General features: G+C 38.3%; 2 protein-coding genes across 2 annotated transcripts; both read right to left on the minus strand.

The window, feature by feature from the left end:
• Positions 1-26,127: 26,127 nt before the first annotated feature.
• Positions 26,128-936,967, minus strand: LOC150078287 (uncharacterized). The gene is given in 52 exon segments (XM_090384522.1): positions 26,128-28,310; positions 46,175-46,256; positions 88,219-88,434; positions 92,560-92,692; positions 108,618-108,643; positions 117,380-117,436; positions 129,764-129,958; positions 158,753-158,881; positions 169,892-170,103; positions 190,414-190,516; positions 202,497-202,655; positions 238,904-239,067; positions 244,186-244,314; positions 263,790-263,909; positions 288,254-288,376; positions 313,597-313,800; positions 329,933-330,050; positions 336,661-336,675; positions 345,479-345,637; positions 352,627-352,743; positions 357,423-357,530; positions 382,132-382,234; positions 384,571-384,575; positions 390,174-390,296; positions 398,512-398,723; positions 417,431-417,705; positions 421,357-421,718; positions 424,933-425,088; positions 439,607-440,333; positions 473,537-473,715; positions 510,088-510,340; positions 535,233-535,378; positions 538,572-538,825; positions 555,237-555,525; positions 558,453-558,602; positions 578,413-578,703; positions 605,371-605,538; positions 690,701-690,763; positions 697,321-697,550; positions 710,364-710,562; positions 712,935-713,182; positions 713,264-713,587; positions 733,894-733,978; positions 741,352-741,506; positions 753,318-753,564; positions 765,876-766,023; positions 766,369-766,955; positions 774,941-775,140; positions 805,283-805,367; positions 821,073-822,587; positions 837,380-837,620; positions 936,538-936,967. Coding segments are annotated over 51 exon segments (10,725 nt in total). The 5' UTR covers positions 837,545-837,620; positions 936,538-936,967; the 3' UTR covers positions 26,128-28,098.
• LOC150078288 (EPM2A-interacting protein 1-like) lies at positions 909,563-953,866 on the minus strand. Its single transcript, XM_090384524.1, has 2 exons — positions 953,836-953,866; positions 909,563-909,963 (listed from the first exon to the last, which is right to left on the minus strand). The coding sequence occupies exons 1-2, from the start codon at positions 953,864-953,866 to the stop codon at positions 909,563-909,565; spliced, it is 432 nt and encodes a 143-aa protein (XP_090240650.1).
• Positions 953,867-1,153,433: the final 199,567 nt, after the last annotated feature.

Here is a 1,153,433-nt window from a genome sequence, read left to right on the forward strand (position 1 = left end):
TGTGCCCGACAGAAACGTAAGTTCAATACTTTATTTAATGAATCCCAACAATTTCGTTGCCAGCATAATACTCCTCTCACAAATTGTACGGACTTTGTACTGAACCTAAGCAGCAAGCAGTTATCTGCAGAACAAATAAACTTATTAACCCTTGGCATGACATTTGCCGTTCTTCCAAAGCACCCACCGATCACCAACATCGCCTTGGGTGTGGAAGCGAGCTTATCACGACTCCCGGAAGATACAGCCAACGCTATCCGGTTGAAGACTGCAGCAGTTCTACACCATGCTCCCCCGTCTCTTCAAACCTCAACCGTATGCAGATTTCTACCCTCAAGGCACTGAAACAGGATTCGTCCATCGTCATCCTACCGGCAGACAAAGGCCGTCGCACGGTTGTAATGAACCACGCTGATTACGTGGCGAAAGCCTTACTGCTTTTACGAGACACTTCCGTCTACAAACCCTTAGCCGTTAACCCCAACAGAGCTTTGGAACGATGGGAGTCAGAGGTGAATATCCTCATCAACAGCTGGCTGAAACAAGAAAAAATCACACAGTCAACCCGTAATCACCTCCGTGCCTCCGGTTGTCAGATCCCACGGTTTTACGGCCTGCTGAAGGTGCACAAGGAAGACACCACTAAGACCAATTGTATCCTGCTGTGGATCACCGACTTACGAGCTGTCCAAGTTTGTCTCGAGACTTCTTTCTCCTCTAGTTGGCAAGACCACCTACACCGTCTCCAACAGTGTTGAGTTCATAGAAAGGATCCACTCTATATCCATCTCACAGGATCAAGTCATGGCTTCGTTCGATGTAATATCACTATTTACCTCCATCCCAGTGGAACTTGCCATCTCTTGTGCAAAATAACTCTTGGACAACGATGAAACCCTTAGCAACAGAACTAGGCTGACGCCTGATGACATTTCCGCCGCCCTCAGACTGTGCTTAACAGGGGGTGCAATCATGTTTAATGACTCAATCTACCAGCAGATACATGGCACAGCCATGGGTTCCCCTGTCAGTCTGTCACAGCAAACATCGTGATGGAGGAGTTAGAGGGACGTGCGTTTACACACGCGCCAGATCACATCGCCTTTTGGTGTCGCTATGTAGACGATGTGTTCGTTGTCATCCCTAGAGACTCAGGTCAACGACTCCTAACCCACCTCAACTCACTATCGCCCTTCATAAAATTTACGATTGAGCTGGAGTCGAACAACTCTATACCATACCTAGACACACTTGTCCGGTGCGAAGACACATGCCTGAAGACGACAGTTTATCGCAAACCTATGTGTGTCGGCCAATTTACCAACTTCCGGTCAGCACACATGCGGGGCCACCTCCTCTCCACTGCCCGAACCTTGCTTACTCGCGCCTGGACACACTCCAGCTCCGCAGATGAGAGACGCAAAGAGATCACCAGAGTCAAAGTAGACCTTACGAAGTGTGGCTATCCCGTTGACGTCCTTGACAGGTGTGATCTACAGGCACGCGACAACGCGACGACCAACAGCAACGCCAACAGTGACGGGTCATCCACGAGGGCATTTATCCCATACTACCCCAACCTGTCACAACAGATCGGTAGAATCCTGAAATCATATGGGATAAAATGCATCCAACTCCCAGGCAAGAAACTGCGTTCTCTTATCTCCAACGTAAAGACACCCATCCCCACTCTTCTACAGAGCGGTTTGGTCTATCGCATCTCTTGCCGTGACTGCACCAGCTGCTACTTTGGAGAGACTGGACGTCGACTCGAGAAATGTCTCTCAGAACATAAAAGGGCGTCCGTTTGGCAGATGTAGAACACTCAGCTATCGCCGAGCATGTCTGGACAACCCGCCACGACATCGACCCACACCGCGATGTCGTGGTTGTGGTCAGGTCCCACCATTACCTAAAGCGCACCTGGTTGGAATCGTTAAATATAAAATGCTCGGATGCCTCTCTGAACAGGAACAGTGGTTGCCAAGTTAACCCCATCACAGAGGCAGTAATTCTATCCATAGAAAAACGCTGGCCACGTCACCACCATATGTCACAGCCACAAACATCAACAAACAATTAACCACGCGCCTCACGCACCATCCTGGCAGTGCACATCTCTATTCCAACTGCCATTCATGTATTCAATCTGAAGAAGGCTGCCTCCCATCCGAAAGCTTATTAATTATGATTCCAGTTTGCACTGTGAAACAAAATAAAAATTTTTCTTAATATCTCTTTATTGTCCTTCAAGTCACGAAATTGTTAATTCTATCCATTATATGGAAACCGTTTTTAGTGAAACTGGTTGTAGTAATTTAATTATTGCATTGGATTCCAATGCAAAGTCTAACTTATGGTTTAGCAGCATGACTGCTCAGAGAGGTCGCTTAATGGAGGACTTTATTTTAATGAATAATTTGTGTGTAGTCAATATATCAGGTCAGCCTTATACTTTTAATAATGTTCATGGCGCGTCGAATATTGATTTGACTTTAGTTACTCAGGGGTTATCCAGACGAATCTGTCATTGGCTTGTGAAAACGGACTATATGAATAGTGATCATAGATCTTTGGTTTTTCATGTTAATTTGGTTGATTTAAATACTTCTTTAGATTTTGATAATTTTGAATTAACTAGATTTACTTATAAGATTAACTGGTCTAGTTTTGCACGGTCAGTGGCTTTAGATTTTTCAGGAGACAATATGGTTAATTTGAATTTTTTAAATGCTTGTGAGTATGCTGCTTTCGTTCAGTCTTTATTGCTTAGAGCCCTCAGTTGTGCCTCAAGAAGACGAGTTAAGAGGCGAGTTGTTAATTGGTGGAATGCGGAATTATCCAGGTTAAGGAAAGAAGTATTTTTATGTAGGAAGGTATATCAGAGGTATAGGCGGTGGGGGCTGAATGAGGCTCAATTTTATCATGCATGTTATAGGAATAAAAAGAAAATTTATTATAGGGCTATTTATGAGAGTAAATTAAAGGCTTGGAGAAATCTAGTTACTAGTGTGGGCAATACAGATCCTTGGGGATTAATTTATAAACTAAGTATGAATAAAGTAAGACCTGGAGAGATAATGAATACTGTAATCGTCAATGGAGTGGAAACAACTGATTGGATTACAACAGTGCAGGCAATAACATCGGAGTTGTTTCCTCATGAGGAAGAAGGGGGGGAGACAACAGAGCAAGAAGGCATCAAGGACTCTAATGTAACATACCTTGGGTCTGTTGATTTTTGACTGTTGATTTTTAGCTTATTTATTTTAGAGGAATTGAGAGCCGTTTCTAAGAAAATTAACATTTCCAAAGACCCAGGAATCGATTTAGTAGAGAATATCGCTGTTCTTAAAGTGATTGAGCTTTATCCTAACATCTTGTTAAACTTATATAATAAATGCTTACTTCAAGGTACCTTTCCTGGGAACTGGAAAGTTGGTTTGATCAAGCTGTTAGTTAAGCCGGGTAAAAAACCAAATGACCAAAGAGGGTATAGACCAATTTCGTTATTGGCCAATCTTGGCAAAGTTTTTGAAAGATCAGAAAAGCTCAGAAACCTCTAGCTCAGAAAAATCACCTGAGAGGGCATAAATTCAAATTGAGGAAAGACAGATGTAGGATAGATGTGCGGAAATTTGCCTTTAGCCAGCGGGTGGTTGGTGGGTGGAACAGACTTTCATCCCTTGTCGTGGAAGTTGATAGCCTAAATAAGTTTAAGGCTCAGCTGGACAGGTATTTCGAACGAACAGAGGGGTGAAGTGGAAGTGGTTATTTTTATTTATTTATGTTACTTTTTTTTTTTTTTTTTTTTTTTTTTTGGCTGATGCTGCATAAGCTTGCTTTCTTGCATCAAATGCCTCTACTAATGCTAATGCTAAATGCTAATGCTAAAGATTGTTATTTTTAAGATTGAACCAAGTCATGGATAAAAATGGTTTGACCCTGCCTTATCAGTATGGTTTCAAGAGAGGGCATTCTACGGAGGATGCCATTAATGATCTCATGAATTTCACCAACCAGGCAGAGGATAAGTATATGTTAGCCATCTTTATAGATTTTACTGGAGCTTTTGACATGGTGTGGCATGAGAGTATTCTGTCTGCATTAAGGGGTATGCAACGTCCAGACTTATTGTATAGGACGATACAGAGTTATTTGTATTGTAGGAAAATTATACTGAAAGCTAAGCATCTACAGTTTAATAGGAATCTTTCGAGAGGGTGTCCTCAGGGGTCTGTATTGGGCCCACTTTTTTGGAACTTAGTACTTAATTTATGGCTAGAACAATCAATTGAAAATCTGCATAAGATTGCTTATACAGATGATTTGGTTTTATGTGTTACTGGTAAATCCAGGGCTGTGCTTGAAATAAAAGTGGCCCAGGTATTAGAAAGTCTAGTGTCGTGGGCTGATCTGCACAAACTATTGATATCTACAACTAAAACTGTTATGATGCTTCTTAAGGGGAAACTAAATAATGCGCGACCGCCAAAAGCTTTAATTAAGGGGAGGCAGATTCCCCTAGTGTCTGAGGTGAAATATCTAGGTATAAGAATTGATGATAGATTATCGTTTTTGCCACATTTAAATTACTTACAAGAAAAAATTAAAAAATTTAGTGCAGCAATAATTCGATTAACACGGTCAGATTGGGGGTTGAAAAGGAAAGTTTTAAATTTATACTACAAGGCAGTCTTCTTACACATAGTTACGTATGGAGCATCAGCATGGTACTTCAGAGTTACTAACGTTAAATTTAAACAGAAATTGTTATCGATTCAGCGCTCAATGCTTTATGTTATTTCTAATTTGTGCAGAACAGTCTCAATGAATGCTATGCAGGTTTTGGCCGGGCATTTGCCTCTAGACTTGTACATTGTGTATCGGGCCCTTTGTTATTACTTAAAAAAAGGCATAGTGGTTTCTTTTATGAATATTACATCTGATGTCACTATAGAGATAGCTAAAGCTAAGAAAAATGTTCTAACACAGTTGATTGGTATGTGGCAACAGAGATGGGATCTTAGCGTAACTGGGGAGGTGACTAGATTGTTAATTCCAACAGTTAAATTTACTTATGATAGTAACAACAAATGGTTTTTTCCTTCTATGGTAACATTGTTTATTTTAACTGGCCATGGCTCATTAAATTTTAAACTACATTACTTTGGTCTAGTCAGCTCTCCTTTATGCACTTGCGGTCAACCTGAGACTTGGAGTCATTTATTATATGATTGTAATTTGTATGTTCAACTTAGAGAAAGGCTAAAAGTGAAGATTGGTAATTTAGTTAGAGGCTGTGAAAGTGATCTTATTGCTAATCAGGATAAATTTCAAGCACTGCAAGAGTTCTGTGCAACTGTTTTTCAACGGAGAAGACATTGGAATAATCTAATGATTACTAATTAAGATTTGGTTATATACATTTTGATTATTTGTGTTTTTTTTTTTTTTTTTCTTTTAGTTTGTTTATATTATGTGTGTGTATATATATGTATTTTATTTATTTATTTATTTTTCTTTTTTTTTGCTGGCTCTCAGGTGTGGGCAGCCTGGGAGCAGGATTGTTGGCACCCACCGGTATAGCACTACTTCCGGTGGGTGCGGGATTTTTGTGCATGAGGCACTTAAAATAGAAGACCAGGCCCAGCACCAAGTGAATATGGGCGGCCATTATGGTCTATTCGCCAACGGGGAGCGGCTGTGCAGGTGACAGATGGCGAAGAGACCTTCCATACAGGTCTATTTTGCAGAGGTTCTGCACAAAGTCAACTTTATCAGGTGGAGATAGACGGAAGTCTAGGTGCCACCTTAGACATAATAATAATAATAATAATAATAATAATAATGATAACACACAGTAAGACATTACCAACCTTAAATACGGTAATAATAAAGTACAGCAAACTCTCAATTTACCGGGACTGGATTAACTGGGACACTTCAAGACTCCAAATTAAAAAAAAAAGTTTTTTTTTTTTTTTTTTTTGGTAGTTGTTGGCACATCGGCTTGTGTGGCCATAATGCACCTCCCAAGGTTTTTGCAGTACTTTGATCCAAGCCCGAGGCGGGATTCGAACCCACGACCTTTGGGTTGCCACGCAGGCACTTTACCCACCCAGCTAGCCCGGTCAGCTTCAACCAGAAGTCATAAAATTCTAGTAATAACTAGAATAGGTATAAACAGATATTTTGCAAGTTGTAAATAAGCGACAAGAATCGGTGTTATAAGTCGTCATTGGGAGATTAGTGTACCTATTATCTTGCGACCCCCCCCCGCTGTCTTCACACCTACCACTCAAAACGAAAAAAAAAGAAAAGAAAAGAAAAAAAAAGAGAGACCAAATGTTTAGTTTGTTTTAGTGTGTCGTATTGATTGTTGTGTTCCGTCGCACCGCAAAAAGACAAATTTTGTTTCGTTATTTATGTCAAGGATGTCGGATTTTTTTTTTTTATAGTACCTATTTTTTATTTTTTTTGTTTATAAATCGCGAAAATGATGGGAAAATGCAAGAGTTGTGCTTTCAAATTAAACAAAAACTTGAAATTATTCAAAAGTTTGAAAATGGTGCATCCGTTAAATCTCTAAAGAACCATTATAATGTTGGTAACCAAACCATATGCGACAAAGGGAAGCTATTCGATATAAAATCGACATCATAAAAAATAAAGGGAAGCATCGTATTGGACAAGCCAGTAGTATGTGTTAAGTTTTTTCTTTTTTTTTCTGTGGCTAAACCTCGGGTAACTGAATCAATGGATACTGAATCGGTGGATACGGGGGCTCAACTGTAGTTCCTTTGTGACCACATCACATTATCCAATCAAATTGTAAGACAAGATTTCCCTTAACAAACCCATGCTGTGTCTGAATTATTACTGCAGTCTTGTCTAGATGATTCTGCAATGCTTCTTTAACCAGTGACTGCATTATTTTCCCTGGAACAGAAGTTAAACTAACAGGTCTGTAATTACTCATGTCACCTCTTGATTCCCCTTTGTGAACTGGGGATACATGTGCACATCTCCAGTCCAGGGGATCTACCCTGAGTCCAAGGATGCTATAATGATCATGGCTAAGGGTTTGCTTACTTCCCTTGGTGCCTCCTCTAATATATAACTGAATAGATGCCATCCAACCCCAAGTGCCTTTCTTATGTTTAATGTCGACAATTTCTTCACCACTTTGCTCTCAGTTATTACAAAATCATTTAGCTCCCTGTTAGAGTTTGATAAGCTTCTGACTTACAATTATCTACAGATTCCTCATGTGAAATATAGATGCAAAATACTCGTTCAGTTTGTCAGTTACCTGAGGAGATCATCAACAATTAAACCATCAATATCAAATGGACCAATCTGATGACCCTTCCTTCTAGAGTTTACATAAAGAAGTCTTTGTGGTTTTTGTTTGCATCCTTTGCCAAAGATTTCTCATACAGGTCGGCCATCACTAATCCGGTTCCACCGCTAATTCGGAAATAATTCCCGCAAATGTAATTTCAAATTTCCTGGGTTGGCACACTGACCTGCTGCTACTGTTTTGGTGGCGTTGGTTGCAGCATCAGCTGTTGGCACGAACTTGTAAACACTGGCAAGCCATTTCTACTTGTTTTTCTGCATTTATTCCCTTTTTCTTCCTTTATGCATTGGCTGGTTCCAATGCATAAAGGAAGTGCTTCGTGTGGTGTAAAGTGCAAACACCGTATATTGTCCATAACAGATCAAGTTGAACTTCTGAAAAAATTCGACAGCGGTGTGTATGTGAGAAGTTTAACTCTGCTTAGTTGTAAATTCCAGCAATTTCTGTCAGTTCTTTTTATTTTAGTAATTTTTTTTAGCCATTCCTTTTTAGCTTTTTTTTTTTTTTTTTTTTTACAACAAACTTGCGGAAAAACACAACACAATATGATGAATAATACAGTGCGCTAACCAACTTGTTTTCAAAAAATCTCTAACAACACTGACAAACTTATTGTGACGTCTGAGAGTTTATTTTTTTGCAATTAGTTTTATTGCAGCACTTGCATTAAACTAATTGCGAATGACATTCATATGTATGCCGTAGTAGCGTCACACGTATATGGCTCACATGGCCTCTCAAGAAATAAAGTAACCTACTGGGCCACGTTGGCCACATATATGCGACATAAAAATACTATTTTCTTTTGATATTTTAAGCGAAAAAACGACAACGCTGACATTACAATATTTATTTTAGAATTACTAATCAAATTATTTGCTAAATATTTTTTGGTCCCTGGGGAATTTTTTTCTTAAACTAGCTTGGCAGTCAACATGTTAAAGGTAGGATGAGGTGGTTAACTCTTGGGTAAAGTGTACAAAGGGTACTAGGAAAGTTTTGCAATATGACGCAACAATGAATCACAGGAAGCTGCTTGTTGCTGCATGTTGAGACATGTTCATACGTGCATAGTAGCCGCCGCGCCAAGTCGATGGGCTCAGTTATTCATTAGTAGCGAGAGTGTAAAGTGCTTGCGATGGCATCGTGGTCACGAAATGAGATAAGGACAGTTTTGCGGTATAATTTCGTGCGTGGTTTAACCATAGATCAGTGCTTAGAAGAAATGACTCTTGCACCAGATGATGATTGTCCACATCGTACAACGATAAACAGGTGGTATAGAGAATTCCAAAGGGGAAACTTCACTCTGGAGGATTCTGAGAGGCCGGGAAGGCCACGAACGTCAGTTACGGAGGAAAACGTTACTGCTGTGAGGAAAATGCTTGACGAAAACAGGCGAGTGACCTACCAACAGATAGAGGATACTTTGGGCCTAAATGCACCAGCAATTCGTTCGATTCTGCAAGATCATTTGCATGTGAAGAAACTTTGTTCTCTCTGGGTGCCGCATCAACTGACTGAAGAGCAGATGACACGATGTGTGACTTGGTGCCGGGAGATGTTAAAAAAGTTTGATAAGGGACAATCTCGGTATGTGAACAACATCGTGACAGGTGACGAGACTTGGCTGTACTATTACGATCTGCCGACCAAGGCTCAAAACAAAGTTTGGGTCTTTGATGACGACACACCCGTAATTGTCAGAAAATCCCGATCTGTAAAGAAGAAAATGATAGCTGTATTTTTCAAATCGAGTGGAATTGTGGAACGTGTCGTTTTGGACACGCAGAAGACAGTCACAGCTAAGTGGTATACTGAACAATGCCTGCCTAAAGTCATTGGATCTATGAAGAACCTGCGGCCAAAGTCAAGAATGGACACCTGGTACCTCCATCACGAAAATGCTCCAGCTCACCGCGCCAAAGCCTGCACCGAATATTTGACCACGACAGGACTGAAACTTCTCGAGCACCCTCCCTACAGTCCAGACCTTGCTCCCTGCGACTTTGCACTGTTCCCGCATGTGAAAATGAAGCTAAAAGGGAGGCGGTTTTCCAGTGATGAGGACCTTCTACGGGCTTGGGACAACGAGTGTGCTTTACTCCCTAGTGAAACTTGGCAGAACTGGTTTAAAGATTGATTTCGGAGGATGGAGAGGTGTATTGAATGTAGAGGAAATTACTTTGAAAAAATTAAATAAACAAAGCTGTATTGCAAAACTTTCCTAGTACCCTTTGTATGTGCTAAAATAACCACCAGTGATCTGGAAAACTCACTAATCTGGCACCCCATAGGTCCCAACGCTGCCAGATTAGTGACAGTCGACCTGTAATCTTCCTTTGTTTGCCTAATTTCCTTTGTGACTTGATTACAGACTAGCTTACATCTACCACAGGCTTCTGAGTCTCCTGATAATTTATATGCATCCCATGCATTTTTCTTCTCTACTACAAGTCTCATAGTTTCATTAGTTCATCTGACATCTATTTAGGCCTAAACCTTGAACAGTATTTCTTAGCTGGAACAAAAATTCCAAGATTACTTTCTTGAATGCATCACATTTAGAATTTGCTGTTAGTAACATTAAAATGTTACCAACAGCATTTAACACCAACAACAGTTAAATTCTATGCAGTGGGATAACTGATAATTATCACTTGGTCCCACCGTATAGAATTTAAAAACTGTCTGAGACCACTACATCTTTGTTTTCATAGAGATGACTACTATAGTCATCTCTATGAAAGCAAAAGCCCTTCCCTTTACCCCTGATGGCAGTTACATCTTTGACTAAATCTCACATCAGTACACTGTGATCACTGACACATAGTGGTTCCTTCATCTGCAGATTTTTAATGCATGAATAATCACTGCTAATAATCAGATCAAGAGTATTACTGGTTGCCTCTTGAATATGCTGCTAAAGATGTTTGTTTGTTTGTTATTTGGTTTTTAGGAGCATTAGCAACTAAGGCCATATTGCTCTGGGGATATGTGGTGGTCATTCCCTGACCCTTCCGCATCCTCTGTATTTGGTGGTCACGGGCTCGAACCCCGGTCTAATCAAGAAGCATGTGCTACGCACTGCTGCTTCTGCCCACCTGGCTACGGAGGCACTTGCTGCTGTAGAAAATTTATTTATTATACTCCTAGCATTGGTATACATCCAAGTATACATGCACCTGTTCTTACTCTTAGTTATCCTTACACAGCCCATGTATTTACTTGGTCCATGATGACTCCCAGAAATCCTTGAAATCCCAAGCACTTATCTGTGATGTGTTGTAGAATCGCCCCTTCTGTTCTCCCCCTAAGCCACAGCACTTCTGCTACTTTGTGCATGTAACTGACAATATACAATACGCTAATGCAGTGATACGTATTACATTTTCAAGTTTGAGATATATATGCTATCAAGTTACTATACCATAATGATCACAATGTTATATTAGTTTAAATCCTTAACTAAATACAAAACATATATGCCCAAAAAGTGATTAAAATCTTGAATTACTTATTTATTACAATTAAAACCCTACTATTCTTTTGTGCCACTGATTATGTGTTGTGATATTCACGCTAAAACGCTGATATGATAGTGGTATGAGAAGTGAGTGGTAACTTACAAAATAATTAGCTCAATTTAAAAAATAAGCTAACGAATGCAACAACCTATTTATAAAACACAATTTAATATGTTAATTAATCAAATATATGGTAAAAATTTTGAAAAACTTATCTGTTTGCAGGAGTTCAAAGAATCTACATCTGTGGACTGATAGTCTCCTACATAAATCTAAATCTCCCATCACTCTGTTTTATCTTGCCATTCTGTTCTGTAAATACCAATAAATTCCTTTTCATCCATCCTGTCATACCCCTCATGCAGTACCTCCTAAATGTGATGCAAAAGCAAGTCATGGGGTTTTGTCAATGATATACAGGAATTTTGCTAGCAGGGAAACCAGGCAGTACTAGGTGGTAGATGACTCTCATCAACCGGTGCAATACCACCACTTTGCTTATTGGAGGCTTGAAGTGGTGGAACCCATGTTTAGTCTTCAGAGCTAAGTTCCGGTCAACCCTTCCCTATCTCTTCCATCATGCAGTATGATTGATGACTTTCGAGGTTATGATGAACATCGTGGCGAGATCCAATATTCCTTACATTTCAAGGGTACAGCTCTAAAACTGTGTTCGCAGGCCGGCCGCTAGTTAGTACACCGGACCGAACCTATTCGTAACTCTCTAGGAGGCTTCCGGATCAGCTAGTGTATATAATCTTGCTACCTCTACTCTGCCAGATAGTGACTGGAGTTAGTCCGAGTAGTGTGTATGCAGGGAGCATTGTCGAGGCCACGTTATGTCAAGGATCAGGGTATATTCTTACCATGTGTAGGCCATATTCAAAAATTTCATTACTTCATACAGCATGTCCCATCCACTTTTTCTTACTATTGAATACACCATGAATTGTCAAACTAATAGAGCAAGCTTATCTGCAAAAAGATAAAAACCTCCCAAGCACTTCTTTATTCATTTCACAAATATACGTGGTCTCATCTTAATGATTAGACCACGTATAATTCTAATCTTAACGATGTCCATTTCCACTTGCAGTCTACCAAACCCCATGTACTTTTTCTGACAGAATCTCAGTTATAAGTTGATTCAACTACTGCTCATCTGAGATGCCCAAATTATTTGCTGTATGATTTCTTTGGCCTCAAAGGTGGTACTTGTGCATATATCCATTCTGATATTCCCTGTCAGAGACTTGGCAATTTGGAATCTACTCTCTTTGATCTTCTCTGGCTTAAAATCTCTCTACCTCATTGTGTAAAATTCATCTGTTGTCTCTACCGTTCTCCCAACTCCACTAATCACTTGGAGCTTTTTGACTTCCTCTCTTTGCAACTTGACTTTCTCCAGTCCAACTTTCCTAACCGTGAGGTAATTTTCCTTGGTGATTTTAATGTTCACAACTCCAGCTGGCTTCCGTTTTCTAGTCACACCGACCCAGCTGGTCGAGATGCTGAGGCTTTTGCAATTACTAATGACCTTGCACAGATTGTTCATTTGCCCACAAAAATACCGGACAATCCTAATCATTCAGCCAACACGCTTGATCTTTTTCTCACAAACAACCCTTCTAAGTACACGGTTGAAGTGAGAGGTCCTTTAGGCACTTCAGATCACAACTTGGTGATTGTCTCTTCTCCAATGGAGCCTTTATCTCATGGCTATTCCCAACCTCGTGTTGTTTGGCATTACATGAATGAAAAATGGGATGACCTGCAGGATTTCTTTTCTTCTTTTCCTTGGTTGGATTACTGTTTCAAAACTTCTGATGTCAATGTTTGCTCAGATCGTGTCAGTGAAATCATTCTTGCAGGAATGGAATCCTTTATCCCACACTTCACTTTAAAATCTCGTATTTTATCTAAATCTTGGTTTTCCAATAAATGTGCTAGGGCTGTTCAAGAGAAGAATGTTGCATATCGTAATTGGCTTGTTTCTAATTCTTTAGTTTCATTTTCTGCCTACACCAAAGCTCGCAACAATTGTAAAGCAGTTATTAATCAGTTCAAACTAGAGTTTGAACAGGCTAAGAGTAGAAAACTTGCTTCTTGCCCCAGTGGTAGCCGAGCATTCTGGTCCCTTGCCAAAGCTATTGGATGCAACTTTTGCCCATCTCTGCTCCCACCTCTTTCCAAACCAGATGGTTCTGTTGTCACTTCAGCCAAGGATAAAGCTGACCTGCTAGCATCCCATTTTTCTTCCAACTCATATATTAATGATCTTGGTAAAACACCTCCTGCCATTCCCAACACGCTCCATTCAATGCCTCCTGTGGTCTTCCGTCAAAAGGATGTCAGAAGGATTTTGACTAATCTTGATGCTAAGAAAGTTCCAGGTCCCGATGGTATTTCTCCACTTGTTCTCAAAACCTGTGCTCCTGAACTTACTCCGATTCCTTGCCTTTTTTCACTTTCTTATTCCAAAGGTGTTTTTCCTTGTGCTTGGAAATTTGCCCATATCTAGTCAGTTCCTAAAAAGGGTGTCAAATCCCTCCCAACCAATTATCGTCCCATTGCAATTACTTCTACTCTTTCTAAAGTAATAGAGAAATCAATTAACCGCCAACTCTTAAACTACCTAGAAACCTTCCATCTGATCAACGATCGCCAGTATAGATTCCGTCAATGTCGATCCACTGGTGATGTTCTGGCTTATGCTACCCATACATGGACTAATTCAATGGAAAGGTTCGGTGAAACACAAGTAGTTGCTCTTGATATCTCAAAGGCTTTTGATCGTGTTTGGCATAAAGGTCTTCTAAACAAGCTTCCATCTTATGGTTTGTCAACTGTTTTTAGTAATTGGTTATCCAGTTTTCTCTCTGATCGCTCACGGAGGGTGATGGTAGATGGCTCTCTGTCTACTAACTTCTCCACTAATGCCGGTGTCCCCCAAGGTTCAGTACATTTCCCCACTCTTTTCCTCTTGTATATTAATGATCTTCTTCCATTGACTGGAAATCCTATCCATAGTTTTGCCAATGATAACACATTGCATTCCACTTTCCATTTTGAGAAACCTTGCCCTATCCAATCAGCTTCAACTTCTTGAAAATCTGCTGCCAATTCTTTAAATGCCGATCTTCAGGTAATTCTCCAGTGGGGCAAAGACAACTTAGTTGATTTCAACTCTTCTAAAACTCAATCTGGTCTTAAAGCTCGCAAAAAGGATTCTTCTGCTCCTATGCTTATCTTTAGTGACACTCCGATTTCTAGGCAAAATGATATATCTCTTTTGGGGATTGCCCTGACTTCTAATCTCTCTTGGCACAAGCACATTACAAATATTGCTTCCTCTGCATCTAAAAAACTTGGTTTTCTCTTTCGCTTTCGGTGTTACTTTTCTTCCAAACAGCTGCTCATTTTGTATGAATCGCAAATCCACCCTTCCATTGAATATCGTTCCCACATCTGGGGTGGTGCCCCAAAACCTCTCTCAGGCTTCTTGATTATATTCAGAAGAGGACAGTTAGGTTAATTAATGATTCATCTCTAACACTCTGCTAGAGTGTTAGAGATGAATCATTAATTAACCTAACTGCTGTTTTCTGGAACAACCTTCCTTCATAAGTATTTCCTGAAAATTACAGTCTACAGAAGTTCAAGTCCAATTCAACAAATATCTTCTCTCATCTTCCCAACCTCCAACCCAAGCACGGTACTAAGTACTATAGGTTCTATACCTCTCGTGGTTGGGGTTTACATAAAAAAAAAAAATAATAAATAAAAAATGTGACGAAATTTGCCTTTAGCTAGTGGGTGGTTAATTTCTGGAACAAACTTCCATCTGTCATTGTGGAAATTGATAGTTTAAATAAATTCAAGGAGGTACTGGACAAACTTTTAGAGGGAGTGGTTGTGTGAATTTTTTTTTTTTATTTATTTATTTTTGGCTGATGCTACATAACTCATACACTTGCTTTCTTGCATCACATGCCTCTATTACTATTACTATTAAATATTTGTAGTTTTGATGATAAATTTCTAAAATTTCTAATTTTCTTGAAAAACCAGATCTTAATCCAATTGAGCAAGTGTGAAATGAGATGGAATGAGCTCTTCAAAGTAGAGATCCACAACTATCCAATTTGCAACAACTGTAACAAGTAGCTGAGTCAACACAGGCCAACATTATCGTGGTATGCTTTTGACACCTCACTAAGTCCATGTCACAACGAATCCATGTCACAACCTGGATTCGTTGTGACATGGACTCTGATTCGTTGTGACACCTCACTGAGTCCATGTCACAACGAATCCAGATTCTTCTGTGAGCTAAAGGAGGAACTACTCTCTATTAGGCAACTTTATTAGGCAGTAGCATTTTAAGTACGACTATTTTATTTTATGATTTTCACCTTCAATATATGTTTAGAGAGAGAGAGAGAGAGAGAGAGAGAGAGAGAGCTCTTAAATCTTAGCTTATAAAAATTTGCACTGATTTTTGATTTAGTGTCTGCTCACCCTCTGATAAGAGGACAATACCATTAAAACTGCTGTCACAGGACAATGGCATCTTATTTCAAACATATGGCAATAATATTTTTCAGTAGTAAAGTGCCATTTATTTGCAGTAACAATTCACTATTAATGTGGAGGGCATTCCACAAGAGAGAGAAAGAGAGCTAGGCCAATGTTTTTCAATCTTTTTTTTTTGGCCATGGGAACCGTTTTGAAAATTTAAATATGTGGAACCCTAATATCTTTAGAACATTAATAATTAACAATTAATTAAAAATACTAATTATATGTTTACAAATTAAATAAAAAAACAATTATAAAATTTAAAAGAATAGTTGAAGAACCTCTGGGATCCCTTTTCTGAATCCTACTGCTCTATACAGTTATAAATCTTCGAAATTTCCTAATTTGCAATAAAATATTGGTAATATATCTCAAAAATCCTCATCCATACTTTTTTTGTTATCTGTTCCCTCCTCGTTTAACAATCAAAAACAGAAAATAACAATGATATAATTTTTCTCTCTCTCTCTCTCTCTTTAAAAATATCATGCAGTCCTAGGGTTCCTCAGAACCAGTTTGAAAACCTATGATCTAATCCACCACACAAAAAAAAAATTCTTTATTAATGGCCTCTCACCTGGAATAGCAAAAGGGTCATTATGTCTGTCATTTAACAAAATGCTTGATTGTGTTTCTACTGTGCAATTAAGAGGCTTTTTTTCTTGTTTAAGGATATGTTTTTTAAGCAATTAAGAACAGTCATGAAGCTTCAAAGTATCAAGCTTCAAAGTATCAAGAAATTCTCTTCCGTCCATCTGAAAATAAAGATACTGGTGATGGCGACAAAAATTTATGGAAGTGATGAACTTACTTATATCAGAAAAAAATACTTTACTTAAATAGCTTTTATGCATCTTCATCTGCTATTGTGATGTATTTTAATTCCCAATCCATATTTGGAATTAAAATTATCTCTAGTGATTTTTTAATGTTTTTTTCATACAAAGTCCTAGCCACTAAAAGCCTGTTAAGCTACACTAAACACAAGTTTAGTGTAGTTATTCAGAAGCTGATCATAGGTGGGAAGGAGCAGCAGTGCGTAGCACACACTTCTTGATTAGACCGGGGGTTCGAGCCCGTGACCACCAAATACGGAAAGGTCAGGGAGTGGCCACTGCATATCCCTGGAGTAATACTACCTTAGTTGCTAATGCTCCTAAAAAAATAAAACCAAATAACAATAAACAACTTTGAGTAGCTGAATTTATTAATTTGTTTATGTCCTTCCTTCCTTCATTAATAAAAAATAAAATGAGATGATTTAAAAAAAAAATTTGTTTATGTTACAGTCCTTCCTTCATTAATAAAAAATAAAATGAGATGATTTAAAAAAAAAAAATAACTATTGTAGTTATGATTTTAAATTTGCAATGGGGACACTATGACATTTTCTGAAAAAAGAAAAATAACTAATATAGATATGAATATAATATTATATATTTGAAAAATCTGTATTACTTCTAATGAATAAGAAAAAAAATTCAATTTCTACCCCTTGCTGCATTACTTTCTCTTAAAGCAGAGTCTTAAAACTTAAATCACTGAAAAAGCCACCTTAGTTAGGAAAATGCATTTTCAAAAAATATCTATTAAATAAAAAAATATATTATTTGTGTATACTCCAGATGACCAGAGGTAACAGGAATTATTAGTAATATGAAAATAATATTTTATTATTATTAATAACACAGTGCTGGTAGCCAAAAGAAAAAAAAAAAAAAGGAAAATATTAATAAATGACTGCACTATAAGTTTTTAAATCTGGCTGATTAAAATGATCCTTATGTACCTATTAAAGAAAAAAAAAAAAAAAAAAGAAAGAAAAAGGGAGTGTTGACTAACAGGTTAAAATACCTTTCACCCCATCAAATATTTGGAAAATAAGTGCTGATCCATGCTTTATAGTTTTAAACAACACTGAGAGAGGGATGCATTTTATACGTATTTAGGTCGATTCACTATGTTTGCCACAGGTTACTACCGGTCCAGTAGTTTCTGTGCCTTACTGTGAATGTGGCGATGAAAATCCAGCTGCCATTAATTCAATATGTCGTGGGTCATAATAAATTTGTAAACTCTTCTGGCCTTGGCTGTCTACAGAACAAATGGAAATTTATTTAATTTTTTTTAAATTAACAGTATAGAAAAGATTTATCTTTATGAATTTATAGGAAACACCGATATTACAAGCTATCAATATAATAAGAGATGTGGGGAAAAATATACTGTGTAATGAAGAACTCAAAGACATGGAAAAGCAAAGATAGAAAAGTAAAGATAGAAAAGCAAAGATAGAAAAGCAAAGATAGAAAAGTAAAGATAGAAAAGCAAAGATAGTAATTATAAAGTGAAATTTAGTATGAGAAGAGAACTTTAAGCAGACAGGTAAAACTAATACATATGATATTGGTACACACTTTTTACCAAAAACATCTGTTACTTCTAATTGTAGTTTATGCAAGCACTTTGAGTTGGTGGTTGATCAAAGGTCTCTCTTATGTAGTTTTTTCATATATTTGTAATGAACTTAAAAAAAAAAGGAAGCAAGATCAAATATGTGATATGGCATTACATTATTATTGTCTAGAATATTGATCTAGACAACAATAATTATTGTCTAGAATATTGATCTAGACAATAATAATGTAGATTACTGTCTAGAATTCATTCAACCTTGAATGAATAAAGTGGCAAAACAGACTATACTATGCTACCCTAATTGCTTTATCTGGCTGTTTGAAATCATGCACAAACTGAACTTGACATGCATCCACTCTTTCTTACCTTTAGTGTTTATGTGGAAAGATGTGCACTTTTGTATGACAACCAGCATTGTCAACGCTTTGATAGAGATTTCCCAGATCTAAAAATGCTTCTTTAACTACCTGCAATTTATCTTCTGTTAAAACCACTGCACTGTGGTTATGTTTACAAAGAGTGATTAAAAGTTTTTCCCACTTTTAAAAATTAATAACTTGAAAACTATATTCATAATATGACTTTTTTTGAATTGTAATTAGTGGTATTTGTTCCGAATGATAAAAAATTAGTTTTAAATTTGATCACCAAGGTCAAAGTGATAAATTTAGAAAAATAATATAAATGTAAATTTTTCACCAATCTTTATTGAAAATCAAATCTCTGTGTTCACAATCATTTTCTAATAAGAAAATGATTGTGAGATGAACTAATGAGACATATGGCAGAGAAGAAAAATGCATGGGATACAAATAAATTAATGGGTGACATGGAAACCTATGATAGACATAAGCCGGTCTGTAACCAAGTCACAAAGGAGATTAGGCAGGCAAAGGCAGATTATGAGAAATCTTTGGCAAAGGATGCAAAGAAAAACAGACTAAAGAGTCCTTTACCTATGTAAACTCTAGAAGGAAAGGAATGAATCAGATTGGTCCACTGGATATTGATGGTTCAACTGTTGATGATCCTGCTCAGGTAGCTAACAAACTAAATGAATATTTTGCATCGACATTCACACATGAAGAGTTATTCAGGGAGGGGAATACCAGAGGTTAATTAAATTCTGGCAGTGAGTTAGATGATTTTGTAATAACTGAAAGGAAAGTGGAGGAGAAATTGTTGAAGATAAACATAAAAAAGGTACCGGGTGTGGATAGGATCTATCCAGTTATATTAAAGGAGGCAGCAAAGGAAGTAAGCAAACCCTTAGCCATAATTATGAGAGCTTCTTTGGATTCAGGGGCGGTACCCATCAGGTGGGAAGGAGCAGCAGTGCGTAGCACATGCTTCTTGATTAGACTGAGGTTCGAGCCCGTCACCACCAAATACGGAGGATGCGGAAAGGTCAGAGAATGACCACCGCATATCCCAGAGCAATATGGCCTTAGTTGCTAATGCTCCTAAAAACCATATAACATAACAATAACAAGCGGTACCCATGGACTGGAGATGTGCAAATGTGACCCCAATTCACAAAGGAGAATCAAAGGGCGACACAAGGAAAATTAATGGAGGCACTCGTTAAAGAAGCGCTGCAGGATTATCTAGACAAGACTTCGGTTATAGCTCGGACACAGCATGGTTTCGTTAAGGGAAAGTCTTGCCTGACCAATTTGAATGGATACTATGATGTGGTCACAAAGGAACTGGATGCAGGGAATAACTTTGATATCATATATTTGGATCTTAGAAAGGCTTTTGATACTGTTGCACATGGAAGACTGCTGAAGAAATTGAAGCAGTGTGGCATTGGAGGCATATTGCTGCTATGGATAAAGGGATGGTTGAGGGGGAGAAGACAGAGAGTGGTAATTAATGGACACTGTTCATCGTGGACTAATGTTATTAGTGGAGTCCTTCAGGATTCAGTGTTGGGTCCCTTGTTGTTTTCTGTATTTATAAATGATACTGATGATCAAGCTTAATGTCCAAGTTTGCAGACGATACAAAGGTTGGCAGGGTTGTTAAGGACGTTACTGATGCTATGCTGCTGCAAACAGGATTTGGAAAAGTTGAGCAGATGGGCTGAGATGTGGCAAATGAAGTTTAACATTGACAAATGTAAAGTACTACATATGGGAAACAGCAACCCCAGAGCAACGTATCAACTCTGTGGTACTACACTGACAGTGGTAGAGAATAAAAAGGACCTGGGGGTAATTGTGCAGGCAGATATGAAGTTCTCTGAGCAGTGCAGACGGGCAGCAAGAGTAGCTCATGGTGTCTTATCAATGATATACAGGAATTTTTCTAGCAGGGATAGGGAGGTGATTATTCCCTTGTATAAGGTGATGGTCAGGCCACACCTTGAGTACTGTATACAGGTCTGGAGGCCTCATTTCAAGAAGGATGTAGAGCTGCTGGAACGAGTACAGAGAAGGGCAACAAGGTTAGTGAACGGAACGAAGGGTTGCTCTTACGAAGAAAGGCTTAAGTTTTGAAAATTATAGTGTCTGGAGACTAGGCACCGGCGAGGTGATCTGATAGAGGTGTACAAAGCCTTGAATGGTTTGAGCATGCTCAATGCTGATGGGATACTGCCTCTTGCTCAGAATAATCAATCACCTGAGAGGGCATAAATTCAAATTGAGGAAAGACAGATGCAGGATAGATGTGCGGAAATTTACCTTTAGCCAGCGGGTAGTTGGTTGGTGGAACAGACTTCCATCCCTTGTTGTGGAATGCTGATGCTAATGCTAATTATTTAAAAAATTCCACATATGCTGACTACAACAAAAAATAGGTTTTTACAGGTTATTATTTTTTAAAAGTGGGAAAGGAGTTCATTACCATGTTCAGATTCGCTTGTCTGGCAGAACCCCTGTATGATGTGATGAATGGTTGTCATATTTGGTGTGGGTCCATTTGGACATTTATTAGTGACTGCCTTTTGGCATTGCAAATATGATTTGGATATAAGGTAATGTTCTTAAATAACACACATTATTCTCAAGAAACTCATGTTACATACTGCTATAATAATTGTGTACTGCTGCTCAACTACTACAATAAAAGTGCCTTCCACCACCTATCTAAAAAATCTCACTCCATATTTTATGATATCCCATGCTCTACCACTGTATTTATCTTGGTAGACTCCACTTCATACACTCCTGCGGGTTGTATGATGAATGGTGTTTGTTTTATTACAAACATTTAACACTAATGTCCAAGTTTGCAGATGATACGAAGGTTGGCTGGGTTGTCAAGGACACTACTGACATTATGCTGCTGCAACAGGATCTGGAAAGGTTGAGCAGATGGGCTGAGAGGTGGCAAATGAAGTTTAACATTGACAAATGTAAAGTATTACATATGGGAAACAGCAACCCCAGAGCAACGTATCAACTCTGTGGTACTACACTGACAGTGGTAGAGAATGAAAGGGACCTGGGGGATGGTTGTGCAGGCAGATATGAAGTTCTCTGAGCAGTGCAGACGGGCTGCAAGAGTAGCTCATGGTGTATTGTCAATGATATACAGGAATTTTTCCAGCAGGGATAAGGAGGTGATTATTCCATTGTATAAGGCAATGGTCAGGCCATACCTAGAGTGCTGTATACAGGTCTGGAGGCCTTATTTCAAGAAGGATGTAGAGCTGCTGGAACGAGTACAGAGAAGGGCAACAAGATTAGTGAATGGAACAAAGGGGTGCTCTTACGAAGAAAGGCTTAAGTTTTGCAAATTACAGTGTCTGGAGACTAGGCACCAGCGAGGTGATCTGATAGAGGTGTATAAAGCCTTGAATGGTTTGAGCATGCTCAATGCTGGCAGGATTCTTCCTCTTGCTCAGAATAGTCACCTGAGAGGGCATAAATTCAAATTGAGGAAAGACAGATGTAGGATAGATGTATGGAAATTTGCCTTTAGCCAGCGGGTGGTTGGTTGGTGGAACAGACCTCCATCCCTTGTCGTGGAAGTTGATAGCCTAAATAAGTTTAAGTCCCAGCTGGACAGGTATTTCGAATGAACAGAGGGGGGGAAGTGGAAGTGTGGTTTTTTTTTTTTTTTTTTTGGCTGATGCTGCATAAGTTTGCTTTCTTGTATCAAATGCCTCTACTAATGCTATGCATACATGCACATACATTGCAGAACATATATCATAAGTACCCTACATAACACAGTTAGCAGTGAAAGTATTCACAGACTTAACTTTGATTTGCATCCCAATTTATACCTACAAAGGCAGGTTTGGAAATTTCAGTGACACTTCATTCTCTAACCTTTTAATTAGCTTTGCCTCATCTGCATAAGCTATTAACTACTTACTGATCATTTCATTTCTTAATAAACAGCAAAAATATACAAAGTTTATCTTTATTTTGTAAAATCTGTTGTACTTGGTTATATGGATGCTACTTTATTGTTTTTTTGTTTCTTTTTTGATTTACTGGACAAAAAAAATATATTTTTCTGTGAATTATTAAAAAAGCATCTAAAAAAGTTAAACAGATAGTTCCTTCAATAATAAATATATGGAAATACGTTGTTGCACTTCTGCAGTGAAATAACAGAATCAGTGTATGCAAAAAAATAATTCACCCATGATAATAATAATTAGTTTAATGACAAATTCATATATTAATATACAGTTCTCATCTATAGAATTGTGGCACAACCTTGTTTGAATGTGTGGTAGGAAAGTATAAAAAGGCAAGAGTAGAGAAAAGCAAATGAATGTGCAAAGTGAAAAGGAATTGACAGTCTTTGGAAAAAGGCTAATATTATATTAGATTTAAAACACTTATCTCCTTTGGAAATTTACAGATCCATTTTGTAGGAAACTATCACAAAATTATTTAACAGCAACTGGATGAATCCAGTTATTTGGACATAACTAGAGTGCAAACTGGGTAATGCATTCTATAATACATTTTTTGATTAAAGATTAAACAATGTATTATTGATTAATCTGTTGGTTTATTTACAGTTTTTTTTCAAAATCTTGCATTTTCACAATTTGCACAAGTATTTCCTTTGTCATGATTAAGAATGGCAAACTGTAAAAAATGAAATATAAAATGCTATCTTTGAAGTTATGAGAATAATGGTAAATAGTAAAATAGCATTTTTTTTTCAGAGGCAAAATAGCTTATTCTTCTCTCTTCACAATGGAAAGACACAAATATAGAGCTATAACAAATGTTTTATTACAGACATTTATAAAACAATGAATGCCTGTTAACAAATACTCCATTTATTTTGTGATAAAATATACAAACCTCCTTACACTCACACCATAATGTTATCTTACGTATATACTGTTACAAAACTCTACAATTACAGTCAGTTTTATTATTTGTGCCTTTGCATTGTACCATTTTATGCCAAAACTGTTGCAAGTGGGCATTTATATAACAACTAGAAACATGTCACACTGAGGGAGTATGTGTGTAGTTCTTATAAGTCTGTCTGTGTGTGCGTTTTATGTTGTACTCATGAAAGCTATGTAATGAAAATAAGCCTCTCATTTTACATGTATTATTTTGATCACCAAGAAAAGTCAATATTAATTTTAATTACTCTGACAAAAAATTTACCAAAAAATATTTAAATAAGTATTTTAACTTTCTCTTGTCCCCTATCGTATAAAGACTAAAATACTCTACAAGGATTTGTTCATCAAGAAGTATATACCCTGAAATACAAATAAATAATTATAGTGTCTATCATGACAATTACATTTAATCTTCCACTGGGTGTGCAAAACTAGTCTCAAGAGTAGGCATGCCATCACACTGCATGAAACTCAATATTTTTGGAAAAAAAAGGACAAGAAATAGTCCAAATGATACTTTAAAATTCTGTTCTTTAGTTTAACACTATATGGGATAAAAAGAACAACTAATATCATTAGTAATAGCAGTCATGCTACCTAAAAATTTTAGAAATCATTTTCTAATTACTGCACTTCCAAAAACTAGTAAAAGAAATTGAAGCCTAAACCAAAATTGTATCAAAAAAAAGACAAATGGATGAGCATGTGGCACGTTTTATACAACAACATTGAGAGATCCAATCTTTTTATGGCTTTTCCGAATAAACAAATAGTTTCACTGTTGATGAGAAAAGAAACTGAAGATCATATTGGAGGCATATTAAAATTCACATTGACAATGCGAAGTTTTAGAGATCTTCAAGTACCATGTTAATAGACTAGTAAAGGATACCGCTTTCTAAGCATTCGCTATCCTTTACTAATTCACATTGACATAATTTTAATAGATAATAAATTTAATTTGCCATATTGAACTGAGTTCAACAGCATGCCCACTGCAGGGTTAAAAACTCTGTCAAGCATATTAACCAATTATTAATTAATAAAAAAAAAAAAAAACTTTGCAAGGAATTAATCCATATATGGATTTACATTACACATGAATAATATTCAGGTGCCATGCAAATTCAGTGATGCTGATAAATTCCTAATACAATCTCTCTCTCTCCTTCTCCTCCTTTTAAACTTGGAAAATAGCCCAAACAAAGTAAAAACATCTGTATAATATCCTTTGATATTAGAGTATATGTTAAGAAGAAAAATAAATAGTCTGAATTTGCAAAATGAGAGTAATCTATCTTGTCATTCTATGCATTTTGTGGCCAATATTTCACCTGCCATGGTAAACATATGGTCATTAATACTCAAAATTGAACAAATTTTCTTAAACGCAAATTACCCAGAGAAACAATAATCTTAAAAAAATTATACCCCAAAAGCTCATATTATTTTTTTTAAATATGTGAGACAACTAGAGGAATCAGTTTTAAGACACTGATCAAAATTAGCAAATCTCTGATGACTTGGAAATAATGGTGTAATTCTATCTAAATTAAAAAGTGGCATAAATAAGGGAAAACTGTTTGTACATGTTGGGCATAGCCCCTTTCTGTACACAGCTTTGAGCATACTGGGTTTACTCAAGGTTATGTATAGAAAGAAGCAATACCTGGCATGTACAATGACTTTTAATGGTTTCAGAGCTTGAGGCTTTTACCCTAGACTTGACCATGTTAAAACTGATTATTTTAATAGAGAAAAGGCTAATATGGCCAATGAAATAAAATAGTTAATTTGAATACTATTTTGTTTTTCTACATGTTTTGCAGCCAGCAGAATTCAAATGCCCTAATGACAAGAGAAGTTGCCAATTTCCCAGAGAAGTATTAGTTTTATACAAATAATAGCAATTTATTTGTTTAAAAAATTAGATAACAGAGTGCCCATATATGGCCCTTTTGGTGATGAAAACAGTCTTCTCCAGTCAACTTATGATTAAAGAAGTCTTTCTAGTTTGAGTATAAATACCACAGTGTTCACTAATGACCCTGCTGGTGAACAATTTTAAAAAATAGTAATTTTAATGCCATATTTGGTAAAAGCTTAGAAAAACAAGCTTCGCTAAAAAACTATTTTTACTATGATAAGATGAAATTAAATGGTCAGTTTATATATATATTAAAATGCTTTTGTGTCAGGGGAAGAGAGAGATGGCTTTTCTTTTTCTTTTTTTTTTTTTAAACTGTGGATGTACATATTTGTATGTGAGAATTTTAACTTTTGTAGAATGTTTTGTTTGTTTGTTTGTTTGTTTGGTTTTTAGGAGCATTAGCAACTAAGGCCATATTGCTCCAGGATATGCGGTGGTCATTCCTTAACCTTTCTGCATCCTCCGTATTTGGTGGTGACGGGCTCGAACCCTGGTCTAATCAAGAAGCGTGTGCTATGCACTGCTGCTCCTTCCCACCTGGCTACGGAGGCGCCAGAATGTTTTGTATGAAGCATACATATGCACACTATCCTCCAGCATGTATAGGGTCACATTAAGTTTGGAAGACAATGCACATTCCAGTGGTTATGTGGCAGGTAGATGACTTTTCTGATTTTGAAGGGTACATATGAAGACAACAGATTAGGAAGAGGTAGTAAGTTACAAGATGGGGTGAGGGAAAGAGTAGATCCTTCCAAAGAACTGTTATTTGAGAGATGTTCAGAAAGTAAAGTACATAAAGTCACTATGTTAATTCATTTATTGACACAGGAATAGCAGTGAGTAGAGAAGAGTCATCATAACTTATTTTTCTTCATAAATAATACAACAGTTTAGGCACTTGTTCCACCAGTGGAACAAGTGCCTAAACTGTGGACAACCACACAAATATATGAGCCAAATAAATCATGGGCCAGGGTTGCAACTAGAAATGGTGGGGGGGGGGGTCTGGATGCAACAAATGCCCCTTGAACCATACTGCTTGAACCACTGCTAGGTCTGTATGGATATATGCAGTTATCATGGGGCACACTGCACATAGCTACCAAACCTCAGCAATGGTTGAGCACATTTCTATCATTGCTGCCACATCTTACTAACATGAATATGTATAGAATGTTCTGCTGGCTGTTACTGCATACTCCTACTCCTACAAGTGAAGAAATAACATTTTCTATTGTGCATATCCATTTCTTTTCCTATTATACCCATTTATACTTTACTTTCCAGACATCCTTCATAGTTAGGCTGCCACACTGCTGATATGTCTGTTCATCAGATAGCAGAGTAAGCAGGTCATCTAAATCATTTCTGATAGAAGCATTGCATGGCAGTGGAAGACAGAGAGTAATATTATCGCACACCCAAACCAACCAGCTCCAACCAGTATATGGTGCAGAGAGTGAAAACCATGGACTTTTCAGCACTGGTAGAGAGTAACATGGAATGGCAACTCAGGCTTCACAATCCACACATCATACGAATGCACTTGGTCCTTCCAGTCTATATATTCTGGTTATATATTTTATATTAGCATGCGTGAATGTGATTTTCAATACGAACAGGGAATAATTTAATGGAAACTGCAATGCAATTTCATTGGCAGTTCTACATGGAACTGCCAATGAGCTTAGCCCAGACTGTCAAAAAGTGTAGTGTAGTGTAGTGTAGTGTATGCATGGGTGTGTGAGTGTTGCATGGAGCTTAGTATTTTAGCATTTCATTGGCTGTTTTACATGGAACTACAAATGCTGATGTCTATCATGACACTCTGGACAATTCTACCCTTATAGTAGGAATTGCATAAAGGCAGTGCCTGTTTCACAATGAAAATGCCCCATGCACATAGCTCAGTGAATAATGCAGTAATCCAAGGATAACTGCCATGGAAAATCTCTTTGGACAGTTCAGAGCACAATCTTAATCCAAGCATACACTTGGAGGATTTTTTGGAAGAGCAACTGAAAATCAAATCAAGATGCTCAATTTCTGTAAATGAGCAAGCAGCTGTCTTTAAAGACCAGTGGTACAAAGTTTTTATGTCTGCATATAGAAATTTTGTTCAGAGTATCTCAAGATTTCAATAGCCACCAAATATTAAATTCTGCTTTTTTCAAACCACAGTCTCTTTCTCTCAGTATTCCAATGCATGTTGGAGGACAGTGTAGTGTAGTGTAGTGTAGTGTAGTGTATGCATGGGTGTGTGAGTGTTGCATGCTATAAGATTAATATATTGTTCATCTTTGGTGTTGCTATAAAACGATTCTATTAGGTACACAACATGCAGTTGACTATGAACACATTGGTATCTACAATAAATGATGGATGTGAATACAAGAAAAAACATAAGGGTCAAGTTTGCAGAACTGACAGAAAATCTCTAATAGGGCAAGAAAATGTTAAAATATGATTCATTTATAGCTGACAGTAAATATACTACATTATCTATACATCAACAAGCTTAATACTTTGCAGTCACACTGCAACAAGTCATAACACCAGGAGCCTATGATCAAAAGTTACAGTCCGTCTTATAGCAAACTAAATTTTGAATCACAATAAATACTAGAGAAAGTAATGTCTCTCTCTCTCTTGCTGCTGCTTTTAGCATAAGCACCATATCCCACCTTAGTGGCAGTTACAAAACAATACTGACTAGAAAATAGGATTGTCAGCCTAACAACGATCTCTTAAAAGATCAAATGTATATTTTTGCCTCACTGATTTGAACAACGCCCCAAGGAATCATATACAATGTACAGAAATATGACAAATGATTTCTTGAAGTGTAGGGAACCTCAAAAGCCAGGTAATGAACACTACACTGACAAAGTTCATTTATGAAATGTTTGAAGATAAAGATATGGATAAATATTCATCTCCATACTTTTAATCTACGGAATGATATTTTTTTGAGCTTAGACACTGTTGAAGTTGCTTCCTTAATTTCATCGTCGTCGGAGATTGTTTCACCTTCACTATACACTTGCCTCCTTGAAATCTGCACTTCATCGACTGTGCTCTCATTGAGACTTTTAATCCGCCTTTCTGAGGTAATAGGTGAATGATGAGGAGATTTCAGATGACCTATGAGAAAAAAAAAAAAAAAAAAAACTTAGCAGATGATGTCAAAGAAAGAATGAATTATTAATTTCTGTATTCTACATGTCATAGATTAGTGGACAGACAAGTATATATGAGTGAGTCATGACATAAAAATATGATATTCCAATTAAGAGAATCTTCATCTATGTGATACATTTATTGATTAATGATATATAGTAACCGAAAAGCAGAGCAAGAAATCAAAAACTATAGCAATAAAGTAGTGATATACTGTTATTCTACAAAGGTGATTCAAAAAAATAATTAGTATTAGTATTAATAATAGCCATATGACGCAAGGAAGCTTAAGGCTTATGCTGCACTAGCCAAAAAAAAAAAAAAGAAAAAAAAAAAAAAGAGAGACTAAAATAATAATAATAATAAAATAAAATAAACAATTAATAAATAATAAAAAGAAAAAGAAACAGACAATTTATGCATTTTCCTCTTTCCATAGGTAACTATCAAGCTGATCTTTGAATTTCCCCAAACTGTCAGCCTCAACCACCCATATAGGTAACTTATTCCAGTAATTTTTAATTACTGGAATTGTTTATAACCATGAAAATTTTGTCCTCATTCATTTTACTTTGTCTTTCAGAGCCTTAAACACCTTGATCATGTCTCCTTTAAGGTGGCTAGATTCCACACTGTGTAACCCATATAATCGAAGCCTTTCCTCATATGCACGCTCTTTTGCCAATCTTACCAGGTGAGTTACCTGTCTTTGGACATTTTCAAGAAGCTTGAAATGGTCCAAAGACAGGTAACCGTTTCAAGAAGCTTGATGTATTTTTTTAGGTGCGGTCTCCACGCTTGAACACAGTACTCCAAGTGTGGTCTAACAATATATAGTGGGATTATGATGTTCTTATCTCTATTAGCAAATGTTTGATAGGACACCATTGGCTTTCCTTGCAACCTGTCTATAATATTCAGAGAACTCTGTGTCTGACTGCATCGTAACTCCTAAGTTTCCATTCTTCCGCTACTGCCTTTAATTTAACATCACAAGTGTATAAATTATTTTGGGGATGTTGTTCCCCAAGTGTAAGACTTTGCTGAATTAAAGCATAGCTGCCACTTATGTGACCATCCCTGAAGTCTATCTAGGTCACACTGAAGAAGCTCTGCTTGGCAGCGATCATTAACAACTCTACTGATCTTTACATCATCTGCAAATTTAGATATCACATCTGCTATCCCTTCATTGACTTCAGTTAAGAAAATCAAAAACAACAGCGGTCCTAATACTGATCCATGGGGAACCCGACTTCTTACATTAACCCAATCTGAATAGCCATTTATCATAACCCTCTGCCTCCTGCCCTGAAGCCATCCTGCTATCCATCTAAGGATTTCATCGTGATTCCAACATGTTCCAGCTTCTAAATAAACAATGTCAAAATTATTCCCTAAATCCAGCTGATGAATGACCCTGTCAAAATAGCTAACCAGATTTGTTAAATGTGATTTTCCCTTTACAAAACTATGGTGCATATCCTTCAGAATTCCATTTCTATCCAAATCATCCTGAATTTCACCCTTGTTCATTGCCTCCATGATTTTCTCTACTACTGAAGTTAGACCAACTGGTCGGTAATTTCTCACTACACTCTTAGAACTGCCTTTATGTATTGGCGATACATTGGCACATTTCCAATACAACAGAATCTCTCCTGAGTCCAGTGATGCTCTCTCATAATTAGCTGTAATGGTTCAATACACTCACTTGCCACCTCCCTTAAAATTATAGGGTATATGTCATCAACCACAGGATCCTTACTTGTCTGTAGGCTCAAAATGTTTTCATTAAATAATCATGTGAAATTTCAATATCATTAATTACATATTTTTCAACTTCACTCCCATAATTTTTCATTGACATAAAGGGTTTTTCTTCTGTAAATATTGCTGCAAAGTAACAGTTGAGTTCATCTGCAATATCAACTGGAGTATCTAATACTATTCCATGTCCATTACATAAGGGTCCAATCTGATCTGTCCTTCTCTTCTTTGCATTTATATATGTGAAGAATTCTTTATCCCCCATACTTTGCTCTCTTTTTTGCCAGCAATTTCTCATAAACTGCATTTGCCAGCCTCACCTTTTTTGTGGCACTATTACAGATCAATTTGTAGCTGTTATAGGCTTCAGTACTTTTTATTGCTCTGTAAATTTTCCATGCCATCTTTTTCTACTCAAGTAATCTGGCAACTTATTAATTCATCCAACTTGGATTTCTCCTCGTGGAGTATTTTTTTAATGGTATATATGATTCAAGACTTCTGTGATTAAAGTTTTAAAGGTATACCATAATTCAATTGTATTAACTCTCTGTGAGATATCTACCCAGTTAATACAGGTCATGTAGCACCTTAAGCCATCATAATTTCCTTTCCTGAAATTATAACCCATTCCTTTGCCTTTAACTACTGCTACCTCTCTCTCTTCATCATCCATCACAGAACTCCGTGATCACTTTCTGTTACTGTTACTGTACTGTCAGTCCTATTATATCATCTAGTTCACGTGTGATGATCAGGTCTAGAATATTCTTTTCCCAGTACTTTCTTTCCCTGACATGTTGATACAAATAACAATGATCTAGTTGATTTAAAAACTGTCTCACATGTAGAGTTTCCTTTCCATTTACTCCAATCAATTAGAGACAAATTAAAATCACCCATAATAAGACATTCATGCTTACTTGCCCATTCCATTTGTATGTAGAGATTCTCATCATAACCTTCATAATCATCTGGCCTGTAGATTACTCCCACTCTCATTATACTTTTGCTTCCAACTGTCTCACACCATACATATTCTATACTAGCATGAGAAATGTCTGAATCTGGAAAAGCTTTTTTCCTGCTCAGGCTACTTTTGATAAGAAGCATGTCCCCCCCACCACCCCTTCTATCTGCCCTATCATTCCTAAGTACATTGTACATACCATACTGAAGCTCATTATCCCCTTTTTCCAGGTGGCACCATGTTTCCATAAGCCCTATTATGCTAGTTAGTAAAGTAACAGCGTTACTTGTCCCAACTAGCAGTTCAAATTCACTCATTTTATTGATGACACTTCTGGCATTACTGTATAAATTAATTAAGACTTAGTGTTTGTGTATAGCTAGATTTTTAGCCAGAAAGTTGTTGATTGCTGGAACAGGTTGCCTTCACAGGTAGGTGAGGCTGACAGGTTGAATAAATTCAAAGGCCAACTGGATAGTTAACTATGTGAGGAGGGAAGAAAATAATTTGTATTTTCTTATCCCCCCCCAGCCAGTGCAGCAAAGGCCTGTGACTTCCTTGCACTATATGGCTATTACTATTACTATAACACTGCTAAGCCATGATTGTGTCCTGTTGTACTAAAGGCACCATTGAAAAATTAGAATTTTAGCTCTTATGAGTCTGCAACATATTAGTGAAGCAAAACTCATGTTTGGCTTTTGCAATTCAAAATTAGACAACCAACGTCAACAGGTGCAATTATCTCTGATTTTCAAAGCTACTCACATTTTCACATTGCCATAAATTCTAAACCAGGCCTACAATCTGAGAAACAGAGATAAGTGTTGGCAGCACATACCATAAAAATTTCATGACAATTCATAAATTAATGATTTCATTGTTTGAAGTGAACTTCAAAACAAACATATAAGAGGTGTGGCGATAAAATTCCTGGACTGGTGCAATAAAAAGAACACAGGTTGAAGAGCACAAAAATAGTTTTATTTTTATTCAAGTAATCACTACCTGATTGAATGCACTTATAACACTAGTCTAAAAGTTTTTGAAAAGAGTCAGTAAAGGCATTAGAAAGAAATGATGTTCAGTTCAGTGTTTACATTTTACTTTATGCCCTTAACATCCTGAAATCTCTTTCCTTTGAGGGGATTTCACCTTGGGAAAGAGGAAGAAGTCTGCTGAGTAGAGTCAGGAGTGTAGGGTGGATGGTTGATCTCTACAACCATGTTTCATCAGAAATGTCTTCACAACAAGTGAAGTATGGGTAGGGACATTGTTGTGCAACAAGAACCAGCTACCTTTCTCTCAAAATTGAGTTTTCACCCATGAAATATGCTTCAATAGTCTTCTGTAGAAAGCAGCTGTTATTGTTATTTGGTTTTTAGGAGCATTAGCAACTAAGGCCATATTGCTCCGGGGATATGCGATGGTCATTTCCTGACCTTTCCGCATCCTCCGTATTTGGTGGTCACAGGCTCGAACCCCGGTCTAATCAAGAAGCGTGTGCTACGCACTGCTGCTCCTGCCCACCTGGCTACGGAGGCACCATAGAGTAGAAAGCAGCATTGACTCTCTCTCCTTCAGGTACAAATTCCTGTGAATTTGTACCTGAAGGGGAGAGACCCTTTTTGTTTAAAAACACAATCAGTATTGTCTTTATTCTGGATAAATAAAACTTTTTGGGCCTTGGTGATGATTTTGAAGTCCACTGCACACTCTGCTGTTTGTATTGAAACTTCCAACACTCATCTCCAGGGACAATACAATCATGGAAATTAGGATTGTCTTGACAAGTCTGGATGATGCCTTTGCATAATGACGTTCTTTGATAATTCTGCTTATCCATGAGACGGTGCAGCACAAATTTTATTCACAGGCTTTCCTTTTCCCTAAACCTTCATGCAGAATTTGACGAATCGTCTCTGTATTCATATCCAACTCAGATCTGAGGGTCAAACAATGATCTCTTGTCACAATTTCAGGAACTTTTGCAATTCTGTCCTCATAGAGGTTGGCAGATGCCCACTTCTTGGGTCATCACAAACATCCTCATGTCTGTTTTTGAATTGCTTATACCATTCAACACACTAGCATGACTTAACATTTCATCACCATAAATGGCTTTTAACATTTCATAAATTTCTGTTGAAGATTTTCCCAATTTAAAGTAAAATTTGATGTTTGCTATTTTCAACCAGTCAGCCTACTGGAGAATCTCTATACCACAATCCGTTGGAGGAAGTTTGAACTACAACATAACACTTTCATTTATTTTCAAACTCAATGAACATGATTATCACAACAGCACCAGTCCAGGAAATTTACTACCACACCTCTTATGTAAGTTCTCCAAAGAGCCCACATGTGAAAAAAGTAGATCCATGTACATTTTCCTAAAAGAGTTAAATCTTAGAAAATTTTCCTTATAGTTTGATCTGGCTCGCTCAGATTTTTTGATTTTTTTAGGCACTTAAAAAGCATTTAGAAGTGATCAGATTTAGATTTAATTACATTAACATTTAGATTTGATGATCATAACAACATTATGAAAGTATTGTAAACTTGGTTAGTTGTGCACAGTGAAGAATTCTCGTAGGGAATAAAAGTGCTTGTACGCAATATTGGAATGTAATGAAAAGAATCAGGATTACATTGAAAATTAATAACGAAAAATATTTTTCATACCTAATGTAATATTTTTTATAGTAAACCTGCTTAAACCTTTTGATTGATCTAGACATATTCAATATGTAAATCTAACACAAATGAAAAACAAAACAGTATTGATCCCATTAACTCCATTATATAGGCTAGTCAAAAATCTAATTGACTGACCTTTAATATCACATTCCACACCAAGTAGTACCTTAGTGCAGTTGAATTTAAATATGCAAACTATAATAAATGTGGAAATCATTATAGAGAGTATATATATGAGCACTAATATTTTAATTAAATTAATTTATTTATATATAAATAGCACATCCAACTGAAACTTGCCTTTCTAAACTTGGATGCACATACTGAGTAAAAATAATTTAAAACAATACTTATCAAAAGATATATAATCATTATCAACATACAATAAAAATGCAAGGATTCACACAGAAATTCATATCCTAATAAAATGTAAACAAAAAAAAAACCCCTTCATATTTCAAAGGTGGCTATCTCATGAATATTTCTATTAAAAATAGAATATAGTCTTCAAACAAACCCTTAGGATTACATAATATGCAACTTACAGCTGGAAAATTCGATGTACGTTACTTTTCGGGGTTACTGCATACTATTTTTCCATATATTTATCAAAATGATTGTGATCGATACATGTTTCATCGTTTAATCATACCAAATTTTTCATGCCAATGTGAAGTTCAGTGTGAAGATTATGATGAGAACCTCTACATGCAAATGGAATGGGCAAGTAAGTGAGAATGTCGTATTATGGATGATTTTAATTTGCCTCTAATTGATGGGAGCAAATAGGAAGGAAAGTCTACGTGGGGGACAAAAGTTTTAAATCAGCTAGATGATTGTTATTTTTATCAACATGTCAGGGACAGTACTAGGGAAAAGAATATTCTAGATCTGGTCATCACCCATGAAACAGATGACATAATAGGGCTGAGAGTACAGGAACCAGTAGCAGGAAGTGATCATGGTGTTCTACGGTGGATGATGAAGAGAGAGAGAGAGAGAGAGGTAGCAGTAGTTAAAGGCAAAGGAATGCATTATAATTTCAGGAAAGGAAATTGTGATGGCTTAAGGTACTACATGGTCTCTATTAACTGGATAGATATCTCACAAAGAGTGAATACAATTGAATTATGCTATACCTTTAAAACATTAATCACAAGAAGCCTTGAATGTGTATATACCATTAAAAAAATATCGCACGAGGAGGATTCCAAGTTGGATGAATTAATAAGTTCCCAGATTACTTGAGCAGAAAAACATGGCATGAAAAGTTACAGAGCAATAAAAAGTACTGAAGCCAATAACAACTATAAATTGATCTGTAATAGTGCCACAGAAAAGATTAGGCTGGCAAAAGCAGATTATGAGAAATCGTTGGCAAAGAGAATGAAGAGTGGGGATAAGGAATTCTTCACATATATAAATGCAAAGAAGAGAAGGACAAACCAGATCGGACCCGTATGTAATGGATGTGGGATAGTATTAGACACCCCAGATGATGTTGCAGATGAACTCAACAGTTACTTTGCATCAATATTTACAGAAGAAAAACCCTTTATGTCAATGAGAAATTATGGGAGGGAAGTTGAAAAATATGTGACTAATGATATTGAAATTTCACACTATTATTTAATGAAAAATCTTTTGAGAATATAGGTGAGTAAGGCTCCTGCGGTTGATGGCATATACTCTTAATTTTAAGGGAGGCAGCAAATGAGTGTATTGAGCCATTGACAAACTAAATGAGTATTGTGCATATACATTCACACACGAGGAATTCTTTGGGGAAGTGGACGAGAAATTTACCAAACTCTAACAGGGAGCTAAATGATTTTGTAATAATTGAGAGGAAAGTGGATTAGAAACTGTTGAAGTTAAATATAAGAAAGGCACCTGGGATGGATGGAATCTATTAAGTTATATTACGGGACACAAGAAAGGAAGTAGACAAAGGCTTAGCCATATTTATGAGAGTATTCTTGGATTCAGGGGAGGTCCACAAAGACTGGAGATGTGCATATGTATGAATAAAGATGTATAAATGTATCCTCAATTCACAATGGGGATGAAAGGGGGACATGAGTAATTACGGACCTGTTAGTTTAATTTCTGTTGAATCTAGACAAGACTGCATTTATAATTCAGACATTGTGGGTTTGTTAAAGGGAAATCTTTTTTGACCAATTAGATTAGATATTATGATGCAGCCACAGAGGAACCGGATGCAAAAAATAATTTTGATCTCATATATTTGGATTTCAGGAAAGCTTTTGATAATGTTTCACATAAAAAACTTCTGTCAAAATTGGAACAGTGTGGCATAAGAACAAGTTGATGTTATGGATAAAGGGATGTTTGAGTGGGAAAAGACAGAGTGGTAATCAATGTACACTGCTACTCATGGATTAATGTTATTAGTGGAGTTCCACAGAGTTTAGTGTTGGGCTTACTTCTGTTTTCTATATTTATCAATGATATTGATGAAGGCATATCAGATTTAACGTCAAAGTTTGCAGGGTGGATAATGACAGTAATGACAGTATGCTACTGCAACAAGATCTAGAAAAGTTAAGTGTCAACTTGACACTTAACACTTGAGAAAAGGCAATTTAAGTTAAACATAGATAAATGCAAAGTACTGCATTGTTGTTGTTGTTATTTGGTTTTTAGGAGCATTAGCAACTAAGGCCATATTGCTCCGGGATATGCGGTGGTGATTTCCTGACCTTTCCGCATCCTCCGTATTTGGTGGTGACGGGCTCGAACCCCGGTCTAATCAAGAAGCGTGTGCTACGCACTGCTGCTCCTTCCCACCTGGCTACGGAGGCGCCTAAGTACTGCATTATGGGTGGCAATAACCCCAGAGTAACATGCCCACTGTGTGGCACTCACTCATCGTAGTGGAAAATGAAAAAGCCTGGGGATATTTGTGTAATGAGATATGAAGTTCTCTGAGCAGTGCAGATAGGCTGCCAGGACAGCTCAGGGGTCAATGATATATAGGAATATTTCTAGCAGGTATAATGAGGTGGTTATCCCATTGTATAAGGCAGCAGTTCCCAATTTTTTAAACTTGAGAACCCCTTTCAACATAATATTTTTATCACAAACCACTAAGCCTATATTCTCTGAAATTGTATAATAGTTCTGATTTTTTATTATAAAATATCTCGAGTCCTACGATTTTATAAGTGATATTGTATAACAATATAAAATTATTTTGTTATATATATAAAATTATTGTTATATATATACATAACAATAGTCTTTGAGAATGAAAAAAATTTAGCATTGAAAACATTCATTTAACACGATATTCTATAAGATAGTAAATAAATATAAAGCATTGTGGGAGACGTGGTTTCTTTCATTGGCAATTCTTTACTTTATATTTAATTTTATTTTACTTTATTCTATCTTTTTTATTATTGGTTATAATTTTTTATAACTCTTTTATCACAGCCGAACATTGTGATATGTATCGGCACGTTCACACCCAATCCCCTAACTAACATCTTGTCGTGCATGCTCACTATGCAAGGGTGTGTGATTCAAATCACAACTAAATATACATTTTGAACTGAACTGCATAAATTAATATTAAAGTATTTTATAGTTTATAAAAATATACCTATGTAAATCTAAGCAGATGCCACTACAGAATTTTTAGTGCAAACACCTTGGAACACTTTTTTGAACCTCCAGGGGTTTGCAAACCACTGGTTGGGAACTGCTGGTATAAGGCAATGGTCAAGCTACATCTTGAGTACTGCATACAGGTCTGGAAGCCTTATTTTAAGTAAGATGTAGAGCTGCTGGAACAAATATAGAGGACAATGAGATTGGTGAAGGGAATAAAGGGTTGATCTTACCAAGAAAGGCTTCACTTCTGCAAATTGCAGAATCCGGAGACCAGTGGGTGATCTGATTGAGATGTTTAAGGTTTTGAGTACATTGAGCAAGCTCAATGGTGATGGGATTCTTCTTCCTGTTACGACTATACCCGAGGGGGCACAAATTCAATCTGATGAAGAATGGCTGCAGAATGGATGTGCAGAACTTTCTCTTTAGCCAGTGTGTAATAGTAATAGTAATTGTGGCATGTGATGCAAGAAAGCAAACTTATGACCTTATGTAGCATCAGCCAAAAAAAAAAAAAAAAAATTCACCTTCTAAATGTTTGTCCAGTTCCTCCTTAAATTTATTTAACCAATCAGCTTCCACAATGACAGATGGAAGTTTGTTCAAGCAATTAACCACCCGCTGGCTAAAGGCAAATTTCCACACATCTATTCTACAGCTGTCTTTCCTCAATTTGAATTCATGCCCCATTAGGTTCATAATCTGAACAAGTGGAAGAATCCCATTAGAATTCAGCATGCTCAGCCCATTCAAGGCCTTATACACCTCAATCAGATCACCTCTCAGGTGCCTAGTCTCCAGCCGCTGCAATTTGCAGAACTTAAGCCTCTCTTGGTAAGAGGATCCCTTCATTCCCCTCATCAATCTTGTTTCCCTTCTCTGTACACACTCAAGCAAATCTACATCCTTTCTAAAATTGGGCCTCCAGACCTGTACACAGTACTCAGAGGTGTGGCTTGACCTTTGGCTTATACAGAGGGACAATCACCTCCTTTTCCCTGCTAGCAAAATTCCTGTATATCATGAACAAAACCCCATGACCTGCTCTTGCAGCCTGTCTGCATTGTTCAGAAAACTTCGTATCTGACTGCACAATTACTCCCAGGTCTTTTTCATTTTCTACCACCCTAAATGTAATACGTTTCTCTTCGGTTATTGCTACCCATATGCAGTACTTTGCATTTGCCAATGTTAAACTTCAGTTGCCACCTCTCAAGTACATCTTCCCAAATTTTCTAGATCCTGCTAATGTAATGGCAGTAGCACACTGCCATTACTGTCATTAACAACCCTGCCAACCTTTGTATCATCTGCAAACTTCAACACTAAGCCTGATATACCTTCATCAATATCATTGATAAATATACAAAAAAACAGTGGACCCAACACCAAACCCTGTGGGACTCCACTAATAACATTAGTCCACGAAGAGCAGCACCCATTGATTGCCACCCTCTGTCTTCTCCTGCTCAGCTATCCTTTTATCCATTGTAGCAACTTACCCTTAATACCATTCTGCTCCAATTTGTACAGTAGTCTTCCATGTGCAACAGTGTCAAAAGCTTTCCTGCAATCCAAGTATATGATATCAAAATTATTTTTTGCATCCAGTTCTTTTGTAACGACATCATAATATCCAATCAAATTTGTCAGACAAGACTTTCCCTTAACAAACCCATGCTGTCTGAATTATTGCTGCAGTCTTGTCTAGATGATCTTGCAATGCATCATTAACAAGTTGACTCCATTATTTTACCAGAACAGAAGTTAAACTAACTGGTCTGTAATTACTTGTATCACTCTTCGATCCCTCTTTGTGAACTGGGGATACATTTGCACATCTGCAGTCCATGGGGACCTCCCCTGAGTCCAAGGATGCTCTCATAATTATGGCTAAGGGTTTGCTTAGTTCCTTTGCCGCCTCCTTTAATATAACTGGATAGATCCCATTTACCCCAGGTGCCTTTCTTATGTTTAACTTCAACAATTTCTCCTCCACTTTGCTCTCAGTTATTACAAATCATTACGCTTCCTGCTATAATTTGATAATCTTTTGGCATTTTCAATCCTTAATAACTCCTCATGTGTGAATCAACCAAGTTCCTGTAATCAACCAAGTGTGGTTGATTACAGGAACAAACATCTATCTGTTTTTGTGAAAGTTGATAGCGTAAATAAATTCAACGCAGAATTACTGGAAAGAATGAATAGGTGAAATAGGAAGTGGTTTTTCTTGCATAATTTGCTTTCTTTCTTGCCGCTACTAATGCTAATGCTAATTTTTCCAACAGCTTTTAAATATCTGATGTGCTTTGTGATTAGTGTTGTAAAATATTATACTGGTTTTTGCTCGTTAGGGCTTCTTTGGACGATATTAGCTATGTTGTGGGACTGGTTTTCCTTCTTTGCATGCATGTTCCCAAAGGTAACCCCATTATACTTACGTGACTGCCTAGTGGCTTGTATAGTAGGACAATGGTCTCGAGCCCTAAAAGATCTATTCGACCATGTAGGGAATATAACCCACAGCTTCGACCAGTGTTGTGTCTTTCACTACAAGATCCTATCGATTATAGTCAGATCTTGAAGTGCCGCAGTGCAAGTTCTTTTATTCTACGTTCTGATCATCGTGTGAATGGAGAACAGGTCTGAGGCAGAGATGTTTAAACAAAACATAGTTTAATATAGAATTCTATTTTCTTGTACTACATACATAAGGAATGTTAAGTTATGCCTTACTGTTACTAACAGGAAAGGAAATGACAATTCATTTTGAGCAAACACAAACTCATACAAATGATCAACTGCTTGGCTTACAACATTATTAATAAAAGGGGCCACTCAGGTGTTCTCATGCAGTGAGGTAGAGTGTGTAGGTGTTCTTCATGTGGACCCTCGCCTGAGGTTCTCCTCTCGCTCGTGCCGACGTGTCATGGGTTTTGCTTGATCACTCAAAGAAGGAAGGGGGGTACACCAAGCAAGACTACTTAATCATCATAAGCGATAGTACCAAATATTGTGCTATTTAAGATAGTGCTATTAAGAAGTCTTGGACTTACTAGCAATAATATACGCTCGTACTAAGGTCACTGAATTCTAAAGGATGGCAATATTAGATGTCGCATTATTTGGAGTAACATTAATCAGGCAATTTTTGGTTATCCGAGAATGACAAAACAAAGCATCTTATGGAGGAGGAATACTTATATATAGGAGAAGGGAGTCAACATGGCTTACCATACAAAGGAGTGAATTGTTCTCTGGGGTGCGCGACTCGGCAAGGAAATTCCGTATTTCTCCGTCTTCTTTCTGACTCTTGCTACCTGTCTATCTGCTGCTGTCTCGCCTCTAACTGTCACTCTCTCTCCTCTTGCTGTCATTCTATTGTCACCATCACTCTGCTCCCTCGCCCCTGTTCTTCTCTTGGGTATATCACCCCTTATCACACGAACTTTCATCTGCCCGGAGCTTGGTCTGGGGGGGGGGGACTTTCCTCTGATGCCGTGACTCCAGACAAACACAAGAGTATTTTTCAGAGAGAGTGCAGCTCGTATTTTTCTGGACTAGTGAACTTAACTTCTCCATAGTGATTGTTATCTCGGGTTGAGACAACAGTGACAAGGGGAATTTGTTACCATGTGAGGCCGAAAGCTACTACGTTCGGGGTAAGGGTTCGACACTACCGAATTTAGGAATCTTATTATTGTCGAGGAGCTGATAGCACTTAGTTTGTTATGTTAGTTTAGTAGTTATGTTTTCCGCTGAAATGACCAAAACACCGCTTTAGCAGAAGGGGCACAGTATGGGGGGGGATGTATGGGGAATGTCTGCAAATTAATAAGTAAAATGTGGGCATTTTACAAAAATATGTATGGGCATTAACTGTTTCCATATCCTATGAAATATAATAGTATCCTTCAATTAATGGCCAACAAAAACCCTATCACTGTAGCTTTTTGTCCAAAGTTGACACTTTAAACTTCTTTGCTGGTGGCTGTCAAATGTGTTTCTATTACATTAAAATTCTTTTCATTTCTGGTGTACAGTGTTCACTCATGTTTCATCACTGAAGTTGTGTAAAAATCATTTACAGCTATGAGTATCTCTGCAGTTGTGTAAGATACAGTAATCAAGAAAGATGCAAAAATTTTGAATGCCTATATTTTTTGATGTACTATAATGAATGTTCGCAGGTGATTGATGTTTACCACAACCTTTCAATTCTTTATTGATATGTAAATTATTCCTATAGACATTCTTCAGGACTCACTGGGTGGCAACTTGTTCCCAATAGTTGATTGCACTTTGACTAATGTCAAATTTTCTTACATCCAGTTCTACAATTATTTTTCCTCAATTCATATCTATGTCCCTTTACTTGCATCCTCCTAAATAAAGAAAATATGTTTCCAATATATTAAGTCTGCTCAACCCTTTTATTGTCTTATATTTCTCAGTAATATCTCTTAATTTCCAAACTTTTTCGCTTACAGAATTGAACTCTGCTTTATAAGAAGAGATATTCTTACCATTTGTGTTCCCCTTCTTTGCACCCTTTTGATCAAGTTTATATCTTTCCCAATATGGTGAGGCATAGAATCCACAAGACTATCCCACAAGGATCTAGTACTGTTTGTTCACAAAAAAAGTTGCAAATCCATGCAGGTTTGATGGAGGTGAAAACCTCTGTTACTGAAGTATTGGGAGGGCCATAGTAGAAGGGTAACTTCATCCTCATGATGTTCAAACTGCTGCTTGATAATATGGGCCCTGCTAGAACTAGTACTGTTATCTTGAAAGATCAGCCCTGGAAGGCAGAAATACTCTAGCATAGGATTTGAAATGAAATGGCCCTTAGGATAAGGTAACCCAAGGCATGCAAGGTAAGCAAATCCACCTCATTATGGAACTGGTAGAACTCTTGACTGTTGGATGCAAGCATCCAGGAAGGTACAATTTCTTGGCAGTCTGCTACATGTGCATATGTCTATTTGGCATAAAAAATATGTTCTTTTCATACTCTGGCATAACTAGTAGGTCAAAGGAGTTTACAACTGATTATTATGACTATGAATACAATCAATTACCACATTTAGTAGCCAAGTGAGCTTGAACCACAGTCAACTCAAATGCATATGTTATTGCACTACCATAATAACTATTTGGCTACATCAGGCGAGGATGAACAACAATTCATTGAATAATATCACATTCTGCCACTGTTTAGTGATCTATGGTCTAAGCTCCTAGCAACACTAGACACACATGTGAGCATTAGTGGATGTATTATGAGTAGTCTGTGCATACAATTTGGCTATGTTATCCAGTTTTGTGCAGCTCTCTTTTGACCACTTTTGTGGAGAGAGGTTGCCTGCAACCCTTACTGAAATCAATGGACCACTCAGTTTGCCACTGATCAAGACTAATGACTGAACACTACTGTTGCCATGTTGGTAGTGTCAGCTGCTATTACATTTGAGTAATGATATTATCTCATCTTTTACTCATACTGATATTTTCAAGACAGTTTCGTATGATACATTACAGTTATGAGTATCTCTGCAGTTGTGTAAGATACAGTCATCAAGAAAGATGAAACAGTTTTGAATGTCTATATTTTTGATGTACTGCACTAGCATTGGTGAGTTTGGTGTCATTAAACATGAGTTCTGCCATCTTTGTCACAGATACTCCTACCTATTGGACCCACAACTATTACATTATGTTCAAATTCACTGAGAATTCCTGCATAGTCATTTGCAATTTGCAAGCATTTTAATGGAATGATTTCCTTTTGTGTCCATAATCAGAGGTTTGCTGGAAGGCTACTTGAAGATTTACATTTATACGAACATGTGTCTTACAATACAATTGATATTTCCTTGTACAATATACTGTTGCACAAATTTATTGAGATATTAATAATATACATATTTGTTGATGTAAAAGATCCTGTTCAATTGCTATTTCTCTGGTGTTGATCTTCAGAGAAGTCAGGGTTAGGTGGATGATGGACTAAACAGGCTCTTTGTCCTAGCCTTGTGTATGGTGGCTTCACATACTTGGGTTACACTTATGATTTTAGTATTGCTCTTCAGTTATATTTATGATTTTGGTATCACTCTTAGGTTGTATTTTTGATTTTAGTATCACCCTTAGGTTGTATTTTTGATTTTGGTATAACCTTTAAGTTATGTTTCTGATTTAAGGCTTACACTTAGGTTATATTTTGTGATTTTTGCCCTAATTCAAAGTACAGTCAGTCCTCGTATAGCACGATAGTTGTGTTCCTAGAAACCCTCGTGCAATGCAAAATCGCGCAATATAAACAACAGGTCCAATGGGAAAAATAGGGTTAGGTGCCAACCACCCAAGATTGAACACACATTTGTAAACAAAACATTACCAAACACAATAAATAATCGTAATAAAATACATAAGTATTTTATTACGACTATTACATAATAAAATATTGCTAATGCTTTTGCTTCTATTGTAAGCAAACTTGTTTTTTGTGATTTTCTATCCAAAGAGTAGACAGCTGTTGCATCTCTTCCAATTCTTCGTGTCTTAAACTAATGGATTTTAATTACAGTTTGAGTTGTTCCTGCTATGAAAGTTTTTATTTTCTCTGCATTCTTTGTAATTCTCGGCGTTGCCTCATTTAGGTCTGTAGCACGTGCAATATCACATGGTCTTTCATTTCGCTCAAAGCGTTTCACAGTTTCATATTTTTTCCCTATCGACAGTGGCGGACTGGCCATAAGCCTTACCAGAGAAACCCCAGTGGGCTGGAGGCCAGTTTGATTTTGGCCATAAACCATAGTATGAGGCCACTATAAATTTTCCTGGGTAAGAATTTTTGACCCAGTCCGCCTCTGTTTATCGATATTGCTTTTTTTTTTCTCTCTCTCTCTGAATCTGCAGTGTCTTCACCAGGACACTTTCTTTTCACACCTTTAAGTATTTTACTCATTTTTAGGGAATAAAGCACAATTACAAAACGAGGAGGCACGCTTGATACACATAAACAAAGCTGCGCACGTGTAGCAACTGAATAAACAACATCGTAAAGGCAGAGATACACTATTAACACCTCACATTTTACTAAAGCACATTTCTAGGGGTTGCTACCATAAATCAATAAAAACAATTTCCAGTTGCATTTCTGCTAGTGGAATCTGTTATAAACTGGTAGTAAACTCGATCTAATTGCATTTGCGATAATACCGATAGCTGGAATTGTGTGGGTTTTTACGTTATTATGGTGAAATATGTTTCCCCTTCACTGATATAAAAAACATAAATACATTTTCAGAATCTTCTCTTCATTCCTATCGTATTGCGTTCAGTTGGGGTGATTCCGCGTTCGACTGCCATTCTTGTAAACACAAAGGCGAATCGTGCATAAGCGAATTCAGTTCGTGTTATATAAGATATCGTTCCCCTATTTATAAATCGTGTATGATCGAATTCGTGTAATGTAAACACGTGTTATACGAGGACTGACTGTATTTTGACCCTGGCCTCAAATAGTCATACTCTCAATGTGTCTCAGTTGTGCTGAAATATTGCACAGTGGTTGTGTGAACTATAGAGTTTATTGTCAACTTAGCTCTTTATGTGCTATCTGCAATTTTATTCACTGCAGTTTATTAATGCTGGGAATGACTGATGTTATTATTATTATTAGCCATAAGGTGCAAGGAAGCCGAGGCTTATGCTGCACCAGCCAAAAAAAAAAAAAAAAAAAAAAAATCCCGTGTTACCTTGAAAGAGAGAGAGTTATTGTTATTTGGTTTTTAGGCGCATTAGCAACTAGGCCATATTGCTCCAGGGATATGCGGTGGTCATTTCCTGACCTTTCTGCATCCTTCGTATTTGGTGGCTCACAGGCTCAAGAGAGAGGGGGGGAGAGAGAGAGAGAGAGAGAGAGAGAGAGAGAGAGAGAGAGAGAGAGAGAAATAGAAGGTAATCACCAAGAAAGCAAGAAAGAGAAGAATGATGATATCCAGCTCAGGACCCTGGGTTTACCAAGCCCATACTCACCAGATGTGAGCCCCTGGGTCGTCAACATAACTACTAATTGTTACATTATACGAGCATGTGTCTTACAATACAATTGATATTTCCTTATACAATATACTGTTGCAACCAAATTTATTGCGATATTAATAATATATATATTTTTTGATGTAAAAGTTCTTGTTCAACTGCTATTTCTCTGGTGTTGATCTTCATAGAAGTCAGAGTTAGGTGGATGATGGAATGAATAGGATCTTTTTCCTAAATAATTTTTTTTCTACTAAATAATTGTCACATTTGTAAAAGAAAGAAAGAAAAAGTGGGAAATGCTAGTTGCATTTTATCTTGAAAGACCCAGTCCAGGTGTAATTATTCTTGACATCAAATATCAAGTTAAAACAAGAATAAGTGATATGAATGCTATACTATATAAAAAAAAAAAAAAAACTTACTACAGTGATCAGATAAATCATGTATTTGGTGGAAAAGTACTAAAAGTATGAATCTTTAGAGATTGCAGCTGGAATCAGTGAAAGAGGCTGGTATGTGAGTAAAGTATAAGAATAAAGATTTTACAATATCAAATCATATTTTAAAATGAGTTTCAGGGAGTTTTAAAAAGTGAATCTCATATAGCTTAAAATATTCCTCTGATATGCTAAGCAATTTAAAGACAACTAAACAGTTTCATGCAATAGAATATTCTTGAATATAAACATACCTCGAGTTCTGGATGAACTTCGGAATTTATTCAACTTTCTTAGACTGGTAGATTTCGTGCTTATCTTCTTTTCTGAAAGAGCCTATCCAATCATATAAAACATGTAGTACAATAAATAATAATAATAATAATTTTTATTTTGTGTTTTACTCAGTTATAACACATGATTATTAAGTTTAGCAAATTAATTAATATACACATACACAAGAAGGAAATGCCTTGTTGCTCTACATAAATTAAGTCTGCTAAAAAATGCAACAAACGTCTCACCATGGCCTTCAAATAATGGCATGGCTCTCCCAAGCAGAAGTGTTAATATTTAATATATGTTTATAATGTGTTCCATTATCCAGATGGCCATTTCAGAGATTACTACTCCTTTATCAACTGACAAAGTAACTGACAAAGGAACAATAATGTAATATCAGTAATATTTTATAGGTAACTAGGCACTAGGTTAATGAACTAAAATTAGCTACAAAATGCAACAGAAAATTTCATAGTGAGAACAAATCTCCATATACTGTCCCAGTCCTGCATTTTAAATTAATAGCACTCACTAAGTAGGTTTGTTTCAGTGATTATTATCCCTTAATTCGTGGGTACCATTACAGTATATGAAAGTCATAACAATTAATATGCCTTAGTTGGCAAAAGCCTTATTTATGTATATAGTTACAAACTAATTGGTAAAAGACACTTCTTTGCATTAATTAACTAGTTTATCAATAAAAAGTGAATTATCCACATATATCATGATAACGAGACTAGTTTACTTTTAGCACTATGTTATGGAACTTTTGCCAATTCCATGATTCCATCTCTGCAAAATAAATTCCTTGATTAGGAATTTATTTTGCAGAGATGCGATACACTTAAAAAAAGATGATGCAAGGTTTTTTGCCAATACCATTGAGGATACCTAAAGGGTACAGGGAATTGCTAGTTAAGGGACAGGAGATAGGTGTTATAGAATAATGCATAATATTTATAAGGATTCTCTTGTAATTATGGCCAAAGGTTTGCTTATCTCTTTTGCTGCTTCTTTTTCATATAACTGGATAGATTATATCAGCTCCAGGTACTTTATTTACTTTTAGCTTCAACAGTTTCTCTTCTACTTCCTTCTCAGTTATCACAAAATCATTTAGATCCCAATTATAATTTGTAAGACTCATGACATTGCTATCCCTAAAGACTTTGTTACATGTGATTGTAGATGCAAAATATTTTTTCAGTTTGTCATCTTTTTTACTTTATCAACTGACAAAGGAACAATAATGTAATGTGAGTAATGTTTTATTGGTAACTAGGCACTAGGTTAATGAATTAAAATTAGTTACATACCTTTGGTTGATACTTTTCATTCTAATGTTTATCTTGGGTTTAACTAAACATTACAATAATCTGGAACAATGTCCAGTTAAATAAACCAGTTTAAATTAACGCCGACAAGTTTCTTTTATTTTCATTAACTTTTACAAATAGTTCATGCCTGCATTTTAAAACATTCCTTCTAAGGATAAAATAAAAAAATAAAAAACTTCTCATGGACCAATATTTACTTGAAGTGCAACAAGGTAATGCATTGTGATCTGCTTCACAATATGACCTGTTTGAAGCATTTTGTAACAAACTTAAGACTGTTTTTAGCTACACACGCAAACAAGGCTTTTGATAACTCATGTATATGTACTCATGCTTCATAACTCTCATATGCATTTAAGTTTTTGCTCTAAATTTATTTAAGTTGAATAGATAACTATGAAAAAATATATCATAACTGGTGATTCATTTATTTATAGTAAGAGAACTATAAGTAATTTGTTTTAAGGTCACAGTGAAAAATAGACTACAGGACTCAGGGTCTTCTGCTAGGCAACCAGGGCAAGGCATTGTAATATTACTAGAAGATGAACCATTGAATGTCAGAATACAAAGCAATAATTGAATGTCAGAATACAAAGCAATAATTGAATGTCAGAATACAAAGCAATAATTGAATGTCAGAATACAAAGCAATAATTGAATGTCAGAATACAAAGCAATAATTGAATGTTATTATCAAACAAATCCATCAGTTAGAGGGCATCAAAAGCAAATGTTTACCATCTGGATAGAAATTTCCAGAAAATTAACACCTTTGCAACCAAAGACAATTTACTATGTGGAACAATTATTTTTTTATTTTTTTTTTGTATACTGAACTTGAAGAAAAATAAATAAACCTGAAACTCAAGACAAAAATAAAAAAACTGAGGAAAGGGAATGAGCTGCAAATGACACAATGGGAACTGCAATAGAAAGGCCAACAGATGAACATCAAACTGATATTCAAAATATCACTGAAAAAAGGCCTGTTTTGATGGAGGAGCAAGAAGATTTAAGAAGAAATATTTTTGAAACAATGGTTATAATACAGAAGGTAGAAAACATCTACCAAACTTGAAGTTGTCCCAAAAAATACATTGAAATCATATAGAATTCCAATTCTTCTATTGTAGCAATACCAACAACTACTGTTCAACAGACAAACCAATTATCATACAGCATAGTTGCAGTTATCACAAGAGAACTTGGATTAAGTATCAGTAAGGGTTTCCAATCCATGTGATGGACAAAATTTTGCAGCCCAGGCGAACGCTAAGTTTTTAATTGTAGCTTATAGTCCTGGTCAAGTTCTTTGGTTTATTTTGAATTTAGATAGCAATTTTGAAAGTTAATACTTAGTGTCCGTAGATTTACTGTTCGTACCTTGCTGCCATTGTTATACGATACAAGATATATCCCGAACTAGATAGTGTAAGGTTTCACATAAAACTAGATAGCAAAATACGTAGCACTGTATTAGAAATCTGTTAGCTTAGTATAGTATAGTATTATCAATTAATCAGTAAAATTTATCTTATTAAATTTCATTGTCAATTAAATTGTACTTAAATGGAATCATGATCCAGACTAGAGCAGCAAAGATTAGCCACAGATTAATCTCACAGATTAGCCAGAGTGCTGTGGCTCGGGGGAGAACTGAACAGGGGGATTCTCTAACACATCACAGTCTAAAAAAATGTGAAATGTTTGCAGACCTGTCTAGAGCAGGACAATCCAAGGAGGATTCCTTTGTATGTGCTAGATGCAGAGACGGTGAGGAAATTAGGTGCCAACTCAGCGTACTGATGGGCATCTATGAGAGTTTGAGGTGTGGGGGGGGATGCGATCGAGGAAATTAATAAGAGGGCCCATCGAGCACTCAGTTGCCTAACTCAAAGCCAGAGCTCACTCCTGTGCATCGGGCAACACAGCGGCAATCTCCAAGGCAGAATGCATTGGTCCCACAGGAACTAGTTATTGTTGGTGACTCTATTGTCAGGGAGATGGGAAATATATTATGTAAAAAGGATAGGTACAACAGGACCAGGGTATGTCTGCCAGGGGCAAAAGTTGATGATGTTGTAGAGCAGATATCATCTTTTAAGGGCACAAAAGGTGCTTTTGCTATACACATTGGCACTAATGACCTTAAGAGTAAGGAGGTCTGCAGATTTACTTAACAAGCACAAGTCAATGTTGAAAAAAAGTCACGAGCTAGGGTTGAATTTGAAAGTGTCTGCAATTCTGCCCAGACACGATGGGAGGGAGTATATGATGAGAGCCTGGTCAATCAATTCGGCCCTGGAGAGATTGTGAAAGGCTCATGGGGTAGAATATTTTTCAGCAGTCTGTGCTTGCTAACAGGAGAGACTGCTTCTATAGGAATGAGATTCACTTAAATAGAAAGGGTGCAAGAATATTTGCTGATGCTAACGAGGCAGTGTTAGGTGGATTGGAAAACTACTAGCTTGGGGGGGGGAATTCACAGACTAAAAGATTAACAGTGGCCGCAGGCGGAGGTGAAAGCGATTCTTGCACTGCTTTTATTGTAACGAGCAGCAGCCTAGAGAGCAAGTTGCTGGGGACTTCAAGAGCTGCTGGGAGTCATCATGGAATAAATAAATACATGGGCTGTGTTAGGGTAACTAAGAGTAAGAACTGGTGCATCTATACTAGCATCACACTAATGCTAGAAGTATAGTAAATAAATTTAATGAATTTGAAGTGCTGATCAAGGAATCAAAGGCAGATAGTGTTGGGATATCACAGACATGGTGTCGTACAGATATAAGCAGTGCACAATTGGATAAGCAGTGCACAATATAAGCAGTGCACAATTGGAATATGGAGAGTACAATGTGTATAGAAAGAACAGACAGGGTAGGAAGGGAGGAGGGGTTATGCTGTTAGCTTAAGAAAGGCATAATATCTAAAGAAGTGCATCCAGTTGACATGGGTGGATAGTGCAATGTTGAGTTAGTGTCATGTGACATAAACACTTGGAAAGGGAAAATGAGAATAGGACTGTGTTATAGGCCTAATGACTCAGATGACCACAATGAACAATTGTGCAGAGAAATAGAGTGGGCCAGTAAATCAGAATGTCTTGTTAAGGAGGATTTTAACTTTCCAGATATTGACTGGAACTTGTGAATTGGTCACTCACACGCTAGCAAGACTTGTGAATTTATTGGAGGATTGTTTTCTTCAGCAACATGTTTGAGAGGCAACCAGAGGGAGTAATACTCTTGATCTGATTATCAGCAGTGATGATGCATGCATGCATTAGGAATTTGCAGATAAAGAAAACACTAGGTGACAGTGATCACAGTCTATGATGTGGGATTTACTTAAAGATATAACTACCATCAAGGTTAAAGAGAGGGTTTTGTTTTCATAATGGTGACTACAGTGGTCTCAGGCAGTTTTTGAATTCTATACAGTGGCAGCAACTGATGATTTTAAAAACAGTGAACTCTAAATGGGAGGAGTTCAGGGAATTAATCTTCGAAGCTACTAGGCTTTTCATACCAACTAAGAAATACCGTTCAAGATTTAGGCCTAAATGGATGTCAGATGAACTAATGAGGCTCGAGGTAGAGAAGAAAAATGCACGGGATGCATATAAATTAGTAGGTGACACAGATGCCTACGTCAAATATAAGCTAGCCTGTAATTAAGTCACAAAGTAGGTTAGTCAAGCGAAGGCTGATTATGAGAAATCCTTGGCAAAGGATGCAAAGAAAAATAACAAAGACTTCTTTATTTAAGTAAACTCTAGAAGGAAGGGGATGAATCAGATTGGTCCACTTGAAGTCGGTGGTTTGACTGTTGAAGATCCTGCTCAGATAGCTGACAAACTGAATGAGTATTTTGCATCTACATTACCCATGAGGAATTCTGTAAGGGAGAGGAGGATAGAAGTTTACTAAACTCTAACAGGGAGCTAAATAATTTTGTAATAACAGAGAGCAAAGTGGAAGAGAAATTGTTGAAGTTAAACATAAAAAAGCACCTGGGGCAGATGGAATCTATCTAGTTATATTGAAGGAGGCAGCGAGGGAAGTAAGCAAACCCTTAGCCATAATTATGAGAGCATTCTTAGATTCATGGGAGGTCCCTATGGACTGCAGATGTGCAATTGTATCCCCGATTCACAAAGGGGGTTTAAAGGTTGAGGCAAATAATTATAGACCTGTTAGTTTAACTTCTGTTCTGGGGAAAATAATGCAATCATTGGTTAAAGAAGAAGAAGTGATGCAAGCTCAACTAGACAAGACTGCAGTAATAGCTCAGACACAGCATAGGTTTGTTAAGGAGAAGTCTTGTCTGACCAATCTGATTGGATACTACGATGTGGTCACAAAGGAACTGGATGAAAAAAATAATTTTGATATCATATACTTGGATTTCAGGAAAGCTTTTGATACTTGGAAGACTACTGTACAAATTGGAGTGGTATGGCATTATTAAGGGGCAAGTTTCTGCGATGGATAAAAGGATGGTTGAGTGGGAGACAGCAAGTGTTAATAAATGGACACTGCTTTACATGGACTAATGTTATTAGTGGAGTCTCCCAGGGTTCAGTGCCGAGCCCATTGTGTATTTATTAATGATATCAATGAAGATGTATCAAGCTTAATGTCGAAATTTGCAGATGATACAAAGGTTAATAAAGGAGAACGGGCCTGGGGTACTGGATTCCATGATTTAAGAGAGTAATACTGCACATCCAGTGGAAACAGTAACTAGATTTTAATAAGTAAGTTAAGTTATGATTAATATAAGTAGCGTTCAGGGTAACGAACCACTTCTTCAGCAAGTGAAAATAAAAGCATGCAGATACTAACAAAATATAGATGCTAGAGATAGAATAAAATAAATACTAAATGTATTTATTTATTTTATTTTCAGGGAAGTCTATATTTGTTAGTACTCTGCACTCTAATGCCTATATTTTGTTAGTATTCTGTATGCATTTATTTTCGCTTGCTGAAGAACGGGTTCTTTACCCTGAAAGCTACTTGTATTAATCTCAACTTAACTTAACTTATTAAAATCTAGTTACTGTTTCCACTGGATGTGCAGTATTACTCTCTTAAGGGTGTTAATGATAGTAAAGACAAAATCCTACTGCAACAGGATCTAGAAAAGTCAAGTAGATGGGCTGAGAAGTGGCAACTGAAGTTAAATATTGACAAATGCAAAGTATTCAATATGGGTAGCAGTAACCAAAGAGAAACATACCAACTGTGTGGTACTACACTCAAGGAGGTAGAGAATGAAAAAGACTGGGGTAATTGTGCAGTCGGATATGAAGTTCTCTGAGCAGTGCAGACGGGTTGCCAGAGCAGGTCATGGAGTTTTGTTAATGATATATAGGAATTTTGCTACCAGAGACAAGGAGGTGATTATACTTTTGTATAAGGCAATGGTCAGGCCACACATTGAGTACTGTGTACAGGTCTGGAGGCCTCATTTTAGGAAGGATGTAGAGTTGCTAGAATGAATACAGAGAAGGGTAACAAGATTGGTGAGAGGAACAAAGGGGTTCTCTTACCAGAGAGGCTAAAATTCTGTCAATTGCAGCCTCTGGAGACTAGGCACCTATGAGATGATCTGATTGAAATGTACAAGGCCTTGAATGGTTTGAGCAGGCTCAATGCTGACGAGATACTTCCACTTGCTGAGTTTAAGAACCTGAGGGGGCATAGATTCAAATTCAGGAAAGGCAGTTGTAGAATGTGCAGAAGTTTGATTTTAGCCAGCGGGTAGTTGATTGCTGGAACAGACTTCCATTTGTTGTTATGGAGGTTGATAGCTTAAGTAAATTTAAGGGTGAACTAGACAAACATTTGGAGTGACCGGATGGGTGAAATGGGAAGTTTTTTTTGGCTGATGCTCTATAAGCATGCTTTGTTACAACAAAGCAAGCTTATAGAGCTTGCTTCAATATGCCTCCACTAATGCTAATGATAATGCTAATGATGTTTACAAACCAAATAAAACAATGAATGAGATAAAACCAAAATGGAAGTTTTGACTTGAACAGAAACTTAATAAGGTTTGGAATGATACAAATTTCTTAAAAGTTTACAGGATGTAAAATTAAAAAACAAAAAAGATCAAGAAAATTTTACAAAGATACCAGCTGAAGACTGCAGCCATTATCAACCCACTGCAGAATGGAAGTCTCCTCAACAATTCATATAATATGCATCTAAACCAGTTCCAATATAATTAATAACAATTCTACAAATTTTTGACAGGATATGGCAATAACATCAATATGCTGATTGAGGTGTATAAAGCCTTGAATGGTTTGAGCATGCTCAATGCTGATGGGATTCTTCCTCTTGCTCAGAATAATCACCTGAGAACGCATAAATTCAAATTGAGGAAAGAGAGTTGTAGGATAGACGTGCGGAAATTTGCCTTTAGCCAGCAGGTAGTTGATTGGTGGAACAGACTTTCATCTTTTGATGTGAAAGTTGATAGTCTATATAAATTTAAGGCTGAGCTGGACAGGTATTTGGAATGAACGGAGGGGTGAAATGGGAGCGTTTTTTTTTTTTTTTTTTGACTGATGCTGCATAAGCATTCTTTCTTGCATTGTATGCCTCTACTAAAGCTAATGCTCACAGATAGGAAAAAACCATCACATTTTGGAAAGATTTATGAGACAATCCAAAAAAGCACAATACACATGCAGCCTAGATTAAAAGTGTACAAAATTGAAGTCTAGAGAGACATTAAAAATGAAAAATGTAAAGAAAATGTGTTAAAGATTGGGCAGCCCCCAAGAAAAGATGAAGTACATGGATTTTAGCTAAAAAATCTAAACGTATTCCCAGGGTTAGCATAGTAGTTTGACACCATGCTGCAAACACTGATGACTGACAACTGAAGTGCTAATTGTGAAAGATAATGTATGAATGAAAGATAGTTATTTGTTATTTGGTTTTTAGGAGCATTAGCAACTAAGGCCATATTGCTCCGGGGATATGCGGTGGTTATTCCCGGACCTTTCCGCATCCTCCGTATTTGGTGGTGACGGGCTCGAACACCGGTCTAATCAAGAAGCGTATGCTACGCACTGCTGCTCCTTCCCACCTGGCTACGGAGGCGCCTGAATGAAAGATAGGAAAGATAATTATGAAAGATATAAAAGATTGCAATGTCTGGAGACTAGGCCTGCGAGGGGGATCTGAATGAGGTGTATACGACCTTGAATGGTTTGAGCAAGCTCAATGCTGATGGGATTCTTCCTCTTGCCCAGATTAATCACCTGAGGGAACATAAATTCAAATTGAAGAAAGACAGTTGTAGAATAGATGTGCAGAAATTTGCCTTTAGTCAGCGGGTGGATGATTGCTAGAACAAACTTCCATCTGTCATTGTGGAAGTTCACAGCTTAAATAAATTCAAGGCAGAACTAGACAACATTTGGAATGAATGGATGGGTGAAATGGGAAGGTTTTTTTTTTTTTTCTGATGTTGCATAAGCTTGCTCTCTTGCATCATATGCCTCTACTAATAAAGATACAGGAATTCCAAGCAATTATTGGCCAATTACTTATGTTTAAAGTGTTAACTGGAATAATTTCTGGTGCAATTCAACAGCACTTGAATGTTAAAAATCTCGTTCCTATAAGAGCAGAAAGGAAAGTGTAGAAACTCTCTCAGAACAAAAGACCAATCACTGATTAATAAAATGATACTGAAAAATTTCAAAAAGAGGAAAACAAATTTGCATATAGCCTGGATTGATGATAAAAAAAAGAGTTTGATTCCTTGCCACATATTATGAGGATCGAAAATTATTTTCAGTTCACATAATAATACAAGTTCTCAGAATAGGCAACAATATCAAAAAATTCTTATTACCAGGATTTAAAAAATGGAACACCCTAGTGACAGTCAACGGAGAGGAACCAAGAAGTGTCAACATCAAGCATGGATTATTTCAGGGTGACTCCCTATCACTTTTACTTTTCATCATTGCTATGATATTGACAACTAACAATAATCAATATCATTATCAATAACTGTGAATAAAACAAATTGTAGTTATTAAATATCACAGCAAGGTGGAAAAATTTCCCACCTGCTATACATGGATCTTAAATTATATGGAATATCTCAAGCAGAAATTGAATCATTACTATGGACATTGCTATGGACTTTGGAATAGAAAAATGTGCAGTATTATTAATCAACAGAGGAAAAATTGCCGAATCAGACAGAATACAACCTGCAGATGGCAAGGTAATTAAAAGCCTTGACTGTGAAAAAAAATTACAAATATCTAGGAATATTTGAAGCTGAAGCTATTCAGGATACAACAGTGAAAAAGAAGACTAGTGCTGTATACATAAAAAAAGTTCAAAAATATTAAAATCAAAATTAAATAGTGGAAACATGGTTGGATATGTTAGAGCACAAAACTAGAAAATCATGACAGTCGATTGTCAGTCCCTACACCCTCAAAATGAGATCGATTTTTGATTACATCATGAGTGTGAAAGAGAAAATTTTGGCTAATGTCTGCAAAGAAAATATAATCAAAGTAGATAAACAAAGGGCAGCTAAAGAAAAGAAATCTTAAAAAACTGTATTGATGCATGGCAGAATAAACAGCTACACACTCTATATACAGAGTACATCAAAGGGAAAATTAACAGGATAAATAACAAGAAATGGTTGAAAAATGGAACATTGAAATAAAAAAAAAAAAACAAAAAAACAGAAGGGTTCACATTTGCAGCATGGGAATAGGCACTACGATGAAAGCCAGTCATGAACTGAAAGGATTACAAACAAAAGTAAATGCAGATTATGCAAAGAAAAAGGTAAAACTGTTGACCATATCATTAGCTCGTGCAGTAAGATTATGCAAACCGATTACAGAAAAATGTCACAACAAAGTTGATGTAATGATGCAATTGGAACTTATGCCAAAAGTATGAATTACAATCTGCAAAAAAATGGTGGGAACATAAGCCTAAAAATAAAATTTCTGAAAACAAAAATGTTAAAATATTGTAGGATTTTAAAATACAAACTGATAAACAAAAATTGACACTGCTGGGAACATGCCACATTTTAGGATCATAACTTACTGACTCAGTAGACTGTGATTACCATAAATAAAAAAAATCACGTGTACCCTGTAAGCACAAAAGATGTTTTATGTGTAAACATCTTTGACGACACCTACTAAATTTTGAACAGATAGAACCGAAATCATGAATGATGTAATTTATAGTCATGCCCACTACTTATTCTACCCAGGGGCTCACATCTGGTGAGTATGGGTCTCTCTCTCTCTCTCTCTCTCAGGGTACTCAAATTTTCTTTAGCTGGTGCAGCATAAGCCTCAGGCTTCCATGCACCATATGTCTAATAATAATAATAATAAATCAATGTTAGTGATAAACAGGATACACACGCCCACTGTTTACTCTACTGAATCAAAGTTTGGAAGAAGCTAGGCCAATAGTCTAATTACCCATTTGATGTAGCCATTTGTTGAACAGATGATTGCAACAATACAAGTATTTGTATTGTTACCATCATACTATCATGTTACTCTGACATACTTTGTTGTAAATTACACATGCAGTGCTAACGAGATCTGCAAGAAATGACAGTATCCAAGAATAATAATCTATCAAAACTATGACTTGGCTCAGGATCTCAACGAGTACAAGCGCAAGATGGTAAAGCTGCACATTCCATTTTGCAATGAGGAAACAGAGATACTGTCAGAGATGAAATATGTCAATATCTATGACGATAATGAAGAGCTCATACTAGATCGTAAATTGTATGAATGAAACTTGGACATTTGCAAAACGATTCAAAAATGTAAGACAATGCGTCAAGACAATGATGACGGTGACCCTGATGAAGCATGTGGTAATGACCTGCATAGCGCTGTAATGTAACTGTGAGAAGAACACCCCGTTCAAAACGTTTACAATCATCCAAACAGCGAGATAAATGAAGATCTAAAGCTCGCCATGCTACCAACTGAGTGCAATCGCAAAGAAATGCAAAAACTTGATGACCAAAGAGGACTTCTGCAACTTAATGAGAATGGGCAATGACAAGCAAAAGATTCTACTTATACATGTAATTTGGAGTCTGTTATCTCCCAACCACGAACCGATTTAAATATTCTTGACTGACCCAGCTGGTTGCAGAAAAACGTTTATGATTCGCCACTTGATGGGAATATACAACAGCTTCAGTAATACAGACAGGTACTGTAATGCCTACATTACATGTGCTTCAACTGGTAAGGCTGAAGTGCATGAGATGTGCAAATGTAACCCCAATTCACAAAGGAGGATCAAAGGCTGACACAAGTAATTATAGACCTGTTAGTTTAACTTCTGTTCCAGGTAAATTAATGGAGGCACTGGTTAAAGAAGCACTGCAGGATCATCTAGACAAGAATTCAGTTATAGCTCAGACGCAGCATGGTTTTGTTAAGGGCAGGTCTTGCCTGACCAATTTGATTGGATACTATGATGTAGTCACAAAAGAACTGGATGCAGGGAATAACTTTGATATTATATATTTGGATCTTAGAAAGGCTTTTGATACTGTTGCACATGGAAGACTGCTGCACAAATTGGAGCAGTGTGGCATTGGAGGCAAATTGCTGCTATGGATAAGGGGATGGTTGAGTGGCAGAAGACAGAGAGTGGTAATCAATGGACACTGCTCAACGTGGACTAATGTTATTAGTGGAGTTCCTCAAGGTTCAGTGTTGGGTCCGTTGTTGTTTTCGGTGTTTATGAATGATATTGATGATGGGATATCAAGTTTAATGTCCAAGTTTGCAGATGATACAAAGGTTGGCAGGGTCGTTAAGGACAATACTGACGCTATGCTGCTGCAACAGGATCTGGAAAGGTTGAACAGATGGGCTGAGAGGTGGCAAATGAGGTTTAACATCGACAAATGTAAAGTGCTGCATATGGGAAACAGTAACCCCAGAGCAACGTATCAACTCTGCGGTACTACACTGACAGTGGTGGAGAATGAAAAGGACCTGGGGGTAATTGTGCAGGCAGATATGAAGTTCTCTGAGCAGTGCAGACGAGCTGCAAGAGTAGCTCATGGTGTCTTGTCAATGATATACAGGAATTTTTCTAGCAGGGATAAGGAGGTGATTATTCCCTTGTATAAGGCAATGGTAAGGCCACATCTTGAGTACTGTATACAGGTCTGGAGGCCTCATTTCAAGAAGGATGTAGAGCTGCTGGAACGGGTACAGAGAAGGGCAACAAGATTAGTAAATGGAACAAAGGGTTGCTCTTACGAAGAAAGGCTTAAGTTCTGCAAATTACAGAGTCTGGAGACTAGGCACCGGCGAGGTGATCTGATAGAGGTGTATAAGGCTTTGAATGGTTTGAGCATGCTCAATGCCAATGGGATTCTTCATCTTTCTCAGAATAATCACCTCAGAGGGCATAAATTCAAATTGAGGAAGGACGGATGTCGGATAGATGTGCAGAAATTTGCCTTTGGCCAGCGGGTGGTTGGTTGGTGGAACCGACTTCCATCACTTGTTGTTGAAGTTGATAGCCTAAACAAATTTAAAGCTCAACTGGACAGGTATTTCGAACGAACGGAGGGGTGAAATGGGAGTGGTTTTTTTTTTTTTTTTTTTTTGGCTGATGCTGAATAAGCTTGCTTTCTTGCATCATATGCCTCTGCTAATGCTAATGCTAATGCTAATGTAATGATCTTGGATTTTGGTTTTTATAGTGCATGGGCGACTAAGGCTATGATGCGCCAAGTCCAAATGATCTTTGATGTGCTCAGAGCTGGCATAAACCAGCTCTGAGCACATCGAAGATCACTGCCCTCAAGATATCCATTTCTATGGTTACCAAAAGGTTTCTGCCACGGGTGGTTAGCTCAAAGCCACCTAAGTGGTATGCCCAGAATCATAAATGTTTTTCCGCAACCAGCTGGTTTATGCCAACTCTGAGCACATCCAGGATCACCTCCCATGATCCTTTGCCTGATCTCCTCTCCTGACTCTGTTTTTCTTTGTTTGAAATGGAAATGACATCAAATGACATCATTTCCTTGTCACAAAATCAGGGCAAATTGATTTTACTACCATTCAAAATTTAGTAGGTGCCACCAATGATGTTTACACATCAATAATAATTAATAATAATAATATGATATAATATTTATTCCCAATAATAAATATCATACATCAAATAAATTGTTAAAGAATTAATAATAATAAAAATAATAACAAACATTATCCCACTCAACATACCCACCCAGCCTAAGCAAGAGGGAACAAACAAACAAAAAAATAAAGATGGGTAAAAAAGAAAATCCATGGCAGACACTACAATGACTTTTGTCAAGACCACACAGATAAAATGGCTTCCAGTCCAAGACTCATAAGTGGGACAGACACTCTTCCCCGAGACTGAAGGATTTTCGCCATCCATGACCATATAATCAATACCAGGAACTATAGAAAATATATTGCCACGGAACCTGGAGTGATAGATGACACATGCTGATGATGCTACCTGTCATCAGAAATCATCCAACACATCACTGAAGGATGCAGGGCTATCACCTAGATGGAGAACACTCAAAGACAAGGCCGGGTCACCATCAGAAGCAAGCAAGGAAACACCAGTTGATCAAAGAAAGTGTACTGTATTACGACTACAAACCCCAGGCTGCACTAGAGACCCCAATCCACAAGCAATACTGAGACAATGGCATAACAACTGACAAAATGATCCCACACAACAGACTGGACATAACCCTTGTTAACAAGAAGGAAAAGGCTACTTACATAGCAGTGCCCAACACCAAGATCCTACACAACAGAAAACCTATGAGGAAAAGATCAAGAAGTAATAGTAATAGCAATTGCCATATAGTGCAAGGAAGCCTGTGGCTTCCTTGCAGGCTTTGCTGCACTGGCAAAAAAAAAAAAAAAAAAAAAAATGCAACCAAATTAAATGCTTCCCTCCTTACACAGGTAAGTATCAGTTGACCTTTGAATTTATTCACACTGTCAGCCCCACTGCCTGTGAAGGCAACTTGTTCCAGCTATCAATGACTCACTGACTAAAAGAAAACTTCCTGCAATCTAATCAAAATCTCACCTAATCAAAATTCCACCTTCATTCATTTTACTAATCCCTCTCAGGGCCTTATAAACCTCAATTAGGTCACCCCTGAGGTGCCTGGTTGCCAAGCTCTGTAGCCCACATAATCGAAGTCTTTTCTCATACCGATCCTTCAGCTGATCTCACCATTCTAGTTGCCCATCTTGGGATCCTTTCAAGAAGCTCGATGTCTTTTTTCAGATGAGGCCTATACTGGAACACAGTATTTCAAATGTGGTCTTATATAGTGGGATTATGACCTACCTACCTCTATAGGATAGCGTTCAATAAATCATTGATAGAACACCATGGGCTTTCGTGGCTGCCTGTTTACACTATTCAGAAAACTTCATATCTGTCTATATTGTAACTCCCAGATCTTTTTCCTCCTCCACTGTTTTAATTCAACTCCACCAAGTGTATAATTTATTTGTGGGTTGCTATTCCCCAAGTGTAAGACCTTGTATTTAGCTGTATTAAACACAGTTGCCACTTCGCTGACCATCTTTGAAGTCTGTTCAAGTCATCCCGAAGGAGTGCCGATTGGCACTGATCATTAAGAACTCTGCCAACTTTTACGTCATCTGCAAATTTTGATATCATGCCTTCTATCCCTTTGTTGATGTTATTTACGAAAACGAGTATCAAAAGTGGTCCAAGAACTGATCCTTGAGGGACCCCACTCCCAATGGTGCAAGAATCTGAAGAATATCCATTTATCAAAACCCTACCTGCAGCCACCCTGCAATCCATCTTAGAATTTTATCAGTAATCCCAACCTGTTCAAGCTTATACAGTAACCTCTCACAAAGGACCGAGTCAAATGCTTTGCTAAAATCCAAATAAACTATATCGCAATTATTTCCTAAATGCAGCTCATGAATAACCATGTCAAAACAGCCTACTAAGTTAGTTAAGCATGATTTACTCTTAACAAAGCCATGTCGCTTCAGAATGCCATATCTATCTAAATGCCCTTGGAGACTGTACTCTTAATCACAGCCTCTAAGATTTTTGCTACCACTGAAGTCAGACTAACTGGTCTGTGATTACCAACTTCACTCCTAGAATCACTTTTATGTATTGGAGATACATTGGCACTTCTCCAATCCAAAGGAATCTCCCCTAAGTCCAAAGATGCCCTCAAAATTAATCTCAATGGTTCAATACACTTCCTTATGCTCTCCCTCAAAACTACAGGGTATATGCCATCACCTCTGGGGGCCTTACTTCACCTTTATGCTCAAAAGTTTTTCTAATAATGTCGTAATCTGTAATTGTGACATCACTAATTTCATATGGCTCAGCCTCTTCTCGGCATGAAGGGTCTTTCGTCAGTAAAGACAGATGTAATTACATATATTTAAGTCAGGAAGTCAAAGGGATGTGACATATGGAACAAGGACCATCCTGATCTCAGTGTCAACCACTGGCATGGTACCAAAATCCTACACAACAGCCCAATAGCAATAGGCCTCCCAGAGAACCTATAAGGAACTCCAGAAAGTTGCAATCCTGAAACCAGTAGGATACTCAGAGAGTTCTTTGATCAAAAGTAATAGCAGGACAGAACAACCACACTTGGTACCAATACCCATCATGGCGTGGGAATCCCTTCCATCAGGGAGAAATAATAATAACAAACAGAAATATAATTTGAGTTTGGCTATTTTTTTGTAGAAATTTTTCTATCAAAACAGGCTTTGATACAAAATTTATTTGTATCAATTTATTTGTATCAAAGTCAGGGTAGAGGGCGCTGTCCAATTACTGGTCAGACTCAGAGTTTTGGTGCTCCACTATTTGTAGTGATTTTAGTAGTTTAAAGTGTCACATTTTGCTCTACTTTGTGTCCGTCAAGTTCCTCTTCTCAAGATGTGTTCACATACATCAACTTCGTGAAGATCGGCCAAGGTAAATGAAAATTATGGTCACTTTTCATTAGCATTGATCACGCTGGGTTACAACGTGACAACTTCCCATTGTATATTAAGTTGAACTTTGTTAAAGCTATTGGTACCACAAATATCGCTTAAATGATGATGATATCAACTATCGGGAATTGTAAATGAACAGCTTTATAGCCACACATGTTTTTGCATGATGAATATCAGATACTTTACTGGATTTCTGTCTATTGGTCGGACTTTGTCTGAGTGACCGTTATTAGTGTGAGTGCCACGTACTTTAAGACATCTATACCTTGAACATTTAGGGGTACCAAATATATTTGATCTAATACAGGGTTAATAAAAGTTATTTAATGTCACTATATTCATCATATTTTGACTATATATAACAATACGTTCTCAGTGTCCCACGTGGTCGAGCCCTGATTGGTTGGACCTTGTCTGAGTGACCGTTACTGGGAGTTACTTGCTACTTCAAGACATAAATATACAAAACATTTCAGGGGTACTAAATATATTTAACACAGGATTAATAAAAGTCAGGTAATGTCACTATATAATGATATTGAGAATATATATAATAATGTGCACAGTGCTGACCTCCCAGAATGAATAATAAACTAAGCACAACATCCAGGTATTTTGGTAATTAGGGTTGAGATCTCTCCCCCCCCCCACCTGGCAAGCTCTAGGTCAAAAAACATAAAACAGAATCTGCACTAAGCATTGCACTCCTGCAGCTAAGCAATTCAGTAGCTGCCGTTCAGAACTCTTCATCCAGGGAAAATATGGAACTGATAAACCGAAACAATCCCGATAATCCGGACGTGGCCGTAAAATCGAAAAATCCAAGTACGCCTCTGAAAAAGGCTATAAATAACGATGACCCAATACTTATAGAGAAAACAACGAAGATTTGGCCAGTACTCTAACAGCATCCACAGCGAAGAGAAAGGGCAAGCAATCCACAGCTCCCAGATCGGAGATGTAAACCCGCTCCAAAAGCGAGAACAAAGACCAAACGGAGCAGACATATATCCAAAACATTTCAGGGGTACTAAATATATTTAACACAGGATTAATAAAAGTCAGGTAATGTCACTATATAATGATATTGAGAATATATATAATAATGTGCAACAAGAAAATGTGACAGAAAAAGGGCAGGAAAAACAAGAAACCCCACTGGACCCCAGACTGCCTGAAGGCACTGCACTGGAGCAGTCTCTTATTCTAAGGACTACCCTAGAAAGCCTATTTAAAGATCAACATAACAGGATTACGACTGCACTCCGGGAGGAAATAGTGGGATTATGGATGAAAATGGAGATAATCCTAGTCCAGACCAACTTGGAAAAAGAGGTTGCCTTAGCCAAACTTCAAGTCTAGCAAAACAGTAGGGCAAAGGAAATGCTACAGCACATCCCTACCTACTCCCAAGCACTGAGGACCAACCTAAAAAAGCCAAATGAAAGCACCATTACAAACCGAACCACAACAGCCCAGAGGAAAACCCTCATACCAAAACAGCACCTAGTTGTACTAAAGCCAGCCTCTACAGAAACATACAAGACTAGTGAAGAAGTAAAGCAAACAATAGTAGAAAAACTGAAGGGTGACTTCAAGCATACTAAGATTAGATCTATTCGGAAAACAAGAAACATAGGGGTGTTAATTGAAACTGAAACTGTGGAGGACATAAAAGGTATAATCAGCAACCCCAAAATTTCAACGCTGGGACTCCTAGCAGAGCCTCCTAGACGGAAAGGGCCAAGCATCATTGTATTTGATGTAGACAAAGAGAAAACACAAGAAGAATTAACAGAGGAAATATACTGCAAAAACTTGCAGCAGACACTCATGGAGGAAGAATCAGGGCAACACATTATGCTGAAACATAAAACTAAATCCAGAAACGGAAATGCCATAAATTGGATCATAGAGCTCTCAGCAGCGGCCTGGAAATCTTTGAGCCAACAATCAAGAATCTATATAAACTGGGGCAGCCATCGTTTTCGTGAGCATGTGGCTGTTCCCAAATGCTACAGGTGCTGCCGCTTTGGTCACACGACCCACACCTGTAAGCAAACACAGCCTACCTGTGGCTACCTGTGTCCGCACAATGGCCACAGGTAGGCTGTGGCCTACCTGTGGCCATTGTGCAGACATCGGACATGAATTCACATTTTGCCTCAGGAAAGCAGAACCTGCAATTTGTGTGAATTGTAAAGAAACGAAGCTGCCATTTGATCACTCACTATGAGATAATAAGTGTCCAATCTACATAAAGGCTAAGAGTGCACAACAAAACAGAACCAACTATGGGGAATAACAGGAATCACTATAATCAAACAAAGATTAAATTCGCACAGCACAATGCTCAGAGATCTAAGGCTGTTGCCGCACAAATGGCTAAAAAAGCCATGGAAGAAAATTATGACATACTAATGCTACAGGAGCCCTACACCTACAACAAAGAAGTAAAAGGCTACTCCCTACATTACAAGATTGTACAAGTTGATGGAGACAACATGTGGACTGCCATTGTTGTCCGGAATCCTGACCTCACGGTAACCAAGATCTCAGACCTATGTACAAGCTGGGCCGTATGTGCCCATGTAGCCTCACCGTTAGGAGAATTTTATGTCACCTCTATATATGCCCGTCCGGGAGAAGATATATTGCCCGTGAAAAGATATTTGCAAAATATCCAACTACAAATGCAGAATGCCAAACTCATAGTAGGAATGGATGCCAACTGCAGATCCCCTGCTTGGCACAGTGAAAGACCAGACCATGGGGGTGCAAGAAATGGTCGGCGCTTGGAGGATTACATCTCCAACAGTAATCTAGCAGTTTTGAACAGACCTAATCAACCATCAACTTTCTCCAGCACACTATGAGAGGCAAATATAGATGTAACTCTGGCCACTCGGTCAATTGTTGGGCATCTTTCCCCCTGTGTGGTACAAGAACACTGGACTACCTCGGACCACAGAGTCCTAACCTTTGACCTCCACCACTCCCTCGTAGCACAGTATCTACCTAGATTCCTCTCGCCAAGATACGCCATCCAAAAAGCAGACTGGAACTTATTCCAACAAACATTGATGGAAAAAGCCAGGAATTTCAACCCAAAATATCTCAATCCAGACCAACACCAACAAAACGTAACGCAACTTATAACTGAAGCAGCAAGCATGGCCATCAGCAAGAAGAAGCCCGTTCCCAAAGTGGTCCACTGGTGGTCACCAGAACTCCAGGCAATAAGACAGCGAGTGAATAATGCCCAAAAAAGGTTCCAAAGGGCACGCAGATCTTGGCCCCAAGCAGAGGTTGACATACTCAGACAGCAATACCAGGAGGTCAGGAACCAATATATGGCTCAAATTAAAACAAGAAAGAGACACTCCTGGGAAGACCTTGTATCCACAGTGGGAAATGCAGACCCCTGGGGATTGGTATATAAAATCACCACCAGTAAATCCCCCAGGGGAGAAGTCGTTGCTGCCACCTTAACACCTCAAGGGACATACACCAGATCCTGGCACTCTTCCATTAATAATATATTGGACCATATCCTTCTACCTTCAGCAATTCCACACACGCAAGAACAAAGAACTCTCTGCAAGGGGAATGATAAATAATCCACCCAGACAGTGGAGCCCCCTTTCACGATAACGGAACTCAACATAGCTGCAGCCAAAATGCAAAACAGGAAAACTCCCGGCGAAGATCAAATAGAGCCGGAAATACTAAAAAAAGCAGTGGAAATTATACCGGATACTATATTAAACCTAGCAAATCAATGCCTCACAGAGGGTTTCTTTCCAACTTCGTGGAAGACAGCCCGAGTCAGACTTATCCTGAAAAACCCCACTAAACCCCAGGACATGCCAGGCTCATACAGGCCTATCGCTCTGCTGAGATGCTGAGCAAGCTCGTTGAGCAACTCATCTACCACAGAATTGAAAACCGTTACCAGAATGCTCAATTGATGTCAAGAAACCAATTTGGTTTCAGGAGGGGATGCTCCACCACTGATGCCTTCGAGAGGATCATCGACGCAGTCAGAAACTGTAACAGGAAATATTTCCTCCTCATCTCAATTGACTTCGCTGGAGCCTTTGACTCCCTCTGGTGGCCCAGTGTTCTGGCCAGGCTCCGACAGGCTGAAATCCCATCAAATCTATTTCGTTGCATGAAATCTTACCTGGAAAACCGAAGGATCACTGTCAGCACTCCCTTTACCTCTGTATCCAGACCGGTTTACAGGGGCTGCCCCCAGGGATCTGTCCTGGGGCCGCTCCTGTGGAACCTGGTGCTTGATGAGTTTTTAAACCTGGATGTTCCAAATGTCATTACACAGGCATACACAGATGATCTGATTATGATGCTTCAAGCAGACAGCAGGGCTCAACTGGAGGCCATACGCAATCATGCCACACACATGCTACAGGACTGGGCCAAGAGGAATCTTCTAACGTTCTCAACCGAAAAAACAAACTCAATACTCCTCGGGGGTACTCTTGACCTTGGCAGACCTCCACTAATCAAAATAAATGGAGCGACCATCAAACTCAAACAGGAACTAAAATATTTAGGAATAATACTAGACCGAAACTTGAACTTCACATCTCATCTCTGTTATCTCAGAACGAAAACAAGGAGGCTCTCGGCCCTGATAACCAAAATCACCAGGAGGGACTGGGGACTAAAGAAGAGGGCCCTCTCCATTCTATACAAAGCTCTCTTCATCCCTATCCTTGCCCATGGTGCAGGCGCCTGGTATCAGAAAGCAAACACAGCAGTCAACAAGAAAAAGCTGGAGTCGATCCACCAATCCATACTATTGACAACAACAAGAGCCTGCTGCATGGTGAGCACCCATGCGCTCCAGGTCCTGGCGGGCTTCCTTCCCCTGGACCTGGAGATTGTGCGCTGTGGGTTGCTACACCAACATTCGAAAGGAAGAACCACAACTTATCTAGGTTAAACAACAGATCCACAGAAAAGCAAATCCTCAGAAAATAAGAGGTTAACGGAACACCTGCAATCTATCTGGTAAAATAGATGGAATCTTATCACAAAAGGGCAAGTCACCAAAAAATTTATACCCGATGTCAGCAGGGTATATCCTATTTCCCCGTCCTGGTTTTCCCCTGGCTTGCACACCACCTTCCTTCTTACGGGACACAGCTCCTTCAGAGGGAAACTCCAAGGGCTGGGAATCTCCGACAATCCGAGCTGTAACTGCGGTCAGGAGGAAACCTGGGAACATCTTATCCGCGACTGTGACAACTATGAGGACCTCAGATGTCAGCTATATACACGCATCAACTCCTTGCTAAAAGACCGAGAAGAAATAATATTGCAAGAAGAAGATAATTACCGGGCTTTCACTGTCTTTGCCTGAGAACTCTTTGAAAGACAAAGATCCCTGCCACATCATCACTAACCTATGAAAACACAAACGTAACTACCTGAGATGACTGCGAAACTCTGAACTAGTGACCACCTGAAGCAGATAACAACACATGAACGTAACAAACTGGACCTGACTTCTGGACTTGGACCTCCACCGGACCAATGCAAAGACGAAGATTGCAACTTGGACTCGGACCTTGAAGATTGCAACGTGGACTCGGACCTTGAAGATTGCATCTTATGATGCCATACAGCCATATAGCGCCCTGGCTCTGTCTAGCCTGCTCTTTACTCCTCTTTCCCTAGCAGGGGGGAGGGGACGGCCTGCTGTCTCCTCCCCTTCCTGCCACCCCTCTTTCTCCTCTGGTGGGGCATGGGCATGCCCCACTATTTCAACAGGGGTCATCTTCCCTATAGACCCCTTACTTCCAATTTCCAACACCCCCAGTCTTCCACCTCCCCTCCCATCTCTTTCTCCTTACAACAGCGCCTGCCCCACACATACAAATTTAAAACACCAAAATTCATGCCCGACCTATTAGGAAATCTTATCACCTGCAGCGCTTATCCCTTATAGCCCCTCTAAGTAGCGTATAATGTACCATCTGTGCCCAAAAGAAAAGAAGAATTTTTAATTTAATTATTTTTTATTTATTTATTTTATATATATATATATATATATATATATATATATTTTTTTTTTTTTTTAGGTCCTAGCCACTGAAATCTCAGGAAAATAGGTGGTAGGACCTGCAAGAGCAAACTTTAAGGGAACACCTGGCTGGCCTCCACGTGGTGGAGTACGTAAACGACAGGTCCCATCTGGGACCTGGCGGCTAACAAGCCAGAGGAACAAGGGACACAACACATGACCCACAAACTTTTAAACCTCTGGCCTTGACAGCGTACTGTCCTCGATACAAAGAACATATGGAGATGGGGTAAATCCCTGGTGCCGTTAGACCCAAAAATACTCTGTACTCTGTATCAAAGTCAAAGCCTAACAAAATTTATTTGTATCAAAGCCAAAGCCTAACAAAATTTATTTGCATCAAAGCCAGTTTTGAATAAGTAACATTTAATGTAAAAGAGATTTTATTATTATTGTTTCATCTAACTTTGCATGCAAAAAATCCTTTGCCAAAACATCATTTCTCCTTGAAAATGAACTCTAAATAAAGAATATATATAAAGATTTTTACAACACAAAATCCTTTTTCTTTCCCATGGAACATTTGAAATAACAAATAAACAACACATTTACCAGGCGAATCAGTGAAGTGAAAATATAGGCATTCCATTATTTGACACATAGAAAAGGAGCATAACATAGAGCAGAAAATATTTCTTGATGAGAGTAAATGAAATTTCTATTAAATCCAACTAAATCTATCAGAAGGCTTTTGGAAGCTTAATCTGCACAGACTAAAAGTTGTCCTTTCATTCCCAACATAAATCTCTAATAGCATTAGAGATTTATGTTGGGATATCAAAAATTTTATCACATTATTATCAATTATCATGATTTAGTTGTGGAAGTCAGGAAGAAAGCAATATCTTTTAGGGGATATCTTTTGCTTGCTAATCCGGATTATTAGCATTAGCATTAGCATTAGCAAAGGAACATGATACAAGAAAGCAAACTTATACAGCATCAGCCAAAAAAAAAAAAAAAACCGTATTTCTCCCATCCACTCGCTCCAAATATTTGTCAAGTTCTGCCTTGAATCTATTTAAGCTATCAACTTCTACAACAACAGATGGAAGTTTGTTCCAGCAATCAACCACCCGTTGGCTAAAGGCAAACTTCTGCACATCTATCCAACAACTCTCTTTCCTCAATTTGAATTTATGCCCTCTCAGGTGATTATTCTGAGCAAGAGAAAGAATTCCATCCGCATTGAGCATGATCAAACAATTCAAGACTTTATACACCTCAATCAGATCACCTCGCAGGTGCCTAGTCTCCAGACACTAATTTGTAAAACTTAGGAATTTCTTTGTAAGAGCAACCCTTTGTTCCATTCACTAATCTTGTTGCCTTTCTCTGTACTCGTTCCAACAGCTCTGCATCCTTCTTAAAATGAGGCCTCCAGATCTGTATACAGTACTCAAGGTGTGGCCTGACCATTGCCTTATACAAGGGGATAATCACCTCCTCATCCCTGCTAGAAAAATTACTGTATATCACTGACAAGACACCATGAGCTGCTCTTGCAGACCATCTGCACTGGTCAGAAAACTTCATATCTGCCTGCACAATTACCCCCAGGTCCCTTTCATTCTCTACCACTGTCAGTGTGGTACTAATATATTTAGTTTTACAAGGTTTGAACTAAAGCTCGCCAAAAGGGAAATTTGCTTACATTATATGTCTTGTCACATGTTGATGCTCATAAAAGTTACCAATATTAAATGTATGACCCCCCCCACCCTTTCCAAGTAAAATATCTGGATGTGCTACTGCAAGGTCTATGTACACGCTCCTGTTCAAGTATCTGGACAGACTGGCAAGCAACTATCTATTATAATGAATACATCTCACGAATGCATCTCTCGACATAAATATAATAGTGAAGGCCCAACAGACTGCAAATCTCTACAATTTATAAATATAATTATTCTTTATAAATCCTTTGAACCAACGTAAGCAGGGGTTGAGGTGTGGAACCCACACCACATGGAAGAATGCCGCCCCTCTATGTTACCAGGCAGTACTAGGTGGTAGATGACTCTCATCATAAGGTGAAATACCACCACTTTGCTTATTGGAGGCTTGAAGTGGTGGAACTAATGTTTAGTCTCTAGAGCTAGGTTCTGGTCAATCCTTCCCAATCTCTTCTCTCATGCGGTATGACTGATGACTTTTGAACGTCGTGGCGAGATCCAATATTCCTTACATTTCGAGGGTACAGCTCTAAAATGGTGTTCACAGGCCAGCCGCTAGTTAGTACACTGGACCGAACCTATTGGTATCTCTCTAGGAGGCTTCCGGATCAGCTAGTATATAATCTTGCTACCTCTACTCTGCCAGATAGTGACTGGAGGGAATCCGAGTAGTGTGTGTGTGTGTGTGTATGCGGGGAGCATTGTCGAGGCCACGTTATGTCAAGGATCTGAGTATATTCTTACCACGTGTATGTCATATCCAAAAAATTCATTACTTCATACAGCATGTCCCACCCACTTTTTCTTACTATTGAATACACCATGAATTGTCAAACTAATAGAGCAAGCTTATCTGCGAAAAGATCTAAACCTCCCAAGCACTTCCTAATTCAATTCACAAATATACGTGGTCTCAATTCTAATCTCAACAATGTCCATTTCCACTTGCAGTCTGCCAAACCACATGTAATTTTTTCTGACAGAATCTCAGTTATCGGTTGATTCAACTACTGCTCATCTCAGATGTCCAAATTATTCGCTGATGATTCCTTTCGCCTCAAAGGTGGCACTTGTGCATATGTCCGTTCTGATATTCCCTGTCAGAGACTTGGCAATTTGGAATCTCCTCTCTTTGATCTTCTCTGGCTTAAAATCTCTCTACCTCATTGTGTCAAATTCATCTGTTGTCTCTACCGTTCTCCCAACTCCACTAATCACTTGGAGCTCTTTGACTTCTTCTCTTTGCAACTTGACTTTCTCCAGTCCAACTTTCCTAACAGTGAGGTAATTTTCCTTGGTGATTTTAATGTTCACAACTCTAGCTGGCTTCCATTTTCTAGTCACACTGACCCAGCAGGTCGAGATGCTGAGCCTCTTGCAATTACCAATCAACTAGCACAGATTGTTCATTTACCCACAAGAATACCGGATAATTCTAATCATACAGCCAATAAGCTTGATCTTTTTCTCACAAACAACCCTTCTAAGTACACGGTCAAAATGAGAGTTCCTTTAGGCACTTCAGGTCACAACTTGGTGATTGCCTCTTCTCCAATGGAACCTTTATCTCATGGCTATTCCCAACCTCGTGTTGTTTGGCATTACAAGAATGCAAAATGGGATGACCTGCGAGACTTCTTTTCTTTGGTCGGATTACTGTTTGAAAACTTCTGATGTCAACGTTTGCTCAGATCGTGTCCGTGAAATTATTCTTGCAGGAATGGAATCCTTTATTTCACATTCCACTTTAAAATCTCTTCCTTTATCTAAACCTTGGTTTTCCAATAAATATGCTAAGGCTGTTCAAGAGAAGAATGTTGCATATCATAATTGGCATGTTTCCAATTCTTCAGTTTCATTTTCTGCTTACACGAAAGCTCGCAACAATTGTAAAGCAGTTATTAATCAGTCCAAACTAGATTTTGAACAGTCTAAGAGTAGAAAACTTTCTTCTTGCCCTAATGGTAGCCGAGCATTGTGGTCTCTTGCCAAAGCTATTGGCCGCAACTTTTGCCCATCTCTGCTCCCACCTCTGTCCAAACCAGATGGTTCTGTTGTCACTTCAGCCAAGGATAAAGCTGACCTGCCAGCATCCCATTTTTCTTCCCGCTCATGTATTAATGATCTTGGCAAAACACCTCCCACCATTCCCAACACGCTCCATTCAATGCCTCCTGTGATCTTCCGTCAAAAGGATATCAGAAGGATTTTGATGAATCTTGATGCTAAGAAAGCTCCAGGTCCTGATGGTATTTTTCCACTTGTTCTCAAAACCTGTGTTCCTGAACTTACTCGTATTCTTTGCCGCCTTTTTTCACTTTCTTATTCCAAAGGTGTTTTTCATCCTGCTTGGAAATTTGCTCATATGCAGCCAGTTCCTAAAAAGGGTGACAAATCCCTCCCAACCAATTATCGTCCCATTGCAATTACTTCTACTCTTTCTAAAGTAATGGAGAAATCAATTAACCGCCAACTCTTAAACTACCTAGAAACCTTCCGTCTGATCAACGATCGTCAGTATGGATTCTGTCAGTGTCAATCCACTGGTGATATTCTGGCTTATGTTACCCATTTATGGACTAATTCAATGGAACAGTTCGGTGAAACACAAGTAGTTGCTCTTGATATCTCAAAGGCTTTTGATCATGTTTGGCATAAAGGTCTTCTAAACAAGTTTCCATCTTATGGTTTGCCAACTGTTTTTAGTAATTGGTTATCCAGTTTTCTCTCTGAACGCTCACTGAGGGTGATGGTAGATGGCTCTCTGTCTTCTAACTTCTCCACTAGTGCTGGTGTCCCCCAAGGTTCAGTTCTTTCCCCCACTTTTTTCCTCTTGTATATTAATGACCTTCTTCCATTGACTGGAAATCCTATCCATAGTTTTGCCGATGACAGCACATTGCATTCCACTTTCCATTTTGAGAAACCTTGTCCTGCTCAATCAGCTTCAACTTCTTGAAAATCTGCTACCAATTCCTTAAATATTGATCTTCAGGTAATTCTCCAGTGGGGTAAAGACAACTTAGTTGATTTCAACCCTTCTAAAACTCAGTCTTGTCTTATATCTCGCAAAAAGGATTCTTCTGCTCCTATGCTTATCTTTAGTGACACTCCGATTTCTAGGCAAAATGATATATCTCTTTTGGGGATTACCCTGACTTCTAATCTCTCTTGGCACAAGCACATTACAAATATTTCTTCCTCCACATCTAAAAAACTTGGTTTTCTCTTTCGCTCTCGGCGTTACTTTTCTTCCAAACAGCTGTTCACTCTGTATAAATCGCAAATCTGCCCAGCCATGGAATATTGTTCCCACATCTGGGGTTGTGCCCCCAAAACCTCTCTCAGGCTTCTTGATTCCATTCAGAAGAGGGCAGTTAGGTTAATTAATGATTCATCTCCAACAGAGTCTCTCCACTCGCTTTCTCATAGACGTACTGTTTCTGCTGCATGCCTCTTCTACAGATACTTCCATGGGCACTGCTGTTCTTCTGAATTGGCTTCTATAATTCCTGCTCTCTCTTTCAAAACAGTCCGAACACGTGCCGCCACCAGCCAACATCCATTTACTGTCCAACTTCAAGCCCACAAAACCAACTTTTCATCTTCCTCATTTATTCATTCAACTGCCGTTTTCTGGAACAACCTTCCTTCATACGTATTTCCTGAAAATTACAATCTACAGAAGTTCAAGTCCAATGTCAACAAATATCTTCTTTCGTCTTCTCAACCTCCAACCCAAGCACGGTACTAAGTACTATAGGTTCTAATACCTCTCGTGTTTGGGGTTCACATAAAAAAAAAAAAAAAAAAAAAAGATACTGGAGGTAGAATAATTAGAAACCTGCAAGGTTAACCTCCATGGCAGAGAAAATTATGCAATCCTGTGGTACAAATGATCCTGTAGTATAACTATGAATGTACTACAGGATCATTTGGACAAAAGCAAAATTAAAAGAAAATACAGAATGGGTCTGTTAAAGGGAAATAATGTCTAACTAATCTGATATGTTATCATGAGGTGGTCTCAAAAGAATAATTTTGATATAGTATATTTAGACTTAGTTTTTCATACCCATTCCATATGAAGGCCTCATATAAGTTTCAACAATGTACCATTGATGCAGAGCTCAGGTGGTTAACAAACTAAATCAGTATTTTGCATCTACATTCACACATGAGGAGTTATTCAGGGAGGGGAATGCCAGAGGTGAACAAAACTCTGGCAGTGAGCTAGATAATTTTGTAATAACTGAGAGAAAAGTGGAGGAGAAATTGTTGAAGATAAACATAAGAAAAGCAAACCCTTAACCATAATCATGAGAGCTTCCTTGGACTGGAGATGTGCAAATGTGACCCCAATTCACAAAGGAGGATCAAAGGGTGATGCAAACAATTATAGACCTATAATTTAACTTCTGTTCCAGGGAAATTACTGGAGGCACTGGTTAAAGAAGCACTGCAGGATCATCTACACACGACTTCAGTTATAGTTCGGACATGGCATGGGTTTGTTAAGGGGAAGTCTTGTCTGACCAATTTGATTGGATACGATGATGTGGTCACAAAGGAACTGGATGCAGGGAATAACTTTGATATTAGCATTAGTAGAGGCATATGATGCAAGAAAGCAAGCTTATGCAGCATCAGTCAAAAAAAAAAAAAAAAAACATTTCCATTTCACCCCTCCGTTTGTTCGAAATACCCGTCCACCTGAGCCTTAAATTTATTTAGGCTATCAACTTCCACTACAAGGGATGGAAGTCTGTTCCACCAACCAACTACCCGCTGGCTAAAGGCAAATTTCCGCATATCTATCCTACATCTGTCTTTCCTCAATCTGAATTTATGCCCCCTCAGGCGATTATTCTGAGCAAGAGGAAGAATCCCATCGGCATTGAGCATGCTCAAACCATTCAAGGCTTTATACACCTCTATCAGGTCACCTCGCCAGTGCCTAGTGTCCAGACACTTTAATTTGCAAAACTTAAGCCATTCTTCGTAAGAGCAACCCTTTGTTCCATTCACTAATCTTGTTGCCCTTCTCTGTACTCGTTCCAGCAGCTCTACATCATTCTTGAAATGAGGCCTCCAGACCTGTATACAGTACTCAAGGTGTTGCCTGACCATTGCCTTATACAAGGGAATAATCACTTCCTTATCCCTGCTATATCATATATTTGGATCTTAGAAAGGCTTTTGATACTGTTGCACATGGAAGACTGCTGCACAAATTGGAGCATTGTGGCATTGGAGGAAAATTGCTGCTATGGATAAAGGGATGGTTGAGTGGGAGAAGATAGAGTGTGGTAATCAATGGACACTGCTCTTCATGGACTAATGTTATTAGTAGAGACCCTCAGTGTTCAGTGTCCATTGTTTTCTGTGTTTATAAATGATATTGATGATGATATATCAGGCTAAATGTCAAAGTTTGCAGATGATACAAAGGTTGGCAGGGTTGTTAATGGCACTAATGCGGGAGTGCCGAGAGAGAGAGAGAGAGATAGCGCACGCGCGCTAAGTTTCAAGACCAGATGTCTTGGTGGTGACACTCACAGGAAATGCACCTTAACTTAGCAAGGATAGTTGCAATGAATATAAGAAATAACTAAAGCATTATTAATTGTTGGAATAAATAAAAACCTATTCTAGAATGCAGAGCTTATGTACACTTAAAGAATGATTATAATGGTTACTTGGACAGAATAAAAAAAAAAAAATAAGGCTAATTCCAAATAAATTTAGCTTCCTTGCATCCATTTGCCTTTATTAATACTAATACTATGGGGTTGTTCAATAAAGAATGATCATAATTTTTCATGAATAACCATACTGCTTGCTATTTCTAGCTGAGCTGCAGAACTTGAGACTAAACCAGGCTGCATCACATTGCAACTGCACAGCTAACTCGTGCATTGGGTGTATGTGACCGTGGCAATCAGTCAAGTTTATACCTGTTCACTTTTGCCTATGCAACAATGGGCATGACATGCAAGGAATAGAATACTGCTCTCAAATTTTGTCTCCATCTCAAGAAAACTTCAGCTGAAGCATATGAAATGTTAAAAGAGGCTCATGGTGAATCTATGCTTCCATATATCACATCATGCAGGTAGTTTTGAATGTTTAAAGATGGACATGATTCAATCACAAAAATTGGCAATCCTGGAGCTCCAATCCACTGCTGTCACCACAGAAACCATAAACACTGCTTCTGTAATTGCAAGAGAACATCGTCATATAACAGCAAGGCAAATGGCAGAGATTTGAAAATATCAGTAGGAAGCAAGCGTGGTATTCTAAATTACTATTTGCATATGACACATTTGTGCATGCTGGGTTCCAAGACTACTTATACCTGAGCAACAGCAAGTTCACATGGAGGTTTGTCATGGGTTGCAACGGATGATTAATGGAAGTTCTGCACAAGCTGATAACGGCAGATGAGACATGGCTTCATGGCTTATTTCATCCCATGGAGTAAGCAACAAAGTTCTGTTTAGAAGTCTTTATGTCATTGCCAATGGCAAAAAAAATAAAAAATAAAAAAAAAATAAGTTGTGGCTTCTCCAGGAAAGGTTATGGTCATCTCTTTTTTTGACATTAGGAATTGTTTACCACATGTTGTGCCACATTATATGACTGTTATGATACCTTATTACAGAACTGTGCTGCACAATCTGCAGGAACACATTCATCACAATTGAACACAACTGCATGCAGGTGGGGGAGGCTGCATTATAATAATGGGAAATTTCACACTGCTCATACTGTCATTGAGTGCTAGGCCAGAATTAATCTCAAATGTATTATTCATCTTCCATACAGCCCTGATTTTGAACCATGCAATTTTTATTTATTTCAAAATAAATTTGAGGGGGAGAAGACAGAGAGTGGTAATCAATGGACACTGCTCATCGTGGACTAATGTTATTAGTGGAGTCCCTCAGGGTTCAGTATTGGGGCCTTTATTGTTTTCTGTATTTATAAATGATATTGATGATGGTATATCAGGCTTAATGTCCAAGTTTGCAGACGATACGAAGGTTGGCAGGGTTGTCAAGGACACTACTGACACTATGCTGCTGCAACAGGATTTGGAAAGGTTGAGCAGATGGGCTTCGAGGTGGCAAATGAAGTTTAACATTGACAAATGTAAAGTACTACATATGGGAAACAGCAACCCCAGAGCAACGTATCAACTCTGTGGTACTACACTGACAGTGGTAGAGAATGAAAGGGACCTGGGGGTGGTGGTGCAGGCAGATATGAAGTTCTCTGAGCAGTGCAGACGAGCTGCAAGAGTAGCTCATGGTGTATTGTCAATGATATATAGGAATTTTTCTAGCAGGGATAAGGAGGTGATTATTCCCTTGTATAAGGCAATGGTCAGGCCACACCTAGAGTACTGTATACAGGCCTGGAGGCCTCATTTCAGGAAGGATGTAGAGCTGCTGGAACGAGTACAGAGAAGGGCAACTAGATTGGTGAATGGGACAAAGGGGTTCTCTTACGAAGAAAGGCTTAAGTTTTGCAAATTACAGTGTCTGGAAACTAGGCACCAGCGGGGTGATCTGATAGAGGTGTACAAAGCCTTGAATGGTTTGAGCATGCTCAATGCTGATGGGATTCTTCCTCTAGCTCAGAAAAATCACCTGAGAGGGCATAAATTCAAATTGAGGAAAGACAGATGTAGGATAGATGTGCGGAAATTTGCCTTTAGCCAGCGGGTGGTTGGTGGGTGGAACAGACTTCCATCCCTTGTCGTGGAAGTTGATAGCCTAAATAAGTTTAAGGCTCAGCTGGACAGGTATTTCGAACGAACAGAGGGGTGAAGTGGAAGTGGTTATTTTTATTTATTTATGTTACTTTTTTTTTTTTTTTTTTTTTTTTTTGGCTGATGCTGCATAAGCTTGCTTTCTTGCATCAAATGCCTCTACTAATGCTAATGCTAATGCTAAAAGTTAAAGAAGAAACTGCTAGGAAAATGTTTCCAGTCATCGGAAGAAGTTGTAAAGACATTAGTAGTAGTAGTAATAGTAGTGGCATGTGATGCCAGAAAGCAAGCATATGCAAGAAAGCTTATGCAGTTTCAGGCAAAAAAAAAAAAAAAAATTCACACAACCATTCCCTCTAAATGTTTGTCCAGTTCCTTCTTAAATTATTCAACTTATCAATTCCCACAATGACAGATGGAAGTTTGTACCAGCAATTAACCACCTGCTGGCTAAAGGCAAATTTCCACACATCTATTCTACATCTGTCTTTCTTTAATTTGAATTGATGCCCCCTTAGGTTCATAATCTGAACAAGTGGAAGAATCCCATCAGAATTCAGCATGCTCAACCCATTCAAGGCCTTATACACCTCAATCAGATCACCGTGCAGGTTCCTAGTCTCCAGCCACTGCAATTTGCAGAACTTAAGACTTTCTTGGTAAGAGGATCCCCCACCAATACTGTTGCCCTTTTCTGTACACGCTCAAGCAAATCTACATCCTTCCTAAAATGAGGGATCCAGACATGTATGCAGTACTCAAGGCGTGGCCTGACCATTGCCTTATATAGAGGGACAGTCACCTCCTTTTCCCTGCTAGTAAAATTCCTATATATCATTGCCAAAACCCCATGACCTGCCCTGGCAGCCTATCTTTATTGCTCAGAAAACTTCATATCTTACTGCACAATTACTCCCAGGTCTTTTTCATTTTCTACCACCTTAAGTGTAGTACCACACAGTACGTTTCTCTGGGGTTACTTCTACCCGTATGCAGTACTTTACAGTTGTCAAGTTAAACTTCAGTTGCCACTTTTCAGCCCATCTGCCCAAATTTTATAGAACCTGTTGCAGTAATACACTGCCATTACTGTTATTAACAACCCTGCCAACCTTTGTATCATCTGCAAACTTCGACACTAAGTCTGATATATAGTCAATATCATTGATAAATATACAAAACAGCAGTGGACCCAACACCGAACCCCATGAGACTCCACTAATAACATTAGTCCATGAAGAGCGGCACCCATTGATTACTACCCTCTGTTTTCTCCCACTCAACCATTCTTTTATCCATTGTAGCAACTTATCCTTAATACCATTCTGCTCCAATTTGTACAGTAGTCTTCCATGCACAACAGTGTCAAAAGCTTTCCTCAAATCCAAGTATATGATATCAAAATTATTTTTTGCATCCAGTTCCTTTGTAACCACATCATAATATCCTATCACAAACCCACGCTATGTCTGAATTATTACTGTAGTCTTGTCTAGTCTTGTCAGTAGTCTTGTCTAGATGATCCTGCAATGCATCTATAACCAATGACTCTATTATTTTACCCAGAACAGAAGTGAAACTAACTGGTCTGTAATTACTCGTGTCACCCTTGATCCCCCTTTGTGAATTGGGGATACATTTGCATATCTCCAGTCCATGGGGACCTCCCCCGAGTCCAAGGATGCTCTCATAATTATGGCTAAGAGTTTCCTTAGTTGCTTTGCTGCCTCCTTTAATATAACTGGATAGATCCCATCCACCCCAGGTGCCTTTCTTATGTTTAACTTCAACAATTTCTCTTCCACTTTGCTCTCAGTTATTACAAAATCATTAAGCACCCTGCTACAATTTGATAACCTTCTGCCATTTTCAAACCTTAATAACTCCTCATGTGTGAATGTAGATGCAAAATACTCATTCAGTTTGTTTGCTATCTGAGCTGGATCATCAACAGTTGAACCATCGATATCAAGTGGACCAATCAGATTCATCCCCTTCCTTTTAGAGTTTATATAAGAAAAGAAATCCTTGCTGTTTTTCTTAGCATCTTTTGCCAAGGATTTCTCGTAATCTGCCTTCGCCTGCCCAACCTCTTTTGTGACCTAATTACAGACTAGCTTATATCTGCCATAGGCTTCTGAGTCGCTTGATAATTTATATGCATCCCATGCATTTTTCTTCTCTGTTACGAGTCTCATTAGTTGATTTGATAACATTTAGGCCTAAACCTTGAACAATATTTCTTAATAGGTATGAAACTTTTAGTAGCATCCACGATTAATTCCTTGAATGCTTGCCACTTAGAATCTGCTGTTGGTAACATCATCAGTTGATCTCACTGTACAGAATTTAAAAACTTACATTGGGGGCAATTCTCGAATGCATGCCATAAAATAGCTTCCACCATATTTTTGAATTATGGCAGAAACATTAGAGTAAGTGGATTTCATCAAATGGGAACTACTTTGAAAAGGACCATCAATATATGGATGATGATTAATACAGTAATTTTCTGAAAAAAAAAAAAAAAAGGAAAAAAAAAGATCATTCTTTATTAAACAGCCCACATAAAAACAAAAAAGAAATTTTCAGACTATACTATTATATCACATGGTAGATTTAAGTAATTTATTATTAAAATAGTACAATCTGAATGACACTTCCATCCCTTAAACAATTAAACCCTTAAACAATTCTGGCTATGTAGTAGTAGTAATGGCAAATGATGCAAGAAAGCAAGCTTATATAATATCAGCCAAAAAAAAAAAAAAAAAAATCAGAGTTCACATATCCGTACCCTTTAAGAATTTATCTAGTTCTCCCTTGAATTAATTCAACCCCACCATTTCACAACAACAAATGCAAACAATCAACCACTCGTTTGCTGAAGGCAAACTTCTGCACATCTATCCTGCAACTATCCTTCCTCAATTTTAATTTATAGTCCCCTCTAGTGTAAGTCTCAGCAAGTGGAAGAATTTATCTAGTTCTCCCTTGAATTTATTCAACCCCACCACTTCACAACAACAGATGCAAACAATCAAACACTCGTTTGCTGAAGGCAAACTTCTGCACATCTATCCTGCAACTATCTTTCCTCAATTTTAATTTATTCCCCCTCTTGTGGGCGCCTCCGTAGCCAGGTGGAAAGGAGCAACAGTGCGTAGCACACGCTTCTTGATTAGACTGGGGTTCGAGCCTGTCACCACCAAATACGGAGGATGCGGAAAGGTCAGGGAATGACCACCGCATATTCGCGGAGCAATATGGCCTTAGTTGCTAATGCTCCTAAAATAACAAAACAAACAAACAAGCCCCTCTTGTGAATAGTCTCAGCAAGTGGAAGAATACCATTATCATTCAGCTTACTCAATCCAGTCAAGGCTTTAAGCACCTCAATCAAATCTCCCTGCAGGTGTCTGGTCTCAAGATATTGCAATTTGCAGAACTTAAGCCTTTCTTTGTAAAGCACTCTTTTGTTCCATTCAGCAATCTGGTCGTCCTCTGCATCTGTTCCAGCAGATCTATATTCTTCCTAAAGCAAGGGCTCCAGACTTGAATGTAGTGCTCAAGATGTGGCCTAATCATGGCTTCATACAAAGGGATAATCACTGCTAGCAAAGTTTCTGAAAATCATTGACAAGACCCCATGAGCTGCTCTGGCAGCCTGTCTGCACTACTCAGAAAAATTCATATCTGACTGCACAATCACCTCCAGGACTTGTTCATTCTCCACTACCCTGAGTATAGTACCACATAGTTGATAATTTACTCTGGGATTTCTCTACCAATATGCAGTACTTTGCATTTGTCAATGTTAAACTTCAGTTGCCATTTCTCAGCCCATTTTCCCAACTTATCTAGATCTAGTTAGCATTAGCATTAGCATTAGTAGAGGCATTTGATGCAAGAAAGCAAGCTTATGCAGCATCAGCCAAAAAAAAAAAAAAAAAAAAAACCCACTTCCACTTCACCCCTCTGTTCATTCAAAATACCTGTCCAGCTGAGCCTTAAACTTATTTAGGCTATCAACCTCCACTACAAGGGATGGAAGTCTGTTCCACCAACCAACCACCCGCTGGCTAAAGGCAAATTTCCGCACGTCTATCCTACATCTGTCTTTCCTCAATTTGAATTTATGCCCTCTCAGGTGATTTTTCTGAGCTAGAGGAAGAATCCCATCAGCATTGAGCATGCTTAAACCATTCAAGGCTTTATACACCTCTATCAGATCACCTCGCTGGTGCCTAGTCTCCAGACACTGTAATTTGCAAAACTTAAGCCTTTCTTCGTAAGAGCACCCCTTTGTTCCATTCACTAATCTTGTTGCCCTTCTCTGTACTCGTTCCAGCAGCTCTACATCCTTCTTGAAATGAGGCCTCCAGACCTGTATACAGTACTCTAGGTGTGGCCTGACCATTTGCCTTATACAAGGGAATAATCACCTCCTTATCCCTGCTGGAAAAATTGCTGTTTATCATTGACAATACTCCATGAGCTACTCTTGCAGCCCGTCTGCACTGCTCAGAGAATTTCATATCTGCCTGCACAACCACCCCCAAGTCCCTTTCATTCTCTACCACTATCAGTGTAGTACCACAGAGTTGATACGTTGCTCTGGGGTTGCTGTTTCCCATGTGTAGTACTTTACATTTGTCAATGTTAAACTTCATTTGCCACCTCTCAGCCCATCTGCTCAACCTTTCCAGATCCTGTTGCAGCAGCATAGTGTCAGTAGTGCCCTTGACAACCCTGCCAACCTTTGTATCGTCTGCAAACGTGGACATTAAGCTTGATATACCATCATCAATATCATTTATAAATACAGAAAACAATAATGGACCCAACACTGCGCCCTGAGGGACTCCACTAATAACATTAGTCCACGATGAGCAGTGTCCATTGATTACCACTCTCTGTCTTCTCCCCCTCAACCACCCCTTTATCCATAGCAGCAATTTGCCTCCAATGTCACACTGCTCCAATTTGTGTAACAGTCTTCCATGTGCAACAGTATCAAAAGCCTTTCTAAGATCCAAGTATATAATATCAAAGCTATTCCCTGCATCCAGTTCTTTTGTGACTGCATCATAGTATCCAATCAAATTTGTCAGGCAAGACTTCCCCTTAACAAAACCATGCTGTGTCCGAGCTATAACTGAAGTCTTGTCTAAATGATCCTGCAGTGCTTCTTTAACCAGTGCCTCCATTAATTTTCCTGAAACAGAAGTTAAGCTCACAGGTCTATAATTACTTGTGTCAGCCTTTGATCCTCCTTTGTGAATTGGGGTCACATTTGCACATTTCCAGTCTATGGGTACCTCCCCTGAGTCCAAGGAAGCTCTCATAATTATGGCTAAGGGTTTGCTTACTTCCTTTGCTGCCTCCTTTAATATAACTAGATAGATCCCATCCATCCCGGGTGCCTTTCTTGTGTTTATCTTCAACAGTTTCTCCTCCACTTTACTCCCAGTTATTTCAAGATTCTGTAGCTTACTGCTAGAGTTGAATACACCTCTGGCATTCCCCTTGCTGAATAACTCCTCATGTGTGAATGTCGATGCAAAATATTCATTTAGTTGGAGTAGCATACTGTCTTTATGGTCAGTTACGGTCGTTTACAACCCTGCCAACCTCTGTATCATCAGCAAACTTGGAAATTAATCCTGATATATCTTCATCAATATCATTGATAAATATACAAAACAACAATGGGCCCAACACTGAACCCTGGGGAACTCCACTAATAACATTTGTCCATGAAGAGCAATATCCATTGATTACTACTCTCTGTCGTCTCCCACTCAACTATCGCTTTATCCATTCTAGCACCTTACCCTTAGTGCCATACCTCTCCCATTTGTACAGCAGTCTTCCAGGTGAAACAGTATCAAAAGCTTTCCTGAAATCCAAGTATATGATATCAAAATTATTTTTGGCATTCAGTTCCTTTGTGAACACATCATAGTATCCAATCAAATTAGGCAGACAGGACCTCCATTTAACAAACCCATGCTGTGTCTTTACTATTACTGCAGTCTTGTCTAGATCATTCTGCAATGCTTCTTTAACCAGTGATTCCATTATTTTCCCCGAAACACAAGTTAAACTAACAGATCTGTAGTTACTTGTGTCACCTTTTAAATCCCCTTTGTGAATTGGTGATACATTTGTATGACTCCAGTCCATGAGGACCTCCCCTGAGTTCAAGGAAGCTCTCATAATTATGGTTAAGAGTTTGCTTACTTCCTTTGCTGCCTCCTTTAATATAACTGGATAGACCCCGTCCACCCCCAGGTGGCTTCCTTACGTTTAACTTCAATAATTTCTCCTCCACTTTGCTCTCAGTTATTACAAAATCACTTAGCTCCCTGTTAGTGTTTGATAAACGTCTGGCACTCCCCTCATTGAATGACTCCTTATGTGTAAATGTAGATGCAAAATATTCATTCAGTATCAGCTATCTGAGCATGATCATGAGTAATCAACCCATCTATCTTAAGTGGTCTAATCTGATTCATTCATCCCTTTCCTTCTAAAGTTTACATAAGTAATCTTTACTGTTTTTCTTTGCATCCTCTTTCAAAGATTTCTCGTAACCTGCTTTCGCGTGCCTAACCTCTTTTGTGACTTGATTACAGACTAGTTTATACCTGCTATAGGCTTCTGTGTCACCCGATACTTTATATGCATACCATATATTCTTCTTCTCTGCCACGAGCCTCATTAACTCATCTGATGTCCATTTAGGTCTAAATCTTAAACAATATTTCTTAGTTGGTATGAAAAACCTAGTAGCTTCCAAGATTAATTCTTTGAATGCATCCCCATTTTGAATTTGCTGTTGGTAACATTAGCATTAGCATTAGTAGAGGCATTTGATGCAAGAAAGCAAGCTTATGCAGCATCAGCCAAAAAAAAAAAAAACCCCACTTCCACTTCACCCCTCTGTTCGTTCAAAATACGAACAGAGGGGTGAAGTGGAAGTGGTTTTTTTTTTTTTTTTTTTTTTTTGGCTGATGCTGCATAAGCTTGCTTATGCAGCATCAGCCAAAAAATCGAGAAATCTTTGAAATCTTTGAAAGAGGATGCAAAGAAAAACAGCAAAGAGTCCTTTACTTATGTAAACTTTAGAAGGAAAGGGATGAATGAATCAGATTGGACCACTTAAGATAGATGGGTTGATTATTGATGATCATGCTCATCATCATCAGTTGGTCCCACAGTATAGAATTTAAATACTGTCTCAGACCACCATAGTCACATTTACGAAAGCAAAAACCTTCCCTTTACCCCTCATGGTAGTTACCTCTGAGTAAATCCCACTTCAGCGCACTGTGATCACTACAACCTAGTGGTTCCTTTATCTGCAGATTCTTAATGCATGAAGAATCACTACTGATAATCAGATCAAGAGTATTACTCCCTCTAGTTTCTTCCTGAACATGCTGCTGTAGAAAGCAATCATCCAATAAATCCACAAAAGCCTTGCTAGTGTGAGAGTGACCAACCCACAAATTCCAATCAATCTCTCCCCCATTATACGACACTGATTTATTGGGCCACTCTATTTCTCTGCATAATTGCTCATTATACTCATCAGATTCATTAGGCCACACACATGTACTCTTTATTTTTCCTTTCCCAGTGCTTACGTCACACCAAACAGACTCAACATTGCATTTTCCATGCAATACAGATGAGTTCTCATAAGCTGTCTTTTCTTGCCTAACCTCCTTTGTGATTTGATTACAGACTAATTTATATCACCTGATAATTTATATGCATCCCATGCACTTTTCTTCTCTGCCACGTGTCCCATTAGTTTATCTGACATTCAAACTTTGAACAGTATACCTTTGTTGGTATGAAAAGTCTAGTAACTTCTTTGCTTACTTCCCTGAATATTTCCCATTTAGAATTTGCTCTTGGTAATGCCATAAGTTGGTTCCACTGTACACAATTTGAAAACTGTCTGAGACCACTGTAATCACTTTTACTTACCCTCATGTTTTGGGAATTCACTGTTTCAGGGTCATCAGGTCTGTGGGGTTAGAACATTGGCTTGAGGTATAATTGGTTTGAGGTACCTCAAACCAATGTTCTAACCACACAGGCCTGAAGATAGGATACAGCGAGTTCCTGAAACATAGACAGAATTGTTTAAGGGTTTGGCATTGAGGTGTTTCAATCATTCAAACTGCACCATTTTAATAAAAAATTACTTAAATCTATCACATGATATAATAGTGTGGTCGTAATTAATTAATTACCTCACAATAATGAGCAATCATATAGATCCCATCCTGCAATTAATTAGAAACAAAAGAAGTGTTTTGTTTTTAAGAGCATTAGGTCACTACTTATATTACAAACAGGAATAAACATGGTAACGAATGGGCCTGGAGTACTGGGGTCCATAGTTCACAAATACACATATAGTTATAGTTATTACCCAGTTTATTAACAAAACAAATTATAATAAAATTATAATAAAATATAATAAGATAAAACCAGTAGCTTTCGGGACGCGTGTCCCTTTGTCAACTGACAAGTTAATACAAATTTTGAATACAATACAACGAGCAAAGTGGCATGTTAATCATGCGTCATTGTTGTTGTACGGACGTGTGCTGCTTCTACGCCACTGATCATCCAGCAATAAAACGGTAGTTTCCAGGATGGGATGTAGACGCATGCCTTTCTGGCGATTTAATGCCTTAGAATTGTTTATTATGTTGAGTGACTCTAGCCATAGGCGGTGGCGAAAGTGTCGTGAGTGGTCCACTATCTCAAAGTCGCGTTTGGGGTCAAGATCGTGGTTGGTGGTCCAAAAATGTTCTGCGACCGCGGACTGGTCAGTTTCGGCAAGCCGGATTGCTCTGTCGTGTTCTGTGAGGCGATCTTGGAGACGTCTTGATGTCTCCCCTATGTAGCAACTGTTACAGTCTCTGCAGGTGATACGATACACCACATTGCTGTGTAAGACAGGTGTGACAGCAGTCTTCACGTTGGAGACAAGTGACCGTAGGTTCCTGCAGGGTAATTGCACACATTTGATGTTGTAGCTTCTAAGGACCTTCGAGATGCGTCCTGACACTCCTGGATAATACGGAATGTAGGCGGACGATATACCGACCTGCTTCGGAGCTCTTGGTTTGGATGTGAGTTCTTCTGCCTGTAACAGGCATCTGCTTAGTACATGGGGTGGATAACCGCATCTGGTTAGGTCCGTCTTCACGCGGGAGATCTCGTTACGCCTAATTGTGTCGGTGCTGGAATGGCTCTAAGCCCTGGAGAATAGGGTGCGGGCAGTGCTATTGAGATGGCTTGGTGCGTGGCCGGACCCGTAGTTGGTGAATTGACCGCACCACATGGGTTTGCGGTATACTGAGGTCTCTAGACGTGGGCCTACGCGATGTACCAGGACATCTAGAAATGGGAGCGAACCGTTCACCTCTGATTCTATGGTAAACTTGATGAAATTAGATAGGGAGTTGAGATATTCCAGCAGTGTAGTTTCAGAACCCAGTGGTATTACGGTAAAGATATTGTCAACGTATCTACACCATGTTGTAATAGGTGTAGGTGGGTTCTGGTGTATCTGCTCCTCCAGGTCTTCCATGGCGATGTTAGCTACTACGGAACTGACAGGGGCACCCATAGCAGTGCCATGTACTTGTTTGTAGAGTGAGTCTTCAAAGGTGAAGATGCTGCTTGATAAGCATAGGTTGAGGGCGGTACAGATGTCATCAGTGGATAGTGATGTCCTGGATTGGACATCACTATCCACTGAATACAATACATCGTTGTATTGTATTCAAAATTTGTATTAGCTTGTCAGTTGACAAAGGGACACGCGTCCCAAAAGCTACTGGTTTTATCTTATTATATTTTATTATAATTTGTTTTGTTAATAAACTGGGTAATAACTATAACTATATGTGTATTAGGAATAAACATGTTTATATTCAGAGTAAGATAACTGAAGTGTACCTCATCCCTTTCCTTAATTTCAAACCAGCCTTTAACTTTCCATCGTTGTTGTGTTTGATATACATTTTCGTTATTGTCCAAGATGCGCCAAGTGCGATGTGCATCTCTCTTTCGAACAGTGCTGGAAGGTATGCTTTCTATCAGTGGAGGATATTCAAGCTCTTCTACAAGAACAAACTTGGTCGGATCTTCTATACGACGAGCTTTTATAAGAGCCTGAAAATACAATAAAGGGTGCAATGCTTATTTTGTTTGTGAACTATCAGCTTATATAAATGTAAGTAAACTACTTTCCTACTAGCTTAGATGCATAAATTTGCATCAGCAAACATCAGAATTTGTAATTTTTAACTTGCCCAGAAATTTCAAATGAATGCCCAGCTATTTAATAGGTATTGCTGCCTGCAAAAGCCCAAATATTTCTTTATATTATGCATGGCATAGTGTCACATCTTTACAATAGGAATTTGGTATCTCACATTGGTCCACCAGATTGTAAACATGAGATGACAGTGTATATTATGGTATGTGATATTCGAAGAGTGTTTTTTTTTTTTTTTATGAAAACCCCGATCATGTGAAGTATTAAAACCTATAGTACTCAGTACCAACCATGAGTTGAAGGTTAAAAAGATGAAAGAAGATACTTGTTGACAATAGACTCAAATGTCTATAGATTTTAATTTTCAGGAAATATGTATGAATGCAGACACTTTGTCCCAGAAAATGTAAGTTGAATGAATAAATGAGGAAAAGTTAGTTCTGTGAATTTGAAGTTGGACAGTAAAAGGATGTTGACTGGTTGCGGCACATGTTTGGAATGGTTTGGAAGAGAGAGTGGAAATCATAGAAGCCAATTCAGAAGAACAGTGCCCATGGAAGTATCTGTAGAAAAGGCATGCAGCAGAAGCAGAACATCTGTGAGACAGAGAGTGGAGAGACTTGTTAGAGATGAGTCATTAACTAACTTAACTGTCTTCCTTTGAATGGAATCTAGAATCCTGAGAGACGTTTTGGGGGCACTGCCCCAGATGTGGGAACAATATTCCATGATAGGGCACATTCGTGATTTATACATAGTGAACAGCTGTTGGAAGAAAAGTAAAACCGAGAGAGAAAGAGAAAACACAGTTTTTTAGATGCAGAGGAAGCAATATTTGTAATGTGCTTATGTCAAGAGAGATTATAAGTCAGGGTAATTCCCAATAGAGATATATGATCTTGCCAGAAATCAGAGTGTCATCGAGGATAAGCATAGGAGCAGAAGAATCCTTTTTGTGAGATATAACACAGGACTGAGTTTTAGAAGGATTGAAATAAAGTTATCTTTGAAGATAACTTTGCCCCACTGGAGAATACCTTGGAGATCAGAATTTAATTTGATAGTGGATATTCAAGAAGTTGAAGCTGTTTCTGCAGGGCAAAGTTTCTCAAACTGGAAGGTTGAATGCAATGTGCTATCATCAACAAAACTATGCATAGGATTGCTGGTCAACAGGAGAAGGTCATTAATATACAAGAGGAAAAGAGTGGGAGAAAGAACTGAACCTTAGGGAACACCTGCATTTGTTGAGAAGTCAGAAGACAGAGAGCCACCTACAATCCCACAGTGAGCAGTCAGAGAGAAAACTCAATTCCCAATTACAAAAAACAGTTGGCAAACCATAAGATGGAAGTTTATTAAGGAGACCTTTAAGCTACTGTGAAAAATTCTACCCCACAGGCTCTCTAGGGCTGATTTAATGCTCTCATCACATACTCCCTCCTATCATGTCTGGGCAGAAACGCAGACACTTTCAATCCTTGTTTGTAATTTTTCCTCAACATTGCCCTGTTATATATTGTTATAATAACAATATCATTGTTATAATGTATAACAATACAAAAGAGAACAGCTCCTCTAGAATGTCATCAACTTTATCCCCCCCCTTGCAGAAATACCCTGATCCTATTCCACCTATCTTTTTTTCTACTGAGAGTCACTGAGAACTGCAACCTCCTGTGGGATAAGAGACCACTGCTGTTGAGGTTATTGTGTTTGCTGTTGCTCGAGTTGGGCAGTTAGTATCAGTATTAGTAGTGGCAAATGATGCAAGAAAGGAAGCTAACACAGTATCACCAAAAAAATCCATTTTACCTATTATTATTATTAATAGCTACATGGTGCATGGAAGCCTGCGGCTTATGCTGCATCAGTCAAAAAAACAAACAAACACAAAAACAAAATCCCCTGGTTAACCTGAGAGAGAGAGAGAGAGAGAGAGAGAGAGTCAAAAGTAAAGGGAATCACCAAGAAAGAGAAGAATGATGATATCCAGCTCAGGACCCTAGGTGTGCCAAGCCCATACTCACCAGATGTGAGCCCCTATGCCTTCTAATAATTTGTCTAGTTCTTTCTTGAATTTATTCAAACTATCCACTTCCACAACAATGGGTGGAAGCTTGTTCTAACAATGAACTACTGATTGGCTGAAGGCAAACTTCCATAGATCTAGTCTGCCACCATCCTCAATTTGAATTTATGGCCCCTCATGTGTATAGTGTGAGCAAGAGGCAGAATCCCATCAGCGTTAAGTTTCCTCAAGCCATTCAAACAAGCCTTAAACACCTCAATCAGATCATCTTGCCTAGGTGCCTAGTCTCCAGATGTTTCAATTTTCAGAACTGAAGCCTTTCTTGGTAAGAGCATCCTTTTGTCCCCCCTTATAAATCTTGATGCCCTTCTCTGTACACATTCCAGCAGCTCCACATCCTTTTTAAAATGAGGTCTCTGGGCCTGTATGCACTACTTAATATGAAGCTTGACCACTGCCTCAGTTGAGTGCTTGATGGGTCCCTATCTTTTATTCTTTCAAGGACATCAACCCTGTCCTTCAAACCCTCACATAAGCTCACCAGAATGCTGAATTCGCACCTGACCTACTTATGTTTTTACATTGAATACACAGGAAGCTATCTCCCTTTGCTGTATCACGTGTCTGGCTAAAGGCAATTTTGCAAAAGGAACAATGTGCAGAGCACATTACCCCTAATACATAAGAGAACTGCCACCGATAGTTCTCACACGAGCTGAAGCATTCTCACTGATCTGAGCCTTTTGTTTCTCTTCTCTAATTCAAGGCATGATTCTAGCCTAAATTTAAATATATGCACAAAACTGAGCATAATATATATCAACTGGGTTATTTCACAGCAGAACTGGTACACTATTTTAAGTTATGTTATGTTATGAGATTGTGTTTATAGTGCTATATGTTTATAGTTTATCGACTTATATAGAAGACTACTAAATCATGTTTATATCGTTAAATTCCCCAATATATTATAATCAAAACTTGATTTATATTGTTTATATCAATACAGTAATGATGGCAGCAGACTACAACTTTCATTTTTAAGCAACTTTGAAAACCAAGTAAATAACAAATTAACTAACTTTATCAGACAACCATAAGTAACAATTGCAGTATTAATTTTAAACAAAAATTAATAATTTTTAAGTAATAAAAAGTGTTCTTAGCAGCTCTCACAAAGTGATCTTTTTACTGTAGTCGCAATAGCAGAAGATGTTTGGTAAATGTACTTAAAGGGTTAGTATTAGTAGTGACAAATGGTGCAAGGAAGCAAGCTTATAACATTTTTTGGCTGATGTTGCAAGCATCAGCCAAAAAAAAAAAAAATGCAAGTTTATGAACTGGATGTATTTAATAGGGAATTACAATTTAGGTTGTGATACTTTAAGGATAGCATAACAGCAGTCAAAGAGGAAACTTGAAGTGGCAGAACAAGCAGTGGACAGATGGATCATACTGCTTGAACTCTCTGAGCAACATTTGAGAGATGCAGTTCAACAGAAATAACCACATATATTAAATTAGCTATGGATTCTACTGCAGGATAATTCTATGCCACATACTGCATAAGTGACAGTAACAGTTAGCAGAGCATTTTTGGGCATTTCTGACCTTAAACTAAGAGAAAAAAAATTTGGTAGCAATAATGCTTGGCAGCTCCAATTTTGAATGGAATCCTTTAGAATTACATTCTTACCAAAGTGGTCCTGTATTGTCTCCTTAACCACAGATTCCACAATCTTGCCTACACATAAGTCAATCTCACTTGTCTATAGTTTTCCCCAACTCTCTGACTTCTTTACAGATGGGAAATATTAGGGCTTCTGCAAACGAAGAGAAAATATCCTGGAGGCTAATTATGATTTAATTAACAATAGTAATGGTTTGATAGGCCTACATGCTGTCAATGGCAATCACATGCTGAACATACTGTCAATGATTCAAATAAATGGAGACAAATTTCATTCCTTAATTTGCTTGAAATTACCTGAGCAAGAATGTCTTGTGCTGTGCTTGTAATAGGAGCTCTAAGAATAGCATAAGGTTGATCAGGAGATACATTATAAATACATACAAGAAAATTTTCTTCACTTTCTTCCCAGTCATGGAGTTCATCTCCACTTAAATCTATGTCTTGCTTCTTCTGAAATGAAAGAATGTATTTAGTGTTATTTACATGAAAAGAAAAATTAAATTAATAAAGAGCAAAAATAATAACTGAGTAAATATATGAACATAAGAATTAAATATGTATTTGGGGGTTGACTTGGCCAAGGAAACAGAGATGATTCCTCATTGCTGAGGGGATTTCCTTCTAGCTCCAATGGAAAATTATACAGGGTGTCTCAGAAATATTGGTACAAATGTTTAGGGGAGGTAGATAACATCTAAAGGAATGTGAATCGCATAGGAACCCATAACTGGAAACGTAACCGTAAGTTGGTACACGGCGCTGTTCATCAGTTCGCGAAAATTTCTGGTTTACTCATTCAAGCAGTAGTCGCCACACGAAGAGCATGCATCGATATATGAACTGTGAGCTAGCAGACATGCACCTAGTGTACGGATTAGCAGAGGGCCCACATGCAGCACAACATCGCTTCACAATAAATGTGTGGGCAGGTATGGTCGGTGACTGCTTAGTCGGCCCATACCTGTTACCATCCTGCATGAACTCCGCTAAATATCGGATCTTTCTTGAACAAGTTCTACCAGGGTTACTTGACAATGTTCCAGCAAATGTGAGACGCAAAATTTGGTTTCAGCATGACGGGGCACCTACCCATTATGGAAGGTGTGTTTGTGACCATTTGAACAGATGTTTGGGCATCGATGGATTGGCCGTGGTGGACCCGTTGCCTGGCCCCCACGCTTACCTGATTTATCAAGCCTTGATTTCTTTCAGTGGGGGACCTCAAATCTATTGTGTATGAATCGCCCGTGGAGATGGAAATGGATCTCGTGGCGAGACTCGTCTGCGCTGCTGCTACTGTCAAAGAAACTCCAGGTGTGTTCGACCGTGTCCGCCAATCCATGCTGCGTCAGTGTCACACATGCATCGCGTCTCATTGTGGAACCTTCGAGCATCTGTTGCACATGAAATGCATCCATCTCATACTGCATTGTTAATATTATGTCAAATAAATGTTTGCCACTAATTACTGTCTTGTGTCATTTCTGCTTCTTGTGCCTCTGCTACTACTTTCCCGTGACATTTCTGGTTATGGGTTCCTATGTGATTTGCATTCCTTTAAATGTTACCTACCTCCCCGTAAACGTTTGTACCAATATTTTTAAGACACCCTGTATATATACATTTTTTACAAATAGTATTAGTATTTGCAAAATAATGCAAAAAAACAAGCTTATACAGCTTCAGCCAAAAAACACTACCTACTTTTACCTACATGTTTTTTTGGGAGCTGCTAACTGGAACTTTATTGATTTGAAATTATTGTTTTCTCTCATTTTTGATTTAAATTTAATAGTGAAGTATTTGTTTGTAATTTCCTAATTAATTTGGTCTATTTGTTCTTTACATGGCACTTGTAGTTGCTTAAAAAACCACAGTTGAACTCTACTGGCATTGTTTAAACTCGAATGTCTAGAATTTTTCTAGAGTGAGACACATATAGCAGATACTGGAGATTTCCACGTAGCTTTGTAGCAGTGTAATCAGAATCGGACGAGGGCTAATATACTATAATTTAAAGAAATGCATAAGTGTTTTAACAACTTTATCATGTAGTCCATAACATACAACATTAATATTTGTTGAACTTTTAGTATCAGTGATTTGGCATATATATATATTATCGCAAATAGGTCGTTCAAGACTTTGAATCACACAGGTTGGCAATAGATAATTAAATTTATTATCTATTATAACTAATTAGAATTTACAAATGTAATGTTATAGCGTAATACATAAAACTTAAACTTGATAGGAGATAAGGAATTCATAAAATGTAAACTTGGTAGGAGATATGAAACACATATACCGTAAGCTCGATATTGAAATAAGTATATTTTCAATAACATAAACTTCTTAGCATAACCAGTGCATAGTGTTATTACTGCATTAAGATAAAAGTTTAATGTAGTATTGTTAATTATATTGAATTGAACCAAAATCATGCATCAGACCAGAGCAGAAAAGCAAAAGGCTCAAGGTAGCGGGAATGCCGTGGTTCAGGGGAGAACTGAGGAGTGGGGTTTTCCTCTGAATCACAGTCTTATGAAATGTACTGCTTGTATGATGTTTGTGGACTATCTGGGACAGAACATGATATTGCAAAGGGGATTTCGTGTCTTTGTGTGTGTGCTTGATGTAAAGAGTGTGAGGATATTGGGTGTAAACTCAGTGTTGTTATGGGTCTTTATGAAAGCTTGAAGAACAGGATGGATGTGCTCGAAGGATTTAAATTGGGGTCCCATCAAGCTCTCAGCTGCCCACATCGTCACAGCTTGCAGTTGATCATCAATGTCACTGTGTTGAATCATCAACACAAAGGCAACATGCACTGGTCCCACAGGAGCTAGTTGTTGTCAGTGACTCTATTGTCAGAGAAATGGGAAATATATTGTACAAAAAGGATGGGTGGGAAAGGGCCAGGGTATGTCTACCAGAGACAAAAGCTAATGATGTTGTAGATTTGATATCACCTTTTAAAGGCAAAAAAGGTGATATTGTTGTACATGTTGGCACTAATGATTAATAGTAGGAGATCTGTGAACTTACATAACAAGTACAGGTCAATGCTGAAAAAAAGTCACGAGTCAGTTTTAAAATAGAAACTATCTGCAATTCAAGACACGACAGGAGGGAGTATATGATGAGCCTTGACAATCAATTTGGCTGTGGAGAGATTGTGCAAGGCTCATGGGGTACAATTTTTCCCAGCATGGTCTGCGCTTGTTAACAGAAGAGACTGCCTCTACAGGGATGGGATAAACTTAAATAGAAAGGTTGCAAGAATATTTGCTGATGATATAGAGACAATGTTAGGTGGGAGGAAATCTGCTAGCTAGGGGGAATTCATAGACTAATAGATTAACAGTAGCCGCAGGCAGAGGTGAAAGTGATTCTTGCACTGTTTCTATTGGAATGAGCAGCAGCCTGGAAAGCAAGGTGCTAGGGATTTCAAGAACTGCTGGGATTCATCATGGAACAAGTAAATATTTGGGCTGTGTTTGGGTAACTAAGCATAAGAATAGGTGCATACTTGGATGTACACCAATGCTAGGAGTATAGTAAATATATTCAAAGAATTTGAAGTGTAGGTGAAGACATCAGAGGCAGATACTGTTGAGTTATCAGAGATGTGGTGTGACACAGACACAAGGAAACAATGAGTACAGAAAGGACAGACATGATAGAAAGGGAGAAGGGGGTTATGCCATTAGTTAGAAAACACAAAATCTAATGCAGTGCATCCAGTTGACATGAGTGGACAGTGTAGTGCTGAATTACTTTGGTGTGATATAAGAACTGGGAAAGATAAAACGAGGGAAGGAGTGTGTTATAGGCCTAATGACTCTGATGAGTACAACAAACAACTGTACAGAGAAATAGAGTGGGCCAGTAAATTAGAATGTCTTATAATGAGAAAATTTAACTTTCCAGATACTGACTAGAACTTGTGGATTGGTCACTTGCACACTAGCAAGAATTTTGTGGATATATTGGATGACTGTTTTCTATAGCAGTTTGTTTGAGAGGCAACCAGATGGAGTAATACTCTAGATCTGATTATCAGCAGTGATTATTCATGCATTAAGAATTTTCAGATAAAAGAAACACTAGGTGGCAATGATCACATGTACTGATGTGGGATTTACTTAAAGATATAACTGTCATCTTAAACATATAATGGTAAAGGGAAGGGTTTTTGCCTTCGTAAAGTTGACTATGATGGTTTAAGATAGTTTTTAAATTCTATAGAGTGGCACCAACTGCAAATTCTAAATGGGAAGCATTCAAAGAATTAATCTTGGATGTTACTAGGTTTTTCATAAAAACTAAGAAATACTACGAAAATTTATTTTGTTTAAACTAAACTAGAATTAATTGTAATTCTAGTTTAGTTTGCTCTGAGAAACAAAATAAATTTTCGTAATGAATCCAGAGCACTTAGGCCTTTTTTACTAAGAAATACTGTTCAAGGTTTAGGCCTAAATGGTTGTCAGATGAAGTAATGAGATGCGTGGCAGAGAAGAAAAATGAATGGGATGCTGGAGCCTTGATTGGCATTTGCATTACCATTAGTAGAGGCATATGATGCAAGAAAGCAAGCTTATGCAGCATCAGCCAAAAAAAAAAAAAAAAACCCTTTCACTTCACCCCTCCGTTCGTTCGAAATACCTGTCCAGCTGAGCCTTAAATTTATTTAGGCTATCAACTTCCACAACAAGGGATGCAAGTCTGTTCCACCAACCAACTAACCGCTGGCTAAAGGCAAATTTCCACACATCTATCCTACATCTGTCTTTCCTCAATTTGAATTTATGTCCTCTCAGGTGATTATTCTGAGCAAGAGGCAGTATCCCATCAGCATTCACCATGCTCAAACCATTCAAGGCTTTGTACACCTCTGTCAGATCACCTCGCCGGTGCCTAGTTTCCAGACACTGTAATTTGCAAAACTTCAGCCTTTCTTCGTAAGAGCAACCCTTCGTTCCGTTCACAAACCTTGTTGCTCTTCTCTGTACTCGTTCCAGCAGCTCTACATCCTTCTTGAAATGAGGCCTCCAGACCTGTATACAGTACTCAAGGTGCGGCCTGACCATTGCCTTATACAAGGGAATAATCACCTCCCTATCCCTGCTAGAAAAATTCCTGTATATCATTGATAAGACACCATGCGCTACTCTTGCAGCCCATCTGCACTGCTCAGAGAACTTCATATAAAGTAAAAGTAAAGTGCAGCCATTATCAACCCACTGCAGGGTGGAAGCCTCCTTAACAATTCATGCTGAGGGAAATGGACCATAATCTGCCACGCTGGTCCAGTGCGGGTTGGCAGATCGACCGTATTCAGCAGTCAGGGGCTTGAACCCCGGTCTACTCAAAGAGCGTATGCTACTGCACTCCCGCTCCTGCCCACTCGGCTACGGAGAACTTCATATATGCATGCACAATTACCCCAGATCCTTTTCATTCTCTACCACTGTCAGTGTAGCAACACAGAGTTGATACATTACTCTGGGGTTGCTGTTTCCCATATGTAGTGCTTTACATTTGTGAATTTTAAACTTCATTTGCCACCTCTCAGCCCATCTGCTCAACCTTTCCACATCCTGTTGCAGCAGCATAGTGTCAGTAGCATCCTTAACAACCCTGCCAACCTTTGTATAGTCTGCAAACTTGGACATTAAGCTTGATATACCATCATCAATATTATTTATAAATACAGAAAACAACAATGGACCCAACACTGAACCCTGAGGGACTCCACTAATAACATTAGTCCAAAGATGAGCAGTGTCCATTAATTACCACTCTCTGTCTTCTGCCACTCAACCATCCCTTTATCCAGAGCAACAATTTGCCACCAATGCCACATTGCTCCAATTTCTGCAGCAGTCTTCCATGTGCAACAGTATCAAAAGCCTTTCTAAGATCAAAATATATAATATCAAAGTTATTCCCTGCAGCCACTTCTTTTGTGACTGCATCATATTATACAATCAAATTGGTCAGGCAAGACTTTCCCTGAACAAAACCATGCTGTGTCCGAGCTATAACTGAAGTCTTGTCTAGATGATCCTGCAGTGCTTCTTTAACCAATGCCTCCATTAATTTTCCTGGAACAGAAGTTAAACTCACAGGTCTGTAATTACTTGTGTCAGCCTTTGATCCTCCTTTGTGAATTGCACATCTCCAGTCTGTGGGTACCTCCCCTGAGTCCAAGGAAGCTCTCATAATTATGGGTAATGGATTGCTTACTTCCTTTGCTGCCTCCTTTAATATAACTGGATAGATCCCATCCACCCCAGGTGCCTTTCTTGTATTTATCTTCAACAATTTCTCCTCCACTTTGCTCTCAATTATTACAAGATCATCTAGCTCACTGCCAGTGTTTACTTCATCTATGGCATTCCCCTTTCTGAATAACTCCTCATGTGTGAATGTAGATGCAAAATATTGATTTAGTTTGTTAGCTACCTGAGCAGGATCATGAACAGTTGAACCATCGATATCAAGTGGACCAATCTGATTCATCCCCTTCCTTCTAGAGTTTACATAAGTAAAGAACTCCTTGCTGTTTTTCTTTGAATCCCTTGCCAAAGATTTCTCGTAATCTGCCTTCGCCTGCCTAACCTCCTTTGTAACTTGGTTACAGATCAACTTATATCTATCATAGGCTTCTGTGTCACATGTTAATTTATATGTATCCCATGCATTTTTCTCCTCTGCCATATGTCTCATTAGTTCATCTGACATCCATTTAGGCCTGAACCTTGAACAATATTTCTTAGTTGGTATGTAAAGCCTAGTAGCTTCCAAGATAAGATCTTTGAATGCTTCCCATTTTGAGTTTGCTGTTGGTAACATCATCAGTTGGTCCCACTGTATAGAATTTAAATACTGTCTCAGACCATCCTAGTCGCCTTTACGAAAGCAATAACCCTTCCCTTTACCTCTGATGGTAGTTACCTCCTTGAGTAAATCCCACTTCAGCACACTGTGATCACTGCCACCTAGTGGTTCCTGTATCTGCAGGTTCTTAATGCATGAAGAATCACTACTGATAATCAAATCAAGAGTATTACTCCCTCTAGTTGCCTCCCGAACATGCTGATGTAGAAAACAGTCATCCAATAAATTCACAAAAGCCTTGCTAGAGTGTGAGTGACCAACCCACAAATTCCAGTCAATATCTGGGAAATTAAAATCCCCCCATTATAAGACTCTCTGATTTACTGGCTCACTCTATTTCCCTATACAGTTTTTTTTTATATTCATCAGAGTTATTAGGCCTATAGCACACTCCTACTCTCAATTTTGATCTCCCAATGCTTATGTCACACCAAACTAACTTGACACTGCACTGTCCAGCGATGTCGACTGGCTTCACTTCCTTGGATTTTATGTGTTTCTTAACTAATAGCATAACCCCTCCTCCCTTCCTATCTTGTCTATCCTTTCTGTAGACGTTGTACTCCCCAAATTCCAGTTCCGCATTTCTTATATCTGTGTGACACCATGTTTCTGATATTCCAACAATATCCGCCTTTGATACTTTGAGCAATAACTCAAATTCATCAAATTTATAAATTTAATTAGCATTAGCATTGTCTTGTCGATGATATACAGGGTTTCTCAAAAATACACGGCATAACTTCAGGAATGAGTTCCTCATATGTAGACAATAAAAATATTTTATATCAACATAGTTCCAGAAATGCTTGGTTTCCGAGTTTTGAAGGTCTGTCTATGACACTTAACTATTCACATCACCTTATAGTAATTGTTCAAAATGACTTTCTGCCTGAATTCAGGCCTCACATCGACGTCTCATGGACTCGCAAAGACGATGCCAAATTCCTGGCATGTTTCGTATTGTCTCACAACCTGCCACAATTCGATTGTGGAGAGTTTCCACATTAGCTACCGGAGTCGAATGACTTTAAATGGCCCCACAAGAAGGAATCTAGTGGGTTTAAATCAGTGAGATGGCTGAAATGTGCGGGAGCGCCATTGTGCATGAAGTGTGCTTATTGACGAATGATCAATGGCATGTCATCCAAGAAATCAGGCATGTTGTTTTCTAGAAAGTTTCTGTATGCCTGCCCTGTGAGTTTGTTTAGAAGTACATGGGGCCCAAATAACTTATCACCAAAAACACCTGCCCAGATGTTGAGGCTGAACTGCTATTGGTGATGTGATGGAAGAATTGCATGTGGGTTTTCCTCAGCCCATACATGCTGATTGTGAAAGTTTTAGATTCCATCTCGTGTGAACTGTGCTTTATCTGTGAATATCACTAAGGCAGGAAAGTGAGGATTTGTACCACACTGCTGCAAGAACCACTGGCAGAACATTACTAGCATAGGGAAATCTGCTGGCGACAAGGCCTGTATCGTTGCAACTCTGAGGATAGAGTTAGTGTTCTCACAACACTCTCCAAAGAGTCGAACGTTAAACAGCCAGTTGCACTGCTATTCTGCGTTTGCTGATTCCAGGAGTGGCATGCACAACATCCAAAATGTCCTCTTCTATGTCAGGAGTCGAGATCTTGGTTGTCTTCTGTCGGCAGCACGAGGTGTAAAGGTGCCATGTTCAAAAAGGAGGCGAATGATACCTTCAAACGTTTTCCTGTCTGGACATCTTTGTTCTGGGAGCCTTTTGTGGTACAAACAATGAGCCTCCAGAGCATTGCTGTCTGCCAAACCGTAAATAAAGTGCATATATGCTTGCTCCTGATTTAAGTACATGGTCGGAATGGAAAACCACCAGATTCTGTCAGTACCTTGTGACGAACGAAATCACCTGCGGGAGATAAGACATTCCAGTTAATAACTCAGGAACTAAGCATTTCCGGAACTATGATATAAATAGTTCCGGAAATGATATGATATTTATGATATGTGATATAAAATATTTTTATTGTCTACATATGAGGAACTCATTCCTGAAGTTATGTCGTGTATTTTTGAGACACCCTGTATAGGAATTTTGCTAGAAGGGACAGGGAAGTGATTATACTGTTGTACAAGGCAATGGTCAGGCCAAACTATGAGTACTGCATACAGGTCTATAGGTCTCATTTTAGGAAGGATACAGAGTTGCTAGAATAAGTAAAAAGAATGGCAACAAGATTGGTGAGGGGAACAAAGGGGTGCTCTTACCAAGAAAAGCTTAAGTTCTGAAAATTGCAGCACCTGGAGAGCAGGCACATGCGAGGTGATCTGATTGAGGTGTATAAGGCCTTGAATGGGTTGAGCAATTTGAATGCTGATGTAATTCTTCCTCTTGCTCAGATTAAGAACCTGGGGGGCATATATTCAAATTGAGGAAAGACAGTTGTAGAATAGTGTAAGAAATTTGCCTTTAGCCAGCAGGTAGTTGATTGGTGGAACAGACCTCCATCTCTTGTTGGGAGAAGTTGATAGTCTAAATAATAAATTTAAGGCTGAGTTCGAAAGGCATTTGGAATGAATTGAGGGGTGAAATGGAGGGTTTTTTTGGCTGATGCTACATCACATGCCTCTTACATCATATGCCTCTACTACTTGCTTTCTTACATCATATGCCTCTACTAATGCTAAATCAGCAGGCAACACAGAAGCATATGCTAATCTGTAATCAAGTCACATGCTAGGCAAGTAAAGGCAAGGCGCCTCCGTAGCCAGGTGGGCAGGAGCAGCAGTGCGTAGCACACGCTTCTTGATTAGACCGGGGTTTGAGCCCGTGACTATCAAATACAGAGGATGCAGAAAGGTTAGGGAATGACCGCCGCATATCCTTGGAGCAATATGGCCTTAGTTGCTAATGCTCCGAAAAACCAAATAACAAACAAACAACAAACAAGTGAAGGCAGATTACAAGAAATATTTGGCAAAGCATACAAAGAAAAACAGCAAAGACGTTTTGAATCAGATTGGGCTCCTTGATAACGATGGTTTGACTGTCGATGATCCCGCTCAGTTGTTGACAGACTGAACGAGTATTTTGCATATACATTCACACCAGTCAATATCTGGGAAATTTTATTTCCCAGATATTGACTGGAATTTGTAGTTTGGTCACTTGCACACTAGCAAGGCTTTTGTGGATTTATTGGATGATTGTTTTCTACATCAGCATGTTCGGGAGGCAACTAGAAGGAGTAATACTCTTGATTTGATTATCAGTAGTGATTCTTCATGCTTGTTTGTTTGTTATTTGGGTTTTAGGAGCATTAGCAACTAAGGCCATATTGCTCCAGGATATGCGGTGGTCATTCCCTGAATGACCTTTCTGCATCCTCCGTATTTGGTGGTGACGGGCTCGAACCCCGGTCTAATCAAGAAGCGTGTGCTACGCACTGCTGCTCCTTCCCACCTGGATACGGAGGCGCCCAGATTCTTCATGCATTAAGAATCTGCAGATAGAGGAACCACTAAGTGGCAGTGATCACAGTGTGCTGAAGTGGGATTTACTCAAAGAGGTAACTACCATCAGGGGTAAAGGAAAGGGTTATTGCTTTCGTAAAGGTGACTATGATGGTCTGAGACAGTATTTAAATTCTATACACTGGGACCAACTGATGATGTTACCAACAGGAAATTCAAAATGGGAAGCATTCAAAGAACTTATCTTGGATGCTACTAGGCTTTACATACAAACTAAGAAATATTGTTCAAGGTTTAGGCCTAAATGGATATCAAATGAACTAATGAGACATATGGCAGAGAAGAAAAATGCATGGGATACATATAAATTAACACGTGATGCAGAAACCTATGATAGATATAAGTTGATCTGTAACCAAGTTACAAAGGAGGTTAGGCAGGCGAAGGCAGATTATGAGAAATCTTTGGCAAGGTGCAAAGAAAAACAGCAAAAGAGTTCTTTACTTATGTAAACTCTAGAAGGAAGGGGATGAATCAGATTGGTCCACTTATTATTGATGGTTCAACTGTTGATGATCCTGCTCAGGTAGCTAACAAACTAAATGAATATTTTGCATCGACATTCATACATGAGGAGTTATTCAGCGAGGGGAATGTCAGAGGTGTATTCAACTCTGGCAGTAAACTAGATAATCTTGTAATAACTGAGAGTAAAGTGGAGGAGAAATTGTTGAAGTTAAACACAAGAAAAGCACCTGGGGTGGATGGGATCTATCCAGTTATATTAAAGGAGGCAGCAAAGGAAGTAAGCAAACCCTTAGCCATAATTATGAGAGCTTCCTTGGACACAGGGGAAGTACCCATAGACTGGAGATTTGCAAATGTGACCCCAATTCAAAAAGGAGGATCAGAGGCTGACACAAGTAATTATAGACCTGTGAGTTTAACTTCTGTTCCAGGAAAATTAATGGAAGCACTGCAGGATCATCTAGACAAGACTTCAGTTATAGCTCGGACACAGCATGGTTTTGTTAAGGGGAAGTCTTGCCTGACCAATTTGATTGGATACTATGATGCAGTCACAAAAGAACTGGATGCAGGGAATAACTTTGATATTATATACTTGGATCTTAGAAAGGCTTTTGATACTGTTGCACATGGAAGACAGCTGCACAAATTGGAGGCAAATTGCTGCTATTGATAAAGGGATGGTTCAGTGGGAAGAGACAGAGAGTGGTAATCAATGGATGCAAGATAGCCATTGTGGACTACAGTGGTGTCAGTGATGCCCCTGTTATCAGTGGTGTCCCTCAGAGTTCAGTGTTGGGTCCATTATTGTTTTCTGTATTTATAAATAATATTGATGATGGTATATCAAGCTTAATGTCCAAGTTTGCAGATGATACAAAAGTTGGCAGGGTTGTTAAGGAAACTACTGCTGCTATGCTGCTGCAACAGGATCTGGAAAGGTTGAGCAGATCGGCTGAGAGGTGGCAAATGAAGTTGAACATTAACAAATGTAAACTACTACAAATAGGAAACAGCAACACCACAGCAACGTATCAACTCTGTGGTACAACACTGACAGTGGTAGAGAATGAAAAGGACCTGGGGGTAATTGTGCAGGCAGATATGAAGTTCTCTGAGCAGTGCAGACGGGCTGCAAGAGTAGCAGCTTATATTCCCTTGTATAAGGCAATGGTCAGGCCACACCTTGAGTACTGTATACAGGTCTGGAGGCCTCATTTCAAAAAGGATGTAGAGCTGCCGGAACGAGTACAGAGAAGGGCAACAAGGTTAGTGAATGGAACAAAGGGGTGCTCTTACGAAGAAAGGCTTAAGTTTTGCAAATTACAGTGTCTGGAGACTAGGCACCAGCGAGGTGATCTGATAGAGGTGTATAAAGCCTTGAATGGTTTGAGCATGCTCACTGCTGATGGGATTCTGCCTCTTGCTCAGAATTATCATCTGAGAGGGCATAAATTCAAATTGAGGAAAGGCAGATGTAGGATAGATGTCTGGAAATTTGCCTTTAGCCAGCGGGTAGTTGGTTGGTGGAACAGACTTCCATCTCTTGTTGTGAAAGTTGATAGCCTAAATAAATTTAAGGCTCAGCTGGACAGGTATTTCGAACGAACGGAGGGGTGAAGTGGAAGTTTTTTTGTTTTTTTTTCTGGCTGATGCTGCATAAGCTTGCTTTCTTGCATTATATGCCTCTACTAATGCTAAATGCTAAAATGCTAAATGAATAATTCTGTACAGAAGTGGAGGCCAAAAGGTTATTAAACTGATAAATTTTTGGAGCTAAATGGCTTTGGAATAACTGAGGAAAGTGAAGGAGAAACTGTTCAAGTTAAACATAAGAAAGGCACCTGGGGTTGATGGGATATATCCAGTTATATTAAGGGAGGTAACAAAGGAAATATGCAAACAATTAGCCATATTTATGATAGCATTCTTGGATTCAGGGGAGGTCTCCACTGATTGGAGAAGTACAAATGTATTCCCAATTTGCAAAGGGTGAATCAGAGAGTGACAGGCAATTACAGACTTATTAGTTTAACTTCTGTTCCGGGGAAAGTAATGGAGCCACTGGTTAAAAAAGAATTGTAGTATCATCTAGACAAGACTGTAGTTATAGTTCAGACACAGTATAGGTTTCTTAAGGCGAAATCTTGCCTAACCAATTTGAATGGATCCTATAATGTGGTCACAAAGGAACAGGATGCAAAAAATAATTTTGATATCATATACTTGGATTGCAGGAAAGCTTATAATACTGCTGTAAAAATTGGAGAGACTATGGCATTAAAGGAAGTTTCTACAGTGGATAAAAGGATGGTTGAGTAGGAGAAGACAGAGAGTGGCAATAAACGAACACTGCTCTTTGTGGACTAATGTTATTAGTGGAGCCCCCAGGGTTTGGCATGGGGCCCATTGTTGTTTTGAATATTTATCAATGGTACTTATGCAGTCATATCAGGCTTAATGTCCAAGTCTGCAAATGATACAAAGGTTGGTAGGGTTGTTAATGACAGTAATGGGCTTAGAAGTCGCAACTGAAGTTTAACATTGACAAATGCAAAGTAGTGAATATGGGTAGTAGTCACGTACCAACTGTGCGGTACCACACTAGGGATAGTGGAGAATCAAAAGGACCTGGGGGTAATTGCACCATCAGATATAAAGTTTTCAGAGCAGTGCAGACAGGTTGTCAGAGCAGCTCATGGGGTTTTGTCAATGATATACAAGAATTTCTAGCATGGATAAAGAGGTGATTATCACATTGTATAAGGCAATAGTCAGGCCCCACCTTGAGTACTGCACATACATCTGGAACCCTTAGCATTAGTAGAGGCATATGATGCAAGAAAGCAATCTTATGCAGCATCAGTCAAAAAAAAAACCCACTTCCATTTCACCCCTCCGTTCGTTTGAAATATCTGTCCAGCTGAGACTTAAATTTACCTAGGCTATCAACTTCCACAATAAGGGATGGAAGTCTGTTCCACCAACCAACTACCTGCTGGCTAAAGGCCATTTGGTCTTCAACTGCATCATGCAGATGGACTTTATGAACCATTCCTGCAGCAGAGTTTATGAAGCTCTCGAACCCTGCCACAAGAAGGAGTTAGCATTAGCATTAGTAGAGGCATTTGATGCAAGAAAGCAAGCTTATGCAGCATCAGCCAAAAAAAAAAAAAAAACCCCACTTCCACTTCACCCCTCTGTTGGTTCAAAATACCTGTCCAGCTGAGCCTTAAACTTATTTAGGCTATCAACCTCCACCACAAGGGATGGAAGTCTGTTCCACCAACCAACCACCCGCTGGCTAAAGGCAAATTTCCGCACGTCTATCCTACATCTGTCTTTCCTCAATTTGAATTTATGCCCTCTCAGGTGATTTTTCTGAGCTAGACGAAGAATCCCATCAGCATTGAGCATGCTTAAACCATTCAAGGCTTTATACACCTCTATCAGATCACCTCGCTGGTGCCTAGTCTCCAGACACTGTAATTTGCAAAACTTAAGCCTTTCTTCGTAAGAGCACCCCTTTGTTCCATTCACTAATCTTGTTGCCCTTCTCTGTACTCGTTCCAGCAGCTCTACATCCTTCTTGAAATGAGGCCTCCAGACCTGTATACAGTACTCTAGGTGTGGCCTGACCATCGCCTTATACAATGGAATAATCACTTCCTTATCCCTGCTGGAAAAATTCCTGTATATCATTGACAATACTCCATGAGCTACTCTTGCAGCCCGTCTACACTGTCAGAGAACTTCATATCTGCCTGCACAACCACCCCCAAGTCCCTTTCATTCTCTACCACTGTCAGTGTAGTACCACAGAGTTGATACGTTGCTCTGGGGTTGCTGATTCCCATGTGTAGTACTTTACATTTGTCAATGTTAAACTTCATTTGCCACCTCTCAGCCCATCTGCTCAACCTTTCCAGATCCTGTTGCAGCAGCATAGTGTCAGTAGTGTCCTTGACAACCCTGCCAACCTTTGTATCGTCTGCAAACTTGGACATTAAGCCTGATATACCATCATCAATATCATTTATAAATACAGAAAACAATAATGGACCCAACACTGAGCCCTGAGGGACTCCACTAATAACACAGTCCACAATGAGCAGTGTCCATTGATTACCACTCTCTGTCTTCTCCCCCTCAACCACCCCTTTATCCATAGCAGCAATTTGCCTCCAATGTCACACTGCTCCAATTTGTGTAGCAGTCTTCCATGTGCAACAGTATCAAAAGCCTTTCTAAGATCCAAGTATATAATATCAAAGTTATTCCCTGCATCCAGTTCTTTTGTGACTGCATCATAGTATCCAATCAAGTTGGTCAGGCAAGACTTCCCCTTAACAAAACCATGCTGTGTCTGAGCTATAACTGAAGTCTTGTCTAAATGATCCTGCAGTGCTTCTTTAACCAGTGCCTCCATTAATTTTCCTGGAACAGAAGTTAAGCTCACAGGTCTATAATTACTTGTGTCAGCCTTTGATCCTCCTTTGTGAATTGGGGTCACATTTGCACATTTCCAGTCTATGGGTACCTCCCCTGAGTCCAAGGAAGCTCTCATAATTATGGCTAAGGGTTTGCTTACTTCCTTTGCTGCCTCCTTTAATATAACTGGATAGATCCCATCCACCCCGGGTGCCTTTCTTGTGTTTATCTTCAACAGTTTCTCCTCCACTTTACTCCAAGTTATTTCAAGATTCTGTAGCTTACTGCTAGAGTTGAATACACCTCTGGCATTCCCCTCGCTGAATAACTCCTCATGTGTGAATGTCGATGCAAAATATTCATTTAGTGTGTTAGCTACCTGAGCAGGATCATCAACACTTGACCCATCAATATCAAGTGGACCGATCTGATTCATCCCCTTCCTTCTAGAGTTTACATAAGTAAAGAACTCTTTGCTGTTTTTCTTTGCATCCCTTGCCAAGGATTTCTCGTAATCTGCCTTCGCCTGCCTAACCTCCTTTGTAACTTGGTTGCATATCAACTTGTATCTATCATAGGCTTCTGTGTCCCGTGTTAATTTGTATGTATCCCATGCATTTTTCTTCTCTGCCATATGCCTCATTAGTTCATCTGACATCCATTTTGGCCTAAACCTTGAACAATATTTCTTAGTTGGTATGTAAAGCCTAGTAGCTTCCAAGATAAGTTCTTTGAATGCTTCCCATTTTGAATTTGCTGTTGGTAACATCATCAGTTGGTCCCACTGTATAGAATTTAAATACTGTCTCAGTCCATTGTAGTCGCCTTTACGGAAGCAATAACCCTTCCCTTTACCCCTAATGGTAGTTACCTCTTTGAGTAAATCCCACTTCAGCACACTGTGATCACTGCCACCTAGTGGTTCATTTATCTGCAGATTCTTAATGCATGAAGAATCACTGCTGATAATCAAATCGAGAGTATTACTCCCTCTAGTTGCCTCCCGAACATGCTGATGTAGAAAACAATCATCCAATAAATCCACAAAAGCCCTGCTAGTGTGTGAGTAACCAGCCCCCAAATTCCAGTCAATATCTGGGAAATTAAAATCTCCCATTATAAGACACTCTGATTTACTGGCCCACTCTATTTCCCTGTACAGTTCCTTATTATACTCATCAGAGTCATTAGGCCTATAGCACACTCCTACTCTCAATTTTATTCTCCCAATGTTTATGTCACACCAAACTGACTCCACACTGCACTGTCCAGCGATGTCGACTGGCTTCACTTCCTTGGTTTTTATGTGTTTCTTAACTAATAGCATAACCCCTCCCCCCTTCCTATCCTGTCTATCCTTTCTGTAGACGTTGTACTCCCCAAATTGCAGTTCTGCATCGCTTATATCTGTGTGACACCACGTCTCTGATATCCCAACAATATCTGCCTTCGATGTTTTGAGCAATACCTCAAATTCATCAAATTTATTTACTAAACTCCTAGCATTGGTGTACACGCAAGTATACCTGCACCTGTTTCTATTCTTAGCTACCCTAACACAACCCATGTGTTTACTTGTACCGCAATGGCTCCCAGCAGTCTCTGAAATACCATGCATCTTGTTTTTCAGGCTTCTGCTCATTCTAATAGAAGCAGTGCAAGAATCTCTTTCACCTCTGCCAGTGGCTACTGTCAATCTATTGGTCTTTGTCTCCCCCCAAGCTAGCAGTTTTCCGACCCACCTAACACTGCCTCGATAGCATCAGCAAATATTCTTGCACCCTTTCTATTTAAGTGTATCCCATCACTGTAGAAGCAATCTCTCCTGTTAACAAGTACAGTCCAGGCTGAAAAAAATTCTACCCCTTGAGCCTTGCACAATCTTTCCAGGGCCGAATTGATCGACAAGGCTCTCATCATATACTCCCTCCTATCGTGTCTGGGCAGAATTGCAGACACTTTCAAATTCAACCCTAATTCTCGGCTTTTGTTCAACAGTGACCTGTACTTGTTAAGTAATTCTGCCGGTCTCCTACTCTTAATATTATTAGTGCCAACGTGTACAACTATATCACCTTTTGTGCCCTTAAAAGATGATATTCGCTCTACAACGTCATCAACCTTTGCCCCTGGCAGACATACCCTGGTCCTGTTCCACCTATCTTTTTTACAAAGCATGTTCCCCGTTTCCCTGACAATAGAGTCACCAACAACTACTAGTTCCTTCGGGACCAGCGCATTCTGCCTTAGGGCTTGTCTCTGTGTCACGCAATGCCCAAGTGCAAGCTCTGGTGTTGATGTGGGCAGCTGAGAGCTTGATGGGCCCCTCAATTTAGTTTCTTCGAGGGCATCCACCCTGTCCTTCAAGCTCTCATATAGGCCCACAAGAACGCCGAGTTGTTGCCTGATATCGATACACTCCTTGCATCGCGCACACACAAAGACATCCCCCTTGGCAGTATCATGTCCCGTACCCGATTGCTCTGCAAACTATATAACATGTCTTCATGTTATATAGTTTGCCTCCTTTACAGAGAGGACAATACAGATGAATGGATTTAAGTTTCTGTTATGCAAGATAACAGCTTTCAAACTTGCCTGTTTGAAAGCTTGCTTCATCACCAATTTCATTAATTCTTCACAGCTTTAAAACTTCGCTGTGAGGAATCAATGATGGATATTGTTCAGATATCAGAGACATGGTGTCACTCAGATATAAGGGATGCAGAATTGGAATTTGGGGAGTACAATTTGTGTACAGAAAGGAGAGACAGGATAGGAAGAGAGGAGGAGGGGTTATGCTGTTTAGTTCAGAAACATAAAATCTAAGGAAGTGCATCCAATTGACATAGATGGACAGTGCAATTTTGGGTAAGTTTTTTTTTTTTTTTGTTAGTTGTTGGCACATTGGCTACTGTGGCCATAATGCACCTCCCGAGGTTTTTGCATTTTACTCTAATCAAAGCCCGAGGCGTGATTCGAACCCGCAACCTTTAGGTTGCCAGGCAGGCACTTTACCCACCTGACTAGCCTAGTCGGCGGTAAGGTTGGTGTGACATAAGCACTAGGAAAGGAAAAATGAGAGTGGGTGTGTGTTATGGGCCATTGAAGGAAGTAATTTTGGAAGCTACTAGGTTTTTTGTTCCAACTAAGAAATACTGTTCTGGGTTTAGGCCCAAATGGATGTCAGATGAACTAATGAGACTCATGGCAGAAAAGAAAAATGCATGGGATGCATACAGATTTTTAGGCAACACAGAAGCCTGTGGTAGATACAAGCTAGACAGTAATCAAGTCACAAAGGAAGTTAGGCAAGAGAAGGCAGATTATGAAAAATCTTTGCCAAAGGATGCAAAGAAAAACAGCAAAGGCTTCTTTGCTTATATAAATTCTAAAGGGAAGGGGATGAATCACATTGGTCCACTTGATATCAATGGTTTGATGCAGATGATCATTCTCAGATTGCACCTGAACTAAATGAGTATTTTGCATCTACATGAAAAGTTATTCACACATGAGGAGTTATTCAAGGAGGAAGGGGGGGGCAGATGTTTATCAAACTCCAACAGGGAGTTAAATGATTTTGTAATAACTCAGAGCAAAGTGGAGGAGAAAGTGTTGAAGTTAAATATAAGAAATGCAGTGGGGGTACATGGGATTTATCCAGTTATATTAAAGGAGGTGGCAAAGGAAGTAAGCAAACTCTTAATTATGAGAGCATCCTTCAACTTGGGGGAAGTGCCCATAGACTAGAGATGTGCAAATCTTTCTCAAATTCACAAAGGGGGGGGGATCAAAGGGTGACATGAGTAATTGCAGACCTGTTAGTTTGACTTCTGTTCCAAGGAAAATAATGGAGTCACTGGTTAAAGAAGCACTGCAGGATCATCTAGACAATTCAGCAGTAATAATTCAGACACTGCATGGGTTTTTCAAGGGGAAGTCTTGTCTGACCAATCTGATTAGATATTATGATGTGGTCACAAAGGATCTGGATGCACTGATAATTTTGATATCATATACTTGGATTTCAGGAAAGTTCTTGATACTGTTGCATGTGGAGAGGTGCTGTGTAATTTGGAGCAGTGTGGCATTAGGGGAAGGTTACTGCAATGGATGGGTGATGGTTGTTGTTGTTATTGTTGTTATTTGGTTTTTAGGAGCATTAGCAACTAAGGCCATATTGCTCCGTGGATATGCGGTGGTCATTCCCTGACCTTTCCGCATCCTCCGTATTTGGTGGTCGCGGGCTCGAACCCCATTCTAATCAAGAAGCGTGTGCTGCGCACTGCCACCCCTGCCCACCTGGCTATGGAGGCGCCAATGGGTGATGGTTGAGTGGGGAGGACAGAGAGTGGTGGTCAATGGATACTGCTCTATGTGGACTAATGTTATTAGTGGTGTACCTCAGGGTTCTATGTTGGGCCCACTGTTGTTTTGTTTATTTATCAATGATATTCATTAAGGTATAAGAAGCTTAATATCAAAGTTTGCAGATGATAGAAAGGTTGGCAGGTTGTTAATAATAGTAATGACAATTCAAAAATTGTAGATCTCTTAAAGTACCATTTATAACTGGCACAATATAATGTGTAGATTAATTTAATTTATTATGATACTCACCTTTTTATAATCTGCATTGATGTTGGAATAAATTGGATGATAATTTTAAATTTAAGTTAGCATGAATGAGTTGGGATTTAAAAACAGAATTAAAATGTGCGCAAGGAAGTAGAAGTGCACGTCTTTGTCCTTGGTTGTCAATGTTGAAATTTGAAATGATTTAAGTTATACAGTTGGAAACAGAAGGCCAATAGCCATAACAAGTGGCTTTCGTTTTACATGTCTTCAGTTGGCAATGGTAGAATGAGAGTAAACATGTGTATTTAAGAAGACTAAGTTCCCGTGATGCTCCTGGATACAAGGGGGAATCTCAGGTGCATGAGATTCCAGACTGGTGCTATGTTATAGGGTAGTTTGGAATTTAATACTTGAAGAGTGGAATGGCGGCAAAACCATTCTATAACTAGGGCTTCATATTGGAAAATTTTAAAGCTGGATTTTAATTTGATAATGGGAATGGCTGAATCTACTAAGGGGTATGGTTGTGGGATTGAAAACGTGTTGCTAATTTGGTATTGGTTTTTTTTTTTTTTTTTTTTGATTTGGTAGTTGTTGGCACATCGGCTTCTGTGGCCATATTGCACCTCCCAAGGTTTTTGCAGTACTTTGATCCAAGCCTGAGACGGGAATCAAACCCGCGACCTTTGGGTTGCCGGGTAGGTACTTTACCCACTCGGCTAGCCCGGTCGGCATTTGGTATTGGACTGTCCCATCCTAAAGCTTGAAATTGTAGTGGTAGTATGCACATGTGTTTGATGTTTTGGTAGAACCGTATTTTGTGGTGGTGCTACCAATGTAGCAAGCGTTACAGTTATCTTGACATTTTATTAAGTAGATGATATTATGTTGATGAGAATGTAAGGGTGATATCAGTACTTTTGAATAAACGGCGGAATTGGTTGGCAAAATTACTATGGTAAGGGAGGATAATATGTGGATTATTATTGGACATGCATTTGGGTGGGTTGTTGATATTACTTTGGACTGTGATAATAGTTTGTTTGATTAATTGAATAGGATATTTCCTAGATATGAATTTACTTGTAAGATATTGTAGTTCATTAATAAGGTCATAATGTGTGGAACTGTATTTTATAGCATTGTAAATTTGGTTATAAAGGACTGCTTTTTTTGTGTTGAGGGGGTGATGTGATTCAAAGTGTAAGTATTTGCCCATGTGAGTATTTTTTCTGAAAATTCTTGTTCCTAGTTTTGTATCGCTTCTGTATATAGTGAGGTTTAGAAAATTAATTTGTCCCTTTTCTTCCAATTCCAGGGTATATTTTAATCTATTATGAATGGAATTAAATTTAATGAAAAGATCATTTATTCTGGATTTGTGCCCTATTAAGAGGATATCGTTAGCTTATCATATAAATAATTTAATATCTGGGTGGTATGGTTGTAATATATGATTTTCTACGGAGGCTAGGTAAATTTCAGATAGGGTGGGCTGAGATCCTTAATCCCATAGGTAGGCCATAGGTTTGCTGGTAAATCTGATTAAGAAATCGGAAGTATCTGGCATCTAATAGAAAGGTTGTGAGCTCTAATATGCTATTAATTGAAAGGGAAGTGCGACTGGATAAGGTTTTGTTGTCTGTTAAGACGACAAAACCTTATTCAGCCATTCTTATTATCAAATTAAAATCCAGCTTTAAAATTTTCCAATATGAAGCCCTAGTTATAGAATGGCTTTGCCGCCATTCCACTCTTCAAGTATTAAATTCCAAACTACCCTATAACATAGCACCGGTCTGGAATTTCATGCACCTGAGATTCCCACGTGTATCCAGGAGCTTCACGGGAACTTAGTCTTCTTAAATACATGCGTTTACTCTCATTCTACCATTGCCAACCGAAGACGTGTAAAACGAAAGCCACTTGTTATGGCTATTGGCCTTCTGTTTCCAACTGTATAACTTAAATCATTTCAAATTTCAACATTGACAACCAAGGACGAAGACGTGCACTTCTACTTCCTTGCGCACATTTTAATTCTGTTTTTAAATCCCAACTCATTCATGCTAACTTAAATTTAAAATTATCATCCAATTTATTTCAACATCAATGCAGATTATAAAAAGGTGAGTATCATAATAAATTAAATTAAGCTACGCTATTATACTGTTGTAATAGTAATGACAGTATGTTGCTGCAACAGGATCTGGAAAAGTTGGATAGATGGGCTGAGAAGTGGCTTTTGAAGTTTAACATTGACAAATGCAAAGTACTGCATATGGGTAACAGTAACTCCAGAGAAATGTACCAACTGGGTGGTGTTACACTCAGGGTAGTGGAGAATGAAAGAGACCTAGGTGTAATTGTGCAGTCAGATATGAATTTTTCTGAGCAGTGTAGGCATTCTGCCAGAGTAGATCATGGGTCTTGTCAATACAGGAATTTTGCGAGCAGGGATAAGGAGGTGATTATCCCCTTGTATAAGGCAATGGTCAGACCACATCTTGAGTACTGTGTACAGGTCTGGAAGCCTCATTTTAGGAAGGATGTAGAGTTGCTCGAATGAGTACGGAGAAGGGCAACAATACTGATGAAGGGAAAAAAGTGGTGCTCTTATGAAGAAAGGCTTAAGTTCTGCAAATTGCAGCCCCTGGAGACTAGGCACCTGCGAGGTGATCTGATCTGATTGAGGTGTATATAAGGCCTTGAATGGATTAAGCAGGCTTAGTGCTGATGGGATTCTTCCTCTTGCTCAGATTACAAACCTGAGGAGGGCGTAGATTCAAACTGAGGAAAGACAGTTGTAGAATAGATGTGCAGAAGTTTGCCTTTAGCCAGTGGGTAATTAACTGCTGGAACAAACTTCCATCTGTTGTTGTGGAAGTTGATAGATTAAATAAATTCAAGGCAAAACTAGAGAAACATTTGGAATGAATGGATCAATAAAATGGGAAGGATTTTTTTTTCTGATGCCTTCTTGCATCATGTGCTCTGCTAATGCTAATAAAGAGACACTATTCAGATGTAATGTGTTTTTGTGACAATTCCTTAATAGCCACTGATATCATGGCAGCAGCAGAGCAGACCATTTACTGTAAAGACTCTCACTGAAACTTGGTTTCTTTTTCAATTGAGAGACGCTCTGATGTCTTTCTTAACCAAGTTTTTCTGCTTTGGTCTCAAGGAGAAAAAACTGGCTTTATCTCTGGAGAGTGCTTGATCTCTAATGAGGTCATTCAACTCAAAACATTTTACGAAAACAATTCTGGCTTCAACATCTCTTTGGGTGTGTACTGAGATTCAGCTAAAGTTCTCAGGGTTTTCAGCAATTGCGCCTTCATCACATTCAATTTCATCTAAAAAATTTAGCCCATGCTCTGGTTGTATCGGAATTGGAACATTGTCAATGTGAGGTATACGTTTCAATGTTGAATCTATGTTCAGATAAATAACCTTGTGCTTATTCTCCCCTGAGAATCCAGTTACAGTCACATTGCCAAAGACTGTTATTGTCTTTTGGCTCCCTCCATATTTGAAGAAAAACTTTCACATATCTATTCCGCAACATCCTTCCTCAACTTGTATTTATGCTACCTGATGTGCACAGTCTAAGCAAAAAGAAGAATCCTATCAGCACTGACTTCAATCAGACCACCTGGCAAGAAATCTGCTTATCTGAGTACTTTTGTTTCAATGTAGCAATATGCTGAATTTAATCTTTCTAAACTCCTCTGCAATAAGAGTAGGATCACTCTTATTGCAGAGGAGTAATAAGAGTAGGGTCATATACAGTAAACCCCCGCTATTTGCGGGGGGTACGTTCCTGAGAAATGTCGCGAATACCGAAAACGCGAATACTGTTTTGTTTGTTTGTTTTGGTTTTTTAAGGAGCATTAGCAACTAAGGCCATATTGCTCCGGGTTATGCGGTGGTCATTCCCTGACCTTTCCGCATCCTCCGTATTTGGTGGTGACGGGCTCGAACCCCGGTTTAATCAAGAAGCGTGTGCTACGCACTGCTGCTCCTTCCCACCTGGCTACGGAGGCGCCCACAACGCGAATACTGAGTAATGGCTCCCATAGTAATAAAGGGGTTCCGTTCCAAAGTATGAAATATATAAGAAAAACTAGTCTAAAATTTTGTCTATATATGTATTATATGTACCTTCATAATATGACTATGTACATAGACAGTACATAGTGAAATGCAAGCATACAGCATCGAAATGAAAATAAGAAACAATTTAATATTAAATGTAATATTTATTAGAAATTTCAAATAAATCTTTCAAACCAGCGCCTTTGCTAGCAAAAAAAAACATCCCGCCAGTGCTATCACCAGTTTCGCTAAAGTGTTGATAAAGGAGTTTTGCCTTTTCGCGAACGATGAGTGAACTTAACGGAATTTTATTTTGAGTTCGGTCTTCTATCCACAGATTTAAAGCCTTTTCCATTTTTTCTAATTTAACATCACGAGTTACAGAGCAAATTTTTGAAGCAATTAGCGCGTTTTCACGGACACTACGGCAGATTTTTGCTTCCGATTTCTTGATTGATCGTACCATTGACTCATTGATTTTATAATGTTTTGCCACTGAGGAGACACTTTCACCATTAGAAATTTTGTCTAATAACTCGATTTTATTCGCTAATGTCATCACCTTCTTTGATATTTTCACATTTCTCTTTTTATTCGTAGCCATATTTTTATAGGGGTTAGAAAGAACTTGTCCACAATAAAGTCACTTTCTTCCGTTAACACACTCGAAAAAGTCTGTTTTACACTGCAAAACGGTAGATTTATCATTTTTGTAAGCATATCAATTTATAAATTGATAAATTTATTCAATTTATAAACATATAAATTAAAAGCAAACGACGAAACCTTCCATGACTAACACATACTGAACAAGGATTAGCGAGAAACATCCACGCTCGCGATTTTTTCACCACTATCCCCCCACCCACTGAGCGCTGTTTTGACCGGAAAAGATAATTTTAACCACGCCCATGTTTTTTATGGCGGAAAATATTCACGGCGCTTTAAAATTCACATATTTTTAGGTTTCATTTTATATTAAATCGGCGATCGCGAATACGCGAAACCGCGAATACAGATACCGCGAATAGCGGGGGTTTACTGTATATATATATAGTATAGCAACAAGTGACTTAAATATCTTAAATCTTTGAAGAAAGACTTACTTTTTCCTTGCTAGAAGTTGCTCGAATGGTTGTCATCCAGGCTCTTGTGCTTGGATCCTAAAATTTAGAAACCTTTTAATCAACTGTACAGGAAAATATAATTCTATTAAAAGTGTTTAATACATTGATTATTCGGAAAATATTAAATGTTGATAATTCATTGCTGCATAATATCTTTATAAAAGATTATTCAGAAGGCAGTCACATGAAATAATAGGCAAAAGCTGGACAGTATACTGTATCAGTCTTTATAGCAACAAGAAAATAAATAAATAAATAAATATAAAAATTCTCTGTTGAAGCTTCTACTTAATAAAGTTTACCAATTCACCTCAAGTGGTATAGAATGGAATGAACCATTTGATATTGAGGGGGGCAAAGTCAAATAAAATTCAAATGATTTATATCCTGGCCCTCTGAAAATAAAGGCACAAGGAAAAATTATTCTGAAAAAGTGATACTGGGGCAAAAACAGCACAGCATTCAGTGAGCATGCAAATAAAAAGGTATATCAAATAAAAATCAAATTATGGGGTAAATAGTGTCCTTTGTCCATGCCAGAGGGAAAAAGAGGGCCTATAAAAACACTGTCTATGAAAATACAGTCAGCCAAAGCTAATACTGGACTCTATCCAAAAATGTACTACTGATATCATTGAACAAATTTTGGGTCATATCTTGTTATGGGTATGAAATTAAGTTTACTTTATAGATTTTGGGTGCTAAATACGGAAATAGTGCTTAAATGGCAGATTGCCTCTTGTTTTTGAAAAAGTAGTTTTTTATATTTATACAAGGTATTTTTTATTTATATGGCAGTAAGATGTAACTACATACATACCTGTATAAAACACAGGACCTTTTTGCCTTTTGCTTGTATTCAGCTTTGGGAGCATCCCTTTTCATCATCCAACAATAATTGGTTAACATGGCAACACTCCATTTGCTTTTGTATCTTTGTTCCATCACTGTGATGTCTTGATGGAAATGCTCACCATGTTCGTCGCTGATGTCACCACAATTTGGTGGGAAGAAATCCAGATGTGAGTGCAAGAAATGCATCTTCAATGGCATGTTGCACCCCAGTTTTTTGTAAGAAGTAATGAGATCTTCCACAAGCTGCCTGTAATTGCCAGCTTTAACATTTCCTAGAAAACCAGTCAAAACAATTTGAAAGGCTTTCCATGCTGATTTCTTGCTATCACTAAAGGCACATTTGAACTGTTTATCTTTGAAAAGTTGGCTTATTTATGGACCAATGAAAACGCCTGCCTTAATCTTCTATGTATGAAGTCTAGGGAATTTCTCTTGCAAATATGTGAATGCAGGACTTCCAAAGCCTTCACAAAATTTTTAATGAGCCCCAGTTTGATGTGGAGTGGTGGAAGCAAAACTTTATTTGGATCTACCAGAGGTTCAATTGCTATGTTCTTCATTCTGGGTGTTAATGATTTTTATTAAGGCCAACTCCTCTTCTTGTAGTGCATATCCTTGCCACGATTATCTTATCTCACTCTGTGAGTGGGATAGTTGTGGCAAGGATATGCACTACGAGAAGAGAAGTTTTTATTTGTCACTCACTTGGCTTATCATATGACTGGCATGTTTTTCATTTATGAAGATTATCTATATATAATTATACAAATATTTAAATAATGTATTCCTCTGTATTGTGGTCCTCTGTCGAGATGGGGCATAATGGTCAGTATTTTTTTATTTTTGTTTACTTTTGTTCTATTGTAGTGGTTTATATCTCTGCTTGGTGATATTTCACATAAATGTGGACCTGGTGCCCGTCAGAGGGGGCATCGTTAAATTTCTATTTAATTGGCTTTTAAATTTCAAAGAATTATTATTTGTACATTTAGATTTTCTAAATTAATTTAGAGTTTCTGCTGCAATATTTTTACTCTTGTTATCCCTCTCTTCCCTCCCTGTTTGATTTGAATTAATTTAGGTTTAATTTCCTTTTTTGCTCTGGTCTTGCCATACTGCTGGCATTATTTTATTTTTATTTTAATCCTTATTCTAATTTATATAGTTATCTATATATATATATATTCATACACTCTGTGATATTGAAATTGCAGCACCTTGATTGAACATGAATACAGAGAGAGGATACTTAGAGTAAAATAGCCAAGGAGTTAAGGAATGCATGATGAAAGTTGTAGATGCTAATGTGAACACATTTATTTGACACAAAATGGCTTTTACAGTGGGCAGTTCAATATAATATAAATCCACTCCAGATGCAGATACAGTAATCTAAGCATCCTGACATTGAGTCATCCAGGTGTCGAATAGCCTCTTCCATTTGGTCTCACAGAACAGCCATGGTCTATGCTGGCTGTGGGTGGCTCTGGAAATGGCTTCCAATCATCACCTGCATATGCTTAAGAGGGAAATTGCTCAGACCTGGCTGGCTGGCCAAGACAGTAAATCCGCACCATGAAGACACACTTGGAGGAAACCCCTGCAGTATGTGTTCGGATGTAGTCCTAGGATCATTACATTCACCAAGTTACCACACGTGTACATAGTGATCATTAGGCCCCAAGCAGAAGCAGGATCCATCGCTGAAGACCACTTAACACCACTCTGTATCCCAGGTGGTCTGCATGCAGCACCATTCCAGATGCTGTTGGCAGTGGTTATGGGTAATCAACACAAAGGCTGGTATGCATGGCAACCCCTTCTGGCAGTCAGCATGCTATGGTTCAACAGATGATGGGGTGACAACTCATTGGATGGTAGCCATCATGGCTGTAGGTGTGTGTAACCCTGTAAACATATAAGCCTCCTCCTGTTCAGCAGCCCTCTGTTGTGCTTCACTACCTATTTGATGAGCAGTTGTACCTTCCCACACCACTGTTGCCAACATTTGGATCACATCTGATGCAGATAACAGGCTTATATTTATGATTTCTATATTTGTTTTATCCCATATTTTAATCATTTGTGTATCTCAGTGCAACTCATCCACCTGCTGATTTGCATGCACTTCTGAGCATTCCTTCTGGGTGCTGAAATTTCATTGTCACAGAGTGTATATGATGGTGATAATTAATATTGGATAGTAATACCCAACTGGAATGCAGGAAAAACCATAGCATGTAACACAAGAATCTATGTGCACTATATAATAAAAAAATAAGACAAAATTTTAATTATGAAACTAAAAACAATTCTTAAAAACTAACTCTAACTACTAGGTTTAAACACTGATAGCCACTTCTTACTATCCAAATGGCTAAATAATAGTTTTGAAAAACTTTGAATAATAGCTTTTTTTGGTATGCAGTTATATGAAATATCATTTTCTCTAAATAAATTTTTATTTTCATTTATTTTTAACATTAGGGAGGAACTGATTTTGCTACATTTTGGCATGAAGGGACTGTTGGCTTGATATATAATAAGTTGTTTAAATTTAAACAAAGAAGGGTGTTATGCATATGCTTACCAATTAGAATCTGCTGAACTAATAACTAAGTGTAAGAACTGAAGTTGTTGTTGTTGTTTGTTTGTTTGGTTTTTAGGAGCATTAGCAACTAAGGTCATATTGCTCCGGGGATCATTCCCTGACCTTTCCGCATCCTCTGTATTTGGTGGTCATGGGCTCGAACTCCGGTCTAATCAAGAAGCGTGTGTGTGTACTACGCACTGCTGCTCCTGCCCACCTGGCTATGGAGGCGCCAAGAACTGAAATAACTGCATAGATTACTGCACCCCCTATTTGGTAACAGCAATTGCCCAAAATTACACTTTAGCCATTTTGGCTTTAAATATTATAATTGTAATATTGACTTGAAATTAATATTAAAGCTTAATGACACACACAATAAATTGTTTATACCAATGACACCAAACAACAAATTTTGGGTCATATCTTGTTACGTGCACTCAGGAGCATCCCTTTTCACCATCCTACAATAATCAGCTAACATGGTGGCCCTCCATTTTCTATTGTATCTTTGTTATATTGCTGAGATATCATTATCATTATAATGCCCTCTTATAAATATAGCAATAATTCCACAGTTCTACAGTTGTGTATTATTGCTATTCTTATGAATATCACCACCAGAAAGGAATAAGAAGGGAATTCCTTTCACCAAATGAGCTGCACAAATGATGGGGGATGTACTAGCACCTGCAGAAGAGGAGAGCACCATTGGTAGAAGCTGAAGTTCAGTTCTGTGTTACTGTAACTAAATGATCATATATGCAGTGCCTCAGACACGAATATCTGCGACACCACATATTTTGAACAAACTTGTGTAATCTAAGTACAAATATGAAAACTTTAAGATGGAAGTTATGGCTAGGACTGATGACTATTATGCTAAAAAAAACCCAAAAAACACCTCTTGTTGAGGAAGAGCGTTTTATAAAAATGATAACATTTCACTTTCACAATCATAATCAATGCTTCAGAGCAAGGTTCAAACAGGACTAGGATGATGTGACCCACAGGACAGAGAGGGGAGTGGGGGATAGGATTGGAGGGTCGTATTATGACAAGCCATATTTTTCAAGGAAGCCTAGTCATATGGAGAGGACTCTGAAATTCCTGTTGCAGTTCATAAGGGAAGAAGGAGAATGTAATCCTCCAATTCTGCAATCACCAAGCTAAGAAGTTGGCCATATGATTATTGCTATTCTTATGAATATCACCACTATCATGTCATGATTGTTCAAGCATGGGTGTGAGTGTGGAGTAAAAAATATGGGATGCCCCAGACTTCATGACACCTAGTCACTTCGGTCATCAACTTGCAGTGGTCAAAGTAACAAGGATCAAGAGCTAGTTATCCTGAAAAACTGGCAATCGAAATTGCTCAATTATTTTTGTAATGTAGTTACCTGATTTCTCTTATACTACAATGCTTATAATTGAGTTAATTTTTTGTGAATTTGTTGAAATACAAATATGTTTCAGACTGTAGAGGGTTATGCATAGGATAGAAATATGTGCCTATGTACCTTTTGATTCATGTTCCATCCCAAACACAGGGATATGCATTAGATTATGATTATAAAAGTCTTTCTTTTCTAATCTTAGTGCTTCTTGTCAAGTTTCATCATAGTTTAAATGTAAACCATATTAAATATGTAGATTCCACAACAGACATCAATTTAGGGGCAGTCTCACTATTCTTATGTTTCACAAGTAACACAATGCCTATGTATTACATATTAATATTATGCTTTACATAGGCATTGTGTTACTTGTGAAACATAGGAATAGTGAGATATTTCTTTCTCTACACGTTGTCTCTTTCAAGGTATGAGACAGCTGTATTACGACACACCTGTAGTTATATCATACGTATTATTAGATATACAGATGAAAGACCTTATACTCAAGTTTCCAAACATTCTTTTTGATATATTTAATTTTTTCAAGTGGAAGTACTTAAAACAGCATATTACCATTAAAGAACCTTTAAGAATGTGTAGTTGGGCAGGCCTCTCAATATAATAATAACAATACTTGCAAAAATAATATAATATGTTAAAGGGACTAAATGCTCTTAATATGCTATTTTTTTTTGAATTACCTTAAAATGTTTAACATAAAATGGAGTTTCACTGATATTCTCTTCACTGAGTTATGATAATAATAAATTGGTTAGTCACATGCAGTTGATACCCACAAGATGAAAGTATAAATATTATCAATAGTATATTTTTTGAGAGTTACAAAAATAAGCTTATCAGAACTTATTAGTAGATAGGTGTCTGTCTGAGGGCATGCCAATGGCAATGAATAAACTTTCATTAGCACTGAGCATTTCTGTTACCATTCCTAAGTTAAACATCTGATCAGCTAATAACTGATTCACAGAAATGAATTTGTTCTCATACTTCTGGTTAGAATATAATGATGAAATGTGATCTGCAATATTTTTGGTCAGACAAATCACAATATTTCCAGCTAAATGCAATGGACCTTTACTATAGATAAATCATTGACAGGACACCACAGCCCCAATTCCTATCTACACTGCACTGTCCATATTGTAAATTCTAAATTGCTTTCTTCCTCTATTGTTTTTAATTCAACCCTATCAAGTATATAAGTTATTTTGGTGTTATTATTCCCTAGGTGTAAGACTGGGCATTTTTCTGCATTAAATCACAGTAGCCACTTTTCTGACCATTCTTGAAGGCTATCCAAGTTGTCCTGAAGGTGTGTTGCTTGCACCTGATCATTAATCACTGTCTCATTCTGTATGTTATCTGCTAATTTTGACATCATATAAGAAAATCAAAAAGAAAATGGTCCTCCCAGAACAGATCATTGGGAAACCCCACTAATAACATTGGCCCAAACTTTAGAGTAACCATTAATTACAACCCTCTGTCTCCTGCCTTACAGGCATCCTGTGATCCAGCTAAGGATTTTTCCTGTGATTCCAATATGTTCCAGCTCATACAGTAATCTCCCATGTGGTTCTGTGTCAAATGCTTTGCTGAAATTTAATAAACAATGTTAAAATTATTCCCTAAATTCAGCTCATGAGTGACTCTGTCAAAATATCCAACTACATTGATTAAGCATGATTTTCCCTTTACAAAACCATGCTGCATATCCTTCAGAATTCCATTTCTATCCAAATAATCCCGAATTCCACCCTTAATCGTTGCCTCCATGATTTTCCCTTTTCCAATCCTTTGGCACTTTTCCAGTCAAACAGCACCTCTCCTGAGTCCAGTTTTTCCTCTTTTTCCCCCTTTAAAAACCCATGCTGTGTTTCCTTTGGAATTCCATTTCTATCTAAATGATCCTGAACGGCACTCTTAATCTGTGGTAAATCATTTTCCCTTCACTGAAATCACACTGACTGGTTGGTAGTCAACTTCACTCTTAGCACTGCTTTTATATATTGACATTCACTGATGTTGGCAATACATCTCCACTCCAAAGGAATCTCTCCCAAATCCAGAGATGCCTTTATAATTAACCTTAAATGGAAAAATGCATTCTCTCACCACTTCCCTCAAAATGACTTGGCATGTGTCATCCAAGAGGCTTATTTGCCTTTAGGCTTAAAAGTTTTTCTAATAAACAATCTTCTATAATTTCAATATTGCTAATTTCATATTGCCCAGTCTCACTTGTATAGCCTCTCCTCATCTAAAGGTTCTTTCATCTATAAATATTGATACAAAATCTCTGTTCAGTTCATCAGCAACATGAGCTAGGTCTAATGTGATCTAAGATTTTCCCACATCCATTACACAAGGGTCTAATCTGATTTTTCTTCTTCTTTGTATTCACATATATGAAATACTCCTTGTTCCAATCTCTATCCATTGTCACAGCTAGAAACTTCTTGTATTCAGCATTTGCTAGCCTAACCTTTAGTATATCTGGTATTATTACAGATCAACTTGTAGCTGTTATAGGCTTTGGTACTTTTCATCACTATAACTTTCCAATGCCATTTTTGATACTTTTCATCACTATAACTTTCCAATGCCATCTTTTTTTCTGCTCTGAAAACTGGCTAGCTCCATATTCACCCATTTTAGCATCCTTTTTGGGCTATATTTTTTTAATGGTATATATGCATTCATGGCTCCTGTGATTATTGCTAGGAGGAGGAGATGCTACATTTGCCTTGAAGACATTAGTTCCAAATGCAAGAAAGACAGACTAACGAAAACCAAGATTCAATATTCAAATTGTGGAAAGAATGTTTGTAAAAACTCCACTGAAGCTAACATTTTGTGCAATAACTGTTATGATCAGTCCTCAAATAACTAAAATAGTTTATTTCTGTAAAATATGTTTCAACTAAACAATGTTATTATAAGTTGTGTTTCATGAAGTAACTTGTTTTGTATATTGCGTTTTGTTTCTCACTTATTCCAATCAATAAGGAGAAAATTGTAACCTTCCATAATAAGACATTCCAATTTACTTGCCTAGTCCATCTAAACAGAGATGCTTCCATCATATGCCACAATCTCCTGGACTGTAACAAAATCCCATTCTCATTTTACCTTGGCTTTCAATTACCAATATCATGCAGATTCTGTACTGGCATGCACAAGTACTCAATATGGGAAAGCTTTTTGTAGTGCTCAGGCTGCTTTTAATAAGGAATGTGATCCTCTCCTTCCACCTATACACACACAACTTCTATCTTGCCTATTTTTCCAAAATGCATTATACTTACTACAGTAAAATTCATTATCCTGTATTTCTGGCTGACACAGCATTTCCATTAGTTCTAGCAAATTCAAAATGGGAAGGATTCAAAGAATTAATCTTGGAAGCTACTAGGCTTTTCATACCAAAAGAGAAATATTGTTCAAGATTTAGGCCTAAATGGATGTCAGATGAACTAATTAGACATGTGACAGAGAAGAAAATGCATCGGATGCATATAAATTAACATGTGACACAGAAGCCTATGACAGATATAAGCTGGTTTGTAACCAAGTTACAAAGGAGGTTAGGCAGGCGAAGGTAGATTACAAGAAATCTTTGGCAAAGGATGCAAAGAAAAACAGCAAAGAGTTCTTTACTTATGCAAACTCTAGAAGGAAGGGAATGAATCAGATTGGTCCACTTGATATCGATAGTTCAACTTTTGATGATCCTGCTCAGCTAACAAACTAAATGAATATTTTGCATCTACATTCAAACATGAGGAGTTATTCAGCGAGGGGAATGACAGAGGTGTATTCAACTCTGTCAGTAAGCTAGATAACCTTGTAATAACTGAGAGTAAAGTGGAGGAGAAATTGTTGAAGATAAACATAAGAAAGGCACCTGGGGTGGATGGAATCTATCCAGTTATATTAAAGGAGGCGGTAAAGGAAGTAAGCAAACCTTTAGCCATAATTATGAGAGCTTCCCTGGACTCAGGGGAGGTACCCATGGACTGCAAATGTGCAAATGTGACCCCAATCCACAAAGGAGGATCAAAGGGAGACACAGGTAATTACAGACCTGTTAGTTTAACTTCTGTTCCAGGGAAATTAATCGAGGCACTGGTTAAAGAAGCACTGCAGGATAATCTAGACAAGACTTCAGTTATAGCTCAGACACAGCATGGGTTTGTTAAGGGGAAGTCTTGTCTGACTAATTTGATTGGATATTATGATGTAGTCACAGAGGAACTGGATGCAAAGAATAACTTTGATATCATATATTTGGATCTTAGAAAGGCCTTTGATACTGCTGCACATGGAAAACTGTTGCACAAATTGGAGCAGTGTGGCATTGGAGGCAAAAATTGCTGCTATGGATAAAGGGATGGTTGAGTGGGAGAAGACAGAGAGTGGTAATCAATGGACACTGCTCTTCGTGGACTAATGTTATTAGTGGAGTCCCTCAGGGTTCAGTGTTGGGTCCATTGTTGTTTTCTGTATTTATAAATGATATTGATGATGGTATATCAGGCTTAATGTCCAAGTTTGCAGACGATACGAAGGTTGGCAAGGTTGTTAATGACACTAATGACAGTACACTGCTGCAACAGGATCTAGAATAGTAGCGAACGTGGGCTGAGAGGTGGCAAATGAAGTTTAACATTGATAAATGTAAAGTACTACATATGGGAAGCAGTAATCCGAGAGTAATGTCTGAACTCTGTGGTACCACACTGACAGTGGTAGAGAATGAAAAGGACCTGGGGGTAATTGTGCAGGCAGATATGAAGTTTTCTGAGCAGTGCAGACGATCTGCAAGAGTAGCTCATGGTGTCTTGTCAATGATATACAGGAATTTTTCTAGCAGGATAAGGAGGTGATTATCCCCTTGTATAAAGCAATGGTCAGGCCACACCTTGAGTACTGTATACAGGTCTGGAGGCCTCATTTTAAGAACAATGTAGAGCTGTCGGAATGAGTACAGAGAAGGGCAACAAGATTAGTGAACAGAACAAAAGGTTGCTCTTATGAAGAAGAAAGTTTTGCAAATTGTAATAAGCACCTGCAAGTTGATCTGATTGAGGTGTATAAAGCCTTGAATGGCTTGATTGTGCTCAATGGTGATGGGATTCTTCCTCTTGCTCAGAATAATCACCTGAGAGGGCATAAATTCAAATTGAGGAAAGACGGTTGTAAGATAGATGTGCAGAAGTTTGCCTTTAGGCAGCGGGTGGTTGATTGCTGGAACAAACTTCCATCTGTCGTTGTAGAAGTTGATAGCTTAAACAGATTTAAGGCAGAACTTGACAAACATTTGGAGCGAGTGGATGGGTGAAATAAGGGTTTTTTTTTTTTTTTTTTGGCTGATGCTATATAAGCTTGCTTTCTTGCATCATGTGCCCTTGCTAATGCTAATGTTGGCATTAGTTGTCCTAATTATAAGTTCAAGTTCACTCATTTTATTGGCAGCACTTGTAACATTACTGTAGACACTGTGAAAACTAAGTATTTTTGTTACATTTAAGTTTGCTTCCCTAGCATTAGCTTCCTATTCATTTGAAACATTTCTACAGCATGTTTTGCCAATATTGGCTTTCACAGCCACAAATAAGAATTCTTGAAATGTGGGCAAATATTACTTTGACCCATAATGTAAATGCATGTCTATATTACATCTGTCACCCACCTCTAATTAGCAGTTCCTTGAACACTTAAGGTGTCTCCTTAATGATAATGATACTGGCAAAGATCTTTGCACCTCATTTGTTTAAATGTATCCGAATTCCACAAAATAGATTCCTTGTACTTGTAGGGCAGGCCATGCTTATAAAAATTCTGCCCAAAAGCCTTGCAGAATCCCTAAAATCACAGGTTAAAAGAGAAAACATTTAAATAAATATGAACTGAGGAAAAAAGAATATATATTAGATTAAAGCATGTTCATTCACTATAGTACTCTAGTGACACTGCAAGTGTCCCTGCAAACAATCTGTCCATCTCTAAATGACAGTGCTAAATTATAAAAAATCTTTTACTATGTTTAAGAGTAGAATTCTTTCTGTTCAACCTATTGTACTTCCAAATGTACTAATATTCCGATACTATTAAGCTATTAAGTGGTTGGTAATGTGATAGTTTGTTTAAATATTGCTAAGGTGGCTGATTTTTTATTTTTTACAAGTATTAGCTGAAATTTAAATATTCTTATTGCTACTTTTATTGAATATGGGATAAGGAGAAAATTAAAAAGAGGGGAGGGGATTAAATAAACAAAACTATAAGTATGTACTTACAATGTTGGCAGAGGCAATCTCGGTTAGAGGCTAAAGGAGCTAGCTCCTTGCCCTCCTTATGATAAAATAATATGGATTTTTTTACTATTACATGATGATTAAATTTTAATGATTCCTGTAACACTACTACCCTTTTAAAAAATTCTGGAACAGCTCTTGAGTATGGGGAAGGGCTGGTATATATGCCCATGCACATAATCTAAAATTTCAGTTCATAACAGCAGAGTTGCCTGTTGACAGAAAATAATCAAATTAGCCTCAATAATTTCTTCAATTCCATTTATCATGTTCTGACCATTCTCTGTTCACCATTATGGTATACCACTTGTACTGTTTGTTAAGTGTTTGGTCTCATACTTGTTATTTATTCAATAAGCTATTGTTTTGTTATGTAAAAAATAATGGGAACAATACCTACAAATATACAAAATCCAACCATTTCTTTCAAATAAACTTTGAGGGTAGTCATCACTAAAAAAATGATTATATAAATACTACTATAAATATGGAACTATTGATTCCAGTTTTAATAGTAATTAAGAGAACTGATTATAACTTAGAAATGACTGAAATTATATTTCATGTCTTGTCAACATTAATCTTTTAAGATTATGCATGTTTACTCAAAGCCTAGCATGTGAATATAAGAATTAATCCTAGAAAGGCAACTTATGAGGGGGCATAAATATTTCTGAAATTTTCACAGAATTTTTTCACAGAACCTTAAATCAACCAAAATTAATTTTTGAGTAAAAAGATAAAAAAAAGGATACATTCCTCTTGATGAAGATGAAAGTGTTAATAAAACATCTTAGGGTAGCATCCTTGTTTTGATTTTCTTTCAGTTCATAAAGTAGTAAATAAATTATAAAACATATTTGTGTTTTCATTAAATGATACAGGGCATTTGTCGAATACTAATAAAATGGTTTTGATTTGATTAGGTTTAGTCAATGCTATATAAATAAATAAATAAATAAATAAATCTTTATTGTGAAGTACAGAATTACATACAACACAATATCCCATCACGGCAACCAGCGCCAGGGGTTCACATATTAATAAACATGTTGCAAGAAAATATACATATATTTTCTTGCAACATCTGGAAAATGTTGTATGTTGTCTGCAACAAGTACATGACTATTAGTTAAATATTCTTTTGTGATTACTATTAATCAAACTTCTGACTCACATCTGTTATCTTCTTTAGAATGAATCGTCCTTCTCCTTGCCAGTGAGCCTGAGATTCCAAAGGGTGCTCATCAGCTTCTAGAATTCTTTGTGTTGTTGATTTTTCTGACAACTTTTTCTCCCACCCTCTTTGAACTTCTTCAATTAAAACATAGTCTTCAACAAAATCTCCAGATTTACTGACCTTTGCTAAAGCCTATAAAATGTTTAAAATTATATAAATATTATGTTCATACCTAATCATTAGACCATGTAATAGTTAATGCTGTGGTATAAAAAACAATATAATGTGAAAAAACAAATGTAAAATAAATTCATGTGGCTTCCTATATAGAGTGATGGATAATTCACTAATATATTTTTATAACAAACAATTTGTTATACCAAATGTCTGTTTTTGCTTTTTTCAGGTGATGTCACCGATAAATTTTGGAATATTGCACTTCACCAATGTAACTGAGAAATGGACAAAGCATTAAACTAAGTGCCCCATGTTACAGCTTGTAGAGACGTATTTTGTTATATTTGTGATCTGTAAAAATTATTTAAAGACAGTTTCAGTAAAGTTTGGCTGATGGACATAAGAAATTCAATAATTTTGTTATGTTTAAGCACGTGAGATAACAAGCAATGTAGCCAATATAAAAAGCTCAGGGTGAAGAAAATCAGTAAGAACACAGGAAATGATTTAAAGAATGAAGACAGCAGCCAAAGCCCAAAGAAGTTGGTAAGGAGAATGTCTTGGGTGAGGCATTAATGACAATCAAGCAGAGATTTGTTTATGGGGAGATCTTGTCTAATACTCTGATTAATTACTATGATGTGGTAACAAAAGAATTAGATGTAAAATATAATTTTGTGACCACCCGGTTCTGCATTTCCTGAAATGTTGTTGTTGTTTTGGTTTTTAGAAGCATACAACTAAGGCCATATTGCTCCGGGATATGCGGTGGTCATTCCCTGACCTTTCCGCATCCTCCGTATTTGGTGGTGACGGGCTTGAACCCCAGTCTAATCAAGAAGCGTGTGCTACACACTGCTGCTCCTTCCCACCAAATTTCCTGAAATGCAGCACTGGATTGTTCATTTACGTTTATGTAAAAAAGCCAGTTTCCAATACCTACAAAATAAATATACTCTGAAAAACATCAATATGTGGGTCAGTTGCAAACTGTTGCAGCATGTTCAAAGTCTTTCACTATAATCTATTTTTTGTGACATTTTTTAAAGGATCTGAGCTGCTTTTTGGAGTTTGTGTCTTTAAATTAATTTAAAATCTGTTTAAATTAAATCTCATCTTGCAGTTATGTTGACAAACCACAAACAGACAGAATGAAGCCTGAAAATTAAATAGAAAATTATACAAGAGGCTGATAGAATGGAATGAAATAAAAAAGATATTGCAAAAGAATGTGACATCCCTTTGTCTATGATACTGAAAAAGCAAAAATAACTTGAAGTACATGATGGTGCAACAGCGATAAAAAAACAGGAAATGAATTTGTCTTGCAAAATATGGCAGGCTTGAAACAGAACTTTGAGTGGTACAAATAAATGCAAGCATGCAGTTTTGCCAGTATCAGGTCCAATTTAGCAAAAAAAGGGTGATTATTTAGCTTGACAAAATGGAACAAGAAAATCAAATACAGCAGTGTCTGGATTTGAAGCTACAAATCGTTTATAGTGAGTCTAGATCAGGCTAAAAAGAAAAGGCCAAACATTGGTCGTATTGTGTATGGTCCATTTTTGAAAAATATAAGCCAAAAGATATTTTTAACGCCAAACAAAACGCTTGCTGTTTGAGGAGAGTCTTGTAATGGTGGCAAATTAAATAAACAAAGAATCGCTATTCTGTTATGCTGCAATGCAGATGGCAGTACAAAGGTGGCAAATTAAATAAACAAAGAATGACTATTCTGTGCTGCAATGCAGATGGCAGTACAAGACTGCACCCACTTCTCACTGGAAAATTTTCCAGACCAAGGTGTTTAGAAGTTAATCAAATTCAGTGCAATTATGAGGAAATCTAAGTGCTTGACCAATGGTCAAAACAATTTAGCCTTGGTTATTGAGAGTGGACAGAATAGCTTCAGGAAAAAGGAATATTTTGATGATTCTAGATCACTGCACAGCACATTCTGCTAAGGGACTTAAGCTGACGGATATATTTCTATTGTTTTTTTTATTCTATTGTTATTTCTTTTTAACCTGATGTTGAATGCTTCCCATTTAGAAAATTATAAATGGGAAGCATTCAAGGAAGTAATCACGGGAGCTACTAGGCTTTTCATACCAATTAAGAAATACTCTTCAAGGTTTAGGCTTAAATGGATATCAGATGAACTAATGAGACTTGTGGCAGAGAAGAAAAATGCATGGGATGTGTATAAAATATCAGGCGACACAGAAGACTATAACAGAATAATCGCCTGAGAGGGCATAAATTCAAATTGAGGAAAGACAGTTGTAGGACAGATGTGTGGAAGTTTGCCTTTAACCAGCGGGTGGTTGATTGCTGGAACAAACTTCCATCTGTTGTTGTAGAAGTTGATAGCTTAAATAGATTCAAGGCAGAACTTGACAAACATTTGGAGCGAGTGGATTGGATGGGTGAAATAAGGGTTTTTTTTTTTTTTTTTGGCTGATGCTATATAAGCTTGCTTTATTGCATCATGTGCCTTTGCTAATGTTAATTAGCATTAGCATTAGTAGAGGCATATGATGCAAGAAAGCAAGTTTATGTAGCATCAGCCAAAAAAAAAAAAAAAGAAAAAACCAAAAAAAACTTCCACTTCACCCCTCCGTTCATTTGAAATACCTGTCCAGCTGAGCCTTAAATTTATTTAGGCTATCAACCTCCACAACAAGGGATGGAAGTTTGTTCCACCAACCAACTACCCGCTGGCTAAAGGCTAAAGGTAATAGATATAAGCTAGTCTGTAATCAAGTCACAAAGGAAGTAGGTGCCTCCGTTGCCAGGTGGGAAGGGGCAGTAGTGCGTAGCACACGCTTCTTGATTAGACCGGGGTTCAAGCCTGTCACCACCAAACACGGAGGATGCAGAAAGGTCAGGGAATGACCACCACATATCCCGGAGCAATATGGCCTTAGTTGCTAATGCTCCTAAAAAAAAAAAAAAATCAAACAAACAAAGGAAGTTAGGCAAGTGAAGGCAGATTATGAGAAATCTTTGGCAAAGGATGCTAAGAAAAACAGCAAGGATTTCTTTAGTTATATAAACTATAAAAGGAAGGGGATGAATCAGATTGGTCCACTTGATATCAATGGTTTGACTGTTGATGATCCTGCTCAGACAGTTGATAATCTGAATGACCATTTTGCATCTACATTTACACATGAGAAGTTATTAAGGGAGGAAAATGTCAGAAGTTTATCAAACCGTAACAGTTTGATCTAATGATTCTCTAGACTCTTATTGCAGAATCACTCGATTCTGTAATAACTGAGAGCAGCAAAGTGGAGGAGAAACTGTTGAAGTTAAACATAAGAAAGGCACCTAGGAGCAGATGGGATATGGATATATCCAGTTATATTAAAGGAGGCAGAAAAGGAAGTAACCAAACCCTTAGCCATAATTATGAGAGCATTCTCAGACTCAGGGGAAATCAACATGGACTGGAGATGTCCAAATGTATCTAGAATTCACAGAGGGGAATCTAAGGGTGACACGAGTAATTACAGAGCAGTTAGTTTAACTTCTGTTCTGGGGAAAATAATGGAGTCACTGGTTAAAGAAGCATTACAGGATCATCTAGATAAGACTGCAGTAATAATTCAGACACAGCATGGGTTTGTAAAGGGAAAGTCTTGTCTGACAAAGCTGATTGGATACTACGACGTGGTTACAAAGGAACTGGATGCAAAAAATAATTTTGATATCATATACTTTGATTTCAGGAAAGCTTTCTTTTGACAGTGTTGTGTATGGAAGACTACTGTACAAATTGGAGCAATATAGTATTAAGGGTAAGTTGCTACAATGGATAAAAGGGTGGTTGAGTGGGAGAAGATAAGTGATAATCAATGGACGCTGCTCTTTGTGGACTAATGTTACTAGTGCACTCTCCCAGGGTTCTGTGTTGGGTCCACTGTTGTTTTGTATATTTATCAATGATACTGATGAAGGTATATCCTGCTTAATGTCGAAATTTGCAGATGCTACAAAGATTGGCAGGGTTGTTAATGACAGTAATGGCAGTATGCTACTGCAACAGGATCTAGAAAATTTGGGCAGATTTGGGAAGTGGCAAAAATTTGAGAAGTGGAAACTGAAGTTTAGAAGTGGCAAAAATTTGAGAAGTGTCAACTGAAGTTTAGCATTGACAAATGCAAAGTACTGCATATGGGCAGAAGTAACCCCAAAGAAATGTACCATCTGTGTGGTACTACACTTATGGTAGTAGAAAATGAAAAAGACTGGGAGTAATTGTGCAATCAGATATGAAATTTTCTGAACAGTGCAGAGAGGCTGCCAGAGCAAGTAATGGGGCTGCCAGAGCAAAATTCCTGTATATCGATGATATACAGGAATTTTGCTAGTAGGGAAAAGGAGGTGTTATCCCTTTGTATAAAGCAATGGTCAGGCCATGCCTTGAGTACTGCATATAGGTCTGGATGCCTCATTTTAGGAAGGATGTAGAGTTGCTTGAGTGAGTATAGAGAGGGAAAACAAGATTGGTGAGGGCAACAACAGGGTAGTCTTACCAAGAAACAAGTTCTGCAAACAGCAGTGTCTGGAGACTAGGCCCCTGAAAGGTGATCTGATTGAGATGTATAAAGCATTGAATAGGTTGAGCTTGTTTGTTATTGTTTGTTATTTGGTTTTTAGGAGCATTAGCAACTAAAGCCATATTGCTCCAGGATATGCGGTGGTCATTCCCTGACCTTTCTGCATCTTCCGTATTTGGTGGTGACGGGCTCAAACCCCGGTCTAATCAAGAAGCATGTGCTACGCACTGCTGCTCCTTCCCACCTGGCTTCAGAGGCGCCCAATAGGTTGAGCAGGCTGAATTCTAATGGGATTCTTCCTCTTGCTCAGATTACGAATCTGAGGGGGCATAATTTTAAATTGAGGAAAGACAGTTATAGAATAGATGTGTGGAAATTTGCCTTTAGCCAGTGGGTAGTTGAATTCTGGAAAAAACTTCTATCTATTGTGGGAATTGATAGATTAAATAAATTCAAGGAAGAACTAGACAAACGTTTAGAAGGATTGGATGTGTGAAATGTTTTTTTTTTTTTTTTTGGCTGATGCTACATAAGCTTCTTGCATCACAAGCCTCTTCTATTACTATTACTATTATTACTATCAACTGCTTCAGAGAGAGTGGCTTTGGAGGAAATATCATCAAAAAACATAGTGGTAGTAATAGTAGTAATGGCAAATGATGTAAGAAAGCAACTCAAAAAAATAAGTATAGATTTATTATACTTTTGTCTATTAGTTTTGGAGATATACAGCGGTTAGGCGTTTCACTTTTTGTGACACCCTGAGCACCCTAGAGTACCCCAGTATAGACGTTATTCACATAAAAAAATAAAAAAAACCTACCTACACAGTTTACCCATCCATACCCTCCAAGGATTTGTCTAGTTTTTACTTGAATTTATTCAACCCATCCACTTCCACAACAACAGATGGAAGCCTGTTTCAACAATCAACAACCTACTGGCTGAAAGCAAACTTCCACACATCTATTCTGCAACCATCTTTCTCAACTTAAATTTATGCTGCCTCATGTGTGTAGTCTCAGCAAGTGGAAGACTGCCATTAACATTCAGCTTACTCAATCCATTCAAGACTTTAAACACTTGAATCAGATTTCTCTGCAAGTGGCTGTGTCAAGACACTGCAATTTGCAAAACTGAAGCCTTTCTAGAACCCTTTTTTTCCCTTTACCAGTCTGATTGACCTTCTTTGCACCCCTTCCAGCAGATCTATATCCTTCCTAAATTGAGGCCTCCAGACCTGTATATACAGTATTCAAGATGCAGCCTAATCATGGCCTAAAAGGGATAACCACCTCATCACTGCTAGCAAAGTTTCTTTATATCGTTGACAGCATGTCTGCACTGCTCAGAGAATTTCATGCCTGATTGCAATTACCCACAGTTTTTTTTCGTTCTCTGCTACCCTGAGTGTATTACCACACAGTTGATAAGTTACTCTGGGGTTACTGCTACCCATATGCAGTACCTTGCATTTGTCAATGTTAAACTTCAACTGCCATTCCCGACCCAATTTGCCTAGATTTCATTGCAGCAGCTCACCCTGATGAGTATCGTTAGCCACCCTGCTAACCTTTGTATCATCTGCAAACTTATACATTAAATCTGCTATACCTTCATCAATATCATTGATAAATACTAAAAATAACAATGGGCCCAGCACCGAACCCTGGGGAACTACACTAATAACATTAGTCGATGAGGAGCATTGTCCACTGATAACTACTCTCTGTCTTCTTCCACTTAACCAACCCTTTATCCACAGCAGTAACTTGCCTTTAATGCCACATTGCTCCAATATGCACAAAAGTCTTTTATGTGCAACAGTATCAAAAGCCTTCCTGAAATTCAAGTATACGATGTCATAATTATTTTGTGTGTCCAGTTTCTTGGTCACTGCATTATAATAATAACTGATCAGACTGGTTAGACAAGACTGACTGTAATATAATTGCATGCCTGGCCAGATGGTCTTGCATTACTTCTTTAACCAGTGATTCCATTATTTTTGATGGAACAGACGTTAAGCTAACGGGTTTGTAATTATTCACATCACCTTTTACATTTGCACATCTCCAGTCAATAGGGACCTCCCCTTAATCCAGAGATACCTCATAATTATGGCTAAGGATTTGCTTACTTCCTTTGCTGCCTCCCTTAATATAATTGGATAGATTCCATCCACCCCAGGTTTCTTTTTTTATGTCCATCTTCAACAATTTTTCTCCTCCACTTTCCTCTCCCTTTTCCTCCTCACTGTCCAGTATATGTACATATATAGGACAAACAGTATTAACATGAAATGATGAGTCATATGATTAGCATAAATACACCTAACCGAGTGTTAGGTGTATATTGATGCTAATCATATGACTTTTATTTTTGGAATATCAATGGATACCTAGAAAAAAATTAGTTAATGAGAAATATTCAAAATATTCAGCTACATAAAAGGTAAAGTGCAGCCATTATCAACCCACTGCAGGATGGAAGCCTCCTCAACAATTCATGCTGAAGGAAATGGACCATAATCTGCCACGCTGGTCCAGTGCGGGTTGGTAGATCGACCGTATTCAGCAGTCAGGGGCTTGAACCTCTGTCTACTCAAAGAGCGTGTGCTACTGCACTCCCACTCCTGACCACTCGGCTACAGAAAACCTACATAGTTACATTTAAATTTTTAGATAGAAATCTATCCCTGCATGATACTTGTGTCACAAAATTCTATTGAAATCTTTACAGAGTTAATTGATTTAAGTTTTTAATAACCAAAAGTGTATTTATAAAATTTTTCAGTTTCTGTCCTTGAAGTCCTATATATATATATAAAAAAAAAAAGACTGAATTAAAACACTGTGCATCATGGCAATGCATCTGTTATTTCTAACTACCAACCAGAAAATATTAAAATACAGGATTAGAGTAATTAAGTTTTTTTTTTTTTTTTTTTATGTGAACCCCAAACACGAGAGGTATTAGAACCTATAGTACTTAGTACCGTGCTTGGGTTGGAGACTGAGAAGACGAAAGAAGATATTTGTTGACATTGGACTTGAACTTCTGTAGATTGTAATTTTCAGGAAATACGTATGAAGGAAGGTTGTTCCAGAAAACGGCAGTTGAATCAATAAATGAGGAAGATGAAAAATTGGTTCTGTGGGTTTGAAGTTGGACAGTAAATGGATGTTGGCTAGTGGCGGCACATGTTCGGACTGTTTTGAAAGAGAGAGCGGGAATTATAGAAGCTAATTCAGAAGAACAGTGCCCATGGAAGTATCTGTAGAAGAGGCATGCAGCAGAAACAGTGCGTCTATGAGACAGCGAGTGGAGAGACTCTGTTAGAGACGAATCATTAATTAACCTAACTGCCCTCTTCTGAATGGAATCAAGAAGCCTGAGACAGTTTTTGGGGGCACCACCCCAGATGTGGGAACAATATTCCATGGCAGGGCGGATTTGCGATTTATACAGACTGAGCAGCTGTTTGGAAGAAAAGTAACGCCGAGAGCGAAAGAGAAAACCAAGTTTTTCAGATGCAGAGGAAGCAATATTTGTAATGTGCTTGTGCCAAGAGAGATTAGAAGTCAGGGTAATCCCCAAAAGAGATATATCCTTTTGCCTAGAAATTGGAGTGTCACTAAAGATAAGCATAGGAGCAGAAGAATCCTTTTTGCGAGATATAAGACAAGACTGAGTTTTAGAAGGGTTGAAATCAACTAAGTTGTCTTTGCCCCACTGGAGAATTACCTGAAGATCAGCATTTAAGGAATTGGTAGCAGATTTTCGAGAAGTTAAAGCTGATTGAGCAGGACAAGGTTTCTCAAAATGGAAAGTTGAATGCAATGTGCTATCATCGGCAAAACTATGGATAGGATTTCCAGTCAATGGAAGAAGGTCATTGATATACAAGAGGAAAAGAGTGGGGGAAAGAACTGAACCTTGGGGGACACCGGCATTAGTGGAGAAGTTAGAAGACAGAGAGCCATCAACCATCACCCTCAGTGAGCGATCAGAGAGAAAACTGGATAACCAATTACTAAAAACAGTTGGCAAACCATAAGATGGAAGCTTGTTTAGAAGACCTTTATGCCAAACACGATCAAAAGCCTTTGAGATGTCAAGAGCAACTACTTGTGTTTCACCGAACCTTTCCATTGAATTAGTCCATAAATGGGTAACATAAGCCAGAATATCACCAGTGGATCGAAACTGACGGAATCCATACTGGTGATCGTTGATCAGACGGAAGGTTTCTAGGTAGTTTAAGAGTTGGCGGTTAATTGATTTCTCCATTACTTTAGAAAGAGTAGAAGTAATTGCAATGGGACGATAACTGGATGGGAGGGATTTGTCACCCTTTTTAGGAACTGGCTGGATATGAGCAAATTTCCAAGCAGAAGGAAAAACACCTTTAGAATAAGAAAGTGAAAAAAGGCGGCAAAGAATAGGAGTAAGTTCAGGAGCACAGGTTTTGAGAACAAGTGGAGAAATACCATCAGGACCTGGAGCTTTCTTAGCATCGAGATTCATCAAAATCCTTCTGATATCCTTTTGACGGAAGACCACAGGAGGCATTGAATGGAGTGTGTTGGGAATGGTGGGAAGGATTTTACCAAGATCATTAATACATGAGCTGGAAGAAAAATGGGATGCTAGCAGGTCAGCTTTATCCTTGGCTGAAGTGACAACAGAACCATCTGGTTTGGACAGAGGTGGGAGCAGAGATGTGCAAAAGTTGCGGCCAATAGCTTTGGCAAGAGACCAGAATGCTCGGCTACCATTAGGGCAAGAAGCAAGTTTTCTACTCTTAGCCTGTTCAAACTCTAGTTTGGACTGATTAATAACTGCTTTACAATTGTTGCGAGCTTTGGTGTAGGCAGAAAATGAAACTGAAGAATTAGAAACAAGCCAATTACGATATGCAATATTCTTCTCTTGGACAGCCTTAGCACATTTATTGGAAAACCAAGGTTTAGATAAAGGACGAGATTTTAAAGTGGAGTGTGGGATAAAGGATTCCATTCCTGCAAGAATAATTTCAGACACGATCTGAGCAAACGTTGACATCAGAACTTTTGAAACAGTAATCCGACCAAGGAAAAGAAGAAAAGAAGTCTCGCAGGTCATCCCATTTTGCATTTTTGTAATGCCAAACAACACGAGGTTGGGAATAGCCATGAGATAAAGGTTCCATTGGAGAAGAGACAATCACCAAGTTGTGATCTGAAGTGCCTAAAGGAGCTCTCACTTCGACCGTGTACTTAGAAGGGTTGTTTGTGAGAAAAAGATCAAGCGTATTGGCTGTATGATTAGGATTGTCCGGTATTCTTGTAGGTAAATGAACAATCTGTGCTAGGTCATTAGTAATTGCAAAAGCCTCAGCATCTCGACCTGCTGGGTCCGTGTGACTAGAAAACGGAAGCCAGCTGGGGTTGTGAACATTAAAATCACCAAGGAAAATTACCTCACTGTTAGGAGAGTTGGACTGGAGAAAGTCAAGTTGCAATGAGAGGAAGTCAAAGAGCTCCAAGTGATTAGTGGAGTTGGGAGAACGGTAGAGACAACAGATGAATTTGACACAATGAGGTAGAGAGATTTTAAGCCAGAGAAGATCAAAGAGAGGAGATTCCAAATTACCAAGTCTCTGACAGGGAATATCAGAACGGACATATGCACAAGTACCACCTTTGAGGCGAAAGGAATCATACAGCGAATAATTTGGGTATCTGAGATGAGCAGTAGTTGAATCAACCGATAACTGAGATTCTGTCAGAAAAAGTAGATGAGGTTTGGCAGACTGCAAGTGGAAATGGACATCGTTGAGATTAGAATTGAGACCACGTATATTTGTGAAATGAATTAGGAAGTCCTTGGGACTATTTTTATATAATATATATATATATATATATATATATATATATATATAGTTATTATAGTAAAAGCACAATAAGTACTACACAGATGCTGAACATGTATATGAACACAACAGTATACAGCTTATGGTAGGCCATGAGGCCAAAATAACTTATAAACACTAAAATAGCCCATGTAGGCCTACAAGGCCAAACCCTGGAAATAAACATATAATTAGTAATAAAATATAAATATATAATACAGATACAGGTGTAGAGATACATTGAAAGGGACTTTTTCAAGGGCTAACCCTCTCAATATATCCTACCAATAATCAACGAGCTATCTGTTTCTGATTGCCATCTGCCTGTTTATCAGTGTCCAAATCTTAAATTTAATTTTGTTATAATTTAGTAGCAAACAGGCAAGATAACATTTATCCCTAAATATAGAGTTATTATAGTTCTAAATATATGTTTTATTACTAATTATATGTTTATTTCAGGGTTTGGCCTTCTAGGCCTAAATGGGCTATTTTAGTCTTTATAAGTTATTTTGGCCTCATGGCCTACCGTAAGCTGTATACTGTTATGTTCATATACATTTTCAGCATCTGTATAGTACTTATTGTGCTTTTACTATAATAACTAGATTACAGACTGATGTAATGTACAATCTGCTATTGATGGCATTAATCTGATCTGGCTAATAACTTTAATATTCATCCCTATTGTTTATATTATATATATATATATATATATATATATATAGTTATTTCTTTTTTTGATGTAATGCATTTCTTACTTACCCGTTTCTTTGTTTCTGTTTGATAGATGCAAACAGAAACGGGTAAGTAAGAAATGCATTACATCGAATGGACCGTCAATCCGCTCAAAGCCCCCAATGAAGTAGGGGATTGACGTCCATGTGATGTAATACAAAAATGTATAAAGATGTAATACAAAAATGTATAAATATGTTTAATATTATATCATATTGTTTTAAAATAGTATTGCTACAGTTTTTCATCAATAATTGATATGAATTTTTTTAGCAATACGTAACAAGTTGAAAAATCCTGAATGTATAGGCCATGGGAAATTAAGATAACCGAGATTAGGCTAGCTTAAAGACCAGTAATGTATTAACTATAATACCTATGTGTAGAAAATACCTGTGATTAAGAAAATGAACAAAGACGGAATAAACCACAATAGAATGATAATACAAAAAGAAATAACAATATGTACTCTGTTCGTACCCATGCATTGCTAAAACAGCTACTGGGACAACAGAAAAAGCTAGAGATAGAAATAAATTAAGTAAAACTACTATAAAAGCATATTAAAAATAAAATACAACATGAATTATCATATTACAAAAGAATAATATATATATATATATATAGACAAATATATTATTATCAATGTATTAGGTGGAGGTGCTGAACTGTCAGGTGTAATTACCAGTGAAAAATTGAGAACACATGCATGGTAAAAACAGATTACCTGAAATAAAATGAAATTAAGGTATAACATAAAGATAAATAATGGTACCTAAATCCACGGGTCCTAGGACTTTTAACTTTTTCGTCAATGGGGTCGGCAGTGAAAATTGTAGGAGCCACCACAATAAGCCAGGTCTCTGTTTCTGTTATGAAGTACACGTTAAAAAGTATGCGTACGTATACATCATAGCCGACCTGACAGAGACCAAAAGGAAGGATTAAAATTAAAGAATATATAAAAAATAAAAATAAAGTAAAGCTAAAATAATGCCAGTAGAATCCTGTAAAAAGAAAAAATGAATGAAATCCAAAAGAAAGCAAAATAAGAAAACTTACTGTGTGCATGGACAGGAAAATGTTGAATTAGCTGAGTGCCATCAGAGACCAAAGAAGAAAAAAAGAAAACAGAAAGTTCACTGTTTTTTTTTTTTTTTTTTTGTCTTCGATGGCACTCAGCTAATTCAATGTTTTCCTGTCCATGCATGTGGTAAGTTTTCTTATTTTGCCTTCTTCCTTCTTTTGGATTTCATCCTTTTTTCTTTTTACAGGATTCTACCGGCATTATTTTAGCTTTTTAGCTTTACTTTATTTATTTTTATTTTTTATATATTCTTTATATAAAAAAGCACCTCCATCTAATACACTGATAATAATATATTTGTCTATAATTCATTATGGGTGCCGGTTTTTTCTGCTATAACTAGTAGTACCCCAGATCCATAACCCAGTTTAATAATTTTTAATTTTAATTTTTTGATACCTTTTCTTGTTTGCTAACACTTTCAGTAATTTCATTATATTTTTATCAATATTATATATATACTTTTTTTTTTTTCTTAAGACAGAAATGTAACTTTTTTTTTGTTTTGTTTTTTCTTTTGAAAGATACCACTGCTATTTACAAGCACCCTAAGTATAAAAGACAGTTAAAGATGGAGAGTCATATATGAACTACAGAAAAGAAAACAAATCTGATATAAATATTGAGGAATGAGAAATTTTGAAGGAATATATGAATTTTTTTGGCGAATTTCAGTTTGTTAAGGCGAATGATACCACAGGAAAACCAGCAGCAGAAGAGCTGCTGAGTACCCAGCAAAATGACAAAGTTTTTGTTACAAGTGGTGGAAGTGAAAAAGCACTCAACTCTGCCTTCAAAAAAAAAAAAAAAAAAAAGATGCCCAAATGACATTCAACATAACAGAGAATGTATTAGTCTGCAATAACAATGATAAAGGCATAACTATTGCATTTAACAATGTCAGTACTGTAGCTAGTTCAGAAGGCACATAAGACAAAAAATTGTACAAACAATATTATTCTTACAGAAGAATTAAATAAATAATTAATTAATTAATGAAATTAAATTAATACTATAGTTTTATTTTCAATTATGTGTTTTATTTTCTCTCAGTTTATCTTATACAAGGTGAATTTGAAAAGTGTGTGGCCTGAGTATGAAGGGTCTATTTATGGAGTCTGGTAACATGCTACTTTTCAACATAGTCCCCTTTGGAGTCAATACACTTTTCTACTGATGCTGCAATGCACTGATTCCAGCTGCAAAGAAAGTTTTCTCTTGGATCTCCAGGAATCCAATGCAGCGATGACATCATTGTTGGTGGGAAAACAAATGCCAGACAAGTATTTTTTCAAATTAGGAAATAGGTCCAGTGATGAACTTTTACTAATGAATACAGGGAATAGTCCAAGATTTCAAAGTTGCACTCTTACAGTGTAGCCATGACGATGATAGACCTGTGAGCAGGTGCAGTCCTGGAGGAACAAGATTCCTTTAGCAAGTTTTCCTTGGCATTTGCTGTTGATGTTTTCAGGCAAATACCTCACAGGGTCTATGAATATACCCCTATGACTCTTGCCTTGCCTTTCTGAAGGTAATCCACTAGCAATACTCCATCAGCATCCCAAAAACTGATGCCATCACCTTGCCAGCAGAAGGAATCAACTTGGCTTTCTTTGGAGGGAAGAAGAAGAGCCACGTTTCCATTGTTCAGACTGCTCCTCTGTCTATGGTTGAAAGTGATGGACTCACAACTCATCCGTAGTCACAAATCTTGCAAGGAAATTTACTGGATCTGCTCAAAAAGGATGCAAATGTTCACTTAACTTGACAACTCTCGTGCATTTTTGATCTGCTGGTAACAACTTTGGGATCCATCATCTGACCTTTTTCATACTTAGAACCGCTGTTATTCTGTGTTCAGAATAACAGAGGTTCAGATGACATGCCCAAGATGCTGGTAATGTACTGAACTATCACTTGTCAATCTCATCACCAGATGATGTGTATTATCAACAACTTCTGGAGTGAGAGTGAAGGATGTTGCAGGTCTTCCACAGCTTGGTCATCTTCTAGTCTCTCCCTCCACAAGTACTGTAACCATATTCTCATGAACTGCCTTTGACTATATGACTGATTTTGTCCTCCTTATCTCATTCACACAACTTTGTTGACTTCAGGACCTGTAATTAAAAAAAGAGAGAGGCATTGAAAGTGCTTGAAACTTGGTGAGGTTACTATTTGAAGTATCCCATATTAAGTAAAGAAATTTTTAACATTGCAGCACACTTCTCTTTTATACTCAGGCCAAGAACTTTTCAAACCCCCTTGTAATTAAATAAAAATAAAAGAAAATGTGTTTTTATCCTTATTATTGTTACACAAGGCTTTTTTATTTGTTATTTTTACTATTTTATTATATTATTTTTACTATTTTATTTTATTATATTTACTATTTTATTATTTCTTATTATTGTTACATGTATGTACCACAATGAGAGAAACAAAAAAAAAAAAAAAACACTTTTCATATCACATGTTCATGCCTTCTAAGAATTTGTCTAGTTCTTTAAAATTATTCAAACTACCTACTTCCACAACACCAAATGGAAGTTTGTTCCAACAATCAACTATGCACTCGGTGAGGGCAAATTTCTGCACACCTGACATGGACCTATCATTTCTCAGTTTAAATTTATGCGTCAACATGTGTGTTGCCTGAGTAAGAGGATGGATGCCATCAGTATTTAATTTATTCAATCCATTCAAAGGATGGATTGAATAAATTGGACTTAAACAACTCAATCAGGTCTTCTCACAGGTTCCAATTTTTTGGATGCGGCAATCTTCAGAACTAAAGTCTCATTGTAAGAGTAAGCTTTTGTTTACCTCACTAATCTAGTTATTTTTCAAATTGGTCAGGCAAGACTTTCCCTAAACAAAACCATGCTGTGTCCGAGCTATAACTGAAGTCTTGTCTAGATGATCCTGCAATGCCTTTTTAACCAGTGTTTCCATTAATTTTCCTGGAACAGAAGTTAAACTAACAGGTCTGTAATTACCTGTGTCACCCTTAGATCCACCTTTTTGAATTGGGGATACATTTGCACATCTCCAGTCTGTGGGACTTCCTCTGAGTCCAAGGAAGCTCTCATAATTATGGCTAAGGATTTATTTACTTCCTTAGCCGCCTCCTTTAATATAACTGGATAGATCCCATCCACTCCCAGGTCCCTTTCGTATGTTTAACTTCAACAATTTCTCCTCCACTTTCCTCTCAGTTATTAAAAAATCATTAAGCACCCTGTTACAGTTTGATAAACTTCTGGCATTCTCCTCCCTTAATAACTCCTAATGCGTGAATGTAGATGGAAATACTCATCAGATTGTCAGCTTTCTGAGCAGAATCATCAACAGTTGAACAATCAATATAAAGTGCACCAAACTGATTCATCCCTTTCCTTCTAGAGTTCATATAACTAAAGAATTTCTTGCTGTTTTTCTTAGCATTCTTTGCCAAAGATTTCTCGTAATCTGCCTTCAGTTGCCTAACCTCCTTTGTGACTCGATTACAGACTAGCTTATATCTACCATTCGATTTCGTGTCACCTGATAATTTATATGCATCCCATGCATTTTTCTTCTCTGCGACGAGTCTAATTAGTTCATCTAACATCCATTCAAGCCCAAACCTTGAACTGTATTTCTTAATTGTTATGAAATATCTAGTAGCTTCCATGATTACTTTCTTGAATGCTTCCCATTTTGAATTTGCTATTGGTAACATCATCAGTTGGTCCAACTGTGTACAATTTAAAAACTGTCTGAGACCACTGTAGTCAAAAGCAACAACCCTTCGCTTTACCCCCGATGTTAGTTACATCTTTGAATGAATGAATCAGTGCACTGTTATAAGATATTCTGATTTACTGGCCCACTCTATTTCTATGTACAACTGTTTGTTGTATTCATCAGAGTCATTTGGCCAATAATACCTTCCTCCTCTTGATTTTTCTCCCAGTACCTACGTCACACCAAACTGACTCAACATTGCACTGCCACCCGTGTCAACTGGATGCACTTCCTTAGATTTTATGTGTTTCTTAATTAACAGCATAACACTTTCTATCCTGTCTATCCTTTCTGTACACATTGTACTTTCCAAATTACAATTCTGCATTCCTTATATCTGTGTCACACCACTTCTCTAATATCTCAACAATATTCGACTTTGATGTCTTGATCAGCACTTCAAATTCATCTTCCTTTCCTTTTACTTTGATTGTGGTTACTTCATTAAGTAAATCCCATATCAGTACACTGTGATAACTTCCACCTAGTGGTAGTTATCACAGTTCCTTTATCTGCAAATTCTTAATGCATGAATAATCACTGCTGATAACCAGATCAACCAGATAATATCTGGTTATCACTGCTGATAACCAGATATTACTTTATCTGGTCGCTCTCTAAAGTGTTGTTGTTGCTGTAGAAAACAATCATCCAGTAAATACACAAAAGTCTTGCTGGTGTGTGAGTGACCAACCCACAAGTTCCAGTTAATATCTGGGAAGTTAAAATCCCTCATTATAAGACAATCTGATTTACTGGCCCACTCTATTTCTCTGTACAGTTGTTTGCCGTACCCATCAGAGTCATTAGTCCTATAACACACTCCTACTCTCAATACTGCTTTCCCAGTGCTTATGTCACACAAAACTGATTCAACATTGCACTGTCCATCTATGTCAGTGTTTTCAAACCTTTTTTGAGTCACGATCCCCTTTTACAATAGACAAGTAACCTGCAACCCCCCCGTCATATTTGCATAAAAAGGCATTTTTAATAGGGTAAAGAAAACACATTAAAAATAGATTTTTCAGAATATAATTCTAACCTAATATTTAATTAAGCTAATATTTAATGTGATGGTTGTACTTGCATCTGGGCAACCAGCTTCAAAATTTGTGGCTAAGTGTTTCTTAAAGACACCCTCATGTGATCTTCAACATTCAGTCTGTTTCTTGCCTTTGTTTTTATATGAAGAACCATTGAAAATCCACTCTCGTAGAGATATGTAGAGGCAAATGGAAGTAAAACTCGAAAGGCAAGCATGATGACATTTGAATATGACTGATACATAGAACACCAGAACTGAATCAGCAATTTTTCATAAAACAAATTACATGCCGAGGAATCATTCCGCAGATCCAAGAATTCATCCTGTACTTCATTGGGAATGCTGGCTATATTCAAGGAAGCAGAGAATGGGTTTTGTACCAGTGCAGCTTCTTCCTCTGTAAGCTCAGAGAAGGACCACTGAAATTCCTTTTCAAGGGATTCAAGGTGTCCAGTAATCTCTTCCTTCAGATTCTCATCCAGTTCACCTTCAGATTCCTCTACCACACTGCAGAGTTTTACAAACAGGCAATGTTTCCAAGATTTACTTTCCAATGCCAGTTTTGCAGTTTGAATACAAATTCCTGAAGACTGTCTTGAAATTGGATAATGTGTGTGTTTCCTTTCCCTGAAGTTTCAGGTTCAGCTTAGCTGGTCTAAAATGTCTGCTAAGTAAGCAACTCTTTTCTTCCAAGCTTCATCATTAAAGTAAGCCAGAAGGTCATGTTATCCTTGCACTTCCAGGAACAACTTGATTTCATCTTCCTTTCGACAACCATTCATTTCCTTTCAAAATGAAAGGTTTCCTTTCGGAAACCTTTCATTTCCTTTCGACAACCAGCATACAGCAGTGTAGAAAAGAAGAACTTTGTGAGCAGAATTCATGTCTTTACAGAATTCGTTAACAGATGGGTGTTGAGGGCTCCAGATTTGATGTAATTGACAATTTTCAGAGAATCAAATACCTCTTGCAGCGGAGCTGGAAGAGTCTTACTGGCAAGAGCATATTGGTGAATCATGCAGTGAATGCCCTTTGCTTGGGGAGCAAGTTCTTTCACTTTTGTGTGAAAGCCCAACTATGACCCTAGCACAGCTAGTGTTCCATCTGTACAAAGTCCACAGAAGTTTTTCCACTGTAGTCCTACAGTTTCAAAAAAGGTATATATCTTCTCCATAATACCTTCACCTTTTGTAGTTGTTTCAAGTGCACTACAAAACAGGAACTCTTCTTTGATGTCATCTGAATGAATATATTTCACGAAGACAAGCATCTAAGACAAGCATTTCACGAAAATATATAAATTAACATGTGACACAGAAGCCTATGATAGATATAAGTTGATCTGTAACCAAGTTACAAAGGAGGTTAGGCAGGCGAAGGCAGATTACGAGAAATCTTTGGCAAGGGATGCAAAGAGTTCTTTACTTATGTAAACTGTAGAAGGAAGGAGATGAATCAGATTGGTCCACTTGATATCGATGGTTCAACTGTTGATGATCCTGCTCAGGTAGCTAACAAACTAAATGAATATTTTGCATCGACATTCACACATGAGGAGTTATTCAGTGAGGGGAATGTCAGAGATATATTCAACTGTGGCAGTGAGCTTGATAATCTTGTAATAACTGTGAGTAAAGTGGAGGAAAGATAAACAGAGTAAAGAGTAAAGAAAGAGTAAAGATAAACACAAGAAAGGCACCTGGGGTGGATGGGATCTATCCAGTTATATTAAAGGAGGCGGTAAAGGAAGTAAGCAAACCCTTAGCCATAATTATGAGAGCTTCTTTGGACTCAGGGGAGGCCTCATTTCAAGAAGGATGTAGAGCTGCTGGAACAAGTACAGAGAAGGGCAACAAGATTAGTGAATGGAACAAAAGATTGCTCTTACGAAGAAAGGCTTAAGTTTGCAAATTACAGTGTCTGGAGACTAGGCACCAGCGAGGTGATCTGATAGAGGTGTATAAAGCATTGAATGGTTTGAGCATGCTCAATGCTGATGGGATTCTTCCTCTCGCTCAGAATAATCACCTGAGAGGGCATAAATTCAAATTGAGGAAAGACAGATGTAGGATAGACGTGCGGAAATTTGCCTTTAGCCAGCGTGTAGTTTGTTGGTGGAACAGACTCCATCCCTTGTTGTGGAAGTTGATAGCCTAAATAAATTTAAGGCTCAGCTGGACAGGTATTTCGAACGAACAGAGGGGTGAAGTGGAAGTTTTTTTTTTTTTTTTTGCTGATGCTGCATAAGCTTGCTTTCTTGCATCATATGCCTCTACTAATGCTAATGCTAATCTGAGAACATGAACTTACGTCTGTTGATTCATCAACTTGAAAAGAAAACAATGGGGAAACTTTGATTTCATTCAAAACCTGCTCTTTCACGTCTACAGACATATTTGAAATGTACCTCTGAATAGTGTTATTGGGCAGAAGTTAATTCTTGGTTTCCCCAAGAATTAACTTTACCATCTTCAACTTGCAGGGTTTGATGACTGTTTCTCCAATCGTCTAAGGTTTTTTCTGTTTGGCAATTTCCAATGCAACTTCATATGATGCTGGCACTGCTGCTGTGCTCTGTTGTTGTAGGATCAAGTCTCTGATGTCTGAGACCAGTTTCATGGCATCAAAAGAACTCCAAATCCTTTTTAGTATGTTCTGAATGCTTTGTCTCTAAGTGACGTTTCAGTTTTGAAGGTTTCATAGATTCAGCACTGAGAACGACATTGCACAAAACGCATTGTGGCTTTGCCATGCCATTGCTGATCAAGGTGGTAAAGCCAAATTTTAGACAGTCTTCTGAATATTTATGTTTTTCCTCCATGGGTACAGATTTAGCATGGACAGCATGGACTGATGGTGACCTACTGACGCTCTTTAGATTTTAGAAAGTGCAAGCAGTAGCTAACCCGTGCTCGACAGTGAGTGGCTGGTTTCTATTATGGCGCCAACTAAAGGTGGTTGATTATTGGTGAACTAAGTTCGTGCCAGTTTGCATTAGACGTTCAATCGTGGACATTATTGAATTACATCAGTGCAAACATGGCGGCGTCAGCAAAACGTATGGAGTGATCTTCAACTGCGTTAAGAGAGCAACTCACCTTTATTCGACGGTCTGTATTCGACAGTCTGTGATTCCCACATTGAGACACTGATTAAAAATGAATTTTGATACTGAATTTTGCATCATAGTGAATATTTTTTTCAGTTTACTATTTGTAACATAGCATTTTCTTCTAATGGTTATCATTGTATTTGTATATTTTATTTTTATGGAGTGAATCAGGGTCCATCACAGCAGAAATTTGAAAAAATATTAAAGACCCATCATAGTAAATAATTAAAATAATATAAAATTTTTAATACATATGAACACGGTGGGCTTTTAATATTTTTTAAGCACCCGCTATAGTGGACCTTAAGTCACTTCCTTTCATTTATCAAAAATCAGTGTTGCAACCACTAATAGAATATTGCAGTGTAGCCATATGCCATATTAAAATAAATAAGTGTTGAAAACCTTCGTGGTGAAATTTTCTATAAAAATAATTGCAATTAAAAATAACCGTGGTGACCCCCTCCCCCCCAGAAAACACTTTGCAACCTCCTTGGGGTCACGATCCACAGGTTGGGAACCCGGGATCTATGTCAACTGGATGCACTTCCTTAGATTTTATGTGTTTCTTAACTAACAGCATAACCCCTCCTCTTCCTATCCTGTCTATCCTTTCTATACATATTGTACTCCCAAAATCAACAATTCTGCACTTCTTATATCTGTGTGACACCATGTCTCTGACATCCCAATAACATCCACCTTTGATATCTTGACTAGCACTTGAAATTCATCAAATTTATTTACCATACTTCTAGCATTTTTTTGGTGTACATGCAAGTATACATGCACCTATTCTTAATCTTAGTTACCCTAATACAGCCCGTGTATTTATTTGTTCCACGATGGCTCCCACCAGTCCCCGAAAACCCCAGCACCCTGCCCTCCATTCTAATAGAAGCAGTGCAAGAATCATTTTCACCTCTGCCTGCGGCTACTGTTAATCTTTTAGTCTGTGAATCCCCCTTCCCCCAAAGCTAACAGTTTTCTGATCCACCTAACACTGCCTTGATAGCATCAGCAAATATTCTTGCACCCCCTTCTATTTAAGTGTATCCCATCCCTGTAAAAGCAGCCTCTCCTGTTAACAAGCACAGACCACGCTGAGAAAAATTCTACCCCATGAGCCTTTCACACTCTCTCCAGGGCCAAATTGATTGACAATGCTCTCATCATAAACTCCCGCCTATCGTGTCTGGGCAGAATTGAAGACACTTTCAAATTTAACTCGAACTCATGACTTTTTTTTCAACACTGACCTGTATTTGTTAAGTAAGTCTGCAGATCTAATCTTAGCATCATTGGTGCCAACGTGTACAACAATATCATGCTTTGTGACCTTAAAAGATGATATCTGCTCTGCAATGTCATCAACTTTTGCCTCTGGCAGGCAAAAGGATAGGTGGAATAGGACCCTGGTCCTATTCCACCTATCCTTTTTTACACAATATATTACCTATCTCCCTGACAATGGAGTCACAGACAATAACTATCTTCCGTACTCCCATTCTGTACTGCATTCTGCCCTGAAGATTGTCGCTGAGTTGCCTGATGCACAAGAGTCAGCTCTGGCATTGAGTTTGGCAGCTGAAGCTTGATGGGCCCTCCATTTTAATTCAAGGGCATGTTTTTCTTGATACTCTCTGCACCTAGCACATACAAAGACATCCCCCAAGGTTAGATCATGTCCTGTTCCAGATAGATTCGCAAACATTTAACAAGCTGCACATTTTTTGAGCTGTGATGCATTGGAGAACAGCAGCACCCTCCCCCCACTCGGTTCTCCCCAAGCCACAGCACTCCTGCTACTTTGTGCCCATTGCTTTGTTGCTCTAGTCTGGGGCATGACATTCAATTGAATACAATGAAAATCAATAACATAAATCAATTTATTTAATCAATTATCAATAGTACTCTATCTAATAGATATCTAAATGCAGTGATATGTACTACACTATCTAGTTTTACGTTTGCTACCTATTTACCACAATTAAAAATTAAGAATTCCCTACCACTCACCCTCTACTATAACATTGGTGGCAAGATTCAAATGAAACAACGATTTTACATACATTAAGTAGTAACCTACAAAATCTCTATCTAAATTAAAAATAAAAATAACAAGCATAACTAGGTCTATAAAGCTACTTATAAAGTATGATATATTATGACAATCAAGTAAATAAAATGGCAAAAACTTATATTTCTTGGAGCTCGAATTTCACTGCATCCACTTGTAAAGACATTCAGCGCCCATGACAAAAATTTAATATATTATAATTTGTGTGAAAATAAGGAGCCAATCCATGCAAATACTAAATAAAAAGCTTTTGTGGGACAGGGTAAACTGTTGCACTATCATACTTTCTTTAAACATTCTAAATATTTTTTCTAACGCCTCCTAAAAATCGAATGACTCATGTCCAATCATCATTTTTTCTAATATACACAAAATATCTGCTGCCTCGATATTTTAATGAAAAAATTATCCACAGCTGAAAACTGTGCACTATGTGAAGTAGGAACTGGAAGGCCAACCTATTCACATCTGATTTTTCTTTAACATCTGATTTTTCTTTAACATCTGATTTTTCAACCTATTCACATCTGATTTTTCAACCTATTCACATCTGATTTTTCAACCTATTCACATCTGATTTTTCTTTTTTCATTTTCATCAGCACCAGAAATAAAAATTGGAAATAAAAGTCAATCTCATGAATTTTTTCCTTCTGTAACTAGAAGTTTTGTTTCTTCTTCATTAAACATTCTATAAGACACACAATAAGCATTCTGAGACAGAATCCTCATGCCGCATAACTTTTCTCTGAGTTGTGCACTTCAATGACTAATGATTGCTTAGTGACCCATATTACTTAGTTTGAATACTAATTTGCAGGATTTACATTTTGCTTTTTCATTGTCACTCAGTTCTAACCACTCAGGCCATTCTTGATTCACATGTAGGATTAAAATAAGCCTGGTAAGCTGCCGTGTTCATTGGCACTAGTACCCTGATGGATTTTCTTCAATTGGTAAGAAAAATATGAATTTTAAAAATCAGCAAATAAGTATTTCAAAAGTCATGGAACTTTTTTTATAAAACCATAAATGTCACTCAACATCTCTTGAGAGAAATGGGAGACATCAATCTCTTGAGAGACGTCTCCCATTTCTAAAAATGGAGCAAACAGTTGAGATGAATGTTACAGCTTTTACAGTTTGTGCTATCAGGCTAATAGCAAAAAGAAAGTGTTTGAATACATTCCTTAAAATTTCAAATTTAAGGAATTTAAGGGAGAAGCTTGGTGAAGTTCTGAAATAATTTGGAAATTATGAATGAATTTAAGTTAAGTATAGTATTGATCAATAATATAAAAATAGGATCATAATTCGGACAATAACTGTTATCATTTAAGAAAGACAGAGCATGAGAAATTCAAGAGAACTGAAAGAAAGTAGAAGAGGAAATGAAGACAGATTCCTGACTAGGAGTAAAGGACCACTGACCATTGACAGACAGTAACAGTGAATGAAATTCATTGTAAACAGGGCAAAAGAAAATAATGCAGGTAGAATCCTTGAGAGAACCGCAAAGACAAAGTTCGGAGTTGGAAAGATGGAAATAGGAAAGTTTAAAATTTAAGGAACCGTGTCCTGTTTAAAGAAATCTAGAAAACATGCTGGGTGAAAACCATTTATGAGTGTTTTTATTAACAAATGTAACTTCTGGAATAAATAATTTTGAAATTAAGCCTTTTAGGGAATCAGACCAGTGAAGTTGCCAACGGTCATGAAGAATATTTAAAATTCATTCTTTTTCTTGTTTAGGGCTGGAGGACACGTCAATTTGAATTCCATTGAATTCTGCAGGGAGGCCCTTACGAAAGAAGTAATAAAGTCCACGGTAAATTAAATATAAGTCTAAAGGTAGTGAACAGATAGAACTTGTAGAGCAGAGGTAGAGACAGTTCGACATGCCTTAACTAGTACTAGGAGGAAACTAAACTGGATCAAACCAAGCTTGGACTGAACTGTAAACAATTTAGTGTGTCTAAACCAGGCTGCAGCAGCATAAGTGGTAAATGGTAAAACAATAGCTTTGTATAGTCTATGCAAAATCTTATGGTTCAGACCCCCAGTCCTGATGGGAAATGCGAACAATTTAAAAGACAAATTTTCTCACTTTGTCAGACAGATGATTCAGATAGGGAAGAAAGGTAAGGTGATTTTCAATCAGTAATCCAAGGGATTTTGTGGTTGTTACAAAAGGGAGAGATTTACCATTAATTTTTATGAGGAGAACGAGTTGGCAAAAAGGTGCCTTTGAACCATCATACAAGTTTTACTGTGAGAAATAGTAAGTTTGTTAAGTTGTTGTTGTTATTTGGTTTTTAGGAGCATTAGCAACTAAGGCCATATTGCTCCGGGATATGCGGTGGTCATTCTCTGACCTTTCCGCATTTTCCATATTTGGTGGTGACGGGCTCGAACCCCGGTCTAATCAAGAAGCGCGTGCTACGCACTGCTGCTCCTTCCCACCTGGCTACGGAGACGCCTGTTTGTTAAATGTTGACCAATCAGAAAGTTGTTCAGAACAGAATTTGCATTTTCTTCTAATGAATGGTGAGAATTTCCATAAAACAGAAGAACTAAATCATCCGCATATGCAAGTAATGAATAATTTGGGAAAACCTTTAGCAACCATTGGTTGAGAACAAGGGTAGACCCTTACAGGCACCCACATAAGACTTTCCGAGAAACTTTGTGAAAATTTGATGTAACCTTAACAGATCTATCTGCAAAATAATTCCTGATTGTAGGTTAGCAGGCCAGTTTAGAGTTCTGAGACATTCAAGAGCACTCTCCCACCAAAAAGAGTCAAAGGCACCGTCCAAGTCAATAAAAATTGCCAGAACATATTTAGAAGGCAATTCATTAATGAAATTCAGAAGAGTTACAAGGGCATCTTCAACACCAACTCCAGAATGAAAGCCATATTGATTACTAGAATAGCTGTCTGTGTCCCAAAGCAAAGCCATTTGATCTCATATAGCAAAGCTATATGAGATCAAACGTTATAGGATCTTACTAAAATTAGATAACAAAGCGAGGGGTCTGTAAGACTGGGGAAGATTAGGATGCCAGGTTTCAACAGAATTCTTAAGATGGCAAATTTCCAGGAATTTAGGAAAACAGACCATTGTAGACATTTATTATATTAATTTAGAAAATAAATAATAGACCAGTGCTAACCTTTTCTAATAGTTGAGAAGAGACTAAAATGCTGTTTCCAATATTTTAAAAAGCAACAGTAGCCAAGGGCCTTAAGCCTGGTTACTTTTTCAACCCTTACATTCCTCTTTCAGAGCCCCCCCCTCTCCCTCTTTGATCATTACAGCAGCAACAACTGACAACAAATACATAATCAAAATTTTCCCTGAGATTTCCTTGTGACTAATAATTTTTAAATCCCCAAATTTTTCAGGATTTACAGGTGTGTTGGAATGCTCTTTATTTCATTAAACTTACATTTAATATTTCTAAAATTTAATATTTTTAAAATTACAATTTTAAAGTTCTCAATGCTTTTGTTACTCAAATATTTATATATGATGTTTTTAAAGTCACCGAAATCATACAAATGCATGTGTCTCTGGCAATACTTGTGGGAATAATGTATAATTTGAGTGATGTATAGATCAGAAGCTTAACAACATATGACAGCAAGCATCATGCACATGTGAAGTCATTTGTACAGTAGCACCATTCACTTCCTGAGTAAGCTATGAGGTTAATTCTACAACAGAAATGCTTCACTCTGTGGTGTAGTATTTCAAATTCTGGTCTAATATAGACAATATTTCAATTCCTTTCAAAGTGAGAAAGGAATATATGCAATATTTCAAGACACACAAGTTGCCACGTAAATTCACTATATTGAAGTTGATTCAAAAATTTTAAAAGATTGGCCATCTGACAAACCCCATTGGCAGCAACCCTAAAATACCAAATGCCATGACTGCAGACATCTTAGAACAACTGTGATGGAATCTGGCAAATTACTCGGAATATTGAGTGAAATGAGCAGTGTTTCCTACAGTTCATGCCAAAAAGCTTCTAAGAAGCTGAAGTTTCATCTGTAACAGAGTTCACACTGTTCATTAACTGAAAGAAGAAAACAAAGAAAGTGTATTGCATGCTGAAAGTGGTTCCAGCTAATTTTGGAAAAAATTATTCATAATAATGAATGTGAATAAAAAGTTCTTATTTATTGCAAATTACAAGTTGAGGAATGCCTTTTTTTTTCACTTTTCTTTTTTTTTTCTTTTTTTTTTTTTTGTCTATGTGTAAGCCCAACCATTTATTTAGCTTTGATGGCTAACCTCCTTGACTGATGCCAGTCAAGGAGGTTAATGTGAGCATGTTTTGCACCTATTTCATCTTCGTCTGTAAATTCACCTTTAGCACACTCCCTTTTCTCAAAAATTTCATTAGTAAAATTTATTAAGATTGATTTATGCAGATTGATCATGGTAGCAAGGGAGAAAAGTCTTTTAATGGCAGCAGATGGTAATGGTGTGCTGTATACCTAACAAAAACATTTTCTTCTTTATAGATATTCAAGGTTAGACAATGCCTGACATTCATCAGAAATTATCAAAATAGTCAATGGAGCAAAAAGAAAATAATATTCTGTAATACAAGAATAAACTATTAACTGAAGATTTCAGTTAAACAAGGCAATATGTGCCATATAGTACATGGTATTAGGAAAATAGGCTATAAAAAAGATGCATAACAATTTATTTGAAGTTTGAATAAAAATAATGAATAATCAATAACAATTAAGTTGAATAACAAACAAATAAATAATTAATAATTTTTAATAAAATAAAAAGATGTATTGAGAACTACATAATTCATTTTGGGCAATAGCCTCAGGTTACGAAGAAGTTAACTAATGCATAAGTTTGTGCATGGCATCATGTCTACGCATAGCCAACCACCAAGTAGTTATAAAGTGGTATAATTTAAATATATATATCTCATACTGTAAATGCCTTCACAACGAGTTACCACAATATTGCACTACCTTGAAAAAGTAACGCTTCACTAATAGAGAAGACTACTGTTACTTATTCTCGGCAGATACCACCACCCAGATGGCACTGTTTCAGAGCTTACTGGCTCTTCATCAGTGGGTGGGAAGGTATCCTGGTGTTGCAATGATGACAGCTCAGTTGCGAAGTATAACTTCACAATAATACTGTTACTTATTCTCAGCAGTGGTATCCGCCGAGAATAAGTAACAGTAGTCTTCTCTATTGGTGAAGCATTACTTATTCAAGATAATGCAATATCGTGGTAACTCGTTGTGAAGGCATTCACAATATGACATATACTTAAATGATGTCATTTTGTAACTACTTAGTAGTTGGCTACATGCACATGATGCCATTGCAAAAACTTATATGTTAATAAAAATGTATTGGAATAATGCCCAACTCTGGTTCCAGCAACATACAGCAGCAGGAATGGACATCTGAGATTGCATATTCTTCATAAAAGAAGCATGTTTCTACTCAAGTGGATATACCAATGGTCAAAACACGAGAATCTGGAGAACAGAAAACTCATAGGCAATGCATGAGGTGCTATTGCATTTGAAAAAAAGTCAACGTATGGTGCAATCTATTACACTGCAAGATCACTGGTTCCATTTGCTTCACAGAAACAGTCAACATTCAGGGGTGGCTGAAAATGTCTGAGAGGTTACTGATCAACTGGACAACATGAAATGTTGTGAAGGGTATTTCCAACAAAACAGCATAACTGCACACACACAAGACAGTGAAATCTGTGTATGAAGGTCACATGTGTGCCTTTTGAGGTTCTCGGGCTGCCAAGACTATCAGACCTCACCTCTTCTTATTTTTTTATGTGGGGACATCTCAAAGAGTGAAATATGTGAAAAATCTATGCTCAATCTGAAGAGCTAATTGCTGACATTCCCAAGGATATGTTTCACTATGTTACAACTATGGTGGTAGGAAACCATATGTTGGGAGTTTAAGCATGTTTGCCATAGCAGGCACTTCCAACATCTCTTATAATGCATTGTAATCCTATACAATAGATTTGCTCATTAACCAGGGTTTAGAATAGATGAGAATATATTGGAATGCATTCTGGCTCATCATATTCAATGTTTTGTATGCACCAACTGCCTTCTGCTCGTATTAAATTTATGGGTGACTCTATTCATAAAATTTTCATTTCAAGCCTCAAGGCTTGAAATGAAAGCTCAATCATATGTTGTTCCCATAAGCTTAACAGGGATATATGAAATTACATGGGTTTTTGGTGACTTTGAAACATTGTGCATAAATGTTATTTTAGAGAAAAAGAAAGAATGGACGTAATAAAAATTCAGTATTTTAAAATGCAAGCTGTTATTTTTTGAAAATAGTTAATTTTATAACCATTGAAAATAATGTAAGAATATATAAGTGATCTGTTATGTTAGATATTAAATAAAAAAAAAACAAACCCTCCATTTCTTACTTGTGCAATGACATCACATGTGGTACAATCCTGTGTTATTTTCAAAATAATATTTTGTTCTTCAGGAAGAAGTCCATGGATGACTAAGAAGAACATTCTTCTCTTCAAGGGAACACTGCCAGGAACAGACTAAAGAGTTATAAGTTATGTTAGTGATAGCTATATTACTAGTTACTATGAAAATTAATTCATACTCCATTTATCTATTTGATTAGGAAGATGCTTTTGTTTAAGTCATTCTTAGTGAATCATCACTAAATAACTAAGTTTTGTAAGGGAAATTATGATGGCCTGAGAACTTATTTGATTCTGTTCTATGGGAAGGATTGGTGGAACTAACAAGTAAAAATGAAAAATGGAAAATATTCAAAGAAGTAATCCAAGAAGCTATTGTTTTTAATACCCTTTTTAATAAAGCTTTAATTAATCTATAATTAATAATATAATTTAAAATAAAAATAAATAATTTTTATACCTTTAAAACATTACTGATAACCAAAGTGTTATGAAGAGATATTGAACATTACGAGAAGTTTAGAATTGTTATCAATATTAGGTTTGATAGTACTTCATTGTGTTAGCATTAATAGAGGCATACAATGCAAGAAAGCAAGCTTATGCAGCATCAGCCAAAAAAAAAAAAAAAAAAAAAAAAAACCATCCTCCCATTTCACCTCTCCATTCGTTCCAAATGCCTGTCCAGCTCAGTCTTAAATTTATTTAGGCTATCAACTTCCACAACAAAAGATGGAAGTCTCTTCCACAAATCAACCACCCTATGGCTAAAGGCAAATTTCCGCACATTTATTCTACAACTGTCTTTCCTCAGTTTGAATCTATGCCCCCCCCCCTCAGGTTCTTAATCTGAGCAAGAGGAAGAATCCCATCAGCATTCAGCTTGCTCAACCCATTCAAGGCCTTATACACCTCAATCAGATCACCTTGCAGGTGATTACTCTCCTGGCAAACACTAGGCAAATAGTGTTAGGCAAACACTATTCTGTCCCCCTATATTTCTTGAAAACAGCAATCACCTGGATTTAAATTTAGTAATTGTGCTTTTAAATTTAATAGTAATATCTCTTTGAAATTAGAATTAAAGCTAAATAATGTACACAAAAACAATTTTTTTATACTAGTAATTAATAATGCACTACCTACCACAGTTGTATATATTAATAAGAATAAAAGAATATAAAATAATAGCTGAAATAAGTAAAAACAAGGTTAGAAGATTAAAAATATGGTTAGAAGTTTATAAAACTGGGCATCACAGTGCAAATATGAGTACAATGTTTTATGGTTGTAAGACATATAATAGCCAGTGGTAAGACCAACTATACATATTACAAGTGGATATTTTTTGTAAATATGTCATGCCTGTCATGCGAGATCAGTGAACTCCAGACAATTCCAACAATCTGTGCTCTTCATCTACTAGGAACTTGATATGAATAGCTAAACCTCCTAATAGCTGTTTTTGGAAATGTTTTCCTTGATTTGTTTACTGAAAATTTCCGAAATCTCTGTTAATTATTGCACAATTAGGAAAAACTCAGGAATTAATTAAACCTAAATTTAATTAATTCTATGTTAATTAAACCTAAGTTGAATGGCATTTGTCACATACAATTATTAAAAACAAGCTGGGTTTATTGATGTGCACTTCCTCCAAATAGTAATGCTCTCCAGCTTCTGACATTACAGTGTCATCTTTTTTAATCTTTTTAATAGTATAGCTATGATGCTCAATACGTTCTACATTGATTTCAATATTGTAGAAGAATAAGAGAAATTTACTTCAATATGACAGTAGAAAACTTCCATATGGTACTCTCCAAAAATTAAAATGAATATAACATCAATGCAAAATGATTACAGTAAACAAATAATTTGAAAACAATTAAAAAATCAATTGAACACAATTAAAAAAAATCAATTTAACCAATTAAAAAAAAGTTAAGTAAATTTTGAAAAACAATTTTCCTCCCTTTTCTAAGGAAAGAAAGTAATTTTTCAAAATTTACATTAAACTTTTTTTAGTTTTTAATTAATTTTTTAATTGTTTTCAATTGATTTTTTACTGTAATCTTTTTCCGTTAATGTTCTATTCATTTTAATTTATGGAGAGCATCATATTGAAGTTCTACGTATTATATTGCAATTAATTTCTCTTCTTCTTCTACAAATAATCTTTTTAATATAAAAAATGGATTTTTCACAATTACATTCAGAAAAGCTTAAAAATAAAGGTGGCATTAAAGGTAAAATCCAAACAAGTGGCTAAACATGTTGGCAAGTTAGTTTCCCATCACTTGCTCACTAAAAGTCACTAGTGTTGCAACTGTTATCTGTCAATCAGATCATAGTTGACTGACAATCATTTTTTGTGTAATTTTATAGGCAAATATGCTGATTCCACATATAACACTTTTATGACACTGTTTATCCATGAATAATGTGTAATTTTCTGAATGGAATTGAATTTTATGTGCTGTTGAAACTCATTTGCCTGCTGCACCTGCTACAGTGGTATTTCCCTTGGTAATTTCCAATATTGCCCTGCTGTGGCTTATTGTACAAATTTCTGCTACCAGAGCCTATAGCACTAATTTCTGCTATTAGATTCAAGGCAGAACTGGACAAACATTTGGAGCTAGTGGATGGGTGAAATAAGGATTTTTTTTTTTTTTTTTTTTGGCTGATGCAAGAAAGCTTGCTTTCTTGTATCAAACAAATGCAAGAATGGTTATGCTAATCTTTTACATTTGAAAGATTAGCATAACCATTCTTGCTAGTACAGCTGGCTTTCTCTCCAAATCTGCTTTGGCTGTATTTCTCAAAATTTTTGCTCACTGCATTCGACAGTAACAGTGAACTGGAGTGCCAAAATTTTACCAATGGCAGAGGAGGATACCAAGCTTTTAATTTGTTTTCCTCTTAAACAATGGCTCATCGGTAGTTGTTAAAAATCCATATGAAGTAAGTGACCTTTTTTCATTTCGATCAGGACTGTTTTATATCAGAAAGTTGCACTGGTTCTCTGTCAGCACAAATGACTGTGTAATTTGAAGACAAATTTTTGCAGCCAACTGTGCTAGACCAGCTATGGCAAAGTGATCACAATGAACAACACAGCAGCAATCTTCAAGGCAGAGTGCGCCGGTCCCAAAGGAGATAGTCACTGTTGGTGACTCGACTGTCAGGGAAACAGGAAATATATTATGCAAAAAAGGATAGGTGTAATAGGACAAGGGTATGTCTGCCAGGGGCAAAAATTGATGTTGTAGAGCATATATGATCTTTTAAGGGCACAAAAGGTGATATTGTTGTTCACGTTGCCACTAATGATATTAAGAATAGGAGATCTGCGAACTAACTTAACAAGTACAGGAAACGTTGAAAAAAAAGTCGCGAGTTAGGATTAAAATTGAAACTATGCAATTCTGCCAAGAAACAACATGAAGGAGTATATGATGAGAGCCATGTCAATCCATTCGGCCCTGGAGAGATTGTGAAATGCTCATGGGGTAGAATTTTTCTCAGTGTGGTCTGTGCTTGTTAACAGGAGAGACTGCTTCTACAAGGATGGGATATACTTAAACAGAAAGGGTGCAAGAATATATGCTGATGATATCGAGAAGTGTTAAGTGGGTCGGAAAACTGTCAGCTTAGGGGGGGGATTCACAAACTAGTAGATTAACAATAGTCACAGAAAGAGGTGGAAGTGATTCTTGCACTGCTTCTATTAGAATCAGCAGCCACCTAGAAAGCAATTTCTAGGGAATTCTGGAACTGCGGAGAGTCATCATGAAACAAGTAAAAACATGGGCTGTGTTAAGGAAACTAACAGTAAGACCAAGTGCATGTATACTTGCACTTGGTCTTACTTTCCTCTCAGTTATTACAAAATCGTCTAGCTGAGCTAGATGATTTTTTAAAAACTGAGAGGAAAGTGGAGGCGAAATTGTTGAAGATAAACATAAAAAAAGGTACCCAGGGTGGATGGAATCTATCCAGTTATATTAAAGGAGGCAGCAAAGGAAGTAAGCAAACCCTTAGCCATAATTATGAGAGCTTCTTTGGATTCAGAGGAGGTACCAATGGACTGGAGATGTACAAATGTGCCCCCAATTCACAAAGGAGGATCAAAGGGCAACACAAGTAATTATAGACCTGTTAGTTTAACTTCTGTTCCAGGAAAATTAAAGGAGGCACTAGTTAAAGAAGCACTGGAGGATCATCTAGACAAGACTTCAGTTATAGCTCGGACACAGCATGGTTTTGTTTAGGGAAAGTCTTGCCTGACCAATTTGATTGGATACTATGATGTGGTCACAGAGGAACTGGATGCAGGGAATAACTTTGATATCATATATTTGGATCTTAGAAATGCTTTTGATACTGTTGCACATGGAAGACTGCAGAACAAATTGGAGCAGTGTGGCACTGGAGGCAAATTGCTGCTATGGATAAAGGGATGGTTGAGTGGGAGAAGACAGAGAGTGGTAATCAGTGGACACTGCTCATCGTGAACTAATGTTATTAGTGGAGTCCCTCAGGGTCCAGTGTTGGGTCCATTGTTGTTTTCTGTATTTATAAATGATATTGATGATGGTATATCAGGCTTAATGTCCAAGTTTGCAGACGATACGAAGGTTGGCAGGGTTGTTAATGACACTAATGACAGTACACTGCTGCAACAGGATCTAGAAAAGTTGAGCAGATGGGCTGAGAGGTGGCAAATGAAGTTTAACATTGGCAAATGTAAAGTACTACATATGAGAAGCAGTAACCCCAGAGTAACGTATCAACTCTGTGGTACTACACTGACAGTGGTAGAGAATGAAAAGGACCTGGGGTAATTGTGCAGGCAGATATGAAGTTTTCTGAGCAGTGCAGACGGTCTGCAAGAGTAGCTCATGGTGTCTTGTCAATGATATACAGGAATTTTTTTTAGCAGGGATAAGGAGGTGATTATCCCCTTGTATAAGGCAATGGGTCAGACCACACCTTGAGTACTGTATACATGTCTGGAGGCCTCAATTTCAGAAGGATGTAGAGCTGTTGGAACGAGTACAGAGAAGGGCAACAAGATTAGTGAAGGGAACAAAGGGTTGCTCTTTGTTCCCTTAGAAATACTGTTCAAGGTTTAGGCCTAAATGGACGTCATACAAACTAATGACACTCGTAATAGAAAAGAGAAATGCATGGGATGCATACAAATTATCACATGACATTGAAGCCTACGGTAGATATAAGCTAGTCTGCAATCAAGTTACAAAGGAAGTTACGAGAGCGAAGGCACATTACGAGAAATCTTTGGCTAGGATGCAAAGAAAAACAGAAAAGATTTCTTTACTTATGTAAACTTTAGAAGGAAAGGGATGAATCAGATTAGCCCACTTAATATTGATTATTCGAAATTGATGATCCTGCTCAGATAACTAAAAAACTGAATGAGCATTTTGCATCTACATTCACACATGAGAAATTCTGTAGGGAAGTAGAGGACAGAAGCTTATTCAACTCTAACAGGGAGTTAATTGCTTTTGTAATAACTGAGAGCAAAGTGGAGGAGAAATTGTTGAAGTTAAACATAAGAAAGGCATCTGGAGTGGATGGGATCTATCCAGTTATATTAAAGGAGGTGGCAAAAGAAGCAAGCAAATCCTTAGCCATAATTATGAGAGTATCCTTGGTCTCAGGGGAGGTCCCCCATGGACTGGAGATTTGCAATTTATCCCCAATTCACAAAGGGTGACACAAATTTTTTTTTTTTTTTTTTTTATGAAAACCACAAACACGAAAGTTATCAAAACCTATAGTATTTAGTACCCTGCATGGGTTGAAGGAGAAGTATGGGGGGGGGGATACCGGAAACTTTGCTCAAGAGACTAAACATGGGTTTCACCACTTCAAGCCTCCAATAAGCAAAGTGGTGGTATTTCACCGGTTGATGAAAGTCATCTACCACCTTAATAACTACAGACCTGTTAGTTTAATTTCTGTTCCGGGGGAAAATAATGGAGTCACTAGTTAAAAAAACATTGCAGGATCATCTAGAGAAGACTGCAGTAATAACTGAGATGCAGGTTTGTTAAGGGCTACCCCTTAACAGACAGATCCACAGAGGAATTGGATGCAAAAAATAATTTTGATATCATATACTTGGATTTCAGGAAAGCTTTTGATACTGTTGCACATGGAAGATTGCTGTACAAATGGCATTAAGGGCAAGTTGCTACAATGGATAAAAGGATGGTTGAGTGGGACAAGAATGAGAGTGGTAATCAATGGACACTGCTCTTTTTTTTTTTTTGGACTAATGTTATTAGTGGAGTCCCCCAGAGTTTAGTGTTGGGCGCCCACTGTTGTTCTGTATATTTATCAATGATATTGCCAAGGGTATAACAGGCTTAATGTCCAAGTTTGCAGATGATAGAAAGGTTGGCAGTAATGACAGTATGCTACTGCAACAGGATCTAGAAAAGGTGGGTAGATGGGCTGAGGAGTGGCAACTGAAGTTTAACATTGACAAATACAAAGCACTGCATGTGGGTACCAGTATTCCCAGTGAAATGTACCAACTATGTTCAAAAACCCGTCAAAATGTTTTGCACTACAGGTTTCGCTGAGGATATTTCTCGACCTGGGTCTTTTTTTACAGATATCGCCCCCACAGGTATCTCCACCTTGTCGTTAGTGGGGAGGCTGGTGTGCTTCAATGAATTATAGAGCTATATTGGCACTAGCATGCTACCAGTAGAGCCACCCAGGTCGGGCAGATCTATAGCGAGGAGCCAGACTAAGAGAGGTACCCTGGCCCTCCAGGGTATCTCTCTTAGATGCGATGGGCTAGCTTCCCATTCACTATAAAAACTTAGCAATGCTAAAAGACTTAACAAAGACAAAGCCAGATAGAAAACTTGGAGATGAACTGGAAAAGGTAAATGGATTTTAAATATTGGATGCTGGAATGTACAGGGTTTAAATACAAGCCAAGATCAAGTTTTATTGGAATCAAATGAATTAGGAATGGATGTGATTTGTCAGAAACAAAGAAGAAAGGAAGCGGTGAGGAAATGATTGGAGAGTATGCCCATCTGTGGAGTAGTGTTGATAGAAAAAGGAGAGCCAAGGCAGGGTTTCCATACTAATACATAAAAGAATCAGAAAATTTATAATGGAGGGAGTGACGGCAGCTATGGAAAAGAGGAAATCGAAGAATGGAGACTGGGAGGTGAGTTAAAAAAGAGTGGAGGAACAAAATTAAAATATAAAAAAAAAAAAAAAGAAAAAAGTTAGATTGAGGATAACAGTTTATACAACGGAGAAATCCAAGAAAAAGATCTAGCTATGCTTTCCAGTTCCTTCTGAATTCTGAATGGAGAAGTTTGTCAACAGAATTTTTGCAATAAGAACACATGATCAAGAAAGTAGGAATCGTTATTGTTATTTGGTTTTTAGGAGCATTAGCAACTAAGGCCATATTGCTCCGGGAATATGCGGTGGTCATTCCCTGACCATTCCGCATCCTCCGTATTTGGTGGTGACGGGCTCGAACCCCGGTCTAATCAAGAAGCGTGTGCTACGCACTGCTGCTCCTTCCCACCTGGCTATGGAGGCACCTGAAGTAGGAATTGGATATACATTTCTGAGCCAGTTTTTTGTCAGTTTTCTGACACTTTAGCATTCCTGAGGTGGTCACATCTTTTTTCTTAGATGTCTGCATTGCATCTTGCAGACCAGAGAAATAAGTTTTGTGTTATTCATGCTCTTCTCTTTTTGGGCCAGGAAATTGTCTTTTTCTCCTGGGTTACTAGCCCACCTTGTGGAAGAAAGAGTGGAGAAAAAAAGTGGAGAAAAAAGGTTCACTTTAAACAAAAATAAAAAAGTTTAAGAAAGGTGACTTTTGTTTATAGGATATAATATATAATTATTATTAATTCAGATACTCAGGAGTAAATTTACTTGTGAAAATCAAGGAAATATATTTACAGTTAAGTGTACTGGATAATCAGTAAGAATAGGCACTACAGTCATTAATACTGATTGGCCCTTGGGGCCTGAAACAGAAGAATTATTAAACGTTTATACATATGCACAGTGGAGGGCAAGGCAGCCATTACATACTAGTGCCAGAAGTGAAAATATTCACTTTAAGGAAGTAAGATAAGGAACAATTAACTGACACATATCATGGTAAAGTATATTGATCAAGAAAAAGTCAGTGAATGATCTTAATTCTTGAATGCATAGTGGTGGCTGAAAAATTGTGAGAGGGGGATTACATCTTCTGAACATGTGCACACTAAGCTTTTACTTGTTACAACAAGCAAGAGGGCTGCTCTGAATGAACACCTGTTTTCTCTCATGTGCCCATACATGCAATGGTCCTGTGGACTAGAGATGTGTAAATCTATCACCAATTCACAAGGGAGATTCAAAGGGCACACGAGTAATTACAGACCTGTTAGCTGGACTGCTGTTCCAGGAAAAACAATTGAGTTACTGGTTAAAGAAGTAATGCAGGGCCATCTGAATAGGAATGCAGTTATACTGTTGTCACACATGGATTTGTTAAAGGTTATTCTAACCAATTTGATTCGATACTATGACTGTAACAAGGGAACTGGATACAAAAAGTAATTTTGACATCATATACTTGGATTTCAGGAAAACTTTTGATACAGTTGCACATAAAAGACTGCTGTACAAATTAGAGCAGTGTGGCATTAATGGCAAATTACTGGTATGGATAAAGGAGTGGGTGAATGAGCAGAGACTGAGAGGGGATTATCAATAGTCTCTGCTTTTCTTGGACTAACACTATTAGCGAAGTCCTCCAGGGTTCAAGTGCTGGGCCCATTCCTGTTGTGTTCTATATTTATTAATGATACTAATGAAGGCATATTAGGCTTGATGTCTTAAGTTTGCAGGTGATGCAAAGATTGGTAGATTAGTTAAACACAGTATTCTGGGTATGCTACTGAAATAAGATCTGGACAAATCAGGTAGATGGGCTAAGTAGCAACTGAATTATGACATAGATGCAAGGTACTTCATATAGGAGAGTAGTAATCCCAAATTAACATACTGGCTGTAAGGTAACATACTCATGGGGAATAGAAAATGAAAAAGACCCGGCATAATTGTGTGGTCAGATATGAAGTTCTGTGAGTAGTGTACACAGGCTCCCAGGCCAGTTCATGGGGTTTTGTAAATGATAAACCAGATTTTTGACAGTAGTGATAAGGAGATGATTATCCTATTGTATAAGGCAATGAATAACAGAATGGTATCCAAGAGGAGCTAGAAGAAAACCTGGAAGACAAAGGCGGAGATGGATAGATGAAATTCATGAGTTTTTGGGTAGTAAATGGATGGCCAGTGCTCAAAACAGAAGGAACTGGAAAGTTGCTGGAGAGGCCTTCATCCTGCAGTGGATTGAAAATGGCTGATGATGATGATGATGATAAGGTAATGGTTAGGTCACATCTCAGGTACTGAATAAGAGGAGGCCTCATTTTAGGAAGGATGTGGATCTGTTGGAGTGAGTGTAGAGAGAGTAACAGAATTAAGTTTAATTAGAATTAAGAGAGTACCATTCCTGGTACTCTTACCAGGAATGGCCTTAGTTCTGCAAACTGCAGAGCCTGCAGACTAAGCACCTGTGAGGAGATCTGATGAGGTGTTTAAGTCTATGAATGGATTGATTAAGTTTGATGCTGATAGAATCCTTTCTCTTGCCCCCCCACACACGAGGGGGCATAAATTCAAACTGAGGAAGGATGATTGCAGAGTAGATGTACAAAAATGTGCCTTCACCAGTGGATGGTTGATTGTTGGAACAAATTCCCATTTGGTGTTGTTGAGGGGGATAGTTTGAATAAATTCAAAGAAGCACTAGACAAACTATTAGAATGGATGAACAGTTTATATGGAAAGTGTTGCTTTTTTTTTTTTTTTTTGCTAATGCTGTATAAGCTTGTTTTCTTACAATATTTTTCATTACTAATAATGACAGAAACCTTAGATCATTTAATTGCAGGGAAGAGATTCCAATAGCATACAGTAGACTTGGATATGATTTACTCCTATATATGCCGAGCTCAGCCATGTATCATCTAAATTTTTAAATCTAAAAAATTAATATAATTCACTAATAACACAAAAAACTTTAGAGCATGAGGCTTTAAACTGCAGAAATTCAACTACTAAGTTATCATGTCTAAAGCAGTTGAACCAACTAAAGCTGTATCAAGAGAGGCATCGTTACATTACATCTCATATTGTGAAATCTTTCACAATGAGTTGCCTATTTTTTATACTTTAATAATTAGTAATGCTTCCTCAATAGAGAAGAATATTGTTACTTTTTTAAAATGTTATAACATTACCTAGATGGCTGTTTCAGGGCTAGATGGCCCATTCTCAATGAGAGGAGGGGCAACCAGTGGTGTAAAAGCTAACAGCTTAGTTGTGAATTTATTTCACAAATGAGAGATATCAAAAGGTGTATAGTTAAAACAAAACAATCTTGAAAGCACAAGGCTTCAAACTGCATAAATACATTTACATATAAGTTAGTCTTTAAGCATCATGTCTACAGCAGTTAAACCAACCAAAGTTTTATTATAAGAATCATTATGTTACATCTCATACTGTAATATCCTTCACAATGAATTTCTGCAGTTTGAAGCTTCATGCTTTAAAGATTATTTTAGGTTTTAACTACACACCTTTCGGCATCTCTCATACTGTAAAATAAATTCACAACTGGGGTTGTGAATTTATTTCACAGATGCCTTTATGCCACCAGGTTGGCCCCTCCTTGGTGAGTCGGTGGGTACCCACACACCAAGAAGAGGCCAACCAGCCCTGAAACGGCCAATGAGGTGGTTGTACCCACTGAGAATAAGTAACAATAGTCCTTTATATTGAGAAAGTGTTAGTTATACAAAGTATGGAAGACAGACAGACAACTCGCTGATTTCACAAGAGTTGTAATGGAATGATGCCTCATAATACAAATTCAATTGGGTCAAGTGCTACAGATGCTTAAGCACTAACTTATATCTAGTTCACTAATAACTTAAACAGCTATAAATCATGTGTATTAAAAATCTTCCTTACTTCTTTTTTTTCACTTTTTAAAGTATCAGTGTACATATCACGATTTTTTCCCTTTACTTTCTTTCCCATATGTCCAGCTCCAGTCACATCTGTAATGTCACCATTCATCTGTGGTAGCTCCATTCCCTCTTCTTCAAAGGAAGAATAAATAAATAAAGAAGAAAGATGGAGAGGAAGGTTCTGTATGTTCCTTAGCCGAACATGTCTGTAACCTAAAAGTGAAAAATGTGAAGTAAAGTGTGCATTTAGTGATATACAATATTTACTACTTATTATGCTCTTGAATTGCTACAAGCATAAATCATATACCTCTGTTAACTCGACAATGGCGCTCTCAGTTCTACTAAATGTGATATGAGATACTTGAGAGGTGCAAATTTTCTTTTTAACTCCACAGTTGCAGCACTACATCTGTGAGATGTAACTTGTAAATAACGAGCCTGGTTAACTGTTGGCTGAAGATGAAAATCTGCAATTTCTGTACAGTTATATATATAGACAAATTTTTATTTGTTATTGTTTCTAAATTTTTATTTATTGTTTCCCTAGAGTTATAGCATGAGTGCAAGCAGCAGGTGCAGTGGCACCATTTTTGTTCTGAGTTTTAAGTTGTAGTAAAGCTACCATACAAAATTAACTGCTACTGATGCTATAAAGCTCAAGTGTTTGTTTTCAAGTTATTTATAAAACTCTTCCATATGATCTACTTTTACATGGTTTCTAAAAGTTGTAAACTACATCTTTTTAAAAGATTTATTTGAAACATTCATTTTTAAAAATAATTTTTTTGAACAATATGCACAAAACATGGATAACGATAATCACTCAGGATAGAGTATTATATGAAATGGCTTGTTTCTAATTCAAATTATTTATAAAACTCTCCCACATGATCTAACAATTATTAATGGTTTCTAATAGTTATAAAATACATATTTTTGAAAGATTCAATTGAAATATTTGTTATCCTTTTGAATAAACACAGAAAGCAATAACACTAAGCATAGAGAATTAGCAACATGCTTAATATTCAAATTTTGTGCACTTCATGGTGTGCTAAATTTGAAATAAATTTTGAAAAAACTAAAAATGAAAGTTAATAATAATATTTAATATACCCATATAATAAGAAGAAATATATACACATGTGCATGTTTTAAATTTCACACATTTAATGTTTTTTAAATTGGAAAATAGAAGAAATTAGTAGCTCCATCTTTATATTTTATGTCTATAATGTTCTTTTTTTAATTTCCAACAGAATTAATTTTTTTTTTTTTTTGAAAATAAAAGGTGTAAAAAACTGGCAGTTTTTAAATATTTTGTTCTTTATTAAAAACTAAAAAATCTATAAAATAAGTAATGCAATCCATTAAGAAAAGTTAAAATATTGATATACTGCAAGCAGAATTCAAAAACCCCATAAACATTTCCAGAAATGAAAAAGAAAGTTTTCACTTGTCAAGTGTAGTCAGACCATTTTTGTCACAGTCAGGGATGCAACTACTGCAGGTTTTTTTTTTTTTTGTCCTTGCCTTTTCCCATTATTATATGGGGTCAGCGTTTTTATTGTTTTGGCATGCAATTTTTACAGCCGGATGCCCTTCCCGACGCCAACCCGCACCCTTTATCCGGGCTGGGAATATGTGGTGGTCATTCCCCTGACCTTCAGCATCCTCCGTATTTGGTGGTCACAGGCTCGAACCCCGGTCTAATCAAGAAGCATGTGCTACGCACTACTGCTCCTACCCACCTGGCTACGGAGGAGCCAACTACTGCAGGGGTAATTTCTGGAAAATTTTTTTTTTTTTTTTTTTAATTCTGCTTGAACAATGCTTTTAATGAATTGAAATACTTATTACATGTAACTTAAAGTTTTAATAAAAAATTAAAATTTCAAAACATGCTGTGTATTACACCTTTTATTTTCAAAAAACAAAATACTAATTCAGCAGAAAATTATAAAATAGAAACATAAGTCTCATAATCACCTCCATTTTTCAGTTTAAAATACTGTTAAGTGCACAAAATTTCAACATGCCCCATGCATATATTTGTGCTCATTATGTATAAAAACTACTAAAAAAATAAAAACACATTATATATATATATATTCATGTTATTCTCTGCTACTAACACTATAAATGCATGAATATTTGAATATATATTCATATATTCACTCAATCACCCCCCTCCCCCTGATCTCTCATCAAGCAGTATAATTGATGTCTTTTGTGGTTAGGATGGACATAATGGCAAGAACCAATCTTCCTTACATTTCAAGGTTGTTGTTGTTTGGATTTTTAGGAGCATCAGCAACTAAGGCCATATTGCTCCGGGGATATGCGGTGGTCATTTCCTGATCTTTCCGCATCTTCCGTATTTGGTGGTGACGGGCTCGAACCCTGGTCTAATCAAGAAGCGTGTGCTACGCACTGCTGCTCCTTCCCACCTGGCTACGGAGGAGCCACATTTCAAGGGTACAGCTCTAAAACAGCATTCGCAGGCCAGCTGCTAGATAGTTCACTAAAACAGCATTCACTAAAACCAGCTAGTGCATAATTTCACTGCCTCTACTCTGCCAGATAGTGACTGGAGGACGCCTGAGTAATGTGTATGTGTGGGTATTGTTCAGGTACATTGTATCAAGGAGCTGGGTATATTCATGCCACATGTCCGCCATATCCAAAAACTTCATTACTTCATACAACATGTCCTCCCTTACCTTTTCTTACTACTGAATACATCATGAATAGTCAAACTAATAGAACAAACTAATCTGTGAAAAGAAATAAACCTCCAAAACACTTCCTTGTTCATTTTACAAACATACGTATTCTCAGTTCCAGTCTCAATAATGTCCATTTACAATTATGGTCTACCAAACCCCACATACGTTTTCTGACAGAATCTCAATTATTAGTGGATTCAACCACTGCTCATCTCAGCTGCCCTAATTATTTGCTGCATCATTCCTTTCGCTTCAAAGATAGTACCTGTGCATATGTCCATCCTGATATTCACTGTCAGACACTTAGTAATTTGGAATCTCCTCTTTTCAATCATGTCTGGCTTAAAATCTCTCAGCCCTATTCTGTCAAATTCATCTGTTGCCTCTATCATTCTCTCAACTCCACTAATCGCTTGGAAATCTTTGACTTCCTCTCTGAAACTTGACTTTCTCCAGTTCAACTTTTCTAACAATGAAGTAATTTTTCTTGGATGACTTTAATGTACACAACTCCAGCTGGCTTCTGTTTTCTAGTCTCATCGATCCAGCTGTCAAGATGCTGAGGCTTTTGCAATTATTAATGACATCACACAGATTGTTCTTTTATCTAGCAGAATACCAGACAATCCTAACCACACAGTCAACATTCTTGAGCTTTTTCTAGGAAACAATACTTCTAAGTACATGGTCAAGGTGAGTGGTCCTCTAGGCACCTCAGATCAAAACTTGGTAATGGTCTCTTCTCCAATGGAACCTTTCTCTCATAGCCAATCTCAACCTTGTGTTGTTTGACATTACAAGAATGCAGAATGGGATGAGCTGTGAGATTTCTTTTCTTCTTTTCCTTGGTCAGATTACTGTTTCAAATCTTCTGATGTCAACATTTACTCAGATTTTTCAGTGAAATTATTCTTGTAGGGCAGAAATACATTATTCCACACTCCGCCTTAAAATCTTGTCCTTTATCTAAACCTTGGTTTTCCCATATATGTGCTAAGGCTGTTCAAGATAAGAATGTTGCATATTGCAATTGGCTTGCATTCAAATCTCCAGATTCATTTTGTGCCTACACAAAAGCTTGCAACAACTGTTAAGCAGTTATTAATCAGTCCAAACTAGAATTCAAACAGGCTAAGAGTAGGAAGCTTGCTTCTTGTCCAAAGGATAGATGAGCATTTCTTTTGCCAAAGCTATTGTTCACAACTTTTTCCCATCTCTATTCCAAATCTGTCAAAACCACATAGTACTATTGCCACTTCAGCCAAAGATAAAGCTGAACTACTAGTATCCTACTTGTCTCCAACTAGTGTACTGAAGATATTGGTAAACCACCTGCCACCATTCCAGGTACACTCCATTCAATGCCTCCTGTGGTCTTCTGTCAAAAGGACATCAGTAGGATTTTGAACAACCTTGATGGTAAGAAAGCTCCAGATCCTGAGGGTATTTATTTCCTCCACCTGTTCTCAAAACTTATGCTTCTGAAATTACTCCTGTTCTGTGTTGCCTTTTTTCACACTCTTATTTCCCAGGTCTTTTCCCTTCTGCTTGGAAATTTGCACATATCCAGCCAGTTCCTAAAAAGGATAACAAATGCCTCCCATCCAAATACTATCCCCACTGCACTTACTTCTACTCTATCCAAAGTAATGGAGAAATCTATTAACCGTCAACTCCTAAACTATCTAGAATTTCCATATGATCAATGATCGCCAATATGGATTCTATCACTATCAATCCACTGGTGATATTCTTGTTTACATTACCCATCTATAGACAAACTCAATCGAAAAGTTTGGTGAAACTCAAGCAGTTGCTCTTAACATTTCAAAGGCTTTTGATCCTGTTTGGCATAAAAAACTTTCACTGGATACCAAAATACAAAAAACAGTTGACAAACCATAAGCTTCCATCTAATGGTTTGCCAATTGTTTTTTGTATTTAGGTATCCAGTTTTCTCTCCAACTGTTCACTATCAGTGATGGTAGAGTTCTCTCTGTCTTCTACTCTTCCACCAATGCTGGAGTTCCCCAAGGTTCATTTTTTTCTCCCACTCTTTTCCTTTTGCATATTAATGACCTTTTCCCACTGACTGGAAAACTTATCCATAGTTTTGCTGATGACAGCACATTGCATTCCACAGTTTGAGAAATCTTGCCCAGCACAAACAGCTTAAACTTCTCGAATATCCACTACCAACTCCTGGTATGATTATCTCCAGGTAATTCTTTAATGGGGCAAAGATAATTTAGTTGATTTCAATCCTTCTAAAACTCAGTCCTGTCTTACGTTTTGCAAAAAGGTTTCTTCTGCTCCTATGCTTATCTTTGAATGACATTCAGCTTTCTAGACAAGATCACATATTTCTATTAGGGATTACCCTGACTTCTACTACATCTTGGTATAAGCACATCACAAACATTGTTTTCTCTGCATCTAAAAAACTGGGTTTTCTCTTTCACTCTCACCTTTCTCAGCTATTTTCCCAAATAGCTGTTTACTTTGTACAAATCACAAATCTGCCCTACCATGGAATACTGTTTCTACATCTGGGATGGTGCCCCTAAAACCTCTCTTAGACTTTTAGATTCAATTCAAAGGAGGGCAGTTACATTAATTAATGATCCCTCTCTAACAAAGCCTCTCCACTCTCTCTCTCTTTCTCTCTCACTCACATAGACATTATGTTTCTGCTGCATGCCTTTTCTATAGATACTTATATGGCCACTTTTCTTCTGAATTGGCTTCTATAATTCCTGCTCTCTCTTCCAAACCAGACAAAACACATGCTGCAACCAGTCCGCATCGTTTTACTGTCCAACTTTAAACTCACAGAACCAACTTTTCATCTTCATGATTTATTCCTTCAACTTCTGTTTTCTGGAAACCCCCCCCCCCCCGCTTCATACATATTTCCTGAAAATTACAACCTACAGAAATTCAAGTCTAACGGCAACAAGTATCTTCCTTCATCTTCTCAACTTTAAGCCCATACATGGCTAAGTACTATAGGTTCTAATATCTCTTGTGCTTAGGGGTCTTCATTAAAAAAAAAAAAAATGTTATTAGTTCCTTCCATTTTTCAGGGTTATTTCAAAATTTAGTTCAATCTGGCAAGCTTTACAGTGCAAAATTTGGAATTATGTACATTGCTTCCTGCACAGGAATATCATTTTCAGAGAATATTGAGATTTGTATTCTCTTTAATATGTGACAACAATAATAAATCTTTCAAAAATAATTAGGGTAAGACTAGTAGATATTTTTTGAACATTTTGAAGAGGTAAAAACAATTAACCTGTATCTATAAACAAACACAGCACTGACAAGTTGCATGTACTAGACAAACACAGCTTATCTGGTGCCATGCTACTCTTCAAGCCAAAACCAAATAGTTGTAAAGGCAGTGTACAATTTCTGTATGAAAAAAAAAAAAAAAAATCACTTCAGAAACTATTCCACTAAAGTTTTAATATATTTATGATGATAGAAAAAAAAAAAAATTCAGATTTTTAATCATTGATTAATGGCTAATGCGGGAATGCTATTTTTGAGGGATGAAACTTATGCCCCTCAAAAATAATCGCCAGGTTAAAGGTGTGAACTATACAGGAATTCAACTCCTAGTAATAATCAATGCCAGTTTATTTTTATAGTATGAAATAATCATACAAAGGATTTGTTTCTTCATGGCTTGAGCAATTTCAGTGGTATGATTATAAAAATGTCAAAATGTTCTTGTTTTTATAATAGGCGAAATTTATAAAAAAAAAAAGTAAAGAAGAATAATTTGTTTTCTAGTGATTATAATACGTTTACAGGAAACTTTTAGCATGAGGCATGATGAAATGAAACTAAGTGTTATTAAAAAACTAAAGCCTTAAATGTAGCACTAAGTTGAATATTAAAAAATATAATCAGAGCATTCATTACAGTTAGGTTCGTCCTTCCTCAGCATATGAATGTTGTTTGTTTGTTTGTTATTTGGTTTTTAGGAGCATTAGCAACTAAGGCCATATTGCTCCGGGAATATACGGGAAGGTCATTCCCTGACCTTTCCGCATCCTCCATATTTGGTGGTGACGGGCTCGAACCCCGGTCTAATCAAGAAGTGTGTGCTATGCACTGCTGCTGCTCCTTCCCACCTGGCTACGGAGGCACCAGCATATGAATGTAAATGGAGAGTGTAATTCCTAAAACTCTTTATGATTAGAAATACTTGGTTAGTGTTACATCCAAATATTTCAATCCTTCCAAAGTATGCCCAACCACAGAGAATTTTTATGCATAACTGATTATAAATCTAAGGAAGTGCATCAAATTGATGTAGGTGGACAATGCAATGTTGAGTCTGTTTGGTGTGACATAAGCACTGGGAAAGGAAAATATGAGAGCAGGTGTGAGTTATGGGCCTAATGAATCTGCTGAGTATAATGAGCAATTGTGCAGAGAAATAGAGTGGGCCAGTATATCAGAATGTCTTATAATGGGGGATTTTAACTTTCCAGACACTGACCGGAACTTGTGGGTTGGTCAGTCACACACTAGCAATATTTTGTGCGTTTATTGGATGACTGTTTTCTACAGCAACATGTTTGAGAGACAACCAGAGGGTGTAATACTCTTGATCTGATTATCATCAGTGATTATTCATTCATTAAGAATTTGCAGATAAAGGAACTACTGGGTGAGAATGATCACAATGTACTGATGTGAGAATTACTTAAAGATGTAACTACCATCAAGGCTAAAGGGAAGGGCTTTTGCTTTCATAAAGGTGACTACAGGGGTCTCAGATAGTTTTTAAATTCTGTACAGTGGGATCAACTGATGATGTTACCAATTTTGAATTCTAAATGGGAAGCCTTCAGGGACTTAATTTTGGAGGCTACTAGGCTTTTCATTCCAACTAAGAAATACCGTTCAAGGTTTAGGCCTAAATGGATGTCAGATGAATTAATGAGGCAAGTGGCTGAGAATAAAAATGTATGGGATGCATATAAAACATCAGGTGACACAGAAGCCTATGGCAGATATAAACTAGTCTGTAATCAAGTTGCAAAGGAGGTTAAGCAGGCAAAGGCAGATTACGAGAAATCTTTGGCAAAGGATACAAAGAAAAACAGCAAAGAGTTCTTTACTTATGTAAACTTTAGAAAGAAAGGGATGAATCAGATTGGACCACTTAACACAGACGGGTTGACTACTGATGATCATGCTCAGGTAGCTGATAAACTGAATGAGTATTTTGCATGTACATTCACATAGGAGTTATTCACTGAAGGGAGTGCCAGACGTTTATCAAACTCTAACAGGGAGCTAAGTGATTTTGTAATAACTGAGAGCAAAGTGGAGAAGAATTGTTGAAGTTAAACATAAAAAATGCACCTGGTGCAGACAGGCTCTATCCAGTTATATTAAAGGAGGCAGCAAAGGAAGTAATCAAGCCCTTAGACATAATTACGAGAGCTTCCTTGGCCTCAGGGGCGGTCCCCATGGACTGGATGTGTGCAAATGTATCACCAATTCACAAAGGGGGTCAAAAGGTGACACAAGTAACTATAGACGTGTTAGTTTAACTTGTGTTCTGGGGAAAATAATGGAATCACTGGTTAAAGAAGCATTGCAGGATCATCTAGACAAGACTACAGTAATAGTTAAGACACAGCATGGGTTTGTTAAAGGGAGGGCTTGTCTGACCAATTTGATTGGATACTATGATATGGTCACAAAGCAGCTGAATGCCAAAAATAATTTTGATATCATATACTTGTATTTCAGGAAAGCTTTTGATACTGTTGCGCATGGAAGAGTGCTGTACAAATTGGAGAGGTATGGCATTAAGGGTAAGTTGCTTCAATGGATAAAAGGATGGTTGAGTGGGAGATGACAGAGAGTGGTAATCAATGGACACTGCTCTTTGTGGACAAATGTTATTAGTGGAGTTCTCCAGGGTTCAGTATTGGGCCCATTGTTGTTTTGTATATTTATCAATGATATTGATGAAAGTATATCAGGTTTAATGTCCAAGTTTGCAGATGATATAAAGGTTGGCAGGGTTGTTAACGACAGTAAAGACAGTATGCTACTCCAACTGTATCTATATAAGTTGGGTAAATGGGCTAAGAAGTGGCAACTGAAGTTTAACATTGATAAATGCAAAGTACTACATATGGGTAGCAATAATCGAAGAGAAACATACCGTGTGGTACTACACTCAGGGAAGTGGAAAGTGAAAAAAGACCTGGGGTAATTGTGCAGTCAAATGTGAAGTTCTCTGAGCAGTGCAGGTGGGATGCTAGGGCAGGTCATGGAGTCTTGTCAATGATTATCCCATTATACAAGGCAATGGACAGACCACACCTAGAGTACTGTGTACAGATCTGGAGGCCTTTTAGGAAGGATGTAGAGTTGCTGGAACGAGTAAGAAGGGCAACAAGGTTGGTGTGGGGAACAAAGGGGTGCTCTTACCAAGAAAGGCTTAAGTTCTGCAAATTGCAGTGCCTGGAGAGTAGGCACCTACGAGGTGATCTGATTGAGGTGTATAAAGTCTTGAATGGTTTGAGCATGCTCAATGCTTATGGGATTCTTCCTCTTGCTCAGATTAAGAACCTGAGAGGACACAATTTCAAACTGAGGAAAGACAGTTGTAGAATAGATGTTTGTTTGTTTGTTTGTTACTTGGTTTTTAGGAGCACTAGCAACTAAGGCCATATTGCTCCAGGAATATGTGGTGGCCATTCCCTGACCTTTCCGCATCCTCCGTATTTGGTGGTGATGGGCTCGAACCCTGGTCTAATCAAGAAGCGTTTGCTATGCACTGCTGCTCCTTCCCACCTGGCTACGGAGGCGGCTTTGTAGAATATGTGCAGAAATTTGCCTTTATCTAGCGGGTAGTTGATTGGTGGAAGAGACTGCCATCTTTTGTTGTAGAAGTAGATAGCCTAAATAAATTTAAGGCTGAGCTGAACAGGAATTTGGATCAAATGGAGGGGTGAAATGGGAGGGTATTTTTTTTTTTTTTTTTTTTGGCGGCATAAGCTTACTTTCTTGCATCGTATGCCAATGCTAATGCCTGTTTTCAATGGCAAATGTGAAAGAAATCTACAAAACCAAATATTATTTTCTATAATTATTTTTATCTGTGTATTATAAATTTTTTTAATATTTTTATATTGCATATACAGATCGACCTTACTAATCCAGCAGCGTTGGGACCAGTGGGGTGCCTGATCACCGGTGGTTATTTTAGCACATACAGTTTACTCAACAGCTAACCACCTCCTCCTACCTTTAACACATTGACTGTCAAGTTTGTTTAAGAAAAAAATTCCCTAGGGGCCAAAAAACATATTTAGCAAATAATTTGATTAGTAATTCTAAAATAAATATTGCAATGTCAGTGTTGTCGGTTTTTCACTAAAAATATAAAAAAAAAAAAAAAAAAAAAGTATTTTTATGTTGCATATACGTGATCAACGTGGTCGCATGTTAGTTACTTTATTTCTTGAGGGGCCGTGTCGGCCATGTACGTGTGATGCTTTTATATCATACACATGAAGGTCATTTGTGATTAGTTTATTGCACGTGCGGCGAGCGCTGCAATAAAAGTAATTACGATAAAATAAACTCTCAAACATTGCAATAAGTTTGTCAGTATTGTTAGAGATTTTGTGAAAACAAGTTCGTTAGGGTGCTGTATTATGCATCATATTGTGTTGTGTTTTTCCGTAAGTTTGTACAAGTATGTTGTGAAAAAAAAAAAAAAAAAAATCTAAAAAGGAATGACTAAAAGAAAATTAGTAAAATAAGAGGAACTGAGAGAAACTGCTGGAATTTACAATTATGCAGAGTTAAACTTCTCACAGACACACCGCTGTCGAGTTTTTTCAGAAGTTCAATTTTATCTGTTATGGGCAACGTACGGTGTTTGCACTTTCCACTACTAGAGGCACTTCCTTTATGCATTGGAACCATGGCTGGGGCTAAATGTGAGCAGGTTATAATAATAAATGCAGAAAAACAAGTGGGAATGGCTTGCCAATGTTTTCACGCCGATGAGTTTGTGCAAACAGCTGATGGTGCAACCAATACCACCAAAACAGTAGTGGCAGGTAGATGCACCAACTTGGGAAATTTGAAATCATGTCCGAATTAGCGGTGGGCAGATTAGTGATGGTCGACCTGCATAACTTAATACTATTTGAGTCCAATGATATCTTTTTATGTTAAAGATGTGACGCTAGTTATTATTTTTAAAACTTTTTTTTAAAGGTTTAAAGTCCTACAGATGTGCCCACTGGCCTAACTGTTTCTATGTAATCACAAGTAGATTTCTGCCCAACATCACAATAAAAGAATATTACTCATTAATCACAACTTTAAATTAATCATTTTCATTGTAGGTTATTTCTATTTACATCTATTTACTAATTACAGAACATGATAACTAATATTATTAATAGAACATTGTGTTTAAAAACCACTGCCAACTTCTTGGTGATAAGCATAACTAGACACAATCAGCTGGATATTGTCCATATATTTGTCAGGGAAATGGGAAATATATTATGTGAAAAGGACGGATGGAATTGGAGCAGGGTATGTCTGCCAGGGGCAAAAGTTGATAACGTAGAGAAGATATCATCTTTTAATGATATTGTGATATCACATCAAAAAGTGATATTGTTTTACATGTTGGAACAAATGACATTAAGAATAGGAGATCTAAAGACTTATTTAACAAGTACAGTACAACATTGAGAAAAAGTTGTGAGTCAGGATGATTCAATTTTAAAGTGTCTGAAATTCTGCCAAAATACAATAGGATCAATACAATAGGATACATAATGAGATCCTCGTCAATCATTTTGACCCTGAAGAGGGCCAAAATGCAAGGCTCATGGGGGTAGAATTTTTCTCAGTGTGGTCTGTGCTTGTTAACAGGAGAGACTGCTTTTACAGTGATGAGATACACTTAAATAGAAAAGATGCAAGTATATTTGCTGATGCTATCGATTTGTTTGGAAAACAGCTAGCTTGGGTGTGATACACAGACATAGAGATTAATAGTAGCCGCAGTCAGAAGTGGAAGTGAAAGTGATTCTTGCACTACTTCTACTGGAATATGCAGCACACTGGGGATTTCAAGGCCTACTGTGTTAGTTGTCTGATAGCACCAGGGGTTCCCCCCCCCCCTTCTCCGCTCAAGGCCTACTGTGGGTCATCATGGAACAAGGAAATACACAGGCTGTGTTAGGGCAACTAAGAGTAAGAACAGGTGAGTGCACACTTGCATGAATTCCAGTGATAGGAGCATAGTAAATAAATTTGATAGATCTGAAGTACTAGTCAAGTCATCAAGTATAGACATTGTCAGGATATCAGAGACATGGTGTCATTCATTCAGATATAAAGGATGTACAGTTTGAATATGGGAAGTGCAATGTATACAGAAAGGACAGACAGGGCAAGGGGGGGGGGCTGCATTTATACTGTTAGTTAAGAAGCACATAACATCTAAGGTAGTGTCATGAGTGCAATGTTGGGTCAGTTTGGTGTAGTAAAAGCACTGGGAAAAACAAAAATTAGAGTAGGAGTGTGTTATAGGCCTAAAGATTCTGATGAGTATAAAGGACAACTGTATAGAGAAATAGAGTAGGCCAGTAAATCAGAATGTCTTATAATGGGGGATTTTGACTTTCCAGATACTGATGAACTTGTGGGTTGGTTACTCACAGACCATTAAGAAAAAGAAATTTAAAAGCTGAAGATGCCCACATCCGGCGACTTTGGAAAATGGGAACGACAAGGCGGAGATCTGCTGCCTTGCCTAAGTCAAACATAGATAGATAGATTCTTTAAGCATTAAGAATCTAAAGATAAAAGAACCACTAGGTAGCAGTGATCACAGTGTATTGATGTGGAATTTACTAGGATCAGCTGCTTAACTAAATTTGATGAGAAAGTTACAGCAGAAAATTTGTGTCATGAACTTACAAGACTGGTGTACTGGGAAATGTTAAAAACATTACACTGGAAGAAAATACTATTAAGAATATATTCTTATTAGGAATATATTCATATTATTACTGAACAAGACAAAAGAAGTAAGGAATAGCATTAGCATTAATAGAGGCATACGATGCAAGAAAGCAAGCATCAGCCAAATTAAAAAAAAAAAAAAAAACCCTTCCCATTTCACCCATCCATTGACTCCAAATACTTATCTAGTTCTACCTTGAACTTATTTAAGTTGTTGACCTCCACTACAACAGATGGAAGTTTGTTCCAACTATCACTCATCCACTGGCTAAATATGATAACATGGATGTCGAACTTATGAATAAGTCAAGTTCAATATAAGAACTATACTATTTGTTGTATTGAATTCTGCAGTGATATATTTTAGTAAGAGTACTTATTATTGACTCTCTCATATGCAAGTTACTTGTGACAGTTTGGTTGAACACAGTGGTGTCAGCTAGGCTTGTTGTTGTTGTTGTGAACTGCCCTCTAGGACCAAAATGCATGCCTTAGTGAAGATTGTATCTTGAAAGTATGGCAACATGATTTTATCAATAATTTTAGTTATTACTGATGAAACAGCAATTGGTTATTAGCTTGCATTGTTATTACTGCTAGCTTGTTTAGGAATCAGAGTAGTCCTGAAAGTTTTCAATCGTCTTGGAAGGAATGGCTGGGAAATGCAGCAGGTTAATGATTTGCACTAAACAGTCAATGACAAAAACAGTCACTAGACAATTTAATAATAAAAATAGGGATGCCATCAGCTTGCCATCACTGAAAGAATCTAAATGATTTTGAGATATTAAACTGCTCAGGTGATTCTTGATGAAATTCAGAGTGTAAAACTCCTGACGAGCAATTGCACACAAGAGAGTCAATACTAACAATAAACAGTAAAACTCTTATATTTAAGATGACTTATTCATAAGTTCCATATCCACGTTATCATATTCCTTACTTCTTTTGTCTTGTGCAGGTAATAATATGAATTTCTGTTGGTTGCCTGTAGCGGAAATTGTGTCCATGCACATTTCTATGAATAAAGATTTTTATTAGTATTATATACTCTATTAAGAATATATTCTTAACAGAGTATATTCTTCTAGTGTAATATTTTTAACTTGTCCCAATGCAACACCAGATTTGTAAGTTCGTGGCACAATTTTCTGTTGTAACTTTCTCATCAAATTTAGTTAAGCAGTTGCTTAATTCTTAATCTTAATTCTCAAGAACAAGTTTTTTAAACCTATATGGAGCCAATATCTTTTACTATGCCTTATTCTTTGGTGATAAATAGAAATCTTATCAATCACAGCTTATTATTCTCATTACTGCATATTATAACTTTAGTGAAGGCACAGGACATTTCATCACATCTGTAATTTTCATTTGTTACTTCAAAGAAACCATAAAACTGGAAAGATGAGGGAGGGGGAGGGGAGGGGAAAGGAGAGAGAAAGAGGGGGGGAAGGAGAGAGAGAGATCCCAGTTTTGTGACAAGTCTTGACCCAGTTTTGACTAATTCATCAAGGAACAATTCGATGTCTTTAATTTAGAGATCAAAGGTGCTTTCAACAACATCGATCACAGGAGCGCTGTTGAGATACTAAAAAATCATTTTCTCATTGACACAGCAGTAATCTCCTATCTACAGTATAGTATAAATCACATGTTTCCTCTTTCCCACTAGTATCGATGATATTCTCATCACAACTACAACAGACATTCCTCATGGAGGTGTACTCTCTCTACTACTATATATTCAGCATTCAAACATCTACAACCACTCCTGTAAGCAATGATTTCAAGCTATTTAAGAGGGGGGGTATCAGAAAGTTCGTACCCTGACCTAGATAAAACATCAGTAGGAAGATGCCATTTTTAATATAAGTTGTCTACATATTCAACATGTGAAATAAACATGTGAAATTTCATTCCCGTAGGTGATCATCCACAGACAATGAGACGGCTGCAAAGGTCGAGCAGCTGGTACTGAGTGACAGACATGTGACAATTCATTTCATCGCAAATAGTGGGAATTAGTTATGGGTCTGCCCACAGCAATTTACGCCAGAGGTGGAGCCCAGAATCTGAAGAAGGAGGTTATAGTTGAAAAAGTAGAGTATCGAGCAGTGATCAAGTTCCTGCATTTGCAGGGCAAGAAAGCTAAGGAAATTGATGAAGAAATGAAAGATGTGTATGGGCAGAATTGTCCATGCTATGACACTGTAAAAAAGTGGAAACGAGAGTTCCAATGCAATCATGCAAGTGTCTTTGACAAGTCAAGAGAAGGAAGGCCATCAACATCCACAGACAATGAGATGGCTGCAAAGGTTGAGCAGCTGGTGCTGAGTGACATGTGACAATTCATTTCATATGACCATCTGCATATGTCTAAGGTCTATACACAATGGATTCCAAGATTGCTGATGTCTTTGCAGAAGCAATATCAAATGCAATGTTCTCGCTAACTGTTAGATTTGTGTAATGCAGATGTTGAGAACTTTTCTGATCGGTTGATGACGAATGCTGGAGTATGGAGTATCTGGAGACTAAAGACATGTCAAAGCAGTGGAAGCACACCTCCTTCCCACCTCCAAAAAAAAGGCAAAGACCACTCCATCTGTGAAGAAGGTGATGCTGTCTGTGTTTTGGGACAGAAAAGGGGTTATCCTGACAGGTTACCTACCTCGTGGTTCCAAACTTAGCGAAGACTACTACACAATCTTTTGAAAAAGTTATGCAATGCTTTGAAGGTGAAAAGGCATGGAATGTTAACCAAAGGTGTCCTTCTTCTGTCAGACAATGCACCGGCTGACACATAGCCATTGCCACCACCAATTTTGTTGCCCAGTGCAGCTTCGAACGACTGCAGCACCCACCCTATTCTCCTGACCTAGCACCATCAGACTTCTTGTTCTGAGAAATGAAGAAATCATTGCATAGACACCACTTTGATTCGTCTCAGGAAGTCATCAATGAAGTGGAATTGTGGTTTCAGGCAAAAAGTGCAGACTTCGATCATAGGATCAAGGTATTAAACAACTGATCCATAGATGGGAGAAATATATTATTATATATGGAGAGTACATAGAAAAGGATTAAAGTTCCTGTGACGTTTCACCTTTCTAGGGCTATTATTTCTAGGTAAGGGTACGAACGTTTTGATATTCCCCCCCCTCATATTATTTCAAAAGCTTGTGATGATATTAGCAAAGTTAGCCAGGATGCAAATTTACACATGTATAGAATCATCAGGTATCTGAAAGAACTCAATCTCACTACCAATGCAAACAAACCTATTCAGATAACTGGTTCCTTATAGAAACAACCAAAACACATAAATTAAATTACACGTTTCAATTCCAATTTTAAAAATCTTTTAATTCTCGTTTTCAATGAGAATTAAAAGATTTTTAAACTACTCATGTATTTGTAGGTATAGACACTGGAATTGAGATGCATTGGATTTTTAGAAATATTTACATATTTCTTTTAATTTTTTTAGAAATATTTACATATTTCTAAAAAAATTCAAAAAGCAAAATGGCTGGTTAAATAGAGAACAGCAATGATCCAAGATAAAAAAAAAAAAAAAAGTTATAAATCATGTTCAAAGATGCAACTTTCCTATAATGTCATATGCTTTTGAAATCTGGTCTGGAGCTCCTCAAGTAAACCACCAAAAAATTCTTTGCCCTAGAGTATTAGTATTAGTAGTGGCAAATAATGCAAGAAAGCAAGCTTATATACAACATCAGTCTAAAAAAAAAAAAAAAAACTTCCCATTTCATCTATCCATCCACTCCAGCACTCCCCTGAATTTATTCAAGCTATCCACTCCCACAACATATATGAGACAGAAGTTTTTTTTTTTTTACTGCAATCACCTGTTGGCTAAAGGCAAATTGTCACACATCTATTCTGCAACCATCCTTCTTTAACTTGAATTATGCCCCCCCCCCCCATGTGTGTGTGTGTGTGTGTGTGTGTGTGTGTGTGTGTGTGTGTGTGTGTGTGTGTGTGTGTGTGTGTGTGTGTGTGTGTGTTATTGTTATTGTTATTTTGGTTTTTAGGAGCATTAGCAACTAAGGCCATATTACTCCGGGAATATGCGGTGGTCATTCCCTGACCTTTCCGCATCCTCCGTATTTGGTGGTGACGGGCTCGAACCCCGGTCTAATCAAGAAGCGTGTGCTACGCACTGCTGCTCCTTCCCACCTGGCTACGGAGGCGCCATGTGTGTGTGTGTGTGTGTGTGTGTGTGTGTGTGTGTGTGGTCTGAACTCTGTATTGGGCTCTGTGTAATCTGTATTAGGTTCTAAGATGGCTCAATAGCAAACTTGGTTTTCCCAAAAAATATCCAGGCAACAGCTTTTATGCCAACTTAAACATGAAGGCCTCTACAACATTTCATCAATGGGTCTGGAGTCATGCTTCTTGCAAAGTTGATAATTTTCTGTGAGTGATTCATAAAATATAGCCAGTATAATAACAGCAGCTCCCAACAGAGAAAAATGAAGAAACCAACAACATTTGAATGTAACCTCTCCAGGTGGGAGCAAATGGATAGAATGTTTCTGAAAGCAACCCTTCATCTTATAAATCTTCACAACACTGACTGCCAAAGATTTTTCAACTCTCAAGCCTACAGGAGTAAGATTTCTAATCAGATGAAAAGAAATACAAACAACAGCCTGCCTTCAACTAAGTAATTAGCAACTGAATACCTAATGTACTGTACTACAACTGTTTTATTTTGTTTATCCAAGAATATAATTCATATTCATTGTTTTATGTATATATGAAAATTGCTACATATACAGATTATTAACTATTTTATTTCCTTTGTGCTATGAAGGGTTTACTGTAATATGTGTTAAATGAATATTTATTTATTTATTAAACAGAGATTCTTATTCTTTTTTACAGGTTTGTGATGAAGTGGTCAAAAAACAGCAGACACAATAAAACTTGTGAAAAACATTCTTCCATCAGGGTAAGATCAAAATTTAATTGTTTTGGGATATCCTAGTCAGCAAAAGAAGTTCACATTGGCTTATGCTATATAAGCTTGCTTTCTTGCATCATTTGCCATTACTACTGCTACTACTATATAGAGAACAATTGTACTGAATTAATTTAAAGTTCCGTTTTTCTTTCCTTTTATTTTAATAAAATAATAATAAGAAAATAAAAAAAAATTTTTTTCACAACCGTATTGAAATTACTAACCAGGATTATTTTGAAATAATTTCATAATTCCCATCTTCTCTTCCATTGTAGTTTTTGGTATATGTTGAACCTCATTATTTTTGTTAAATGTAGCAGTGCTCTTGCATGCCAACAATAAACAAGCTAATTGTTTAAAACACCAGGGCCCTGTAATGTTTCTGAACAAATGATCTCAAAAGAGACCACTGGTTCAGAAACATGTTTTTAATGCAAAGAAAAAAAAATTAAAAACAAATCAATGCAAATTCAAGAATCTTGCTTGGTGCTACCATGTTTTTTTTTTTTTTTAATTTTTACACAAAATGAGTGATATTCATATCACATTTTATAAAAAAGGTTGCAATTCACCCAGTACTACTTTTATAATATGAAAATATCCTCACCCATTGGCACACTAAGTGCCACCCATTTCATAAATTTAACCCATCCTTCTTCCACTAGGAATTATTCTATACCAAAGGTGATGCTATCTACTGCTGTTGAGCTGGGTTAGTTTAAAATAGGGCTGATTACTTATCACAGTCCATCACAGAACATGCTTTCTACTATTCTGTGGAAATGCTTCTCTTTATATATGTTTTTTCCATTTTAATAACTAATTTAAACATCACTTCTCACCCACATTTTTTTACAAATTCTTATTATTTTTTTTCTCCTATTCCTTTTATATATGGTATAGGGACCACTATTATCATATTTCATAAGAATTTTACTTCTGTTTTACATTTGCACATCAAGATAAAAAATTAACTATATGCACATCTGTTGTATATCTAGTGCAGTGCATCTCAGGATTTGGCTGAAGGGCACCTTTGCAATATTAAAGAGAAAGAAGGCCATTTTCACAGATGCTAATGTTTCCTGAGGAAAAAAGAAAAGAAGAATACTCAAGTCTTCAACAGGATGGTTCACACATAATGAGAGTCATCTCACTGAAGCTCTTGGAAACCTGTAAATGAATGCAAGGAAATAAATACATTCATGGAGTCATATTTCATCTAATCAAGCTGAAATGACTGATCTCAGAGATATAAAACTTATAAAATCCAAGAACAAGTTTTAGAGTCCAGACTTCAGTAAAAATGGAATTATTATCTAAAATTTTAACCATTACTCAAACATAGTAATATTTATTAATAACTATTCCAACGGCTTATATTAATGTTGTTGTTGCCAACCCATGATCAAAGCAAATGTAGTGCTGACATAACTTTAGTATTTTGGGTCAGTCATCTTGCTGATTAAAAGAATAATTAGCAGAAATGGTTTAAAGGAACATTATTTAAAAATAACATAGTTAATACTCCAATGTGTGTGTGTGTGTGTGTGTGTGTGTGTGTGTGTGTGTGTGTGTGTGTGTGTGTGTGTGTGTGTGTGTGTGTGTGTGTGTGTGTGTGTGTGTTTTATGCCATTATTTATGCCATTACCATGCAATTAAATTTACTCCTGTACATGACATGTTAACTGCATGCCAAGCATTTCAGCCAAGGAACTGGATTCATTACCTATGTTTATAAATTTATTACCTGTGTTGTTTTTTATTTAATGTGTGTGTGTGTTGTGTGCTACTGTGTTGAATGTTTTTATGTTTTGTGCCCTTAAAGTTCTATCACCTTTAACAGAAATATTTGAAGATATTTAATTGGCAAATGACAGATATACTGTATTAATTACTATTCTGACAGCTTGCATTAAAATTATTTATCAAATTATAGTAACAATACATGTAGTGCTAACATATCTTCTGTGTGTCTATTTATGAAGGTTGTTCAAAAATAGTAGAGGAAACTGCTATATACACATGCTCATGAGATGGAATCATGTAGGGTAGACTTTATATAAAAGAAGACAGGGCAGTTATACAGCAGCAGCAGTTTTGTAAGTACATATAAATGGAAAAGGTTTTTTTTTTTTTTTTTCTGGACTGGGAACTGTATGTGGAGGCATTCAGCTATTTACAAAGCAAGGCCAATGCTCTTGGCCAAAATCATATGTGTGTGAAATGCAAAGGAAGTTTCCATGGTTTGATGGGAAGCATGTGGATATAATGAGTGGCACTACTGAAATTCTCCCCATCTAAAAAAATTTAGAAAAGTACCAAAGATTATGATATGAAGTGATACTGTTCTACAAGTTAACAGTGTAAATGCCATGTGCTATCACTTGTTCCTGGGCTTATATTAATACCAATCCTGGAAAGGCATTTGCACAATATGACAAAAAGACTGCCAATTTCTAGAAATAGGGCTTGAAATGTCTTGTGTTATCCAAGGTAACATAAGACATACTGAGAACAGTAGGCTGCTGCCTTTGTCAAGGCAGTAACTTGCTGATTTTCAACCAAACCAGGCTGCTGATGGTACTGGATGCATTCAGGATGTTTAGAATAAAGTTGCATAGGAGGATGGAAATTACTTCAAGAAATATAACTATCAAATACTTCAGTATTTTTTTTTTTTTGCAGTACATTCTGAAAGATCATTATAAAAATATTCAGTTGTAAATCAGGAAAAGAAAAACTTCTTACCTTGTTTTAAACATTTTAATGGTATCACTCTCTGAGCAGTTACATGATTAGTTCCAACATCAGTCACAGAGAATCTCAAGAAAGCTATATCACCAAACATTACCTATGGACAATGCACAAATTAATATAAGAATTTTCTTTGTATTTCATATATATATATATATATATATATTTATTTATTTATATATATATATATATAAACTATATATATATATACAGTTTATATATATATATATATATATATATAAACTGTATATATATATTTTTCACTTTTCATGCATTCCAGCTTAATATCTTAAGTTTTCAGTGATCTGTAAATGATAATAGATTAGCATAATGAAGATTCAAATTATTTCTATGATGTAAGATATAAAGAAGGTTTGTCTGTCTATCTGTCTGTCCTTTCATTATTCTGACTATAAAACCAAACTTAACATGGCCACCTGTTTCATTCAGAGGAAAGGCTGAGAGCTAAATCTGAATCCAAAAGCTTGATCCTCTGGGAGGTTCTGATAATAATAAACATCAGATTATTTGCAAAGGATCAAATTTCAAAGTATTATGCTAAAAAGACTTAAAATTTTTAGTATATTTAAAAAATTGAAAAAGTTTATTTATGAATTTATACAAAGTGCAAAACAATAAAACACATCAAGTGTACAAATTTGATTTACATTAAAACAGACTAACTTAGGCTATTTATACAATTAGAGAACAAACACACACTCACAAAAGGCAATTAAACTATATAAAGTTTTAGCTGATTTGTTTACTTGATATTGTTAATTATTTAAAATTTTGAAATTTGTGCTCAAAGTCAGGAGCGCATTAAGGTCGGTTGAGGCCCCAGGCGCAGAAGAAAATATTGGGCCCCTTAAAAAAAAGAGAGAGACAGGGAAAATAAAAATATATGTTAACCATTTTTTTAAAATAAATAAAAAATATTATGTACTATTAATGTTTTATTTCCAATAAAATTTGAATATAATATATGTATAATATAATTAATAATAGCATAATAATAATCACAAAGTTTTGAACTAATAGTTGAATATATTAGTTTAACTATTAGTTGAACTAATATATTCAACTAATTTGTTGGGGTTTTGAGTGGGCCCTTCAGAAATCGGGGCCCAGGGCGCGCGCCCGGTGCGCCCGCCGTTAAATCCGCCTCTGCTCAAAGTGTCTACTGCAAAAGTATAGTGAGTTTCCACTTGTCATATGTTGAGGCATTTAGATTTGAATCCCATCAGAGACAGGAGGAATTCTTATACGTCTTTTCAAGTGGGCTGTAGTTAGTCAATCTCAGGCAAAGGGAGTACCCCCCCCCCGTAAGTATTTCTGAATTTTTCACTCCACAAAACATGCAAACTGGCCTATGAAAACACTCTCATACAGATAAAACAGATAACAAAAAAAAACCACATGAACTAGAATACCATTAGAACTGGTGTACTATGGCTAATATGCCAAAAAATTCTCGGTCAACAAAAATGTTCTAAAAGTGTTGCTTATGATAATTACAGAGTTAGCATACATCTATCACTATGTTAAATTAAACAAACACGGCCTTAGAACAGTCTTTAAATAATTTTGGCTATTAATGGAAGATCAATTATATAACTATACAATTATATTATGTGATGCACTCATGGCCTTTTAAGGCCTTTGACTGCAGAAATTTACTAATATGAGTTGCCTAACCTTGCAATTTTGAATAATGCAATGCTTCTGAAATAGAGATGACTATCGTTACTTATTCTCACTAGAGTGCCGCTACTCAGAATGCCCAGACATCCTGAGTGTAAAAGTACACAACCCAGAAGTGAAATATTTTCACAGTATGAGAGATACAGTATGAAGCTCTGTTTTTCATCTCATATTGTGAAATGAAGGATTTCACAATATGAGATTTTATAGTAATGATGTTTCATGAATTTGCCTGCTTTCTTCTTGAATTTACTGCATATTGAAATGATACTTTAGTGTGCTACTCAATATATATTACTAAATTATTAAAGTCAAAGATCTTAAATGCATGTTTAATTCACACACCTGGTACCTTTCATATTGCAAAAATATTTCACTTTTGGGTTGTTTTATTCTTACACTCAGGCTACCTACTCACTCATTTGAGGAGGGAACAAATATCTCTGGAATGATGCCATCTGGGTGTGGCACTATTCTGTGAATAAATCACCCTCTCTCTCTCTCTCTCTCTCTCTCTCTCTCAAGCTCCTTGACTCTCTTCAAAGAAGGCAATCTGGCTTTCCTAGCATCAGAAATCATCCTTATGCCACTATTAATCAGGTTTATGATTATGGTCAACAGAATAGGGCCATCTCTCTCTTGTTTTTGAAGGAAATAAATACCATTGTTTGCTCAGGTTATATGCTTCAAATAACCACTTTTTTCCCTTCATTAAATTCTGGTCACAAAAATATTTAGCCTTAAACAGTGTTTTGTCCATCATCTGGACTGTACAACCAGTCTTCCCAAAACATTAAATTGCTGATTTAATGTAAAAGAGCAAATATCATGCAGATACTGCATGTGAGTAATCACGCCCCCCTCCAAACATTCCCAAGGTTGAAGTTGAATGATGGGCATATGCGATCATGGACATTTTGGTTGCCCGGAAGTAACCCACATATAATATATTACTCAAAGGTATTTTTTCTCCATAAAAATAACTTAGATTTCAGTAAAGTTTCTGATATTGTAATTCTGATATAATAATACTCATGAGTAGTGTTTCACACTACTCAAGGGTATTATTCACCAAATCAGTTGTTATATAAGTTGGAGCAATGTGCATTAGGAGCAAGCTACTCATGGACAAAGAGATAGTTAAGTGGTAAGAGACACAGAGTAGTTATAAATGGCTACTGCTCTTCATGGGCTTTTGTGATAAGTGGGGTACTGAAGGGATTGGTGTTGGGTCCCTTTACTGATTTTAATACTTATTAATGTTAATGTAGGAATTTCAAGTTTGATGTCTATCAACATCATGGCAAACTAGGCTAGTATTATTTAATGGTAATCAATAATATTGAATACCATTAATAATACTATAATGTAAGGCATTTCGATTAGGTACAGTGGCAGAACTAGAGCAAGGCAGCCAGCACAATGCCTCATGACTTTCGTTTCACAGAGGATCCACGAAGCAAGACAAAAGTATGGGAGAGAGGAATAAAAAGAGCCATTGTGCTGAACTTTTTTTTGTTATTGTATTTTTTTTCACAGTCAGTTTAACAGTTATAATAATGATAACAACATATGAGGTGCTACCCAAAAGTTCCCAAAATTTGTATTTATAAAATAGTAGTAGTAGTAGTAGTGGCACATGATGCAAGAAAGCAAGTGTAGGAGCTTATGCAGCATCAGCCAAAAAAAAAAAAAAAAAATCACACCATTCCCTCCAAATGCCTGTCCAGTTCCTCCTTAAATTTATTTAACCTATCAACTTCTACAACGACAGATGGAAGTTTGTTCCAGCAATTAACCACCCGCTGGCTAAAGGCAAATTTCCGCACATCTATTCTACATCTGTCCTTTCTTAATTTGAACTTATGTCCCCGTAGGTTGGTAATCTGAACAAGTGGAAGGATCCCATCAGAATTCAGCGTGCTCAACCCATTCAAGGCCTTATAGAACTCAATCAGATCACCGCGCAGGTGCCTAGTCTCCAGCCACTGCAATTTGCAGAACTTAAGCCTCTCTTGGTAAGAGAATCCCTTCATTCCCCTCACCAATCGTGTTGCTCTTCTCTGTACACGCTCAAGCAAATCTACATCCTTCCTAAAATGAGGCCTCCAGACCTGTACGCAGTACTCAAGGCGTGGCCTGACCATTGCCTTATACAGAGGGACAATCACCTCCTTTTCCCTGCTAGCAAAATTCCTATATATCATTGACAAAACCCCATGACCCGCCCTAGCAGCCTGTCTGCACTGCTCAGAAAACTTCATATCTGACTGCACAATTACTCCCAGGTCTTTTTCATTTTCTACCACCTTAAGTGTAGTACCACACAGTTGGTACGTTTCTCTGGGGTTACTTCTACCCATATGCAGTACTTTGCATTTGTCAAGGTTGAACTTCAGTTGCCACTTCTTAGCCCATCTGCCCAAATTATCTAGATCCTGTTGCAGTAGCACACTGCCATTACTGTCATTAACAACCCTGCCAACCTTTGTGTCATCTGCAAACTTCGACATTAAGCCTGATATACCTTCATCAATATCATTGATAAATACACAAAACAACAGTGGACCCAACACCGAACCCTGTGGGACTCCACTAATAACATTAGTCCACGAAGAGCAGCACCCATTGATTACCACCCTCTGTCTTCTCCCACTTAACCATCCTTTTATCCATTGTAGCAACTTACCCTTAATACCATTCTGCTCCAATTTGTACAGTAGTCTTCCATGCGCAACAGTGTCAAAAGCTTTCCTGAAATCCAAGTATATGATATCAAAATTATTTTTTGCATCCAGTTCCTTTGTGACCACATCATAATAACCAATCAAATTTGTCAGACAAGACTTTCCCTTAACAAACCCATGCTGTGTTTGAATTATTGCTGCAGTCTTGTCTAGATGATCCTGCAATGCATCTTTAACCAGCGACTCCATTATTTTACCCGGAACAGAAGTTAAACTAACTGGTCTGTAATTACTCGAATTAGATTCACCCTGGGTATTATTCGCCACCACCATCGTCACCTTCGAAGTAGTCCCTTTGAGAGCACAAACACTGATCTCAGCACTTCTCCCACGATTTGAATGCATTCTGAAAGTCCTTCTTTGTCATAGTGTTCAGCACTGTCTGCAATTCGGTTTGGATATCCTCTACGCTGTCAAATCTTTGACCCTTCAGCTTGATTTTCATTCTTGGGAAGAGGAAAACATTTCAGGGGGCTAAGTTTGGAAAATAAGGGGGGGTGGGGTTTGTTTGTTTGTTTTGTTGGTTTTTTAGGAGCATTAGCAACTAAGGCCATATTGCTCTGGGATATGCGGTGGTCATTCCTTGACCTTTCTGCATTCTCCGTATTTGGTGGTGACGGGCTCAAACCCCGGTCTAATCAAGAAGTGCATGCTGCGCACTGCTGCTCCTTCCCACCTGGCTACGGAGGCGCCAGGGGGGGGGGATGATTGCCATGTTGTTGGATGCCAAAGCGAGAGATGTGTGTACTGGCACATTGTCATGACGAAGGACCCAGTTCTTTGTGCGCCACTTCTCTGGACGTTTCCTCCTGATGGCTTCCCTTAACTGCCTCAGGACATTGCAGTAGAACTTTGCATTGATGGTCTGGCCAGAAGGGATGAATTCCTTATGGATAATCCTGTCAATGTCCAAAAAACAGATCAGCATGGACTTCATATTGCTCCTCACTTGGCAGGCTTTATTCAGTCAGGGCGAAGATGGGCTCTTCCAGTAGGTTAGATTGTTGCTTGGTTTCTGGGTCATACCCATATACCGAACTGTTGTCACCAGTGATGACTGTAGAAAGGAAGTTTTGATCACTCCTGGCCCATTCTTGAAGATCTCTGCTACCTTCCATGCGATGCTGCTTTTGGTTTGGTTTTTTTTTTTTAGGAGCATTAGCAACTAAGGTCATATTGCTCCGGGGTTATGCGGTGGTCATTCCCTGACCTTTCTGCAGCCTCCGTATTTGGTGGTGATGGACTCAAACCCCGGTCTAATCAAGAAGCATGTGCTACACACTGCTGTTCCTTCCCACCTGGCTACGGAGGCGCTGTGCTGCTTTTGGTCTTCATTCAGTAGCTGTGGGACGAACTTGGCCGCAATCCTTCTCATGTTCAACTCGTCTGGCAAAATCCACTGACACATGCCGTACATAGTCCTACAATGCCACAAATGTTGTGGATGGCCTGCCTGTGGTCTTCAAGAATCACCGCCTGAACGTTTGCAACATTTTCCAGGGTGGTGCTTGATGATGGATGCCCAGAGCAATTTTTGTCATCACCCGTTTTTAAAACGGTTAAACCAATAGTAGGTCTGTGTCTGGCCTAAAGCATTGTCACCAAAAGCTTGTTTCAACTTCTTATGAGTTTCTGCTGTTGCATCATTAAGAAGGAAACAAAACTTGATGCAAGCATGTTGCTCTCTCACATCAGCCATCGCAACAATTGCAAACTATGTGAAACACACTGCCAAAGAACTCTGCATAAATATTCAATAACTCGGTTCAGCTCGATGCCACATTGCACACTGATTCACAAAGGATGCATGCAGTGTTACATAGCACCACAAGTCCATACTAAACAAAGTTCTCATGCAACATTTCAGGAACATTTGGGTAGCACCTCGTGCATAAATGTATTTTACAATTCTCAAATGGTTGAACATTATTAGGAGTTGTACATCCCCAAATTATCTTGTTATTCATTATTGCTCCTGGGCTCACCCCAATTTCCTCTTCCTTTCAAAGAAAAACACCTAAGAAAATTTCTTCAACTACAGGTTTACCAAGTAATCTACAATAAAATTAAGAAAAAAATACTTTTTTTTTTTTTTTTTATCAGAGCCAGTCAGTGGGGGGGAAGGTGCAGTGCATGTGAGCTCTGGATTGAAAAGGGGCTCCAAATCAGTTGAGGATCTGGACTTAAGGGGGGGCCCAAAGCACTGAGGATTTGATGACAGATGCAATATTAATGATTCTTGTTCTTTTTCCCAACATTAATTCTCACTCAAAGCCTCTGAACAAGGCCAGTCCTTGCTTTTTGTTTCTGCATTTATCAAAAATTCAGAATTTGGAAAATTTTATTCTATTCTGATTATCACGTTTCATTACATTTGATGTAATAGTAGAAATCCATATTATTGTAATTAACAAAACAGAGATATGAATAAGAAATACGGCCTCCGTAGCTGAGTAGTCAGGATTGGGAGTGCATTAGCACATTCTCTTTTAGTAGACCAGGATTTAAGCCCCTGAATGCTAAATCCAGTTGATCTGCCAACCTGCACATGACAGATTATGGTCCACTTCCTCAACATGACTTGTTGAGGAGGCCTCTATCTGCAGTGGATTGACAATGGCTGCAGATTTATTATTATTATGGATAAGAAACATATGCACTGTTACATATAGTTCTTTTAATTTCCTTGAATGCAGTCCATCGGCACAGATTTTACCTCAAAGCCATAAAAGTTCTTATGGCACAATTGAACAACCTTTCTTGCTTCTGGAGCCCATATATTCTTGTTCTGTCCTTGTTTCGGTAGCAATAAACCTGGGATAACATATCATTTGGGTAGCACAAACACAAAAAGTAATTGATCAGGAAAAGACATGGGGTAATTTTACAGTCTGAAATGAACCTCTATGAGCACTGTAAACAGGTTGAAAGAACAGCTAATTAAAGTCTGTAAATGATATACAATAACTTTGCTAGCCAGGACAAATAGGCAATTATTTTGGAATTATGTATGCAGATTTGAAAACTTCATTTTAGGAAAGATATAGAGCTGTTGGAAAGGGTGCAAAGAAGAGTAACAAAATTAACCATGGGCACAAAAAAAAAAGACTGGAGTTCTATAAACTGTAGTTGTGAAACTAGGCATCACCCCATTGTAGATACAGTTGATAACAGATGGCAATAAGTATATGGCTTTGAAAATTGGAAGAATAACTATTAGTGACAGTTGTCTGATTTGGGCATTTGAGCCAAAATTGAATAAATTCTCTCTAAATCTGATCTATAAGTTGATGAACTTGACACATGAGAAATAAATAGAGGTAGAGGATATAATAGCATCAAAAAACCAAAAAAAAAAAAAGTAACAAAGAGATTATTTATTTTTTCATGATTTTTTTCACAATTCCTTGCCTCAAATTTTTGTCCTTCTTCATTAAATTCTGCATGTATGCATGATTTTGGGCAATAGTTTCAACATCTAAAACGTTTTATGCACATAGTGTTCATTTTTATAAAACTTCAAAATTTCACAAAGAAAATCACTCACAGAGCCCAGCACCATCAGCACCATCAAATACCTGTAGCCCATATACATTCGAAAAATAAAGCACCGAAGGCCCACACATATTCCAGAAACTCACCTGTATGAGTCTATGTATGCTCTAGGAACTTTCGAAAGAGTTAAAACAATTGGAAACATTTCACCAATAAGTTTTTTGATTTCTCCAAACCATTCTTCAAATGATTATCAGAGAAATGTAAAATCAATATGACTAGTATGAAAATTCAATGCATTTCTGCATTCAGTTCTCAAGTTTGAGGGTACTTTAATGCCCCCAGTGATACCAGCAATTGAGGTTGAGTTTATGCTCATTATACTAGATATCATTATCCATGGGTCACCTAAATTATATCAACTAATATCATTTTAAACAAAATGGCATCACCAGGAGGTGAATCCACTGCACATTTAAGACTCAATAATCATCATGACAACTGTTTGAAGACTACTGTTCTTTCACAATGAGCAGCCTCAATTAGTAAACCTATGCTCATCTGTAAACAGTGTACCAAATTTAGGTGAGCAGCCAAACAATGTATGGAGGAAAATCCAATAAAAACATTTGCAAACGATTACAATCAAAAACAAAAATTATCCATATTTAACCACTAAAACTGAGTAGTATTTGCCCTACAAATTACAAAAGTATGTGTGCATCTCTGCATTCAATTTCCACCCTAGTTAGAAGGACAAAAGTATCCACAAAGACAAGTAATCAAACACAAATAAATAGATAATAGTGAAGGTTCAGTTCAGGCATCTGAACTGAACCTTCACTATTGTGCCATAAAGGAGAATTTTAACCCCTAATAATGTGGCTCAATATTAGAGGTTAAAAGCACTGCATAATTGTATAACTTAACTTATATAACAGCAAAGTATACATAGCTTTTATTAAGTACTTAATCAGAATTTTTCTTATACACACTTTTTTTAGCCACTTATTTAAATTCAACACATAGAGGTCTGCCAGAAACTAAAGTTAATGACATTATAGAACATTTTTTATTTTTTTAAGGGAACAAAAGATGATACTGTTGTACAAATATAAATAATGATATTAAGAATAGGAAATTTGAAGATTAATTTAATAGATAAAAGGCAGTGTTGAAGATAATTTGCGAGTTAGAATTAAAAAGTGATACTTCTCCCTATCACGTTTGCAATTTGCCCAGATATGAGAAGAGGCAGTACATAACGAGTGCTTTGTTAATCAACTTGGCCTTGGCGAGACCAGGCAAGGTTCATGCAGCAGATTTTTCGCAACATGGTCTGTGCTTGTGAACAGGAGAGCCTGTTTTTACAGGAACAGGATGCATTTAATAGAAGGGATTCAAGAATATTTGCTGAAACTATTGAGGCAGTGTTAAGCAGGTCAAAGGGGAGGGTAACAGGTTAATAGATTACAGCACATTCCTACTCCCATTTTTTTACAGCAGCCATAAGCAGAGAGTGAGAATTGTTGTTTCTGCTGCTTCTAGTGGCACATACAACAACCTGGAAAGTGAAGTGTCAGAGTTTACAAGGCCTGCTGGAGGAGTCTTCATGAGCAGATATATGGGCTGTGTTATGGTTATTAAGAGTAAAAACAGGTGCATATATATTTGCTTATACACTAACACTAGTAGTATAGTAAACAAATTTCATGAATTTGAAGTACTCGTTAATCATAAAATGCAGATATTATAGGGATATCAGAAACATGATGTCATTCAGATAAGGGATGAGGAATTTGAATATGGCTGGTACAAAGTATATAGACAGGAAGGGAGGGAGGAGAAGTTATACTTATAGTTAAGAAGCATGTAGAAATTTAAGTTAGTGCACCCAGTGAAATATTGAGTTAGTTTGGTGCAATATAAGCACTAGAAAAGAAAAATGACAGGAGGAGCATGTTATAGGCTTAATCACTGTGATGAGCATAATGAACAACTATACTTATCAGATGGGGATTTTAACTTTCTGGATATTGAAGGGAACATGTGAGTTGGTCAATGACACAGTAGCAGAATTTTTGTAGATTTAATGAATGACTGATTTCTACACCAGCGGGTTAGAGAGGCAATGATAGAAAGCAATACTCTTGATTTGATTATCAGCAGCAACTCTTACTGCATTAAGAATCTGTAGCTAAAGAAACACTAGGAAGTAGTGATCTGAGTGTGATGTGGGATTTATTTAAAGATGTAACTATTGTCAAGGGCAAAGAAATGTGCTTTTGTAAAGTGGTGACTACAATGGCCTCAGGCAGTTTTTAAAATCTATTCATTCAGTGGGACCAACTGATGGTATTATCAACAATAAATTCTAAATAGGAAGAAATTCAGAAAAGTAATTTTGGAAGCTACTGGGCTCTTTATACCACTAAAAGGTACTTGTTCAAGGCTTAGACCTAAATGAACGTCAGATGAATTGATGAGAATCACAGCAGAGAAGAAAAATGCATGGGTTGTATTTTTCTTCTCTGCCTAAATTATTAGGATATACAAAAACATACAGTAGGCATAAACTAGTCTCCAATCAAATTAAAAATTGCAGGCCAAGGCACAATATTTTCTTTGCACTCTCTGACCAAAGAATGCAAAGAAAAGTAGCAAAGACTTCTTTAATTATGTAAATACTAGAAGGAAAGAGATGAATAACATTGGTTCCAGATATGAATGATATAAATTTTGATGATTCTGCTCAGGCTGTTGAAAAACTGAACAGATATTTTCATCTATGTTTGTATATGAGGAATTTCTTTGGAATGGGGATGCTAGAGGTATAACAAAATACAGAGACCTAAATGATTTTGTGTGAAATTGAGAGGAAATTGGAAGAGAAATTGTTGAAGCTAAATGTAACTAAGGCACATGGGGATGGGATCTATAATTCCCAGTGATATTGAAAGAGGCAGGAAAAGAGGTCAACAAAAATTAGACATAATTATTAGGATATCCTTGGATTTAGGGGGAGGTCCCTACAATCTAGATGATCCCGAGGAGCATCTAGACAGGAATATAATTATACAGTGGACACAGCATGGATTTACTGAGGGACAATTGTGCTGACTAATCAGATTGGATACTAACTACGACGCAGTAACAATAAAACTCGATGCAAAAAATAATTTTGACATCATATATCTAGATTCCAGAAAAGCTTTTGATACAGCTAGAGAGAGAGAGAGAGAGAGAGAGAGAGAGAGAGAGAGAGAGAGAGAGAGAGAAGTAGAAAGGAATCACAAAAAAGAGAAGAATGATTATATCTAGCTCAGGACCCTGAGTGTGTGCCAAGCCCATACTCACCAGATGTGAGCCCCTGGGGTTTAACTTGTTCAGGAGTATGTATGTAAATTTGCGTTTTTCACAGTTGTTCCATATACAATTCAAATAAAATATCCATTAAACATACAAAAATGTTTTGAAATCTTTAAATATGTGGTGGTGTCTCTAAACTGTTTCTAACCAATAGTACACAGTTTAATAGATGGCAAAGTGAAAATAGCATTGAAAATCAAAGGATATTGCAGGCCATTGCTGTTCAACTTGTGGGTTAAAAAAAAGATAGCTGAAATTCTTGGATTTCTAATATAGGAATTGATGGAACCAAATTTTTTATAAAAATTTTTCAAAATTTCACAGTGGAAATCTCACTACTGTGAGCCCATACACATTCAGCAAATTCACAAAAGAAAGGATTAAAATGATATTAGCAACTTAGATCACCTTAAAGATAATGGCAGAATCTTTAATATGAGCATAAGCCCAAATGCTTGGGGGCCAATTTTCAGCTATCCATCACTAGAAGAACCAAAACATCCCAAAACATGGAAGTTGAAGGCAGACAATTTTCTAATTATTTTAATGTGTGCACTGAAATATAAATCTAATACTTTTTGCTGTCATAATATGATTCTGAGCTATTAAGCTATTATGGTGTTCTCACAAAAACTAAGTTTAATAATTTTTAAAATATATGTACTTTTCAAAAAGTGATATAAAATCTGCTTTTGTCTCTTTCTCAATAAAATAAGTAACCAACAAATAGAAAATGAAAATGTTGTACTCATATATAACTACCTTAAAGGTGAAGGTGTCATTCCATATGGGATTAAGCGAATTTCTTTGTACCAGTTTTGTTTTCTGTCTACTGCAATCAACTGGGATGCCAATCATTTCTACTTCTACTTGAGGGCTTCCAGTATGAGTATGAGGGCACAAATATTGACCAGAAATCACCTGAAAAATTATTGCTGTTATTAATCTGATTACAAGTTGAACATTTGATATTTACAGAAAGGTTGAAATATTCAAACACATTAAGATACTAAGAAAGAAAACACTAAATCCATGATTAGATTCATTTTAACAGATACAGGTTGATCTACAATTAAGTATCCACTTTAAAATATGCCTTTGAAAAATCAAGATGCCCACTATTTACACTTTATTATAATAAACAAATGGATGAAATTTCAACTTCCATTTTTCAGCTGAAATGGATGGTGGCTCTTTGGTGACCTTGTACTCCATGCTTATTTCAGTTATGCACATGTTTAGCTCATCAATCTGATATAATGCACAACAAGCCAATAATCATTAATTTTTCTGTACAGAAGTTGAGTGTAACTCTTGTGTTGCATAATTTGATCATTTTGAAAACTACATTGAAATCTGGGCTAGATTTCAATGGACATTTAGTATTAGTAGTGGCAAATTATGCAAGAAAGCAAGCTTAAACAGCATCAGCCAAAAAAAAACCCTAAATACTACACACCCATCCATACCTGCTAAGCATTTGTCTACTTCTTCCTTCAATTTATTTAAACCACCCATTTCCACAACACCAGATGGAAGTATGTTCCAACAATTAACACCCACTGGCCGAAAGCAAACTTCCACATATCTATCCTGAGGAGTATTGTCACCAATGTTTAGCTTCCTCAATCCATTCAAGACCTTAAACACCTCAATCAGATCTTCCTGCAGGTGCCTGGTCTCCAGACACTACAGTTTGCAAACTGAAATATTTCTTGGTAAGAGAACCCTTTTGTTCCCTTCAGCAATCTGGTTGCCCTTCTCTGCACCTTCCAGCAGATCTACATTCTTTGTAAAGTCCTCCAGACCTATATACAGTACTCAAAATGTTGCCTAACCATGGCCTTGTACAAGGGGATAATTACCTTCTTACTCCTACTAGCAAAGTTTCTGTATATCATTGACAAAACTCCATGAGCTGTCCTGGCAGCCTGTTTGCACTGCTCAGGGAACTTCATATCTAACTGCACAATTACCCAAGCTCTTTTTCATTTTCCACTACTCTGAGTGTAGCACCACACAGTTGGTATGTTAACTGTATTTTGTATTTAACAACATTTTCTAAAATTTTCATCTTCTATCGAAGAAGAAATTGTGTTTCTCATGGTATGGTCACAGTGCATAGAACATAAATGCTACATCTTACATTGATATTCTGAACAACTGGATGCTGTATGTTGTGTAGCAATTTTATGGAAGCATTTCTTATATGTTCCAGCATGGAAATATTCTATGTCTCAAAGCAAGGACTGTATGCATGGTTTAAAAAAAATAACATCAGAACACTGCAATAAATAGGACAGAACCCTGACCTCAACAAATTGAGCACCTTTGGGATGAAATGGAATACCCAGTTAGGGAAAGGGCAAAATGGGCCTCTTCATCAGTGGAATTCACGAATGCTTTAAGCAGGAGTGGAGCAGAATACCACAGTACAAAGTCTTCTACAACACACTGAAGCTGTCATTACAGCCAAAGTAAGCCATCATGATATTAAATGATTTGAATAAATACATAACTGCAAAGTGTTCCATAACTTCTTGAAAGAGACCAAAGACAGGCAATGCACCTGGTGAGATTGGGGAAAGCTGGTGACTCATTAGGAGTGAGCACTGCTCTTCTTGAATTAATGTTAAATGACATTCCTTAGGATTCAGTGGGAACCCCATACTGTTTTCAATATTTATTAAGAGTATTAGTGGCAAATGATACAAGGAAGCAAGCTTATAGAGCATCAGAAAAAAAAAAAAACCCCTACCCACCTCAACTGTCTATCCCCTCCAAGAATTTGTCTAGTTCTTCCTTGAATTTATTCAAACTACCCACTTCCAGAAGTGGGTAGTTTGTTTGTTCGTTTGTTTGTTTGTTGGAACAAACGTGAAGTTTGTTCCAACAATCAACTACCCACTGGATAAAAGGCAAACTTACACATATCTATCCTGCAACCATTTTCCTCTATTTGAATTTATGCCGTCATGTGTGTGTAGTCTCAGAAAGAGGAAGAATGCCATCATTCAGCTTACTCAATGCCACCTTAAACAACTCACTCAGATCTCCTCACAGGTGGCAAGTCTCCAGACACTGCAATTTGCAGAACTGAATCCTTTCTTGGTAAGAGCACTCTTCTGTTCCCTTTACCAATCTCAATGCCCTTCCCTGCACCCATTCCAGGAGATCTACATCCTTCCTGAAATGAGGCCTCCAAACCTGTATACAGTACTCAAGATGTGACCTAATCATGGCTTTGTACAAAGGGATAATCACTTCCTTATCCCTGCTGAAAATTCCAGTATACCATTGACAAAACCCCATGAGCTGTATTGGCAGCATGTCTGCACTGTCAGAGAACTTCATATCTGACTGCATAGTTACCTCCAGGTCTTTTTTTCATTTTCCATTATGCTGAGTGTAATACCACACAACTGGTATGTTAATCTGGGATTACTGTTATCCACATGCAGTACCTTGCAATTGTCAATGTTAAACTTAAAATGCCATTTCTCAACCCATTGGCCTAATTTTTCTAGATGTTGCCACAGTAGTTTACCTTGATTACTGTCATAAACCATCTTGCCAACCTTTGCATTATCTGCAAACTTAAACATTAAGCCTGATATACTTTCGTCAATATCATTAATAATATTCAAAACAACAATGAACCAGCACTCAGCCCTGGGGGGAACTCCACTAATCACATTAGTCCATGAAGAATATTGCCCACTGATAGCCACTCTCTGTCTTCTCCCACCCAACCATCCTTTTATCCATAGTAGCAACTTGACCGTAATGCTACATTGCTCCAGTTTGTACATGTCTTTTATGTTACATAAATGAGAGCTTACATAAGCTTAATTTTTCTTATGTTCTATTAATATTTTAGAAATAAACAAGGAATTACCTTTTATTCAGTCAGTAGGATTTCTTCTTACAGTCAGAAGAAATCCTACTGACTGAATAAAAGGCAATTCCTTGTTTATTTCTAAAATGTCTTTTATGTGCAACAGCATCAATAGCCTTCCTGAAAAACAAGTACATGATATCAACATTATTTTTTGCATCCAGTTCCCTTGTTACTGCATCATAGTATCCAATCAGATTGGTCACACAAGAATGCCCTTAACCCATGCTGTGACTGCAGTATAATTGCATTCCTGTCTAAATGATCCTGCATTACTTCTTTAACCAGTGATTCCATCATTTTTCCTAGAACAGACATTAAATTAACAGCTCTGTAATTACTTATGTCGCCTTTTGATTGGCCTTTGTGAACAGGAGATATATTTGCACATATCCAGTCCATAAGGACCCTCTTTAAATCCAGGATGCACTCACAATAGCTAAAGGCTTATCTATTTTACTTCCTCCTTTAGTATAATTGAATAGATCCCATCTACTCCAGATGCTTTTTTTTCACATTTAGCTTCAATAATTTCCCGTCCATTTTCCTCACAATTATTACACAAAATCAATTTTAGCCTTACCACTAGCATTTGACTCAATTCTGGCATCCCCCCACCCATAAATAAATTTCACATGTGTGAATATAGATGCCAAATACCCATTCAGTTTGTCTACAACCTCAGCAGGATCATCAACAATATATCCATTCATATCTGGTGAACCAATGTGATTCAACCCTTCCTTCTACTATTTACATAAGTAAAGAAGTCTGCCACTTTGCTTTGTATTCTTTTCTAGAGACTTCTTGTAATCTTCCTTTGCTTGCCTAACCTCTTTTGTGACTTCTTCACTGTTACAAGTCTCATAAGTTCATCTGTCATCCATGTCAGTCTATGTCTTGTACAGTAACTCTTAGTTTGCATAAAAAGCCTGCTGGCTTCTACGATTACTTCCCTGTGTGCTTCCCATTTAGAATTTGCTGTTAGTAACATCATCAGTTATTAAAAACTGTCTCAGATAGCTGTAGTCATTTGTACAAAAGCAAATCCGCTTTCTTTGCCTTTGACAGTAGTTGCATCTTTAAATTCCATATTGATACATTGTAATTACTGCCACCACTGATTACTAGTGGGTCTCTTACTGTAGAAACTTAATGCAGGAAGTTTTGCCGCTGATAATCAGATCAAGAGTATTGGTTTTTCTTGTTGTCTCCCTCTAATATGCTGTTGTAGGAAACAATCATCCAATAAATTCACAGAAAGTGTGATCAACCAACAGGGTCCAGTCAATATTGCAAATGTATAATTATAGTCTTATTATATGATTTGAGTTGACTTGTTTCTTCAGAAGCCACACTGTTCTGGAAAGCAGGCCACTGGCTTCTAAATACCATATAGGGTGAGCAGCGGTCATTCCAGGTTCTTGCATAAAGAGCTTGTCAGAGCAATTACGTTATAAATAAATAAATTTTCTATTTTTAATCCAGGATGACTAGAAGCAGAGGAGTTCACAAGATATATACAACAAACAGCACTGTATTTAATAATCACAGAGACTTGAAGCCTGGTCACTCAAAGCACATGTACTTATATACCCTCATGCCTGACTACCCAGCTATGATTACCTCAGTTAACGTTATTTGAAGAGTCCCTTCCTGGCACTGGGAAGGCAAAGACAATCGTCCTTTCCAGAAATTGGTAAACTTTTTCAATAAGGATTCTAGTGAATAAGATCAGGAAATGATATCCACAGATTTACTGAAAAGTGCCTTATTATTTCATAATGAATGTTATCTGGTTCAACTTCAGTTGGTTGTGAGATGCATAGTTCTGCCTTTAGTTCTTCTTGTGTAAAGGGTTTGTTATATGGTTCAAAAATGTTTGAAGGAAAGTTTAATGCAATTTTTCACTGTTCTCTTTTATGGGCAGGAACTCTGGGGAAAATGATATTATAGCAGAGATTTTAGCAAATATTGTTTTCTCTTGAGTATTTCCAGCTGCAGCTGGATTGGCAATTGCACATCCATTATGCTCTATGATCAGTGAAGGTTATGATGGATATTTTACTTTCATTTTTTGGATCTTCTCTAAGACTACCTTACAGTTAATAGACTGGGTTATGGAGGAAGTAAAATGGATCCAAGATTACTTTTGGATATCATGTTAAATAGATGTCAAAAAAAAAAAAAAAACACTTCCCAAATGACCAATTCATTCTCTCCAATAGTTTGTCTAGTTCTTTTAATTTATTTAAGTTATCAACTTCCACAACAACAGATGGGAGTTTTTCCAATCAACCACTGGCTGGCTAAAGGCAAACTTCTTCTTCACATCTATTCTGCAACCATACTTCCTCAATTTCAATATGTGCCTGATCACATGTGTAGGCTGAGAAAGAGTTAGAAACCCATCAGCAATGGGCTTGCTCAGTTCATTCAATGCCTTAAACACCTCAATCAGATCACCTTGCAAAAGCCTAGTTTCCAGATGCTGCAATTTGCAGAACTTCAACTGCAATTTGAAGCCTTTGTTGGTAAGCGCACCCCCTCTGTTCCCTTCACAAATCTCATTTCTCTTCTCTGTACTCGTTCCAGCAGCTCAACATCCTTCCTAAAATCAGGACTCCAGACCTGTATGCAGTATTAAAGATGTGGCCTCACCATTGCCTTATACAATGGGATAATCACCTCCTTATTCCTGATGGCAAAATTCCTGTACATCACTGACAAAACCACATGAGGTGTCCTGATAATCTCTCTGCATTGCTCAGAGAAATTCGTATCTGACTGCACAATTACTCTCAGGTCTTCGTTTTCCACTACTCTGAGTGGAGTACCACACAGCTGATATATTACTCTGGGTTACTACTCCCATATGTAGCACCTTGCATTTGTCAATGTTAAACTTGAAATGCCATTTCTCAGCCCATCTGCCTTAACTTTTCTGAGCAGTATTATACAGTCATTCCAGTTATTAATCATCCTGCCAACATTTGTATCATCTGCAAAGTTGGATATTAAGCCTGATATGCCTTCATAAATATCACTAATAAATATAGAAAATAACAATGGACTCAACACCAAACATTGGGAGCCTCCACAAAGAGCAGTGTCCACTAATTACCACTCTCTTTAACTATGCCCTTTTCCCACCAATTCTTTTATCCATAGCAGCAACTTGTCTTTAACACTACACTGCTCCAATTTTGTACAGCAGTCTTTTATGTATTACAGAAGCAAAAGATATCAAAATTATTTTTTACAAGATTTTCCCTTAACAAATGCATGATGTGTCTGAAGTATAATTGAAGCTTTGGATAGATGATCCTGCATTACTTCTTTTACCATCAGTAACTCCAATATTTTCCATGAAACAGAAGTTAAACTAACAGGTCTGCAATTATTCGTGTCACCCATTGATCCTCCTTTGTGAATTAAGTATACATTCACAAAACTCCAGTCAATAGAGACAGAGACCTCCCCTGAATCCAAGGATGATCTCATAATTATGGCTAAGGGTTTGCTTACTTCCATTGCTGCCTCCATTAATATAAATGGATAGATCTCATCCACTCCAGGTGCTTTTCTTATGTTTAACTTCAACAATTTCTCCTCCACTTTCCTCACAATTATTACAAAATCATTTAGTTCTCTGTTAGACTATGATAAACTTCTGGCATTCCCTTCCTTAAAAAGCTCTTCAGGTATGAACATAGATGCAAAATACACATTCAGTTTGTCAGCAACCTAAGCAGGATCATCAACAGTTTAACCACCGATATAAAGTGGACCAATTTGATTCTAGTGTTTTCTTCCTTCTAGTGTTTACATAATCAGTGTTTACTTTGCCAACAATTTCTTTAATATACCTTCGTTTGTCTAACCTCATTTGTGACTTGATTACAGTCTAGTTTATATCTACCATATTTTATATGGCATGGTTTATATCTACCTGATAATTTATATGTACCCAATGCATTTTCCTTCTCTGTCACGAGTCTCATCAGTTCATCTGACATCCGTTCAGGCCTATATCTAGAAAAGTATTTCTTAGTTGGTAAGAAAAGCCTAATAGCTTAAATGATAATTCCTTGAATGCTTCCCACTTAGAATTTGCTGATGCATGATGATTAGAATTTGCATCACCAGTTGGGTCCACTGTACAGAATTTAAAAACTGTCTGAGACCACTGTAGTCACCTTTACAAAAGCAAAAACCCTTCCCTTTGCACCTGATGGTAGTTACATCTTTAAGTAAATCCCAAATCAATACACTACGATCACTGTCACCTAGTGGTTTTTTTTCTTCAGATTCTTAATGCATCTGATAAAGAGTATTACTCCCTCTTTTTGCCTCTCTAACATTCTGCTGCAGAAAACAGTTATCGAAGAAATCCACAAAACTCTGGCTAGTGTGTGAGTGATCAACTCACAAGTTTCAGTCAATATCTGGAAAGCTAAAATCATCCATTATAAGACATTCTGATTTACTGGCCCACTCTATTTCTTTGTGGAGTTGTTCACTGTACTCATCAGAGTCATTAAATCAATAACACACTTGTATTCTCATTTTTGCTTTCCCAGTGCTTATGTCACAGCAAACTGAATCAACATTGCACTAGCACCATTAAATTTTTATGTGTTTTCTAACTAACAGCATAACCCCTCCTCCCTTCCTATATTGTCTGTCCTTTCTGTACACATTGTTCTATCCAAAATTCAAATTCTCTGATATCCCAACAAAGTCGGCATTTTATGTCTTGACCGCCACTTCAAATTCATCAGTTTTATTTACTATGCTGCTAGGATTAGTGTACATGCAAGTAGACATGTACCTGGTCTTACTCTTAGTTGCCCAGCACAGCTTGTGTGTTTACCTGTTTCATGACGACTCCTAGCAGTCCTTGAAATCCCCAGCACCTTGCTTTCATGGCTGCTTCTCATTCCAATAGAAGCAGTGCAAGAGTCACTTTCACCTCTGCCTGCCGCAATTCTACCTATTAATCTGTGTATCCTCCCAAGCTAGCAGTTTTCCGATCCACCTAACACTGCCTCAATTGCATTAGGAAATATTCTTGCACTCACCCCCTTTCTATTAAAGTTTTTCCTATACCTGCAGAAGCAATCTTTCCTTGTTAACAAGCACAGACCATGCTAAGTAAAACTGTACCCAATGGGCCTTATACAACCTCTCCAGGGCAGAACTGATTGACAAGGCTCTCGTCATATACTCTCTCCTATCGTGTCTGGGCAAAATTGTTGACACCTTCAAATTTAACCCTAACTTGTGAATATTTTTCAATATTGCCCTGTACTTGTTAAATAAGTGTTCAGATCTCCTATTCTTAATGTCATTAGAGCCAATTTGCACAACAATATTATCTTTTGTGCCCTTAAAGATGATATCTGCTCTACAGATATCAGCAATTTTTGCCCCTGGTAAAAGTTGATCATGCTGTAATTCCTGTAGGACCTGTGCATTGCTCAGCTGCCCTGCTTTTGCCTTGGGGATTGTTGTGCATTGTCTGATGATCAAGTGCAAGCTCTGGAATTGATGTGAATATTGACAGTTGCATGGGCACCCAATTCAAATCCTTTGAGGTCATCCACCCTGTTCTTCAAGCTGTCATATAGGCCCATAACAATATTGAATTTCTGAATGACACTTCCAATAAGCTTTGAGAAGAAAAAAAATTATCTCATTCTTGGAAAGCCCTGGTGTTTTGCTACTGTTGGGAGTGTCATATGCCAATGCCAAATTGGTTGTATCCTGGGCCCGGAGCACTAATAATGCTGTAATCCAAACTATAAGTATGTCTGTTGGAGATGAGCTGCAAAGAAATTTCTTACCTGTGTTAATTGATAAAATTATGTCCGCTCTTAATGATCAGTATGCTAATATGCAAATCAAAGCCGGATATTTCAAAACTCATGTCTCCCAAACAAAATGAATCAGTTAACGGAACAAATAACCCCAGGGACTCACATCTGGTGCGTATAGGCTTGGCACATCCAGGGTTCTGAGCTGGATATCATCATTCTTCTCTTTTTTGGTGATTCCCTCCTACTTCTCTCTCTCAGGATACTCAAATTTTTTTTTTTGGCTGGTGCAGCATAACCTCGGGCTTCCTTGCACCATATGGCTAATAATAATAATAATTATTATTATTATAATAATTGACATAGTGGTGCCCAACACTAGCAACATCCAGAATACCAGAAAACCCACGAGGAAAAAATTAGGAAGTACACGAACCTGAGACATGAGGTCAAGGAGATGTGGCATATGCAAGAAGTATCGACCATAGCGTCAACCACTGGTATGGTACCAAAGACTCTACATAGCAGTCTAGCAGCAATAGGTCTCCCAGAGAACACCTACAAGGAACTCCAGAAAGTCACACACCTGTAGGATAGTCAGAGATTTCCTTGACCAACAGCAACACCAGACATTACAACCACCCTGTGTACTTGGTAGCAGTACCCGTCACGGAGTGGAATCCCCCAATCAGGGAGAAATAATATAAGAGCAACAACAATAATAATAATAAGAAGAAGAATAATAACACTCAATATACCGCACAATCAGCAGAGCTAGACATTTTGACCTGTCACAATCCTGTTGAATTTGAATGTCAACCAACTACTCAGGGGGTCGGTCACCTTTCATATGAATCTCATTTCCCTAATTTAGCAATCTGTGAAGTCCCAGTCATGAAACCATGTCATGCCAATGAACACATATGCAATCTAAAAGTGGTGGCCCATCAAATTAGCAACATACTTCTAAAATTTACCTAAGTTTTGCCAACTGTGCTACCATCTGAAAGCACCTTGTCAAGCAACACCTTTACCTTCATGGACAAAAATCCACACAACAACCTGATACTAAAAAATCCAGACAGCCACTGTTACCTGTCAAGAACAAACTACCTTGGGCTGAAATAACCACTACCCACCCTGTTTAGTCTCCTCAATTGACAGCTAATCAGAACCCTCATTCCTGCAGGTCTCCTCAAATTAATAGTCACCATGCTAATATCAAGGAAAAATTTCAGATTAGGGATTGGCACCTCAACGTCCTCTATTTTTAGACGAACAAATAAGCCTCCCACCTCCCATCACAGAAGCTTTTTTATTTCCTGACTGGGCCACTGACAACAGTTGAGGATATTGAGGCAGCAATAAGTCAAGGACTACACACCAAAGTATTGGAAAATTTATTAAAAAAAAAAAAAAAATGCCAAATTATTTCCCTTTTAAAGTGGTTTGTGACAGTTGGGTCCTCAGATCTGTTGCATCCACATCAGTGTAGCCAATTGGCATCCTAATCAGGCCATTTTATGTACCAAAAGGCACAAAACCATCCACTTCAACTTCATCTTGTGAATAAAACCAATGAATGATATCTCTCCCCTCCTGCATGACTAACAAATTGTGAAACTGCACTAGTGTCTGTTGACGTTGAAAACCTCTGCATCATACATCCAGTTCCAATCACTTTCTTGCCCCAAATAATATTTCTAAACCTGTTGATGTGACACTTATAACCTTGCTTTTCAGTCACTACCAATTCAGAGTATAATTTCCATCAGGCTTAATCTGTTGAGGTATCCAAAATCATCAACAGATAGATCAGCACTTATAAAAATTCCTTTTCAACCCACCCTCAGAGTTTTCTACCAAAATGTCTGAAGCCTCTGAAACAAGCTTGAGATCCTTGAACAACTCCTTTTGTTTATAAACACAGATGTAATTTGCCTATCAGAAACATGGCTTGAACCAGACCACGAGTCAATAGTCTGTACTCCTACAGCCGGATTTTCACTGTTCTTCACATCAAGATTCCATTCCAGAATTGGCAATGTTGCCATCTTCATCAAAGATCCCAATCTGAAATTTGTTCACATCATGTCTAGATACTCCTTATTTTATTAAGTGGTACTCGTTTGTTTGTTTGTTTATTATTTGGTTTTTAGGAGCATTAGCAACTAAGGCCATATTGCTCTGGGAATATGCGGTGGTCATTCCCTGACCTTTCCGCATCCTCCGTATTTGGTGGTGACGGGCTCGAACCCTGGTCTAATCAAGAAGCGTGTGCTATGCACTGCTGTTCCTACCCACCTGGCTATGGAGACACCAGCAGTACTTGTGACTGTGAAATTTAAATGCTTGTTTAATTGATTTAGCAGCAGTTTACATTTCCCCAGTTCCAGATATTGCAACAATTGATGATGCTACATGCTGGATGATGAATAAGTTACATCCCTCTGCTACTCATCTTCTTTGTGGCGATTTTAACCTTCCAATGGAAAGAGAATGAACAATCTCTTCTCATTAAATTTTACAATTGTCAATGGGGTGCCAACTAGAGGCGGTAATCGTCTTGAGCTGATTCTGTGTGCTGGCATTTGCAGAGTCGATATTCCACCAGAAATGTCCTTCAAATCAGATCACAACCCAATTTCATTACTTCTTTTACTGCCTATCCTTAGCTTTAATTGCCATAATACTGTGGAGATCATATTTTCTTCGACTTTTCTTTATCCCAATAAGTACCTTCAGACAGCACAGTGTATTCTATGGCACATGCTTGACGGATGTGACCCAATCCCCGTATTTGATCTAATCACAAGATGGATAAATACAATCACTCTCTCTGTGTAAGCCAAAACCGTATGCATTTCTCCAAGGAATGCATATGGTTTTGCATTCACCTAGAGCTTGGTGAACCAAAGATTTAGCATGCAGTTTTCACAATAAGCAGTACTTTCACAGGCAGTGGAAAATCTTAGGCACAACTCAAGGTCAGAGCGTGTATTCCAAAGCAAGATCTATTTTCAACCAACTCAAGGCATCAGCCATAAAGAGTTACATCGATGCTACCTTGTATAAAGGGAAAAGGCCATACTTTTTCAGACACAATATTTAATTCAAATCTTGATCCAGATACCTGGATGGACCACATTGCAAGATTCAAAGCCAATTCTGCTTCTGCAGACCTACCTCTCAAACGCTCTCCTACTGACCTCTCCATCGTTTCTATATTACCAGACAGCAACTTATAAATGCTATAAACTCTCTGCACCCAACTAGTATGGCAGGCTGAGATAAGATACCTCATTTCATAATTAAGTGCCTTAGCGCCTACATCCTGGATGCACTGCTCTCAATCTACAACTCAGTCCTTTCCACACACAAGTATTCCCTATCCAATGGAAGGCACTTCTGTAGCCAGGTGGGCAGGAGCAGCAGTGCGTAGCACACGCTTCTTGATTAGACTGGGGTTCGAGCCCATGACTACCAAATACGGAGGATGCGGAAAGGTCAGGGAATGACCACCGCATATCCCCGGAGCAATATGGCCTTAGTTGCTAATGCTCCTAAAAACCAAAAAAAAACAACAACAACAACAAAACAGCCCAATGGAACGAATACTTTGTGATTCCACTGCCTAAAGTTTAAGTACCAACAAGCCCAAAAGATTTCAGACCAACCTCACATTCTTCCACCCACCTGAAACTCCCAGAAAAGGTACTCCTTCCAGCATTAAGCCAACAGTTCATGCTACAGAAACAGAAACAGTTCCATTTTGCAGTCACAAATCGATCAACCATAACAAAGCTTATGGCAGCACAGACATCTGTTCTTGAGGCCTTTGAAACTAAATCCAAAATAGCAATTGTGTATGCTGATACTGAAGCTTCCTTTGACAGCCTAGACATCACAGCCCTTCTCAGTCCTTTGCAATTCTTCTTCAGGATTAATGGCGATCTACTAGCTTGCTTCACCACTTTATTGAGGAACAGAAGTGTCCACAAGCCGACCGGGCTAGCCGAGTGGGTAAAGTACCTGCCCGGCAACCCAAAGGTCGCGGGTTCGATTCCCGCCTCGGGCTTGGATCAAAGTACTGCAAAAACCTTGGGAGGTGCAATATGGCCACAGAAGCCGATGCGCCAATAACTACCAAATCAAAAAAAAAAAAAAAAAAAGAAGTGTCCACTTCACAAAGGAGTCATACTTTACCCAGAAAATCACTAAAGGAGTCCCGTAAGATGGTGTCCTTTTTGGCCTCTTTTCTCGGCCATTCTTATTCCTTTTATGTGTCCCCATGATGATGCTTTAATATATGCCAATGATATAAAGTGGTTTACCTTAATTCTACCATCAGCAAACCCAAAGGCAATAGAGTCTTCAATCACAGAGAGTTTGGCCACTCTTTTAACTTACTTGCAGATTTTTGGGTTAAACCTTAACCTTTCTAAATCTGCAATAATGATTTATTCACTCAAACAGTGACCAACAGTAATTCAACCATCAGTCTGTGGCATTCTCATCCCAGTGGTTGCCAGCCATAAGGACCTCAGTGTCTATTCTGATTCAAAGCTGAGATTCGATGCGCACCCAGAATACCTCTGGAAGCAATTTATCACCATATGCAGGAATGTGAAACAACACTTACTTCATTCCAATGATGCCACAACCACTACCAGATATCTACAAACCACCATTTATCCAGTTATTTTATGTGCTTCTAAAATTTGGGTATCTGCTTCGTCCCCACATGTATGACATGTAGACATGTATAGTATCTTATGTAGGACGGCACCTGAACGTCAATTCATCTCCGCCTTCGTACACTGTGATGATTACAGAAAGCACTGTAAAAGGCCAGAAATGTGTGTAAAATTATGTTCGTGCAGTGTGTGTGTTGTTGTGTTGTTTAGTTGTTTCTGGCCGTTTTGTCACCAGGCAGGCGATCACCTGGAAAGCCTGCCCAGTGTCCGTCTACACCACGGGGAGGTAGGCCACAACTACGCATGTATTGCGACCGCCCTCTAAACGCTCTGGTTTACCAGCTCTTACTGCCCTAGTATCAGGGCAAAAACAATAAAAATAAAAAAAAAAAAAAAATAAATAAATAAAATAATAATAATAAAAAAATAAAATAATAAATAATAATAAAAAAATAAAATAATAAATAATAATAATAAAGTACTTATATGTAAGAAAATAATAAAAACTAGATAATAAAATCTGTCCATCGGGCAGCCCAAACCCAGGGAACCAGCAAAAATAAATAAGTAAATAAATACAAATAAAATGTGAAAAAAAAAAAAAAAAAAAAAAATATATGTATATATATATATATAATAAATTTTTAAAAAAATAAATAAAAATAGAAATAATAATAATTAAAAAAATTAGAAAACTATTTTTAATAGAAAAAAAATAAATAAAAATTAGAAAACTATTTTTGGTAGAAAAAAAATTAAATAAATTAATTAATAAAAAAAATAAATAAAAATTAGAAAACTATTTTTGGTAGAAAAAATTAAATAAATTAATTAATAAAAAAAAATAAATAAATAAAATATAAAATTGAAAAAAAAAAAAAAAAAAAAAGAGAAAAGAAAAAAGAGAGGGAAAAAGTATAGATATATATCTGATCCCGCACTGGCCAGAAGCCAGTGCCAGCAGGGTTCTCCACTAGGAAGTCTAGGAGGTATTCCGTAGTTGAGTGAGAAGGCATCTCCGGCGATCAAAAGCATGACGAGCAAATTCTTGCAGGGACTGGAAATTTTCTGTGGTGCTTAGGAAGTCCGGCTCATTTCCAGGGACAGTGATACTGGTGGAGAGAAGAAGGTTCTGTCGAAGATCTAGGTACTGATGGCAGTGGTATAAAATATGTTCCCAGTCTTCTGGGTCACCACAAGAACAGAGAGGTGATTCAGCAAGGTTGAAAGTTGCAAGTTTCGCATTAAGGGAGCCATGACCAGAGAGCAAGTAGAGAGTGTACAGACCAGGATGAAACCATTTCTGAGTGGACTCTAACGCGGCAAAGGTGACGTTAGGGATGAATTTTAAAGTAACAAGACCCTTAGAGGTAGCGGTCCATCTGTCTTGCCAGCTCTGCATCAAAATATTCCAACAGCGTCTTTTCTCTGCCTTGGGATCCACAGTGACATCGATGGTAATGCCAAGAAAGGTGACAGGGATAGCGTGCCTAATGTAGAAGCACAGGCCTCTGTACATAAGAAAGAGATCGAGGGGCAGACAGCCGTTAAGGACCTGCAAAGCAGGAGTAGACACAGTCCTACAGGCCCTGCACATTGCCAAAAGCATTTTACGTTGAATGCTGTGAAGTTTGGTCCGTACTGAAACCTTCTTAACATGCCAGAACCAGGCGGCCGCGCCATAGGAACAAATTGGTAGAAACACAGCTTTGTAATATAATCGTAAAGAACGAGAATTGAGACCCCAAGATTGTTTAGAGAGACGCAGAAGTGAGAAGGTAAGTTTTTTGACTTTCTCTGAGAGATCTTCCAAGTGTTTAGTAAACGTAAGTTTACTATCAATGATCAGACCAAGAAATTTTAGAGAAGAAACCATGGAAAGTGATTTGTTTTGAAGTTTTACAACAGGTGGCCGTGAAATATTAAGCGAACCCTTAACCAGCATCATTTTAGTTTTCGTGGAGGATATGGATAATTTATTTGTGGTTGACCATTGAGAGAGATCTGACATGACTAGGTTGGCAGTACTTTCAAGGGAGGCACGGGAATTGCCCTGGATCAGCAGGGTGAGATCGTCTGCATAAGCCAGTTTGGAAGTATAAGGAATAGTTTTAAGGAGCCATTCGTCAAGAACGATGTTCCAGACAAGTGGTCCAAGAACAGAGCCTTGGGGGCAGCCCCTAGTGACAGAGCGGGAGATGGAGTTAGATCCAGAAATAACAGAAACTGTACGGTTTTCAAAATAACTTTTTAAAAGGTTATAGAGAGGAAGAGGACAATCAGCCGCACGTAAGCGAGCAAACAAACTAGACCACCATAACAGATCAAACGCCGCAGAAAAATCAACAAAAATAGCAAGAACGTATTTAGTATTTGCAGAGTTAACTCGAGAAAGGAATTCAACGACTGCTTCTTCAGTTCCTCGTCCAGTTCGGAAACCATATTGATCGTCTGATACAAGAGAGGTGTTCGTGAACAGTGAAGTGAGTCTTATAGCAATCAGCCTTTCAAGTGTTTTGGCCAAATGCGATAACAGAGCAATAGGACGGAAGGACTTGCCACTTTGGGTGTTTGAAGGTTTAGGAATTAGTTTAAGAAGAGCTGTCTTCCAGATAACAGGGAATGTGCTTTCATTCAGACATTTGTTGAATAGAGTCGGAAGAACCGTTGGACGTAGCTTGTGGAATTGTTTGATAAAGATGCCCTCATGAAGGTCGAGGCCCGGACAACCAGAGTTGTTAATTTTTAGGACAGCTGTGTCCACCTCCAGCTGCGTGAATGGCTGAGATTCAGAAGTAGTAGTGTAGGAGTTATTGAGCAGTCTTATTTGTTGATGAGTAGTCAAGTCATCCTCTGGGCGATCAGAAGGAAGCAGATTGTCCAAGATAGTGTTGATGGTGTCCTTCCAAGTGAGAGTTTCGGTGCCGTTTGCGGGTACCGACCAATAAACAGTAGGGGAATAGGATTTGTTCCTTCTTATAAGGCGATAAACAAGGCCCCATGGGTCCCGATTGCCAGTAGAAGTAACCAAGTTCTGCCATGATTTTATTTTACAGGTAGTGATGGTTTTGACGTATTGTCTTTTGAGAGCCTGATATTCTGTTTTAAGACTTTCGACGTCGGGAGGTGGCCAGTTCCTGCGATGTCGTTGGTAAGTACGCCTAGCCCGATGCACTTGCTGACGAAGCAGAGTAAGTTCTCGGTTCCACCACGGAGTGGGATGGGAAGACTGAATTTTCTTTTTGGCTGCTTTATAACAGGCGTGGCTGAGAGCATCATTAACATAGGAAGCTAATTCAGAAGCTGTAAAGTGATGGATGAAGTTTATGGTTTCAATTGGGAAATCAGTGTTGATTGAGTCATTAAACCGGTTCCACATGATGCGACGCAAAGAAAATCTTCTAAGGTCCTGTAGTGGAGGATTATATGATTGTGCAGAGCAAGTCACGGAGAAGGTGATCGCACGATGGTCACTTGAGCAAATGTTAGTATTTACTGTCCAGTCATTAATATTTGAAGAAACGGAGTAAGAAGTAGCAGTTATGTCTATATTTGATTCGCCATTTAGAGAGCTGAAGGTATAAGGTGAGCCGGGTTTATTTAGAACCGTCAGCTCATGTGAAAGGAGAAAGTCTTCTATGAGTGAACCCTTGTTATCAGTATGGTCGGAGTGCCATAGACTGGATTTGGCGTTAACGTCTGACATTATAATAAGTTTGGCAGTACCTACCAAAGAAATAACTTGATCGAGGTAGGCAAGATGAAGTGTAATGTCGGAAGTTGGTGGGCAGTATAGTGAAACTAGAAAGTAAGAGCCATGAGGAGTAGACACACTTATGCACACAGCATATTGATTGGTAAGACTAATTATCTTGACTACGTCCAATTTAGAATTAACTATGACGAAGGCCGTACGTGGTTCAGCATGTTCCGGTTGAATAACCCTAAGAGAGATAGGGTATCCGGTTATTTTACCACGGAAATGGTATGGTTCTTGTAAGGCTATAATATCGTATTTAATTTCGTCCGTTACCTTTCGGACTTCATCGGCCACCAATCGTGACCGCTGAGCATTTAGTTGAAGCAGGCTAAGTTCAGACACTGATTGATCTGCAGGTGAAGAACTGGTAAAAGACAATGTATCCATAGTTGGTCCGTTGTCTTACAAGATCTATGATACGCAAAAGTCCTGGGCATTTGTAGTCACGAATTGTCTCATTCTTCAGCGGTCCTTAATCGTGCAATCTCTAGGGCTCTTTTATATTCAGGACAGTTAGGATCGCGGATGGAGTGCCGAAAGTCTCTTTTACGCCTCTTGCAATTTATGCAGCTGGCAGGCTCATCCTTATGAGGGCATTCTGCATGCACATGACCACTGCAGGCGCAATGTCCACAGGATGGGGAGTTATGGGTACAATATTGTGTTGTGTGCCCATATCCCAAGCACAGAAAGCACTTAGTAACTATTGTAAATGGCCTATGCCTATGTGAGCTCCAGGCAAGAAATATTCTGTCTATCGACGAAATACACCTGTAAATTTTTGGGGAGAAACTGATTACCCAGTGTACCAATGACAGGGACCTTGACTTAGTTGTGAATCTGAACGAGGTTTCTTTCTGAATCTCCTCCATTGTAAAGTCGTAGTCAGCTAGATTTTTATTGTACAGTTCTTCTATTATGTCCTCCTTACTTAGATCCTTGGGCACGTCGTAGATAATTATGGAAGGGTTACTTTTTTTAGGGACTCCTGTAGAGATTCCTGCAGAGGACAAGGAATCAGATGTTGAGATACTATTTAAGTCCGACTTAGAGGCCGTTTCCAAGATTACGCTTTTGTTGCGTGCTAATTTGATTGATTTTATTTTGACTGTTTTAAATTCTGTCTTCAAGGTATTGGTTACCAAGGTTTTTACGTCAGCGCTGGTTTTAAAATTGCTGTTCTCTAACGCTCTAAGTACGATTACATTCTCACTAGGTTTGGCTATTTGTTCCTTCAGTATGGGTCTATTTTGGGCTACATCGGCATAAGATCTAACAGAAGGGGATCCCTGTAACAGGAGGTCCTCATTTTGCACTTTCCTATCAGCAGGGCCCTGAACTTCTGGTTCTTGTACATAATTTGTTTTATTTGGAGTTATTGTGGAAAAGGTTTGTATTATTTTGTCTAGAAGATTAGCTCGCATATTTATTTCGTCCCCACATCAAAAACTGGTGTTCTCTTGTGAATACTGGCCCTGCAATGGGCCCTGCAATGTGAATACTGGCCCTGCCACAAATAAGCATCGCTGACCCCTGTCAGTTGAGAACCACTGACATGGCTGAGCAGCTAAACATACTCAGGTTCCCAATGTTAATGTTATTAGGCATTTAATGACTATGGTAAAAATGTTCAGAGGAATGATAAACACTCTGAACATCTGGGATTTCTGTCAGTGGCACAACCCTCTGCCACTCTTGAGATCTGACTTCACACTAATCCTCAAATACAACCATCTAAAACTTTGTAATCATTTCCTATTTGCCCAGACATTCCCTAAAAATATAGACTCTGTTGAGTCTAGGAATTAACCTGCAGAAAATGGCTACTGATTACAAATATTGCCACATTCTCCTAGAGTGGAATAACTCCTTCCAAATCGTGTGGCTTAAACTGTGCCAGATTACTAAACGTTGGCACCAGCCATCCACTCCTCCAATTTGTACCATGTTGTTTTTGAGCTACAACAACAACAACAACAACACCTATGTTTGTTTGATCAAAAATTTTGATTTAGCTTTCCTCCCATCATTTTAATTGTTCTTGATTTGTGCTACAAATCAAGGCCATAGGCCATGTTGCTGTGATGAGTATTATTGTTCCTAGTACTTGTACCATACTTAGCAGCAATAAAGATAATTTATTTATTTATAATTAAAATTTGAATGTTCTTATCGATACAAAAAAAATGGTGGCAGAAGTCAAATGTGGTTAAGCAATTATATATGATAAGTAACAAATTCACTAATGTAATCAGATATCACAAATAATACACTTCTCTAAATCTATATGAAAAGTTAAATGCAATAGCAATTCGACTCCAATTCACCAGTTACACAGCAATGATATTATTATGCTACCAATTTTTTGCATTATATGTATTAGACTATACAGTTATGCTTAATTTTAATATATAACAAAATTATCCAACTAATATCAACCTAATGTATTCGAACTTTAGAGCTACATATTTACCAAAATTAAAAAATTAGAATTCCCCTACCATTTATTCTATAATACTATAACAATGACGGCAAGATTTGAATGATAAAAAGATTCTACGTATATTAAGAAGTAACCTACAGAATCTCTAGCTAAATTAAAAATAAACTAATGAGCATGACTAGCATTATAAAACTACTTATAGAATACTATCTAATATGACAATTAAGTCAATAAAATGGCAGAATTTTTCAAAAACTTATCCATTTTCTAGAGCATAAAATTCTTTGGCTAGCATATGGACACTCTTGTTCCCTCTTTGGTACAAGGAAGTTTAAAGGGCGGAAGTTTAAACCACATTTTCTGCGGTATGATATTAACACCATGTCTTGTTTTGAACTTTTTCTTTTGCTGCTATGCATTCTGAATTTCACCAAGGTTTTAAAAACAGCAGAACTTTAGACAATACAAAAGAGTTTAGACAATACCTTCTGTAAGGTATGGTCACTACATTACTGACAGACTTCAAGCTGACTCTTGTAATGTCAAAGTGTGTAGTTGGTTTGGCAGGGTTGTTAACAGCCCTGGTTATAGTCTGGTTGAGTCATTGGTCGAGTGCATTTGGTATACTGTGTTCAGGTCTGGAGGCCACATCTAAAGAAGGACAATAAGCTTCCTGAAAAAGTCCAGGTAAGCAAATCTGATGAGAAATATAATGGAGTGTTCATATGAGGAAATATGTAGACTGTAGATTTGGAACTAGGCACATCAAGGATAGAATCATAGATCAAGTGAGGTGTACAAAGCACTAAATGGTGGAGAGGGGGAAGCAGCATGAATGATGATGAAATTTAAACACTGAAATAAGAGACTGAAACACAGATACAGACAGCTTGGAAAACTAATAAATTGAACATCAAGAATTTATGTTGTTGACCAATGGAATAAACTCCCTTCTGAAGTAGTCAAGACTGGAGACATTTAAAGGGGAGCTGAACTGGTACCTTTTGGCTGTGGGAAAAAGTATGAGTAGAGGGTAATTCTATTTTATCTACTGGATGCATCCTTAAACAGTAGCAGAAGTCACAAAAATTCTCAAAATTTTTATGATGCAAGTGCCAACCTCCTGTAGCCCAGTTTCCAGCCATTTCCTCCAAACAGCACTACTCACTGTTTGTTGTTGTTGTTGTTATTTGGCTTTTAGGAGCATTAGCAACTAAGGCCATATTGCTCCGGAATATGAGGTGGTCATTCCCTGACCTTTCCACATCCTCTGTATTTGGTGGTGATGGGCTCGAACCCCAGTCTAATCAAGAAGCGTGTACTACGCACTGTTGCTCCTTCCCACCTGGCTGCGGAGGTGCCCCCGCTCACTGTTTGACCACGTGGTACAAATTCATACAGAATACCGTGAGTAAAAAAATATAAGTATGATCCTCGCATTTGATCAAGACTAATTTTTGGGGCCTTGGAGAAGAAACAGTCTTCCACTGATAGAACTTTTTTTTTTTTTTTCTTGTGTCATAGCCACAGCATGTTAATAAAGATCTTGGTGTGCAAAAACTCACTGTTTTATGATCATCAGTGATGATGAGATACACAGGCTTGACTGAAACATGTCGCATTTCCAAATTTTGTGTTAAAATTAATTGATATGTCCCATAAGAAATGCCAATTTCACTAGCAAATTTGTGGAGAGTTAAATGTTAATCACACCTGACCCCATTACACATTGTATGGAAAAGTGACACAACTCAAAAAATGCAATTTTTCAGAAAAGCGAAACAAAGAAATCAGATAAGGTTTCATGTTAATAACATATTATAAAAAAATTATCAGCATGATAAAGTGCAGTAAACCTTTCTAACAGATTTTATAAATATTATTTTCAAATTTGTGTTACCATGACTACCATGAGGCCATACCATGACTTTGAGTTGTGTCACTTTTCTTATTTCTTATTTATTTATGTTTTTTCAGTTGTGACACTTTTAATAAAGGAAAGGTACAGAAACATTAACATTTTGAAATTTTTTAGACAAAAACAGCATATTTTGTTAATTAATGAAAATATATTTTGAATTGAACAATGTAACAAAAACAAACAAAAAAAATTTAATTTTAATTAAAAAAATACCATAATTCTCTTATTAATCAAAATAAGGTTTAAGGTTTGAATGGCAAAACATAAACTGGCTCGTAGCTTTCAGGGATATGATTTGTTTTAATCAGGTCCAGGATATCTGATTTCTTTTTTTTAATATGAAACTTGTATCTTCTTGGTGTATGCTGATTTCATTTCGATTGTTTTACCCTGCAAGACTAACATCTCTTGTTAGTCAATTTTTTTATAGTCCTCTTGCTCATACATTGTTATGAAGAATGGGCAGGGACTACATTTTTCAACCTTCAGTATCTTGATTTCACCTAACTTTACATTTTCATTATCTTCCATCCTTCAGTTGTCCCCATAATGCTGACAAAAGTTTTTAAAATCTATTAAATCATCATGGGTCATTTCAGTTACTCCATACGGTTTCCTCGTTTCTTTATGTGTTAATGAAGAAAGTGACAACAGAAGAATTTATTCTTCTGTTGTCCACAGCAGTTGTCTGAGTAGAAGGTAATCTCAAGATCAGTACTGTTCATGGATCTGGCAATATCTTCTAAATATTTGTAAATACAAGTGTCTATTTCTATGGCCCCTCCGGTTACCTTCAACCTCGCACCAGAAGAAACACTGTACTTGATCACTTTTAAGTTCTGAAATTGTAAAGTTATAGCAGTTTAATTTATATTTATAATAAAATAAGAAAATATCTTATTCTTAGAGGGGAACAGGCATTCTATGTGTTATCAGACACCCAGTCTAAAACACTGATGGATCCGATATATTTCTATTTTAGAATATTTTGGAGAAGTCCGGTTGGCCTTGCCTCTGTAAAATCCACTCATGCACACCTTCTCAATGGTAAACCCTGTTACGTCGCTTTGGTGGCAATGAGCATATAGAGTGGTGCTCTTCAAGTGCCTAGTCAGCGTGAAGAGGAAAAGACCAAACCCTCCAGCACATGACAACATGATGAAAGAAATTGCTCAGTCCCCAGCAGCTTTCTCTCCCCGCCTCTTACGGCAGCAAGAGGATCAGGTTGGTGGCAGAGGGGGCTAAGAATCTCTGGGTACAACCAGGTTGCCATGCACGAAAACTGAACTTGGCCTTATTACGTTCTTAGCGTTTTTTTCACCAACCTTTCATGGAGTAAAATAAATTAAAATAAAATAAAACAAAACAAATCTTGATAACTATATTTACAATAACCTGTATTTACAAAATTAATATACGTATTACAATATTAAAAATATTAAAAGTATTAAAACACAAGATTAAAATGCATTAAAATATACTAAGTTAAAAGCGATAAAATCCCGTAGCTTTCAAAGGCTCCAGCCTTCTTCTTCAGCAGTACTCTCTATTATTCAGTACATCTTTAAATATCAGCAGGGTAATGGTAGGCATCACATGTTTCCATTCTCACGTGTTCCGCTCTCTTGCATTGTGGAACCGGAAGTGGCTCGAACGGAAGTCGTACGGAACCGTTCATCCTTTTTTAGGATAATAGTCTCTAAAAGGGGGTGAATCCGTACACCCCTATCCCTATTAATGTTGGTTGTAGAGCTGATCCGCAAACTCTCGAGCCACTTACGGTCCCAGAACCTATGCGCCCGATCGGTGATAGTGGCATCGTCTGGGGAGATCTGGTGCTGCTTCTCCCAAAAATGTTCGGCCACGGCGGACTTGTCATATTCCGCATTTCTTATTGCTTTTTTGTGTTCCCCCAGACGATCTTTGAGACGACGTTTTGTCTCCCCTACATAACATTCCCCACAATCCGGGCATCTAATATTATATACGACCCCACTAGCATCCTCTTTTTGAATGGGGTCCTTAACTTGAGACACAACTGTGCGCAGTCTTCGTCCTGGAAGCTGCACACAGCGTGTCTGATATTTTCTTAATACTCTAGTTATATAATCTGTCAAGCCCGGATAATAGGGAATGTATGCAGTAGATACTGGTATAAAAGATTCATCTCTCCTCTGATTTTCATTAATAAATTTATCTATAATCCTCTGGGGGTAACCACATTTAGCAAGATCCGCCGTGACACGTTCATACTCTGCTTTCCTATCATCGGAGTTACTGCAATGTGATTTCGCTCTATTAATTAGCATTCTTATCACACTGTTCCTATAATGGCTGGTCAGGGCTGAATTATAATGCGTATATTGCCCTTTACACATCGTTTTTCTAAAGACTTTTGTCTTTAGCTGCTGGTCTTCTCTACAGACCAACACATCCAGGAACGGCAGAACTCCTCCATCTTCAACTTCCGATGTAAATTGTATGAATTGGGAGAAGCCATTTAAGATATTCAACACATGATCTTCACTCCCCTTCCGAACAAATGTAAACGTATCATCCACATACCTTTTCCAGGGGCGCATAGGGAGAACACTAGCATTAAATATTCTGGTCTCGAGCTCCTCCATAGCTAGATTTGCTATAATTGCGCTAATGGGGGAGCCCATAGCTGTACCATTAACCTGCTTATATATAATGTTATCAAAAACCATAGTGTTACTTGAGAGGCACAATTCTATACCCTTTCTAATATCTTCTGGATTAAGTTGCGTCCTAGTATTTAGGGTAGTATCCCTCTGTAAAACTATGTTTGCACACCACACTCCATGGTCAATAGGAATACAAGTGAATAACGATTTTACATCAAATGATATCATAATTTCATCCTCTTCTATACGCTGGCTCCCAATAAAGTGCACAAATTCTTTACTATCCTTGATACTATATTCAGAGAGTCCTACTAGTGGAGACAATAGTTTGGCTAGGAAACCCGAAAGTGCATACGTCGGACTACCTATAAATGAGACTATGGGTCTGAGTGGCATGTCTACTTTGTGGATTTTGGGTAAGCCATAAAACCTTGGCATTTGGCTACCTGTAGCATGTAGTGTCCAATATTGTTCTTTAGAGATCTTATTAGATTTAAGCCAACTCTGCAACATTCCGTTCACTTGTCGCTCCAAACTAAGAAGTGGACTCTTCTGGATAACCTTATAGGTTGTCTGATCTTCTAATAAGCTCAACGCTTTATTCTTATATACTTCTTTATTAAGAAAGAAGTATAAAGAAGTATATTCTTATATACTTCTTTATTAAAATTTTTGGGAGAAGCAGCACCAGATCTCCCCAGACGATGCCACTATCACCGATCGGGCGCATAGGTTCTGGGACCGTAAGTGGCTCGAGAGTTTGCGGATCAGCTCTACAACCAACATTAATAGGGATAGGGGTGTACAGATTCACCCCCTTTTAGAGACTATTATCCTAAAAAAGGATGAACGGTTCCGTACAACTTCCGTTCGAGCCACTTCCGGTTCCACAATGCAAGTGGCATGTCTGAGTGGCATGTCTACTTTGTGGATTTTGGGTAAGCCATAAAACCTTGGCATTTGGCTACCTGTAGCATGTAGTGTCCAATATTGTTCTTTAGAGATCTTATTAGATTTAAGCCAACTCTGCAACATTCCGTTCACTTGTCGCTCCAAACTAAGAAGTGGACTCTTCTGGATAACCTTATAGGTTGTCTGATCTTCTAATAAGCTCAACGCTTTATTCTTATATACTTCTTTATTAAGAAAGAAGTATAAAGAAGTATATTCTTATATACTTCTTTATTAAAATTTTTGGGAGAAGCAGCACCAGATCTCCCCAGACGATGCCACTATCACCGATCGGGCGCATAGGTTCTGGGACCGTAAGTGGCTCGAGAGTTTGCGGATCAGCTCTACAACCAACATTAATAGGGATAGGGGTGTACGGATTCACCCCCTTTTAGAGACTATTATCCTAAAAAAGGATGAACGGTTCCGTACGACTTCCGTTCGAGCCACTTCCGGTTCCACAATGCAAGAGAGCGGAACACGTGAGAATGGAAACATGTGATGCCTACCATTACCCTGCTGATATTTAAAGGTGTACTGAATAATAGAGAGTACTGCTGAAGAAGAAGGCTGGAGCCTTTGAAAGCTATGGGATTTTATCGCTTTTAACTTAGTATATTTTAATGCATTTTAATCTTGTGTTTTAATACTTTTAATATTTTTAATATTGTAATACGTATATTAATTTTGTAAATACAGGTTATTGTAAATATAGTTATCAAGATTTGTTTTGTTTTATTTTATTTTAATTTATTTTACTCCATGAAAGATTGGTGAAAAAACGCTAAGAACGTAATATGAATATACCCAACCTCAGAGGCCTATTTGAGGAGTTGAACTTGGCCTGTTACAACATAAGATCACTTATCAGTGAAGATAGGACATTAGAACTGGAAAAGGAATTAGAAAATGTGAATTGAAATATCATTGGCTTGGCTGAAACAAGAAGAAGAAACGAATCCCTTATAAGTTTATTAAGTGGAAATCTGTTGTACACCAATGGAAACATTGAAAAGAGTGCAGGTGGGGTTGGCTTTCTGGTCCATAAAGATATAAAACACAACATTTTGGAATTAAAAAATTGTACATCACCAAGGGTTCCAAGACTACTACTCAGGATTTCTAAGATGTACAAACTAAATATTATAATGATATATGCACCAACATCGAGCCATGATGATGGTGGTGCATATATCACCAACATCGAGCCATGATGATGGTGAATAGGTTGAAAAAATATACACCAAAACAGAGACTTTTAGATGAACAGAAAACTCACTACAGTTTTATTATGGGGAACTTCAATGCTAAGGTTGGAAAGAGACAAAACAGTGCAGAACGGGAAACTATAGGAAATTTTGGAATTGTTGAAAGAAATGAAAGACTTGTGGAATAAATAAAAGGTTATGGAATTTGCAGGATTTCGGGGTATGTCAGTAATTAACACTTTTTTTCAAGAAAAGGTGAACAGAAAGTGTACATGGAAGATCCCAAATGGATTAACCACTAATGAAATAGACTTCATCCTCACTAACAGAAGATATATTGTAAACCATGCTACCATTGTGAACAAGGTAAATGTTGGAAGTGATCACAGAATGGTAAGATGCACACTTGATATAGATGTAAGAAAAGAAAGTAATAAACTGACTCGAATAAAAAATACAAAGGTTTTTGAGATAACAGAAGAGGAGAATAAGCAGTATGTACTGGAACTTAAGAACAAGTTTGAGCTTCTGAAGATCGTTCAGGACAGTGTTGAATCCAGAGCGTTTGCACTGTGGGGGAGAATGTAAACTTCGGGGGTGTACATGTAGTATATTTTTTATTATTACAGTAGTACCTCAGGTCACAAATTTAATTTGTTCTTTGACTCTGTTCGCGAACCGAAACAATTTTTCCCATTGAAATTAATGCAACTCCAATTAATCCATTCGCCTGCCCCAGAAACATATTGTTTTCTGACTTTTTTATGGATTTATGTGTGGCAAAAATAAATAATATAAAATATACAGTATAACTTTACCTTTGTGGTTGATAGTTGCTGGCACAGGTAGATGGTAGAGGAGGAGGAGGAGGAGGAAGGTTGTCGTTATTTGGTTTTTAGGAACATTAGCAACTAAGGCCATATTGCTCCGGGGATATGTGGTGGTCACTCTCTGACCTTTCCGCGTCCTCCGTATTTGGTGGGCACGGGCTTGAACCCCGGTCTAATCAAGAAGCGTGTGCTATGCACTGCTGCTTCTGCCCACCTGGCTACAGAGGCGCCAAGGAGGAAGGCTACTCCTTCGAAGGAGAGTCCCATTCCATAATAACGTCGGGCATTTCTGGTGTTTTTTCTCTTGTTTGTATCCTGGGAAGTGGTTCGATTGCTGGCTCAGTGGCTGGTGTTTTCACAAGATAACAATCCAGAGACATTTTTCTTTTTCTTTGTTGGATAATTTTCCGAAAATGGGACATCACATTGTCATTTAAAATGTCCACTGCTCTGCTGGTCACAGTTTTGTTAGGGTGATGCTTCTCAATGAAAACCTGCACTTCACTCCACTTCCTACAAATTTCTTTGATCTCAGCACTTGAAACATGTACCACCTCTTCCTCCTCCTCTCCTGAGTGCTCCTCCTGCATAACTTTGATCTGTTCATGTTGCAACTCAACAAGTTCTTCTGTGTCAAGTTCTTGTCTGTGGTCATCCACCAGCTCCACCACATCCTCCTCGTTGACCTCCAAGCCCAAACTCTTGCCAATGGTCACAATCTCGTTCACTAGAGTTACATCTGTCTCCTTGAAGTCTCTATCAGGCACACAACCTGGCCAAAGTCTCCTCCAGGCAGATTGAAACGTGCAGTTAGAGACATTGTTCCATGCCTTGTCAATGAGGTTTATGCAGTGGAGGATATGGAAGTGATCCTTCCAAAAATCACGCAGGGTCAAATCCGTGTTGTTGGTCACCTGCAAACACCTGGAAAAAAGAGCCTTTGTATATAACTTCTTGAAGTTGGAAATTACTTGCTGGTCCATGGGCTGGATGAGAGGAGTGGTGTTAGGAAGCAGAAATCTGACTTTTATGAAGTCGTATTCAACTTCAAGGTCTTCTTCCATACTTGGAGGATGGGCAGGAGCATTGTCCATAACCAGCAGACACTTAAGGGGCAAATTATTTTCCTCAAGGTATTTCTTGACAGTTGGCGCAAAAACTTCAGTCAACCAACCACTCCATAAAAAGTAATCAAGTAATCTTGTTACCTAAGCCTTGCTATTCGCTCTCCACAATACCGGAAGTTTACCCTTTAGCACTTTATTGCATTTAAAAGCATGTGGATTTTCAGAGTGGTAAACTAAAAGAGGCTTACAATCCCCACTTGCATTAGCACACAATAAAAGTGTAAGCTTGTCCTTCATTGGTTTGTGGCCAGGCAGTAACTTTTCCTCTTGGGTTATGTAGGTCCTTCTTGGCATTTTTTTCCAAAAAAGTCTCGTTTCATCGCAATTAAAAACTTGATGTGGTACGTAACCTTCAGAGTTGATAAAGTTTGCAAATTCCTCCACATAGGCATCTGCTGCTTTTTGCCTCTCCAATCCTAACAACACTATGAATTCCAATTCGTCAACGAAACTTCTCGAACCAGCCTCTACTTGCTTTAAATTCATCAACGCTAGCATCACTTGTATTTGGAGTTTCTGCCACTAAATCACCGTGCAAGCCTTCTCGCATATTAGGGCTTCAGAGAAATTCTTAACACTTGAGACCTTTGCTTCATTAACATAGTCACTCCTTTAGCCACATCAGCCGTCTTTAGCGCATCTTTGCTCTTTAAGATAGACAGATCGTAGATTTAGCCATGTCGTACTGATTGGCGAGATCAGAAACACGAACACCATTCTCATGTTTAGTTATTATTTCCTTCTTCATTTCCACTGTAATACGCTTAGGCTTCTTTACATCACTGTCACTAACACTTTTCATTTACTTGGGAGCCATAATGAGGGTTAATTTAATGCAAAAAAGCAAAAAAAAATTGTATCAAGAACAATGCAACGACAAACAATGTTCACAGCGCGCAAACCTAAGTACAACTGATGCTGTTCATGAGCAGAAAACATGACGCCAGAGCCATGTTTGTGCGTTCATGCACCGAGGCACTGTTCGTGGGTCGAGTCAAAATTTGCTCAGAAATTGTGTTTGTGGGCTGATTTGTTCATGACTAGAGGCGTTCGTGACCCGAGGAACCACTGTATTTAATATTTGCAACATATGTATATGTTACAAACAAATCTGTATATTTATATTTATGCATAAATATAAAGGTATGCATATATATACATGCATAAATATAAATATACAGTTTATGCATATTTATGAATGTTCTAATAAGAGATTATGAGAAAAAAAAAAAATAGGAAAAAAAGGAAATATTTATTACTTAACATCTAAATACTAATAGTTGGTTCATATAAACCACATTACTGACAATAATCATATTTTAATAATTATGAAAATCACCGATAAAATTTGAAAAAAAAAAAAAAAATATATATATACAAATTATAATCAAACATGCAAGTACTAGCATTAGCATTAGTAGAGGCATATGATGCAAGAAAGCAAGGTTAAGCAGAATCAGCAAAAAAAAAAAAAAAAAAACAAAACCCCTCCCACTTCACCCCTCCATTCGTTCCAAATACCTGTCCAGCTCAGCCTTAAATTTATTTAGGCTATCAACTTCCACAACAAAAGATGGAAGTCTGTTCCACCAATCAACTACCTGCTGGTTAAAGGCAAATTTCCGCACATCTATTCTACAACTGTCTTTCCTCAATTTGAATCTGTGCCTCCTCAGGTTCTTAATCTGAGCAAGAGGAAGAATCCCATCAGCATTCAGCTTGCTCAACCCATTCAAGGCCTTACCACTTCAATCAGATCACCTCACAGGTGCCTACTCTCCAGGTGCTGAAATTTGCAGGGTTTAAGCCTTTCTTGGTAAGAGCACCCCTTTGTTCCCCTCACCAATCTTGCTGCCCATCTTTGTAATCGTTCCAACAATTCTACATCGTTCCTAAAATGAGGCCTCCAGATCTGTACACAGTACTCTAGGTGTGGCCTGGCCACTGCCTTGTATAACGGTATAATCACCTTTCTGTCCCTGCTAGCAAAATTCATATATATCATTGACAAGACTCTATGACCGGCCCTGGCAGCCCAGTCTGCACTGCTCAGCAAACTTCATATTTAACTGCACAATTACCCCAAGTCCTTTTCATTCTCTACCACTGTCAGTGTAATACCACAGAGTTGATACGTTACTCTGGAGTTACTGCTTCCCATATGTAGTACTTTACATTTGTCACGGTTAAACTTCATTTGCCACCTCTCAGCCCATCTGCTCAACTTTTCTAGATCCTGTTGCAGCAGCGTACTGTCATTAGTGTCCTTTACAACCCTGCCAACCTTCATATTGTCTGTAAACTTGGACATTAAGCCTGATATACCATCATCAACATCATTTATAAATACAGAAAACAACAATGGACACAACACTGAACCCTGAGGGACTCCACTAATAACATTAGTCCATGAAGAGCAGTGTCCATTGATTACCACTCTCTGTCTTCTCCCACTCAATCATCCCTTTATCCATAGCAGCAATTTGCCTCCAATACCACACTGCTCCAATTTGTGCAGCAGTCTTCCATGTGCAACAGTATCAAAAGCCTTTCTAAGATCCAAATATACGATATCGAAGTTATTCCCTGCATCCAGTTCCTTTGTGACCACATCATAATATCCAATCAAACTGGTCAGACAAGACTTCCCCTTAACAAAACCATGCTGTGTCCGAGCTATAACTGAAGTCTTGTCTAGATGAAACTGCAGTGTTCTTTAATCAGTGCCTCCATTAATTTCCATGAAACAGAAGTTAAACTAACAGGTCTATAATTACTTGTGTTGCCCTTTGATCCTACTTTGTGAATTGGAGTCACATTTGTACATCTGCAGTCCATAGGTATCCCCCCTGAGGCCAAGGAAGCTCTCATAATTATGGCAAGGGTTTCCTTACTTCCTTTGCTGCTTCCTTTAATATAACTGGATAGATCCCATCCATCCTGGGTGCCTTTTTTAGGTTTATCTTCAACAATTTCTCCTCCACTTTCCTCTCAGTTATTACAAAATCATCTAGCTCACTGCCAGAGTTTAATTCACCTCTGGCATTCCCCTCCCTGAATAACACCTCGTGTGAATGTAGATGCAAAATACTCATTTAGTTTGTTAGCCACCTGAACAGGATCATCAACAGTTGAACCATCAATATCCGGTGTACCAATCTGATTCATTCCTTTCCTTCTAGAGTTTACATAGGTAAAGAACTCTTTGCTGTTTTTCTTTGCATTCTTTGCCAAAGATTTCTCATAATCTGCTTTTGCCTGCCTAATCTCCTTTGTGACTTGGTTACAGACCAGCTTATATCATCATAGGCATCCATGTCACCCATTAATTTATATGTATCCCATGCAATTTTTCTTCTCTGCCACACGTCTCATTAGTTCATCTGACATCCATTTAGGCCTAAACCTTGAACAATATTTCTTAGTTGTATGTAAAGCCTAGTAGCTTCCAAGATTAATTCTTTGAATGCCTCCCATTTTGAATTTCTGTTGGTAACATCATCAGTTGGTCCTACCGTATAGAATTTAAATACTGTCTCAGACCACCGTAGTCGCCTTTACGAAAGCAAAAACCCTTCCCTTAATCCCTGATGGTAGTCACCTCTTTGAGTAAATCCCACTTCAGCACACTGTGATCACTGCCACCTAGTGTTTATCTGCAGATTTTTAATGCATGAAGAATCACTACTTATAATCAGATCAAGAGTATTACTCCCTCTATTTGCCTCCCGAACATGCTGATGTAGAAAACAATCATCGAATAAATCCACAAAAGCCTTGCTAATGTGTGAGTGACCAACCAACAAATTCCAGTCAATATCCAGGAAATCTCCCATTATAAGACTCTCTGATTTACTGGCACACTCTATTTCTCTGCACAATTGCTCATTATACTCAGCAGATTCATTAGGCCTATAACACACTCCTACTCTCAATTTTGATTTCCCACTGCTTATGTCACACCAAACTGACTCGACACTGAACTGTTAAGCGATGTAGACTGGCTTCTCTTCCTTGGATTTTATGTGTTTCTTAACTAATAGCATAAACCCTCCTCCCTTCCTATCCTGTCTATTCTTCCTATACACATTGCACTCCCCAAATTCCGTTTCTGCATTTCTTATATCTGTGTGACACCACCATGTCTCTGATATCCCAACAATATGTGCCTTTGATGTTTTGAACAACACCTCAATTTCATCAAATTTATTTACTAAACTCCTAGCATTGGTGTATATGCTAGTATACATGCACTTCCTATTCTTAGCTACCCTAACACAACCCATGTGTTTATTTGTACCGCAATGACTGCCAGCAGTCTCTGAAATAACCTGCATCTTGTTTTCCAGGCTGCTGCTCATTCCAATAAAAGCAGTGCAAGAATCATGTTCACCTCTGCCAGTGGCTACTGTTAATCTATTAGGCCTTGTATCCCCCCCAAGCTAGCAGTTTTCGGATCACCTAACAATGCCTAGATAGCGTCAGCAAATATTCTTGCACCCTTTCTATTTAAGTGTATCTCATCCCTGTAGAAGCAGTCTCTCCTGTTAACAAGTACAAACCAGGCTGAAAAAATTCTATCCCTTGAGCCTTGCACATCTTTCCAGGGCTGAATTGATCGACAAGCCTCTCATTATATACTCCCTCCTATCGTGTCTGGTCAGAATTGCAGACACTTTCAAATTCAACTCTAATTCACAGCTCTTTTTCAACAGTGACCTGTACTTGTTAAGTAATTCCACCAGTCTCCTACTCTTAATATCATTAGTGCCAATGTGTACAACAATATCATCTTTTGTGCCCTTAAAAGATGATATCTGCACTACAACATTTTTTTTTTTATCAACCTTTACCCCTGGCAGACATACCCTGGTCCTGTTCCACCTATCCTTTTCACATACCATGTTCCCCGTTTCCCTTACAATATAGTCACCGACAACTACTAGTTCCTGTGGGACCAGCGCATTCTGCCTTGGGGGTTGCTGGTGTGATGATCAAGTGCAAGATCTGGCTTTGATGTGGGCAGCTGAGAGCTTGATGGACCCCTCAATTTTGATCCTTCGAGGGCATCCACCCTGTTCTTCAAGCTAGCATATAAGCCCATAACAACGCTGAGCTGTCACCTGATTTCCTCACACTCCTTACATCGTGCACACACAAAGACGTTCCCCTTGGTAATATCATGTCCCGTGCCAGATTACACCATAAACATCAAGCAAGCAGTGCATTGTAAAAGGCTGCCATGAGTCTTTCCTCAGTTTGAATCTATGCCTTCCTCAAGTTTGTGTTAGTCTACAGAAGCTGCAATTTACAGAACATAAGCCTTTCTCATAAGAGCACACACCTTTGTTCCCTTCACCAGTCTTGTTGCCCTTCTCTGTACTCATTCTAGCAACTCTTCATCCTTCCTAAAATGAGGTTTCCTGACCTGTACGCAGTACTCAAGATGTGGCCTGACTATTGCCTTATACAAGGGGATAATCACTTCCTTCTTCCTGCTCGCAAAATTTCTGTATATCATTGACAAGACCCTATGACTTACAATGGCTGCCTGTCTGCACAATTATCCCCAAGTCTCTTCCATTCTCCATTCCATACAATGTTCAACTTCAGATGTCACTTGCCCAACTTTTCCAGATCCTGTTGCAGCAGCATAGTTTCACTGCTGTTATTAACAACCCTGCCAACCGTTGTATCATCTGCAAACTTTGACATTAAGCTTGATATACCTTCATCAATATCATTGATAAATATACAAAACAATAATGGGCCCAACACCAAACCATGAAGGACATCACTAATAATATTAGTCCATGTTGAGCAGTATACATTGATTACCTCTCTCTGTCTTCTCCCACTCAACCATCCTTTTATCTATTGTAGCAATGTTCCCTTAATGCCATAGCTCCAATTTGTACAGTAGTCTTTCATGTGCAACAGTATCAAAAGCTTTCCTAAAATCCACGTACAGTGGATTTCGGTTTTATGGGACCTGTTAATAGGGGCAGCCGTTTATTTGAGGCAAATCTTAAAAAACAGAACCCAATCAAGAAAATAGCCAGGGTTTATTCACTTAATTGGGACAACATGCCGTTTAATCGGGGCAGGAGACCCCAGCACTGGAGATTACCCTATAATTGTCTCCGACCGAACCACATGGTACGGTTGGATTTCTGGAGGTCACAACCAGAAAACAATAAAAACAATTAGCAATCACCTGTTTATTGGGCTTTTCTGTTAGTGCAATCTATCATAAATGGATAGTAAACTCAATCTTATTGAATTTGCAATGATACTGACAGCTGGAATTCTGTGGGTTATTATGGTGAAATGTGTTTACACTTTCATGTAATCATCAATCATATAAAAAAATTAAATTTCAGAATCTTCTCTTCATTCCTATTTTTAAAGCTTCATAACTTATTACTATGTTCTGACTTGCACATATCGTGTTACTTGCAATTTGTGTGTGCTGAGTTCTTTGTTATTGATTGCTTATCTTTTCACTGTTTTAAATTTTATCCCCACCCATAAATGTCAGAGAACAGATATGTCAACTAGTTAGTATGTACATATTACAGCATGTATTAATTATTTCGATTATCACGTATATTCTTCCGATTATCATATATGTCCTTCCAATTTTCACATATCGTTTAATTTTTTAATTGGTAAGGTAATAAAGGGTAAATTTGTGCTAAATATATATCTTTACTTTTATAGCCTGTGGATAATATTCGTCCTATTTTCGCTAATTAGAGTCGCTGTTTAATAGAATTAAAATTCAATCCACAAACGTGATCACAATGACCACTGTTTACTACATATTGTATAGTGAATGGTATTTTACTATGGTGACTCCATTGTAACGTGATTTGATTGTACAGTGAACCAATTGTAAAGCAGGGGTCCATTGTATTTTTAACTTTTTTTAAGTGAAACTTCAGATAATTGGTTAAGCTGCTTAATTGGGCCAAAATGCACTAGTCCTGATGTGTCCCAAATAACCGAATTGACTGTATATGATATTAAAATTATTTTTTGCATCCAGTTCCTTTGTGACCATGTCATAGTATCCAATCAAATTGGTAAAAAAGACTTCCCCTTAACAAACCCATACTCTGTCTGAATTATTACTGCTGTCTTGTCTAGATGATCCTGCAATGCTTCTTTAACCAGTGACTCTATTATTTTCCCTGGAACAGAAGTCACACTAACGGGTCTGTAATTATTTGTGTCACCCTTTGTGAATTGGAGATACATTTGTGCATCTCCAGTCCATGGGGACTTCCCCCGAGTCCAAGGATGCTTTCATAATTATGGCTAAGGGTTTGTTTACTTCTTTTGCCACCTCCTTTAATATAACTGGATAGATCCCATCTACACCAGGTGCCTTTCATATGTTTAACTTCAACAATTTCTCCTAGACTTTGCTCTCAGTTATTACAAAATCAAATCTGTCTGCTGCTACAAGAATGCACTATTGTGCTGTTATATTGGCTGCAATAAAACAGTTATAAAGAAATTGTAAGCTCCTCCTGCTATTGTGCTCATAATAAAGGAAATTTATTTATTTATTTATAAATTAAATAAATTAAAATGTACTTAAAACAAATGTACTTAATATAACAACAAGGTTAGAGAAATTTCTTAACCTTGCTCCAATGGATCTCCAGAGTTGTATTTTGTAAATGGACTTCCATACCTTTGGTATGGAAGTCCATTTTCAAATTTAGAACACCAAACTGAATCATTGAGAGAGAGAGAGAGAGAGAGAGAGAGAGAGAGAGAGAGAAAGATCCAATTAGTTTTAATTCAGTGTTTGGAAAAATATTGAATAAAAAATAAAATTATTATTTTTACTTACAGTTATAGTTACATTGACAGAGTGGAATCCATCAAATGTTTTATCCCATGGGTTAAAATGACCATACATCATATGTGATTTGTCCCACATCACTTTTGGCTTTAAAACATATCCACATCTTCCATTTTGTTCAAACATTGCTGTGTTAACATGAAGTGCAGTATCTGTCATACAAAAAAAAAAAAGAAAAAAAAGTGTATATAATTTGGTAATTTATATAAATAACCCTAGTATGATATTCAACACCAGCACATACTCAAGTGCAAGAAGTATAATTCAAATTCGGAAAATAATGAGTTCTTATAAAATAATTAAAAAATGAAAACTGGTTGAATCAATGAAATGTATGCAGTCACTTTATCCATTTATTCTACAGGTGCTGAAAGCAACCTGCACTAACATTTATATAGCCTACAAAGAAATGCCAAAATTAATCTCAATTATTTACCACCCTCTTTAAATAATTTTTTCTCTAAATTGAAAACATGCAATTCACATATCAACTTTTTATTATTTCTTTATATTATATTCTTTTGTTAAAAAAAAATACTAAGGCATGCTAAAAAATTTCTCATAAGCAAAAATTTGCAGATAAAAACTTGGTAGGCGATATAGATTCTGAAATACAGTAATTAGTAAGTGAAACAGATTTCATTAACTAGTTTGATACACATTGCTGTAATTTTGCTATGTGATACAATTTCTGTACACCATGTCCACTGACTTGAACAAGTTATGAATTTACTAACAATCATTTCACACTAGCCAACTAGAGAGAGCAATGTAAACTCCTTGAGTCAGTCAGTTAGTTTCAAAATTGTACTTGAATATATGTTTTATTTATTTTTGTTTTGTTATATTGTTAAAATAAAGAGTGATATTCAAAGTACACATCTAGACTATTTCTTACCACTAAAAGAACCTGGCATTACATATGCCATCAGCATCATATGACTCAGCAAATGGGCTAACTTGTTGCAGCATCTCGTCCAATTTTTGCATTACTTTGGCCATGCACCCTTGGTTTGATTGTTTTTCAGACCGTTTTGTTGTTGCTTCAGCAGAAATGAAAATATAAAGTTGTCCATATCCCGGCTTATTTGTCTGGTTTGGATATAGTGGTGAGACCAAATGGTAAATCTGGCTGCGTATTCTAAATCACTGCTTGGCCCATTTCCACAGATACACCATTGACCATAGGGTCTCCATTCTTGTTTAGCGGTGATATAATTCTACAGCAGTACCCTGTGGGATATATGCAATGTCTCTATTTGGAGGTGGTTCCCCATCTTCTCCAACAAATATTGCAGCAACCTCCATTTTGGATGTAGGTGCATTATATCATCTCTTATCTATGTCCTGGTCTTCTATAAATGGCATGTGCACATTCATCGTTGGATTGGCCTAGATTATTTTGATGCATTTGTTGATATGACACAGAAAATGGGTCAACTTGTCGCAGCATCTCATCCAATTGTTGCATTACTTCGGCCATACACCCTTGGTTTGATTGTTTTTCAGGCCATCGTGTTGTTGTTTCAGCATAATCAAAAATATAAAGTTGTGGCTTATTTGCCTCGTTTGGATATAGTGGTGACCAAATAGGAGACCGAATGGTCTCCTGTAAGGATATAGGAGACCAAACGGTAAATCTGGCCATGTATTCTAAAACAGTATGAACTATTTATAGGCAGAGATTTAATCTCTGCACACATTGATTCGAAAGTCAATTCTGAGTTTTACTCTCATATATGTTGTCTGTAGTTATTTGTTTCAAGTGTATACCCTGTAAACAGCTCTTGTAACAGAGTATGTGTCTCAGACAGTGGGTCGAGTGAAACCTTTCCATCATGACAGCATTTAGTGTATTTATTCGATGTGTTTACCTCATGTCCCCAATATTTTGCATTGCAATACTCGCAGTTTAAAAAAAATTTTCCTATGTCATGCTCTTCCACATTAATTACAGCTTGTTGATTATTCGCATCCGATACTTCTATTTGATAGTCCTACTGTGTTTCACCCGTCTTCTCATTTCCAATCTTGCTTCTCTTTCTTCAATGTTTTCTGTCCGTCTTCGTAGTTGTAGAGTCTTGTTTCGGTCTCTTAGTCTATTAGATCTCTCCTTTTACACTTCTTAAAATTTAAATTGATTAAGTTCAGCTTTTTTTCTGAGTAATATGGAACAGTTTACTAAAATTGAAGACAGATAAAATAAACAGTTAAAATAACAGTTATCTTTCAGACATAGGTTGCCTTTCTTCAGTCAAAAAATGTTAGCACAAAAATTAATAAAGAATGCCCGGTATGGTGGTCATGTGAGGTGAACCGCGTGAACAGCTGCTGGCAACAATTAGCAATTGTTGCCAGCACCTGTTCTTGAATACTACTGAATATACTGAATTGAATACTATTGCAGCAATTAGCAATTGTTGCCAGCTGCTAATTGTTAGGCAGCATACCCAAGCGTTTTATATATACAGGGTGTTTCAAAAGTGATGGTCAATAGTTTAAAGGTGAACTGTACAGACTACAATATGCAAAAATAGCCCAGTAAACATGGGTTCTTAAGAGAATCACTTTCAAGATACTGCACATTTCTAGTTGGGATCCACCATTGACAAGGTGAGCTGTACAGAGTTGGGTCCACCAATGACTTGTTTGTTTAGGTTAGGTTATGCTCATTCTCTCCCTTTTCCCTCTGTCAACGCTCTGAGACGTAGCAGGCATACTAGTACTTGTCAAAGGATAGTCAACATGGAAATGTATGGTAAAGCCAACGGCAGTGCATCCGAGGCTAAACGTTTGTATCAAGAAGAATTTCCGCACCGAAGGCAGCCCAACAGGTGCACATTCATCAGGGTACATCAATGCCACGGCGCCTCCGTAGCCAGGTGGGAAGGAGCAGCAGTGCATAGCACACGCTTCTTGATCACACCGGGGTTCGAGCCTGTTACCACCAAATACAGAGGATGCGGAAAGGTCAGGGAATGACCACCGCATATCCCGGAGCAATATGGCTTTAGTTGCTAATGCTCCTAAAAACCAAAACAAAAAAACAAAAAAAAAAAAATATATCAATGCCTTAGAGAACCTGGGTGCTTCACACATGGAGTATGAGCAGGTAGGCCCAGAAGCATAACACCTGATGTTGAGGAAAGGGTGTTAGAAAGAATATAACAAAATACAGGTATTTCGACAAGGAGGTTTTTTTTTTTTTTTTTAGGAGCATTAGCAACTAAGGCCATATTGCTCCGGGATATGCGGTGGTCATTCCCTGACCTTTCCGCATCCTTTGCGGTGTCAGATAAGTATGCATGTAACTTGAAAAATGTGCATTGTAAGATTGTGTGCTATAGCAGGGTTAGCTGTATAGTTTAAATTTTAAACATGCATTATTTGTAGTGATGTTCATTATAATATTACAATAAAAGATTAAATTACAAAGCAAACAATTTTAAATTATATCTTGCTTATTTCAAAATTATGTATATGATGCACTTTCTATATCCTTAATAGGCAAGATGTATAATATATATAGCCTGCCGTTGCACTTTATTCATACATTAGCCATTTGTATTATGGGAGAGGTATGTCCAGTCAAAGGATAAGTGTAAACACATATTTCCCAACTGTTTTCATACATGAATTTTTTTTTTTTCATTGTTCATGGAAAAAGAAATTTCTGATGAATGGTAATTAAACCGACTTTCTCTGTTCAGACATACAATTAAATAGCACCTCAAATGATAGTAAAGTTTCATAAGTACATTTACAGTTATCGTTAACCTTGTACAGAGTTTTGAAGACATACAGGGTTTTTATAACCTTATAAAGGATTTTCTGAAGATGGGCTCAGTTACGACAACCAATGTCATGTCACCTGCCATATTTTTGCACAGTCAGGTCCATTGATAGTGTGACTACAAGTACAGCAAACTGCGATCAACAGAAATTGATAGTGGCATTTATAAATCAATCAAAAAAAAATATATATATATATATATACAATACACTTTGTTGAGAATCAATACTCCTATGAATTGTAAGGAAAATTGGCCAACTCATTGGCAACACTGGTAGTGTACTCCACTCTCAGTACAATGAACTGCATCAAGAGAAAGCTCCTTTGGTAAAAGGGATATGATTCCTTTTTTTGAAAAGGAATTTGGTTTCAACATTGCTAGTTTTGTTTGATATTATAGCATATTAGGAAAGTATAATGACAAAGTAGTGTCATGCTTATATTGTTCCCATTCTAATTTGAGGATACAATTGGAGGAATAGCAAACCTTTTCTGCCCACTACTTCTATAGCTTTCAACAACCTTGGTACTGGAGATTTTTATTTTTAGACAGAATTTTACTTTTTTTTTTTTTTTAAATCTTAATTTTTGCCTGAAGTGCATCAGTTTGGTAAGAGTTTTGAGCATCTTCTTTAAACTATTCAGTGAATTATTCTCCTCCCAAAAATTCATGGCAAGATCACTGCCTTTAGGCAAAGTGTATCATATTCCTTTTGAATATGAGCTGCCCAACTTTCAATCATGATTAGTGACTGCCAACAAGAGCTAACGTCAGTTAGTTTACATGCCCAGTCATGTAAGATCTATAGCTAAGTTTCCTTAGTGGTGGAAGAGTTGCTACCCTTGCCCTATCTGTTGCACAGTCCTCAAAACACTTCTCTTACTTAGAAGTTATGTAATGCAATTTATAACTACTAAAATAGTTGGCTATGTACAGAAATTATGCAATTGCACTAACTTGTATGCTAGTTAACTCCCTATGTAATCTGTGGCTTTAGTCCTAAACTATTCTGTAATGCAAGAGATTATTGTTTAAAAATAAAACTATTCAAAATCATAATAAATGCTTTATGTTCTTGCAAAAATAAAAATGAAGTATATGAAGTTATAAAGAGTAGCACAAGTGCTAGTTGCCTTTTTAGTATTCTGAGTCTGCAAAAAAGACAAAAGTCATTTTACATAGTTTTAGTTCTCTTAAAGTAGCTATTTTTCAATTATCATCAGGAATCAGTATGTGGCTGCTTGCCAAAATTTGCTATATAAGAGAATTAAAACCATGCAAAAATTTTTTTCATACTATTTCCATAGGCATAGAATAGTAAAAATAAATATAACAATTTCCACTATTCAAAATATAAATTTTTTAATGAAATTTCTCTATTTTTAAAAGGTTTAAAAAAATTAAAACAAATCATAAGAACATAAGAAAGAAAAATAAATATAAAATGTAAGAATATGATAGTTCTAAAATGAGCACCTTCAGTCTGATAGTTAAGGGCGACCATTTGAATTCCAAATGCCCAAAAGATCACAGGATTAAAATTGGAAGAATCGATCCTCATTCCAGCTGGATAAGTCCTCATCAACTGAGTTTCACAATGAGTTACAATAATTAAGGATCATTACACAACATTTATAAATTTCTTAATGCACAAAACAGTTTAGATTTATCCTTAATTCTAGAAAAATAATAAAATTACAGATTTTAAAAACTGTATAAACTTAAGTAAAATTGCTTGACTGCTATAAAATCTGTTACGCAAAAATGTTATTTTAGCATAACATGCACTTGAAAAATCTTTGCTTGAGAAAAAAATCTGCATTTAAAGTTTATGCAGGACTTTTTCCCCCAAGTTTCTCCTAGTAAATTTTCGTGTTTTTAGTTTCTCTAAAACATAAAGAAAAATTGTTATATATTCAAGATGCATTACGGAGTGTAATATTTCTCTGAAGGCCTTGTTTGTGCAAGTTCTTCCCTAGGCTGTCCCAGTTGATAGTTTTACTAAGCCTTACATTTGTCATTTGAATGAGCCTTCATCCTAGTTGCCGCCTGGGCTTCCACCCATATGCAACTAGTTCTCGGCTGTGACTTTTATCTTCTCAAACCTTTTTTTAAGGTTAGTGAGTTATTAACTAAATAACAATTCAACAAAACATTCAACACAAGTTAATTCAAAGTTCAAATAACAAATGGATAGAATATTTAGCCTCATGGTGGGGATGGCATCTGTACCCCACTGCATACTACGAGGAGGTAGGTCACCCTATCTAGCAAACAGGTCTGTGTGCAAACATGCTTTTAACATACTTGAAAAATCTGTCAAATAAAAAAAAATTATTATAAAGCTCCACTACTGTGGGCTGTGTGAGAGCAAGCATCCCTCCCTCCAACTTCGCTTGGTCTGTATATAGTGGGCAGGTCAGCACAATGTAAAGGCCGATCTCTGGCTCTCCACAAGGGCACAATTCAGAGGTTGCGAGGCCCATGCAGCCTTGACCTCAAACCATGTCCAGTCAGGACAGAACAGACAGCCAGTCCAAACCGGAGCCAAGGTCTTCGCTGGATCATGGTATGAACGGAGGGGAGACATATAAGTGTCTACTCTTCTCAGAACTGGTCTGTTGATTTTGCCATATGGCCTCCAACTCATCATTAATTTTCCTCTGCTTGTGTGCTATGTTAAAGGCATCCTCTGCCTGCCAAACTGGGCATGACCAGAGGTCAGTCTGGGAATCCCTCTCTTCAAGCAGTATCTTAGGTGGGCCTGAGCTACCTACAGATCAGCTGGCAATTTTCCAGCTAATACACATAAAACATCGGTAGCAATTGTTCTACAGGCTTAGTTATACCAAGAAGAGCAGGCCTCTGTACAGAGAGAGAGAGAGAAGGATCTGATGAACATGAAAGTTTTAAATCCTCCTTCCCCAAGCTCCAGATGCAGAGCTTACAGTAAGCCTTACAGCAAGAATGATTCTGAATTCATTTTTGTGTACTGTTCCTCACCAGTTAAAATGGATACTTGATTTCAGTCAGTATATTAAAAGAAGCTGAGTTACGGAACTAGTCATCTTCCCATTTGTCTTGAGCATACGGTTCACAAAGTAATTTTCATCTGTGAAGTCTTGAAGGCCATTCTAGAGGTCATGATGTACCAAACACACAAAGCAAAGACAGTTTGAGAAAATGAGAACTAAACTTGTGACCAATAAGGGGATTAGTTGCAGAATGCTTTTGAGGTGTGAATCTTGACTCATTCAGAAAGAAGCTATTAGAATTAGAAAGAAGGGGAAATGTTAGTACTTCAGTCTAAAAGAAACACTTCCTTAAGGAGCTTCACTCATTAAAATAAAATTCTGTGATCTAGCACTGGGACAGCTTCAGCTACCATACTGACAAATTCTTCTTGTGGCAATAATTAAGATGTTATTCTCTTCTCATGCTATATAGTTCACAATTTCTGTAACTAAAAAATTTAATGTAAACAATAGAACAAATTGTTACATTATAAAAAAACCTTTTTTTTTTTTTTTTTTTTTTTTTAAGTATTTCATCAGCCTGAGAGACCATACATTTATAATGGTGTCTGCCTCTGAATAGTGGTTTCTCTACTACGAAAAATTTGACCGCTTCAGTACATATAAAATACCCACTCTAGTCTTTATTGTCCATGCCAAGATGTCATTACTCAAATCAATGCAAAAATTAATTCATTATTCATCACTGGTATTTTGGGATTAGTTCAGCTCTTTAAAGCTACTTGAAGTAAACAGCATGTGAAATTAAGAAAAACCGATAAGTAATAAAAAAAGTTATGTTCTTGTTTTTGGCATATTAACTACTGAGGACAATATGCCAGTTCTTATAGTACTTCAGTGCATATAGTCTGAAGTATATATAATGTCTATAAGTGTGTATTCACAGGCCAATTTTCATGTTAAGCAGGCCGAAAATTTCACAGAGAACCTATTTAATTGCTGATGTTATTTGGCTCCTTAGTCCTATAAGTTCAGTTATGATGGCACATCTAGGATTGATCTGTTCTTCCAAAAGCCATACCGATGATCTAGTAGGAGATTTTGTAACTCCAGGATTCAAGTGAGCCTTGTATGAACCATCCTTTTGAAAATTTTACCCACGGAGCTTGTAAGAGATATTGGTATGTAATTTTGAACACAGGATCTTTTTCTGGTTTTCGTAAGGTGGTAATGAAAGTATGGTACCAGTAAGAAAGATAGGCATTTTCAGAGAAGAACTGATTATAGAAAATTAACAGGGTACACAAGTCTTCTTCAAGTAAAGGCTTCAGCATAACATAATGAGCACCATCTGGGCCTGCGGCACTAATGGAAGATCTATTTAATGATTCTTTAAGTTCTATTAATGTAAAGGGTTGGTTGTACAGGAATGAACGGTGCACGAAGAAGTTGATTTTATATCGTTATGCATCTGCTTTGATGTTCTGGAAGGAGAATACATAGCAGGAAGGAGAAGCAGAGATTGTAGCAAATTATTCTGCTAGTGCATTAGCAACTTCTTCAGGAGTAGATATATCTTTCTCTTTCCAGTAAAGTATTAGAGAGGGTAGCCACACGAATTTGCTATTTAGCGCTTGTATCCTTCTCCAGATGAGCTGTGTGTCGGTGTCGGTGTCTTTTGTGATGGTTGAGGCAAAAGCAATCCGAAAATCATATTTTGCTTTCCATTTAATTTGTCTTGCTTTAGTTTTCAGTCTTTTATAAGCAAGTGGTAAGATACTTGAGAAAATTATTTCATGTGTGGTTTTTCTCCTGTCTGCCATTAAAGCAATCTGTATTCTATTAGTGATTTAGGTGAATGCGATATGTCTTGGATTTTGGAAAGGAAGCATTAGCTGTGGTCAGAATCTGATTGGTTATGTAAGTAGTTACATCATCAATAGGTTGATGATGTATTTGGGCAGATCAGCCATCACTTCCCAAATCCTAAAAGTATTTGGGCAGATCAGCCATCTCAGTTCGCCCCATTAAACTTCCAAGTGGATCACTGATCAGGATTTGGAGTTTTCCCTGTTAGCAATGAGTAAATAATTGGAAAGCGATTGCTGTTAATGGGATCGGTTAACACTGACCGTGTCGTGATTGGAAAGGTGGATAGCGAACAAATTGACATGTCAATTACAGAAGTAAATCCTGTAGGTAGGTGGATATAGGTAGGTTTAGTAAATTAAGATCATTATTGTTCATAAATTCTTCAATCAATTTGTTGCCTGCTTTCGTTGTAGTGGATCCCACAATGGATGATGGCCATTAAAGTCACAGAAAGAGACAAACTAGAGTTGTGTAATGAAGTTGTTGAGTTCTGAATGAGAAAATAGCAGAGGTGGAATGTAAATAAAACAAGGGCACCTGAAGTACCAACTGCAATATGAGCTGCCACAGCTTCTAGGGTGGTTTGTAAGTGGATGGGCCTTGATGAAATGTTAGAATTTATAAGAAAAGCTACTTCTTCATGTGTAGGAGATTCTGAGCTTGTATCTTGTCTGTACATGATATAATTTGAAATTTTGGTGAGACTTGCTGTAACAAGGGTGTTTCCTGTAGGCATAAACCTATGGGATTGAATCGAGCAAGTAAATCTTTTAAGTCATCAGAATGAGTGCTTAGTCCTCTGCAGTTCCATTGTATGATGTTGTGCATTATTTAGGTTTAGCTGAGGATGATTCATCTGACTGTTTTTTGTATGCAAGACAATTCTTTTCTTTTGGGAAGATGAGGTGTCCAGTATCCATAGTGTCATTCGCATGAGGTTCTAGTAGGGGTTTCTCATTTTTTCAGTTTGTTTTTGGGAAGACGGGGCGTCCAGTATCCATAATTTTATTCACATGAAGTTCTAGTAGGGATTTCTCATAATCAGAGTGTACATCCACTTCCATACTGTTGGTGAGGGATTCACCTTTCTTACAGTCTTTAGCAGTTTTCAATTTATTTTTCACTGTCATGCAAGACTATTGGAGTACCATTTGGGATACTAATTGGAGCATTAGTAGCCTTGTTGTCTTTACCAGAGGTTGATAGAGTTGCTTTAAACCAGTTAGCTAGTATTAGGTGGTATTGACACAATATTTGAACTGCAGTTAAAAAATAGCTCTAGGTGTGAGATGAACAGGATTGACTAGGCAGTCAACATAACATATCTGTATGCTTCAGGATATGTGTTCTATTTTGTATTTTTTCTTTACACTTTTCCACATTTCACATGATTCAGAAAAGGAGGGGGGTGGCATCCTTTGCAGATGGGGCAAATGGGAGTTCAGGATGAACAGTCTGCTTGTGTATGGTCCTTTGATCCATAAATTGGACAAATGGCATTCCCTCTGCATGCCTGCTGAGAGTGGCCATATTTCGGGAATTTAAAAAATGAATAGGGTTTACAATGTAAGGGTGAATTAAACAGTTTAGCCAGCTTTTACTGTGCATGGCAATTCTGGAGTGCAAAATGTTAAAATGATGGATCTAGTAGGAATGAGATTTCCATATTTTTTGGTCATCATTCATTTGGCACTGATTACTTTTTGATTGCTAAGTTCCTGAATTAATTCTTCCTCAGGGACTGTAAGTAGGTCCCACTCTGTGATGGAGGGGGGATAAGCCAGTGGAGTTGGGTGTCCAGTGCAATGCTGAATTAGTTTGGGATGACATAAACACTGGGAAAACAGAGGGCGCTGACCCTCTTTAAAAATTACAGCTGTGAATTACAGGCTCCAAAAAAGCGATATTTGCCTTTTTATTTACCTAATTGTTATTTTATATTGTACTTTATACATAGTCTCAGTGTTATAGTTACGCTGGTTATTTTTAATTTCAATTTAGATAAAGAGTTTTTGTACATTACTACGTGATATACATAAAACCATTATTTCGTTCGAATCTTGTAGCCACTGTTTTTGTATAGAGTGGTAGGGAATCCAAATTTTTAATTGTGGTAACTAGGTAGCTCTAACGTATAATTATATAGTGTAATACGCATCACTGCATTTAGGATTCTATTAGATAGCGTACTATTGACAATTAATTAATTAAATTTATTAATCTTATTAGCATCAGCATTAGTAGAGGCATATGATGCAAGAAAGCAAGCTTATGCAGCATCAGCCAAAAAAAACCACCCAATTCCACTTCACCCCTTCGTTCGTTCAAAATACCTGTCCAGCTGAGGCTTAAATTTATTTAGGCTATCAACTTCCACGACAAGGGATGGAAGTCTGTTCCACCAACCAACTACCCACTGGCTAAAGGCAAATTTCTGCACCTCTATCCTACATCTGTCTTTCCTCAATTTGAATTTATGCCCTTTCAGGTGATTATTCTGAGCAAGAGGAAGAATCCAATCAGCATTGGGCATGCTCAAACCATTCAAGGCTTTATACTCCTCTATCAGATCACCTCGCTGGTGCCTAGTCTCCAGACACTGTAATTTGCAAAACTTAAGCCTTTCTTCGTAAGAGAACCATTTTGTTCAATTCACTAATCTTGTTGCCCTTCTCTATACTCGTTTCAGCAGCTCTACATCTTTCTTGAAATGAGGCCTCCAGACCTGTATACAGTACTCAAGGTGTGGCCTCACCATTGCCTTATACAAGGGAATAATCACCTCCTTATCCCTGCTAGAAAAATTCCTGTATATCATTGACAAGACACCATGAGCTACTCTTGCAGCCCATCTGCAATGCTCAGAGAACTTCATATCTGCCTGCACAATTACACCAGGTCCTTTTCATTCTCTACCACTGTCAGTGTAGTACCATAGAGTTGATACGTTGCTCTGGAATTGCTGTTTCCCATATGTAGTACTTTACATTTGTCAATGTTAAACTTCATTTGCCACCTCTCAGCCCATATTCTCAACCTTTCCAGATCTTGTTGCAGCAACAGCATAGTGTCAGTAGTATCCTTGACAACCCTGCCAACCTTTGTATCGTCTGCAAACTTGGATATTAAGCTTGATATACCATCATCAATATCATTTATAAATAACAAAACCAATAATGGACCCAACACTGAAACCTGAGGGACTCCACTAATAACATTAGTCCATGATGAGCAGTGTTCATTGATTACCACTCTCTGTCTTCTCCCCCTCAACCACCCCTTTATCCATAGCAGCAATTTGCCTCCAATGCCACACTGCCTCCAATTTGTGCAGCAGTCTTCCATGGGCAACAGTATCAAAGGCCTTTCTAAGATCCAAATATATGATATCAAAGTTATTCTTTGCATCCAGTTCTTTTGTGACTGCATCATAGTATCCAATCAAATTGGTCAGGCAAGACTTCAACTTAACAAAACCATGCTGTGTCCAAGCAATAACTGAAGTCTTGTCTAGATGATCCTGCAGCGCTTCTTTAACAAGTGCCTCCATTAATTTTCCTGGAACAGAAGTTAAACTCACAGGTGTATAATTACTTGTAGTAGTAGTAGTGGCATGTGATGCAAGAAAGCAAGTGTATGAGCTTATGCAGCATCAGCCAAAAAAAAAAAAAAAAAAAAAAAATCACACCATTCCCTCCAAATGCCTGTCCAGTTCCTCCTTAAATTTATTTAACCTGTCAACTTCCACAACGACAGATGGAAGTTTGTTCCAGCAATTAACCACACGCTGGCTAAAGGCAAATTTCCGCACATCTATTCTACATCTGTCTTTTCTTAATTTGAATTTATGCCCGCTTAGGTTTGTAAACTGAACAAGTGGAAGGATCCCATCAGAATTCAGCATGCTCAACCCATTCAAGGCGTTATATACCTCAATCAGATCACCGCACAGGTACCTAGTCTCCAGCCACTGCAATTTGCAGAACTGAAGCCTCCCTTGGTAAGAGGATCAATTTATTTCCCTCACCAATCTTGTTACCCTTCTCTGTACATGCTCAAGTAAATCTACATCCTTCCTAAAATGAGGCCTGCAGACCTGTAAGCAGTACTCGAGGCATGGCCTGACCATTGCCTTATACAGAAGGACAATCACCTCCTACTCCCTGCTAGCAAAATTCCTATATATCATTGACAGAACTCCATGACCTGCCCTGGCAGCCTGTCTGAATTGCTCAGAAAACTTCATATCTGACTGCACAATTACTCCCAGGTCTTATTCATTTTCTACAACCTTAAGTGTAGTACCACACAGTTGATACGTTTCTCTGGGGTTACTTCTACCCATTTGCAGTACTTTGCATTTGCCAAGGTTAAACTTCAGTTGCCACTTCTTAGCCCATCTGCCCAAATTATCTAGATCCTGTTGCAGTAGCACACTGCCATTACTGTCATTAACAACCCTGCCAACTTTTGTATCATCTGAAAACTTCGACATTAAGCCTGATATACCTTCATCAATATCATTGATAAATATACAAAACAACAGTGGACCTAATACCGAACCCTGTGGGACTCCACTAATAACATTAGTCCATGAAGAGCAGCACCCATTGATTACCACCCTCTGTCTTCTCCCACTTAACCATCCTATTATCCATTGTAGCAACTTACCCTTAATACCATTCTGCTCCAATTTCTACAATAGTCTTCCATGTGCAACAGTGTCAAAAGCTTTCCTGAAATCCAAATATATGATACCAAAATTATTCTTTGCATCCAGTTCCTTTGTAACCACATCATAATATCCTATCAAATTTGTCAGACAAGACTTTCCCTTAACAAACCCATGCTGTGTCTGAATTATTGCTGCAGTCTTCTCTAGATGATCCTGCAATGCATCTTTAACCAGTGACTCCATTATTTTACCCGGAACAGAAGTTAAACTAACTGGTCTGTATTTACTCGTGTCACCCTTCAATCCCCCTTTGTGAATTGGGGATACATTTGCACATCTCCAGTCCGTGGGGCCCTCCCCTGAATCCAAGGATGCTCTCATAATTATGGCTAAGGGTTTGCTTAGTTGCTTTGCTGCCTCCTTTAATATAACTGGACAGATCCCATCCACTCCAGGTGCTTTTCTTATGTTTAACTTCAACAATTTCTCCTCCACTTTGCTTTCAATTATTAGAAAATCATTAAGTATCCATCTACAATTTGATAACGTTCTGCCATTTTCAAAACTTAATAATTCCTCATGTGTGAATGTAGATGCAAAATACTCATTCAGTTTGTTTGCTATCTGAGCAGGATCATCAACAGTCGAACCATCGATGTCAAGTGGACCAATCAGATTCATCCCTTCCTTTTAGAGTTTATATAAGTAAAGAAATCCTTGCTGTTTTTCTTAGCATCTTTTGCCAATTATTTCTCGTAATCTGCCTTCGCCTGCCTAACCTCCTTTGTGACCTGATTACAGACTAGCTTTATCTGCCATAGGCTTCTGAGTCGCTTGACAATTTATATGCATCCCATGCATTTTTCTTCTCTGTTACGAGTCTCATTAGTTCATTACATAACCATTTAGGCCTAAACCTTGAACAATATTTCTTAATAGGTATGAAACTTTTAGTAGCATCCACGATTAATTCCTTGAATGAATCCCACTTAGAATTTACTGTTGGTAACATCGTCAGTTGATCCCACTGTACAGAATTTAAAAACTGTCGGAGACCACTGTACTCACCTTTACAGAAGCAAAAACCCTTTCCTTTACCCCTGATGGTAATCAAATCTTTAAGTAAATCCCACATCAGTACACTGTGATCACTGCCACCTAGTGGTTCCTTTATCTGCAAATTCTTAATACATGAATGATCACTGCTGATAACCAGATCAAGAGTATTACTTTCTCTGGTTGCCTCTCGAACATGCTGCTGCAGAAAACACTCATCCAATAAATTCACAAAAATCTGACTAGTGTGTGAGTGACCAACCCACAAGTTCCAGTCAATATCTGGGAAGTTAAAATCCCCCATTATAAGACATTCCGATTTACTAGCCCACTCTATTTCTCTGTACAATTGTTCATTGTACTCATTCGAGTCATTAGGCCTATAACACACTCCTATTCTTATTTTTGCTTTTGCATTGCTTATGTCACACCAAACTGACTCAACAGTGCACTGTTCATCTATATCAACTGGATGCACTTGTTTTGATTTTATGTTTTTCTTAATTAGCAGCATAACACCTCCTGCCTTTCTATCCTGTCTATCCTTTATGTACATATTGTACTCCCCAAATTCCAGTTCAGCATTCCTTATATCTGTGTGACACCATGTCTCTGCTATTCCAACAATATCCGCCTTTGATGTCTTGACCAACACTTCAAATTTATCAAATTGTATTATTATTATTATTATTATTAGCCATATAGTACAAGGAAGCCTGAGGCTTATGCTGCACCAGCCAAAAAAAAAAAAAAAATTTTTGAGTTACCCTGAGAGAGAGAGAGAGAGAGAGAGAGAGAGAGAGAGAGAGAGAGAGAGAGAGAGAGAGAGAGAGAGAAGGAAATCACCAAGAAAGAGAAGAATGATGATATCCAGCTCAGGACCCTGGGTGTGCCAAGCCCATACTCACTAGATGTGAGCCCCTGGGGTTTATTTACTATACTTCTAGCATTGGTATACATGCAAGCATACATGCTCCTACTTTGTGAATTGGGGTCACATTTGCACATCTCCAGTCTGTGGGTATCTCCCCTGAGTCCAAGGAAGCTCTCATAATTATGGCTAAGGGTTTGCTTACCTCCTTTGCTGCCTCCTTGAATATAACTGGATAGATCCCATCCATGCCAGGTGCCTTTCTTGTGTTTATCTTCAACAATTTCTCTTCCACTTAACTCTTAGTTATTACAAAGATTCTCTAGCTTACTGTGGCGCCTGCGTAGCCAGGTGGGAAGGAGCAGCAGTGCGTAGCACAAGCTTCTTGATTAGACCGGGGTTCGAGTCCGTCACCACCAAATACGGAGGATGCGGAAAGGTCAGGGAATGACCACCGCAATATCCCGGAGCAATATGGCCTTAGTTGCTAATGCTCCTAAAAAACCAAAAACAACAACAGCTTACTGCTAGAGTTGAATCTTATTAATTTAAAATATCATGCCCCAGACTAGAGCAGCAAAGCAATGGGGACAAAGTGGCAGGAGTGCTATGACTTGGGGGGGAGGAGGGGGGGAGATTCTCCAACGCATTACAGCCTAAAAAAATGTGCAACTTGTGAAATGTTTGCCAAACTCTCTGGAGCAGAATATGATCTAGCCAAGGAGGATGTCTTTGTGTGTGTGTGTGTGCCAGGAGCAGAGAGTATCTAGAAATTAGCCATCAACTCAGTGTTCTACTGGGTGTCTATGAGAGCTTGAGGTGTAGGGTAGATGTCCTCAAAGAAATTAATATGAAGGGCCCATCAAGCTCTCAGCTACCCAACTCCATGCCAGAGCTCACTCCTGGGCATCAGGCAACACAGTGGCAATCTCCAAGGCAGAATGTGCTGCTCCCAAAGGAACTAGTTATTGTTGGTGACTCTATTGTCAGGGAGACGGGATAGATGGAACAGGACCAGGGTATGTTTGCAAGAGGCAAAGGTTGGTGACGTTGTAAAGCATATATCATCTTCTAAGGGCACAAAAGGTGGTACTGTTGTACACGTTAGCACCAATGACATTAAGAGCAGGAGATCTGCAGATTTACTTAACAAGTATAGGTCAATGTTGTAAAAAAAGTCATGCGTTAGGGTTAAATTTGAAAGTGTCTGCAATTCTGCCCAGACACGATAGGAGGGAGTACATGATGAGAGCCTTGTCAATCAATTCGGCCCTGGAGGGAATGTGCAAGGCTCAAGGGGTAGAATTTTTTTCAGCGTGGTCTCTGCTAGTTAACAGGAGAGACTGCGTCTACAGGGATGGGATACACTTAAATAGAAAGGGTGAGAGAATATTTGCTGATGCTATCGAGGCAGTGTTAGGTGGGTTGGAAAACTGCTATCTCAGGGGGGGATTCACAGAATAAAAGGTTAAAAGTAGCCACAGTCAGAGGTGAAGGTGATTCTTGCACAACTTCTATTAGAATAAGTAGCGACCTGGAGCAAGGAGTGCTGGGGGTTTCAGGGACTGATGGCAGTCATTGTGAAACAGGTGGGTATATGGGATGTGTCAGGGTAACTAGGAATAGGAATAGGTGCATCTATGCTTGCATGTATACCAATGCTAGAAGTATAGTAAATAAATTTTATGAATTTGAAGTGTTGGTCAAGACATCAAAGGCCGATATTGTTGGGATATCAGAGACGTGGTGTCACACTGATATTAGGAATGCAGAATTGGAATTTGGGGAGTACAATGTATACAGAAAGGATAGATAGGATAGGAAGGGAGGAGGTGTCATGCTGCTAATTAAGAAAAACATAAAATAAAAAGAAGTGCATCCAGTTGATATAGATGAACAGTGCACTGTTGAGTCAGTTTGGTGTGACATAAGCACTGTGAAAGCAAAAATAAGAGTAGGAGTGTGTTATAGGCCTAATGACTCGAATGAGTACAATGAACAATTGTACAGAGAAATAGAGTGGGTTAGTAAATCATAATGTCTTATAATGGGGGATTTTAACTTCCCATATATTGACTGGAACTTGTGGATTGATCACTCACACACTAGTAAAACTTTTGTGGCTTTATTGGATGATTGTTTTCTGCAGCAGCATGTTCGAGAGGCAACCAGAGAAAGTAATACTCTTGATCTGGTTATCAGCAGTGATCATTTGTGTATTAAGAATTTGCAGATAAAGGAACCACTAAGTGGCAGTGATCACAGTGTACTGATGTGGGATTTACTTAAAGATATAATTACCATCAGGGGTAAAGGAAAGGGTTTTTGCTTCTGTAAAGGTGAGTACAATGGTCTCCGACAGTTTTTAAATTCTGTACAGTGGGATCAACTGACAATGTTACCAACAGTAAATTCTAAGTGGGAAGCATTCAAGGAATTAATCGTGGAAGCTACTAAAAGTTTCATACCTATTAAGAAATATTGTTCAAGGTTTAGGCCTAAATGGTTATCAAATGAACTAATGAGACTCATGACAGAGTAGAAAAATGCATGGGATGCATATAAATTATCAAGCGACTCAGAAGCCTATGGCAGATATAAGCTAATCTGTAATCGGGTCACAAAGGAGGTTAAGCAGGTGAAGGCAGATTAAGAGAAATCTTTGGCAAAGGATGCTAAGAAAAACAACAAGGATTTCTTTACTTATATAAACTGTACTCTACTACTCCTCCTCCTCCACCAGTTAGCAGTTTTTCCAAACCATTAATGCCTCTTCTGTGACTTTAGCAAAGACTGTTGCACTCCCCCATTCAAATAAATACAATCTTTATTAAATAAATTCTTTTTTACTAATTAAAGCAAGCAAAATTCAGAAAAATTTCCCCCACAAGCCTTGCAGAATTCCTCAAATTTGGAGTTAAATGACAAGTCCATCATCATAAAATCTCTCATATCATTACTTGGCAAGACTGCAGCCATAAGAACATTTTTACCTGCATATTTCTCCATTTTGCATATTTCTGCAGCAAACCTTCAGCTTGTTTATGCTTTTAATTTTTAGTACCGGTGTATAATAAAACTTTGTTTAGTACTCTTAAGAATTGAAAAGTAGGTTTTAATAATATCAATCTTTGCAGGAGACAGACATATTCTAATTCTATTTCTTATGTCTTTTTTTAGAGAAAATGTTCTCAGTTTTCTTTATAATTGAATCTACAATAAAATTACCTCATTTTGATCCAGAGCATTTGGCACCTAATGATCACTTCTTAGAGTCAGGTCAGTGGGAGTGCATAACCTGGGCATTAAGGACACTTGATTATCTGCCGAGCCCTCAGTTTAAGTATGACTTTATCAATAGACAAAATGCCTTTCCAAGGCATTTTGTCTATTGATACACCATGCTTTAGTTTAGTGTATTAATGGACTTGGCACTTTATAAAAAGACCTGGCACAAAAAAATACATCACTATCACTTACAGTCAAAGAACTGTAAAAAGGAGAGCTCAGACCAGACAACAAACCATAGTCATAACAAGCCACAAGGCAGTGAATTGAAGGAGCAGTAAAATAACTCCCATGAATTTTGAAATCTCATAGGTTCTCTATAAACAATACCTTACCTTCAATCTGCATGAATATGTTCAAATGTATTCTTTAGGGCAAATTAGTTGGCCACATGTTATTAAGCTTATAGCTGATCTAATCTACATTTTGGCACCTTTGAATGTTCTCTTTCAAATCCATATATATCTTTCTTCAGAAGATATGTTGATGATGCATTTGCATAATAACCATGTACCATACCCATGAGATTTTGTTAAAATTTAAAAACTTAAGCTAGAATTTAAAATATACAATGATTATGAAAACAATAACATATTGCTTTCATAAGTCCAGCTTAATTCAATATACCAAAAGATTTATCCAAAGAAAATAATCAGTGTAGAACACAAGTATGACATGTATAAATATTTGCAATCCTAAGTATAGAAGACAAGTTTTAAATATAAAAAAGTCAAACATGCAAGTTTTTAACTGCTAGACCTCCTGATGACAATAGAAATTAGAAGTACTGCACAACCAAATAATGTGTATTATTTCCAAATGAGACACTAATTAACCCAATTAGCATGATGATTAAGTGGTGTCTGATTATTTCTTGCTATTATAAGAATGTTTCTAATATGTATTTATATACTTTGCACTACATGCAAAAACGGCTGGATTGAAAATGGCTGATGATGATGATGTTGACATGCAAAATAATGTGAAGCTGAACTTGATGTCATTTATCATTTCATTTGAGACCAGAAAACAATTAGATTTTGTTTTTTGTCTATTTATTCAATTTATATAAATGCCATTTCTAAGACTTTATGCTAGAAATGACAGAATTTTGAGATTGGCTGTTTCTCAGATATCCACTTCTCCTATTATCAATTTTGCAAATAATGTGAGTTGTACTGTACTAATGCTGAGATATTTAAGTCAGTCTAGGCAAGGTTATTGTTGACTAGGATGTGGACATGGTACTCTCTTGATAAAATAACAGAAAATAGATAGAGGACTACAGGATAAGTATTGCAATTTCATTATTTTAAATTTAGCTAGTGACTTTGTAAGTTACAACTTGCTACTCTTACTGCTATAATACTGGTGTTTTGCTGGAATATCATAGTGTAATCAGTAGCATAAAAGAAAAGTAGGGTTTTAATTGTAATAAATAAGTATTTTGAAGGTTTTAATCACTTTTTGCGCATATATCTTTTCTGTTTAGCTAAGGATATCATAATTTAGCATTGTGATCGTTACGGTATAGTGTAACTTGATAACGTATATCTCGAATTTGATAGTTAAGGTATAACGTAAAACTATATAGCAGAATACCCATTACTGCATTAGCTTAGTATAGTATAGTAACTTAATTGATTGAATATATTAACCTTATTAATTTTCATTGTAAATAAATTAAATCGTATTTAAACGGAAATCATGCCCCAGACTAGAGTAGCAAAGCAATGTACACAAAGTAGTGGGAGTGCTGTAGCTCAGGGGAGAACTGAAGGGGGCGATTCCACAAGGCATCACAGCCTAAAGAAATGTGCAACTTGTGAAATTTTCACAGACCATTCTAGGATAGAGCATGATGTTGCCAAGGGGAATGTTTTTGTGTATGCTCGATGTAAGCAGTGTGAAGAAGTTAGGTGCCAATTCAAGATCATTATGGGGCTTTATGAAAGCGTGAAGGACAGGATAGATGCCATTGAACGACTTAAATTGGAGAACCCATTAAGCTCTGAACTACTCACATCAATGCCAGAGGTTGCACTTGATCATCAGGCAACACAGCGGCAACCTTCAGAACAGAATGCGCTGGTCCCACAGGAGCTAGTTATTGTCGGTGACCCTATTGTCAGGGAGACGGGAAATATATTGTGAAAAAAGGATAGGTGGAATAGGACCAGGGTATGTCTGCCAGGGGCAAAAGTTACAGATGTTGTAGAGCAGATATCATCTTTCAAAGACACAAAGGGTTGTTGTACGTGTTGGCACTAATGACATTAAGAATAAGGGATCTGCAGACTTACTTAACAAGTACAGGTCAGTGTTGAAAAAAAGTTGCAAGTTACGGTTAAATTTGAAAGTGTTTGCAATTCTGCAGAGACATGATGATGATGATGAGAGCCTTGTCAATCAATTTGGCCCTGGAGAGGTTGCGCAAGGCTCATGGGGTAGAATTTTTTCCAGCATGGTCTGTGCTTGCTAACAGGAGAGACTGCTCTTACAGAGATGGGATACACTTAAATAGAAAGGGTGCAAGGTGCAAGAATATTTGCTGATGCTATCGAGGCAGTTTTAGGTAGGTTAGAAAACTGCTAGCTGGGGGGGGGATTCACAGACTAATAGTAGCCGCAGGCAGAGGTGAAAGTAATTCTTGCACTGTTTCTATTGGAATGAGCAGCAGCCTGCAAAGCGAGGTACTGGGGATTTCAAGGGCTGCTGGGAGTCATCATGGAACAAGTAAATACTTGGGTTGTGTTAGAGTAAATAAGAGTAAGAATAGGTGTATATATATTTGCATGTACACCAATGCTAAGAGTATAGTAAATAAATTTGATGAATTTGAAGTGCTGGTCAAGATATCAAAAGCGGATATACATGGTGTCGCTCAGTAATAAGGAATGCAGAATTAGAATTTGGGGAGTACAATGTGTACAGAAAGGATAGGAAGGGAGGTTGGGTTATGCTGTTAGTTAGGAAACACATTAAATCTAAAGAAGTGCATCCAATTGACATTGGGGACAATGCAATGTTGAGTCAGTGTGTGTGTGACATAAGCACTGGGAAAGTGAAAATGAGAGTAGATGTGTGTTATAGGCCTAATGAATCTGATGAGTATAATCACAAATTGTGCAGAGAAATAAGAGTGGGCCAGTATATGAGAATATCTTATAATGGGGAATTTTAACTTTCCAGATATTGGCTGGAACTTGTGGGTTGGTCACTTTTACACTCACAATGCTTTTGTGGATTTATTGGATGATTGTTTTCTACAGCAGCATGTTAGAGAGGCAACAAGAGAGAGTAACACTCTTGATCTGATTATCAACAGTGATTATTCATGCATTAAGAATTTACAGATAAAGGAACCATTTGGTGGCAGTCATCACCACAGTGTACTAATTTGGGATTCACTCAAAGATATAACTAACATCAGGGGTAAAGAGAAGGGTTTTGCATTCATAAAGGTGTTGGACAGTTTTTAAATTCTATACAGTGTGACCAACTGATGATGTTAACAACAGCAAATTCTAATTGGGAAGCATTCAAGGAATTAATCTTGGAAGCTACTAAGCTTTTTATTCCAACTAAGAACTACTGTTTAAGGTTTAGGCCTAAATGGATTTCAGATGAACTAATGAGACTCATGGCAGAGAAGAAAAATGCATGGCATGCATATAAATTTCAGGCAACACAGAAGCATACGATAGATATAAACTAGTCTATAATCAAGTGACAAAGGAGGTTATGCAGGTGAAGGCAGATTATGAGAATTCTTTGGTAAAGGATGCAAAGAAAAACAACAAACACTTCTTTACTTATGTAAGCTCTAGAAAAAAGGGGATGAATCAGATTGGTCCCGTAGATATCGATGGTTCAAATGTTGATGATCCCGTTCAGGTAGCTGAAAAACTGAATGAGTATTTTGTATCTACATTCACACATGAGGAATTATTTAGGGAGGTAAATAACAGAAGTCTATCAAACTCTAACAGGGAGCTAAAGGATTTTGTAATAATCCTTTAGATTATTGAGAGGTAATTTTGAGAGCAAAGTGGAGGAGAAATTGTTGAACCTAAGAAAGGCACTTGGGGTAGATGGGATTTATTCTGTTATATTAAAGGAGGCAGCAGAGAAAGTAAGAAAAGCATTAGCCATAATTATTAGTACATCCTGGGATTCAGGGAAGGTCCCCACAGACTGGAGAATTGTGAATTTTCTCCAATACACAAAAGGGAATCAAAGAGTGACACAAGTAATTATAGATATGTTAGTTTAACTTCTGTTCTGGAGAAAATAAAGGAGTCACTGGTTAAAGAAGCATTGCAGGATCATCTAGACAAGACTGCAGTTATAGTTCAGACACATCATGGGTTGGTTAGGGGGAAATCTTGCCTGACCAATTCGACTGGATACTAGGATGTGGTCACAAAGGAACTGGATGCAAAAAATAATTTTGATATAATATACTTGGATTTCAGGAAAGCTTTTGATACTGTTGTACATAAAAGGCCATTGTACAAATTGGAAAAGTGGCATTAACGGAAAGTTGCTGCTATGGATAAACTGATTGCTGAGTGAGAGACGGTAGAGAGTGGTAATCAATGGATACTGCTCATTGTGGACTAATTTAATTAGTGGTCAGGGTTTGGTGTTGGGACAATTGTTGTTTTCTTTATTTACCAACGATAATGATGAAGGTACAACAGGCTGAATGTCCAAGTTTGCAGATGATACAAAGGTTGGCAGAGTTGTTAATGACAGTAATGATGGTACACTTCTGCAACAGGATCTCAAAAAGTTGGGCAGATGGGCCGAGAGGTGGCAACTGAAGTTTAACATTGACAAATGCAAAGTAATGCATATGGGTAGCAGTAACCCCAGAATAATGTATCAACTGTGTGGTACTACACTTAGAGTAATGGAGAATGAAAAGGACCTCATGGTAATTGTGCAGTCAGATATGAAGTTTTCTGAGCAGTGCAGACAGGTTGCAAGAGTAGCTCATTGTGCCTTGTCAATGATATACAGGAATTTTGTGAGCAGGGATAAGGAGATGATTGTCCCCTTAAATAAGGCAATGGTCAGGAGGCCTCATTTTAGAAAGGATGTGGAGCTGCTGGAATGAGTACAGAGAAGGGCAATGAGAATTTGATGAAGGTAACAAAGGGTTGCTGTCACCAAACAAGGTTTAAGTTCTGCAAATTGCAGCGTCTGGAGACTAAGACCTGAGAGGTGATAAAATTGAGGCATATAAGGCCTTGAATGGTTTGAGCACACTCAGTGTTGGTGGGATTCTTCCTCTTTCCCAAATTAATTGCCTGGGCAGACCTAAATTGAAATTGAGGAAAGACAGTTGTAGAAAAGATGTGTGGAAATTTGCCTTTAGTCAGTGAGTGGTTGATTTCTGGAACAAACTTCCATCTGTCATTGTGGAAGTTGATAAATTAAATAAATTCAAAGAAGAACTAGAGAAAATTTTGGAGCGAATGGATGGATAAAATGGGATTTTTTTTTTTGATTGATGCCGTATAAGCATGCTTTCTTGAATTTTATACCTGCTAATGATTAACAGAAACCAATGAGTGATAAATATTATACAGTGCAATACTTCCATACGATAAGGCAATAGCTTGAACAGTTATGGCGCTATTGTATGAGATAAAGCTGAGCTGAGCTGAGCTGAGCTGCTGACAAAGTTTTCTGATTCCCTATGCCTGTATTTTGCTTCAGCTCTGTAGTTTCATAATCATTCATGTGGCTAAGTTTCTATGAAATGAAATAGTGGATAAAAAACGAAGGCAAGCATTTGTTTTATCATAATTTACAAATTAATTGGGCTCTAAAATTTAAGCTTTGCTATAATGCTCATGTTCTCATTCCTCATTTTATGTGACAAATAGTGCAATTTACTTTAAGGAAATATAAACAATAGGTAGCTGTCAATATGTGTTCTATATATATATATAGACCAAGGGTTAGCAGTCTTTCCAAGGAAGTGTGCCTGAAAGTTCTATGTAAAACAACCATTTACTCTTATTTTACAGACATTAGTATAAAAAAAAGTAACTAAAGGTCTTTGAACTACATTTATGATGCACCTTGCTTTAAAATTAAATTAAACTATAACTGGCATAATTAAATAAAACCATCTTGTTTGTTACAGTTTCCAACTCCTGACAGAAGAGGAATAAATAACAAATTTTCAGTCATAATGCACAATTCTAATAGAAAAATGTCCAACAGTTTTCAATTTATATAGTAAACAGTTTAATTATAAGCATAAATAAAATTCTGAATATAACAAAGATAAATAGCTTGGCTAATAACAAAAAAGGATATGCTGTAAGTGCAAGAGGATGCCTCTTACATAATTTCTTAGCAGTATTTTCATTCACAGAGGATACTTGATAACAGGCACCTGAGCTTAGAGTTCGTCGTAACTGAGAAATTTCTGGCTTGTTTTCTGTAATAATTTTTTTCTTTTCTGATTAGATATTCAGTGCGGCCCTTTCAATTATTTTTATAATTATAAAATGCGCCCTAATCCAAGAATTTTTAATTTAAATATATCATTTGAAAATACAATAATCAAAAACACTAAAAATGGCAACCATTGTAAGATTCTCTTTCTTTTTTTTTTTTTGCCTCTAAGAAGTGAACAGATGATGCTCATTAAAATCAAAAGCCTTGGCAGGCATTAAGAGTGTTGTTACAGCATTTTTTGTATTCAAAAGTTAGCATAGTTTGACAATAGTGAAATATGTTCCCATATTGTGTGGGTTTCAAGTTGGTGTTTATAAGGAAATAACCCAAGAATTGACTGCAAGATTCTCTATGAAGTGGTGGTAGTATTGCAGCTGAAGAACTTGATGCAAGATTCTCCTAATGCTTGTCTGACCTAACATTTGTTTTTCTAGATTCTTTCTTGTGAATTTTTTCAGCCCTACTTCTTTCCAGTATTCTAAACGGAGGCCAATGACGATAACTTTTTTCTAAATATACTATATACTTCCTATTTGTACGAAAATATGCTGTTTGCATATTAGTACAACATGCAAGCCCTCATGAGTTTCAGACCCCCTAAATTAAATAGCTTATTGATTTATGTTGGGATGGGGTAGCTGAGAGTGAGGGATTTTTAGATTTTTTTCTATTGTTCTAATTTTCTATAGGCTATAATTAGCGAAAATGTTTTTATATATCAAGCTTAACATATTTTTAACTGACTCATAGTTCTCCATTTAAACAAAAGAGGAAAGTCCTGGAGAATGTTTCATGAGCAGTTTAAAAGGCGGTAGATGACTTTCATCAACCGGTGAAAAACCACCACTTTGCTTAATGGAAGCTTGAAGTGGTGAAACCCATGTTTAGTCTCTAGAGCAAAGTTTCTAGTATCCCCCTCCCTCCATACTTCTCCTTCAACCCATGCACGGTACTAAGTACTATAGGTTTTGATACCTTTCATGTTTGGGGTTTTCATAAAAAAAATAAAATAAAAATAATACTTAAAAAGTGAATAATCATTCATGGTCAGGTAGTGAACAGGATAAGAGATCTAGTCACATTACACATCTTTCATCTGAACATATTTTCCTCTCTTATGCACTGAATATAAACATTACACTAAATTATTTGTGATCAGGACCATTTTTATATGGAAGCTTTGGATATAGTGATGTCATCTAAAAGCTTTTGGGGGTAATACAGTAATGATACCTTTTCACATAGTGAGGTTGGTTTTTTTTCTTTAAGCATCTGTACACTTAGCCTTGACATAGTTATGCTAATATCAAAAATTTCAGTAAAGGATAAATGTGCTTTGGTATAAAGAAATTTAAAATAAAATTTCATAACTATGTCAAGGCTAAGTGTACAGATACTTAAAGAAAAAAAAAAAAGAGAAAGAAAAAAAAAAAAGAAAGAAAAAAAAAAAAAAACGAACCTCACTATGTGAAAAGGTATCATTACTGTATTACCCCCAAAAGCTTTTGGATGACATCACTACATCCAAAGCTTCCATATAAAAATGGTCCTGATCACAAATAATTTAATGTAATGTTTATATTCAGTGCATAAGAGAGGAAAATTAATGAGGGCTGAATGAGATATAATTAACAAAATTTTCTAAAGCCGATACTACATACACATTGTTTCTCTACATTATTGTGGCATTACTGGTATTAGCCAAAAATCTGGTAAATCCCAGGATGCATTTACCAGTTTGCATTGGATAAATGCAGAGTATGCATGAGAATTATTTATTTTTTGTTCATTAGAGGCTGTTATTGAATGAATGAATATACGGCAGTATGTATTCATTCCATAATCAAATTATTTTTAATTTTGTCATTTTTCTTGTGAGCTTAAAAAAATCATATGAAGGATTAAATTATGAGTTTAATGCAATGAACTGTTTTAACTATAATTCTTTAACCATTTTTTTAAGTACATAGATACATATTTTTGAATTTTTTTTATAAACATAAAATAAAACTTATGTACATCAGTTTTTTTCAGTCAACATAAATAAGTTTTTTTTGTGCATGGCTTCTAGGAAGTATGTATATGTACATTTTTAAGGTATTTTCAAATATGTTCATTAATGTACACACTGTCTTAAAATTTTTCATAATGTGCTGCCATCTCATTTGTTTTTCAAACTATTAACAGACAAGGTTTTAACTATTTCACAAATATGCAAATACACAAATATGCAGGTATGAATATTATTTTACTGTAAAAGCACAAAAAATCTGGTAAATCCCAGGGTTTACCAGTTTGTATTGGAAAAAGTCCAAAATATCAATACTTTTCACTTTATTTCTGAGTTTACTGTTTTGATACTGCAAGCTCATTTTGGTAAGAGGTTGATGTTTGAAATCCAGCAATTCAAAATACATAAAGTTAATTTTTTTAAGAAAGTTAAGTCTTCACAAATTTAATGTATTATAGAAACATAAACTAAAAAAATATATGAATTAATGCTTCATATGTTCTGTACACCATATAGATATATCTTATACAGGGTGTCTATAAATTATTCACCTGATTATGAAGCTTGATTAAAATGTTATTTGAATGTGTATCTTAAAATGGTTTGCTGCAGTTGTCAAAGCAACTTAATGAGATTTTTCTCATGCAGTTGGCAACCTTGATACCAGCAGGCATTACAACAGTGCAGCATTAAAACAGTGACAGTGCAGGAGAAAGCAATGCATGTGTGTTGTGGCTGTGGAATACCAAATATCCAGTGACTGTAAAGAGATGTTTTCAACAGGAATTCCACAAAAATCCACCTATGAAAAAACAATCAGTGAGGCAATGGTTGAAACAATTTCAACAAACCAGTAGCATGCTTTCTCAGAAAGGAGCAGGTAAGCCTAGTGTATCTGTAAATAAAGTTTCAGAAATTCAGGACATGTTTACCTGAAGTTATACAATAGATTTTGTCGACATACATCGATAAATTTTGTATCTATCTGCCTGGCAAGCCTGCAGCTGCAAATACTGCCAGCAAACATTGCACAGGGTGGTTCACAAGAAATTGAAACTTTATGCTTACAAAGGTGCAATTATCCAGGAAATTAAGCTTGACAACAAACCACAATGAGAGGAATTTGCTGTTCTTGTTCTCAACTGTATAGAGGAAGGTGGGAACTTTCTGAAAAATGTTGTTTTCTGTGATGAAGCAACATTCCACCTGTTTGTAAAGTTAACAGACACAATTGTTACATATGGTGATTTGAAAAGCCCACTCAGTTCATGAACATGAGTGTGATAGTCCCAAAATGTGTGGTGGACATTGTCCTTCAGTTACATGATTAAGCCATTAATCAACGAAAATTTTTTTCTGAAAATTACGTAGATATGCTTGAATTGTATGCTGCATCTCACTTGGAAGATATGCAACCACACATGTTCTATCAACAAGGTGGGGCACCACCACCATACTGCAGCTTGCATGTACACAATTTCCTCAATAAAAAATTTCCTAACTGATAGATCAGCTAAGATGGTACCATTCTATGGCTTCTTCATTCCAGATATATCCCACTTATGGATTTCTTGTATGGGAGCTATGAAAAGGTGTATGCAAAAAATGTTAACAATATCACAGAGTTAAAAGACCTGACTGAACAGGTAGTGACTTCCATTTCTCAAGAGGTGCTTCAAAACAATTGGAATGAAATCGGCTATCATTTTACGTGATAACAAAGGTGTTTGTTTTAAGGTTAACTGAAGTGCAGTTGTGCGACAAGAAATTGCGATAACAAATTCTTTGAGTTGCTTTATCAAATGCAGCAAACCATTTTACAATACATATCAAAATAAAATTTTACTCGAGCTTCATAATCAGGTGGATAATTTATAGACACCCTGTATATCTCATGTTTCTGTGGCACTTCGAATTACATATCATGTTAGATGATCTGCATGCACATTTCTTGATGAAACATTTTCATGTGCAACTGAATATTTAGAATCCTTGTCCTCTAGTGACATGTCTCAGAGCTTCTGTTAAGCTGATTTCTTTGAATACTACATTCTCAAAAGACTGTTACTAATGGTGCAAAAAGCAAAGCAATGATATTTTTTGGTTCATTCACTTAACCATTTTTAAACAAGATCATGGGGGAGAAAAATTTGCTATCCCCTTGTTTAAAAATTGGAAAAGTGAATAAAGCATTAAATTATTATTGTGTAAATTTTCACAATAATAATTTAATTATCTCTTTTCTGACTTTTGAACAAGGGCATGGGAAGGGAGGTATTACCTATATTTAGAATATAGCAAATATGTTACTCAGACAACCTTTCAAGGATAGCAGTTATATCCCCCATACTCTTCTTTGAAAATTGAAAAAGAGAAAATTGAACAATACATAAAGGGGAGCAAAGACAATTTCTTGCTTCAACCACTTTTCCAATTTTTAAACATGGGATGGGGAGGATATCTGCTATCCTGCAAAGTTGCCTGGGTAATACAGTCAATATAATTCAAATAAAGTTAATAAGGTATTCGATCATATCAATTTACGGTTTATGTTTATATTTAGATGAACTAATGAAACTAATGGCAGAAAGAAAAATGCATGGGATGCATATAAACTATCAGGTGACACAGAAGCCTAGGGTAAATAAGCTGGTCTTCAATCAAGTAACAAAGAAGGTTAGACTGGCAAAGGCAGATTACGAGAAATCCTTGGCAAAAGATGCAAAGAAAAACAGCAAAGAGTTCGTTACTTACGTAAACTCTAGAGGGAGGGTGAAGAATCTGATTGGTCCACTTGATATCAATGGTTCGACTATTGATGATCCTACTCAGGTAGATAAAAAACTGAATGAGTATTGTGCATCTACATTCAAACATGAGGAGATATTCAGGGAGGGAAATGCCAGAAATTTATCAAACTCTGGCAGAGAGCAAAATGATTTTGTAATAACTGAGGGGAAAGTGGAGGAGAAATTGTTGAAGTTAAACAAGAACAGCAACTGTGGAGGATCGGATCTATCCAGTTATATTAAAGGAGGCAGAAAAGGAAGTAAGCAAACCCTTAGCCATAATTATGACAGCTTCCCCATGGACTGGAGATGTGCAAATGTGTCCCCAAATCACAAAGGGGATCAAAGGATGACACGAGTAATTACAGACCTGTTAGTGTAACTTCTGTTCCAGGGAAATTAATGGAAGCACTTGGTAAAGAAGCACTGTAAGATCATCTAGACAAGACCGCAGTTATAGTTCAGTCACAGCATGGGATTTGTTAGGGGGAAGTCTGTCTAAACAATTTGATTGGATACTAGGATGTGGTCACAAAGGAACTGGATGCAAAAAATAATTTTAATATCATATACTTGGATTTTATGAAAGCTTTTGATACTGTTGCACATGGAATACTACTGTACAAATTGGAGATGTATGGCAATAAGGGCAAATTGCTACTATGGATAAAGGTATGATTGAGTGTGGAGAAGACAGAGTAGTAGTCAATGGACACTGTTCTTTGTGGACTAATGTTATTAGTAGAGTTCCCCAGGGTTTGGTGCTGGGCCCATCACTGTTTTCTGTATTTATTAATGATATTGATGAAGTTCCATCAGGCTTAATGTCCAAGTTTGCAGACAATACAAAAGTAGGCATGGTTGTTAATGACACTAATAACAGTACACTACTGTAACAGGATCTAGAAAAATAGAACAAATGGGGTGAGAGGTGGCAACTGAAGTTCAACATTGAAAAATTTGCAGTATTACACTCAGGTAGTGGAGAATAAAAAAGACCTGGGGGGTAATTCTGCAGTCAGATATGAAGTTTTAGCATTAGCATTAGTACAGGCATATGATGCAAGAAAGCAAGCTTAAGCAGCATCAACCAAAAAAAAAAAAAAAAATGCCGCTCCCATTTCACCCCTCTGTTTGTTCCAAATACCTTTCCAGCTCAGCCTTAAATTTATTTAGGCTATCAACTTCCACAACAAATGATGGAAGTCTGTTCAACCAATTAACTACCTGCTGGCTAAAGGCAAACCTCCGCACATCTATCCTACAAATAAGAATCCTCAATTTGAATTTATGCCCTCTCAAGTGATAATTCTGAGAAAGAGGAAGAATCCTATTAGCATTGCTCAAACCATTCAAGGCTTTATACACCTAAATCACATAACCTCGTAGATGCCTAGTCTCCAGACATTGTAATCTGCAAAAATTAAGCCTTTCTTCATAAGAGCAACCCTTCGTTTCAGTCACTAATCTTGTTGTCCTTCTCTGTACTCTTTCCAACAGCTCTACATCCTTCTTAAAATGAGTCCTCCAGACCTGTATACAGGTCTGGAGGACCATTGCCTTATACAAGGGGATAATCACCTTATTCCTTCTAGAAATATTCCTCTATATCATTGACAACACACCATGAGCTACTCTTGCAGACCGTCTGCACTGCTCAGAAAACTTCATATCTACCTGCACAATTACCCCCAGGTCCTTTTCATTCTCTACCACTTTCAGTGTAGTACCACAGAGTTGATATGTTACTCTGGGGTTACTACTTCCCATAAATAGTACTTTACATTTGTCAATGTTAAACTTCATTTGTTCAACTTCTAGATCCTGTTGCAGCAGCGTATTTTCAATAGTGTCATTAACAACCCTGCCAAGCTTCATATGGTCTGCAAACTTGAACATTAAGCCTGATATACCATCATCAATATCATTTATAAATACAGAACACAACAATGAACCCAACACTGATCCCTGAGGGACTCCACTAATAAGATTAGTCCACGAAGAACAGTGTCCATTGATTACCACTCTCTGTCTTCTTCGACTCAACCATCCCTTTATCCATAGCAGTAATTTGTTTCCAATGCAGCCCTGCTCCAATTTGTGGAGCAGTCTTCCATGTGCAACAGTCTCGAAAGCCTTTCTAAGATCCAAATATATGATATCGAAGTTATTCCCTGCATCCAGTTTCTTTGTGGCCACATCATAGTATCCAATCAAATTGGTAAGACAAGACTTCCCCTTAACTAAACCATGCTGTGTCCGAGCTATAACTGAAGTCTTGTCTAGATGATCCTGCAGTGCTTCTTTAACCAGTGCCTCCATTAATTTCCCTGAAACAGAAGTTAAATTAAATTACTAACATTACTTGTATCGCCCTTTGATCCTCCTTTGTGAATTGGGGTCACATTTGCACATGTCCAGTCCATGGGTACCTCTCCTGAGTCCAAGGAAGCTCTCATAATTAGGGCTAAGGGTTTGCTTACTTTCTTTGCTGCCTCCTTTAATATAACTGGATAGATCCCATCCACCCCCGGGTGCCTTTTTTATGTTTATCTTCAACAATTTCTCCTCCGTTTTCCTATCAGTTATTACAAAATCATCCAGCTCACTGTCAGAGTTTAATTAACCTCTGGCATTCCCCTCCCCGAATAAGTCCTCATGTGTGAATGTAGATGCAAAATACTCATTTACTTTGTTAGCCACCTGAGCTGGATCATCAACAGTTGAACCATGAATATCCAGTGGACCAATCTTATTCATGCCCTTCCTTCTAGAGTTTACATAAATAAAGAACTCTTTGCTGTTTTTCTTTGCATCCTTTGCCAAAGATTTCTCATAATCTGCCTTTGCCTGCCTAATCTCCTTTGTGACTTGGTTACAGACCAGCTTATATCTATCATAGGCTTCTATGTCACATGTTAATTTATATGTATCCCATGTATTTTTCTTTTCTGCCACATGTCTCATTAGTTCACCTGACATCCATTTAGGCCTAAGCCTTGAACAATATTTCTTAGCTGGTACGTAAAGCCTAGTAGTTTCCAAGATTAATTCTTTGAATGCCTCCCATTTTGAATTTGATGTTGGTAACATCATCAGTTGGTCCCACCATATAGAATTTAAATACTGTCTCAGACAACCGTAGTCACCTTTACGAAAGCAGAAATCCTTCCCTTTACCCCTGATGGTAGTTACCTCTTCGCGTAAATCCCACTTCAGCACACTGTGATCACTGCCACCTAATGGTTCCTTTATTCTTAATGCATGAAGAATCACTACTGATAATCAGATCAAGAGTATTACTCCCTTTAGTTGCTTCCTGAATATATGCTGCTGTAGAAAACAATCATCCAATAAATCCACAAAAGCCCTTGCTAGTGTGTGAGTGACCAACCCACAAACTGACTAGACACTGCTCTGTCCAGCGATGTCGACTGGCTGCACTTCCTTGGATGGTATGTGTTTCTTAACTAATAGCATACCCCCTCCTCCCTTCCTATCCTGTCTATCCTTCCTGTGCACATTGTACTCCCCAAATTTCAGTTCTGCATTCCTTATATCTGTGTGACACCATGTCTCTGATATCCCAACAATATCTGTCTTTGATGTTTTGACCAACACCTCAATTTCATAAAATTTATTTACCAAACTCCTAGCATTGGTGTATACGCAAGTACATGCACTTCCTATTCTTAGCTACCCTAATACCAATCCATGTGTTTACTTGTACCGCAATGACTCCCAGCAATCTCTGAAATATCCTGCCTCTTGTTTTCCAGGCTGCTACTCAATCCAATAGAAGCAGTGCAAGAATCACTTTCACATCTTCCAGCAGCTACTGTTAATCTATTAGACCTTGTATCCCACCAAGCTAAGCAGTTTTCCGACCCACCCATAGCATCAGTAAATATTCTTGCATCCTTTCTGTTTGAGTGTATCCCATCACTGTAGAAGCAATCTCTTCTGTTAACAAGTACAGACCGGACTGAAAACAATTCTAACCCTTGAGCCTTGCACAATCTTTCCAGGGCCGAATTGATCGACAAGGCTCTCATCATATACTCCCTCCTATCATGGGTGGTGGTGCCTCCGTAGCCAGGTGGGAAGGAGCAGCAGTGCGTAGCACACATTTCTTGATTATACCGGGGTTCGAGCCCGTCACCACCAAATACAGAGGATCCGGAAAGGTCAGGAAATGACCACCGCATATTCCCGGAGCAATATGGCATTAGTTGCTAATGCTCCTAAAAACCAAATAGCAACAACAACATCGTGTCTGGTCAGAATTGCAGACACTTTCAAATTCAACCCTAATTCACAGCCTTTTTTTTTCAACAATGACCTATACTTGTCTCTTAATTAAGTCTCTTACTCTTAATATCATTAATGTCAACGTATACAACAATATCACCTTTTGTGCCCTTAAAAGATGATATCTGCTCTACAACATCATCAACCTTTGACCCTGGCAGAAATACCCCAGTCCTCTTCCACCTATCCTTTTTACATACCATGTTCCCTGTTTCCCTGACAATGGAGTTACCGACAACTACTAGTTCCTGTTGGACCAGCACATTCTGCCTTGGGAGTTGCCGCTGTTTTGCATTATGATAAAGTGCAAGCTCTGGCATTGATGTGGGCAGCTGAGAGCTTGATGTGCCCCTCAATTTAGCTCCTTCGAGGGCATCCACCCTGTCCTTCAAGCTCTCATATAGGCCCATAACAACGGTGAATTTTCGCCCGATTTCCTCACACTCCTTACATTGCACACACACACAAAGACATTCCCCTTGGAATATCATGTCCCGTACCTGATTGCTCCACAAAGAGTAATTTTCTGAGCAATGCAGACAGTCTGCAAGAGTAGCTCATGGTGTCTTGTCAATGATATATAGGAATTTTTCTAGCAGGGATAAGGAGGTGATTATTCCCTTGTATTAGGCAATGGTCAGGCTACACCTTGAGTACTGTATACAGGTCTGGTTGCCTCATTTTAGGAAGGATGTAGAGCTGCTGGAACAAGTACAGAGAAGTGCAAAGAGATTGGTGAATGGAACAAAGGGTTACTTTTACAAAGAAAGGCTTAATTTTTTTTTTTTTTTTTTTGATTTGATAGTTGTTGGCGCATCGGCTTCTGTGGCCATATTGCACCTCCCAAGGTTTTTGCAGTACTTTGATCCAAGCCCGAGGCGGGAATCGAACCCGTGACCTTTGGGTTGCCGGGCAGGTACTTTACCCACTCGGCTAGCCCGGTCGGCTAGAAAGGCTTAAGTTCTGCAAATTGCAGTGTCTGGATTCTAGCTACCTACAAGGTGATCTGACTGAGTTCTAAGGCTTTGTTTGAGCAAACTCAATTGCTGATGGGATTCTTTCTCTTTCCCAATTTAATTGCTTGAGGGGACACAAATTCAAATTGAGAAAAGATAGTTGTAGAACAGATGTGTTTAAATTTTTCCTTTAGCTAGCGGATTGCTGGAACTAACTTCCATCTGTCATTGTGGAAGTTGACATCGTAAATAAATTCAAGGCATTTGGAGTGACTGGATGGGTGAAATGGAAATTTTTTTTTTTTTTGCTGATGCTGCATAAGCTTGCTTTCTTCATCATATGCATCTACTAATGCTAATTCTAATGTTTCTGTGATTTCTATACTACAGTTTTTGAAGAAAACTTTCATAAAACAAAATAATTTTACTTATTTTGAATTGTTGCTTTTACAAATTGTATTCATCATCCCTTTTCTAAAAAAACAAGCAAATGTAAGTATTTACCATATCAGAATGGTAAAAATTGGAAATAAATGGAGTGTTGATATTTCAGACTTTTACCAATGTAAACTGATAAATTCTGGAATATTATTATTAGTAGTAGTAATAGTAGTAGCAGCAAATAAAGCAAGAAAATATGCTTATACATATTCAGAAAAAGAAAGAACCAACTCTTCACATATCAACTGACCATCCCCTCTAACTGTTTGTCTAGTTCTTTCTTGAATTTATTCAAATAACCCACTTTTACAACACCATATTGAAGTTTATTACAACAATAATCACTATTCTGGCAGAAGGAAACTTTCCACACAACCGACCTGTAACCATCTTTCAAGTTGAATTTATGCTCCCTCGTATGTAGTATGAGCAAGAGTAAGGATTCCATCAGTATTGAGCTTACTCAAAGCCTCAAACCTCAATCAGATCTCATCACAGGTGCTTAGTCTCCAGATGCTGTAATTTGCAAAACTCGAGCCTTTCTCGATAAGAGCAACCGTTTGTTCCCCTTACCAATTTTGTTGATCTTCTCTGCATCTGTTTCAACAGTTTAGCATTGTTAAGCAATTTGGTATATTATATTATTTGTATTTTGGGTGGTATTAATATAATAATACATATTATTATTATGACAGCCAAAATAATAACTAAAAAAAAAAAATAAATAAATAAAAAATTCCTACATCGCCTTTCCATTCCTAGTTCTTCCTTGAATTTATTCAAACTACCCACTTCCACAACAACAGATGAGAGTTTGTTCAAACAATCAACCATGCACTGGCTGAAAGTAAACCATCACATATCTATCTTTTAACCATCTTCCCATAGTTTGAATTTATACTCCCTTATGTGTATAGCCTAAGCAGAAGAAGAATGGCATCAGCATGGAGCTTGCTCAGTCCATTCAAAGCGATAAACCCCTCAAATCACATCACCTAGTCTCTGCAATTTGCAGAGACTAGGTGATGTCACCTAGTCAATGCAATTTGCAGAACTGAAGCTTTTCTGGGTAAGAACACCATTTTGTTCCCCCAACAATCTCATTGACCTTCTGACATGCTATTATTTTTCCTGACACAGAAGCTAAGCTGAGAGGTCTGTAAATACTCATGTCATCTTTTGATCCTCCTTTGTTAATTGGAGATACCATTGCACATCTTCGGTCCATAGGGACTTCCCTTGAATTGAAAGGTACTCTCATAATTATGGCTAAGGGCTTGCTTCCATTAATATAATTGGATAGATCCCATCCACTCCAATAGGATGGAGGAAACTCCTGCTAAATGAAGGGAAAAAATAGTTAAATCTATTGAAGGGCCAGAATGAGAATCAATCCTAGACAAAGGTGTTCTTTATGTTATATTCAACAATTCTTCTTCCATGTTCCTCTCAGTTATCTCAGAAAATCATTTAACTCCCTGGTAGATTTTGCAGAACTTCTAGCATTCCCTTCTTAAAGAACTCATGTGCGAATATACATGCGAAATACCTATTCAGTTTGTTACCGATCTGAGAAAGATGATCAACAGCTAAGATGATCGACATCAAGTGAACCAATGTGATTCAAGCTCTTCAGTCTTTGCTGTTTTTCTCTGCATTCTTTGTAGAGATGTCTGCTAATCTGCCTTAATTTGCCTAACCTTCTTTGTCACTTGATTACAGATTATTTTATATCTTCCATAGGAACTTCCATATCACCTGATAATTTATATGCATCTCATGCATTTTTTTTTCTCTTCTGCCACAAGTCTCATCCTTTCACTTGGCATTCTAATCCAAGCACAGTACTGAGTACTATAGGTTCTTATATCTCTTGTGTTTGGGGTTCTCATAAAAAAAATGTAACTCTAAGGCTCCAATAGCACTTCTTAGTTGATATGAAAAGCCTAGTAGCTTCTCTGATTATTTCCCTGAATGCTTCCCTTTTAGAATTTGCTGTTGGTAACATCATCGGATAGTCACTCTTGTGAAAGCAAAAGCCTTGCTCTTTACCCCTGAAAGTAGTTATGGCTTTAACTAAATCCCGCATCTCACACTGTGATTACTGCCATCCACAGGGTCTTTAACATGCACTTTCTTAATGCATGAAAAATCGCTGCTGATAATCAGATCAAGAGTATTGCTTCCTCTTTTTTGCCTCTCTCCTATATGCTGTTGTAGAAAACAGTCATCCAACAAATCCACAAGAGTCTTGCTAGTGTGTGAGAGACTTATCAAGTTTCAGTCCTTATCGGGAAAGTTAAAATCCTCTATTACAAGACATTCTGATTTATTGGCCTACTCTATTTCTCTGTATAGCTGTTTGTTATACTCATCACAATCATTAAGCACACCTAGAGCACACTCATACTCCCATTATTGGTTTCCCAGTGCTTATGTCACAATAAAGAGACGACATGGGACTGGCCATCCATGCTGACCTGATCCACTGCCTTAGATTTAATGTGCCAGCTGACCTTTGGGTCCTTTTTGTACATATTGTACTCCCCATATTCAAATTCTACATCCCTTGTCTTAGTCACACCATTTCTAAGATATCCCTACAATGTCTGCATTTGATGACTTAGTACTTAAAATCTGCCAAATTTTTACTATGCTCCTAGTATTTAGTATAGATGTGCCTGTTTTTAATCTTAGTTACCCTAACACAGCCCATGTATTTACCTGTTTTGTGATAATCCACAGCAGAGCTTTAAATCCTTGACACCGTACTTTTCAGGATGTTGCACATTCCAATAGTAGTAGGTCCTTTTCATTTTCCACTACCCTGATTGTAGTACCACACAGTTGGTACATTACTCTGAGATTAATGCTACTCACATTCGGTACTTTTCACCTGTCAATATTAAATGTCAACTGCCATTTCTCAGTCCATCTGCCTAATTTTGTAGATCTTTGTTGCAGTAGTTTACCTTGAATACTGACATTAACCATTCCACCAACCTCTGTATCATCTGCAAACTGATTAGTAAAATCAGTGTCCGTTAATAACAACTCTCTGGTCTCCTCCCACCAATACATCCTTTTATCCATAGCAGCAACTTGCTCTTAATGCCACACTGCTCCAATTTGTACAGCAGTCTTATGTGCAACAGTATCAAAAGTTTGTCTGAAATCCAAGTATAGATATCAAATTTATTTTTTTTGCATACAATTCCTTTGTGACTGCATCATATTACATAGTATCTAATCAGACTGGTCGGAGAAGATTGCTTCTTAACAAACACGTTTGAGTCTAAAATATGACCGCTCCTATCTAAATGGTTCTGTTTTACTTCTTTAACCAGTGACACCATTATTTTCTCTTAAACAGAAGTTAAGCTAACATGTCTGTAATTACTCCTATCATTCTTTTATCCTCCTTTGTGAATTTGGGATTCATATGCACACACCTCCAGTCTAGGAACTTCCTCTGAATTGAAGGATGCTCTGATAACTATGGCTAAGGGCTTTCTTACCTCCTTTGTTGCCTCCCTTAATATAATTGGAGAGATCCCATTCACCCCAGGTGCCTTTCTTATTTTCAATAATTAACTTCACAACTTAAACAATTTCTCTTCCACTTTCCTCTCAGTTATTAAAAAATCATTTAGTTCTATGTTACAGTTTGATAAACTTCTTGCATCCACTTACCTAAAGATTTCCTCACATGTGAATGTAGATGCAAAACACTTATTCAGTTGTCAGCAACCTCAGCAGGATTATCAACAGTTGAACCATCTAGGAGGGGTAATAATTTAATATGCAGACTGGTGCAAGATTTTACATTTACCGCATGAACTTTCCATAACTTCTGCTACAGGTGCTCTCCCTGTCGCTAGTGAGCAGACAGGGAGAGTGGGGCGCCTCTAGCCAGGTGCGCAGGAGCAGCAGTGCATAGCACATGCTTCTTGATTAGATCGGGGTTTGAGCCCGTCACCACCAAATACGGAGGATGCGGAAAGGTCAGGGAATGACCACCGCATATCGGAGCAATATGGCCTTAGTTGGTAATGCTCCTAAAAACCAAATAACAAACAGGGAGAGCACTTGTCTGCTCGCTAGTGTTGCGTGAAGAGATTTTTTTTTAGCCTTGTGTCTGATGATTGTTTTGAAATAAGTATCATGTCAGATACATACTGAACAGCAATATGTGATTTGTTATTATGTGAGACAGGGCTTAAATGCTTCGGAAACAGTTAAAGAGATGAACGAAGCATATGGTAATGAGTGTCTTTGTAGGACGCCATATTCCAGTGTGACTGAACTTTCTGACACAACAATGCCGGGCACATATGGCTAATATTGTTTAGGCAGTGATCACTACCATAGGTGCTGAGGTTCTGCCACCCCCCCACCCCACCCTCTTGTTCACTGGAATTAGCTCTGTATGATTCTTCCTGTTTCCACATCTGAAGAAAGCTCTGAAAGGCAGGCATTTTTCGTCTGATACAACAGTGCTCACAAAGCCACAATGGAAGCACTTTGCAGTCTTTTGAAAAATGCCTTGCAAGAAGCATTTAATGTGTGTGTACGATGGTGGCAAAAGTGTGTAAAGTTCAAGGGAGAGAATTTTCAGGAGAAATCCACAGAAGATTCAGATGATGACAATTAAGATAAGATCTTGTCTTATCTTAATTGTCTGCAAATTAAATTATCACCCCTCATATATCAAGTGAACCAATGTGATTCATCCCATCCTTTTAGTGTTTACATAAGTAAAGAAGTTTTTGATGCTTTTTGTGGCATTCTTTGCCAGAGACTTCTTGTAAACTGCCTTGGCTTGCCTAACTTCCTTTGTGATTTAATTGCCGACTAGTTTATATCTGCCATAGGCTTCTGTATCATTTGATACAGATATGCATCAGTATCAAAGAGAAAAAAATGCATCAGATGCATTTTCTTCTTTGCCAGGAATCTCATTAGTGCATCTGACATACATTTAGGTCTAAGCCTTAAATGGTAATTCATATCATATCAAGAGTATTCTCTTGTTGCATCTCTAAAACAGTCAATCGAGAAATCCAAAAAAGTCTTGCTAGTGTGTGAGTGACCAACCCACAAGTTCGTCAATATCTGAAAGTTAAAATTCCCCATTATAAGACATTCTGATTTATTGGCCCACTGTATTTCTCTGTATAGTTATTCATTGTACTCATCATGCCTTATGTCCATAACACACTTCTACTCTCAATATTGCACTGGCCACCCATGTTAACAGAATGCTCTGCCTCAGATTTTATATGCTTATTAACTAAGAGCACAAGCCCTCCTCTCTCCTATTCTGTCTGTCCTTTCTATATTATTATTGAAACTTCGGGCTTGATCAGGCGAGTTCTGATCGCCCGGGAAAGAATTTTTGTGGATTGGAGTGTCCAAAGGGTGAGGGATCTTATTGTTCCCACGCAGTGTTATAAGTGCATGGCTTTCGACCATGTTGCTAAACATTGTAAAGGTGAGTCGTTCTGTGGTCACTGTTCTGAGAGGGGGCACTCCTTTAAAAGTTGTGACAAGCGGGGGGACTCTCCGAAATGTGTTAACTGCTGGAGGAGGAAACCTCCCTCTGACCATTCTGCTGTTGAGAAGATATGCCCAGAATACGCAAGGGCTTTAGATATTTTGAAACGCAGAATAGATTATGGAGAGTAAGAATAGTTACTCCATAATTCAGTTTAATGGTCAGAGAGCGATTAGTGTGGCCTCGCAGTTGACACGAGTTATAGAGGAGGAACGAGCTGATCTAGTGTTACTTCAAGAACCTTATGTGCTTAGAGATAAGGTGGTTTGTTATCCATCAAGATACAGAATTGTGGCTGCTCCCAGATCTCCCTGTGCGGCAATAATAATAGCTGACCCACAGTTGACAGTAACTGTTGTGTCTACTTTGATTACATCATATGGTGTATGTGTGGAGGTTATAGGGGGATTTGGTCGAGTGTATTTTGTGTCCTTGTATTGTAGACCATCGGAATTTATGGCGGTGTTTATAAGATATCTTGAGCAGGTTGTAAGTACACTTGGATCAGTTCATTTAATTGTTGGTATGGATTCTAATGCTGGATCTACTCTATGGGGTGGCCAGAGCTCTAATGACAGAGGTATAGAGCTGGAAGAGTTTTTGGCTACTACTGACATGGAGGTGATTAATGATTCAGAACAACTGCCAACTTTTTCCTCTGTAATTGGTGAGTCCTTTATTGATGTCACTATTTGTTCTAGATCCATCTTGAGGATGGTTAAAAATTGGAGAGTGCGGGATTGTCTCACAACTAGTGATCACAGAGTGATCACATTTGATATTACTACAGTGGAGCCAATGAGGCACTGGAGTGATGTTGGTAGATATTCTATGCGTGGTGTAAACTGGATCAGGTTTCTCACTCTATGGAATTCCAAAATTGATCAATTAGAGATGTGGCATGATCTGACTGCGTCAGAGAAAGCCTGGAAATTAACTAGTGTATTGCAGGACCTATGTAAACAGTGTTTGCGAAAGAAGAGAAGGCCGCAAAGATCGGTACCTTGGTGGACACCAGAACTTACGCGTATGCGGAAAGATCTTCAACATGCGCGTAAGCAGTATCAATATGAGAGGAGGTGTTACTCTCAAGAATCATTTGAGTTGCGGTTGCAGTATCAGATTAAAAGGAATGAATATAAGAATAAGATTATGTTATTAAAACGGGCTTCTTGGAGAAATTATGTGCAGGAGAGGGGGTCGGCTGATCCTTGGTCTTCTGTGTATAAAATAGTCACTGATAAAATCTGTGGTGGTGAAATTATGTCCACGTTTGTGGCGACGGACAGAGTGACTTTGGGATGGGCTGACTCTGTCTCCTGCTTGATCAATTCAATTTTAGTTGAAGATTCTCCGGATAATTTGCTGCAGAGTCAGATTGTTCGGGAGAATTTAGATTATGTTACTAGTGGGAGCGAGTCTCCTTTTGTTCCCGCTGAGCTCGAGTTAGCTTTACAGCAGACCAGAGAAGGTCGTGCTCCGGGACTGGACAATATTGACACCGCTGTGGTGAGGAAAACGTGTCAGGCGAGTCCTGATGTGTACCTAGACCTTTTCAACACTTGTCTTCGTGAAGGAGTATTTCTGGCAGTATGGAAGACGGCTAATTTGAGGGTTATTCTCAAGAGTCCTGAGAAGCCTGTGGATGAGCCTCGTTCATATCGCCCGATAGCTCTTTTGTCAGTTATCGGAAAGTTGTTGGAGCGGCTTGTTCTTGGTCGGCTGATGGTTCATTATGCTGGTCAGGGGCTGGTGGCTAACAATCAGTACGGTTTTAAGGCTGGATCCTCTGCTGAGGATGCCATTTACAATTTGATTAAAGGCGTCAATGAGCTGCCTGGTCGATATGTCCTGGGCTTGTTCATGGACTTTAGGGGGGCGTTTGATGCTCTGTGGTGGGGCAGTGTCCTACGCAGGGCTAGGGCGTCCCTCTGTCCAGGAAATTTATACCGTCTTCTTGAGGACTATCTCCGAGAGAGATATGTGCTCATTTGTACTCCTTTCATGAAGTGTGAGAGAAGAGTTTATAGAGGATGCCCACAGGGTTCGGTTCTGGGGCCGACTCTCTGGAATTGGGTTCTCGATGAGTTCCTACAAATGCAAGCTGTGGAAGGTACGATCAGAATAGCTTATGCTGATGATTTAGTCATCTTGGTGTGTGGAGAGTCCCGCCGGATGCTTGAGGAGCGTATAGCTGCTTCTCTAGGCCAATTGTTGAATTGGTCTGCTCAGCATAAGCTGGAGGTCTCTGCAGAGAAATCTGTAGCAGTGCTTCTGAGGGGACGCCTCAGTGGAACTCGACCTCCTTTGTGTCGTTCTGGTGATTTCTCGCTTAGAGTGGTTAATAAGACCAGGTACCTGGGTGTTGTCCTGGGAGAGCGACTTTCTACGGTAGCTCATGCTGCCTTTGTCCGAGATAAGGTGAAACGATTATATGCCAAGCTCCAGCGAGTTACGCGTGTTGAATGGGGTATAAAGGGTGGTGCCCTCCACTTACTTTATGATAACATCTTTATTCCGATTCTGACTTACGCTGCTGGGGCTTGGGGAGGGTATATAGAACATTCTCATGTTCGTAGAATCTTGTCTTCGGCACAGAGGTTTGCTCTCTTAGGTATAACCAGGGCTTGCAGAACTGTTTCCACAGATGCCTTGTGCGTCCTTGCAGGGAAGATGCCTGCGGAGTTGGTTGTGGCACAGTTTGCTTTACGGTATGCCCTTAAGCGGGGGATTACCAGAGTGATTTTTGGCGTCCAGTCGTGCCCGGTGGGGCAGTTGGCTGGTTTCCCTGATATAACAGCAGAACGGGGGCGAATCAATGATGAGTTGAGTACCATATGGCAATTCCAATGGACAAACTCTGAGAAAGGTCGTCATTTGTATACCTTTATGCCCTTGGTCCATATAGTGAGTAGGGAGCGACGCTCCTGGCTCCAATTTGGGTTTGCAGCTGCTGCCGTCGTTACAGGGCATGGCTTGAGGTCAAGGCTGTTTCGTTTGGGGTTGACCCTTACGGAGTTCTGTGAGTGTGGAGAGACTGAGACTGGCCTTCATATCTTGCTATATTGTCCTCTATATGAGGATTTAAGAGCGAGGTTGGACTTTGGGACACTGGCTCTCACTGAAGTTAATTTGATGTATATTTTTGATAATTATGAATTCTTTTGTTCTTTTTTAAGATTTGCTAAGCTGGCTTATAGTCGCTGCTGGGCGATGCCCGGATGGTAGTAGTGACCTACCTCCTCGTGGTGGGGACGGTAACTTGTGGTGAGAGGTGTGATTGCCCATCCCCACCACAAGGCTGAATGGTCGATTAATGTTATTTTGTTTGTTTGATTTGAGTTGACCATTTGGTCTTTATATATTGGTTTTTACAACTAAGGTTGAGACTGATATACTAAATGAGAATTGGTTGCATATGGATGAAAATCCGGGTGGCAACTGAGATGGAAGCTCACTCAAATGAAAAAAAAATGAATGAAAAAAAATGTCCTTTCTATATACATTATACTTCCTATATTCAAATTGTGCATCCCTTTTTATCAGAATGAAACCATGCCTTTGATATTCCCACAATGTCTTCATTTGATAACTTGATCAGCACTTCAAATTAATCAAATTTATTTACTATGTTCCTAATATTGGCATAAATGCAAGTATACATACACCTGTTCTTACAATTAATTACCATTCAAATTCATTACCCTGACATGGCTTATGTATTTATTTGTTCCATTATGATGGAACACAGCTTGAATGAATGACACCTTGCTTTCAAGGCTGCTGTAAGTTTAAATAGAAAGTGATGCTTATAAATGCCCATTAGAATGTTGAGTTTGTGCCTAATTCTCTGTGCACTGAACACACGCACATACACAAGATATTCCTTTGACTTTATGATGACCCATTTCAGAGAAAGAGATCTGCAAACATTGCACCTTTTAGAGTATGATTTGTAGGAGCACTGTTTTCTTTGGTTCTTCCTTGAAGAACAGCACACCCACATCCTTGAGTCCATTGGTTTGCTGCTCTAGTCTGAGGCACAATATCTATTTAAATTCAGTTTAACTTGAGAATACTTCACTAAACTGATAGATACCTAAATGCAATAATACGCATTATTCTATCAATTTATGTTATACTGTTATGCTATATTGTTATGTTCTTTGAGTTTTAAATTATTATTAGCCTTACTAGAAATAAAACTTCTCAGCTAAAACAAAAAATATATGCTATCCTAGGTGATTAGAACCTTTGAGATACTTATTTCCCACAATTACAACCCTACAATTCCAGCACTATGTATTTCCACTACACTATTAGTTACGATATTTTTGTGCCAAATCACCAATACTAATATTATTTGATAAATTTATAAATTTACTAAAATGTTTTGGTAAAAATCAAATTTTTGGCTTTTTGTTAGTGCAAATTGGTAAATTATAGGATTTACCATTTTTAAGGTTCTTTTGATTCAGTACCAACACATTATGCCAACCTATGTACAGATTCCCTTGAAACTATGGAGATGTGCTGCCGTCAGTGTTTACATGTAACAGTATCCATTTTTATATTTGATTTGTTTGTTTAAGAGCTTTTTTTGAAATCATTCTGAAAATCAGTTTTGGATGACATACCTTTCAACAAAATTCAACATGACGTGAACTTACACAAGCTGAAAAATGAAGAAATTATATGGAATCCAGATGCAGCGTTGGATATACTGAATCAAATAACACACATAATTCAAAAAGTAGTTATTACTGAAAAGAGATAAAAAAGTAATGACGATTTAAAAAATTTTTTTAAAAAATTTTTTCCACTTTTTTTTTTTTTTTTTCCAATTAAAACAAAATTAACAAATTTTTATTTTGATTTTATTTTTGACAAATAAATCCCACCCTTAATGTTTGGCCCATAAAGTCAAAATAGGAAAAAAATTAATATGTAAAAGCAATTATGTACATAGTTTTTCAATTTTTATAAACTTTCAAATTCCAGGAAAAAAATTTACTCTAGGTTGCAGCATATGTTGTTGTTTGTTGGATTTATTGGTGCAAGGGCTACTAAGGCCATAATGCACCTATTCCAATCTTATTTGGTACATGATTGTTATATTAAATAAAAGGATTCAGATCAGGTGATATTTGTTTATCATTTTGAGGAAGGTAAAAACATCATTAATATTTTGTCGGTCTCCGAGAATCTGTTGTAAGGTAAGTTTATTAGAAGAATATAGATGTGAAGAGAAAGCTGTTTTTCGTTCTCTCAGATATAATGGACATTCAATGATCAAGTGGTTTACTGTGAGTTGAGTTTGACAGTTGCTGCATAGTGGAAGGTCATCCTGAGTGAGCAAATAACTATGAGTTAGGTGAGTATGTTGCAGCATATGTCAGAAACCAATTCGTGAAAACAGCTTTCAAAATCAAAGGAAGAGATCATGCCTATTAGCCACTTTTTTCCAATTTGGGTTTTAAAAAAGCTGAAATGCTCTGGAATTTAAGCTTTTAAGCGTATCCAGGAGCTGAAATTCCAGCTTCTGGACTAAAACTTGATGAAAACTTAACACAACAAAAAATAAATTAGTTTTTTTTGTTTTTGTGATTTATTTATTTATTATTTTTTTAAAATTCTGATTTGATTTTTGGTGATAATTGCACTCAAATAAATAAATCATCTTTATTGTACAAAAAGATATATCACGTTCCCGCCATATGAAAGTAACCTTAAGGGAAATAACGTTGGGCAATCGTGTCAAAATAAGAATAAAATAATAATTTAAATGCATTTGTGTATAAATTTAAATTTTTACAAGTTTTTGTCAAAATAACAAACTTTTAGAATCAAAAATTTCACTTCAAGGAGACAGCCAGTAGTGGAAGAGTTATTACCATGAGTCCACACATATGTATGAAAGGATTAAGTAAACAATTTAACTAGTGGCAATGTTCCCTTATCAGTTTCTTAATTTTCCTTTCCCTATTAATAATAACAACTCTTTTTAATTTAACTGACTGCTGATTTTATGAACTGGTGCATTTCTGTGGATATTCCAAAGTGCACAAAAAAATTCCAAGTGGAAAAATGATGTGTGAAGTGTACTCCATTTAGAAATTTGTTCTTATAACAAATATTATAAATTAGAATGCAAAAATGGGCACAAGTTTGTGAAAAACTTTTGGCAGACAGATATGTGCCATTGGCAACAGTTAACTTACCACTGCTGTAAAGTTTTTGTTGTTTATGCAGTGGAAAATTTGCAAGAAAGTGTAGAATATATAAAAGAACATATGTATAGTCTAGAAACAAAATGTATTGTCACTGCCATCATCATAAGAAGTATGAATAGGTTATTGATAAAGAAAAGGTATCAATTCATTTATACTACAAGATTGGGTTATTAGGCAATATGTTTTCCAGTTTTATACTTTTCTGAACAGTTCATATTCCCTATACCATTGGCCAAATACTCTCACTGGACACTGCTGGGAAATGGCAAACCCAAATTAAATTCTCCATAACTGTGTTTGGACACACTTGATACAATATACATTTGCCTGTTTTACTTGTCAAAAAAAAAAAAAAAAAAAAAATTCCCTATACCATTGGCCAAATACTCTCACTGGACACTGCTTGGAAATGGCAAACCCAAATGAAATTCTCCATAACTGTGTTTGGACACACTTGATACAATATACATTTGCCTGTTTTACTTGTCAAAAAAAAAAAAAAAATTAAACAGCCATACAGTACATATTTTATTTAAAAAATGGCAAGTAACAAACATGGTTGTATAAAGTTATGGGAAAAATTTGCTGTTTGGTGTGACATCAAAAAATTTGCTGTTTGGTGTGACATATCAGTCAGCCATCAAAGAAACTTTGTTCTGTGTGCATTCGATGACTATGGGTTTTTCATTTCCAAAGCAATGCAAATGATGTGGCCTAGAGATGATATTTTCATCTCCTCCAGTTTAGAAAGCATATATAATCTCTCTCTGCCCCCCCCCCCCCTCATAAGTTGATGGATAGCAAACTGAACAGTTGCAGAATAATAACAGCTACATAGGCAAAGAAATTAAAAAATAAATAAAATAAAAATAAATACAAAGAATTGAACAATGACTTTGTCAGAACAATAGCTTGGCTCTTGCTAATTCTGTGCCACTGCTGAATTACCATGAGCCTTCATATGATGAGCTGAAGAACACAACCATGGACATTATCAATATCTAACCAATACTTTTTTGAGGTACAGCAAAAGCCTCTTAACATCAAGTGAAAATCTAAGTAACCAGTCTCTTCAAAGTACATTTAGTTTTTTTTTCTCAAGGCATGGTCTGGTTGCTCACATTATTCTTTATGCTCATTTTGTTTCAGATCTCAAGGGTTTCAGCCTTCTTTTAATTTAACAAGGGATAGTTCAAGCTATCATTGCTCAGTTGAGGTTGTCAAAGCTAACCTCCAGAAATTTCACACTAGGCCCACCTGGAATAGCAATTCATCTGCCCAAGCATATTATGTTTGTGAATTGTGTATGTTCTCTAGTCAATTTTCCTGTTTTTCTCCTCTCTCCACAGTGACAATCAGGAGAATTGTTGATTTACTTCCAGAAAAATTATTAATTTCCAGAAATTTGGAAATTAATCATTTTCAGAAATATCTAGTTTTTGGGGTGACAGATAAATTGTTTTATTCATGTATAACTGCAAAGAAGAGGAGAGAAGGTTATCAAATAACTGATAAAATGTCTTTGAAATATGAAGAGCAACCACTCAGATTTCACTAACTTTTTTAGGGCACCTATCTTCAAATGAATGCTATAAATGGGATTACCCACGGATTTACAGATGGACCCCATATTTTTGATCATTCATTTAGAGTGGGGCTTGAAGACAGAGTATAAGTTGTGGTAAATGGATTTCTCAATTACTTCAGAAAGGATTGAAGTACAAGGTACTCCTAGCACAAAGTGGAATGCCTTATGTGTATAACATGTCCATAATACTCTGTCATTCTTTCATTATCATAGCAACTTAACACCACAGTAACTACAGTGGAGAGAAATAAGAGTAAAGATGTGAAAGCAAAGTAAATTTTTGGGGAATTTCTTTTTGTTATACAAGTCTAAAATTAAGAAGATTATCTTACATTCATGGTTGGCTGTGATTTGAGCAAATATGTTAATTTTAATATAATTAATTAAATATAAATACAATATAAGATGATAATAAGATGAAATATTATATAATTTTACCTGCAGGAAGAGGTGGTGTACTGGGTGTAGTTGAAGCAGAAGAAGCAGGGACCAGAACATTTTTCTTACTGCATACTTTTTTAACTTTGATAGAGTTTGTAGGACTGGAGTTGGTTATAAATCCTAATAAATAGCATACATATGTACAAAAATCTAAAAAAAACACACATACACACAAAACACATTTCAGTATTTTATAACTTGACATATACTTGTCTAAAATGAATTCTTTACTGATAATGAACAGTAACATACAGGGATGTCAGTGTGAACAGATAACTAACAGGAAACACAACAATACAAGTATTTGTATTGTTACAATCTGCATTTTCATTACATTCCATTGTTAGGTGCCTAGATGTTTTCACTTCAATAATTTTCTGAGTAGTGAAAAGGACTGAATGCCACACTGCTATAACCTTTGTGTGCAGCATTACCATCTCGCACTTATACATCATTGAGTATGTGAATAAGATGACCAAAGGATCAAATTTGCAGTGACAGATCATTATGATCATGAATGAGCACCCAGAGTTCGACATTGTCAAAATCATGAGAAAACTATCCATCAAGGTGCTCAACAGCATCGAGATCATGAGTCAAGAAGCCACCTGGTAATTGCTACATCAGGCCATGTCAGAGAGCTCCATGGTGGTAGTTTACATTCCCATTGTTTGGTTGATCGAGCAACAGAGAATGAGGAAGTCCAACGGAGAGATGAATGAAGAGAACCTTCCACAGAGGAATCGTGTGACATATGGAAAGAGAATTGGTTTAACAAATACGAGAAGAGACCACACCAATTGGATCATGTTACTCTGTCATGCTTTCTCACAAATTACACATGCAGCACTAACGAGATCTGCAAGGAACAACAGTATCCACACATAATACGCTATCGAAACTATGACTTGGCTCAGGATCTCAACGAGTACAAGCGGGAGAGGGTAAAGCTGCACATTCCATTTTGCAACAAAGAAACAGAGATACTGTCAGAGATGCATATGTCAAGATCTATGATGACAATGAAGAGCTCATACTAGAACAGCATAAATTGTATAAATCGGACTTTGACATTCGCAAAATGACTGAAGTATGTAAGATGATGTGTCAAGACAATGACGATGGTGACCCTGATGAAGCATGCGGTAATGATCTGTATAGTCTTGTAACACAACTGCGAGAAGAAGACCCCTTTCAAAACTTTTACAACCATCCAAACAGTGAGATGAATGAGGATCTAAAACTGGCCACACTCAACCTACTCATTGCAACTGCAAAGAAACGTGAAAACTAGAAGACCACCGAGGACTTCTGCAACTTAATGAGAATGGCCAATGACAAGCAAAAGATTCTACTCATGCATGTAATTTGGAATTACCTCCCAATCGCAAACTGATTCCAATATTCTTGACTGGCCCAGCTGCTTGTGGAAAAACAGTTATGATTCGCCTCGATGGAAATATACACCCGCTTCAGTAACACAGACGGGTACTGGAATGCCTACATTACATGCCCTTCGACTGGTAAGGCTGCCATTGCGATAGACAAACTACTGTGCACACTGCCCTCAAGATATCCATTTCGAGGAATCTGCCTCGGTCGGTGGAAGTTGCACAACAATACAGATCGCTGTTTAAGTACATCAAAGAGCTAATACTCAACGAAGTCAGTATGATCGGTGCCGAGCTCTTATCAGAAATGGACACGAGGTTAAAACAGATAATTGGAAATGTTGAAATGAGTTTCGGTGGGCAGGACATGTTCCTAATCAAGGACTTACATCAGCCACCTCTGGTTCGGGCGACCCCAGTCTATAAACAGATAAAGTAGAGTATTGCCAGCCCCACTCTCTGGCGTGGCCTCAAATACTATGCACTTGATCAAGTTATGTGCAAATCAAATATCACGTTCTCATCTCTGTTAACCAAAATTGGTAGCAGAGCTAAATCAGATCAGAATGAGCAAGAACTTATTGAGTCGTGTTTCTTTGCTCCAGAGGAAGCCGGCACCTTTGCCCAAATGGTATATGACACGACCAACAAGGTGTGAATTAGCATTAGTAGAGGCATATGAAGTAAGAAAGCAAGCTTATAGAGCATCAGGCAAAAAAAAAAAAACCCTTCCCATTTCACCTATCTGGTCACTCCAAATGTTTTCCAGTTCACCCTTAAATTTAATTAAGCTATCAAATTTCACAAAAACAGATGGTAGTCTGTTCCAGCAATGAAGAATCCACTGGCAAATAGCAAACTTCTGCACATCTATTCTACAACTGTCTTTACTCAATTTGAATCTATGCCCCTTCAGATTGTTAAATTCAGCAAGTGGAAGTATCCCATCAGCATTGAGCCTGCTCAAACCATTCAAGGCCTTGTACACCTCAATCAGATCAACTCGCAGGTGACTAGTCTCTAGATGCTGCAACATACAGAATTTAAGCCTCTCCTGGTAAGAGAATCCCTTTGTTCTTCTAACCAATTTTGTTGCCCTTCTCTGTACTCATTCTAGCAACTCAACATCCTTCCTAAAATGAGGCCTCCAGACCTGTAGGCAGTACTCAAGGTGTGGCCTGACCACTGCCTTATACACAGGTATAACACCTCCTTGTCTCCGCTATAAAAATTCCTATATATCATTGATAAAACTCCATGCCCCACTCTGGCAGCCCATCTGCACTGCTCAGAGAACTTCATATCCGACAGCACAATTACCCCCAGGTCTTTTTCATTTTTCACCTCCATGAGTGTAGTACCATACAGTTGGTACATTTCTCTTGGGTTACTGCTACCCATATGCAGTACTTTGTAATTGTAATATTAAACTTCAGTTGCCAATTCTCAGCCCATCTACCTAACTTTTCTAGATCCTGTTGCAGTAGCATACTGTCTTTACTATCATTCACAACCCTTCCAACCTTGGTATTATCTGAAAACTTGGACATTATCATTGATATCATTAATAAATGATATCATTAATAAATACACAAAACAACAATGGGCCCAGCACTGAACCCTGGGGGGGACTCCACTAATAACATTAGTCCACATAGAGCAGTGTCCATTTATTACCACTCTCTCCCATCTCCCACTCAACCATCCGTTTATCCATTGCAACAACTTGCCTTTAATGCCATACCGATCCAATTTGTACAGCAGCCTTCCATGAGAAACAGTATCAAAAGCTTTACTGAAATCCAAGTATATGATATAAAAATTATTTTTTGCATCCAGTTCCTTTGTGACCACATCATAGTATCAAATCAAATTGGTCAGACAACACTTCCTCTTAACAAACCCATGCTGTGTCTGAAAAATTACTGCAGTCTTGTCTAGGTGATCCTGCATCACTTCTTTGACCAGAGATACCATTATTTTCCATGGAACAGAAGTTAAGCTAACAGGTCTATAATTATTTGTGTCACCCATTAGCATTAGCATTAGTAGAGGCATACGATGCAAGAAAGCAAGCTTATGCAGCATCAGCCAAACCCCCCCCCATTTCATTTCTCCATTCATTTCAAATGCCTGTCCAGCTTAGCCTTAAATTTATGTAGGCTATCAACTTCCACAACAAAAGATGAACGTCTGTTCCACCAATAAACTACCTGCTGGCTAAAGGAAAATTTCAGCACATGATAAAACAAAAGATGAAAGTCTGTTCCACCAATAAACTACCTGCTGGCTAAAGGAAAATTTCAGCACATGATAAAACAAAAGATGAAAGTCTGTTCCACCAATAAACTACCTGCTGGCTTTCAGCACATCTATTCTACAACTGGTTTTTCCTCAATTTGAAACTATGCCCCCTCAGGTTCTAAATATGAGCAAGAGGAAGAATCCCATCAGCATTCAACCCATTGCTCAACCCATTAAAGGCCTTATCCACCTGAATCAGATCACCTCGCAGGTGCCTACTCTCCAGGCACTGCAATTTGCAGAACCTAAGCCTTTCTTGGTAAGAGCACCCATTTGTTCCCCTCACCAATCTTGTTGCCCTTCTTTGTACTCGTTCTAGCAACTCTACATCCTTCCAAAAATGAAGTCTCCAGACCTGTACACTAGGTGTGGCCTGCCCATTGCCTTGTATAACAGGATAATCACCTCCCTGTCCTGCTATCAAAATTCCTATATATCATTGACAAGACTCCATGACCTGACCTGTCAGCCCATCTGCACTGCTCAGCGAACTTCATATTTGACTGCACAATTACACCAAGGTCTTTTTCACTTTCCACTTCCATGAATGTAGTACCACACAGTTGGTACGTTTCTCTTCGGTTATTGCTACCCATATGCAGTATTTTGCATTTGTCAGTGTTAAACTTCAGTTGCCAATTCTCAGCCCATTTGTTCAACTTATCTAGATCCAGTTGGAGTAGCATACTGTCTTTACTGTCGTTAACAACCTTGCCAAACTTTGTATCATCTCCAAACTTGAACATTAAACCTGATATACCTTCCTCAATATAATTGATAAATATATAAAAGAACAATGGGCCCAACACCGAACTCTGGGGAACTCCATTAATAACATTTCTCCACAAAGAGCAATGCCCATTGATTACCACACTCTTTTGTCTCCCACTCAACCATCCCTTTATTCATTGTAGCAACTTACCCAAATTATTCCTTAAAACTTACCCAACTTATATTGTAGCCATACCTCTATAATTTGTACTTCAGTCTTCCATGTGCAACAGTATCAAAAGCTTTCCTGTAATCCAAGTATATGATATCAAAATTATTTTTGGCATTTAGTTCCTTTCTGACCACATCATAGTATCCAATCAAATTGGTCAGACAAAACCTCCCTTTAACAAACCCATGCTGTGTTCTACATTCTTGTTTAGTTGATCCTGCAATGCTTCTTTAACCAGTGATTCCATTATTGTTCCCAGAACACAAGTTAAACTAACAGGTCTATAGTTACTTGTGCCACCTTTTGAACCCCCTTTGTGAATTGGTGATACATTTGCACACCTCCAGTCCATGGGGACCTCCCCTGAGTCCATGAAAGCTCTCATAATTATGGCTAAGGGTTTGCTTTCTTCCTTTGCTGCCCCCTTTAAAATAACTGGATAGATCCTATCCACCCCATGGGCCTTTTTTATGTTCAACTTCAACGATTTCTCCTCCACTTTGGTCTCAGTTATTACAAAATCACTTGGCGCTCACTATTAGAGTTTGATAAACTTCTGGCACTCCCCTCATTGAATGTACATGCAAAATACAGAACCCGTCTATGTTAAGTAGTCCAATACGATTCATCCCTTTCCTTCTAGAGTTTACATAAGTAAAGAACTCTTTGCTGTTTTTCTTTGCATCCTTTGCCAAAGATTGCTCGTAATCTGCCTTCACCTGCCTAATCTCCTTTGTGACTTGATTACACACTAGTTTGTATCTTCCACAGGCTTCTGTGTCAGCTCATACTTTATATGCATCTCATACAGTTTTCTTCTCTACCACAAGCCTCATCCATTTAGGCCTAAACCTTGAACAGTATTTCTTACTTGGAATGAAAAGACTAGTAGCCTCCAAAATTAAGTCCCTGAAGACTTCCCATTTAGAATTCAACATTGGTAACATCATCATCGGTTGATCCCACTGCACAGAATTTAAAAACTGTCTGAGACCTCTGTAGTCACCTTTATGAAAGGAAAAGCCTTTCCCTTTAGCTTTGATGGTAATTATATCTTTAAGCATTTCCCACATCAGTACATTGTGATTAATGTCACCCAGTGTTTTCTTTATCTGCAAATTCTTAATGCATGAATAATCCCTGCTGATAATCAGATAAAGAGTATTACTCCCTCTGGTTGCCTCTCGAACATGTTGCTGTAGAAAACAGTCATCCAAAAATTCAACAAAAGTCTTGCTAGTGCGCATGTGACCAACCCACAAGTTCCATTGAATATCTGGAAAGTTAAAATCCCCCATTATAAGACATTCTGATTTACTGGCCAACTCTATTTCTCTGCACAATTGCTCATGATACTCATCAGATTCATTAGGCCTATAACACACACCTACTTTCATTTTTCCTTTCCCAGTGCTTATGTCACACCAAACAGACTCCACATTGCATTGTCCACCAACATCAACTGGATGCACTAACTTAGATTTTATGTGTTTCTTAATTAAGAGTATAACCCCTCCTCCCTTCCTGTCCTGTCTATCCTTTCCGTACACATTGTACTCCACAAATTGCAATTCTGCACTGCTTATATTTGTGTGACACCACATCTCTGATATCACAACTATATCTACCTTTGATGTCGTGACTAGCATTTCAAGCTCATCAAATTTATTAACTACGCTCCTAGCATTGGTGTACATGCAAGTATACATGCAGCTGTTCCTACTCTTAGTTACCCTAACACAGCCCATGTATTTACTTGTTCCACTATGACTCCTTGCAGTCCTGGAAATCTCCATTACCTTGCTTTCCAGGCTGCTGCTGCTCATTCTAACAGAAGCAGTGCGAGAATCACTTTTGCCACTGCTTGCGGGCACTGTTAACCGTTTAAGTCTGTGTATCATCCCAAGCTAGCAGTTTTCCGACCCACCCAACACTGACTCAATAACATCAGCAGATATTCTTGAATTCTTTCTATTTAAGTCTATCTCATCCCTGTAGAAGCAGTCTCTCCTGTCAAAAAACACAGATCAGGGTGAAAAAAATTTTACCTCTTAAGCCTTGCACAATCTGTCCAGGGCCGAATTGATCAAAAAGGCTCTCATCATTTATTCCCTTCTATCGTGTCTGGCAGAAATGCAGTCACTTTCACATTCAACCTTAACTCGTGACTTTTTTTCAACATTGACCTGTACTTGTTGAGTAAATCTGCAGATCTCTTACTCTTAATGTCATTAGCATTAGCATTAGTAGAGACATATGATGCAAGAAAGCAAGCTTATGCAGCATCAGCCAAAAAAAAAAAAAAAAAACACTTCCACTTCACCTCTCTGTCTTCCACCAACCAACTACCCGCTGCTTAAAGGCAAATTTCCACACATCTATCCTACATCTGTTTTTCCACAATCTGATTTTATGCCCTCTCAGGTGATTATTGAGCAAGAGGAAGAATCCCATTGGCATTGAGAATGCTCAAATCATTTAAGGCTTTATACACTTCCATCAGATCACCTCGCCAGTGCCTAGTCTCCAGACATTATAATTTGCAGAACTTAAGCCTTACTTCGTAAGAGCAACCCTTTGTTCCATTCACTAATCTTGTTGCCCTTCTCTGTACTCATTCCAGCAGCTCTACATCCTTCTTGAAATGAGGCCTCCAGACCTGTATACAGTACTCAAGGCGTAGCCTGACCATTGCCTTATACAAGGGAATAATCACCTCCTTATCCCTGCTAGAAAAATTCATGTATATCATTGACAAGACACCATGAGCTACTCTTGCAGCTCGTCTGCACTGCTCAGAGAACTTCATATCTCCCTGGACAATTACCCCCAGGTCCTTTTCATTCTCTACCACTGTCAGTTTAGTACCACAGAGTTGATACGTTGCCCTGGGGTTGCTGTTTCCCACATGTAGTACTTTACATTTGTCAATGTTAAACTTCATTTGCCACCTATCAGCCCATCTGCTCAACCTTTCCAGATCCTGTTGCAGCAGCATAGCATCAGTAGCGTCCTTAACAACCCTGCCAACCTTTGTATCATCTGCAAACTTGGACATTAAGCTTGATATACCATCATCAATATTATTTATAAATACAGAAAACAATAATGGACCCAACACTGAACCCTGAGGGACTCCACTAATAACATTAGTTCACGATGAGCAGTGTCCACTGATTACCACTCTCTGTCTTCTCCCCCTCAACCACCCCTTTATCCATAGCAACAATTTGCCTCCAATGCCACACTGCTCCAATTTGTACAGCAGTTTTCCATGTGCAACAGTATCAAAAGGCTTTCTAAGATCCAAGTATATAATATCAAAGTTATTCCCTGCATCCAGTTCTTTGTGACTGCATTATAGTATCCAATCAAATTCGTCAGACAAAACCTCCCTTTAACAAACCCATGCTGTGTCTTAACTATTACTACATTCTTGTTTAGTTGATCCTGCAATGCTTCTTTAACCAGTGATTCCATTATATTTCCCAGAACACAAGTTAAACAAGTTAACAGGTCTATAGTTACTTTTATCACCTTTTGAATCCCCTTTGTGAATTGGTGATACATTTGCACACCTCCAGTCCATGGGGACCTCAACTGAGTCCAAGGAAGCTCTCATAATTATGGCTAAGGGTTTGCTTACTTCCTTTGCTGCTTCCTTTAATATAACTGAATAGATCCCGTCCACCCCAGGTGCCTTGCTTGTGTTTATCTTCAACAATTTCTCCTCCACTTTACTCTCAGTTATTACAAGATTATTTAGCTTACTGCCAGAGTTGAATACACCTCTGGCATACCCCTAGCTGAATAACTCCTCATGTGTGAATGTCGATGCAAAATATTCATTTAGTTTGTTAGCTATCTGAGCAGGATCATCAACAGTTGAATAATCGATATCAAGTGGACCAATCTGATTCATCCCCTTTCTTCTAGATTTACATAAGTAGAGAACTCTTTGCTGTTTTTCTTTGCATCCTTTGCCAAAGATTTCTCGTAATCTTCCTTTGCCTGTCTAACCTCCCCTCCTTTGTAACTTGGTTACAGATCAACTTATATCTGTCATAAGCTTCTGTGTCACATGTTAATTTATATGTATCCCATGCATTTATCTTCTCTCCCATATGTCTCATTAGCTCATTTGACATCCATTTAGGCCTAAACCTTGAACAATATTTCTTAGTTGGTATGTAAAGCCTAATAGCTTCCAAGATAAATTCTTTGAATGCTTCCCATTTTGAATTTGCTGTTGGTAACATCATCAGTTGGTCCCACTGTATAGAATTTAAATACTGTCTCAGATCGTTGTAGCCGCCTTTACGAAAGCAAAAACCCTTCCCTTTACCTCTGATGGTAGTTATCTCTTTGAGTAAATCCCACTTCAGCACACTGTGATCCCTGTCACCTAGTTGTTCCTTTATCTGCAGATTCTTAATGCATGAAGAATCACTACTGATAATCAGATCAAGAGTATTACTCTCTCTAGTTGTCTCCCGAACATGTTGATGTAGAAAACATGTTCAGGAGACAACTAGAACATGCTGATGTAGAAAACAATCATCCAATAAATCCACAAAAGCCTTGCTAGTGTGTAAGTGACCAACCCATAAATTCCAGTCAATATCTGGGAAATTAAAATACCCCATTATAAGACTCTCTGATTTATTGGCCCATTCTATTTCCCTGTACAGTTTCTTATTATACTCACAGAGTCATTAGGCCTATAGCACACTCCTACTCTCAATTTTGATCTCCCAATGCTTATGTCACACCAAACTGACTCGACAATGCACTGTCCAGCGATGTCGACTGGCTTCACTTCCTTGGAGTTTATGTGTTTCGTAACTAATAGCATAACCCCTTCCTATCCTGTCTATCCTTTCTGTACACATTGTACTCCCCAAATTCCAGTTCTGCATTCTTTATATCTGTGTGACACCATGTCTATGATATCCCAACAATATCTGCCTTTGATATTTTGAGCAATACCTCAAATTCATCAAATTTATTTACCAAGCTCCTTGCATTGGTGTACACGCAAGTATACATGCACCTGTTCCTATTCTTAGCTACCCTAACACAACCCATGTGTTTACTTGTACCGCAATGACTCCCAGCAGTCTCTGAAATATCCTGCATCTTGTTTTCCAGGCTGCTGCTCATTCCAATAGAAGCAGTGCAAGAATCACTTTCACCCTGCCAGTGGCTACTGTTAATCTATTAGTCCTTGTATGCCCCCAAGCTAGCAGTTTTCCGACCCACCTAACACTGCCTCGATAGAATCAGCAAATATTCTTGCACCTTTCTATATAAGTGTATCCCATCCCTTTAGAAGCAGTCTCCCCTGTTAACAAGTACAGACCAGGCTGAAAAAAATTGTACCCCTTGAGCCTTGCACAATCTTTCCAGGGCCAAACTGATTGACAAGACTCTCATCATATACTCCCTCCTATCGTGTCTGGGCAGAATTGCAGACTCTTTCAAATTCAACCCTAATTCATGGCTTTTTTTCAACAGTGACCTGTATTTGTTAAGTCATTAGTGCCAATGTGTACAACTATATCACCTTTTGTGCTGTTAAAAGATGATATCTGCTCTACAACGTCATCAACCTTTGTCCCTGACAGACATATCCCAGTCCTGTTCCACCTATCCTTTTTACAAAGCATGTCCCCCGTATATGAAACAATTCCAAGGAAACAACTGTAGTATGGAAGAACAGATAATAGTTCCATGTATATAAAAAATTAGATAAAACCACAGGTAGTATCAGGTGTGAATTCACTGTGGAAAGAATAATAAATGAATCCGAGGAAACAGAATCAGCTGACATTATATCCAAAGGTAGAGCAGTTAAGAATCCAATTATGAAGTGATATGATTCCAGGGATATAAGTAACATGGTGACTTAAGATTCATAGGTGGTGTAGTTAGGACCCAATTATAAAAGAATACGAAATAAGTCCATGTATATGAAACAATTCCAAGGAAACAACTAAAGTATGGAAGAACGGGAATTAATTCCATGTATATAAATCTAGATGAATGCACAGGTGTGAATTCACTGTGGAAAGAATAGTGAATGAATCCAAGGATAAATTACCAGTTGACATATCCAATGGTAGTGCAGTTAAGGTAGTTGTTGGCGCATCGGCTTCTGTGGCCATATTGCACCTCCCAAGGTTTTTGCAGTACTTTGATCCAAGCCCGAGGCGGGAATCGAACCCGCGACCTTTGGGTTGCTGGGCAGGTACTTGACCCACTCGGCTAGCCCGGTCGGCCAGTGCAGTTAAGAATCTAATTATGTAAGAACAGAAAACAAGTCTATGGACATGAAACAGTTCAATCTTAAGAAGGAAGAAAAAGAAGTAATTCCAAGGAATCAAAAATTTGGATGTCTTTATACCTAATAGTGATGTAGTTAGGAGATTGTATAAAGTGATATATATACAAAGTTTAGTAGTAAAGACCAAAGTCACTAAAATCTGAAGGCTGCTATATAATTTTAGTGGAAAAACTAGAGATTGATTTTCAAAGGTGTAGTATGTTAACACAAGCTTTAAAAATCCGGAACCCAATGCCAATTCTACATATAATATAAACCATAACTTAAAACAAATTAATAGGAGTCAGTAAAAACTCAACGTGGGTAGTTATAAGTAATTTCATTAATGATTATTAAAACAGATCCAATGGATAAATAAGAAGAGTGAAACCTAACAGTAGAAACTTAGTGAGTAAAGAGACAAGGTAATCAATCCAAAGAAAATAGTTACACCGGAAATCATGTATGGCTATTACTTACCAAGTAGTGGAATTCAACCAGCTAATTTTACAACTATTCAGATACGTTTAGAACTGACCAGTTCATAGTAAATTATAAACTGAATTTATTTCTGATAAAATGGGAAACTATATTGAAACAGTATTTTACAAAGTAGATAAGGATATTATTGTTGACAAGCTTATTATAAAGGAGTTGTAGAGCAGTAGTTGGTTACTACATATGTAAGCTAATCTGATGGTTTGGATACATATTATATGTTTATGTATTTTGTTGGAAATATTGTAATGCCAGTTGGTAAGGTAGATGACATCAAAGTTAAATTTATTTCTTTTATCATATATGTCAATATTATATGGAGGTGAAGTAGTGCTAATAGTAATATTGAGGTCAAGGAAGTTGGCTGTGTAATTAGTGAGGTTTTCTTCATTTAGTTTAAGTTCATTAGGGTAAATAGTTTTGGCTATAGGTTCAAAGTTAATATTTAAGCTAGGATGTCATCTACATATATGAAAGCTAACAGGTTATAATTAGGATTATTTATGGTATATAGTTCTTCATATAGTATGAACCAGAGCTGTAATGCTCAATATGTTCTACGTTGATATCAATATTTGTAAAATAATAAGAGAAGTTTACTTCAATATAGTACATAGAACACTTCTGTATGATACTCTCCAGAAATTGAAACAAAAAATTCGAAAATCTTTCGATTTTTTACGGAAATGTTCTACGTACTATATTGAGGTAAACTTCTCTTTTTATTTTACAAATAGTTCTTCATAATAATGCAAGAATAGGTTTGATACTAAGCTAGAAATTTGGGAACCCATAGGAACACAATAGTTTATTTATAGGTAAGTTTGCCATCAAAAATATAATTATTGAGTACACAGAGGTTTACATAGTTGTTCCATGTATTTTCATTTATGTTTAATTTATCTTTGTATCTGTGGTAAGGCTGTTTTAGCACAAATATCATTAAATTAGGCGCATTATAGCCTAAGCTGCTCTTGCGCCAACAGCTTTCAAATAACAAACATCATTAAATTATGGAGGTAAAAAGGTTGGTGAAATCAAATGTTTCTATGTTTGTTATGGTAATAATAGATTTGAAGGTGCTGATGACAGCTAGGTTATTATTTATTATCCAAGTAGATGTGAGATTATTAAAAAATAGTTTTTAGTAGTTTGAAAAAATGTTTGGCTGGAAGGTAGCAGCCACTGTTTTTGGAGCTGCTAATGAATCTGAAACCTACAGGTTGTTTATGGAATTTAGCAATCATATAGAGAAATGGTAGGGTTCAGATCTGAAATTTAGTATGTAGTTTTTTATGTAAAGCAATTAGCTTTTTAACTGTGGCAGAAGGTTTAAGATGGCAGGGAGTGAAAGTGGAACTATTTTCAATTTCATTTTTAAGTTGATTACAGTAAAATCGTTTACAAAATATGGCAAAGCTGTTGGAAGCTTTTTATCTATCGGGGTGATGATAAAATTTTCTTGTTATTCTATTATATGTTTTTGTAGTAGGGCGTGTAAAAGTTATTGTACAGTTTGCATTAGTGGCATATTTATCTAATGCCTATATCTAGGCATTAGATATAACTTTTACTACGTCATGATATACGACGGTGATCCAATTTTGGTATGCTTCATGTGGAATGTTGTATTTTGAAGCAAGTTTGTTAGCAAAATGTATTAGATTTAAAAATATAATAGTTTGTTAATATTATTAAGGTTAGCTTTATTTATAGGTCTGTATTTAAGACCTTTGCTCATAGCAGTTTTTAGGTCATGGTTCTTAATGATCTTAAGATTGCCTGTAATAATATGCCCATGATATTGATTAATATATGGAGCATAAATATGGTTATTGCAGTAGGATGGGAGATCAGTGGGTAGGATATTTCCTATGTTGGTAGCTAGTTAAAATTAAAGTATCCCTCTACATAGGGATACTTTAAATTTAACAACCCTGTATAATCCCAGGGGCTCACATCTGGTGAGTATGGGCTTGGCATACCCAGGGTCCTTAGCTGGACATCATAATTCTTCTTTTTCTTGGTGATTCCCTTCTACTTCTCTCTCTCTCTCTCTCTCTCTCTCTCTCTCAGAGTAACATTTTTTTTTTTTTTTTTTGGCTGGTGCAGCATAAGCCTCAGGCTTCCTTGTACTATATGGCTAATAATAATAAATAGTGTTTATAGTTACAAATTTTTAAGCCTAATGGAGGATTGTAATTGTAAGAATGATGTACAGGTTTTAAAATTAAAGTATCCCTATGTAGAGTTCTAAGGCTCGTACTGAAGAGAAATTTGGACAACGGGTACAATAAAGAATGCGCTTGCCATTTATTGGAAAAAAAAATATTAGTTACAAAATCTGTCACTGTGTGGCACGTTACGTGCCACACAGTGACTTGCATAATCTTAACTAAGATAGTTACTATCTTAGTTAAGATTATGCAAATAACTTACTTTATTTGCATAATTGTAAGTTATTGCTACAGCACCACTACTCAGCTCTACTGTATTGTATAAAACCAAAGCAGTCTCTTCGAAATTATACAGTAGATGTTTGCCTGCACTACAGCAGCAGCAACACCAACAACGTTGCAGGAAAAGGCGCTATTAGTGAAGTTGTACTATCAGAACAACAACAATGCAGCTGCAGCTATCAGAGAATTCCGGCGTCAGAAGCGCCTAAGGCATGGAACTATGACTGTTTATGCTGTCCACAAAATGATTGCGAAATTTGAAGTGACAGGACACCTTGGTGTTCAACCAGGTAGAGGTCAAAAACGAGTGGACTTCTCTTGTGTTGAAGATGTGACTATGGCTGTGGTGGATTTATCAAGTCAATCTCCATGTGGTAGCGCAAGTGTGCCAGCTGTTTCTTGTGAAGTGGACATGCCGTATTCCACTGTAAGGCTAGTAATGCGTCAGGTGTTGGGGTACTATCCTTACAAGATGTACATGCTACAGCAGCTAAAGCATGGTGATGCAGACATTCGTTTCACATACACACTTCAGTTTCTGGCCAAATAACAGTGGATATCACTTGGCCATGGAACATCCTTTGGAGTGATGAGGCCCACTTCTGCTTAAATGGACAAGTGAATACGCAACAACTGTCGCATTTGGGCAACAGAAAACCCTCGAGTTATCCAAGAGGTCCTGTTGCATTCTCCAAAAGTGACACTGTGGTGTGGATTTGTGGCCACGTTCATGATTGGGCCATATATTTTTGAACAGGTAACACTGACTGGACCCAGCACTGTTAGCATTAGCATTAGTAGAGGCATTTGATGCAAGAAAGCCAGCTTATGCAGCATCAGCCAAAAAAAAAAAAAAACTACTTCCACTTCATCCCTCTGTTCATTCAAAATACCTGTCCAGCTGAGCCTTAAACTTATTTAGGCTATCAACTTCCACGACAAGGGATGGAAGTCTGTTCCACCAACCAACCACTCGCTGCCTAAAGGCAAATTTCTGCACGTCTATCCTACATCTGTCTTTCCTCAATTTGAATTTATGCCCTCTCAGGTGATTATTCTGAGCGAGAGGAAGAATCCCATCAGCATTGAGCATGCTCAAACCATTCAATGCTTTATACACCTCTATCAGATCACCTCGCTGGTGCCTAGTCTCCAGACACTGTAATTTGCAAACTTAAGCCTCTCTTCGTAAGAGCACCCCTTTGTTCCATTCACTAATCTTGTTGCCCTTCTCTGTACTCATTCCAGCAGCTCTACATCCTTCTTGAAATGAGGCCTCCAGACCTGTATACAGTACTCTAGGTGTGGCCTGACCATTGCCTTATACAAGGGAATAATCACCTCCTTATCCCTGCTAGAAAAATTCCTATATATCATTGACACTACACCATGAGCTACTCTTGCAGCCCGTCTGCACTGCTCAGAAAACTTCATATCTGCCTGCACAACCACCCCCAGGTCCCTTTCATTCTCTATCACTGTCAGTGTAGTACCACAGAGTTGATACGTTGCTCTGGGGTTACTGTTTCCCATGTATAGTACTTTACATTTGTCAATGTTAAACTTCATTTGCCACCTCTCAGCCCATCTGCTCAACCTTTCCAGATCCTGTTGCAGCAGCATAGTGTCAGTAGTGTCCTTGACAACCCTGCCTACCTTTGTATCGTCTGCAAACTTCGACATTAGGCTTGATATACCATCATCAATATCATTTATATGAGCCCTGAGGGACTCCACTAATAACATTAGTCCACGATGAGCAGTGTCCATTGATTACCACTCTCTGTCTTTTCCCCCTCAGCCACCCCTTTATCCACAGCAGCAATTTGCCTCCAATGTCACACTGCTCCAATTTGTGCAACAGTCTTCCATGTGCAACAGTATCAAAAGCCTTTCTAAGATCCAAGTATATAATATCAAAGTTATTCCCTGCATCCAGTTCCTTTGTGACTGCATCATAGTATCCAATCAAAGTGGTCAGGCAAGACTTCCCCTTAACAAAACCATGCTGTGTCCGAGCTATAACTGAAGTCTTGTCTAAATGATCCTGCAGTGCTTCTTTAACTAGTGCCTCCATTAATTTTCCTGGAACAGAAGTTAAACTCACAGGTCTATAATTGCTTGTGTCAGCCTTTGATCCTCCTTTGTGAACTGGGGTCACATTTGCACATCTCCAGTCTGCGGGTACCTCCCCTGAGTCCAAGGAAGCTCTCATAATTATGGCAGGGTTTGCTTACTTTCTCTGCTGCCTCCTTTAATATAACTGGATAGATCCCATCCACCCCAGGTGCCTTTCTTGTGTTTATCTTCAACAGTTTCTCCTCCACTTTACTCTCAGTTATTACAAGATTCTCTAGCTTACTGCTAGAGTTGAATACACCCCTGGCTTTCCCCTCGCTAAATAACTCCTCATGTCTGAATGTCGATGCAAAATATTCATTTAGTTTGTTAGCTACCTGAGCAGGATCATCAACAGTTGACCCATCGATATCAAGTGGACCAATCTGATTCAACCCCTTCCTTCTAGAGTTTACATAAGTAAAGAACTTTTTGCTGTTTTTCTTTGCATTCCTTTCTCGTACTCTGCCTTAGCCTGCCTAACCTCCTTTGTAACTTGGTTACAGATCAACTTGTATCTATCATAGGCTTCTGTGTCATGTGTTAATTTGTATGTATCCCATGCATGTTTCTGCTCTGCCATATGCCTCATCAGTTCATCTGACATCCATTTAGGCCTAAACCTTGAACAATATTTCTTAGTTGGTATGTAAAGCCTAGTAGCTTCCAAGATTTCTTTGAATGCTTCCCATTTTGCATTTGCTGTTGGTAACATCATCATCAGTTGGTCCCACTGTATAGAATTTAAATACTGTCTCAGTCCATCGTAGTCACCTTTACGAAAGCAATAACCCTTCCCTTTACCCCTAATGGTAGTTACCTCTTTGAGTAAATCCCACTTCAGCACACTGTGATCACTGCCACCTAGTGGTTCATTTATCTGCAGATTCTTAATGCATGAAGAGTCACTGCTGATAATCAAATCAAGAGTATTCCTCCCTCTAGTTGCCTCCCGAACATGCTGATGTAGAAAACAATCATCCAATAAATCCACAAAAGCCTTGCTAGTGTGTGAGTGACCAGCCCCCAAACTCCAGTCAATATCTGGGAAATTAAAATCTCCCATTATAAGACTCTCTGATTTACTGGCCCACTCTATTTCCCTGTACAGTTTCTTATTATACTCATCAGAGTCATTAGGCCTATAGCACACTCCTACTCTCAATTTTGTTCTCCCAATGCTTATGTCACACCAAACTGACTCGACACTGCACTGTCCAGCGATGTCCACTGGCTTCACTTCCTTGGATTTTATGTATTTCTTAACTAATAGCATAACCCCTCCTCCTTCCTATCCAGTCTATCCTTTCTGTAGACGTTGTACTCCCCAAATTCCAGTTCTGCATTCTTTATGTCTGTGTGACATCAAGTCTCTGATATCCCAACAATATCTGCCTTTGATGTTTTGAGCAATACCTCAAATTCATCAATCCGTCACTGCACAGGGATATTATGAAATGTTGGCAAATTTTGCAATACCAGAGCTGCAACAACGTGGGTGCCTTCAGGATACCATATTCATGCAAGATGGTGAGCCACTCCACATCCACCACTGTGTCCAAAGATTGCTAAGGCAACACTTTACAGATGAACGGGTCATCTGTAAAGTGTTGTTTCCAGACATCTTGGCCATCCTGATCATCGGACTTCATCCCATGTGGCTTCTGGTTGTGGAGTTTTTTGAAGAACTGGGTGTATCGGGAAGGATGTCAAACTCTGGCAGATTTGAAGGACAGCATTAGACATCAGGTGCCGGCTATTCCAGTTGACATGTTACGTTCTGCTATAGAAAATGCTGTTCTTCGAAAGGAAATTGTTGTTGACCAAAATGGAGGACACATTGAACAATTGTAGCGCTGTTCAAGTGATTTGTATTGCCACAGCGCCATATAGTGACAAATTCTGTAACTAATTTTTTTTTTTTTCCAATAAATGGCGAGCGCATTCTTTATTGTACCTGTTGTCCAAATTTCTCTTCAACACAAGCCTTAAAACTCGCTCCAGAGCCCTCTACATAGGAATACTTTAATTTTAACAACCCTGTATATCAAATTTGTATAGGCTGATTGAAAGTAATAGGTTATTAAGCTTATTGAGTAGGTTGTTATTTGTTATTTTGGTTTTTAGGAGCATTAGCAACTAAGGCCATATTGCTCCGGGATATGCGGTAGTCATTCCCTGACCTTTCCGCATCCTCCATATTTGATGGTGACGGGCTCGAACCCCGGTCTAATCAAGAAGCGTGTGCTACGCACTGCTGCTCCTTCCCACCTGGCTACGGAGGCGCTACTGAGTAGGGAGGACCAGGGTATATTGTCAAACCATTTTTGTGAAGTTTAATATTGTAAAATTTAATGCAGTGGGTAGTAAAATTGCCAATTCTATAAAGACCAATGTCTTGTATGATGTGTTTAGTTGGATATAGTTGAACCTGAATTTATGATAGAATGAAACTAAAGCTTTAAGGATATATTTTTTGATGTTAAGAAGGAAATTTTTTATAATGAGTGAATTAAGAGTAGTATGGTCCCAAGAACTGAGTAAGTTATTAAAATCAAATTTTATATTTTTGTATGGATTTTGCTTTTTTGTTACCACGTGAGCGTCTGCATTTTCTAGCTAGCATGATATGACTAAGACTAAATAATTCGTAAATACAGTGTTTGGTGTTTAAAGAACTATTGCTAAATAAAATCCTATTGTAGATTTTGTTGTTCAGACCATATGGATACAGGGATTTGTGGATAAATGTTTTTGTTGTACTCAAATGTGTGGTTATCTTCAAAGATAGCTAAGATTTTTAGTGAAGTTGTGGTGGTGGAAGTGTAATAGTTCTAAATCAGTGTTGTTTTTTCCAACAGTTAGGTTTTTACATTTTGACTTATGTCCATTAATTCTTATATTTAAGGGGTTAGACGTTTGTCATACATAATTGATATTGTAAATTTTGCAGGTAAACAGATAGATGACGTTTGTATTTTTGCAAAAGGGTATGGAATCTTTTATGATTGATTTCAGGGTTACCCATAGCAGGACAGGTAAGACAACATTTGTCGTGGCATTTGGAATTATATCACTTGTTTGTTGTTTGGTTTTTAGGAGCATTGGCAACTAAGGCCATATTGCTCCTGTATATCAGGAGCAATATGGCTTCATAAATGGATTCTTAATTACTCTACCTTTGGATATAATGTGAACTGATTCTTTTTCCTTGGATTCATTTACTATTCTTTCCACAATGAGTTCACACCTGATACTATCTGTGGTTTCATCTAGATTTATATACATGGAATTAATTCTTGTTCTTCCATACTATAGTTGTTTCCTTGGAATTGGATCCTAACTATACCACCTATGGATCTTAAGTCACCATGTTACTTATATAGCCCTAGAATCTCTACCGAGAGGGCGCCTCCGTAGCCAGGTGAGCAGGAGCAGCCGTGCGTAGCACACGCTTCTTGATTAGACCGGGTTCGAGCCCGTGACCACCAAATACAGAGGATGCGGAAAGGTCAGTAAATGACCACCACATATCCCCGGAGCAATATGGCCTTAGTTGCTAATGCTCCTGAAAACCAAGTAACAAACAAACAAACAAACTCTACCGAGTGAGCAGTGCTCGCTCGGTAAACAGACGGTAGGTTTTATCGGTCTGGAGCAGAATTCGAGAACGATATATTGATTGACAGGTAGGCATGGCAAATGATGTGCTGATTGGTGCATGAATACAACACACGATAGTATCGGTTTAGTATCACTATAGTATTACTCAGAAGCACTAATGGTCACTTGCCTCAATGGTAACTTACCCTAACTCCACATGCCCTAATGAACGCTTACCGATGAAAAATGGTGAAAAATGGCTTAATGGTGAAAACAGGTCAGGTTACCTCTACTTGAATCCCATGGGAGCTTGAACCCCCTCCCAAAGTGGAGGGGTAACCTAACCTTTTTTCTTTAGAATCACAGTAATATTTAGAAAAACATTCATTAAAAAATATTTTTTTTTATGACTGTATTTTTATTTTCTTGTTCAATAATATGCCCTAATAGTGAAAAAAGGTCAGGTTACCTCCACTTGAATCCCATGGGAGCTTGAACCCCTCCCAAAATGGAGGGGTAATCTAACCTTTTTTCTTTAGAATCATGGGTGGACTAGTGCATAAATTGTTTACTAACAAAATACTAATTTTTCATTACTGTACTTTTACTTTTAAAGACACTCGTGCGGATACACACGAATCATAATGTCAATCAACACCTCAATAGATATTCACTATATATATATAAAGAATCTTTCTTTCTTTCTTTATTTTCCTATTATTTTCTAACCTAACATTAGGTTTGAAAATAATAGGTCAGGCTACGGAATATAATTAAAAATAAAGAAACCTTTTCCTTTTTTCATAACCAAACCTAAACCAACAATATAGTAAAAACACCCATGAACTCCAAAAATCTGCTTTTATTAATGAGAAAAAAACATAATGAAGAACAAAAAATGAACTGAACGAAACTTTTATTAATTTAGTTTTCATCAAAAAATCAACCAATGTTTTATTTTTCTTACAAATTTCTTTAATCTTTAAAAGATTCATTGCTACTATTATCTGTTTACCGTTCATCACAAAACTATTATGCACCGTTCTTTACTCATAAATACACATTATAATGCCAACCAATGACTACAGAGTAGCTTGTTGTCTGTCACATGCACCATCAATCATTTCACAGTTTGCCATGCCTACCTGTCAATCAATATCGCCTTCTCAATTTCGGCTCCAGACTGATAACACCTACCATCTGTTTACCAGCGAGCAGTGCTTGAATCCAGTGTCGAGAAACTAATTTTCCACATAAGTTATCCGACGTGTCTCGTCGTTCTTGTGTTGGCTTTCTTTACCTTAGCCAATTTGATTTTTAATTAAATTATACTTAAATGGAATCATGACACAGACTAGAGCAGCAAAGCAAAGAGCACAAAGTAGTGGTAGTACTGTGGCTGGAGGAGAGTTTGAGGTGTGGGGTAGATGCCCTTGAAGAAATTAATGAGGGGCCCATCAAGCTCTCAGCTGCTCAAATCAATGCCAGAGCTCAATCTTGTGCATCAGGCAACACAGCGGCAATCTCCAAGTCAGAATATGCTGGTCCCACAGGAGCTAATTATTGTCGGTGACTCTATTGTCAGGGAGACGGGGAATGTATTGTTCAAAAAGGATAGGTGGAATAGGACCAGGATATGTCTGTCAGTGGCAAAAGTTGATGATGTTGTAGAGCAGATATCATCTTTTAGGGGTACAAAATGTGATATTGTTGTACATGTTGGCACTAATAACCTTAAGAGTAAGAGATCTGCAGATTACTTAACAGGTACAGGTCAATGTTGAAAAAATGTCGCAAGTTAGGGTTAAATTTGAAAGTGTCTGCAATTCTGCCCAGACACGATAGGAGGGAGTATATGATGAGAACATTGTCAATGAATTTGGCTCTGGAGACATTGTGAAAGAATCATGGGATAGAATTTTTTTCAGTGTGGTCTGTGCTTGCTAAGACGAGAGATATCCTCGAGAGATGCTTCTACAGGGATGGGATAGACTTAAATAGAAAGGGTGCAAGAATATTTGTTGATGCTATTGAGGCAGCATTACTGCTAGCTAGGGGAGATTCACAGACTAAAAGATTAACAGCATCTGCAGGCAGAGGCAAAAGTGATTCTTGCACTGCTTCTATTGCAATGAGCAGCATCCTAGAGAGCAGGTTGGTGGGGATTTCAAGAGCTGCCAGGAGTCATCATGGAACAAGTAAATACATGGCTGTGTAAGAGGAACTAAGAGTAAGAACAGGTGCATGTATACCAATGCTAGAATTATAGTAAATAAATTTGATGATTTGAAGTGCTGATCAAGACATCAAAGGCAGATATTTTCGGGATATCAGAGATATTGTGCCACACAGATAAGCAGTGCAGAATTGGAATTTGGGGAGTTCAATGTGTGTGTGTGCAGAAAGGATAGACAGGTAGGAAAGGAGGAGGGGTTATGCTGTAAGTTAAGAAACACATAAAATCAAAGGAAGTGCATCCAGTTGATATGGGTGGACAGTGCAATGTTGAGTCAGTTTGGTGTGACATCAGCACTGGGAAAGAGACAATGAGAGTTGCAGTGTGTTATAGGCCTAATGACTCTGATGAGTACAAAGAACAATTGTGCAGAGAAACAAGAGTCAGTCAGTAAATCAGAATGTCTTGTAATTGCAGATTTTAACTTTCCAGAGATTGACTGGAACATGTGGTTTTGTCAATCGCATGCTAGCAAGACTTTTGTGGAATTATTGGAGGATTGTTTTCTACAGCAACGTGTTCCAAGGGCAACTAGAGGGAGTACACTTGATCTGATTATCAGCAGTGATTATTCATGCATTAAGTATTTGCAGATAAAGGAACCAATGGGTGACAGTGATCACAGTGTACTGAAGTGGAATGGGTTTAAAGATGTAATTACCATCAAAGGTAAAGGGAAGGGTTTCTGTCTTCATAAAGTTGACTATAGTGATCTCAGACAGTTTTTAAATTCTATGCAGTGGAATGTTTAAACTGATGATGTTTAAAAGAGAGAATTCTAAATGGGAAACCTTCAAGGAATTAATCTTGGAAGCAACTCGGCTTTTCGTATCAACTAAGAAATACTGTTCAAGATTTAGACCTAAATGGATGTCAGATGAACTAATGAGGTTCGTCACGGGGAAGAAAAATGTGTGCGATGCATATAAATCATCAGGTGACAAAGAAGCCTATAGCAAATATAAGCTAGTGTGTAATCAAGTCACAAAGGATGTTAGGCAAGCGAAGGCTGATTATGAGAAATCCTTTGCAAAGAAAAACAACAAAGACTTCTTTACTTATGTAAACTCTAGAAGGAAGGGGATGAATCAGATTGGTCCATTTGATATTGGTGGTTCGACTGTTGATGATCCTGCTCAGATAGCTGACAAACTGAATGAGTATTTTGCATCTACATTCACACGTGAGGAATTCTGTAAGGAAGGGATGGACAGATGTTTACAAAACTCCAATAGGGACCTAAATGATTTTTTAATAACGGAGAGAAAAGTGGAGGAGAAATTGTTGAAGTTAGTCTTAAAAAAGGCAGCTGGAATCTATCCAGTTATATTCAAGGAGGCAGCAAGGGTAGTAAGCAAACCTTTAGCCATAATTATGAGAGCATCTTTAGATTCAGAGGAGGTCCCCATGGACTGGAGATATGCAAATGTATCCCCAATTCACAAAGGGGGTTTAAAGGGTGACACAAATAATTATAGATCTGTTAGTTTAAATTCTGTTCCGGGGAAATTAATGGAGTCACTAGTTAAAGAAGTGATGCAGGATCACCTAGATAAGACTGCAGTAATAGTTCAGACACAGCATGGGTTTGTTAAGAGGAAGCCTTGTCTGACCAATTTGATTGGATACTACGATGTGGCCACAAAAGAACTGGATGCAAAAATTAATTTGGATATCATATACTTGGATTTCAGGAAAGCTTTTGATACTGTTGCACATGGAAGACTGCTTTACAAATTTGAGCGGTACGGCATTAAGGGCATGCTGCTGCAATGGATAAAAGGATGGTTGAGTGGGAGACGGCAGAGAGTGTCAATAAATGGACACTGCTCTACATGGACTAATGTTATTAGTGGAGTCCTCCAGGGTTTGGTGCTTGGCCCATGGTTGGTTTGTGTATTAATCAATGATATTGATGAAGGTATATTGGGCTGAATGTCGAAGTTTGCAGATGATACAAAGGTTGGCAGAGTTGTTAATGACAGTAAAGACAGTATGCTACTGCAACAGGATATAGAAAAGTTAGGCATATGGACTGAGAAGTGACAACTAAAGTTTAACATTGACAAATGCAAAGTACTCCATATGGGTAGAAGTAACCCAAGAGAAACGTACCAACTGCGTGGTACTACATTCAAGGAGGTGGAGAATGAAAAAGACCTGGGGTAATTGTGTAGTCAGATATGAAGTTCTCTGAACAGTGCAAACAGGCTGCCAGAGCAGGTCATAGAGTTTTGTTAATAACATATAGGAATTTTGCTGCAGAAACAAGGAGGTGATTATCCCCTTGTATAAGGCATTATTCCCTTATCAGGCCACAACTTGAGTACTGCATATTGGTTTGGAGTATTCATTTTAGGAAGGATGTAGGGTTGCTAGAATGATTACAGAGAAGGGCAACAAGTTTGGTGAGAGGAACAATGACGTGTCTTTACCAAGAGAGGTGTAAGTTCTGCAAGTTGTTGTTGTTATTTGGTGTTTAGGAGCATTAGCAACTAAGGCCATATTGCTCCTGGGATATGCGGTGGTCATTCCCTGACCTTTCCGCATCCTCCGTATTTGGTGGTCACGGGCTCGAACCCCGGTCTAATCAAGAAGCGTGTGCTATGTACTGCTGCTCCTGTCCACCTGGCTACGGGGGTGCCCTCTGCAAGTTGTAGCATATAGAGACTAGGCACCTGCCAGGTGATCTGAGTGAGGTGTGTAGGTCCTTGAATGGTTTGAGCAGGCTGAATGTTGAATACTTCACCTTACTCGTTAAGAATCTGAGAGGGCATGGATTTAAATTGAGGAAAGACAGTTGTAGAATAGATGTGTGGAAGTTTGCCTTTAGCCAGCAGGTAGCTGATTGCTGGAACAGACCTCCATCTATTGTTGTGGAAGTTGATAGCTTAAATGAATTAAAGGCTGAACTAGACAAACATTTGGAGTGACCGGATGGGTGAAATGGAAAGGGTTTATTTATTATTATTTTTTTTTGGCTGATGCTATATAAGGTTGCTTTCTTGTATCAATTGCCTCAACTAATGCTATTGCCAACCATGTGTTTTTTTCACACAGTAAAAGACCATTGTTTGTTTCAATTGGATAATGCCCCCATGGCATACTGCCAATGCTGTTTGAGATTGGCTTAGGAAAATGAATGTACCAGAGTTGGAATGCTTTTCCACAAATGAATAGACTGACTGTTAGGAAGGATGTAGGAAAAACTACATGAAAAACTTCAGTAAATTGCTGAAAAAACAGATTCTTGCAGTAAAACAACAGATTCCAGTAGATAATTAAAGTATGTGACGGTAGCCAAAGGAGGACCAATATGCTAATTAAGAGGGTGGTAGTGATATCAGTGTGAAAACTATTTATATTTATATTTATATACTTTTGTGAGTAGAGCATATTTAAAGTATTTAATTTGGGTTGAAAATCTTATAATTGCTATATTCACATTAATTTCTAATTTTACCTCTAAACTTGATTGCCTGACAGTATACCACAAGATCAGAGAGCTCTTGGGCTATTTGACTACTAGACTTCCGTGACCTCTCCTCCTCTGTTGCAGGCTCTGATGTCATATCTGTCTGACTGCTCAGCTTAGATGGCCCCACTATACCAGGTCCAGTAAATTTTTCCTTACATGATCCAGAACCTTCTTGGCTGGAGAGTGATTCTGTACGTGCTGTAAGTGAAGTTGATTTACTCATTGTTCCAGAACTTTGCATGTCCTCTTGATCACCTGCTTGATGAAAACCTTCTGGAAGAAGAAGAAGAAGAAGAGAGAAAAAAAAAAAAATATATATATATATATATATATATATATATGATGTATTAATAATAAGAGGTTGTAGAAAATAGATATAATGATATTTTTTTAATTCATGGACCAGAGACATTGCTATATACAGCAGAAAGGACCCAATGACCATAATGAAATATAGGCACGTAGAAAGTGAAGGAGAGCAAGGGAACAAGGTAATAAAACTATGGAAAAACTAGAAGGTACCTAAAAAATAAAAAGATGTACTTAATTTAGTATTAGTAACGGCCGTATGGTGCAAGAAAGCCTATGGCTTATGCTGCACCAGCCAAAAAAAAAAAAAAAAAAAAAAAAAAAAAAATCCGAACAAAACAATGATAAAAACAAAAATTAAATAAATAAATAATAATAATTAATAAATAAATAAAAATAATAAAATGAAATTAAAAATTAAATAAAAAGGAAATTAATCCTATCATCCTATGCGCTTCCCTTACCCGAAAGTACTATCCAGATGACCTTTGAATTTCCCCAAACTGTCGGCCTCTACCACCCATGAAGGCAACTTATTCCAGTAATTTATAACTCGCTGGCTAAAATAAAACTTCCTGCAGTCCAATCTAAACATTTCCCCCCGTAACTTGAATTTATGTCCCCTAGTTCTAGCATCATTTATAATCTTTAAAATTTTGTCCTCATTCATTTTACTGATGCCTCTCAGAGCCTTAAACACCTCAATCAAATCTCCTCTAAGGTGTCTAGTTTCCAAACTTTGCAACCCACATATTCGAAGTCTTTCTTCATAAGGACGCCCTTTTGCCGATCTCACCAGGCGAGTTACCCTTCTTTGCACCCTTTCAAGAAGCTCGATGTCTTTCTTTAGGTGCGGTCTCCATACTTGAACACAGTATTCCAAGTGTGGTCTAACATAGGCCTTATATAATGGGATTATCACGTCCCTATCTCTACTTGCAAAAGTTCGATAGATCATTGATAGGACACCATGGGCCTTCCTTGCAACCTGTTTACAATGCTCCTGTTTACAGTTTAATGCTGTAGATCCCATGATTTCAACGTCTTCATCAAGGGTCAATCAAAGCAAGGAAAGACAGCAAGAAATAAGACCTCTATTTCTACATGAAATATACGTAGCACATGGTTGAAACAGTGAAGCCATATTGAATTTTGAATTAAGCGCGAGCAGAAGTAATGTCAAAAAGTAGAGGTAGACAAGGGTAATGCTAACATATATTTCATTCTTGACCCGACAGAGGCAGAGAAAAGAGACATAGAAAGGGAAAAGGAGAGGAGATAAAGAAAATAACTTACTGGAATACCAAAACAGGAGTCATGTCAGTATACTGACTGACAGTGGGTAGTATTGTGGTGGTAAGAGGCTAAAAGAATTACTGCTAATCTGTTCAAAGTAAATACTTTGGCATGTTGCAGGACCCAAAGCATTGGAAAAAGAAGACAGTAAGTCGGACAAAATTAAATTTAAAATTAAGAGGATATATTGGGTGATCGGGATTAAACAAATGAAGTAGTATGTCCTAGGATAGAAGAGAAAATGATAAGATTACACAGTAGCAATAAATTGTTGCTAAAGTTGCTTTGTGTAAGGTGAAAAATGTATATAATAGAAAAATAGCATCTCGATATTGCATTCAGTAAACTAATGGTTCATGAGAAATAAAATTGTAGGATAGTAGGAAAGTGAAACAATATCGGAAGAAGAGGAAAATTAGGTTGGGCTCAGGCAGTCTGGAGTTGCAATTCCCGTTTTTGTAATAGGACTCTGATCATAGTCCTGGTAGTATATTTCATGCATTTAAGTCAGTTATGTTAAAATAAAATAAAATTAAAACAAAGTAAAATAGAGTAAATTAAAATAAGAAGTAAATATATATCCAATACCTCTTTGGTAGCCAATCGGTGGGTACAAGTTTTCTAGACTGTAAGACACCAAAGAGGCTGAGGTTATTATCTTATAATATGTACAAGCCTGTAAGCAGTAGGATATCAGCTAGCTATAATATTATGGATATCAGTTAGGTGGCTAAACATCTTTTTATGTTCGACGATAAGGAGTGCTTTATTGAAATGATAATAAACGTAGGCTCGAGGAAACTTGTTGTCCAAAAGCTTACTGTAGAATTTCCTGATACATTGACCCAGGGGCTTTTCTGGGGCGGTACTGTGAGTGACAAGTGATAACTTGAGATTTTTCTGCTTGGAAAGTTAGAAATTTGATTGTTTCAAATTTTGTTTTTTCTCGTTTCTTGTTGCTTTGTTGTATTGCTACTGATTAGCTGCCCTACTTCCCCATAGTCTGGGGCAGGTGAGCAGGGGGATTCCCTGCTTGGCTAAATGGGCACTGACGATTTGTTGGGTTCAAGGAATCTTGGTAAGCCTATTTCGGTGCCCTTGGGCAGCTGCCCCTGGGAATGTAATCCATTTAACTTGGGTCGTGGAAGGTTTTAGTGACCAGTTTCTGGTGCTTTTATATTTCCATTTGGAACTGATTTGTCAAGATTGACGGCTTTTTGTTCCCTGATTAACAAGAGTTGTATATATTGTATATACAGTGGTACCTTGGATTGCGAGTAACTTGGTCTACGAGTGTTTTGCAAGACGAGCAAAAATTTTTAATAAATTTTAACTTTATAAACGAGCTAGGTCTTGCAATATGAGTACAGTCAGTCCTCGTATAACACGTGTTTACACTACACGAATTCGATCATACTCGATTTATAAATAGGGGAGCGATATCTTATATAACACGAACTGAATTCGCTTATGCACTATTGGCCTTTGTGTTTACAAGAAATGGCAGTCGGACCGGAATCACCCCAACACGATAGGAATGAAGAGAAGATTCTGAAAATGTATTTATGTGTTTTATATCAGTGAAGGGGAAACACATTTCACCATAATAACGTAAAAACCAACACAATTCCAGTTATCGATATAATCGCAAATGCAATTAGATAAGAGTTTACTACCAGTTTATAACAGATTCCACTAGCAGAAACGCAACTGGAAATTGTTTTTATTGTTTTATGGTAGTAACCCCTAGAAATGTGCTTTAGTAAAATGTGAGGTGTTAATAGCGTGTCTCTGCCTTTAAGGTGCTGTTTATTCAGTTGCTACATGCGCGCAGCTTTGTTTATTTGTATCAAGCGTGTCTCCTCATTTTGTAATAGTGCGAGCGATGAATCTGTTTAACGACAATGCAATGTCATATTTCCGTGAAATCCTCAAGAGGAGGCAAAGTGTCATTGGAGAGGTTCCTTGTTAAAGTCGCACAAAAAAAAGAGTCAACAGATAGCAGTGATTCCGTTGTGACAGTGAAAGTGGTCCTACCATAAATCCGATTGCTTTACGTATATTTAATTTAAATATTAAAAATATGAAAAGGTATGTATGTATTTTGTATTAATCATTTTTACAGTATATGAATATTTTCGAGTTTTGGAACAAATCAACTGGGTTTCCATAATTTCTTAAGGGAAAATTCGCTTTGATATACGAGTGCTTTGGATTACGAGCACGTTTCCGGAACGAATTATGCTCGCAAACCAAGGTACCACTGTATTTACTAACTGACATAGTTGACTTTTAGTTTTTAATAGTAAATAACTGAATTTTATTTATACAATGTCTAGCTCTAGTGAGTTAGATCCAATGTGTGCAAGAGTAGAATTTTTTCAGCCCGGTCTGTGCTTGTTAACAGGAGAGACTGCTTCTACAGGGATGGGATACACTTAAATAGAAAGGGTGAAAGAATATTTGCTGATGCTATAGAGGAAGTGTTAGGTGGGTCAGAAAACTGCTAGCTTGGGGGAGGGGGGATACACGGACTAATAGATTAACAGTAGCTGCTGGCAGAGGTGAAAGTGATTCTTGCGCTGCATCTATTGGAATGAGCAGCAGCCTGGAAAACAAATGCAGGGGATTTCAGAGACTGCTGGGAGTCATTGTGGTACAAGTAAACACATGGGCTGTGTTTGGGTTTAGTGTAACGTAGTGCTACAAGTGCTTGATGTATGGACATGGGGCTGAATATTTCAGGAAGAAGACACGTTGTGGCCACTGTGGTGAAGTTGGACACTTTCAGAAATTGTGTTAACAAGAATAAACAGCTTAGTGTTGTAATTGTAAGTGAAATAGAGTGGAAGCAGGCTATGTTGCAGTTAGTAAAGAATGTCCAAGTACAAGAAATCAATCAAGATTCATAAAAAGAAAATTAATCATGGGTAGTGGTTTGAAAATACTCCAAATCAATGCCCAACAAGCAAAAAGTGTGGCCTTGCAGATCAACAATATGACGGAGAAAGATGATATTGCTCTAACTGTTCTCTAGGAGCCATATGCTGTATGTGAGCAGGTAAGATGTTATCTGTAGCAGTACAGAGTGTGTCTGAGGAGGGACTCTCCAAATGCCACTGTCACTGTAAGAACAAGAGCTCTTGTAGTTGCAAAGGTGATGTCCTTGTGCAATTGGAATGTGATTTGCTGTGAAGTGATTGAAAGCTTTTGAAGGGTCTACATAGTGACATGGTATTGCCAACACTCAGAGTCCATTATACAGCAAAGCCTCAATCAGTACAAATTTGAATAGTATGAAATTCGATTTAGTACAAATTATAAAATGATACCAGACTTTATTCAATACGAGTCAAAATTCAGTTAGTAAGAGTTTTTCTACCAATTGCACTAAAAATTACACATAGGTTATCAATGACTCACACTATGTTGCACCAACCAAACACTGACTGGTCAGTCCGCATATGGATATTGTCATGCGAAGACATGCTGCAGCTTGTTATCCTACATATTTGTACAGTACAGCATTATATTTTAAATTTTGATAAACTACCCCTAGAAAATATCTCTTGTTCTTACAAATGGAAGAATACTTGTAGTGCAAATAATGCGTGTAAAAAAGAAGATTCTTTTTATTACACTAGAACAAAAATTTGATGTAATAAAATGATATGCACGATTGCAATTCTAAAATAGGTCGAGATATTGGAATGCATGGATCTATGGTATGTAATATTATAAAACACACAGATGAAATAAAAGAGAAAGGTAAAGTTGCATCAGCTTTTTGTGGTTTGCAAACAACTAGTAATAGGAATAGAAGCTTTACAATGATAGAAATGGAGCGTCTTTTATCTGTATGGGTGGAAGACTGCAACCAAAAATGTATTCCTGTTAGCAAAGCAGCAATTCAAACAAAAGCTTTGAGTCTCTTTACAGCAGTGAAAGAAAATGGAGTTCATGGGGAAACTGAAGAAACTTTTATTGCAAGCAATGATTGGTTTGACCAATTTAAAAATCAAATTCAATTGCATAATGTTAAAATTACTGGTGAGTCTGCCAGTGCAGATAAAGACGCTGCAGCTAAATATCCTGATATTTTGAAAATAGTGGAGGAAGGCGGATACACAGACCAACAAATTTTTAATGATGATGAAACTGGATTATTTTGGAAAAGAATGCCTTCCAGAACTTATATTTCCAAAAAAAAAAAGTCAATCTGGATATAAAGTGGCTAAGGATTGTTTAACACTTTTATTGGGGGGTAATGCAGAAGGAGATTTCGAATCGAAACCAATGCTTGTTTATCGTTCATCAAATCCTCGTGCTCTTAGAGGCAACAATCAGTGATTGTTTCCAGTTTTTTTGGCATTCAAATAAGAAAGCACGGGTAACCAAAGCTCTTTTTGAAGACTGGTTTTTAATATTTTTGCCCAGCTGTTGAAAATTACTCCAAGGATAACAATACTGCTTTTAAAGCATTATTGATTTTATATAATGCCCCTGGTCATCCAACTACACTTGGTACATTGTGTGAGAATGTAAACAACTATGGCAAACATAACATATTTATTGCTGCCCACAGACCAAGGAATAATTGCAATGTTTAAAGTCTACTACCTAAGAAGAGTTTTTGCACAGGGAACTGCTCAAACAACAGGTGACAATGCAATTTCTTTAATTGACTTCTGGAAAAAATATAGCGTCAAAGATGCAATTGAAAATATTTCCCATGCTTGGGAAGAATTAACTGCAAGAAATAAGCGTGCAGTGTGGCAACACATTTTGCCTCATTGCACAAATAATTTTGATGGCTTTCCATCTCAAGTGCAAGCAGTTGTTGAAGAAATAACAGACATTGGAAGATGGCTTGGTTTAGATGAACTGGACACTACAGATGGCCGTGACTTGCATGAATCACATCAGAAGAAATGACTGATGGAGACTTAATTTAATTTAGATCAACAGCATGTGTTTGAAGAAGTCAACAATGTGCAAATGAAGGAGTTCACCATCAAAGAAAATGATAAAATATATCTAACTCTGGAAGCTTTAAAACAACAAGTTATGGATGCTGACCCCCAATGTCGATCAAAGCATGCAAGTCCGTTGAGATATGGATAAAGTTTTCAGCAACTACAAATGCATGTATGAAGACATAAAGAAAGAGAAGACAGTTCAATGTAGCCTGCTAAAATATTTTAATAAAATGTAATAACATTTTCTTTGCTTAGTTGATAATAAACTTGAATCAGAATACATTTTTATTATCCTTTAGTAATATATACGTTAATAAACAGATAAAAAAAATTGTGCTTAAAAATTTTTATTGCATATTTTCATTGGGATGAGACCAATTATCATACTTTATGTGTTATAATAACTTTGAATAGTACAAATTTGTTTAATATGATGGTTTTGCTGGATTCATTATTTGTACTAATCGAGGCTTTGCTGTACCTGATGTGGAATATCTTGAAAAAGTTAATAGCTTGCTTGGCTCCTGTGAGTTGGTTTTGGCTCTTGATTCTAACTATAATTCTCCACTCTGGGGAGGTGAAAACTCTCATGAAAGAGGCTTAATTACTCAAGGAATATATAGCCACTTGAGGGATGGAGATAGTGAATGCAAGTAGACATTCTCCGACATTTTCAACTGTACATGGCCAATCCAATATTGACCTTATTCTTGCATCTGTTGCTGTAAGAAATAAGATAATGGACTGGAAGGCTGAAGAAGATTACACCACTAGTGACCCCCCAGGGGCTCACATGTGGTGAGTATGGGCTTGGCACACCCAGGGTGCTGAGCTGGATATCATTCATCATTCTTCTCTTTTTTGGTGATTCCCTCCTACTTCTCTCTCTCACTCAAGATACTCAAATTTTTTTTGGTTGGTGCAGCATAAGCCTCAGGCTCCCTTGCACCATATGGCTAATAATAATAATAACAACAATGCTATCCTGTTTTAAATTAAAAACATAGATGAAATTCAATCAGTTCATGACTTAGATCGCTATTTTGACAAAAATACTGCATGGCCAAGGTTTAATGCACAGTACTTGGATTTGACCGCAAATATAAATTGGAGTGAATTAGATATTGGTGAATATGTGTTGAGAGTCTTCTAGATGAGCAGAAAACCCACTACACTATCATTATGGGAAACTTCAATGCTAAGGTTGGAAAAAGACAAAACAGTGCAGAAAGGGGAACTATAGGAAATTTTGGAATTGGTGAAAGAAATGAAAGAGGTGAAAGACTTGTGGAATTTGCAGAATCTCGAGGATTGTCAGTAATGAACACTTTTTTCAAGAAAAGGGTGAACAGGAAGTGGACATGGAAGAGTCCAAATGGATTAACAACTAATGAAATCGACTTCATCCTTACTAACAGAAGATATATCGTGAATGATGTTAACATCCTGAACAAGGTAAATGTTGGAAGTGATCAGAATGGTAAGATGCACACTCGATATAGATGTAAGAAAAGAAAGGAAAAAAACTTACTTACTTGGGTAAATAATACAAAGGTCTTTGAGATAACAGAACAGGAGAAAAAGCAGTATATACTGGAACTTAAGAACAAGTTTGAACTTTTGCAGACCGCTCAGAACCAAGCTTTCGATGAGGAATATTATAACTTTCTGAAAGTGATAAAGCCCAAGAAACCTATAGGTAAAAAGAAATGAAAAGAAGTAAAAATTAGTCAAGAAACACTTGTCATGATGAACCGAAGACGACAAATGAAGAGCAAGGAAAACACTGAGAAGGAGAAAATTGAGTATATTGAGTTATACAAAGCCATTAGAAAGAGACTCAGAGAGGACATAAGAAGATTTAACACAAAAAAAGTAGAACAAGCATTAAGGAAAAACAAAGGACTTAAATCAGCAGCAATAAGCAGTAATACAGAAAGACAAATGATACTGAAACTGAAGAATAGTGATGGTGTACTTATAAATAGCAGAGAAGGCATAATTCAAATAGCAGAAGACTACTATAGAGAATTATACAAGGAGTGATGGAATGATGCCAGCAGTGGGGTAGATGGATTGCAAATTAGTAACACGTATGACATATCCGATATTCTTCCTGATGAGGTAGAATGTTTTGAAGAAAATGAAGAATCAGAAAGCTCCAGGAGAAGACGAAGTTACTGTAGAGTTATTAAAATTGGGAGAAAGAGACATGACACGAAAACTGGCATGACTCTTCACAAAATGCATTAGAAAAGGTGTGGTGCCCAAGTGGAATAATGCAATCATAGTTTTTCTGCATAAGAAAGGAGATAAATCAGAAATTGGAAATTATAAACCAATTAGCTTGTTATCCCACATTTACAAGTTGTTCACAAGGGTCATTACTAACCGATTAGAAAGAATACTTGATGAGAATCAACAGAAAGAGCAAGCTGGCTTTAGGACAGGATTCTCAACTATGGATCACCTTCACGTAATATCATAGTTAATGGAGAAAGCAAATGAATATAAAACACCATTATGCCTGGAATTTGTGAATTATGAAAAGGCATTTGACTCCATACAGCATAAGGCAATGTTTCGGGCACTGGAAAGACAAGGCGTAGATACCACATATATTATGATTTTGAATAAAATATATGAGAATGCTACCTCCTTTATTAGACTAGACAAAGACAGTAGCAAATTTAAAATTGAGAAAGGAGTTCGACAAGGAGACACAATATCTCCAAAGTTGTTTACTGCTGCCCTTGAGGAAGCTTTCAGAAGATGGGTTGGGTTGTTTGGGTTTTTTTGGCGCATTAGCAACTATGGCTATAATGCGCCAAGACTAGGTAATATTTAAAAACAAAATTTTAAACTCTCGGTGACCGAATTAATTAGGCCACCATGTCCACATCTAATAATAAATATATAAAAAGATAAATCAATAAAAGATATAACAATAACATATAAATTTTAAATACTATCAAAAACGTTTATTGCTTTCAAAAAGCTAAAAATAGCAGACATGTTGTCATTGTCGGATAAAATCTGACTGAGTGTATACGGCTCAGTCAGATGATTAAAGGCGGTAAAACGGATATTGCTAAGATCAGGACATTCAACTAAAAGGTGTCTAATAGATAAGATTGTGCCACAGGACTCACACATAGGAGGGTCATCAGCCCTCATTTCAGAAGATTAGACTGGTCGCAGAAAGGAGTCAATGTGAATGGAGAGTACCTAAACCATTTACAATTTGCAGATGACATTGTGGTCATAAGCCATGATCCCAAAGAAATAGAGGAAAATTTTAATCAGTTATGCACAGTTAGTAAGGATTTTGTACTAATTAAATATGGCTAAAACAAAAGTAATGATGAACAAGTATGCCACAGAAAGGGACATAATGATTAAAGGAGAGGTAATTGAAAAGGTGGAGTCATATACTTATCTGGGACAAGTTATTAGCTGTAATAATGATAAATGGCTGTAAGTCAAGAGAAGAATAAATTTTGGATGGATAGCATTTAGGAAATATAGTCACATCCTGAGAAGCAATATCCCAATTTGTCTGAAACGTAAAATAATGAACAAATGTATACTCCCCACCACGACTTATGGAAGTGAAACTTGGGCACTCACCAAAAGAATGGAAGAGAAGCTGAGAACTACACAGTGAAGAATGGAATGAATTATATTGGGAATCAGACTGTTAGATAAGAAGAGAAACACCTGGATTAGGCAACAAACTCAAGTAAAAGACATTCTTATCAAAATTAAAGAACTAAAATGGTCTTGGGCTGGACACATAGCTTGAAGACATGATGACAGATGGACTAAGAGAATAACAGAATGGTACCCAAGAGGAGCTAGAAGAAAACCTGGAAGACAATGGCAGAGATGGATAGATGAAATTCATGAGTTTGTGGGTAGTAAATGGATGACCATTGCACAAAACAGAAGGAACTGGAAAGTTGCTGGAGAGGCCTTCATCCTGCAGTGGATTGAAAAATGGCTGATGATGATATGATGTGCAAGAACTAAGCAGTGTATTAATAAGATCATATTAAGAAAACAATGTCAAAGGCACAGGAGATTTGGAGATATTGATATACAACCATTCCCCAACTGATGTAAGGGTTGCGTTCCATGAAACTCTACGTAAGTCAGAATTTCCCTAAATGCTTATGCAGCACTTGCAATTATAGGCGCTGAATTTGATTGAAGCAAAAAAGAAATGTTTGAACATGTAAATAAAATTATTTATTAAATTTTTTTATTTCATGTGTAGGAAAATTAAAACAGTGTACAAAATTACAAAAGTGCGCAATTACAAAAATTTTACTTTATCATTGTGGAAACCAGCACGGTGCTTGAAACTATTAAACCACATGTTGCTTGTCACGAACTTGGCTTGGGGTTCGCCATACTTATCCTTAATATCTTCATAAATACTTCTTGCTTTTGCTTGAATGGCCATTAGACTCAAGGGGCACCTGCTTCTAAATCTGATTTTCCATCCATATTATTAATAGCTTTTCCATCTTCGACATAGCACCTAAACGATGTTGTGTGATCACTGTTGACCTTTCAATTGAAAGTAGTACTTTCAATATGCCAAAAAGGCATATTGAAAGTACTACTCAAAAAGAACTGAAAATCAAAATGTAAATGGGACAGGTAAACGAAGAGAGCAAATGTGAGGATGCCCGTATTTATGTCATTACATTGCCATGTTTTATATTCTGTTTTCATTAAAGCTTTTGCAATTTATAATAGATTTGTAATACATTTCTTTATATTCATGTTTACAAGAAAATTCAATAATGGGTCTATTTATATTACCTAAAAAAAAAAAAAAAAAAAAAAGAGACAAAGTTACTCAAAAAATGAGGCAGAGTACACCCTATTTGCTTCAAAAATGTACTAATATGGCACTGTTCTGGCTTGCTGAGCTTGACCACACCTGTGGCTGATAATTAGAATGAAAGAATAACAAATTATATTAACCTTTTCACAAATAGGTCAACGTTTTTCCGGTGTAGGCTTTCATGAATATTCACGTAAACATTTTTCAGGGTCTTTTCAAGCATATTTCAAATACGTTGTCATTTTATGCATGGATTGTCTTGAAATCTATCCAATACAATACATACTAGCATATGTTATCTCTGTTCCAACTAACATTAGACACAGTTTTAACACATGATAAGTAGTATGAAAATTAACTATGAAAATTAGAGGAGGACAACGCTGCACTTGTTGGCCAATGATGTCAGATTTTGAATGGCAAAAGCTGAGATTGAAAAAATTTTCCCAGAATTCTGATTCAGAAGTTTATGAAATCAAAGTAATTTTTTACCTTTTTTAATACAATTTTTTAAAGATTTTTATTTGATTTTATATTTAAATCATAGTTTTGATTTTTGACAATGATTTTACATTAACACTGGGCATTTTAAGTTAAAATAAGAAGAAATTAATATTTAAAAGTATTCATGCATAACATTTTAATTTTTACAATACAGGAACTCCCCAACTTACGTAATACTTGACTTACACATATTAGACTTTACGTAAGTTTTTGCCGGCCGATGCAAACTGAAAAAAATATGAAAACGTATTTTGCATCTGTAGGGATAAATGGAGGTACAGCAGGCCCCCGTTATAACGCGGTTCGCTTTACGCTGATTCGCTATAACGCTGTTCTTATATTATAACCCGTATCTGACTATAACGCTGTCACAGATCACTATAACGCTCTTTTACAGATTAGATTTTTGACATATTTAACGAAATCGTTTCATTTGATGGAGTCGATAGCTTGAAAATGAATAGCAAAACAGCATTAAAACGTTTCCCACGCCAACTTGAGCAATTTTGCCATGCTCAGTGAAATTTTCTCGCACGCTAATTTAATTGCAGTACAGTCACTTGTTACGTAGTTTCGAGATCAACATTTTAAAAAAAATGATCAAGTATATTGCTTGTAATATTTGCGTTATATGCATTTATCCGAAGTCAAGTCATCACTCAGTACAGTATTAGACATCGTGCGTAACGGACAGTTTACTTGAACATTGTATGGTAACCAACGGAGTTACATTTTCGAAGAGCTAATAATGACCGACAGGAATGAAAATGCAACAATGTCTGGGCACAGTACGAAGACTATAAATGTAAGAAAAAGACTGAATTTGAAAATTAAATTAGACGTTTTGAAGCGAATCGATTCCGGTCAACGACAAGCGGATGTGTGCCATAATTTAGGACTCGCAAATTTAACTGTAAGAACAATTATAAAAAAATAAATAATTAATTTTAGCAGCGGGAAAGATAGCTGTTCCACTGCAAGCAACTAGGGCTAGGCCGGATATTAGGATTGAAATGGAAAGACTAATTTTATTGAAGATAATATTCCAATGCAGAATTCAGTTAAGTTAAAAAAAAAAAAAGAGAGAGAGAGAAAGAGATTAGCCAATACGATGATCTGAAGAAAACTCGCCTAAAAAAAATGTGGAACCATTTAAAACTGGTAGAATAGATTTAAAATCCCGGGAGAAGCCGCTAGTGCAGATTAAGGAGCCGAAACTTTCAAAAAAGAACTTGTTAAAATTATTGAAGAGGGGTATTGTGTGTTATACTTCTCAACAAGTTTATAACATAGATGAAGCAGGACTTTTGTGGAAACGAATGCCTAAAAGAAGTTTCATATTGAAAGAAGAAAAAAACATGCCAGGTTTTAAAGAGGCGAAGGATTGGTTGACTTTATTGGTGGGTGGTAACGCTGCGGGGGATTTAAAATTAATGCCCCTTTTAGTTTATTTGGAAGAGGGCCAAAGTTCAACTCAAAATCCACACATTTTTCATGATTAAATTCATCCATTAAATTAAATCAATTAAATTCATTATTTTAATTGGAATTTTAAGTTTACTTTTGATACGCAAGTAGTTACCACATAATTATACGTATGTAATGCAAAATATTTTATATGTGCAAATATTTGAATATTAAATATTTTGACCGATATTTGTGCATCTTTTCATTACCATTTATTATTGATTAGGAAATATCCTATGGCACCGACCGCAGCTCACAAATACATATGTTACCTTATGGGAAAGCGGCGCTCGCTTAGCGCGGATTCACTTAGCGCTCTGTTTTTCCAGAACGAATGATCAGCGTTAAGTGGGGGTCACCTGTATTGTGAAAATATCGTAATGTGAACCCAATAACACATTTTTTTTTTTTTTTTTTTTTTTGTAATTCATTCCAAGTGCTTGGAAGTTGAAAATTTTGCTATATTACTAAGCTATTTATCTCTTTAAAAGGCCATATTTATAAAGGAAATTGCACTACCCTTTTATCATTATCATATGTTCTCATTATAAAATAAGAATCAATTTTGAATGCCTTTTTGATATTTTTCTAAAACATATTTCTGGAAGTCACTACCATAAAACAATAAAAACAATTTGCACTTTCCGGTTTATTGGGCTTTCTGTTAGTGCAATCTATTATAAATGGGTAGTACACTTGATCTTATTGCTTTTGCAATAATCCTGATAACTGGAATTTTGTGGGTTTTTACTTTATGGTATTATGGTGAAATGAGTTCTTCTTCATTGAAATCTTCAATCATATAAAAAACGAATTTTCAGAAACTTCTCTTCATTCCTATTTATGTATTACAATGATGAAGGGAAAGGGACCAACAGCAAGTGCTGGCAGTGCCAGGAAATGAAACAAAATTGATTTAGAAATGAAGATGAAAATGATTAAGAAGTACAAAGCAGGACAAAGTTTGTCATCTATTGCACAGAATTAGGTCTCGCTGCTTCAACAGAATACTATTTTAAGGGACAGTGCGCGTATAAAAGAATATGTTAAAGGATCAACATTTAGGTGCTATATCGAATATGGAAAAGCTATTAATAATGTGGATGGAAAATCAGATTCAGAAGCAAGTGCCCCTGAGTCCAATGGCTATTCAAGCAAAAGAAAAACGTATTTATGAAGATATTTAAGGATAAGTACAGCAAACCCCAAGCCAAGTTTGTGGTAAGCAACGGGTGGTTTAATAGGTTCAAGAATTGCGCTGGTTTCCAAAACATTAAAGTATGCGCTGAAGTTGCCAGTGCCGATTCTGCAGCTGCAGATAAATTTGTGATGTGTTGGAAAAAATTATTGATGAAGACGGCAGCAAATTTCAACGCAGCAAATTTTTAACGTTGACAAGACTGCTCTGTATGGGAAAAAATGCCGGGTCGAACATACATTGCCAAAGAGGAAAAGACAATGCCAGGTTTCAAGGGTTCAAAAGATAGGGCCATGCTCTTGCTTGGGGCTAATGCAGCGGGAGATTACAGATTAATAACTACTGCTTGTGTACCATTCTGGAAATCCTGGTGCATTTAAGGGCATCAATAAAGTCACCCTACCCATGCATTTCCGATCGAACCAGAGAGCATGGATAATATCTTTCATTGAGGATTGGTTTAAATGCTGTGGACATCCTATGCATCTAGATGATTTCAATTCGAATGTGAGAGTCATATTTCTATCGCCAAACACGACTTCACTCATCCAACCTATGGATCAGGGTGTTATTTTGAATTTAAAAGCCTACTATTTAAGTATAACATTTGCTCAGGCATTGTCTGCAGTAGACGGTGAGAAAAATTTTACGTTAAGAGACTTTTGGAAATCTTACAATATTTATCACGCCATCTTAAACATTAATAAGGCCTGGGAGGAAATTACTAAAAGTTGTTTAAATGGCGCATGGAAGAAAATATGCCACGGCATGTAAAAGGCTTCGAAGGATTTGAAAAAGATGAATCATATGAGGTTACAGATAAGACTGTAAAAGTTGCAGAGCTACTTCAGTTGGAGGTTGTTGCCAAAGACATGGAGGAGTAAATAGAGGAAGAAGAGAAGGAATTATCTAACGAAGAACGTAATGACTTGCAGGCAGAAATAGTGAAAGAAGAAAATGTTGAAGAAGCTCAAGATGAACCAAATGAGGAGCTGAGATGCATCATCACCGGAGAGATGGCAATGGCGAGGTTTGAGAAGATGGATCCTGACAGTGAATGATTCTTAAAAGTTAACAGAGGGGTGAATGATATGCTTGCTTGCTACAAAGAAATCTATGATGAAAAGAAAGAAGCCACTGTCCAGTCATCCATTAATATGTTCTTTTGTAAGGTTGAGTGGCCAACACCTTCTAAATCTCTACAGCAGCGTACTTATCAGCTGAAGATGTCGATTCTGGCAACGATGCTCAAAAGGTAAAACTTACTGACAATTATGCCTGTCTCTTCTTTTTTTGTAATTTTATATTTTGTAATTTTGAAATTTTTTAAATTGCACACGTTTGTAATTTTTCCTGAGCATGAGATAAAAAATTGAATAGATACAATAAATAATTTTTTTCACATGTTCTTCGAACCTTTCTTTTTTGATTCAATCAATTCACCGAGCACAGTTGTGAAGGCTGTACAAGCATGTGGGAAATTCTGACACATAAATTCTGACTTACATAGAGTTCCACAGAATGCAACCCTTACATTAATCAGGGTGTGGCTGTACTTAAAAATTTAAAGAAGAAACTCATTGCACAGAGCCCACCGCTACTGACAATTCACTAAGAGGAAACCCACTCGAGTGTACAAGTTTACTTGTGAAAATGTTAATATTTAATTGGATTCCTCTATACATACAAATTACTTTGATTTAAAATTACCTTCTATGATGTCATCATCTTCATCATCATCTTCATAATCATCATCATCATCTTCATTAAATGATCCTGTACTTGCTGTGGAGATGATACTGTTGGTACGCCCAGTTAAAGGTTTACACTGTAATGGATTTAATAATGATATAGCAACTTAGGCAAATGCTATCTGAGAACAAAGCTGTTTTCTATATTAGTAAAATGATAATTCGGGCTGATATTTTCAGAAGAATTAAAGTTATCTTAATAAAACAATGATGATGCAGGCTAACATTTCACAAGTTTTGAAGCTATCGTATTTCAAAAAATTGCTACTCTGTTCTAAGTTTTTCTCTCTTTATTGTCTAGTTATGTTATTGTCCCTGCAGTGACAGAGGGAAAATAGTGTCCCCATGCCATTTCTAAAGTGGCTTATGTTCACTTCAGAAATGGCATCATTAAACACAAGCTAGTCTGCAATCAAGACTAGCTTGTGGTGGCTAACAAGTTACTAGGGGATGAGGAGGCATAAGGGAACATAACTGAAAAAGGATGGCTAAAGGACAGATGTGCAAAAATTTGTTTTCAGGAGTAATTGATGGCCGGAACAAACTTCCATATTATAGTAGTAGGATAGTAGCTTCTGATTTTTTTCTGTTGTTACAGTTTCTTGCATGCCCAACATATATATATGTTGGATCTCTTTATCTAACAAGTTACTAGGAGATGATGAGGCATAAGGGAACATAGCTGAAAAAGGATGGCTAAAGGACAGATGTGCAAAAATTTGTTTGCAGGAGTAATTGATGGCCGGAACAAACTTCCATCTGGATAGTAGCTTCTGATTTTTTTCTGTTGTTACAGTTTCTTGCATGCCCAGCATATATATATATATATATCTCCACATATTGCACCCACAAGGCATCCACATATTGCACAGTATCTCACCCAAAAAACTGCTACTGCTTTACCAAACTGATATTTTTTACATCATATCTAGCACTTATATATATATATATATACACGTTGGGCATATAAAGAAAAAAAAGAAAAAAGGGGGGGGGGGAAAGAAATGGTTTAAAATGGAAAGCTTTAAATTTTTTTGTAAATTTTCACATTACAGCATATAAAAAGGTTAGAAAACCTTGAAGACAACAGTCTTGTTATTCAAAAAAAAAAAAAAAAAAAAAAAAAACCAATCCACCCCAACTGTAGAGCTGTACAAATCTTATGGTAGCAAGTAAGAAAAAAAAAAAAAAAAAATTTGAAGGAAAGCAAAACTCTATAGAAAGTTACAATAGTGATAGGTGTTTTTGACATACTTGGGTGCTGTGAAGAATTTTTTGCTGATGAACTTTACCAATTAAAAAATAATGATAGAGATTGAAAGTGAATGTTATAATGTACTGGAGGAATACTAAAATTTGTACTGCTGTGGTATATATTTAAATTTATAAGCAGAGGTGTATTGCTAAAAAAAATAGTTCTGGAACGCTCGTAAAAAAAATAGTACCGGAATGCTCGTTCTCTAGAAGATTATATGATAACGCCACATCGACTGTACAGTAACTGAATCAGACTTCAGACTCACGGTTCAAAGAACAACCAGTTCTAGTGTTCGGCTGATGGCAAATCAAAATGCAGCGTTCGCATGCATCACAGTATATATGGTTCATTGGATCTTAGTAAGAAATGTTCGTTTCATTGTGAAATTTATATTTTTGTTTTAAATAAATTTTTAAAGAAATCTATTAATTTTAAATATTACTATTAATATATATTTTTAGTAGCAATGGGTAAAATAGATATTTCTCCCTCCCCTTTGATTATGCCATCATTTCATAATATTAGGTGTATAAATTTAATGATTTTCTATTATGACATTTAGAAAAAAGTACCGGAACGTCGTTCCTTTGCTTTCCGGCCTGAATACACCACTGTTTATAAGTGTTGTTCTTGGTTTTGGTGCAAAGAACACCAAGTGTGTAGCTAGAGGATTAAACAAGGATCACACAAAAGGGATAGGCACATAAAGTTGGAAGTGTTTATCCACTACTAATACTGAAGTTACAGATATTGTTTTTAATATGATAGCATTACCTGGAGGCAAACATACTATTAATTAAAACTTTAAGGCCCTACCACTAATTCGTAGGATACAACACTGTTTAAAAAGTTAGCATAATCCACACACTCCATCATTGTTACAGGAGGGACAATAAAGTCATCACTAGAAAGCAGACAGAAAAAAACATAACACAGGTAGAATACTTTTCTCAAACTATTTGAAGGCCTATATTGATATAGTATCATATCTCTTTGCAAAGTTATCTCAGTTAAATAATAAAGATGGGTTGAAATTTCCATATATGAAATTTATCATCTAAAATACCATTGATGCAGTCTCGTTTGGAAGTATAAGTCTGTAATGTCATTCCTGAAAACCAACACAGGAGCTAACCTTTAATTTTTAATCTTTTAGTATTATTTACATTAATATTTTAATCTGAACTATTATTAGTTATATAGACCATACCAACAAAGAAGAGAGTTCTATTCAGCTTATCAACTTTGCTCATTATTAAATTCTGGTAGAGTTCTAAAGAAATAAGTAATTTTGATATAATTTCATTGTCAGTTAATATTGTTAAGTGAGAGAGTGCATTGAACCACTAAGGTAATTATTCCTGTTAGTATTAGTATTAATAATGGTAAATGATGCAAGAAAGCAAGCTTATACATCATAAGCCAAAAAATATACATATATATATAAAATTTTTTTATTATATATATATATAATACAAAAAATCCCATTTCACCCATCTATCTCCTCCAATAATCTTCCTTGAATGTCTAATTCTTCCTTGAATTTATTCAAACTATTAACTTTCACAACGATGGATAGTAGCTCATTCAAGCAATCAACCACCCACTGACCGAAGGCAAACTTTCACACATCTATTCTGTAACAATCACCATTCTTCAGTTTGAATTTATGATCCCTCATGTGCATAGTCTGAACAAAAGGAAGAATCCCATTAGCACTGAGTTTGCTCAAGCCATTAAAGGCCTGAAACATCTCAAACAGATCATCTCACAGGTGCCTAGTATCCAGATGCTGCAATTTGCAGAATTGAAGCCCTTCTTGATAAGAGCAACCCTATGTTTCCCTCACCAATCTTGCTGCCCTTCTCTGTACCTATTCCAGCAGCACTACATCTCCCTAAGATGGGGCCTCCAGACCTGTATGCAGTACTCAAGATGTGGGCTGACCACTGCCTTATACAATGGAATAATCACCTCCTTATCCCTGCTAGCAAAATTCCTGTATATCATTGACAAAACCCCATGAGTTGTTTTGGCAGCCTGTCCGGTGTTCAGAGAACTTCGTATCAAACTGCACAACTATCCTCAGATCCTTTTCATTTTTCACTAGCCAGAGTGTAGTACCACACAGTTAATACATTACTCTAAGATTACTGTTATCCACATGCAATAGCTTGCATTTGAAATGTTAAACTTCAATTGTCATTTCTCAGTCCATCTGCCTAATTTTTCTATATCTTGTTGCAGAAGCATATCTTATTACTGTCATAAACTACCCTGCCAACATTTATATCATCTGAAAACTTAGTCATTAAACCTGGGATACTCTCAACAATATCATTAATAAATACAGAAAACAATGATCAACAATGATATACAGAATACAGAACAACAATGATCCCAGCACTGAACCCTGTGAGACTCCACTAATAACATTAGTCCACAAAGAGTAGTGTCCACTGATAATCACTCTCTGTCTTCCTCCCATTGAACCATCCCTTTATCAATGGCAGTAACTTTCCCTTAATTCCACACTGCTCCAATTTGTACAGCAGTCTTTTATATTAGTGCAACAGTATCAAAAGCTTTCCTGAAATAGAAGTATATGATATCAAAATTATTTTTTCATCCAGTTCTTTTGTCGCTGCATCATAGCACCCATTCAAACTGGTCAGATAAGATCTCCCCTTAACAAACCCATGCTATGACTGAATGGCATCTCCATAGCCAGGTGGGCAGGAGTAGCAGTGCGTAGCACACGCTTCTTGATTAGACCAGGGTTTGAGCCCATGACCACCAAATATGGAGGATGCAGAAAGGTCAGGGAATGACCACCGCATATCCCCGGAGCAATATGGCCTTAGTTGCTAATGCTCCCAAAAAAAAACCAAATAACAAATAAATATGACTGAAGTATATCAGCCCTCCTGTTTTTAACTGGTGACTATTATATTTTCCTTGGAACAAAAGTTAAGCTAACAAGTCTGTAATTACTCAAGTTATCCTTTCATCCCCCCCCTGCCTTTGTGAATTGTCATACATTTGTACATCTCCAGAGATTTGAATCCAGAGATGCTCTTATAATTATGGCTACTGGTTTGCTAACCTCATTTTCTGTCTCCCTTAATATAACTGGATAGATCCTATCCACCTCAGGTGCCTTTTTTTATGTTTTAACTCCAACAATTTCTCTTCCACTTTTCTCTCAGTAATCACAAAAGCATTCAAGCTTCCATTAGAGTTTGATAAACTTCTGGCATCCCCTCCATAAAGAATTTCTCATATATGAATGCAAATGGTTAAACCATCAATATCAAGTGGACCTATGTGATTCAACCCCTTTCTTCTACATTTAATATAAGTAAAGAAGTCTTTGCTGCTTTTCTTGGCATTCTTTTCCAGAGACTTCTAATAATCTGCTTGGCTTGTTTAACCTCCTTTGTGACTTTATTGCAGACTAGTTTATATCTACCACAGTATCATCTGATAATTTATATGCATCCCATGGAATTTAAATTAATAATACTGAGGAGTTCCCGAGTATCACTAAGTCCGGTGAGAAATCTGTTGAGCATGCTTAACAAGACAAGATCCAGTAGATCTTGTCTTATTTGAAGCATTAAGAGACAAAAATGTTTGAACCAGTCTGAATAAGGTTAAATAAATAATTTAATAATGTTAAGTTGGCTCTAAATACCAGGAATCTAATAAAATCTTTCTGTATTTTTTCTGTTGTATTAATCTGTTCCAATAGCAGTGGGAAATCAGACCTGGGAGGAATATTCCAATACAGGCAGTACAACTATTTGATATAATTTAACTAGAAAACTGAAGTCATTAAAACTTTTAATTCTTTTAAGAAGCCCTAATATTTTGGAAGCTTTGTCAGTTATGACTCTCACATGGTTTCTATAGTGTTCCTGTCTGGACATTTGTATTTCGAAATCTGTAATGTCATTCCTGCAAGTAATAGGTTCCCCTGTAACTGTGTAGTTGTATTCTATTATTTATTTATTTTTTTATGATAATCAGTAAAAGAAACAACACAACATTTCTCTGGGTTGATTGTCATACCATTATCCTTGACCCAATGGCAAATTTCATTTATGGCTATTTCAAATACAAGACAATCTTGAAAATCAGCAGCAGTCTTCTAAATTTTAATATCATCAGCATATATCAGCAAAGATTAATTGACATTATGTATGTCAATACATAATGTCAATAGTGATAATAATAAATATCCAAAATAGAAGGAGACACAGAACAGAGCCCTGAAGGACCCATTTTTTGTAAGGACAGTGTTAGAATAATTCTGATTGCATTTTATTATGGCAGATCTCTCATTAAGAAAATCAAGCAACCATTTTAATGCTTTGCCTCTCACACCTATATGCTGAAGTTTTATTGCTAGCTATTATGGTCCTGAATCAGATGCTTTAGATATATCAATATACACCACATCTGGTCATTTATTCTCATGAAATGCAGTTCTCGTTTCATATTCTATAGTAAGTAAATTTGTAGATCTGCCAGTGAAGCAGTGAAGAATCCACGATGAATTCCATTTCATTAATTAGTTTTGTCCAATTTCCTACTCTTTTTTTAATTTAAAATGTCATATTAGCATTTATGATGCCATTATTTAAAAGAATCACTGGGGAATCGGAACGTGTACTGGTTATTGTATAGGTGCAGTATTACTGAAGTAGTAGTAGTAGTAGTAGTAGTAGTGGCACATGATGCAAGAAAACAAGTGTAGGAGCTTATGCAGCATCAGCCAAAAAAAAAAAAAAAAAATCACACCATTCCCTCCAAATGCCTGTCCAGTTCCTCCTTAAATTTATTTAACCTATCAACTTCCACAACGACAGATGGAAGTTTGTTCCAGCAATTAACCACCCGCTGGCTAAAGGCAAATTTCCGCACATCTATTCTACATCTGTCCTTTCTTAATTTGAACTTATGTCTCCGTAGGTTGGTAATCTGAACAAGTGGAAGGATCCCATCAGAATTCAGCGTGCTCAACCCATTCAAGGCCTTATAGACCTCAATCAGATCACCGTGCAGGTGCCTAGTCTCCAGCCACTGCAATTTGCAGAACTTAAGCCTCTCTTGGTAAGAGAATCCCTTCATTCCCGTCACCAATCGTGTTGCTCTTCTCTGTACACGCTCAAGCAAATCTACATCCTTCTTAAAATGAGGCCTCCAGACCTGTACGCAGTACTCAAGGCGTGGCCTGACCATTGCCTTATACAGAGGGACAATCACCTCCTTTTCCCTGCTAGCAAAATTCCTATATATCATTGACAAAACCCCATGACCCGCCCTAGCAGCCTGTCTGCACTGCTCAGAAAACTTCATATCTGACTGCACAATTACTCCCAGGTCTTTTTTCATTTTCTACCACCTTAAGTGTAGTACCACACAGTTGGTACGTTTCTCTGGGGTTACTTCTACCCATATGCAGTACTTTGCATTTGTCAAGGTTGAACTTCAGTTGCCACTTCTTAGCCCATCTGCCCAAATTTTCTAGATCCTGTTGCAGTAGCACACTGCCATTACTGTCATTAACAACCCTGCCAACCTTTGTGTCATCTGCAAACTTCGACATTAAGCCTGATATACCTTCATCAATATCATTGATAAATACACAAAACAACAGTGGACCCAACACCGAACCCTGTGGGACTCCACTAATAACATTAGTCCACGAAGAGCAGCACCCATTGATTACCACCCTCTGTCTTCTCCCACTTAACCAGGGTGCCTCCGTAGCCAGGTGGGAAGGAGCAGCAGTGCGTAACACACGCTTCTTGATTAGACCGGGGTTCGAGCCCGTCACCACCAAATACGGAGGATGCGGAAAGGTCATGGAATGATCACCGCATATTCCCGGAGCAATATGGCCTTAGTTGCTAATGCTCCTAAAAACCAACCAACAACAACAACCACTTAACCATCCTTTTATCCATTGTAGCAACTTACCCTTAATACCATTCTGCTCCAATTTGTACAGTAGTCTTCCATGCGCAACAGTGTCAAAAGCTTTCCTGAAATCCAAGTATATGATATCAAAATTATTTTTTGCATCCAGTTCCTTTGTGACCACATCATAATAACCAATCAAATTTGTCAGACAAGACTTTCCCTTAACAAACCCATGCTGTGTTTGAATTATTGCTGCAGTCTTGTCTAGATGATCTTGCAATGCATCTTTAACCAGCGACTCCATTATTTTACCCGGAACAGAAGTTAAACTAACTGGTCTGTAATTACTCATGTCACCCTTCGATCCACCTTTGTGAATTGGGGACACATTTGCATATCTCCAGTCCGTGGGAACCTCCCCTGAGTCCAAGGATGCTCTCATAATTATGGCTAAGGGTTTGCTTAGTTGCTTTGCCGCCTCCTTTAAAATAACTGGATAGATCCCATCCACCCCAGGTGCCTTTCTTGTGTTTAACTTCAACAATTTCTCCTCCACTTTGCTCTCAGTTATTACAAAATCATTAAGCACACTGCTACAATTTGATAACCTTCTTCCATTTTCAAATTGTAATAATTCCTCACGTGTGAATGTAGATGCAAAATACTCATTCAGTTTGTTTGCTATCTGAGCAGGATCATCAACAGTCGAACCATTGATGTCAAGTGGACCAATCATATTCATCCCCTTCCTTTTAGAGTTTATATAAGTAAAGAAATCCTTGCTGTTTTTCTTAACATCTTTTGCCAAAGATTTCTCGTAATCCGCCTTCGCTTGCCGAACCTCCTTTGTGACCTGATTACAGACTAGCTTATATCTGCCACAGGCTTCTGCGTCACCTGATAATTTATATGCATCCCATGCATTTTTCTTCTCTGTCACGAGTCTCATTAGTTCATTTGATAACCATTTAGGCCTAAACCTTGAACGATATTTCTTAATCGGTATATAAAGTCTAGTAGCTTCCACGATTAATTCTTTGAATGCTTCCCACTTAGAATTTACTGTTTGTAACATCGTCAGTTGATCCCACTGTACAGAACTTAAAAACTGTCTGAGACCACTGTACTCCCCTTTACGGAAGCAAAAACCCTTTCCTTTATCCCTGACGGTAGTTACCTCTTTGAGTAAATCCCACTTCAGCACACTGTGATCACTGCCACCTAGTGGTTCCTTTATCTGCAAATTCTTAATACACGAATGATCACTGCTGATAACCAGATCAAGAGTGTTACTTTCTCTGGTTGCCTCTCGAACATGCTGCTGCAGAAAACAATCATCCAATAAATCCACAAAAGTCTGACTAGTGTGTGAGTGACCAACCCACAAGTTCCAGTCAATATCTGGGAAGTTAAAATCCCCCATTATAAGACATTCTGATTTACTGGCCCACTCTATTTCTCTGTACAATTGTTCATTGTACTCATTCAAGTCATTAGGCCTATAACACACTCCTACTCTTATTTTTCCTTTCGCAGTGCTTATCTCACACCAAACTGACTCAACAGAGCACTGTTCATCTATATTAACTGGGTGCACTTCCTTTGATTTTATGTTTTTCTTAATTAACAGCATAACACCCCCTCCCTTTCTGTCCTGTCTATCCTTTCTGTACACATTGTACTCCCCAAATTCCAGTTCTGCATTCCTTATATCTTTGTGACACCACGTCTCTGCTATCCCAACAATACCCGCCTTTGATGTCTTGACCAACACTTCAAATTCATCAAATTTATTTACTATACTTCTAGCATTGGTATACATGCAAGCATACATGCTCCTATGCCTATTCCTTGTTACCCTAACACATCCCATATACCCAACTATTCCATGATGACTGCCATCCGTCCCTGAAACCCCCAACACCCCTCGCTCCAGGTCGCTTCTTATTCTAATAGAAGTTGTGAAAGAATCACCCTCACCTCTGCCTGCGGTTACTGTTAAACTATTAGTCTTTGTATCCCCCCAAACTAGCAGTTTTCCGACCCACCTAACACTGCCTCGATAGCATCAGCAAATATTCTTGCACCCTTTCTATTTAAGTGTATCCCATCCCTGTAGAAGCAATCTCTCCTGTTAACAAGTACAGTCCAGGCTGAAAAAAATTCTACCCCTTGAGCCTTGCACAATCTTTCCAGGGCCGAATTGATCGACAAGGCTCTCATCATGTACTCCCTCCTATCGTGTCTGGGCAGAATTGCAGACACTTTCAAATTCAACCCTATTTCACGGCTTTTGTGTGACATAGTGTTAATTATCTTGTGCCACCAGGGACCTCCTCCAACTCTGCAATATTATTGAAGTAACAAATAAAGGAAATGATTACTTTATTAAACATACTGCAACAAAGAAATGGAGTACAGGGTAAGCAGTAAAAGTAATAAGCAGCCAAAATGATAAAATATATTTTTTTCTTGAGGTCTCAGAACTAACTGTTTAAGACTTTGTAAAACTCCCAAATTCAAAATTTTGGTGCATTTGGCACCATGATTTTCTAAACATTTTCCTGGTGAGGATGCCTGAATCAACTCTTTCTGAGGAGGACTTCCTCAGCTTTACAGAAATTTATATTTATAAAAAACAAAAAAAAACAAAAAAAACCTTGATATGCATCATAAAAGCCTTCCAAAGGTGGTCATTACCATTTTTGCTACTGAGTCTTTGGCTGAAACTGAACTCAAACAATGTCCTTAATATAAACAAAGTGGCAAATATGCTATACACTATAAAATAAGCTTTTCCACAATATGAAAAATTGTGCTGCTAGTCAGTGGCATGAATTATATATATACCAATAACAGTAAACAAGTCGGTGATTACTAATATAAAGAGACAATAAAATGCATTGAGCAGTGTGTGCTAAATGTCAGAATTTTTTTTAATCTAATAGTTTTTAGGAACCATCTAAAACTGGCTTTGAATGGTGTAAGTTGATAATCAAATTGGTTTTAAATTTAAAGCAAAGAAAAAATTTCAATTCCTAGATTTCTGTAAACAATAAATAATAAATAGGTAACGTCTTGGTACTTATTTTAGACATTAATAATGTAATAATATAAAACTTGCCTCATTTGCTGAAGATATTTATACAGTGTCACAAATACTGTATGACCACACTTTTACTTGGATGTGACAGAGAATCCATAGTTGCTTTCAAGAAAGTTGATATTATTAAGAAATATCTTCTTATATAATGGTAGCTTTCTGATTATTTCAAAAAATAGTGCATTGCCTATATAACAGTACTTAAATTGGCGAGTCTGGGTGCGAGATTAGCCTGTGCGGACGTAGCTCCTTGAAGCTCTTGGAACAGAGAAGTTTTTCCTGATTTATTAGCTTAAATTGTCATATTAACTTATTTTCTAGAGTAGCTTTATATTCCTAGTTACGATACTTAGTTTAAAGTTTAACTTAGACAGAGATTTTGTAGGTATTACTTAGTATCGGTAACGGTATCAAATCCACGTGTTACAAATTGAACGAGAGGTCTTTTTTTTTTTTTAACCAAATTTAGTCGATTTATTAACCAATTGTTATATCAAATTATCTTCTATAAGTAGATTATAGACCTAGTCAGGATCCTTAGTTTATTCTAAATTGAGATAGCGAGATTTGGAAGCTAATCAATACTTACGAGTCCGTAGAAGTACCGTTCGAGAATTCCCGCCATTTTTACACGATAGCACAAGCTTAGTGTAGTATAGTGCATAATATAATATTGTCAATTAATCAGTAAATCTATTAATCTTGATAAACTTTATTGTCAATTAAATTGTATTTTTAACTCTATTATATATAACGACTTAATCGTAACAAATAATTAATACATAACTATAGTGGTACACGTGATACGGAAGTTGTATAAAGGGAACTCGTAGAAAACACTAGATACCGAAAAAAAAATATAACATAACTGTTTTGGGATATAACTTAAGGATTTAATTTTTGTTTTGAAATTTTATTGAATTAAATCGGAATCATGACTCTGACCAGAGCAGCAAAGCAAAAAGGCTCAAGCTAATGGGAGTGCTGTGGTTCAGGGGAGAACTGAGAGGGGCAGTTGCCCTCTGAATCACAGTCTTTTAAAATGCACTGTTTGCTTGATGTTTGCGGAGCAGTCGGGTACGGGACATGATACTGCCAAGGGGGATGTCTTTGTGTGTGCACGATGTAAGGAGTGCAAGGAAATCAGGCGACAACTCAGCGTTGTTATGGGCCTTTATGAGAGCTTGAAGGACAGGGTAGATGCCCTCGAAGGAAATAAATTGAGGGGCCCATCAAGCTCTCAGCTGCCCACATCAACGCCAGAGCTTGCACTTGGTCATCAGGCAACACAGAGGCAGCCCCCTAGGCAGAATGCGCTGGTCCCACAGGAACTAGTAGTTGTTGGTGACTCTATTGTCAGGGAAACGGGGAACATGCTTTGTAAAAAGGATAGGTGGAATAGGACCAGGGTATGTCTGCCAGGGGCAAAGGTTGATGACGTTGTAGAGCGGATATCATCTTTTAAGGGCACAAAAGGTGATATAGTTGTACACGTTGGCACTAATGATATTAAGAGTAGGAGACCGGCGGAATTACTTAGCAAGTACAGGTCACTGTTGAAAAAAAGCCGTGAATTAGGGTTGAATTTGAAAGTGTCTGCAATTCTGGCCAGACACGATAGGAGGGAGTATATGATGAGAGCCTTGTCGATCAATTTGGCCCTGGAGGGATTGTGCAAGGCTCAAGGGGTAGAATTTTTTTCAGCCTGGACTTGTTAACAGGAGAGATTGCTTCTACAGGGATGGGATACACTTAAATAGAAAGGGTGCAAGAATTTTTGCTGATGCTGTCGAGGCAGTGTTAGGTGGGTCGGAAAACTGTTAGTTGGGGGGGATACAAGGACTAATACATTAACAGTAGCCACTGGCAGAGGTGGAAGTGATTCTTGCACTGCTTCTATTGAAATGAGCAGAAGCCTAAAAAACAAGATGCAGGATATTTCAGAGACTGCTGGGAGTCATTGCGGTACAAGTAAACACATGGGTTGTGTTAGGGTAGCTAAGAATAAAAACAGGTGCATGTATACCTGTGTGTACACCAATACTAGGAGTTTGGTAAATAAATTTGATGAATTTGAGGTATTGCTCAAAACATCAAAGGCAGATATTGTTGGGATATCAGAGACGTGGTGTCACACAGATATAAGTAATGCGGAACTGGAATTTGGGGAATACAATGTGTATAGAAAGGATAGACAGGACAGGAGGGGAGGAGGGGTTATGCTATTAGTTAAGAAACACATAAAGTCCAAGGAAGTGAAGCCAGTCGACATCGATGGACAGGGCAGTGTCGAGTCAGTTTGGTGTGACATAAGCATAGGGAAATCAAAATTGAGAGTAGGAGTGTGCTATAGGCCTAATGACACTGATGAGTATAATAAGATATTGTACAGGGAAATAGAGTGGGCCAGTAAATCAGAGAGTCTTATAATGGGGGATTTTAATTTCCCAGATATTGATTGGAATTTGTGGGTTGGTCACTCGCACACTAGCAAGGCTTTTGTGGATTTATTGGATGATTGTTTTCTACATCAGCATGTTCGTGAGGCAACAAGAGGGAGCAATACTCTTGATCTGATTATCAGTAGTGATTCTTCATGTATTAAGAATCTGCAGATAAATGAACCACTAGGTGGCAGTGATGACAGTGTGTTGATGTGGGATTTACTCAAGGAGGTAACTACCATCAGAGGTAAAGGGAAGGGTTTTTGTTTTCGTAAAGGCGACTATGATGCTCTGAGACAGTATTTAAATTCTATACAGTGGGACCAACTGATGATGTTACCAACAGCAAACTCAAAATGGGAAGCATTCAAGGAACTAATTTTGGAGGCTACCAGGCTTTACATACCAACTAAGAAATATTGTTCAAGGTTTAGGCCTAAATGGTTGTCAGATGAACTAATGAGACATGTGGCAGAGAAGAAAAATGCATGGGATACATACAAATTAATGGGTGACATGGAAGCCTATGATAGATATAAGTTGGTCAGTAACCAAGTCACAAAGGAGATTAGGCAGGCAAAGGCAGACTACGAAAAATCCTTGGCAAAGGATGCAAAGAAAAACAGAAAAGAGTTCTTTACATATTTAAACTCAAGAAGGAAAGGGATGAATCAGATTGGTCAACAGTTGAGGATCCTGCTCAGGTGGCTAACAATGTAAACGAGTATTTTGCATCTACATTCACGCATGAGGAGTTATTCAGGAAGGAGAATGATGTAGGTAAAGTAAACATTGGCAGTGAGCTGGATGATTTTGTAATAACTGAGAGGAAAGTGGAGGAGAGATTGTTGAGGATAAACATAAAAAAGGCACCTGGGGTGGATGGGATCTATCCAGTTATATTAAAGGAGGCAGCAAAGGAAGTAAGCAAACCCCTAGCCATAATTATGAGAGCTTCTTTGGACTCAGGGGAGGTACCCATAGACTGGAGATGTGCAAATGTAACCCCAATTGACAAAGGAGGATCAAAGGCTGACACAAGTAATTATAGACCTGTTAGTTTAACTTCTGTTCCAGGTAAATTAATGGAGGCACTGGTTAAAGAAGCACTGCAGGATCATCTAGACAAGAATTCAGTTATAGCTCAGACGCAGCATGGTTTTGTTAAGGGCAGGTCTTGCCTGACCAATTTGATTGGATACTATGATGTAGTCACAAAAGAACTGGATGCAGGGAATAACTTTGATATTATATATTTGGATCTTAGAAAGGCTTTTGATACTGTTGCACATGGAAGACTGCTGCACAAATTGGAGCAGTGTGGCATTGGAGGCAAATTGCTGCTATGGATAAGGGGATGGTTGAGTGGCAGAAGACAGAGAGTGGTAATCAATGGACACTGCTCAACGTGGACTAATGTTATTAGTGGAGTTCCTCAGGGTTCAGTGTTGGGTCCGTTGTTGTTTTCGGTGTTTATGAATGATATTGATGATGGGATATCAAGTTTAATGTCCAAGTTTGCAGATGATACAAAGGTTGGCAGAGTTGTTAAGGACACTACTGACGCTATGCTGCTGCAACAGGATCTGGAAAGGTTGAACAGATGGGCTGAGAGGTGGCAAATGAAGTTTAACATTGACAAATGTAAAGTACTACATATGGGAAACAGTAACCCCAGAGCAACGTATCAACTCTGCGGTACTACACTGACAGTGGTGGAGAATGAAAAGGACCTGGGGGTAATTGTGCAGGCAGATATGAAGTTCTCTGAGCAGTGCAGACGAGCTGCAAGAGTAGCTCATGGTGTCTTGTCAATGATATACAGGAATTTTTCTAGCAGGGATAAGGAGGTGATTATTCCCTTGTATAAGGCAATGGTTAGGCCACATCTTGAGTACTGTATACAGGTCTGGAGGCCTCATTTCAAGAATGATGTAGAGCTGCTGGAACGGGTACAGAGAAGGGCAACAAGATTAGTGAATGGAACAAAGGGTTGCTCTTACGATGGAAGGCTTAAGTTTTGCAAATTACAGAGTCTGGAGACAAGGCACCGGCGAGGTGATCTGATAGAGGTGTATAAGGCTTTGAATGGTTTGAGCATGCTCAATGCCAATGGGATTCTTCATCTTGCTCAGAATAATCACCTCAGAGGGCATAAATTCAAATTGAGGAAGGACGGATGTCGGATAGATGTGCGGAAATTTGCCTTTGGCCAGCGGGTGGTTGGTTGGTGGAACCGACTTCCATCACTTATTGTTGAAGTTGATAGCCTAAACAAATTTAAAGCTCAACTGGACAGGTATTTCGAACGAACGGAGGGGTGAAATGGGAGTGGTGTGTGTTTTTTTTTTTGGCTGATGCTGAATAAGCTTGCTTTCTTGCATCATATGCCTCTACTAATGCTAATGCTAATGCTAAATTCCGGAATAATGTTCCACAATTTTGACAATTCTACTGCTTGGTTTGGGTGCTTCTCACATTAAATATATTTTGTATATAAATAAATAAATAAATAAATAATTTTTTTAACAAAATAGAAATGCATTTTCATTCTCATTAATATTCATTTCCTATACTATGACTGACAAACAATATAACAAGAATATACGAAGTGAGAAAATTATTTATTTATTTATTTTTTTGCTAAGTTGTTTATGATATAAAGAAAGAGTAAAAGTTACTCTTTTAAAAAGTAAGGCAATAAGGAAATACAAACATTTAAAAAAACAGTACAAATAACAGTTAAAGAATAGTTGCTTTATATCTTACTCTAGATTTCTGTGGTAAAGCAGGAGTCACTGTTGATTTCAACTTTTTGTTCTTGATGAGTATGCGAAATTTTAGTTGGTTTGGAGAAGGAAGCTGGGGGTCATCAACAAAGTCAGAGTCAAAGAGAAATCTAGTTACCAACTTTTCTCCAAATACAGCCTGAAAGTACCAATTAATGCAAAAGTTTTCTTAAATGTACTCTGAAGATGAGGAAAAGAGAAAACTGTATTCATATCAATGTACAAATGACAGCCAAGTTAATTTTAGGCCACAGTAATAGTACATTAATCAAAATTAAGGCATAAGTTTTATAATTTCCTTAATTCAAGAGAATGGAACTGGACTTTCTTTTTTTAAACAATAAAATTGGCATACTATCAGATTTCGTTTTATTTTTTATTCTGGGGTTTCATTATTTTCTTATATCTAAAAGGAATGATAAGACAGAAACTGATATTCTAAAGTTAATATACAGTGATAAATTCCAGTCTACCCACTTTACAGGTTACACTTATAGAAATATATACCACCCATAAATACACAGTTTACTGTTCTATTATTTGTTTCATGAATGAATAAATTCAGTTGGGTGTTTCTTTAATAATAAGTTTCCAAAATTTCCAGTTCAGATGGAATTTTAAAAACTAACCCTTTCAACAAGATATAACGTAAGTATAAAAAATGCGTTTAGCTTACTGGTTAGCAATAACTTCGTATACTCAAAATGCTGATATGCATTGTGCCTTTGACTGTGCAAGCCATTATTTCTTTGCATTATTTAAAATTTCTTTGCATTATTTTAAAAAATCATGCAAAGAAAGTGGAATTTTACATCATTATAAATAATACACTTCTTGCACTGTTCTATTGGAATGAGCAGCAGCCTGGAAAGAAAGGTGCTTGGGATTTCAAGGACTGCTGGGAGTCATCATGGAAAAAGTAAATACATGGGTTGCTCTAAGCTACAAAGCACAGGAACAGGTGGAGGTATACTTGCATATATGCCAATGCTAGGACTATAGTAAATAAATTTGATGAATTTGAAGTGCTGGTCAAGACATCAAATGTGGATATTGTTGAGATATCAGAGGAGTGGTGTGACACAGATATAAGGAATGAAGAATTGTAATTTGGAAAGTACAATGTGTACAGAAAGGATAGACAGGATAGGAAGTGATATGCTGTCAATTAAGAAACACACAAAATCTAAGGAAGTGCATCCAGTTGACACAGGTGGACAGTGCAATACTGAGTCAGTTTGGTATGACATAAGTATTGGGAGCAAAATCAAGAGTAGGAGTGTATTATAGGCTAAGTGACTCTGATGAATACACAAACAATTGTACAGAGAAATAGAGTGGGCCAGTAAATCAGAATGTCTTATAATAGTGTACTGATATAGGATTCATTCAAAGATGTAACTAACATCAGGGGTAAAGCAAAGGGGTAGTTGCTTCTGACTGCATTGGTCTCAGACAGTTATTAAATTATTATTATTTTTATTATTACTAGCCATATGGCAAGGAAGCCCAAGGCTTATGCTGCACCAGCCAAAAATAAAATTTGAGTACCCTGTGAGAGAGAGAGAGAGAGAGAGAGAGAGAGAGAGAGAGAGAGAGAGAGAGAGAGAGAGAGAGAGAGGGACCCTGGGTGTGCCAAGCCCATACTCACCAGATGTGAGCCCCTGGTGTTAATTTCTATACAGTGGAATCAACTGACGATGTTACCAACAGCAAATTCTAAATGAGAAGCATTCAAGGAATTAATCTTGGAAGCCACTAGACATTTCATGCCAACTAAGAAATCCTGTTCAACGTTTAGCCTTAACTGGATGTCACATGAACTGTTGAGACTCGTGGCAGAGAATAAAAAAAGCATGGGATGCATATAAATTATCAGGCGACACAGAAGCATATGGCAGATATAGCTAGCCTGTAATCAGTCACAAAGGAGGTTAGGCAAGCAAAAGCAGATTACGAGGAATCTTTGGCAAAGGATGCAAAGATAAACAGCACAGACTTCTTTACTTATGTAAAGAATAGAAGGAAGAGGATGAATCAGATTGAAACACTTGATATTGGTGGTTCAACTGTTGATAATCCTGTTCAGGTAGCTTATAAACTGAATGAGTTTATATTCATATCAATATTCATGGGGAATTCTGTAAGGAAATGGAGGCCAGAAGCTTATCAAACTAACAGGGAGTTAAATTACTTTGTAATAACTGAGAGAAAAGTGGAGGAGAAACTGTTCAGTTAAACAAGAAAGGAACCTGGGGTAGATGGGACTTATCCAGTTATATTAAAGGAGGCAAAAAAGGAAGTAAGCAAACCCTTAGTCATAATTATGACAGCATTCCTGGACTCAGGAGAGATCCTCATGGACAGAAGATGTCTAAATGTATCTCCAATTCACAAAGGGGATCAACAGGTAAAGGTCAATGTTGAAAAAAGCCATAAGTTAGGGTTGAATTTGAAAGTGATTGCAATTCTGCCGAGACATGATAGGATGGAGTATATGATGAGAGCCTTGTTGATCAATTCGGCCCTGGAGAGATTGTGCAAGGCTCAAGGGGTAGAATTTTTCTCAGCTTGGTCTGTGCTTGTTAACAGGAGAGATTGCTTCTACAGGGATGGGATACACTCAAACAGAAAGGGTGCAAGAATATTTGCTGATGCTATCGAGGCAGAGTTAGGTGGGTCGGAAAACTGCTAGCTTGGGAGGATACACGGACTAATAGATTAACAGTAGCCGCTGGCAGAGGTGAACGTGATAAGTTAGGACTCTAATGCATTAAGGGATTATGCCTCAAGCTGAGTTGATGAGTTGCCATGACATCTCACTACTTCGAATAAGTAACGCTTCACCCGAAGAAGAAGAAGAAGAAGACTAACTTATATCATACACCATCAGGCATCTCTCATATTGTGGAAATATACTTCACAACTGTTTTGTCATCATTACATCACTTGGGTACCTACCCACCTACTGAAGAAGGGCCAAATAGCCCTAAAACGGTGTCGTCTGGGTGGTGGTGGTATCCACTGAGAATAAGTAACAACAGTCTTCTCCTTCGGGTTAAGCGTTACTTATTCGAAGTAGTGCAATGTCATGGCAACTCGTCGTGAAGGTATTCATAATATGACATGTAACTTAAACGATGCTGCTATTGCAAATTTGCTAATCTATAATTGGCTTTGTATAAATGATGCAAGTGCACTAATATATACATAGTCTAACTCTTTTGCAGCTTGAGGCATAATCCCTTAATGCATTAGAAGGATGTAGAGCTGCTGGAATGAGTGCAGAGAAGGGCAACAAGATTAGTGAATGGAACGGAGGGTTGCTCTTACGAAGAAAGGCTTAAGTTTTTCAAATTACAGTGTCTGGAGACTAGGCATCTGATCTGATTGAGGTGTATAAAGCCTTGAATGGGTTGAGCATGCTCAATGCTGATGGGATTCTTCCTCCTGCTCAGAATAATTGCCTGAGAGGGCATAAATTCAAATTGAGGAAAGACAGTTGTAGGGTAGATGTGTGGAAGTTTGCCTTTAGCCAGCAGGTGTGTGATTGCTGGAACAAACCTCCATCTGTAGTAGAAGTTGAAAGCTTAATTAGATTCAAATTGAGAACTAGACAAACATTTGAAGTGAGTGGATGGGTGAAATGAGACTGGTGTGTGTGTATTTTTTTGTCTGATTCTATATAAACTTGCTTTCTTGCATCATGTGCCTTTGCTAATGCTGATGCTAACAAAGACACTAACAATTACAGACTTGTTATTTTAACTTCTGTTTCAGGCAAAATAATGGAGTCACGGGTTAAAGAAGCATTGCTGGATCATTTACAAAAGACTGCAGTTATAATTCAGAACAATATGGGTTTGTTATGGTCTTGGCTGACCAATTTGATTGGATATTATGATGTGATCACAATAGAACTGGATGCAAAAAATAATAATTTTGATATCATATACTTCGATTTGAGTAAAGTTTTTGATAGTGTTGCCCATGGAAGACTACTGTACAATTTGGGGCACTATGGATTTAAGGGCAAGTTGCTGCTATGGATACAGAGATGGTTGAGTGGGAGAAGACAGAGTGGTAATCAATGGATACCGCTCTTTATGGACTAATGTTATTGGTGGTGTCCCCAAGGGTTTGGTGTTGGGCCCATTGTTTTTTTCTATATGTATCAATGATACTGATGAAGATATAACAGGCTTAATGTTAAAATTTGCAGATGATACAAAGGTTGGTAGAGTTGTATAAGGCCTTGAATGGGTTGAGCACGCTGAATTCTGATGGGATCCTTCCACTTGTTCACATTACGAACCTAAGGGGGCATAAATTCAAATTAAGAAAAGACAGATGTAGATTAGATGTGCGGAAATTTGCCTTTAGCCAGCGGGTGGTTAATTGCTGGAACAAACTTCCATCTGTTGTTGTGGAAGTTAATAGGTTGAATAAATTTAAGGAGGAGGAACTGGACAGGCATTTGGAGGGTGTGATTTTTTTTTTTTGGCTGATGCTGCATAAGCTCATACACTTGCTTTCTTGCATCAAATGCCACTGCTACTACTACTACTACTACTACTACTACTACTACAGTACGTTTCTGCAACAGGATCTAGTAAAGCTGGGCAGGTGGGTTAAGAGGTGGCAACTAAAGTTTAACATTGACAAATCCAAAGTACAGCAGATGTGTAGTAGTAATCCCAAACTAACATACCAACTGTGCACTACACTCAGGGTACTGGAGAATGAAAAAGACCTCGTGGTAATTGTGCAGTCAGATATGAAGTTTTCTGAACAGTGCAGATAGGCTGCCAGAGCAGCTCATTGGGTCTTCTCAATGATATACAGGAATTTTGCTAGCAGGGATAGTGTTGTGATTATCCCTCTGTATAAGGTCCATGGTCAGGCAACTCCTTGAGTACTGCATACAGATCTGGAGGCCTTATTTTAGAAAGGATGTAAAGCTGCTGGAACAAGTACAGAGAAGGCAGAGTTTGGTGAGGGAAGCAAAGCATTGCTCTTACCAAGAAAGGTGTAAGTTCTGCAAATTGCAGCATCTGGAAACTAGGCACCTGCAAGTGATCTGATTGAGGTGTATGATGAAGCCTTGAATGGTTTGAGCAAGCTCAATACTGATGGGACTCTTCCTCTTGCTCAGATTTCACATGTGAGGTTGCATAAATTCAAACTGAAGAAAGACATTGTAAAATATATGTGTGGAAATTTGCCTTTAATCAGCAAATTTGCCTTTAATCAGCAGGTGGTTGATTGCTGAAACAAACTTACATCTCACTGGAAGTTGATAGCTTAAATATATTCAAGGAAGAACTAGACAAAGTTTTGGAGCTAATGGATGGGTGAAATGGGAATTTTATTTTATTTTATTTTTGGCTGATGCTGTATAATTATAACTTTTCAAAATAAAAAAGGGGGGGTTGACTAGCAAAGCACTCTTCCATTACTATATTTACAAAATTCTAATTAAGTAACTGTGCAATGTGAGAGAGGGCGCTCATTCCTTAGTTACGGTGCACTCTTCATGATATGTTTCTTGTGTAGTGAAATGTTTTGCAAAGTACCAATTGTAGCAGTGTCTGAAGCAGCAGGTTTTACTAGTTTTCAAGAAAGAATCACAACAGAAGTTTGTATTATACTGGGGAAATCTGGTAGGAAAACATATTGATGATTCAAAACAAGTTGAACAACAAGAAGAAAACAAGATGATTCAACAGTTACTTATGATCTGGATTTACTGAATAATTACGACATAGCTTATTTGGATTTTAATAAGGCATTTGACTTGATCCATCCTGAGAGGTTGCTGTGTAAGCCTGAACAGGTTGGGAGTACTGGTAATATTCAAAGATGGATTGCTGAGTGGCTGCAGTGCAGAAGGCAGAGGGTTGTGAATAATGGATATTCTTCAGATTGGTGAAACGTCGGTGGGGTCACTAAAGGGTCGGATCTTGGACCACTAATGTTTCTCATTGTCATAAATGACATCAACACAGGGATACAAGGCGTGATTTCAAGCTTTGTGGATGATGTAAAGAATCGCAGAGTGGGTAATGATCAGTCCCAAGCAATACTCCTTCAGAATGACTTGAACAGACTTCAAAGATGGTCAGAGCAGTGGCAGCTATGTTTTAATGCTACTAAATGCAAGGTCTTACACTTGAGGAATACCAATAAACAAATAAATTATACACTTGGTTGGGGGGGGGGTTGAATTTAAAATAGTGGAGGAGGAGGAAATGGATCTGGGAGTTACAATATAGACAGATATGAAGTTTTCTGAACATTGTAAACAGGCAGCCAGGAAAGCCCATGGTGTCCTATCAATGATTTATCGAACATTATCCTGTAGATATATGGAGGTCATAATCCCACTGTATAAAACAAATGTAAGACTGTATTCAAGTATGGAGGCCTCATTGCAAAAAAGACATTGAGATTCTTGAAAGGGTCCAAAGACAGGCAACTCAAATGGTCAGATCGGCAGAAGGGCAATTGTATGAGGAAAGACTCCAATTATGTGGGCTATAGAGCTTGGCAACCAGACACCTCAGAAGTGACCTGATTGAGGTTTATAAGTATTTGAGAGGGATCAGTAAAATGAATGAAGGCATTTTCACTGTTCTAAACAATTCCAGAATTGTTTAGAACAGATTCTAGGGTTCATAAATTCAAACTACTGGGCTTGAGGTTTAGATTAGAGATTGCAGAAAGTTTTCTTTTCACCAGCAAGTCATTTTCACCAGCTGGAACAAGTTGCCCTCACAGGTAGTTGAGGCTGACAGTTTGGATAAATTCAAATGTCTACTGAATACTTATCTATATGAGGAAGGAAGCATATAATTTGTGTTTTCTTATCTACTTAGTTTTTCCAGTGCAGCAAAAGCTTGTAGCTTACCTGCACTATATGGCGATTACTATTACTATTATTATTTCACAAAGGATTCAATTATGCTAGTATATCAGTATTCCTGTAAAAAAAAAATTCAGAAAATTAATACTATAAAATAAAGCCAGAGTTTTTAAAACATTCATTTTTATCAGTATAACCTGAATTCAACAACAATAAAAAACATGCTATACGTAAATGATATTACCATATATATTACATATTACCTGAAAAATATGTGCCATTTTTGCCTGTTGTTGTAGGGAACAGTGATTCTCTAAAGAAAGGATTACTGGATATGGTGATGTTGCAAAAGCATTTCTATTTATGGCTTCAACAACATTCTGAAAGAATGGTAGAAAAACTTAAATTTAGAATATAATTAAGCTGAAAATGTAATTTAAAGCATTTAGTTCATGTGTTGAAGTAAAGTACAATAAAGAACAACTTCTTATTTTAATCATTAACCATTAAATAAATATATATACAGGGTGTATCGTAAATAGTGGTCCAGAGTAAAGGAGTCGGTACACTGTGTTCTTAGGTATCACGTACAGGAATTTCAGTTACTTTTAGTCAAGATTCGCAAAGATTAAATTTTTTGCGAAACGACCTCCCTGAGTTATTGAGAGATGTCGACCAAGAAATACGAGACACAATGTGGCTGCAGAATGATGGCTGTCCCGCTCACTTCGCTGTTATTGTATGAGAACATTTAAATCAAACTTTTCCACAAAGATGGATTGGGCGGTTAGGCCCAATTTTATGGCTACCACGTTCTCCGGATCTCAACCCCCTAGATTTTTTCTACTGGGGGTGTCTGAAAGAAAAGGTCTACAAAGAGGAAATCACTTCTGTCGAACAATTGCGTCAAAGGATTCAAACAGCGGCTGAAGAAATTAATGCAAACGGATTTGCTCGCAGACTCAAACGATCTTTTATTCGGCGATGCAGAGCATGCATCACCGCTAATGGTGGCCATTTTGAGCATTTCGTTTAGTTGAAATAAATAGTTAATTTGAAAAGAATGTTTTATTTCAAAAAACCCAATCAAAGAACTTAAAATAAAAAAGTTTGAATCCAAAATATCTTAGGCAATTAAGCTGCTTTTTGTTTTAAATGCCAATAACTTTTTTTTCTGAACTGTTAGCAATTAATGTTGTACCATTTTAGAATCTTGATTTAATAATGATTTTTTTAAATTAATGGGCACTGACAGTGTAGTACATTTTTTTTAGACAATATGCACCTAAAGTCACATGACTTTTTGGAGATGAGTATCGAAATAGGAAAAAAATGAATTTCTTTAAAAACCTTTGACTTTAAATTAGTCGAATGTATTTGTTTACGATAGTGCACCTATTCAGGAGTAATAATAAAAAAACAGAATTAAAAAATATTGATATTTGTTGAAATTATAGGCAAATTAGTGATGCAAGACACAGAAATTTAAAAAAAAAATGAAATTTATTTTTTTCCGAGAATCTTGACTAAAAGTAACTGAAATTCCTGTACGTCATACCTAAGAACACAGTGTACCGACTCCTTTACTCTGGACCACTATTTACGATACACCCTGTATACAGATAGAAGAAATATTTCAGTTTAACATATTGAAAAATGAAAGAAATTATTCAAAGGCACAAGAAAAGAAAAAAAAAGTAAATGATTTTGGCTGGTCAGCTGGTTTGATTTTTTTATAGAAAATGGGCAGCTTGGGCCATAATGTGCCAAGTTAACACATTATAGAATAAACTATTAAAATGTGCCAACTTGCATGTTATTATCTAAATGATAAGAAACTCCAGTAGAAATAAATCTAATGAGATACATTTATATAATACAAATACAAATTTAATCACAAATAAGATATTATTATTATTAGCCATATGGTGCAAGGAAGCCTGAGGCTTATGCTTCACCAGCCAAAAAAAAAATTTCTGTGTTACCCTGAGAGAAAGAGAGAGAGAAGTAGAAGGGAATCACCAAGAAAAAGAAGAACGACAATATACAGCTCATTCTCCCTTCTTGTGAATAAAAACATTATTTTAAAAGATATTTCTTGGCTAAATGCCTAAAGGTATAAAGGATTTATTATTATTTCTATGTGAAACCATGTCTCTGATATCCCAACAACATCAGCCTTTAATGTCTTTACCAGCACCTCAAATTCATCAAATTTATTTACTATACTCCTAGCATTGGTGTACATGCAAGTATACATGCACCTGTTCTTACTCTTAGTTACCCTAACACAACTCATGTATTTACTTATTCCATGATGACTTCCAGCAGTCCTTGAAATCCAGTACCTAGCTTTCCAGGCTGCTGCTCAAACCAATAGAAGCAGTGCAAGAATCCCTTTCATCTCTGCTTGTGGCCACTGTTAGTCTGTGAATCCCCCCTCCAAGCTAGCAGTTTTTCAACCCGCCTAACACTGCCTTGATAGAATCAACAAATATTCTTGTTGAAGTGTATCCCATCCCTGTAGAAACCATCTCTCCTGTTAACAAGCACAGACCATGCTGGGAAAAATTCTACCCCATGAGCCTTGCACAATCTCTCCAGGGCCAAACTGATTGACAAGGCTCTCATAATATACTCTCTCCTATAAGTGTCTGGGCAGAACTGCATACACCTTCAAATTTAACCCTAACACAACTTTTTTTCAACATTGACCTGTATTTGTTAAGCAAGTCTGCAGATCCCCTACTCTTAATGTCATTAGTGTCAACTTTTGGCCCAGGCAGACATACCCTGGTCCTATTCCACCTATCCTTTTTGCACAATATATTTCCTGTCTCCCTGACAACAGAGTCACCGACAATAACTAGTTACTGTGGGACCAGAGCATTCTGCCCTGTAGGTTGCTGCTGTGTTGACTGATGCACAAGAGTGAACTCTCTTGTTGAGTTGGGCAGCTAAGAGTTTGATGTGCCCCCACTTCAATTCCTTCGAGGGCATCTACCCTACTCTTGAAATTCTCATAGATGCTCATCAGAATGCTGAGTTGGCACTTAATTTCTTGACACTCTGTGCACCTAGCACACACAGACATCCTCTTTGGCTAGATGTCCTATTCCGGAAAGAGTTGCACACATTTCACAAGTTGCACATTTTTTTAGGCTGTGATGACTTGGAGAATCGCCCCCTCCAGTTGTCCCCGAGCCACAGCACTCCTGCTACTTTGTGCATGTTACTTTGCTGCTCTGAGATGTTGCATGATTTCTGTTTAAATTCAATGTAATTAATTAACAATGAAAATTAATAAGGTTAATAAATTTAATTGATTAATTTACTATACTATACTTGACTATACAATACTATACTAAGCTAATGCAGTAATATGTATTTCACTACATAGTTTTACATTATACCTTAGCTACTAAGTTCGAGATATACGCTATATCATAACGATCATAATGTTAAATGAGTTATATCCCCAACTAAATACAAAAGATATATGCCCAAAAAGTGATTAAAACCTTCAAAATACTTATTTATTACAATTAAAATTCTACTATTCTTCTGTGCTACTAGTTACACTACAATATTCCCGCCAAAACACCAATACGATAGCAGTATGAGTAGCGAGTTGTACTTACAAAATCACTAGCTAAATTTTAAAAAATGAGCTAATGAATGCTACTAAGCCTATTTAATCTATTTGTAAAACACAAATTAATATGTTAACTGATCAAAAATACAATAAAATTTCAAAGAAAACTTTTCTGTTTGCAGCAGCTCCAGAAGTCTACATCTTCAAACCTCATTGCAACTTTTCTTTGAATTTTTTGTAGAGAATTCTCATAATCTGCCTTAGCTTGCCTAACCCATTTTGTGACTTGATTGCACACCAGAAAATACCTACTGAATCTATTTTAGTATATCTTTGAATATCTATTTTAGTTTCTGTATCTCCTGATAATTTATAAGCATAGCATATCTTTTCACCTCTGTTGCTATTCTCATCAGGTTGTCATATATTCATTTAGGTCTAAGCCTTGAACAATATATTTTAGTTCGTAACTTCATTAGTCAGTCCCATTGATTAGATAGTAAAAGATGTCTGAGACCACTGCAGTCACCTTTACAAAAGCCTTCCCTTTGCCCTTGAGAATAGCTATATCTTGCTACTGTGTAAGCGACCAAGCCATAAATTCCAGTCGATACCCAGAAAGTTAAAATCCCCATTATAAGATATCCTGATTTAATGGCACACTATTTGTCTGTATAGTTGTTTACTATACTCATCACAGTCACTAAGTCTATATGCACATTTCTGCTCTTATTTTTGTTTTCCCAGTGATTAAGTCACACCAAACTGATCAACACTGCACTGCATGTGCCATCTCTATCGACTGGGTGCACTGCATTAGATCTATTGTGCTTCTTAATACATTTTCTTCTTACTCCTTTGTCCTTTCCTATACACATTGTACTCCCCATTAGTCAAATTGTATGATGCATATGTCTGAGTGTCACCATGTTTCCAATATCCCTCCAATGTACACATCTCATTACTTTACCAGTATCTCAAATTCATCAAATTTGCTTACTAAACTCCTGGCAATAGTGTACATGCAAGTATACAAGTACCTATTTTTCTTTTATTAACCTTGACACAGCCCATGTATTTTCCATGAGGATCTCTTGCAGGCCTCGTAATCCATGACACCTTTATTTCCAGGCAGCTGCATGTCTCAATAGAAGCAGTGCAAGAATTACTTACACCTCTCACACTCATTTACTTAATCATTTACACCTCTGCCTGCACGAGGCAAGAGCTGGATCCATGCTAAGAAAAATTCTATCCTGTGAGTCTTGCATAGCCTCTCCAGGGCCAAACTAACTGGCAAGGCTCTGGTAAATTAAATTGCATATTGTTAATAAAAAAATTTTAATGTTCAAATCCTTCTGCTGTTAACTGTTGTGACTCTAATTTAAAATTAAAGAAAGATCCTATCTATTTTGCTTCTAATAATAAGTACAAAAATAAAATATGAAACATATTTTGATTTACCTTAAATGGAATTTTTGTAGTCAGAGTATGACCATGATATATAACTGGCATCCCATCATCCCCATCCCAGCAATCAAGTTCTACACATCGACATCCTGTTAGCAGTACCTACAGAAAAAATAACATACAGTGTAAAAAAAGATTTAGAAGTGCAAAGATTCCTGTAACGATGAAGTACCACTGCAAAATTCATCTCTTTCTCTCTCTCTCTCTGCTACATGATAATCATAATTATATAATGTGATAATGCATTTCTGATTCTATATTGTTAAATTTTTGCTGAAAATAGGTAATATAATAAATTGATACAGTACCATATAGAAAGAAGGATTTTTTTATTGACCTATATTTTATTTAGCCTCCTGAAGAGAAGTTGGTGCTCCCTCAAATACCTAGGGAGATCCAACCTTTTTTGGCTAAGGTGCCAAAACAGATAAAATGCAGAAGGTCGCATGGGTTTCTAGGGGTTTCATGGCTGCCATGGGTTTCTAAGGCAAACAGGTAGTGGGTTGCAAGATAAGTTCCTTATCATTAATTATGCATGTTTTGAAACAGAATTTAAGTTTTGTTACCTAAGTTTGTATTGCATAGTATATTGAAAGTATATTTTAAAAAGTCAGTGTTAAACTATTTTGTGACATGCCAGTTTTAAACTTGGGGAACACATAACACTTGAAGGTTGCCTACATGGCCAAAGGCCACACAATATGAAGGAGTGGGCTTCATGTGACATGAAGATTTCACACCAATGACCTAATATAATCATATATTACTACAATGGGATACATTTTCATTTCTACTGCTGAAAATTTTGAAGGGGGGTTCAGATATTGTTATCCACTGTAATAATGCATTTTGGACTCTCTACTGTCAACACCTTAGCTGGCGTACTTGATTTATTCTATATACCAGTGGTTCTCAAACTGTGTGTCGCGACACCCTAGGGAGGTGCCATAATTTACTAGGGGGCATCGCAGATTATGTAATAGTTTATCTATATAATATCGGTGTAAATACACCATAGTTAACCCATATATTTGAGCTACGATTGTAGCGTAGAAGGCATCGTTTTAAATGTATCTCATAATGTGGTTGCCTTCACAACAAGATAGCTACTATTGAATTACTTCAAATAAATAACGCTTCTCTAGTAGAGAAGGCTACTGTTATTTATTTTCAGCGGTACCACCACCCAGACGATCGTTTCGAAGCTTTTTGGCTTCGTCATCAGTGAGCGGGTAGGTACCCAGGTAATACAACAAGCCATCTCAGTTGCGAAGTTATATCCACATTATGAGAGATGCCAGAAGGGTGTGGTGGTAATGTATTTGGAAAATTAAATGCACTAGGCATAATCCTTATGGGTTTTGATAATTAACTATATAATATCGGTGTAAATACACCATAGTTAACCCATATATTTGAGCTACGATTGTAGCGTAGAAGGCATCGTTTTAAATGTATCTCATAATGTGGTTGCCTTCACAACAAGATAGCTACTATTGAATTACTTCAAATAAATAACGCTTCTCTAGTAGAGAAGGCTACTGTTATTTATTTTCAGCGGTACCACCACCCAGACGATCGTTTCGAAGCTTTTTGGCTTCGTCATCAGTGAGCGGGTAGGTACCCAGGTAATACAACAAGCCATCTCAGTTGCGAAGTTATATCCACATTATGAGAGATGCCAGAAGGGTGTGGTGGTAATGTATTTGGAAAATTAAATGCACTAGGCATAATCCTTATGGGTTTTGATAATTAACTATATAATATCGGTGTAAATACACCATAGTTAACCCATATATTTGAGCTACGATTGTAGCGTAGAAGGCATCGTTTTAAATGTATCTCATAATGTGGTTGCCTTCACAACAAGATAGCTACTATTGAATTACTTCAAATAAATAACGCTTCTCTAGTAGAGAAGGCTACTGTTATTTATTTTCAGCGGTACCACCACCCAGACGATCGTTTCGAAGCTTTTTGGCTTCGTCATCAGTGAGCGGGTAGGTACCCAGGTAATACAACAAGCCATCTCAGTTGCGAAGTTATATCCACATTATGAGAGATGCCAGAAGGGTGTGGTGGTAATGTATTTGGAAAATTAAATGCACTAGGCATAATCCTTATGGGTTTTGATAATTAACTATATAATATCGGTGTAAATACACCATAGTTAACCCATATATTTGAGCTACGATTGTAGCGTAGAAATAAATAACGCTTCTCTACTAGAGAAGCGTTATTTATTTGAAGTAATTCAATAGTAGCTATCTTGTTGTGAAGGCAACCACATTATGAGATACATTTAAAACGATGCCTTCTACGCTACAATCGTAGCTCAAATATATGGGTTAACTATGGTGTATTTACACCGATATTATATAGTTAATTATCAAAACCCATAAGGATTATGCCTAGTGCATTTAATTTTCCAAATACATTACCACCACACCCTTCTGGCATCTCTCATAATGTGGATATAACTTCGCAACTGAGATGGCTTGTTGTATTACCTGGGTACCTACCCGCTCACTGATGACGAAGCCAAAAAGCTTCGAAACGATCGTCTGGGTGGTGGTACCGCTGAAAATAAATAACAGTAGCCTTCTCTACTAGAGAAGCGTTATTTATTTGAAGTAATTCAATAGTAGCTATCTTGTTGTGAAGGCAACCACATTATGAGATACATTTAAAACGATGCCTTCTACGCTACAATCGTAGCTCAAATATATGGGTTAACTATGGTGTATTTACACCGATATTATATAGTTAATTATCAAAACCCATAAGGATTATGCCTAGTGCATTTAATTTTCCAAATACATTACCACCACACCCTTCTGGCATCTCTCATAATGTGGATATAACTTCGCAACTGAGATGGCTTGTTGTATTACCTGGGTACCTACCCGCTCACTGATGACGAAGCCAAAAAGCTTCGAAACGATCGTCTGGGTGGTGGTACCGCTGAAAATAAATAACAGTAGCCTTCTCTACTAGAGAAGCGTTATTTATTTGAAGTAATTCAATAGTAGCTATCTTGTTGTGAAGGCAACCACATTATGAGATACATTTAAAACGATGCCTTCTACGCTACAATCGTAGCTCAAATATATGGGTTAACTATGGTGTATTTACACCGATATTATATAGTTAATTATCAAAACCCATAAGGATTATGCCTAGTGCATTTAATTTTCCAAAGTAATAGTTTATGTAAGATTTCCATGGCAAATATTAAAAATGTATTAAGCATGATTTTTTTTTTTACTATTAGATATCTACTACTATTTGATCTGTATTATTAATGTAAATAATTATAGAAAATATTTAGGGTATTTTTGAAGAACAGAATGCATCGTGTTCTCTGACCTTATTCTTCAGATCTGATTTATACAAGCGATTGGTTCAGGTATTTTAGCATGTTATTTGACCTTGCATGAGTCTGAATTATTGTATTAACAAATTAGAAATAAAAAAAATTACACAACTATAAATGTTTTACTTCAAAGCAGGAAAATTTTATAGGTCAAGGGAGGCATGGGCTCAGAAAGTTTGAAAACTGCTGCTATATACCAAAAACAGTAAAACTTCTAAATTTAAACTTTGGAATTACACTACTGTAAACTTTAGTATTCCTCCAATATAAGAATAAATTTGGATTATCTAATTTTTTCAGAATTTACCTCCCAACTGCTTACGTTGATTAGGATGAAATAAAATATGAAAGAGTTGTGAGTATAAAAAACTTATTAAATTGAAATCGCATAGAGAAAAGTGCACCTTTCTCTAATGTTCATCATAGAGGCTAGCTCAAATAAAATCAAACTAAAAATCAAACTGCTGAACCAAAAGTTCAAATGAACTTTTGAGTCATTGGTTGGATTGTGAATGTAAGGAGGAAGAAGGGATTGTTAATATATGAGTGTCTAATTCCTGTGGTGCAACTCAAACAAGTGTGTTGGAAATTTACATTATGCAAATTCCATATTAGTGAGAAGGCTGTAGAGAGTTTGGTGTTAAGGGCTGAAAGCTGTAAATTGTGTTTAAACCATTCTATTGCTAATTGGTAGCAGAGTTTTTCTCTAGCTGTCCTAAAGAAATGTAGTGTGTTTTGCCGTTTTTATTGCCTGATATTTTCCTGAAAATTTTTGGACAATTCATTATCATCTCTATAAAATACTACCAAAAAGGGCAGAATATTAAAATGTACACTAAAAACTCACCTTTCACTTTAAAAACTCAGTCAAACTTTCATTATTGGTGTTTCGATTCTCTCGTTTTCTTGAAGATGCTTCTACCATACAGTACCTCTTCAGTATCCAACAAATAACAATCCTGATTTTGACATTTCAACTCCCTTGGTACTTCATCTCCATGTGTTTAATGTCCTGTTTAAACCTCTCACCCTGTTCTTCGCTTACACTTCCAAATGTGGCAGTGTAAAAATGTACCGTGACAATCACGTTGCAGCCCAACTTCTTGAAGTTCGCCAACATATTTTCAGTTATAGTCTGGTAGTCCGGATCTTTATTGTTCTCTAAAAAATTCTCAACCACAGAAATGAAACTAATGCATACCTTAATTTCTCTTTTAAATTTCGTTCGCTCATTAGTATGCAAATTTAAAGTTTTCTCTAGCTGTTCTAAAGAAATGTAGTGCGTGTTTTGTTGTAAGCAAGTAAGCTAGTACACATCAAATCATTGTGTTGTAAGTAGGTAAGCCAGTATGCGTTGAATCCTTTGTCATTTTTTGTATCTGAGGAAACTTATAAATTTTCTTTGATATCGACATTTCAGACCAATCCTGAATACATTTGCAGAAACATGAAAAGGTGTGTACCTTCATTGCTGCAAGGTATGTTCAACACAACTGATCATAGTAGCATGGTGGCAGACTTGTCTTTCTGACTGTGACATTATTCTAAAGCCTTAAATTATTACTCACCTTAAAAAACAAATAAACTCGAAGTTGATAATGATAATGATAAAATGATGACTTCTGAATGCTTTAAACATAATGAATGGCAATGTGTGTATGAGCTCTCGTGAGCAATGTGGAAACATACAGTGAGCAAGCAGTGCAATGGAATCCTAATGATTAGTTATTTCTTTTAAGGTATGCAATTTTACAATTGGTAGCACAGTTTTATTATTATTATTTATTTATTTTATTTTTTTGGAACAAAGGCCACAATTGTATGAATGTGCAAATTGTTAATCAGAAAAAAATGCCTTATCAATTTAGACAACTGTTTGTTTAACAATTAGCATCTTCCTGTGGCTCTATCTATGAAATGAATGTTGAACTATTCTCGTTTGTACTACAAAACTGGCCTGTTCCATATTCAGCATTTTTAAATTTTAACAACTTTGTGCACACCTAGGAAGAAATAGTTTCAATTTTAAACCACTTCCAGCCCGATCGGTTAAGCCTCTTGTTCACAATGACTGTCGAAAGAAAATACCTTCCATATTAAATATACAGATTATAGTGAAATCAATCTGATGTTGGTGGAAAGTTTAGTTCAGTTTTGTTGTTATATTCAGATAAATGATGCAAATAAAAACAGAAGAGACTTCTTTACTTAGGTAAACTCTGGAAAGAAGAGATGAATCAAATTGTTCCACTTGATATTGATGGATTGACTGTTGATGATCCTGCTTAGGTTGCTAACAAACTGAATGAGTATTTTGCATCTAAATTCACACATGAAGAATTCTTTAGGGAAGGGAGATGCCAGAAGTTTATCAAACTCTAACAGGGAGCCAAATGATTTTGTAATAACTGAGAGGAAAGCAGAAGAGAAATTGTTGAAGTTAAACATAAGAAAGGCACCTGGAGTGGATGGGATCTATCCTGTTATATTAAGGGAGGCAGCAAAGGAAGTAAGCAAACACTTAGCCATAATTATGAGAGCATCCTTGAATTCAGGAGAGGTCCCTGTTGCCTAGTAATGTGCGAATGTATTCCCAATTCACAAAGGAGGATAAAAGGATGCACAAGTAATTAGAGATCTGTTAGCTTAGCTTAACTTCTGTCCCAGGCAAAATAACGGAGTCACTCGTAAAAGGAGTAATACAAAATCATGTAGACAAGGTTGCAATTACACTGCAGTCAGAGTATGGATTTGTTAAAGTGAAATCTTGTTTGACCAATTTGATCGGTTACTATGATGTGGTCACAAAGAAACTGGATTCAAAAAAATAATTTTGATATTATATACTTGGATTTCAGGGAAGTTTTTGATACTGTAGCACATAAAAGACTGCTGTACAAATTGAAGCAGTGTGGCATTAAGGGCAAGTTGCTGCTAAGGATAAAGGGATAGTTAAGCAGGAAAATACAGAGTGGTAATTAATGGACACTGCTCTTCTTCATGGACTAATGTTATTAGTGGAGTTCCCCATTAACTTACCAACTGTGTGGTACTGAATACAGGGTACTGGAAAATGAAAAATACCTGGGGGTAATCATGCAGTCAGATATGAAATTCTGACTGCACAATTATCCCCAAAATGCAGACAGGCTGCCAGCACAGCTCATGGGGCTTTTGTCAATGATATATAAGAATTTTTCCAGCAGGGATAAGGAGGTGACTATTCCATTGTACAAGGCAGGGGTGGCCAACAAGTTGATTGTGATCTACCAGTCAATCGCGGCTTTAATTTCGGTCAATCACAACGAATTTTAAATATATATAAAAAATAGATTAGTCAAAATTTAAATGTTATTATTATTATTATTATGAGCCCCACTGCATATGCTTATTACAAATCTGTTGAACCACGTGATTACTCTTGTCGCCACGCAGCTGCTAAGCTTGTCTAGTGAAAATTCACGTAGTTACATTGCGGAGAGCTTAGTGTATGTGTCAAATTCTTATTTAGCTTTCTTAATATTAATAACTGAACAGTGCTTATACATTAATTTAATACCCTTTGATTTAAAATGAGTACTATGAAAAGGAGTAAAACGTATCATTTTCATCAAGAGTGAGAACTAGAATTCTTTTTTGTAATGATAAAAGAAACATGTTTAATTTGCAATGCTTCTGTGGACCCAAAAAAAAGGAAATTTAGAAAGGCACTTCAATGCACTCCATGGTAAATACCAATCGGATTTTCCGCCTAATAGTGACCTTAGAAAAAATAAATTAAAAGAACTTAAATCCAGATTATTTGCATAACAAAATTTCTTCGTGACACCTAACTTACAATCTACAGCAGTAACTGTAGCATCATTTAAAGTGATTCATCTTCTTGCAAAAAAATGCAAACCATTTTCTGATTGTCAGTTCATCAAAGATGCATTTTTAGAAATAACAGATTCTCTTTTTGAAAATTTTAAGAACAAAAATGAAATTAAAAGTGCTCTTCAAGATCTGCAATTATCTTGAAATACTGTGACGTGACACATCAAAAAAATTAGTAAAAATGTGAGCAAACAATTGCGTGCACATATTGCTAATTGTGTGTCCTTTTCTTTACAACTGGATGAATCTACAGATGTCAGTGATACAGCTGAATTGCTCGTTTTTGTTCATATGGTTTTTGATGATTTTGCCACTAGAGAAGAACTGCTCGGTATGGTTTCGTTAAAAGAAAGAACTAGAGGTCTTGATATATTTAACGCATTCAAAAATTTTATTAAAAAAATTAAATTACCACTATTTAAGCTTGTATCAATAACAACAGATGGAGCTAAAGCGATGACAGGACATCTTAATGGATTCATCCTATTGTGCCAAAAGGATGATGAATTCACAGATTTATTGAGTTACCTCTGTATCATCCACCAACAAGTGTTAGCCAGAAAAAGATTAAATACTAAAAGTGTTCTAGACATTGCTTTCAAAATCGAGAATTCCATCAAAGGACAATTCTCTTCAAAGGAGACTTTTCAAAATGCATCTCGATGAAAATGAATAAGATATAATATTGCACACAGATGTGAGGTGGCTGAGTCGGAGTAAGTTTCTACAGAGATTTTGAAATTTGCTGAATGAAATTAAAAAATTTGTTGATCAAAGGAGAGATGATTATCAGTAGCTACAAGATACAGAGTGATTGTGTGATCTGGCTTTTTTGGAGGATTTTACCAGTAAATTAGGTGATTTCAATTTGGAATTACAAGGAAAAAAAATAAAAATGTGGGTGACATGATTAATAGTATTTCTGCATATAAATATCAATTTTTGGCAATGGCGAAGTATCTCAAAGAAAAAAAATCGATCATTTTGAAAATATACAATATCATTTGCAAAAATATCCTGTTTTTGAATTTAATAGTGAGAAATATGTTTCTGAAATTGAGAAAGTTGTGGATGGTTTTGAAACCAGATTCAGTGATTTTAAAACAACTGAAGACATTTTTCAATATATTTCTTATCCATTTAATGTTGACTTAGATGTGAAACAAATTGCAGAAAAAATCACTGAGATTTTTCATATGGAGAAAATATTACTTGAAAATGAAATTATTACATTGCGAAACAATATCTTCCTAAAAGCCAGATCACAGAAAAAGACTTTTGGAAACATGTTTGATGAGAAAAGTACCCAAATATAAAAAAATTGCAGTGAACTTTTAAATTCCTGTTTCGGTTCCATATCTATGTGAATTGGCCTTTTCGTATTTGAAACAAAGATGAAGAATCGCTCTATTCTTATGGAATTGCATACAGAAGATTCTTTACGGTTGGCCTTATTACAGTATATCCCCGATTTTGAAAGCATGGCAGGTGACATGAAGACACGAACTTCACATAAATTAAAATTTTAAATATGTATGAATTTAAAATAAGCTTTCTGAATTGTATTTAATTTTAAAATTTATAAACAACATTTTTCAATGTGTTGATTAACTTTTTTAACCATGTGCAATGAAATTCTTGAGATGGTAGATCGCAACACATTTTGAAGAAAAAAAGTAGATTGCATCACAAATTAAGTTGGCCACCCCTGGTATAAGGCAATGGTCGGGCCACATCTTGAGTACTACATACGGGTCTAGAGTCCTCATTTTAGGAAGGATTTGAGCTACTGGAATGAGTACAGAGAAAGGCAACGAGACTGATGAGCTGAACAAAGGGAGCTCGTACCAAGAAAGGTTTCAGTTCTCCAAATTACAGTGTCTGGAGACTAGGCACCAGGGAGGTGATCTGATAGAGGTGTTTAAGGCTTTGGATGGTTTGAGCAGGCTCAATGCTGATGGGATACTTCTGCTTGCTCAGACTAAGAACCGAAGGGAGCATAGATTCAAATGGAGGAAGGTGGTAGATGACTTTCATCAACCGGTGAAATACCACCACTTTGCTTATTGGAGGCTTGAAGTGGTGAAACCCATGTTTAGTCTCTAGAGTAAAGTTTCCGGCATCCCCTCGCCCCATACTTCTCCTTCAACCCATGCACAGTACTAAGTACTATAGGTTTTGATACCTTTCGTGTTTGGGGTTTTCATAAAAAAAAAAAAAAAAAAAAAAAAAAGACAGATGTAGAATAGATGGAAAGACAGTTATAGAATAGCAAGCTCAATGCTGATGGGATTCTTCTTCTTCTTCAGACCACACCAATGAGGGTGCACAAATTCAAACTGAGGAAGGACAGTTGCAGAACAGACTTTTGTTTGCCTTTATCTCAAGTGTGGTTGATTGTTGGAACAAACTTCCATCTGTTGTTATGGAAGTTGACAGTTTAAATAAATTCAGGAAGAACTAAACAAACTACTACTGGAGGGAATGAACAGGTGAAATGGGATGTGTAGTGTTTTTTTTTTTTTTTTTGGCTGATGCTCTATAAGCTTTCTTCCTTGCATCACTTGCTAATGCTGTACAGAAGGGCGCCTCCATAACCAGGTGGGCAGGAGCAGTAGTGCGTAGCACACGCTTCTTGATTAGACAAGGGTTCGAGCCCGTGACCACCAATTACGGAGGATACGGAAAGATCAGGGAATGGCCACCGCATATCCCCGGAGCAATATGGCCTTAGTTGCTAATGCTCCTAAAAACCAAATAACAAACAAACAGCCGTACAGGAATCAGACAAATATTACAAGATCAGGACATATACACAGTTCACACCAGTTACACCATACGGCAAATCAAAAAAATAGATAAATTTCATATGACCTTATGCAGCAAAAATGAAATAAATTTCCATATTCTGCAAAATATTGATATGAGGCATAACGTAATGCGTCACATTTTTGGCCTGATAAACCACTTTCACCTATCGTATCATATAGACACTCAGCATTTGCCAATTTATCTTCTTATATCGTTAAACTCATATCACCCCTCAAAATTTTTGAAGTTTAGAGTACAGAATATGGCCAAGGTTTACATCTCAATCAGCAATATCAAGTTATCTAATACATACACTAAACTTTTATACACTAATGTTGATATAGACTACACAATATCTAAACTTACAAGAATGGCTAATATGTGATCCTAACAAGTAACTGTGATCCTAATTTGTGTAATTACTTGAGTAATTACACACCTGTTAGTTTAACTCCTGTTATGGTGTAATTAATGGAGTCTCTGGTTTAAGAATGCAGGACCATCTAGACAAGACTGCAGTTATAGTTCAGACACAGCATGGGTTTGTTAAAGGAAAGACTTATCTGATCAATTTGACTGGATACTATGATGTAGTCACAAAGGAACTGGAAAAAAAAATAATTTTGATATCATATACTTGGATTTTAGGAAAGCTTTTGATAATGTTGCACATTGAAGACTACTGCACAAATTGGAGTAGTATAGCATTAAGGGCAAATTGCTGCTATGGATAAAGGGATGTTGAGTGGGAGAAGACAGAGAGTGGTAATCAATTGACACTGCTTTTCGTGGACTAATGTGATTAGTGGAGTTATGAGTGGGCCCAACACCAAATCCCCCGCCAGTTTTTGGTGTTGGGCCCATTGTTGTTTTTTGTATTTATTAATGATATTGATGAAGGTATATCAGGTATAATGTTAAAGTTTGTACATGATACAATGGTCGGCAGAGTTGCTAATGGCACTAATGACAGTAAGCTACTGAAACAGAATGTAGAAAAATTGAGCAGATGTTTTGAGAGGTGGAAACTGAATTTTAACATTGACAAATATAAAGTACTGCATATTGGTAGCAGTAACCCCAGAGAGAGATATCAACTGTGTCGTACTACACTCAGGGTAGTGGAGAATGAAAAAGGTCTGGGGTAATTGTGCAATCAGATATGAAGTTTTCTGAGCAGTGCAGACAGTCTGCAAGATTGTCTTGTCAATGATATACAGGAATTTTTCTAGCAGGGAGGTGATTTTCCCCTTGTATAAGGCAATGGTCAGGCCACACCTTGAGTACTGTATACAGGTCTAGAGGCCTCATTTTAGGAAGGATGTAGAGGTGCTGGAATGAGTACAGAAAAGGGAAACAAGATTGGTGAATGGAACAAAATGTTGCCCTTACAAAGAAAGGCTTAAGCTCTGCAAATTACAATGTCTGGAGACTAGGCACCTGTAAGGGCATCCAATTGAGGTGTATAATGCCTTGAATGGTTTGAGCAAGCTCAATGCCTATGAGATTCTTTCTTTTGCCCAGATTAATCACCTTGAGGGAACTTAAATTCAAATTAAGAAAAGACAGTTCTAGAATAGATTAGCTGAGATTTGCTTTTAGCCAGCAGGTGGTTGATTTCTGGAACAAACTTGCAAATGTCATTGTTGAAGTTCACAGCTTAAATAAATTCAAGGCAGAACTAGACCAAATATTTGGAATGAATGGATGGGTGAAATGGGAAGGTTTTTTTTGGCTGATGCTGTATAAGCATGCTTTCTTGCATTATATCCCTGTTCTAATGCTAACCTTAAGCAATGTACTACTTGCTTCATAGATAATATTGTCACACTTACGTCCTTCCTTATCCAAGCCAGGCATTTTAGGTTTAATTTGGATATTCATAAACAAATATGCAGGCTCCTGATGGGTCTTGGAATTTTGGCTCTCATTATCTGAAATATATTTAGCATCTATAGAACATCGCTTCCTTACCTTCCTCCTTCTAGAGGTAAGTTTATTCGCAATGCAGATAATATCCTCATAAACTGTGACAAACAATCTATAGATTATCTTATCTCTAAATTTAATTTGGTCCACCATATACTAAAATATACACTCGAACAAGACAATAGTATAAACTTTTTAAACTTAAAAATCTTTAAGTATAATAACTAATTAAAAACTTATATTTATAGAAAAAAGACACATGCAGGGAAATTTTTGCATTTTTATTCACATAGTCCAAACAGCATTAAAAAATCTGTTCTACAAAGGGTACTAGGAAAGTTTTGCAATACAGCTTTGTTTATTTAATTTTTTCAAAGTAATTTCCTCTACATTCAATACACCTCTCCATCCTCCGAAACCAATCTTTAAACCAGTTCTGCCAAGTTTCACTAGGGAGTAAAGCACACTCGTTGTCCCAAGCCCGTAGAAGGTCCTCATCACTGGAAAACCGCCTCCCTTTTAGCTTCATTTTCACATGCGGGAACAGTGCAAAGTCGCAGGGAGCAAGGTCTGGACTGTAGGGAGGGTGCTCGAGAAGTTTCAGTCCTGTCGTGGTCAAATATTCGGTGCAGGCTTTGGCGCGGTGAGCTATAGCATTATCGTGATGGAGGTACCAGGTGTCCATTCTTGACTTTGGCCGCAGGTTCTTCATAGATCCAATGACTTTAGGCAGGCATTGTTCAGTATACCACTTAGCTGTGACTGTCTTCTGCGTGTCCAAAACGACACGTTCCACTATTCCACTCGATTTGAAAAATACAGCTATCATTTTCTTTTTTACAGATCGGGATTTTCTGACAATTACGGGTGTATCGTCATCATCAAAGACCCAAACTTTGTTTTGAGCCTTGGTCGGCAGATCGTAATAGTACAGCCAAGTCTCGTCACCTGTCACGATGTTGTTCACATACCGAGATTGTCCCTTATCGAACTTTTTTAACATCTCCCGGCACCAAGTCACACGTCGTGTCATCTGCTCTTCAGTCAGTTGATGCGGCACCCAGAGAGAACAAAGTTTCTTCACATGCAAATGATCTTGCAGAATCGAACGAACTGCTGGTGCATTTAGGCCCAAAGCATCCTCTATCTGTTGGTAGGTCACTCGCCTGTTTTTGTCAAGCATTTTCCTCACAGCAGTAACGTTTTCCTCCGTAACTGACGTTCGTGGCCTTCCCGGCCTCTCAGAATCCTCCAGAGTGAAATTTCCCCTTTGGAATTCTCTATGCCACCTGAATATCATTGTACGATGTGGACAATCATCATCTAGTGCAAGAGTCATTTCTTCTAAGCACTGGTCTATGGTTAAACCACGCACGAAATTATACCGCAAAACTGTCCTTATCTCATTTCGTGACCACGATGCCATCGCAAGCACTTTACACTCTCACTACTAATGAATAACTGAGCCCATCAACTTGGCATGGCGGATACTATGCATGTATGAACATGTCTCAACATGCAGCAACAAGCAGCTTCCTGTGATTCATTGTTGTATCATACTGCAAAACTTTCCTAGTACCCTTTGTATATACATATGTCAATGCAATAAAATACTCTAACAGTGAAGATGATTTACAAACAGAACTACAATATATAACTAATGCTTTTTAAAAAATGAAATATCCATGTAGTTTAATCCAAGAAACCATACATAAAATAAAAAAATAGATGAATAAGTCCTCCTCAACTAAAACAATCAGATACTAACACAAAAATAATTCTCCTCTATCACTGACAACTGGCCAGACAACTCAGAAACACGATTTCTAATACTGACCACACTTTAATTTTCTCATCCTACAATAAAAATCAGCACATATATTTTAATAGCTCCTCCTGTAGTAAAACAATCAGATACTAACACAAAAATAATTCTGCCCTATCACTGTCAACTGTCCAGACAACTCAAACACATTATTTCTAATACAGACCTCATTTTAAGTTTTTCGTCCTACAATAAAATCAATACATACTTTAATAGCTATAAAGATATTTTCAAATACAGTATTCAGTATACTAACAACACAGAATATTTAATCCCTTGTAAACATGAATGTAACACATGTTATAAAGGCAGTGTTACTAACATATACAACAGTAGAGCATATTATCGCCAAGCCAGTTTACATACACAATATCATGCAACTGAACTCAGCCAACATGCTTGCTCAACTTTTCAGCAAACTAAGATTGATTCTACTGTAATACTAATTAAATTATGCACTAGTTATAAATTAACCACTTATGACGCATTAGCAACAGAATGGTTTAAACACAATTCACAGCTTTCAGTCCTTAACACCAAACTCCCCATAGCCTCCTCACTAATATGGAATTTGCATAACATAAAATTTCCATCACTCATGTTTGAATTCCACCACGAGAATAAGACACTCATATATTAACAATTTCTTCTTCCTTCTAATATTTACAAACCAACTGATGATGATTTGAAAGTTAACCATTTGAACCCTTGGTTCACACAGGTTTTAGTTTATTTGAGCAGGCCACTATGATGATCATTAGAGAAAGGTGCACTTTCCCCTATGCAATTTCATTTTAACAAGTTTTTAATGCTCACATCTCTTTCCAATTTAATTTTAGGTTCCTAATTGACATTTTTTTTTTTTTTTTTTGGTTTTTAGGAGCATTAGCAACTAAGGCCATATTGCTCCAGGATATGCGGTGGTCATTCCCTGACCTTTCCACATCCTCCATATTTGGTGATGACGGGCTCGAACCTCGGTCTAATCAAGAAGCGTGTGCTACGCACTGCTGCTCCTTCCCACCTGGCTACGGAGGCGCCCCTAATTGACATATAAGCAGTTGGGAGGTAAGTTCTGTAAAAATCAGGTAATCCAAATTTCTTCTTGTCAATTTTATCCCTGGAACTTAAAGTCATCCACAATACAATTATAAGTCTTATTCCTCCAGTATGATATTCACTTTCTATCTCCATCATTAATTATTTTTTAATTGGAAAAGTTTAGCTGTAAAAAATTCTTTATGACACCAAGTAGCACTCATTTCTGTAGTAACCTTCCATAGAGTTTTGATGTCTGTATTTCTGTATTATTTTGTCCACTTTATTATCCCAAGATTTGACTGTACAGCAAGTGGGAAATTTTTATTTTTAAATTTTTAAAATTTCCCATTTTAAATTATTTAATGCCTTATTTTTTTCTTAAAAAAAAAACAAAAAAAACAACAGATTGGTAAATCAAAGGCACCACATCGGTACTGTTATGGGTTTTTTTTTTTGCATGTTTGCTAGATGGTAAAATTTTACCATCTAGCAAACTATGTAAGAAACTAAATTATTATATACAATAATGTGCCAAAAGAAGGATATTAAATGGGAACTTAACAGAAAGGCTCACTGTAGAATTCTATCATCAGATCAAAATATTGATGGGGTGGCAGAGGCTGTGAGCTGCTACATTGTTCTTGTCAGATACAGCAACAGTTCCATCCCTGGCCCACACCCCATCCATGCATATACATTTTAGTATCACAACAAGATTACATAACAGATCCAAAAATATAATCCACTATGTTAATGAGCCACATTTTTGAATCTGGTGGGTTGCATCTAATATATGGGAGACACTGTAACCTCACTCAAAGTATACCGATAAAGTAAAATTGAGTATTAGGTTAACATTATCTGCACAACTCAAATGAAACATACTGCTGAGATGTTAATACATCTTATACCAAGAGTGGCTCATAGTAGTAGGAAGTAATCACTATCATAAAACAATTATTATTAATTTTATTACTTTTATAATATAATACTCATCACTTTTAATCACTTATTAACAGAAATATGTAAGGATATTTTATTTCAGAATTTTTTATGTATGAAGTATCAACAGGAAGGGCAAACCAAGCAATTTATGGAGATTTCAGGGATTTTAAGACTGCTTTAATTGGTGTTTGGTACCTGAAGAAAGCATCTTGAAACTATATTTGCTACACAGGATCCACAATAATAATTAACACATTTTAACATACAAAGAAGGAAAGAAAATGTATAAGTGTGTAGCATTTGTGTAACAAGTTTTTTTTCTTTTCAGCTTGCTATGGCTATGAAACAAAGGTGTAAATTATTTACAAATGCATTCTGCTGTTTCTGAATATTATATAGGTTGCTGCCAAACCAACTTTTGCAATCAATATGAAGCATATTTTGGAATGCCTATGGGTGAATAATGATCAAGACAAGTTGTGGGAGGGTGTCATATTGCCATGTTTGCTATGATAGTAGTCACAGATCAGTATTAGAGAGATGGTCTCGTGGTAATTGTAAGTTTGTGACTTATGCTGTAACTTGAACATGGAGAGACCCCACAAACTTTCATGACACTGATACTTTTGGATGGTGAATATATCAAAGTTTAAAAAGTCTGTGAATTGAAAAGTAATAGTAACAGTAATAGTATTCACCATATAGTGCAAGGAAACCACAGGCTTTTGCTGCACTGACAAAAAAAAAAAAAAAAAAAAACCCAAGTAGATAAAAAAATGTAAATTTATATGCTTCTCTCCTCACACAGGTAACCATCCAGTTGACCTTTGAATTCATTCAAACTGTCAGCCTCAATTACCTGTGAAGAGAAGTTGTTCCAGTAATCAAAAACTCACTGGCTAAAAGAAAACTTTCTACAATCTAGTCTAAACCTTTTCCCCTGTAATTTGAATTTATGGCCCCTAGTTCTGAAATTGTTTATAACGGTGAGAATTCCACTTTCATTCATTTTACTAATCCCTCTCAGAGCCTTCTAAACCTCAATCAGGTTATCAAGCTCTGTAGTCCACATAATCGGAGTCTTTCCTCATATGGTCATCATTCTGTCAATCTCACCATTCGAGTTGTCTGTCTTTGGATCCTTTCAAGAAACTCAGTCTCTTTTCAAATGAGGTCTCTATACTTGAACACCGTATTCCAAATGTGGTCTTACAATAACCTTATACAATGGGATTATAACCTTCCTATCTCTACAGGATAACATTCGATAAATCATCGACAGGGCTCTATGGGCTTTCCTGGCTGACTCTACTCTATTCAGAAAACTTCATATCTGCCCGTATTGTAACTCTCGGATCCCTTTCCTTCTCTACTAATTTTAATTCAACCCCCCCCCCCCCCCCCCACCACCACCAAGTGTATAATTTATTTGTGGATTACTATTCCCCAAGTGTAAGACTTGCATTTAGCAGCATTAAAGCATAGCTACCACTGCTCTGACCATCTCTGAAATCTGTTCAAGTCATCCTGATCTGCAAATTTTGACATCATGCCCTTTATCCCTTTGTCAATGTCATTCACAAAAATGAGGAACAACGGTGGTCCAAGAACCAATCCTCTAGGGACCCCATTCCTGGCATTATACCAATCTGAAGACTATCCATTAATAACAACCCAGCAATCCATCTTGGACTCTCATTAGCAATCCCAAAAACTTCAAGCTTATACAATAACCTCTCATGAGGAACTGAGTCAAATGCTTTGCTACAATCCAAATAAAGTATGTCAAAATTATTCCCCAAATCCAGCTAATGAGTAACTGTGTCAAAATAAGTAAAGTATCCCAACATATCATCCTCTATTGCTATGATGGATGCCACACAATTAAATCCTGTTAATTCCCAACACATCTTCCAGAGAAGTGTTCAGATTGAATGAATCTGTTGAAAAGGATAACTGGGATTATACCTCAGAAGCCTAACAAATAAAGTTCCATATTTGCCTAATCACCGAGAATTGGATTTCTGTGTTTGCAAAACTTCCAAACACAGAAAAGTCATGTCATTATGTACATTTTTACACTGTGGCAGAATCTCTATGCTACCCTTCTGATGTGACCGATCTTTATGAAGGAATTAGTATTAGTCATAAATCAGAAAAGTGGTGTCTTTTCATAGACAGTTCATGTGAAAGTGGGTTCCTTCTGGATTTTCTAAGTTGTTTCATTAAGTTCCGTTGCTTTCTCTGCCTCTGGGACAGCAGGAAAGTAGATCAGCACTATAGGAGAAGAGAATGGTGTGCCAGAATTACGTTGAAGCATACACACACAATGTAGTAAATAATCCTTCGGTTTTAAGAAACAAAGTCTTGCTTCCATCACTCCACATCAAACTGGGATTGGTCAAACAATTCGTTCAGGCAATGGATCCTCAAGGTAACACATTTAATCACATGCAATCTATGTTTTCAAAAATCAAATGCAAAAAGGAAAGACAGCATATTCATTAGTTCAGAAGTTAAGTAATTTTTGCTTTGCAAAAACTGGAAGTCAACACTGACTGACAGTCATTTTGCTTTTGTAGTGAATGGCTTTCTTTGTAAACATTTAATGAAAATTATTACAAAAATCAGTAGACAAGTCAATTGAAAATTACAGAAAAATAAGATGCGGAATGTCAATTAAGCTGCATTACATGGACTTTCAACTGGATTTTTTTCAGCCCAAAGCTGGACAATGTTAGCAAAGAGCATAAGGAGAGATTCCATCAGTACATACAATTAATAGAAAAGAGGTAACAAGGGAATGAGCTATGAACCACAAACCAGATATAGTTTGAGGATGATCACACTGACCACAAAAAAATATGTTCATATGTACACTTTTAAGGAAAATTTTTTATTTTTTAAAAAACCTATTTTTAGAATCTATAGTACTCAGTACCGTACATGGGATGGAGGTTGAGAAGATGAAAGAAGATATTTGTTGACATTAGACTTTAGCTTCTGTAGACTGTAATTTTCAGGAAATAAGCATGAAGAAGGTTGTTCCAGAAAATGGAAACTGAATGAATAAATGAGCAAGAAGAAAAGTTAGTTCTCTGAGTTTGAAGTTGGACAATAAAAGGACTTTGACTTGTTGCGGCACATGTTTGGATTGTTTTGAAAGAGACAGTGGTAAGTATAAAAGCCAATTCAGAACAGTACCCATGGAAGTATCTGCAGAAAAGGCATGCAGCAGAAACAGAATGACTATGAGACAGAGAATGGAGAGACTCTGTTAGAGCTGAGTCATTAATTAATCTAACTGCTCTCTTTTGAATGGAATCTAAATGCCTGAGAGATGTTTTGGGGTCATTACCCCAGATGTGGGAACAATATTCCATGGTAGGGCAGATTTGCAATTGGTACTGAGTGAACATCAGTTTGGAAGAAAAGTAACGCAGAGAGGGAAAGAGAAAATCCAGTTTTTTAGATGCAGAAGAAGAAATATTTGTAATGTGCTTATGCCGAGAGAGAGAGAGAGAGAGAGAGAGAGAGAGAGAGAGAGAGAGAGAGAGAGAGATTAAAAGTCAGGGTAATTCCCAATAGAGATATATGATCTTGCCTAGAAATTAGTGTCATGGAAGATAAGAATAGGAGTAGAAGAAATGAAATCAACTAAGTTATCTTTGCCCCACTGGAGAATTTCCTGAAATTAAGCATTTAAGGAATTCATAATGGATAATTGAGAAGTTGAAGCTGTTTGAGTAGGGCAAGTTTTCTCAAACTGGAAGGTGGAATGCAATGTGCTATCATCAGCAAAACTATGGATAGCATTTCCAGTTAATGGAAGAAGGTCATTAATACATAAGAGCAAAAAAGTGGGAGAAAGAATTAAAAAATGGGAGAAAGCATTAGAGTAGTTAGAAGATAAAGAGCCATCTACCACCACCTGCAGTGAGTGGTCAGAGAGAAAACTCGATAAACAATTACAAAAAACAGTTGGCAAACCATAAGATGGAAGCTTGTTTAGAAGACCTTTATGCCAAACATGATCGAAAGCCTTTCTTATGTCAAGAGCAACTGCTTGAGTTTTACCAAACTTTGCCATTGAATCTGTCCACAGATGGGTAACATAAGCCAGAATATCACCAGTGGATCGACAATGATGGAATCCATACTGGCGATCATTGATCACATGGGAGATTTCCAGATAGTTTGAGATTTGGCAGTTAATTGAGTTCTTCATTACTTTAGAAAGAGTTGAAGTAATTACAATGGGACAATAATTTGATGGGAGGGATTTGTCATACTTTTTATGATCTGGCTGGATATCAGCAAATTTCCAAGCAGAAGGAAAAACACCTTTGGAATAAAAAAAAAAAAAGGCAACATAGAACAGGAATAAGTGCAGGAGCAAGGTTTCCTGAACAAGTGGAGAAATACCATTCAGGACCTGGAGCTTTTTTGCATCAAGATTGTTCAAAATTATTCTGACATCCTTTTGATGCAGGAACAAAGGAGGCATTGAATGCAGTGTACTGGGAATGGTAGGAGATGGTTTACCAAGATCATAAAGACACGACTTGGAATAAAAATAGGATGCTAGCAGGTCAACTTTATCCTTGGCTGAAGTGGCAATAGAACCATCTGGTTTTGACAGCGGTGGGAATAGAGATTTTGTGGCCAATAGCTTTGGCAAGAGTCCAGAATGATTGGCTACCATTTGAACAAGAAGCAAGTTTTCTATGTTAAGCGTGTTCAAAATCTAGTTTGGTCTGATTAATAACTGCTTTACAATTGTTGTGAGCATTGGTGTAAGTAGAAAATGAACCTAGAGATTTGGATGCAAGCCAACTACAACATGCAACATTCTTCTCTTCAACAGTCTTAGCATATTTATTGGAAAACCAAGGTTTAGATAAAGGACAAGATTTTAAGGTAGAGTGCGGAATAAAGGATTCCATCCCTACAAGAATAATTTCACTGACACGAGCTGAGCAATTGTTGACATCAGAAGTTTTGAAAACAGTAAATCAAACAAGGAAGAGAAATTTCACAGTTCATCCTATTTTTCTTTCTTGAAATGCCAAACAACATGAGGTTGAGAATGGCCAAGAGAGAAAGGATCCATTGGAGAAAAGACCATCACAAAGTCGTGATCTGAGGGGTCTAGGGGACCACTCACCTCGATTGTGTACTTAGAGAGTTGTTTGTGATAAAAAGATCAAGATTGTTGGCTATGTGGTTAGGATTGTCTGGTATTCTGGTAGGTAAATGAACAATCTATATGAAGTCATTAGTAATTGCAAAAGCCTCAGCATCTTGACCAGCTGGGTCCTTATGATTAGAAAATGGAAGCCAGCTGGAGTTGTGAACCTTAAAATCACCAAGAAAAATTACCTCACTGTTATCAGGAAGTTGACTGGAGGAAATCAAGTTTCAAGGAGAGGAAGTCAAAAAGTTCAAAGTTATTATTGGAGTTGTGAGAATGAGAGAGGCAACAGATGAATTTAACAGCAAGCAGATTTTAAGGTTGTGGTAGAGAGATTTTAAGCCAGAGAAAGTTGAAAAGAGGAGATTCCAAATTACTAAATCTCTGAAATATCAGAATGGACATATGAACAAGTAACATCTTTGATGCGAAAGGAATCATACAGTGAATAATTTGGACAACTGAGATGAGCAGTGGTTGAATCAACCAATAACTGGAATTCTGTCAGAAAAAATACATGAGATTTTGCAGACTGTAAGTGGAAATGGACATCACTGAGATTAGAACAGAGACCACATAGATTCATGAAATCAATGAGGAAATTTTTGGCTGGTTTAGATCCTTCCACAGATCAGTTTGTTCTATTAGTTTGACAACTGATGGTGCATTCAGAAGTAAGAAAATTTGTCAAGGACATGCTGTATGAAGTAATGAAATTTTTGGACATGGTAAGAATATATCCAACTCCTTGACAAAACGTGGCCTCGACAATGTCCCCCACTTACACACTACTCAGGCTCCCTCAATCGCTATCTGGCAGAGTAGAGGCTGCAAGATTATAAACTAGTTTATCCGTAAGCTTCCTAGAAAGTTACCAATAGGTTGGGTCTGGTGTACAAACAAGCAACCAGTTTGCAAACAACATTTTAGAGCTCTACCCCTGAAATGTAAGGAAGATTGGAACTCGCCATGATGTCCATCATAACCTCAAACAGCATCAATCATATTGCATGATGGAAGAAATTGGGGGGGGGGGGAGATTCCTGGAGCTTTGATCTGGAGACTAAACATGGGTTCCACCACTTCTTCAAGCCTCCAATAAGCAAAGTGTTGGTATTGCACTGGTTGATGAGAGTCATCTATTACCTAGTATTGCCTGGTAACATAGAGGGGCAGCATTCCTCTGTGTGGTGTGGGTGCCACACCTTCCCTGCATATGTTGGTTTGCACCTGGGTGGTCACCCACAGTGTGCTAAATACTGTATTTCAGGATTTGCACATGGGGGTTATACCCAGGGTTACTAACAATTCCACCATTGTGAAGGTGCAAGCAGATTATTGGCTGTCACAGACTGACTGGACTTTGCCGAAATTAGGTCCACTTGACTTGAATATCACTGAATATCAGTTCCATCAGTGTTTTAGCCTCCCAGGTAGCAAGCACAGCTTGGAATATCTGAAAGACTGTCTGCGAATGATTAAATGAGGAGATTTCCATTTTTTAATTTGTGAATTAAATTCCATTTTAACAAAAATATTTTCAGGTCTTGGCTAACCCTCATTATTCATGCTCTGTAAATCTCACTGAGTGAATAGCTCTGATAAAAATTTAGTACAACAAATTACTTTCAAAGTCCATCTATATATAAAATTTATTGGTTTTATCTATGTAAAAATTACAAATGTCACTGTGAATGACCTCATACTGTAAACATTTGTGAATGATTATGCACAAATATAATTTGATATGCTGTACTAGCACCTATTTTCCTCCACCTCCAAAAAAGAGTAGACAGAGATGAGAAAGTTGTGTAAGATATACTTAAACCAAAGAAAATGGTTCAATATTTTTTTTTCTGGGAAGGGGGGTAAAAATCTAATTTGAATTGAATATTAGTTGCATTCAAGACAAATTTTCATATTAATCTGTGAAAAAAATTTCAAATGTTAAAAACAAAAATTAATATATTAACATGTGTAAAGTAATAAATTATATTTACTGTACTATACTTCTAAATGTGAACTTATTAAAATTTTATATGATACAGTAATTCTTATTACTACAATATATTTTTAAAATGATAATCAGTGAACAAATATTTTTATTTCTGTAATATTGTTTGTCATTTTATTTATTTATTATTGATTTTAAAGTTGACATTTAGGTAAAATAAAGCAGAAAATTATTACTTCTATATATTATAAAGGTATGGCAGAATTAATCTGAATCAGGGCAGCGTGCTCCTGATGTAATTGGAAGTGCAGCGAACAGCAGCTTGCTGCACTCCGAACAACAAGTCCTAATTTTATTACACCCCAGTGCATCAACTCGCTTCCTCAGTGATTCAAACTCATTCAACAAAGCACCAATTTTTAAATTCAGTTCACCATACTCCATACATTGTGGACATAGAAATTAATCATTGGTTGAACACTAGGATTATTTACAAGAGGAGATCTTGGAATACATGCTACAGGCAATACAAGCAATGAACTCATGATTCATAGAGAAATCATCCATAGCCATTCCTGTCAGAGCCTTGCAATTTTATGTTGAAGCATCCTTACTTGCTCTCATATTAATCATAATGAAGATGAAAATTATAAAAATTTCATAATACATTAAAAATAACACTAATCAAAACAGGATGATATACTTTAAAACATTCTACACTACAATTATAATATATAGAAATATATAATTTGATGATAAGATAATAGTGCAATTAATTTCATTATTATCATATATCATCAAATTATATATGTCTACATTAAGTATAAATGTGCACTTTTCATTTTTAAGTACAGTAAGCGCTGGTTATAGTGATCACCGGTTATTAGAATCAGCCTCTTTAGAGAATCAAATTCCAAAGAACCGATTCAAATCATTAAAATACACTACACTTTTATCGTTTATTAGAATCACATCATCAGTTATAAGAGTCAATTTTGAATGCCTGTGTGATATTTTTCTAAAGCACATTTCTGAAAGTCACATTTTTAGAGGTCACAACCATAAAACAATAAAATCAATTTGCAGTTTTTGGTATATTGGGCCTTTTCGTTTGTACAATCTGTTATAAATGAGTAGTTACTACAGCTTTAACAGAAGAAGAAATGGCCCACTCCATTACTGATAATTTTTCCAAGGAGGAGGAAAATGAAGATGAATGAATACCAGTTACAAAACTGCAAATTCATGAAACTATAGCCATCCTGAAAAGAGCATTGGAACAAACTGGTGCAAGTGATCATGAATATAGACTGTTATAGAAAATTGAAAAATTTATAAATAGACTTTGTAGTGATAATTTAAAGCAATCTAAAATAAGTGACTATTTAAAATTATAATCAGATTACAAAGTGTTACGTTTAATTAATATGTATATTAATTAAGCTACATATGTAATTAAAATTTATTTTTATTTTGCTAACCTGTGGATAATATTCTTCTGATTTTCACGCATCATTTAATTGGTAATCAACTTTTGGTAATAAAGTGCAAATTTATGCTTTATATTTTTATTTTTATAGCATGTGGATAATATTCATCAATTTTTGATTATTAGAATTACTGTTTATTAGAATAAAAATTCAATTTGCAAATGTGATCACTATAACTGGGTGCTTACTGTATATATATATTTTTAAAAAATAATGGTACATTACTAACCAAATTTTAAAGTTAATTTCATATGCAACTTACTTGACTATATAATTCCACAGAGGATTCCCCCTTTAACTGATGCCCTGTTAAGTATGTATTGTGTGAAGAAGCAATGTAGTAATGTGATAATGGATGATCCATGCTCTGTAAAATAAGATATGTTTAATTAAATAATTCATTTCAAATGAAAGTAATTTTAAAAATAACAATTAAATCCAATATATACAATAGTTGTTGCCAAATGCAAGAAATTATTTTGTAAAGTATACGGTTCTAATCAACACTGGCAAGGAATCAACACAGAGATGATATTTATAATTACCTCATCAGATGAATATTCAAATTCGGGCATTTTCTGTTTCATTTCTTTATTTTAAGTCATATTTTCACAATCATTTATACTTTTAAGTAATTATATTATATGAATAAAAGAAATTTATTCAAAAAATTTATTTAAATTTTAAAAAAAGATATATTTAAAAATAAATTTGAACAATTTCTTTATTCAATTTAATCAATTATTTTTTTTTTACAATATGCATTTTAGAAATTCAAAATACAATTTTTACTGAATACATTTTAAAAACAGATTTTAATCGATAGTACTGGATAATGAAGTGAACAAGCAAATAATGCATTAATAATGATGGTATTATAAATTGATAAACTGAACCCAATGTCAGTGATGGTATTACAAAAATATAAATCTGATTACAAACTGCATGTATTAACCAGACCAGTTCTAGGGGAAAAGAAGATGAAATATTTTAACCCATTGAGCTGTTGTTGTTGTTGTTGTTTGGTTTTTTTTAGGAGCATTAGCAACTAAGGCCATATTGCTCCGGGATATGCGGTGGTCATTCCCTGACCTTTCCGCATCCTCCATATTTGGTGGTGACGGGCTCGAACCCCGGTCTAATCAAGAAGCGTGTGCTACGCACTGCTGCTCCTTCCCACCTGGCTACGGAGGCGCCTAACCCATTGAGCAGTAAGTAGAATAGATGTATGGAAATTTTCCTTTAGCCAGTGGGTGGTTGAGTGCTGGAACAAACTTCAATCTATCATTGTGGAAGTAGACAGCTTAAATAAATTCAAGGCTGAACTAGACACACTTTTGGATGGATGGGTGAAACGGGAAGAGTTTTTTTTTTTTTTTTTTTTGGCTGATGCTAAATAAGCTTGCTTTCTTGCATCATATGCCTCTACTAATGATAACACTAATGCTAAGTACACAGAATTATGTTTAGAGTATGTATAAAAAAACAACATCCCACATTGCCTGACCCTGCAATGACTGTCTAACCCTGCTTACCCACTTCCATAGCACCAGATGGAAGTTTGTTCCAACAATCAACTATCCTCCAGCTGAAAGCAAATTTCTGTGCATCTATCCTGAAACCATCCATCTGCAAAATGAAATTTATGCTCCCTCATGTGTGTTGTCTGAGCAAGAGAAAAGATGCCACAGCAGCAACATATACACATATACACATTTTCATATACACATTTTCAATATAATTTCAACTATGGTTCAAATAATGCATCCATTAATGTATGAATTGCTTAAAATCATATGGTATGTACAGCCATCTCTCATCTGTATTCCTAACTAATAGCAAACAGTTTTAGCAGACAAAAGAATAAAAATAGTTTTGAAAATCAAGATTCAGCTGTTAGATCTAGCCATGAAAGATCTAGCATTTCACTGTTAGATCTTTCATGGCCAGGAAGTCAGCTCTTTTAGCCTTGAAAAAGTAAGCTATTAGATCTGACCAAGAAACTGAATAAATTCTCTTGAATTCAGATTCAAAAGTTGATAAACTTAATAAAGAGCTTAAAAAAAAGAGAATGTTAATTTTTTTACATGATTCTTTTTCTGAAAAACAAATTAACACTAATGTGGGAAATCATGTCAACATAAGATAGCATTCATTAAAGCCTCTATGTATAAAGTTTCGATGTTTAAAAAACTTCAAAATTACACTAACAAACATCATTCCTCTCAGAGTAAGTTCCTAGTGGAAACCTAACTGCCCTGAAAAAATATATGTTCAGCACCCTCACTGCTAAAAGAAAGCAGTTATCCATTTGACTTATATGGTCAGATATAAAACTGTGGTTTACACCAACTGAGTTATCATTTATTTGCTAATTACAGTGAAGAACTTTTTCAACAAAAACATGGTGGATGTAGTGTATTTTTTGGCAATGATTTTGAATGTCCAGCCTACTTTTCCCTACCACTCTTAGCTTGCAAGATATTTCATATTTTAGTGTGTTCCATTTTGATCTATCTATTCTTATTAGGTGGACTGCTGATTAAGAACTCTGGAGTCAGGAGTTTTCTTGCTGCAGTTTCTAGATTATTCTATCCTCCAACTCCTTGCATGTCAGACGGATATATAACACAAACCTCCCATATAGGTTAATCAGTCAGAATTATAAGTTTGTGAGTTATGTTGCTATATATTAATAAACTTGCTCTTTTTATAGCTTTTGGTGTCAACTGCAGTTGAATGTGCTTTTAAAATGTCATGTCAGTGTATTAATTCATCAGATAGCTTTCGTCATGTTTACACAATTAAATCTCACAGACGGTCTATAATGTCACATTAAAGAAAGAATATTAACTTTATTTTGACTGTAATTTAAGTGATTAGGACAAGAAGTGGACACTTTATGCTATACCAAATGTGCTTCCGCTTCAGAGGCTGCTTAACAAAATAAAGTATCACTACCATTTGTTGTTTCCATGGAAGGAGCCAACCAATCCTTTCAACAAGTGCCATTTTTGCATAACTCAAACTGAAAGACAGAAATGGAAAAATAAAAAAACTTGTGTATCTGAAACAGTCCATTAGCCATTAGATCAGTCATTCACAGCAATGAACTATCTGTTCCTGTCCCTTTCCTCCAAAATCCTAGTCATCAAAAGAAAAAAAAAAAAAAAAAAACATAAATAGCCCAATGGAAACAGTCCATACAAGTTCTAAATCAGAATTCAGGTTCCAAGACAAAAACAGGCTTCATCTTATAACTCAAAGTTATAAGATGAGGCTTGCATATGATTTAAATCTATTTAAAGCACAGCCCAAACATTTTGAATCTACAAATGGAATGGAATTTACTGCAAAAAAGATATAACTATATTGGTATTTAAAAAAAAAAAAAAAAAGAAAGCTTTCTTCATATTTTACTATAAAAGATTAACTTTGTATCGCATTGATCTTGGACTGCTTGATGCTTTTCAAAGAGAACACAAACCAGAATGAAGGCTTTTCATCAAATATTTAAAATTCAACCCAAAGCTGTGCTACTCCACAATGGAAATATTGTGGAGTAGCACAGAACATTCGTCTGTAACCAATCAGTATGGATGGATATATGTTAATACCAATCAGTACATGAAAGAATCCTATGAGAACCTTGAACTTCTTTTCACAGAATAATTCTATAATTTTCACAGAATAATTCTTTTTTTTTTTTTTGCTTTTTTTTTTTTTTTTTTTTTTTTTGAGCACAGTCAATAGAAAATTCATTATATTTTAAAACTAAAATTTCACCCATCTTGTACCCAGAAAGAAAAATGTCATCTATAGGTCACTAGTTGATTTTGAAAATATATTTTTACCACCGTGTCGCATAAAGTTAGGTCTAATGAAGAATTCTGTTAAAGTTATGGAAGGAATGGAGGCAACTTTCAATATTTAAAAATAAAATGATTCAAAAATCAAAGGAGCCATATCTTTGGTCTGCAGATCACAAATCTATTGAAAGATAAACAATTTGAAAGACTGTAAAATCTTTTGGAACAGGAAGCTTGGCAATACTTCAAGAAAGTTTGTGAACATTTTCTGGGCAACACCAGGGCAGACAACTACAAAATCTTAATTGAGAATTTATTATAAACCCTACCAAAACTTTGGGTGAAACACATCTCTAAAAATACACTTCCTCCATACCCATTTAGACTTTTTTTGGAGATAACTCTGGACATTAGACATTAAGGATAAACAAGGTAAATATTTCTGTCAAAGATACTGCTACCAAGATTTAATCAAGATATTGCTACCAAGATTTTATCAAAATATTGCTACCACAGTAAATGTTCTTGAGGAAGGTGGAAGCCCTATATGCTGGCAGACTAGTGCTGGATTAGAGAGTCTCCTGATCATTACAAAAGCAAAAACAAATAAAAAATATTAACAGATTATATTTTTATACCATTTATTGCAATATTTGTTAAAATTTCATTAAAAATTCCAATAAGCAAAACCTGCCTGCTCCAAAGCTATGGGTGTATAGGCAATATATGACTTCAAATTTGGATTCAGCCCAGCAAAATCAATGAGATGTACCATATTTATTTGGGAAGGGAGGAATCAAAAGCTTAAAATTTCTTGCTCAGTGTAATTAGAAGATTAGAGCTGGTAAATGCTTCTTTAGTTGTTATTACACAGACACACCGCAAAAAAAAAAAAAATAAATAAAAAATAAATAAAAACAAATCAGAAGCAAATAAAAACATATTTGATGCAAATTCAGTAGAGAATAACTCAAATGCTAAATTTAATTTTGAGAGTTACAAAAAATACAGTGTAACAGCAAACAAGCATTGAGTGAATTGTGCTGTAGTGGGGAATACTGTACCGAACATATGAAGGGGTATCAAAAAGTTCATACCCTGACCTAGATAAAACATCAGTAGGAAGATGCCATTTTTAATATAAGTTGTCTACATATTCAATAACTAACACGTGAAATTTCATTCCCGTAGGTGATCATACGCCGGAGATGGAGCCCGGAATCTGAGGAAGGATGCTATGGTTGACAAAGTTTAGTATCAAGCAGTGATCAAGTTCCTGCATTTGGAGGGCAAGAAAGCTCAGAAAATTGATGAAGAAATGAAAGCTGTGTATAACACTGTAAAAAAGTGTCAAAGGGAGTTCCAGTGCGGTCTTTGACGAGCCAAGAGAAGGAAGGCCATCAACATCCACAGACAGTGAGATGGCTGTAAAGGTTAAGCAGCTGGTGCTGAGTGACATAAGTGTGGCAATTCATTTCATCGCAAATGCAGTTGGAATTAGTTATGGATCTGCCCACAGCATTTTACGTGACCATCTGCACATGTCTAAGGTCTCCGCACAATGAATTCTAAGATTGCTGATGCCTTTCCAGAAGCAGTGTCAAATGCAATGTTCTCGTAAACTGTTGGGTTTGTGTAATGTGGATGTTGAGAACTTTTTTTTGATCAGTGGGTGACAAATGGCGAATGCTGGGTGTGCCAGTATGATCCAGAGACTAAAGCCATGTCAAAGCAGTGGAAGCACACTTCTTCTCCACCTCCCAAAAAAGGCAAAGACCACTCCATCTGTGAAGAAGGTGATGTTGTCCATGTTTTGGGACAGAAAAGGGGTTATCCTGACAGATTACTTACCTCGTCGTTCCAAATTTAGTGAAGACTACTACACAAATCTTTTGAAAAAGTTATATGATGCTTTGAAGGTGAAAAGGCATGTAATGTTATCCAAAGGTGTCCGTCTTCTGTCAGACAATCACCAGCTGACACAGCCGTTGCCACCACCAACTTTGTTGCCCAGTGCGGCTTCGAACTACTGTAGCACACACCCTATTCTTCTGATCTAGCACCATCAGACTTCTTGTTTCAAGAAATGAAGAAACCATTGCATGGATGCTGCTTTGATTTTTCTCAAGAAGTCATCAATGAAGTGGAATTGTGGTTTCAGGCAAAAAGTGCGGATTTCAATGATCAAGGCATTAAACAAATGATCCATAGATGGGAGAAATGTGTTACTATACATGGAGAGTACATAGAAAAGGATTAAAGTTCCTCTGAAGTTTCACTTTTCTAGGGCTATTATTTCTAGGTAAGGGTATGAACTTTCTGATACCCCCTCGTATCATCCAGCTGAAAAGTATTATTCTCACAGGTAATGAAGAGGCTGATACAAGGATATATGATACTATGACACCATTGAAAATAATAATAGTTTCACAATGTTACAGAGCTTATAAGAAATGTAAAAACCTGGCTATAGAATCTAAAAAAAACTTCAATTATTAAAAAATAGCCAAAAACTTTTCCAAATTAGCCAAAAATGTTTAAATTTCAATATGAAATTTAAAGACAGAATGTCTACAGAAACAATTTGCATCAATGAAGTGTACACAGTGCAAATATATATTCTTATTTCTCATTTAATGGAGGTACATTCTTGTGAAGATCTGTATTTAAACATTTCCCTAATAATTGCTACATATTATTTTATATCTTATTACTCATGACTGATAATGATATGCCTATTTTAATGTTTTCAACGATATCTTGCTTTTCATAAAGTCAATAATGTTTCCAATTAATGTCATCAGTTTTATTTTCTTCATTTCCAAAATTTTTATGAAGCATCCTATTATACTTTGCTCCTGCATTCTTCAATTCCTATAAAACAATTATAATGTATGTGTAATTGATAATATAAAAAGTTTGATCCAAACGTTCAGTGAATGAACTTATATTTACTGAATGCATAATGGTAGCTAAAACATTTTGAGACAGTTTCTTTTGAGCATGAGCACATCAACTTTTAACTTGTTACATCAGTCCACCAGAAATCTACTTTCAGTGAACACTTGTTTACTCATTTGTTGCATATTCTAAAAATGAAAAGGTCTGAACATGACTGGCAAACATTTTTGACCAAAAAAAAAAAAACATTCCCATTGTGCCACACCTAATTTGGGAATAGCCAAAAATTTTTGGCTATTCAAAATTTAAAATAGGATACATAAGGAAAATGATTTGAATCGATTCAAGAAATCTAGTCAAACATGATGGACTTCCCAAAAGTATTCACAAAAGAAAACTTCTGAAATGTTTTGATCTGTGGCAGGCATAACGGAACAAGCATATGGTAATATATTATATTAAAGAATATTAACAATATAAATATTTATCATTGAATAAAATTTATTTTTTGCTACATTTGCTAAACTTTTTGGGCAAACCTTATATCTCACACATTGATATTTTGACATGTCAAGAAGTTGTTTTCCAAGGAATGTTCTTCACAGAATGACATTTTATTTATTTTACAGAATTATAGCAACTGAATATCATATTTAGGGAATTTGATCTTTCATTTATCACATAGAATCTGAAATATATATTTTAGGGAATTTTCTCTTAGACCCATCTCACAGGTCATCAAAAACTTGAATTTTCAGGCTGGCCATAGATATAGTCTTAGGTATGACAAGCTATGCTTGCTACTAAGGAGTCTAAAACAGGTGTTCACTCAGTACCAATTGCAAATCTGCCCTACCATGGAATATCGTTCCTACATATGGTTCAGTGGCCCCAAAACGTCTCTCAGACTTTTAGATTCCATTCAAAAGAGGGTAGTTAGATTAATTAATGACTCAACTCTTAACAGAGTCTCTCCATCCTCTGTCTCATAGTTGTTCTGTTTCTGCTGCATGCCTTTTCTGCAGATACTTCCATGGGCACTGTTCTGAATTGGCTTTTATACTTCCCACTCTCTCTCTCTCTCTTTCAAAACAATCCAAACATGTGCCGCAACCAGTCAAAATTCTTTTATTGTCCAACTTCAAACTCAGAGAACCAACTTTTCTTCTTGCTCATTTATTCATTCAGTTTACATTTTCTGGAACAACCTTCTTCATGCTTATTTCCTGAAAATTACAATCTACAGAAGTTGGAAAAAAAAAAAAAAAAATCCTTGGAATCTTCTTTTCAGTGTGGAATCATCTAATAGAAAGAGTTTCATTCAAAAGTCAATTCTTGCTGGATACATTTCCTTTTAACTGTAATCAAAAATGGCAACATACTCCTATTAGTCTCAAGCAAACACAACACAAAAGTAACAAGAAATACTATTAATAGAACATTAGTAAGAGAATAACTCAAAGAAACACAGAAAATACATGTGGTTCATTTCACTTTACTTCACCATTATAGCCACAACAGTGAAAAGGTGAAAGTCAGAGGGTGTCATCTTAATGGTAAAAAAATAATGAGAATATAAAGAAAAAATGAATACCTGTTCATCAGGATGGACTGTTTCTGCAATGAAAGCATAATTTTCCTTATCCATTAGGTACCTGGCAAATCCTTCAAAGGACAAGCAATTACGCAGTCGCACTGATCTATCAGGTTCATGCCGCTAATGGAAAATAATGTGAACAAACACTAAATGATTTGCTTTAGTAATAATCAAAATGTTCAGTTAATGACAAAATATTATGTACAATTTTTTATGTACAATACAAAAAATGTATAATTTTTTAAAATTCATTCTGTTTCTAAGATTAAATCTGTTGGCCACTGAACAATAGATTTAACCTTAAATAAATATCAAGCTGGTAATACATCTGTAACATTCCATTTTTGTTCTGATCATTCACAGAAAATTTTTTTTTATCACATCATGCCCAATGAAATCCAAGTGCTCAATTCACTTGTAGATTCAAGCTTACTGATTGGTGATATACTAATTGTAAAATGCCATAGCTCAGATTGTAATGTGCAAGGAAATCATCATGGAAGAATACACACATATACATTTTACTTATTATATGAAAAATTATTTTTTCCAGTATTTTAAATACTAAAAATATATATAATTTTTAGTATTTATCTAACTACTTCACTTCCAATACTCAGTAATACAAAGCGAGTGAAAAAAAGCCAAAACTATATAGAAAATTAACACAGGAGTGGGAGCATGATAAGCATTTAACACAGATGTTTGCGGAGATGTTTGTTGAACATTGACAAATGCAAAGTACTGCATATGGGTAGAAGTAACCCCAGAGGAATGTACCCACAGTGTGGTACTACATTTAGAGTGGTGGAAAATAAAAAAGACCTGGAAGTGATTGTGCAGTCAGATATGAAGTTTTCTGAGTAATGCAGATAGGCTGACAGAGCAGATTATGGGGTACTGTCAAAGATATATAGAGGAATTTTGTTAGCAGCAGGGAAAAAGAGGTGATTATCACTTTGTATAAGACAATGGTCAGGCCATGCTTTGAGTACTACGTACAGGTCTGGAGGCCTCATCTTAGGAAGGATGTAGAGTTGCTTCAGCAACTCTACATCCTTCCTAAAATGAGGTAGTAGCTGCTGGCAGCATGTACAGAGAAGGGAAATAAGATTCATGAGGGGAATGAAGGGGTCTTAACAAAAAAGGTTTATGTTCTGCAAATTGCAGTGGCTGGAGACGAGACTAGGCACTTGCGAGGTGATTTGATTGAGGTGTATAAGGCTTTGAATGGGTTGAGCACACTGAATTCTGATGGGATACTTCCGCTTGCTCAGATTACGAACCTGAGGGACATAAATTCAAATTGAGTAAAGACAGTTGTAGAATAAATGTGAGGAAATTTGCCTTTAGCCAGTGGGTGTTTAATTGCTGGAACAAACTTACATCTGTTGTTGTGGAAGTTGATAGCTTAAATAAATTCAAGGAGGAACTTTTAGAGGGAATGGTTATGAAACTGTTTTTTTTTTTTTTTTTCTTTTGGCTGATGTTACATAAGCTCATAAGCTTGCTTTCCTGCATCACATGCCTCTATTACTATTACTAAAAGAGGTGGTCTCACCAGAAAAGGCCTCAGTTGTGCAAACAGGAGACTAGGCACCTGCAGGGAGATCTGATTCAGTTGTTTGAGGTATTGAATGGATTGAACGGGCTCAATGCTGATGGCATTCTTCCTCTTGTTCAAACTACATATGGGGGAGTGCGTAAATTGAAATCGAGGAAGTTGCAGGATGGATGTGTAGAATTTTGCCTTCTACACATCTGTCCTGGTGGTTGTTTGTTGGAGCAAACTTCCATCTTTTGTTGTGGCAGTGGGTAGTTTGAATAAATGCAAGGAAGAACTAAACAAATTACTTTAGTGGATGGACTGGTGGTGTTAGAATGTATTTATTTTATTTATTTTTATTTTTTTTTTGGGTGATGCTTTACAGGGTTGCTTTTTTGAACCATATGGCCTTCTATTACTACTACTATTAATAATGATGTCTCCCATAGATGACAGTGGAACAAGTGGCACTGTCTTCTGTATGAATACCACAGGTGAAAGGCAAGCCCATCCAGCCTAACCTACTGGAAGTGCTTCCTGCAGAAGTGTGCACCAAGGTAGGAAGAAGGTAGAAATGAATATATTCATATGTGATCATTCTACAGAGTAACAAAACTGTACACAAAGTGATTCGACCTATTCCCGATGTTCAGGCCATTGAATAGCAAATAGCAGAGCAGAGATGGACCATCGTCATGAAGAATCTAACAGTTCCTGTAATCTTGGAAAAAATTAAGCAAGTCATGAGAAAAACTACAAATAATAACCAATATGGCCATAACAGAACCAGAACTGTTGGAGGAACAGCAAGAACAAGAACTACAATGCAGAGTAGCCAAAGTGTAAACAGACAAAATCATACTATTCAAATAGAATAGCAGAACAAAGTGCTAACAGAATTCAAGGGAACAGAACGCACATTGAAACACACCATACTGAAGCACAGGCACAAAAAAGATTCCTTTGGAAAGTCAGAGACCAGTTCAATGTTCAATGGAAAGTCAGAGACCAGTTGAACTTCTACCCATATGCAGTACTTTGTATTTGTCAAGGTTAAACTTCAGTTGCCACTTCTTAGCCCATCTGCCCAAATTATCCAGATCCTGTTGCAGTAGCACACTGCCATTACTGTCATTAACACCAACCCTGCCAACCTTTGTATCATCAGCAGTCTTCGACACTAAGCCTGATATACCTTCATCAATATCATTGATAAATATACAAAACAACACTGGACCTAACACCGAACCCTGGGACTCCAATAATAACATTAGTCCACGAAGAGCAGCACCCATTGATTACCACCCTCTGTCTTCTCCTACTTCACCATCATTTTATCCATTGTAGCAACTTACCCTTAATACCATTCTACTCCAATTTGCACAATAGTCTTCCATGCGCAACAGTGTCAAAAGCTTTCCTGAAATCCAAATATATGATATCAAAATTATTTTTTGTATCCAGTTCCTTTGTAACCACATCATTACATGTTCCATATGTGGCATATGGAACATGTAATGACCAATTCAATCATCATCATGTCAACCACTAGCAAAAGAGCTTCCATAAGAACCTAACACCAACAGGCTCCCAGAGAACACTTACATGGAACTCCAGAAAGTTGACCAACAGTAACAACAATAATAGTAGCTGGACACAACCGACCACCCAATGCATTTAGTACCAGTATCTGTCACAGGGCGGAAAAAATCCCATAAAGGAGAAAGTTTTTTTTATAATAACTAGGGGGCATTGCCCCCTGCTTGCTGTGCTTGCTTCTTTTTATAAAATAAAATAAAATACTTACTGAAGTTTTCGACACTGTGCGTCTCTTCCTCAGCTATGAATACATAAATATGTTACGTATGAAAATCAAGAATGGTACCCTGTGGTCATGCTTTGTTTATCTAGTATACCCATGCTTAAACAGAAGCTTGTTTTATCACAGTAAAACAAGCTTCTGTTATGTATTTTAGTATTTGTTATGTATTACCATGTAACCTGCATCCCTCTTCTCCCATTGGCTAAATAAATATCACTAGGAGGAAAATTATTTTAATGTATAGAAAGATAACAATAACATAATTAGGCTTTTGATTGCTAATGCTCTTACATAATTTTTTCATTTACCTACTAAAATACAAGACAATCCTAACCACATACCTAACGCCATTGATGGTTTTCTCAACAACAACCCTCAAAGTATATAGTTAAAGTTAGCAGTCCTTTATGTACCTTATGCTACAACTTAGTGATGGCCTCTTTTTCAAAGGAATCTCTCTCTCACATAGCCATTCTAGGCTTCATGTCTTTTGGCATTATGCCAATATCAAACAGGATAATCTGCATGATTTCTCTTCCTCTTTTCTATTTGTCAGATTACAGTTTTAAGCCATCTGATCCTAATGTTTGTTCAGAATGCATTAGTGAGATTATTCTTATATGATGAAATCCTGTATTCCAAATTCCACACTAAAATCTTTTCTCATCCTTAAAATCTTTGGAGGTGATTCTCAAACACACGTCAAAAAATGGTTTCTATCATGTTTTTGCAGTAATTTGCAGTAATTTCATTTCATCAAATAGGGACTACTTTGAACAGTACTATCAAAATATGCATGTACAATAAAGTACAATAAAGGTATATTGTGAAAAAAAATATTATGATCATTCTTTATTTTAAACATTCTTTATTTTGTATTTCTTACTCTGCAAAAAAACTGTTTTCTTTTTAGTTCTCAATGTTACTTTTCTTCAGAACAACTGTTGACTGCACAAATCCAAAATCTTCCTTATCATGGAATATTGTTCCCACAATTGTGGTGGTATCCTCAAAACCTCTATCTCAAACTCCTTGACTCCATTCAAAAGATAGCAGTTAGGTTAATTAATGACTCATCTCTTACAAAGTTTGTCTCATAGACATTCAATTTCTGCTGTATGCCTTTTCTGCAGATACCTCCATGGGTACTGTATTTCTGAATATTTATCTGTAATTCTCTCACTCTTCTTCAAACCAGTATGAATATATGCCGCAACCAGTCAGCAAACATTCACTATTCAATTCCAAACTCATAGAAACAAACTTTTCCTCTTCCCCATAAACCCTTCTACTTTTGTTCTCTGGAATAATCTTTCTTAACGTGTATTTTCAAAAAATCCAGTTATATTAAAGGAGGCAGCAAAGGAAGTAAGCAAACCCTTAGCCATAATTATGAGAGCTTCCTTGGACTCAGGGAAGGTACCCATAGACTGGAGATGTGCAAATGTGACCCCAATTCACAAAGGAGGATCAAAGGCTGACACAAGTAATTATAGACCTATGAGTTTAACTTCTGTTCCAGGAAAATTAATGGAAGCACTGGTTAAAGAAGCACTGCAGGATCATCTAGACAAGACTTCAGTTATAGCTCGGACACAGCATGGTTTTGTTAAGTTGAAGTCTTGCCTGACCAATTTGATTGGATACTATGATGCAGTCACAAAAGAGCTGGATGCAGGCAATAACTTTTATTATATACTTGGATCTTAGAAAGGCTTTTGATACTGTTGCACATGGAAGACTGCTGCACAAATTGGAGCAGTGTGGCACTGGAGGCAAATTGCTGCTATGGATAAAGGGGTGGTTGAGGGGGAGAAGACAGAGAGTGGTAATCAATGGACACTGCTCATCGTGGACTAATGTTATTAGTGGAGACCCTCAGGGTTCAGTGTTGGGTCCATTATTGTTTTCTGTATTTATAAATAATATTGATGATGGTATATCAAGCTTAATGTCCAAGTTTGCAGATGATACAAAGGTTGGCAGGGTTGTTAAGGACACTACTGATGCTATGCTGCTGCAACAGGATTTGGAAAGGTTGAGCAGATGGGCTGAGAGGTGGCAAATGAAGTTTAACATTGACAAATGTAAAGTACTACATATGGGAAACAGCAACCCCAGAGCAACGTATCAACTCTGTGGTACTACACTGACACTGGTAGAGAATGAAAAGGACCTGGGGGTAATTGTGCAGGCAGATATGAAGTTCTCTGAGTAGTGCAGACAGGCTGCAAGAGTAGCTCATGGTGTCTTGTCTAGGATATACAGGAATTTTTCTAGCAGGGATAAGGAAGTGATTATTCCTTTGTATAAGGCAATGGGCAGGCCACATTGCCTTATACAAGGGAATGTGGCCTGACCATTGTATACAGGTCTGGAGGCCTCATTTCAAGAAGGATGTAGAGATGCTGGAACGAGTACAGAGAAGGGCAACAAGATTAGTGAATGGAACAAAGGGTTGCTCTTACGAAGAAAGGCTTAAGTTCTGCAAATTACAGTGTCTGGAGACTAGGCACCGGCGAAGTGATCTGATAGAGGTGTATAAAGCCTTGAACAGTTTGAGCATGCTCAATGCTGATGGGATTCTTCCTCTTGCTCAGAATAATCACCTGAGAGGGCATAAATTCAAATTGAGGAAAGACAGATGTAGGATAGATGTGCGGAAATTTGTCTTTAGCCAGAGGGTAGTTGGCTGGTGGAACAGACTTCCATCCCTTGCAGCCTAAATAAATTTAAGGCTCAGATGGACAGGTATTTCGAACGAATGGAGGGGTGAAGTGGAAGTTTTTTTTTTTTTTTTTTTTTGGTTGATGCTGCATAAGCTTGCTTTCTTGCATCATATGCCTCTACTAATGTTAATTACAATATACAAAAATTCAATTCTAATGTCAACAAGTATTTTCTGCATTTTGCCACCTTTAACCTATGCACAGTATTATGTACAATAAGTCCTGATAGTTTGGTGTTCCACAATCATTCTTCTCTTTCTTGGTGATTCCCTTCTACTTCTGACTGTTGTTTTCTCTCTCTCTCTCTCTCTCTCTCTCTCTCTCTCTCTCTCTCTCTCTCTCTCTCTCTCTCTCTCTCTCTCGGGGTAATAGAGAAATTTTTTTTTTTTTTTTGGCTGGTGCAGCATAAGCCTCGGGCTTCCTTGCACCATATGGCTAATAGGGCGCCTCCGTAGCCAGGTGGGAAGGAGCAGCAGTGCGTAGCACCCGCTTCTTGATTAGACCGGGGTTCGAGCCCGTCACCACCAAATACGGAGGATGCGGAAAGGTCAGGGAATGACCACCGCATATCCCGGAGCAATATGGCCTTAGTTGCTAATGCTCCTAAAAAAAAAAAAAAAAAAAACCAAATAACAAATAAATATGGCTAATAATAATAATAATAATAAATTCTACTAAGTACTACATATACAAGTTCTAATACCTTTGTGTTTGGGATTTTTTTTCTCTCTCTCTCTCTCTCTCACACATACACACAAAAGTGAAGGGGCTATCAAAATGCATTCTTTCTATAAGGAATCAAAAACAGAACTAGCCCAGTGGAGGGGAGGAAATGGTCACTTTCTCTCTTTTTTCAGTTTGTGATATTAGCTGATGATTTGATGTGGAATATTTCAAAACATTCTCTCCTTCTTGTGTTGCTTTACACTCACAAGATTTCCAAACTTTACAGGTCAAAATTGTGTTTTTTTGGATACTGAATGAGAAGGTCTTGTCCAAAACTAAGTAGTCTAGTCTTAGTCTTCTATGGGTGCAATGTTCCATTATTCTTGCCTTCATTTTGTGGCAGGACTGTCCGACATAATATTATTTTTTTGACACTGGTATATCACTTTGTAGATGGTGCTTTTTGGGTGGGGTGCAGGGTATTATGAATGAGGAGTCAGTTTTTTGCATACCTCTGTGGATAATAAAGATATAATAAATAAGAATTTGTTTTACAAGTAACAGTTCTGATTCCAGTTCAGAGGGGCTGTAGAAGCAAAGGACTCCGAGCATGAGGCTTTTTATTACACCTATCTTTATATTGCTAGGGTGGTTGATTTGACATTTAATATTGTGATGGTGTCAGTTGGCTTCTGGTATACAGTAGTGCAGATCAATGTTCCCCATTATTTCTTTATCCCAAGCAAGCCTGGCTAAGCATCTTGACATAAACACATTAGGATCCCTATGCCTTTCTACACAACATCCTTCATTTCATACATCTGAATGTAGGCAGAAGGGTGCATATACTTCCAAAAGAAATGGCTGGCTGATTTTGGGAAATCCTCTTCTAGCAAATTTTTCATACGAGATCTGGAAAATTTAGCTCCATCCAAATTCATTCTCACAACTCAAACTTTGGGTCAGATTCATAGATGACCTACTCACGATATGGTACCATGAGACTTCTTCCATCCCATCAATCCTTAAATTCCCAGGATAAAAATATCAGTTTCACCCTTGATCTGAATGAAAACAATCTCTGTTTCATTACCATTTCTGGACACATCTTTCAACAAAGCAGCCAATAAAATCTACAATATTGTATACTGTACTACAAACCAACTGAAACCAGGCAGCCTTCAGTTACAAACTGAACTGCTCTAGCAGTGCAATTTATAGTTTAACATTTATAAAAAGAAGTTGGAAGTACCGTTATTTTAATTAGTATTAACTGCTTAGCTATTTTGTTCTGACTTGTAACTCATTTAACCACCATTTGACATCTCTTATATTTCAAATTTAATTTAAAATGTTTTGTCATGTAGTTCATTATAGCCATACACCTCTCATCGCTAATGATTATAATCTAGATCCACCGGATTAAGAATGAACTCTTTGTTGAAGTAAGTGGGAGAATATTACAAATGGCTTTTGAGAAGAGTAAGATGAACTTCTCTCATTTCTTACAATCTACCCAAATGAATATAGAGTGAAAGTGAATTTCAAAAATTGTGAATGAGAGCATTTTACCTGTATAATTTCTGTCACCTCTTTATCCGATAAATGGTCACCTTGATGAATTGACAGAAATGTTTGAAAGTCATGGAGACCCAATAAATATGTTTTTGAAGTCTCAACTCCTGCACCATTTGAAACAATACTAGCTGCAGCAATTACATCGCATATTTTCTTCCTTTGATTATTGTCAGTAAAATCGAGAGGAGTATTCCGGGTAAGAAATCCTAAAATATAATTAAAAAGAGCTCAAATTAAAACACGAAGAAACATTACGTTTAAAATTAATTTTCAACTGTTTTATAATATCAAAAAAAATATAAAAAAAAACATGGTATTAAATCATTTCCTAAAATAGTAGGAAGGCTTGACTTCTGTTAATCTGCACTTAATCACTAATGAATTTTCACTCGTGATATTACTTACAGTTGACTAATCAGCACTTTTTTATTATATTTTGATAAATTTTATATATACAACAATAAGAACATGCAAAATAAGAATAAAATTTACATGTATAAAATAATTTTAAAAAATGAAGCTCTAATGTTATTAATACATGAAGGTTTTTAAAGATCAATTATGGAATTTTGCTGACTCAATTTTACATCCAGTTCCACATATAAAGAAACATAGTCACTACAATCCACTACTACATATAAATACATACCAACACCATCGAATATAATAATCAAAAAGCTCATAGCACTGCTTAAAAAATTAAAATTAATTTCCAGAAAGTTTTTTATTGTATTATTTCTATAGTATTTCTATTCCTTTATTTCATTCCAAAATTTCATAAATCACTACTGCATTCAAATTTATGAACTAGTGATAAGACAGTTATACAAAAATTTTAAGTATAGCATTCAGAATATTACTGAAATCTATTTTAAATAACGAATAAAAGTAATCACGACTTTTTGAATGAGGATCATTCAAAACGTTTTGCCGAACATATAGTTCCTGTAATCACTGACTCATGAAATTCTGATAGTGTGTTAAGGCTTCTTATCCACAGTGTTGCATTTATCCCATTTGTCTTTAAAATTTATAATCCCCTCCTTGTAGAAATATGTATTTTGTTTATCAAACCACTCAGTCATTGCTTGTTTTAGATGATCATTGTTCACAAAATGCATTCCACGAAGATGCTGTTTCAATTTTCTAAACAAGTAAAAGTCAAATCAGGTAAATAAGGTGGATGTGGCAGACTTGAATCCCAGTTTGGCCACTGTTGTTCCTGTCAGTTCACAAGTGAGGTGTTGACATACAGTTGCCTCTAGAACATGCAGCATGTTCGAGAGGGTCAGGTTATGAGCAGTGATCATTCGTGTATTAAGAATTTGCAGATAAAAGAACCACTCGGTGGCAGTGATCATAGTGTACTGATGTGGGATTTACTTAAAGATATAATTACCCTGAGGGGGAAAGAAAAGAGTTTTTGCTTCCATAAAGGTGAGTACAGTGGTCTCAGACAGTTTTTAAATTCTGTACAATGGGATCAACTGATGATTTTACTAACAGCAAATTCTAAGTGAGAAGCATTCAAGGAATTAATTGTGGAAGCTACTAAAAGTTTCATACCTATTAAGAAATATTGTTCAAGGTTTAGGCCTAAATGGTTATCAAATGAACTAATGAGACTCGTGACAGACAAGAAAAATGCATGGGATGCATATAAATTATCAGGCGACACAGAAGCCTTTGGCAGATATAAGCTAGTCTGTAATCAAGTCACAAAGGAGGTTAGGCAGGCGAAGGCAGATTATGAGAAATCTTTGGCAAAGGATGCTAAGAAAAACAGCAAGGATTTCTTTACTTATATAAACTCTAAAAGGAAGGGGAAGAATCTGATTGGCCCACTTGATATCGATGGTTCGACTATTGATGATCCTGCTCAGATAGCAAACAAATTGAATGAGTATTTTGCATCTACATTCACACATGAGGAGTTATTAAGGTTTGAAAATGCCAGAAGGGTATCAAATTGTAGCAGGGTACTTAATCATTTTGTAATAACTGAGAGCTGTTGTTGTTATTTGGTTTTTAGGAGCATTAGCAACTAAGGCCATATTGCTCCGGGGATATGCGGTGGTCATTCCCTGACCTTTTCGCATCCTCCATATTTGGTGGTCACGGTCTTGAACCCCGGTCTAATCAAGAAGCAAGTGCTATGCACTACTGCTCCTGCCCACCTGGCTATGGAGGTGCCCTAACTGAGAGCAAAGTGGAGGAGAAATTGTTGAAGTTAAACATAAGAAAGGCACCTGGGGTGGATGGAATCTAACCGGTTATATTAAAGGCGGCAGCAAAGGAAGTAAGCAAACCCTTAGCCATAATTATGAGATCCTTGGACTCTGGAGAGGTCCCCACGGACTGGAGATGTGCAAATGTATCCCCAATTCATAAAGGGGGATCGAAAATGACATGAGTAATTACAGACCAGTTAGTTTAACTTCTTCTGGGTAAAATAATGGAGCCACTAGTTAAAGATGCATTGCAGGATTATCTAGACAAGACTGCAGCAATAATTCAGACACAGCATGGTTTTGTTAAGGGAAAGTCTTGTCTAACAAATTTTATTGGTTATTATGATGTGGTTACAAAGGAACTGGATGCAAAAAATAATTTTGATATCATATACTTGGATTTCAGAAAAGCTTTTGACACTGTTGCGCATGCAAGACTACTGTACAAATTGGAGCAGAATGGTATTAAAGGTAAGTTGCTACAATGGAAAAAAAGGATGGTTGAATGGGTGAAGACAAAGGGTGGTAATTAATTGGTGCTGCTCTTCGTGGACTAATGTTATTAGTGGAATCCCACAGGGTTTGTTGTTGGGTCCACTGTTGTTTTGTATATTTATCAATAATATTGATTAAGGTATATCAGGGTTAGTGTTGAAATTTGCAGATGATACAAAGGTTGGCAGGGTTGTTAATGACAGTAATGGCAGTGTGCTACTGCAACAGGATCTAGAAAATTTGGGCAGATGGGCTGAGAAGTGGCAACTGAAGTTTAACCTTGACAAATGCAAAGTACTGTATAAGGGTAGAAGTAACTCCGGAGAAACATACCAACTGTGAGGCACTTAAGGTGGTTGAAAATTAAAAAGACCTGGGAGTAATTGTGCAGTCAGATATGAAGTTTTCTGAGCAATGCAGACAGGCTGCCAAGGCAGGTCATAGGGTTTTGTCAATGATATATAGGAATTTTGCTAGCAGGGAAAAGGAGGTGATTGTCCCTTTGTATAAGGCAATGGTCAGGCCACACCTTGAGTACTGCATACAGGTCTGGAGGCTTCATTTTAGGAAGGATGTATATTTGCTTGAGCATGTACAGGGAAGGGCAACAAGATTGGTGAGGGGAATGAAGGGATCCTCTTACCAAGAGAGGCTTAAGTTGTGTAAATTGCATCGGCTGGAAACTAGGCACCTGCGAGGTGATCTGATTGAGATGTATAAGGCCTTGAATGGGTTGAGTACGCTGAATTCTGATGGGATTCTTCCACTTGTTCAGATTGCGAACCTAAGGGGACATAAATTCAAATTGAGGAAAGACAAATGTAGAATAGATGTGCTGAAATTTGCCTTTAGCCAGCAGGTGGTTAATTGCTGGAACAAACTTCCATGTCTTTGTGGAAGTTGATAGGCTAAATAAATTTAAGGAGGAAGTGGACAAACATTTATATGGATTTGTTTTGTAAATTTTTTTTTTTTTTTTTTTTGGCTGATGCTGCATAAGCTCATACACTTGCTTTCTTGCATCACATGCCACTACTACTATTACTACTACCCAGCAACAACAACACTTCTAAGGACAGCATACCCTGTCGCTCCTGATTTTATTCCTGTAATTTGGTTAATAGATCCATGTAGCACCTCCCTGTCACAGTTTTACCCTTTGCAAGAAAATCAATGAGCAGACTCTAAAAGAATCTCAGATGGTTTTTTTGGAGTAGGTGACTCAGCATGTTTCCACTGCATAGTGGCAACTTTAGATTCTGGATCATAGCAGTGAACACAACATTCATCAGCAGTAACAATTTGGGCAAAAAAACTCTTCCTCATTCAAAGAGGCATGCTTTCAAAAGAGACCTGGTGATATTCACTCTTGCCTCTTTGCAACTGTCACTCAGCATTCTTGGAACCCACCAGCAAGACACCTTTATCATGCATAGCTACTCATGCAGGATGGCATGTACTGACCCAGGGCTAATTTACATTATTGGCTATCTGATTTAAATGTTCCTTTTATGGTTTTCCATAATTAATGTACATAATTTATGTACCTTGTTGACCATTTGCTCATTTTTGGCTGTTGTTGGTGCCCATATCTTGTGCCATCTTCAATGCTCTCTCAACCATGCTTAAATCCAATACATCACCTCCAGATTATGCATGATGGAGTAGATTTACCAAACACATAACATTCAACAATTTACGGTAATTCCATGTTCTCTTTTGTTAGGAATTTTATAACCACTCGCTGCTCAATTTTTTCCATTTTTCGCTTGATTATCAACAGAATTCAGAATCACACTTACCAAAAAGAAACAGAATAAATTATATGGCTGAAATTTTGTACAGATATTACTAAGACTATCTCTTACCTATTAGAGTATGTTTGAAAAACTCTTTGAAATCCCCTCATATTCAACAACATATCAGCTATTAATGCTATAAAAAAAGTAACAGTATAACACATATACAAACATTTGACTTGCATAGTCTGTTCACTAGTATTGATCTCAATAACCTAAAACTAACTCTTAATGAACACTATATATGGAACACATGCAGGTCATTAATTGTGACAGTGTACTGTATTCCAGTACACTGTGACATAGTGTACTCACATTGTGTCTGTGTATTTTCCATAATTATGTATATGATGGGAGATCATTTTACTTACACGTTAAGATGCACCCATGGGAATTCCTGCATTTGTATAATAGTTAACTTATACCTATATTCCGCTGAAAAAATATTTCCAGGTGACCTACTACTCTTCATATTCATGGACAATTTATGTGTCCGTAACTGTATACATTTCATTCAAAATTTTAGCAACCTATATCCAAAAGAACTTATTTTTGAAAAAGCTAACACACCTGATAACACTTTTAATTATCTGGGTTTAAAAACTGAAATCTTCACCACTCAAAAGATATAAATCTGTATAATAAAAGAGATGCATTGTTTCAATATGTAAGCCTTACTCAAGTCATCCAATATCTTCAAATCTGTACATGCTAATATCATTCTGTATCAGTGTCTCAGGATAGCTTCCATTTCTGTGAAAAGTTCTATATATATATATATATATATATATATATATATATATATATATATATATATATATAACATCAAAGCTCTGTATAACAAACTAGCATCTAATAATTTGCCAATCCCATATCAAAATTATCACTCTAAAAGATCTATAAATATTATAAATTTTAAAATACTTCTACCTAAACCTGTAAATCTAATTTAGTGGATAGTTAAATTCAGATCAGGTCCTCAAACTATATATATATTGTATATAGTATAAATTATGCTATTTTGGCATATTACAGTCTGAAAAATTCAGAACCCACAAGACAGGAAATTCAGAACCCAAAAGTTACTTTTCCATATGAAATTTCATTCATTATTTAATGTCCCACGTATTTTCCATGTGGCCATACTTTTGCTGTCCATGTCTTAAAATGGACAGCAACACACACACACACACACACACACACACACACACACACACACACACACACACACACACACACACACACACACACACACACACACACACACACACACACACACACAGGTGAATGGAGAGAGTGCTATGTACTGGAGCATTGTCTGGATGGAGCATTCAACCATCCTTCTACAATTCAGGTCTCTTCCTTCAAAGTTTTTCATGCAGTCTTTTCAGAACTTCAATGTACTATGTCTGATTTGGTTGAACTTATCAGCCATAATAAATTATTTAGTATCAAAGAAAACAAGAAGACTGGTTTTTGTTTTTTATTTTTACATTCATGCTTTTTTTTGGTCTAGGGAATTGTTTTGCCTTCCACTGCACTGACTGTCTCTTAGTTTCTTGGTCATAATGGAACAGCCAACTTTCATCACAAGTAATTACAGTACTCAGGAAGTCTGGATTTTCTTCCTTTTTCTCAAAAGATATTATATTAACAAACTTGGAGTCTTCTCATTCTCTGATCTTCATTCAAAATTTTTGGCACCATCTTAGCGCACATTTTTCTCATACCTAAATTTTCAGTTAAATTTGTCTGACTGTTTCTTTGTCTATACTGAGTTCTGATCAAGCATTCTAATGCTTAAACCATAATCATTTCTAATCAATATCCTTACTCAGTCCACATTTTCATCAGTTTTTATGGACCGGATGGCATGGTCATTCATTATCTTCCACATTCTCTCTCTTCCTTCTAAAAATCTTTTATGCCATTCAAACACGTGCTCTTGACACAGTATCTTCCTCATAAACTTGATGTAACAACTCATTAACTTTCAGTTAGTGTTTTCTTTAGTTTTGTTAAAAAATTGAGGTTGACTCATTATTAGATTCATTAGAATGTTTAAAGATGGACATGATTCAATCACAAAAATCAACAGTCCTGGAACTCCAGCCACTGCTGTCACCACAGAAACCATAAACTCTACTTCTGTAATCATGACGGATCGTTGTATAATAGTAAGGCAACTCGCAGATGTTTTGAGAATATCACTAGGAAGCACATATGGCATTCTCCATGACCATTTGCATATGACACATGTTTGTGCATGCTGAGTTCCAAGACTACTCACGCCTAGGGCTTACAATACGTAATCTCTGCCATTTTTTTCCAGTATTGAAATACCAGTATTGTACGAAAAATAATGGTTTTTCGGTACTAATTGTTAAAAAAACAATTGTTTATAATTTAATGAAATAAAGGTTATAAAATCACCTTTATGTGATTATGACGTCGCTATCTCTACAAGCAAATGTTCGATAAATCATCGATAGGACACCATGCAACATTGCAACCTGTCCACAATTCTTGGACAACTTCATGTCTGACTGTATTCTCCACTACTGACTTTAGTTCAACTCCACCAAGTGTATAAGTTATTTTGGGGGTTGCTGTTCCCCAGGTGTAAGACCGTGCATTTTTCTGAATTAAAGCACAGCTGCCACGTTTCTGACCATCTCGGAAGTCTATCTAGGTCATCCTGAAGAAGCTCTGCTTGGCGGCGATCATTAACTACTCAACTGATATTTACATCATCTGCAAGTTTAGACCTCACGTCCTCCATAGATGTCATTTAAGATAATCAAAAACAACAGTGATCCCAATACTGATCCTTGGGAAACCCCATTACTTACATTAACCCAATCTGGGGAATAACCATTTATCACAACCCTATGCCTGGTGCTATCCATCTAAGGATTTCCCTATGATTCCAGCCTGCTCAAACTTATAAGGTAACCACTCATGTGGGACTGAGTCGAATGCTTTGCTGAAATCCAAATAAACAATGTCGAAATTATTCCCTAAATTCAGCTCACGAGTGATCTGTCAAAATGGCTAACCAGATTTGTTAAACATGATTTTCCCTTTACAAAACAATGCTGTCTATCCTACAGAATTCCATTTCCATCTAAATGATACTAAATTCCACCCTTGATCATTGCCTCCATGAATTTCCCTACTACTGAAGTTAGACTGGCCAGTCGGTAATATCCCGTTACACTCCTAGAACCGCTTTTATGTTCCAATTTACAATAATCCAATGGAATCTCTCCTGAGTCCAGTGATGCTCTCATAACTAGCCTTAATGGTTCAATGCACTCACTTGCCACCTCCTTTAAGATTATAGGTATATGACATCAACCACAGGAGCCTTACTCGCCTGTAGGTGCGAAAGTTCTCATTAAATAATCATTTGAAATTTCAACATAATTAATTACATTTTTTTTGAACTTCACTTCCATAATATCTCATTGACACAAAGGGTTTTTTATGTAAATATAGATGCAAAGTAACTGTTGAGTTCATCTGCAACTTCAGCTATGTTATCTAATACTATCCCACATCCATTACATAAGGGTCCAATCTGATTTGTCTTTCTGTTCTTTGCATTTATATATGGGAAGAGTTCCTTAACTGCACTCTTTGCTCTCTTCTTTATTCCCACTCTTTGCTCTCTCTCTCTCTCTCTCTCTCTCTCTCCCAGACTCAGTAAAGGTACTATAGTGAAAATTATACTTCGCTTAATAAAACGTCTTTCTCCTTCAGAAAATGATGAACATAATTCAATCATGGAAGACCAACATGGAACAGAACATCAGTATTCCACAATTTTTTTCCAAAATTAGAAATTGCCTGACTCCAAAGAGATTTTAAAAGATGAACTTGAGTTGGAAATTAATGAAATACTTTTAATTATTTTTGCTAAAAAAAGTTCAAAGCCTACAAAATATGGCCTGAAATCGTCTACGATTATCTCAGTACAATAGTACCAGAATAGAATCTGAAAGGGTGTTTTCTGCTGCTAACCAAATACTTTATATACCAAACAAAATTAGATCCATTTTAAACGATCATATTATGGATTGCTTATGTTTCTTAAGAGCTCACTTTATTCGGACAGGTAGTGTGGATGCTTAAACATAACTAAACTTTGCAGTAACAATAAGTATTTTTTTGTTTTTAGAATAACTGTATTTTTTTGTTTTAGAATAACTGTATTTTAATGATTTTTTCAGAATATGTATTATTGCAATAAAAGTTTATTTTAAACATGAATTCAAGTAATTACAGTACTTGTTTTTTCCCTTACTTTATTGCTCCTAATTGACATCAAAATGTATTGAGAAAAAAGTTTGTTTTTGGAATGTCGGTATCCCGGTTTCATAAATTAAAAATACTGAAGTACCGGTAATAAGATTTTGACCAGTATTGTAAGTCCTACTCACACCTGAGTAACAGCAAGTGTGCATGGAGGTTTTGTCAGGAACTGCAATGGATGGTCACTGAAGATGTTGAGATTCTGCCCAAGGTGATAAGAGCATTAGCATTAGTAGAGGCATATAATGCAAGAAAGCAAGCTTATGCAGCATCAGTCAAAAAAAAAAAAAAAATCCTTCCACTTCACCCCTCCGTTCATTCGAAATACCTGTCCAGCTGAGCCTTAAATTTATTTAGGCTATCAACTTCCACAACAAGGGATGGAAGTCTGTTCCACCAACCAACTACCCGCTGGCTAAAGGCAAATTTCCGCACATCTATTCTATATCTGTCTTTCCTCAATTTGAATTTATGACCTCACAGGTGATTATTCTGAGCAAGAGGCAGTATCCCATCAGCATTGAGCATGCTCAAACCATTCAAGGCTTTGTACACCTCTATCAGATCACCTCGTCAATGCCTAGTCTCCAGACACTGTAATTTGCAAAACTTAAGCCTTTCTTTGTAGGAGCAACCCTTCGTTCCGTTCACTAACCTTGTTGCCCTTCTCTGTACCCATTCCAGCAGCTCTACATCCATCTTCAAATGAGGCCTCCAGACCTGTATACAGTACTCAAGGTGCGTCCTGACCATTGCCTTATACAAGGGAATAATCACCTCCCTATCCTTGCTAGAAAAATTCCTGTATATCATTGATAAGACACCATGAGCTACTCTTGCAGCCTGTCTGCACTACTCAGAGAACTTCATATCTGCCTGCACAATTACCCCCAGGTCCTTTTCATTCTCTACCACTGTCAGTGTAGTACCACAGAGTTGATACATTGCTCTGGGGTTGCTGTTTCCCATATGTAGTACTTTACATTTGTCAATGTTAAACTTCATTTGCCACCTCTCAGCCCATCTGCTCAACCTTTCCAGATCCTGTTGCAGCAGCATAGCATCAGTAGCGTCCTTAACAACCCTACCAATCTTTGTATCGTCTGCAAACTTGGACATTAAGCTTGATATACCATTATCAATATTATTTATAAATATAGAAAACAACAATGGACACTACAATGAACCCTGAGGGACTCCACTAATAACATTAGTCCACGATGAGCAGTGTCCATTAATTACCACTGTCTGTCTTCTGCCACTCAACCATCCCTTTATCCATAGCAACAATTTGCCACCAATGCCACACTGCTCCAATTTGTGCAGCAGTCTTACATGTGCAACAGTATCAAAAGCCTTTCTAAGGTCCAAATATATAATATCAAAGTTATTCCCTGCATCCAATTCTTTTGTGACTACATCATAGTATCCAATCAAATTGGTCAGGCAAGACCTTCCCTTAACAAAACCATGCTGTGTCTGAGCTATAACTGAATTCTTGTCAAGATGATCCTGCAGTCTTCTTTAACCAGTGCTTCCATTAATTTTCCTGGAACAGAAATTAACCTCACAGGTCTATAATTACTTGTGTCAGCCTCTGATCCTACTTTGAATTTGGGTGACATTTGCACATCTCCAGTCTGTGGGTACCTCCCCTGAGTCCAAGGAAGCTCTCATAATTATGGCTAATGGATTGCTTACTTCCTTTAATATAACTGGATAGATCCCATCCATCCCAGGTGCCTTTCTTGTATTTATCTTCAACAATTTCTCCTCCCCTTTACTCTCAATTATTACAAGATCATCTAACTCACTGCCAGTGTTTACTTCATCTATGGCATTCCCCTTCCTGAATAACTCCTCATGTGTGAATGTAGATGCAAAATACTGATTTAGTTTGTTAGCTACCTGAGCAGGATCATGAACAGATGAACCATCGATATCAAGTGTACCAATCTGATTCATCCCCTTCCTTCTAGAGTTTACATAAGTAAAGAACCCCTTGCTGTTTTTCTTTGCATCCCTTGCCAAAGATTTCTCGTAATCTGCCTTCGCCTGCCTAACCTCTTTGTAACTTGGTTACAGATCAACTTATATCTATCATAGGCTTCTGTTTCACATGTTAATTTATATGTATCTCATGCATTTTTCTTCTCTGCCATATGTCTCATTAGTTCATCTGACATCCATTTAGGCCTGAACCTTGAACAATATTTCTTAGTTGGTATGTAAAGCCTAGTAGCTTCCAAGATAAGTTCTTTGACTGCTTCCCATTTTGAATTTGCTGTTGGTAACATCATCAGTTGGTCCCATTGTATAGAATTTCATAGTCGCCTTTACGAAAGCAATAACTCTTCCCTTTACCCCTGATGGTAGTTACCTCCTTGAGTAAATCCCACTTCAGCACACTGTGATCACTGCCACCTAGTGGTTCCTGTATCTGCAGATTCATAATGCATGAAGAATCACTATTGATAATCAAATCAAGAGTGTTCCTCCCTCTAGTTGCCTCCCGAACATTCTGATTTAGAAAACAATCATCCAATAAATCCACAAAAGCCTTGCTAGTGTGTGAGTGACCAACCCACAAATTCCAGTCAATATCTGGGAAATTAAAATCCCCTATTATAAGACTCTCTGATTTACTGGCCCACTCTATTTCTCTGTACAGTTTCTTATTATACTCATCAGAGTCATTAGGCCTATAGCACACTCCTACTCTCAATTTTGATCTCCCAATGCTTATGTCCCACCAAACTGACTCGACACTGCACTGTCCAGCGATGTCGACTGGCTTCACTTCCTTGGATTTTATGTGTTTCTTAACTAATAGCAAAACTCCTCCTCCCTTTCTATCCTGTCTATCCTTTCTGTAGACGTTGTACTCCCCAAATTCCAGTTCTGTATTACTTATATCTGTGTGACACCACGTCTCTGATATCCCAACAATATCCGCCTTTGATGCTTTGAGCAATACCTCAAATTCATCAAATTTATTTACCAAACTCCTAGCATTGGTGTACATGCAAGTATACATGCACCTGTTCTTTTTCTTAGCTACCCTCACACAACCCATGTGTTTACTTGTACCACAATGACTCCCAGAAGTCTCTGAAATATCCTGCATCTTATTTTCCAAGCTGCTGCTCATACCGATAGAAGCAGTGCAAGAATCACTTTCACTCTGCCAGTGGCTACTGTTAATCTATTAGTCCTTGTATCCCACCAATCTAGCAGTTTTCCGACCCACCTAACACTGCCTCGATAGCATCAGCAAACATTCTTGCACCCTTTCTATTTAAGTGTATCCCATCCCTGTAGAAGCAGTCTCTCCTGTTAACAAGTACAGACCAGGCTGAAAAAAATTCTACCCCTTGAGCCTTGCACAATCTTTCCAGGGCTGAATTGATTGACAGGGCTCTCATCATATACTCCCTCCTATCATGTCTGGGCAGAATTGCAGACGCTTTCAAATTCAACCATAATTCACGGCTTTTTTTGAACAGTGACCTGTACTTGTTAAGTAATTCCGCCGGTCTCCTACTCTTAACATCATTAGTGCCAACGTGTGTACAACTATATCACCTTTTGTGCCCTTAATAGATGATATTCGCTCTACGTCATCAACCTTTGCCCCTGGCAGACATACCCTTTTGTAGGGTATCACCCTGGTCCTGTTCCACCTATCCTTTTTACAAAGCATGTTTCCCGTTTCCCCGATAATAGAGTCACCAACAACTACTAGTTCCTTTGGGACCAGCGCATTCTGTCTTGGGGGTTGCCGCTGTGTTGCGTGATGCCCAAGTGCAAGCTCTGGCGTTGGTGTGGGCAGCTGAGAGCTTGATGGTGTAAGGAAATCAGGCGACAACGCTGAGTTGTCGCCTGATTTCCTTATACTCCTTGCATCGCGCACATACAAAGATATCCCCCATGGCAGTATCATGTCCCGTACCTGACTGCTCCACAAACAACAAGCAAATAGTGTATTTTAAAAGGCTGTGATTCAGAGGGCAACTGCCCCCCTCAGTTTTCCCCTGAGCCACAGCACTCCCATTAGCTGGAGCCTTTTGCTTTGCTGCTCTGGTCTGAGTCATGATTTCGATTTAATTTCAATAAAATTTCAATATTAAAACCCTAAACTTGTATCCTAACACAGTTATAACGCTATATTTATGTTTCAGTATCGAGCGTTATCTACGAAATCCCTTAATATGACTTCCGTATCAAGTTAAGTATTAATTATTTATTTTTGCTAATTATTATTTATTTTAACTATATACATATACTATATGTATATAGTTAAAAGTACAATTTAATTGGCAATGAAGTTCAACAAGATTAATAGATTTACTGATTAATTGACAATATTATATTATGTACTATACTATACTAAGCTTATGCTATCTAGTTCGAGATATTTTGTATCGTGTAACAATGGCGGCAATTTACGAATGGTAAATCTACGGACACTTAAGTATCGATTAACTTCCAAATCTCACTGTCTCAATTCAGAATAAACTAAGGATCCTGACTAGCTACTTACAGAAAATAATTTGATATAACAATTGGTTAATAAATCGGCTAAATATGGTTAAAAAAAAAACCTCTCGTTCAACGGAGCTGCAACTTGTAACACGTGGATTTGATACCCTTACCGATACTAAGTAATACCTACAAAATCTCTATCTACGTTAAACTTTAAACTAAGTATCGTAACTAGGAATATAAAGCTACTTTAGAAAATAAGTTAATATGCCAATTTAAGCTAATAAAACAGAAAATAAATAAGAAAAAACTTCTCTGTTCCAGGAGCGGCAATAAGCTACGTCCGCACAGGCTACTCTCGCCCTCAAACCTAAAACAGCAGATGAGATATGGCTCCATCATTTCAACCCAGAGAAAGTTCTGTTTGGAAGTCTATGTCATTGTCAACAATGAAAAAAATTGTGGCTTTTGCAGGAAAGTTATGGCCATCTCTGTTTTTGACATTCAAGGAATGGTTTAATAGCATGTTGTGCCATGTCATATGATTGTTATGGGACATCACCACAGAACTGCACTGCACACTGCAGGATCACATTCATTGCAAATGACCATAACTGCATTGAGGTTGGTGGATGCTGCATCACAACAATGCAAAACCTCACACTGTCATTGAGTACTTAGCAAGCATTAATGTCAAATGTGTTCCTCATCTGCTGTATAGCATGGACCTTGCACCCCGCGATGTGATTTTATTTTTAACTTTACAGTTAAAGAAGGGGCTGAGAGGAAAATGTTTCCAGATGTCAGAAGAAATTGTAAAGACTTTGGAGGTGATTCTCAAACAGACATTAAAAAATAGCTTCCACATTTTTTTAAGAATGGCAAAAACATTGCAGTAAGTACATTTCATCAAATGGGGAACTACCTATTTTGATGGTACTTTGAAAAGTACCATCAAATTAGGTATGATTAATAAAGGTATGTTCTGAAAAAAATATTCTGATCATTCTTTATTGAACAGCCCTTGTAGATTTCAAAAATTTGATAGTGTTACACATAAAAGACTGCTTTTATGTGCAACATTAAGGGCATGTTGCTTCTATTTATAAAGGGATGGTTGAGTGGGAGAAGAGAGAGAGAGAGAGAGAGAGAGAGAGAGAGAGAGAGAGAGAGAGAGAGAGAGGGGGGTTATCAATGGGCACTATTCTTCTTGGATGAATGTTATTAGCAGAGTTCCCTTAGAGTTCAATACTGAACCCATATTTGTTTTCTGTGTTTGTTAATGATATTGATGAAGGCATATCAGGCTTAATGAATAAGTTTTCATATAATATGAAGGTTGGTAGGGTAGTTCATCACAGCAATCAGGGTATGCTACTGCAACTGCAACACGATCTAGACAAAATAGGCAGCTAGAATGAGAAGTGAGAATTGAGAAATGCAAGGTACTTCGTATGGGGAGCAGTAAGCCAATATTAATGTATCAACTGTGTGGTACTATACTTAGAGTATTGAAAAATGAAAAAGATCTGGAAATAATTGTGCAGACAGATGTGAAGTCTGTCTTAACCCTTCTGGGTTAAGACAGACTTCACTTAACCCTTCTGGGTTAAGTGAGATAATCACTTAACCCAGAAGGGTTAAGTGATTATCTCATTGTGTGAGGCAATGGTTAGGCTGCATCTTGAGTACTGAATACAAGTTTGGAGGCCTCGTCTTAGGAAGAATGTTGATCTTCTAAAATGGGTGTAAAGAAGGACAATAAATTTGGTAAGGGGAACAAAACAGTGCTCTAACCAAGGAAGGCTTTGGATCTGCAAATAGCAGCATCTAGAAACTAGACAACTGCAAGGTGATCAGATTGAGATGTTTAAGGCTTTGAATGAATTGGGCAAGCTTAATGCTGATGGCATTCTTCCGTCCTCTTTCTCAGACTACACATGAGGGACATAAACTTAAATTGAGGAAGGATGGTTGCAGCCAGTGCTGGCGCAAGTGTTTTATACACCCTAGACGAGACTTAAATTTGTGCCCCAGTTGTATTCTGTACTATCCATCCACCTATCTATCCATCTATCAGTGTGTTCCCAAATTCTACAACTGCCACCCTTTCACCTTTCTTATCACCCAGGGATTTGTGAAAAAATTCACCGGATACATTGGAAGAAGCAAAATACCAAAGTTTATTCTACTATAAAAAATGTTCCTCAAGTTTTAACACTACCCGTCACCAATCCTGGGATTCTGATTCTGATTATCTGGTGAACTGCCAGTGTGAGAAAGCTTACACTGTGCCATCCTAGAGGTGCTTACAGTCATGCATGAGAACACTCAAACTGGTGGTCCACTGGCCAGTGACATAGCACACTATTGCATCTATGAGCATAATATACTTTTGACATCCATAACTCAAATTTTCTATCAATCATCCACAAAAAAGAAATACAGGGAATTCGTGGAGGCCTATTGAACACAAGCTAGTTTCTTCTTGAACTTCAAGAGAAATAAAGGCAACTAATCCATCCCAACTTCTCCCTATACTAACTAAATATCTTCACGAAGGCCATTAGAGGATAATTCCCTCCCCTAAAAACTACATCAATCCACCAAAAGGAAGGAATACACAGCACAGCACAGAAGCCCCCCCCTCCCATCCAATGACCCACTGCAGGACATCCTCCTCAGAGATTGGAAAGGATATCAGCTTACAACAGCTGCAGCTGCCAACACCGGATTTCACTTTCCTGGAGATCAGTATTTAAGGAATTCAAGATAACTATTCCAGAAGTTGAAGCTGTTTGTTCAAGGCAAGTTTTTTCAAAGTAGAAAGTGGAATGTAGTATGCTATCATCAACAAAAACAGGATTTCCAGTGGGAAAAGATCACTAATATACAAGAAGAAAAGACTGGAAGAAAAAAAACTGGACCTTGGGGAACACCAGCATTAGTTGAGAGTTAGAAGACAGAATCATCTACCATTACAAGTGGAGAGTGGTCAGAGAGGGGAAACTAGATACCCATCTGCAAGAAAACAGATGTCAATTCATAAGATGGGAGCTTGTTTAGAAGACCTTTATGTGAGACATGGTAAAAAGCTGAGCCACTGCTTTAATTTTTCCAGCCTTTTCCAGTGAATTCTTTAAAAGATAAGTAACATAAGCCAAGATGTCACTAGTGGACCAGCACTGATGAAATGCTTATTGGAAATCATTGAACAGATGGGTTTCCACTACTTTGGAAAGAGTAGAGGTAAGTACAATGAAACAATAATGGAATAAGAAAATGAAAAAAGGCAACACAAAATAGAAGCAAGCTGAGATTTGAGAACAAATGGAGAAATCCAATCAGGACATGGAGCATTGTTCTGATATCATTCTGTTGGAAGATGATAGGAGTGGAGTGTATTGGTATAATAGGAGGTGATTTACCAAGATCATCGACGAAAGGGTTGGAAGAAAGGTTGAATACTAATAAATTAGCTTTATCTTTAGCTGAGGATATAACAGAACCACCATGGTGTAACAAAGGTGGAAGTATAGTTGGATGGAAGTCATGGCCAACTGCTTTGGCTAGAGAACAGAAGGTGCAATTATCATTTGGACAAGAAGCAAGTTTTCAACCTTAGACTGTTCAAAATGGAGTTTAGATTGATGAATAACTGTTTTACATGACTAACTGTTGCAAACTTTAGTGTAGGAGCAGAAAATGAAGCTGGATATCTGGATATAAGCTAACTGCAATATTGAACATTTCAGCACATTTACTGGAAAACAAAGGATGAGATTTTTGTACAGAATGAGGAATAAAGAATTTTGATCTGAGATATGATCTGAACAAACATTAGGATATGAAGAAAAGAGAAAGAGGAGTCATCACATTTTGCATTTTTGTAATGCATGCCAAGTGAAACGAGACTGAAATTAAACTGGCCATGTGAGAGAGAGAGCATGACTCCACTGAAGAGGAGACTATCACCAAGTTGTACTTTGAAGGGTTGTTGGTGAGGAAGAAATCAAGATTGTTGGGTGTGTTTTTAGCATTGCTTAGTATTCTGGTAGGTAAATGAACAAGTAGTGTAATATCATTAGTAATCACAAAAACCTCAGCATCCTGATTAGCTGGAGCTGTGTAACTAGAAAACTTGTCAGCTGATGATGTTGTGAACATTAAAATCACCAAAGAAACTTCCTAAAATGTTCTTGTTTATACTCTGGCACGACCACCAGGTCAGTGGAGTTTACAATAAATCAATCAATACAAATGTTAATCATATTTAGCAGTGACCACTTGGCTACATAAATGTTAGTTAAGTTAGATTAGAGAAAGTTAAGTTTCAAAGAAAGGAGGTCAAAAGGTTTTGGGGAGAATGATAAAGGCAAAAGATGAATTTTACAGAATGGAGTAAAGAGATTTTTTAAATAAGAGGAGATCAAAAAGAGAGATTCTGGATTGGGAATGCTTTACAAGGAATATAACAGAGCATATATTTAGAAGGAATATAACAGAGTGTGCACCACCTTTGAAGCAAAAGGAATTAAAGTAGATAATTAAGGAAACTGAGACATGTTGTTCTTGAGGCAACTGACAAGTAAGAAATGCAGGGCCTAGCAGATTGTAGGTGGAAATGAACATTACTGAGATTTCAATTATTTGTGATATGAATGAGGAAATTTTTGGAAGTTTCGATGTTATCACAGATAGATAAGTTTGTTCTATCAATCTGACTGTTCATAATGCATTGTGTTAGATAAATTAAAAGGAGGGGGAGACATATGAATTAATTAAATTTTTGAATATGACGTACACATAGCCACAATATGCCCAGATACTTGATATAACATGGCCTCAACAGCACATCCCCCTCACACACTACCTGGACTACCTCCAGTCACTAGCTGACCAAGTAGAGGGTGTGAGGTCATACTATAGTTGATCCATATGCCTCCTAATGTGTTTTAGTCTGGTTGACTATCTAGTAGCTGACCTGACAAAACTGTATACAACTGTACCCTTGAAATGTAAAGATATTGAGCTCATCATAAACTCAAAAGACATGACTCTTAAACTGCATGATGTAAGAGTTGGAAGAAGGTGGGGCTTTGTTCTGGAGACTAAAATGGTGTCTTTTCACCACTTCAAGCTTCCAATAAGAAAAAGAGGTGATAAGAGTCATCTCAGTATTGCCTGATGACAGTATGCCAACCATTCCTCTGTGTGATGGGGATACTCACACCTTGTCCCCTGCTTATGTTGGTTCATATCAAGGTGCAATGTTTTCTGACCTGGTACATGGGGTATGGCAGCATACTCAACATTACTAAGAGTCCTGCCATCATGATGGTGCAAGGAAAGAATTTGGTTAACTGAATACCAGCATAAATCTGATTATGCCCTTAAACATGTTTTAGATTAACTACAGCATTTAAGGATACATAGGTACATACATTATGTGATTTGAATCAAGCAACACTAATGAGAGTCTAATGATAGTTGTCCAGTTTAATCTGACTGTACAATAAATGGTTATGCTCTTGTGAAAAAAAAAAAAAAAAAAAAAAAAGGCGGGAGATAAAAAAAATCACTTACCTAGCATTTGATTTGCAGTTGTAATTGCTATTTTTGATGATTCTGAGTTGGGTTCAAGGGATGGTGGCTCTTGAATTCCTTTGGAAGGTGTAGTCACTTGTTCAAACAAATTGCGAAGATCTTTTCGAGAGCGTACCATAAAAGAACGAAAGAGTTCCAAAAATTCTAGAAAATCCATTTGACTAGAATGAGTAATAGTAGGTCTGCAGAAAATGGATGGAGGACTCTCTCTTCCTGGTGATGGTGTCATTTGGCAGCACTTTTCTCTAAGAAGACTAAAATTTTAACAATTACCAGTTGCAGATGCATTGCTAGATATAATAAATAACAATATATTTAAATATTCATTAAAGTCTACTGGAATGCTATCTTCATTATGGAAAAGAAAACTCTGCTTTCACTGACTCAATTAAAAACATTAATCACCACAAAACATAGCATTCGGGTGTCTGTTTTTTTTTTTTTTAAGCATTAGGCCACATGACACAACATTCATGTCACACTATTCACTTTACTATTTGAGAAGCATAACACTACTATAGGATGACAGCTAAAGCTTACAATACCGAGATCCCGGTCATTTTTTTCTGGTATCGATACAAAAAATATTGGTTTTCAGTACTAATGTTAAAAAAAATAATTGTTTATAATTTAATCACGTAAAGGTTATAAAAGTCATGTGATTATGATGTCATTATCTCTACTAGCAAATGTTCGATAAATCATCGATAGGACACCACGCAAAACTGCAACGTGTCCACAATTCTTGGACAACTTCATGTCTGACCATATCGTACTCCCAAATCCCGTTCCTCCACTACTTACTTTAGTTGAACTCCACCAAGTGTATAAGTTATTTTGGGGTTGCTGTTTCCCAGGTATAAGACCTTGCATTTTGCTGAATTAAAGCATAGCTGCCACTTTTCTGACCATCCCAGAAGTTTATCTAGGTCACTCTGAAGAAGCTCTGCTTGGCGGCAATCATTAACTACTCTACTGATCTTTAATCATCTGCAAGTTTAGACCTCACACCCTCCATCCCTTCATAGATGTGATTTAAGATATTCTGAAACAACAGTGGTCCCAATAGTGATCCTTGGGGAATCTCACTTCTTACATTAACCAAATCTGAGGAATAACCATTTATCACAACCCTCTGCCTGGTGCCCGCAAGCCATCATGCTATCCATCTAAGTATTTTCCATATGATTCCAGCCTGATCCAACTTATACAGTAACCACTCATGTGGAACTGAGTCAAATGCTTTGATGAAATCCAAATAAACAATGTCGAAATTATTTCCTAAATCCAGCTCACAAGTGACCTGTCGAAATGGCTAACCAGATTTATTAAACATGATTTTCCCTTATTCTGTAGGATTATCCTACAGAATTCCATTTCTGCCTGAATGATCCTAAATTCCACCCTTGATCATTGCCTCAATGATTTTCCCTACTGAAGTTAGATTGGCCGATTGATAATTTTCCGTTACACTCCTATAACCGCCTTTACGTTCCAATTTACACCAATCCAACGGAATCTCTCCTGAGTCCAGTGATGCTCTCATAACTAGCTTTAATGGGTCAATGCACTCACTTGCCACCTCCTTTAAGATTATAGGGTATATGCCATCAACCACAGGAGCCTTACTCGCCTGTAGGTGCAAAAGTTTTCTCATTAAATAATCATTTGAAATTTCAATATCATTAATTACATTTTTTCAACTTCATTTCCATAATATCTCATTGACACAAAGGGTTTTTTTATGTAAATATAGATGCAAAGTAACTGTTGAGTTCATCTGCAACTTCATGTTGTTGTTGTTGTTGTTATTTGGTTTTTAGGATCATTAGCAACTAAGGCCATATTACTCTGGTGATATGCGGTGGTCATTCCCTGACTTTTTCCGCATCCTCCATATTTGGTGGTCACAGGCTTGAACCTCAAACTCCTATTAATCAAGAAGCATGTGCTACACACTGCTGCTCCTGCCCACCTGGCTACGGAGGTGCCTCTGCAACTTCAGCTTTGGTATCTAATACTGTCCCACGTCCATTGCATAAGGGTCCAATCTGATTTATCCTTCTGTCCTTTGCATTTATATATGTGAAGAATTCCTTAACTGCACTCTTTGCTCTCTTCTTTATTCTTTATCCCCACTCTTTGCTCTCTTCCAGTCTCAGTAAAGATACTATAGTGAAAATTATACTTTGCTTAATAAAACGTCTTTTTCCTTCAGAAAATGATGAACATAATTCAACCATTGATGACCAATACGGAACAGAACATCAGTGTTCTACAAATTCTTTCCAAAATAAAAAATTGCCTGACTCCAATGAGATTTTAAAAGATGAACTTGAGTTGGAAATTAATGAAATACTTTTAATTATTTTTGCTAAAAAAGTTCAAAGCCTAGAAAATATGGACTGAAATTGTCTCCGATTATCTCAGTACAATAGTACCAGAATAGAATCTGAAAGGGCATTTTCTGCCACTAACCAAATACTGTATGTACCAAAATTAGATCCATTTTAAATGATCATACTATTGATTGCTTATGTTTCTTAAGAGCTCACTTTATTCGGACAGGTAGTGTGGATACTTAAACATCACTAAACTTTGCTGTAACAATATGTATTTTTTTGTTTTTAGAATAACTGTATTTTAGTGATTTTTTTTCAGAATATTTATTATTGCAATAAAAGTTTATTTAAAACATGAATTCAAGTAATTACAGTACATGTTTTTTCCTTACTTTATTGAACCTAATTGGCATCAAAATTTATTGAGAAAAACGTTTGTTTTTGGAATATCAGTATTAATACCGTTATGCCGGTTTCATAAATTAAAAATACCGAAATACCAGTATTAAGACTTTGACCGGTATTGTAAGCCCTAATGACAGCATATTCTTATAGGTAAAATGAATCTAGATGGCTCAGCAGATGCAAATATAATTTGGTTTCAATATTTTTTATGGAATGGTTGTGGTATAATTATATTTAGCCGACCGGGCTAGCCGGGTGGGTAAAGTGCCTGCCTGGAAACCCCAAGGTCGCGGGTTCGATTCCCGCCTCGGGCTTGGATCAAAGTACTGCAAAAACCTTGGGAGGTGCATTATGGCCACAGAAGCTTATGTGCCAACAACTACCAAAAAAAAAAAATAAATAAATAATAATTATATTTACAAGTCACCTAAGTGAGTTCTTTGTTTATATAAATATGAAAATTTTCAAACAACTATTATACATTACCTCCTTCTTACCACATAAACTTCAACTAATTAAGTTTTTATTCCTTTATCACAAAAGAAAGGGTGAACATGCTTGCTGATATCCATTCAGCTCATCAAGAACTATATCATCTTTGCCAAATTAAAAATGTTATTGCTGGTTTATTCAGTGAAGTTCTCTCTTTTAATTACTGCAAGTCCAGTATATATAAATCTACTGTTTTATCAGTAAATAAACTGTTTACCTGCCTTTCATATAAATTATATTTAACATACAGATCTATCCTAGGAAACATTACTTCACATCTGCAGCTGTATATTTTGCACATTAAATATTGCACAATAAGTGATAAATGAAAAAAAAAAAACTATATGAGTGAAAACAGTACTACAGTACATGTAGTTTGGTAATTATTTCCTACATTTTTACAATTTTATAATTTATTTGATTTCAGTTTACATATGGATTAAAATCTATATCACAAAAACTACCCTTATGAAAGTAATAAATTTATTAATCTAGTTAAGAAGTGATTTTGGCATTTTTTTCTAAAGTAAAGTTACTGCCTTTTTCCAGTTGCATAAATCATCCTATAAAGTCCTTTTGATTTCATGATCATCCAGCATATGTATCAAATCTGCACAAGATAGCCTCACAATGTAAGCAAGAATAATTAGAAATTGAAATTTTTACCTATAGTCAGATGTCAGATTGGATGGTACAACTGTAGTTACAGTAGCAGTAGTACCAGTAGTTGTGGTGGTAGTAGCAGTAGTACCAGTAGTTGTGGTGGCAGTAGCAGTGGTAGTTACAATAGCAGTAGTAATAGTAATAACAGCAGTAGTAGTGGAAGTGACAGATGATTTATTTACACTGTCATGACGAAAGTCCTTTTCATTTTCATTACATTCATCATGATATCCACTGCAGCTTGGAAATAATGGACTAGAATGAATACAAGCCCGTCTCTGCTTTGCTAATGGACTTTGTTTACGGATGGATACATCACATAAAGGTTCAGAAGCCGCACTAGACTGAGATTTTGGACTGCTATCCTGCAAAAAAAAAGGGGGGGGGGAAAGAAAAGTGATAAAAGGTTATCAATTAAAATACAAAAATTAATTTTTAATAAAATTTTCTCAAGTACAGATTCCACAACACTAAACTTAAATTATAAACTGAGCACTAAAAGGAGCTGGAGAGAAAAAAAGAAAAGAAAAGGGGATGTTTACAATGTTAAAACACAATATATTAAAGAAATCCTGATAAGTGATTTATATAATTATCATGTAGCCAGAGAAAATGCATTTAATCAAAATCAATTATTAATTACAATCATTAATAAAACAAATCAATTTCATCTTTACCCTTTCCCTTAGTTAATAATGCTTCATATACTTGTATTTACTTCAAAAATGATGGCTGTAGTATCACTTTATTATTTATTTCGTCCATGGAGGGTCAAGCTGGTATCATCTCAAATTTGGCTACCAATAAAGGAAAATTTAAGTCTCTTTGAAGCCTAAACAAGAAAATTTTCTGAAGCATTTTCTGAATTAGCAAAGTTTCTGATTTGTCTGAGATAACTCAGATAGCCTACATGTTAAAAATTTATTTGCATGAGTTAACTCAAGCAACCCAATTTACAGAATATTTTACTTATTTTCTCTTCTTTATTCCAGTAGAATAAAGAAGAAATTGTTTTAGAGTTTAATCAGCCCTGCTAGGTGGCAGTCATATGCTATTTTAGCTACTGCTTGCTCTCTCTATCACAGCTGTTTATAAAAAAAGTATTCTGTTGAAAAAGTATCTCCATGACTCATTTTTTGAAAAATGGGTCCATGACGGTGATGATGCTCCTTTACAACATCATGCATGATGTAATGTAGACACTAGAATCAACTTCAATCTTCTCCTCAAAGTTTCATTTTAGTATTTCATTTGAGTGTTTTCTTTACTATTTACTAAATAATAATATTGACTTATTAATTATATAGCTCATTGTGTGTGTGTGATTTTTTTTCCAAATTATGTTTGCTATGTCAAAATAAAACCTTCATTTTTCTGGTAATTTATTTATGAAAACTCCAACTATATACTATAAATAAAGTCTCGTATACATAACATAAATATATTTTTTAAACATTTAAGTTTCAAATGCAGTTCAAGCAGACAGATTTTGGGAGCACAACTTTAGCATTAGCATTAGTTGAGGCATATGATGCAAGAAAGCAAGCTCATACAACATAAGCCAAAAAAAACACCTTCCCATTTCACCCACCTGGTCACTCTAAATGTTTGTCTAGTTCAGCCTTAAATTTATTTAAGCTATCAACTTCCATAACAACAGACAGAAGTCTGTTCCGGCAATCAACTACCAGCTGGCTAAATGCAAACTTCTGCACATCTACTCTACAACTGTCTTTCCTCAATTTGAATCTATGCCTACTCAGTTCTTAATCTGAGCAAGCAGAAATATTCCATCAATGGTGAGTCTGCTCACACCATTCAAGACCTTATACACCTCAATCAGATCACCTTGCAGGTGCCTAGTCTCCAGATGTGGCAACTTGCAGAACTAAAGCCTCTCTTGGTAAGAGCACCAGTTTGTTCCTCTCACCAATCTTTCTGCCCTTCTCTGTACTCATTCTAACAACTCTACATCCTTCCTAAAATGATGCCTCCAGACCTGTACCAGTATTCAAGGTGTGGCCTGACCACTGAATTATACAAAACAATAATCACCTCATTGTCTCTGCTAGCAAAATTCCTATATATCATTGACAACACCCCATGACCTCCTCTGGCAGCCCAGTTGCACGGCTCAGAAAACTTCATATCTGACTACACAATTACCTCCCCCCCAGGTTTTTTTCATTCTCCACCTCCCTGAGTGTAGTACCACTCAGTTGATACGTTACTCTGGGGCTACTGCTACATATGCAGTACTTTACATTTGTCAATGTTAAACTTCAATTGCCACCTCTCAGCCCATCTGCCTAACTTTTCAAGATCCTTTGCAATAGCTTACTGTCATTAACAACCCTGCCAACCTTTGTATCATCTGCAAATCTGGACATTAAGCCTGATATACTTTCATCAATATCATTGATAAATTACACAAATCAACAATCGGCCCAGCACAAAACCCTGGAGGACTCCACTAATAACATTAGTCCATGTAGAGCAGTGTCCATTTATTACCATTCTCTGCCATCTCCCACTCAACCATCCCTTTAGCCATTACAGCAACTTTCCCTTAATGCCATGCTGCTCCAATTTGTACAGCAGTCTTCCATATACAACAGTATAAAAATCGTTCCTGAAATCCAAGTATATGATATCAAAATTATTTTTTGCATCCAGGTCCTTTGTGACCACATTGTAGTATCCAAGATACCATGGTAAATTTGAACATTCATTGCTGTGTACAATACATCCATAGCCATACATTGAAACAGGCCCTTTAAACCATGACAATTAAAGTGAGTGGTAGTATTTCTTCAGCTGGGACAAAACTCCAATTCTTCTACTGAATGCATTAATCCACCACTTCATTACAAAACTGGTGTTTAGAGCAATGCATCACAAAAAGTGATTCTTCATAACTGATCTTATACTTAGATGGGTGTTATCTGTCTATTTGTAAGTATACAGTTCCCACTGTATGCTTACAAATATTCCCCCTCATACAGTTTCCGATACAATATAGATGTCCCTGCATTGTATCAGAAACTGTATGATACAATGTAGATGTCCCTACCTCACTTGAAATGCATTCCTTAAATTCTTGGAAAATTGATTTATTGCCCAATGAGCAGCAAAACTTTGACATCCAAGTTTGGATTCTCCTAGAACAGTTTGTCAATAACTGACCTGGCTATTTTTTTACAGTATGATCGTCTGTAGCCTTCTGCCTCATAAAGACTCGACCATCAGTTCACATGGAAATGTCCAAAGTTGTAGAAATTGTACTAACACTTACGCCTCACTCCAACATATAGCAGTCAAACCACACCACACTGAAGTTTTCTGAAAACCCTTTCTCTCTAAAAAATATTTCAGTTATAATCAATTGTATCCAAGTTCTGCACATCTTTATGAAACTTTATGCTGCTTTGACTATTGTGTATAACAACAAAATGTGGGATGGGGTATTCTCCTTCCCATTATAAGGGTGCTTTAAATACCTTTAGAAATATAATAACACCTAAACTTTTATTTTTATTTATACTTAAATATCATATTCACATCAAGTAAAACAATTACCCGTATAGCTGCCAATGAAGAGGATGATTTCTTTTTTCTCAGTTTTCCAGTACCAACACCAAAGCTGGAAGCTCTTTTAAATCCAGCATTTGCAGTATCCATGGATAAACTGCTACCACCTAAAGATCCCAGTGTCCATTTACGACCTCCAAAGACCTAATAACAATTACTTATTTTTTATATAAAGCATACTAATCTATTATTAGTCAAGTTATATTAATATGAAAATATAAACAAAGTGCAACCGCAATATAAAATGCCTCTTCATACTGTAGGTATGATATGTCCTCCAAAACAAATTATGAAAAAAAAAGTAGTCTCTTCAAAGAACTAGCAATTTCATATTGGAAACTAGAAAAAGTGAATACTGTATATACTTGTATCTACTATACAACCTACTACCGTGTTTTCAAGAGCCTGTGGATTTCTTGCACTATACAGTGAATACTATTACTATTACTATTTTCAAAATGGAATTAATTAATTAAAAATTGGATGTATATTTTCTTTGATATATTCAGTATTCAGTTATTCGCACTGTTTGTCCTGGTTAGGAATCAGGGACATTGATGGAACGCTTGTCGTTTCTCCATGTTGATATGTTCAGCCGATTTTTTTACAAGCCAGCTGGCCAGGCCTGATGCTCTTGGGTTTTTTTAATTTTATTTTTTTTTTTATAATGGTGTTTCCTTCGCCCAATGTCAATGCAAACGTTTATTGTATTTAGTAGTCATGGGCTTGAACCCCGGTCCACTCGAAGAGCATGTACCACTACACTCATGCTTCTGACCACACGGCTATGTCATAGCCTCATATTCACTATTCTGTTGCAGAGTAATTTTTGAAAACAAAAGGACCCATTAGAGACTAATTACTGTAGACACCCAGTTTCTCCCCTCACCTAAAGATACAATAAAAGAGTATATCAGTGGAATGCCAATTACAAATAGCTAACTCTGGAGGTTAATAATGCTACCATTCATCAAGTGTGTTACATTAGTTACAAAGTAAATTTTTGTAAACAACAGCATATGACATCCTTTCTTTGACTAGAAGTTACACTTAGGATAGCAAAAACTGTAAAGGGCTAAACCAGACAAAATATATATGAACTGACAAATGATTTTTGGAGAAATCACATGACTTCACTTTGACACTATGATAGGCCAGATTTGGTTTTGATTTAGTTTTCTCAAAACACAGTAAATTCTAGAGCATCCGAAATAAGTAATTTTTTCTTCTAGTGGCCATTAAAAAGTGGTGAAGCAAATTACAGTATATTTCAAGAGTGTGAAATTCCAGAAGGAATGATCCACTGTTGGATCATTACTTCTGGAATTTTGTTAGATTAGCATTAATAGAGACATATGATGCAAGAAAGTAAGCTTATACAGCATCAGCCAAAAAAAAAAAAAAAATCCCCATTTCACCTATCCATTCACTCCAAAAGGTTGTACACTTCTTCCTCGAATTTATATAAGCTATCAAAGTCCACAACGATAGATGGAAGTTTATTTCAACAATCAACTACCAGCAGGCTAAAAGCAAATTCGACAACTGTCTTTCCTCAATTTCAGTTTATGCCCCCTCAGGTTTGTAACATGAGCAAGTGCAAGAATCCTATCAGCATTGAGCTTGCTTGATCCATTCAAGGACTTATACACCTCAATCAGATCACCTTGCAGGTGCCTTGTCTCCAGATGCTGCAATTTGCAGAACTTAAGCCTTCTTCATAGGAGAACCCCTTTGTTCCCCTCACCAGTCTTGTTGCCCTTCTTGTACTCATTCTAGCAACTCTACATTCTTCCTAAAATGAGGCTTCCAGACCTGTATGCATTACTCAAGGTGTGGCCTGACCATTGCCTTATACAAGTGGATAATCACTTTCTTATCCCTGCTAGCACTATTCCTGTATATCATTGACAAGACCCCATGACCTGTTCTGGTAGCCTGTCTGCACTGCTCAGAAAACTTCATATCTGACTGCACAATTATCCCCAGGTCTCTCATTCTCCACTGCCCTGACTGTAAAATCACACAGATGGAAAATTTATCTGGGGTTACTGCTACCCATATGCAGTACTTTGCAGTTGTCAATGTTAAACTTAAGTTGCCACTTTTCAGCCCGTCTGCCCCAAATGGCAACTTAAGTTCACAGACTCCATAGGAGATGAAGTAGGCCTCCAAAGAAATAAAACTAAACTTTGTGAAAACAGTGATGAGGACCAATGCTTATACAAGTTGAAGCATAGTGAAGGAGTATAAAGGGAATAATTTTGAAAGCACAGGCACTTAAATTTCATAAGCTACATGGTGGAGATGATGGCACATTTAAAGCTTTTGAAGGGTGGTTTTGGAGACAGTAGGCTTGTCATGGAATATCCCAGGTTAGTCTTATAGGTGAACCTGCATTTGATGACATTACAGCAGCAGAAGCATTTCCTAAATTTCTACGTAATCTGTTTCAAGATGGTGAATTCGCAGATGAACAGTTGCACAACTGTTCATCTGTAACCTGGAGACTAGGCACCTGCGAGGTGATTGAGGATATTGAGGTGTATAAGGGTTGAGCATGCTGAATTCTGATGGGATTCTTCTGCTCACTCAGATTACGAACCTAAGGGGGCAAAAATTCAAATCAAGGAAAGACAGTTCTAGAATAGATGTGCGAAAATTTGCCTTTAGCCAGCGGGTGGTTAATTGCTGGAACAAATTTCCATCTGTCGTTGTGGATGTTGATAGCTTAAATAAATTCAAAGAGGAACTGGACAAACCTTTAGAGGGAATGGTTGTGTTTTTTTTGGCTGATGCTACATAAGCTCATACACTTGCTTTCTTGCATCACATGCCTCTATTACTATTACTATTAACTGAGACAAAATAGTGCCGCGCTATAAACTTCTCTGACAAGTCAATGGATACTAAAAAGGCACCCAACAAAGTGGGCATGAAAACTAATAAAGAGAGAATTACTGTTAAATCACAAGTTAAAGCCATCGTGCATCAGTAAAAGTTGAAGTTGAAGTCCCAGGTGTTTTAAGCATGTCAGCATGAAATCCCTACCTGTGACTTATAAAAATAGTTTCAATGCTTGGATGATGAGTAACAGTTTTGTTTCATGGTTACAAAGTGAGTTTGTACCATCAGTGAGATGCTACTTTCTTTCCGAAAAACTTGAAGAAAAGGCCCTGCTTCTGTTTGATTACTGCTCAGCTCATCCTTTGGCTTTGTCTTGAAATTGAAAGATTGCAAGATCAGAGTCCAGTTTCTGCCAAGGAACACAACTTCTCTAATTCAGCCCACAGATCAGGGCATTAATTGAGTCTTCAAAGCCAACTATTGTGGTGAGCTACTTGCTGGTGTCCTAAACACAGAAATTCAAGTTATAGAATTTCTGAAAATATTAACACCGAGAGAAATTGCATACAATAGTGAATAAGCAGCATTTCTGGAGCAAGGAGAAAATTTTCAGAACAAGGAGCAATAGTAGACTTTGCTCCTTGTACTAGCTGCTTGGACTGCAGTGGATGTGAAAGCTCCAGTTGTGCATTACCTGAGTGACAAAAAAATTACAGCCTCTGTGAACAGTGGGAAGACAATCGACAAAGAGAAGGCCTGTGATGTAGGGAGAAATTCAGAAGGTAATGTGGCTGACTCGTGCAAGGAAAAAGCACTAGAAATGAACAAAGTGCTCATAAACATTAATGAGGTGATGGCATGGTAAGATCATCAGAGTGATAGTGAACATTTTCATTTATTCCATCTGATCACTATTAAGAATTATGTACTGAAAAAATGTTGTCATCAGTTCTGGCAAACTAAATTACGTGACTATTTCAGAATGGCTGTAAAATATAGGTCCATAACAGTATTGTGTATTAGAAGAATGTAAAGAAATTGATATAACTTTAATACTTGATGTTTTTTAATCTGTATATTCATAAAATATTTATGAAAAAACTCATAAAGTATTTATTTACTAACTAAAGTGTATTTATGTTAAAAAAAATGGTCAAATTTATTCAGCTACAATTTGTTTTGCTTATAATAATGGTATTAAAGTTGTTCCCTGACACACGTTATATCACGATTCCACTATATAATTTTTTAAAATACTGTAAATCTAGTCTTGTACAGGTAGGAATAAGGAAATTTGATTTTTTTTGTGTCCTTTATAACAAGAATAAATAGATTCTCAGTTATGTTTGACACACTTGCTGTTCAAAAGATACAGAAAATTATTGATAAAGCAGTTTAGTTCAAAGATCCACAACTTGTTGTTGTTGGAGGATGGGTTATAACAATCCAGAATGAATCCAACAATCCAGGAAGAACTGTGACAAGAATATCCATGTGCTAGTCAAAAAATTTTCAGCATTCAAGAAATAAGTTTTTGAAGAATTTTGCTCTTTTACTGACCTAATTATCACATAAAATTGTATCCTAGTAGCTTTCGCTACTGACTGCTGTTTATGTTTAACATGGTTACTATGTGCTCCTGAATTTTATGTTGAAAACGTGGTATTAAGAAGAGTTATTTGATGATCACCTTGTTAACGAAGTCACACTGTAGAAGGGTTGAGTGTTTTTTCACAATATCAGGTAGTATTTAACTACTTATAGATGTGTTCATTTTGACAGTTGGAATGTTCTTTGTTTTAATGGTCAGCTCATTGCTTGCCTATGCTACAGTATAACATAAATAATTAACATTTTATCTGGCTAAAATTTTAAATTTATTCATTCGGGCTAAGCCTGTATGAATCAACATGACAATATGTTTGACAAAGTTCAAAAATCATTAATTGAAAATATTGGATATTAGGCAGCCAGTGAGAGAGGAAGAGGGATAATCGTGCCACCTCACTGAAAAAAAAATTAAATAGTGCAAAATTACTTGAATAATATATATATACATATATAAATGCCACAGGGAAAGCAGCAGGGAAACTACCCCATAAAGAAAGTATATCCCAAGTAATCCTATGATGAATGAGCTAGAGAAGTCTGAAAGATCCGGCCACTACTACGAAACCATCATAGCACAACAAAATGCTAATGGTGATGTTGGGTCCGGTAGGGTAAGTGTCAGGGCTTTCCAGGTCGTCAACTTGTGAAATCCCTGTTGTGGAATCGAGACATGGAACTTATGAACAATTTTTAAATGTGGAAAGCTGGAGAGTGTCAAAAGAGAAATGCACAGGAATGGCAATGATGTGCTTGGAGTAGCAGAGACAAAATGGAGTGAAATGGGCAAATTTGTAAGTGGAGGCTATAAAGTTGTGCACTCTGGAAGTAGTGGCAGACAGGGGTGGTGTGGAAATAATTATGATAAGAAATTCATGAGAGCACTAGAAGATGTGGAATCATTGGGACATAGATAGACATCATGGTCAGTTTTGTAGCAAATCCGGTCGACATGGTAATTATACAATTTTACATGCCAACCTCTAATAGTGCAGATGAATTAGTTGAGAAGACATAGTAACAGTAATAGTAATCGTGGCATGTGATGCAAGAAAGCAAGCATATGAGCTTATGTAGCATCAGCCAAAAAAAAAAAAAAAAAAAATCACACAACCATTCCCTCTAAATGTTTCTCCAGTTCCTCCTTAAATTTATTTAACCTATCAGCTTCCAAAACGACAGATGGAAGTTTGTTCCAGCAATTAGCCACCCACTGGCTAAAGGCAAATTTCCGCACATCTATTCTACAGCTGTCTTTCCTCAATTTGAATTTATGCTCCTCTTAGGTTTGTAATTTGAATAAGTGGAAGAATCACATCAGAATTCGGCTTGCTCAACCCATTCAAGGCCTTATATGCCTCAATCAGATCATCTCGCAGGTGCCTAGTCTCCAGTTGCTGCAACTTACAGAACTTAAGCCTCTCTTGGTAAGAGAAATCCTTCATTCCCCTCACCAATCTTGTTGCCCTTCTCTGTACACACTCAAGCAAATCTACATCCTTCCTAAAATGAGGTGTCCAGACCTGTATGCAACTCAAGGCGTGGCCTGACTATTGCCTTATACAAAGAGATAATCACCTCCTTTTCCCTGCTAGCAAAATTCCTGTATATCATTGACAAAACCCCATGACCTGCTCTTGCAACCTGTCTGCATTGTTCAGAAAACTTCATATCTGACTGCACAATTACTATTGAGATTGAAAAGAAGATCCATGCTATGTCTGAATTATTGCTGCAGTCTTGTCTAGATGATCCTGCAATGCATCTTTAACGAGTGACTCCATTATTTTACCTGGAACAGAAGTTAAATTAACAGGTCTGTAATTACTTGTATTAATTAGGGGGGATTGGAATGTGGTGGTTGGAGAGAGATGGAAAGAAAAGACTGTGGGGAACTTTGGTCTAAGTGTCACTAGGTGTGAGAAACACAACAGGTCAACGCGTAGTGGAGTTTTGTACAGAAGAGAGTCTAATGGTTACAAAATATGTTGTTTAAGGCACCACTCTTCAGAAGATATACAGGGAAGAATCCTGGTAGCTCACAAGGGCACCAAATTGATTGCATCTTAGTTAAACAGTGATACTGGCTGCAGGGAAGCCTGAGACTTATGCTGTAGCAGCCAAAAAAAAAAAAAAAAAAATCCCAAGTTACCCCGAGAGAGAGAAAGAAAGAGGAATTACCAAGAAAGATAAGAATGATGATATCCAGCTCAGGATACTGGGTGTACCAGGCCCATACTCACCAGATGTGAGCCCCTGGAGCGTAACCTGGGAAGAAAGCAATGTCTAATCTCTGTCCGGGAGCTGACAGATATTCAGGCCACTCACTTGTGAAGATGAATGTGAAACTAAAATTGAAGTGCCTGAATAAAAGGAAATCATTCATGAGATGGAACATTAAAAAATTTAGAAAGGAGATTGCATAAAATGTGTTTCAAGATCTGACCAATGTTATCACTACTGAGGAGACTATGAACAATCTACACCAAAACTAGTCTTTAATCAAAGAGATGACTTGTAAAGCTGAAATGGAGGCTCTGCGGAAGAGTGAAAAAATTAGAAGGAAGCCTTGGATCACAGATATTTTACTGCAGAAAATGGATGAGAGGAGGAGGAGGAGACTGAAAGGCCAAAAAAATATGATCAAAGGAACTATCAGATTGAAGAATGAAATTGATAAGAAATGTAAGAAGGCAAAAGAACAGTGGTGGGCAGAGAGCTGTCAAGAGATTGAAACGCTTGAACACCATAGTTGGGTGGACTTGGAGTTAACAAAAATCAGAGTTAACACGAACGAGTATCGGAATTCAAACCAGAGCAATTCAGGATGAAAAGGGAATGACAGTACTGAATTTCGAAGAACAAAAGGAAAGATGGAGGAGATATGTTGAAGGACTTGATGAAGATTCAAGCATGTACACATGGTGGAATACAGTACTAGAACAACAAGAAAATATGGAGGAGGAAATATCTAAAGATGAATTCAACACAGTCCTAAAGTCTCTTAGCAATAACAAAGCACCAGGAATTGACAATGTACCAGCACAGGTTTTAAAATACAGTGGAGAAAATCTGAAGAAAGCCTTATTTGAATTGATAAAGAAGATATACAGGGATGAGCATTGGCTGGAGGAATTCTGCACATCAATCATACCAACAGTATCCCAAGATTACAGAACTATAAGTCTTATTACCCATGCATCCAAGATTCTGCTGAAAGTTATCAGTCCATATGGAGAATCATAATGAACAATTTCTGGATGACTCACAGTGCAGTTTTCGCAGAGGCAGATGCTATTGGATTACTGAGCATGTTGGGAGAGAAAATGTATAACATGGGATGAAACCTCAATGTGTGTTTTGCGGATTACGAGAAGGTGTTTGATAGAGTTATCTGGGGAGAACTTTTCCCATTTCTTGAGAAAACTGGATGCAAGAAGATTATTGGACTGAAATATGACTTATACTGGGTGTCTCAAAAATACATGGCATAACTTCAGGAATGAGTTCCTCGTATGTAGACAATAAAAATATTTTATATCAACATAGTTCCGGAAATACTTGGTTCCCGAGTTATTAACTGGAATGTCTAATCTCCCACAGGTGATTATCACAACGTACCAGATTATCACAATGTACTGATAGAATCTGGTGATTTCCATTCCAACCATGTACACAAATCAGGCGCAAGCGGATATGCATTTTATGTATGGTTTGGCAGACGGCAATGCTCTGGAGGCTCATTGTTTATACCATGAAAGGTTCCCAGAACGAAGATGTTCAGACAGGAAAATGTTTGAAGGTATCCATCGCCACCTTTGTGAACATGGGACCTTTACACCTCATACTGCCGACAGAGGACAACCAAGATCTACGACTCCTGAAGTAGAGGAGGAGGAGGAGATTTTGGATGTCGTGCATGCCACTCCTGGAATTGGCACACGCAGAATAGCAATGCAACTGGCTGTTCAACGTTTGAATATTTGGAGAGTGTTGCAAGAACACCAAATGTATCCTTACCATCTGCAACGGGTACAGGTCTTGTCACCAGCAGATTACCCTACGCGAGTAATGTTCTGCCAGTGGTTCTTGCAGCAGTGTGGTACAACTCCTCACTTTCCTGCCTTAGTGATATTCACAGATGAAGCATAGTTCACACGAGATGGAATCCAAAACTTTTAAAATCAGCATGTATGGGCTGAGAAAACCCACATGCAATTCTTCCATCACATCACCAACAGCGGTTCAGCCTCAACATCTGGGTGGGTGTTTTTAGTGATAAGTTATTTGGGACCCATGTACTTCCAAACAAATTCACAGGGCAGGCGTACAGAAACTTTCTGGAAAACAACATGCCTGATTTCTTGGACGACATGCCACTGATCATTTGTCAACAAGCACACTTCATTCACGATGGCGCTCCCTACTACACTGCAAAAAATGATCAGAAGACTAAATCAGAAAGCACTGAAGTATGGAATGAAGATAAACGTGACGAAATAGAAGGCAATGATGTTTGGTAAAAGGTCAATTCCATTCCAAATTGAGATTGGAGCAAGTAGATCACTTTAGGTATTTGGGGCAGTTATTTGCAGAGGACATTTCATGTCTAACTGAGATTCAATCCAGAACTGCAATGGCAAAACAATTTTTAAAGAATAAAATGTCATTGATTACAGAGAATATGTCACAGGAAATTAGGAAGAAGATAATAATGATATATAGCTGATCAGTGGCACTATATGCAGCAGAGACATGGATTCTTACTAAGAGAGACTTGAGGCCTTCGAGACGTGGTGTTGCACAGGATTGAAAAAAAGACCGAAAAAGCTTCAAATGTGGAAGTATTAAAACATATCCAAGAACAAAGGAAAATTCTAGGTAGAATAAGATGGAATGAGCAACGGCCTGCAATGTGAGATACTGGGGATTTCAAGGGCTGCTGGGAGTCATCATGGAACAAGTAAATACATGGGTTGCATTAGGGTAATTAAGAGTAAGAAAAGGTGTATGTATACTTGCATGTACATCAATACTAGGAGTATAGTAAATAAATTTGATGAAAGGTCCCCGTGGACTGGAGATGTGCAAATATATCCCCAAATCACAAAGGGGGAGGGATCGAAGGGTGACACGAATAATTACAGACCGGAGCAAATGTGTTTCCTGTTGCTAGTCAGTGGATCTGTCAATCCTCCTGTTCTGGCATTCTTCTGGTGCCAACAGAGAACATCTGCAACACATCCAAGTAACTTTCTGTCCAACTCTTTCAGGCATTATGATGCATGAGTGGAATTTACCATACTGACCATCCAGCTTCGGACACCAAACGATCTGACCCCTTTCAAAATCTCTCAGCTGTTCATAACGTTGTCTTCAGCATGTTAAAGACTGCACATTCTTAGACATTCATTTTTACCAATTTTGTTTACATGTGTAAATGTCTCAATATAGCACCTGAAGGTGCTGCAAAAACGTTTACACATATTTTTATAGCACCTTAAGGTTCCTATATGAGTAAATGACCTATTACTGGATGTTCTACTGCACTGAGCAGCTTGACATACTAATTGTTTGCATCCATAGAGTTATGCAGGTAATTTTTCAAATAAATTGATAAATTCTTTATAGGTAGGAAATTTTGATGATAAGCAGCATATAATAATAAAGTATAACAAATAATGAAATAATATATTAGTATTAGCAACATGGTGCAAGAAAGCAAAGCTTATAAAGAACAAACAAAAAAAAAAAAAAAACGCGTCCAAACCTTCCTTAAATTTATTCAAACTGCCCACCTCCACAACACATGGTTTAGTTTATTCAGACAATCGATTACATTTTCACTGAATGGAAATTTCTGCGTACCTATTCTTCTTTCACAATGTTTCTTTGTTTTATAGCATTAGCAATGGCACATGATGTAAGAAAGCAAGCTTACATAGCATTAACCAACACACACACACACACACACACACACACACACACACACACACACACACACACACACACACACACACACACACACACACACACACACACACACACCAGGCGCCTCCGCAGCCAGGTAGGCAAGAACAGCAGCGCGTGGCATACGCTTCTTGATTAGACCGGGGTTCAAGCCTGTGACCACCAAATACGGAGGATGTGGAAAGGTCAGAGAATAACCACTGCATATCCCCGGAGCAATATGGCCTTAATTGCTAATGCTCTTAAAAAAAAAAAATAATAAATAACCAATAACAAATATACCCTTCTCTCATTTATTTCACCCATCCACTCATTCCAAATGTTTGTCTAGTTCTGCCTTGCACCTGTTTAAGCTATTGACTTCTGCAACAACAGATGGAAGTTTGTCCCAGCAATCAAACACATACTGGCTAAAGGCAAACTTCCACACATCTATCCTACAACTGTCTTTCCTCAATTTGAATTTATACCCTCTCAGGCGATTATTCTGAGCAAGAGGAAGAATCCCATCAGCACTGAGCATGCTCAAAACATTCAAGTCTTTATACACCTCAATCAAGATCACCTCGCAGATGCCTAGTCTCCAACTGTAATTTGCAAAACTTAAGCCTTTCTTCGTAAGAGCAACCCTTTGTCCCATTCACTAATCTTGTTGCCCTTCTCTGTACTCATTCCAACAGCTCTACATCCTTCTTAAAATGAGGCCTCCGGTCCTGTAAACAGGACCGGAGGCCCCAGGACCGGTCCTGTAAACAGTACTCAAGGTGTGGCCTGACCATTGCCTCATACAAGGGGATAATCAGTACCTTATCCCTGCAAGAAAAATTCCTGTATATCATTGACAAGACACCATGAGCTACGATTGCAGACCGTCTGCACTGATCAGAAAACTTCATATCTGCCTGCACAATTACCCTAGGTCCTTTTCACTCTCTACCACTGTGAGTGTAGTACTACTACACAGTTGATATGTTATTCTGGGGTTACTGTTTCCCATATGCAGTATTTTACATTTGTCAATGTTAAAATTCAGTCGCCACCTCTCAGCCTATCTTCCCAACTTTTCTTGATCCTGTTGCAGCAGTGTACTGTCATTAGTGTCATTAACAATCCTGCCGACCTTCATACTGTCTGCAAACTTGGACATTAAACCTGATATACCATGATCAATATCATTGATGAAAACAGAAAACAACAATGGACCCAACACTGAACCTTGATAACATTAGTAATAACATTAGTCCATGAAGAGGAGTGCCCATCGATTACCACCCTCTGTCTTCTCCCACTCAACTATCCCTTTATAGCAGCAATTTGCCTCCAATGCCATACTGCTCCAATCTGTGCAGCAGTATCAAAAGCCTTTCTCAGTTCCTTTGTGACTACATCATAGTAACCAATCAAATTGGTCAGACAACACTTCCCCTTAACAAACCCATGCTGTGTCCGAGCTATAACTGAAGTCTTGTCTAGATGATCCTGCAATGCTTATTTAACCAATGCCTCCATTAATTTCACTGGAACAGAAGTTAAACTAACAGGTCTGTAATTACCTGTGTCTCCCTTTGATCCTCCTTTGTGGATTGGGCTCACATTTGCACATCTCCAGTCAATGGGTACCTCCCCTGAGTCCAAGGAAGCTCTCATAATTAGGGCTAAGGGTTTGCTTACTTCCTTTACTGCCTCCTTTAATATAACTGGATAAATTCCATCCACCCCAGGTGCCTTTGTTATGTTTATCTTCAACAATTTCTCCTCCACTTTACTGTAATTTATTACAAAATCATCTAGTTCACTGCCAGAGTTTAGTTCACCTCTGGCATTCCCCTCGCAGAATAACTCCTCATGTGTGAATGTAGATGCAAAATATTCATTTAGTTTGTTAGCTACCAGAGCAGGATTATCAACAGTTAAACCATCAATATCAAGTGGACCAATCTGATTCATCCCAGTCCTTCTAGAGTTTACATAAGTAAAGAACTCTTTGCTGTTTTTCTTTGCATCCTTTGTCAAAGATTTCTCATAATCTGCCTTTGCCTGCCTAACCTCCTTTGTGACTTGGTTACAGACCAGTTTATATCTATCATAGGCGTCTATGTCACCTGTTAATTTTTATGTATCCCATGCATTTTTCGTCTCTGAAACATGTCTAATTAGTTCATCTTGACATCCATTTAGGCCTAAATCTTGAACAATATATCTTGGTTGGTATGAAAAGGCTAGTAGCTTTCAAGATTAATTCTTTGAATGCTTCCCATTTTGAATTTGCTGTTGGTAACATCATCAGTTTGTCCCACTGTATAGAATTTAAATACTATCTCAGAATTTAAATACTCTTCACCTTTACAAAAGCAAAAACCCTTCCCTTTACCCCTGATGGTAGTTACCCCTTATACCACCTGACCATTATAAGGCAATGGTCAGTCCATGCCTTGAGTACAGCGTACAGGTCTGGAGGTCTCATTTTAGGAAGGATGTAGATTTGCATGAGCATGTACCGAGAAGGGCAATAAGGTTGGTGAGGTGAATGAAGGGATCCGCTTACCAAGAGAGGCTTAAGTTTTGCAAATTGCAGTGGCTGGAGACTAGGCACCTGTGCGGTGATCTGATTGAGGTGTATAAGGCCTTGAATGAGTTGAGCACGTTGAATTCTGATTGGATCTTTCCACTTTTTCAGATTACGAACCTAAGGTGGCATAAATTCAAATTAAGAAAAGACAGATGTAGAATAGCTGTGCAGAAATTGGCCTTTAGCCAGTGGGTGGTTAATTGCTGGAACACACTTCCATCTGTTGTTGTGGAAGTTGATAGGTTAAATAAATTTAAGGAGGAACTGAACAGGCATTTGGAGGGAATGGTGTGATTTTTTTTTGGCTGATGCTGCATAAGCTTGCATCACATGCCACTACTACTACCTCTTTGAGTAAATCCCACTTCAGCACACTGTGATCACTGCCACCTAGTGGTTCCTTTATCTGCAGATTCTTAATGCATGAAGAATCACTACTGCTAATCAGATCAAGCTTTTGCTGTTGGTAACATCATCAGTTGGTCCCACTGTATAGAATTTAAATACTGTCTCAGAATTTAAATACTGTTCACCTTTACGAAAGCAAAAACCCTTCCCTTTACTGCTGATGGTAGTTATCCCTTATACCACCTGACCATTATAAGGCAATGTTGCAATGATCCAATAAATCCAGAAAGCTTTGCTAGTGTGTGACCAACCCACAAATTCCAGTCAATCTTTGGGAAATTAAAATTCCCCATTATAAGACACAAGACACTCTGATTTACTGGCCCACTCTATTTATCTGCACAATTGTTTGTTGTACTCATCAAAGTCATTAGGCCGATAACACACTCCTACTCTCATTTTCCCTTTCCGAGTGTTTAAGTCACACAAAACTGACTCAACTTTGCATTGTCCACTGGTGTCAACTGGATGCACTTCATTAGATTTTACTTGTTTATTAACTAACAGCATAACCCCTCCTCCCTTCCTATCCTGTCTATCCTTTCTGTACACATTGTACTCCCCAAATTCTGATTCTGCACTGCTTATGTCTGTGTGACACCACGTCTCTGATATCCCAACAATATCTGCCTTTGATGTCTTGACTAGCACTTCAAGCTCATCAAATTTATTAACTGTACTCCTAGCATTGGTGTACATGCAAATATACATGCACCTGTTTCTACTCTTAGTTACCCTAACACAGCCCATGTATTTACTTGTTCCCCAATGACTCCCAGAAGTCCTGGAAGTCCCTATTGCCTTGATTTCCAGGCTGCTGCTCAATTGTATTTCAATAGAATCAGTGCAAGAATCACTTTTACCTCTGGCAGCGGCTACTTTTAATCTATTAGTCTGTGTATTCCCCCCCCCAAGCTAGCAGTTTTCAGACCCACCTAACTCTGCCTCGATAGCATCAGCAAATATTCTTGCATCCTTTCTCATCCCTGTAGAGACAGTCTCTCCTGTTAACAAGCACAGACCAGGCTGAGAAAAATTCTACCCCTTGGGCCTTGCACGAATTGTTTTATATAAATAATAGTTGTCTGTTTTCTCTCATCTAATACCAAGCAAATACAGTTAGTAAATCATAAATTGAAACAACTAAAACTGATAGGTCTAAACAACATTTTCATACAAAAGAACAATTCATAGTCTAAAAATAAAATACACAAAATATGACATGAAAGTTCATTTGATTCCTGAAATTAATTTACTGACCTTAATAGCTTCAGCAGGAGTAGGTCCAAAGCAGGCCTGATCTTCAAAGTAGAGCTGCAGGTATCGCTCTTTTAACCAATATATTCGACGATCACATAATTGCATTTGGCGCTTTAATAGTGCCACCAAGTGACGTAATCCTTTATACCACATTTGGGCCACAAAAGAAGGTACAATAAACTCAATACTTCTGTTATCTGAAAGGTGGACACCATAGAGCAATCGTAGGCAATTTTCTTCTGAGTTCAAATCTTCAAGTCCATATCTTCGAGATATAACTCCAAGATCAATGGTAGTGCATCCCAGTAAAACTTCCTTGACAGAATAAAGATCCAGAAATCCTTCTTCAAGATTATTATGAGCTACATCACTAGTTTCATACTTTAACACTAAACCTGGAGAAACTGGTTCTTCCAGATTCACAGACAGACAATAATCCTGTGGTCCACTACCACGAAGGGAGCTCCAGACTGGCTTACACCATGTTATAGTTGCATTGCTCCTTTCTAGCCTCAAAAAACACATGGCTGAACGAGAACCATCTTCTTCCCAATGTATTACTGTTGTTCCATGGTGAAGACACTGTAACATGTGAAAGTCCAAATTTTTTTGATTTAATGGGAAAAGACTAATACCATGGTCATTACTGAGTGGCTGGATTGGTTTATAGGAGCATAGGTCTACTTCATAAAGGGCATCGAGTTCATTACTCGATATACATGATATTCTGTTAAAAATAAACAAAATAAACAATCAATATATAATTCTTAATTACGGTGATCACAAAAATAGATAAAATAGTTAAAAGGATCTTGTTATCATAAAAAAGGCCTAAATGAAACAAAATAAAAACTTATAATGCAGCCTATAATAAAATCAAAATATATAAGTTTAAAAGTATGACACTGGGCAACACATTTACACTTTTTTTTTCTCATAATAAACTGTGTTATCTATTATATATTTTGAATGAACATAACCTTATAATTTTGCTACCATGTCCCATTTTTGGGACATGGTAGCAAAATTATAAGGAAAAGGTGCATGTATACTTGAGTGTACACCAATGCTAGGGGTTTGGTAAATAAATTTGATGAATTTGAGGTATTGCTCAAAGCATCAAAGGCGAATATTGTTGGGATATCAGAGAAGTGGTGTCACACAGATATAAGAAATGCAGAACTGGAATTTGGGGAGTACGTCTACAGAAAGGGCAGACAGGATAGGAAGGGAGGAGGGGTTATGCTATTAGTTAAGAAACACAAAATCCAAGGAAGTGAAGCCAGTCAACATCGCTGGACAGTGCAGTGTCGAGTCAGTTTAGTGTGACATAAGCATTGGAAGATCAAAATTGAGAGTAGGAGTGTGTTATAGGCCTAATGACTCTGATGAGTATAATAAGAAACTGTACAGGGAAATAGAGTGGGCCAGTAAATCAGAGAGTCTTATAATAGGGAATTTTAATTACCCAGATATTGACTGGAATTTGTGGGTTGGTCACTCACATTCTAGCAAAGGCTTTTGTGGATTTATTGGATGATTGTTTTCTACATCAGCATGTTCAGGAGGCAACTAGAGGGAGTAATACTCTTGATTTGATTATCGGTAGTGATTCTTCATGCATTAAGAATCTACAGATAAAGGAACCACTAGGTGGCAGTGATCACAGTCTGCTGAAGTGGGATTTACTCAAAGAGGTAACTACCATCAGGGGTAAAGGGAAGGGTTATTGCTATCGCAAAGGCAACTACGATGGTCTGAGACAGTATTGAAATTCTATACAGTGGGACCAACTGACGATGTTACCAACAGCAAATTCAAAATGGGAAGCATTCAAAGAACGTATCTTGGAAGCTACTAGGCTTTACATACCAACTAAGAAATATTGTTCAAGGTTTAGGCCTAAATGGATGTCAGATGAACTAATGATGCATATCACAGAGAAGAAAAATGCATGGGATACTTACAAATTAACACATGACACAGAAGCCTCTGATAGATACAAGTTGATATGCAACCAAGTTACAAAGGAGGTTAGGCAGGCGAAGGCAGATTACGAGAAATCCTTGGCAAGGGATGCAAAGAAAAACAGCAAAGAGTTCTTTACTTATGTAAACTCTAGAAGGAAGGGGATGAATCAGATTGGTCCACTTGATATCAATGGTTCAACTGTTGATGATCCTGCTCAGGTAGCTAACAAACTAAATGAATATTTTGCATCTACATTCACACATGAGGAGCTACTCAGTGAAGGGAATGCCAGAGGTGTATTCAACTTTGGCAGTAAGCTAGATATTCTTTTAATAACTGAGAGTAAAGTGGAGGAGAAATTGTTGAAGATAAAAACAAGAAAGGCACCTGGGGTGGATGGGATCTATCCATTTATATTAAAGGAGGCAGCAAAGGAAGTAAGCAAACGCTTAGCCATAATTTTGAGAGTCTCCTTGGACTGAAGGGAGACCCATGGACTGGAGATGGGCAAATGTGAGCCCAATCCACAAAGGAGGATCAGAGGGAGACAGGTAATTACAGACCTGTTAGTTTAACTTCTCTTCAAGGGAAATTAATGGAGGCACTGGTTAAAGAAGCACTGCAGGATCATCTAGACAAAACTTCAATTATAGCTCAGACACAGTATGGTTTTGTTAAGGGGAAGTCTTGCCTGACCAACTTGATTGGATACTACGATACAGTCACAAAAGAACTGGATACAGGGAATAACTTTGATATTATATACTTGGATCTTAGAAAGGCTTTTGATTCTGTTCCACATGGAAGACTGCTGCACAAATTGGAGAAGTGTGGCATTGGAGGCAAATTGCTGCTATGGATAAAGGGGTGGTTGAGGGGGAGAAGACAGAGAGTGGTAATCAATGGACACTGCTCATTGTGGACTAATGTTATTAGTGGAGTCCCTCAGGGTTCAGTGTTGGGTCCATTATTGTTTTCTGTATTTATAAATAATATTGATGATGTATATCACGCTTAATGTCCAAGTTTTCAAACGATACAAAGGTTGGCAGGGTTGTTAAGGACACTACTGACGCTATGCTGCTGCAACAGGATCTAGAAAGGTTGAGCAGATGGGCTGAGAGGTGGAAAATGAAGTTTAACATTGACAAATGTAAAGTACTACACATGGGAAACAGCAACCCCAGAGCAACGTATCAACTTTGTGGTACTACACTGACAGTGGTAGAGAATGAAAAGGACCTGAGGGTAATTGTGCAGGCAGATATGAAGTTCTGTGAGTAGTGCAGACGGGCTGCAAGAGTAGCTCATGGTGTCTTGTCAATGATATATAGGAATTTTTCTAGCAGGGATAAGGAGGTGATTATTCCCTTGTATAAGGCAATGGTCAGGCCACACCTTGAGTACTGTATACAGGTCTGGAGGCCTCATTTCAAGAAGGATGTAGAGCTGCTGGAATGAGTACAGAGAAGGGCAACAAGATTAGTGAACGGAACAAAGGGTTGCTCTTATGAAGAAAGGCTTAAATTTTGCAAATTACAGTGTCTGAAATCTAGGTACCGGCGAGGTGATCTGATAGAGGTGTATAAAGCCTTGAATGGTTTGAGCATGCTCAATGCTGATGGGATTCTTCCTCTTGCTCAGAATAATCACCTGAGAGGGCATAAATTCAAATTGAGGAAAGATAGATGTAGCATAGATGTGCGGAAATTGGCCTTTAGCCAGCAGGTAGTTGGTTGGTGGAACAGACTTCCATCCCTTGTTGTGGAAGTTGATAGCCTAAAGAAATTTGAGGCTCAGCTGGATAGGTATTTCGAACGAACGGAGGGGGGAAATGGAAGTTTAGCTTGCTTTCTTGCATCATATACTAATGCTAATGCTGAGGCTAAAAAAAAACAAGAGGAGAAGAAATCAAGGCTCAAAACATTTTCTTAAAAATGTTTTCAGCCCAGATTTCTGCTTGTATGTACCTTTCTCCTCAGCTTACCTCATTTTCCTATGTAAGAATTGTCTTAATGAAATGTTTTTCCACATACATTGCTATTACCCAAGTTCAGGAAGAAACGGTTAAGATACAAGTATGGAAAATGAATTTTTTTTAAGCTCACATTAAGCAAGTTCTTCATAGTCGCCTGATCTTTTATTTACTAAAGCATTTTGAGAGAGTATCTTGAAGGAATTCCGTACTGCTTTTGTGCATCCATTGAGGACTTCACCAAAAGAAATGTCTGTCATAACTTCTTGGTTTGTGAACCAATGAAAATTCCTCCTTTTTATCTTAACACACAACTAAGTCCATGAAATTTTGTTTCAAGCATTACAAACCTTTTTTGTCCAGTATTTTTATAACATTTTTCATTAAACCTAATTTGATATGAAAAAGGGAAAATAGAAAATAAAATCTTTTCCCTATCAACTGTCGTGGATGGGGAACATTTTTCGATACAGGAAAATATGTTGCTTAAGGTGACCAATTCTTGACAATATAATGGTACCCCATGTGGAGAAATATTGTGTAAGTTTGTTGATGCTCCTAAAAGCTGACAACAGAGTAGGTAACCCCTGCTCAGTATGAATGTGAAAATGTATAATACTTCTGAAAAGGCACCTCCATAGCCAGGTGGGCAGGAGAAGCAGTGCGTAGCACACACTTCTTGCTTAGACCGAGGTTCGAGCCCATGACCACCAAATATGGAAGATGCGGAAAGGTCAGGGAATGACGACAGCATATCCCCGGAGCAATATGACCTTAGTTGCTAATTCTCCTAAAAACCAAATAACAACTAAGGTCATATTGCTCTGATTATGACATAATTCCTATAAGGGTTGTTCAAAAAGTAGTGGTATACAGCTATTACAAATAAATTGAGCTTGATTTACAAGTATTGGTTAGTAACAATTCCAACCTTTGTATCATCAGCAAACTTAGACATTTCGCTTGGTATGCCTTCATCAAATCATTAAGAAATAATGAAACTAGTAAGGGACCCATTACTGAACTCTGATGTACTCCGTTGACAGCATTAGTTCATTAGAACAATGGCTAATAATAATCACTCAGTCTCCTGCCCTTCACTTTATCCATAACAGTAACTTGCCCATAATACTACACTGCTCCAATTTGCATAGTAGTTTTTTATGTAGAACTGTGACAACATATTTATTGAAATCTAAGTATATGATGTCAAAATTATTATTCTTTATTATTAGTATTAGTAATGGCCAGATGGTGCAAGGAAGCCTATAGCTTATGCTGCAGCAGCCAAAAAAAAAAATAAATAAATAAAATAATAATAATAAAATAAAATAACAAAAAATACATATGAGAAAAGGAAATGGACAACCTATGCATTTTTCTCCTCCCTTAGATAATTATCCAACTGACCTTTGAATTTCTCCAGACTGTCAGACTCACAGGTAACTTATTCCAATAATTTATAACTTGCTGGCTAAAATAAAACTTCCTGCAATCCGGTCTAAACAACGCCCCCCGTAACTTGAAATTATGGGCCCTAGTTCTAGAATCATTTATAACTGTGAAAATTTTCTCCTTATTCATTTTGCTTATGCCTCTCAGAGCCTTAAACACCTCAATCAAGTTTCCTCTAAGGTGCCTAGTTTCCAAGCTCTGCAACCCACATATTCAAAGTCTTCCCTCATATGGACGCCCTTTTGCTGGTCTCACCAGGCGAGTTACCCATCTCTGGACCCTTTCAAGAAGAACAATGTCTTTCTTTAGGTGCAGTCTCCATACTTGAAAACAGTATTCCAAGTGTGGGCTAACAATAGCCCACACTAACAATAATGGGATCATGACATCCTTATCTCTACTAGCGATTGTTCAATAAATCATCGATAGGACACCATGGGCCCTCCTTGCAACCAGTCTAGAATACTTGGAGAACTTCATATCTGACAATATCGTAATACCCAAGTCCCTTTCCTCTGCTGTGATTCTAACCTGTTCCATTTTATAAAGTAACTGCACATGTGGGAATGAGTCAAATTCTTTGCTGAAATCCAAATAAACAACACCGAAATTATTCCCTAAGTGTAGCTCTTGAGTGACCCTGTCAAAATAGCTAACCAGATTAGTTAAACATGATTTTCCTTTTACAAAACCATGCTGAGTATCCTTCAGAATTCCATTTATATCTAAGTGATCTTGAGTGAATTCCACCCTTGATCATAGTCTCCATGATTTTCCCTACTACTGGAGTTAGATTAACCAGCTGGTAATTTCTCCTTTCTCACTTCATTCTTAGAACCGCCCTTATATACTGGAGATACATTGGCACTTTTCCAATCCAATGGAATCACTCCCGAGTTCAGTGATCCTCCCTTTATTTTTCATCCAGTTCCTCTGTGACTTTGTCATAGCAGTTAATCAGATTCATCAGGAAAATCTCCCCTAAAGAAATCTGTACTCAGATTACCACATAATTGCATTCCTGTGAAGATGATTCTACATTACCTCTTTATCCATTAACTCCATTATTTTCTCTTGAACATAAGTCAAACTTATAGGTCCATCTGCAATTACTCATCTGGGTGGTGGTACCCACTGAGAATAAATAACAGTAGTCTCCTCTACTAGAGAAGCATTATTTGTTGAAAGTAGTGTAATACTTGATATCTTGTTGTGAAGGTAGCTACAATATGAGATATAATCAAATGATGCCGTTACACTGCTTATGTAGTTAAATTTATGGGTAAACTATGGTGTATTTACACCAATATTATATAATTAAACGTGTAAATAATAACAAACTATTTTATAAATGATATATTTTATTAATATATTTAGTATGTGCGTTTTATTCATTACATACAGACTGCTGCACAAATTGGAGCAGTGTGGCATTGGAGGTAAATTGGTGCTATGGATAAAGGGATGGTTGAGGGGGGAAAGACAGAGAGTGGTAATCAATGGACACTGCTCATCGTGGACTAATGTTATTAATGGAGTTCCTCAGAGTTCAGTGTTGGGTCAATTGTTGTTTTCTGTATTTATAAATGATATTGATGATGGTATATCAAGCTTAATGTCCAAGTTTGCAGATGATACAAAGGTTGGCACGGTTGTTAAGGACACTACTGACAGTATGCTGCTGCAACAGGATCTGGAAAGGTTGAGCAGACGGGCTGAGAGGTGGCAAATGAAGTTTAACATTGACAAATGTGAAGTACTATATTTGGGAAACAGTAACCCCAGAGCAACGTATCAACTCTGAGGTACTACACTGACAGTGGTAGAGAATGACAAGGACCTGGGGGTGGTTGTGCAGGCAGATATGAAGTTTTCTGAGCAGTGCAGACGGACTGCAAGAGTAGCTTATGGTGTCTTGTCAATGATATACAGGAATTTTTCTAGCAGGGATAAGGAGGTGATTATTCCCTTGTATAAGGCAATGGTCAGGCCACACCTTGAGTACTGTATACAGGTCTGGAGGCCTCATTTCAAGAAGGATGTAGAGCTGCTGGAACGAGTACAGAGAAGGGCAACAAGATTAGTGAATGGAACAAAGGGTTGCTCTTACAAAAAAAGGCTTAAGTTTCGAAAATTACAGTGTCTGGAGACTAGGCACCAGCAAGGTGATCTGATAGAGGTGTATAAAGCCTTGAATGGTTTGAGCATGCTCAATGCTAATGGGATACTTCCTCTTGCTCAGAATAATCACCCGAGAGGGCATAAATTCAAATTGAGGAAAACAGATGTACGATAGATGTGCGGAAATTTGCCTTTAGCCAGCGGGTAGTTGGTTGGTGGAACAGACTTCTATCCCTTGTTGTGGAAGTTGATAGCCTAAATAAATCTATGGTTCAGCTGGACAGGTATTTCGAATGAACGGAGGGGTGAAACGGGAGTGTTTTTTTTTTTTTTTTTGGTTTCTTTTTTTGGCTGATGCTGCATAAGCTTGCTTTCTTGCATCATATGCCTCTACTAATGCTAATGCTAATTTGCACTTTTATTCCCCCCTTCCATTTGTGAATAGGAGAAACATTTGACATTTCAAATCAGTAGGAACCTCCCTCGAATCTAAGGATGTTCTCATAATTATGGCTAAAGGTTTGCTTACCTCTTTTGCTGCTTTCGTTAGTATAACTGGATAGTTTTCTTCAAACCAGGTGCCTTATTTATTTTTAGCTGCAGCAGTTTCTCTTCCACTTTCCTCTCAGTTATCACAAAATCATTTCGCTAGTAGTTAGAATTTGATATGCTTCTGGTATCCCCATCCCTAAAAATTACTTCATGTATGAATGTAGATGCAAAATATTTATTCAGCTTATCAGCAACGTGAATAGAATCATCATTAATTAAGCTTTAGCTCCAGGTTAAAATTTGATATGCTTCTAGTATCACCATCCCTAAAATTACAAACTACTTCATGTAGGAATGCATACATAAAATATTCATTCAGTTTGTTGATAACCTCAATAGAGTCATCATTAATTAAACCATTCATATCCATGGCACCTGCAAGGTGATCTGACAGAGGTGTGTATGGCTTTGAGTGGTACGAGAAAGCTCAATGATGGGATTCTTCCTCTTGCTCAGATTACGCACTTGAGGGTGTATAAATTCAAATTGAGGAAAGACAGTTGCAGAAAATGTGTGCAGAAATTTGCTTTAGCCAGCAGGTGGGTGATTTCTGAAACAAACTTCCATCTGTTGTTGTTGAAGTTGATAGCTTAAATAAATTCAAAGAAGAACTAGACTTTCTTGCATTATTTGCCATTACTACTGCTATAAAGATATTATTTTTTTAATTAAGATCTTATTTATGTTCAGGTATATAAGACATACATACCATAAGTAGTAGTTTAGTAGTAGCTTGATCAATAAAACCAAGCTGCTGAAGATAGTAGCAGTCCATTTTGGCTTCAACATTTTTGGCATTTAGTTGTACTGGATGCAGGAGATAACTTTAAGGGAATGATGTAACCATCAAATACTTAGAGACAAAGCTTGTTTTATTTTTGGAACGATAATGTTACCAATAGTTTTTTAAACAACTCTCAATTTTCATAGTAAAAGAACAACAATCACTGTATCCAATTCATTTTCAGATACAGGTCACTTCACATTTCTAATTTGTGACAGAATACATGAGCGACATAAATGCTAATAATGAAACGTGAGAGCTGAAGAACATGGATTTGTCAGACAGGCAGGTTACGTTCTCCCTGAATAAGATATCCATCTTATGTTTTGAAAGAATTATATATATATAAAAAGGAAGATTTAAAATTAGGTCAGCTGAGACTTACTTTCCCACAGAAACAACAATATAATAGTGAATTACTTTTCTGAACATGGGTCAGATATGCAATTTTTTATAGAAATAAATGCAATATTAATGCAAATATCATACTTACTCAACTTCCAATCATATATAAAGTATGCAATATTATTCATTATATTAATCTATTATAATTATACTGTGAGTCCACATTTCCCCATCATCTAACTTAGGCACTGTCTTTTTAACCTATCAGCCATTTCAAAGGATGAAATATATCGAAAAGTTTAAAAAATCATCAGAACAATGCAGAGGTGTGCTGGAAAATTTTTAAACAACTGGCTCTCTAAGAGAAAGTAGGAGTACTGGTGATTTGTACCAGTTTTAATTGTGGCGTCTTCCACCAGGTGGAGCCACCTGATGCAAATCACGGGGGGGGGGGACATATTAGGCCATGTGACTGAGATTTATTTAAAGGAAAATGTGAAAGGATTTATTTTTAAGTGTCATTTCTTTCAATTAAAATACTACCAATGTAATTATAAGCACAAACAACCAAAACTGCTTGTTAACAGGAGAGATTGCTTCTACAGAGAGGGGAAACACTTAAATAGAAAGAGTGCAAGAATATTTGCTGACACTATTGAGGCAGTGTTAGGTGGGGCAGAAAACTGCTAGCTTGTGGGGATTCACAGAATCAAAGATTAACAGTAGCCACAGGCAGAGGCGAAAGCGATTCTTGCATTGCTTCAATTGTAACGAGCAGCAGTCTAGAGAGCAAGTTGCTGGGGACTTCAAGAGCTGCTGGGAGTCATCATGGAACAAATAACTACATGGGCTGTGTTAGGGTAACTAAGAGTAAGAACAGGTGCATGTATATTTGCATGTACACCAATGTGCAACAACTGGTGCTAGAAGCATAGTAAATAAATCTGATGAATTTGAAGTGCTAATCAAGTCATCAAAGGCAGATATTGTTGGGATATTTGAGATATGGTGTCACACAGATATAAGCAGTGCAGAATTGGAATTTGGAGAGTACAATGTGTACAGAAAGGATAGACAGGGTAGGAAGGAAGGAGGGGTTATGATGCTAGTTAAGAAACACAAAATCTAACAAAGTGCATCCAGTTGACACAGGTGGAGTGTGCAATGTTGAGTCAGTCTGGTGTGACTTAAACACAGGGAAAGGGAAAATGAGAGTAGTAGTGTGTTATTAGCGTAATGACTCTGATGAGTACAACGAACAATTGTGCACAAAAATAGTGGGCCAGTAAATCAGAATGTCTTGTAATGGGGGATTTTAACTTTCCAGATATTGACTGGAACTTGTGGATTGGTCATTTGTATGCTAGCAAGATTTTGTGGATTTACTGGAGAATTGTTTTATACAGCAACATGTTCGAGAGGCAACCAGAGGGAGTAATACCCTTGATCTGATTATCAGCAGTGATTATTGAAGCATTAAGAATTTGCATATAAAGGAACCACTAGGTGACAGTGATCACAATGTTCTGATGTGGGATTTACTTAAACATGCAACTACCATCAAAGGGTTTTTGTTTTCGTAAAGGTGACTACAGTGGTCTGGGACAGTTTTTAAATTCTATAGAGTGGGATCAACTGATGATGTTACCAATGGTGATATTCTAAATGGAAAGCCTTCAGGGACTTTATCTTGGAGGCTACTAGGCTTTTCATACCAACTAAGAAATACCGTTCAAGGTTCAGGCCTAAATGGATGTTGGGTGAATTAATGAGCTTCGTGGCAGAAAAGAAAAATGCATGGGATGCATATAAATTATCAGACGACACAGAAGCCTAAGGCAGATATAGGCTAGTAAACAAGTCACAAAGGAGGTTACACAAGTGAAGGCTGATTTTGAGAAACCCTTGGCAGAGGATGCAAAGAAAAACAACAAATACTTTACTTATTTAAATTCTAGAAGGATGAGAATCAATCAGATTGGTCCACTTGATGTTGCTGGTTCAACTGTTGATGATCCTGCTCAGATAGCTGACAAACTGAATGAGTATTTTGCATCTACATTCACACATGAGGAATTCTGTAAGGAAGGGGAGGACAGAAGTTTACTAAACTCTTAACAGGAAGCTAAATAATTTTGTAATAACTGAGAGTAAAGTGGAGGAGAAATTGTTGAAGTTAAACATAAGGAAGGCACCTGGAGTGGATGGAATCTGTCCAGTTATATCTAAGGAGGCAGCAAAGGAAGTAATCTAATCTGAATCCTTAGATTCAGGGGAGGTCCCCATGGACTGGAGATGTGCAAATGTAACCCCAATTCACAAAGGGGGTTCCAATGGTGAAAAAAATAATTATAAATCTGTTACTTTAAGTTCTGTTCTGGGGAAAATAATGGAGTCACTGGTAAAAGATGTGATGCAGGAATACCTAGACAAGACTGCAGTAACAGTTCAGACACAGCATGGGTTTGTTAAGGGGAAGTCTTGTCTGGCCAGTCTGATTGGATACTACGATGTGGTCACTAAGGAACTGGATGCAAAAAATAATTCTGATATCATATACTTTGTTTTGAGGAAAGCTTTTGATACTGTTGCACATGGAAGACTGCTGTTTTTGTTGTGTTATTTGGTTTTTAGGAGCATTAGCAAGTAAGGCCATATTGCTCCCGGGATATGCGGTGGTCATTCCCTGACCTTTCCGCATCCTCCATATTTTGTGGTCACGGGCTCGAACCCCCATCTAATCAAGAAGCGTGTGCTACGCACTGCTGCTCCTGCCCACCTGGCTACGGAGGCACCTTAGAAGACTGCTGTACAAATTGGAGCAGAATGGCATTAAGGGAAAGTTGCTGCAATGGATAAAGCGATGGTTGAGTGGAAGAAGGCAGAGAGTTGTAATAAACAGACACAGCTCTACATGGACTAATGTTATTCGTGGAGCCCCCAGAGTTTGTTGCTGGGCCCATTGTTGTTTTCTGCATTCATCAATAATATTGATGAAGGTATATTAGGTTTAATGTTGAAGTTTGTAGATGATACAAAGGTTGGCAGGGTTGTTACACTAAAGACAGTATGCTACTGCAACAGGATCTATGAAAGTTAGGTAGATGGGCTGAGAAGTGGTAACTGAAGTTTAATATTGACAAATGCAAAGTCCTGCATATGGGTAGCAGTAATCCAAGAGAAATGTACCAACCATGTGGTACTACACTCAGGGAGGTGGAGAATGAAAAAGACCTGGGGGTAATTGTGCAGTTGGATATGAAGTTCTCTGAGCAGTACAGGCGGGTACCAGAGCAGGTCATGGAGTTTTGTCAATGATATATAGGAATTTTTCTAGCAGAGAAAAAGAGGTGATTATACCTCTGTATAAGGCAATGATAAGGCCACACCTTGAGTACTGTGTACAGGTCTTTAGGCTTCATTTTGGAGGGATGTAGAGTTGCTAGAACGAGTGCAGAGAACAGAGGAACAAAGGTGTTCTCTTACCAGGAGAGGCTTAAATTCTATCTGTAGCAGCATCTGGAGATTAGGCAACTGCGAGGTGATCTGATTGAGGTGTACAAGGTCTTGAATGGTTTGAGAGGGCTTAATGCTTAGGGGATACATCCACTTGCTGAGATAAAGAACCTGAGGGGACATAGATCCAAATTGAGGAAAGACAGTTGTAGAATAGATGTGTTGGAGTTTGCCTTTAGCCAGCGGATAGTTTATTGCTGGAACAGACTTCCATCTATTGTGGAAGTTGATAGCTTAAATAAATTTAAAGCTGGTATAAACAAACATTTGGAGTGATTGGATAGGTGAAATGGGAAGGGTTTTTTTTTTTTTTTTTTTTTTTTGGCTGATGCTCTATAAGATTGCTTTCTTTCATCATATGCCTCTGCTAATGCTAATGCTAAAATGACTATTAGCATTCTCAATGAGCTGAATAACACTGATGGAAGTTTGTAAAACACATATGCAGGAGTGTGTGGTAAATTTTTAACAACCAGCTCTCTAAGAGAAAGTAAGGGTACTGGTGATTTGAACTGATTTTAATTACAGCAGCCACCACTAGGCGGCACCACCTGACCCCCATATTTTATTAACGGTGCATAGCCAATTTTCAGGCAGTGCCCGTGGCAAGTGTCTCCCTTTATTATTATTATTATTATTATTATTATTATTAGCCATATGGTGCAAGGAAGCTTGAGGCTTATGCTGCAGCAGCCAAAAAAAAAATTCCCAAGTTATCCTGAGAGAGAGAGAGAGAGAGAGAGAGAGAGAGAGAGAGAAGCAGAAAGGAGAAGCAGAAAGGAATCACCAAGAAAGAGAAGAATGATGATATCCAGCTCAGGACCCTGGGTGTGCCAAGCCCATACTCACCAGATGTGAGCCCCTGGGGATATTGCAAAGCTCTAGCACCGGCCTGACTTTCTGTAGCATAAAGAGTAACTTCTTGTTTGATTTTACCACGAGACGTTTCAGAATAAAACACCTATTGTTACTTCAGGCCACTTGACATTATTTCTGGATGGAATATGGACAAGTACTCTCTATCCATTTGAAGCAGAAAACATTCTCCACTACCCACACTGTAATGGATTACTTTCTGAGCAATAAAGGATTGCTAATGTTCTGTGGCATAGCCAGGGTAGGGTCAGCAGTAACACTGTACCTTCCTGATACCGAAATCTGGTATTGTGGCACATTTTTAGAAAAGTTTAGAAAAATATTAACTTAATATTTTTAAAAATAGTAATAATACATAACCGATGAATCTATAATTCAAGTATTAATTTTGCCGTTCATTTTGTTTCACATGTTTATTTTCATAATTGTATAGGTGCTGCTTATATTTTATACAACGTATGATATATACGTAATGAATAAAAAAAAAATGTACTAAACATATTAATAAAATAATAATTTATAAAATAGTTTGTTGTTATTATTTACACGTTTAATATAATGTTTTTGTAATACAGACATATTCAGACACCTCTTATTTAAAACTAAAAATATCATGTAGATTAGCATTAGGAGCTTTTTTTGTGAATGTCTGATAAAAAATCATGGATATGCCACTGCTACTGTTTGATTTTATGAATGTTCATGCGAAGTTTTTTTGGCACCAGTTTTCAAAGTTTATAATGCAGCTATCAATAAATATTTTCTGGAAATTTCTTTAGAAGAAAAAATATACATCCAAAAATGTGCTGTACTGATATTGTTCACTAAAAACAATTAAAATAAAGCAAACTTTTCTTTTATCAATTTTACACATTTTTTTCCATTTCCAGTGTGGTTTCGAATAGATGAATTTCCTTGATTTTGTGTGTTAGTAGATGCAATATACATTGAAGAAACGAAGTACGATAGAAATAATTAGTCAATTTCACTATGGCAATTTTTACCACTCCAGTGGACTAGCAACGCTTGTAAATGCAATGGGACTGAAGCAAGGTGTTTGTTGGAAATAATATTCCTGTAAAATTGCTAGCTGAGATAATCCCTACACAGGCTGCTGTGTAGGGAAAAGTGGTGGGGGGAAGAAGTCCAAAGGGTACCAAAATAAGCAAATAAACAAGCTGGATTTTCCATGTCACCATATACAAGCTTTATCCCCCAAATGCCACTAGCCTTTGTGGATTGAAGTACATGCTACTCTACAGTTTATAGCCACTGTCAGTTTAACAACCGGCTTGAAAAATTCTTGAAAATTTAATAACTGGCTCATGCGAGCTGGCTCCAGGACACTACTGGAACAATTATTATTTTTATTATTATATATATCAGCAAAATGATGCAAGGAAGCAGCTTATGTAATACAAGCCAAAAATAAAATAAAATAACCAATATTGTCTTCCTTCCTTCACCTATTTTCTCTCAAGTAGTTATCCATCCCTCCATAAATTTAGTTAAGCTTCCGAACCTCTACAAATGTACGTGGGAGTTCATTCCAACAGTCAATCTCCCTGACTAGAGAGTGACTGGCTGTTGTTGACTAAGGAGTATTGTAGTCTAAAATTTTTTCTCAATTTAAATTTATAAGCATCACATGACTAAGTGTAAAAATTCTCTTGGTATTTAATTTATTTAAACCTTTTAAGGACAAACACCTCAATCAGGTCATCCTGCAGATACTAAGTTTTCAAACAATCAAAGTTTCTCTCTCTCTCTCTCTCTATATATATATATATTTGTATATATATATATGTTGTGTTCTTATTGATATAAGAACACAATATGGCATATATATTGTGCCATATTGTGGCATATATATATATATATATATATATATATATATATATATATGCGGCCTCCATAGCCAGGTGGGCAGGACAAGCAGTGGGTAGCACATGCCTCTTGATTAGACAGGGGTTCCAGCCTGTAACCACCGAATACGGAGGATGCGGAAAGGTCAGGGAATGACCACCGCATATCCCCAGAGCAATATGGTCTTAGTTGCTAAAGCTCTTAAAAACCAAATAACAAACAAACAAACTCTATATATATAAGAATATCCCCTTCAAATTGGATCGCCAAACCTATATGCAATATCCAAGCTGTGGCCTGGCTGCTACTTTATAGAATGGAATAATCACCTCTTTATCACCTACTGGAAAAGTAGAGATAAAGAGGATTCTTTATATATCACTTATATTTACATAAAGATATATATTTTTATTTATATATATATAACTAAATGTACATTTAGATATTTATATATATCTTTATATGTCATTCCTACATATCACTGACAAAACCCTCATGAGCTATTCTAGCAACCTATAATTAATTACTTGTGTATAATTACTTGTGTCAGCCTTTGATCCTCCTTTGTGAATTAGGGTCACATTTGCATATCTCCAGTCTATGGGTACCTCCCCTGAGTCCAAGGAAGCTCTCATAATTATGGCTAAGGGTTTGCTTACTTCCTTTGCTGTCTCCTTTAATATAACTGGATAGATCCCATCCACCCAAGGTGACTTTCTTGTGTTTATCTTCAACAATTTCTCCTCCACTTTACTCTCAGTTATTACAAGATTATCTAGCTTACTGCCAGAGTTGAATATACTTCTGGCATTCCCCTCGCTGAATAACTCCTCATGTGTGAATGTCGATGCAAAATATTCATTTAGTTTGTTAGCTACCTGAGCAGGATCATCAACAGTTGCACCATCGATATCAAGTGGACCAATCTGGTTCATCCCCTTCCTTCTAGAGTTTACATAAGTAAAGAACTCTTTGCTGTTTTTCTTTGCATCCTTTGCCAAAGATTTCTCGTAATCTGCCTTGCCTGCCTAACCTCCTTTGTTATGTTATGTTATGTTATTTGGTATTTAGGAGCATTAGCAACTAAGGCCATATTGCTCTGGGAATATGCGGTGGTCAATCCCTGCCCTTTCCGCATCCTCTGTATTTGGTGGTGGTGATGGGCTTGAACCCCGGTCTAATCAAGAAGCATGTGCTACGCACTGTTGCTCCTTCCCACCTGGCTATGGAGGCACCACCTCCTTTGTAACTTGGTTACAGATCAACTTATATCTATCATATGCTTTTGTGTCACATGTTAATTTATATGTATCCCATGCATTTTTCCTCTCTGCCATACGTCTCATTAGTTCATCTGACATCCATTTAGGCCTAAACCTCGAACAATATTTCTTAGTTGGTATGTAAAGCCTAGTAGCTTCCAAGATAAGTTCTTTGAATGTTTCCCATTTTGAATTTCCTGTTGGTAACATCAGAGTTAGCAGAGACAGCTCTTAAGATGTTCAATTTCTTTAGACAGGCCGTTCTAAGATAGGCTATATGATTGGAGAAACTAATTTTATTATCTAGATATAAACCTAATAAAAGAAAATTGTTGGTAAGAGGAATCTGGTTATTTTTTAAATATATTTCAGGATCCAGATATAATTTCCGTATTTTACAGAAATGAATTGCTGTCGATTTATTTTCTGCTAAAGAATAGCCATTCTGTTGCGCCCACGATTCTATTTTGGTGATAGACAGTAGAATTTGCCTTTCAATGGCATTCATAGTTTGTAACTGATAAGAGATAATGAGGTCATCAGCAAACATGTATGATTCTACTGTTTTTGGTATGTCTCATGTCATATTTGTAATTCTTGTAGCGAATAATGTTGCACTTAGGATGGATCTCTGCGGTACACCCTCTTCTTGTTCAAATGATTTAGATAAACTGTTTATATATCTGACTTGAAACGTTCTATGGTAAAGGAAGTTTTGTATAAATTGTGGTAAATGTCCCCTCAAACCAAAAGAACAAACGGTCCTGGAGGACTCCATATTGCCAAGTGGTATCGAAGGCTTTCTCAAGATCGAGATTAACCATTACCAAATGTTGTTTCCTTACAAAAGCACTGCAGAAGTTTGCTTCTGCTTTAATCATCATGTCAAAGGTTGAGTGATTCTTCCAAAAACCATACTGGTTTCTGTTCAGCAGATTATTAGTTTCCAGAAACCACATTAGCCTCTTGTGAACCTTTTTCTAAGACTTTGCCTAAACAGCTAGTCAGAGAAATTGGCCTGTAATTATGTAGCTGGGTATGATCCTTCCCTGGCTTTGGAAATGCTAGTACAATTGAGTCGCGCCAAGTGTACGGATAAGAATTTTCTAAAAATATTCTGTTGTAGAAATCCAACAGGAAATTTGTTGCTTTGTTATTTAGTTTTTTTAACATTATGTAGCATAGTCCATCCGGACCAGCAGCAGTACTGGATGTTTTATTCAGAGACTCTAAAACAGTGTTTCCCAACCTTTTTTTTACCATGCCCCACCTAAGTCTTTCTAAAATTCTGATGCCCCCTATGTAACGTTGGGAAACACCGATATACATATTTTTTATATTCAAAAATTGAATTATTTCCTAAATGAAGCCTAATTACAACTTGTTCAGGACACAAAACTTAGGTTTTAGGAAGAAATCATTAGGAAATTATTAAGAAAAAAACAGTAAGTAAATTTTCAAAACATATAATGGACAACTAAAATTCAAGTACAAAATAATTTATATGAAAGATTTTTTTATAATATTTTAATTTTTAGTAATTATTATTTAATTGTTTAATAATTTCAACATTCCATGTGAAGTCACTTCTAGATGAGTGCACTAAATTTAGTGAGACCCTTGTGCTTGATGCTTGCCGCAGAGAGATTTTATATTGGGCTCCAATTTAGTCAGCTTCAGTCTCAAGTCTCCCCGTTTTGTGATATCCAGTCGATTTCTTTTCTTTAGGAACAAATCATTTATGGCACTAAATCCACATTCAGCTAAATATGAAGATGGAAACGGTAACAATAGCTCTCTTGCAAAGTTGGTTGAATTTGGGTATTTAATTTCTGTTTCATCACAAAGCCATGCCATCGCTCCTTTTATATTGAATAAAGTTTTAACTGACTCATCATTTTGCATTTCTGAGAGTTCTTCTTGGTACTGCATTGATACATCAGACAAATCCACTAACATTGGTTGCATCATCCAGGTTGGAAAATCAATTTGTTTTAAATCAGAAAACCTTTCTTTTAAATCAGCGGACAGAATTTTCAGATGATCGACAATAACAAGTACAGCGGTATCAGTCACTTCACATTTTTGCAGCCAACGAAACTGTTCAAAATTTTTGTTACAAATATATTTTTGACATAATTCAATAAATGTAATGAAACCAAATATCTTCGCTTTTGCATCGACGAGAGTTTTATTTGTTCCTTGAAGTTGTTTATTTAATATATTTAGTTTTTCAAAGATATCGGCTAAATAACTCACAAATGCTTTACCATCGACCGTTAACAGATGCTTCATTTCAGGTTTGTCACTTAAAAAGTCACTAATAGTATCAAATAGTTCCATGAATCTTTTCAAGCAGTTCCCTTTCGAGAGCCACCTTACTTCAGTGTGAAGTAAAAGTCTCACATGGTCTCCATTTTGTTCTTCACAAAAAAGCTTGAAGAGATGCTCACATTTGGCATTAGCTTTAATAGCATTGACACATTTTATAACTGATTTTAGTACTTCATGAAGAACAGGCGAAATATTTTTAGCTACCAAGTTTTCCCTATGAATAACATAATGCACAAGAAGCATTTCTGGATTCTCATCTTTCATCAATTTTAAGCAGCCATTTTTCTTGCCCATCATATTAGGAGCACCATCTGAAGCGCAAGATGTTATATTTTTCATTGGTATATTATTGTCATCTAAGTAATTTTTTAGCTTATTATATATATCTTTGGAGGTAGTGGTGCTCTCTAATGATTTACAGAATAACATTTCTTCAGCAAAATTACCTTTATCAATATATCTCACATAAGTTATCAGTACGGCTTCACTGTCTCTCAAAGTTGATTCATCCATTTGCACTGAGAATTTTCTTGTTTTCAGCTTTCCAACAAGTTGTATTTCAATATCTTCACTCATTTCATCTATTCTTCTGCTAACAGTATTGTTATTGAGTGGCATAGCTTTCACGTCTTTGTCATCTTTTTCCAGAACTGTTTTAAGAAATGCTGATATTGATGGTTTGATTAAATTCTCTCCTATAGTATGATTTTTCCCAGATTTAGCAATGAGTAAAGAAATTTCATAACTAGCCTCAAGAGTACGATTGACAGTTGCAGTATGAGCAATAAACAGAGACTTTAATGTTGCTCTTTTTTCAAAATTCTTCTTTAAAGTTTGAAAGTAATCTAAATCTGAATTTACATGAGCATTATGTTTCGCCTTCAAATGCGCCTCAAGACGACCTCGCTTCATTGATTCGTTGGTCAAGCATTGTTGGCATAAAAGACAAAAAGGTGACCTTTGATCGTGGATAGCGGGTATGAAACCAAATTTTAAGTATTCCTCTGAATACTGACGAACTTTTTTTTTACTTGCACTACTCATTTTACTGCGCAACTGAAAGAAATAAATATAAGATAAATCAAAAACTAAAAATAAACTATGCATTAAAGTTAATTTAATTTTATTTTAATATATCAAAATTAATTATTAGTACGCTTTTTGAATGAATAAATCACACGAATTACTGAATTCGGGCTATTAAATCTGTGGTCTCTGTGAACAAGCAGATAAGTCTAATTTGTCAAAAATGAGATAAGTGCACTATAATAAAGTATTTATTATTTACTATTATGTGACACGCAGCTATCTTCGTTATTGTAGTTTTAGCGTGAGTAATAAATATTTGTATATTCGAATATATGCGTGTTTATATGAGAGTGTGAAGTTTATTTTTCCTCTCCTGCAAATTCGAGTTTTTGGACTTATTTGCTTATTTACTGAGACCACAGAAATACATATATGACAAATACATACCATTGTATATCACGGTTCTTCATTAATAATAATTCTGTGCGTGGACAAAGTAATTTTTATTTTAATCTGAGATCGTCAAACCTATCCAAATGTACAGTCACGATGCCCAAACGAGCGTTTGTATGAAAGGAATTACCTATTTCATATAACATGCTGAGTTTGCGGTAGGCTACAGTAGACAATCACTTTGCTTGCACATTGCATATGCCATAAGCAATCGTCCAATACAGTATGTACTATTCCTTCACTAGGCATAGTAAGCAATACTCTCCGAGCAAACTGTAGTTGATATTACTCCAAACTTTCAAGTGCAGCTCTATAGAAAGTACAACATTTAACAAATGCTTATTTAAAATTGAGATACCAACAATTCTTCTTTTGTACAAGTTAAATCATAGTAGGCGGTTGTTTTAAACTCTAGACGAGCAATTTTTGAATTGCCCCCCTGAACAATCAAATTGCCCCCATGTGGGGCGTGGGACCCACGTTGGGAAACACTGCTCTAAAAGTTCCGTTAAAGTGAATGGCTGATTGTATGGATGTGATGCCAGAGTGGAGAATTTTATTTTACATTGTTCTGCAGATGCCTTAATTTTCTGAAAGGTTCGGCTGTAAGTGGACACTGCTGAAATACTGGCAAATGATTCGGCTAATGCATTTGCTATTTTCGTTGGTGTGGACAATTCCTGCCCTTTCCAGTTTAGAATTGGAGCTGGGAACTGCACATATTTACCATTTAGTGCTTGAATTTTCTTCCAGATGAGTCTGTTATCTGTGCTTTTATTAATCGTGGCAGTAAAACTTATCCAGGAATCTTTCTTTGCTTTTCTTCTAATTTGTTGGAACTTGGCCTTGAATCTTTTGAAGTTAATGAAATTAGCAGTTGTGTGGAATTTTCGAAACAGATTCCAGGCTCTATTTTTTGTCCGTTTAGCATATGTGCATTTCTGATTCCACCAATAATTGCTGTGTTTGCATTTCCCAGGCAAAGATTTAGGTATTGTAGAATTTGCAGCTTGTAATATCTGTTTTGTTATATGATCGGTGACAATATCTATTGGCTGGAACTTTATTATATCATCATCAAACTTAATTTGGGAGGCATATTCATTCCAGCTTGCCCTATGGAATTTCCAAGTGGGTCGCTGCATCAAACACAGTTTACTTGTGTTTGAATCTTGCAAAGAATTGGTAGATGATCACTATTTGTGGGTAATCAAGAAATTTCCACTTCATATTGGCATATGTGGAGGCAGAACAAATTGATAAGTCAATTGCAGTCATGGATCCGGTAGAAGAAGGGATGTAGGTTGGTTAGCCAGTGTTTAACAGGGTAAGGTTATGAGAATCAAGCAGGGATTCTATTATTTTACCTCTTTTTTCAACTGATGGAGATCCCCATAGCGGATGATGAGCATTGAAGTCCCCAAGTAAGCAGAATGGAGTTGGCAACTGATCTGTTTGGTTTGGTTTTTTTTTTTTTTTTAGGAGCATTAGCAACTAAGGCCATATTGCTCCGGGAGACGCGGTGGTCATTCCCTGACCTTTCCACATTCTCCGTATTTGGTGGTGACGGGCTCGAACCCCGGTCTAATCAAGAAGCGTGTGCTACACACTGTTGCTCCTGCCCACCCGGCTACTGAGGCGCCGCAAATGATCTATTAGATTTTCTAATTCATCTGAGGAGAGAGATAATTTATGAGGGAGATATACAGAAACTATTGTAAGAGTAATACCCATTACGATGCGCACTGCCACTACTTCAAAATGTGTCTGAAGAGAAATATATTTGGATGGAATGTTGTTTCTGACAATAATCGCCACCCCTCCATGAGCTGGCTGGCATGTCAATACTCCTGTCGTGTCTGAAGATAGTATAATTTTTCAGGGTAGGGGATACTTGTGAATTTAAAAAAATTTCCTGTAAGGCTATGCCAGCTGGTTCATACCGATCGATAAGATCCTGCAAATCATCTTTTGTATTGTAGAAGCCTCTACAATTCCATTGAAGGAACCTTTCCATTATGTGGTTTTATGGGTTATTTTCGGATCTGACAGTTTTTTAGTTGCAGCTTGCTTGTATCGATCTATTTTTGTTTTGTCTTTCTTAGGGAAAGTGGGATGGGTCACGTCCATCTCATCGGTTACATGTAGTTCTAATATGCCATTGTCTGAATCATGCTGTTGATCAATGTCCATTCCAATGGAGAGTGATGACTGGGGTTTCGTAGTTTCTGTCACTTTTGGTTTTATTGTTGAGGAAACATCGGTTGGTATGGTAATTGGAGTATTACTAGCTTGTTCTGTTGTTTGTTGCGAAGGAGACTTTCGGATTAGAGAGTAATGAACGTGCCCAATTAGCAATAGACACTTTCGGAGGAACTGATACATCAGTTTGAATTCCCACTGACTGGAAATGTTGGGCAGCTGTGACATACGTACGCTTGGTCTCTGTTTTCATTATTTGTCTTCTGGCCTCTGGGTACGTAACTTTGTTTTCTACTTTACATTTTTGAGTTTTTTTCCCTTGCTTCCATAGTTCACATATTTTTGAGAAAGCTGGGTGGTTACCCTTACAATTTAGGCAATGTGGAGTGGTAATGGTGCAATCTGATTGGTTATGCTCTTTTGACCCACAGTTGGGGCATACTGCCTCACCTCGACATGTAGTCTGAGAGTGTCAGTAATTTTGACATTTGTAGCGCCTGATGGGATTTGGGACATACGGTCGGACACGGCAATGCAGATATCCTGCTTTCACAGATGTTGGTAAGCTAGGAGTGTTAAAAGTGAGAATTATGCTCCTTGTTGGAACAAGATTACCATCTTTGTGAGTCATAATTCTCCTTGCATGGATGACCTTTTGTTCGTGAAGCGCTTTGACAATTTCCTCCTCTGACACAGTTAATAATTCCCATTCTGTTATTACTCCCTTAGAGGAGTTTAGGGTGGCATGGGGAGTAACTTTTATTGATTGTCCTGCAAATGTTGTGAGCTTTAATAGCTTCGCAAAATGTTGAGGTTGATTAGTCTCAACCAAAAGATCACCAGACTGGAGTGGCTTAACTGTTTTAGGTGATCCTTCTGTAGTCTCAATGCACTTTTGCACAAGGAATGGTGATAATTTACCCATAGGCTGGTCTGATAGTGAATGTAGCATGAGGAAAGCTGGTATCTCTTCCTCTTGAGGGGTTGTTTTCAACTTCTTCGGTTGAGAAAAGTCATTATCTGTGTGATTTGTCTCTATTCTTGAGCACAATGGCTCTAAAGGTGGAAACATTATGTTATCCACCTTTGCTCCTTTCAGCCCTGGGAGAGTGGATTTCTTCTCCCAGGTTACTGGCCCCGCCATGGGGAGGCAGGAGCAGTGCCACTAGAATGAACAAGCGATATATAAGTTAGTGTTAGCTTAAAGGAAAAAAAAAAGGTGATTTTCCTTTCTGAAACTAGCTTACAATTCGTAAGACTAAATTATTTATTAAATAAAGCATAAAAAACTTTTAAACTAAAGAAGAACTGTGGCTTGGAGTAAGAAATGCTCTATGAATCACCCGGAAAATCGCTTGATCACTATAATGCTTGGCAGTCAGGGCTGTGTTTAGTGGTACCCAAGTGGTATATTACTCTAGGATCAATGCTACCCAGATGCAAGATCTCATTTTCCATTATTAAACCTAAACTGCCATTTCTCAGCCCATCCAAATAATCTGTCTTGATGATGTAACACATCATGATTACTGTCATTAACTACCCTGCTTACCATTGTATCACTGGCACACTTAGATATTTGACTTGAAATACCTACATCAATATCATTAATGAATATTAGAAACAGTAAGGGGCCAAGAAACAAATCCTGCTGTATTCCATCCATACCGTTAGTCCAAAAAGAGAAGTGGCCATTTATAATTATTCACTGTTTCGCATCACTTAAACATCACTTAAACTTATTCATAGTAGAAACTTGCTCTTAATGCTATATTATTCCAATTTATGCAATATTTATGTGGGACTGTAGCAAAAAGCTTTACTGAAATCTAAATAAATGATGGCAAAGTTAATTCTTCTAATCAATTATTTACTGACAACACAATCTACACTTAACAAAGGAATGCTGTGATTCCCTTAACTCTACACCTATCCAGATGATCATAAACTGAATCCTGAACTAAAGATGCCACAAATTTCCCTAGCATGGAAGTTAAACTGAGAAGGCTGTATTGCTCATATCACCCTTTGAACAACCTTTGTGAATAGGAGAGATGTTTGCCCATCATTAATCGATAGGAAAATTGTCTGAATCCAATGATGCTCTCTTTACAACAGTTTTGACAGTTGTTATAAATGTTGCTGCTTCCTTCAGTATAACTGAATAGATTCCATCAGTTTCTGGTGCTCTGTTCACTTTTAATTGTTATGTTTACAGTTCACTTTTAGTCTCTTCTCAGTTATCATAAAATCATTCAATTTCCAATTAGTATTAGCTGAACCAGTATCCTAACTACTTCAAAAACTTACTGACATGTGAATGTGAAATACTTCTTCAGCTTGTCAGCAACCAGTTCAGGATCATTAACACAGTTACTAGAGATATGAAATCGACCAACATGGTTCATTTCTTTCCTTTTACTACTAACATAAGTAAAGAAATCTTTGAACTCTTAGCTGAGGCCTGTACAGTTTTGACTATAGGATTTTGAGTCTGCTGATAATTTGCAATTGTCCCATGCATCTTTCTTCTCAAACATTAAGGTCATTATTTCTTTTGTCATCCACTTTGGTCAATACTTTGAACAATACCTTTTTGTTGGTATAAAAAGCTTAGTAGCTGCCAGAATAACTTCCTTAAAGATTTTCCATTTAGCATTTGTATTCGTTGTAGCAATTGGTCCTGCTGAAAAGAAGTGATATGATGTCTAAGCCCATTGTAATCCCCTTGTGAAACCAAAAATCTTTCCCCTTGAGAGCAGTTATTTCTTCCAATAGATCCCACTTCAATATACTATGATCATTACTCAACAGCAGTTCCTTTATTAAGAATTCTTAATATCTGATTTAGCCTAAACGACAACCACGTCAAGAATATTTCGTTCCCTTGTGGCATCTCTAACATGCTGATGTAAGAAGCAGTCATTCAGCAATTCCAGAAATGCCTGACTACTAGGGAGAGTGACCAATCTACAAGTTCCAGTCAATCTCTGGATAATTAAAGTCTCCCAAATCAAGACATTTTGATTTGCTTGTTCATTGTATTTGAATATGATCATGTTCAATATGCTCAGCAAAATCTTATGGTCTACAACAAACTTCTACCCTATCTTTGTTTTCCCACTGCTTATATCACACTATACTGATTCAATATAGTTATCAACATTCAGTATATGATAAAGATCTGTTCAAGGGTTGCACTTTATAGATAAGATCCTTATTATAATATTCCATAAGTAGTAACAGCCACATTATTCAAAATACTTAAGTGCAAGTAGGCTATCCTTGATAGGTTTCTTGATAATAAAAAAATAATAATAATTAAATTTGCACAAGTATTCTGTATGCAAACAATTCCTGTAAGTTTCTGATTAAAATGAGCACCCATTCATAACAAGATTCAAAGATTCAAAAAGCTTTAGCACAACATGCAATAGGTAAACAGATGTTTAGCACTGAAGCTTTAGGAAGCTCACTGACTATGTAATGTAGTAGTAGCAGGAGTAGTGGCATGTGATGCAAGAAAGCAAGTGTATGAGCTTATGCAGCATCAGCCAAAAAAAAAAAAAAAAAAATCACACCATTCCCTCTAAATGCCTGTCCAGTTCCTCCTTAAATTTATTTAACCTATCAACTTCCACAACAACAGATGGAAGTTTGTTCCAGCAATTAACCACCCGTTGGCTAAAGGCAAATTTCCGCACATCTATTCCACATCTGTCTTTTCTTAATATAAATTTATGCCCCCTTAGGTTTGTAATCTGAACAAGTGGAAGGATCCCATCAGAATTCAGCGTGCTCAACCCATTCAAGGCCTTATACACCTCAATTAGATCACCGCACAGGTACCTAGTCTCCAGCCAGTGCAATTTGCAGAACTTAAGCCTCTCTTGGTAAGAGGATCCCTTTATTCCCTTCACCAATCTTGTTGCCCTTCTCTGTACACATTCAAGCAAATCTACATCCTTCCTAAAATGAGGCCTCCAGACCTGTACACAGTACTCAAGGCACGGCCTGACCATTGCCTTATACAGAGGGATAATCACCTCCTTCTCCCTGCTAGCAAAATTCCTATATATCATTGACAAAACCCCATGACCTGCCCTGGCAGCCTGTCTGCATTGCTCAGAAAACTTCATATCTGTCTGCGCAATTACTCCCAGGTCTTTTTCATTTTCTACTACCTTAAATGTAGTACCACACAGTTGGTACGTTTCTCTGGGATTACTTCTACCCATATGCAGTACTTTGCATTTGTCGAGGTTAAACTTCAGTTGCCACTTCTTAGCCCATCTACCCAAATTATCTAGATCCTGTTGCAGTAGCACACTGCCATTACTGTCATTAACAACCCTGCTAACCTTTGTATCATCTGAAAACTTCGACACTAAGCCTGATATACCTTCATCAATATCACTGATAAATATACAAAACAACAGAGGACCCAACACCGAACCGTGTGGGACTCCACTACTAACATTAGTCTACGAAGAGCAGCACCCATTAATTACCACCCTCTGTCTTCTCCCACTCAACCATCCTTTTATCTATTGTAGCAACTTTTTTTTTTTTTTTTTTATGAGAACCCTAAACACGAGAGGTATTATAACCTATAGTACTTAGTACCGTGCTTGGGTTGGAGACTGAGAAGACGAAAGAAGATATTTGTTGACATTGGACTTGAACTCCTGTAGATTGTAATTTTCAGGAAATACGTATGAAGGAAGGTTGTTCCAGAAAACGGCAGTTGAATGAATAAATGAGGAAGATGAAAAGTTGGTTCTGTGGGTTTGAAGTTGGACAGTAAATGGATGTTGGCTGGTGGCGGCACGTGTTCGGCCTGTTTTGAAAGAGAGAGCGGGAATTATAGAAGCCAATTCAGAAGAACAGTGCCCATGGAAGTATCTGTAGAAGAGGCATGCAGCAGAAACAGTGCGTTTATGAGACAGTGAGTGGAGAGACTCTGTTAGAGATGAATCATTAATTAACCTAACTGCCCTCTTCTGAATGGAATCAAGAAGCCTGAGAGAGGTTTTGGGGGCACCACCCCAGATGTGGGAACAATATTCCATGGCAGGGCGGATTTGCGATTTATACAGAGTGAGCAGCTGATTGGGAGAAAAGTAACGCCGAGAGCGAAAGAGAAAACCAAGTTTTTTAGATGCAGAGGAAGCAATATTTGTAATGTGCTTGTGCCAAGAGAGATTAGAAGTCAGGGTTTTGCCTAGAAATCGGAGTGTCACTAAAGATAAGCACAGGAGCAGAAGAATCCTTTTTGCGAGATATAAGACAAGATTGAGTTTTAGAAGGGTTGAAATCAACTAAGTTGTCTTTGCCCCACTGGAGAATTACCTGAAGATCGGCATTTAAGGAATTGGCAGCAGATTTTCGAGAACTTGAAGCTGATTGAGCTGGACAAGGTTTCTCAAAATGGAAAGTTGAATGCAATGTGCTATCATCGGCAAAACTATGGATAGGATTTCCAGTCAATGGAAGAAGGTCATTGATATACAAGAGGAAAAGAGTGGGGGAAAGAACTGAACCTTGGGGGACACCGGCATTAGTGGAGAAGTTAGAAGACAGAGAGCCATCACCCTCAGTGAGCGATCAGAAAGAAAACTGGATAACCAATTACTAAAAACAGTTCGCAAACCATAAGATGGAAGCTTGTTTAAAAGACCTTTATGCCAAACACGATCAAAAGCCTTTGAGATGTCAAGAGCAACTACTTGTGTTTCACCGAACCTTTCCATTGAATTAGTCCATAAATGGGTAACATAAGCCAGAATATCACCAGTGGATCGACACTGACGGAATCCATACTGGCGATCGTTGATCAGACGGAAGGTTTCTAGGTAGTTTAAGAGTTGGCGGTTAATTGATTTCTCCATTACTTTAGAAAGAGTAGAAGTAATTGCAATGGGACGATAATTGGATGGGAGGGATTTGTCACCCTTTTTAGGAACTGGCTGGATATGAGCAAATTTCCAAGCAGAAGGAAAAACACCTTTGGAATAAGAAAGTGAAAAAAAGGCCGCAAAGAATAGGAGTAAGTTCAGGAGCACAGGTTTTGAGAACAAGTGGAGAAATACCATCAGGACCTGGAGCTTTCTTAGCATCAAGATTCATCAAAATCCTTCTGATATCCTTTTGACGGAAGACCACAGGAGGCATTGAATGGAGCGTGTTAGGAATGGTGGGAGGTGTTTTACCAAGATCATTAATACATGAGCTCAAAGAAAAATGGGATGCTAGCAGGTCAGCTTTATCCTTGGCTGAAGTGACAACAGAACCATCTGGTTTGGACAGAGGTGGGAGCAGAGATGGGCAAAAGTTGCGGCCAATAGCTTTGGCAAGAGACCAGAATGCTCGGCTACCATTAGGGCAAGAAGCAAGTTTTCTACTCTTAGCCTGTTCAAACTCTAGTTTGGACTGATTAATAACTGCTTTACAATTGTTGCGAGCTTTGGTGTAGGCAGAAAATGAAACTGAAGAATTAGAAACAAGCCAATTACGATATGCAATGTTCTTCTCTTGGACAGCCTTAGCACGTTTATTAGAAAACCAAGGTTTAGATAAAGGACGAGATTTTAAAGTGGAGTATGGGATAAAGGATTCCATTCCTGCAAGAATAATTTCACTGACACGATCTGAGCAAATGTAGACATCAGAAGTTTTGAAACAGTAATCAGACCAAGGAAAAGAAGAAAAGAAGTCTCGCAGGTCATCCCATTTTGCATTCTTGTAATGCCAAACAATACGAGGTTGGGAATAGCCATGAGATAAAGGTTCCATTGGAGAAGAGGCAATCGCCAAGTTGTGATCTGAAGTGCCTAAAGCACCTCTCACTTCAACCTTGTACTTAGAAGGGTTGTTTGTGAGAAAAAGATCAAGCGTATTGGCTGTATGATTAGGATTGTCCGGTATTCTTGTAGGTAAATGAACAATCTGTGCTAGGTCATTAGTAATTGCAAAAGCCTCAGCATCTCGACCTGCTGGGTCGGTGTGACTAGAAAACGGAAGCCAGCTGGAGTTGTGAACGTTAAAATCACCAAGGAAAATTACCTCACTGTTAGGAAAGTTGGACTGGAGAAAGTCAAGTTGCAAAGAGAGGAAGTCAAAGAGCTCCAAGTGATTAGTGGAGTTGGGAGAACGGTAGAGACAACAGATGAATTTGACACAATGAGGTAGAGAGATTTTAAGCCAGAGAAGATCAAAGAGAGGAGATTCCAAATTGCCAAGTCTTTGACAGGGAATATCAGAACGGACATATGCACAAGTACCACCTTTGAGGCGAAAGGAATCATACAGCAAATAATTTGGACATCTGAGATGAGCAGTAGTTGAACAACTGATAACTGAGATTCAGTCAGAAAAAGTACATGGGGTTTGGAAGACTGCAAGTGGAAATAGACATCGTTGAGATTAGAATTGAGACCACGTATATTTGTGAAATGAATTAGGAAGTCCTTGGGAGGTTTAGATCTTTTCGCAGATAAGCTTGCTCTATTATTTTGACAATTCATGGTGTATTCAATAGTAAGAAAAAGTGGGTGGGACATGCTGTATGAAGTAATGAAATTTTTGGATATGGCGTACATGTGGTAAGAATATACGCAGATCCTTGACATAACGTGGCCTCGACAATGCTCCCCGCATACACACTACTCGGACTCCCTCCAGTCACTATCTGGCAGAGTAGAGGTAGCAAGATTATACACTAGCTGATCCGGAAGCTTCCTAGAGAGTTACCAATAGGTTCAGTCCGGTGTACTAACTAGCGGCCGGCCTGCGAACACCGTTTTAGAGCTGTACCCTCGAAATGTAAGGAATATTGGATCTCGCCACGACATTCATCATAACCTCAAAAATCATCAATCATACTGCATGAAGGAAGAGATAGGAAAGGGTTGGCCGGAACGTAGCTCTAGAGACTAAACATGGGTTCCACCACTTCAAGCCTCCAATAAGCAAAGTGGTGGTATTTCACCGGTTGATGAGAGTCATCTACCACCTAGTACTGCCTGGTAACATAGAGGGGCGGCGTTCCCCCATGTGGTGTGGGCGCCACACCTCGACCCCTGCTTACGTTGGTTCACACCTGGGTGGTCACCCACCATGTACTTATGCATGAAGGTTATACCCAGGATTACTAACAGTCCCACCATCGTGAAGGTGCAAGCAGAGGATTTGGCTGTCATAGACCGTCCGGACTTCGCCGAAATTGGGTCCACTTTGACTTGAGTGTCACCCGAATATCAGTTCCATCAGCGTTTTAGCTCCCAGGTAGCAAGAACAGCTTGTCTGGCATATCTGAGAGAATGTCTGTGACAACCTCAAGGACCAGAGGTAAGGGTAAGTTCCTCAAGGAACTTACCCTTAATACCATTCTGCTCCAATTTGTACAATAGTCTTCCATGCGCAACAGTGTCAAAAGCTTTCCTAAAATCCAAATACATGATATCAAAATTATTTTTTGCATCCAGTTCCTTTGTAAGGTCAGGGAATGACCACAGCATATCCCGGAGCAATATGGCCTTAGTTGCTATTGCTCCTAAAAACCAAAATAACTAACTAACTAACCAGTTCCTTTGTAACCACATCATAATATCCTATCAAATTTGTCAGACAAGACTTTCCCTTAACAAACCCATGCTGTGTCTGAATTATTGCTGTAGTCTTGTCTAGATGATTCTGCAATGCATCTTTAACCAGTGACTCCATTATTTTACCCGGAACAGAAGTTAAAGTAACTGGTCTGTAATTACTCATGTCACCCTTCGATCCCCCTTTGTGAATTGAGGATACATTTGCACATCTCCAGTCCGTGGGGACCTCCCCTGAATCCAAGGATGCTCTCATAGTTACGGCTAAGGGTTTGCTTAGTTGCTTTGCCACCTCCTTTAATATAACTGGATAGATCCCATCCACCCCAGGTGCCTTTCTTATGTTTAACTTAACAATTTCTCCTCCATTTTGCTCTCAGTTATTACAAAATCATTAAGCACCCTGCTACAATTGGATAACCTTCTGGCATTTTCAAACCTTAATAACTCCTATGTGTGAAAGTAGATGCAACATACTCATTCAGTTTGTTTGCTATCTGAGAAGGATCATCAACAGTCGAACCATCAATATCAAGTGGACCAATCAGATTCATCCCCTTCCTTTTAGAGTTTATATAAGTAAAGAAATCCTTGCTGTTTTTCTTAGCATCTTTTGCCAAAGATTTCTCGTAATCTGCCTTCACCTGCCTAACCTCCTTTGTGACCTAATTACAGACTAGCTTATATCTGCCATAGGCTTCTGAGTCGCTTGATAATTTATATGCATCCCATGCATTTTTCTTCTCTGTCACGAGTCTCATTAGTTCATTTGATAACCATTTAGGCCTAAACCTTGAACAATATTTCTTAATAGGTATGAAACTTTTAGTAGCATCCACGATTAATTCCTTGAATGCTTCCCAATTAGAATTTACTGTTGGTAACATCGTCAGTTGATCCCACTGTACAGAATTTAAAAACTGTCTGAGACCACTTTTCTTTGTTTGCAGTTCTGCACAGAGTTGAGTGAGTAACTACATGCAGACCAGGTTTCTGGATCAGACTGCCAAAGCTATTTTTAAAAAACGTTTAAAAATTCATTTTATGTGTTAACAGCACTGTGGTTTGATTTTTAAATATGATTTTCACATATGTAAATTTTATCCTGTACTGGTGCTATTTGTGCTGACTGATGAAATATAATAATAATAACTCAAATATATTTTAATGCAGAATAAAATATGTTATGAGTTATTATAACATATTTTACATGAGTTATTATAATATATTTAAACCTTCACACTCCTAATAATTCTGCTTGTCAATCATTCTTCACAGTTAGGGTGATACAGGTCTTCTACTTCAGAGCATTCTCCAGGTTGAAGAATTCATCAAATAACCAGGATGAATCATTAATATGATGAATTCACCACATTAATAATTCAATATAACTCAAATCAAAATTCTGCTTATCAGCCATGCTTAGGAGATGGTGCCATCCTTCCATTTCAATCTATCCATTAGGTTGGCACCATAATTGTTTTCAAATTGAAAACAACACACACATATATATATATATATAGAGAGAGAGAGAGAGAGAGAGAGTGAGAGAGAGATTAAGATTAATTACCATCCCAGCAGATTAGCAAAGCTTGTAAACGCAACGGGACTGAAGCAGGGTGTTTGTTGGAAATAATATTCCTGTAAAATTGCTACACAGGCTGCCATGTAGGGAAGGGGGGAGGGGGAAAGGAAGTACAAAGCACATATGGTCCCTACAAGCAGGACTCATCACTAAATATGAAAGGCTATGAAAGTTGGAATATGATAAGAAAGCTGAATATTGGATATGAGAGGCTTGTGGGTGTGGCAGCCACCCTGTGGAACTTCTATGATGCAATGCACATGTTACATGTGACAATCCTTGTAACTCCAAAAGAGCTAGGTATTGTATGAAAATTCTGGGTGCAGATTTTCTGAATAACAGGATCAGTTATTTGGAAATCTCTCTGGAGACATTGTTAAACTCTGAAATTCATTAAATCCTATACATGTTGATTGTAAATGGTACCTTCTGCAGCAACATTCATATCTCTGCACTAAGATATTGCCCTCTACAATATTTGTAATTGGTTACATAAAATGTAAGGTTAACATTCCAGTGCTTTTGGTATTGTAGTGAACATGATTTATTAGTTCCATCTTTTATAACAAATTTAGAACACAGCATTAGTTACTAAAGCAAAGCAGAAAAATTAAAATATTTGGAATTAAATGACAGTTACAAAATCACATTTGTGAAAAGCACGAAACTTTTATGACAAGTTTAAAAATGGCATCTATGTTGAAGACAGAGTTACAAAGATGATTGTTAAAATGGTACTTATGTGTCATCCTGAGGAATGATTTGTAGTATATGTATTTTACTCTTTAATGCTAATGCTCCATGGATGGAGTCCTAGGCCCTTTGAATAATTTCTTCAGGTACAATTCATTGCAAAGTAATCAAACAGAGTGAAATATGTCCTCCCCTTGGGAAACTGAGTTACACGGCAATTCATTACTGTAATTCTACCTATCAATACCCTCATTAAAATTAATTGACTGAATATACAGTTGTGAATAAGTCAGATGAAAGCTTACTTTTCTTCCTGGGCAATCACTGTTTCTGCAAGAGCTGAATCACGATGTTGAGCATGGCAGTGAAATGCAGATATATCTTCAAGTACTTGATGGACTCGTAGTAGTTTTTCTATGTTAATGATTCCCCCAACTCCTATCCTTGTGAAGAAATGATCTTCTCCATGGAAATCGGATATGAACTGATAAAGGAAACAAAGAGTTCAAAATTTATTATGAAAATCTATTATTATCCACTATGTAAATGAATTATGAAAAGTACGTCTTTTTCCTCTCATGTTTTTGTGAGTGGCAGAATTTAAATTTCTCAGTAAATAGAAAAGACATTTCTGTGGCCTGTATTTGGATTTAATGATTCCTTATCAGATAACAAGTTATTTCTAGTGACAATTCTAGCGGAAAAAACAGTTCCAGTGAAGTCAGGAAAAAATTATAAAATAGCAAGTGCTATTTTGGCATTTTCTCAAGTAAATTCAGTGGTTTTCTTGAAAACCACTGAATTTACTTGATAGTTTCAATTCTATGGCCACAAAAAGACTAGAGAAATGATAAAGACCTACTTTTCATAATTTTAAAGAGGTCAAAGAAAGACTGACCTTCTTTCTTTGAGGATTAAGACAGTATAATTTCTAAGTAAATAAATGAACTTTTCCAAACAAGTTATTTGTTTTAAAAACAGTATGTAGAATACACATTAATGCTACATTAAGATTATAAAAGTGCATTCAAATTTTTAAAACAAATTTCTAGTATATGGCATATTTTAAGTTAACACGTTCACTGCCACTTAAATTTGGGAGACTGAAATCCATTCACTATTCCATAATTTTTGGAATGTTGAAAAAAATCAACGTTCCAACAACCCCAGCATTCTGAAACTTTGTAAAGAATGGTTGAAAGTTAAAATTTTGAAATTTCTTGCAAAAATCTAACACTTACTTTTGTGCTGAGCTATAAATCAGAACAAATCTTAAAATTTTGTCAAAGTTTATTCATGTACATACACTAATATTAATACAAGCAAAGAACAAATAAAACTGTGTGCCAAATCTATAAACAAAAGCCAAGTACTGCTACAAAGCATTCAGGCACTGTGCCAATACTGAGTAGTTGTTAATTAATTTCATGTGCCTTTATGTTTACAGCACTTGTTAATTGATTGCTTAAGAATGTCTACTCATATGCATTATGGCACAGCACTTGGGCACCATTTGAACTCAGATATGCATTGCAGCATATGGCTTATAGCATAATTTTATGCTTATATGTGTTAAAGTCAATGAACAGGTTAGTGTAAAATTTCATTAAGTATCCATTTCAAAAAAGTTGATGACCATGGCAATGACATCTCTGCATACAAGATCTTGTAAACTGCACCATCAGTTCATCAGCAGGGCATGCTGTCAATCAAACAGCATGTCATATTTTATGGTAGGTTTAGTTGTTGGGAAACATACAAAGAGGTCATTTATCGCACTATGACTCTGTATTAGAATTAATATTAGTATTTATTAAGAAGAAACCTTGCTTGACCAAACTGATGCAGTAACAAAACAAATGGATACAAAAAGTAATTTTGACATGATATATTTAGTTTTCAGTAAAATTTTTGATACTGTTCCATGTGAAAAATTGCTGTACAAAGGGAGCAGAGTGGCATTAAAGGCAAGTTACTGCTGTAGATAGTTGGGTGGCTGGAGACAGCCACCCAACTACGGTCACTGCTCTAATAATATTAGTAAAGATCCTTAGAGATCAGTGCTGGGTTCCTTACTGTTTTCATTATTTATTAACAATACTGATGAAATCATATCAACTTAAATGTCTAAGTTTGCTGATAATACAAGTTGACAGCTAGTTATGACAGGAATTGGGATATGTTACTGCAAACAGACATAGAGGAACTAGGCAGATGCTGAGAAGTGGTGATTGAGGTTTAACATTGAAAAATGCAAGGTGCTGCAATTGGGTACTAACAACACCAGTATGGCACCATCCAACTTACCAGTTGAATAGCGCCACACTCAAGGTAGTGTGTATGAAAAAAATCAATAATTGTATGTCCAAGATAAACAGATTGGGTCTATCAATGGTATAAAGAATGTTGCAGCAGGGACTAGGTGTTTATCCTTCTGTATAAGGCAATGGCCAGGCCACATCATGAGTACTGCAAACAGGACTCAAAGCCTGGAATGGATGCAAAGAAAAGGATTAAGATTAGGTCAGGGGCACAAAAGGGTACTATCAAAGAAATCCTTGAGTTCTGTAAATTGTGGTGTCAGGAAATTAAATGCACCTACAAGGAGATCTGATTAAAATGTTTAAGCTTTCAATTTAAATGAACTGAACTGAATGCTGACGACATACTTAATATTTCTAAGACAATGCTCATAATGGGAAAAAAATTTAAACTGAAAAAGGATTGTTAAAGGACAGATGTTCAGTCAGATAATTTATTGTTGGGATAAATTTCCGTCTGTACTGGGGAAGTAGGTAGTTTGAATATATTTAAGGAAGGATTACATAAATTATTAGAGGAGTTGTACAGGTGATGTGGTTATTATTATTATTATTTTTTTAATCTAGTTTCTTTGTATCATTTGCCACTACTAGCCACTGCTAATACTAATCAAACCTCTTTGCTATAATTATCAAAGAGGTTTCATATTTTGTACCTAGGGTGAGAAGTGACATTGATAAGCACAAGGTATAGCATATGGTTAGCAGTAATCCCTCTTTCTTTTAAAAGTTTACATTGTGATGTTCCATCACACTACACTGCACTGTACAGTAAACTGTAAAGAAAGTGGTAAGCATATACAAATTCCTTTATGTAGAAGGTCCCAAAATATACAGGCACAGGTGATGATGTGACATTGCTTTACTGATGCTATATGTGTACTCCAGGTACACATTAATTAGGTAGAGCAATAATTATGTAAAGGGTATTAATATTAATTATGTAAAAAAGTAAAAACTACATATACTTTTATTAATTATGTAATTCCAATACAAAACAAACAATGCCTGATTTCCTGTAACAAAGCATATACTGTGCGATGAGAACTGTACTAGACAAATCTGAACACAAACTTGTTAAAAAAAAAAAAGTGGTGGTTCAGGGTGCATCAGATTCTTTTCATCCCTAATTCTGCATAAATGTGTTACTTCTTAAACTACTCAGGTAAGTTTGTACATATAATTAGGACGATAAAGTAACAGCAACTAATTCTGAACTAGCTATTACTGTACAACAGCTATTTTGCTGAGGGGGTCTGTCTGACCAGGTGCCCCACTGCTGCAAGATTAAATGAAAGATTATCCTGCAGTGAATATAGTTTTCTGCCAATGTTCAGTATTTAAATTATTTAGCATTAAAAAAAATAAATAAAAAATAAATGTTGGTAGATGGGCAGGGGGGAGAGATCAAACAACTGCTGCCTATTTAGAGGTCTAGGTTCAATTTCTGTCCATAATTGGAAGAATTATTTGGGCCTTTTCAATTGAAACTGTAGTTACCAATCTTAGGTAAAAGGAGCAGATTCTTTCCCAACGAGTTATTCTGAATTTTTAAACAATCACAATAAGAAATTGGCTTGTGAATACACATGTTGTGCAGACAAAAGATTGTCATATTAGAATTAATCAACATTTTAGGGAAAGGGTGAAATAAAAGATGACTATGAAAGGAAGCAGATGCTTTCTTCCCACCCATAGCTGCAGTTCTAATGTAATCAAGTCATTATGATGGGGGGGGGGAGAGAGAGAGAGAGAGAGAGAGAGAGAGAGAGAACAACATAATACATAGTGTAAACTAGAGTACCATAGGAGCTGGAACACAATTGCCTGAGCAGCCAATGCAGTAAAGGTTTCCAAGAACAATAACTACAAAAAGTTAACAATATCAATTTGCACAATTGATGAATAGCCCCAGATTAATGTTTTCAAGAGCATTTATTTATTAATTTTACCATCTACTTTAATCCAACCTTTCTCCACTTTGACATGGGACAGTTTTATCTCAATGAGGTTCTCTATGAAAGATGAGTGGGAGGTCCAGGTTTGATTCCACATACAACTGAAGGAACTTCTAAAAGATTCTACTATTGGAACTAAGTTAGCCAATTGTAAGCAGGAGGAAGAGGGTATTTTTTCATAAGATATTCACAAGTTTTTTAAGCCCAAAAACATGCAAATCAGTCCAAGAAACATACTTCTCAGTCAAAATAAACAGTAAGCAACAATGATCTGGTAATTAGTAATGACCACTGTAAACTTGTTTGCAATCTTGTTCGAGCTTCAGTTTTCAGAATAAAACAAAATTTCAGCAAAGGGTCTTGAAGTCAAGGATGAAGCCAAGAAGTCAAACCACGTGTTAAAGGAGTAGAGGTCAATTTATAGGGCTATAGTTTTTAAACTTTTGTCATTTGAAGTACTCTTACATCTAAAAATTAAATAATTACAGCACACCAAAAGAGTGATTGCTACCAATCTGATTGAGGGAATAATTTGAAGAATGGAGCTGTTCTAATCTTTTGCTTAATGATACCTTTAAGATGCCTGTACTGTCTTAAAGTGTCAATACACCATGCTATAAGATTGCTAAAATAAGGTGTGTTGGTGTAATGGGGAAGGATATTTGGGAACTAATGTTTTCATCATCCTAGAGTGACTACTATATTAACATAAAATGGCTGTACAAACTATTAAAGATATCATTATAATACTTGTCTTTCCCATTCTGGGGTTTAACCATCTTCCCAAGCAAATCAGAATTTAACAATAAACAATGATATGCTGTGATATGTCAAGAATCCAAGAATTTGACACATACAAATGTTAGCTTAAACAATATATGGTGTTTACATAGAAATGTAAGCACCCTATTTCTAAATTAGAATTCTAAATATTTCTAATTGCTTAACATTCTGTTCATTAAACTCATTATCAAATACTCCTACCTTAGAATGTAACTCACACCCTTCTAGCCAATGGCTCGGGGGGGGGGTATCCTTAATAGAAAAATAAATTAATAATAATAATAATTACCAATTTGGCAGGATTAGTTCCTTTGGAGTTTCGACATACCTTAAAAGGTCACAATTACAATAAGACAGAGAACAATGCACTAAGCAATTCAGAACTGTTCAGGAAAATCAGAACTTAACAGCAAATTCTTCACTGTGCTTCATGTGGTCAAAGCTATCCAATTATGGATATCGATGAAAACAATTACAATATGTCACTTCCATTACATCCAAATTTCTAAAAATACCACCACCTGTGGGCAGATACCGAGAATAAGTAACATTAGTCTTTTCGGTGTTGAAGCGTCGCTTATTGGGGGTAGTGCAATATCAGGGCAACTCATTGTAGAAGGTATTCACAATATGAGATGTAAAAAATGATGGCATTTCATCTACTTCAGTGGTTTACTATGAACTAAAATGATGCTTGGCAATAACTTATTCAATTACCAAATGTTTATAATGTTTAATATTTTTTAATATTAAAAATAAAGAATTTCTATATTTAAAAAATGCCATTATAATAATACACTGCGTATTCTTTATTGTGAACTTTTTACCCGGGAAACTTCTTATGCGGGAAATAATACATTAAAATATATAGTGATAAAATTGGGACTTAAGAAACCAAACCTAGTATGGGGAAAACTTCTTATGCGGGAATTTCTTATCCAGGTTCTACTATATATATATATGTTTCCAAGTGAATTATGATGATCCCACAAGAGAAAGCAAAATTTGTACTATTGATAGCTAAATTAAAGTCATCGAAGACAGGTCATGAGTACTTAGACATGCTTCAGCTGTTTGTGGCACAATTAGAGGAATGCCAACCTATCCTCATATTCCAGCAGGATAAGGTTCCTTCTCATTGGTCTCATGATCTAAAGTCCTTCCTTCATACTTGAGAGTCCAACTCTGGCTGGGTAGAAATGGATCGATTTCTTGGCCACCAGGCTTACCTGTTTCAATTTTTTTCTGCGAGGTTATGTGAAAGGCAAAGTATACTCCATAAAGATACAGGACATTGTTCAAATGAAAGAGCACATCACATAGCAGTGGCCACTGTATCCCCTGATAAGTTAAACAATGTGTGGAGGGAAAGTGAATACTGTTGTGATGGTCTGTGCTACTAATCGCATGCATATTGAAGGTTTGTGATGGTTCAAAATCACAGACATCACATTAAGTACACTAATGTACTCAGATGTTATGTTTGCATACATTATAGGAAACACAAGCACACTGACTATGATCTGTTGAATATTTCTCTTTTAATTAAAAGTTATAAACATTCACAATTATTTCATTTCTATGTAGACACCCTATATAATGCATATGAGAGATTATTACAAATTTACCTTAAACATGTTATATTTAACTTTTAACCATTAACAATATTTGATCATTTAAAAAATGTTTTTTATTTGAATTTTGTGTTTTTTTTTTACAAATATTTCTGTTTGAGGATAAAATTAACAAAAGAAATATATATGTTATTTTTATAATAACATATACATATGTTATTATAACTGAAAATTTTTCATATGACTATAATGGCATAATTATAGAGAAGTTTCTGATCAAATACGTAAAAAAAAAAAAAAAAAAAAAAAAGAAGTTCTTTAAGGATGTTTATAGATAAATTTGGAAAAGTAATATGTACACAATATATTGTGCAAAAAAGGATAGGTGGAACAGCGCCAAGGTGTGTCTGCCAGAGACAAAAGTAGATGACATAGTAGAGCAGATATAATTTTTTAAGAGCATGAAAGGTGATATTGTTATATACGTTGGAAATTTGACACTAATGATATTAAAAGTAGGAGATCAGCAGAATTACTTAAAAAGTACAGTAGGGCCTCACTTTTCAGCATTCTGCTAATAAGTCAGTTTTCAGTTATGTTCAGCGCTTGTTCGACTTTTTTGTCATGATGCGCTCAGCAGTCGAGTCCAAGAAAAGCATCAGGTGCCATTTTATTGTCCATGATTCAGTCTATTTACAGCATATAATAGTGAAAACGTGGTGGGGGGGGGGGTCTGGAACCTAATCTGCCATATGAGTGAGGCCCTACAGTACAGGGAAATGATGGGAAAAAAGCACGAGTTAAGATTAAATTTGAAGGTGTCTGCAATTCTACCCGGACAAAGATAGAATGGAGTACATATTGAGGGGCCCTGTCAATCGATTCAGCCCTGGAAAGACTATGCAAGGTTCATGGAGTAGAATTTTTGTCAGTGATGTCTGTGATTATTAAGGAGAGAATGCGTTTACAGGGATGGGAAAAACTTAAACAGAAGGGGTGCAAGGATATTTCCTGACTCTATCAATGCAGTGTTAGTTGGATTGGAAAACTGTTAACTTTGGGAGGATACACAGACTAATATTTTAACTATTAGTTAGGCAGAGGTGAAAGCGAGTTTTACAATTCTTCTATTGGAACATGCAGCAGCCTGTAAAACATGGTTTCATGGATTTCAACCACTGCTGTGGTAATCAGAGAACAAGTAAATATATGGGCTGTGTAAGGGTAACTAAGAGTAAGAACAGGTGCATGTATATTTGCATGTGCACTAATGTAAGCAGCACTGGAAATAAATCAATGAAAGTTGAAGTACTGATTAAGTCATCAAATGCAGACATAGTGACATCAGTGACATGGTGTCACTCAGATATAAGGGATGAAAAATTTTAATACAGGATGCAAAATGTGTACAGAAAGGACAGGCGGGGGAGGGAGGAATTAAGACTGCATCCAGTCAACATGGATGGCCAGTGTATTGCTGAGGCAGTATGGGGTGACACAAGCATTTGGAAAACAACAATTGAGAGTAGGAGTGTGTTATAGAACTAATGACGAGTATACCAAACAGATATACAGAGAAACAGAGTGGGACAGTAAATCAAAATGTCTTATAACGGGGAATTGTAACTTTCTGGATGTTGACTGGAACTTGACAGTTATTATTATTATTAGTCATATGGTGCAAGGAAGCTTGAGGCTTATGCTGCACCAGCCAAAAAAAAAAAAAAAAATCCTGAGTTACCCTGAGAGAGAGAGAGAGAGAGAGAGAGAGAGAGAGAGAGAGAGAGAGAGAGAGAGAGAGAGAGAGAAGTAGAAAGGAATCACCAAGAAAGAGAAGAATGATGATATCAGGACCCTGGATTTGCCAAGCCCATACTCACCAGATGTGAGCCCCTGGGATTGGTCACTCCCACACTAGCAAAACTTTTGTAGATTTCTTAGATGACCGTTTTCTACTGCAGCATGTTAGAGAGACAACAAGAGGAAGGAATACAGCCACTCCCTGGCTTACGTAATACTCAACTTATGGAAATTCAACTTTATTTAAGTTTTTGCCGGCCGGTGCAAACTTAAAAAGATTGTGGAAACACATTTTGCATTCCGTAGGAATAAATGGAAGTATCATGAAAATATCGTAATGTGAACCCAAAAACAGTTTTTTTTTTTTTTTTTTTTTTGGTAATTTGTTCAAAGACCTCGAAAGTTGAAAATTTTACTATACAACTAAGCTATTTATCTCTCTTGGAAATTGCACTACCTTTCATTGTTATCACGTTCCATTATAAGAATTAATTTTGAATGCCTTTGTGATATTTTTCTAAAACACATTTCTGGAGGTCACTACCCTAAAACAATAAAAGCAATTTGCACTTTCCACTTTATTGGGCTTTTCTGTTAGCGCAATCTATTATAAAAGGGTAGTAAACTCGATCTTATTGCATTTGCGATAATATCGATAACTGGAATTGTGTGGGTTTTTACATTACAGTATTATGGCGAAATGAGTTTCCCATCACTGAAATCTTCAATCATATAAAAAACAAATAAATTTTCAGAATCTTCTCTTCATTCCTATTTACTTATTACAATGGTGAAGGGAAAGGGACTAACAGAAGGTGCAACTGCTGGCAGTGCTAGGAAATGAAACAAAATTGATTTAGAAATGAAGATGATTAATTAAGAAGTACGAAGCAGGACAAAGTTTGTCATCAATTGCTCGGAATTAGGTCTCGCTGCTTCAACAGTGAATACTATTTTAAGGGACAGTGCATATATAAAAGAACATGTTAAAGGATCAACACATTTAATATCAACAGTGATCACAAAACTACGTCTGGGTGCTATATCAAAGATGAAAAAGCTATTAACAATAAGGATGGAAAATCAGATTCAGAAGCAAGTGCCCCTGAGTCCAATGGCCATTCAAGCAAAAGCAAGAAGCATTTATGAAGATATTAAGGATAAGTACAGCGAACCCCAAGCCAAGTTCGTGGCAAGCAACAGGTGGTTAATAGGTTAAAGCATCGCGCTGGTTTCCAAACCATTAAAGTATGCAGTGAAGTGCTGATTCTGCAGTTGCAGAGAAATTTTGTGATGTGTTCAGAAAAAACCCTTCTAAATCTCCACAGTGGCATGCTTATCAGCTGGAGAGTTAATTCTGGCAACGAGGCTCGAAAGGAAAAACTTGATGACATTATGCCTGTCTCCTCTCTCTTTTTGTAATTTTATAATTTTGAAATTTTGTAATATTTCCTGCGCATTTAGTAAAAAAATTGAATAAATAATTCTATTAACATGTTCGTTGAACATTTAATTTTTGCTTCAATCAAATTTGCGAGTGCTGCATAAGTATTTAGGGAAATTCTGACTTACATAGAGTTCCGCGGAACGCAACCCTTATGTAAGTCGGGGAGTGGCTGTACTCTTGATCTGGTTATCAGCAGTGATTCTACATGCATTAAGAATCTGCAGATTAAAGATCCACTGGGTGACAGTGATCACGATGTATTGATGTGGAATTTACTTAAAAAATTGGTCAAGGGTAAAGCTCTTACTTTTGTAAGGGTGACTACAGTGTATTGCATACCCATTGCATACCCACTGCATATAATGCAAAAATTTATATGCAATAGGTGTCACAAAGTTGCACCATGATATTTCAACACTTTTGCTTTCATTTTATTTTACTATATTTATAATAATTTATCTGTTTTAGAGTACAAAATGCCCGGAAAATGCAGAAGGAAAGTTGGGTCACGTCAATAACGAAATTCTACTGATGCTACGCTTACAGAGGCCCTTAATGAAATTAAATCAAATAAAATATCCTTACGGAAAGCAGCTGAAAAGTAAGTTTCAAGTAGTTTGTATCAGTATTCTGTTTTAAAATTAGAAAAATAATTTAACAGTACCATTATTAATAATTTTACACTACGTAATTAATAATTTTATGCTAATAAATAATTTTATTTTTTAGGTATGGGATACATAGAAACACCCTATGGTTAAAGCTGAAAGGGAAACATGATGCCACCCCAGGACATCCAACTGTTTTTAGTGAAACTGAGGAACAGGCTTTCGTTTCTCATTGTATTGTGATGTCAAATTATGGTTTTCCTCTGACAAGATTCGACCTGAGGTGCATAGTGAAATCCTATCTGGACCACGTGGGCTGTACAGTGTTATTTTTAGAAATAATTTCCCACGAGTTGACTGGCAAAACTCCTTCATTGGTCGCCATAAAATTCTTACGCAAAGATTTGCTCAAAATATATCAATTGCAAGAGCAGCAGTTGATGAGGATGTTGTTAATAATTTTTTTGACCACTCGCAAGCAGAACTTGATGGAGTTCCAATTACAAATATTTGGAACTACGATGAGACGAACTTCGTAGACGACCCGGACTCTTGCAAAGTAATCACAAAAAGAGGTACAAAATACCCTGAAAAAATTAGGAACTCCACAAAAGCTTGCACTTCCATAATGTTTTGTGGGAATGCAGATGGTCAGCTTGCTGCACTTTATGTGAACTACAAGTCCAAGCATTTGTGGAATACACGGACTGAAGCTGGTCCTGCAGGTAGAAGATATAACTGCACTCCTTCTGGATGGTTTGACTACAATACGTTCAAGGACTTCTTCACCAATTTAATGCTTCCTATTCTGAGAAGACAAGAGGGATCCAAAGTGTTAATTGGTGATAATTTGAGCTTGCATCTGAACATTGAAGTTATACGATAGTGTGAGGAATACAACATTCGATTTATAGCACTGCTGCCAAATGCTACACATTTGCTGCAGCCGTTAGATGTTGTGTTCTTTCGGCCACTGAAGAGAAATTGGAAGGCCATTTTAACTGAAGGGAAGGAGTCGGTTGTTGGAACCAGGAGTGTCGCGATACCTAAGCAGGAATTTCCAGCTTTGCTTAATAAGTTGGTAGAAAAAGTCGAGGAGAATAGGGAAAAGAATCTAAGTTCCGGATTCAGAAAATGTGGGATTTTTCCCCTAAATAGAGAAGAGGTCCTGAATCGGCTATGCAGTCGTGTTCAGGAAAAAGAAACTGAAACAATTCGACAGAATGTAAGTGACGGCTTCATAGAGCACCTTGTTCGAAAGAAGACTGAAGTGACTGAAAAAAGGCAAACGAAAAAGAGAAGGGTTAATGTCCCACCAGGCAAAAGCATATCAGAGTTGGACCTGCAGAGTTCGTCAGAGATGAATATTCGTGCGCCGCTCGAAACCAGCACAAATAATCCGAAGAACTCAGGTCATAAAATTTGCAAAATCGAAATTTTCTGATGAGAGTGATGCAGATAGTATAGGGTATGCAGAATCAGATGACAACTGGGAAGAAGAATCTGAGTCTGAAGTCCAGCACACGCCTGACATCGTGCCCTTCAGTGAAGAAAATAAAGATATTGAAAGTTATGTTGTTGTAGCTTATGAGGGAAAATATTATCCAGGAACAATAACTAAAATAAGTAAGAAACGGACACTAATCAATGCAATGGAACCAGCAGATAAACACTGGAGATGGCCTGCGGAAAAAGACGAAATTTGGTACGAAGACAAGGAGATTGTATATATAATAATTGCTCCTAAGCCGAGGGGGAAGTGAGCAATTTTTGATGTTGCAGAAATAACCCAGTTGTTTTCAACGTAATGAGAAATGAAATGTGTATAAACAGCATTGAAGGGTTTCTTTTTGTTGTTTTTAGTAAAGTTTCTACTCTATGTTCTATGTTGTTGTTTTTGGTTTTTAGGAGCATTAGCAACTAAGGACATATTGTTCAGGGAAAATGTGGTGGTCTTTCCATAACCTTTCCACATCCGCCGTATTTGGTGGTGACGGGCTCGAACCCCGGTCTAATCAAGGAGTGTGTGCTATGCACTGCTGCTCCTTCCCACCTGGCTACGGAGGCACCTCCTATGTTCTATAAAAAAAATGTTTGTGCTGAAGTACTGTAAGCTAACATATTAATAAAATGCATTCATGATATTGTTTCATCGAAAATACTGAATGATTTGCTTCCGTTTTTTTATGTAAACCCCAAACACGAGAGGTGTTAGAACCTATAGTACTTAGTACTGTGCTTGGGTTGGAGGATGAGAAGACGAAAGAAGATATTTGTTGACATTGGACTTGAACATCTGTAGACTGTAATTTTCAAGAAATACGTATGAAGGAAGATTGTTCCAGAAAACGGCAGTTGAATGAATAAATGAGGAAGATGAAAAGTTGGTTCTGTGAGTTTGAAGTTGGACAGTAAATGGATGTTGGCTGGTGGCGGCATGTGTTCGGACTGTTTTGAAAGAGAGAGCAGAAATTATAAAAGCTAATTCAGAAGAACAGCGCCCATAGAAGTATCTGTAGAAGAGGCATGCAGCAGAAACACTAAGTCTATGAGACAACGAGTGCAGAGACTGTTAGAGATGAGTCATTAATTAACCTAACTGCCCTGTTCTGAATGGAATCAAGAAGCCTGAGAGAGGTTTTGGGGGCACCACCCCAGATGTGGGAACAATATTCCATGGCACGGCGGATTTGCGATTTATACAGAGTGAGCAGCTGTTTGGAAGAAAAGTAACGCTGAGAGCGAAAGAGAAAACCAAGTTTTTTAGATGCAGAAGAAGCAATATTTGTAATGTGCTTGTGCCAAGAGAGATTAGAAGTCAGGGTAATCCCAAAAGAGATATATCATTTTGCCTAGAAATCGGAGTGTCACTAAAGATAACCATAGGAGCAGAAGAATCCTTTTTGCAAGATACAACATTTGCGATTTATACGAAGTGAGCAGCTGTTTGGAAGAAAAGTAACGCTGAGAGCGAAAGAGAAAACCAAGTTTTTTAGATGCAGAAGAAGCAATATTTGTAATGTGCTTGTGCCAAGAGAGATTAGAAGTCAGGGTAATCCCCAAAAGAGATATATCATTTTGCCTAGAAATCAGAGTGTCACTAAAGATAAGCATAGGAGCAGAAGAATCCTTTTTGCGAGATACAACACAAGACTGAGTTTTAGAAGGGTTGAAATCAACTAAATTGTCTTTGCCCCACTGGAGAATTACCTGAAGATCGGCATTTAAGGAATTGGTAGCAGATTTTCAAGAAGTTGAAGCTAATTGAGCAGGACAAGGTTTCTCAAAATGGAAAGTGCAATGCAATGTGTTATCATCGGCAAAACTATGGATAGGATTTCCAGTCAATGGAAGAAGGTCATTAATATACAAGAGGAAAAGAGTGGGGGAAAGAACTGAACCTTGGGGGAACACCGGCATTAGTGGAGAAGTTAGAAGACAGAGAGCTATCTCCATCACCCTCAGTGAGCGATCAGAGAGAAAACTGGATAACCAATTACTAAAAACAGTTGGCAAACCATAAGATGGAAGCTTGTTTAGAAGACCTCTATGCCAAACACGATCGTAAGCCTTTGAAATGTCAAGAGCAACTACTTGGGTTTCACTGAACTTTCCATTGAATTAGTCCATAAATGAGTAACATAAGCCAGAATATCTCCAGTGGATCGACACTGACGGAATCCATACTGGCGATCGTTGATCAGACAGAAGGTTTCTAAGTAGTTTAAAATTTGGCAGTTAATTGATTTCTCCATTACGTTAGAAAGAGTAGAAGTAATTGCAATGGGACGATAATTGGATGGGAGGAATTTGTCACCCTTTTTAGGAACTGGCTGGATATGAGCAAATTTCCAAACAGAAGGAAAAACACCTTTGAAATAAGAAAATGAAAAAAGGCGGCAAAGAATAAGAGTCAGTTCAGGAGCACAGGTTTTGAGAACAAGTGGAGAAATACCATCGGGACCTGGAGCTTTCTTAGCATCAAGATTCGTCAAAATCCTTCTGACATCCTTTTGACAGAAGACCACAGGAGGAATTGAATGGAGAGTTTTGGGAATAGTGGGAGGTGTTTTATCAAGGTCGTTAATACATGAGTTGAAAGAAATATGGGATGCTAGCACGTCAGCTTTATCCTTGGCTGAAGTGACAACAGAACCATCTGGTTTGGATAGAGGTGGGAGCAGAGATGGGCAAAAGTTGCGGCCAATAGCTTTGGCAAGAGACCAGAATGCTCGGCTACCATTAGGGCAAAAAGCAAATTTTCTACTCTTAGCCTGTTCAAACTCTAGTTTGGACTGGTTAATAACTGCTTTACAATTGTTGCGAGCTTTGGTATAGGCAGAAAATGAAACTGAAGAATTAGAAACAAGCCAATTACGATATGCAATAGTCTTCTCTTGAACAGCCTTAGCACATTTATTGGAAAACCAAGGTTTAGATAAAGGATGAGATTTTAAAGTGGAGTGTGGGATAAAGGATTCTATTCCTGCAAGAATAATTTCACTGACACGATCTGAGCAAACATTGACATTAGAAGTTTTGAAACAGTAATCTGACCAAGGAAAAGAAGTCTCGCAGGTCATACCATTTTGCATTCTTTTAATGCCAAACAACACGAGGTTGGGAACAGCCATGAGATAAAGGTTCCATTGGAGAAGAGACAATCACCAAGTTGTGATCTGAAGTGCCTAAAGGACCTCTCACTTCGACCGTGTACTTAGAAGGGTTGTTTGTGAGAAAAAGGATCAAGCGTATTGGCTGTATGATTAGGATTGTCCGGTATTCTTGTAGGTAAATGAACAATCTGTGCAAGATCATTAGTAATTGCAAAAGCCTCAGCATCTCGACCTGCTGGGTCGGTGTGACTAGAAAATGGAAGCCAGCTGGAGTTGTGAACATTAAAATCACCAAGGAAAATTACCTCACTGTTAGAAAAGTTGGACTGGAGAAAGTCAAGTTGCAAAGAGAGGAAGTCAAAGAGCTCCAAGTGATTAGTGGAGTTGGGAGAATGGTAGAGACAACAGATGAATTTGACACAATGAGGTAGAGAGATTTTAATCCAGAGAAGATCAAAGAGAGGAGATTCCAAATTGCCAAGTCTCTGACAGGGAATATCAGAATGGACATATGCACAAGTACCACCTTTGAGGCGAAAAGAATCATACAGCGAATAATTTGGGCATCTGAGATGAGCAGTAGTTGAATCAACCAATATCTGAGATTCTGTCAGAAAAAGTACATGGGGGTTTGGCAGACTGCAAGTGGAAATGGACATTGTTGAGATTAGAATTGAGACCACGTAAATTTGTGAAATGAATTAGGAAGTGCTTGGGAGGTTTAGATCTTTTCGCAGATAAGCTTGCTCTATTAGTTTGACAATTTATGGTGTATTCAATAGTTAGAAAAAGTGGATGTGACATGCTGTATGAAGTAATGAAATCTTTGGATATGGCGTACACATGGTAAGAATATACGCAGATCCTTGACATAACGTGGCCTCGACAATGTTCCCTGCATACACACTACTCACACTTCCTCCAGTCACTATCTGGCAGAGTAGAGGTAGCAAGATTATACACTAGCTGATCCGGAAGCCTCCTAGAGAGTTACCAATAGGTTCGGTCCGGTGTACTAACTAGCGGCCAGCCTGCGAACACCGTTTTAGAGCTGTACCCTCGAAATGTAAGGAATATTGGATCTCGCCACGATGTTCATCATAACCTCAAAAGTCATCAATCATACTGCATGATGGAGGAGATGGGGAAGGGTTTACTGGAACTTAGCTCTAGAGACTAAACATGGGTTCCACCACCTCAAGCCTCCAATAAGCAAAGTGGTGGTATTGCACCGGTTGATGAGAGTCATCTACCACCTAGTACTGCCTGGTAACATAGAGGGGCGGCGTTCCCCCATGTGGTGTTGGTGTCACACCTCGACCCCTGCTTACGTTGGTTCACACCTGGATTGTCACCCACCATGTACTTGTGCATGGATGTTATACCCAGGATTACTAACAGTCCCACCATCGTGAAGGTGCAAGCAGAGGATTTGGCTGTCACAGACCGTCCGGACTTCAGCGAAATTGGGTCAACTTGACTTGAGTGTTACCCGAATATCAGTTCCATCAGCGTTTTAGACTCATAGGTAGCAAGTAGAGCTTGTCTGGCCTATCTGAGAGAATGTCTGTGACAACCTCAAGGACCGTTTATTCTCTAATTGTCCTAAATTAGTCATTTATAGGTACAAGACTATGACAGATGTTGAAATACAAAGGAGTGATAGCAGAATGTTGGTTGTCACAAAGTTGTCCTACAAAGGAGTGTAACATCGTGACACATAATTTTTCAAATTCTAATTGTTCTAATGCAAATTTGTAAACAAACGTAATGGTATTCAGAAGATGAGAGGTAATTATACCCATAATCATAATCAGAATATCATTTCGTTTATACATGTAATTATTTTTAGAAAACAGCAAAAAGTGTCACAAAGTTGTCCTGGTTTACGGTATTCCTTTATTACATGAAGGTCAATTTTAGTATTCCTTCTTTATTGGTTTGAATGTTTATCTATATTATTAATTCCTCTGATAAACAAGTTTGAATAAAGAAAAAAAAAATAAAAGTTTCTGTTAGGCTTCACAAAGCCCATTATTGCATATAATTATTGAGCACTCTAAAACAAGTTTTAACATTTCTGATGTCTATAATCCAATAAGAAACATGCATAATTGTAAGCGTTGATCTGAAGCAAGTGAATGGAAACGCTTGTTAGTATTACATTATCTACATCTTCACGACTGTCTCTGTGAAATTCAGTCACTCAAGCAAATGGTTGTTTCAAGCTTTTTCTCTTTCCTTTCAAATTTTGCTTGCCAGCTGCAAAGATAATGCTTAAAAAAGGGTATCATTAAGAAAAGTTATAAAAATCCTTGTGTAAAGTGAAGGAGGGAAGGAGGATATTTTAAAAAAAAAACATTAATCAAAAATTAATAAGGTTTACCTCAGTAATTTCTTGTAAAACATTCAATATTGACACACTTTGTTATATAATAAATTTAGTAAAATTAATTAAATATATCTTTACAACAGAAGGAAAATCGATGATCCGACATATCCGGTATCAATAGTATTAGAGCGCCAAACCTGACCCCAAAAATACAAAAAATCACCAACCAATACTTACAAGTGGGAAAAGACATTAGCATCCTTTTCCACTCGTAAGTATTGGTGGGCGATTTAATGTATTCTTGGGGTCAGGTTTGGATATTTAAAACTATTGATACCGGATATGTTGGATCATCGATTTTCCTTCTGGTGTAAAGATATATTTATGTAATTTTACTAAATTCATTATATAACAGTGTTGATATTGGAGTATTTTACAATACACTACCGAGGTAAACCTCTTATTCATTTTTGATTTATTTATAACATAAAACACATTGGGCCTTGTTGTTTTTAAACTTCCTAAACAAACATAAATGTCAAAGATACATTTCCAACTTAAAAAAAAAAAAAAAAAATTAACTATTCACAGTAGAATTCATAAAAGAATTAAAAATTAAGTTGTCACCAAAATAAACAATTCTGAATTTTTTCATGCCCCTTTTTCAAATCGCAAAGTGAGGGGAGTATGAAAGGCACCACATTGCTCATTTTATAAATTTGGCATGCAGGCAGAGGGTTCAATATATAAAAAATAATTAACTATATAATATCGGTGTAAATACACCATAGTTAACCCATAGATTTGAGCTACGATTGAGGGGTAGAAGGCATCGTTTTAATTGTATCTCATAATGTGGTTGCCTTCACAACAAGATAGCTACTATTGAATTACTTCAAATAAATAATGCTTCTCTAGTAGAGAAGACTACTGTTATTTATTTTCAGCATACCACCACCCAGACGGGTGGTGGTACAATTAAAACGATGCCTTCTATGCTACAATTGTAGCTCAAATCTATGGGTTAACTATGGTGTATTTACACTGATATTATATAGTTAATTATCAAAACCTATAAGGATTATGCCTAGTGCATTTAATTTTCCAAATACATTACCACCACACCCTTCTGGCATCTCTCATAATGTGGATATAACTTCGCAACTGAGATGGCATGTTGTATTACCTACCCGCCCACTGATGACGAAGCCAAAAAGCTTTGAAACGATTGTCTGGGTGGTGGTACGCTGAAAATAAATAACAGTAGTCTTCTCTACTAGAGAAGCGTTATTTATTTGAAGTAATTCAATAGTAGCTATCTTGTTGTGAAGGCAACCACATTATGAGATACAAATCTATGGGTTAACTATGGTGTATTTACACCGATATTATATAGTTAATTATCAAAACCCATAAGGATTATGCCTAGTGCATTTAATTTTCCAAATAAAAAAACAATATATTAATGTTATGGTTTACCTAAAGTTCTGTAGTTAATAGACGTTAATAAGAATGGAACCCAAAAATTTCAGAACCTACTTACCTCTTGACAGTTATGCTGTTAATGAATTAAAGGGAATTAACTATAAAACTAGAATCACATTGAGAGAAATGCAATAAACTTGATGATAATTCTGTTGGAATAAGTAATTGGAATTATATTGGAAAGAGCAACAGCCTGGAAAGCAAGGTGCTGGCAATTTCAAAGACTGTTGGGAGTCATCATGGAACAAATACATGGGCTGTGTTAGGGTAACTAAGAGTAAGAACAGGTGCATGTATACCTGCATGAACACACCAATGCTAGGAGTATAGTAAATAAATTTGAGGAATCTGAGGTGCTGGTCAAGTCATCAAAGGTAGATATTGTTGGGATATCAGAGATATGGTGTCACACAGATATAAGGAATGGAGAATTGGAATTTAGGGAGTACAATGGGTACAGAAATGATAGGAAGGGAATTATGATGTTAGTTAATAAACACAAAATCTAAGGAAGTGCATCCAGTTGACATGGGGGACAGTGCAATGTTCAGTCAGTTTTGTGTGACGTAAGCATTGTGAAAGCAAAATTGAGAGTAGGAGTGTGTTATAGGCTTAATAACTCTGATCAGTACAACAACAACTGTACAGAGAAATAGAGTGGGCCAATATATCAGATTGTCTTATAATGGGGGATTTTAACTTTCCAGATATTGACTGGAACTTGTGGGTTCGTCACTAGCACACTAGCAAGGCTTTTGTGGATTATTAATAATCTGCAGATAATGGTAGCACTAGGTGGCAGTGATCACAGTGTACCGATGTGAAATGTACTCAGAGATGTAACTAACATCAGTGGTAAAGGAAATTCTAAATGGCAGGCATTTAGAATCTGCTGTTGGTAACATCAGCAGCAGCAAATTCTGATTGAGAAGCATTCAAGGAATTAATCTTGGAAGCTACTAGGCTTTTCATACCAGCAAAGAAATACTGTTCAAGTAGGAATAAATGGATATCAAAAGAACAAATGAGACTCGTGTAAGTGAAGGAACAGGAATGAGATGCATATAAATTATCAGGAGACACAGAAGCCTATGGTAGATATAAGCTAATCTGTAATCAAGTCACAAAAGAGGTTAGGCAAGCAAAGGCAGATTATGAGAAATCTTTGGCAAAGGATGAAAAGAAAAACAACAAATACTTCTTTACTTATGTAAACTCTAGAAGGGATGAATCAGATTATTTCACTTGATATCGATAGTTTGATTGTTGATGATTCTGCTCAGGTAGCTGACAAACTGAATGAGTATTTTGCATCTACATTCACATGAGGTACTCTGTAGAGAAGTGGAGGCCAGTAGCTTATCAAACTCCTAAAAAATGTAGGCTGTGAAAAATTCTATATATTTTTTAAACATTTTTAAAAATATATTTGTGCAATTAAAGATGTGTTATAATATGTCTTTATGTTTTTTGTACTTGTTAATTGTAAATTAAGTGGAGGCCAGAAGCTTATTAAACTCTAATGGGGAGCTAAATGATTTTTTAATAACTGAGAGCAAAGGGGAGGAGAAATTGAAGTTAAATGAAAGAAAGCCACATGGAATGGATGAGATCTATTCAGTTTATTAAAGGAGGCAGCAAAGGAAGTAAGCAAAAGCTTAGTCATAATTATGAAAGCATCCTTGGACTCAGGGAAGGCTCACATGGACTGGAAATGTGAAAATGTATCCCCAATTCAGAAAGGGGATCGACAGGTGACACAAGTATTTATACATACCTGTTAGTTTAACTTCTGTTCCAGATAAAATAATGGAGTCATTTGTTAAAGAAGCACTGCAGGATTGTCTATACAAGATTGTAGTTATAGTTCAGACACAGCATGGGTTTGTTAAGGGGAAAGTCTTGTCTGACTAATTTGATTGGAACTATGATGTGGTCACAAGGAACTGGATGCAAAAAAATAATTTTGATATCATATATTTGGATTTTAGGAAATCTTCTGATACCGTTGCAGATGGAAGACTACTGTACAAATTGGAGCAGTATGGCATTAAGGGCAAGTTGCTGCTATGGATAAAGGGATGGTTCAGTGGGAGAAGACAGAGAGTGGTAATCAATGGACACTGCTCTTCTGGACTAATGTTATTAGTGGAGTGCCCCAGGGTTCAGTGTTAGACCCATTGTTGTTTTCTGTATTTCTAAATGATATTGATGAAGGTAGATTAGACATAATATGCAAGTTTGAAGACAATATGAAGATTGGCTGGATTGTTAATGACAATACGCTACTGCAACAGGTTCTAGAAAAGTTCAGCAGATGGGCTGAGAGGTGGCAATTGAAGTTTAACTAACATTGACAAATGCAAAATACTACATATGGGTAGCAGTAACCACAGAGTAACATACCAACTGTTCGGTACTACACTCAGTGTATTAGAGAATGAAAAAAACTAGATATGAAGTTTTCTGAGCAGTGCAGGCAGGCTGCAAGAGTAGCTCATGGAGTCTTGTCAATGGTATACAGGAATTTTGCTAGAAGGGATAAGGAGGTAACTATCCCCTTATTAGTGGCAATGGTCACACCATACCGTGAGTACTACATACAGGTCTGGAGGCCTCATTTTAGAAAAGATGTGGAGTTGCTTGAATGAGTACAGAGAAAGGCAACAAATTTGGTGAGGGGAATAAAGTGTTGCTCCTACCAAGAAAGGCTTAAGTTCTGCAAATTGCAGCATCTGGAGACTAGGCACTTGCAAAGTGATCTGATTGAGATCATTTCAATGAGATCAATGCTGATGGGATTTTTCCTCTTTTTCAGATTACGTACCTGAGGGGGCATCAATTCAAATTGAGGAAATACAGTTGTAGAATAGATATGCGGAAATTTGTCTTTCGACAGTGGGTGACTGATTTCTGGAACAAACTTCCATCTGTCATTGTGGGAGTTGATAGCTTAAATAAATTCAAGGCAGAACTAGACAAACTTTTGGAGTATTCACTCCAAAAGTTTGAAATGGATGGGTGAAATGGGAGGTTTTTTGTTTTTTTTTTGGCTGATACTGTATAAGCTTGCTTTCTTCCATCATGTGTTTCTATTAATGATAATAATTGTGTAAAATGCTTAAAATTGACACAAGAGTACAAATGGGAGCATTAGTAGTTGTCATCGGTTAGTTATTATGGCACAAAGTGTAGGAGAGCTGTATTATATGAACCACTGCTCATTCCCATGATGCAACTCAATTTTATAAGGGAACTTTATATACCCCAAGTTTCATATTGACAAAAGGGAAGTAGGCAGTTTAGTGTGAAGAACAGAATATTGCATATTTCAGTTGAATCATTCTTTGCAAGGGATTCAATGGTAGTTAATTTATCACTGAAGTGAGTTTAGTGAGAATTATTACAGAATCAATCGTGGGTTGATGGTTTGTGGCAAATGAGTTCTGTGGTGTGACACTGTGTTAGCTAACCTGCTTAATGTTAAAACGCTCTCGTTTTGGATGTGTGTTGTAATACCCTCTGGTGTTGGTTGCCATATTTAACTGTAGTACTCCTGATGTAGCATGCATTACATCCTTTTTTTGACAATGAATTAAATATACTATGTTATTTGTATCTGAATATCATATTTGTACGAGAGGGTATCAAAATGTTTGTACCCTGACCTAGATAAAACTTGAGTAGGAAGATGCCGTTTTTAATATAAGTTGTCTACATATTCAATAACTAGCATGTGAAATTTCATTCCTGCAGATGATCATATACCAGAGGTAGAGTCCAGAATCTGAGAAAGGACGCTATGGTTGACAAAGTGGAGTATCGAGCAGTGATCAAGTTCCTGCATTTGCAGGGCAAGAAAGCTGAGGAAATTGACAAAGAAATGAAAGCTGTGTATGGGCAGAATTGTCCATCCTATGACACTGTAAAAAAGTGGAAACAGGAGTTCCAGTGCAGTTGTACAAGTATCTTTGACAAGCCAAGAGAAGGAAGGCCATCAACATCCACAGACACTGAGACAGTTGCAAAGGTTGAGCAGCTGGTGCTGAGTGACAGACGTGGGACAATTCATTTCATCGCAAATTCAGTGGAAATTAGTTATGGATCTGCTCACAGACTTTTTAAATGTCTAAGGTCTTTGCACAATGGGTTCCAAGATTGCTGATGCCTTTGCAGAAGCAATGTCGAATGCAATGTTCTCGCCAACTGCTGGATTTGTGTAATGTGGATGTTGAAAACTCTTTCACAGTGAACCCACCCTATTCTTCTGACCTAGCACTGTCAGACTTCTTCACATATTTTGAGAAATTAAGGAACCATTGCGTGGACACCGCTTTGATTCATCTCAGGAAGTCATCAATGAAATGGAATTGTGGTTTCAGGGAAAAAATGTGGACTTCTATGATCAAGGCATTAAACAACTGATCCACAGATGGGAGAAATGAGTTACTATACATGGAGAGTATATATAAAAGGATTAAAGTTCCTGTGAAGTTTTGCCTTTCTAGGGCTATTATTTCTAGGTAAGAGTATGAACTTTTTGATACCCCCCCTCATAAATGTTTTTATAATCATTGAAAAAGATGTTAACTTTATTATAACACCAGAATATTAAAGAAAGATCTGTGCCTGAAAATATGTTCCTGAGTTGCTTTGCTAATTGGCTAAGTGATTATGATATGTAAGAACAGTTATTTTGTTTGTGGTAAACTGTTTTTTTTGTTAGTTGATTAATGAATCTTTTTTTTAACTTCCTGTGTGGTGTTCTGAATGACTATGTAGATATTTCCTTCTGAGGAAGGTTTTTGTTAGGTATTCTAACTCTCAGTGTAATGACAATATTGACAATATTGTCATTACACTGAGAGTTAGAATACCTCATAATGACAATATTTTATTGCATTATGAAATTGAGTGAATATAACAGATTTTTTTAGAACAGAAATGTAGAAACTATCCTGCATGTTGTTTTTCGTATAAAGGCAAGTATTCAAATGGTTATTGCATTTTGTGATCCTTAAATTTAAATAGTTTATGCTGTTGGTATGTTTGAGTTCTAATGTGTATTTTAATCTCTGATGAACGTTATTGAATTTTGTAAACAAAGTATCAATGGATTCTTCATTAGAAATGATAAGTATGTCATCTGCACGACACATAAAAAGTTGAATTGTAAGGAGAAAAGGAATAAAAATGCTGCCTTGTATAGAAGAAAGGAAATTTCTGAGAGTGGAGCTAAAATACCTAAGCATAGTGGAAGTCCATATACCTCTTATCCATTTATGCCTAAAAGTCAGGATTTTCTATGAATTTTAAATTTATGTGAGAAACAAGGACAATTGGAACCTAATGACATGAGAAATGCAGTTTTATTCATCAAAATATGATTTACAATGAAAATATGTGTCCTATATATAGGACACTAGGAATATACCTTACAAAAACAAATTATTTTATTTCAGTGTTATTGAATATGGTAAGCCTTGAAGCATTTTACATGTAACCCATTATTACATTTCTTACTCCTTGTTGTTGACAGTGTGCACATCGTGCTTGATTTTCTTGGGGGAACAACCCAATGTACATGAATGCATGTCAAATCAGCTTTCATTCAAGTTTTGCTGTGGTGTATTGCAATATTATCAAAATAAAATATTAACTATAATAGGTTCAACCTAATAGATCCATTGCATCTTTGCCTTTACATATTCTACAGTGGTAGAGAAAAAAACTGCATCACTTGTGAATTCTGCAAATAATGTGTTTTGCGCTGCATCATGTGTTGAAATGTTCGAAAAAATTCATTTGTTAGATGGGATATATATCTCTGTGAATGATATCCAATTAAAAGACTCCACCTGATATACCTAATTGTCATAAATATCTTCCCAAAGGGTAAAATGTGTAATTAATGGATATATGAGAAATCATGCAAATAGCAATCATGACAACCAAACATACATTTTATTGCAGTTACATGTACAAATTGAAATGACAAGTTAACATAATAGTATTATGTACTGTAAATCAGCAAAATAAGTCCTCAATATTTTGTTGTTCCTCCTTGAGCTGCAATTACAGCTTTGCAACGATCTGGCATAGAATTAATCAACTTTTGGATATACGGTTGCCCAATTTTTTGATACCACACCCTTACCATGCTCTCCTGCAGCTGAATCTTACTTGTTGGCTTCTTCTGAGCAATTTTAGATGAAATTATGTACCAGAAATTTTCAATATGGTTCAAATCTCGATTTTTGCCAGGACAGTCCAACACTGTAATGCCAGCATTTCTGAGGTATGACTGCAAGACAAACTCATCATTAAATCTACATAGCATAAAACTTACCAATTTTGCTGTGTGGCAAGGTGCTGACTCCTATTGAAAAATGCAGTTTTGGACGTCTGTGTGGTGATCCCTAATAAGTTTCAAGCACTCCTCCAAGATAGCAGTGAAGGTTTCTGCATTCACCGTTCCATTAATAAACTTAATTTGCCCCACCCCTTTGCTTGTTATGCATCCCCAGACCATCTGACTGGCAGGGAACTTTATAGTCGGTGTTATGAAGTCAGGATGGTATGCCTCCGATTTTCGTATTCTGATATATCGCTTCCCATCCGAGCCAGGCAGGTTGAATTTCAATTTGTCAGAAAAGACGGTGCTGTCCCATTGCTCTTTTGTCCATGAAATGTGGACAAAAGAGCATTGGGACAGCAATGTTTTAGCCCAAGCAAGTCGCTTCTTCCTCATTTGTTGGGTCAACAAAGGCTTCTTCTTCTTGGATCAATAGGCAAGCAGACCACATTCCGAAAGCGGTCTTTGGATGGTTCATGCACTTGTTTTAACACCCGAGGCCATCTGAAAGTCCAGTTTCAGATCAGGAGCACTAGCATGGGGATTACGAAGACATATCCTTTTCAAATATCGATCTTAGGAAGGCATAGTCACTCTCTTACGACCTGATCTAGGTCTTCTTTTTTGCATCACCAGTTTCACGCTTTAATTTCAGCACCTGGGATATTGTTGACTGGTGGCAGCCTATCTTATCAGTGATAGCACATGTACAAAGCCCTTCCTGGGACAGAGCAACAACTTTTTTTTCTTGGTGTCAACTGAACATATGGAGTCATGCTTACACCTCCGCAAAACAGGATACTAATGAGCGTGTATACACTTCCAATGCAGTATTTATAGAAATGGCTGATGGAATACCTTGAAATTACTGTGATGAAATAGAAGCATTATCTGATGCAATACCTTTGATTTGCGACAAACAAAATGACCGTAATCAAACAATATCTTATACATTTCACTACAAATGTTACTTTTTTAAGATGATGCAGTTTTTTGTCCATCACTGTATGTAACTGCCAAGAGTTATTCACAGCTACATTGATCAAATAAATATGTAATAAGGCTAGAATACCATTTTTTTGCTCGAATACTAGTTCTGTATTTTGATATATTATGGTCCATTTGGTCTACTCCTCCCATGTGTTCATTGTAAACTTTTACAAGGTATGGCTTTGTATAAGTATATGCTTTTTAGATGTTGTTGAATAGCATGAATACTGAACAATAGGTTTAACTTCCACTGCATTCAAACAAAGGTTCACAACATTATTATCATTCGAGCTACACAACAATACTTCATCGTTTGCATCTGTTCTAAAGTCAAAAGAGCCTATATCCCTTTTTTTTAATCATTTTTCTTTTCCACTGGGCAATTTTCGAGCATGCTATAACAAATGGTTCCTGTAGCTTTGACCGACATCTCTTTTAACTTTACCATTAGCTTTATACTACTAAAAAAGTTGTCAAAGCATAAATGACAAAGTTTTGGATTGCGTTTCAATAGAATTTCAGCAAATTTGACAAGATCTCCTCCTAATCCAAAACTAATTTATTTTCTTGCTCCAGTTGTGGGATTTCTTCCCTGATATGGTTCAAACCAAATCAAATATCCAAGCGTTTGCCTTTAGCCAGCGGGCAGTTGGTTTGTGGAATAGACTCCCATCGCTTGTTGCTGAAGTTGATAGCCTAAACAAATTTAAGGCTCAGCTGGACAGGTATTTCGAACGAACAGAGGAGTGAAATGGGAGTAGTGGTTTTTTTTTTTTTTTTTTGGCTGATGCTGAATAAGCTTGCTTTCTTGCATCATATGCCTCTACTAATGCTAATGCTAATGCGTTGTACCACCATACAAAATCTTGTAACCAAAATGAATTGGTTTTCCACGAACAAAATCTTCCACAAAGATTTCTTGCTGATTCTCCCAGAAACCTGAGTGTTTATACAAGCAAGAGGTGCTGCCAGCAGTCAATTTACAGCAGAGGGATTAACTCCATTAGCCAATAGAATAGTGCCAAGTTTCTATCCTGGATCTGGGGTTCTTATGTAGTGGAAGCCTGGGGTGACCTTTGTTCCCATACTCTGGGCATCAGGGTTGGTGGCTGGTGACTCCGTAGCCAGGTGGGAAGGAGCAGCAGTGCGTAGCACACGCTTCTTGATTAGACCGGGGTTCGAGCCCGTCACCACCAAATACGGAGGATGCGGAAAGGTTAGGGAATGACCACCGCATATCCCGGAGCAATATGGCCTTAGTTGCTAATGCTCCTAAAAACCAAATAACAAACAAACAAACAATCAGGGTTGGTGTGCAGGCTGGTTCAGGATATTTACCTATGCCTATCATCAGGCCATGCTGCCGGTGCCAAGTTTTTATCCTGGATCCAGGGTTCTTGTGTAGTGGAAGCCTGGGGTGACCTATGCTCCCATACTCTGCACACCAATCCTGATGTCCAGAGTATGGGGCATAGGTCGCCACAGGCTTCCACTACACAAGGACCCCAGATCCAGGATAAAAATGCATGTGTAAACCAAAAGAATGATATGGCTGTAATATCCTTCCCATCAGACATTTTTCTATGCAAATACCTAGCATCCTAAATATAGGACACCGATTTATAAATGCACATTTCTGTTGGTAAACTTAAAACTTATACAAGTTAAAATTTAATGCTTTTTGATTAAAATAAACATTAAAAAATGATAATTTGAGAACTGACAAATACTGAAACATTTACCTGTGTGAATAGGGTATGTGTGAAAATCAAAACTGAAAAATTTAGCTTATTTGAAAAGCGGCAACGAAAGCCTATCACTTAAAAGTCACAAACAACACAGGGTATATTTAACCCCAGGGGATCACATCTGGTGAGTATGGGCTTGGCACACACAGACTCCTGAGCTGGATATCATTATTTTCTTTTTCTTGGTAATTCCCTTCTCTCTCTCTCTCTCTCTCTCTCTCTCTCGGGGTAATTCAGAAAATTTTTTTTTTGGCTGGTTTCTTTGCACCACATGGCTAATAATAATAATAATATTTTCTCCAAAGACTCCTGGAACGTGGGCATAGTAGTTTTCCATTTTCTATGAAAGCGCATTTTCTATGAATATTTTTTTAGGTGGACTGTATAAAGGACGTTAGGCATAAATGGGTTAATAAATGTCTGTATTGATTCTGAAATGTCATATGTCTGACTTCAATAAGCAGGGATGTAAGTGTGACAATATTGTCGACAGAGAATATAGTGTACTGTTTTTAAGTTATTGTCAAGTATGATCCATTCTCTTAATTTTATTAGCGTAAAATTTATGTCTACATCGTTGTATAGGGACACTATGGCAAAAGAAGCTAAAATGTTTGTATTAGAAATTTTGTTATTGTTGAGTAAAGGATAAATGTGGGCTGTGCTTTGTGCTTTAAACTTTGAGAATCTAGTAAGTGGGAATATTATTTTACCAATATAGGAAGAGAGAAATTAGCAAATGTGGATTGTCTGTATGACACAATTGGATAAAATGGTTTGTCAGGTTTGTGTAGTGATGCCAAATATATGTGGTAGGATATTATTAAAAATTATTAGGATATTATTATTAGTCTTTTCAAACAAATTCATTCTTGGAAATACATAATTAAAAATCATATGTCGCCTTTAGAATGGGATAACTTTGTACTTTACAGCCAATATCATATAGATGCAGCACATTACACTATTTCAAACAGACATGAGTGAAAATGGAATACCCGTACTAATAAACATGTAAAGCCCACCACCATCACATCGGTAACAAAAATATGATAATAAGATAATTTGACAAAAATATGATAATAAGATAATTTGACAAAAATAAGATAAAAAATGCCACAAATTCGATTATAAGCAAAAAAAAAAAAAAAAAAAAAAGAAAAAGAATAATGACAATAGCTAACATTCTGCTGCAAAAACTCAATGGTTTTAAAGATTTACACCCCCAGACTGATACCATTATACAAAAAGCCAACAAAGGTTACGCTATCATTTTTTTAGACAAAGTAGAATAAAATTAAAAAATTGAATGCATATTACAGGATCGGAATACATAATAATAACTATATATTACTATATAGTTATTATTATGCATTGTGGATAATAACTATATATATATAAAGTTTGGATAAAATGAGTTACACTAACATATAAAATATGGAGATGATGGCTAATCATGTTATAAAAGTTACATGACAAAAGAATCTAAGTGAGCTAAGCAGCAGCAAAGCTCTTTCTCTCACTAATTCACTTTAACCTTATATATATATATAAGGTGACAAGTATAAAGTTATAGAATTCTTATAGTACCGTGATAATAGACTAAATATAAAAATAGCGAAATCCTTAAAGTGCGCTACTCACCTTGAATATAATCTGCAATAGTTTTAAGAAAAGACTGATGGCTAAATATAAGGTGGAATGGTTAAGTTAATGCATTAAGATGGGCTGAGATTTAATTTAACGGAATTTTAAAATAAGCACAAGGAAGCAGTAGTGCACTACTCCGTCTCTGGTTGTCATAAAGTAGAAAATAGTTAATCTGGAACATAAAAGAATTGATATTGCCAATAGTCGTGACGACAGACTTTCGTTAAGTTATAATGTCTTCAGTTGGCAGTGTTACATGAGAAGTAGCACACATTACATCCTTTTTGAAAATGAATTAAATATACTGTACAGGCAACTCTCAGTTTTCGAATGAGTTCTATTCCAAGATGTAACACATGAGGAGTTTTTAAGGTTTGAAAATGCCACAAGATTATCAAATTGTAACAGGGTGCTTTATGATTTTGTAATCACTGAGAGCAAACTGAAGGAGAAATTGTTGAAGTTAAATATAAGAGGCAGCAAAGGAAGTAAGCAAACCCTTAGCCATAATTACAAGAGCATCCTTGGACTCAGGGGAGGTCCGCATGGACTGGAGATTTGCAAATGTGTCCCCAATTCACAAAGGGGGATCGAAGGGTGACACGAGTAATTACAGTCCAGTTAGTTTAACTTCTGTTCCGGGTAAAATAATGGAGTCACTGGTTAAAGATGCATTGCAGGATCATATAGACAAGACTGCAGCAATAATTCAGACACAGCATAGGTTTGTTAAGGGAAAGTCTTGTCTGACAAATTTTATTGGTTACTATGATGTGGTCACAAAGGAACTGGATGAAAAAAATAATTTTGATATCATTTACTTTGATTTCAGGAAAGCTTTTGACACTGCTGCGCATGAAAGACTACTGTACAAATTGGAGCAGAATGATATTAAAGGTAGGTTGCTACAATGGATAAAAGGGTGATTGAGTGGGAGAAGACGGAGGGTGGTAATCAATGGGTGCTGCTCTTCATGGACTAATGTTATTAGTGGAGTCCCACAGGGTTCGGTGTTGGGTCCACTGTTGTTTTGTATATTTACAATGATATTGATGAAGGTACATCAGGCTTAGTATCGAAGTTTGCAGATAATACAAAGGATAGCAGGGTTGTTAATGACAGTAATGGCAGTGTGTTACTGCAACAGGAACTAGAAAATTTGGGCAGATAGGCTGAGAAGTGGCAACTGAAGTTTCACATTGAAAAATGCAAAGTACTGCATATGGGTAGAAGTAACCCTAGAGAAATGTACCAACTGTGTGGTACTACACTTAAGGTGGTAGAAAATGAAAAAGTCTTGGGAGTAATTGTGCAGTCAGATATGCAGTTTTCTGAGCAATGGAGACAGGCTGCCAGAGCAGGTCATGAGGTGTTGTCAATGATATACAGGAATTTTGTTAGCAGGGAAAAGGAGGTGATTGCCCCTCTGTATAAGGCAATGGTCAGGCTATGCCTTGAGTACATCGTGCAGGTCTGGAGGCCTCATTTTCGGAAGGATGTAGATTTACTTGAGCATGTACAGAGAAGGGCAACAAGATTGGTGAGGGGAATGAAGGGATCCTCTTGCAGCAGCTTGAGACTAGGCACCTGTGAGGTGATCTGATTGAGGTGTTTAAGGCCTTGAATGGGTTGAGCACGCTGAATTCTGACTGGATTCTTGCACTTGTTCAGATTATGAACCTAAGGGGGCATGAATTGAAATTGAGGAAGGAGAGATGTAGAATAGATGTGCAGAAATTAACCAGCAGGTGGTTAATTGCTGGAACAAACTTCCATCTGTTGTTGTGGAACTTGATCGGTTAAATAAATTTAAGGAGGAACTGGAAAAATATTTAGAGGGAGTTGTTTTGTATTTTTTTTTTTTTTTTGGCTGATGTTGCATAAGCTCATACACTTGCTTTCTTGTATCACATGTCACTACAACTACTACTACATCATTGATAAATATATAAAACAGGTATTTGGAACGAATGGAGGGGTGAAATGTGAGGTCTTTTTTTTCTTTTTTGGCCGATGCTGCATAAGCTTGCTTTCTTGCATCATGTGCCTCTACTAATGCTAATGCTAACAGTCGGCTCAATGCCAAACCCTGGGAACTCAACTAATAACATTAGTCCATGAAGAGCAGAGTCCATTGATTACCAATCTCTGTCTTCTTCTCCCACTCAACCACCCATTTATCCATTGTAGCAATTTACCCTTAATACCATACTGCTCCAATTTGTACAGTAGTCTTCCATACACAACAGTATCAGAAGCTTTCCTTTAATCCAAGTATATGATATCAAAATTATTTTTTGCATCCAGTTCTTTTGTAACCACATAATAGTATTTAATAAAATTTGTCAGACAAGACTTTTCATTAAGAAACCCATGCTGTGGCTGAATTATTAGCATTAGCATTAGCATTAGTAGAAGCATTTGATGCAAGAATGCAAGCTTATGCAGCTTCAGCCAAAAAAAAACATAAAGTAAAATAGATAAATAAAAAATAACCACTTCCACTTCACCCCTCTGTTCGTTCGAAATACCTGCCCAGCTGAGCCTTAAACTTATTTAGGCTATCAACTTCCACGATAAGGGATGGAAGTCTGTTCCACCTACCAACCACCCGCTGGCTAAAGGCAAATTTCCACACATCTACCCTAAATCTGTCTTTCCTCAATTTGAATTTATGTCCTCTCAGGTGATTATTCTGAGCAAGAGGAAGAATCCCAACAGCATTGAGCATGCTCAAACCATTCAAGGCTTTGTACACCTCTATCAGATCACCTCGCTGGTGCCTAGTCTCCAGACACTGTAATTCACAAAACTTAAGCCTTTCTTCGTAAGAGCACCCCTTTGTTCCATTCACTAATCTTGTTGCCCTTCTCTGTACTTGTTCCAGCAGCTCTACATCCTTCTTGAAATGAGGCCTCCAGGCCTGTATGCAGTACTCTAGGTGTGGCCTGACCATTGCCTTATACAAGGGAATAATCACCTCCTTATCCCTGCTAGAAAAATTCCTATATATCATTGACAATACACCATGAGCTACTCTTGCAGCCCATCTGCACTGCTCAGGGAACTTCATATCTGCCTGCACAACCACCCCCAGGTCCCTTTCATTCTCTACCACTGTCAGTGTAGTACCACAGATTTGATACATTGCTCTGGGGTTGCTGTTTCCCATATGTAGTACTTTACATTTGTCAATATTAAACTTTATTTGCCACCTCTCAGCCCATCTGCTCAACCTTTCCAGATCCTGTTGCAGCAGCATATTGTCAGTACTGTCCTTGACCACCCTGCCAGCCTTCGTATCATCTGCAAACTTGGAGATTAAGCTTGATATACCATCATCAATATCATTTATAAATACAGAAAACAATAAAGGACCCAATACTGAACCCTGAGGGACTCCACTAATAACATTAGTCCACGATGAGCAGTGTCCATTGATTACCACTTTCTGTCTTCTTCCCCTCAACCACCCCTTTATCCATAGCAACAATTTGCCTCCAATGCCACACTGCTCCAATTTGTGCAGCAGTCTTCCATGTGCAACAATATCAAAAGCCTTTCTAAGATCCAAGTATATAATATCAAAGTTATTCCCTGCATCCAGTTCTTTTGTGACTGCATCATAGTATCCAATCAAATTGGTCAGGCAAGATTTCCCCTTAACAAAACCATGCTGTGTCCGAGCTATAACTGAAGTCTTGACTAGATGATCCTGCAGTGCTTCTTTAACCAGTGCCTCCATTAATTTTCCGGGAACAGAAGTTAAACTCACAGGTCTATAATTACTTGTGTCAGCCTTTAATCCTCCTTTGTGAATTGGGGTCACATTTGCACATCTCCAGTCCATGGGTACCTCTCCTGAGTCCAAGGAAGCTCTCATAATTATGGCTAAGGGTTTGCTTACTTCCTTTGCTGCCTCCTTTAATATAACTGGATAGATCCCATCCACCCCAGGTGCCTTTCTTGTGTTTATCTTCAACAATTTCTCCTCCACTTTACTCTCAGTTATTACAAGATTCTCTAGCTTACTGCCAGAGTTGAATACACCTCTGGCATTCCCCTCGCTGAATAACTCCTCATGTGTGAATGTCGATGCAAAATATTCATTTAGTTTGTTAGCTACCTGAGCAGGATCATCAACAGTTGACCCATCGATATCAAGTGGACCAATCTGATTCATTCCCTTCCTTCGAGAGTTTATATAAGTAAAGAACTCTTTGCTGTTTTTCTTCGCATCCCTTGCCAAGGATTTCTCGTAATCTGCCTTTTTTTTCTTCTTCTCTGCATTTTTCTTCTCTGTGATATGCATCATTAGTTCATCTGACATCCATTTAGGCCTAAACCTTGAACAATATTTCTTAGTTGGTATGTAAAGCCTAGTATCTTCCAAGATAAGTTCTTTGAATGCTTCCCATTTTGAATTTGCTGTTGGTAACATAATCAGTTGATCCCACTGTATAGAATTTAAATACTGTCTCAGTCCATTGTAGTCGCCTTTACGAAAGCAATACCCCTTCCCTTCCCCTTACCCCTAATGGTAGTTACCTCTTTGAGTAACTCCCACTTCAGAACACTGATCACTGCCACCTAGTGGTTCATTTATCTGCAGATTCTTAATGCATGAAGAATCACTACTGATAATCAAATCAAGAGTATTACTCCTTCTAGTTGCCTCCCGAACATGCTGATGTAGAAAACAATCATCCAATAAATCCACAAAAGCCTTGCTAGTGTGTGAGTGACCAGCCCCCAAATTCCAGTCAATATCTGGGAAATTAAAATCCCCCATTATAAGACTCTCTGATTTACTGGCCCACTCTATTTCTCTGTACAGTTTCTTATTATACTCATCAGAGTCATTAGGCCTATAGCACACTCCTACTCTCAATTTTGATCTCCCAATGCTTATGCCACACCAAACTGACTCGACAATGCACTGTCCAGCGATGTCGACTGGCTTCACTTCCTTGGATTTCATGTGTTTCTTAACTAATAGCATAACCCCTCCTCTCTTCCTATCCTGTCTATCCTTTCTGTAGACATTGTACTCCCCAAATTCCAGTTCTGCATTCCTTATATCTGTGTGACACCACGTCTCTGAAATCCCAACAATATCTGCCTTTGATGTTTTGAGCAATACCTCAAATTCTTCAAATTTATTTACTAAACTCCTAGCATTGGTGTACATGCAAGTATACATGCACCTGCTCTTCCTCTTAGCCACCCTAACACAACCCATGTGTTTACTTGTACCCCCATGATTCCCAGCAGTCTCTGAAATATCCTGCATCTTATTTTCCAGGCTGCTGCTCATCCCAATAGAAGCAGTGCAAGAATCACTTTCTCCTTGCCAGTGGCTACTGTTAATCTATTAGTCCTTGTATCCCCCCAATCTAGCAGTTTTCCGACCCACTTAACACTGCCTCGATAGCATCAGCAAACATTCTTGCACCCTTTCTATTTAAGTGTATCCCATCCCTGTAGAAGCAGTCTCTCCTGTTAACAAGTACAGACCAGGCTGAAAAAAATTCTACTCCTTGAGCCCTGCACAATCTTTCCAGGGCCGAATTGATCGACAGGGCTCTCATCATATACTCCCTTTTATCGTGTTTGGGCAGAATTGCAGACACTTTCACATTCAACTCTAATTCATGGCTTGTTTTCATCAGTGACCTGTACTTGTGAAGTAATTCCACCTTTCTCCTACTCTTAATATCATTAGTGCCAACGTGTACAACTATATCACCTTTTGTGCCCTTAAAAGATGATATCCGCTCTACAACGTCATCAACCTTTGCCCCTGGCAGACATACCCTGGTCCTGTTCCACCTATCCTTTTTACAAAGCATGTTTCCCGTTTCCCTGACAATTTGGGGACTTCCCCTGAGTCCAAGGATGCTCTAATATTTATGGCCAAGAGTTTGTTTAATTCCTTTGCCACCTCCTTTCATATAACTAGATAGATCTCATCCACCCCAGTGCCTTTCTTTTGTTTAACTTCAACAATTTCTCCACCAATTTGCTCTCAGTTATTACAAAATCATTAAGTACCCTGTTACAGTTTGATAAACTTCTGGCCTTTTCCTCCCTTAATAACTCCTCATGTGTGAATGTAGATGCAAAATACTCATTCGGATTATTAGCTATCTGAGCAGGATGATCAACAATCAAACCATTGGGATGAAGTGGACCAATCTGATTCTTCCTTCTAGAGTTTATATAACTAAAGAAGTCCTTGCTGTTTTTCTTATCATCCTTTTTCCAAAGTTTTCTTGTAATCTACCTTCACTTTCCTAACCTCCTTTGTGACTTGATTATAGACTAGCTTATATCTGCCCTAGGCTTCTGTATCACCTAATAATTTATATGCATCCTATGCATTTTTCGTCTCTGCTACGAGTCTCATTAGTTCATTTGACAATCATTTGACAATCATTTAGGCCTAAACTTTGAACAATATTTCTTAATAGGTATGAAACTTTTAATAGCTTCCATGATTAATTCCTTGTATGCTTCCCACTTAGAATTTACTGTTGGTAACATCGTCAATTGAACTCACTGTACAGAATTTAAAAACTGTCTGAGACCACTGTACTCACCTTTATGGAAGCAAAAACCCTTCCCTTTACCCTGATGGTAATTATATCTTTAAGTAAATCCCACATCAGTACACTATGATTACTGCCACCTAGTGGTTTCTTTATCTGTAAATTCTTTATACTCGAATAATCACTGCTGATAACTAGATAAAAATTATTACCCTCTCTGGTTGCCTCTCGAACATGCTTCTGCAGAAATCAATCATCCAATAAATCCACAAAAATCTTGCTACTGCACGATTGACCAATGCACAAGTTGCAGTTAATATCTGAGAAGTTAAATCCCCAATTATAACACAATTTGATTTACTGGTCCATTCTATTTCTGTGTACAATTGTTCATTGTACTCATTAGAGTCATTAGGTCTATAACACACTCCTACACTCATTTTTGCTTTCGCAGTGCTTATGTCACACCAAACTGACTCAACATTGTACTGTCCATCTACGTGAACTGGTGTTTCAAATCAAATAAGAACATCAATACAATCCATATTGGTGTACAGGAGAAACATGCAAAAAAGTCACCTTCGGTTGCAGCTTATTTCATACAAATATACAAAGTAAAATGATAATCAGTAACTTACTTCTAAATGATGTCCATCTTGAGCTGGCAGTACTATAATACTTGGCATACCTTTAAGAACTGCTCTTAGATCCCGAAGAAAGCTGCCAAAAAATGGAATTACTTTGCTGTGTGGCATATCCAGAGCCCTACTAATAGCTTCTCGATATTCAGCAGAAGGTTCAGATGTTAACAAAGCTTTGCTTAAAAAGTCCATTGAAGCAACTTGATCTTTGTCTGATAATGATAACCAAAATGGTTTCAGTTTTTCAGATCTAAAAATAAAATATAGCAATGATTAAATAATTGTGTCAGGAACTGAATTAAAATCATATATGAAGTTCTGCAAGTTTATACAATGTAAAGATTGCTTACTGCTTTTTTTCAGTGCAAGCTATAAAGATATTTAAATAAGTGGATATTTTAAAAGAAATACTTGAATGTATTCAACTATTCCAAAAATAATGTTTAAATTTATATACATTCAAAAACTGCCTTGCATTTGATGCAAGAAGTGTATGCAAAAACTGTACAATTTTTATATCATAGTAATAAAATATAATGCAAAACAGCACTTAACAAAAAATTATTCTTTTTATTAACTGATTAGATTATGCTGCCAAGGATATTTGGTTAATAATTTCTTACTTACAAAGATGAATGCTAGTATGGTTATTCACTAATTCAATGGAAAAACTCATAGTAGCTTAATTTAGAGAAGAATGAGTGTGTGAGAGAGAGAGAGAGAGAGAGAGAGAGAGAGAGAGAGAGAGAGAGAGAGAGAGAGAGAGAGAGAGAGAGAAAATAAAACTGAATAACATTGGGGAGGACAGTAAAAAATTAGTGATTAACAACAGAGCTGCATGGGCATAATCTTTGAGGCTGTGCACATTATGAAAGAGTCCACCAGTGGTTAAATGACAGGATGCATTGAAGGGAACTACAACACTTTTTGGAAAAGTACTGTGCGAGGAAAATGATTTCTCTACAGCAGGGGTGGGCAACTTCTTTCGTCAGCGGGCCGAATGAAATTTTTGTATCATGATGTGGGCCGAATGAAATTTTAGCATCATGATGCAGGCCGGAATAGATTGAACGATTTAATAAAAAAAATCAGAACCTAAAAAATGTTATATTACTTGAATTACCAAATTATTAATGTATTTTTAAAAAAATATATCTGAATGTCCAATTATCATTGAAAATGCGGCATTCGGCATCAATTTTTCTTTTTTTTTTTAACTGGCTCATTTTATGGGCTATAAATTATATTAAATTAAAAATTGTAATAATTAGAAAAGGCATAAAACATAAAATATCTCGCACCAATATTATTTTTTTCAATAAGAAGTCAAACCCAAAGGAACTTCGTTCGATCGATGCTACAATAATAATTAGGAAATAACTCTTTGACGCTGCGTAGAATCACTTGGTTACTTTTGTACTGGCCGCGATTCCCGGTTGAACTGAATTAAGCCGAACGTTTACAGGGAGTGTAGTCAGGTATGGATTTTCTATATTTATGTATTTACCAAGGGGGCCGGATGTTGCCCACCCCTGCTCTACAGAGTAACATTTCACTGTCTGCCACATGCAACTCAATCTATTCACATAATTTTTGTTACGATTTCTTCAAGAATAGAGTTTCCAGAAATGAAAATATGACAGTTGAAAAAAAAAATTAATCAGAGTTTTAGCGAGATTACATCAATAAACAGAGAATTAGAATTTGATGTTCTGCATGCATATGTCATAAACAAAAAACATCTAACTGCATTATATGTTTCATTAGACAATCTACACCAGTCACAGACATTCTCTCAGATATGCCAGACAAGCTGCACTTGCTACCTGGGAGTCTAAAACGCTGATGGAACTGATATTCAGGTGATACTCAACAGAGCTGCATGGGTGGTCCACTCAAGTCAAGTGGACCCAATTTCGGCGAAGTCCGGACGGTCTGTGACAGACAAATCCTCTGCTTTCACCTTCACAATGTTAGTAATCCTGGGTATAACCTCCATGCACAAGTACATGGTGGGTGACCACACAGGTGTGAACCAACGTAAGCAGGGGTCGAGGTGTGGTGCCCACACCATATGGAGGAACAACGGCACTCTATGTTACCAGGCAGTACTAGGTGGTAGATGACTCTCGTCAACCGGTGCAATACCACCATTTTGCTTATTGGAGGCTTGAAGTGGGGGAACCCACGTTTAGTCTCCAGAGCTAAGTTCCGGTCAACACTTCCCTATCTCTTCCATCATGCAGTATGATTGATGACTTTTGAGGTTAGGATGAACATCGTGGTGAGATCCAATATTCCTTACATTTCGAGGGTACAGCTCTAAAACGGTGTTTGTAGGCCGGCCGCTAGTTAGTACACCGGACCAAACTTATTGGTAACTCACTAGGAGGCTTCCGGATCAGCTAGTGTATAATCTTGCTACCTCTACTCTGCCAGATAGTGGCTGACTGCAGGGAGTCCGAGTAGAGTAACAAGAGCCCAAGTATACAATATTTACAAACTAATTAGTTAAAAAATTTCTTGATACTACTCTATTAGTGACATATAAAAAATTTGATTTGTTATACTAACATCTATCTCTGTTCTAATTTTGATATACCAGAAATACAATTCAACTGTTGGTACATTGAAAGAATAGTATATACATATGTGTACAATTATTTTCATCTACTTCATTAAACAAACTCTTCCCAATTTCACATTCCTTCTATAATCAGTAATTGGATAACTTTTCTTAAAAACAGATATATATATATATATATGTGGTTATTATGTTTGGATTTATGTATTCTATATGATTTGCGTGTTCTTCTGTGCAGCGTTAATGCCATTGTTATTTTGCCTTTAGGCCAACTGTGCACTGTGCATTGTACGCGCCAGTATATATTCATTTAATTGTAGATTGCCATCGATTAATGGCCCTTCACATATAAGTATCATTGTTCATAGAACCCTGCAGTCAAGCCAGCCTATCTTCATTTCATGTGGGCTATCTTAATTTCATGTGGCCTATACATTTTAAATATAACGCTAAACGATAATGATTTTTCATAGCATTTTGCTGATGAAAACATTTTTATCTGTAGCAAGATAAATCCTAATTACAACATAATAATAATAGTACATCTCAAAGACTGTACAAACATATAAAATGATATAACATATTGCGATTACATCACGTGGCCATCAATCCCCTACTTCATTGGGGGTTTTGAGTGGATTGACAGCCCTTTTCGATGTAATGCTTCATACTTACTCGTTTCTGTCTGTAATGTGATGTAATCACAATACGTTATATCATTTTATATGTTTGTACAGTCTTTGAGATGTAGTATTATTATTAGGTAGTAATTTAGGATTTATCTTGCTACAGATAAAAATGTTTTCATCAGCTAAATGCTATGAAAAATCATTATCGTTTAGAGTTATATTTAAAATGTATAGGCCACATGAAATGAAGTTAGCCTGGTCTAGGCTGGCTTGATTGCAGGGTTGTATGAACAATGATACTTATATATGAAGTGCCATTAATCGATGGCAATCTACAATTAAACGAATATATAGTAGTAGTAGTGGCACGTGATGCAAGAAAGCAAATGTATGAGCTTATGCAGCATCAGCCAAAAAAAAAAAAAAATCACACCATTCCCTCCAAATGCCTGTCCAGTTCCTCCTTAAATTTATTCAACCTATCAACTTCCACAACAACAGATGGAAGTTTGTTCCAGCAATTAACCACTCACTGGCTAAAGTAAAATTTCCACACATCTATTCTACATCTGTCCTTTCTTGATTTGAATTTATGCCCCCTTAGGTTCGTATTCTGAACAAGTGGAAGGATCCCATCAGAATTCAGCGTGCTGAACCCATTCAAGGCCTTATACACCTCAATCAGATCACCACGGAGGTGCCTAGTCTCCAGCCACTGCAATTTGCAGAACTTAAGCCTCTCTCTTGATAAGAGGATCTATTCATTCCCCTCACCAATCTTGTTGCCCTTCTCTGTACACGCTCAAGTAAATCTACATCCTTCCTAAAATGAGGCCTCCAGACCTGTACGCAGTACTCAAGGCGTGGCCGGACCATTGCCTTATACAGAGGGATAATCACCTCCTTTTCCCTGCTAGCAAAATTCCTATATATATCATTGACAAAACCCCATGACCTGCCCTGGCAGCCTGTCTGCATTGCTCAGAAAACTTCATATCTGCCTGCACAATTACTCCCAGTCTTTTTCATTTTCTACCACCTTAAGTGTAGTACCACACAGTTGGTATGTTTCTCTGGGGTTACTTCTACCCATATACAGTACTTTGCATTTGTCAAGGTTAAACTTCAGTTGCCACTTCTTAGCCCATCTGCCCAAATTATCTAGATCCTGTTGCAGTAGCACACTGCCATTACTGTCATTAACAACCCTGCCAACCTTTATATCATCTGCAAACTTCGACACTAAGCCTGATATACCTTCATCAATATCATTGATAAATATACAAAACAACAGTCGACCCAACACCGAACCCTGTGGGACTCCACTAATAACATTAGTCCAAGAAGAGCAGCACCCATTGATTACCACCCTCTGTCTTCTCGCACTTAACCATCCTTTTATCCATTGTAGGAACTTACCCTTAATACCATTCTGCTCCAATTTGTACAATAGTCTTCCATGCGCAACAGTGTCAAAAGCTTTCCTGAAATCCAAATATATGATATCAAAATTATTTTTTGTATCCAGTTCCTTTCTAACCACATCATAATAACCAATCAAATTTGTCAGACAAGACTTTCCCTTAACAAACCTATGTCGTGTCTGAATTTTTGCTGCAGCCTTGTCTAGATGATCTTGCAATGCATCTTTAACCAGTGACTCCATTATTTTACCCAGAACGGAAGTTAAACTAACTGGTCTGTAATTACACGTGTCACCCTTCGATCCCCCCTTTGTGAATTCGGGATACATTTGCACATCTCCAGTCCATGGGGACCTGTCCTGAATCCAAGGATGCTCTCATAATTATGGCTAGAGGATTGTACAGAAATTAATAGAAATTAAATGGGAAGCATTTAATTTCTATTAATTAAATAGAAATTTAATTAACAAATGAGAAAAGATAATATGGGTTAAATTAAAATTTTGTAAATTATGTGTTAAATTTAAATTTTGTAAAAATAGTGTCAGAATCAGCAAACTGGGATAAGCGACACAAAGCCCTACGGGTATGTATCAGATTAAATGAGAATAAGTTCTTACTTCCTTCTTGTACTGTGGTAGTCAGATTGAAAAGGGATCAATTCCTGCCTTCTGGTTGTTTTATGTGTGCTGATTAAATGATACTGTGCAGCCAAGCTTTTCATTGACTATGGCGTGATGGTGAAATTGCTGTAGGCAATATGTCCTATGTCGATGAAAATGTTCTGATAGCCTTGAGAGGGTTTTTATTTGAGTTAGTGGGGGGGGGTTTCCTATGATGGAGGAAGGAACCCATATAAATGAAATGATGTGTTTATACATGTACAATAAGTGTTAGTATGATTAAATACAAGAAGTATGTTAATGCAAAAGTGTGTTAATGTAAATATATAGGAAATGCTATCCCCTGGACAAGGTCCGGTATAGCTTTTCTAAGGCATAACGACCCGTGTATATCCGAGGGGATAGCTATATACATATTTACAGCCTCCTTCAATGTGAATTTTCACCCTGTGTCTCTAGGTTTTATACTCTGTTTGTAATTAAATGAAGGGATATGATATGAACGTTATTATGTGTTTAAAATAATACCTTAGGTGGGATTATTCTGTTGTTGGGAGTTTGATACAAGTTGATAAATTACTAATTATTAGATTGTCTGTTTTTTTTGGGGAGGGGGTTGAGGGGGAGAAGACAGAGAGTGGTAATCAATGGACACTGCTCATCATTGACTAATGTTATTAGTGGAGTCCCTCGGGGTTCAGTGTTGGATCCATTATTGTTTTCTGTATTTATAAGTGATATTGATGATGGTATATCAAGCTTAATGTCTAAGTCTGCAAACGATACAAAGGTTGGCAGGGTTGTTAAGGACACTACTGACGTTATGCTGCTGCAACAGGATCTGGAAAGGTTGAGCAGATGGGCTGAGAGGTCGCAAATGAAGTTTAACATTGAAAAATGTAAAGTACTACATATGGGAAACAGCAACCCCAGAGCAATGTATCAACTCTGTGGTACTACACTGTCTAAGTCTGCCAGGTCAGTGGTAGAGAATGAAAAGGACCTGGGGGTAATTGTGCATGCGAATATGAAGTTCTCTGAGCAATTCAGACGGGCTGCAAGAGTAGCTCATGGTGTCTTGTCAATGATATACAGGAATGTTTCTAGCAGGGATAAGGAGGTGATTATTCCCTTGTATAAGGCAATGGTCAGGCCACACCTTGAGTACTGTATACAGGTCTGGAGGCCTCATTTCAAGAAGGATGTAGAGCTGCTGGAATGAGTACAGAGAAGGGCAACAAGATTAGTGAATGGAACAAAGGGTTGCTCTTAAGAAGAAAGGCTTAAGTTTTGAAAATTACAGTGTTAGGAGACTAGGAACCGGCAGGGTGATCTGATAGAGGTGTATAAATTCTTGAAGGGTTTGAGCATGCTCAATGCCGATGGGATTCTTCCTCTTGCTCAGAATAATCACCTCAGAGGGCATAAATTCAGACTGAGGAAAGACAGATGTAGGATAGATGTGCGGAAATTTGCCTTTAGCCAGCGGGTAGTTGGTTGGTGGAAAACACTTCCATCCCTTGTTGTGGAAGTTGATAGCCTAAATAAATTTAAGGCTCAGCTGTACAGGCATTTTGAACGAACAGAGGGGTGAAATGGGAGTGGGTATATATTTTTTTTTTTTTTTTTTTGGCTGATGCTGCATAAGCTTGCTTTTTTCATCATATGCCTCTATTAATGCTAATGCTAATATATCCAAGTTGGTCTGTAATCAAGTCACAAAGGAGGTTAGGCAGGTGAAGGCAGATTACGAGAAATCTTTGGCAGAGGATGCTAAGAAAAACAGCAAGGATTTCTTTACATATATAAACTCTAAAAGGAAGGGGATGAATCTGATTGGTCCACTTGATATCGATTGTTCGACTGTTGATGTTTCTGCTCAGATAGCAAACAAACTGAATGAGTATTTTGCATCTACATTCACACATGAGGTGTTATTAAGGTATGAAAATGCCACAAGGTTATCAAATTGTAACAGGGTGCTTAATGATTTTGTAATAACAGAGAACAAAGTAGAGGAGAAATTGATGTTAAACGTAAGAAAGGCACCTGGGGTGGATGGGATCTATCCAGTTACATTAAAGGAGGCGGCAAAGGAGGTAAGAAAACCCTTAGCCATAATTATGAGAACATCCTTGGACTCAGGGGAGGTGCTCACAGAATGGAGATGTGCAAATGCGTCCCCAATTCACAAAGGGGGATCGAAGGGTGACATGAGTAATTATAGACCAGTTAGTTTAACTTCTGTTCCGGGTAAAATAATGGTCACTGGTTAAAGATGCATTGCAGGATCATGTAAACAAGACTGCAGCAATAATTCAGACAGAGCATGGGTTTGTTAAGGGAAAGTCTTGTCTGATAAATTTGATTGGTTATTACAAAGGAACTGGATGCAAAAAAAAATTTTGATATCATATACAGTGGATTATTTGGGCCACCGATTAATCTGGACAGCCGTTTATTTGGGGCCAATCCTAAAAATCAGAACCCAATGAAAAGGAGGAACTGACCGTACCACCTAGTTCAGTCAGATTTCTGGAGGTCACAACCATAAAACAATAAAAACAATTAGCAGTCACTTGTTTATTGGGCTTTTGTGTTAGTGAAATCTATCATAAACTGATAGTAAACTCGATCTTATTGAATTTGCGATAATACCGACAGCTGGAATTCTGTGGGTATTTATGGTAAAATGTGTTTAAACTTCTATGGAATATTCAATGATATAAAAAAAATAATTTTCAGAATCTCCTCTTCATTCCTATTTTTAAAGCTTCATAATTTGTTACTCCGTTCTCACTTACGTGTATCATGTTACTTGCAATTTGTGTGTGCCGTGTTCTCAGTTATTAATTGCTTATCTTTTTACTGTTTTAAATTTTAATCCCCACTCACAAATGACAGTGAACAGAAATGTCAACTAGTTTAGTTAGTATGTACATATTACAGTATGTATTAATTCTTCCGATTATCATGTATATTCTTCCGAATTTCACATATCATTTAATTTTTTAATTGGTAAGGTAATAAAATAAAGGGTAAATTTGTACTTAATATATCTTTACTTTTATAGCCTGTGGATAATATTCCTCCTATTTTTGCTAATTAGAATCAGTGTTTAATTTAATTAAAATTCAATTCACAGACGTGATCACAATGACCGCCGTTGTTACACATCGTATAGTGAACGGTACTTTACAATGGTGACTCCATCGTAACGTGATTTGATTGTACAGTGAACCAATTGTAATGGGGGGGCATTCTATTTTTAACTATTTGCACTAGTCCCGATGTGTCCCAAATAACCGGAATCGACTGTACTTGGATTTCAGGAAATCTTTTGACACTGTTGCACATGGAAGACTACTGTACAAATTGGAGCAGAATGGTATTAAGGGTAAGTTGTTACAATGGATAAAAGGATGGTTGAGTGAGAGAAGACAGAGGGTGGTAATCAATGGGTACTTCTCTTTATGGACTAATATTATTAGTGGGGTCCCACAGAGTTCGGTGTTGTTCCCACTGTTGTTGTTTTTTTTTTATTGGTAGTTGTTGGCACATCGGCTTCTGTGGCCATAATGCACCTCCCAAGTTTTTGCAGTCCTTTGATCCAAGTCTGAGGCGGGATTCGAACCCGAGACCTTTGGGTTGCCAGGCAGGCACTTTACCCACCCGGCTAGCCCAGCCGGCAGGTTGTTTTGTATATCTATCAATGATATTGATGAAGGTATATCAGGCTTAGTATCGAAGTTTGAAGATGATACAAAGGTTGGCAGGGTTGTTAATGACAGTAATGGCAGTGTGTTACTGCAACAGGATCTAGAAAATTTGGGCAGATGGGCTGAGAAGTGGCAACTGAAGTTTAACATTGACAAATGCAAAGTACTGCATATGGGAAGAAGTAACCCCAGAGAAACATACCAACTGTGTGGTACTACACTTAAGGAGGTAGAAAATGAAAAAGACCCGGGAGTAATTGTACAGATAGATATGAAGTTTTCTGATCAATGTAGACAGGCTGCCAGGGCAGGTCATGGGGTGTTGTCAATGATATACAGGAATTTTGTTAGCAGGGAAAAGGAGGTGATTGTCCCACTGTATAAGGCAATGGTCAGGCCACGTCTTGAGTAATGCGTGCAGGTCTGGAGGCCTCATTTTAGGAAGGATGTAGATTTGCTTGAGCATGTACAGAGAAGGGCAACAAGATTGGTGAGGAGAATGAAGGAATCCTCTTACCAGGAGAGGCTTAAGTTCTGCAAACTGCAGCAGCTGGAGACTAGGCACCTGCAAGGTGATCTGATTAAGGTGTATAAGGCCTTGAATGGCTTGAGCTCACTGAATTCTGATGGGATTCTTCCACTTGTTCAGATTACGAACCTAATTTAGGAAGGACAGATGTAGAATAGATGTGTGGAAATTGATAGGTTAAATAGATTTAAGGAGGAACTGGACAAGCATTTGGAGGGAATGTGTGATTTTTTTTTTTTTTTTTTTTTGGCTGATGCAGCACAAGCTTATACACCTGCTTTCTTGCATCACATGCCACTACTACTACTACTACTACTACTACTATTTCTTAGTTGGTATGAAGATCCTAGTAGCATCTAAGATTAATTCTTTGAATGCTTCCCATTTACAATTTGTTGCTGGTAACATCATCATCAGTTGGTCCCACTATATAGAATTTAAAAACTCTCTTAGACCACTGTAGTCATCTTTACGAAAGCAATAATCCTTCCCTTTACCCCTGACAGTAGTGACATCTTTCAGAAAATTCCACATCAGTACACTGTTGTCACTGCCACCTAATGGTTCCCTTATCTGCAAATTCTGAATGAATGAATAATCACTGCTGATAATCGGATTAACAGTAGTACCCCCTCTGATTGCCTCTCGAAATCATCCAAAATGTCCACAAAAGTCTTGCTAGTGTGGGAGTGACCAACCCACAATTATCAGTCAATGTCTGGGAAGTTAAAATCCCCTATTATGAGAAATTCTGATTTACTGTCCACTCTATTTCTCAGCACAATTGCTCATTGTACTCATTAGATTGATTAGGCCTATATGAGAGTAGGAGTGTGTTAACACTCATACTCTCATTTTTGCTTTCCCAGTTCTTATGTCACACCAAAAAAAAGACTCAAAATTGCACTGTTGTCTTTCTCAAATTGATGCACTTACTTCGATTTTATGTGTTTCTTAACTAACAGCATAACCCCTTCTTATCCTATCTTTTCTGTATACATTGTACTCCTGGATTAGGAGTACAATTAGGAGCATCCGTGGATTAGGAAAGGTTCCTTCAGATTGAAGTCGCACAAATGTATTTCTTATTTACAAGAGGGGTAACGAATGGAGACTTGAGCAATTAAAAAACTATAAGCTTGATTCCTGTTCCATGGAAAATACTGGAGTCGGTACTTACAGAAGTATGCAGGTTTGGGAATGGAGCATTATCAATACAAAAATAAACCTGCATCACCATTATGAGTAATTATCACGGCTTTGTTGACACAGGATGGGGAGAGGAAGGTATGCTTCACTTGAGAAATGAAATGGAATTATAGGAAAATTAAAACAGGATTGGAATTATGTGAAAATTGGAGCATGGGTTTATTAATGGTGGAGGTATCGTGTCAGACCAATCATATTAGCTAGTATTATGCAGTAACAAGGAACTGGATGCAAATAATTCTGACATCATATATTTAGATTTCTGTACAGCTTTTGGTACTGTTTCACACGAAAGACTGCTGTACAAACTGGAGCAGTGTGTTATTAGAGGACAAGTTACTGCTATGGATAAAGGTATGGTTGAATGGCAGAAGACAAGGTGGGTGGTTATAAATGGGCACTGCTCTTTTTAGACTAATGTTATTAGTGGAGTCCCTCAGTTCAGTGGTGGCAACCTTACTGTTTGCAATATTTATTAATGATACTGATGAAGGTATATCAAGCTTACTGTGTACATTTGTAGATGACACAAAGGTTGGCAGGGTGGTTGATAACAAGAATCAAGCATACAACTGCAGTGATAACTAGAAAACTTAAGCAGATAGGGAAGGTCAACCCTTCCCAATCTCTTCCATCATGCAGTATGATTGATGACTTTTGAGGTTATGATGAACGTTGTGGCGAGATCCAATATTCCTTACATTTCGAGGGTACAGCTCTAAAACGGTGTTCGCAGGCCGGCCGCTAGTTAGTACACCGGACTGAACCTATTGGTAACTCTCTAGGAAGCTTCCAGATCAGCTAGTGTATAATCTTGCTACCGCTACTCTGCCAGATAGTGACTGGAGGGAGTCCGAGTAGTGTGTATGTGGGGAACATTGTCGAGGCCACGTTATGTCAAGGATCTGGGTATATTCTTACCACATGTACGCCATATCCAAAAATTTCATTACTTCATACAGCATGTACCACCTACTTTTTCTTACTATTGAATACACCATGAATTGTCAAACTAATAGAGCAAGCTTATCTGCGAAAAGATCTAAACCTCCCAAGGACTTCCTAATTTATTTCACAAATATACGTGGTCTCAATTCTAATCTCAACAATGTCCATTTCCACTTGCAGTCTGCCAAACCCCATGTAATTTTTCTGACAGAATCTCAGTTATCGATTGATTCATCTACTGCTCATCTCAGATGCCCAAATTATTCGCTGTATGATTCCTTTCGCCTCAAAGGTGGTACTTGTGCATATGTCCGTTCTGATATTCCCTGTCAGAGATTTGGCAATTTGGAATCTCCTCTCTTTGATCTTCTCTGGCTTAAAATCTCTCTACCTCATTGTGTCAAATTCATCTGTTGTCTCTACCGTTCTCCCAACTCCACTAATCACTTGGAGCTCTTTGACTTCCTCTCTTTGCAACTTGACTTTCTCCAGTCCAACTTTCCTAACAGTGAAGTAATTTTCCTTGGTGATTTTAATGTTCACAACTCAAGCTGGCTTCCGTTTTCTAGTCACACCGACCCACCAGGTTGAGATGCTGAGGCTTTTGCAATTACTAATGACCTAGCACAGATTGTTCATTTACGTACAAGAATACCGGACAATCCTAATCATACAGCCAATATGCTTGATCATTTTCTCACAAACAACCCTTCTAAGTAAACGGTCGAAGTGAGAGGTCCTTTAGGCACTTCAGATCACAACTTGGTGACTGTCTCTTCTCCAATGGAACCTTTATCTCATGTCTATTCCCAACCACGTGTTGTTTGGCATTACAAGAATGCAAAATGGGATGACCTGTGAGACTTCTTTTCTTCTTTTCCTTGGTTGGATTACTGTTTCAAAACTTCTGATGTCAATGTTTGCTCAGATCGTGTCAGTGAAATTATTCTTGCAGGAATGGAATCCCTTATCCCACACTCCACTTTAAAATCTCGTCCTTTATCTAAATCTTTTTTTTTTCCAATAAATGTGCTAAGGCTGTCCAAGAGAAGAATGTTGCATATCGTAATTGGCTTGTTTCTAATTCTTCAGTTTCATTTTCTGCCTACACCAAAGCTCGCAACAGTTGTAAAGCAGTTATTAATCAGTCCAAACTAGAGTTTGAACAGGCTAAGAGTAGAAAACTTGCTTTTTGCCCTAATGGTAGCCGAGCATTCTGGTCTCTTGCCAAAGCTATTGGCCGCAACTTTTGCCCATCTTTGCTCCCACCTCTGTCCAAACCAGATGGTTCTGTTGCCACTTCAGCCAAGGATAAAGCTGACCTGCTAGCATCCCATTTTTCTTTGAGCTCATGTATTAATGATCTTGGTAAAACACCTCCCACCATTCCCAACATGCTCCATTCAATGCCTCCTGTAGTCTTCCGTCAAAATAGATATCAGAAGGATTTTGATAAATCTTGATGCTAAGAAAGCTCCAGGTCCTGATGGTATTTCTCCACTTGTTCTCAAAACCTGTGCTCCTGACTTACTCCTATTCTTTGCCGCCTTTTTTCACTTTCTTATTCCAAAGGTGTTTTTCCTTCTGCTTGGAAATTTGCTCATATCCAGCCAGTTCCTAAAAAGGGTGACAAATCCCTCCCATCCAATTATCGTCCCATTGCAATTACTTCTACTCTTTCTAAAATAATGGAGTAATCAATTAACCGCCAACTCTTAAACTACCTAGAAACCTTTCATCTGATCAACGATCACCAGTATGGATTCCGTCAGTGTCGATCCACTGGAGATATTCTGGCTTATGTTACCCATTTATGGACTAATTCAATGGAAAGGTTCGGTGAAACACAAGTAGTTGCTCTTGACATCTCAAAGGCTTTTGATCGTGTTTGGCATAGAGGTCTTCTAAACAAGCTTCCGTCTCATGGTTTGCCAACTGTTTTTAGTAATTGGTTAATCAGTTTTCTCTCTGATCGCTCACTGAGGGTGATGGTAGATGGCTCTCTGTCTTCTAACTTCTCTACTAATGCCGGTGTCCCCCAAGGTTCAGTTCTTTCCCCCAATCTTTTTCTCTTGTATATCAATGACCTTCTTCCATTGACTGGAAATCCTATCCATAGTTTTGCCGATGATAGAACATTGCATTCAACTTTCCATTTTGAGAAACCTTGTCCTGCTGAATCAGCTTCAACTTCTCGAAAATCTGCTACCAATTCCCTAAATGCCGATCTTCAGGTAATTCTCCAGTGGGGCAAAGACAACTTAGTTGATTTAAACCCTTCTAAAACTCAGTCTTGTCTTATATCTCGCAAAAAGGATTCTTCTGCTCCTATGCTTATCTTTAGTGACACTCCGATTTCTAGGCAAAATGATATATCTCTTTTGGGGATTACCCTGACTTCTACTCTCTCTTGGCACAAGCACATTACAAATATTGCTTCCTCTGCATCTAAAAAACTTGGTTTTCTCTTTCGCTCTTGGCGTTACTTTTCTTCCAAACAGCTGCTCACTCTGTAGAAATTGCAAATCCGCCCTGCCATGGAATATTGTTCCCACATCTGGGGTGGTGCCCCCAAAACCTCTCTCAGGCTTCTTGATTCCATTCAGAAGAGGGCAGTTAGGTTAATTAATGATTCGTCTCTAACAGAGTCTCTCTAATCGCTTTCTCATAGATGCACTGTTTCTGCTGCATGCCTCTTCTACAGATACTTCCATGGGCACTGTTCTTCTGAATTGGCTTCTATAATTCCTGCTCTCTCTTTCAAAACAGTCCGAACACGTGCCACCACTAGCCAACATCCATTTACTGTCCAACTTGAAACCCACAGAACCAACTTTTCATCTTCCTCATTTATTCATTCAACTGACGTTTTCTGGAACAACCTTCCTTCATACGTATTTCCTGAAAATTACAATCTACAGAAGTTCAAGTCCAATGTCAACAAATATATTCTTTCGTCTACTTAACCTCAAACCCAAGCACATTACTAAGTACTATAGGTTCTAATACCTCTCGTGTTTGGGGTTCACATAAAAAAAAAAAAAAGATGAACTGAAAAGCAGCAAATTAACATTGGTAAATGCAAGGTACTGTATATGGGCAGAAATAATTCCAGAATAACATACAGATTACCATACTTAAATTGGTTCGGAACAAAAGAGACCTAGGGTTAATTGTACAGTCAGACATGAAGTTCCTTGGGCACTACAGACAGGCTGCTAGAACAGCTCATGGGGTTCTGTAAAAGATATACAGGAACTTTGTCTTCAGGAACAAAGAGGAAATTAACCCATTGTATAAGAAAATGGTTAGGCCACACCTACATAAATGTCTGGAAGGATCATTTTAAAAAAATGTGGATCTCTTGGAACAGGTGCTGAGGAGAGCAATCAGATTAGACAAGAACGCAAAATCTACTGCTGACTCAGTTGGTGCGACATAAGCACTGCGAAAGCAAAAATAAGAATAGGAGTATGTTATAGGCCTAATGACTCAAATGAGTACAATGAACAATTATACAGAGAAATAGATTGGGCCAGTAAATCAGAATGTCTTATAATGGGGGATTTTAACTTCCCGGATATTGACTGGAATTGTGGGTTGCTCACTCACACACTAGTCAGACTTTTGTGGATTTATTGGATGATTGTTTTCTTCAGCAGCATGTTTGAGAAGCAACCAGAGAGAGTAATACTCTTGATCTGGTTATCATATCGTGTATTAATAATTTGCAGATAAAGGAACCACTAGGTGGCAGTGATCACAGTGTACTGATGTGTGATTTACTTAAAGATATAATTACCATCAGGAGTAAAGGGAAGGGTTTTTGCTTCCGTAAAGGTGAGTACAGTGGTCTCAGAAAGTTTCTAATTCTGTACAGTGGGATAAACTGACGATGTTACCAACAGTAAATTATAAGTGGGAAGCATTCAAGGAATTAATCGTGGAAGCTACTAAAAGTTTTGTTATTTATTTTGTTATTTTTGTTTTTTTTTAGGAGCATTAGCAACTAAGGCCATATTGCTCTGGGAATATGCGGTGGTCATTCCCTGACCTTTCCACATCCTCCGTATTTGTGGTGACGGGCTTGAACCCGGTCTAATCAAGAAGCGTGTACTACGCAGTGCTGCTCCTTCCCACCTGGCTACGGAGGCGCCAGTACTAAACGTTTCATACCTATTAAGAAATATTGTTCAAGGTTTAGGCCTAAATGGTTATCAAATGAACTATTGAGACTCATAACAGAGAGGAAAAATGCATGGGATGCATATAAATTATTAGGTGATACAGAAGCCTATGGCAGATATAAGTTAGTCTGTAATCAGGTCACAAAGGAGGTTAGGCAGGCAAAGGCAGATTACGAGAAATCCTTGACAAAAGATGCTAAGAAAAACAGCAAGGATTTCTTTACTTATATAAACTCTAAAAGAAATTGGATGAATCTGATTGGTCCACTTGATATCGATGAATCGACTGTTGATGATCCTACCCAGATAGCAAACAAACTGAATGAGTATTTTGCATCTACATTCACACACGAGGAGTTATTAAGGTTTGGAAATGGCAGAAGGTTATCAAATTGTAGCAGGATACTTAATGATTTTGTAATAACTGAGAGCAAAGTGGAGGAGAAATTGTTGAAGTTAAACATAAGAAAAGCACCTGGGGGTGGATGGGATCTATCCAGCTATATTAAAGGAGGTTGCAAAGCAATTAAGCAAACCCTTGGCCATAATTATGAGAGCATCCTTGGACTCAGGGGAGGTTCCCACGGACTGGAGATGTGTAAATGTATCCCCAATTCACAAAGGGGGATCAAGGGTGATACGAGTAATTACAGACCAGTTAGTTTAACTTCTGTTCCGGGTAAAATAATGGAGTCACTGGTTAAAGATGCATTATAGGATCATCTAGACAAGACTGCAGCAATAATTCAGATACAGCATGGGTTTGTTAAGGGAAAGTCTTGTCTGACAAATTTGATAGGATATTATGATGTGGTTACAAAGGAACTGGATGCAAAAAATAATTTTGAAATCATATATTTGGATTTCAGGAAAGCTTTTGACACTGTTGCACATGAAAGACTATTGTACAAATTGGAGCAGAATGGTATTAAGGGTAAGTTGCTACAATAATAAGTGGGAGAAGACAGAGGTAGTAATCAATGGGTGCTGCTCTTCTTGGACTAATGTTATTAGTGGGGTCCCACAGGGTTCGTTGTTGGGTCCACTGTTGTTTTGTATATTTATCAATGATATTGATGAAGGTATATCAGGCTTAATGTCGAAGTTTGCAGATGATACAAAGGTTAGCAGGGTTGTTAATGACAGTAATGGCAGTGTGCTACTGCAACAGGATCTAGATAATTTGGGCAGATGGGCGAAGATGTGGCAACTGAAGTTTAACCTTGACAAATGCAAAGTACTGCATATGGGTAGAAGTAACCCCAGAGAAACATACCAACTGTGTGGTACTACACTTAAGGTGGTAGAAAATGAAAAAGACCTGGGAGTAATTGTGCAGGCAGATATGAAGTTTTCTGAGCAATGCAGACAGGCTGCTAGGGCAGGTCATGGGGTTTTGTGAATGATATATAGGAATTTTGCTAGCAGGAAAAAGGAGGTGATTATCCCTCTGTATAAGGCAATGGTCAGGCCATGCCTTGAGTACTGTGTACAGGTCTGGAGGCCTCATTTTAGGAAGGATGTAGATTTACTTGAGCGTGTACAGAGAAGGGCAACAAGATTGGTGAGGGAAATGAAGGGATCCTCTTACCAAGAGAGGCTTAAGTTCTGCAAATTGCAGTGGCTGCAGACTAGGCACCTGCACGGTGATCAGATTGAGGTATATAAGGCCGTGAATGGGTTGAGCACGCTGAATTCTGATGGGATTCTTCCACTTGTTCAGATTACAAACCTAAGGGGGCATAAATTCAAATTAGGAAAAGACAGAGGTAGAACAGATGTGCGGAAATTTGCCTTTAGCCAGCGGGTGGTTAATTGCTGGAATAAACTTCCATCTGTTGTTGTGGAAGTTGATAGGTTGAATAAATTTAAGGAGGAACTGGACAGGCATTTGGAGGGAATGGTGTGATTTTTTTTTTTTTTTTTTTTGGCTGATGCTGCATAAGCTCATACACATGCTTTCTTGCATCACATGCCACTACTACTACTACTACTACTACTACTACAAAAGACTTTTACAAATAAATAAATAAATTCTTCCCTAAATAAATTTAAGGAACAACTGGACACAGTATTAGATGGAATGGACAGATAATGAGGTGAATAGTGATTTTTTTTTTTTTTTTTTTCAAGGAAGCGAATCCATCTGGCTGATGCTGTATGAATTGAGTGTGGTGCAGGATACAGTCACTCATGTTCAGGCCTTAGGCAGAGAGGTTGGTTTAAAGTCGGAGGGTCTCCCGCAGATGACAGTGGATCGAGTGGCACTGTCTCCCGCATAGCAAACAAAACTAAAGGGCAAGTCCATCCAGCACAACTTGCTGGAAGTGCTTCCTGTGGAACTGTGCTAGTGATCATCCAGAAGGGGAAGAAGTCAACACATGAAGTTGAGTATCGAATATATTCGTCAGGCATAACCCTCATCAAAAAGAAGGAAATTGTTACCTACCGGTTCTAAATAGCGGTCCCCAACACCACCAAACTCCACAAAACATATGAGGAAAAGATCAGAAGTACTCAGACCTAAGACAGGAAGTTAAAGATATGTGGCATATGGAAAGGTAATGACCATGCTGATCATCATGACGACCACGGGCATGATGATCTGGACCTGCTCTTGTAGACTGTCTGCATTTCTCAGAAAACTTCATATCTGACTGCACAATTACTGCCATGTCTTTTTCCTTTTCTACATGAGTGCCTCCGTAGCCAGGTGGGCAGGAGCAGCAGTGCATAGCACACACTTCTTGATTAGACTGGGGTTCAAGCCCACGACCAAATATGAAGGATGCATAAAGGTCATGGAATGACCACCACATATCCCAGAGCAATATAGCCTTAGTTGCTAATGCTCCTAAAAACCAAATAACAAACAACAAATAAACATTTTCTACCACCCTAAGTGTAGTACCATACAGTTGGTACTACACTTAGGGTGTAGTACCAACTGTGTGGTTGAAGAGGTTCCATATGGGTAGAAGAGATTCCTCTTCTACCCATATGCAGTACTTTGCATTTGTCAATGTTAAACTTCAGTTGCCACTTCTCAGCCCATCTGCCCAAATTTTCTATATCCTTTTGCAGTAGCACACTGCCATTACTGTCATTAACAAACCTGCCAACCATTGTACCATCTGCAAACTTCAACACTAAGCCTGATATACCTTCATCAATATCATTGATAAATATACAAAACAACAGTGGGCCCAACACCGAACCCCGTGGGACTCCACTAATAACATTAGTCCACAAAGAGCAGTGTCCATTGATTTTATCCATTGTAGCAACTTACCCTTAATACCATTATGCTCCAATTTGTACAGTAGTCTTCCATGCACAAGTGACAAAAGCTTTCCTCAGATCCAAGTATATGATATCAAAATTATTTTTTGCATCTAGTTCCTTTGTAACCACATCATAGTATCCAATCAAATTTGTCAGATAAGACTTTCCCTTATCAAACCCATGCTGTGTCTGAATTATTGCTGCAATCTTGTCTAGATGATCCTGTAAGGCTTCTTTAACCAGTGACTCCATTATTTTATCCAGAACAGAAGTTAAACTAACTGGTCTGTAATTACTCGTATCACCCTTCGATCCCCTTTTGTGAATTGGGGATACATTTGCACATCTCCAATCCGTGGGGACTTCCCCTGAGTCCAAGAATGGTCTCATCATTATGGCTAAGGGTTTGATTAGTTGCTTTGCCGCCTCCTTTAATAGAACTGGATAGATCCCATCCACCCCAGGTGCCTTTCTTATGTTTAACTTCAACAATTTCTCCTCCACTTTGCTCTCAATTATGACAAAATGATTAAGCACCCTGTTACAATTTGATAACCTTCTGGCACTTTCAAACCTTAATAACTCCTCATGTGTGAATGTATATGCAAAATACACATTCAGTTTGTTTACTATCTGAGCAGGATCATGAACAGTCGAACCATCAAAATCAACTGGACCAATCTGATTCATCCTGTTCTGTTTAGAGTTTATATAAGTAAAGAAATTGTTGCTGTTTTTCTTAGCATCCTTTGCCAAGGTTTCTCATAATCTGCCTTCGCTTGCCCAATCTCCTTTGTGACTTGATTACAGACTAGCTTATATCTGTCATAGGCTTCTGTGTCGCCTGATAATTTATATGCATCCAATGCATTTTTCTTCTCTGCCACAAATCTCATTAGTTCATTTGACAATCATTTAGGCCTAAACCTTGAACAATATTTCTTAATAGGTATGAAAAGTCTAGTAGCTTCCACAATTAATTCCTTGAATGATATTAGTATAATGTCACTTAGAATTTGCTGTTGGTAACATCATCAGTTGGTCTCACTGTACAGAATTTAAAAACTGTCCGAGACCACTGTAGTCACCAAATCCTCTCATACAAATACAAATCCTTAAAGAGTTTATAACTACTGGTCTCTGTAGAAAGATATGCTTGTGGGCTCTTTTGTTTCTTTTTGTGTTATTATTTTAGTAGTGCTTGTTTTTTGGAGTGCAGGCATGTTTCTCTTTGGATGGAGAGTTGTGTTTTCACTCCTTTAAGACTGAATCTTGCTTTGGTCTTTCTCTTTTCCATTCTTAATCTTATTTTATGTGTATTTTATATATTTATTTTATTTATCTTTACTTTATTCAGTTTTGTTTTGGTATTAGGTTGTTAGGCCCATAGGAGAAGAACTTTTCTTTACCTATAATCCCATTAACAATACATAAATTAATTTTCTGTATTTATTTCATGGTTCAAGTGTTTCCTAAGTTTATTTTAAGACCCAGATTACCTTAACAGAAGAGTAACTTAGCGGGAATGAAATAATGCATCTGAGATGTTGAAATATAGCATAAGAAAGTGTTCAATAATCATATAACTCATCTGATTTAAATAGTAACAATACCACCCAATCAAAGGGTTCAATACAGTTTGTTTTTGATTTTGAACCAAGGCCATGAGAAATTAGTATACTGCACCTGTATACTGAATGTTTTCTATTGTCAGTTCACTTTACTAGATGAAAAATTCTGAGTTTTGTAGAAATGACCATTCAACTTTTACCTGAGATCTATTAACTTGGCTTTAGTGTTAAAAAAACTCATGTTTCTCCTGTCTAGACAGGACTCAAACCCTAGGCCTTTACCGTGTATAGAAGAACAGCAATCATAACCAATCCCAGCTATGAAAATAAAGGAGAAATGACTAATTATATGTATCAAAAACAGTAGAGTATACTCAGCAATTTTAGAGCTATAAATATAATTTTTAACCATTTATTATCAGTAAAATAAACCAATAATTGTATTTCAATAGTGTAATTGCTGCATTTTATGCATTCAATTTTTGACAGTATATAGAGATTAAGAATAGAAAAAGTGCATCATGTGCTATTAGCACATGATTTTCTAGAGTTTTAAACAAATTAGTTTCTGAAATGAAGTACAAGGAGCTTTTGAAAAGTTTTTAGCCTGAGTATGAAGTGGAAGAGGCTGGTAACATGTTACTCTTCAACATAGTCCCCTTTGGAGTCAATACACTTTTGCCATTGATGCTGCAGTGTGTTGATTGCAACTGGAAGGAACGTTTTCTCTTGGGCCTCCACTGCAGCAATGATGTCACTGTTGCTGGAAAAATGGATGCCAGCCAGATATTTTTTCAAATTAGGAGATAGGTGAAAGTCCAAAATTGCTAAATCTTGTGAATATAGCGAATGGTCCAAGATTCCAAAACCATACTCATTCTGTGCAGCCATGGCAATGACGGACTTGTGAGTAGGCATGTTGTCCTGGTGGAATAAGACTTCTTTGATGAGTATTCCGTAGCATTTGCCTTTGGTATTTTCATGCAAATGCCTCACAAGGTCTGTGTAATATGCCCGTGTGACTGTTCGGCCTTCATGAAGATAATTCACTAGCAACATTCCATCAGCATCTCAAAAAAACTGATGCCATTACCTTGCTAGCAGAAGGAATCGACTTGGCTTTCTTTGGAGGGGGGAAAAGGGCTCTGTTTCCACTGTTTGGACTGTGCCTTTGTCTCCGGCTGAAAGTGATGGACCCATGTCTCATCCATCGCCATAAACCTTGCAAGGATATTTTATGGATCTGTTGAAAGCAATGCAAATGGCTAATTGACTTGATAACTTGTAGTTTGTTGTTTGTTATTTGGTTTTTAGGAGTATTAGCAACTAAGGCCATATTGCTCCGAGGATATGTAGTGGTCATTCCTTGACCTTTCTGCATCCTCCGTATTTGGTGGGCATGGGCTCGAACCCCGGTCTAATCAAGAAGCATGTGTTACGCACTGCTGCTCCTGCCCACCTGGCTACAGAGGCGCCAACAACTTGTATGCTTTTGATATGCTATCAGCAATTTTGGGACCTGGTGCGCTAATAGCTTTCTCATGGCGAACTCTGTTATTATGTAATACACACATCCAGGTGAGATGCACAAGACATTGGAAATATACTGAAGTGTCACCTGACAATCACTCATCAACAGGTCATGCACACTGTCAACAACTTTGGTATTGATGAACATTGTAGGTCTTCCACGATTTGGGTCATCTTCCAGGCTCTCCATCCATTTAAATTCTGCTGCCCACTTTTTAACCAGTGGGCAGCAGAATTTGTGCACAGCATTGGGGGAAGATACTGTAACCATATCCTCTTGAATTGCCTTTGCCATTAGTCCCATATTTTTCCAAATATTGGATGACTGTACAGTGACTGATTTTGTTCATCTTTCCTCATTCAGGCAACTTTGCTGACTTCAGGAGCTGTAATAAAAAAGAAAACAAAAAAACAACAAGGCCTTAATTGAAACTGCACGAAATTTAGTGGATTATTATTTGAATTGTAATTGTTATACATTAAGTACAGAAATTTTTGACACTGTACCACTATCCTTTCATACTCAGGCCACACACTTTTAAAATGCCACTCATATGCTGCTCTTTCTTTTCACTCTTTATGAAAAGAAAAAGACTATAGATTTAAGTAGAAAATTTGAAAAATCAAATCAGTATATACAGCTGTTAGAAGTAATCTAAAGACTAATTAAAGGCAATGTTTTAAACAGATTAATTTTTAAAAGTAATGTAAGAAGACAAGACTCTTAAGCACATTTCCCTTGTACACCTGTGGCTATTATCTTTGAATTATATGAGCTTGTGCGCCTTGTCGATATTTGAGAAGTGGATCGAATTATTATAGGTATTTAAACAATCAGTTATGTCAAATTAAGTATTTAAGTACATAAAATCTATGTATCTGCCTATAAATGCAGGGCCTGCCTATATATGCAGGGCCAGCACACTGGCTACAATTGCTGTTCTTCCAAACCATGTTGAAAAGGTCAATGGAGGAACTGTCATTTTGTTTTCCATAAAATGGCTGAGTTAGTCAGTCCTTCAGTCTCAGGAACTGTCTGCAGGGTCCTCACATGCTGTTTACTTGGGTTTTTATCCCACAAAACAAGCATATCAACTACAGAATATATGCAACATAAACACATGATATAATTATGCATTTTGGTGATAGCTGCCTCATTGTTTATTCTAAACAATCATAGTAACTGCACTTCAAACAAAAAACACTATGGTTATTGAGTATAAACATCCAGTTGACAACTGTCTCTGCATTTATTTTAAATGCTGAAATGCTAGTTATTGGGTTAGGTTGTTTAGAAAATGGGTATTCTTGTATATTCTTGTCTGTAAATTGGACCTTTCCAGGTGGGAGAACCATTCTATCCTCACCCTAGTGATACCTTCCTGCTTCTTTTTGCTTGAACTTTGGAAATTACTATTTAAAACTTTTAGACCAGCGATTCCCAACCTTTTTGACCCGCGGAGCCCTTTTTAGAATCAATTTCTATGGAGGAGCCCCTTAGGCTTACCCTATGTTTTCAAGCTAATGGCATTTAAGAGTAATGTTATGGGGGGGAATAGATAATAAGAGAATGTAAAGTAAAGAGATATTTAAACAATTGTACAATGTCTATGCGATAAAATTATATTTTACAGTAAGCCTAAATTAAGACATAACATAAAATAACGTATAAATATTTAATGAGACACCTGTGGGTGTATTTTTTTGCACAGTTTTCTTATTTCAGATTCAATTGATGATAATTGCAGGCGAATGTCTGGTTCTGCATTTAAGCGACTTCTGTATTTTGTTTTGGTACGCATATAGGCAGAAAATCTCACTTCACGGAGATATGTAGTTGAGAAAGGCAAGCAATACTAATTTTGCTTTTTCAGACAAGATTTTGAATTCATCTTGCAAATGCAACCAAAACTCTGGTAGACTTTGATTCTGAAACGCGATTTTTAGTTAGCTGTGAGATGTCAAATCAATGAGGAGCTCATATTCTGCTGGGTTTAAGAAGCTTTTGAGAAGCTTCGAGCTGATTCCAGGAATTCTTAAAGGATTGAGAATGGGGGAAAAACTTCTTGAATCGGCAAAAAAATTCAATTTGGCAAATTTTTATTCAGAATGTGATTTCTAGTTTTCTAATTTATGTTTCTAATTCTTTAATTTCATTCAATTTTTAGCTAATTTATTTTCCTGGAGCGGCCGTGGAGTCCCTGGGAAGTCCCTACACGGAGCCCTTAGGGCTCCGCAGAGCACAGGTTGGAAACCACTGTTTTAGACTATGGTAAGCAGCTTTCGCACAGTCACTAAGTCATATACCAAATCCCATTTGAGATTTGGTAATTTGAAAAGATACCTTTGCATGCTCAGTAAAGCAATGCAATAGAAAGACTAATAGGGCAAAGCCTCTATTCCAAGCTTTACCACTTGAGAACTAATAATGATCAGATGGATAGCAGAAAAATGAAGAAAGAAACATTTTTGAATATTTCTGACATCCATTTTCTTGTCATGAGAAAGATGAAAGGATGGGGAAAAAATCATTAAAATAAGAGGTAATAATTATGATATGCATAGTATATTATGAGAGGAAAGAAAAAAATCATTTAGAAAAACTATAAGATGAAAAAATCGAAAGTTCACTAGGAGTGTAAAAATTTTACACAAATGCTCAGAGGGGAGTTAAAAAACAGAGATGCAAACTGGAAAGCAAGAGTGATTGACTGCAGACTCCTAGTATCTATAGCCAGATCAGACAGGAAACTGCTAAAAGAGATGCACATAAATAAACATATAAATACAATTAAAGTTATTCCATAATATAAATACCATTATTCTCATCTCCCGGGATAAGAAATAATGGCAAAAAGTTTTGTTTTCAAAACTAATAAAATAAAATCACACTGGTATACTCACTTAAGTCCTGCAAGTATTTCCATGGCAGTGTTAAAGTTCCCTAAATTCCAACTGCTTTGAGCCACCCTAAGAATACATGATAATACTGCTTTTCTGTCTTCATGAGTGGGCTGAGAGATAATTAAATGTGTTATCCAAGAGCTTACCTATAAAAATATAATGTAAAGAAAACATTTATAAATTATGTTTAATGAAATCAAAAATATAAATTTCAAAAAAAATGGAAAGATAACAAATAGCTTTTCAAGCAATCAAGATGTAAAGATTGATTTCCAAATAGTTACGACTTAATATGTTTCATAAATAGAAAAAATAAGTGGTCTATTTCAAATGCTCTGATAAAAATATAATATAAAATGAACATCATAAAAGCTGTACAAACTTATCTGTCAAAAGTCTAATCAAAAATCCTATAACTTTATTTATTACATAAGAAATAGAAGGGCCAAAGTGATACACCAGTACAGGGAATTGGTTATTTATTGGTTGATGAAATGTTTTCAAAATTATTGACAATCTGTTGAAGATTGTTAACATTCAGGTCAACTTTCAACTCCAAACAATGGTGAAATGTTTGCTGAAGTACAAGAAAAAATTAATTCTGAATCATCTGAAAAACTGCTAACGAAATGAGAATCATCAGTGGTCCTTTGGATCATGCCAGACAATTCTGATTGAAAACCTTGGAACACATTGAGTAACATCAAAATTAAGTTCAAAACTATTGATTGATCAATAAAAGTTCACTGCCAATAACTATACCAAAGAGCTAAAAATAAAGGTGGAAATGGACACTAAGTTCATCAATGGCATTGTTACTGGTGCTGAAATATGCATTTACAACTATGACCTGGAAATAAAACGCTAGTCATTGCACTCTGGAGGAGCTGAAAAGAAAGTGAAAATGGACACAAATATCACCCATTACCATTAGTAGAGGCTATGATGCAAGAAGGCAACAGCATCAGCCAAAAAAACCCTTCCTATTTCACCAATCCATTCACTCCAAATGTTTGCCCAGTTCTTCTGTGAATTTATTTCAGCTATCAACTTTCACATTGACAGGTGGAAGTTTGTTCCAGCAATCAACCACCTGCTGGCTAATTCAAATTTCTGCACATCTATTCTACAACTGTCTTTCCTCAAGTTGAATTAAGCATTAGCATTACAGGGCATGCGATGCAAAGAAGCAAGCTTATGCAGCATCAGCCAAAAAAAAAAAAAAAAAACCTCCCATTTCACCCATCCATTCATTCCAAATGCCTATCTAGCCCAGCCTTAAATTTAATCAATACCTTAAATTTAATCAATAAACTACCCACTGGCTAAAGGAAAATTTCCGTACATCTATTCTATAACTGTCTTTCTTCAATTTGAATCTATGCCCCCTCAGGTTTGTAATCTCAGCAGGAGGAAGAATCCCATCAGCACTGAGCTTGACCAATCAGTTCAAGGCCTTATACACCTCAATCAGATTGCCTAGCAGGTGCCTAGTCTCCAGGCATTTCTTGGTAAGTGCACCCCTTTGTTCCCCTCACTAATCTTGTTGACCTTCTTTATACCCATTCTAGCAACTCTATATCCTTACTAAAATGAGGCCTCCAGACCTGTACACAGTACTCAAGATGTGGCCTAACCATTGCCTTGTACAATGGGATAATCACCTCCTTGTCCCAAGGCACCTCCGTAGCCAGGTGGGCAGGAGCAGCAGTGCATAACACATGCTTCTTGATTAGACCAGGGTTCGAGCCCATGACCACCAAATATGGAGGATGCAGAAAGGTCAGGGAATGACCACCGCATATCCCCAGAGCAATTGATCTCCTTTCTCTGCACCCATTCAAGAGGATCTACATCTTTCCTAAAGTGAGACTTCCAGACCTGTAGACTGTATTCAAGATGAGGCCTAATCATGGCCTTGTACAAAGAGCTAATCACCTCCTTATCCTTGCTAGCAAAGTTTCTGTATATCACTGACAAAATCCCAGGAGCTGTCCTGCAGCCTGTCTGCACTGGTCAGAGAATTTCATATCTGACTGCACAATTACTTCCATGTCTTTTTCATTTTTCACTACTCTGAGTGTAGTACCACATAGTTGATAAGTTAGTCTGGATCACTGCTACACATATGCAGTACTTTGCATTTGACAATGTTAAATTTCAACTGCCATTTCTCAGCCCATTGACATAATTTTCCTAGATCTTGTTGCAGTAGCTCACCTTGATTACTTGCTGTCATTAACCACACTGCTAACCTTTGTATCACCTGCAAATCTAAACATTAAGCCTGATATACCTTCATCAATATCATTAATAAATATTGAAAACAACAATGGGCCAAGCACTGAACCCTGTGAGACTCCACTGATAGTATTAATCTGCTTGATTTATTTAAGTAAAGAGCTAATCCATTGATAAAAATTCTCTGTTCTTCTCCCACTCAACCATTCCTTTATCCACAGCACTAACCTGCCCTGAATGCCACACTGCTCCAGTTTGTAAAGCAATGTGGAGCAAAAGTTCTTACTCTTATAAAAAATACCATGGCACCATCTAATCAGAAACAGCTCTATACCTCATAATAGCACACTGGGGGAACTTACTCCTATTCATTTTGAATGGGAAGTAATTATATATATTCTACAACCACATTAACTCCAAAAATTGACTGACTTTTTTGTGTGATATCCAGAAACTTGAGTATTACTTTTGAGGTATTCAGAATACTAGTTCAGGGTTAACCATAGTCCAGTTGCACATGGTCTAAGAGGTTTTTTTTTTTTTTGAGTGAAAAAAATATTACAAAGAATATTCAAAACAGTGGGTAATATTTATTTATTTTACCTTAAAAAAATAAATAAATAAATAAATTCCTACTTTTGCCCATTCTTTGAATAATTGGTCCACTCCTTGTTTAATTAACCCTTTATTGGTCAAAATGGATAGATCAGCAATTTGGCATGAATAGTTAAAGGTTGAAATTATGAAAACTAAGGAAAGCACTGAAATATTTATTTAACAAAAACTGAAATAAGGAATTGTGGTTTATTTTAAAATAAATCCATTCTCTAATAATATTTAAGTAAACTAATAATATAAGTTTTACCATTTGAATTATTTCTAAAACTGAATTTCAAATTTGCAACTTTTATCTCATTTTTTTTCTCATTTTATAATATCTCTCCCATCTTATCTCATTTTATAATATCTCTCTCCTTTTATCTAATTTTATAATATCTCTCTCATTTTATCTCATTTACAATTTCTCATTTTATCTCATTTTACAATAAAATATTTTTATTTTAAATGTGATATGAGTAATAACTGGAATATACTCACCTCGTTAAATCTTTTAACTAAAGTTTGAACAATAAATTCTTCCTTTTTTGAAGAACTCACAATTCGACTAAGATCTAATGTGATCTGTCTAATGTAGTGAATTGGAGCAACTTTATAGAACAGGTCATACTCTGTCTCTGTTAACCTCAGAGCAACTTCTTCAGGGAAATGAAGAATAGCTTGTAACTTTTCCAGTTCTTCTTTGTACAGCGTAGTTCTTTCTATTCCAAAAACTGACAAACTTTTCTTGATTTCTAAATATTAATTTTATTATTAATTAACTTCTTATACTACTCTTTTTAAGAAATTAAGATGACTAAATTATAAATTGAAAGTCCATTTTTCTTCTTAAATATAGCTTTCAATGTTGCTCACAACAAATATAGAAAATGCCTATTTCTAACATTTTTATTACCGTCCAATTTAAATTTCCATCCAATAAGTATCCCACTTATTTATACACAACTTGAGAGTGGAGAACAGTGTTGTAAAAGGGGGGGAGGGATTCAAGTTAACGGTTACAGCTATATTGAAAGAAGTTACCATTTCTAATAATAACATTCTTACTTATCTCTAGCATTTTTAATGTCAGTTCATGTATTCCAGGTTTATGGGGACTTTATTATAATACTAAAATAGGTGCAAGTCAGTGTCCATGGTTTATCTTTTTTTTTTTTTTTTTTTTTTTTCATCTCTCATTTTACTTCCACAAACCCTTAGCTACATTTTGAAATATATATATATACTGGAAGCATTAAACATAAATTTTAATAAATCTAATAATTATAAGTGATATTGGCTATCTCAATTATTGTTGTAAACATGAAAAAGTGCTCCACAACAGAAACTTGTCATAAAGGTGAAAATGTGGTTAATAATATAAATCTTTCAATGCAGAAAGTAAAGAACTTTATATATATTTGATAATGGAAAAAATTGCATTAATTCATATAAACTGTACTTCCCAGTAATAAATGGCAATTCTCTACCTTGATATGAGAGCTAGCGTTTCACTGAGGCAAACTCTCATGAAAGTGATGAGTGCTCTATTCAAGATATCATTTATTTGACTTAGTTAGTTATTTGGTTTTTAGGAGCATTAGCAACTAAGGCCATATTGCTCTGGGATATGCGGTGGTCATTCCCTGATCTTTCTGCATCCTCCGTATTTGGTGGTGACGGGCTCGAACCCCAGTCTAATCAAGAAGCGTGTGCTACGCACTGCTGCTCCTTCCCACCTAGCTACGGAGGCGCCTTATTTGACTTATGTTGATGCAATGCTTTATAATGTGGAGAATGCATGTTGCCGACCGGGCTAGCCGGGTGGGTAAAGTGCCTGCTTGGCAACCCAAAGGTCGCGGGTTCAAATCCTACCTCGGGCTTGGATATCACGATGGTGCCACACTATCTGGTTGGATCTCGTGGCCATGATACACAAAGGAAGCAGGAAAAAACTGGTTCCTTCATGTATCGCTCACATCATACGAAAAAAAAAAAAAATGCACACTACATTAAATAAAGCTTTTATTTCAAAGTCTGGAAATTATTCAAACCCATGGTTTCCCTGATTTGAAAATCTTGATTACTTTTTAATAGTAATTAAAAACTGGTCAAATAGACCTTGCTTAATGGTCAAATCAACAATCAATCAGGCTTCCTTGCACCATATAGCTAATAATAATAATAGCTGCGATGGCCCAGTGGTTACGACATTGTACTACCAGCCTGATGGACCTTGGTTCGAGTACTGCCTTGGCAGAAGCAAACCAGCTCCACCACGCTGGGAAACCGGTATAATAATAGTAATAAAAATTAATAAATAAATAAAATAAACATCGTGAAAGTTACTAATGATGCCAGTTAGCATCTGGCATCATTCCCGAGAACAACCACTGGACATAAGCCGAAACTAAACAGGTCCACCTCCATAGATGGATGATGTCGCAGAGAAATATTAATCACACTGCATTGAGTGTGGTGCAGGATAAAGTCACCGGCATTCAGGACTTAGGCAGAGAGGTCCATTTTAAAAATCAGAGACGGTCTCCCGAGGAAGCCAGTGGAGCAAGTGGCACTGTCCCCCATATGGCTACCACAAGAGAAGGGCAAGACCATCTAGCCCCACCAACAGGAAGTGCTTCCTGCACAACTGTGTTAGTGACCACCCAGGAAGGGAGAAAATGCCAACGCATGAAGTGGAGAATTGAAATGAATACATGCATCATGCAAGCATACTACGAAATAACGAAGCTGGAGACCGATATGACAACTTACAGGCCGAGACTACATACCAAGTGGCTAGAATGATTCCCGGATATTCAGGTCACCGAACAGTGAATAGTGGACCAGAGAAGGACCATCGTCACAAAGAACCTGATAGCTCCTGTAATCTTGGAAAAAATCAAATCAAGCAGGACGTGAGCGATCAAATAAAAAGGATAAAGAATACGGAACCAGAGGAGGAAGAACATACCACCATCGAACCAGAGGAGGAAGAGCAAGAAGAAATACAACCCACAGATGAAGTGGAATGAGACAAGGTCATGATATCCAGAACAGAGGACGAGTGGAAGAAGGCCCTACCACAATTCGAAGGAATGGACCCCACAAAGATTCGCATGATGCCGAAGCAGAAGCCGAATAGACCTTGTGAAGAGTCACAGACCACCTCAATCGGCACATAATACCGCATTACCTCGACAGCAATGGTGCAACACTGGAGGCCATCCACACAGCCGTGAAGTGCTGCAGTAGCACCCACAAAGATTAATGGAAGAGAAATGAGAGACCATCAGCAGAATAACCGAAAACAGAAGGAACCATCAACTTGGGAAAGAAGACTTCAGCAGAAGATAGAAGAATTAAGAGTCAAGATAGGCCAATTGACTCTGTACCAATGGGGCAATAGGAGTAAGAAATTAATTGAAAAAGTGAAGAGCATCCTTAAGAGAGAAAGCATCACAGCAAACATGAGACAAAAAATCAGAGAATAGGAGAGTACTTATTTAGACATAATGAAGCAGAACCTCCTTGCACTCAGCAAGAGACTACACCAATACAAAGAGAGTTCCCAGAGGAAAATAAACAACCGAATCTTCAATGAGGACCAAAGAAGCTTCTACGGGAGTCTCGGAGAAGACGGAAAAGAACGAGCAGAAGACGATTGAGGAGTTCTGAGGAAATATATGGAGCAGGGAAGTAAGATTTAACAGCTGAGCCAGCTGGATAGAATTAGAATGCAAGAAAACCAAGCACATACAAGAAATGAGAGGGTGCAAGGTTCAGGAAGAAGAAGTAAAATAGTCGATCAAGAACTCTCACAACTGGAAAACTCCAGGAATAGATAATGTCCACAACTATGGGTACAAGAAGTTCACTTGCACACACAACCACCTGGCAGAGCAGTTCACCTGATTGATAAGGTACCCAGAGAAAATCCCAGAAGTTTCTCACTCAAAATGTTCAAGATCCTGACCAGCTGCATAACCAGGAAGATATCAGACCATTTGTAGAGCCAGAACATAATGGCCGAACAGCAGAAAGGCTGCAAGCGGCTCAGCAAAGGATGCAAGGAGCAATGAACCATAGATGCCGTAGTTATGGAGAAAGCCTACAAGACATGCAGCAACATGTACACAGCCTACATCGATTACTGCAAGGCCTTCGACTCCGTGCCTCATAGCTGGCTAATAGAGGCGCTGAACATCTACAAAATCAATCCAATAGTGACAAACTTCCTAGGAGAAATGATGGTGAAATGGAGTACCACCATTAAGGTCAAAAACATCACAAACAGGCCAATCCACATTAGGAGAGGAACCTTTCGGCGAGATGCCCTGAGCCCATTGTGGTTCTGTCTAGCACTTAACCTGCTATCCACCATGCTCAACAGTAGCAAGTATGGATATAACCTCAAAGAAGGAAGGAAGAACCTGTAAACCCTCACCCACCTAATGTACATGGATGACACCAAGCTCTATGTGGGAACCGAGAAGCACCTCCAGCACTTACTCCGGATCACTGAAGAATTCAGCAAGGACATCACGATGGAATTTGGTCTAGACAAATGCAAGACTCACACACTGCACCAGGGAAAATTAGTCAATCGAAACTACCAGCTGCAAACTGGTAAACAGATTGAAGCCATGGCAGAGGGAGAGGCCTACAAATACACGGGGATGATGCAGACTCGGCATTTACAGCCCAAGGAAATTAAGGCCTGCCTGACCAAAAAATACCATCAGAGACGCAGAAGCCTGCTGAAAGCAAAGCTGAATGGAGGGTACACAGTTAAAGCCATAAACACCTATTGAGTCCCAGGGCTCATCATTCTTCTCTTTCTTTGTGATTCCCTTTTACTTCTGATTCTTGTTTTCTCTCTCTCTCTTTCTCTTGGGGTAATTCATAATTTTTTTTTTTTTTTTTTCGCTGGTGCAGCATAAGCCTCAGGCTTCCTTGCACTATATATGGCTAGTAATAATAATAATAATAATAATACTCCTTCGGGGTCACAGATTAGAATAACACGGAGCTGGAGGATATCATGAGAAAGAAAACAATGATGACCAAGAGCCGGCAACGCCACCTGATATCAGCCTGAGAGAGACTGAAAATTGCCCAGAAAGGAGGAAGGGGACTGATAGACCTCACTGAGCAACAGAAGACAGCGATAGTTAACCTGAAGGATTACTTCCAGAAACACCAGCAGCACATCAGCACTAGACAACAACCACCTGTGTACTTGGTAGAAATATCCATTATGAGGTGGAACCCCCAATCTGGGAGAAATAATAATAATAATAATAATACCAGTTGATTGAAGAAAGTGTACCATACTACAAGTACGAACCCCAGGCAGTACTAGAGACCCCAACCCACAAGCTGTACTGGGACCGTGTCGTAATAATGGATAGGACAATCTCGCAAAACAGACCGAACATAACCCTTCTGGACAAGAAAGAAAAGGCTATCTATCTGATTGACATAGCAGTACCCAACACTGGCAACCTGCAGAAAACCCATGGGGTAAAAATCAGGAAGTACACGAACCTAAGACAGGAGATCAAAAAGATGTGACATGTGCAACAAGTAACGACCATTCTGATCATCGTGTCCAATACAGGTATGGTACCAAAGACCCTACATAACAGCCTAGCAGCAATAGGTCTCTCAGAGAACACCTACAAGGAACTCCAGAAAGTCGCAATCCTAAACACCTGTAGGAGAGTCAGAGAGTTCCTCGACCAACAGTAATATCAGAAATCTCAACAACCGCCCTGCGTACTTGGTAGCAATACCCATAGCGAGGTGGAATCCCCAATCAGGGAAAATAATATATAAGAACAATAACAATAATAATAATAATTCGGAGCAACGGCTGAGGCAGATAGTGGCACCATCTGGTGTCACTTGCGAGAACTAAAAAATAAATTAAATAAACCACTGGACATAAGCCGAAGCTAAACAAGTCCACCTCCATAGATGGATGATGTTGCAGAGAAATATTATTCATACTGCATCGAGTGTGGTGCAGGATAAAGTCACTCGCATTCAGGCCTTAAGCAGAGGGGTCAGCTCGAAAAGTTGGAGACAGTCTCACAAGCAAGACAGTGGAGCAAGTGGCGCTGTCCCCCATAAGGCTACCACAAGAGAAGGGAATGACCATCCAGCCCCACCAACTGGAAGTGCTTCCTACCCAACTGCGCTAGTGACCACCCAGGAAGGAAGAAAATGCCAACGCATGAAGTGGAGAATTGAAATGAATACATATATCATGGAAGAATACTATGAAATAACCAGGCTAGAGACCGATATGGCAACGTACAGGTTGTGAGTACATACCAAGTGGTTGGAACGATACCCAGATATTCAGGTCACCGAACAGCAATTAGCAGACCAAAGAAGGGCCACCATCACAAAGAACCAAACAGCTCCTGCCATCTTGGAAAAAATCAAGCAGGATGTCATCAACTATAAAGCAATCAACTATAAAGCACAAAGAATATGGTCAATATGGAATCAGAGGAGGAACATCATACCATGGAACAAGAGGAGGAACAGCAAGAAGAAATACAATCCAGAGTAGCTGAAGTGGAAAGAGATGAAGTCATGATATCCAGAAAAGAAGACGAGTGGAAGAAGGCCCTAACAGAATTTGAAGGAATGGACCCCACAAAAACCAACGTAATACCTAAGCAGAGGCCAAATAAAATCCTGTTAACATACCACCTCAATAGGCAAATAATGCCACATTACCTTGACAACAATGGTGCAACGCTGGAGGCTATCCGTACAGACATATACTGTGCTGCCATCGCAGCTACTAGGATTAATGGAAAAGAAATGAGAGATGAAAAAGAAGCAGAAGAACCGAAAACAGAAGGAACCATCAGCTTGGGAAAAAAGACTTCAGCAGAAGATTGAAGAATTAAGAGTCAAGACAGGTCAGTTGACCTAACAGGGTAATAGAAGTAAGAAATTGATTGGAAAGGTGAAGAGTATACTCAAGAGAGACAGCATCCACAGCAAACATGAGACCAGAAATCAGAGAATAGGAGAATACTTGCACACTCTGAAGCAGAACCTCCTCGCACTCAGCAAGAGGTTATGCAGATACAAAGAGCACTCCCAGAGGAAAATAAACAACCGAATCGTTGATGAGGACTAAAGAGCCTTCTACAAGAAACTGGGTGAAGATAAGAAAGCAGGAAATGGACCACCTGAGAAGAAGATGATTAAGGAGTTCTGGGGAAATATCTGGAGCAGTGAGGTAAGACATAACAGCAGAGCACCCTTGATAGAAGTAGAATGGAATAAAACCAAGGACATACAAGAGATGAGAGAGTGGGAGATTCGAGAAGAAGTAAAACAGTCACTCAGAAACACCCACAACTGGCAAACCTCAGGAATTGATAACATCCACAACTATTGGTTCTAGAAGCTTACCTGAAGACAAGTACCTAGCAGAGCAGGTCACTTGAATGATAAGACACCCGGAGACAATCCCGAAGTTTCTCACCAAAGGAGTCACATATCTGAAGCCTAAAGATGAATATACAAGAAACCCGGTGAAATACAGACCAATCACCTGCCTCCCAACGATGTACAATATCTTGACCAGCTGCATAGCCAAGAAGATATCAGACCACTTAGAGAGTCAGAACACAATGGCCGAAGAGCAGAAAGGATGCAAGCGGAGGAGCAAAGGATGCAAGGAGCAATTAAACATAGATTCTGCAGTTATGGAGCAAGCCTACAAGAAGCACCACAACCTATAACACAGCCTACATCGATTACCGCAAGGCCTTCAACTCCGCACCTCATAGTTGGCTAATAGAGACCCTGGAGATCTACAAGGTCGATCCGATAGTGACAAACTTGCTAGGAGCAACAATGGTGAAATGGAGTACCACCATTAAGGTCGAGAACATCACAACCAGGCCAATCCCCATTAGAAGAGGAATCTTTCAGGGAGATGCTCTGAGCTAACTGTGGATCTGTCTCAACCCGCTATCCACCGTGCTTAACGGCAGCAAGTTGTTGTTGTTATTTGGTTTTTAGGAGCATTAGCAACTAAGGCCATATTGCTCCAGGGATATGCGGTGGTCATTCCCTGACCTTTCCACATCCTCCATATTTGGTGGCTCATAGGCTCAAACCCCGGTCTAATCGTGTGCTACGCACTGCTGCTCCTGCCCACCTGGCTATGGAGGCACCACAGCAGCAAGTATGGATATAATCTCAAAGAAGGAAGAAAGAACCTATACACCCTCACCCACCTGATGTACATGGATGACATCAAGCTCTATGTGGCAACCAAGAAGCAACTCCAGCAACTACTCCAGATCACCGAAGAATTCAGCAAGGACATCAGGATTCAATTTGGTCTAGACAAATGCAAGACCCACACACTGCACCAGGGAAAATTAGTTGGTTGAAACTACCAGCTGCTGACTGGTAAAGAGATCGAAGCTATGACAGAAGGAGAGATCTACAAATACCTAGGGATGATGCAGGCTCAGCAGTTAGAGCACAAGGAAATCAAGAAGTGCCTGACAGAAAAATATCATCAGAGTCGCAGAAGCCTGCTGAAAGCAAAATTGAACGGAGGGAACACAGTTAAAGCCATAAACATCTATAAAGGTCCAGTACTCATATATACCTTTGGGGTTATAGATTGGAGTAACACCGAGTTAGAAGATATCATGTGAAAGACAAGGACAATGACGATCAAGAGCCGCCAACTCCACCCAAAGTCAGCAGTGGAGAGACTAACAACAGCTCAGAAAGAGGGAGGAAGGGGCCTGATAGAGCAACAGAAAACAGCGATAGTTAACCTGAAGGATTACTTCAAGGAGAACAACACAGCACCACTCCACCAGGCCATGAGGAAGACAGGCCCCATCCTCCCTCTTTCCGAATGTCAGATGAATGCCCAGAATGTCAGATGACACATGTCGATGATGCCACCTGACCACAGAAACGATCCAATACATCACCGCGGGTTGCAAGGTGATCACCCAGACAGAGTACACTCATAGACATGACCAGGTAGCCAGGATAATACGTCAGAAGCTAGCGAGGAAATACCAGGTGACCAAAGAAAGTGGACCATACTACAAGTATGAACCCCAGGCAGTACTAGAGATCCGAACCCACAAGCTGTACTGGGACCATGCCATAATAACGGATAAGACCATCCCACACAACAGACCAGACATAACCCTTGTGGACAAGATGGAAAAGATTACCTTCCTGATTGACATAGCGGTGCCTAACACTAGCAATGTCCAGAAAACCCATGAGGAAAAAATTAGGAAGTACACGAACCTGAGATATGAAGTCAAGGAGATGTGGCATATGCAAGAATTATCGACCATCCCGATCATCGTGTCAACCATGGGTATGGTGCCAAAGACTCTACATAGCAGCCTAGCAGCAATAGGTGTCCCAGAGAACACCTACAAGTAACTACAGAAAGTTGCAATCCTAAACACCTGTAGGATAGTCAGAGATTTCCTTTCCAATAGTAACACCAGACATTACAACCACCCTGTGTACTTGGTAGCAGTACCCGTCACGGAGTGGAATCCCCCAATCAGGGAGAAATAATATAAGAGCAACAATAATAATAATAATAATAATAATCTCTGAAGAAAAGGATCAATAATGTCAGTGTAAAAGCATCTAGTTGGTAAATGAATTACCAAAGGAATTTTCAGTTGCATTCCGAAACCCCCCGGGGGTTCACATCTGGTGAGTATGGGCTTGGCACACCCAGGGTCCTGAGCTGGATATCATCATTCTTCTCTTTCTTGGTGATTCCCTTCTACTTTTGACTCTCTCTCTCTCTCTCTCTCTCTCTCTCTCTCTCTCTCCTCCCCCCATCCCCCCCCTCTCTCTCTCTCTCTCTCTCTCTCAGGGCTACTCGGGAATTTTTTTTCCTAGTGCAGCATAAGCCTCAGGCTTCCTTGCATCATATGGATGATAATAATAATAATAATAATAATATGTCTGGTTATCATTTGAGGGAGGGCATTCATTATTGACATTCTTCAAGCATGTTTAAAATATTATAAGGTACCATGTTCTTATGATTAGAAATAAAGGTATCCACTTTTACAGTTTCTTTCATGCTTTTTTGATATAAGCAGAGAATTTTAATCTGTGTTCTGTGCAACACTGGTGGTCCATAAGCATTTTCCAGGTGTTCACTGATATATAACAGATATTCAGTATGAATAGAAATTATCTATAATAGGTAAATTTTTTTTTCTGGTAAAATGTTGCTGGATATCATCATCCTTCTCTTTCTTGATGATCTCCCCCCTTGGCACTTTCATAGCCAGGTGGGCAGGAGCAGCAGTGCGTAGCACACGCTTCTTGATTAGACCTGGGTTCGAGCCCGTGAGCCACCAAATACGGAGGATGCGAAAAGGTCAGGGAATGACCACTGCATATCCCCGGAGCAAAATGGCCTTCGTTGCTAATGCTCCTAAAAACCAAATAACAATAGCCCCTCCCTCCCTCTTCTCTCTCTCTCTTTCTCTCTCTGTCAGGGTAATTGAGAAAATTTTTTTGGCTAATACAGCAAAAGCCTCAGGCTTTCTTGCACCATATAGCTAATAATAATAATGAATTTTTTTGCATGATTCAGCTATTCTGCATTTATATACTATCACTTTCTGGGGTTTTTTTTTTTTTTTTTTTTTTCTTTTTAACAGCAACTGAAATGCAAGCATGAGTAATCCAATTTGAAATTCAATCATATATTTTTTATTTTAAGTATTTTTTTTTTTATTAATTTCACAGAAACAGGAGGCATGTGAAGGTCATATGCCTCCAAGTACAGTATATATGGAATCCGGAAAAATTGCCTTCCCCGCATTTCGCCCCTGGCACATTTCGCCCCTGGCACATTTCATCCCCCGCATTTCTCCCCCGACACATTTTGCCCCCAGTAGATAATGAATAGGCTATAGAAATGTAAATGATACACCTAATTTTTTATTAATTCTAATTTATTTTGTTTTAATAGAATAAATCAATCAAAGGTAAAGGTAATCAATCATACAATAAATGCATATTATTATTGTTTAAAACAAAAGAAAATAGAAATGTAAATAATACACCTAATTTTTTATTAATTATAATTTATTTTGTTTTAATAGAATGAATCAATCAAAGGTAATCAATCAATCAAAGATAAAGGTAATCAAATCAAAGGTTATCAATCATAGAATAAATGCACATTATTATTGTTTAAAACTCGAAGTTGTATGCAATGCCTCTAAGGTAATCAATCACATTACGATTTTGAAAATCTCGGACTATTCTTTTGATTCTAGCAGAAATTGCAGCATACTTCTTGTTTCTTTGACTGCCTGAATCACCCGCAATTAGTTGTGTAATTTCGAAATTGTGCAGCTCTTGTTGTTTCTTTAAAGAATCAATGAATTGGTAAATATTTGGGAATAAGGTAGCACAAGTTTCCTGAAATCCCTTGTGCCATCCCTCCACGCCGTTGTTGGTATGTTGCTGATCATTCAGTGTTCGTGTGTAAACATTCCACAATTCGATGGCAAAAATGGGTAATTGCTGGCCTCTCCTTTGTCTTCTTCCAATATATGTATCTTCAAAGTAGTTTGCAATCACCATAGCTTCAATGGGGAAGTCATCAGCCTCAACTAAATCTTCAAATGCTTAAATAACGTTAGCAGGAGGAATAAACGCCAATGCTGGAATCATTTGGATCCAACGAGCAAATTCATGGTCTTGTTCATATCGAGCTTTTAAACCTTCATTCTGTACCTTTCGCCAAACGCTTTGGGAAAGATGGAAAAAAACAACCGGTATTTACAATACCAGGAAATTCTTGTTGGAAGGCTTGCATGGCACTTTGTTCGAAATCTGTAATAAGTTGCTGAGGTTGGAGACCCGGGTGTAGATTTTTAACTTCTTGAAGCAACTTGACGTATGTGGCACGAATTTTGTTTGGAAGAAGAGCATATACCACTGGAATAACTGCATTGAATTGAACCACATGAATTGTATAAAGCTGCTGGATATGTGAGGGTACTGTGTTAAAAGTTCCATCAGAAAACCACTCCTGGCTACACACCAATAACTGAAGATTGTTACTAGTGGAAAAAATAAGCATGCGACCCGGGAGCAGTTCGTCCTGAGAATCATACATTAAAAACTGTTGTACATTGCCACCGATAATAATTTCTTGATAATTTTGTGGAATTACTAGGTCCTGGAGATTGCTCGGTAAAGCAGGAGTACCATTGTTGCATCGAACATGACGAATGGTTCGTTTAAGTGTATCCTTTTTAGGAAGTAATGCCGTGACACTGGCATGAGCCTCTGCAATAACTGATGCAACAATTTGCTGTGGCCATTCATTCGTGGTTGTTGCATGTTGCCATATTTGACCAATCAATTGCAATGCTTCCGACCTTGCAGCTTGAGCTGCATGGTTATGTTTTGTTACGACTTTCACAACTGGGCCTTCCAAACCCTCTTGTCCAAACACGCCCTTTGCAGGTGGAACATTTTTCACAAACCCAGATTCCATGTTGTTCATCTAGAGTTTTCTTTGAAAACACGTAAAAGGTGGTTGTCATCATCTACCAATTTTCTTTTGCCTCTTATTTACGGAACACTTTTTGCCATTGTACACACAGGATTAATCAATCAAGATGCAAAAATAATATGCAGATATACTGTATTGCATTGCTTGCGACGCTCAGCTTGTTCACACGATGCACCGCTGATAATGAGGCGGCCACAGAGTAGTAACATACAGAGGGGACACTCCCATACACGACAATGGCAATTCTGGCTACATTTTAAAATTGCACAGACAGTGGAGGCTCCACTTTCAGAACATAGAAACAGGCCTGAACATTGTGAAGTTAGCAATGTTCCTGGAGTATTTTTTAAAGTTTTGTTATTGCGTTAGATAATATATCAATTCGCAGATTATTAGTACAGTATATAATTTTCATAGGTTATTGTTACTCCAATCCAAAAATAGCAACACTAAGAACGGTGGACGATTAGCAAACCATAACATAAGTAAAGGTTTCGGCAATAATATACAACTGGTTATAGAGGCTGTGTGGTAACATGAAATGCAGCTGTTTTCTCTTTCTGCAATTCAAATCCTACGTTTTCCTACCCCTGGTATTTTATCCCCCCCAACTTATACTTTCAATTCATTTCTCTGGTTAAATATGGAAATTTACTTTTATTAGTATTTTCTGGTATTTTCTCCCCCCACTTATACTTTCAATTCATTTCTCTGGTTAAATATGGAAATTTACTTGTTTTCACCTAAAAAAAAATTATTTAATTATTAATAAAATTTAATATTTTTATAAGTAATGGCCAAACATCCATAATGTTTGGATGTTCCATCCTTCTCCATCCTTAGGAGCAGGAGGTTAAGATGCCATTTGCAATAGACATTAATAAATACAGATTTTTTTTTTATTTACACTACTGGGTGTAAATAATCAGGTGGCTAACTATAGCAGATTTTGGTACAATTCTGTGAGTACAATGAGGCCAGTACACCTATCTCACTCTATTAAAACCTTTTTATTTTCACTCACCTCAATCCAGTAGTGTTTACATGAAATTCTGTATTTATTAATGTTTATTGCAAATGGCACACATCACTGTCATCTTAATATCCTTGTAGGCTGCATTTTAGGCAATGTCTGGCTATTATATTTTTAAATATTACTTTTTTGACTTTAACTCCATAAATTTACATCTGTCATTTTGACTGATCTCAACTGTTGTTTTAGGTTTCAATATAATGAATGAATTGAGCTGCTTTTAACTTTGGTTCTAATTTTTATTTAATTCTTTTCCTTTATTTATTTATTGTTTTATGTCTGGCATCTTATGAACACTGCATCATTTCCCTACTAACCAGAGCCACTAATAATTTTTTTTTTTTTTTATACACTTCACAGAAATACAAAGAATCTGGAATGAATGAAAAATTTGGAAGATAATTCTCTGTGACTAAATTTTGACTGTTTTTTTGCTGAGTTAGTTATTTTCTTTAACAAAAGGAATTTAGCATTCTTTCATTCAGATCATTATTTGAGTTAGCAGTACAATAACAAAAAAAAAAAAAAAAAACTATATAATTGAAATTCTTTTTATTTATGAATTTTTTCATTTCATACAAAGGATATTTGAATTATGTGTAGTCCAATGAAAATTGAATTAGTAATATCTTCACATGAAATGTCCTGTAATACATATAAAAAGAGCATGCTGATTTAATTCATAAAAATAACTCTTTCACTTTGTCAGTGAGACTGGCTGACTTGACTTGACTTGATTTCAGAAACAGTAAAGATGTTATGACATATTTCATGAAGATTTTTTTATGGAATAATTTAATTATTTCATAAACTATTACTTGGATTAATATCAATACACTATTCATATAAATTAGTGTAATAAGTTATGAATTAGTTATTAATTAGCTATTCAGTATTTTTTTAAAAAAACATTTCCAGGTTCTATCAATTCTGAAAAATTATCTTAAATGTTCTTTTGGAAAGCGGTACAATCGAACTCCAGATTTATCTCACACAAAACACTTATTTCTGTGCATGACAGCAGATAATTATAATAATAGAAAAATAAATACACAAATAATTATAACAATAGTAAAAAAAGACTATTTAAAACGAAATTTCTACATTTAACGAACACTAGAAATTGAGACACAGAAGCAACCCACGTGTTAGCAACTTAGCGTTGGGCACGCACATTATTACTCATTGAGTTTTGATGGCCACAGATCGCCGCGTTAGTTTCGTGTTCTGAAAGTGCGGGCGCTGGGATGAATTGAGCAAGAGTCCACTCTGTATCTTACTTCTCTGTGGAGGCGGCGAAAACAGCAAACGCGCGCTGTCGACTGCGCCACGAAATGTGAGGAGAGCCAGATGCAGGAGCTTTTATTGTTTGAATTTAGACAAATCAGAACAAGATTCACTTGTTACTGAAAAGACTCCTATAAGATTAGTCACTGTTCCCTCCCCCATGTCCTCACTAACCATGTGACTCTCGTGGTCGAGTATGTATTCTTTCCATTGTGAAAGGATTAACAGTTCTAGTTAATCCTTTCACAATGGAAAGAGAACCCTGAAGACATACAAAAGGGGAGAAATTAGTTTAAAAGCTACGTGACAATTTGTACACGAATGTAATTTTGAAAATTTGTTCGGAAAAGTTAGAGTTATCGGAAGTTCAGTTCGAGTAATCAAGAGAGTTTAACATGGAATCTCCACTAAAGGGTCTGGGACTTCAATAAAAATTCGAGTTATCGAGAGTTGACTGTACAGTATTTCCATTTCTGTAGCCTACTCATTATCTACTGGGGGCGAAATGCGGGGGCCACTTTTCCGTAAACCAGTATATACAATACATCTAACACATAATACAGAATAAATACAAAACAGTAAAATAAATAAAAAATAAAATAACAAAGTCAATTACAAACTAAAACATAAAGCAAGTAAAAATACATCATAAATTTAAAAGTAATTGAATTAAAATACAAGGAATTTAAGAACATAGATATACCTGTATTAAAGGGATGCAATCAAATATATTAATTAGATTAAATAATTTAAAATGTGGAACTAAAAAAGCCATAATCTGTTTTATAAAACAAATAAAATAAATAAATAACATGCGTTTTTCAGTCTGGCTGACCTGCATGTGACACAAAAATTAATAAAGAAAAGAAAATCAGAATAAATGATGTTAAAAATTTGATGATTCTTTCTGAAAGTAAATGTAACTGATATTTATTTAAAGATAGTATTTTCAGTACAATTCTGTTTTTTCCAAACCTTTATTCATAACTGAAACCACTAATGGAAGGAGTTTTTATGTAAACTTGTTGTCCTTTTAAATCTGTCATCCTGATAAAACACAAAAACCATAAAGGGCAATTAACACAATCTTATTCAGAGATATAAAATAACACTGAAGTAAGTCAGACTCATATGGCTTACTTTAGGTTAATTATTCTTATTTACAACCATATTTAGAAGCATAAAATAACAATGAAGTAAGCCAAACTCATCTAGCTTACTTCAGTGCTATTTTACACATTATCACATCTATTTTTTACATTATTTACATTATCACCATCTATTTTTTCCTGGTAAGGGTAGTCCAGAAAATTCTGGGTAGCAGCTGAGAAACAAATGGACTGGATTAAATGTTTATAGTTTTCAGAATTAGCAGCGAAAGTTTTTTATTTTTAAATACCTAAAAAGGAAACTTGCCAACTTTCAGCAATTAATATGAACAAACCTTCCATTTTTTGTCAAACCTAAAGAAATTTTGCATTATGCACAAATTTATATAAAACTGATTTAATGTGGATTATAATCAGGAAACAATCCATTCATCAATAGCATATGCTGTTTAATTACTTATTCTTTTCTTAATTAAGAAAAGATGTCTATATACTTGAGAACACAAGTGATATTAGTGAAGATTATAATGTTAGCAATAAACTCCTTTCAGAGATTATCCCTATCCACACCCTGAGGAGGGCTAAAGCACTTAAAATAATTAGAGGAGAACCAAAGTTAGGCCAAAGGCTTCCTTTTTAGGGAGTATCCCAGTCGTTTTCTTAATGGGAAACTTACCAAAATAACTACTTTATAGTCCAATATCACTGACTGCATTCTAACAAAATTGATTTATTATTCTAAAGTTACCTTGAACATGGTAAAATTTATAATTTTCAAACATAATTCAATCCTCTTCAAACAAAAAAAAAGGGGGGGGGGGGGAGTCATTACTAACTTGTACAAAACGTTATACATAAAAAGTTATAATCTAAACTTTATAAAACATTTTATTAAGGAAATATTTATTTAATTATTATTTAAAAAATATATATCCTTGCAATGAATCAATATGTATCAGAAACAAAGGTATTTTGTTATCTTTATATAAAAATTTTAATGATTACACTAATCATGTGAAAAACTGACAATTTTTCAGTAAATAGAATTTCTACTTGGATTACAATTATGTTTATAATTTTATCACAAATTCAGTTTTTATCAGTGAGGTTGAGAAGTTTTGAATAAATGTATAACTCACGAATATCAAGTTGTTCACTTGTAGATACTATGTGGTCATTAAGGAAATGAGCATCCAGATCCTGCATAATTTCCCACAGTACTGTGCTGATCGATCTCAAAGCTCCTTGAGATGGTGTAATGAAAGACCACTTCGTCACTCGAAACTCTAAAACCAACTGATCATGTGAGCGTCCACCACCAGTTCTCCACTGCTGAAGGTCAGATGTAAGTTGTGATTTTGTAGGTAGGAGAGTTTTACTATCAAGTAATACTATGTGTTCTAAGCCAATCCCTAACAACCGTGTAGTCTGAAATAAAAAAATAAATAAGTATAATAATAAAAAATATTTTAAGACAATGCTAACTCCAGTTAATTCCAGAGTATATCATTAATTAATATATACAAGCCAAAGTTTGCATTTATATATACAGTAGAACGTATAAACAGTAGGGAGGGAGGATGGGGAGGATCAGGGAATAGCCTTGCAAAGGTTAAAAATCCTACCTGTAACAAGCATTTCAGAATCATATTTGACAGCCTAAATAAATTTAAGGCTGAGCTGGACAGGCATTTGGAATGAATGGAGGGTTTTTTTTTTTTTTTTTTGGCTGATGCTGCATAAGCTTGCTTTATTGCATCGTATGCCTCTACTAATGCTAATGCTAATATATGCTGTTGATTATTCCAACAATATTCGTTCATTCCAGTAATGTTTGTATAAGCTGTCAATCATGCTAATAATGTTCCTCAATTGGCAGCTTGTGGCAACAATGGTTTTTAGTTAAAGGTAGAGAGGACGATGCATAATGATTTTTAGGCACATATGTAGCAAAAATAATTATTTCGTGAAATTGGAAGTTAGGTTAAGTTAGGTTTATTAACAAAGGGTAAAACTGAAGAAAAATACATGGAAAACAATGTGCTACTGGCTTTAGTGCTATGTGCTCACTAACTGAATATTCATTTCATGTGTATTTTGTTTTTGGTGTATGATTTTCACTAATGTATCAGTTGCTAGAAATTAAAATTTATTTATATTAACTTGTAAATCAGTCTGATACATGATTTTTATTAGTATGCTTATTTTCCCATGACACTACTAAGCAATCAGTTTCAAATCATAATCTAACCTTCCTAACTTAAGACGACGGAATATTTTTATTTGGCTAGGTTAGGAAGTTCAAAGAAACATTTTATCAGAAAAAAGTTACATCCGAATGCAAAATGATGTTAATCAATTTAACAGGCTTAACCATGCTCAAAGAAGCTCTTCTTGATCAGAATATTCATTTCATGTGTATTTAACCAAGATAACTTTCATTATCTTCGTTCACAATATCAAGACTATGATATTGTGAACCAAGGGTACAACCATAAATTTGTATTGGGGTGCAAAGTTTTTGTTCTGTTAATACATAAATTATTATGCATACCTATTATATTAGTTTCATTATTACTGCATATACAAAAAATAACTACTACTTTAACCTACAAAATTATGACTCATTTCCTTTTATTTTTAGATAGTACCTTAAAGTGGATAGTAATAAAACTAAAAGAAGGATGTTTGTAATTTGAAGTGATAACAGTAAGATACTCTATAAGAGTTTCTTGTTGAGAGGTAAAAATTTGCCGTGCACCCCAACTTCTAGTTGCACTACTGACTCTAACAGACATAATTCATCATAAACAACTAGCATTATCTTAATAAATGGCCAGTGATATGATCTTAATATGATCAATAAAAGTGTCAAATCTATATTTAGATTTATTGCACCACTGCACAGGGCCAATCCATAATTAAGAAAAAAACTGTCCATTTTCTTCAATTGTTTAGCAAAGAAACCAGCTGTGGTTTTCATGGACTCAAAGTCCATGAAATAACTTTTATCCTCCACTGGACTTGGACTGCAATGATTCATAAATTTTAACATAGGACATGCATTGAAAGATGCAGGAGATTTTTAACTAATAATTCAAAAACATAATATACAGTATAGTAATCTTAAGCAAGCACCGCTTTAACACAGATTTAGAAACCGACAAGTGATTTACTGGAGCATATATAAAATTAGGTAAAACTTATATAAAAAAGTATTTCAGAATCTGTAATTAAAAATAAATAAATTTTCAGCAACCAGAATACCTGTAACAACAAAATTTTGAGCTTTGCAAAATTAAGGTGGAAAGATAATTCTACAACCAAAACACCCCAAGAATTTTCTAAATCTGAGGAGAACAATGGAACAGAATAAATTATAACCCCAAGACTAGAGAACATAGCAGTTACATAAAATGGAATTCCATATCCCTCTAATTTCTCTAAGTAATTCAAAGCATAGCATTTTAATGTTCAGTTGGATTTAAAATAAGAATGTTTTACCATAAATATTTAGTATTGCATCAGTGGAATCCAATTTTATTTATCCCATACCCTTACTTTAGAATATACCATAAGCAAAAATATATCAAAAACATACCAGAAAGTTATTTATTTATTATTATTTTTTTCAAATTTCTATAGCACATTGTTAATGTTACTTTAATATTTTATTACACATTTAAAATGGTATTTAATATTATAGAAATTTATAAGACAATTATAAATTATTTGAATTAAAAGAAAAACCTGAGTCACCCACACTTAAAAAAAAGTTTAAAGCTTCAGTGTTAATAAAATAATTTCCAAAGTAATTTCCAAATTCGGGGGCAGTGATTCCAGACTCTTCCAACATAAAGACTGTTGCTTTGTTGCAGCATTGTACGCATAAAACCATGTTTCATCACAATGAATATATATTCCTTCCCTACCTTAGAATGGAATTGTTAGTCTCAGTAAAGTATTTCCTAAGATCGTTAAGTCTGTTTTAACGATCTTCTGAACAGTACAGCAGATAAATCACACAAAGAAACATATTATATGAATTGGTGCACTCTGACTTAAGTAGTCAATAATGCAGAAAATCACTAGGTAACTAACCCGAACACTAAACGGGGCTCAGTTAACAATGAGACATACTTTTATAGTAATGTACAGATCTGAATATGTAACGTCTATTTGTGAATATGTAACGTGTTTGCTACTCCAGCCAATTGAACATACAACTTCTTTAGGTGTAACTCACTCTCATATAATGGAGAATGAAACAACTTCCTCTTCTGTTCCTGTTTCAAAGTAATTTCCAATAGCTTCTGTTATTTAAAATAAAATGAATAAAGAATAATAAAATGTACCTTTTTCTTTGTTTTCCCTCTGAGGAGTTCTTTCACTTGAAATATACGACAACCATATGAGGGCAACCGCTTGCAGGTTTGAACATACAACTTCTTTAGGTGTAACTCACTCTCATATAATGGAGAATGAAACAACTTCCTCTTCTGTTCCTGTTTCAAAGTAATTTCCAAATTAAAATAAAAGCTTTCAATTTGTTTCTGAAAGTTCACTAAAGAATAATTACTCAAAGAATCAAATTTAATAAAGATATTAAAATGTATGAAAATACCTTTGATTGAAGTTCTACATTTGTAATTGACAATTTTAAAGGAAGGCATAAGTGGTTATAAAAGTCAGGAATAGCTTTAAAAATCGTAAATAAAAAAGTTGGAAAGAAAGGCATGCAGATTAGGTCCATATGTTTCCACAGGAGTGCACTAATTGGTGTGCAGAAAGTGGAGGATAAATGAATAACATAAAAATAAATGATTTGAAAATTTCTTAATTTAGTATGACTAAAGGCATGGTGAGATCAAAAAAGTTTAGTTTCCACACTGTATGTGTGTTTCTTTTATCTAACATATTTAGGGGGAAATTGCATGTTGGCACCTTCAAAGAAGTTCACTTTGACTGTTAGAGTAAGTCCAGTGACTGCTATTGTTGGAAGCTTTAGGTTTTGAATTCTGCAAGTGTAGTCTTCAAATTTTCAACAATGTTATCAAATTTCTTCTTTTTCAATGAAAAGTTTAGTTTTGGAACAAAAAAATGCCATACTTTACTAGATTTGTGGAGTACAGAAATTAGGAGTCAATAGTCATGGAATTTGGCCAAAAATTCCTTTACAGTCAGAGTATGACTACGAGTGCCATGACACAAACACCAATCTCTCCCATTTCACAGTATGTTTTAATAATTTTCACACTGCTGTTGTTGCACACCATCAATGTCTGAAAACACAGTTAGCATTCTCCTCTCACTGAGTGAGTTCGTACAATGTAAATGTCTGTGATTGTGGCCTACTGACAACTTCGGGGGCAGTGATTCCAGACTCTTCCAACATAAAGACTGTTGCTTTGTTGCAGCATTGTACGCATAAAACCATGTTTCATCACAATGAATATATATTCCTTCCCTACCTTAGAATGGAATTGTTAGTCTCAGTAAAGTATTTCCTAAGAGACTTGATGCATGCAGGCACACCTCATTCCACTTTTATTCATTCTAATGAAATTAAATTCCCACTTCATTAGTCAAATTACAGAGGTTAAGAAGCCATTTTAATTCAAAAACTGTTTAATTTGCATCACATTCCCATAATTTTTTTTTGACAGATGTGAATATTCGGTATTAAGCAGTGTCCTTCAAAGTCAAACATTTTCTGAAAAACAAAGTACCAGGCATGACAGCAATCAGAAGTAACATCACCTCCAAGAAACACATCCAAAGGTTTTGAAATCAATGTAAATTACATTAATGTTAATAGTGGCAAGAATGCAAGAACACAAGCTTATAAAAAAATAATAATAAAAATAACCTTCCAATAGCACCTCCATCCCCTCTAAAAGCTTATTTAGTTCTTCCTTGAATTTATTCACTTCCCACTACTACAATACCAAATGGAATTTTGGCCAACAATCAACCAACTATCTGATGGCTGAAAGCAAATTTCCACACATCGATCCTTCTTAAATTTGCAACTATCCTTCTTAAATTTGAAACCATTCTTATGCCAGGTAGCAAGCCCTAGCCTGTCATATCTAAAAGGATGCTGTGATGATATGGTGAGTTTATATATACAGGGTGATTCACTACCAGTGCGATAAACTTGCAGGAGGTGTAGGGGGCACAAAGACAAATCGGAATCACATAGCATTGCAGGGTCCGAAATGCCTTCGTCATGTGGTAGAGGACGTTGAACGGGAGGTCGCGTGAACAGCGATCCCGCTGGAAGTCAGCATTTGCGAACCGGTTCCCGAGGCAGTAGGTTGGATGAGTATTCAAACGTTGAACTGGCCGACATACACCTCGCGTATGGAGCTGCGGACTGTAATGGGCGCGCTGCTCTGCACTTGTACCAGGAACGTTTCCCGCACAGGCGTGCTCCTCATCATACGATTTTCACGCGTGTGCACAGAAGGTTACGTGAGACTGGTTGTTTCACGAGAGGTATCATGAATCGAGAGCGAATGACGAGGACGACAAACAATGAGGAGAATGTCCTACATCTTGCAGAAGGCAATCCGAGTACGAGTACTCGAGTGATAGGCCAACGATTGGATATTTCCCAATCCACTGTATGGAGTACTGTCGGCAAACCAAATGAGTTCATACCATCTGCAACGCGTCCAATCATTGGAGCCTGCGGATTATCCACTCCGGAGGACTTTGCTACTTGGTTTCTTCAACAGAGTGCGGCAGACAGCGCATTTGCTGCATCCGTATGGTTCACGGATAAGGTAAGTTTCACAAGAGAGGGAACCTTCAATCAACATAACACCATTTGTACGCGAACACGTGCAACTCGACACCGTTTCTCTGTCAATGTTTGGACCGGCATAAATTGTTGGAGACCACTGCATTGGACCGTACCTTCTGCCCCTCGTCTGGACAGTACGGCATACTTGATCTTTCTACAGCAAGTCTTGCCCGAACTTATTGAAGAAGCACATGTTCTTCAGTTGTTGCGCCGCTCAATGTGGTTCCAGCATGATGGGGCTCCCCTACACTACACCAATGACGTCCGCCAACACCTAAATGTTACATTTGGACAGCATTGGATAGGTCGTGGTGGTCCGGTTCATTGGCCTGCTAGATCACCAGATATCATGCCTGGACTTCTTATGCTGGGGTCAAATGAAGACATTGGTGTACGAGACCCCTGTTGATTCAGTTGAAGACCTCGTCGCTTGCATCTCTGTAGCTGCCGGGGAGATTCGAGACACGCCAGGAATCTTCCAGAACGTTAGGGATTCCATGCGGCAGCGCTGTGAAGCCTGTGTGACTGCTTCTAGTTGAACTTTCGAACACCTTCTGTACCATGGCTTTTTGCCAATATAAAACTTGTCATTAAAATGATTTCTGTTACACTAACGAGTTGCTGTTTCTGTTCTTTTTCTTGCGTCATGCGCGACCTCCCGCATGACGAAGGCATTTCGGACCCTGCAATGCTATGTGATTCCGATTCGTTTTTGTGCCCCCTACACCTCCTGCAAGTTTGTTGCACTGGTAGTGCATCACCCTGTATATATACAGGGCCGTAGAAAGTGAGTAGGAGAGGTAAGCATTGCTTATGGGCGGCAGTTCTGGAGGGTGCCAAAAATTTTTGACATATACAAGTCAGACTTCTGTTTAACGAACTTCTTTACAGTGAAATTTTCTATTTAGCAATATTTTTTGAATTCTCCTTGGTAATTACATTTAAAATAATTTCTGCAGAATGAAGAAAATTTCCATATAACGAATGGATTACAAAAGCTTAACTGGGAACACATTGTTCGCACCTCTGGCCTTCAAGCAATTGAAGCAATTAGTGCTGCTACTAAGCGTGAATTAAGAGCCAAAGGGATTATCATTCTGCAACTTAGTGGTACTCGCCTATCCAACTGGCTGTCCCACATACCCAAAAGTTGAACTGGCCATCTGATTGATTAACATTTACCAGATCAGTAACGTAACTGGATAAAGTGGGCCTCGATGCAAAATTTACTGTGGGCTCCCCTGAAAAATAGGTGCAATATAATACTATACTCAAATATAATGACCCCCCCCCCAATAAATGGGCCCCTATTAGACTTTTAGATGTCACATGACATCACAATATGCTATTATACCCCTATTAGATGTCACATGACATCACAATATGCTGGCACTGAAATGAAGAAAAAGAAATGGCAAAATGACAATTTTTTAAAACAGCTAACAAATTAACACCCCGTACAACCAGTATTCTTCTCACCCAAACATTACTAGATGATTTCACATGCATTAACAATGAGAATTGCTCATCCACGTCAACAGAAATGCTTTTTATTTATTAATTTTTTTTTTCTGGGCGATGGCACCCCCACATCCCCGCTTTTGTGGCTGTACATTACTAGGCGATTTCACGAGCATTAATAATGAGAGTGGCACATGAACGTCAACAGAAATGCTTCTTTTTTTGTTCTGGGGGCTGCTGCCACACTAATATAAACAGAACCTGATACTAGCAACGCATACAATTACTGCAAAAAACATCAAATCGTCAAAACAACTTTAAAAAAAAACTCACCTCAACAGTCTTCATATGCCATCCACGCTGAAAATGCTTGTATTCCGAAGCTATCAAATTCACACTCATCCACCATTCAATTAGTCTTACATCCATCCATTTAAAAATGGAATAACAATAAATAACACACAATAACCCAGCGTTTCTCAAACTGAGTTCTGCGAAACATTAGTGTTCTGTGAGATGTGAACAAGTATTCCACAAAAACTTGTAATTAATAATTAAAAATATATATATAAAATAAAGAAATTTTTGCATATTTGGGTGGACACAACTTTTGTATCATTATAATTTTTAACATTTTTTTTTTTTTTTTTTTTGTTGTTAATATGCTGGCATAGACTAATAATCAAATAGACTGTGGAACACTTTATTTTGGCAGGCTTTTGCATAGAGAAATATGCATTGAGGTAATGATATCTTCTAAAAAGTAGCAATGTAGCGATCTAATATGCCATTTATATGAAATGGCATATTAGATCACTACATTAAATAACCCGTATAATCCAGCCTAAGAAATCTTAGGCTGGATTATACGGGTTAAAGGAGAGAGTGAAGCAAACCAATATCATACTAAACTCACTTCCTTTTTTTTTGATAATTATCAATATTTTGAAATACTATTATTAAAATAAATGACCATGGATTTGTGGTTGAAAAAAGGACTTTAAAACAAGCAACAAGTACTTCTAGTATTTCAACTGTGGTCAATGAAAAGGAACACAATATTGTCACACTTCAAAGTGGGGATGGAAAATCACAGCCTTTGGTTCCCCAAAAATCTGAAGTGAAAAAAACAGGAACCAACTAATAAAAGACCAAAACAAAAGTATGATGACAGATATTTGAATTTCGGCTTTACATGTGTTGTAAAATATTACAAACAGTTCTTTGGCTCCCAGTAAACTTGTTTCGTTTGTGTTCTGTCAATGTATTGTGAGATGAAAAGTGTTCCATGACTAAAAAAGTTTGGGAAACGCTGCAATAACTGAAGGGAAGTAGAGCAGCACGATGACAATTATAATTTCGCATTTCCCTCTAAATTGGAAGCAAATTTGCATCCAAGTAAACAATCAGAAAAGCAAAATGAGGTAAATTATGCATTCAAAACAATCAGCCAATCACAGAACTTGACCGGACAATCATTCTGTTCTTAGGCCAAGCCTGCAATGGAGATACCCATGTTCTGGAATTCAGCAAGAATAATATATATGATACCATTTTTAGAAAGGTAATGTATAGTGTTCAGCGGATCTTCAAAAGATTTATATGAAAATGACAATGAAACTTTTTAAAATTTACTAAAACAATTGTTAAATTTGATTCAGTTATGGCAGAACATATTCGCCGTATCCAGAAATCTGAATCGAAAAATATCATGCATTATTTGGGTGATCAGATACAAAATGAAATTATTGAAATAATTTCACAAAATATTACAGAAAAAATACTAGAAATGACTAGAGAAGCTAAATATTTTACTATGACTTCTTATAATCACTGAAGACAAAAATAAAAATATGGATACAAGGAATGATCATAAATCAATAGCTTTAAAAATAACATCTTATAAGTTTCTTTTCAATTATAATTTGGCATGACATTTTAAATAAAATTAATTCAATATGCAAAATGCAATAAAAAAAAAGAATTCTGATATACATGAAGCGCTTGAATGTCTACAAAATATCGCAGAATATTTTAAAGAAAATAGAACAGAGGAAGCAGTAAAAAAAATTTTCGATTCAGCTAATAATATGGCTACTATCAATGCCATTAAAGTTTTTCCAGATGTAAGTACTGTAAGGAAAAGCACATCATTTCAATTATGAAAGTAGAGATGAAGCTATTCAGGATCTGCAACAAATCCCAAAATTAATTTTTTTCTTTCAAATTATGGACACAATAATTTTCTCGTTAACTGAAAGGTTTACAACTATGAAAGAACATGTAGAAATATTTAAAATGTTTTATATTTCTGAATTTAAAAAAAAAAATGGTCAGATGACGATTTAGCATTAGCATTAGTAGAGGCATATGATGCAAGAAAGTAAGTGTATGCAGCATCAGCCAAAAAAAATAAAACAAAAAACACTCCCATTTCACCCCTCCGTTCGTTCAAAATACCTGTCCAGCTGAGCCTTAAATTTATTTAGGCTATCAACTTCCACAACAAGGGATGGAAGTCCTTTCCACCAACCAACTACCCGCTGGCTTAAGGCAAATTCCCGCACATCTCTCCTACATCTGTCTTTCCTCAATCTGAATTTATGCGATCTCAGGTGATTATTCTGAGCAACACGAAGAATCCCATCAGCATTGAGCATGCTCAAACCATTCAAGGGTTTATACACCCGTATCAGATCACCTCGCCATTGCCTAGTCTCCAGACACAGTAATTTGCAAAACTTAAGCCTTTCTTCGTAAGAGCAACCCTTTGTTCCATTCACTAATCTTGTTGCCATTCTCTGTACTCGTTCCAGCAGCTCTACATCCTTATTGAAATGAGGCCTCCAGACCTGTATGCAGTACTCAAGGTGCGGCCTGACAATTGCCTTATACAAGGGAATAATCACCTCCTTATCTCTTTTAGAAAATTTCTGTATATTATTGACAAGACACCATGAGCTACTCTTGCAGCCCATCTGCACAGCTCACAGAACTTCATATCTGCATATAACAGGTTACATCTTCATATAACAGGATCTGGAAAGGTTGAGCAGATGGGCTGAGAGGTGGCAAATGAAGTTTAACATTGACAAATGTAAAGTACTACATATGGGAAACAGCAACCCCAGAGCAACGTATCAACTCTGTGGTACTACACTGACACTGGTACTATATTGACTATGGGTTGGTCACTCACACACTAGCAAGGCATTTGTGGATTCATTGGATGATTGTTTTCTACATCAGCATGTTCGGGAGACAACTAGAGGGAGTAATACTCTTGATCTGATTATCAGTAGTGATTCTTCATGCATTAAGAATCTGCAGATAAAGGAACCACTAGGTGGCAGTGATCACAGCGTGCTGAAGTGGGATTTACTCAAAGAGGTAACTACCATCAAGGGTAAAGGGAAGGATTTTTGCTTTCGTAAAGGCGACTACGATGGTCTGAGATAGTATCTAAATTCTATACAGTGGGACCAACTGATGATGTTACCAACAGCAAATTCTAAATTGGAAGCATTCAAAGAATTAATTTTGGAAGCTACTAGGCTTTTCATACCAAGAAATATTGTTCAAGGATTATGCCTAAATGGATGTCAGATGACCTAATGAGACATGTGGCAGAGAAGAAAAATGAATGGGATACATATAAATTAACAGCTGACACAGAAGCCTATGGTAGATATAAGATAGTCTGCAATCAAGTCACTAAGGAGGATAGGCAGGCAAAGGCAGATTACGAGAAATCTTTGGCGAAGAATGCAGAGAAAAACAGCAAAGAGTTCTTTACTTATGTAAACTCTAGAAGGAAGGAGATCAATCAGATTGGTCCACTTGATATCGATGGTTCGACTGTTGATGATCCTGCTCAGGTAGCTAACAAACTGAATGAGTATTTTGCATCAACATTTACACATGAGTTATTCAGGGAGGGGAATGACACAGGTGAATTAAACTCTGGCTGTGAGCTAAATGATTTTGTAATATCATAGGATCTATCCAGTTATATTAAAGGAGGTGGCAAAGGAAGTAAGCAAACTCTTAGCCATATTTATGAGAGCCTCCTTGGACTGAAAGGAGCCCCCATGGACTGGAGATGTGCAAATGTGATGCCAATTCACAAAGGAGGATCAAAGGGTGACACAAGTAATTACAGCCTGTTAGTTTAACTTCTGTTCCGGGGAAATTAATGGAGGCACTGGTTAAAGAAGCACTGCAGGATCATCTAGACAAGACTCAGTTATAGTTCAGACACAGCACGGGTTTGATAAGGGAAGTCTTCTCTGACCAATTTGATTAGACATCATGATGTGGTCACAAAGGAACTGGATGCAAAGAATAATTCTGATATCATATACTTGGATCTTAGGAAGGCTTTTGATACTCTTGCACATGGAAGACTACTGTACAAATTGGAGCAGTGTGGCCTTAAGGGCAAGTTGCTGCTATGGATAAAGTGATGGTTAAGTGGGAGAAGACAGAGTGGTAATCAATGGATACTGCTCTTCCAGGACTAATGTTATTAGTGGAGTCCCCCCAGGGTTCAGTGTTGGGTCCATTGTTGTTTTCTGTATTTATTAATGATATTGATGAAGGTATATGAGGCTTATTGTCTAAGTTTGCAGATGATATGAAGGTTGACAGCGTTGTTAATGACACTAGTGACAGTATGCTACTGCAACAGGATCTAGAAAAGTTGAGCAGATAGGCTGGGAGGTGGCAACTGAAGTTTATCATTGACAAATATAAAGTACTGCCTATGGGTAGGAGTAATCCCAGAGTAACGTATCAACTGTGTGGTAATACATTCAGGGTGGTAGAGAATAAAAAGGACCTGTGGCTAGTTGTGCAGTCAGATATGAAGTTTTCTGAGGAGTGCAGGTAGGTTGCCAGAGTAGCTCATGGTGTCTTGTCAACGATATATAGAAATTTTGATAGCAGAGATAAGGAGGTGATTATCGCCTTTTAGAAGGCAATGGTCAGATCACACCTTGAGTACTGCATACAGGTCTGGAGTCCTCATTTTAGGAAAGATAGAGAGCTGATGAAACGAGTACAGAGAACGGCAACGAGATTACTGAGTGGAACAAAGGGTTGCTGTTACTAAGAAAGGCTTAAATTCTGAAAATTGCAGAATCTGGAGACAATGCACCTGTGAGGTGAGCTGACTGAGGTGTATAAGGTCTTGAATGGTTTGAGCAAGCTCAATGCTGATTGGCTTCTTTCTCTTGCTCAGATTCCACACTTGAGGTGGCATAAATTGAAATTGTGATCAGACAGTTTTAGAATAGATGTGTGGAAATTTGCCTTTAGCCAGTGGGTAGTTGATTGCGGGAAGAAACTTCCATCTGTCTTTATGAAAGTTGACAGTTTAAATAGATTCAAGGCTGAACTAGACAAATATTCAGATTGAATGGATGTGTGAAATGAGAAGGTTTTTTTTTTTTTTTTTCCGCTGATGCTATATATAAGCTTGCTTTCTTGCATCATATGCCTCTACTAATGCTAAAGCTAACTCAAGCTGGCTCCTGTTTTCTAGTTTCACCTGAAATAGCTGGTTGAGATGCTGAGACTTTTGAAATTACTAATGACATAGATTGTTCATTTACAATCCTAATCATGCAGCCAACACACCTGATTTTTTTTTCACAAACAATCTTTCTTAGTACACATTCAAGATGAGTGGTCCTCCAATCACCTCAGATCACAACTTGGTGATGGTCTCTTCTCCAATGGAGTTTTTCTCTTTTGACCATTCTAAATCTCATGTTGTTTGGCATTAAAAGAATGCAAAATGGGATAATCTGCAAAATTTATTTTCTTCTCTTAGTCAGATTACTGCTTCAATGCTTCTAATGTCAACATTCACTAAGATCATGTCAGTGAAATTATTCTTCTAGTAATGGAATTCTTTATTCCACACTCCACCATAAAATCCCATCCTTTATCTAAACCTTCGTTTTCCCAATATATGAGCTAAGGCCATTCAAGAGAAGAATGTTGCATATTGTAATTAGCTTTCATCCAAATCTCCAAGTTCATTTTCTGCTTACTCCAAAGCTCACAGCAATTGTCAAGCAGTTATTAATCTGTCCAGATTAGATTTCAAAGAGGCTCAGAGTAGAAAAGTTACTACTTGTCCAAATCGTAACAGAGCATTCTTATCTATAAGTCTGCTGACGAGGCTACTAGTGACGGTCGTGTTCCAAGCCGCTAAGTGGATTTTTCTTATTTATTGATTTGAAATTATTGTTTTTCTAAAACTTTTGATTTAAATTTAGTAGTATAACATTATTTTGTGATTTTTTGATTAATTTGGTGTATTTATTCTTTACTCGGCCTTGTAAAAGTATCGGTAAGGGTTTCCACGTGTTCGTAACTACCGCTACCGTTATTAACTTTCCCGCCATTGTGATACCGTACTAGATATACCGTAGGTTATATACCGTACTAGATAGCGTTAGTTGAACTTCGTTAGCAGTTAAATTGTACGTTTAAATAAATACATATAACGACTTAGATTACAAACGTAATATAATTAATAACATAACATAATTAATTAATAAATTAATAGAATCATGACTCAGACCAGAGCAGCAAAGCAAAGGCTCAAGCTAATGGAAGTGCTGTGGCTCAGAGCAGAACTGAGGGGGGCAGTTGTCCTCTGACTCACAGCCTTATAAAATGCACTGTTTGCTTGATGTTTGCAGAGCAATCGGGTACGGGACTTGATACTGCCAAGGGGGATGTCTTTGTGTGTGCGCGATGCAAGGAGTGTAACGATATCAGGCAACAACTCGGCGTTCTTTTGGGCCTATATGAGAGCTTGAAGGACAGGGTGGATGCCCTCGAAGAAACTAAATTGAGGGGCCCATCAAGCTCTCAGCTGCCCACATCAACGCCAGAGCTTGCACTTGGGCATCGCGTGACACAGAGACAACCCCCAAGGCAGAATGCGCTGGTCCCGAAGGAACTAGTAGTTGTTGGTGACTCTATTGTCAGGGAAACGGGGAACATGCTTTGTAAAAAAGATAGGTGGAACAGGACCAGGGTATGTCTGCCAGGGGCAAAGGTTGATGACGTTGTAGAGCGAATATCATCTTTTAAGGGCACAAAAGGTGATATAGTTGTACACGTTGGCACTAATAATATTAAGAGTAGGAGACCGGCAGAATTACTTAACAAGTACAGGTCACTGTTGAACAAAAGCCGAGAATTAGGGTTGAATTTGAAAGTGTCTGCAATTCTGCCCAGACACGATAGGAGGGAGTATATGATGAGAGCCTTGTCGATCAATTCGGCCCTGGAAAGATTGTGCAAGGCTCAAAGGGTAGAATTTTTTTCAGCCTGGACTGTACTTGTTAACAGGAGAGATTGCTTCTACAGGGATGGGATACACTTAAATAGAAAGGGTGCAAGAATATTTGCTGATGCTATCGAGGCAGTGTTAGGTGGGTCGGAAAACTGCTAGCTTGGGGGGAGACAAAGACCAATAGATTGACAGTAGCCACTGGCAGAGGTGAAAGAGATTCTTGCACTGCTTCTATTAGAATGAGCAGAAGCCTGAAAAACAAGATGCATGGTATTTCAGAGACTGCTGGGAGCCATTGTGGTACAAGTAAACACATGGGTTGTGTTAGGGTAGCTAAGAATAGAAACAGGTGCAGGTATACTTGCGTGTACACCAATGCTAGGAGTTTAGTAAATAAATTTGATGAATTTGAGGTATTGCTCAAAACATCGAAGGCAGATATTGTTGGGATATCAGAGACGTGGTGTCACACAGATATAAGGGATGCGGAACTGCAATTTGGGGAGTACAACGTCTACAGAAAGGATAGACAGGATAGGAAGGGGGGAGGTGTTATGCTATTAGTTAAGAAACACATAAAAACCAAGGAAGTGAAGCCAGTCGACATCGCTGGACAGTGCAGTGTGGAGTCAGTTTGGTGTGACATAAGCATTGGGAGATCAAAATTGAGAGTAGGAGTGTGCTATAGGCCTAATGACTCTGATGAGTATAATAAGGAACTGTACAGGGAAATAGAGTGGGCCAGTAAATCAGAGTGTCTTATAATGGGAGATTTTAATTTCCCAGATATTGACTGGAATTTGGGGGCTGGATACTCACACACTAGCAGGGCTTTTGTGGATTTATTGGATGATTGTTTTCTACATCAGCATGTTCGGGAGGCAACTAGAGGGAGTAATACTCTTGATTTGATTATCAGCAGTGATTCTTCATGCATTAAGAATCTGCAGATAAACGAACCACTAGGTGGCAGTGATCACAGTGTGCTGAAGTGGGATTTACTCAAAGAGGTAACTACCATTAGGGGTAAAGGGAAGGGTTATTGCTTCCGTAAAGGCGACTACGATGGACTGAGACAGTATTTAAATTCTATACAGTGGGACCAACTGATGATGTTACCAACAGCAAATTCAAAATGGGAAGCATTCAAAGAACTTATCTTGGAAGCTACTAGGCTTTACATACCAACTAAGAAATATTGTTCAAGGTTTAGGCCAAAATGGATGTCAGATGAACTAATGAGGCATATGGCAGAGAAGAAAAATGCATGGGATACTTACAAATTAACACATGACACAGAAGCCTATGATAGATACAAGTTGATATGCAACCAAGTTACAAAGGAGGTTAGGCAGGCAAAGGCAGATTACGAGAAATCCTTGGCAAGGGATGCAAAGAAAAACAGCAAAGAGTTCTTTAATTATGTAAACTCTAGAAGGAAAGGGATGAATCAGATTGGTCCACTTGATATTGATGGGTCAAGTGTTGATGATCCTGCTCAGGTGGCTAACAAACTAAATGAATATTTTGCATCGACATTCACACATGAGGAGTTATTCAGCGAGGGGAATGCCAGAGGTGTATTCAACTCTAGCAGTAAGTTACAGAATCTTGAAATAACTGGGAGTAAAGTGGAGGAGAAACTGTTGAAGATAAACACAAGAAAGGCACCCGGGGTGGATGGGATCTATCCAGTTATATTAAAGGAGGCAGCAAAGGAAGTAAGCAAACCCTTAGCCATAATTATGAGAGCTTCCTTGGACTCAGGGGAGGTACCCATAGACTGGAAATGTGCAAATGTAACCCCAATTCACAAAGGAGGATCAAAGGCTGACACAAGTAATTATAGACCTGTGAGCTTGACTTCTGTTCCAGGAAAATTAATGGAGGCACTGGTTAAAGACGCACTGCAGGATCATTTAGACAAGACTTCAGTTATAGCTCAGACACAGCATGGTTTTGTTAAGGGGAAGTCTTGCCTGACCAACTTGATTGGATACTATGATGCAGTCACAAAAGAACTGGATGCAGGGAATAACTTTGATATTATATACTTGGATCTTAGAAAGACTTTTGATACTGTTGCACATGGAAGACTGCTACACAAATTGGAGCAGTGTGACATTGGAGGCAAATTGCTGCTATGGATAAAGGGGTGGTTGAGGGGGAGAAGACAGAGAGTGGTAATCAATGGACACTGCTCATCGTGGACTGATGTTATTAGTGGAGTCCCTCAGGGCTCAGTGTTGGGTCCATTATTGTTTTCTGTATTTATAAATGATATTGATGATGGTATATCGGGATTAATGTCCAAGTTTGCAGACGATACAAAGGTTGGCAGGGTTGTCAAGGACACTACTGACACTATGCTTCTGCAACAGGATCTGGAAAGGTTGAGCAGATGGGCTGAGAGGTGGCAAATGAAGTTTAACATTGACAAATGTAAAGTACTACACATGGGAAACAGCAACCCCAGAGCAACGTATCAACTCTATGGTACAACACTGACAGTGGTAGAGAATGAAAGGGACTTGGGGGTGGTTGTGCAGGCAGATATGAAGTTCCCTGAGCAGTGCAGACGGGCTGCAAGAGTAGCTCATGGAGTATTGTCAATGATATACAGGAATTTTTCCAGCAGGGATAAGGAGGTGATTATTCCATTGTATAAGGCGATGGTCAGGCCACACCTAGAGTACTGTATACAGGTCTGGAGGCCTCATTTCAAGAAGGATGTAGAGCTGCTGGAACGAGTACAGAGAAGGGCAACAAGATTAGTGAATGGAACAAAGGGGTGCTCTTACGAAGAAAGGCTTAAGTTTTGCAAATTACAGTGTCTGGAGACTAGGCACCAGCGAGGTGATCTGATAGAGGTGTATAAAGCCTTGAATGGTTTAAGCATGCTCAATGCTGATGGGATTCTTCCTCTAGCTCAGAATAATCACCTGAGAGGGCATAAATTCAAATTGAGGAAAGACAGATGTAGGATAGACGTGCGGAAATTTGCCTTTAGCCAGCGAGTGGTTGGTTGGTGGAACAGACTTCCATCCCTTGTGGTGGAGGTTGATAGCCTAAATAAGTTTAAGGCTCAGCTGGACAGGTATTTTGAACGAACAGAGGGGTGAAGTGGAAGTGGTTTTTTTTTTTTTTTTTTTGGCTTTTTTGGCTGATGCTGCATAAGCTTGCTTTCTTGCATCAAATGCCTCTACTAATGCTAATGCTAATGCTAATGCTAATCTCTTGCCAAAGCTACTGGCTGCAACTTTTGCCCATCTCCATTCACACCTCTGTCAAAACCAGCTAGCATCCGATTTTTCTTCCAACTAGTGTATTCATGATCATTGTAAACCACTTCCCACCATTCCAGGAACCCTCCATTCAATGCCTTATGTGGTCTTCCAGCCCAAGGATGTCAGAAGGATTTTGTTGAATTTTGATACTAAGAAAGCTCCAGGTCCTGACGGTATTTTTCCACTTTTTCTCAAAACATGTGCTCCTGAACTTACTGCTGTTCTCTGTCACCTTTTTTCACTTTCTTATTCCACAGGTGTTTTTATTTTGCTTGAAAATTTGCTCATATATATCCAGCCAATTCCTAAAAAGAGTGATAAATCCCTACCATAAAATTATCATTCCATTGCAGTTACTTCTATTCTTTCTATAATAATGGAGAAATCAATTAAGTGGCAAATGTTAAACTATCTAGAAAACTTCCATTTGATCAACAATCACCAGTATGGATTCTGTCAGTGTCAATCCACTGGTGATATTGTGACATATGTGGTGTATTCTGGCATCTATGGACAAATTCAATGGAAAAGTTTGGTAAAACTCAAGCAGTTGCTCTTGAATGTTCAAAGGCTTTTGATCATGTTTGGCATAAAGGTCTTTTAAATAAGCTTTCATCTTATGGTTTGCCTTTTTTTTTTTTTTTTTTTTTTTTGTAATTGAGAAACAAGTTTTCTCTCTGATCTCTCACTGCGGATGATGGTAGATGATGCTCTGTCTTCTAATCTCTCCACTAATGCTAGTGTTCCCTAAGTTCAGTTCTCTCTCCCACTCTTTTCCTGTTGCATATTAATGAGAATCTTCCATTGACTGTTAATGGAATTATATCCATAGTTTTGCTGATGATAGTAGTTGCATTCCACCTTTCAGTTTGTGAAACCTTGCTCTTCATAAACAGTTTCAAATTCTTGTAAATATCCTCCGATATTTACAAGAATTTGATTAATTCCTGAAATGCTGCTCTTCAGGTAATTTTCCAATAGGGAAAAGATAACTTAGTTTATTTCAATCATTCTAAAACTCAGAACTGTCTTATATCTCACAAAAAGGGTTTTCTGATATGCTTATCTTCAATGACACTCTGATTTATAGGCAAAAGATCATATATCTCTATTGGGTATTACCCTAACTTTTAATCTCTCTGGGCATAAGCACATTAGAAATATTGCTTCCTCTGCAAGTAAAAAACTGGGTTTTCTCTATTGTTTCAGCATTATTTTTCTTTCAAACAACTGTTCACTCTGTACAAATCGCAAATCCCCCTACCATGGAATACTGTTTCCATATCTGGGGCGTTGTTCCCAAAACCTCTCTCAGGCTTCTAGATTCCATTCAAAAGAGGGCAATTAGGTAAATTAATGACTCATCTCTAACAGAGTGAATCATTGAGGAGACTTCCATCCTACAGTGGATTGATAATGGCTGCAGTTTTTTTTTTTTTTTTTACCTCTTAACAGAGTCTCTCCACTCTCGGTCCCACAGACATTCTGTTTCAGCTGCATGCCTTTTCTATAGATACTTCCATGGGCACTGTTCTTCTGAACTATAGCATAATACCCTACAGAGCCAGAATGATATACTGCCCTACTATTAATATCTGGGCACCCTTCCATTGATAAGATGTAAGGCCCACCATTCTTGGACCATAAGCCAATGTAAAGCTGTGCTTTGGAGTGACAAGTCACATTATGTGGTCTACTAGTCTGATGGTCATGCCTGGGTGTGGCAGTTGTCCAGAGAAAAATAACTACCGGACTGTATCATCTTGACAAAGGAGTCTGGTAGAGGCAGCATAATAGTCTAGGGCCATGTTTTATGATTTAGTCTGGGACTGTTGGTTGTTGTGGACAAAACCATGAATTCTGAGGGCTATCTAGAGATCCTAAACAATAATGCATTAGCTAAATTGTGACAGCATGTCAGGAAAGTCCCACACCTATATCAGCAGAACAACACTCCATGTCATACTGCCCGGTTTGTGATGTACTGGTCCAAAAGTTGAACTGGCCAGGCCCAGCCATCTTATTGTAAAATTTCCCCGACCTCAATCCTATAGAGAACCTCGGGGATGAATTGGATCACTGGGTGCATGAGGAGAGACTGCCCAAAAAAAAACAGAGCTGAACTGGTCACTGCTCTGAAGGCTGAATGGTGGAAAATATCAGAGGATATTTACAAAAACCTGATGGAGAGTGTTCCTTATAGACTGAATGCCATCATAAAAGTTAAAGATTGCAGCGCACATTATTAGCTTTCCTATAAATATTTCTTTTCTTTTCTTTTGTTTTTTTTTTTTTTTTTACTGAATAACATACAAAATGAGACCCACAGTTCTGTGTGCTTGGAGTTGTTGGTTTGATCCCTGGCTTAAACTAACACATTGATATGCTAGTCTATAAGTAACATATTGATTTTTGATTAGTTTCATTTTTGAACAAATGATTAGTTTTTTTTTTTTTTTTTTGCATGGCATTTGAAACATTGTCATTCAAAACAGATCAGCACATAGTAAAATTCAAAATGTTAGTTGTGTATGAAGGAAATTGTTAATCAAAAATGGCTGTCACAGAGTGATCAAGAAAGTTTTGAGAGAGAAGCAGATACAATTTGCTTCTTTAAGAAATCAACACATGAAATCAACTAAAAATGGGTGAACCTTGGAAATTATGTTACACCATAAAGGGCACAAGAGAATTTTTACAACTGCTGAAAATCAGTATAGAAAATATTGACATCATTATTTATGATCTTGGTTATTTTAGCAGCTCAGTGGTTACATAAAAAAAGTACAGAACTTGTGAACAGGACTATCACCTGAACACTTCTTTTGCTATCATGGAAACAACTCTGCATCACTATTTATAATCAGTGTCTAAATGTTCCAGTATGCAATGGAAGCATTTTCAGGCTCTCTTGTGCATCTGTATCTGTGAGTTAAGTGGGGATCACTGTACTGTGTCTACATTTGTATGTATTCTTCAAGTTGTTTACCTATTTGCTGGATGAAAAACCCAAGGTTATTATTATTATTATTATTAGCCATAGAGTGCAAGGAAGCCTGAGGCTTATGCTGCACCAGCCAAAAAAAAAAAAAAAAAATTTCTGAATAACCCCGAGAGAGAGAGAGAGAGAGAGAGAGAGAGGAAGAGAAATAGAAGGGAATCACCAAGAAAAAGAAGAATGATGATATCCAGCTCAGGACCCTAGGTGTGCCAAGCCCATACGCACTAGATGTGAGCCCCTGAGGTTCTTATAAAACCCTATTCTCTCTCTCTCTCTCTCTCTCTCTCTCTCTCTCTCTCTCTCTCAATGCCAATTAACAGCCATATTGTGGGGGGAAAAAAACCTATAAAAATTCTCCATGTCATTGAGGTCATTCAAACCCAGGCAGTTTCTACAAGGTGTGAAAGGGTGGTGAGTTACCCACAAAAGCCCATCTTCTGTCTCGAAGAGTGATAAAATACTGACCAAACTGATTTCTGCAGAAAAAATTATAGTAAACAATTTCTTCAACTGCCATATTCTTTTGCTGTAAGACTTCAAAAAAATGATGGCAAACTTAAGTTGGAATGGTATGGTGAAGCTTTGAATCACTCACACCTGATCATTAAAGGCAACCAGTGGGAACGAAAGTTGGAATTATCCGACTTCATGATAATGGACACCACACACACACTACCAACCTGATTCAGGACTTGAATCTGCTCAAACCTGACTTTGATGTATTGTTGTCCATCAAAAAAAAACTTTCAAAGAATGTCTTTCATTTTGTATGCTAAATTCAAAACAGCTGTCGAAGAAACACACTCTCCAGTCAAAACATTCTGATCACCCCCATGTTTTAGCAAATGGCCGTTCCTCCCTTGTGGAGATGGGCAACAACTGGCAACAGTAGGCTGAATAAGCCAATTTTCAGCTTCAATCATTTTTTTATTTCTGTTAAGTTATTAAACTAATCTCTCCATTTTTGATGTTTATTATAAATGAAAATTTTATGTAGCTTACTGGTGTGTATAAGACATATTGTCTTAGGAAACACCAAAGATGTACTGAGATTATTAAATGAATGAATGAATGAATGCCTGGTGGTACATGTGTCATGGTGAGAACAGAAAAATGTAACATTACAGGATTGTGGTATGCAGTCCTTACAAAGTACTTCACTGACTTTGGTAAGGGGCATGATATAATGGACTTCAAAAAAGGGATGACTGTTGTGGTACCAGCTGAAGGGTAAGTATTACAGAAACTGCAAATCTTGTGGGCTGTTCATGGAGTGCTGTAGTTAAGGTGTTCAAGAGTGGATGGATAGCGAACAGAGCAGCAGTTGCTGGGTCAATGGCAAGCAGTTAGGCCTCACTGATTGCCAGGTGAAAGTAGGCTGTCCCACCTTGAACAACCTGATAGGCAGAAAAACAGTGATCATGGACTTTAACGAGGACAAGCAGCAGTCTTTCCAAGACCACGATCCAACGAACCCTCCATCATAGGGACTTCTGGAGTAGGTGTCCGGGAAAGGTACCCATTGCCAATGGCACCAAAAGTTTGCATCTAAACAGTGCCATTGGATCACTGATAACTGGGATAAAAAAAAAAATTTCCAATGAAAAGGCAACTTTTTCTGCTGTGCTGTGTGATGGTGCTGGAGTAGATGGAGGGAACGGAGATAAACTGTGGAGAGAAATCACTCTGTTATAATGGTCCAACAGAAACAGGCAGGTGGCAGCAGCAATTTGGTAAGGGAAATGTTCCAAATTTCTTGGAATTCTTATACCCTTGAAATGCACTCTGAATGCTAAAAACTACCAATCCATTGTGGCTGATCAGGTGCACTCTTTCATAGCAACTGTCTTTCTTAAAGGGTGGCACATAATATGCTCTACAACACTGCTGGCACTACCTTACATCTCTGGGATTTCATGGATCAACAGTTCCGGAATTTGGATCCTTCTCTGCAGATCTGCGGGAGAGAATCCTGACAACATAGTATAACACATCTCTTGCAACGTTCAGAGGCCTTACACAGATGCAGCCCTAGGGCTTTTGGCATCCCTAGGCAGAAATGCATTTTGTGCCCTTGAGATACTTTTATTAAATATTATTATAATAAAACTTTTAGAATTTCCGTGCCCTACTTATCAGGCTTACCGTGTTCTGCCGGCCCTAGAGTCCTTACAGAGTCCATGCTTTGCCATGTAGCAAGAGGAAACATACCCACTATTAGGTAGGTGGTCATAATGATTTGAGTGGACAGTATATGCAGATTATTGAAGCAAGTATCTAACTGATGCATGTCTAAATGATAAAGGTGGCTTGTAAAATAAAATTTTTTAAGTCTTTAAAACTGGAACAAATTAACCCTCAAATTTGGATTATTAAATGATTCTTGATAAATAAAGAAAAAATATAAATAAATCAATAAGGTAACAATAATACATACTTTGACTGCCTTTGTCATGTTCTTCACATTGTGGTACATTGGCGGTAAGCACTCCTTAAGACCAATTGCAGTTGAGAGGAGGGATGGCTTATTGCCATTAGCACTTATCCACTGTTTAAATATGGCTGCACTTCTAGATGACTTCAGAAAGGTATTATTTTGGTGAAATGTGTTATCACCGTAGTTACTGGCATCCTCATTTTGGTTGGCTGCTTCAGCCATTTTACTCATAGGTGGTGTAGCAGTAGTGGTGGTAGTGGTAGCAGACACTACATCAGAAACAAAAGCCTCCTGAAAATAAAAATGTTACAATTTTAAAAACTTGATCATAATCAAGTAGGAACAAAATTATAAACCTTTTAACAGCTATAAATTTTAAAAATATGGAAAATCAATAAAAGAGAAAATACTCAAGATAAATAATTTCAATTTACACTATTTCTGCAAATTGCAAAATATACTGTTAACTTAAACGGTGGAATAGCTGAATAAGTCTAATCCTTTTTAGGAGGTCACTACACCATTTCATTACCCAAAATTGTTTTACAGTTTTGGAAAGCAAATTTTGGGATTCGCATAGCTTCTGCCATATAACTTCTAGTCAGTATCTATCACATTCTTGGTGACATACCTACAAGACAAACTGTGATTTAGAAGGAATATTAAGGAATGAAAATAAAATTTTGATGTATTCAAAATATCAGTAACCTGGATGCCCAGTTTATGCAATATATATCACAATGAGTAATTATTTTCATGTTAAATTTAGTAGGGCACAGAAGCTACCTGAAGGTTGTAAATAATAAGTAAGTATAAGTAATAACAAGTTGCATGGACCTGTAGTCAGTAAATTATAATTTACAGACTACAGCTGCATGCAATGATATTTACCTCCCAATTACTAGCTACTTAGATAAAATGATTATTCTATTTTTTGTGATATACATACATATATATTACTGTAAAAGCCTGAAATTAAGACTCTTATGCTCTGATACAGTAAAGTCCAGGATTTAAAGGTGAGCATTGTCTTAGGTAAAAGACAAAAATAATCAAAATTTTCATAACCCAATCAGCTTTATTAGGAAATTATCACTGCTTCTTTTTTTTTTACTGTCACCAATGATCTTACAGAGATCAGGAATATAACATCCTATGCCCTTGTTTAAAAATAGAAAATGTGATAAATGGACAGTGCATACAGGAAAGCAATAATAATTTCCCGGTTCATTCAATTTTTCAATTTTTAAACAAGAGCATAGGGGATATATAGCTCCTATCTCCATTAAGTTTGCTTGAGTAATTCACAATTCATGAATTTTTACCATCAGATTTTTAAAAGTCCAAATTTCAGACTTTAACTAAAATATAAGACCTGGTCTGTGCTTATTAACAGGAAAGACTGTTTCTACAGGGATGGGATACACTTAAATCGAAAGAGTGCAAGAATATTTGCTGATGCTATCAAGGCAGTTTTAGGTGGGTCAGAAAACTGCTACCTTGGGGGGGGGATGCATGGACAAATAGATTAACAACAGCAACTGGCAAAGGTGAAAGTGATTCTTGCACTGCTTCTATTGGAATGAGCAGAAGCCTGGAAAAGAAGGTGCGGGAGATTTAAGAGATTGCTGGGAGTCACTGCAGTACAAGTAAACACATGGTTGTGTTAGGGTAGCTAAGAATAGGAACAGGTGCATGTATATTTGTGTGAACACCAATGCTAGGAGTGTTGTAAATAAATTTGATCAATTTGAAATGTTGGTCAAAATATCAAAGGCAGATATTGTTGGAATAAAAGAGACATGGTGTCACACAGATATAAGGAATGCCGAATTGGAATTTGAAAAAGGGGTTATGCTATTAGTTAAGAAACATAAAATCTAAGGAAGTGCAGCCAGGTGATATGGGTGGACAGTGAAATGTTGAGTCAGTTTGGTGTGACATAAGCACTGGAAAAGCAAAACTGAGAGTAGGAGTGTGTTATAGGCCTAATGACTCTAATGAATGTGATGAACAACTGTACAGAGTAACAGAGTGGGCCAGTAAATCAGATTGTCTTATAATGGGGGATTGTAATTTCCTAGATATTGAACGGAACTTGTGGTTGGTCACTCACATGCTAGTAATGCTTTTGTAGATTCATTGAATGACTGTTTTCTACAGCGGCACGTTCGGGAGACAACTAGAGCGCGTAATACTCTTGATCTGGTTATCAGTAATGATTCTTCATGCATTAAGAATCTGCAGATAAAGGAACCACTAGGTGGCAGTGATCACCGTGTGCTCTTATTGGATTTACTCAAAGAGGTAACTGACATCAAGGGTGAAGGGAAGGGTTTTTGCTTTCATATAAAGGTGACTGTGGTGGTATGAGACAGCTTTTAAATTCTATACAGTGGGACCAACTGATGATGTTAACAACAGCAAATCTAAATGGGAAGCATTCAAAGAATTAATCTTGGAAGCTACTAGGCTTTTCATACCACCTAAGATAGATTGTTCAAGGTTTTGACCTAAATTGATATCAGATGAACTAATTAGACATGTGGCAGAGAAGAAAAATGCATGGGATACATATAAATTAATAGGTGACAGTGAAGCCTATGGTAGATATAAGCTGGTCCATAATCAAGTCACAAAGGAGGTTAGGCAAGCAAAGGCATGTTACAAGAAATCTTTGGCAAAGGATGCAAAGAAAACCAGCAAAGAGTTCTCTACTTATGTAAACTCTAGAAGGAAGGGTATGAATCAGATTGGTCCACTTGATATCAGTGGTTCAACTGTTCATAATCTTGCTCAGGTAGCTAACAAACTGAATGAGTATTTTGCATCTATATTTACACATAAGGAGTTATTCAGGGAAGGGAATGCCAGAGGTGTATTAAACTCTGGCATGGAATCTATCCAGTTATATTAAAGGAGGCAGCAAAGGAAGTAAACAAACCCTTAGCCATAATTATGAGAGTTTCGTTGGACTCATGAGAGGTATCCACGGATTGGAGTTGTGCAAATGTGACACCGATTCACAAAGGAGGATTAAAGGGTGACACAAGTAATTACAGACCTGTTAGTTTAACTTCTGTTCTGGGGAAATTAGTGGAGGCACTGGTTAAAGAAGAACTGCAGGATCATCTGGAGATGACTGCAGTTATAGTTCAGACACAGCATGGTTTTGTTAAGGGGAAGTCTTGTCTGACCAATTTGATTGGATACTATGATGTGGTCACAAAGGATGCAAAGAATAATTCTGATATCATATACTTGGATCTTAAGAAGCTTTTGATACTGTTGCACAGGGAAGATTCGAGCAAGAATTGGAGCAATGTGGCACTGGAGGCAAATTGCTGCTATGATTAAAGGGATGGTTGAATGGGAGAAGACAGAGAGTGGTAATCAGTGGACACTGCTCATCGTGGACTAATGTTATTAGTGGAGTCCCTCAGGGGGTCCAGTGTTGGGTCCATTGTTGTTTTCTGTATTTATAAATGATATTGATGATGGTATATCAAGCTTAATATCTAAGTTTGCAAACGATACGAAGGCTGGCAGGGTTGTTAAGGACACTAATGACAGTACGCTGCTGCAACAGGATCTAGAAAAGTTGAGCAGATGGGCTGAGAGGTGGCAAATGAAGTTTAACATTTACAAATGTAAAGTACTACATATGGGAAACAGTAACCCCAGAGTAATGTATCAACTGTGTGGTATTACACTGACAGTGCTAGAGAATAAAAAGGACCTGGGGTAATTGTGCAGGCAGATATGAAGTTTTCTGAGCAGTGCACATGCTCTGCAAGAATAGCTCATGGTGTCTTCTCAAAGACATACAGGAATTTTTCTAGCAGGTATAAGGAAGAGATTATCCCCTTGTATAAGGCAATGGTCAGGCCACACCTTGAGTACTGTATACAGGTTTGGAAGCCTCATTTTAGAAACGATCTAGAGCTGCTGGAACGACTACGGAGAAGGGAAACAAGATTAGTGAATGGAACAAAAGGTTGCACTTTTGAAGAAAAGGTTAAGATTTGCAAATTACAGTGTCTAATGACGAGGCACTTGTAAGGTGATCTGATTGAGGTGTATTATACACCTCAATCAGATCATGAGTGAGATGTATAAAACACCTCAACAATGATCTGGTTTGAATAGTTTGAGCAAGCACAATGCTGATGGGATTCTTCCTCTTGCTCAGATTAATCACCTGAGGGGGCATAAATTCAAATTGAGGAAAGGCAGTTGTAGAATAGATGAATGGAAATTTGTCTTTAGTCAGCATAGGGAACAAACTTCTATCTGTCGTTTTAGAAGTTGACAGCTTAAATAAATTAAAGGCAGAACTAGACAAACATTTGGAGTAAATGGATGGGTGAAATGGGAAGTTTTTTTTTTTTTTTTTTGGCTGATGCTGTATAAGCCATGTCAAGTGCTGAAAAGAAAAAGTGCCGACAGTATCTGGATGATTCTGGCATTGGAGGCAAATTGCTGCTATGCAAATTGCTGAAACTCTGGACCCTGAGTCCTTCAGGGTTCAGTGTTGGGTCCATTGTTGTTTTCTGTATTTATAAATGATATTGATGATGGTATATCAGGCTTAATGTCCAAGTTTGCAGATGATACGAAGGTTGGCAGGGTTGCTAATGACAGTACACTGCTGCAACAGGATCTAGAGAAGTTGAGCAGATGGGCTGAGAGGTGGCAAATGAAGTTTAACATTGACAAATGTAAAGTACTACATATGGAAAGCAGTAACCCCAGAGTAATGTATCAACTGTGTGGTAGTACACTGATGGTAGAGAATGAAAAGGACCTGGGGGTAATTGTGCAGGCAGATATGAAGTTTTCTGAGCAATGCACACAGTCTGCAAGAGTAGCTCATGGTGTCTTGTCAATGATATACAGGAATTTTTCTAGCAGGGATAAGGAGGTGATTATCCTCTTGTATAAGGCAATGGTCAGGCCACACCTTGAGTACTGTATACTGGTCTGGACGCCTCATTTTAAGAAGGATGTAGAGCTGTGGGAATGAGTACACAGAAGGGCAACAAGATTAGTGAATGGAACAAATGGTTGCTCTTATGAAGAAAGGCTTAAGTTTTGCAAATTACAGTGTCTGGAGACTAGGCACCTGCGAGGTGATCTGAATGAGGAGCATAAAGCCTTGAATGGTTTGAGCATGCTCAGTGCAGATGGGATTCTTCCCCTTGCTCAGAATAATCTCCTGAGAGGGCGTAAATTCAAATTGAGGAAAGACGGCTGTAGGATAGATGTGCGAAGTCTGCCTTTAGCCAGCAGGTGGTTGATGGGTGGAACAAACTTCCATCTGTTGTTGTAAACGTTGACAGCTTAAATAGATTCAAGGCAGAACTTGACAAACATTTGGAGCGAGTGGTTGGGTGAAATAAGGGATTTTTTTTTTTTTTTTTTTTTTTGGATGATGCTACATAAGCTTGCTTTCTTGCATCATGTGCCTTTGCTAATGCTAATATCTAGCTTATGGTTTTATTGAAAGCCGAATAGGCTTTCAATGCAGATGGGATTCGACTCAAGACAGCCCATTTCTCTTATGTATAATAGTTCTTTTTCAAATGAGACTTTTAGATAACTTAAAATGGAAATATCCTGATAAAGTTGGTAAACATATCGAATATTTTAAAAATTGTGAGCAATGTAACAGTGTTACTTCTTTATTTAAGAAGATAATGGAATGACTGTGCCTTAGAAAAGTGCAAAAATAATTGCAAAAATTGGTATTGCTCATTCAGTTGCTGAGATTTATATGACATGCATTAGAGACTGTAATATCGAAAGCAATGCATCAAAATCCTTCCATTATTTTAAAAGCATTCCCATTGAGCAACGATTGAATTTGAAGACAAATTGATGAGATGTCAGTTAACATTGAGGAGGAGCTAATTGACAACCGAAGAATGAGAAATTTTTCTATTCAGGTTGATGAATCCACAGTTACTAACAATAGGCGCTTCTAATGGCATTCATTCGTTATTTCGATGATGATTGTAAATTGATAGAAGAGAAGTTGTTTGTAAAACGTACAGAATCTGACTGCACTGAAGGATCCATTTGTGCTGCTGTAAAAACATATTGTGATGAAAAAACAAGTACCATTGGAAAATTTGGTATCCTGTGCCACTGATGGTGCTACCTCCATGGTTGGAAGACATAAATGCTTTATAGCTCAACTAAAGGAAGTATATCTCGAAGTTCTTGGAATACACTGCATTGTGCACCGACGTCATCTGATAGCAAAAAATATTAGTCCAGTTCTTTTTCAATCTCTCAGTATAGTTATTAAAACCATCAATAAAATAAAGCCCATAGCAAATATGATTGCCTTTTCAGAAAATTTTTGTGCTGATAATGAAGAACAGTACGTGAGGCTTCTTTTACATACAGAAGTCAGATGGTTTTCTAAAGATTTGTTTAAAAGATTTGTAAACATTTTTGATACGATAATTAGTTTTTTAGAAACCGAAGGAGAACAGATTTAGCAAAGGGGCTCAGCAAACACAAAAACAACATATACTATATGGCTTGGATTTTTCAAAAAGTTAATGAGGTATCACTTCAAGGAAAATTAATTACGGTGATAGACTGCATATGAGTATTACTTAAAGATATAACTAAAATTGGGGGTAAAGGGAAGGGTTTTTGCTTTCATAAAGGCAACTGTATTGGACTCAGAGATTTTTTTAAGGTTCTATACAGTGGGACAAACTGATGACGTTTCCAACAGCAAATTCTAAATGGGAAGCATTCAAGGAAATAATTTTGGAAGCTACTAGGCTTTTTTTTCCCAACTAAGAAATACTGCTCTAGGTTTAGGCCCAAATGGATGTCAGATGAACTAATGAGAATCGTGACAGAAAAGAAAAATCTTGGGATGCACATAAATTGTCAGGCGACACAGAAGCCTATGGGAGATACAAGCAAGTCTGTAATCAAGTCACAAAGGAGGTAGGCAAGCAAAGGCAGATTATGAAAATTCTTTGGCAAAGGATGCAAAGAAAAACAGCAAAGACTTCTTTACTTATATAAACTCTAAAAGGAAGAGGATGAATCAGATTGGCCCACTTGATATCAAAGGTTCGACTGTAGATGATCATTCTCAGATAGATGCCGAACTAAATCAGTATTTTGCATCTATTCACACATGAAGAGTTATTCAAGGAGGAAAGGGCCAGATATTTATCAAATTCTAACAGGGAATTAAAGGATTTTGTAATAACTGAGATCAAAGTGGAGGAGAAACTGTTGAAGTTAAATATAAGAAAGACACTTGGGGTAGATGAGATCTATACAGTTATATTAAAGAAGGTGGCAAAGGAAGAAAGCAAACCCTTGGCCATAATTATGAGAGCATCCTTGGACTTGGGGGAAGTGCCCACGGACTGAAAATGTATCTCCAATTCACAAAAGGGGATCAAAGGGTGACAAGAGTAATTACAGACCTGCTAGTTTGACTTCTGTTTAAGGGAAAATAATGGAGTCACTAGTTAAAGAAGCATAGCAGGATCAACCAGACAAGACAGCAGTAATAATTCAGACACAGCATGGTTTTTGTCAAGGGAAATCTTGTCTGACCAATTTGATTGGATACTATGATTTGAAAGGAACTGGATGCAAAAAATAATTTTGATATAATATATACATTGATTTCAGGAAAGCTTTTGACACTGTTGCAAATGGAAGACTACTATACTAATTGGAGCAGTATGGCATTAAGGGAAAGCTGCTACAATGGATAAAAGGATGGTTGAGTTGGAGAAGACAGAGAGTGGTAATCTATGGGTACTGCTCTATGTGGACTAATGTTATTGTTGTTTTGTCTATTTATCAATGTCATTGATAATAGTATATCAAGTTTAATGTGAAAGTTTGCAGATGATACTATGGTTGGCATGGTTGTTAATAACAGTAATGACAGTTGTTGTTGTTGTTATTTGGTTTTTAGGAGCATTAGCAACTAAGGCCATATTACTCCGGGGATATGCGGTGGTCCTTCTCTGACCTTTCCGCATCCTCCGTATTTGGTGGTCCCGGGCTCGAACCCCAGTCTAATCAAGACGCAAATGCTACGCACTGCTGCGTAATGGAGCAGTGCGTAATGGAGCAGTAATGGATCTGAAAAAGTTAGGGAGATGGGCTGAGAAGTGGCAACTGAAGTTTAACATTGACAAATGCAAAGTACTGCATAAGGGTAGCAGTAACCCCAGAGAAATATATCAACTGGGTGGTGTTACACTCAGGATAGTGGAGAATGAAAGAGACCTGAGGGTAATTGTGCAGTCAGATATGAAGTTTTCCGAGCAGTGCACACAGGCTTCCAGAGTAGGTCATGGGGTTTTGTCAATGATATACAGGAATTTTGCAAGTAGGGATAAGGAGGTCTTTATCCCCTTGTATAAGGCAACAGTCATCCAACACCATGAGTACTACATACAAGTCTGGAAGCCTCATTTTAGGAAGGATGTAGAGTTGCTAGAATGAGTACAGCGAAGGGCAACAAGACTGGTGAAAAGAACAAAGGGGTGCCCTTATGAAGAAAGGCTTAAATTCTGCAGATTGCAGCTTCTGGAGACTAGGCACCTGCATGCCGATCTGATTGAGGTGTATATGAATGGATTCAGCAGGCTCAGTGCTGATGGGATTCTTCATCTTGCTCAGATTACAAACCTGAGGGGGCATAGATTCAAACTGTGGAAAGACAGTTGCAGCATAGATGTGCGGAAGTTTGCTTTTAGCCAGTGGGTAGTTGATTGTTGGACCAAACTTCCATCTGTTGTTGTGGAAGTTTATGGCTTAAATAAATTTACAGCTAGACAAATAATTGGTATCAATTGATCAGCGAAATGGGAAAGCGTTTTTTTTTTTTTTTTTTTTTAAATATTTTTGGCTGGTGAGTATAAGCTTGCTTTCTTGCCTCATGTGCCTCTACTAATGTTAATGCTATTACAAGCCTTCACTGAAAAACTGGAAGTATTCAAGAAATTTAATGAGAATATAATATCAAGTTAGGTAAGAGTTAGCTGAAATCGATGAATCTCTCACCGAGAATGATCTTAAGAATTATTCAGTTCATTCGTGTTCTTTAAAAGGTGAAATGAAAAATAGATTTTCAGATTTATTTTCCTTTGAAATAAAGCCATGGAAGTTAGATCCAATTGGATGCGATGGCGGGTCTGCTATTAAAGAAATTCAAGAACTGATCCTTGAGGTTGTCACAGACATTCTCTCAAATAGGCCAGACAAGCTGTATTTGCTAACTGGGAGTCTAAAACGCTGATGGAACTGATATTCAGATGACACAAAGTCAAACGGACCCAATTTCAGCAAAGTCCGGACGATCTGCGACAGCCAAATCCTCTGCTTGCACCTTCACGATGGTGGGACTGTTAGTATTTCCTGGGTATAACCTATTTTCACAAGCACACGGTTGGTGACCACCAAGGTGTGGTGAATCAACGTAAGCAGGGGTCGAGGTGTGGCGCCCACACCACATGGAGGAATGCTGCCCCTCTATGTTACCAGGCAGTACTAGGTGGTAGATGACTCTCAGCAACCAGTGCAATACCACCACTTTGCTTATTGGAAGCTTGAAGTGGTGGAACCCAGGTTTAGTCTCTAGAGCTAAGTTCCGGTCAACCCTTCCCTATCTCTTCCATCATGCAATATGATTGATGACTTTTGGGGGTTATAATGAACATCATGGCGAGATCCAATATTTCTTAGTTTTCGAGGGTACGGCTCTAAAACGATGTTCGCAGGCCTGCCGCTAGTTAGTACACCGGACCGAACCTATTGGTAACTCTCTAGGAGGCTTCTGGATCAGCTAGTGTATAATCTTGCTACCTCTACTCTGCCAGATAGTGACTGGAGGGAGTCCGAGTAGTGTGTATGCGGGGAGCATTGTCGAGGCCACGTTATGTCAAGGATCTGGGTATATTAAGCTATGCTATTATATTGTGTCAGTTATAAATGGTACTCTAAGAGATCTACAATTTTCGAATTGTCTGGGTATATTCTTACCATGTGTATGCCATATGCAAAAATTTCATTACTTCATACAGCAGGTCCCACCCACTTTTTCTTACTATTGAACACACCATGAATTGTCAAACTATTAGAGCAAGCTTATCTGCGAAAAGATCTAAACCTCCCAAGCACTTCCTCATTCATTTCACAAATATACATGGTCTCAATTCTAATCTCAACGATGTCCATTTCCACTTGCAGTCTGCCAAATCCCATGTACCTTTTCTGACAGAATCTCAGTTATCGGTTGATTCAACTACTGCTCATCTCAGATGTCCAAATTATTCGCTGTATAATTCCTTTCGCCACAAAGGTGGTAACTGTGCATATGTCTGTTCTGATATTCCCTGTCAGAGACCTGGCAATTTGGAATCTCCTCGCTTTGATGTTCTCTGGCTTAAATCTCTCTACCTCATTGTGTCAAATTCATCTGTTGTCTCTACTGTTCTCCCAACTCCACTAATTACTTTGAGCTCTTTGCAGCTTGACTTTCTCCAGTCCAACTTTCCTAACAGTGAGGTAATTTTCCTTGGTGATTTTAATGTTCACAACTCCAGCTAGCTTCCGTTTTCTAGTCACATCGACCCAGCTGGTCGAGATGCTGAGGCTTTTGCAATTACTAATGACCTTGCACAGATTGTTCATTTACCTACAAGAATACCGGACAATCCTAATCATACAGCCAATACACTTGATCTTTTTCTCACAAACAACCCTTCTAAGTACACGGTCGAAGCGAGAGGTCCTTTAGGCACTTCAGATAACAACTTGGTGATTGTCTTTTCTCCAATTGAACCTTTATCTCATGGCTATTCCCAACCTCATGTTGTTTCGCTTTAAAAGAATGCAAAATGGGATGACCTGTGATTTTATTCAGATAAATTCGGATTACTGTATAAAACCTTCTGATGTCAACGTTTGCTCAGATCGTGTCAGTGAAATTATTCTTGCAGGAATGGAATCCTTTATCCCACACTCCACTTTAAAATCTCGTCCTTTATCTAAACCTTGGTTTTCCAATAAATGTGCTAAGGCTGTTCAAGAGAAGAATGTTGCATATCGTAATTGGCTTGTTTCTAATTCTTCAGTTTCATTTTCTGCCTACACCAAAGCTCGCAACAATTAAAAAGCAGTTATTAATCAGTCCAAACTAGAGTTTGAACAGGCTAAGAGTAGAAAACTTGCTTCTTGCCCTAATGGTAGCCGAATATTCTGGTCTCTTGCCAAAGCTATTGGCCGCAACTTTTGCCCATCTCTGCTTCCACATGTGTCCAAACCAGATGGTTCTGTTGTGACTTCAGCGAAGGATAAAGCTGACCTGCTAGCATCCCATTTTTCTTTCAACTCATACATTAACGATCTTGGTAAAACACCTCCCACCATTCCCAACACGCTCCATTCAATGCCTCCTGTGGTCTTCCGTCAAAAGGATATCAGAAGGATTTTGACGAATCTTGATGCTAAGAAAGCTCCAGGTCCCGATGGTATTTCTTCACTTGTTCTCAAAACCTGTGCTCCTGAACTTACTCCTATTCTTCGCAGCCTTTTTTCACTTTCTTATTCGAAAGCTGTTTTTCCTTCTGCTTGGAAATTTGCTCATATCCAGCCAGTTCCTAAAAAGGGTGACAAATCTCCCACATCCAATTATCATCCTATTGCAATTACTTCTACTCTTTCTAAAGTAATGGAGAAATAAATTAACTGCCAATCCTTAAACTACCTTAAACACAAGTAGTTGCTCTTGACATCTAAAATGCTTTTGATTGTGTTTGGCATAAAGGTCTTCTAAACAAGCTTCCATCTTATGGTTTGCCAACTGTTTTTAGTAATTGGTTATCCAGTTTTCTCTCTTATCGCTCACTGAGGGTCATGGTAGATGGCTCTCTGTCTTCTAACTTCTCCACTAATGCCGGTGTCTCCCAAGGTTCAGTTCTTTACCCAGTCTTTTCCTCTTGTATATTAATGACTTTCTTCCATTGACTGGAAATCCTACCCACAGTTTTGCTTATGACAGCACATTGCATTCCACTTTCCATTTTCAGAAACCTTGTCCTGCTCAATCAGCTTCAACTTCTCGAAAATCTGCTATCAATTTCTTAAATGCTGATCTTCAGGTAATTCTCCAGTGGGGCAAAGACAACTTAGTTGATTTCAAACCTTCTAAAACTCAGTCTTGTCTTATATCTCACAAAAAGGATCCTTCTGCTCCTATGCTTATCTTTAGTGACACTCCGATTTCTAGGCAAAATGATATGTCTCTTTTGGGGATTACCCTGACTTCTAATCTCTCTTGGCACAAGCACATTACAAATATTGCTTCTTCTGCATCTAAAAAACTTGGTTTTCTCTTTCGCTCTCAGCATTACTTTTCTTCCAAACAGCTGCTCACTCTGTATAAATTGCAAATCCGTCCTGCCACGGAATATTGTTTCCATATCTGGGGTGGTGCCCCCAAAACCTCTCTCAGGTTGCTTGATTTCATTCAGAAGAGGGCAGTTAGGTTAATTAATGATTCATCTCTAGCAGAGTCTCTCCACTCGCTGTCTCATAGATGTACTGTTTCTGCTGCATGCCTCTTCTACAGATACTTCCATGGGCACTGTTCTTCTGAATTGGCTTCTATAATTCCCGCACTCTCTTTCAAAAACAGTCCGAACACATGCCGCCACCAGCCAACATCCATTTACTGTTCAACTTCAAACTCACAGAACCAACTTTTCACCTTCCTTGTTTATTCATTCAACTGCCGTTTTCTGGAACAACCTTCCTTCATACGTATTTTCTGAAAATTACAGTCTACGGAAGTTCAAGTCCAATGTTAACAAATATTTTCTTTCGTCTTCTCAACCTCCAACCCAAGCACGGTACTAAGTACTATAGGTTCTAATACCTCTCTTGTTTGGGGTTTACATTAAAAAAAAAGGGAAAAAAAATTAAAATATAATGAAAAATGCAAATATAAATTCAAAAAAAGGTTGAATATCTAAGTTGTGGAGATAAAAAACAACTAAACTTCTTTATCCAACAATGTGGTCTGAACTGGCCAAAGTTTTCCAACATCTTATATGGTTGATTTTAGTTTTAGTTCAGTAAATTAAATATTAACAAAGGAAAGAAACAGAATTGATATATAGGGGAGACATAAGAATTAAACTTGCTAACATCATACGGTACATTGAACTTTTAGCCAAGAAGGATCAGGCTCAGGGATCCCAATTAATAAAAAGAGTAAGTATAGAGTATTTTTTTGTTTAAAATTTCACGGGAACCAATTAGAAAAAAGAAATTAACTAAAAAGGCCCTTTTGGGGGCAATAATTAAAAAAAAAAGGTTGAGAAACACTGCTTTAAAGGGTCAACAGAGAGTTTTGACTTGAACGACATTTAAGTGGCAGAGAAATCTCCATTGAACAAAGCTGAAACCTTGATATACAGGCTGGCCTCGATTAACGCGATTAATTCATCCCAAAAACGCATCGCACAAAATGGAAAGGCATTAATGGAATATAATAATCAATAGGAAAAATTATAATTGGTCCTTGACCTTGTGCAATGTCCATAAAGAATTTTAAAAATACCTTTTAAATAACTTTTTAACTGTATACAATGTAAAAAATAATGAAAATAATTATGGAATTAAATGTTTATTGCATAAAACAGAGGTTCCCAAACTGTGCGCCGTGGAATATTTTAAATTTTCGAGGGAAACACAGTGATACTCAACATCTGTCGGACGCCTCGCGAACTACTAGCTCGAGGTAGTTCACAGTTTCAGCATTTCTTATTAAGTTGTTTGGACCTAACTACTAAACGGAACTGTTAAGTATTTCTTTTGGTCTGGGTGCACCTTGAAAAAATTACTGAGACACTAAAGTCGCCATGAACCGAGAAAAATTTGGGAACCTCTGACATAAAATACACAATGAAGAAATGACTGTTGTGGAAATATTTGAACAGTGTTGACTTTCTCTTTTCATCAATCAATTTCCGACAGCCAACAACAATCTTCTCTGGGCCTTGGCAAAATAAATATCGTAGAGATCCTCAAACCTTTTGTTTGAGGTTCTGTGCGATACGATAGATTTCATCAAGTTCTTTTAGCGTTATCTCCTTCGCGGTAACATTTTCATCTGGCTCATTTAAAAATTTGAATTTTTATGCAAGTGTGCATTGTCTTTATTAGCAGGAGACAAACAAGTAACATGTCTTCTTCTGATGGTTGATGGAACACACCGAGGCGGGCAGCAGGCAAACGTTTGTTTATTGACCGTACGACTCACGGTAAGCTTAATGCGCAATTCAAATCTTTTTCAACTATCGCATAAAAAAAAAAGATCGCGTTAACTGGAAATTTGCATCCTGTAAAGTGAAAAGTGGTATAATTTTTCAAATAGCGTTAACTGAAAATCACGTTAATCGAACTCGTGTTATGCGAGGCCTGGCTGTAATCATGAAATCCATGATAAAATCTTGGAAAGGATTTTATCAGTTGGTCAACAAGTGCAAACTTTTCATTTCAACAAGCTGACAACATAATGTTGAAGATAGCAGATGACTATTTAAGCGCAAAAATTTAACACCCAATATTCTAATCTAATTAATGGACTAATTATTTCCAAGTTTTGGATGAAGCAATATAATAATGTAAGTCAAGAAACAATCCATAACTATTCTCTTATCAGATGCACAACCAAATTTTCATCATCCAAGACTTATTTGATTGCATTATAAATTGCAGCTGTTAGTTGGTTTGGCACATTAGCAACTAAGGCTAAGGTGCCAATATAACATAACCAATTACATCACTATGCCAAAAATAGAATATAAAAAGTTAAATTCAGATAAGAGTGAAAAAAAAAAAGTTTAATGAATTTGAATAACAAGAATTAGCTGACACACATGGTCATTGTCAGATAAAATCTGACTGAGCATATAGGCCTCAGTCAGATGACTAAATGCAGTAAAATATAAAACCCACTCATGTCTATAAGGTAAAATATATTTTACCTTATAGACATGAGCAAACCATATAAAATATATTATATGATTAAAGGTGTCACAGTAGTCACACATAGGGGTGGCTTCTGCCCTGAGCAGGAATGAATGCATAATATAACTGTATCCTATGCGGAAGAGAGCAAGAATTCTTTATCATGAACAAGGTCAGCTTGTTCATGACCTGCTCATGCTACCATCATTAACAGTGGGAGAGCAATCTACTGCAGATATCCTCACAGATATAGTGTTACCTTGGAAGACAGCAGCACACTGCACAGATGACCCGGACTTCGAGCCATCAGTGAGAGATAGGCAAGAAGTCAGAGTTTTAGGCTTCGTGGGCAACACAGAGTTTAGAATGGTGGCCTTTCTCCCATTATTAATGGAAAAGTCACATGACAGTATTCTAGCATGCCAGGGTGGAAGTGACTGCCTTGATTACTCCACCACATTAGTAAATCTTGAATACGAATACCAGAGGGCCAATTGGCAGTCTTGAAGCTGTTATAGAAGTTTCCCCAACATGGCTCAAAACCAAATGCCCACATGGGGTGGGCTTTCAGGGATTTTAGTTTACTGTAACGACAACTACTTTTGTCAAATAAACAGGGATGGTTCAGTTGCTTCAACGTATAGATTCTTGACAGTAGATGTTTGGACTGCTCCGGTAGCAATTTGAATGGCCTGATAGTGAACAAGGTCAAGCCATCACAGTGAGCTATTATTATTATTATTTTTGTTATTTTTTGGTTTTTAGGAGCATTAGCAACTAAGGCCATATTGCTCCGGGATATGCGGTGGTCATTCCCTGACCTTTCCGCATTCTCCGTATTTGGTGGTGACGGGCTCGAACCCCGGTCTAATCAAGAAGCGTGTGCTATGCACTGCTGCTCCTTCCCACCTGGCTACGGAGGCGCCGCATCACAGTGAGCTGGAGTGCACAATAAAGATGTAGAAATGTGCTATGATCTGCACATCACTGGTTGGAGGATATAGCCTGTAACATGTACTGGCCTTTTTTGCCCAAATGGGATGTAAAAATTTCAACCAAAAGGTTGAAAATTTTACATCACATATTTACCCCCCCCCTCTCTCTCTCTCTCACACACACACACACACACACACATAAAACAATATGAGGGGAGGGATCCTATATGAACTTGGAATAACTGGCTTGAGAGGAAGTTTTTAATAAAAATGTCAAAGTGTCCCCTAGGACAAGTAAATATATTTTAAAATTCTAAATCTTCAAGCTGTGTCATACACTTTTTTTCCATATAAAAGAAAACCAACACCTGTTGCTCGTGTTTCAGGAAAGTATTACAAATTGATGCTTCCAGTTGAATTAAATGGTTGAGTTTTAACCTATTTCTTCAGAAGCCACACTATATCCTGGAAAGGATGTTGCTAGCTTCTAAATACCACATAATTTGAGCATTGACCATTTATCCGGGATCTTGTACAAGCAGTTGGTCATAGCTATATGATAATGATTCAGCATTTTTGGATCCTTTCCTGCTCTGTGATAGGCAAATATGATTACCTTATTCCAAGAGTCCAGAAACTGCTCTTTGAGAGATAGATTCTGTTGTAGAGACAGAGCACACAATAAACAGATTCTGACAAAAGATGTTTAATCATTCAATAATGGCTGTTGTCTGGCCCGATGGCACTTGCCTCGGATAGAGAGATTAGTAGTAGGTACTGTGTTTTAGGAGCATCGGCAACCGAGGCCATGTTGCTCTGTGTATGTTGTCTGTATGCTGTATGTATTCTGAGGTCGACTTTCTGTTTGCGTGACGAAAAACCCGAGTTTCCAGGGGAAGAAACCATGCTACCCTCACCTGAGACTGACTAACTCATCCACGTTTGAAAAAAAGCCATAAAAATTCCTCCTATAATCGATGTGATTCGAACTCAGGTCTTTTCCACCAGGTGTAGGGAGAAAGGTAATCCTACCAACTGTGCTACCCACAACGGCTGGAGAAGGGATACCATAAACCAGAAGATACGACCTTGGATTCCCTTACGTGAATCCCATTGTATAAAATGATTGTAGGTTGGACAGCTTCAATTGCTGTTTTTCAGATTTATACTTTTCAGAAACTCTGAGGATATAAGAAGTTTTAGCAGACAATTCAGTGGATGAATATCTTGCTAAGAATGTTTGCAATAGAAGTTTAGTCTACAATTGCACAACCATTATGCTCTAGGATTGATGAAGGTTTTGATGCATAATTGTCCTTTATTTTCTGGACTTAGTCCCGATGATTTTTGGTGTGGCCAGCCGATGGAAGATGTGAAGCAGATCCAAGACTCCTTCTGACTCTAAAGTCTAATTTAACATGCTTTGGTATGTGCATGTTTGAAGGCTATTAGATATTCTGTGGCAGGATATCAACAATACACACTGAGTGATCACTGAATTATGACCACCTACCTAATACTCCATAGGTCCTTTTGCCCTCATTACAGCAGCTATCCGATGTGGCATTGATTCAACAAGATGCTGGAAGTGTTCGGGAGTTATGGCCAACCACACTGTGTGTAATGCGGTCAGCAATGCAGGTACGGAGGTGATTGGTGAATCCAGAAGCCTGATATGCCTTTCCATAGTGTCCCACAAGCGCTCTATGGGATTATTGATATCAAGGGAGTTTGGAGGCCAATTGATATGCTGGAAGTCAGAACTGTGTTCCTCAAACCATTCCTACACAACAAGTGCCCAATGGCTCGGTGCATTCTCATCTTGGAAGACACTGGAACAAACTTCCAGCTGTCATTGTGGAAGTTGATAGGTTAAACAAATTAAAGGAGGAACTGGACAAACATTTAGTAGGAATTGTTTTGTAAATTTTTTTTTTTTTTGGCTGATGCTGCATAAGCTCATACACTTGCTTTCTTGCATCACATGCCACCACCACTACTACTACTACTACCATCGCCATTCGGGAAAAAGTTTAACATAGTGGGGTGTACACAGTCAGCAAACAGTTGATGATAGCAGAGACAACTGACACGTTGTTCCACATGCACCAGGGATCCAAGTTCCTGCCAGTGAAACATGCCCCATACCATACAACTGCCTCCAATGGCCTGCATTTTTGATACCACACATGATGGATCAAGAGCTTCATGTTCTTGATACCAAATCCGTACATGACCATCCATGGTGTGGAGTAAATAACGTGACTCATTCGACCAGCACACCTTCTTCCAGTCTTTCCAACTTGCATGTTTTTTGCACCAGGCGAGTCTTTTATGCTGATGAACCTTGGTTAAGAGAGGATGCCATAAGGGTCATCTGCTGGTATAGCCCATACGTGCAAGCGTGTGACACATGCCAGATATTGTTCCGGGTTGGCCTGTGTTGTATCAGGTAGTCAACTCTTTAACAGTGCTGTGCCTGTTCGCCTGTACGAGTTGTCGGACCCGGCGCTCACTTCTAACAGCAACCTTTCGCTGACCTTTGCAGTTTTGCAGTTGGGTCGTTATTTGACCATTTTGACGCCAGTCCTGGTACACTTTAACTACAGCGGCTCTCGAACACACCCCACCAGTTCAGCCTTTTGGGAAATTGAGGCACCAGCTCGTCGAGCACCCATAATGTCCTTCATCGGTCCAATTAATCCTTCCTTTTAGCCATCACACTTGGAATTTTACTACCTACTGAACCACTGACACCTTATCTATGCTACGTAGGTCAACTAACTCCGCACTCTCTTACCTCACATGGTCAATGGGTCGCATTCAGTTTTCATAGGGGTGGTCATAATTCAGTGATCACTCAGTGTATACCCATGCAGTGGTGGATTTAGCACTTGAGAGGCCCCACGCACAATTCAATTTTGAGGCCCCCCTCTAAATATTTTCGGTACCACTACAGTGTGCGCATTCTACGCGCACGTTTTTACTATAGCACGCACTCTAGATTTGGTGTTGCGGTTTTAATCATTATGGTTGCGCAATTCTTTCATACATATTTTATTAATTGAGAATTAAAAAATTAATTCCCAATTATCATTTTCTATAAATGTCACGCCTCGTCAAACAATTCAGTTTTGATAAATACATAAACAATACATAAGATATTACAGATACTTACTTGATAACAAAACAAAAATACTCCTACACTAAAATACCAACCACACCAAACTCTAGTAATTTGTAACAGATTCGTCAGTGATATGTTAGTTCGGAAAGCTATTAAAAAAGACGATGCTCCGTTACATGTGAGCCAGCGCAGTAGTGATTTCAGAGGCTTTAAAAGACTACTGCGGTTGCTTATTGGTTCCCAATTATTTGCGAATAGTTTTGAACTGCCTCGCGAACAAATCTAATATCGTTTCTTGAGCAATATCGTCACAGGGTTCTTCACTAGTGGAATTACCTCCACTAGGAAAAAACTGAAAGTGTTTAATTTAAGCATTAATGATAATATGTATTCTACTTCAGATTCACTTAGTTCGCATAGATATTTCATATAATATGTAGGGATATTCGCATAAGAGTTTACTAACTTCTCATCTTAAATTATAGTTTTATTCAGTAACGGTAATAAAGATGAGTGTAAAAATTTTAAATGAAACAATTTTTTCTTTTGAGACCTGAAATTTGAAGCCCCCTCGATTTAAGAGGCCCCAGGTGCGCGCCTCGTGAACCTGTGCGGAAATCCACCACTGTACCCATGCCTTATTTTGAGTGTTTTTTTGCTGCTATGCATTCTACTACGGTTTTGACAATGGTGGAAACCAACTCAATCTCTTCGGAATTGCAATTGCCACTGTGTGGACAATAATTTCTGTGATGTAGTTAACTGTATTATTATTTAGCGCCTTAAATGTTGCCAGATGTCTGAAGGCATTCCAGTCAGCATGATATCCTAGATGGGTAGCATAGTCTCCCTTTACAATGGGTGGATATCACGGGGAAGTAATCACTACCATAAAGATTGTTGTCAACCTCCCATGTGCAGACAGGGGAAACAGGAGCGTATATACAGTGGATTCTGGTTATTTGGGCCATCGGTTAATCAGGGCAGCCGTTTATTTGGGGCAAATCTTAAAAAAACAGAAACCAATCGAGAAAATAGCCAGAGTTTACTTTGCTTAATTGGGACAGCATGCCGTTTAATCGGGGCAGGACCGCAGCACTGGAGATTACCCTACGATTGTCTCCGACAGTACCACGTGGTTCAGTCGAAATTCTGGAGGTCACAACCATAAAACAATAAAAACAATTAGCAGTCACCTGTTTATTGGGCTTTTCTGTTAGTGAAATCTATCATAAACGGACAGTAAATTCGATCTTCCTGAATTTGCAATAATACCAACAGCTGGAATTCTGTGGTGAAATGTGTTTACACTTCCATGAAATCTTCAATCATATAAAAAAATTTATTTTCATATCTACTCTTCATTCCTACTTTTAAAGCTTTGTAACTCGTTACACCATTCTCACTTGCACGTATCGTGTTACTTGCAATTTGTGGGTGCCGTGTTCTTTGTTATTGATTGCTTATCTTTTTACTGTTTTGAATTTTAACCCCGACCACAAATGTCAATGAACAGAAATGTCAACTAGTTCGTATGTACATATTACAGTACGTATTAATTATTCCGATTTTCACGTATCATTTAATTTTTTAATTGGTAAGGTAATAAAGGGTAAATTTGTGCTTAATATATCTTTACTTTTATAGCCTGTGGATAATATTCCTTCTATTTTCTCTAATTAGAATCGCTGTTTAATAGAATTAAAATTCAATTCACAAACATGATCACAATGACCGGTGCTTACTAAACAACGTATAGTGAACGGTACATTACTATGGTGAGTTCGTCGTAACGTGATTTGATTGTACAGTGAACTAATTGTAAAGGGGGCATACATTGTATTTTTAACTATTTACGTGAAATTTCGGACAACTGGGGAAGCTTAATCGGGCCAAAATGCACTAGTCCCGATGTGTCCCAAATAGCTGGAATGGACTGTATATATATAGAGAGAGAGAGAGAGAGAGAGCGAGAGATCAATCGCAGTAAATGTGTGAGTAGAAATGTGGAATAAAGTGTTAGAATCCACTTTGAGAAAGGCCAGGTCATTGTTTTTGAGCATATGCTTGATAGTTTGACTCACTTATACTAATGTCAGCATTACCCCACAGAGCACTTTGTCCAGAGAAATCCTCTACAATAGAAAGTGAGATGGCATTTGCTTAATGAGATCAACAAAGTCTGCCTGGGGAATGTTGTCCAGGTGGGAAACAGATGGAGCAAACAGTTGAGAGGAAACCTACTGTAGGACAAACTGCTACTGCTTCTAAGTTAGTGATAAGCGATGCAGCTTGAAAACGGGGGGTTAGTGTTAGGCATCATCGGTGGTTTCCCACTTCTGCACCATATATATGCTATGAAGAAATACAGTACTGTAAACGCCAGAAACATGTTCTATGTTGAATGTGTAGTGTTGTGTTGGGTTCTGGCATTTGACCACAGGGCCACTTGGTGAGACTGCATATTTTCCACACACACACACACCACTAGGAGGTAGCCAGGAAGTCCATTATTCTCTGGTTTGTCTCTGCCAGGATTACCTGAGCTTCCTAAACAGAACTAAAAAAGAAGTAGTAAAATTAGTGTGTGGGAAGCAAAGCAGTCTAGAAAGGGAGGGAAGTAAGAAGTATTGGGAATGTAAAGGAAGGTATCCCAGTGGATGATGCATAGGACTCCATCAGGTGAGTTGGGTAAAGGGATGGGGAAGCAGAGTGGACCAGACTAGAGCGCCTGGTCCTGACTGCCATTTCGCAAGGTGGATAGTGGCAGAACAAACTTGTATGGGTTCTCCAGGATGCACATCAAGTCTTCTAAGCTGTTATCCTTCCTGATAGGGATTAAGTAAGGATTTCTTATTAAATCATTAGGTCAGCAGATGTGAAGGATCTTCTCCTCTTGGATAGCTCTTGGGCAAAGTGTGAAAAGACTTTATTTTCTTCATTGCTATCCAGGATACGATGTTTCTGGTCCTTTGGGAGGAAGGTCAGTCTTGTAATCATAGATCTTCATAGAGAGGACACTCATGCATCAGACGTGCCAGCTCCCGAGAGCCCCATAAAGGCAGTACAGATCCTCAGTGATTCCTAATGATGTGAGTTTGGCTTTTATGGAACCATGTCCTGTCAGAAGAAAGGCTGGAGGGAAAACCATGTTGGAGATTTATGCTGGACCTTGTCTACATAGGGAACAAATTTCTTTGTTATTTCCCCTTTGGTGGAATTTGTCCACCTTGTCTGCCAGGTCTGCTGCAAGTGGGAGGTGAGTCTCTTCTCTGGGTCTCGAGCCGAGCCTTGGAACCTGCAGCCACAGCCACAACCACAGCCAGATTGCAGTTATTATGGATCAGATCCATAAACTGCAATGTAATCATGGATGGCTCATCCATAGGCTCTGCTTTTGGGTTGTTGGCAAGGTCTGTGGTGAAGTTCACAAAGGTAACTGATGTACCCTTAAAATAGTTGGTAAAGGAGTCTGCATTGAACCACCTCCAAGCCTAGCAGGAGGATGCCAGCCAGCACATGCAGCGCATGGTGCACACTGTACAGCAGGCCCGTGTGATGGTGAGCAGGATGGATTTCTGGGTGGCGTCTGGCTTTTTCCTGATAGTTACTAGAGCAGCTCAATGTTACCAAATGCCTGAGGCATAGTTTATTGCAGGTAGAAGACTACCCTGTAGAAGAGCGAGAGCGTGTGGTTGAGGTCCCAATAGCCATGCATAACTCTGGCTACCAGGGCAGTGTAGTTTGTAATTTTAGATTGCAGATATTTTAGTTGTGGTAGGAAGGAGAGACTGGAGTCCAGTACTATGCCAACGCATTTTAGTTCTGTGGACCCTGGTTGGTTCCATCAAGCTTGATCTCTGCGAGACTTTTCAGATTGAGTTTTTCTTTTAGGAGAAACCTAGAGATTATGGAGGTTAGCCCATTCCTGCAGGAGTAGTAGAGACCTGTTTGCCTGAGTCTCGAGCCGAGCCTTGGAACCTGCAACCACAGCCAGATTGCAGTTATTATGGATCAGATCCATAATAACTGCAATGTAATCATGGGTGGCTCATCCATAGGCACTGCAGCACCCCCCAGCTATTTAAATCTACATATACAGTAGATTTAAATCTACATATACAGAGTTATATGAAATTAACTCTATTTCCATCCTCTATTTCCATTTCTCTATTTCCATCCTCTATTTCCAGTAATCTTTTCAATAATAAATGAATAAAAACACGAAATCGTTTCCTTTGAATTAACACTGATGCAGTGTTAAGTCAATACTCAACATTCAACAGTGTAATTACGTAATTTCAAGTTAATTGCGAATTGCAATTCAACTTGGTAAGTTGAGGTTATATTATGAGGTGATGTGTAAGTAAAGCATTATTTCTACGACAAACGATTTTGTGCAATTTGATTCAATCATGGCCTCCATTAAGTAAATCGCATAACAGTGAATAAACTTCAGCAACTTAGTTTTTCACAATTATCTTTCCAAAAAAAAATGCGATTAAAAAGGAAGCCCGCTCCACACCAAAGATTAAAATTTCTTGGGGAATAAGCAATAATAAGAAATATATTCGCAGTTTTAAAACTGAATGGTACCAAAGGTAAAGTTGGCTTTGTGGTTGTGAAGTTAAAAATGCATTGTGCTGTTTTCCATGTTTACTGTTCGGAAGTGACTTAACGTGGACAAAAAGTGGCTTTACAAACAAAAACAGAATGAAAGAAAAAAAAACTCTAAAACATGGGAGTTCGAAGAAACATATTGATAATGTGATTTCACTATCACTTTTAGGAAGCGTAAATATTAAAAAACAGCTTTGTGAGGCCTACAGACTTTCGATCTGCAAACAACAGAAAAGTTACCAAGAATCGTGAGGTATTATCTAAAATAATAGACAGCATTAAATTTTGTGGACAGTTGTAAATTCCTTTACACGGACATGACGAAAACGACGATTCTAAAAATCCAGGGGGTATTCAGAGGATTAATAAATTTCGCCTTACATTAGATTCCAATTTAAAGAACCATTTAGAAAGTAATGTAGCGTTTAAACGCATTTCAAAAACTATTCAGAATGATATTCTTGACTGTTTGCTGCAAATATTCAGGGATGAAATAAAAAGAGAAAGCTTCATTCGTAGCTGGCATAGCTGATGACACAAGAGATGTTTCAGAACATATACAAATGGTAATTGTTCTGCGATATGAACTGAATGGAGCGTTTTTGGGGTTTTTTCCACTAAAGAAAACCAAACGGCAGACGGAATATCGAAGTGCATTCTAAATCAGTTAGACATAATCTGTAGCGTAGCTACCGTTTTTCGGCCCCGGAGACAAAGAACATGTTCGGGCACCTACTGAATTAATTAAAATTGCAAAAAAGAGAAGCCAGCAAAGACGCCGGGCCCCTAAAGGGTCCGGAAGCAATTGCCCTGTCTGCCTACATGGCAGCTACGCCACTGGACATAATCCTCGAAGGAAATACTCAAAAACTGGTTGCTCAGACATTTGATGGCGCACCTGTGATGAAAGGCAAGAAAGGGGGTTATTTTAGTTCAGGCTAAAATAAAAGAAGTGTACAAAAATGCACCCTAACTGAATCTGATGATGAGAAATGCAGCAAGTAGTACCTGAGATTCAAGGATATTCTTTTCGAACCTCATGTCGATACCAACATTTTTCTCTCTATCACCACAGCGTTTCTCTGTTCTCAGAAAGCATATGGACAGCCGTGTTGCCTGACTTTCTCCTACAAGATGGAACTTAAATATACGCACCGTGAACAGCGTTTATGAAAATTTTGAATCCTTAAAAAAGTGCATGGAGGAACTACAAGCGACAGCAAACGCAGATAAGACGATTTCAGAAGCAACTGGAATTTTCCACATCTTGAGTAATCAAAAATTCGAGTTCTGGTTAGAATTTTTCAATCAGATAATGCCTCACGTGGAAGTTATTTATAATCAAATGCAATCTCGAGAAATTGAGGCAGTTAAAATACGTGAATATATAGGAAACTTTAAGAATGCCATTCTAAAAATCAGGAATTCAATGTACTGTGAAAATCCTTCAAAAACACTCATGATTCAAGCGAAGGAAGTATGCGACTATATAAGTGTTGACATAGGTGAGAAATATTCTTTTACAAAGCAATTAATTGGTGCAAAGTTGTTTAACAAGGAGAACTTTGATATTTTTCGTATGAAAATGCCGATGGAAGAGGTACGGGAGACTACTGAATATCTCTTTCAATCATAGGCATATCCCATGATTGAAAGAGAAAAACTTCTTACGGAATTACAAGTTTTCTATAGCAGACATGGTCTACATAATTATTGCAAATTAACTGACTTGCTGAAATTTATCTCAGAAAATAATCTAGCTGAAGTTCTTGGTGAACTTACAAAACTCATAAAAGTTCTTTTGACCATTCCGATGACTACTTCACAGCCCAAACGCTGCCATTCGACATTAAAAAGAATAAAAACATTTTTAAGGAGCACTATGCATCAGGAAAGGCTAAAAGCTCAATCAATGCTTTCAATAGAGAAAAGCTTGGTCAACGGGGCACCAAACTTGAATGAAAAATTTATTAATCTATTTTCTACAAATAAAAACTGAAGAATGGATTTTGTTTTTAAATAAAAGTTCAAGTCTGTTAATGGTAAATGTCTAGTTTATGTTTTGTAGTATTTTTAACTTGCTTATTATTATTACTGTGCATGTCTTACAACCAAGGCAATTTAATGTAACTTTAAGACGCAGCACCTCCAAATATCAGAGTCACGAGTCGCCACTGGATGTAATACACCAACCATATAACTGAAACTTTATTAAAAAAAAGAAATAATATTATAATATAATATCGGATCAAATTAAAAATGATAAAATGAAATACACTGATTGTACAATAAAAGCAGTAAAATAATAAATAAAAATAAAAAAATAAAATATAAAGAACAGCAATTACACTGTATGGAATAAAAGCGATAAAAACAATCGTAGCTTTCAGACGTGACCACCTCCTTTATCAACAGTAAGACAACTTGTCGTGGTACAGCCTTAAATAACTACAGGGCTCGCAGCACGTGTTATCGTAGGAGTGTGGGCAGTACCCTCCACACTACAGAATGGCCGCAGTACAGAGCCATGGGGACAGCTCCTATGGACCAGACAGGTGACTGTATGGTATGGGACATTTACAGTGATGCTCCAGCCGGTGAGGTAGCCATTGGATGGTTCTGTAGAAACTGCCAGGTAAATTGCTCTTACATTGGCGGCTGGGATGCTCGGCCACCAAAGTCAGTCGAATGCCCCTTCAAAGTCTATGGAAACCACAAGGAAATATCCCCTCGTAGTGTTTATAGCAGCTGCAATGCGGTTTTGCAGAGCATCAACCATGGAACATTCCTGTTTGCAGATATACTGGTTGGCTGAACTAAAGTTTGCTGTTATAGTGGACTTTAAGTCTATTGCAGATGAAGTATTCAAGAATCTAGCTCAGGACGGATAACAGGGCTATAGGTTGGTAGGATGTGGGAAATTCTTGAGGTTTTTTAGGATTGCCCCAACCAATCTCAACAGGAACTGTCCCTCTATTTCAGTGATGGGAATGAAATCTAGACTGCTGTTTCCACTCGGCATGAGAGAGAGCAGTGATGATAAATATAACTTACCTGTACAAGCGATTAATTAAGTTATGAATATATAATTTTTTATCAATTATGGGTGAAATTTGGTATGATAGAGGAAAGAAAACATCTATAAGCTTTATCAAGAAAATCTGCATAATAAAGTAAACATAACCACCACTTCCCAAAGTCTCTGCAAAAAAAAGAATATTTTTGCTCGCTCACCTTTGCATCTTCAGTGATTGGTCTAAGTTTCAACCGCTGGCTGCTAGATATGGCTGACGGTTTCTTTACAGAGGGCCATGTCTCTTCAATTCTTAACTGAATTCCAGCCAAAATAGCAGCTTCTTCCTTGGAACATGGTAAGTCTCCATGTATTACTAGCTGCTGAAGCTAAACAAAATAAATAAACATATATGTGAGAGAGAGAGAGAGAGAGAGAGAGAGAGAGAGAGAGAGAGAGAGAGAGAGAGAGAGAGAGAGACGCTACTTATGATTGACGTGAGCTAATCTATAAAAAAAATGAGTTCAGGAACAAAGTTTTAGTTATTAAATGAAATACTATTATTGAAGGGCACAATAATGCTGCTGGTATATAAACCAGATTACCCCTTATTCTGATAGGGAAACAAAAATTCTGTAAGTATATTTCTGCTCTTTATATCAGGAGCAAGCACTCATAGGACTATGCCACCTTCAATTGCATGAGAATCTTAAGAGATCTCAATGGCTGCACAATAAAACACTTCAGTGGCTGTATGAAAGTTTCATCAATAGACACAAATAAATAAAAATATGGGCACTAAAAAAAGTAAAAATAATAACGTACTCAGATCATTTTAAATCTTGAAATATTTAATTAAACATTTATTAAATATTAAATTTATTAAATCTCATTAAATATTTAATTAAACATTTATTAAAATATTTCCTAAATATTGTAAGGAAAGTAAGCACCATCACCAAATTTTTCTTGGTGAACTCTATGAAGTTCTTGAAACTCTGGTCTAGCAGATGTTCCATCCATTTTGTACGAATATCTTTGTTTAAATTCATTTCATGTTCAACAGAGAAAATCAAACATCACCAAAAAATACGACGAAAAAGAAAGTTACAGCGTGTTTCAAGGCATAAACTTTAAGGGATGAAATAAAACGGATATAAAAAACGGATATAATAAATAAGGATCACGAAGCTGTCTTTCTAATATTCAGGCTAGATTTCATGTACTTTCTTTCATGCTTTTTTTTTTTTTTTTTTTTTAAACTGAATGGAATGCAGTTTAGGAGAAAAATAAAATCACTGGGTTACAATGACTATTATCTTTTCTAGCTAAATGAATACATTATTTCTGTTTGATCAGTGAGGTTAACATTAAAAACTGTGGTGAATAATTACGTTGGCGCACTGAAATTTTTTGTTCGATGTTTCGATTCATTTGAAACCACTGCCGAAACAACTATATTGCTAGGTCACAATCGGGGGGGGGATAGGAGTAAGGTTCTCGGCAACTGGTTTCATATACTATTAAAGATCAAGTGGGGGCCATTCTGCACCCGACAAGAAGCCCCAGAATTACAGTTTCACTTTTGTTTGAAATGCAGACCAAGAAACCCACCACTGTCACCTGTTTTTATTCTTTCAATATTAACTGTCTGCACAGTAAGACTAACTAGCATTAGCTAATCTTACTTTGATGATGATGCCTCAAATAGAGCCAAATGCTTCAATTTCCAAGGATGCGAGTAGACAAGTGCCCCCTCCAACTTCGTCTACATTTTAGAAATTGAAGTTTGGAACATTATTATTATCATTAGCCATATGGTGCAAGGAAGCCTGAGGATTTTGCTGCACTAGCTAAAAAAAAAAAAAAAAAAAAAAAATTATGAGTTACTCTGTGAGAGAGAGAGAGAGTCAGAAGTAGAAGGAAATCACTAAGGAACAGAAGAATGATGATATCCAGCTCAGGACCCTGGGTGTGCCAAGCCCATTAATAAATAAACAAATAAAAGGCATTACGTTTCCCTGTTATACCCCATAAATGTAACAAGCCAAAGTGGAAATAATAGAACACAAAGGCATAACTATAGTATGGCCTCAGCCATGGGATTAAAACGGCATTAAAGAATAACATTGGATGACGTTGCTGTTGTTGTAGGGTTTCAAGAACATCATCAACTAAGGCCATATTACTCCGTATATACTGTCTGTAAATTGAGTGTGTTCTGAGATCGATTTTCTGTTTTGCTGGAAGCAAAACCCGGGAGAAAATTGGGGCCGACTAACGCGGCCACGTTGTGAAAGGCTCATAAATATTCTTCGCGTCATCAATGGGACTCGAACTCAGATCTTTTCCACCCGGTGTGCAGGAGCGGATTAAGGTCGGTTGAGGCATCGGGCGCAGAAGAAAATATTGGGCCCCTTAAAAAAAGAGAGAGACAGGGAAAATAAAAATACATGTTAATCATTTTTTTAAAATAAATAAAAAATATTATGTACTATTGATGTTTTATTTCCAATAAAATTTGAATATAATATATGTATAATATAATTAATAATAGCATAATAATAATCACAAAGTTTTGAACTAATATGTTCAACTAATTTGTTGGGGTTTTGCGTGGGCCCTTCAGAAGTCGGGGCCCAGGGCGCGCGCCCGGTGCGCCCGCCGTTAAATCCGCCTCTGCCGGTGTGGAGAGGTCGGCGATCCCATAAACTGTGCTACCACGAGAGAAATAAAATTTGAAGAATAACAATTTATAATTTGTTTTAAAAATTCGACAACTGTTATTGCGTAAATCAATTATTATAAAAGCCTCGATTTTTATATATAAAAGTATAATGTTATGAATAATAATTTAATTATAATTTAAATATTATAATATAATTATAACTTAATAATTTTTATGAAAACAAGGCACATCTTTGATATTTGGCTAGGCGTAAAAATTCCTAGTAACTTTAAGGAAAACAGCTTTCGAAATAAAATTAAAAAAAAAAAAAAAAAGAAAGGAAATCATAGAATTATTTCGCAAAATTTTTATGTTTGTATTTTTAAAAAAACAGGTATTGATCACGAAGACAGATAAAAACGAGAGACAGGAGGAAAAACTCGTACTGAATAACAGAACTTTTCAGGTGGCAGTTATATTTATGGTTGCTTTCAACGAATAAGTGTAGCTGTATGGGCTTCACCACTCTCACGACGTTCAAGCTGGTATTATCTAGTCACCCTTTATCACTTTGAGGCATACGGGAAGAAATTCGTGAGTAGGTTATAGCGAATCATTAAGTTTGCGATCCATGTTAAAGATGTTGAAATTTTCATAAAGCAATATATTGCGTCGTATAAAAGGAGTGTGTCCCATACATCTCACCTAACTTTTCTAAAAGTACCATGAAAGAGAAAGTTATAATGGGTTCTAAGGCATAAACCTTGAGAGGAGATGAAATAAAAGTTTGTAACATAATAATAACGAGTATTGATCACGAAGCAGTCTTTCTAATGTCAACATTTTGAGATACACTATATTTCCGCAATGGGCAGGCTATTATGTCAAACTGCATTTTCCAATCCTTTTATACCAGATCTCAAGAAGATAATGAATCTCGCACGAATTTAGTAAGAAAGCAAAGCAAAGCAATGATTGATAGATAGATAGATAGATAGATTTTTTATTTTATTAAAATGTGAACAGTACACACATTTTCAACAACAACTATTTACATTCTATGTACAAAGCAAAAAGGAAAGATAAAGAAAACTTTTTAGAATGAAATACAAACGTTTCAACATTTAAATTTCAGGAATTAAGAAAACAGTTTCTTGGCGTTGGATCATTCTCATATTAAGTGTCACACGTTGACGGTGATGGACTGTTGAGTGATGGTGAAGAGGTGACAGCCACTGTTCCATTCGCTGTTAAAATGATCCACAGTTTCTGGTTTTTTGCTGTGGAATTCGAGTAGAAGTCTGCTCTGCAACTTCCTCCGTAGGCTCCCCTTCAGATGTTGCGCCGATGTGTCGACAGGAGGCACGTCGTCACTGCTTCTTGTGTACTTCAAGTAGAAGTTGTAAATGACGGCCTTGGCCGCAACGAATAGGAAGTTGCAGGTGGTGTGTGCTGTCTACTCAGAGTGAAGTAGGTACTAGTAGTCCTCCGGAGTGTGGGCGTGGTTGCAGGCAAGCTTTGCTGCATCCAAAGCGTATTTGACGAGCTCCTTGTTCACAGGGCATGCCAGGTATACGTGTTCCAGGGTACCTGGAGTGGCGCAGAAGAGGCAGTAGTTTGAGGAGCGTAACTCGAAGATTTGTAGCTTGACTGGGGTGGGAAGGATGTTGTGTCACAGTCTCCACTGGATGTCTGCATCCGATTTGGAACATTTCGTCCTGTACGGAAGGTTCCACTGAAAGTTTGATGGTGGCTTGTGGCGAGTGGAGAGGAGTGTAGGGACAGCTTGGCAGGTGGATGACGGGAAAATCGTGGTTGTATGGCGAGAAATAATTAGCTGATAGACTTTTTTTTTTTTGGAGGGTTCAGGAGACAGAGGTACCGTGTCTTCTGGTGATGTGATGATGAAGGTTGGTGTAGGCAAGGATCCTACAACAGCGCTTGCCCCACACGTACAAATTTAAAACACCAAAATTCATGCCCGACCCATTAGGAAATATTATTACCTCCAGCGCTTATCTCGTATAGCCCCTCTAAGTTGCGTATAATGTACCATCTGTGCCCAAAAGAAAAGAAGAATTATTATTTTATTTTATTTTTTTTTTATTTATTTTATTTTATTATTATTATTTATTTTTTTATTTTATTTTATTATTTTTTATTTTATTTTATTTTTTTTTAGATCCTAGCCACTGAAATCTCAGGAAAATAAGTGGTAGGACCTGCCAGAGCAAACTATAAGGGAACACCTGGCTGGCCTCCACGTGGCGAGTACGTAAACGACAGGTCCCATCTGGGGCCTGGCGGCTAACAAGCCAGAGGAACAAGGGGCACAACATATTACACAATACATGATCCACACACTTTTAAACCTCTGGCCTTGACAGCGTACTGTCCTCGATACAAAGAACATACGCGGAGATGGGGTAAATCCCTGGTGCCGTTAGACCCAAAAAATACTCTGTACTCTGTAGGCAAGGATCCAGTGACATTTCCAATCCCTTTAGTTGTAGTGATGTCTGGAAGAGCTTGTGTGATCGCTGATTTTAGATGTATGTGTTGCTGCTTTGCATTTATGGTTTTAATGGCAAATCTTCTGATCCTTTCCATTCAAGGCTTGGTATCAGGAGGTCGCCTATGGTTCTTATTCCTGCCCAATTCCACGTAGAGAAGAAGAGAATATCATCATTTGCAGGGTCTATTATTCTTTTGTTGTAGAAGAGCGGTTCTAAAAGCATTCCGAGAAGGGATGTTCTCTCAAGATTATGGTGAAGGTTTAGCTTTTTCCAGCGGTATAGTGCGTCTTTATAAAACGGCGGTAGTTTGAGTGGTGCCATATCCATTCTCAATATTCTTGAAAGAGATAGTCCTCTAGTGGCTGTTGCTAGTAGTTTGTGTTGGAATGTGGGTATTTTGTTTGCAGCGTCTTCAGAAGAAGGGTGATCCGGAATGCGGTGATTTTGTCATCAAGAGAGACTAACCCTTGACCCCCGTGAGTAAGTGGCTGGCTAAGTTTGGAGCAGGACATTCAGTTAGTTTTGTTCCAAAGGAAGCTTCGGACAGATGCCTGGATTTGGTGGAGGAAGTCAACAGGTGGAGTGAGAATTTTGAAGGTGTGCCAGAGAACGCTTGCCGCCATATGGTTGACCTCAAGCACTCTCCCTCTCAGCGAAGATGTGGCGCACACGCTTCTCCATTTCCCGAGTACTTTGTTGAAACGACTCAGCAATTCGGGTCAGTTCTTCTGGGAGAAAAGGAGGGTATTTCCGAGGTACACACCTAGGTATTTCTGTCCCTCGCTAGACCATGTGCATTGGATGGGGGAGTCGGTTCTAGTTTTCCAGTTGCCAGCCCACAGGCCGCTGGTCTTACAGTGGTTGAGTTTTGCGCCTGATGCTTGAGCATAGAGATCATGAGCCTTTTGAATGACTTCAAATTCGCTCTCGTGGCGTATTGCAATTGTGACGTCATCTGCGTATGCTGAGTAGGTTATATTTAGGTGGGGTTCTGGTAGCAGCGTTCCTCGGGATTGTATACTGATGGCAATTTTATTAAGGAATGGTTCTATGGCAATTGCGTAGAGTTGTCCAGAGAGTGGGCAGCCTTGTTTTATCCCCCTGGAATACGCAGAGTGGCAGGTGAGCTGGTTGTTGAGTTTCAGGCAGAATTTGGCTTCCTTGTATAGCAGATGGATTGTTCCGATGATGTAGGGTCCATATCCAAAGGCTTTCAAGGTTTGAAATAGGTAGCTATGTTCAACGCTGTCGAATGCCTTTTTCTGGTCAAGGCTAATTAGTGCTAGGAATTCTCTTTGGCTGTTTGCAGTGGAGAGGAGGTCTCGGATCAGATGTAGATTGTCGTGAATCAATCTACCAGGTACAGAGTATGTTTTTGGTGATCGATGATATCAGGGAGAGTGGCTTTTAATCTATTGGCGATGGCTTTGGAGATGATTTTACAGTCCGTATTCATTAAGGAAATCGGGCGCCAGTTTTGTAGATTGGTGCGATCCCCTTTTTTGGGAATCAGTCCAGCGACAGAGGTGGTGACCGAATGTGGTAGATAGATAAATAGATAGCACCGTAATTCAAAATGATTTGGGGTTTGAACTTTTAATAAAGGAGTATTCAAATAAATGGTGAATTTTGTAAGCGGATTTAAAAAATGTTTCTTATTGTACATTATACTTTTGTTTTTTGATTGGTCAACTTTTTGTACATTGTATTTTTGTTAACGTAATTAATCTCGAAATGCTTGTCAAAGTATTTCACAACGCCGTGTGCACCACTACAAACATTCTAACACGCCCTCGTGAGTAGCACAGTTAGTAGAATCGCCATCCTTCCCACACCGGGTGGAAAAGACCTGAGTTCTTTCTCACGGAAACTCGGTTTTTCGTCCAGCTAACAGAAAATCGACCTCAGAACACGCGCAATCTACAGACAATATATAGGGAACAACATAGCCTTAGTTGCCGATGTTCCCAAAACCCAACAACAACAACGGTATGTTGACACTCAATTTCTGCATATGTTCCATAAAGAATCTCAGGCATAATACTTTCAAATTCTAGTGGTGGCTTCTTCTTGCTTCTTCATCTTATCGGAGAAATGAGCCATTTCTACAATATTTTCGTTGTTGACAATGTGTCACCCACCCCACTTAAAAAAAAAAAGAAAAAAAGTAGGATGGTATAGGATCAGGGCTTGCGTTTCTTTTTTGGATAATATATATTTCTTTTGAATTGCTTGAACCACTTATGTGTGTTGTTTTTATATGGTGAACGTTTGTGAAATGTTGAAACTCTTCTAAAATGTTAGTTCAAATTGTTGGACCAAAGTACCGTCTTCAGCTCAGCTGTCCACATATACATCTATAATCAAAAAGTGCACTTTCTGATTATAGATTTTAAAAGAACTGTAAGTGAAGCAACCTACGAAGGCGATTCAAAGAACTGTTGTATGTTGTCAAGACGAGGTGTAAGAATAAAATTCCCGGACTATTGCAATAAAAAAGAACACAAAGCGGAGCTGAAAAATGGTTTTATTTTTATTCAAAGTAATCACTATCTGACTGAATGTACATATTACAGCGTTCTAAATTTCTAAAAAAAAAAAAGATTGAAAAGGTATATGAAGAGATGATGTCCGTTCAGTAGTTATGTTTTTCTTTATGTTCTCAACATTCTGTTCCCAATATCCCTCTTTCATTTAAGGGCAGTTTTCACCTTGGGAAAGAGGCGGACGTCTTCTGGTGCTAGATCGGAGGTGGGGGAAGAGCGGATCTGTACAATGCCATGTTTCCTCAGAAATCTTTTCACAACAAGTGCAGAATGGACGGAGACCTTGTCGTGCAACAAGAACCAGCTGCATTTCTCTCGAAATTGCAGCCTCACCTAGGAAATGCACTTCAATAGTCTTTGAAACACATGTAGAACACAGAAACAGCACTGATTCTCTCCTCTTCAGGTAAATATTCCTTGTCAATCAGGCCCTGTTTTTCGAAAAACAGCATCATCTTGATCCCGGACTTCTGTAAACGACACCTTCTGGACCTTGGTGATGATTTTAAAGTCCACTGCATGCTCTGCCGCTTCGTCTCTGGGTCATACCGAAACACCCAAAGCCCATCTCCAGTGACAATACAGTAGAGAAAATTAGGATTGTCTTGACAGGTCTAAATGAAGTCTTCGCAGGATAACACTCTTCATTGCTTCTGCTCATTCACGAAACTGTCCAGCATAAAATTTGTACAGGCCCTCCGTTTCCCTAAATTTTCAAGCAGAATTTGACAAATCATCTCATTAGCCATCATTCTGAGGGTAAAATGACAATCTCTTGCCACAGTTTCCGAAATCTTTGCTTGGCAAACCCAGGGACCTGAGCTGATATCATCATTCTTCTCTTTCTTGATGATTCCCTTTTATTCTCTCTCTCTCTCTCTCTCTCTCTCTCTCTCTCTCTCAGGGTAACTCGGGATTTTATTATTTATTTATTTTTTTGGCTGGTGCAGCAAAAGCCTCACGCTTCCTCCTACTATATGGCTAATAATAATAATAATAATAATAATAATAATAATAATAATAATAAGCACAACCCGCTATCTACAAGGCTCAACAGTAACAAGTACGGATATAACCTCAAAGAAGGAAGGAAGAACCTGTACACCTTCAGCCACCTGATGTACATGGATGACATCAAGCTCTACGCGGGAACCGAGAAGCACCTTCAGCAACTACTCCAGATCACCGAAGAATTCAGCAACGATATTAGGGTGGAATTTGGTCTAGACAAATGCAAGACCCACGGTTTGCGTCAGGGAAAAGTAGTTAACCGAAACTACCAGTTGCAGAGCGGTAACGATATCGAAACCATGGCAGAGGGAGAAGCCTACAAATACTTGGGGATGATACAGGCTCAGCAGTTACAGCACAAGGAAATTAAGGCCTGACTGACCGAAAAATACCATCAGAGACTCAGAAGCCTACTGAAAGAAAAGCTGAACGGAGGGAACACAGTTAAAGCCATAAACACCTATGCAGTCTCAGTGCTAACGTACTCCTTCGGGGTCATAGATTTGACTAATATCGAGCTGGAGGGTATCATACTTAACACAAGGACGATGATGACCAAGAGCCGCCAACACCACCCGAAATCTGACGTGGAGAGACTGACAATTGCCCAGGAAGAAGGAGGAAGGGGCCTGATAGACCTCAATGAGCAACAGAAGACAGCGATCGTTAACCTGAAGGATTACTTCCAGAAACACACAGCAGCACTCTACCAGGCCATAAGGAAGATAGACAAGCCGTATATCCCACTCAAACTAAGCGAGGAGTCCCCCCCACCAACGAAGAAATACAAACGAAGCTAGAAAGATGGGCACACAAGACACTCCATGGCAGACACTATAATGATCTCCATCAGGATCACATAGATAAAATTGCTTCCAATGCATTGCTCACGAGCGGGACGCTCTTCCCCAACCCTGAAGGATTCATGCTCGCCATCCAAGACCAGGTAATCAACACCAGGAACTATAGAAAATACATCGCAAAGGAGTCCGGAGTGTTAAATGACACATGTTGACGGTGCCACCTGGCCTCAGAAACGATCCAACACATCACCGCGGGATGCAAGGTGATCACCCAGACTGAGTACACTCATAGATATGACCAGGTAGCCAGGATAATACATCAGAAGCTAGCAAGGAAATACCAGTTGGTCGAAGAAAGTGTACTGTACTACAAGTACGAACCCCAGGCAGTACTAGAGATCCCAATCTACAAGCTGTACTGGGACCGCGCCATAATAACGGATAGGACAATCCCGCACAACAGACCGGACATAACCCTTGTGGACAAGAAGGAAAAGGCTACCTACCTGATTGACATAGCGATACCCAACACTGGCAACCTGCAAAAAACCCATGGGGAAAAAATCAGAAAGTACGCGAACCTAAGACAGGAGACAAAGAGAAGTGGCATATGCAACAAATAGCGACCATCCCGATCATCGTGTGAACCACAGGTATGGTGCCAAAGACCGTACAAAACAGCCTAGCAGCAATAGGGGAGAAATAATATAAAGAGAACACCTACAATGAACTTCAGAAAGTCGCAATCCTGAACACCTGTAGGATAGTCAGAGAATTCCTCGACCAAAGATAACACCAGACATTACAACCATCCTGTGTACTTGGTAGCAGTACCCGTCACGGAGTGGTTAACCCCCAATCAGGGAGAAATAATATAAGAGCAATAATAATAATAATAACTCTGCCCTCATTTATAGATATTGACGGACACGCACCTCTTGGGTCATTGTAAACATCCTTGCATCACACATGTGGATGTTCACAATCACTATCTTTGAACCACTTATACCATTGAAACACACTGGTACAATTTAAAATTTAATCACGATAAATAGTTTTTAACATTTGATACGTTCTTTTGCAAATTTTTTCAGTTTAAAGTAAAATTTGATATTCGTTCGTTAACCGTGATAAGGAACGTTAATGTAACTAACGAAACTAGTTGTTACTTATTTGAAACTGGTTGTTACCCTAGTGAACAACCTCTGTACCACCATTTATTGGAGGAAATTTGAACTACGACATACCACTTCCGTTTATTTTCAAACACATCGAACAACATCGCAAACACACCGGTCCAGTTACTTCATTGCCACATAAGGTATGTTCGTATCAGACGGCACCTGAGATTTCTCCCATCTCCGCGTGTGTTCGCTGTATCGAGGACAGTATAACTGTCAAGCCAGAGACTTGAAAGTGTGTGGGCCATGTCTGTGCAGTGTAATATGTTACGCACATTGTTTGCCCGACTTATTGGCCGCTAGTGGGCCCCGACGTTGCCCCACTAGCCGGGTGTGTCCAGAATCATGAAAAGTTGCTCTGGCAGATCCTGCCACCTAGTTTCCTGGGATTTCAGTGGCTAAGGCCTATTAAAAAAAAAAAAAAATCACGCGTTTGACATTAATGCTTAATGGGATTGCTGTTAGGAAATCGCTGGTTGGGGTTGAACGCTAGAAAGGTGTTAAACGGTTTAATAGGTCAGGGAAAATTTTGATGTTATTAAATTTAGACGTGAGGCTATACGCTAGAGCGGCTAGATGAAAGATAAGTGTTAGTTGTCCCATATTGGGACCCACCGTTGCCCACACAAAAGGAGGCAGGTCAGGCACCCAGTAGATTAAAAAAAAAAAAAAAAAAAAATGGGGGGGAGGTGTACACTAGAATTTAGCCGAAAGAGATTTACATGAAAGCGGTAGAATTTAGACGTTGATTAGAATTTGGCGGCATTGTAAAGGGGTGTACTCGGTCGGTTTAGTGAGAGAAGAGGGACTGAAGGCTGTGGGGGGAAACAGATAGAAGAATAGGGACGATAGAGTAGGCATCCCCAAAGAGGTCAGTGGAGACGAGCCCCCACCAGGCGAAGTATGGGAGCAGGGGAGCCAAGTCTCTGTCTCCTCCCGTCCCTGGGGATGGGGTTTTAAAGGAACCTCGTTAGAATACCAAGTTCAGATCGCCAAATGGCGTGACGGCAGCAAAGCCGCAGTATGTCTTCGTCGGTGATGGTTGTCATGTCCATGTAGTGTCGAATCCGGTAAGAAGGTCAAACTGCCCAACCCGCTCTGAGGGTGGGATATGTTAGCTGGCGGCGGGATCCCACCAGGAGAAGGGGTGGGAGAGACACACATTTACTTTATTCATAATCTGCATTCTCACTTTACTTGCATTCATTTTTTTTATACTTTTTTTTTTCTTATATTTTATATATATTTTTTTCCAAGTTTTATATATATATATATACAAATATATATATTATTTTTCCTCACACTCATTCATCTTTTTCTCACACACTAGGGGGGGATACAATGATGTGTAATGTAAATTTACATACTAATTAAAACTTCATTGCCACACCTCGCATTTTCAAAAAACGCACTGTAACATTTGCGTCTAGGTGTGGGTCAACTGTAACACCTAAAACGATTGTAACAGGTATAACCTGATGGGAAATTAATATATCACATTTAAAAACGTTTTAATAAAATGTTTTTATTCTTCAAAGGATTGACACACTCAGCACAGGGGTAGTCCTAGAAGTTTCTAAAGGGCGACTACAGCAGTGTTGAGAAAATCTTTAGTTATCATGTAGCAATGAAAAAACCGACATCATTTTATCGCACGTAGGGAGGGTGGGGAAGTTTTAGTATTAGCAGTGGCAAATGTAAAAAAAAAATCTCACCCATCCAACAATTTGTCTCGTTCTTTCTTGAATTCATTCAACTGCTCATTTCCACAACAAAAGCTGAAGGCTTTAGTCCTCCAATCAACATAACTTAATTCACGTTTTTTTCGAGACTACTCAAATTCCTATTTACAATAGACTTTCAGAATAACGGCACCATCGGGGATTCAAGGAGCCATTATTTTGATTTTTCCGTTATCTAGAAATGTTTACTTTTAGTATATTTAACGCAGAAATAATACGGCTAAATAAGAAATAAAGAGATTAAGAATTCAATTTTATTAACTGCGCAAAAAAAACATAAACATGTTGACGATTCAATGTTATATTCTGCTATTAATACGCTTCTACTTAAGCCCCGTTCTATTTTCTTTATTACACCAAGTTTAGTCTGCGCGGTAGTACAGTGGTATCGCACCGTCATCCACACACCGGGTGGAAAAAGCCTGGGTTCATTCCCCGTCGATGACGCGAGTAACTTTTATGAGCTTTTTTCACTTCCTGGCTGAGTTAGATGGTCTCAGGCGTAGTTATTCCTTCCACATCTCTTCCATCATACGGTATGATTGATGTATTTTGAGGTTAAGATGAACACCATGGCGAGATCCAAACTTCCTCACATTTCGAGGGTGCAGCTCTGAAACGGTGTTCGCAGGCCGGCCGCTAGTTAGTACACCGACCGAACATATTGGTAACTTTCTAAGAGGCTTCCGGATCTTGCTACCTCTACTCTGCCAGATAGTGATTGGACGGAGTCCGAGTAGTGTGTATGCGGGGGGGGGGGGCATTTTGGAGGCGACATTATGTCAAGGATCTGGGTATATTCTTACCATGTGTACGCCATATCCAAAAATTTCATTATTCATACAGCATGTATGATCTCCCCCCACTTTTTCTTACTATTGAATACATCATGAATTGTCAAACTAATAGAGCAAACTTATCTGCGAAAAGATCTAAACCTCCTAAACATGTTCTAGTTCATTTCACAAATATACGTCGTCTCAGTTCTAATCTCAATGTCCATTTCCACTTACAGTCTGCCAAACCCCGTGTACTTTTTCTAACAGAATCTCAGTTATCGGTGTATTCAACCATTGCTCATCTCAGTTGCCCAAATTATTCGCTGTATGATTCTTTTCGTCTCAAAGATGGTACTGTGCAGATATCCGTTCATATATTCCATGTCAGAGATTTGATAATTTGGAATCTCCTCATTTCGATCTTCTCTGGCTTAAAATCTCTCTACCTCATTCTGTCAACTTCATCTGTTGTCTCTACCGTTCTCTCAACTCCACTAATCACTCGGAACTCTGACTTCTTGTCTTTGTAACTTGACTTTCTCCATTCCAACTTTCCTAACAGTGAGGTAATCTTCCTTGGTGATTTTAATGTTTACAACTCCAGCTGGCTTCCATTTTTTGGTCGCACAGACCCAGGTAGTCGAGACGCTGAGGCTTTTGCAATTTCTAATGACCTCGCACAGATTGTTCATTTACCTACCAGAATACTGGACAATCCTAAACATACAGCCAACAAGCTTGATCTTTTTCTCACAAACAACCCTTCTAAGTACACGGTCGAAGTGAGTGGTCCTTTAGGCACCTCAGATCCCAACTCGGTGATAGTCTCTTTTCCCATGGAGCCTTTATCTCGTGGCTATTCCCAACCTCGTGTTGTTTGGCATTACAAGAATGCAAAATGGGATGACCTGCGAGATTTCTTTTCTTCTTTTCCTTGGTCGGATTACTGTTTCAAAACTTTTGATGTCAACATTTGCTCAGAACGTGTCAGTGAAATTATTCCTGCTTGAATGGAATCCTTTGTTCCACACTCCACTTTAAAATCTCGTCCTTTATCTAAACCTTGGTTTTCCAATAAATGTGCTAAAGCTGTTCAAGAGAAGAATGTTGCGTATCGTAATTGGTTTGTTTCCTATTTTTCAGTTTCATTTTCTGCTACACTAAAGCTCGCAACAATTGTAAAGCAGTTATTAATCAGTCCAAACTAGATTTTAAACAGGCTAAGAGTAGAAAACTTGCTTCTAGCCCTAATTGTAGCCGAGAATTCTGTTCGAGTCAAAGCTATTGGCCGCAACTTTTGCCCATCTCTGCTCACACCTCTGTCAAAACCAGATGGTTCTATTGTTATTTCAGCCAAGGATAACGTTGACCTGTTAGCATCCCATTTTTCTTACAACTGATGTATTAATGATCTTGGTAAAACACCTCCCACCATTCCCAACACGCTCCATTCAATGCTTCATGTGGTCTTCCATCAAAAGGATGTCAGAAGGATTTTGACGAATCTTGATGCTAAGAAAGCTCCAGGTCCTGATGGTATTTCTCCACTTGTTCTCAAAACCTGTGCTCCTGAATTTACTCCTGTCCTTTGCCGCCTTTTTTTTCAATTTCTTATTCTAAAGGTGTTTTTTCCTTCTACTTGGAAATTTGCTCATATCCAGCCAGTTCCTAAAAAGGGTGACAAATCCCTCCCATCCAATTATCGTCCCATTGCAATTACTTCTACTCTTTCTAAAGTAATGGAGAAATCAATTAACCGCCAACTCTTAAACTACCTAGAAACCTTCCGTCTGATCAACGATCGCAGGTATGGATTCCGTCAGTGCAGATCCACTGGTGACATTCTGACTTATGTTACCCATTTATGAACAAATTCAATGGAAAAGTTCGGTGATACACAAGCAGTTGCTATTGACATCTCAAAGGCTTTCGATTGTGTTTGGCATAAAGGTCTTCTAAACAAGCTTCCATATTGTTTGCCAACTGCTTTTCTTATTGGTTATCCAGTTTTATCTCTGACCGCTCACTGGTGATGGTAGATAGCTCTCTGTCTCCTAACTCTCCACTAATGCTGGTGTCCCCAAAGTTCAGTTCTTTCCCCCAACTCTTTTCCTCTTGTTTATTAATGACCTTCTTCCATTCACCAGAAATCCTATCTATAGTTTTTCTGATGATAGCACATTGCATTCCAGTTTACAGTTTGAGAAACCTCGCTCTGCTCAATCAGCTTCAGCTTCTCGAATATCCGCTAACAATTCCTTAAATGCCGATCTTCAGTGGGGCAACGACAAACTCAGTTGATTTCAATCCTTCAAAAACTCAGTCTTGTCTTATATCTCGCAAAAAGGATTCTTCTGCTGCTATGCTTATCTTTGATGACACTCCGATTTCTAGGCAACATGATATATCTCTTTTGGGGATTACCCTGACTTCTAATCGCTCCTGGCACAAGTACACTACAAATATTGCTTCCTCTGCATCTAAAAAACTTGGTTTTCTCTTTCGCTCTCGACGTTACTTTTCTTCCAACCAGCTATTCTCTCTGTACAAATCGCAAATCCGCCCTACCGTGGAATATTGTTCCTACATCTGTGGCGGTGCCCCCAAACCTCTCTCAGGCTTCTAGATTCCATTCAGAAGAGGGCAGTTTAATTAATGACTCCTCTCTAACACAGTCTCTCCGCTCTCTGTCTCATATATGTACTATTTCTGCTGCATGCGTTTTCTACAGATACTTCCATGGGCACAGTTCTTGCGAATTGGTTACTATAAATTCCGCTCTCTCTTTCAAAACAGTCCGAACACGTGCCGCCACCCGCCAACATCCATTTACTGTCTAACTTCACATTCACAGAACCAACTTTACATCTTTCTCGTCTATTATCTGCCGTTTTCTGAAACAACCTTCCTTCATACGTATTTCTTGTAAATTACAGTCTACAGAAGTTCAAGTCTAATGTCAACAAATGTTTTCTTTCGTCTTCTCAACCTCCAACCCATGCACGGTACTAAGTACTATAGGTTCTAATACACTCGTGTTTGAGGTTTTCATAAAAAAAAAAAAAAAATAGCAAGGTTTTTTCCTCCCAGTAACTGGAGTTTTATCCAGCAAAACAGGCAAATCGACCAGAGAACACACGCAATTTAAAAACACAATACACATGGGTATATGAATTAACTTTCCGGGTTACCCTAACGTAATAGTTTGGATTAAATCAAGTTTGTCACTAAGTTTTAATGTTGTTCTTTTATTTTCTGTATGAGGTTTATTAACTTCAGGAACCAAACTGAGGGGGTTTTAATTTAAAATAAAGGTAAAACAGCGGTATAACCGAGGATTATACCGCTGTTTACAGAATTCACTTTCAAAATGGCGAATATAAACAAATACAGTAATCATGTTACTTGCATTTTTCTTTTTTTGATCCAGCAAGACATCTGCGCTGTATGTATACATCCGACCTCAATGTGCCGTTATTTCGAATGTTCCGTTATTTGGGATGCCGTTATTTTCGACAGTCGACTGTATTTTTTTTTTTTTTTTTTTTAAGTGCTCTCTCTCGTCCTATTTTAACCATTTCGAAGGAACGATAAACACTATGAAGACTTACTAATTTATAAAATAATTACAATTTACAAAACACGGGAGACTGAAATAATCCCATAGTTATGATCCTGTCATATTGAGTGTTGTCGCTAAAGTCATTAAAATTTTAATTTTAATTTTCAATTAATTATCTACCTTCGTCTTTTTATCATAGTCACCAACGCAATTTTCTTCTTAAATATCGACTCACTCAATCAATCTCTCTCTCTCTCCCTAATCTTGAGTTATTTATTCACTTTTCACGTACGAATCTCGATCAAGGTAAACAGATTATTGAACATACAGGGAAGTATATTGTACCCTCCTACTTTAAAATTAATAACTTTAAACTATAGGTAGTATCTTTAAAATGCGCCGAAACACAAAAAATACCTTTTATTCAACAAGCGATAACTCAGTCTGACGAGATAAACAATTAATTTATGCGTTATGTCCCTGGATGAGTTACAGAACATGATGCAACAAGGCGCAAGTTGCTACGGCTCCGCAATTTCAAGTTACTCCCTCTAGTCACTCCCTCTAGAGTAGTGTGTATGTGGGGGACATTGTAAACCACGTTATGTGAAGGAGCTGTGTATATTCTTGCCATGTGTATGCCATATACAAAAATTTCATTACTTCATACAGCATGTCGTTCTCACCTTTTCATACTGCTGAATAAATCATGAATTGTTAAATTAACAAACTTATCTCCGAAAAGATCTAAAACTCCCAAACACTTGCTCATTCATTTCACAAATATACGTGGTCTCAGTTCTAATCACAATGATGTTCATTTCCACTTATAGTCTGCCAATCCACATGTAATTTTTCTCACAAAATCACAGTTATTGGTTGATTCAACCACTGCTCATCTCACTTTTCCGAATTATTCGCTCTCTGATTCCTCTCGCTTCAAATATGGTATTTGTACATATTTCCACTCTGATATTCCCTGTCAGAGAATTAGTAATTTGGAACCTCCACTTTTCGATCTTCTCTGGCTTAAAATCCTCTACCACATTCTGTCAAATTCATCAGTTGCCTCTATCGTTTTCCCAATTCCACTAATTACTTGGAACTCTTTCACTTCCTCTCTTTGAAATTTGACTTTCTCCAGTCCAACTTTCCTAACAGTGAGGTAAATTTCCTCGGTGATTTTAATATTCATAACTCCAGCTGGCTTCGTTTTCTAGTCATATGGACCCAGCTGGTCGAGATGCTGAGGCTTTCGCAATTACTAATAACCTTGCAGAGTTGTTCATTTACCTAATAGAATACCAGATAATCCTAACCATGCAATCAACAACTATCTTTTTCTCACAACCCTTCTAAGCGCACAGTCAAGGTGAGTGGTCTTCTAGACACCTCGGATCACAACTTGGTGATGGGCTCTTCTCCAATGGAATCTGTCTCTCATGGTAATTTTCAACCTCGTGTTGCTTGGCATTACAAGAATGCAAAACGGGATAATCTGCGAGATTTCTTTTCTTTTGTTTTTCCTTGGTCGGATTACTGTTTCAAGTGTTCTGATGTCAACATTTGCTCAGATCGTGTCAGTGACATTAATCTTGTAGGTGTGAAATCCTTTATTCCACACTTCACCCTTAAAATCTCATCCTATATCTAAACCTCGGTTTTCCAATAAATGTGTTAAGGCTGTTTAAGAGAAAAATGCTGCATATCGTAAATGGCTTGTATCCAAAAACTCCAGGTTCATTTTCTTCGTACACCTACACCAAAGCAGAAAACTTCCTTCTTGTAGAAATGGCAGTCGACCATTCTGGTCTCTTGTCAAAACTATTGACTTCAACCTTTGCCCATCTCTGTTCCGACCTCTGTCAAAACCAGATGGTTCTATTTCTACTTCAGCCAAATATAATCCTGACCAGCTAGCATCCTATTTTCCTTCCAACTCTTGTACTGATGATCTTGGTAAACAACCTTCCACCACTCCCAGTACACTCCATTCGCTGCCTTCTGTGGTCTTCGGTCAAAGGGATCTTGATGCTAAGAAAGCTCCAAGTTCTGATGGCATTTCTCCACTTGTTTTTAAAACCGATGTTTCTGAACTTACTCCTATTCTGTGTCGCCTTTTTTCGCTTTATTATTCCATAGGTTTTTTCCTTCTGCTTGGAAATTTGCGCATATCCAACCAGTGTCTAAAAAAGGGTGACAAATCTGTCACATCCAATTATCGTTCCATTGCACTTACTTCTACACTTTTTAAAGTAATGGAGAAATATATTAACCGCCAACTCAAGCTATCTAGAAACCATCCATCTGATCACCGTCACCAGTATGAATTCCCTTAGTGTCGATCCACTGGTGATATTCTCGCCTATGTTACCCATCTATGGACAAATTCAATTGCAAAGTTTGGTGAAACTCAAGCAGTTACACTTGACAGCTGAAAGGCTTTTGATCGTGTTTGGCATAAAGGTCTTCTGAATAAGCTTTCATCTTATGGTTTGCCAACTGTTTTTTGTAATTGGGTATCCAGTTTTCTCTTTGACCGCTCATTACAGTAGATGGCGCTCTGTCTTCTAAATTCCCCATTAATGCTAGTGTTCCCTAGGTTCAGTTTTTCCTTCCACTCTTTTCCTCTTGTATATTAATGAGCTTCTTCCATTTATCGTTAATTCTATCCAAGTTTTATAGTACAATGCATTCCACCTTCCAGTTTGAGAAACCTTGCCCTCCACAAACAGCTTCAAATTCTCGAATATCTACTATTCCTGAAATGCTGATCTCCAGGTAATTCTCCAGTGCGGCAAAGATAACTTAGTTGATTTCAATCCTTCTAAAACTTTAGATTTGTTTTTATATCTCGCAAAGAGAATTCTTCTGCTCCTGTGTTTATCTTCGATGCAAGATTTTATATCTCTATTGGGGATTACCCTGACTTCTAATCTCTTTGGCATAAGCATATTACAAATATTGCTTCCTATGCATCTAAAAAACTGTTTTTTTCTTTCGATCTCGGCGTTATTTTTCTTCCAAACAGCTGTTCACTCTGTACAATCGGAAATCTGCCCTACCATGGAATACGGTTTCCACATCTGGGGCGATGCCCCCAAAACCTCTCTCAGGCTTCTAGATTCCATTCAATAGAGCCCGATATTAATTAATTAATGACTCATCTCTAACAGTCTCTCTGTCTCATAGACGTTCTGTTTCTACTGCATGCTGTAGAAACAGAACGTCTATGGGCAGTATTCTTCTTAAGTGGCTTCTATAATTCCTGCACTTCCAAAGCAGACCGAACACGTGCCGCAACCAGTCAACATCCTTTTATTGTCCAACTTCAAAATCACAGAGCCAACTTTTCTTCTTCCTCATTTATTCATCATTCAACTTCCGTTTTCTGGAACAACCTTCCTTCATATGTATTTCCTGAAAATTACAATCTACAGAAGTTCAGTCCAATGTCAACAAGTATCTTTTTTCATCTCCTCAGCCTTCAATTCATGTACGGTATTGAATATCGCAGGTTCTAATACTGCCTGCGTCTTACAGAATCCAGATTAAAATGGGAGCTGCCTAGAAGAAACGTAGACTGTTGTCACCTGACGTCTGTTAAACGCCAAAAAAAAACTTCATGTGTCGTAATTTATAGTACAGTATATCGAAATGAAAACAGAAAATACAGTATATTCTGTTATTTAAAAAAATGACAGAAAAATTTAATAAAAGTGGCGTCTGTCAGACACTAAACTAGCAGATGAAAGTTAATTAAAAATATTCACTACGGAGCTTATTCTCATAGCAATGTCTATAGGACTCATTAAAGTAATAAAACTCGAAAATTTATGCTGAAAATAAAACTACTGGACCCAGTAATCGATTAGCGTGTACATAAGATACGTATTATTTACTTGAAGGCCAACCAACTATCAAAAGTTTCCAGATTAATAAATGCAACTAAGTTAAGAGTTAAACTTAGCTTAACAACATAAGTGAGCTAAGTAATGTATTTTTATTACCATATTCTGTTCTAAATTTTTACTAAAAACATGCAGTGTGACTGACGTAAGATATTGGAAACGTTTTCGTTAAATTTCTTTATAACTTAATTCATAATTCAACTTAATAGAAATAAAATTTTATTTCTATTTTTACTTTCTATTTCAATATTCGGCGTAATTTATGTATGTATTTTTCTCTACTAAGAACCTGTGTTCGTTGAATAACAACAGAAATAAGCAGGCAATCGACAGTTCAAGGGCGAAATAATTTCCTGATTCCATTCTCAATTCTTTTCTTAAGAAGCAATCTAACAAAGCGGATTTCGTAACAATTTACTGCTGGGGCTTTTCTGAGAAAAGAAAATGAAGTCATACTACAGTCACTGGACTTATTGCACTATATATATATATATATATATATATATATATATATATACAGTATATATGGTTCTTCTGTCTTATTTTATTTTATATATGGACTGCTTGCGGATGTGACTACTTTCCACACATACACAACAATGTTTGGTTTCACTATTGAATTATTTTTTATTTTCTTCTTAATTTAATTACTGTACTTTTCTTTTCTTGGCGCAAAAATTATTAAATAAAAAGACTCCCTACAAATAAGAACACAAACCATACACTATCTCCAGCACGCACTGGTGCATCTCACTATTGGGAAGTAATGGTTAATACAAAGGGTTACATGGCAGGTAGGTTACAGGTGTTAAGCGCTAAAGCAACTAAGGCTGGGAGCCGTCAATATACTTGTATTATGTCTGTTAAGTGCGTATAAGTTCCCGAAGAATTTAATGACCCCAAAAGAACATTTATCATTTTTTTTAGGAACAAAAGATAGTATTACTATACATGCCGTTATGTACTAATGATATCAAGCATGGGTAATTCGAGGTCTCAATTTTGGAGTTACAAAGTGATATTTAGAAAAAGTCACAAGTTAGATATAGAATTTTATCAAAGCATGATAGGAGAAAGTTTATGAAAAATCTTGTCAATCAATTCTTCTGAGGAGACGGTCCAGGGCTTATTCTCAGGATCACCTGCATTTTATTAAAGACGGAATAACTTGAATTTCTATTCAAGTGTACAGAATAAAGATACAATAATATTTGCTGATGTTAAGGAGGCAGGGTTAGATGATAGCTTCGAATACATTACCTTTCGGAAAACAGAAGGAGAGTAGATCAATGTCAGTTAAAAGCAGTAAGAGAAGTAGAGAGCCTACTCTGATAACATTAATACAGTAAAAAACTGGAACTTCTGGCCCAACTGTAACGTAAACATGTATATTATCTTGTGTAGGACGGCACCTGAACCAGTTCATTCCCGCCTTAGTACACTGTGATGGATACAGAACTCTGTAAAAGGCCAGTAATATGTGTAGTGTTATGTTGATTTAGTTGTTTCTGGCCTCTTTGTCACCAGGAAGCGATCACCTGGAAAGCCTGTCCAATGTCCGTCTACACCACGGGGAGGTGGGCCACAACTGCGCATTACATATTACGGCGGACCTCGACAGGGCCGCTGCAACCCTATGTGCATCCAGCAAGCGAAATCAAATTTGCCGCCCCGAAATATTTAGATTAAAAAATAATATAAGGCGTAAATAATTATTATTCATTTATTTAAAAAGAAAATAATTACAACATATCTCACATATAATATAATGAAACAACAAACAAAAATAACAAAATCATTCTGAAATTCTGGAAATAAACTTTAAATCCTAAATAATAGTAATCGTACTCTCTCACAATAATAAAATAAAAGGAAAAATATAAAGTTAAAAAACTTATAGAAATTTATGTTTTCTTGCTTTAAGAAATGCGAATTTATTAATTATTTCATTTATTTTTGTGTTCCAAAAGATCATTTTCTATTGAAATTATTGCCAAATTAGAGATCTGTTGTTGACACATTGTCTATCGTAAATAATTTTTGATTAATTTTAATTTTTAAAAACTCCGTTCACCTGAGGCAAGTGAAACTGGTAAAGTTGAAAAAATTCTTAGTGCAACTGCTACATTTGGAAAAATATCTCTGTAAAATCGTTTTTAAAAATATATTATAATACTACAAATGGAGTAATATTGTCTTTAATATACATTTAAATCTAATTATTCAAATAATGCTAAATCATCCATATCAGACTCATAATCAATGTCACTTAATTTAATATGTAAATATTTCTACATGTTCTTTCATATTTATAAACCTTTCAGTTAACGAGAAAATTGTTTTGTCCATAATTGGAAAGAAAAAATTAATGTAATGTTGAAATTTTGTTTGGCTTTGATGCCAATGATAGTAGCCATATTATTAGCCGAATCGAGAATTTTTTGAAATGCTTCCTCTGTTCTATTTTCTTAAAATATTCCGTAATATTTTGTAGACATTCAAAAACTCCATGTATATCAAAATTCCTTTTTTGGCGCATTTTACTTAACGGATTAATTTTATTTAAAATATCATCCAAATTATAATTGAATAAAGAAACATAAGATGTTATTTTTAAGGCTATTGATTTAGCATGATTCCTTATATTCATAACTATTTTCATTTTCAATGATTTCAAGTAAACCATCGTAAATTTCTTCTATTTGGCTTCTCAGCGGTTTTGTCCTCTATTCTACTTTCCCATTGGGTGTCGGACAAAGGTTTAAGTGTTAAATTAGTTATGCATTTTTGAAGTACGTTCCAACGATCAGTTGATGATGAGAGAGAGAGAGAGAGAGAGAGAGAGAGAGAGAGAGAACATACTTCCTGGGAAAAAAATCAACTATTTCAAAGGAAGTCTAAGTGACGTCGCTTACAACAAGATTTAGGGTGTGAGCGGTACATGGAATGAAAAATTCTCTGGATTAACTTCAAGTATTTTTTTTTTTTTTTTTTTTTTTTGTAAACCTTTGCGTTTTCCGCGCCCTGGCCAGGTAAAATCTGAATACTGTATTTACATTTACTCAATAAGTATATTTGATATACTGTGTATTCAAACAATCCCTATCTGGTAGAATCACGCGCAGGCCAAAATCCAAGAAAATGTTCGTTTATTTCAACTTTCACACTACTTATGTCTCTAAATAAAAATCTAAGTATCACAGTCATCTGTTGAGCATGACTTACATCGGACGTTGTATCAAAAATCATAGCAAAATACAGTATCTAGTCATTTCTAGTATTTTATCTATAATATTTCGTGAAATTATTTCAATAATTTCATTTTGTATTTGATCACCCAATAATGCCGATATTTTTCTATTCAGGTTTCTGAAATACGGCGAATATGTTCTGCCATAACTGAATCAAATTTAGCAATTGTTTCAGTAAGTTACCATTGTTATTTTCGTATAAATCTTTTGAAGATCCCCCGAACGCTATACACTGCCTTGCTAAAAATAGTATCATATACTGTATATTATTCTTTCAATTACTGAATACCAATATCTATTTTTCTATATCATATAATCGCTGTTCTCTAGCGTCGATTGTAATGTTTGTCTTTAGTGACTGTGCCATAACTAACCATTTTTTTATGATTTTTAATATGTACTGCACTTGTTTCATGCTTACCTAAAATAACAGATAAATTTCTCCAATTACTGAATCCAAACTGTTTACTTAGTTGGTTTTTACAATCGCCAAATATCTTGCAACTAAAGCAAAATACGTAATTTCGCGATAAAGAATAAAGTAACCTTTGACTTTTTTCTCCAATTTTTCAGAATTTTCATATAATAAACAACTGAAAAATTTCTTTGACTTAATCGGAAGGATATTCTCTATTTTTATTTGTGTAGGATAATTTTGAATAAAATAATCACGTTGTTTCATTGTCAGGTTTTCTGGCCAATTACCTGGATCAATTGATAATGATATATTTGAGTCAATATTTATTAAATATAATTACTAAGAGGAAATTAATAAAACTAAAAATCGCTAAATACAAAATTTCGCTATTAAGAAGTTCGTTAAACGGAGGTCCGACTTGTATGTGTCAAAAAAAAAAAAAAAAAAAATTTGGCGCCCTCCTGAACTGCCGCCTGTATGCGATGCTTACCTCGCCTACCCACTTGTGCGGCCCTGGACCTCGAATAACTCGTGAGTCTACTTCCCGTGGTGTGGACGAGTATCTAGAAGCAGCCTTCCCGGCGATCGCTGCTTCTAGGTATCCAAGAGGCCAGCACATCACAGCAACACAACATACACAAACATGACACTACTCCAAGTCTGGCCTAGTTTATAGAGTCTGTTAAAACCTACAGTAATACGAGGCGGATTTGAACTGACGTTCTAGGAGCTGCCTTAACAATAACACATGTCCACATACTGTTCCCTGTGTGTGCTGTATTGCACAAATCTCGCACCTACCAGAGGAAGTGCTATACCGGTGGGTGCGGCCCAACTGTCAGAAAGTAACGTCCCTCGGTGGAAGCCTAGTCTGCACTATACGTTTCCATCTGCCACTCGTTTGGAGAAGGAATTTCTGAAGTCCTTTCCATTCGAGGCTGTAGTTAGCTGATCTCAGGCCGAGGGCAGAGGGTGACCCCAGTGAGCTATTCAGGGTTTCACAGCCCGCACAACAAGCAAATCAACCCGTGAAAACACAAACACTTCTACAGACATAATACATTTAACGCTATGAGTGCACAATTGAGGGCAGCTAATACCAATCTTCATATACCAGGTGTCCCCTTTGAACGTCTCTGATTTTTTTAAAACGCAAAAAAAAAAAAACGCAGTGCACTAGGAACTATTAATAACTTTTATTGGGAAAGAAAACTCAAACAGTTTACAATAAAAGTCAGTAGACTTTTGCATGAACTCCTTTGGTGCAGCGAAGCATGTCCAAACGATACTCGATTTCAGACCGAGTTCACTCCCACATATCTGCACTGATGGTGGCAATTGCTTGCGTGCACGTAAGGTGGAGATGTCAGACACCTTGATGGAATAAACCATGCCTTTCTCCTAGCCTCAGCAGAAGAAATCTAAGGGAGTTATGTCAGGTGAACGAGAGGTACCATGATAACGGTCCACCACGCCCAATCCAATGGTCGGGGAATGTAATGTTCAGGGCAATGCATACCTGTAAGCTTCAATGAAGTGGTGCTTCATCTTGCTGAAAGATTATGGTGGGCTGTAGGTGTGCAATTTCAGGAAATGCGTATTGTTCCATCGTGTCTAGGTATGTGATTCCCGTAACGGTATTCTCCAAGAAGAAGAATGGTCCGATAATCATGTCCTTCGTAAGATTACACCAAACATTCACTTTTTGGCGGTCTCGAATGTGCTCTTGGACACAGTTCGGGTTTTCAAGACCTCATATTCGAAGACTGTGTTGGTTAAATTTTCCCGAAACTCAAAATGTTGCCTCGCCGGAAAACATAAAATGACTCAAGAAATTGTGATTTTGGTCGATGCGATCAAGAATATCAACAGCGAAGTTTTGTCGCTGTGGTTTGTCAGTCGGCTTGATTTCTTGTACGCCTATAAGTTGAATTTGAAATTTATAGGCGTACAAACGCAGCCGCTTGTATATGACCCTGTGCAGAGTTGCACGGGACATGTTCAATTTCGTTGATACATGCCTGATTGATTTCCGCGGGCTACGAACAAAGGCAACACGTAACTCTTTAACTCGCTCTTCTGAGATGCTTTGACGACCTATTTCGTGTCGCTTCTGCACGCTACAGGTGTTTTAAAAATGTTCTCTACCATCTTCATATGGACTTGGATCAGGTGCATCTTTGTGGAACACATTGCCTTTGAACCGTGACTACAAATTTGCTAACTGCAAATCACGCCACTGCCTGCGCTTTCTACAGCATTTATGCAATTTTTACGCAAACGACAGCAGCGCCACAGCCTCGGTCACAGAACGTTTCAAAACATCAACAATGAAACCTGATCCTCTCTCCTTATCCTGGCACCCACTACGTTGCCATATATACAAAAAATGAATTTTAACCAACTTTTAAAATCCCGACCCTATCTCCTTATACTGGCACACTATGTTGCCATACGTACAACAGATGAATTTTAACCAACTTTTAAAATCAGGGACGTTCAAAAGGGGACACCCTGTATATCTAACGTCAGAAAGTTACAGGGCATTAATCAATAGCACGAAAACTAGTTTAATAACCAACTGAAAAATTTGTGGAGAAAGCAACATCGTCATAAACAGATACATGGGGTATAGCATGAACCACAACGAACATAAGAAGGCAGACCCTTGCCTCTTAGCACATTAATTGCTAACAGCGCAGTTATTAAAAATGAATTAGAGATGCTGGTTAAGGTAGCAGACGTGGATATGAATTTCAGAAACATGATGTCACGCTGATATACTGGATTCAGAATTTGGTTATGGTTAATATAAAATTTACAGGAAGGGAGGAAGAGGGATCTGTGCTAAATTATCACGCGCATAGATTCAAGACGAAAATATTTAGTAGATAAGTATAAACCAATATAGCCAGGCAGGTAATTAATATAACGATTAGCAGGATTTACCTTTTTATAATTTACAAAAAGTTTTTATATATTATAAATTTATAATATATAATAAAAAGTAAATCCTGCTACTGCACTTTTTACAAAGTGCCCGTAGTGCATCTGGAGATAATGCAGATTCTAAATAGCAATGGAAAGAACTTCATACTTACACTATGCTTACAAGAACATGTGGCTAGCTACAGTCCCCCCCCCCCCCAATATGAGAGGAACATTTTTCACATTACCGCAAGTAGTTTACCTTGAAGTCAATCAACTATTTCTTCGTCACCTTTCACAACATACCTTGGGAAGAAATTCGCAGCGTTTATTCCTTTTCCAGATATATACATATTTATATGCAACGCTTAATTATTTTGTGATAATAATTTATAAGCTAAGCAAAATAAGAACAGAAATAACTCACCCACCAGCTATAAGCCTATTACCTTTAAGACTACGTAATTTCACACCATTTATCTTTAAAAAGTCACACACTACATAGTTTACAAATTAAATAACTTGTTGTGAATGTTGCTTGGCTCATTGGAAATGAGCCAAGATGGCTCATTTCCATTGAGCAGGGGACTCCCTTTTTTTTTTTTTTTTGCTGCCACCTAACTAGTTGCTGTTTTTTTATTTCTTCTTTTGACCTCAAACAATCCCACACCACTTTTCACAGTCATACGTAATGGTTGAGATAATCGTTCACTGTAAGTCTTCTTTCTTAATTGAAGACGTGTTTTGTCTTCTAATACCATTCATACCGTGTAATGGAATTTTGCTGACTCACTGTCTAATCAATTTAGTCTTTGTTTCTTCTCTACTCAATGAACCACTGCTTCTCGTTTACGTCAAGTTTTATTTAAATTTTTCTTTAGTTATGATATAATGTAATATGACACGATATCAACACTACGGTACTTTCTATAAACAAAAGGCAGCCAATATAAGAAACGTAGATGAATTATGAGTGAGTTTTGAATGCCTAAGCCGATAGAAACAGACACAAAGAGACACTACTAACAATCCTAGTTAAATCTCTAAAATCATTTCATATATTAAAATTTAAGAGCTTAGAGAAACCATTAAATAGGATACAAACAGTAAATAACATTATATCTAAGAATATTAGCATAATAAGAAACTTTTACTTTTACAATTTATACAGTATTTTGTTCCAGAACATGGAAAAGTTAAATTGACTGCAATGTATCAATATTTAAAAGGTGATCTTTTACAAAAAAACAAAAAAAAAAAAAAACTTAATTAGAATCATACAAGTGTGTGATTATTTATGTATTAAAAGAGGGTAAGAAGATGGAATTTATGATCTATTTTGTTTTTCGGATCGTCACAATCTGGTACACGTTTGGAAATGATGGATAACCGTTGATATGTTCCCTTCTCTTCCTTTTACCGAACGAAAGGCATTTTGTTATTTCGGAGGCGAGATAAGTAGATACTAATCCTGAAAAGGGACGAGATTTTCCTATATCAGTAATTGACAGATCACCTGCATCAGGTGGTGTGAGACTAACACTTTGTTTACTGAATGCCGAATTTCGCCTATTTATTTAGTAGTCAACCAAAGAAAGCAACATAAGCTCCAGATCTGTAAGTATGCATTATGACTGTAAATGGGGGCCACTTACACGTTTTGCAAGATGAAAACTTGCTTTAGCTTGTTTACCCGGGATATCTATCGTATGGGGGTGACGAACCGGATACCTTCGTCTGAAATTGGCTAATAACAACTCTCAAGAGAAAAGGTCTTAAACCTTAAGATTTTTCTCTGGTCGTTAAGGGAATTTTAATACGGATCTTTTCTTTTGAATGATGTGATCTTTATGACAGTCGAAGCGCTATACCGTTATAGCGGGCAACAAAAGTGGAATGACATTTGAGGGAAAAAAAACAAGGAATCAGAAATAGTTAAGACATTCCCCATATTTGAAATAACGGGTTCTACCTACGATATAATAGTACTTAATGTTACCATTTAAGATGTTTATTGGAACAGCTCCAGTAATCACTACCCCTATATTAGCTGGTAGTAAGAATACACCCTTACAAATATAATGAATATATTATTTATTTGAAACAAATTCATGTAGTTCAATGAAAATTGGGAATTTTTGAATATGGTAGATATTAAGGTTTGAATAATACTAGATTTTAGAAATAGGGAGGTTACAGATGCGTGAAATAAATAATAGTTCAATGGAGATAAGAAGTAACAAGTACGTCAAAGAGGGTGAACTGAGAGTAAACAAAACAGTAGCCCGTACTAGGGAAGGAGCAGTCATTTGCGAACAGGCGAGAAAGGGTTACTAGAATCAGGGAAACAATGGGACCGTGAACACAGGTATTAAAAACATTTGATGTATGCTGCAAAGCTGAATGAATACAGCAAGCAAACAGTTATGTGTGGACAGTTTGAGGTTGTGTCAAGAAAACAGAGCCACTGGGGCGGATTTTGAGGTAAGGGGTGACGTTTGTTCGAAATTCAGTGTAAACACGAAAATAGGTATTGTGGGAAGCGATCGGCATACATGAAATATTTGTAATGCGGAGGTACTAAGTAAACAGGAAAAACAAGGAAATAACAAGAGAGGGATGGTTTGTCGCACGAGGGGGAGAGTTGTGGTAAGTTTTTTTTTTTTTTTTTTAAACTAATAGGAAAGAGTAAGAAACTAAGTACAGTATTGGGATTGGTTGAGAGTCCTGTGGGAGGAGGTTCAAACTGCTGAGGAGAAAAAGGGTTGGGATATAAATTCGGGGGAGTCCTGAGTAGAGTTGTTAGAGTTGTTTTAAAGTTCCGTGTTCGAAATTCATGGAAGCGAGATGAAGAAAAAAAGAAGGCAGTGAGGAGTGAGGCAGAGAGGAGGTGAGGATATGGAGAGTTTTAGAGTTGTAGTTCGGAAATAAACAGGAATGTGAGAGATCTGAGATTGAGATGCAGAGAAGGGAAAGTAGGAATGGGCAAAGATGTGCAGATTGAAGGTGCTATTTTTGGGAGCGAGAAACATGTATGCTACAGTTAAAATAAAAGTAGTGTTGGCCAGTAGGTTGATTGGCGTGTCTGGCAACGAAATCGCATGCGTATTTCTGAAGTATAATCATGTAGGAAGCTACGCTTTCATCTAGATCCGTTCCCGTCGAGAGTGAGCCAGGTACGCAGACTTGTGGGTCGAGAAATGTATGTGAGAAGGAGTATCTCCAGTCCACGAGCCCCCGGAAGGAGAGATACGCTGCCAGAAAGATTTGAAACGTATGTCAGAAGCCTGTCTTCCATGGAGGAAACCAGTGTGCCAAAGAATTGAAATAGTGGCCCATTTCGGAATGTGTGTGTGTTCCAGTTTTATTCAACCCCAAACTAATAGACTTATAAGCTAAATTCTGAGAAATTGTTTGATGGTTTCTTTCAAAGAATTTTTTTTTTTAATTGTAATCCACAATTAATTTATTAAGTTGAGTTAGATTATAGATTAAGTTCCAAAGACCATGAAATGATGTAAGGGTACAAAAGGGTAAAGAAGAAAAATAAATATAAGGGAATTAATAATAGATTAAATCATAGGCGTAGTAGGATGAGAATGTGGTTACCTATAATATTATTCTAGACAATGTGTTAGCAGATGACAATATAACAGCTAAGATTATAGGTAATGAGTTAATGTGCGGGGAAAAAAATATTTTATTGAGAAACCTTGAGAGAAAAGGGGAACCCTATCCTGTATCAGAACAAGGAAGTAACAAAGATGATTGTGGGATCGTGTTTTTTTTTTTTTTTTAGCTCTGGATTGGGCCCCCAGAGGATTTTTTTTTTTTTTTTTTTTTAAGTTTTGTTGTCTCATAACCTGAGACCTTATGCGTCCCATCTACTGGAACTGGCCCACCTTCCCGTGGTGTGGACGAGTATCTAGAAGCAGCCTTCCTGGTGATAGCTGCTTCTGGGTAGCCAAGAGGTCAGCATAACACAACAACATAACATGCATTAAACTACACGAACATTGCACTATATTACACGCTGGCCTGTTTTGCAGAGTCTGTTCAACGTACAAAGAAACGAGGTGGATTTGAACGGACGTTCTAGGAGCCACCCTACCTATGCACACACATGTCCACATGTCCACACGTGGGTGAGGTTGTAATAAGCATATTGATGTAAGGTGATGAAAATGGTAATTGATTTGATATGTGTTGATAGATAAGTGATTGGATAGAAATAAATGATTTGTAGAAGCACTACTGATGTAATGCGATGAAAATAGTAATTGATTTGATAGGTGATTTGATATCAATTGGCCTAGCTTGATAGATAGGCCAATTGATAGACATTGGTGATGTGTACTAAGTAAGAGACAACTGATGTAAAGCGATATGTGTGTAAACCTGTAAAGGAAGAGCCGCACTTTTTCCTAAGCAATAGTTGGAATTATTGTGTGTGAGAGATTACCAATAAGATAAAAGAGAAAAGGAAAGAAAGGTTGTTTTAACCAACGTCAATTATGTATACATATGAGGAAGATTTGAGAATAGTTGATGATGTGTGTGAATTTTCTTGTATCATAGTTCCTATCTACGTAAATTTAAATTTGGAATTTTATGTATATATGTAAATTTTGTTTATACAAGTCTCATTAAAAAATTGTTATTTATGTAAAATATGTATCGTCTTCATGCTCTGCTAACTTACCACTACACACCAGGAATTTGGAATTTTTTGAAAATTGCAGTCAAAGTTGAGCTTTGTGTCTGCCCGTGATTTCAGTAGAGTGGAAGTCAACAACATTTATTTATAAAGAAAATAAATAAATAAAATAAACGTGCGACTAAAAATCATTAGGGAGAGTATTGCAATTGAGTGCAATACAGGATTGCTTAATGCTGCAACTGCAACCATCGCGGCTAGAAGAAAGACGATCACATCAGAATGAATTAATTAGGAACACTACTTATAAGATTAAAATAAAGTTAACATACTGTAATTATTCCTCATATGATGCATAGCATTTACTAGTGTTTATGTTACTTACAATGGAGCATTAGAGCCTTAGAAGCTAATGCGCTATAAAATCCTTAAACAACCAACCAACCAATCAATCAACTTACAACTGTACATAATGTTAGTTTATATTTACATGAATGGTATTCACACAGAAGAGCTCTAGTCTGTAGAAGCATGGGCATGATGAGACTTCCCCATAAAACAACAACCGGTTTTTATTACCAGACACAACGGATTGTCTAGGGTTTAAATAAAGTTTAATATTAGTTTTCAGAGTGGATAATGGTCGGTAATCATCAGAGTAAGGCGTAGTGTTGTTCCAGTGCTTAATGAGTAACGCTCAGATGGCAAACACTAGGATGCAACGCAGTGCACTCTTCACGATGATGGCCATGGACCTGGACTATATTCAACGCTATGGCATAAGCAAGTCTAGTATCAATAAGTTTTTGTCGTGTAGGCTTATACACTGGTGTGCAAAATTTAAGGACCAGTCAGGTTTTCACCTGGAGCTTCTCATAGGAGTGGCCTGGATATGGGAAAAGCATACCAAAGGAACATCATGAGGTACAGAAATAATGAAGGAAACAACACCGACACAACAATGGAAACAAAATGGTACAGAGGAACTTTATTCAAAAATGGCAACATAAAACTAGCTGCCATTATACAGATGCATCACTGCCAAAGATGGAACAAAGGGAAGAGTGGTCTTCAGTAGGAGATATGGCCACCCCTAATGTCGATGCAGACTTTGCGCCGCTTGTCCATACTTAGAACAAAGTTGTTGATAAGTTCTTGCGGTAACATCGTCCATTCCTCTGCCATCGCCATCTTCAGCTGGTGAACATTTTCTGGTGGATGTGGACGTGCCGCTAGGCATCTCCCCAGAGCGTCCCATATGTGTTCGATGGGATTTAGATCGGTGGAACGGGCAGGCCAATCCATACGAACAATGTCCTCACACTTTCTAAAAGTGTATCAACAGCTGCAGTGCGATGGGGTGTGGCGTTATCATCCATAAACACGAACTCGGGATCAATGGCACTTCGGAACAGGCGCACATGGGGAAGGATTACCTCATTTTAGCAGTTACAATACTGCCTTTCAGTATCTGGAGTTGTGTACGTCCATCCAAGATAACGCCTTCCCAGACAGAACACCTCGACCGCCATATCGATCCCTTTCAGTGATGTTTGAGGGATGATACCGCGTGCCAACCTCTCGCCAGTTTAGCTGACGTCCAAAATCGCTGCTGAGACTGAATCTACTCTCATTAGTAAAGAGTACCTTAAGTAAAGATTTTGTGGTTCTAACCTTTAGAAATAGTGTTGGTCCTTAAGTTTTGCATGCCAGTGTAATTATCGCATGAGAATAGAACATAAACACACAGAAGACATTAAGTGGTAGGCAGGGTAGCACACCATTACTCTTACAGACTTGTGCGATGTGAACGAGCTGCTAAGACTTCCTTCCTAGGGACAAACTTATTCAAATCGGTATCAAAGTGCCGTACTTGAATTAGCATTTATTTTGGGAGAAAGCGGTCTGATAGATGTAGTCTCGAACGCTCTGTGTAGAGGATCGGAGTTGTCTGGAGTTCTGGAGAGGGTATTCGCAGTAACACGAATCCCAGGTGAGCAGTGTTGAGATTTGGTCTGTACCCACTTTAATTGTAGCTATTAGTCACGGATTTTCAATAATGTGAGGAAGGCGCTACTTGCTTATCGACGTAGCTGAAGTTATTGTTCTTTCCTGTGGTATGAGACAAACTTTGCAGCTAGCCCAATTGAGGAGCTAGAATCTCGCAGCAAAAGGTGGCTTCTGATTCGCAGAATCAGAAGCCACCTTTTGTGGTGGTTTCAAGGGAGCAATAGGCAGAATTTTTTAAATAGTCTCTGATTTTCTGGTTTTCACGGAAGTGAGGTGCAATGACGGTTATAAATAAAAAGCCAGATAAGGCTCTCTACTTGGTGAACATTAGCACAGATGGTTTCCTTGTGCGATTGTATCAACCTATTGTACCTATAATGGAGAAACGAGAAGTACTAGTAGGGTTTTAGAAGCAACAGCAACTAAAGCCATATTGCTCCGTGTATATTGTCTGTAAATTGCGTGTGTTCTGAGGTCGATTTTCTGAACTAAAAACCCGAGTTTCCAGGAGAAAAACCATGCTACCCTGGCCTGAGACCAACTAACTCAGCCACGTTGTGAAAGGGGCACATAAAAATTCCTCACTTCATCGATGGGAATCGAACTCAGGTCTTTTCCACCAGGTGTGGGGACGACGGTGATTCTACCAACTGTGCTACCCACGAGGGTTAGAGAAGGGATACCATCAACCAGAAGATATTACCTTGGATTTACTTACGTGAATCCATGGTAGCATCCTCTAACAGAATAGTTCCAACACATCGATGGCATCAAAGGTAGCTTCATTTCTAGTTAACTAAGTGATAACGAGTTCTTAATGTGGACCGTTCAAAAGCAGGCAATACATGTGTGGCTGCAAGGAGGCTCATCACTGTAGATCGGTTTGAATTGTGTAATGGTGGCTTATCAACAAGCAATTGATTCATTAAGATGGGCAGTATAGTTTTTTTTCCAGGACTTGGAGGAGGATTGAGAATTAGATATAGTACATTGGGGTTTCGAGTTTTTGGATGTGGTCTCGCAGATAGCTGTTCCAGGCTTGAGGAAAAGTTCTTGTGGTCAAAATTCCATTGAAGACAAGCCACAGGGGCCGGACTATGAGGGCGCTAAGACATTTTATCATGAACTGTGGCAGTTTGGGAGTTACAGGTAATGGTAGTCGCTGGATGTGAATTTATTGCTGCTATCAGTTGATCTGTGAAGATGGAGATGGTGTGTAAGATATCTTGTGATACGTGGTCGGGGCGTAGAATACGATGCAGCTGTTCTGCAGGCGCGTTGAATCTAGTAATATGCTGTGCAGCCAATCGGTTGGATCCAGCTTGCTAAGAACCTATGACTTCTGAGGTTGTATGTGATTTTCCCTTGCTGAATTTGCGAGTAAAGATATGCATTAGAACTCCTGATTTTCCTCTGTTGAATTGCGCTCGTGTTCTTAAGATATACGGTCATTAACCTGTTAGGCACTTTTCTAAATTTGGTGCAAGTAATGCTTTAATTGAAAATTAGTGTAATATTTTTAGTAGCAATAGTACATTAGTAAAGTTTTAGGAGCATTGGCGAATAAGACCATATTGCTCTGTGTATACTGTCTGTAAATTTCGTGTGTTTGTAGTAGAATTTCTGTTTGCTGGACGAAAAACCAGAGTTTCCGGGAGAAAAAACCATGCTACCCTCGACTGACTGACTCAGCCACGTTGTGAAAAAGACCCATAAAAATTTCTTCCGTCATGGACGGGATTCGAACCACCCGGTGTGGAGGGGAAACGGCGATTCTACTAACTGTGCAACCACGAGGGCAGAGTTTTAATTTAAGGTCATGTTGCTCCGTATATACTGTCTGTAAATCGAGTGTGTTCTACGGTCGATTTTCTGTTTTTTTTTGTTTTTTTTTCTTTGTTAGGGACGTTTGCTGAAACCTACACTACACTACCCTATCCTACTAGATGTCATAAGATATTTATAGTTATGAAAACAAAACTGTATTTATACAAAGAATTAATAGCATACTGGCCTAGCTGTAGCAGTAATAACTGCCATCAGTGCGTTGCGCTAGATTTTCTGCTATTTTATGGTAGCAAGCTGGTAATTACTGTGCTATATTTCTCCTTTAAGGCATCTATGAACTCCAGAGTAGCGGCCTAAGACTGACTGACTGGCTCAGTCACGTTGTGGGAAACCCCATAAACATTCCTCTCATCATCGACGGGACTCGAACTCAGGTCTTTCCACCCGGTGTGGGGAGGATGACGACGATTCTACCAATTGTGCTACCCACGAGGACTATGGAATATGCATGTATGTTTTATGACTTATAAATAATAAATGTTCAAATCTTGCCTATATCATGCCCAGATATAGATAACTGTAACCGGGCCAGATATGTGTATAATGCAGGTTTGAGTGAGTAGTATGTGTTATATTGTTCTGGCCTCTTGGCTACCTGGAAGCAGCTGTCCTGGAGTCTAGCATTCTAGAGTCAGCATTCGAGAATCTAGTCCACCTAGTGTTACCAAGAGATGAACTAGATTCCTCTGGGGGCCCACTCCAGAGAGGGAAAATTCTCCATGGTGTGTGTTGTGTGTGTGTATGTATGTATGTATGAACACACACACACACCATGGATGTGTTCTTCTGAACACATCCAGCATCATTTTGTAGAGACTGAAAGGTAACAGAGTCCTCCAAGAGGGAGCCTTCAATCCCATTCGTAGTGTACTTATAATATTTCTAAGTACGTACTACAATCATCATATTAACGACAATCACACAATACATATTTCCAATTTTCTTTATGATCACATATACACACATCATTGTCTTGTAAACCTAGTATAAATAACTTCTCATTTAATGACCCGTGCGCTGTTATCAAAAAAAGGATGTCTCCATACGCATTGAAAATCATGTTCTATTCGTATCATCCATTAAAAAAGTTACTTCCGGTACAAACTCCCTAGTCACACTCTCAGTTGTTGTTTGTTTGTTATTTCGTTTTTAGGAGCATTATCAACTAAGGCCATATTGCTCCGGGGATATGCGATGGTCATTCCCTGACCTTTCCGCATCCTCCGTATTTGGTGGTCACGGGCTCGAACCCCGGTCTAATCAAGAAGCGTGTACTAAGCACTGCTGCTCATGCCCACCGCTACGGAGGCGCCACACTCTCAGTCAAAGAAGTTTAAACTTATTAACCAATAAGTTTAAACAATTCCGCCGTTCTAGTTTAGGATCCGCATGCAAATCAAGTTCCATAACAAGAATGTTAGAAGGAATCTGTCTTTTAATTCCATATACAAGCCATCTATAAATTACACATATGTTTAGTGGCATGGTTTCCGACAGGACTAGTATGGCAGCAGTCGGCACAATTCCACAAACACGATTCATTGTAAGCAACACAGATCTCTGAATGGAAAGCAACTTTGTTTGATTTCTCATTAACGGTACACGACGGAACGACACACCTGCTTTGTAATAAAGATGTAGGATTTTCTTAGATAAACCCCATTCTACCTCTACAATGGGCCTTCTCCGTTGTCTCTGATATCTTCGTCGTGCCTGATAAACCAACTTTCTCAATATACTGAGTTCGGGACTCCACTAAATGACTTGTAAGCTGCCCGCAGTATAGATACCTTAGCCTGCATCTTACTTAAAACATTGCCATAACGAAATTGACTTAAACTCGTGACTGTCTGAGGCAATTTCAATCGATATTACTAATTCCGCTGATTAAAAAAAATAATTAAAATTAAATAAAAAAAGATAATTAAAAAAAACCCAGACAATCAGTATAATATTACTTGGATATACTTGGATACAGTATCTCCAACTTTATCAACCTGGTTTAATTTTGTCACTCTTCAGCTCCTGTGGAGCTGCAGGAGCTTCTTCAAATCCTATTATGAATGTACTTCTCCAACAGTATACCCAGGATTCACAAATCAGCACTTTATCTTCTTACTGTTTGCAGTATATTAGACCAACAATACAATATGGCTGCTCCTATGGCGGCCATATTAACTCCACAGTGACATCTAGTTGACACAAAATTCACTATTTCTTGCCACCAACTAAACTCAACCAATTTAAAAAAAAATACAAAGAATAATGAACACAATTAATGAAATTAACGCAAGCAATCACAACGTTGGACAGTACTATACTCTAAACACCAGTTCCCTTTTTTTATGGAATAGTGTTTCAGTATATTTTAAGAGCACAAATGAGTTAACAGTTGAGAGTCCGTAAAATGCACATTGTATGGTTGGTTTTAATGTTCTGAAGGATAAAACCTGCGTTTCTCGGAGACAAAGACAGAAAGAGGAAAAAAAAAAACATTTGCATCCAAAACGGACCAGGGTCGGTTACAGTGTGAAAAGCTCACATAAATGTTTCCCTCAAACTAAGACCTCTTTTTCACAATCCTACATGATAGCATAGAAGTTTCACTATTTGTCATTCCTTTGGAGACTCACAGATTCGAAACCCGCTGGAGACGAAAGAAATACCTAAACGCCACTTCATCGAGGATGAAGCTGGCCGATCTCAGGTTAAAGAATACGGTTTTTTGACTTGCGAGTTATTCTGGGATATTCAACTAATTTTCAATTCGGATTTTTCAATGTGTATAACGGCCCGTGAACACACTTTTGTAAAGCGATAATATACAGCAAAAGACATGAAATGGAGCGCTATGGTCAAATTAGTCAATAACAAAAATGCCCTTTTGATACAGCGTGAAAGAACAGAAATCATAATCATTGTAGCAGCCTTGAAGGCTGGGAAGCCAGAAGAAACAGCCTTAGAGACCAAGCGTCTCGTCTGTAAGGCAGTTTCTGAGTGAAGTTAGTCGGATACCAAAGATAGGGATTCACTGGAGGTAATATGACCCTCTAACAGTATAAAAGAACCCAATCCATACAAACAGAAAATACCCCATACACTAAAACACAACCTCCAGCTGCTTCGGTGGTGAACACGAGATACTCTGGTTGCATGGCTTTATGAGGTACACCCCACGTTCTCACCCTACCACTGGTGCGAAAAAAAAAAAAAAAGTGTAAGTGTAAATCGTGACTCGCCATGATCTTTTTGGAACACAATCTTTTTTCCACTGTTGCATAGATACTAAGGAATTTCTGATCATACCATGTGACAATTTACCTTTGGATACTGTTTGCTTCATTATACGTTGACGCGAATTACAGCAACTTATGCGCCATTAAACCCCTCCATATGTTGACGCCAACTGCAAAAGTTTCTAATTATTTGGCTAGTGGACGTAGGTTGATTGAAATAAGTGGTAGTTGAGAAAATCAGTAAGTAATCAGCATAAAAATTCTTTTAAAAGTTTATAAGAATTATTAAAAGAATATGAGATTGTAGTTTTCCAGAAAACAGGAGTTTCATGGAGAAGAAGCAACTCTCGCCTGAGACCAACTTAGCCTTGTTGTAAAAATTCCTTGCGTCACTGACGAGATTCGAACTCATTAATTATGCAACTCATTTATTCACCAGTTCTCTTTAGTTAGGTGTGCGTTGAGTCAAATAAATTAAGGCTATGAGGCAGTATAATGTATCTGCAAAAATTCCAGTTTCTGGGACAAAAAAACAAAGAAACATATAACTCTCAACTGAGAACGACTAACTCTGCCATGTTGCGAGAACCCCGCACGTCATTGACAGGATTCTAAGTCATTAATTACGCTTGACTTGTAATGAGCAATACCGAGCTCAACATTTTGGAAAACTTTTTTTTGGGAAATTGGACAACCGGAACTTCTTCAGATTAATTTTTAAAATGTAAATACGTTAACCGGAACGGCATTCCACTATCTTCTGGTCCAATTCGAGCACTGGAATTAGAGAATCGTAGATGGAAACAGACTTAACTGAGATTAAAACTGAGCTCATGGATTAGATAATATCATTTAAGTAAATATATATTGCAATTTGAGAAATTAATAAATTGTTAACTCCCCCCCCCCACTTTTTTTTTTTTTTTTTTTGGCCCTTGCGGTAAAGAAGTTGACAGAACAGCTGCTCTTTCACATCACGTACAAAAGGATGGGTTCGATTCGCATAGTACGTCAAAGTTGAGAAATACGGATTTCATGACCAAAGGGAAGTTTTATAGTTTTTTCACACAGCGGTCTCGGGCGAGGTTTTTCTAGCAGAAACTAGGTTTGTTTTGGTTCCCCCCCCCCCATTTTTTTCTACTCCACAACACAGAAAACAAATAGCAGAACACAAGTATTATACAGAGACGACATATGGCGTTAGCTGCTTACTCGAAAATTATAAATTCAACTGGTTTTCTGTTATTTCAGGCAGCCTACACCCCATTTGTATATTGGAAAAATGTGTTCGTGAAATACTCTGGATTCGCGTTCATTCATAATGGAAAAAATTACGATGAAGTTAACCTGTGTTTAAATTAAAGTTTCTTAGATAATGTTATTGGAACGCATTGGTTTTCAATTCGCAAATCATTTACACGAAGTACTAGACCAGTGTTTTTCGACCTTTTTTTAATAATGGCACCCTTAAGTAATTTATTTTATTTTGTGGCGCCACTATTAAATTTTCTGCACGCTAGATCCAGTGTGTGTGTGTGTATATATATATATACACAAACACACACACACACACACACTGGTGTTCAAAGAAAGTGCATCACCTAGGAATTTCACATTTCTAACCCTTTTTCGCGATGGTATGTTACATTAATGACTATCATCACAAATAGAAATATAAACAAAAGATAGTTATTAATAGTTAAGGCAAAGCTAAATAATATTTGACAGGTGCTCTCAAAATATTCCAAAATGAGCATTTGCAACCTTTATACAACAGTTTTGGTAAACACGACAATTATGGCTGAAATGTTATCAGAATCCCTGTTTGCTTCAGTTTATCATTTTAAATGGAAAACAAAATAAAAAGTTCGCCACGTGCAAACTAATATTTAGTTGAACCGCCTCTGGCCCTGATGACAGTAGCACACCGTCGAGGCATTGACAAGATCAATTTCTGAAGATAATCAACAGACAGTTCTAAGTTACAAACACGAATTATGGCTTCCTGAAGTTCACAAAGGATCGTTGGTTACTTTCTGGCAACTGCAGATTCTACAAGATGCCAACACTTCTCTATAAGATTCAGGTTCGGGCTGTTTCCTGGCCAGCTAAGAGTTGTAATGGATCATTTTTTCACCTGTAACAAATGTAGAGGTTCCTGTCGAAGCTCTAATGCAGAAATGAAGCTAAAGTAACTACAGAAATGTCTACTTACACATTTCGCGAAATGACAAGGAGCAGAGTCGTCCTGAAAGATGCAGTTACTTGGCAGGTTGAAATGGTCTCTAATGGTTGGCAGCAATTTGCCTTCCAGTATAGCCAAGTATCCACGGGCATTTACGGAACCTTTTATAAACTGCAGGTGGCCGACCTACTCCGCGATACGAAATGCACCCCCATATCATTTGGCTTGTAGGAAATTTCACTGTAGACACCATACAGTCTGGATGGTATTCTTCACCACGTCTACGGCGAATCTTTTTTTCTCCCATCAGAGCCATGCAGGTTGAATTTCTTCTCATCCGAGAAAATAACTGACTTCCACTGCTCGGAGGTCCATTTGACATGCTCCTTACAACAAATTAATCGGGCCTTTTTCATTTTTTTTTGTGAAGAGGGGCTTCTTCTTCTTTTTTTGTGAAGAGGGGCTTCACCATTAAGGACATTTCAATCCCTGATAACTCTGTCATGGCATCATTTGACGTGGTTTCTCTATTCACCTCGATTCCCGTCCAACAGGCCGTGCACTGCGCCAGAAGGCTCCTTGAGAGCGACTTAAGCCTCCAATCCAGGACGTCACTATCCACTGATGACATCTGTACCGCCCTCAACCTATGCCTCTCTAGCAGCATCTTCACCTTTGAAGACTCACTCTACAAACAAGTACATGGCACTGCTATGGGTGCCCCTGTCAGTTCCGTAGTAGCTAACATCGCCATGGAAGATCTGGAGAAGCAGATACACCAGAACCCACCTACACCTATTACAACGTGGTGTAGATATGTCGACGATATTTTTACCATAATACCACGTGGTTCTGAAACCGTACTACTAGAATACCTCAACTCTCTATCCAATTTCATCAAGTTTACCGTAGAATCAGAGGTGGACGGTTCGCTCCCGTTTCTGGACGTGCTAGTGCATCGCGTAGGCCCACATCTAGAGACCTCAGTATACCGCAAACCCATGTGGTGCGGTCAATTCACCAACTACGGGTCCGGCCACGCTCCAAGCCATCTCAATAGCACTGCCCGCACCCTGTTCTCCAGAGCCTGGAGCCATTCCAGCACCGACACAATTAGACGTAACGAGATCTCCCGTGTGAAGGCGGACCTAACCAGATGCGGTTATCCATCCCATGTACTAAACAGATGCTTGTTACAGGCACAAGAACTTACTTCCAACCCAAGACCTCCGAAGCAAGTCGGCATATCATCCGCCTACATTCCGTACTATCCAGGAGTGTCAGGACGTATCTCGAAGATCCTGAGAAGTTACAACATCAAATGTGTATAATTACCAGGTAGGAACCTACGTTCACTTGTCTCCAGTGTGAAGACCCCTGTCACACCTGTCTTACGCAGCAATGTAGTGTACCGTATCACCTGTAGGGCCTGTAACAGTTGCTACGTAGGTGAGACATCGTGACGTCTCCAGGATCGCCTCACGGAACACGACAGAGCAATCCGGCTTGCCGAAACTGACCAGTCCGCGCTTGCAGAACATTTTTGGGCTACCAACCACGATCTTGACCCCAAGCGCGACTTTGAGATAGTGGACCACGCGCGACACTTTCGCCACCGCCTATGGCTAGAGTCACTAAACATAATGAACAACCCTAAGGCATTAAATCGCCAGAAAGGCAATGCGTATACATCCAATCCTGGAGACAACCGTTTTATTGATGGATGATCACTGGCGCAAGGCAGCACACGTCCGTGCTACAACAATGACGAATGAGTAACGTGCCACTTTGCTTGTAATGTATTCAAATTTGTCAGTTGACGAAGGGACACGAGTTCCGAAAGCTACTGAAATATTTTATTTTATTTTATTTTATACTGGGTATACTTTAAATAAATATCTATTTGTTAAACTATGGACCCCAGTACTCCAGGCCCATTTGTCACTAAGGATATACCTTTTTATAATGAAATAAATACTTAAATAAAAAAAAATAGCTTTAAGTAACTTAAACCCAACTCACGTGGCGCCCCTGGAACGTAGTTACGGCAACCAGGGTGCCGTGGTTAAAACCACTGCACTAGACCAGGAGTCCCCAAACTTTTAGAGAAGCGGGGAATACAGGAATTTTGGGAATATTTGTCGGGCCCGAGAAAATTCCTAATTACTGAAAACTACATTCTCTGCATAACATTAAAGTTATGCAGAGAAGCAAATATTATACCTACCTATATCTACAGATTCAAAATTAAATCGATGGATATGTAATATAAAATATACCAGTTTGTTTATAACAAATTTTAATTAATACTTATTCATTGTACTAATCAAAAAAATATAGCTAGTAATACAACAAAATTGTAATTAATGCGATGAATGTGGTTGTAGATTGCGACTAAGTTTCGTAATATCGGGTTTTAAAGTACTAGTTCCAATTCTTAAAAAGTCATGTAAATGCGGGTCAGTTAGACGTAATCGTATTTTTGATTTTACACATATCATTTTTGAAAAAGTCGGCTCACATATACATGTACATTCCGAAAAGTGATGTAACCTTTCTTGCAAAATTTTGGATAATCTGACTCAGATAATGTTTAATAAAATTGAATTAGATTTTCATTTTTAAATATTGTCTTCAGTGGTGCATCATTAGATTGAAGATTACCAACTGTAATTGTAAATTCTCATCAACATTGTTGACGGGTACGTAAAGCGGATTTTTAAAAAAAGTTCGAACTTCTTTGAATTATTTTTAAAATCAGAAAATCTACCAGCAAAATTTTCCGGCAACAAACTAACGTTTTGAACAAAATGTTCAGTGATAAAATTACAACTAGGCATAATTTTAGATAAATTATCGCAACATGGAAAATGTGAAAAATTATTTCGAAGTAGTGGACTTTTAAATAACTCCAGTTTTGTTTCAAATGCTTTAACATTATAATACAATTCATTTACAAGTTTGTCTCGTCCTTGTAGTTCAATATCAAGAAAATTCAGGTGTTCACTTATATCTCTTAAAAGGCAAGGTTCCACAACCATTTGAGATCTCACAGTTCCGTAACAGGTTTCAATTTTTCTTTCAAAAATAGATCTATTTCGATCTTAAGTTCAAAAAATCGATTCAACACGTTACCGCGACTCAACTCAAACATCGTACTTTAGTGTATTCAGCTTCAATAGTTTCAATAGTACCGTATTCAGCCTCAACAGTTTCAAGAAATTTTTTGAATTCCCGATGGTTCAGACCAGTCTTGCGAATAAAATTTACCGTTGATATTACTGAATCTATGCCCAAATATTTTCCCCACAAAGACTGCTGGTGAATTATACAATGCAATTGCACTGGATTTTTAATATCTTCATATATCTTTATGAAGCTGACCCATGAACCCAATTTTAGTACGGACCATATTTTTAATGCCATCCGTCGTAACCGCTGAGAGCAAATCCCAATTCAATTTGAGACCGTCAATTGCTACTGACACACTCAAAAATATATTTTCACTTGTTGTCTTTCAAGCTTTTTAATGCAACTAGCTCTTCAGTTACTGCAAGATTTTGATTTACACCTCGGATATATATATTAATTATTGAATTGTATGGCTTGTATCTTCACTCTCATCAATTGCTATTGAAAAATGTGTGAATTCACGAACTTTTTCTACGAGTTGATTTTGACATCGGCTCCTAAATCTTCAATTTTTCTCATTACAGTTCATGAAGATAAACTTACAGACGCAAAATTCTTTACTTTCCCAGGACATACTTCTGCAATTGTCAAACAAATTCCCCATCCGTAAAGGCCGTTCTTTCTTCGGCAATGATTTGGGAGGCTCGAAAACTAGCTCTAACTGCATATCAATTTTGATGAGTAAAAGTTCTAATCTTCTGTTGTTGACTGAAAAGTTTGAATTAGTTCTGGAGTTTTTTCTGTCACAAAGCTCCTCGAAATTAATGTAGTTTATTAGGCTATTTGCCTAATAAACTACAATATTATAATATAAAACCTATAGTTTTATATTATAATATAAAACTATATTATTAATTATAATATAGTTTAATAAGGTGAGGAGAACAGAAAGGGCTACAAATTTGAATATATTAGGATATTGCAGTTACAATTACCAATATTACAATTTTCAAATTACGATTCTAAAGTACTGTATTAAGGTTTGAATTGCTGTTACAATAGAAAACAGGAAATCTAAGATAATACAAAGTGATTAAATTCATACCTACCGACAGTCTCCTCTTGCCGATGCTATCAGAAACTTTGTGCATACAGGCTGCCAGCAGTTAATTTATAGCAGAGGTATTAACTCCATTAACCAATAAGGTAGTGTCATGTTTTTATCCTGGATCTGGAATTCTTGTATAGTAGAAGCCAGGGGTAACCTCTGCTCCCATACTCTGCACATCAGGATCCATGTACAGGCTGGTTCAGGATATTACCGATACCAATCATCAGACCATGCTGCTGGTGACAGGTTTTATCCTGGATCCGGGATTCTTGTGTAGTGAAAGCATAGGGTGACCTTTGCACCCACACTTGCACATCAGGGTTGGTGTGCAGGCTGGCAAGGGAATAGGAAATCCCTAATTACTGTCCCTAACGCCTATTGCTATTTAATGACAGGGTTTTTAATAAACGGATCATTTTAACGATGTTTCTAAGAATAGCTTTGAGTGGAAATAACAGAATTAATATCTAACAAGACTTAGCTGACGACACAGAAGCATGACCACTATTAATCAACCGACGGATGTTAAAATAATCTGCAAAATGTGTTTTTCATAACTTTTATTGTGATCTAATATAAACATTAATTTTTAAGATAAATTGAAATAACTGCGGGCCGAATAAAATTCTTTCGCGAGCCGGATCCGGCCCGCGGGCTGTAGTTTGGGGACCCATGCATTAGACAATAACACAATCTACAGGAATAATATACAATATCCACATATCACGACACGGCCAAAAGTATTAAGTTAAACTGATTGCGAAAGGAAATAACGGGTTCTTGGTTTACAATTGTATAAATTAGTACAGGTCACCACGGCATGTGACTTAAGTAGTGTTGAAGAAAAGCGGACTAGACGACAAAGCTGGGTAATCAGTGAAAAATAGGATACTGAGGATCAAAAGCAATTGTAGTGTATTAATATTATTTGTATTTCGTAGTTCTATTTTATTTTCAAAAATTTTATCCCATAATTTTCCACCCCAACCAATTTATTGTTTATAACAACCGATCTATTGTTATAAAAATAATGTTTTATTTTTTAGACTTTATTCGTTATTTTATCGGAATTTAATCGTATCGTAATAAGCTATTTATCGTATATAATATTAAAAGTGTATGAGTTTATTTTTATGAGCAGTGACGTTAAATTAAAAAGCAGTGCGAATTAAGAAGCTGTTGTGGTTTTGGTATTTGTTTACAATTTACAAAATTTGTTTACAACAAATCTTAACTTTTCTTGGTATGCTTAAAATACAAGTATGCTACTATCAACTAAAATCGCTAAGCTAATCATGAAAATACGAAAGAACTAAAAATTGCAACGCACACAGTTTTCTCAAGGCTAAAAATAAATAAAATAAAAAACTATTCATATTTTTTCTCTTATGTACAGTTTCGTATTCCCTTTGTAAAATCCAACAATATTCACTCATCATAGTTGGCTGCAACTTTCCTTAAGGGTTAATAGCGTTGTTCTATTACACTTATATCCTGGAATCTTTAACCTCGTTTATTGTTAAGAGCACCCAAAATCATTTATGTGTAAAAAATCCACACAATATAAAAATTGTATTTTAACAGCAATCTGTCAAAGTAAATTTTTATATTATGCAACAGTTCTTTTGATATTATGTTATTATTTTTTTTTTAAATTAAAAACTCATGAATTAAGAATTTAAGAGTCGGCAATGCCGCTCTGGGATCGCGGATCTTATGTCTTAGTGATCGTATGGTCAGTTTGAACCAAGGTTGCCCAGATGGTTGAGGAGATTTATAGCAAAATTAATGAGTAAAAAAGCCCAACTCTAAACTCCACAGAAAACACTACTATAACACAAAAACTGTATTAAAATATCATATTTTATGAAATTTATTATAATATATAATAAAAATTAAAACGAAATTTAAATACACTATGAATTTAATCTCGTTTTCGTTTATTTAAATATAACTCACTTCAAATCACAAGAAAATTATTAAGTCTTCATCTCCTTCTTCTTCCTGTAAGGCAAGTTGCCCCCCTCCTTTTTTTTGGACTAGCAAAGCTACTACTGGGAATACTAGTTTTATAATCATACACCACGTCTTATTTTTTGGTTTTGTTTGACAGCAGTCACCAAAGAAAAGATTCTTTCAACAACAGCATTACTTACTGGTGTGACCAGACGTGCATTATGCCAGATGTTGCCAACTGCTTAAAATTGCAGTGCTTAGGGACACCCATCCAAAATTCTACAGTATATTTTGGAATTTCATTGTGTTCAAAATATTTTCTTGTCTCAAGTCAATTAATTAACTCCAGTCAATTAGAACAGCAATGCAATTCCTGTGTTACTGTACAATTTTGCCCAAATTATCAGCAGCTAAATGCAACATAGGTAGGTTATTAGAATTACCATTTGATGTTTGACTCAGCATGACGCGGGGATTAAGCAATGAAAGTTGTCTGAAAATTTCAGCTGAGTCAGGCAATCTCTTATTTACTTGATCTATTGCTTCAACAATTAACATTCTGCAACTTCTTTTTACCTCAACAACTTTACATTCATATGGACTATCTTTCAGTTTATTTAAATATGCTCCAACTTCTTGATTAAATTTGAATCTATAATTTTTTTTTTTTTTTTGAGTAACACCATCTCATGAGAGAGACAGAGAGAATGAGGATTTATATTAGTAGCTTGAAACTGCATTTACAATTTCAAATTCTTTTTGGTGTAGTAAACACAAAATGGCCTCCGTAGCCGGATGGTCAGTAGCGGGAATGCAGTAGCACACGCTCTTTGAGTAGACCGAGGTTCAAGCCCCTGACTGCTAAATACGGTGGTTCTGCCAACCCACACTGGACCTCAGTGGCAGATTATGGCCCATTTCCCTCAATATAAATTGTTGAGGAGGCTTCCATCCTGCAGATGACTGATAATGGCTGCAGTTTACCTTTAAACACAAAATAAAATAACAACAGTTCATTATCATTATACAGCATTTCTTTCAAAATTCTGGCTTTGTACTTTGTTCAGTGCAAACAAAGTATTCTGAAAAAATAAGCTTTAAATTCATGCCAGTTAAGTAAAATATTAAGCATGATTTTCCCTCTGACAAGCCATCTAGCCTTAGAAGCCCTTTTAACTATTTTTTTGATTTCTGATAACTATTTTCAGATTCATTTTCTGCATCAAATATAGATTTATACTCTTCTCTATTGTAAATCACTATTGAAGAACCAGAGTGGAATATCAGTTGAGGAATGCAATACTGGATGAAAGTTTTGCAAATGCTTGTTGAATAAAAAAAAAATGTACAGTACCAATGGGTGGCAAGTGCACTTCATTTACAGACAGCTGAGCTACTTCTTTTATTCGGATCCAGACAGAATTTTTTTTTGCTTCCAACCACAGAACAGTCCGATCGCTAGCGAATCTAATACAGTTTTCTAAATTCACATCACATTTACTCAATTCAGTCTTCAATACATAAATTTACTGCATTGTTGCCGATGATACTGGAACTAATCAAAAAACATGCTGTTCGAATACACCAGTTCTCAGAAAAAAATCTTACTATGCATAAATGTTTTTCGATAGTGAAGTCAGTTGATTTATCAGTAAGTAAAGCAAACTTCTTACCATCAACGTTTTCTTTTAAATCTTCCTGTAGTGCAACATCAACCAAATTTTTAATTAACTGAATACATTTAGTCCGGTGCATTATAATGCTGCCAAGCACACTGCCTCCTACATGTTTTTCATTATTTTGCTGAAGTGATCAATAGCCATTATTGCACAGTGACAAGGCATTGCTATCTCAAGCTGAATTTCAGCTTGTTTAATGTTTTCCAGAATTTTTACAGCCGTTTTGGAATTTGTACAGCTGGTCAGGCCTACGTACAGAGGATGATAAAGTATTTTGATTCAAACCAACAGTTTTAGATTTATGCTTCGAATAAGTTTCATGTTGAGCACAATTGTACAATTTAGACGTACCAGTGCATTGACAAATTGTACATAAAACTATCACTTTTGTCACTTTATTTTCGTAACCATGGGAACATTCCCCCCACCACACACACTTCATTGATGGTGTTGAACTCCTTGCTCGTGGAAGGAGTTCGACACCATCAGTACCGCAACCGGTATGATCCAGATGCACTTTCAATTATGTAATGGCTATATTTGTTGATTTCTCTGGGACATTTGACTCCCTAAAGAGTTTGTTTTCTCGCCTTAGAGCTGTTCATTACAGATTTACAATCTAACCCGTAGTTATTTTTGTCACCGTTCAGTTGAAATTATTTCTGGTACTCAGAAAATCTTCCGTTCTTTTCCACGAGGATGCCCTCAAGGTTCTGTCACTGGCCCACTCGTCTGAGATTTTGTCCTGAACGAGTGGCGGTTTCGCTCTACTGTTTACAGTTTAAGAGTCGCTTAAGCCGATCTTACCCCTTTTTTTTATGGGAACCCACGTTCCTCCCTAGACATATCTGCTAACAAAATTATGACTTATTGATATTCTTGGGCTAACTGTTATAAACTTTCCACTTTCGCAGAAAAAATAAATAAAAGCTTTTCAAAGGTATTCCATCCACATCTAGCCTCCTGTTGCACGGCTTTACGAACGTCCCCTCTCAATGGTTGATTCTCATAAATTTTTGGGCATTATATTAGACTGTAAACTTAGCTCCTAAACATATTTCGAATCACCATGATAAAATTATAAAACACACATCTACGACTGTCCGCCTCTCTGACCAATCTTGGGGTCATAATCATCGTACGCTCCGTCTCTTATACAGTATAAAGTTGTGTTTCTTCCTCTCTGTACCTATAGCGCTGGCGCCTGATTCTCATACGTTTAAAATGTTCACCTTCATAAAAAAATATCATCTCTTCAGCGATGTGCTCTCGTGGGCTGTGCTGGTAGGATCACCGTCCTCCCCACACTGTGGAAAATACCCAAGTTCGAATTCCGTCGATGACGTGAGGAATTTTTATGGACCTTTTTCCTAACGTGGCTGAGTTAGTCGGTCTCAGGCGAGGGTAGCATGATTTTTTTTCTCCCGGAAACTCTGGTTTTTCGTCCAGAAAACAGAAAATCGACCTCAGAACACACACACACACACACACACACACACACACACACACACACACACACACACACACACACACACACACACACACACACACACACACACACACACACACACACACACACACAGAATTTACAGACAATATACACGGAACAACGTGGACTTAGTTGTCGATGCTCCTAAAATCCAATAACAACAACTTCAGCAATGCATGCTTTTAGTGATGAATCGAACCTGTCGTACAATTTCAGCAGCTGCGCTTCAGGTGATAAATGCCTGTCTTCCACTGGACCTCCAGATAATCTTCTGTGGATTTCGTTTCCATCTTCCTTACTCAAGAACAATTATCTTTTTTGGATATACTTTAAATACTCATTGTGACCGTAAAATTGAAAAGAAATGCTGCTGGGACTACCTTGTCCAGCTGTGGCAGGATCGATGGTCCAGTACTTTCAAAGGTCTGGGAGAATGTCCTCTTTAATTGTCCGCTCTCTAGTGATCATCGTCAGTCTCTTCTTATCTGTTGCGCTTCATTTTCTCCAGGGAACGAAATTTCTTTTCTGATATCAAAGGAAATATTTAACCTTCTTCAGGACTTTGGTGCAAGACATTTACCCGCCGTAAACAGATTACGCTTTCTCGAGACTCCAGTGATTCCTCTGCTCCGGCTTCCATCTCCCCTGAAGGTCCCAGTTGAAGAAATTACCTATCTAGAAATCTACACTACCGTCTGCTACCGAGCTACAACTCTATCTGCTGAATTCTATTGTATCCTTTCTAGGCCTTCTCTCCATCATCAATTCTGGCCTCAGACTGCATCTGAGGTGGGATTATTGTTGGCACAGGCTTGCTCATGCGGATTCCTCCTTATCCTAGCAATTTCATTTTCGCCTATCCTATCAGATGTGTTGCTCACTTTGGATCTTCTGTACGAGATTGTAATGATTGGCTACAGTACATACATAGTTGTGGCCCACCTTCCCGCGGTATAGACGTATGCTGGGCAAGATTTCTAGGTGTTCGCCTTCCTGGTGACTAAGTGTCCAGAATAACTAAACAACACAACACACACACACTTTGATTGCATAAACACAGCATTACACATACTTCTGGGCGTTTACAGGGTTCTATATCATTACAGCATTCCACGGTGGTTTTGAACTAAAGTTCTGGAGCAGCCACACATAAGATACTATACATATCTACATGCACAATGTATTACAATTTGTCATGGATGGTGGGGTAGGCAGACCCATGACTGGTGTCCAATTCCTTGGACACATCATTAACTATCGTACTCTGATTCGTCCTGAAGGTTGTGTGCCAAGATAACATTTTCTTCTCTGAAAAATGTGCGAGTTTGTCCTAGGCAAGAGTCATCCAGAGTTTGTTTTTACCCTTTATGGTAATTATTTGTTCATTCGTACACTCGTGGAAGTGAATTGCAGTTATCTTTGTATATCTTTTCCACACACCAGTGAATACCTGGAGAGACGATCCCCACTATTTGTGAAAATGAATAACTGCGTGGCGCTATCTTGAAAGCACCAATCACTGCAGTAGTAGCAACAGAGACAGTATGGCATTAACCAATGAATGCCATACTGCTGCGCATCACTCCCCGTGCATATAGGGCAACCAACGTACCCTATTATTTAGGAGAAGCATTAGCACCAATCCTTAAATTTACCCAATAACAATGCGTAAATTAAATTAAGACCATCAAAATCTCGTTTTCATTTGACCCTAGTAAGTACATAATTACTATAATTACGAATTTATATGCTTTATTTATCATGACGTTTGGTTTACAGACGTTGACACAATGTTTATAAAACAAAATATAAAGAAATTTCGCTGTATGAAATGCAAGATGATATTATATTTAACTAATATTTATTTAACCAATTATAAATTCCCTAAATATTCTACACAGCCCTGTCTTTTACGCCATTGATAGCATCTACTCAAACCTGAATTGATGGCTAAGTTTCTGTACTAATGAAATGCTTTAACACATACGTAACAAATGCTTATGTCACGGTTTTCTTTTTCTTAATCATTCCAGAAGAAGCCACACGCCCACTCAGCTCTTAAACTATGTAAGACTCCTTGTTTACTTTCAGTCAAACACTTCCGGTGTGCTGTCGAAGTTGAATAGTGCGAGTGTACGGCTACTGACTTGTTCCGAACCGTGAGTAGTTGCTGTTATGTCCAGTCGCCCAAGTGATTTATGCGTCTCTAGATAAACAATAGGCTACTCTTGAACGATATCTCTCTCTGTCAAATGAATACAGCCACTCTGGCATGACCTCTCGATATAATCAACTGAAGATTCAATAAAGGTTCTCAGAAAAACTTTTTAAGTGCGTTACTTTTTCATTATCTTATGTTTTTCTTCGTAAGACTATCAGATCTTCCATCTTCAGAAAATACAAGAACTGATAAACTATTGCTTGTGAGATCTTTAGCAGAAAGCTGATTTTCAACTTTTAAGTTGAAAATTGTGTCGTAATATTTAGATAAAACTGTTTCAGTTTATCTAAAGATGATAACTCAACTGAAAACAGAATGCACAAAGCGATCATTATCACAATTTTTGTAATTAGTATTATTTACACCACCAAAAGTCAAGTATTATCGCTAAAATTATTATTGCATATCTAATATTATTATTTTATTGGGAATGCTAAAATGTCTGCTAAGAACTATAATTTTACGGGAGTTTGAACATACTCAATGGAAAACTACCATAATGTCATTCCGCCACCACTGGATATCGGTGAGTCAGGGAACCCGATGACTGATTTGGTATGGTTGTTCGAGATCATGCGGCCGCTTCCGCAATGTGCGGATGGCGGATTCAGAATTTATAGTGTCACCACTCCTTAAAATACAGTAAAATTTTTTTTCGATATCTCCAGTCGCTTTTCACATGTGAGCTTTTATATAAAAAAAAAACAAAACGTTTTTTCCATTTTTTAAAGTTTGTTTAAATCTCTAGAGAATTTTTGGAACCTATAGTAGGGTCCTAAATTGTCTTGGGCATTTGCTCATTTAGAGATGTTACGAATTTGGGATTTATTAAGGTCTGCATCTACTGTTTGCCCACAGTAAGTTTGATTAGTTAATTAAGTCAGAGATCATATCATTAAAGACTTTTAGCGGCGGTATTATCTTTCACAGTTTATCGCTCCTGACAGAGCTGCGGATGTGGAGGTTCGGCACTGCTCAAAGGCGAATAGTCAAGTTGGGCACTATCCGGAGTTTTAATTATTTACCAATTTTAAGAATTAAAATAAGTAAAAAATAAAAACGAGAACGATTATTCTCGCTTTTTTTTTTGTATTTGACTAGAAATATTACTAAAAAGTTAGCCCATTATATTATCATCAAAATTTGTTTTAAGCCCGTAAATTATAAGTAAGAGAATAAATATTCAGATTAAACAAATTTTTTTTTGTAGTATTAAAACACAGTTATAGGGTTTTATTTTTTTTTCTAATTTCAAAATCTATATTATGTTTTCACTGATCATTGCAAAATATTAAAATAACTGTCTACAATTATTTATTGTTAATTTTTGTGTGTGTGGGGGGGGGGGGACAGCCCAGTGCCTACAAGGTGCCTTTATTGTTTTGCATAAAGGTACCTTGTAGATATGCGTCATTCCTCACTGCGTCTGAATTCCTTCTCTCAGTCTTTTGCTTATAAAAGTATTTGCAAATTTAAAAAAAAACTTTTTCTGAAATATCCAGACCAGTTCTACAAATTTTAAAGTACTATATTAAAATGATCCAAAAATTAAATAAACTCTATAAAACTATGCAGTGTATTTTAACTAATACAGACCGAGGTTCGAGCCCGTCACCACCAAATACGAAGGATGCGGAAAGGTCAGGGAAACCACCGCGTAATCCGGAACAATATGGCCTTAGTTGCTAATGCTCCTAAAAACCAAATAACAAACAAACATTAACTAATACAATCTAGACTGTCGAAATAACGGTAGCAGTAGTAGTGGCATGTGATGCAAGAAAGCAAAGTGTTTGAGCTTATGCAGCATCAGCCAAAAAAAAAAAAAAAAAAAAATCACACCATTCCCTCCAAATGCCTGTACAGTTCCTCCTTAAATTTATTCAACCTATCAACTTCCACAACGACAGATAGAAGTTTGTTCCAGCAATTAACCACCCGCTGGCTAAAGGCAAATTTCCGCACATCTATTCTACATCTGTCTTTTCTTAATTTGAATTTATGCCCCCTTAGGTTCATAATCTGAACAAGTGGAAGGATCCCATCAGAATTCAGCGTGCTCAACACAATCAAAGCCTTGTATGGGTTGAGCCGGTACATTGAGATCGGATGTATACATACAGTGCATATGTCTTCCAGTGTGGAAAAAGGAAAAAACGGTAAGTCACGTGATTACTGTATTTGTTTTCATTCGCCATTTTCAAAGTGAATTCTGTACACTGATATCACAGTTTGTACCGCTGTTTTACATTTATTTTAAATTAAAAACTCCTAAGGCCTCCGTAGCCGAGTGGTCAGGAGCGGGAGTGCAGTAGCACCCGCTCTTTGAGTAGACCGGGGTTCAAGCCCCTGACTGCTGCCCACCAAAATACGGAGGATGCGGAAAGGTCAGGGAATAACCACCGCATATCCCCGGAGCAATATGGCCTTAGTTGCTAATGCTCCTAAAAACCAAATAAAAAATAACAAGCCCCTGACTGCTAAATAGGGTCGATCTGCCAATCCGCACTGGACCAGCGTGGCAGATTATGGTCCATTTCCCTCAGCATGAATTGTTGAGGGGGCTTCCATCCTGCAGTGGGTTGATAATGGCTGCAGTTTTAAGGCTCCTAAAGTGAACAAACCTCACACAGGGAAGAAAACAAGAACATTGATATAATCCAAACTATTACATTAGGGTCACCCGAATGTTACTTCATATACCCATGTGTATTGTGTCTGTAAACTGCGTCTGTTTTAGGATCGAGTTGACTGTTTTGCTGGACTTTTTGAAAAACCCCCGTTTCTGGGGAAAAACCTTGCCATCTACGCCTGAGACCCACTAACTCAGCCACGGAGTGAAAAAGCCTACAGAAGTTCCTCGCGTCATCGATGGGATTCGAACCCGGCCTTTTGATATAATAAAGAAAATGGAACAGGTCGTAAGCAGAAGTGTACTAATGGCAGAATATAACACTGGATCATCAACATGTTTATGTTTTTTATGTGCAGTTAATGAAAATCGTATTCTTAATCTCTCTGTTTCTTATTTGGCTTCATTATTTCTGCACTAAATACTACATTAAAAATAAAACTTTCTAGATAACAGAAAAATCAAAATAACGGCACCTTGAATCCCGGAAGGTGCCGTTATTTCGAACGTGTACTGTATCACTCTCATACTGCTTGATATCACCAGCCATTTCTTCACTAGATCAGATCTATTTATATATACAGTGTACACTTTTACAGTGTATGCGTCTGTCCATGTAGCCAAAGTTGCTAATGCGCCGTGACACACCAAAATCTCTCTCTCTCTCTCTCTCTCTCACACACACACACACACCGTAACTGGCTTGTTATCAAATCTTCAGTTTCATTTTCTGCCTACACCATAGCTCGCAACAATTGTAAAGCAGTTATTAATCAGTCCAAACTAGATTTCGAACAGGCAAAGAGCAGAAACGTGCTTCTTGTCCAAATGGTAGCCTAGAATTCTGGTCTCTTGACAAGGCTATTGGCCGTAACTTCTGCCCATCTCTGTCCCGCCTCTGTCAAAACCAGATAGTTCTATTGCCACTTCAGTTAAGGATAAAGCTGACTGCTAGCACCCTATTTTTCTTCCAACTCGGTATTAATGATCTTGGTAAACCACTTCCCACCATTCCCAGTACGCTCCATTCAATGACGCCTGTGGTATTCCGTCAAAAGGATATCAGAAGGATTTTGACGACTCTTGATGCTAGGAAAGCTCCAGGTGCTCATGGTATTTCTCCACTTGTTCTCAAAACCTGTGCTTCTGAAATTACTCCTGTTCTGTGTCGCCTTTTTTTTTTCACTTTCTTATTTCAAGGGTTTTTTCATTGTGCTTGAAAATTTGCTCATATCCAGCCAATTCCTATAACGTGTGACAAATCCCCCCCCATTCCAATTACTTCTACTCTTTCTAAAGTAATACAGAAATCTATTAACCATCAACTCTTAAACTATCTAGAAACCTTCCATCTGATCAACGGTCGCCAGTATGGATTCCGTCAATGTCGATCTACTGGTGATATTCTGGCTTATGTTACCCATCTATGGACAAATTCAATTGCAAAGTTTGGTGAAACTCAAGCAGTTGCTCTTGACATTTCATAGATCGTGTTTGGCATAAATGTCTTCTGAATAAGCTTCCACCTTATGGTTTGTCATAACTGTTTTATGTAATTGGGTATCCAGTTTTCTCTCTGACCGCTCACTGCGGGTGATGGTAGATGGTGTCTGTCTTCTAACTTATCCACTAATGCTTGTGTTTCCAAAGGTTCAGTTCTTTCTCCCACTCTTTTCCTCTTGTGTATTAATGATCCCCTTCCATTGACAGGAAATCCTATCTATAGTTTGCTAATGATGGTACATTGCATTCCACGTTCCAGTTTGAGAAACTTTTCCCTGATCAAACAGCTTCAACTTCTTGAATATCCGCTACTAATTCCTTAGATGCTGATCTCCATGTAATTCGCCAGTGGGGAAAAGATAACTTGGTTTATTTCGATTCTTCTAAAATTCAGAACTCTCTTATATATCGAAAAAAAAAAAAAGGATTCTTCTACTTCTATGCTTACCTTCGATGATACTCTGATTTCTATGTAAGATCATATATCTCTATTGGGGATTACCCTGACTTCTAATCTCCCTCTCTCTTGGCACAAGCCCATTACAAATATTGCTTCCTCTGCATCTAAAAAACTTGGTTTTTCTCTTTTTTCGCTCTCGGCGTTACTTTTCTTCCAAACAGATGTTCACTCTGTAAAAATTGCAAATTCGCCCTACCTTGGAATATTGTTCCTACATCTGGAAACAATTTTAAGATTAGTTGTGGCACCTAGATTTCTTCCAGTGGTATCCAGGGACCGAATGTACACCATCCAAACATACACAACATTAACTCCATCACCACCAACTTGCATTATTGAGACTTGTCAGAATGGTTCCACAGACGTGCTGTTCATGCCATATTCTAGACTTCCCAGTGAACTTCCCAGCATAAAACAACAGCAGTCAAGTTTCGTCAGACCAGCAACGTTCTCGTGTTAGTGTTCTTTAGCTCATTGTAATCACAGTTTCTTGGTTTTTTGTGACGAGTGGCGAATTGGTCGTTAGCTGTGATACCCCATCCGTAGCAGGATAAGACAAGTTGTGTGTTCTAAAATGTCTCTTTGATTACCATTGTTGTATCGGGTTGTTAATTTATTTACTGACTGTAGCTTTCTGTCTGTGTTACCTGAATAGAAGTCTCGTCAGCTTTCCTTAGCGTCTCGAATCAACGAGCACTTTCCGACCACAGGATCGCCGTTCTCTGGCTGTTATTTGGTTATCGGACCAATCTCGATATACCCGAGACATTGTCGTGCGTGAAAACTTCAGCAGGGTTGCAATTTCGAAATAGTAAGTAGCATGGTAGTAGGTGGTAGATGCACCTACTACCATGTCATGTTCAAAATCAACTAAATCCTCTCAATTTTCGCACTGAATGGATTGCACAATCCTTTTCATGAAATGGATTGTGCAATACGTTTCATGAAAAGTTAGGTGTACCTAATAACGTGGCCACTCTCTGTGTGCGTAAAAGTAAGTTATGTTTTAATAAATTTCAGGGGGAAAAAACAACGTAAAGCGAGCTTTATATCCCAAAATAATTTAAAATATTATAGATCTATCACGCATTTAATACGCAGTGATAAGTATTTCTCCCGTGTTGTTTTGGCACACCGATCAAATGATATCTTTTCTGATTAAAATTGTAATTTGATTTGGGATGTTAACTATGACATGGGTAAACTCTGGCCTTCGATGAAACAATGTAAATCACATGTGTTACAAGGGGTGTGTATTTTCTCTACTCATAATCATCTTAAGATAAAGGGGAAAAAATAAAGATAAAGAGAGCGTGTCACACTTGGAATACGGCAAAAAATAACAGTACTCGTAGTTATTTATAATTGTTACAAATAAAACAGCATATTTATTTTATTTTATTATTATTATGTTTTGCATTATAATCAAGCCAAAACCAATAAGAAACTATAAATAATTTAAATAAATTGTATTTAAATATTTATTTTATGTATTTACATCTTAGATAAATTAAAGAAATATCAGTATTTATTATTTGCCATACCTAATCGAATGAAATCTTTATCTGACCGTCCATTTTTCTCTCTTTTTATGCAAATACAATTTTGTACAATGGTGGAACCTTATTTGCTGTCATTTGTTAAAAATAAGCTTAAATGCGACATTATTAGTGTTACAGACTACAACGTTTTTGAGATAGTAATTATCAATTATTTAATGCCCAAAGTGAAACTTTCAAGAATTTCGTTCTATATGTTTTTGACTCGCGTATATACACTACGCATTATATCCTGCTTTGATAGCCGATCAGTAAAGGTGTTCCAGTACTTTAAAGCCATTCACTAAACTAGGAAGATCAACAGCTTCAAATATGTAAATAAATAATAAATAAAACGTTTCTGTTTATATTCGAGGACATCCACATAAGGCCACTTCAGTAATGATTTACAAATTTAGTGGCAATACGTAGACTAGGTGGGCGAAAGTCATCGCTAACTTAAAGGCGAAAATTAATACTTTCTTTACAACTTTACACAGCATTACTGCTAACAATCAGCATATGATAAAAATTACTTTGACAGTGGTGGTCAAAGGTAAAGATTATAAACAAAATTCTCTTAAACCAATCAAATATCTCATGGTATTTAAATTTTTCTCACCTTTGTATTGTATGTGTATGCGTGTACACGAATTAACACAACACAGTATACTGAATTAAAAAAAAAACTTAAGACTTACCATAAAATTTTCCTGCAATGTTAAGGAAACAATATGGTAGATGATTTACCCACGTTTATCCCATAGTTACTTTGCCATTGATAACTGCACGTCCATTAGGATTTTTCACAAAGACAAAGTCACTGATCCAGGCGGCAAGCCAGCCGGTGACGAAACAAATAGTAGTCAGTCAACCAATACATATTCACTTTTTACTATGCGCATGCAAGCAGCGTGTGACGAGCCAAGATAGTCCTAAAGTGGCTTACTTTCATCGGAGTAAGGAGGAGTACGCTGAGCCACGAGAGCACAGTCTCTTTGGCAACATTATCAATTATGCTGGAACAATCCATGTTTGAAGGGGGGAGGGAATGCTGAATAACGCTGTATTCTCTGATGAGTAGCATTTGTTTTTCACGCCATCAGTAGCACAATTTCTTCGAAACAACAGAAACTTTGTTAAAACTTTACACAATTTGAATTCTCCAGATTCGGGTTTTTCAGTTAACAGAACGTAGAATATCAGTGAAACATAAAAAATACAAGAATTAAAGGACTGCCTGCTACAGCTGAATGAATCTAAGTCTCTGCGTTTATATATAATAATAAACGCTGAGATGTATATATATAATGTCCGCAGAATTAAAACTTAAAACATATTTGTGTAAACAACAAGTGCACATCTAAAATGCACCGTATCATGCAATGTTACGCCTTACAATAATGCCAGCGAGTTAGACTTGATCTGTCCGTCCGCTAAGCTGTATGTCTGTTCGTGTGAATATAGCAGTTTCGCAGAAACAGTTTTGCTAAAAGTTGGTACAGGAAATGATTATAAAAATTTTCGATCGAATTCAATCAATTTTCGTGCACATCGGAAAAGTTGGCTCTAACTTTCTTGCACATTTTTATCCAGTTAAAAAGCAAGTTGATTGTATGGTGATTTAATGAAATTTCATTAAATAAGAATAAGAGCACATTTATTAAGAATAATAATTTTTTTATTAAATTTTCATTAGAATTTAATTTTTTTTCTTGCCTGGGCTTTGAAGTAGGACGAAAGCTTTTTTCTAAAAGTATAGGAAACATAACATAACTATAGGTCATAATATAAGCATACCAAGTGTAAACTTTATGATATCTTCATTTAAAATGCTGTTATTTATGATGCGTAGTGTATTTTTAATAACTTGGTATGCGAACTGCATGATGGATGGAAAAGTTTTCTTGTTCTGGGAAGTGAATAACAATACCAAGAATTTTTTTGAAACTTAAGAGATACTCCATTAGATAGTGCCATGATTTTAATGCATCGGAATAATATAACATCTGTTTGATGCTAAATAGTTTTTAAACAATTTTAAAATACAGATAGTGCAATATTGTAATTTATTCAATTCGGTTTTATGTATTTTTTGTTTAATGCGTAGAACAGTACAGCTCCTACATTAATACAATATTACTCAATTTTTATATCATTTCATAAAATTCGCCTCCTTTTAACTAATACTTGTATACTGTACTTTGCTGTTACAATGTTTATGTCCATTTATATGTATTGAATAAAAAATCTGTATCGCCAATATAAAGAATAGACTATTCAAAATATCTTTTATTATTAATTTTAATAAATCTTTAATAAAGAGTTTATATATATATACAGTATATATATATATATACAGTATATATATATATATATATATATATATATATATATATATACAGTATATATATATATATATATATATATATATATATACAGTATATATATATATATATATATATATATATATATATATATACAGTATATATATATATATATATATATATATATATATATATATATATATATATATATATATATATATATATATATATACTTATTTATTATTATTATTTTATTTTTTTGCAATGACATATTTGCTCCCCCCTCACTTAATACTCTACTAATCCACAGGGATAAAACGCTAACTTTCATGGAATTTTTCTTGCAACTGCGAAAAATGACAAAATCAAAACACAATCTCCGCAATCTAAAAGCATGAAATAAGTATTTTAGATCTTAAGAGCCAAAGAAGAGATCGAAATAAGACATAAAAACACTTCATATGCCATATTATCCTTGACTTCAAGAGAGTAAAGTAAAATTTTACAAGTTTCTTGCATTAGGAGCAATGATCTTTGTCTGGTATGTTGGGGAGGAAGACTGTTTACCTGTGTGGAAGACGCCTGTAGGTCTGAATACCAATTGTATAGGTAGAAGCGCCCTAGGCGAAATTTCACTGATGGCACTCCCTCCTGACAAATAAAAAGTCAGAAATGGGGACATTCCGTCTGTGGTAGTTTGCAATTAAAAAATAAGTCCTATTGTTATGCCACTGCCGAAATACATCTCAAAAACGCCAAATAGTTAATAAACAAAACTTTATAAGAACATGAAATAAAATATATATTTAAAAAAAGTAAAATATAGTAGTTTGTTCAAACGTAAGCCATATCAGTACAGTACTTTTAAACAAAGTACAGAAGATACTTTGTATAAAAGTACTGATAGTTGGCATATTAAGTGTTGGCAAATTAGCTGGCGATATTAAGTGTTTCTTTTTCTAATTTGGAATGGAAAACCATTAAAACATAATCGAATTGACCTAATGACGCGATTTATATAAGAAATATTGTATAAATAAATGAAGATGGATTACAGTGTTTCATAATCAAGATTCAACTTGTGATTGCAAAACGTATATTCGCCAGATAACTTCCTGAGGCAACTATTTAGTTTCTTCTCTTTTTAATCTGAAACTAACCATTGCCATTTTGAGGAAAACAGCACATTACGCTTTACCAAGGAAGACAAAATATTCAGCGCAAGTATGTTTACTGCAAAGGAGTATGAAAACCCATGGAAATTAGGAATAAACTTTTCAAACACGAACGCAAGATTTTATGCGCATGGGGAGGGTGACCTACGTTATAAAAGTCAATATTTGTCTTCCGAGTCTAGAAAACGATATGGAATAACGTAAAAATGAATGTAGTCTAAAATTTAGGGGAGCAACTGACCCTCCCTGGAATTTCGACATTTATTTTTGCATCCTTATATCTCACAAGGGATACACAAAGCATCCTGCTTGTGGACTTCCTCCTAAAAGGAGAGATTATAGATACACCAGTAATTGTTTCACATAGGAATAAATTGGGGGTACTGTTCATAAAAATACCAGGGCTACTGTGTAAAACAACCAAAAGTAACAAGCTATCAGACCAATATCAATCAGTAATTCCTTGCCAAAAATCTTGGAAAAATCAATAAAGCCGGCGCTCGTGGTTCACTGCTTTGGACATCGCTCGCAACATCTCCATTCAGTGATAGAGGGCAGATCCGCAACTACGAATTCGCTAGCAACATTTAAAATGATCCAGACGGCACTGTTTAACAAGACACAGATGGATATGTCCACAGCTTATGACAATATTAATGGTCGTCATTGGTCAAATTCTTAGAGAATGTTTTCATATTAAAGAGAATTTACTTAAAATGGTACTGAAGGTCATGTCAAAGAGAATACTAAAGTTTAGTTATAACGGAGTAAACGTTGGAATTTGATTAAATTCTGGCATACCGCAAAAAGCTCTCTCTCTCCCCGGTCTCCTTTTTTTTACGGTTGCAACAGAACCCAAGTTAAGTGAATATGATAATATTGTCACATATGCAAACGATGTGAAAGTGTTTATATAATAAACAGATAAAAAAAGTACAGATCAGAAGTCGCGTCGGGTAGTGGAACACCAAACATTCTAAAGAGTGAAAAACAACTAAGAGAATTAAATCTAAAAATCGACACACAGGAGTCGGCGTTAATCAACATTTAAATAAATTAAGAAGCCAATCCTCCTTCAAGTTGCAATCAATGGAGAGCTTATTGATAGGGTTCACCAATATAAGGATCTATGCCTTATTTGGGCCTTAAAACTTTCTTTCAATAAGCATATAGAGGAATGTACAAGTTAATGCAATTGTGAATACCTTCACAACGAGTTGCCATGATATTGCATTACCTCGAATAAGTAACACTTCACCATAGGAGAAGACTATTGTTACTTATTCTCAGCGGATACCATCACCCATACAGCACCGATTCGGAGCTTACTGGCTCCTCATCAGTGGGTTGGCCCTGGTGTTGCAATGATGACAACCCAGTTGTGTGAAGTATAAATCCACAATATGACAGATGTCTGATGGTGTGGAGCAATTTAGATTACGATATACTTTAAGGCTAAAGCCCCAGGTTATGTAAAGAGTTAATTAATGTACAATTTAATGCAATTGCATCATTTCAGTACATAGCCAACTACTTAAGTAGTTATAAATTGGCAGCATTAAGTATATCTCATATTTTGCCCGCCCACTGATAAGGAGTCAATAAGCTCCGAAACGGCGCTGTATAGAAGAATTAAAGAGAAACTTATACAAAGCCAGATGGACTATCAAACAATTAGTGACAGGTCTAATGACTAACCAATTAATACTTCCATACATGGGGCAGACTTTATCCGGTTACTACAAATGAAGCCGTTATATGGTAATCGGCTCCACCTAAACAGACTTAGAAGATCTTGGCAGCGGAGTGCTGGCTACTGAAATGGCTGAACAAAGTGAGGCACAAACAAAACACCAGGCAGAGATGGATGTTGCACATTAAACTCAACCTTCAGCCATGGAAACATAATTACAAGAAATAAAGCTAAATACACTCGCAAAACTTAGTAACGGACAAGTTGATGTACCAAACCTAAGCATATAGCAATTGACAGAGAATGAAATATTCAGAGAAAACAACAGAAGAAACAATAAACAAATTGAATTTAAAAGAATGAGTGCTATAGAGAGAATGTTCCCTGCATATAAAGTTGGTTTAGTAAACTAGTTTAAGGTAAGTTTTAAGAAAATTTAATGAGGACGAAGGGTATAGAAGGGGACATAACTTAGAGAAACATACAAAGTCATGTAATGAAATTTGAGAGACTCCAGATATCCGAATAAACATCAGGAAAGGTGTTATGAAGTTATAACGGGAAGCACAGGTGGACACGATGTTCATTGAGACTTATCTTCGGGTTGTCAGAAAAAAATAGTAGACACTAAATTTGAAGGCCTTCTATAGGCGTAAAAAGATAAGTACTGCTAATAATTACTACCTTGACTAAGGAAAGAGCTCTTTAAACAACTAAGAATATAAATTTAATAATGCAAAAGTTAAATAATGTACGCTTTAATTATGTTATAACGGTTTATGTGCTATGTTTTAACGTTTTATGCATTAATTTTTTTAAGCCTGAAAAGGACCAAATTAATGCATTTGAAGCTAAAAGAAATACGGAAAAACGTATAAAATTACAGAATTAAACAACAGCAATAACACGACTGTACAGTATTTTAAAAAAAAATACATTTTTTTTAAAAGGCCTTTAATATAAAAGGAAAGGAAAGGAACGCAGTGTAATTTTGTCTTTGGTAACAAGTAATGAAGGAAAAAAGTTGTAAACATTAATTTTATGAAAAATTATTCTAAAGTAGAAAAAAATGTATAAACAAGAAATTGTAAAATATTTGTCATGCATCCTCTTATCTTTTTATGGCTCTGGTGCGGTGATTTGTATTAAACTGATGAATAAAAAAAAAATGTATGCTTTCGCACCCATATTGCATAAACCATACATGTCAGCAGTGGTAGAAGAATTCATTAACAGAAAATGATTAACGAGAAATAGAGGCAAAAATCTAGAAAAAGCGCAGTATTATAAAAATTATCTACATAATAACAGCGATAAATATTTGGAAACAAGTAGTAAGCGTCTCTTCATGATACAGTTCATTTAGCCTTATACAAAAAGGAACTAATGATGAGATACCGTGAGGCATTTTCATCATTTATTGCTTTGCTATCTCGGGAAATGTCATCCGTTTCCGCCTGCCAATAAAGGAATACATTAAGAATAGCATATGAACTGGCGTGTTATATCTATGAGGGCCCATTACATCTACATTCACAATATGCATTTTCTTTTATCTTTTCATAGATCCTACGTACATTCCGGAAGTACATCAAAGTTTCGAGAGAATTTTACAAATTGTGGTTTCCCTGTAATTAATGGCTGCATTTGGCGGTATCCTTCATGGTCAAATACTAAAAGCAACTTCAATGGAGGACAGGATGTGCGTGGATTTCTGAGAAATAAATTATAAACTTACTGGATGAATATTTTATACTTTAGTGCATTCATAATATTTTGTACAGAGATGAGAATATGCTTTCATTAAGGAATATTGTTGTTCTCCTCTTTTAATTATCACCGAAAGAAATTATAACCGTTTGCAGTAAACATAATATATTTTCTTAGGCAAACAACTAATATGAAAATGCTTTTTAGTCAAAGAAACCAACTGCGAAAATCATGAGTAATCGTTATATACAGAAACCAAAATAATGTATTCAATTTATATTGAAGCATTCATACTCTTTCGTTGTATATAACTTTAATACTGCAGATAAAGACCAGCATCGTAAGCATACATACAAATTATTACAAACAACAGTAGTCAGATAATTCTATTAATAATACTGTAGCTATGTATTAAATCTTAATATAATATACACATTTTCATTTGTATATTAAATATTCAAAAGACAGAGGATGTTTTTCTGAAACGTTTCAAAAGACAGAGGATGTTTTTTTGAAGTCATATTTAGAGCAGTAGTACTAATACACTTTCTTTTGATCTGTAATGGTCAAATGGACTCTCGAATTGAACAAATAGAATGCTAGACAGAAACCTTATGTAAGAGTTAAAAAAAGCAACGGGCATGATTGCGCAATATTATTAAGAAGGACACCTTACAGCTGTCTTGTGTCTCCAGCAGGACAGCTATCATGGATTATCAAGGTACGAGAATCTTGATGATCAATAATGGCCAGAAATGTAATAGGATGAAAGTCTTGATGATTAATAATGACCAAAAATGTAAAAGGATGAAAGTAATATCATAAACTACTAAAGGGAATCTGGTTTTACTGATGCTCGTTATTTACTATAACCATATTTACCTTATATTTTAAGGATAAAATCATTACAAAGACTCAAAAAAGCATTAAAAGCTGTCTGTAGTCAAAGATGCATTTATTTTCAATTAGTTATTAATTAATCAAGTAATACACGATTAATCAATTAATAATAATCACTATTAATAACTAATTACTTAATCAACCTAATCAGTTATTTCATTAGGCGATAGCTCAATTCGTAAACACAGAACTGATTTCTTCAGCGTAATGAAATAGTAAAATTCTAAACATGCTTTAGAAATAAGTCTAATACTATTAAAATTAATATGCTGGATGATTGTTATGAAAGACAAAAAAAGACACCTGCTTCACTGCACAATATTCTTAAGCAGGACACCACATTGTTTTCGGTGTTCAAGTATTAAAATGGCATAATGATGCACTTTCGAAAAGAGAGACAAAATACAATTTCATCTTTCTATACTGAAAAGAAATAATTAAATCCGTCATAATACTGAAAAATTTGCCGGAAAAAAGCTTGCAATGAGAGAGAGAGAGAGAGAGAGACAGAATTCCCCCCCCCCCTCTCTCTCTCTCTCTAGGATTAGTATAAGTGTAAAGTGTGTTCGTGTTTAACGGAACCAGGGGTTCCCACCTATCTCCGCATATTGTATAATATTGTGTGTCACAGTTCACTGTTAAAGCCAGAGATTTAAAAGTGTGTGGGTTTTGGGGGGTATAGTGCCCACCTCTCTATTTAGCCCCTAATGGGACCTACCATTGCCCATATAGGAATAGTATTAAAATGGCATATTAATGCAAGGAAGCGAACGTATTATACATCTTCTGGGCGAAAAAAAAAAAAAAATCATGCTTTCTCATATCATTCCAATTGTCAAAAAAAAAAGTGTCTATACGATTCCTTCCTCCATCAATTTTGGTTACCCATGCAGGCAACTTCTTCCAATATTTTAAAACGCCCTGCGAGGAGCAAAATGTCATAAGGCCTATTATACTGTTCTTCCCTAAGATTTTATAGTTATACCTTCTAGATTTTATAGTTCTGATTCTTGTCACACTCACCAGTGAGAATATTCCTCCCTCATTCATTTTACTAATCTCCATCAGGGGATTATGATATATAGTTCAATGAAATCCCGCTAAGGTGTCTGGTTGTTAAGCTCACCTGACAACATCTAACCACTCTTCATAGGGATAATGTACAGTGCTATCCACCAATCTAGTCTATCTTCTGTGCTCCTTCTCTAGAAGTTTTATATGCTTTCTCAGAGTAAATTTCCATGAATACATTTCAAGTGTAGTCGAACCATCTTTATACAGGGAAGGATAATGACCTCCCTATCTATTTCCAAAATTCCGATAAATCATAGAACACCATGTGCCATTCTTGCAGTATCTCTCTCTCTCTCTCTCTCATTTTTAGTCCATATCTGCAGTATGTCTAAATATTTTTGAAGCAGCATAGCCCAATTGTGATTATTAAATTGCCCTCTAAATCTATAAGTCAACAGTATTTCAAGTGTGGTCACACCATCGTCTTACCGTTATGATCACTTACTGGTATCGGTTTCTGAAGTTTCATTTTTGACAGCTTCCCCTGTGTTCCTCAACCATATCATTCAGGAAGATAAGGAACAAGAGAGCTCTAGCACCGATCCCTGAGGTACCCGCACTTGCTTCTCAAGTTCATTTTGAAGATTTCCCAATTATTATCATCTTCTGTCTCCTGCTCAATCAACCCCTAATCCACTGATTTATCTTTCATGTTACCCTGGCTTGTAATTTACATAATAACTCTCATGAGGAACTGTATCAAGTCTTATTAAAATCATCCACATTATATGTCAAAATTATTTCACGCATCCAACTGCTTTATAATGTTATCATAGTAATTTACCATATGAGTCAGGTAAGGGCTTCCCTTCAAAACCATGCTGAGGTCCATACAGGGTACTATACTTTCGAGATGGTTCTGTAAGTGTGCCTTTAACATGGATTCGATAATCTTACCACCCACATAAATCAAACTCAGTGATCTATAAATGTACACTAGTTCTTTAACTCCTCCCTTATGAATTGGGGAGAAATTGACACTTCTCCGACCCACAGGAATAATCTCTAACTATATTAACATTAATTATGGTTGTTAGCGTTATGATATCAGTGTTCCCATTAGCACAATGAGTTAAACAGTAAAGATGGTGGCAAAATACTTACTCACTTCGGGCAGCCACTTCGATTGGATTGTTGATAATATCACTATTTTCACCTAGCAAGGGGCCTATTTAATTTATTCTTGTTTGTTTACCTTTATATGATTAGAACTCCTTTCCCTCGTTCTTAACGCTTTTCACTAGCGATTTTTCATACTGAGCTTCTATAGATGCTACTCCCCCGTCTGTGCTTTTTTACATATTTGATTGTAGTTATCGCATGGAGCAGTGTCACCCTATATCCTGTAACTATTCCAGGTTCTTCTTCTTTTTTTTTTTTTTTTTGCTCAAACTAGTGTTTCGGCTCTATTGTGATCCATTCCAGGATAAATCCCTTAAACACTTCCCATAATGTGTTGGTATCAAATAGCATATAGTAATAATTTCAGTAAACAGAGCCCGAATACATTGTAGTTTCCTCCTTCCTGTAATTTTTAAGCTCTGACCCTTGTCCACCGAAATTTCTTTGGATATTAACCATTTTATTACATCATGATCTCACCGCTATCGGTTTCTGAACTGTCATTTTTGATACTGCTTGAATCCATCCTCGTTGAGAACTAGAACAGTGATTTTTGACCCCTTGTGCTTTCTAAACGTGCTGAAATAATTAGCAGTCATCTAGTTGATTCAAAAACTAGTCCAGCTAGGTGTACTGCATGCCTAAGATTTCATCTATAAGAGGGAAATTAAAGTCGCCCCACGTACTCTTCGGAACCGCTTGGACTGTAAAACACTTCCACTATCATCTTTAACTAATCATTTCGGATCATACAAACTCAACCTCAGCTTAGATCTTAAGAAATGTTTCTGACTAGAAGCTTTTATTTACAATATCACAGACAAGTTAAGTTTTGTCATTTGCTTTCCACGACCCACCCTAATATATCCCTATAGTTATTTACCGTTTTTCTCTGTGGCATGTAAATATTGGAGATTTCGCATATTTACTTGATATACACGAAGAAGTACAGCAACTTGATATACACGAAGAAGTACAGCAGCCATCTACGTCCACCACGTTGCCCAAACCTTTATCCTTCTAAACCACATATCACAGAAAGTGATCATAATGACCTCGTCAGGGATCTCGAATTGCGAAGAATAAGGCCCCTTGGCCTCGAGGCTACAACAGTGGAATCTTCTAGATCATTCAGTGAAAGTGACATTTCGTACTCGAAAGAAAGACTATAATAAATTCTATCAAACCTCACTGTTTGTAAGGATGTTACAAGAATGGCAGCAATGAACATGAGGCACGTTCCCGAAGGATGGCGAATATTTATAGACGCTTCTAAGGCTGTGTTATTACACAAATGGAAATAGGAAATATGCCGCCTTCAATACCTCTTGCGCATGCCGTCCCCAAAAAAGAAACATACGCAAACATGGAGAACATCCTCTTAGGTGTACACTATCAGAAGTATGTGAGGCAGATTTAAAGGTGATTGAAGGGTAATCGCCATTTTATTAGGACTACAAAAGGGTTACACTAAGTATTGCTGCTTTCTCTGTGAGTGGGATAGTTGTGCTAAGGGTATGCACTACGAGAAGAAGAACTAGCTTCAACAAAAAAATCATTAACACTTGGAATGAAGAACGTAGCATTTGAACCTTAGGCAGATCCAAATAAAGTTTTGCTTCCACCACTCCACATCAAACTGGGGCTCATAAAAACTTTCGTGAACATAGTTGCAAGAGAAATTCTCAAAATTTAGTACAGAGAAGATTAAGGCAGACGTTTTCATTGGTCCACAACTAAGGCAACTTTTCAAAGACGAACAGTCGAATGTGCCCTTAGTGATAGCGAGAGATCAGCGTGGAAAGCCTTTCGAAATGCTTCGACTGTTTTTCTAGGAAATGTTAAAGGCGGCAACTACAGGCAGCTTGTGGAAGATTGCATTCCTTCTTACAAAAAAATGGAGTGCACGTGTCATTGAATATGCATTTCTTGCACTCACACCTGGTTTCTTCCCGCCAAACTGTGGTGCCGTCAGCGACGAACATGATGAACGCTTTCATCAAGACATCGCAGCGATGGAACAAAAGGTACAAAAGCAAATAGAATGCCGCCATGTTAGCCGATTATTGTTGGATGGTGAAAAGGGATGCTCCCGAAGCTGAATACAAGCGAAATGGTCCCGTGTTTGATACAGGTACGTTCGTAGCTACATCTTACTGCCATATATATAAAAATTACCTTTTATAAATATAAAAAACAACCTTTTTCGAAAACAAGAGCAATCTGCCATTTTAAGCACTGTTTCCGTGTTCACCCCAAAATCAGTAAAGTAAACTTACTTTCATACCAGTAACAAGATATCCAAAATTTGTTGTCAGTGTAATCTAAAAAAATATGATCAAACCCAATCTGACAGGTATCCGCCAGAACATGAAATTCCAGGATCAGACCCCCACCCCACAGCGTGGTAGCTTGTAACCATCAGATTGCGATGTACCAGAAGAAATCGATTGAAAATGGTGGTTGCGTGACGTGGTCGCACAATCCCTTGGTCTGAATTATCTGGATTTCTTTTTTATGGAGGAACCTTAAAACCCTTTGGTGTACAAAACTGCTATGAAACGCGAAGAAGACATCCCCTGTAATTTAATTCAGAACTCGTCTGGGACTTTTGACCGTATGTGCTAATCACTGTCAAGTCGATGCTAGTTGTGTTGCCGGATTGAAGCCACTTCTGTGATTGCTTTTAGCATGATGAAAGGCCAATTGAAAACCAGCATCTTTCTTGCACTTCAGAGCAGATCTTCAGAAACGCTTTCTCCCAACACTTTCAAAAACAAGAAAACAGCTGCAACTCGGAAGGGAGGCATTTCTGCACACACTTATTAGAACTCTTTTACGTTTTTTTGCTATGTAGGGCTACACCGAATCCCTCCCCCCCACTCGTCCTTTCTTTATATATATATATATACACACACACACACACACACCATGCTTCATCTTTGAATGGAGAAATATGGGGATAATTTTTGGAACTGCAACAGAATGGAATTAAAGAGAGAATAGTTTTAAGAAGTGTGGGTGGGGGAATGTTCCAAGTTTTATCATCAGCAACTCTTTTCTTTCACATAGCTCCTACCTTCGTTTGGAACATAAAGGCCTTATTTGCCATTGCGCCGTAAAACCCAACTTTCACATGTCCAACAAGACACGATGTAACTACCGAACATTTCAACTTACCTCCTTCCTCCCACCCCCCCTAAAATGATAGTATTAATAAACTTAATATTTGCTAATAAATAAAAGGGGCCTGTTCACTTGATCACGTATAGAAATGTCTAGAGTAACTAATTTTATAATGATAGCATTCACAGAGTTATAATGATAGCATATACCATTCTTCAAGAATTAAAAATTGTTTACTCTCTTTGGTGACATAATTTGTATACAGAAGCTTTATCAGAAAAAATAACATAATAATATAAATAGAAATCGCGGCTTTACGGATTTAGCTGGTTTTTTTTTTTTTTTTTTTTTTTTTTTTACGTATTCAAAACTGTCAAATATTGGGCAATTTAAATTTTTTAAGTCACGCTGTTAAGTTGAGAGAGTATTATGATTATGTGGGCTGAACTAGTTAAAAGAAGACTGGGAATACTGGTTGTAAGTGAACATAAAATAGTAAGCTGGCAGAAGTCCGTATTGAGATCTTCACTATGACAGTTAACTCAAAATCTTCTAGCACATAACAACTGCTAGACAGGAATAGGCCTCTATGACCTTGCATTTAGTGAGAGAGAGAGCGCGCAGATAACAGCAGTTCTAAGACTGGATTCTAGAAAAGCAGGGTTAAGTTATTTAAGGTAAGTGTCGACGCGTGTAAGCACAGAAGGAGTCAGTATATTGTGTCTGTAAATTCCGTGTATTCTAGGACGGTCAGTAGGTACATGTATGGAAAAATTCTTCACCTGAGACCACCTGACTATATTCCAAAGTTTAAAAAACCCTTTATACAGAATTCCTCCGGTCTGCTACGGGAATCGAACCTCAGACCTTTGCCAATTGTGTGACAACGAATGTCGAGGCCACTACACCCTATAACATGTAGCCTCCTCCATGATATTATAAAATGGTAGAAGAGCAAGGGGACGTCCGGAAGCCAGGTGGAATGATAACTTTTATGCAGTACAGATATAGAGTCAGCAGAATAATAATCATGGTGGAAATAGCCTTGATTTATATTGCCGGAGAAGACAAAGCGATTTAACGAGTTAAAAATACTTTCCTCTTAATATACAATTTGTATGATATCACGCAAGTAAAAAAAAAAATTCTTGAATTATTATAATGTAACCTCCAACACCGCAGTGGCAATTTTTTTAAATTTACTACTTATATCTTGCACAGTGTTCGAATAATACTAATGCAGTGTTCTTAGTTTCTGCAGTAATTCAAAAATACGTAAAAGTTAATTAAAATTTTGGTAATACAGACAGACGGGAACTTGTGCTTACCATGAATATATTATATGACGCATTTTATTTCCATTTTTACATGTTTAAGAACAACAAAATATCACAAAACGTTCGCTGAAATGAGCTCCACTCTCTCTTCCCCCTTCTCACCTGCAACTCTGCTATGCATGACTTTTGGAAGGTCAAGGAATGAAGGAAACTGAGAAAATGTTTCTTGTCCGGTTCACCTTTTTTTTTTTATTTCTTTCACTTTTATTTTCATAGCATCCAGTCTAGAGATTTTCAGTTTTAGAATGATCACGAAACGAACCAAGAATCCCTCATGCAATTTAGTCATCTTTCAGATATATTCAAACTTTTCTCAGGAATCGATTGGAAACTGCCATGTTGAATGCGGAATTTGAATAAACCAACTTAAGCTTTTCTTATTACACTTCATATTTAATGTTTCGAATGCCGGATAAAGTATGATTTTATATTCTGGCAGCAGGTTTGGATAAAATGATTATAACAAGAAAGTTATCTTCTAACTACTATATTAGTTGTGTAAATTAAATACCATTTGGATTTGCACATGCTTCGAGAGAGAGAGAGAGAGCGGGGGAGGGTTGTTGTTGGAGTGGAATTTTTGGCCCAAGGACTGCTATGGCCAAATCGAGCAGGGGGGAACCCTTTCGCAAACAGTGAGGAGTTTAGCAGGTGCTATAACCATATTTCCCTCGGAAAGTGTCTCAAAGAAAGCGGAATCCATCTATGTGAATCTAATTGAATTTAAATTTTAATGCATGCATATTTTCTTTCTGGTATTTAGCCCGCAGTCCGTAGATACTGGTATAATTACTTCACCACTCATTTAGAAAGGACGTCGATGACTGGTTAAACGTTTAAATGCCTTAAAACTCGTGGATGTATTTAGTTAGCCTTAGGCAGAGGTATACGGTTTTTTCTCATGATGATTCAGGTTTATATATCCGTAAAAATATAAAAACATGATACATGCATATCTGTATTTACCCTATATCGGAGCAAAAATTACTCTGCTTGATCGTGAAATAAATAATTTGTGCTTAACTCCCTATTACTCCTAAGCAGTTTATCCTTGAAATGTGATACCTTCTGGGATTATTTTCTAAGTTAAATAACTATTGGATCTTTTTGGTTACATGAGAACACTGCACAAATTTCATGTCGGAAAACACTGTCCTCGCGTAACCATGTTTTGTAGCCGTATATGTGCACCTTATTTAATCGTGTTCTGGATTTTAAAAAAATAATGGTTTAATAGAGAAACAATTACAAATTAACGAAAGTTCGCACATTCCGTTAAAGCAATAAATGTGAGAAGTGGTTCAAGTATGTGTTGGTAAAGACACTGAGGAAAACAAAGGAGAAACATTTCACAAAACTGCATTACATATAGTAGTCGGAACAAAATCTTTCTTACAGAAATCACTTATTCAGTACAGAAAACGCTCCAAGGCAACCAACGCGTTAGATGGGTCAGATTACGCTGCTCTGTTTACAGCGAATTAAACTCTGGATTTAAAAAAATCTAGGGTTACAAAAGGGTATTTACAGAAGAGACTCATAGAAGAGTTGAACAGCACATATTACATTTAACTTACTGTGCTGTACTGTACAAGTAAATTTACTGTACTTCCGAGGACTCAAAATTGCTAAATGGTATTGGTAAATAAGACTCTCAGAAGATTATTAGAGTAAGGAATTCAGTTCGTAAAAATTCAGTTCGTAGTGCTTCTGCGTTTGAGAATATCAAATCATTTAACACATGTATCCATCGGCAGGGCAGACCAAGCTGTCAGTGACGTTTTGAAAGGTGATCAACTGCATGATGTATGTGAGGTCACAAATTATATTATATTATATTAAAACAGGGCGAATTGATCTGTGAAAATATACACGAATGAACTGTTAAATATACAGTATTTGGTTTCAGAGGTTTGTCAGCTGGTAAAACGTATCGTCTACTTGAAGCGAACCCAATCGAAAATTACGTTAAGTGGAGTAACATGGGAGGTTACGGAGCTAGGTAGAACAGCAGCATTTTTTCTTTAATTATTTTCTAAAAAAACTATAAAGAAAAATTAAGTAACGGAGTTGATTTTTAATTTTTCTTTTAAATTTAATTTAAAGATTTAAAGCAAAATAGATACAACAAAAACAATTACGGTGTAATGAAAGATGCATCAGTAAAATGGCAGATACTTAAAATGCAATATATAGCTATAAAAGTATTGTATTTAATGTATTTACAGTCTGCAGGTGTCGTGTGACACGTGCAGACTGTAAATACATTAAAATCAGTGGCGAGAGAGAGAGACCAAGTTCAAAATTAATCCCCCCCCAAATTAAATCATTATTACAACGGTTTGATTCCAGCGATAGAACGATCAGACAAGAAGTAATTCTCACCACATTACAAATAGGATACATGCATCTTTAAATCCTCTCCTTCCTGCTCGGAAGAGAACGTCAGCCACAATGCAATTCATGTCTCACACCGTAGTCAAGCACTTGATTCTAGACTATCTGTTCTTTACAAAATAAAGAAAAATAGCTTTTAAGTAACTGATTCAAATTTGAAACACTTACCTTGCAACACATTTTGGCCAATGGAAATAATGTATCGGAAGACTGACTATCTAAAATTAATAAATTGTTACTGTATAGCGTAATTCAATGTAGGACAACAAATAGGGTCAACGAAAACTTTTCTCCATGAAACCTGTAAAACAAGATCTCATAAGCAAACCACAGTAAGATAGATGCTGACTACAGAGAGCAAACAGTGATAGGCACACTATAGCCATAGGAGCTGTCGCTACAATGAACAACAACGTTTCTATATGCATAAAAGTTTTATAAAATTTTATATTTAAATTTTATATTTAGTTCTTATAGAAAGATTTATCAAGCAGACTAAATTTCATTAAAATCGAACAAATACAGATCCAGAGGCGCGCCTCCGTAGCCAGGTGGGAAGGAGCAGCAGTGCGTAGTACATGCTTCTTGATTAGACCGGGGTTCGAACCCGTCACCACCAAATACGGAGGATGCGGAAAGGTCAGGGAATGACCACCGCATATCCCGGAGCAATATGGCCTTAGTTGCTAATGCTCCTAAAAACCAAATAACAAACAAACAAACAAACAAACAGATCCAGAAATTATTATTTCCTTTTTTTCATACATATGATGAATGAATACATACATAAATATATATATATATATATCTCAATTCATACATACATAGATATCAATATATAATAAATGGATAGTTTATCCATATATGTTGTAGCTACAGTGATCGATATTATTTGTTTCCGTACACTTATTGGAGAAATGAATGGGCAATATGACGTATGCACAGAAAGAAAAAATTCTCAGTTTAAGCGCGACGTGGAAGTCATTACTTTTTGAAGAACTAATTTTTATGCTCTTTCGCATATATATGCATAAAGCCTAATGTCTTCAGCATTTCTTCCACCGGTCTGGACCGTCTGTTCGCATGTAACAACTACTCCCAATGGACACATTTTTCAGAAATTTTATATTTAGTTTCTGTAGAAAGTTTTTGTCGAGAGATGTCAAATTTCATTAAAAATCGGACAAACAGAAATCCGATAATTATACTGCTTTTTTTTTATACATATTACATAGACAATATACTGTAGCTGAAGAGCAGGATGTTGTATTTGCTGCCGTGCGCTCACTGAAGGAATGAATGGGCAGTATGGCGGATATACAGTAACAAAATGTTCTCTTTACGCGCATAAACCTCGTTGCTTTCTTCGGAGTTCGTATTTTGTGTTATCAATTTACAAAATATATAAATCATGAATTATGCACGACAGAGAGCTTTTTTTTCTTCTGAACATTTAAATATTGCTCATTTATTCTTTCACTGAAATATAAAACGTATTTTACCTTCCTGCTGTGGTTAGTATAATAAGAAATAGTTGTTATTAAAATTCAGGAAGAAATGAGTAAAGTACATTATTAGTATGTTGACGGCATACTGTGATCAGTGGTGTGTGTTTGCTATTTGTTTATTTTATTAAGTCACAGAGAGTGAAATAAGTGTTGAATTTCAATTTTTATTAAAATCCTGAAGGAAATTTAAAGTAAATTACATTACAAAAAGCGAATATTATGTTGAAGTTGTTGTAGGGCTTTAGGTGAATCAAAGACTTAGATGTATTGCGCCATTATGAATTACATCTGTGGAAATGTGTGTTAACCGGCAGATAAATTCGTAATAACTCACGGGGAGACCCTCCCCCTACTCGAGCTCGAATAATTACAACCTCGATTGACGAGGACTTCAGAAATTCGTCTAGTTATTGTCGAGAATAGAACTAAAACAAACGGTTGGATGTGATATCGCTCTTCAGTACAAGCGCCTTTAACACCCCTGTACAGAAAATATCTAGGAGGTGGCTCATATATACATCCAACAAAACAAATTAGACAGCAACATAGAATAAAATATCAGAAAATACAAAAGTAAATAACAAGGAAAAATTACATAGATACAGTCATTAGCACAATGAATTGAGTCTCATAGTAATTCTGTTGAAAGGTATTCCTCAGTCCATTTAGAATCTTTTGAAGACACTATTTAACATTCTATATAGATTACTGGGAGTTTATAGGCGCTCAAAGTCTCTTGTTGTGATAACTCTTCAATCCTGAATGTCTTCATTAAATTTGTAGTTTGGTGTACATTTCCGCTGCAATGAGTTTCTTGTAGGTTTTGTCATGGCAGAACCTGTTCGGGTCGATTTTGAAGTCCCCAAAGAGCTCCAGAGTATTAGCGGGAAACAGCCGCCTTAGTCCCTCCGTGTTATGGAGGACACTACGAAGACTATGAGGGTAGTCGAGCCTGTCACCAGGGCGAGGCCTGACCAAAAGGTTTTCAATTTGAGGAGCATCCAAACTCCCAGTCAGAAGTTGTGCCAGAGTGAAGATATTTATAGAAAACGCCCAGTCAGAAGCTGTGCCAGAGTGGAGATATTACGTATGATGACTATCTGAATCCAGGGAGCTACGCTGAAGTTTGCATATAGTATGACTTTAGATATGGTAAAGGGCTTCGAGGCAATCTTATTCAACCACAGGAGTACCCAGTATTCCTGGCTGAGAAACTTCCTAATATAAGTATTTGGGACAGAGGACCAAATAATTGAGGCATAGAGGGAAAACAGGAACAATACATCTTTGGATGTACTGAGTCACTAGTTGTTGGTTTCGAATCCCAGTTATCTCTTGTCTTACAGCCCAGATGGCAGCTAGAGTTTTTGTTCTGGTGTTCTGAAAGTGCCTTTGAAAGGTGAGGCCCCTCATCCCACGTCAACTTCTAGGTCAGTATATGAGCTGACTTTCTTAAACCTATGCTCCATTTATAGAAAACTCAATTTGATTCTTAATCTTCTTATTAGTTATTATCAATTGTGCTGACTTGTCATAGTTTAGCCATAAACCTATTTTACCAAAGTATAAATGCAGTTCATAAAGCTTTGTATTGGAATGCATATTGACATCAGTCACAAGGGCTCTTTCGTTTGAGACGACAAAATATTTTAAATCGTCGGCGTAAGAGATAAAATTGTTGTTTTTCCTTCTGAAAATAAAATGATTAACCTTTTTTCAGGAGTACATCTGTGATGTTTTTGACTGAACGGAGAACAACTTTCCCACTGAGAAAAAGCAGTTGATTAGACAATTTTTTAATTTAGAAAGAATGAAAATTAAATAGTATTACATAGTTAGTCCAATTTTACCATCAAATTCGAAAATTTCACCCAACGGGGACAAAAAGGTCCAGACGACAAATCGCCAAAACCTAAAAATAAGCTAGAGGGACCATAGTGTGTTTTTTAAGTGAAATCCAGTATAAATTGTAGGGTTAGTTTTGTGACTGATGAAGCGTACATCCGGAGCGTATGCGCTCCAGATGATAGAAACTATAATTTTGTAGACAATACAAAATAACATAAAACAGAATATAAAAAATATAAAAGAGTTTTGTTGTAAATAAATTTTGTTATGTTATTTATAGAATGATGGTAATTTGCCATATATTCTCCTGAGCTTAGTTTCCTCCATCGAAGAATTATACTTTTAGCAATCACCACTCTTACCCATGTGAATATTAAGATGGTTTATTCAATTAATAACTAAATTCCTATACATTAAGGTGACGTTTCGGGAACCTTGCCGGTACCCATCATCAGACCATATACAGTATTAGCTGTTGTCAGCCCCCTGCTTGCCGAATGTCTCGATAATATCTGATATTTATCGACTTCTACTTAATTACTCGTTACCATAACTATATAACTGGTTATTTCATAAAGTAGTATAAACTTTTACAACTTTTAAACTTGTAAAGTGGTAAACAACTTTAAACAACACTTTTCAGTGTTATTTAAAACAACACTGAAAAGTTAATCCAAGGAAATTAATGATAAATATATAAAGTCCAGAACTCTCAATTAAGTATAAAGTCTATTTGAGTATCAAATAGATTCCAATGCAACTTTTATTATATGGTCAATAATTATTAGTAGCTAAATGAAATATAATCAAGATAACTGTAAAAATATATTTGAGAAAGGCAATTTTTGGTAGATTTTTGCAATTTAACCTATGTAGATCTGATAAATGTAGTTGGTTGGTTTGTTGTTTATTTGTTTTCCGGTTCCTTTCCTTGGCAGATCGACTATTTAGTTATATGCGCACTTGGACAAATTATTATATTAGGGTCACCTAGAATGTCACTTCAACTACCCATGTGTATTGTGTCTTAAAATTGTCTGCGCGGTAGCACAGTGGTATCGTCACCGTCCTCCCCACATCGGGTGGAAAAGGCCCGGGTTCGAATCCCGTCGATGACTCAAGGTACTTTAATAGGCTTTTATCACTCCGTGGCTGAGTTAATCGGTCTCATGCGTAAACAGCAAGATTTCTTCCCCCCCCCCCCAGAAACGGGCTTTTTCGTCCAGCAAAACGAGCAAATCGACCAGAAAACACATACAATTTAGAGACACAATACACATGGGTATAGGTAAGAATTTACCGGGTGATCCTAATATAGTTATTTTATTTTTATTTTTTTGTGTGTCTGTAAATTGCTTGAGTTCTCTGTGGTCGATTTACCTGCTTTTCTGGACGAAAAATCCCAGTTTTTCCGGTGGGGAGGTGGGGGGAGAATCTTGCTATCTACGCTGGACACCAACTAACTCAGCCACGGAGTGAAAAATAGGAACATAAACGTTCCTAGCATCGAAATCCCGTCATCGACGGGATTCGAACTCGGGCCTTTTCCACTCGGTGTGGGGAAGACGGTGACGATAGCACTGCGCTACCGCGGAGAATATGCGCACTAGGAAAGTTTTGCGCGCTATACTGGCTGAAAAACCAAGAATTACTCACAGGGAAACAAGAAGGCCTCGTCAGGCGGCGCTAACAATAGCACCGATTGACCAAGCCTTCAAAAAATATATATATCCAGTCTGGAAATTCGATACCCAGACCGATTTGAACTAGTGATCTATGGCAAAGCCATTATATAGTAAAACCGGATCATCCCGCTGTATTCAGTGAAGTTGCATGTAAGCATACCTCGTAAAAATTGAAGTAGTGTTGCTAGATACGGTATTACGTGAAATGTCACTATACAGGGTGTTTCTAAAGTGATGGTCAATAATTTAAAGGTGAACTGTACAGAGTACAATATGCAAAAAAAAAAAAGCCTGGTAAACATGGATCCTTAAGTGAATCGTTTTCGAGATATTGCACATTTCTAGTTGGGATCCACCATTGACAAGGTAAACTGTACAGAGTTGGGATCCACCACTGACTTGTTTGTTTAAGTTAGATTATGCTCATTCTCTCCCTTTCCCCCCCCCCCCTCTCTCAATGCTCTGAGACGTAGCAGGCATACTAGTACTTGTGAAAGGATAGTCAACATGGAAAGAGGTTACAGCACTTCATGTATGGTAAAGCCAACGGCAGTGCACTGGAGGCTGCAAGTTTGTACCAAGACGTATTTCCCCGCCAAAGGCAGCCCAAGAAGCGCACAATCACAGGGTACATCAACGCCTTAGAGAACATGGGCGTTTCGCACATGGAGTACGAGCAAGTAAGCCCAGAAGCATAACACCTGATGTTGAGGAAAGGGTGTTAGAAAGAATAGAACAAAATCCCGGAATTTCGATAAGGAGGGTTGCTCTGCAAGAGCGTGTACTGAGTCATAGCAGTGTGTGGCGAATTGACATCGCCAATTACTGTACCCCTACCATATCCAGCATGTACAAGGTCTCAGCAAGACAGACTACCATTCCAGAGTGAACTTCTGCCAGTGGATGCAACAACAGTGCGTCCTGAACCCCCAATTTTTAAACAACATTTTGTTCACTGACGAAGCTAGCTTTACTCATAATGGTATTTTTAAATTTCATAACTGTCACGTTTGGTCCGGCGAAAATCCTAATGCAATTCACGAGTCACAACATCAGCAACGTTTCTCGTTGAATGTCTGGGCAGGCCTACTAGGAGACCGTCTAATTGGACCACACTTTCTGCCAAACAGGCTAACAGGAGACTGTACCTTCAGTTCCTGCAGAATGTTCTTCCAGACCTCCTTGATGATGATAATTTTCCACTTCAGCAACGCCAGAACATGTGGTTTATGCATGATGGTGCACCGGCACATTTTGCTCGAGTCGTGACTCGGTATCTAACTAGAAGGTAGGGTAAACGGTGGATAGGTAGAGGTGGGCCTGTAATGCGGCCTCACAGATCACCAGACTTAAATCCTATGGATTTTTGTATCTGGGGTCATGTAAAAAGCTTGGTGTACACTTCTGACATTAACACAGTTGAGGAATTGCGGTGTCGGGTTGAAGGAGCCTTTTAGCAAATCAGAAATGACCCAGAAATGCTTGAGAGGATTCGCAACTCAATGCAGAGAAGACTACAAAGACGCGTAAGGTTGCAAGGACAGCATTTTGAACATCTTTTGTAACATCTGTAAAATCCTGTGGTGTCGAAACCAGAAATTAAAAATGTATTATCTTATGTTTAATAAAACCACCCTTAGCAAAGGATTCACAGATTTTTGTTAAACTAGTGCTCCCATAGTCATTTAACCTTAACAGAAAATGTGCATTATCTCGAAAACGGTTCATTTGCGGCCAAATGTTCACTGGAACTTCTTTGCTTATTTTAGTTTGTACCTTTCACCTTTAAATTATTGACCATCATTTTTGAAATACCCTGTATAGCAGTTGTACTTCGTATAGAGGAAACACAGTTTACGTGTAATGGAACGTCAAGCCAACTCTTTGCGAGACAGAATCCCCCAAAAAACACTAGCAAAGTGTTTTGTGAGGGACTGTCTACTTAGAGGGCCGTTGCAGATTTTTTTATTCGATTCCCCTCACTCAATTATTCAGCTTTTTACTGGAAGATGCTGTCTTAGAGCTCATTTATTAAAATTTCATTTTTTTTTTAAAAAAGGACAAAAATACAACTCCGAATTAGGCATTCAGGGAAAGTAAGTAAGTGTGTGTGTGTTGTTGTCATACGGCACCAGGGGTTCCCCCATCTCCGCGTTGTTTTCATTGTGGTGAACCAGTTCACTGGGAAATGCCAGAGATTTAAAAGTGTGTGAGAATTGTTTATGTGTAGTGTCCTGTATCGTTGTTCATCTGGTCATTTAACCTTTCGACCCCTATTGAGGCCCAACGTTGCCCCACTTACGCCCCGTGGAGGCAGACCAGGAACCCAGTAGATTCACTCTGCTGGTCCTACCGCTTAATTTCCTGGGATTTCGGCGGCTAGGACCTAAAAATAAAAAAATAATAATAAAATCTGCGCTATCGTTGGGGTAATATTGCTTAGATTTGCCAGGCTGAGTTTTTGGCGTAAGATAATTTTATAATATTAAGATTTTGATGTGTGGGGCTTTCGCTATGATGAAGGTAGAGAGAGAGAGAGAGGAGGAGGACGAAACCGAAGATTGGGGGGAAAGACAGAAATATAGGGCCAACAGAGTAGATAGGCCCAGTTTTCAATGGGGCATGCCCATGCCCCACCAGAGTAGAAGTTTGGGAGTGGAGGAGAGGGGACATAGAACGTCCCCCCCAAGGAAGTGGGAATAATAGGTGAAGAGGGCTAGGGTGCCCTCTTCAGATCGCCATCAGGCTGTTTGCAGCTGTGCTGCCTTTAGTACGTTATCTGCACTGCGTTTAGTCTATTCTGTTTTGACACACATGGGGTAAGCCCCCGTACCTGCTTTTCTTTTCCGTGTGATCGGCACTCTTCTTGTCCAAGTACTGGTCCCCTGCGATTTCAGTTTTCTGTCACATTTGGAGGCGATTTTTATCAATCACTATGTATGTTGCTGTAGTTAGTGTTTTTCTCCTGGTGAATAGGTCTTGCGCATACTGGGAGAGCATCCTATATTCATCCTCAGTGTCCAGGAAGTGGTGCTCCAGTCCTTTTGGGAAGTATCTCAACCTTGTTATTAGTAGCCCTCTGAGGTCATAGTGTTGACAATCATAGACTATGCGGCTCCAGCTGTCGCTCTTCCCACATATGCAGCTGGGGTCCTCAATGAGTCCGGAGCCAAACAACTTCTCCTTGTAGGGTCCGTGTCCGGTTAATAGTGTTGTCATATGGTACCCTGGAAAGTACCAGGCCTTTGGGTATATTTTCCGGAGGTCTGGTAGAAATTTTTGTTACTTCACCTTTTGCAGTCTCCGTCCACCTTCTCTGCCAAAGGTCTAGGAAGTGGGTCTGTAGCCTAATTTTTTCGTTTTTTAGGTTGCCCGCCGGGTCAGTCGTGTATCCTTGGTGGGTAGCGGCCACTCCCCTGGCCAGCTAAAACAGTAGCCCCGCTCGAACAGCTTCCAGGTCCAGAGGGAGCGCTCCAGCAAGTACCTGCAATGCTGGGGTACTTACCGTGCTGCAAGCAGTATGGTCATTTGGGTCATTTCTAGTGTTCTTTTGTTGACTACCAGTGTCGTTTTTGGATACCACACTGCTACTGCGTAGGTGATTGCTGGCAGGAAGGTTGTTTTATAGTAAAGCATCAGTGTTTTTTTCTTGAGTCCCCAATCTTTCCTTGTGATTCTGGTTACCAGTCCGGAGTATCCTCTGATTTTTCTTCTTATGTATTTCATATGCGGTTGGAACGTCAGGTTTTTATCTAGGATAACGCCCAGATACTTCAGTTGGCTCACAAATTGATGGTACATTGTTGATTTTAATTTGCGGGGGGGTCGCTGTAGTTGTAGAGTCCCCTTTAAGAGGATCGATGAGGTCTTGTTTGACGATATTTTCAGCTGGTTCTTTGATGCCCATTGCTGCAGCCGCTGCAGTGCCTAATTTGCCAGCGTCTCCAATTGGGCCCTGGAGTCCGCTTCTACCGTCAATGTCAAGTCGTCCGTGAAGGCGTGCGCTACCACAGAACCCAGGTCCGTCGTCAGGAATTCATCGAGGACCATTGTCCACAGGAGAAGTGAGTCCCTAATTCTGACTGATTAAAATATTTGAAGTGGTGAAGAACTATCCGAATTCCTTCATAACCATAAATCAAAGAATGTGCCGATTTTACGGAATACACCGATAATACTTGTTAATGAATCTTACCACGCTGGAAAATTATAAATCGTGGATAAACGATGCTAAGTAAACGATTTTCACATCGATTTTCGAAAGTCATTCGATTCTGTCCACCACAGTACTGTATTGCAGTTACTAAAGAACCAGTACTTACAATATTATGATATTAAAAATCAATTGCACAAGTATTTTTTTAAATAAATATAATCAGTAAAGAGAGCTATTTTCTATAATTTGTGCATCATCGCTTTATATAGTACCAGCTTAAAATGTAATGACGAGAGAAATATAATTAATTTGTAATCAAGAAAGAAGCAATCGAAATATTCTAAAAATTTATTTCAAAATATATATGCGCATAGCTTTAGCGAAGTGAATATTTCTGACATTTTCCAACTGTTTCTTTCTTAATTATAAAATAAATAATAAATTACTGTTTATTCTCCACATGGCCGAGGCCAGAAGTACTAAGAAGGCAGTTAAACTTTTTTTTTTTTTTTTAGCTTACCTTTTCATATTCATCATCTACACTTTCAGGATCATTCGCTCTGGTTTCGTTATTTTCGGATTCCTACAAAAAAAAATAATAATAAAATAAATAAATAAAGAATAAAATAAAATAAACACGATTACAACATATCTTTTTCTTCAACTTTAAATAACTCCAAAAGATTTAAAACTTCGCAGAAAATTTTAAATTCTTCTTTTCAAAGAATAAAGACAAAAAGCAGGGTGAAAACTAGCAATGAAATAAAAACCTATACAAAATCTAAATGTGAAAATAAAAAAAATAATAATAAAAAATTATAATGTTCGGTTTGATTCAAATTACCGCCGAGATAGCTGAGGCCATGAGGCGTCGGTATATAATATCTGTAAATTCTGGAAGGAAAAAGAGAGAGAAAAAAAGAAAAAAAAAAAAACATGCTTCCGTATATTCAGTGATTGGTTTGCCTGTTTTTCAGGATGAACACCTGAGTTTCTAGGAAGAATATGTTGTTATTATTGTTGTTGTAGGTTTCAGGAGCATCAGCGACTAAGGCTATATTATTCCGTATGTACTGTTTACAAATTGCGTGTGTTCTTCGGTTAATTTTTTGTTTGCTGGACGAAAAACTCGAGCTTCCGAGAAAAAAAAACCATGCTACCGCATCTGAGATAGACTAACTCTGTCATGTTGTGAAAAAGGTCCATAAAAATTCCTCACGTCATCGACGGGACTCGAACTTGGCTCTTTTCCACCCGGTGTGAGGAGGACGCTGATTCTACCAACTGTGCTACCCACGAAGTCTCGAGAAGAATAGCAACAAGTATCAGAATTAAGAATAACAGGTGAAACTGTAATTTTATTGCTACAAAAAAAGGCGCAAATGGGGGAAGATGTCTAAGTTCTTACGACGGCTTGCATCCTCACAAAATCTGGATATTAGAATGTTTGAGATAATAAATTTAAATGAAACTCGTCAGAACTTGCCAAATTAAATGAAAACCTATCACATGCTACAATTTCCGTATGATAGTTTTCGTTTAATATTATAGAAGAATATATCCCAGTATATTCTTACAAATACTTTGAGATAAGGTAATTCGAACGGAATGCTTTTTGTTATATAAACAACTGAATCGTTTTATTTACCCAAAACAAGATACAAGAATGGAAGCAGGAGTGGCGCCTGTAATGCAGTGCAGAGCAGTGTAACGATGTAGATACAAAAAAAAAAAAAAAAAAAAAATGAGACAACAATAATCTAAGATCACCGAAGGGACATGTAGAGGCAATCACTTTCTACCTGCATCATTTCATTCATTTATTAATTAATTACACACAATATACAGTCTCAAGATTATGCACATCAAAGTATATACATGATTTATATACAAAATATATTTACATATAATTAGATGCTCTGTATATATCATTAAACACGCGCACGCGCGCGTGTGTGTTCTTTGATCAGTGTGGCTCCCAGCCATAACCCAAATCCACCTTGAAAACTTGTGAAAGTGTAAAGTCTTTACAAAGCAGGCCTGGCAAAATATGTTGAATTACCTGAGTCTGGTTTTACTGTAGCGCAATTCGCGCATGAAATTCCGCACCCAGTGGAGGTATTGTAATACCAGTGGGTGCCAGCAATCCCGCTCCCTGCCCATACCAGGGAGCCAGCAGGCAGAGAAAAAAAACCAAACAAACCCTAATAATCAATAGTCTGGATGGAACAACTACAAACTTCAAAATCACAGTTCAACTAAACATATCATTTAAATAAATAATAAATAAATTTTCTGTTTATACTCCGGGACGACCAAACGGTCAGAGGAGTTCACAAGATAGATAGAATACAAGAAACAGCACCGTATTCAGTGGTCACGGGCTTGAACCCCGGTCATTTTTGCTGTTCCAGAAGCACTGGAACCTCAAAATCCAATAAAGATACTGTTCAGCAAACGTCTACCTGCATCAGCAGTTCATGGTAAGCCTACTAGAAACTTCCGATGATGTGACATGGTATTTGGCCTTCGTGAGTAGCACAGTGGGTATAATCACCGTCTTTTTTTTTTTTTTTTTTTTTTTATGAGAACCCCAAACACGAGAGGTATTATAACCTATAGTACTTAGTACCGTGCTTGGGTTGGAGGTTGAGAAGACGAAAGAAGATATTTGTTGATATTGGACTTGAACTTCTGTAGATTGTAATTTTCAGGAAATACGTATGAAGGAAGGTTGTTCCAGAAAACGGCAGTTGAATGAATAAATGAGGAAGATGAAAAGTTGGTTCTGTGGGTTTGAAGTTGGACAGTAAATGGATGTTGGCTGGTGACGGCACGTGTTCGGACTGTTTTGAAAGAGAGAGCGGGAATTATAGAAGCCAATTCAGAAGAACAGTGCCCATGGAAGTATCTGTAGAAGAGGCATGCAGCAGAAACAGTGCGTCTATGAGAAAGCGAGTGGAGAGACTCTGTTAGAGATGAATCATTAATTAACCTAACTGCCCTCTTCTGAATGGAATCAAGAAGCCTGAGAGAGGTTTTGGGGGCACCACCCCAGATGTGGGAACAATATTCCATGGCAGGGCGGATTTGCGATTTATACAGAGTGAGCAGCTGTTTGGGAGAAAAGTAACGCCGAGAGCGAAAGAGGAAACCAAGTTTTTTAGATGCAGAGGAAGCAATATTTGTAATGTGCTTGTGCCAAGAGAGATTAGAAGTCAGGGTAATCCCCAAAAGAGATATATCATTTTGCCTAGAAATCGGAGTGTCACTAAAGATAAGCATAGGAGCAGAAGAATCCTTTTTGCGAGATATAAGACAAGACTGAGTTTTAGAAGGGTTGAAATCAACTAAGTTGTCTTTGCCCCACTGGAGAATTACCTGAAGATCGGCATTTAAGGAATTGGCAGCAGATTTTCGAGAACTTGAAGCTGATTGAGCTGGACAAGGTTTCTCAAAATGGAAAGTTGAATGCAATGTGCTATCATCAGCAAAACTATGGATAGGATTTCCAGTCAATGGAAGAAGGTCATTGATATACAAGAGGAAAAGAGTGGGGGAAAGAACTGAACCTTGGGGGACACCGGCATTAGTGGAGAAGTAAGAAGACAGAGAGCCATCTACCATCACCCTCAGTGAGCGATCAGAGAGGAAACTGGATAACCAATTACTAAAAACAGTTGGCAAACCATAAGATGGAAGCTTGTTTAGAAGACCTTTATGCCAAACACGATCAAAAGCCTTTGAGATGTCAAGAGCAACTACTTGTGTTTCACCGAACCTTTCCATTGAATTAGTCCATAAATTGGTAACATAAGCCAGAATATCACCAGTGGATCGACACTGACGGAATCCATACTGGCGATCGTTGATCAGACGGAAGGTTTCTAGGTAGTTTAAGAGTTGGCGGTTAATTGATTTCTCCATTACTTTAGAAAGAGTAGAAGTAATTGCAATGGGACGATAATTGGATGGGAGGGATTTGTCACCCTTTTTAGGAACTGGCTGGATATGAGCAAATTTCCAAGCAGAAGGAAAAACACCTTTGGAATAAGAAAGTGAAAAAAGGCGGCAAAGAATAGGAGTAAGTTCAGGAGCACAGGTTTTGAGAACAAGTGGAGAAATACCATCAGGACCTGGAGATTTCTTAGCATCAAGATTCATCAAAATCCTTCTGATATCCTTTTGACGGAAGACCACAGAAGGCATTGAATGGAGCGTATTAGGAATGGTGGGAGGTGTTTTACCAAGATCATTAATACATGAGCTCGAAGAAAAATGGGATGCTAGCAGGTCAGCTTTATCCTTCGCTAAAGTGACAACAGAACCATCTGGTTTGGACAGAGGTGGCAGCAGAGATGGGCAAAAGTTGCGGCCAATAGCTTTGGCAAGAGACCAGAATGCTCGGCTACCATTAGGGCAAGAAGCAAGTTTTCTACTCTTAGCCTGTTCAAACTCTAGTTTGGACTGATTAATAACTGCTTTACAATTGTTGCGAGCTTTGGTGTAGGCAGAAAATGAAACTGAAGAATTAGAAACAAGCCAATTACGATATGCAACGTTCTTCTCTTGGACAGCCTTAGCACATTTATTGGAAAACCAAGGTTTAGATAAAGGACGAGATTTTAAAGTGGAGTGTAGGATAAAGGATTCCATTCCTGCAAGAATAATTTCACTGACACGATTTGAGCAAACGTTGACATCAGAAGTTTTGAAACAGTAATCAGACCAAGGAAAAGAAGAAAAGAAGTCTCGCAGGTCATCCCATTTTGCATTCTTGTAATGCCAAACAATACGAGGTTGGGAATAGCCATGAGATAAAGGTTCCATTGGAGAAGAGACAATCACCAAGTTGTGATCTGAAGTGCCTAAAGGACCTCTCACTTCAACCTTGTACTTAGAAGGGTTGTTTGTGAGAAAAAGATCAAGCGTATTGGCTGTATGATTAGGATTGTCCGGTATTCTTGTAGGTAAATGAACAATCTGTGCTAGGTCATTAGTAATTGCAAAAGCCTCAGCATCTCGACCTGCTGGGTCGGTGTGACTAGAAAATGGAAGCCAGCTGGAGTTGTGAACGTTAAAATCACCAAGGAAAATTACCTCACTGTTAGGAAAGTTGGACTGGAGAAAGTCAATTTGCAAAGAGAGGAAGTCAAAGAGCTCCAAGTGATTAGTGGAGTTGGGAGAACGGTAGAGACAACAGATGAATTTTACACAATGAGGTAGAGAGATTTTAAGCCAGAGAAGATCAAAGAGAGGAGATTCCAAATTGCCAAGTCTCTGACAGGGAATATCAGAACGGACATATGCACAAGTACCACCTTTGAGGCGAAAGGAATCATACAGCAAATAATTTGGACATCTGAGATGAGCAGTAGTTGAATCAACTGATAACTGAGATTCAGTCAGAAAAAGTACATGGGGTTTGGAAGACTGCAAGTGGAAATGGACATCGTTGAGATTAGAATTGAGACCACGTATATTTGTGAAATGAATTAGGAAGTCCTTGGGAGGTTTAGATCTTTTCGCAGATAAGCTTGCTCTATTATTTTGACAATTCATGGTGTATTCAATAGTAAGAAAAAGTGGGTGGGACATGCTGTATGAAGTAATGAAATTTTTGGATATGGCGTACATGTGGTAAGAATATACCCAGATCCTTGACATAACGTGGCCTCGACAATGCTCCCCGCATACACACTACTCGGACTCCCTCCAGTCACTATCTGGCAGAGTAGAGGTAGCAAGATTATACACTAGCTGATCCGGAAGCTTCCTAGAGAGTTACCAATAGGTTCAGTCCGGTGTACTAACTAGCGGCCGGCCTGCGAACACCGTTTTAGAGCTGTACCCTCGAAATGTAAGGAATATTGGATCTCGCCACGACATTCATCATAACCTCAAAAATCATCAATCATACTGCATGATGGAAGAGATAGGGAAGGGTTGGCCGGAACTTAGCTCTAGAGACTAAACATGGGTTCCACCACTTCAAGCCTCCAATAAGCAAAGTGGTGGTATTTCACCGGTTGATGAGAGTCATCTACCACCTAGTACTGCCTGGTAACATAGAGGGGCGGCGTTCCTCCATGTGGTGTGGGCGCCACACCTCGACCCCTGCTTACGTTGGTTCACACCTGGGTGGTCACCCACCATGTACTTGTGCATGAAGGTTATACCCAGGATTACTAACAGTCCCACCATTGTGAAGGTGCAAGCAGAGGATTTGGCTGTCATAGACCGTCCGGACTTCGCCGAAATTGGGTCCACTTTGACTTGAGTGTCACACGAATATCAGTTCCATCAGCGTTTTAGCCTCCCAGGTAGCAAGAACAGCTTGTCTGGCATATCTGAGAGAATGTCTGTGACAACCTCAAGGACCAAACACCCAACTTCCCAACACCCAGTCTTCCCAACACCAGCTAGAAAAGACCTGAGTTTGAATCTAGTCAATGAAGCGAGGAATTTTTATGAGCTTTTTTCACAATGTGATTGGGTTAGTCGTTCTCAGGCGAAGGCATCATGGTTTTTTTTCTCCGGGAAAATTCGGCTTTTCGTCCAGCAAACATCATATCGACCACAGTCGATTTACAGACAAATTATATACTGTACATGAAATAAGTCGTAAGTTGCTGATGCGCCTAAACTCTACAACAGCAACGTCGTATCTATGACTTATGAGAAAAAATTAATATCACACAGTTTAATGTCCTCTTTCATATTTATTAATTAAAAATCGAAAGAAAAAAAAATTGTGCGAAGATTACGAAAAATGCAGGAAAGTTGAATTGAAAACCGGCACCACGCAATACCCAGTGATCCGTGACCGAGCTGTGCACTAATTGGTTATTAAGTTCAAGTTCTGCGAGGCGTGAGGAAATAATACTACTGAATGAAACTTTTAGATTTAGCACAGAGAATGACCACGTGATATTTTTACACGTGATAAATGAATGCTACCTCGCACAAAAATTCAACGGGAATGCAAAGAATTATCCCATAATCAAAGTCAAAACTTTAAAGTGAAACATAAATTAAGTATTAAGATAAACAAAAATTCCAGCTGAACTTCTTTTTAAATAACTTACCTCACAAAAATTAACACAACATTTTACACACACACACACACACAAATCGTACCTGTATATCAAGAACTGTGCATATTTCCTCTATCCAGCACTGATACTGATCTCCTAAGCATGCAATATGAACCATAAATTCTTTGAGTTCTCGACAAACAGAGGAAGCGTAGGTAACGTCTTGGCGACAAATTAGAGCCCAATCTTGCATAAGGCGAAGAACAGCACGATGAGATAATGGAATCTCGCTGGACACTGGGATAGGACTGTCAGGTATATGAGGAATTTTACCTGAAAATAATAAAAATACCAAATCTTAATTTCTAAACACATTTCAGATTTTAAATCTAAACATCGTTTTGATTAATTTTCTATATCATATATTATTGTCGGTAACCATTGCTCCACAGCACATGATATCATCAGATAAGGAGTCAGATAATTTAGATGGGTGGCAAGAAGCAGTGTGATTGCGAAAGCAGTATTATTTGAGGAGCCGTACAGTATTTATTGGTATTGTATGTAATGTGAGTTTTTCCCATTACCATGCATACAAACACTGCAATGCCGAAGATATTCAGCAATAAATATCCCAACGTGTCTGTATCAAATAAGACAACATTCATAACACCGTGTTAGTACTGGAATGGCAAAATAATGCAAACTTTTTCTGCGTCCGTCAAATGAAAAAATCGCACTCCTTCCTACTTTTCCTACCGCTATAAAGTGACCACCAGTTCCACCGTACTGTACTAAAATCCGCCTCAGCAACTATGGGTGTTAATTTACTCCAGTAATCCACACTATCCTGCCCGAAGATAAACTTCATCGGATTCGGCCTTCTGTTTCTCCTTAACATTTTATATTCCAGCAGCCTGGTTCTTGTCTCTTCTACCAGTAAAAATACACCTTTTACTTTCATTTTACTGGTTTCTTTCACTGCGTTATCTACATCAGTAAGGTTCCCTCTTTCTAAGGATAATATTACTCAGAACTTTGGGAAAAAAATTTACTGATGTTTTCTCAGAAAATGACGTTTCTGAATCATTTTATAATGCTGATTTCAAAGATCACTTCTGTTTGTTTCCATCACGACAGGTGGTTCTTCAAAACTCACAAAATAAAATTTGATTTTTCACAATTTTTTTAGTAATTTTGGCATAAAATTACTAAAAAAACGATTTTTGGCTTTTTACTGGGAGAAGAAAGAAACAAATTGTGAAGACTAATATTCACTTTTTGATAACGTTCTGATAAACGAAACTTCAGTTATTAATCTTACGTAGTAATATGGATAGGAAAAGACATGACTATGTCCGAAGAAGTTGCCAATGCGTTAGCAGAATCATTTGCCAACATCTCTGCTTCTCTTTCTTATTCCAAACACCTTTGGAATAAGAAAGTAAAAAAAGGCGGCAAAGAATAGGAGCAAGTTCAGGAGCACAGGTTTTGAGAACAAGTGGAGAAATACCATCGGGACCTGGAGCTTTCTTAGCATCAAGATTCGTCAAAATCCTTCTGACATCCTTTTGACGGAAGACCACAGCAGGTATTGAATGGAGCGTGTTGGGAATGGTGGGAAGGGTTTTACCAAGATTATTAATACATGAGTTGGAAGAAAAATGGGATGCTAGCAGGTCAGCTTTATCCTTGGCTGAAGTGACAACAGAACCATTTGGTTTGGACAGAGGTAGGAGCAGAGATGGGCAAAAGTTGCGGCCAATAGCTTTGGCAAGAGACCAGAATTCTCGACTACCATCAAGGCAAGAAGCAAGTTTTCTACATTTATTCTGTTCGAAGTCTAGTTTAGACTGATTAATAACTGTTTTACAATTGTTGCGAGCTTTGGTGTAGGCAGAGAATGAAACTGAAGAATTAGAAACAAGCCAATTACGATATGCAACATTCTTCTCTTGGACAGCCTTAGCACATTTATTGGAAAACCAAGGTTTAGATAAAGGACGAGATTTTAAAGTGGAGTGTGGGATAAAGGATTCCATTCATACAAGAATAATTTCACTGACACGATCTGAGCAAACGTTGATATCAGAAGCTTAGAAACAGTAATCGGACCAAGGAAAAGAAGAAAAGAAATCTCGCAGGTCATCCCATTTTGCATTCTTGGAATGCCAAACAACACGAGGAATAGCCATGAGATAAAGGCTCCATTGGAGAAGAGACAATCACCAAGTTGTGATCTAAAGGACCTCTCACTTCGACCGTGTACTTAGAAGGGTTGTTTGTGAGAAAGAGATCAAGCGTATTGGCCGTATGATTAGGATTGTCAGGTATTCGTGTAGGTAAATGAACAATCTGTGCAAGGTCATTAGTAATTGCAAAAGCCTCAGCATCTCGACCAGCTGGGTCGGTGTGGCTAGAAAACGGAAGCCAGCTGGAGTTGTGAACATTAAAATCACAAGGAAAATTACCTCACTGTTAGGAAAGTTGGACTGGAGAAAGTCAAGTTGCAAAGAGCTCCAAGTGATTAGTTGAGTTGAGAGAACGGTAGAGACAACAGATGAATTTGACACGAGGTAGAGAGATTTTAAGCCAGAGAAAATCAAAGAGAGGAGATTCCAAATTGTTAAAGTCTCTGACAGGGAATATCAGAACGGACATATGCACAAGTACCACCTTTGCAGCGAAAGGAATCATACAGCGAATAATTTGGGCATCTGATATGAGCAGCAGTGCTTCTACAGGGATGGGATACACTTAAATAGAAAGGGTGCAAGAATGTTTGCTGATGCTATCGAGGCAATGTTAGGTGGGTCGGAAAACTGCTAGATTGGAGGGATACAAGGACTAATAGATTAACAGTAGCCACTGGCAGAGGTGAAAGTGATTCTTGCACTGCTTCTATTGGAATGAGCCGCAGCCTGGAAAATAAGATGCAGGATATTTCAGAGACTGCTGGGAATCATTGGGGTACAAGTAAACACATGGGTTGTGTTAGGGTAGCTAAGAAAAAGAACAGGTGCATGTATACTTGTGTGTACACCAATGCTAGGAGTTTAGTAAATAAATTTGATGAATTTGAGGTATTGCTCAAAACATCAAAGGCAGATATTGTGGGGATTTCAGAGACGTGGTGTCACACAGATATAAGAAATGCAGAACTGGAATTTGGGGAGTACAATGTGTACAGAAAGGATAGACAGGATAGGAAGGGAGGAGGGGTTATGCTATTAATTAAGAAACACATAAAATCCAAGGAAGTGAAGCCAGTCGACATCGCTGGACAGTGCAGTGTCGAGTCAGTTTGGTGTGACATAAGCATTGGGAGATCAAAATTGAGAGTAGGAGTGTGCTATAGGCCTAATGACTCTGATGAGTATAATAAGAAACTGTTCGGAGAAATAGAGTGGGCCAGTAAATCAGAGAGTCTTATAATGGGGGATTTTAATTTCCCAGATATTGACTGGAATTTGGGGGCTGGTCACTCACACAGTAGCAAGGCTTTTGTGGATTTATTGGATGATTGTTTTCTACATCAGCATGTTCGGGAGGCAACTAGAGGGAGTAATACTCTTGATTTGATTATCAGTAGTGATTCTTCATGCATTAAGAATCTGCAGATAAATGAACCACTTGGTGGCAGTGATCACAGTGTGCTGAAGTGGGAGTTACTCAAAGAGGTAACTACCATTAGGGGTAAAGGGAAGGGGTATTGCTTTCGTAAAGGCGACTACAATGGACTGAGACAGTATTTAAATTCTATACAGTGGGATCAACTGATGATATTGCCAACAGCAAATTCAAAATGGGAAGCATTCAAAGAACTTATCGTGGAAGCTACTAGGCTTTACATACCAACTAAGAAATATTGTTCAAGGTTTAGGCCTAAATGGTTGTCAGATGAACTAATGAGGCATATGGCAGAGAAGAAAAATGCATGGGATACATACAAATTAACACGTGACACGGATGCCTATGATAGATACAAGTTGATCTGTAACCAAGTTACAAAGGAGGTTAGGCAGGCGAAGGCAGATTACGAGAGATCCTTGGCAAGGGATGCGAAGAAAAACAGCAAAGAGTTCTTTACTTATGTAAACTCTAGAAGGAAGGGGATGAATCAGATTGGTCCACTTGAGATCGATGGGTCAACTGTTGATGACCCTGCTCGGGTAGCTAACAAACTAAATGAATATTTTGCATCGACATTCACACATGAGGAGTTATTCAGCGAGGGGAATGCCAGAGGTGTATTCAACTCTAGCAGTAAGCTAGAGAATCTTGTAATAACTGAGAGCAAAGTGGAGGAGAAATTGTTGAAGATAAACACAAGAAAGGCACCTGGGGTGGATGGGATCTATCCAGTTATATTAAAGGAGGCAGCAAAGGAGGTAAGCAAACCCTTAGCCATAATTATGAGAGCTTCCTTGGACTCAGGGGAGGTACCCATTGACTGGAGATGTGCAAATGTGACCCCAATTCACAAAGGGGGATCAAAGGCTGACACAAGTAATTATAGACCTGTGAGTTTAACTTCTGTTCCCGGAAAATTAATGGAGGCACTGGTGAAAGAAGCACTGCAGGATCATCTAGACAAGACTTCAGTTATAGCTAGGACACAGCATGGTTTTGTTAAGGGGAAGTCTTGCCTGACCAATTTGATTGGATACTATGATGTAGTCACAAAAGAACTGGATGCAGGGAATAACTTTGATATTATATACTTGGATCTTAGAAAGGCTTTTGATACTGTTGCACATGGAAGACTGCTGCACAAATTGGAGCAGTGTGGCATTGGAGGCAAGTTGCTGCTATGGATAAAGGGGTGGTTGAGGGGGAGAAGACAGAGAGTGGTAATCAATGGACACTGCTCATCGTGGACTAATGTTATTAGTGGAGTCCCTCAGGGTTCAGTATTGGGGCCTTTATTGTTTTCTGTATTTATAAATGATATTGATGATGGTATATCAGGCTTAATGTCCAAGTTTGCAGACGATACGAAGGTTGGCAGGGTTGTCAAGGACACTACTGACACTATGCTGCTGCAACAGGATTTGGAAAGGTTGAGCAGATGGGCTTCGAGGTGGCAAATGAAGTTTAACATTGACAAATGTAAAGTACTACATATGGGAAACAGCAACCCCAGAGCAACGTATCAACTCTGTGGTACTACACTGACAGTGGTAGAGAATGAAAGGGACCTGGGGGTGGTGGTGCAGGCAGATATGAAGTTCTCTGAGCAGTGCAGACGAGCTGCAAGAGTAGCTCATGGTGTATTGTCAATGATATATAGGAATTTTTCTAGCAGGGATAAGGAGGTGATTATTCCCTTGTATAAGGCAATGGTCAGGCCACACCTAGAGTACTGTATACAGGCCTGGAGGCCTCATTTCAGGAAGGATGTAGAGCTGCTGGAACGAGTACAGAGAAGGGCAACTAGATTGGTGAATGGGACAAAGGGGTTCTCTTACGAAGAAAGGCTTAAGTTTTGCAAATTACAGTGTCTGGAAACTAGGCACCAGCGGGGTGATCTGATAGAGGTGTACAAAGCCTTGAATGGTTTGAGCATGCTCAATGCTGATGGGATTCTTCCTCTAGCTCAGAAAAATCACCTGAGAGGGCATAAATTCAAATTGAGGAAAGACAGATGTAGGATAGATGTGCGGAAATTTGCCTTTAGCCAGCGGGTGGTTGGTGGGTGGAACAGACTTCCATCCCTTGTCGTGGAAGTTGATAGCCTAAATAAGTTTAAGGCTCAGCTGGACAGGTATTTCGAACGAACAGAGGGGTGAAGTGGAAGTGGTTATTTTTATTTATTTATGTTACTTTTTTTTTTTTTTTTTTTTTTGGCTGATGCTGCATAAGCTTGCTTTCTTGCATCAAATGCCTCTACTAATGCTAATGCTAAATGCTAATGCAGTTGAATCAACCGATAACTTAGATTCTGTCAGAAAAAGTACATAGGGTTTGGCAGACTGCAAGTGGAAATGGACATCGTTGAGATTAGAATTGAGACCACGTATATTTGTGAAATGAATTAGGAAGTTCTTGGGAGGTTTAGATCTTTTCGCAGATAAGCTTGCTCTATTAGTTTGACAATTCATGGTGTATTCAATAGTAAGAAAAAGTCGGTAGGACATGCTGTATGAAGTAATGAAATTTTTGGATATGGCGTACACATGGCAAGAATATACCCAGATCCTTGACATAATGTCCCCGCATACACACTACTCGGACTCCCTCCAATCACTATCTGGCAGAGTAGAGGTAGCAAGATTATATACTAGCTGATCCGGAAGCCTCCTAGAGAGTTACCAATAGGTTCGGTCCGGTGTACTAACTAGCGGCCGGCCTGCGAACAGCGTTTTAGAGCTATACCCTCGAAATGTAAGGAATATTGGATCGCGCCACGATGTTCATCATAACCTCAAAAGTCATCAGTCATACTGCATGATGGAAGAGATGGGGAATAGTTGACCGGAACTTTTTATATTTTTATATATCTCTGAATTTTTATATATCTTAGCAGATATTGATCATTACAGAAATAGAGAACTCCTTGTCGTTTTTTGCCTTCAGCCTGGGTGATTGGCCCCAGTTGAAGTCATCTAGATTGTGGGTAGACAGCGATAAGTTTTATTTATATATATACATATATAGTTATTATAGTAAAGGTATAATATGTACTATTATAGATACTGAATATGTGTATAAACATAACGGTATACTGCGGGCCATTAGGCCAAAATAACTTATAAAGGCTATGATAGCCTGTGTAGGTCTACAATGCCATACCCTGGAAATAAACATATAATTAGTAATAATATATAAATGTTTAATACAATAATGATTATGTAGATAATTACTGATAAACAGATATATTGAAAGGGAATTTTTCAAGGGCTAACCCTTTCGATACATCCAACCAATAATTAACAGAGCTATCTGTTTCTGATTGCTATCTGCCTGTTTAAGTCCAATTCTTAAACTTTAACATAAGACTAATTTGGTTATAAATTTAGTAGCAAACAGGCAAGATAACATTTAGCCCGACAGATAACTTCGAACGAATATATAGAAAATAGATTTCAAAGTTAAGTTATTTTGGCCTAACGGCCCACAGTATACCGTTATGTTTATACATATATTCAGTATCTATAATAGTACATATTATACTTTTACTATAATAACTAGATTACAGACCGATGTAATGTTCAATCTACTATTCATGGCATTAATCTGATCTGGAAAAAACTTTTACATTTATCCCTACTTTATATATATATATATATTTATATCCCTTGCGTTTCTTTAAATCCAGCTTGAATTATCTTCTATATTATTATCTTCAATATTATACTAAATATTATATATATTATATTATATATATAATATTATATTATATTTAAAGAAACGCAAGGGATATATATATATATATATATATATATATATATATATATATATCCCTTGCGTTTCTTTAAATCCAGCTTGAATTATCTTCTATATTATTATCTTCAATATTATACTAAATATTATATATATATATATAATATTTAGTATAATATTGTATATATATATATATATATATATATATATATATATATATATAATATTTAGTATAATATTGAAGATAATAATATAGAAGATAATTCAAGCTGGATTTAAAGAAACGCAAGGGATATATATATATATATTTATATCCCTTGCGTTTCTTTAAATCCAGCTTGAATTATCTTCTATATTATTATCTTCAATATTATACTAAATATTATATATATATATATATATGATGACGAATAAGAGTGAAGAAAGTTATAAACGTTTGTTTCAAGATATGAATACTTTGCCGAAGAAAATGAATTTAATTGAAACCACAGGCCATATTAACTGACCTGGAAATATATATACAAAGGGTACTAGGAAAGTTTTGCAATACAGCTTTGTTTATTTAATTTTTTCAAAGTAATTTCCTCTACATTCAATACACCTCTCCATCCTCCGAAACCAATCTTTAAACCAGTTCTGCCAAGTTTCACTAGGGAGTAAAGCACACTCGTTATCCCAAGCCCGTAGAAGGTCCTCATCACTGGAAAACCGCCTCCCTTTTAGCTCCATTTTCACATGCGGGAACAGTGCAAAGTCGCAAGGAGCAAGGTCTGGACTGTAGGGAGGGTGCTCCAGAAGTTTCAGTCCTGTCGTAGTCAAATATTCGGTGCAGGCTTTGGCGCGGTGAGCTGCAGCATTTTCGTGATGGAGGTACCAGGTGTCCATTCTTGACTTTGGCCGCAGGTTCTTCATAGATCCAATGACTTTAGGCAGGCATTGTTCAGTATACCACTTAGCTGTGACTGTCTTCTGCGTGTCCAAAACGACACGTTCCACAATTCCACTCGATTTGAAAAATACAGCTATCATTTTCTTCTTTACAGATCGGGATTTTCTGACAATTACGGGTGTGTCGTCATCATCAAAGACCCAAACTTTGTTTTGAGCCTTGGTCGGCAGATCGTAATAGTACAGCCAAGTCTCGTCACCTGTCACGATATTGTTGACATACCGAGATTGTCCCTTATCAAACTTTTTTAACATCTCCCGGCACCAAGTCACACGTCGTGTCATCTGCTCTTCAGTCAGTTGATGCGGCACCCAGAGAGAACAAAGTTTCTTCACGTGCAAATGATCTTGCAGAATCGAACGAATTGCTGGTGCATTTAGGCCCAAAGTATCCTCTATCTGTTGGTAGGTCACTCGCCTGTTTTCGTCAAGCATTTTCCTCACAGCAGTAACGTTTTCCTCCGTAACTGACGTTCGTGGCCTTCCCGGCCTCTCAGAATCCTCCAGAGTGAAATTTCCCCTTTGGAATTCTCTATACCACCTGAATATCGTTGTACGATGTGGACAATCATCATCTAGTGCAAGAGTCATTTCTTCTAAGCACTGGTCTATGGTTAAACCACGCACGAAATTATACCGCAAAACTGTCCTTATCTCATTTCGTGACCACGATGCCATCGCAAGCACTTTACACTCTCACTACTAATGAATAACTGAGCCCATCTTGGCACGGCGACTACTATGCACGTATGAACATGTCTCAACATGCAGCAACAAGCAGCTTCCTGTGATTCATTGTTGCGTCATATTGCAAAACTTTCCTAGTACCCTTTGTATAATATATATATATATATATATATATATATCCATATTTTCTTAATATAAATTCTACAAATTGTCATTCTATATTTCTTTATCATAATCCAGTTTTGTCCATAACATACCATCATTTACCTCCTTACAGTAATACCAGGATCCCTTTGTGGGGGGTGGAAAACAAAAATGATTGTTTATATATTTATTTAGTTGTTTTATTTATTCCTTATTTGTACTGTTCCCTTATAACTATAGTAGACCTCTATTCCTTACACTCCCACGTACACATCTGACTTTGCTTTACAGGAGAATTCCAGATTCGTTTCTTCTTAGAAACGAAATGAAGATAATAAATACCTCATAAGGTTGTATTATTAACTACTAAATATCTCATAACAACGCTACAGCACTAAATGATTACGAGCCATACAATTTGATTTTACAGCATCCGACTTATTTTCCACACCAACATTACTGTAAAACTTTTTAAAAACTGCAGACTGAAAAATAACTGTATATGACTAATATACAATTAAATATTGTTTATTGATTATTCTAAGTGTAAATGAGATTCTGATTACAACAGGATAAATGGAGTTTTTCTTTCCTAAAAAGAGTGAATGGGCGTGTTTTTAAACATTTCTTTCAAAGCAGAATTGTTGTGTAGCACCATATTTTTGTCCGCAACTGTCAGTTGTTGGAAACAGTCCATTGTGCTATCGTCTTTAGCGCCTCATCATAGCAGGCAGCGGGATTCTACTTCGTCAGCATCTTTAAAATGACAGCTTTTCAGAAAATGTTTTATCCTCTGCCTTTTTATGCTGAATGCACTACCCAAAGGCCGAAGGATTTCAACGTACAGTTGCCAAGAAAGGTAGTAATACCGTTTTGGATAAACAGTGAGTAGGAAAAAAAGCAAACTGAAGAAAAACTAAACTTACAGAAATGTAACATAAAATAACATTCACATATAAAATATAATTAAAACATTTGAAACAACTGTAACACATATTTTTAAACAAATACCAATGCACTGTATAAATAAAACTGACCGGAGCTTTCGAATAACACTCCTTTATTCCTTATTAGTCCTGGAGTGTTTGATATAAAATATGCTAATTAAAAATTTATTTAGTTTAATTTATACAGTTTATTTGTATTTGTTTTTATCGCTTTTATGTCACAATTGTTTTAGTCAAAATTTTAATATTAGTTTATATTAAATTTCGTTACAGCATAGTTTTGCATCTGTTCTGGCGACTGTTTAAACCAATACAATTTCTGTTTTCTGTTCATATTCCGGAAGGTTGTACGATCAGAAGAGTTCACAAGACAGATGATTTAAGAACATCACCGCATTTAGCAGTCACATGAACACAAACTGCAGATTTTCTTTTACACGTTGATGTGTTTCATCCAGTTCTCATCTTGCTCCTACAGATATACTACTCATTCACCGATACTTTACTATCAATGAAAGAAAACCATATGAAGGTCACCATATGTACTGAAAATTGATTGGCGCTGTCAACCTTCCGCTAATTTCTAAACATACCGTAATCTGTAAGCTACTTCCAGAAAATATAATGAACGTTCAATGCATTCTTAAAATTCATGAGAAGAGCATATATTTATTCAAATAAATTAATAGCATGTTGGTCCACCTTTGGCAGCAATAACTGTTTCAATGCGGAAGTGCATTGAGGAAGGCTTCTTACTAATTTCTGGTGGAAAGCTGGTGCTATATCTGCTTCTTTTTCCCTTTCAAATAAAGCTCCAATGAGGAGAAAAATGTCTCGGCCTTGCGTCCATTCTGTGTTCCAATTCATTTCCGAAAATGTTTAACTGGGCTCAGGCGGTGCTATATGCTGACTATTGCAATGTTCCGATATTATCTCTTTCTTCAAATCACACCTTCACAATCATTGCTTTATGAAGTGGATTGCTGTCGTGTTGGAAGTTATATTGGCCGCTCCCATAAAAATTCCACAATGTAAGGTATTTAGAATACCTTTAATAACAAAATGCATACCATCCTATATCAATATTTAGAATGCATTTTGTTAACAAAGGCTTGAGAGCTGTAGTCCATACTGATAAATCCAGAATATGATATCTCGTGACATTTTACACGCCCAAACACAGCCAAGAAACTTATGAGTATGTTGCGTGACTCGTTGTTGAACAGACTCGATTTCCAGTGATCCATAGGTGTGCTTTTGTTTTTATCAAAGGCTTGCTAGCTGCAGCTCCTCCATGGAATCAAGACATGAAGCTCTTTACGTGTTGTGAAAACATTTAGAGGTTGCTTACGACCAAACGCTGCTCAAAACTCAGAAGCAATACGGTCTGATAGCGATACGAAGTAATCAACCGTTTCAAAACGCTGGCTCTTGTCAGTATTTCACATCAGTATTACAGATCTACGTGGTGTTTCTTGGGCTCTATTATCATTTCAGGACTTCCATTTTTACAACATATTACGGAAATGTTTAATTCCTGAGAAATAGAACGCATGCATTTTAACCAATCACAGCAAATTATCATTGCCTGTGAATGAATCTCTGCACTCCCTGTGAATTTTCCCGCTATATTCCGTGAGAATTTCTATCATTCCCTCAGGATCACTGGGCAGCGGGAAATTTCTTGAGTTTCAGAAATTGTTATTTCTTGGTCATGACGCTCTGACTCCACTTCGAAATCAAAGTGGAATTCACTGGAGCAGAGTATTTCAAGCGTTACTAGGGTATCATCATTGATCGCTGTTGCAGTCATGTCCTTCAAACACAAATTTCGCATTTCTCCAGTTTAGTATTTTAAAATGACAGTGTACAAAAATAATAATAACAAAAAATCTCTATATACTAATCACTATTAGTACAGGGAACCATTATACAAGGTTGTATATTGTTGAACTGTATTCAACTGAATACAGTTCAACAATATACAATTTCTGGTTGTCGGGATAATAATTTATAGGTCATTCTAGGAACTATTTGAATCTTCCCAGTACTTCTACTACTTGCAGACAGTTCAGCTGACATCAGTGGCTCGCCATCGTTGCTCTAAGGCATTTACAAATACCGTAGTGACCTAGACTCAGAGCTGCAGCAGTATATGAGATAACGATGAATTCCTACGAGGCAATTTACAGATGAACGAAATCTTTCATGGGGAAAAAAATAAAAATAAATAAAAAAAGCAGGGGCGGATGTGGACGCAAAAAAAAAATTGTTGTTTGTCCCAGGAACCGAAATCGTTGTCTCCTAATTGTTCCGACCCCACATAGAATATACAGGCAAGGAAATCTGCAAGGAAATTACCGAAATAGAATCAGAAAACGACTCTTCCACTATACACTCACTGGACTTTCATTGGTTACAGTTATGATTGTTACTTTTTCTATGTAAATTCGTATAAGTAATTCACTGCATTTTGTTTTTGAGCTTTCATTCGTAGTTTGGTGATATTTTTTGAACCCTTTCTCAAATAATAATTTTTCAGTTATTAGGTAGGGTTTCCCGGCGAACTGATTGGGCAAATTTCCCAATCAGTTCGCTGGGAAAGAAACGGCTTTTTGGTGAGTTAACATTTCAATATTAACTAATAAAGTTATTTCTCAAATTGATCTAATCTGGCCTAGATATAATAATATATAATATCTTTACAATATCTCGGGAAATTAATCAAATTGTATAACTAATATGGATTTACATAGCGAAAGTGAAAATCAGAACTGCAGCCAATGAAAGTGACTGACTGGCAGCTGAATAATTGGTCCAGTTAGTGCATAGTGAAAGAATTCTTTTGTCGACAGTATTTAGTTACCTCCGTGAGACAGATACTGTACCGTAGAAACCACCAAGAGACATGCTTTTCCTCTTCCCCGTAATGCCTAAAAATTATTAGTAACAATTTAAAATGTAAAGGATTATTATATGTAGTCATTTTAAGAATTTCGGATTAATTCTTGGTTAATTATAATATTATTCTTACCTGGTGATAATGAAATCGGACTTCGGTTTAAGGAAGGATATGCCCCTTCAGTTGTGGCACTACGTATCAATGGACCATGAGTATGAGAAGTTGGAAGCTGAAGAGAGGTGCTGTCAAAAGTTACACGTGGAACAGAGCAAGACCTCGGACGTGAAAATATGGACCCACTTGGTTCAATCACAAAGTTGTGGGGCGAAGGCTAAAATTAAAATAAAAACAAAAAGTGAAAATTATGATAACACTTTTGCCTTCCGAATTCTTTTATTTCATTTCAAATCTATTTTCATTAAATTAAACGAAAATTTACAGTCATTTTACATGATGGGCATAGCCTTTTTCCGTACATAGTTATGAGAAAACTGGTTTTCTACCTGGTGCATCGATTTCATATTGTGGAGGAATTTCGTCACAACTTGCCTTGATGTTGTGCTACTCGAAATAAAAGGCAACACTCCAATGGAGGTGTACATTGCTTTTATGCGACCCAGAGTAGTGCAACAAAGTATATATATAATAATTCAATATCAAGAAAACTCGTTGTGAAGTTCCTCCACAATAGGAGAAAAGGCAGTAAGCAGAAACCCCAGTTTACTTACAACTATTAAAAAGAGGCTATACCCTAGAATTAACTAAGAAAAATTACACTAAATTATTTAGTAGCTTAAATCTGGGAAAATTTATAGACTGTACACATGCAAGATTACATAATATGAAAAGTTAATACCACTTAAGCATGCATTCATTCTGAACATCTTCAAAATTAAAAGTAATGACAAATTATATTAATATGCTGTATGATCAACATTTTTGAGAATAATTCTAAAAGGAAAAGCTATGCTTAATCTTCGATTTAATGAAACTGAATAGAATAACGTAAGCAAATTCTTCAAACTAAACAATATAATCATAACTGTTTTACATTTTTAGTTTCTTTGAGTTCTCTAACATCAAGACTAAAATACGTTGTTATCGCCACGTTGTTGCAATTTAGAACTGGTGTTTTAATTTAAAAAATATCTTTTAATAACGCGGCACTAAATACTGCTGAAATAGTGACCATCACCTACGGCTGAAATTCAAGGTTGCCCCTGCTAGTAACCACTGTAAACGTGCTGAGTAATGATTTAAATTCCTCTGGCATCTATGTGAGTGGAAAATTCCCCCATTTTACGTGTTCTACCTTAACTCTATGCTCCATCAAATATCAACTTCATTGTGCCATTTGATTTATGTCTTTTCAGATAATCTAACCTGCATAAAATAATTACACAGACTTGTTATAATTCTTCAGTGATAAAATACACAGAAGGAAAGTCTTATACGGCCAAAATGCATTACTGCAACAAGAAAACTATAGAATGCTTAAGCGGAGTAGCGTTGGTTTATTACAGTAACTTAAGAGCAGTTGTTTCTTTTAAATTTTTACAATAGCAAGGAACGAATCACCCAGTTAAATTCTGGGTAGTGTCTCACCAATTAGTTTTCTTCGCGGTCCATATCAGGAAAAACGCAAGTCATCGCAACCGGATTCCTTATTGGCATATAATTACTAAAACGCCAAATAAATATTATAATAACATTTTTATTTAATTTTATTAACTACCATAGGAGATACTTAATTATTATGCTTGTAAATAATATTTATAATTATATTGCTAATGTATACCTTAATGAAAAAAAATCAAATAACTTTTGCTATAGAGTTAAATTAAAAAAGTATCGCACATATGCAGAGAAAACTACAGTGAACCTAATATCCCAGCAGATTGTGTTAGTCTGGCGGGAGTGTTCAGAATCGTGGCGAATCTACGTATAGGCAGGAATTTACCTCGCACAAATCGCTAATATTGCCTGTTTGATACTAGGATGTTCTCTAACATATTGTTTCCTAACCACTTTTTTTAGATATGGGCCATTTTTATGTCTGAGATGGAAACGACTGACCACTTTTATACCGTAATTGAGGTAGGGGTCACGGACCATAAAAAATAAAAAAAAGTATTAGACTATGCATGAATATCTATTAATAGCTAGTTTTTAAACATAATGATATGTATTTATACTTAATATATGTAGTATACGTTAGGTTGTTATCGGTATTTCCCATCACTGTTAATGGGATTGTTACCTAAACAAAAAAGCTTTGTTTTCCTGACAAGCCCTGCGGACCAGTTTTATAAGTTACACGGATCACACGGGAAATATTGCTTTAACGTTCACGATAGTTAGCCTACGTAGCGTGGAAACAGTAAGGGATATTACACTGTTCGCTCTGTGGTGATGTGCTTGTGCGCTGGATTGATAAAATCGGATAATATGATCAAACATTCTTTATGTTACAGAATGAGCATTTTCATAAGCAGAATAAAATTATTATAGAGGGATGAAAAGACTCCACTGTGTAAAATATTAATAACATTAATTCGAAACTCCCTTTATCTGTATTGTAGCTTTCGGCAGATAAATATTATCAGTAATTCATGCAAAGTGTTTGCTGGTGTCAACAATGATCTGATTTTATAATGATATACTATGTCAAGTAATTGATTAATACTAATTAATAGGGTATACCTGAGTATCAAAATGCGGAAGGTTCTGAAGTTCTCGCTGAAATGCCAGAATATCTACCTCGCTTGTATTTTGACTATTACTCTGAGATGATGTGAAACTAGTATCATGTTGCTGCATCTTATTTTTCTTCCTTCTAAGGCTAGAAAACCTAAAAGTTTTCTTATTGTGAAAGGCAGGAGAGGCAGAAGGTGAGATGTCTTTATTACAGGAATCAGAACATTCTAATGGCACACTTTTTTCTCTTACCACTGGTTGATGTGCTGCTACAGTAACAGTAAGTGAAGAAATTGGTGCAGAAGTATGAATAACTACTCTAGTGTCGGCAGAACCTTTCAAAGAGTTTCTCCTTTCAATATCTACATGAACAGGTGATAAAGACGGAGTAGAACAGTTGATAGTTAAGTTCACTTTTCTGCGAGAACGTAGAGAATCCTCAGTTCCAGAAGATCCAGCCCGACTGCGATTTTCTCCTGATGCTACACTGGAACGCGAAGCAGTACTCTGCCAGCGTCTTTGAAATATGCTACCTAATAGTTTATGCTGAAGTAATCTCAGAATTATTAAAGGATGAACGGAAGCTGTAAGCGTTGTCAGGAAGAAAGCTGCATCTGGTATTTCTACTGCATTATCCTCAACAGCAATGCAGGGAGCCCCTAAAACAGAAAGAGGGTTATCATATTAATAACTGTTAACAATTAAAATACAGTATAATGAATAATAAATTAATAACAGATTATGAATAATATCAGAAATGTAAAAGAATGCTCGACCTTTTACTCTGTAAAACAGTAAAAGTTCAACATATAACGTTGAATTTAAACAAAAAGCGAGCTACATATAAATATACAATGAACACTATTTACACATGCTGTTTTAAAGCTTAGGCTCGACCTTCTGACTTTAGTTTTCATCCAGAAAGTGGCAGTGCTAGAGAGTGGTTTTTGATTTTATATTCTGAACCAACCATTCTCTGTTTGCTAGGGGATAGTGAAAATTTCCCTAGTGTGAGCTTTAAAGTAATGGGAATTAGTTATCTTAATAAATATCAGTGCAGCTGGTCATTATTTAATTAGTCATTAAATAATTACATTTAATACTTAAGACATTTATTTTTGCACATGTATGGAGACAGTCACAGGTAATAATTATTTGACAGACATCTGCCTGTCAATAATGACTTTTCTCAAAGTTTGGGCTATGTGTTTCTGTTATGATTTGAAATGCAATTATACATACGAAACTAATTATAAGTAAATTAAAGCAAATTTGGATAAGACTGTAACAAAATTATTAATATCTGAGAATGTTTCCATGTGGTACTTCGTTAATGAAAAGTCATGCATTTAACATGAGCACCCGAAACGGATCTCCTAAATGAACTTAAATTCTAAACCAGATTTATTTTATAACGAAATTTCTGACTATTTCCAGTTGATAAAATAGTTTAAATAAATAAACAGTTTAAACACTTACAAATACAAAACTATTGATAAAAATAAGCCACTGAACATGAGCATTGATAATTAAGATTGAATATTGAACTCAAACTACTGATAAAATACAACTAAAGAACGAGAGAGAGAGAGAGAGAGAGAGAGAGAGAGAGAGAGAGAGAGAGAGAGAGAGAGAGAGTACGGGAGTTGAAAAAACTATTAGATTAATAATGATTAAACAAGAATTTAAAAGAACAGAAAACGGATTGTCGGAACGTTCAGCTCGATCTACAATAATTACAAGATATTAGAATGAACTCATGGTTAGCACAGTATTTAAGATCACCATCCAAACCGTGTGAAAAAAAGTCCTGGATTCGAACCCAGGTTAGGTGTTTTTACAAAATAGTTGAATAAATCGAACTGGAGTTGCATGGTTTTATACTCAAAACTACGCAATTCCAGATCGATTTATAGTAAAAAAAAAAAAAAGTAAAGTGCAGCCATTATCAACCCACTGCAGGATGGAAGCCTCCTCAACAATTCATGCTGAGGGAAATGGACCATAATCTGCCACGCTGGTCCAGTGCGGGTTGGCAGATCGACCGTATTCCGCAGTCAGGGGCTTGAACCCCCGTCTACTCAAAGAGCGTGTGTTACTGCACTCCCCCTCCTGCCCACTCGGCTACGAAGGCCGTCGATTTATAGTATCCAATCTCAAAGGGGTTATTATTTAGAGGCGATAGCATTGAATACGCGGTAAGCGACAGCACTTTTTTATGAAACTTGGGTATTTCGTACAGCAATCAGGCAAACCTATTAAAAAACGTTATTACAATATACTGGTGTCTCATAGCCTTAGTCGCTTTGACGATTAACACACACACAACGCCACTAATGGACTGTTAGAGGGCGAGGAAGGCGTTCTGAATATCCTTTGTCTTTTATGTTCGTCTTTAATCGTTATCAGCATTTACTATTTTTTGTGGGTTCAGTTATTACAGGTTTTGTTTTATCAAGGAATGGAAACTGTTTCATCTTTTACCATAATATAACCGCAGCTTAGAATTTTAGTTCATTTAGGAGGCCCATTTCAGACGTTCAAATATAAGTGGCTTCTCATTGATAAAATGTCAATAACTACAGAAACGGATGTCTAGTAAGTGGCGACACTGTTCCATAGCTTGTCAATATATCCATCGTTAAATATTCTAACGCTTCGAGGTGCTTTGAAATTAGCATATCTGAGTACCGAACTGATTTTTTTCCTTTAAATAACAAGTTGATCGCAATTTTTGATACTGACAGGCCCATGCATTAAAAATAATTTGTTCCACTTAGCCAACCTACAGTCTTCATTTCTACAAATGAAGCTTTATAGCATGTATGGAAAGATGTGCTAGGAAAATTTCTGGAAAATAGCGTACTGGATATTAGTCATTGCATAACAACAACGCTCCTACTCTTTGCAATGTGAATATGTGACATTTGCCTAAGGACAACATGGCTGAGGTCTACACCAGCTGTTTCTCAGATATAATTACCTGTAAAATTTTGCATTCAAAGTGAGGACAATTCATTTTTCAGAGAACCTGGAAAAATAGTAAGATGTACTGAAGGAAATCAAAGACAATGACTCTAAATGCTGTAAACTGTGGCAGAATCACTGAACTTACTAAACCACGTTTAAACGGCGTTACTTCGAGCTGAGAGCATTGAATACACGGCAAGTGACACCATTTTTTTTTTTTTATTAGAACCATACTTACTACTTTCGTATGAGATGTAATAGTGTAGAATACCTCTATATCTTTCATTATGGGCTATTGTTCTATTTCCACTTGCATTTGTGTTTTATTGGATAAATGCATTTATTTATTTACAAAAACCAGCAAATCAGAAAAGCGTTTCCTAATAAAGCAGCTTGAAAAAAGCATAAATCGCAGCCTGCACCTATAGAGAATAACAGAATTTCGGCATATATTTTATTTCTATATGAAATGCGTTAATAAAGTGAGATACACTAACTTTTTTCCCATGGACTTCATTACAACGATGACGTTGTCTTTTTTTTTTTTTTCATGTTTACTCCTGATAAAACCCAGTTAGAGAGAGAGAGAGAGAGAGAGTGTGTGTGTGTGTGTGTGTGTGTCTATTGTAATGTATAGGGAAATATGATACATAAACTGGATGATACAATAGCCCAAAGGAGCTAATATAAAATACGGAAATATCCTCTGACTAAAAAAAAGACGCATGCTAACAAAATTGAATAAATTATGATTAGGATAAATTATTTTATACGCCTCCTTTCCTGTTTCTCTAGCAATTCTTGCAAGTTTGTCCCTTTTCTTTAGCATGTTACAAATTTTGTTAGACATAAATGGGCATAATTTCCGTCTTGGCCTAGTGGTCTTTTTATTCCCTGGGATCCTGATGTATGACGCGCATTTTTCGTAACTATTTAGGATATGCTCAAAGAAGTTCGTCGCAATTTCAGGATCATCTGTAGCAATCACCCCATACCACAAAGACTGCTGGAGATCATAACAGAGCTGATTGAGAGAGCCTGGAGTCACAGATCTCTAAGTGTGCATGATCTCTTCCACAATTTCTTCATTTTAAATTACCATTAAGATGGGACGATGATCAGAAATGGTTGCATCCAGTACTGCATAGGTTAGTGAGCATTCCCGAATTGCGAAGTCAAGAAGGGAATTGTGGGACTCTCCCATTCTAGTTGGATAATTCCGTCAGTCAGAAGACAAAAACCATTGGAAAAATGACATATAGGAGGTCTTGCACTTCTAGGAAGTGCAAGACCTCCAAGAAGACCACAACAGATCAAAAGAAATGAAACAACTGTACAGCTGGCAACACAGATGAGATACCTCGGAGTCATACTCGATAACAACCTCTGCTTCCAACAACACCTGAAACACTTAAGAATTAAAATCAGAAGATACACAGCTCTGGTTGCCAGGATTTCCAGGTGTGACTAGGTCCTCGATAAGAGATCACTCCCCCTATACTACAAAGCAACCTTCCTACTAACGATTTGTTACGCGGCCGCAGTCTGGTACCTTTGACTTCCTCTCTTTGCAACTTGACTTTCTCCAGTCCAACTTTCCTAACAGTGAGGTAATTTTCCTTGGTGATTTTAACGTTCACAGCTCCAGCTGGCTTCCGCTTTCTAGTCACACCGACCCAACTGGTCGAGATGCTGAGGCTATTACAATTACTAATGACCTTGCACACATTATTCATTTACCTACAAGAATACTAGACAATGCAAAATGGGATGACCTGCGAGATTTCTTTTCTTCTTTTCCTTGGTCGGATTACTGTTTCAAAATTTCTGATGTCAAAGTTTGCTCAGGTCGTGTCAGTGAAATTATTCTTGCAGGAATGGAATCCTTCATCCCACACTCCACTTTAAAATCTCAACCGATATCTAAACCTTGGTTTTCCAATAAATGTGCTAAGACTGTTCAAGAGAAGAATGTTGCATATCGTAATTGGCTTGGTTCTAATTCTTCAGTTTCATTTTCTGCCTACACCAAAGCTCGCCACAATTGTAAAGCAGTTATTAATCAGTCCAAACTAGAGTTTGAACAGGCTAAGAGTAGAAAACTTGCTTCTTGCCCTAATTGTAGCCGAGCAATCTGGTGTCTTGCCAAAACTATTGGCAGCAACTTTTGCCAAATCTCTGCTCTCACCTCTGTCCAAACCAGATGGTTCTGTTGTCACTTCAGCCAAGGATAAAGCTGACATGATAGCATCCCATTTTTCTTCCAACTCATGTATTAATGATCTTGGTAAAACAAGATCATTAATACAATAATACCTCCCTCCATTCAATGCCTCCTGTGGCCTTCCGTCAAAATGATGCCAGAAGGATTTGACGAATCTTGATGCTAAGGAAGCTCCAGGTCCCGATGGTATTTCTCACTTGTTCTCAAAACCTGTGCTCCTGAATTTACTCCTATTCTTTGCCGCCTTTTTTCTCTTTCTTATTCCAAAGGTGTTTTTCCTTCTGCTTGGAAATTTGCTCATATCCAGCCAGTTCCTAAAAAGGGTGACAAATCCTTCCCATCCAATTATCGTCCCATTGCAATTATTTCTATTCTTTCTAAAGTAATGGAGAAATCAATTAACCGCCAACTCTTAAACTACCTAGAAACCTTCCGTCTGATCAACAATCGCCAGTATGGATTCCGTCAGTGTCGATCCACTGGTGATATTCTGGTTTATGTTACCCATTTATGGATTAATTCGATGGAAAGGTTCGGTGAAACACAAGTAGTTGCTCTTGACATCTCAAAGGCTTTCGATCGTGTTTGGCATAAAGGTCTTCTAAACAAGCTTCCATCTTATGGTTTTCCTACTGTTTTTAGTAATCGGTTATCCAGTTTTCTCTCTGATCGCTCACTTAGGGTGATGTTGTTGTTGTTGTTGTTGTTATTTGGTTTTGTAGGAGCATTAGCAACTAAGGCCATATTGCTCCGGGGATATGCGGTGGTCATTCCCTGACCTTTCCGCATCCTCCGTATTTGGTGGGCACGGGCTCGAACCCCGGTCTTATCAAGAAGCGTGTGTTACGCCCTGGTGCTCCTGCCCACCTGGTTACGGAAGCGCCCTAAGGGTGATGGTAGATGGCCCTATCTTCTAACTTCTCTACTAATGCCGGTGTCCCCAAGGTTCAGTTCTTTCCCTCACTCTTTTCCTCTTGTATATTAATGACCTTCTTCCATTGACTGGAAATCCTATCCATAGTTTTGTCGATGATAGCACACTGCATTCCACTTTCCATTTTGAGAAACCTTGCCCTGCTCAATCAGCTTCAACTTCTCAAAAATCTGCTACCAATTCCTTAAATGCCGATCTTCAGGCAAAGACAACTTAGTTGATTTCAACCCTTCTAAAACTCAGTCTTGTCTTGTATCTCGCAAAAAGGATTCTTCTGCTCCTATGCTTATCTTTAATGACACACCGATTTCTAAGCAAAATGATATATCTTTTTTTTTTTTTTTTGGGATTACCCTGACTTCTAATCTCTCTTGGCACAAGCACATTACAAATATTGCTTCCTCTGCATCTAAAAAACTTGGTTTTCTCTTTCGCTCTCGGCGTTACTTTTCTTCCAAACAGCTGCTCACTCTGTATAAATCGCAAATTCGCCATGCCATGGAATATTGTTCCCACATCTGGGGTGGTGCTCTCAAAACCTCTCTCAGGCTTCTTGATTCCATTCAGAAGAGGGCAGTTAGGTTAATCAATAATTCATCTCTAACAGAGTCTCTCCACTCGCTGTCTCATAGACGTCTGTTTCTGTTGCATGCCTCTTCTACAGATACTTCCATGGGCACTGTTCTCCTGAATTGGCTTCTATAATTCCCGCTCTCTCTTTCAAAACAGTCCGAACACGTGCCGCCACCAGCCAACATCCATTTACTGTACAACTTCAAACTCACAGAACCAACTTTTCATTTTCTTCGTTTATTCATTCAACTGCCGTTTTCTGGAACAACCTTCCTTCATACCTATTTCCTGAAAATTACAGTCTACAGAAGTTTAGGTCCAATGTCAACAAATATCTTCTTTCATCTTCTCAACCTTCAACCCAAGCATGGTACCAAGTACTATAGGTTCTAATACCTCTCGTGTTTGGGGTTTCCATTAAAAAAAAAAAAAAAAAACATAAAACAACGATGGCAGTAAACAAAAGAATCCTGGACTCGATCCAAAGAACAATACTCCTAGCAATAACCCGAGCATGTAACACTGTCAGTACGCGGCACTGCAGGTCCTGGCGGGGGCTCTCCCTCTGGACCTGGAGATTGTAAGACGGGGCCCGCTCTATCAATTGTCAAAAGGAATTTCGATGACATTCATGGGCTTCACTACGGTACCCGCAAACGGCAAGACAGCAGAAAAGAATCGACTGGCGATTCATCTGAAACAGGAATGGCGAAACCGTTGTACAACCTCAACCAAAGGAGAGATAACAAAAGTTCCGACCCAATGTCAACAAATTCTATCCGAGATCACCAGGGCTATACTAAACAACGTTCCAACCAGGGCTATACTAAACAACGGCAGCCGTAGCCAAGCGGTCAGGCGCGCGGGTGCATAAGCACACATGCCTTGAGGCAGGTGGTGCAAAAGTTTTTGCCAGTATTATTGAGGATACCTTGCGAGTAGGAGTAATCTACAGACCAGGTGATTGTGAAGATTATGACAAAAGCCTCTACATGCAAATGGAATGGGCAAGTAAGCGTCAATGCCTTATTATGGGTGATTTCAATTTGCCTCTAATTGATTGGAGTAAATGGGAAGGAAACTCGACATGGGGAACAAAATTTTTAAATCAACTAGATGACTGTTATTTGTATCAACATGTCAGGGAAAGTACTAGAGAAAAGAATATCCTAGACCTCATCATCACACATGAATCAGATGACATAACAGGGCTGACAGTAGAGGAACCAGTAGCAGGAAGTGATCACGGAATTCTACGGTGGATGATGACGAGAGAGGTAGCAGAAGTAAAAGGCAAAGGAATGGGTTTTAATTTCAGAAAAGGAAATTACGATGCCTTAAGGTACTACATGGCCTCTATTAACTGGGTAGATATCGCGCTGAGAATGAATACAATTGAACTGCGGTACGCTTTTAAAACATTAATCACAGATGCCTTCAATGCGTATATACCATTAAAAAAATACTCCACGAGAAGGGTTCCAAGTTGGATGAATAGTGAAGTTGCCACATTACTTGAGCAGAAAAAGGTGGCATGGAAAGGTTACAGAGCAATAAAAAGTACTGAAGCCTATAACAGCTACAAGGTGATCTGTAATAGAGTCACAGAAAAGGTTCGACAGGCAAAGGTAGTTTATGAGAAATCACTAGCAAACAGAGTAAAGAGGGGGGGGATAAAGAATTCTTCACATATATAAATGCCAAGAAGAGCAGGACAAACCAGATCGGACCTTTACGTAAGGGAAAGGGGATAGTAATAAATACACCAGCTGCCGTTGCAGATGAACTCAACAGTTATTTTGCATCGATATTTACAAATGAAAAGCCTTTTGTGGCAATGGGAAATTGTGGGAGCGAAGTTAAAAAATATGTAATTAATGATATTGAAATTTCGCAAGATTATTTAATGAAAAAACGTTTGAGCCTACAGACCAGTAAGGCTCCGGGAGTTGATGGAATATACCCTATAATCTTAAGGGAGGCGGCAAGCGAGTGCATTGAACCATTGAGGCTAATTATGCGAGCATCACTAGACTCTGGGGAGATTCCCTTGGATTGGAAAAAAATGCAAATGTATCTCCCATACATAAGGGTGGCTCTAAAAGTGAAGTTGGAAATTATCGACCTGTCAGTCTGACTTCAGTAGTAGGGAAAATCATGGAGGCAATGATCAAGGGTGGAATTCAGGATCATTTGGATCGAATTGAAATTCTCAAGGATACTCAGCATGGTTTTGTAAAGGGAAAATCATGTTTAACAAATCTGGTTCGCTATTTCGAAAGGGTCACTCACGAGCTGGATTTAGGGAATAATTTCGACATTGTTTATTTAGATTTCAGCAAAGCTTTTGACTCAGTCCCACATGAACGGTTGCTTTATAAGCTGGAACAGGTTGGAATCACTGGGAAAATCCTTAGATGGATAGAAGGATGGCTTCAGGGCAGGAGACAGAGGGTTGTGATAAATGGCTATTCCTCAGATTGGGTTGATGTAAGAAGTGGGGTTCCCCAAGGATCAGTATTAGGACCACTGTTGTTTTTAATTTTCATAAACGACATTGATGAAAGGATAGAGGGCGTGATGTCTAAATTTGCAGATGACGTTAAAATTGGTAGAGTAGTTAATGATCACTGTCAAGCTGAGCTTCTTCAGAGAGACCTAGATAGACTTCAAGAATGGTCAGAAAAATGGCAGCTGTGCTTTAATCCAACAAAGTGTAAGGTATTACACATGGGAAACAGTAATCCCAAAAAAACGTATTCACTTGGTGGAGTTCAACTAAACCCAGTACTGGAGGAAAGGGACTTGGGTGTTATGATACGGTCAGACATGAAATTCTCTGAGCATTGTAAACAGGTTGCAAGGAAGGCCCATGGTGTCCTATCGATGATCTATCGAACTTTTGCAAGTAGAGATAGGGATGTGATAATCCCATTATATAAGGCTTATGTTAGACCACACTTGTAATACTGTGTTCAAGTATGGAGACCGCACCTAAAGAAAGACATCGAGCTTCTTGAAAGGGTGCAAAGAAAGGTAACTCGCCTGGTGGGATCGGCAAAAGGGCGTCCTTATGAAGAAAGACTTCGAATATGTAGGTTGCAGAGTTTGGAAACTAGACACCTTAGAGGAGATTTGATTGAGGTGTTTAAGGCTCTGAGAGGCATCAGTAAAACGAATGAGGACAAAATTTTCAAGATTATAAATGATGCTAGAACTAGGGGACATAAATTCAAGTTACGGGGGGAAATGTTTAGATTGGACTGCAGGAAGTTTTATTTTAGCCAATGAGTTATAAATTACTGGAATAAGTTGCCTACATGGGTGGTAGAGGCCGACAGTTTGGGGAAATTCAAAGGTCATCTGGATAGTACTTTCGGGTAAGGGCATAGGATGATAGGTTTAATTTCCTTTTTATTTATATTTTATTTTATTTATATATATATTTTTTTATTTATTAATTATTATTATTTAGTTATTTATTTTATTTATTTATTTATTTTTATCATTGTTTTGTTCGGATTTTTTTTTTTTTTTTGGCTGGTGCAGCATAAGCCATAGGCTTTTTTGAACCATGCGGCCGTTACTAATACTAAATATTGAGTGACCGGGGTTCAAGCCCGTGACTCCTAAATACGATGCTGTTTCTTGTATTCTGTCTATCGTGGGAACTCCTCTGACCGTTTAGTCGTCCCGGAGTATAAACAGAAAATTTATTTATTTATATTTTCTAACGGGCCACGGACCCTTCAACGAGAAACTTGTAGCACTCGGACTGTCTGATGACCCACAATGCTCATGTGGGCAATGAAAAGAAAACCCAATGCCGTATCCCAATGAAGTGGACCTATAGTAATAGTGGACATGACACCTCCTGAATGTGACCGACAACACGGATGAGACAAAGCACAAGAACGAGACCATCGCATGAAGTATGACATTAGATATGACGTGACAACCACACGATTCAGACCAACTACAAACACAGGACAATGAATCTTGTTGACAACGCGCCAATGTGCGACGCGAATCGGGCCCTAGCCTGGCTCGCTTTAATTCACACTCCCTGGCAGAGAGAGAGAGAGAGAGAGAGAGAGAGAGAGAGAGAGAGAGAGAACTATCTGTCTTCCCGCTCCCTGCTGCTCTTTTTTCCTGGTGAGGCATGGGCATGCCTCACTGACCACCTGGGGGCATCTTCTCTGTCGTCCCCATACTTCTGTCTTTACCCCCGCCTTCAGTCTCCGTAGCCAGGTGGGAAGGAGCAGCAGTGCATGGCACACGCTTCTTGATTAGACCGGGGTTCGAGCCCGTCACCACCAAATATGGAGGATGCGGAAAGGTCAGGGAATGACCACCGCATATCCCGGAGCAATATGGCCTTAGTTGCTAATGCTCCTAAAAACCAAACAACAAACAAACAAACAAACAGCCTTCAGTCTCCACCCCTTATTCTATATATCAGCGTATGTCCCACACGTCAGGGCCTGCCAGAGTAAAACATACAGCTACTGGGTACCTGGTCTGCCTCCATGAGGCAAAGTGTGGGCAACGCTAGGTCCCATCAGGGGCCCAGCGGCCAGAAGAACAACAGTACACAACATTACACATATACATGATCCATACAGTTTTAAATCTCTGGCCTTTACAGTGAACTGTTACACCCACAATGAAAGAAACGCGGAGATGGGGGAACCCCCTGGTGCCGTTTGACATTAAATACACTTTACACCACTAGTTGGGATCCAGGACACCTTAGATACCTTGATGTATGCTGATGAATTAAAGATCCACACACCAGTCAAAGTCAATCATGACCCCACCAAATCTTACAACTACTCAATGCTTCCCTATCAATGTCCATCTACCTAAAAAAAAATTTCGCCTGCACATCAATCTGCAAATGTCATAAACCGTGATCTCTCACCAAAGCGGCAATGATCTAGCTTAACTTGGAAGGTGCCTCCACCCGCTTGTTCAAAACCACACAACTTTAGGGGTTATGTTTGATCCCAAATTTCGTTAAAATCATCCCCTAGTATTCTTCTCACAAGATCTGCTCGACTTGGGTAGCTGTGTAAACAGCATTTGCTGTATGTGATTGACAGATCTAGCATGGTCAGGTATGATGAAACCCATGTTTAGTCTCCAGAGAAAAGCACTTGGCATCTCCTCCCCTTCAATTAAACGTATTCACGTTACTAAGTACTACAGGTTTTGACACCTTTCGTGTTTACAGTTTTCATTAAAAAAATAATTAGATATAAAAATCTTGCGATACTTCAAAAAATGATAAATGAATATCACTTTATTCCAATAATTGAAAGTCTGATACAGTTGGAAGGCTAGGCTGGTTTCTTGCTGTAGGGTTTTAGGCTCATCAATTAACTAAATCCATATTATACTGAATAAATTATGTCTAAATTGTCTAAACGAAAAACCCGAGTTTCCGGAGGGGGAACCATGCTAACCTCGCCTGAGAACGACTAACTCAGCCACGTTGGGAAAAAGAACAAAAAAAAAAAAAAAATTCCTAGCTTATTGACTGAATTCGAACCCGGGTATTTTCCACCCGGTGTGGGGAAGACGGCGTTTCTAGAAACAGCGCGAGAGCCTAGAGGGCTAGAAGAGTGTATATACATTTATTAGCAATATACACTACTTACAAAACAACATATCTTATACAGAGATATGTTAATATCCAATAAAAGAATACCCATATTTCCCAAACTAGGACAAACTTGATACCATAGTATTGTATGCCCATTATTTTAAACGAACAAACACGTCAGTTCGTGGTGGCAGTTATTCAGCATCAGACCGACAGCAGATACATGTCATTATTCTTAAGAAAATTTATTTTTTCTTTATGGCTGATATCATGCAGGTATAGGCTGGTACTTCTATGCTATTATCAGTTTCCTAAAAGTTGTATGATTCATTGAAAAATTTCTCGAAAGTATTATTTAACTTATTAAATATCAACGAGCTGGTATTAATACCCTATCATTATGGAAACGTTTTAATGAAGCACTATATATTTATCTGCCCCAGAAGACAAGTTGAGTCATGCCAGGAGCAGGCATGAGTTAACTTGTCTCCTAATTTCTCTCCGTGGGTTATGAATAATGCTCTCAAGAGATGGAGCATCTATAATCTTTGTAATAATTTCGGCAAAGACCTTGATATCCTGGTAAGTGGTCCTCACTCTCCAGGATATCGTATTAAGTTTGGAGAGCAAGACAGTCCTACATATTGTAAATGGTTTCCTTGCCACCCTGTTCATTCATTTTATTAGACGATATTCAAGACTCACGGCCAGTTGGACAACCACACGGAGTAGATGTCGAAATGGTCGAAGGGACTACACAATATTGATGGCATCGAGACTACACAATATTGATATATTGTATGCAGAGACCAGGGTTTCTGAAGCCAACAAGCTCGTGCCTGATCCCCACATTGCAGCATAAGTTTTGGTTTTGGTCTCGGCAAAGTGCTGTTTGAATGTCAGACCCTTATCCCATGTAAGACCTAGGTCGGTATGGGAGTCAACGTTAAGGCTAATCGCACCATTAACGCGTATCGTCAATCACTTTATTTTTTTTTACGTGTAAGAGACAGCTGCACAGTTTCTTCAGGACTTATACTTAGCCCAATAGACTTCAGATAATTATCGAGATCTCCGATGGCTTTGGCAGTTTTCTCCTTCTAGGATATTTCTCGGGTCTTCTGATGCAATAAATCACTTAAAGTCGTCCGTGTGTGGTGAACACTCTGGTTGTTTTTCCCAAAAATGGTTCCAGCGATGCTGAAAACAGTAATGGAGATAGTACTCCCCATTGTCATACATCTCTGTCCGTATAGTGGGTACAGTTGTGGTTCAGAGTCTTTGTTTCTAATTTTCTGCATTTTAAAATGGCCATAACCATAAAAAGTGGGTTCCCTTTAATTTTAAAACAGCCACTGAATATATTAGTGAGCTGGTAGCGATACTCTGATATAAGGGCACCGATACCGCTATCATACGCGGCTTTCAAACCAACGACCATCACATTCAACCAGGCCCTGTCCAGTGTTTTCTGAATTATTATTAGTAGTAGTAGTGGAATTTTTTTTTTTTTTTTTTTTTGGCAGCCCAAAAAAAAAAAAAAAAAAAAAAATCACACCATTCCTTCCGAATGCTTGTCCAGTTCCTCCTTAAATTTATTTAACCATGACGACAGATGAAAGTTAGTTCCAGCAATTAACCACCCGCTGGCTAAAGGGAAATTTCCGCACATCTATTCTACATCTGTCTTTTCTTAATTTGAATTTATGCCCCCTTAGGTTCATAATCTGGACAAGCTAAATAAATTTTAAATTTTCTATTTATCCTCCGGGACGACCAAACGATCAGAGGAGTTCAAAAGATAGAAAGAATACAAGAAACAGCACCGTATTCATCAGTCACGGGCTTGAACCCCGGTCACTCAAGGCACGTGTACTTATGCACCCGGGCGCCTGACCACTAGGCTACGGCGGCCATCAGAATTCGGCGTGCTCAACCCATTCAAGGTTTTATATACCTCAATAAGATCACCGTACAGGTGCCTAGTCTCTAGCCACTGCAATCTCCAGAACTTAAGCCTCTCTTGGTAAGAGGGTCCCTTCATTCCCCTCACCAATGTTGTTGCCCTTCTCTGTACACGCTCAAGCAAATCTACATCCTTCCTAAAATGAGACCTCCAGACCTATACGCAGTACTCAAGGCGTGGCCTGACCATTGCCTTATACAGAGGGACAATCACCTCCTGTTCCCTGCAAGCAAAATTCCTATATATCATTGACAAAACCACATGACCTGCTTTGGCAGCCTGTCTGCATTGCTCAGAAAACTTCATATCTGATTGCACAATTACTCCAAGGTCTTTTTCATTTTCTACCACCTTAAGTGTAGTACCACACAGTTGGTACGTTTCTCTGGGATTACTTCTACCCATATGCAGTACTTTGCATTTGTCAAGGTTAAACTTCAGTTGCCACTTCTCTGCCCATCTGCCCAAATTTTCTAGATCTTGTTGCAGTAGGACACTGCCATTACTGTCATTAACAACCCAGCCAACCTTTGTATCATCTGCAAACTTCGACACTAAGCCTGATATACCTTCATCAATATCATTGACAAATATACAAAACAACAGTGGACCCAACACCGAACCCTGTGGGACTCCACTAATAACATTAGTCTACGAAGAGCAGCACCCATTGATTGCCACCCTCTGTCTTCTCCCACTCAACCATCCTTTTATCCATTGTAGCAACTTACCCTTGAATACCATTCTGCTCCAAGTTGTACAATAGTCTTCCATGCGCAACAGTGTCAAAAGCTTTCCTGAAATCCAAATATATAATATCAAAATTATTTTTTGCATCCAGTTCTTTTGTAACCACATCCTAATATCCTATCAAATTTGTCAGACAAGACTTTCCCTTAACAAACCCATGCTGTGTCTGAATTATTGCTATACATGATTCTGTAATGCATCTTTAACCAGTGACTCCATTATTTTACCCGGAACAGAAGTTAAACTAACTGTCTGTAATTACTCGTGTCACCCTTCGATCCCCCTTTGTGAATTGGGGATATATTTGCACGTCTCTAGTCCTGGGGACCTCCCCTGAGTCCAAGAATGCTGTCATAATTATGGCTAAGGGTTTCCTTAGTTGATTTTCCGCCTCTTTTAATATAACTGGATAGATCCCATCCACCCCAGGTGCCTTTCTTATATTTAACTTCAATTTCTTCTCCACTTTACTCTCAGTTATTACAAAATCATTAAGCACCATGTTACAATTTGATAACCTTCTGCCATTTTCAAACGTTAATAATTCCTCATGTGTGAATGTAGATGCAAAATACTCATTCAGTTTGTTTGCTATCTGAGCAGGATCATCAACAGTCGAACCATCGATATCAAGTGGACCAATCAGATTCATCCAATTCCTTTTAGAGTTTCTATAAGTAAAGAAATCCTCGCTGTTTTTCTTAGCATCCTTTGCCAAAGATTCCTCGTAATCTGCCTTCGCCTGCCTAACCTCCTTTGTGACCTGATTACAGACTAGCTTATATCTGCCATATGCTTCTGAGTCGCTTGATAATTCATATGCATCCCATGCATTTTTCTTGTCTGTCACGAATCTTATTAGTTCATTTGATAACTATTTAGGCCTAAACCTTGAACAATATTTTTTTAATAAGTATGAGACTTTTAGTAGCTTCCACGATTAATTCCTTGAATGCTTCCCACTTAGAAATTACTGTTGGTAACATCGTCAGTTTATCCCACTGTACAGAATTTAAAAACTGTCTGAGATCACTGCACTCACCTTTAGGGAAGCAAAAACCCTTTCCTTTACCCCTGATGGTAATTATATCTTTAAGTTGTTTGTTGTTGTTTGGTTTTTTTAAGAGACTTAGCAACTAAGGTCATATTGCTCCGGGATATGCGGTGGTCATTCCCTGACTTTTCCGCATCCTCCGTATTTGGTGGTGACGGGCTCGAACCCCGGTCTAATCAAGTAGCGTGTGCTACGCACTGCTGCTCCTTCCCACCTGGCTACGGAAGCGCCTTATCTTTAAGTAAATCCCACATCAGTACACTGTCATCACTGCCACCTATTGGTTCCTTTATCTGCAAATTCTTAATTCACGAATGACCACTGCTGATAACCAGATCAAGAATATTACCCTCTCTGGTTGCCTCTCAAACATGCTGCTGCTGCTGCAGAAACCAATCATTGAATAAATCCACAAAAGTCTTACTAGTGTGTGATTAACCAACCCACAAGTTCCAGTCAATATCTGGGAAGTTAAAATCCCCCATTATAAGACATTCTGATTTACTGGCCCACTCTATTTCTCTGTACAATTGTTCATTGTACTCATTCGAGTCATTAGGCTTAAAACACACTCCTACTCTTATTTTTGCTTTCGCAGTGCTTATGTCAAACCAAACTGACTCAGCAGTGCACTGTTCATCTATATCAACTGGATGCACTTCTTTTGATTTTATGTTTTTCTTAATTAACAGCATGACACCTCCTCCCTTTCTATCCTATCTATCTTTTCTGTACACACTGTACTCCCCAAATTCCAATTCTGCATTCCTAATATCAGTGTGACACCACGTCTCTGATATCCCAATAATATCCCCCTTTGATGTTTTGACCAATACTTCAAATTTATTTACTATACTTCTAGCATTGGTATACATGCAAGCATATATGCACCTTTTCCTAATGCCAGTTACCCTGACACATCCCATATACCCACCTGTTTCACTATGACTGTCATCAGTCCCTGAAAACCCCCCCGCTACTTATTCTAAAAGAAATTGTGCAAGAATCACCTCCACCTCTGCCTGCGGCTACTTTTAACCTTTTAGTCTGTGAATCCCCCCAAGCTAGCAGTTTTTCGACCCACCTAACACTGCCTCGATAGCATTAGCAAATATTCTTGCACCGTTTGTATTTAAATCTATCCCATCCCTGTAGAAGCAGTCTCTCCTGTTAACAAGCACAGACCACGCTGAAAAAAATTCTATCCCTTGAGCCTTGCACATTCCCTCCAGGGCCGAAATGATTGACAAGGCTATCATGTACTCCCTCCTATAGTGTCTGGGCAGAATTGCAGATACTTTCAAATTTAACCCTGACTCACGACGTTTTTGCAACATTGAGCAATATCGTTGGTGCCCTTAAAAGATGATATATGCTTTACAACTTTATCAACTTTTGTCCATGGCAGACACCCTGGTACTGTTCCATCTATCCTTTTTACATAATATATTCCCGTCTCACTGATAATAGAGTCATCAACAATAACTAGTTCCTTTGGGACCAGCGCATTCTGCCTTGGAAATTGCCGCTGTGTTGCCTGATGCCCAGGCGTGAGCTCTGGCGTTGAGTTGGGCAGCTGAGAGCTTGACGGGCCCCTCATATTAATTTCTTCGAGGGCATCTATCCTACGCCACAAGCTCTCATAGACGCCCAGTAGAACGATGAGTTGATGCCTAATTTCAAGACACTCTCTGCACCTGGCACACACAAAGACATCCTCCTTGGTTAGATCATGTTCTGTTCCAGAGAGTTCGGCAAACATTTCACACGTTGCACATTTTTTTAGGCTGTGATGCGTTGGAGAATCGCCCCCCCCTCAGTTCTCCCCCGAGTCACAGCACTCCTGCCACTTTGTGCCCGTTGCTTTGCTGCTCTAGTCTGGGGCATGATATTTTAAATTAATAAGATCAATAAATTTAATTAATTAATTGTCAATACTACACTATCTAATAGAATCCTAAATGCACTGATGCGTATTACGCTATATAATTATACGTTAGATCTAACCTAGTTGCCACAATTAAAAATTTGAATTCCCTACTACTCTATACAATGGCTGCAAGATTCGAACGAAATAACGGTTTTACGTATATTAAGTAGTAATCTATAAAAACTCTTTATCTAAATTAAAAATAAAAATAACCTGCGTAACTATAAGACTACATATAAACTACAATATAAAATAAACAATTAGGTAAATAAAACGGCAAATACATCGCTTTTTCGGAGCCTGTAATTCACAGCTGTAATTTTTAAAGAAATTCCGAAAAGCATTTCCAGCATGTTGTTATTGGTTGATCATTTCTTAATATATGTACGTGGGGGTGGGGGAGCTATGCCCAAAGCAATGTTGAATGAAATAACTTTTTGATATGGCGATCATAATCAGCTCCTCCGTCAAAGTGGGTTATCTGAACTGGAATAGCACCAGAAATGTTTCTACCGAAGCAGCATCTGGATAGGTTATGTCCCTGCAAAAAGAGAAATGATCTCAAATCCCAGAATAGATCTGGTACCAATGTAGAGTAAACAAGGCATAATACACTGAGTGATCACTGAATTATGACCACCTATCTAATACTTCGTAGGTCCTCCTTTTGCCCTCAGAACAGCAGCTATCCGACGTGGCAATGATTCAACAAGATGTCGGAAGCGTTAGGGAGGTATGGCCAACCAAGCTGTGTGTAATGCGGCTAGCAATGCAGGTATGTAGGTGATTGGCGTATATAGATGCCTGATATGCCTTTCCATAGTGTCTCACAAGTGCACTATGGGATTGATATCGGAGGAGTTCGCAGGCCAATCGATATGCTGGAAGTCATAACTGTGTTCCTCAGACCATTCCTGCACAACAAGTGCCCGATGACTTGGCGCATTTTCATTTTGGAACACAATGTGCATGGTAGATGAAGAGCCTCATGTTTTTGACGCCAAATCCGTACATGACCATCCACGGTATGGAGTAAATAACGTGACTCATCCGACCAGCACACCTTCTTCAAGTCTTCTAACGTCCAACTTGCATGCTCTTTGCACCAGGCAAGTCTTTTACGCCGATGAAACTTGGTTAGGAGGAGTTGCCGTAGGGGTCGTCTGCTGGTATAGCCCATACGTGCGACGTATGGTCATGTCAGATATTGTTCCGGGCTGACCCATGTTGTATTGGGTAGTCAAGTCTTCAACAGTGCTGCGCCTGTTCGCGTCCTTGGATCCGGCGCTCACCTCTGCCATCAACCTTTCGCTGACCTTTGCAGTTTTGCCGTCGAGTCGTTGTTTGACTCTTTTGACGTCAGTCCTGGTACACTTTAACTACGGCGGCTCTCGAACACCTCACCTTTCAGCCGTTTGGGAAATCGAGGCACCAGCTCGTCGAGCACCCACAGTCTGTCCTTTATCAAAGTCTGATAAATCCTTCCTTTTACCCATCACGCTCGGAATTTTTCTACCTACTGAACCACTTACACCTTATCTATGCTACGTAGGTCGACTAACTGCGCACTCTCATACCTCACGTGGTCAATGGGTCGCATTCAGTTTTCATAGGGATAGTCATAATTCAGTGATCACTCAATGTATAATGTAGTTTCCAAATTAGAACCAGATCGCATCCAGGAAATCGATGGTTCCATCCCAACAAAGCAACGTAGTAAGGGGTGCAGTCAGCGCTGATGCTGTTCGATTTTTACAATTGGATTCCAAGTGGACTCTGTATGGTGGTTGCCGTGTCCTGAAAATTACCATACTGTATATCAACAACTCCTTAGCCACATCTGTCAGGAAATACAATAGGAGCACTTACTTCACAGGCCGTATCTCTCACAGCCAAGACAAAAACATTGTGAGAGGCCTTAAAAACTACGTGGATTGTGAGTGTGGAATGGGATATTTTGGTTAGAAGCACAGAAGATGGAATAAAAGAAAGGAAGAATACGAAAAGCGCTTTCAACTCAAATATCTCCAAAGTTCCGAAACAGCAACCAGACACAGGCACACCAACGTAAACTGGAAGAACCTCACAGGAAAATATAACAACCGCAAACATCATAAGGAATAATTTTTTAAACAGACCCCTCTTCCATTCAACAGTCAATGGAAATTGAGGACTCATCGACAAAATCAGAATGTATAAACATCCGAAAGAATCTTTAAGAATCTGGTAACCAAGAGCGTTTCACATAACAAAAGCAGAGGCAAAACCCAACTTACATCCAACTGAGCCTCAGAGTAGCAAAAAAACGGAGGAGTTTATGCATATCAACTAAAGTCAGGAAAAGAAGAGGCGAGTCACCATAACCTTATTCGGCAAAATTTTATGAAATCGGTTAGTAAGACGATGGTTTGATTACCTTATAACTTGTTTCTTCAAAACAGAAATTTATCCTAGTCTTGCCGAACAGAATGAGATGTGCATTCTCTTCGTAGATACTAATAACTTTAGACGTTGTTTTGTCAAAGGCTGTGGCTTTTCAAGATGCAGCCGAAGCGTCATGGAATTGTACTAATATTTTTTCAATGTACTTATTTTAATAGAGATTGCAATACTGCAGTTTCTAATCAACGTAATGTTCGTTGCCTGCATGATATCTTACAATTCGTATATAACCCAGTACAGTCTTGAAATGCTAATTTTGTATAGAATCACCTCTGTGTACACAGAGGTGATTCTTTTCTTAATCTTAACTTGTGGTTTTATAATTGACTTTATCTTACAACACATTCTTTAAGGAAAATCGGCTGATTTATGAATTTATGTAATTTTTTACCAAACTGCTTTGTTAAATAAAATCAGAAATACAACACTGTATTTCAGAGAAAGCAATATCTATTGCCTAAAAGAATTAAAACTTTCGGCTATAATTAATCGGTAAATGCAAGATAAAAAGTACCTGTTCTTGTTATATTTTTTCCAGAAATTATCATTGTATATTCTTCCTTCTTTTCTTCATATTCTCCTCCCATTAAAAGCTTCCGCTGCATATCAAAAGCAGAGCTATTATTAAATAATGTAATAAATAACTTCTGAATTATTAAAAGTGTTTTCATTTAATCTGCTTATTACCTATCACTGCAATTTATATAGGAAATAAAAACAGTAATCAAAATACTGTTTACTCTCATGAAATTCACATTTTACAAATAATATAAACACTTAACAAAAGTAGGAAAAGTAAATACACAAAACAGTATTAATCAGAAACCACAAGAAATATTCAATATAACCATATATCATATCGCAAAATACAGTACTACCATTCAAAATACTTACCAGAAGTTGTGTCAAAAGTAAGGAAATCGCCAGTGATTTTTTTCAGAGAGTGTACCACAAGGATCAACTCTAGGACCTTGCTACCCAATTTTTATGAATGACCTGCCACACAACATTAAGGACAGTAATATGGAAATCATCAGATTAGCCGATGATTAAAAGATTCACTTTCCTAACAACGATGAAATGGGTGCAGAAAATCTTCGTTGTGAAAGCAATGTTTTTTTTGGAAAGGGATGGATTTAGCAAGCAAGATATTAACAAGGAAGTGTTCTGCTCCCTTTCATTCACCGGATTTAGGAAAACAAACATTAAAAACACTATACCGTTAATCAAGTTAGTTGGTTTTTTTTTTTTTTTTTTTTTTGTTAGTTGTTGGCGCATCGGCTTCTGTGGCCATAATGCACCTCCGAAAGTTTTGCATTTACTCTGATCCAAGCCCGATTTGAACCCGCCACCTTTGGGTTTCCAGACATGCACTTTACCCACCCGGCTAGCCGGGGAATCAAGTTAGTGCCAGAGTTTATGACGTGAAAGGATTAAGAATCATTTTCTTGTTTGATCGATGCAAACGATTTCTTTAACTGAGAGGGCAAAAAAATCCGGCTCTTAGTGCTTTTTTTTTTCTTTTTAAGGCAGCTGTTACACGAACAACAGAATTCGTAGTTGATGCATTGAATGTATACAGCTGAACTGAAAAGGGAAACAGAAAGCTGATGAATTTCAAACACTACTACCTCATAACAGGAATTCCTTACGTCCCAACTCAGCCTGCTGTCTACTCCGCTTTCACTGTAACTATAATTTTACAATCAAACTTTTCTAACAGCGAAATATTTTTTCTAGTGATTTTAATGCTCACAACTCCAGCTGTCTTCAGTTTTCTTACTACACAGACCCAAATAGTACAGAAGCTACTACTGACCTACTAGTACAGAATTACTACTGACTTTATCCAACTTTTTTCTTTATCTACTAGAATACTAGATAATCTTAAGCACACACCAAGTACTCAATCTTGTGTGATCGTGTCAGTGAAATAAATCTTGAAAGGATGAAATCCTTTATTCCTCATTCTACTCATAAATCTTGTCCTTTATATGAACCCTGGTTTTCTAATAAATATGCTAAGGCCGTTCGCGATGAGATGGATGCCAGCCATTTGCGATATGGCTAGCATCCATCTTAACTCCATCTTAAGTTTCTGTCTCTACGCTAAAGATCACAATGGCAGTAAAATGTTATTAATCAGGCCAAACTCGATTTTTTAACAGGCTCAGAGTTAAAAACTTGCTTCTTGTCCAAACAGAAGTCGAACTTTCTGTTTCCTGGTGTAAACTATAGCGAAAAATTCTGTCCATCCATACGTCCACCTCTGTTATAATCCGATGATTCTGTTGCATTCTCAGAATACTGATGATCTTACAAATCACCTTACACTATACAAAATACCGGCCATTCAATGCCTCGTGTTCTTCCGACAGATGCGCAACAGAAGAACTTTGAACAATCTTAATGGCAAGAAGTCTTCAAGTCCCGATGGCATTTCTCATCTGGTTTTCAAAACATTGTACGAAATGCCATCTTGAGCCTATGTTCCAGAGGCTAACTCCAGGCTTTTGTCGCCTTTTTACTTTTTCTTATTCCATTGATGTTTTTCTTTCTACATAAAAATTTGCTTATATCCAACCAGTTAATAAAATGGGCGAAAAATCTCTTCCTTGCCAATTATTTTATTAATGCACTTAATTCTACTCTTTCCAAAGCAGTGGAGAAATCCAATAACTGCCAAGGATTACACTATTTCTAAAACCCAGCTGATCACTGATTGCCAGCATGGATTCTGTCTTAATCCACTGTTGGGATATTCGCTTATGATACTCATCGTTGGACAAATTCGACAAAAAAGTTCGGAGAAATTCAAGGGATTGTTCTTGACATTCCCAAGGCTAAGGATTGCGCCTTCTTTTTTGGAATTGGGTGGTCAATTTTCTCTCCGACCATTCACTGTGGATGATGGTTAAGTTGCTTGCTAACTTCTCAACTAATGTACGTGTTCCCCAAGCTTCAACTCTTTCTCTCACTCTTTTTTTCTTCTTGCATATTAATGACCTTCCACTAGCTACAAATTCTATCCATAGTTTTGTCGATGATAGCACAGTACATTCCACCTTTCAGCAGCTCCAATTTCTCCGAGTTCGAATAGCAATACTTTAAAAATTGATCTGCAGGTAATTTCTTCAAGAAACCTTATTTCAATCCTTGTAAAATTCAGTCCTGTGTTATTTCTTGTCATTTTCGCAAAAAAAAAAAAAAAAAAAAGTTTCTGCTCCCATTCGCATTTTAGATAACTCATATTTCTGGACAAGATCCCATATTTCTATTGGGGATTACCTGACTTACAATTTCTCTTTGCCTAAGCACATCACAAGTATTGCTTCCTCTGAGGGGGGAAAAAAAACTTTATTTTTTCATCTCTTCGTTACTTTTCTCCTAAGCAACTACTGACTACGTAGAAATCTCAAATCTGCCCTAATATGGAAAGTCCCGCCACATCCAAAATCTTTCTCATGCTTCTAGACACTCTCCAAAAGACAGCAGCCAGGTTAATTAATAGCCCTTCTCTTACAAACTCTGTCCACTCTCTCTCGCACAGATGATGTTCAATTTCTGCTACATGCCTTTTCTGTAGCTATTTCCATTGATACTGTTCTTCTGAATTGGTACTACAGATTTTAGTACCGCGTGTGAAAACTATCCTAATTGTTTTCCTATTCCTAGAAATTATAGTTACTGAAATCTTGTAGGATAATTCTGAAACTAGTCATTATGATAGCATTTCCTGAACACCCTTACCTGAGGTCACAGTTCCTTTTCAGGCCTAGAGAGGAGATCTTACACTCTCAGATTTCTAAAGTCAAGACTACATCTACTGACTGCTGAAAGAGGACTGTTTCATTCGTGTTGCATTCAATAAATGATTTCCAACCCTACTGAAGTCATCAGCAATATCAATGAAGAAAGATTAAGGAACATACTTGGGCAACATGTTTCTTCACAGAAGTCATATCCTCAATGGGAAAGGGATTGCGAACCTGAAAATGATTGATCGACTTGCAACATATTTGTCGGCAAGCCCATGCCGCAAGAGAGATAAACAAACATTCTACAAACCAAGTTACAATACAAAGTAACTGTTATTTAAATCTTTTTAGTGCTTCCTCGTTTTAAATGAACAGTATGCATAATTAAATTAAATTTAGCGGTAAAGAGATCTACAAGGATGATGTTTATTATTTTGTATAATTAGGTCCCTGTTTTACGCTTTCATCTAGTTATGACTGCTTAGCATAAACTGATGACTTCATCACACAAGATCCAATTTACCTAACAATTAACTGCTGTAACTAGAACAGGACTATGACTGAACATTAAATTACCTGTTTACACTTTTATATGTGAAAAATAACGATTACTTTATACGCATACCCAAAATCAAAAATTACAAATTTTCTCACACTGAACAACAAAAAAAATTCAGTGTCACCCGAAAACAATCTCATTCACTTATGTGTATTATTACAATAAATTGCATGTGTTATCTGGTCGGTTTGCGCGTTTTACTGGACGAAAATCCCGAGTTTCCCAGAGTGGAGGATCTTGCTGTGTTCACCTGAGACAAACTAACACAGTCACGGAGTGAGGGGAAAAAAAAGTCCATAATTGCGCCATTGAAGGGAATCGATCCCGGATCTTTTCCGCAAGGTGTGGAAAGGATAATGACTATAAACATTGTGCTAAGTATGAGAACAACTGAATTGGAACAGTAGAATTAATAAAGAAAAATAGCCACATTTCTGAATTAAAGTTGAGAATTCGGAAACAAATTCAAACTCAAATAGAAAGCTAAATTCAGAAACTCTTAATTTTTCATAGTAAGCATACTATAAAATCTCACGTGGAAAGTGTTCTTTAAACTTAAATTACATTCAATCAACATTACTAAGTTTCCTAACTCAATCTAAAACATTCTCGGATTAAATCGTTACTTTTCCTGATTCAGGAAAACACTTTCTGCAATTCAGTTATTCAACACGCACGTGCATGTAGAGCACAGTTGGTAAAACCGTTGTCCCCCCAACACCGAGTGAAAAAGAACTGGGTTCGAATGCGGTCGATGACGTGAACAAATATTATGGGTCTTTTTCAGAATGTAACTGTTTTAGTCCATTCGCAGTGAGGAGAGCATGTTTTGTTTGTTTTTTTCTCTCCTCCCGGAAATTCGGGTTTTTTGTTCAGCAACAGACAAATCGACAGAACGCAGACAATTTATAGAAATAATACATACAGTGCAATATGGCGTAGGTCGCTAATACGCCTAAAACTAAGAACTATTGAACACGAGCTTGTTCAATACTTCCTCCACTGCTGCCTTATGCCAACGCGGTTGATTTATTATTATTATTATTATTATTATTATTAAAAAGATCAGAAACGCATTTTCAAAATACAAAAGCTTACTTCCATGTTAATATACAATTATTAAATTTTGGAATCGTCTTTTAGGTTAAAATTTTATCTGAATAATGATTTTTACAAGATCCATTTTCAAAACATCACCCAACGACATCTTGACTCAGACGAAAATGCCTGCGGGCATTTCCGGTGAAGATCAAGAGGTCCTCGCTGTATAGCCTGTGGTATATATTCTAGGTCGGTCTAGTACACAAATTAAGCTCAACTTACGATTCTTTTCTTTTCTTTACATCAGATGTAAAGAGGTTATCCATCTCAAATTAAAACTTAGTACATTACTAGAAGTTCAGTCACTGAAGAAACGGGAGCTTGCCTTAAAAACAAATGTAAGTGGGACTTCGGCAGAGAGTCAAGTATTCTTTAGCTGCCAAGTGATGAGCCCCAGATTCCCGGAATAGAATAGTCCAGTGCACACCGCTCTACTTGAACGACATTTCGTTTATTTGAAGAATCTATTGTCAGGGAAATGTGCTATCATCAGTAAAGCTAAGGACAGGATTTCCAGTTAATGGAAGAAGTTCATTAATATACAAAAGGAAAAGAGCGGGAGAAAGAACTGAACTTTCAGAAACACCTGCATTAGTGAAAAAGTTAAAAGACAAAGAGCCATTTACAGTCACCCGCAGTGATTGGTCAGAGAGAAAACTGGATACCCAATTACAAGAACAGTTAGCAAACCACAAGATACAAGCTTATTTATAAGACCTTTATGCCAAACACGATCAAAAGCCTTTGAAATGTCAAGAGTAACTTGCTTGAGTTTCACCAAAATTTTCCATTGAATCTGTCCATAAATGGGTAACATAAGCCAGTATATCACCAGCGGATCAACGCTAACGGAATCCATACGATCATTGATCACATGGAAGGGTTCTAGATAGTTTAAGAGTTGGAGGTTATTAGATTTCTCCATTACTTTAGAAAAGGTAGAAGTGCAATGGGACGATAATTGGATGGGACGGATTTGTCAACTAGTTTAGAAACTGGTAGGAAATGAGCAAATTTCCAAGCAGAAGGGAATAAACCTACGGAATCAGATAATGAAAAAAAAAAAAAAAAAAAGGCATCACAGAAAGCTCAGGAGCACGGGTTTTGAGAACAAGTGTAGAAATATCATCAGGACCTGCAGCTTGGCATTAAGACTGTTCAAAATTCTTTTCTCATCATTTTGACAGAAGACTGGAAAGCAAATGGAGTGTACTGGGAATGGTAGGAGGCGGTTTACCAAGATCATCAATACACACGAGTTGGAAGAAAAGTAGAATGCTAGCAGGTCAACTGTATATCCCCAGAATTATCGCATCAGCCAATGATATGGTGTTAATAGTCATTGTGAAAATGCTTAAGGGATCGATCAGTTCTCATAATACCTGGGATCTTTAAGGTTGGCCCTGCCTTTCCTGCACTCTTCAAATTGCTTAGCAGTACGTCAAAGTCCACATGAATGAATTAATGAAAATGAATCCGTTTATTTCCTATGAAGGGATTCATCTCCAAAACAACCTAAAGGCCAGTTGAGTGTACAGCTATTTTTACACTAAAGATACTGATTTAGTGAGCAGTCTACATGGAACATGTTGTCCCTGCACAGAATCTTAATGCTGATCTGCGTAAATTTATTATGGATAAACCTAACAAGAGGCAATTATCAAATTCTGCATAGATTCTCTTAAGTGACTGACTAGCCTTCCCACGGAGCATACTCTTCAAGATCTCTTTATCTGCCTATGAATTTAGCCTAAATGAGCAAGAACTAAAACATTTATAATTTTTTTTCCGGAACAGAAATAAATGTGTCCACATACTCAGTAATTTTCAATAAACAACATCATCTGTACATAAATCTTGTTGCTTTATTCTTAGTTGTATCATCTCTAGACAATTCTTGATTGTATAATTATTGAATAATTAACTCTTAGTATAAATGTTTCATTTTCATGAAACATTTAGAGGGGACAGAGAACGAAGTACGTACTTCGTTCTCTGTCCCCTCCAACCATCATTTATGAGAGTAGGAGACAGCTGCATTTTGTGTTCCCCATACTTATTTGAGCTTTTATTATTGTAAAACAGCACATTTCTTTCCGTCAAAGGCATTGATGTTTTCACTAAAATTCTACTTCCTGTTAAACAGGCAAATATTTATTTCTGCTTTTGTTAAACAGTAAAACCTAAATATTCTACAAATATCTTAAAATCACAAGTAATTGTTCGTTACAATTAAGACATTTAATTAATAAATTCTCAGTACTTCTGCTTTAGGCAGAAATCATATTTATACGATTACCATTTTTGTTTACTGATGACCTTCGCTTACCAAGATTACCATTTAGAAGCATTTTCAAAGTTTATATAGGCATACTGTTCATCACTCATTACAAATGAGAAATATAGTGTAAGGCGAAGAGCTAAATTCTTAATTAACATAAAGCCATCCTCTTTGACTTGACGAGCAAACAAGTAACATTTAATTATTTAAACTTTTGTTAATTACAAATAAAATTAGTTGTCATGGTTACAAGGGCACTCACGGACTACGCACTTCCACGTCCTTCAGCATCTCCATCAAAATATATTCAATGGAAGCTCCTTGCATATGGCAGGTTTCATCAGTGACAACAGGTGGAGGCAGTGATGTCTGAATTATATAAGAATCTTCTTGAGAGTTAGTTAACGGGGTTGGAGGACGAACAGGTTCTGAAATTTCAATTTATACAAAAGCATGATTAGTAATGAGAGAGAGAAAGAGAGAGAGAGAGAGAGAGAGAGAGAGAGAGAGAGAGAGAGAGAGAGAGAGAGAGAGAGAGAGAGAGAGAGATTAACTGCACTGCATTAATATAAATATATACACTGGTGCGCAAAATTTAAGGACCAGTCAGGTTTTCACCTGTAGCTTCTCATAGGAGTGGCCTGGATATGGGAAAAGCATACCAAAGGAACCTCGCGAGGTACAGAAATGATGAAGGAAACAAAACGGTACAGCGGGACTTTATTCAAAAATGGCAACATAGCACTGGCTGCCATGATACAGATGCATCACTACCAAGGATGGAACAAAGGGAAGAGCTGGTCCTCAATAGGAGATATGGCCACCCCCTAATGTCGATGCAGGCTTTGCACCGCATGTCCATACTTAGAACAATGTTGTTGATAAGGTCTTGCGGTAACATCGTCCATTCCTCTGTCAGCGCTATCTTCGGCTGGTGAATATTTTCTGTGGGTGTGAACGTGCCTCTAGGCGTCTCCCCAGAGCTTCCCATATGTGTTTGATGGGATTTAGATCGGTGGAACGGGCAGGCCAATCCATACGAACAATGTTCTCACTTCACAAAGCATATCAACAGCTGCAGTGCGATGGGGTGTGGCGTTATCGTCCATAAACACGAACTCGGGGCCAATGGCACCTCGGAACAGACGCACATGGGGAAGGATAAGCTCAGTCAGTAGCGTGCACCGGTTACAGTACCGCCTTCCAGTATCTGGAGTTGTGTACCTCCCTCCAAGATAACGCCTATCCAGACGAGAACACCTCCACCGCCATATCGATCCCTTTCAGTGATGTTTGCGGGGTGATACCGTGTGCCCACCTCTCGGCAGATTAGCTGACGTCCAGAATCGCTGCTGAAACTGAATCTACTCTCATCAGTAAAGAGTACCTTAAGTAAAGATTTTGTGGTTGTAACCTTTAGAAATAGTGTTGGTCCTTAAGTTTTGCACACTAGTGTATATTATATTATACTTACCAGAAAAAATATTCTGTACAACATAATTATTTTATTTTTATTCTATCTGAAAAGAATTAAGGAAAATCCTTTATCATGCAACTTTTCCACCTACATGACATGAAAGAAGCAACGTCGCATACTAGCTGTTGAACGCTAATAAATTTTGAGAACATTAGCCACACCTCCTATTCTACAGATAATCAGTGAATGAAATTGAAATAAGAAACTATTAAAGATCATTTAAGATTTAAGACCAGGTACCTTTTTATATCATCGTCAATGCAACTGTACATGCTCCAGAACTGCATTCACAAGCCAGTTCGTTGATCAGATCAAGATCAACAAAATTGTATTCATTAGCGAGAACCAAAAATAAGGCTACAATGCAACTTTCTGTAATGAAAACCCCACACACGAAAGGTATCGAAACCTATAGTACTAAGAACCGTGCATGTGTTTAAAGGCGATGAGGTGGGAGAGAATGCCCGGAACATTTCTCTGAAGACTGAACATGGGTTTGACCACTTCAAGCCTCCAATAAGCAAAGTGGTAGTATTGCATCGGTTGATGCGAGTCATCTACCATCTAGTGTTAGTTGTTGATGTTGGTTTTTTGGCGGAAGGGCTACTATGGCCAAATTGCGCCTTAGTGTTAGTATTAGTTTTATATTAGTATTATATTATAGTAGTGTATTATTAGTGTTTTTTATATCACTATTAATAGTGGTGCTAATTAGTATTAGTAGTACCTGCATGGGTCGAAGGAGATGGCGGGAATGCCAGAAACTTTGGTCTGGAGACTAAACATGGGTTTCACTAAAAGCCTCCAATACGAAAAATGGTGGCATTGCACCAGTTGGTGAGAATCTGAAGAGAGCCTTAGAAATTATTCCACACATAGCCTGGGATCGAACACCTAATTCTCTCCGAAAGAGAGAAAAGTGGCGAAACTGCTGTACTGTCAAGGAAAACCACTAATTCGTTGCTCATCCTTTCCATTTCAATGTTAAACCTCTGACACCTAGGCCGTGACGGATACTGTTTTATAAAGATTAATAAATAACAAGCTTAATTAATATAAGTTTATTATTTTATCAAATAAATATCTTTATGTTATTTTTCACTCCATTTTGAAAAGCAACAGTTTATTTTATTACTGGCTACATTGGATGATATATTTTAATAATTCATCCAATGTATAATCTACCTCTTAAATATTAAAATTGCCTTTATAAGATATTGCATGTATACTTTCAGCATTTTTTATTACATTTTCTGATAATATGTGCACTACACGGTTTGTTGACATAACCTTGCGCTCGATTTAAATAATAATGTGAATTTAAGTGATAGTCCAAATATTCTGCTTGGCACAATTAAATCTAAAAGTTGCATCATCCACTGAGTTACAATGTGGATTCAAAAAGATAATGGCAATTTTGTTATAAAAACAATAAATTAGACAGGCATTTTTAAAAAATTCGCTTATAATGTATTTCCCATTCTTTTCAGTTCAAGATTTTAAACATCGTACAATCATTTTTATTCAGGGTAAAAACACACTGCGAGTAAAGCCAGGTTTGTTCTAGTTTTATCAATTGCGCATCCAGGGCCGCATTACCGCTTCAGTCAAACCGGCCATGGCCGGGTCCTCACCAAAAGAGGAGCCTCATTCTCAGTGTAAATATTTTCTAAAATTAAAAAAAATATTTAAAAAAATTCTAATAATAATAATGGTTTTTATGGATGACGGAAAAATACGTATCAATGTATGAATGAATAAAACTATCTAAAACCAAGTTTTTAGAGAGTTATTATTATTATTTATTATTTTATTATTACTTTATTTTTTAAGTCAAAAAACAAAATATTTTTTGACTTCTTAGTTTACATTTTTATCAAGGGATTATAATTGAAAATACAAATAGAAAAACCTATGTAGCATTTGTATTTATATGTATGTGTGTAATATATATATAGTTAGAGAAATCAGAATATATATATATATATTTTTTTTTAATTCATATTTCGGCCTTTTGCCTTTCCGTGTAACTTATATTTATTACAATATAGATATACAGTATATACATTTGCATCCTTTGTTGCTGCTTTGCGCGCTTTGGTGCATTTGACATATGCAGTTTATTTTATCTTCCCACTATTTCTACAGGTTTTAATTCATTGGTATATTTTATATCTATTAAGATTTAGCTATCTGCTGCTTTGCGCGATACTATACAAATTTGTTATATACTTAATATACAGCAACTTCTGTTTTATTTCTTTGGATAGTCTTGTTTGTTGCACTTTCTGCCATATTTGTCCTTTTTTTTCTAAAATTTAACGTAGATTCATTTTACATATTGTTTTCGGAAACTGATTATAGAGGTCATTGGTTGTCAATTTTTTTCAGCTCTCTCTCTCTCTCTCTCTCTCTCTTAAATCAGTTTGATTACTATAAATTATGAACTCATAGAATTCTCCTTGTTTGTTACCGCTTTGGTTGCAGCCATCGTAATGACTACTTGTGTTTTCGCACTGTCATTTCCAGCCCTTTCTTCTCTGTATCTCAGGTACAGATTTTCAAAATTTTTAACGCTTTTAATTTTCGGGTTTTAGACCTCCTTTTTCAGCTTTTGTTTTTCGACCTTTCATTACGTCGGCATTTGGTATTGGCGTTTGCCATTTATCATTTGCTTCAATTCTTATTGTATTAAAATAATTTTTGTATTCAGTTAGTTTTACACCTAATTTTAATTTTACTGTAACTTTCATTATAAACACTGCGTAGGGATTACCTTGTCCATACTTTGTAAGAGTTATATTGCTTTTCTTTTTCGATCATATGTGCTTTATTTTCAAAATTTTCTTCTCTTACTTAGCTTTGGGCAAGTATAAATAAATAAATAAATCTTTGTCGTGAAGTAGAGTTACAGCACAATATCCCATCACGGCGACGAGCGCCAAGGATTCACATACAGCAGTTAGAGAAATCAGAATAAAGTACAGCGTACAAATATAAAAAAGCTACAAAATACAGATTACAAATACAAAAAGAAATACAAATACAGCATAAAAACACAGAGCTGAACACAAATACAAAAAAAAAAAAAAAAAAACAGAATACAACTTGGCAATGATTCACGGTTCAAAGGCTTTGATACAGAAAAACAGAATATACAACTAAAAATAAAACAGAATACAAAGTTGTGTCTGTCCAGCTGTTACTTATTAGCCTTTCGATTTCGGCATCCACACAGTTCAGGGAGGCGAGCATCTGTTTGAGGAGAAACCTCTTAGTGAGTAGAAGCCTTTTGTGATGAGTCACAAGTGCAGGTGCCGACCTTAGGCTTGTGTGGGATCCTCCAAGAGCAAGCGTTTCAAATATTTGGAGATGATATCTGGCTTGTGATGAGTCTGGCTGTGAAGACCAGCCTCTTTTCCACGATCGGGAACTTCATCCTCGGGATGTCGAGTGCTTGTGCCATCGCGGTGGTTGTAGTAGCGGGAGGTAGACGAAGCTTGTAACTGGTCCATTTCAATAATCAGTATTCAGCGGTGTACACCCGCTTAAGGTTTGCAGGTGCGGCTCAGCCCATATTTCTGCACCATAGAGAATGGCGGGGTAGATCGTGGAGGTGAACTTTTTAACAGTGAGAGAATGTCGGACATGTAGCAGCTGCTGCTTTGAGATCCACCGTAGACGAGAAAATCTGGTACTGATTTTGTCTATCTGGTTAACAAAGGACGCCTTTTTATCAAACGGAACGCCATGGTCTGTGTGCGATGATACGTTTGGTATTGGTAACCTGCCGAGTGACACGTTGAGTAGCGTTGGCACGGATTTAAAGAAGAATGTAACCTGAGCAGACCTCTGTGGGTTGATTTTTAGATTGAAGCTTGCCAGGTACAATTCAAGATCCTTAAGTTGGGAATTGATCCTGTTGCTGAGCTGCAAGGGGTTAATTTGCGTCAGCAGTTTGAGGTCATCGGCATAGCATAAGAGACCGTTCATGGAGGCAATAATGGGCACAATGATAATCGTGAACACGACACCAGATAGGACACCCCCCCCCTGCGGTACTCCTGCAGTAATGTTACAGAATAGAGTCTGTTGTTCCCGATGGAGAATAAGTATTCTGTTACAGAAGAGAGATTCCAAAAAGCACAGCATATCACCTCGAATATGAAATTTCTCCTTAAGTAGAAGGTGCAAGGTAGGGATCGACGCAGCATCAAAGGCTGCGCTTATGCCGTGATATATGGTTGCCATCTCAGCTGTTTGTTCGAATGCTGAGAGGATGCGTGTTCTGTGGTGACTTTCCTGGGATGGCATAGTGGATTTCAGGTAGTTTCGTTTGGAGGATTTGGTGAATAATTGTGGGTAGCAAAGCCTTTTTGAGAGTTTTTAACAGAAAAGAGGCAACTGATATGAGTCTGAACTGGCTGACGTTTGTGGCAAATTGGTTTTTAGGTACTATTGGGGAATAAGTACAGAGTGTACTGATTCCATTGGGGTGGGAAGTAATGCTCAGTGATAGAAATGCAGTCCTTTGATGCATGGTCAGGTGTAGTCCCCTGATGAAATACCTGATCATGTATCAACTTTTACCTTTGCTGACATCAGATTTAATTGCAGTTTTGCTGTATTTCCCCTTTTGAACCATATCCAAATTTGCCCACCATTACCTATATTTTCATGTAATCTTTTTTATTTTACAGGTCACCACCTTTTAATTGTCTCTTTTATTCATATTTCGGCCATCTTTTCCTTTTGGCTTTCCGTGTAACTCATATTTATTGCAATATATATATATTAAAGGGGCCTCAAATTTAAATATGGCCTGGGGCCTATTTCATCCTTGATTCGACTCTGTGCGTATCGGTATGAAATTGATGCTCTTTCAAAATGGTTTTAGTATTTTGAAATCGGCGTCAATTATGAAGGGATATTTTAAAATTTTAAATCCAGCTTTTGCAATGGCGACAGCAGTTTTATGAGTCATATTTAGCCTTGAGTCAAGCGCGTGAATAGTAATTACTCCTGATTGGGATAGGTCAATAATTACATTGGCTTTGAGGTATTAATGGTCTGATTTTTGGTGGGCCTGACTGATAATTGCATAAATCCTTGATTGGGTAGTGATGCTGGTCAATATTTATAGAATTGTAATATATATATATATATATATGTGTGTGATGCTGCTTGGATAATTCTGGACGTGGTAATTGATGTAAAAACTGAAATAATATATGCTTGGTTTAAATCTTAGGTATAGAGGTAACTAATTATTAATGATATACAAAGGTACTGATGCTATGTTAATGTATATTCTCTGACTTAGTCCTTTAAGACGGTTGGTGATTCCTTTAGGAGTTCAGTATCTTATAGCATTACTTGATGAATAACACAGTTGTATTAGACTTAATTTTGGATTTGGGATGTGATTAACTCTGGGTTAATTCTATACACATAAATTGTGTATATTCCAGTCATTTTATCTTTTATTTAGAATTTGTCTATGAAGGTTAATGCAAGAAGAAGCTTATTGCCTCTCTCTCTCCACATGTGCTGGATGAGGAGATTGAATTTATTTAAATAAAATTCTGTAATATAGTGTATTTTGTTATTTGGGTGTTTTTTTTTTTTTTTTTTTAAGGAGCATTAGCAACTAAGGCCGTATTGCTCCGGGATATGCGGTGGTCATTCCCTGACCTTTCCACATCCTCCATATTTGGTGGTGACGGGCTCGAATCCCAGTCTAATCAAGAAGCACTGCTGCTCCTTCCCACCTGGCTACGGAGGCGCCAGTGTATTTTGTATTGGCTAATTATGAATTGTTTTGCTGTATGGTTGACAGCTGTTTTTGTGTTTCAAACATCCCAGTCGGGGTTTTCTAATATTTTGCGTTGTCCAGATGACAGCTATTCTTTTCATACTATTTTCAATATCAATAAGTGTTGGATACATAGATTTCTTATTATGACGTTTATGGATAGTCTACTAGTTGTATTCTTATACTATTTTATTCTCTTTATTACTAGTTGTTCTTCCTTTTTTTGGGACATGCCTTTTTCTTTCATCCCCCATCTTTTCTAATACTTTCCCATCCTCTCCTCCTTTCCTTACTTCTCTCATACTATATCCCATTTCTTTTCATAATTTACATTAGGATTTCCAGGTAACCCCCCCGGTAACAGACTTTTAAATTGAGATCCCTGGCGCGCCTCCACATGGCTTGGTATGGGAGTCAGGGGACTGGGACCAGATGTCTTCTGTCCCCTGGCTGCAAATACGCCAGGTGCCGGAACTCAACATACAACAGAACAACACATACACTACACACCCACAAAGTCACATTTGCTAGCTTCGGCTCATGCCTTTCAGATTCAACTGCGGCATATAGGAGAAACGCTAGAGACTGCCAAAAATACAAATAATACTTTTAATTCCATTACCCCCAAACAACAGCAGAGCTCGTCAAAACTGGTGCCATGAAAACCTGACAAATGGGATACAGTTCTCTTTTCCGGTGAGTCAAGTGGTGTATGTGGACATGTGTATATGTAAAGTGCGGCTCCTAGAACGTTTGTTCAACTCCGCCTCGTATCTCTGTGAAGAATAGTATCACTAAAAATAGGCCAGATATGTGTGTGACGTCGGTTTGTGTGTATTATGCGTGTGTTCTGTTCTGGCCGCTTGGCTACCCAGAAGCATCAGTCACCTGGACAGATGATTCTGGGTACTCGTCCACACCACGGGAAGGTGGGCCAGTCCATGTAAAGCACTTACTGTCTCAAGAGAGACTCTGACCCACCTGATGTTGTCAGAAGGTAGGCCAGGATCCTCTGGGGGCCCATTCCAGAGGGAAAAAAAACACGATCACCCATGGTGCTGGATATGGAACAGAAATTAATAAAATAAAACATTTATAAAAATAAATAAAATAAAATAAAATAAATAAAAAAAAAGCCAAATAAATTAGTAAAAAAAAGCCAAATAAATTAGTAAAAAAAAAAAAAATTATGATAATAAATAAATGCATAAAAGAAAGAAAGTGATACTACTAAAAAAAAAAAAAAAAAAAAAAAAACACTTAATTTTGTTTGCAGGCCGAGGAAAATTTTCACTTCTTGAGGATTTGAGTTTATATATTATTAAAGGAGATCTAACCAGCTATGCATCACCAGGACCATTGTGCTGCATTCTCTTCAGATCTGTCGACACTGAACGCCTTCGAAGAAATACGCCTTGAACGAAAGCCTGAAGAATCTGATATTACTCCGAGCTTTGAAGCAGAGACGACTCCTGTCCTGGTTTAAAATTAGTAAATGCATGAAGAGGAAGTATGAAATTGTTATACAGGGAGCAATGAAACAAGATGTGATTCCAACTCTCTGGTGATCCATACGAACAGAGGTCTGTTTGTGATAAATTGAACCTAAAAAGACTGGTTCATCGATCAATGTCCTCTCAACAGGTAGGACGTCAATATGTCCATGCAGAACCACAATCGAACACATTTATCAAGGAGAAATGAAACTTGTGGTATAAATTTTCTCGATGTTGCACCAACGGGAGCTGTATTCCATCGAGACTGCCAGATGTTAACTAACTCGTTCCACAGTCTTCTTCTTTCTCTTTTAGCATCATCTTGAAGGTTGATGGTTATACCAAGAAATTCGGTCTCAATCTGTTTTTTCAGTCTGTATAAAAATCCTCTATAAGTAACTTGCAAGTCTAAAGGTAATGTTCCGGCTAGTACTTGCAGAGCTTGCGTCGAGACTGTCCTGCATGTCCTAACTAAACACGGCAAGATGATTCTCTGCAATGAGGCGAGTTTTGCTTTGAAGTGTTTGAGCCGTGCCCTGTGAAACCATGCACCGGCAGCATACGTGATTAGAGGGAGGAAAACTGCATTGTAATATATCCTTAAAGTTTTTCTGGAGAGTCCCCATTCAACACGGGGCACCGTAACAATTGCACCAATAAATCTACGTATTTTAGATGATAAGTTTGTCAAGTGAGGAATAAAATTGAGACTTGAATCAATTACCACTCCTAGAACCTTGTATTCTTTAACTATGGGGAGACGAATGTTGTTAATCTTGACCAACGGAGAACGAGAGATATCCAACTTTGATCCAAGAATCACCATCTTTGTTTTTGATAAGCTGATTTTAAGCTTATTGGCCACTGTCCAATCGTAGAGATACAGGAGAACAAAATTTGCGGTAGTTTCAAGATCGGCCCTAGAGTTACAATTTACCAAGATGGTGAGATCGTCTGCATACGCTATTATTTTGATGTTATTGAAAGATCGGGGGAGCCACTGCTGCAGCACCATGTTCCATGTAAAAGGACCCAATATAGAGCCCTGTGGGCGGCACCCTCTAGATACTGATCTTGATACTTGGCTATGTTTAGCCTTGACTATTATGGTTCTATTGGCAAAGTAATTACGGATTAAAAGGTAAAGGTGATTGGAGCACCTAGCCGATCGCAGACGCTGCAGAACGCTCTTCCACCAAAGGGAGTCGAAGGCGCCCTCGAAGTCGATGAAAACGGCCAGGGTATATTTATGTACCGAGTTTTGAACTGAAGAGACAAAGTCCACAAGAGAATACTCGCAGTCAAGTGGTGTAGGAATATCTTGGAACTGAAGATATCCAACGACTACCGTGACCAGCACGATCACCAGACTTAAATCCGATCGAACATGTGTGGGTCGCCCCTGGGCGTTGCATTGCACGCCGACAGCCAAACCTCGGTCACTTGGTAAGTTGAGGTGTGCGCTGGTGGAAGAAGGAGATTTGTTGTCACAGAATCTTATACATACCATTATATCGAGCATGGTTCACCGCTGTCAGACCTGTTTATCCGTTGCAATGGATCATACGCCGTACTGATGTCATGTGACAATATTTTCGACCATCTTGTATCAACTTCTGTAATGTGACTTTTTTTGTGACTTAATTCGTATACAACCCCTATAAATGTTCCTTATACCTGTCCGAAGTTTCTCGCTGTCTCCTCATTTCATTGTTATTGTATGGTGCACACCAATGCCAAATTTTGTCCCGCTTCATCGCAAGCTGCACGAGTTACACCACGTTTTCTATGTGTTTTGTTAATTTGGTCGAGCAGTATATAAATATTGATAAGCCGTTTACAAATTCATTCATGCCCAATACTTAGTACATAATTAATTTGCGATTAAACTTGTATTACAAACGGAATTTGGAACTAATATGTTGCAAACATTTAGCATAACTATATTATTTGTGGATGTACATTTTCTTCAATAGATTCTGCAATATAAGGTTAGGTTTTATACAAGTATAGTTATTTGACAATATTATCATTAATCGAATTTAGCAGTCAAACGAACTCGAACTACGGTCGGAATAAGAATAACCTTTCCATGTCAAAAGTAAAGTTGTACGTCAGCCCAATTGTATTTTAGAATTGGTTAACTATTTTTGGACGATGTACGAAATGACTGAGTTTCAGAGATAAAAACCATGCGTCGGTCACTACGACCAACTCAGCAAAATAATGGAAACAGCCTGTAACGGGTTTCCGGTTCCCGATGAGAAATACAGCTGACATTTCGCTAGCCAGCGAGGAATTGAACTGAAGCCATTAATTATAATCGTGAGTGGTCTTCGGTTTATATGCACGGACAGGGAATACACGCAGTGAGATCGCGCGGAAAACATGGCAAAAAAAGGGGGGGGGGAAAGCACAGTGCATTGCTAACTATTGTACTGATATATTGCTTGCTATTTTTTTGTAGCTTCCTCTAGCCATGACGGTCGGAATGAAAATATCCCGCAACTCTTACTTCACTATAGTAAAATAATAATGTCAGCACAATGGCTCTTTCTATTCCTCAGTCCCGGCCAGCTTCGCGTGTTCTTTGTGAAAACAGATTCCGGGGCACAGCCCCTTTCTATACTACTGGTTGGAACAACGCCCAAGTCAAACGCTTGTGTTACCGCACTCCGCGTTGTCCACAATGCCTACGTCGGGCATGTAAATCAATAATCGAAGCAATCTCAATATTTATCGAGATATTTTGGACTATAATTTGAATATTAGTATTCACACGGGGGTGGGGGAACAATAAATGAAGGCAGTTAGTACCTTGAGATAGATCATTAGCATAAGGAGGACACGAAATAATAACAGCCGAGCCCAACCAAAGAGATAAGGATATTATGAAATAAAAAATATTTCCATTTATCTCAAAGAAAAAGATATGCAGAGGCGACCGCATGATCCAGATAGGCAATATCCAGTTAGGCCTTGCAATTAAATACCTCTGTTATAAGAGGGTTCCTAAAAGACTGGTTACAGTGGTACTTCCCTTCTTTCTACAGAGAAAATAAGACAGTTCCACAGGGAGGAAGAAATTCAATGACGTGCGGCTTACGTTCGTTATTTTTGACTCTGCTGCACAGGTTTAATTCCTCAAGTACAACCTTCTAATAATAATAGTTACGCCCAAGTTCGACTTATAGTTTCGCATTCGTAAAAGGTATGGGTGTATTTTACAGTTAATTTCACAAGATAGTACAATGAATTTCTATTGATTGCAAGTAAATTATAGCTTTGCCAAAAGCAATCGCGAGACGAATTCACTTTCATCTAGAGAATCACATTCATATAATTTAATGGTAAATGCATATATTTCATATAACATTTAATTCACATTTTTATCTTTAAGAAATTTCATTTATGTTAGGCAAGAGATTACAAGAGAAAAAATGCAACATACCCAGGATATCAAATAAATACACTTTGTTTCTTAACCTCTTTTCCTGACCAAGATAAACCAGTACTCGGGCAGCATGATGTTTTACGTATCGAGCGTATTTTGTGCTATGATTTGTGTAGTACCATTCATCAGAAGGTAGCACTAACTGAAGAAGGCAGTCAGAAATATCCGTAGCCATCAATATTTGGTGATTGACGGGACTTGAAGCTAAAGTGGCAACTACTTGCAGAACGAGGCACAACAATTGCTGAGAGGGAAAAAAAAACAGGTTGTTTTAAATAAAATACTCTATATCTTTCAATAACATATTAAAAAATATATAACATAAACATGTTTTACTTAATTTTCATAAAATAGATCCATATATAAAAAAGAAATACTGTTCAAGGCTTAGACCTAAATTAATGTCAAATGAAATATTTTGATTTTTGTCACGAGGCAAGGAAGAAAAGCGCATGGAATGCATATAAATTCATCAAATGATATAGAAGCCTATGGCAGATATAAATTAGTCTGTAATCAAGTCACAACGGAGGATAGGCAAGCTAAAGCAGATTATGAGAAGTCCCTGGCAAAGAAAAACAGCAAAGACATTTATGCTTATATTAAGATAGAAGGAAGGGGTTGAATCCCACTGGGCCACTTGATGTCTATGGGTTAACTGTTAATGACCCTGCTCAGATGAGAATAAAATTGAATAGATATTTTGCATCTACATTCACACATAAGGAATTCTTTAGCGAGGGGGATGCCGGATGTTTACCAAACTCTCATGTGGAGCTAAATGACTTTGCGATAACTGAAAGGAAAGTGGAGAAGAAATTGTTGAAGATGGACATAAAAAAGGCACCTGGGGTATATGGAATCTATCTAATTATATTAAGGGAAACAGCCACAAACGGTAAGCAAATTCTTAGCCATAATTATAAGAGCATTATCGGATTCAGTGGAGGTCCCTATGGACTGGAGATGCGCGAATGTAATCCCCCAATTCATAAAGGGAGATCAAAAGGCGACGTGAGTAATTACAGAACTGTTAGCTTAATGTCTGTTCAAGGGAAAATAATGGAATCACTGATTAAAGATGTAATGCGGAGCATCTGGAGAGCACGAAATTATACTGCAACCACAGCATGGATTTGTTAAGTAGTGGGTTTTGTCTAGCCAATCTGATAGGTTACTGTGATGCAGTGACAAAGGAACTGGATGCAAAAAATAATTTTAACATCATATACTTAGATTTCAGGAAGGCTTTTGATACTGTTGCACATAAAAGACTGCTGTACAAACTGGAGCAATGGGGCATTAAAGGCGAGTTGCTGCTATGGATAAAGGAATGGTTAAGTGGAAAAAGACAGAGCAGTTATCAATGGGCACTGCTCTTCGTGGACTAACGTTATTAGTGGAGTTCCTCAGGGTTCAGTGCTAGATACATTGTTGTTTTCAATATTTATCAACAATATCGATGAAGGTACATGGCCGTCGTAGCCGAGTGGTCAGTCGCGCGTGTGCATAAGTACACGTGCCTTGAGTGATCGGGGTTCAAGCCCGTGACTGCTAAATATGGTGCTGTTTCTCGTATTCTGTCTATCTTTCGAAATCCTCTGACCGTTTGGTCGTCTCGGAGTATAAACAGAAAATTCATCTATTATTATATCACACTTAATGTCTAAGTTTGCAGATGATACAAAGGTTGGCAGAGTGGGTAACGACAATCACCAGGGTGAGCTACTGCAACAAGATCTAGAAAAATTAGGTCGATGGGCTGAGAAATGGCAGTTGAAGTTTAACATTGACAAATTCAAGGTGATGTATATGGGTAGCAGTAACCTAAGGGTAACTCACCAACAGTGGTACAACATTCAGGGTAGCGGAAAGTGAAAAATACCTGGGGGTAATTGTGCAGTAAGATATAAAATTTTCTGAGAGGTATAGACATGCTGCCAGGGCAGCTCAAGGTGTTTTGTCAATGATATACGGGAACTTTGCGAGAAGGGATAAGGAAGTGATTAGCCCGTGGTATAAGGCCATGGCCGTGCATCAGGCCGCATCTTTAATCACTGTATACAGGTCTGGAGGCCTCACTTTAGGAAGGATGTAGATCTGTTGGAATGGGGCGCAGAGAAGGCAATCAGTTTGGTGAAAGGAACAAAATGATGCTCTTATCCAGAAAAGCTTCAGTTCTGCAAATTGCAGAGTCTCAAGACTAGGCACTTGTGGGGGGATCTGATTGAGGTGTTTAAAGCCTTGAATGGATTGAGTCAGCTGAATGTTAATGGCATTCTTCCACTTGTTTAGATTACACATATGAGGGGGCATAAATTCAAGTTGAGGAAGGATGGTTGCAGGATAGATGTGTGGAAGTTTGCCTTCAGCCAGTGGGAGGTTGATTGTTGGAACAGGCTTATATCTATTGTTGTAGAGAGGATGGATTGAATTAATTCAAAGAAAATCTAGAAAAAATGTTGGTGGGTACAGATGGGTGAATTTTGTAGTTTTTATTATTTTTTGAAATTATTATTATTTTTTGGCTAATGTTATATAAGTTTGCTGTCTTGCATCATTTGCCATTACTATTAGCACTATTACTATTAACACACACACACACACACACACACACACACACACACAGTATAATAATATATACTTTATATAGCAACTATTATAAATAGGCTCATGTAAACTCATTTATAGGCTCATATATAGATATTATAGGGATAAGGATATACAGGGTTATTCAAAATGAAGTCCAGGGTTTCAAAACAAAACAGCAGACACAGGAAGAAAGAAATATTTCCAGAATGCAAGTATAGTTAATGAAGTTTTTTTACATACCTCATAAATGTTCAATATGAGAGCCTTTAGTGAAATCGCACATTCTGCTTATTCACTTTCCCAGACAAATGGAAGGTCAATTCATCAGAAAAAATCACTCTGTCCGAAAGTGGCGTTGCACGACGGTAACAGATTTACTTACATTAAACTCACAGTAAAATCTTTCTCATTACATTCCGAAGTCATGTCGCTACAGAGCAGAAGTGGCGTCACAGGCAAACGAACGACTGCACGGCGTATGCGCCCAACGCCATCTGGTGGTTATCCGTGCAGCATACCGAACATCGAGAGCGTGGGAACGAAACTTGAGATATTATGCGTTCTTTCGAGATGGCAACAAATGATTATGATACACTTTCCCAAAAAAAAAAAAAAAAAATTCTGAAACCCCGGACTTCATTTTGAATAACCCTGTATAAGGAAAAGGAAGTGATTAGCCTAGTCCGTTGTACAAGGCCACGGTTAGGCCGCATCTTTGAGTACTGTATACAGGTCTGGATGCCTCACTTTAGGAAGGATGTAGAACTACTGGAACGGGAAGAAGAAATGAATCACTTATATGTTTATCAAGTGGAAATCTGCTGTACACCAATGGAAACAGTGAAAAGCGCAAAGGTCGAGTTGGCTTTCAGATTCATAAAGATATAAAAACATTTTGGAATTCAAAAGTGCATCACCAAGAGTGTCAAGGCTACTTTCAGGATTTCTAAGAGGTACAAACTAAAGGTTATAATGATTTATGCACCAACAAAGAGCCATGATGATGAAGAGGTTGAAGAAATGTACACCCAAATTGAGAGACTTCTAGATGAACAGGAAACTCAGTACACCATTATTATGGGGGACTTCAATGCTAAGGCCGGAAACAGAGCAGAAAGGGAAACTAAAGGAAATTTTGGAGTTGGTGAAAGAAATGAAAGAGGTGAAAGACTTGTGGAATATGCAGAATCTCAAGGAATATCAGCAACGTTCACCCTTTTTTCAAAAAAAAAAAAAAAAAAAAAAAAAATCACTCTTTCTGTATACCCTTTTTTCAAGAAAAGGGTGAACTGAAAGTGGACATGGAAGAGCCGAAATGGATTAAAATCTAATGAAATCGACTTCATCCTCACTAACAGAATATATATTGTGAATGATGTTACCGTCCTGAACAAGGTAAATGTTGGAAGTGGTCACAGAATGGTAACATGTAAGAAAAGAAAGGAAAAAACTGACTCCATTAAATAATACGAGGGTCTTTGAGATAATAGAAGAGAAGAAAAAGCAGTATGTATGTACTGGAACTTAAGAACAAGTTTAAGCTTCTGCAGACTGCTCAGGACCAAGTTATCAACAAGGAATACAACAACAACTTTTCGAAAGTGATAAAGCCGGAGAAACCTATAGGTAAAAAGAAATCCAAAGAAGCAAAAATTAGTCAAGAAGCACTTGTTATGATGAACCGAAGACGACAAATGAGGAACAAGATAAACACTAACAAGGACAAAATTGAGTATACTGAGCTATGCAAAGCCATTAGAAAGACTAAGAGAGGACATAAGAAGATTTAACACAAGAAAATTAGAACAAGCATTTAGGGAAAACAAAGGACTTAAATCAGCAGCCATGAGCAGTAATACAGAAAGATAAATGATACTGAAACTGAAGAATAGCGATGGTGTACTTATAAACAGCAGAGACGGCATAATTCAAATATGCAGAAGACTACTATAAAGAATTATATAAAGAGCGAGGGAATGATGCCAGCAGTGGAGAAGATAGACCACAAATTAGCAACACATACGGCACCTGATATCCTTCCTGATGAGGTAGAACACGCATTGAAAAAAACATGAAGAATCAGAAAGCACCGGGTGAAGATGGAGTTACTCTACAGTTGTTAAAATTGGGAGGAAGAGACATGACACAGAAACCGACGATTCTTCACAAAACATATTAGGAAAGGAGTGACGCCTAACGAGTGGAATAATGCAATCATAATTTTGCTGCATAAGAAAGGAGATAAATCAGAAATTGGAAATTATAGACCAATTAGCTTGTTGTCCGACAACTACAAGTTGTTCACAGGGGTCATTACTAACAGATTAGAAAGAATACTTGATGAGAATCAACGGAAAGAGCAGGCTGGCTTTAGGACAGGATTCTCAACTATGGATAACCTTCAGGTAAAATCGCAGCTAATGGAGAAAGCAAATGAATATAAAACACCATTATGCCTGGCATTTGTGGATTGTGAAAAGGCATTTAACTCCATACGGCATAAGGCAAATGTTTCAGGCACTGGAAAGACAAGGCATAGATACCCCATACATTATGATTTTGAAGAAAATATATCAGAACGCTACCTCCTTTATGAGACTAGACAAAGACAGTAGCAAATTGAAAATTGAGAAAGGAGTTCGACAAGGAGATACAATATCTCTGAAGTTGTTTACTGCTGCCCTTGAGAAAGCTTTCTGAAACTTAGACTGATCGCAGAAAAGAGTCAATGTGAATGGGGAATACCTAAACCATTTACGATTTAAATATGACACCGTGATCATAAGCCATGATTCCAAAGAATTATAGGAATATCTTAATCAGTTATGCAGAGTTGGTAAGGATTTCGAACTAAAGATGAATGTGGCTAAAAAACAAGTAATGATGAACAAGCGTGCCACAGAAAGGGAAATAATCATTGAATGAGTAGCAATTGTAAAGGTGGATTCATATACTTATCTGGAACAAGTCATTAGCTGTAATAATGATAAATGGCTGGAAGTCAAGAGGAGAATAAATTTCGGATGGATAGCATTCAGGAAATATCCCAATTTGTCTGAAACGTAAAATAATGAAATAATGAAAATACTGTATAATCCCCGCCATGACTTATGGAAGTGGAACTTGGGCACTCACCAAAAGAATGGAAGAGAAGCTGAAACCTACGCAAAAAAGAATGGAACGAATTATATTAGGAATCAGCCTGTTAGATAAGAAGAGAAACACAGATTAGGCAACAAACACAAATAAAGGACATTCTTATCAAAACTAAAGAACTTAAATGAACTTGGGCAGGACACATAACTCGAAGATATGACAGATGGACTAAGAAAATAACAGAATGGTACTCAAGAGGAGCTAAAAGAAAACCTGGAAGAAAACAACGGAGATGGACAGATGAAAATGATGATGATATAGATATTAAATTCCCAGTTGATAATAATTTTATTTCCTTTTATTTTATGTCTATTTGTTTTTATTATTTTTATGAATTTTTATTAATTTTTATTTTTATTAGTTATTATTATTATTTTTTTTTTTTTTGCTTTCAGATAGATCCGTTATAACTGAGAAATTAAATTTTTCTGAAAAAGAGGAACTTGCAGCATATGAGGTATGACAGTCTAAATGCAATTGAAAGGAATTGCCACTAACAAGAGTAGGACACAGTGGTGTCAGCAAGTCCAACCGCACGTTCTGTAGAATAGATTAAAATTTTAAGAAAAGGCTACTGCTTTACTGAGTCTAAAAGAGTACTGAGACTAAAAGAGTACTTATCAGTAAAGGCTACTTTACTGAGTCTAAAAGAGTAATTATTCGTTTCGACTGCAGCCCTAGTTGAGCAAGTTGTTAAAAACGCTGGGGGTGGCAATGGAGGGACAGTCACTTGTGGAATGAAAAGTGACTAAAATGCGAAATTGGGTTAACATAATTACCATTATCCTCACACCGGTGTCAAAGACTGAGTGACTAATGTCATAGTTTAATGCTTTCTGCCCTAAAATATTATTAGTCTCTTTGAATATAAATATGGGAGAGAAGGCAGTTTCCATGAAAGCCAACTATTTTCCTTCCTTGGTACAGGATAGCGGGGGAAGGTTGGTACTAAGAAGAAAGTGGAGGAGAAATTTTTGAAGTTAAACATAACAAAAGCACCTGGGATCTATCCAATTATATCAAGCGAATCAGCAACGGAAGTAAGCAAACCCTTAGCCATAATTATAAGAGCATCCTTGGATTCACGAAAGGTCCCCACGGACTGGAGAAGTGCAAATGTATCTCCAATTCACAAAGAGAGATCAAAGGCGACACGAGTAATTATAGACCTGTTAGTTTAACTTCTATTCCGGATAAAGTAATGGAGATACTTGTTAAAGAAGCAATGCGAGATCATCTAGACAAGTTATAGTTTAGCAATGATAGTTCAGACACAGCATGGGTTTGTTAAGGGGAAATCTTGTCTGACCAATTTGATCGCATACTACGATATGATCACAAAGGAACTGGATGCAAAAGGTAATTTTGATATCATATATTTGGATTTCTGGAAAGCTTTTGATACTGTTTGCATACAGAAGGCTGCTGTACAAATTGGAGCAGTATGGCATTACTGCTCAAATTTTCTCTTCTCGGAAATCGCTCTATAATATTGGCAATACAACCCCTTATCACTGTTCCTTCGCGATAAAAAACAGTCTTTCAAACTTCTGCAAAATATCTCAACTCGCCTGACACTTGTATTAGGCTTTGTATGATTCTTCTAGGGCAGACTCTTGCGTCTCCCTTAAAATATTACATAAATTTTGCGTTTTCCCACCCTCCAGAACAAGTGCAAATTAACGGATTTGGCATGAAATTCCTAAAACCGTCGAGGCTCTTGGAGTTTTAATTCCACAGACTGTGTCACAACTGAACTACGTCAACCAAGCAGAGGTAAAAAAAAAAAAAAAAAAAAGGTCAACATTTCGTTAAAAAAAGTGCTTCATACAAATAACACATGCTCTCCCCCCCCCAAAAAAAACCAGTGCATCCCCGGGTACTCCACACTTTGAGACTTCTGTTTAAGGGGATGCCAGCCGATCTAACGGTGGTAAGACCAAAAGGTTTATGTGATTACACCAGGAAAATATGCATAGGGTAATATTTGGTATGCATCATGTCCCAATACAAATAAAGAACATCAGGTTTGCTGTATTCAAGCAGAACTTCATATCCTATGATAAAGGTGGGAAATCCATTTAAAATGTAGTGAAATTTATAGATTAATTCAAATAGCAAAACTTTTAGTGATAAATAAAATTAAAATTATTTCCAATATAATTTGTTTCAGGACTTGAGTTTTACTTACATTATACATCAGTGATCAACATTCTCAATGCAGGTATACAGTAATCCTATAAGCAGCTCAAGGCCAACCTACTTGTAGATTTAAGTTGTACTTTTATCATGTTTAATCTAGTTTTTCTCTTTAATATTTTAATATAATACGGGTATAACCTTACGTTGTTTCATGAAAAATAGAGTTGCATTCACAAATCCTTTTATATAGAGTTGTATTTGGAAATAAATTCATCTGAAGGCGCATATATATTTTGGCGTGGGGATCTTCATATATTTTGAGAACGCAAATGTACATGTCTTTACAAGACTGTTTTTTGAATTTTATAATCAAAAGTCAATGCCATGTATTCAAATTTATAACGAAGCACGATCACCGCCCAACTTCCTCAAGTCCGGTGAAAATTATATATTATTATATTAGGATTACCCGTAATTGATTTCTAAACCCGTATTTCTGTCTGTAAATTGCGTGTGTTCTCTGGCCGATTTGCCTGTTTTGCTAGACGAAAAAACCCCAGTTTCTGGGGGGGGGGGACCTTTCTATCTACGCCTGAGACCGACTAATTCGGTAGCGGAGTGAAAAAAAGCCCATTAAAGTTCCTCGCATCATTGACTGGATTCGAACCCAGGCCTTTTCCACCCGGTGTGGGGAGGACCGTAACGATACCACTGTGCTACTCGCGCAGACAAGTCCGGTGAAAAGTCGGCCTGCCAAATTACCATAGAGCCTGTCCCGGTTGTCGATGCTCCTGCTAGTTGACAAACCAAAACAGAGGCCCCTGACCAAATAATCCCCTCTTATCTATGTTTTTCCTCTTTTACATTTCTTCAAATAATAACAAAAAAATAACATTACAAGTTCGTTAAAATTCTTATAAGGAATATATATCTACATTTATTATATACTAACATAAACTTTGTAAAATAAAAATAAAAGTTTTGATCCGACACGGTCTGCCACCATATGGTAATATCCACATTGTGCAACAAACTCTGCACTACAACTCCTTACACCGGGGTTCGAGCCCGTGATCACACCAAATACGGAGGATGCGGAAAGGTCAGGCAATGACCACCGCATATACCCGGAGCAATATGGCCTTAGTTGCTAATGCTCCTAAAAACCAAACAACAACAACAACAACTCCTTACTCGATATGGCTCGTGTCTTGAGGGGTTCTGTTGTCATTTGCCGGCCTCGCCGACCGTTAGATCCGCCAGTGTCCTGAAGATTACTTTCAATCCATGTTATCAGTGTCCAATACTATATGTTTCTAATTTATATTGAAGTAAATCGTGATTCAAGGAGTCAAAAGGCTCTGGAAAAGTCTGTATAAATGACACATTTGTTCGCATTGATTTTTCCAGTACTACCGAAATAGACTCTCAAATTACCATGATATTAGTATTACTATTGGAAAATGATACGAGGAAGTATGCTTATGCATCATCAGCAAAAAAAAAAAAAAAAAATCCCCATATTACTTGTCCACCCAGTCTAATAATAATATCGTAATGACAATAATCTGTCAATTCCTTCCTTAAATTTATCCAAATTACACACCAGATGGAAGTTTGTGCTAGTTGGTGTAGTGCGTCCGCAAATGAACGAACCTACGCTACTCGTTGCAAATGGCTGGTTTGAGGAGGCTATCGATCATGTTATTTTTCCTGTTATCGTGTTATTTTAGCATAGGCACTTAAAACAGAAATCGGTCCGTAGTGATCTTTTTCTTTTCCCATTAAGCATACTGCTTGTTGGTTAGGACTGATCATCCTCCTCCCATTTTCTTCTTGGCCTTCCTCTACTTCGTTTGCCAAAGGGTCTCCGGTCATTAATAGGTTGTATTTTAGACTGTTTCCTGATTTCTTCATTTTTATGTTTCATTTATTTGTTTTATTTCTCTTGTTGTACCTCTTGTCTCAGCTGCACATGTTACTAGAGGTCTTGGTACAGTTTCACCTATTTTAACTTTAGCATCCCAACTGATGTTTCGATTGTTCCAAATTATATTATTTAACCTCCCTCATATTCTACTCTGCTCGCTTTCAGTGCATGTTCTTCTGCTTCTTCATGAGTTATTCCTGGGCTACTTGTCTGTATTCTTAGGTAGTTAAATCTCATTTCCCTTCTAATTCTAAACTATTTTCCCATCTAATTCTAATTTACACTATTGTTAGGCTCTTTGTTTTTCCTATGGATATTTCAATATTATATCTTTTTTTTTTATTATTAAAATGATGTAGCATTCTTTGCAAATTGTTTTAATTTTCTGTCATCAGTACTGCATCATCTGCATAGAAGATCATATTTAATTTTTATTCTAATTCCTTTATTTGCTCTATTTACTTCATTAATTAATTTATTCATTATCAAGCTGAAGAGAGTTGTACCCAGCAAGTCTCCTTGTGTATTCTAGTTGTTCTGTATATCCCTGATCTGTTTTGATTATGTATTTATTGTGTGTATATATACCTCTGATTACTTCTATTAACTGTTAGGAACTTTGCGCAACTTTAAGATTTCTATTACGCCTTTTATTTTCAAAAAATGCTTTTTATTAAATCTACGAAACACATAAATTGGTTTATCATATGCTAATTATTTTTATATTATCCGCTTTATCATAAACATTTCCTCTATGCAAGATCTATTTTTCTTAAATCTTTGCTGCTCATCACTTAATTTTAAAATTTAATTTAATTTAATTTTTCTGATATTACCTTTGTATACAGTTACAATGAATTGTTTAATCAATTTATACCCATACAATTTTCTGGAAATTGTTTATTTTATTTTTTATATATATTGTTATATTTTTCTGCCAATCACTTGGTATGTTCTTTTCTTTAAAAATCAGTTTCAATAATTTTACAGTTAACTTTTTTCATCCATATTTTAGTAACTCATTATTTATTTTATCTATACCTGCACTTTTCCTATTATTCATTTTGCATTTAATTCTATGTCCTCTTCACTGATCTTATTTTCTTTGTTTTATAATATTTTTTGCCCTTCACTTGTCTATAATTCTTTAAAATAATTTAACCATGGTGGCCAAATCTATGTTTATTATTTTAACCTATTCATTTAATTACTTTTTTTTTTTTTTAATTTTGGAAACCTTTCTTTTATTTTATTTTGGAAACCTATCCCAACACTTTTGTTTTATTTTTCTAATCTCCTTACATTCTTGGTATATCTGTGCATCTGTTTCATTTAATATATGTTTCTGAAATGCTTTTGTATTGATCTTAGTCAAGTCTTTTTTTACTTCTATATACCATGATATCCATTTTTTATATTTTGTTCTCCTAATATTTCATATGATGCTTATTTATACCAATTTTAATCCTTTACAATTATTCTTCTATTAACTGATTTTTATATTCCATTTCTTTTACTTCCAAACATCCTCTCAATTTATTTCTGTATAGATTTTTAATACTTTCATCTTATAATAATTTAGTTTTGAATTTTTGTTTCTTTATCTTTCTTTATTTTTTGCTTTTGCTTAAAGGATTCTCTAAATCTGAATGTCTGTGATTGCTTTCAATAGCTACTGTTGGTACTGCTTTTACAACCTTTATATTTTCTGGTTTTCTATTTCTATTAGTGATAATATAGTTACAATTACTAATTTACTGCCCATATTTGTCCATGTTATTTTATATTGTTCTTTATGTTCAAAAAAAGTATTGTTAATTCTGTATTCACAGTTGGTACAATGTTGTAATAATTTATTTCCATTTCAGTTCATTATCTGTTCATTAAACCTTTGACATCCCTGGTATTCTTTTATTTCCTATTTTGGCATTTAAGTCTCCTGCTATTATTACTGATTCATTCTTACTATCTATCTTATTAGTTAAATACAGTAGTTAATTATAGAATTTATCAACATCTTTAGGCTTCCCCTCTTCTGGGCCTTATATACACTTAATATGTTTAATGTTTTCTTTTGCAGTTTCATGTTTGCGTGTAATATTCTTTCTGATACTAGATTATATTGTTCTATGTTTTGTTTCAATGATTCATATATTAAGCTCCCTATGCCTTTAGCACCTTTTCAATTTTCTGCACCCCACTACATATTATTAACATATAATTTCTCCCATTTATTATACTTTTCCTTTCTTCTAAGTTGCTGTTAGTGTACAAACTTTAATTTTTCTAATTATTTTACTATTTCTTCTTACATTGCATGTTTGAACCATTATTATTCCTTTCTTCTTATAGAATTTTCCTAATCCAATCCTAGTCGATTACCATTGTCAGCCCATTTTCTATGCTTTAATTTTCTTTGAGGATTTTAATTTTACATCTAAAGGGTGGGTTGCTAGCCATTCTCTTCAGTGGTGGACTACACTTCATCTCACCCTTATCCTTTGACCAGTCTGACTAGGGTGACCCTACCAGGAGCTTAAGCTCTTGCCAACATAGATCTCAGAGTTATTGGGGTAATCAGACCTCCTCACTATGATAAGGTAATATCCCAATAATCTATGAGGAGGTCTGTAGTTCTGAGTCTAGGATTCCTTTCCTAATATATGATCTTTCAATTTTAGAATCACAAATGAAATATAAGTAAAATAGAGTGATTCAACAAGAAATTAACTTACAGGATCATGAGTGGAGTCTAGAGCAGCAACTAGGATTTTTAGATGTCCCTCTTCCATCAATTTTTTTTGTACTTCATCTGCTTGAGAGCTGTACAACAATGCTCTAGCACTTAAAACTTGAAGACAGTGGTAATTGCAGTGGCGCCATCTGTCATCATAAAAAGGCAATAGCACAATTTATTAGAACACAAATTGATAATACTTATATAACAAAATATTATATTAAAATAGTCATTTTTATATTAAAAATAAATAAAGATTATTTTATTAAACTACTTTTTTTATATATACATTACTCCGACCGGACTGTACCGGTATTTAGGGCGACCAGACTGTCCCGTTGTTAACGAGACTGCCCCATTTCTAATGAATGAGGTACTCCGTTATGTCGATAAGAAACGATGAAACGGGACGCTGAATCGTCTATATATTACGGTTTTATTTATTTAGGAATGAAAGGGCCTATATCAAGAAATAAGAGAACTTTTCTTACCTGTTACTTGGAGTGCACTGCGGTCTTGTGCTCACTACTCGTTTATGTAAAGTAATAGAATTGTTTAGCACATTCAAAATCAGATCAATTCCCTTCTCTGCCAAAATTCCAAGAATTCGTTCTTTCTCGGGTGCATTATGCGTGGTCGATTTCTTTTCTTTTCTTTCAACAGGCACGTAATCTTTAGGTGCTGTTTTTCTACTCGAAGACCACCATTTAGCACCGTGAGAATTATCCAACACTGATGAATCCTTTGTTGCGCTCACTGTCGGCATTTTAACGAATATTCTGGAGCTGTATGATGGCACATGATATGAAGGCACTTGCTGGGTTTCTTTGCCCGTTATGTGAGGATTCTGAGTAGAGTCAGTTTTAGGGACGTTCAGTAGTGCTACCTTGTGAATAATAGACACATCAATAATTTTATTAATAATCAATAAAGCGGTATACTGAAGAGATTGCCCTCCGCGAAGGCATCCAACTCCTATGTGCAAGAGAAGACAAAGACATACTGTAAGATGTTCCAAAGAAAATGGATAATGACAACTCTGCGAATTCTGACTTTGGATAAATTCTTCAGTATTTGTCTGGGGGGAAAAAAGGAACAATATAAAAATTTATAACTTATATATATGGATGTTTAGATATAATAATAGCTTTCATCAGTAAATTAGAAATTAAAATAAAAGCAAGCTTATAATATACCTTTAGCTGATACTGAACGTGATGGTTCTTAAAGCAAAAACTACACTGCTCGACAAAATTAACAGAACACTTAGAAAACGAAGCGTAACTCGTGCAGATTGCGATGAAGCGGGACAAAATTTGGCAGTGAAGGGACTGGGTAAAATAAATGACAAAAGTCTCTTTCCCCTCATTGTTGGGACACGAATCAGAGGACAAGCATTTAAAATTTCAGGGAATAAGAAAGATTCAGTATCATGAAGTTCCCCTTTGTGAAACGAGTTGTCGAACATTGGAATAAATTGCCTCTCAGGCAGTGAGTCTGGCTAAGTTTAAAGCAGAACTGGATAATTACCTTGTCGACATAGGAACAGTATAAATATTCTGTTTTATTTTAATTATTATTATGACGTTTTCTCCTTATGGGAGTTTTTTCACCCCGTGACGGGTGCTGGTAACAAGTCCATAGGATGCTTCGTCATGTCCGGTTATTATTATTATTGTTGCTCTCTTATATTATTTTTCCCTGATTGGGGGTTCCACCTCGTGACGGGTATTGCTACCAAGTACACAGGGTGGTTGTTGTTATTACTGGTGTTACTGTTGGTCGAGGAACTTCTGACTATCCTACAGGTGTTCAGGATTGCTACTTTGTGGAGTTCCTCATAGGTGTTCGCTGGGAGATCTATTGCTGCTAGGCTGTTATGTAGGGTCTTTGGCACCATACCTGTGGTTGATACGACGATCGGGATGGTCGTTACTTGTTGCATATGCCACATCTCTCTGATCTCCTGTCTTAGGTTCGCGTACTTCCTGATTTTTCCCCCATGGGTTTTTTGCAGGTTGCCAGTGTTGGGTACCGCTATGTCAATCAGATAGGTAGTCTTTTCTTTCTTGTCCACAAGGGTTACGGCCGGTCTGTTGTACGGGATTGCCCTATCCGTTATTATGGAGCAACAATAATAATAATAATATTATTATTATTGTTGTTGCTCTTATATTATTTCTCCCTGATTGGGGGATTCCACTCCGTGATGGGTACTGCTACCAAGTACACAGGGTGGGTTGCAATGTCTGGTGCTACTCTTGGACAAGCAACTCTCTGACTGTCCTACAGGTGTTCAGGATTGCGACTTTCTGGAGTTCCTTGTAGGTGTTCTCTGGAAAACTTATTGCTGCTAGGTTGCTATGTAGGGTCTTTGGCACCATAAGATGGTCGGGATGGTCGTTACTTCTTGTACGTGCATCTCCTTCACCACATGTCTCAGATTCGTTAATTCCTAATTTTTTCTTCATGGATTTTCTAGACATTGCTAGTGTTGGGCACCGCCATGTCAATCAGGTAGGTAGCCTTTTCCATCTTGTCCACAACGGTTATGTCCGGTCGGTTGTGCGGGATGGTCTTATCCGTTATTATGGCGAGGTCCCAGTACAGCTTGTGGGTTGGGATCTCTAGTACTGCCAGGGGTTCGTACTTGTAGTATGGTACACTTTCTTTGGTCAACTGGTATTTCCTCGCTAGCTTCTGATGTATTATCCTGGCTATCTGGTCGTGCCTATGAGTGCACTCAGTCTGGTTGATCACCCAGCAGCCCGCGGTGATGTGTTGGATCGTTTCTGAGGCCAGATGGTATCGTCGACATGCGTCATTTGACATACCGAGCGGGGGTCCACGCAAAAAGGGACGGAGTTCGTTGCGAAACGCGAGCAACCGCAGCTACGGAAACAATGGACGGAAATTATTGGATGATTGTTTTCTACATCAGCATGTTCGGGAGGCAACTAGAGGGAGTAATACTCTTGATTTGATTATCAGCAGTGATTCTTCATCCATTAAGAATCTGCAGATAAATGAACCACTAGGTGGCAGTGATCACAGTGTGCTGAAGTGGGATTTACTCAAAGAGGTAACTACCATTAGGGGTAAAGGGAAGGGTTATTGCTTCCGTAAAGGCGACTACGATGGACTGAGACAGTATTTAAATTCTATACAGTGGGACCAACTGACGATGTTACCAACAGCAATTCCTTTGCGATGTATTTTCTATAGTTTCAGGTGTTGATTACCTGGTCTTGAATGGCCAGCATGAATCCTTCAGTCTTGGGGAAGAGCGTCCCGCTTGTGAGCCATGCGCTGGAAACGATATTATCGATGTGATCTTGATGGAAGTCATTGTAATGTCTGCCATGGAGTGTCTTCTTTGCCTATCTTTCTAGCGTCTTTTCTTGTGCCATCTGGGCGGAAGGGGGATCCTCACCTAGGTTGGGTGGGGTATACCACTTATCATCTTCCTTATGGCACGGTGGAGTGGTGCTGTGTTGTTCTCGAAGTAATCCTTCAGGTTAACTATCGCTGTTTTCTGTTGCTCTATCAGATCTATCAGGCCCCTTCCTCTCTCTTTTCGAGCTATTGCTAGTCTCTCCACTGCTGACTTCGGGTGGTGTTGGCTGCTCGTAGTCATCATTGTGTCCTTGTCTTTCGCATGATATCCTCTAGCTTAGTGTTAGTCAATCTATAACCCCAAAGGAGTATATTAGTACTAGAGCTGCATAGGTGTTTATGGTTTTCACTGTGTTCCCTCCGTTCAATTTTGCTTTCAGCAGGTTTCTGAGTTTCTGATGATATTTTTCAGTCAGGCACTTCTTCATTTTCTTGTGCTCTAACTGCTGAGCAGGCATCATCCCTAGGTATTCGTGGGTCTCTCCTTCTGTCATAGCTTCGATCTCTTTATGAGTCAGCAGCTGGTAGTTTCGGTGGACTAATTTTCCTTGGTGCAGTATGTGGGTCTTGCATTTCTCCATTTATTATTATTATTATTATTATTGCTATTATATTATTTCTCCCCGATTGGGGTTCCACCGCATGACGGGCATTGCTACCAAATAGACAGGGTGGGTGTTGTTATGTCTGGTGTTACTGTTGGTCGAGGCACTCTCTGACTATGCTACAGGTGGTGAGGATTGCGACCTTTTGGAGTTCCTTGTAAGTGTTCGCTGGGAGACCTATTGCTGCTAGGCTGTTATATAGGGCCATACCTGTGGTTGACACAATGATCAGGATGGTCGTTACTTGTTGCATATGCCACGTTTCTTTGATCTCCTGTCTTAGGTTTGTGTACTTCCTGATTTTTTCCCCATGGGTTTTCTGTAGGTTGCCAGTATTAGGTACCGCTATGTCAATCAGATAGGTAGCCTTTTCCTTCTTGTCCGCTATGTCCGGCCTGTTGTGCAGGACAGTCCTATCCGTTATTACGGCACAGTCCCAGTACAGCTTGTGGGTTGTGGTCTCTAGTACTGCCTGGGGTTAGTACTTGTAATACGGTACACTTTCTTCGATTAACTGGTATTTGCTTGCCAGCATCTGATGTATAATCCTGGCTACCTGGTCGTGTCTTGTGTACTCAGTGTGGGTGGTCACCTAGCATCCCGCATCCCGCGGTGATGTGTTGGATTGTTTCTGAGGTCAGGTGGCATAGTTGACATGTGTCATTGGACACTCCGGGCTCCTTGGCGATATATTTTCTATAGTTCCTGGTGTTGATTACCTGGTCTTGGATGACGAGCATGAATCCTTCAGTCTCGGGGAAGAGCGTCCCGCTCGTGAGCCATGCATTGGAAGCAATTTATCTATGTGATCTTGATGGAGATCATTTTAGTGTCTACCATGGAGTGTCTTCTGTGCCCATCTTTCTAGCTTCGTTTGTGCCTCTTGGTTGGGGGGGGCTCCTCGCCTAGGTTGAGTGGGATACACCGCTTGTCTGTCATCCTTATGGCCTGCTGGAGTGCTGCTGTGTGTTTCTGGAAGTAATCCTTCAAGTTAATTATCGCTGTCTTCTGTTGCTCAATGAGGTCTATAAGGCCCCTTCCTCCTTCTTTCCGGGCAATTGTCAGTCTCTCCACGGGAGATATCGGGTAGTGTTGGCAGCTCTTGATCATCATTGTAATTGTCTTACTCATGATATCCTCCAGCTCGGTGTTAGTCCAATCTATGACCCCGAAGGAGAATGTTAGCACTGGGACTGTATAGGTGTTTATGGCTTTAACTGTGTTCCCTCCGTTCAGCGTTTTATTATTATTATTATGTTGGTCGAGAAACTCTGATTATCCTACAGGTGTTCAGGAGCGCGGCTTTCTGATGTTCCATGTAAGTATTCTCTGGCAGTCGTATACCTGCTAGTTATTATTATGTATTTATTGCTACTAGGTTCTGCTAGTTATTATTATTTATTTATTTTTGGCTGATGCAGAAAATGTTAGCTTTCTGGTATCATTTGGACTTACTAATGGTAATACTTATATACCGGTCTGAGTTATTAGTTGTCTATCCAAGAACTATCTTGGATAGACAAGTAATAACTCAGAAAACAGGAACGTCAGGAAGAACAATGCAATAAATATTTCTACTACGGATGGAGGCGCCTCCGTAGCTAGGTGGGCAGGAGCAGCAGTGCGTAGCACACGCTTCTTGATTAGACCGGGGTTCGAGCCCATGACCACCAAATACGGAGGATGCGGAAAGGTCAGGGAATGACCACCGCATATCCCCGGAGCAATATGGCCTTAGTTGCTAATGCTCCTAAAAACCAAATAACAAACTACGGATGGGCTAATTGGGAAGTTAGTCAGGTTAAACTGGAAATAGATACTAGTTGATTGTAGTACCATGTTATATATTCTAAAAATGTAGTGGAGTTACTGAGACAAATTCGGAAGAACAGTGCCCATGGAAATAAACAGTGATGTTCGAAAAACTGCAGCACTTGCAAAACTCACCGAATTTCTGTGAGATTTGGCAATATATCATATATGTTTGGTAATAGCATTACCCTATTTCATCATCCATCTCTAGTAAACTCTTTTAGATGATGTCATGTGCCATACATGATTGCATCATCCTAGCGGCAGCATTCTGTGCTATTGCAATCCAGACCACATAGATGGCTAAGTTTTCATATCTAACAACATGTAGGGAAAGTGTGGCTGCAGCACTGAATATAGAGGGACAGTCTATGCATGAAATAACTAAAACGATTCACTGTAATCAGTCAAAAGTGGCACGTTTATTACGAAAATGAACAGAAACTGGCAGCAGTCTAAGCAGAAAGAAAGGAAGTGGACGTCCACGATTATCTTCTTTTGCATAGAACAGATTTCTTGGCCGTCTATGGGTCCCAAACAGAAGATCCTCATCGACAGATCTCAAAACAGCGTGGGAGGAGGATACAGAAAGAAAAGAAAGTACTGCTACAGTACATAGATGCCTTTTCTCATCAGGACTAGTAACACGTCGCCCAGGAAAAAAGTCACTTTTGACGCAAAAAATGAAAGCCCAGCATCCAAAGTGGTTAAAGACGCATGCTAGTTGGTCTGAGGATCAGTGAAATTGTTTTATTTTTTCTGATGAATCCAAATTTAACTTGCATGGTTAGATGGCTAGCAGACTATTAGACGAAGAGGAGAAGAAGAATTTCATCCTGATCTTCACGGTGAAACGTTCTGCATCTCAAATGATATGGGGATGTATTTCACATAGAGGAGTTTGGTAGTCTTTAATTTGACAGGGACATTTTTGAGACAATATTACTTCCAACAGTTACAGATCATTATGGGAATGCTGCCAATTACATTTGTCAGGGAGACTTTTCTCCATATCATAGAGCCAAAACTGCAAGTACTACTTCATAAAATTAGCAAAAATTTTAAATTTATGAAATATAACACCCTTGCTTAAATAAATATAATTTATTTTGCTGTCTTTACTGTCAAAAGGTGCAAAATGGTTAAAAGATAAATCAATTCGCACAATGACATGGCCTGGAAACAGTCCAGACCTCAATCCAATTGAAAATTGTTGCAACAAACTGGTTATTTCAGTAATGAAAAAGAAACCAAAAACACTTAGAGAGCTGTGTTTGGCACCACGAGATTTCTCAGGAATACATTCAGAAACTTATCCAGTCGATGCAACGACAATGTGTAGCAGTCATCAAAGCAGGGTGTGGGCTAACAAAATATTAGTGTGCATTTTGTTTTGTTTTTCGGTTAAATAGTGCCTGGCGTCGTACAAAGTAATGAAAAAAGTCGCTGCTTTCAGAAAAATTTTATTATTATACGAACCATAACTAACATGCTGTTATTTTGGAGAAAAGGTACTTATTTCATTGCATATTTACAGATAAAGCATAAACTGCAATTAATAGTTTCTTATGTGTATTTTTATTACTTATTAATGTTATTTCAGCTATTTCTAAAAGATTAGCTGCCAGTATAAGGGCAAACAACCTAAAAATGAGGTGATACAATTGTTTGAGCACCATTATATGTCGTAAAAGCATGTAACAGAAACTGGAAGTGTCTAATTCACATAATTCAAGTGAACCTTCTTTAAATCACACCACACGTCACTGTAGTCTTCACATCACCATTTGTGTAAAAATTTTACCCCTTCACTGTTTCTTTCAAACGTTATAGGGAAGACGTCTGAGTCTTTTTAACGAAATTTTACGGTGCAACCTTCGTAGCTCTCGTTGTTGTTTCGTTCCATAATATCAGGAAGTATAATTATTATTACTTACCATGTAGTACCAACCGCAAATACTCAAAGCATTTGAAGTGGTGCCATATTTAAAGAATTTCTAAAAGTAATAAATGTTGATAATCAACAAGAGAACCCATATTGACACAATACACATGGAATAATCTAACGATTTTGCAGAATCCATTGCATACACCCAAAACAGTATACAAACAGCTCATTATATAGTCTAAGTCTTTTCATGTCTAACCTCTATGTAAGAACTATATACTAGTCCGTTTGTGTAGTAAAAACTAATTTTTCCCTCTCCTTCGATATATCTGTTTTGCTTAACAGCAAATGAAATATTTAATATTAAAATATCAAACCAAAACCAAACCAAACTACTATATTAGAGTCACCCGATAATTTCTTCATATGTGTACTGTGTCTGTAAATTGCGTGTGTTCTCTGGTCGATTTGCCTGTTTTTCTGGAAGAAAAACCCTCCATGGTGTCTACGCCTGAGACCGACTAACTCAGCCAGGAGTGAAAAATGTCCATTAAAGTTACTCGCGTCATCGTATTAAAAGATCACTAGAGATGACAGCAAAGATTTCAGAACAATACGCTTTCAAGTTGATGGTAACTTCCCCCCCCCCCCGCCTTTAATTTGAGAAAGCGCCAAGCTTTTGAAGATGTACACCTGATTGATGACGATATGAATCCCTTTGTTCCTATTTATGTTTTCTATGGAATTTCTCATAAATACTTATTTGTAATTTGTAAATTCATTTATTAGCAAATTTATTCATTGAAAGGAAGGTATCCCTGAGTTTCCAAAAGAAAACTGTTTAGACCACTGATAAATTTGCCAGTGAGCATCTTTATAAAGGGGTATTTGCATTTTTATTTTGTACAGAAAATAAAAACGATGAACCGACTTATATCAACGTCAACCAAGTCCACATCTTCAAAAACCAGGTATTTTTCCAAATTAAAGAGTTTTAAAATAACTAAAAAAAAAAAAAAAGGTTTGAGATTCTTTTCTAACAAGAGATCTACTTATGTAACCTATGTAAATAGAGTAAATAAGAGTTCAATGGGCAACTTGTTTACTTTATCGAACCGTAGTGCGAAATACAGGAATGAAATTTCTCATGGAAGAGATTATTCTGCACAATTCAAAACTAATCAATTCCCTTCAGAAGGAATTTGAGTTTTTTTCCAGTGAAATTTGTATCTTTGTTTCAGATGATTATGATAATACATTAAACAAATGCAATATAGGCTTCAATTCGTATTCTCATTATATTATTAAGTACACGTGAAAAAATAATTCTACGTTATTGTAGGCATGCATGATTAAACATACCTGCAGTAGTTGATTTAAGAGCATTGCTATAAGTTTATGCAGAATAGACCCATTTATATTATCAGAGAGCTCTAGCAAAGAGGTCAATTGGCACCACAGGCTCTTTAATATAGGCATCAGACATTCAGAGTTGGCAGCCATCTTTACAAGTATTTGAAGGCTCAGTTCTGCTTTCGATACTCTTGTTTCATATCCCTCACCTAGAAAGTATTCAAATTGAAGAGAGAACAAACTTTAAAAAATAAAAAACATATATAACTATTTCATTTTCACTTCATATTTTTTTCCTACATTCACTATACAATAAATCACATAATCGTTTATCCATTGGTAAATCGGTCAAAAAACAGGGGGGATCAGCCACCTTTCGTTTACCACTATAAAGTGTCATTATGACGATGCAGCGATCTGCCTGTCATAAGGCAAGAAGGGTTGAATTTAAAATTCAATGCTGTTCAAACAAGAATCTGCTAAGAAACTGACCATACTTCTGCAAAATTTCTGACACAAGTCATTCTGTCTGCCCATTTATAAGTTCTATAAATGCATATGTGGCCTTCCATTGGAACCTGGGTTCGATCCCTTTCAACGACTAGAGGCATTTCTAAATTCCTCTTCAGTCGAGACTATAGTCAGTCGAGTTCAGACAGAAGGAGTACGGTTTCGTCTACGAGTTATCCCGGGTTTTTCATCCGAGACAACATACAACTCCCAACATACACTTCAAAAAAACATAAATAAATAAATATACGGATGTGAGAAACAAGCTTGGGTGCTTCAGTTTTATAAACATTCCACGGTGTCCTACTGTACACTCTTTGCAAAATCCATAAGTACATGCTCCATAAAATTAACAGAACAAAATGTTTTCATGAATATTTTATTGTGAACAGTGTTGCTGAAAACAAATATTTGATATAATAGGCATCCTGGCATGCAAATTCCGAGTGTCCAATAGAAATCGATCTACTACCTTACAGAGTCACACGTTATGCAAAATTACGCAAATTATTCTTGCCTATAAAAACAAGGGTTGAGACCAGATCACTTCATTTCCGTTTTTTGTCTTGCTCAGTGGGACAGCCACATCTCCAGTACTCAGGATGGCAAGTCATAGCCAGTTAGATTATTTTTTGAGATGGCAGGCCATTTGAAGCAGGGCAGTCACAGGGGGAGCTGGCACGTTGGCTTAATGTGTCACGCAGTGTCGTGTCAACACTATGGAAGCAGTTTAAGAAGACAAGAACCATTACAAGAAGAGCTAGGCAAGATCGCCTGAGAGATACGTCAACCAGAGCAGACCGCTATCTGGGTCTAACAGCAACACGGACCTTACGATGTCCTGTCATCAACTGTCTCTTAAGGTTGCTGCAGCTACAGGTGAAAACATTTCCAACCAGACTGTGGTTGGAAATGTTTTCAAGTGGACTCTACGCAAGGAAGTGGGCTCAATTCAAGTGGACTCTACGCAAGGAAGCCAGTGGTTTGTATCCTATTAACCCCAAACCACAGCAGGACTCGTCGAAACTAGTACTAAGAAAATGTAACTTGGGGCCGTGACAAATAGGGCACAGTTCTGTTCTCTAATGAGTCCCGTTTTAGTTAAAAACCTACAAACTGATTCTAGACGTTATTTCATTTGGAGACAACGAAGAATGCAGTACCATCCCACCAACATCAGAGAAACATTTACGGCGGAGACGGTGTTATCACGTGGGAATGAATAATGATCAACGGTCGCACTCCTCTTCATGTTTTTAATTGTAAATGTATATGGAAACAACTGGAGATCCCAGTGCAAGCGAATCCTGACATTCACTCAACTAATATTTGTCTCTGCTTACAATTTCCTTGTAGATTGTGTTAGGGCTTGGTAACGTTGCAATTATTTCTGGTGTTTTGATTGTTGGCCCACGATGATTTTTTTTTCTAAGTACATTTCCTTCTGTATGGAAAAAGTTTCACTGTTGTCCAACTGGCGGGTGAAATTCTTGCTATCCACGACAATTAACATTCTAATTAATAGCCTTCAATCTCAAAAAAATAAAACAAAAAATAAGAAGAAGAGCCGGATTTAATATTGTCCAAATGGTGGGTGCAAATTCCTGCTACTCACGACAATTAACATTCTAATTAATCAGCACTATGGAAGCAGTTCAAAAAGTCTTCAACCTCAAACAAAAATAAGAACTGGATTTAATATCACAAAACCTTTATGCATTTCAAATTATACTGCGATTCGTGGCCTAGACCGGTAGCATGTAGATCCAGAAACAATCAGAGATTTGTACTCCATTAAAGATTGCATTAGTTCACCTCCAGTTTTGCAAATGGAGACGGAGCGCTCCCGACGATTGAGAAAGTGGTTCAAAGAAGTATTTATTTTTTGGATATGGAAAAAGAGTGAATTAGCATGAAGCGGTTTACAATTACTAAATTACAGTAACCAATTAAAAGAGTTGAATTTTTAAATAATAATTTTACAATTAATATAAGTGTACACTTTATATTCACAATAATTTACAGTTAATTTGCAAATTACCGTTGTAATAAATTGCAATCTATAACTTACACTTATAACAAGTTATAATGAATTCACAATCTAAACTTTAAATAATTCATAAACTAACTTAAAATATTTATTTGTTTATTTATTTATTTTCCAGAAAACAGTACATCCCTTAACTTCCAATAAACATGGTATATTTAGATATCAAAGAAATTACATAATAAATATACACATTATTTCACGAAACGAAACACGCATATAAAACAATAAAAGTAAAAGATTCTGTAATTATAAAAGAGAAGTAATTATAAAACAATGTAAAAACACAAAAAAATGTATAAAGAGCAATTGAAAAACCTAGTTCTACTCGATAGGTAATTTTTAATCTGTTCTTAAATAACTTCAGAGAATACAAAAGAATCAGGCAACACCACAATTGAGTTTCATATTGTACTAAAATCGAAAAGTAATTATAATTTGTTAACAGGAGTGTTGCCTAGGTTGTTAGAATATCTACAAGACAACAAAGTTTGCAAAACATCGGTACATTGTGCTGATAAACTGCATGTACCTTAAAGTCCATCCCTGTTTAGCAGAATGAAAAACCAAAGTTTTCGGTTAAAAAAACCTAATCCTAACATTAGTGATGAACTTGCCATTAGCTTACCAAATTCACAGAAAGGAAGTAAACACAGTACTGTACTCGCTTAGTGTAAACAAGTGTGTTATTCCTAAACAAATTTTGCGATCGCTGTTTCTCCGAAATGTTTTTAAATGGTCACATAATTGAGAGTCACTAGGATTTTTGTTGAAAGCCTCATACAACATTTATTACATTCCCGTTATAGTACCATGTTTCACAATAAAAGAGCACTGATCGATATCGCTTGCTTATAAACGAATGTACTGAGAGTACCTAGAGGAATATATACAGTATAATGGTTCGTTTTCAAATCGATATCTGCCAAGGCTTAAAATTTAAACAGTAGAAAAAGTAGAACATCATTTAGTAAAGGGAAGAGGAGATCGTGAGGTATACAGAAGAGAGTGATATGTATGTAAATTACACGCGGTATTCAAATTGCTCTGAAATAACCTGTTTGTCAGACTTACTTTATAACAGAGGTTCCCAAACCTTTATACCTTAAGTCCCCCCCCCTTAACATTTTTCATAAATTTCACTGGCTCCTGAAGTTCTAGAACAAGTACAAATAAAATGTGACCTAAAATTTAACTGTGAATATACATACTTTTATAAATTAATAAATGCTTAAATACATTTATTCTTAAAGAAATAAACTACGAATAATAAAATTAATTAAAAAATGCTTCGTAACTGGATTAGTGAGATGGTTTGTTCTGGGTTAGTGAGATGCTGGATTAGTGAGATGGTAAGTAAAAAAGTGCTCCATGAAAGCAACAAGAGCCAGCCCCAAAAACCAAGTGTACCCACAAGGAGGTGCCCCCTAGACTGTGGAAACTTCTGCATAATAATAATGATATTAAATAAGTGAAATTATTATGTTACACAGGGTGTCTATAAATTATTCACATAAATATGAAGCGCGGTTAAAGTTTTATTGTAATAGGTATCTTAAAGTTGTTTGCTGCAGCTATCAGAGAAACTGAACGAGTTTTTTCTTCTTGCGGTTGGCAGTCCTGATCCGAGTACGCATTGCGCAGTACAGCATTAAAATGGTGACAATGCAGGAGAAAGCAATGTGTTTGTTGTGGCTGTGGGTTAACAACTCTTCAGTGACTGTAAAGAGACGTTTTAAACGGGAATTCCAGAAACATCCATCTACCGAACAATCAATGAGGCAATGGTTGAAACAGTTTCAAGAAACCGGCAGTGTGCTGCACCAGAAAGGCAAAGTGTCGGAAATTCAAGATGTGTTTACCGGAAGTACTACAAAATCTATCCAGTGGGCTACTCTGCCGCTGCAAAAACTGCGAGCAACATTGCACAGGGTGGTTCGCAAGAGATTGAAACTTTATGCTTACAAAGTAAAAATTATCCAAGAAATTAAGTCTTAAGACAAACCATGAGATAATTTGCTATTCACATTGTCAACCGTATTAGATACTTTCTGTAAAATGTCATTTTCAGCGATGAAGCGACATTCCACATCTGATAAAGTTAACAGACATAATTTTCGCATATGGCAACTCGTCTACTTTCACACCAACAGATGGAAGCCTGGTCCAACAATCAATCATCCACTGGCTGAAGGCAAACTTCCGTACATCTATCCTGCACATCCTTCCTCAACTTGAATTTATGCCCCCTCATGTGTGTAGTCTCAGAAACTGGAAGAATACCATTAACATTCAGCTTATTCAATCCATTCAAGGCTTTAAGCACTTCATCAGATCACCTCGCAGGTGTCTGGTCTCGAGACTCTGTAATTTGCAGAACTGAAGCCTTTCTAGGTAAGAGCATCGTTTTGTTGTCTTCACCAACCTGGTTGTCCTTCTCTGTATCCGTTCCAGCAGATCCTAACTCCTTCCTAAAGTGAGACCTCCAGACCTGTATAGGGTACTCAACATGCGGCCTAACCATGGCCTTATACAAAGGAATAACACATCCTAACCCTGCTAGCAGTTTCTGTATATCATTGAAAAAACCCCATGAGCTGCCCTGGCAACATATTTGCACTGCTCCGAGAATTTCATGCCTGATTGCACAATTACTTCCAGGTCTTTTTCATTCTCCACTACCCTGAGTGTAGTACCGCATAGTTTATAAGTTACTCTGGGGTTACTGCTATCCATGTGCAGTACAGCCACATGTGTTGTATCAGCATGATGGGGCTTCACCACACTGGAGCTTGCATGTGCCCGATTGTCCCATTCCATGGCCTCCTCATTCACAGGATATCACACCTATGGATTTCTTTATAAGGGGCTATATAAAGGACAAGGTGTATGCAAAAAAAAAGTTAATACTATCACAGAGTTCAAGGATCGGATTGAACATGCAGTGATTTCCATTTCCCAACAGTTGCTTCAAAACAAGTGGAATAGAACTGGTTACTGTCTTAACATACTACGTGCTACCAGAGGCGCCCTTGTGGATGTTCGCTGAAGTGCGGTTGTGTGATAAGAAATTCTTTGAGTTGCTTTATTAAGTGAAGCAAATCGTTTTACAATAACTATTACAATAAAATTTTAATCAAGCTTCATAACCAGATGAATAATTTATAGACACCCTGTATATTATTAAGTACGGCCGTTTCACATTTTCTCGAATCAAACATTACAAGCGAAAAAGAACTCAGTCTTTGTTTCACTTAATGCTGTTTTTAATTTTCAAGGTGATAATAAATGATAAAGAAAATGCTGAGTACATTACCTAAGTTTGTGGAGAGTTCGCCGGAAGAGGAAATTTTTATTACTGTAGTAAACACTTCTTCAGGGAAAGAACTACCTTAGTAAACAGCAATAATATTAAAAGTCTGCTATCTTCAGTCTAATTAACCAGGGCAGTGCAAATACTGTAGTTTGTGGCGTGGCGAAGTAAATAAGTTTCTTAGGTACCTGATTAATAAAATGGTATTTAAATTCTTTTTATACGATGTTAGATCTCCTACAAAAATCCTTCTAAGTTGGGAATAAAAATTTTAATTATCGAGCAATTGCTCTAGATACAAGCGTAATAAAAATTTTACAGATAGCATTTATTTCATGAATTAATTGATGTAAAAAGTTGCAAACATTAATTTTTTATTACTTCCAGATTCAGTTGACGCACATCCACTGAAATTTCCCAAACACGGAAAGTGACAGCATTAATTTTCCGATTCCCTACACAGTAAACGAAGAGACACGTTTGTGCATGTTCCTAACCCAGGGGTCGGCAACCTGCAGCTCTTTCAACATGTATAACTGCTGCTCTTTATCTTTTAGCCCACATGTACGACAAGCGACGTATTTCCGCTAGCGAATATTTTCGAACATGAACTATATTAAAAATAAATCATGAAACTGTCTGAACAATGCGATTCTCTCAGCATGTTTAAAGACGAAAGTGACGGTATACTACCCGCCTGATGTTGAGAGACTCGCTCAAGAAGTTCAGCGAAAAGTCACATTAATTCGTACCTAACTGGATTTTTTTGTTATGTTTTATACAGTATTAATAAATAATATTTCAAAAAAATATATATTTTTTAATAAAACACCTTCCCACTCTATCGCACTCATCCCCTCCCCCTCCTCCTCCAGCCTGAGCTGAGGCTCTTCGGATTCTCTTTTATCTTTCTTTTTTTTTTTTTTTTTTTTTTTTTAATTAGATCAAAAATGGCTCTTCAATCAAAAATAGTTGCCGACCCCTGTCCTAACCCTTTGTAAATTGAATTCTTTCACACGTGGCCTTCATTTTCCTCCAAGTGATGATCGCAAAATACACCTGAAAGTGCTGCCCAATCACCTGTAATTCACCTACACAAATGAATCCTGAATAATCACGCACAAATAAAAAAAAAACTATTATATTAGGGTCACCCCGTAATTTCTTACATATACCCGTATTTGTGTCTGTAAATTGCATGTGTTCTCTGGTCGATTTGCCTGTTTTGTAGACCAACCCCCCCCCCGTTTCTGGGGGGGGGGAACCTTGCTATTTACGCCTGAGACCGACCAACACAGCCACGGAGTGAAAAAAAAAAAGCCCATTAAAGTTCCTAGCGTCATCGAAGGAATTCCAACCCGGGTCTTTTTCATCCGGTGTGGGAAGGACGGTGATGACACAACTGTGTTACTCGCGTAGACATCACACACCAACATGTATGCGCGCGTGTATGTATGCGTGTGTATTTGTTTTGGGTGGCACCTAGACGTTTAGTCGACCTCCACCTTGGAAAATCTTTGTTGAAAAAGTAACTCTGATGTCTACACTCTACAGCGATCAACATCCGCTCAATCACTGCCCATTTCTAAGCATGAGGAGTTGTGCCTGGTTCTATTATCTAGTTCTGCTGCACCAACTTGTCGTCTAGTAGAAGGAGTGCAGTACCAAAGGACAGGATGCCCAACCCGAGGGGGAAAAGAAAATAAATAAAACAATAATAAAAAAAATCTATGTATACTTAATACCATTCTATATTATTACTAATTTAAGAACACAACATTTAGTTTCTAAGTTAACAGCTGTTTGACCTAGTAAGGTAAAAATATAAGTTCATGAATACATCAGTCTACTGTCCACTTCTAGAATTAGTAAACAAGGTGCGTCTTCTTTTAAACACCTTGTCGGAAAAAGATTGGAACGCTGCAAAGTTCTTGGCTTCTTGAATCAAAATACCGAGGTTATTAGTCTTAATAGGTTAAGTGCTGTTAAATAGTTCTTGTCTGAAGTCGTCATAAGCCGGGCAATAAAGCAGAACATGCCTCCAATCTTCTACTGCCCCACAAAAACACAAAGGGTCACGTTCAAGTCCAAATTTATACAATTTATCCCGCAGTGAGCCATATCCAGTAATTAAATATGACGTTGTCATTAGAGGATAAAACCATCCCATAATTTTATTATTTACAGCAAACGTTGCATCTTCAATGAACTCCCTGGTAGTGAGTCCTGTTCCACTGGATTGCCATCTGTATTTCCACTTATCAGTCAATTTTGTCCAAACATTAATTTTCTCCTCCCGAATGTCCATGGCCGGATTACTTGCAATGTTTTGAGTTGCCAAACCTTTCTTTAAGTTAGAAATCATGCCTTGGTATGCCACATAAAGGTCAATCGGAACACAACCTGAGATCACTTGTAATGCATTGGTTGATGTTGTTCTGCAGCAATGTGTGTTGCCAATATCATCTTTCTCTGCAATGATAAACGTTTGGCCTTCACTGTGACGTGAGTAACCCTAGGAAACCATATGGCAGCCGCATATACTACAATTGGCAAAAATATAGCCTTATAATATAATGTCAAAGTTTTGTGCTTTATACCCCATTCAGCTCTTGAGAGCCTAATCACATTGCTGTAGACTTCTTAATCTTTTCAGCTACGTTGTTTACGTGGGAGATAAAAGAAAATTTATCATCAATTAAGAGACTAAGATATTTATTTTGAGAAACAAGGAATTTGGACATTGTTGATATGAAGATTAGGAGGTCTGTTATAATCAGTTTATTATTGAAGATCATCATTTTAGTTTTCGTCTCAGAAATTTTATTCTAGACCATTCCAGCAAATCATCCAGGATTTCTTTCCCATGTGTTTCTAACCAAAGTCTTAACCTGCTTGGTATGCATAGCACTAAATCGTCGGCATACGCTATTTTATTGCAAATTTGACTTTCTTTCAGTAACCATTGGTCTAAAACAGAATTCCAGAGGAGAGGCCCAATGACCAAGCCTTGTGGGCATCCTCTGGAAATGAATTTTGAAAATACCAAAGGTTGTGAGATGACTTTTATCTGCCTATTTGAAAAATAAGATCTAATAACCTGATATAGTAAATCATCACATTCTGCCTCTCGAAGTGACCTGAGGGCGCTCTCACACACCAACAGAACAAAGTTATTTGCGAGAAGATCTAAACCTCCCAAAAACTTCCAAATTAATTTTAAAATATAGGTGGTCTCAATTCTAACCGCTACTCAATCATTTCATAAATATAGGTGGTGTCAATTCGAATTCTATCCAACCTGTGGATAGTACAGTTGGTATAATCACTGTCCTTTCCACATCGGGTAGCGAATACCTCAGTTCAAATCCACTTGCGAATGACGCGAAGTATTTTTTGGTCTTTTTCACAATATTGCTGGGTTAGTCGGTTTCAGGTCAAGGCAGCCTGGGTTTTTTATCCCAGAAACTCGGATTTTCCGTCCAGAAAACAGCAAATCGACCTTAGAATACAAGTAATTTACGAACATTAAAATACACATGCAGCAATTGGAAACTAATGCTAGAAAAAATAATGATCCCATATAAAAGTAAACTAACCTTGGTTTATTTAAAGTAACTTCCTCCCCCATCCACACACTTCATGCAGCGATCACGAAGCGACTGGAACGACTGGTGGAAGGCCGTGACTGGTGTAGTTCAATGTTCTCGTCACAGCTCTTTGAATAGTGATGACGTAATCAAAATAACAGCCTTTCAGTGGTGCCTTGTACTTCGGTAACAAAAAGAAGATGCTCGGGACTACGTCTGGTAAATACGGTGTGTGCGACAGTACGCTGACTTTCTTGCTAGCCAAAGAACCTCCCTTGTGGCTTGGTGCGTTGTCGCGCAAGAAAAACCAACTGCCATCTTTTCCATACTAAGGCCGCACATGGCGGATTCTCTGCAATAAACGTTTCAAAACGTCTAGAGAGTAGGCAGAAGTAATATTTTGGCCATTGAGCACGAAGCCTGTGCACAATTCCCTAGCAATCGCAGGTGATGAGCATGCTTTTGAACTTTGACCTTTCTTGGCAAACTTTTTTTTGGCTTTTGGAGAGTTGCGGACTTTCACGCTGCACTTTGTGGCTTCGTTAAGGGTTTGTACTGAAAACGTCACCTCACCCGTAACTATCGAATTCAGGAAGTTGGGCTAGCTTTCAGCGGCCTCAATGAGTTGACCGTCTGTTAACGAATATGGAACAGACATACGTGTTCTTCAAAGCCTCGGTTTTTATTTGTCGATGATTTCCTTATTAACGCACAGATCTGAAATCGTTTGAAGCGTTGTACATCGGTCATTGGTATTGATTTCTTGCACCTTTTCAATCAACTCTGGCGTTCGAACCATTTTTGCTGGGTCCGGATGTTCGTCGTCTTCCAGTGATTCTCTTCCATGGATGAAACATTTATGCCACTCGAACACACGAGCACAAGATATAATTCTCTCCATACCCTTGCTTCATCATTTGTAACGTTTTCGTGACACTCTTGTTAGTCGTACTCAAAACGTTTTGTTTACCCTTTGTTCCATTGTCTCTCCACAACACAGACACAGGAGAGACGTGCAGTTCAGGTCACGCTACGTTCTGAAATGGCAGCAATTTCGCTGACTTTGACTGCCGTGCTCGAGGAATACTCGTTTATTTCATGTTTACTTCTAATAAATGGCAGAACTAGCACTCGTCTCATGTCTTGTTTTCCAATTGCCGCACTGTGTGAAATAAATTTTCTGTTTATACTCCGGGACGACCACGGTCAAAAGAGTTCACAAAAATAGAGAAAATGCAAGAAACAGCATTGTATTTAGCAATCACGGGCTTACCTTGAGAAGCTAAGAATCTGCAGCGTGTTCCATATGAATAATGATAATAATAAAAGAAGGTTCCGTTTATACTCGGACGACCACTAGATCAGAGCAGTTTAGAATTAATCATTTCGACAATGAACAATCGTTAACCATATTTAGCAGCCACGCGAGCCTGAACGACGGTCCACTCAAACGCGTCTGGTTCTGCATTCTTCTACGTGACCACTTGGCTGTATCGGGCAAATGCGTTTTCACAATGCGCTTGATTACTCGGCTAGGGCCTTGAAATATGGCCTAAGTTGCTAATGCGCCTATAATCGAAAAACAGCAACAATAAATAGAGGAAAATCCTTAAAAAAAAACAAAAATGCACATATTAGAGTGAGTGAACTGTTAATATTCACTTAGACCTTAGGAATTGCTCCATCTTGACTACCGAGCGATCCAGTGTGTGTGTGTGTGTTTCCAAGAACTAAAATTTTTGCTTTCGTTTGTGCTAACTTGATTTTGCCTTATCCACGAAAACGAGCATTTACATAAAGCCAACCAGTAACACTTTTCACCATGCTTAATAGCTTTTAAAATTCTAAGTTATCTTGTATATTTTGGATTAGAAAAGTTATGAGGAAAAAATTCACAACACAAAAAATTCACTTTGTATGGTTAACTGCATATGACCCAATAACTGAATTGAAAATAAGCGATACAGAAATTGCAGTTTCGTAGAAAGCATCAATTTCATTTATATTTAAATTATTATGTAACGTTAAATAATTTGAAATAAAATAATTTAAATAAAATTAAATAAAAAATATTATTTTTTATTCAAACAAAAAAGTGTTTGGGCCATTTTTCCTATAGATTTTTCGGAAAGTACGGTAAACTTATTTAGATAACCGATGACGTTGGTGCAGTACGTCAGCGAAGACTACAACTCAGAGTATGACGCATGGAGAAGTCGACAGACGTCAAGTGGAAAGTTATGTGTACCGAAGTCGCTAAAAATAAGAAAAATACAGCCACTGCAGTTTTCTGAGTGAAAATCCAGGGAACACAAACAAGGTTTCCTGAAAGGGGGACAGGGGTCACTTGGAAAGGGCATACATTATTTGTTTCCAACGTTTACATAGAGGATTCCGTGCAAGTGCATTCGTCGTTTTTGGTTATCACTCCCACTGGGCACATTACACTCTCATATTGTAGCGTCATAAGCTAGTCTGCTGACATTATCTGTCATGTAGCTCCTATATATTTCATACATATAACATTAACAACAAAGCTTCGTGTTACCGGAGCGCGCCTAAAACTAAGCACCTAAATCAATCGCCATGTGAAAATAAATACATGGATATAAACGTATGGGGAGAAAGAAAGGGAAATATTTCACATAAGTTGACCTAATTCGGCGCATCAATGGTTACGATTTGAAAATATTGCCTTACATACGGATTTTTTTATATATATAAAAGAATATTAAACTTATAACCAAAGTCAAGAGTTGAAACAGAAAATTTCACGAGACGGAATGTTCGCTAACAAAATTATTTTTAAAGAGGCCTGTGGCAATGGGTTGCATGACTTATAAATAAATTCAGTTCGACCAGTAAATACAATTAACTACTGCATTTACTGATCGAACTGAATTTATTTTTAAGTTTATTAACTATTTTAACCTTGAAATTTGTATATTTATTTACCTTAAAATGAGCAATTTGCAAAAGTATGAATTGAAACTGAATCAATTGAGAAAGTCGTTGTTGTGAATATAGCATTCAAACTAGGCGAGGGAATAGAATTAGAGGAGTTGTTAAAGTCAGCGTTGCATAATTTGAAAGTACCTTGGAAAATGACAGTTCCTCATGCATTGAATAAACACATTGGCTCGGCATAGCCGAATAGTCCCGTGGAAGAATTCAGAAGCACACGCTTGTGAGTGGAGAACGTCGTTCAAAATCGCATGACTGCTAAATATGGTTAACGATTGTTCATTGTCGAAATGATTGGTACTCTGATCTGTAAACTACTCCGATCTAGTGGTCATTGGAGTATAAACGGAACTTTCCCTTATTATTATTATTATTATTATTATTATTCATATGGAACACACTGCAGATTTCTTAGCTGGTCAAGGTGAGCGAGAAGTGATATGACCGAAGTTCCTTGCATTCTTCTTTTAAGTAGCCCTTAACCAATCAATAATATTGCGCAACATTTCAGTATTGTCCAGTACAAGGCAGACTCTGGGAAAGTCTACACCGAAAATATTGTCTGTCAAGGAGGTTTTATGAAGTAATGTATTCTAGCGGAAGGTGTTTCTAAAAACCAAACTAAACAAAAATTCTGGCATTGTAAAGGTATTTTACATTCTTAACGCCATTCCAATTCTGTCACACGCCTCGGTTATGTTTTGCATATATTGATAAGATATTTTATTAACATTTGATTTTGAAAAATTACACATCTTTGGTAATAAAATATTTTTGAAAAATGTGTAGTAGTACATGGTAGGAGTTAGTACTATAGATCGCGGTGCACCGGCACGCCGTTCCTGTTCGTCACACGCATCAGTAATGTAGTGTGTACATACTTGGTTATTAAAATTAATTAATTAATTTTCTGTTTATACTCTTTTCTTTTATAGTTAATAAATATTATTAAATTAGGTATTCATGTTTTTTTTAATAATTCAGCTAATGCTGCATATACTCTACAAAACTCACCTCTTGAAGCAAGTTTTGTAAAGTATAATGCAGCGTTAGCTGAATTAAGTTTAAATTAGCACTGTCGCAAAATTTAAAGCTCACAGCTTTAAAAAGTTCCGTAAAGATTAAGTGAGTGGTGATTTTATTTAATAATAAATTATTTTGAAACTTCGATTGTATTCAAAGATTTTTGAGAATGCGTGTTATAAATTTTAGAATCACACATTTCATATACTTCAACAAACACATATGCAAAGTGGTTATTTTACTTTACCTGGAGCTGGGCCCTGTGATCGAGTCATTTGTGATATTTCTGATCCAAGCGGATCGTAGAATATCGTGGCGGTTTAGTTATAAAGGTCAAAAATAAAATTCCGTTTTAATGTTTATTTAATTTAGTTTGTGACATTAGTTAGTGCATTTGCATCATTACTACATAGTTTAATTTTTTAGACAAACCGAAGTTTGTACATTTTCATCATTATTGTAGCATCCATTACCCCTTCTCACATCAATCACAGAAGGACAGCACCACCCATTCTCTCCCGTCTCGGGTACAAAACTATTCAGTCCAAGAGTCAGAAGTAAGCCGATGTGCTACATTTTCAGATGTCCTTAAATCTAATTATTCAACTGTCCGGATACCTTGGAAGACTGCCCCCAACTTACGCATTAGGCCACACGCACCGGAGCAACCAATTCCCAGCGTGCAAAGTCTACCATCTAAGGTATCGGAGCCTCTCTATCCACCAAATCGCACCCCGAAATTTCTACACCACAGCAAATAATCCCGAAATTATTCATCTTGCCGCCACATCGAAGAAACAACCAAACCAGGACACCCAAAACTACCTAAGGAGATGATACTGTGCAAAGGGAAGTAGAAATGCACAAAAAAACCAGTAATCACACCAGAAAAGCCAAACTGCAACATGAAGCCCACAATTGGGACTGCTAACTCAACGAAAATACATGCGATTCCGCTGAAAATCTCTTCACATGAAAAATCAATTTTTGTCTCCAGGCTTTCTCCACAGACAACTATTGAACAGATGTGGTTTTATTTGTATGAAGACTTAGGTGTAGACACAGAAGTTACCAGGCTCACGACCAAACAACCCTACTATGCATCATACAAAATCACTGCAGCAGATTCTAACTACAAACTACTCAGCCTTGCATCATCTTGGCCTGCAGGGGCACTAGTGAAACACTTCTACACTAAAAAGCATACCTTTACCCGGATGCGGTATCCCCAACGGATTGAAATCACAAATAATGAAAGGAAAACCTGACTCACACCCGCCATTAAGTCTAAGTTTGGGGAGGAACATTCCGGTTATACTGAACAGGATCTTCTTAAAGGTTCAAACACTCTAACCGAAGCTTGCCAGCGACATAATCACCAGCCACTAACGCCTGAGGGAAGACATATGAACATTGAGGTGAGAACTACTTCCAGAACGAATTATAGACGATTGATGAATCAATCGATCAGAGCTCCAACAAGGGCATACATCCCAACATCTTTAATGTGCACAATTTTCTATCAGAAAGCTAGAAGCCTGAGAAATAAACTTCAGGCAATGGAAATTCTTCTCTTGTCAAGGTTGTATGACATCATTTGTATCACAGAGACATGGCTATCCCCCAATGAAGAAGACCTCGCATTCTCTCAACCCGCTTGCTTCTCGGGCATTTTTGCCTCCAGGGGAACGGACGACTGGTGGTGGTGTAAGCATTCTCTTCAACACACAAAAATTCTCACTGACCAGCTCAGCCACTCTAAAAACAGAACTGTTTGAAGCTGCAAGAGCCTCACTCAGCATTCAAGGCCAAAGACTTGACGTGTGCACAGTCTACATTCCCCCTCCCACACTAAAGAACACTTTACAAGAGGTCTCCAACTGGATCATTAATCAATGTCACCCCAAAGCAACATTACTTCTGTGTGTGGAGACTTTAATATTAGCTCAGGCCAACACAGTCTTCGCAGATTGTTATCTTCTAATCTGGCTGCAGTAGGTCTGACCCTCCAGAATTTTTCCCCCTACCAGGGGCGCTAACCTGTTAGACCTAATATTTGCAACAGACACCCTCACCGTTGACTGCCAGCCTGAAACAGCCTTCATGTCAGACCATCTACCAGTAGCCCTCATTCTTCCAATCACTTCCAGGACATCCTGGCAACATCAGGCACCAGTTAAGAAGATAGTGATTAGCCCTTCTCTCCTCAATCCAGAGAAATGCTGCTTCGCAGCATCCATTTTTCCTTGGGAAGCCTTAAACCAATGTCATCCACAGCTCGAGCTGCACTTTCTTACCTGCTGGCTGCAGTCTATTGTTCGAACTGCAGCGCAAAAAACAGTTTCAATCTCCTGTCGGAGCAAAGCATGGTTGACCCAAGATCTCAGCCTTAAATTTCAGAATAAACAAAGACTACATGCAAAATGGAAAGCAAAATCAGACCCATTTGACAGGATTGCATACTCAAGAGCCCGTGCCCAGTTCAATAGATGCAAATCTGAAGCCATGAAAGCCTACATCGACAAAACAATCAAGATCGGGAAGGCACCGTTTAAGGCAAGCCATGATGAATTCCCTCAACAACTTAATCCGATCGAATGGCTAGACTACATCACAAGATTTAGGCCAAAGTCAGCGTCAGACCTTAAGAGCCTTCACAACAGTTGTCAGCGAGATATCCTCGCTTCCATCATCATCACAAAAAGAGAGCTTATCCACGCCATCAATGATATCCCACCAACGTCTTGAAGTGGATATGATGGGGTCCCACAATTCATTCTTAAGAGCGTTAGTCTTTTCATCATTGATGCACTCCTAGGTATCTTTAATGGAATCCTCACAACGCAAAGTTTCCCAACAGCCTGGAATCAATATATTGTCCAACCAATCCCCAAAACACAAGGAGCGACCTCAGTTTCACAATTCAGGCCAATAATGAAAGCCTTATGTCTCCTCAAAGTCATGGAGAAGTGCCTTCTTCCCATCCTAATCAACCAGGTTCTGCCATGTGTATCACATTCATTCCCTATGCCTTGAAACGCAGGCCAACCATTACCAACCTACTGCAAACCACCAACACCATTCTGGGGCTCTACAAGATAGGGCCGAGATGGCAATTGTTTATCTGGATATCCAGTCTGCATTTAACAGCATAGACATCCAGTCCCTCTTGAATTCCCTCAAATTTGTGAGGACGGACACCAGATAAAAGGCAATATACTAGAATTCTTGAAGTCGCTACTTACGACCAGGGTCCTTCACTTGACTGTGAATAAAAAATCTTTCACAAGGAAAATTTGTGTAGGTGTTCCCCAGGACGGTGTTCTTTCAGGGCTCCTCTTTACGGCTGCCATTCACCCATTCCTGTGCCAGCAAACAGAATTTATCAGTTATGCAGACGACTTGAAGCTCCTCTATCAGATCAACGGGGACCACCCGACCTGATTCTGTTTCTGAAACCATTATCAACAGCCTTAAGAATCTGATTACATACTTGGCACAGTTTTCTCTTAAGATAAATCCAAACAAATCTGCACAAATGGTGTTTTCACTCATATCAAACCCAACGCAACTAAATCTGGAAATCCACGGAACCTCCATCACCCAGTCACCAAGCGCCAGAGATCGCGGCGTTATATTCGACCCTAAACTCAGTTTCAAACATTCACAACAAGGTCTGCAGATCAAGATGGCTTGCCAAACAACACCTTCATGTTACAGAGCCTGAGTACACGCTGCAATATATATACCGGTTTCTGCAGCCAGTCATCACCTACGGTTCAGAAATCTGGGCGTCGGCAACGAAAGCGACGCTAAAAACAATTGCATCCGATGAGTACTGGCTTCTTCGGTGGATCCTCTTCAAGCATAAACTGCCACCACTCACACATACTTCAGATATCACCCAACTTCTAAATTACAGAAAAATCTCCAAATGGATATTCACCCTCCGCTTGCTCGTGTCAATTGAAATGATTGCAGGTGAAGTCAATATGCCAAGTTTTTGGCAGATGTGTAATTGGAGGATCCCCCCAAAACCCTTAAGAGCCCTCCCCTCTCTGCAGTCTGTGGCGTGGAGACTCAGGATAGGGGATAGATTCCTGGCCATGGAGATGCTCCACAACGTCCAGGTAATGGATGTGGACTACAAAAAGTTCACAGAGGACAAATCGTACAGAAGACGCACCATCAGGGAACAGCTTTCGTCTTCAGCCGAGTTACTGCCAGTGTCTTTTCATCGCCTTTCATTTTCTTTCATTTCCCATATTAATATCAATTTTATAGGTAAAATATGTTACTATACGTTTTATGTAATTTTCTTGTATTAGTTATTTCATGTTAAATCCCTAGCATTGTCGCTGTTATGGGTATTATTGCATCAGGCAATCATGTAACTGTTCACGGCCTGCAATAAAGATATCCATATTGTAAAATCCTACAGAACGAATTGCTCTCCTTACACAGTACTTCTATAAGTAACGCTTCCCCATTAGAGAAGACTACTGTACATATTTCTCTTCTCTGATGAGAAAGCATTAGTCTTCTCTAATAGAGAAGACTACTGTACATATTTCTCTTCTCTGATGGGAAAGCATTAGTCTTCTCTAATAGAGAAGCGTTACTTATTTGAAGTATAAGGAGGGCAACTCCTGAAGGATTTCACAATGAGATGTTAAAATAATGATGCCTATGTACACACTTCGGTTTGTCTAAAAAATCAAACTATGTACTAATAATGCAAATGCACTAACTAATGTCGCAGTTTGAATTTTACATAGTAGTCGCAGACTTTCTGTTCTAAAACATTGTTAGTTTAATATAGTTTATTTAATCAATCTTCCAAGTGACATGCTTTTTCATTCATATATCTCATTTATATCACTCGGTTCAATTTTTTAGCAAAACGATCAAAGAAAAATTAGAGAAGAGGGGAAAAAAAAACTGCCTCAGTATGGAGCTGATCACGTAGAGTATACAGAAAATAATAGAAATATACACCGATGAGCCAAACCATTATAACCAGCGAGTCCTTATGCAAATCGAAGCAACTGCAAGTAAACTACGGCGCGTCTGCAGGTCGCGACACGGTATAAAAAACACCTGATACTGAGCTCGGTTAATCAGTGTTACTCTTGTTCTTCAGACGGGAAAGGCAGCGGACTTAAGCGAGTTTGACAAAGGCCAAATTGTAATGGCCAGACGACTGGGTCAGAGCATATCGGAAACGGCACGGCTGGTGGGATGCTCACGGTCAGCAATGGTCAGTAACTACCGAAAGTGGTCCTAGGAGGGGGGAACCCACGAACCACCGGCGAGGTGTTATTATAAAAAAAAAATAACCCTGCTGAAATGGGGCGACGTAGCCGCAGGCCGCTCCGAGTGCCCATGCCGTGGTCAGTAACTACCGAAAGTGGTCCTAGGAGGGGGAAACCCACGAACCACCGGCGAGGTGTTGGACGACCACGGTTCATCGATCGAGTTGAGCGAAGGCTCTCCCGGATGGTACATGCCGACAGAAGGGCGACTGTAACGCAACTCGCCAGTAATTGGAATGCTGGTGATGGGAGTAATGTGTCACAACACACAGTACATCGAACCCTGCTGAAATGGAGCGACGTAGCCGCAGGCCGCTCCGAGTGCCCAAGCTAAAGACGGTTCACCGGCGACAGCGCCTAAATGGGCAAGTGAACATCGAAACTGGACCTTCAATGATTGAAAGATTGGGCATCTGGTCCGATGAATCAAGTTTCGTGTTGCATCATGTGGACGACCAGGTACGTGTGCGTCGTTTACCTAGGGAAGTGATGGCGCCTGGATGAACTGTGGGACGAAAACAAGCCGGTGGTGGCGGTGTCATGCTTTGGGTAATGTACAGCGTACAGCCTCTAGGTCAAGGGCTTTGCCGCTTGACCTAGAGGCTGTGCGCTGCGGCCTGCTATATAACCTGGCCAAAGAAAGAGCCATTACCTTCCACGACTTCACTGGCCTGACCACAGCGATGGAATGCCTCGACAAAAGGGGCCATCATAAAGAAATTTCTCCCAGACATCCAGAAGACGTTCCCGAGATCACCAGCCTGGCTCTCTCCGGGGCTACTAACCACCTACCTTCTTACGGGACACTGAGCCGTCGCAGGGAAGCTAATCTCGTTTGGCCTAATAGATAATCCACTTTGCTCCTGCGGCCTCCTGGAATCCTGGGAGCATATGATGTACCGCTGCCCGCTCTTTGAAGATCTCCGCTGCTTACTAATTTTCAAGATCCATTTCATCCCGAGGAACCAACAACACCACCTACTGGAATCAGAAGAAATATACCGTGCCTTCTCCAATTTTGCACAGGATATCTTTGTGAGACACAGGACCCTTCCACCACCGCCGCCACTGACACCACCATAATAGACTGTCTTTCCAGCATCATCCTCAGGTGGTAGATGACTTTCATCAACCGGTGAAATACCACCACTTTGCTTATTGGAGGCTTGAAGTGGTGAAACCCGTTTAGTCTCTAGAGCAAAGTTTCTGGCATCCCCCCCCCCCATTACTTCTCTTTAAACCCACGTATGGTACTAAGTACTATAGGTTTTGATACCTTTCATGTTTGGGGTTTTCATAAAAAAAAAAATATATATATATATATATATACTGTACATCTTTCCATCACAATACATGCCTGGAATCGCAACCAAACTATAACTCTACTCCAAGTCCCTACGATCAACCGACTTGTTAGACATAACGGCATAGTGTTTAGTGTAAGGCGCCACTTGTGGTTCCCACAGCTACACCATCTGTACTTTTGTGAAGTAGACAGGACTCTGTAAATGCTAGAAATCTGTGTGGCATGTTGTATGTGTATAGTATTGTGTTGAGTTCTGTTGTTTCTCTGGCTTCTTGGCCGCAGGGCCCCTAATGGGACCCCACGTTGCCCTCCACCACGTTGCCCTCCATCATACTATGGCTGGCCTCTGCCAGGGTCGCATGAGCTTCCTGACAGAGGCCAAAAAAAAAAAAAGTTTTTTGTTTTTTTTTTGTTGAAGAGAGTTCACAGGGAATAAGAGAGGAGGTGGTCAGACTGTGGGTGAAAGAAAGTTGGACTAATAGTGAAGACAGTCCACCATGGATTTAGGGGAAGTAGGGGTTGGAAAGGGAAGGGGATTAAAAGTCGCAGGAGCCCCTGTGTGTTGATCTAGCACCCAATTGAGTGCCAGCAGTGATCCCGTACCCTAAATTGGGTGCCAGCACGAATCCTACCCATAAAGGGTTTGCAGTATTGTTTCTGTAACACAGATTTGCATTTATCCTACCCCCGAACGGGTTAGCAGGGAGTGGGGAATATTCTGGAATGTCCTAGCAGCAGTGAGCTTGGCACGCCTTGTGGTAAAGACAGCCTGGGCAAATCGAGTGAACACTATATATTTATCTCCGTCGTTTAGTAGATCTTGCTCCTGATTGAGGGGAATTCCTCGCACTAGTCAACTGTTTTCTATGTGTTCATAGCCAGTGAGAAGTTTCAGTTGCATGTCTCTGCTGGTTTTCAGTAAGCGGCTACCTGCGTTCTACGTACGCACCCTAACAGTCACTAGAGTTGCGACATATTTCTACTTGTCCAAGTACTTCCCACAAGAAAAACCCAGAAAATAATCCGAATAGACTTCCAGAAAGCTGCATTAGATCACAATTACAGGCGTTCTCTGGCTAAACTGATTCCGCTGTTGTGTGGGTTTTCGAAATGATATACCTGCCATCCGAAGCTGAGAGAGGAACCTCTTACCTTTGCACTGATAAATTCTCTTGCACACGATCTGACGCGGAACTGCCTGCAGAGAAAATTTACAGCATGCCTGTGGCATGTGAGATTAGAAAAATATGCTGCCCAACGAGCCTGCATGTGTTTGTAAATACAGTATTTGTTTTCACGTATGTTTGCATAACTGTGTGTCTTGTTCATCGCAGAACGCATTCAACTATATTTATGTATATTTATTTAAATTATAATGGTGAGAGATCGGTGGGTTAAGCGATAAGTATTGCACATTGTTAAACCATCGAGAGCGCGATTTATCAACACTCATTTTTTAAAAATGGCGATGTCAAAGCCACTGACTACAGTACGCAGTTTTTCTGGATAATTCTTGTTTTCGTTACATATGTTGGGGGAAGAAACAGAAAACAGCAGTTTATTGAGATTTCCATCATCTTGGGGGCATTTAACTTTCTACCGCAATGAAACAGCCATACAAAAGGTTTGAAAACCTGATAAAGCTTTCACAATAAAAAATGTTCTTGCATTTTACATAATATAATAAGGATGGAAACAGCGATTTGGATTACTGTAATACAGAGCTGAAACTCAGCGAAAAGGCAGAAGTTGTTTGTTTGTTTGTTATTTAGGAGCATTAGCAACTAAGGCCATATTGCTCGGGGATATGCGGTGGTCGTTCCTTGACCTTTCCGCATCCTACGTATTTGGTGGTCACTGGCTCGAACCCCGGTCTAATCAAGAAGCGTGTGCTACGCACTGCTGCTCCTTCCCACCTGGCTACGGAGGCGCCGAAAAGGCAGAAGTAAGCCTGAACCAATTCACTACGCTGGAAGACCTAGTGATAGTGAAATGAGGGACTCATTTTGTGATTACTTTTTTTTTTACAACTAAAATGCATTGTTGTAGGTTGTATTATTTATTTAGTCATGCGTGTACGACACGCATGACTAAATAAATAATAATTATACTAGACCTTATAATTATTATAAATAAATAAATATTCATTTATTGCAAATACAGCAAATCCATCACAGCACTAAGCTTGGGGCATAAATGCAGTACAGAACAAGGAAGGTAAATATAAAAACAAATGTATAACAGAATTCACATATACGAGTACATTAACAATGAATAGAAATTATAATGATAAAAAAAAAAAAAAAAAATATATATATATATATATATATATATATACACAGGTGATTCACTACCAGTGCGACAAACTTGCAGGAGGTGTAGGGGGCACAAAGACGAATCGGAATCACATAGCATTGCAGGGTCCGAAATGATTTCGTCATGCGGTAGAGGACGTTGAACGGGAGGTCGCGTGAACAGCGATCCCGCTGGAAGTCAGCATTTGGAAACCGGTTCCCGAGGCAGCAGGAATGACGAGTATTCAAAAGTTTGAACTGGCCGACATGCACCTCGCGTATGGGGCTGCGGACTGTAACGGGCGCGCCGCTCTGCGCTTGTACCAGGAACGTTTCCCGCACAGGCGTGCTCCTCGTCATACGATTTTCGCACGTGTGCACAGAAGGTTACGTGAGACTGGTTGTTTCACGAGAGGTACCATGAATCGAGAGTGAACGACGAGGACACCAGACAATGAGGAGAATGTCCTACGTCTTGCAGAAGGCAATCCGAATACGAGTACTCGAGCGATAGGCCAGCGATTGGGTATTTCCCAATCCACTGTATGGAGGATACTGTCAACAAACCAAATAAGTTCATACCATCTGCAATGCGTCTAATCATTGTAGCCTGCGGATTATCCACTCCGGAGGACTTTTGCTACTTGGTTTCTTCAACAGAAACGATTTGCAAATGCTCACTTCCAGCGGGATCGCTGTTCACGCGACCTCCCGTTCAACGTCCTCTACCGCATGACGAAGGCATTTCGGACTCTGCAATGCTATGTGATTCCGATTCGTCTTTGTGCCCCCTACACCTCCTGCAAGTTTGTCGCACTGGTAGTGAATCACCCTGTATATATTGCAGAACATCACATTTGGCTCTCGGATGCATTTACTGGGTTTCAGGCAAGCAACTGTTTTTATTTCTCATCATTTGATTGGAAATCATGCAAATACTGTCATTAAGTTTGTAATGTATGTTCACTATCCTAACCATAGCTACAAATTTACAGTAATTTCTTTATGGAAAAAACATATGACTAGGCCTGCACAAAGAAATACACATTGTACATAGAGCCTTATACAGGGTGTTTCAGTTAAACGTTTCAGAACTTCTAAGAGGGGTAGGGTACATCCTGACAACTCGAAATCATATAGCAATGTGGGGTCGGAAATGCTTTCCTGAAGCGGTGTTGTACACAGAAGCACCATAAAAAAAAGAGACCGTAAGTGAGAAATCGTTTTAATAATACATGAAAAGAAGCAAAAGGTACATGGATTAAAGTAAGTGTTCGAAGTTTCTTCCACGGGCTACAATGCACGCCTCACATCTCCGACGCATGGACATCCGAACATTCTGGAATACTCCAGGCGAATTTCGAATTTCTTCGGCAGCTACTGCGATTCTTGCAACCAGCTCCTCAGCATTGTCAACAGGGGTGTCATAAACTAGCGATTTCATATGACCCCAGAAATAAAAATGAAGACATGATAGGTGACCGAGCAGGCCAACGCACGGGACCACCACGTCCGATCCACTGTTGACCAAATGTGACATCCAGGTAGTTACGAACATCTCCGCTATAATGGGCAGGGGCTCCATCGTGTTGGAACCACATTGTCTGTTGCGTCGATGCAGAAATCTGTTCATCTCTCAAAAGTTGTGGCAATACTTGCTGCAGAAAGATCAAGTAGATAGGTCCGGTTAGACGACACGTTAACAGGTAAGGTCCGATGAGGTGATCTCCCATAATACCGGCCCATACATTGACCGAAAATCGAATCTGTGCTGCACGACGTCGTATTGCATGCGGGTTCTCGACCGCCCAGATATGGTCGTTATGCGTGTTGAAAATTCCTTCCCTTGTGAAGGATGCCTCATCGGAAAACAACACTTCAGCAGGAAAAAGGGGATTTGTAGCACATTTTCCAAGGTACCACTGTGCGAAAGCAATACGAGGTGCATAATCCTCCGGTTGCTGTGTCTGGACACGCTGCACGTGAAACGGATGCATGTCTTGTTCTCGGAGAATCCTCCAGACGCTGCAATGGGAAACCCCGACTGCGTTTCCTAGACTTCGTGTACTCGTTCTTGGATTCCCCTGTACATGCTGTAGCACATTCTGTTCGACGGCTGGAGTCCGTGCTGTTCTTACCCTGTCCCTGTCAGCTCTTTCAAATGAACCTCTCTCAGCTAACCTCTGGTGCAGTCTTGCAAAGAAATTATGACTGGGAATACGCCTCGTCGGATATCGTTCCGCGTACAAACGCTGTGCGGCTGGCCCACTACAATTTGCAGCCCCGTACGCCAAATGCATATCGGCTAACTCTGCGTTCGTGTAATCATCCATCCTACTAACTTGGCGTTCTTGTTCAAGAAATTCGAAATTCGCCTGGAGTATTCCAGAATGTTCGGATCTCCATGCGTCGGAGATGTGAGGCGTGCATTGTAGCCCGTGGAAGAAACTTCGAACACTTACTTTAATCCATGTACCTTTTGCTTCTTTTCATGTATTATTAAAACGATTTCTCACTTACGGTCTCTTTTCTTTATGGTGCTTCTGTGTACAACACCGCTTCAGGAAAGCATTTCCGACCCCACATTGCTATATGATTTCGAGTTGTCAGGATGTACCCTACCCCTCTTAGAAGTTCTGAAACGTTTAACTGAAACACCCTGTATACCTATTTAAATGAAACAATAAATTCATCTTACCAATTTCCAGTATATAAGCAACTAGTATCCACGACTTGTCGTTAACATCTTAACCTTCTGTAATTTAAGCCATCTTCTCTCTGAGTACAGGACAAGTTTGCACCCTCGCTTATTAAAATCATTTTGTTAAATTTTGGTATATCTGATATAAGAGCAACCTGTTTATCACTTGGTAAACCAAGGAGGGAAATCCACCGCGCATTCACAAAACGTTTCCCGCTCGAAAATCGCTCGTATTTTAAAACAGGATACCCTTACTCTCATTTGGATTATGCGCATTTTTATACTGATTCCTTAACTTTTGTCAAGCCCCTAGCCTCCTGGGTGTGGAGGGTAAATATTGTATCTGTGTTGTATACGGATTATGGTGTCGCTATGTAGACGATGTGTTCGTAGTCATCCCTAGAGACTCAGGTCAGCGACTCCTAACCCACCTCAACTCACTATCGCCCTTCATAAAATTCACTATTGAGCTGGAGTCGAACAACTCTATACCATACCTAGATACACTTGTCCGGCGCGAAGACACATGCTTGAAGACGACAGTTTATCGTAAGCCTATGTGGGCTGGCCAATTTACCAACTTCCAGTCAGCACACGCACGGGGCCACCTCCTCTCAACTGCCCGAATCTTGCTAACTCGCGCCTGGACACACTCCAGCTCCGCAGATGAAAGACGCAAAGAGATCACCAGAGTCAAAGTAGACCTTACGAGGTGTGGCTACCCCATCGACGTCCTTGACAGGTGTGATCTACAAGCACGCGACAACGTGACGACCAACAGTGACGAGTCATCCACGAGGGCATTCATCCCATACTACTCCAACCTGTCACAGCAGATCGGTAGAATCCTAAAATCGCATGGGATAAAGTGCATCCAACTCCCAGGCAAGAAACTGCGTTCTCTCCTTTCCAACATAAAAACACCTTTCCCCACCCTTCTACAGAGTGGTTTGGTCTATCGCATCTCTTGCCGTGACTGCACGAGCTGCTACTTTGGAGAGACTGGACGTCGACTCGAGAAACGTCTCTCAGAACATAAAAGGGCGATCCGTTTGGCAGATGTAGAACACTCAGCTATCGCCGAGCATGTCTGGACAACCCACCACGACATCGACCCACACCGCGATGTCGTGGTTGTGGACAGGTCTCACCATTACCTGAGGAGTACCTGGTTGGAATCGCTAAATATAAAATGCTCGGACACCGCTTTGAACAGGAACAGTGATTGTCAAGTTAACCCCATCACAGAGTCAGTAATTCTATCCATAGACAAACGCTGGTCACGTCACCACCATACGTCACAGCCACAAACATCAACAAACAATTAACCACGTGCCTCACGCACCATCCTGGCAGTGCATCTCTATTCCAACTGCCATTCAATCATTTTAATCCGATGAAGGCTGCCGCCCAGCCGAAAGCTAATTTATTTATTGTAGTTTTATTAATGCTCTGTGTAACAAAATAAAAATAAATTTTCGCATTATGAATCCAGAACACGTAGGCCTGTTTTATTATGTACGGACTATTCTTGGCCAACCAACATATGATATGGTCGTGAGACTCCAGAAAGATTTTATCTTCATAGCCCGTAGCAGACAACACCTGAGGTTTGCACATAGATGCAAAGCTAACTGGATTATACCGAAAGAGTTTCGCTACAAAAAACCGTTTCCTAATGAGCGTATGGGACGTGCCTGTCGGAACGTCGGCTTCAGAACTTTGCGCATATAGATCGGCTGCCTCCATCGTGACATACAACGTGCTTCAGCGAGCAAAGCAGCCCTACTTGCCGACCTTAAGGCTCTGATTCCCGATCCTATTTACACCAAGGTAATCAATACTTTATGTTACCAGGCCGTCAGAGAATCAGATCGTTATTGTGCCCGACAGAAACGTAAGTTCAATACTTTAATTAATGAATCCCATCAATTTCGGCGCCAGCGTAATGCCCCTCTCACAAATTGCACTGATTTCGTATTGAACCTAAGCAGTTATCTGCAGAACAAATAAACTTATTGACCCTTGGCATGACATTTGCCGTTCTTCCAAAGCACCCACCGATCACCGACATCGCCTTGGGTGTGGAAGCAAGCTTATCACGCCTTCCAGAAGATGTAGCCAACGCAATCCGCTTAAAGACTGCAGCAGTTCTACACCATGCCCGCCCCGTCTCTTCAAACCTCAGCCGTATACAGATTTCTACCGTCAAGGCACTGAAACGGGATTCATCCATCGTCATTCTACCGGCGGACAAAGGCCGTCGTAGGGTTGTAATGAACCACACTGATTACATGGCGAAAGCCTTACTGCTCTTACGAGACACTACCGTCTACAAACCCTTAACCATCAACCCCAACAGGGCTTTGGAACGATGGGAGTCAGAGGTGAATATCCTCATCAACACTTGGCTGAAGCAAGAGAAAATCAAACAGTCAACCCTTATTCACCTCCGTGCCTCCGGGTGTCAGATCCCACGGTTTTACGGCCTGCCGAAGGTGCGCAAAGAAGGCACACCACTAAGACCTATTGTATCCTGCTGTGGATCACCGACTTACGAGTTGTCTAAATTTGTCTCGAGACTTCTTTCTCCTCTAGTTGGCAAGACCACCTACACCGTCTCCAACAGTGTTGAGTTCATAGAACGGATCCGCACTATATCCATCTCGCAAGATCAAGTCATGGCATCGTTCGATGTCGTATCACTCTTTACCTTCATCCCAGTGGAACTTGCCATCTCTTGTGCAAAACAACTCTTGGATAATGATGGAACCCTTAGCGACAGAACTAGACTGACGCCCGATGACATTTCCGCCGCCCTCAGACTGTGCTTAACAGGGGGTGCAATCATGTTTAATGACTCGATCTACCAGCAGATACATGGCACAGCCATGGGTTCCCCTGTCAGCTCGGTCACAGCAAACATCGTGATGGAAGAGTTAGAGGGACGTGCGTTTACACACGCACCAGATCACATCGCCTTTTGGTGTCGCTATGTAGACGATGTGTTCGTAGTCATCCCTAGAGACTCAGGTCAGTGACTCCTAACCCACCTCAACTCACTATCGCCCTTCATAAAATTCACGATTGAGCTGGAGTCGAACAACTCTATACCATACCTAGATACACTTGTCCGGCGCGAAGACACATGCTTGAAGACGATAGTTTATCGTAAGCCTATGTGTGCTGGCCAATTTACCAACTTCCAGTCAGCACACGCACGGGGCCACCTCCTCTCAACTGCCCGAACCTTGCGAACTTGCGCCTGGACACACTCCAGCTCCGCAGATGAAAGACGCAAAGAGATCACCAGAGTCAAAGTAGACCTTACGAGGTGTGGCTACCCCATCGACGTCCTTGACAGGTGTGATCTACAAGCACGCGACAACGTGACGACCAACAGCAACGCCAACAGTGACGAGTCATCCACGAGGGCATTCATCCCATACTACTCCAACCTGTCACAGCAGATCGGTAGAATCCTAAAATCGCATGGGATAAAGTGCATTCAACTCCCAGGCAAGAAACTGCGTTCTCTCCTTTCCAACATAAAAACACCTGTCCCCACCCTTCTACAGAGTGGTTTGGTCTATCGCATCTCTTGCCGTGACTGCACGAGCTGCTACTTTGGAGAGACTGGACGTCGACTCGAGAAACGTCTCTCAGAACATAAAAAGGGCGATCCGTTTGGCAGATGTAGAACACTCAGCTATCGCCGAGCATGTCTGGACAATCCACCACGACATCGACCCACACCGCGATGTCGTGGTTGTGGACAGGTCTCACCATTACCTGAGGCGTACCTGGTTGGAATCGCTAAATATAAAATGCTCGGACACCGCTTTGAACAGGAACAGTGGTTGTCAAGTTAACCCCATCACAGAGTCAGTAATTCTATCCATAGACAAACGCTGGTCACGTCACTTAACCTACTTAACCTACTACGAAATATTTAACCTACTTTGGGACTTTACTTGCAAGCCATTTACCCCCCCCCCCAGTAAACAGATTACGGTACGCTTTCTCGAGACTCCAGTGATTTCTCTGTTCCGGCTTCTATCTCCCCCTGAAGGTCTCAGCTGAAGAAATTACCTAGATTACAAATCTACACTGCCGTCTGCTGCCGAGCTACAGTCCTATCTGCTGAATTCTATTGAATCCTTTCCGGAACTTCTCTCCACCATCACTACTGGCTTCAGACTAGCTGGCCTTAGCTGCCAATGCGCCATAAAAAACCAAATCAAATCAAATCAGACTAGCTTATGCGGGATTCCCCTTTATATATATATATTTTTTTTATTTTCTAACCTTGTCATTTCATTTTCGTCTATCCTATCAGGTGTGTGCAAGACGATGGTTAAGTGAGTAAGTCTATGTGTATATTCGCTTCAGGTTTCTGGAGTGGAATTACACTTTCTTCCCCTTGAGTGATCCCAGCTCGCTTTGGCCATAGCCTACCTTTACGAAATTGTAAAGGTAGGCTATGGTACATACATAGTTGTGGCCCACCTTTCCACGGTGTAGACATACACTGGGCAAACTTTCCAGGCGATCGCCTTCCTGGTGATTTAGTGGCCACAAACAATTAAACAACACTTACACTGCAGAAACACAAGATTATATTCTTTTTTTTTGGTTTACAGAGTTCTGTATCATCACAATATTCCACGGCAGGGTTGAGCTAAAGTTCTGGAGCCGTTCTAAATAAGATACTATGCATGTCTACATACCCATATATGATATGCATGTGCATGACGAATATGTCGAAAACATGACATATTCGTCATTGAATTCTGAGAACGACAAACTCGGCTAAGGAGTGAAAAAAGCACCATAAAGTTTCCCGCGTCACTGGCAGGATAGGAACTCAGGCTTTCTCCACAGGCGAAGGGCGGTGATGATTATAACCACACAGATTCTGCAACGAAGTTTTTTTTTTGGGGGGGAGGGGTAGTTTGAACTTCCATTTCTTCAGCAAGTTGCCAACTGTTCACTTGGAAATGTTTAAATCCTAAGAGGTAGCACGCACAGATATTTTCTTAATATCACACTCAACTATCGTCCGTCTACCTTCCCCTTCTGAGTGTTTGTTAGCTCTTTTCGTGTTTATATTAATCGTTCGGCGTAAAAGGTTGTAATGAATTCCAGTCTAACTGCTGATTATCTCATAAGCTTTTATCTATGCCTTCTAACTTTTCAGTTGATCAATATATCATTAAATGGAAATTATACATAAAATTCAATTAAAAATTAAAAAAAAAAGTGTTGAAGAAGAACTAAGTTATTACCTTTACTATCACTACTTTGGCGGATGCTGCTCCTGGACTGTTGGTTGCTGCAAACGCTGGTATGATGAGCGTCGCTTGTGGCTTCCTAAAAATATTTACAAATAATATCTTTCTATCTGGGCTTTGTTATAATATATTTAAATATAATGCAGGAAGAAAAAACCGTAATCTAAATGAATAATTGCTGTGATCACGAGAGAAGCGGATAGTAGTAAACACCAATGTATTAGGATAGCTTTCATATTTCTAACAAACACCTAATTTAATTACATTTTCTCACTCAGTAGTATTCCTAATAATTTCCTTCTCGGCTTAATTACGGCACATGCTAGTATCTTCTTTTTGAAATAAAGTAATAGCTAAGTATTATAACAAAATATCATTTAAATTTAATACTAATGGAAAAATCTATCATAACGAAGTCAAATAAAAACACAATGAACACTGCACAACAGATGAAAGCTTTAATGCATATTATTATTTCCGTATTATACAAAGGTAAGACAAATCAAAACGAGATTTGGACTGCTAAGTTGAAATTATGCGCCGCCATGGATCATCAGTAACAAATGATCCGAGAAAGCAAGCTTATACAGCCACAGCAAAAAAAAAAAAAAAAAAAAACTTCACATTTTACCTGTATATCTGCTCTAATAATTTTTCTATTTCTTCCTTGAATTTATTCAAACTAACCACTTACACGATACCGGATATAAATCTGTTCAAACAATCAACTAACCGGTGGCTGAAGGAAAATTTCCGAATATCAATCTGCAGTCATCCTTCCTTCCTTAATTTCAATATATGCCTCCTTGGGTGTCTGACCAAGCGGTGTGATACTATCAGAATTGAGCTTACCCGACTCATTCAAAGTCTTAAACACGTCAATCTGATCTCGTAGATGCCTAGTCTCTAAACATTGCAATTTGCACAACTGAAGCCTTTCTTGGTACGAGTACCATTTTGTTTCTCTCACTAATCTTGCTCTTCTCTGCACCCGTTCCGACACATCTACATACATCCTAAAATGACGCTTACAGAACTGTAAGTAGCACTAGAGAAGTCTTATACAACAGAATAATCACCTCCTTATGCTCACGAAATTCTAGTATACCATTTACAGAACCCCATGAGCTGTCCTGACAACCTGTCTGCTGTCCAGAGAACTTCATATCCAACTGCACAATTATCCCCTAGGTGTTTTTAATTCTCCACTACCCTGACTCCGGTACCATACAGTTGATATGTTATTCTGGTATTACTAGTACCCATGGACAGTACCTTGCTAGGCGCCTCCGTAGCCAGGTGGGAAGGAGCAGCAGTGCAGTGCGTAGCACACGCTTCTTGATTAGAGCGGGGTTCGAGCCCGTCACCACCAAATACGGAGGATGCGGAAAGGTCAGGGAATGACCACCGCATATCCCGGAGCAATATGGCCTTAGTTGCTAATGCTCCTAAAAACCAAATAAACAAACAACAAACAGCACCTTGCCAATGTTAAACTTCAGCTAATAATTCTTATCCCATCTGCCTAATTTTTCTAGATCTTGTTGCAGTAGCATACCCTGATTTTTGTCATTAACCACCCTACCTACCTACCTTCGTATCATCTGAAAACTTACACATTAAGCCTGATTTGCATTCATCAATATCATTAATAAATATAGAAAACAACAATGGACTAACCACTGACCCTTGGGGACTCTACTAATAGCATTAATCCAAGAAGAGCAGTGCCCACTGATAACAACTGTCTTCTCCCACTCAACCATCTCTTTATCCATAGCTATAACTTGCCCTTAATGCCACATTGCTCCAATTTGTACAGCAGTATTTTATGCGCAAAAGTATAAAAAGATTTTCTGAAATGTAAGTATCTTCTTCTTCTTCTTTAATGCTGCCGAATGGCGTTTGCGACTTCGTTTTGATATTGTTCTCTGTCTAGCGCTGCGTGTAGAATTTGTGCTGTTGTCATGTGAAGCCAGGTGTTGATGTTATCTAGCCATGCCATTTTCGGTCTGCCTGGGCGTTTCTTGCCTTCGATCTTTCCCTCCAGGATGAGTGGTAGTAGGTGATATTTTTGTTGGTTCCTAGCGATGTGACCTAGGTATTTGCATTTCCTGCTGATGATGGTTTTGAGCAGGTCCCGTTCCGTGTGCATGTCCTGCAGGACCTGTGCGTTGGTTATCTTGGCTGTCCACGGAATTTTCAGCATTCTTCGGTAGAGCCACATTTCGAAGGCCTGGAGCTTTTTTGTAGTGGCTGATGTTAGAGTCCAGGTTTCTACACCGTAGAGCAGTATTGGCCAGATGTAGCATTTCAATGTGCGTAATTTGAGCACGATGTTCAAGCTTCTGTCGGTGAGGAGGGTTCTCCATTTGGTGAATGCCTGCCTGGCTTGTTCAATTCTGCTTTTGATTTCGGCGTCATGGTTCAGCTGGTCATCAATGAGTACTCCGAGATACTTGAAGCGGTGTATTTGCTCTAATTTTTCGTTGTTTAGTTTGATCGTGATTTTGCTTGCAGTCCTGCTGACCTTCATCACCTTTGTTTTCTTTTTGTTGATTCGTAGCCCCCATGCTTGGCTTTCTATGTCCACTTCGTTCAAGATGGTCTGTAAATCTTGTTCTGAATCCGCTATTAGTGCTGTGTCATCGGCATATCTTAAGTTATTGATGTAGTGTCCGTTAACTTTTATGCCGATGTTCTTGTCAGCCAGTGTTTGGTCGAAGATCATTTCCGAATAGATGTTAAAAAGAATGGGAGATAATGGACAGCCTTGCCGGACGCCTTTTTTTATTGGAATTGGGTCTGTCAGATCGTTGTCATAGCGAAGCCGGGCTGTTTGATTCCAGTAGAGAGTTGTAATAAAGTTGATATCATTGTTTTCAAGCCCAAGTTTTCTCAGTCGGTCAATTAGGCGGTCGTGGTCTACTGAATCGAAGGCTTTCTCGTAGTCAATAAAACATATATACACGTCTTTTTGATGTTCATAGCACCTTTGTAGCAATATTTGTAAACAGAAAATTGCTTCTCTGGTGCCTAGTCCCCTGCAGAATCCGAACTGTGTGTTTCCTAGTGCACTTTCGCACTTACATCTTATCCTTTGCTGAATCACCTTGAGGAAGACTTTTAGCACCTGGCTCATTAGACTGATCAGCCTGAAGTCTTCGCATTTCCGGCTGGTAGCCTTTTTTGGTAGGGCCACAAAGATGGATTGGAGCCATTCGGATGGAATGTCGTTGTTGTTGTAGATTTGATTGAACCATTTCGTTAGTTGTTGGATGTTGCTGTAGTCTAGTTGTTTCAGCAGTATATGATATCAAAATTATTACTTGCAACCAGTTCCTTTGTTAGTGCGTCATAGTATACAATCAGATTGGTCAGATAAGAGGGGCCCCTTTAACAAATCCATCGTGCGACTGCAGTATAACTGCATTCCTGTGATAAATGGTCAGGCCTTACTTCATTAACCAGCGTCTCCATTAATTTCCCAGGAACTGAAGTTAAGCTAAGAGGTCTGTAATTACTCACATCATCCGTTGATCCCCATTACGAATTGGACATTCGCACTTTTCCAATCCGCAGGGATCTTCCCTGAATCCAAAGATGCTCTCATAATAATGACTAAAATTTTGCTTACCTCCTTTGCTGCCTCCTCAATATCATTGGATACATCCCATCCATCTGACGTGTCTTTTTTTTTACGTTTAGCTTCAACAATTTCTCTTTCACTTTCCTCTCAGTTACCACAAAATCAATTTAGTTCTCTGTTAGAATTTGATATACTTCTGGTATCCTAACCCCCTAAAAAATTCTTCATGTGTGAATGTAGATGCAAAATACCTATTTAGTTTATCAACAACCTGAATATATATTCAGTTTGTCGGTAATCAATATCTATTCAGTTTGTCGGTAATCAATATCTATTCAATTTGTAGGTAATCAATATCTATTCAATTTGTAGGTAATCTATTCAGGTTGCAGTAACCTGAAACATCTATTCAGTTTGTCAGTTTAAACCGTTCATATGCAATGGAACAGTAATTCATCCCTTTCCTTCTAGGATTTACATAAGTAAAGAAGTCTTTGCTGCTTTTCTTTGCTTTATACTTCCAGGGTGGACGTGTAATTTTAACACTTGAAGTTTTCATTTTACTACCCTCGCATAACTGCTTCTAATTTAAGCTTACTCACAAAAAAAAAAAAAAACCTGCGTGAAAGCCGCTATATCAGGAATTACCATTTTGTTTTCTTCGCGATGCGAATTATTAAAAATGTAACTAATTGCAAGCTCCAATTTTCTGGCATAAAATAAAACGTGAAGTAAATATCACGATAGTGTGTTTTTATTTATTTATTAGTTTTTATTTTCTTTTATTACAAAATAGTTACTCATTACAGAACGCAATGAAAGGTGCGTTCAATATAAGTGTACAAATGTATAATCGATTTCTTCTTTAAATGCGGCACATAAAATTAAGAACTTACAAATATTCATAACTAAAATAATTACTCAGACAACAGATGGCGATTAAATTTAGTGGCATGGTTTATAACCACATAAGTACTAAATACGGTAATGTTCTTGTATTGTATACATTTTGTGAACTCCACTCATTTTATTTGGTGGTCTCGCAGTACAAGCAGAAAATTTTATTTTCTTAGGTTTAGATCACTTGCGGAACGAATGCGTACGGAGATCTGCAAGTCGGCGACCCCTGCTCAATATCACATACGGGAGGATTGCATTATTTCTTAGCCACACACGAAATTATAATATTATATTTGAAGTTAATAGTTCGTCCCATGACGAATAATTAACTTAAAGAAATAGAATTGCGTCTATATTTCGGGACTATGCTGTTTAAGACGTCAAGTTCAACAAACGTGATGTACTAAAATGAAATTAAAATTAAAAACTAAAAATACAATCTTTGGAAAAAGTATATACGTATATACTTTACGCATAGGTTCAACACTGATGAACTTATACCCAACAACCAAAATGGGTGACTATTGGATGTAAGTTTCAGTTAATCTAAAAGGTGAAGATGCAAGTAGTTGTATAAAGGAGAAAAACTGAAATGCAGATGCCAGTAGGCATTTCAAGGAGAAAACTGGAATGCCCATAGTGCGTGGTTGTTCTTAAAAATCACATGCGAACTAAGAGAAACAATGCATCTTGGGCCTCCAATGTTCATATCGTGAATACTCCGCATTCAAGCTCTTAAACAAGTTAAGATAACGCAAGCCACTTTCTCAATCTTCATTTTAAATTTAATTTCACCAACGCTGACAAATCAAAAAGGTAAGTGTATTTTTCCCAAAGGAGTTCTTATTACAAATTTTGATTTACAGTTTTTCCTTTTAATTTCTTTCTAGCACTTCAAGTTAACCAAACTTCACGATGAGAGGTGAGCCATGAAATATAGAAACATTTGTTATTTTGTTCATTAATTCATACACTGATGTGCAAAATTTAAGAACCAGTCAGGTTCTTAAATCCAATGTGTGAACCTGTAGATTCTCGTAGGAGTGGCCCGGATATGGAAAAAGCATACCAAAGGAACCCCGTGAGGTACAGAAATGATGAAGGAAACAACACTGACACAACAACCGAAACAAAACGGTACAGAGGGACTTGATTCAAAATTGGCAACATAGCACTGGCTGCCATGATACAGATGCATCACTGCCAAAGATGGAACAAATGGAAGAGGTGATCCTCAGTAGGAGATATGAGATATGGCCACCTCTAATGCCAAAACAGGCTTTGCACCGCCTGTCCATACTTAGAACTATTTTGTTGATAAGGTCTTGCGGTAACATCGTCCATTCCTCTGTCAGCGCCATCTTCAGATGGTGAACATTTTCTGGTGGGTGTGGACGTGCCGCTAGGCGTCTCCCAGAGCGTCCCATATGTGTTCGATGGGATTTAGATCGATGGAACAGACAGGCCAATCCATACGAACAATGTCTTCACTTTCCAAAAGCATATCAACAGCTGCAGTGCAATGGGGTTTGGCGTTATCATCCATAAACACGAACTCGGGGCCAATGGAACCTCGGAATAGACGCACATGGGGAAGGATTACCTCAGTACAGTAGCGTGCACCAATTACAGTACCGCCTTGGACGGATGTATGTATGTACACAACTCCACTATCTGGAGTTGTGTACATCCATCCAAGATAACGCCTCCCCAGATGAGAACACCTCGACCGCCATATCGATCCCTTTCAGTGATATTTGCAGGGTGATACCGTGTGTCAACCTCTCGCCATATTTGCTGACCTCCAGAATCGCTGCTGAGACTGAATCTACTCTCATCAGTAAAGAGTACCTTAAGTAAAGATTTTGTGGTTGTAACCTTTAGAAATAGTGTTGGTCCTTAAGTTTTGCACACCAGTGTACATGGAACTTATATGTACAAATAAACATTTCCAATAACACAGGCCAACAAGTATTTTTCATCAGAAAAAATATATCAACCAGATAGATCTTTAGACGTTCATTCCAAATCTGCTTTCGGTTTCTAGTATTTGTGACGACACCGATTACATGAACATGAACATGGCATGATGAGACTGATTACATCACTTACATGCCTATTCGGCCAACCTACATGAATATAATTTTATTATTATTGTTTATACATTTATTTATGTAATTGTGTGAATATATCTATATCTTGTTTGTTAATTCAAAATTTAATTACTTAATTATAAATTGTTTCAGGTAAGTTTCGGTGAATTACTGAAATCCACTCATTGTCATGCCTGTTTGAATCACCCCAACAAATCCAATGTGTGAATTCTCTCCTAACGAAATTACAAAGTATATTAAAAAAATTTTACCATTTATACTATGTTATACTATGGTTGTCTTCTAGGTGACCAGAATGAGGCATGGGCATCTTATGTTATTTGTACTTCTTGTTCGAATGGATTACGCAAATGGTTGAACAAAAAGGAAAACGTCGATGCCGTTTGCCAGACCCGTGATAGGAGAGCCAAAAAGACTATGATGGTCATGGTTGTAAGATATAAGATCTTACAAGTTAATTTAAATGACGATAGCTGGGTTGTCTTTCACAAACTAAGAAATTAATTTTAAAAAAAAAAAGGTTAGATATAGTGATATTGAAAAATGAAAAAAATGTTACAAATTTAATAAAATAAAGATAGTGGGTTTTTCGCAAGGTGAGATTAAATCAGGAGAAAATTTAATGAAGGGATGGAGTAAGCGTGAGAATAACTAGTAGTAGACGGGTAAACTGGCAGCTCCCAATATAGACGAAAACAAACAGGGACAGCAGGAATAGGTATCGGGGGTCATTTGTGAATAGGCGTGAAAGGGGTTGCTCGGGAGCAAACAATAGGACGGGGGACCGGATTAGTCGAAGCGTTTCCTTTGATCGGTTACACCGTCAGACTAAACAGGAAGTAGGTGCACTTCAAATGTTCGGTTTCAAATTAAGACTGGCGTCTGGCTGTCTGTAATGGAAGGTTTCTGATGCTTTAGAAGGCAAGGTCCGAAAATGGAAATAAGTGTTTATGGCGGTGGCCGGTCGACATCAAAGGGGCATACTGCCTGGGGGAAAAAAAGACATTCAAAGGGGAGGTTACATCACGCGCTAAAGGGACAGCATGGGAATTTAATATTAGCGAATGAAACGGAACGTAAATTTAAATAGAAAGGGGAAGATTGGTTGAAGTCTCGAACGGAGGCGGGCCAGCCAAAAGGGGTGGTATGAAGTTCAGGGGAACAAAAAATAGAGAGCAGGAAAAAAAAAAAGAGTCATCTCTCGAAAAACAAGAAAGAAGGAGTTTGGGGGGGGGGGGAGAAAAAAAAGTAAGTCGGGCAGTGTAGAAATGTAGGGAATGATAGAAAGGGGCCTAAAGTGTATGAAAGAAAATAGTTAATGGTAGGAGTAACGGGAAGGGCAAGGATGATAAGAAAAAGGGGTTATGAAAGACAGTAAGTGTGTCAGACAGTCCTCTTGGAGCAAGATGCATCAGAATTATCTTTAGTAAGGGAGGAGTTGCGAATCAAAACGGAGAAGGGACGCCAGACCCATGCAGCCAAGAGTTCCGGAAATCTATCTGAAGCAGATATAGAAGAAAGCAGATGAAGGAGAGCCATAGAAGATAGCCTAAGATGGAAACCTGAAACCTCCCTGGAAAGGAAAGAAAAGGATAGAAGTAGGTGAGCACTATAATAAGTACACTAAGTTAGCTAGAAGGACTGTTAGATAAATAGTATAATAATTAAAGGGGGTTAGTACTAAATAGGAAATAGACGAAAGTTTCTCTCTGAAGCAAAAATACTAACAGAGTTTATTATGTTTAAAGGGGTTAGTGTATAATGGAAGGGAAAACTAAGGAGTGAATAGCAGATGAGATTGATATAACAGATAAATTTTCTGTTTATACTCCGGCATGACAACCAAGTCAGTAGAATTTACAATAAATCGTCAATACAAATATTTATCGTATTTAGTAGTCACGAGCTTGAACCCCGGTCCACTCAAAAAACGTGTGCTATGCACTCTCGCTCCTGACCACTGGGCTACGTCAGGCCTGTGTTCGGAAAGGTAGTAACCTTTCAAAGAAAGATTCTGAATATGTTTTAAAGTTATAGACAAGTAAGTTATATGAGAAACTCTGAATGTAATAGTTTATTGATGAAGATTGTTATTTTATCTGAATGACTAGTGACACGTAGAGACTTTAGGAAAGTTAAGACTGGTCTACAAATATATTGTAACAAAGTGGGGAGAACACTGAGCATAATGATGAAAGTAGCATATTTGATTGTTAATGTAAGAAACGGAATTGTACCTGGGAGTAATGAATGAGTATAGTGAATGTATAAGTGTTAGGAGTTAGTTAGAGCAAGACGATTGAATCAGGTGTTTTCATTCAATGGTAAACTCAGATTATCTAGTGAATGGAAATGTGATGGGAATGATTGTGCAATATCTCTGAGCTGACTTTGTATATTAGGAATGTATGTTTTCTTTTATTCAATTGTATATAATAGTGTATATGTGTATGTAATAAATTTTATGTTTTGTTTTCACTTGAGGCCTGTTAGTCTAATCAACACAAGCCTTGCTTGCCTAGTTAACAGCTTGCTCTCCGCAATTAGGCGAGAGAATCCTGGTCTCTGATTAAGGGGAATCAATGGAAATTACCCTCAAGAGCTTGAGAATCTTCTGTGATATTTGCAGAGCATAGCAGTCAGGTGGCAAAGAGTGGGGTCTTGTAGGTGTGAGAGCACCTAAGAAAACCTGAGTTAAATGTATAATAAGACAAAAGGAGATGATAATAATAATAATAAAAGGATAAATCCCCGAAACAGCAAAAAAAAAAAAAAAAAAAAAATCCCCCCCCCCCAACATGGTCATTGTTACTTTTGTTAATGTGAATGCAACTGATTCTGAGCGAAAAATAAGCACAGGACTGTTTATCCGAACGTGGATTCGGTGATGATACCAGTTCCTCACAGTGACAGTAGGCCAATTCTGGTACCTCCATTAGTACGGACTAGGCGCCTCCGTAGCCAGGTGGGAAGGAGCAGCAGTGCGTAGCACACGCTTCTTGATTAGACCGCGGTTCGAGCCCGTCACCCAAATACGGAGGATGCGGAAAGGTCAGGGAATGACCACCGCATATCCCCGGAGCAATATGGCCTTAGTTGCTAATGCTCCTAAAAACCAAATAACAAACAGTACGGACTAAATTCTTTAAAAGAAGAAATGGAATGCGATGAAGGTGCGATTGGCGAGACTTGGGAACTTTAGTCAATCCTGAGTATACACCAGATGAAGACACGCCGGAGCCAGAATTGTTTACCCGAGATGGGTTGAATGACATCATTAAACATCTAGACCTCTCAAAAACTAATGCAGAAACATTGGGTTAAGAAGAACGTCAAAGTGTTTCACTATAGAAAAAATAATCAAGTTTTGGTGAAATTTTTTTACAGTAAATGGTCTGCTACTGTCATGATATCCATAGAGTTTTTAGGAAATTGTCACAAGTACATATCACATCTAAATAGCGACCCCTCACAGCAAGTTTGAAAACTTGCTGTCAGGGGTTGCTATTTTTAAAACCATCAATCCCCACTGGCCACTAGCAGAACTAACTTTTGGGGGCCGTTCTACATAAGTTAATTCTGTTCATTAAAGGAGACCTGAAGACACTACTCAAAGCAATTCATTTATCTGAACACGAACTGATGAATGCAACACACCGCACTCAACAATGGAATATCTGCGGTGACATCAAAGTCATTGGTATGTTAAAGGACATGCATGGAGGGTTCAAAATATTGTCTCCTATGCCTGGGATAGCCGATCTACAGCAGCCCATTACATTAGACGTGACTCGCCTCAAAGAAGAATATATGAGATAGGAAAGACTAAGTGGATATAAAGATTTTCCTTCCACCTCTCCACATTAAACTTGTCCTAATACTGAGTTTTGTGGCAGCGATGGGTAAGATGAATTTAAGAGGATTTCATTACTTAAGTAAAGAAATTTCCAAACATTAGTGCCCCGGAAGTGAAAGAGGGAATCTTTGTGGGGCCTCAAATCAGTGAGCTTCAGCAGAATGAAAGTTTTGCTTTCAAGTGGCTTTGTGCAAACTTCATTGGATATGGCTTTGTGGAAACTTCTTTGGATAACCACAGGATTCACACATACAAGTATAGAGTTCAGAAACTGCTTGATGGATATAAAGAAATAGGATGTCGCCTGTCGATGAAAATTCACTTCTTATGTTCAGGATTTTTCCAGAAAATCTTGACACGGAGAGTGTAAGTAAGTAAGTATAAGTGTGTTTAGGGTCAAGCGGCACCAGGGGTTTCCCCCATCACCGCGTAGTTTACATTGTGGTGTGTTACAGCATGCTGTAAATGCCAGAGATTTAAAAGTGTAAGTAAGTGTAAGTGTAAGTGTATTTAGGGTCAAACGGCACAAGGGGTTCCCCCCATCTCCGCGTAGTTTACATTGTGGGTGAACCAGTTGACTGGAAAAGCCAGAGATTTAAAAGTGTATGGACTTTGTATATGTGTGATGCCTTGTACCGTTGTTCATCTGGTCATTTAGCCGCTGGGCCCCTACTGAGGCCCAACGTTGCCCCACTTACGCCCCGTGGAGGCAGACCAGGAACCCAGTAGTCTGTTTCACTCTGGCAGGTCCTGCCACTTAATTTCCTGAGATTTCGGCGGCTAGGACCTTAAAAAAAAAAAAAAAAAAAAAAAAAAAAAAAGAGACAGAAACGCGTCGACGTAGGGGTAGAATCGCTTAGTTTTGCTAGGCCAAGTTATGGGCGTAAGGTAATTTAGATATGTTAGGTTTTTGGGTAGGGCTTTCGCTAGCTTATAGATAGAGAGGGGGGAGGCAGAAGGCTGGGGGGAGAAAGACAGAAATATGGGGCCAATAGAGTAGGTAGCCCCAGTTTTCAGTGGGACATGCCCATGTCCCACCAGAGTAGAAGATATAGGGTGGAGAGGAGAGGAGGACGAAAATGTCCCCCCCTCCCCCCAGGGAAGTAGGTTTAAAGGTGAAGGAGGCTAGAGTGCCCTCTTCAGATCGCCATATGGCTATTGGCAGCTATTGTTTCAAGTTTCTTTATTCATGGGGCAAGCTCCGTCCTTGTGCTTGTGTCCCTCATCTTTAGTTGCAGCCTTTACATTGTGCTGGCTGGTGTCTCAATAGTGGTACTTGATGTCAGTCATTGTAGATGGTGATTAATGTCCTTCTCCTGATGAAGAGGTCTTGTGCGAACTGGGATAATGCTCTATATTCATCCTCAGTATCTATGAAATGGGATTCCAATCCTTTTGGTAGGTATCTTATTTTTGTTATAAGTACTCCTCTGAGGTCTTCATATTGTGGGCACTCGTACACTATGTGATTCCAGCTTTCTGTCTCCCCGCACGTACAGTTTGGGTCCTCAGTGAGTCCGAATCCGTGCAGCTTCTCATTGTAGGGTCCGTGTCCTGTTATTAGAGATGTCAAATGGTACCCTGGGAAGTACCAGGTCGGCTGTTTTGGGTTGTGTGGGTCTTGGATCGTTTAGTGTCATGTTTTTCTGGTCGTTTAGCCGCTAAACCCCAATTGGGGCCCAACGTTGCCCCACTAACGCCGCGTGGAGTCAGACCAGGAACCCAGTATCTTATATGCACTCTGGCAGGTCCTGCCACCTAATTTCCTGAGATTTCGGTGGCTAGGACCTTAAAAAAAAAAAAAAAAAAAAAACGGGGGCACTTAAGTTTAGAAAAGCCAGGAGAGGTTAATATGGTTCAGTTTTCAGTTTAGAAATCGTTAATTTTGATTAGTTATGTGGGGTTTACGCTGGCATATTAGTCAGAGTAGGGGGAAGAGACTGAAGACTGGGGGGAAAGACAGACGTATGGGGTCGATAGGAAAGGCAACCCCAGGTGGTCAGTAAGGCATGCCCATGCCTCATCCGACGAAATATATGGGGTGGTAGGGGTGTGTGTGTGTATACTGTGTCAGGGTGGTTCCCAGGCAAAAGCCCATCTCCACCTAAATCATTTTAAACAGAAAATCTGTAAAGTGGACCTGATAAATAAAAATATAGCTAAGAAATAAGAAGACAAAAGCACAATTTTGAAAAGGAATAGGAGGGAAAAAAAAACAGGAAACAGGAAGACCATCTCCTCCTCCTCCCCCCTGCCAGGGATAGGAAAAAAGGTACCAGGCAATGGAGCTGGTAGAGATCGCCATTTGGCTACATGGCAGTGAGGCTGCATCAGTCGTAGTGTAGTCATAAGATCATGTCCGGTAGTAGAGTCACTCGTGGGATAGTGTCCCGTCCAAGTTGAATGTCTTTGTTTTTGGATCTCTATCTTCATTCAGTATATTTGTCAGTTTCACTTAAGTCTCATATTTGTTGGTACATAGGCAGGGTTTCTTGGTAGACAGCTAGTAGCTTCCACATAATTTTCATTCCGGGGTGTGTCCTAAAGGATGTTTTGATTTGTTATCTGGCTGGTCGTCTTTCACTCTTGGTGTATTGCATATAGCGTTCTCCTTCTTGAGAAGAGTTCTCGAGCGAAGTTAGTCAGGGCTCTGTATTCCTCCTCTGAATCCAGTAGGTGAAACTCTTGCCCTCTGGGGAGGTATCTTATACTCGTGATTAGAATGCACCTGAGATCCTCGTATTGCGGACAGTCGTACATGAGGTGTTCCCAGGTTTCGATCTCTCCACATGTACAGCATGGGTCCTCTACAAGGGCGAAGTCCATTAACTTTGCGTTAAAGGGGCCGTGTCCAGTTAGCAAGTATGTTGTTTGCAACCCTGGAAAGAACCAAGGAGGCGATTTTGGATAGATTTTTTCAAGTTGCGGTAAGAACTTGTGGGTGATTGCTCCTTTGGTTGTTTCTGTTCACCTGTCCTGCCACACCTGCAGCAGGTGAGACTGAAGCCGGATCTTTTCTGCCTTATGGTTGTTTGTTGGGTCTATTGTAAATTCCAAAGAAGTGGTGGTTATTCCCTTAGATAAGTAGTAGAGGAATCCTGTTCTTGCGATTTCAAGACCAAGTGGAAGTACTGCTGCTATCACCTGAAGCGCTGGGTTACTCACCGTTCTGCAGGCGCGGGTGGTAGTGAGGAGGATGGTGCGTTGAATTGCATCCAGGGTTCCCTTATTTACGACCAAGGCAGTTTTGTCATACCAGATTACTGAAGCGTATGTAATTATTGGGAGGAAGGTTGTCTTGTAGTATAAGGCTAGGGTACGCTTTTTGAGACCCCAGTCTCGCCTTGTGACCCTAGCTACCATGGCAGAGTAGTTTCTGATCTTTTGTCTTAGGAATTTGAGATGTGGTTGGAAGGATAAGTTATTGTCTAGTATGATACCCAGGTGTTTTAGTTGACTAGCAAACTTGATAGTTGGCCCATCTGGGGTGGTCGTCTCAGTTGCAGGGTTCCTTTGAGCAGCGCCGACAATGTCTTTGTCGGTGAAATTGTTAAGAAATTCTTCTTGGCCCACTGTTGGAGTATCTGCAGGGCCTGATTAGCTAGAATTTCCAATTGGGCTCTGGAGTTGCTTACACTGTCAAAATCAGGTCATTTGCGAAGGCCTGCACCCCCACTGCGCCTAGGTCCATTCTCAAAAATTCATCAAATACCAAGTTCCAGAGGAGTGGGCCCAATACAGACCCATGTGGACATCCTCTGTGTACTGTTCTTGCGATCTTTTGTATGGAGTGTTTATCTCAATTTTTCTTTGTGAGAGATAGGTTTCTATGACTTTATAGAGGTTGATGGGTACTTTAGCTTTCCTGAGTCTGCCCAAGACGCTCGGCCACCAGAGTGAGTCGAATGCCCCGGCAAAATCAATCGATATTACGAGGAAATATTTGTTGTCACATTCTTTGACCTTGTTAGTTAGGTTTCTGAGGGCTTCTGTTGTGGAGGATCCCGGTTTAAATCCAAACTGACTCCCAGCTAGGAGGCCAGCTGCTTCATAGTGTTGGGGGATTCGTTTGTGCCTTTCAAATAATTTGCTAACTACTGATAGAAGTGCGATAGGCCTGTAGGATTTCGGGCACTCTGATTTCTCAGTCGGACTCTTGATGATAAGTTTGATGTTGGCCGTTTTCCATTTTGTTGGGAATTTCCCTACCTCTAGGCATCTGTTGAACAGGGTCAATAGAAGTTGTGGTGTGAATTCTATTACTTTTTTAAGTATTTCGGGTTCTATCATGTCTGGGCTGGGACATTTTCTGTTTCTTATCCGGGCGGCAGCAGTACTGGGCTCCTCCATGGTGAAGGGGGGGCTCCATGATTTCTGTATTGTAGTTCAGGTTTTCTTGACAGAGATGATCTTGTTCCTGTAGAGTTGGGACCTCCGGTTCCTTGAATATGTCATTCAAGATATTGTCCACCGATTGTTCTCAAGTTGTTGTCATTTGACCTTATGGGGTTCGTGTGGTAGTCACTACCTCCCCCCCTAGGGAGTTTGTTGGTAATAACCCTGTAGACTGTTCCCCAAGGGTCACCATTTCCAGTTGTTGTCTTAGCTCACTAAGCGTTCCCAAGTTCGTTCCTTACTTTTCCGAATGCCGTCCGTGTATCGGTTTCTGACACGGCGAGTGATGAGTAGGGAAACGATTCCATCGATACATTAAGAAAAGGAAAACTGCTACTAATGTTTCTGTAAAGAACGTATAATGGCAGACCGCTGCTGGACGTTGCACAGCTATATTCCGGCGAAATGTACCAAGGAAATCATCCGCAAAACATTTTTAAATTGCACAAATATTTTTTTTACAAATAGTGTACTGTATTACGGTAACTATGTGCATATGTTGTTGTTATTTGGTTTTTAGGAGCATTAGCTCCGGGGATATGCGGTGGTCATTCCCTGACCTTTCCGCATCCTCCGTATTTGGTGGTGACGGGCTCGAACCCCGGTCTAATCAAGAAGCGTGTGCTACGCACTGCTACTCCTTCCCACCTGGCTACGGAGGCGCCCTATGTGTATAGAGTGCATTGGGCTTAAACTGTAAAGTGATAAAAATGTAATTTTAGTCAGTCTCGTGTGTTTTGTTATCATCAGTCGTATTAAGAAAACTTCATGTGCTAGAAGAAAACTAAGAACATAATTGAAATCAGCGCGAAAACAGGTTTGCAGAAGTGGGTTTATATTTTTTATGAAAAATAAAATTAATTTTGTTGACCAGTGTAATTCAATGGTTTTCAGTTATTATCCCATTAGACGGGTTAAATTTTTTCTTACCTTTCCACCTGGCATGAATAATTTTTCATCGTCAATGTTGGAAGTAGTCACACTTTGAGTACTACGATTACTACGGTTGCTATGACGACTGTGCACTGATCCAGGGTGGGAGGAACAGGAAACTCTTTCTGGTGAAACTCGCTGATTTTCTGCTACAGACAAGTAATCCTTCTTCTTTGATGACTGACGACTGTGACTTTTACTATCAGATATATGTATCTTCTTTAGGAAATTACCACGCAAATTAGCACCAGGAACGGACTGATCTTCACCGGATACGGATTGTAGTACTGTGCTCGGGGAATAGAAAATACAAGAAAATGCTTCCTCTACTAGTGAAGCCTGTAAGGCCCTGAGATTATTTTCAAGAAGATCGTGTGGAGAAACGCCATGTTTGTTTTTAATATAAATTTTGGCACCACTTTCTAACAAAAGTTTAACGGATGGCCAAGCGACTGTTTCTTGACAAGATGCTAAATGTAACGGAGTTACGCCATAACGATCCTGTGTGTTTGGAACTGCGCCATACTTCAGCAATAAATGCACCATGGATGTGTTGCCAGCTGCAACTGCAAGAAACAGCGGTGGTCGTATATATAGCGAATCACGTGTATATTCTTCATCGTAAGCGACTTGTCTGCCTTCAGCAGTACAATACACTGTCCGCAAACGACAATCCAAATCAGATCTCATTACAATATATGCACGTGGAGAAGAAGTAGCAGGAGAACTGCCTCCGTTACTATTGTCACTGTACGAACTAGTGGTAGAAAGAGTAAGAAACCGAGCTATTCCTGGAGTCAGAAGGTGACTGAAACGTCTTCCTCGATCCAGAGGACTGGTATTTCCTTCAGAAGCGGCTGAATAGCTTCCTCTTCTCCAATAATCGTTACATGTTACCGGAACGCCTATTTCGTTTGGATCTACGCCATACTTGAGCAATACACGAACTACGTCACCAGAATTATATTCTAATGCCATATGCAGCGCGTTAGCAAAAATAGGTGGAGACTCATGTTCTGAAGAAATGCTCTCATGGCGATCGAGACAGTCGAGAAATGTCTGACTCTTTCGAAGTAAAATTTCTACGTCCTGGCTAACGCAGTGACTCTGAGATCCATCACTAGACTTGTCTAAAAGACTGCCATGAAGATTAACAGAAAATTTATTATGATGTAATTCTAACATCCGTCTTACAAAGAGAACATCATTATGTCGAATAGCACGTTCTAACTGCTCTGCTTCGAAACTAAGATCATTTATACTGGAAGCTAAGCTCCCCCCAGTTGCAGCGCAGCCACCATCTGACACGGGTGGAGGACAGTTATCTAGGTTGGACTCTGGTGAGGCCAATGAATGACATGAGGCACTTGTTAAGGTATCCACCCCTTTGCCTGCTTCCCTATTCCCTGAGGATGCTGGAATAACAAGGGTGGGAGTGGTTTGGACGGCAGGAGCAGGAGCAATTATATTGGGTGTTACATGGCCGATACGATGGTCTTTTTCTGGGATGACCTACGAAAATATAATAAAAAAGGTAATAAAAATACAAAAGAAAAATATTCATATTTCTATGCTTAGCTAATATCAAAAGATATTATATGAGAATTTTAAAACAATGAAACCACATCAGACAATACATTCCGACAGAGCATATATACGCAGTGTAATCATTTCTGGACTCATCTTAATTGGTAACAATAACTGAAGTATTTATTTGTTCTACGTTGTTTATTAATGCACAGCGGAAATGTGTGCATAAAAATGTGGAAATGGACAGAAAGAAAACATTAAAATCAAGCAATATAAAATATTTTAATTTGACTATTCACTATTTTTTCGAGAAAGTAATAAATAAAAATAAAACTGTCAATGTTTTTAGTAATCTACACAAACCATTATAAATAAAGAAAATATCAAAATCAAGAATTATAAAAGGGTGAATGCTGTACCCTTTTAAATTACGGATACAGTATTTTCTTTCACGTAGTAACTATATCAACAACCACAGTAACTAGCTACGCAACGTGTCGGAGTTCAAAACCAAATTGGGATGTTACTTTAATCAATGTTTATTAAACAAAAATTAATAAACAATACCTTTATCGAGTGTTGACTTGGCTTCCGAAGGGTGCGGATGATTTACCTAAGCTCATTACGAATCAATTTTAACAAATACATGTGTACAGTACTTACTTGTTTAATTCGTAAATTTTGATTGGTATCGAATTTTATATTATAGGTGGCGTGTAAGGTATTTTTAAATAGATACAATTGTATTAATATTAGTACAGTGCTAATTATACTATTATATTTTTATAATTTAAGCGTTGCCATTTAGTAAATGGATAAGCACAAGTAGGTAAAAAAAAAGGGAAAGTGCAGCCATTATCAACCCACTGCAGGATAGAAGCCTCCTCAACAATTCAGGGAAATGGACCATAATCTGCCACGCTGGTCCAGCGCGGGTTGGCAGATCGGCCGTATTCAGCAGTCAGGGGCTTGAACCCCGGTCTACTCAAGGAGCGTGTGGTATGCACTCCCACTCCTGACCACTCGGCTACGGAGGCGCTGGCACAAGTAGAGTTATACCTAAAGGATTAATTTTACCGTGGGTTTCAAAAGTATTTATTCTTATCTAAATTCTTTGCAAGTTGCTACAACTGGTCTTGTTTTAACTGAAGAAAAATTACTTTATTATCTAAATTTGTTTGAAAGCAGTTATACCTTTCAAAAAGATATTCACCGCTATGGTAAAAAAAAAAAAAAAAAAAAAAAATCCGAGATAATCGATTTCCCGGTTAATCCAAAAATATAGAAGTCCCCGACATACATAATAAGAGATACGTTCCAGGACTTCTTACATAAGTCGAGTTTTACGTAACTCGGGAATAACTAATAACATATTGCTACTATATTATTATTGACACTTGTTAATGTTTGACCATTTTCATACATCATTATTTTAATTTTCTGATCCAAATCGATCGCTTTTCCTTTTGTTGGTAGATTTACTAGTTTCGCTCTCACTTATTCTCTTAGTCGACACCATGATAACGGTCAAAATGAAATTTTCTGTAAAGAACTTACAGGGTTAAGGCGAAAACTCACTGTTATCAGCCACGCGAACTCACATTTTACTAAAGCACATTTCTGGAGATCACTACCAGATAAAAACAATAAAAACAATTTGCAGTTTTCGGTTTATTGGGTTTTTCTGTTAGTGCATCTAATTATAAACGGGTAGTAAATCAATCTTATTGCAATTGCGATAATACCAATAGCTGGAATTCTGTGGGTTTTTACGTTATTACGGTGAAATGTGTGTCCCTTTAAAAAAAAAAAAATAATAATATATTTAAGAATCTTCTCTTCTTTCTTATTTTTTGTTTGTTACTCCATATCTTACTTGTGCTATTTGTGCGTGCCGTGATCGTTGTTACTGATTGCTTATTATTATTTTTTTGTTTGTTTTAAATTTTAAAATCCTAAAAAAAATTTACGTCCGAAGTTGCGTAAGTTTGGGGACTAGCTGTACCGAAAAATGTTCAGCAACCTACGTAAAAAATATAGCGATACATAAAAAACGTTACCACGCACTACTCGCGTGACCATATGATGCTTCCCTTCATTTTTTAAATCTAATAGCTTCCCTTTATTTTTGACGATGTTGCATATGGTTTTGTCGCCAACATTATAATGGTTCATTATAGATTTAACGGGTGCACCGTTTTAAGTTTTCAAACTTTTGAATTTCAAGTTTTTGTTTAACTGAAAGCGCAACTCTTTTGCGTTTACCTATCATTTTCGCGATTTCTAAACAAACAAAAAAAAAAAATATATATATATATATATATTTACTATAAAAAAAATTTCGACATCTCTGACCTAAATAACGAAACGAAATTTGTCTTTTTGCGGTGCAACAGAACACAACAATCGACGCGACACCCTAAAACAAACGAACTAAACATTTCTTCTTCTTTTTTTTTTTTTTTTTTTGAGCGGTGGGTGTGAAGCCAGCAGGGGTTGCAAGGTTACAGGCTAATCTCCCAATGACGACTTATAACGCCCGCTTCTTGTCGCTTATTTACGACTTGCAAAACATCTGTTTATACCTATTTTGTTATTACTTGAATTTTATGATTTCTGGTTGATGTTTTTTTTTTTTTTTTTTTTTTAATTTGGAGTCTTGAAGTTTCCCGGTTAACCGGATCCCAGTAAATCGAGAATCTGCTGTATATATCACCTAAAGCACCCATCAGACAACAATTCTGCATGTGTGTGGGGATAGAAGAAATACTACACGGTTGTACTCTTTGTTTAGCATTCAGACTTGTAAAGTAGTAATTAATCAGTCCAAATTAGATTTTGAACAGAATAAGAGTGGAAAACTTGCCTCTTGTCCAAATGGTAGTTCAGCATTCTGGTCTCTTGCCAAAGCTATTGGTCGCAACTTTTGCCCATCTCTATTCCGAAATCTGTCAAAACCGAATGGTACTATTGCCACTTCAACCAAAGATAAAGCTGACTTGCTAGCATCCCACTTTTCTTCCAACTCATGTATTGATGATCTTGGTAAACTACCTCATGCCATTCCCAGTACACTCCATTCAATGCCTCGTGTGGTCTTCCACCAAAAGGATGTCAGAAGCATTTTGAACAGTGTTGATTGCAAGAAAACACCAGGTCCTGATGGCATTTATTCACATCTATCTATGTTCGACTTTATACGACAGATAAACGTCGCCTTGCCGTTCCTATTTTCCAAAGTCACCGGACTTGGGCATATTCAACTTTCAAACTTCTCTCTATCATAACTGATATTGCACCCTCCTTCCATGATTTTCTAGGGCGTCATCGTCTTCTCTTCCCTTCCCTTCCCTTGTGGTATCCACTCATGTAAAATTTTAGGGCATCTCTTCATTCATGCGTACAAGATGTCCAAATCATCTCAGCCTCCTATTTTCAATTCGTTCGATGATCTTCATCTGCGTGCAAACGCCTTCTAATTTTCTTGTTCGTACCCTCTCAAACTTGGAAACTCTGGCACTTCGACGAAGTAGTCCATCTCTAGTGCTCGAAGCTTCATTTTGTCACCTTCTTTCAGTGTCTACACCGCACATCTTTAACAAAGTACCGATTCCACTAACGACTGTCCGATATGTTTTTTTGTTCTAAGGGAGATATTGTTATTCCATCATACAGTATTGAGGGCACAAATAACCTTCCTACTTTGATGAATTCGTGTGCCAACTTCCTCTTTCCCCGGTCTTTAGTTATAATACAGTAGACTGTCGAAATAACGGCACATTCGAGTTAACGGCACATTGAGATCGGATGTTTACATACACCGCAGATGTCTTGCAATTCCGAAAAAAAATAAAACGGCGTCAGGGTGTTTACTGTATTATTTAAGTTCGCCATTTTGAAAATGAATTCTGTACTGATATTAGGGATTATACCGCTGCTTTACATTTATTTTAACGCCTTACTATAGCTCCTAAAGTGAATAAACCTCATACAGAAAAGAACATTAAAACTTAATAACGAACTTAATATAATCCAAACTATTACATTAGGATTGCCCGGAAAGTTAATTCACATACCCATGTGAATTGTGTCTGTAAATTGCGTGTGTTCTCTGGTTGATGTGTCTATTTTTCTGGACGAAAAACTCCAGTTTCTGGGGGGGAAAACGTTGCTATCTACGCCTGAGACTGACTAACTCAGCGGCGCCTCCGTAGCCAGGTCCATATTTAATAAGTTCAATCTTTATGTTCCCAGGGAATGGAGATTTTTTGTTTTTCATTAACTTTGTGGGAAGGAGCAGCAGTGCATAGCACATGCTTCTTGATTAGACCGGGGTTCGAGCCTGTCACCACCAATTACAGAGGATGTGGAAAGGTCAGGGAACGACCACCGCATATCCCGGAGCAATATGGCCTTAGTTGCTAATGCTCCTAAAAACCAAATAACTAACTAACTAACTAACTAACGACTAACTCAGCCATGGAGTGAAAAAGGCCCATATACGTTCCTCGCGTCATCAACGGGTTTCGAACCCGGGCCTTTTCCACCCGGTGTGAGGAGGGCGGTGACTATACCACTGTGCTACCGCGCAGGCTAAACGTGATATAATAAAGAAAATTGAACGGGGTGTAAGCAGGTGTGTATTAATGGCAGAATATAATACAGTATTAGATCGTCAACATGTTTTAAGTTTTTTATGTGAAGTTAATAAAATTGCATTTTTAATCTCTCTATTTGTTGTTTATCCTTGTTATATATTTAATGTTATATTTAATGCATTATTTCTGAATTAAATATATATAAAATAAAACTTTCTAGATAACAGAAAAATCGAAATAACGGCACCTTGAATCCCCGAAGGTGCCGTTATTCTGTTATTCTGAAAATCTACTGTACATCCAAGATACTTGAAGAAGTCAATAGGTTTTATATGTATAGATTGTGTAACTTCGAATTTGCCTATATGCTCCGCTGTGCTTAGCAATTCTGTTTTTGTAAAATTGATATTGAGGCCCCATTGGTTATAGGTAAGATGCAGTTTTCTTAACATGGATTCCGAATCATAAACTTCTTGTGCTATGATGACCTGATCATCGGCAAAATTGAGATTCCATAAATAATTGGTACTCCTGTTATTCAATAACTGGTACTCCCATTCCACAACAGCTTCTTTTCCATTCTTGCAAGGTGCATTCCTATGAAACATTAAACAACAAAGGTGAGAAGCTACATCTTTGTCTCAGCCCCTTTGTTGGATAGATTGGGTTAGATAGAAACTTCTCAACTTTAATTAATGTCACATTATTATCGTATAATTCCCTAATCATTTCAACAAGTTCCGGATCAACTGACATCTGTTGTAGGGCTTTCCATAATTCCTTTCTTGGAATAGAGTCGTAAGCCTTTCTAGATCGATGAAGGCAAAGTAGGTATCTTTATTCCTTGCTCTTCTTTTCTCCACTAGTTGCTCCAGAATAAACAAATTGTCCACACATGAACGACCGGACCTAAATCCACTTTGTTCTTCGCTAATCTTATCTTCTACCTTCTCTCGTAATTTTAACTGAAGCGCCTTAGAATACCATAAGTGAAATTCACACTTAAGAATTGGGAATTCCCACTTAGGAAATGGATGAGATATAGCTAACTTTTTTTTCACTCCTTCGGTGTTTTTCTTAGCTGTACACATCTGTTGAACAGCTGTGTAATCATCCATTAAACTTGGTGGTCCATATTTAATAAGTTCAATCTTTATGTTCCCAGGGAATGGAGATTTGTTGTTTTTCATTAACTTTGTGCAATGTAGTACTTGATGTTTTGTAATTTCTACCTTCCCTTTATCCACTGGTGTAGGGGTAATTATGTTCTGATATTGAGGTTGCCTTTCGTTAAGGAGGTTATTATAATGATTTTTTCATGTTAGTATATCAATATAAGGTTTTTATTCTATCGAGATTCATTTGTTTTCAGTGCTCTCAAGCTCTACCAAGTTTCGGATGATTGTATTTCTCCTAACAAGTTGTCAATTTCTTGCCACCTTTTCCCCCAGGCCGCATTCTTGTATTCAGCAATTTTCCGTTTAACTGCTCTATCACACCTTTTTGTATTCTTCTCTATTTTTCTGATTTCTATTCATTAACCATTTGTTATAGGCTCTTTTCTTTTCCTTCACCAACCCGGCTACCTCCTCATTCCAGTAATACTATCCATTGGGCCTAGTGCTTCGTTAGCTGCCTTGAGTATGGCGGTTTTAATGCTATCATACAAAATATTCACCTCTTCTATTTCTCCAATGTGAGACAAATGATTCTGAAGTCTTCTCAGGTAAAGATATTTAATACTATCGTGGGATAGTAGTTCCTATTTATAAGTAATATTTTCCTGTATTACTCTATTGTCTTGAATGGTAGTATTAGATCTAATTTGATGCTTCTTCTGGTATTTTAAAAATATATCCGCAACCACCAGGTAATGATCTGAACCACAGTCGGCACCTCTCATTACACTGCTATCTTTTGTTGTCCATCCTAACTTCTGGCGGAAAATTATACAGAGAGATAGTCGCTCCCACGTATATCTATGGATATTTTTGTGTTGGAAAAAGGTGTTAAGAATATTCGGGTGGTACTGTTTGCAGAGATCGATAAGTCTCACCGTTATGATTCACAGTCTCCTCATCAAAGCGTCCCACTGCATTGTCATTCCTTTTTGATCCTATCCGTCCATTTAGATCAACTATTTGTTGATCCTTCTGAACCACATCCATTTTTTATAAAGCATATGGTTAAACTTGTCATTTTCAGCATCAGGTGCATCATCTACAGGTGCATATACGCCCAACAAAACCATTTCCTGGCCGTGTATGTTGATAATAATTTTGATACATCTTTCATTAATTTGATCTAGTTAAGACTAGAAGGATCTTAATAAATCCTTCTAGTCTTTTACCCACTGAAACACCCACACCTGTTTTGGCTCTTTCTGTTTTTCGTTTCTGATTTTTCAACCAATTTATTCACATTTTAAGTAAATTAATGAAATCTTTGCGATAAAAGAGAACTGTTTCCATGAAAACTAAGTTTGACGCCCTTGGGAGTTTTATAAAAATTATTGTTGAATTAGGTGTGGGTGAGCTCACTGTGTAAGATTGGAAAAAATCTAGAAGGGTCGTTAAGTTCTCGCTCCACTTTAAAGAAACTAAAATTAGTAATAGTAGACAGTGCATAAATCACTTGCATAATTATGAGTTCAATCAGCACTCTCATAAAAGCAGCATTTTTGATGATTCTTTTAAGAAAGGCCTTGGCCCTACAGTAAAAAATGCACAGTTTCATAGCAAATGACGGGTGGCTTCGACGTTAGAAAAATTGTCAATCGTATTAACGGGGATAGATTATAGTAATAATATTAGCCATATAGTGAAGGAAGCCACAGGCTTTTGCTGCATTAACAAAAAAACATCAACCAAGTAGATAAGAAAACACAAATTAAAAGCGTCCCCCCTGACACAGGTAAGTATCCAGTTGACCTTTGAATTTATTCAAACTGTCAGCCTCAACTAACTGAAAGGGCAACTTGTTCTAGCTATCAACGGCTCGCTGGAAAAAGAAAACTTCCTACAATCTAATCTAAATCTCAAGCCCTGCAATTTGAATTTATGACCCCTAGTTCTGAAATGAATTCCACCTTCATTCGTTTTACTAATCCCTCAATCTTATAAACCTTATAAACCTCAATCAGGTCACCTCTGAGGTGCCTGGTTGCCAAGCTCTGTAGCTTATAAAATCGGAGTCTTTCTTCATACGGTCGTCATTCTGCCGACTTCACCATTCGAGTTGTCCGTCTTTGGACCCTTTCAAGAAGCTCCGTGTCTTTTTTTCAAATGAGGTCTCCATACTTGAACACAGTATTCCAAATTATTATTATTATTATTATTAGTGTTCTTTTTTGATGATTCTAGGGTTTCCCCTATTCGCCGCTTTGTCATCTTGTGGTAAGCACCATCGCAGGCCGTTTGCGTGTAGTTGCAATATGTGAAGGTGCAATGTTTTTTTTTTGTTGCGTTGGGTGGCCAGCGTCAGGCGATTTAGCAACCAGGGGGCGACAAACACGAGTTTGACTACCCCCTGTCTCACATCTCTAGCTGCACAGAAGCAGGCCAGATTCATCTTTTAGCTCCTTCTGGGCGTCCCCAGAACTGATGGTCTGGGGAAGCCCGTGGAAATATAGGAAAGGAGAGTGGATGTATAGCAAGAAGAAAATTGGAAAGGAGGTATTGGGGGGAATATAGTGATAGAAAGATGGAGATGATAGTTAAAGGCATTCCCATTGAAGTAGGAAGGAGGAGTGTTTAGTTAAAGTGATAAAGTAGAGCACTTAACAGAAGGTTGAAGAGTCCCACCTCTCAGTAGGGGTCAGTAGGGGTCAGTAGGCAACATAGGCCCCACCTCTCAGTAGGAATCAGTAGGCAGCAAGGGTTCCATCCTAGGTGGGAGTCAGCAGCAAATATCCCACACCTTGGTTGGGACAGCAGCAAAGATACCGTCCCTCAGAAAGGGGCAGCAGCAAAGATTCACCCCTCAGTGTGGGTTAGCAGGCAGTGAAGATCCCACCCACCCCAGGTGGGGATTAGCAAACAGCAAAGATCCACCTCCAGAGGGGGGGGGTCAGCAGGGAAGATACCACCCCAGTTGGGAGGTCAGAGCTTAGGTCCTGTTCCAGGCTGTGGACAACACAGAGGATCCCATCCTCGGAAGATCAGGGTCTGCAGTGTTTTCTGCCAAGGTGTGGTACTGTAGGTCAAGTGGATATCACTATGAATGAAGTTAGGTAAGTCACAGTTGAAGGATTGGTCCCATTAATGTGTCTCAATCTGATCTTGTTAGAGTTTACATGTCAGGATGTCATTGGCGCTGTCCTTGAGTAATAGTTGTCCTACGCTTGAATAGTTAGCCTGAGTTGCAATTAATTCCGGTGCTTCAAATGTGGTCTTACAATTGTTTTATGACTTCCCTATCTCTACAGGATAGCGTTCAATAAATCATTGATAAGACACCATGAGCTTTCCTCGCTGCCTGTTTACACTATTCAGAAAACTTGATATCTCCTCCACTGTTTTTATTCAATCCCACCAATATATAATTTATTTGTGGGCTGATATTCCCCAAGTTTAGCACTTTGCATTTAGCAGCATTAAAACATAGCTGCCACTTCTCTGACCATCTCTGAAGTTTGTGCAAGTCATCCTGAAGGAGCTCTGCTTGGCACTGATCATTAACGACTCTGCCAATCATTACGTCATCTGTAAATTTTGTCATCACGAAACAACAGCGGTCCAAGAACGTTACACCAATCCGAAGAATATCCATTAATCACAACTTTCTGCCCTGCAGCCACCCAGCAATCCATCTTAAAATCTTACCAGTAATCCCAACCTGTTCAAGCTTATACAGTAACTCTAATATGGAACTGAGTCAAATGCTTTGCTAAAATCGAAACAAATTATATTCGAATTATCCCTAAGTCCAGCTCATAACTAAAAGTGTCAAAACAGTCTACTAAGTTAGTTAAGCATGATTTATCCTTAAAAAGCCATGTTGTGTGTCCTTCAGAATGACACATCCATCTAAATGTTCCTGAATTGCACTCAATCACTGTCTCTAAGATTTTTTCCTACCACTGAAGTCAGACTAAGTCTGTAGTTACCAAATTCACTCTTAGAACCACTTTTATGTATTGACACTTCTCCAATCCAAAGGAATCTCCCCTGAGTCCAAAGATGTCATCCTAATTAACCTCAATGGTTCAATAAACTCCCTCAATACTCTGCCTAAAATACTCAAAAGTTCAAAAAATTCAAAATACTCAAAAGTTCAATACACTCCCTCAAAACTATTACAGACCACTCTTCCCGCATTCTTTCTCTTACCCTGGATTGGGTGAGCTCCCCAACCCAGAGGTTCCCGAATTGCTTCACCCCTCTCCTTCTTACTCTATTAGAGGATTTCTTTATTCATCCTGCTTTCCACTACTATCACTCTCACTCTACTCCTATCTCCCCACTCACTTTCTCTTTTTTTTTTTAACTTGGCCTCTTGTGTCAGGAAGCTCAGGAGACCCTCGCAGAGACCAGCCAGAGAACTATGGACTGCTTGGCTTACCTCCTAGTGGTGGTGGTGGCAGGCAACGCAGAGTCCTATTAGGAGCCCTGCAGCCAAGAGCCAGAAGAACAACAACAGAACCCGACACTTCTCTAATACAAAACACCATACTTCCATAAATGAATGGGGCAGTAACTTCCATAAAAGTATGGGGCAGTAACAGTAACCATTCTGCTGGAAAGGTAGATTTGTTTGTTTGTTTGTTTGTTGTTTGTTATTCGATTTTTAGGAGCATTAGCAACTAAGGCCATATTGCTCCGGAAATATGCGGTGGTCATTCCCTTGACCTTTCCGCATCCTCCGTATTTGGTGGTGACGGGCTCGAACCCCGGTCTAATCAAGAAGCGTGTGCTACGCACTGCTGCTCCTTCCCACCTGGTTACGGAGGCGCCTCCGGTAGGTTTGTAATGAGCGATACCAATTGCTTGGAATACTTGTTTTCCCTAGCCTACCGAGGACGCTTGGCCACCAGTGACTCAAACGCCCCAGCAAAATCAATGGTTACGACAACAAGAAATATCTTCTGGTCCCATACTGCAAAGTCACTCGACCTATTCATTGGGGCTGCCAACAGGGCTCCGTACTAGGGCCACTACTGTGGAACCTTGCCCTGGACAGCTTCCTGGTCCTAAAACTTGATGGGGTTGATACCCAAGCATATGCGGATGTCCTTGTCCTTATGCTCCCGGCGGATAACAGACCTTAAACGAAAACAACCGCAAATCAAGATATTCAAACATTACAGAAATGGGTCAGTCTAAATCAGCTGCGAATCTCTTCAACAAAAACATACTCAATACTCCTAAAAGGCTCCCTCGACATACGTAGGACACAAACAATTAATATACAGAATACAACAATAAAATTAGTAAACGAGCTGAAGTATCTCGGACTTATTCTTGACAAGAATCTATCTTTCCAGCATCTTGTCTACATTCAAACAAAAATAAAGTACTCGACACTCATTGCCAGAGTTGCCCGGAAAAACTGGGGCCTAAAGAAGAAGACACTCTCACTCTTCTATAAAGCCATATTCGTCCCGGCCATCTCATACGCTGCAGGTGTCTCGTTTAAAAAAGCAACCATAGCAGTCAACTAGAAAAAAACTAGAGACGATACAGAATCCTGAAATTCATACCAGACATCCTGGAATTTTACCCAGGCAACCACCCTGGTTCTCACCGGGCCTCTTAACTACGTTTCTGCTCACGGGGCATGGTTCATTTAACACGAAACTGCTTACCTTCGGTATTGTAGGATCACTACTATGCCACTGTGGTCAGGAACAAACCTGGAAACATCTGATGCACGACTGCCTGCTGTTCGAAGACCTTCACTGCCATCTCATCATGAGAATTCACTTCAACCCAAAAGACCGGGAGCACCTCATGCTGATGAGGATGTTCACCAGGCTAAGGACCATACCGCGACCACCCTAGAGTCTACTGCACAATCCCGAATAAAGCAAAGGACACATACTGTATATCCACAAATGAAGCACGAATACCATCAACTGGAACAAAGTGCCCTTAAAGCCTGAAAATCAAGAGACACATGGACAGGATCACGAGCCCACGAAACGCAACTGACTATGGACCAAACGGATACCAAACCAAAGCCAACATGCCATACCTACAAGTTGGCGACTGGAGCCACTGCCTGTTTCAGGCCTCCCACAGAGAGAAACACATATGCCTAGACGGGATTACTGTCCCATGAACGACAAACCCAAAATGACACCTCATCCTGATTGGACTGAAAGTGACCTGAATAACTCACCAAACAATACAGACCAAAACTGGTGCTAACTGGACGGGATATAACCCATGAACGACCACATCACTAGCCTGAACCCAGCTGGGTTTGGTCAGGGCCCACCTGACGAAGGGCAGTGCTGCTGCCTGGCACCAATTTGGCGATCTGAGTTGGGTGCTCTAACCCAACTCCCCCTTTTAATCTCGCCCTGGGGAGCGGTGACGTCTTCCTGCCTCCTCCCCTCCTCGCCACTCCCTTTTCCTACTCCCAGTGGGGCATGGGCATGCCCCACAAACATACCTGGGGTCACCATCCCTATTTACCCCATACTTCTGAATTTTCCCCCCAGCCTTCAGTCTCCCCACTCTCTCTCTATACATCCAAATTCTAAATTCAATGTTCCAACTGGGAATCATTTCGGCTTCTGACCCCATAAATCGCGTGTTTGCTTTTTTTTTTTTAATTATTATTTTTTTTTTTAAATGTAGGTCCTAGCCACTGAAATCTCAGGATATTAGGTGGCAGGACCTGCCAGAGTGCTTCTCTAAAAATACTGGTGTACCTGGTCTACCTCCATGGGGTTTAGTGTGGGCAACGTTGGGCCTCAGCAGGAGTCCAGCGGCTAAATAAGTCGGCCATAGGCCTGACGTAGCCGAGTGATAAGGAGCGCGAGTGCAGTAGCACACCCTCTTTGAGTGGACCGGGATTCAAGCCCCTGACTACTAAATACTATTAACAATTTGTATTGATTGATTTATTGTAAGCTCCACTGAACTGGTGTTCGTGCCGGAGTATAAACATGGACATTTTTTTTAAATGGCCAGATGAACAACGGTACACGACACTACACCCAACAATATCCATTGGCTTTTAAATCTCTGGCCTTGACAGCGTACTGTAACACTCGACAATGTAGACTTACGCGGAGATGGGGGAAACCCCTGGTGCCGTTAGACCCTAAACACACTATACACTTCCATAAATTATGGAAATCGAAGTAAATTAAAGTCAGAGGCCGAAGAACATGAGGAAAAAGACCAACAGAATTCTAATTTATCGGAAGGCGAGAAAAGACCCAAAAAAGGCAAAAGAAGAAGAGAAATGATATAATAACCTCAAATCCTTAATACCGTTATAACAAATACTGAAGGCTCTTTAAACTGGACCAATACTGTAAATTAAATACCAGACAGACTCTTCCCGCAGGACGACCCAACTCTTGAATCCCCTGTGCAGGCTGAAATCAGAAATTTAAATGTCGTATTTCACTCCCACTTCAACGTTGCCTTTCTCATATTATGAATTAAAATCTGCAGTTAATTCAATGGAAAAGGACAAATGTCTTGGACTAGCTCTACTGGAATGTATTTTTCTTAAATGTTTCTATGAGCTACGACCAAATCACATCCTTTTTCTCTTTAACAAATGCTTAGTAACTTTCCTGTTATCTGGAAGTTAGCTCTACTCAAAATTTTACCAAAACAAGGAAACCTCAGCAGGAGCCAAAATCTTACAGGCCAATTGCATTGCTTTCTCACTTAGAAAAACTACTTGAATATTTAATGTCTCAGAATTAATTCACTGCTTGCGGAGCCCAATTTAAATTCATCCCTTCAATATGGCTTTACACCAAGCCGGGGTTGTGAAGATGCACTGTTTCAAATGAAAAAGTACATAGATAAATCTACATTTAAATATACTCTTAATTTTATTTATAGATTTCAAAGGTGCTTTCGATACACTATGGTGGGGAGTGTCCTTCATTGTCTTAGAGTTGCAAATTGCCCACCAGTCTGTATCCAGACATATTACTCGTGGCTACCCCCAGGGGTCTATTATTGGATCCCAAGTGTGGAACTTAGTCCTAAATAATTGGCTTCTCCTCAATGATGACCTGACAAATATAAATGCAATAGCTTACGTCGACGATGTACCCATCCTTGTTCGCGGAAATTCCAGAAGGGATCTAGAAACTTCTTCAAATAATATTCTCTCCAGACTATCTGACTGGGCCACTCAAAACAAGCTCACAGTTTCAGTGACAAAAACAAAAATGACGACTTAAGGAAAGAAAAATTATGGTTGGCCTCCAGCAATAAAATATCAAGAAAATTCGCTTCCTCTAGTGTCCACGCAAACACCTTAGTGTTCTCCAAGATGGCCGTCTAGCCTACTCTTCACAATTACAGCATCTCTTTAAAAAGATTAAGAACTTTATATAAATGCTCTTCAGAATTTTTAGGAAAGAATGGGAACTAAAAAACAATACTCTCCGTATCTTGTATGTTACTGTCTTTATCCAAATTTTATCATATGCCTCCTGTATTTGGTTTCAAAGAACCAGTCGTCTAACTATAAAATTTCAACTGTAAACTATACAAAGTGATTTTTTCTCTTGGCATTGCTTCGAACATGCCGTAACGGGTGTAGAAATTCGGCAGATTTACTGCAAAGTTTACGAAAACAGTTCAGCGAACAGTTCGGCCTCAGTTATCCCTAATCACATTTACGTTATGACAGCCATACGAGTATTACCATGTTTAAAGTTAACTTTACTGGAATTTTGGATGAATAAATTATTAAAATGCACCACTTTACATTTTATAGCTTTGTATTACTTACTTGGGAAGGAAGTTGAATGATCAGCATAGATGTAAATATGAAAACATAAGCGACATCCGAAAAAGTGGTATCATGCAAACAGACATAACGTTTACAACACAACTTTTTTAACTTATTAAAATGAAAACTCTACATATCCAATGTAAAAATGTTTTACCTCTACTGTAATAGATGTCTGAATATTTTTACTAAAAATTTAATTAAAATCGTATAATATTTATTTCATGAAATGCTTACCTTAATAAACTTTGTTCCCAATTCCTTTTGATTATAAGAAACAACAACTGCGTCTTGTTCTCCTGAGATATCTAAAACCGCTTTCTCTTCTGAAGAAGATGCTTCTTTGATGCATGCTTCAGCAGAATTTCCCGAAGGTATCCGCACTCTTCCAGCTGATTTCATTACTGTTGTACAGATAAATCCTTCAATGAGCACGTCATATCTTTATATGCCTATGGAAACGATTACTTTCCTGTAACTGAGAACAAATATAAATTAATTCTACATTTTGTGTTAATACAGAAATATTGAAAACAAATTCGCAAAATATAAATTATATAAATTGAATTAAATTGTTGAAAATAAAGTGGGTCCTATTTTTTATTATACACGATCATTTGATAGGTTGACAGACCCTGTTAATGTTAACTGAACTGCACCTTAAGTAAGCGGGTTTCTATAATGTATAAATGAGGCGGGTGGCACTGAGTTTTTCACACATTCCTAGGAATGTATGTTTGGTTTTTTTTTTTTTTTTTGTTATTAGGAGCATTAGCAACTAAAGTCATATTGCTCCGGGATATGCGGTGGTCATTCCCTGACCTTTCCGCATCCTCCGTATTTGGTGGCGACGGGCTCGAACCCCGATCTAATCAAGAAGTGTGTGCTACGCACTGCTGCTCCTTCCCACCTGGCTCTGGAGGCGCCTCTAGGAATGTATGCCTTCAGTTCTGTTTAAGGTGGTCGAAGAATGCTCTGTAAATAGTTTACATAATATCATATACACAGTCAGAGAGCGCATTTTTTGATTGAACGTTTCTTCAGCACGAAGTTATATGTGGCTCTTGAAGAGAATTCGTTGGACAATTTCTTAATAAACAGCCTCTACATCAAGAAATTTCGAGTTTGGAATAGTTGAAAACAAGAAGCACGAGATAAAAAGGATGATACTGTCAAATGATACTTTAGAAGGCGGAATAGCAACAAAAGTGCAATCTCCGTGCAGCCAAAACGAAGACTCCAAGATGGCATGGCAATACAATTCGGCTCGTTACGCTCTAAGACGATACATAACTTTAACCACATAATGACGGAAAACTATTAGGTTACTGCAACTGGTTTACATGCTACATTCGCCGCGAAGATCTGAAATTTTGAATGAGCCGTTTTTACAGACGAGGCGCGGTTCCACCAGAGTGGGTATGTCAACAGCCAGAACTAGGATCTGTAGGGGTGGCCTGATTACATATTGTGAAACGGAGGGGAGCTGAGGTGGCTAAAAAGCCCCAAGAATATTTTGTTTTTTATTCTATAGTTGTACTATCAACATATGATGACGCCTGTAAAAGTTACCAATGTGGATATTACGAACGTCTCTGAAGAAAATTTCTGTGTGTGCCACAGTCACATCCTCCCTACTTCTGATTTGCCACTTTGTGATTTCTCGGTCTTTTCTAAACTGAAAGCTCAAATTAAAGGAGGAAAAACATGGATGATATTACTAAGAACAGAAGAATACCGAGAGCCATTCCCAAAAAGATTTCCAACTTCAGTAAGATATATATATATTTCTTTCTTGTTAGTTGTTGGCGCATCAGCTTCTATGGCCATAATGCACCCCCCATAGTTTTTGCATTTTACTTTGATCCAAGCCCAAGGCGGGAATCGAACCTGCGGCCTTTGGGTTGCCAGGTATGCACTTTACTTACCTGGCTAGCCCGGTCGACTCAGTAAGATGCTGCATCGCTAGAATGAATCGCAAGGCGATAGCAAAGGAAATCATTCCTACAGAGTAATTAATAATAATTCTGTTGCTGCGTTACTGAATCGGTCTCAAAACGTTTTGCTAAACGGTCGTAAAATATTCTCTTTAAGGCAGATGACTTGCATAATTAACTCATGCAAACACTTTAGCAGAGTGCTTTGATATGTATAAAAAAAAAGAAATATTCGTACAGAAAAGTTGCAGCCGCCAAAAACGCTGCAGATAAAGATTTACATTACATTGAGCAATATGATGCGGATTTTATAATATTACCGACATAGATTTTAGTTCATTCTGATTACAGTACATTATGAAAGGATAAATTACTTGTTCTTACTATTCAGACATTATTACTATTTAGTATGGAATATCAGCGTTTCTCGCGGCTGTACAGGAATCATATTTACAGCCTTGTGCTCGTTTATGGGACTATTCTACTACGTCATTCTATCTCATTCTTCTGCCATTGAAAACAGTGGTGGTGTTTTAATAAACTGCTTATTAAACTTCATATAATTAATGAAGTGTTTTCTTAAACATTGCAAAGCACCTAGCTACAGCTGAAACGATTTATAATGGAAAATATTGCTAATAGCAAAAATATATTAAGGCCTTTAGTTCAACTTGATAAATTATCTTAATGCAGTTAAATCTGTTTCCTACTATATTATCAGTAAAACGATATCAGAAAGCTACTGAGCACTTCAACTATTGCATAATGACAAATTTATTATATTAAATGGATCGTGCAAGTAACTAAGTGATGATTAGAAAATTACAGTGGTTATACACAATCTGATACTTGAATTCATTACACAAAGTATTTACTAGGGTAGCAAGACATCACTTCAATAACAAAACATCACCAGTTCAATTAACCAAGACACTGACGAAACTATTTAATTTATATATTTCAACATGACAATCTATAATTGCATTCGTAGAGCACGGCTAATTTGCACTAAGCATTAAGAACTTGATTAACTATCCAATATTTGAAAGACAGCAATTTCCTAATTAGTGCAATGGGATACAGAACTAGTCCAATATGGATAATTCAACTTGTCCTCTGATTAATAGTACATACTCGGCACTCAATGTGAATCTAAAAAAATATATATTCACCGCACACATTTCGATTTATTATTATAATATTATTTCTCCCTGATTAGGGCGCCTCCGTAGCCAGGTGGGAAGGAGCAGCAGTGCGTAGCACACGCTTCTTGATTAGACCGGGGTTCGAGCCTGTCACCACCAAATATGGAGAATGCGGAAAGGTCAGGGAATGACCACCGCATATCCCGGAGCAATATTGCCTTAGTTGCTAATGCTCCTAAAAACCAAATAACAAACAAACACCCTGATTAGGAGTTCCACATCGTGAGGGGTATTGCTACCAAGTACACAGGGTAGTTGTTGCTATGTCTGGTGTTACTGTTGGTCGAGGAACTCTCTGATTATCCTACAGGTGTTCAGCATTGCGATTTTCTGGACTTCCTTATAGGTGTTCGCTGGGAGACCTATTGCTGCTAGGCTGTTAAGTAGAATCTTTGGCACCATACCGTTGCATATGCTATATCTCTTTGATCTCCTGTCTTAGGTTCGTGTACTTCCTGATTTTTTCCCCATGGGTTGCCAGTGTTGGGTACCGCTCTGTCAATCAGATAGGTAGCCTTTTCCTGCTTGTGCACAAGGGTTATGTCCGGTCTGTTGTGTGGTATTGTCCTATCCGTTATTATGGAGCGGTCCCAGTACAGCTTGTCGGTTGGGGTCTCTAGTACTGCCTGGGGTTTGTACTTGTAGTAAGGTACACTTTCTTCGATTAACTGGTATTTCCTTGCTAGCTTCTGATGTATTATCCTGGCTACCTAGTTGTATCTATGAGTGTACTAAGTCTGGGCGATCACCTTGCATCCCGTGATGTGTTGGATTGTTTCTGAGGCCAGGTGTCGTCGTCGATATGTGTCATCGAACACTCCGCACTCCTTGGCGATGTATTTTCTATAGTTTCTGGTGTTGATTACCTGGTCTTGGATAGCGAGCATGAATCCTTCAGTCTCGGGGAAGAGCGTCCTGCTCGTGAGCCATGCATTGGAAGAAATTTTATCTATGTGATCTTGATGGAGATCATTGCAGTGTCTGTCATGGTGTGTCTTCTCTGCCCATCTTTCTAGTTTCGTTTGCCTCGTGGTTGGGGGGGGTCTCCTCGCTTAGTCTGAATGGGGTATACCGCTTGTCTATCTTATGGCCTGCTGGAGTACTTCTGCGTGTTTCTGGAAGTAATCCTTCAGGTTAACTATCGCTGTCTTCTGTTGCTCAATTAGATCTACCAGGCCCCTCCCTCCTTCTTCCCGGGCAATTGTCAGTCTCTCCACCGCTGATTTCGGGTGGTGTTGCGGGCTCTCGGTCATAATTGTCCTTGTCTTTCTCATGATATCCTCCAGCTCGGTGTTGTTCCAATCTATGACCCCGAAGGAGTACGTTAGCACTGGGACTGCATAGGTGTTCATGGCTTTAACTGTATTCCCTCCGTTGAGCTTTGCCTTTAGCAGGCGTCTGAGTCTCTGATGGTATTTTTCGGTGAGGCACGCCTTAATTTCCTTGTGCTGTAATTGCTCAGCCTGCATCATCCCCAAGCATTTGTAGGCCTCTCCCTCTGCCATGGCGTCAATATTTTTACCATTCTGCAGCTGGTAGTTTCGGTTGACTAATTTTCCCTGGCGCAATCCGTGGGTCTTGCATTAGTCTAGACCAAATTCCATCCTAATATCATTGCTAAATTCTCGGCGATCTGGAGTAGTTGCTGGAGGTGCTTCTCGGTTCCCGCGTAGAGCTTGATGTCATCCATATACATCAGGTGGGTGAGGGTGTACAAGTTCTTCCTTCCTTCTTTGAGGTTATATCCGTACTTGCTACTGTTGAGCACGGTAGATAGCGGGTTATGTGCTAGACAGAACCGAAATGGGCTCAGGGCATCTCCCTGAAAGATTCCTCTCTTAATGAGGATTGGCCTGGTTGTGGTGTTTTCGACCTTAATGGTGGTACTCCATTTCGCCATCGTTTCTCCTAGGAAGTTTGTCACTATCGGATTGACTTTGTAGAGGTTCAACGCCTCTATTAGCCAGCTATGAGGCACAGAGTCGAAGACCTTGCGGTAATCGATGTAGGCTGTGTACATGTTGCGGCGCTTCCTGTAGGCATGCTCCATAACTGCAGCATCTATGATTAATTGCTCCTTGCATCCTTTGCTCAGCCGCTTGCATCCTTTCTGCTGTTCGGCCATTATGTTCTGTCTCTACAAGTGGTCTGATATCTTCCTGGTTATGCAGCTGGTCAGAATCTTGTACATTGTTGGGAGGCAGGCGATTGGCCTATATTTCGCCAGGTTTCTTGTATCTTCGTCTTTAGGCTTCAGATATTCCTTGACGAGGAACTTCGGGATTGTCTCTGGATGCCTTATCATTCGGGTGAACTTCTCTGCCAGGTGCTTGTGCGTGCAAGTGAGCTTCTTGTACCGGTAGTTGTGGACGTTATCTATTCCTGGAGTTTGCCAGTTGTGAGAGTTGTACTCTCCTATTCTCTGATTTTTTGTGTCATGTTCGCTGTGGACGCCGTCTCTCTTGAGGATCTGCACTTTTCCAATTAATTTCTTCCTCCTATTGCCCCATTGGTACTGGGTCAATTGGCCTATCTTGACTTTTAATTCTTCTATCTTCTGCTGTAGTCTTCTTTCCAAAGAGGGTGGTTCCTTCTGTTTTCCTTTCTTCCACTGGTGGTCTCTCGCTTCTCTTCCGTTAATCCTCGTGGCTGCTATCACAGCACAATACACGGCTGTGTGGATGGCCTCCAGTGTTGCACCATTGCTGTCGAGGTAATGCGGTATTATGTACAGATTCAGGTGGTCTGTGACTCTCCACAAGGTTCTATTCAGCCTCTGCTTCGGTATCACGTCAGTCTTCGTGCGGTCCATTCCTTCGAATTCTGTTAGGGCCTTCTTCCACTCGTTCTCTATTCTGGATATCACGACCTTGTCTGTTTCCACTTCAGCTGCTGTGGGTTGTATTTCTTCATGCTCTTCCTCCTCTGGTTCGGTGGTGGTATGTTCTTCCTCCTCAGGTTCCATAATCCATAGTTCCTCTACAAAACAGGATACTAATGAGCGTGTACACCCTTCCAACGCCGTATTTATAAAAACGGCTGATGCAATAGAAGCGTTATCTGAAGCAATACCTTTGCTTTGCGACAAACAAAATGACTGTAATCAAACAATATCTTATACGCTTCATTAAAAATGTTACTTTTTTTAAGGTGATGCAATTTTTTGTCCGCCACTGTAATTCGTCTATCTTCTGCTGAAGTCTTCTCTTCCATGCCGGTCGTTCTTTCTTTTTTCGGTTCTTCTGCTGCTGGTCTATTATTTCTCTTCCATTAATCCTAGTGGCTGCTATGGCAGCAAAGTATATGGCTGTGTGCATGGCTTCCAGTGTTGCACCATTGTTGTCGAGGTAATGAGGTATTACTTGCCGATTCAGGTGGTCTGTGACCTTCCACAAGATTCTATTGGGTTTCTACATCGGTATCACATGGATCTTTGTGGGGTACATTCCTTCGAATTCTGTTAGAGCCTTCTTCCACTCATCTTCTGTTCTGGATATCATTACCTCGTCGCTTTCCCCTTGGACTGTATTTCTTCTTGCTATTCCACCTCTGGTTCTGTGTCATCCATATCCTTTGTTCTTTTTAGTTGATCGCCAATGTCCTGCTTGATTTTTTTCAAGATTGCAAGTGCTATTAGGTTCTTTGTGACGAAAGTCCTTCCCTGGTCCGCTATTCACTGTTCGGTCATCCATATCCTTTGTTCTTTTTAGTCGATCGCCCACGTCCTGCTTGAATTTTTCTTGATAGCACTGCAAGATTGCAGGTGCTATCAGGTTCTTCGTGACGAAGGTCCTTCTCTGGTCCGCTATTCGCTGACCTAAATATTCGGGAATCGTTCCATCCACTTAAGGATATGTAGTCTCGACCTGAACATTGTCATATTGGTCTCTAGTTTCGTTATTTCTCAGTATGCTCACATGATGTAGGTATTCATTCCTCCACTAAATCATTGGTGTTTTCTTCTTTCCTGGGTGGTCACTGGTGCAGCTGAGCAGGAAGCGCTTTCAGTTTGTGGGGTTGGATAGTCATACCCTTCTCTTGTGGTAGCCATACGGGGGACAACACCACTTGCTCCAATGTCTTCCTTGGGAGACAGTCTCCAAATTTTCGAACCCACCCCTCTGCCTAAGGCCTGAATGCGAGTGACTTTAACCTGCGCCACACTCGATGCAGTATTTTATTATTATTATTATTTCTCCCTGATAAGGAATTCCACCTTGCGACAGGTATTGCTACCAAGTACACAGGGTATTTGTTTTTATGTCTGGTATTACTGTTGGTCAAGGAACTCTCAGACTATTCTACAAGTGTTCAGGGTTGCGACTTTCTGGAGGTCCTTGTTGGTGCTCACTGAAAAGGAACTCATCTCGCTATACATTAATAATATATTTGATATTTATTCGAGCCAATGGGAGAAGAGGGCGAGGCAATTACGACAGTACAAATGCAATTAATTATTGACAGCTGCCGTTTGTTTGTTTGTTATTTCATTTTTAGAGCATTAGCAACTAAGGCCATATTGCTCCGGGATATGCGGTGGTCATTCCCTGGCCTTTCCGCATCCTCCGTATTTGGTGGTGACGAGCTCGAACCCCGGTCTAATCAAGAAGCGTGTGCTACGCACTGCTGCTCCTTCCCACCTGGCTACGGAGGCGCCTTGACAGCTGCCTCCATAACGTTCACAACCTCGTGAACGGGCGTCATGTCTAAAATTTTATGTTCCATTGTAGCGTGTGTGTGTTAATGAATACTCTATATTTGTAAATATGTACTTTAGTATTTCGTAAATATCTTAAATATTTTAGTCCTGCTCTTTGGGATGCAACACTATTCCTCATGCATTATGAAACCTGAAGCAAAAGGCCTTTTCTTAAGGGACCTAAGTAAAAGCCGATATATTTATTTGACCTTGCGTGTGCTACGCACTACAAATGCACAGGTAAATAATTGCACAAGTCATTCCCTGATTAGATAGCGACGATAGTGGTTTTGGTTTGGCAGTACCGGGGGTTTCCCCCTAACTACGCGTTTTTACTCTGTGTAGAATACAATATTGTGCGCATAAGGGCAGTGTTTTCTGAAGTATGAGTGTGGGTTGTGCTGTTCCTCTGGCCAAATGTATACCAGCCTGGGGGCCCTGTGGAGAGCCACTCACGCCCCCAGTTTCGATCACGGCACACAGGGAGACGGGCCAGCACACATTAGGAGAGAAGAGAGCTCTGGCAGGGTAAATCGAGGGGTAGCCTAAGCACCCAAGGAGAGCCAAAATTAAAAAAAATGGGGAGATAGAAAGAGGGTGGTATAAAAGGGATAGGGAACAGAGGGTGCAGTAGTTGAGGCACTCGACTGATTTGAAAGGGAAGACAGTAAGGGTGCCTCTGATACAGGACACCCATCCTGGTCCAGAGGGTGGGAATTGTAAGTGGACGTGGGGTGAGCCACCAGGCAAAAGAGGGTAGGGGCCATTCAGGATGGGAAGGATACTCAACCACCCTGGTGGTAGGAATAAAAGAACACAGGGAGAGGGATCTATATGATAGAGTGGCTTTTTTGCAGCTCTGTTCCACACTGGCAAGTAGGTTACCCTAATGGCCAGTGTAGGTTACCCTAATGGCCAGTGTCAGCATTCCACCCATGCCAACTAGGAAAAACTACAGCATGGTGTCGGCTTCGATGGCCTGAATAGCCATCAATCTTTCCGGCGTAGAAGCTAAGATAGAATGTGCAATTAATAATAACTTTCATTTACTCACACAATTTTACTTTTTATAGTTTTTCTTACACTTTCTATTTTATTTTATATATTAGATTATTAGATATCGATCAGTGCGTTTCGACAGGTGTGTGTGTTTTACGTAGAAAATATTTGACTTATACCGTCCTACCTCTACATATTACATAGAAAAGCGTGTGCGGGGATTGGCGAGGAAAGCAAGCAGGGGGCGGAGCCCCCTAGTTATTATTATTAAGGTTGTTGTTGTTGTTGCTCTTATATTATTTCTCCCTGATTGGGGTTCCACCTCGTGACGGGTTTTGCTACCAAGTACACAGGGTGGTTGTTGTTATGTCTGGAGTTACTGTGGGTCGAGAAACTCTCTTTACTGTCCTACAGGTGTTCGGGATTGCGACTTTCTGGAATCCCTTGTAGGTGTTCGCTGGGAGATCTATTGCTGCTAGGCTGTTATGTAGAGTCTTTGGCACCATACCAGTGGTTTACCCGATGATTGAGATGGTCGTTAAATGTTGCATATGCCACATCTATTTGATATCCTGTCTTAGGTTCGGGTACTTTCTGATTTTTTTCTCATGGGTTTTCTGGAGGTTGGCAGAAAACCCATGTTGGGTACCGCTATGTCAATCAGAATGCCTCGTAGCCGAGTGGTCAGGCTCTTTGAGTAGACCGGGGTTCAAGCCCCTGACTGCTAAATACGTTCGATCTGCCAACCCGCACTGGACTAGCGTGGCAGATTATGATCCATTTCCCTCAGCATGAATTGTTGAGGAGGCTTCCATCCTGCAGTGGGTTGATAATGGCTGTAGTAAACTAAAGTAAATGTCAATCAGATAGTTAGCCATTTCCTTCTTGTCCACAGGTGTCAGGTCCGTTATGGCGCTGTCTCAGTACAGTTTCTGGGTTGGGCTCTCCAGCACTGCCTAGGGTTCGAGCTTGTAGTATGATACACTTTCTTTTATTAACTGGTATTTCCTTGCTAGCTTCTGATGTATTATCCTTACTATCTGGTGGTGTAATAATAATAATAATTATTATTATTATTATTATTAGTAGTAGTTTGTTTGTTATTTGGTTTTTAGGAGCATTTTGCTGCAACTAAGGCAGAATATTTATTAGTAGTAGTAACAGTGGCTCTGTCTCCATGATGAGCAAAACTAGTATTACGTTTTACAACCTAGTTCATAATACTCTATGTTCGTGGTAACAAAGATTATTTATTTAGATGTTTGTTATTTGGTTTTTAGGAGCATTAGCAACTAAGGCCATATTGCTCCGGGATATGCGGTGGTCATTCCCTGACCTTTCCGCATCTTCCGTATTTGGTGGTGACGGGCTCGAACCCCGGTCTAATCAAGAAACGTGTGCTACGCACTGCTGCTCCTTCCCACCTGGCTACGGAGGCGCCTTATTTATTTAGACTACGATGCTATTGCACTTAATATATACATAGATTATTTATTTTTAAGTCTTTTAATATTATTGGGGTTGGCATTGCAAAATGATGCGATGAAACAAACTTTACATTGCAGCAAAATAAAAAAATTTTAAAAAAATGAATAAATAAATAAAAAAAACTTCATTCAATTTTCTTATCCCCCTGATAATTTGTCCAGTTCTTTAAATTTATTCAAACGAAATTCAACACAAACTTTCACAACAGGAGGTAGAAAGTTATTTCAACATAAAAAAAAAAAAAACCACTCCTCTAATTACAATTATCCTCACGTCATTTTCACTTCTTCCAGTCAGTGTGGTGCTACAAATATGTTATGCTTTATTGAGCTACTCAATTTCCAACTGTATACTAGATAAGAAAAACCAATCGGTTGGGCTGGAAAAATAGCAGCTAAAATATAACATTCATAAACGCAAGCCACAACTGTCATTTTTAAACTTATCTTCTTGGAAGTTACATACCTGATTAATGTTATCAGTTCTGTCTACCTTTTTATCATAAAAAAAAATTTGCTTTTAATTTGAAGTAACTATATCAATATAATTAATAAACGTAAGAAACAGTAAGGGGTCCAGCATTGAACCCTGAAGTACCGTCAGAAGTGTCATCAATAAAATGAGTGAATTCGAACTGCTGGTTATGACAAGTAACGCTGAGATAATAGGGCTTACAGAAACGTAGTGCCACCCGGAGATAAGGATGATGAGTTTCAGTACGGTATGTATAATGTATTTAGAAAGGATAGGGAAGATAGAAGGGGCGATGGCGTCATGCTTCTTATCAAAAGTAGCCTGAGCGCGACAAAAGCTTTCCCGGATTCAGACGTTTCACATGCTAGTATAGAATCTGCATGGTGTGAAATAGTTGGAAGCAAAGATATAATGAGAGTGGAAGTAATCTACAGGCCAGGTGATTGTGAAGATTATGATAAGAGTCTCTACATGCAAATGGCATGGGCAAGTAAGCTTGGATATTATGGGTGATTTCAACTTGCCTCTAACTGATTGTAGCAAATGGGAGGGAAACTCCACATGGGGACAGAATTTTTAAATCAACTAGACGATTGTTATTTGTATCAATATGTCAGGGAAAGTACTAGGGAAAAGAATACTCTAGACCTCATCATCACCCTGAACCAGATGACATAATAGGGCTGACGGTACAGGAACCAGTAGTAAGGAGAGAAAACAGAGTTCTAAGGTGGACGATGAAGAGAGAGGTACCAGTAGTTAAAGGCAAAGAAATGGGTTATAATTTCCTAAAACCGGCGGCAGATGTGGGAAACCCTGGGATTCGCCTCAACAACACATGAATATCCCCCTGAAAAATCTGTATAATTTGCACACTTTTTTGACATACACGAGATAACTCGGGATTGCCCAAATGGGTTAATTACTCATTTATTTTCTACAAAAATAATTAATAAAAATCACAAAAAACTATACAATGAGTATTCGCATGATGCATACTTTTAATCTGTAAAATAAAAAAAAAAAAATGTCGATCCGTTACGGCACATTTTCCGGAAAAAAATGTTCCGCAAATGTTCAATTCAGCAAAGTGTAAGGTATTGCACTTTAGGTATCTAGGGAACAGTAACCCCAAAATAACTGATACACTTGGCGGAGTTGAACTAAAGCCGGTATTACGATACGGTCAGGTATGAAGTTCTCCGAGCATTGTAGACTGGTTGCAAGAAGGTTTTGATTCATGGCTCACCAGGAAATTTGAACGAACAAAGATCGTCTGCCTATGCAGACGATTTTACTATCCTTGCCCGCGGAAATTCAAGGAAGAATCTGGAAGACCCAGCTAACTGCGTCTTACAAGAACTTTCAACTTGGTTTGCAAAACACAAACTGCAAGTTTCAACAACTAAAATATCGCAGAAGCTTTTAAAAGGAAAATTAGATATAGAGACCGTCCGTCACTCGTAAAGTATAGAGGACAGACAATTAAATATACTGACATTACAAAATATTTAGGTATTCGACTTAATGATGCCTTAAGTTTACTGCCACATACAAGGTATGTGAAAGAGAAGTGTAAGTCATTCTTATCCAGATTGAGACAGGTAACCAGGCAGGAATGGGGCCTGAGAGGCCATTCACTGAGGTTATACTATAATTGTGTCTTTTTACCTATCATTGCTTATGCAGTTGGAGCGTGGGGCCATAGGGCCAACAAGTCTGCAATTATGAAACAGCTTCTGCAGGCCCAGCGTGCTGCCCTCCTGATGATGTCACGGGGGTGTAGAACCACTTCTACTATGGCTTTGCAGGTGTGATTTGGAAAATTTCTTCTACACTATGAAATACAATACAGATATATGATATATCACCTGAAGAAATCAATACTTGTTACACTGAATGATGTACAACTCGACCTAGATGCTTCTTTAACATCTGAGAAAAGAAGGCTTCGTTCCATTTATGTAGATAAATGGCAAAGAGATTGGTCAGCTTCGGAACTTGGCGCCGTGACCCGAGAGTTTTTACCATCGGTGAAGGAGTTCAGGAAGAGAGAGAATCTTTGTGGTTTGCACCTGGCTTGCACGGTACATTTTTACTCACCGGCCACGGGAGTATTAATAGCAAATTATTCAAATTAGGATTGTCTCCTACCCCCACTTTGTCTCTGTGGACAGGAAGAGAGTATTGACCACATTATTTTCGATTGTCAATATTATCAGGAATACAGGCGTGAAATGCAGCTTGTTTCGGATACCTTCACAATGGGAAATAAACCTGTGCTTATCCGATCTCAAGTAGCATTTATAGCGCTGAATACCTTTGCCACACGCGCTTTTAAAAGAAGAGAGGAGCTTATACTTGCTAATTTGGGATAATTTTTTTAGGAGTTGATGATGATGATTGGATACTCACTGTAATCAAATATACCCTGCTGGACATTGAACGTATTCCTGTATATAGTGTAAATTCTTGATGTTCTTCCGAAGACGTGGAACCTGTTTATAGCGTGATTGGGGTAAAAAATAAATAAATAAAATGAAAATAAATAAAACTTGTTTTTCCGAGGAAGTGCCTGGAGCAATGTCTCAAGAGATTAGACATAATTATATCTCAAGAAATCTTGCTGATCCTAGCTTCTAGGATGGATTATATCCCACAGCATGAGAAGTTAGTCCACTTCTCCACCTCTCTATCCTTTAGTCTTTCCTACCTCTCCAATTCCCAAACTTCTCCTTCTATAGCCTTTTCATTTCATCCTAATTTGGGCTCTCTCGGGTCTTTTGCCCTGGGCTAGTCCAGCAGGTGATAGTAGATCCCGGCCGCCTCCACGTGGCGGGGATGGGGGGGGACGTGGTGACCAGGTGTTGCTACTTCCCATCTGCTAAGAGCCAGGTACCGGCCGAAAACATAACAACACACCATATCACTACACTTACACATCCAACACACTACATAAAAATGGCCGCTTTTGGCGTAGGCTTCTACACAAGAGGTACAGCGGCGGCTGATGGGGGAATCCCTGGGATCCGCCTCAACAACACATAAATATTCCCCTGGTTGCAAGAAGGGCCCATGGTGTCCTATTGATGATTTATCGAACAATCGCTAGTACAGATAAGGACGTCATGGGCCCTTCTTGCAACCAGGGGGATATTCATGTGTTGTATCCAATAGCCTTATTTTATAAGGCTATTGATAGACCACACTTAGAATACTGTGTCCAAGTATGAAGACCGCACCTAAAGAAAGACATTGTCATCTTGAAAGGGGGTCCAAAGACGGGTAACTCGCCTAGTGAGATCGGCAAAAGGACGTCCATATGAGGAAAGACTTCGAATCTGTGGGTTGCAGAGCTTGGAAACTAGGCACCTTAGAGGAGACTTAATTGAGGTATTTAAAGCTCTCCGGGGCATAAGCAAAATGAATGAAGGACGATATTTTCACAGTTATAAATTATTCTAGAACTAGGTGCCATAATTTCAAGTTACAGGGAGAGTTGTTTAGACTGGATTGCAGGAAGTTTTATTTCAGCCAGCGAGTTATAAATTACTGGAATAAGTTACCTACATGGGTAAGTTACCTACACGAGGCTGACAGTATGGGGAAATTCAAAGGTCAACTGGATAATTACCTAAGGGAGGAGGAAAATGCATAGGTTGTCCATTTCCTTTTCTCTTATTAATTATTATTTCTTCTTATTATTATTAATTTGTTTTTATTTTTATTATTTTATTTATTTTTGTTATTTTATTATTTTATTTTATCATTATTAGTTTTATTTATTTTATTTTTTTTGCTGGTGCAGCATAAGCCATAGGCTTCCTTGCACCATGTGGCGATTACTAATTTTAATACTGATACCCATTAATTATATTAATGTGTCAAGATCAACGGCCATTTTTAACTACTCTCTCCCCCACCAACTCCTACCATCTCACCTGCTAAGATCTGCTCTGTCTTACTGAGGGGAAGGCTTGCACCAACCAGACCGCCGCAGATAAAGAACCACGGCACTACGATAAAACTGCAAGCCCAAATTAAATACCTTGGAGTAGTCATTGACAAAAATCTCTTTCCTACCGCATCTTGTCAACCTATGTAAGAAGATCACAAACTATGCTGCCCTAGTGGCCAGGGTAACCCAGCGGGACTGGGGCCTCAAAAAGCGCACTCTGGCGCTCTTCTATAAGACAGTTTTCATCCCTGCCATCCGGGCTGTTGCTCGCAAAGACACAGACCGTCGTAAATCGCCGAAAGCTAGAAACCATCCAGCGCTCCATCCTCCTAACAATAACAAGAGCTTGTCGCACAGTCTCAACCCATGCTCTGAAAGTCCTAGCAGGTGTACTACCTTTAGACCTAGAAATTGTCCGTACAGGTCTACTCTATCAACTCTCCAAAGGAAAATCTGACAAAAAATTAGACTTCACCTCTGATCCCCTCAACAACACGACTGCAGAAGAAAAGAGACTTATCACCCATTTAACGCAGATCTGGCAGACTAGGTGGACGGAGTCTACAAAAGGGCCATAACCCAAAAATTTCTTACAGAAGTCCAGTTTATCCCAAATCCCGGACATCTTTCTCCCTAGGCTTACAAACCATCTTCCTTCTCACAGAGCACGGTTCCATTCGTGCAAAACTGACTTATTTCCATAAAACAGACAATTCTCTGTGTAACTGTGGATCCCAGGAAACCTGGGACCACCTTATGTACCACTACCCGCTTTACGAAGACCTTCGACGCATTCTCATTACACAGATTCATTACATTCCGCAGGATCAAGAAAACCATCTTCTGGAACACGAGCAACACTACCGCGCCCTTTTCAAGTTTGTCCAAGACCTTTTTGCCCGCCAACAAACTTTACCTCAACCGTAAATCTTCGCAGGAATAGTGCCATCCCAGGAGTGGCATCAACCTTGATTCATCCCAGGAGTGACACAACCACCAGCACAGCTCAGATGCTGTCACTAGGCCTTCCTAGCCACGCTTCCTTGCATGGTCCTTTGCCTCCACTCCCCGGGCAGGAGGGGGGGAGGTGACTCCTGGTCTACTCCACCCCTCGCCGTCCCTCTTTTCCCTCTAGTGGGGCATAGGCCTGCTCCACTGATTAGGGGGTCATCTTCTCTATGGACCCCTTATCCATGTCTTTCCCCCCAGCCTTAAGTCTCCCCACCCCTCTCTCTAACTTATAATTACTAGTGTCCGAATCATCTCTAAATTGCTTGAGCCCTACACCCAAAAAATTAATAACATCAATTCATATAAATAGTACTCCTTTTGGTCACTTGACCATCCCTATCTATAGCGTTTCTTTCTTTTTTTTTTTTTTTTAAGGTCCTCGCCACTAAAATCTCAGGAAATTAGGTGGCAGGACCTGCCAGAGTAAATAACTATAATAGTTGTGTACCTAGTCTGCCTCCACGAGGCGGAGTGTGGACAACGTTGGGTCTCATTAGGGGCCCAGCGGCTAAATGACCAGAGGAGCAACGGTACACGACACTACACATGTACAAAATCCATACACTTTTAAATCTTTGGAATTGACAGTGTTCTGTTTCACACCCAAAATGTATAGTACGCGGAGATGGGGGGAAACCCCTGGTGCCGTTTGACACTAAACACGCTCTACATACAACTCCTACCACTTAACCATCCCTTTATCCAGAGTTCTCGAAAAGAAGTAAATCCTTTACTGCCATCCTGCTTCGATTTAACCGTGACTACATCAAAAGTTCTAATTCAAAAATTATGCTTTGCATTATTCTGACAATACCAAAAACTTGCTCAATATAATCAGATATAATATACCCTGATGAGCACTCGCAGCAGCATTGTGGTTACGATCACAATAATTCTACACTGTGTGAAAATCTAGAGTTCAAATCTCGGCTAGCCGGAAGGAATTTGTCTGGCCTTTTTCACACCATGGCTAATGCGATCAGTCCAAGATGATGGTTGTAGGGAGTTTTCTCAGGAAAACCCGAGCTTTTCATCTAGAAAAACAAGCATACCGACAATAAAATGTGCAACAAACAACAGCGTACTCTGATATTAATGTTACTATGAGTAGCGGTAACTGATGCAAGAAAGCAAGCTCATAGTTTTTCCAAAAAATAAAAAAGCAGCAAATTACCTGTCCATTCCTTCTAGCTGTTTCTCGAATTCATTCAAACTGCCCACCTCTACAACCCAGATGGGAATTGTTCCAATAATTATTCACAATTCCAACTGGCTTCGTTTTCCAGTAACACGGAAGCAGCTGGTCGAGATGCTGAAGCTTTTGCAATTACTAATGACCTCGCACAGATCGTTCATTTACCTACCAGAATACCAGATAATTCTAACCACCCAGCCAACACACATCTTTTTACCCCCAAAAAAACGCTTCAAAGTACACGGTCGAGGTGAGTGTCCTCTAGGCACCTGAGATCATAACTTAGTGATGGCCTCCTCTCAAATGGAGCCTTTCCCTCGTGGCCAATCTCAATCTCATGTTGTTTTGTCATTACAAGAATGCAAAATAGGATGATTTGGGAGATTTCTTTTCTTATTTTCCTTGGTCGAATTACTGTTTCAAATCTTCTAATGTCAACATTTGCTCAGATCAGATCGTGTTAGTGAAATTACTCTTGTAGGGATGAAATCCTTTATTCCACCTTAAAATCTGGCCCTTCCTTGGTTTCCCAATAAATGTGGTACGGTTGTTCAAAGTTGAACGTTGCAATTGGCTTGCATACAAGTCTCGAGGTTCATTTTCTGCATAAAGCAAAGCTCAGACCAATTGTAAAGCAGCTATTAATCAATCCAAAATAGATTGCAAACAAGCTAAATAAAACTAGCAAATTTGCTAATTGTGCAAATGGTACTCGGGCATTCTGGTCTGTTGCCAAAGCTATTCATCAATACCTCTGTCAAAACTGGATGGAGCTATTGCCACGTCAGCCAAATATGAAGCTAACCTGCTGGCATTGTATCCTACTTTTCTTCTAACTCATGTATTGATGATCTTGGTAAATCACTTCCTACCATTTACAGTACACCCATTCAATGCCTCCTATGGTCTGCCGTCAAAAGGATATCAGAAGAATTTTTAACAGTCTTGATGCCAAGAAATAACCAGGTCCTGATCGCATTTCTCCCCATGTTCTCAAAACCTGTGCTCCTGATCGCATTTCTCCAAGTTTTCAAAATCTGTGCTCCTGATCGCATTTCTCGACATGTTCCAAAAACCTGTGCTCCTGATCTTACTCCTATTCTATGTCGATTTTTTCACTTACTTATTAGAAAAAAAACCAAAAAACTATTATATTTAGGCCACTCGAATAATTAAATTCATCTGCCGTGCTGTGTGTCTTATGTCTGTTAATTGCGTGTGTTCTATAGTCGATTTATCTGCTTTGCTTGACGAAAAACTCTAGTTTCTGAGGGGAAAACCTTGCTATCAACATCTGCGACCGGGTAACTAAGCCAGGGAGTGAAAAAAGCCCATTAATGTTTCTCGCGTCATCAACGGGATTCAAACCAAGGCCTTTTCCACCTGGTGTGGGGAGGACCACTGTGCTACCCGCGCAAACTTGCTTATTCCACAAGTGTTTTTCCTTCCGCTTGCAAATTTTTTCATATCAAGCCAGTTCTTAAAAATAGTGACAAATCCCTCTCAAGCAATTATCGCTCCATTGCACTTATTCTATTCTTACTAAAATAATAAAAGAATCTATCAACCACAACCTCTATTAAACTATCTAGAGACCTTCCATCTGATCAATCATCGCCAGCATGGATTCCGTCAGTGTTGATCCCATGGTGATACAGTGGCTTATATTACCCATATATGGACAAATTCAATGGAAATGTTCGGTAAAACTAAAACAGTTGCTCGACATTTCAAAGGCTTTTGATCGTGTTTGGCATAAAGGTCTTCTAAATAAGCTTCTATCTTATGGTTTTCCAACTGTGTTTTGTAATTGGTTATTCAGATTTTTTTTTTTTTTTTCTGACCGCTCACTGCGAGTGATGGTAGATGGCTCTCTGTCTTCCAACTTCTCCACTAATGCTGGTGTTCCCCTATGTTCAGTTCTTTCTCCCACTCTTTTCCTCTTGTATATTAATGACCTTCTTCCATTGACCGGAAATTCGATCGATTCATAATTTTGCTGATGATGGCACATTCATTCCACCCTCCAGTTTGAGAAACCTCACTCTGCTGCACAAACAAGTTCAACTTCTCGAATATCAAATACCAGTTCCTTAAATGCTGATCTACAGGTAATTCGCCAGTAGGATAAAGGTAACTTAGTTGATCTCATCCTTAAAAACTTAGTCCTGTCATATCTCTCGCAAAAACTATTCTTCTGCTCCTGTGCTTAACTGTGATGACACTCTGATTTCTAGACAAGATCATATATCTCTATTGAAGATTACCTTGAGGTAACTTTTCTGACACCTCTTGCTTAAAACTCTTAAAATCAAAAGGATCGATAGGCCCCGCTTTCGCGGTCCGTATTCGTACTGAAAATCAATATCAAGCCAGCTTTTGCCCTTTTGCTCTACGCGAGGTTTCTGTCCTCGCTGAGCTCGCCTTAGGACACCTGCGTTACCTTTTGACAGATGTACCGCCCCAGTCAAACTCCCCGCCTGACACTGTCCTCGGAGCGGATCGCACCAGGCAACGGAGACCCAGCGCTTAGGGCTAGAATCGTGGACCCAGAGGGTCCGCTCTCCAGAGGGTAAGCACATCACAAATATCGCTTTCTTTGCATCTAAAAACTGGGTTTTCTCTTTCGCTCTCGACGTTACATATTTTCCGAACAGCTATTCACTCTGTACAAATCGCAAATCCGTCCTAATTAACCTAACTGTAAAAGCAGCATAACTGGTAAATTATGGGGACTTCATCTGTTCATGTATGTTATGTCCATAAACTGAGTATGTTTTCTGGTCGATTTGACTGTTTTGCTGGACGAAAAAGCCGGTAGTTCTTTGGTTCAAGAAACCTTTAAAACTTTTTAAAAATCCCTGTGGAAAAGTGGTTATAATCACAGTCCTCCTCATCCAGTGTGACGAGGATAGTGATTATAACCACTGTGCTACCACGCAGACATACAAAAAGGACAAAGAGGACAGGAGGAAGGAGTCACTCTTAGTTCAGAAGCACATCAAATCAAAGGCAGCGCACCCAGTGGACATGGGTGGTCAAGTGTAAAGTGTGTTTGTTTTCTGACGGCACCGGGGGTTTCCCCCATCTCCGCGTTGTATTCTTTGTAACTGACACAGACCTCTGTGGAGGGCAGAGATTTAAAAATGTGTGGGCGGTGGCTTGTTGTGTAGTGTTATGTTCTTTGGTTTCTCTGACCATTTAGCCGTTGAACACTTATTGGGACCCACCGTCGCCCACACTTTGCCACGAGGAGGCAGGTCAGGCACCCAGTAGATTATTTAAGTACTCTGGCAGGCTCCACCAACTAATTTCCAAGGATTTCAGTGGTAAGACAGACATTTTCATTGAAGGTATACAAAACAGATTTATAGCATTTAATTCCTATGAACACGCAGACAAAGTGCAACATGATGTGTCTCCGGATCAAGCCCTGCTAATTAACCAACTTGTGAACAAGAATACAGTTCAGTGTGCAGTTAACCAAATACGCCCTGATAGTAGTGAAGGTCCTGACGGCATACCTGGTTTTATTATTAGATTGTCCAACGTATACATTATTGATTCGTTAGTGCATATACAAAGGTGCATCTGCCAGCCATTCCTTCCAAGACAGTGGAAAACGTTCAGGATTACGCTGATTCCTAAAAAAGATTGCAGAAATAACCATCCCGGCCATCGACCAATTGCTGTTTCGTCAATAATTACTAAAATTATTGAAAAAATCATGCTCCCATATCTTCAACATGCAATCTCCGGTAATGCGCCTGTCAATATGCATTTTGGTCCTAGAGGGCGCTCCACAACAACAAGCCTAGCTGACACCATTGTACGCATCCAAACTGCGTTTCAAGATAAGGCACAATGCGATGTATTTTATTTTGACATCAAAGGTGCTTTCGACAACATAGATCTCAAAAAAGCTTTTCAAATACTAAAAAATCATTTTCTCATTGACACAATGATTATTTCCTATCTTCAATACAGCCTAAATCGCAGACTTCTCCTCTTCCCCACTAGTACTGACAATATTCTCGTCAAAACCTCAACAGGCATTCCCCAAGGAGCCGTTCTCTCCAGTACTATATTTTCAGCATCTCCTCAACAATTTCTATAAGAATATCCAAATCTACTGGCATATGCCGATGATTTAAAGTCATTTATAATCTCCAAAGCCAGTGATGATATTCGCAAAGTTATCAATGATGCGAATTCACAGATTTGTGAAATCATCAAGTACCTGAAAGATCTCAATCTGAATATAAATGCAAGCAAATCTGCTCAAATTACTTATTCCCTTCAGAAACAACCCAACCACATATAAATAAAAATTGCAGATGTCCCAATCCCAAATGTTTACACTCACAAAGACCTTGCAGTTGTTTTTGATAAAAATCTGCCCTTTAATGCCCACTATTTATATGTTGCTCAAAAAATTCAAAAAGCAAAATGGTTAATCAAACAAGAAACAGCTGCGATTCAAGACAGAAAAACAGTCATTAAGCATTTGTTCAAAGATGCATCTTTCCCATTCTGTCCTATGCTTCCGAAATCTGGGCTGGTGCTCCTCAAGTAACCGTGAAGAAATTCCTTGCTCCTGAATATTGGATTCTTAGATGGCTAAATAGTAAGCTTCGTTTCCCCCATACAATATCCAGGCAACAGCTTTATAAAAACCTAAAAACAAAGCCTCTGCAACAGATGATCAAGGAGTCTAGAGTCATGCTTCTTGCAAAGTTAATCACCTCTGCATACGATTCACCAAACTTAGCCATTATAATAGCTATCCCCAACAGGGAAAATTCAAGAAACCAGCAATTCAAATCCAACTTCTCCAGGCTCAAACAAATGGACAGAATATTACCCAATGCATCTCTTCACCTCATAAATCATCACAACATTGATTGCAACAGGTTAAACAACTCTGAAGCCTACAGGAGTCAGATCTCCGATAAAATGAAGAAAAATAATCCAACCCACTAATTGCAACTGAAAGCCGAATGTCCTGTTCTGCAATTTTTTTTAAATTCCTAACTAAAATTCCTAGGCATTGTTAATATCTATATAAAATATGCTATGTACATATACTCGATTATTTTATGTCATTCCCGTTGTATTTTTACCTGCCCCTAGCCATGTGCTGTGATGGGCTTGCTGTATTTGCAATAAATGAATATTTATTTATTTATTTATATATATATATACAGGGTGATTCACTACCAGTGCGACAAACTTGCAGGAGGTGTAGGGGCCACAAAGACGAATCGGAATCACATAGCATTGCAGGGTCCGAAATGCCTTCGTCATGCCGTAGAGGACGTTGAATGGGAGGTCGCCTGAACAGCGATCCCGCTGGAAGTCAGCATTTGCGAACTGTTTCTGTTAAAAAAACCAAGTAGCAAAAGTCCTCCGGAGTGGATAATCCGCAGGCTCCAATGATTGGACGCGTTGCAGATGGTATGAACTCATTTGGTTTGTTGACAGTATCCTCCATACAGTGGATTGGAAAATACCCAATCGTTGGCCTATCGCTCGAGTACTTGTACTCGGATTGCCTTCTGCAAGACGTAGGACATTCTCCTCATTGTCTGGCGTCCTCGTCGTTCACTCTCGATTCATGGTACCTCTCGTGAAACAACCAGTCTCACGTAACCTTCTGTGCACACGTGCGAAAATCGTATGAGGAGGAGCACGCCTGTGCGGGAAACGTTCCTGGTATAAGCGCAGAACGGCACGCCCGTTATAGTCCGCAGTTCCATACGCAAGGTGCATGTCGGTCAGTTCAACGTTTGAATACTCGTCCATCCTACTGCCTCGGGAACCGGTTCGCAAATGCTGACTTCCAGCGGGTTCGCTGTTCACGCGACCTCCCGTTCAACGTCCTCTACCGCATGACCAAGGCATTTCGGACCCTACAATGCTATGTGATTCCGATTCGTCTTTGTGCCCCCTACACCTCCTGCAAGTTTGTTGCACTGGCAGTGAATCACACTGTATAAAGGGGGGATGAACACTGGAATTTGGAAAGGCCGAAAGAGGTTTACGGGAAAGAAGTTGAATTTTTCGATGCTGATTTGAATTTGGCGGCATTGTTAGGAGTGTACTCGGTCAATTTAGTTAGAGTGGGGGAGAGACTAGGGGGAACAGGCAGAAGGATGGGGACAATAGAGTACACATCCCCAAAAAGGTCAGTGGGACAAGCCCCACCAGGGGAGGTATGGGGGGAGGCAGGGAGGGGAGGAGACAGAGATCCTTCTTCTCCTTCCCCTGCCCCTGGGGATCGCGTATATATTTTTTTTTCTGCCCACTCACTCATTCATCTCTTTCTCCCACACCAGGGGGATGCAATGGTGTGTAATGTAATTTAAATATTAATGCTTAATAATTAAGCTAAATAAGAAAGAATAAAATGATTAAAACTAGGATAAGTGTGAACTTAACTGTAACATTTATGGTTTGTGTTCTTTTGCTCACACACTTAAACTCTCATTCATTCTTCTCGCTTTCATTTCATTTGTTCGACTCTTTCTTTCTGCACTGCACTCTCTGGGCAGCTCAACTTACTATTATTCTTCAGTTGTGGTGCAGGCCTAGCCGCAAGTTTTTTGCAGGCCAGGGTAAAATGCAGTGATAGTGTTTGTGTTGTATAAAGTAGTGTAAGTTATTATTAACTTTGTATTCTTTATATGGGTGGCCAGTGCGATGTTGGGTAAGTTCGTTGTGACATAAGCACTGGAAATAAAAAAGAGAATAGGAGTGAATTATAGGTCCAGTATAACGAACTGGTCGGACATACAAGGTGGCACCAGTAAATCAGAAAGCCTTATAATTAGGAATCTGACTTTTCATGACTGGACACTGTGGGTTAAACACTCAAAAGACTTTTGTGGATTTTTTGGATGATTGCTTTCTACACCAGTGCGTTAGGCAACAAGAGAAAGGAATATACTTGATCTGATTATAAGCAATGACCCTTTATGCATTAATAGTCTGCAGATAAAAAGTGATCACTAGGTAACAGTGACCACAATGTATTGATATGGGATTTACTTAAATATGTAACTACTGTCAAGGACAAAGGGAAGAGCTCTTGCTTTCGTAAAGGTAGCTGCAATGGTCTCAGAAATTTTTAAGTTCTATCCAGTGGGACCAACTTAAGTTACCAACACAAAATTCTTAACGGGAAGAATTCAGGGATGCAATCGTAGAAACGTCTATTAAAACCCCAAACACGAGAGGTATTAGCACCTATAGTACTTAGTACCGTGCACGGGTTGGAGGTTGAGAAGACGAATGAAGATATTTGTTGACATTAGACCTGAACTTCTGTACACTGTAATTTTCAGGAAATGCGTATAAAGGATGGTTATTCCAGAAAACGGCAGCTGAGTGAATAAACGAGGAAGATGAAAAGTTGGTTCTGTGAGTTTGAAGTTGGACAGTAAATGGATGTTGGCGGGTGTCGGCACGTGTTCGGACTATTCTGAGAGAGCGGGAATTATAGAAGCCAATTGGCAAGAACTGTGCCCATGGAAGTATCTGTAGAAAAGGCATGCAGCACAAACAGCACATCTATGAGACAGAGAGTGGAGAGACCCTCTTAGAGATGAGTCATTAATTCATTTAACTGCCCTCTTCTAAATGGTTTTGCAGTAACCGCCCCAGATGTGGGAACGATATTCCATGGCGGGGCGAATTTGCAATTTCTACAGAGTGAGCAGCTGTTTGGAAGAAAGGTAACGCCGAGAGCGAAAGAGAAACCTAAGTTTTTTAGATGCAGAGAAAGTAATATTTGTAATGTGCTTATGCCAAGAGAGATTAGAAGTCAGGGTAATCCCCAAAAGAGATATATCATCTTGCCTAGAAATCGGAGTGTCACCAAAGATAAGCATAGGAGCAGAAGAATCCTTTTTGAGAGATATAAGACAGGACTGAGTTTTAGAAGGGTTGAAATCAACTAAGTTGTCTTTGCCCCACTGTAGAACCACCTGAAGATCGGCACTTAAGGAATTGGTAGCAGATTTTCGAGGAGTTGAAGCTGATTGAGCAGGGCGAGGTTTCTCAAACTGGAAAGTGGAATGCAATGTGCTATCATCAGCAAAACTATGGATGGGATTTCTGGTCAATGGAAGAAGGTCATTAATATACAATACGAAAAGAGTGGGGGAAAGAACTGAACCTTGGGAGACGCTTGCATTAGTGGAGAAGTTAGAAGACAGAGCCATCTACCATCACCCTCAGTGAGCGGTCAGAGAGAAAACTGGATGACCAAATACAAAAAAAAAAAAAATAATAAAATAATAATAAAAAACAGTTGGCAAACCATAAGATGGAACTTGTTTAGAAGACCTTTATGCCAAACACGATCGAAAGCCTTTCATATATCAAGAGCATCTGCTTGTGTTTCACCAAACTTTTCCAGTGAATTTGTCTACAAATGGGTAATATAAGCCGGAATATCACCAGTGGATCGACACTGACGGAATCCATACTGGCGATCGTTGATCAGACGGAAGGGTTCTAGGTGGTTTAAGAGTTGGCGGTTAATTGATTTCTCCATTACTTTAGGAAGAGTAGAAGTAATTGCAATGGGACAAAAACTGGATGAGAGGAATTTGTCACCCTTTTTATGAACTGGCTAGATATGAGCAAATTTCCAAGTAGAAGGAAAAACACGTTTAGAATAAGAAAATGAAAAAGGTGACAAAGAACAGGAGTAATTTCAAGAGCACAGGTTTGCGAACAAGTGGAGAAATACTATCAGGAACTGGAGCTTTCTTAGCATCCAAGTTCGTCCAAATCCTTCTGACATCATTTTGTCGGAAGACCAGAAGAGACATTGAATGGAGCGAGTTGGCAATGGTGGTGGGTGTTTTACCAAGATCAATAATACCTGAGTTAGAAGAAAAATGGGATGCTAGCAAGTCAGTTTTATCTTTAGCTGAAATGACAATACAACCATCTGGTTTTGCGGCCAATAGCTTTGGCTAGAGACCACAATGCTCGGCTACCATTAGGGCAAGAAGCAAGTTTTCTACTCTTAGACTGTTCAAAATCTAGTTCGGACTAATTTAATAAATGCCTTACAATTGTTGCGAGCTTTGATGTAAGCAGAAAATGAAACTGAAGAATTGGAAACAAGCGAATTACGATATGCAACATTCTTCTCTTTGAACAGCCTTAATACATTTATCGGAAAACCAAGTTTAGATAAAGGACGAGATTTTAAAGTTGAGTGTGGAATACAGGATTCCATTCCTGCAAGAATAATTTCACTGACACGATGGGAGCAAACGTTGGCATCAGAAGTTTTGAAACAGTAATCCGACCAAGGAAAAGGAGAAAGGAAATCTCGCAGGTAACCCATTTTGCATTCCTATAATGCCAAACAACACGAGATTGAGAAAGGCCAGCAGATAAAGGTTCCATGGGAGAAGAGACTATCACCAAGTTATGATCTGAGGTGCCTAAAGGACCACTCACTTCGACCGTGTTCTTAGAAGAGTTGTTTGTCAGAAAAAGATCAAGTGTGTTGGCTGTATGGTTAGGATTCAATGACATGATAATGCGAGGTCATTAGAAATTGCAAAAGCCTCAGCGTCTCAACCAGCTGGGTCTTTGTGACTAGAAAATGAAAGCCAGCTGGAGTTGTGAACATTAAAATCACAGATTCTGTGAGAAATAGTACATGGGGTTTGGCAGATTGTAAGTGGAAATGGACATCATTGAGATTAGAACTGAGACCACGTATATTTGTGAAATGAACCAAGAAGGAGGTTTAGATCTTTTTAGGAGGTTTAGATCTTTTCGCAGATAAGTGTGCTCTATTAATATGACAATTCATGGTGTGTTCAATAATAAGAAAATGTGGGGGGGAGGACATGCTATATGAAATAATGAAATTTTTGGATAGGGCTTACACATGGTAAGAATACACCCAGATCTTTGACATAACGTGGCCTCCACAATGCTCCCCGCATACACACTACTCGGACTCCCTCCAGTCACTATCTGGTAGAGTAGAGGCAGCAAGATGATACACTAGCTGATCTCGAAGCCTCCTAGAGCGTTACCAATAGATTCGGTCCGGTGTACTAACTAGCGGCCGGCCTGCGAACACTGTTTTAGAGCTGTATCCTAGAAATGTAAGGAAGTTTGGATCTCGCCATGGTGTACAACATAACCTCAAAAGACATCAATCATACCGCATGGTGGACGAGATGGGGAAGGGTTGACCAGAACTTAGTTCTGGAGACTAAATATGGGTTCTACCACTTCAAGCCTCCAATAAGCAAAGTGGGGGTACTGCACCGGTTGATGAGAGTCATCTACCACCTACATTAATATAATTAACGTGGTAGATAAAGACTAGATTAATTATATCAAATAAGAGATACTGTTTACGGCTTAAACCTAAATGAATATCATATGAACTAATAAGATACGTGGCAGAGAAAGAAAATGCATGGAATGCACATAAATTTTCAGGTGATGCAGAAGAATAGAGTGGATATAAACTAGTCTGCAATCAAGGCACCAAAGAGGTTAGGAAATCTAAGACAGATTATGAGAATTCTTAGGCAAAGGATGGAGAGAAAAACAGCAGAGACCTAAAAATCTGTGTGGGTATTTTACATTTCCATTCCCCACCCGAAGACATTCTTTAGGGAGGTGAGCAAGAAGTGTCTTATCCTATCTTATCTTATCTTCCTTCATGAATTAGGCGATCCGCCTGTTCCGATCTCGAAGAGGTCTGCCCATCTTTTCTTTGGTCTTCCTCTGTCTCTTTTTCCTTTTGCTCTATATGTATAAGCTAATTTAGGGAATCTATTATCTTCCATTCTTTTTCTACATGTTCTTTCCATCTTTCTCTATATTCTATAATTTTTCCATTAATTGAGTAAATCTTTAATTGCTTTCTAATATTTACGTTTGGTTTTTTATCTAATTTTGTACATCCTTTAACATATCTTAAAAATTTCATTTCTGCAGCTTGTATTCTATTAATATCCCTTTGTTTCGGTATCCATGTTTCAGAACCATAAAGAAGTGTTGGTATTACCATTACTTTGTAAAATTTCAATTGTGTTTCTTTCCTTGTTTTCTTAGCCAGAGTACTTTTTATTGTTCCACATATATTTTGAAATTTCGCCAATTTCTGGTTGATATCTTCTTCAACATCATATGTTATATCACATCCTAGATATTTAAAATGTTTTACTTGTTCTAATATTTTATTGTCTATAACTATTTTTGTTCTCACCGTATTTTTCCCTTTAAAAGCCATTGTTCTAGTTTCATAGTTGATATTTTAACTTTATATTCTTCTGTTATTTGGTTTAATTTAAATACTGCTCTTTTTAAATTATCTTCACTATCTTGGATAATTACTTAATCATCTGCAAATAACAGTATATTAATCCTATTCTTTGCATTTAAATATATATCTGTATTAATTTCTTCTTTCCATTTACATATCATATCCTCGATATATATGTTAAATAGCGTTGGTGACAAGCTACATCCTTGTCTAACTCCTTGATTTATTATATTGGGTATTGGTTATTTTCTAACCAAACAGGTTAGGAAATCTAAGACAGATTATGAGAATTCTTAGGCAAAGGATGGAAAGAAAAACAGCAAAGACCTAGAAATCTGAGTGGGTATTTTACATTTGCATTCCCAACTCCGAGACATTCTTTAAGGAGGTGAGCGAGAAGCGTGTCAAATTCTAAGAGGGAGTTGAAAGATTTTGTGATAACTGAGAGAATATTGCAGGAGAAATTGTTGAAGTTAAACATAAAACAAGACACCTGCGGTGGATGGAAACTACCCAATTATATTATATCTTTAGCCATGATTATGAGTGCATCCTTGAATTTAGGAGGGATCCCTGTGTACGGGAAATATGCGAATATATCGCCAATTCACCAAGGTTGACATGAATAATTACAAACCTGTTAGCTATATTTCTGTTCCAGGGAAAATAATGGAGTCACTTGTTAAAGAAGTAATGCACGACCATCTAAACAGGAATACAGTTATACTGCAGTCACAGCATGGATTTGTTAAAGGGCGATCTTGATGCAAAAAATAATTTTGACATCATATATTTAAATTTAAATTTCAGAAAAGCTTTTGACACACCAAAAAATAAATTATTTAACAATTTTATACGCCACAATAAATATAAACGGTTATTGTGGTGTACAAAGTGTGTGAATAGATTATTTCTTGGTTGCAAACGCCAGCGGTGCAAACTTCTCATTTAAACACATGAATAAACCTTTTGATGCTGTTACACATAAAAAGCTACTGTACGAGTACAAATTGGAGCAGTGTGGCATGAAGGGAAGTTACTGCTATGGATAGTTGAATGGGAGAGGACGGAGTACTAATCAATGGGCACTATTCTTGGCCTAATGTTATTAGTGGAGTTCCATAGCATTCAGTGCCTGAGCTCATTGCTGTGTTCTGTATTCATTAATGATATTCATCAATACTTATCAGGCTTTAATATCTAAGTTTTCAGATAATGCGAAGTAGGTAGGAAGGTTAATGATGGTAATCAGGGCATTCTACTGCAACAAGATCTAGACAAATTACGGAGATGAGAAGTGGCAGTTGAAGCTTAATATTGGCAAATGCAAGGTACTTCAGATGACGAGCGGTAATCCCGGATTAACCTACCAACTGTGTGGTACCGCACTCAGGGTAGTGGAGAATGAAAAAGACCTGATGGTAATGGTTCAGTGAGAAGTGCAGTCCTCTAAGCAGTGTAGACGAGCTGCCAGGCAACTCACGGTGTTTTGCCAATAATATACAGGTATTTTTCTGGTAAGATTAAAGAGATGATTATCCCACAGTACAAGAATTGTTAGGCCGCATCTTGAGTACCGCATACAGGTCTGGAGGCCTCATTTTAGAAAGAATGTGAATCTGTTGTTGTAACGGGTGCAGAGAAGAGCAACGAAATTTATGAGAGGAACAAAAGGACAGGTTTTAGTTTTGCAAGCTGCAGCAACTGGTGGAGTACTGTGTATGGCTTGAAGGTTCATAAGATGAAAGAAGATACTCATTGACATCAGACTTGAATTTCCTAGATTGTAATTTTCAGGAAATACGTATGAAGGGAGGTTGCCACAGAAAACGGAAGTCGAAGGAATAAACAAGGAAGAAAAAAATCAGGTTCCGTGAATTTTAAGTTGGACAGTAAAAGCATTCGTAGTGGTTTGGAAGAGAGAGAGAGAGAGAGAGAGAGAGAGAGAGAGAGAGAGAGAGAGAGAGAGAGAGAGAGAGGGCGGAATTTAGAAGTCCATTCAGTAGACTAACATAAATGGATATCTGCGAAGACTTCAAGATATTGAGGTTCTTTCTCGGTTTGTATGGTAGTTTCACTAAGTTCTCTTGCTTTCTCTATTTCTTTAACATTAGGGGAGTACATCAGCACTATAGGAGAAGAGAATGGTCTGTGAGAATTCAGTTGCAGCCTGGCACACAAAATGTAGTAAACAATTCCCTGGTGTCAAGAAACAGTCTTGCTTCCATCTTGTCAAGCAATTTTCTAAATCACGGGATCCACCAGGTGCTACCCTCAAGCAAACATAATCTGTTTCAAAAGTGTCTGATGCCAATAGGAAAGGTGGAATACTTATTTAGCCAACATCTGATTCCACTGTAAGAAGATGTTACGTTCACAAGAACTGGAAGACAGTATGACTGATGTTTTGTAAGGACCCATCCTTACAAATATTATTAATAGTGGCTTTGTTAAGTATTGGAAATTATTTGTATTTTTAAACAGTCAGCCTTCAGCAAAAATACCGGGTTTTTAGAAAAACAATAGACTGAAAATTGTAGTTCAGACACTCCCAGCCTTAATTATATCTCTTGTTCGGCCAAAAATCTTTAAGTAAGTCTTTGATTGAAATAGCAACGGGTGGGAAACGGTTTCGAACCAGCGGAACAATGCATTCACTGATCTGGAAAAAATTCATAGTGAAAGTATTCTGAGCGAAGGCAGAACCCCACCCTTAATCAAACAATAGACCGCTACGAAACCCATTTGGGGAAAGAGACAGCACACGATAGTGGAGGATATTCAAAAATGGGAGTAAGTACTTAAAATTTTCATGGGGGATTAAGGGCATGTGAGGTCACAAGAAGACCCGGAACTTCCGGCCATCCTTCTAGAAGGATCGCGAAAATTCTGGATGTCGGAAGTTCAGGCAACAAAGGACAATAGGAATGAAATGAGCGAATGAGATAGGAGATGAGAGCGGCGAAGTAGCGAATGATTGGTTAGAAATGAGAGGTAGTGGAGATACAAAAAGGGGATGTGAGGCGAGGAATAGGTGTTCCCAAAAGTTTTCCTGATAGGGTGTGTTCCCGAAAGTTTCCTGAGAGCGAAGGTTCCGGAGAGGTTGTTCCAGTGTTTATTATGAGGATGGTCCCTAAAGAGGTGGTTCCTGAAGAGTAGGTTCTGATAAAGTTTAGGTCTGTCTGTTAGAGTTAAGAAAGTTTGACAAAGTTTTAAGATGGAGTAGTCAGTCGTGAAAGGTTAGATAAGTTTTAAGAATAGGAGTGAACGGTTAAGTAGTTGTTTTATAAAGCTAGTGATGGAAGCGACAGTAGAGCAGTATGCGGACAAGTGCGCCAAAAGGGGAAATAGAGCCTTGGGCAAATAAGTGAAGTCTAAGGAGAAATAAAGCCTAGTCCGTCATCAGAAGGCAGTGACATTGGCCAGTGTGCAGATAAAGAGAGCCGTGAAGGTAAAGTTTCAGACCGAAACCGAGTAGCAGTATCAAGGGCCATATGATAAATTCCTAGAAGATGTAAATGATGCCCTATTCAGACGAGAACAGCAGCCCCAATAAAGAACGGAAAGCCCCAGCGGAGGGATCATGTCCATTATTAGCAGTAAGTGTCTGATTAGTATTCCCATGTATTTTAAAAGACTCAGAGAGAGGATAACAAATACAGAAAGAGCAAATTGTAACAGATTTATATATAATAAGAGACATGTACATAAAAATGAGTAATTATGATAAGGGAAGGGGTTTCATAGAGGTAGTAAAATACCCTGTTTAACGGAAAGTAAGATAACAGTTTTGGAGGGGAGTAATTAAGGGAGATAATATAGGGAATGTTATATAAATATATATGATGTCTAAAATGTGGTAGAATGACAAGTCAGAAGTAAAGTTGTTAGCATAAACTTAGGCAATGAGATGAATATTGATTTAAAGGATGAATGCGAAGGTATTAAGATAAAAATCTAAATAATAGAGATTTATCATAAATATTGCTAACAGAGGAATAGCCTTGTATAAAGGAAGAGTGGAAGATAAGTCTGACCTATTAGAATATAAGGGTGATTTTCTTAGAGAATATTTGTATTAAGTAAATTATGGAAGTATTATTATCCATGTGATGTAGTGAAGGACAATGTAAAAGAGTATAGCTTAACCTAGCCAAACATTTTATATTTGTACGGTGAAGATATTATCAACTGTTATATGTACCACCAATTTATTTCATTAAATACAATATGTAAATAATCTTAATAAACAAATTGTATATAATGCATATGAGTTGTGTCAGTCATTTTGAACACAGAGCCTAGAGTCCGGGTGAGGAATATAACCACTGGAAACCCCCCCCCCCTCCGAAATCTGGAATCTTCTGAGAGATTAACAAGTCAGGTGTTAATGTGGAAGGGGGAGAATTAGGGGAAAATAAATATAATACAAAAATAACAAAGAGGGTAAAATAAATAACATTTATCCCCCCCCCCCCCACACACACACAGTTTAGCAAAATTGCCTGGCAGTCAAACGGCTTGTAATGAATGTTTTTCTTGTAACATAAAGAGTGAAAAATAAAAATAACTAGTTGACAAGTTTATTGAAAATTTCCAAAAATGGGATGTAGACTATCAACCAAGCTCCACTGTTTGTACTGAATTTTTTCACACCAAATCTAGGCGATGTTAGTGCAGAACAAAGGGAGAGATTCCACAAGGGGCTTACCATTAATGGAGAAGAAGTATTAAGAAGTTGGAATGAAGCTAGAAGGAGCGACTATATCTGGCACTTGGTTCGGGATGATCACACTGATCATAAGAGATAATGACATTCAAATGTACATTTTTAAAGAATTTTCTTTGATTAACCTGAGGACGGTTTCTAATTTTTTAATCAGCGATTTTTTAGCACTTTGTTTACTTGTGGCAAAGATTAATACGCTATTCTGTAAAAGTTAAAAAAAAAAAAAAAACACTATTGATAAATGTGATTACTGTATATTAATGCATATTTACTTTTCTTTAATTTCTGAGCAAAACATCGATGCTGTTCAAAAACTAAGGTGATATTCGGAATTCGCATACCCAAAATCATAAAGAACCACCAAGAAATATAAATGGAATATTTCTCAAAATTTATTGAACGGTGTTGTTACACAACTTAGAAATGTTACATAAATAGTAAGATGCAATTCGCGTCGGCAGGTGACAAATTTTTAAGAATACTGTTGAATAGATAGTAGATTAAAATGCTCATGACCATACATAAAACCGACACAAGCGAAAATTTTAAATGTCTTGGGGCTGAGAGACCACACTACACCAGATAAAGGTTAAATAAATTACTCGAATATAACCGATTAGCTCAGGCCCACAGAAAATATGTTTTAGGCTGACATCATTCTTGAATTTCTGCTTAGCAGTCATATTAAATTATGCTATTTCAATAATCATAACGCGATCATTATATTGCTTATTTGCACAATCTTGCTAAAAGAGTAAGCAAATGCACTCGCTACTGTAATTAAAAATACCAAACTATATACTCTTTAGACTAACATCATACTATGTTCTATGTTTTTTAATGAATAAATGGAATTCCCTGTCCACAACTTATAATTCACTGTTCTGAGTAGACAGAAAAGGGCACAATTTGGTCGGAACAATTTGTATTATGATTACGTACAGATTCGACTTTCAAGAAACTTTAATAATAATAAAAATCTGGAACCTTTTATCTGCTGCAGCTTCTTCCCAATTGTCAAAGATGGAACAATACCAGATCATTAAAGTTTCTCCTGGGTATGTTCGCTTTTACAATGAATAGGAGCATTGCTGTTAGCTGGAATTCTTAGCGAAGTAGAGTATTTTACTGACCGCTAATCTATTTTTTGGACCTTTGAATAAATATGATGTAGTTCCATATTATTTAAAATGGCATGCACCTTATTATATATATATGGAGCCGAATTATTTTTATACAGGCTAATCCGAGTTTTTTGTTCTTTTTATAAATATAGTGAACTAAAATCTTAATATGTTTTTCTAATTTACTATTTAGTTCAAACTTCGAAAGCCCTAACATTTTTTAAATTCCAAATAGTGGGAGATCCAAAAAATTTCATTACAAGGAGCGATATCGCATGTGATAAAAAAACAAAGAAGCCCTATTTACACAAAAATCATTTCTAATTTTGATGTACAAATATATTTTTGCAAAGGTAATTAACGAAATTCAAACGACGTACTAAGAATCGAAATATTGCAGTTGAAAAATAATGCTGCTTCACTTAGCCAGAATTCTTGGAGGAGGCGATGACTATCGAAGAACTCGTGTCGATCTGCGACACGTGTGCTGAAACTGGGGTCAGCGATTGCTAAAACACGGAGGTTTCCTAATTTTTTTATTTGAAAATGTCTGTATATATGTTATAGTAAAAACCCGAAATCCGTTAAGAGGCCTATCCAACCAAATAAATTCCTTAGAATCACAATTCAAGAATGCAAAGCGCCAGTACTGCAATACCACGATGAAAAGCAGAGCATATCAAAACCTTGTTCGTTCGGTAGGGAATTCTAATCCCTTGAGCATTGTCTACAAAGTTACTCCGCACGCAACTAGAAAGCCTCATGGCTAAATCCAATAACAGAATAACCACTGAATAACAATGATTATAATCTCACCACTGGACTCCGTGGTGAGATTATAATCATTCGGAACAAAATGGAAACGATATTGGTTTCCACGCACCTAGAGCAAGGGAAGGCCACATCAAAACTCGAGGCCCTTCTTGAAGTCAGGGCAAAACAAATGCCACAGTGCGTGCCCTCCTTTGCAGATGGTCTAAGGAATGGTACCCCAGTGCACCAAACCTTTCTAAGGCCCCACAAAACTCAGTACGCCTCCAAGAAAATCTGAATCTCGTGTGGTTTTAATTAAGCCAGTGGAGGAAGCGCAGATGGATACCAGTGAGGCCGTCAAAGAGACCATGACAAGGAACCTCAAACAACAAATGAAAACAGTCAGGATTAAAAGCATCAGAAAGACTAGACACCCAGGAATAATAATAGAGACCGATACCAGGGAGGAGGCACAATCCATCCTCAATAATAGAGACATAACAAGCTTTGGACTGAGGCCCCTAAGAAGAAAGGGCCCTCAATATTATATTTGACATAGACAAAAACATCACACCAGAGAAAACAAAAGTATAAATTCTAAACAAGAACCTGAGTCAGTACATATATGACGAACTTGAAGCTAAAGATATAAATCCCAGGTACAAAACCAAAACCCCATTCAGTGTAAATTGGGTTATTGAATTATCTACCCGAGCATGTAAAATACTTGAACCGCAGGACAGAATCTTCATCGGGTGGGCCAGCCAAAGGTTCAAAGAACACGTTGCAGTACCAAAGTGTTTTAAGTGTCTACGATTTGGACACACCACACATACATACAACCAACGGAAACCCATGTGTGGACACTGTGCCCAAAAAGGGTACTACTTTAAGGAATGCCCTTCAAAGAACCAGCCCCTACGCAAATTGTAAAGCAGTAAAGAATCCATATCAACACTCAATACGGGATAGCCAATGCCTCGTATATCAAAAGGCAAAGAGTTTCTACCTATTATTATTATTATTTTTTTTTATTATTTTTTTTTTTTAGGCCACCCGAATAATTAAATTCATCTGCCGTGCTGTGTGTGTGATGTCTGTTAATTGCGTGTGTTCTACGGTCGATTTGCCTGTTTGCTGGACGAAAAAACCCCAGTTTCTGGGGGGGGGGGGGGGAACATTGCTATCTACGCCTGAGACCGAGTAACTCAGGCACGGAGTGAAAAAAGCCCACTAAAGTTCCTCGCGTCATCGACGGGGTTCGAACCAGGGACTTTTCCATCCGGTGTGGGGAGGAAACGCTATGGCATAGCCAAACGCCAGATAGGACTGCACAAGCAAATGGCTCAAGACTGGAAGAATTTCTATTATGGACAGTGGGGCAGCAAGCATGGAATGAAATACCTGTGGAATGCTTTCGTGAACTAGTGGACTCAATGCCCCGCCGTGTGACAGCCCTTGTCCAGGCTAAAGGTGGGCCTACCCGTTACAAAGTAGGTATCCTATGATTTCTGTCCACTCAGTGTATATAACATTCGACTTCAACTGTTCCATGTTAACTTGCATTTTTGTGTGCAAGGAATTCTCTCACTTCTGAACGAACCACATTTAACATTGAATCGTATCGTATTTTGACATGTAGCATATAGCGTAGAATAAATTTTAGCTTAGTAGATATCGACAGAGGCCACAGTCTTCACAGGTGATGTTTCTTACAAGAGGAAATCTAGTGTTGACCTTGATCAAGCAGCTCATGAGTGTCAAAATACTTTTCTGTATTAATGGTTTGAATAGTCTTAAATTGCCGATTATAACTGAAAATAATGCTTCTCATTCAGTTTTAAATTATGGAGTATTAAGAAATCAGTAAAGCTTTAATACAACAAGAATGGGTAAGAATTGCTATAATCTACTGGCATGCATTTGTAATATATGCAGTATGTTTTGCTCTTGTAGTGTGCAAGGTGTTTCAAGAGTGTGCATAAAAAATTCTTAGACGTATTCTAGTGTACAAAAAAAAAACAAAAACAAAAAAAAGCTATATAAACATGTTTGATTCTGAACAGTATATGGCTGTTTGAATTTTAAAAAAATGGCTGTGGAGTTGTGAATGATAAAATCAATTAAAATAATTAATTAAGCTGTACTGTCAGCTTAATTAATTATTTTGTATCTGTATTGTCAGCTTTACCTTATTATTATTCTGTAACATGGCTATGTATATATATTTCATTAATACTCCCTGTGAAAGTCTGGCAGAAATCTGTCATAAATTGTAAGTCAGTACTGAATCTTACGCAAGCCAAAATTTTATAAACATTTAACTGATTCCTAATTTATTTTAAGTAGAGTGATCTGTACACAATTCTAAAAAAATTGTTATTAGTATACGTAACATAATAGTAATCTTATATGCTTACCCCCATTCATACTCCCCAACATTCCAGTGTGTGTGTGTGTCTGTGTGTGAGAGAGTTATCTGCTCTCACATCACATCACATTAGTTTTTTTACACACGAAGACTCATTCATAGTCATTGCTGTAAAACTCCTGGCATCTGCTTGCTGTAGTGGGTAATATTGTATAAGGCCTCCACCACTACAGACAAAGATTTCTTAAATATGCTAATCACCAATTATCCTTAGAAACCATTTTATGCTGTTAACATAAAGCCGATTACAAAGAAATATAACTGGTTACAATTAAAACGGCTACAGGATTTTCTCAAAATGAACGTTGCTTCAACAAAATGTTCAGGCGAACAAAGTCATGAAAACATGACTTTGTTTTCAATAAATACAGTCTTGTTTTTATTTTTAGTGTTCAATTCAAGCTGCGGGAAATTATAACTGTTAGCAATTAGTTGGGATTACTAAATCATAATTTAATTAATAATTATGGAACAGGTACAAAAATTTTGGTTCTTTTTTATCTCAAAATATTTAACACATTCTTTCAAGGATTAAAACGCAAAAAAGAGCATAAGAAAACATTTTCCAGTATTAGGAGCATTTACTTGAAATGCTGACACAATTACAAGTACAGTATTCGCTTATTTTTTAGCTGGTAGGAGGGACATTTCGATGAACTGTAAACGCAGAAGAGCAAATCGTGCTGCTCAAAAATCTCCTCCCACAAGTATCACAAAGTTGTTATATCGCGTAAATGTTTCATTTGCAAGCGTTTGGAGGACATTACACGAACAGCAATCGTATCCGTTTGGCAGTATACCCGTACAAATACTATTGCCACAAGGTATGAATAGACGCAAAAACTTTAGTTAGTGGCTCATTTTGCAATTAACACGTAATCCTCAACTACTCAGACATGTCTGGTTACAAATGAACCAAATTTTAGTTTTAGTATTAGTATTAGTAATGGCCGCATGGTGCAAGAAACCCTATGGCTTATGCTGCACCAGCCAAAAAAAAAAAAAAAAAAAAATCCGAACAAAACAATGATAAAAAATAAAAAAATAAATAAATAAAATAATAATAATTAATAAAAAAAAAGGAAATTAAACCTATCATCCTATGCGCTTCCCTTACCCTAAAGTACTATCCAGGTGACCTTTGAATTTCCCCAAACTGTCGGCCTCTACCACCCATGAAGGCAACTTATTCCTATAATTTATAACTCGCTGGCTAAAATAAAACTTCCTGCAGTCCAATCTAAACATTTCCCCCCCCGTAACTTAATTTATGTCCCCTAGTTTTAGCATCATTTATAATCTTGAAAATTTCGTCCTCATTCATTTTACTGACGCCTCTCAGAGCCTTAAACACCTCAATCAAATCTCTAAGGTGTCTAGTTTCCAAACTCTGCAACAGACATATTCGAAGTCTTTCTTCATAAGGACGCAACTTCTGCCGATTTCACCAGGCGAGTTACCCGTCTTTACACCCTTTCAAGAAGCTCGATGTCTTTCTTTAGGTGCGGTCTCCATACTTGAACACAGTATTACAAGTGTGGTCTAACATAAGCCTTATATAATGGGATTATCACGTCCCTATCTCTACTTTATGGCCGTGAAGGGTAATAAAGATTATCTCTCTCTCTCTCTCTACTTGCAAAAGTTCGATAGATCATCGATAGGACACCATGGGCCTTCCTTGCAACCTGTTTACAATGCTCAGAGAATTTCATGTCTGACCGTATCGTAACACCCAAGTCCCTTTCCTCCAGTACTGGGTTTAGTTGAACTCCACCAAGTGAATACGTTTTTTTTCGGTTACTGTTTCCCAGGTGTAATACCTTACATTTTGTTGGATTAAAGCATAGCTGCCATTTTTCTGACCATTCCTGAAGTCTATCTAGGTCTCTCTGAAGAAGCTCAACCTGACAGTGATCATTAACTACTCTACCAATTTTGACATCATCTGCAAATTTAGACATCACGCGTCTATCCCTTCATCAATGTCGTTTATGAAAATTAAAAACAACAGTAGTCCTAATACTGATCCTTGGGGAACCCCACTTCTTACATCAACCCAATCTAGCAATAGCCATTTATCACAATCCTCTGCCTCCTGCCCTGAAGCCATCCTTCTATCCATCTGAGGATTTTCCCAGTGATTCCAACCTGTTCCAGCTTATAAAGCAACTGCTCATGTGGGACTGAGTCAAAAGCTTTGCTGAAATCTAAATAAACAATGTCAAAATTATTCCCTAAATCCAGCTCGTGAGTGACCCTTTCGAAATAGCGAACCAGATTTGTTAAACATGATTTTCCCTTTACAAAACCATGCTGAGTATCCTTGGGAATTTCAATTCTATCCATATGATCCTGAATTCCACCCTTGATCATTGCCTCCATGATTTTCCCTACTACTGAAGTCAGACTGACAGGTCGATTATTTCCAACTTCACTTTTAGAGCCACCCTTATGTATGGGAGATACATTTGCATTTTTTTCCAATCCAAGGGAATCTCCCAAGAGTCTAGCGATGCCCGCATAATTAGCCTCAATGGTTCAATGAACTCGCTTACCGCCTCCCTTAAGATTATAGGGTATATTCCATCAATTCCAGGAGCCTTACTGGCCTCTAGGCTCGAAAGGTTTTTCATTAAATAATCTTGCAAAATTTCAATATCATTAATTACATATATTTTAACTTCGCTCCCACAATTTCCCATTGCCACAAAAGGTTTTTCATTTTTAAATATCGATGCAAAATAACTGTTGAGTTCATCTGCAACGGCAGCTGGTATATTTAATACTATCCCCTTTCCCTTACGTAAAGGTCCGATCTGGTTTGTCCTGCTCTTCTTGGCATTTATATATGTGAAGAATTCTTTATCCCCCCCCCCTCTTTGCTAGTGATTTCTCATAAACTGCCTTTGCCTGTCGAACCTTTTCTGTGGCTCTATTACACATCACCTTGTAGCTGTTATAGGCTTCAGTACTTTTTATTGCTCTGTAACCTTTCCATGCCACCTTTTTCTGCTCAAGTAATGTGGCAACTTCACTATTCATCCAACTTGGAACCCTCCTCATGGAATATTTTTTAATGGTATATACGCATTGAAGGCATCTGTGATTAATGTTTTAAAAGCGTACCACAATTCAAATATATTCATTTTCTGCACGATATCTACCCAGTTAATAGAGGCCATGTAGTACCTTAAGGCATCGTAATTTCCTTTTCTGAAATTAAAACCCATTCCTTTACCTTTTACTTCTGCTACCTCTCTCGTCATTATCCACCGTAGAACTCCGTGATCACTTCCTGCTACTGGTTCCTCTACTGTCAGCCCTGTTATGTCATTTGATTCATGTGTGATGATGAGGTCTAGGATATTCTTTTCTCTAGTATTTTTCCTGACATGTTGATACAAATAACAGTCATCTAGTCGATTTAAAAATTTTGTTCCCCATGTCGAGTTTCCTTCCCATTTACTCCGATCAATTAGAGGCAAATTGAAATCACTCATAATAAGGCATTGACGCTTACTTGCCCATTCCATTTGCATGTAAACATTTTACATTTTACAGGAAAATGAATTCTTAACTCACGAATTTTTTTACCAGCCCTTACTTTTTCACAGTCCTTATTTTTTACCAGCAAGACTTTTCGAAATATTTATGAATGTATGTGTAACTAAGGTAGGGTGGTACATTAACATTACTTCGACGTGATACACTGTCTGCGTGGCGTGTAAGTCTGCAGTACTTACTGATGCCCGTCATTAGGCATTACGAGAGGCTGGTCTTTTTTTTTTTTTTTTTTTTTTTTTTCCACTATTGCCTTACAAAGTAAGAGAAGACATTCAGGAACTGTTTTAAATAAGGGATACAATAGTCAATATAGTCGCAAAGGCTCTGTACAATGGCCACCACGATCATTCGAGCTCACACCCTTAGATTACTATGTTTGGGGAATCACATGAAATCTATGGTTTATTCAACGCATATTATCATGTAAGGCGAACTAATAAGTCGCCTTTTGGAAGCTGCTGAACCCATTTAAAATGGTACAGAAACGATAAAAATAACGAATAAAAATGCCTTCAGTTAACCTTCAATTACTGTGAATTAATTTTAACAAAAAATGGATGTCGTGATTATTTAGAATTGGCGCAGAGACAGCTAAAGCCATGCTATGTCAGTATATAGTGTTATAAATTGGAAATATTTTAAGGTCGTAAAAAATCATTACACCACGTGATAGAGTTTTAAATGTTTATTGAAATGAATCATATCATTTTACCCTTAATACTTTAGAGACGACGTTTCTAAGTTCAACTGAACCCCATCATCTGACCTATACGGGAAGTTAAAACATGAAAGAAATCAAATTAGCAAATTGTATGGTTACAAAGTTTTGCATTATGAAGTTACATTAGCGAATTGTAATACACAGTGTCCCAATAGTCACTGCGTATTTTGGTGAAACAGTGTGATTTTCACATAAATTTCATTACGGAAATTATATTCATTCTATAAAACATAAGTATTTGTAATGTATTAGAGATGTTATTATAATTTTTATTAATTTTTTATGTTTTCTTTTCATTCATAATTCATGATGAAAGTTCAAAAGTGATTTTTTTGTTGTAACATCCTGCATAAAAGGAATGAACTTTTGTGAAAGCAGGAAAAGATTTTCCAAGGAGATCTCTTAGTCCCAGTCCTACAGAGACAATGCGATTTGTGCACTCGTGAATTAGTATAGTAGTAGTAGCATGTGATGCAAAACAGCAAGTGTATGAGCTTATGCAGCATCAGCCAAAAAAAAAAAAATTTTTTTTTTACAAACCAAATCCTTCTAAATGTTTGTCCAGTTCCTCCTTAAATTTATTTAACCTATCAACTTCCACAACGACACGTTGTTGTTATTAGGAGCATTAGCAACTAAAGCCATATTGCTCCGGGGATATGCGGTGGTCATTCCCTGATCTTTCCGTATCCTCCGTATTTTTCTTTATTAACAAAACAACAAGCGGCCCCTAGCCAGAAACTGGCAAATCCGCTAGGTATATACATAGATATAAATACAATGATATATATATATGATACATATAATGATACATATAATGATACAATATATGATACATACCATGATAATTACAATGTTATAGGTGTAATGAACATGTAACATGTTCACACAGTAAATCACATCACACAACTAATCAAAAGTATTAAATGTGGTACAGGAACCAGAAGACAGCAGTCTTTTTCTGTCCTAGGAAGAACGAAAACCGCACCCACTGGAGGTAGTGCTATACCAATGGGTGTTAGCTAATTCTGTGTCCACAGCTGCCCAGACTGGGGTACCAGCTTTAAAAATAAAAAAAAATAATAAAAAAAAGTGGATGGCAGGCGAAATCAGTTTTAAGAAATATCGATAGACATTGCAGGTGTTGGGTTGGTTCCTTGTTCTTGATATGTTGATAAACTTGAGAAGTGTTGCTTTCGTTTGGTGAAAACAGCAGAGCAGAACTGTTGTAGAGCTGAGAACGATTGAGAATTTTCAGTCAGCGCCACTTCATTTCCTTCAGAGAAGTTTCTGACAGCAGCTTGTAGTTTAGATCTGTCATCGTGGTACAGGCTGCAGCGATACAGGATGTGCGCCCAGGTTTCCTCAACACCACACAAGCAGAGATTGGTGTCAGACAAGCCAAACTGAATTAGATTGGAGTTGATTTGGTGGCCACGGGTCCGAACCCCGGTCTAATCAAGAAGCGTATGCTACACACTGCTGCTCCTGCCCACCTGGATACGGAGGCGCCGCCACAACGATAGATGGAAGTTTGGCTAAAGGCAGATTTCCGCACATCTATTCTACATCTGTCTTTCCTCAATTTGAATTTATGCCCCCTTAGGTTCGTAATCTGCACAAGTGGAAGAATCCCATCAGAATTCAGCGTGCTCAAACCCATTCAAGGCCTTATACACCTCAATCAGATCATCTCGCAGGTGCCTTGTTTCCAACCGCTGCAATTTGCAGAACTTAAGCCTCGCTTGGTAAGAGGATTCCTTCATTCCTGCCACCAATATTGTTGCCCTTCTCTGTACACGCTCAAGCAAATCTACATCCTTCCTAAAATGAGGCCTCCAGACCTGTACGCAGTACTCATGGCGTGGCCTGACCATTTCCTAATACAGAGGGACAATCATCTCCTTTTCCCTGCTGGCAAAATTCCTATATGTCATTGACAACGCCCCATGACCTGCCCCAGCAGCTTGTCTGCATTGCTCAGAAAACTTCATATCTGACTGCACAATTACTCCCAGGTCTTTTTCAATTTCTACCACCTTAAGTGTAGTACCACACAGTTGGTAGGTTTCTCTGGGGTTGCTTCTACCCATATGCAGTACTTTGCATTTGTCAAGGTTAAACTTCAGTTGCCACTTCTCTGCCCATCTGCCCAAATTTTATAGATCCTGTTGCAGTAGCACACTGCCATTACTGTCATTAACAACCCTGCCAACCTTTGTATCATCTGAAATCTTCGACACTAAGCCTGATATCAATGATATTGATGTGGTATTATATTGATACCACATCAATATCATTGATAAATATACAACACAACAGTGGACCCAACACCGAACCCTGTTGGACTCCACTAATAACATCACTCCTTGAAGAACAGCACCCATTGATTACCACCGTCTGTCTTCTCCCCCTCAACCATCCTTTTATCCATTGTAGCAACTTACCCTTAATACAATTATGCTCCAATTTGTACAGTAGTCTTCCATGCGCAACAGTGTCAAAAGCTTTCCTGAAATCCAAGTATATGATATCAAAATTATTTTTTGCATCCAGTTCCTTTGTAACCACATCATAATATCTTATCAAATTTGTCAGACTTTCCCTAAACAAACCTTTGCTGTGTCTGAATTATTTCTGCAGTCTTGTCTAGATGATCCTGCAATGCATCTTTAACCAGTGACTCCATTATTTTACCCGGAACAGAAGTTAAAATAACTGGTCTGTAATTACTCGTGTCACCCTTCGATCCCCCTTTGTGAATTGGGGATACATTTGCACATCTCTAGTCCGTGGGGAACTCCCTTGAGTCCAAGAATGCTCTCATAATTATGGCTAAGGGTTTGCGTACTTCCTTTGCCGCCGCCTTTAATATAACCATCACCTTAAGGTGCCTTTCTTATGTTTAGCTTACAATTTCTCCTCCATTTTGCTCTCAGTTATTAGAAAATCATTAAGCACCCTGCTACAATTTGATAACCTTCTGGCATTTTCAAACCTTAATAACTCCTCATGTGTGAATGTAGTTTAAAAAAACTGGGGTCCGTGCGAGGAGAGATGTGGACGCCCAAGGACAGCACGTGAAAGCATTGAATCAATTTGAGAAATGTTCGAAAAGGACCCAAATTTATCAGTTAGGGAGGGATCTGGAAGACTGAACATACCCAAGATATCAGTTCACAGAATTTTGCGTTCGACACTGATGAAAAAGCCCTACCACATCCAACTATTTCATGACCTGCATGAAGATTTTCCACGTCGAACAGCAATGTATGCAGAACTTGTCGATCAAATCCAAAATAACAACTTTATGGACCACACTAAGAAATCTCCTTGAAAATCTTTCCCTAATTTCACAAAACTTCATTCCTTTGATGCGGGATTTTACAACAAAAATTCGCTCTTGAACATTCATCATGAATTATGGGTCTGAAAAGAAAACATAAAAAATTAATAAAACTGATAATAACGTCTCTTTACACATTACAAATACATGTTTTATGTGAAAAACTGACGCGTGAAAACACTGGATAAAAAAAGACTTCTTTGAAGGTGCTCGTCGAGTAGTTCAAGGGAGAGTTGTGCCCATCTTAGCCTGAAGCTCTTTTCAACTAGCAAATCCTTTTAGTTAAAGTCAACCCTGTTAGATTAATCACAGCCCTCTCTTCACCTTATAAAAACATTCAGTAACCCAGTCTCTCTCTCTCTCTCTCTCTCTCTCTCTCTCCAGAATTCAGGTCGGCTTTTTCACACTTATCTGATAATCCTTCTTTTGACTTATCCCCCCTTAAGATTTAACCTACCTTAATTTCTGTGTGTTTGCGCACTTCCTTTTAATATAACACCAGTTATAGTTTCCAAATTTAAAATTTCTCAATATTACTTGTGGATGGAAGACAGTTTCTCGTAAATTATTCTTTCTAATTTTGTAAATAATTTAATTTGAAGTTAAATTATCTTAACTTAATCATCAGAATTCCAATATTGTATTAAAAATTCGCTACTGTAACTTCACATAATGCAATCCTGTTGTAACCGAGCACTTGTTAGTTTGATTTCTTTCAGGCTTTAACTTCCACTATAGGCATAATGACGTGGTTCAGTTGAACCTGGAAAGATCGTCAAAAGTATTAAGTGTAAACTGATGTGATTCACTTCAATAAACATTTAAAACTCTATCATGTGGTATCAAAGTGTTTTTAATTTCCTTTAAATCATAATTAATGACTAACCATGTTGTAAGCTTTCGATCTTACAAATTAAAATAAAAATATTTGTTTTGATAAACAAATATTTTTAATATTTTTTATTGATAACAATAAAAAATTACATATATATAATAAATCCAGGAGGGGGCAATGGAAAGTGAGAATTAGCATTAATGCCCGAGTATTAAGTTAAAGGTAGTAAGTATTAAGATATAATATTTAGGTTGAATGTAAAAAAGGTTAAAGTTGGAAGAACACTGGAATTAGTAATGGACAGTTTTAGGGGTGGGAATTAAAATGTGGCAAAATGGAGACAATAAATTTTGAGCAATATAAGAGAACAAACAGGGACAGCAGGACTAGGTAGAGGGTGCCATTTGAGAACAGATGAGAAAGGGTTGCTAAGGGCAATAACAATAGGACCGTAAAATGGGATTACGAAGCGTCTCTTTTGATTTAAGCCACCGTTAGGAAGTAAACAGGAAATTAGTGGACGTCCAGTGTTGGCATCAAAAAGAAACGGCATCTGGGTGGCTGATATATTGGCAAGTTGGCGATATTTAGCAGAGAAAGTGTGAAAACGAAAATGAGTGTTTTGGCGGTTACCAGCAAACATGAAAGGACCATACTGCAGTGTAAAAAAAAATAAGAAATTTCTAGAGAAGGGTTTGTTTGTGCGTTAGAGAGACAGCTGGGGTACGTTGTTTTAGCAAATAGGAAGGAATGAAAAAATTAAACAGTATGGAGATTGGTTGGAGTCCTTGGGGAAGGCGTTCCAAACTTGAGAGAAAGAGTAAAGTTTGGGGGGAGTAATTTGAGCAAGTGTCCATTCTCTGTCGGACTTCTGTGTGGTCTAAAGAAGAGAAAGTCGTGAGTTGCGGGTTGAAGTAGATTTTTGGTGGTCACAGTTCACATCTTGTGGTAGAAGGATGAAGAATAAAAAGGGGAAAAAACGTGAGAGAAAGAAAGCCTGGTCCGGCATCGGATTAAAGGTTTGTAAATTTTTTTGTAAATAAATGTGTCTTTAATGTTCTGATAACACCCACTTTACACATTCTAGAATCTAGAATGTTCTGTGAATTGCAGTGAGATTTGCGTTTTGCGGGCTGTTTGAGACCTCAGCAGGGTGGAGGTCAGCTAAAAAAGGAAACCCAAAAACATAACCCCCACAACGTATCGTCCTCCTTTCACACAATTCTATGGTCAAATTTTCTCTCTTGAGGAATGGAAAAATCGAGTTTTCGGGGAGGGGATTATGCATCCTTCTTCAGAGATGGGATAACTAGTACGCACTGAAAAGTACTCTTACGTTCCTTCGGTTCCAATGGGAAGTATTACTCACTTTCATCTGACTACGAAAAAGAACTCAGGCCTTTTCCACGCACTGCGATATGTATGACGAAAGTCCAAATTATGCATGTATGATATTTCCTTATGTTAGAAGTATAATTAAAACCTATAACACTCTATTAAATAAAATTTGTAAATTTTGATTTAAGTATCTTCCCTTCTAGAAAGCATAAAACTTAACAATGCGTGATGACCCTCACTATATCTGCAGATACTATGTAAATAAATCACAAACGTGAAATGATTTGGAGGAAAAAATATCATTGGCATTCACTAAGTCTCTAACGAAAGAATCACAACTGAATACTCATGTTAAAATTGTCAAAACTATAGTCAAAACAAATGAATTTGTTATTACCCTGCATATAGTTGACAAATCGATGCTTTTATGATGCAGGAATAATCGAACATTGACGTATTAATTGCCATTAAGAGGCACCGTGTATTGAAATAGTATGCTCCGTTGTATACCTATTCAGTTAAAAGAAATTTCCTGAAAAAAATAATCACAATAAACTTAAGTCATTGGGCAAAGTGCTTTACTGAATATACTGACTTGACTTTTCTTGGCCTCAAGATAGACACAGGAAAGGTTTCTAACAGAACGGACAAACTGTCATATCCTCTGCTCTTCATAGCTGCTAGCATCGCAGTTACTGCACTCTAACAGGAGGAGGACAAAGATAATACGAAGGTCGATGACATGAAAAGCAACCAAAACATCTTGAATGGTACTCTGCAAGGACGGAACTCCCATGTTGTTGGAATAACGGAGAAAACGGGTGATTACGTAAGATAAAATATGAAAACGAGAAACAGGAGGAAGCAGTGGAAGAGGCTAGAGGAGATATAATATTAAGATACGTTTTATCAGGACCTAATGCTAAATTTTAAAAGACAATTTTCCCTCAAATTCCAATTTACGTGTAAGTTTGCGAGTTTGGATAAAAATTTATCTTAAAATGCAATATTTATCTTTGTAAACAAACACTATGCAAGATATACACACGCTGAAAGGTTGAAAAATCCATATTTCTATATTTTATTTAAAAAAAATAAGTTGGTTGAAAAAACTAATTAAACGTAACAAAAAATATAAATTATTATTTTTGCTAATGCACGAAACAAAATGCTTTAGGGTTGGGAGTTAAAAAAAAAAGATATACTCACGGCTAGCGTAATGGTGAGACGGGAGGAATAGGTCAATGGAAAATAAAACTGCAATAAAATACGCACAATTTGCAGGCAGGCACAACAACAACAAACAAATAAAATTAACAGAATATATCCACACTGTAAAATTGACGTCTATACTGAATATAATATTTTTAGGCGGTTAAGCATACCTGTATCTGAAGCACTGGATATTATTATTTTTTATTTTTTTATTTTTTAGGCAATGATTTCTCATTGCCTAAAACGTTCTGGCAGACGTTTACGAATACCTTTCAGGCTCTTATTTCTGTAGCATTTAATTTTTTAGGGAATTCCTCATCTTGGAATAGCAGTTGATTTGAGGATACACAAAACTTCCCTCTTTTATCTGGCCTCACTGATTGGAGGAAACTTTTGCCTCAAACAGGAAAATCCTTCTCCCTTCCCCCCCCCCACCACCACCAAAATTCCATGCCCCGATCACAGGCCTGAACAGAGGGAAAACAGTGAGTACCCGAAACGTAGCTATAAATATTAAGTATTTTGCATTAAGGTGATTCAATTCGTTTAAAATTGTGTCTTTTTAATAATAAATTACTTAATCTATCAGGTAATACAGTAATGTCTATCAATTCATTAACATAATAATGAACAAACACGTAAACCCCTACTTACAAGCAACCTTCGAATATTTTTTCCCCTCATCAACCAAAAAAAGCATTAAGTTTGCTGAATCGATCTTGAGTAGAAAGCTAATTATGAAATATATTCCCGATAACTATTTTTCGAGCTATCCTAAAGAAACCGGGTATAACTGATTGAGCTTATAATGCTGTCGATAGTTTAGCGTCACTATTAACAGACCATTGTACCTTATCGCAGTCGAAAGTCGTGCCACTTCTTGCAAGATACAAACAACAGCGAATGCAAAATAAATAACTGGCAGTTCAACCTAACAACCGCTAGACCTACCTGTAGAACACTTGTTACTACGGCGACCATGTTCGTCGAGTCCACAGTAACTTTACTTATTTAATTAAATCTAATTTTATGAGATTGCTATGCTAGGCGCGAGGGCTTCTAAGTACAGTAAATGATCAGTTGTTTTTTTTTTTTTTTTTTTTTTATGTACCAACTACTCTCGGTTTATTGTGTATTATGTCTGTTCGTGGCCTAATTTGCATGCTGTGTGGCTGAAAAACATAAGGTGAAAGACCCTGCTCCCTGGAATCATATGACTAACTATGGTCCCCCCATTGAAGAGGCCTTTAGAAATTCCTTCCGTGTCCTACTTCTCCAAACGAGTGACAAGCGGTGAACCCGCTATAGTTTAATGGGGAATTAACCGAGAGAGAGAGAGAGAGGAAACAATAAAAAATTACATATATATATAGTAGTAATATTATATTGTCTAGAAGCAAATTAAGCAGTTGAGGGAAAAATAGGGAAATTTTATGAAAGGGATTATATGTCAAATGCTCCAAAACGCGCAGGGCAGCAGTAAAGGAAGCAAAAGTACATAAAAATGTGTAGTTTGTAACATAAGTATAGAGTCTGAAAAGATGGAAAAGAAAAAGTACACAGATTGCCTGAACTGAAAGAGATTTAAAGGAAAGTAGAAAAAGGAAGTGAAGTAGTAGTGAAAAAATGAAAGAATTTTAAAAACCTAGTGCAATAATGAAATGGGATTATTGGAAGAAAATATACGAAAAATTACAAATTACATTATGGGAACTACTCCTGACCATGCATCAGGCACTGCGTTTCCAAACTTGTCTATAGCACAAGAAAAGGGAAAAGGCAAATATGCGGCCCCTACCTTAATACTATCAGACAAGGTAGTCCACACGCAGTATAAAAAATTAAGTAAAATAAAGTAAAATAATACAAAAATACAAAGGTGTGTACCATGGGTGATACGCAGTGTAAAAAATAAAGTTAAATATAATACAAATATACAAAAGTGTGTACCATGCGGTAAGGGGAAACACCAGTAATTTGATTAAAAAAGTGTAGTCAAGCAAATGATATAAGGAAGGATAAAAATTCTTGAGGATGGGGAAGGGGAGAAAAAGTAGTTGAAAGTAGCGATAGGATGAAGGATAGTCGGAGCGTTCGTATCATATTGTAAGATATAGATCTTACAAATTAAAATAAAAATAGTTTTGCTAAAAATAAGGCTTAAAGTTTGAAGAACGCTAGATTTAGTAATGGACAGTTTTAAGCATGCGAATTAAAAATAGTAGCAAAGGGGTAAACAAGTAATTCAAATAATACAAGAGAGAGAGAGAGCATTCTGTATCTGACTTCTGTGTGGTGTGGTGTGGTCTAAGGGGGTGAAGGTCCTGAGTTTTGGGTTGAAATAGAGGTAGGCGAGTTTAGTAATGTAGGCCCTTGTGAAGAGCCTGAAGGAACTACTCATGGGTTCTACTGCCGGCTGCAGAGAATGAGCCAAATATGTACTACTGTGAATATATCGTCTACACAAGAAGGTGCGTCATGTCAAAGTGTCCCAGAAGTGAAAGCATGCCTGTCTGCCTCGAAGGAAAACCGGTGTGCCCATGAAACTGAAGTAAGCCTGTCAGCCACGTAGGAAGCCTGAACGCAAGGACATTGGAAGTAGCGGCGATGTCGGAATGTAAGTCTGTTCCTTGTTTCTTTATTGAAGACTGAACTCAAGAACTCATAACCTAGCTCTGTAAGCAATTGAGTGATAGTCCTTTTTAAAGAAAGGCACATTCCTGTTGTTAATAATTACTGAATAAATGTAAAGGTGGTTCAGGAGTAGTAAAAGGAAAGTAATAATATAAAGGAATTAGCAAAGAAATTATATTTATAAGGGTAGTACTGTAAGGATAGGTTAACCTATGTCATTAAATTAGGCTAAGTGCCAAACAAGGTAACATATCAGAGGAGGTGTAAAGAGAAATAAATTTTATTAATAGAAAAACCTCATGAGTAAAGAGGGATGACTAAGATGATAACTAGGGTTCACTAAGATGTTAATTAAGGTAGAATGGGTGACCTATAGGGAATGTTATTGAGATAAGGGGGTTACAGAAGTAATACGCTTCACGAGTTAAAGGCTAGAACAAATATTCTAAAGGAGTGATAACAGCTGAAGTAAATATTATTGATGTAAGAGAAAGAAAGGAAAAAATTGGAAAGATAAGAGAATGCGTGAATAATCATCGTGGAGTCAATTTTATGTAAAACACAACTGATACAAACTGATGTTAATAATTCGCATATTGAGAAGAGAGAGAGAGAGGTAGTGTATTGTAGCATGGTTTACATATATATATGGAAATTGGGTGCATGTATGTAATTATTTGTTTCTTTTATGTAAATGCTGTATTTATGTAAATGTTGTTTTATGATCATTAAAGGTTTGTAAATTTTTGTAATAAATGTGTTGCTTTAATGTTCTGCTAACAACCGTTTTACACACCCTAGAAATTGGAATTTCTGAAAATTGTAGTCAGATTTGCGTATGTGTGGGTGTTAAAGACGTCATTAGGGTGTTCAGTGAATTGCAAATTTTTAGTTAAGCTAATAAGAGAAGAGAATTGCAAATAATAAGATAAAAATAAAATAATATAATAAAATAACCCCACCCACAAAATCATGCGTTGGGACTACCTCGTCTGATAGTATTAATATAGGGGCCGCATTTTGCTTTTCCCCTTTTCTTGTACTATAGGCAAGTTTGGAAACGCAGTGCCTGATAAATGAGTTAAGAGTAGTCACCTGATGAATGGCCTGGCCATGTATCATTTCTTCTTTTACTGTACTCAGATTCTGCATATTTGCCATCCATATATTCGACCTTCTTTCCAAAAATTGTCCTCCCATATCTGAATACAGTGATATCTCTTTATTATTTATTTGGTAATTTGTAATTTTTCGTATATTGTTTTCTTCCAATAGTCCCATTTCATTATTTCACTAGGTTTTTAAAATACTTTCACTTTTTCACTACTACTTCACTTCCTTTTTCTACTTTCCTTTAAACCACTTTTAGTTCAGGTACTCTGTGTACTTCTCTTTTCCATCTTTTCTGACTCTATACTTATGTTACAAACTACACACACACACACACATATATATATATAATAATGATAATAACGATGGTACCTAAAGTAGTGGGTCCTAAGGCTTTAATTACTTCTTCAAAGGGTCGGCAGCCAAAACCGTAGGAGCCACCGCAATAAGCAGAGTCTCTGTTATGATGTATACGTGCGAAACGTATACATCATAGTTAACCCGACAGAGACCAAAAGGAAGGAATAAAATTCAAACATAAATAATAATAAGGATATAAATGTAAAATAGAGTTAAAATGCTAAAATAATTGAAAGTTTGCATTCAAAAAGACAAAATACAGTATAAAATTTAAACAAAGTAACTGTAGATTACGGAATAAAGCCAGGTTAATGCCAACTTACTGTGTGCTTGGAAACGGTGAAATTAGCTGCGTGTGGTGATTACAAAGCAACATCGGAGACCCAAAGATGAAAGCCGATAGTTCTCTGAAGAACTATCGGCTGAAGAACTTCTCAATTCTGAATATCTCTGAAGAACTATCGGCTGAAGAACTTCTCAATTCTGAATATCTCTGAAGAACTTCTCAATTCTGAATATCTCTGAAGAACTTCCCAGAGAACTATCGGCTTTCACCATATATATATATATATATATATATATCTCAGAAAATACTATCGATATAGAGAGTAACAAAAAGCATTCAGTTGTTTTCATCATTGAATACTATGTTAATTTTAGTTTTAAAAAAAAAAGTGTGTAACTTACCACGTTTCCTGAAGTGTGAGAAATTTAAAACATACAAATCCTTTCAGAATTGTGAAAAATAATGAATAAGATCATGTGCTTCAAATACTACTGGCAGTTTAAGTTCAACATTCCAATTTTTTTAACTATAACTCGCTTTCCATTAACAAAGAAAACCTGAAGTACCTCTCTGAAAAGAAACTACACTAAAAAAAATGCAATACTACACTTTCTGCAACAAAGTCTGCGGTTAAGTAGTGTATTACTCTGGAGGCGCGTCTTTAACATTTCATACTGTCAGAACTGGAAGAGGGCGAAAACACTGCAACAGGCCCCTTTTGTTAAACTAACCCATCACCGAACCACCCGAGAGAAGCCTATGCTGTGCTAACGCCTGTTGAACGAAGAGGAAGTACTGCTCTCTCCAGACTGCATGTTCGATGATGAAATGTAAACACACCGTAAATCATGGACGCTGTAGCCTGTTTCGAAGCTAAAGAAAGGAAACAGAAGCGTGACGACCGGAACACTAATAATTACTTGATTCTGGAGAGGAAAGAGCAAGAGATACCAACCAGATGGTAATACCAAGTCCAAAGTTACAACTTTAATTCAGTTGTTCAAGCTGGGAAAAAGTCTTACACTGGCATGAATAAAGCGGTTATACTGTATGTAGTTCAGCTACACAAATCATTTTTAAAGAAACATTTATATTCTATTTTTAGATAAGACCTACGAATTTCAAGCGAGTTCTAATTGAAATACTATTAAATTTAATTTTATACGAATAATAACAGTACATACGCTATCTAAAAGTCAAGCACACATTAATAGTTAAGGTATATGAAATTACAGCATCAAATGTATTTTAATGTTCTAAATTATTTTACTTAGCGCTGTATAAGAACTCTCATATGTCTTTATATGTGTTTTTCAACCATTTACGGGCTGCGTAGCCGTTCTTTAAAGCCAATTTTTTCGCGGAATTTCAATACATTTAAAAACAGTAATATATAGAGATACAAATTAAGTAAAACAATTTGTAAAAAAAAAAAAAAAACAATTGAGGAACCACTGGGATCCCTTCGGAGAAACTCTAGGGTTCTGTGTGGAACACAGATTGAAAATCTTAATTTTACATGACCTCGTGTAAAGAAAGCAATTGTGTAGAACAAGAACTCATCATTTATATCCATTATTATCAAATTGAAACATACATTAAAAATGGCAGATCTCTTAAGAAAATTCCGACAGAATTTAAAATATCAAAAAGCGCTGCATAAAGATTTATTCATACAAAAACAGAGAATACGTGTTTGGAATATAAGAAAAAAAAAACATAATTATCTAATTATATGTTTGTTAATTTGTTACTTACCAATTATTTGTCATTTTAGCTATAAGAAAATAGCGGTAACAATGTAAAGCTTAAATACATTAAAAAGATTTTAGCGTTAATGGACGAAATTAAAATATATAAAAATAGAAATCATAGCAAGTATAAAATAATAGAGAACGTGATAAGAAAAGAAATTACCAAAGCAAAACAAGCATAGCTTGAAGAAAGATGGAGATGAAGAGAATTACGCCAAAGAATCAAAAAATACTTAAGATGAAGTGATAACCAACATAAAAGAAAGAAAAATTATTTGGCAAGAATAATTAAAAGAGCTATATGATGGCCATAGAGTGGACGAAAGACAGACGGATAATCCCAAAGGCCCAGGGATTATTATGGAAGTAGAAGTTGTTGTTGTTTGGTTTTTAGGAGCATTAGCAACTAAGGCCATATTGCTCCGGGATATGCGGTGGTCATTCCCTGACCTTTCCGCATCTTCCGTATTTGGTGGTGACGGGCTCGAACCCCGGTCTAATCAAGAAGCGTGTGCTACGCACTGCTGCTGCTCCTTCCCACCTGGCTATGGAGGCGCCTGGAAGTAGAAGTTAAACTTACATCAGAAATAGGAAAGAAGGGAAAAAAAAACAGAGGAACAGATGGCATCACAGTAGAAACAATTTAAAATATACGAAGGATTTAAAGAGTTAACTAGATTTCTAAATAATATTTACAACATATTCAGACCTATCAATAAAATTCTATTGAATCCTATCAGTAAAACTCTATTTAAAATCATAAATAAAAGAATTTACCGGAAAACAAACGCGATAGCAGGCAAAACGCAATTTGGGTTCAGATCTGAGATAGGAACTAGAGAAGCTATTTTCTCATTGGCACAAATATCAGAAAAAGCAATAGAGCCGAATGTTTATTGACTATGAAAAGGCATTTGATACAATGAGACATAATAAGTTAATGGAAATCCTAGGAAGTGGACTGGACTAAGAAGACATTAGAATTATAAGACTGGAAACAAAGAACAAAAATCAGAATACGAAATAAAGAAACAGAATGTACTGAAATAAAAAGCGGAGTAAGAAAAAGGCTGTATACTTTTGCCTTCGTTATTTAATTTATTCACAAGATACTGTCCATATAGCCCTAGAAAATAAAAATGAATGATTCCAAATTTATGGAAAAATAAATAATTTAAGCATGCAGATGACATCCTATTAACAGCACAATAAGTAGGGATATTCAATAAATGCCAGAAAGACCAAAACAATGTTTATTACGAGAAAGAGCAGAAAATTTAGAATACAGTGTCAAAATAACGACTTAGAAACTACTGTTGTCTTCTTTTTCTTGGAAAAATATTTCTTCTCCGACAATGACCAGACAAACGAAATTGGATACAGAATTGGCGAAGAAAAGATGACCTTGAAGAAAATCAAAAATTTGTGTGAAAGCAAACTAAATCTGCAATTCAGAATACATTATTAAAATGATACCTACGGGCTGTTTCACTTAATGGATGATGCCGACCGGGCTAGCCGAGTGGGTAAAGTACCTGCCCGGCAACCCAAAGGTCGCGGGTTCGATTCCCGCCTCGGGCTTGGATCAAAGTACTGCAAAAACCTTGGGAGGTGCAATATGGCCACAGAAGCCGATGCGCCAACAACTACCAAATCAAAAAAAAAAAAAAAAAAAAACTTAATGGATGGACCCTAAAGAAAGGAGAAGCAAAGAGAAGTGAAGCTTTCGAAATGTGGGCCCTAAGGAAAATGATGGAAATTAAGTGTACAGACAAAACTTCCAATAGCACAACACTTCGAATTAGTGGCACCAAAAGAAAATTAATGCAGCAAATCCAACGACTTAAAATGAGTTATGTGGCTATATCATAAGAGAACCAAGATATGAAATCCCAAGAGGAAGAAAAAGAACCTGAATGGATGATATTAAAGAATGGACTGGAATAAATGTAGAAAGATTACTTCGTGCTAGCAGAGATGTGACGTGGTGTTCTGTGGTCGCCAACATGACGATGATGATGATTTGAAATGTACTAAATTTTTGAGAACAGTATAACAGTTTCTGATGATCGAACTCACCTCAAAATGTAATGCAATGCACCCCAAACTTGTTCTGTGTGTATCACGCTTGTTATATTTGAGTTACCGCCAAAACAACTAAAGCTATGACCGGGAATTATAAAAAAAAAAAAAAAAACATTAAACCCTAACAGCCGCGCTGTGAAAAAAGCCCATAAAACTTCCTCGCGTCACTGACCGGATTCGAACCCAGGGTTTTTCCAGCTGGTCTGGAAGGATGGACGGTGATTAATAATAATCATCGTGCTACCCACGAGGATCGTAACTTTCTATATACTTGTTCCCAAAAGCAATTGCATAATAAATAAAACCAACCAATTAATTTTGAACAGTATACTCTATATGGATAAACAGTTGCATCTGTGAAAGGTTCAGTGCGGCTTATGAAGAAATCGGTACACTCTGAACCATTTAATCCGATTGGAAACAGCGATTCGCAATGCGTTTATAAAACGTGAGTACTTGGTATCAGTTTTCTTTGACATGGAAAAAGCTTATGACACAACCTGGAGGTATGGTGTTTTAAAAGACCTCTATTTATTTAGTCTTAGAGGATACCTTCTATTTTTCTTAAGATTTTTTTATCAAAATGACTCTTCCAGGTTCGTGTTAGATCCAGTGTATTTCGCTTCTTTCCAAGAGGAAGGAGTTCCCCAAGGCTCTGTCCTTAGTGTTACGCTGTTTGCAGTCAAAGTTAACTCCATTATAAAACAGCTTCCTCCTTCAATAAATAGTGCTCTGTATGTAGATGATGTTGGTATTTTTTGTCACTCCTGTAGCATGACAATTACTGAACGACAATTGCAACAAGCAGTCAATCACCTTAGTTCCTGGTGTGTGTGTGGGGGGGGGATCTATTATTTGGGTTGTTTTTGTTGAGTTTTAACTTCCACCCTATTAAAGTCACAGGCCCACCCTACAAAACGCAAATCTAACTGCAATTCACAGAAAATTCTAGATTCTAGGGTGTGTAAAGCGGATGTTAGCAAAACATTAAATACATCTTTTTTCAATAAAAATCTCAAACCTATAATGAACATTATATACAACATTTACAAAAAAAAACAAACTATATATACGCATATCAAATTCTATATATATAAACCATACTACAGTACAATACACTATTTTTCCCTCAGGACTAATTCTCGAGGTCATTCCATTTCCGTTACAAATTACCCACTTTACTTTGTATCAATTGTATTTTACATATTATGGATCATCAATGAATATCCAATCATTCTCATCTAGTACTATTTTTTATCGCTTACATCAGTAATACCCATTACAACTCTTATTATTTTGTTAGATCTCTTAGCTTTTAACACATGGAATGTATTACAACTCGTATCCTCTTACATCAATAATATTCACTACAGATCACTCATTCTACCTTAGTTACTCCCTTCATTCAAGAGGTTTCTAAATAAATAAAATTTCTTTCTCTACAAACCGTATCTGTCAAGTTATCATTTGTGGACACCTTGTCTAAATTAATGATACATATTAACATATGCTCGACTTACTACCCCTACGATCACATGTCTTTATTAATTCTTTTCTACTATTTCTCTCTTTTTATTACCCCTGTACCACCATAATCATTAACATTCATAACAAATTATCTCAACCTTAGTATTGAATTTTCTTTAGAAAGAACTATCAATCAGTTTCTTACAGAGTTCAGATTATAAGTCCATGAATTCAGGGTTCAATAAAAAAACAAATCCGAAATGGCCGCTACTTCCAACTCCCTTGCGCTCAGGCTTCCTTCGTAGCAGACAGGCTTAAGTTCCTTTCTTGGGCGCTGTGATTTTTTTCGTTCCATTCTTGGCTCACATATCTGCACAACTGGCCATTTCTCAATGGACCGGACCCTAGATACAAGTGTAGGCTCTTACACAACAAAACTTCGGAGGTACAGCTTGCGATTTCGTTGCTAGGAACGCCGATCACTGCCTTCTGATGCCGGACAAGCTTTCTTTCTCTTCTTGGGCACTCTGCTTTCCTTATTGGCAGACACACTTTCTTTCTTGCACGTTTACCTTAACCTTAAACTTTCGACGCACATGTTTCCCACTCTTCCATACTTCCAAAAAATCATCATCACTTTCAGTCCGTATTTACTCACGTCCTTTTCTTTTCCCCTAAGTTTGGAACGCCTCCCCCAGGGACTGGCAACCAATCCCCATTCTCTGTTTAATTTTTCATTCCTTCCTATTTGCTAAAACATCGGACCACAGCTGTCTCCCTAGCTCACAAACCAACCCTTCCCTAAAAATTTCTTATTTTTTTCAGTATGACCCTTTCATGTTTTCCGGCTCCAAAACACTCAGTTTCGTGTTCACACCTTCTCTGCTAAATATATCGAACTTACCCCAATATCCGTCACCCTGACGCCGTTTTCTTTTTATGACAACATTGGACGTCCACTCATTTCCTGTTTACTTCTAACAGTGGCTTAGATTAAAAGAGATGCTTCATAACCCAGTTTAACAGTCCTATTGTTCTTGCCCTCACAACCCTTCTCTCCTGTTCGCAAATGGCACCCCCCCTCCCTATTCCTGGCTGCTGTTCCTGTTAGCTCTCTTATATTATTCGAATTACTTGTTTCCATTTAGCTGCTATTTAAACACATACATCTATAACTTTCCCATCCCCAAATCCAGTGTTTCTTCAAACTTTAACCTTATTTACATTAAAACTAAATATTCAATCTTAATACTTAATATCTTTGACTTAATACTCAGGCATTAATGCTAATTCTCACTTTCCATTGTCCTTCCTGGATTTATTCTAATATAATATAATAGAAATATCTAAATAGATATTTCTATTATATTTGTAAGATCTTCTTACACTGGCCATTAACCAATGGGTTTAGGTTTTCTGCTCAAAAGACCGTTTGTGTGCATTTCTGCTGCAAATGGAATCTACATCCTGACCTGGAACTCAGGCTTGGACAGAATCCAATTCCTGTGGTAGCAGAAACTAAGTTTTCTCCATCATATTTTTCAGCTCAGTGTAAATTGTACGAGAGGTTTGAACATGCTCAGTGCCATCTCCTCCAAATTTTGAAGAGCAGATAGAAGCACATTACTACGTCTTTACCGAGCACTCGTCCGTTCTAAACTTGATTATGGTTCCCAAGCTTATTCTTCTGCTAGAAATTCTGTACTCCGATGCCTTGATCCAATCCACCATAGGGCCATCCGGGTCGCCACAGGGGCATTTCGTACTTCGCCTGTCCAAAATCTGTATGTGGAAGGCAATGAACGCCATTGATGCTTTGACGTCAGCAGTTGTTACAATATGCCATAAAAATAAAATCCCTGCCTGACCATCCTACGTGGATCTCTGTTTATATGCCACGGTGGGAAAATCTATATAATACGCGTAAAACTGTCAGTCAGCCCTTTGGTATCAGGATTCAAGAGCTAGTTCATGATATTAACTTTACGTTGGACAATATATCCACCAGCCAAGCAAGCCCTTCCTCCTTGGAATATACAATATCCATCTTGTGGCTTTAGTCTTAGGAGCTGGCTGAGAGCTGACACATCGCCATGTATTATACTGTATATCGGCAACTCTTTGCAGCACATCGGCAAGAAGTCTGGGTATTCGGCGCGATGTGCTGCAACTCTTTGCAGCACATCGCACCGAATACCCAGACTTCTTGCCGGTATATACAGATGGCTCGAAATCTGAGGAGTTTGTGGGATCTCCTTATGTTTTTCCAAGAAAAACAATCTGCAGTCGTATTCCACATGAATGTAGTATAAATACTGCAGAGCTACACGCAATTGAACTGGCCTTAGTTCATATAAAATCCCACGAGTACCAAAGGCGCATATTATATACTGACTCCCTAAGCGTATTACAGGCTTTATCCAATGTGAGAAGCACTCACCCAGTATAGTGTCGGGTGCAGTAAATATTACACTCCCTCTCAGAGTTAAACTTTGATATTCGTTTTTGCTGGATCCCCTAGCCATGTTAGTATCAGAGGCAATCAGCATAGCAGTGGCATAGTATTTTGGGTCAGGCGCCACCGGTAGTTTCCCACATCTGCGCCATATGTACTCTGTGATGGAATGCAGACCAACTGGAAAGGCCAGAAAAAAAGTGTAATGTCTGGTTTATGAAGTACTGTGTTTTGTTCTGTTATTGTGTCTCTGGCTGCTTGGCCGCAGGGCCCCTAGTGGGATCATACGTTGCCCGCCACCACCACCACTGGGAAGTGAGCCAGGCTGCCCGTTATACTCTGGCTGGTCTCTGCCAGGGTCGCCTGAGCTTCCTGACAGAGACCAAGTTAAAAAAAAAAAAACTTTTCGTTGAAGAGAGCACACTAGGCATTAGAATAAGAGTACAATGGGTCAGAATGTAGGGTAAGGAACAGAGATGGACCAAGGTGAAGGGCCCACCCGGTGATTTAAGGCGAAGTGGGGGAGAGGGTATAGGGAATTAAAGTCACAGGGGTAGGTGCCCCCGTATGAACGCGATTGGCCTTGCGCTCTGATGGGATATCCCGCACTCAGCAGAGTGCCTGCAGCATAGATCCCGCACCCACAACAGGGTACCAGCCTAATCCTACCCCAGGGTGGGGTTTACATGATAGCTTGGTTGCTATAATTTCCTGCACACTAGGAATTAGAGTAAGACGTGAGTAATGCATTTATTCTATCCCTGTTGAGGTTTGCAATGGTGGTGGATTGTTCCCGGTCAGGCCTGTCATGGGTGTGATAAACCCGTCTGGTGTTAATAACTGCCTGCCCAAATCGTGTGAAGGCTGCATAAGATGTTTCATCGTTTATGAGGATGTGCTCTTGTTGGCAGGGGTTGGATTGTATCTCGGTGAAGAGTCGTAGGCGGTAATCATCATATGAGGGGCACTCGTACATGACGTGGACCCGGGACTCCTCATCTCTACAATGGCAGTAAGGATTGTTTTCGACATCAAGCGCTGTTAACGTTTGCTGGAATGGGCCGTGCCCAGTAAGCAGAAAGGTTGCCTGCAGTCCAGGTGAATACCAGGGAGGAGGCTTGGGATAGGTAAGGGCGATTGTGGGGAAGAACTTCTTAGTTATTTCTCCTTTATTTGTTGCATTCCAGGACTCCTGCCATACACGCTGCAGGTGGCTGGCTACACGCCTTTTTTCTTGCTTATGGTCACTTGTGAGGTCCAGATGCAGAATACTTTTCTTGTGGCACTGGTAGAGGCCTCTTTTCAGTACTTCCAGGTAGAGGGGCATGAATCCTGCGCTGACTTGGAGCGCATGAGTGCTGACTGTGCGGCACGCCCTGGTAACAGACAGAAGCATAAATCGCTGAATTGAATCGAGTTTACGCCTGTTCCGCTCAAGTGTTGGTCTAGTGCACCATATATGGAGGCCCCATAGCAGACAATCGGTACGAATATCGCTTTGTAGATTAGAGAGAGAGGGCCTTGTTCTTCAGACCCCAGTCAGCCCGGCTTATTCTTCTGATCATGGTTGCATATTTTCTTATTTTAATGGCAAGGTACTTCAGGTGAGGATGAAAGGTGAGGGTTGCATCTATGTGGAGGCCTAGGTATTTAACTTCAGTATATAATCTGATTGGTATGTTGTTTATCTTCATGACTGGGGGTCTGCGGATTTGAGGTTTCCCTTTCAACAGGATTGGCTTCGTTTTTTCACCCGAGATAGATAGTTGGTGCAGTGAGGCCCAATTCTATAGCCGTCCGAGAGCTCGATTTGCTTTCAATTCCAGTCAATCTCTTGTGTCAGAGTGTATTACAAGAGCAAGGTCATCAGCGAAGGCCAGGGGTAAGACTCCGCCGAGATCCATCCCCAGGAACTCGTCCAGGACAATTGACCACAGGAATGGTCCCAGAACAGAGCCCTGGGGGCGACCCCGGGTAACACACCTGGAGAATCTTTGATATTTGGTTACAATTTGGACGGATCGGTTGTTGAGGTAGGATTTTATACTCTCATAGAGATTGTAGGAAACTGCAGCCAGCCGCAGCCTCCTAATAATGCTGGGCCACCACAGCTGGTTGAAGGCGCCGGCGAAATCCACCATAATGGCTAGGGTATACTTGTGCTGCGTTTCCTTAGCTTGGGAGATGAGCTTATGGACCACGTCCTCAGAGTTGAGACCCGTTTTGAAGCCAAACTGCAGTGCTGAGGCAAGTTGTTTTCCATTGTAGCAGTCAGTAAGGGGAAAGAGGATGAGTCGTTCTTGAAGTTTAGCGAGAACAGAGAGCAATGCTATTGGCCTGTAGGAGGTAGGAAGGTGAGTCGGCTTTTCAGGGTTTTTAAATGTTAATTTGAGCGTAGCTTCTCTCCAGGTAGCAGGGAAGGAGCCGTCAGCCAAGCATCTATTGAAGAGACTGAGTAGGGTGGTAAGATAAAGTCCTGCGAATTTCTTAATTACGTCAACTTCAAGGAGGTCAGAGCCAGGGGTCTTTCTTTCTTTTGTCTTTGCTAGGGCTATGTTCATCTCTGGAAAGGTAAATGGTTCTTCTGTGTTGTCTGGTGCATAGGCTTCATTGCTGGCTACTATTTGAGTTTGCTCTGGGCTTAAGTGTGTGTTTTCCGGAGGGAAGAGGGCATCAAGAATATTATTTAGAGTCAGTCCAAGAGGTGGCGAAGGTTCCATCAGGTTTCTGCGAGGAGTCCAAGACTTCTCCCCTGGCCCTAGCAAAGACAAAAGAAGGAAAGACCCCTGGCTCTGACCTCCTTGAAGTTGACGTGATTAAGAAATTCGCAGAACTTTATCTTACCACCCTACTCAGTCTCTTCAATAGATGCTTGCCTGACGGCTCCTTCCCTGCTACCTGGAGAGAAGATACGCTCAAATTAATACTTAAAAACCCTGAAAAGCCAACTCACCTTCCTATCTCCTACAGGCCAATAGCACTGCTCCCTGTTCTCGCTAAACTTCATGGGGAATAGTCTTCCACATTGTAATCAATGCGGAAGACTATTCCCCACGGATTGCTGTTTCCAGTGGAGGTTACCAAGGTCCTCCATGATTCTCTCTTGCTTCTGCGAATTTCAAGTGTGTAACGGTTTCTCCACAGTCGATAAGCTTCCCGCGCAGCGTCCACTTCCTGGGGCGGGGGGGAAATGGGCACGATCCCTTTGGAATGCTTTCCGAGCGAGGTTGACCCGTTTCCTTAGGTAGTGAAGGTTGGCGTTCCACAACGGAACGGCGTATCTGTAAGGTTTTCTTCGTGGGATGCCTAAGTCGCAGGCATTTATGATTGTGCCAGGGCAGAGCGACAGTTGGCATCCATTCCAAACAGCAGCCTCCCTCCCGGAAGAAGATGGAGAGCCATCTGGATGAGTGATGTTGCAACAGTGATGTCCTCACCGGGGTGACTATATACTGAGAGCAGGTAGATGGAGCCAAGGGGTATCAGGATCTGGACACAAGCGCTGATAGAATAAATAAATCTTTATTTGTCCTACCAAATTTAAAATATATGAGTACATTGGTAAGCGACAAATTCCCTTCACGGCAGACAATGCCAGGGGATTACCATAAAATGTGAATAAATGAATGTCTAAAATATACAAGAAATGGCAACAAATATACAATAAATATACACGAAAAGATGACATATAAATTGCATTACTCTTCACTACATTTCTGTCTAGAGTCCTGGCAATTGTAATACAAAAGTTCATCTTAACATCACATCCACTGATCAACTTGTGCGAGATATACATTATTCAATTGCGTACACAGTTCTTGACAGAAATTCACACAACTACTAGGCAACAGTAGCCTCAGCGAGCCACACTGCGGTTTGTTTCCTATAATTCGGGTTTTCTATGAGCTTTAGTAGGTCAATTCCGATATGTGTTAGGCACTGAATTGATTCTAACGCACTGGCGGGTATAAACCTGTCGGCCATCTTCAGTCTGTTGGTCTTCATTCTCAAGGATTTTGTACCTCTTAATGCAGATGGCGGGATGTGCCACTCACAAAGCTGCCAGAAGCATGGTGATGATATCGTGCCAGTCATCATTTTGATTGTGGTTATTAATCGTTTCCAGGCAATGATGTCTGGTAAACGCTGCAGTTTAAGCTGTTCAGAGAGCTTCGTGGTCCTTAACTGTTGTGGGAGGTGGTGCTTATGGTTTGCCCACTTCAGCAGCCAGAATTCACTTGCATATATTCTCCTAATGTGGGTAGGGGTGGCTGACGCCTACAATTCAGCGCCATACAAAATGGCTGAATACACTGTGGTTCTTAAATATCGTGCGGTTGTTGCAGTCTGTTTCACGTGCAAGAGGTGCTGTTTTGTTGCCCAACGTAAGTAGTTCATTTTCTTTACAGTCAGGTCAATATGAGAGTTGAACGTGAGTTTCGTATCAAATGTTACTCCGAGATCTCTATGCGTCTCAACAACTGGGATAGGTTTGCCATGAAGTTTCGGGTGTACGAGCGTAGGCGATTTTTTGAGCGAGTACACCATGATTACGGTCTTCTGCGGATTTAGGACCAAGCCAAATTTGTCCAAGTACACGAATAAGTTCAGAAGCTTATAATTAATCTGCTCACATAATGCCCTATTGTTCATGGACGGTTGGATAGGTGTTAGGATCTTAATATCATCTGCATAAGTGCATACATCATCCCTACCGTTGCAGAACGGGATCATCATGGCAGTAAAGAGGAGTCCTGATAAAACTCCACCCTGTGGAACTCCTGCATGGAGTTGGCGTTGGAGGATCTGATTATCTGTGCGGTAATAAATGGACCGACAAGTAAGTAGGGCCTGTAGGAACTTCAGCAAATTTCCTTTTATTTGGAAGGCGTGTTGGAGCAGATGAAGTAAGGCATGTACATCCAGACTATCGAATGCTGCTTTTATATCGGCATAAATTATTGCAATTTCCTTTCTGGCTTGGAAAGCATTTAGTATCGTGGCCTGAACTGTGAGGAGGTTAGTTATTGTTGATCTTGCAGTCATTGAATAATGAATTTGTTGAGGCTGCCCAGCTAGTATCTGATTCGACAACTTTGGCAACAGAGCTTGCTCCAGTACTTTTAACAGGGTAGATGCAGTAGATATTGGCCTATAGTGCTCCACAAGGTTAGGCTTTGTAATTTTTGGCATTGGAATTACAGCGTACTTATTCCAGCTCTCAGGGAAAACTCGGCAAGCAAGGATAGAGCTATAAATTGCTTGGAGTGGTTCAATTAGGTAAGGACTAAGACACTTTACCATGAAGTGGGGGACTCCATCAACTCCAGCTGTGTTAGTTAGCCTGAGGGAGTTAATACTCTGTATTAGTGCTTCTTTAGTGATAGGAATAGACTCCATCTCATTGTCAACTAATTGATCCCACTCAAACTCCCTGACTTGAAACTCGGGATATACGCTAGAGAATCTGCTGATGTGGTCCATCGACGCTTCTTTGTCAAGCCTCTGATTTGTGTCACTTTTATGTGTGCAACGAGGTAGCTTTCCTCTGTCAAGTGTGTCTTTTATGTAGCGGTTGATTGCTTTAGATTTTTCCCTATTAAATATTGCTCTGGCATACATACATAGAAGTACATAGTGGTGCGATACGGACTGCTGTAATCTCTGTATTACTGATAACTACTGCGGCCCATGGCTGGTCATCTGTGCAGTGTATAATTTTGTATGAGTTTGGATATCCAACTACGTTACTCTTGCAGATATAGGGTTCTTGTAGCAAGAATGCATCGATGTGCTGCTCTTCTGCTTTGATTTTAATTGGTCAGCGAACACTGTTGCTCGTTGTGCATTAAGTTGAAGTATTTTAATCTGTTGTTGAGCGGGTATAGTGGCTTGCCTATCCATAATTTATTCTTGATTGGTATATACTCTTGACTTTTTTGTAGACTGTACAGGTGGCGTCTCTTAATGAGTGGTCGTGGGGTGCTTTTGCTGCCTTGCAGTTGGCACAGGAGGGCGGCTGTGCCTTGGCAGGGCAGTTCTTAAACGCATGCCCTTTTTTGGGCACAGTGCCCACAGGTGGACTCTCGCTGGTTACATGTATGGGACGTATGTCCGAAACGCAGGCACCTGTAACACTTCGAGACAGAGATGTGCTCCCGGTATCTATGGCTGCCCCAGGCAATGTAAACCCTGTTTTGTGAGCCAATGATCTGCCACGCCCTTGGTGAGAGCTGAACGATCCAGTTAACATTTCCTGGTACTTTTGCCCTGGTACTCCTGGTCCCCCCTCTGTTAGGCACATACTGAGATTCCTGCGAAGGATCTCATCCTTTAATTCCTGAGGAGGTTAGGTTTTCATTGATGTCAAACAGGATTATTGATGGGCCTTTCCGCTTCGGAGCCTCCACCCGCAATCCATAGTTGGTTATATCCGTATTCTTTAGGATTTACAGTGCCTCCTCTTTGGTATCTATCTCTATTATAATGCCAGGGTTCCTGGTTTTCGTATACTTTTAATTCTTGTGTTCTTCATTTGTTCTTTCATGTTTTTTGTGAGTGCCTCTTTGACCTCCTCACTCGTTCCCAGTCTTGCGCCTTCGGTAGGCTTAACTAATATAACGTGAGCCTCCGTTTGTTTTTTGTGTCCTTTGTCAGGTTTTGCTCTGGGCGGCTGATTAGTTGTGGCTGTAGTTAAGCCATTCCTCATGCCTCAGCAAAGGAATGGGGTTGTTGTAGCATTTGTTTTTCCTGTTCCTGAGCTAGAACATCCAGCTTAGTTTGCATTCTCTCATTGTCAACGTGTAGGTTGAGGATAACATTCTCCATCTTGCCGAAAAGCTGGATGATGTCTGTTCTGATGGCCGCAGTGATTCTGGTTGCTTGGCCATATACTTTTTGAGTGAATCCCGAATGGTTATAACTTGCTCAACAGGAGTACTAGTCAGGGCGGGATCCTGACTTTTGGAGTATTCATTTTCAGAACCACTGTAGGTATCATTTTCTCCTTCCTCAGGTACCTCTTTGAGGGTTGGAGAGTTGGCTCTTGACTGTCCCCTCATTTTGGATTTTTTTGGATTTTACTTTTTCTTGGTAGTCTTATTTAGGTCATCTTCGGGGTTAGAAGTCTCGCTTGTCAAGTGGGGGGACATTCTGATCCCTCTTTTGCCATCACTTCCTGTTCAGTATCACTCATTGTGTATTTGCAAAAAATACGAAAAATCGAAAGTGTTCGGATTAACAAGTTCCGTACAAGACAAGGCAAAATAAGCTCAATGCTTTTTACCACAAGTAGGTACAATACGTAAAAGAATCTTGTGTTAAATTTAGATTAAGAAAGAAAAGTGCAGCAGCAAAATCAGCAACGCCACAAAGTCGCATCCGCTTGTCAGCCCCCCTATACAGACTGCAAGCAACTAATCCACAAAAAATCATGCGCACGTTGGCAAGAATCTTGGAAAGGGTATCTTACCAACAAGCGAAATGAAATTAATCCTGTAATAATGCATTGGCATTCTAGTCAGCGCAGGGTTCGCCAGGAGGAAGTAGTTCTTGCGCGGCTACGCATAGGACATTCTCACCTGACGCACTCATATTTGCTGAGGTCTGATGATTGCCTGTGTGTAGCGTAATTTGAACTATTCGTCATATTTTAGTAGAATGTACGTCTTATAATAATGAACGCCGTGTATATTTTATCTATCTGTCTGAGCCTTATACACTCAGAGGCAGATTTTATCGGCCGACGACAATGTCTGATGTATTCAAGTTTTTACAACCGATTAATCTATATAGTTTTATATAGATCGCTCTTATGTTTAATATATTATAAATGTTTTCTGCCATATATTTGTTTATACTATATTAACTAGATATGTTTTTACATATTTCCTATATCTTTATATTTTATTACCTTTAGACTTGGCGCACAATAGCCTTAGATCAGTGGTTTTCAACCGGGGTGCCGCAACAACATTCCAGGGGTGCCACGCAATTTGGGTTTAAGTTACTTAAACTTATTATTGTCTGCGCGACTAGCACAGTGGTATCGTCACCGTCCTCCCCACACCGGCTGAAAAGGCCTGGGTTCGAATCCCGTCAATGACGCGAGGAACTTTAATGAGTTTTTTTCACTCCGTGGCTGAGTTAGTCGGTCTCAGGCGTAGATAGCAAGGTTTTTCTCCCCAGTAACTGGGGTTTTTTCGTCCAGCAAAACAGGCAAATCGACCATAGAACATACGTAATTTACAGACACAAATACGGGTTAATGTATTTAATTACGGGCAACCCTAAAATAATAATAATAAACTTATTATTATTTTTTAATTTATATGTTTATTTCATTATAAAAAGGTATACGGTATCTTTTTAATTTTGTGGTGATCTATAATTGATTACTTAGTACCTCTATATAAAGAATAAAATTATTATATTAGTATATACAATTTGTATTATGAAATGTAATTTTTATAATTATATTTCATAATACAAATTATGAAATGTAAATATAAAATTGAGTAGGGGTGCCGCAAAATAAAATAAATTACTTAGGGGTGCCGTTATTAAAAAAAGGTTGAAAACCACTGCCTTAGATGCTGAGGCACCATAAAACTCCTAAGAACCAACCAACCATCTGTCAAAGGAAATGTTGAACCTTAAAAGAAAGAACTATATCATCTGTATTATGCAACAAGCTGAGAGCTAGGGCGAAACAAGTTAGGTTAATGTAAGCATTGCTTAGAATTTCTCGGGCACCTTAAATTAATGAATTTTCTTCATTATCTATTTTTAATACAAGTGAAAATTAAACAGCTAATTATTTTTCATTAATTAATTAATAATATAAAAAAACAGTTCTTTTCAGTTAACTGCACGTACCTCATAACATAATATATTCACTTAACTTTTTATAACGTAGTAGGTGTGAACAAAAACTTCGAGGAATGGCGGAAAATAATGAAGCTTATCGGCTATTCCGATGAATCTCATTCGAAGTAGCCTTCCTAACACTGTATATACTGATTACAAATTCTGCAGGCACTTCTAATAGACTTCTTTTGAAATTGCTAATAAAACATCCTGTGACACATGCTGAATAATTTCCTAAGTTATTGGAAATTTGTAACCTTTCAAGGGAACATTAAGCTTGAGAACAAAAATCACAGCGAGCTAAATCCGGTGAACATGGCGGACGGGGAACCATAGTAATAGTCTTCTTCGCAAAGAAGTCTTTAATGGAAAGATATGAGTGTGCCGGGACGTATCATGATGGAAACGCTAATTCCCTAACGCCCACTTCCAGCATTTCCCATCAACCGCCCGCACTCTCCGAACAATCGCTGTAGAAGTCATGTTTTATTGTATACCTGGTTCACTGTTTGACCATGCAGGACAAATTCATAATGAACAATAATCTGTAATTAAAAAAATTTGGTAAAGATGATTTTTCACAATTGATCGCGATCGCCATTTTTTCCCCCCCTTTGGGCCATTGAGATAACTGGACCTTTGTTTCGGAATCATTACGAAGATCCTGATATACGAGAACTCGCTACTCTCTTTGATTATCAGTGAGGATGAGAGGCATAATCTTGGCTGGAACGCGCTGCACTCCCAAATCTTGTGTTTATATTAATTAACATGCCCATAAGAAAAATATCAATTTCACTAGCAACTTCGCGGATAGCTATACATCGATCCCTTCTGATCAGATTACGAACGATTGGATCACTGACTTTTTTTTTTTTTTTTTTTTTTTGTAGTTGAAGGGCGGCTTTGACAAATAAGCGAGCGACATTCTTTAAACTTTGTGAACCACTAAGAAGTTTTCAAACAACACAGCAGATTCTCCGAAAGCTCTTTTTAGCTTTTTTTGGGGTGTCCCCTTGCACTTTTCCCTAATATGAAATTTGAAGCATATTCACTGTTCAGTAAAACCACTCCGTTTAAAATGCAGCGAAACACATAAAACCATATATTTAACGCGCCCTAATTCACAATGATTGAACATAAAACGTTGATGTCAAGTTGAGTCACAGAACATCCAAATCACAACTCATTACGCCTTGGAAATTTCAAGATACAAAGTCAGTCACCGAACTTTATTAAGACACATTGTATTTCACGAATTTCCTGCTGGATTTTAATAAAAACTGAAACATGAATATGTCGATATGCGACTCATGACTCTTTTATGTAATGAAAGAGTAATGAGTGTTTCATGGTAATTAATAGAATAAACAAATAGTAATAATTCATTATTTTCATATTTAGAAAATTAATAACAGAAATGAGAAATCAAATACACTCTTCAATAATCAGCTCTCTAAAAAAAAAGGGGGGGGGGAAGTGTTATTCCAAGAATTTTTAATTTCTGCGCATTCACTATTTCCCATTCATTCCTCCAAGGAGCGCACTTCCAAAATCAATTTCTAATACTTCGGCTAATTAGATATGAACTACAAATCGGTGCCCAGAAAAGACAAGTTAGACTGAAGTCCAAATGAATGATGATAACGAGTATTCTGCTCTAAGTATTCTGGTCCATAATCCTCGTAATTTTAAACAGGCTACTTCGGTAGAAAACCACCGCAGTAGTTTTTTGTACGGGTTTGTCTGCTTGCGACAAGGGGGGAGGGATCTTAATAACCGATGGGAAAAAGCGTCCTTCCTACCTACGCCTGAGACCGGCTAACTCAAATGGAAAAGCCGAATCCCTTCAGTCTAAGATCGAAATTGAACCGAGATCTTACCCAACGGGTAGCAAGTGACAAGTCACTATATTAAAGACGCAGTTTCTCAAATGTTTCACAGGGGAAGATTAGTAAACTTTAATAATCTGCCTCTATCAAAATATAATCGTAAATAAAAAAAAATAATAATAAAAGATTTTATTCCCGCCATTTTGAATTTCACACCTAGAATTACTTGATAAATAATATTTGTGCTAATAACATTAAAAAAAAAAGTTTAACTTAACTAGAAGGCGCAGTTTTACATTATATGAATCTACATTTTTCCCGCTTTTTCTACTCTTGAATGTGCAAAAAAGAGATGAAATAAGTTAATTTTGGAAACCCAGAGATAGAAAGAGCAAACCTATTCTACATTGAAGTCACAAAAAAAAAAAAAAAAAAAAAAAAACCCTATTATATTTAGGCCACCCTAATAATTAAATTCATCTGCCGTGCTGTGCCTTATGTCTGTTAATTGCGTGTGTCCTCTGGTCGATTTGTCTGTTTGCTGGGGAAAAAACCTTGCTATCTACGCCTGAGACCGATCGAAGTCACAAGCGAAAATACCATAGTAGCCCTGAAATACAAGCACTAATGAACTTAGGAATTACCTTCTAAAAAATTTAATGAGACGAAACTCGCCTCTGTATTTACACACCGTTCACTAAAAATGCGAATGCAAATATTTAGAGAACGTGTAACGTTTGAAGAGTTTAACAGCATCACCAAATAATAATCCCGCAATAGGCATATCAAATAAAGTACTTCAAGAGTTAAAAATTCCTTCTATACTCGAAGTATTTACAAACAGCTCACTGCATTATATTTACGTGAGGGATAGCCATGAGGTAGCTGTGGAATTGAGCCTAAAACTTTCCAAAATACTAGCAAAACACATTCTGAAAATTTAGTGTCGATCCGACTTTTTCTTCTAGATCAGGGGTCAGCAAACCTTTTTTCACGACGGGCCAGATAACCGAGAGATTGACGAGCGGGGGCCGTATAATCATTTTGTTCAATATGTACAATTCAGTAAATACAACAAAAATGAAGACAACGAATATATTTATTTACCAATACACAAAATATGCAAAAATAAAGAATATATAGAAAAATAAAGATAACAGATATATTTATTTACCAAAAACTTATCAAGGAAGGCGACATTAGGAATAAGATAAGCAGAGAAGATTAATGTGATTTATGGAACTGGCGTTTAGCTTTTAAAATATCATCAATGTTTGCTTTTGAATTGCTACACCCAACCAAGAGAATTGCCTTTAAATGTTCATCACTCAGCGATTTTCGATATGTGGACTTTACATATTTCAGTTTTGAAAATGCTTGCTCACAGACATAAGTTGTACCAAACGCTGATGCCATACGAGAAGCAAATTTCTTTAATTTTGAAAACTCATTATCAGTTAAGCAGCCATAAAATTCTACAAGATTTCCTTCTCTGTGTTTCTCTTTCAATAGGTCATTTGCTTGTAATTCAATGATCTCTAACTGTAGTTCGACTGGCACGTCATCAACGTTAAAATGAAACGGATTTTGAAACAAAAGATTATCACTCTCAATTCTGTCGAGGTCTGAAAATCTTTCCAAAAAATGTTTTTTTAAGTCACTAATAATTTTCTTTGGAAACTCGAGATTGACATCTCCGATTTCGCTCGCGGTTGCCAAGGTATAAACCCCGCTCACAAGCTGTCATTGAAACGGTAGTATTTCGTTGATTCACTATTTATTATATTTCCATATAAATAATTACAATATGTTTTAGAAATTTTGATCATTTGTAGCACAGTGGGGGGCGGGCCGCATGAACAGACTACGCGGGCTGGATCTGCCCTGCGGGCCGTAGTTTGGTGACCCCTGTTCTAGAGTAATGCTTAAGCATGCAAGACACATTTTCGTTTATATCAAACAATGTTCTGAAAGTAGAAAATTATTCTTCATCGATTTCGCAGAAATGGGCGCACCGTTAATAACCAACTATACTGCCTAACTCTGCAAGCAATGAGAAATAACTTCAGACGGACACAACCTCAGCTCCTTTATGATGGAGTCATCATTTTGCATGATAACGCACGTGCGCACCCACACACACCCATTGTAAAACTGATAGTAGAATGGCTGGAGAATACTGGATGGAATTCTTTACAACATCTTCTATATTGCCTTATTTATCAACTTCAGATTTCAATTTGTTTCCTCACTTTAAACGACATGTTTGTCGTTTAAATTTACATCAGCAATACTACAATGCCTTGTTATTGTAGTACAGAAGTTATGAATTTACATCAGAAGTACTACAATGCCTTGCTAAAATGCATCATGTTAACTGTAACATGCTGCATTTCAGAAAGAGGTTTTGAAAATTTCATCAAACTTTGGGATATACGTTGAAAGTTGATAGCGGTATGTTGAAAAACAGACTTATCTCTTTGACCTACACGTTGTTGTTGTTTTTTTAACTAAAGAAGCAAGTAAAAATCGGTTTTATTAAACGCTTTGCTTCCTCTACATAATTCAAAACTTACATTGTCTGTGTATGTTACTATGATGCTCCCAATCTTGGAATAGAAGAAGAAAATCTTTATTGTACAGTAAAGATACAGATACAATAATGTGCCCGCCACAGCCAGGAGGCCAGGGGCTTGACAATGATATGGGGTAATATAAAAATATGTACAGTATAAAAATTTGTACAGTATAAAAGATAACATAACAATTAAAAACGTAGCATTAACCATTCAATAGATATGAGTATGTACATAGTTGTGAGGCATACAGTACACCAAGGTATGTACACTTTCATATGTACAAAGCACATATTTAAGCATATTCACACTAGTCAGAATATTTCAGTGCCACTTGATGTTCGGTATTGCATTTTCTTGTGAAACAGTTCGTCGATTTGCCTGCGACGTGCCGTTCTGCGCCTCATAGCAGATAGCAGGTGGAGGTATCGGTATGAGTCGACATCAGGGACCAAACAAAAAGGGGAACAAGTTCGGCCAACGAGCGCCTGTAATTGCGATCAGAATTTCTGCAGGTCAACTCCGATCATTAGCAGGACTTGTACTGTAGGAAGTACTTGTCCAGGTAGGAATCTGTCATTGATCTTCAGCCTGTTCCGTTGTAGCTGAAGAAGAGGGGTGGCTCGTAAGGAAGGAAGTGGAACATGCCACTGGCATATATCCCAGAAGTCAGGGGAGTTGATTTTGCCAACCAGCATTTTGACTGTGGTCACAGTTCTCCTTATGCTGATTATTTGAGGCAGCCGCGGGATTTGGAGTTGGTCAGCCATGCTGGTGGTCCTCTGCTGAGGGGGGAGTCGATGTTTGTGGGTTGCCCACTTCAATATCCAGTATTCACTGGCGAGGACGGGCTTCATGAGAGAAGGTGCTGCGGATGCCCATATTTCAGAGGCATACAGAAAGGTAGGATACAGAACGGTTTCCAGATATCTGATTGTGGTTCTTGCGTCTGTGTTATGAAGAAGATGTTGACGGGCAATCCAGCGCATTCGGCTGATCTTGCGTAGAACACATTCGATGTGACAGTTGAACCTAAGGTTTGGGTCGAAGGTTAACCGAGATCTTTGTGTTTAGTTACACTTGGAATAACTGCACCCTGCAGTGAGGGTTGTATGGATGTGGGACACTTCTTCAGAGAAAAAACCATAATAACGGATTTTTGAGGGTTCAGTTTAAGACTATTGGGAGCATCCCAATATTTCAAGATTGGGAATATTGGGATGCATCGTAGTAACATAACCTTGGAATATTGAGAACATCGTAGTAACATAACCTTGGAATATTGGTCCTACAAGGTCACCAAACTCACAACAACTTATAGATAACATAAAAAAGATAAATAAAAATCCTTAAATAAAGCTATACGTCAAAACAGCTTATTTCATTTTAACAGCAACTATTATTTAAAATTATTTAATATCTAGAAAAATATTAGTTGAAACCACTTTGCATACGTAGAACACACAGAAGCACCAAAATTTATTAATCCTTAATAGTCAAATAGTCAGTGTACCAACTTTACTATACTAAAATAAATAAATTTCAGCCTGCTAAAAATACATTCTTAATGTTTCTTTATTTGAACTCAAATTGAGAACTAATTGATTAATTAATTAATTAGAACTATCACATTATAAAAACATATCACAGTACTTTACATAGTTTATTATGATTACTAGATTTATACAAACAGGATCCTTTTATTAATTAACTAAGTTTATAAACAAATTAAAGGCATATCCTACCCTGATTTGGCACCATCCCCCCCCACCAAAGGATCAATTAATGCTATACACGTATTCATAATTTTATACTCAACCACTATCTGCTGAATTAAGCTCATCCATTTTTAAACTTGCTGTGATGCCTTTATTTATTTTATTGTGTTTTACTCATAAGATATTTAAAATTGGAATTTTAAGTTTTGACCTTTATCGTTATAATAACGTGATTTTATTTTAAGATACAAAGACATACTCATCGAGATTTTAATACTGTTATGTCATTTATTATTTAAATATGCACACTATTACTGGGCTAATTGCCTATGATGTGCCCAATATAAACAATAAATAATAAGTCTATGGTCAAACAGTCTGAACTCATCCACAGTCTTTAATCATAAAATGTAAGTGAAGGCAGCAGCAGCAGCAGCAGCAGAACAAAATTACCCGAAACTAAAGCATTATGAATTAACCAGATGAGAAATTTAACTAAATGGGATATAAGTCGTCGAAGAGGGGGGGGGGCGCGATTTGGGAAGGGAAATGTTATTATTAAGTATTAGACATATGATGGAAGGAACCCCAGGATTTTGTTGCACGAGCCAAACAAATTTTTAGAAATAAAATAAAATAAAATAAAAATATGTAAACCCTTGATTTCGGGACTAACATGGGGAAGCGGCGTCAATTTTTGACGAATGTCTGTTAAATCAAAAGTTTTTTTCCGAAACCATTTTGACTCCACATAACTGAAAATTTAAACAGTTAATCTGTATATGTACATATGTATTAGGAGCAATGCCGTAACTAGACAGGTGCAACAAGTGCACAGGCACAGGGCCCAGGACGAAGGGGCCCCTGAAATGGAACTGATACAAAAAATGTCAAATATAATAATATTTTCAAATTTTAAAATTCTACAGTGCATTGAACGAACAAATAAAGCATTACAACGAAAAGATGTATCGATAGACCATGCAACGAAATTAATTGATGGCTACGTGGTACTTTGCAAGGACTACGAGAAACAGGTTTCGAACAAAATTTCCTGGAAGCAAAACATTTGGCTGAAACAATGGATATAGCGATTGGATTTCCTAATAAATTGAAGAGAAGAGTTAAGAAAATGGAAACAGACGAAGTACCGGATGAAGGAAGTAGCACGACACCCGAAGAATTATTTAAAATGCAAAGTTACAGTATTTTTGACACTCTATTGTCTCAAATAGATTGGCGTTAAGAGCAACTACGAATTATCTGTTACAATTTTTGCTTTCTCTGTGGCTCGTCTTTAGAATCGATGACCGTTGCTGATTTATAAAAATCGGCTGCAGATCTCGCTATTAAGTATAGCAAAGATTTAAATATGTACGAGCTCACATGTGAAATTTAAAGCTTTAAGTTTGAAGCCACGACACTAATACAAAACATTAGTGTTTTCTATAATACAAACATTAATACAAAAGAGGGCACATGAAAAGCTAGTTACAACACTGATTAGGAGCACCGAAATAAAATTAAACAATAAAAAACAAGATTTTATTTACCTTTACTTAACTGAAACATTAGCATTAGCATTAGCATTAGTAGAGGCATTTGATGCAAGAAAGCAAGCTTATGCAGCATCAGCCAAAAAAAAAAAAAAAACACCCACTTCCACTTCACCCCTCTGTTCGTTCCAAATACCTGTCCAGCTGAGCCTTAAACTTATTTAGACTATCAACTTCCACCACAAGGGATGGAAGTCTGTTCCACCAACCAACCACCCGCTGGCTAAAGGCAAATTTCCTCACGTCTATCCTACTTCTGTCTTTCCTCAATTTGAATTTATGCCCTCTCAGGTGATTTTTCTGAGCTAGAGGAAGAATCCCATCAGCATTGAGCATGCTTAAACCATTCAAGGCTTTATACACCTCTATCAGATCACCTCGCTGGTGCCTAGTCTCCAGACACTGTAATTTGCAAAACTTAAGCCTTTCTTCGTAAGAGCCCCCCTTTGTTCCATTCACTAATCTTGTTTGCCCTTGTCTGTACTCGTTCCAGCAGCTCTACATTCTTCTTGAAATGAGGCCTCCAGACCTGTATACAGTACTCTAGGTGTGGCCTGACCATTGCCTTATACAATGGAATAATCACCTCCTTATCCCTGCTGGAAAAATTCCTGTATATCATTGACAATACTCCATGAGCTACTCTTGCAGCCCGTCTGCACTGCTCAGAGAACTTCATATCTGCCTGCACAACCACCCCCAAGTCCCTTTCATTCTTTACCACTGTCAGTGTAGTACCACAGAGTTGATACGTTGCTCTGGGGTTGCTGTTTCCCATGTGTAGTACTTTACATTTGTCAATGTTAAACTTCATTTGCCACCTCTCAGCCCATCTGCTCAACCTTTCTAGATCCTGTTGCAGCAGCATAGTGTCAGTAGTGTCCTTGACAACCCTGCCAACCTTTGTATCATCTGCAAACTTGGACATTAAGCTTGATATACCATCATCAATATCATTTATAAATACAGAAAACAATAATGGACCCAACACTGAGCCCTGTGGGACTCCACTAATAACATTAGTCCACGATGAGCAGTGTCCATTGATTACCACTCTCTGTCTTCTCCCCCTCAACCACCCCTTTATCCATAGCAGCAATTTGCCTCCAATGTCACACTGCTCCAATTTGTGTAGCAGTCTTCCATGTGCAACAGTATCAAAAGCCTTTCTAAGATCCAAGTATATAATATCAAAGTTATTCCCTGCATCCAGTTCTTTTGTGACTGCATCATAATATCCAATCAAGTTGGTCAGGCAAGACTTCCCCTTAACAAAACCATGCTGTGTCTGAGCTATAACTGAAGTCTTGTCTAAATGATCCTGCAGTGCTTCTTTAACCAGTGCCTCCATTAATTTTCCTGGAACAGAAGTTAAGCTCACAGGTCTATAATTACTTGTGTCAGCCTTTGATCCTCCTTTGTATATTGGGGTCACATTTGCACATTTCCAGTCTATGGGTACCTCCCCTAAGTCCAAGGAAGCTCTCATAATTATGGCTAAGGGTTTGCTTACTTCCTTTGCTGCCTCCTTTAATATAACTGGATAGATCCCATCCACCCCGGGTGCCTTTCTTGTGTTTATCTTCAACGGTTTCTCCTCCACTTTACTCCCAGTTATTTCAAGATTCTGTAGCTTACTGCTAGAGTTGAATACACCTCTGGCATTCCCCTTGCTGAATAACTCCTCATGTGTGAATGTCGATGCAAAATATTCATTTAGTTTGTTAGCTACCTGGGCAGGATCATCAACAGTTGACCCATCAATATCAAGTGGACCAATCTGATTCATCCCCTTCCTTCTAGAGTTAACATAAGTAAAGAACTCTTTGCTGTTTTTCTTTGCATCCCTTGCCAAGGATTTCTCGTAATCTGCCTTTGCCTGCCTAACCTCCTTTGTAACTTGGTTGCATATCAACTTGTATCTATCATAGGCTTCTATGTCATGTGTTAATTTGTAAGTATCCCATGCATTTTTCTTCTCTGCCATATGCCTCATTAGTTCATCTGACATCCATTTTGGCCTAAACCTTGAACAATATTTCTTAGTTGGTATGTAAAGCCTAGTAGCTTCCAAGATAAGTTCTTTGAATGCTTCCCATTTTGAATTTGCTGTTGGTAACATCATCAGTTGGTCCCACTGTATAGAATTTAAATACTGTCTCAGTCCATCGTAGTCGCCTTTACGGAAGCAATAACCCTTCCATTTACCCCTAATGGTAGTTACCTCTTTGAGTAAATCCCACTTCAGCACACTGTGATCACTGCCACCTAGTGGTTCGTTTATCTGCAGATTCTTAATGCATGAAGAATCACTGCTGATAATCAAATCAAGAGTATTACTCCCTCTAGTTGCCTCCCGAACATGCTGATGTAGAAAACAATCATCCAATAAATCCACAAAAGCCCTGCTAGTGTGTGAGTAACCAGCCCCCAAATTCCAGTCAATATCTGGGAAATTAAAATCTCCCATTATAAGACTCTCTGATTTACTGGCCCACTCTATTTCCCTGTACAGTTCCTTATTATACTCATCAGAGTCATTAGGCCTATAGCACACTCCTACTCTCAATTTTGATCTCCCAATGCTTATGTCACACCAAACTGACTCAACACTGCACTGTCCGGCGATGTCGACTAGCTTCACTTCCTTGGTTTTTATGTGTTTCTTAACTAATAGCATAACCCCTACCCCCATTCTCATCATACGCGACCAGCTTTTGTCATATCCAAATCTCATAAAAAGAACATCGTAGAAATTAATTTATCGGGACCGAATAGTGGTGATGGAAAAACTTTATTCAGGGCCGGAGTTAACAAGTTGAAGTTGGGATACTGGTGAATCTTTAGAAACAGCCTTATTTTTTACAATATCTGACACCGTCTGTGTTTTTTTGTTTTTTTTTTCCTACGCTATATTCCTCACAGAGGCAGGAAACAAACATACGTGAGTCTCATTTCTCTAAGAGCTTTAATTTCTGCGCTAAGCTCAGATGCACCATCTTTCTTTCACCATTCAGGTTTCTTGGGAGAGGGGAGGGGGGGTATGACAGCAAGTGAGGTTCTAACAAAGAAACAGTGCATAGACCAGCTTATAACGATATGATAGCAAGAGTATCCATAAACAGATTGGGATGTTGCTATCAGATGCTGTGACATGACGCTCTAATCTTATAAGCACACACTCAAAATACACTTTGGTGTCAGTAAAGTTTTTTTTTTCGTCCGTTAAATCGAGGGTTTATTGTAATAATAAAAATAAAATAAAAAATAGTAACATATACCTAAATAAAATAAAAACAAACTATTCATGTGTTTCCCTCCTCATATAGGTGCCTATCCAGCTGACCTTTAAATTTCCCAAAGCTATCGGTCTTTACTACCCATGGAGATAACTTCTCTACTATTTACCAACTCGGTTTCTAAAAGAATACTTCCTGCGATGTGCTTTAAACCTCTTTCCCCGTGATTTGAATTTATGACCGCTAGTTCTGGAATCATTATAACTGTGAAAATTTCGCCTTCATTTATTTTGCTATACCCCTCTCAAACCTCATGGACCCCAATGAGCTGCCCTCTAAGATGCCTCATTACCAAGCCCGCATTAAATTGAAATAAGCTACTCAAGCTGAATCTTCTTTTTATGAGATTTTGATATGACAAAAGCTGGTCGCGTATGATGAGAATCCTCTGCTTTACACACGCAGCCCTCGTGTCTAACACAATTGTTACCAATGACAGATAACTGTTCCTCATGGTTTTATTCCCCAAAAACTGAGTTTTTTTCGTCCAGCTAACAGGAAACCGACAGAAAAAGACGTTCAAATGCAGATACAGTATACTGACGCTTAATAGCCTTAGCTTAACAAACGACAGGGCAATACATACATGTAGAGGATTCTGGTATCAAGTGTTTCCATTATTCTGTCTACCAACTGTATATAGCTTAGTAGTTTTTGTAGCAATTATAGTAGTTCTTAAATAAAAGCATTCAGTCACCCACAACTTTACATTGCATTTTCGTGCACTACTATAAAGCCGTTAAAACAATTGAATTAAGTAAGAGTAATTGTTGAACAAAAATGGAGTTTGTACTGCGAACTACTTACCTGTATTTATGAAATATGGGTTATATTCTCCACATCAGTTCCCTTCTCAGTAAATCCGTTATACTTTTCAAAAGGGAAACTGCAGTAATCACATGCATTTCAACGAAATTATGAAATCATAGTTAAAGAAATTCCTTCTTTCCTAAGTTTAAATAACATCAGCACTAAGTTGGGTTACCACAGAATATGAAATGATACAACTGAACGCATGCAAACTCATACATGCATTCACTCACAGGCAGTAACTAATATTTTTGAGGAAAGTAAATTTCAGTAACTACGACCCTGGAGGGTTGTCATGTAGTGCAGAAGATATTTATAGGCTGAACCAATTCCATACTTCATAACTTTCCTGCGGATCAATATTCTAAGAAATTCTCTTGTCAATTCTTAAACATTACCCAGGTGTCCACTAACGTGATTGCTTGTTTCCAGTTTTAAATCAGTTGTCATAGCAACAAACTGATCTCACATTACTTTTAAGTAGAGCTGGAGACATTAACCCTGATAATCACTGGTTTAGCAAACCATCCACTGCCTTTACACATATTTTGGATATTCTAGACAGATGATACACGTAATACTCTGGCTATGTAAATAACTTTTCATAACTATGACCTATTTGTATTTCTTTCACCATCTGTGCCAATATTGATGTTTTAAGCATTAGTTTTAACTTCACAGATTCTTTCTAGAGCATAAGATCCTAAAACTTTTTTTTATGAGTGCTCATTACTTTTATTGTATAATACAACAACAGTGTGAAGTCATAAAATGCATGTAAAAAAACACGACAGTAAAAAAAATCTGAAAAATCTTAAAAATAAATAATAATAGCATATAAGTCTAGAATAAAAAGATTAAGAATAAACAATGTAAAAATAAAATTTCGTTATAAAAAATACTTTTTATAGTTCTTTAAAATTCTTAATTTGTGAATGGATCAAATTTTTCAATGTGTACTATTTATTAATGTAAGAAAATTCAGATGAAATAAAATGAGCTCGCGGAATATTATAAGCGATATAAAATGATACTAAGTGTAAGAAATTCGTTGTTTCTGTTGTGCTGTGCAAAGCTTTACGAAAAACCTTAGGCCTTTGACGGTACTTTTGTTGTCCAATTATTTAAATCTCTTAAATGTTTCTCAGCCTAATTCCCTTTCTCCTAATCAGAACGAGGGAATGTTATAGAGTGTCTTTTAAATTCAGTAAACATTTTACTGCTCTGATTTGGATTTTTTCGAAATTATCTGAAGTGGTCTTCTGATGAGAAGACCACACAAGAGATGCAAATTCCAAAATGATTTGTTGTCAACGGTCACAGAGACCCAAATGCACATTCTGCATCACAAAGATATCGATATAAATAACTAGCTAGTCTTGAACTATAATACTATTGTACAGTTAACATAAATAAATTAATAATAAAATAATTTTAATTATATTGTTAGTTTAATACTAGGTAGATAAAACTGGTTGTTAAATAATCTGGATAATTTAAATAAATTTTCCTCTTTCAGAGAAGTATTCAATAAGGGCCAAATAATACTCGTTAAGTATTTCATATTGCATTTACAAATAGCCAGCCAATCCTTTGCTGTAACCTTTAGTAATCCTTTTCAGAGGATTTTTAATATCTTTTTTTGATACGAAAATAAGAGGATTGTGTATCAGCAGCACTATGCAAACTATATTTGCATTCATGATAACATGGTGTTTCGATCAAAAGATATGAAACAGTAAATGAATTTGTTACCGTCTTTGGTTAGAGTATGTTAGCACCATTCGTCTTCAGTACAAAACATAATTTGCGAATTTCGAATTTTTTGGAATTAGAAAACCAATTGACAAAATTGCAAAATGGATAATTCAATTTTAGTGGACAGGCGGTCCTAAAAAGTAAGTAAATAAATAAATTTGCCGTTTACTCAATTTTGAAGTAAGTAGCAATTGCTGTTTCTTTCTTGGCCACTTTTTTTAAGAACCATGGGCTAATAGCGTGTTTAACTGTCGTTGGCTCGAATAACTGTTCCGACCTAACATGGCATGGTGCTAACAAGGTTTTGATAAATAAGCCAGAGCCACGTCATGTCAGAATGGTGATTCGGGCCAACGAAATGCGTGCTCGTTAGCACAATCCTCTGCCTATGCCACTCCAGGATTTGAGGATCATTTATGCCACAGAACTGTCCTCAATTCCTAGAGGACTGTGCTAACGAAAAGCCTGTTCGTTAACAAAATCCTCTGCCTATGTCAGCCTAGGAATTGGAGACCATTCCTGTAATAAAAGTGTCCATTCCTGGAGGGAAACGAGCAGAAACCTGTGTTGACGAATGTGTATTTCCAGTTAATCCCACAGATGTTCGATGGAAATGAAAACTCAGATTGAGCTGGTCTCTCAAACCACTCTTTCACACATTTGGCGGGGTAATTGGCTGCACTATTATCATGAAATAAACAACACTGGTTAACTGGTAAACAATTAACAATGATATTCAGATATTTTGTAACGTTCAAGGTGGGATCATTACACTCCTCCAGCAGCCTGTACTGTCGGTACAAAAACAAATAGTTCCAGAGCCTCGTGTGTGTGTGTGTGTGTGTGTGTGTGTGTGTGTGTGTGTGTGTGTGTGTGTGTGTGTGTGTGTGTGTGTGTGTGTGTGTGTGTGTGTGTGTGTGTGTGTGTGTGTGTGTGTGTTCTTTCGTCCAAAAAGGCATAAATTGAGACATCAGATCATGTGAATTTCCTTCAGTACTGCATCCATCTTATGCGATTCTGTCACTAAAGCTGCCATATCTTCTGGGAAGAATCCGAGATCAGTGTCTTCCGTGAAAGTTTTCTAGTCCCGTAGTGCATTCTTTTCAAGGATCTTCGTATTCTGCTGTAGTGATGCCTTGCGATGCTTCCGCATTATACTCACTGACAAATGTTCTATCATTTAGAGGCGATTATACTTGATAATCAGGTGCTAGATGACTTTCATCAACCCGTGAAATACCACCACTTTGCTTATTGGAGGCTTGAAGTGGTGAAACCCATGTTTAGTCTCTAGAGCAAACTTTCCGGCATCCCCCTCCCCCCAAACTTCTCCTTCAACCCATGCACGCTACTAAGTACTATAGGTTTTGATACCTTTCGTGTTTGGGGTTTTCATGGAAAAAAAAAAATCTGCTTCAGATATTGTGCCCAGCTACGTCACATTACATATTTAGTCGAGCTGCCTCTGTTCGCTGAAGACACGAATGACACTAGCCTCTGAACCTTATACATGCTGTCTCTGCTGTAGCTTCCTCTAAACGCTCACCAACAATCATATAATATTATATCTCTTTGAAAGTCCATGATGTTCCGTCTTTCACCATTTCCGGTGAACTTATTTGTGCACTAATTGGGTCACATGGCTTTATAGTGCGTTCTTGCACTATAAAGCCGTGTGAGCGTGTAAATCGAGAGGTCGCACACTATGCGACCTGTCAATTTACAAACTTATGCATATATCATCCTAAGAAAGTGATCATGCAATATATGTTCTGTTGTATATTGGCATATATTTTTAGAAAAATTTGGTAGCACTCTGGACCACCGTACAGGAACTGTTAGCATTAGGAACCCGGCCTTATTTAAGAAGAAATATATTCTCAGGTGTGTCTTACCAATTCCACTTTTCGTATCAGATTTGGTCCTTTGCCCGGAAACTACTATTAAAGCTTTACTAATAATAGAAGACTGACTCCTGAGATAGTTAAATAGAATCACAACACAGCCGTTTGCCCTCTCAAGGTATACTTTATCGGTCAAAATACTTGAAATAAAAACACTTCAACTGTGTAGAGTTTATAATGAATTTATTACTAATAAAGCGGTGCCTCCGTAGCCAGGTGGGCAGGAACAGCAGTGCGTATCACACGCTTCTTGATTAGACCGGGGTTCGAGCCCGTGACCACCAAATATGGAGGATGCGAAAGGTCAGGGAATGATCACCGCATATCCCGGGAGCAATATGGCCTTAGTTGCTAATGCTCCAAACAACAATAACTAATAGAGTCTAAGAATCATATGTTTCCCGGATGTTTTCTCCCTCGCTTCTTCAGTGACTGCAAAATTAGAAATAAGATGGGTTTACCTATTACACAGGCCTGCTTTTAAGAAAAGTTCTCTGATATTTTACTGCCGAAAAATAAATTTAATCTGGGATTACTGCTACCCAAATGAATTATCTTGTATTTATCCAGATCTTTACGAGTAGCATACCTTGAATTCCTATCATTAGCCACACTACCAATCTTTGTATCATCTGCAAACTTGGACATTAAGCTTGATATGCTTTCATAAATATCGTTTATAAATACCGAAAACAATTAACGGCCCGGCGCTGAACCCTATGGAACTCCACTAATGACATTAATCCAAGAAGAGTAATGACCATTAATAACCACTCGCTCTCTTCAGCCGTTCCAAAACCTTCCTCCATAGCAGCAAATTTCTCCCAACGTCACATAGCTCAAATCTGAATAGCAGTTGTTCATAGGGAACACAATCAAAAGCTTTATTGAGATCTAAGTTTATGTCTCTTTTTTTTTCTTTTTTTTTCTGTATCCAGGATTATGTGATTGCCTCCGAGTCGCTAATCGGACTGATTAGACCAGATCTCCCTTCACAGATCCATCTCTCTTTTTCTTTTTTTTTTTAACTGGGTTCCTGTCAAGATAATCCAACATTACTTCTTTAACCATCGATTCCATTATTTATTTCCCTGCTGTAATTGCTCCCTTTGATATCTATTTTATGAACAGGAGAAATATTTGCACATATCCAATTTTCAGGTAGAACATCTCCCCGAATCCAAGGATGCTCTCATGATTATGGCTAGCAGTTCGCCTCTTTTGCTGTTTCTTTTATCTGGATAGATCCTGGTAAAATGTAATTTATACCTGGACACAATCCAACAGTCCCAGGTTGCTTTATTTTTTTAGCTTAAACAAATTCTCTTCCATCTTCCTCCCAGTTATCATAAAATCACTGAACTCCCAGTGGCAATTAGGAGATTTTTGTATCCCCATCCCTAAAAACTTCAGGCATACGCCTGAAGTATTTACAGAATATTTATTTAGTTTATTAGCAACCAGAACAGAATCAACAACAGTTATGCCAATCATGTTTACTGAAGCAGTTTGGTTCATCCCTCTCTCCTAACGTTAACTTATGTAAAAATTAGGAGAGAGAGTGCCTTGTCTTCTGCTTTTCTTTGCATTCTTAGCAAAAAAAAAACTTATTGTAGTCTGCCTTTGCATGGCTAATTCTCTCAGTAAATTGATTGCAGACTAGTTTCCATGTGTCTTAATAATCTTTAATCATCCATGCATTTCAGCTCTCTGCCACTAGTGGCATCAGTTCACCTGACATCTACACTGCTCGACAAAATTAACAAAACAAAATATTTTTCACTAATATTTTAGTGTGAATAGTGTCGCCAAAGGCGATTATTTGATATAATAAGCATACGGGCATACAAATTCCGAGTATTCAATAGAAATCATTCTACCATCTTACAGAGTCGCACATTATGTAAATTATTCAGGCCTATAAAAATACAGGTTGCGACCACATTGCTTCATTCCCGTTTTTTTTTTTTTTTTTTTTTTGCATTGCTCAGTGAGATAGCCACATCTCCAGTACTCAGAATAGTAAGTCATCGTCGTTTAGATGATTTTTGGAGACGGTGGGCAGTCGCAGGTAGCCCTCGTAGGTAGCACAGTTTGTAGGAGCGCCGTCCTCCCCACACCAGGTAGAAAAGACCCGAGTTCAGGTCACGACATTAAGCGTACAGATCAACACAATACGTATATACATGACTATCTTTTCAGAGCTGCGCAAAACAGAAACAGACAGAGGTTTACATGTACGTACAAGTCCTTCCTGTTCCACATACAGGTACTCCTGTATAAGATGGGAAAAGGTGGGATTACTGGCAAGATTATAAGATGGATCCCAGGATTGCTGCAGGGGGCAGAGGGTTGTGATAATGGATATTCTTCAGATTGGTGTAATGTCAGAAGTGGAGTCTTCCAAGGATCGGCTCTTGCACCACTGTCATCTTCCACTGTATAAAGCAATTGAAAGACCACATTTGGAATACTGTGACCAAGTATGAGGCCTCATCTAAAAAAAAAAAAAAAAAAAAAAAAGATATTGAGATTCTTTAAAGGGACCAAAGGCAGGCAACGTGAGATCGACAAAAAGACGACTGTACAAGAAAGGACCTCGATTATGTGGGCAACAGAGCTTGTCAGTCAGGCATCTTAGAGGGGAATTGATTGAGATTTGTAAGGCTCTGAGAGCGGTTAGTAAAATGAATGAAATGAAGATGAAATTTCACTCTTATAAAGAATTCCAGAACTAGGAGCCATAAATTCAAATTACAGGTGAAGAGGTTTAGACTATATTGTAGAAAGTTTTCTTTTAGCTAGTGAGTTGTTGATTACTGGAACAGTTCTCTCCATAAGCAGTTGAGGCTGACAGTTTGAAGCTATTCAAAGGTTAAAACTTGTTAGTTAAATGCGTGAGAAGGAAGTAGCATAATTTTTCTATATTCTTATCTACTTTTTACATTTTTCGGCCAGTGCAGCAATAACCTGTAGCTTTCTTATACTATATAGCTAACACATGTACTCGCCTCATTCAAATTCTGTATCCCTAATGTCAGAGTGATGCCACGCTCCTGATACTCCTATGATGTTTGCATTTGTTGACTTAACCAATGCCTTTAAATTCTATATAAATTTATTTACTATGCATCTGGTATTACTGTATAAGCAGGGGAATGTGTGCCTGCTTGCGCTATTCGTAACTCTAACACTGCCCATATAATTATTTGGCCCGTGAGGACCCTCCCAGAGGCTTTAGAAACCCCACACCTACCTTTCCAGGCTAACCGCATTGTTGAATAGGAGCACTGCAAAAATCAAGTCTGCCTCTGCTTACGCTGCTGTTACTATTCGCGTCAATAACTATTAGTTTGGAGACATTGAAACTGATAGTCTCAATATCCCCCAAACTAGCGGTTTACCAAGACACCTAACACTATTTCAACAGCATCTGCAAACATTCTTGCACTTCTTCTATTTAAGTGTATTCCATCTCTATAAATACAGTCACTCTTCTTAAGTGTAGGCCACACAGATAAAAATTCTACCTCATAAGCTTTCCGTAATCTTCCCAGCTCCGAATTGATCGAAAAACTTATCAGGTGCTCCTTCTTATCATGTCTGTGCAAAAATGGAGCGAGGAGTAAAAACTAAATTTGAATATTTGCCCTAACTCATGGCGTTTCTCAATATTGCTTCATACATGTGAAATAAATCCTCAGATTGTTTTCGTTGTTGTATTAGGAGCATCAGCGACAAAGGCTATATTGCTCCGCGTATATTGTCTGTAAACTGGGTGTGTTCTGTGGTCGATTTTCTGTTTGCTGGAGGAAAAACCTGATTTTCCGGGGGGGAACCATGCTGCCCTCGCCTGAGACCGACTAATTCAGTCACTTTATGTAAAAGGCCCATAAAAGTTCTTCACGTCATCAGTTCTCCACGACGGGACTCGAACTCAGGTATTTTCCACCCGGAGGACAACGATCCTACCAACTGTGCTACCCACGATGGCAATCCTCAGATCATCTATGCTTAATGTCATTTGTACTAATACCATTAGTATTATTAACATTTAAGGTGAAAACAGTATTGCCTATTTTGATCTTAAAAAGTAAGTGTTTTGCATATCATCATGTGTTGTTCCTGTCGGATATAACGTAAGCCTATTTCCTGTTTCAGCCCTCATGGGTAGCACAGTTGGTACGATCGCCATCCTCCCCATGTGGAAAAGACTTGAGTTCAAGTCTTCTCGATGACGGGAGGAATTTTTATGGGCCTTTTTCACAAGGTGGCTGAGTTAATCGATCTCAGGCGAGGTAACATGGTTTTTACTCTCAGAAATACAGGTGTTTCATCCAGCAAACAGAAAATCTACCTCAGAACACACGCCCTTGTGTTCTGAGGTAGATTTTAGGGTAGATGTCGCTGATGCTCCTTAAAACCTTATAAACAATAGTTCCTGTTTCCTTGACAACAGGCCACTACCAACAACTACTTCCTCGGATAACAGTGTTTTCTGCACTTGGTTATTCAGTCTTGCTGATTGACAAGTGAGAGCTGGATCTAGCGTTGATTTGGTCAGCTGTTTTAAGTCCTTCGAGGGGCATCAACTTTCTTCTTCGAACATTCATATTCTCCCATAAAAAACCGCTAAATTTCGCATAATCTCACTCTTTGCATAAGTTAGTATCAAAAAACATAACAATAATTATTACTTTTTCGCATAATTAATCTTTAGTTTCTGATATTAAGCAATCGTCAAAGTAATAATGTAGATAGAGTGAACTGCTGTATTTTCTATGATGTTTTCTAATATAATTTCAGACACATACGATTTAAAAGAATTTTCATCATAAGAATATACAGGGTGATTTCAAATCATATACAGGGTGATTCACTACCAGTGCGACAAACTTGGAGGAGTGTAGGGGGCACAAAGACGAATCGGAATCACATAGCATTGCAGGGTCCGAAATGCCTTCGTCATGCGATAGAGGACGTTGAACGGGAGGTCGCATGAACGGCGATCCCGCTGGAAGTCAGCATTTGCGAACCGGTTCCCGAGGCAGTAGGATGGACGAGTATTCAAACGTTGAACTGGCCGACATGCACCTCGCGTATGGCACTGCGGACTGTAACGGGCGCGCCGCTCTGCGCTTGTACCAGGAACGTTTCCCGCGCAGACGTGCTGCTCATCATTCGATTTTCGCACGTGTGCACAGAAGGTTACGTGAGATTGGTTGTTTCACGAGAGGTACCATGAATCGAGAGCGAACGACGAGGACGCCAGACAATGAGGAGAATATCCTACGTCTTGCAGAAGGCAATCCGAGTACGAGTACTCGAGCGATAGGCCAACGATTGGGTATTTCCCAATCCACTGTATGGAGGATACTGTCAACAAACCAAATGAGTTCATACCATCTGCAACGCGTCGAATCATTGGAGACTGCGGATTATCTACTCCGGAAGACTTTTGCTACTTGGTTTCTTCAACAGAAACGGTTCGCAAATGCTGACTTCCAGTGGGATTGCTGTTCACGCGACCTCCCGTTCAACGTCCTCTACCGCATGACGAAGGCATTTCGGAACCTGCAATGCTATGTGATTCCGATTCGTCTTTGTGCCCCATACACCTCCTGCAAGTTTGTCGCACTGGTAGTGAATCACCCTGTAGATAATAAAATATTTTTTCATTTGAAAGCTGTAGAATTTTTAAATAAACATAAGAATATATTTCTGCTTCAAAAGGGTGTATGTATATATATATAGGAAGGCTAAAGAAAATTTAATAGAGGGTAAGAATTAACAAATACAAATACAAATGTTAATAGGGTCAGAAAGAATATATATAACAGGATTTTAGTATGTGATGAGAAATTAAGTTCAAATATTGCATGGAAATGGAATTGTTAATAAGTCTATTCTTGGGGGAAAAAAGAACAATCGCGACGAAGTAGTTTAACGGAAGCGTTGCTCTAAGTGGAGGCAACAATGGATGACCAACTACAGGGGGGCTAGACAGCTTATAGGGAGTAGGTAGGTTTAGAACAGAGAGAACTTAGTAAAAGTAGTACGGAAAAACAAAGTCCGTGATGAGGGAGATTTTCAGAATAAATAAAAGGTCATGGTTGTTAAGGAGACAGCCAGGAATACAAGTTTTGGTAGTGAGAGGGAAAGAGGAAGGCACACAGTTTAAGTGCACCGGAATGAATTCCAAAGATCCTTCAACAGGCCTAACAAATGGAAGTAAGTGAAGAGGGTGTTACTGCAAGAGCTTTCTAGAACTTGATGACATTTTACTGTCCTGAACTACGGAAGTTGGACTGTCCAATCGGAATGAATCCAAGGAAGGGGTACAAGGGCCAACGACCGAATAAGGAGGAGTTGCTGAGAATTGGGGGGAAGTGATTGGCCAGAGAGAAAAGCTGAGAGGAACAAAGAAAAAGGCTCGAAAGAAATAAACCAGGGAGAGAGAGAGAGAAGGAGTTTGGTTGAAGACACACACAGAGAGAGTGCCGTCTTGTTAGAGTGTGGTGGTCACAAGGAAAGTGGAGTCCGGTTAGGGATGCAGCTAAGTAAGCGGGGTTAACCTTGGGAAAAAGATATGGTCAAAAAAAAATGCAGCAAAGTGAAGCAGGAAAGGGAAGACAAACAGAGAGAAAAGGAAGGAATAAGCATTAGAATGAAGCAAAGGAAAGCCTGAGCAAGAGAAGCCCAACCCGTACCACGCCGCAAATACTAGAAAGCTCGTTAGTCAAAGGAGCCTATAAGGGAGGACCTTGACGAGGGAACGAAAGAGGTATCGCAAAGATATCCAAAGTAAGTCCGTTCTTTTTTAGTTTATTGAAATGAAAAATAAGGGGAAAACCTGCTGGACCTTTCCGTTTCTGAATGTAAAATCTGGAATCTTGTAAAAATTAATGGTAGAGAGTGAGATAGTGGAATGTGTAAGCTCCCTTTGAACTGAAGGCTCTGGTTAGTTAAGGAATAGTACTCTGTATCATTATTAGAGGAGTTTAGGAACAATGAGAAAGCTGTGTCACCCTAAAAAATAAATTGTATAAGAATAATGTATAGAGATGTATAGATTCTAAAGTACCAATCAATAAGTATGATTGAGAAAGATTGGATCACTTAAATCATAACCTAGAAATTGTAAGGCTATTAGGGCCATATATGTATGCACTAGTGAAATTGATAGTATTGAGAGGTGTAGTGAATTTGATTTGAGAGGTTTGTGTTCTAGATCCATAAGTCTACATAGTAGGTCTAAAGGGCCATATGTATATATATAAATGTAAAGGTAATATAAATATTAATCAAATATGTAAGAAAGCTAGATGAATGATAAACCATCTGTGGCAATAATTTTATTCCAGGACAGGAATATACTCGGATAGAAGGTATAGACGAATTGTAAGTAAATTATATATATGTCTGTTCAATGTTATATGATACTATTTTTTTAAAATTGAAAATTAAATCTGTGTTTTACTTTTGATTTCCATGTCCATGGAGTCTTTTTACTCAAAGAGAACAACACACAGCCCGAAAACACTATGCTTATCGATACCACCTTGGCTGGGAAACAGGAAGGAAAAAAACTCAGAAACTGGAAACTTCTGATTTAAGTACTTAGTCAGATTGCTTGTGGATTGATCCTATCTTTGAATTTAAGAGAAAAAAAAACTGATTAGAAGTAAGTTCCCACAATTGGCAATAGCAAACAAGGATCATCCCCACAAGACTTCATTTTATGTAAAAATATTTTATGGCTAAACCTACGTGGGAGTTTAGGTTCAGTGGATATAATAACCTAATGCTTGTCTGAAAAAGAATGAGGTTTGATTACCGTCACGGTCAAGAGAAATACTTTTTCTGTCACGTTTTATGGGGGTCTCGAGAGAGGATTTTCTTAAAAAAAAAACGGAGTTTCTACTTATGTATAATCTTCCATTCCACCTTCGCCTCACATGCCTATGCAAACTTATCTAAAATATATGCGAACAATGGAATAATATATTGACCGCATATGCTGTAATAACCACCACGTTTACCTAAAACAACTCAATCTCTAATGCTACACCCGAAAAATTCACTAACATAATTATATTGCACATACTGAGAGTCAAGAAAAAAAAGAGAGCGAAAGCTGTAATAAAATGTAGAAAATAACGACCATTAGCGTACATAATTTGTTTTCTGATGGTCCAAAAAAAAAAAAATATTGGCCACTGTAAAAAATCATAGCGGAAGGCTGTGTGCGCGTTATACAAAAATTATACATTTAATTTCTTTCTAAACAAAATTACTATCAATAAAGTGAAATTAAAATACCGAGCTGAAAGATTTACATTGACGGTGATAAATGAGTGTTGTTAAAATACGCATTGACTGCATTTCTGTTCCGAAAACAGACCGCTATGAAAAGTTACTAAAACAGAAAAAAACTTCCTCAAATAAATCGCATACAAACAATATGGTAAATGCATTCGGGATTTAGTGAACTAGCAGGAGAACATGAACTTAAATCTGTGTACCTGCTCGTGCTCACGTAAACATGGAATTTCACATTATTCCTCGAAAAAAAATTTAAGTATTACTTCTTTCTTATGTTTTATACTAATTATTTTAAGCAAATTTTATTTTATACAAAGATTTTAAACTAATTATAATTCTTTATTGTTATAATCTATAAGAGTATTCTTATACTCTTATATTCTTATAAACAAGTAACCGACAGTAATCAAACATGGAAATTCAACCCAACGTGATTTGTATAGCGATATTACCTTTTTCGACCAGACCATACACATTCTTACCTTTAATAGATAGCTGAAAAGAAATGCATGATATCGAGCTAAAAATCTGATATACAGAAGTTAATAAAAAAAATCACAACACCTAACATAATTTTGAAAATGGATAAATACATCGCTAAAATAATTGAAACCTACTACACAGTATTATGCAAAACGCACATTTTGTAAATCATTTAATTGATGTCAAAGCCATATTTTAGTATCAATGAGTCAACCTCTTTTTTTTGCACTTAAATTAAGATCGCTCGATCAGCTCACATTTTTTTTTTTTTTTTTTTTTGCTAACAATGGATAAGCAGTAACACCACATACCACAAGTTCCCTTGTTAATGAGCACTATTCACAAAGATAATGGCCACTAAAATTCAATCATACTACGATTTCAGGTAGAATAATAATAATAAAGCTTAAACGGAAAGTGTATCTAGGAAAGCCGCCAGCGCCAGAAAAGAGGGGTTCACTTCCAATCATGACTGTTATTTACAAAAGAATTCTCCTAAAAATTTCCAGGCAACTTCCGCTATTTTAAAAAGTCACACAGCCATTACACATAAAATGAACAGAAACACACCTACGACTGTATAGCGGGAGACAAGAGTTAGAATTCTAGAAAAACGCCGCTTCTGACAAAAATATCAGTCACTACAAAAATGAATTTAACAGTTATTTTCTCAAAAGAAAGAAGTTTGACTTCCGTGGCTCTGATGGTTCCCAGTATTTTAGGACGACAATAGGCAAGCAGTTTCATCTTAATGTTTTCAAGAAACAGTGAAGTTTCCATGTAGATAAATGATATGGGGAATGCATTTTCTAGCAAGGATGAGTGGTGACTTCACTCCGTGACAAGCACAACGAATAGAGTTGACTAATGACAACACAAGGTTCAGCTGTCATAACTAAACATCGTGATGCTTCTTTACTCTAAAGCTACACATATTTTAGTTCCTTCATAGAGATGTACGTTTGTTTCGCTATTTTAGTTACGAAATTATCAGAAATTCTGTTAATAAAAGGCACTATTTTATTGCTTATTTAATTAATTTCCTGAAAAGACGATCTATTAAAAACTGTATAGCAAAGCAAAATACAGTTTAATCTCCCAAATATCCATTTTCTGGATACTTTTAGAGGAATGCGAGACTCATTTACTTTTAGATACTTTTAGAGGAATGCGAGACTCATTTACTTTTAGATACTTTTAGAGGAATGCGAGACTCATTTACTTTTAGAGGAATGCGAGACTCATTTACTTTTAGATACTTTTAGAGGAATGCGAGACTCATTTACTTTTAGAGGAATGCGAGACCCATTTACTTTTAGATACTTTTAGAGGAATGCGAGATGTTTACATCTCTTTTAGAGATGTAAACTCATTTACATCTGGATACTTTTAGAGGAATGCGAAAATTACCCAACACTCGGCAACTTTCATTTTTAGGCTGACAATTCGCCCAAGCAGAACGTCAAGAGCTGGTTATACATAGTGAAAATTTCACTGCATCGTTGCGTTTATGTCAACAGTTTTTGACATAAACGCAAACTGCCAGGCAGCAGTAGCCTGAGTGAACCACACCGCAGTTCGTTTCCTATACTTCCGATCGTCTATAAGACTTTCAAGGTCAATTCCCAATGTGATAAGCTGTGAACTGACTCCAACGTTCTGGCTAGTATAAACCTATCGGCCATCTTCAGTCTGTTGGCTTTCATCCTCAGATTTTGTGCCTCTTAAGGTGGCGGGATGTACGACTCATACAGCTGCCAGAAGCATGGTGATGATATCACTCTAGTCATCATCTTTATTGTAGTTATCAATCGTTTCCAGCCAATGATATCTGGTAAACGCTGTAGTTTAAGCTGTTCAGTAAACTTCGGGGTTCTTAACTGATTGGGGAGATGATGTTTATTGTTTGCTCACCTCAGCAGCCAGAATTCGGTAGCATATATACTCCTAATATGGATAGGGGTGGCTGACGCCCACAATTCAGCGCCATACAGTATGACCGAATACACAATGGTTCTTATACATCGAGCAGTTTTTGTAGTTTGTTTCACGTGCAAGAGCTGTTTGGTTGTCCAAGGTAAATAGTTCATTATCTTTACAAGTATGTCAATAATGAGTTTTGACAATTAGGGCAGATATGCCATTTAGTTTTGGTTACACAAGCGTAGGTAATATTTTCAGTAAGTACTCCATCATTACAGTCTTCTTTAGATTTAGGGTTAAGCCAAATGTAGCTACAATGTAACTTGCGTAATACTGTTTCTTTGACATACAAAACACCCAAATACTTCAATCTAATAAATGTATCACGCAGTTTGGATCATCAGTGTACATTATTCGCTATCGCAACTGTATTGCTTTTGCTCAATGCAACGCAACAGGCGCTGGCTAGGGTTATGAGATAACATCCTGGCAGGACTGGATTTTGGTGTTCGTAGGCCCTAGGCACTTTTATTCGGAAATGTGCTAAAAAGGGAGTAAAATGTTTCTTCTATTTTAACATTTTGACTGCGAATCACGTCAATTAACGTGGTTCAAGTTTCAACTATAATAAATGATAAACTGCCTCAACTGATGGAGCGACCATCACTTCGACTCTTCTAGTTTCGAGAACAGTCGATAGATAGCATATGCGTATTGAATTGAAGCTCCTAGAGTGAGTTGAAATTCAATCTAGAACTCCTAGATTGAATTGAAGCTCCTAGTCACAGTGAAAAGTGTAAACTGTTGCTTTTTTTTCCCCTTCCTTCGTAGGCCCTAGACACTGTGCCTATGGTGCCTAATGGGAAATCTGGCCCTGCAACCTGTGTTTGTGAGTAACACCACATCCATTACATATCCAATATGCAGCGCTTCTGGTGGTGATTCGACCAACTGCTATCACCTTTTCTGATGAGTGCTTTTTGTGAATTCAACATAAATGGCTTTGGGATTTCCATCCACAACACAATGCGCACAATTCAATCGCTCACAGGTTCTCACAGTAATTAATGGGCGTTTACCGGACTTTCAGAGAACTCTGGTATTACCCTTCATCTTCCACTGCTCCTTTCTCTTCCCAACCTCCTCGCTCTGCCATCTGACGGATGAACATGCTTTCAATGTGGCACCCTGCAAATAACATCTTGCAGATCGGCCTACGTATTTTCCTCGTTCCATCTAATTTCTGAAGAAAGAGAGAAATTCTAGAAACTGTTCAAGGAAGGGAAACTAGATTAACGAGGTATGCTAATCGATGTCCATAAGGTGAACAGCTTAGAAGGTGTAGATTGCATGGCACGGCAACTAAATATCTCAGGAGGAACCTGATATTGAAGTATATACACGGCCATAAAATGGAATTATTAAAATGAACGAGACAAGCATATTTTCAGTGGTAGGGGAAATAAGAACTAGGGGATCGCAAATATAAAATTTTGGGGAGTAAAAGAAGGCTGGATCTCGTGAAGTTTACATTTAGGCAACATGGTGTACATAACTGAATAAATTGCCTGCCAGGGTGTTCGAAGCAGGGAGTTTGGTAAAGTTCAAAGCGGAATTGGATAGCCACTTTTTGGCGAGGGAAAAGGTATGAGAAGGTAAGAGTGAGTATGAGAGATAATATGCCATACAAAGTCTTTTTAACTCTGCAAAAGTTGCATAGAAACAGTATCTTCTATTTACGTAGCAAATAGAATATATATATATATATATAAAACCTTCGGGTGCAACAGCTGACTTGATCTCATGAAGTCTACCTTCGGGCAGAGTGTTGTGGAACGTTAGAATAAGTTGCCTGCAAGGGTAGCTGAGTATCTGAGGCAGAAAGTTTGACAAAATTTAAGGCTGAATTGCACTGGTACTTTTCAACTATGGGAATAGTGAGAGAGAGATTTTAATACTAACTACTTATTCTTGAGTTTGTACTCTTATGCACATTTATCTGTCCTGTTTTCTCTTGAATAGGCCATTGCTTTCTTAACTTGATGTGTCTCAATACATTAGAAAAGCTACGCCAACTATGCTATATAATGTTAGCCTATTTTATTGGCATTGAAGACAATTGGTTGGTTGGCCTTTAATGGCGCACTGCCAACTAAGATCATAATACGCCAAGCCGATTGAAGACACCTGACTATAAATTTTACTTGGAATATCCAGAATAAGTTTACTGGATTGTGATTTCTCATGTGTTGTATGTGATTTCTTATGTGTTTTATGTGATTTCTCAAAATTCTGACCTTAACAGACTTAACTTGAATGAACAAATTAATAAATGACGGTCTCTTCATTCATTTATTCACTGATTCTCATAAGAATAAAAGGATTCAGTACAATTATCCAAAAGAGATGAAATTTTATCCGACTTAATAAAATAAAGAATTTAGTTTTCTGTTTAAGATTAAAGTGTGTATAAATTAGCGTATAAATTGCTTTGGTTACAGAAGAGCGTTTCATTTCAGGTAATTCTTTAAACAGAAAGTTTGCATTTAATGAAATTTAAACTGAACTGTATAAATAAATAGTATTACCAATGTTCATATTATTTGGATGCGTTATCAAACAACATTATTCAGAAAATGGAACTTATTCAAAAGAATTTTATCGAGCTTTGAAGAAAAAATATACAGATAATTTTTAAAACTGATTATTTCTTTTTTTAAAAGAACATAACAAATTTAGAATAACTCTGTGTAACTGCAATTTATATTAAAAGTATTTAATGGTATATTCGATTGTTCTTCATAAAAAATTGCATTTTTAAAACAAAGAGGATGTTAGCGTAATAAATGATGAATTAGGGAAATTTATGGAATGATTAATGGAATGATCTAATCAGCCAACTTACTAAATTATATTTAACTGTCAGTTATGTTTAATTATTGTGTTTAATAGCAGTATTTAAGTTTAATTTGTATTATTATAATTCTTCAATTCAAACATTATACATTATAATTAGCTGTTTGTTCCTATTTTATATGCTCTTATTATGATTAATAATACCTTGTAAATAAGAAAGGGAAAAAAAAAAGAACGAACAAAAATAAAAAGAAAAAAAAGAATAACATTAGCAATAATATGAAGTTTACTTTGTAAGATCTAGACGAGAATGAGGCAAACGGGAATACATATTCAAACGAAACTGTGAAAGGTGAACAAAACACGCGATGCTAATTATTTTATATTATAAGATGCGTCTTATGATTAAAAATTCAATCTAAGATTAAAATATATAAATGTCGTTATTTCAGCACTCAGTAGCACAAAGGAAAAATAATACCTAATAGGAATATGAGAAAAGAGCGTCATTTCAAACATCTCTGGCCAGCTGGAATCAAAATTACTCTTAAGTGAATAAAGAGAGATTAAAAAATATATTTATATTCCAGTTATTAACAAAAGTCAGTACAATTCCTAGGAGACGTGGAACATTTTTTTGAATTCTTTACGTTACTGAGGTGATGTGTGCCCTTTGTGGACCACTTAATTCCACAATTAAAGACAATAACTGTAAAATTAAATATATGATACTGGTTGAATATCAACGATAAAATTCAGCAGCAAAATAAAGTTAATATCATTTGTGCTATTAAACTTGGTACCTATTAAAGATTTAAAAATTTAGCTTTAGATTAGAAATTAAAAGTAATCATAAGTACTTTTTAACCATGGCTTAAAATTAAGAAACAAATAGTTATAAAAGGAAAAATCAAAAGCACCACTATTGTCTTACTTCTACTAATGCAATTATTAAGTAGAGAATTTCTTTATGAATATTTGAACATCTTACTGTTCTATTCCTGCGAATACTTCTGCAAAACTTCAAATGGGAACTGTAGGGATGATTACAGCTGCTCAACGTAATCACTGAAGAACAGATCGGCATCTCTAGTGGCAAAGCAAAAATCCCCATAAGACTTCTTACATTTGAGTAAACTCATCAGAATTAATATTAATCCACTTCACATAAGAAGAAAATGTAGCAAATATACAAAAGTTCCTTATACCCAGTAAATTGCAGCTCTAACCCTAACTCTGAGGCTGCTACATACGATGCATTAAAAGAGGCAAAGGACGCCGGCATGCACTACAAGTCACGCGGTTTCTCACATTATCGCGCTCATGTTGGCTATAAAGAGCATTGGAGAACTCTTCAACACGTAAGGTTATCATTTATAAATTAACTGATCTTTTGCAGCGTGACTAAAGTTCTAGCCAAATCATTTCTCCGTATATCTAAACTAAATTTTTACTGATAATTTCAACAGCAAAATTCTTTTAAAAAAAGGAGAAAAACGCACTAACCGAACCGACTACAACAGAACGCTCACAACTCGCCTAACAGTCAATACAATGCGTCTACATCCACAAGCTTTGTGCGCGGTATAACATGAATTTCAGCTATTGCGTTTTGCGTTGAGAAGGCATGCGCAAATCATTTTCTCTGCAAGCACAGATGAGGGACAACATAAACTGATTATTTTAAGTGCTGAAGACTGAATTACCTATAAAAATCGGCATTTCTGCCAATATCTCAAATGATCACATTAATTTATTGTTTTCATGTACCACGGAATGAATTTAATTGTGGGGGAAAAAAAAAAAAAAAAAAAAAAAAATATATATATATATATATATATATATATTTTTTTTTTTTTTTTTTTTTCAGATGTTTTCTTTGATTATATATATATATATATATATATCAAAGAAAACATCTTCTTCGTTCTCGATTTTATGTAAAGTATTATCTGAATTTTTCTCAGTAGTCGGACGAAAAAAAATTTAAAATATCGACATGGCATTAGCAGTAAAATTATAATTAATGTAGGCGGTCATTAAAGTTGGGATATTACACAGTAGTAACACCTGAATTGTAATAAAGTTTATATTTCAATAAAAGTAGACTATGTCACTAAAAGAATGCCCTGGGGGAAGCCTCTTGTAGTTGCCTTGGTTATCGCCTTAATCGTTAACTTTCCGTTTTTGAAGTAATCTGTAATGCATTGATAGATTTATTATTATTATTATCAGTTTATTAATCAAATACTCCTGTACAGAAGTTATCTAGGACGGTGGCTCATACATACATCGAACATAACTTATTAGATAGTAGGTGGTAGATGACTTTCATCAACCGGTGAAATACCACCACTTTGCTTAATGGAGGCTTGAAGTGGTGAAACCAATGTTTAGTCTATAGAGCAAAGTTTCCGGCATCCCCCTCCCCCCATACTTCTCCTTCAACCCATGCACGGTACTAAACATTATAGGTTTTGATACATTTCGTGTTTGGGGTTTTCATAAAAAAAAAAAGAAAAAAAAGATAGGAACATATAGCTACATAAAATAAAATATTATGAATATACATAAATAAATTAATAAATCAGAATAACTCAGTCATTTTACACCTCAAATGAATGTCAGAGTCATTCTACTGAACGGAATATCGTCAGTCCTATGAGCCTTTCGAAGACACTTAAAGAGTTCATTATAGTTTATGAGTTCATGGGCTTTTGAAGTCTTTTGCTATGAACAAAGCTCTTCTTTCTTGAAATGCATTATTCATTATATATGAAGTTTTGTGTACATATCCGCTGCAATGAGCTTCCTCTAGGTTCTGTCATGGCAGAACCTGTCCGGGTCTATTTTGAAGTCTCTAGAGAGCTCCAGAGTATTGGCAGAAAACAGCCGCCTTAATCCGTCCGAATGATGGAGAGCGCTACGCAGCCTATGAGGGTAGTGGAGCCGAACTCTCGGGCGGGGCCTGACTACAAGATTTTCAATTTGAGGGGCATCTAATCTCCCAGTCAGAAGTTGTGTCAGCATGCAGATGTTCCGTAGGGTGACCATCTGAATCCACGGAGCTGGGTTCAAGTTTGCATACAGTGTGGATTTTGAAATTGCAAAAGGCTTCCCGGCAATCCTATTCAGCCACCGGAGCAGCCAGTGTTCCAGGCTGAGAAATTTCCTAATACAGTACTATAAATATCTACTGGGAGGCACCGCCAGGTTGACTAGTCTGATAATGCTAGGCCACCAGACCGACTCAAACGCACTCTTGAAATGCACAAAAATAGCTAGCATATATTTGGCTGTTGACTCTTCCTTGATCTTGGCGATTTGGAGGACAGCATTAATAGTGTATTTCCTCACAGTGAAAGCATATTGGTTTTGTACCTGGAGTTCTTTGGCTCCGTAGTAAGTTAGCAGCCTAAGCAAGAGTAGTCTCTCCAAGACTTTCCCTAGGGAGGAGCGCAATGGCACGGTATGACGGAGTCGAACCTGGGATATCAGAGGGATCCTTGGGAATTAACCTCACATTAGCGTGTTTCCAACTGGATGGGAAGTAACCTTCAAGAAGTCGGGGTTGGAGACGTCGCAAAGAAAGTCGGGAGCAATGTTCCAAGCTCTCCTCTTCGATGACGTCGAGGATGGGAGCCTTGCCAGGGATGATAATAAATTGATGATAAATTTTCTTTTATGCCCCACGTAAAGAACTTAGCTGAAAAGATTAAGAAAGTTATTGCCAATGTGATTAGGCTTTCCACAGCTGAATGGGTAAAGAGCACAAAACTTTGACATTATACTATTAGGCTATATTTTTACCAATTGTAGTGTATGCGACTGCCATTTGGTTTCCTAGATTATCGACGTCAAGTAAAGGTCAGACTTTTATCATTGCAGAGAATGATGATATTGGCAACGCACAGATGCTGCAGAACAACATCGACCAATGCATTACAAGTGATTTCAGATTGTATTTCGATTGACCTTTATGTGACATACCAAGCATGATTTCTAACTTAAAGGTTTCGCAACTGAAATTAGTATTAGTATTGGTATTAATATTAGTAATGGCCGCATGATGCAAGAAAGCCTATGGCTTATGATGCACCAGCCAAAAAAAAAAAAAAAAAAAAAAAAACAATGATAAAAAAAAAAGTAAATAAATGAATAATAATAATTAATAACAGAAAAGGAAATTCAACCTATCATCCTATTCGCTTCCCTCACCCGAAGGCACTATCCAGATGACCTTTGAATTTCCCCAAACTGTCAGCCTCTACCATCCATGTAGGCAACTTATTCCAGTAATTTATAACTCGCTGGCTAAAATAACACTTACTGCAGTCCAATCTAAACATTTCCCCCCGTAACTTGAATTTATGTCCCCTAGTTCTAGCATCATTTATAATCTTGAAAATTTCATCCTAATTCATTTTACTGATGCCTCTCAGAGCCTTAAACACCTCAATCAAATCTCTTCTAAGGTGTCTAGTTTCCAAACTCTGCAACCCACATATTCGAAGTCTTTCTTCATAAGGACGCCCTTTTGCCGAGCTCACCAGGCGAGTTAACCGTCTTTGCACCTTTTCAAGAAGTTCGATGTCTTTCTTTAGGTTCGGTCTCCATACTTTAACATAGTCTAACAAAAGCCTTATATAATGGGATTACCACGTCCCTATCTCTACTTGCAAAAGTTCGACAGATCATCGGTATGACACAATGGGCCTTCCTTGCAACCTGTTTACAATGCTCAGAGAATTTCATGTCTGACCGTATCGTAACACCCAAGTCCCTTTCCTCCAGTACTGGGTTTAGTTGAACCCCACCAAGCGAATAAGTTATTTTGGGATTACTGTTTCCCAGGTGTAATACCTAACACTTTGTTGGATTAAAGCATAGCTGCCATTTTTCTAACAATTCCTGAAGTCTGTCTAGGTCTCTCTGAAGCTCAGCTTGACAGTGATCATTAACTACTCTACCAATTTTAACATCATCTGCAAATTTAGACATCACGCCCTCTATCCCCTCATCGATGTCGATTATGAAAATTAAGAACAGTGGTCCTAATACTTATCCTTGGGGAACCCCACTTCTTACATCAACCCAATTTGAGGAATAGCCATTTATTACAACCTTCTGCCTCCTGCCCTGAAGCTATCCTGCATCCATCTAAGGATTTTCCCAGTGATTCCAACCTGTTCCAGCTTATAAAGCAACCGCTCATGTGGGACTGAGTCAAAAGCTTTGCTGACATCTAAATAAACAATGTCGAAATTATTCCCTAAATCCAGCTCGTGAGTGACCCTTTAAAAATAGCGAACCAGATTTGTTAAACATGATTTTCCCTTTACAAAACCATGCTTAGTATCCTTGAGAATTTCAATTCGATCCAAATGATCCTGAATTCCATCCTTGATCATTACCTCCATGGTTTTCCCTACCACTGAAGTCAGACTGACAGGTCGATAATTGGACGCCTCCGTAGCCAGGTGGGAAGGAGCAGTAGGAGGAACAGAAGGAGCAGTATAACATGCTTCTTGATTAGACCGGGGGTCGAGCCCGTCACCACCAAATACGGAAGATGCGGAAAGGTTAGGGAATGACCACCGCATATCCCGGAGCAAAATGGCCTTAGTTGCTAATGCTCCTAAAAACCAAAACAACAACAGGTCGATAATTGCCCACTTCACTCTTAGAGCCACCCTTATGTATGGGAGATACATTGGCACTTTTCCAATCCAAGGGAATCTCCCCAGAGTCTAGTGATGCTCGCATAATTAGCCTCAATGGTTCAATGCACTTACTTGCCGCCTCCCTTAAGATTATAGGGTATATTCCATCAACCCCAGGAGCCTTACTGGCCTGTAGGCTCGAAAGTTTTTTCATTAAATAATCTTGCGAAATTTCAATATCATTAATTATATATTTTTCAACTTCGCTCTCACAATTTCCCATTGCCACAAAAGGCTTTTCATTTGTAAATATCGATGCAAAATAACTGTTGAGTTCATCTGCAATGGCAGCTGGTGTATTTAATACTATCCCCTTTCCCTTACGTAAAGGTCCGATCTGGTTTGTCCTGCTCTTCTTGGCATTTATATATGTGAAGAATTCCTTATCCCCCCCCCTCTCTGCTCTGTTTGCTAGTGATTTCTCATAAACTGCCTTTGCCTGTCGAACCGTTTCGGTCGCTCTATTACAGATCATCTTGTAGCTGTTATAGGCTTCAGTACTTTTTATTGCTCTGTAACTTTTCCATGCCATCTTTTTCTGCTCAAGTAATGTGGCAACCACTATTCATCCAACTTGGAACCCTCCTCGTGGAGTATTTTTTTAATGGTAAATACGCATTCAAGGCATCTGTGATTAATGTTTTAAAAGCATACCACAGTTCAAATGTATTCATTCTTTGTGCTATATCTACCCAGTTAATAGAGGCCATGTAGTACCTTAAGGCATCGTAATTGCCTTTTCTGAAATTAAAATCCTCGACATTAAGTAATCTGGCCACGGACATTCGGCAGGAAAAAATTAATCTTTGGACAAAATTCACTGAAAAGTGGAAATATAGATGGCAATCCAGTGAAATAGGACTCACTACCAGGGATTTCATTGAAGATGCAACATTTGCAGTAAATAAGAAAGTTATGGGTTGGTTTTACCCTTCAAGGACAGCGTCATATTTAATTACTGGACATGATTCACAGCAGGAGAAATTGTGTAAATTTGAACTTGAACTGACGCTTTGTGTTTCTATGGGGCAGTAGAAGATTGGAGGCATGTTCTGCTTTGTTACCCAGCTTATGAAGACTTCAGACAAGAACTATTTAATAGCACTAAACCTATTAGGACTGACAACCTCAATATTTTGATTCAAGATGCCAACAACATTTCGGCATTACAACCTTATTCTGACAAGATATTTAAAAGAAGACGCACCTTGTTTGCTAATTCTAGAAGTGGACAGTAGAGTGATTTATTAATGAATTTATATTTCTACCTTACTAGGTAGAAACAGCTTTTAACTTAGAAACTAAATTTTGTTTTCTTAAATTAGTAATAATATTGAATGTATATAATGTTATTAATTGTACATATAAGGATTTTAATGTTATTAATTGTACATATAAGGATTTTTTTTATTCTCTGAGATTGAGAATTCAATTGTTTTAGGAGCTGACGACCTGAGGCCTGTACTGCTCCGGTGCAGATCTAGTTCTGGACAAGAATTTTAACCACTATTTTATTTTTTTATTATTTTTGATTATTAATTTTTTTTTCCTGAGATTAGGCAGCCTGAGGGCTCCTGTCTTTTGGCATTACACTCCTTCCACTGAACGACAAATTTGTGCAACAGCTAGATAGCAGAACCAGGCACGGCTCCTCGACAGTGATCGACTGGGTGTTGATGGCTCACTGCTCGCGAAAGCATTAACCTACACATCACACAAACATACACAACCCAGTGGTCAGGAGCGAGAGTGCATAGCACGCGTTCCTTGAGTGGACCGGGGTTCAAGCCCGTGACTACTAAATACGATAAATATTTGTATTGACGATTTATTGTAAACTTTACTGACTTGGTTGTCGTGCCGGAGTATAAACAGAATATTTATTCAGGCCTGCAAACAGTGTTACTCTTTTAAATACAGATTTTCCAAGTTGGAATTCGACTAAACGTCTAGGTGCCATTCAAAACAAGTACATACATGGTATATGTTTTATTGCTTTTCATAGTTTGTAAGTCAAGCTTTATAATTGAAAAGTTTCTTACACAGAATCGCATGATTGTAAACGGAAAGTGTTTGTATCTATGTATATTTGTAATATGTAATAAAAACGTATGTAAAAAAATGTAATGTAGCCTTGTCAGTGATATCACTTTTCGGCCTTTTTAAGATCAACGTGTAGCCTTGCAGGTTTGATTTTATGAATGGCATCATTCACCTCCTGGGCAGAGAAAACATGCTCCTGACCAGTTGAAGTATGGAGCTGGTTCGGTGCTATTAGTGCGTCCTGTTGTGGGGAATTTTGATTTTGGTCATCCTGAACACAGCTTGGTTGGTCATACCTCCCGAACGCTTCCGACATCTTGTTGAATCAATGCGACGTCAGATAGCTGCTGTACTGAGGGCAAAAGAACGACCTACGAAGTATTAGGTAGGTGGTCGTAATTCAGTGATAACTCAGTATATGTAAGATGATTTTATGTACAGGACTGAATCCTTTTGATGACTAAGTCTGGATTCCTATCAGCTATAGCAGCGAAGCAGTTACCTGCTGACGACTGAAATTTTCTATATGCGTTAGTTTAGTCTGTGACATGGACCTGAGAGCAATATGGTTCTTGAAGAAGTAGCATATCTGTATTTCTGTCTCCCACAATATTGTGTAGTTGATTGGCAACTGAAATGGCATTCTGGACATTTACTTGAGCAATATTTAGTCTGTACGAGTTTCTATTACAGCTGTTATCCATAGTTGGTTGATTGCCTGAGATTCTCTACTGCTCTGCTGTGTGCAGAGCAATCATCATCCCTGACTGAGTAATCACTTGGGCTATTGATAAATTTACAGTTCGTACATTTGGCGAGAATGGACTTATTTTAGCACTCTGATTGGTTGTTTTCGAATGCATCTGGCAGCTGTGTGGCCGTAACCAAGGCAATTGTAGCACTTGGTCAATGATATAAACTCCCTGAACTTGTGGAACTCCCATCTTATAAATATCCTATCTTAAGTATGGAGTATCCTCCTTGTGGTCGAAGAGACTTCAACAACCCAGTTAAGAGTTGCTGTTCTAGCCTTTGTGGAAAACAGCGCCCTGACCTGCTCGTTCGCTTCCTCTGGTTCAAGATAATCTTGTAGGTTGCATATGCTTGTCTCTATGGTCTTGAAGTCGCTTTCTGGAGAATTTGGACACTCCGTCCAAAGAGTGTCCACCATGGAACACTCTTTGGATGGAGTCTCTTTAACTTGACCATCTGTTTGGCTGACATGTGCGAGTAATCAGTCTAGCAATGGTCGAGAAGTTGCTTTACCATTGTGTCAAAGGCCTCCACTTGGCGGTCTTGATGGCAAAGCGCATAATGTAATCTCAGACAGATGATAAGATGTGGATTTTATAGTCAACTCTTTGGTGACTGAAGAATCCACATCAAAGATTAGGAGGCTAGGGCCACGCTGTCTTGGAATTTCAGCTCGAAGCTCTAGGCTCGTCACATCCTCACAACTCCTGATTTGTTCGACGTCCTCCCTAGACGCAGTTTTCACAATAATGCCCCTGTACTTGGTTGTCCTAATTGTTTTTACCTTAATGTTGGTTAATTGTGGTTTTAGGGTTTCGTTACCTTAGATTTTACTTCTTCACTGCTGCCCAATGTGCTATCCTGATTAGCTTTGATAACTACAACATGTCTTGGACCCTGGAAAAAAGGGAGAGCGGGAGGAGCAGGCTCTTTCAAAGCGAAAGCATATGATACAGCTTTATTGATAGAGTCGGGATACAACTCCATCCAACACTTTGGCAGTGTTACTGTTATTAGGAACTCCACTAAGGTGAGTGACGGTTCCTAGCATTTTGCTATATACCTGGTTTTGAGCCTTCAATTGCTCATTGTTAATGATGACTTTGTACAGTGTCTTCTCTATAATAAATCGCAGGTACGAGTGATCTTGATATAACAGTCTCTTTTGATATATTTGTCTTCTCCGCTGCTTCGGAGCATTCTACTCTGCGACGGAGAATTGAAATAGCGTCAGGATGAGTCCTAACATCTCCAACAACGTCTGATGATGCGTCAGTTTCCAGAACTTTTGGCCATTTTTTGGGGGATCTGACTTTGGTTGTCAATTTTAATGATTTTTTTAGTTTACTTAGTCATTTTCTTCCACTTTAGAGAGTGGGAGCCCAGAGGGTTCTCAATAGGGGACGCACCCTCTTCCTTATTACAAGTCTACAGATCTACACGATGCTGGCAAAATCCTGATCTATCCTTCAGTTTCAATTTAGCAAAGAAGGGGGCCCTCTTCCAAAACATCCTTGCCCTGAAGGACATCAGTTGTGGTCAGAACTGCTACCTGAGCCACAGCAATGTCACGTACCTCATGTCGAGGGTTTAGTGTCAAACAACGTTAACTACAAAACAGCATTTTCTTTTTTTGCGATAACTTTAATTTTACTTTATACAAATAACAATGCATATCACTATATCATCCTACTACTTTACAAGTTAGCTTAGGCTGTAAGTACAATGTCAAATGACAATGTCAAATGTCAAGAAAATGTCAAATGCCTTTTTATTTTGTTAATTACAAAAACATGAACTACAAAATGATTTTGTAGTTAACGTTGTTTGACATTAAACCCTCGATATGGGAGTGAAGATTGAAACATGAGCTTTGAAAACGTTTTCCCTTTCTTCATGGGGATGAGGAAGGATGGTAGGTCAATCTTAGAGCTTTCATCGTCAGAAGCGTGTGTATCTTGTTTAAAGTCCCTTGCAACAACAACAACCGGATTGAGATATCCATTACCAGTCTCAGCCATAACTTAGGAAAATAGTGTGGCGGCGGAGGAGAAAGAGAGATTCCAGGAGAAAACACTAGTTTGTCCACCGGAACAGTCGGCGGTGCAACACCAGTTCGGGCAAAACTGAATTTCAATAGCTATAATTTATTTATTTATTTATTTATTAAATCCGTTTATTAAAAATAGCAAGTTTTTGCTTTCACCCCTTATACACAGCCGACCGGCTAGAAGGGTGTACAAAATGCAAGAATTGCAATTATATACAATATAAGAAGGGTGTACAAAAAGCAAAAATTACAATTATTTACAGTATTTACAATATAAGAAGAGTGTACAAAATGCACGAATACAATTATTTACAATATTTACACAAGTGCGTATATTTTCAATATTGTTTACAAATTCACTCATTGTCAAGATTATAGTTGAAGTAAGCTGTGCGCTTCTGAGATGCTCTTCACTCTGTACTGCTTGCTTTCGGAGTATTTCACAGCGTCTATTGTCAATGAATTGAAAAGGTTCACTGCGTTGTTTTGGAAGAAATTCTTCACACAGCACAGGTTGCACAATATAGAATGCAACGGTAGGTAGGGACTGTCATTACTGCGTCCAGCACGTGGAGTAGAGACAAGTCCTCGAAGACTGGAGGCGTCAATCACACCGGTAAGCATCTGAGAAAGAAGAAGAATATTCCTGGATGCAATGTGAACTCTCCAGGGAGTGATATTTAAGTTGGCATATAAAACAGCGCTGGAGATGGTGAAAGCATTGCCCGTGACCCTGTTCATCCATCGCATTACCCAGTACTCGACTACGAGGAATCTATTTATATACGACGTCGGGGCAGAAGACCAGATTGGTGATGCATACAATGCGATAGGTTGTAGGCACCGCTGGACGTATCCACCGACTACATCGACGTGCAGTAACCCCGTCAGCTCTTGTCGAATTGCCCACATCGCCGAGAAAGTCTTAGTTTTCATGGTCGAGAAATGGTTCTGAAAAGTGCGTCCCTCGTACCAAATCAAGCCGAGGTCGGTGTGAGACTTCACTTTCCTTATGTGCACTTCGTTATGATAGGCTGTGATGTCATTTTTATTATCTTTTTTGTAAAGGTTAAGTTGAGCTGATTTTGATGCATTTATTTCCAGACCTATTTGCAGTAGATATGCTACAAGGCTGTCGATCAGGACGGAGACTCGCTGATTAGTCAGGTGAGTTTGTTCAGCTTCTTTAGACGTTATGTATAATTTGAGGTCGTCTGCATACGATGAGAAATCAGTATACCTTGCGAGGAAGGGTTCAAGGGCAGCGGCGAACAGTACACAGGATAGGACACCTCCCTGTGGTACTCCTCTCGTTATAATGCACTCCTGTTGGAAGGATTTATAGCTGATGATGCGTTGTCTTGGTGTAAGGATGCGGTTGATGGTTTTTAGCAGGCTTCCAGTAATGCCAAAGTACTTTTCCAGAATATAGATGAGAGCAGGAATTGAGAGCTTATCATAAGCAGATGAAATATCCAGGAAGATGACGTCCAGCTGAGATTTACTGTTGAGAGCAGTTTGAATTTTAAATAGGGTATCCAGTAGCTTTGTATATGTAGATCTTTTTGGGATCACGGTATGCAGATGTTTTGGTCTATGAGAGAAGCATTGGTCGATCAGTGCCGATAAGATAGCTTTCTCAAACACTTTTAATAGAGAGCAACACACTGAGATCGGTCTCAAGTCCTTAGGTTCCTTTGGGTTTCTTCTTTTGGGTATGGGTTGTACCCTGTAGTGATTCCACATTGTCGGGATTGATCCGGACTTCAATATGCGATTAAATATTACAAGAAGGGGCTCCACAATGAAGGCACTACACACTTTAACCATGAAGAGAGGGAAGCACTCAGGACCAATTGTAGATTTATTTGGAAGTCTATTGATGGTATCTATAAGTTGTTGTTTTGTTAGCGTTATAGTTGAAAGGGGCTGTCTGGAGTGCATGATGAAATCATTTAGGTTTGGGGTTTTGGGGTCTAATAGCAAATCGATGAAAGTCAAAGATATCCATTCCTGAAATACCTTCTCATCGATATGGAAACTTTTGTTGCATTTGGATATAATACGTTTCGAGCGGTTTATTCTGTTGAGTGCCAGCTGCCGGATTGCATTCCGTTTACATTTTTTTTTTTTTTTTTTTATGTGAACCTCAAACACGAGAGGTATTAGAACCTATAGTACTTAGTACCGTGCTTGGGTTGGAGTTTGAGAAGACGAAAGAAGATATTTGTTGACGTTGGACTTGAACTTCTGTAGATTGTAATTTTCAGGAAATACGTATGAAGGACGATTGTTCCAGAAAACGGCAGTTGAATGAATAAATGAGGAAGATGAAAAGTTGGTTCTGTGGGTTTGAAGTTGGACAGTAAATGGATGTTGGCTGGTAGCAGCACGTGTTCGGACTGTTTTGAAAGAGAGAGCGGGAATTATAGAAGCCAATTCAGAAGAACAGTGCCCATGGAAGTATCTGTAGAAGAGGCATGCAGCAGAAACAGTGCGTCTATGAGAAAGCGAGTGGAGAGACTCTGTTAGGGATGAATCATTAATTAACCTAACTGCCCTCTTCTGAATGGAATCAAGAAGCCTGAGAGAGATTTTGGGGGCACCACCCCAGATGTGGGAACAATGATCCACAGCAGGGCGGATTTGCGATTTATACAGAGTGAGCAGCTGTTTGGAAGAAAAGTAACGCCGAGAGCGAAAGAGAAAGCCAAGTTTTTTAGATGCAGAGGAAGCAATATTTGTAATGTGCTTGTGCCAAGAGAGATTAGAAGTCAGGGTAATCCCCAAAAGAGATATATCATTTTGCCTAGAAATCGGAGTGTCACTAAACATAAGCATAGGAGCAGAAGAATCCTTTTTGCGAGATATAAGACAAGACTGAGTTTTAGAAGGGTTGAAATCAACTAAGTTGTCTTTGAGCCACTGGAGAATTACCTGAAGATCGGCATTTAAGGAATTGGTAGCAGATTTTCGAGAAGTTGAAGCTGATTCAGCAGGACAAGGTTTCTAAAAATGGAAAGTTGAATGCAATGTGCTATCATCGGCAAAACTATGGATAGGATTTCCAGTCAATGGAAGAAGGTCATTGATATACAAGAGGAAAAGAGTGAGGGAAAGAATTGAACCTTGGGGGACACCGACATTAGTGGAGAAGTTAGAAGACAGAGAGCCGTCTACCATCACCCTCAGTGAGCGATCAGAGAGAAAACTGGATAACCAATTACTAAAAACAGTTGGCAAACCATAAGATGGAAGCTTGTTTAGAAGACCTTTAAGCCAAACATGATCAAAAGCCTTTGAGAGGTCAAGAGCAACTACTTGTGTTTCACCGAACCTTTCCATTGAATTAGTCCATAAATGGGAAACATAAGCCAGAATATCACTAGTGGATCGACACTGACGGAATCCATACTGGCGATTGTTGATCAGACGGAAGGTTTATAGGTAGTTTAAGAGTTGGCGGTTAATTGATTTCTCCATTACTTTAGAAAGAGTAGAAGTAATTGCAATGGGACGATAACTGGATGGGAGGGATTTGTCATCCTTTTTAGGAACTGGCTGGATATAAGCAAATTTCCAAGCAGAAGAAAAAACACTTTTGGAATAAGAAAGTGAGAAAAGGCGGCAAAGAATAGGAGTAAGTTCAGGAGCACAGGTTTTGAGAACAAGTGGAGAAATACCATCAGGACCTGGAGCTTTCTTAGCAACAAGATTCATCAAAATCCTTCTGATATCCTTTTGACGGAAGACCACAGGAGGCATTGAATGGAGCGTGTTGGGAATGGTGGGAGGTGTTTTACCAAGATCATTAATACATGAGCTGGAAGAAAAATGGGACACTGCAGGTCAGCTTTATCCTTGGCTGAAGTGACAACAGAACCATCTGGTTTGGACAGAGGTGGGAGCAGAGATGGGCAAATGTTGCCGCCAATAGCTTTGGCAACAGACCAGAATGCTCGGCTACCATTAGGGCAAGAAGCAAGTTTTCTACTCTTAGCCTGTTCAAATTCTAGTTTGGACTGATTAATAACTGCTTTACAATTGTTGCGAGCTTTGGTGTAGGCAGAAAAGGAAACTGAATAATTAGAAACGAGCCAATTACGATATGCAACAGTCTTCTCTTGGACAGCCTTAGCACATTTATTGGAAAACCAAGGTTTAGATAAAGGATGAGATTTTAAAGTGGAGTGTGGGATAAAGGATTCCATTCCTGCAAGAATAATTTGACTGACACGATCTGAACAAACGTCGACATCAGAAGTTTTGAAACAGTAATCCGACCAAGGAAAAGAAGAAAAGAAGTCTCACAGGTCATCCCATTTTGTATTCTTGTAATGCCAAAGAACACGAGGTTGGGAATAGCCGTGAGATAAAGTTTCCATTGGAGAAGAGACAATTACCAAGTTGTGATCTGAAGTGCCTAAAGGACCTCTCACTTCGACCGTATACTTAGAAGGGTTGTTTGTGAGAAAAAGATCAAGCGTACTGGCTGTATGATTAGGATTGTCCGGTATTCTTGTAGGTAAATGAACAATCTGTGCTAGGTCATTAGTAATTGCAAAAGCCTCAGCATCTCGACCTGCTGGGTCGGTGTGACTAGAAAACGGAAGCCAACTGGAGTTGTGAACACTAAAATCACCAAGGAAAATTACCTCACTGTTAAGAAAGTTGGACTTGAGAAAGTCAAGTTGCAAAGAGAGGAAGTCAAATAGCTCCAAGTGATTAGTGGAGTTGGGATAGTGGGGTAGAGACAACTGATGAATTTGACACAATGAGGTAGAGAGATTTTAAGCCAGAGAAGATCAAAAAGAGTAGATTCCAAATTGCCAAGTGTCTGACAGGGAATATCAGAACGGACATATGCACAAGTACCACCTTTGAGGCGAAAGAAATCATACAGCGAATAATTTGGGCATCTGAGATGAGCAGTGGTTCAATCAACCGATAACTGATATTCTGTCAGAAAAAGTACATGGGGTTTGGTAGACTGCAAGTGGAAATGGACATCGTTGAGATTAGAATTGAGACCACGTATATTTGTGAAATGAATTAGGAAGTTCGTGGGAGGTTTAGATCTTTTCGCAGATAAGCTTTCTCTATTAGTTTGATAATTCATGGTGTATTCAATAGTAAGAAAAAGTGGGTGGGTGGGACATGCTGTATGAAGTAATGAAATATTTGGATATGGCATACATGTGGTAAGAATATACCCAGATCCTTGACATAATGTGGCCTCGACAATGCTCCCCGCATACACACTACTCGGACTCCCTCCGATCACTATCTGGCAGAGTAGAGGTAGCTTGATTATACACTAGCTGATCCGGAAGCCTCCTAGAGAGTTACCAATAGGTTCGGTCCACTGTACTAACTAGCGGCCGGCCTGCGAACACCGTTTTAGAGCTGTACCCTCGAAATGTAAGGAATATTGGATCGCGCCACGACGTTCATCATAACCTCAAAAGTCATCAATCATACTGCAAGATGGAAGAGATAGGGAAGGGTTGACCGGAACATGGGTTCCACCACTTCAAGTCTCCAATAAGCAAAGTGGTGGTATTTCACCGGTTGATGAGAGTCATCTACCACCTAGTACTGCCTGGTAACATAGAGGGGCGGCGTTCCTCCATGTGGTGTGGGCGCCACACCTCGACCCCTGCTTACGTTGGTTCACACCTGGGTGGTCACCCACCATGTACTTGTGCATGGAGGTTATACCCAGGATTCCTAACAGTCCTACCATCGTGAAGGTGCAAGCAGAGGATTTGGCTGTCACAGACCGTCTGGACCTCGCCGAAATTGGGTCCACTTGACTTGAGTCTCACCCGAATATCAGTTCCATAAGCGTTTTAGACTCCCAGGTAGCAAGTACAGCTTGTCTGGCATATCTGAGAGAATGTCTGTGACAACCTCAAGGACCACATTTAAGGAACATTTGAGGAAGGTTGCCCGCTCTTTCTTGTACATCTGGTAGTCAGCTGGGTTATGGTACTTTTTGCATATGCTGAATGGTTTTTGTTTCCTCTTGAATGCAACTTGGACTTCGGCATTGAACCATGAATTGGATCTATCAGAGAGTTTTAATTGTGTGGAAGTTCCTTGGGAGGCAATTTCAGGTAGCTGGTTAGCCAGGTTAGATATAGCAACGTCTACTGATTCTTGCTGTAGATCCTTCCAGTTTATTTCTGTGAGACGTGCAAGGATGATCTCTGGGTTTAAATATTTAATGGAGAATACTTTTTGGTAATCTTCTCGTTCCTGAGGGCTTCATCAGCGTTTGAGTTTACAGTGACGTTGAACTCAAACGTGATGGGAGAGTGATCAGAGGGGAAGCTGTGATGTTCAGTGGTCAGACCTCGGTGTGGGAGATTGTGGAATAATAGATCCAGAATCTGGTTTCCCCTGGTAGGAGGTGTGGTTTGGTGAAATAAGCCAAATGTGCCAATGGCTGATATGAGATCCTCAGTGGCCTCATCATGTCTAGGCGTATGCATGTTAAAATCGCCTATAATGAAGGTGGGGATATTGGGGGCTAGGTTGGCTGCTATCCATGCTATCAGTTCACTTCGTGAATCTTCTCTGTGGTCAGGGGGTAGATATACAAGAGAAATTTGGAGTTGTATGGCATCCTTTCTTAATGTGGCACACAGGGCTTCGAATTTATCTGATTTGGTCACCTGAAATCTGGACTGCTTGAAACTGGATGAGTAGAGTAACTGAACACCTCCACCGCGTCTGCTATCCCTGGAATTATGGAGGCTGAGGTAATCAAGAGGCTGACCTATGACATCCAGTTGCCTTCCGTGAGATAACCAAGTTTCAGTTAAGCAGATGAACTGATATTCAGCTAGTAAAATGATGGTTTGTAGGGGGTGTAGTTTATTGCTGATACTGCGTACATTTTGGTAGAAGCATTTAAGGGGAGTTATTGAGACAGGTTGGCATGAGGCTGATATTGGTTGCTATCCCTGTGTTATTGTCGACCTTGTGCGGTAGGATACGGAAGATGTCCGTTCTTTGTACATTTTTACTAGACTTCCTGGCGGCCATGTGCTGGTATCTAGCACTTTTAGTTCATCCTGTTTTTCACAAGTAATTGTGAATGAAGAATAGGAGGGATATCTTGTTTTCACAGGTCTCACAGCCACCTTGATTCCTATTTGTTCCTCAAAGAATTTAGATATATTTGCATCGGTTGTGGACGGTCCAGGTCTCGATATGAAGATTTTCGATTTTGTTTGATGGATGTTATATTTGTATATTTTCTCCAATACGTTGGATTGGTTGACTGGTTTGGCTTTGTTGGGATATGCTGGTGATGTTTCTTGAGTGGGACCGGCCTCCTGGGCTACCAATCTATTTACAGAACTATCTTGGTGAGAAGTTGGATCATTGACCGTTAATGACACTTCCGAAGGGGAATTAGGTCGCTATCGTTTGAAGGATGACTGCTGGGAGACAATATGTGCATAAGTGGGTTTTTTATTGGTGTCACCACTCGTGCTTGAGTGTATGCATGGAGCATTTTGAGAAGCTTCATTGTGAGAAACGGTTGCTTCAGATATATAATCGATATCGCACCTAGGTTCACAAGGGTGCTCTAATACAGGTAATTGACTCATATCGATGGGGGTAGGCAAGTCGCTGTGTTTCCTATTAGTTAACGATTGTTTTTATTTAGTACTGCTGGTTTGAGATTTAGTGGGTTTCTTCATACTTTGATGACTATCACGATGAGCTGGTACCATGTATTCATTTGATGTAGCTCCTTTGACATTTCGATGGTTTTGTTCTATGACAGAAGGCTGGTGAACTTATTTCTAATTACTTCTGCCTTTAGTAGTTGTACTTCTTCAAGTAGGCTTGAGTTTTGTGCTTTATTTTGCTTAAGCTCATTAATAAGAGTATTCAGCTGACTATTTATGAGAATCACATAATTATTACTTATCCGCGGGTAGTTTTCCACGTGCATCGAAGTTGTTGCCGTTTGGCAACATTTAGTGGACGAGGTAGCTACATCATGCATAACTTCTTCAGGGTGGCATTCAATTGCCCTGTGGTGCAACAGAGAAGTGGAGACAGCATCGTCATCTGTGGGGTATTGATTGTCGCCCTCGGCGATTTGTACCTGTTCGTCGGTAGTTTCAGGTGTGGTGCTTCTGCTGAGATATGGTAGGATAGTGTTTTCTTTCTGTGCAGATGATATAGTTTCAGTCGATGTGCAGGGTATCTCATTATGTTGGGAAAGTGCCCTTAATCCCTCATTGTCAGGTATTTCCTTGCATGAAACACAAGAAAAATTGCGTCTCCGTTGCTTATTCATCTTTTTAGGTCGATTTTGAGGCATGACCCACAAAAGGTAGAGCAGCACGTAACACAGATAATGCATAGATCCATGTTTAAATTGCATAATTTACATTCGGCTATGGTAAAGACTTCATTCAATTCAGTCATGTTTGAATATCTGTTGGAGAAAAAAACAAATGCTCGTGTTTGAAGGTTTAACAGGCTAAAACGATGGTATTTAGTTCGGCGAGCTTGACATCGATCTTAGGAATGCAGTTAATCCGTTTGCGTGGGACGTGAATCTCCGGGGGTTAGTGATTGACGTGTATCACTAGGGCAACTGACCTTTATCTGTAGCTGGCAACGATAATACAGCTTATTAGTGTCCGCTTATGAGATTCTGCAATATGAGAAAAAGAAGAAAAAAAACTGCAAATAATAAATACCTGGGAGCCTTTGGTCGCCTTAAAGTTGATATCTTCCTCTTCAGAGTCACTTGACGAGCATAACAACACTAAAATCACAGTATACACTTAGGCATAACTACATTAATATTCCTCATTATTGAGAGCAACGTACATACGTCACCGTACCGTCATGTATAATAGAAGTAAGTTCAGCCATGGGGGAAGCCAATAAACATAGTACTTAGTTAGAGTCCAAGGAAAATAGAGTGTTTCATGTGTGCCGAACGACACATTCCACATGAGGAGAACTAGCCACTGGAATACTTACACAAACGTCGTTTTTAAGTTCCAAGCAACCAGATTAGAGTGCATTCAACGAATACCCCCCCCCCCGCCCGCCTCTGGATTGTGGAATCTTTGACAAGTTGAACACTGACAGCGAGCGGTGCGCGAAGACAAAGCTTACCGGAATGCAGTTATCATTTGTTCCAGGCCCATTCCAAGTTGTTCCTGTCTCCTTCCCGAACCCACCATCGACTATGGATGGGAACTACCCCCTCACTCCTCCTAGGAAGAATTCTAAATGGGCACGACACCGATCACCATAGTCAGGATAAGACTCACATATGAGTGAACACTGGATTGGACTTAGCAGAAATCGCTGCCTACCGCATTTTGGCGATCTGGGCGGCGATCTTATCCTCAGCAGAGGGGAGGCAACGGTTTGGTTCCCTGTCGCCTTCCTTCCCAGCCACTCTTCTTATCTTCTCCGGGTGGAGCATGGGCATGCCTCACTCAGTCTGTTTATGATACCAAAGAACTCGCCTCTACACTCCAGTTTGGCTTCAAGCAGGGGTGCTCAACTATTGCACTACTAAAAAACACTCAGCTAGCAGATAATTCTGATGCCCGTTACGTACTGGCGATTTTTATAGATTTTAAGGGAGCTTTTGACACCGTCTGGTGGCAAGGGATCTCGCGGTGAGCCAGAATATATGGCTGCTCCCTCAATATCTTCAAATGTCTCACAGATTATTTCTATAACAGAAAAGTTACCATGAAAACAAAATTTCATAGTATCACCAGCCAACTCATCAGAGGCTGCCCACAGGGCTCTGTTCTGGGGCCAGTTGTTTCGAATATGATTCTGAATGGAATGAATGGAATGAATGGCTCCTGCAGGACTTCCCCCACACCACACAGCTCTCATATGCAGATGACCTGGTTATCGTTGTTGAGGGCCCCTACTCGTGCAGCTCTTGACACCAGAGCCAACAGAGTCTTAAATGCTCTGTCGGTTTGGGCTGAAGAGAATAAGCTGGAAATCTCTACAGATAAAAGCAGAACCCTGCTTCTCAAAGGCCCTCTTGACATCAACAGACCACCAACCATTTGTTATAAAGGACATGCGCTCAAGAATCAACGTTCATTCAAATATTTAGGTGTCACCATAGATGATCGCAGAACTTTCATGCCACATCTAAAGTCCATGAAAGAGAAGGCCAAAAATTATATCAATATGCTTGCTCGCTTCATCCGCAAAGACTGGGTTCTTAAGGGACCTGCACTCCACCTTTATTTAGCTGTTTTTGTACCGTTCGTAACATACGGCGCTGCCGTGTGGTTCCATCGTTTGTCCATCATCAGCATTAGGAACGTTATTCTGCAGATACAACGGTCGATGTTATTAAAAATGACTCGGGCTTGTAGAACGACCTCTACAGCAGCACTACAAGTACTAACAGATTGTATTCCCCTTGACCTCCAAGAGGCCTTCACAGTGTTTTCACATGCCATCAGAAAGAACAAAGAAAGTGAATTCCTGGGGATAAAAACTATTGTCGATGCAGATCCGAAACAAGAACTCCGGCGTACTTGGCCGGAACTTGTTTCCCTCTGGCAAATCCGTTGGGATGATTCCACCAAACGCAGTACTACCAAGCTATTTCTACCTAGCGTCTCCTACCTCAACAAACAAAGACTTGGCTGGTTCTTCCCTAATTTACACACTACCTTTCTTCTGACAGGACATGGCTCATTCAAAAAGCGACTTCAGGACTTTGGGCTTGTAAACGATGCCCATTGTGCTTGTGGAGAACTGGAGGACTGGCACCACGTAATGCACTCGTGTAACATCTACCTGGACCTACGTAATCAACTGTTACTGGATATAAAATTTACACACACTCAGCCCAGAAACCAACCTGTTAAATCAAAAGGAGCGTTTTTAGCTTTTAGCAGGTATGCCTCAGCAGTCTTCAAAAGACGTTGGTATCATCTCTCCACGTCTGATCCCACAATATAGACATCCACATCAGACGTTCCTGAAATCGCTTTGATCTCTCCTCGTACCTGCTCTTCCCTCATCACCAGCCACTATCAGAACTGAATGAACACCTAACTGGACATCTTCTACGTTGGAATGACAGCACTGAACTGATATAAATCAAACTCAGACACTTCCCGTTGCACCTTCCCAACTTTGCAGACCTTCCTTGTTCTGCAAGCTGTCTTCCTTTCCCTGGCCTTTGGTGGGCTCCCAAACCAGTGGTGATTCCTCTTCTCCCTTCCCACCTCTTCTTTCCGCCGGAGGATGCCTTCTTTCCCCATTCTCCTCCTTTTTGCCTACTTTGACTCCACCACTTCTACTATCTTCCCCACCTTTTTTTGGTCTCCGTCCAGAAAGCTCAGGTGACCCTGGTGGAGATCAGAGTATGAAGGCAGCCTGGCTCACCTCCCAGTCGTGATGGAGGGCAACGTAGGGTTCCACTAGAGGCCCTGCGGCCAAGTAGCCAGAAACACAACAAGAGAATATAACATAATACTGCATAAACCAGACACTACACTTTTTTCTGGCTTATGCTGTAGTTCTGCATTCCATTACAGAGTTCATATGGCGCAGATGTGGGAAACCACAGGTGGCGCCTAATCCTAAAATACTAAGCCACTATGCTCCACTGATATCCTAGGATCGCCTTCCGTATTGGCCCCATATTTTTGGCTTTCCCCCCAGCCTTCAGTCTTCCCCACTCTGTGAGCTGTGAACATTCGCTGTGAGGTTCAACGCGAATGCCCCACACAACAAAATCTAAATGTTCAAAATTGCGCATCACCCCTTCTTAGTTTCTAATCTTTTAGTGTCTCACCCCATTAATCGGGCGCCTATCACGAAAACGATATGGATCAAACCGGGATTATCAACCACAGAAGCAGTCCAAAACCTTATATTCAAAGCAACCCAATGCGACAGGAAGTGTTTCCTAGTCATCGCAGTGGACTTCGCTGGGGCATTCCACAACCTATTGTGACCGAGTGTCATCAGCCGGCTCCGGGAGGCAGCGCTCCCAACAAACCTCTACAAGTGTATAGAGGATTACCTAACTGACCGAAGAATTGAGGTGGTAACACCTTTTCGAAAAGTGGCTCGATGGGTCCTCAGGGACCGCCCCCAGGGCTGGTCCTAGGGCCACTCCATTGTCTTTGACGACTTTCTGGCTCAGGACTTGGGTAAAGTGAAATGCCAGGCCTTTGCTGACGATTTGGTCCTGATGGTGGAGGCGCACTCCAGATCGGACCTGGAGACTCATGCAAACCAGGCAATCGTATGTGTTATACGATTGGGCAAAGCTACACATGTTGAAGTTTCACCCACAAAGACGAACTCTGTTCTACTGAAACGGGTGCTCGACATCCACAGACCACCGCAAATACAGATAGCAGGAACAACGATCAAACTTGCAAAACAAATACGATACTCAGGAATTACAATCGACAGTAATTTAACCTTCACCCCTCACATCATCCACCTGAAAGAAAAACTAAGGAATTACGCAGCATTAATAGCAAGTCTCTCGCAGGGGCTGGGGACTAAACAGAAAACCCTCCCTGTAATACAAGCAAAATTCACCCCATTAATTACGGATCCCCGATATGGTACAAAAAAGCAGGAACGGTAGTAAACAAAAGACACCTAGACACAATCCAGCGTAGCATTATGTTCATCATCTCTCATGTATGCAGAACAGTGAGCACACACACACACACACACACACACACACACACACACACACACACACACACACACACACACACACACACACACACACACCCTTCAGGTCTTGACAGGAGTCCTCCCACTTGACCTGGAAATGACTTGCTGCGGGCTGATGTATCACCTATATAAGGGACACCCACTACAATCTATGGACTCACTCTAGAACCAAACAACAACCGCAAAGCAGAAAAGTATAGAATCGAGGCTCACCCGCTACAGCTGTACAGGACAGATAGACAGCATCAAGCAAAGGCGAAGTGACGAAGAGATTAATACCACTGGTTTCCAAGACGTATCCAAAAGTCCCCCCCCCCGGTGGTTTACCCTGGGATTAAATTCAACCTACTTACTAACGGGCCATGGCCCATTCAAGGCAAAATTGAACACTGGCTCTAACGGAGGAGTTAACTTACACTTGCGGCAAGCCTGAAATATGGCATCATATTATGCACGACTGTGAGCGCTATGAGGAACACAGACGTATGTTAATAACTAAAATATAATGCATACCAAAAAACTAAGACACCATCCCTTGGACACAGAAGACGACTAGGCGGCTTTTAGCCAGTTTGCACGAGAAGTCTTCGACCGAAGAAGAACGGAAATTGCCATCCACAATGAATAAAAAGAAATTGCATACTCGAAGAAAATCGACCACCCAACAAGACTGCAAAGAGCAAGAGGAAATCAAAATGAGCATGGAAGAAGATAACCCCAACCGAAGTGAGGCCACAAACGGATCAGAGGACCCAACAAAGATCAAAGAAAATAGCAAAGTGACAAAGAACCTGGTTAGACACAGCCACAGGAATTACCCGACGTAGATGGGTGCATGCATACAAACTAATTGACAAAAAACGCAGACTGCACATAAATGCAGGAACTACCTGCGGTACGCCATATTTTATTTATTTATTAAATCACTTTTTTTTTCCCAAGAAACCTTGGGTCACCCTGGGACGACTCTGTGCCAGAAGGGTGTGAATATTTACAGACTAAAGTGCGAGGAACACATGCACAACAAACAAGAGTACATGCGTGCTCGACCCGAGACATTTACAGGAATTAAATATACAATAATATACAAAATATACAGTAATATACAAAATATATAAAAAAAAAACAGTCTGTCATGTCCAGGAGCAGGGGAGTATTATAAGTTCATTATCTGGTAGCAGTTCTTGAGGATTTCCTTCCTGTAGGGCTTGTCTTCATAAAACCTATCAGGGTGGATCCTAAATTCATTGAAGATCCGAAGACAATTGGTTGGAAACATGTTCCTCAGGGAATCAATGTTTGATAGCATAAGACGTAGAGGGAGACAAGAGTCGGGGTGCTCCCCTCTTGCCCTCCTCGGGCCAGAGATTAATGTGGATACCGATGGAGCATCAATTCGCCTCGTTATAAGCCGTGCAAGCGTGAAGACATTTTTTGTCATCATGATGATATCTCTCCAGGGAGTTGTGCCCAGATTTGCTTGTAGGATAGATCTGGAGATAGTTAGGGATGTGGCCTACCACCCTGTTCATCCATCTAAGCAACCAGTACTCTAAACTGAGATACTTCTGAAGGTATGAGGCAGGGGCAGATGACCAAATTTCTGAAGCATAGAGAGGAATCGGCGAAATACACCTCAGGATGTGCCGAACAAGCAGCGCTGGCTGATGCACACCAACGAGTTCTTGACGCACTGCCCAAAGAGCAGCGTACGTCTTTTGCCTCATCCTGGCAAAGTGAGGCTGAAAAGTGAGTCCAACATCCCAGGTGAGGCCAAGATCAGTAAGTAAGTGTAAGTGTGTGTTGTTGTCTTACGGCACCAGGGGTTTCCCCCATCTCCGCGTTGCTTTCATTGTGGGTGTACCAGTTCACTGGGAAATGCCAGAGATTTAAAAGTGTGTGGGAATTGTTCATGTGTTGTGTTCTGTACCGTTGTTCATCTGGTCATTTAGCCGTTGGACCCCTATTGAGGCCCAACGTTGTCCCACTTACGCCCCGTGGAGGCAGACCAGGAACCCAGTAGCCGTAGATTCACTCTGGCAGGTCCTGCCGCTTAATTTCCTGGGATTTCGGCGGCTAGGACCTTAAAAAAAATATATATAAATAAATAAATAATAAAAAATAATAAATAAATAGAATAAATAAATAAAAAAAATAATAAATAAATAGAATAAATAAATAAAAAAAATAATAATAAAAAAAAATAATAAATAAAAAAAATAATAATAATAAAAAAATAAATAAATAAAAAAAATAATAATAAAAAAAATAAATAAATAAAAAATAAATAAAAAAAATTAATAAAAAATAAAAAATATATATATAAAAATAAAATAAATAAATAAAGAAAAAAAATAAATAAAAGATCTGCGCTGTTGTAGGGGTAATGTCGCTTTGGTTTGCTAGGCCGAGTTTTGGGCGTAAGGTAATTTTATCATGTTAAGTTTTTGACGTGTGGGGCTTTCGCTATGATGAAGGTAGAGAGGGGAGGGAGACCGAAGATTGGGGGGAAAAGACAGAAATATGGGGCCAACAGAGTAGATAGCCCCAGTTTTCAGTGGGGCATGCCCATGCCCCACCAGAGTAGAAGTTTGGGGGTGGAGGAGAAGGAACAAAAATGTCCCCTCCCCCCCAAGGAAGTGGGAATAATAGGTGAAGAGGGCTAGGGTGTCCTCTTCAGATCGCCATCAAGCTGTTTCCAACTGTGCTGCGTTTTGTCTGTTCTCTACTGTCTGTGCTGCATTCCCCCGTCCTTGCTTTTCTCTTCCGTGTGATCAGAACTCTTCTTGTCCAAGTACTGGTCCTCTGCGGGATTTCAGTTTTTTGTCACATTTGGCGCCAATTTTTGTCAATCTCTGTGTACGTTGCTGTAGATAGCTATTAGTGTTTTTCTCCTGGTGAATAACAGTATGAGAGGTCACCTTTTGCACCGGTTCCCCACTAACAAAGATTTGGATTTCATTTTTGACTTTCTTCTTGGTTATCGTCAGTTGCGCTGATTTGGAAGGGCACAGATGCAGCCCAATTGTGGCAAGATAACTTTCCAAGCTTAATATCTGCCTAGAAGCTTGTTCGTTGATATGTTGAATCTGATGACTATGATCTGAGCTCACGTAAAACTTCAGATCGTCGGAATAAGAGACAAAGTTCGGATTCTGAGCAAGGAAAGGCTCCAAAACTGCTGCAAACAGGATAGCTGACAGTACACTTCCTTGTGGAATGCCTCTTGAGACGTCAATAGTTACTTGAAAGTCATTGTGGGTCACAGACAGATGTCTAGGAAGTAAAATAGACTTCAAAATTTGAAGTAAAGTATCTGCCAAGCCGAAGTAGTGTTTCAGAATGGTAAAAAGAGCTGGGAGATGTAATCTGTCATAAGCCGATTTTATGTCGAGGAATATGATATCAATCTGTGATTTGTCGTTAAGGGTGCGCTGAATTCTGAAGAGGGTATCAAGAAGATTGGTAGTCTCTGAATAGGACTCCCTAGCTCTATTCACCTTTAATTCCCAATCACCTGGCAGGGGGGAGACGGTTTCCTGTTTCCTCCCTCTCCTGCCACTCCCGCTTCTCTACACCTGGTGGCAAATGGGCCCGCCCCACTGCTTTTGGGGACATCTACTTTATTGCCCCCATACTTCTGACTTTTCCCCAAGTCTTCAGTCTTCCCCTCTACTCTGTCTATACACCAGCGCATGTATAGAACTCTTTGGCAAAACTCTTTCAGCTTAAACCTTTTTCAATGATTATTCTCCCACAATATTTTTAAGGCCCTAGCCACTGAAATCTCAGGAAACTAGGTGGCAGGGCCTGCCAGAGTAAAATATCAACTACTGGGTACCTGGTCTGCCTCCACGAGGCTAGGTGTGGGCAACGTTGGGCTCCAGCAGGGGCCTTGTGGCTAAATGGCCAGAAGAACAACGATACGCAACACTACACTTACAAAATCCATACACTTTTAAACCTCTGGCCTTTGTAGTGAACTTAGCTGTGGTTGTCCTATACTGGATCTACTTAGATTTGGTGATGGTGTAGTCTCATTTGCTGGTTGGCCTCTGCATTGATTCCCAAAAATAGGTGGTTGTATTCTCTTGGTTTTGATGATGAACCGGATAGGGACTATATCCATGGTAGGGTCTTCTGTCATGCGAATAAGTCTTGTGCATCCTGTGCGTAGCGCGTAAACGCAACATAGTCTTCTTCTCTTTCGAGGATGTGCTGTTCTTGGTTTTTAGGAAGGTAATGTATCCTAGTCAGGAGGAGGCATCTCAAATCTTCATATATTTCGCACTCGTACATCAGGTGGTCCCAACTTTCAAGGGAACCAGAAGCATTGTGGGTTTTCAGTGATCCCGAGTGCAGTGATCTTTCCTCTGATAGATTCATGGTCAGTTAACAAAAAGGTGATGTATAGGCCAGGGGAGAACCATGCGGGAGATTTTGGGTATACTGCTGCTATTGTAGGAATGAAATTTCTGCTGACTTCTCCTTTTGTAGACTGTCCACCTAGACTGTCAGACCTGCTGCAAGTATACAGCAAGGCACTTCTTCTCGGCTTTGATATTATTTGAGGGGTTCGTGGTAAAATCCAGACAAGAGATGGCTTTATCTTCGAAAAGCATATAAAGCAAACTACATTTGATTATTTCTAGATCTAGAGGTAGCAAGCCGGCCAGCACTTATAAGGCATGTGTGCTGACCGTGCAGCAGGCCTGGGTGATGGTGAGCAGGATGACGCGCTGAATCAGGTCAAGCTTCCTCTTGTTAACTGCTGTGGTGGCTTTTGAAAACCAGATACCAGATGCATAAGTGATTATGGGGGTGAAGATAGCCTTATAGAAGAGGGTGAGCGCACGGCGCTTCAATCCCCCAGTCCCGACGTGCGATCCTTGCCAATAGTGCGGTATATTTTCGAATCTTGGTATGTAGGTATTTCAGGTGCGGTGTGAAAGATAGTTTCCTATCCAAGATATCTCATCTCAGTTGTTAACAGGATAATTCTCCCTTGGATTTTGATTTGTGGTGGCCTTGCTACGTTCAGAGAGCCTTTAAGCAGGATGGAATTTGCCTTTACTGGTGAGATTTCCAAGTGGTTGTGTCAGGCCCAGTCCTGTAAAGTGCCGAGTGCTCTATTTCCCGAGACTTCCAGTTGGGATCTAGTATCAGCGGCAAGGGTAAGGACTAAGTCGTCTGCATATGCTTGAGATTGGACATTCTGCAGATCTATGTTCAGGAACTCATCAAGTATGATGTTCCATAGTAGGGGGGGGCCCAGGACAGAGCCCTGGGAACATCCTCTGTAGATTTGGCGCGTAACTTTGCTATATGGTGTCCTGACGGTTATGCTCCACTCTGATAGATAATTATTTATGCATTGGTACAAGTTGCTAGAGAGATTTGCTGTACGGAGTCTGCCGAGGACGCTTAGCCACCAGAGTGCGTCAAACGTTCCGGGAGTCCACTGAGATGGCTAAGAAATATTTTCTGTCCGTGCTCTTTGCACCTTCAATCATATTCTCCAGGGCATCAACAATGGAACGACCCTTTCTGAATCCAAATTGATTTGGGGATGGTAAATTGGCATTGTTGTAATATGTTTCCATTCTTTGTCTTAGAAGATGCTCAAACAACTTGCTTATTACTGACAGGAGAGCGATGGGTCTATAGGAATCTGGTTGGTCGTGGGGTTTGCTGGAATTTTTCCAAATTAGCTTGATGTTCGCCATTTTCCAGTCTATTGGGAACCATCCACGCTGGAGACAATGGTTAAAGAGATTAAGGAAAAGCTCTGTATTGTACTCCACCACCTTTTTCACAATTTCCGGTTCTAGCAAGTCTAGTCCCGGTGATTTTTTTTGTCTCTCAGTTTTGATGCTGCGATACTGAGTTCTTCGGCTGTGAATAGAGACTCCTGCTGTTGCGTGGTGCAACTTTTGTTTTCTTCACACAGTTGTATTTGCAGCGGGGTGGATGGGGCAGCTGGCTGTTTGAATATTACATCAAGTATGTTATTTATGGATGCGTGCCAACTGGTGGTTATAGTTCCAAGCGGGATCTTTGTAGATGGAATCACTTCACCTCGGGGGCGCTTGTTGGTGGTTACCTTGAAGACAACCCCCCAGGGATCCGAGTTGCCAAAAGTAAAAACAAGGTCTTCCCACGATTTTTGTCTACACCGTAATTAATGCGGTGTAGCAATTCTGGACTTCCCCGTACTGCTGCCTGAGGGCTTCTACCTCAGCCTCTGGCCATGATCTGCGAGCGCTATGGAAAGTTTTTCGTCTGTGATTTACTTCGCGTCTTAGGGCTTCTAGCTCAGGGCCCCACCAATGGACTGCACCCGGTTTGAGGTTCTTCCTTTTGATGGAGATGTTGCAGGCTAATGTGATCATGTCTGTGACAGCACGTTGGTGTTGGTCTGGATTCAGTGCTTGGAAATCACTTACTTGAAGCCTGTGAGAGGAGTTGGCCAGCACCTGCTTGAAGATGTTCCAGTCTGCTTTGGCGAGAACGTATCTATGCATTATCTGTCTGATTATTGGTGAGCAAACAATGGACTGTTTCAGCTGGAACGTAATGGCCCGATGGTCTGATTTTGTCCATGAGTCATGTACCATCCAGCTCGAGAGATATCGTGTCAGTGATCTGGTTACAAGGGTCACATCGATTGTGGCCTCCCAAACCACGAAGGTCTTCAGTCTCACTGTGCCACAGCTGGGAGCGGCAATTAACATCAGCGCCGATGATGATTTTTGCGTTGGGAAGTTCTGCAAGGACTGTCTGCATATATCTGATTGCAGATAGGATGTCTTTTCCTGGCCTACAATACAGCGAGACGACATATACAAATTCGCCTAGAGGTGCGCACCTGCAGCTGAGGCCGGGCAAAAGTGTACGATTTTCGTGACCTAATATGAGGATTACGGACAGCTACAGCGGCCCATGGGGTATCTCCATCCACATGGACGATCTTGTAAGTTAGGGGGTACCCCCTGACTTCCTTATTATGCGTGTAGGGCTCTTGTATTAGGATAACGTCGATGTTCTCTTCGTAAGCTTTTTTCCTTATTTGGTCTACTACCGCTCGAGCACGCTGCACGTTAATTTGTAAAAATTTAATCTCCTTGTTGTTATAGCATTTATGCGTCGTACCCATAATCGGTTCAGGCCTGGTGTATGCTCTTGTATTTTAGGTAGACAGGACATTTATTATCCATGACTGAGTGGTCATGTTGCATTTTCTGTGCCTTACAGTTTGCATAGACGGGCTCGGCGGATTTATTAGGGCATACGTTGTATCTGTGCCCTTTTTCAGCACAGTGCCCGCAGGTTGGCTCAGTCTGGGTGCATGTGTGTGTGAATGTGTGTGGTGTGGCCGAAGCGGCAGCACTTAAAATACTTGTGGACAGCCACATGCTCCTTAAAACGGTGGCTTCCCTATTGAATGTAAACTCTGTTTTGGTTACTGATTTTTGGTCATACTGATGGGGCAACTCGACCACCCAGTTGGTGGCATTTCCATTCCTAGATCTTGTTTTATATTTCGGGGTTATTAGTTGATCCATTTCCGCGTCCAGAAGGTCCTCCTGTAAGTTTCTATAGTATAACTTCTCTTTAAGTTCATCAGGGATCACGTCTTTGTTGACATCAAAAATTATTATTTCCGGGCCTTTTTTTCTTGAAGTTTCAGCCACTAGCCCCAGCGACTGAATTTTTGGGTTTCTGAGGATTTTGGCTACCCCTTCCTGTGTCTCCGTTTCTATAACTACTCCGGTGTTTCTAGTCTTGAGGATTGATTTAATCTTTGTGGTTTTCAGATCATCGTTTAACTTGGTGATCACAGTTGTTTTAATTCCCTCACTTGTCTTGGAGGCGTTTGGTTGCTGGAGTAAGGTTTCTTTCCTCTCTGTCATTTGTTTACTAGTGGTTGAATTTATCGGCAAGTTTCCTCAGTGTGTCTGCGTAGGATGGGGCACGCTATGGCATTTGGTTTGCCCTACCCATGAGAAAAGCTTTCAGTTTAGCGTTGGCCTTTTCTTGTTCCACGTTGGTGCTCATTAATATAGAGTCCATATTTGTCCAAGTATTGATAATCTCACCACGGAGGCCTGTTGTAATCTTGCTATTTGATTTGGCCCTCAGAATTTCCAGCTGCATACGCAACGTACAAATCGGTTCTAGGATGTTTCCTTCAGGAAGAGTGGGATCTAGATTGGGGGTTGATTTTTGCTGTTTGTTTCCTTCTTCTGTGTTATCAGTTGGTGTACCCGTTGCCGCCTGCATGTATAGTGTATAGTGTGGTCGTGTCTAACGGCACCAGGGGTTTCCCCCATCTCCGTGTTGCTTTCGTTGTGGATGTAACAGTTCACTGTAAAGGCCAGAGATTTAAAAGTGTATGGATATTGTATGAGTATAGTGTTGTATCGTTGTTCCTCTGGCCATTTAGTCGCTAGACCCCTGCTGGGGCCCAACGTTGTCCACACTATGCCTCGTGGAGGCAGACCAAGTACACTAGTATTGAAATATTTACTCTGGCAGGTCCTGCCACCTAATTTCCTGAGATTTCAGTGGCTAGGACCTTAAAAAAAAAATATATATATATATATATATATATATATATAATAAAATGAAATTTTCGCTCAGTGGGGGTTAAGAAAATTGTGTAGAAAGGCCAAATGAGTTCAGTGTGAACGCAATTAATTTAGTCATTATTAAATTTTAAGTTATGTGGGGTATACACTTGCGTATTAGGTAGAGGAGGGGGGAGACAGAAGGCTGGGGGAAAAGACAGAAATATGGGGATGATAGAGAAGGCGACCCCAGAAAATCGGCGGGGCAGGCCCATGCCCCACCAAGCGAAGAGGGGAGTGGCAAGGAGGTGAGGGGACGGAAGATACCGTCCCCTCCCCCTGCCGGGGGAGAGAGGAAAAGATAGGACCATGCAAGGGAGCATGGTTTGAGAGCCAAGATGGCGAGCAGCAAGCTGCAGTTGGTCTTCAGTGGCATTGGTGTTCCCATTTGGGATATCACTCATGGGACAAGGTCCCGTCCAGTTTAGTCAAGTCAGTTCTTCTCCTTTATTAAGTAGGTTCAGTTGTTACTCCTGGTTGTCATGTATAGGGTTCAGTTCTGCTCCACTGCAGCGAGCACTCGTCTTCTTGCGAAGAGCTCTTGGGCGTAGTAGGAGAAAGCCAGGTACTCTTGTTTTGTTTCCAGTATGTTGTGTTCCCGTCCTCTAGGACAATATAAGATCTTTGTTATTAATATGTTGCGGAGGTCGTCATAAAGCTGGCAATCATACATTAGATGTTGCCAGCTCTCTAGACCACCACAAACACAGGTAGGGTCCTCTTCAATTACCAAAAGGCAAAGTTTGGCATTGATGGCGCCATGTCCGGTGAGAAGGTATGCTGCATGGAGTCCAGGTGAGAACCACGTTGGGAACTTAGGGTAGACCCTGCCGACGTCAGGTATAAACTTTCTGGTTATCTGCCGCCTGCATGTCAGCATGACTTTCTTTACCAAGCTGGCTGAAATATACATGTTCATCAAAGTGGGTAGAATACACCTGGCTGTCACTGACGTGCCGCCTTCTATTCCGCTGCAGCGGGCAAGGCGACGTTAAGTGGGAGTCAAGCAGCACTTTAGGAGGAGAGCCCAAGGCTGAGTGGGAAGGGCTCCCTTGATAATTCGCCGGCTCTTTCTGGCAGCAGTATGCGACAAATTTCGCGCGGGCTGCGCTTGATAGATTTTTCAGGCTTAATTGGGAACAGCCATAGCAGCTCTGGCAGATTTGGAATTTGCATTTCGAACATTTAATATATACACCTTTGTTTAATTTATTGATTTCTTTTTTGCATAATTTGCAGATATCTGCATTTTTAGTACGAGTCTCCCCTTCCATAATTAAGCAAATAAATGAAAACTACGTATTCGGCGTTCACGCACAATTTAAAACCGTTGTTAGCCACTGCTGCAAACAAAGCTTTCTCCAAATACTTACAGGACCTCTTGCTGTAGAGTGACTGCCACAGGCAGGGTATCCAGCCAACAAAATTCAAAGGTAAAATGCTATGATAAGGCGGGTCAGCAGAGCAGACTTGGGGGTTGAAGCACAAAGCTCTTACTCTCATATACCAAGCAGTAGACGTGCCAATGGTGTGTTATGGTGCCTTCATCTGGTACCGAAAAGCCATCCTAGCAAGAAATAAACGTAAGCTGGATTCAATCCAGAGGTTCATGCTCCTCTCAATTTCCAGGGCGTACCGCACCGTCAGCACCCCTGCTCTGCAGGTATTAACTGGATGTCAGCCACTATACTTAGAAGTGGTTAAAAAGAGGGCTTTTTTATCATTTAGGGAAAGGAGTTCCAACCCAACTGCTTAAGTTTCAACTTGACGCCACAAACGGCACTGGAGCCTCCGTAGCCAGGTGGGCAGGAGCAGCAGTGAGTAGCACACGCTTCTTGATTAGACCGGGGTTCGAGCCCGTGACCACCAAATACGGAGGATGCGGAAAAGTCAGGGAATGACCACCGCATATCCCCGGAGCAATATGGCCTTAGTTGCTAATGCTCCTAAAAACCAAATAACAAACAACAAACGCTGTTTGTTATTTCCTGCATTGGCTTTCCTGCACCATGCAAGAGAGACAACGGATAACCCAACATCTACAAGAGATATGGCAACATGACTGGGACACTACAACAAAAGGGGCCATCACAAAACGATTCCTTCCATCTATAAGTTCAACTCACCCAGAACCTCCACCCTGGTTTTCGCCTGGCCTCCATGTGACCTTTATCATCACCGGCCATGGATCCTTCCAAAAAAAACAGACCGTCGTGAGACTCGAGAATGATCCACGTTGCCACTGCGGCGAAGAGGAGTCCTGGGAGCACCTCATGAATGAGTTCCCCAACTACGAAAACATTAGGCTTAAATTCCTCACCGCAATACAGAGAAACCCTCGCAATCAAGAATTCACTCTGCTACTCGAGGAAGATACCTATAAGGCATTAACCACCTAGGCGCAGGAAACATCTGCACTTAGGCGAGATAAGATTGCAGAACTCAGAGCCCAAGAACTAAACCGGACCGGCGTGGGATAACTCTCCATCCCCCCCCCCCAAACTATTCAGCTGCAGCCACTCCTGCTACTCTAACTGCGGCTGCTCTGACACAATCGGCCCTTGATCAAACTATAGCGGCTGGAATTCAAACCTCCAGCAAGCTGGCAATTCCATCTACATTAGTCCCAACTCTAACTGTCAACACTGATAATACTTCATCTCTATCCCTGCATCAGGTAGTAGCAATGCTACACAAAAAACTGGTTGCGTTCCTAAACCAAGACTCCAATAGGATTACAAAGTCAGCTAGCAATACGGTACAAGAACTTTGGAATAATTTGGAGACTATCTCCACAGCTCTCCTAATAGACAATGAGAAACTAAAAGCAGTTAATGCTGAACTCAAGTCCAAAATCCAGCTATTAGAAAAAGTAGTTGATACAGTCTCCAAGTTCTCACCAAATCTCTCAGAGAGTTCTGAACAAGACATGAGCCCTCCTTTGGAAATTCCGCTGGCACGCACCTATGCTGCTGCAGTGAAAACACAGCCCTCCGGAACCAGACGAGAACCAACCTCCAACCAACGGATAAATAGATCAGAAATGCAGAGCCCACAACATGTCCTACTACTGAGAGCCACTGAAGATTCTGAGTTAAAAACAAGTAGCGCGGTAAAGGACCTTGTTCAAAACACCCTGAAGAATGAATTTAAATCAATCAAAGTCAAGTCACTGCGCCCTGTAAGAAACAGAGGAGTTATTATTGAAACTGCCTCAAAACAGGACCTGGAAAACATCTGTACAGCGAGTTCATTTCAAACTGCTGGGGTTACAGCTGGGCCTCCAAAGATGAGTAACCCATCAGTGATCATCTATACTATCCCCAATTCAATGACCAACGACGAGTTGGCAGAAGACATGTACCACAAAAACCTGGTGGACTATGGAGTCACCTTGGATGAAATAAAGAAAGGAGTAACATTCAGATTCTCCACAAGTGCGAAAGGCAGCTCTACTGCCCATAGAGTCATAACACTAGACCCCTATCTTTACAAAAAAGTTATATCGCTCAACAGAATTTTTCTGGGCTGTAGTTCCCACAAGTTCAGGCCATTCACTGTGGTAACCAAGTGCTTCCTTTGCCTGGGCTATGGGCACACTTCTGTCCACTGCACCCACATTTCTCCAACGTGCGGACACGTTCATGCTGAATGTCCGTACCGAGACGAACTTCCAAGCTGCATCAACTGCAAACGGAGAAAGAAAGACCATCAACACTCAGTTAGAGAGGTAAATTGCCCAGAGTATCAACGAGCTCTAGAAACTGCACGGCAAAGGACCACTAATGGATAAGAACCTAATTTCTCAACAACAGCTTACCAGACCTACCCCGGCAGCATCCTCAGCAGCCAGTAATAGTCAGAACTCCAGCCAAATTAAATTACGCATCATGCAGATAAACGCTCACCATTCCCGCACAGTTGCGGATGAAATAAGACAGGCAGCCGAGACTCACCAAATCGACATAATTGCAATACAGGAGCCATACACCATCAAAGTCCCAGCAGAAAACACACACAAAATAGTGGGCTATTCAATGCAGACAAGACTCATACAGCCAGCTAGCACTGACCCTAAGACCTGCATAGTTGTACTCAATAAGCAAATTGATGTCCTTATAATTCACGGGCTCTGCACAAAGTTTGCTACTTGCATCCAGGTTATGTTCTTTTCAATCACACTATATATCATCTCCCTCTACTGTCCGCCTTCCAGGGATATAGATGACTTCCTAAGATATATTGAGTTTGCCATTGACCTTCTTAACTCTAACAGTATACTAATAACAGCAGACGTTAATGCCAAATCCCCATTGTGGTTCTCAACTTCCTTGGATGCACGTGGGCGACTTCTAGAGGAATTAATTCTGAACAGAAATTTAACCATCCATAACCTACCCAACAATCTTCCGACATATTGTAGCACCACTGGACAATCTAATATTGATGTCACACTAACCACCAATGACTTACGGACATGCGTCTGGGATTGGGTCACAATACCGGACTGGACGATAAGTGACCATCGGGTCATCTATTTTCACATTGGGACCAGGAGCCTGCCGACAACTACTAAGGAAAGAGTGACAGAATTAGTAAGGTTTTCCCTAAGAACAGTCGACTGGGATGCCTTCGACTTCTCCATCAATAGAGACTTTCCAACACATGACCCTCTCCAATATGAAGAAGCAACACCAGAAGAATACAGTGAAGTAATACAAACAGCAATTACCAGAGCTTCGTATAGAGCAACAAGGAAGAAAGTCCCATGCAACAGACCTTGTGCATGGTGGAACACGGAACTTATGACACTAAGGAGGGAAGTCCATCGCGCACGAAAGCAGTATCAGAACCGACGAAACTGGCCAGCAGCGGACGTCGAAAGGCTACACAGGGAATACTTGAATAAAAAGAATACATACACCAAGGCAATAGCAACTAGAAAGCGAGAAACCTGGGCTACATTCGTCCTAGAATCTGGAAATTCAAACCCCTGGGGGTTACTGTATAAAATCACACAGGGAAAAACCTTCACAACAGATATCTCTGGCACTGTCCAGGCTGATCAAAATGAAACCACTAACTGGACTGACTCTGTCAGTGCCATCATAAAGAAGCTCTTCCCAGACGACAACCCTCAGAATGACTTGCCGGAACACAAAAGTATCCGGAAGAAGAATGCCGAATATATGACACAGACCCAAGCTGAACCCTTCACCGGTCTGGAATTGAATCAGGTCCTCAAAAAAGTAAATACGAAAAAGTGCCGGGACTGGATTTAATTGAATATGCCTTCATCATTAGATTTCACAAATTAAAGCCAGAACATCTTCTATTATTGTACAATAAATGCCTCAAAAAATCAAAGTTCCCCCAGCCCTGGAAGGTTGCACTTCTCCGCCTAATACCAAAACCAAATAAACCAATAACAAACCCTCGTTCATACAGACCAATTGCCCTGCTGGCAAACCTGGGCAAGACCTTGGAAAGACTAATGGCCATCCGAATCACGAATCTCTTTCTCTCCAAAGGTATGATTTCACCAGCCCAATATGGATTCACCCAGGGCAGATCATGTGAAGATGCCCTCTCTGATTTGATCCTGCATCTGGAAACTTCGCAATCCAAATATGAACTCGCTCTGTTTATTGACTTCGAGGGGGCCTTCGATAATGTATGGTGGGAAAGTACACTGGAACGTCTTCGCACAGCAGAATGTCCAAACAATCTTTACTGGCTGTTCAGAAGCTACTTCTCACAACGTACAATAGTAGTTAAGTCAAAATATCACCAAGTCCTTAAACCCATCCACCGTGGGTGTCCCCAGGGCTCTGTCCTGGGGCCCTTGGTGTGGAATATGGTGCTGCAGAGCTGGCTCAGTAACAGTTTTGAAAAAACGAAAATCATAGCATTCGCCGACGACCTCACCATCGTGGTCGCTGGTCATTCCAGAGCAGCCCTCGAATCAACAGCACAGCGAGTACTCAAACCATCTCTCTACCTAGACAACAATCAACAAATTGCAAATCAATCCTGCCAAAACTAAGATGATGGTGTTTAAAAACCGACTCGACTTACGAAGGCCTCCCCAGGTCAAAATCAACGGAACCCAGCTAACCTTCGTAGAACAGACAAAAGTCCTGGGAGTAGTAATAGACACCGTCTGTCTTTCTTCCCCCATCTACAGCATCTGAGTTCCAAGACCAAAATGTTCTCCGCCGCAATTATACGGATCTCAAGAAGTGAGTGGGGACTATCAAAACGAACCCTTCTTCTTTATTACAAAGCTGTCTTTCTCCCAATAGACAGGACTTTCTCCCAATTTCTCCCAATAACCTATGCTGCCGGGGTCTGGTTTCACAGAGTTCCCATCATTAAGATGAAAGAAAAGCTAAACTCTATACAAAGAGCTATGTTACTGGCGACCCATCGAATCTGCCGTACAGTCTCTACAGCAGCTCTCCAAGTTATAGCAGGCACCCTCCCTCTCGACCTTTACACAATCTACAAGGGGCTCTGCTATCGAATTAAAAAAGGTATTCCGGCAACGATCCTGGATATAGAACTCTCACTAACTACAGATATAAAGCAGGAGAAATCTCGATGTCTCAATAAACTCTTCAATGTATGGCAGACCAGATGGGATTCTTCTACTGTAGGGGTTGTAACTCGGAGTTTTCTTCCGGAGGTAACCTTCGCAACCACTAAAAATAACGCCCGATGGTTCTCCCTCAGCCTCGAATCATCCTTTCTCATTACCGGACACGGTTCTCTAAATGAGAAACTGCATACACTGGGACTCATCGTCACTCCCTACTGCTTTTGCGGACAAAGTGAAAGTTGGAAACACTTGCTTCTGGAGTGCGTACATTACAACGATATCAGAAACCGTCTCCAGAATAAGATCCAGGACTTCCCACCAGCAGATCTGCATCAACTGATATGTACCCAAAACAACCTCGAAGCCTTCCAGACCTTTGCAGCTGAGGTATTTGCCTGGAGGAGGACACTGATCGTCAATCACTGACGTGAAAATCACTGACACCTTTTCTTCTTTCCCACTCTGTGCAGGATAGATAACCACTCTCCCATTTTTTTATTTTTATTATTATTTTTTTTTTCTCATTCTCTCTCTGCTGGCACCCGATTTACATCTTTCTCTTCACTGTAGCCAGGGTGTGGGATTAAAATTATTTATTTATTTTTTATTTATTTTTATTTTTTATTTATTTTTATTTTATTATTATTTTTATTTATTCTTTTTTATTTTTCTTCAAACCTGCATTCTGCACTGTTTCCGGGTCCTGCCCTGGAACTAGGAGCAGCCTTGGCTCACCTTTTCTTCTTTCTCCCTCTGTGCAGGATAGATAACCACTCTCACATTTTTTTTTTTCTCTTACTCTCTCTCTGCTGGCACCCCGACTTACATCTTCCTCTTCACTGTGGGATTAAAATTATTTAATTATTCTGTAATTATTATTATTATTAGTAGTATTTTTTTTTTTTTCATTTACTTAGCTTCATTTTTTTTTTTTTTTTTTTTTTTTTACTCGTGCTCTGTTCTGACAACTGGGATGTGGACTATCATTGGTGCCAGACAGCTCTCCCTTTTTTTTTTTTTTTTTTTTTATCACAGGGAATTTATTTTATTTTTCTTATTTTATTTTTCTTATTTTATTTAATTATTTATTTTATTATTTTTTTTATTATTTTTATTTTTTTATTTATTTATTTATTTATTTATTTATTTTTTTTTTTGCACCACGGGAAATACATTTTGTTTCTGTTTTTAGTTTAATTTTTATTTTATTTATTTATTATTTTTTTTTCCCTCTCTGGAGTGGGCCCCCAGAGAAATCTGGCCCACCTTTTGGCAACATCAGGTGGTTCAGAGTCTCGTATCGAGACAGTACGTGCTCCATTGGGACTGGCCCACCTTCCCGTGGTGTGGACGAGTACCCAGAATCATCTGTCCAGGTGACTGTTGCTTCTGGGTAGCCAAGCGGTCAGAACATAACAACAGAACACACACATAATACACACAAACCGACGTCACACACATCTGGCCCATTTGTAGTGATACTGTTCTTCACAGAGATACGAGGCGGAGTTGAACTCACGTTCTAGGAGCCGCCCTTTACAAAAACACATGTCCACATGTCCACATGTCCATTCCCCCCCCCCCCCCCCAGAACAACACAGACATGATTATGCTAACCCTAATAGAATAGGATCTATTACAGGCACCATCCAAGGTGCGGGATGCTGGCACGCCTCGGAGTGCGGGATTTAAAAGTCATTTCAAACCCGAAATGGGTAGGATATACTACTGGCACCGATCTAGGTGCGGGATTGCTGGCACAGACCACAGTGCGCCAACATTATTACAGCCTTGGGCGCTTTTTACATTGTCGCACTATATTGTAGATCCGGAGAAGAAATCACTTTTGCAATTAATTACTTACAACACCTCCTTGATGTACTACCGAATCAAAAGATAATAATTGGTGCAGACGTAAACTGCCGCTCGCCAGCCTGGTTTAGCACAACACCGGACAGACGGGGTACCAGGAACGGCCAACTTCTTGAGGAGTTCCTCATTGGCTCCCAGATCTCAGTCCTTAATCAGCCACACCAGTTTCCGACCTTTTGCAACACTCTTTGGGAGTCCACGATTGACGTCTCTCTTGCTACAGGAAGTATTGCACCGTTCGTAACCAACTGGAGGGTGCAAGACTCATGGACAACATCAGATCACCGTGTAATAACCTTTCAAATTACCAGAACTCTAACAAGAACACCGCCAATCAAGCAACTCCATAACAGATTTGCCATAGGTAAAGCAGACTGGGAGCTCTTCATTAACATGTTCACTGCAACGGTAGAAAATAACCAAGAGATGCTGGACCAATGGAGTGATCCTGACTCATGCCAACGCAAGGTAACAGAAATTATTACAAGTGCCAGTGCAACAGCTATAAAAAGAAAAAATCCACTGCCTGGTGGGTGGACACCTGAGATTCAGCAACTAAGGAGAGAAGTAATTAAAAGAAGGAAAGACTTCCAAAGAGCACGGAGGACCTGGCCAGCTGCAGAAGTTGAAGTGCTTAGGCAGCACTACAGAGATGTCAGGAATCATTATACAGAAACTATCAAGAAAAGTAAAAAGAGATCATGGGAGGGCTTGGTCTCCACAACAGGAAATGCTAACCCCTGGGGGGTGGTTTACAAAGTCACCATCAACAAACTCCGCAGAGGCGAAGTTTTAACATCCACTCGGACACCGCAGGGTGTACTCACCACAACTTGGGAGCAATCAATGGAAAATATTCTCGGCGTTATTTTCAAGGACCCAGCTATACCAATCCAACAAGAACAGCACCAATTGTGCCAAGAAAACCAGAATTATGACACATCACAGCAGGAGCCCCCTTCTCACGGGAGGAGCTCCTAGTAGCCGTCGCAGGGATCAAACCCAAGAAATGTCCAGGCTTAGATCTGATCGAGCCGGAAATTGTTAAAAAGGTAGCTGAATATGCACCGAAGCTTCTGTTGGATCTGTTTAATTGCTGAATGGAAGCAGGAAAATACCCAACTGAATGGAAGACAGCAAATATTAAGTTAATTTTGAAGAACCCAACCAAACAGCCAGAGAATCCAGACTCGTATAGACCCATTGCACTTCTATCAGTGGTGAGTAAACTATACGAAAGATTACTGCATAAAAGAATTTCCCAGCACTATGAAGCAGCAGGACTACCGGCGGTGAACCAATATGGGTTCAAACCAGGTTCTTCCACGATAGATGCATTGAAAAACCTGCTCACTGCAGCTAGGGAATGCAGCAGGAAATACTTCCTTCTGATCTCCATCGACTTCGCCGGGGCATTTGACTCACTCTGGTGGCCAAGTGTCCTCGGTAGGCTGAGGGAGGCCAGGGTGCCAATAAATCTATTCAACACTATAAAAGATTACCTATCACAGAGAAAGGTCGAGATCAATACCCGTACAAGAATATAGTAAAAGAGATCTACAGAGGCTGTCCGCAGAGGTCTGTGCTGGGCCCATTGCTCTGGAACATTGTCTTCGATGAGTTCTTGAGAATGGACCTAGGAGAAGTCAAATCCCACGCTTTTGCAGATGACCTGATCCTTACAGTGGAAGCAAACTCAAGAGCTCAGCTTGAGACCCTGGCCAACCATGCCCTTCGACTGCTTCAAACTTGGGCAGCAAAGAACTTTCTCACAATATCACCTGCGAAAACCTCATCCATTCTCCTTAAAAGCTCTCTCGACCTGCGTAGACCACCCCAAATTAAAATTGATGAGAGCACGATAAAATTGGCACCACAGCTCAAATATTTAGTTATTCTCATAGACAGCAAACTATCCTTTCAGCCACACCTTAAATACATCAGAACGAAGATCAGGAACTACTCGGCCCTGGTGGCCAGGGTCTCACGTAGAGACTGGGGCCTCAACAAGAGAACCCTGGCACTCTATTATAAGACAGTTTTCATACCAGCAATCTCATATGCTTCGGCCATACGGTATGATAAGACCACACTAGTAGTGAATAGAAGAACGCTGGATTCTACCCAGCGATCCATCCTCCGTGCCATAACCCGCGCCTGCAGTACAGTGAGTACACCAGCCTTACAAGTAATAGCAGGAACGCTCCCATTAGACCTAGAAATCGTTAGAACTGGAATACTCTATTACCTTTCCAAAGGAGTCCCACTTACCTTCCTGAATTTTACTACTGATCCCACTAATAATAGGAAGGCAGAAAAAGTACGCTTACAGAACCACCTGCTACAGGAGTGGCAAAACAGATCGGCTGGTACCACCAAAGGAGAGATCACTCGCAAGTTTTTTCCACACACAAACAGAGTATACCCGAAATCACCATCATGGTTCTTCCCAGGACTTCATACAACGTACTTAATAACAGGGCATGGCCCCTTCAATGCAAAGCTCGCTGGCTTCAGACTCACAGACAACCCACATTGCACTTGTGGAGAAATAGAAGACTGGAACCATCTTATGTTTGACTGTCCCATATATGAAGACCTAAGATGTATTCTAATTGCAAAAGTGAGATATCTTCCAAGAGGACAAGAATTTCTCCTCCTTGAAGCCAAAGAGGATTATAAAGCATTGTCACGATTCGCCCAGGACCTCTTCGCGAGAAGAAGGGTACAAATTGCCATTCACTGAGAAAAAGAAGAAATGCCACTCAACCATGACAACGCAAAGACAAAACTAATCACCAACCAGCATTTCTCCTCTTTAAATGAAAGAAGATTAAAACCGAAAAACTTGATGATAGACTGCAAACACAACCTCAACAACCTGAACTACAAAGACAGGACTTGTCCCAGGAATGACCTACAATCCTAGAAGTTGACATCTTTTTAGAAGAAGTAGAACTCAAATAGAAGACCTACCATGGACTTGACCTCATTGCAGCTCTGCTGCCAGCGCAACAGGCTATACCTGTGCTCTCTTGCACGGTACTTTCTTTCCACTTCCCTGGGGAGAGAAGGAGATGGTTTCACTGTCTCTTACCCTCCTCGCCCTCCTTTTCCTCCCGGTGGGACATGGGCCTGCCCCACTGACCAGGAGTCACCTCCTCTATCGACCCCTTACTTCCTATTTCCTCCCTCCTAGCCTTCAGTCTCTTCCCTACTCTGTTCACTTTCACAGCGTAACCCCACATAGTCTAAATTTAAATCTCTGACCTGGGGTCACCTTCCCTATTGGCTCCATATTTCTGGCTTTCCCCCACCTGTCTTCAGTCTCCCCCCTTCTCTGCCTAAACACTAGCGGATGTCAAAATTTAAAAAAAAAAAAAAAACAAAATTGTCAAAATTCCAAATGCATACGAAAACCCCTTTCAGTCTACCTTTCAGCGACTACTTCCCAATACTATTAAATTATTTTATTTATTTATTTTTATTTTTTTATTTATTTATTTTTTAGGTCCTTGTCACTGAAATCTCAGGAAATTAGGTGGCAGGACCTGCCAGAGTGAAAACGTAAAATTACTGGGTACCTGGTCTGCCTCCACGAGGCATAGTGTGGACAATGTTGGACCCCAGCAGGGGTCTAGCAGCTAAATGGCCAGAAGAACAACGAAACACAACATTGCACTTACAAAATCCATACACTTTTAAAGCTCTGGCCTTCCCAGTGAACTGGTACACCTACAATGAAAGCAACGCGGAGATGGGGGAAACCCCTGGTGCCGTTAGACAGGAACACACTATACACTATATATAGTGCGGGATCTACAGGCATTATGCCATTGGCAATTACACAGGGGCGCCATTCCCCTGTGACTTAGAAGAAGTAGTACAGAGAAGGGCATCAAGATTGGTGAGGGGAATGAAGGGATCCTCTTACCAAGAGAGGCTTAAGTTCTGCAAATTGCAGTGGCTGGAGACTAGGCACCTGCGCGGTGATCTGATTGAGGTGTATAAGGCCTTGAATGGGTTGAGCACGCTGAATTCTCATGGGATCCTTCCACTTGTTCAGATTACGAACCTATGGGGGCATAAATTCAAATTAAGAAAAGACAGATGTAGATTAGATGTGCGGAAATTTGCCTTTAGTCAGCGGGTGGTTAATTGCTGGAACAAACTTCCATCTGTCGTTGTGGAAGTTGATAGGTTGAATAAATTTAAGGAGGAACTGGACAGGCATTTGGAGGGAATGGTGTGATTTTTTTTTTTTTTTTTGGCTGATGCTGCATAAGCTCATACATGTGCTTTCTTGCATCAAATGCCACTGCTACTACTACTACTACTACTACTTTTAAACCAACACCCTTTCCTATACTTCGCCTAAACTAGGGTGGATTTATTCTCCCCTGTCAACCCACCCAAATTCATTCTCCCTCCAATCCTCTCTTTTCTTCTATGCCCCTGCTCTGTTTTTTTAATCTGTTACTTTATTTACTTATTTTATTTATTTATTTTTATTTTTTATTATTTTTTTTATTTATTTTTATTTTTTATTATTATTATTTTTTATTTATTTTTATTTTTTATTATTATTATTTTTTATTTATTTTATTATTTATTTATTTATTTATTATTTTTTTTTATTTTATTATTTATTTATTTATTTATTTATTATTTTTTTTTATTTATTTTATTATTTATTTATTTATTTTTTTTATTATTTTTTTTTGGTCTCCATCAGGAAGCTCAGGCAACCCTGGTGGAGGTCAGCCAGAGTATAATGGGCAGCCTGGCTCACCTCCCAGTGGTGGTGGCGGGCAACGTGAGGTTCCCTTAGGGGCCCTGTGGCTAAGCAGCCAGAGACAGAACAACAGAACATAGCACTACCTGTCATAAACCAGACATCACACTTTTCACTTTTGCTGGCTTTTACAGAGATTCTGTAATTCTTCACAAAGTACTATGGTGCAGCTGTGGGAAGGCACCGGTGGCACCTTCCACAAAACACTATGCCGCTGGCAGGGAGGTCACACGAAACAGAGCAAGAGAGAAACGTTACTGGTCAGCGAAGCACTTAGCTAGTGTCCATTAACTGCCATTATGCTGTATAAGAAATAACTACTGTACAAGATAGCGTCCATTTTGGAGTCGTGCATTGTTGCAAAGCCAAAAAGAGAAATTAGTAAAATACTCATCTTTTGCTGGAGCAACGCTGCTGAAACTTCATGCACAAGTAGACTGGCATTCACTGATTATTACTTGATCACTTGAAAGGTCGGGCAATTAATATAATTCATCTAAATTACTTAAGATTAGGAGCACAAGAAACACAAGGTATATTACTAAGCGCCACCTACCGCCCTCTCTTTGCAGTGAACTGTTACACCCACAATGAAAGTAACGCGGGGATGGGGAACGAATACACTTTACGCTGTTTTTAATCGCGCGCCTTCTATTTTTTTTTTTTTTTTTTGTCCTAGCCACTGAAATCCCAGGAAACTAGGTGGCAGGCCTGCCAGAGTAAAAACTGCAAACTAATGGGTTATATGTTTTTTTTTTTTTTTTTTTTTAGGAGCATTAGCAACTAAGGCTATATTGCTCCGGAAATATGCGGTGGTCATTCCCTGACCTTTCCGCATCCTCCGTATTTAGTGGTGACGGGCTCGAACCCCGGTCTACATCAAGAAGAGTGTGCTACGCGCTGCTGCTGCTCCTTCCCACCTGGCTACAGAGGCGCCTAAACTAATGGGTACCTGGTCTGCCTCTACTGGACCAAGTGTGGGCCTCAGCAGGGGTCCAGCAGCTAAATTCCCAGAAGAACAACGATACATAACACTACACTTACAAAATCTATACAGTTTTAAATCTCTGGCCTTCCCAGCGAACTGGTACACCTACAATGAAATCAACGCGGAGGTGGGGGAACCCCCTGGTGCCGCTTGACACAAAATACAGTTTACACTTTGTTTCCCTCCCGTGATGCTCTTAGGTGGTCATGCATTGAATCATGATTGAGAACAATTTGATCGAGAGGACCCTAGCTTGATTGCCATTGTAAACGGCTTCTGATGAGAGGAAAAAAACTACGAAGTGTACGTACGTTATTACTCCTTTGTGCGCCTGTCTGATGTCCCGCATAGTCCTCTAATCCATGTGTCAATTCTCAATGCTATGTGATACTGGTGTTGGAAACTGTTAACTTACTATCACATTACCTTTTTTTATATAAAACTGTTTACTGTTCACATTATCTTTTTATATAAAACTGTTTACTGTTCACATTACCTTTTTATATAAAACTGTTTACTGTTCACATTACCTTTCCTCATGTAAATAAGCTATTGTATGTTATATTACCCTCTGGCATATGCTGCCGTTTGTAGAAGTGTCTACTTCAGACTGATTTAAATTTTAAAAAATAATAAAAAAAATGTCAGTACTAATGAAAACAGACATTTCTTAAAATGGAAAATTGGAAACAATATGAAAAGTTCTAAACAATTAAAGGAAATTGGTCGATTGGAAATTAGTTAATTGCTGCTCTTTCCCAGTAGTTCAAACAACACTAACAGTGCTCATATGTGTATAGGCAAACAAAACAAACAGATTGTTTCCTGCTTCTGAGAAACAAAAATGTAGTACACTAGAAAAACGATCAGAAATGACGAATTTCCATGAGATTCGATATCATAAAAGTAAAATTTTAAAAAATTTACGTCTTGCATGCCATTCTGAACACGTGTTTCTGAAATTCATCATCCCTGGTCCTATGTAATGTAATGGAAGAGGTTATGTAAACTAGGACAGGTGGCCAAATTGAATGTGATGTTATAAGTTATTTACAATGCTTTTGACAGAAATACTGCTTCAGTCAGCCTTCCACGTAAAAGAATTTGTAAAATAAACACTTTCATTGCAGTTACTAATTTAGGAACAGCACTGTTTGAACGAGGGGCCAACTGGAAGCAATAACAAACGGAGCATTAAGAAAAGTATTAAGAAGAGAACATCTGCCTCTCGCTCTCACTTTTAGATACAGTAGAAATAAATGTATCTATAGTTAAAAATACACAAACATATTAATATCTATCAGTCATAATAAACAAATTTGCCTATTTCTTTAAACATGATGTCATTTCTGCGCATTTTTTTTCAGTGGGCTTAAGTTCAAATGTAAGCTTACAGAGTACTATATATTTTTAATATACAGAGTTACCACATATCAATGGATAATTTGTTAAAATAATTTACACTCATTACAAATAAATGGAAATTATTTCTTCTAATGCTGAAATATACCTTTTATATAGTGTACTTCTAACAGGCAAAGTTCTGTTCATTTTTAGTAAAAAGACAGCTGTTGGCAAAAGCATCTCCACCTGAAAGAAAAATCACTTAATGAATCTTCTAAATCGAAATATTTCATTCTGTGAGAAAACATTGAAAATGTCATTAACGTCTAAAATTCTTTTCTTCCTGAACATTTTAAAAGAGCATAATAAAATAGTGTTACTTATTAAAAAATGTTTATTAAAAATTATATTAAAAATTCTTATTAAAGTTCGGATGAGCTTTCTCTATCATTAATTTATTCAGTATCTAGATGAAACACATGGGAATAAATAAAAAAAAAAATATATTTTCCACTGGAAATAATGGTTCTCTTGCAGGAGATGCACGTCATCTCACCACAACTAACTGATAAAAGTGTACGTATTTATATCAATAAGCTAGTAAAATGCAGCAGTTGATTATCCGCAGAACAGTACCTCATTTTTTGCCATTCGTTTGTAGAGGTATGGGTTTAATTCCCATCGGAAAGTGGAAGAATTCTTAAGAGAATCTACATACTAAATAGCTAAAGAACAAACAAACACAAAGGCATGAGTCAGTTAATATGAATATGTGGCTATTTTTCATAAACTAATAAAAAATTTTGATATACAGTACCGCATTTAGATTAAATCGCATATTTTAATAAAAGAACGTACTTCACATCTTTCAGCTCTGAGACAACCGAAAATTCAAAACTTCACCCAACAAATACTATAACAGTCTTCCATTGCTGATTCTTCTGAATGTGAAATCTAAAAGGCTTTATACAAATGGAACACACCGTACCCGTAACTACTGTCCTAAATCCTCAGCAGGTTTCCTTTAGTGATTCTCATGAATCTACTCTTTCTTTATCCACCAATTAGAAATTTGAAAATACAGATTAAACAATCTTTTAGAAGGAAGCAAAAACAATAACACTTATTTTTTGGGATTTTAATGTCCGACTTTGACCCACCGTTTTGTATTTGGCAATAGCCAAGTACAAATCATGTCAGCTCCAAGCCTGTAAGTTCTTGTCCTAACCCCATGGATTCTTATTCGGTCATTGAAAACGATTATCTCAAAAAGGTATTTGCTCTTCTCACTGCCTTTATTTTAAGTTCTTCCACCCTTCTCCCACTTCCCCAAATGAAGTTAGATATGCTCTTCTCTCATATGCTGTTTGGTTTTTTAAGGAGCATTAGCAACTAAAGCCATATTGCTCCGGGTCATGCGGTGGTCATTCCCTGACCTTTCCGCATCCTCCGTATTTGGTGGTGACGGGCTCGAACCCCGGTTTAATCAAGAAGCGTGTGTTACGCACTGCTGTTCCTTCCCACCTGGCTACGGAGGCGCCTCTCTCATATGCAAGTCACGGTGGTCGGTCATTCTTTTTTATGCTCTCCTACCTTTTCCTACAGTGGCGGACAAAAAAAACTGCATCATTTTTCAATTTTGCAAATAATGTGTTTGCGCTGCATTGTGGGTTGCAGAAATGTTCGAAATGCATTTGTTAGATGAGATATACACTGAGTGATCACTGAATTATGACCATCCCTATGAAAACTGAATGCGACTCGTTGACCACGTGAGGTACAAGAGTGCGGAGTTAGTCGACCTGCATAGCATAGATAAGGAGTCAGTGGTTCAGTAGGTAGTAAAATTTCGAGTGCGATGGATAAAAGGAAGGATTTATCGGACTTTGATAAAGGACAGATTGTGAGTGCTCGACGAGCTGGTGTCTCGATTTCCCAAATGGTTGAACTGGTGGGGTGTTCGAGAGCCACCGTAGTTAAAATGTACCAGGACTGGCGTCAAAATTGTCAAATCACGACCCGACGGCAAAACTGCAAAGGTCAGCGAAAGGTTAATGTTAGAAGTGAGTGCCAGGTCCGACAGCTCGTATAGGCGAACAGGCGCAGCACTGTTGAAGAGTTACATGGGCCAACCCGGAACAATATCTGGCATGACCATGCGTCGCACGTATGGGCTATACCAGCAGACGAATCCTACGGCATCCTCTCCTAACAAAGGTTCATCGGTGTAAAAGACTCGCCTAGTGCAAACAGCATGCAAGTTGAATGTTAGAAGACTGGAAGATGTGCTGTTCGGATGAGTCACGTTATTTACTCCACACCGAGGATGGTCGTGTACGGATTTGGCGTCAACAACATTAGGCTCTTCATCCATCATGCATGGTATCAAAAGTGCAGGCCAATGGAGGCTGTTGTATGGTGTGGGACATGTTTCACTGGTAGGAACTTGGGCCCCTGGTGCATGTGGAACAACTTATCAGTGGTCTCCGCTATCGTCAACTGCTTCCTGACTGTGTACACCCCGCTATGTTACACTTTTTCCCGAATGGCGATGGTGTCTTCCAAGATGAAAATGCGCCGAGTCATCGGGCACTTGATGTGTAGGAATGGTTTGAGGAACACAGTTCTGACTTCCAGCATGACGATTGGCCTCCGAACTCCCTCGATATCAATCCCATAGAGCATTTGTGGGACACTATGGAAAGGCATATCAGTCGCCTTGATTCACCAATCACCCCCATACCTGCATTGCTGACCGCATTACACAAGCTTGGTTGGTGAATCAATGCAACGTCGGATAGCTGCTATACTGAGGGCAAAAGGAGGACCTACGAAGTATTAGGTAGATAGTCATAATTCAGTGATCACTCAGTGTATATCTATGTGAATGAATTCCAATAAAAATACCCCACCTGATATACCTAATTGTCATAAATATCTTCCCAAAGTGTAAAATGCGTAAATAATGGAAATATGAGAAATCATGCAAATTGCAATCATGACAACCAAACATATATTTTATTGCATTTACGTGTATAAACTGAAATGACAATTTAACGTAATAGTATTATGTACCGTAAACCAGCAAAAAAGTCCTCAATATTTTGTTGTTTCTCCTCGAGCTGCAATTAGAGCCTTGCAACGATCTGGCAGAGATTAATCAACTTCTGGATATATGGTTGCCCAATTTCGTGGTACCATACCCTTACAATGCTCTCATTCAGCTAAATCTAACTTGTTGGCTTCTTCTGAGCAATTTTAAACCACATTATATACCAGCAATTTTCAATAGGGTTCAAATATGCACTGTTGCCGGGCCAGACCAACACTGTAATGCCGGCATTTCTGAGGTATGACTATACCTTAAGGGAGAAAAACGAGGAAAAACATTAAGTATGTAAGTATGTTTTAATCCTTGTAGGACAAGAAGACAAACTCATTATTAAATCTAAATAGTATAAAACTTGCCAATTTTGCTGTGCAATAAGGTGCTGAGTCCTGTTGAAAAATGCAGTTTTGGACGTCTGCTTGGGGATCCCTAATAACGGGTTTCAGGCACTCCTTCATGATAGCAGTGTAGGTGTCTGCATTCACCGTTCCGTTAATAAACTTAATTAGCTCACCCCTTTGTTCGTTATGCATCCCCAGACCATCTGACCGCACGGAAGTTTACAGTCGGTGTTATGCGGTCAGGATGGCATGCCTCCGATATTCGTCTTCTGACATTATCACTTTCCATCCGAGCCATGCAGAAGCTCACACAAAAATTTAAACCACGGGACTCACAGCTGAGACTCCCAAAAAGCAAGGTCCAGCAATTCTTGTTTTCGGCATCAGTAAAACCTCACACCGGAACAAGTGGCTGAAGAAATCTATTGTAGAAACCCTCAAGGTGAAAGCGAATTTACCAGCATCGAAGATGCGGTACGACCAAAGTATCAGACCAAAGGAAAATCCTCCCAGAATGCAAACTGGATCATTGACTTCTCGGCACAAGCTTGGCAAGTAATTAAGCAGCAGGACAGGGTGTACCGTGAGAAGACCAGCTATAGGTTCAAAGAACACATAGCCGTCCCAAAGTGCTTTCGTTGTTGCAGGTTCGGCCATACTACACACATGTACAGGTCGATTCACATGTGGGCACTGTGCCCAGAAAGGGCATAGCTTTAACATCTGCCCTAACAAAGCTGAGGAACTGGTTTGCGCCAACTGTAAACTAACAAAAATGGATTACAAGCATTCGATAAGGGATAACAAGTGCCCGGTTTATCTGAAAGCAAGAAGCACACAACAACAAAGAATCAACTGTGGCCCCATGTAAGACATATAACTGTACAATCATGAAATTAATGCAGCTAAACGCTCACCGAGCGCGTGCTGTCCTGGACCAAATAAGAATAAAGGCTGACGAAGACAATATAGACGTCCTGTTAATCCAAGAGCCCTATACAAATGCAAGAAAAGTCAGGGCATATCCGCTTATGTACAAAATTATACAGTCAGAAGAAGACACTCCACGGGCGGTTGTCCCTGTTAGGAACCCGCACATAACTGCCACCAAAATTCACACCTTCTGTACTCCATGGGCGGTTGTGTGCCCAGCTTATACGGCCTATGGGATCTCTCTACGTCATCTCATTGTACTGTCGTCCAGGCGAGGACATAGCCCCTGCCATCAGGTATCTGCAAACAGTCCAAGCCCTCCTCCCAAATGGGAACATTGTTCTCTGTGCCGATGTCGTTCTGCAATGTGGCACAGCAATTCAGAAAACCACCTGAACAACCATAAAGGCCGGCAACTCGTGGACTTTCTGGCTACATCCTCTCTTGTAATCCTTAACAAGCCTAACAACATGCCCACCCTCAGTAACACCCTATGGGAGTCCACAATAGACATCTCAGCAGCCACAAGATCCATTGTCACAAAGATCACCGACTGGAAAGTCCGCGAGGCTTGGACAACTTCCGACCATAGGGTGATTACTTTAACTTTCAACGCTCAATACTCCGCCTAGAAACAATATCATCCGTTATGCAATTAATAAAGCAGACTGGAACCTCTTTAATTCAGTGGTCCAACCTTCCCTTCAAATTCCTGAAAACACCAATCTCACCAACTTCAACCAGCATTAGAGGAAAATAACATCAGTCATAACCAATGTCCGTGACAAAACAATAAAGATTAAAATACCTTTCCGAGTGCTGTCCCATGGTGGTGCAACCAACTGGAAAATCTCCGCTAACAGGTTCATGCAGCACGGAAAGCATTTCAACGTGCTCGTCGTACCTGCCCCCCCCCCCCTCATGAAGTTGATGCCCTGCGCAATAATTACCGTAGCCTACAAAATGACTACGCTAGCTTAATTAGAGCTAAGAAGAAACAGTCGTGGGAAGAAACAGTCACGAAATGACTACGCTAGCTTAATTGGAGCCAAGAAGAAACAGTCACGATACACAACTCTGGGGAGTTGTGTATCACATTGTTACGAGCAAGCTCCCCAAGGGTGAGGTCATCTTCTCTACACTCACGCTCAGGGCACCACAACTCTCACATGGAAAGAGCCAGTACGCAACATCTTGGACACCCTGTTCCCCCTAAACACGGATCCTCAATCCAGCCAGCAACAAGAAATCTGTGCTGAAAAGGCATCATGCAGCACCACTTCTATAGAACAACCTTTCAACTTAGATGAATTAAAGCTTGCCATTGGCAAAACAAAAAACAAAAAAAAATAATAAAAATAAAACCAGGGATAGACTTCATTGAAACAGAAGTAATTAAGAAGCTCACAGGCACGCAATCAAATCTCCTTCTCAGCCTGTACAATCATTGCCTGAAAGTTGGACTTTTCCCGGATGATTGGAAAGAGGCCAATGTACGTCTCATTTTGAAGAACCCAAGTAAGCCACCAGAGCAGCCAAGGTCATACACACCCATAGCACTCCTTCCCGTTTTAAGCAAAATATCTGAACGCCTTCTCTTATCCAGATTGTAAAAACACTATGACAGTGCAAATCTCCAGTGCCCTAACCAGTTTGGCTTTCGAGCAAGCCGTTCAGCAGAAGATGCCCCTCGACAGCTCATGGACTCTGCCAAAAATTCAGCCACCAAATACTTCTTAGTAATATCAGTGGATTTCGCCTGGCCTTTAACTTGCTCTGGTGGCCAAGTATACTACGAAGACTCAGAGAAGCTAGCGTTCCAGCAAATCTTTACAGCTGCATACAGGACTATCTGCACAACAGAAGTGTTACAGTCAGAAATGCCTATCGATAAGTCTCCAGAAATGTCTACAGAGGCTGCCCCCAGGGCTCTGTCTTTGGCCCCTTCCTATGGAATATGGTCATGGATGAGTTCCTGAACCTGGTGCAGTGTTTCCACCCAAGCGTTCGCTGACGACCTGATTCTGACAGTCACCGAAAACTCCAGAGCTTCCCTGGAAACAACAGCCAATGAAGCCCTAACAAAGTTACAAGAGTTGGCTAGCCTCCATAAACTCCATATATTCCTTGAGAAAACTACACTTCAGTTCTACTTAGAGAAACCCTTCAAATAAGCAGGCCGCCGAAGATAAAAATTGCTGGTAGAACCATCAAACTGGCAAGTGAGATGAAGTACCTTGGGGTAATTCTCGACCCCAAGCTCAAGTTTTACCCGCATCTAGACTACGTTCATCGCAAAGTCAGGAACTACTCCTCAATAGTAGCGAGGATCAGATCTGACTGGGGGGCCTCAATCGCCGCTCACTGCAAATGCTATACAAAGTTGTATTTATTCCCACTATATCCTACTATGCAGGTGTCTGGTATCATCGTGCACTCGTTGTTCGTAAGCAAGGAAGCTCACCTCCATTCAGTGTAATATCCTTCTATCACCCGTGCCTGCTGCACGGGTGATAGAAGGGCTCCAAGGTCCTAGAAGGAGTTCTCCCTCTGGACCTGCAGGTAATTCGCAAAGGCGTACACTACCGGCTCGCAAAGAGGCTCCTATCATCCCGGATTTCACTACAAACCCAGCAAACACCATCAAAGAAGAAAAAAAGCGCCTTGCAGTCCATCTTCTTAACGCCTGGCAAAACAGATGGAATACCACCCCCAAAGGCTCCATCACTAAAAAATTCTTACTTCAAATAGCCCAGATCTACCCTAAAGCTCCAGCATGGTACAGCCCAGGTTTATAAACCACTTTCCTGATTACAGGCCATGGATCCATAAACCACAAACTTGCTGCTATGAACATCGTGGATGACCCTCGCTGCCTTTGTGGTGAAAACGAAGACTGAGATCACCTGGTCTATGTTTTCCCGCTCTATGAGAACCTACAAACGCTGCTCATAACAAAAATACATGCCTTGCCTCGAAGAAATGAACATCTTCTGATCAATGAAGAAGACCAGTATCTCCCTCCCCCATGATATCTTCATCAGAAGGAGATCACTTGTACAGCGTCCTGGAACCAATGCACACTGATTAACACCCTTTTCTCATATACTGAACATCTCCACCTCAAATTCGACTGTCTCAATCCGACTGTGAACATCTTCCCCTAAATTGTGACCATTTCTATCTTCTGAACTTGACACTCAGGTTGCTTGAATAGTTTCATCAGTGTCTCGCTTGATACGTGACTTACACTTTGCGCTTAGGTGGGAAAAATCCCACCCAACCTGCGGAGGATGCCTTGCCTTACATCTTCCGTCGCTCTGTCTATACCTCCTTTCCTTTACTCTCTCCGGTACATCCTGTACTCTATATCTTTTTTTTTTTTTTTTTTTTACAGTACTTGGTCTCTTTCCACGAAGTTCAGGCGACCTGGAGGAGACTAGCCAGAGAATTATGTCAGCCTGGCTACCTCCTAGTGGTGTGTGCGAGCAACGTGGGGTCCCTACAGGGACTATCCAAAGACGGCTTTCGGAATGTGGTCTACATGCCTATCGGCCCAAGAAGAAGCCTTTGTTGACCCAACAAATGAAGCAGCTAAAAGCCAGGACACACAACAGAATATTTCATTTACAACACAGCCCTCTCTGGCTTTCACTGTCATGTTTGTCTCCACAGAGTTTATATGGCGAAGATGTGGGAAACCACCGGAGGCATCTTTCCCCCCTACAGCGCCTCCGTAGCCAGGTGGGCAGGAGCAGCAATGCGTAGCACACGCTTCTTGATTAGACGGGGGTTCGAGCCCGCGACCACCAAATACGGAGGATGCGGAAAGGTCAGGGAATGACCACCGCATATCCCCGGAGCAATATGGTCTTAGCTGCTAATGCTCCTAAAAAAAAACCCAACCAAACCTTTCCCTCTAACACTATGCAGGTTGAATTTCGATTAGTCAGAAAAGATGACGGTGTCCCATTGCCCTTTTGTCCATGACACATGCGTTTTAGCCCAAGCAAGTCGCTTCTTCCTCATTTGTTGGGTCAACAAAGGCTTCTTCTTGGGCCGATAGGCATGCAGACCACATTACGAAACCGTCTTTGGATAGTTCCTGCACTTGTTTCAACACCAAAGGCCATCTCAACGTCCAGATCAAGAGCACTAGCATAACGATTACGAAGGCATAGCCGTTTCAAATATCAATCTTGGGAAGGCGTAGCCACTCTCTTAAGGCCTGATCCAGGCCTTCTCTTCACATCACCGGTTTCACGCTTTTAATTTCAGCACCCGGGATACTGTTGAATGGCGGCAGCCTATTTTATCAGCGATAGCACGCGTAGAAAGCCCTTCCTGGGACAGAGCAACAGCTACACTTTTTTTTCTTGGTGTCAGCTAAACATATGGCACTTCTGCGCGTGTAGCACAGTGGTATCGTCACCGTCCTCCCCACACCGGGTGGAAAAGGCCCGGGTTCGAATCCCGTCGATGACACGAGGAACTTTAATTGGCTTTTTTCACACTGTGGCTGAGTTAGTCGGTCTCAGGCATAGATAGCAAGGTTTTTCTATTCAGAAACTGGGGTTTTTTCGTCCAGCAAAACAAGCAAATCGACCACAGAACACACGCAATTTACAGACACAAATACGGGTTAATGTATTCAATTACGGGCAACCCTAAAATAATAATTTGATTTTTTTGAACATATGGAGCCATGCTTACACCTCCGCAAACAGGATACTAATGAGCGGTATACCCTTCCAATGCCGTATTCATAGAAATGGCTGACGCAATACCTTGCAATTACTGTCTGATGCAATAGAAACGCTATCTGACGTAATACCTTTACTTTGCGACAAACAAAATGACTGTAATCAAACAATATCTTATACGTTTCACTACAAATTTTACTTTTTTTAAGGTGATGCAGTTTTTTTGTCTGCCACTGTAGTTCAGCTTTCCACATGAAATTGAAGTAAGCAGAACTGAGAGATGAATTATCTTTGTCTTTTTTTTTGGAATAATTTTTTACTTTATGATTATTATTTAGATAACTAGAAGCTATTATGATATAATTCTCTAAGAATTATATCAAGATAGATATTCTGAATTACTAGTCCACCCTATTTGTCTGTATCGATGCTTATCATACGCATCACAGTCATTTGGCCTATAACATACTCCTAATCTTATTTTTGTTTTCCAAGTACCTATGTCACACCAAACTGAACTAACATTAAACTGGACACCCACGTCAACTGGGCGTACTGCCTTAGAATCAACGTGCTTCTTATCCAACAGCATAACTCTTTCTCCCTCCTTTCTGCTTACTTGTACTCATCAGATTCAAATTCCGCATTCCTTATGTCTGAATGGCACCAAGTTTCTGATAGCCAATTAAATTCGCATTTGATGACTTAACTTCAAATTCATCGAATTTATTTACTATGTTCCTAAAAAATCAATTAGTGTACAAGCAAGTATTTTTACGCCTGATTTTGCTCTTAGTAACAAAGCAAATTATGGACAAGCCAATATATTTGCTTGACCCATGAAGACCCAAACAGGACTCGTAATCCTCCACTCCTTGCTTTCCAGGTTGCTGCATGTCCCTATCGCAGCATCACAAAAATCAATTTCACCTTTGCTTGCAGGTTGCTATAGCTCCCAAATTTTACCACTTGTTGTCTCTCACATGAAGTCGTCTCATCTACCCCAGTTCTCAGATTTAGTCTATATTTAGTTCGTTCGCCTTCATTAAATTAGCTTATAATTACAAAAATCAATAGCAATGAATTGCCTAAAACCTCCTTCAGGGAAACGAGCGACTTCGAAATTACCTATTCAGTTAAAGAAGCCTATACAGGAAATAATGAAGGACTAATGAGCTGAAAAAAAGAAGGAAAGCGAAAATACGATACAGACTCTGAAGTTCGGATCTAGAAGGAGCTAGAGGTAGAAAGCACAAAGTATAACTGTTAATGCTAATCTAAAAATAAAATAAAATCGACAGGAACAAGCAAACAAGGTAAGTGGTAGCAAAGGAAATGTTATTGCCAGACATGCTATAATAAAAATATACAAATATATATATACCAGTATACTGCAATAATGAACAAATTCTCTAGCAGAAAAGGCAGAAGAAAACCTTCTGTTTAATTTCTATGATGCTTCACGGAACGGCTGTAATTGAACAGAAAAATTTCAAATTTCGAATTTGTTTGGAGACACATGTAATTTGACCAAGTCATTTCATTCATAAATTTGCAGTTGGTATATTCAGCGAATATGTTCTCGTTCTGTAAAGTCTAACAATAACGGCAGTTAGTGTTCCTTCCTTCCTTCATTCCTTCCCGAATATGTTGTCATTTATACGTTCGTATATACGTTTACAGCCTTGAAGTTTATTTAGAGAAAAATTAGTAATAAGTGAATGTATCGTCCTGCATTCTATGTTACCGTTTAATTTTCCTTCTTACAAAAATATAGGGTCCTACAATTCTGAAAGTTGAATCTCGGAAATGTACAAATCGTCGTACCTTGTCACTGTTGGTGTATCGCAGCCAACTATCGAACTGGATTCCTGCCAGCAAACAACAACATGGTAATGTTACGTGGGCTCAGGTACATCAAAAGTGAACAGTGAACAACTGAAAAAACGTTGCCTGATCTAAAGAATTTCAGGTCTTGTCACAAGGCCAGAATTACAAGACCAGAAACGGTTCCAGGAACATGAGAGTGAATTTAACCTATTGCAACGGTGGCCACCCCATTTATCAAATCTCAATCCAGTTCAGAACTTGTAGGATGAGGTGCCAGGAGATCTTCAGAGTTGAGAGCAGCAACTAAACTATTATATTTAGGCCACTCGAATAATTAAATTCATCTGCCGTGCTGTGTCTTATGTCTGTTAATTGCGTGTGTTCTATGGTCAATTTTCCGTTTGCTGGACGAAAAACCACAGTTTTCTGCGGGGAAAACCTTGCTATCTACTCCTGAGACCGACTAACTCAGCCACGGAGTGAAAAAACGATACCACTGTGCTACCGCGTAGACTGAGATCAGCAACCATCCAAATTGCAAATTGTGGGAAATAATTGAATCAACATGGATCAACATCCTTGCAGATAACTTTTGATACCTCGTTGAGTCATAAAATAAAAGTAGTGAGATACTTTTGATACCTAATGCCCGAACTATACTTTTGATAAAAGTATTTTGATACCCAGTGCCCGAACTATACTTTTGATAAAGGTATTTTGATACCTAGTGCCATAGAACTTTCGCAATGCACACTATTCTCAAATGCTTAAAAATTGCAACACTTCTGTGCTTCACAAAAACCCCAATTAGTCGGCCTCGGGCAATGGCTTTTTTTTCGTCCAGAAACTTGGCTTTTGCGACTCGCAACACAAGTGAACCGACCACAGAATACATAGTTTTTTAGCTCTTGCGGGTAACATAATGATTATAATCATCCCATTATTTCCTCCAACACTGGGTTGAAAAGGTCTGAATTTGAATCCCGCCAATGACTTGACGAAGTTTTACCGGTTTTTTCATAATATGGTTGAGTTTGTCGGGATAAGCGAGCAGTGCATGGTTTTTTTCTCCCAGAAAACACCATGCCGACCCAAAATACATGCAATTACAGATACGATATACTAACGTTTCATAACCTTAGTTGGTTTGGAGCTGAACACACGCGTATACTACTTTTCAAACCTTGTGAAAAAAGGCCTAAGTTTGAGACCCCGTCATTGACGCGAAAAACTTTAATAGACCTAATTTTAATTCAAATAACTTTCTTTCATTCTTTTATTTTTTATTTATTTTTTTTTTTATTATTTATTATTTTTTTGGATCACAAGTAATTAATATTTCAATAACTTTTTAATCACGTATAATGAAGCGCACAGCTTCAAGCCGTGAATATGTTTTACCACAACGGGCAATTACATAAATGTAGTTTTTTTTTTTTTTTTTGCCAAGCATCATGCCTAATCAGGTTGACATCTACATGAGAAAACTAAGATAGATGCCATATTCCATTTATTAATATTTCTTAACTAGCTAAACGATCTTAACTTACGTTTCTCAGCGTCATTAAAGATCTAAAGTGGCTTTTATTTGGTGTTATAATTCCCTACGACATAAAATGTCACTTAGTTCAAATTGAAACTCCGACTGCTGGCAAACCCTAACACTTAGCGGTGAGCTAAATAATTACTAGTCCGGAGGTCTTCAAAGGGAAGCCATATGGCCAAATGTAGTTAGTGAAGACAACGCGAAGTAATTTCTGAAGTTTCCCAGCAGCTCCTATTTTTGTAGTTGAATAGAAGTCATCTAGGAAACAAAGAAAAATCTAAGAGACTAATGTCTACTGAACTGCCCATGCTGGTAGCCAAGTGATTACTATCGCTGTCCTTCTGCAACTGTGAGGAAAAGGCCGGAATCGAATTGGTCAAGAAGGGAAGAATGGAATATTTTTCCCACACCGTTTATCACGGCCAGGGTTGCACGGTTTTTCCTACGGGAAAATATGGTTTTTCATCAGTCAAAACAGGAAAGCAATCATCGAAAACATGGAATTTACGATAAAAGAAATATCCTTCAGTAGCTCTGGTGAAAAACGAAAAAAAGGCAAACAAACTACAGCACCAATTAATACACTGTTACACCGAGCAATTACTATTTTACAAACATCATCATGTTTCAAAACTTCTAGATCAGAAGTTCCAGAAAGTGATGCCGATATCAATAGTAATAATCGCGGTGTAACAGCGTATTAATTCGTAATTATCTCTTAATGGATAACCAGCGAAGGAAAAACTACAGAATTTTAGGGGGTTTTTTTATTATTATTGGTTTTTTTTACTTAGTACCAAAAAACAATTTTTTTGCAGTCTTATCAGCTCTTAAAATTTTACGTTCCATATTCTATTCTATTCTTTTGAAAAAATGGATATAAATTAGAATTTCTCAATAATAAAACATATCCCAATCAGATGGAGCTGAAGTAATATAAGATACGTTCCAGTTGATCGGGAAACAGAAGATATTGAAGCAGTTTTTCTGGTATATAAAGGACAACCGTTTAGGCAGAAACGATAAAAATTATTTCATTCCGACATTTCGTGGGACTATTTTACAAGTTTTAGGTTGTTGTTGTTGTTGTTGTTGTTGTTGTTGTTGTAGGATGTTAGGAGCATCAGCGACTAAGGCAATGTTGTTCCGTGTATATTTTCTGTAAATCTGTTCTGAGGTCGATTTTCTACTTGCTGGACCAAAAACCCGCGTTTTCGGGAAGAAAAAACATGCCACCCTCGTCTGAGACCGACTAACTCAGCCACGTTGTGAAAAAGGCCCATAAAAATTCTTCCCGTCATCAACGGGACTCCAACTCAGGTCTTTTCCGCCCGGTTTGGGGAGGACGGCGATTCTACCAACAGTGCCATCCACGAAGGAAGGTTTAGGATTGGACATTAAAACAGTATTTCAACAAAGAAGTTTGTTTGCATATTTTTGCGCCAATGCAACTGGACCATAGCGTTGATATATAGTGTCTCTAAATTGTGACTATTCTATTGTCTGTTTGCCTGTTTTGCCTGAGAGATGAAAAACCGAAGTTTCGTGAATCAAAACTTTGAAACTTGCCCAGGATCGATTAACTAGGCCATGGTGTGAAAATGCTCATAAAAATTCCTGTTGTCCAGACGGAAGTCTAACACGAGCCTCATCTATGACAGGCAAATTGGTGCGGTAGGACAGTTACGGTAACGCTATGGAAGGACCAAAAAAAAAAAAAAGAGGAAGATATAAATCATCGAAGATTATCCCATGTGGCAATATAATAATTAACAACAGAATGATGCCGAAAATATATCTGGACCTCCAGTTAGCATACACCGTGTATTCCGAAGAGAGCAAAAGTATGAATAGTTCGGACTATATGGTATTTCAATAAGCAAGTTAACATCTGGGAAAAGGTATGCGCAGAATTCCTATCATCTGGATAATTATAATAATAAGTACTATTTCTTTACTTATATAAACTCTAAAAAGAAGGGGATGAATCTGATTGGTCCACTTAATATCGATGGTTCCACTGTTGATGATCCTGCTCAGATAGCAAACAAACTGAATGAGTATTTTGCATCTACATTCACATATGAGGAGTTATTAAGGTTTGAAAATGCCAGAAGGTTATCAAATTGTAGCAGGGTGCTTAATGATTTTGTAATAACTGAGAGCAAAGTGGAAGAGAAATTGTTGAAGTTAAACATAAAAAAGGCACCTGGGGTGGGTGGGATCTATCCAGTTATATTAAAAGAGGCAGCAAAGCAACTAAGCAAACCCTTAGCCATAATTATGAGAGCATCTTTGGACTCAGGGGAGGTCCCCACGGACTGGAGATGTGCAAATGTATCCCCAATTCACAAAGGGGAATAGAAGGGTGACACGAGTAATTACAGACCAGTTAGTTTAACTTCTGTTCCGGGTAAAATAATGGAGTCATTGGTTAAAGATGAATTGCAGGATCATCTAGACAAGACTTCAGCAATAATTCAGACACAGCATGGGTTTGTTAAGGGAAAGTCTTGTCTGACAAATTTGATAGGATATTATGATGTGGTTACAAAGGAACTGGATGCAAAAAATAATTTTGATATCATATATTTGGATTTCAGGGAAGCTTTTGTCACTGTTGCGCATGGAAGACTATTGTACAAATTGGAGCACAATGGTATTAAGGGTAAGTTGCTACAATGGATAAAAGGGTGGCTGAGTGGGAGAATACAGAGGGTGGTAATTAATGGGTGCTACTCTTCTTGGGCTAATGTTATTAGTGGAGTCCCACAGAGTTCGGTGTTGTGTCTTCTGTTGTTTTGTATATTTATCAATGATATTGATGTAGTTATATCAGGCTTAGTGTTGAAGTTTGCAGATGATACAAAGGTTGGCAGGATTGTTAATGACAGTAATGGCAGTGTGCTACTGCAACAGGATCTAGATAATTTAGGCAGATGGGATAAGAAGTGGCAACTGAAGTTTAACCTTGACAAATGCAAAGTACTGCATATGGATAGAAGTAATCCCAGAGAAATGTACCAACTGTGTGGTACTACACTTAAAGTGGGAGAAAATGAAAAAGACCTGGGAGTAATTGTGCAGTCAGATATGAAGATTTCTGAGCAATGCAGATAGTTTGCCAGGGCAGGTCATGGGGGTTTTGTCAATGATATATAGGAATTTTTCTAGCAGGGAAAAGGAGGTGATTGTCCCTCTGTATAAGGCAATGGTCAGGCCAAGCCTTGAGTACTGCGTACAGGTCTGGAGGCCTCATTTTAGGAAGGATGTAGATTTACTTGAGCGTGTACAGAGAAGGGCAACAAGATTGGTGAGGGGAATGAAAGGATCCTCTTACCAAGAGAGGCTTAAGTTGTGTAAATTGCAGTGGCTGGAGACTAGGCACCTGCGCGGTGATCTGATTGAGGTGTATAAGGCCTTGAATGGGTTGAGCACGCTGAATTCTCATGGGATCCTTCCACTTGTTCAGATTACGAACCTAAGGGGGCATAAATTCAAATTAAGAAAAGACAGATGTAGAATAGCTGTGCGGAAATTTGCCTTTAGCCAGCGGATGGTTAATTGCTGAAACAAACTTCCATCTGTCGTTGTGGAAGTTGATAGGTTAAATAAATTTAAGGAGGAATTGGACAGGCATTTGGAGGGAATGGTGTGATTTTTTTTTTTTTTTTTTGGCTGATGCTGCATAAGCTCATACACTTGCTTTCTTGCATTACATGCCACTACTAGCACTACTACTACTACTACTACTTTTTTTTTTTTTTTTTTTGGTTTGGTAGTTGTTGGCGCATCGGCTTCTGTGGCCATAGTGCACCTCCCAAGGTTTTTGCAGTACTTTGATCCAAGCCCGAGGCGGGAATCGAACCCGCGACCTTTGGGTTGCCAGGCAGGCACTTTACCCACCTGGCTAGCCCGGTCGGCTGTCTACTACTACTACTACTACTACTACTACTAATAATAATAATAATAATAATAATAATAATAATAATAATAATAATAATGATGATGATTAAAAAAAACAAGAAATAATTCAGTGTTGGGAAATTGAAATGGAAAAAAAAAAGTCCAGAATTAAGCAAAATGAAAAAAAAAGGTTTAAAGCGGCCTATAGAGATGGGAGAGGAAACTGGGGAATGATTACAACTCGAAGTTCCTAATTTCAGCTGAAATTCGAGAGACACGAAGGATCTTAAATCTATCTCACTTCCATGCATCGCCGTGGACTACTAAACGAAGATTATCTTCCACATCGACAGATCAAGGTTAGAGGTAACCAAGAACTTCTTTTAAACAACCATGCAATTTATAAACAAGTATGGCTTGGGGGTTTAGTTCCAGAGAGTTTAATACGATTATCCGAGATAAGTTATTTTGAGGTTGGCTGAACAAATTGGAGCTGTGTTCGTCTATGTTCCATGATTTCTAATGTATTAGATTTTTCTGGCATCCTACTTTCGTAGAAATTTAATATGATGCTAAATTAGATAAAAATCAAGCGAAAATGTCGAACTATCATTATCCCTAATTTGTAAACATTAGTAGACTAGTCTACTGGTAGAATAGTACTATCATTGAAATATTATAGTATTAACTTTAAAACCGTATATTTCTTAATTTCTAATTTTATGTATACTGAAATATTCCCCCTTACAAAAATTAATAACCCGAAAACTAATAGTGTATGTGCGGTATCGTTTGCAGAATAAAAAACGCAGTTCGAAATTTGATGCCGGAGAACTAAGTAATTTGTTAATTGGAGTAGAGATTCACTCCAATAAACAAACTGGCTTTTGCGTTAGTTATAAAAAGTAACATCTTGGGTGGCAATCAGAGAATTCAAATATTTGCTCATCGTAGTTCTATTCTTCGTTATCAAGATAAAAAAATCTTGAAGCTATAACTTCAGCAACTAAATCCGATCAAGTTGGTTTTAAAATAAAGCAGCAAGATAAAGAACTTTTAATGAAAGTTCACACAAATATTTGGTGGTTATCTTTATGTGAATAGCAGCGATGTTTTTATTTTTTTTTTTTTTTGCTTCGAGCCGTCAATGTCAGCGTGTTGTGCGACAGATTTTTCTGTGCCGTAAACATAAAAACCCGACATCTTTAGCTCCAGCACAATGGTGCCCCAGGGCGCCTCCGTAGCCAGGTGGGAAGGAGCAGCAGTGCGTAGCACACACTTCTTGATGAGACCGGGGTTCGAGCCCATTACCACCAAATACGGAGGATGCGGAAAGGTCAGGGAATGACCACCGCATATCCCGGAGCAATATGGCCTTAGTTGCTAATGCTCCCAAAAAACAAACAAAAAAAAAAAAAAAAATGGTGTCCCACCTCACAAAATTATAGTAGTACAACGCTGAGTACGATGCATATTTCAAGGCCAGTGTATAGGATATGGGGGTGATATGTCTTGGCATATCACCACATTCTTCCGATCTCATCCCTTTAGGCTTTTCTTTTGGAGCTTCATTGAAGCAAAAGTGTACGAAACACCCACTAATAATTCAGACAACCTCTAAAGAAGAATATGTAACGCATTCGCTGCAATTAAGAGTGGTATTCTAAAGAATGCTCGTTCTAATTTAATATGTAGGTTACAAGTTAATATTGTGGTTGGGGGGGAACACATCGAGTTTATGAACAATATTTAATGCACGTGTTGGCGCTCCTTCAAAACTACGCTGCCTACAGTCTCTCGTATAAAAGATGTATAACGCTGCACATTATGTGGCGTGTATCTGTTATTTTGTTATTAGATTAATATTATTTGTATTTTCTGTTGTTGCTTCATTGTTACCTTTCATTTGTCTAAATAACAGCAGCAGCAGCAGCGATACTACTGGTAACTACTCTCTGATAACAAATTGGCAAAATCGCAAAGAGAAGCACAGAAACATCAATTTCCGTTTCATTCATCCCATTTTTTTTAAAATTCCTGTTAATGAATTTATTATTGCCCATTTTCCCCTTAAACTTCTATTTAATGAAATTGCTGCTTTCCGCTCAGATTTTTTTTTTAAATTCTGAATGTTATTTGTATTGCATTATTTGCAAGGAGGAGATACAACACATAACTGTCCTTGTAAAACTAGCTGTTCGACACGACTAAACGCGCCTATCGACTATCACATACAACCGCTGTTTTTTTTTTTTTTTTTTTTTTGTTTTGTTTGTTTGCTTTTTTTAAAGTCAAATAAAAGTATTCACATTCATTTCAGAAAATTTTTCCATGATGTTTTTAGGCTAAACCAAGGACGGGGAATAACTTTCCCATAGAGAAAAAAAGCAGCTGATTAAGCTAAAGTTAAATTTAGAAATCATAAAATCTAAACGGTAATACTTAATCCAATTTAAACATAAAAAAATTTAGCCAATTTATAACAAAAACGGTTCAGGCGACAAATAGCCTAAACGTAAAAATAAGCGAGATAGACCATTGTGCATTTAAAATTAACAAATTTATAAACAAGTTCGCTTTAAACACTAAAATCACATTGAAAAGAACAAATATTCAGTTACTGCGTTTAAATTGCTGTGATTAATATATAGATTATATACTATTATGCCTTCATTACATTAATGGAATAAAATTCATATAGATGCAAATCACAGACTACTAATAATATACTTTCCAATTAAAGCAAAGTAAACAGTATTATGCATAGCACATCGACTAAAACTACAAGACTGATGGTGAAATTTTGCAATATATCAGAAATTTTTCATCGAATATTACATGGAAATGAACTAAAGATGGAGAGCAACCTACCATGATATTTTATCATTTTAAAGAAAGAAATCATGAAGTTTTAATCTTTTATTTTTACAAAGAAGGAATAATAAATTAAACGTATGGAAAAGTAATGATGGTAGATATATTTCTGTAGCAGATTATCCGACTGCTTTGACATTACAGCGTCTTCAACAATTAATCACATGAACTGAAAGACACCAACTGGATATATAATTTATTGCATTCAAGGAGTGTTACCGTCAATGTTTAATTCATATAATTAATTATTTGCTTCATTCTGCTGCTTGTTCTGTAACTTCGAGAAAGAACTCTAAACAACTTGCGAAAAAATGCAGCAGGATGATAAAACTACTTTGTTTAGGAAAAAGAAGTTCCTCTTTCTGTGTACTACCTGTGAATGCATTTTCCTAACATACGGGGAAAAAAGAACTAGTGGATAAGTATTATCAATTTATACTATGCACATATAAATGTGACTAGTTCTTTTTATCTCTTTATCGATCAAAAGAAAACAGCTTCTGGAGGGATTTCTTTGGCCTGAGGATTAGACTGAAATGGTTTAAAATTAGTGGCCACAGCATTCATTTTCTCCTATGACAACAGTAACAATGTTTGCAAGTTTGAAATTTATTTACTGTTTGTTTGTTTGTTTGTTTGGTTGGTTTTTAGGAGCATTAGCAACTAAGGCCATATTGCTCCGATTTATTTACTGTTTGATAGTGCAAACAGCAAAGAAATAAGCCGAGCTAATAACTAAAATTATCATTATTAGGTTTTTTCGAAAATTGCAGTGCAAAATCTAGATCAATATCAGCATTTTTAAAATACAAACCACTAAAAATATAAACATCATGAAAAATTATTTACTGTTCTTTACAATTCTATATACTTTACAACCATTTAAACTTTTTTTCAAGTATAGTATATCAGGGAATACTTGTTCGTGTATTTGCAGTTGTATTTGTAATTCTGTCCTCCTTCTAATAACTTATACTAATGTATTTGTAATTGAGTACTTCAAGTGACATATTCTCACCACCAGGGCATGCAGGCCTGAGCTTGGGCGATAAAGTTGAGAATTACACTGAACCGAATGCATTAAAATTTAATACAAAATTTTGCAGGCTAATGAAACAGAGTAAAGGGTAATTTCTTATAGGTAGACGGGTAAAGGGTATAATTTTTTGGTGCTTATTACTTGGAGGAAGGCGGCTCCGTAGCCAGGTGGGAAGGAGCAGTAGTGCGTAGCACACGCTTCTTGATTAGACCGGGGTTCGAGGCCGTCACCACCAAATACGAAGGATGCGGAAAGGTCAGGGAATGACCACCGCATATCCCTGAGCAATATGGCCTTAGTTTCTAATGCTCCTAAAAACCAAATAACAACAACAACAACCTGGAGGAAAGGGAATACAGGACTAGAAAATAAATGATGAGTTCGAAGCACAGGCAGTGAGTAACAAGCTTGATAACGAAAATCCAGGCGGAACACAGGTAAAGGTTAAAGAAGAGATGGACTATTAGTAATATAGTAATCATGATATGATAATAATTTATTTATTTCGTATGATGTGATCAATACACGAAGGAACCAGTTTTTTTCCTTGCTACCTTCGTGTATCGTGGCCGGGATATCCAACCAAACGGTTGGTTCGGCACCATCGTGATATCCAGCCCGAGGCGGGAATCGAACCCGCGACCTTTAGGTTGCCAAGCAGGCACTTTACCTACCCGGCTAGCCCGGTCGGCATGATAATAATAACAAAAAGAGATCAACGGAAATGTCGTCCAGTGCAGAGAGGAACAATTCTGAACATGCGAAAAGGTGATTCACAGTTTCTCCGGTCTCTAAGACAAGATTCCGAAACATGAATTTGATCTGAATTTGTTATAAGAGTGATTTTTGAAATCGGTACTGCTGTTGTGGGAACCAGACGATATTACATAATCAAAAACCGTGTGCATAAGTTGCCTGTGTAGAAGGATTATAATTTTGCCACTCTTAAACGCAGAGGAAGTACAATTTATGATCTCTCAATGAATATTCATTATATAAATTCTGCATAAATTTTTATTAATAATATGCATTTGAATCTCGTTTCTATAAAATTACACGGGAACTTCTGGAACAGGAATGCTATTTTAATCTAAAAATATAACTTCTGCAGCAACAGGATGTTGCTATTTGAATAATCTTGCAACATTAAATAAGGAACGTTTTCAACATAATCCTTTTCTTTAGTAACCCTCATAAGGTCGCTACATTAAATTAAAACTATACAACAGGAAATTACGTAATTAAAAAGTAGTGTTTCATTAATCTCGCTGGTGAAAAGTGGATATAATCACCATCTCGGCATACCGGCTGGAAAACGCCCGAATTCTGAGTTCGAATCTCGTCATTGACGAGATTCGAACTCGGGATTCGAAATCAACATAAAAACAAAGGGAGTTTCAACTTGAGCCTTTGAACCAAATCATTGGCGTAGGCGAAGGCAGAGATATTGTCAAGTTTTTGCCAGCTGTCCAAAACTATGTTCCAGAAGAGGGGTCTCAGAACTGATCCCTGGGGGCATCCTCTTGAGATGGTCCTTGAGAGAGACTGCTGTTTCGAGATTACTTGGATGAGTCTATTTTGGAAGTAGCTTCTAACTTGGAATAGTTGCTGAGAGCACTTGGCTTTGTTAATACGATTGAGAGCGCTCTACCACCAGAGGGAATCGAAAGCTCCCTCGAAGTCAACGAATATGGCCATTTCATATTTAGCCCTCGAAGCTGATATGTGGTTAACTAAAGAGACCAAAGCGTCTTCACAGGATTGTCCCTTCTTGAAGCCAAATTGGGAGGGAGACATTAAGTTTTGACCTTCAGTTGGATCTACTACTCTGGGTGCTAACAATCTTTCAAATAGTTTGCCCAGGTTTGCCAAAAGAGAGATGGGTCTGTATGCTTTGGGATCAGATTTATTTTTGTCCAGCTTGTGAATAATTTTGATAAAAGCTACCTTCCAGAGATTAGGAAATATCCCCTCAGGAAAGATTTCGGCAAATTTGATAATTACAGCATTTTCCACAAGATCTAAACCTGGACATTTATGGATATTTATTTTGCTTAGAGCCATCTTTAGCTGGGGAAGAGTGAAGAGATCCGTTTCATATGAGGAGTGGTAGGTTGAGTTGCTATTCCTGATAGATATTTATTCTGGAGTTTCTGTGGTGAGATCATCCAGGGGAAGCAAGCGATCCAGGATGGCGTTAACTGAGTCATTCCAGTTAGTGGTTTCTGTGTCGTTGTTCACTACAGTGTTGAACACTTCATGAGAGTGAAACTTGTTTTTGCTAATTTTATATAATAGACCCCAGGGATCAGAATTTCCTGTGAAGTGAACTAAGTGTTGCCAGGAGGAAAGTTTTTGTTTTGCAATTGTTGGACCAGTCTAGATACCTACCATAGAGCCGGGTCTTTCAATCGTACGTGAAAACACTAGCAGGGTAGCAGTTTCTGAAATATTCACATCGCCGCTTCTGGCGTTGACTACCATGCCACGTTCAAAGTTACTTGAATCTTTCATCTTACCGATTCTCGCACCGAATTTCTCACAGCACCCTACATATCTATTCACCTGCTTTATACCGCATGGTTAAGAACACGTGATGCTGTTACTGAATGGACGCTCCATTTAATTATGAAAGTAAATATTCCTAATAAAGTGGCTATTCGGTGTATAAACATCTTAAATTAATTCGTAGATTCTCCTTACCGTTTCAGAACTCAGCTCTGTTCAAGATAGTTATATTTTTTCAATTGTTCATCCTAAAATGAAGTTTGCGGTTCCTGTATGACCACAGAATATCATTTCCAATGACCCGGCTCTAAAAAAAATACAATACAAAGCTGTTCGTGAAGCATAAATGCTCTGCTTCGGCATACACAAACACTAATTTAGTTATGGATTTCTACTGGTTTCCTGCTTTAGCCAACAGAAAATTGATCTGTACTCGCACTTCTGTGTACGTGATATTGGTCATTTCTACTACATCACTAAACAGTCACATCTGAAAGGAAATGAAATTAATTTCATCTAATTTCTCGCACAGTATCTAAAAAATGTTCAACGTATGTTTGTAATATCACATCTGTTTTTAAATCACAAAAACTAATGAAATCAAAATCTGAGTTTCTGGTAGTGCGAGTTCCAAATAAAATGGCAAAAAAGCGCTTTTGACTAATTTTAAAGCATTTTTATACGGTCAACCGATTAGCATATTCAAACGAAATTTTGTATACATTTCTGATTCTACTATATTCAGAGATATTTGCCATTGGAGTGTAGCGAGTTTTATTCATTTAAATTTACGGTAAAATCTGATCTTCCGCTTACCTTTTTAACACCAGTGCATAATCTATTAAAAGTGCGAAATCCCTCTCCTCCTTCCTTGAGGGATAACAATTTGTTTGAAGTGTTTCTCTTGCAAACAGATGACACTGACCTTTAACGAATGACATATAGCGTTATATAACTTGTTAGAAAAAATTTTCAAATTGCTCTTCAAGTTTAGAGATAGCACACATACACACACAGAGAAATAACATGTTCAGAAGACGAATATTTGCCATACGCTGATAAATTTTCTGTTGATACTGAGAGCATATGGATTAAAATTATAACGTGAATACTTTGGATACGTAATACAAAACAGCCATTTTAAAAGGCACAGTCAATGAGTATCTTTTCATACTAAGGTCTGTTTCCATATTATTACCTTACAACTATTTTTCCCCTCGAATAGATGACGTAGAAACTTATGCTCTGCTTTGATATGGCTGTAACAAACAACTTGTTATTGGATTTGCTGAAGGTCATTAAACCACAGCAGCTGAGGAGCTGCTCAGTGTAACCGTATTATCTTTCGAGACGTGAGGGACTTTTGTTTTTGGTTTGGCATCGTTAATGACCCTTTGTTATTAGTTTGATTATACAAAGAAATATCGCATGTCTACTTTCTGTGAATATTACAATAACAGAAGCATAGAGCGGGATTGGAAAGAGGCATCTTTTGATGTAGTGTGTCATAAGGGTGGGTACTTTACACCCACTAGTTCTCTCTTAATGGCGCACATAGCTGCGTACGTCTTGGTTTACATATTGTCAAAGTGAAGCCCGAAAGAGAAGAAGCCTTTTTTTTTTCTCTGGAAACTCAGATTTTTCGTCCAGAAATCAGACAAATCGACCCAAAAACGCAAGAAATTTATAGACAATTTATACGGCGAATAAGATCTGAGTCGCTGATGCGTCTAAAAAACCCTACAACAACAACAACCACCCCGCGGTTGGGTTTCAGCAACGAGTTGGGAACAGAAGAAGATATCATTTGACTAAGCACTTTAAAGAAACGCATTCCTTTTGAAATCAATGGACGAGTCGTGCTGGTACAACCACAAGACTTGGGTTCAAATCCCGTCAAAACGTGGGATGGAGCAAGATTTTTAACCCCCATACCATGTCCGAGTTAGTCAGTCTCGAATGTGGATTGCGCACTTTTCAGTATTAGCCTAGTTCTTACTTGAATTGATTAAAACTACTGGCCTTTACAACATGTAAGTTTGTTCTAAGAATCAACTACCCTAGCTAAGGCAAATTTTCACACATATCAGTAACCGCATCATCAGTTATGATACAAGAAAAATCAGAAGGGGCTCACATCTGATGAGTTATGGGCTTGGCACACTCAGGGTCCTGAGCTGGATATCATCATTCTTCTCTTTCTTGGTGATTCCTCTCTCTCTCTCTCAGGGTCCTGAGCTGGATATCATCATTCTTCTCTTTCTTGGTGATTCCTCTCTCTCTCTCTCAGGGTCCTGAGCTGGATATCATCATTCTTCTCTTTCTTGATGATTCCTCTCTCTCTCTCTCAAGGTAACTCGGCAATTCTTTTTTTTTTTTTTGGCTGCTCCAGAATAAGCCTCGGGCTTCCTTGTACCATATGGTTAATAATAGTAAAACATACAAGTACATGTACTATGTTATCGTTTAAAACAGGAACGGCTGTTTGAGAAGAGCAAAAAAATGCAAAAATCATATTGTACTTATGAAGGGGTATGACCTTGGCTCTTCGACAATTTATGATATAAAGGATAAAGTCAGCGATAAAGGTTCAGATAAGAAAGAAGCGTGAAAACAAGTGTTATTTTAAAATTAATCCAAAGGAAATAAAGTATATTGATGTGACAAAGTTTAATTTTGCATTACAGAAATATATTAAACAATGCAGTCACCTATAAAAGTATCGCTCATGCAATCGTCCCTCCCATCGTCACAGTTGTCGGATAACTGGGCTGATAATTATTACCGACAATATTAGGAAAAATCCTAAAAAATCATGCAAATGCTTCTCATTATTTCTGAAAACTGAGAAATGATTCCAAGAAAATAGCAGAGTCAAAATATCTACCATTCTGAATTATCATAAAAAAAATACAGTTTAATTCAGCCTTTTAATCGATATTAACAAAAAAGGAGGCTTTAAGTTCTGGGAGAGAATCATTCCAAAATTTTCGAGAATTAGATAGGCATTTTAAATCGCATTTCATTGATCTGTTGAATTTGATTTTCATTTATAGAGTGATACTAACAAACAGAATGGTGGCTGCCGAGCTTACAAAACTTGCATATCGATAACCCCTACTTCCACAAAGTCACAGTTTCGTCTGCCCCTCTAAAGACTGCAGTACCCCAGAATGTTCACTGAAAGCAGTTAATTTTGAAGATTACCTCTAGGATTTTATGGAATAGCTTGATTACTTTTTACTCGTCGAATACGGAATTGATATGGATAACGCTTAATGTCAACAAGATGGCGCACGGCAATGCATTAAAGTTTAAATGGGAAGACAGGTTGGTGGCCGTCATGTTACCCCTTTATTTTACTACTGTATTGCTACAAGTCTCAAATATTGGCTGCTTTTTTTTTTTTTTTCTGATATCTCACGTTTAGGGTTTATTCTACTACCCGTCAATTTATTATGAATCCCTTACCGAAATGGAACTTCTAGCAACAAGCATATTTATTTCATAAAAAACATAGTGCAGTTTTTGATATATTAAAATAGTAAAAATTATTATGGTTGTTGATTCTTTGCGATGCTATTTTTTCACATTAATGTGTGCATATGTAACATGTAAAAATGAAACCATCGCAGCTTAAACCGAAACGTATTTAAAAGACCCATCAGTACGACAAGATGTGTGTCATTCTTGTTCAGAGTTTCTTTTGCCCTGCACGGCTGGAAGGAGAAATCAATAACTTTGTCATCGGATTCGGGAAATGACACAAATTCACTCTAGTTTTTCATAGTTATCCACTGGGTACAATGGACTATGTGGTTCGAACAATACGAGTCCTAAACTACTGCCATAATTTATTTTTATATGTTTCAAAGATTAAGTTTAGAAAGACTTCTGTGATGTGACGTGGCGTGGTGTCGATAAGTATGCTTCATTTCAACTGCTAAATTAAAAACAGGAATTAAGCACAAAATATAGGCAATAATTTTAACACTGTGTTTTGAAGAATTGTTTTTTTTTATAAATTCTTTTAGCATATTTCCAACCATCTTTCATACTTCAGACTGGAGAGGTTTCTCCAATTAAAGAAACATACTGATGTATTAGAATTACTATCAATTCTGGCAAATAATGATGATGCAAGGAAGAAACCTTATACAGCATCAGCCAAAAAAAAAAAAAAAAACACCTTCTTACATCGCCTGCCCATTCCCTATAGCTCTTTCTTTAATTTACGAAAACTATCCACTTTTACAACACCAAACAGGTTTGTTTCAACAATCAACTAACTTCAATTTAAATTTAGGCACTTTCATCTATGTTGTCACAGAAAGATATCTTTCTCAGACAATACATAAGATGCCGTCAGCATTTGGCTTACTCAATCCATTCAAGCCTTAAACAGCATAATCAGATCTCCTGGCAGGTGACTAGTTTTCGGACACACAAAATTTGTTATCCGCCGGAAACAAGCATTCTCATTAAGCAATAATAATAATGAAAGAAATCTGGTGAAATACAGGCCGATCACCTGTTTCCCAACAATGTACAAAATCCTGACTAGCTGCATAACCAAGAAGATATAACTACTTGGAGAATCAAAACATCATTTTTTATTATCATTTATTAATGTATGCAACCCCGACCAAACTATGGCAACTCCGCGTTTTTTATGTGTGTAGATATCGTACAGATAAAGGCCAATCAGCGTAGTGGTGTTGGTGTATCGTTGTGTAGTGCCGGGTTATATTGTTTGCGTTGAGTGACTAGTCAATTAGCCTAGCCCACAGCAGCAAGCTGCCGTAAGCTACTTTGTTTCCATCCCTCGCATGTGGAGCCGGGAGAGGGATCTACTATCTAGTACTGATATTCTGTACCGATTAACTCAGCATACTAATAAGTAAAACAGTATAGGAGTGTATAAGCCGACTTGGCTAGCCAGGTGAGTAAAGTGCCTGCCTGGCAACCCAAAGGTAAGTGAAGTGTGTTCGTGTCAAACGGCACCAGGGGTTTCCCCCATCTCCGCGTGGTTTTCTTTGTGGGTGTAACAGATCACTGTTAAGGCCAGAGATTTAAAGTGTAAAGTGTGTTTAGGGTCAAACGGCACCATGGGTTTCCCCCATCTCCGCGTAGTTTACATTGTGGGTGAACCAGCTGACTGGAAAAGCCACAGATTTAAAAGTGTATGGATATTGTACATGTGTAGCGTTGTGTACCGTTGTTCTTCTGGTCGTTTAGCCGCCAGACCCCTACTGAGGCCCGACGTTGCCCCACTTTCGCCCCGTGGAGGCAGACCAGGTACCCACTAGTATATAGTTCACTCTGGCAGGCCCTGCCACCTAATTTCCTGAGATTTCAGTGGCTAGGACCTTTAAAAAATAATAATAAAAATAAAATGATCGCATACGCGTCGCGGGAAGCGCTAGGGAGAAGTCCAGAATGTTCGGCGAAATTAATTTAGATTGGTGACTTTAGATTGTGTGCGGCGTGTTCACGTTGCTGTCAGATAAAGTGGGAAGAAGGCTGAAGACTGGGGGAAGAATGGAGCTGAAAGGGAAAGCAACTCCAGTTTACAGTGGGGCATGGGCATGCCCCACTGTAAACTGGAGGAAACCTATGGTGCCGTTTGACCAGAGGGAAAAAGGGATGGAAGAAGGGGGAGGAGACCACAAAACCATCTCCTCCCCTTCCCACGCAGGGAGAGGGAAAAATAGTAGGCAAGTCAAGGGGACTGGCCCAGATCGCCAATAGGGCATGGATGCAAGAGGCTGCAGGCCAGGTGCCGAAGCAACAGGGTTGTGCCATCCGGGAACCCAGCGAGGGTGTTTCCATCCAAGGTTTTGGTCTAGGTTTGGTAGTGATTTTATGTAAATTCTGGTTACGTATTCACTCATGGGATACAAGTCCCGTCCATTGTTCAGGGAGTTTGTCCTCGTCGGTGGTGACTCCCTCCATAGATCGGCAAGTAGGAAATCCGGACAGTCAGCCGGGATTTTGGTGGCGGTCCGTGCAGATTATGTCATTCGTTAGTTCAGTTCTCTCATGGGATCAATATCCCATCCATGGATCAATATTCAGTTTCAGTATGTATGTATGCTGTTTTATTCTGGTTGTTCTGGGTTTGGTGGCATAGGTAGAGTAGATTTAAAGGTATAGGTATAGGTATGTTGAGGGTCTGACGGCTGCGGGGATTTCTCCCATCTCCGCGTATGTTCTATGTATCGAGTGACAATACCCTGTCTATGCTAGAGGTTTAAAAATAATGTATGGGTGATGTGGTATGTAGTTTGTTGTGCCCATTGTTCATCCGGCCTGTTGGCCGCCGGGCCCCCAGTGGGACCCGGCGTTACCATACCTAGCGACGGGGACGCCGGCCGGGTGTACCAAGAGACTAATTATACTCTGGCAGGTCCTGCCACTTACTTTCCTGGGATTTCGGTGACTAGGACCTAAAATAAAGGTTGGAGTTATCGCTGTTGATTTAAGTAAAATTGCATTTAGAAAGCGCTGCGTGGGGTTTTACGCTGAAAGAACTATTTCTAGAGAGCCTAAAAGGTCAGGCAAAATTTGATGTGATTTAAATTTGGACATGTGGGGCAATCGCTGTACAAGAGAAAGTAATGGGAGGGAGAGTGTAGACGGGGGGGATGAAATAGGAAGAAAAGGGGGTCGGATAAGAAAGTGATCCCCCATTTTCAGTGAGGCATGCCCATGCCCCACGACATGGGGAGGCGAGGAGAGGAGAAAAAAATAAATAATAAATAAATAAATAAAAAATAATAAATAAATAAATAAAAATAAAATAATAATAATAATAAAAATAAATAAATAAAGAAAGAAAGAAAAATGTTGTTTGTTTGTTATTTGGTTTTTAGGAGCATTAGCAACTAAGGCCATATTGCTCCGGGATATGCGGTGGTCATTCCCTGACCTTTCCGCATCCTCCGTATTTGGTGGTGACGGGCTCGAACCCCGGTCTAATCAAGAAGCGTGTTCTACGCACTGCCGCTCCTTCCCACCTGGCTACGGAGGCGCCGAAAGAAAAATAAAAAAGGAAAATATGGGGAGGAGAGGAGAAGAGCAAATACCCCTCCCCGAAGGGGAAGAAAAAAAAACCGCACAAGGGAGTGCAGTTTTGGGTCGACAGTAGGCCATCCAAATCATCCTAAAGTCTTGTCTTTCTGTGGTATGCTCAGGTTTTTTTTTTTTTTTTTTTTTTACTTGTTTGACCTCCTGCATTCTTTCTAGTCGGGTTGCCTTTGGTATATTTCTATCATTGTTTTCCTTCTAGAAAATATATCCTGAGCATATTGACTGAGTGAGTGCCTTGTAGTCCTCTTCAATGTCTAACAGTCTGGGTTCTTGGTTGTCTGGGATATATTGGATTGCCGTTATTAGGCGTAGTCGTAGGTCATCATACAAATCGCACTCAAACATTAAGTGTCTCCAGGACTCCGGGTTGCCACAGGGACAGTCCGCCTTATTTATGATGCCAAATTGGTGAAGTTTAGCTTTAAATGGGCCGTGCCCTGTAAGGAGGAAGGTGGTATTTCGACCAGGGTGAAACCACGCTGGCGCCTTAGGGTACAACTTGGTGACAGTGGGGAGGAATCTTCTGGTCACTGCGCCTTTTTCTGTGTTGCTCCATCTTCTCTGCCAAATCTGGACGAGGTGGTCGGTAATTCTTCTCTTCTCATAGTTGCGTTCATTAGTGATTTCAGTGGTGAGGTCATACATTGTAGCCGATGTGTTTCCGGCAAGATGGTAGAGCAGACCACAGCGGGTAGCTTCGAGATCCAGGGGCAGAACTCCTACCAGGACTTGGAGGGCAGCCGTGCTAGTCGTTCTAGTTGCTCTCGACATAGTAAGGAGGATGGTCCTCTGAATGGTTTCGAGGATCCGTTTATTCACTTCTAGTGCTGCCCTCGCGTACCAGACAGGGGAGCCATATGTGATGGCAGGGATGAAGAGAGCTTTGTAGTACAGAGACAGGGTAGTACGTCTGAGTCCCCAGTCCCTGCGAGTGACTCTAGCGACGAGGGCCACGTATCTTCTTATCTTTTGTTTAATATATTCTAGGTGTGGCTTGAAATTTAATTTTCTGTCCAGGATTATTCCTAGGTATTTAATCCGTTCGCACAGCTTAACTGTTTTGTTCTCAATCTTAATTTGTGGTGGTCTCCTTAAGTCTAGCATACCTTTATCAGCACCGATTTTGTCTTGTCGGGTGCTAGTTTGAGTAAGTGTAGCTTTGTCCAATCCAGCAGCTTTTGCAGGGCATCATTTGCTTGCATTTCTAAGCAGGATCTGCTGTCAGCCTTAATGGTCAAGACCAAGTCATCTGCATAGGCCTGGGCCTCCACACCACTCAGATCCATGGCGAGGAATTCGTCTAAGACAAAGTTCCACAGGAGCGGCCCCAGGACAGAACCCTGGGGGCAGCCCCTGCGGACTGGGCGACTGAGGCATTTATATGGTGTGGTCACTTGCACTGCTCTATCAGCCAGGTAATCCTTCATGCAATAATAAAGATTCAATGGAAGGTTGGCAGCTCTGAGTCTCGCCAAGACGCTCGGCTACCAGAGGGTGTCGAACGCCCCCAGCGAAATCCACTGCGATGAAGAGGGAGTATTTCCTTTGACAATGGGTGGCTCTAGAGAGGAGGTTCTGTATTGCTTCGATAGTGGATTTGCCAGGAGTAAATCCGTATTGCTTTGTCATGTTAGGATTTACTTCATTATAATGCCTTGTGATTCTGTTATGTAGCAGCCTTTCGAATATTTTACTGAGGGTTGGTAGCAGGGCTATGGGTCTATAGGAACTAGGTGTCTCTGGTGACTTTGTTGGGTTTTTTAGGAGCAGTTTTAAATTTGCCTTTTTCCACTGTAGTGGAAATTTACCTACTTCCAGGCAGCAATTGAATAGTTTTAGCAGTAATTCCGGTATATGCCATCTCCGGTTCAATTAAGTCCAGGGCTTTTCTTATTTTTTGCGCGGCTTGCTGCATCCTGAATTTCTTCTAAGGTGAAGGGGGGGTTCTATTTGGTCATTATTATAGCAATTGTTTGCTTGGCAGATAGCCTGCTGCTCATCTGTTAGTGTTGTTGGCAGCTCTTGAAGGATGTTGTCCAGGATGTTCCCAATCGACTCCTCCCAGGTTATGGTTAAATTTCCTTGTGCTGTTTTGGTGGCTGTCACGACTTCCCCCCTGGGGAGTTTGTGAGTGGTAATTTTGTATACCACCCCCCAGGGGTTGCTGTTTCCTGACCCTTGTACCAACCTCTCCCATGATTCTCTTTTCTTTTTTCTTTATCTGTTCAGTATAACAATTTCTAGCGATTCTATATTGGTTCTTTAGTTCAGTGACTTCTTGTTGCGGCCAATTCCTCCTAGCCCTCTGAAATTGTTTTCTTCTGTGTTGTACTAATTTCCTCATTCGTGTGAGCTCTGGAGTCCACCAGGGCGTGGCCCCTGCAATGGGGATTCTTCTCTTCATGGCTTTCTCTGCTGCTTCTGTTATTATTTTTGTTAAATCCTTCTGGAGTCGTTTCGGGTTTTCGCTCCCGCATTCCTGCTCCCTCAGTGTATGCAGGTATTGCTGGCCTGCTGTGCGTAGATTCTCTCGGAAGGTGTCCCAGTTTGCCTTGCTGAGGGCGAATCTATTTAGCATGTGCCTGTCGGCAGCTGTTCTTGTCAGGTTTCTTTCTAATGTGAAGGTTATTGTACGATGGTCCGAGGTTGTCCAGGCGTTTCTAACCGTCCAATTTGTGATGTGGGTGTCTATGTTTCTTGTGGCTAATGTTATGTCAATCTCTGCTTCCCATAAGGTGTTGCAGAATGTCGGGAGGCAGAAGGGTTGGTTTTTAACAACAAATATGGAGTTGGCCAGGTGCTCCTCGAGCCTTTGCTTATTCGTTGAGCCTCTTCTTTCAGGCGTGGTACTGTGCCAGAGGGGGGACCTGCAGTTGACGTCTGCCCCAGATTTAAAGGTCGTGGGTTCGAATCCCGCCTCGGGGATCAGAGTAAAATGCAAAAACTTTGGAAGGTGCATTATGGCCACAGAAGCCGATGCGCCAACAACTAACAAAAAAAAAAAAAAAAAAGAAAGAAAGAAAAAAAGGAGTATATAAAAGTATGCGAGAGTAAAGAACGAAAGGAAAGATAGCTCGGACAAAAACAAACCCAGAAAAGAAGCAACCAAGAACAAAGAAAGACAGAATACGAAGGAGGAATTCTGGGGGGGGGGGGAAGGACAATCCAAAGAGAACCCCGCTCAGCATATGTACAACCATCACCACACATCCACTCTATTCATGTGAGATAGGTCTTCTCTGTGACTGTATATAAAGGATGTGGACTCGTGTAAAGTACACAATTAAGCTGGGCTGAAGGAAGAAACCTCATAATTTTCTAGTAACTCTCTGAATCCAGACAGACATAATAACATGAAGTCCAAACAATCTAGCAGTACTTAAACCACCCAGACAATCTTCTACTCAACAAGTAGCACCGGAGCGCACATTCAGAGCAACACGGAACGTCATTGAAACACAGTAAATCATGCCCAAATAAATCTGCCAGTTCAATATCTACTAGCAATATTGACAGAAGTATCAACTGCTCAGTCAGCCAGCTAGCTTTCAGTGGCAGCCTAATCTACCACCGTACCCCTTTTATTTCTCTATACAAACCAGCAGACGAAGCAGTAACTATCCAGTAACTGCACCATAGTAAGAACCACTCAACTCACCATGTTGCCTATAGCTCTCCACCGCAAACTAAAGTTTCCGTAAGCAGTACCAAAGCAACTGACGTCAACAGCAGGTTCCTCAGACTCAGACTTGTGCATCATTCAGTCCATTTGCACTGAATGATGCACAAACCCAACAACAACTGTGAGGACACTGACCATTCCTCTCCCTGGAAGAAGTAACGACATCACTTTTCAAAACCAAACCATCATCCAGGAAGCAATCAAAGATGACTTATCCACCAATCTTGATTAATAACATTACAAATCCAGTCCTGGAACTGTTCGCAAACTGGCACTCATCGAAGTCATGAGGACTTCAGGTCGACAGGGTTGACTCCCACCTTTAATTAGGACAGGTACCGCAGATCCTACGTCTACGTTGCGTGAAATGTTATCCTGTTCTAATGCTGCTACGATATAGCAGCTAGTATCGCACTTCAGTCCATAACTTCACAACACAGTCCCCATCAAAAAGAAAAAGTACGTTGCTCTAACTGTAACAGGACACGTCTCCAAGCAAATAACTACCTCGCAAAAATCTGGAAAAGCTGTCCTTACTTCTCACAAGAAACTCCTCAAAACCTAGATATAAGGGATTAAAATTGCACAGTCCATAAATGAAGCCTAATCTTAGGTTACAGTATTCCCCACACTGATACATAACGTGATTCCATTCTTCTCGTTCTCGTTGTCTGCACATACATAAAGAACGGTCACATACATAAAGCTTTCGGGAAAAAAGCACGGTTCCAGGACTGTGGATTTGTAGTGTTATTAATTGTCCCGTCACTAAGAAAGTAGTCTGCCGACTTGGATTTAACCATATTGGCATACCTCCTGCAGTCTGGCCCACCGTAGGCAAATATTTACAGATAATCATCCAGTGGCTGAAATGGTCCATTTCTCTTGCCATAACTGAACTAACAACAATCATATCCTCTTCTTTTTCTCCTTATAGCTGCCGTCCAAATTCAACTCTATATTCAGTTGCTCATATTAGCATTAGTAGAGACATATGATGCAAGAAAGCAAGCTTATGCAGCATCAGCAAAAAAAAAAAAAAAATGGAACACAGCGTCTCTTATTGAAACATATGGGCCGAAAAGTCAGAAATAGATCCAGTGCAAAGCGTCCACCTAACACTTGCAAAGCGTTGTTCAATACTGTCTACGCACACACCATCCTACGTTGTTCTGAGGCTATCTTCCTGAGATTAGTCCTAGTGTCACCTCAGTCAAATATGATATCCATAGCTCATATCTGCATCCATCGCTCATCCGCTTGCATTCCTTCTGGCCGAACAGCAGAAGAGATGCAAGCGGATGAGCAAAGGATGCAAGGAGCAGTTAACCATTGATGCCTCAGTTATAGAGCAAACCTACAAGAGCAACTTGTACACGGCCTACATCCACTACCGCAAGGACTTCGACTCTGTGCCTCATAACTGGCTAACAGAGACGCTGATGATCTACAAATTCGACCGTACAGTGACAAACTTCCTAAAAATAAACTATGGCGAAATGGAGAACAATCAAGGTCAGGAACGCCACAATCACACCGATCACCATCAGGAGAATAATCTTTCAAGGAGATGCCCTGAGACCACTGAGGTTCTATCTAGCACTCAACCCACTATTCACCATGCTCAACAACAACAGCAAGTACGAATATACCCTCAAAGACGGAAGCAGAAAGCGGTACGCAATCTCCCACCTGATGTACATGAATAACGTCAAGTTTTAGTATTAAATCAGCTCACACCAACCATAAGAATAAGTATTTACTGTAACTAAAATATTTATTTACATATTAAAATAAAATAAATATTTACAAAAACTGCTATTATATTAAATATACATGTAAAAACATTAAAACTGTGATAAAATCCTTGAGATAAAATACACTAAAATAAACCGGATAAAAACGATAAAAATCTCTGGAGCTTTCGGAAGCTTGCGCTCCCTTCCTCAGCAGTAACAAAACTTCCTGCAGCACGTCCATATATACAGGGTGTTTCAGTTAAACGTTTCAGAACTTCTAAGAGGGGTAGGGTACATCCTGACAACTCGAAATCATATAGCAATGTGTGGTCGGAAATGCTTTCCTGAAGCGGTGTTGTACACAGAAGCACCATAAAGAAAAGAGACCGTAAGTGAGAAATCGTTTTAATAATACATGAAAAGAAGCAAAAGGTACATGGATTAAAGTAAGTGTTCGAAGTTTCTTCCACGGGCTACAATGCACGCCTCACATCTCCGACGCATGGACATCCGAACATTCTGGAATACTCCAGGCGAATTTCGAATTTCTTCGGCAGCTACTGCGATTCTTGCAACCAGCTCCTCAGCATTGTCAACAGGGGTGTCATAAACTAGAGTTTTCATATGACCCCAGAAATAAAAATCAAGACATGATAGGTCGGGTGACCGAGCAGGCCAACGCACGGGACTACCACGTCCGATCCACTGTTGACCAAATGTGACATCCAGGTAGTTACGAACATCTCCGCTATAATGGGCAGGGGCTCCATCGTGTTGGAACCACATTGTCTGTTGCGTCGATGCAGAAATCTGTTCATCTCTCAAAAGTTGTGGCAATACTTGCTGCAGAAAGATCAAGTAGATAGGTCCGGTTAGACGACACGGTAACAGGTAAGGTCCGATGAGGTGATCTCCCATAATACCGGCCCATACATTGACCGAAAATCGAATCTGTGCTGCACGACGTCGTATTGCATGCGGGTTCTCGACCGCCCAGATATGGTCGTTATGCGTGTTGAAAATTCCTTCCCTTGTGAAGGATGCCTCATCGGAAAACAACACTTCAGCAGGAAAAAGGGGATTTGTAGCACATTTTCCAAGGTACCACTGTGCGAAAGCAATACGAGGTTGAAGAAACTTCGAACACTTACTTTAATCCATGTACCTTTTGCTTCTTTTCATGTATTATTAAAACGATTTCTCACTTACGGTCTCTTTTCTTTATGGTGCTTCTGTGTACAACACCGCTTCAGGAAAGCATTTCCGACCCCACATTGCTATATGATTTCGAGTTGTCAGGATGTACCCTACCCATCTTAGAAGTTCTGAAACGTTTAACTGAAACACCCTGTATAACAGGCTCACGGTACCTATACACGTGGTGCAGTCGGCGCATGGTCTGAACTGGAAGCGGAAATAGCTTGGGAACGTGTTAAGCAAAACCGTTCATCCGTACTTAGGATAATAGTTTCAAACAGAGGATGCATACGCATACCTCTGTCCCTATTCATAATATTGTGGTCGGATGAACAGATTCGTAGGCTCTCGAGCCATTTCCGGTTCCAGAACCCATGCGCTCGATCCATGATAACCGCATCCTCTGGGGAAATTTGATGCTGCTTCTCCCAAAAATGTTCGGCCACAGCAGACTTATTGTAATCAGCGGTTTTTATAGCATTTGCATGCTCCCCCAGACGATCCTTGAGCCGTCGTTTTGTCTGACCCACATAACACTCCCCACAATCCGGGCATTTTATCCTGTATACTACTCCACTACTCAGGTCCTTTGCTATTGGGTCTTTTACCTGAGACAACACTGTGTGCAACCTCCGCCCGGGAAGCTGCAAACAGCGTGTTTTATAGCCCCGCAAAATTCTAACGAGATGCTCAGTAACGCCCGGATAGTAAGGAATGTATGCGGTAGCGACAGGAACAAACGGTTCCTGACGGTTAGACTCTATTCCTCTACTAAATCTGTCTATGATCCTCTGGGGATATCCACATTTTCTAAGGTCTGCTGTGACCCGTCTAATTTCACATTCTTTGTCCTCAGAGGTGGTGCAGTGTGACCCTGCTCTATCTAGTAGAGCTTTCACTACACTATTCTTATGCTGCCCAGCTTGTGCTGAACTATAATGGGTGTACTGGCCTCTGCACATAGGTTTTTTAAACACAGAAGTTTTTAGCCTAGGGCCTACCCTAGAGACCAGTACATCCAAGAAAGGAAGGGTACCTCCTGTTTCCACCTCTGAGGTAAATTGTATAAATTGGGAGAAGCTATTAAGCCAATGGAGTGCATCATCCTCTCTCCCCTTCTGGACCACGGTAAAGGTATCATCAACATACCTTTTCCATTTCTTTATGGGAAACTGACATCCACTAAAAACCCTGTCCTCTAACTCCTCCATGGCCAGATTGACCACGATGGCGCTAATAGGAGATCCCATGGCTGTACCGTGAACCTGTTTGTACATAACACCTTGGTACACCATAGTGGTGCTGGCCAATAAGTCTGCTGTGGCCGAACAATAAGAACAATAAGTCTGCTGTGGCCGAACATTTTTGGGAGAAGCAGCATCAAATTTCCCCAGAGGATGCGGTTATCATGGATCGAGCGCATGGGTTCTGGAACCGGAAATGGCTCGAGAGCCTACGAATCTGTTCATCCGACCACATATTATGAATAGGGACAGGTATGCGTATGCATCCTCTGTTTGAAACTATTATCCTAAGTACGGATGAACGGTTTTGCTTAACACGTTCCCGAGCTATTTCCGCTTCCAGTTCAGACCATGCGCCGACTGCACCACGTGTATAGGTACCGTGAGCCTGTTATATATATGGACGTGCTGCAGGAAGTTTTGTTACTGCTGAGGAAGGGAGCGCAAGCTTCCGAAAGCTCCAGAGATTTTTATCGTTTTTATCCGGTTTATTTTAGTGTATTTTATCTCAAGGATTTTATCACAGTTTTAATGTTTTTACATGTATATTTAATATAATAGCAGTTTTTGTAAATATTTATTTTATTTTAATATGTAAATAAATATTTTAGTTACAGTAAATACTTATTCTTATGGTTGGTGTGAGCTGATTTAATACTAAAATATGAACTTTCCCAACCTCAGAGGCCTTTTTCAGGATAATAACGTCAAGTTCTACACCACAATAGAAAAGCAACTCGAAGAGCTACGCCAGATCTCCGAAGAATTCAGCACTGACATAAAATTATTATTATATTAGGGCCACCAGTAATCTCTTATATATACCCATATATGTATTATGATTGTAAATTGCGTGTGTTCTCTCGATTTGCTGTTTTGCTGGACGAAAAACCCCAGTTTCTGGGGAGAAAAAAACCTTACTATCTACCCCTAAGATCGACTAACTCAGCCACGGAGTGAAAAAAGTACATTAAAGTTCCTCGAGTCATCGAAGGGATTCGAACCCGAGCCTTTTCCACCCCGTGTAGGGAGGACAGTGACGATACCACTGTGCTACACGCGCAATACAGAAAAACTAAGAGGAAAAGATCAGGAACTACACAGTCCTAAAACAGATCAAACAGATGTGGAATATGGAACAAGTAACGACCATCTCTATCACCATGTCAACCATCGGTATGGTGCTAAAGCCCCTACACAAGAGCCTAGCAGCAACAGGCCTGCCAGAGAACACCTACAAGGAATTCCAGAAAGTCGCAATCCTGAACGAACAGCCGTAAGATATTCAGAATTGCTCAGTCCATAGTAATAATAGCCGGGCATAACTATCCTCTGCCCGTAACAACCATCCTGTAACAGTAACCGTCTTGGAGTGGGAACGACCCTACCCCATCACAGAAATATAATAACAGTGTATCCAGTTTGTTAGCTGGTAATAATAGTGCTAACCCTTCCTCCCATCCAACTTCACCGTGGCCCTCCTTCAATGATAAACGTGCGTTATGTCTGCAGGTTGTGTTGTTCGCCGGCAATTTGCATAATAGAGACGGTCTGAAAAGTATCACGAAGGGGAAGAGTAATCCTTATTCCTTCAAACGGAGATAGACAAACCACAGCTCAAACGACGAAGCCTTTAAGTAATTCTCCAGTCGCTCACAGGATTTAAACTTCCCACCACACCACACCAATAATAAACAGTAAAACTACACTGCTCGATAAAATTAACAGAACACGTAGAAAATGTCGCGTAACTCCTGCAGTTTGGAATAATACGGGGGAAAATTTGGTATGGTAGTAAACCATAGATAGAATAACGATGAAATGGGGAAGCAGCGAGAAACTTCAGACAGGTATAAGGGACATTTATAGGGGTTGTATAAGAATTATCAAAAAAAAAAAAAAAAGTCAACATTACAGAAATCAATACAAGAGGCTCGAAAATATGGTCAAATGACAGCAGTACGGCGTATGATCCCCTCCAACGGCTAAAACAGGCCTGACAGCTGTGAATCATGCTCGATATAAATGTCTATAAAATCCTATGGCAACAAATCCCATTCTTCCACCAGTGCAGAGCTTAGCTCACCAATCACTGAGGAGTTAAGTCTAGTTATCGCTCTGGCCACGGCAGCCGTTGGATATCTTCAGTTTAAAGATGTTCCTCCACCACTTGAGTTCTAAGTGTAATGGCGTTGTCGTGAATGAAAAGGAAAACCTGAGCAAACCGCACCACTAAGAAGTCGCACATAGGGTTCGAGGATCTTTTTTCGGTACCTTTGCGCAATTACTATACCCCTTTCAAAAACACGAAGAGGGATGAGACCGTTGATCATTATTTCACCTCAATTCTGAAATAATGACCGTTGATCATTATTTCAGAACCCTGCCTCCATCGTAAATGTCCCTTTCTCTAAGGTTGGTACAACGGGGAATGGTACTGCATTCCCCGTTATCTCCAGAAAATATAACGTCTATGACCTATTTGAAGGCTAAAACGGGACTCATCAGAGAACAGAATCAGAATTGTGCCTCATTTGTCAGGGCTCCAAGTCATACGTTTATGGAACCAGTTTTAGACATGCTCTGCGGTAGTTTGGGGTTAATGCGATACAAAACACGGGTTTCCTTGCGTACAGTCCACTTGAATTGAGCCTCTTTAACACAGTCCGGATGGAAATGTTTTCACCTGTGGCTGCAGCAACCTCAAGAGACAGTTGATGGCAGGACATCGTAGGGTGGTTTCTGTCTTGATGTTAGAACCAGATAGCATCTGTTCTGGTTGACGCAGCCCTCGGGCGGCCTCGGCCAGCTCTACTTGTAATGGTTCCTGTATCCTGAAACTATTTCCATAGTGCTGTGACGACACTGAGTGACACATTAAGCCAACGTTCCCCTTCCGCCTGCGACTTCCCGGCTTCAAGTCGTCCAACGGCCCGCCATCTCAATCATCTAAAGCTCGCTATCAAATAATCATCTAAACGACGATGACTTGCTGTACTGAGTGCTGGAGATGTGGCCATCCCACTGAGCAAGCCAAAAAACGGAAATGAAGTGATGTGGTGGCAACTCATGTTTTTATAGGCATGAATAATTTGCATGATGTGCGACTCTGTAAGGTGGTAGGTCGATTTCTATTGGATACTATGAATTCGCATGCCGGGATGCCTATTATATCAAATATTCTCCTTCGGGTACACCGTTCACTATAAAGTATTCATGAAAAACATTTTGTTCTGTTAATTTTGTTGTTGTTGTTTTGGTTTTTAGGAGCATTAGCAACTAAGGCCATATTGCTCCGGGATATGCGGTGGTCATTCCCTGACCTTTCCGCATCTGGTGGTGACGGGCTCGAACCCCGGTCTAATCAAGAAGTATGTGATACGCACTACTGCTCCTTCCCACCTGGCTACGGAGGCGCCCGCTAATTTTGTAGAGCAATGTATATTCTACACCGTCACTAAGGGCAGTGTTAAGGATAAAAGAGATGCGACACCACGCAAATTTTCAAACAGCGCTTGCAAGCGCTGTTTGAAAATTTGCGTGGTGTCGCAAAGATACTAAAGCTTTTTAAAAATGACACTCCCTCCAAAATCGCATTATTTCCTGTTGTATTGCCGTGTGCCCTACTGCTTTCCTCACATTTAACTATTACCCCTTCTATAGGGCTTTACCCACTGGTGGTTTGGCACTCCTTCTCGCCTAGGGACATCAAGTCTCATTTTCTTTCACTTTACTCCCCCCCCCCCCCATTTCTTTTCCTGGGCTCTCTCCTTCCTTGCTTGCTGGACAGGAGGCTCCGTCAGATGTGTCCTACTGCCCTGGCTCGGCTCCTCGTGCCGTGGATGGATTCTGGGAAGTGCCTTCCTTGGTGATCGCGCCTTCCAGTAACTAAGTGGCCAAATTCACAGTACCCAACACAACTCACACTCATCTGGCTTTGCAGAGTTTTGCATCTTCAAAATGTCAAGTGTGGTTTTGTGTGAAACACTGGCAGCGCGCGACAAACACACTATGTTGTATGTTGTTATTTGGTTTTTAGGAGCATTAGCAACTAAGGCCATATTTCTCCGGGGGTATGCGATGGTCATTCCCTGACCTTTCCGCATCCTCCGTATTTGGTGATCACGGGCAAGAAGCGTATGCTACGCACTGCTGCTCCTGCCCACCTTGCTACGGAGGCGCCACTATGTTGTATTGCCGTTTCGTTCTTCATTTCTCTGTACAAAGCGGTATTTTTGTACATTTGTTCATACGGAGCAGCACGTTCCCACCCCTGCTTTTCAGGTAGATAATGGATGCATTCCTCTTGACTTCTATCTACAGGGAACTCTGCTTCTACATCCGCCATGGAACTTCAAGTTGTTATTCTGACATTACCATTGACTTACAAAATAATATTAAGACTGAGAAAAATGCTGCTGGTACCTATTACTTCGACAATGGCAGGTTTTTGTCTGTTTTTACATTGAAGGGCGTTGTTACCTCCAAATTAATTCCTCACGTTTCCTTTGTTTTACAGCGTTCCGTGCAAAATTGGTTTTCACCTAGTTTCTATACTATTATTACTCTAACTGAACATGGCTCCAATGCGGAAGCCAAGCTTGCTTCCTTCCACCTTTCTGATACTTCACTGTTTCTGTGGGCCACTTTAAGCCTGGGCACATGTCCTATATCACCGTCCCTACTATCAAGCCCTTTGTCATTCGCCGGCTGCCTCCTGCAATCTCTTCTCTTCTGTTCATGAAGCTGAGCTTCTACGATTCAAAGATATCTTCAGTCAATTACAAACCTTTACTGATAAGGCCTTTTCTGGAGTACGTGCATTACTGATGTCTTTTGCTGCGGCTGAAAGTGCTGCCCTAACCAAAAAAAGATTGATAAACACTGAATATACGAGCTCTCTCTCTCTCTGCTTTTTTACGTTTTCATGCATACGAAAAGATCGCAACTCGCAGGCATTTGTGAATCATGATATAAGTTTAATTTTTTGTTAATAAAATTCAAGACTAGTTCATGTTCCAAGTTTATGTTTCATTTGATTTACACTCTATATATTCAATTCTCATTTCATAAAATTTTTATTACATTACCATCTAAATAAACATTATTTGCCAGATTGTGAATAAATTTGCTTACTTTTGTGAACCACGACTTGAAAAGAGGTATGTACAATTATATTCAATAATTCGTATATTTTACTGATTCGGACTACCTCTTCAACCTATTAATCCAAATTACTATGTTTTTACTGTACATTTTCTATTCGTGTTTTCAGTAATATGATGCATTAAAAGAAGAAAGAAAAAGCACTATAATTAATAGAGCTAATCAGAGAAAGAAAAATGAACATTTAAAGCAATGTTTCCCATTATATTCCCATTACATACAACGTACATGCACTTGAAAACAAACAGTTCTTCGTCTGATGACATTTTTCAACTTATTCATGATTTTTAATTTTAACAAAAGATTTGGATCTGTAATTGTATATAAACAGGTGGCATACCCCATCCGCTTATACAAAATGCTCGATTTATGTCGATACAAGTATCTAGATATAAATGCAGCTTCAAATTTAAGAAAACTGTACAAGAAACGTAAACGTAAAGACGATACAACCACATACTCTAAGAGATTCGCATTGCTCGTGAACTACACATTCAAAATTTTTGTTTTCCGCGCATCTGCCATGAAGCCCAATAATCCAATCTCAAACTTGCACCTGCACTACCGCATTAGCAAGTTAATGACAAACATATTTATCATGATCAGTGGCGTATGATCGATAAAGTGTTTTATTGTTTCATTATTTACTTAATATAAGGTTTTGCAATGCTGTTTCTTTTTCTCTGTTACCCCCCGCCTCTAGAGGCTTGAATACGGGATTCAGTGGAACGCTGAAAAGTAGCCGATCTCTATTAGGTTTAGACTGAAGCAGTAATATTTCAATATCTTCTTTACGTGGTGCAAGTCTTTATCTCATTAACTACTAAGATTACAAACAACGTAATTTCCAATTGCAACTAATCAAGATAGGTTTCTATTTTAGTCATTTCTTTGGAGTGCAAGAATCCCTACAAACGTGAAATGACTATGACTTAGTACAATTACGTGTTTCTAGAGTTCTTAAGTGGAGTTAGCAGGTCAGTAACCCAGGCCGTCAATCAGCACGAGGATATTGGTTAGTAAGTAATCACGGAATCGGGTCTATAGACAAAGCACTCTAAGGAACTCCAATACTACCCAAAACGAGCCATTAATTTAGAACGTGGGCTTTTCCTTAATATAACTTTTCGTGTTTGTCATAATTAAATACTCCCATTTTTGAATTTTCATATTTATTTATTTCGTATGATGTGATCAATACACGAAGAAACCAGTTTTTTCTTGCTTCCTTCGTGTATCGTGGCCGGGATATCCAACCAACCGGTTGGTTCGGCACCATCGTGATATCCAGCCCGAGGCGGGAATCGAACCCGCGACCTTTGGGTTGCCAGGCAAGCACTTTACCTACCCGGCTAGCCCGGTTGGCTTCATCATATTTATGAGATGTGTCTAAGGGCCATGCATAAAACTAACAACGTCGCAGAGGTACCGCCTTTGATCACACCTTACAAAAGCTTGAAAACTACGTTCTTTTTGTATGCATAAAAACAGAGGGGTAGTTTGTTATAAATTTTTATCTCATCTTCAGGAGCTTTCCTCTTAAAATTGCATTAACTCACCCCTGCTGTATGAATTTCCACCAATAACGAGAAGGTTTCAATTATATCACTGACGAACAGCAAGAAGTGTGCTTTTGAGTTGTCTAGAATAATGCTTTGCATTATTTGTATGTAGCTACACTATTTAAACAAATTAGTTTTGCAATTCAATGAGAATAAATAACAATGTCCATCTCTAGTGAGAAAAAGTTACTTATTCGAGGTAGAAGGCCTTAACATTCGTTATTAAGGATTTCATAATATGGGATACATTATAATGATCCCTTTCAAATTTTGTTTAAATAATTCGGATACTATACGTACAAAATGATGCAAAATACTAACTGCACGTTAGTTAGTTACGTCTTGAGGCTTTAACAGCCCCAGACTTTTACGGATATATGACCTTATATTAGTGGTTATACTAAGAAATAACAGAGTAAAAAATAACAACATAATAAAGGACAATTTCATAAATTTAAATAAATTAAATGAAACTTTTATTCGTTGACTTTATGAGCGAATTATGCGCGAAAATTCCCTTTAGAAATTATATCTTCCTAATTATTAATAATAAGAAACAATGCAGCCAAATCAAAGAGGAAATGCAATAATGAAGAAAAATACCACATCAGAGACGCTAATGGCATATGTTAAAAATGCTCATTTTGTTTGGTTTGGCACAATGCACGTGTGCTGTTGATAATATTTATTACTTCGATTCCTATCCCTTGCGTATACTTCACAGGAGCAAACGTGATTACGTTCTTTCACGAAGGTTGTGTTTGTACAGCAGAACACACACACACACACACACACACATTAATTCCCTCGTTTCTCCTTAATCAGTGTTCGCTATCCTGTCGTTGTATTTGTCGTCCAGTTATATCATTAATTACCTCTCTCTCTCCCTCTCTCCCTCTCATCAAAAGGATAAAGGTCAACTGACGATGAAAACATCCTAGAATCTTAATAAAGACAATTTTTTGTATAATTGTCTTCGAATCAAAACGCATACATTAATTAATTTTTTTTTTTTTTTTTTTTTTTGCCTGGTGCCACATGTACGAATCTCGTTCTTGCGCGTATAAATGATATTTTCAAGCAAACCAAAACAAAGAAATTCACTGAAACATGTACAACTGGCCACTGTTAAAAATCTATGTTGAAGTCCACAGTAGAAATATATTATCTTTAAAGCAATAGTCATAGAAGCCATGAATGCATATAATACCATTAAGAAAATACAGCACGGGGAAGAATACCGAACTGCCCAGCTTAATTGAGAACAAAAAGATGGAATGGGAAAGTTACAGAACGATAACTACTAATTCTACAGAAGCTACAGGTTAATCTATATTAGTATGCTGAAATGGTTAGCCTGAGAGTGAGAAATCACTGCCTAAGAGAGCAAAGAACGGAACGTCTCAGAAAACACTGCTAATGAATTGAACATGTAATTCTCATGAACCTTCAAAAACCTTATACTAAGGAGAGGCGTGCCAGTGAGGCTGAGTAATATAAAATTAACAATACTGGAATTAGAGAACAGCGTTTGGCAGAAAAACTTCAGATTAAATACAAATTAGTCTCCTGGAGTTTATGGCATATTGGCATATACACAGAAAGTTCAAGGTAGGCAACGAGACGGTATATTGAACAATTTAGGATAATTATGAGGGGGGGGGCATCAATGAACTTAGAAGAAGTCCCTCTGGATTTATAACAAGCCAACGTATCGCCCATCAATAAAAACGGTCCAAAAGCGAAGTAATTAAATATAGACCAGTCATTCTAACGTTAGCGGTAGAAAAAATCGAGGAAGCGGTGATTAAATATGCAAAATATGGGCATCCAGGTACAAATGGCAAACTGAAAAAAACACTACTGTTTTGTAAGGAAAAAATTGTTTAACTAACCAGATTAACTATTTGAAATATCAACTCTTGAGTGGGATGTAAGAAATAATTTAGACATTGTTTATTTGACTTCGTAAAGTATTTGATTCAAGACCGCAAAATATGTTACTGTAAAAGCTGGAACGTGCTGGCATTGCGAATAAGCTTCCTAGATGAATCCCAATGTGGTTGAAGGGACACAGACAGTTATTTTTTTAAGAAAACTCCCAAACACGAGAGGTATTAGAACCTACAGTACTTAGTACCGTGCATGAGTTGAAAGTTCAGAAGATGAAAGAAGATATTTGTTGACATTAGTCTTGAACTTCTGTAGATTGTAATTTTCAGGAAATACGTATGAAGGAAGGTTCAAGAAAACATAAGTTGAATGAATAAATGAGGAAGAACAAAAGTTGGTTCTGTGAGTTTGAAGTTGGTCAGTAAAAGGATGTTGACTGGTTGTGGCACTTGTTCAGACTGCTTTGGAAGAGTCAGCGGGAATTACAGAAGCCAATTCAGAAGAACAATGCCCATGGAAGTATCTATACAAAAAGGCATGCAGCAGAAACAGAACGTCTATGAGACAGAGTGGAGAGAGAGAGAGAGAGAGACTATTAGAGATGAGTCATTAATTAACCTAACTGCCATCTTTTCAATGGAATCTAGAAGCCTGAGGGAGGTTTTGGGAGCCCCTCCCAGAGGGAACAATATTCCATGGCAGGGCGGATTTGCGATTTGTACAGAATGAACAGCTGTTTAGAAAGAAAGTAACGTCGAGAGGGAAAGAGAAAACCCAGTTTTTTTAGATGAAGGGGAAGCAATATTTGTAATGTGCTTTGTCTGATGACGGATATCGGTAAGATATCTGAAACGTCACCCTAGTGTATAGTAATGTAGATGAACAGCCTAATAAACTATAATATTAATTTTCACGTGGTATAAGAGTAGCTTTAATATGACAATAACATTAAAATTTGTGTTTAAATCATTCACTTATACCATATCTGAAGGTTTACCGTTTCCACAACGTGCACTCTAACCCAGCCCTTACATAGGTGCTATCATCCATTTACTACGATATATGTCCAATGAAGGCTGGGGGAGAGGAGCTAGGTCTCCTTCATTTTTATTACTTTATCATTATATTAACATTTTAATGCGCGTTAGCATATATGCAAAACCGCCATTTGTCGTCATCGTGTCAGTCTGTCTGTCTGCCCGCAAGTAACAGAGGGACTCTCCGTGGATTGATTTTCATTAAATTTTATATTTGGTTCATATAGAAAGATTTGTCCAGTCATATCAAATTTCATTAAAATCAGAGAAATAAAAATAAGGCAATTATTATTTATTTTTTCCATACAGTTTGTATGGAAATTAGTTTTAATCCAGTATTGTTAGCTTTAGACAGTCGGTGCACGCTTCGCGTGTATTGTTATGCAACAATCGTGAACATGGTGTCACTTGTGAAGAAAAATCACATACGTATATAGAGAAAAGAGACTTGAGGTATAGGGCAAAGAGCAATATATATTATACAGTTGTAATTAAACTGAAGGACTAATTTAAAGAATGTAAAACTACATAGATTTATTGAGTGTTCTATACAGTTATACCTTAGTAATTAATTGATAAGAAGATAATTATATTTACTTTTCACTTCTATTAATGAAATCTAGTTTGAAAGAAAGAAAAAAATCTAGCTTGAAAGAAAAAGCAAAATCAATAAATTTTATGGAAAAAAAACAGAATGCGCCTGAAATGTAATGCACTGCGTACATAACCCAACTTTTATTATATGTTAGCGGATGTTTAGACATTACTTAATAAAAAACAATTCATCAGTATTACAATTTTAGTGTATGTTTTGTTGGTCCCTGGGAAGCTATTACGATCATTTATAGACTCCCCTGTACCCCCCGCAGACCACAGAAATCTATTCATATATATATGAATAGTATGTTTCGCATATTACTCTAGAGTCACTAGAGTAATAGGCTACCCTCGCTAATCCGGTTACAGTTTATCCGGATCGAAATATGAAAAATTCTGTTCACAGTTTATTCACACTGTCACAGTTCACACTTTGAAAGACACACGAGATTTAGGAAGGAAGATGAGTCACTCTGACTGTGCCTTGACTGACTGCGCAAAAGAGCAAGGAGAAGTTTTCAGCACTTCTTTGTGCCAATGCAGATGGAACTCATCGACTAAAGTCTTTTGTGGTGGCAAGGCTAAGAATCCAAGGGCATTAAAAGACTGTATGCGCATATTGCCTGTTGTCTACTACAACCCGCAAAATGCTCGGTTCACAAAGAAATTACAAAGAATTGGTTCCATAATCACTTCGTACCCAAAGTTAAGAGGTAACAGAAAAAAAGTGTTGAAATTTTCAGATTACCAGATAAAAAAAACACTTCTAATCCTTGATAATGCCCCCGCACATACAGATATCGAAAATATGTCCAGTAAGGATGGCAAAATAAAGCTTTGTCGCCAAACAACTGCCTTAATGCAGCCCATAGACCAAGGCATCATTATGGCCTGCAAGAGACTATAAGCACAAGTTCCTTGATGAGGTGTTGGAAGACAGAATGGATGAAGATAATGACACAGGAGGAAGAAGAACTCTGGAAAATATCAAATCACACAATATCAAGTCTATCTTCAACTGGCCAATGCATGGAGGCACACTAAAAAGGAAACTTTAGTGAATGGTTGAAAAAAAAAAAAAAAACTTGCAAAATACAGATGGTGATATTGACTTTAAGGGATTAGAGCCAGATGACTTTCAGACTGTATTGAGGGCAGCTAGAGAGAGACTGAAATAATGGAAGAAAATATCCAAGATTGGCTTGAACTGGAAGAAGAGATCCTGGATTTCGGCTTCTGACAGAAGAAGAAATTGCTGCAGATGTTATTAAGGATTCTGCTATGGAAGAAGAATCAGACGACGAATTAGATGAACTACAAGAATCTACAAAGAAACTTCTTAGCTCCGCAAGAGATGGCATTGATGCAGTAATCAATTATGTGGACTTTTCAACAATTCAAAAATTGCAGGGGTATTATGAACACCTAAGAACTGTGAGGGAGACACCTAAGAACATCTAAGAACTGTGAGATCCTAATTAAAGAACAGCAGCAGACGTTTGTTCGGACAAAACTTTATACAGTTTCTTCAAACCTGTATTATTACGTTAAAAAACAAGTTCAACATCTGGGTATCCTATCGATGGATAAATATATTGGTTTTTTTATAGTTTTTAAATAAAGGCTCTATACTGATATTTATTTATTTATTTTCATCAGCACTACACATACCATTAAATTTTTTCAAAGTTTTTTTTTTTTTTTCGTCTTTTGATTCACTAATCCGGACTATCGCTCACCCCAATTAATCCGGATTAGCGAGGGTTTACTATATGTTATCACAATCACCGACAAGAAAAATGCGGATTGGTACCAAATTCTCAACATATATATATTCTGTGGACATCTGGGATGGTTCTACGTTCAATTCCGATTTCATAGCATTCCATCCCCAGTTTCCCCCTACAAATTGCTATGAATTTGGAACAGGAGCTCTGATCCATTTAAAAATTTCAATGCTTGCTTAGAATATTTCAGAAATCTCTGTAACAAATTTTCATGTCAATAGGTTGACTTATTTTGTTGTAAATCATGAACTATTACTATTTGCTAACGCGCCTGAAATGTAACACAATCCTTATACATAACTAACTTGTTTGAAGATGTTTTTTTGCCTTAAGGTATCCTAAATCTAAATGTATCTAACCTGAATTTTACTCTCTCTCTCTCTTTTTTTTTACTCTATTTTTCTTATATCACAGAAATAGATACGTTGATATTGAAATAATAAATACTGAATCTAGGTCATTTACGTTAATTAACTGTCAATACTTAATATAAATTAACATAAAGCTTAATAACTGTCAATACTATTGACCAACATGAATAAGTTTTTAATTTAATCCTATCTTTTTAAATCGAATAAATATACATTGATTTTGATTTTTTTTTTTTTTCTTACATTAGAGCTGTTAATTTCCAGTAGTATTTTAAGTTAAATTTATTTGTTTTCAATAGATGAATTTTTGCTTGGATTTTAAAATGGATTGTTAAAATTTTTAAATAGTTTAATTTTATTTTTGCTGAGGGTAACACGTTGTAACTGAACATACCTCCTGTAATATGTTTATTTTAATAAATAAATTACTAGAGTTGAGTTGGCCTGTGATAGACATTGGTTCCTAATAAAAGGGGCGGGGGAGAATCACTTATAAAACAAATACATGATTAAGTAAGAAATTGCAAGGAGAAAAACAGAATTCGACTTATACGCCAGAATACAGGTAATTAACCTCAATTCTTCTAAATCCCAATCCTTATTTCTTGCGGAAAACGAAACTGCTTCTGATATGGATCTCCAATAAAGGGGTGGTTGAGTAGGGGAAGACAGAGAGTGGTAATCAACAGACATTGCTCTTCTGGACTAATGTTATTAGTGGTGTCCCCCAAGGTTCGGTGTTGGGCCCATTGTTTTTTTTTTTTTTTTTTTTTTATATGCGTCAATGATATTGATGAAGGTATATCGGGCTTAATGCCCAAGTTTCCAGATGATACAAAGGTTGGCAGGGTTGTTAATAACAGTATGCTACTACAACAAGATATAGAAAAGTTAGGCAGATGAGCTGAGAAGTGGCAGCTGAAATTTAACATTGACAAATGAAAGTACTGCATATAAAGGTAGCAGTAACCCCAGAATAACGTACCAACTGTGTGGTACTACACTCAGGGTAGTGGAGAATAAAAAAGACCTCGGGATAATTGTGCAGTCAGATATGAAGTTCTCTAAGCAGTGAAGACAGCCTGCCAGGACATCTCGTGGGGCTTTGTCAATGATAAACAAGAATTTTGCTGACAGGGATAAGGAGGTGATTATGTCTTTGTATAAAGTATTGGTCAGGCCACACCTTGAGTACTGCATACAGGTCTGGAGGCCTCATTTTAGGAAGGATGTAGAGCTGCTGGAACGAGTGCAGACAAGGGCAACGAAATTAGTGAGGGAAACAAGGGGAGTGCTCTTATCAAAAAAGGCTTAAGTACTGCAAACTGCAGTGTCTGGAGACTAGGCACCTGCGAAGTGATCTGATTGAAGTATTTAAGGCCTTGAATGGTTCGAGCAAGCAAAATGTTGACGGGATTCTTCCTCTTGCTCATATTATGCACTTGAGGGGGCATAAATTCAAATTGAGGAAAGATATTTGTAGGATTGATGTGCGGAAATTTGCCTTTGGCCAGCGAGTTGACTGCTGGAACAAACTTCCATCTGTCGTTGTGGGAGTTGATAACTTAAAGAAAATCAAGGAAGAACTAGACAAACTTTTGAATGGAATGGATGGGTGAATTGGAAAGTTTTTTTTTTTTTTTAAGTTTTTGGCTGATGCTGTGTAAGCTTTCTTTCTTGCATCGTATGCCATGACTAATGCTAACCGTAATATTTTTAAAATCCTTTCTGGCATAACACATGCCAAAAAAAAAAAAAAAAAGTCGGAAATAAGAAAAACTAGGCTTAAAAACAATGTTTAGACTCCTGGACGTTAACAGCTTCTGTACAAATCACAAATGCGCCCTACCATGGAATATTATTTTTAAAACTAGGGTGCTGACCCAGACTTTCCCCGAAATTCCTCGACCATATCAAAAAAAGGGCAGTCGGTTAGTCAATACTCAGTGATTCTAAAGCACAGTGTTTGCATTCTAGGCTTGATAAAGCAGCTTCAGAAAGAGATACTTACGACCAACATCCGGAGCAATTGCGTTATAAAAAAAACATAAACATCTAGGTGCTTTACAAGATTCAAAGACAGTGTGACAGTTAGCGGACAAGAAAAAATGAGAGAATGAGAGCGCCCTCTTCATTCTCCGGTCCTTGCTCCCTGAAACTTCTTTGTTCCAAAAGATGAAGACACTTGGAAAGAGATTTAAGGTTGTCTTGGGTTGTAGAAAACAGTCGCATTGATCAAGTCATAGTATTTCAAAATAATAATAAAAAAAAAACCTTCACGTATGCTTCCAACGAGAGCCATCATTAGATTCTATATCCAAAATATTCTATATGCAAAATTTGGTAAGTTACGCGAAACTTTGTTTTAAATGTATTTTCTTAATTTTTGTGCAGCGCCTCGTATATTCATGAAATTAAAAATTGTCCCTCATGGTTTTAAATGTGAAACTTAGCAAACTTCGATTTTGCATAATGAAAATTGAAGTTAAGTAATTTACATTATGCTTCATGAATAAGGCATATAAATTATTCATCATGCTTAAATTGCAGTTAACTTTACAATTTTCATAATGCACTTCATTGCACTTTATTTCAACAACTTCAAGTGCTACACATCCTTAATAATCGTGTTAACAGCATCAATGACCATCAGACACATACAAATAAGCATTATATATATACTCATTCAAAGAAAAAATATCTTTATAGCACGACCCTTCTGCTATAACAAATGGAAGTTACTTCCTAGAAGACATCAGCTAAGGCTACTCGCTTTCTTAAACCTGTGATGGATGGCCTATATATATTTTTTTTTTTTTGTGTGATAGTCGTGCAATCTTCATCATCTATCTTCTCGGCTTCCTGCCTTCCCGTTTCGCCTTACCTTATCTTTGTAGATAAAAAAAGGGGGGATTCTCAAAATATAATACGGTGTTTAAAATTAAGCAGGCCTTCTGCAATCGAAGAACGTGGTCAATACTGAATTCACTGGAAATGCATTCAGGCGAATATATCCATTTATCGCAGTAAAAACAACAGTCATTTGAAGTTCGAAATAGTAAAATGCAAAAAACAAACTTTGGGAGGTGCATTATGGCCACAGAAACCAATGCGCCAACAACTAACAAAAGAAGTTCGAAATAATTTAAAATTGAAAGGATTAATGACTTTTTTTATGATTCTATTGTAATTCAACCAGCTGCAATATGTATAAAATTGTGTATACAATGTTCCAGAATCTACATTCTGGAAAAGTACTTTGGCATTACTGGAAGCCTGCTAAAAACCATCAACCGCATCCTTACACCAAGACAACTCATCATCAGCTATAAATCCTTCCAACAGGAGTGCAGTATAACGAGAGGAGTACCACAGGGAGGTGTCCTATCCTGTGTACTGTTCGCCGCTGCCCTTGAACCCTTCCTCGCAAGGTATACTGATTTCTCATCGTATGCAGACGACCTCAAATTATACATAACGTCTAAAGAAGTTGAACAAACTCGCCTGACTAATCAGCGAGTCTCCGTACTAATCGACAGCCTTGTAGCATATCTACTGCAAATAGGTCTGGAAATAAATGCATCAAAGTCAGCTCAACTTACCTTTACAAAAAAGAGAATAAAAAATGACATCACAGCCTATCACAATGGAGTGCAGATAAGGAAAGTGAAGTCTCACACCGACCTCGGCTTGACTTGGGACGAGGGCCTCACTTTTCAGAACCATTTCTCGACCATGAAAACGAAGACTTTCTCGGCGATGTGGGCAATTCGACAAGAGCTGACGGGGTTACTGAACGTAGATGTAGTCGGAGGATACGTCCAGCGGTGCCTACAACCTATCGCACTGTTTGCATCAGCAATCTGGTCTTCTGCCCCGACGTCGTACATAAATAGATTCCTCGCAGTCGAGTACTGGATAATGCGATGGATGAATAGGGTCACGGGCAATGCTTTCACCATCTCCAGGGCTGTGTTATATATCAACTTAAATATCACTCCCTGGAGAGTTCACATTGCATCCAGGAATATTCTTCTTATTTCTCAGATGCTTACCGGTGTGATTGACGCCCCCAGTCTTCGAGGACTTATCTCTACTCCACGTGCTGGACGCAGTAATGACAGTCCCTACCTACCATTGCATTCTACACTATCCAACCTGTGCTGTCTGAAGAACTTCTTCCCAAACAACGCAGTGAACCTTTTCAATTCATTGACAATAGACCCTGTGAAATACTCCGAAAGTAAGCAGTACAGAGTGAAGAGCATCTCAGAAGCGCACTGCTTACTTCAACTATAATCTTGACAATGAGTGAATTTGTAAACAATATTGTAAATATACACACTTGTGTAAATTATCGTAAATAATTGTATTCGTGCATTTTTGTACACTCTTCTTATATTGTAAATACTGTAAATAATTGTAATTTTTGCTTTTTGTACACCCTTCATATTGTATATAATTGCAATTCTTGCATTTTGTACACCCTTCTAGCCGGTCGGCTGTGTATAAGGGGTGAAAGCAAACACTTGCTATTTTTAATAAACGGATTTTAATAATAATAATAATAATTAATAATAATAATAATAGAGACTGCAAGGTAAGACAACGGTTAGAGATCACATTTTATAATATAGCGGATATACACTAGTGTTCAAAAAAAGTGCATCACCTAGGAATTTCACATTTCTAACCCTTTTTCGCAATTGTATGTTACATTAATGACTAGCATCACAAATCCATCACAAATAGAAATATAAACAAATGATATTTATTAATAGTTAAGGCAAGTAATATTTGACAGGTGCTCTCAAAATATTCCAAAATCAGCATTTTTAATAAACACGACAATTATTGCTGAAATGTTATCAGAAGCCCTCAATTCGCTTCAGTTCATCATTTTAAATGGAAAACAAGATGAAAAGTTCACCAGGTACAAACTAGTATTTAGTTGAACCGCCTCTGGCCCTGATGGCAGCAGCACACCGTCCGGTTGAACCATTGACAAGATCAATTTCTAAAGATAATCAACTGATGGTTCGTGGTTCCAAACACGAATTATGGCTTACTGAAGTTCACGAAGGGTTTCTTTCAGGCAACTGCAGATTCCACACGATGCCAACAGTTCTCTGTAGGATTCAGGTCCGGGCTGTTTCCTGGCCAGATTAAGAGTTGTAATAGACCGTTCTTCCAACCATTTTTTTCACCTGTAACAAATGTAAACACATTAGTGTCGAACCGCTAATGCAGAAATGAAACTAAAGTAACTACAGAAGTGCCTCCTTACATTTTCGCCCAATGACAAGGAGCAGAGTTGTCCTGAAAGATGCAGTTACTTGGCAGGTTGAAATGGTCTCTAATAGTTGGCAGTAATTTGCCTTCCAATATAGCCAGGTATCCATTGGCATTTACGGAATCTTTTATAAACCGCTTGTGGGCGACCCGCTCCGCGATACGAAATGCACCCCCATATATTTTGGCTGGTAGGGAATTTCACTGTAGACACCATACAGCCTGGATGGTATTCGTCACCACGTCTACGGCGAATCGTTTGTCTCCCATCAGAGCCATGCAGGTTGAATTTCTTCTCATCCGAGAAAATATCAGAGTTCCACTGCTCGGAGCTCCATTTGATATGCTCAAGAAAAGAAAAGGAAGCCATACTCAAAAGGGAAGTGGGTACTCAAACATCAGATCCTGTCTCTTCCGCGCCCAGTGAGACTGTACCACAGCAACCTCAGGTGCCGATTAATAATAATAATAATAAACCTGCTTTTGAGGTCTCTAGTCCTCTTGAAGAAATGCTGAGGAATTCTGACTATTTAGAATTTATCAAAAAAATCACACAAAGAAAAACACCAGATTCCTTATTAAGAGGAGACAGATCCTCTCAGCTAAACAGGCCGAATCAGACTACACACCAGTTACCAGCTGCACAAGGAGAAATAACGCATCAGAACATTAAAAGACCAACTAAAGCGGCCGTCAGAGGTTCAGAACTGAACTACAAAAATTCCAAACAGCCCAAATCGAGCTATCTGCAGCAAAACATACAACAGCATTACTTCCGACCAACAATGGACAGTAATGCAACAAATACAACTGATGGTCACAACATGTCATTTGAAAATAGTTCTAAGAAGACAGTTGAACCAAGAGCATGGAGAATGAAATCAACACCTATCAACAGTAACGTTACTTCCAAGCAAGACAAGACCTTCTTCACCCAAGCAGCTCATAATCGTGATGCAGTTATTGGCTCTAATCCGAACACATTGGGTATCAAAACAGTGCAGCGTAGAGGAAGGAGGGCAAGGCCTACCAGCATTTTTATAAGTCGACTATGCCCGGAAACAGCAGTAGAACAAATCGAAAACCTTCTGAGGCAGCTCAACATACCCGGTACCCCCATAAAGGTCCATACCAGGCATCCATCCTATTCCTCTTTCCGGATTAAGATCAAAAGTCCCAATATAGAAAGATATCTAAACACAGATATGTGGCCCGCAGGTCTCTTGGTAATGCCATCGTTTGACAATCATAATGAACAGCCAGCGGTACAAGCGATCCCGAGACCAAGGACGGACAGTGTGCCTCTCTCTGCATAGCTAGGCAGCGAACCAGACTGCCCCTTCCAACTTACAATCATGCAGATCAATGCACAACACTCTAGATGCGTTGCTGACGAGATCAGGCTCATTGCAACAGAAATTTTATTTGATATAATATGCATTCAGGAACCTTATGTCTCCAAGCACATTTATGGGCAATCTTCCAAAGTTATGGGATATCCCATGACTACAAGAATCATCCAGTCCTCTGCAACAAATCCTAAATCTGCCATCGTCATATTCAACAACAAGCTGGATATCACTGTTATCTCTGGCTTATGTAATCAAAATTCCACCTGTATTTTAGTCTCTACATCAACTTTCTCGTTCTACTTACTGTCACTATATTGTCCACCATCAGCAGATATTAATTTATCACAAAGATATCTAGAACAGGTGTTTGCTATTTTAAATCCCACATATTTAATAATCACAACTGATTCAAACGCAAAATCTTTCTTATGGTTCAGCAGTGTCTTGGACAACAGAGGCAGGATTTTGGAGGAATTTTTATTCACCTACAACTTAAATCTGCACAACTTACCCAACCAACCGCATACCTTCTCAAACGTCCACGGAGAATCAAACATTGATTTAACCATTTCAACGTCCGCCATGTCGTCGAGGATCTCTGATTGGACCATACATACTGACTACACAAACAGTGACCACCGAGCAATCACTTTTAAGGTATCTCTCCTTCCAAATTCTACAGGTCCCCCTCCTTCTCCTCCTCCAAAAGATCTCAGAAGATTTTCTATCAAAACTATCAAATGGCCTTTATTTATGTCTTCAATTCACCAGGATTTTAACGTTGACACTCGCCGGTCTTTGAACCAGTTAAATTCCTCAGAATATGCATTCTATGTACAGGCTGCCTTACTTCGTGCTACAGAACGCTCCGCTAAGAAGAAAATTAGCAAGCATACTACAGTTCCATGGTGGACAGCTGAACTTTCCACTCTGCGCAAAAAAGTACACAGAGCACGCAGAGACTTTCAACGGAGAAGGTACTGGCCTGAACCAGAAGTCACCAGACTAAAAAATATCTATAAAGGCCAGCGGAATGAATACGTAAATACAATTGCAAAACAAAAACTTGCCTCCTGGCAACACTTAGTTCACTCCACAGGAAATTCTGATCCCTGGGGTCTATTATATAAAATTAGCAAAAACAAATATCACTCTCATGAAGTGTACAACACTGTAGTGAACAACAACACAGAAACCACTAACTGGAATGATTCAGTTAACGCCATCCTGGATCGCTTGCTTCCCCTGGACGATCTCACCACAGAAACTCCAGAACAAATATCTATCAGGAATAGTAACTCAACCTACCACTCCTCATATGCAACAGATCTCTTCACTCTTCCCGAGCTAAAGCTGGCCCTAAGCAAAATAAATATCCATAAATGTCCGGGTTTAGATCTTGTGGAAAATGCTGTAATTATCAAATTTGCTGAAATCTTTCCAGAAATACTTCTAACTATGTACAACAAATGTCTTACTGAGGGGATATTTCCAAATCTCTGGAAGGTAGCTCTGATCAAAATTATTCACAAGCCGGACAAAAATAAATCTGATCCCAAAGCATACAGACCCATCTCTCTTTTGGCAAACCTTGGCAAACTATTTGAAAGACTGTTAGCACCCAGAGTAGCAGATTTAATTGAAGGCCAAAACTTAATGTCTCCATCCCAATTTGGCTTCAAGAAGGGAAAATCCTGTGAAGACGCCTTGGTCTCTTTAGTTAACCACATATCAGCTTCGAGGGCAAAATATGAAATGGCCATATTCATTGACTTCGAGGGAGCTTTCGATTCCCTCTGGTGGGAGAGCGCTCTCAATCGTCTTACCAAAGCCAAGTGCTCTCAGCAACTATTCCAAGTTATTAGAAGCTACTTCCAAAATAGACTCATCCAAGTAATCTCAAAACAGCAATCTCTCTCAAGGACCATCTCAAGAGGATGCCCCCAGGGATCAGTTCTGGGGCCCCTCTTCTGGAACATAGTTCTGGACAGCTGGCTCACGCAAAAACCTGACAATATCTCTGCCTTCGCCTACGCCGATGATTTGTTCTTCTAATTCCAGGTCGATCACGTCTGCAACTAGAACAATCAGCCAATATAACTCTTTCTCAGCTAATCAAGTGGTCAAGTATACATAAACTGCGAATATCTGCCACAAAAACAAAACTGATGATTTTTAAAGGCAAGTTAGATTATAGAAAACCTCCAAATGTAAAGATGGACGGAAAGCAAATCCCTTTTGTTCCTGAATTAAAACATCTTGGCGTAATTTTAGACGACAGGTTAACCTTCTCCTCTCATATTAATCACCTCGCCTCGAAGATTAAGAAGTTCACTGCAGCAGTTATCCGAATTTCCAAATCGGACTGGGGACTAAACAGGAAGACTCTCTTACTATATTATACAGCAGTATTCGTACCAATAACAACATATGCTTCGGGAGTCTGGTTCCATAGAGCCGTTAATGTTAAACTCCGTTCCAAGCTCATCTCCATTCAACGGATTATGCTGCTTGCCATGCTCCGGGCCTGCAGGACAGTGTCCTCTGCTGCTCTGCAGGTCCTTGCTGGAGTCTTACCACTAGACCTGCATGTAATTTTCAAAGGACTATGCTATCGTCTAAAGCACGGAGTTCCCGGCGAGATTCTCGGCATCTCATGCAACTTAACGGCTAACATCAAAGACGAGAAACGGAGAATCTGGAATGAACTTATCAGTGTGTGGCAATCACGATGGGATTCCAGTACTACTGGTCAAGTCACCCACTCTTTTGTTCCTGCAGTTACCTTCCCTCTCAACAAGAGCGTCCGCCAATGGTTTTCTCCTAGCCTAACAACATCGTATATACTTACTGGGCACGGTTTTTTTTTTTGTTTTTTTTTTTTTGATTTGGTAGTTGTTGGCGCATCGGCTTCTGTGGCCATATTGCACCTCCCAAGGTTTTTTTGCAGTACTTTGATCCAAGCCCGAGGCGAGAATCGAACCCGCGACCTTTGGGTTGCCGGGCAGGTACTTTACCCACTCGGCTAGCCCGGTCGGCTACTGGGCACGGCTCCATCAACTCCAAACTATTTAAATTTGCCTTGTCTGACACCAATCTCTGCTTGTGTGGTGCTGAGGAAACCTGGACGCACATTCTGTATCGCTGCAACCTGTACCACGATGACAGAAATACATTACAAGCTGCTGTCAGCAACTTCTCTGAGGGAAATGAAGTGGCGCTGACTGAAAATTCTCAATCGTTCTCAGCTCTACAACAGTTCTGCTCTGCTGTTTTCACTAAAAGAAAGCAACTCTTCTCAAGTTTATCAACTTATCAACAACAAGGAACCAACCCAACACCTGCAATGTCTATAGCCTCTTGAAACTGATATCGCCTGCCATCTATTCTCTTTTTTTTTTTTTTTTTTTTATTAGCTGGTACCCCAGTTTGGGCAGCTGTGGATACAGGATTAGCTAACGCCCATTGGTATATAGCACTACCTTCAGTGGGTGCGGTTTTCGTTCTTCCTAGGATAGGAAAAGACTGCTGTCTTGTGGTTCCTGGGACACAAGTAATACTTCTGATTAATTACGTGATATCATTTGCTCTGTGAACATGATACATGTTCATCACACCTATAACATTGTAATTAACACGATTATATGTATATATCATTGTATGTATCATTATATATTGTATCATATATATATATCATTGTATATATATATCTATGCATGTACATAGCGGATTTGCCAGTTTCTGGCTAGGGGCCGCTTGCTGTTCTTTGTTAATAAAATCAGCAATAATTTGGTATGCTCCTTACACCAAATTAATCGGGCCTTTTTCATTTTTTTTTCGTGTGAGGAAGGGCTTCTTCTTAGGACGACGGGCTACAAGTCCATTTTTGAAGAGGCGTCTTCTGACTATTACTGCACTTGCTACCACTCCTGTACGTTATTCCCATTCTCTTTTCAACTCAGGCGAAGAAGCTTTACGGTTTTTAAGGCTAAGCGCTTCAAAACGCGGTCCTGTTTTGGCGTAGAGCCTCGTTTGCGTCCGGTTCCTCTTTTCCTATCAGCAGGACCAGTATTCTTGAGTTTGGAAAGAAATCTACTCAATGTCGACTGATTACAAGACACTATAAGCAATATAACGGGAAAAACAACCTTCCTCACGTAAAGCAACAATAGCACTCTTTCTTCGTGACGTCAACTGCACGTAACTCGCCATCCTGACACAAGCAAGGAATGACTGCAACTCTTGCAGAGCGTGTTTATATAGCTGAAAGTAACAGCTGATGCAATATTACGTCATCACATATGCGTCAATCTTATCTGATGCAATCTGTAAGAAATATTTCCATATACTTACGTTATTCGGAAGACAATTACAATTTTAAGGGGTGATGCACTTTCTTTGAACACCAGTGTATATCATGTATATCCGCTATATACAACATGTATATTCTCCCCTTTCGTAATACAAAAAGTACCATTAGTGGAACACCCTAATCAATTTATGACACTTTTAGACGAAAATACTCCATTCCTAAAGGAGAAAATCTTTTAATGGGCTAGTGATGGTAGTATCAGTGCAGAAGGCGAATGGCGTCTTTCCACTTTCCCTAAAATGGATCTACTGGGTTCAAAATCAGGATAATCTATCGGCGTTATTCTCCCGAACCATTCTTTGCATACTACGCAGATGACCTTATCATTTTGGTGAATGGAAACTCAAGATCTGATTTAGAACTCTATGCCAATAAAGTACTCTTTGAACTATCATCTTGGTCCTCTAAAAACAAATTGAAATTATCCCCAACCAAGTCGAATATCATGATTTTTAAACACAAATTAGACTATGGTAAACCACCAGTTGTAAAACTTGACAAGAAATCACTTCCACTTGTCCGAAGCACCAAATTTTTAGGAGTCATCATCGACGACCGCTTTTCCTTTACTGCACATATTCAACATCTGTCCGTCAAAGTTAAGAGTTTTACCGCAATGCTGCTCCAAATTAACAGACAAGACTGGAAACTGAACACTAAAACCCTACATCTATTTTATAATGCTGCCATAATCCCGATTACTACCTATGCTGCCAGCGTTTCGTTTAGACGTACTGCACTTAAAACTGTACAAACTAAGTTATCCACTATTCAACGTTGTTTTCTCCTTAGCTTCACGTTTGCCGAACAGTATCAACTCCAGCTCTACAAACCCTTGCAGGCACTATACCACTTGACCTGCATGCTGTGCTTAGAGAGCTTCGCTTTAAATCCACAAAGGCATTTCTACGGAATTTCAGGGAATCACTGTTAACCCTCAGGCTGATCCCAAAACTGAACGAACCCGATGCTGAAATTTGTTAGTGAACACCTGGCAGAATAGATGGAATTCTACCGAAAAAGAAGCTATTACCAAAAAATTCGTTCCCGACGTAACTGCACTATTTTCATCGTCCAAAAAACCCATTGTTTTTTACACCAAAGCACGAAAAGCGCAGGCGAAGCGTCAGGTCGCATGTTTCTGTGCTCCCAGTTTAGGTACTATGATTTTGTATTAGCTTCACCAAACTGATCCATATTTGGCATCTACAGAATCCAGGAAGTGTAAGCTGTAGGTCAATCCTTTCCATTTCATTACACAAGTAACAGGTACAGCGCAATTTTTCAGCTTTTAAATTTAATATTAGATAATGTTACTGCTGCTTACCAGAATTCAGGAACAACAGGCTTTCAAGGTCAAAAGTGCTAGTATCGACTCCGCTGTCGGGATAATCCAATCAACTCCCTTAGGGAATTCCCCCCAATTCAAATTCCTACTCCGTCCAAGTATAGATCTACCCTACAAGTATCCTTAGGGCTTGTAAACAATTGTTTGGAAATTTCCATTTGGCCTAACAGCATCAAGAAATCTAAATCCTCTAGCTGCCCACAAAAGAAAAGTGGACAAGTAAAACGTTTACGTGACAGGCCAATATGCCTCCGGTGTTCAGCCAACTAAATGCAGCTCCAGCGTTTCAAGAAATAACTTCCCGCATAAGACCTGCACCACTGGTGCTTTCGGATTTCCGTACAGGAAAACCACAATGAAAAAAAAACATTTAGAAAAGCAAAGAATATGCGAAATAACAATAACAATACAATTATTGGACCGCCTGATTCTGATGGCATACCTGAACCGAGAAGGCCCCTAGCAGTAGAAGACCAACAAGCTGTTGCGATCCTTGAATCCGGTAGCAAAAATCTCAAACACAGAGATATAAAAAGGAAAAAATTCAAAATTCCAAGTCACTTGTCTTAGCGAGATAAATAATTTAAAAAATATATATATATCTCGACCAATGGGATAAAACAAGAAAACTGGGTACATCTCGAGAAAATTGAGGATTTAATATTGCACAGAGAAGGGCAGGAAACAAATGGCTTTGAGATGATTCTTGAAGGTATTAAGTTAATACTATTAACAGAATAGCCAATACTCTTGAGACATACTAAGAACCTGGAATAGCTCAACTAAAGAGCTCAACAGAGAAGGGCAGGAAACAAATGGCTTTGAGATTATTCTTGAAGTTATTAACAGACTAGACAATACCCTTGAGACATACCTAAGAACCTGGAATAGCTCAACTAAAGAAAAGGAAGCCATAATCAAAAGGGAATTGGGTACTCAAACGTCATATCTTGTCTCTTCCACACCTAGTGAGACTGTACCGCAGCAACCTAAGGTGCCGATTAATAATAATAAACCTGCTCTTGAGGTCTCTAGTCCTCTAAACGAAATACTAAGGAATTCTGATTACTTAGAATTTACCAAAAAAAATCACACAAAAAGAACTCCAAATCCCTGATTAAGTACTGCTGCTATTCAACTACTGCTCACCTCAGATGCCCAAATTATTCGTTGCATGATTCCTTTCGCCTCAAAGATTGTACTAGTGCATATGACCGTTCTGATATTCCCTGTCAGAGACTTGGAAATTTGGAATCTCCTCTCTTTGATCTTCTCTGGCTTAAAATCTCTCTACCTATCAACTTCCACATCTGACGTTGTGGAAGTTGATAGCTTGAATAAATTTAAGGAGGAACTGGACAGGCATTTGGAGGGAATGGTGTGATTTTTTTTTTTTTTTTTGGCTGATGCTGCATAAGCTCATACATTTGCTTTCTTGCATCACATGCCACTACTACTACTACTACTACATTGTGTCAAATTCATCTGTTATCTCTACCGTTCTCCAAACTACACTAATCACTTGGAGCTCTTTCACTTCCTCTCTTTACAACTTGACTTTCTCCAGTTCAACTTTCCTAACAGTGAAGTAATTTTCCTTGGTGATTTTAATGTGTCACAACTCCAGTTGGCTTCCGTTTTCTAGTCACACAGACCCAACTGGTCGAGATGTTGAGCCCTTTGCAATTACTAATGACCTTGCACAGATTGTTCATTTACCTACAAGAATACCGGACAATCCTAATCATACAGCTAACACGCTTGATCTTTTTCTCACAAACAACCCTTCTAAGTACACGGTCGAAATGAGAGGTCCTTTAGGCACTTCAGATCGCAACTTGGTGTTTGTCTCTTCTCCAATGGAGCCTTTATCTCATGGCTATTCCCAACCTCGTGTTGTTTGGCATTACAAGAATGCAAAATGGGATGACCTGCGAGATTCTTTTCTTCTTTTCCTTGGTCAGATTGTTGTTTCAAAACTTCTGATGTCAACGTTTGCTCAGATCGTGTCAGTCAAATTATTCTTGCAGGAATGGAATCCTTTATCCCACACTCCACTTTAAAATCTCGTCCTTTATCTAAACCTTCGTTTCCAATAAATGTGCTAAAGCTGTTCAAGAGAAGAATGTTGCATATCGTAATTGGCTTGCTTCTAATTCCTCAGTTTCATTTTCTGCCTACACCAAAGCTCGCAACAATTGTAAAGCAGTTATTAATCAGTCCAAAATAGAGTTTGAACAGGCTAAGAGTGGAAAACTTGCTTCTTGCCCTAACGGTAGCCGAGCATTCTGTTCTCTTGCCAAAGCTATTGGCCGCAACTTTTGCCCATCTCTGTTCCCACCTCTGTCTGTCCAAACAAGATGGTTCTGTAGTAACTTCAGCCAAGGATAAAGCTGACCTGCTAGCATCCCATTTTTCTTCCAACTCATGTATTAATGATATTGGTAAAACACCTCCCACCATTCCCAACACGCTCAATTCAATGCCTCCTGTCATCTTCCGTCAAAAGGATGTCAGAAGGATTTAGACGAATCTTGATGCTAAGAAAGCTCCAGGTCCGATGGTATTTCTCCACTTGTTCTCAAAACTTGTGCTACTGAACTAACACCATTCTTTGCAGCCTTTTTTCACTTTCTTATTCCAAAGGTGTTTTTCCTTCTGCTTGGAAATACGGTCATATCCAGCCAGTTCCTAAAAATGGTGACAAATCCCTCCCATCCAATTATCGTCCCTTTGCAATTACTTCTACTCTTTCCAAAGTAATCAAGAAATCAATTAACCGCCAACTCTTAAACTACCTATAAACCTTCCGTCTGATCAACAATCGCCAGTATGGATTCCGCCAATATCGATCCACTGGTGATATTCTGGCTTATGTTACCCATTTATGGACTAATTCAATGGAAAGGTTCGGCGAAACACAAGTAGTTGCTCTTGACATCTCAAAGGCTTTCGATCGTGTTTGGCATAAAGGTCTTCTAAACAAGCTTCCATCTTATGGTTTGCCAACTGTTTTTAGTAATTGGTTATCCAGTTTTCTCTTCGATCGCTCACTGAGGGTGATGGTAGACGGCTCTCTGTCTTCTAACTTCTCCACTAATGCCGGTGTCGCTCAAGGTTCAGTTCTTTCCCCCACTCTTGTATACTAATGACCTTCTTCCATTGATTGTAAATCCTATCCATAGTTTTGCCGATGATAGCATATTGCATTCTACTTTCCATTTTGAGAAACCTTGCCCAGCTCAATCAGCTTCAACTTCTCCAAAATCCGCTATCAATTCCTTAAATTAGTATTAGTAACGGCGGCATGGTGGAATTAAGCCTATGGCTTTTGCTGCAAAAACCAAAAAAAAAAAAAAAAAAAAAAAAAATCCGAAGAAAATAATGATAAAAACAAAAAAATAAATACAATAAAACAAATAACTAAATAATAATAATTAATAAAAAAAAAAAAAGGAAATTAAACCTATCATCCTATGCGCTTCCCTTATCCGAAAGTACTATCCAGATGACCTTTGAATTTCCCCAAACTGTCGGCCTCTATCACCTATGAGGGCAACTTATTCCAGTAATTTACAACTCGCTGGCTAAAATAAAACTTCCTGCAGTCCAATCTAAACATTTCCTCCCGTAACTTGAGTTTATGTCCCCTAGTTCTAGCATCATTTATAATCTTGAAAATTTTGTCCTCATTCATTTTACTGATGCCTCTCAGAGCCTTAAACACCTCAATCAAATCTCCACTAAGGTGTCTAGTTTCCAAACTCTGCAACCCACATTTTCGAAGTCTTTCTTCATAAGGACGCCCTTTTGCCGATCTCACCAGGCGAGATCGCCTGGTGAGATCGGCAAAAGGGCGATCTTTACCCTTCTTTGCACCCTTTCAGGAAGCTCGATGTCTTTCTTTAGGTGCGGTCTCCACACTTGAACACAGTATTCCAAGTGTGGTCTAACATAAGCCTTATATAATGGGATTATCACGTCCCTATCTCTACTTCCAAAAGTTCGATAGATCGTCGATAGGACACCATGGGCCTTCCTTGCAACCTGTTTACAATGCTCAGAGAATTTCATGTCTGACCGTATCGTAACACCCAACTCCCTTTCCTCCAGTACTGGGTTTAGTTGAACTCCACCAAGTGAATAAGTTTTTTGGGGATTACTGTTTCCCAGGTGTAATACCTTACACTTTGTTGGATGCCATTTTTCTGACCATTCCTGAAGTCTATCTAGGTCTGTCTGAAGAAGCTCAGCTTGACAGTGATCATTAACTACTCTACCAATTTTAACATCATCTGCAAATTTAGACATCACGCCCTCTATCCCTTCATCAATGTCGTTTATGAAAATTAAAAACAACAGTGGTCCTAATACTGATCCTTGGGGAACCCCACTTCTTACATCAATCCAATCTGAGGAATAGCCATTTATCACAACCCTCTGCCTCCTGCCCTGAAGCCATCCTTCTATCCATCTAAGGATTTTCCCAGTGATTCCAACCTCTTCCAGCTTATAATGCAACCGCTCATGTGGGACTGAGTCAAAAGCTTTGCTGAAATCTAAATAAACAATGTCGAAATTATTCCCTAAATCCAGCTCGTGAGTGACCCTTTCGAAATAGCGAACCAGATTTGTTAAACATGATTTTCCCTTTACAAAACCATGCTGAGTATCCTTGAGAATTTCAATTCGATCCAAATGATCCTGAATTCCACCCTTGTTCCTTGCCTCCATGATTTTCCCTACTACTGAAGTCAGACTGACAGGTCGATAATTTCCAACTTCACTTTTAAAGCAACCCTTATGTAGAGGAGATACATTTGCACTTTTCTAATCCAAGGGAATCTCCCCAAAGTCTAGTGATGCTCGCATAATTAGCCTCAATGGTTCAATGCACTCTCTTAAGATTATAGGGTATATTCCATCAACTCCAGGAGCCTTACTGGTCTGTAAGCTCGAAAGTTTTTTCATTAAATAATCTTGCGAAATTTCAATATCATTAATTACATATTTTTTAACTTCGCTCCCACAATTTCCCATTGCCACAAAAGGCAATGGGAAATTGTGAAAAGGCATTTGTAAATATCGATGCAAAATAACTGTTGAGTTCATCTGCAACGGTAGCTGGTGTATTTATTACTATCCCCTTTCCCTTACGTTAAGGTCCGATCTAGTTTGTCCTGCTCATCTTGGCATTCTTTATCCGCCCCCCCCCCCTCTTTGCTCTGTTTGCTAGTGATTTCTCATAAACTGCCTTTGCCTGTCGAACCTTTTCTGTGGCTCTATTACACATCACCTTGTAGCTGTTATAGGCTTCAGTACTTTTTATTGCTCTGTAACCTTTCCATGCCACCTTTTTCTGCTCAAGTAATGTGGCAAATTCACTATTCATCCAACTTGGAACCCTTCTCGTGGAGTATTTTTTTAATGGTATATACGCATTGAAGGCATCTGTGATTAATGTTTTAAAAGCGTACCACAGTTCAATTGTATTCATTCTCTGCGCGATATCTACCCAGTTAATAGAGGCCATGTAGTACCTTAAGGCATCGTAATTTCCTTTTCTTAAATTAAAACCCATTCCTTTGCCTTTTACTTCTGCTACCTCTCTCGTCATCATCCACCGTAGAACTCCGTGATCACTTCCTGCTATTGGTTCCTCTACTGTCAGCCCTGTTATGTCATTTGATTCATGTGTGATGATGAGGTCTAGGATATTCTTTTCTCTAGTACTTTCCCTGACATGTTGATACAAATAACAGTCATCTAGTTGATTTAAAAATTTTGTTCCCCATGTCGAGTTTCCTTCCCATTTACTCCATGCCGATCTTCAGGTAATTCTCCAGTGGGGCAAAGACAACTTAGTTGATTTCAACCCTTCTAAAACTCAGTCCTGTCTTATATCTCACAAAAAGGATTCTTCTGCTCCTAAGCTTATCTTTAGTGACTCTCCCATTTCTAGGCAAAATGATATATCTCTTTTGGGGATTACCCTGACATCTAATTTCTCTTGGTACAAGCACATTACAAATATTGCTTCCTCTGCATCTAAAAAACTTTGTTTGCTCTTTTGCTCTCGGCGTTACTTTTCTTCCAAACAGCTGCTCACTGTGTATAAATCGCATATCCGCCCTGCCATGGAATATTATTCCCACATCTGGGGTGGTACCCCCAAAACTTCTCTCATGCTTCTTGATTCCATTCAGAAGAGGGCATTTAGGTTAATTAATGATTCATCTCTAACTGAGTCTCTCCACTCGCTGTCTCATAGACGTACTTTTTCTGCTGCATGCCTCTTCTACAGATACTTCCATGGGCACTATTCTTCTAAATTGGCTTCTATAATTCCCGCTCTCTCTTTCAAAACAGTCCGAACACGTGCCGCCACCAGCCAACATCCATTTACTGTCCTACTTCAAACTCACAGAGCCAACTTTTCATCTTCTTCGTTTATTCATTCAACTGCCGTTTTCTGGAACAACCTTCCTTCATACGTATTTCCTGAAAATTACAGTCTACAGAAGTTCAAGTCCAATGTCAACAAATATCTTCTTTCGTCTTCTCAACCTTCAACCCAAGCACGGTACTAAGTACTATAGGTTCTAATACCTATCGTGTTTGGGGTTTACATAAAAAAAAAAAAAAGTGGTGAGAGACCCTCTCAGCTAAATCGACCTAACCAGACTAGAAACCAGTTACTAGCTCCACAAGGAGAAATAATGCACCAAAACACCAAAAGACGAACTAAAGTGGCTAGAGGTTCAGAACTGAACTATAAATAATCCAAACAACCCAAATCAAGCTATCTGCAGCAAAATACTGCTGCAATGAATATATAACAGCATTACTTCCAACCAACAACGAACAGTAATGCAACAAATACATCTGACGGTCACCACATGCAGTTTGAAAGTAGTTCCAAGAAGACAGTTGAACCAAGCAAATGGGGGATGAAATCAGCTAAAGGTTCTCCGAAGCAAGGCAAGACCAGTCTTAGAAAAGAGACCTTCTTTACCCAAGCAGATCAGAATCGGGATGAAGTTATTGACTCTAACCCTAACACACTAGGTATTAACACCATGCATCGTAGAGGAAGGAGGTCAGGGCCCTCCAGCACTTTCATAAGCCGACTATGCCCGGAAACAACGGTGGAACAGATTGAAACCCTTCTGAAGCAGCTCGACATGCCCGCTACCCCCATCAAGGTCCACACCACGCATCGATCCTATGCCTCTTTACGGATTAAGTTCAAAGGTCTCAATATAGAAAGGTATTTAAACACAGCTATCTGGCCCGCAGGTCTGTTGGTAATGCCATCATTTGGTAAACATGATGAAGAACCAGCGGTACAACTGATCTCCAAACCAGAGATGGGCAGTGTGCCTCTCTGCGTAGCTAGGCAGCGAACCAGACTGTTCCTTCCAACTTACAATGCTGCAGATCAACGCACAACACTCTAGATGCGTTGCTGATGAGATCAAGCTCATTGAAAAGGAAAATTTATTTGTTATTATTTGCATTCAGGAAACGTATGTCTCTAAGCACTTTTATGGACAATCTTTCAAAGTTATGGGATATCCCATGACTTCGAGAATCATTAAGTCCTCTGAAACAGATTCTAAATCTGCCATCATCATATTCAACAGCAAGCTGGATACCACTCTTATCTCTGGCTTGTGTAATCAAAATTTACATGTACTTTAGTCTCTACATCAACTTTCTTATTCTACTTACTGTCACTATATTGTCCACCAACAGCAGATATTAATTTATCACAAAGATATCTAGAACAGTTGTTTGCTACTTTAAATCCCACATATTTAATAATTACGACCGATTCTAACTGAAAATCTTTCTTATGGTTCAGCAATGTCTTGGACAACAGAGGTTGGATTTTCGAGGGAATTTTTATTCACCTACAGTTTAAATCTGCACAACTTACCCAATCAACCGCATACCTTCTCAAACGTCCATGGAGAACCAAACATTGATTTAACCATTTCAATGCCTGCCATTTCCTCGAGGATCGCTGATTGGACCATACATACTGATTACACAAATAGTGACCAGCGAGCAATCACTTTTAAGGTATCTCTCATTCCAAATACTACAGGTCCGCCTCCTTCTTCTCCTCCAAAATATCTTAGAAGATTTTCTATCAAAACCATCAAGTGGTCTTTATGTCTTCAATTCACCAGGATTTTAACGTTGACACTCGCCGCTCTTTGAACCAGTTCAATTCCTCAGAATATGCATTCTATGTACAGGCTGCCTTCCTTCGTGCTACAGAACGCTCCGCTAAGAATAAAATTAGCAACCATACTACAGTTCCAAGGTGGGCAGCTGAACTTTCCACTCTGCGCAAAAAAGTACACAGAGCACGCAGAGACTTTCAACGGAGAAGGTCATGGCCTGAACCAGAAGTCACCAGACTAAAAAATACCTATAAAGGCCAGCAGAAAGAATATGTAAATACAATTGCAAAACAAAAACTTGACTCCGGGCAATACTTAGTTCACTCCACAGGAAATTCTGATCCCTGGGGTCTATTATATAAAATTAGCAAAACCAAGTTTCACTCTCACGAAGTGTTCAACACTGTAGTGAACAACGATACAGAAACCACTATCTGGAATGACTCAGTTAATGCCAACCTGTATCACTTGCTTCTCCTAGACGATCTCACCACAGAAACTGCAGAACAAATATCTATTAGGAATAGCAACTCAACCTACCACTCCTCACATAAAACGGATCTCTTCACTCTTCCCGAGCTAAAGCTGGCCCTAAGCAAAATAAATATCCATAAATATCCAGGTTTAGATCTTGTAGAAAATGCTGTAATTCTCAAATTTGCTGAAATCTTTCCAGAAATACTTCTATGTACGACAAATGTCTTACTGAGGGAATTTTTCCTAATCTCTGGAAGTTAGCTTTGACCAAAATTATTCACATACCTGACAAAAATAAATCTGATCCCAAAGCATACAGACCCATCTCTCTTTTGGCAAACTATTTGAAAGATTGTCAGCACCCCAATTGCAGATTTAACTGAAGGTCAAAACTTAATGTCTCCATCCCAATTTGGCTTCAAGAAGGTAAAATCCTGTGAATACACCTTGGTCTCCTTAGTTAACCAAATATCAGCTTCCAGGGCTAAATATGAACTGGCCATATTCATTGACTTCGAAGGAACTTTCGATTCCCTCTGGTGAGAGAGCGCTCTCAATTGTCATACCAAAACCAAGTGCTCTCAGCAACTATTCTAAGTTAATAGAAGTTACTTCCAAAATATACTCATCCAAGTAATCTCAAAACAGCAGTCTCTCTCAAGGACTATCTCAATAGAATGCCCCCAGGGATCAGTTCTGGGACCCCTCTTCTTGAACACAGTTTTGGACAGCTGGCTCATGCAAAAACCTGACAATATCTCTGCCTTCGCCCGCGCCGATGATTTTGTTCTTCTAATTCCAGGTTGATCGCGTCTGGTTCTTCTAATTCCAGGTTGATCGCAACTAGAACAATCAGCCAACTCTTGCTGAGCTAATCAAGTGGTCAAGTATAAATAAACTGTGAATATCTGCCACAAAAACAAAACTGATGGTTTTTAAGTGCAAGTTGGATTACAGAAGACCTCCTAATATAAAGATATACGGTGAGCAAATCCCTTTTGTACCTGAATTAAAACATCTTGGCGTAATTTTAAATGACAGATTAACCTTCTACTCTCATTTATTCACCTCGCCTCGGAGATTAAGTTCACTGCAGCAATTGTCCGCATTTCCAAATCGGACTGGGGACTAAATATTCGTACCAAAAACAACATATGCTTCGGGAGTCTGGTTCCATAGAGCCGTTAATGTTAAATTCCGTTCCAAGCTCATCTTCATTCAACGGATTATGCTGCTTGCCATGCTCCGGGCCTGCAGATCCTTGCTGGAGTCTTACCACTAGACCTGCATGTCATCTTCAAAGGACTATGCAATCGTCTAAAGCACAGAGTTCCTGGCGAGATTCTCGGTATCTCATGCATCCTAACTGCTAACATCAAAGAGGAAAAACGGAAAATCTGGAATGAACTTATCAATGTGTGGCATTCACGATGGGATTTCAGTACTACTGCTCAAGTCACCCGCTCTTTTGTTCCTGCAGTTACCTTCCCTCTCAACAAGAACGTTCGCCAATGGTTTTCTCCCAGCTTAACAACATCATATATACTTACTGGGTATGGCTCCATCAACTTCAAACTATTTCAATTTGGCTTTGCTGACACCAATCTCTGCTTGTGTGGTGCTGAGGAAACCTGAACGCTCATTTTGTATCGCTGCAACCTGTACCACGACGATAGATCTACACTACAAACTGCCGTCAGCAACATTTCTGAAGAAATGAAGTGGCACTGACTGTAAATTTTCAATCGTTCTGAGCTCTACAACAATTCGCCTCTGCTGTTTTCACCAAAAGAAAGCAACTCTTATCGAGTCTATCATCATCATCTCAACAACAAGGAACCAACCCAACACTTGCAATGTCTATCGATATCTCTTAAAACTAATATCACCTGCCACTCTTTTTTGCACTTAGCTGGTACCTCAGTTTGGGCAGCTGTCGGTACGGGATTAGCTAGCACCCACTGGTATAGCACTACCTCCAGTGGGTGCGGTTTTCGTCCTTCCTAGGACAGGAAAAGACTGCTGTCTTGTGGTTCTTTGTGCCACAATTTATACTTCTGATTAATTGCGTCATGTGATTTGCTGTGTGGACATGTTACATGATCATTTCATTTATGACATTGTAATCAACGGGATTCTATGTATATCATTGTATATAATATAATATGTATGTATGTATGTATGTATGTATATAGCAGATTTGCCAGTTTCTGGCTAGGGGCCGCTTGTTGTTTTGTTAATACAGAATAAAGAAAAAAATACCACGAAAAGCACGCCCAAACTATCGGGCTGCAAGTACTGTGCTTCATGGCTGAGAGAGGATAGTTCTATTCAAAATGTTCTCTGGTTTGGCGACACGCCCAAGTTCTTCCATCTGATAAAAACAACACGGGGGGGGGGGGGGGGGGTGGACAAAATAATGAAAACACCTGACATGAAAGTAGTAGTTTTTGTAATGGCTGTATGACGTATTTATGAACATCCAGTAATATATATATTTTTTTGTTTGTTTGTTTGTTTATTTCTTGTATGTAGTACCGTGAAAGAAAGACAATAAAAGCTGATGTTCATTTAAAGGTAATAAAAAAGGTGTATATGATGAAAATGACGACCTATCTGAATGCCAAAGAGGTGATATTGTTAGTGCACGTTTAGCAGCGACAACGGTGAATAAAACTGCAGAGCTGTTTAAGGTATCCAGAGCAACTGTATCGAACTATGGGCATAGTGTATTTGTTAGGCGGTTCCTGTGGTTCCCACGAATCCCCTCTAAGCATGTACTCTGATGATGCACAACTTTAAAAAGCCAGTCTGTGTGGTTTATGTGAGTATTGTGTTGTTTATGTGGTTCGACTGGTCTCTTAGTTACCGGGAGTCATGTACCTAACATCAAACATTCCCCCCTGCCCCCTACCAAGAAAGAACCTCTCAGCATCCGTCCATGGCATGAGGACAGTAGAAAAACGCCTGTTGGCCTGCCTGCAGAGAGCCAGCATAAAGGAGCATTTTATAGAAAAGATGAAGGCATATGGAGGCAGCAGAGTAGAAGGCACCCCAGCAGTTGGGGTGCCTTCCACTGCTGTAGTTTTCCTTTCAGTTGTAGTTCCATATGATGTAGTTTTCCTTTCAACTACTGCTCACATGCCCGCACATCGCAACGAATGCCAGCAGTTTCTAGTGATGCCCAACAGATGAAAGGAAAATGCTTAGTGCAAGATGGGGATATCCCAAGAGAAGGGACGTGGGTTGGGGAAGGAAAGCGAAAGTGCAAAAGCGTGAGTAGAAGTTCTGTCTGCTGCGAGGACTCATTTGGGAAGTTGGGGTATTGGCTGAATTTGACTATGGACGAATTGATTCAGTGGTGCTGGAGACTTGTCTGATAGAATGATCAGGGTGGTGTAGCAGAGCAGACATTGGCCGTGAAAAGAGGCTTCAAATCTCACAAGGGTATTCCCTGGTTAGCTACACTTTGATCTTAGCCAAAAGGCCGAGAAGCGATAATCCCTGGTTAGCTTTTTTTATGTTCTTGAGTCAGGGTGGTTCCTTGGCAAATGCCCATCTCCACCTTGATCACATGCGACAGCGCAAAACCTCTGTGACACGGCCTGAAAAAAGTTGTTGTGTGTCAGGTCTCTTCGTACTAGGGAGCAGCCAACACCTGGGCAGCTGCTGCATAATGCCCTTCCCAAGCTCGAGAAGCCAGGTCCGGGTCCATTATTCACTGTCAGTGCTCAGCGCACTAAAATCCCGCACCCGCCGGATGTAGTGCATGCCGGCAGGTGCCAGAAATCCCGATCCAATCCCTAGTTAGCTATTTTTTTTTTATTTATTTATTTACATATATTTTTATTACATATATACACAGATACAAACACTTTCTATTTACAATCGTTGCATTCTGCATAAAAAAAAAAAAAAAAAACAATTTTAATTATACAGCTTCACTTGCAAGCAATAAAACAATAAAAGATATACTATGTGTGTATGTATGCGGATGTACTTGTTTTGAGTGGCACCTAGACGTTTAGTCGAACTCCACCTTGCAAAATCTGTGTTGAGAGAGAGAGAGAAACTGTCTACACTCTACAGCGATCAACACCCTGTCAATCACTGCCCATTTCTAGGCTTGAGTAGTTGTGCCTGCTTCTATTATCTAGTGCTGCTGCACTAATTTGTCGTCCAGTGGAAGGAGTGCAATACCAAAGGACAGGAGCCCTCAGGCTGCCCAACCCGAGGGAAAAAAAATAATAAATAATAATAAATAAATAAATAATAAAAAAATAGAAGTAAATAAATAAAATAAAAGAAATCAATAAATAAATAAAAATAAAAAAAATAATAATAGTAATAATAAAAAATTTAAAAAAAAGTTGAAATAAAATAAAAATATGTATAGTTAATACCATTATATACATTGAATGTTATTACTAATTTAAGAACACAACAGTTAGTTTATAAGTTAACAGCTGTTTGACTTAGTAAGGTAGAAATATAAGTTCATGAACACATCACTCTACTGTCCACTTCTAGAATTAGTAAATAAGGTGCGTCTTCTTTTAAACACCTTGTCAGAAAAGGATTGGAATGCTGCAAAGTTCTTGGCATCTTGAATCAAAATATCGAAGTTGTCAGTCCTAATAGGTTGAGTGCTGTTAAATAGTTCTTGTCTGAAGTCCTCATAAGCCCGGCAGTAAAGCAGAACATGCTTCCAATCTTCTACAGCCCCACAAAAACACAAAGGGTCAGGTTCAAGTCCAAATTTACACAATTTATCCCGTAGTGAACCATGTCCAGTAATTAAATACGACGTTGTCATTGAAGGATAAAACCATCCCATAACTTTCTTATTTACAGCAAATGTTGCATCTTCAATGAACTCCCTGGTAGTGAGTCCTGTTTCACTGGATTGCCATCTGTATTTCCACTTCTCAGTGAATTTTGTCCAAAGATTAATTTTCTCCTGCCGAATGTCCGTGGCCGGATTACTTGCAATGTCGAGGATTTGAGTTGCCAAACCTTTCTTTAAGTTAGAAATCATGCCTCGGTATGCCACATAAAGGTCAATCGGAATACAACCTGAGATCACTTGTAAAGCATTGGTTGATGTCGTTCTGCAGCATCTGTGTGTTGCCAATATCATCTTTCTCTGCAATGATAAACGTTTGGCCTTCACTGTGACGTGAGTAACCCTAGGAAACCATATGGCAGCCGCATATACTACAATTGGCAAAAATATAGCTTTATAATATAATGCCAAAGTTTTGTGCTTTATACCCCATTCAGCTCTTGAGAGCCTAATCACATTGGCAGTAAACTTGTGAATCTTTTCAGCTAAGTTCTTTACGTGGGGGATAAAAGAAAATTTATCATCCCTAGTTAGCTGCAAGAAGTGCATTCCCAAAGTACTGAAAAACAAAATCCGATAGGAAAAATTGTGGTAGAAAATTTAAGCTGACTGAAAGAGAGCGCCGAACATTGAAAAACGACTGTAGCCCGAGAACAAAACTACTGCCTCAAAAATAACTGCAGAACTTAATGTAAGTCTCAGCAATATAATTTCTAGCAAAAGAGTTCGGCGAGAACTTCATAAAGCTGAAATTTAAGGTAGAACTACCTTACAACTGCCAAGTCACTCAATACTGAACGGTAATGATAGAAAGAGGCTGCAATGGTATAAGGAACACAAAAACTGGACACTCGATGATTTGAAAAATGTCATATTTTCAGATAAATCATTCACACTTTTTCCAAGGTCAGGGAGAATTACATTTGGTGAACGCCAAAGGAAGGGCATCATCCTGACTGTCTTGTACCTAACATGAAACATGGAGGAGGATCAACAATGGTTTGCGAGCAATATCTTGCTATTCTTTAGATCCTATCATCATTGCTCTGAAAAGGCGATTTACTGCCGCTGATTATCCTGATATTCTGAGTGACCAGGTTCATCCCATGGTGCAAACATTGCCACAAAACGGGCAAAATGGGGCAATGTTTGCACCATTGCCACATGGTGCAAACATTGCCCATGTTTCAAGGTGATAACGCTCCAATACACACAGCCAGATGTGCCTAATCTTGGTTTCGGCATGAAAGTGAAGCTAAGCATATCCCATGGCTTGGATATCACCAGACTTAAAAGTTATTGAGTCACTATGGACATATTTGGAGAGAAGAGTGAGAAGATTTCCTCCACCTTCATCACTCAAGGAGCTTTAAACGTTCCTATATGAAAAATGGTTCAATATTCTTATTAAGGGAGTTCGAGATTTATTTGAGTATATTCAACGTAGAATACAAGCTATTTTAATAACAAAGAGCGGCTCAACACCATACTAGTGCACACCTGTAACTTTTATCACAGATGATTCCATTATTTTGTTCATTCCCTGTATATTGAGATTAGCTGCACCAGAGAATCCTCTTGCACGACTCCGGAGACTAGGTCCTCTGAGCATTATTTAAAGAACCAGTCGAGGTCCATTAACTTTTGTAATAACGCTTGCGGCGACAGCTCGTCCAGGTATTCTTTCCCCCCCACCATTGAACGTCTGCGTATACGCTGAAAACGGCTCCTCTACATTTCGGTATATTTTAGGCGATTATTTATCAACCTTGGAGGTTTTTTTTTTCTTCCCCCGGACAACGTAATATAAATGAAATACGCGATCGACGTTCAGTTCTGGCAAAATGTTCCAAATGTCCTCAACTTGCACACGATCATCACAATAGAGGAAAGGGAGAAGAGAAGTTCTTCTCACTCTTGAATGATCTGAGGGCTCTGTGAATCCTCCGATCATTTAAGATTTCACTCTGTCTTTATTTTATTTCCTACCCTCATCTGAACCCCCCCCACCTTTCTTCCTATATCTCCATATGTGTTCTGAGCCGCTTCCACATCCCATTATCCTCAACCACATATCTAACACTCACGGCTCGATCAAAGTTTTTACAATTGAAAAGGCATCATGGTGATTCTGAAAGCTTCTATGTTTCGGCCATATTTCGTTTATTTTTAACTTTTATCATTGTCATATGATTATTTTAATTGCATGATTCTAAAGCTTTTTAGTTTTACTGGAAGATTTTAACTGTATATTGTATAATAAAGTTATTTCACCGTTGGTTGGCGTGGGTAACGATTGTTTATTGTTCCGCACCTCCAAGGGTTCTTCACTCATCGACGATTGAATATTTGCAATTTACAGACAATACATTGATGCCTCGTGGTTTTAGTTGGCTAAGCACAAAATAACAAATAATAACAGTATAGCAAAGAATAAAAAGAAAGGCATAATACAAGTGAACGAAAGGTTCAGAAAGTTACAAAGGCAATCTTTAACAAGTTTCGAAATTTCAGAACAGGCTAGAATAGGCAGATAGATAGTGAAAAATAGACAAATATACCCAAAAATAAACAAAAAAGAAAACTACAGCAAAACATGTGCGTTAATATTCATGGACTTGTTTTGCTGTAGTTTTCCTTTCAGCTACTGCTTACAAATCCCACAAGCCCCCACATCGCACCAACGAATGCCAGACATAGTTTCTAGGGATGCCCAACCCACTGTTCTTGGACCACAGGACAGCGGAAATATGTTTTATGGAGGAACGAGTAACTTTACACCGTCTTCATGTCGAACGGCCGACTATTGATTTGGAAAATGCTTAAGAAACATCTACAGTAGTGTATTACGCCAAAAATGAAGCTTCAAGGAAGGGGATCACGGGTGAGGCTACTTTTCGCAGCCTTAATGAACGAAAGAAGACTAATCTTTACCATCAAAATGATCGCTAGAAGAATCTCAGCGCCCAACATTTGGGACACAGTGCGCTGGAGAATCCCTCAACCAGCACTCCGCTCCACTCCCAAGCAGTACTCATTAAAAAGTACTGCTAGATTTCGGTTATCAGAAGCTCCATCTAGCTCAGTCCTTGGACGCTGATTGTTGATGACAAAAAGTACAGACGGCGCATCCTGGAGATGCACGTGTGTTCCACAACCATCAACTGATGTGAGATCGCACCGGCTCGGCAAGAATTTCAGGGAAACTTGAATTCAAGAAAACTATCCTGTTTTATTTGAATTTATTTTATTTTTTTTTTGTGGTGCCAAAAGCAGTCAGTACCGAGCTGTACATTTATTTTTTTAAGTTTCCATAGAAGTGCTAGTATAGACAGCACTTCTATGGAAATGAATTCCCCCCATATGTTCCCGAAGAATAATGCTCCGTCCATACAGCACTGATCTGATGAAAACGAAGTCCAAAAACTCACTTGATTCAGAGTCCGGACTTGAATCGAACAAAAGTTTTCGGATGAACTGGAAGCTGGATCAGAGATGCAGCCAACACGCCCCTCTTCTATAGCTGAACTGGTGACTACACTAAAGAAATAAACACAAATTCCTGTTGCCTACTGGAACTGGTCGAAAGTACTCAACGACAGATTAATACTGTCAATGGAGCCAAAATTCTTTCTGCTACTTGCTCCCGTTGCTGAAACGTTTGCGTAATGGGAGGCCTAGCAATTGGAGCCTATAGGATAATTCCTGGGGGTGCACATTGGACTGACAAAGATGAAATAATAACTTAACTAAACTAAATTACCATCGAGGTCAAAAAGTGGGCTCGGACCTTAATTTGCTCATTAAAACTTGCATTTTTTCAAACGTGACAGCGCCCGAATTTTTTTTTTAACACACACATAGAAAACTGCGAAATACAACTTAATAAGCGAAATACATCTTAATTTAATAAACTGCTAGATTTCGGTTGTTTAGTTAATGCCAAGGGGACTCGGGATGCCTTGTAATTACACCGTAGACACATTTCTCTTCTCAAATCACAAAATACCCCCTTTTGTAGAAGACAAAAATTGTAAAATTATTGTATTTCTGCATTGTATTCGTACATTCCGACCGAGAGTTACATGGTTGACATGCAAGAGTTCGAAGAGTTCTCAACCCACCATGTTAAGCATATATCATGACTAAAATTTTTCCTTTAAGTAATCAAGATTACGCTCATTGTGGATGACAGAATACAATAACCATCTCAATCACATTTAAAAAAAACCGATTAGTTTATAAACTAAACTGGTACAACTTTCGTGATTTAAATGACCATCTTGCTACGTACGTATTTTCTACATTGTCAATAAAAATAACATTTTTACACAGAAAAAGAAGGTTGAGATGTTATGAAAAATCAAACGGAAACTGCGTAATATGAGTTAAATTACAAAAGCGAAATCATAGATCCATCGAAGAAAACAGCAGCGTTCCAGTGAAAGCAAATGAAATGATATTTCTGCTAAACATAGCATTTTCTATCTTCTAATACACGAACGCAGAAATTAATTTCCGGTGATTTGCTTCTTTGTACTCTGGTCACATTTCCGATTACATGCACTCGACGACATCATTACGTGCGTGAGCGCCTGCTGGTGAATACTAGAAATATTAAATACAAAAGAATTCAAAAACATAACTGCAGATCTAGATGTTTATGTGCAACAGATGAGAATAATGAGTATTTGGCAGTCTTCTTTGCAGTCTTAGCTGAATTCATACAATGGCTTAAATGCCTATAGTGTACACATTAAACAACCTTCTAAATGAAAGAGAAATTGGGTTATGGTTCCAATTTCCTGCCTTCGTGGCAGCGCGTTAGCTACACCGCCCTATCACCAGTTTGAAAAAGATCATAGGCTCCATTTCCGTCGCACAGCGTTGAATCTCTATAAAAGCTTTTTCTCACTCGATGTAATTTTAAAAATAGAGAATTAATGGTGTATAGTTAGTCTAATGCGGATTGTGAGGATTTTTCTCCTGGGAAGCAGGTTTCCCCCCTTTCACGTACACATAGATTAAGCAAATTTTCTGCTTTTACACCGTCACAGCTACATAAGGTCAGGTAAGTTTACAAGATGGAGGGAACAGAAGAAAGAACATCACCGTATTTGGCAGTCAAGTGTTTGAACCACAATCAACGCAAATGCCTATTATATGTACGCTAACGTATAATCACTCTATTACGGTAGTCTACGTCTACACTGCTTTATACGACATCATATATTGATGTCTCATGACGTTATTTGCCTTCTTAGTTACTTTAAACAACTCTGGTCAATACTTATTCTTCCACGTTCAACTTCCCCTTTTGTTGTACCTATGTAAACAATACTTATTATTACAGCTTTATATTCTACGATTTGTAGTAAATAATATGCGTAATATATATTTATAGCAAATCATAGCATGAATTTATTAAGTTATTTATCATATGCTCCTATTTTCTTCATCATGATATTACAGAGGCTACCTAAATACCATACATTGTAGCTGGAGCACTAAATACTATATTTGTTGCCATGCGCTGATTGGAGGAATGAATGGGCAAGGTGGCGAATGGTGCGCAGAAAAATTATTTTATCGGTTAGCGAATAAAGGGGCCCATGCACGATCATACATGTACGACATACATCATGTATGACATGCCAAAATGACAGAGTATGGAGCTGTATGACACACCAGACTCATGTATGAAGAAAATCAAAACATGTTTGATTTTTAGTCGCGGTGTGTCATGGAATGTTTGTTCATGCAGGTTTGAACGTGTATTGAAATGTTCGACGTTGCCTGTCATTCTTGAGCTATTCTCGGCAGCGTGAACATGGCGGACAAAGATTTTTTACATGACTTTATTGACGCATCTCAGCTGGAGATGTCAACAATAATTCATTCAAAAGATTATGATGCGTGAATTTCTCTTTTTTTGAACCAGTCTTTCACCAAAAATCTCAAAGGGAAGATAGAATAATAGCATTAAAGGGAGGATAGAATAATAGCATTAAAGGGAGGATAGAATAATAGCAATACAAGCCTCTTCTTGGCTGCCCATAACTGCTTACTAGTACCGTTTGATACTGTTTTCGTTGATAGTCCAAGAATGACTATTTCATATTTCGTGTATGTCACACATGTATGATGGTGTATGGGCAATCAACACCAAACATGGTGTGAACAAACACGAAATATGTCATACATGTACGATCGTGTACGGGTCCCTTAAAAGTCGTCCATTTTGTTCTTTTTTTTTTTTTTGTTATTAATCATGAATTGTTACTATTTGTTAATGCGCCTAAAATGTAAGCTAACGCTGTGCCAAGGTAGGAGAACAAGGCTATGGGGCGGTAGGATCTGGCATTATTTACAACTTTGTCTTAAAACAGGTTTGTGTAATATCTTAAGAATAGCGTGTTTCCATGGTTTGAGAAACGTTCCAGTACTTAAGCATTCGTTGAATAATTTAAGAACTTTAGGCCTTAGATCATAAAAATGTTTTTATGACCTAAGGCCTAAATATTATCAATCAGTTCATCGCCAAGACTTTTGACTGAATTTTATTGAGGATTGAAGTTAGTTCATCTGAAGTGAATGGCCTTGTTTCTTTTAAAGAAAGGTATTTTTGGTTTAAATCTCTAATAGATAGATGGTATAAAGTGTCAACAGTGAGATCACCATTAGGCATTTATGGCATTTATGGAGTCTGTTAACGCATTAAAAATGGCGTTTATGGAGTCTGTTAATGTAAGAGTTTCCATACTTTTGGAGGTAATGGAGTTAAAAATGTCACCTAGATCAACTTATTGTTAGAAATTTTATAAATGACACCCCAAAGATTATTTGTGCCAGGGTTGCAATTTGCTTTGATAAGATTGTAGAGTGTGTTTAGTGTCAAACGGCACCAGGGGTTTTCCCCATCTCCGTGTGCTATTCATTGTGGGTTGAAACAGAACAATGTCAATGCCAGAGGTTTAAAAGTGTATGGATTTTGTATATGTGTAGTGTCGTGTATCGTTGTCCCTATCGTCATTTAGTCGCTGGGCCCCTAATGTGATCAAACATTGCCCCGTGGAGGCAGGGCAGGTACACCAGTATTATAGTTATTTACTCTGGCAGGTCCTGCCACCTAATTTCCTGAGATTTCGGTGGCAAGGACCTTAAAAAAAAAAAAAAAAGAACCGCAATAGATAAGGGTCAGCCAAAACAAAAGGAGCAGTTTTTGGCTGTAGGGCTCAAACAATTTGGAGTTGATTCGGACGCTAGTTGTAAGTTAGAGAATGGGAGGGAGACTGAGGACCGTGGGGAAAAGATAGAGATACGGGGTCCCTAGAGAAGATGACCCGAAGTCAGTGGAGCAGGCCCACGCCCCACCAGAGTGAAAAAAGAGGGGCGACGAGGGAGAGGAGTCCAGAGATCACCACCCCCTCCCACCCGGGGAGTGGAGGCAAAGGACCACGCAAGGGAGCGTGGCTAGGGAGGCCTAGCTGAGCTGTGCTGGTGGTAGTGTCACTCCTTGAATGAACCAAAGAAGGAGTTTTTTCTCTCTCTCTCTGAGAGGACTGTCTTATCCAGAAGTTTTTTACTTTGTTCTTCAATGGGTGGTGTTTGAGTGCCTAAACAGTCTAGTGAAGACAGACTGCGCAAACTCAGAAAAGGCGGCGTAGCGCTGCTCGTCCATTATAATCAGGTGCTCACAATGCCGTGGATTATCTTGGATATTAGTGGCAAAACTTAGCCAGAACGCGTCATATTCATGGCAGTCGTACATTACGTGATCCCACGTGTCTTCAACCCCGCAGTGACACAGTGGATCATCTAGGCCTAGGGATGCTAGCTTCCCTTTTTTTTTTTTTTTTCTTTTTTGGTAGTTGTTGGCGCCGTTCTGTGGCCATAATGCACCTCCCAAGGTTTTTGCAGTACTTTGATCCAAGCCCGAGGCGGGATTCGAACCCGCGACCTTTGAATTGCCAGGAAGGCACTTTACCCACCCGGCTAGCCCGGTCGGCAGCTTCCCTTTAAAGGGTACATGGCCTTTCAATAGAAATGTAGTATGGAGGCCTGGTGAATACTAGGGAGGCGGCTTTGGACTGATGAGGTTCACAAAGGGAATGAATTTTTTGGTTATTAATCTTTTATTGGTGGTGTCCCATTGTCTCTTGCCAGGTCCTGTACATAATTTCAGAGATTCTCTTCCTTTCCTGTTTGGGGGGTTGTTATCAAGGTTGAGAGTGATGCCTGCTGCTTCGGTGGGAATACTCTTCTTCACTCGTTCATACAATCCTCTTCTTATTACCTTTAGATGTAGGGGTATATATCCAGCTAGCACCTGTAGAGCTGGGGTGTTTACTGTACGGCACGCATTTGTTACGGCAAGGAGAGTGCTCCATACAGCACAGAATGCTGTATGGAGTCTAGTTTGCGGCGATTTCGGTCGCCGTAAACTAGCTTTGCTTTGATAATAGTGTGCATATTGTTAGGGTCAGGCGCCACCTGTGATTTCTCATATCTGCGCCATATGTACGCTGTGAAGAAAAACAGTACTAGCGTAAATGCCAGAAAAGTGTTGTCTGTTGTATATGACATATTGCGTTAGGTTCTGTTGGGTGTCCTGGCATTTGGCAGCAGGGATCATGGTGGGACCCCACGTTGCCCGCACACACCGCTAGGAGGTAGCCAGGCTGCCCTTTATTCTCTAGCTGGTCTCCGCCAGGGTCGCCTGAGCGTCCTAGACGAAGACCAAGTTTAAAGAATATATATATATATACAGGGTGATTCACTATCAGTGCGACAAACTTGCAGGAGGTGTAGGGGGCACAAAGACGAATCGGAATCACATAACACTGCAGAGTCCGAAATGCCTTCGCCATGTGGTAGAGGACGTTTAACGGGAGGTCGCGTGAACAGCGATCCCGGTTGAAGTCAGCATTTGCGAACCGGTTCCCGAGGCAGTAGGATGGGCGAGTATTCAAACGTTGAACTGGCCGACATGCACCTCGCGTATGGAGCTGCGGAATGTAACGGGCGCGCCGCTCTGCGCTTGTACCAGGAACGTTTCCCGCACAGGCGTGCTCCTCATCATACGATTTTCGCACGGTGCACAGAAGGTTACGTGAGACTGGTTGTTATACGAGAGGTACCATGAATCGAGAGCGAACGACGAGGACGCCAGACAATGAGGAGAATATCCTACGTCTTGCAGAAGGCAATCAGAGTACGAGTACTCGAGCGATAGGCCAACGATTGGGTATTTCCCAATCCACTGTATAGAGGATACTGTCAACAAACCAAATGAGTTCGTACCATCTGCAACGCGTCCAATCATTGGAGCCTGCGGATTATCCACTCGGGAGGACTTTTGCTACTTGGTTTCTTCAACAGAAATTATTCGCAAATGCTGACTTCCAGTGGGATCGCTGTTCATGCGACCTCCCGTTCAACGTCCTCTACCGCATGACGAAGGCATTTCGGACCCTGCAATGCTATGTGATTCCGATTCGTCTTTGTGCCCCCTACACCTCCTGCAAGTTTGTCGCACTGGTAGTGAATCGTTCTATATATATATATATATATGAAGAGAAGGCCTGGGGAACAAGAAGAAGGGAGGTCTGAATGTGAGGAAAAAGATAAAGTGGACAGATAGAGAAGGCAGTTCACTCGAGTAAGGTGAAATAGGGGTTGGGGAGAGGGATCAAAAGTCACAGGGCCAGACGCCACTGTGTGAGTGCCAAAGGCCAAGCACTCTCTGGGAGTCGGCATTCCAAGGAGTGGAAACCATGATGATGCCAGCATAGTATTTTAACCTTCAGTACAATCGTTTGTCTTACTCTTTTATCAGTTGTGAAAATGCTATCCGATCCCAGTTTGTGTTTGTACTTGAGGTTCGTTGTTCTGAGCAGCTAAGTTCAGCAAGCTTTGCCCGTCTGATGGTAAAGACAGCTTGCGCGTAACTCGTTAGGGCTTTGTATGTTGTTTCATCCTGAAGCAGGTAAGTTTCATGGTTACGAGGGTTCCCCTGGATTTCAGTAAAAAATTTGAGCCTATAATCATACTAAGCAGGGCACTCATACATGAGATGCCCCCATGATTCCTCTTCGCCACAGTGGCAGAACGGATTTCTTTCAGTTCCTATTGCTGTCAATTTCTGTTGAAAGGGCCAATGTCCTGTGATCAGGAATGTAACTTGCAGACCAAGTGAAAACCAGGAAGGGGACTTGGGAAAAGTCATGTCAATGAAGGGGAGGAATCTTCTGGTCATTTCTCCTTTTGGCCTGATTTCCCATGAACGCTGCCAAAGTCCTTGAAGATGTTTGAAAATACGTTTTCTTTCTTGTTTCAAGTCATTGGCAAGATCCAGTTGAAGATTTAACAACTGTGTCGGAATTCCCTTCTTTAATCGATGGTAAAGGCCCATTTTAATCACCTCAAGATAGAGCGGCAAGCATCCAGTGATAATCTGTAGGGCACGGGTGCTGACAGTGCAGCATGCCCTGCAGATAGACAGCAGCATGAATCTCTGTCTTGAGTTCAAGTTTACGCTTGTTCTTTTCCAGGGTGGCCTTTGTACACCGAACTGAGGCTCCATAACACAGAATTAGGAGAAACATCTCTTTATAGATGAGAGGCAAAGCGTTATGCTTCAAACTCCAGTCCGTTCTGCTGACTCTTCTTGTCATGGCCGTAGACTTTCGGATTTTCGTGGATAAGTACTTCAGTTGAGAGTGGAAGGTAAGACGGGTGTCAATGTATATTCCCAGCTATTTGACTTCTGTGTAGGGACGGATGGGGATGGTATTTAACTTCATTGTTGGAGGCCTGCGTATTTGTAGCTTCCTCCTGAGGAGAATCGATTTTGTTTTCTCACCAGACATTGAGAGGTTGTGGAGTGCTGCCCAGTTTTGGAGCTTTTCCAGAGCTGTATTTTCTTTTGCTCCCAGTTTCGCTCTTGTGTCGGCTTGAACCACCAGGACAAGATCATCAGCGAATGCCAAGGGGTTTGGCCCCACCCAGGTAAAACCCCAGGAACTCGTCCAGAACAATGGACCAGAGGAATGGCCCAGGGACAGAGCCCTGAGGGCAACCCCGGTGAACGCATCTTGCGATAGTCTGCTATTTGTTTACAATTTGTAATTTTTCTATTGCTGAGATAGGATTTTAGACTATTGTATAGGTTCTTGGACGTGTTTGCCTGCCGAAGCCTCCGAAGGACAGTGGGCCACCACAGTCGACCGAAGGCACCAGCAAAGTCCATCATGATGGCTAAGGTATACTTTGAAGTTGTCTGTGTAGCCTGGGTAATAATAAATAAAATAAATTTTCTGTTTATACTCCTGGACGACCAAACAGTCAGAGGAGTTAACAAGATAGACAGAATACAAGAAACAGCACCGTATTCAGCAGTCACGGGCTTGAACCCCGGTCACTCAAGGCACGTGTACTTATGCACCCGCGCGCCTGACCACTAGGCTACGGCGGTAATCAAGTTGTGTATAGCGTCTTCGGTGCTGGAGCCTGTCTTGAATCCAAACTGACATGGTGAGGTGAGTTGCTGATCGGTATAGTAGGTGGAGAGGCGATACAGCAGAAGTAGTTCTAGAAGCTTGGCCAAAACGGAGAGCAGAGCAATTTGTCGGTAGGAGGTAGGAAGTTGGGGAGGTTTATCTGGAATTTTCAGGATCAGCTTGAGAGTAGCAGTCTTCCAGGGTACAGGGAAAGTTCCTTCAGCAAGGCACCTGTTGAGGAGGCTCAAGAATGTGGTGGGGTAGCCCTCAGCAAATTTCTTGACTACGTCGACTTCGAGTAAGTCAGCACCTGGCGTTTTGCCATCTTTCATTTTCGCCAGAGCCATATTCATCTCTACTATAGTGAAGGGCGGTTCCGTAGCTTCTGGCTGTTAATCCTGAAGTATTTTCTTTTGAGAGTTTTATATTCATCATGTAATCTGTTAAATTGTTCTTGAGGCCAAGTACCCGGTTTGCGCTGAAAATGTCTTCTGGTTTGGTGTACGAGTTTCCGAACAGAAGAAAGTTCCTTGTTCCACCAATGTGTACAGTTAGTTTTTAGCTTCTTTTTATGCGTAGATTTTTGAATTGCAGTAATGGTAATGTTTTGAATCTGCAGTGCCAGTTGTTCGCCGTAATAAAATCAAAAATTTCTAGGTTGTCTTCAGGCAAATCAGATAGAACGGAACGATTAAAACGATCCCATTTTATGCTTCCAAGATAGTAACGTATGAGGTTACGAAGAGGCCGCTGGTGAAGAGGAAGAGCTAATTCCAGCAGGCCCTTGCCTTGCAGGAAGAAGACAGACTGATGGTCACTTGTTGTTGGGTCAGTTTCTACGTGTCAGTCAGTAACATAAGAAGCAATACGGGCTGTTGGCCAGAGAAATGTCTGTATTTGATTCGCCTAGGGAATTATAAACGGTACATGGCCGGTTTGGTTGATCAGACCAGTCAGCTGATGGGAGAAGATGGTATCCTCAAACAGTAATCCTCGAGGATCAGTGAAAGAACTATGCCACAAAGCAGACTTGGAGTTTTGAGTGGAGTAAAATTAACAGAGGTACAGGGCGTAATAAACTGAATACGGAGTAAGTTAGAAATTATGTCAGAAGATGGAGGAGGGCAATAAACTGAGATAACAAAAGTCGCGTGATTAGGGTTTAAGACTTGAATGCAAATGGCATGCTGTGAAGTTAAACAGGCCAGAAGTAAAACGTCAATATTTTTGTTACGATGGCTACCTTTGGATCTGAAAGAGTTGCTTGTAAAATTCGAAAATAGCAAGGATATCTGACAGTTCGTCCTTTACTATGATATGTTTTTTGTTGAATAATAAAATCAATGAGTTCCTCCTCAGACACACGACGTAGCTCATCTACCACTTTTGCACTTCTTCCAATTAATGCAAACTGGCGAATGATTCTTGCTGGGGCACTCAACAAATATATGGCCTTGTTTCCCACAATGTCCACAAGAAGGTCTTTCTTGTTTACATGTACTTGGAAGTATATTCGAAAGCAAGACAACAATAGTATTTCGTCAAAACAATAAAAGGCGTAAAAAGGTGAAAAACCGCTTAAAAAGGCTTAAAACAGTCCATCCAATAAATAACCTGTCTAAAGTCGAGACAGCTGAAAAAATACCCTTAAAATCAAACACCCAATTAGAAGTGTTTTTTTTATTTGAATCCAATTTCAAATCGGAAAGTCACTTGTGAGATTTCTTCAAGTGTGAAATTGAAGTCTTTCAGGTTTTTGAAGTAGAAATCATCGAGTATTTTCTCCTCGGTTAAATTATTATCAATATCCAATACCAACAGGGTTGGATTCAGTTTCTTAGGGATCTCAGGGGTGATTCCAGCATCATACAAAATTTGAGGACGAGATGGTATCTAAATCTTTACTCGAATTAGTTTCTAAAATTACACCTTTGTTTTTAATAAGACAGAGAGTTTTAACTTTAACTTTTTTTCAAGGCTTTCTGTAAGGTTTTAACTACGTGTTCTTTAACATCAGTGCTTGTAGTAAGAGTAGAACTTTCAGATGCCTTTAAGAATAAGTAAGAGTAGAACTCTCAGATTCCTTTAAGAATAATAAATGTAGTTTTCTGCTAAAAGTAGCTTTTACATTAGCGGACTGCAGATTGTCATTGTCTGTTTTGTTAAGAGAATTTTTTGTAATGGATTGTGTAATAGTCTGATATAAGGTTTCAGGAGAAACTACGTTCAGAGAAGTATCAACTAATTCTGTAGAAGTTGAAGATTTTGCCACAGAGACATGAGAGAGAGAGAGAGAGAGAGAGAGAGAGAGAGAGAGAGAGAGAGAGAGAGAGAGAGAGAGAGAGAGCAGGTGTGAGTATAGTTTTCAAGTCATCACGTCTTATCTGCCGCATGTCAATTTCCATCTTAAGAGCTTCGTTTTCTGCAATCAAGCCATTCACAACTAGTTCAAGACCGCTCCAGGAATGAAGAATACTCTTGATGACAGTTTTTGTGCCCTTACTATTGTCGTTTAATACATAAGTTTCAATTTCTTCTAGCAGGAAGGTAAGTGCATCAACAGGGTAAAGATCTGAAATTAACACAGCCCCTGCATTTGGTATTTTAATTTTACTGGCAGTTGAAGTAGCAGTCTTAGTTGAAGTCTCAGGGCTAAAAGGCTTCTCTTGAAAAGAATCAGTAACATTTTTCATTGTAGAAATCGGTACCTTACTTGATAATTCAAGATGTTTTGGTTTAGCCTTAGAGGCGGTTACACTTGTCGTTTCCGTTATCTTATTTTGTTCCTGTGAAGAAATCAAAGGTGGAACGTCTTCAGTGTTTACCGCCAAATTAGTGGTACCCGTATTTTCTTCCACGTTGGAGCTTGGTTCTTGGGAGGAATCCAGTATGAAGAAGTTTGCTGTTAGTGAAGTCAACTTACCTACTTTATTGGGGTAAGTTAACATTAATAACAGCCTCTGTCATTCTGAAACTCGAAACTTCGCAATTTTTAAGACAAAAAACAAATCTTTGGGATCTAGGGTTTTATCCTGAGGTTTAATAAGACAGAATAATATTAAACCTCAGGGTAAATTTCAGTAAAATGGTTAAACAGGCATAAGGCTAGGAGAATCAGGGAGAAAAATAATAAAATTATTGCTCCAATATGCGCGCTACCTTGATCTTGGGGTGGCTTAATTGGCCCTTTTTGTACGAGCTGCACTACTTGTGTTGGAAAATCTTTTGTCAGTAAGGTTAGTTATGCAGATCTAAAACTAATAAAATAACTTTACCTGATATCTTCTTTCAGAAGCTGATTTACTCGTTTTGGAGATTTAATTTCCCTCTTCCTGATGATACCAAATACGATTATTATTAACTGTTCAGGAAATTAATATAAAAGATAAAAAGCAGAGCACTTTTTCATTTGACTGACGTGCTGCGCAAGCATACGCTATCCCATTATATTAATCACAGCAGAAACGCTAAATATGTGTTATACAACTGTTATTAAAATCCAGAGTAAATAAGCAAAGTCTCATATCATCCCGGGTTCGAATCCCGTCAATGAAAGGGAGAAATTTTATGGGCTTTTTCACTTCGTGGCTGAGTTAATCGGTCTCAGGCATAGATAGCAAGGACCCGCCGCCGGAAACTCGGGTTTTTGTCCAGCAAACAGACCTAGAGAACATAAAGTTGACAAAAATAATACACTTCAACAGATGAATGCATATTCCGGGTGGCTCTAGTGTGACATGTATTTATTTATAAACTTCTTTGAGGTCCAAATTAATCCTGAAAACTCGAAATATATCATTTGCTACCCTAAAGCTCAAGCAGATCTCAGTCTAACATTCTCTCTATGGCCTTCTCTTTCACAGCAAGATCTTATCCCAGCTTGTTCAGTCAAATTCTTAAGGGTGGTAATAGACAAAACTTTGACCTACAAAGAACAGACCCGCAACTGCACTCAAAGAGACCATCAGAAAGTTCCTCCTCCATTATCTCAACTCTATCCTGTGTCATGCCATGGAAACCTGGTCTGCAGTTCCCAAGTTCAGCCTGAAAAGACGTTGAGGTCTAGAATTCTGCGTCCTAAAGAGGACAATTGGGCTGACCTGCCTTATACCACCTCCAAATCACAGCTCTGAATCAACATTCTTTACACGCCTGTCCAGCAATTAGCTTATGGACGAAAATTCACAATGGGACTAGATCTATTCCAAAGTTTTCGACTTGATCAATGTCTGGAAGTTCGCGGGCTGGAAGATCCCATGCAAATCTCTCAGAAGTCCTCCAGTGCTCTGCTCAGACATACAAAAACTCTCAACTTCCAAGAGGAACTTCTCAAACAGCATCATCGATGCAATAAATACACCCGATATTGATTTTGACTTGTGGTCCACGGACTCAGCCTACAGAGACAATAAGGCGGCTCCGCAGCCAGGTGGGAAGGAGCAGCAGTGCGTAGCATATGCTTCTTGATTAGACCGGGGTTCGAGCCCGTCACCCCCAAATACGGAGGATGCGGAAAGGTGAGGAAATGACCACCGCATATCCCGGAGCAATTTGGCCTTAGTTGCTAATGCTCCTAAAAAAAAAAAAAAACAGAGACAATAAACACAAATTTCTGTTCAAGTGTCTGCAACATCCTTGTAACTCTCACTACAATTAATATTGACTCCTTAGTTAACTAATCTTTGCATTATTAATACAGACTGAGTAATTCATATTGTATTAGCTTCAAGTCAATATCGTAATATGTTAATTATTACGTTTAGTTGCAATAGGTTTTATGTATTTATTTTACCTATCTATCTATTTAATTTTATATCCTCAATACGATTGTTAGATTCCTCTGGTTTTCTATAATGGGAATCGTGCCCTGAACAATTTTTTTGTGAATGAAAATTTTATTATTATTATCATTATTATATACAGTACTTACATAATTTACAAACTTAATTTATTTGGTTGGTATGGCAAAAATCTGGCACCACTGGTTAAATTAATACAAAATATTAATTCCTCGACTTGTGGGTGGAATCAAACCTAGGTCTTTTTAACATGGTGTGAGAGAGCTCGACGCTTCCACTACGCTATTCACGAGAGCAATCAATAAAAAATGACAATTAGACAGATTTAAACAATTTCCATGTCGGGTAACCTGAGCAAGTAGCAAAAACACTCATCCGTTATGTGTAAATGTACTGTATTCTCTTGTCGGACGAAAAACCTGAGTTTCCGGAGAGGAAAACCTTGATACTCTCGCCCAAGATAGACTAACTCAGCAAAGTCGTAAAAAAAAGCCCATAAAAGTTCCTTGTCATTGACGGGATTCGAATCCTTTTCCACACTTTATGGAAGGAAGGTGATTATAACCTCCGTACAACCTACATGCGAGGACATACCGATAGAAAAAATGCGATAGACAAAGAGATTTAGAAACAAAGATAAATGGCGAATCCCTTCGCCAGTGAATTACATTCATTTTTCGTTAGTGTAACAACCGTTACGCTACATCCTAATTTATTTTGTGCTGAGAAAAAGGAGAAAGGGGAAGTTACCGGTATTTAATAAGAATAATACAATGGTAGAAATTCCATGCTGACGTAATGAAGTACACGAAAAAATCTGTTTTCACTGAGTTAACAAGATGTCTTAACAAACAAAGCAGCGAAAGAAAACAATTGTTTTGTATTCCTACTACAGTAATACTTCTTGCTAAGAGATAAAACTGATAACTTCTTATTACCCAAGAAACCAACCATTCCTTTTACTGCCTTAAACTAGAAACACGACTGCTGTTCTCCTTGATAATCTGTGGACGAGAACTTACTGTAGTTTAATTTTTAACTTCTCATTTCAGCTATTCTAGGCTAAAGTTTCCAGTTTCTCTACAAGCAGCGAAATTGGAATCGAAATAAGATTATATCTACTCTCCAGAGCAGAAGATTGAGGTAAAAGATCCAAATAAAAACAAAGGTCAAAGGATTTCTTCTGACATTTGGATGAAGTAATGGTAAAATCGTTCTGAGCCATATGGTGTGCGCAGGTTTCTTTCCCTTTTTCCAAGGGCAACTGGATACTATCAGCAGAAAATTTCTTGCTAACGTGAAGGTCATTTCCATCTCTTAAGCTGCATTTGACGAACAAAAAAACACACAGCAGTAACGCTTCGGAGTTTCAGTTTTCTTATCTTTTATAAAAAATAAAATAGTAACTACTTAAAAGACGGCAGTACGGCGTTTCTGATATATTAGATATCATAAAAATTTCATTTCTCAATAAAGTTAATGGCAAGCTAATATAATACTTGCTTCGTAGATAAATTCTTTTCCGTTCAATATTACTTACAAAGAAAGGCTAGTGAAGTAATACAGCTCTCTTCAAGGCCGAAGTGAACAAGACACGCACTTAAATGTATTATGAAATATCTCGGCGAAATACTGCAAAGTTTAGTTAATAAAGACTGTTACCACAAAAAGACGTAAAGTGTGCAGAAAGGTAATAGAGCCATTATTTATAACTGGGATTTTTAATGGTCGTGCCATTAATAAATGCAAGTTGGTAATCAGGCTAAAATTTCAGTATAATTGATGTTTCGACATCATTTCAATACATTCAATAAATTGCAAAAAGAAACAAGAACCGTCACTGTTAACAGGAGAGACTGCTTCTACAGGGATAGGATACACTTAAATAGAAAGGGTGCAAGAATTTTTGCTGATGCTGTCGAGGCAGTGTTAGGTGGGTCGGAAAACTGCTAGTTGGGTGGGGGGATACAAGTACTAATAGATTAACAGTAGCCACTGGCAGAGGTGGAAGTGATTCTTGCACTGCTTCTATTGAAATGAGCAGAAGCCTGAAAAACAAGCTGCAGGATATTTCAGAGACTGCTGGGAGTCATTGCGGTACAAGTAAACACATGGGTTGTGTTAGGGTAGCTAAGAATAGAAACAGTTGCATGCATACTTGCGTGTACACCAATGCTAGGAGTTTGGTAAATAAATTTGATGAATTTGAGGTATTGCTCAAAACATCAAAGGCAGATATTGTTGGGATATCAGAGCCGTGGTGTCACACAGATATAAGGAATGCGGAACTGGAATTTGGGGAATACAATGTGTATAGAAAGGATAGACAGGACAGGAGGGGAGGAGGGGTTATGCTATTAGTTAAGAAACACATAAAATCCAAGGAAGTGAAGACAGTCGACATCGATGGACAGGGCAATGTCGAGTCAGTTTGGTGTGACATAAGCATAGGGAAATCAAAATTGAGAGTAGGAGTGTGCTATAGGCCTAATGACTCTGATGAGTATAATAAGATATTGTACAGGGAAATGGAGTGGGCCAGTAAATCAGAGAGTCTTATAATGGGGGATTTTAATTTCCCAGATATTGACTGGAATTTGTGGGTTGGTCACTCACACACTAGCCAGTCTTTTGTGGATTTATTGGATGATTGTTTTCTACATCAGCATGTTCGTGAGGCAACAAGAGGGAGCAATACTCTTGATCTGATTATCAGTAGTGATTCTTCATGCATTAAGAATCTGCAGATAAATGATCCACTAGGTGGCAGTGATCACAGTGTGTTGAAGTGGGATTTACTCAAGGAGGTAACTACCATCAGAGGTAAAGGGAAGGGTTTTTGTTTTCGTAAAGGCGACTATGATGGTCTGAGACAGTATTTAAATTCTATACAGTGGGACCAACTGATGATGTTACCAACAGCAAACTCAAAATGGGAAGCATTCAAGGAACTAATCTTGGAAGCTACCAGGCTTTACATACCAACTAAGAAATATTGTTCAAGGTTTAGGCCTAAATGGTTGTCAGATGAACTAATGAGACATGTGGCAGAGAAGACAAATGCATGGAATACATACAAATTAATGGGCGACATGGAAGTCTATGATAGATATAAGTTGGTCTGTAACCAAGTCACAAAGGAGATTAGGCAGGCAAAGGCAGACTACGAAAAATCTTTGGCAAAGGATGCAAAGAAAAACAGAAAAGAGTTCTTTACCTATTTAAACTCAAGAAGGAAAGGGATGAATCAGATTGGTCCACTGGATATTGATGGTTCAACAGTTGAGGATCCTGCTCAGGTGGCTAACAATCTAAACGAGTATTTTGCATCTACATTCACGCATGAGGAGTTATTCAGGAAGGAGAATGACGTAGGTAAAGTAGACATTGGCAGTGAGCTAGATGGTTGGTTGGTTGTTTTGTTGTTTATTGGCACATTGACAACGGAGAATGAGCTAGATGATTTTGTAATAACTGAGAGGAAAGTGGAGGAGAGATTGTTGAGGATAAACATAAAAAAGGCACCTGGGGTGGATGGGATCTATCCAGTTATATTAAAGGAGGCAGCAAAGGAAGTAAGCAAACCCCTAGCCATAATTATGAGAGCTTCTTTGGACTCAGGGGAGGTACCCATAGACTGGAGATGTGCAAATGTAACCCCAATTCACAAATGAGGATCAAAGGCTGACACACAAGTAATTATAGACCTGTTAGTTTAACTTCTGTTCCAGGAAAATTAATGGAGACACTGGTTAATGAAGCACTGCAGGATCATCTAGACAAGAATTCAGTTATAGCTCAGACGCAGCATGGTTTTGTTAAGGGCAGGTCTTGCCTGACCAATTTGATTGGATATTATGATGTAGTCACAAAAGAACTGGATGCAGGGAATAACTTTGATATTATATATTTGGATCTTAGAAAGGCTTTTGATACTGTTGCACATGGAAGACTGCTGCACAAGTTGGAGTAGTGTGGCATTAGAGGCAAATTGCTGCTATGGATAAGGGGATGGTTCAGTGGCAGAAGACAGAGAGTGGTAATCAATGGACACTGCTCAACGTGGACTAATGTTATTAGTGGAGTTCCTCAGGGTTCAGTGTTCGGTCCGTTGTTGTTTTCGGTGTTTATGAATGATATTGATGATGGTATATCAAGTTTAATGTCCACGTTTGCAGATGATACAAAGGTTGGCAGGGTTGTTAAGGACACTACTGACGCTATGCTGCTGCAACAGGATCTGGAAAGGTTGAACAGATGGGCTGAGAGGTGGCAAATGAAGTTTAACATTGACAAATGTAAAGTACTACATATGGGAAACAGTAACCCCAGAGCAACGTATCAACTCTGTGGTACTACACTGACAGTGGTGGAGAATGAAAAGGACCTGGGGGTAATTGTGCAGGCAGATATGAAGTTCTCTGAGCAGTGCAGACGAGCTGCAAGAGTAGCTCATGGTGTCTTGTCAATGATATACAGGAATTTTTCTAGCGGGGATAAGGAGGTGATTATTCCCTTGTATAAGGCAATGGTTAGGCCACATCTTGAGTACTGTATACAGGTCTGGAAGCCTCATTTCAAGAAGGATGTAGAGCTGCTGGAACGGGTACAGAGAAAGGCAACAAGATTAGTGAATGGAACTAAGGGTTGCTCTTACGAAGAAAGGCTTATGTTTTGCAAATTACAGAGTATGGAGACTAGGCACCGGCGAGGTGATCTGATAGAGGTGTATAAGGCTTTGAATGGTTTGAGCATGCTCAATGCCAATGGGATTCTTCCTCTTGCTCAGAATAATCACCTCAGAGGGCATAAATTCAAATTGAGGAAGGACGGATGTCGGATAGATGTGCGGAAATTTGCCTTTGGCCAGCGGATGGTTGGTTGGTGGAACCGACTTCCATCATTTGTTGTTGAAGTCGATAGCCTAAACAAATTTAAGGCTCAACTGGACAGGTATTTCGAACGAACGGAGGGGTGAAATGGGAGTGGTGTGTTTTTTTTTGGCTAATGCTGAATAAGCTTGCTTTCTTGCATCATATGCCTCTACTAATGCTAATGCTAATGCTAACAAGAATATGGAACGCATTTTCATCAATTTTCTATTGGTTGAGGGTGAATGAACAATGAATCATAAGAACTGTTTTGCTGAAATCTACTGCATTTATTGTTTAATAAGTAAAAAAAGAGTTTGTAATTGTGTCTGTAAATTGCGTGTATTCTCTGGTCGATTTGCCTGTTTTGTTGGATGAAAAACCCCAGTTTCTGGAGGGGGGAGGGAACCTTGCTATCTACGCCTGAGATCAACTAACTAAGGATCACTAGGCCAGTGGAGTTTAATTATATTGGTACAGTGTGTTTGTCGGGCAGTGCCAGTGGTTTCCCACAAAACCGCACTTGGTAACGCTGTGAAGAGGCAAGGCTCTGTAAAGCCTAATGAGTACGAATTGTGTTGGGTACTGAGTTGTGTTGGGCTGTTGTTTGTGTTGTTCATCTGGCCACTTAGTCACTGGAAGGCGCAATTACCAAGGAAAGCACCTCCTAGCGTCCGCTACGGCACGACGAGCCAGAACAACAAGAAGGACATCTGACGGAGCCTCCCCTCCAGCAAAGCAAGGAAGGAGAGAGCCAAGGAAAAGAAATGGGAAGAAGAGAGTTGGGTGTAAAGGGAAAGGAAAGGGGGAGACATACAGGGGACGTCCCCAGGTGAGCAAGAGTGCAAAACCACTAGTGGGTAGAGAGCCCTACAGAAGGGCTGTTAGTTAAAAGTGGGGAAAACAATAGCACAGTTAGACAGCTTAAAAAAGGGGGATGGGAGACAAGTTGTCCCCACAATCCTATCTTACAAAGGGGTTAGCACGGGTTGGGTCAGAGACCAAGTAATCCCACGCTGGGGAAACCCAGCATCAGCAGTCTAATCTGAGGTACAGACACAGTAGGTGAGTTCACTGATGAGCAGTGCCAGCAGCGATCTTGAAAAGATTTGAGTTGAAGTGAAAGAGGGCAGTGAACGCCTGTTTACTTATGATGAGGTTGTAGTAAGGCTGAAGCGAAGTACGGCTGGCAGACAGTAGAAGTTGGTTTCTGAGATTAAGAAAAATATTACAGTTCTGCATGAGATGAATACAATCCTCTGAATCGCCACAAAGGCATTTATCATCGTCGTCCAGTCCCAGATACTTTAATTTGGCCCTAATTGAACGGTGGCCAGTTGTAATTTAAGTGGTTTCCAAGTTAGAGATTAGCCAGGTGAGGGTGCTGGGAGTGAGAAAGCTTATCTCTGGTATGAAGTTCCAGGTGATTTCCCCTTTATTACTAAGAGAATTTAGTTTATGTAATTATATTGTATATGTTTTTGTGTACTTATATTTGTACTTACTGTATTTTTGTGCACTTATATTTGTACTTACTGTATTTTTGTGCACTTATATTTGTACTTACTGTATTTTTTTGTACTTTGTGCACTTATATTTGTGTAATTATACTGACACAGTGAATAGTGGACATAGTGTGTTTGTAATGCGGTGCCAATGGTTTCCCAAAACCGCACTTAGTAGCACTTTGAATATGCAAGACTACAAAGCCAGATAATCGTGAGTTTTGTTGGGTACTAAGAGTTGTGGTTGACATGTTGTTTGTGTTGTTCTTCTGGCCTTTTAGTTACTGACAGGCGCGATCACCATGGAAGGCACCTCGCAGCATCCGTCAACGGTACGAGGAGCTGGGCTAGGACAGAAGAAGGACATTTACGAGGCCGCCTCTGCTCTGCCCAGCACAAGAGCAGAGGCGGCCTAAAGAGAGGAATAAAACACATAGACAGAGAAAAACAGATAAGGTAGGGGGATAACAAAGAAGGCATCCCTCTTTGCGAGTGCGAAGAGTGAATCTAAAGTAGGTGGGAGCCCTTAAGAAGGGTGGGATAGGGTGCCAAGAAAAGTTAAAGGATGACAGGCAGAGAAAGCCATAGTAGCTGCAGGGCGATCATCGAACAACAACACAGGAAGGGCCCAAGAGACCCGAGCGGAGCAACCCACAGGCCAGGACAGCAGAGGTGCATCGCAAGAGCACCAGCCAAGCGAGACAGCAAAGGTGCGAGGCACAGGAGACCAAGCTGGGCGACTAGAAACCAGGAAAAAGTAGCAGTCTCTCGACTGCTACTTTTTCCTGGTGGTGAGAGCAGGAGCGCCTGTGGTAAGAGGCATGGACTGCAAATGAAATACTGCACTCGGGGTAATGCAAGCGGGCGCTAAGTGTCCAAAGTAATTGCCTTCACGGTGGATATGGCCTTTACCTTTGAAATGTGCGGTGTTGTAAAATAGCTTTACCGTAGGAGGTAAAGGCTTGGAAGGTTTCTTTGGATGCGATAAGCTGATGTTCAGGTTGCAATGTCGTGATACTGGAAGCTTACAGTCAGTCCAGTCTAAGGTGGAGATAGATTGGACAAATATTCATGACATGGTTCCAAGTTTCCTCATCCTCACAAGAACTGAGAGCATCTTCCTGGATTTCCAGATCCTACAATTTACAGTTAAAGGCTCCATGTCCTGTGAGGAGAAAAGCTGTCTGAAGAATTGGATTCAGCCAAGTAGTGATTGTCCTATTAATGACGGTCACGTCGGGGAGAAAATAATCTGGTAATTTCATCTTTTCAGCTGGCTAATAAGAGCCTCCCAAATACATTTGTTCTCGCGACTGATATCGGTGCCTGTCTGATATTGAAGATCTCTGCAGTTTTTTGTGTTTAATGGCAAGAGAGAGCCCGCAGCAGGCAAAGTGAAGGTAAAGGAAAGGGGGAGTTTCCCTGTAAGGACTTGAAGTGTGACGGTAGAAGTTGTCCGACACACCATGGAAAGTTGAAGGGCGATACTCTCAAAGCACGTATGCGTCTGCAACCTCGCGCCTGACAGGCCCTTACACTATTTCTCAACATGGAGCATTAATCCTTATTGTTTCAAAATATCGTATTATTTGTGTTCTATTGAATTTTGTTTTAAATATAAAGATTTTTTTATAAAATTTTATTTTTTTCTTTTCGGCACATTTCGTGGTTCACAAAAATGTTAGGCCCGTTAATACATTCCGTTTGCATTGCCAGCATGTTACGATAGGTAATCGGGAAAGAAAGCTGAGGAGAAAAATTATGTGGATAAAAAGAAGAAAAGAGACTAGAAAAGAAATATAGGAAGATTGAAAACAAATTATCATTACTTCTTAAATTCAAAAAAATATATCTATATCTACACACACCCACACTGTATATACTGTATAAAAATATAGTTTGCAAGATCGATGTGCGGAAATTTGCCTTCAGGCAGCGGATGGTTGATCGTTGGAACAACCATCCAAAACTTTCATCTGTTGTTATGGAGGTCGGTAGTCTAAATCTTTAAAAGATATTTATTTATTTATTTATTTTTGGCTGATGCCTTATGCTTGCTTTCTTTCATCATTTAACACTATCAATACTTATACTAAAACAGAGAAACCGACCTCATAATGCACGCAATACAGGCATAATACATTAATGTCTCATAATTCTTAGCTACTTTGGCAAAAAATTAAAACATACAAAGTCTTCAAATCTTATCTGACTAACGGCACAAATAAGACTAAAGCATGATACAAATTCGTCATTTCTTTACAAGCAAGGTCTTTCTCGCCCTGTGTTATCCTCAATGCGTTTCAAAGATGTCGTTTCCATATTTGAAGAGCACACACCATTCAAATAACTTATCTCTTGATAAAATCTCTTTTACTGTGTGTTAAAAATCATTTCTTCAACAAATTTAAAATTTATTTTGTTCAAAAGCGAAATTCTAAAAAAAATGACGAAATTACTTACCATATACACGGGATAAAAATAAATCGTTGCGCAACCAAAACATCGCCATATTCTAGGTTAAATAGTAAAATACATACCCGTAGTTTTTCTCATTCTACGTTCAGATATTTGTAACAAATTCAGTCCTGAACTTTTTGATCCCACCTGTATGATGCCAGTAAACTGCGTATATTCGATGGTTCGTTTTCCTGGTTTTCTGGGCAGAAAACTCAAGTTTTGGGGATGGGGAGAGGGATTGACAACCCTAGTTCGAGAGCGACTAATTCGACCACACTATGAAAAAAAATAATAATAAATTACTGCCCATATTGCACGATTATTATCCGGGCCTTCTCCGCATGGTATGAAAGTCGTTCATTTGGATTTCGCGCATGGAACAAATACCATGAAAGGAAGAGCCATTATAGCATTCATAAACTGTGTGTTATGGTCGCGTAGAAACAAATACAAAATAAAATAAAATAAAACAATGTCACCTTCGCCAGAGATAAAATAACCCGGTCACTGTGTTAAAATATTTCATAAAAGCTCTTGTCGTTTAGACAACACTCGAATTCAACCCCTTTAGGCGGTGTGGAAGAACAATGATCGTAACAACTATGCCAGCCGCGAAGATAGTGTAAAAGGAGAGCGACAGCAACCACGATGCTAGTCGCAGTGGTCAGGGGTCCTAGATACATAGCATAAAAATTAAAAATTTAAAAAAGTAAAAAATATATAAATTTTATCTGCTTATACTGCGAGACGGCCATAAATCACAGCTGTTCACAGAGAAAATACAAGAACATAACTGCATTTACCAGTCACGAGTCTTAAACCACGGTCAGCTCAAACGCATGTTCTACTGTACCCTCATGCTTGGCCACTCTGTTATGGCTACCGAGTCGAAAAGGATAATTCCCTCTGGGGAACTCTAAAATGAAAAATGGACTTGGAAAATAACAGAAAGAATAGATTCAAGTATTTTTATCTGTACTTCGTTACAATTCAACGCCTGTTGTAACTCACTCTAACATTGTTAGAAAATATACTACTGTATATAACTGGAGCCTGTTACTTTTTTCTCTCCTGAAAGTAGACTACTGTAGTTGAGTTGCTTAAAACTAAACTGATCATGTGCCGTACCTAATAACTCAGTGTTACAAATTATGTATATAATTTATTTGGGTTATCCTAAAAAGACACCAATAGAACATTAATCTGAATTCATAAAGTTCATACAAGAAAAATTTTTATACTTCATAATGCGAATAAAAATACCAAATTGCAAAAATTTACTATCACTTTCCCTGATTGCTGTTAATTAATATTAAAATATTTTACTCATATCTTCTACTTTAATTTTATGAAACATATAGCAATCCCGCTTCTGATATAAATACGTTGCGCGATGTAAAGCCCGATGAATTCACATCAAAACCCTTAGAAAGTATTTTAAGTAATCCATGGTGTAATAAAGAAAATATCACAAAGAAAAGATTTTAGGGCAATGATAAGACTCTTCAATTTAATTACGATCATCTGAAATGTTATTTTAATTAAGTGGGGCAAAACAGTCCTCAAATATAACCAAATGGAGAAGTTAAAAATTTACCACAATATAAAAAAAACACAAATTAATTCGTGAGTCATATCACCAGAAGATTTTACAGCATTCATTTAATACCCAGACTATAGAGAATGTATTAGTACTAGTAAAGAGAGTTGCAGGTGCTCTCTTCACACGGCCGCTGCATTTCTTATTCAACATCAAAGTCAATCAACAAGTACGCACACGCGATAGCATCATTATATCAACCTGTAAAACTACTGTAAAGTCTTAAAACTCTTTTTTAAAGAAAGCGCTTAGAGTGCAATGCATGTGTGCTTGCATGCGTGCGAGCGAGAGGCAAGAAAGAGCGCTATGGTGATTGCTGCAACTATTAGTCTCACTCCTATATAGAACGGCGCCATTGATGCTGCTACCGAGAGACGAATATAAGAAATGGATAAATCGATTCAGAGATGTGGAATTCTCTCCTGCACCTTAAATTCAATCAATAAAAAATTTCTTCTTCAGTTACACATTATGTACAGATTAGAAAATTTCCCAGCATAAAAAATGCAAATTAACTGAATTGCAGTTCCAAGTAAAAGAGAATCTCTCTCTCTTTCACTCATTTGCAAAACTTCTAGTTACTTATGATGAAAAACAAATTAACAACTAAATACAGATAATATTTATTAACAATGATATATAAAACCCCATCCAGAATATCCTTACAGTTTATTCTTAAAGGCCTGTGATCCTTCGAAAATATTTACAAAAAATTACCTTCCCTAAAAAGACTATTTTATACCCACACCAAATTCTACTAAATAATTAAGCAATATTTTAATTATTCTTCTCCGTCTATGTTATGCTGCCAAAAAGGCATAATCCTGTATCTTATGCTTCTTGCAAATAGCCACAAGACGCATGCTGATTGCTGTATTCAATTTTGAATAAATAATATGGATTCTGAATGGCTATGATGATATACGGTACTTAGAGAAATATTACAGCAAATTTTGCTCATTGCTTGATAGAAAAAGAGACATTATCTTCGGCTTTATTAATTACTATATCGTCTTGCATCTCGCATACACTCCCACCTAAAATTTTGGAATCACAATGTATGACAACAGTTTTCGTTATTTTTTTCTCTAAAATTATCTAGGGCAATGTTTCTAGGGAAAATTTCTAGGGAACATGCTTTGTAAAAAAGGATAGGTGGAACAGGACCAGGGTATGTCTTCCAGGGGCAAAGGTTGATGACGTTGTAGAGCGGATATCATCTTTTAAGGGCACAAAAGGTGATATAGTTGTACACGTTGGCACTAATGATATTAAGAGTAGGAGACCGGCGGAATTACTCAACAAGTACAGGTCACTGTTGAAAAAAAGCCGTGAAATAGGGTTGAATTTGAAAGTGTCTGCAATTCTGCCCAGACACGATAGGAGGGAGTACATAATGAGAGCCTTGTCGATCAATTCGGCCCTGGAAAGATTGTGCAAGGCTCAAGGGGTAGAATTTTTTTCAGCCTGGACTGTACTTGTTAACAGGAGAGATTGCTTCTACAGGGATGGGATACACTTAAATAGAAAGGGTGCAAGAATATTTGCTGATGCTATCGAGGCAGTGTTAGGTGGGTCGGAAAATTGCTAGCTTGGGGGGATACAAAGACTAATAGTTTAACAGTAACCGCAGGCAGAGGTGAAGGTGATTCTTGCACAACTTCTATTAGAATAAGAAGCGACCTGGAGCGAGGGGTGTTGGGGGTTTCAGGGACGGATGGCAGTCATCATGGAATAGTTGGGTATATGGGATGTGTTAGGGTAACAAGAAATAGGCATAGGAGCATGTATGCTTGCATGTATACCAATGCTAGAAGTATAGTAAATAAATTTGATGAATTTGAAGTGTTGGTCAAGACATCAAAGGCGGATATTGTTGGGATAGTAGAGACGTGGTGTCACAAAGATATAAGGAATGCAGAACTGGAATTTGGGGAGTACAATGTGTACAGAAAGGATAGACAGGACAGAAAGGGAGGGGGTGTCATGCTGTTAATTAAGAAAAACATAAAATCAAAGGAAGTGCACCCAGTTAATATAGATGAACAGTGCTCTGTTGAGTCAGTTTGGTGTGAGATAAGCACTGCGAAAGGAAAAATAAGAGTAGGAGTGTGTTATAGGCCTAATCACTTGAATGAGTACAATGAACAATTGTACAGAGAAATAGAGTGGGCCAGTAAATCAGAATGTCTTATAATGGGGGATTTTAACTTCCCAGATATTGACTGGAACTTGTGGGTTGGTCACTCACACACTAGTCAGACTTTTGTGGATTTATTGGATGATTGTTTCCTGCAGCAACATGTTCGAGAGGCAACCAGAGAAAGTAACACTCTTGATCTGGTTATCAGCAGTGATCATTCGTGTATTAAGAATTTGCAGATAAAGGAACCACTAGGTGGCAGTGATCACAGTGTGCTGAAGTGGGATTTACTCAAAGAGGTAACTACCGTCAGGGGTAAAGGAAAGGGTTTTTGCTTCCGTAAAGGGGAGTACAGTGGTCTCAGACAGTTTTTAAGTTCTGTACAGTGGGATCAACTGACGATGTTACAAACAGTAAATTCTAAGTGGGAAGCATTCAAAGAATTAATCGTGGAAGCTACTAGACTTTATATACCGATTAAGAAATATCGTTGAAGGTTTAGGCCTAAATGGTTATCAAATGAACTAATGCGACTCGTGACAGAGAAGAAAAATGCATGGGATGCATATAAATTATCAGGTGATGCAGAAGCCTGTGGCAGATATAAGCTAGTCTGTAATCAGGTCACAAAGGAGGTTCGGCAGGCGAAGTCGGATTACGAGAAATCTTTGGCAAAAGATGCTAAGAAAAACAGCAAGGATTTCTTTACTTATATAAACTCTAAAAGGAAGGGGATGAATATGATTGGTCCACTTGACATCGATGGTTCGACTGTTGATGATCCTGCTCAGATAGCAAACAAACTGAATGAGTATTTTGCATCTACATTCACACGTGAGGAATTATTACAATTTGAAAATGGAAGAAGGTTATCAAATTGTAGCAGTGTGCTTAATGATTTTGTAATAACTGAGAGCAAAGTGGAGGAGAAATTGTTGAAGTTAAACACAAGAAAGGCACCTGGGGTGGATGGGATCTATCCAGTTATTTTAAAGGAGGCGGCAAAGCAACTAAGCAAACCCTTAGCCATAATTATGAGAGCATCCTTGGACTCAGGGGAGGTTCCCACGGACTGGAGATGTGCAAATGTGTCCCCAATTCACAAAGGTGGATCGAAGGGTGACACGAGTAATTACAGAGCAGTTAGTTTAACTTCTGTTCCGGGTAAAATAATGGAGTCGCTGGTTAAAGATGCATTGCAGGATCATCTAGACAAGACTGCAGCAATAATTCAAACGCAGCATGGGTTTGTTAAGGGAAAGTCTTGTCTGACAAATTTGATTGGTTATTATGATGTGGTCACAAAGGAACTTGATGCAAAAAATAATTTTGATATCATATACTTGGATTTCAGGAAAGCTTTTGACACTGTTGCGCATTTGACTACTGTACAAATTGGAGCAGAATGGTATTAAGGGTAAGTTGCTACAATGGATAAAAGGATGGTTAAGTGGGAGAAGACAGAGGGTGGTAATCAATGGGTGCTGCTCTTCGTGGACTAATGTTATTAGTGGAGTCCCACAGGGTTCGGTGTTGGGTCCACTGTTGTTTTGTGTATTTATCAATGATATTGATGAAGGTATATCAGGCTTAATGTCGAAGTTTGCAGATGACACAAAGGTTGGCAGGGTTGTTAATGACAGTAATGGCAGTGTGCTACTGCAACAGGATCTAGATAATTTGGGCAGATGGGCTAAGTAGTGGCAACTGAAGTTCAACCTTGACAAATGCAAAGTACTGCATATGGGTAGAAATAACCCCAGAGAAACGTACCAACTGTGTGGTACTACACTTAAGGTGGTAGAAAATGAAAGAGACCTGGGAGTAATTGTGCAGTCAGATATGAAGTTTTCTGAGCAGTGCAGACAGGCTGCTAGGGCGGGTCATGAGGTTTTGTCAATGATATATAGGAATTTTGCTAGCAGGGAAAAGGAGGTGATTGTCCCTCTGTATAAGGCAATGGTCAGGCCACGCCTTGAGTACTGCGTACAGGTCTGGAGGCCTCATTTTAGGAAGGATGTAGATTTGCTTGAGCGTGTACAGAGAAGAGCAACACGATTGGTGTGGGGAATGAAGGGATTCTCTTACCAAGAGAGGCTTAAGTTCTGCAAATTGCAGTGGCTGGAGACTAGGCACCTGCGCGGTGATCTGATTGAGGTCTATAAGGCCTTGAATGGGTTGAGCACGCTGAATTCTGATGGGATCCTTCCACTTGTTCAGATTACCAACCTACGGGGACATAAGTTCAAATTAAGAAAGGACAGATGTAGAATAGATGTGCGGAAATTTGCCTTTAGCCAGCGGGTGGTTAATTGCTGGAACAAACTTCCATCTGTCGTTGTGGAAGTTGATAGGTTAAATAAATTTTAAGTTGGAACTGGACAGGCATTTGGAGGGAATGGTGTGATTTTTTTTTTTTTTTTTTTTTTTTTTTTTTTTTTGGCTGATGCTGCATAAGCTCCTACACTTGCTTTCTTGTATCTAAATGTAAGGTTTAATGTAAAAAAAGAACACAATGCAAATTATTTTAAGATTTGTTTTTATTAAACAATGAAAATTTACAGCAAAAAACATTGAAATTATTTATATTAACAACTATAATGATTTTTCATCAAATATCCTCCAAGAGATTTTATCACTGCCTTACACAGACGTGGCATTCTGGCGATTAATGTTAAAATAATCGCTGTTAAAATAGCTTGACTGACGTTATTCCAAGCAATCTGCAAAGTTTCTCATAAATGCTATGAAGATGAGCAAACTTCAAGGCCTTGAGGGTTGTCTGGATGATCCCATAAAAGCTCTATTGGATTTAAGTCAGGTGACTGCACCATAATTTTCAATATCCCCTCCTGTCGTTAAGTTGCTAGGATCTTCTTTCATAGCTTAGAGCTGTGTTTTGGTTCATTGTCTTGTTGCAATATAAAATTTTCTCCACAAAGTGGGAGTCCAGGGGATATTTCATTATGTTCAAAAACGATTTAATAGCCTTCTTTTCTTAAAATCCCTTCAATACTGACGATGTCACCTACTCCAAAAAAAAAAAACCAAGCAACCCCAGATTATGATGGAAGCACCACCACCGTGTTTGATTGTAGGCACTAAACAATGTGGCACAATTTTTGATTCAGTTGATCGTCTCACAAACTCTACACTTCCATCCAAAAATTTCAAATTTCGATTCATCCATTCACAGTACGTTTTCCACTCTTCAATTGTCCAGCGTTGATTGCTCTTTGCCCATGCCAATCGTTTCTTCCGATTTTACGGTTTTAAAACAGGAAAATATGAGTTTTCGCATCGCTACACGACCATGAAATCCTGCTTCCTTAAGACGAAGTTTCTCTGTTCCTATTGAACTCAGCTCTGATTTCAGGTGCTGAAAGTCGTCGATTGCGTTTAGAAATCAGTGTTATGGTCTTATCTTGTGCTTCCGTTGTTAGCGCGTTCGTCTTGATCGTGATTTGTCCTTTAAACTAGCAGTCTCCTTGAATCATCCGAATAGTAGTTTGTACTCCTTTAAAAGAAACACCCAGTTTTTTGCCAATACTTCAGAAGTGCTATTATACAGAGTTATAACAGCACTTCTTTTTTCACCACTCAGTTCCTTATTTCTTGCCATGTTTATCATGAAACACGCAAAACTTACACCAAACACTTTCTGAATGACATGAGTTCGATTTTATAAAAGTTACAGCTCTTACTCAACCAGTATTATTGCAAAACACTCTAGAATTTACAATCGTCTATAATATTGAAATAATACTTTCACTTTCTAGAATATTCAAAAATTGTCTACAACTTTCTACCACATTCAGGAATCTTCTACACATTTCTGGAATATTCTCGAATATTACAGAAATTTCTTAAATATTATATAATGTTTTGATTTTTATACACAATAGAAAATACTTTAATAAAAATTAGTAAACAAGTTGGTCCTATTTTAATAAAAACTTTGAAAATTAAGAAAAATGAAATGTGATTTCAAACTTTTAGGCCGGAGTGTATTTGTGCATGTCGGTGGTGGGTCCAGGATGGGATATCAATCATCCCTCCGAGTCTGAATAAACTGGAACAAATACTGATATGTGTATTATGATATTAATTTATTGAATGGTAACTATTAACAAAAAAAAAAGTTCGTATAAAAATATACTTTAAAAAAGCATCTGTTTCAGAGATATTAAACTTTAATGATAAATTGCAAAACGTAAAAAAAAATTTAAATAAATCTCTAAAAGGAAAACATTAAGAGCAGCTTCCAAGAGGCCTTTTTTAGCTAGGTAACTGAGGATTCGCAGTTCCCAGTTACCTAGCGTGGCTTATCATTTTATGGCTGTTTTTAATTGTTTTGACACCTTTAAAAATGTGATTTCTCAGTTCGAATTGCATGGCAGAATAAAATTTCGTGTAAAATTCCAAATAATCTATAGGTTGGGGTCGAGCGATCGTGGTGGCCATTACACAAGCACTTTTTCAGCAATCCATTGATTATTGTACTCCGTATTTAAAAGGTCAAAAACATCATTAGAAAAGTGGGCGATGCACCATTGCACTCAAAGCACATCCTCTGCCAATTTTCAAGGAAAAAATTCCTTGAAAAAACCTCCAAAAAATTCCCACAAATTGTTCAGCAGTAAATGTTGGTATGACATTCCTGAAAGCCTTGCTGGTAAAAATAAAAATTGGTAAGGCTGTTGCCAAGAACACTACACCGTATCAACATTCTGTTTCCTTTAAAAAGGAAACGAAATGTTAATAATGAGTACTGACAATTGTATGATGGGCTCAGAAATTAACGATCACGTGTACATTTCGAAATGAGACAATGATAACAGTTTGAGTTTATCGAACAGCACAAAGCAATAACAGCAAGGTTAAAAGTTGTGTAAGTTCTGCTAAATGACACTCATGAATGTTTGTAAACTGTAAATTCATACTTACAATTAGAAATCCCCAACAGTCTAAATAGCACCAGGCTGTACAGAACACTGGTGGTTCGCTTCTAGAGTCCCAATACATCCAGGCTCCATCATTTCCTGAGGTCTCCGGGTGTGATTCACTGCGGAAAAAAAAAGAGATGAAAAACTTTACCAAAATAACTTAGCTACATATAACATCTCAGCTAACTATTTCTAAAGGGAATTTACTTGTGCTAAAGTTATGTTTTGCCAATATTTAAAGAATTTAATTTCAATTAAATTTGATTACGAGTGCTGTTCAAAAAATAATGATCAAAAATTTTTGAATTTTCCAAATATTTCTAATTAACTATCATACAGATTTATTACATTATCTACTGATGTGAAATGCACAGTACACTGCGCAAGTATTTGGCGAAAGTCCTGTATATTAAAAACATCGATTGTGTTCCTTTGAACATTAGCATTAATAGAAGCACCAGCCAAAACAAAAAACTTCACATTTCACCCAAACATTTGCTCCAAAAGGTTTGTCCAGTTCTTCCTTGAATTTATTTAAAGTTGTCAACTTCCACAACGACCGATGGAAGTTTGTCCCAAATCAACCACCCGCTAGCTAGAGGCAAATTTCCGCACATCTGTTCTACAACTATCTTTCCTCAATTTGAATTTATGCCTCCTCAGGTGCGTAATCTTAGCAAAAGGAAAAATCCCATCAGTACTGAGCTCGCTCAAACCATTCAAAACCGTATACACCTCAATCAGATCACCTTGCAGGTGCCTACTCTCCAGAACCTACAATTTGTGAGGGGAACAAAGGGTTGCTGTTACAAGGGTAACAGCAACCCTTTGTTCCCCTCACCAACCTTGTTGCCCTTCTCTGTACTCGTTCCAGCAGCTCGACATCCTTACTAAAATGAGGCCTCCAGACCTGTATGTAGTACTCAAGGTGGAGCTTATACAAGGGCATAACCACCTCCTTATCCATGCTATAAAAATTCCTGTATGTCATTGACAAGAATCTATGAGCTGCTCTGGAAGCCTGTCTGCACTGCTCAGAAAACTTCCTATTTGACTGCACAATTACCCCCAGGTCTTTTTCATTCTCCACTTACCTGAGTGTAGTACTGCACAGTCGGTACGTCACTCTAGGGTTACTGCCACCCATATGAGAAAACCAGTAATTACCAACAGGTCTAGTTTTGCATTTATTTTATATAAATATATTATTAAAAATTCATAATTTTTCTTTTTTTTTTACATTTGTCGATATTTCTTCGCGTGATGACAAAATTTCCCGGTGTGCTAAGTTGAGCACACGTACCATATATCTGCGATCCATGCCCTGGTTTCCATGTCGAATGACAATATTAAATGATATATCTATTTCCTGTAATTTCTTTTTTTATCTCTATGCTATAGCAAAGGTAAAAACATAAAATATAGAGATAATACAGATGACACAGAATTCCTTTTTATCCCTGTGTACCATAGAGGCAAAAGAAATTTTTATATACTGTATATTAAAGTATACTGTATATAACAGACAGTATATATTGTCTATAAATTTCGTGTGTTCTGTGATCAATTTTCTGGAAGATAAGATAAATCCGAGTTTCCGGGAGAAAAACCATGCTACCCTCACCTGAGACTGAATAACTCAGTCACGTTGTGGAAAAGGCCCATAAAAATCCCTCCCTTCATCGACGGGACTCGAACTCAGGTCTTTTCCACCCGGTGTGGGGGAGGACAGAGATTCTACCAACTGTGCTACTCAGGACCAAATGTAAAGATTGTGGAAATATCAGGGATATGGTGCCAATCAGATATAAAGGATTCAGAATTTGAATTATGGGGAGTACAATGTGTACAAAAGGTACAGACAGGAAAGAGGGGAGTTACCCAATATACACGAGTGGCCAATGCAATATTCAGTCAGTTTGGTGTGATATAAGCACTGGGAAAACAAAAATGTGGGTAGGAGTGTGTTATAGACCTAATGACTATAATGAGTAAAATGGACACCTGTACAGACATATAGAGTGGGACAGTAAATCAGAATGTTTTATAATGGGAGACTTTACATTCCAGCTATTGACTGGACCTTGTGCGTTGGTCACACACAGTAGCAAGATTTTTGGATGATTCTTCCTGCACAAGCAAGTTAGAGACACAACAAGAGAAAGCAATAGTCTTGATTTCATTATTAGAAGTGACCCTTCTTGCATTAAGAATCTGCAGATAAAGTTAAAGGCATAAAGTTCGATGGATGAAACTCCCATCTGGTGTGGTGGGTAGCTTGAATAAATTCAACCAGATAAACTGCTAGTGGAGATGGGCAAGCGAAATGGGGAATGTTGGCTTTTTTTTTTTTTGGCTGATGCTGTATAAGCTTGCTTTCTTGCATCATTTGCCAATAATAATAATAATAATAATATCACGAATCTTTATGCCCCTATTGTATTTCAGTTCGTGGTTTTCAAGAAATACTATTATATGCAGGGGCTTGCTTGATAAACATATCAAGTTAAAAAAAAAGTGTTAACTCACATATCTGACTATCCATTTATCGACTACATGTGCATGAAAATGAACATTTGCTGGAGTGAAAAAGGAGCACGAATCTAATCAATGCATCCTACTGAAACGTTTTTCGCAGCAGGTGCTCAAATCATTTTCGTGCTCTACTTTGTTGTTTGGAACATCTAATTATACCGACAACTGAGAGAAATAAAAAGTTCAATTTTCAGTTTCATTCGTGGCTAATAATATCATTAATATTTTACTCTGGTTACTGCATTTCACTTTTTCTTTCGATATATTCTTCGTTAATAAACATGTAACGTATCATTGTTCAATAAAGAAATGCGATTCTATTTTTACCCGTCCATTGTTTCCATCATTATGGGCAAACTCATTTCATTAATTCAAATGATTGCGTATCTGTCAACTCCTGATATGTTTTATGGGCGGGGGGGGGATATGCTGATTACTGATTTATTTTGTTGTTCAGAAACCGATATTTTATCACAGAATGTTTTTTCATGACCTCAATTACGTCTACTTTTTTTAAAATTTAATTTATGCATTAAAATTTGCTACAAGTTAACTTATTTTTCAGTTAAAACTCATGGGCTCTTTCTTTCTATTCCGCATCAAAAAGAAAGAGAGAAATATTATCAAGAATAATACGCTTCATAGGTCTACACTTATAAGGGATACCTTTGATGAGACCCTCGTGGCAGCACAGTAGGTATAATCACTGTTCTCCCACACCTGGTGGAAAACGCACAGGTTTGAATCGTGTCAATGATTGCACACGTATTTTTATAGGTTATTTTCGCAATGTGGTTGAGTTAACTTTCAGGCGAGGGGGGTTACATGTTTTTTTTCTTCCCAAAGAAAAGTTTTAACACTTTTTTTTCTTTGCTGTTTCTCATCCAGCAAACAAAAACCCGACCGAAGAATACACCCAATTACAGAAAATATACTGACGCCTCATAAACCAAAGTTGCTTTTACACTTAAAACGCACATACCTAACATCGTTTCTAATGCCCCTTAGAGCCTTTAACAAAATAAATAGATATCCTATCAAGTATTTTTGTTAGCAACTAAGACCGTTTGGAGGACAATCATCTCCAACAGCGTCAAATGCACATCGACTGCCATAAACGAAAAAACATTTCATCCTTTTTATGTTTCTTATTGAAAGAGTTGAAGAACTCAAATAATTTTTGTGATAATTCTTTTATTTTAAAAAAGGCAATTCTCCTTTATTTTGACAAATACATAAAAAAATATGTACTGCCCTCTGACGTTGAGCAACCGCAGGTTGATAACATGACAACACAAAAAATATATTTTTTTAATTTTTCCTATTGTCACAAATACAGCTCAATTGCAGTAGATGCGATACTGCTGCTGCCATCTATTCTTTTTCAAATTAATTTATCATAAAATTCCAAATTTACCGTGTAAAATTCTAATTTATTTTCAGTTTCACAATGAAAGCAATAATTAATCCTGTAGATGTATAGGTAAAATTAGAAAAAAAAGTTGAAATATTTCAAATAATCAAGAAACGTGAAAAAAACCGGTGCTTTCAAGAAACAAGTGCAGATTGACAAAATATATAATTCCCGTAGAGAAGCAAAAAAAAAAAAAAAAATTTACCTTCATACCAACAAGTGACAAACCAATCCCTTGGAAACTATATTGTTCAAGCTTGTAGATCAATTGTTTAAATGGTTGAAAGACAAAAACAAAAAAAAAAAAAAAAAAAAGAGAGAGAGGCTTAATACGTAAAAAAATTGCGATCAGCTTTTATGTTGTCTCACGAAACCGGCTTGGATGCTCTTAACTGGGCTTTTAAAAGTTAGGCGACAACAACAGCACCAGAAGAATTTGATGAAATTTCGAATTTTAAATGCAGTAGAAGCTTCAGAGACAGATTCAAACATACTATAACATCACTTCAAGAAAGATGGACAAATCTGTTTCCCAAAGAGGTGAAGAAGCAATACAGAAAAATTCTTAATAATTTGTCAGTGAAATTAATCAACTGCTTTCAAGAAATCAAGCCGGGGGTGAGATATAGTTTAGAACACTGATCAAAGTAGATTTCAATATTAAACGACTTCTGGAAGAACTTTAAGCTTTTGTGGAGCAAAGGACTCATGCAATCATTCGACCAGTCAACGATACAAACCACCGTTATACACAATACAGACGCAAACTGCTTTGTTGGGGAAATTAGAAAAGAAAATTTATAAAAGAGAATGGGCCTGTGGCACTGGTTTCCATGGTTTAGAAGAAGAGAATACAGCAGAGCCAGTGGAAGCAGACTAAAATAAATTTAATGTTTTAATACTACAAGTATCTTTCGGGGTAACGAACCCCTTCCTCGGGAAGAAAGGTACATACATATGTATATATATCTTTCTTTCGTAACTAAATTTATTTTAGTTATTAAAGGGAACAGAGGACATTGGAACCGACAGGCTGTGCTCAATTTTTACCCAGTACGTCAGGCGCATCTGCAATAAGCTCCACTCCCTACAATCACTCTTGTTCCTTGAAGAATTTTGGATTATCTGCCTTACAGAGACCTGGATGTCATCCAATAAACAGCTCGACACGTTGTTCAGAAACTCATCTTATCGTGCAGCTACTAATGATCGTATGGGAAGAAGAGGGGGAGGCGTTATGATTATTTACCATCGTAATTTTTCCCTCTCTTGCCTGAGGTCCAGCAGTTCTGATTGCTTTGAAGCTTTGTGTGCCAATGTAACATGCGGAAATCACCTGATCCAAATTTGTCTAATTTATCTCCCACCTGATCATACACAAGACTCCAGGGATGAACTGCAGTCATGGCTTGCGAGCTACCTTGCTTCTGATAAACCTACCTTTCTTACAGGGGACTTCAAAATGCCCACCCAAAGACACTCGGAAACTAGGCGAGACTTCATTACCTTCATTGAAAATTTAGGGTTCGATTTCCTTCAGTCACAGCCTACAAGGGGCGACCAAACGTTAGACATAGTATTTCATCGTACTGCAGATTTGACGCCCACAATACCGACCTTCACTTTTAATTCAGACCACAAACCACTCACGTTTGCTTTTACGTTCCCGTCGATGTGTCCTAGAGATGATGAAGTCCTAACCAAAACCATTTTCTCAGTTAATTCCATCAAGACGTCATAATGAGTTTTCTCACCTCAACCAACTGGACAGCACTTTCCACCCTACCGATCGAAGAAGCTACTAATGGTCTGGCTTCCCTCCTAAAGGCAATGGCAATTCAAGGAGCTTCAAAAACCATCAGAATCTCTAAATGGACAAAACCATGGTTCTCAAGAGATCTGAAGCCCGCTTTTCTGGATAAGCAACGTGCCTTTAGGAAATGGAAGAGTATTGGATCCACAAGTGATTTCATTAGCTTTAAAAAGAAACGAGCATTTTTCCTGAAGCAACAGCGACACGTCAACAATAGATACATAGCTAATAGGTTAGTTTGCTCGAAGCGGCCATTTGCAAAGTATTGCAAAGATATTAAGATGGATGAAAGCCTTTTCGTTGAGTGGGCCGATAATACGTTTGGTGAGAGTCATGAAAAGAAAGAATCGCATCCTCCCATCTCCATCCCATTACGTGATTTGACTCCCCTGTCTACACTTAACATCACGAAGGAGAATCTGATGAAAGTAATAAACGAGTTACCGGTGGATTTCCCTTGTTTATCGTTAAAATATCCTGTGTTTTCATTGTGAATTCTCTTTTACAAATATTTAATGAAATGTTAAGAACATCGACAGTGCCCCAGATTTGGATACACTACTGCTTCAAACCCATTCCGAAGAATTCCGAGGCCAAAAACTGCGAAGGATTTTCCTCCTACCTCAGTGGGCTCTTCGCTTCTTAAAGCCTTACTCAACTTATGGAGCATTCTTTCCATCACAGACCTCACCATCTTCACACTGTGGTCCCTGGAAGATCTACTACAGGAAGCTTTGAATTCTCGAACTCAGTCGACATAATTTTTCTGGACGTTAAATCTGCATATGACAGGATTTCCATCACAGCCTTACTTAACATCCTGAAGAACTACTTCAGAATCTCAGATAACCTCCTCAATGTATTCAATAAACTTTTGCAGGAAAGATGGCTTCTTGTAGAGCACAATGATCTCGCCCGTTCCTTGACTGTTTGCAGAGGGGTTCCAAAGGTGGCGTTTTGTTTGCAGTTGCTTTGGAACCTCTTCTGGCAAATTTCAAAAACATGATCTCTTACGCCGATGATTTGAAGCTTTTCATTCATTCGGATCAGCCAGAACAGATCTCAGTCCAAAGAGCTGCAATAAAACAAATAAATGAGATAAACACCTTTCTGCATTACATTGGACTCGAGCTAAATACTGAAAAATCTGCTCGGATGACCTTCACAAAGAGGAAAAGAATAATCCCAATGCACGTCTTTATAAATGGACATCAAATAAAGAACGTAAACTCCCACCAGGGACCTCGGTTTGGTGTGGGATTCGAACCTGTCTTTGGAGCACTTCAAAGAAGCAAGGAACAAATTCTACACAGCCCTTTGGTCTGCTCGACAGGAGCTGGTTGGTTACGGAAATAAGAAACTAATATCTAGATTTGTCCAAACTTGTGTTGTACCCGTGGCTCTCTACGCGTCGGAAATCTGGTCCTCCGCTCCTCCAACCTACCTGCAGCAGTTCTTGGGGCTTGAGTATTGGCTGCTGCGATCCCTCAATAGGACTTCAGGACATCCCTTATTATCTCTAGGGCTATACTGCATTCGCTGCATGGAATGACCCCTTGGAAACAAATAATAATAAGAAGAACTCTATTATATACAGAAGGCACATTGCTGTATACAACTCCCTTCACGGCAACAAGCCAGGGGTTTACATAAAAGAAATTATACAACATAATGGAAGACTGCTGGAAGACATGGAAGACTGCTGCACAAATTGGAGCAGTGTGGCATTGGAGACAAATTGCTGCTATGGATAAAGGGGTGGTTGAGGGGAAGAAGACAGAGAGTGGTAATCAATGGACACTGCTCATCGTGGACTAATGTTATTAGTGGAGTCCCTCAGGTTTCAGTGTTGGGTCCATTATTGTTTTCTGTATTTATAAATAATATTGATGATGGTGTATCAAGCTTAATGTCCAAGTTTGCAGACGATACAAAGGTTGGCAGGGCTGAGAGGTGGCAAATGAAGTTTAACATTGACAAATGTAAAGTACTACATATGGGAAACAGCAACCCCAGAGTAACGTATCAACTCTGTGGTACTATACTGAAAGTGGTAGAGAATGAAAAGGACCTGGGGTAATTGTGCAGGCAGATATGAAGTTCTCTGAGCAGTGCAGACGGGCTGCAAGAGTAGCTCATAGTGTCTTGTCAATGATATACAGGAATTTTTCTAGCAGGGATAAGGAGGTGATTATTCCCTTGTATAAGGCAATGGTCAGGCCACACCTTGAGTACTATATACAGGTCTGGAGGCCTCATTTCAAGAAGGATGTAGAGCTGCTGGAACGAGTACAGAGAAGGGCAACAAGATTAGTGAATGGAACTAAGGGTTGCTCTTACGAAGAAAGGCTTAAGTTTTGCAAATTACAGTGTCTGGAGACTAGGCACCGGCGAGGTGATCTGATAGAGGTGTATAAAGCCTTGAATGGTTTGAGCATGCTCAATGCTGATGGGATACTTCCTCTTGCTCAGAATCATCACCTGAGAGGGCATAAATTCAAATTGAGGAAAGACAGATGTAGGATAGATGCGCGAAAATTTGCCTTTAGCCAGCGGGTAGTTGGTTGGTGGAACAGACTTCCATCCCTTGTTGTGGAGGTTGATAGCCTAAATAAATTTAAGGCTCAGCTGGACAGGTATTGCGAACGAACGGAGGGGTGAAGTGGAAGTTTTTTTTTTTTTTTTTGGCTGATGCTGCATAAGCTTGCTTTCTTGCATCATATGCCTCCACTAACGCTAATGCTAATAAACACATACACACACAAAAAAAAAAAAAAAAAAAAAATTATGACTCCAGAAATGTTTGAACACTGGGGAGATGGATCCATGGCAGTGATGAATAGGTCCCCGGGAACAGGTTCTAGTAAGTGTAAGTGTTTTTAGGGTCAAGGGGCACCAGGGGTTCCCCCCCCCCATCTCCGCGTAGTTTACGTTGTGGTGTATTACAGTACACTGTAAATGCCAGAGATTTAAAAGTGTATGGATCTTGGATCGTGTAATGTCGTGTACCGTTGTTCTTCTGGCCATTTAGCCCCTGGATCCCTGTTGGGATCCAACGTTGCCCCACTTACGCCCCGTGGAGGCAGGCCAGGAACTCCGTAGACTTAGTTTACTCTGACAGGTCCTGCCGCTTAGTTTCCTGAGATTTCGGCGGCTAGGACAAAAAAAAAAAAAAAAACTTTGGGTGGCATATTCCAATGGTCATCAAGAAAAGGGAACAGGTTCTAATGTCCCCTGACGTGGTCCTGGGAAGGAAGTCGACAGAGTACTTTCTGCCTATATTCCTTGTCGACTGCGAATTGGTAGAGGTCGCCGTCCAAGGACTGTATGTTTTGCAGCATTTGCACGGGTAGGAACCGATCAGTTAGCTTTAACCGGTTTGGAATGGCCTGTAGGATTGGATTAGCCCTAAGGCTTGGGACCGGGATCCTACATCCGCAGTTAGCCCAAAAATCTGGTACTGAAATAATGCCGACCATCATTTTGATGGCAAAGACGAGACTTCTCTCGTGAATGAATAATCACTACTCGCAATATAATTACCCTCTCCAAGCTTATTTCGGGTAGACTAGATGCTCCCATTATCGATAGGCTCATCATTCTACCCAAAGATAACAGAAGAACAAATAATCACCAAACGTCTAAGATCCGACCAGCTCTCAACCAAATCGGCTCACTCAGTCATACGTTTCCAGCAAACACGATTGGTCTCCTGGACGACTTAAATATTAACCCCGAGGCGATTTGCGTGGACAAAATCTACAGATCCAAAGTCCTTGCGGACACTTACTCAATGTCGGAATTTTAGATGTTTCAGGTCTCCTTCGCTCTCTGTAGGCTTCTGTGAGGAGAAACTGCGCTCCCCTTCCAGTTCCGGACAGCTTTCTACAACTTTCCGGCTCTCCCGCACACTGCTTCGAGGGATGCGGAATTTATTTAGAACATTTATCTCGAATATTGTCTTAGCTGCTGTAATTTATTTGATCTGTATCCGTTATATTAATGTATATATTGTTAATCTGTTATAGTTATGTTTACCCTCCTAGCAATTTTTTGCTGTCTAGAGGTGGATGTAACCTTTTCTTTTCCTTTACTTGAATAAATAAATAAATAAATATTACTGCTTCCACTGGCCCTGCGGAAAGGTACCTACATATGTATATCTTTCTTTCGTAGCTAAATTTGTTTTAGTTACTGCTTCCACTGGCTCTGCTGTATTCTCTTCTTCTAGAAAATTTATAGTTGCTTCCAAGAGGAGACTACATATCAGAACATTATTAACCAAAATTATCAGTAACAGTAGATTCCCCAAGTCTTGACAATATCATTCAAGGTCGACGGAGGGAAATAAAGCATCTTGTAAAAATCATTATGGGAATCCTATAGTCTCGAAACTTTTTATTAGACATGTTGGACGGACAACTTGTGTAGTCGAGACCTGCTAATATTCGTAAAATCGGACAAATGCTAACTTATTATGATTTTCTCTTGTAGTCTCATCTGTGTCCTCATTTTGAATTTAAAATCAATGGTGTGAATTTAAACCAAGTAATACATAGAAATATTATAGGAATATTAAATTTTAGAAATATTATATTTTAAGTCAGAAATTCTCTTACCTGAGATGTTTTTCAGGAATAACTGCATCCAGGTAACATGTAATTAGAATAGTATTGAAAGACCTGCCTAGAGATAAATAAACCTTGCAAGAGAACGAAGAAATAAAAGCAAGCTGTGACCCTAAATCCATACATAGCGAATAACTGGAAGTATAAAGGAAGATGAATTCCCGAAGCTTGATGGGGCTTTTCGTTTATACCATCTTCAAAGGGAAGCGAACACGTGTCGAAGGCCGTATTTATATTCCGGGCACGTTCCATTGCCGTATTCCAAAAGCGTGGTGGGGGGGGGGGTGTTTGAATGGGTGAAAGGAAGAGAAGAAGGAAAATTCCAGCCCCTCCGTATTTCACTAATAGTTTGGGAATTGGAAAATTTAGATTTATAACAGCTTAAAGGGTTTTTTTGGAGAAATAATATGAATGTTTCCACTCGGAAATCCGGGTGCGACACTACCCGTCCCCGTTAGTAGAGGCCCTGAATGGGGGTGGGGTTATGTTTTGTTATTAAATTTCAACTTGTAGGATATTTGTTTTAGATCCCACTCCACAGAAATTATTATTGGTCTATGTATGTTTATTGACCTGTTTGTTGATTTGATTGCCAGAGTATCACTGGTTTCTAACGTAAATGTTGTGTCTTGTTTGTCTAATACTGTATTATCATGTTTTCAAAGAATGGGTAATATCCTGTATCTAAGTGGTTTGCTACCAACTCAGAACTAATTTTTTTTCTATCCAGTCTATTTTTTTTTTTCTTTATTATTTGAGGCTACTTTTAAACTGCTTTTGTGCTTTTGGATTCTTGTGTTGCCTATATACAGTATACTATATACAATCGCAGTCTGGTGTGCAAGAAAATTCATAAACTACGTTTGTTTGTTGTTTAAAATCTATTGACTTTTTTTGTTGTTGTTTGTTGAATTTTTAAGGTATGCCCATAGTTACTTGGAGCTACCGAAGGCTAAGTTTACTCCGCAATCTCAAAATTTTTTTCAAAGGTTGTTGGTACGTTTCAACATATGGGAGGCCTATCAATTGGTTTTTCATCACTTCTCGTTTTGGTTTTTCTTTACTGTTTCTTTCAGCAGTATTTAAGGCACTGTTTATGAGTCATTTCATGTAACCGCGGTTGGAGAATCTGTCCTTAAGTGATTCGATTTCCTGTTGACAATCATCCTCTATAGATGAATACTTGAAGGCACTGCTGAACTGGGCTATTAAGATTGATTTTTTGTGAGAAAGGGGTCCGTAACTGTCAAAATGCAAATAATTTCCCTGATTTGTAGGGTTTGTAATATATTTTAGTGTTGATTTTGGTGGTATTTCTTGTTAATATTAGATTTAAAAAGTTGTTTTCTTCATAAGGAGAGAAAGATGCAAGGAGGGGAATAAGGAGACAAGTTACCTGTCCCTGCGGTATTCACTGACTATTATGGAGTGCCTGAACAGAACGTTTCCGATAATCACAATTCGTATGTTTCATAAATGTTTTCATAAATGTTTCATAAACGGTTTAGTCGCATCAGCGACTAAAACCCAACATTAAAAAGTTAAAAAAGAAAAAGCCTGTAAACGTAAGACCTAATGGAGATAAATCAGAGAACACATGTACCAAGTCATCCCACTGTGATGCCAATCATGATGTTACAACTATCTCGCGCAAAGCATGAAAGTAGCCACGAACAAATTAAATCACCTCTCTTGACGAAGAATGATCATGCAACACAGGAAATTTACGATTAAAGCGATAGGTGGGTGTGAATTACTACATATGTATTAGAAGTTAATTTTAGGATAAATGAATTTCCTAATCATAATAATAAGTAGTCGTATTGATTAATATTATATGTAGTCAATTAGGCAGACCTATATGTTAAGTACGCTAATATGTAGATATTAGCGTACTTAACATATAGGTCTGTGGGACACGAAATTGTGTGTGCCTGTCCCATACGTTCTAAATCTTCGCCATATTTTCTTACCCGTTCCAAGTGTTAACCACTTCAGTTTTCCCTGTAAAATTTCGAACAAAGGCCTTTGCATTGAGGCAGGTGTACTGGTATCTCACTGTACCGAAACTATTCATCCCCCTGAACCCATAAATTCTAATATAATACTTGTCTGGCTAAGCTGTATATTCAAATTACATGGCCTAGCTGGACTAAAGAAGTTTTGGAGAAGCACATATCAATGAATATTAGCATTACCAACAGAACGTATTTAATTTCTAAACATTTATAATGACTATGTTGGTCTTTCATCTGTTTTTGCGCCAGCAGGATTTAAGCTGCATAGATAATGCAATGGTCTTAATTCTTACAGCAGAACAAACTTGCCTTTGTAACGAGTTGTCCTAGTACAGCACTACGCAAATTACAGACGCAACACATGGATAGTTGAAAGTTACTTTCCAGGTGACCCTAATATAACAGTTTAGTTTTTTTTTTTTTTTTTTTTTTTTTTAGTACTGCACTACTTTCGACAAATAGCTTTAGCTATATTACAACTTTCAGACTGATTTAGAATACCATATGGTGGCTCACATCGAACAACTTAACAACTGTTTCGTCTGCGTGTTATCACTAGAGGCCAGCTGCTATCTAACTATGGGCCAGTTAGTCCTGAAACAGACTGTCACAGCAATCTCATCTTTTAAACAAATGGCCAATTAACCTTTCATGAAGCCATATGTTTGACAGCAGTACAATACCAGGGCAAGTCGCTGCAAAGGCAAGTTGTGTTATTGTGAGAATTAAGACCGTTATATTAGCTATTCAGCTTAAATCCCACTGACCACAAAACAGATTAAAGGACAAAACAGTAAATCAAGCACCTTATAAATACGGAAGTGTCAGCAGTTTTCTGTATGGATTCTTAAAAACAAATGTGATCATTCATACGAGCGCAGGATTCCTTTCTTAATACTTCCCGATTGAAAAAATGTTTGTTTATTTATTTATTATTTTTTTTTATTTTGTAAAATGCACCGAATTTTAAAGATTTCAGTATTTTTAAACTCTTGGAATTTCAACAATTTTACTGTATTAATGTTCTTGATATGAAATGTCTGTATTTAAAGTTTACTACTGCGTTATCTTATCATAAAGTAATAATCGTTCTAGCCTGGCAGCTGTATCTGGGTTTCTACTGTTTGGAATAAATTGATATTTATTATTCAATGTGTGTGTGAGAGAGAGAGAGAGAGAGAGAGAGAGAGAGAGAGAGAGAGAGAGAGAGAGAGATGGGCCTCGCATTTTTTCTTCACATGCATATTCACATTCACTGCTGCAAACTCCTGGCATCCACTTTCCGTAATAGGTAATACTGTATGAAGTCTAAACCTCATCAGACAATAAAGATTCCTTACATATTTACAGCAGTTTCGTTGATGTTCCAATATGATCCGATTCAGTGTATGTTGACATTTATTGTATTCGATTTAGTACTGACATTCACTTTAAGCTGTTTTCTAAAATTAATAACACTGGTCGGTATCAATCTCCTCCCTAAATAATTTCGACAGATTCTCGTAGCAAATACGTTCAAAAACTCAGTTTTCATGTTTTCCATCTATTTATTCATTTCTGTTATTTATTTTATTTTTTTCTAGAGTATTCGGGAGCTTTTTACAACATTACAGAAAGTTTCGGAGCGTTCTAGATTATTGTTACGTGCGGAAGAAAAGTTGGACTGTTTTTGGTAGGTTCTAGAATTTTTGAGACGGTTCTCTAGAAACATTGTGAACCTTATAGAAACTTCTCTATCGGTATATATATGAGCGGGTTCCGCACCAAGAAAGCATTTTCGTATTTCAAAAAGTGTGTGTTTCAGAGAGCGAGTGGTTTATTGAACAAGTGTTGTGCGCATTAGTGTGAATCGTGAACTTTGTTTAAATTAGAAATAAAAATCTACAATTTCTTAATTGTGTTCTTATGTGCGCTTACCTCAACCGTCCATAAGATATGTCGCGTTCTTGCCGAAATAAACCTGATTGTTTTTACTACATTTGCGGAGAAGTGGTATTAAACTCGCAGCGGAAGCCACTGTCACAACTTGTGAGAAAAGCTTATGAACTCTATTTTGGATCTAAGGTCAGAGATCAAGATAAAGTATGGGTTCCAAAGATTTCCTGTAGCTCATGCTCAAGGATATTAACAGTCTGGATTACGGGAACCTCGAGCCACATAAACGATTGTTACTTTTCCATGAACAATATATCCGGTTTTCTGGGAAATCCAAGCATAAAGTAGAGTGTCCCAACATATACCTTCTGCTCTAAGGCCGCTTCGTCACGATGATACAATGCCAGTCCTGGATAATATTCTAGTTAAACCGCGTGCCACTGGTAGACGTTGCGGAGAAGTAAATAATCCACTGCGTTCAGTCCTGAACAATCTTAGTAGCCTGCAAAGATTCTTCCCATCAAATGCAGCGAAAATATTTAACTCACTACACATAGATGCCGAAAAACTGTGTGAGGATGCAACATACCGGAAAGAGATCTTCCAGGATTCGTACAGACTTACCGAAATATGAATCGGCTGCAAAGTACCAAAGAATTGTGAATAAAAGTGAAACTTTCTGCGTTAAGAACAATAATAATTTGTTGACTGTAAAAATATACCTTCTGTAACAGTTATGTTAATATGTAATTTATAGATGGAATTATTAGTGAATTGTGAATATATGAGTTGTGTAATGTATGTACAGAATCATTAATATGTAAATACTGTATATAGACTAAGGCGCATTTAGGGCTAGAGCCTCAAGCTGCGAACAAATTTAGACTATGTATATAAAGTGCTTAGCATCATAATACACAGCCATTTCTGAATAAACAGAAAATTTTTAAGGTGGCATCGTTTTAGGTTATATCTCATATTGTGAATGCCTTCACAACGAGTTGCCATGATATTGCACTACTTCGAATAAGTAACGCTTCACCTAAGGAGAAGACTAGTGTTACTTATTCTCAGATAGGTACCACCACCCAGACAGCACTGTTTCAGGGCTATTTGGCCCTTCGTCAGTGAGTGGGTAGGTACCCAAGTGATGCAATGATGGCAAAAACAGTTATGAAGTATAACTCCACAATATGAGAGATGCCTGATGGTGTATGATGTATTTAGACTAAGGCGCATTTAGGGCTAGAGCCTCAAGCTGCGAACAAATTTAGACTATGTATATAAAGTGCTTGGCATCATAATACACAGCCATTTCTGAATAAACAGAAAATTTTTAAGGTGGCATCGTTTTAGGTTATTTCTGTTTATTCAGAAATGGCTGTGTATTATGATGCTAAGCACTTTATATACATAGTCTAAATTTGTTCGCAGCTTGAGGCTCTAGCCCTAAATGCGCCTTAGTCTAAATACATCATACACCATCAGGCATCTCTCATATTGTGGAGTTATACTTCATAACTGTTTTTGCCATCATTGCATCACTTGGGTACCTACCCACTCACTGACGAATGGCCAAATAGCCCTGAAACAGTATGTAAATACTGTATATATTAAACATAAAATGTGTATAAAATGTATTTCGGGACGAGACTACGTGTTCAGTATATGTAACCCACTGCACGTAGTATCTCGTACCCTGATATGTACTTAGCACCCTCCTGGCACTTTGCCGTCCCGGGGTGGTTTCCTTATGGAAATAAACAGATAATAATAATAATAATAATAATAATAAACTTATGGACTTGACTCTGCTTCAGGATTAGAAAAGGAGTCTCAAGAAGATGCAGAACCAGTACAGATCTCGACTTTAATTGCTTCGACACTTGTCTGAATGATTACATACTAAGGCCGCATCTAATCACTCAGGCAGAATTGAACGATTTGGCCAGAGATTTGAATCTCTCCAAAACCAAGGCTCAATTACTAGGATCACGGCTTCAGCGGTGGAATCTTCTTGAAAAGAATATCACGGTGTCTTTTTATACGAAGAGGCAATCTAACATAACGACTTATTACCTACCCCATAGATGGTGCTTTGGTTTATTGTAACAATGTCCGGGAATTAATGAAAAAGTTAATTGCGCCTGGAGGACGTCCCCGAGCAGTGGAGACTTTTCGCTGAGTCATCCAAGGTCAGTTTGAAAGCAGTTTTACTCCATAATGGAAATAAGTATCCATCTATACCAATGGCCCATGCAGTTCATATGAAGGAAACGTACTAGAACTTACAGGTTCTATTGCAAAAAATATGCTATCAAGCAGTGGCGAATTCAGGGTAGGGGCATCGGGGCACGTGACCCCCTGTCGTTTTTTGGAAAATATACTCCAATCATTTAAATTCCCTTTCGCTACAAAAAAAAAATTATTTTTTTCATTGTTAACATAGGATTTTATCTATTTTTGCATTGTGTCTCAGCTATTTTCAACTGACTTCAGTTGGCAACACTGATGCTAATGTAGTCGCCATTCTAGAGCAAAAATTATGATGCCCCTCCTGTCATTTTTTTCCTGGATTCGCCACTGCTATCAAGAATACAAATAAAACATCTGTACCGATCTAAAAGTGGTAGCTTTGCTGACTGGGTTGCAAGGTGGATACGCTAAATACTGCTGCTTTTTATGCGAGTGTGACAGACGAGTGAAGGATTGCCACTACAGGGTAAAAAACATGGCCAGACCGTTCAGAAACTACACACCAGACCAGAGACCAGAAAAATGTAGCAAATCATTCTTTGATGGATAAGTCAAAAATCTATTTACTTCCATTGCACATCAAGCTAGGTCTGATAAAAATATTTGTGAAAGTGATGGACAAAAAGGAGAAGAATTTTCCTGTTGAGGCTAAAGTTCTCAATCAGTAAGGCCAAGATAAAAGAGGGAATTTTTCTGGGTCTTCAAATCAAACTGCTATTCCAAGATGAGAAATTCACTAAACTATTAACTGCTTCAGAAATAAAGAGCCTGGAAGGCATTCGAAAACGTCTGCCAGAACTTTTTAGGCAATGAAAAATCACAAAATTACAGTGAAATTGTGGATGAATTAATTTTAGCGTACAGAGAGTTGGGATGCAAAATGTCGTTAAAGCTTCATTTCCTACATTCCCGTTGTGACTTTTTCCCTGAAAACTTAGCATTAGCATTAGTAGAGGCATATGATGCAAGAAGCAAGCTTATTCAGCATCAGCCAAAAAAAAAAAAAAAAAAAAACCCAACCACTACTCCCATTTCACCCCTCCGTTCGTTCGAAATACCTGTCCAGCTGAGCCTTAAATTTGTTTAGGCTATCAACTTCAACAACAAGCGATGGGAGTCTATTCCACAAACCAACTGCCCGCTGGCTAAAGGCAAATTTCCGCACATCTATCCGACATCCGTCCTTCCTCAATTTGAATTTATGCCCTCTCAGGTGATTATTCTGAGCAAGAGGAAGAATCCCATCGGCATTGAGCATGCTCAAGCCATTCAAAGCCTTATACACCTCTATCAGATCACCTCGCCGATGCCTAGTCTCCAGGCTCTGTAATTTGCAAAACTTAAGCCTTTCTTCGTAAGAGCAACCCTTTGTTCCATTCACTAATCTTGTTGCCCTTCTCTGTACTCGTTCCAGCAGCTCTACATCCTTCTTGAAATGAGGCCTCCAGACCTGTATACAGTACTCAAGGTGTGGCCTGACCAATGCCTTATACAAGGGAATAATCACATCCCTGTCCCTGCTAGAAAAATTCCTGTATATCATTGACAAGACACTATGAGCTACTCTTGCAGCTCGTCTGCACTGCTCAGAGAACTTCATATCTGCCTGCACAATTACCCCCAGGTCCTTTTCATTCTCTACCACTGTCAGCGTAGTACCACAGAGTTGATACTGTGATCTGGGGTTACTGTTTCTCATATGTAGTACTTTACATTTGTCAATGTTAAACTTCATTTGCCACCTCTCAGCCCATCTGCTCAACCTTTCCAGATCCTGTTGCAGCAGCATAGTATCAGTAGTGTCCTTAACAACCCTGCCAACCTTGGTATCGTCTGCAAACTTGGACATTAAGCCTGATACACCATCATCAATATCATTTATAAATACAGAAAACAACAATGGACCCAACACTGAACTCTGAGGAACTCCACTAATAACATTAGTCCACGTTGAGCAGTGTCCATTGATTACCACTCTCTATGTCTTCTGCCACTCAACCATCCCTTTATCCATAGCAGCAATTTGCCTCCAATGCCACACTTCTCCAATTTGTGCAGCAGTCTTCCATGCGCAACAGTATCAAAAGCCTTTCTAAGATCCAAATATATAATATCAAAGTTATTCCATGCATCCAGTTCTTTTGTGACTACATCATAGTATCCAATCAAATTGGTCAGACAAGACCTGCCCTTAACAAAACCATGCTGTGTCTGAGCTATAACTGAATTCTTGTCCAGATGATCCTGCAGTGCTTCTTTAACCAGTTCTCCATTAATTTTCCTGGAACCGAAGTTAATCTAACAGGTCTATAATTACTTGTGTCAGCCTTTGATCCTCCTTTGTGAATTGGGGTTACATTTGCACATCTCCAGTCCATGGGTACCTCCCCTGAGTCCAAAGAAGCTCTCATAATTATGGCTAGGGGTTTGCTTACTTCCTTTGCTGCCTCCTTTAATATAACTGGATAGATCCCATCCACCCCGGGTGCCTTTTTTATGTTTATCCTCAACAATTTCTTATTTCTTTTTTATGTTTATCCTCCACTTTCCTCTCAGTTATTAGAAAATCATCTAGCTCACTGCCAATGTTTACTTCACCTACGACATTCCCCTTCCTGAATAACTCCTCATGTGTGAATGTAGATGCAAAATACTCGTTTAGATTGTTAGCCACCTGAGCTGGATCCTCAACTGTTGAACCATCAACATCCAGTGGACCAATCTGATTCATCCCTTTCCTTCTTGAGTTTAAATAGGTAAAGAACTCTTTTCTGTTTTTCTTTGCATCCTTTGCCAAGGATTTCTCATAATCTGCCTTTGCCTGCCTAATCTCCTTTGTGACTTGGTTACAGACCAACTTATATCTATCATAGGCTTCCATGTCACCCATTAATTTGTATGTATCCCATGCATTTTTCTTCTCTGCCATATGTCTCATTAGTTCATCTGACAACCATTTAGGCCTGAACCTTGAACAATATTTCTTGGTTGGTATGTAAAGCCTGGTAGCTTCCAAGATTAGTTCCTTGAATGCTTCCCATTTTGAATTTGCTGTTGGTAACATCATCAGTTGGTCCCACTGTATAGAATTTAAATACTGTCTCAGACCATCATAGTCGCCTTTACGAAAGCAATAACCCTTCCCTTTACCTCTGATGGTAGTTACCTCCTTGAGTAAATCCCACTTCAGCACACTGTGATCACTGCCACCCAGTGGTTCCTTTATCTGCAGATTCCTAATGCATGAAGAATCACTACTGATAATCAGATCAAGAGTATTACTCCCTCTAGTTGCCTCCCGAACATGCTGGTGTAGAAAACAATCATCCAATAAATCCACAAAAGCCTTGCTAGTGTGTGAGTGACCAACCCACAAATTCCAGTCAATATCTGGGAAATTAAAATCCCCCATTATAAGACTCTCTGATTTACTGGCCCATTCTATTTCCCTGTACAGTATCTTATTATACTCATCAGAGTCATTAGGCCTATAGCACACTCCTACTCTCAATTTTGATTTACCTATGCTTATGTCACACCAAACTGACTCGACACTGCCCTGTCCATCGATGTCGACTGGCTTCACTTCCTTGGATTTTATGTGTTTCTTAACTAATAGCATAACCCCTCCTCCCCTCCTGTCCTGTCTATCCTTTCTATACACATTGTACTCCCCAAATTCCAGTTCTGCATTCCTTATATCTGTGTGACACCACGTCTCTGATATCCCAACAATATCTGCCTTTGATGTTTTGAGCAATACCTCAAATTCATCAAATTTATTTACTAAACTCCTAGCATTGGTGTACACGGAAGTATACATGCTTGGGAGTGGTCTCCGATGAACACGGTGAAAGGTTTCACTAAAATACTTCTCTCGTGGAAAAAAGACACCAGGGGAAATGATGTCCAAATGTGTTGGCAGACTATTATTGGAATCTCGTACGGGAGACACCAATGGACTATTATAAAAGGCAAAAAAAACAAAATAAGTGTTTTGTTATGAGATAAACCTTTTTGTAAATAGAATAAGGTTAATAGACCCATTGTTCAATATTTAACATTTACGTAACTTTTTCATAAATATAAGAAATCTTTTTTACTAGAAATTTAGTTTTTGATTTTTATCCCTTTCCCTTAAAAGTGGTGGGTGTCACAGCAATGTGGTTGCCATATTTGAATTCGGCAACGTCAAATCTACAAAAATCACCCTAAATTTTAACAGGGAGAGTAAAAAATGTGTTTTTTTTTTCCTTTTCTTTTTAGTCGTCCAGCGTAATTAGAATCAACTGTCCTAATAAGTGTGAAGTGTATAATTCACATAAGTGCAAATCTCTGACTTTCAGAAATCTGGAATTTCGTATATTTTCTATCATAAAAGCAAGGGACGACAAGATTACTTAAATCAAAACTTTTGCTTTGATATTAAATTTCACTGGCAACATAAACATTTTACATAAGATAATCCATAGCACTGTTTACCAGTACAGTGTATTTCCAAAATTTCACTTCGGTTACATGTTCTAGTGACCGAAGTGATCTTTTGTGACGGTGATTTTGTATAGCCAGCTGCCCCTGAAGAAGTGGTAAGAAAATACCACGAAAAGTTTGACCCCGTTATGTACATATATCCAATTCGGAAATAAACATAATAATAATAATAATAACAACGTAGGTTTCACGTGCATTATTATCTTCATACAACACAGTTGGCGCCTCCGTAGCCAGGTGGGCAGGAGCGGCAGTGCGTCACAACACTTCTTGATTAGACCGGGGTTTGAGCCCGTGACCACCAAATACGGAGGATGCGGAAAGGTCAGGATGACCACCGTATATCCTTGGAGCAATATGGACTTAGTTGCTAATACTCCTAAAAACCAAATAATGACTACAACACAGTTTATCTAAGCATCATGCTGCTCAAGGAATACCTAAAATTAGTATGCTTTAATGTGTTTTCAATTTTTGATTCTGACGATCATTTTACTCCTACTGAAGACCGACGCTAAGGCTAAGGCTTATGTTCAACTTAGAGACAAATAGCGATATCCACAGTTCCGCTTAAGGTGCTAATTTATTCGCCATACATTTTAAAATCTTAGACATCGCCAGGACAGCTGTTTCGAAACTACCAGCTTAACAACAGCCAGGAGGAAGTCTCCGTTAAGAATGTCCAACCATACTACATCACAGTAAACGTAATAGATCTTTGCGACGAAATACTGTCTCCTGAAGTGTGCAACACACAAGCAGTCCCCCCCCCCCTCATAGAAATTACGGAAATGGCCACAGAGTTTCACTTTCCAAGGTCCGACTCATAGTCACCACCAAGCTCCTCTCTAGCATAAAAAGAATAATAATCTACTAAAATATTAATATTATAAAATGCCGTAGACAGCATTTTGTTTATAATTTTTTTAAAAAAATGGAAAAATGACTTCCAAACATATCTAGTAATGGCATAAAATGATTTCAAGGTTGTTTTTGTCGTTCAGCGTTACAAAAATGAAGTAACTGGATTTTTATGTGTTGTAGATATCTATGTTCTGATGGGTGATTAGTATGACCATGATGACATTACCGAATAGCTAAAAAAGTAACCTTATTATATTCGAGTGAGCGTGACTCACTGCACGCAAGAGAACTGGGCGACTGCAATCTTTTAAGGTCTCTTGTAAGTAGCTTCTTTCACTGTGCGCAGAGTCAGATCGATAGCATAGTTCACAGAGCACGGAACTCTCTCTCTCTCACTTGAAGCGTGCAATCAAAAGTTAATTTTCTTCCGCTTCATTTCTCATACTCTCGAGGGAAGAACAACTTGTAGGGTGCACATCCAGCCACTTTGCACAGATCTAACTAGATTAGCACTGATTTTTCGGATTCCTCGCCTAAAGATTTCGCCACTGAACAATCTGGCATGATCAAATGTGCACGCAAAAACGGATAATACTGTATACCTTTTTTTTTTTTTTCCTATATATTGTTATAGGTGTGTTCATTTTCGGAAAAATTAAGACAAAAACGCTGTTTAGGAAATAACTAAATATCAATAAAGGGCATTTATAGCTGGAAACTGTCGCTTTATTTAATGTGTCATTGCACATTACATTTCATTACGATAATGTTCATTATTATCAGTGTTGTTATTAAAACTGTTAGTAGTAATAGTATATTATAAAACTGTAAGATCATAAATAGTATTCATGATCTTACCATAAAATAAGTCGACATTTCTATTCATACATTTTGGGACGTCATTCCAATCCCATCCCACCGTTTCCTTCATCCGCCCAGAATTTCTGACTCATAAATCTCTCTATCATTTGGTAATAATTTGATTGAAAAATACTGATCTAGGACAAAATTTAATGATTTATTTTACTAAGTACGGTACTAACCTATAACTACAAATAATCAAGTCTCCAAAAAGGCCATTCTCGAGCAGAATGGTTGCAATGTACAGTATATTGTATTGGATCAATGCAACAAAAAATAAATTGTAAAGCTGATTCCCTTAAATGATATTTCAATTCGTTTCTGTTTTATAACTGTTGTAATAATTGGACCCATGCAGGACCGTGCAGTGGTATCCACGTGCATAGGGACCCAGGTGCGGTGCATCTAGTGCACCCTCCCATTTGAATGGTCCTGCCACAGATTATACACCGATGAGACAAAATATTATGACCAGCGATTCGTTATGCAAATCGAAGCAACTGTAGATGAACTACGCGCGTGCGCAGGTCGGGATACGGTATAAAAAACACCTGATACTGAGCTCTGTTAATTAGTGTTACTCTTGTTCTTCAGATGGGAAAGGCAGCGGACTTAAGCAAGTTTGACAAAGGCAAAATTGTAATGGCCAGACGACTGGGTCAGAGCATATCCGAAACGGCATGGCTGGTGGGATGTTCACGGTTAGCCGTGGTTAGTACCTACCGAAAGTGGTCCGAGGAGGGGGAACCCACGAACCTCCAGCTAGGTGTTGGACGACCACGACTCATCGAGGTTCGAGTTGAGCGAAGGCTCTCCCGGATGGTACGTGGCAACAGAAGGGTGACTGTGGCGCAACTCGCCGGTAATTGTAATGCTGGTGACGGGAGTAATGTGTCACAACACACATACACAGTACATCTAATCCTGCTGAAAATGGGGCTGCATAGCCGCAGGGCGCTCCGAGTGTCCATGTTAACCACGGTTCACTGGCAAAAGCGCCTACAATGGGCAAGCGAGCATTCGAGGTTGTCTGGTCTGATGAATCACGTTTCCTGTTGCACCATGTGGAGGGTGTGTACGTGTGCGTCGTTTATCTGGGAAAGTGATGGCGCCTGGATGCACCGTGGGACGAAAACGAGCCGGTTGCGCCGGTGTCATGCTTTGGGAGATAAACATAATAATAATAATAATAACAACGTAGGTTTCACGTGCATTATTATCTTCATACAACACAGTTGGCGCCTCCGTAGCCAGGTGGGCAGGAGCGGCAGTGCGTCACAATGCTTCTTGATTAGACCGGGGTTTGAGCCCGTGACCCTGTTCTGCTGGGTCCAGTCATCCATGTTCCGGGTACTCTGACGTCTACCACCTACCTAAACATCACTGCTGACCAGGTACGCCCTTTCGTGGCAACGGTTTTCCCCTCTGGCGGTGCCGTCTTTCAGCAGGATAATGCGCCATGCCACACCGCCCGGATTTTTCGAAACTAGTTCGCGGAACATGAGGAAGACTTCAAGGTATTGCGCTGGTCTCCAAATTCCCCAGATATCAATCCTATCGAGCATCTGTGATTTGTGTTGGAACAGCAACTCCGATCTGCAGCGTCTCAACCACGGAACTTACAGGAGTTAATACACCAGATACCACAAGACACATTTAGAAATCTCGTAGCGTGCATGCCTCGTCGGGTACGAGCTGTTTTAGCTGCACGTGGAGGACCAACATCATATTAGGTAGGTGGTCATAATGTTTTGCCTCATCGGTGTATTCCTCACATTACAGTTTAAGCTGGCAAGCAAAAACACTACCTAGAATTTTCACTCTATTAAAATTTAATTCTAAATAGGTAAGTGCGTCTCGATTTTATTTTCCTCCCCTTTAAATAAGTTGGATTTGGCTAGTTCTGTTTTTTCTTCGGTGTTGATACAGCGTAGCTTTCTGGCGAGTTCAGGATCATATGTTACTCCGAGACAAACTCGTATGTTCAGAAAAGAGCTTATTATATTGCACAATATTCTCATACTTTAGCGGCCGACCGGGCTAGCCGGGTGGGTAAAGTGCCTGCCTGGCAATCCAAAGGTCGCGGGTTCGATTCCCGCCTCAGGCTTGGATCAAAGTACTGCAAAAACCTTGGGAGGTGCATTATGGCCACAGAGGCCTATGCGCCAACAACTACCAAAAAAAAAAAAAAAAAAAACATACTTTAGCAGGTCGTATCGCATAGATATATGATGGAAGAGCATATGGATTTTATGTTAATTGTTTACCTTAATATTACTTATGATCTTAAATCTTAAGAAACGATATTAAAAGTAACAATGAATGAAAGTACTATAGACAAAATATCATTCGGAGAAATGCGCGGTTGTAATGCTGATGGCATATTTCCACTTGCTGAGATTAAGAACCTGAGGAAAGACAGTTGTAGAATAGATGTGCGGAAGTTTGCCTTTAGCCAGCGGGTAGTGCATTGCTGGAACAGACTTCCATCTGTTCTTGTGGAAGTTTGATAGCTTAAATAAATTTAAGGCTGAACTAGACAAGCATTTGGAGTGACCGGATGGGTGAAATGGGAAGGAGTTTTTTTTTTTTTTTTGGCTAATGCTCTATAAGCTTGCTTTCTTGCATCATATGCCTCAACTAATGCTAATTCTAATTTCATTCATTCTACATTATGTACTAGAACGTTGATAGCTGAATTCATAAAATTAATAATTTAAAAAAACGAAAAAATGTAAGAAAATTATTTATTAATTTTGTATAAGATTCACTGCACTGAGGTTAGCAGTCAGATATCTGAATTTTACATAACCTGAAGTAAATATACGTGCCTGCCTCCTTCTAACGTTCCTAGAAAGTTGCAAAATCTAGATACTGTAATGCTCTATTATAGGGATGGCGAACCTTTTTAAGGGTGCGTGCTGTGAAAATTGGCTAAACAATTCTTATAATTCTATTTCTATTTAGCAATCTATTATTTTGTGCATTTTGTATATCATTTGATATGCCGTAATATATATGAAATCTGTTTAATTAATCTTTATTCTATAAAACTTATAAAAAAAGCAAAAATATTGTTTATTGATATCCGGCGAGATTCAAGACTTGCTTGAAATTATGAAATCTCAACAGTTGAAAACTGCTGTGACAGATCAAGTTTTTGATAACCTGCCAATTTTAAACTTCAATAAATTTCTTAATGTAGTGGGCGAACATCTCAACCGTTATGATCTGACACTCCCGATTCCAAGTTAACCATATAAGAACGAACTACTAAGAAAATGTGCTTCGATCAATGGGACGTTACACTCATGTCAGTGAACCTCGATCGATAGAACGTGTCAGGGAGCATAAGTCATTTGTCATTTTCCGCCAAATTAATGCCCATCTTTAATGATTTCCTCAGTAAGGCTACTACATTGAAATAGTCTGTAGAGAATGGAAGTTAGTCTCTTATGTGTAACCAATCCTCCCGGATGAGTTACGCATTACGAGAAAGTCAGAAGAAAAAAACAGTTACTGGAAGTTTTCGGGTTTTTCATGGACTGAGTAACAACAAAGGGATCCAATAAGACTATCTTACATATATTTTGTCGTATTTGAATAATATATCAAACATATGTTGCAGATATTATTCCAAATGCGACATCAACTATAATACTTCTGAAATATTAAATTTTGACTGCTTTTCAGCTTTCGTAAGGTTATACGTTTACTTTGTCCTTATTAATGAATGACTGCACCTTTAAAAAATGCTCCGCATATTCAAGAAAAAAATACGAATATGCACCTTTAGTCCATGTTATTATTTTTAATATTCAAATTTGACGTCTACACTGCAAGATAATTCCAGTAATAATTCCTTTACTAGGGAACTAGGCAGTGTTCGAAAAATGCTGTCTCAAAATAATCGAAAGTATTCAAGAAAATAGTATTTTTTCATATTTACAAAACAACCCAGTGACCTCCTTCAAATACTAGTTCCATTTAAAGCAAAGTTTAACAAAATAGTAGACACTCCAGACTCGAGAAATTTATAGCAATTTTGGTGCATGAACCATGCAGCTACTCTTCTACAATCAAATAATAGTTCGAAGCACTGAAATCGATTAGGCGGTTTTGCCAGTTTATGGACTTTAGCTGCTGTTTTGACATTGTTATACGATTCGAAGCATGGGCGCCGGCAGCACCTTTGGATTTAGAAATAATACACAATTTTTAATATTTTAATTAATTTATTGAAACATGAGATATTGCATGTATTCGAAAATTTGAACAAAAAATTTATTCCGACATGCACCACCTTGCAAAATATCCTGACGGCACCCATGATTCCAAGCAATCAAAAATTCTTACACTTATTATTATTATTATTATTATTAGCCATATGGTGTAAGGAAGCCTGAGGCTTATGCTGCACCAGCCAAAAAAAAAAAAAAAAAATTTCTGAATTACCCCAAGAGAGAAAGAAAATAAGAGTCAGAAGTAGAAGGGAATCACCAAGAAAGAGAAGAATGATGATATCCAACTCAGGACCTGGGTGTGCCAAGCCCATACTCACCAGATGTGAGTCCCCGGGATCTAGTCATTCGCAAAAATTTCAATCAGTTGCACAGGAAATATCTAGCCTGATGTCTACCAAAAGATTTAAAACCTCATATCTCAAGCACAGATGAACATTCTTTATTTCTTTTCTTTCATCTATTTGTTATTAGGAGCATTAGCAACTAAAGCCATATTGCTCCGGGTCATGCGGTGGTCATTCCCTGACCTTTCCGCATCCTCCGTTTTTGGTGGTGACGGGCTCGAACCCCGAAGTGTGTGCTAGGCACTGCTGCTCCTTCCCACCTGGCTACGGAGGCGCCTTTCTTTCATCTCGAGTGTTTCTCCCTCCCAAACTTTCTTTTAATTTTATCCAAAACTGTTTCTAAACAGAAAAAAAAGTCACTGACATACATATACAGTAATTGTCAATCAGTCCAATTGCGGAGTCTCTAGTCAAATTGTTTCTACTTTTTTTTTCTCATGGAAAAAAAAGTTAGAAACGATTTTAGAAAACAAACTAAAATGTGTACGCTTTCCATTGTCATTTTAAATATTTACACCTTCACCATGGTGGCTGTTAGTAATCTTGGGTATAACCCCCATGCGCAAACACACTGTAGGTAACCACCCAGGTGGATCCAACGTACACCACACGGTGGAATGCAGACTTCTGGTTTACCAGGTAATACTAAGTGGTAGCTGACTCTCATCAACCGAAGCAATACCACCACCCTGCTTATTGGAGGCTTGAAGTGGTGCAGCCCATCTTTAGTCTCCAGAGCTAAGTTCCGGTCAACCCCCCCCATCTCTTCCATCATGCAGTATGATTGATGTCCTTTGGGGTTATGATGAACACCATGGCGAAATCCAAACTTCCTTACATTTCAAGGGTATTTCGAGGGTGCAGGTCTAGAACGGTGTTCGCAGGTCGGCCGCTGGTTAGTACATCGGACCGAACTTACTGGTAACTATCTAGGAGGCTTCCGGATCACCAAGTTATACACTTGGTGTATATAATCTTCCTACCTCTACTCTGTCAGATAATGACTGGAGGGAGTCCAAGTAGTGTGTATGTGGTGGATTGTCGAGGCCACGTTATGTCAAGGATCTGGGTATATTCTTACCATGTGTACGCCATTTCCAAAAATTTCATCATTTCATACAGCATGTTCCCCCTCCCACTTTTTATTACTATTGAATACACCATGAATTGTCGAACCAATATATCAAACCTCCCAAGAACTTCCTACTTCATTTCACAACAATACGTGGTCTCAGTTCTAATCTCAATGATGTCCATTTCCACTTACAGTCTGCCAAACCCCATGTATTTTTTTTTTTTTTTTGACAGAATCTCAGTTATCGGTTGATTCAACTACTGCTCATCTCAGTTGCCCAAATTATTTGCTGTATGATTCCTTCCGCTTCAAAGGTGGTACTTGTGCATATGTCCGTTCCGATATACCCTGTCAGAGACTTGGTAATTTGGAATCTCCTTTTTTCGATCTTCTCTGGCTTGGAATCTCTTTACTTCATTCTTTCAAATTCATCTGCTGTCTATATCGTTCACCCAACACCACTAATCACTTGGAACTCTTTGACTTCCTCTTTGCAACTTGACTTTCTCTAGTCCAACTTTCCTAACAGTGAGGTAATTTTCCTTGGTGATTTTAATGTTCACAACTCCAGCTGACTTCCGTTTTCTAGTCACACAGACCCAACTGGTCGAGATGCTGAGGCTTTTGCAATTACTAATGACCTCGCATTGTTTGTTCATTTACCTACCAGAATACCGGACAATCCTCACCATACAGCCAACACGCTTGATCTTTTTCTCACAAACAATCCTTCTTAGTACAGGGTCGAAGTGAGTGGTCATTTAGGCACTTCAGATCACAACTTGGTGTTTGTCTCTTCTCCAATGAAGACTTTATCTCATGGCTCGTGTTGTTTGGCATTACAAGAATGCAAAATGGGATGAGCTGCGAGATTTCTTTTCTTCTTTTCCTTGGTCGGATTACTGTTTCAAAACCTCTGATGTCAACGGTTGCTCAGATCGTGTCACTGAAATTATTCTTGTAGGAATGGAATCCTTTATGCCACACTCCACTTTAAAATCTTGTCCTCTATCTAAACGTTGGTAAACCAAGGTTTTGATAGAGGACGAGATTTTAATGTGCTAAGGTGGTTGTTCAAGAGAAGAATGTTGCATATCGTAATTGGCCTGTTTCCAATTCTTCAGTTTAATTTTCTGCCTACGCCAAAGCTCACGACAATTGTAAAGCAGTTATTAATCAGTCCAAACTAGATTTTGAACAGGCTAAGAGTAGAAAACTTGCTTCTTGCCCTAATCTAGTCGCTTGCCAAAGCTATTGGCCACAACTTTTATCCATCTCTGCTCCCACCGCTTTCAAAACCAGATGGTTGTATTTTCACTTCAGACAAGGACAAAGCTGACCTGCTAGCATCTCATTTTGTTTCCTACTCATGTATTAATGATCTTGGTAAAACACCTCCCACCATTCCCAACACGCTCCAGTCAATGCCTCCTGTGATCTTCCGTCAAAAGGATGTCAGAAGAATTTTGACAATTCTCGATGCTAAGCCCCAGGTCCTGAAGGTGTTCTTCCACTTGTTCTCAAAACCTGTGCTCCTAAACTTACTCCTGTTCTTTGCCGCCTTTTTTAATTTTCTTATTCCAAAAGTGTTTTTCCTTCTGCTTGGAAATCTGCTCATATCCAGCCAGTTCCTAAAAAGGCTGACAAATCACTCCATTCCAATTATCGTCCCATTGCAATTACCTCTACTCTTTCTAAAGTAATGGAGAAATCAATTAACCGTCAACTCTTAAACTATCTTGAAACCTTCCGTCTGATCAACGATCGCCAGTATGGATTCCGTCAGTGTCGATCCACTGGTGATATTCTGGCTTATGTTACCCATTTATGGACAAATTCAATGGAAAGGTTCGGAAACACAAGCAGTCGCTCTTGACATCTCAAAGGCTTTCGATTGTATTTGGCATAAAGGTCTTCTAAACAAGCTTTCCTCTTATGGTTTTCCAACTGTTTTTTGTAATTGGCTATCCAGTTTTCTCTCTGGCCGCTCACTGAGGGTCATGGTAGATGGCTCTCTGTCTTCTAACTTCTCCACTAATGCCGGTGTCCCCCAAGGTTCAGTTCTTTCCCCCACTCCTTTCCTCTTGTTTATTAATGATCTTCTTCCATTGACCGGAAATCCTATCCATAGTTTTGCTTATGATAGCATGTTGCATTGCACTTTCCAGTTTGAAAAACCTCGCTCTGCTCAATCGGCTTCAACTTCTCAAATATATGCTATCAATTCCGAAAATGCCGATCTCCAGATAATTTTCCAGTGGGGCAAAGACAACTTAGTTGATTTAATCCTTCTAAAACCCAATCCTCCCTTATATCTCGCAAAAAAGGACTCCTGTTCCTATGCTTATCTTTGGTGACACTCCGATTATATTTCTTTTGGGGATTACTCTGACTTCCAATCTCTCTTGGCACAAGCACATTACAAATATTGCTTCCTCTGCTTATAAAAAACTTGGTTTTTTCTTTCGCTCTCGGCGTTACTTTTCTTCCAAACAGCTGCTCACTCTGTACAAATCGCAAATCAGCCCTACCATGGAATATTGTTCCCACATCTGGGGTAGTTCCTCCCCCAAAACCTCTCTCAGGCTTCTAGATTCCATTCAGAAGAGGGCAGGTTAGGTTAATTAATGACTCATCTCTAACTGAGTCTCTCCGCTCAGTTAGAGCTGTCTCATAGACGTACTGTTTCTGCTGCATGCCTTTTCTACAGGTACTTCCATGGGCACTGTTCTGAATTTGGTTCTATAATTCCCGCTCTCTCTTTTAAAACAGTCCAAACACGTGCCGCCACCAGCCAACATCCATTTACTACCCAACTTCAAACTCACAGAACCAACTTTTTATCTTCCTCGTTTATTCATTCAACTGCCGTTTTCTGGAACAACCTTCCTTCATACATATTTCCTGAAAATTTCAGTCTACAGAAGTTCAAGTCTAATGTCAACAAATATCTCCTTTAATACATCTCATGTTTGGGGTTTTCATTAAAAAAAAAACAAAAAAAGACAGGAAATCCTGAACATTAAAATTTTCAACATTTATTTTCATTCTCCATAAGTGCATTTTTAAATATCAAAAACTTTCAAATTATGCAACAAAATTTCAAAAATCAAGGAGGATTTTTTAAGGTTCGAAGTGCGACAAAAATAATTATTAACTTAATGGCAATATAACGTTTATAAAAATTATTCGCCAATCTCTTAAAATACTTATAGTTTAAATTGTACAAATTATCAGTATTTAGTAATAATTATTATTTAAAGGAATTTAATTATTTTCTATAATTTTAATTAAAAACCTATCGAAAATATCATTTAACATTTCAGTTTTTAAAAGAAAATACTAAAACTGAATGAAAAAGCATGTGGTGCCATCTAGTATTCGTCAATATCATTTAAAGTTCCATAGTATTACGTACTACTCTGTTACGAAAGTTTATTCGATACAATACAATGCAATTTTATTACATTAAAAATAAGCTTACAACTACAAAATTTAAATATCATGAAATACCAATTAATAATCAAATTAGCATAAGAAAATATTACCGCTCCTCCAAAAAATAAGAATAATAATATTCATTTTACATTTCAGTCCTGTTATGTTAGTCACTATCAACAGGCACTGCATTTACATTAATATATACTAGGGGCTTCGTCCACTGCTGGCTGGCGCCTCTGTAGCCAGGAGCAGCCGTGCGTAGCCCACGCGTCTTGATTAGACTGGGGTTCGAGCCCGTGACCACCAGTTACGGAGGATGTGGAAAGGTCAGGGAATGACCACCGCATATCCCCAGAGCAATATGGCCTTAGTTGCTAATGCTCCTAAAAACCAAATAACAACAACCCTGCTAGCTGCGCTCGCTTCTTTTGATAAAATAAATATCTTACAGAAGTTTTCGACTCTGTGTGTGTGTCTCTTCCTCAGCTATGAATGCATAAATACATTACTATATCTATATAATATCGGTGTAGGCAGATAACTCTTAAAAAACTATGATCGTAATGTGAAAGGCATCATTTCATCAGTATCTCATATTGTGCTCATCCTTCACAACGAGTTACCATGTATTGCACTACCTCGAATAAGTAACGCTTCACTAACAGAGAAGAATATTGTCACTTATTCTCGGTGGGAGCCACCACCCAGACGGCACCGTTTCAAAGCTAGTTGGCTTTTCAACGGTGGGTGCCTTTCACACTACGATCGACATTTTTCTTTAAGAGTTGTCTATGGTGTATCTACACCGATATTATATTGATATAGACAGCGGCTGATCCAAACAAAAATGACAAGAGGGGGCACCATTTGTGACGGGAGGTTTGTGCACAAGGCACAAAATAATGCACAGAACAAAGCAAATATGACACTCAAACATAATGTGACTGGTGGACATAGACACACAGCTTAAGTCTGAATTACTTTGAAGTAAACATTACCCACAACCAAACTGCGTGACGCCTCGGACTAAAATGGCGATCACATCAGCATCAGTGTTGCCAACTGTAGTCAGTTGAAAATAGCTGAGCCAGAATGCAAAAATAGATAAAATCCTATGTTAACAATGAAAAAAAAAATATCTTTTTTTGTGGCTAAAGGGAATTGAAACGATTGTTGAATATTCTCCGAAAAACAACAGGGGGGACGTGCCCCCCTGTCGGTGCCTCTTCCCTGAATCCGCCACTGGATATAGAATCTTATAACTCGATCGTATATATAGCTTAGCTTAACTTTCAGCACTCACCTCAGCACTAAGCTAAGCTATATATACGATCTAGTTATTACATTACAGCACATAAGGGCTCCTTAAAAATCAAGAATCTTATAACTCTTAAAATATTATGCTCTGTTGCATTTAGTTTACAGTACTTTAATAAATACAGTACATTACATATGAAAATCAAGAATGGTACTGGGTGGTCATTTTAGATAAACAGCGCGTGACTACGTTTAAACAGAAGTTTGTTTTACCACAGTAAAACAAGCTTTTGTTCGTATTTTTGTATTTGTTACGTATTACCACATAACTCGCATCTCTCTCTCTCTCTTCTCCCATTGGCTGAATAAATATCATTAGGAGGAAAATTATTTTAATGTATACAGGGTGTCTCAAAAATATTGGTACAAACGTTTAGGGGAGGTAGGTAACATCTAAAGGAATGTGAATCGCATAGGAACCCATAACCGGAAACGTCACCGTAAGTCGGTACACGGCGCTGTTCATCAGTTCGCGAGTGGGAAAATTTCTGGTTTACTCATTCAAGCAGCAGTCGCCGCACGAAGAGCATGCATCGATATACGAACTGTGAGCTGGCAGACATGCACCTAGTGTATGGATTAGCAGAGGGCCGACACGATGTGCGCCCCCATGCGGCACAACATCGCTTCGCAATAAATGTGTGGGCAGGCAGGTATGGTCGGTGACTGCTTAGTCGGCCCATACCTGTTACCATCCCGCATGAACTCTGCTAAATATCGGATCTTTCTAGAACAAGTTCTACCAGGGTTACTTGACGATGTTCCAGCAAATGTGAGACGCAACGTTTGGTTTAAACATGACGGGGCGCCTGCCCATTAAGGAAGGTGTGTTCGTGACCATTTTAACAGGCGTTTTGGGCGTCGATGGATTGGCCGTGGTGGACCCGTTGCCTGGCCCCCACGCTCACCTGATTTATCGAGCCTTGATTTCTTTCTGTGGGGACCCTCAAATCTATCCTGTATGAATCGCCTGTGGAGACGGAAATGGATCTCGTGGCGAGACTCGTCTGCGCTGCTGCTACTGTCAAAGAAACTCCAGGTGTGTTCGATCGTGTCCGCCAATCCATGCTGCGTCGATGTCACGCATGCATCGCGTCTCATGGTGGAACCTTCGAGCATCTGTAGTAACATCATGAAATGCATCCATCTCGTACTCCATTGTTAATATTATGTCAAATAAATGTTTGCCACTAATTACTGTCTTGTGTCATTTCTGCTTCTTGTGCCTCTGCTACTACTTTCCCGTGACGTTTCCGGTTATGGGTTCCTATGCGATTCACATTCCTTTAGATGTTACCTACCTCCCCTAAACGTTTGTACCAATATTTTTGAGACACCCTGTAGAAAGATATAAATAAGCCCATTTACAAATTTCACAAATTCTATTCGACATAAATTATATATAAAACACAAAAATATTCGTAAATACCTTCCAGTATTGCGAAAGGCGAGAATGAGATGTGTGCAAACGCAGAAATAGCTTAAAAAGCGTCGGACAATAGCAGAAATGGGTTTAAAAAAATTGTGTGCAGAGCACGCATAGCGGAAGTTAAGTGAAACTTCTTTAGGTGAATATTTATCACTTGACAGAGGATCCCATATTGACCGTATGAATGCCGCAGGCAAGGCAACGAATCTGCATGAATGGGAGCCTTGGAGATATGGGACGTTCCATTAGCAAATCTAGTTTCGGCAAGTGCTGTGGCATCGGATGATATTTAAAACCATTTGACTTCAATAGAGCCGGAATCACTTTGTTCTTGAGAGAACCACGACGGCTATTACAGGTCGACATTTGACTTACATCCTCATTTGGAAATGCTGTTTGAAGAATGATCTCGTGCTCCTACAGTCTTCACATCGTTCTTGGACCAAAGCCAATCACACACACGGAACAGACTGAACCGAATTCGTTATCCAGGAATGTACGTTTAAACTGTGCGTGGATGCTTCGGTGTTTCTGAAAATCCTGTTGCTGTTCCGGTGTATTACGTATTGAACAATTGAAGGACTACTTCTGGAAGTCAGTTTTGGTTTTTCGCTTTTCGTTTGCGACTGGGGTTCGAGCACTCTTCATCGTTTATATTTTCACTATCAACTTCCATGACTCCTTCCAAATTCACTTCTAACATTTCTGGCGAGACGTAAGGCTCTGAAGATGTGGATGGACCTTCTCCGGCTTCTTTGTTCAACTCCATCGTACGCTGTAATTTCTTCCGCTGTCGAAATAGATTAGATCTCTCCTTTGTACTGAATGAAGGTGGTTTTTCGATGGTCGCATTGCACGTATACGTGCCTTATACGCCTTACTACGCTCAGTTTGTCTTCGGAATGTTGAATTATAAATTCTTTTCCGTCAAAATATTTTATTAAATACGTTGAATGACAAAAGAAAAAGCATGAAGCAATCAGTAGGGGTACTGTTTGGGTCATGCGTCGCTCATGCCTGGTACGGGGTGGTACAATGGGAGGGGGGACGAATCATTTCGTGTCGCGTTTTCTTGGCAATTTTTGTCAATCCACGGACGCATTGTACGTGCGCTATACGCCTTACAACGCTCACTTCAATGGACCCCCTCTTTGCGATTGGTTCACTGGGTCTGCGTGGGTAGCACAGTGGTATCGCCCTCCTCCTCCCCACACCAGGTGGAAAAACCTGGGTTCGAATCCCGTCGATGATGCGAGGAACTTTAATGGTTTTTTTTTTTTTTTTTTTTTTTTCCACTCCGTGGCTGAGTTAGTCGGTCTCAGGCGAGGATAGCAAGGTTTTTCCTCCAGAAACGAGTGTTTTCGTCCAGCAAAACAGGCAAATCGACCAGAGAACATACAATTTACAGACATAATACATATATGGGTATATGTAAAGGAATTACGGGTGGTCCTAATAATAGTTTAATTGGTTCACTGTACGATCAAATCACTTTACGGTGGACACTCCATAACAAAATACCGTTCACTATATGATATGTAGTAAGCGCCGGTCGTTGTGATCACGTTTACGAAATGAATTTTAATTCTTTTAACAGAGATTCTATTAAGCGAAAATAGGAGGAATATTAACCACATGCTATGAAAGTAATGATATAAAGCACACAGACTTACACTTCAGTACTCACTAATTAACAAAATTAAATGATACATGAAAATTGGAAGAATATTATCCACAGGTTAACAAAGAAAAAAAAAAAAAAAAAAAAAAAGGGAAAGCAATTACACCGTGTAGTTCCAGGTGATTACTCTACCAATTACTAACGCAGTCTAACGCTGCTTAACGTTGGTGATCGCACGAAAACCAGGGCATTTTCCTAGTACGATAGTTGGCTGTTCAGAACCCCTGTAATGCGTTTACTTATGGCAACAGTCGCATTTCGTTGCATTTTTTGTCAATCCACGAACGCAAGTTATTCATATCTGAAAACGCCTGGAGCGCGCCTAAAGTAAGTTTCACTTCAAAAGTGTCGGGCAATAGCAGAAATATCAGAAACAAGCAGAACGAGTAGCAGCTAGAAGTTAACGCTGTTTCAAAAAGATTCAATCGTTAGTTGCCATATCAGAAATTTATCAATGTTGCAAGTCAACTGCAGCCAACGTACTAAACAAATACAAGAAAAAAAACATGAGGGCAACATAAGTGTACGTAAACGATGAGATAGGTCAAAATCGCCCATCTCTGAAGAAAGTAGTGCAACTGAACCAAGGGACGTCTTGGAGATCGGTTCGCTTATTACACTGGAACTGCAGAGGGCCACAATAAAGTCCTTAAGTACATCCATGATCCACAGAAAGCTGCATAGCATGTTTCATATCAGAACTGCAACTTACACGTCCCACATCACAATAACAAACATCAAAAGTCGTTTTCAAGCTCGTAGTTCTTAGACCATGGAAGAGTGAAAACAGGTCTCACAGAGTGCTAAGTTGCGTTATACTATAACTATCTAAACCCACGGCCCATACCTTGATATGGCATGGCCCGCAGCTGTATAGATAGCACTATACAGCTGAGGTTACTTATACTTAGTGTTAAACTTCCCTCGAGTTTAAACCTAGCATGTCACCTCAGGTAACATTTGTAATATTCAAAGGGCTAAACTTTAGAATTAGAAGAAAATACCAACGAAGATACATGGTATAAAACTAAATCTCAATTCCGACCTCAAAGCAGAAAGAGCCTGCTGTTATAACGAGCTCGTCAACATTTGGCAGGCTCGATGGGATACCTCAAACAATGGTTCCGTTACCAGAAAATTCAACCCTGATGTCACTTTTACAACTTCGAAAACGGGTGAAGACCTGGCTTTCTTTCACCATGGAATCCTCCTACTTGGTTACCGGACACGAATCCCTAAACGAAAAGTTACATCTCCTGGGTCTGCTGCCAACAGATCGCTGTTTCTGCGGCAGCCCAGAAAACTGGAAACATCTCTTCGAATGCAGGTTGTATGACCACTTAAGAAGGACCCTAATGCAAGCTGTGCCAGGTATCTGCGAACATCGACCACGGCCACTAACTCCAAACACTTGACAATCTTAAGGCATTCCAATCCTATGCAGCCCATGTCTTTGAGCACAGGAAGAGCTGCATTGTTGTAATTGCACCTAACGACACCTCTTCTGTGACACCTCTTCTTTCTTCTTTTTTTTTTCTCTTTCACGGGCTCTGCTTTTTATTTTTTTCCTTCACGCGCAGTCTAGTGTAGCCAATTTTTTATTTTATTTTTTTATTTATTTATTTAGTTTTTTTCTGCACGCGATCTGCCTGGAATTCCCACTCTAGCGCCGCCTAATTAAAAAAAAATTTTTTTTTTCCTTCTTTTTTTCTTTCACCTGCTCTTGCCTGGAGTTACCACCCTAAAACTGATGTTCTAGGTGCTACCCTTACATACACACATGTCCACGTGTTCACCGCAGGTAACACAAGTGGTTATAATCACCACCTTCCTCACACTTGTGGAAAATGTCTGGGTTCGAATCCCTTCAATGACGCGAGGAAATTTATCCGCTTTTTTCACAAGGTGACTGTGTTAGTCGGTCTCAGGAGAGGGCAGTATGGTTTTGTTCCCGGAATCCCGGATTTTTTCGACCAGAAAACGCAAAGACATAGAGAATGCAAGCAATTTACGGACATAATGCACATGGTATTCTGTCTGGTAAACCTAATATTAGTATTAGTATTAGTAACGGCCGCATGGTGCAAGAAAGCCTATGGCTTATGCTGCACCAGCCAAACAAAAAAAAAAAAAAAAAAAAAAAAAAAAATCCGAACAAAACGATGATAAAAACAAAAAAATAAAATAAAAATAAAAAAATAAAATAAATAACTAAATAATAATAATTAATAAAAAAAAAAAAAGGAAATTAAACCTATCATTCTATGCGCTTCCTTTACCCGAAAGTACTATCCAGATGACCTTTGAATTTCCCCAAACTGTCGGCTTCTACCACCCATGAAGGCAACTTATTCCAGTAATTTATAACTCGCTGGCTAAAATAAAACTTCCTGCAGTCCAATCTAAACATTTCCCCCGTAACTTGAATTTATGTCCCCTAGTTCTAGCATCATTTATAGTCGTAAACTTTTGTCCTCATTCATTTTACTGACGCCTCTCAGAGCCGTAAACACCTCAATCAAATCTCCTCTAAGGTGTCTAGTTTCCAAACTCTGCAACCCACATATATTCGAAGTCTTTCTTCATAAGGACGCCCTTTAGCCAATCTCACCAGGCGAGTTACCCTTCTTTGCAACCTTTTCAAGAAGCTCGATGTCTTTCTTTAGGTGCGGTCTCCATACTTGAACACAGTATTCCAAGTGTGGTCTAACATAAGCCTTATATAATGGGATTATCACGTCCCTATCTCTACTTGCAAAAGTTCGATAGATCATCGATAGGACACAATAGGCCTTCCTTGCAACCTGTTTACAATGCTCAGAGAATTTAATGTCTGACCGTATCGTAACACCCATGTCCCTTTCCTCCAGTACTGGGTTTAGTTGAACTCCACCAAGTGAATACGTTTTTTGGGGATTACTGTTTCCCAGGTGTAATACCTTACACTTTGTTGGATTAAAGCACAGCTGACATTTTTCTGACCATTCCTGAAGTCTACCTAGGTCTCTCTGAAGAAGCTCAGCTTGACAGTGATCATTAACTACTCTACCAATTTTAACATCATCTGCAAATTTAGACATCACGCCCTCTATCCCTTCATCAATGTCGTTTATGTGGTCCTAATACTGATCCTTGGGGAACCCCACTTCTTACATCAACCCAATCTGAGGAATAGCCATTTATCACAACCCTCTGCCTCCTGCCCTGAAGCCATTCTTCTATCCATCTAAGGATTTTCCCAGTGATTCCAACCTCTTCCGGCTTATAAAGCAACCGCTCATGTGGGACTGAGTCAAAAGCTTTGCTGAAATCTAAATAAACAATGTCGAAATTATTCCCTAAATCCAGCTCGTGAGTGACCCTTTCGAAATAGCGAACCAGATTTGTTAAACATGATTTTCCTTTTACAAAACCATGCTGAGTATCCTTGAGAATTTCAATTCGATCCAAATGATCCTGAATTCCACCCTTGATCATTGCCTCCATGATTTTCCCTACTACTGAAGTCAGACTGACAGGTCGATAATTTCCAACTTCACTTTTAGAGCCACCCTTATGTATGGGAGATACATTTGCACTTTTCCAATCCAAGGGAATCTCCCCAGAGTCTAGTGATGCTCGCATAATTAGCCTCAATGGTTCAATGCACTCGCTTGCCGCCTCTCTTAAGATTATAGGGTATATTCCATCAACTCCAGGAGCCTTACTGGTCTGTAGGCTCGAAAGTTTTTTCATTAAATAATCTTGCGAAATTTCAATATCATTAATTACATATTTTTTAACTTCCCTCCCACAATTTCCCATTGCGACAAAAGGCTTTTCATTTGTAAATATCGATGCAAAATAACTGTTGAGTTCATCTGCAACGGCAGCTGGTGTATTTATTACTATCCCCTTTCCCTTACGTTAAGGTCCGATCTGGTTTGTCCTGCTCTTCTTGGCATTCTTTATCCCCCCCCTCTTTGCTCTGTTTGCTAGTGATTTCTCATAAACTGCCTTTGCCTGTCGAACCTTTTCTGTGGCTCTATTACACATCACCTTGTAGCTGTTATAGGCTTCAGTACTTTTTATTGCTCTGTAACCTTTCCATGCCACCTTTTTCTGCTCAAGTAATGTGGCAACTTCACTATTCATCCAACTTGGAACCCTTCTCGTGAAGTATTTTTTTAATGGTAGATACGCATTCAAGGCATCTGTGATTAATGTTTTAAAAGCGTACCACAGTTCAAATGTATTCATTCTCTGCGCGATATCTACCCAGTCATTGTATTATTAATGTCGATATATTTTGCGACATATTAATGTCGCAAAATATATTTTCACATTAAATTTTGAAAATATCCTTTCTTTAATATACCGTATTGTTTTCTTATGGTGTTTTATGAATTTCCCTCAGTATTTAAAAATATTATTACAACTGTACACAGTAAAATTCCAGTTATCCGAATTTTCAATTATAATTATTTGAATTTTTTTTTTGCAAAGTTTTCTTATATTTTCTTCTAATTTCACTCAAAGAAATTGGCACATTTAATATTTAACTACAAGAAATAAAACTATCACAATGAATATAACCATATTTCATTCACAATGAATAAAACAGTATACCATGATTTGTCATTTTGTAACAGCTGTTCAACGTTCCAGGACCAATTACGATGGGTTGTGGACCAAGCAAATCTACGCCCTGAACTGCATACTGTGATGTTTGTGTGATGCAGCTCTTCATAAAATCTGACGATATGTCGCTTCCTACACATCGTCCTAGCAATTCTTCTGGAACATCAACCAGTGCTATTCTAGGGAGGAGCCAGCCTATAGTTCAAGAGTGGGTGCAATAATTAAATTTTGCTGAGTCTGGTACTGGTGCCAGGACTGAGGTAGTGGAGGGTTTCACCCTTTTCTTGGATTTTGGAATCTTTTTAATACGACCATCATGCTTGCATGCATCTATCCATTCTAGTGTTTTGTTGAAATCAGACGACACAGTGATTGTCAATATGACATTTTATGATGACTCCATTGCTTAGCTTTACTATACTTGCATTTACTTATGGATCAGGATACATATTCCTGATCGTGGATGGGGATATAATTCATTTTCCACAAAATGATTTACGAAATGTTTTGCCTTCAGATACGTTTAGAAATGATATATATTGTATATACAGGGTGTTTCTAAATGACACCTATGAAATTAGTGATAGTTCCACGTACCAACACACGTAATAAAAGTTCAACACAAGTAATAAAAAAATGTTCTTGTACGAATTAAAGCTTTTTAATATAGTTGAAATAGGCGAAATAGATTTTAATAGGTGTGCTCTTAGGTTACAGAAGGCCAAGATAGTTCTCACTATCACCCTTCTTCAGCCTGCCGAGTGTGTCAGATGTTAGTAGGGAGTCACCTAAAACTCCAGCGAGATACTCGATAGCCCTTCGGATTCTGAAATAAGCTCTAGTTAGCGCTTTCACTATATAAAAAATCTAATTAAGAAAGTGCCTGAAAAGACTGAAAATTATATTATGGCTGTAATTATATAGCTATAATTTAGTTGCAATTTAGTTATAGTTCATACAGTGCTCAGAACGCGTGTAACGAACCGGAACGCCGTTCCAGTTCGTCGCACGCATCGGCAATGGTATTTTTTCTTTACGAAAAAAAAAATGCACATTACTTATTAAAAATAAGATATTTTATTATTTTTATTATAGAGCCTTCTGTTTTCATTTCAACCCGTGAGTTTATAGGGTTTGGGTGGTGGGGGAGAGAGAGAGAGAGAGAGAGAGAGAGAGAGAGATGGTTGCAGTACAGTGAGACACCAGCGCACCTGCCTCGATGAAAGAACAAAGGAATAAATAATGCAAAAAAAGCCTTGAATGAATATAACATTTGAGCAGGTGAATGCCTAAATAAGTGCAAATGTAAAACCGTAGGAAATTTTTGTAGGGAAAATAAATGTTTTTTTTTTTTTTTTTTTTCGAATTACTGCCTTATTTTTCTGTCTGCGCGGTAGCACAGTGATATCATAACCGTCCTCCCCACACAGGGTGGAAAATGCCCGGGTTCCAATCCCGTCGATGACGCGAGGAAATTTAATGGGCTTTTTTCACTCCGTGGATGAATTAGTCGGTCTCAGGCATAGAGAGCAAGGTTTTTTCCTCCTTTTTGGTCTAGCAAAACAGGCAAAGCGATCAGAGAACACACACAATTTACAGACACAAATACGGGTTTATGTAGTCAATTACGGGAAACCCTAATATAATATTTTTTTAAATTAGCCTTATTTTTCTGTTAAAAGAGAAACCAAGCTGTAAACTGCAACAGTATTTTAGGATTAGTACTATAAACATACACCACACTCCAAACAGCGCTAAGAATTTAGGAGCATTAGCGACTAAGGCCATATTGCTCCGTATATCTGTGGTAGATTTTCTGTTTGCTGGACGAAAAATCATGCTACCCTCGCCTGAGACCGACCAACTCAGCCACGTTGTGAAAAAGTGCCCATAAAAATTCCTCACGTCATCGACGGAGGAATGATCTGACGTCAAAAGACCTCAGATCGAAATCTTTTCCATCAGGTGTGAGGAGGACGGCGATTCTACCAAATGTGCTACCCACGAGAGCAAGAAGCTATAGATGAGAAGAGTATAAACATATGTACCTTTAATGAAAGCTGAAATGGATTATGATATCCATTTATATAATAAATAAATCTGCAGTCATCGTTAATCCACGCTGGTCCAGTGCGGGGTGGCAGATCGACCGTATTTAGCAGTCAGTGGCTTGAACTTCTGCCTACTCAAAATGCGTGTACTATTGCACTCCTACTCTTGACCACTTGGCTGCGGAGGCCACAGCCGTAATCCATTTATATATACTAAAATAAAATGAATATAACCATTGCACATACCACACTTTGCTATGCTGTGGCTTCTTGAAAGACAGTACGACAATGTTTTATATGTTTTTTATTCATTTTAATCTAAATAAATGGATATCATAATCCATTTTAAGCTGTGTGTGTGTGTGTGTGTGTGTGTGTGTGTGTGTGTGTGTGTGTGTGTGTGTGTGTGTGTGTGTGTGTGTGTGTGTGTGTGTGTGTGTGTGTGTGTTACCAACGCAACTAAGACTATAAGGCATCAGTATATTGTGTCTGTAAATTTCTGGTTACTGAACAAAAAATCAGAGCTTAAGGGAGATAAAACCAAGCGAACCTTGCCTGAGACTGACTAACTCAGCACGTGTTGAAAAAAGCTGATAATTCCTTGTGTCACTGACGAGATTCGAACCCAAGGACGAATGGGATAATTGAGAAGGTTATAGTAACCGATATTCAGACTGAAAAACTCGGATTAACTCCCAGATGGGTAGAACTCTGTAACTTGTATTTCTTAATTCGAATTTGTGTTTGAATGTTGGAAGTTGAATTTACTTTGTAATAGATTTGTGGCCTTGAAGAGTAGAGAAATTCAAGGTTTCATCCTTGTTGATTACCTGACGGGTTCCTCTAATTTTAGAGTAGTGATATAAAAGTGCTTATTTAGGTAAATAATCGATGTGCTTCTTATTTTTAATAGCACTGTAGAAGAAAATCTTTATTGTACAGTAAAGATACAATAATGTGCCCGCCACAGCCAGGAGGCCAGGGGCTTGACAATGATATAGGGTAATATAAAAATATGTACAGTATAAAATTTGTGCAGTATAACAGATTGCATAACAATTAAAAACGTAGCATTAACCATTCAATAGATATGAGTATGTACATAGTTGTGAGGCAGACAGTGCACCAAGGTATGTGCACGTTCATATGTACAAAGCACATATTTAAGCACATTCACACAAGTCCGAATATTTCACAGTGCCAAATTATTGTTCGGTATTGCATTTTCTTGTGAAGACAGTTCGTCGATTTGCCTGCGACGTGCCGTTATGCACCTCATAGGAGATAGCAGATGGAGATATCAGTATGAGTCGACATCAGGGGCCAAACAAAAGGGGAACAAGTTCGGCCAACGAGCGCCTGTAATTGCGATCAGAAGCGAATTTCTGCAGGTCAACTCCGATCATTAGCAGAGCTTGTACTGTAGGAAGTACCTGTCCAGGTAGGAATCTGTCACTGATCTTCAGCCTGTTCCGTTGTAGCTGAAGAAGAGAGGTGGCTCGTAAGGACGGAAGTGGAACATGCCACTGGCATATATCCCAGAAGTCAGGGGAGTTGATTTTGCCAACCAGCATTTTGACTGTGGTCGCAGTTCTCCTCATGCTGATTATTTGAGGCAGCCGCGGGATTTGGAGTTGGTCGGCCATGCTGGTGGTCCTCTGCTGAGGGGGGAGTCGATGTTTGTGGGTTGCCCACTTCAATATCCAGTATTCACTGGCGAAGATGGGCTTCATGAGAGAAGGTACTGCGGATGCCCATATTTCAGAGGCATACAGAAAGGTAGGATACACAATGGTTTCCAGATATCTGATTGTGGTTCTTGCGTCTGTGTTATGAAGAAGATGTTGACGGGCAATCCAGCGCATTCGGTTGATCTTACGTAGAACACATTCGATGTGACAGTTGAACCTAAGGTTTGGGTCGAAGGTTACACCGAGATCTTTGTGTTTAGTAACACTTGGAATAACTGCACCCTGCAGTGAAGGTTGTATGGATGTGGGACACTTCTTCAGAGAAAAAACCATAATAACGGATTTTTGGGGGTTCAGTTTGAGACCGAAATGGTTGAGATGGCTAGAGAAAGCTGTGATCTTATTACAGATTTCCGATGTGATCACTCCCCTGTCGGCTGATGGTGGTATTTCCGTTAGGAACTTTATATCGTCGGCGTAGGTAATGACATCATCTCTGTTACACACAAACGGAATGAGGGCGGTAAAAAGTAACCCCGATAAAACGCCACCTTGCGGCACACCAGCATTGATGGATCGGGTATAGCAGAGGTTACGATGAGTGAGGTACACTGTTCTGTTCCGGAGGAGCGAGTGCAGAAAAGCGAAAACGTCACCTTTGATCCGAAAGAAATTGGTTAGGAGATTCAGAAGGGCTAAGATGTTGAGGCTATCAAAAGCAGCTTCAATATCGGCATAAACAACCGCCATTTCTGATTTGGCCTCAAATTCATTTAAAATTTCCGTTTGGACTGCCAGAAGGTTGGAGACAGTTGATCTATTAGGGAGAACATAATGGAGTTGTTTTGATGATTGTGGAAGAAGATGGCGTGTTATATGCGGAAGAAGGACTTTTTCCAGTAGCTTTAGGAGCGTGGATGCAGTGGAAATCGGTCTATAGTGCTTCGGCTGGCTTGGTAGTTGAACTTTAGGTAGTGGGGCAAGACTGTATTTGCTCCAGGATGCCGGAAACACTCTATGAGAGAGGATGGAGTTGAACAAGTAGAGCAGAGGATCAAGGATATATGGACTGAGGCATTTTACGATGAAATGTGGGACATTATCGATGCCAGCGGTGGATGACGGACGCAGCGAGTTGATGGCTTGACGAAGCTGCTGACGATCGATTTGAATGGAAAACAGCTCATCATCTGGACTTGAAATGGGGTCTGGTTGGTAATCATATGGTTGTGTGATGTTGTCTTGGAATCTGGCTACATAGTTGATCCATTCAACTGGATTGAAATTGGAATCTGGTTCAGAGTTACGGGTATATGGCACTTTGCCTTTGGATAAGGTCTTGTCAGTGTATTCTTTAATGGCTTCCGATTTCAGTCTATTAAACAGTGCTCTAGCTTTGGAGTACTGAGTTCGGTCATATGCTGTACCAGACTGTTTCCATTGTTTATGGAGGGACTGTTTGCACTTGAAACTGTAATTTAGCTCCGAAGACCACCAAGCATTAGTTCTAGCGGAGATACTGACCTGTTTAGCTGCTGAGAACATAGTAACAGTGTGCAACCATCTAGTTAATATGTCTAGAGCCAGTTCCGGATCTCCTGATTCGAGAACTTCCCAGGGAATTAATCTTGTTGCATAAAGGCATCTGTCTTTATCAATTGTATTACTTAAACTAGTCAGATGTTTGTTATAAAAAAAATCATTAGTTGCCTTTTTTGCACAGTTGAAATATCTACAAATGAGACCAAACCTGCAGTGTCTGCAACTCTCAGACTGTAAATTGTTTGGAATTTTCCAAAATTTTTTCTATGATGTTCTATTCAAGCAGAATATGCTTAAAATGTGCCTGACATAAAATGTGCTCAAAATGTGTCTGACATAAAATGTGCTCAAAATGTGTCTGACATAAAACTGCAAGTTAATAATAGGCAAGTATCACAAGCTTCAACGGTTCAACCCACCACAAGTAGATAATATACTCTGTGAAAAACAAGCTGACATTATATACAACTTAGATGACAATATCTGGCAGTATATTTTTTCTCTGAACCAACCTCGATACAAATTGCACACTAGATTGCTCTCAGATGAATCGGTACTGTTTGATTACAGGACTTATGAATAATGCAGCAAGAGAAAAACGCAGCAGCTACTCACAGCGCCTCGTAAGTTTTTACTGCGTGTAGCTGCTAAAAACAGTTATAACCATTTAGTAAGTTAAGAGATCTCAACAGGTCCCAGATCCCTATGAAAGAATTGTACATTAAACTCGTAGATTTCTTGTCAACCTTGAACAACCAATTTCAACTATTAAATCAAAATGCTATATTACTTGGCTTAATAACAAAATTAATGGTACCTAGCAAATATTGTCAGTGTTGTAGTAAATGGTGGCTTATGTATGAAAACTCATACATAAGGTGCAAAAAAAATAATAATAAATAACAGTATTTCCAGAGAGAGAGAGAGTATGAGAAAATAATGACGACAGTAATTGCAACACTACATGTAATGCTGATACACAAATTGACACTTCACTCCTGAATCCATTAGAAGCGTCAAAGCTGGTCAAACTCGACCCAAAATTAATACTGGAGCGAAGCAAAAAATTATACTAGAAACTAATAGAGATAAATATAATGTAAGAGACACTGTGGACAAATACAGGAACAATAAACCAGAGGGTAATGAGATTATGAAATTTACTACCTCATGCACAAGACTGCCAACAGTGGATCGTATGCATACCGTTCTATTCCTGAAGTAACCCTTGACAATACTGAAAATTGTAAAAGAAAATTTCGATAGACGGACCATCACTCCAGTTTATGGTATCAAATACACCAGTGATGTCAGCAAAGATACCAACCACGTTAATTGCACAATCTTCAGTGAAGGTCAACACTGACTGAAGAGCATCTTCAGTGATATGACCACGGATGAAGCCATACTGTTTGTTGGACACTAAATGGCTCTAAGTAGCATAGCTCAATCCTGCCTGCCAGCAGGATTGAGCCTGAGAAATGTCTCAAACATTTCTGAGCCCAGGCAAAGGTGCTATTGGGCGATGGTTTTTCATGCGACAGTACAATTAATAAAGCATCCTTTCGCATTCAAAGGATGATGATTGAAAGGAACAGCTGTCCCTTAAACATTTATTATAGACTGTTAATAAAAAGTTCAGAAGATTCGGATGAAATCTTTTGATAGCCTCTCCTTCTATCAAGCACATACCCAGACATCTATTGTCTTTGATCCGCTGTATTGTGCCAACCAATTCCCTAAACTAAAGATGGGTTCTTCAGTCCTACAGTATTCTCATGATCACTGTTTAGGAATATCATATAATTCTGTGTCAGATCATGATCATCGTCGCTGTGCCCATTATTCGGTCTGTAATGGCCATCACCGAACCCATCCACGTTGTACTTTCCATCTGTCCTTGACCAATACCATAAACAAGTTCATTGGCTTCCCATACTTTACCAGTTGTGATTTTATTTACCCCAAGGATTCTCATTCGCAGTATTTCTAATCAATGTTTTCTAAATTTCAAATTTCCGCTTGGTTATTATAAGAGTTTTCTCCTGTTTTGTTTTGTACGTTGCTGACATTGGCTGGTCTAATGCGTTTTTAGTCTACTAAGGACATTACGAGTCCAGCTGTGGCCCGCCTCCTCTTAGCGCGGACGGGTAGTAGGAAGCAGCCTTTCTAGTAGCAAATTATTCAAGAAACAACAACTAAACAGCACAACAATACACATTTCACTATGCTCATTTAACAGAGAAGAGACTGAACACGCACCTAATACAGGTGTGGCTGGAAAGTCGGCAAAACTCCATTAATGGCGAAATCACGAGAAAATTTATACCTAACGTGACTCGGATATACCACACGTCACCCAACTGGTTCTCCCCTGACTTTCAAGCAACATATCTATTCACAGGCCACTGGGCGATGAATGCAAAGTTATCACTCCTTGGGATCCAAGAGGATCCCACCTGTGTTTGAGGAGGATTAGAGAGCTGAAAGCACCTCCTGTACGGCTGCCAGCTCTATGACGACCTATGGAACATCCTAATCACCGAGATCAGATACCTACCAAGAGGCCTTGAGCACCACCTCCTGGACACCAAAGATGAGTACCTAGCATTCACTGATTATGACCAGGAATTGTTTGCGAGATGGAGAGCCAACTACGCCATCGCCCACAACTGACAACAATCCCAGGATAAATTCAAACCTGACTGTCCTGACTAAAGCAACTGGATCGGGGTAAATCTAAGCCCCAAAGCACAATACCTTGACAGTAACCGACGAGAAAAGCCTGGAACTAATTTGCTGAAATGAAAAGGAACCCCCAATGTGCTATCACAGACGAGACCCTGACTGAAGACAAACCGGACTTGACCAAAAAAAAAAAAAAAAACTATTATATTTAGGCCACCCGAATAATTAAATTCATCTGCCGTGTTGTGTGTCTTATGTCTGTTCATTGCGTGTGTTCTATGGTCGATTTGTCTGTTTTGTTGGACGAAATACCCCAGTTTCTGGGGGGAAACTTGCTATCTGCGTCTGAGACCGACTAACTCAGCCACAGAGTAAAAAAAGTCCATTACAGTTCCTCGCGTCATCGACGGGATTCGAACCCGTGCTTTTCCACCAGGTATGGGGAGGATAGTGACGATACCACTGTGTTACTCGCACAGACAAAACCGGACTAGACCATAAATACACAGACTGTGACAATGAAGAAGGAAGAACAAGAAGTGAACTTGATAATGAACAACGAGGTAGAAGATCTAGTCGCCTAAAATCACAAGCAGAACCTGCGGACATTCACGTAGCCGGAACAAAGGGATCCTTGCTCCTGTTCCAGGACAAATACCGGACAGACAACTCTGACAGAGATGACGTGTGTCACACGCAGTCAAGCTGCTGACGTCACATGGCGATCTGAGCCAGGCAACCTAGCCCGACTCTCTTTAAATCCCGACGGGGCTCCTTTCCTTCTGGTGAGGTATGGGCATGCCTCACTAAGCTCGATAAACGAAGCCATGCTGAAGCTGATACTCACCTAGGAGAACTTACTAAAAATCCGTTGACAAGACAGAGAAACAGAAGCCCTTGTGCTACTCAACCGGACCAGTCCTTCACGGGTGAACTGGACTTTATCATGTCCACACCAGTGGCTGCTTCCATCCTGGAGTCCCTTGCTAATGCTCCACCTGCATCAACTCCAGATTTTCAGCTCCCACCCGCAACACCAGCTCACTCGACTACTGCAGCTTTCTCCTCTAGCTTAAACACTGCCACTCCAGTCCTGCGTGTCCCGTTTGCTGCAAATGAATCCTTGGACAGATATGTGCAGGCCTCCCCTGCTACTCCAGCCCGCCCTCTCTCAGCTCCCACTACTGACAAAAAAAAAACACAGGCATTTGCAGATGACCTGATACTAACTGTTGCCGCAGACAATCGACTTCAACTGGAAACCCAGGCAAATCGAGCAATTCAAATTCTACAAGACTGGATGAAGGTCCATTTTCTTAAGATCTCACCGGGGAAAACCTACTCAATGCTACTGAAAGGAACATTAAATCTCTGTAGACCACCGCAAATTAAAGTAAAAAATACAACTATCAAACTACTCAGTGAGATGAAATATCTAGGAATCATACTGGACAAGAACCAATCTTTCAACCCACACTTGAAACATATCCGAGATAAAATAAGGAGATATTCCGCCCTCGTCTCAAGAATAGCTAAAAGGGATTGGGGACTCAACAGGCACACCTTGGGACTGTATTACAAAACAACATTTATACCAGCCATAACTTACGCGTCACCCATCTGGTTCCAGATAGAAACTACTGCAGTTAACAGAAGGACACTCGATTCCATCCAACGGACAATACTCCTCTCTATTACACGGGCCTGCTGCACTGTGAGTACACATGCTCTGCAGGTTCTGGCGGGAGCACTCCCCCTTGACCTCGAGGTGATGCGTTGTGCCATGGTGCAGCATCTCGCAAAAGGGCTTCCCTGCACCTTCCTGGGCCACTCCATTGACCCTACAGGAAACCTAAAAAGAGAGAAAACAAAACTCGCCACCCACCTACAGCAGGTCTGGCAGGATAGGTGGTCAGAATCCACAAAAGGGGAAATAACGAGGAAATTTCTGCCTGATGTCGGAAGATTATACCCAAAAGCACCATCATGGTTTCACCCTGGACTGTACACTACGTATCTTTTAACAGGTCATGGGGCCCTGAATGCCAAACTAAACAGTTTTAAATTAGTAAACGATCCCCGCTGTGTCTGTGGGGAAGTGGAGACATGGTCTCACATAATGTACAACTGTGAAAATTATGAGGATCTTCGCTGCCTCCTGATGACAAAGCTGACTTACTTCCCTCGCGACAGAGAATCAAACCTGTTGGACTAGCAAGAGGAGTATAAGGAGTTGACAAAATTCGCCCAGGGACTGTTCACCCGAAGGAGGACACTTAATGCTATCTACAGGGATCAAGAACAGGCACCACGACTAAACTAACCATTCTTGGACTGATACAAGACCTTCCTTTGGGACTCTATAGATTTTTTTTAAGCCACTCCCCTTTGCCTCCACTCCCCGGGGGGGAGGGGGAGGTGACTTCTAGTCTCCTCCTCCCCTCGCCGCCCCTCTCTTCCCTCTGGTGGGGCATGGGCCTGCTCCACTGATTTGGGGGTCATCTTCTCTATGGACCCCTTATTTCTGTCTTTTCCCCCCAGCCTTCAGTCTCCCCACCCCTCTCTCTCTTTTAATTATAATTACTGGTGTCTGAACCATTGTTAAATTGCATGAGCCCTACACCCAAAAACTTAACATTTATTTGCATAAATAGTACTTCATTTTGGCTGACCCGTAACTATAACGTGTTTTTTTTTTTTTTTTTTTTTTTAAGGTCCTTGCCACTGAAATCTCAGGAAATTAGGTGGCAGGACCTGCCAGAGTAAATAACTATAATACTAGTGTACCTGGTCTGCCTCCACGAGGCAGAGTGTGGACAACGTTGGGTCCCATTAGGGGCCCAGCAGCTAAATGACCAGAGGAACAACGGTACACGACACTACACATGTACAAAATCCATACACTTTTAAACCTCTGGCATTGACAGTGTTCTGTCTCACACCCACAATGTATAGCACGCGGAGATGGGGGAAACCCCTGGTGCCGTTTGACACTAAACACACTCTACACTCTACACTATACTGACAAAAATACTGTGTTGGATCAGATCTCGCTACTTCGAACCAAGCTGGAAAATATAATGAAAGACAACAACAATAGGATCACTACGGCCGTCAGAGGAGACATAGTAATCCTTTGGAACAAACTGGAAACCATCGCAATGAACGAACACCTCCAACAAGAAAAGGCGAAAGCTAGGCTTGAAGCTTTCATGGAAGGGAGAGAAAAGCAAATGCCACAGCGCTCTCTCTTTTACTCTGCTGCGCTGAGGACACCCGCCGCTCCCTCTCCCTCGGCAGATGTAGCACAAACAAAAAAGAAACCACCTGTCCAGCTGCCAAATTTGATCATCCTAAGACCGAAGGAGAGTGAACCACCAGTGAGGAAATTAAAACTAAAGTAATGGAAACAATGAAACACAACTTCAAGACAACACGAATCAAGTCAGTAAGGAAGATTTTTTTTTTTTTTTTTTTGATTTGGTAGTTGTTGGCGCATCGGCATCTGTGGCCATATTGCACCTCCCAAGGTTTTTGTAGTACTTTGATCCAAGCCCGAGGCGAGAATCGAACCCGCGACCTTTGGGTTGCCGGGCAGGTACTTTACCCACTCGGCTAGCCCGGTCGGCTGTAAGGAAGATTAGAAGTACGGGAATAGCGATAGAAACTGAGACGATAGAAGAAATACAAGGAATAATAGGGAATTATTCGCGACTTTAGGCTTAACTAAAAATAACTTTAGTTAATAACTTTAGAAAAATAACTTTAGTTAAAAATAACTTTAGGCTTAACTAACCTAAAATCGCGACTTTAGGCTTAACTGCAGAGCTGCCAAAGAGAAGGGGACCAACTGCCATTATTTTTGGCGTTGGAAAAAATATTACCCCACAACAACTAACAGAGGAAATCTATACAAGGAACCTTCGGGATCGGCTCCCCAACCAAAACACGCAAAGGTCAGTAATTCCAAAATATGCGACCAAGCCTAAAGATAGAAACGCCAATAACTGGATTGCGGAGTTCTCCCCTGAGGCCTGGCAAGCGATAAAACCCCAAACGAGAATATACATCGAGTGGAGCTGTCACCGCTTCAGGGAACATGTGATCGTTCCCAAATGCTTTAAATGTTGCAGGTTCGGCCACACTTCCCATACTTGTGTTCAAACAACAACAACATGCGGCCACTGCTCCGACAAAGGGCACAACTTTAATAGCTGCCCAAACAAGTCCAAAGAACCCGTCTGTGCGAACTGCAAGGCAGCGAAAATGAATAGCAATCATTCCATAAGAGATCCCAAGTGCCCCTCGTATACAAAAGCCAAGAGTATGTACCAGAGTAGGACCGATTATGGGAACTAGGCCAAAACAATTCAATACCACGGAAATCAAAATCTTTCAGCACAACGCACAGCGGGCCAGAGCAGTGGCTGACCAGCTCAGAGTGAAGGCCGACGAGGAAAATGCCGATATAATTATTTGTCCAAGAGCCATATTCCAATGCAAAAAAGGTAAAGGGGTACCCTTTGACTTACAAGACCATTCAGTGTGATGAAGACACTCCCTGGGCGGCAGTGCTCATCAGGAATCCTAATATAACAGCCACCAAAGTTACGCAGTTATGTACGACCTGGGCAGCTTGCGCCCACGTAATCACACCCATAGGTTCCTTCTATGTGGTCTCCTTATATTGTAGACCGGGGGTAGAAATCACTTTTGCCATAAACTACCTTCAACACCTCTTGGATGTCCTTCCAAACCAGAAAATCATCGTCGGAGCAGATGTCAATTGCCGCTCGCCTGCCTGGCATAGTGCAACCGAAGATAGAAGAGAAACAAATAATGGCCAACTCTTGGAAAACTTCCTTGCGGGGTCACCCCTAGCCACACTCAACCAGCCGCACCACCTCCCCACCTTTTGCAATACACTGTGGGAGGCAACGATTGATATCTCACTTGCATCCACCAACACGGCCGCCCACGTCTTCGACTGGAGGGTAGAAAACTCCTGGACAACCTCCGATCACCGTGTCATCACGCTGAAAATCTCTAGGACACTAACCAAAACTCTGATCCCAAGATAACTGGACAACCGATATGCAATTAACAAGACAGACTGGAATCTGCTGAGAAGCTCTCTCACAGCAGTAAATGCTGGACAGCAGGACCTGGTGCTGGAAGAGGATCCGGATCTCCTTCAACGAAAGATTACGGAACTCATCACCAAAGTCAGCAAGATAGCAATTAAGAAGAAAATTCCATCCCCAGGGGCAGTGCCTTGTTGGAATCGGGATCTGCAGTCACTACGGAAGGAGGTCATCATGCACAGAAAAGAATTTCAAAGAGCCCGGCGCTCTTGGCCACAAGCTGAAGTAGAAGTCATGAGACAGCGCTACAAGGCTGCCAGAAACCTGTATACGGACTCGATCAGAAGAAGCAAACGAAACTCCTGGGAGCAACTCGTCTCCAACATGGGAAACACAGACCCCTGGGGGGTGGTATATAAAGTTACCACCAACAAACTCCCCAGGGGGAAATTGTTACTACTACCACAACACCGCAGGGACTGCTTACAACATCGTGGGAGCAGTCGATTGAAAACATCCTCAACTCCATCTTCAAGCAGCAGGTTTACCCGCAGTCACAAGCACAACGCAGACTTTGTAAAGAAAACGATGACTACGCCACTGACAACCAGGAACAGCCATTCACTCAGGAAGAGCTTCAGAGCGCTGCTGCGCAGATAAAAACTAGGAAATGCCCGGGCAAGGATACGCTTGAACCTGAAATCATTAAGCGGGTTGTGGATTTAACACCAGGACGCCTACTTCGACTCTATAACTGTTGTCTGAAACAGGGGTACTTCCCCAAGGACTGGAAAATTGCCAATACTAAATTAATCCTAAAAAATCCTAACAGAAACCCAACTCTTCCGACCTCCTATTGGCCCATTGCTTTGCTGTCGGTCTTAAGCAAGCTCTATGAAAGACTTTTGTACAAGCGGATTCAACAGTACTACTCCACAGCAAACCTCGAGGCAGCAAACCAATATGGCTTCAGGCCGGGACTGTCAACAATCTAAGCCATCAGGAACCTTATAAATACTGCCAATGCATGCCAAAGTAAATACTTTCTGGTGATCGCTGTGGATTTTGCTAGGGCGTTCGACTCTCTCTGGTGGCCAAGCGTCCTTGGCAGACTCCGCAAAGCGCATGCGCCCATAAACCTTTACAATATCACACATACCTGTATCAAATACCTATCAAAGCATACCTGTCCCAAAGAAGAATTGAAGTCATAGCGCCCTTCCAAAGAATAACAAGAATTATCCATAGAGGATGCCCGCAGGGATCCGTCCTGGGCCCCCTGCTTTGGAATATAGTCTTCGACGACTTCCTTGACACCAACTTGGGGGAAGTAAAGTGTCAAGCCTTCGCAGATGACCTTGCACTGATGGTGGCGGCAGACTCCAGGGTCCAACTGGAGATATAGCAAACCATGCCCTAGAGATCCTACAACACTGGGCAGAAGAAAACTTCCTAGAAATTGAACCGACAAAAACAACGTCGATCCTTCTCAAAGGATCATTAAATATCAGAAGACCTCCGCAAATTAAAATAAAAGGAAAAACGATAAAGCTTACCACCCAAATGAAATATCTAGGTGTCATCCTTGACAACAATCTCTCCTTCCAACCTCATCTCAAGCAACTAAGAATAACAATTAGAAACTACTCTTCACTGGTTGCCCGTGTTACAAGGCGTGACTGGGGCCTGAAAAAGCGAACACTCTCTCTCTACTATAAGGCTACATTTATACCAGCAATCTCATATGCTGCTCCAATCTAGTTCCACAAGACAGCCATGGCCGTAAATAAAAGAATTCTTGATTCAATCCAGAGATCAATCCTCTAACAATAACCCGCGCATGCAGGACTGTCAGTACGCATGCGCTCCAGGTGCTGGCGGGGGTTCTCCCGCTGGACCTGGAGATTGTCAGGTGTGGCTTGTCATACTACCTATCTAAAGGGATGCCCATCACATTCATGGGGTACACCATTGAACCTAGAAATGACAGAAAGACAGAAAAGACCCGATTATTGGGGAATCTAAAACAAGAATGGCAAACCCGCTGGACAAACAGCACCAAAGGAGAAGTGACAAGGAAATTTCTTCCGGACATATACAAAGTGTACCCTAAATCACCGCCTTGGCTCCACCCAGGACAGGACTGCACTCCACTTACCTCCTGACGGGTCACGGACCTTTTAATGAAAAACTTGCAGCCTTTCGGCTTGTGGAGGACCCACATTGTCCATGCGGGGAACGCGAGAGCTGGCAACATTTGATGCACCAATGTCCACTGTACGACAACCTACGTGGAATCCTAATCACCCGACTAACTTACTTACCTCAGGACCGGGAACACCATCTCCTGGACAGCTTCGATGAATATAGTGCGCTCCCCAAATTTGCACTAGACTTATTTGCAAGAAGGAGAACACAAATTGCAATCAATAATGCACGCCGTTAGCCCAGGGCTCCCATCACATGAGCATTCAAACTGAACCAGACTATGGCCGTTATGGTGGGATCTCACTCTCTCTCTCCTAGGATTGAACATCCATCGTAAATGATAGACGATCTGACACCATATATGCGGACTCCTACTAGACAATGATCTCTCTGTGGACCGGACTCTTTCTCCCATGTGCGACGCAACGACTGGACTACATGACCACAGCAACTCTGCTGCAGCACGTCGCCTGGCGTTCTGAACTGGGCACCTTTTCTCAGTTCACTTTTAAAACCCTATCCCTAGGCAGGGAAGGGGAAGAGATGGGCCTCTGTCTCATCCACTCCCCTGCCCCCCTTTTCTCCCTGGTGGGGCTTGCTCCACTGACACTGCTGGGATCGCCTTCTCTTTCGTTCCCATACTTCTACCTGTTCCCCCCAATCTTCAGTCTTCCCCCACTCTACCTTTACCGACCGTGAATGTCCCAACTGCAAGCTGCTAAACTTCAATGTAAAAAATTAACATAACCTTCATTTAAAACCTATCTCGGCCTTATCTAAACCTCTAGTGTCTACCCCATTTTTTTTTTTTTTTTTTTTACATAGGCCCTAGCCATTGAAATCTTAGGAAATTAGGTTGCCACCTAATTTCCTAAGAATGGCCTCCCAGAGTAAATAATTGTAATACTGGTGTACCTGGTCTGCCTCCACGGGGCCAAGTGTGGGCAACGTTGGGCCTCAGTAGGGGTACAGCGGCTAAATGACCAGATGAACAACGGTACACGACAGTACACATGTACAAAATCCATACACTTTTAAATCTCTGGCCTCAACAGTGTTCTGTTTCACATGACAATGTATACTACGCGGAGATGGGGGAAAATCCCTGGTGCCGTTTGACACGAATACACTTTACACTTGAACTTTCTCGCTACATCCTCTCTTGTAATCCTAAACAAGCCTAACAACATGCCTACCTTCAGTAATACCCTATGGGAGTCCACAATAGACAACTCAGCAGCCACAAGATCCATTGCCACTAAGCTTGGACAACTTCCGACCATAGGGTGATTACTTTTAACCTTCAACACTCAATAGAATCAGCACCTCCGCCTAGAAACAATATCATCCGTTATGCAATTAACAAAGCAGACTGGAACCTCTTTAATTTAACGGTCCAATCTTCCCTTCAAATTCCTGGAAACACCAATCTCCCCAACCTCAACCACAACCAGCATCAGAGGAAAATAACATCAATCATAATCAATGTCTGTGACAAAACAATCAAGAAGAAACGCCCTTTCCCGAGTGCTGTCCCATGGTGGTGCAACCAACTGGATCATCTCCGCCATCAGGATCATACAGCACGGAAATCATTTCAACGTGCTCGCCGTACCTGGCCCCCTCATGAAGTTGATGCCCTAAGCAATAACTATCGTAGGCTAAGAAATGACTGCACTAGTTTAATTAGGGCAAAGAAGAAACAGTCTTAGGAGCACCTGGTCTCCACGACTGGAAACAGCATCCCCTGGGGAGTTGTGTATCGCATTGTTACGAACAAGCTCCCCAGGGGTGAGGTCATCTCCTCTACAGTCACCTCGCAGGGCACCACAACGCTCACATGGGAAGAGTCAGTAAACAACATCTTGGAGACTCTGTTCCCGCTAAACATAGATCCTCAATCCAGCCAGCAACAAGAAATCTGTACTGGAAATGCATCCTACAGCACCACTTCTATAGAATAGCCTTTCAACTTAGATGAATTAAAACTTACCATTGGCAAAACAAAAAAAGCCCAGGGTTAGACTTCATTGAAGCAGAAGTAATTAAGAAGCTTGCAGAGATGCAATAAAATCTCCATCAGCCTGTACAACCATTGTCTGGAAGTTGGACTCTTCCCAGATGACTGGAAAGAGGCCAATCTACGCCTCATTTTGAAGAACCCAAGTAAACCACCAGAGCAGTCAAGGTCATACAGACCCATAGCACTCCTTCCCATTTTAGGCAAAATATTTGAACGTCTTATCTAGATTGGACAAACACTATAAAAATGCAAATCTCCAGTCCCCAAACCAGTTCGGTTTTCGGGCAGGCCGTTCAGCAGAAGATGCTCTTCGACAGCTCACGGATTCAGTCAAAAATTCAGCCACCAAATACTTCTTAGTAATATCAGCGGATTTCGCCGGGGCCTTTGACTTGCTCTGGTGGCCAAGAATACTACGAATACTCAGAGAAGCTAGCGTTCCAGCAAATCTTTACAGCTGCATACAGGACTATCTTCACTACAGAAGTGTTACAGTCAGAAATGCCTATAGACAAGTCTCCAGAAATGTCTACAGAGGATGCCCCCAGGGGGTCTGCCGCAGATTAAAATTGCTGCTAGAACCATCAAACTGACAACTGAGATGAAGTACCTTGGGGTAATACTCGACCCCAAGCTCACGTTTTAACCGCATATAGACTACCTTCATCGCAAAGTCAGGAACTACACGGCAATGGTAATGAGGATCAGCAGATCTGACTGGGGCCTAAATCGCCGCTCACCGCAAATGCTATACAAAGCTGTATTTATTCCCACTATAACCTACTGTGCGGGTGTCTGGTATCATCGAGCACTCATTGTTCGTAACCAAAGGAAGCTCACCTCCATCCAGCGTAATATCCTTCTCACTATCAGCCGTGCCTGCTGCACAGTAAGCAACCCAGCGCTCCACGTCTTGGTAGAAGTTCTCCCTCTGGACCTGCAAATGATTCGCAAAGGCGTGCACTACCGGCTCGCAAAGCGACTCCGTACCACCATCCTGGATTTTACTACAAACCCAGCAAACACCATCAAAGAAGAAAAAAGCGCCTTGCAGTCAACCTTCTTAACACCTGGCAAAACAGATGGAATACCACCCCCCAAAGGTTTCATCACTAAAAAATTCTTACCGGAAATAGACCAAATCTACCCTAAAGCTCCAGCATGGTACAGTCCAGGGTTATACACCTTTCCTGATTACAGGCCATGGATCTATAAATCACAAACTTGCCTCTATAACATCGTGGATGACCCTCGCTGTCTTTGTGGTGAAAACGAAGACTGGGATCACCTATTCTATGTTTGCCCGCTCTACGAGGACCTGTGAACGTTGCTCATATCAAAAATACATGCCTTGCCTCGAGGAAATGAAAATTTTCTGATCAATGAGAAACACCAGTGCCACGCTTTCTCTGCCTTAGCCCATGATCTCTTCGCCAGAAGAAGATCACTGGTACAACGTCCTGGAACTGATGCACATTGATCAACACCCTTTTCTCATATACTGAACATCTTCACCTAGATTGTGACCACTTCTAGCTACTGAACTTGACACTCAGGTCGCTTGAATTGTTTCATACGTGTCTCTCTTGATACGTGATTGTCTTTCCACCCTCTCGACGGCACTCTTCTTCTACTTCCGCTTAGGCGGAAGAATTCCCACTCAATCTGCGGAGGATGCCTTCCCTTACATCCTCCGTCGCTCTGTCTATACCTCCTTTCCTTTACCCTCTCCGGTACATCCTGTACTCCCTATACCCTATATCTTTTTTTTTTTTTTTTTACTTGGTCGCTTTCCAGGAAGCTTAGGCGACCTGGAGGAGACTAGCCAGATTATTATGGGCAGCCTGGCTACCTCCTAGTGGTGTGTGCGGGCAACGTGGATCGCATCAGGGATCCCGCGGCCAAATGCCAGGACACATAACAGAACACAACACATTCAACACACTACATTTTTCTGGCATTTATAGTGTTCTGTATTTCTTCACAGTGTACATATAGCGCAGATGTGGGAAACCACAGGTGGCGCTCGACCCTAACACTATGCACACTATGCACACTATGATCTGCGAACGTATCAAAACGGAAATCAAGACTCAGAGACGTAAACTGGATAATATGAAAGAAAACTGCAGAGGAGTAACAAAGCAACACTATATTATGACTAGACTAAGGACGGAGACCATAATTAAGCCCGTGGGTCACGGAAGCTGAAACATCATCACAAAATGTGACTATGCAGTTCTAACAAAGAACAACATCTACATCTGAATCAAGAGAAACGGACG

Source organism: Mastigoproctus giganteus, chromosome 11, assembly GCF_048544385.1.
Source record: "Mastigoproctus giganteus isolate SK-2022 chromosome 11, ASM4854438v1, whole genome shotgun sequence".
In the NCBI taxonomy this organism is placed as follows: Eukaryota; Metazoa; Arthropoda; class Arachnida; order Uropygi; family Thelyphonidae; genus Mastigoproctus; species Mastigoproctus giganteus.

Excerpts from the sequence above, each read along its gene's own strand:
- LOC150078288 (XM_090384524.1), bottom strand. The coding sequence starts at position 953,866 with ATGGTACCAGCTCATCGTGATAGTCATCAAA. Across the intron at positions 909,964-953,835 it reads TCATCGTGATAGTCATCAAA|ACCTCGACAGAATTGAGAGT; the intron begins GTATGAAGAAAC and ends AAAGATTTTCAG.